The sequence below is a fragment of the Balaenoptera acutorostrata genome, chromosome 1, assembly GCF_949987535.1.
Source record: "Balaenoptera acutorostrata chromosome 1, mBalAcu1.1, whole genome shotgun sequence".
Classification (NCBI taxonomy): domain Eukaryota; kingdom Metazoa; phylum Chordata; class Mammalia; order Artiodactyla; family Balaenopteridae; genus Balaenoptera; species Balaenoptera acutorostrata.
In genome coordinates, this window is record NC_080064.1 from 113,676,767 (window position 1) to 114,791,609 (window position 1,114,843).

General features: G+C 47.1%; 53 protein-coding genes, 1 long non-coding RNA gene, 3 other non-coding genes and 4 pseudogenes across 161 annotated transcripts; 32 read left to right on the forward strand and 29 right to left on the reverse strand.

Annotated features, from left to right (window-relative positions):
- Window positions 1–1,227: 1,227 nt before the first annotated feature.
- On the reverse strand, window positions 1,228–11,505 carry PBXIP1 (PBX homeobox interacting protein 1). 2 transcript variants are annotated; one of them, XM_007178476.2, is made up of 11 exons: window positions 11,428–11,505; window positions 8,994–9,080; window positions 7,133–7,259; window positions 6,814–6,878; window positions 6,572–6,737; window positions 4,677–4,910; window positions 4,525–4,548; window positions 4,140–4,222; window positions 3,924–4,055; window positions 2,087–3,315; window positions 1,228–1,570 (listed from the first exon to the last, which is right to left on the reverse strand). In XM_007178476.2, exons 2-11 carry the CDS (start codon window positions 9,042–9,044, stop codon window positions 1,489–1,491), a joined length of 2,193 nt encoding a protein of 730 aa, XP_007178538.2. In that variant the 5' UTR covers window positions 9,045–9,080; window positions 11,428–11,505; the 3' UTR covers window positions 1,228–1,488. The 2 variants fall into 2 exon arrangements, with proteins under 2 accessions (XP_007178538.2, XP_007178539.2); XM_007178477.2 differs by lacking the exon at window positions 4,525–4,548.
- Window positions 11,506–12,346: 841 nt separating this feature from the next.
- Window positions 12,347–16,728, reverse strand: PYGO2 (pygopus family PHD finger 2). The gene is made up of 3 exons (XM_007178475.3): window positions 16,302–16,728; window positions 15,806–15,855; window positions 12,347–15,155 (listed from the first exon to the last, which is right to left on the reverse strand). The coding sequence occupies exons 1-3, from the start codon at window positions 16,402–16,404 to the stop codon at window positions 14,088–14,090; spliced, it is 1,221 nt and encodes a 406-aa protein (XP_007178537.2). The 5' UTR covers window positions 16,405–16,728; the 3' UTR covers window positions 12,347–14,087.
- Window positions 16,729–18,237: 1,509 nt separating this feature from the next.
- Window positions 18,238–27,483, reverse strand: SHC1 (SHC adaptor protein 1). 6 transcript variants are annotated; one of them, XM_007178472.2, is made up of 14 exons: window positions 27,324–27,483; window positions 25,090–25,238; window positions 23,726–23,893; window positions 23,120–23,190; window positions 22,530–22,593; window positions 22,249–22,368; window positions 21,946–21,999; window positions 21,705–21,756; window positions 21,414–21,540; window positions 20,408–20,606; window positions 20,251–20,320; window positions 20,038–20,172; window positions 19,655–19,893; window positions 18,238–18,834 (listed from the first exon to the last, which is right to left on the reverse strand). In XM_007178472.2, the coding sequence occupies exons 3-14, from the start codon at window positions 23,888–23,890 to the stop codon at window positions 18,706–18,708; spliced, it is 1,425 nt and encodes a 474-aa protein (XP_007178534.1). In that variant the 5' UTR covers window positions 23,891–23,893; window positions 25,090–25,238; window positions 27,324–27,483; the 3' UTR covers window positions 18,238–18,705. The 6 variants fall into 6 exon arrangements, with proteins under 6 accessions (XP_007178534.1, XP_007178535.1, XP_057404522.1 ...); XM_007178473.3 differs by lacking the exon at window positions 25,090–25,238 and having other exon boundaries at window positions 27,324–27,479; XM_057548539.1 differs by lacking the exon at window positions 25,090–25,238 and having other exon boundaries at window positions 23,726–24,222; window positions 27,324–27,474.
- A 256-nt stretch (window positions 27,484–27,739) lies between these two features.
- CKS1B (CDC28 protein kinase regulatory subunit 1B) lies at window positions 27,740–31,200 on the forward strand. Its single transcript, XM_007178468.2, has 3 exons — window positions 27,740–27,879; window positions 29,943–30,070; window positions 30,679–31,200. The coding sequence occupies exons 1-3, from the start codon at window positions 27,821–27,823 to the stop codon at window positions 30,729–30,731; spliced, it is 240 nt and encodes a 79-aa protein (XP_007178530.1). The 5' UTR covers window positions 27,740–27,820; the 3' UTR covers window positions 30,732–31,200.
- A 6,883-nt stretch (window positions 31,201–38,083) lies between these two features.
- Window positions 38,084–44,009, forward strand: FLAD1 (flavin adenine dinucleotide synthetase 1). Of its 3 annotated transcripts, none has more exons than XM_007178466.3 (8): window positions 38,084–38,130; window positions 38,682–38,905; window positions 40,423–41,167; window positions 41,858–42,005; window positions 42,464–42,562; window positions 42,640–42,829; window positions 43,602–43,675; window positions 43,793–44,009. In XM_007178466.3, the coding sequence occupies exons 2-8, from the start codon at window positions 38,825–38,827 to the stop codon at window positions 43,926–43,928; spliced, it is 1,473 nt and encodes a 490-aa protein (XP_007178528.1). In that variant the 5' UTR covers window positions 38,084–38,130; window positions 38,682–38,824; the 3' UTR covers window positions 43,929–44,009. The 3 variants fall into 3 exon arrangements, with proteins under 3 accessions (XP_007178528.1, XP_007178527.1, XP_007178529.1); XM_007178465.2 differs by lacking the exon at window positions 38,084–38,130 and adding an exon at window positions 38,160–38,222; XM_007178467.3 differs by lacking the exons at window positions 38,084–38,130; window positions 42,464–42,562 and having other exon boundaries at window positions 38,244–38,905.
- On the reverse strand, window positions 39,769–40,539 carry LOC103014272 (uncharacterized). Its single transcript, XR_450658.2, has 2 exons — window positions 40,450–40,539; window positions 39,769–39,936 (listed from the first exon to the last, which is right to left on the reverse strand). It is a non-coding gene; the product is annotated as an uncharacterized LOC103014272 (long non-coding RNA).
- Window positions 44,010–44,468: 459 nt separating the features above from the next.
- On the forward strand, window positions 44,469–45,143 carry LENEP (lens epithelial protein). Its single transcript, XM_028165517.2, has 2 exons — window positions 44,469–44,754; window positions 44,842–45,143. Exon 1 carries the CDS (start codon window positions 44,516–44,518, stop codon window positions 44,699–44,701), a length of 186 nt encoding a protein of 61 aa, XP_028021318.1. The 5' UTR covers window positions 44,469–44,515; the 3' UTR covers window positions 44,702–44,754; window positions 44,842–45,143.
- A 6,895-nt stretch (window positions 45,144–52,038) lies between these two features.
- Window positions 52,039–68,289, forward strand: ZBTB7B (zinc finger and BTB domain containing 7B). 4 transcript variants are annotated; one of them, XM_057557756.1, is made up of 4 exons: window positions 52,039–52,177; window positions 52,588–52,688; window positions 64,427–65,592; window positions 65,984–68,289. In XM_057557756.1, the coding sequence occupies exons 3-4, from the start codon at window positions 64,433–64,435 to the stop codon at window positions 66,447–66,449; spliced, it is 1,626 nt and encodes a 541-aa protein (XP_057413739.1). In that variant the 5' UTR covers window positions 52,039–52,177; window positions 52,588–52,688; window positions 64,427–64,432; the 3' UTR covers window positions 66,450–68,289. The 4 variants fall into 4 exon arrangements, with proteins under 4 accessions (XP_057413739.1, XP_057413731.1, XP_057413738.1 ...); XM_057557748.1 differs by lacking the exon at window positions 52,039–52,177 and adding an exon at window positions 52,373–52,430; XM_057557755.1 differs by lacking the exon at window positions 52,039–52,177 and adding an exon at window positions 52,385–52,413.
- Window positions 68,290–68,483: 194 nt separating this feature from the next.
- On the reverse strand, window positions 68,484–80,552 carry DCST2 (DC-STAMP domain containing 2). Its single transcript, XM_007178464.3, has 15 exons — window positions 80,285–80,552; window positions 79,938–80,108; window positions 79,540–79,641; window positions 79,096–79,293; window positions 78,705–78,770; window positions 77,648–77,861; window positions 77,313–77,470; window positions 76,410–76,574; window positions 74,774–74,941; window positions 74,543–74,643; window positions 73,453–73,583; window positions 72,016–72,143; window positions 71,559–71,652; window positions 71,313–71,453; window positions 68,484–68,529 (listed from the first exon to the last, which is right to left on the reverse strand). Exons 1-15 carry the CDS (start codon window positions 80,550–80,552, stop codon window positions 68,484–68,486), a joined length of 2,151 nt encoding a protein of 716 aa, XP_007178526.2.
- Window positions 80,553–80,860: 308 nt separating this feature from the next.
- DCST1 (DC-STAMP domain containing 1) lies at window positions 80,861–96,594 on the forward strand. Of its 2 annotated transcripts, XM_007178461.2 has the most exons (16): window positions 80,861–80,921; window positions 81,282–81,407; window positions 81,476–81,550; window positions 86,615–86,743; window positions 87,090–87,229; window positions 87,969–88,185; window positions 88,288–88,431; window positions 89,106–89,227; window positions 89,629–89,786; window positions 91,869–91,968; window positions 92,093–92,188; window positions 92,328–92,454; window positions 92,839–92,955; window positions 93,440–93,582; window positions 93,704–93,817; window positions 96,317–96,594. In XM_007178461.2, exons 1-16 carry the CDS (start codon window positions 80,861–80,863, stop codon window positions 96,569–96,571), a joined length of 2,124 nt encoding a protein of 707 aa, XP_007178523.1. In that variant the 3' UTR covers window positions 96,572–96,594. The 2 variants fall into 2 exon arrangements, with proteins under 2 accessions (XP_007178523.1, XP_007178524.1); XM_007178462.2 differs by lacking the exon at window positions 81,476–81,550.
- Window positions 96,595–96,993: 399 nt separating this feature from the next.
- Window positions 96,994–107,582, forward strand: ADAM15 (ADAM metallopeptidase domain 15). 4 transcript variants are annotated; one of them, XM_007178458.3, is made up of 23 exons: window positions 96,994–97,182; window positions 98,381–98,487; window positions 99,125–99,201; window positions 99,605–99,683; window positions 99,860–99,936; window positions 100,029–100,221; window positions 101,011–101,076; window positions 101,159–101,227; window positions 101,305–101,474; window positions 101,615–101,699; window positions 102,153–102,301; window positions 102,386–102,560; window positions 102,808–102,900; window positions 103,030–103,334; window positions 103,421–103,622; window positions 103,889–103,966; window positions 104,419–104,491; window positions 104,703–104,841; window positions 105,250–105,319; window positions 105,971–106,042; window positions 106,452–106,523; window positions 106,790–106,914; window positions 107,004–107,582. In XM_007178458.3, exons 1-23 carry the CDS (start codon window positions 97,104–97,106, stop codon window positions 107,044–107,046), a joined length of 2,598 nt encoding a protein of 865 aa, XP_007178520.2. In that variant the 5' UTR covers window positions 96,994–97,103; the 3' UTR covers window positions 107,047–107,582. The 4 variants fall into 4 exon arrangements, with proteins under 4 accessions (XP_007178520.2, XP_007178519.2, XP_007178521.2 ...); XM_007178457.3 differs by having other exon boundaries at window positions 105,968–106,042; window positions 107,004–107,581; XM_007178459.3 differs by lacking the exon at window positions 105,971–106,042 and having other exon boundaries at window positions 107,004–107,580.
- Window positions 107,583–108,434: 852 nt separating this feature from the next.
- Window positions 108,435–112,610, forward strand: EFNA4 (ephrin A4). 5 transcript variants are annotated; one of them, XM_057525982.1, is made up of 4 exons: window positions 108,435–108,624; window positions 110,741–111,036; window positions 111,437–111,505; window positions 111,898–112,610. In XM_057525982.1, exons 1-4 carry the CDS (start codon window positions 108,512–108,514, stop codon window positions 112,032–112,034), a joined length of 615 nt encoding a protein of 204 aa, XP_057381965.1. In that variant the 5' UTR covers window positions 108,435–108,511; the 3' UTR covers window positions 112,035–112,610. The 5 variants fall into 5 exon arrangements, with proteins under 5 accessions (XP_057381965.1, XP_057381976.1, XP_057381972.1 ...); XM_057525993.1 differs by having other exon boundaries at window positions 112,041–112,610; XM_057525989.1 differs by having other exon boundaries at window positions 111,437–111,480.
- Window positions 112,611–121,528: 8,918 nt separating this feature from the next.
- On the forward strand, window positions 121,529–130,251 carry EFNA3 (ephrin A3). Of its 2 annotated transcripts, XM_007178583.3 has the most exons (5): window positions 121,529–121,733; window positions 127,809–128,122; window positions 128,593–128,658; window positions 128,851–128,928; window positions 129,141–130,251. In XM_007178583.3, the coding sequence occupies exons 1-5, from the start codon at window positions 121,606–121,608 to the stop codon at window positions 129,269–129,271; spliced, it is 717 nt and encodes a 238-aa protein (XP_007178645.2). In that variant the 5' UTR covers window positions 121,529–121,605; the 3' UTR covers window positions 129,272–130,251. The 2 variants fall into 2 exon arrangements, with proteins under 2 accessions (XP_007178645.2, XP_057381958.1); XM_057525975.1 differs by lacking the exon at window positions 128,851–128,928.
- A 34,500-nt stretch (window positions 130,252–164,751) lies between these two features.
- Window positions 164,752–171,022, forward strand: EFNA1 (ephrin A1). The gene is made up of 5 exons (XM_057558374.1): window positions 164,752–165,002; window positions 168,337–168,632; window positions 169,657–169,722; window positions 169,884–169,934; window positions 170,110–171,022. Exons 1-5 carry the CDS (start codon window positions 164,911–164,913, stop codon window positions 170,220–170,222), a joined length of 618 nt encoding a protein of 205 aa, XP_057414357.1. The 5' UTR covers window positions 164,752–164,910; the 3' UTR covers window positions 170,223–171,022.
- Window positions 171,023–171,455: 433 nt separating this feature from the next.
- Window positions 171,456–174,432, forward strand: SLC50A1 (solute carrier family 50 member 1). 4 transcript variants are annotated; one of them, XM_057558361.1, is made up of 6 exons: window positions 171,456–171,737; window positions 172,493–172,570; window positions 172,712–172,835; window positions 173,422–173,583; window positions 173,842–173,961; window positions 174,043–174,432. In XM_057558361.1, the coding sequence occupies exons 2-6, from the start codon at window positions 172,509–172,511 to the stop codon at window positions 174,142–174,144; spliced, it is 570 nt and encodes a 189-aa protein (XP_057414344.1). In that variant the 5' UTR covers window positions 171,456–171,737; window positions 172,493–172,508; the 3' UTR covers window positions 174,145–174,432. The 4 variants fall into 4 exon arrangements, with proteins under 4 accessions (XP_057414344.1, XP_007178510.1, XP_007178509.1 ...); XM_007178448.3 differs by having other exon boundaries at window positions 171,460–171,894; XM_007178447.2 differs by lacking the exon at window positions 171,456–171,737 and adding an exon at window positions 172,031–172,184.
- A 439-nt stretch (window positions 174,433–174,871) lies between these two features.
- On the reverse strand, window positions 174,872–175,514 carry DPM3 (dolichyl-phosphate mannosyltransferase subunit 3, regulatory). Of its 2 annotated transcripts, none has more exons than XM_007178445.2 (2): window positions 175,402–175,514; window positions 174,872–175,226 (listed from the first exon to the last, which is right to left on the reverse strand). In XM_007178445.2, the coding sequence occupies exon 2, from the start codon at window positions 175,219–175,221 to the stop codon at window positions 174,943–174,945; it is 279 nt and encodes a 92-aa protein (XP_007178507.1). In that variant the 5' UTR covers window positions 175,222–175,226; window positions 175,402–175,514; the 3' UTR covers window positions 174,872–174,942. The 2 variants fall into 2 exon arrangements, with proteins under 2 accessions (XP_007178507.1, XP_007178508.1); XM_007178446.2 differs by lacking the exon at window positions 175,402–175,514 and adding an exon at window positions 175,336–175,384.
- A 9,717-nt stretch (window positions 175,515–185,231) lies between these two features.
- On the reverse strand, window positions 185,232–187,863 carry KRTCAP2 (keratinocyte associated protein 2). Its single transcript, XM_028165535.2, is given in 6 exon segments — window positions 185,232–185,384; window positions 185,624–185,690; window positions 187,090–187,153; window positions 187,291–187,445; window positions 187,769–187,812; window positions 187,814–187,863. Coding segments are annotated over 6 exon segments (486 nt in total). The 5' UTR covers window positions 187,849–187,863; the 3' UTR covers window positions 185,232–185,263.
- A 617-nt stretch (window positions 187,864–188,480) lies between these two features.
- On the forward strand, window positions 188,481–198,223 carry TRIM46 (tripartite motif containing 46). Of its 5 annotated transcripts, none has more exons than XM_007178440.2 (10): window positions 188,481–188,614; window positions 190,000–190,261; window positions 190,502–190,845; window positions 191,493–191,636; window positions 191,757–191,852; window positions 192,552–192,805; window positions 193,077–193,198; window positions 194,194–194,496; window positions 195,331–195,628; window positions 197,064–198,223. In XM_007178440.2, exons 1-10 carry the CDS (start codon window positions 188,552–188,554, stop codon window positions 197,455–197,457), a joined length of 2,280 nt encoding a protein of 759 aa, XP_007178502.2. In that variant the 5' UTR covers window positions 188,481–188,551; the 3' UTR covers window positions 197,458–198,223. The 5 variants fall into 5 exon arrangements, with proteins under 5 accessions (XP_007178502.2, XP_057393827.1, XP_007178503.2 ...); XM_007178441.2 differs by lacking the exon at window positions 188,481–188,614 and adding an exon at window positions 188,794–189,231; XM_057556570.1 differs by lacking the exon at window positions 188,481–188,614 and adding an exon at window positions 188,794–189,231 and having other exon boundaries at window positions 190,571–190,845.
- Window positions 198,224–199,130: 907 nt separating this feature from the next.
- MUC1 (mucin 1, cell surface associated) lies at window positions 199,131–205,975 on the reverse strand. The gene is made up of 7 exons (XM_007178439.2): window positions 203,796–205,975; window positions 201,415–203,306; window positions 201,260–201,315; window positions 200,978–201,108; window positions 200,705–200,826; window positions 200,472–200,621; window positions 199,131–199,509 (listed from the first exon to the last, which is right to left on the reverse strand). The coding sequence occupies exons 1-7, from the start codon at window positions 203,854–203,856 to the stop codon at window positions 199,441–199,443; spliced, it is 2,481 nt and encodes an 826-aa protein (XP_007178501.2). The 5' UTR covers window positions 203,857–205,975; the 3' UTR covers window positions 199,131–199,440.
- Window positions 205,976–206,350: 375 nt separating this feature from the next.
- THBS3 (thrombospondin 3) lies at window positions 206,351–217,266 on the reverse strand. 3 transcript variants are annotated; one of them, XM_057544050.1, is made up of 23 exons: window positions 216,391–217,260; window positions 215,182–215,388; window positions 214,345–214,601; window positions 214,138–214,240; window positions 213,283–213,309; window positions 213,001–213,083; window positions 212,860–212,911; window positions 212,580–212,728; window positions 212,067–212,207; window positions 211,748–211,825; window positions 211,221–211,373; window positions 210,897–211,007; window positions 210,699–210,806; window positions 210,248–210,407; window positions 209,803–209,921; window positions 209,613–209,665; window positions 209,136–209,329; window positions 208,768–208,946; window positions 208,610–208,658; window positions 208,240–208,436; window positions 207,823–207,995; window positions 206,745–206,884; window positions 206,469–206,658 (listed from the first exon to the last, which is right to left on the reverse strand). In XM_057544050.1, exons 1-23 carry the CDS (start codon window positions 216,467–216,469, stop codon window positions 206,600–206,602), a joined length of 2,871 nt encoding a protein of 956 aa, XP_057400033.1. In that variant the 5' UTR covers window positions 216,470–217,260; the 3' UTR covers window positions 206,469–206,599. The 3 variants fall into 3 exon arrangements, with proteins under 3 accessions (XP_057400039.1, XP_057400033.1, XP_057400037.1); XM_057544054.1 differs by lacking the exon at window positions 206,745–206,884 and having other exon boundaries at window positions 206,490–206,658; XM_057544056.1 differs by lacking the exons at window positions 206,745–206,884; window positions 207,823–207,995; window positions 208,240–208,436; window positions 208,610–208,658; window positions 208,768–208,946 and having other exon boundaries at window positions 206,351–206,658; window positions 209,613–209,661; window positions 216,391–217,266.
- A 120-nt stretch (window positions 217,267–217,386) lies between these two features.
- MTX1 (metaxin 1) lies at window positions 217,387–222,411 on the forward strand. The gene is given in 9 exon segments (XM_057544083.1): window positions 217,387–217,608; window positions 217,610–217,918; window positions 218,898–218,967; window positions 219,100–219,179; window positions 220,728–220,820; window positions 221,001–221,183; window positions 221,310–221,386; window positions 221,818–221,972; window positions 222,073–222,411. Coding segments are annotated over 9 exon segments (1,404 nt in total). The 3' UTR covers window positions 222,288–222,411.
- A 1-nt stretch (window position 222,412) lies between these two features.
- On the reverse strand, window positions 222,413–241,323 carry GBA1 (glucosylceramidase beta 1). Of its 4 annotated transcripts, none has more exons than XM_007178437.3 (12): window positions 241,165–241,323; window positions 227,279–227,358; window positions 226,806–226,893; window positions 226,366–226,557; window positions 226,101–226,247; window positions 225,665–225,798; window positions 225,267–225,439; window positions 224,798–225,035; window positions 224,228–224,452; window positions 223,706–223,869; window positions 223,166–223,282; window positions 222,413–223,073 (listed from the first exon to the last, which is right to left on the reverse strand). In XM_007178437.3, exons 2-12 carry the CDS (start codon window positions 227,303–227,305, stop codon window positions 222,968–222,970), a joined length of 1,611 nt encoding a protein of 536 aa, XP_007178499.1. In that variant the 5' UTR covers window positions 227,306–227,358; window positions 241,165–241,323; the 3' UTR covers window positions 222,413–222,967. The 4 variants fall into 4 exon arrangements, with proteins under 4 accessions (XP_007178499.1, XP_057400051.1, XP_057400044.1 ...); XM_057544068.1 differs by having other exon boundaries at window positions 227,279–227,337; window positions 241,165–241,321; XM_057544061.1 differs by having other exon boundaries at window positions 227,279–227,413; window positions 241,165–241,320.
- Window positions 241,324–243,575: 2,252 nt separating this feature from the next.
- Window positions 243,576–249,488, reverse strand: ENTREP3 (endosomal transmembrane epsin interactor 3). Of its 4 annotated transcripts, none has more exons than XM_057536132.1 (12): window positions 248,692–249,488; window positions 248,438–248,494; window positions 248,129–248,239; window positions 247,902–248,021; window positions 247,626–247,733; window positions 246,898–247,070; window positions 246,668–246,767; window positions 246,263–246,332; window positions 245,455–246,000; window positions 244,789–244,857; window positions 244,425–244,678; window positions 243,576–244,334 (listed from the first exon to the last, which is right to left on the reverse strand). In XM_057536132.1, exons 1-12 carry the CDS (start codon window positions 248,914–248,916, stop codon window positions 244,161–244,163), a joined length of 2,007 nt encoding a protein of 668 aa, XP_057392115.1. In that variant the 5' UTR covers window positions 248,917–249,488; the 3' UTR covers window positions 243,576–244,160. The 4 variants fall into 4 exon arrangements, with proteins under 4 accessions (XP_057392115.1, XP_057392113.1, XP_057392122.1 ...); XM_057536130.1 differs by having other exon boundaries at window positions 246,898–247,073; XM_057536139.1 differs by lacking the exon at window positions 248,438–248,494 and having other exon boundaries at window positions 246,898–247,073.
- Window positions 249,489–250,071: 583 nt separating this feature from the next.
- Window positions 250,072–254,521, reverse strand: SCAMP3 (secretory carrier membrane protein 3). Its single transcript, XM_007171930.2, has 9 exons — window positions 254,244–254,521; window positions 253,832–253,909; window positions 253,053–253,175; window positions 252,847–252,967; window positions 252,257–252,385; window positions 251,652–251,811; window positions 251,442–251,543; window positions 250,799–250,916; window positions 250,072–250,520 (listed from the first exon to the last, which is right to left on the reverse strand). The coding sequence occupies exons 1-9, from the start codon at window positions 254,307–254,309 to the stop codon at window positions 250,374–250,376; spliced, it is 1,044 nt and encodes a 347-aa protein (XP_007171992.1). The 5' UTR covers window positions 254,310–254,521; the 3' UTR covers window positions 250,072–250,373.
- A 462-nt stretch (window positions 254,522–254,983) lies between these two features.
- Window positions 254,984–264,346, reverse strand: CLK2 (CDC like kinase 2). 4 transcript variants are annotated; one of them, XM_028163915.2, is made up of 13 exons: window positions 264,089–264,346; window positions 262,305–262,474; window positions 261,322–261,547; window positions 260,540–260,624; window positions 260,120–260,186; window positions 259,829–259,945; window positions 258,850–259,016; window positions 257,532–257,626; window positions 256,757–256,886; window positions 256,570–256,652; window positions 256,330–256,409; window positions 256,052–256,142; window positions 254,984–255,516 (listed from the first exon to the last, which is right to left on the reverse strand). In XM_028163915.2, exons 2-13 carry the CDS (start codon window positions 262,472–262,474, stop codon window positions 255,331–255,333), a joined length of 1,497 nt encoding a protein of 498 aa, XP_028019716.2. In that variant the 5' UTR covers window positions 264,089–264,346; the 3' UTR covers window positions 254,984–255,330. The 4 variants fall into 4 exon arrangements, with proteins under 4 accessions (XP_028019716.2, XP_007171991.2, XP_007171990.2 ...); XM_007171929.2 differs by having other exon boundaries at window positions 260,540–260,627; XM_007171928.2 differs by having other exon boundaries at window positions 261,322–261,550; window positions 264,089–264,344.
- Window positions 264,347–264,517: 171 nt separating this feature from the next.
- Window positions 264,518–277,348, forward strand: HCN3 (hyperpolarization activated cyclic nucleotide gated potassium channel 3). Of its 5 annotated transcripts, none has more exons than XM_028163911.2 (9): window positions 264,518–266,640; window positions 267,413–267,490; window positions 270,489–270,918; window positions 271,870–272,031; window positions 272,448–272,666; window positions 273,062–273,208; window positions 273,630–273,870; window positions 274,740–274,904; window positions 275,393–277,348. In XM_028163911.2, the coding sequence occupies exons 3-9, from the start codon at window positions 270,508–270,510 to the stop codon at window positions 276,097–276,099; spliced, it is 2,052 nt and encodes a 683-aa protein (XP_028019712.2). In that variant the 5' UTR covers window positions 264,518–266,640; window positions 267,413–267,490; window positions 270,489–270,507; the 3' UTR covers window positions 276,100–277,348. The 5 variants fall into 5 exon arrangements, with proteins under 5 accessions (XP_028019712.2, XP_057387901.1, XP_057387908.1 ...); XM_057531918.1 differs by having other exon boundaries at window positions 264,518–265,946; window positions 266,476–267,490; XM_057531925.1 differs by having other exon boundaries at window positions 264,518–265,444; window positions 266,476–267,490.
- Window positions 277,349–278,170: 822 nt separating this feature from the next.
- Window positions 278,171–284,725, reverse strand: PKLR (pyruvate kinase L/R). 3 transcript variants are annotated; one of them, XM_028163912.2, is made up of 11 exons: window positions 284,692–284,725; window positions 283,891–284,073; window positions 281,606–281,697; window positions 281,377–281,508; window positions 281,041–281,227; window positions 280,423–280,693; window positions 280,150–280,300; window positions 279,691–279,843; window positions 279,430–279,596; window positions 278,911–279,025; window positions 278,171–278,278 (listed from the first exon to the last, which is right to left on the reverse strand). In XM_028163912.2, the coding sequence occupies exons 1-11, from the start codon at window positions 284,696–284,698 to the stop codon at window positions 278,240–278,242; spliced, it is 1,497 nt and encodes a 498-aa protein (XP_028019713.1). In that variant the 5' UTR covers window positions 284,699–284,725; the 3' UTR covers window positions 278,171–278,239. The 3 variants fall into 3 exon arrangements, with proteins under 3 accessions (XP_028019713.1, XP_007171985.2, XP_028019714.1); XM_007171923.3 differs by having other exon boundaries at window positions 278,911–279,092; XM_028163913.2 differs by lacking the exons at window positions 278,171–278,278; window positions 278,911–279,025 and adding an exon at window positions 279,143–279,218.
- Window positions 284,726–298,009: 13,284 nt separating this feature from the next.
- FDPS (farnesyl diphosphate synthase) lies at window positions 298,010–308,336 on the forward strand. 6 transcript variants are annotated; one of them, XM_007171908.3, is made up of 11 exons: window positions 298,063–298,128; window positions 298,980–299,196; window positions 299,273–299,435; window positions 301,265–301,405; window positions 305,592–305,672; window positions 305,820–305,942; window positions 306,309–306,397; window positions 306,491–306,563; window positions 307,264–307,341; window positions 307,444–307,578; window positions 308,078–308,336. In XM_007171908.3, the coding sequence occupies exons 2-11, from the start codon at window positions 299,015–299,017 to the stop codon at window positions 308,276–308,278; spliced, it is 1,266 nt and encodes a 421-aa protein (XP_007171970.1). In that variant the 5' UTR covers window positions 298,063–298,128; window positions 298,980–299,014; the 3' UTR covers window positions 308,279–308,336. The 6 variants fall into 6 exon arrangements, with proteins under 6 accessions (XP_007171972.1, XP_007171973.1, XP_007171974.1 ...); XM_007171910.2 differs by lacking the exon at window positions 298,980–299,196 and having other exon boundaries at window positions 298,010–298,128; XM_007171911.3 differs by lacking the exon at window positions 298,980–299,196 and having other exon boundaries at window positions 298,023–298,128; window positions 299,294–299,435.
- Window positions 308,337–308,517: 181 nt separating this feature from the next.
- LOC103005887 (putative uncharacterized protein RUSC1-AS1) lies at window positions 308,518–309,189 on the reverse strand. The gene is given in 4 exon segments (XM_057554373.1): window positions 308,518–308,583; window positions 308,586–308,828; window positions 308,831–309,096; window positions 309,099–309,189. Coding segments are annotated over 4 exon segments (666 nt in total).
- RUSC1 (RUN and SH3 domain containing 1) lies at window positions 308,541–317,968 on the forward strand. Of its 10 annotated transcripts, none has more exons than XM_057540094.1 (11): window positions 308,541–308,688; window positions 309,382–310,833; window positions 311,111–311,521; window positions 312,566–312,664; window positions 312,835–312,917; window positions 313,036–313,210; window positions 313,287–313,392; window positions 313,585–313,631; window positions 314,316–314,865; window positions 315,584–315,712; window positions 317,230–317,968. In XM_057540094.1, the coding sequence occupies exons 2-11, from the start codon at window positions 309,468–309,470 to the stop codon at window positions 317,396–317,398; spliced, it is 3,135 nt and encodes a 1,044-aa protein (XP_057396077.1). In that variant the 5' UTR covers window positions 308,541–308,688; window positions 309,382–309,467; the 3' UTR covers window positions 317,399–317,968. The 10 variants fall into 10 exon arrangements, with proteins under 10 accessions (XP_057396077.1, XP_007171983.2, XP_057396084.1 ...); XM_007171921.3 differs by having other exon boundaries at window positions 312,835–312,911; XM_057540101.1 differs by having other exon boundaries at window positions 317,106–317,397.
- Window positions 317,969–320,283: 2,315 nt separating this feature from the next.
- Window positions 320,284–540,392, reverse strand: ASH1L (ASH1 like histone lysine methyltransferase). 6 transcript variants are annotated; one of them, XM_057540074.1, is made up of 30 exons: window positions 540,148–540,192; window positions 539,470–539,609; window positions 526,958–527,111; window positions 513,005–513,525; window positions 474,584–479,147; window positions 459,828–459,929; window positions 450,321–451,062; window positions 438,482–438,661; window positions 392,908–393,002; window positions 366,352–366,425; window positions 364,790–364,835; window positions 364,568–364,676; window positions 357,698–357,904; window positions 357,425–357,571; window positions 340,895–341,003; window positions 340,295–340,459; window positions 340,038–340,132; window positions 337,919–338,076; window positions 334,013–334,165; window positions 331,643–331,697; window positions 331,428–331,560; window positions 330,125–330,373; window positions 329,066–329,152; window positions 328,047–328,137; window positions 327,424–327,562; window positions 327,124–327,296; window positions 325,900–326,066; window positions 324,653–324,693; window positions 323,383–323,684; window positions 320,284–322,741 (listed from the first exon to the last, which is right to left on the reverse strand). In XM_057540074.1, exons 4-30 carry the CDS (start codon window positions 513,422–513,424, stop codon window positions 322,650–322,652), a joined length of 8,895 nt encoding a protein of 2,964 aa, XP_057396057.1. In that variant the 5' UTR covers window positions 513,425–513,525; window positions 526,958–527,111; window positions 539,470–539,609; window positions 540,148–540,192; the 3' UTR covers window positions 320,284–322,649. The 6 variants fall into 6 exon arrangements, with proteins under 6 accessions (XP_057396057.1, XP_057396048.1, XP_057396060.1 ...); XM_057540065.1 differs by having other exon boundaries at window positions 540,069–540,186; XM_057540077.1 differs by lacking the exons at window positions 526,958–527,111; window positions 539,470–539,609; window positions 540,148–540,192 and adding an exon at window positions 540,362–540,392.
- LOC114236435 (U5 spliceosomal RNA) lies at window positions 429,616–429,724 on the forward strand (annotated as a pseudogene).
- On the forward strand, window positions 530,210–530,282 carry TRNAG-GCC (transfer RNA glycine (anticodon GCC)). Its single transcript has one exon. It is a non-coding gene; the product is annotated as a tRNA-Gly (tRNA).
- A 78-nt stretch (window positions 540,393–540,470) lies between the features above and the next one.
- On the forward strand, window positions 540,471–570,733 carry DAP3 (death associated protein 3). Of its 7 annotated transcripts, XM_057540190.1 has the most exons (15): window positions 540,512–540,609; window positions 542,904–543,068; window positions 551,118–551,169; window positions 555,536–555,658; window positions 557,093–557,194; window positions 559,590–559,698; window positions 561,032–561,124; window positions 561,770–561,900; window positions 562,591–562,671; window positions 562,760–562,918; window positions 563,636–563,695; window positions 564,188–564,277; window positions 566,832–566,949; window positions 567,893–567,992; window positions 569,677–570,733. In XM_057540190.1, exons 2-14 carry the CDS (start codon window positions 543,013–543,015, stop codon window positions 567,976–567,978), a joined length of 1,260 nt encoding a protein of 419 aa, XP_057396173.1. In that variant the 5' UTR covers window positions 540,512–540,609; window positions 542,904–543,012; the 3' UTR covers window positions 567,979–567,992; window positions 569,677–570,733. The 7 variants fall into 7 exon arrangements, with proteins under 7 accessions (XP_007171965.1, XP_057396173.1, XP_057396198.1 ...); XM_057540215.1 differs by lacking the exons at window positions 561,032–561,124; window positions 569,677–570,733 and adding an exon at window positions 559,988–560,014 and having other exon boundaries at window positions 567,893–568,180; XM_057540187.1 differs by lacking the exon at window positions 569,677–570,733 and having other exon boundaries at window positions 567,893–568,180.
- Window positions 545,676–551,109, forward strand: LOC130707108 (40S ribosomal protein SA-like; annotated as a pseudogene).
- Window positions 570,734–573,789: 3,056 nt separating the features above from the next.
- Window positions 573,790–578,019, forward strand: MSTO1 (misato mitochondrial distribution and morphology regulator 1). The gene is made up of 14 exons (XM_007171896.3): window positions 573,790–573,948; window positions 574,059–574,194; window positions 574,698–574,767; window positions 574,863–574,938; window positions 575,201–575,255; window positions 575,342–575,480; window positions 575,647–575,764; window positions 575,842–575,976; window positions 576,084–576,236; window positions 576,526–576,657; window positions 576,731–576,915; window positions 577,144–577,248; window positions 577,338–577,450; window positions 577,752–578,019. Exons 1-14 carry the CDS (start codon window positions 573,865–573,867, stop codon window positions 577,964–577,966), a joined length of 1,716 nt encoding a protein of 571 aa, XP_007171958.2. The 5' UTR covers window positions 573,790–573,864; the 3' UTR covers window positions 577,967–578,019.
- A 2-nt stretch (window positions 578,020–578,021) lies between these two features.
- On the reverse strand, window positions 578,022–668,071 carry GON4L (gon-4 like). Of its 6 annotated transcripts, none has more exons than XM_007171897.2 (32): window positions 668,028–668,070; window positions 665,661–666,191; window positions 659,960–660,151; window positions 643,607–643,800; window positions 642,807–642,881; window positions 642,579–642,629; window positions 639,236–639,286; window positions 638,824–638,919; window positions 637,829–637,948; window positions 637,079–637,249; window positions 633,325–633,517; window positions 626,830–626,931; window positions 610,279–610,319; window positions 609,577–609,680; window positions 607,087–607,285; window positions 606,468–606,554; window positions 605,155–605,326; window positions 603,533–603,677; window positions 602,261–602,411; window positions 595,266–595,382; window positions 591,672–593,375; window positions 590,844–591,099; window positions 590,026–590,210; window positions 588,933–589,130; window positions 587,566–587,709; window positions 582,915–583,058; window positions 582,693–582,812; window positions 581,399–581,512; window positions 580,624–580,834; window positions 579,146–579,773; window positions 578,951–579,053; window positions 578,022–578,544 (listed from the first exon to the last, which is right to left on the reverse strand). In XM_007171897.2, the coding sequence occupies exons 2-32, from the start codon at window positions 666,163–666,165 to the stop codon at window positions 578,395–578,397; spliced, it is 6,723 nt and encodes a 2,240-aa protein (XP_007171959.2). In that variant the 5' UTR covers window positions 666,166–666,191; window positions 668,028–668,070; the 3' UTR covers window positions 578,022–578,394. The 6 variants fall into 6 exon arrangements, with proteins under 6 accessions (XP_007171959.2, XP_057398694.1, XP_007171964.2 ...); XM_057542711.1 differs by lacking the exon at window positions 668,028–668,070 and adding an exon at window positions 667,906–667,973; XM_007171902.2 differs by lacking the exon at window positions 665,661–666,191 and having other exon boundaries at window positions 668,028–668,071.
- Window positions 613,914–624,155, forward strand: LOC103016566 (aurora kinase A-interacting protein-like; annotated as a pseudogene).
- Window positions 668,072–669,722: 1,651 nt separating the features above from the next.
- On the forward strand, window positions 669,723–690,512 carry SYT11 (synaptotagmin 11). Of its 3 annotated transcripts, none has more exons than XM_028163921.2 (4): window positions 669,723–670,003; window positions 676,008–676,825; window positions 685,505–685,628; window positions 687,152–690,512. In XM_028163921.2, the coding sequence occupies exons 1-4, from the start codon at window positions 669,970–669,972 to the stop codon at window positions 687,460–687,462; spliced, it is 1,287 nt and encodes a 428-aa protein (XP_028019722.1). In that variant the 5' UTR covers window positions 669,723–669,969; the 3' UTR covers window positions 687,463–690,512. The 3 variants fall into 3 exon arrangements, with proteins under 3 accessions (XP_028019722.1, XP_028019724.1, XP_028019723.1); XM_028163923.2 differs by having other exon boundaries at window positions 685,505–685,625; XM_028163922.2 differs by having other exon boundaries at window positions 685,508–685,628.
- Window positions 690,513–697,253: 6,741 nt separating this feature from the next.
- RIT1 (Ras like without CAAX 1) lies at window positions 697,254–705,647 on the reverse strand. 3 transcript variants are annotated; one of them, XM_007171891.3, is made up of 6 exons: window positions 705,462–705,647; window positions 704,802–704,946; window positions 704,574–704,630; window positions 701,438–701,511; window positions 701,024–701,215; window positions 697,254–699,953 (listed from the first exon to the last, which is right to left on the reverse strand). In XM_007171891.3, exons 2-6 carry the CDS (start codon window positions 704,902–704,904, stop codon window positions 699,723–699,725), a joined length of 657 nt encoding a protein of 218 aa, XP_007171953.2. In that variant the 5' UTR covers window positions 704,905–704,946; window positions 705,462–705,647; the 3' UTR covers window positions 697,254–699,722. The 3 variants fall into 3 exon arrangements, with proteins under 3 accessions (XP_007171953.2, XP_007171952.2, XP_007171954.2); XM_007171890.3 differs by having other exon boundaries at window positions 705,421–705,571; XM_007171892.2 differs by lacking the exon at window positions 705,462–705,647 and adding an exon at window positions 705,088–705,262.
- A 932-nt stretch (window positions 705,648–706,579) lies between these two features.
- KHDC4 (KH domain containing 4, pre-mRNA splicing factor) lies at window positions 706,580–722,794 on the reverse strand. 5 transcript variants are annotated; one of them, XM_057547232.1, is made up of 14 exons: window positions 722,688–722,794; window positions 721,969–722,185; window positions 719,030–719,158; window positions 718,598–718,677; window positions 717,128–717,180; window positions 716,713–716,876; window positions 715,732–715,943; window positions 715,103–715,163; window positions 713,545–713,602; window positions 713,050–713,303; window positions 711,141–711,314; window positions 710,099–710,211; window positions 708,762–708,853; window positions 706,580–707,834 (listed from the first exon to the last, which is right to left on the reverse strand). In XM_057547232.1, exons 1-14 carry the CDS (start codon window positions 722,723–722,725, stop codon window positions 707,635–707,637), a joined length of 1,845 nt encoding a protein of 614 aa, XP_057403215.1. In that variant the 5' UTR covers window positions 722,726–722,794; the 3' UTR covers window positions 706,580–707,634. The 5 variants fall into 5 exon arrangements, 4 of the variants coding, with proteins under 4 accessions (XP_057403215.1, XP_057403222.1, XP_007171950.1 ...); XR_009008423.1 differs by having other exon boundaries at window positions 707,777–707,834; window positions 710,099–710,183; XM_057547239.1 differs by lacking the exon at window positions 706,580–707,834 and having other exon boundaries at window positions 707,860–708,853; window positions 710,099–710,183.
- Window positions 712,187–712,320, reverse strand: LOC114236439 (small nucleolar RNA SNORA42/SNORA80 family). Its single transcript, XR_003622399.1, has one exon. It is a non-coding gene; the product is annotated as a small nucleolar RNA SNORA42/SNORA80 family (small nucleolar RNA).
- On the reverse strand, window positions 716,301–716,429 carry LOC114236440 (small Cajal body-specific RNA 4). The gene has a single exon (XR_003622400.1). It is a non-coding gene; the product is annotated as a small Cajal body-specific RNA 4 (non-coding RNA).
- Window positions 722,795–740,442: 17,648 nt separating the features above from the next.
- On the forward strand, window positions 740,443–741,772 carry RXFP4 (relaxin family peptide/INSL5 receptor 4). Its single transcript, XM_007198544.2, is given in 1 exon segment — window positions 740,443–741,772. A coding segment is annotated over 1 exon segment (1,110 nt). The 5' UTR covers window positions 740,443–740,662.
- Window positions 741,773–744,790: 3,018 nt separating this feature from the next.
- On the reverse strand, window positions 744,791–774,505 carry ARHGEF2 (Rho/Rac guanine nucleotide exchange factor 2). 8 transcript variants are annotated; one of them, XM_007171883.3, is made up of 23 exons: window positions 774,347–774,505; window positions 773,960–774,053; window positions 760,711–760,855; window positions 758,434–758,501; window positions 758,030–758,093; window positions 757,127–757,256; window positions 756,799–756,908; window positions 756,503–756,649; window positions 755,756–756,006; window positions 755,423–755,548; window positions 754,990–755,107; window positions 754,555–754,803; window positions 752,869–752,945; window positions 752,267–752,436; window positions 750,271–750,338; window positions 749,060–749,260; window positions 748,569–748,688; window positions 748,372–748,439; window positions 748,195–748,230; window positions 747,939–747,989; window positions 747,290–747,733; window positions 746,856–747,039; window positions 744,791–746,240 (listed from the first exon to the last, which is right to left on the reverse strand). In XM_007171883.3, the coding sequence occupies exons 2-23, from the start codon at window positions 773,975–773,977 to the stop codon at window positions 746,167–746,169; spliced, it is 2,919 nt and encodes a 972-aa protein (XP_007171945.1). In that variant the 5' UTR covers window positions 773,978–774,053; window positions 774,347–774,505; the 3' UTR covers window positions 744,791–746,166. The 8 variants fall into 8 exon arrangements, with proteins under 8 accessions (XP_007171945.1, XP_057400769.1, XP_007171948.2 ...); XM_057544786.1 differs by lacking the exon at window positions 774,347–774,505 and adding an exon at window positions 774,243–774,290; XM_007171886.3 differs by lacking the exons at window positions 773,960–774,053; window positions 774,347–774,505 and adding an exon at window positions 769,042–769,177.
- A 25,358-nt stretch (window positions 774,506–799,863) lies between these two features.
- Window positions 799,864–807,003, reverse strand: SSR2 (signal sequence receptor subunit 2). Of its 4 annotated transcripts, none has more exons than XM_057535086.1 (6): window positions 806,952–807,003; window positions 806,178–806,332; window positions 805,389–805,487; window positions 804,146–804,254; window positions 801,909–801,986; window positions 799,864–800,446 (listed from the first exon to the last, which is right to left on the reverse strand). In XM_057535086.1, exons 2-6 carry the CDS (start codon window positions 806,330–806,332, stop codon window positions 800,336–800,338), a joined length of 552 nt encoding a protein of 183 aa, XP_057391069.1. In that variant the 5' UTR covers window positions 806,952–807,003; the 3' UTR covers window positions 799,864–800,335. The 4 variants fall into 4 exon arrangements, with proteins under 4 accessions (XP_057391069.1, XP_007172086.2, XP_057391075.1 ...); XM_007172024.2 differs by having other exon boundaries at window positions 806,943–806,998; XM_057535092.1 differs by lacking the exon at window positions 806,952–807,003 and adding an exon at window positions 806,869–806,930.
- A 20,891-nt stretch (window positions 807,004–827,894) lies between these two features.
- On the reverse strand, window positions 827,895–842,579 carry UBQLN4 (ubiquilin 4). 3 transcript variants are annotated; one of them, XR_450143.2, is made up of 12 exons: window positions 842,398–842,577; window positions 840,732–840,883; window positions 840,126–840,343; window positions 839,285–839,547; window positions 837,498–837,656; window positions 833,555–833,780; window positions 832,342–832,481; window positions 831,769–831,852; window positions 831,489–831,604; window positions 831,103–831,289; window positions 828,970–829,735; window positions 827,895–828,069 (listed from the first exon to the last, which is right to left on the reverse strand). XR_450143.2 is itself a non-coding variant. In XM_057526561.1 (11 exons), exons 1-11 carry the CDS (start codon window positions 842,503–842,505, stop codon window positions 827,920–827,922), a joined length of 1,803 nt encoding a protein of 600 aa, XP_057382544.1. In that variant the 5' UTR covers window positions 842,506–842,579; the 3' UTR covers window positions 827,895–827,919. The 3 variants fall into 3 exon arrangements, 2 of the variants coding, with proteins under 2 accessions (XP_057382544.1, XP_007171940.1); XM_057526561.1 differs by lacking the exon at window positions 828,970–829,735 and having other exon boundaries at window positions 842,398–842,579; XM_007171878.2 differs by having other exon boundaries at window positions 827,895–829,735.
- Window positions 842,580–843,518: 939 nt separating this feature from the next.
- LAMTOR2 (late endosomal/lysosomal adaptor, MAPK and MTOR activator 2) lies at window positions 843,519–846,994 on the forward strand. Its single transcript, XM_007171877.2, has 4 exons — window positions 843,519–843,688; window positions 843,984–844,146; window positions 846,479–846,568; window positions 846,805–846,994. Exons 1-4 carry the CDS (start codon window positions 843,621–843,623, stop codon window positions 846,859–846,861), a joined length of 378 nt encoding a protein of 125 aa, XP_007171939.1. The 5' UTR covers window positions 843,519–843,620; the 3' UTR covers window positions 846,862–846,994.
- Window positions 846,995–848,185: 1,191 nt separating this feature from the next.
- RAB25 (RAB25, member RAS oncogene family) lies at window positions 848,186–854,807 on the forward strand. Its single transcript, XM_007171876.3, has 5 exons — window positions 848,186–848,448; window positions 851,377–851,572; window positions 853,169–853,362; window positions 854,041–854,121; window positions 854,502–854,807. Exons 1-5 carry the CDS (start codon window positions 848,406–848,408, stop codon window positions 854,612–854,614), a joined length of 627 nt encoding a protein of 208 aa, XP_007171938.1. The 5' UTR covers window positions 848,186–848,405; the 3' UTR covers window positions 854,615–854,807.
- A 1,166-nt stretch (window positions 854,808–855,973) lies between these two features.
- Window positions 855,974–866,020, reverse strand: MEX3A (mex-3 RNA binding family member A). Its single transcript, XM_057540723.1, has 2 exons — window positions 864,996–866,020; window positions 855,974–861,382 (listed from the first exon to the last, which is right to left on the reverse strand). Exons 1-2 carry the CDS (start codon window positions 865,447–865,449, stop codon window positions 860,274–860,276), a joined length of 1,563 nt encoding a protein of 520 aa, XP_057396706.1. The 5' UTR covers window positions 865,450–866,020; the 3' UTR covers window positions 855,974–860,273.
- Window positions 866,021–890,204: 24,184 nt separating this feature from the next.
- On the forward strand, window positions 890,205–909,199 carry LMNA (lamin A/C). Its single transcript, XM_007171875.3, has 12 exons — window positions 890,205–890,808; window positions 902,201–902,357; window positions 903,691–903,816; window positions 904,077–904,247; window positions 904,450–904,575; window positions 905,109–905,329; window positions 905,423–905,645; window positions 906,075–906,182; window positions 906,291–906,410; window positions 906,841–906,930; window positions 907,728–907,997; window positions 908,273–909,199. Exons 1-12 carry the CDS (start codon window positions 890,453–890,455, stop codon window positions 908,297–908,299), a joined length of 1,995 nt encoding a protein of 664 aa, XP_007171937.1. The 5' UTR covers window positions 890,205–890,452; the 3' UTR covers window positions 908,300–909,199.
- Window positions 909,200–922,552: 13,353 nt separating this feature from the next.
- Window positions 922,553–939,321, forward strand: SEMA4A (semaphorin 4A). The gene is made up of 14 exons (XM_007171874.2): window positions 922,553–922,711; window positions 924,338–924,498; window positions 926,076–926,138; window positions 926,399–926,497; window positions 926,729–926,834; window positions 927,655–927,771; window positions 928,149–928,273; window positions 928,436–928,608; window positions 929,665–929,815; window positions 935,148–935,328; window positions 936,862–936,980; window positions 937,090–937,247; window positions 937,529–937,629; window positions 938,024–939,321. The coding sequence occupies exons 1-14, from the start codon at window positions 922,570–922,572 to the stop codon at window positions 938,614–938,616; spliced, it is 2,289 nt and encodes a 762-aa protein (XP_007171936.1). The 5' UTR covers window positions 922,553–922,569; the 3' UTR covers window positions 938,617–939,321.
- Window positions 939,322–941,536: 2,215 nt separating this feature from the next.
- LOC103007334 (60S ribosomal protein L23a-like) lies at window positions 941,537–941,992 on the forward strand (annotated as a pseudogene).
- Window positions 941,993–948,400: 6,408 nt separating this feature from the next.
- On the forward strand, window positions 948,401–994,759 carry LOC103006548 (solute carrier family 25 member 44). 7 transcript variants are annotated; one of them, XM_057539434.1, is made up of 9 exons: window positions 948,401–948,543; window positions 949,971–950,157; window positions 953,918–954,555; window positions 962,369–962,496; window positions 965,878–966,065; window positions 989,941–990,046; window positions 990,772–990,872; window positions 992,542–992,737; window positions 994,243–994,759. In XM_057539434.1, exons 3-9 carry the CDS (start codon window positions 953,931–953,933, stop codon window positions 994,294–994,296), a joined length of 1,398 nt encoding a protein of 465 aa, XP_057395417.1. In that variant the 5' UTR covers window positions 948,401–948,543; window positions 949,971–950,157; window positions 953,918–953,930; the 3' UTR covers window positions 994,297–994,759. The 7 variants fall into 7 exon arrangements, with proteins under 7 accessions (XP_057395417.1, XP_057395408.1, XP_028019676.1 ...); XM_057539425.1 differs by lacking the exon at window positions 949,971–950,157; XM_057539546.1 differs by lacking the exons at window positions 948,401–948,543; window positions 949,971–950,157; window positions 953,918–954,555; window positions 962,369–962,496; window positions 965,878–966,065 and adding exons at window positions 968,760–968,949; window positions 986,569–986,655.
- A 489-nt stretch (window positions 994,760–995,248) lies between these two features.
- BGLAP (bone gamma-carboxyglutamate protein) lies at window positions 995,249–997,497 on the forward strand. Its single transcript, XM_007171873.3, has 4 exons — window positions 995,249–996,518; window positions 996,777–996,815; window positions 997,020–997,089; window positions 997,243–997,497. Exons 1-4 carry the CDS (start codon window positions 996,455–996,457, stop codon window positions 997,370–997,372), a joined length of 303 nt encoding a protein of 100 aa, XP_007171935.1. The 5' UTR covers window positions 995,249–996,454; the 3' UTR covers window positions 997,373–997,497.
- A 559-nt stretch (window positions 997,498–998,056) lies between these two features.
- On the reverse strand, window positions 998,057–1,002,072 carry PAQR6 (progestin and adipoQ receptor family member 6). The gene is made up of 8 exons (XM_057539676.1): window positions 1,001,678–1,002,072; window positions 1,000,970–1,001,045; window positions 1,000,397–1,000,524; window positions 1,000,059–1,000,264; window positions 999,809–999,935; window positions 999,319–999,415; window positions 998,962–999,112; window positions 998,057–998,623 (listed from the first exon to the last, which is right to left on the reverse strand). Exons 1-8 carry the CDS (start codon window positions 1,001,878–1,001,880, stop codon window positions 998,349–998,351), a joined length of 1,263 nt encoding a protein of 420 aa, XP_057395659.1. The 5' UTR covers window positions 1,001,881–1,002,072; the 3' UTR covers window positions 998,057–998,348.
- Window positions 1,002,073–1,003,637: 1,565 nt separating this feature from the next.
- On the reverse strand, window positions 1,003,638–1,031,734 carry SMG5 (SMG5 nonsense mediated mRNA decay factor). The gene is made up of 22 exons (XM_007171868.3): window positions 1,031,508–1,031,734; window positions 1,027,104–1,027,202; window positions 1,026,455–1,026,578; window positions 1,025,932–1,026,088; window positions 1,023,621–1,023,710; window positions 1,022,580–1,022,669; window positions 1,021,789–1,021,867; window positions 1,018,374–1,018,499; window positions 1,018,200–1,018,268; window positions 1,017,529–1,017,737; window positions 1,016,688–1,016,825; window positions 1,015,924–1,016,523; window positions 1,014,071–1,014,246; window positions 1,012,821–1,012,896; window positions 1,011,938–1,012,113; window positions 1,010,745–1,010,903; window positions 1,007,579–1,007,638; window positions 1,007,255–1,007,414; window positions 1,006,744–1,006,834; window positions 1,005,842–1,005,916; window positions 1,005,270–1,005,408; window positions 1,003,638–1,005,088 (listed from the first exon to the last, which is right to left on the reverse strand). The coding sequence occupies exons 1-22, from the start codon at window positions 1,031,579–1,031,581 to the stop codon at window positions 1,005,005–1,005,007; spliced, it is 3,051 nt and encodes a 1,016-aa protein (XP_007171930.2). The 5' UTR covers window positions 1,031,582–1,031,734; the 3' UTR covers window positions 1,003,638–1,005,004.
- Window positions 1,031,735–1,033,470: 1,736 nt separating this feature from the next.
- TMEM79 (transmembrane protein 79) lies at window positions 1,033,471–1,039,157 on the forward strand. Its single transcript, XM_007171864.2, has 4 exons — window positions 1,033,471–1,033,565; window positions 1,034,357–1,035,158; window positions 1,035,439–1,035,652; window positions 1,038,103–1,039,157. Exons 2-4 carry the CDS (start codon window positions 1,034,399–1,034,401, stop codon window positions 1,038,314–1,038,316), a joined length of 1,188 nt encoding a protein of 395 aa, XP_007171926.2. The 5' UTR covers window positions 1,033,471–1,033,565; window positions 1,034,357–1,034,398; the 3' UTR covers window positions 1,038,317–1,039,157.
- On the reverse strand, window positions 1,037,551–1,042,420 carry GLMP (glycosylated lysosomal membrane protein). Its single transcript, XM_007171863.2, has 6 exons — window positions 1,042,291–1,042,420; window positions 1,041,522–1,041,779; window positions 1,041,103–1,041,303; window positions 1,040,760–1,040,978; window positions 1,040,030–1,040,286; window positions 1,037,551–1,039,915 (listed from the first exon to the last, which is right to left on the reverse strand). The coding sequence occupies exons 1-6, from the start codon at window positions 1,042,366–1,042,368 to the stop codon at window positions 1,039,750–1,039,752; spliced, it is 1,179 nt and encodes a 392-aa protein (XP_007171925.1). The 5' UTR covers window positions 1,042,369–1,042,420; the 3' UTR covers window positions 1,037,551–1,039,749.
- Window positions 1,042,421–1,052,263: 9,843 nt separating this feature from the next.
- Window positions 1,052,264–1,067,156, reverse strand: CCT3 (chaperonin containing TCP1 subunit 3). Its single transcript, XM_007171862.3, has 14 exons — window positions 1,067,001–1,067,156; window positions 1,065,045–1,065,106; window positions 1,064,285–1,064,335; window positions 1,064,132–1,064,194; window positions 1,063,338–1,063,434; window positions 1,060,949–1,061,066; window positions 1,058,440–1,058,626; window positions 1,057,367–1,057,516; window positions 1,056,465–1,056,597; window positions 1,056,203–1,056,284; window positions 1,054,733–1,054,913; window positions 1,053,717–1,053,962; window positions 1,053,316–1,053,447; window positions 1,052,264–1,052,595 (listed from the first exon to the last, which is right to left on the reverse strand). Exons 1-14 carry the CDS (start codon window positions 1,067,029–1,067,031, stop codon window positions 1,052,491–1,052,493), a joined length of 1,638 nt encoding a protein of 545 aa, XP_007171924.1. The 5' UTR covers window positions 1,067,032–1,067,156; the 3' UTR covers window positions 1,052,264–1,052,490.
- A 119-nt stretch (window positions 1,067,157–1,067,275) lies between these two features.
- On the forward strand, window positions 1,067,276–1,107,126 carry RHBG (Rh family B glycoprotein). Of its 4 annotated transcripts, XM_057545631.1 has the most exons (14): window positions 1,067,276–1,067,427; window positions 1,072,516–1,072,638; window positions 1,073,588–1,073,629; window positions 1,079,081–1,079,132; window positions 1,081,325–1,081,492; window positions 1,101,145–1,101,331; window positions 1,101,895–1,101,981; window positions 1,102,104–1,102,251; window positions 1,103,945–1,104,111; window positions 1,104,414–1,104,551; window positions 1,104,635–1,104,768; window positions 1,105,329–1,105,450; window positions 1,106,457–1,106,530; window positions 1,106,729–1,107,126. In XM_057545631.1, exons 4-14 carry the CDS (start codon window positions 1,079,101–1,079,103, stop codon window positions 1,106,795–1,106,797), a joined length of 1,326 nt encoding a protein of 441 aa, XP_057401614.1. In that variant the 5' UTR covers window positions 1,067,276–1,067,427; window positions 1,072,516–1,072,638; window positions 1,073,588–1,073,629; window positions 1,079,081–1,079,100; the 3' UTR covers window positions 1,106,798–1,107,126. The 4 variants fall into 4 exon arrangements, with proteins under 4 accessions (XP_057401614.1, XP_007171923.2, XP_007171921.2 ...); XM_007171861.2 differs by lacking the exons at window positions 1,067,276–1,067,427; window positions 1,072,516–1,072,638; window positions 1,073,588–1,073,629; window positions 1,079,081–1,079,132; window positions 1,081,325–1,081,492 and adding an exon at window positions 1,095,858–1,096,122 and having other exon boundaries at window positions 1,102,172–1,102,251; XM_007171859.2 differs by lacking the exons at window positions 1,067,276–1,067,427; window positions 1,072,516–1,072,638; window positions 1,073,588–1,073,629; window positions 1,079,081–1,079,132; window positions 1,081,325–1,081,492 and adding an exon at window positions 1,095,859–1,096,122 and having other exon boundaries at window positions 1,101,831–1,101,981.
- The last annotated feature ends 7,717 nt before the right edge of the window (window positions 1,107,127–1,114,843 follow it).

Sequence of the window (1,114,843 nt, forward strand, 5' to 3'; positions counted from 1 at the left end):
AGCTGAATTAAATGAGCTAATACACTTAAAGCCCTTTAACAGTGAGTGGCCCATCAGTCGCAGTGTTACAGAAGCACTTGCTTTCAGTTACAGCCCCCTTCTGGGCAGGCCCCCTCAGCTTTATTAACACACTCCCCTGACCTGGCCTGAAGTCACACCATCATTCTGTCCCGTACACTCCCAAGGGGCTTTCCAGGCCAATCAAGAATCCCAGTCAGGAAGGACTTCCTAAAGAGAAGCCCAGGGGATTCTGGGTCTTCCTGGGAGAGCTAGCCAGAGAGCCGGCCCAAGTCAGTGTGGGGGGGGGGGGTCCAAGATTTGGGGTACTAAGTAGTGAGGGAGGTGATGTCTGGAGCAAATGTGGAGCCGAGGCGCCACCTAGTGGTTCCCTCACCTCCCCAATCCTGGGGGAGGTGTGGGGGGTGGGTCGGGGGTCCCCTTCTCCTCCCTCCTCCACACCCTGAAGGGAGTGAAATCACTTTTGAGTGCCAAATACAAGACAGGTATTTGGTTTACATTGCTTTATTTAATCTCTTCTCCAGCCCCTCAGTCTCCTTTTCTGAGGATTAGAAACCCAAGTCTCCCAGGGATTAACTTGCCCAAAATCACTCAAACTGGATTTGAGCCCAAGGCCCAGACTCCAAAACCCATTCGCATATTTCTACATCTCCCAAGGGTGCAGCCAAGGCAGCTGTGAGCAAAATGGGGAGCTCCAGCCCAGAGGGCCTGAGGTTTGCTGCGAGGGTGAGGTGACTGGGAGAGTATATGGGAGAAGGTGAGTACCAGTGCCTACAAGGCAGTGGGTGTGGATGTCCCTTGTGCTTAGAAACAGCCCCAAGTGACAGAGCCTCCACCCAATGTCACAGCTCCAACAGCATTTTATTGGGATCTGAGTCTACAGTTCACGTGGGGAGGTGAGCAGCAAGGCTTAAAAGGGGGTTTTAACCCCCTGGGGATAGCTCCTTCCAAATCTAACAAAACGCCAGGGGAAGCCCTCATGCTGGGCCCCCAGCCAGGCAGGCTAGTCAAATCCCAGGGGGCCCGGGTCAGTGCGTGCAGCCAAGGGGCCCACTCCCCCCCCCACCCGCCCCCGACACACACACACACACACACACACACACACACACACACACACACACACACACACACACACAAGAGGAGGAAAGCTCTCTGGCTTCAGAATCAGAATTGCCCCCACCCCACCCCCACCTCCACCCCACCCCCCAAAAAACAGGCTTCTCTCCCATCCCCCCTTCACACTGGCGGGACACAATCAGGCTGCAAGAGTCACGGCCCAGGGCCCTGAGCATTTGCATACATTTGCATAGATAGCAAGGCAGGTCCAGCTAAGACCTTTTTCTAGCAAAAGTGGTTTCAGTGCGGGGCTGGGTGATTTCCGCTCTCCTCGGTGAAGGATATCCAAGGACACCAAACGAGCCAAGGGAGGTGGCAGTTTAACGGTTCCCAGGGGACAGACAGCACGGGGCCTCAGCCCTGGCGCTGGTGGCTGTGTTCCTCCCTGGGCCCCACAACTCTGGGGTTCTGCCAGTGTTTGTCCTTCTTCCCAGACCTGTGGAGAGGCATGGTGGGGGGCAGTAAGAGGCCTTTAGACAACAACGCCACATCCACATGATGAGAAGGCGCTCCCTGAGGAGAGGGGACCCTGCTCCTCTTAAGACAGGCGACACAGGCAGTCACCATCAATCATACTGGGGGGAGGGGAGTGTGGCCAGACCTGGTGTCCCAGGATGAAGGCCCCAGCTGGGCAGGCGGGAAGGTGGGAAGCAATCTCTCTTGCAGGTATGGGCAGTACAGGGTAACTCGGGAGGAAAAATCCCCCCAGCCTAAAAGGGGACTCCCCGGGACCACTCTGGGGTGAGCACAGGCAGCTTCCTGCCCTCAAGGGAAGACAAGAAAAGTACTGGCTAGGGGGGAGGGGAGACCTAAAAGCAGAGATAAAACCTCAAATTTAAGAACACCCCGCCACCCCGCCCCAGCTCAGGGCCCTGGCTCCTTCACACCCCCTACCATCACCTCCTGCCTCCTGCTCTGTCCCACTGACCCAACTCCCCAACAGCTTGCCCACCTCTTCTTCAGTGCTTTGTCTCCAAAGAAGTGGCTGAAGATGAAGTCCTCAAAGTCATCCACCTCATCGTCATCACCTGTCTGTCTCACTGCCACCTCCTCCAGGCTGTCCTCCAAGGCATCTACAAAGTCTCGGAAGCGGAGGCGGTCGTGGCGGAAGATACCGTCCTCACCAAAGTAAGCAGGAGAAAGGGGTAGCTCCTCGGTCAGTTGCCTGGCCCAGGGCAGCCGCGCCAGGTACGTCCTCAGCAGAGAGGCCAGCTCCTGTTGCCGCACAGGGGCCAGCTCCATGCCAAAGAAGGCCAGGCCCTCCTGGCGGGCACACTCGTGCACACCCGAGCAGCCCTGGGGTGCCTGGTACTTGTGCCTCAACAGCTCTGCCCAGAGTGGCAGGGGGTCATGCCTGTCTTTAGCCCCCTCCTTCCACTGAGGGTGTTTCTGCCTTCCTCTGGAGGAGTGGGGGCTCCCACTTTTCCTGGGGGGCTCCTTAGAACCCTGTCGTTTGCCATCCTTCTTGCTGGCCCACTCCACCCTTGGCTTGCCCTCCTTCCACCTCCCCGCCAGCTCCCTGTCCTCCTCACCCCCCCAGCTCTTCTTCTTTTCCCGGCCAGATTCCTCCTTCTTATGTTTCCAGTGGTCAGTCTTCCGGTCCCTCTGCCCATCCCACCACTTTTCCTTTCCGCTCCACTCCCTGGAACTCTGGAAGTGAGGCTCCTGATGCCAGGCCTCTGAGGCATTGGCAGGGACCCCAGGGCGCTGGCCCCAGTTCTCCAGGCCCCGCAGCTTCTGGGCCAGCCTGTGACCCACCTCAGCCAGGCCAGCATGGGCTGGGTCCCCTCGGCCCGCATCCCTCAAGCTCTGCTCCAGGTCCTGCTGCACAGACCCCAGCAGCCGCCGCTGCCTCTCCAACTCTTGCCTTAATGCCTGGGCCTCAGCCTCTAGCTGTTTCTTCTGCTCCAGGAAGCCAGGGCTTGGCACCTGCCCCCTTGGGCCTTGCTCCTTGGTGACCTTGCCAGCCCGCAGGCCTCTGCCCCCATAGAGACACACCCCATCTGTGCCCCGGACACAGTCAGCCTCCAGGCCCTGGAGCTGGGCCCGCAGCTGCTGCAGCTCTAACTCCAGGGCCCGCTGGGAGACCTCGCCCTGCTGTAGGGCCCCTCGGAGCCGGGCATTCTCCTCTTCCAGCCCTTTGGGTTGACGCATCAGGCTCTGAAGCTCTTCCTTCTGGGCCTGGAATGGGAATAGGGATGGAGAGCACAAGGAGGAGTCAAGGACGGCCCCAGTGCCTTCTACCCTGATTCCATTCCATCATAGACTTTATGGCCTGGGAAACTCAGAGGATTTGGTTCTCATCCCCTGCCCCATCTGCACCCTTCACCAGACCCTGGGATCCCCAAATTCCATCACAGGCCTCAGCTTCTATGTCCTTTTTAAGCACACACTTCTCCGATTCACCAAAAGATAGCCAAGATGTGGCTGTAGTTGCCCAATTTCCACCTCCCATACCCAGAGCAGACATTACTAATTGATCTCAGCACTTCTTTCCCATTGAGCCTTGGCATGTTCTTCAAATCCTTCTCCACACAATGCTCCAGGCGGACCATGCCAATCAAGCAGAGGTGGCATGCCACGTGAAGCAGGTATGCCAGTCCTGGCCTAACCCTTAGCATGCAGGACATGAACAGAGAATTGAGAAGATGACTTCACTATAGTGGGAAAGGGAGGGGATCAAGGTGTGTGGGTGAACACAGGAAACTTCTTTTGGGGGAGGACACTAGGACAGACAGACACCTGGCCTAGGGAGGGTGTCTAGCCCACCCCCTCCTGCTTGTGCCCACCTGCAGCTGGGCCTGCAGCAGCCGGATATCCTGGTTCTCCTTGGCCAGCTTGTCCAGCAGAAGGGCCATGTTCTGCAGGCTGGGAACACTGTCAGGGGGCACTGAGGTCTGCAGCTGCTGCTTTAGCCCATCCTAAGGGCAAAGGAGCCAGTCACCCCCGCAGCCCTGAATCTCCCCCACCAGGCCCCTCACACCAATGCAGAGTGTCACACATGCCTGCCCATCCTCCTCAGCCTCCAGCATCTCAGTATCCGAGCCGGTATCTGGGAAGACCTGCAGGTCCGCTTCCTCCACTGGCCCTGTGGGAAAGTGAAATCCTGAAACTGGCTCCAAGGCACACAGAGCCCTCTCCTCACCCCCCCACCCCCACCCCCACCCCCCCACACACAGTCACCCTCCTTCCCTGGACCTGCCCTATGGCTGACAGTCCAGCGAGGTAAAGGGTCAAGGGTCACCCTGAATAGCTGACAAGACCTATAACTGAGCAACAAAGGTACAGCCCCCAGCATCCCTACTCCTGACCCAGAGAATTGCCCCCATCAGCCTCCCTCAGGGCTGGAAGGGGACAGACATGAACCAGTCAGGGCCTGTCCTCACTCACCACTTTCAGCCTCTGAGAGACCACCTGAAATGGAGACAGAGGAGTCTGGGCAGGCCCTCAGAGGAGGGGGTGGAATGGAGTGAAAGTGCGGCAGGAGGGCAGAAGGGGCCAGAGTGGAGGCTTAAGGCCTCATCGGGAGAGGGACCACTCACCGGAGAAGAGGAGGATCCCCAGGCCCAGCAGAACCAGGGCCCCGAGGAGACACATGTTGAGGGAGATGCCCAGCTCCCTGCCCGCACCCTCAGCCCCGGTCTGGTCCTCCACACCCAGGGGGGCCACAGGCTGAGGAGTGCTGGGCTCCCGGCCCCGCCGTCTCCGCAGACCCTCCACGTCCATGTCGGTGTCGTCCTCACTGCTGGAGCAGTGGGCTTCCTCCCTGATCCAAGCTGGAGGAAGGGATGGGGACAGGGCAGTAAAGCAACGGAAGCGATGGGACATACAGAGAGACGGGAAATAGAAGCAAACATGAGAGGCCCCCAGCCCTGACCACAGAGGGGGCACGTGGAGACCCTGCCCACGTCTGCCAGGGCATCAGTGACCACCCCCGCCCAGTCTGGAGGTGGGAGACCAGTCCTCTCTTTTATTTTTTGAATTTTTGAATTTTATTTTATTTATTTTTTATACAGCAGGTTCTTATTAGTTATCTATTTTATACATATTAGTGTATATATGTCAATCCCAATCTCCCAATTCATCCCACCACCAGCCCACCACCCCACTTTGCCCCCTTGGTGTCCATACGTTTGTTCTCTACATCTGGGGGGAGACCAGTCCTTTCAATCTGCAAACTGCAAGAGCAGCTTTCACCCTAAAAGTGCACTCCTTCCTCCCACACGTGCCTCACGTGGAGCACCCTCCCGGCTCTGGGTTCTGCCCGAACCCCGGCCACTCCTTCCCAATGCCTCCGCTCAGTCCCTGGCTCTTCCCGGTCCTAGAGGCAGAGGTCCCCCCGGCACCATTTCTGCTTTTCTGCTCTTCTCACCGTACACACAGTCACCTGCTATCTCACCCACCCCGCTGGCTTCCCCGCAGAGCAGATGAGTCCCTCATCAGTCACTCCCAACCTGGCCTCCCTGGAGCTCCAGGCGTGGACGTCTGACTGCCTCCTGGCCACTCCCACCTGGGTGTCCCTGGGGACCAAACACTCAACACACTGCCCTCCAAACTGGTTCTCTTCTGGTGTTCCCCCACTGCAGGGCAAGATGCCACTGCTCCCACCTAGCCAACCTCAGCCCTCCCTCTTCACCCCACACGCAGACAGTTCGACAATTCGACACCTAAACATCTCAACGTCACTCGCCTTGTATCTGCCTTAGTTCAGGTCTTCCTCGGCTTTGTCAGTTGCCCCCTAAATGGCCCCAGCCCCCGGCCTCCCCCTCCACCCTGTCACCCCTCAACAGAGATGGACTCATACACTCCTCTGCCACCAGCGTTGGACACAGCCTCCTCAGCACAGGACAGGGGGCCCCCCATCCCTTTGTTGATGCTGCAGCCTTGGCCTGGAATGTTCTCTTCCTCCTACCCTACCGACTAAAATCCTACTCTTTGCTCAAGGCTCCACTCAAATGACACCTCCAGTGTGCCCCTTTCCCCACCTGTCCCTGCCTCTCCCTTCCCCTCGACCTGTCCCGTGACTGACCACCCTCCCCCTCCTTTTTTGCACCCCTCATAGGTCTGACTTGCATCTGGGCTCAGTCTAGTCCACTTCTTACATAGGCCATGAAGCCAACCTCCTTTTCCCAGAGCTGACACACGGAAGGGACTCAGGGAATGAGAGTTGAATCTAGAGGCAAGAAAAGAGGAGGCCCCACGGCAGAGACGGAAGAGTCGACCAGACCTAGGCCCTGCCACTTACCGGCTGTGTGACTTAACCTGAGCCTCAGTGTCCCCAGGGGTGGTGGTGAGGTTTCACTGATATAATTTAAAGAGGGCACCAAGCTGCTAAGTCCTAGGGCCTGGCCCAGAGCTGTGCTCAGTAGCGATATCTACTCCCACTCCCACACCTTCTAGAAAGATTGTGACAGGGGGAGACAAGGAGAACTCTCACCTGTCTGGGGGGATGAGGGCAGGCTGTTGGGGGGACCCTGATCCTCCAGGTCCTGTGTGTCTGGTCCCAGAGCTACCGCCTCGGGGGTCTCCTCCAAGTCTCCCTGGGCCTCTGTGTCTCCTGGGCCAGGGGGCTCCATTCCACGATCATCACCTTCCAGGACACCCTGATGCAGACACAGCCGTGAGCAGCTCCCGGCCCCCCCCCCCATTTCCTACCCTTCCCCCAGTGAAGGTCCTCACCTTGGCCTCAGTCTCCTCTGGCAGAATGGGCCTGGACTGGGAGCTCTCACTCTGGAACAGGGTCTCTGTGGCGGGAGAAAAGGCTAAGGAGAAACACCACTACCCCCCAATGGAATGTGCTACACGGCCCTCTGGCTCCCACAGGCCCCAACCATGTTGGAAGGGGCAGGAGAAAGCCAGGGTGGAATGAGGGAAGGTTTTAAATTGAGATTAATGCCAGAAATAAGACCAACCAGCCTCCCTCTCCCTGAGGAAACTGGGAAACACCAGAACATGGAGGAGAGGTGGCTGCACCCCACCCTCAGTAGGGCCCTGTTACCTTCTCCATCCAAGGTCCCAGCTAACTCCTCAGCAGCTGCCTTGGAGGGGCTCCAAGGGGCCTGGGGAGCTCTCTCAGATTCTGGGTCCATCCTGGATTCAGGGCCCAGGGTCTCCACAGGCAGGTTCTGGGGGATGGGGCACAAGCAGAAGGGCTGCTCCAGAGGAAGGACAGCAGGATGAAAGGGGTGCTCTACTGGGGTGCCTGGGACCAGCCACACTGCTCAGGGACCTCAACCCACATCTCACAAAAATATAATACACTCAGTAGTGGGCTGCTCCAAAGTGGGGAGGGGGCGGGGGTCAGCTGGCACTGCAGCATCTCAGCTCGACGCAGTGTTCGGCCATTCCCTAACCTCACTTGCTGCTCTGAGAACTTTCGGAGGCCAAGTTTCTGTTAAATGAAGAAGCACCACTGGACCAAGGCGGTGGACTACTGTACAAATCTGGCATCCCCTACCTCCCCATAGAAGCCAGCTAGAGACTGGGTCTCCCTCCCAACAAGTGACCAACTCAGTCATTGGTTGGAAGGCGGGAGGATGGCAAGAGAACAAAGTCCCCTGGATGCCTAAGGATCACGGTCCCGACCGCAGCGGGCTTCCCCACAGTTGCCCTCACAACGGGCATCTTCCAAGCTTTTCTGGCCTTTCTCCCCTCCCCACACACCCCTCTCCCAGGAGCTGACAGAAGCCTGACTCACCCCAGCCACAGCCAGCCTGTCTCCCGAGGTGCTCTCGGCCCGGCCGTCCAGCCACGGCCTCTCCTTTCTCCGCCTACGCCCCCCTTGACAGGCCACCGCCCGCTCATCCCATCCATGGCTCCCGCTATCCTTCCAAGAATAATTCTTGACCTTAGTATGTTTCTTTACAATTTTCAAGTCACTTTTTTCTCACGGCCCCTCCTACCAGGCAAGAATCACAACTCCCCTTTTACAGGGGAGGACAGAGAGGTGAAACGACTGGCCCAAGGTCCCCCAGCTGTCAGCAAAGGCACCTCAACAGGGGGCCAGGGCTCTGGCTGGGAGCATGGTGTCCGTCCCCTCTGCCGGCCAGCCCTAGTCCATGGGTCCTGCCCCAGCATCATCCTGAGGGCAGCTCCCTCACCCCCAACTGGTCTCCTCAAGGCCACTCAAACCTGACGCCTCCAACTCAAGCTCCTCACCTTCTTCCCTCCCTGCGGTACGAACACACCAAGCCCTTGACAAACCTTCTCCAGACACTCAGCCCCCCAATCCCGCTGGCCCCCTTCTCAGTGGCTTCAGGGCACAGCAGTCTACTGGGCTCCTGCTCCACCAACTACAACCTGGATTGCAGGACCTTCAAAACGCTCTCCCCCGGTTCCCGCCCAGCCCACACAGTAGCTGCCCCCTCTGCCCAAGGCAGTGAAGGTCCTGACTCCCTCCAACTCAGAGCCCTTCCACGATTTCCCATAAAAGAGGAGGCCCAAATGCCTGAGCCAGGCCCTTCAGGCCTCTTCTGGAGGTTCCCAGGCTCTGGCCCAACCTCACTTCAACACCGTCTGACCCATGTCTCCACCTCCTCCAACGGACCTCCTTCGTCTCCCCCAACATGGCTCTCCCATTGTTACCTCAGAACCTTTGCTCATGCTGGTCTCCCCACCAGAATTTCTTCCCTGCTTCTCACAGTTTACCCCAGCAATTTCCTTCTTTCAAGGCATGGTCCAAGTCCCAACACCTGACTCCTTGGGCCTGATGGCCTTCTCCCTGCCACTACAGTTCCTCTCACAGCCAGCAGGAGGTGATGCACATGATCACCAAGACCAAGGAAGGGGACAGACCCAGCAAGCAGCCCAGCCCTGCAGGAACCCCCATTCTATGTGGCTCCCAGGCCTGCTTTTCCTACCTCTGAGCCGGCAAGCACCCAGCTATTGTCCGAGTCTGGGCAGGAGGCCATAGTTGCTGAGGTCCCCAAGGCTACTGAGGCTGCCACCTGCAGAGAAAGTCTTTCTTAAGGACCCCAGCTCCCTTCAGGGGAGGCAGGATAGAGACAGCAGCCTGGACGGGGTTCCAAGGTTCAAGGGCTGGGAAGCCACTTCCACAACCAGCCTGGTTCCAGTCTTCTGACCCCAACACCTCAACTCTTCTGGGCAGTATTTGCCTTTCAAATCAGAATGTACCAACAGCCACAGTGAAGCCTGCCGAAAGAGCCCTTGGTAAACTGGGAAACGGAACTGACCTTGAAAGGTCAGAGAAGCATAGGGCTGGAAGGGCTTTGGGAAAACTCCAGGCCAACTCTCTCATGTTATAGTCAGGGAAAATGAAGGGAAATGAAGGCCAGAAAATTGGCTGACTTGACTTGTCAACGATGAACAGCTAAAAAGAGTGAGGAACAACCCAGCCCTCCCTTCACCTCCCCAGCCTCCCCCATAAGCACCACCTTCTTCCCCAGGGCCTAGAAAAGAAGACTCAATGGCCTCCTTCACCCCCAAGTCACCCACCCATCACCCACCATAAGTCCTTGCTATGGTCTAGTTCAGGGGTCTTGCACACTGGCTGCACAATGGAATCACCTAAGATTCTGATACAACTGTGTTCAAGGGTCAGGCTCAGGCAAGGATTTTTTAAAAATCTCCCAAATGACTCTCATCTGCAGCCAGGGTTGAGAACAACTGACATAGCTTAGATCCACCTGAATGTACCTTTAGTAAATCTCTTTGTCACTCTCACTCTCCATTCTAAGTTGTTTCCCTTCTTAGTAAACTTCAGAATTTCATCTTAAGGAACTTGAAGGTGACTGGCAAAAGGGATTTATGGCAGTCATCATGTATAAAGCACTTTACAGTTTGCAAAGCATGGGCAAAAATCAGGGTTGTGGTCCTATCCCCTGCTAATCTGCTCTGACTTGGCCGGGTGGGCATGGGAAGTTACTCCAGCTTCCAAAGCCTGACACAAGGCAGGATAAGAAGAGAGGGACCTACCCCTCCATCCATGGCCTAGACTATTCACCCAGGCTGGCAATTGGGACCCGGCATAAAGGTGGAGGGATAGAGGAGCTGACCCCCTCGAATCTCGGATTGTGATCCTTTAGAGGAGACTACATGACTGCTTGTTGACGGGCTAGAAAGGTGGCAAGTGGAAAAGGACTCTGAAAGGAAACCCTGGGAAAAGGAAGTGAGGCTGGGGTAGAAGTGTGGCAGTTCTACATTGGGAAACCACCACACTTCCCCCTTCTGTTTGAGCTAGTGTGAGTCCTCCATGGTGCCCTAAAAACCTCCTGTGGCCCTTGCCAATCAAGATCCAAGCCCAGGACAGATGAAGGACCCCTCACAGCATCCCCCAATACCCATGCCTCCCAGACACATGCACCCATCCCACAAGGAGACAGGAGAATGCCTGCAGTGACTTCCCCACACCACGTCCAACAGGACACCCCTGGCCGGTTTCTACAGGCATCCACAGAACCATCACTGTGCTGCCTTAGGGTCTCAGGCCCCAAGCCCGCCATTCTGTCATCATCTCCCCATCCCCAGTTGCTATGTGTGACTCTTAACAGGTGGTGGCAGGAAGGAAGCAGCAGCAGCTTGGTCTGAAGTCCCTGTTTATCCCTGGCTGTGTACAGCCTGCTCAGGTCCTCCAGAACCAGGCACCATGGCAACCAGGGTGATGTCAGACACACTGTTTCCATGGAAACCAGCAACGGTATTTGGGTCAACAAGACAAACACTTCTGAGACCCAAACAGAAGACAGTCTGTTCCAAACCCTGGTTGGTATCTCTCTCTTGGTTGGGTTCACCCAGCATTCCAAAAGATCTCCCAGTCCTCTCAAGCCAGCATCTCACCGCCTTATTAGGAAGTTCCTTCTGCTGTTTAATCTCCACCCTTCCCTGCTATTTTCAGATCTCTTTCTTCTCATCAACCTCTTGGAAGAAAACCCACCTCCACCCCCTCCTCACTACTCCCTCTCTTTTCATTCAGGCAGGATTCAACATAACGTCCTGTAAGGACTGTCAGGGACTTGTGCTCTTTCTAAAAGGCAGCTAAAGGGGGAGCTCTCCCTCTCTGTACAAAGCTGGGAAGTCTCATCCAGCTAATTTCAACCCCTCTAAGAGTTGTTTCCCCAAACCTCTAACGCAAAGGACCTAGGACTTGTCTGGGGGACCCAGAGCAAGTTTCTGTTTTGGAAACGGCCGCCCATGATCCTCCTTCCGCCGGCCCAGAAGTAACAAACAGCTCTGCAGATCCTCGGTGGAGCCCAACCCTTCAGAGTTCTGCCCTTCCTCTCCTCCATCCTTCCTCTCTTATGGATCTCTATGGCCCCTTCCCCGCTACAGCATTACCTGACCCAGCTCTTGCTTCCGTCTTCAGCTGAACTTGTTGCTGGCTCTCCAGCTTTACAGCCCAGAGAAAGGAAGGTCATGTGACTGGGGACTGGCCAATGGAAAGTCAAGTTCCCTGAGGGGGCGGAAACTTTTGGCCAATAACAGCTAAACTTGAGAGCCAGGGGAGGGGAGGGGGGTACCTGCAGAGCCCCTAAACCTGGGCTTACCTCCCGGTGGGACACTGGACTTCCAGCAAATTGAATCCTGGGTCACCTTCCCTCCTTTCCCAGTGTCTAAACAATTTCTGGAGGGAAGACCCAAAACTGAAAGGCAAGGGGTGACATCTCCAGGACAAGGGGCCAGGTTGGTTCCAGGACAGAGACAGCTGCAGGATGGGGGAGGGGAGAGTGGCAAATTATGGGTTGGAAATAGCCCTCCTGCCACTCTCCTTACCCTGCTCCGGTGCGGATTAAGGATGCCGCTGGTTTTTTTAAAGGGGGATGGGGGTCTGAAAAGCATCCAAAAACGAAATCTGCTAGACCAAGGCAGCCCCTTCCCCCACCCCTGGAGCTACGCTCGACCCCTAACCCAAACAACTCGGGAGTGGGAGTGCGGGCGCTAACCCCAGAAGCTCTAAAGGCAGTTGTCTCCCTGAAGCCTTGGAGTCAAAGCTCCTGCTTGGCTCCAAGCCTGGCCCAGGAAAGTGCTCAGAAAGGAAACTTGTTTCTCGCAGCAGGGAAACAGGGGGAGAGGTGGAGCCAAGAGGCCTCCATGGGCCCTGCGGCTTGTACGAGCGTCAGCTCAGGGGCCTGAGTCTTTCTGCCATTCCCACCTCCAGGGACCCTAAGGGATACATATCCTCACGGCGCAACCATCCTGACCAGCAGTGACTGGCTCATTCCAACCCTGTACACCCCAACAGCAAGGAGTCCTGGTCTGGATTTTCCAAGTCATTTTATTAACCCAACCGTACAAAACTTTCCCCACCACATCTCTGCCACCCCCGCTTCCTTCCAAAAAGCAGTGGACTGACGGAGAGAGGGACTGAGCAGACACGCCCCCCCCCGCAAGAGCCATCTTACCAAATGCAGAGATGGGGGAGACCACAAAAATAGCAACCGATAAAAGAGGGGCAAACAGAACCACAAACACAACACAAAGCTCAGCAGTGCAGGGGTGCGGGGGCTGCCATCTCTGCTGTTCCACGGCAGGGAACTAGAGGAGAGAGGCCCAGAGGCCGCTCCCTTCTTTCTCACAGCCTCAGAGGCTGCATGCTACACCTGGGCAGGCAAAAGAGTTCTGCAGTATACCTTTGTCTTCTCTTCACACGCTAGGGTCCCGGGAGAAGTGGGGGCAGGGGAACACCAGCTCCTCTCAGGGCCACAACCCAAGCCTGCCTTCCCCACCCCACTGAGGAATGTGTGCACGAGCTGTAAGGAAGAGACAGCAGCTGTGAGGGGCTCCTGATCGGGCCACTGGCCCATCTCTGGCAGGCAGTGTTTACAAAATAAAATAAAAACAAAGCCCAGTGCAGGACCCTGGCTGAGAGGAATGAGAACAGCTGAATCACCAGGCCGGAGAAGATATATAAAGAATAGCAGGGAAAGAGAGAAACAAAAAACATCCAGGCTCTGGATTGCATTTTAGTACCATGGCAATAAGGGTCCTGCCGCCTCCCCACCCACAGGCTGAGACAGGGATCCTTTCATCAGGAGAAAAAATGAGGTATAAGGGCTCTGCGCCTCTTCAAGCTTTCCTTCAATCAAGCCAGGGAAGCAGGGAAGTAAGGGCGCCAAAAGTTGAAGACCAGCGCTGCGAATAATGTGCAACAGATGGGGGGGCATGTACAGCCAGAGACCAGGCTTCCCGGACAGTCCAAACATCAAATATTCTGCTCTGTCAGACCACATATCCCAATTTTTAGCAAAAATATTGTCATTGGGGAAAAAGCACAAGAGTCTGAGAAACGACCAGTGACTTTGGCATAAGGAAGATATGTCCTGACAGCATCTCTTAACTACTGTCTTGAAGCCCCAAATCACCAAGAAACTGCCATAGCCACGTACTCTCCTGCTTCTTCAAGCTATTTGGTTCTCTGAGGGGGGGAGGAGTTGGGTAGGTCTTGGAGGAGGCAAGGGGAAGGTAAGAAAAGGGGAAAATCTCCATTTATTCTCTAAAGCTGTTTCCCAGCACCCATGAAAGGGCTACTGCAGAGATGGGAAGAGACCCCCAACTCCTCTGGCCAGAAACCTTTAATACTGGACTCCAAAAACTAAGGCTGGGGCTGGGGGGCTAGACAGGAGTGTTAGGCACAGGTGTTGGGGGCATCCATCATCTGTAGAGGGGACACCCCTGCCCTTCAGATCTTCCTCCAGCCTCTTTTCTCTTGCAGCCACACCCCTAGGCCTCCAGAGACAGCCACCAAAAATGGCTCTGCTTGGCAGGGCTTTGGTTTCCTGGACCTCTGTAGATCTCAACACGTAAGTTTCCAGAAAAGTGAGTAATCCAGGCTCTTCTGCCTGCCCACCTCAGTTCCTTTTCTGCCCCCAGGAGCCATTGTGTTTCTGCCCCATGGGGATGGGAAGCCAGTGGAAACAAGGACCAAGAGCCAGACAGGAAAACCACCACCCTGGAAGAGCAGGGAGGAACGTATGCACTTCCTGGGCACCTCGCCAGCATCACCCATCGTTAGCAGCCACCAGCTGCCCCATGCCCTCGCGGATGTAGACAGACTGGATCTCCTTGGTCTTGAGGCAGAGATCGCAGGCCCAGACAGCAGACGCCTCAGTGGTCAGCAACCCATAGGCGCTCTCAGTCATGCCCGTGCACTCGCGGTGGAACCACTTCTGGCAGGAAGCCTCACACAGAATGGCATCTTGGTCGTCGTTCACCTCACTCCGACAGGCACCACATGGATACACCAGGCCTGGGGGAGGCTGGGGCCCTGAGCCCGCACTTGTCTTGCCAGGGGGTGCCAGGCTATTGGCATCTGGGGTGCCCCCACCCCGCCCACTGCTGTTTGGGGGAAAACTGGGCTGATTTCCATTAACAGCAGCAGCCGGGGAGCCTGAGTGGGGCTCCTGGGGAAAAGCAGTGGGAGCAGGTGGATTTAAGGGCTTCCCCCCATCCTCACCACCAGGGCCAGGAAAGCCAGGGTCCGGACCAGGGAAGGGACTTGTGTTGGGGGGCAAGCTGGGGAGGCCCTGACCAGGTCTCTGGAGAGGAGAAGGGCCAAAAGGTGCCCCTGGCTGGGCAAAGCGTTGGGGGAGAGAAGGGGGGCCCAGCTCCCCTCTGGGAGGCTGTCCCATGGTGGGTGAGATCATGGGGCCAAATCCCCCCACGGGGCCTGGCATCATCTGCCCACCAGGCGGGCTAAAGTTTTGACCCAGAGGCTGGTTGAAGGGTTGGCTGGCAAAGTTCATGTTGCCTGGGGGAGGGTAGCCAGGACCCTGTGGGGGCATGTTGAAAGCAGGGCCCATGGGGTTGGGAGGGAAAGGGGGGGGCTGTCGACGAAGAGGCTGGGGGCCTACTCCACCCCCAGCGCCATAGCCTGGGGGTACCTGGCCTGCCATGCCCCCCTGTACACGGAAACCCCCAAAGGGGACAGGACTGCCAAGGAATGGAGGGGCTGCGCCCCCCACCTTAGGGGCTCCGAAGTCATCCTCAAAAGGGTTGGATGCAACCAGGTGATCCACCATGGGAGTCGGGGGTGGCGCAAACTCCGTCAGATGTGAGTATGCAGGGCCCTGGGGGAAAAGAGGAGGGAAAGAGGGTCATGGAGGGAGACAGAGAGCTAAACCAAGAGAGCATCAGAAACACAATACACATTTTTGGAGGCTGGTACTGGCCAGCTCAGACCTTAAATCAAGATAGACCTTAGAATGCAACAAAGAAACTGAGGGTGGAGAGCAGAACCAGCATAGTGCAGTAACAGTGTTTCAAAAACAGGCAGAACTACACTGCAATCCTAGCTCTGACACTGAGTAACTTCAAGGCCCTGGAGCAGGCATTTAACTTTTTTAAGCTTCAGATTCCTCATCTGTAAAACAGTGACAATGCCCATCTCCCCAAACTGTTAAAAGCATTTTAGCACAATCCCTGACACTTAGAAAAGGTTCAGTAAGCGGTAGCTGTTATCATCATGTGGGAAACACGACAGCACAAACGGGGAGAGAATGATTCTAATCCTGACTGATAAGACCTTTGGTCAAACCATCTCATCCCCACCCCTACCCCTACAATCTGTTATGAAGTTTAAGGAAAGGACCAGAAACAGAACAAGAAAGACAACTTTCTCTTCTCCCCGCGGCTTATGCAAGGTAGAGACATTGGAGTGGCAGAGCAGAGCACCCAAAGGGGCTACTAGGAATTACCCCCGCCACCAACCACCATTCACCTGAGTATTTGACTTTCTTCGCTTCTTTTCTGGGCTCTTCATTTGCAGACCTGGAAAAGCAGTAAAAGGCAGACACAAGTTTCCCTGAGGTTTCCCCAAACTCCTCTCTCGCAGCCATGATATAAGGAACTCTTCTAACTTCATTATACTCTTGTTTATTTACTTCACAGATACTAACAATGGTACACTTTGAAAAAGAAATTAGACGCTACACTCTCAGCTGCCTCTTCCTTCAAATGAGACGCCCCATCTCTTGATACCCTCAGACTCCCAAGTGGCTCCTGAACTCCAGGTGCCCCAAACTCTAGGATCCGCAATCTGTGAACCCCTGCCCGCAACCCCTGGAGGGCTTCACCCACCCACCCTTTTCACCTGAGCCTCCCCTCCCTTCAGCGCTCTCAGCCAGAGGACCACCACCTCCCCCGCCCGCCAGCCCTCCCTCCGAGGTCCCCGAGTTCTCGGCCTCGCCAGTCCCAGGCCCCCTCAGCGCTCTCACCGGCCTTGCCCTGCTTCCTCCCGGTGCTGGGTGGCGCAGGGGGCGGTGCGGGGCCGCCACCTCCCTCCAGCTTGTCCGGTGGGGGCGGCGCCGAGGCGGCCATGGAGTGGGGGACCGGGGTCAGCGGCGGCGGGGGACGGACGCGCCCTGGGGTTGCACCATGGCCCGGAAGGGGAGGCAGGGGCGGCGCAGGCCCCCGCGCGGCAGCAAGCCGGAGGTGCGGCGAGGCGGGGGCGGCGAGCCGGGGCGCCAACTGCACGCTTGCCCAGCCTCACCGCCCGCCCGCGGCCGCAGCCACAGGAACCGGAACTCGGCGTGGCAGCCACCACTGCGCGCTGCAAGGAGGGGGAGCGAGGCCCGGTCACACCCTCCCCCGAGCGCCGGGCGGGCAGGGCGGTACCAAGGCACGACCCTGGGGCGGGGTCCGTCCCAAGCCCGGGAGCGCCGCGTGCCCGCTCACTTGGGGAGGCGGCGGCCGTGGGCTCTGCTGCTGGGCCGTACCATCCCCCGCCGAGGGGCCGCCGCAGAGGTGCGCGAGGGCGTGAGCGCGCGCCCGGGAAGCCCGAGCGGCCTGGGGTTCGGCCGGCTGCGTTCCCACCCCGCTGCCGCGGCCCCAGCCGCAAACACGAACATCTCCTTGGATGATGGCCCCGCACTCTCCACCCCGCAGCGCCCTCCCGGCGCCCCTCCTCCGTGAACCCCCAGGTTCCCGCTCGAGCGCGACCCGAGCGAGGCCAGGTGGGCCGGGCCGCACCGCGCCCCGAGGCGGCCTCGGCCTCCCGCCGCGGGGGGCCCACAGCCAACAATAGGCAGCGACAGGGACCAGGAGGCCGAGGTAGAAGAAATATGTACTTTAATGAAGATTCTTTCCCTTTGGTATAAGTGAGACCCGTGAAAACATCCAAACAAAAAGAAAAGAAAAAAAGGGAGGTGAGGATTTAGATAGTCCACGCTCCCTTATCCACAAAGCCTAATGACAGAGCAGGGCCGGCTCCTCTGTCGTACGGCAGGACCCGGTCTGGAAAAGGGATTCAATAACTGCAGGTTTTAAGTGTCCCCCAGCCCCCGCCCCCGCCCGCCCCGTGTGAAACTAACACTCATTCAGCCAAACTTCTGCCTCCCAGCTTCGCGGTGGGAGGTCCAAGTTTCTCTAGTCCTGGCTCACACTCGGCCTCTTGTCTCTCAGAAAAGATAACGCTACCGGCAAAGGCCGGGGGTGAGGAAAATGCCAATAGTTGTAAAAGGGCTTTGAAAAGTCAAAAAGGTGATGTATAAACCGATTATTATCATTTTGTGCTCAGGAATAAGCTATGGAAAACAAATTAGGAAAGTAAATCTACAGCCCTAAAATATATGCATATAAAATAAAAAATAAACGCAGTTCCAAATCTACCGATGGTATCTGGGGATTGTCTACTGCTTTAGAGTCTCAGTGCCCCTGTTCCCACCTCCACAAAATCCACCTAGGATGACACTTCAGTCATCCCCCCACCACCCCAGCAGGGGGAGGCAGGGCAGAGGCTACAGGAGGAAGGGCTGTACTTTGGCTCTAGAGTATAACATGCATGCAACATGGGGCCGGGGCGGGGGGGGGGGGGGGGTGGGGGGGAGGGGGGGTGGGGGGGCGGCGAGTGGACTTGCCAAATGTATATATAGACCCCCTGGGGTGAGGGGCCCCGCCCAAGAGGCACTGAGCAAGGGGTGGGTCCATCTCCCCACTGGCTGGGAGGGGGCTCTGAGGCAATCTCTAAGGGCTGCATATCCCCCGGGAGAGGGGACAGCTGCCACTCCTGCCTCTGTTCGCCCAACCTAAACGGGAGGGGGTACTGAGCAAGGAGAGGACGGGGTCCCAGAGGCCAAGGTGTCAGCACCCCCATGCTTGACTTCAGGGGCCCAAGAACTCTTTGCATAAAATATCTTCAGACCTAGCAGATGGTCAAAGGCACAAAGTTTAAACGCTGGGAGGGAGGGTTGTTGAGAGGGGTCTGGGGTACCCTGAGCCCAGGGGTAGACTAAAGGTGTGATTCATTCCCCCTTCCCTGGAAGGGTGATTGCTCCACTGGGCCTATCACCACAGGACATTTTCCATTACAAGGAGGCATACTGCCCAGGCCTCCAGCACCTACCCTGGGGAAGGGGGTATCAAGTTGGCACAGGAAAGGCCCAGGGAAGGGGGCCACTCTGTACATTAATACTTTGGTGAGGTCTGGGGAGAAACAGGACTCTACCCCTGGCTCCTGACTCAAACCCTCTCACTCAGCTGGATGCTGAACCCAATGTCCACACTACCCCCAGCCCTACACAAGGCCAAGCCCACAAAACACTCCCAAGTGAGGTCCTGAGAGTCGGGCAATAGGGTGGAAGGGGTCGCAGGGCATCTTCTAGGAGAGAGAGCTGGGACAGATCACAGTTTCCGCTCCACAGGTTGCTGGAGACACAGTTCGCTGCCCGCAGAGATGATGGGCAAGTGATTGTCCATGTGGTAGCTGATGAGGTGACTGACACTCTCAAAGCGGTGATCCTTTGTCCGAACCTGGGAAGTGGGAAGGGAGAAGGTCAATTCAGGTGAAGAGTCAAATAAGACCTCAGTCCCCAAAGCTGAGGAAGCTGGAATATTCAAGAGGGTTGAGGCAGGAGAAAAAGATGGCAGAAGCGGGAGGGCCGTCAGTCCTGATCATTGAGGCTTCTCTAGAAAGAAGCTGGAGATAGCCGTGGGAGAGGGCAGGTCAGTGAACTGGGAAAAGGCAGAGGGGATATCAGCCCAGAAATCATGAAGCTGAGGGACAGCTACTCCTCCCCTGACCTGGAAGAAGGTGGTATGTCTCAGAAGAGGATACACAGTACAAAAAAGACATGCAAAGGAGGCTGAGGTTGCTGTAGAAAAGAGACCAAAGTTATGAGGGGCAGAGGGACAGTGCAGACAGGAGACAGAGCACTGGTCTGAGCCCTGAGTCTGGAGAAGCTGGGGAGGCCCCTGGCTCCTCTTAAGAGAGGAGATTTGGGGTGCCTAGCCTCTAACCATCTGACATTGAGCATCACAACCTCTTAAGGATGGTCTTCTCATTTGTCAAAAGAGGGACTCAGGTGACATGAGCACCTTCCAGCACTCATGGGCATAAGGTTTGGGGATTGGCCGGGACTGAAGGGAAAACAGCTCAAGTTCAGGGACGTGAGAAGGGAAGGAACCCTAAGCCGCTAGAGGGGGAATGCCAGGCACCTTGAGAGCAGGGGAGGCTCAGATAGAGGTGCCCAGCGGGCAAAGTCTAGGAAGCAGTGAGGCAGGAACAGGGCTGCACAGGAAGGTACTGCACCTTCCTTTCTGCCTCACCCACCCATACCCCTGCAATACTCACCACACCCTCAGGGTCCACCAGTAGCAGGTGCTTGGGCTGCCCACTCTGCAGGCCAGTGAGCACATACTGGCCAGGCGTGGTCGTGCTTTCCCGCACCAGGAAGTCCCCGTTGAGCTGTAGCAGTGCCTCGGCCTCCCGCCGGCTCAGCTTCCCGTGAAACCAGGGCTCCCCTCGGAGCTGCTCAGCCATGGCCACCAACTGGGGAGGTGGAGGCACCCGCAGGGCATCTTCAAAGGGCTCTGGGGGTACAGAGAGAGGGCTAGAAGAGGCAGCTGGCACAACACATGCTCAAGAGCCAGACCTTCAGGGAGGGGAGGCCAGGAAGAAAAGAGGAGGAACCAAGTGGGAAGATGCAGATGCAGAAAGGAGAGGGGCACACTCACTCATGTCAAAGAGGTCTCGGGGCGCGCTGCCATTGATGGCAGGATTGGGGGGCCCGGCTCCACCGCCTGCTTGCCGTGCCTTGTCTAGGTTCTGGACGTTGACATAGGAGGGATCATCAAAGAGCTCTCTGCCTGCTGAGGAAAGGGAGGCTTTACAGTGATCCTCGCCCTGCTTCTCACACCCCACTCTGCCCCTCTCAGCTCCCTTCATACCTGGGCAGGGTGGCGGGGGCAGCATCTGTTTGCGGGCTTCTGGGTCTCCTCCAACAGGCTGCCCCACTGGCTGAAGGGACAAAAGTAGGGTGAGACCAGAGGCCCTAACCAGACACTGCCATCCTGGGCCCAGCCCACCTCCATGCAAGCAACTTACCAGCGTGGCTCCCAGGTGGCTAGGGGTCTGGGCACTGGGTGGAGTGGGTCGAGCAGCCCCCGGGGGGGCTCCTTCCCGAAGCCGCATGTCCACCACCCCCCCAAGAGGGGGTTCCTTCCCAGGGAAGTCATTATAGTACTGATGGTCAGGTGGCTCTTCCTCCTCCTCATCCCAAGCTGAGCCATCAAAGCCAGCCATCCTGGGAGGGACAGGAGGAAGAGAAGAGCATGGAGAACAGACAGAACAGCACTCACGTATTGGGCATTCCCTGAGGGGTAGGCCTGAGGCTGTTTCATACATATAATCATTTCATCGTCCTGGCAACCCTATAAGGTAGGTATTATCTCCTTCTTCGATTTTATAGATGAGGAAAATGAGGGTCAGGGGTAAAAAGATTTGGGTCTCACAACTAAAAGGTGGTGGAGCTGAGATGTGAATTCAGATTTGCCTTTAAAGTCATGCCCTTGATCGTTATGCTGTCTCCCAAGAGGGAAGGGGAGCACTAAGTACCAGGGAGGGGGGTGCTCCAGAATAGTTTAACCTCCTCTAAATACTCAATGCCACTGGTCTGAGGTGGGAAAGGTAAGGATCTCAGGAAAGAGCCATCCTCCCTCGCCCAAATTCTTGATGGCTTCTAGAGGCAAGCAAATGAAGAACTAAACTAAATATGGAGAAATGCACAACAGGACAGACCAGCAATGAGATGGCTGGGAAAAGAAAAGCCCATCTAGCCAGGAAAGAGCTGCAGCGTGGACGTCCTGGACTACAGCTCAGTGCCACCACGGGCACGCGACAGGAAGAGCTGGCCCTGCAGCAGGCAGGGCCTCGAGAGACCTTCCTGATGGCCACAGGAAACTTCAGAATAGCAGGAAGTGGGAAGCAGGGGCGCACAGGTTATTTCCTTCCCTGCACCTCTCTGAGCTCAAGTGTGGGAAGAGCAGATCTACTTTTCCAATTCCGGTCTGGGGCCCAAGAGCTGGGCGCCCCCCCTCCCTGGCCCACTCACCTGTCATGGGGGGTGACCAGCTTGGGCGGGTTCCTGAGGTATTGTTTGAAACGCAACTCGAAGGCCTGGCCAATGGTGCTGATGACGTCCTGAGCAAGCCCTTCGGGACACTCCAGGATGTGGCAGGCTGGGGACACAGCAGAGGCCGTCAGGGAGCTCAGGGGCAGCGTGGCCAGGAGGAGGCGCAGACGGGGGCCCTTGTCCTCTGTCCTCCACAGCAGGAGCCACCGGGTCCTGCTCACCTACCTCTCGGACAGCTGGCCCCACCCAGCGCTCCCCACCACGCCTCACCTCTCTGATTCACCGGGTCTTTGGCAACATAGGCGACATACTCGGCTGTGTCCTGGGGTGGACAGAGTCAGAAGAGGCCAGTTAGCTAAATTTCATAGACCCACCTCACTCCTGACCCCTCAAACCCAGTCCTTTGCAGACATCACCTCAATCCTAGCAGGCTCCCTTCTCTAGCCAGTGTCTTCCCAACCCCTAGCCCCGTACTCTTCTCCCACCACCCGTGCTCCGTTCCCCAACTCACCGGGTCCCCGCCAGACGCAAAGGAGATGGATTGCATGTGGTGGTTGGCGATGATCTGAGGGTTAGGGCAGGGGATGGAGAAGGAAGGGAATGACGTGTGTCAGGCAGCCTCAGGGCCCACTGGGCGCCCCCCACCATTGGCCCAGGACCCTGGGATCCCAGTCTCATCCTTTTGGCTTCTCAACCCATGTCCTCCTAATCTCCTCCTTCCCTACCGTCCTGCTGCTCCCAAGCCTTCCGTCCGACGGGTCCTCACTTAGCCCTCCCATCAATGTTTCTGGTCCCCCCGCCCCACTCCACCAACCTGTTTGCAGTCTGCGGCCATGAGATTGAGGCTGCTGGTGGAGACGGTGAGAGTGATTGGCATTCCAGCAAATTTCAGGTTACTCCTCCCCAGAATGGAGCTGAGTGGACGGCTACAGGGCTAGGGAAGGCCCCAAGGATCTCAGAAGCTGGGGGGCTCCTCACACCAGGAAACCCGCACACTCCTGCCTTCTGGACTTCTCCCCGCACGCCCCACACCAGCCTTCCCCCTGCTCCTCCACCTCTCCCAGCATCACCCCTAGCCCCATCGACCCCAGCTACCTTTCTCCTCCTTGTTGCCCCCTTAGCACCCGGCACAGCGTCACACACCAGACTGATGGCCTCCCTGGGGAAAGAGGGGGACTCAGACCCACGGCCTGCCTCCCACTCGGCTGGAGCTGCCACAGGGCTGGGGGAGGGGAAGGCCAGGCCAGACTCCAGGGGCACTCCAGGCTCTTTGTCGTGGCGGATTGAATTAAGGGCCTTTAATATTTGATGACACCGAGAGGCCGCTTCCTGGCTGATTGGGTTAGAGCCTCAGTGGGTCTGGCCCCACCCCCTTCCAGCTACCAAATGCCCCATCCCCTTCCCAAAGGCAGCGGCAACCTTCCATCTACCCCCATTTTCCACTCAAGCTCCAGCTGCCAGCTGCCTCTGCCACCTCCCCCACAACCCCCCAGGCTGCATAAGCAAGAAGGAGCCAGGTCAGAGTTGCCTCTCTTCATTGACACTTCGACTCCCTTCCCTAACTTTTTCTCAATCCCCTTCACCACCCAAAGATGAGCCATCACTAGCGCCACTGCCAAGTGACCCACTCCCCCCTCCCCTCACAAATCCCAGGACCCCCACACTCCGCCCCCCGCCCCACCAACCTGGTGACCTGAGTCCGGGTGTTGAAGTCCAGGGCGCGCATTGACTGCAGGACCTCCACACAGCCCATGTACTGAGGGGAGGGACGGGAGGAGAACAGTCAGCCGCCTACCCCACCTCTTCACAAAGAGCCCCAGGACTCTTCCCGGCTTGTTCCGTAAGGGATGCAGAAGTTCTGCCCACTACCCGTGGATACATCCCACGACATGCAGAACAACAGGGTGAGGACAGAAGGCAAGCTAGGGGGACCTCATGCATGTGGGAAGAGAATTCGGAGGGGAGTGACAGGCACTGGGTGGGATGGAGTGACATCTCCAGAAAGGGGGAGGAGACTGGAGGGGACAGTCAAGAGTCACTCATTCCAACACTTACTAAGGGTTTGTGCTGGGCTTTGTGCTAAGCATGGCAGGGTGGGGGTGGGGGAGTCACAAGAAGGAAGGGGCCCCAGACAGAGCTGGAAGGGAAGGGGCAAAAGAGTCAGAGAAGGGGCAAGAAAGGTTTAAGAAACAGGACACAGAAACCAAGGGAGTTGCTGGGTAAGAGCAGGAAAAAAAAGAGACTAGTGAGCAGAGGAACTGGAGGGAGTGGGAGGGAGGATGTTCACTCACCCGAACCAAGTAGGAAACCCCGGGTCCCATGACTTTGTCGTTGGGATGCAGCCAGCCCCGCGTGGGCTTATTGACAAAGCTCCCGTGGCGGGTCCACTCCTCGCCCCCCAGCTGGCCCCCTTCCACCCGAGTCCTGCGCCCGCCGCCTCCACTCAGCTTGTTCATGTCCTGGAGGAGGGGCAGGGGGCCTGAGTCCGGCATGGCTGCCCCTGCGATCCCCTCCCCATCCTCGGCTGCCCTTCCTGGCTCCCCCTTCGGCCCCAGGCGGCCCCCGGCCGGGTTGGCCAGCTTCAGGTTGCTCATCCGGGGGAAGAAGGAGCACAGGGTAGTGGGACTATCGTCCCCAGGCAGAGGTGGCAGCATGGGCCCCAGAGACGAGGCTGATGGGGAAGGCAGCTCCTCCGGTGGGGTGGACCCTGAAGCTCCCTCCTCCAGCGATGACAGAGACTCATTCCGAAGTGGGTTGTACTTGGGCTTGGGGGGCAGGAGATCCATGGCTGGAGTGAGAGGGAGGCTGCTGCCCAGCCTGGCCCCCCTGCCAGTCAGGGCAAGGGGGCCAGGCAGGGGGCATCCCAGGCCCTTAGCCTGATCGGACCTCTATGGCCCAGGGATCTCAAGGGTCCTGGGGAGGGAGAGGGACAAGTGGCTCTGGCTCCCCGGGCTCAGACCCAGAGAGTTTCAGGCCCCATCCCCGCCCAGCGTGGAGCCTCTTCTCTGGCTGTGAGGAGAACGGGCTGGACCTAGAGCTGACTGGCTCCTCCCCAGGGGCGGGGAGCTAAGGGGAGAGACCAATCCCGAGGACAGTGCTGACTCACAGGCTCTGAGGGGCTAAGCCTCCAGCACTGCCCCAACCCTGAACTCTTACAGGGCAGAGAGATCCATGCCCCCCTGCCCCGGTACAAACAACAAGTAATCTGGAGAGGAATAAAGTGGGAGTGGGAGGGAAGGATGGAGGAGTGAGAAGGAAAGGAGGGTGGCAAGAGGAGGTCTGGATCAATCCAAACCAGACATGGGCAGGCCAAAGGGAGCAGGAAGCTGAGGGAGGGCAGCGGGGGAATGAGGGAGGAAACAGAGGCAGCTGGGGGTGGGAAAGGGAGGGGATCCCTGAGCTCAGCAATTCCCTTCCTGTCCTGGTTGAACACTCAAACTCCCTCCTCCTCCAGCCCCGGCCACCCCCGGTGACCCCCCACCACTATCACACATGGGGTGGCGGCCCCAGGGAGCCTGGGCCATTAGCATCCTCTGCTACCACAGCTGTGGAGGGAGCTAAAGAAATGGGAAAAGGAAGGACGTGGTCCCAGTGGATGCAGGGAGGGGCCAAGAGGAAGGGCAAAGCTGGTGAAGTAAGGGGAATAAAGTCCAACCTGGGTGGTGCATCAGGGAGCCACCAGGCAGGAGCTGGAGCAGAGGACAGGCTGGTGGAGGCTTGTTCTCAATGCATGGCGCCTACCATGCCAAGGAGCAGCGGCCCATGCCAAGCACTCTTCTGTCCCCCTTTCCACAGCGAAGCAAGCTGTCAAGGGTAGAAGGGGTGGGGGCGGCCAGGGCATTGACACTAAGGTCAGCTCCCTGGACCTGCGGGTAAGCTCATACCCCTCCTCTTGCAGTAGTGACTGGGAAGGGTGCAGGTGTCCACCACAGAGCATGATGCCCCTCACGCCAGAGGCAGAGTCTGGCTGGAGGAAATGGGAGAGTGCAACAGTTCTCCAAGAGAAGTGGGGGCTACAGGCCACGAAGGGACAGAGGGGGCAGAAGACAAATCTGCTAAGGAGAAAGGGGTGCCAGGAGAAGGACTGAGGATGAACACAGGGAACAGTCCCAAACCCATTCCTTCCACCCACAGCTTCCTTCCACAGCTCTGCTCAAGGGGGCCATAAAGGAAGTTGGAAAGTGACCAAAAAAAGTAGTTGTAAAAGATACATATAACGCCCCAGGCTCACCCCCGAATTACCTATCCTTAAATTTACTTCAGAATATAAAAAGATGCAAATTATCATATGATTATAGCGATGAACAACACTACCACTTAAAACATGTTAGATACTGTGCTTATCACCTCCCACTTAGTCCTCCAAGGAGAGCTTTGCCACTCCATACACCACTCCAGAGAAGAAATTCTATCACTCTGTTTCCTAAAGACTCAGCACCCAGGCATAGAGAGAATGAGGAAAGTATTCTGCCAAAGCCTCACACCCCCATCACACACAAACACACACCAGGATGTCCTCATCTTTAGAGGTGGGCATTCTGTGGGTGCCTGCAGGATCCAGAAGCAGGGAATGACCAACAGGTGTGGGCATTGTTAGAAAGAAAGAGGAAGTAGGGCTTTTTAAATTTATGTAGGAAGAAAGGAGATTGCTACTGGGAATCCGGGTGACTGGAAGAAGCTGCGTGTGGCTTCTCAGCCCAGCAGGGAGGAGGAGGCAAGAGCGGCGGAAAGTAGCAGGAAATGGCGAAAGCTCAGGAATGTTTCCAGAAGGGAAGGCTGGGCAAGCAGGACCAGGAGGAATGCCCAGACTAGAACTCTGGTTAGGGGGAGGGGAAGAGCCAGAGAAGTGGTGGGGCCTGAGGAGTCCCTTAAAAAAAAAAAATTAAACAGCAAAAAGGACACTGTTACCTACACCCACTCCAAGACACTGTTTTCTGGTGGTGGAAAACTTTTCTCTCCTGTCACACCCACATGTCACACACCAACAAATCCATGCCCCTACCCAGCTCCCGACGTACAGGTATGAGACAAACAGCTGTTTCTGGGGTGGAGTCGGTCCTGGGAGTGGGGCTGGGAATCTATGAGCGAGTCTCCCTCCCACTCTCATGCCAAACCCCAAGTCCAGCCCCCTTCAAGTAGGTCCACCCTTGGAAGGGGTAAGGGAGAGGACAAGGGCTGCCTCTAATCTCTTACTCCTCAGAGCCAGAGATGTGAACTTCTGACTTCCTACCCAGTGGAGCATGAGAGCTCAGGAAAACTGAGCCAAAGGCCCCAAAGAGAAAAAGAACAAGGAAATGTTAAGCAGGTGAAGTTTCTGGGATTGAAGACAAAGCTTCTGAGGCGATGACCCGGGTCCCACAGGGATAACGCTCCTGAAGGGGCGTGGCCCTCTCAGGACGCGAGCATCAGAGACTCCCAAGAGGCAAGGCTTCTGGACAATCAGACGTGGATTAAGGAAGGGGCGGGGCTTCTAGAGGGGAGGAACCCCTAGAGAGGTGTGGCTTCATGAATTCGAATAGTTCTTTGAGGGGCAGGGCTCTGCCCTTTTGGGAGATAGGCTTTTTGATAGACAGGAGTTGGCGGAGAATCGTCGCTAGGAGGCGGAGTTTCGGGGAACTGGAAGGACTAACGTAGGGTTTCTAGTAGTACGGCTTGGAAGCATGTCTGGGGGTGGGACTTCCAGGAAAGTCGGGCGACAGAGTGGGGTCGGGGACACTAAATAGAAAACAAGTCGGGGTTCGGGGAGCCCCCTGAAGTTGGGAGGTGGGACTTCCGGGGAGGGGGTCGCAGGGGCGGGGCTTATAAATGAAGACCGGAAGTAGGGTCCCGGGAGAGGGGTTCCGGGGAGGAGGAGTGGGTCACCTAAGGAGAAAAAAAGTCCCAACTCACCAGGGCTTCATGGAGTCTCCGCACCGCACCGCGGGCCGATTTGGTTCCGGATCACGCCACTGCCTTCTTGGGTCGCCGCTCCAACTTTCTCCCCGGCCCGGCCTCCCTGGAGAAACTTTATTGCACTCACTTCCGGCCTCACTAACCCCTGACCCTCTACCTCATCGTCCCTCCTTCACCCAGCCCACTTTCCCGTGTCAGCCAATAGCAGCACGAGAACGCGCACAGGAGCCATGATAGCCAATAAGAGGCCTATTTTTGACCTACGTTTGTTCTTGAGCAACGTAAGCAGTGCACTCCAATAAGGACTCAAGGAGAAGCAAATCTTAGCCAATCGGAGGCTTGAAGGTGGGGTTGTCCCGCCTTCCGCCAGAAGGACCAATAGAAAGCGCGGGCGGTGTGTTTGAAAGCGAGGCCAAAGAGGGTGGGAGCGTGTGCTGCTGGGAGTTGTTTGGAGGTTGGCAGTGCGGGGCTGACGGTCCTCAGGCAGGGCGATCATGTCGCACAAGCAGATTTACTATTCGGACAAATACGACGACGAGGAGTTCGAGTACCGGTTAGTGCCGGCGCGGGGGCAATAAGAAGGTCGTGAGCTTTGACAAGTGAGGGCACGAGGAGTTAGTAACGGGGACTGAAGCTACAGAATGGCGCATGCGCGGGAGATGAACGCGAATGGGTGCGAGCAATGAGAGCGTAAGGCGCATGCGCGAAGGATAGGGGGCGATCATAAAAGAAACCCTAAAGTGGTAGAGAATTTGGAGTAAGCTCCCCTGTTGGGAGGAGGCGTGGGTGGACGTGGTTAGAGTGTTAGAGTGCCGACCACCCTCAGCTTTGTGGGTTTCTGGATCATTCTCTCACCTTCATTGAGCAAACTGAACTTGCCTTCTTGAGACTACTTGTATAATGGCAATACCGTAGAGCCTCCTGGGAGAAGGTGGCAAAGGCGGAGCTCGAATTTTCCTCGAGTCTTCAAAGTGAGGGGAGTTCTGAGAGAGCCTGAGTGTTGCTTATTAATTCATGGAAAGGGGGCGTGGTTGTCTGGCTTGTTTTAGGAAGGGGGCTTCGAAGAACTGGAGTGGAATAAAACTGGCCAGGAACATTGAGAAAAGACTTAATATAGACCTAATAGATTCCCGTCAAATATTTGAAGGGCATCTACTTAGGAAACAGTTATGGAGTGCTTATAGGTTTCAGGTGTTCTGCTAAAGTGCAAGGATAAGCCATGGTCCCTGCTTTCAACAGACCTAAAAATCTGTGGAAGTAATGACAGACTTCAGAAAGCAGGTGATAATTGGTATGATAGAACTATGTACAGGTTGTGTTGGGAGCACGTACGACTTGCCAAGCATGGTGAAGAAAGGACTCCCTACAGTTTGCATTTGATAAACCCTAAATCCATAATTCTAGATTAGAAAAGTAGGGAAGACAAAGAATTCTACAAATATTGGCATTCGACCAGTCTATATTAAGCGTAATACTTAAAACAACTGGAAGCTTACTTTCCTTGTGTTTCTTCAGCCTAGTGCAGGGCTCTGGGCCTTCTGGAGAACTCAGTGTATGCTGACAAACACACTATTTGTATTATTTTTATACCAAATCCTTGGGAAAGGCCCCCCAGCCCTGTTTGGACCCAATTAACTTTCTTTTCCTCAACTGTTTTCCTCTATATCTGAACTAGGCTAACTAAAATTATGTGCTTATAATGTCTTTGCAGGGCTAGGGAAACATCACTAGTTTCATCCCCTGGAAGATGTAAGTCTTGGCAGTGATATTTGGTTTAAGAAAAGGGTTTGTTTGTTTTTTTGGTCTAAATAGGTATGGAAGCCAATCTTTATGCCAGGGGCTTGTTAAGATGTAAGCTATTTTCAGACATTTAGACTAGAATTGACTCTTTGGGGGAAAAAAGTCCCTTTTACTTAGCACAGAGAGAGTATTCAGTACATTTTCATTGAAAATGATGAAGTTTGAGTCACCCCAATTCATGTCAGAGTAGTAATGTCTTTGCCATGGAAGGAGGCTTATCCTTGGTTAGAAAAGCATGGAGTTCCCCCGAAGAAGTCTCATGGCACATCCCTTCAGAGTTAGGGAAATGAAGTTAGGATAGCTCTTAAAGGATAAGATATATTTCACTCTTTGTTCTGGCTCTTCCCTGAGAGGCCTTTCCTCTCCATGAAATTACTTCTCTCCCTTCCTTACAATTCTGTTCAAAACTGCCTTTACTTATTAACAGTGTGTGTGTGTGTGTGTGTGTGTGTGTGTGTGTGTGTGTGTGTGTGTGTGTGTGTTGGGGCTCCCATTATATTGTTTTAGGGTAATCAACTAGAAGACTATAAGCTCCGAGAAGGCAGAGTCAATGTATCAACAGTGCCTGGAATTTAGGTGCTCATTCACTGGTGTTACTTATTAATGTGTACTTTTTAATATACTTTTGTGAGAATGTACGTATCTTGGCCTTTATTTCTAGCTGCCTCTGCCCCACAATGAGATTATATAAACTCCCTGCCATTACGAACTGGTTTGTCTTTTCTTGCCTCTCTTGGCTTTATGTGCAGGCACTCGTCTGACAGACTGTACCCAGTACTGATACAGCTTCCCCACCTTCCCATGTTTCTGTTACAGGCATGTCATGTTGCCCAAGGACATAGCCAAGCTGGTCCCTAAAACCCATTTGATGTCTGAATCTGAATGGAGGAATCTTGGCGTTCAGCAGAGTCAGGGATGGGTCCATTATATGATCCATGAACCAGGTCAGTGCAATGGCAGAGAGCAACCATGTAGGACTGAGGAAATGAAGGAATGATAAGGTCGCATAACCCAAAGAAATAGGGGGAAAGTAGGGATGATTTACTAGTTTCTTAACTCACCAGCCATCTGGAAAAACGGGAGTGACCAAAAATAAAGTATCTGGGATGTTCAGACACAACCTGTCACTGAAAAAACCTCCTTTAATCTCTAATTTGGTCAGAGGATTTTTTTTTTTTTTTTAATGCTACATATACGCTGGTAGAGGTTATGGCCCCTGCTTCATTCTGCATCAGAAAGTGAATTTTGGGATGTGTTCCAAATAAACCAAGGAAAGTATATTTCTTGATAAGACACCAGACACCAAACTGCCAGACAAAACTAATAAAGGACACCCTGAGGCTGCACAAACATAGCAAGAGAACTGATATTGACAATTCTGTACTTGGCACACAGGCCAGGCTTCGGGGTCTGTTTCTAAGGCCATATGCTTAAATCTTAATTTAGTTGTAAAGATCTGAGTGGGTGATACCTGGGAAGGGGAGTGGGAGACACTATAGGTTGTGCATAGGATGATGTGAGCTTGTCTCTTACATTTCACTCACTCTTTCAGAACCTCACATCTTGCTGTTCCGGCGGCCACTGCCCAAGAAGCCAAAGAAATGAAGCTGGGGAGCCACTTTTCAGCCTCAGGCTTTATACAGCTGTCCTCATTTGCTAACATCTTTCTGATGACATTATTATGTTGCCTTCCTGTTTCTCACTTTGATATTTAAAGGATGTTCAGTACACTGTTTGAACGTGCTGGTGACTGCTTTGCTTCTTGAGCAGAACCAACAGGACCATGGCCCAGCCGGACGACTGCTCTTTGGGTTGCAGCCTCAGCTAAGTGTGACCCCCAAAACCATTGTGAGCTCTGTATCCAGCAGAACACACTTGGCAGATGGAGGAAGCATCTAAGAATAAGACCATGGCTGTTACAGGGATGGTGTAAACTTCCTGTTTTGTTTTTTTTCTGCCAGGTGTTGTATGTATGGTGATTTATGTTTCAGTGTGTTGGAAACTTTCCATTTTATTCAAGAAATCTGTTCCATGTTAAAAAACCTTGATTAAAGAGGAAGTTTTTATAATCTAATTCTCTCATTGTAAAGGTTTTTCCCTCTCTCAGGGCAAGCATCACATTCACTATCATGGTTCTAATTATATGCCCTTCAGTGAGATAATGAAGTTCAGCTCTTTGTTAATAATGAGGTTTATTTCAACGTTCAGGTAACTGGTTTTTAATCTACTTTAAGCAGACTTTGCTGTCAAACATCTACTGAAATATATTTCACTCTAACTACAGGCCTAAGAAAGAGGTTATATAGGGCCAACTTCATCTCATCAAAACAAATGAACTCTTTTCTGCAGTCAGGGGTGCTGCCATTAATGTAGTCCTGATTTTTGAAGGGTACACAAGGGTGAAGGGAGGAGGCTGTCAGCTAGAGGCTGCTAGTGCACTCCACTTCCTGACCAGCCTAAGGCTCAGGCACACCTATGGCCTGTTCACTCCACACAATGGTTTGGGGGTGTTTTCAGTGGTTCTCACTTTGGCTGAACATTGGAATCACCTGGGTAGCTTTAAAAGTGCTGATGCCAAAGTCATTCCCAGGGAAGTTGACTTAATTGGCCTGGGGTGTGGCCTGGATGAGGGAATTTCAAGCATTCTTACACAGGTAGTTACAGCACTAACCTTTGAGAAAACAGCTGTAAACTGTGGCTATTTGAGAAAACATTTCGCCAAATAATAGCTTACCCTCTACTTTGAACAGAAGTGCTAAGTAAGGGAGATTAATCTTCCCACCTCTCCCTGTCTTCCATTCATTTTTTCCTTAGAGCAGTAGTAGTTCAAGTGTGGTCCCTGGACCAGAAGCATCAACATCACCTGGAAACTCCTTAGAAGTGTCCATTCTTGGGCTCCACCCTAGACCTACTGAGTCAAACTCTGAGGGTAGAACCTAGTGACATTTTAACAAGCTCTCTAGGTGCATACTTAAGCTTGAGAACCCACTGTAAAGGATCAAACCAGAGCTGATGTTTCAGGGAGGGGGGCGGGGCTTGTCAAATATCACCATTACTAAGAAAGATGATGTAGCATATATGGCTTATGTCATTAGGAAAGCCTGACTTTGCTTTTTTAGAGCTGAGACTCTCTTAATTGGAAAAAACACGGAGCTAATTATTTGAGATAGAAGCCTGGCTCTACCATTCACTGTAGTGTTTTGTGGTTGTTGTATGGCATCCCTTCACCTTTTTGAGCCTGTTGCCCATCTGTAAAATGGGCATCATATCTATCTTAGAGGGGTTTTAGGAGAGTAAAATGAGGCCAGGTGTGGTTCAGCAGTCCTCCAAATGAATGAATTTTAGAGCTTTACTACAGAAAACAGTGGCATCAGCATGACATGAGTGTGGTGCTCCAAGGACACTGATGCTTCAAGGACAAAGAACGACCCTGCCTGAAAAAGTTGCAGTGTTACACCCCCTACCGGACTCTTAATCGCCCTCCCCACCATGTTGAGATGGTTACGAAATTCCTGAGCCCACCTGGGCAACACCCACCTGGGCAATGGGACCTGTCCCAAATAAGGAAAGGCATCTGGGCTGTCCCACTCGCACCCTATAGAAGGAAGGTGTATGTGCCTCAGCCAATCAGTAAATGAAATTTTCACCCCGGACCATTCTTTTGTTTTCTGGCTATAAAAACTGATCAATAGCACATGTTCGGGCTTGACTCTCCCAGACTGCTAGGAAGTTGGGCCGCTGTTAGGGCAGCGACCCTTCCCTCTAATAAATTCTATCTTCTTTACATTCTGCCTTGTGTCGAAATTCTTTTCCAACCCGCGTACGGACCACAACATTTGATGGCTCGTACGGGGATCTCCAGGGGCATCTCTTTCCCCACCTCCTCTCCTCATTCCTTGGGACCCTCTGTGAACAGGCAAGTTGCTGTGGAAGCAACGGAGGAACTCTGGCCAGCGCCATACCCTGTGTGTTCCGAAGGCTCCACGGTTCACTTCGCCCCAGTAACTGCCACCCAGAGCGGGTGAGGATCCCTCTGTCTTCCTTCCGACTGAGGACTAGGCCGAAGGGTATCGTGCGGGAACGGGTCAGGCATTTAAAAGCCATTAGGGCACCTGCTGCTTGAAGACTCCCGTGAAAGGGTAAGGGGGTCACGGAACGGACCAGGCTATTAGAGCGTCTGCCCCCAGCAAGACAACTTCCGTGCAACGCGAGGCACATTGTGGAGGAAGCAAAACACACAGCCCCCAGTCCCTTGGCCACCACCTCCTCGGGAGGGATAGAAGGCGGAATCCTCAGTCCTCTTTTTTTTTTTTTTTTTTTTAAAGATTGATTGATTGATTGATTGATTGCTATGTTGGGTCTTCGTTTCTGTGCGAGGGCTTTCTCTAGTTGCGGCAAGTGGGGGCCACTCTTCATCGCGGTGCGCGGGCCTCTCACTATCGTGGCCTCTCTTGTTGCGGAGCACAGGCTCCAGACGCGCAGGCTCAGTAGTTGTGGCTCACGGGCCTAGTTGCTCCGTGGCATGTGGGATCTTCCCAGACCAGGGCTCGAACACGTGTCCCCTGCATTAGCAGGCAGATTCTCAACCACTGCGCCACCAGGGAAGCCCCCTCAGTCCTCTTTTCTGTCGCTTCTGCTTCTTTCTCCTCAGCTCGGGCTGACTCCAAAGGACCTCGCCGCCTCTAGGTCGTCCCGGGAGCTCCTTCCCATCCCTGAGAGTCTAATAACGGTGAGTCAATTCCCGGCTGGCTTCCGGGGATTCCCCTCTGTGGTCACTGATGCCCTGGCCGCACGGTTTCTCACTGCTCTGGCCACCTCAGTCGGACGCGACTGCTGAGACAGTCGGCGTTTTTGTGCCTAAGTCGCACGGATACGTCACTGAGACAAAGAGGGCACGTATGCCTGTCAGTGATTTTTTTTTTGCCTGTCAGTGATTCTCAATACCCCCATTCTACGGCATTGGGGCTAAGAATGGGTTCAGGTACGTCTGTCCCCTTAGACTCACCTCTTGGTTGTATTCTCAGGAATTGGAAGGAATTTGACCCAGACAATCTCAAAAAGAAGAGGCTCATTTTCTTTTGTAACACGGCTTGGCCCCAATACAAACTGGGGGACCAAGAACAGTGGCCTCTTAATGGGACGCTAAATTACAACACGATCCTCCAACTTGATCTCTATTGTCGGAAACTAGCAAAGGATTCCGAGGTTCCATATGTCCAGGCCTTCATGGCCCTCAGTCAGAAGCTGAGCCTGAGGGACTCCTGTCACATGTGTCTCTCCATTGCTGCTTTAATGCCTCATCCTCCCCCCCTCCTCCTCCTTCAGCTTCACTACCTCGTCCCTCCGCATCTCCCCCTCCACCAGGTATCTTGGATGAGCCTTCTTGTTCCCGATCTCACCAGCCTCCTCCTCAACCTTCTGCTCCCCAACCCCTACCTCTGTACCCAGAAGCAGACCTTCCACCCCCTCCCCACACTCGGTCACCAGCAGCCCAATGCTCTGAATCGAGTCCCAATATGCTTCCCCTACGAGAGGTCGCTAATGGAGACCTAGGTACTATCAGAGTTCATGTCCCCTTCCCCATGTCTGATCTCTCTCATATTCAAGGGAAACTGGGCTCCTTTAGCCAGGACCCCTCCATGTTCATAAGGGAATTCCAGGCCCTAACTATAGCCTTTGACTTAACTTGGCCAGATATTCACGTGGTCCTAACTACCTGCTGCATCACGAGGGAAAGGCCAGGATCGGGGCCGTGGCTCAGGCCTGGGCAGATGAGGCACATGCCTGAAATCCTAATGAGAACCGAGCAGGGGCAGAGGCAGTCCCACGGGCAGATGCAAGATGGAGATACCAGGAAAATAAAAATGGGCCAGCAGGAGGGCTCACTAGGAGAAATTACATGATTACCTGTCTACTAGAAGGTATGAAAAAGGCAATCATCAAACCTGTCAATTATAAGAAATTCAGAGAAGTCACACAGGAACCCTCTGAGAATCTGGCCCTTTTTCAGGCCCAATTAGTAGAGGCTATGAGGAAATACACCAGCCTAGACCCTGAGACCCCTGATGGTCAGGCTATACTTGCAGTTCACTTTGTAAGCCAGGCATCCCCATGCATAAGACAGAAATTACAGAAACTAGAGCAAGGGCCACAGACCCCATTTTCTGTCCTACTTGACATGGCCTTTAAGGTTTTTAACAATAGAGAGGAGGCTTCTAGGAACAGACGAGAACTAAGAGAGGAGGAAAAATTAAAACGACATGCTCAATATACGGCTCTTGCCATTACTCAGCCCCTCCCACAAAGGGCACCCACGGGAGCCCCTCTCCCATCTCAGAAACCACCGCTGACCTGCTACCAATGCAGTCAGCAGGGGCACACTGTCAGGAACTGCCACACCCCACCACCGGATACCCCGTGCCCTTACTGTCATCAAAAGGGCCATTTGGAAGAGGAGTTTTCCCTGCCGCCCTCAAGCGGGTAGGCCAATTCCACAACCACCCAACACTTGGGGTATTTTGGGTCCCAGCCCCCTGGGCCGAGGTCAAAGCCAATTGCCCCTGTCAGTGGTAATTGACTACCAGGAGCAAGAACCAGATTGCACTGTAGATCTGGGGGCTCCTGGATGTGGATGACTGAAGGTGCTCGAGGCTCAACCTACAGGACCCTATGTTCCCCACAAGACTGGAGGAGCCCCAGGTAACCCTGGATATGGCAGGGGCTAATATAACCTTTCTAATTGACACAGGGGCTACTTATTCAGCCCTGACCTCCTTCTCTGGTCCCACTCGCCGTTTCTCGATCCTCCTAACAGGGATGGGAACAGGCTCAGCAGGACTCTTAAACTCCATTTTCACTGCCCAACAGCTCTCTCTCGAACTCACACAACAGATTGCCAACCTAGCAGCTCAAATTAACATGCTACAAGAACAAATAAATTCTCTAACAGGAGTGGTTTTACAAAATAGAAGAGCTCAGGACCTCCTAACGGCTTATCAGGGAGGGACTTGTGCAGTGTTAAAGGAGGATTGCTGTTTTTTGGTTAACCAATCAGGCAAGGTCCAGACCAATTTTCGGGCCATGTATTTTTAACCTCCTTGCTAAGTTTGTCTCTTCCAGAATACAAGTGGTGATGCAACAAGAACACCGGCCAGACAACACTCGTACAACCCCTTGAACAAGCTGCCATCACTTTACATGGGGCCCACACTCCTCCCTAGATACACCCTGACAGAGAGCAGGCAACGGGAACCCAGGGCCCCATGATGCCCCTGCTCAGCAGGAAGCAGCCAGAGAGTTCGTCACCCCTTCTCACAAAGGGGTTCCAGACTGCCTGAGAGGGAATTAGGCGGTTAGGTAGATATGAGCAGGGTACCCAATAGGGCCAAGGAATTGGCCCTATAAATAGAAGGGGGAATGTGGTGCTCCAAGGACAATGATGCTTCAAGGACAAAGAATGACCCTGCCTGAAAAAGTTGCAGCGTTACACCCCCTACCGGACTCTTAATCGCCCTCCCCACCATGTTGAGATGGTTATGAAATTCCTGAGCCCACCTGGGCAACACCCACCTGGGCAATGGGACCTGTCCCAAATAAGGAAAGGCATCTGAGCTGTCCCACTCTCACCCGATAGAAGGATGGTATATGTGCCTCAGTCAATCAGTAAACGAAATTTTCACCCCGGACCATTCTTTTGTTTTCTGGCTATAAAAACTGATCAATAGCACATGTTCAGGTCGACTCTCCCAGACTACTAGGAAGTCGGCCCACTGTTCTGGCAGCAACCCTTCCCTCTGATAAATTCTATCTTATTTCATTCTGCCTCGAGTCTGGAAATTCTTTTCCAACCCAAGTTAGGACCACAACAATGAGAGCTTGTTAACTGCAGATCTCAGGCCCCACCCAAACCGCCTGAATCCTGTAGATTTAAACAGCATATTAAAAAGGCCCCCATGGGGACTTTCCTGGTTAAGAATCTGCCTGCCAATGCAGGGGACGTGGGTTCGAACCCTGGTCTGGGAAGATCCCACACGCTGTGGAGCAACTAACCCCTTGTGCCACAACTACTGAGCCCGCGTCTAGAGCCCGTGCTCCGCAACAAGAGAAGCCGCTGCAATGAGAAGCCCTCACACCGCGCAACTAGGGCAAAGCCCGCGCGCACCAACACAGACCCAACGCAGCCAAATAAATAAATAATTAATTAATTTAAAAATAAAAATAAAAAATGAAAAGGCCCCCAGATGATTCGTAGGAGCATTAAAATTTAAGAAGTACTTTTAGACCAGAGGCAAGTGAAATAAGAGGAAGCTAGGATAATGTGAGAATCCAAAGTGGACACGTGGCACTCCCTAGTAGCTGCCCTCACTCGTACCTCCAAGACCAATTAACTGGGAGAGGTTATGTTTAAAGCACCATCTAGAACAAGGTGCGGCAAGACTTTGTTGTCAAAGAGGTTTTGGTAATTAGTTTTACTGTTTGTAACAGAGACAAATGAAAGTTCCACACACTAAAATGTCACCTCCAGGATCTTGCTACCTCCCAGGCAATGCTGACAATTTTTCTTGGCTGTCCCTCCAACTTCCATTTGCTACAATATAAAATCCCCTCTGACACCAGTGCCAGCAGCCCCCAACCCCTTAGAATGAGTCATGGTTAATGAATAACAGCATATGTATACAAGAATTTGAACACAGAACGGAGGTTAGAGTCAAGCCTCTCTTTACTTCCAGCACGAGACTGGAGCACCCCAAAGTCCTTAAAGCACCTCCAACCACCACCACTCATTTCATTCCCGACTCCTCACTTCCAGCTGAGAGAAAAGCCCCGCCCCCCGACTAAGGCCCGGCCCCCATGTTTCCGGGCGAGGGGCGACCACGTGGTTGTCGCCAATAACAACCCAGCACTACTCCCGCCCTCTAGCTAAAGCTCGAGAGCGATAGTCGACTACACCAATTGACCCTTAAAGGTTGTCTGAGCGACGGCCAAAATGACCAATTAATACGAGGTAGGTAGAAGTCTAAGGCGGGACTCTGAGTACGGAAGCTACCACGGGAGGGAAGGAGAGAGGGAAAGACCCGGTGAAGGGGCAAGAGGCAGGTGAGAACCTGGAAGAACTCAGCAGTCTGAAGCGTGGCGGGAAGAGACAGGATTCCGGGCTAGAAAGGGTGCGGAAGCCAGCAGAAGAAGGCGGCTGAGTTCTGGTCGCGGGTGGAGGGAGGGAACGCACTTAAAGGGGCCAAGGCCCAGAATAAGGTAGACGTTTAAAGGGACAGGTGCCCCAAAGAGAAGAGGCATTTAAAGGTGCAGATGCCCAAGATAGAGCAGACCCTAGAGGAGCCGAGCTCAACGGACAGAAGACATTTAAAGTGGTAGGTTCGGGAGAGAAGGACATTTTAAGGAGACTAGGACCGAGCGTAGAAAACATTAAAAGAGGTATGGGCTAGGGTTTGAGAACACGTTTATTAAAGGGACATGGATAAAGGAGTCGATTGTCAAGGGCGTGATGAGGAAGACTGCACTCCTGCTCTCCCCCATTGTCCTTTCTGGCTCCTCCAGGTTCCTTCACCCCGGAACCCCAGTTCCCAGGCTATGACCCCCAGTGCCCTGTAGACCTGGCGGGCCCCGCGTGCTTGCGCCCCCTATTTGGGGGTCTGGGTGGCTACTGGAGGGCCTTGCAGAGGGGCAGAGAAGGCAGGACCATGGCATCTAGGGCCTCTGAACCTCCCCCAGGGCGCAGCGTGACGGCGGGCATCATCATTGTTGGAGATGAGATCCTCAAGGTGTGTCTGGGACAGAGGAGGGGGGAGGGGCAGCGTTCTCCTGTCCTCCGGAGCTTGCTCCACGTTCTGTTGAGGGAGGGTGAACCAGGGTGGGAGCCCCCTTGCTGCAGTAGGGTCCTGGAGTGAGTCCAATATATGGGAGGAAAAGTGACCCTCATTCTTTCAATTACTGTGTTGAAAAACTTGTAGCAAAGTCCCTACAATTTGCCAAGCACTATGGTAGGGGGAGGGGTGGCTTTACAGAAGTGACAATGCATGTATTATTTCAGAGTTATATCCAACCTGTTTGGAAAGTGATCCAAGGCATTCCACAGAGTAGATAAGTGAGATAGAAGGAAAGTACTAGAAGGGGGAAATCACTTCTGAATAATCAGGGAAGTCTCACTAGAGGTCATGGTGGGCATCAGGTTTGTAATAGTAATATTGAGTGCTTACTAGCACCTGGCAGTGTGCTTATTACATCACACATGTGATTTTACTAATCCTCACAACAACCCCATGATGTGGGCACTTTTTTTTTTTCCCTGCTGAGCCGCCCGACATGTGGGATCTTAGTTCCCTGACCAGGGATCAAACCCACGCACCCTGCATTGGAAGCACGGAGCCTTAACCACTGGACCACCAGGGAAGTCCGATGTGGGTACTTTTATTATAAATCTCAATGAACAGATTATGAGACTGAGGCTCAGAGAGGTTGAGAAACTTGCCCACATTTGAACAGCTAGTAAGTGGTAGGTGGGATTCCAACCTGATTCTCACTTACTCCAGAGCCACCCTTAACCACTAAACTCTCTGTAGAGAAGTAGAAGAAGATGGGGCTGGAAAAGAAGAGTGGACACACACCATAGATTCACAGCCTCAAATATTCTGCAAATGAATTTGAACTTTATTCTGTATATGGTTGGAAACAACACATGGCTTTTGAGCCAAGAGTGATGCAATCACAGTGACACGTTAGGAAAGTTGTTCAGGAGGCACAGGGCAGAGCACTGTGGCTGGAGGCTGGGATTCTGGCCAGGGGTCTGCCGCCACTGTTCAGGTGAAAGGTGCCAAGGACCCGTTTGGTGGCAGTAGGAACAGAGAGAAGAGAGCAAATGGAGAGACATTTCAGAAGTAGAATTGACAGCTTGAAGGACCTGACGCTGTGGACAGTGTCTGGAGATGCCATTGACCAAAGGGACAACAGCCAGGGATAGGGTGAAGATGCCCAGTAAGCACCTGGAGCCAGAGGACTAAAACTGTCAGGGTTGGTGAGGAAGTAGATGAGTTGTCCCCATACAGTTGATGATTGAATCCATAAGCAGAGATGAAGGCCCAAGGGGGATCACATTACCCCTGACTCCATTCACATGGATTTTCCTGCTCTTGTGCCTAGTCTGGGCTTCTGGGCAGCCCGAGGTGGTGTCCCCCAAAGAGCAGAGTGCCCCATCATCAGGCAGATGCAGCCTGATCCTTCCCCCTTTGCCTTCATCCCTACGGCACTGACACTCTCATCTTCCCCATCCCCAATCTCGCAGGGACACACTCAGGACACCAATACCTACTTTCTGTGCCGGACACTGCGCTCCCTGGGGGTCCAGGTGTGCCGAGTCTCTGTCGTACCCGATGAGGTAGCCACCATCGCGGCTGAGATCACGTCTTTCTCCAGCCGCTTCACCCACGTCCTTACAGCAGGGGGCATTGGCCCCACCCATGATGATATGACCTTCGAGGCAGTAGCACAGGCCTTTGGGGACGAACTCAAGCCACACCCTGAGCTGGAAGAGGCCATCAAAGCCCTAGGGGGGCAGGGCTGGGAGAAGCTGTCACGGGTGCCCTCCTCTGCCCGCCTACATTATGGCACAGATCCTCTCACTGGCCGTCCGTTCAGATTCCCACTAGTCTCCGTCCGAAACGTCTACCTCTTCCCGGGAATTCCGGAGCTGCTGCGGCGGGTGCTGGAGGGGCTAAAGGAACTGTTCCAAAACACAGCTGTTCAGTTCCACTTGCGGGAGCTGTATGTGGCAGCTAACGAGGCCTCTATCGCCCCCATCCTGGCTGAGGCCCAGGCCCACTTTGGGCGCAGGCTTGGCCTGGGTTCCTACCCTGACTGGGGCAGCAACTACTATCAGGTGAAGCTGACACTGGACTCGGAGGAAGAAGGGCCCCTGGAGGAATGCCTGGCCTACCTGACTGCCCGTCTGCCCCAGGGATCGCTAGTCCCCTACGTACCCAACGCTGTGGAGCAGGCCAGTGAGGCCGTGTACAAACTCACTGAGTCAGGTAGGGGCCTCCTGGGGGAGGGGCAGCATACACCAGACCTTTGGTGCCACCCTCGGTCTCAGGAATACAGGGGCTGTTGGAGGCTTCCCACAGATCCAGGAGAAGGTAGAAGATAGCTACAGCTGATTCATTCATTCTTCCAATAGATATCAATTGAATACCTCCTTTCAGCAACACTGTGCTGGCTGTTGGGGGTATAGCTCAACAGGACAGAGGTATGCCCTATTCTGGACAAGGAGTTTAACAGGAGAGGGAGATGTTAAACAGGTAATTGTGCATGAGGTGTCAGTGATGGGGGGTCTCCACAGCAGGGAGATCAGCCTTGATGTGGGGTCAGAGAAGGCTTCTCTGGGCGAGTGACCTGTAAGCTGAGTGCTAAGGAGGATTTGGTCAGACCAGGAGGTGGGCAAGAGTAAACAGTGTGAGAGGGGGTCTGAAAGGAAGCAGCATGAGGTTTAGGAGAATGGAAAGAAACCAGGACCTCCAGAGGGAAGACACTGAGGTGAAGAGTGCCGTGAGGTGTGGCTGAATGGCAGGCTGGGGGCAGACTGCAGGGCCAAGTGGGCAGATGAAGGCATGGGGAACACTGGGAAGATATGGAAGGGTTTTAAGCAAGGGCAGCTTGGCCCCCACTGCCCTTTGACAGCCATATGTCTCTATCTGATGCCCTCTTCCCTGCCTGCCTGGCAGGGTCTTCTCTGAGAGAAAAGGTGGCAGGAGCCCTACAGACCATTGAGACTGCCCTGGCTCAGTACAGCCTCACCCAGCTCTGCGTGGGATTCAACGGGGGCAAGGACTGCACCGCCCTCCTGCACCTCTTCCATGCCGCTGTGCAGAAGTGAGCCAACCCCCTGGAGGCAAGACCCCAGAGATAGATCTGCCCCATTCTCTAGTTCCCCATCCTAAGAAGTAGGGAGGAAAGGGGGTGTCTGGGTGGGGTTTGGGAGGATGGTAGCCATAGTGACCTCTCAGTTCCATTCCCCCACCATATTTATTGAGCGTCTGACACCTGCCTGGCCCGGGGTATGGACGTGCAAGCCACCATCCCCGACAACAGGGTGGTCACAGTCCTGTCGGGGAAGTAAGGCTTACATACTGGAAACAGGAGTGTATGCTCCAGATTTGAGAGGTAAGAGATCAGAGTGGGCTTCCCAGACGAAGTGGGTTCTGATGGATGGGAAGGATGAGAAAGGGAGAGAAGGGGAGGGTATCCATCCCAGGGGCCAAAAGGCAAGTTCTCTGGAGAGCATTTCCCTGCCCATCCTGGCAAGCCGATGGATTCTGCCCCCTCCCCAGGAAATACCCTGATGCTCAAGAGCCCCTACAGATCCTGTATATCCGCAGCATCTCCCCTTTCCCTGAGCTGGAGCAGTTTCTACAGGACACCATCAAGAGGTACTAGGGACCTGAAGGTTTGGGTTCCAAGAGGGCCTTGGCAGGGCCCACTCTTGATTCCCACTGCTCTTCCTCAGGTACAGTCTGCAGGTGCTGGAGGCTGAGGGTGACATGAAGCAGGCCCTGAGCGAGCTGCGGGCACAGCACCCCCAGCTGGAGGCCGTGCTGATGGGCACCCGCCGCACCGACCCCTACTCCTGCAGCCTCTGCCCCTTCAGTCCCACTGACCCAGGGTGGCCTTCATTCATGCGCATCAACCCGCTGCTGGTATCGGGGGAAGGGGATTTATCGCCTTCAGTCTCATGTCCCCTATCAGTCATTGCTCCCTGGCTACCTGAGGTGGGGGAGGTTAGACCCTGGGGCTTGGATGAAACGGCCCCATCATCCAGGGGAGGCTGTGCTATTTGTTCATTCAGCCTTTTGACCAATTTTTATCGAGGACTAATTCAACGGCAGGCATCCTGCTTTCTCCTGTGGACAGAACAATGACTTAGACCTGTGCTGTCTGATATGGTAGCCATGAGCCATTTATTTACACTCAAATTGTAATTAATTGAAACAAAATACAAATTGCTAAAAAAAAACCAAAAAACTGAATTGTATACTTTAGAAGGGTGAATTTCATGGCATGTGAATTATATCTCAATTTTTAAATTAAATTACAATTCACAATTCAGTTCTTTAGTTCTACTAATGACATGTCAAGCGACCACCATGTTAGCACAGATAAAGAACATTTCCATCATTGCAGAAAGTTCTACTGGACAGCACAGGCTTACACAGACATAGATATCCTCTCCCTGTCCTCCTGGAACTTAGATGCCAGTGGAGGGTGGGTTGAGAAATGGAGAGGGACAGGATAAAAGCTTTCTCTTTCTCATTGGTTGGCCTACACAGAGCAAGATGTACCAGAGAATTGGGTAGCAGGCCCTCCCTCAGAGGCCAAGGGAGCCGAAGAGCCCCGGATAGGCCCCTTCCCAGGTGGCAGTGGGTAGGTGTGGGAGAGGAAAGTATGTGTGACTCTTCTCTGACCTCCCAGGACTGGACCTACAGAGACATCTGGGACTTTCTGCGTCAACTGTTTGTCCCATACTGTATCCTGTATGACCAAGGGTAAGGGATTTGGGGGAAGAGGATGGGTGTGTGGAAGATGTGAGGGTGCTGGGACTGGGAGAGCCGAGCCCACCACACTCACCCATGCCCTCCATTCCCATCCCCCCGCCCCACCAGCTATACGTCATTGGGGAGCCGGGAGAACACGGTGCGGAACCCGGCCCTGAAGTGCCCAAACCCAAGAGGACAGCCCACCTACCGTCCAGCCTACCTGCTTGAGAACGAAGACGAGGAGCGGAACTCCCGCACGTGACCTCCCATTCCTGCCCTGTCCAGGAGGAAGGGAAGGGGGCCATCCTGGGGTCTAACCTGTCAATAAACCACCTCTCCTGTGCCTGTTGCTCTTGCTGTGTCTTCCTGCTTCAGGGGACAGGAGAAGCAGAAGTGGGCCAGGCCCTGGCAGCTCGGAGCCCTCAGTGCTCACTCGGGGTGGATGAGGGGGAGAGGAGGCTGGAAAGGAGCTCTCATTGTTGAGTTTCAGTGCCAGCCTCAGCAGGAGCCCACCAGAGGGCAGGAGCAGGGAGCAGTGCCAACCCCTGGGGGAAGGGATAACCGGGCAGGGCAGCCAGGGTTTCAAGGCCCAGGCTGGAGGAAGGGAAGCTGAGCTGGCCTGGCTGTGGAGGATGAAAGATGGAGTGGCAGAGCCCTCCTCCTACTAACCCCACCCCACCATCCCTGGGCACAGGGGCTGACTCAGCCCATTCTCGGGCCCAGAACCTTCCCTGTGCTAGACCCTGGGGCCTTTGTCCCCACAGTCATGAGGTCTGAAGGGGGCGGGGACAATGTTGATAAAAGGCACTAGAGGCAGCTCCCACACCCTTCCTCAGCGCTGCTGCCCACATGCAGTCCCGGACACAGCCCCTAGCCCAGGCCCTGCCCTTCTCCCTTGGAGGAGTTCTGCGAGACACTGGACTCCGGGTACCCGTCATGAAGATGGGCACAGGGTGGGAGGGCCTGCAGCGGACCCTGAAGGAAGTCGCCTACATCCTCCTCTGCTGCTGGTGTATCAAGGAGCTGCTGGATTAATGGCAGCAGGGAGCTGCCTCCTCCCCGCTGGCACCATGGCCAGCATTGCTCAGGTGGGCAGGGTAGGGCAAACAGACAGGAGGCATGGCTGCAGCTTCTGTGGCAGAGCCTGCCTCTCAGCTTCCCATTCTCTTTTTTAGCACCCAGCCCAACCCCCATCAAGACTCCTGGGGCCAGCTGTGCTTGACCAAGGATGGGCCACAAATGACGAGTGAAGTGTGATCCTGCTTTGAGTTTGTCCCATCTGTCAGAACTGCCTCATCTCTGGGCCTCTATTCCCAGGCCCCACCTCCAGTGCACCTCTGGTGCACAGGAGCTTGGCCTGCTGGCTAGGACCCCAGTCAGACTGCAGCAGGACCTGGCACTCCTCCAAGCCTGGTACAGTGAGCCCACCGGCCCAGATGGCTGATCTTACCATACCCTCTTAGTACCAGGAATGGGCTGCCCCCAGTATCTCTGTATGAGAATCACTGAGCTGTATGTACAATAAATAAGCCTTGAGACCAAAAGTTCTAAATGTCTACAGGGAAGTCAGAAAAAGTCAGCACTGGAAGAGTCTGGGAGCCAAGGAGGGAAGGAAGTTTTCCTGGACAGAACAGAATGAAAGCCAGGTTTCCTGACTCACTGGTGCCTGGGTGGGGAGGGCGTTGGGTAGAAAGGCCAGGTTCCTCCCAACTTGTAGATAGGGAGGAGTCCAGCTTGGGTGGGGTCTTCTTCTGTGAGGCCCTGTGTGTAAGGATGGGAACCCAAATAGAAGACCTGGTCTGGCCAGCTCCCTTGCCCCTGAAGATCTTGAGGAAACCGCTGAGCTGGTGCTAGTTCCCAGCTTACGGAGGAAGTCCAGCCCTGCTCCTCTAGCTCACACAGAGCTGCAAGAGAAAGCCACCTGTGTGGCCACGCAGGTCCCTCAGGCTTATGACAATGCATAGGACACAAACAGCCAGAATGCACAGAATTGACTCCTCACTTCCCCTTGGCAGCCACCAACACATGCTCTCTCTGAATCACTCCCAGTGGTAGGTACACACCAGCCATTTACATCATCTTGCTCCTGCCTAATGACATGCCCACTCACAGCCCCCCACGACCTCAGAGCCAGCCAAAGTGTCCCTGGGATCTCTACCCAGCACTCTCTGGGGCCCAGTTATGCCCTCCCCCCTCCATTCTGTCCTGGGACACTGGCCTGGAGATGGTGTATGTGGCCCTCCCTCACTGCCAGGGACCAGCTCTTCCTCAGACTTCTTCTTAGTTAACTCCTTTTTCTCTGGGCGTATTTTCTTTTTCTTGCTTTCTCTCTCTCTTTCTTTCTTTTTTTTTTTTTTTCCTCAAAGTAATATATGCCTAATGAACTCTGATAGTAAAAAGTATCTCCCTCCCACACCCATCCCCCAGCTCTCCTGCCTGGAGGTAACCATGGTGACCAGTTTCTTGGACAGCATTCCAGAGATAGTCTATGCATATACTGCATCATCATTCATTCTTTTTTTTTTTTTAATTGAAGTATAGTTGATTTACAGTATTCTATTAGTTTCTGGTGTACAACATAGTGATTCAAAATTTTTACAGATTATACTCCATTTAAAGTTATTATAAAATATTGGCTATATTCCCTGTGCTGTACAATATATTCTTGTAACTTATTTATTTTATACACAGTAGTTTGTACCTCTTAATCCCCTACCTCTGTCTTGCCCCTCCCCCTTCACTCTCCACTAGTAACCACTAGTTTGTTCTCTATATCTGTGAGTCCATTTTGTTTTGTTATATTCATTCGTTTTATTTTTTAGATTCCACATGTAAGTGATAACATACAGTATTTGTCTTTCTCTGTCTGACTTATTCATTAAGCATAATACGTTCCAGGTTCATCCATGTTATTGCAAATAGCAAAACATTTATTCTTTCATTTAACAAATATTATTGAGCATCTGCTATATGCCAGTCTGGCTGATTTGAATACAGCAGTGAACAAAATAGATCCCTGTATTCATGGAGTTTACATTCTGGTGGGTAGAGACAGAAAATAAAATATAAACATTACAAAATAAGTACATTGATGTTACTAGGTGATAGGTTCCATGGAAAAAGAGAAAGTTGAGCTAAGGATAGGAGTGGAGGCAGGCCTAGTAGGCCATGGTAAGAACTTGAGATTTTATGCTGAGTGAAATGAGGAACTGTTGCAGGCAGTTGAGCATGAACTGATTTTTTATTTAAAAGGCTCACACTGGCTGCTGGGTTGAGAATAGACTTTAGGGGACCAAGGGTAGAATAGTAGAGACCTTTTAGGAGGTCATGGGCACAATCAGGGCCAGACATGTTGGTGGCTCAGAGCAGGCTTACAGCAATAGCAGTAGGGAGAAGTGGCTGCATTTGCATATACTTATCTTTCTAGTTAATAACATACTCTATACCCTGTTCAGTACCTTGCTATTTTCCCTTCACATACCTTGTACAGGATTCCACATCAATATATTTAGAGCCTGCCCATTCTTTTTTACAGCAGTATGGTACTCTACAGTACTCCAACTCAAGGTTATTTCTTATCCCTGGCAGCCCCTCTTTAGACATCCACAAAATGCAGGTCAGTGTTCCTGCCTGGTGCCTTCAGAGCCCCAGGGCACAGCAGTGAGAAGGTCCTAAATCCAAGCAGAGAGAGGTTAGTGGTAGAGATGGACACAGAATTCAACTTCCCATCTGGATTTGGAGTTCCCTCTCCCCCTCATAGCCTGCACCCTGCTTGGCCAACTCCAGCCCTTCCCTGACTCAAGCTCTAGACCTTTGCCTCCTTTTCCTTTCTTAGACCTCACTCCTACCAAGCTGGGGCAGTGCCTGGAGGTGGATCCTGAAGTCTGAGGGTTCTGACTTTGCCAGGGGAGGGGATGTCTGGCAAGGGCCACTGGGGAAGTAGTAGGGGTGGAAGGCAGGGCCTGTGATTGTGGCAGGTGGTGGGAGCTGAAGAGGGGAGAGAAGTAGTGACTGCCAGTAGCCCAAGGAGAGTGTCAGAGCTGGAAAGAGAGTGTCAGAGCCCTGAAAGTGGAAGGACTGAGGAGAGGGATGGGGAGGATAACAAAAACCTCATATACCATTCCACAGCCCTTTTCAGCTACAGAGTGTCTGAGCCTTACAAAAGTCCACTTCAAAAGTAGGCAGGACAAGGGCAATTGTCCCATCTTAACATGAAGGAACAAGCCCAGAGAGGTGTGGTGACCCCTCCAAAGTCATATGAACAGCACACTGCAGTAGGGTAGTCATTTGGTGAATCCAGATTTTCTCATCTCAAATTCAGGGCTTCTCTCCTGCCTTCCTCTTCTGAACTGGTGCTTGGGATGGTGGCCTAAGTGGCCTGGGAGGCAGGGCCAGGCTAGCAGAAATGTGGAGGGGACTATCCAACCCTATTCTGCACCCACTCCATGCTTTCCCACTTCACCTCAACCCTAATCTCCCCTTGTTCTTGATTTCCCCCCTCTCATTTGGGAGGCCCAGCTACGCCCTTTTCATGTAAGCCACAAAGCCAGGAGATGGTTCCCTGGACTACACCTCCCCACTGGCCTAGAAGGGAAAGTGAGATGTGGCAGCTTCCCTGCAATGTTCTCTTCCCAACTAGAGTAAGTTCAGGTTTTAAGTGTCCAAACTACTGTCTCAAGAACTCACTGGAGGGGGATGAGGGGAGCAATAAAGGAAGATGTGCAGGCACCTAGACAGGGAGGGATGGGTAAGATCTCATCTACCCTTCGGCGCCCCGGGGCCCTCTAGTGGCCACAAGGGGTAGGGGACTGGGCGGGGTAAAACAGGGAAGGAGACCAGGCAGAACTGGAAGTGACCCCCAAGTACGACAGCATGCGGAGGAGCGGCCTGATATCCAGGATTCCCAGCTGATTACGTCGGATATAAGACCGTCAGTGGTGTGCAGAAGCTGGAGAAGAGGGGTCAAGAGAAGTGGTCTGCGGAGCCGTGCGCAATAAACTGGATATTATAGTAATAATCTTGGGAGAGTCCCACGTTTTCCCAGCTAAACTGAAAGACGGGCAGAAAAGGGAGTGTGTGGCAGTTGTTTCACTAGCGCCAGAGCGCAGACCCCCAAGGGCATAAGCTCTTATTGGCGTCCCTATTTGCATCTCGTTTGCATATGAGTTATTTCCCCTTCAAAAGGCAGAAGTCCTTTCTCAGTTATGCCCAGCTGAGACTGTCTACTCGTCTTTGCCGGCCTTGGGGGCATACCCATTCTTCTGGCCATTCTCTGACCCCTCTGACCTCCGCCCCTCAGTACCCTCAGGTCGTTCTTTCTCAACCCTTTACCTACCCCAGCTTCAAAGCAGCGACCCGGCTTCTCGAGCCGGGGGACCTGCGCCGCCTGGTGGCTGTCCGGAGGAGGCTGAGGGCAGAGGGGTTCTGTTTCGCCTTCTCTGGGACGTGGAGTTTTGGAAAATGTTCCCCCGAGCTTCCTGAGGCTAAATTTATCTCCCCCGGCCCTGGGGGGCGCAGAGATCCCGGCGATGATTAGCGCTGCGCGACACCGGGCTCCCGCCCAGAGGCCCGGAATAGGCGCCGAGTTATAAATAGTGCAGCCCGCAGGTGTGGGGGGAGTCGGCGGGAGGGGGGCAACCCTGGCAGCCACGGCTCCTTCAGGTGGGTTGGGCGGTCGCGGTGGGGGCGCCGGGGGGCGGCAGGGCTGCGGTCTGAGCGCCCCCAGCGGTTTCCTGGGCGGCGGGTTTTTCGAGGGAAGCGGAGGCAGCCGGGGGAAGGCGGAGAGCGGGGAAGAGGTGGGCGCCGAAGCTGATGCGCCGCTTCCAGCTCAGCCCCCCACATTCCAAAGCAGGACCCTAGACCCACTCACTCAGGACCCCGCCCAGTCACAGCCTTGCCTTTCTTCCCGCCAGAAGCCCTTTCTCCTCCAGGCTCTGCAAACATGCAGCTCCTCTGCAGCTCACCCTTGGCGCACGTGGCCCGGCCTACGGCACCTGGCCCTCACTCCGAATCGCTGTCCCAGCCCCAGGTGTGCAGTTCTCCCTAAAAGGGGTTAACTCCCGGCCTGGGCGTTCATCCTTCTCTTTGGTCAACCACCTCACTCTCCGGGTATTTACCCACCTCCTGCCACACAAAATTAAGGTCTAGTTGGTCGCCTGAAGACCACCGAACGTGCGGATCTTGGACGCTCCCCGATCCCCTGGAGGGCCCTTGGGGAGCCCACACCTGCCCTCCAGTTCCCAGTTCCCGTCCAGGCCTAGTGGCGGGGCAGGGGTGGCTGCAGGCCCCAGGGGCCAGGCTGGGGTTTCGTGGGAGAGGGCGGGGCCCCCAGTCAGGGTTTCTTGGCCGACGCAGTCTCAGTGGTTTGGCGAGGTAAGGGCCCGGAGTTGGGGGGTAGGCGGGAATTTCAAGTCGGGGTTCCCCACTCCGACTTCTGAGTGAGGGAGCTCTGTGGACCAGAAGAGAATGTGGGAGGGGGCGTCACTGAGAAACTAACAGGAGGTTCCCGGACTCTCGAGACTCAAGTGAGGAATGGCATTCCAGCCACTGAAAAATCCAGGTGGGGTCCAACAAGACGCCTGGGGGACCCCCAGGGATGGGGGACATGGAGAGCCCGCTGTTCGCTCCTCTATACCTAAGGGCTGATGCCAAGGCGCCCTCCCTTCTATTGCCTTTAGAGGCCCTGGCTCTACCCTCCCCGAGCCACTTTCCCGCCCTCCTTTTCCTCGGCCATGCCCTCTCCACCCCGAAGCAGCCCCCTCTCAATTTCACTTGTGCTTCTGGCACTGCCGTCTTGCCCCTGGCACGGCCCTTCTCCAGGCTAGCGCGACCCCGAGCTGGGGAAGGGAGGGAAAAACCCTGGCCTGGACCCCGCCGGCTTCGGGCGCTCGCGAACCAGAATCTGTCCGGCGGGGCCGAGAAGAAAACCCGGAGCAGTGACCAGCCTCGGGACCCAAGAGGGACAGGGACGATAGGAAAATCTGGAGCGGATTACCCGAGCGGGAGAGCCCCATGCCTGCTACTGCTACCCCCTCCTTCCTAGAGCCCCCCTAAATCTACAGTGAGATAATGTCTAGGGTGGGGGGCTGTTTGGTTTGGCCTGGGCCCTCAGGGGCGCCTCACACTTTCCGCCCCTGGCTGGGGAGCAGGGCAGCGGCCCCGAGGCTGAGTCACGGCCGGAGGGAGAGAGAGGGAGGGACCGGGACTCCGCCCCTCCCCCTGCTCGGGGATCCCGGGTCAGCCCGGGTGAGGGCCAGGGCCCCCCTGGCGCCGCCTATTGTGGTCCAACAGGTTGAGCTGGTGTCCCGCGGAGCCACCTGCTGGAAAGGGAGGGAGGCCCTCTGCGGAGGGGGCTGGGGTTGGAGAAAGCAAGTTCGACCCGGTTCGGCCCTGACGGCCTCGGGGAGCGGAACCTGGCCCACCGGAGCCGGATTTGAATCAGTTTTACACTAGTGGGAGGGGCTCTTTGGGGTACGTAGCGCCGTAGGCCCAGTTGGAAGCGTCCCAAACAGGCTACCTTCCTCAGTTGGGGGGCACTGAAGTACGTATCCTGATCCCTCCCCAAATCCACATACACATCGTAAAACACTCAGTCCCCTCTCGCCTCCCAGGTCTCTGAGCGAATCCAAGTCCAGAGGTCCCTCCTTCACGGAGACTCAGTTTCTCCACTTAGGGAACAGCGGGATGGAGGCGGGGAGCAGGAGCGTGAGCGTTCCTCCCCCTCCCCCTTCACGGACCTGGCCCCTCCCCTCCGACAATGCCAAGGCCGCATCGGGCACCGGCTGGAGCGCAGAGGCTGCTTGCCCAGGGCGCCGTTCCCTCCCCGCGAGGCGCCGTCACGCGTGGGGAGGGACGCAGGGTGCCCGCAGCCTCAATTCCCCCGCCTCCAAGGGGTGGGGTGGGGCGTAGGAGCTGGAGTTGATGGGCGGGTGGCTCCCCTCCCCCTACCTCCAGGGGCCCTGACCTGATTATAGCCCCTCACGGGACCCCCTCCCTCAATCCCCTAAGTCCCCGCCTAGCCCCCACCTAGTGTATCTTTAACCTCCTCATACCCTTCCCTCCCGAGGTGCTGACCCTACGGAAGCCCCTCTTGTAGGAGTGGGAGCCCTTGATGGGGGTGCTCGGTTCCCCGGCCGCTGCGGACACTGCCCCCTCCTCTTCCCCTCCTCCAGGTTTCGGGCCAGCCCCTCGGCTCCGCCCCCTCCCTGGCCGAACGCAAGGCGGGACCCACTTGGGATGGGCGGGTGTTCAGGCCAATGGGCGGGCCGAGAGGTGGAGTGCAGTGGGCGGGACAGAGTAGCGGCGGAGGGCTGGATGGGGGTCGGGGGCGGAGCTCGAGTTAAGGTGGACTGGGAGAGATAGGGGCTAGAGAAAGAGAGAGAGAGAGAGAGAGAGAGGGAGAGAAGGAGGAGGAGAAGGAGGAAAGGGACCGCGGCAGGTGAAGGGAGAAAGAGAGAGAGAGAAGGAAAGAAGGAAGGAAAAGAGGAGGGTGGGAAAAGCTCGGAGAGCAAAGTAAGAGCTTGGAATAAGAGAGCGAAAAAGGAGGGAGGGATCCATCTGCGCCCTGCAGAGACTGGCTGGACCAAGGGGTTGAAGTTTATGTCCTTATTGGGCGGAGGGAGGGGGGCCTGGGGGGGCGGGTGAAAAACCAGGAAGTGACAGAGGGTGTTGCTAAGGGTTGGGAGGGGGAGTTTGGGGGGTGGCAGGGGGCGGGGGGAGGGATGGGGGGAAAGCAAGCAGGAGGACAGGTGAGACAGCAGGACAGGTGAGGCGGGCCCTGAGGGGGGGGCGGGTGGGAGCCAGGTGAATGTACGGTTCTCAGCGGCCGAGGGGGGGGCGGGCGGCAGGAGGAGGCAGAGGGCTGCGGAGGAGGAGCCCCCCAGCAGAGAGCGGCGAGCCACTGACCGCGGCCTTCTGACCAGGACCGGAGCAGGGCCCCAAGCCCCCGGGCCTGGCGGGGGACGCGCCTCTCCCCACACCCGGAGCCTCAGCAGCTCCAGCCAGAGGACCCAAAGGCAGAGAGGTGAGTGTACCCCACTTTTGTCTCCTGGCTAGAGGTCCCCCATACTCGAGACTGCTGCAGTGTCCTTCGTCCGTCCTGTAAGTGGGTTCCCCCCACACACACACACGCACGCAGACCAGATTCCCACCACTCCCCTTCCCCGTGCCTTCCCAACACTCCGGGTCTTTGGAATTGATTTTAACTGGGAGGAAAGGTAGAGAAGGAACTACAGCCGCCCCCAACCCAGGGCGGAGGGTCCCCAGAAACTTTCTCTGCACTTCTGGGATCAGACAGACTGGCGGCTCCGGGATGGAGAGAGGGTGAGGCGGCACTGAGCGCTCCCCCAGTCTCCTTCGTGACTTTAGGGGGAGACCCCGACCCGTCCGAGTTGAGGGAATGGAAACGCTGACGGATTCTAACTAGGACAACGCTCCCCCCCCAACTCCGCGCCCCCTGGCGCGGTGGGTTGGACCCGGGCCAGTTGCATGGGGGGTGGGGGGAGCACAGGAGGAGCCGCGGCTTGGGGGAAAGTTACCGGCTGGACTATTCGGTTTCTTGCGCTTCCAGAGTCGCGCTCTCTCGCCGGTAGTGGGACTCAGCGACAACCTCCGAGCGACATAGAACGACCCCTCTCTCCTCCTCCCCTCAATCCCACTCTCTTCGTTCAGGCTCCAGTACCGCCGCCACCTTTTCAAAGCCAGCTCCGGCCCCCAGAGCCCAAGAGCGAGGGTGGGCGACTGGGAAGAATTCTACCTACTACCCGTCCCCCCACAGGCGCCGGCGCACCTGCCCCTACCCGGAGTGGGGGTCGCTACTGTGTTGTTGTAGAACCTACTCTGAGCGCCGCTGGCAGAGGGCTGCCATTCAAAGGGGTGGGGGGCGCTGCTTTCAATTTCTAGCTTTCTCTCTCTCCTCCCACCCCACCCCAAGTAAGAGAGCGACGTGTCCCGGCCAGAGCGAGGGGGGGCCGGGAGTGGGGGGGCGGCGTGGGCAGCGGGTTGTGCCCGGACACGTGCCTGCCCAGGCGCCCCGGCCCTGCTGGTGTTTGGAGAGAGGGCGGGTCCCCTGCCCCCCGCCCCGCACAACCCCCACGTATCAAAGGGCGGCTGAGACGTGGTGAGACCTCGGGGCGCCCTGGGGGGCGGGGGGCGGGGAGCCTGGGTCCGGAGCAGGGGAGGGGCAGAGGCGCGGGTGCTAGCTGACCCACAGGAAACGAGCGCTGCTGACCTAGTTTGGGACACCGGAAGTGGGTGCTGGGGAGAGGGGGAGACCAGCAGGCTGTCCTGGCTTCCGGGCCAGGTGGAGGGCGTTCTTGAATTGACCCCCACCCGAGTGCCTTGGAGACCCTTAGCTGCAGCTGAGAATGGGAATGAGTCAGCGCAGCTATTCCGCCTTCCCCCAACTTATTCCTGGAGGAGGGAGACAGTTTATCAAGGGGCAGGGGGAGCCAGATTGGGCGGTGAGGGGTTAAATCAGGATGGGAACTCTGTTTCCTGAGGTTGCATGTGTGTAGGGGGGTGAGACCTGGATGATTATGGGGTTGCCTCCTGCTCCCCCCCCCCCACACACCAGCTGGTTTGGTCACCCCTGTACCCTCCTGGCACTGCTGGGAGAGCTGGCATGGAGTGGGCATCAGGTTGGGAGGGGAGAGTGGGCATATGGAGTGTTGTGCTGGGCTGGAGAGGGACATATTTGTGACTGAGTTTGGGTAACACTTAGTGTTCCTCCTTAGTGGTGACTGGGGAGAAAGGCAGGGGGCTCCCCCTGGAGCAGCTGATGAAACAAGAAGAAATCTCTGTCAGTGCCTCCTGTCCCTGGCCCCCGGGACCCCGGCTCCCCCAGCGTGCCTCTGTTACATGGTTGCTGTGGGCACCACACAATCTGCTGGCACCCCCAGACACTGTCCCCTCCCTTGGGTACCACACCCCCCAACCTTAGCACAGGGGTCAGGAAGGGGTTAATACCACCCGAAGGGGGCTCTGGGGAAGAAAGAAGGCAGTGCCCACTAGGCTCAGGTGTCAAGGAGAGAGACCTGCTCTAATGGGGCACTCTCATCACTGCTCAGCTCTGGCTGACATGGACCCCAGGGACTGGGAGACAGGTGCTGACCTCTTCCCCCTTCCCCATGGTGCCCCCTGGCACCCAGGGCCCCCAGCTCCTCCTTGGCCTAGTGCCTGCCCCGGGAGGGCGCGGCGGGCAGCGGGGGCTGGGCTAACAATGCACCATCGGGCCCTTTGTGTGCTTGCACTTGGCACCCTGGGGAAGGGTGGGGGAGGGGGCCCAGCGGGCATGGGGGGCGGAGCGCCTCTGGGGTGGGGACAGTGAAGGCTGGGGGAGAAAAGCAGAGAATGAAAGCAGGTGGGGAGGAAAGGGAAGTAGGTCAGATAGGGTGCTGGCCCCTCATTCCAAGTCAAGGCCTAGAGAAACAGCCCCTGATCCTATGGCTGCCCAGATGGCATCATGCTGCCTGAGGCACAGCCTAGTACTGGGCATTTGGGGTCAGAAGTCACTGCCCAGGGGACTGGTCAGATGGAGGAGGCCTGGCCTGGTACTGCCCCCTTCTTGGTGGCTAAGAGACCCAGTTCTGGCCTAAGGCCGAGGTCCCAAGACGGGTAGTGAATGGGCTCCAGGCAGGGCACTGCCCTCTGATAGAAGCCTCTGGGCCTGCTTTGGGGCTTCCTGCCTCCAGCCTGCTTGGTTCCCTGACCTTCCGAGAGTTAAGACTGCCCTGCCACCAGGCCTTGGGGCCTATGCCTGTTTTGGCCTAGGACTGAAGAGGAGGGTGGGGGAGGAAGGTGGGGACAAGCAGACGGATAGGACCCTGGCATGGGGTGTGCCTGCCCTGGCCTCTTCCCCCTCCTTCTGCTGAGTAAACTCGTGAGTAAACTTGACGTTTTGCCCGGACAGTTTGAAGTTGCCTCGCCGCCCCCCCCCCCCACCAGTCCTGCCAACACACAGGCGGCCAGGAGCCAAGGCGGGCCTGGGGGACTGGGGGGAAGGGGTAAGAAATACTGTTGCCCACCATCAAAGGCCTTGGAGAGGCAAGAATGACCCACCACCCAGCCAGACCCAGGTCTTGGCAAGAATCTTGGCTGGGGCCTATAAGCATCTGTCCCAGAACCTTGGGGAGCCCAGGGAAAGTGGCCTGGAAGCAGAGCCTCTGCCCACTTCTGACCTCCACCCCCACTAAGAAAAGGCACCCAGCTGCCATCTGGTCCCCTGAGTTGCCACCGTTAATGTTCACAGGCTGCCTGGCACAAGGGGAAAAGCTACCTTTAGCAAATTCCACAGGGACACTAGGAAGGGCTGCCCTCTTCATTCTGTCCCACAGCCTGGGATGGGTGGGAGGCTGGTGGCCTTCCTTGGCATCTTAGCCCTCTCTTCACTGAGGCCTCCCAGTTGCCATGGCCTCAGCCCTAGAGGATGGCATCCTCATTTGCCAGCACAATTCCTTGACCTCATACCTGGGCCTAACCCCATACATGTCTCCCTCCACCATACCCATCAGGCCTGGCCCTAACCTCCCCCAACCCCTTCCTTTTCCTGCTAGCATCCTAGAACCTAGTCAGCTTTCAGAGCTCTCCAGCCAGCAGATACCTGTGACAGATCCGGGAGTTGAGGGTGCCCTAGACAAAAGACGGCTGGTGGCAGGTAAACGGAGTCACCGACCCCCACAAACACACCAGTCTACTGTTACTTGACATCACTAATTCCTCTTATGCCTCCCCAGGCCACCAGAATGGTGCCGAGGCCCAGCAGGGGGAAATGCCTTCCCAGTCCCTGCTGAGCCTCGGAGTGGGGCTCCACCAGGCCCTTGCTTTCGACCTCATGTCTCTGGCTTCAGTTTCCTTCCTGTTTCCACCACTCCCCCCAACTCCTCCCCACCCATATGCCCCTTTCAACAGACATCCTCTCCTCCTTCCTTCCTCCTTTCCTCCCCCTTTGCCTGGGAGCAGGGGTCCTCTCCCCCTACCATGGACCTCCTGCCTTGTACCTCTTCTAAACACAGTCCGCTTGGAGATTCATAACCAAGTCCTCTGCTCTGCCCTCCCCACCACATCAACAAGGCTCTGGGGAAGAGGAGAGCATTGGGCTTCTCAAGGGAACTACAGCTCCCAAGGTACATGCAAAGCAATTGTGGTGCATACTGGGAGTTGTAGTCCTCCTTGATTTCTCAATTTGGTTAAGTCTGGAAATTTTTCTGGATGGGACTAAAAGTGGACTGGGATGATTTGGAATGTGGGGACCCTCTGCATCCCCCCACCTTGTCCTCACCATCTTGTTCACACATGACACCATGTACCCATGATTGACATCCATCCCCCCAGCTGAGACATGCTACCCATTCTCACCTGAGGGCCCCACCCAAGAGATGCCCACACCCTGCCCTGCTGCCCCTGGCAGGGGTGAAATGGAGGGGCCCCATGAACTCCCTCCCTGCCCCCTGCCCTCTAGGCTGGTTCCCTCCCTTTATGGGGATCAAAGGGCAGAGAGCAGCCCCACCCCACTCCCTCACAGGCTGCAGGCACTAGGGCACTCAGGAATATCAGGGACTTTGGTGCCCAAGCAAATGCTTGGGCAGGGGGAATGCCGGGAGGCCGGTGCCTGGTGGCAGGGAGAGACACTAGCCCCCACCTTGGGGAGTGGAACCTTCAATAACTGCTCATCAAGCTGTCCATAGCCCCCTGGGCTCTCTTTGTGTAGGACCTAACCCGTGCGCTGCCTCTTGAGGAGATGGCTTGAGAACAGGGTCTTGTGCCTTATCTGTAGGACCTAAGGGCCTGGGCCCGCCTAGCTGGCACCAAGGCACAGGGGTGACCCTCCCCCACCCGAGGCCCACAGTTGGCATGGGGCGCTGGGAGCCAGGGGGGTAGGAGGGAGAGGAGGGCAGGACTGCCAGCATCCTGGTGGGTAGGTGCCAACCGGGCCGGGAGCTGGTGAGGGGCAGCAGGCCAGAGGCATTGAGCCAGCAGCTGTTGGGGGGAAAGGGGAGGGGATATTTTAGGGGGCATTTCTGTGGTGCCCCCTCCCAGCCCAGTAGGACTTGGGATGGCCTAGTGTCTGGGGGACCTAGGGCACGCCTCGTTCCAGGAATAAGAGACCCCAGAAGCTGTTTAAGTGGAACTTTGTGGCCCACCCATCTCTGGGCTCAGAGCCCTCCTGAGTTACCCCTCAGGCCCAGGCGGGTCCCACCCAACCGGCCAGGGTGGCAGCAGCTTACGCAAGGGGTGGGGCTAGCCGCTTCCCAGCAGATGCCCCCTCCTGGCTCCTTCCTCTTTCGGTGCCCACAGTTCCCCCCATCTGTCCACCCCCCTCAGGCCAGCTCTGTCCCCCTGATCCTCCTGGCCATTGGGGGCTGGCACAAGTGCTGCCCCCTGGCCTGGTTGGCAGGGGCTGGTGCCTGGGCAAGGAACTGTGGTATGTGAGTGGGTTTGGGGTGAGGCATGGGGAGGGCGGGGTGCTGCCTTGCCCAGCCCCTGAGGGCCCCAGCCCAGTACAGAGAGGGGAGAATTCGGCCAGCTCCCAGGGGTGCTGAGGGACCTACTGGGGTCTGGAGGGCCTCCCTGTGTTCCCCTATTATACCATATGCCCTGAGGGGCTGGGACCTAGGCACCTGTCACCCCTGGCACTGACTGTCCAGGGTTCCCCTCCTCCCTCTTCTGGCCACTGCTGCCTCCTGTCCCCTCCCCTCCCTTCTTCCTTCTCCTGGTCCCACCTCCAGCAGCCTCTCCCATTGCTCCTCCTCACCTCTGTCCTCCTGGACTGTCCCAGCTCCTACCTTTCCTACTGCTCACCTTTTTCCCCTTTTAGGGCTGAGAAAGGACGGGCCAGGGTGGGTACAGCTGGGGCTTCGGGCACCACAGGCAGAGACTCTAGGCCCTCTCCCACGCTGCCAGCCCTCTGGTAACCCCTCCCTCCATCTGGGGGGAGGGGGGACAGCACCCAGAGGGTTAAGGCTGTAGGGGGGAGGGGCTGGGCCAAGTCGTGGGCGGCCCCTTTGAAGGAGGGAGCTGGAGCGGGGAACAGCCACCCTACCTCCCCCCCAGCCCGGCCCTCCCCCACCCCTCCCAACCTGCTCCCCCCAGGGGCCAAGAGGAGTTGCCGGCAAGGCCCCTCAGCGTTCAGGTGAGTAGGCCACACTCTGGCTTGGGAGATCAGGCCCCAGGGGAGGCTTGGAGGCCTAGAATTGGCCAAGGGTCAGAGAGGGACTGAAAAACAGGCTAGGAAGAGGGTGTCTGAACTTCACAGGGGGCGGTTTAGGAACTGAGGGGCTGAGGAGCTGGAGCCTGGAGAAGCTTCTGTGTCTGGGGGACCCAGGAGGACAGGAGAGCAGAAGAAGGGGCCTACGGGAGCCGAGGGGTTGCTGGGCCAGGACAGGAGGTTGGACAGGCTGGCAGGGAGCCGGGCTCCGGGGATCGGGCCGGGGTGTCCTCTGGGGCTGGGGGGCTCAGGTTTCTGCTGGCGGCTTGGCGGGTGTGGGGTTACCAGCCGGCTCGGTTACCCAGCCAGAGACGCTAGGCTGGGGGGAGGGGGTGGGCACAGGGCAGACCCTGGCACCCTGTGTGGTCTCCTCAGGCTCTAAGGGTATCTGGCAGTGCTCCGGCAGACCCCCGCTGGGAACCCTGATGACCAGGGTCTGTCCAAGTGCACAGTTGCCTGGCCTAGGGTGGGCAGCCTCTGGGGAAAGTCCAGCAGCTCCAGGGCTGGAAATTCTGACGGGCAGAGAGGCCTAGGCTGTCCCCCTCACCCCACCCCACATCCGCTCTCACTGTACCACCCCCCCATCTTCCCCAACTGTCCCCCGAATTTTGGCCCTGTGCTTCATCCAAAATGGGGCCGTGGGTACCTTAAATGTGACCATCTCATGGCAAGACCAGGCCTTGGAGGGCAGGCCTGGCATCTTGATTTAATTCCTCTGCCCCTCTCCACGCTGCGCCTGCCTGGGGAGAAGAGAAGGGATGCTCGGAGCAAGGCGAAATGGAGGAAGTGAGGAGGCTTGAGGGAGAGAGCCAAAAGGGAAAAGAAAAGAGAGGTAGGGATGATTCCTCAGAGGCCTAGGGACATAGACGCGGTACAGAGGAAGCGGGAGCCTCGCAAGGGCTGAAGGAAGGAAAGCAAAGGATGAGTCGCGGAGAGGGGAGACAAGGGTCCGAGAAGGCAGTAAGGGGACAGGAAGAGGACAAGGAAAGGGGCCAAGAGTGGAGAGGGCCTTGTTCCCAAAGGACAAGAGGGGAGGGCTGGGGAAGACGGAGTTGCCCCCATTCCTTCCTCCGCCATCTTTTATCTCCCTCAGATTTCCCCTGATGCGGCCCGAGAGGCTGTGGACTAGGGCAGTTGTCATGGAAAGAAAATGTGGGGGGACACTGAGGTCTCCCTCCTGTCAGGAGCTGAAGCACCAGGAATTGGGGATTTTGAGGGAGGAGAGGCTTAACCCCCACGGCACCGGGAAGCAGCCAACTCCCCTTGCCTCCTTCCCCCTTCGTGGCTTGCGGTCTCTCTTCCCCGCCTCGGCCCCCAGGAAGTGTGAGTGCCGGGGGTGGTGAGGTTAGGAGGGGGAAGCGGCCTATGGGGGATGGGGAAGGCATGTACTAGCTTGGAGGGGCTGGGGTGGGGAGGGAAGGGCTCCATAAATGCCTAGGGCATCCCTGGGCCAAAGGCCTCTCCTTCGAAGCCATTCCAATCCTCAGGGGGATTCACCTCAACCCCTCACCCTGACTTCCCAACTGGGCAGGCCAGATGGCTTCAGCCCTTGGGCCTCAGAGGCCCTAAGAAGGGGTGAGAGAAGCTGGGGAACTAGGATTCCTGGGTCCCTGAGGACTTTGGACTGGCTGTCCTATTTCCCCACCCCCCTGGTCCAGCCACAGGCCAAAGCCCTGGCTTCGTGCAAACTTAGCTCCAAAAAAACAGGAAGAGAACCTGAGGCTGGAGTTGGGGTGGGGGTTGGGGGGGCAGAAAGGAGAAAGGAGTAAGGGCGAAGGGTGGCCGGCCAAGATGGGAAGAGTGGCAGGCCTCTCCATCACCCTGGCAGGAGGTGTCACAGCCTGGTCCTCATCCTCCCTCACCCCAGGTTGCTACACCTGGAGAGGACTGGCCAGGTCCCTCTCAGGCTCTCTTGCAGAGCCCAGAGGTGGGGGCCTCCAAGCCTGGGGAGGGGTGGCTCTCTGTGCCTGTGTCTCAGGCCCATATCTATTTTCTCCGTCGCTAATCCTGTTTCCGCCTGCTGCCCCCCACACTAAGCCTTACTCCCCTAATCCCCAGGGTGTGGGGAAGGGGGGCCAGCTTTATTCAGCTGCCCCGTTCAGGGCCTCATATCCCAGCTCTTCAGCTGGCTCGAGCCGGCAGTGTTGGCCCTGGTGCCCCCAGCCCTGCACTGGACACTGCCGGAGGTCAGCACCTGGAAAGAGTTCCAGCCTCCTTTTCCTTCCCATGCCAGGGCCAGTGCCCTCTACCTTTTGGTTTCTTGGTGGTGGACACACCTTGGCAGGTGCCCTTGGGCACTGAGGGGTAGGTGATAGGGGCTCCCACCTTTGCCCCCTCCCACCTGTCTAACCCCAAAGTCTTCCCCCCACCAAAGATGGGGCAAGCTTGACTCAGGGCCCAGTTTCAAGAGAGCTGCCCACCGGCTTGGCCGGTCTAGCAGGCCTGACAGTGAGGGGAGCCTGGGGGGGGGGATGGCGGGAAACGGGGGAGAGATGGGGTGGGGCCCCCAGTTCTTCCCCCTACCAGGCAAACAGACCAAACAGACCTTGCCTGGCTCCCTGGCACAGCTGCCCCCCCCAGCCACCACACACGCCCATGCCCACAAGGTCTTAGCAAGAGGGGGCATGCCAGGCTGGGTGGGGACACTCATGGGCGTCGGGGGGCTGGGCCCTCTGGGATACAGATGTGGGAAGGGTGCCCAAGGTGGGGTGGGCATCCTGGCACCAGTGCCCCACCCCGGCAGAAAGAAGGGGGAGGCCTCCACCCCACCAACCCCTCCCAGATGATGGGGCTAGGAGTATCCCCTTGGCCTGGTTGGCACCAGCCTAGTTCCAGGTGGCACCTAAGTTAGCATGAGTGCCAGAGCCCTGGGTAAGGGCTAGGGGAGTTTCCCAGAAGCTAGAGAACCATGTGAACACCTCCCCTTCCCACGTGTGTCCTCTGCCTCTCCCCTCCTTCATTGGTACCTCGTGGCCACGGGGTTAGGCCCAAGGGGTTAAACACCCACCCCTGCCCAAGCCCTGAGTGAGTTGCATCCTGAACCAGCCAGAGCCTGTGACCTGACAGCGGGGTCAGCCAATCAGCGCCCCCGCCACACCAAGTTGCCTCGGAGACGGCCCTGGGGTGGGAGAAGGGAGGCGGGCTTAGCAGCGGGAATGGGTGGGGTGTGGAGGGAAGGAGGGAGAGGGACGGGGTTAGCCACGTGCCTGCGGGTGCCCAGCTCCGGGCCAATGGACATCGAGGACAGCCCCACCCATCCCCCTCAGGAGGGACAGGATTTGCTTGGGCCCAGGAGGGAGCCCACTGCTGCTTGAGTGGCCACTGCTGCTGCCCACCCGGTTTTGTTTGTTTCTAAGTCCTGGGGCCATTTGCCTCTTGTACTATTTGTAAAGTACAGGTAGGAGAACCAAAGGAAACTGGGAGTGCTCCCAGACTGCTTGGCCCCCAGGGAGAGAAGTGATTTGGGGACTTAAGGTGGGAAGGGGTGGGCTATCTAAGGGTGTCTGGCTGTGGCTTATGAGCCACATGGGTGCTGCTCACTCATGGCTTCCGCGCAGGCGTTCTGGTGCTGGGACAGGGAGGCAGGCAGAAACAATGCAGTTCTTGTGTCCTCAAGAGGAAACCTGTAGCCCTTGACTCCTCCAACCCCCCCCCCCAAAATCTTCCCCATCAATGGCCAAGACTGAGCAGCTGTTGGGAGTGGCAGAGAAGACACTTGACAAAATGTCAGTGGGACTTGCCCTAAGGATCATCTAGGTCAGTATTTAATTTTACAGATGAGGAAACAGGCCTCCTCAGGAAAGGAAGTGACTGGTCCAAGGTCATGTAGCTAGTAGTAACCTGACTCCTTGGGGTGATTTGAGGGAGGGAGACAGACTTGTTTCCCAGCAGAGACCATCTGTATAGTGGAATCCGCCTTCAGGTGAGGCCTTGTTTCTCCTTGCCAAGGCCAGAACATTTATTGAGCCCCTACTGTGTGTGTTAGGCATTGTGCCACCCATGGTCTCATTTAACCTTCACCACAGCCCGAGGAGTCAGGTAGAATGATCCCATATTAGAGATGAGGAAAGAGGTCCAGAGATTAAATCACTTGTTTAAGGTCACAGAGCTAATCAGCCGCAGACTGAGGATTCAAACTCAAGCCTGGATGACTCCAGAGCCCAGCTCTTTCCAGGCCCCAACTCTGTCTCCAGTTGCTCCAGACCCACCAAATGTCAGGGCTGAAGGGCTGAGCCCTTGGGGCTTCCATTCCCACCCCCTCCTTGTACAGTGAGGAAATTGAAGCACAGAGAGAAATGACTTGCCCAAGGTCATTCAGCAAGATAGTAGCAGAATACTTATAAAGATGTTAAATAATAATAATAAATAAATAAATTCTAATGGTATGGTTAAAAAAAAAAAGATAGTAGCAGAGCCAGGACTTAAACCAGATCTCCTCACTTCCAGGCCAGACTCCCTCTACTACCCCTCCCCTCCCCTCCACCAGCCTCAGGATTGCTGGCAGCTCTGCACCTTCTGTGGCTCTGCCTTGGAGGGGAAAGCATAGAGGGTGAAAGATGGTCCTCTGGAGAGGGGGGACTCTCCTGACTGGATGGGAATGGGGAGGGAGAGGTGGTGGTGGTAGCCCAGTGGGGGAGGGGTGGGACTGGAACTTGGCCTATTGGCAGTGGGAGAGGGGGCGGGGACGATGCTTATCGGTGCGGGGCAGGAAGCACCCGCGCCAGCCAGCGACACCCCAGCAAAGGGTGGCTGCTCCTTGGCCCCATGGGGGAGGGGAGGATGTGGGGGGAGGGATGCTGGGAGCTGTGTTTCCCTTTTGGCCTCTAGAAGGGGGGATCTAGAAGGGGAGATGAACTTTTAGTGGGTGGGGAAGGAGGAGGAGGAGGGTGCTGGGAAGCCACCTCTCAGGTTTGCATAGTGTTTTACTGTACACCAAATGCTTTAGGGAGATAACATAAGTTAAAGCACCTGACCTTGCCTTGAACAGTCCTTGGCGCAATGTGAATCTGAACTCTCTCATTGGCCTCTCTCTGGGCTGAGAGGAGGTTCCATCACAAAGACTGTTACCCCACTTTTCAGATGACTGAGGCTGGCTGCCAGAGCCACCCAGAGTCCTTCAGCCAGTTCTTCATGAAGCCTGAACCAGAACCCAGGCATCCTTTCTCCCAGTCCAGTGCTTCTTCCAAAGGGATGGGGAATGGGGCAGGTGAAGCAGACGGGTCTCTAGGAAAGGCCAGAAAGGCAGGGCTCCTGCTCTCACAGAGGCAGAACAGTGCACAGTGGTTAGGAACACGGACTCTGGGCCCATCGCCTGGCTTTGAACCTGTTCTGCACTTAACATAGAAAGTTGCTTCACCTGTCTGCACCTCAGGTTCCTGTCTGTGAAATGAATGATAACTGTTACTCTAGAAGGTTGTGGAAGATGAAGTGGGTGTAAAGTACTTAGAAGACCATCTAAGTAGTCTGTAGTCACCTGGCCAACGTTGGTATGTATTCCTTCCCTGGACCACCTTGCAGGGCTGAGCGCTCTTAACCTCCCTCTCTACTTGACTCTGCAGGAGAAGATGGGGAGCCCCGAGGATGACCTGATCGGGATTCCATTCCCAGACCACAGCAGTGAGCTCCTGAGCTGCCTCAATGAGCAGCGCCAGCTGGGACACCTATGTGACCTCACCATCCGGACACAGGGCCTTGAATACCGCACCCACCGGGCTGTGCTGGCTGCCTGCAGCCACTACTTCAAGAAGCTCTTCACTGAGGGCGGTGGCGGGGCGGTCCTGAGCGCTGGGGGCGGCGGGGTGGCTGCCGGGGGAGCAGGGGCCGGCGTGTGTGAGCTGGACTTTGTGGGGCCGGAGGCGCTGGGTGCCCTGCTCGAGTTTGCCTATACAGCCACACTGACCACCAGCAGCGCCAACATGCCGGCAGTGCTCCAGGCTGCGCGGCTGCTGGAGATCCCGTGTGTCATCGCTGCCTGCATGGAGATTCTGCAGGGCAGCGGACTAGAAGCTCCCAGCCCTGACGAGGACGACTGTGAGCGAGCTCGCCAGTACCTGGAGGCCTTCGTCACAGCCACGGCTTCAGCCTCGGGAGTTCCCAACGGTGAAGACAGCCCTCCACAGGTGCCCCTCCCACCGCCGCCGCCGCCCCCTCGGCCTGTCGCCCGCCGCAGCCGCAAGCCCCGAAAAGCTTTCCTGCAGACCAAGGGGGCCCGGGCAAACCACCTAGTGCCTGAAGTGCCCACAGTGCCCACCCATCCCTTGACCTACGAGGAGGAGGAGGAGGCGGCAGGCAGAGTGAGCAGCAGCGGGGGCAGTAGGCTGGGGGACAGCTACAGCCCTCCCACAGGGACTGCCTCACCCCATGAGGGGCCCCTGAGCTATGAGGCCTATGAGGGTGAGGAAGAAGAGGAGGAGCTGGCATATCCCCCCGCCTATGGGCTGGCGCAGGGTGGCGGGCCCCCGCTGTCCCCAGAGGAGCTGGGCTCAGATGAGGATGCCATCGATCCTGACCTGATGGCCTACCTGAGTTCCCTACACCAGGACGCCCTGGCACCAGGCCTAGATGGCCAGGACAAGCTAGTGCGCAAACGCCGCTCCCAGATGCCCCAGGAGTGCCCGGTCTGCCACAAGATTATCCACGGGGCTGGCAAACTGCCACGCCACATGAGGACCCATACGGGTGAGAAGCCCTTCGCCTGTGAAGTCTGCGGCGTCCGTTTCACCCGGTGAGCACCAGTGGGGAAGGGGTGCAGCAGGGGCCATGTCGAGGGGGAGGGAGAAAGGGATTATGAGACCCGAGGTGTGGAGGCAGGTGATCCTGGAGGGGATGGAGTGGTGATGCCCAGGGTGAGAAGAGAGACCTGGATAGGGAGACCAGGAGAAAGAAAGTCAAGGGAGGTAGGTCTGGGGCATGAAAGATTTGGCTGTGCTGGAGGCAGAGTGGGTGGTGGCCAGGCCCAGTTAAGCTGCGGGCAAGTCAGCAAGGGTCTCCTGGGGCAGTAATAGGGAAACAAATGGTGGGGGACGGGAGTGGGACAAGGCCTGGGAACCTGGCCAGGATGACCCAGGGATCGCATCCTGAACGGTTTCCTTGCCCCTCCCCCCTGCCTGTGCCAGGAATGACAAGCTGAAGATCCACATGAGGAAGCACACAGGAGAGCGCCCCTACTCATGCTCGCACTGCCCAGCCCGCTTCCTGCACAGCTATGACCTCAAGAACCACATGCACCTGCACACAGGGGACCGGCCCTATGAGTGCCACCTGTGCCACAAGGCTTTCGCCAAGGAGGACCACCTGCAGCGCCACCTTAAAGGCCAGAACTGCCTGGAGGTGCGCACCCGGCGGCGCCGCAAGGACGATGCGCCCCCTCACTACCCCCCGCCCTCTGCCGCCACCCCGACCCCTGCTGGCCTCGACCTCTCCAATGGCCACTTGGACAACTTCCGACTCTCTCTGGCTCGATTCTGGGAGGAGCCAGCCCCTACTGGGCCCCCAGTCTCCACCCCGGGGCCCCCTGATGACGATGAGGAGGAGGGGGCACCCACCACACCTCAGGCTGAAGGTGCCATGGAGTCCTCTTAAAGAGGGACGAGTGGCCGAGCTGGAGCAGCACGGGGCCGGGACGCCCATGCTGAGCAGCGGGAGTGTGCAGCAGAGACGGCGCTGGGGTCCGGGCACTGAGCCTCCCTGGCATCGGAAATTGGGCCCTTCCCTCAGAGCTCTCATTCCAGTTCCAAGCTGAGAAGGTTTTGGGGCAGAGGCTCCCCAGATTGGGGTGCTCTCCCAAGGAGTGATACATACGATATTATGTATATATTTACAGCTCCATTGTAAAGGTGGGGTCCCTGTCCCCAGCTGCTCCTGGGGAGTAGAAGCAATAATGTATTTCTGATTTGTGGGGTCCCTCTTCGGCTATGCGGGTTTCTAGGGGGTGGGGGGCTTGGGACCAAAGCCTTGCCCTGCCCCCATGCCCCTTGGGGTTTTGGCTGTGTAAGGGGGTGAAGGACTGCCCCTCCCTTTCGAGACCCCTCCTTCCTGGTTTCTGTTCCCTTTTCCTGGCAGTGAATTATGCAAAGGGGGGCGGCAAAGGAAGGGTAAGTGGGGGAAAGCAAGGTAGAAGCTTGAAAGACTGGGGGACTGGGCCTGTAAGGAAGGAGCCATCCTAGTCCCCCTCCGCCCTGCTCCCAGCGCTGAGTCATGGGGTCCTGGAGAAGGGGGCGGGGTGGCCTGATTGGTTCGCCCGCCCCTGGGGGCAGCGGGAGGGGCCCCGCCCAACTACGGGAGCTGCTGCTGGTTCTCCTCCCCTCCCCTCCCCTCCCGAGTCGCTGGGCAGGGAATGTCTTGTTCCCGCCGCTCCCTCCCCGGGGCCAGAGGGCAGGGCGGGCCGGGCGGTGGCCTACCCTCTTCTCCTCCTCCCCGCCCAGGTGCAAGCCGGAGCCGCCGACACCGGTGCCGCCCCTGACTCACGCCGCCCCCGGGCTGGCGCGGTGCAGGGTGTGGGACAGGGTGAGGGGTTGGGGGGAGCCTTGCGGAGAACGGGCGAGCCGGCGCCATCTGGCGGCCGTGCCCTGCGCGGGCGAGCGCCCCTGGCGGCCACTTCCAGCGAGCCGTCTTCTCTCAACCTCCACCACCCCAGCTGGTGAGCGGCGCCCCCTTGCCAAGGCCGGGGCAAATAGCTTCTTTCTTGGCCGCAAGGAAAGTGGGCTGCGGACCTGTGGGAAAGGGATCCTTTCCCCAGACCCTTGCCAGCCGGGCTTCCTGTTGGGTCGGGGAGAGTAATCCCCTCACTCTACCCTTAGGATTGAATCCACCCCTGGTCTGTACATAGCCTTTTCTGTTGGTCTTGTTGAAATCTAGTTTCAGATTTTTAACTACCCAATTCTGCTGGGGGTGGGGGTATCTCCTCCCCACCTTCCTCGCTGGGTGCTGGACCCCATTCTGCCTGGGCTCTGCCTTGCACTATTTCCCCTCCCTGGCCTGGCGGCTCCTCCCCCTCCTTAAAAGGGGCAGGTTCAGGGGCCCGGTGCTCTCCCTCCCCCCACCCCATGCACCCCCATGCCCATTTGCACAGCTGCCCAGGTACCCCCAATAGTGGGGGGGGTCACAGGGAGGGGGTAGCGGGACCAGTCCTTGTATCTATTTAAAAAGTGATGATGTAATATATTGGGGTAGAGGGAGGTCGGGTTGCCCTGGGCCTCATCTTAGCATTTCAGGTGATGGGAGAGCCCAGGGCTGAGGAGACCTGGGGCCTAGCCCCAGGGAGTGAGGACAATGTGGCCTCCCCCCTCCCCCCTTGCGGCTTCTCCACTCAGTGCCTTACGGGGTGGGGGGGGAGGCAATCCCCCCTCTCCTGTTCCCCTCCCCTTGCCCTGACCCCCACCTCGGGTGTAAGTGACAGGAAGAAATAATAATTTAAGATTCACACTTGTGTCCACCTTTGGTTTCTTTATTTTGGAGAAGGTGGGAGGGATCAGGAGGAGAGGGAAATGAGAGACAGAGGGACTGGGGGTTCTGAAGCGGAGAAGGGGCTGCTTTGGGGGCAGAGGATTTCTGAGGTGGTCAGGAGGGCTGAGGGGGCATGGGTATGCTGACAGACTGGGCCTCAGGTGGGCGCTGCTACCTGTGCCTCCTCTTCCAAGGCCCCTTTTCCTCATCCAGGTCACTAGCGAGGAAAGGAAGGAGTGGCCCAGTCACCAACATTCTGTTTTCACAGGTGCATTCCTGCCTCCTGCCCCTGCCCCATCTGTTCAGATTTGGCTCCTGTTATTTACCAGCCACTGCTGCTCTCACAGGCCCCCCAAGGCAAACGAGCTCATGGCTGTAGATAGCTTCTGATTTTAGGCTGAGAGATGAGTGTGCAGCGATTTGCCCAAGGTCATGTGGGTAGTAAGGGCAGAACCAGCAGTGACCTTGGGAATAATAGCCCCTCAAGGCTCAAGCTATCCCCTCTGGCGACCCAGCTTTTAACTTCACTGAGCCCTCTGAAACCTCTAAAAATAAAACTTTGCTTCCCCTTCAACCCCTCAACTCATTACTACTTCCAGTGCCCCATTCGCCCTGGAATGTGACCGCTGGAAAGTTTTCTTTACAGTCCTCCCGAGTGAAGGTTGCTTGCCTTTCTCAAACTCGGCAGGCCTGTGGTGTATTGCAAATCCCCTGGCTGCCATGGCAGCTACACCCCGGGCTGCGGCCATCTCCCCAGGCCTCGCAGACACCCTGCCATACCCATCCAGGGTGCTGGTACCAGACTTGGGCTGTTGGCATGGCCCAGCCGCCTCCTCACTAGTGGGCGGACTCTTCCAACACTCGCCTTTCAGTACTCAACCTCCTTGGCCATAATGACCTTCACCTCTGCTCCCACTCGGACCTCACCCTCAACCTTGGCCACTCTCTTCATTTATCCCCGAATTCTTCCCAGGCGTGGCCCATTCTCTGTGTCCCTCCTGGCCTCTGCTCTAACACCCCCGTCGAGACATAGACCTAGGACTGCCCCCTGGAGTCTCAGTGCCTTGTCTTCCCCAAAGTCAGTCATCTCAGACACTCTTGACTAAAGACACCCCAATTCTCTCCCCATCTTATCCTTCTCCTGACCTGCCCAGAAAAAACCTTCAACCCTGGAATCCTGTTCATGGCTACCAGATTTGCTCGAAAAAAACCGAATAACCAAGCACGCTGGAGTCAGTCATTACACGTTATGGTTTTCAACTTCATCTGAGCCTGTAACGCTACCTGGAAATCTCTTAACCTCCCCCGCTGGCTCCTTTGTGCAGTCCCCAAGGCAGATATTTCAGCCTCCACCACCCACTCCTTGAAACTTTTATTCCACTCCCAGACCCCTTCTTTGCTGTCTTAGCAGGTGTGCTTGCCTCCTACCCCCGCCCCCCCCACCCTCCCTGAGAAAAGCAAGGCCACCAGACGGGAGCAGGCTCGGCTCTGCTCAGAGGAACATACCCTCTCCCCTCCTGCCTCAGGTGAGCCCGCTCCTATCTGAGGCCACCCTGTTCACCTGGCCTTAGATCCCATCTCTCTGGCATCCCTCTCTCTTCAGCGCTCTCTTTTTCACCTCTGAAATGCTCAAATCTCCCTATACTTGGATAAAGAAAAATCCTTTAGGTTCCCTTCAAGCTACTCTTTTGTTCTATGAAGCTAACTCCCTCCTCTACCATCAAGCTTCCTTTTTTTAACTACAGCAGTTATATTAAAAAGAAAAAGAATTCTCAAACTTCTTGCAACAGTGACACAGAGCCGCGAACCCCATTTCTGTTTCTGAGTCTTCTCTACCAGTCACCCCCCCTCAACCCATTAAGACTGGTGTTGGCCTTCCCCACACCATGAGAAATGTTCCCATAAGCCACTCCAAGGATCTCTCAACTGCCAAATTCAATGGCCAATCTTCAGGCTTCATCCTACTTGATCATCTCACAGCGTTTGATATGCTTGTCTCTCTGTGCGTGAGCCTCTCCCCTCCTTGGCTTGTGATTGAGCCCCTCAGGGTTCTGTCCCTGTCCCCTCCTCTCCTGCCCTGCCCTCTGCCAGGGTGATCTAGCTCATCCTCTCTCTTACAGTCTCTAAGTCAACAACCCCCCCAAAAGACACCTCTGGCCCAGAGCCCTGCCCTTTTCTAACTGTCCCCTGGGCATCTCCCGCTGGATTCCCTACAGATACCTCAAAGGTCTCGAACTGGGCCATTCCTCTTTCTGCAGAACCTGTTTCCCCTCTTGCCTTAACACTGCCCGGTCCCAAGCATAAACTCCCTGTCATTCTCAGCACCTCAATCCTGAGGCCATCACCAACTTTTCCTGAGATAAGACAGCCTCCTCTCTGGTCTCCCTGTTCCTGCCCAGCCTCCATTCTGCCTCCTTAGCTTACTGTCCTAAAAGACAAATATGATTATATCACTTTCTGACTGAGGATCTTCAGATGGCAAAGTGAGGCCCTCTCCCACCTCTCCCTGCCTCATCTCCCAGCATGCTCTGCGGTCTCCACCCAGCCACACATACACATCTCCCTTAGCTCCGCCAGCCCCCACGCCCCCGCGCACCTCCTAAGTGTCTCATGTTCTCCAAACTCACACACAAAAGCCTCCCCCTGGAATGCTCTCCTCGACTCCTCAGCCTAACAAACCCCCGGGGTGCCCCCAAACCACCTCTTTTTTCACTTCTTCTATGAAGCCTTCATTAATATCCCCCCATCCCAAACAGGTTGTTCTGTCCTCTGTGCTGCCCAGAGCCTGCTTCACTCCTTGATCGGGGCGCTCTCCACATTTGTCACTGATCTATTTGATGTCACTCTCCCCCACCATTTGGTGGGCTCCTCCAGGGCAAGCCTCCCTTCCCTCCCCTCCCTTTATCTCCATCTCCAGCTCTAGCACCCAAGAAGCCCTTGGTAAATGTGACAGAACATCTTAGGCCTCCCAGGCCCCAACTCCTTCAGCTTTCTGCTCACCTGAATTCGGAGCTGGAATCCGAAAAGAGGGGCCTGCCCAGCGTTTCTTGGAGCCATTGCTGCAGTAACGCCTCCTGCTCAGGACCCTTTCTGCGAGCTGCCGCCAGCCATAGGCGGGGGCCGTCCTCATCACTGGAGTCCCTGGAGAAGCCTCCCATCTCAGTAGCCCACAGAGGTCCTGGGGGAGGGGTGGCTGCTCCCACTGCCCCCACAGACTCCGGCCACCCCATGTCGCTGGAGACTCACAGCTCCAGGTCCAGCTGCCCCTGGTAGGAGAGGGGAGATGCACACACGGAGCAGGTGTTGTCCAGGAGGCGGAAGCAGGTGAGACAGAAGAGACCTGGAGGAGGCCGGGGGGAAACGAGGTAAACTTGTACCCCCCCCCAACCACTGTGCTCCCCAGCTTTCAGCCCTTGCCTCCCCGACCCCACCCTTGGGAGGACCATCCTCATCAAGCGGTGCACACTAGGGAGTTGCTGCAACGCCACTTGCATATAAATTCTATTTGCACTGGAGGATTAAGGCTCACAGAGAAAATGAGCTACCTGAGGGCTCTGTGTAAATGAGGACATGCATAGTAATGAAGGGAGGGGTACAAAAGGTGAGGTACAGGAGAAGTCCATAAAAGAAGGACAACAGCTGATTGTCATATGCAAATGTGGTGAGTCCCAGAAGGGAGAGGCATACTCCCAAGGAGTCTCACCTCGGCAGCCTGGGGTACTGCAGGACACCGAATTCTCTGTGTCCCCCTCATCCTGGGGCTGCCCGCAGCCCAGGCAGTAGGTCTGCTGCTGCCTAGAGTGGCTGATAAACGGAGCCAGGCAGGAGCACCTGAGGAGAGGGGTCCCAGACACTAAGCAGGCCAGCCCAATATATCCAGACAAAAATGTAATTCAAAAAGATACATACACCCCTGGGACTTCCCTGGTGGTGCAGTGGTTAAGAATCTGCCTGCCAATGCAGGGGACACGGGTTCGAGCCCTGGTCTGGGAAGATCCCACTTGCCATGGAGCGACTAAGCTGGTGTGTCACAACTACTGAGACTGCGCTCTAGAGCCCGCGAGCCACAACTACTGAAGCCTGCGCGCCTAGAGCCCCTGCTCCACAACAAGAGAAGCCACCACAATGAGAAGCCCGCACACTGCAACAAAGAGTAGCCCCCACTCGCCGCAACTAGAGAAAGCCTGTGTGCAGCAACGAAGACCCAACGTAGCCAAAAATTAATTAATTAATTAAAAAGATAATACACCTCTATGTTCATAGCAGCACTATTCACAATAGCCAAGACATGGAAACAACCTAAATGTCCAAGGACAGATGAATGGATAAAGAAGATGTGGTACATATATACAATGGAATACTACTCAGCCATAAAAGAGAATGAAATAATGCCATTTGCAGCAACATGGATGGACCTAGATATTATCATACTAAGTGAAGTAAGTCAGAAAGAGAAATACTATGTGATATGGCTTATATATGATATCTAAAATATGACACAAATGAACTTTTATGAAACAGAAACAGACTCACAGACATGTGGTTGCCAAAGGGGAGGGGGGTGAGGGAGGGATGGAGTGGGAGTTTGGGGTTAGCAGATGCAAACTATTATATATAGAATGGATAAACAACAAGGTCCTACTGTATAGCACAGGGAACTATATTCAATATCCTGTGATAAACCATAAAGGAAAAGAATATATATAAAAAAAAGTGTTTATGTGTGTGTGTGGCTGAATCACTTTGCTACACAGCAGAAATTAACACAACATTGTAAATCGACTATATTTCAATTTTAAAATTAATTAATTTTTTAGAAAAAGAGGCCAGCCCAGCCAGCGTAGCTAACCCTTGTCTTCTCTAGCACCACCCTCCAAACCAAGGGTAGTGCTTCCTGCAGGCTAACCTCCATCCCTCTGACTATAGCAACAACATCTCTGCTTCCTGTCCTCCTCCTCCTTTCACTCCCCACCCCTAAGAATTCTCATCCTCAATCCATTCATGCATGAATGCCATGGAATGAGCACCCTCTTCAAACAAACCTCTGGACACCTAGGAAGGACAGTGATCCATTCTGACCTCTGGCTCTTTTTCTACCCCCTCTCACCCCACTTCATATAAGGAAGGACAGTGGGCTCACCGCCTGGCCAGCACCTGGAGGACACTCATGTGGCCCTGGTCAGCTGCCCGTCTCCTCACTGATCGGTGCAGGGCAGCCAAAAGCTTGGTTCGGCGGCTCAGAAGTACATTGTAGAGGTAGGAGATCCTCTCCTGCTGGAGGGGAGGTCAAGGATGGGGTGCCCTTGATCCTGTTTCTTCTACGTGGAATGCCCTCTGCTCCCACCTCACTCCCTACCTTTGCCTTCTGTCCAACTCCTATGAATCTCTCTAGGCTTGGCTCAATGCCCCTTTCTGGGGGAAGACTTTGGGACTTCCCTAGATGGATTCACCCATTCCCTCCTCTGGGTTTCCATAACACTTTATTCATTCCTTAATAAAAACACTTTTTTCATTGTAACATCTTGTTAAAAGCCTGTCCGGGGGCTTCCCTGGTGGCGCAGTGGTTGAGAATCTGCCTGCCAATGCAGGGGACACGGGTTCGAGCCCTGGTCTGGGAGGATCCCACATGCCGCGGAGCAACTAGGCCCGTGAGCCACAATTACTGAGCCTGCGCGTCTGCAGCCTGTGCTCCGCAACAAGAGAGGCCGCGATAGTGAGAGGCCCGCGCACCGCGATGAGGAGTGGCCCCCGCTTGCCACAACTAGAGAAAGCCCTCGCACAGAAAGGAAGACACAACACAGCCATAAATAAATAAATAAATAAATAAATAAATAAATAAATAAAAGCCTGTCCGGCCTGCCTCAAGACTGTGTCTGGTTCACCTTGGCATCCTTGAGGCCAGCATGGTAACTGGCATACGGTGGATGCTCAGTGAGTGGGTCATAAATGAGTAAACAAATGGTGAGTTTCCATTCACACCTCAACATGTTAACATGGCTCCTGTCCCCCTAGGGTTTTAACAAAACTTTGGAGGCAAGCTTTGTCTCAGAAAGCCCTGCCCCAAGAGGCACCAGTTCTGCCATCTGCAGTCCAGATCATTTGCTTTGGGGTTCAACCAGAGGGGAGAGAGCTGGGCTGCTGAAGACCTCTTAACTCCCCCAAACCAAGACAGACAGCCATGATCTTAGCAGCCTGGGGAGGCGGGCAGGAACTGGCCACGGACCCCTCACCTGTTCCCGGGATGGGTAGTAGGAGGCACAGATGACCCGCCGCAGGCGACTGACATAGTTGCCAAACAAAGTGATGAAGAAGCACAGGCCATACATGACACCTGGGGGCACAGAAGACACAGTAAGCCACTGTCGGAGGGCACGAGGTGCCAGCCACGCTCACCCTCAGCAGTCTGCGCCTCCTTCCCTGAATGGTGTCTATTCCCCCAGTGCCCTCAGGGATGTGGATACCGATGACTATGTAACCAGTGGTGTTGGGCTCCGAGGGACGCAGGAGGCAGCGCTGGGACAAGATGGTGATGTTGCCTTGCTGCAGGACATCAAATGCCGACACCAGGTCGCGGTAAATCTTCCCAGTAGAGCCGGTGCCTTCCACAGTTATGGATATTAGCACAGGGCCTGGCACCAAGACACTGTGTGAGGGATGCTCTTGGCAGCTGCCCACTCCACCATGCCGGAAAGGCCATACTTTCTGGAGGGTGGAGAGTGGACAGTGCAGGGCATAGAGATGGCCCCCAGGCCCTCAGCCAGGGGCCTTGGACGCCCTAAGCACCCTCATGGTGCCCTGGGGCCTAACATCAGCCCTTGGCACCTGGGACTGGCTCCATGGTCCAGAGCTGGCTGGCACTGGTGCCTGGTCTGCCTTCCCAGGCTACCAGATTTGAAATGACCTTAATGGTCAGTGAGTCCATCCCCTGACTCCGTGACCACCCAGAAGCATTTATTTTAAAGCATTTGCCTGGGGGAGGAAAGGATTGGGAGTTTGGGATTAGCAGATGCAAACTATTATATGTAGAATGGATAAACAAGGTCCTACTGTATAGTACAGGGAACTATATTCAATATCCTGTGATAAACCATAATGGAAAAGAATAGGAAAAAGAATATATATATTATGTATAACTGAATCACTTTTCTGTACAGCAGAAATTAACACAACATTGTAAGTCAACTATACTTCAATAAAATTTAAATTTAAATTTAAAAAAAATGAAGCATTTGCTAAGCATTGACTGTGTAGTGGGTACTGAACTAAGTGTTTTATGGATTGTTTTGGGTTTTTTTTTTTTTTAATTTATATTTGGCTGCATTGGGTCTTCGTTGCTGCGTGCGGGCTTTCTCTAGTTGGGGCGAGCAGCGGCTACTCTTCATTGCGGTGTGCAGGCTTCTCATTGCGGTGGCTTCTCTTTGTTGTGGAGCACAGGCTCTAGGCACGCGGGCTTCAGTAGTTGTGGCACGTGGGCTCAGTAGTTGTGGCTCGTGGGCTCTAGAGTGCAGGCTCAGTAGTTGTGGCGCACAGGCTTAGTTGCTCCGTGGCATATAGATCTTCCCGGACCAGGGCTCGAACTCATGTCCCCTGCATTGGCAGGCGGACTCTCAACCACTGTGCCACCAGGGAAGTCCTATGTTCTGGGTATTTTTTTTTTAACTTTTTCTGTTGGGCCTCTGGTACACAGGATTAGATTAATTCTATTCTGTGGTTTGTGGCACACACTCAATCAAAGGTCCACCAGCCACTTAGCACATGTGGTCTCATTTACTCCTTAGAGCCACCCAGAGAGGTTGCCACCATGATTGTGCCATGGTTCAGATGAGGAAACTGAAGGTCTGAGAGGTTCAGCAAGGTTGCTCAAGGTCACCATCTGGTAAAGGACACTACTGAGATTTGAACCCAGGCCAGTCTGACTTTAGAGCTTGTGTTTTTAGCTATTCTGTTATGGTATAATCTTGAAATGGGCACAGGGGTTACCAGGCAGAGGATAGAGCTGGAAGAGTGGCAATGTCAGGGGCTGGTAAGTATGAGTGACATGGGGACATTCAGGCAATCCCCCAGGACTGAGGAAACTAAGGAGGTTCAGGCGCTCACTGCGGGCCACGATCTCCCCCTGCAGCTGGTACCGGGCCAGGTCCAGGACCCAGAAGATGGCATAGTCCAAGAAGACCAGGAGGAAAACGAGGAGGAGGTGCCGAATAAGGTGGAAGGTCGCCAGGATGTAAAACATCTGCTCCCACTGGGACAAGAAGATGGAGCCTGGGTAGGGGAGAGCTGGTCAGGAGGACGCTCCCCAATTCTCCCACCCACCAGAACCCAGCTCCTACAGAGATCTCCCTCCTGGAGGCGGCTCCTGCCCCTGATCAAGCTGGAGCCTGTCTGCTCATCTGGAAGACGCGGAAGCTGTGAGGACCCCTGGGCAAAGGTGGGAAGCACTCTTTGTGGGCAGGGGCTCCGTGCCTAGAGGTGCAGGCCTAGCATCTCCACCTGGGCCTGGTGGCCTATTTCCAGTCTCTAGGAATCCTCCCTCCTGAGGCATCCTTGATACCCTTACCTGGCCCCCCACTTCACAGAGAGCACTGCCCACCCCTGCCCAGCTGCATCACCTCCATATCAGCACAGGCACACTTCCTGCTCGCCACCCTCCCCCCCATCGAAAGCCTCCCCAACTTCACTTCCCTTGCTCCATATCCGCTCCCCACCCATCCTTCCCTCCGTCCCGACATCCAGGGTGCTCCCAGAAGCATCATCTTCCCCTTCTCTCTCTGTCTGCGTGCTCTGAGGGACCCTACTTTCCCCTTTCATTCTGAGGACTCCCCAAAGACAGGGTTGTGTCTCCCCTCCGCCGGAAATTTCCTTCAGCTCTGGCCTGTCTCCCCTACCTCTCGTCCCGCCCTGAGCCCGGCCTGTGCATGGCACTTCTGGGCAGGGCAGTAGGGTTGGGGGAATCCCTGGCCTCCCTCAGGGTCCCTGTCTCCGGGTCCCCAGGGCCCTCACCCGGCTGGATGTACTGTCTGGCCTCACGGGCACTGAGTGGCAGCACTGTGGGCAATCCCGCCACGGAGCGGACAGCATCCATGTGCAGGAATCGGCTGGTGATGTAGAAGTTGTCGAAATTGTCCCAGTTCAGGTAGCGGTACCGGTAACACAGGGCTCTGGTGGGGCACACGTGAGGCCCCTCAGCACCCCCCGACCAGACCCCCCAGGGCAGGGCACCCTCCCCCATCCCCCACCCTGCCCCCAAACTCCAGCCTCCCAGGATGCCATGGGCGTGGGCCGGCCCCCCAGCAGCCCTAGCTCTCCGCCCTCACACCCATCCTCCATCCCCTCACTGGAGGTAGAGAAGCATGAGCAGCAGAGGCGTGTTGTAGCCCATCAGAGCCAAGGCCTCTCGGACGCGGTGCAGCTTCATGCTGACAGCTTCGTGGAGGTCCAGAGCTACCTGGGACAGGCTCCGAGAGGCATTGAGATCCACAGAGAAGTGGTGGGTGGCTGTCATGTTGAACTCAAACTCCTGACGCACCTGGTTAATCAGCCTCCTCACGGCTGAGGTCCGCGGGTCCGGGGGAGAGGCAAGCAAGGAGAGTTAGGAGGGCGTGGGGCTGCCCTCGGGAGGGGCCTGGTCAGCCCAGGGGTCCCACGGCTCACAGGCCAGCCGGGAACCCCCAGTGTTGGGACCTACAGTGGACTGAGGAGGGGACAAAGTCTCCGCAGTCTATGCCATTGCCGCTGCGTGCTTAGCACCAGCCTTACGTCTCCACAACGAACATCTCAATGACCTGCCACAGGGGCAGGGACCCTGCTTCTCTCCCCAGCTCCTGCTCTCAAGTCAGGCTTTCAGGAAGCACCTCCTCTTCTCTGGGCCCCAATTTCCTGGACACTGGCCTGGGTAACCTCTTGAGGTCCTTTCCTGCATTTTCTTTTTTTTTTTTTTTTTTTTTAAAGGATTTTCTTATTTATTTATTTATTTATTTATTTATTTATTTATTTTTGGCTGTGTTGGGTCTTCGGTTCGTGCGAGGGCTTTCTCCAGTTGCGGCAAGCGGGGGCCACTCCTCATCGCGGTGCGGGGACCGCTCTTCATCGCGGTGCGCGGGCCTTTCTCTATCGCGGCCCCTCCCGTCGCGGGGCACAGGCTCCAGACGCGCAGGCTCAGCAATTGTGGCTCACGGGCCCAGCCGCTCCGCGGCATGCGGGATCCTCCCAGACCAGGGCTCGAACCCGCGTCCCCCGCATTAGCAGGCAGACTCCCAACCACTGCGCCACCAGGGAAGCCCCTGCATTTTCATTCACGGTCTGGGAGCACTCCTGGGCTGGCACATCCTGGGATGGGGGAGGAAGGCCTCTCAGGAGCACCGCATGCAGCAGGGCTAGGAGGGGATCACTCACGCGTGACGATGCTCTCACGCAGGAAGGTTTGGATGTACCCGGGGATGACGCAGAAAACCTGGACCACTGAGAGCCGAGACCGAGTGTCAGCAGGGCCAGAGAGACACAGCCTGCCTCTCCCACCTCCAGGGACCTTGCTCTCACAGGGCCCCCTGACTTTTCACTTTTCCTACTAGCCTCCACACGGGCTCAGAACATTTTGGCTTCTCCTTATTACCCCTCCCTCCGCATTGGTTCCTCCCTATCTGCCCCCCACAATCCCACAAAGGGCGCATCGTCCTTATTGGTCCCGTATTTATTGCCCCCCGTTGGGCCCCTGGGCCCACCCTCCCACCTGACCCCTACGTTTGCCGGGCCCCCAATCCTGCCGGCGAGCCCCCGGCTCTCTCACCACTGGCAAGTCCACAGAGCATCAGCTTGAAGGGCATGAGCACATAACACAGGTGGTAGGCTTGTGGTATGACCTGCATGCAGCTGTCCTTGGCGTCATCGAAGACCCGAGCACACTTCAGGTAAGGGTTGCCCAGCTCCGAGTTGCACACGTCACCGATGTGCAGGAGCCAATACCACACGTTCCGCAGGGCCCTGGCTGGGGATGGCTGCGGGGCTGGTACCCAGGAGTCCTGCAGCATCTTCTCGGGGGGTGGGTGGGGAACACCAGGACAGCACCCAGAGCTGGAGAGGCTCACGGTCAGGGGCCTGGCTGCGCTATATCCAGTGGGAACTAGTCAACACCCAGGTGGGGCCCAAACAGTCCTGGATGGGGGGGTGAGGGTGAGGAGACTGGGTGAATTTTGACACCCCCCCCACAAAACAGACATGCTAATGTACTGACCTATGTGCTTCACGCCATCCATGATTGACCGGAAGAACTTTCGGACCCGGTCAGCCACCTCCTTGGCCTTCTGGGCAATGGCTTTAATCTTGTTCAGGGCACCTGAGAGGCGGGGGCAGGGGTACTGTCGGATCTCCTCCTCTGAGGGCTGGTTCTCACCATTGCCCTGGAGTAGGGAGTGGAGGGGGCCTGCCACTCGGGAAATGGGCAGCCCGGATGCTTGGGTCTGGGAAATAGTTCATCTGGCGGTGGAGCAGGCCAGAGAGCGAGGGTCAAGGGGTCTAACAGGGCGCTTTGAGGTTAGGGCCCAGGACCAATGGAGAGGAATGAAGCCAGAGGACTGTAGAATGCGGAGGACGAGGGGGAACTTGGGAGTCCGTGGAGATGGGCGGCCTTACTGACGAGGGGCTGCCTGGCCCTCTCCAGCACTTCGGCGGTCTGGTTCAGGGCCAGTTCTGCCCCACAGGCCACAGCCTCGCTGGCCCGGGTGAAGTTGCGCAGGGTGTTGGCACAAGGCCCTTGCAATACCAACCCAAAGGCAGCCACCAATAGCAGTGTCCGGCCCTGCTCTGGGGAGAGAGCTCCCTCAGAACCAGGTCCCCAGCTTGGCACATGGCGGCATATACCATACAAGTGCCTTATAGAAGCCTTGAGAGTATTTCCCTCAACCGCCCTCTCCCTCAAGATCCCTCCTGCCCCAGCCCCTGCCCCAGGGCCCACTCCTTCCACTGGGTGCCAAGCTCACTGGAGAAGGCCTGGGGCAGCAACAGGAGGACGGTGACTCGGACCTGGCGGGAGAATCCCATGCCCAGACTAAGGAAGGCGGCCAAAGTGAGGGTGCCCACCAGGCAGCCCCAGGGGCTGTGCCCTTCCACCAGCAGCTCCAGGAGTCCATAGGCTGTGGCCAAGGACAAGCCCAGGATAAAGCCTCCCGTGCTGCGGACCACGGCCCGCGCCATGCTCGGCTCCTCTGCCCCCAAGGGGTGCGCCGCATCCTTCATGACTTTGGGCATGGCTGCGGAGACTAAACGTTTCCCTGTCTCCAGGCGATGCCCACCAGGTTCTGTGGCTCTTAAAGGCCCTAGAATTTCTCACCGAATTCTAAGGTTCCGGAGGGCTTTTGCTGTATCTTGGAATTCTTTATCCAGTTGCAAAGGGATAGGTAGGTCTCTAATCTCCACATTTCACAGCAGAGGGATTAAAAGACACAGACCCCAGACAGGTTGTGGGTGAGGCGGTGGAGACAGAAGCAGAACCTCTCGTCCAAGGACATCTTCGAGGAGACTTCTGGGATGAGAGAGTGTTCATCCAGAACACACTTATGGCCATCAGACCTCTTCAGAACGGAGCAAAAGGGCAAAAAAGGAAACTACCCCACACCAGTGAGTCAGTCACCAGAGACCCCGACCCTTCCCAGTGACTCCCAGCGACTCCCAGCCCCCACTCCTCTCACCCAATCTCTCCTCCAGGACCCCAGCCCCTTCCCCCACTTTGGGGTCCCCCAGCCTCCACCCCCTCATCCGGTGCCCTCCTCCGGCCTAGCCCTTTCTTCTTCTCTCCCTCATATCTGCCCCACTTCCCCAGGGTCCCTCATCCTCCTTCAGGATCCCCCAAGTCCCTGCCACCCTCATCCAGATTCCCCCGGCCTCTACCCCGCTGCAAGCCCCTAATCCTAATGAACCACGCCCCAGCCGGAAGAGTGGTATGTTGGCCTTGCTGGGCTAAACTCTTCGACCCTTCAGCGGTGCAGAGGTTCCTGAGCTGGGGGCTGCCCGTCACCTGTAGCCGATTCCTGTGGCGCCAGCGGGGCGAGTTTCCGGTCAGTGCTTTCCTGCTGGGGGCAGGCACCGGGGGGCTCCTGGCCATAGGTGAGTATAGAGCAGAGCTCAGGGGTGGGGCCCATCTTTTGACCTTTGGCTTGACCCTGTATCCTTAGGTCTCTTTCAGCTTCTGGTGAACCCTATGAACATCTATGAAGATCAGAAGATGGTGACGTTGTACAGCTTGGTGGGTTAGTGCCGGGCTAAGGACAGGGACACAGCCCAGCCCTGGGTGCCCAGGAAGGAGTCTGCACTTGTTTCTTCTGTTCCCAAGTGTCCCTTGTAGCCTCAGCCTTGTCTTGGGCTTTTTTTTTTTTTTTTTTTTTAAATCCATCCTTTCATTTTTTTCAAACTTTGGGTTTGTTTATTTATTTATTTATTTATTTATTTATTTATTTATTTATTTATGGCTGTCTTGGGTCTTCGTTTCTGTGCGAGGGCTTTCTCTAGTTGCGGCAAGTGGGGGCCACTCTTTTTTTTTTCTTTTCTTTTTTTTTTTTTTAATTTATTTATTTATGGCTGTGTTGGGTCTTTGTTTCTGTGCGAGGGCTTTCTCTAGTTGTGGCAAGCGGGGGCCACTCTTCATTGCGGTGCGCGGGCCTCTCACTATCGCGGCCTCTCTTGTTGCGTAGCACAGGCTCCAGATGCGCAGGCTCAGTAATTGTGGCTCACGGGCTTAGTTGCTCCGCGGCATGTGGGATCTTCCCAGACCAGGGCTCGAACCCGTGTCCCCTGCATTGGCAGGCAGATTCTCAACCACTGCGCCACCAGGGAAGCCCCTTGTCTTGGGCTTTGACAGGAGGGAAGAGGCCCCCAGTCTACAGAAGAAGACACAGTCCTTGCCCGCTAGAGTCTCCCCAATCTGAGGGACTCCCTATTACCCCCATGATATGGTCCAAACCCCACGACCATTCATAATCCCCATCTCTCCTGACCTCTCTGGTCTTGTTTCCTGCTGCTTCTGATAAATTCAATTCATTCACTCATTCATTCATTTAGCACTAACTGAGCACTTGCTAAGGATTCAGCAGTGAACAAGGTTGACAAGCACCCAGCACTTTTTAAAAAAAGTTTTACACTCCTAGAGCTTATAATATATAACACATATTACATACACATTGTAATATATAGTGCATACTTGTATATATACATGTGCAGTGACAGCTACAATATAAATCTAATGATTTCTTTTTTTTATAATGATTTCTTTTTTTTCTAATTGACATATAGTTGATGTACAATATTATGTTACTTCCAGGTGTACTACACAGTGATTTGACATTTGCAGACATTATGAAATGATCACCATGATAAGTCTAGGAACCATCTGTCCTCGTACAAAGTTACTACAATATTATTGGCCATGTTCTTTTTTAATTGAAGTACAGTTAATTTACAATGTTAGGGCTTCCCTGGTGGCGCAGTGGTTGAGAATCTGCCTGCTAATGCAGGAGGCACGGGTTCGAGCCCTGGTCTGGGAAGATCCCACATGCCACGGAGCAGCTGGGCCCGTGAGCCACAGCTGCTGAGCCTGCGCGTCTGGAGCCTGTGCCCCGCAACGGGAGGGGCCGCGATAGTGAAAGGCCCGCGCACCGCGATGAAGAGCGGTCCCCGCACCGCGATGAAGAGTGGCCCCCACTTGCCGCAACTAGAGAAAGCCCTCGCACGAACCGAAGACCCAGCACAGCCAAAAATAAATAAATAAATAAATAAATAAATAAATAAATAAATAAAAAAAATTTACAATGTTATATTAGTTTCAGGTGTACAGCATATTGATTCAATATCTTTATAGATTATACTCTATTTAAAGTTATTATAAAATATTGGCCATATTTTGGTCAATAGGGATATTGACCAAATTCTTTATGCTATGTATTATATCCCTGTGACTTATTTATTACATAGCTGGAATTTTGTACCTCTTAATTCCCTTCAACTACTTCCCCCCTCCCCGACCCCACACCCAGCTCTTTCAGAGTTTACGTTCTCTTTCAAGTTTACATTCTAGTGGAGAGAGTTAGACAACACATGAACAAGAAATAAACAAGAGCATTTCTGATGGTGACAAGTGGTATGAAAAAAGTAAACCAGGGGGATGTGATAGAAAGGGATTGGGAGCTAGCTTGAGTAGTCAGGGAAGGCTTCTCAGAGAAGGTGACATTTGAATGGAGACCTCGTATCAGGAGGTGTTGGGCCGCAAGAACAGAAAACCCATCTAAAAGTGGTTTAACCATAGAGGGAGTTTATCATCTCATATAACAAGTTTCAAGGTAGAGTGGTTTTGGAGCTTGGATAATTCAGCAGCTCAGTAAACCCACCAAGACGCAGCTTCCTTTCGACTTTTTTCTTCTGCTGTCTTTGGTCTATAGATCATTCCTCTTCGGGTCATGAAATGGCTGCAGCAAATCCAGGCATCACATCCTCATACAGGAATGCCAAAAGAGCAGAACATTCCTTCCTCATGTCTCTTATAAGAACAAAGAAAACTTCCCGTAACCCCCCAGCCAGCTTCCCCCACACCTCTTTGGTCAGAGCGACAGCATGTGTCCCTTCCTAACACTGTCCCAGGCAAGGGGCTTGGACATGGCATCATCCCCGGTTCACTGAATGATCTACCTCTATGGGATACCAACAGGAAACTACTTTTTTCCCTGACCACTGTATTCCAACCTTTCTCCCACTGATGACCTCTCACACAGACCCTTAGCTTTCTGGTGATTTTAATCTAGAAGACCTAGTCCTGCTTCAGTAATTATGACTGTTTTTAGGGTTTAAGAGGTCCAATCCAGTCTACGTCAAGATTTCAATCTCACGTTCATTCTCAAACATCTTCCCTCCTTACCGCCCCCTTGCCCCGCAGCTCAGGCCTGATCCCTGGCGTGAGGTCCCGCGGTGGAGAAGGGGGCATGGCCTGCTCACTCACTGTTTTTCTCCACTTCCTTCCCCTTCTGCTTCTTCTGATGTCAGAAAGGGGATTAGAAGAATTAGAGGAAAAGGGACAAAAGTCTGAAGTCATCGATACTGTTTGAATTCCACCGCCTCTGTGCGGCGAGTGCTCACATACTGGCTGTCTCAGGGGGCCCATTCATGGTCCCGCTGGAGGCTCTGTGTGGACCACACAGTGCCCAGTTTCCTGCTGAGGGTAGTTCTCTTTGACTGACTTCGAATGAAGCTCCCTGTAGCTCCTACAGGCCACCTGCAGCCTCTTACTTTTGGATGCCTCCACCCAAGCAGGCAGAAGGTCCCCATCCCAGAGGGATGGCTTGAGGCCTGCTGCCCTCCACACGTCTGCTTGTCCCAGAGGAATTGCACACATCCTTGCCCTGCCAAACTGGGAAAGCAGGGCCCCTTGCAGCTGCCCTCTCCCCTGTCATGATGAGAAGCGAGTACCACTCTTCATGTTCATGTTTCCCTGACACTCCCGGGAGGCCCTGCTGAGCACATCCGTGAACTCTCCTCCCTCTCTGTGCTCCGGTGACAGCCCTGGGGTGGCCCTGCCAGGCTCTGCAGCTCAGCGGACGTCCAGCTGGGAGGGATGAGCCAGGTTCCCCTTCTTGCAGCACCAGCTTCAGAAGGATTCTCTTGGAGTCTGTCACTAGGCATGAGGAAGTGGACACCCATCCTCTCCTCAGACTCTCCTCCCATGTCTGCCTACTCTCACCACTTCTCTCTACGTCCAGAAAACTCAGATTTCTGGTCTTGGAATCTGTCACTAGGCATGAGGAAGTGGACACCCATCCTCTCCTCAGACTCTCCTCCCATGTCTGCCTACTCTCACCACTTCTCTCTACGTCCAGAAAACTCAGATTTCTGGTCTTGTCTCTGTATAGACTGGTTGGGGTAGAGGGGTGAAAAACCAGTTTTGCTCTTTTGGTAAAGCCCAGACTGGGATCAGCAAGTTCCATGGGGCTCTCTTTAGAATGTAGAGCAACGCTTGGTCAACAATCATCCTCAGAATGTAGGACAACTATTTGTCCACTATCGTCCTCAGCTTGAGTCTTGGCCAAAAGGCCAAAAGGCTGGTGGAGCTGGCCAGGTGAAGACTAGGAGGAGGAGTGCTCCTGGCAGGGGGAACAGTGAGGGCAAAGACCTGAGAGGAGGAATGGGCTTGGCAAGTTCTAGGAACAGCAATAGACCAGCGTCGGCGGACGCGGTGGGCGAAGGGCTGAGTAGCATGAGATCACTTAGGCAGGGGCCAGATCACGAGAGTCGGTAGACCGTGTTAGGAGAGCCTGGATTTGTTCCCAAGTGAGATGGAAAGTCATTGCACGGTTTCAGGCGGAAAAGGGACATGATCGGATTTACATTTTTACAAGATCCCTCTGGCTGCCTTGTGAAAATTGAAGTTTAGGTTAGCAAGAGAGGAAGTAGGGGGATTTGCTTTGGCGATCCTTGGGAGAACACTCTATCCACACAGGAATCTTCTAGGTTCCCTGACCAGTTTATGCTGTTCCTTTGGCCTGGAATGCCTAACAACACTTACTCATCTTCCAGGCCCAGCTGACACATCACCTCCTTTGTCCAGCCTTCCCAGCCCCACCCGCCCCCGCAGAAACACCCGCTCCCTCCTTGGCTCCCACAGCTCTTTGTAAGCACCTCCCTGTGCACTTAGCACTTGGTGTTGCAATCATTTGTTTACCCGTCTGTCTCTCTCCCTGGATTATGAGCTTCAAGGAGCTCACTGTCTCCCTGCAGAGACCACAGGGAGACACATGTGAAACTGCTAAAACATACCAGGAGGTACACGATTAAGGGCTAAAATTAGGGACCGAGATGGTGAGTGCTGTAGGTGTCAGAGCACAGGGAATACTGAGGTGGCTGTGACCTCTCTTCTGACTGCTCTGAGCACCAGTGCCTGTTTCCAGAATTTTTCTCTTGCTCTCTCTGCTCCCTCAGTACCTAGGGTTAGTGTGAATCCAGCCTGGAAAAGGGAAGTGTTGGCCCCCTTCCCTAACACAAACCCACACACTCATACACACACCAAGTCAATCATCGACCATGGCTTTTCAATCTCTAGCCATCTCTCCAAGCCCTTCCACAGGCTGCCACACAGTCGAACTCTGTAAATGGCTCTTCAATAAATGAATGCATGAGTGGCCTAGAAGGCCTATCAGAGTCAGTGTAAATGGGACAAGGGCAGTACAGTGATGGTTCTAGAAGGGAGTTGTGGGGGGGGGGGGGTGCGTGCTCTGCTAAACCTGGTGGTTTAGCGTCCTGACTCTGCCTCGCCACCTCCTGGGCTTTCCTGACAGGCTTGGGGGCCATAGGCTGGGGGACCTCCCCTCACATCCGCTGCGCCAGCCTCCTGCTAGTACCCAAGATGCTGGGCAAGGAGGGCCGGCTCTTTGTGCTGGGATACGCCTTGGCCGCCATCTATGAGGGTGAGTGTGTGCCCCTGGGTACCAGTTAGTGACACTGAAGCAGTGACCCTGGGTGGGCCATCCATTGAGAGCCAGGCCTGGTGAAGGAGAAAGAGTGGGGGTCTAATCCCAGCTGTTCCAACTTGCTGTGTGTCCCTGAGAGAGTTCCTCCACATCTCTGGGCCACCTTAGTTTACACAGAGGAAAAAATCAGGGGTTGAATGAGATGACCTCTCACCAGCTTCTGAGGCCCATCAGTGTACAGTTCTAGAAGGTGGTCACTGCCCGCAGAGCAGGAGCTAGGGATGGGCTGAAGAAAGTTAATTGGCTCTAGAGGGAGATAATCTACCAGGGCATCTTCCCCCAGGACCAGTGGCCAACCTGCGGCACAACCTCAATGAGGTGATAGCATCGCTCGGCTGCACTGTGGAGCTGCAGATCAACAACACCCGCTCGGCCTGGCGTGTCTCCACAGCCCCCCTGCGGGCAGTGTTCAAGGACCTGCTGGTCAGGACCCTACACAGGCAGGGCCTAGGGGTCCCTCTCCCCGCAGGGCCTAGGTGACCTGAGCTGGGACCCTGGACTCACAGTTTCCCAATGGGGGCGGTACTGGCATTTTTGACAGAACTGTTCCCAAACATTGCAGGATGTGCCTTGGTCCCTGGGCACTAAATGCCAGGAGAGCCCCCGCCCCCAGCCACTGGGACACACCACACACACACTTCCAAACACCTGAGTAGGTTGTACTCTGGGCAGATGAGCTAGAATGTCAGGAAACTGGGGGCCCTGGCCTTGAGGAGTTTGGAAACTTTGAGGATCAGGGGATGAGGGAACTGGGTACTGGAGATTGGAAGAATTGGAAAGTTGAGGAGTTGGGGAGAGAAGGGCTGAGGGGCTTGGGAGTCGGGGACACTGAGATGGCACAGTGGCCTGAGAGGTTGGTGATGAGGGGTGAAGTCCAAGGACCTGGGGAACCCTTCCTTGACTAACCAGGACCTGGGATGGGAGGCCTCAGGAGGAGCCGGGAGCCTGGGACGTAAGCGGAGCAGGGGCACCTGGGGAGGAGAGAGGGCTCCCAAGGACTAAGAACAGTGGGCAGTTTGAGGCGAGAGGCCATCTCTGGGCCTAGGCTCCCTATAGGCTTGAGGTAAGAGCCCAAAGCTTGGCTAATAGAGGAAGAACAGGCTGTCTGGCAGCAGAAGCTCTAAGCTCGCATGCCTGACCCCTTTCCTCCCTCCGACTCCAGAGCAGCAAAGAATCATTGAAAGCCAAGACTCAGAACATCACCAACTCCTTTGAGGAACTGGATGCCCAGGTGAACAGTGAGAGTGGATACGCGCCCGAGGATGCCGAGGGCTCGGAGGAGACAGCCCCAGGCAGAGAGACCCTCCGCGCCTCAGCCTTCAGACACCGCCTCTCTACACAGAAGATGTATGAGCTGAAGACCAAGCTGCGTTGCTCCCGTGAGGGGGATCTCTGGGCAGGGGAGGGCGGGGAGGGCTGCCGGGCCAGGGCTCGATGGTCAGGGTGTGGGGACCTCAGACCCCCATTGCCCCTTCCCGCAGATGTGGTGAACAAGGCCATGATAAACTGCCGCCGCTGGTTTGACCAAAAGCACAGAGAGTGCACTCAACGCATCTGGGTCCCACTGCTCAACCACCTGCTCTGCCTGCCCATGAAGTTCAAGTTCTTCTGTGGCATTGCCAAGGGTCAGCATAGTGGCAGGAGGGTGGGGAGCACCAGGGATAGGGATCTGAGTCCTCGGGGACCACTGGGCAGGTATAGGGCAGGAAGGCATTCAGGAGGGCAGGCTTTCGGCTCTGAGGACACGGCATCCTCAGGGTCCAGCCCTTCCAACCGACCAGCTTTGTGACTCAGGTGAGTTTACAGCAAGGCTCTCAGCTTCGTCTCTTCATCTGAAAGATGGGCATAATGATAGTACTCATGCCATTAGGGGTTTTTGAGGATTTAAGGGGATAACACATGTAAAGCAGGTAACAGAGGTGGCCCACAGAGGAATTGCTCTATTAAGTACTGGCTATCATAATTGGTGTTTGGTATGGTTATAGACAGGTGAAAAAAATGGGGGAAAGAATTCAAGGAGAGTGAAGAGGGGAAAGACTCAGGGTGGTAGAAAGTCACAGGCAGGGACTTTCAGTGGTTAGGGCTCCGCTCTCCCACTGCCAAGGGCCTGGAGGGGGTTCAATCCCTGGTCGGAGAACTAAGATTCCACAAGCCACATAGCGCAGAAAAAAGAAAGAAAGAAAGAAAGAAAGAAAGTCATGGGCAGAGAGACAAAAAAGCAGCATGAAGAGGATCACGGGAAGGGAGGACTAGAGGCCGGGCCCAGGGAGACCCCTCACCTGGGCCCCCTGTCCACCAGTGATGGAAGTTTGGTGCCGTAGTCGCATCCCAGTGGAAGGCAACTTTGGGCAGACCTATGACTCCCTCAACCAGTCTATTCGTGGCCTGGAGGGGGAATTTTCAGCCACTATTAACCTCAAGGTAGGAGAAGGGCAGTGTGAGGGTGGGGGGAGATGGAGAATGGGAGGAGGGCACAGGGAACAGGGCGTGAGGAAGAACAAGGGAGCGGGCACAGGAGGGAGGTGGCTGGCTGTGAGGGATGGGGAAGAGACGAGGAGTGGTGCTGGGACTGGGTGACAGGAGAGGGAGGGTGCCGCGCCTGTGGCATGCAGGGACCTGACTCTGGATGGGTGGTCGGCCAGGTGTGAGGAAGTGTCAGCTCATACGGGTACAAGACTGTGGCAAGGAGGGCAGCGAACAGAAGGCAGTGGCAACTCCCAAAGGTCCGGGGACAGGAGTGGGGGCATCAGGGGAGAGAAGCCACAGAGAGGCTGGGAGGCTGGGTCTGGGCCTCTGAGTCGGCACCCGGGCCCGTCCACCAGGAAGAGAAGCAGGCTGGGGTGCTGGGCCTCAACACGAGCTGGGAACACGTGAGCACCGAGGTGCGGGACTACGTGAGACGCCAGGAGGCCCAGCTCGAGTGGGTCCTGCGGCTGCTGCACGTGCTGCTCTCCTGCACCTTCCTGCTCGTCCTCCACGCGTGAGTCCTGAACCTCCACCCAGATGCCCCTTCCTCCGCTCTGGATTGGAGCCCTGCCCTGAGGGAGGCCCTAAGAATGGAGCTGCAGAGCCCTCCTCTGACTCTGAATGTGAATGTTCTTGTGCCTTTAACTTTGCCTTTTTATATAGCTGGGATCGCTGTTTACCCAAAGGTAAAGGAAATGTGGACATTTTGTCAGAAGAAACGTACCCATGTTCCCACCACCTTAAAAGGGCGACCGTCTTCATTTATCTACCTCCTTCCGGCCTTTATCCCAATGCTGACTTTTTTTTTTTCCACTTTTAGCTTTGACTTTTGATTTTTTTTTCTTGCCCTTCATATTCCCCTTGGCTCTGACTTTGTGCCATTTTTATCGTCCAACTCTGCTTTCATTTTCTCCCGCCTGCTGCGTTGGCTGCTACTTTCCCTCCATTTGGACCAAAGTCCTCAACCCCACCCAGCCTGGCGTCCAGCTGGGCTGCCCTGAGCCTCACTCAGCTTCCCTGCTGACCTCTGGACCCTCTATTTCCTGTCTCCACCCCCAAATGCCTGAGATGGGCAGGGGCTGGGCAAGGGCGGCCACAGGGGCGCCTGCTCTGGCTGCCCGTTTGTGGGGCTTAGGGTGACTGCAGGTGAGTGGTTCTGTGTGTGCCCAGGGCCCTGTGGGAGGACAAAGATCAATGAGCCACATTCCTGCCTTCAAGAAGCTCAGGGTCTAGGGGAGGCAGGCGAGGCATCCACAAAACAGAGATGGTTCAAGGGCTGTACTATGGACTGGCTCTCGGGACTGGTATGGGAGCTGAGGAGGGGCCCCTGCAAGGGCCATAACTGGGCTTCAGAAGGCTGCAGATGGGGAGCTATGGTCAAGAAGAGGAAAGGTGTTCTCTTGGACCAGGAATCTGGCATTTGTGGGATGTGGAAGGCGGAGGCTGGGGTTGAGGACTGGGCTGAAGTGGGCATGGCCAGAACAGTCTGGAAATCCCTGCAGGAGGGCCCTGAACTGCCCCCCAGCTGCAAGGTTGCAGGGTGGACTGGAACAGCCTGGAGGCAGGGAGGCCAAGGTGGGTCAGAGATTAGGGAGCCTGAGTGGAGTGGGGCGTGGCAGGAAGTTGGCCTGAGATGGAGGGAGGTAGGAGGAAGGTGCAGCAGGTCTCAGAGCCAGCTTGGGGAGGCAAGGAAGGAGGCACAGTGTCAAAAGCCACTTCCAGGTTTTCAACCTGGGTGAGGTCACTCACTGAAGGGGCTGAGCTGGCTGAGGGGCGGAGACCAGACTCAGGAGGCCCAGGCCCAGCAGCGCTAGGTCTCTCCACAAGGGGGCGCCCACAGTCTTTCTTTGCATTTATAGTTACTTCTATCCTAAAGGCAAAGATGTGGATTTTTACAGGGTCCCAGAACCAACAGCATTGGAACTTATGTTTCACAGTTTACAGAGCTTATTTAATGTACTTTTACAGTTTTAAACACATTTCCAACAATTAACATTTTTTCCTCAGGAAACTGAATCATTATGTGGGACTTTGGGAGATAGATACACAGAGGAGAGTTACACTTGCGCGGGCACACACACACGCACACACGGAAAACATCTCCGTACTCAAGGGTGTGTCAGAGGAGAAGGGAAATGATGCTTGAGACGAGTTTTGCTTGAAGTGACCTCCGGGAGATGTTTTGAGGGCTCGGCCAAGAGGCAGGGACTTGAGAGGTGAACGTGGGAGTCAATGGATCAGGTGATTTCTGCAACCTTGAGGGGTTTCCTTGTCTCCGTGCCTTTGCTCCTGCTGTTTCTTCTGCTTGATATTCATCCTGAAAGTTCCATGCCCGGGAAACCTTCCCCTACCTCCCAGGCACACGCATGCACTTACACGACGCTCCCTCCCCTCCTCACCTCTGTTACGTCTCACCAGTGTGTATGTGCATGTCTTTCACTGGACCGTGGACTGCTGGAGGGCAGGGCAGAGCCTTCTTCTCCTAGGACGCAGATGGTGCTCAGTGCGTGCTGGGTGACCAGCTTACTGTGCATCAGGGAGACCCATGGTTGGGGGTGGGTGAACCTGGAGGCGATGGAGACACCCTCGTCCACAGGTGCTTCTCCTATGTGGACAGCTATAACGGGGACATCCGCTTCGACAACATCTACATCAGCACCTACTTCTGTCAGATCGATGAACGCAGGAAGAAGCTGGTGAGTGGGTGCAGCCCTGCCAAGGGTGCCCTGCTCTGCGCCCTGTGTGGCTTCACGCTCCAGGAGGGCAGAGGGGAAAGGGAGAGGGCGCTCAGTGTTCTCACCATGTGGACATTTTTCCCAGGGCAAGCAGACTCTGCTACCGCTCCGCAAAGCCGAGAAGAAAACCGTCATCTTCCCCTGGGACCCCACTATCCAGGCCTCAGAAATGAGAAATGTGGTGAGGATGGCATGGAGGGCAGGCCCCTGGATCCTACTAGAGGCAGGGATCTGCGGGGTGGAGGGCAAAGCCGTCAGAGGGGACTCCATGCCAGGGCCAAAGGCGCTGCCCAGCTCTGCCCCTCCTGTTCCCTGGGCAGATAAGGGAGCTCGCGGAGACACTGCCCGTGCTGCTGCTGCTACTACTGCTGTGTGGCCTGGACTGGGCTCTCTACTCCATCTTCGACACCATCCGCCACCACTCCTTCGTGCAGTACTCCTTCCGCAGTGAGCCCGTCCCCACCCCAGGCTCCAGGCCCAAGAGACAACCCCCTGGAGAACTCCCACCCCTGTGCAGCCGCCCCACTCCAATTCTTCCAATTTCCTCACCTCCTTCTGCATCTCGGCCCCTCCCTGTCCTCCTTAGGGTCAAATATCAGCCCTGCAACCTGACAGCTATCACTGGGGGTCTCTGTTTCCACCCCTCTTTATATCTACCAAAAGGAGGAATTAGTACTCAGTGAAGGGATGGAAAGTCCTGTGCAGTTGAGAAGTATTTGTATGCCTTGACCTCTCCCCTACATCCAGTCCCCAACCTGCCCCATCCCCATAACTCCAACTCTTTCCTGACTCCCCGCCTCACACACACCACGTCCCCTATCCTGGCTTCAGGCAGTCATAAACTGGAGGTGAAAGTCGGGGGAGACTCCATGCTTGCCCGGCTTCTTCGGAATACCATCGGGGCCCTGAACACCTCCTCGGAGATGGTGGTGGAATCCAACAACATGCGTGAGTGATGCTGAAAGTTTGGATCAGAGGAATTGAGGGCTGGGAGGGCCAGGGTCTTTCCAAGACAAAGAATTCGGGGACTGGGCCTTGGCTGTGGCGAGATGGGGATTGGCGTGCTTGCATTGGAGAAATTAAAGTAGGGAACATCAGGTCAGGCTTGAAGAGTTGAAGGATGACAGGCTTGGGTCAGAGGAGTCTGAGGGCTGGGGCCTTGGGGCCATCTGGTCCCAGCCCTCTGGAGCAGTGCTGTTCAACAGAACTTTCTGCCGTGATGGAAAATTTCTACATCTGTGCCAAGTTGAGCAAATAGCTTCATGGGCCTAGTGGCTATAATACCGACAACACAGCTCTGCAGGGTGAGGGGCAGGCAGGAGGAGAACAGGGTAATCAGAGATTTAACCCACACCCCACTGGCATGGGGAATTCAACCCAGAGCCGCGGCCGGTCCTGGTCAGAGCCCTGATAGGTCTGCCTCCTCTGCCAGCCTGCCTGCCCCAGCCCGTGCCCCTGAGTACCAGGGCCTATCTGAGGGCTGCACTACCAAGCAGCCTGCTAGTGTGTCTCTGCCTGCTCCAAGCTTTCGGCTACCGGCTCCGGAGGGTCATCGCAGCCTTCTACTTCCCCAAGGTGCGCCTCGCCCCGCCCTCTCCACCCCTACATGCACACACACACCAGCCTGAGCCCAGCTCCCCACAAGCCCCATCTTTGGGGAATGTCTTCCTCCTCTGTACTGTCTCCCTGGCCCCAGCGTGAGAAGAAGCGGATCCTTTTCCTCTACAACGAGCTCCTGAGGAAGAGAGCAGCCTTCACCCAACTGAGGAGGGCCACCATCATGAGGCGGGCGCGACAGCAGAGGGCTCCTGTAAGTCCAGGCCTGTGCCCCTGGCTGGGTCTGAGAACTGACGGGAAGGGGCATCTCCCCTCAGTCCACCCAGCCCCCACCAAGGTCCCAGGCCTACTGATGCTCAGTGAGTTCTGATGGGATGCATGTCAAGGGCCCTGGTCATCCAGCTCCTGGAGGTCAAGGCTGTGTCCATCTCTGTGCCCCAGGATTCAGCCCAGCCTGAGATCCTAAGTGGACCATTGGGAAGCAGGCAGAAAAGGGGAATCAGATTTGATACCATCAGGTCAAAGGAGAGCAAGAGGAGTTCATCAGAAACAAGGGACCCAAGGCAAAACCACAGGTTCTTCTGAGAGGGCTTCAGACCAGAACCTCAGTGCAGTTCCATCGGTGGGTGGGGTGGGAGAGTTGGTGGATGAGGGGAAGCAGGTGGGCTGGGGATCAGGGAGGCTTCATGAAGGGGCATGCAGTGTACAGAAAGAGCACACCGTCGGAAGAACCAGGCTCCAGTCCACACTCCCTCATTAAACTGTGTGACCTTGGCCATGGTCTTCACTGGACCTCAGTTTTTCCTCTGAAGAATGGGGAGTTTGGACAGATCTGTAAGGCCTGCTCACTAGAGATCAGTAATAGGGTGGTGGTCAGGTGTGGGGCTCTGGTGCCAGAGAGCCTGGATTTGAATCCTGGCTCCTCCCCTTATTACGATGACAATTGTGTGATCTTGAACACACTTAAATGCTGAGCCTTGGTTTTTCCCTTCTGTAAAATGGAGTTAACTACTCCATCTAGTTGTAGTAAGGATTAAATGAGTTTCACTGTCATGGTGCAGGCACATAGCAAGTTCTATATGTGTGTTAGTTGTCACTGTGTGATCCTAGGCAAGTGATCACCTCTCCAAGCATCAGTTTTCTTGCCTGTAAAAGAGATGATAACAACAATATCTGCCTTACATGGTTATTGTTTGAATTGAGTTAATTTACTTACAGTTTCTTGGTACAGTGCCCAATACTATTTAAAAAGCAAGTGGCAGCCACTCTTATTTAATCAGCCCTAACAAAGCTCATAAAAGTGAGAGACTGTGTTTGCTTAACTTTTTCCTCCGGTGCCTAGATCCCACAACTCCCATGACACACAGTAGGGGCTGAATGAATGTCTGATGAAAAAATGAACATACTACAGGAGGAGGTGAGCTCCATGTCCTTCTATTCCACCATCTTGATCCAGCCTCCTAAGAAACTCACTGAAAATGAACATACTATGATTCCATGACCAGATCATGGAGTTAACTGGATTTTGATGGGTAGATGGAAATGTGAAGGGCATTCATTCCAAGCTAAGGGAACAGAATGTGCAAAGACTCAGAGTCCAAAGGGAATGCCAAGTGCCAGAGCTAGTCTAAGGAGAAACTGGCACAGAAGATGCGAAGTTCAGGGAGGGGTAAGTTGGAGCAGAGGCTAGAAAGAGACCAGATTGTGGAAGGCTCAGAAGGCCAAGCCCAGGAGTTCTGCCTTTGTTTGGCAGGCAGTGGAGCCCCTGGAGTTTCTTTCTTTCTTTCTTTCTTTTTTTAATATTTATTTATTTATTTGGCTGCACCGGGTCTTAGTTGAGGCACACAGGATCTTCGTTGCAGCATGCGGGATCTTTAGTTGTGGCGTGTGGGATCTAATTCCCTGACCAGGGATTGAACCTGGGCCCCCTGCGTTGGGAGCACGGAGTCAGCCACTGGACCACCAGGGAAGTCCCAACCCCTGGAGATCCTTTTTTAAAAAAATATTTATTTATTTATTTGGCTGCGCCGGGTCTAAGTTGCGGCACGCGAAATCTCCATTGCTGCCTGCGGGATTTTCTTTGCGGCATGCGGGATCTTTTAGAAGCAACACGCAGGCTCTTAGTTGTGGCATGTGGGATCTAGTTCCCTGACCAGAGATCAAACCTGGGCCCCCTGCGTCAGAAGCACGGAGTCTTAACTACTGGACCACCAGGGAAGTCCCCCCTGGAGTTTCTTGAGCAAAGAGCATCTGATAAGGTGGCCTGAGAATTCCTGGCAATTGTGCAGAGAGAGGGTGGGAGAGGGAGGGAGCACAATGAGTCAGGCTTGTGATTTGGAATCAGGGTACCTGCGTCCAGGCAGGTTTGATTGTTCAGTCTGTGCCTTTGGGAAAGTCACTTAACATTTATGAGATTCATCTTTCTAATCTGTAAAGTGGGGGGGAACACAATAGTGACAGTCTTATCTTCCCTACTCACTTCTCAGCCCCACGGTGAGAATCAAATAAGGCGATTTATAGTAACGTGATGATGGTAGTTGCTGTTACTGGCTGGGAGAAAATCGAGGCTTCATCCTCCCACTCTCCATCACGGAGTGAGGGAGGCTCTCTAGGACCCACTTGCATAGCACCCTCGCCCTCCAGGGGTCTTCTTTGCCCAATCCAGCTTCCTCCAACATGTGGGCATAGTCAGGGGTTGAGACTTCAGACAAGAAGCGCTAACAGGCTCTAAACCCCCTTTGCCTCCCAACAGCGCCGCCACCTGGCGGACATCCTGCACCGCCGCTGCCTGCCCCTCTTGCGCCCCTGGCTGCGCAGGCGATGCGTGGTGTGCCAGGCACCCGAGACGCCCGAGTCCTACGTGTGCCCTACGCCGGATTGCGAGGCGGTGTACTGCCGGTCGTGCTGGAACGACATGCGGCAGCGGTGCCCGGTCTGCACACCCCGCGAGGAGCTCTCCTCCTCCGCCTACAGCGACAGCAACGACGATGCTACCTACGCGGAGTGAAGGGGCGTCCTGCTGGCTCTCCCACCCTGCTCCTTCCTGCTTAATAAAATGCTTTGTACACGCCTGCTGCCCGCGCTTCGCAGGGGTCCGGTACGGGAGGGCGAGCCGGGCAATCGGGGGAACTGGCCCGCCTGATCCGACAGAGCCGGGCGGCTGACTTGAGGCCAGAGGGCAGTGAAGCTGCTAGGAAGGCGTCGGGACCCAGGGCCGGGTGGAGGCGCGACTACCAAGCCGGTCGGACCGGGCCTCGGCTCCCATTTTGCACAGTAGCCGGGAAGCCGCTGTGCAGATCAGCGCTGGCCCTGCGGGAGTCGGAGTCATGGGCTAGGTCCACGCCTCTTTGGGACCCGGCGCGCTGTGGGGGCGGGGCCTTCCGAGGGCGGAGCCTGGCTCTGGGCCGGGTGGGAGGGGGCGGGGCGGGGCCTGGTGGCTGCGCCGAGCCGCTAGGTGAGCGAAGCAGACCCGGCAGCCGCGGCTCCTCGGCACTCCGCCCAGCACCTGCTGCCCTCGCCCGACCCCAGGCGCCGCTGCCATGCGGCTGGCGCTGCTCTGGGCCCTGGGGCTCCTGGGGGCGGGCAGCCCTCTGCCCTCCCGGCCGCTCCCAGATATAGGTGAGTACCCTGCCAGCAGTGGGCCGGGGGGCGGACTGGGAGGACGCGCAGGGAAGTCGGGAAGCACTGGGGTCCTGGGGTCGGCCGGAGACCCTGAGAGACCCCAACCAGAGTGCAGCCCGCCCTGGTCTGCTGTCCTGGGCCGAGGGCCCAGAGACTGGGCGATGGAGTGGGGAGGGAAGGAGGAGGGATGCCGGCGCCCCCTACTCTGTCATCCTCTGCACAGTCCCCGCGGACACTTTCAGGCTCCGGGACCAGGCACCGCAGGGCCTGGCCCAGCGCCCCCTCAGGATCGCGGTAGAGGGTCTCTGCTCCCCAGGACTGATGTCTTCGCTCCTCTGGGGCCTAGCTGACCGTTCCACCCGGTGCCAGGGCGCCGAGTAGGCACGTCTCCTAGGGTTTGGCGAAGAGGATACTTCCTGGCCCCCATCCCAGACCTGAGCGGCCAGGCACCCCTCACCCTGGTGCTGATGCCACCAGAAAGCTGGCTGAACGGGAGGGGGCCCGGGAGGAGCCAGGAGTGGGGAGAATTGGCCAGGAAAGAGGCTGGGACACCAACTCCTCCTTGGAACTTTCACTTCCCGCTGCTGTCTTGGGCTGGGGGCCGAGAGGGCAGGCGGGGGTGGAGTGTCCGGAGGAGAGAGGGCCATTGTGGGGATGGGGGGCGGACTCCGGGAGGAAGCGGAGGCTGTGGGGAGCGGGTGTGCCTAACTGGGCATGAGGGGTATTTAGGGAGGGGGGTGTTTGCAATGCTCACCCAGAAATGGGCGTTCCCGGCATCTCTGATGTGAGGAAAGGGAGGGTGAGTGGGCACCGGGCCACAAGTCTTCGCCCAGTCCTGAGAGGGGGCGTTCCTGGGGGGAGGTGGTTGGGTGGGGGTGGGAACAGGGGGAGGGTCCCTGTGAGAACCTGGGATTGGTCTGAGGGGGACGGGGGGGTGGTGCACAGACTGGGCAAACTGAACTTCTTTCTTTGGGGACTTGTGGATGGGTTGGTGGGATGAAAGGGAAAAATTGGAGAGAAGCCCCCGCCCCCTCCCTCTAGTATTCTTTAAGTCCCAGCATGCAATGCAGGGGTCCTTCAAGCAGAGAAGGGCCTTGATGTGCTGGGAGCCAGGTGGGTCAGAGGGCGCCAGCCACCCCCAGCTGTGGTGCTGATTCTCTCAGCACTCTCTTGGGGTGTCCTGGGAACCCTGCAGGTGGCACTGAGGAGAAGCAGGCAAGGCCAGAGAGGGCCCTGAATGGGTCTTCGGAGCCCCAGATCCTTCAGGACAACCTCACGCTCAGCCTAGCAGAGGTGCTTCAGGTGAGCCTCTCTCTCCCCTCGAATAAAGAAATACACCCGCACCACCCACCACCCTGAATAATCAGGTGTCTCCAGGCAAAGACTGGCTGAGGAGTGGGTGAATGGACCTCACTGTAGCATGGCCATCCCAGGTCTGACTGCCTCTCCCTCCGCACCCCAGCACCTGGCTTCACTTATCTCGCTCTCCCCTCTGCACACACATCTGTCTGCCTCAGCCCCACCCAACCCTTCCATCTCCAATGGGAAATTCTGAGGCCAGACTTGCTTTCTTGGTCTCATGTTGTCAGCTTTTTCAGTGGGGAGACTTGGAGAGGGTCAGGGCCTCACCAAACACCCTCCCCTCCCAATTCTAAAGCTGAGTCAGAGGAAGGGCTGGGGCCTGCACTGGGTCCTCCATGATGCTTCCTCTCTGGGCAGGAAGCCGAGAAGGGGCGGCTCGGATACCTTCCTTGACCTCCCCACACAACCCCCCAGAACAATACCCCAGGCCAGGCAGGGCTTCCTGGCCCCTCCCTCAGGATCCCCCCACCAATGATCTAATCATTGGTGCTCTCCTAAGGGCCTGAGGTTTTCTGGTTAGAGAAGATAGGAGTTTCAGACAGGGCCAGGGAGGTGACATGCCCTCTGGTGCCCACAGACCAGTCTGCCTGAGGCTTTGCGGATCAAATTGGAATTGGATGGTGAGAGTCATATCCTGGAGCTGCTACAGAATAGGTAATAATGATAGTGGTAACATTAACAATAAGATGGCTAACAACTTATATAGCATCTACGATGTACCAGGTACTAAGAGCTTGAACTCATTAAATCCTCGTAACAACTCTATAAGGTAGATACTATTATGTATTATTATTGGCCTCATATATGAAGAAGTCAAGGCACAGAGAGGTTAAATAACTCTCCCAAGGTCACACAGCTAGTGGGTGGTGAAAACTAGATTGGAACCCAGATAGCCTGACAGAGTTTGTGGCCCAACCACCATACTCTGCTGTCTCCAGGGGAAGCAGGAAGCTTGCGGGGATTGCCCAGCCCCCAGCCACCCCTCTACCACCTCCAGGTCTCAGGCTGTCACTGCACCACTCTGGGAGCACTGCCCTCCTTCTTCTTCATTCCACAGGGAGCTAGTCTCAGGCCGCCCAACCCTGGTGTGGTACCAGCCTGATGGCACCCGGGTGGTCAGTGAGGGACACACTCTGGTGAGTCAGGTCATCTCGTGCCCTGTTTCTGGCCCGAGGGAAGAAGGAAAGGGGCGACTGGAAGGTGCCATCCCTGGAGAATGGGAGGACACTGCCTATCCTCACCCACAGGCTAGCCTCCTGGGCTCAAACCTTGGCCTGGCCTTCACGTTGGCACTCATGTTTCTCTGCTGTAGGAGAACTGCTGCTACCAGGGAAGAGTGCAGGGCCATGCCGACTCCTGGGTCTCTGTCTGCACCTGCTCCGGGCTCAGGTACAAGGGGTCGATTCCATGAAGGTGGAGAGAGTGAGCGTAAACAAAGCATGGAGCTGAAAAGTTTTCTGACTTCCTGCATCTTTGCATAGGGGCTTGGTGATCCTGTCCCCAGAGAGAAGCTACTCCCTGGAGCTGGGGCCTGGGGACCTTCGGGGTCCCCCTGTTATCTCCCGGCTCCAAGACCTCCTCCTGCCAGGCCACACTTGTGCCCTGAGCTGGCCTGCATCTGTGCCCACTCAGGCTCCACCAGAGCACCCCCTGGGACAGCGTCACCTTCTCCGGGTGAGGATGAATGGCAGGAGGGCTGGGCTTCTATTGTCCCCAGGGCTGGCCCCCGGGCCCTCAGAGCTATTTGTTCACAGTAACAACTGCTCCTGCTAATGGAGCAATTTCCCAGTACCAGGCACTTTATGAACATTATCTCCTTTACTGATCCCAGCAACCCTGGGAGGTAGGTGCTATCCGTAGCTCTATTTTAGTGAGAAAACTGTCTCAGAGAGGTTAAGTGACTTGGCCAAGGCCATTCAACTAATAAATGGTATATCCAGGATTTGGATGCAGGTACTTGACTCAAACTCCTCATCTGTCTTATGACCCAAATGCAGAGAGCTCTCACTTGGATATAGCAAATACATAGTTACTGATCATAAAGAAATAAGAAGCCAATTTCCTCATTTATTCAATGGGGATAATAAAATTACTTACCTTATAGGATTACTGTGAAGATTAAATAAATCTATATACATACATATATATGTGTAAATGCTTAGAACTCTGCCTGGCATACATTAAGTATTTGATGGTGTTGTCTATTATTATTATTTTTTATTTGGAAAAAGCACTGAATTTGAAGCCAGAAAAGCAGGGCTCTACTCCCAGCTTCTAAACCTACTGTTTGTCTATCTTGGGCAGGTCCCTAGCCTCTCAGGTTCTCAGTGGTTCTCTGTGAAATGGGCTCTTCACGCTCTTGTTTGACCACACAGAGTGGGTGTGGACACAGCCCGGTCAGCCCTGCGCGGCTGCCGGCGGTGAGCGGTGGGTGTGCCTGATGCGCCTTCCTCTTGTCCACAGTGGAGGCGGGACGTGGTGACAGAGACCAAGATTGTTGAGCTGGTGATTGTGGCTGACCATTCCGAGGTAAGCTTGCTGGCCCCTGCAAGTCCTCCCCTGACCTCTGCCTGCCCTGCTGCCTTTCACGGTCACCTCTCTTGACCCACAGGTCCAGAGGTACCGGGACTTCCAGAGCCTGCTGAACCGCACCCTGGAAGTGGCCCTCCTCCTGGACACAGTGAGTAGCGGACCCAGCAGCATCCTTATGGCCCCCGACCACGGGAACCCCTCTCCTGAGCCCCAGTTCTCTTTCAGTTCTTCAGGCCTCTGAATGTCCGGGTGGTGCTAGTGGGCCTGGAGGCCTGGACCCAGCGTGACCTGATAGAGATAAACCAGCACCCAGGTCTCACACTAGACAGCTTCCTCCGCTGGCGCCGGACAGACCTGCTGCCTCGGTTGCCCCACGACAGTGCCCAGCTGGTGACGTAAGACCCCCCAGGCTCAGCCAGCGGGGCCCAGCTCTGCCCCGGCCTGGCAAATTTCACATCCCAACTCCCTACCTGAGGCCCTGAAGCTCTGGCCACCTTGGCTTTGGGCCCTAACCTTTGCACTCTCAATCCCGCAGTGCCACTTCATTCTCTGGGCCCATGGTGGGCATGGCCATTCAGAACTCCATCTGTTCTCCTGAATTCTCAGGAGGTGTGAACATGGTGAGCTATTTCCATGTCTCCTCCCCATTCCCGTTCAGCTCCTCCCCAATGTGGTACCATGTATTCACTGAAACCCCCAGCAAAGTTACCAACCCCAAAGCTGAGGGTATAGAGGGCGGGGGTGCATGACGTGGCCTCTGCTGTCAGGATACCCTCACCTGTGGCCAGCTCATTAGTGTCTTCACCTATGAGCTCTTCCCATTTCTTGGGGGAGGAGGAGGTAGCTGAGGCCCAAAGAACAAAGGTGCTCTCCCAGGGCCATATAGTTAGAGAGGGGTAACAGAGGTGAGCTAGAACCCAGGTTTCCTGCCACCCAGGCCTGGGCTCTCCTCCTACTTTAGAAGCACTTAAGGAGGGAGGCGGTGCTTGCTCAGTGCCCAGGAGGTCAGATGAGGAGAGAAGAGGAGCAGTCAGGCTGGTGCTGGACCTGGGGTATCCCCTCCCCAATGACAGGACCACTCCACTAGCATCCTGGGAGTTGCCTCCTCAATAGCCCACGAGTTGGGCCACAGCCTAGGCCTGGGCCATGACTCACCTGGGAACAGCTGCCCCTGTCCAGGTCCAGCCCCAGCCAAGAGCTGCATCATGGAGGCCTCGACAGAGTGAGTAACTGCAGGATGGAGAGGGCAGGGGGCAGGGGGCAGGGAGCCATCCGCAGCCCCAACCTTCCTTGCCGCCATCGCCAGCTTCCTGCCAGGCCTGAACTTCAGCAACTGCAGCCGACAGGCCCTGGAAAAAGCCCTCCTGGGTGGAATGGGCAGCTGCCTCTTTGAACGGCTCTCCGGTCTGCCCTCGATGGCCAGTGTCTGCGGAAATATGTTGGTGGAGCCCGGCGAGCAGTGTGACTGTGGCTTCCCCGATGTGAGCCCCTCACCCAGAGCCTTGCCCCACTCACTTCTGTGCCCTCACCCTGGCTCATCAGCCATCTCCAAGCCTCAGGAACCCCTCTCCCCACCTCCCTCTCTGTGGGGACTGCACATAGATTGTTGGGCTCTGGCTTTCATTTGCTGTGTGCATCCTTTTGGGTTCAGGCTCTGGGAGGGGGTTAGGGCAGGCTCTCAGGCCCAGCCTGCTCTGACGCTCGGTCCCTCTGTGCCCTCGCCCATAGGACTGCACTGATCCTTGCTGTGATTACTTCACCTGCCAGCTGAGGCCAGGGGCACAGTGCGCGTCCGATGGACTCTGTTGTCAAAATTGCCAGGTGGGCACAGACTGGACTGGCCACCCAGAGCCCACCTGCCAGGGGCCAGTGTGGAAAAGGTCATTCTGACTCCCAGGGCCTGGCTGGACTTGCCCAGCACCCACACTGATGCTTACCCACCCTCCACAGCTGCGCCCGGCTGGCTGGCAGTGCCGCTCTACCAGAGGTGACTGTGACTTGCCCGAGTTCTGCCCAGGAGACAGCTCCCAGTGCCCCCCTGATGTCAGCCTGGGGGACGGTGAGCCGTGTGCTGGTGGACAGGCTGTGTGCATGCAAGGACGCTGTACCTCCTATGCCCAGCAGTGCCAGGCTCTCTGGGGGCCCGGGGCCCAGCCCGCCGCGCCACTTTGCCTCCTTACTGCCAACACTCGGGGGGACGCCTTTGGGAGCTGTGGGCGCAGGCCTGATGGCAGCTATGTGTCCTGTGCCCCTAGGTAAGTGAGGGAACCTGGCTCTTCCTCTGGGTTTGTGGGAGTCTTGGCTCCGCCCCACTTACCCTACACCTCCTCCCTAACCCCAGAGATGCCATTTGTGGGCAGCTCCAGTGCCAGGGAGGGAGGGCCCAGCCTCTGCTGGGCTCAGCCCGGGATCTTCACTGGGAGATGCTGGAAGCCAACGGGACCCAGCTGAAATTGAACTGCAGCTGGGTACACCTGGACCTGGGCAACGACGTGGCCCAGCCCCTGCTGACTCTGCCTGGCACAGCCTGTGGCCCCGGCCTGGTGAGCAGTCTAGGTGGGCAGTACCAGGTGGGGAGGGATATCTGGACTGCTGCAGGCAGCGCCCAGGCCTCACTAGCCACCGGTGAAGAAGGTGCAGACTCTGAGGGGAGTTCAGATTCTCACTTCAGATGGAGCAGAGTCCCATCATCCTCTGAGCCTTGGTTTCCCCATCTGTAAAAGCGGGGTGGGCTTTGTTTATGTTGGCCTCCCAGTGCCAGTAAAGCTCTTGAGAAGGTGATCTTTGCCCTCCTCTCACCATCGGGCAGGTGTGCGTCAACCATCAATGCCAACCGGTGGAGATCCTGGGAACACAGGAATGTCGAAGCAAATGCCATGGGCATGGGGTGAGTTGGCATGGGGGGAGATGAAAGGGGAGCAGGGAGCCTCTGGGAAGGAAAAGAATGGTGGGCTTTGGAAACAGACACACCTGGGTTCTAATCTGTGCTTTACCACATCTTAACTGTTGGATCCAGGGCAGGTTATTAACCTCTCTGAGCTCAGTTTCCTCCTCTAACTAACGGGCATAATAATAGTACCCACCCCCTGGGGGCACATGAGATGAGTATGAAAGCTTCTAGCACAGTGCCTGGCAGATAGAAGGCACTCACAATGTGAGTTCAATCTAATTTTCTCTGGCACAGATAAAGAGTCTCTCTCTCCAGAACGCTGGCGCCCTCCACACTATCATTCTCAGCACGCCTTCCAGTTGTGGACATCTGAGATCTTGAAAAGCTGGGGACAGGGAAACACGGCCCCGGAGGGCACAGCTCCTCACTGTTCAACCTGTACCTCCTAGGTCTGCGACAGCAACAGACACTGCCACTGTGAGGAGGGTTGGGCGCCCCCAGACTGCACCACCCACATCAGAGGTAGCATGAGGTGGGGGACAGGGGCAGCTGAGAGGGCATCCTTCACTGCCCCTCTTTTTCTGACCCCTTCGCTGCTGGTTCCCTGACTCTCTGTGACCCCTGACCCCTTCACCTTCTCTGATCACCTGACCTCACTCCCTGCCCCCCCCCACCTCTTCCTGGATGTAGAGTTCTTAGCCCTGCCCACCTTCAAACCTGCCTTCACCCACAGCAAACAGCTCCCTGACCACAGGGCTGCCCCTCAGCCTCCTGTTGTTGCTGGTCCTGGTGCTGCTTGGTGCCAGCTACTGGCACCGTGCCCGCCTGCGCCAGCGACTCTGCCAGCTTAAGGGACCCAGCTGCCAGTACAGGTACCAGCCTCCCTGCTACCAGCTTTCTCCACAGCTCTGTTAAGGACAACAGCTCTGGAGCCCCACCCCCGCCCCTGGGCAGCCCCTGACACCTGATTCTGAATACAAGCCCCCCAGACCACACCCCACACACATCTCCCTTCCCTACATGTGCCCCATAACTCTTCACCTCACATGTAGACCCAAGTGGGGAAGCTGGGGTGCTAAGATCATTTCTCTCCAGGAACCCCAGTGCTGGGTAAGTGGGGCCCTCCCTCAGGCTGATCAGCTTCCCCTTCCCACTTCTGATTTGGCCTGCACCGTGCTCCAAGGGGCCACAAAGGGTTAACCCCACTCAAAGGCTGCAAATGGGTGGAGAACAGGGTCTGAGGCTGGGCCCTCTCTCTCCTTGCCTTTCTCCATGCTCAGGGCAGCCCAGTCTGGTCCCCCCGAACGTCCAGGACCCCCGCAGAGGGCTCTGCTGATGCCAGGTGCCAAGGTACATCTGCATGCCAGAGGAGAGAGGGCCCATCCTGGCCAGGCATCCAGCTTGGGCCCTGGGGTGGGGGGTGGGGGTGGGTATTGGAGGCTCTAGACTCAGAGAAAGACTTGCATTGCCCAAGAGTCAGTCAGAGGAGTCAGGGCCAGCCCTCCCCTCCCGTCCCCTGGCTGCAGGCTGAGAAGCAGAGTCCAGCCTGGACTGGGGAGGGGCTGTCACCTAGAGGAGGGAGAGCTGTGCTCTTTGAGCTGGCCTAGCCAGTGGCTTTGAAAGGTGGGTCTACCTGTGCTCCCAGCAGTGATGCCCCCTGGAGGGCATGAGGGGGTGGTGCTCAGAGTGGCCTTCAGTGTGCCAGGACCTGATGAGGCCCTGGTCACCATGTGTAGAAGGGCTGGTGAGTGCCCCTGCCCTGAGCCCTCTGGATCTGATGACAGAAGAGTGTGTGTGGAGGTGGTCTGCACGCCCACTCCACCACTTGTCACCCCCTCTGCATGAAACTGAATAACCACATGCACAGCCCCCACTGCCCCCGGGCCCCTGGCTGCCCATCCCTGAGCACTAACACCTCTCTGCCCACATCTATCTCTCTGCTCCCTCTCCCACCCCCCCCACCCCCACTCTGCCTGTCTGCTCTTCCTGCTCTTTCAGCAGGCTAGTGCCCTTGGCTTCCCGGCCCCTCCCTCCAGGCCGCTGCCTCCTGACCCTGTGCCCAAGAGACTCCAGGTAAATCTGGGCCAGGCCCTGCCCTGGCCCAGGGCAGGTGGGAGGCTTGGTGCCCAACTGCAATTCTCCTCCCTGTTCCCTGCCAGTGGCGCTTTTCACTAGGGGACCAGGGTGCCCCTCAGCCTTCAGATACTCCCCAGAAGTAGCAAAGGGTGAGCCTCCTGCCTTGGTTTCTACCACCATCTGGTGGTCAGTGGTGGGACTGCAGTCTGCCAGGGACACCACAGGTGACCCACACTTTTCTCCCCTAAGGCATCTACTGGCATGCACTCAAGCCCCATGCGCATGCCCCCGTTCTCTCCTGCCCCCTGGCTGACTTTGCATGTTGACCTGAACCCCTCGGGAGACCCACTGCATGCCCACTGCTCCTGGCTGTGCTCTCATAGTCACTGCCCCTCTCTCTGTTCAGGCTGAGCTGGCTGACCGACCCAATCCCCCCAACCGCCCTCTGCCCGCTGACCCGGTGGTGAGGTACCCGAAGGTAACAGTGGGGGGAGAGAAGGGCACAGCCTCTCCCCCCACCCAGGGCTGTGGTGCTGGTAGCCTTGCCAGTGGTGCTAGTAGTAAGATGCCCCCTGTGCCTAAGGGCACATACCCCAGTGGCATCTTTAATGGTGACAGGTTTGTTTGCAGACTAAGGTGTCCTCTGGTGCCGCCCCTCAAGCTGGTGTTCCCCAGCACCAGTGTGTGGGAGGTGGGCAACATGATACCCCCTCCCAAGCTGGCCTCCTGCCTTCTCTCTCTCAGTCTCAGGGGCCCACCAAGCCCCCACCCCCAAGAAAACCACTGCCTGCTGACCCTCAGGGCCAGCGCCCTTCGTCTGACCTGCCTGGCCCTGGAGCTGGAATCCCGCCCCCAGTGGTACCCTCCAGGTAGGGGAGGAGGGGCGCTGAGGATGGGCTGGTGGGGCGAGTGGTCTGGGGGGACCTCTGACCTTTTTTCTCGGCCTCCCGCACCCCAGGCCTGCGCCGCCGCCCCCAGCAGTGTCCTCGCTCTACCTCTGACCTCTCCTGAGGCTCCGCTGCCTCCAACCTGGACTTAGGACTTCAACAGGCAGACCCGACCCCTGGAGTCCCCCGCGGTGACTGAAGGAGCTGGGGCCTGGACGCTACGGAGCAGGAGTCTTAAGACACCGACACTGGGCACCTCCACTTGCTGTCGAGCAGCACCCTGGGGATCCGCCCACGCAGTGGCACCTGGGGGTTGGGGAGTGTCTGGGAGCTGGACGGAGCTGAGGGAGGTGCGCACAGCCTGTCTCTGCAGAACTGCAATAAAAGTGAGGTCTTGGGAGTGCGCCTCGAAGTTTGTCTGCTTAGGGAAGGAGGGTCTCCCCTGCCGCGATTCCAGATCTGGCCGCCAGGAGACGCTGCGCCTCAGATGAAGACAGGATAGGGAGGGCGAGAGCCCCAGGCTGGGTCAGCGGGTGTCCCTGGGATGCTCGCGGCTTGTTTCTGCCCAGTCTGGGATGACCTTCTGCACAATCCAGTACCACAAAGGGCGCTGTACGCCCTCTGCCACCCCCAGTAGCCAAGTTCTCGCCCCCAACGCTGCGCGGCCCCTTGGCGGCGACCATCGACAAACCGGCCAAGCTGTTGGACTCGCTGTCCCCACCCTCTGACCAGCGGCTGGGAAAAATGGAACTGGCTGGCGTTCTCAGAGCCCCGGAGCCGGGGCGGGGCGCGGCGGCGGCTCCCACGATTCCAAGGGCGCGCACCTGCCTCTCCCCTCCCCCACCCCACCTGAGGATTCGGGAACAGAAGTGCTTTGTATGGGCCGCAACCACCTCATTACTTCGTCTTTGAGACTATGGCCTTCGTTCGCCCAGAACGAAGGTGTGGGGCAGAAAGGGACAGGGGCCAACCCCAAGGTGGGCATCGAGCTCGCCCTCTGAGGTTCTGTAAAGGGGGGGTGAGGGTGGGGGGGGTCCCAGGAGGCGATTTGTCCCTTCCCCTCGCTATATCCCTAGATGTGCAAAGAAAAAGGAGCAATGCTGCCTAAGATGGCTGGACAACTTCGTGGATCCTCTCCCGTGCCTCACTTGCCTCTTTCTGGGCAAAAGGCGTGGGCCCATATTTAAATCTTCCAGAGATTTAATAAGGCTTTCTACCCTGTACCAATACAGACACGAAAGACACGACCTCCCTAAAACAACTCCTAGACAGTGGAATACGTCCCTCCTCGCCGCCCCCTTGAAATGCGGTCTAGCCTCAGCAAGAGCTTGCCTAAGCTGGCGCGCGCGCTACAGCGCACAGAAGGTTAACAAGAGTTGGCTTTGAATGAAGAGGCGGAGACGCGCCCACATTGGTGGAAAGTTATCCAGGGGCGTGGCCTGTGAGTCTCAGCACCCCACCCCCCTTCCCGCAAGTCCCCCCCCCCCGCCCCTCCCGCACTTTGTACCTTTCTCGGCGCGACTGCGAAGCGGGACGGGACGGGCCCGCCCGGGCCAGAGCAGACCAGACCCCGGGGGCGATGCGGCTGCAGCCCCTGCTGTGGACTGTCCTCTGGGCCGCGCTCCTCAGCTCCCCTCTGCGAGGGGGCTGTGGCCTCCGCCACGAGGTCTACTGGAACTCCAGTAACCCCAGGTAGCAGGGCTGAAACCTGCGGGCTCCGAGCCGGGCCTGCGCGCTCCCGGGCCGGGCGCGCGCCCGACACTCGCACTGTGCGCGGCGCCGCCTGGTCCCGGCCGCGCGCCGGGGCTCCTTTGTTTGAGCCGGCGGGGGAGGAGGGAGGGGCGAGGCGTGCCCGGGGTCCCCAACCCCTGCCCGCACGCGTTGGGGGGCGAGAGGGGGACCCCAGCCCCGAAGGCAATCGGTGGGGTCTCGGAGCCGGCAGCCGAGAGACCTCGGCCTGCACTCCGAGCCCCGCCCCCCTCGCTTCTCTCTTGGTGATCCCCAGCCTCCCAACGGCCCGAGCTGGGGCGGGCGGACTCGCGGCCGGGGGGCTTTACTCTTGTGAAAGAAGGTTACTCTCCTGCTCGCTTGGCCTTCCCTTTGGTGCTACTCTTTCTCCTGATCTCATTCTGTAACTCTGCTTTCATCTCGTCATTATTAGTCCTATTTCTGTGCAGCCTCGGCCCTGCCCTTCTAGCTGAATCACCTTTAGGCAAGTCGTTTGACCTCCCTAACCTCAGTTATCTCATCTGTAGAATGGGCTAATAATGCCTAGTACCCTGGGAAGTCAGGCGGACTAACTGAGGTCATGTGTGTGAAAGAGGTGCAGGCTACACAGATACAAACTATTATTTATTTCTCTCTCCTGAGCTGCCTGCCTTTGAACGTCGATATTTTTTCCTGTTTCCATCCTCCTCCCCAATTCTCCCTGCCTCCGTCTGCTTTCTCCATCTGTTTTTCTTTCTGATTTTCACTTAAGACAATCTGTGACTCCGTTTGTTCACTCACTAACATTTATTAAGCGTGTACTCTGTGCCGGGATCTGTGCTAGGGTGCTGGGGGTTAGAGATAAGACCTAGGCTCTGCCCTCTGGGAGCCCAAAGAACCCCTGGGCCAGCAAGCTTCGGGACAGGTCATTACAATACCAATGCTGTGTGATAAGAGCTGTTGTTGTCCTCCAACTCTGAATTCCTCACTCTGTTCTAGACTAGTGCCTCTGCATCACTTGGAGGTTTTGTTAAAAATTCAGGTTGCTAGCCCCTAAGCCTGAGGTTTCTGGCTTATTCATTCAATCTACAAATATTTATTGAGCGCTGTCCTTGTGCAAGACACTTTTCCAGGCACGGGGGATGCTGTGGAACAAAACGTACAAAGGCCCAGCTTGTGTTCCAGTAGGTTTGAGCTGAGCCCAGGAATGTGCATTTCTAATCAGAACTCCAGATGCAGGTGGTCTTGAGACCACCCATTGAGAGACAGTTGGGGGCCTTTCATAAGTCAGGTTGGACTCTGTGTATGGTGGGGATGCGGGGGGAAGTGGTTCATGCTCTATTTGATGCTGGAGGGGAACAGCATGTCCCAGGTTTTCCCACCTGCACTGACTCCCCCAGGCAGGTGGAAGGGAGTCCTGAGGAGGCCAAAGATTGATTGGGAGATATGTGGAGGGGGCTCCCCTCTTTGTATGGCACTTGATTGTCCTGGCCACAAAAAAAAAAAAAAGGAAGGTTCCCACCATCCACTCTCTCTTTTTTTTTTTTTTTTTTTTTTAACTATGGCATTCTTTTCCGCATTGAATTGAGGTCTTAAAAGGCAAGCCTTCCTCTTTATGCATCTGTTAATGAGGATATTGTTCCCAGTCTCCATCTCTAGTCTGTGACTGCTCTGTGGGCCCAGATCTGTACCCCTTGCCTCTGTGCCCCAGCTTCTTCACAGCAGCCATCCACCTAACATTTATCAAGCACAGGTGCTACACCAGGCCCTGTCTTGGGCACTAGGGCTAGATAGGTGGGTGACAGCTCCCACCCAAAAGCTAGGGTGTGGTGAGCGGCCTTCTCACATTTGGGCCATGTGGTTATAGGCACTGCAGTCTCTTAACCTCTCTGAACCTGTGAATCGGTTACCTCATCCTTTTCTTGCACTCTGTCTCTCAAGAGGTGTCAGTCTGGGGAACTCGGGCCTTCCTAAGCTGCTCCCTCTCCAGTAGGTGGGGGATTGGCTGGCGGGGACCATTGGGAAGGGGTATCTCTGACCCTCGTGCCCCAGGTGTGCCGTGCCATGAGCCCCTCCGCCCTCACCTACCTTATGCCTGCAGGCTGCTTCGAGGAGACGCTGTGGTGGAGCTGGCCCTCAAGGATTACCTAGACATCTTCTGCCCACACTATGAGGGTCCAGGGCCCCCTGAGGGCCCTGAGACATTTGCATTATACATGGTGGACTGGCCAGGCTATGAGGCCTGCCAGGCCAAGGGGCCGGGTGCCTTCAAGCGCTGGGAGTGCTCCCTGCCTTTCGCTCCCTTTGGCCCTGTTCGATTCTCAGAGAAGATTCAGCGCTTCACGCCCTTCTCCCTTGGCTTCGAATTCTTGCCTGGAGAGACCTACTACTACATCTGTGAGTGAAGATGGGCACACTGGCTGCCTCCTGGGGAAGGTGGGGAGGGGAATGGGGCTACCTGCCATTGCCAGCAGTCAAGGCAGAGATCCTGAGGGGTGGGGGAATGAGAGGACTGGGAAGGAAGGCTAGGCCTAGGAGGGGGGAGTGGGCAGGGGGCCTGAGTCCAGGACCGAGTACAGGGACATCTAGAGTGAACCAATAGAGAGGAGAGGAAAGGAAGAGGAACCAGGAAAGAGGACATGAGTAGGGTCACAGATGGCACCTAGATGTGGCCCCAAAATAAGGAAAAGCTTTCCAGGGAACTGGAGAGAAAAGAAGCTGGGAGGGTTTGAAACGGAGTCTGAGGCATGCAAACTAGCCTGTGCTAACTTCTTCCTCCCAATTTCCCACCACCCAGCAGTGCCAACTCCGGAGAGTCCTGGCCAGTGCTTGAGGCTCCAGGTGTCTGTCTGCTGCAAGGAGGACAGTGAGTGGGTTGGGGCAGGGGAGCAACCCTTCTGGCTAGTGTGGGGCCCTCAGGAATGAGGGGAGGAGTGGGAAGAATGTGGGAGCATCAAACTCTGAGGAACCTCTTCTCCCCCATTTAGTCTGTGGGAGCCTCCCCCCTTACACAAAGGGAGTGGCATCTCCAGGGGCAAGGCTGTCCAAAGCCTTAGCTGAACTGGTGGTCTCTAATGGCAACTAGGAGGAGACTTGGAAGTTGGGGCTTAGAGATGATGAGGTGGTAGATTATGGGAAGGGATTGGCTAGTTCGGGAGACCCCTTAGAAAGGGGTGGGAGTGAACAGGTAATGGGGAGAGCAGGAAGGAGGCTGCTGAAGCAGGAGGACCCATCAATGCTACCCCCTCCCCCTCACAGAGCCTGAGTCAGCCCATCCTGTTGGGAGCCCTGGAGAGAGTGGCACGTCAGGGTGGCAAGGGGGGGCCACTCCCAGCCCCCTCTGTCTCTTGCTGCTGCTGCTGCTCCCAATTCTGCGTCTCCTGAGAGTTCTCTGAGCCAAGCGGACCCTTCCTGCCACCCCCAGGAACCAGAGCCCTCCCAAGACTCCCTGGAGGAGGGCCCCTGCCCCCTACCTGAGCTGGGAGGGCCAAGCCAGACAGACAAGATGGAATAGTGATGGGGGAGGTCAGAGGGTCTGGGGTGACCCTTCCAGGTGCCGGCCTCCTCATCACAGGCTGAAGAGGAGCTGCAGGGGAGTTGCAGACAGCCCTGGGCACCCTGGAACAGAGGCAAGAGAAACATAGGGTCTCTGTCAGCTGCTTTGATATTCTCATCCCATCCCCCAGGAAGACTGGGATTTGATGGGATTGGATCCTTGAGCCTGCTGGGGGCCAAGGCCGAAGACCTGGGGACAGGTGATTGCTGGACCAGGTCAAGCAAGAAGCCCAGGCTTGCCATCTGTGCCCAGTGCCCTGTGGGCCTCTTCCCTGGGGCAGCACCTTTCCTCCCCAGGGGGTCACCCACTTGTCTTCTGTGAAGACGGACTTGCCATGAGATCGAATTTCATGCCAATTTGTATTTTTATAAGTGTCTGGACCAAGCCTTCAATAAACCACCCATCTTTTTGTTGCTTTCCCCAACCTACTGCCCTCTGGCTCCTTCCCTGACACTGGGGGGGACTCCCTGCAGCCTCTGCTCTCAGCCTGGCTTGGCCTGACCTCCCTGCCAGCTGTGCCCAGACCATCCATGCCAGGCCTCAGTAGGCACCCTCTGGGCAGTGTGGGGTGGGTGCCAGCAGCAGCTGTGGAGCTTGGCACCCTCTACCATCTCCCTAGCTGGCTTCCTGTGCTGGGGAGGGGACAGGTGCTCCTGATAGCCCACCCACTTGGGGCACTGCGGAAGCTGTGATAGCACCAAGCAGGGCATTGGGGCAAAAGCAAGGGGTAGTAGAAAGACAGCACCTGGGTTTCAGAATGCCTGGGTCCCTGAGAGCTGGGCGTCCCTCCCCCTCCCCAAGGGCAGTCTGGGCGGTGCCTGGCCTAGAACTGGGAAGGTGGGGTCAGATCAAAGCCTCCTTCCCCAGCGGCCTCTTTGTTCTTCGCTTTTATAAGGAGGAGGAGGTGGGGCCGAGGAGGGAGGGCCCCCTTTGCTCTCAGCCTCACTCTGTCTCTTCCACCTCAGGCAGGCAGAGGTGGCAAGGCTATGATCCACCCCAAGACTAACCGGGGTCCTCTTTCTGAACGGTGTCCTGGGTGCAGCCAGGGAAGGGGTGCCCCTTCCCCCGAAGCTATGCTCTACCCGTCCCGGTGCCCCACAGCCTGCACTGGCACAATGCCGGCCCGCCTGGCACCCAGCCAACGATCGATAGGTGGATGTTGTGCTGATTAGCTCGGCGGGGCTGCGGCGGCTAGAGGCGGCGTGTGAACATGCGCGGGGAGGGGGGGCGCCGTGGAGGGTGCTGGGGGTCCAGAGACTGACAGACCAGACCGAAGTGCTGGAGACTGCGAACCGCTGCCCCACCCCCTTGCACACCTGGGTCGGACCCCGGTCCCTCTGGGTTGGTTCCATTGCTCTGGCTGAGGCCTGGGATGGAGGACAGCACCGCGGACGGAGCATACATGAGTGGACCCTCCCCCCCCCCTCATTCAAGGCCACTTTCATAAAATGCCGTGTCTGTAGGTACGTGTGCCTGCGTGTCAGGGCCCTCACCCCAAAACAAGATCCTTAGCGGGGGCGAGGGGCTGGAGTGGAGAGAGTGAAGTCTGAGCTGAAGCATGAGCTATGGGTTCGGTCTTCTGGTCCCGAGTTCGAGTTTAGTCTCTACTGTCATCCAGGAGGGTGTCTATATGTCGCCTTGGAAACCGACTGTACTGCTACCTCCGCCCCTCTCCGGTGAAAGCAGAGGCGGCGCAGGCCGGGGATGACTGGTTAGCCTGGCACTGAGGACCGTGCGGGTCTCATCCTGCTCCCAGCGGCCCCAGGCACCCTCTCTTCGCGGACCAAGCCGGGCGCGCTCGCTCCCGAGTCTGTGGCCGGCGCGCGGATCCGCCGCTGATAACGCATGTGCGAAAGAGACGCGGGGCCCAGTCGGCTTTCCCCGGCACTCAGGCACACGCCCTCACTCTCAGGCAGACGCGCGCACTTGACACAGACACACACCCTTGCTGGCCGCCTAAGCTCCCTGCAGGTGTTAAGGGTGGACACCTGGGCAGCCACGCACTTGGCCTGGGGGCGGGGGGGGGGCGGTGAAAACTCAGGCCCGCCGGCTGCAGGCCTCAAGCCAGCCCCTCCCTACACTCATTTTCCTTACAGCCTGGGCCCTGTGCGGACGACTGTTTCAGTCCTGGGGCGCGTCTCCAGCGAGGGCCAAGTCCGCTCATGGGACCTAGACGGGCTGAAGGCTCTGGGCCCTACCCATGAGAAGTCCTCGAGGCGTGTTCCGGGGCGCGGTTCCAGGAGGCTGGGAGACCTGCAGGTTTTGGGGCGTCACCGATCTCCCCAAAGCTCAGCGGCGCTAGATGGCCAAGGGTGGGGCCCTCAATTTGCTGGGCCTGCCCTAGTCTTTCCGGAACGATGCAAAAACTCCCCTCATCTTTGCATCACTCTATCTTGCTGTCCCGAGAACCTGAGAGCCCGAGTCTCCGACCTGGATCCTGCTCCCCACTTTCTGGGGTTGCAAGTCTTTCCCTAGAGGCTGAATCCTGGAGTTTGGGTCTTTTTATGTGACCCCACCCTCTTTTCTTCTTCCCTTTCATTAATCCCTTCCTTCCTTTCCTTATTCATTCATACAGCAAATTGTGAGCTCCCAGCGCGTCCTTCTTTCAGTCGGCCACACCAGCTGGGGTCGTCGGGGGATCCCCAGTGGTGACGCAGTTGGAGAAGGGCACTCTGGCTTCCAAATAACCAATAGAATGCCGGGGCCTGGGGCATGAGGTCATCAGTGGTGATGCCCATTGGTTCAGGCCTGGACGTGGAGGGGGGGGTCCCCATAGCAACCGACGGTGCGTCCGAGCGTAACCTGGAGAGTGGTCTTTGCTTGTGCTTCAACGGCAGCTTGGGTGGTGCTTGGGATGGGGGCGGGGAGGCGAGGGTGGAGCTCTGTTTCCCAGGTCCTGCAGTCCTAGCCCAGCCAAGCTCTTATTTTTCTTGAGATCATTTTTCTCACTCAAAGTAATGGGCAGAGCCACTTAACCCAGGAAGGTTAGGAGGGGAGTATTGGCAACAGCGTTGGGGTCCTGGGTATGGAGTTGATGCCACCTGGAATGATAATTATGAGCTCCTCGCTTTCATCTGCATATCGTCTGCATCTTATTTGCATTCTCTTCATTTAAGGTCAAATTGGGCAGACATCTCCACATCCCCAGCTCTGTTGCCTGTCTGTATCCCAAATCTATCCCTTAGCGGCTCTCTAATCATCTACCGCTCAGTTGTCCAGTTCCTTACCCCACCTCTCCTCCCAGCCTCCGGTCTCTCCAGGGGTGGGAAGGGGCACAGCCTAGCTAAAGGAGAAAGGATAAGAAGTCTGCCTCTCCCTCTGGATGTTTGGTGACAGATGGGGAGGGCTGGTCTGTACTGCCTAGAGACTAAATTGGCAAAGCAAATGGTGGGGGGAGGTGCCCCGGGCTGAGATGAGGGTCTCCAGGGCCAAATCACCCACATGCCCGACAGGGTGCTGGAACTAGGGATGCCTGCTTCCAGCAAGGGGTAGGCCTGCCCACCTGTCTGGTGCCAGGGCAGCTTCCTTCCTCCAATTAAGCACTAATGAGGTGTCATTAACCCTTACTTTGCCTGCCAGCCCTCAGGTGGTACTCAAATTCATGGTCTCGCACTGAGCAAAAAAGGAGAAAGGAGGGACTTTGAGGAAGCTAAGAGGCAGTAGGGTCAGGGGACCAGGAGACAAGAAGGTGGGACCAGAGGCCTGAGTAGCATGCACTGGTTATGCTCTGTGTGCTTCTGAGGGATTCTAGGCATGGGTGTCTCACTATCTGAATGCATTTATTCTTCTGTTCATCAATTCAACAATTATTTATTAAGCACCTCACCTATTCCTATTAACTAAATACCAGGCTGCATGCTAGATGCTGAGGATATACACTTGCATAAGACAGGCTCTCTTCCCTTAAGGAATCTTCAGATTACTCTAGAAGACAAACTGGCCAGCAAATAATTACAATACCAAGTGCAAATGCAGTTATGGAACTGTGCAGAAAGTGCTATGGGAGCACAGGGAAGATGGACTGTCAGAGAAGACTTGGGTTTTGAAGGACAAAGTTTATGGCATGGAGGAGTGGTGTAGAACTAACCATGCTTGTGTGTTTGACTCAGTGTATGGGTTCATGTTTAGCTGTGTTTTCAGTACTGCTGGTGTCTGCCCTCCCAGAGCTGTATGTTTTGCATCTGTGTGTATGTGTGTGAGTGTGTATGTGTCTCTGGATTTTCTGTGTCTGGAATCCCTTCTCCCGAACACACATTGTGGTTTTATTACAGATCAGTGTTTGCTGTGAAGCTCTGGCACAGATTAGCCTGAACCTGCCCAGCCCAGGGGAGGGGAAGTGGAGAACTGATGTTGGCTCTTTGGAAAGAGGTGGGCAGGCACCATTTTCACACCTGGGGGCCCAGACCCTTGACACCCCAAGTAGCAGCAGGCTAGCCAAGGGAGGCAAGGGCTGGGCTACGGCCTAGGGTGTGCCCAGGCCATGGCCCCCTCTGCCCCTGGCTCCTCACAGGAGACGTGGGGGTTACAGCCAACACTCCCCACCAAGATCTCAGGCCCCCTCCCGCAGCCTGTTCCTCTTCTGTCTGTGGAGGAGCAGGCCGGCTCAGGCCTGTCTGCTGGCTCTCTCCCACTGGGAGCAGATCCTTTCCAGGGGACACGAGAGGGCTGGGGAATGCTAGGGCCTAGTGGGAGGCCCCAGGTACCCCACCCTGGCCCTGTGCAGCTCTCTCCAGCCTGGATTCTCCCCACCCACTCTGGGGTGCCACTTCTCTGGGTTTTGCCCAGACATAGCCATCTTTGTCAGGGAAGCACTCAACCAATAGGCAGAGGTTAGGGGCTAGAGCTCTGGCAGTGAGGACTGGCCTGGGGACGGGTGGGGTGAGGAGATTGTGATGCTACTCAGAGGCTCTACCCCAATTCCTTCTGTCCCCTTGCAGCCACTTGCTAGAAAGCTAAATTTCGGTGGCAGGAAAGAGAAGAGACTGTGGATCTAAGGAGAGTTTTAGGGGTTAAGGAGAGGCTCTGGGGTCTGAGAAGAAGGTCAAGGACCCCTCCTTTCACACTGTCAAGGATGTGAGCTTCTTTTTGGCTGTAACTTCTCCTCCCCCCTCATTCTATCTAATCTTTTCCTATCCCATCCCTACTCCCCAAGCCCAAGGTCACCTCTCCCACTATGATAGCTATTAAGAGAAGTCTGGAGATGGGGAGGAACAAATGAAAAAGAGAATCGGAAGCTAGTTTAGGTGGGCAGACCTCAGGATAATAATGATGATGAGGCCTCCATCAATCAAGCACCTTGTGGGTCCTAAATTCTGTGCTAAGTGCTTCCCAGACATGGATCTTAATCCTCATAACAGCCAGCTCTTCAAGGAAAGGTGTCATTATCCCCATTTTACAGATGAGGAAACAGTCTCAGAGAAGTAAGGTGACTAGCACAGTCAGTGAATGGTGGAAATGGAATTCGAACCGAAGCCCATCCTGTTAACTGCCAAGCCCAACTGCTTCCCTCTCAGCTTTTCTAGAAGCACGTTCAGAGTATGCACACGCACCTCCATTGTAACACCCCAGAGATGCCTCTCCACTTCAGGCTTCTGAGCTTGCTGGGCTCATTTGAGGGATCAGAGCATGACTAGAATCAGAGGTTATGACACCTCAACCCCACCCACCAAGCCCTGCATCCTAATTTCCTGTGTCCTGGACCACACATCAGTGCACCGTGTTCCCTGCCGTCAGTCATGTGTGTGGGTCCATGTCAACTCATGGACATCAGAGCACCATGTAGCCGTGCTGACACACACATCACACTTGGAAGTCAGAAGACACGGGCATTGCCCTCCTTGTTGGCACCCAGGGTCCCGCGTTAGGACCACGCCAACAGGCTGCCTGCACTGGGGCACACACATGGGCCCTGGGCAAGGTGCGGAACCTGTGAATATTTCATGTCTGGAACTGGCGGCTGCCTCTCCCGCTCACATGCGTGCCTGATCCTCCCTCTCACAGGCTCCTTGTTTATTTGTTTAATGAATTATTTATCCATGGCCCCCCTTCCGTCCTGGCCTCCCCCTCCCCCAGGCCCTAGTCTCCATGATTTATTGAACACAGCTCGGCTCTGTGGTTGCCACCCGATGTCCCGGGAGCCGCCTTGGGCCACACAGCCTGAGTACTCCCTCTGTCCTTGACCTGTTCAGCTCCCTGCTTCCTTGGCCCCAGGGGGAGGGGTGGGTGGGGTAAGGCACCACATTCAGAGAACTCCCAAGGGCCTGAGCTCAGTGCCCCTGGAGAGAACATGGCAGCCAGCAGCATACTGGCAAGCCTGAGGGTCAGAGGGAAATGTAGGCAGAGCCTGCAGGAGAGGAGAAAGAGGCCTGAGGCCCTAGAGAAAGAGGATCAGCCCCGTGGAGAGAACCCCAGCTTCCACAGAGGCCGTCACTCTGCAGAGAGGTGTCGGTCAGGGCCCAGGCCTTAGAGTGTTTCAAACTATAGATTGTAACTGATTAAGGGTGATACAATCAAGGAATCAATTTTCTGGGTCTTAACGAGCTTTGTACTTTATTTAATAAATTTTTAAGAATAGAACAGAAGAAAAATATGAGTGCATCTTCTGTAATAAGGGTAAGTATTGCTTCATGAAACATTATTTCAGTTATATGTGAATGCGTGTGCGTCTGTGTGTGTGTGTGTGTGTGTGTGTGTGTGTACTGTATTGCAAATGCAAAATATACATCTTATTGTGAGTCACAGTCAGGAAAGATTTGAGTCACTGTTATAAACAGAGGCCCTAGGCCCCATTGATGGAGGCCTGGGTCCTTCCATGACCCAGATGCCACAGAAACAGGCCTAGGCCTCAGATCCGGTTCCAGGCCTGTAGACAGTGGCCCAGATCTTTCTTACACACAGAGACCCAAACCCTAGAGAAGTCCAGACCCCATGAATAGAGGCCTATTGACAGGCCTAAGCATTACAGCTGGAAGCACATATCCTATACTCAGAACTGCCACATACAGGTGTGTGGTTTGTGCCTAGCACAAAGGAGCCACCCAAGAAGTAGTAGAGGCGATCAACCCAAGCTCCCTCACTAAGATAGAGAGACACATAGGGCCACCTCCCACAGAAGGAAGCGGCACCTTTGTTTTTGCACAAAGGCACTGCTTGCCAAGAGATGAACCCTAAGGACTGGGTCTGCATAGAGGGGTGGCTTTTCTAATTCACCCAAAAGCCCAAATCAGCCAGCACCTGATTTAGATAGGGGCCCAGATAGACAGAGCACCATATCCCATAGACAGAGGCCTAGGCTCTATAGAGTGTCTCAGAACTTAAAAACCAGAGGCTTAGACCCCATAGAGAGAGCTGCTTAAATCCTGGAGAGAGAGCTCCAAACTGTAGAGAAAAGAACTTAGTTATTGAGCAGGGGTTGGAGGGGAGCATGCTAGATTCTAAAGAGGAGTATCTGAGCCCTACAGAAAAGGGCCCAAATCCTTAAGTGGGACCCAGATTCTATAAATAGGGCTTCTAAAACGGAATTTAAAGTCCTAGGCCAAACCAGCAAGCTCCCACTCCCTATGAATGTGGGCAGCCTCTCTGCCAACTGTGGGCCCAACAGAGAGAAGCCTCCCTTTGCAGAGCAGGGATGTGGGTAGGCAGGGAGGAGGCTGGGATTTGTGGCACCTGGAGTAGGCAGGTCAGCATCATTTGGGTGAAACAAATCTCCCTGGGGATGGAGTCTGGGGGGAGGGAAAGCTGTTTGCAATGTCCCCCATTCCCACCTCAAGGGGCCTAATTTATTTTCTGGCTTCTGAGAAGAGAGAGGAGATCTCCCGGGGTGAAGAGGAGCCCAGGGAGGACAGAGCCTGCCCTTGCCTGGCAGCAGCTAGGCACGGGGCTTTTTCTGGTTGGCACTGCCCCTCCCCCAAACCCAGCATCTGAGGCCGAATTGTGGTCAGGACTCCTTTCCCGCCAACAATAAGCAGATAAAGAGTGCCTGTATGTCCTCTCTCCTGCAGTAAGAAGAAAAGAGCATCATGCCTCTCACCCTGCGCACAGGTGGTTGGATTGGTTTCTAAGAGTCTGGTCTGAGAGACCTGGTCCTCCTGATCACGCTTAATCTGAGCCTCTCCAAAAAAGGGGATGAGGGGTGGATACCCCCTAGGTCCGGATTCTAGACCCTTTCCCTCAACTTCTACTTCACAGGAAAAGAGGGAAGAGGAGAGTGCAGAGCTGTGTGTGTGTCAGAGTGTGTGCATGGTCTTGTGTGTGAGTCACTGTGTGTGTGTCTGGGTGTGTGCTCCTAAGTCTCTGTGTACCTAATCCCTGTGTTTCTACAGATCTCTAGTTGTCTGATAGTACCTTTACCTGTGTGTGTCTCCGAAAGGTTATCTGTGTATGTGTCTGTATGTCTGTATCAAATGCCTGTGTTTCTATGTTCTCCGCCTCTGGGTGTCTGTGCCTTTTCTCCTGAATGTGTGAGTGTAATGTCCATGCCTGGGTGCCACTGTGAGGACAATGACTATGGTGAGAGCTGGAATACAAGGTGCTCTGCCTGCTGCCCTCTTGTTAGCATCTGTAAGAGTAGCAGTGAGAATGCCTGGGGACACCACTGGCTGCTCTGGGAGGGGGCTCTGGTTGAGTGTGAGTAAAGAATCCTTTGTAGGTGTCCCAGGGAAGCCTGTTTTGCTCTAGCTGACTCTCCTTGGTCCCTCCTCTGCCTTGGGTCCTGGACTGCCGAAGGCCCTTCCAGCACCCAGTATTGACATTCTTGGGGGCTGAGCTACTCTACACTACCTCCAAGAAAAATAAGCCGCCTGCTCAGCTGGGGGCTTCAGGTCAACAGCTGTCAGGTCCTAGGTGGCAGCTGAGGGCTTCTCGGCCACCCTCTAGAACCCACCTGACTCCTCATGCACATGGGAAGAGGGGCATGAAGGGAGCAGAGGACCAGACTGTTCAGAAAGGAGGGGGGCCTAGTTCTACTTATTAAGGGGTCCTGGACCCCCAGCTTCTTTTCAAGTCTCCTTCACCCCATCCCAGAAATGAATGTTCACAGGATATCAAGATCCCTGTCTTGGCCTCCCTAATTCTTCTCCTGGGAACTCCAGACTGGGGAGCAGAAGGCCCAGGACCGGCGGTAGCAAATTAAACCTACGAGTGAGAGGCGAGTAGCGCTCCGGTTGTTCCCGAGGGGGCAGCACGGTCCTCACCTCCCACGCGCCGCGCGGGCTCCGCGCCCGAGCGGGGCGGGGCCTGGCGGGAGCGCGCCAGGGGCGGGGCTTCAGGGACGCGCCCGGGAGGGCGGAGGGAAGGGCTGGGGGCGTGGCCTAAGGCTCTGGGGCCGACGGCGGCGGCAGCAGGGAGCTGGGAAGCAAGAAGCCGGGAGCGCGGGGCTCAGTCGGGGGGCGGCGGCGGCGGCGGCTCCGGGAATGGCGGCGGCTCCACTGCTGCTGCTGCTGCTGCTTGTGCCCGTGCCGCTGCTGCCGCTGCTGGCCCAAGGGCCCGGGGGGGCGCTGGGAAATCGGCATGCGGTGTACTGGAACAGCTCCAACCAGCAGTGAGTCGGGGGCCCAGGGAGCCCATGCGTCCCGCGTCAGTGAGAGGGGGAGGCCTGGGAAGTCCTGGTGGAACCTGGGGTGGGAGTCCTGGGAGACCATAGCTGGGGGCTAGGAGGCGAGGGAGAGGGGGAAACACTCTGTGGGCATCTATGACATTCGGGGGGTGTCTGAAAGAGGCTGTTAAGGTATAGTAACCAGGGCTTGGGCCGTGCTGAGGAGGTTGCTCGGGGACACCCCACCCTACCTTGGCTTCTCTCCACACCCGCCTCTGGAATAGCTTACCCCCACCCGACAGTCCCCCCATCTTCCTCTCCTTCGGCCGGGCTGGGGTTTGGGAGTACCAGTGTGCTGGGGATAGGCCGCCGCACTTGGGGGACCCAGGGGTGACCTGTTTTCAGCCGTGAGAGTTTCAAGGGGTTCTGTCTATGACCGCTGCTTTTAAAAGTGGAGTCCAGAGCTGAGGCAAGGAGTCCGACCAAGCACCTCCTCAGAACGAAGGCGAATGGGTTACCCTGGTTGTATGGATAAGCCCGGTTGGGGTGAGCTGGGGCTGGGCCGCCAAGTTGGGGGGCTCTGGAGGTGCTGCTTGGATAGGATGGGAACGTGGGGTACCGGCGAAAGGGAGGGAGGCAAGGAGATGGCGTGTCACACACACACACACACACACACGCCCGGGCTGGGGACGGCGTGTGGCTCCAAGAGTGAGCGGGCGTGCGTGGCTGTCAGTGTGCGTGTGTGTCTGAGTGTGTGATTTGTGTGTCTGCGTCGGCGATCGTCTGGGGGTGGGAGCGGGCGACGGGTCGGGGATGGGGCTGCGGTCGCTGTCCGCGTGGCCGGCCGCTTCTGGGCTAGGGTGGCTGGCCGCGGTCTGGGCGGGTGTCAGGGCGGCCGTGTGGTTTCCCGGGGTATGTGAAGCGGCGGCTGGGTGCCGGCTGCGGGGCCAGGTCCTCATTCTGCTCAGTCCTTGCTGCCCTTGTGTTCTCCTCCCCGCCGAGCCGCCGTGTGTATCACCCCGGCCGCCTCCGTGTGTGTCTGTGTGTGTGTGGGGGGGGGGAATCCCTGGGGACACGGGGGTCACTGTCACACCTACCCAGGCGGCGGCGGTGGCACTGTTTCTGGCTCCCCACCCCAGGGGGCGACTAGGGAGCAAATGGCGAGGCCCCACGGGAGGGGACTGAGAAGGCCGGGCGGCCGCGACCCCCAACCTCCCTGGGGAAGGAGTGCCGCTCGCCGCTCCGCTCTTTGTTGTTTGGGGCTCTGCGCCTCCCCCTCTCTCCCTCCTCGCGCCCGGAGTGTCAGACTGGGGGTGGGGATGAGCCAACGACGCCCCCCTCTCGCTTCCCATGGAAACCTCGGGGTTGGGGATACGGCCCCTCCCCCCCCCAGGACCGGGACTCGGAGAAATCCGGGGGGCGCTGGGGGCTGACTCCCCTGCTCAGTCTAGCTCGTCCCCCTCCCCCAGACTCACACGTCCGCCCCCCACCCCGCTAGTGTCTGGCGGGGGGCGGGGAGCAGAGAGCGCGCAGGTGAGGGGCCCCGGGTTCCTCACCACCGTCAGGGCACCCCCATATTCTTAGGAGAAGCTGGAGCCAGGGGGATGCGGGAATGGCGGGGTGGGGGGAAGGGGGATGTTGTCGATCAGGTTCCCCTCCCCTCATACACCTGGGCGCAGGTGAAAGCCCTGGGAGGGGGTGGAGGAGCCCAGGTTCCCAGAGCCTCCTTTCTGTCTTCCCCGCTCCCCCACAGGTCTGGACCGGCAGAGATGGGAGGGGGCGCGCACCGGGCCGGGAGGCCGCCGCCGCCCCCGCCTCGCTTCCTCCGCCTTTGTTGCCGCTGCGCCCGGGCTCCCCGGCTCCCTCACTGCGGCAGCCGCGGCCCCATAAATCGTGAGAGCGACGTGCTCCGGAGCCGGGAGTGGAGAGGGCCAGGGAGCTGGGGGCGGGGCCGGGCCGAGCCACAAGCTCCCGCACCCCCTCCCCCCGGTCACGTGAGCTGGGCTCCTGGCTCCCACCCCCCGTCATTGCCGAGGGTCTCTGCCCCTTGGGATCACGTGGAGAGGGTCTTGCGACCCCGCCTCCTGGGGGATCACGTGGGAGGGTACTGGTGGAAATTGTGCGCTGGCCTCTTTGACAGACCTGGGGGCAGTGCCCTGAACAGCGACCGTGATCTCGCTTCCTATCTCCCACTCAGCCCCTCCGTTTGGTCCTCTGGAATAGGCGAGACCTGTTCCCAACCTGGCCCAGAAACTAGGGATTGGGCGAACTATAATGGAGGAAAGCGTGAGAGTGTGAGGTCGAGGGGTCCCCTGAGCCCGGAATCGAATTGGGGGGGGGGCAGGACTGGCCGATGGCCAAATATATGCGCCCAGGCCCGTGTTTCATTTCTTTGCAGAAGTGTGCAAAGGTGCTGGTCTTCGCCCCTGTCTCAACAAGCGTACGGAACATCTTTCTCTAGCTGTCTCCCTACCTGTCTCTTTATCTCTGAAATGTTTGTTGCTTATCTCTCTTTCATTCATACATTTATTGAACAAATATTTATTGAGGCTATACTACGTCCCTGTTGGTCTTTCTCTCTCTCTCTTTTCTCTCTGTCACCGAGTCTCTGCCCTGAACCCCTTCCCCGTCCCTGATATTCTGCTTTGCGTCTCTCCGTCTCCGTCTTTGCTGTCTGTGGGCCTCTCTGGAGCGGCCTCTACGTCTCTCCCTTTCTCCAAGCCTCTCTCCCGTCTCATTCTCTTCCCTCTCTCTCTCGGTTTCTGGATCCCTCTCTTTCAATGTGTCTCACTCCCTTTCCCCTCTCAGTGAATCCGGTTTCTGTTCATCCCCCCTCTCGGTGTGCGTCTCCCCCTCTCTCCATTTCTATGTGTCTCGCTTTCGGCGGGTCTCTCGCGCTTCTCCGCCGCTGCAGATCAATAAACCTTCGCCGCCGCCGCCGCCGCCGCCTCCGCCGCTGTCGCAGGGAGGAGGGGCGGGGATATGGGGCGCGCTGATTTTCTCCCATCCGACGCCGTCCGGAGAAGCCCGGGGCCCAGTCCCGGGCTGGCAAGACCCAGTGCGGTGGGGCGCCGAGGCCCGGGGCGTCGGAGGGGTGAGGGGGTGTCAGCGTGCACGCGCCGCCCCGCGAGCATTCTCGCCAGTCACCCACCCAAGCCCGGGTGCGCGGACCCCACGCCGCACACACGTGGTCAGGCCTAGTCTGCTGGGGTGAGCGGCGCGCAGCCTCGGGGGCGCGCGCTAGAGAGAAGGAGAACCGGGGTCCGGTGTCTTTATCCCTCCTCCACTTCCTTAGCTCTGCATCCTGGCGTCTAGGGGTGGGGGCAGGGATTTAACAAGTTCAGCTCTCTGGGGATCCTTTCCCTACTCCCTGGTCTGTTAGACACCCTGTTTACCTGCCCCTAATTGCCCCAGGGGGAGAGGTTTGCTCCTTCCCCGCTCCCCCGCCGCCCACCCCACCAGGCTCGAACGGGTAGGGCACTGAAGGAGTGAAAGTGAGGGGTCGGAATGCGCACCGGGGGCGGCGAGAGCCGGGAGAAATGAAATAACAGGGTGAGGGGGCACCCCCTCCAGGTGGGGTGTGTTGACACGCCTTTCTGCAAGAGAAGTGGGAGGCTAGGAGGGGATGAAGTGAGGAAGAATAGAGAACTGTTTGAAGGGGCAGGCACGACCCAGTCCCCAGATCCCAGCCTGTCCTCCTCTCCCGTGGGGCGGGGCGTGGGGTGTGGCTCTAGGTTAGAGAGGTGCGGCCCTGGAGGGGGGGTGAGCTGTGGCGCTAAGCCGGGGCCTAGCGGCACCTCCCTCTTCAGTGCCAAGGCTGGGAGGATGACAGATTCAATTAAAGCGCCCAAGCCAAGCAGACACCTCAGGTCTCCCAGGAGGTGTGGCTGGGGATTCCTGGCACCCAGCCCTTTGCCCCCTGTCTACCAGCTACCAACTGGGCACAGTCATTCCACAAGCAGTTCTTTCTCCCACATGCCCAGATTGGGGGGGGAGGTGCATTTCAGGGGCTGTTCCACTCAGCCCAGGGATGGGAAAGAGGTGGCTTCTCTTCAGTTGTGGTTGCCCAGCAACCTTTGTATAATAAGGCTACTCCCCTCTGTGTTGAGGAAACTGAGGTACCTGTTTGGCTTCCTCTCTGCTAGAGCAGGGTGTGTTGTGGAGGAACTGGTCAGTGCCCTAGGGAGGCGCTACTTCAGAGTAGGGCTGGAAACCTGGGCGAAGCTCAAGGACAGAGGCCCCAGTGTGCCTGTGCAGCTGCTCCAGGCCTGGCACTGGTGGCCCCCTCCTCAAAGCCTGTGGAGAAAACAGTAGACTTCGGGCTTGGGGATAGAGAGGCAAACCTGGGGTGGTGGCTGGGAGCTAGGCCTGGTCTAACCCGTTTTCCTGCTCCCAGTGCCCCAGGCAGAGGCTCCTGCCCACCTGAGTGCCAGGGCCAGGGAGGGGCCAGAGTGACCCATCACTCCCATGGGAACTGAGTGGGGCTGGTGGTATTCCTGATGATTCAGGGAGGCTGTGCCCATTCTTACTGGGGTGCTCAAGCACCAGCTCTTACCTATCTGCCTTACTGCTAGGCTTGGAAGGGAGTGTCTGGGGAGGGGGTGGCACAGGCAAGGCCAAGGAAGTAGGGTGAGGTGAGGAGGGACCCTCAAGGCCCCATGCCATCCAAAGGCCTCCAAGCTCGTTTCCCGAATGGACCTAATTACTGTTTGTGGAACTGGGAGGTGCCTGGTGACATGGGGAGTGAGTCTCTCCCCTCAGGGAGTTCCAGGGACCAGGGACCCCAGTGGTTTGATATTTTGCCAAGTACCCCATGCCTTCCTGTGTCCACCACACTCCCCTCTCACTGCCAAGATGTGTGCATTCTTATGCTAAGGAAATTAGGGGAAACTCCTGGCTACTTCTCTGAGTTTCTTTCTCCATTCAGATGTTTCTCCCATCCCCACACCACTCAGTACCACCATGGAGAGCAGTAAGACCAACACTTTGATGATAACTAGCAAGGCAGGTGGGGATTACAAGGGACCCAGCATCTGCTTCTCTGCTCATAGAAGGATCAGGGAAGTAAGAGGCACAGCCATCTTGTCTGGGCACTATGCCCACTACTTTTCCCAGCATCATCATCACCTGGGGCGTTGGCGTCCAGGTTGAGGAGGGAGGTGTATAGAGACAGAAGTTTTGGCTGGTTAGCGTGACACCACATGGAGCCTTGGTGTTGAGTCCCTTAGCTCCCTGATCTATTGTGTCACGTTATTGGGGACCTAATTGTCCGTGGCCTCAGGGTGGAGGTCAGTGGGACTCAAGGTACAGAGGCCAGTCATACTGTAGAGGGAGCGTGTGCCAGTGTGTGTGTGTATGGGAAGAGCAGGAAGAGAGCTTGAGATTGCTGGGGTCAACCAATACTGGCGTGCCAGTCCAGCGCACATATCACCTAGTTTTTCTATGTGTACGCCGCCTATGAGTGGGCGGTGGACATATTTGTGTGTGTGCCATAGAACTTGTGCGTGTATATGCATGAAGCCTCCATACATGCGTCTGTGAGGGCAGGTCCTGTCCGACTCGCCTTTGGGGGCGGACTGGCAGCAGCAGGAAAGCATGCTGGGAGAGGCGATGGAGAGTGCGCATCCCTCGAAGGGATCCCTCCCACTTTCACACTTCCATTCCTTCTATCCTTCCTCCCCACTAGTGAATTATGGGGGATGGACAGAGGAAATCCGGGCCTGGGTCTGGGAGTCGCAGGGGCCTGCGCCGTTTCTGTGGTAACCAAAGCATACGTTCCCTTCTTCCCTCCATCCTTCTCCCCCGCCTCTTTTTCTTCGGAGGCCGGCCGGGCTTCCCTGCGCCTTTGCTACCCTCTGGTGGCCACTATGAGAAGGGCAGAACAAGGAGTGGGCCTGGAAGGATAGTGGGGGGACTGCCAGCACTAGGGCCCTGGGGACAGAGACAGGGACTGAGAAGAGAGGAAGCTCAGAAGAAAAGCCGGGAGGCTCCGAGGACCCTGGGGAAGGTCTGCGGAGCGGTGAGGTGGAAAGTGGGTTGGCTTTGGGTTTGTTCTCTCTGACCCGCTTCCTCTCCCCACAGCCTGCGGCGAGAGGGCTACACGGTGCAGGTGAATGTGAACGATTATCTGGATATTTACTGCCCGCACTACAACAGCTCAGGGGTGGGCCCGGGGGCGGGGCCAGGGCCCGGAGGCGGGGCGGAGCAGTACGTGCTGTATATGGTGAGCCGGGCAGGCTACCACACCTGCAACGCCACCCAAGGCTTCAAGCGCTGGGAGTGCAACCGACCGCACGCTCCCCACAGCCCCATCAAGTTCTCGGAGAAGTTCCAGCGCTACAGCGCCTTCTCTCTGGGCTACGAGTTCCACGCGGGCCACGAGTACTACTACATCTGTAAGTGACGGCCAGGCGGCGGACCAGGGCGGGACCTAAGAGTGCCAGGGAGTGGAGTCCCGAGGGGCCGGGGGCGGGCCAACGCTGCAAGGCACTAGGTCTCCGTCGCTTGGAGTGATACCTCGGGATGAGGCGTTGGGGCTGGGGACCTCAGGGTTCCAGCTCAGAGTCGTGAGGCTAAGAAAGAGGTTTAGTGGCACTCCAAACTTTGGGTCGCAGAGTCACTGTTTCTGTGAGGGACATTCCGGGGCCGGGACCTCAGGGGTCATTGTTTCTTGAGGGATGGGACCCAAGGGGCTTCTAGGGCTGACGGCGGAGCCACCACGACCAATGCGCAAAGGGTGGAGGAGGTACTGAAGGACACTGCCCAAGAGGGGCAGTTTGGAGGGGGTGAGAAAGAGAGTTTCTGAGCGAGGAGGGCACGGGGTGTAAATCTGGAGAAAGCGACTCAGGCCCAGTCTCCTCCCCAGCCACGCCCACCCACAATCTGCACTGGAAGTGTCTGAGGATGAAGGTGTTCGTCTGCTGCGCCTCCAGTGAGTATAATAGGCTCCCAGCCGCGACCCCATCCTCGGCTCCCCTGCTTTGGGGCTCCCCTGGCTTCCTGGGGGTGGGGGCGGAGGGCACAGGCGAGGGGGACTCGCTCCTCAGCTGTAACAGGGGGAGGGAATCCTGGCCCTGACTATCCCCTCCTCTCTCCCCCCCCCGCACCCCCCCCCCCCCCGCAGCATCGCACTCCGGGGAGAAGCCGGTCCCCACTCTCCCCCAGTTCACCATGGGCCCCAATGTGAAGATCAACGTGCTGGGTGAGTCTGCGCAGCGCCCTCTGGTGGCCACTGCTGGAACCGCAGCCCCCTCCCCGGTGGCTGCTCATCTTGCATGTCTTTCCCGGGGGCACCGATCTTTACCACCCCCGTGGGTGGTCATGTCCCCCGCTCCATTGCTGCTGCCGCTGCCGTGTGCCCCACCCCAGCACGCAGCACAGCTCTCACCAGTCTGTCTATTCATCTATCCACAGAAGACTTTGAGGGAGAGAACCCCCAGGTGCCCAAGCTTGAGAAGAGCATCAGCGGGACCAGCCCCAAGCAGGAACACCTGCCCCTGGCAGTGGGCATCGCCTTCTTCCTTATGACACTCTTGGCCTCCTAGCTCTGCCCACTCCCTTGGCGGGGAGAGGTGGAGTGGGGCTGGGACAGAGCAGGGAGGCTTTGGCCTCTCCAAGGGAAGCCTAGCCTTGGGGCCTAGACCCCTCCTCCGATGGCTGGAACTGGGGTCTGCACCATACATCTGTGCCCACCCCTTCTGCCCCCTCCCCACCAAGTAGGGCACTGTAGTGGACCAGGCGCAGGGACAGCCAAGGGTTCCAAGTGGCCTTGTGGCTCTGGTAATGTTTGGTACCAAACCCGGGGGGCCATAAGGGGCAGTGCTCAGGACTCCCTGCCCCCTGGTACCTTTCTCTGACCCCTGGTGCCCTCCCCCCTTGAGAGAGACAAATGTGCCCCAGAGAGAGCAAATCGAAGTGTGGGAGACACCCCCAATCACTCTTTTCCAGGGGCAGAACATGGGGAGGGGACTGGATGGGCGAGGGGGTGGCACCGCCTGCTGCCCCCTTCCCCTGTTTACAGCAATAAGCACGTCCTCCTCCCCCTACTCCCACTCCCAGGATTGTGGTTTGGATTGAATCCAAGTTTACAAGTAGACACCCCTGGGGGGGCCGGCAGTGGACAAGGGTGACAAGGGGTGGGCATTGGGGTGCCAGGCAGGCATGTACAGACTCTATATCTCTATATATAATGTACAGATGGACAGAGTCCCTCCCCCTCCTTAACCCCCTGACCTTCCTTGACAACCCCTTCCAGCTTCAGACCCCTTCCCCACCAGGCTAGGCCCCCCACTGGGGGACCACCTGGCCCCTCTTTTGTCTTCTGTGAAGACAGGACCTATGCAACGCACAGACACTTTTGGAGACCGTGAGACAACAACGCCCCCTCCCCTCCAGCCCTGAGCGGGGACCCAGCTCCCAGGACCTTGCCCTGCCCATCCTCTGTGGTCCCCACCCATTCTCCTGGGCCTTTTTCAAGTGCTTTGGCTGTGACTTTCATACTCTGCTCTTAGTCTAAAAAAATAAACTGGAGATGAAAATAACTGAGTGTGTGTGATTTCCAGAGGCCATCACTCTTCTGTACATCGGTTAAATAAACCCCACAGGTCACAGGGCCTAGGGAGGGGACAGGACTCTAGGGCCAAAGGGTCAACTGAACACCTTGTTCTGTGGCTCATCTCCCCTAAGGAGGCAGCTCTGTGTGAAGGGAGCAACAAGGGCTTCCGAGCAGGGCATGGATGACTTTGGGCAACTCATTCAACCTCTCTGAGCCTCAAGTATCTCATCAGAAAATTTAGGTTATAATACACTTCTCACAGGGTTGGTGTAAAGATTAAATGGCAGAGGGAGTATAAGGCTCAATCAGTGATGGTTTTCTCCTTTTCTTCCCATTCCATTCTGTAACCAGAAGTTCTTGACTGGAGTCTATGGATTTCAGGGGGGTGTGAACCTAGATAGGAAAAAATTATATCTTTATTTTCACTCGCCTGTAACTGAAATTTAACATTCTCCTACGTACTTGGGCAATAAGCCACAGTAGTGGGCTTCCCTGGTGGCTCAGTGGTTAAGAATCCACCTGCCAATGCAGGGGACACGGGTTCAAGCCCTGGTCGGGGAAGATCCCACATGCCGTGGAGCAACTAAGCCCGTGTGCCACAACTACTGAGCCTGCGCTGTAGAGCCCCCGAGCCACAACTACTGAGCCCACGTGCCACAACTACTGAAGCCCACGCACCTAGAGCCCCTGCTCTGCAACAAGAGAAGCCACCGCAATGAGAAGCCTACACACCACAACAAAGAGTAGCCCCCGCTCACCGCAACTAGAGAAAGCCCGCACGCAGGCAGCAACGAAGACCCAACGCAGCCAAAACTAAATAAATAAATAAATTTTTTTTAAAAAAATGTGAAGGTAAAACAAAGAAGCTTTAAAAACAAAAAATAGCCACAGTAGTTTTAAGAGCGCCTGTGACTTTGTAACAGACACAGATGTGTTCAGACTACGTTATAGTTTTTGAAAATATCTCAAAATATCATTTACTCTCATCACTACTTTGAAATAACCGTAGTTGTTAGATCTTGTTTTTAATGTGTTAATAAAGAAGCATATATATTACTATACCAAAAAATGTAAATGTTCTGATAACTGTGTTTCAATATAATTGGTTTCCTTTATAATCCTTTGTAATTTTATTTTTTTCATTTAAAACATTATGGCCAAAAGGCTGAGAGTTTGCTGGTGTTGGAGCCGCACATAACTACAGCACCCTACATCCATCAGGAGAGTGAGGGGACAGAAGGCAAAAGATGGGACAGTGGCTGAAGCAGTCAAAAAGGTCACAGCCCCACCTAAGCCCAGTGAGGTCAGGGTTGTACAGGTGGGCACTTCAGGAGGGCGGTGAGGGGTTGCTGATAGGGGCCAAAATCTATCCAGGCTTCCCTTGCCCAGCCAAGCTCCCTGGCCCAGGGAGGGGGTGCATTTTTCCTCATTGCCAAGCAGTGACTCCAGCCCAACCAGGGCACTGTGTGGGCAGGCTGGGTCCTGGGTGAGTGCCCCTCCTGTGTGCCCTGTGGCTCTTGCCAGCTGCATTGTGAGTCTCTGAGCAGCAGGGGCTGTGTCTTCTCCCCCTCTGTACTCATAAAACATGGGAAACGGAATTTCGACTGGACCGCGGAGAGTGGGTAGGTTTCCCACTGGCAGAGCTGGGAGGAGTGGGGGTGGGAGGGCAGGTGGGGAGAGGATCAGGGGCAGCCAGTGCACTGGTCTGAGGCTCCCCACGTGGAGACAAGACTTGAAAAGGTAGGCTCATCGATCTAGTCATTCATGGATTCAATCGACATTTACTGAGCGCCTGCTGAGTGCCAGGCCCTAACCTGGGTACTGGGGATACAAAGAAGACAGTCTCTAGCCTCAGATAAGCTCATAATTTCGCATGTGCTGATATGTGACGAGGAATCAGTGACACACACACATAGGGCACTATAACCAGGTGTAACATGGGTAAATGCCAGGAAGCTATAGGAACATGGGGGAAAAAAATCACACTCTAGCCTGGGGACATAGGAGGAGGAGGTACTCATAACTGGGGCCCTACTAGGCAGTCTTGAGGGCCTTGAAGGCTGAGGAGTGTGGGCTTGTCCCATAAAGAAGTCCAGGCTGCAGGCTCCCTTCAACCCCAGGGCTACGTGGGGCAGGAGCTGGCCAGCTGGGATGGGGAGGATCTAGTGGGTTCAAAAATCCAAGAATGGGAAGGCTGCAAAAAGGCCAGGCATTTGGGAGCAGGAACTAGACCAAGCCAGCTTCCATTCACTGAGCGCCTACTACGTGCCAGGCACTGTGCCCAGTGCTTTACATGCACTGTGTGCATCATGCCCTTGGAAGCCTTACTACCCCAACAGCACAGATAGGAAAACTTGAAGGTCTAAGAGGCTATGTCCCTCAAGGCTGACATTCAAAATGGGTCTGTCTGTCGCTGTACTCTGACCATTGGACCCTGCACCACCACCTGGAACCCTTTCCCACAAATTCTGATTGCCTCCTGTCATCCCCTCCATCAGAGTCACTCAGAGTTTTTGGAGAAAGACATCAAAGGACTTCAGCTCTGGATTGGGGGAGCCAGTCCAAACCCCACATTTTACATATGTGAAAACCGAGGCTCAGAGAGAGCAAGTGACCTGCCCGCAGTCACTTAGATGTCCATGGCAGAGCCAGGACTGGAACTCAGGTTTCCTGAGCCCCCATTTTTTCCTATCATATTGTGATGCCCCAGAAGGGAAGATCAGCACCTTCCCAGGAATTGGAGACTGGTCTTTGAAACACCTTAATCCCCCACAAACAGGGATTAAGGAGGAAGCACGACTCACTTCAAAGATCTCTTTTCATTTCCCCCGAGGCTGGGGCTTCAGGAAGTTCTGGGGTGCTGCTGGGATCCCCCTCAGGCAAGGCTTTAGTTCCCAGAGCACGTAAGATGGAGTGGGGTGAGGGCTCAGCACTTAGATGCACAGAAGACATGACCCTGAGCCCGCCTGGCACAGGGCCTCTGCCTTGTGGCACCAAGATCTGCATAGCCCAGGGTGTCCTGGCCAAGGCAGAGGTGAGATGATGCCAGTGGTGGGCCTGAGGGCAAGGGATGGAGGTGCGAAAGAGGGCAGAGGTGGCAGGAAGGAAGGAAGGGGGCTTATGATCCAGACTCAATACCTGCTGATGGAGAGGATAAAGCAGGGGAGGAGTGCACAGAACCAAATGGAATAGTTTGGGTTATGGGACTGAGCAAGATACTGGGGGGAGGGGGACAGAGGGCAACAGGACAACAGCAGGGCAAGGGAAAGCCAGGCTAAGCCACCTTCTTCCTGCTGCCACATCCCAGCACCTGGGATGCCCCTAGAATCTGCTGATGGCTGCCAGATGGTGCCCCAGGACCTGACATTCTTCTAGTGTCCTGTCCCCACCCCAAAGGACAGGGCCCTGAGGCCAGGGAAGTTCAATTCAGTGAGCTGTGCCAGCTCCAGACTGGCAAAGCCAGCTCCAGATGGCAGCATGCCCACCCTGAGCAGGGTCCTCTTCCTCCTTGTTCTCTTGCTCTGGCCGCCTCCACAAGGGCCTCAAGAGGGGTCATATCAACACACGCTGGAATTCCCAGAGGGTCCTCATAGGGACATCCCAGGACACAGCCAGACAGAGACTCTCACATGGCCCCTTCCTTCCTGCCCTCCCCAGGGTGAAAAACAGCAGCCACAACAAATAACTCAGCACAGATTTTGGCTGGTGGAGTGAAGTTCAGAGCCAGCCGCATCCTCCCCTTCTGGACACGAGGTCAGCAGGGCCGTTTGCAATCCAGGCTGGGTTCAAAGCCTTGTGCCCTGGGTTGGGGGCCTGCAAGGGTGGGTGCTGGCCCTTGAGGCGAGCAGAGGGCCGTGCTGGAGGATGCTTTAGGCTCAGCCTATTCTGGAGCCTGGGGCAGAGTGGAGACATCCCAGTCCATCCTCCTTCTCAGAATTTCCCTGACCTCTTACCCCCTTCTCTCCCTCCCTTCAGTTCTAGATGCTATGGGGCTGAGAGTGGACTTGGGCCAAGTCCACACCTGTCCAGCTTAGAGCTACTCAGCCCCAAAGCCTTACGCAGTCTCCCTTGCCATCCTTGTTCTGCCTTATTGGCAAACCCAGGAGCATGGGCTGAGCTGGGGGGACATGGGTCTTGGGTTAGATGTGGTGGTGTCATGGGCTGGGATGGGACAGAGATTGAAATGGAGGGACATGAGCTAGGACCAGGAGACATGGACTTGGATGGGGGGACACAGGTGTGGATGAAGCACATGAGCTAGGTGGGGGGGGGGCGAGGGCTAGCATGAGGGACAGAGGTGGGAAGTGGTGGGGACACATAGGCTGGGTAGCTCAGCCCCTGGATGACACACTGGCAAGTGTGGTGCTGACACAGGGAACAGCCCAGATGCGCTGGGGCCAGGCCAGCCAGGACACTTTGGGTCCAGAGCAGGAAGAGCAGCTGCAAGCAGAACCCAGCGATGCTGGCCTGAGATCTGAGCCGGGGAGGCCTGGCCTCTGGCTTAAACAGAGGTTGGGGGGCCCGGGGGCAGATACAGCCCCTCCTCCAGACGGTCAGCGTCACACTCTTGCTTTCACCACAGCACCTGGCCGGGGTTAATTACAGGGCTGTCGCCAAGCCTGGCCATAAGAGGGTGGACGAACCGGCCTGGGGACCTGCAAGAGCTCAACTCAAGTGGCTTGGGGTCCCCCAACCTGCCCCTGAGAGGCTGGTGTTGGCCAGGGGACGCTTCGGCTTCACATTCGCGCTCACGCACAATTTTGTACACTTCAGTTCACACCCGGTCATATAACCTCACAACCTTGCAACCCCACGCATTCAATCAAATTCCCTGCTCTGAGATGGGGTGGGGGGTGGGGGGAATGACAACCCTGAAGGGGCCTCAGAAAGGAAGGCAGGGGCTTTGTTTACACAGCTGAAGTGGAAGGGTCCTCCCTCGGCCAAGGGAGCAGCTCAGGCAGCACAGGCCCACCGGCGCCCCCCGCCCCTGCAGCCGCCCCGCGGGCAGGCCCCTGACACACACCACTTCGCCACTTCCAATACATATTCCGGCGTGCATGCTCAACACACTTCAAAGCCACACTCCTACCCTTCACGGGCACCAGACATGCACAGGAAGGTCACACTGTCTAACACACTCAACAAACGAGAGCCCACACACAGGTGGAGGGGCTCACAGGCACCCAAGCCACACTTGCACCCAGGGTCACACAGGGTGACACGCTTGAGGACTGGCATCTGACAGATGACAGTTGCCAACACAGACCATGCTGACGGTCCCAACTAAGCAAACAGTGTTTCGTGCAGGGAAGGGCAGCAGCCAAACCGGCTGGACAAAGTCTGGAGTCCGGGAAAATCTAGGGGAGGGAGAGGGTGGGGTGTGGGAGAGAGCAGTGCCACATTCACACCCTCTGGAACCTACAGGTTCCTAGAACCCCAAGGATATGCCCAGACACATTCACAGACACAGGGCGAGGCAGGGGCTTCTCACCCACGTCCATACGTACACAGAGACATGAGTCCACACCGGCATTAGACACAGATGCCCACCGCAGTTCCTCCCAGGGACCCTGAACAACCCTCCCACTCCTGCCATACGCTGATCAATAAGGAGACAACAATGAAAGGGACCCCTCTCTGCACACCACGGACACGCCTTCACACACACGCACCAGACCCTGAGCCTGGGGTAGGGACCCGGGGAGAGACCAACACAGCCTGCCCCGCTCTCTGTGGGCCATGTCCCCATACCTACCACCCCGGGCACCAGCACTGCCCACTCTGGGCACAGACCCCCCCCCCAAGACCCCGCCCTGGGCCTGGAGGGTGATCCTGGCACCCCTCTGTGTCCCGAGGCCTGTCACCTGGGGGCTCTTCTAGGCCTGCCAGCACCTGGTCTGACCCCTAGAAAGAGCTCACAACGCGCCTTGGGAGCATTCTTCACTCCTTTAGGGCTAAGCACACCCCAGGCCCTATGCTAAGCCCTGGGTGTACAACCCAGAGGGAAAGGGCCACTTGGCTGGGCCTGTGGGCAGGGCCATCAGGGAAGGCTTCTGGAGAGATGAGAGGCTTGAGGGATGGGTGGTGGATTGCCAGCCAGCGTGTGGGAGTTGGCTGGCGCACTAGGAGGGAAGACAGGCCCAGCAGAGGGGGCGGCTGACCAAAAGGGCAGAGGCTGTTATGTTTATGTTTCATAGCATAAGCAGTCACAAAAACATTCACACTCGCAGCAGAGCACACGCTTTTCACACAGTGCACCTTCATGCACACACACCACCACCACCCCCTCAGGCACGAGTCTGCGGTCCCATTCCCTCCCGGGACTACCCTGCCGGCGCCGTTCCCACAGTCTCTGTGTGCATGGCGCCCCCTAGAGGTTCTCTCGCACATCTGCGCCCGGGCTAAGGGGCCGCCTGTTGTGCGTGGGTGTTCGCTGTGACACCCGCAGCGAAGGAGCTTCTTCTCCTGGGACAGGTAGCTGGGCAGCTGGGAGCATCGGAGCAGCCCGTGAGCCTCCCAGCGCTGGAGACAGCGGGGAAGCCAGGGAGACTGTGGCCGCCCGGGGCCTCAGAAGCGGCATGTTCTCTTGTAGCCAAGAGCACTTAAGCAGAGGCCTGAGTTAAAAATAGGCTGGATTTACTACTGCCAGAAGGTGGCAGGAGAGGAAGCGCTTTTCTGACAGTACTTATTCTGTCCTAAACACCTGGAGGCTCTGTGGGACACCCCCCCTGCGCCCCCTCCCACCCTTCTGGCCTGAGGAACCCAACCCAAGCGCTCAGTCTGCAGAGCGGGCAGCCAACATGGCCCTGTGGATGCTTGTGACCGTGACTCCATTTTTGGTCTCCTTTATTATCTTATTAAGCTATACTTTTAAACGTGTGTGTGTGTGTGTGTGTGTGTGTGTGTGTGTGTGGTTCCATAAGATTACAGAATGTATCTTTAATTATCATAGACTATCTTCTTCAAGTAATATTATACCACTTATAGTGTAAGCACCTTACTTTGTCTATTTCCCACCTCCTAGCCTCTGTGCTATTGTTGTCCTGCATTTTATTTCTATATATCCCATAAATTCCACACACATTATTGTTTTGGTTTTAATCCCTCCACTATCATTTAAAGAGAATTTTAAAATAAGAAAATAGTCTTTATATTTACCCATATAATCACCGTTTCTGGTGCTCTTCATTCCTTTGTGTAGATGGAGATTTCCATCTGGTATCATTTTTCTTCTGCTTGAAGAACTTTACTTGATTTTATTTATTTATTTTTGGCTGTGTTGGGTCTTCGGTTCGTGCGAGGGCTTTCTCCAGTTGCGGCAAGCGGGGGCCACTCTTCATCGCGGTGCGGGGACCGCTCTTCATCGCGGTGCGCGGGCCTTTCTCTATCGCGGCCCCTCCCGTCGCGGGGCACAGGCTCCAGACGCGCAGGCTCAGCAATTGTGGCTCACGGGCCCAGCTGCTCCGTGGCATGTGGGATCTTCCCAGACCAGGGCTCGAACCCGTGTCCCCTGCATTAGCAGGCAGATTCTCAACCACTGCGCCACCAGGGAAGCCCTGCTTGAAGGACTTTAAATCTTTTCTTTTCTTTTCTTTTTTTTTAAAGATAAACACATATTGCGCTTTTTTAAAAAAAAATTATTTATTTATTTATGGCTGTGTTGGGTCTTCGTTTCTGTGTGAGGGCTTTCTCCAGTTGCGGCAAGCGGGGGCCACTCTTTTTTTTTTTTTTTTTTTTTAAATATTTATTTATTTATTTATTTATTTTTGGCTGTGTTGGGTCTTCGTTTCTGTGCGAGGGCTTTCTCTAGTTGTGGCAAGTGGGGGTCACTCTTCATCGCGGTGCGTGGGCCTTTCACTGTCGCGGCCTCTCTTGCTGCGGATCACAGGCTCCAGACGCGCAGGCTCAGTAATTGTGGCACACGGGCTTAGTTGCTCCGCGGCATGTGGGATCTTCCCAGACCAGGGCTCGAACCCGTGTCCCCTGCATTGGCAGGCAGACTCTCAACCACTGCGCCACCAGGGAAGCCCGCGGGGGCCACTCTTCAGCGCAGTGCGCGGGCCTCTCACTATCGCGGCCTCTCTTGATGCGGAGCACAGGCTCCAGACGCGCAGGCTCAGTAATTGTGGCTCACGGGCCTAGTTGCTCCACGGCAATGTAGGCTCTTCCCAGACCAGGGCTCGAACCCGTGTACCCTGCACTGGCAGGCAGATTCTCAACCACTGCGCCACCAGGGAAGCCCTAAATCTTTTCTTATAGTGCAGGTCTGCTGGTGATGAATTCCTTCAGCTTTTGAATGTCTGAAGCATCTCTATTTCATCTTCAGTTTAGAAAGACATCTCCACTGAATTCTAGGTTGACAGCTTTATCTTTTAGTACTTTAAAGGCGTTGCTCCATTGTCTTCAGGCTTGCGTTGTTTCTGACGAGAAGTCTGCTTCTCTTTTTCCTCTTTACTTAACACGTTTTTTGCTCTGGCTGCTCTTAAGATTTCCTGTTCATCACTCATGTTCAGCAGTGATTAAGGCAGATTATGATGTGCTTTCATATTTCTTGTGGGTTTGTTGAGCTTCTTGGATATATACATTTATAGTTTTTATCAAAAACACAAAGTCTTCTGGCCATTATTTCTTCACATATTTTTCTGTCACCCTTCTCCCCACCTTTCTGGTTCTCCAAACAGGTATATATGCTGCTTGATATGATTCCAGAGCACACTGATTACTGCTACTACTACTACTACATCCTCCTCCTCTCCTTCTTTTTCTTCTTCTTTTTTTTCTCTCTGTGTTTCATTTTAGCTGCTTTCTATTGCTAAATCTTCAAGTTCACCCAGCTGTTTTCTGCAGTGTCTAATCTGCTTTTAATCCCATCCAGTATATTTTTCATCCCAGGCAATTACAATTGAAAATTGTAATTTTCAATTCTAGAAGTTCAATTGATGTCTTATTTTATATCTTTCACATCTATCCTTATCATGTTCCTGTGTTTCTTTATCTTCCCGAACATATGGAATATATTTAATAATAGCTATTTAAAATCCTTTGTCTACTAATTCTATCATCTGTGTCATTTCTAGATCTGTTTTGATTGGTTGCTTTTTCTCATTTTGGGTCGTATTTTCCTGCTTTTTTTCAAGTGTGGTAGTTATTGGTTGGATGCCAGACCCTGTGAATTTTATGTTGTTTGGTGCTGGCCTTTTTTTTTTAATTGCTTTGAATATTTTTGAGCCTTGTTCAGGGACACAGTTGAGTTACTTGGAAACAGATTGATCTTTTAAAACTTGCTTTTAAGTGCCATTTGGCAAGACCAAAACAGCCTTTCATTTAGGGCTAATCTGGTCTGGTCACTGAGGCAATACTCTTCTGAGGATGCTACTTGATGCCCATGTATCAGCCAGGAACAGGGAAAGTTTAATATAAAGAATTATTGGAACTTCCCTGGTGGTCCAGTGGTTAAGAATCCACCTTCCAATGCAGGGGACACTGGTTCGATCCCTGGTCGGGGAGCTAGGATCCCACATGCTGCAGGGCAACTAAGTCCGCGCACCACAGCTACTGAGCCCACGTGCTCTGGAGCTCGCACCACAACTAGAGAGAAGCCTGCACATGGCAATGAAGAGCCCATGCGCTGCGATGAAAGATCCCGCATGCCGCAACTAAGACCTGATGCAGCCAAAAATAAATAAATAATTTTTTTTTAAAAAGAATTATTAACCGTAACAAGAGATTGGTCAGTAAGAAATAAACAGAACTCTAAAGGCATATAAGAATAGCAGATATGAGGAGCAGCCACTACTTCTAGGGCTGAGAAGGACGAGCCCTCCCCCAGCTGTATCTGAGAAGCTGTGTATGCTACAGAAACCTGTGGAGAGAGCACACTAGAATCCAGAAGGAAAACTTCTTCCCCCTGCAATGTCTCTGCAGCATCCTCCTTTAACAAAGCCTAAACTCATGCCCATCATGTTTAGGGGTGATCATTTTGTACTGTATAGAAATATAAAATCGCTGTATTATGTACCAGGAACTAACTTAGTGTTGTAGGTCAATATACTTCAAAAACAAACAAACAAACTAGTAGAAAAAGAGATCAGATTTTTGGTTACCAGAGGTAGGGGTGAGGGGAGGGGGAATTGGATGAAGGCAGTCAAAAATTACAAACTTCCAGTTATAAGATAAATAAGTCCTAAGGATGTAATGTACAACATGATTAATCTAATTAACACTGCTGTGTGTTATATGTGAAAGTTGTTAAGAGAGTAAATCCTAAGAGTTCTCATCACAAGGAAAAATATTTTTTCTTTTTCTTTTAGTTTGTATCTATATGAGATGATTGATGCTCACTAAACTTACTGTGGCAATCATTTCATAATGTATGTAAGTCAAATCATTATGCTGTATACCTTAAACTTATACAGTGCTGTATGTCAATTATATCTCAATAAAACTGGAAGAAAAATAATTTTAAAATAACAAAAAATATTTAAAGAGCTCATCTCCATTTTCACAGAGCAGGCAATGAGGAATCAATTTTTTTAAATTTAATTTAATGTATTTATTTATTTTTGGCTGCGTTGGGTCTTCATTGCTGCATGCGGGCTTTCTCTAGTTGCAGCGAGCAGGGGCTACTCTTCGTTGTGGTGCGTGGGCTTCTCATTGAGGTGGTTTCTCTTGTTGTGGAGCACAGGCTCTAGGTGCACAGGCTTCAGTAGCTGTGGCTCGCGGGCTCTAGAGCGCAGGCTCAATAGTTGTGGCGTACGGGCTTAGTTGCTCCGCAGCATGTGGGATCTTCCCGGACCAGGGCTAGAACCCATGTCCCCTGCATTGGCAGGCGAATTCTTAACCACTGCACCATCAAGGAAGCCCCTGAGGAATCGATTTAGAGCTGAGAGGCAATAAATTAATAACTGGCACAGAGTGATAACTGTTAGGAGGTCTTTCCACTTTGGCTGGTGGAACTATAACTGAGCAGGACCCTCTGGGGCCTTCCCAGGACAGACCCCCACCATGTCCTCCACCTGCCTCTTGTTTGTAGAAAAACTTCAGACTCCTAGGCCTTCCCCGAGTTCCAAAGAATAAATTTAATCAGAGAAGTGAGGAAATGTAGAAACAAAGGAAAACAGTCAAGTAAGACAAAATAATAATAGTTTAACCATTAAATAAAGTCAAAGGCCTTTAGTTCCTCCTCAAGGGCTACAGACAATACTCTGAGCCATACCCTTTGAGCTGTTTTGTAGATAATGAAATGCCCACAGGTGGAAGAAGTTAACTGTATGCTGCCCCAGACTGGTTGGAACCAGAAGGTTGATGATGTTGACTCTGGATTACCTCACCACCAACCAATCAGAAGAATGTCCACCAGCTGATCACATACCCTACAACCCCCCCTCCCTCACCCTGTCTTTGAAAACCTTTCTCTGAATGCCACTCAGGAGTTCAGGTCTTTTAAGAACTAGCTGCCTGGACTCCTTGCTTGGCGCCCTGCAATAAAACCTCCACCTTCCTTCACCACAACTTGGTGTCAATAGATTGGCTTTACTTCGAGCGGGCAAGCAGACCCAAGTTTGGTTTGGTAACAGGAACACAAAGTATTCCTGGAGTTGTCTAAGCTCTGAGGAATGCCTCCTTTCCTATGGTTCTTCCCCTACATTTGTACACTGCTCAGCACACAACTGAAGACCTGGAGGGGATGCTCTGCAGATCTCCAGAATTCTCTCTCCATGCAGCTCTCTCCTCTTCAGTGCCCTGACCTGTGAACTGCCCACCTCGGCCTCCCCAGACTCCCAGCTCCCTCTCCTCAACTCCGGGAGATCACCGGGCTCAGCCTGGGTGCCCCTCTCTACACCACTGCCTGGAAATTCTCTTCAGGCAGTAATCTTGGGAAATCTTAGAGCTCACTTCGTTTTTTTCCTCCCTCTCAGGGATTGCTGTTCTGTTCTGCCTGTTGTCCAATGTCTGAATATCACTGTTTCATAGAGTCTGTCCATTTGTTTAGTTGTTTAATGCAGGAGGGTAGAGGATGGTCCCTATTACTCCATCATGGACAGAATCAGAAGTTGGCCTACGACTGGAAGAGACTTTCCTGCAAACATGACTTTGTTTGCTTTTTAAAAAGCCCTTGGGACTTCCATGGTGGTGCAGTGGTTAAGAATCCTCCTGCCAATGCAGGGGACACGGGTTCGAGGCCTGGTCTGGGAAGATCCCACATGCCGCGGAGCAACTAAGCCCGTGCGCCACAACTACTGAGCCTGTGTGCCACAACTACTGAAGCCCGTGTGCTTAGAGCCCATGCTCTGCAACGAGGGAAGATACCGCAATGAGAAACCTGCGCACCGCAACGAAGAGTAGCCCCCACTCTACGCAACTAGAGAAAGCCCGTGCACAGCAATGAGGACCCAATGCAGCCAAAAATAATTAATTAATTAATTAATTAATTAATTAAAAAAAAGACCTGTTGGGTCTTCTTCAGTCTTTTAACCCTTTCTGGCTGCAATAACTAGCATAAACACTCCTGTGTATCACATACCATTATATCCCTCTATTGAAAAGGGGGAGGCTTTATATTGTAATGTATATACCACCCCATTTTAATTGTATATAATTAATTTTGTTTTATCACAGGAATGCATTACATAGTTTAGAAAGTCAAATAGGACTAAATAACTTTGATGAAAAACAATAGCCCCTGCCACATCCTTCCCCAACTCCCAATCCCCATTCCCAGAAGCAACCACACTCAAACTTTCTAGCTGCTTCTTCTGATATTTACCTTCATATTTCTAAACAATCTGATTTAGCTGGTACTGCTGTTTGTTATTTCTTTCTTTCTTTTTTTTTTATTTTAGACTTTATCTATGACTTCCTCTTATGGAAGGTATTTAGTTCTCTATGTTCTACCCCTCAATGCACAAACACACACACTTTGCTTCTACCTTCCCAATACAGTCAAATCCAAATTTTTGGTAAATTCAATATTTAGCATTTAGATAGTTATGAAACTGTAATACTTATTCAGAATTTAGCCTTGTAATATACTATGATCCATTCTAGAATTTTCTTCAAAAACTTTTAATTTTCTTTGTAGTTAATAATTATCTGGAAAGACCAACAACCCAATAGAGAAATGGCCAAAGAACATGAATATTTCACAGAAAAAAAAGGCAAATGGCTCTTAAATGTTTAAAAAGTTGCTCAATCTCATACATAAGATAAATGAAAATTAAAACTACATTGAGGTAGCATTTCTCATTTATCAGCTTGGCAAAGATCCAAAAGTTTATAACACAGTCTGTTGATGAGGCTTCAGGGAACAGGAGTTTTCATATATTGCCAGTGGGAAGGCAAAACAGTGTAACTCACATGGAGCGGGATTTGGAGATATCAAGCAAAATTACAAATGCATTTACCCTTTAACCCAGCAGTCCCACTTCAGGAAATTTGTCCTGCAGCTATATCTGCAGACATTTGAAACAAAGTATGTATACAGTTATTCACTGTGGCATTCATTTACAACAGTAAAGTATTGGGAAAAAAAGTGTCTTTCTATAGAGAGCTGGTCTAATAAACTACTGTACATCCACACAGTGGAACACTAAGCCACTTGACAAAAGAATGAGGAAACTCTCCGAGGAAAGATCTCCAGGATATAATGGAAAACGAAAACAGCAAAGTGTAGAACAATGTATATAGAATATTTTTTAAAATGAGATAGTATATTCATATTTACTCATACCTTATGGAAAAAACACTGGAACGTAACAATGTGAATATAGTTAACACTACTGAACTGTACACTTAAAAACGATTATGATGGGGGACTTCCCTGGCGGCCCAGTGATTAAGACTCAATGCCGGGGGTACTGGTTCGATCCCTGGTTGGGGAACTAGGATCCCACATGCGGTGCAGTGCGGCCAAAAAAAAAAAAAAAATGTTATGGTGGTAAATTTTGTTATGTGTGTTTTACCACAACTTAAAAAAAAAAAAAATCATTGGAAGTGTCCATAAGAAACTAACATAATGTGGTTGCCTATTTGGGAGAAGATAGGGTACGTGGAGTCAATTATTTTGCTTTTTATATCATTTTGATGTTTCAACCATGTGAATGTATTACCAATTCAAAAATGAATTTAAATTTAAAATATTTCCTGGACTATTTTATTTATTTATTTTTGTTTTCTTTTCCTGATTACTAATTTGTTGGGGGTTTTTTTGGTTTTGTTTTTTGTTTTTTTTTATTTTTTGGCTGTGTTGGGTCTTCGTTTCTGTGCGAGGGCTTTCTCTAGTTGCGGCAAGTGGGGACCACTCTTCATCGCGGTGCGCGGGCCTCTCACTATCGCGGCCTCTCTTGTTGCGGAGCACAGGCTCCTGACGCGCAGGCTCAGTAGTTGTGGCTCACGGGCCTAGTTGCTCCACGGCATGTGGGATCCTCCCAGACCAGGGCTCGAACCCGTGTCCCCTGCATTAGCAGGCAGATTCTCAACCACTGCGCCACCAGGGAAGCCCCCTGATTACTAATTTATCCCCAAACTCTCTGATCGATCCTTCCTCTCAATGTGGTCAAACTCATCAATAGCTTGGCAGTGCCCTTCTTCTTGGAGACAGTCTTCCTGGAGTCATTCACTCCTTTGCTCTAATCTGTGTTGGTTTGTCTTTAGTTCTGTTGCACAGCTGCCACCTTGGAGCTCCTCTTCATCAACAGTCTGGGAATTCCCTTCTCCTTTATCCTGTGTTAGAGCCCTGTTTCCTGGATCCCATGTCCCATTCTCTCTGTGTTTACTTCACCTTTGTGGACATATTTCCAAGAACTTCCTGAGAAACATTTGCTTTCTTTTGTGTGTTTGAGTGACTTGCAGTGCTCTTTATCCTAACCCCATCCTTAACTGCTAGTTTGGTTGGGGTAGAATCATAGGTTGGAAAACATTTTCCCTCAGGACATCAGGGTCTCCTAGTTTCTAGCGTTGCTACTGAGAAGTCTAAGACTGAACCAATTCCTGATCCTTTGTGTGAATGCAAATCTTTATCACTCTCATTCTAAAATTTTGATTCTTAAAAAATTTCTAGTATTATTTCTTTTTTTTTAATTTATTTATCTTATTTTATTTTTGGCTGCATTGGGTCTTCATTGCTGCACACGGGGCTTTCTCTAGTTGCAGTGAGAGGGGACTACTCTTCCTTGCCATGCCTGGGTGGCTTCTCTTGTTGTGGAGCACAGACTCTAGGTGCACAGTCTTCAGTAGTTGTGGCTCACGGGTTCTAGAGCACAGACTCAGTAGTTGTGGCACTCAGGCTCAGTAGTTGTGGCTCACAGGCTCTAGAGCACAGGCTCAGTAGTTGTGGCACATGGGCTTAGTTGCTCTGCGGCATGTGGGATCTTCCCAGACCAGGGCTCGAACCTATGTCCCCTGCATTGGCAGGCAGATTCTCAACCACTGCGCCACCAGGGAAGCCCTCTAGTATTATTTCTTTGATAATTTCCTCCCATCTCCTTTCTCTTATTAGTTGGATGTTCAATCTCCTGGGTTGTTTCTCTAATTTTTATATTTCCTCCCCTATTCCCCAACACTTTGTTTTCTTCTGCTTTCTTAGAGATTTCCTCAACTAAACTTTTCATTCCTTTGGTTAATTGTTTTTACTAACGTATGTCTAATTTCTGATTAAATGTCTAATTGCTTTTTAACATAATCTTTTTATTTCATGAATCCTCTTACCTCTCTAAAAATATCAGTTACCATTTTTTTTAAAGATTTCTTCTACTCCCTGCATTATTCTTATTTTCTTTGTGATTTCTTTTTCTCTATGTGCTTTATCTCTGTCTTTTTCCCATTGGAGCCTTCCTCAAATGCCTGTTGATCCTTGGCTATCCATTCATACTTCAGCATGAGGCACAAAAAAAGCTGTTGGGTAATTGTATGTACAAGCTGGGTTTGTGACTGTACTCCGATAGAATACTAGCTCTTCGAGGCAAAGATCTACCTCAGTTTTGTTTACAGATAGAGCCCAAGCACCTAGAAGATTGTCTGGCACATAGTAGATGCTCAACAAATATTTGTGGAAGGAAGGAAGGGAGGAAGAAACAGAGGGAAAATTGGAAGGAGTGAAGGTTGGAAGAAGTGAAGGATAGAAAGAAGAAGGGAGGAAAAAAAGTACATCTAGAGGCTTTCTCATCTTTTCTAAAGGTTAACCTTTTCTTTGGGACCATTCTCTGGGACTTTATCTAGAAAAGAGTCCTCTAATCTTGTTCCTGGGAGTGCAGCCCTAGATTTCAGGAAGCAGGTAGGGAAGGGGGCAGGAATTTCATCATTCAGCACACAGATTATTTTTATCTATACTCCTTTTACCTATTTTTGCCTGGTGTTCCTGGGGCTAGATTATTTTTTCAAATCCTACTATCTTCCTGGCATTATTCTCTACAGTAAGGAACAGAGTCCTTGCCCCATGAAGCTTAAAATCTACTGGGAAGAAACATAAAATAAACAGAAAAGAATATATACATATTTAATAAATACATAAAATCTATTTTAAATATAAATATATATATATATGTGTGTGAATATAAATGTCAGGTAATGACAAGTGCTATGAGGAAAAGTAAAGCAAAATAAGAAGAGGAAGAGGGGACAGTTTGGCAACGAGGATGGGATGGTTGGGACTTCCAGCTTGCTCCAGAGACTGAAGCTGAGACCTCAGGACCACTGATGAAGCTGGCAAGGCCTCAGATGGAGTGGGAATAACAATCATGCCATGTTCACCTTGTATTCATCCAGTGGAGCCTTCTCTTTACCAGTGATAATAAGCATGGTGACCTGGGATGCCACAGTTTGAAGATAACAGAATCGCAAGATAAAGGAAGTTCCAAATCTTCACTTGGAGGAGAGTCACCTGCCAATCCGATGTCTGTTTTGGACTTTATATGAGTAAGAAATAAACATCTTTTGTATTATGTCAAAAAAAAGAAGATGACGAGGAACAGGAGTGCATGCATGTGACCTTCCTCGTGCAAGTTCTTGCGAGCTGGAGTCATCAGAAAAGACCTCTCAATGCAGGGGACATGTGACTGACTAAGTGTATATCTTGGGGAAAAGTTTTGCAGCCTGACGTTCAAAGTGCAAATTCCCTGAGGCTAAAGCAAGCTGGGGAGGTCAAAGAGCATCAAGAAGGCCGGTGTGGCTGGACAGGGGTAAGTAAGGAGAAAAATGGTTTGAGATAAGGTGGGGGAGGGAGCCAGGGGCCAGATAATGAAGGGCTTGGTAGACCACAGTGAGCGCCTGAATTCCATTGTGTGACTGGGAGCCCCTGGAGGGTTTGGCCAGGGGAGCCCAGGATAAAATTTACACTTAAAAGGATCTCTTGGCTATCTTGTAAAGAATAGGATTATAGGGGTGAGAGTGGAAGCTGGGAGACTGGAGGGAAAGCTGTTGCCTAGATCCAGGTGAGGGGAGGTGATGGTGGCTCGGCCCAAGTGGTCGAGGTGGAGGTGGTAAGCTGGGGTCAGCTTCAGGATGTACCGGAAGGCAGACCTGACAAGATGTGATGAGGACTGGATGACGGTTGAGAGATAGGACAGTCAAGGATGACTCCCATTTTGCTCTGTTTTGTTTTGGTTTTTCTTGGCAATTAGGTGGTGCCACTTGCTGAGGTGGGAGTCACTAGCGGGAGGAATGGGTTTGGGGGTGGAAATCAAGAGTGCATTTTGGCCATCCCAAGAGTGTGGGATGCCAATTAGACTTCCTGGTGGAGATGTCACCATAAGCAGTAGATCTGTGAGTGTGAAGTTTAGGGCAAGGGATGGGTTAGATATAAATGTGTGAGTCGGGATTCCCTGGCGGTCCAGTGGTTAGGACTCTGCGCTTTCACTGCCGGGGGCCTGGGGGTTCAATCCCTGGTCTGGGAACTAAGATCTCGCATGCCACGGCGCACATGTGAGCCGGGAGCCTGATGAGATCTCTTAGGGCGTTCATTCACTCAGGGCAGTGGGGAGGTTTCCTATGGGGTAGGGTTTACAGGGGTGTAATTGCTTCACTTCTGGGGATTCGTGAAAGTCCTGGGGTCCTAACTGCCCCAGACCCCCCTTTCCTAACCCATCTCCATTTCCAGCCCTGGGCCAGATCCTGCCTTGAGAGATGCCCTACTCTTCCAAAATCCTTTGGCAAGAGTCCATTCTGCAGGCACCCAACTTAGAGCTTCTTCCTTTCTCAAAAAATCAGTTCCCACTCCCCAACCTGCTGCCCGTCTTCCAAAATGTGTTAAACCTCTCATCTTTGGAGGAGCTATATTATTATTATATAATGATTCACAGTCATTCTAGTGTAGTTTTAAGAAGTAGACATGTGTGATTAACCCCTCCTGTTTCCCCAAGTCTTTTAAAGGGCAGAATTTGTGCATCAGCACGGAAAAAGCTGAGGATTCAAAGTCAGACAGACCTGAGTTCAGGTCCCAGCTCCACGATTTTCAGGTTTGCAAGCCTGGAAAGGCTTTTAAACCCCTCCATCCCCACTGTGGGATGGAGATGATACCTACTCCTTGGTTATCATTAGGAGAGGCTAGTTCCTTCACTCTCCCCACCCCCTTATAAAACCAACTCCCCAGAATTCATATAAACTAGAATGGGAATAAAAATAGTAAAAGGGGTAATGAGAAAAAAGAGGCAGCCAGCCTATCGGGGTGAAGGTCCACCCCCTAGCTCAGGTATATTCACAGCTATAACCCTTCATGCTCATCAGTCACTTCCTTCTATCCTGGGAACGAAATGTGCTTGACCATGGTGAATTTGTCTAACTTCGAAGCACAAGCAAGGAAGTAACATTAATATGGTAATTGAGGTCCAAACCACAGAAGGAGCTGCATTTCCATTTGGTGATCATAAACCTATCTACCGCTCACCCACACTCCCAGATCCTCTGCATCTGGGAGAAGAAAACCCATGGAGATTGGATATCGGAAATGGCTGCTTAGTTATGCCTAACACCTTTTCCAAAAAAGACCATAGCTTCCTACAGTTGCTTCTCAAGCTTAAACCAAAAAAACTCCCAGAGGAGTACGGATGTCCTCGGTCCTGGCCAGCCCCAGCTCTCTACCACATGCCACGTATACACAGTGCGCCCCACACATGCTCTATCACAGGCGTTGTCAGAGAGGACTTCGCTCAGGGATGAGTTTCACAGTACTGCAAGGAACAATGCTAGAGTTACACACTAAAGCAAACAGCACTTTAGAAATTTCTAGAAGTTTAGAAACTTTCTTGTTCTTGTCTGAAAACCCATGTCTTTGCCATCCTGTTTTTAGGACTCAGGAAACAGGTCGTAACCCCTCCGTCCCCAAATCAATTCTGATAGTGGTGCTGTTCCTTTGGAGCATCACTCTCCATAACAATAAACGTGGGCACCTGCCACTGTGGGCCGGGCACTGACAGAGACCTAGGAAGCAGAAGTGTGGGGTTTGGGTTCAGTCCTGCACACTTGGGCCTCAAGGATGAGGCCACTGTGTGCCCGCTGGGCTGTATTGATGCCCCTCGGGCCTCTGAGGACACTAATTCCAGCCATGCAGGGTTAGTGTGAGGGCTAATATGGCAGGTTGTATAACCCCACATGCCTGGTGCACCATAGATGCTCAACAAGTGGTCATGATAAGTAAAAGTGGTGCTGTTTCCTGGATGTCAAGCAAGTGTCAAAGTCATGAAGGGTTACAAGAGTTCAGAGGGTGGAGCTTACTAAATTGACCCAGGAGGCTTCACAAAGGAAAATGCACCTTGACATAGAGCTGTCAGATAAACTACAGAACCCCCAGTTGAATTGGAATTCCAGATAAGCAATGAATACTTTTTTAGCATACGTATGTCCCAAATATTCCATAGGACAATACTTATACTAAAATATTCTTCATTGCTTATATGAAATTCCTATTAAATTGGGCATGCCCCGTTTTTATCTGCTAAATCTGGTAAGCCTAATCTGGAAGAAAGGGTAGCATAGACAGGCTGGGAGAAGAGGATGGGGGACCCCCACAAGCTAAGTGGAGGAACTACCACACATGTGCGCTTACATCTGTCAGGCGTTGTGCTGGGCAATTTACAAGAGTATCCCAAACCCTTGTAAGGTATTTATTATTCCTTACGTTCTGCAGATGAGGGAACTGAGACTCAAGACTCAAGAACTGAGACTCAAGACCACTTAAATCCCCACCCCACACCCCACCCCCATCTGCCTGGCTCCTAAGCACCTGTCCCTTCCCAGGCACCACATCTTCCCAGGGGGCGGCCAGGAAGCAAAGGAAAAAGAGCGTGAATACCCACCTTCATGAGAGAGCCCACCCCAGGCATCTGTTCCAGTTCTGTTCCAAGACAGCCTCACTACTGAACACCAAGGAGCCTTCATCTTTTGCTTTTTGTAATTTTTTTTTTTTGAGAGCTGAATACAATAGCTAGACTTATAGACTGCCACTCCCTTTAACATTGCTATTTAACCAGGCTACATTTGGGGTGCCTTTCAATTATTCACACTAATCAAGTGTTTTTTCCATACCCAGTTTTGAGTTCCCCGTTATCCATCCCAGAAACCACTACAGGGAATGGTGCCCAGTTGCCAGAGTGTCACCATCCTTCATCAGTCAGATGCCAGGAAATTTCATAATAAAGACAAATTTACCACAGGCCATCTTGCCTTCCCACAAAAGCTGTCCCCAAACAAAGGATTTCCTAACAAGATAAACATTATGTATCAGAACTACAATAACATAATACCACATTTTCTTCAAATTAGATTTTGAATTCCACCAATTCCAAATTCAGCGCACTCAACACTCTAAATGAGGCAAACTTCAAAGAGTATGAAATAAAAATATCTTAAGGTGTGATGGCTTTTACCAAATTAGGTCTGTGCCAATGCAGAGTCTTTATTTTCTGCAAAGTAACCCTCTTTAAAAGAACAAAAACAAAAACACAGTTTAATTCAGCAAACATTGACTGAGAGCCCACTCTGGGCACAGAGCTGCAGGGAAGACGTTGAGAGCCAAGTCGGTTCTGGTCCTCAAAGGATGTGTGACGGGGAACGGACACTTATTCAGCTAAATTTCAGAAAGGAAGGAACAAAGTAAACATTGTAAAAGACAAAATGTCATGGGGGCCCAGAAGAGGGAGTGATTAATTCGCACCGTGGGGAGGTGGTACTGAGCCAGCTGGGAAGGATGACTAGGATTTTGACAGCTGGTGAAGGCATCCAGGCAGAGGAAACAGCTTAAGCAAAGGTAGAAGGCCATGATGTGTGGGAGTACTAATCATCATCATCTAATTGATCAAAATGTGTATTGCGACATTCTAATTATTATATGTTGTCAAATATTATCACACCTACTTGCTTTAGAAGTAAAAATCACATACCTGCATGATTACCCCTATAGGCCTTTAACTAATGATGTATATAAGTATGGTGGTTTTTAAAAAGACGCTAATTTCCCAGACAAAACCACCTTCCCAGGTCCCACGGCCCTTTACACACATTCCAACACGAGGAACACACACCCTGACCAACAACAAGACTCCTTTCTTGCCCCTGATTCTCGTCGTCTCCTCAGCATCACTATTTCTAAACTCCCTCATTAACACATACTCCAGGCCACACATGCACACATAGTACCAAGTCCCCATACGCAGTGCCAGACAGGAAACACATTTGTAGGATTTTAAACAATTTTAAAATGTGCCTTCAAATTTTACAACTTGCTGTACTTGCCCGAGGGAGGAACCAAGCCCCTTGTATAAATATCACCCCAAACAGGCCTGCTCTACATGCCACCCAGCTCGGGGATCTTGGTTTTTCTGTGTGAGGCTCAGGGTGGGTTTGGGGGTTTTGTTTATTTTGATTTTTTTTTTTTTTTTCATTTCATCTGTGTCTACTGTGGTCACTGGCTTTTTCAGTCATGTTTATTTTATAGGCATTCCCGGTAGCCAGTGGGAGAGAAGGAGCAGTCCTTGTTCCTCAGAGCACCAGCCACACAAGCAGCCCAGGACAAAACCATGTATCAGGCTCCGGGTGGACCTATGAGGAAACTTCTCAAGGACATAGTTTCCTGCCATGAATCAGACAGTTCCTAGAGCGAGCCTGGCTGTGGGCAAAGGAAAGGACCTCATAGCAGGGACTGGGGCACCCAGAGGATGCTGGCTGAGACAGGCCCCTCTCAGTGCCCCAGCCCCTGGCCCAGTGCCTTTACCCACAGGGGACCCTCAGGAAGCCACCCCAGCTGCTTCATCCATTATCCCTGTCACTGGTTCACAAACTGGAGTCTCCAGTTAACCTTTGTTGTTTGTTAGCTGTATTTTTTTTGTATCGCCTTTAGAGAAATATAATTTGCACACAATAATATTCACACATTTTAAGTGTATAGGTTCATGACGACTTTCTCGACAAATGTATTCACCCCTGTAATCACCACCCCCGTCAAGATAAAGAATATTGCCATCTCCCAAGAGAGTTCCTTCATGCCCCCTTCCAGCCAGTACCCCCATCCCCATCCCCACCCCCTATCCCAGGCAACCACTGAGCTGTTTTCTGTCCCTGGAGATTAGAGCTACTGGTCCTAAAATCAATTAAACTCTTCTGGCGGGGCATTGTCGCTGGCTGGTACCCTGCCCTTCTCCACTCCTACAGAGGATCCAGGTGTTTCAAATGACATAGGGGATTTTTTTTCTTTTTCTTTTTAGGAAGAAGAAAGAGGAGAGAGTTCTGCTGAAACAGGAGTCTGGGAAGAGATGGGGACTAGGCAGTGGGGGAGGTCTTGGGTCTGTCCTTGGCCTGGTAGAAGGGTGGGGGCAGAAGACGGATAACTGGCTTTGATAAGGGCCTTGGGGCCTCAGGGCTGATTTGGGCCTTTGGTGACTGAGCACAGCCCAGGGATGGAGAGAGGGCCCACTCCCAACCTGCCTTGCCAGGGGCCCGGCTCCGCCTGGTGCTGGTGATCGGCCGCTGTGTCCTTGGCCCCTCACCATTATCCTTGGCTGTCCTCGCCTGGGGCAAGGCCGTTCTCTTTGCCCAAGCTTTCTGCTGGGGACTCAGCTGGGCTGCTGTGGCAGGAGGGGCTGAGGCAGGTCACTCACCCGAGCCTTGTGTGTGCACTGAGGTTGGCAATCACCAAGCAGCCAAGAGAGAACACCTCACAGGAGTGCCCTTGCTGGAGGGGCTGTGGAAGCTCCCCAAAGGCTCCGTGGCAAAGCTGTCATCCTCAGAGAGGACTAGGGGGTCCCAGTACAGTACAGCAAGGTGACGAATATGCACACCCATCCTCAGCCCAGCCCCGGGGGAAGCCTGTCAGGCCTCATAGAGAGAAGCAGCTGCAAATGAAAACTGAAGAGCTGACCCACCAAACCACATCATGTGGAGACACCAGTGGCCTTTCTCAGGGACCTTCCTCCCCTCCCCCGACCAAGGTCACACAGGAGAGGGGAGGGAGATGCCTGCCGCCCCACGCCCACCAGCAGAAAAACACTGCACCCAGCAGAACAGCTGCAGCGCTCAGCGCGCACAGACACGATGATGAACCCACTTGAGACACCCTATGGGGACCATCAGCAATATTTGAGGGGGACTTGGCAGGGGGCTGGAGGTCCTATGTCAGCAGGTGGGAGCCAGAGCCAGTTGTATTGGAATTCATTACTGTTACTGTGAGCCCTCTGCAATAAAAATCATAATAATTACCACCATAATAGCTAATCCTGAGGTCTTTCCATATGCCAGACACTAGCCAGCTTTTCTAAGTACTTTACATACATTATCTCATTTAATCCTCTTCGTGATCCTTTGGGTGGGCCCTGTTATTTTCATCTTCATTGCATAAATGAGAAAACTGAGGCTCCGGATAGGATTTGCCCAGCGTCACATCCTAATAGGCGATGGAGTTGGGATTTGAATCTCTGCAGTCTGTCTCCAAAGCCCAAGCTCTTAGCCTGGGTGAGGCGTGGGAACGGGTTCTCTAGTGACTTCTTTCCAGTACCTCTCAGCCCTCCTCCCACCAGCATCTCCCTACCTGCCTCCACTCAGAAACAGCTGCTCCTCCTTTCACCAAGATGGACTCCTACCCTCCAGCCTGAAGCCCATCTCGACACGTCCTTCCTGGGGCCTGCTTCCTCAGTTTCCCCTCTGTATCTCCAGACTCTTTCCAGTAGTTTTCTCCTCTTAACCTATAACTGGACCCAGATTTCTCCATCCAAAAGAATCCTTCCCCCCATTCGGCAAACTTCTCAAGCTACCAAGCTCCCTTAGTTGACATCTGCTTGTTTGCTTGCCCAGCTTCCATTTCCCCTTCTGGGGACAGAAGCCCAGTTTTCCTGTGGGACCCCCCTCATCCTCAGTCCACCTCCCAGATCCAGTAGTGAGCCAGTGTCCTGAGCCTGGCCAGTGCCAGCACAGCAGCCCCAGGCCACAAGGATTGGTTTGGGAATGGGCATGTGGCCCAAGGAAGGACAGTGCGAGTTCTCCTTGGGCTCTTGCTGAAACAGTAAAGATGCTCTCCCTCTGCTGGGATGACTAAAGCAATGGGATGCTTGCCTGAAGCCTGCATTTTGCCTCCCTGACAAATATAGCTGGGCCCCCTCACTCTTTCATGATTCCTGCCTGGCTCCCTGCAGGCACTGTTTGCAAACCAGCTCTCCACTCTCTCATGTCAGTTCCAGCACCTCAAACCCTAATTCTCTGCTCCATCTCCACACTTCTAACTCAAAGCACTGTCCTCAGGCCCAGGGGCCAAGAAGAAACTTCTTCTCAACCCATTCTCCAGGCTTTTTCTTTTTTTTTTTAAATAAATTTATTTATTTTATTTATTTATTTATTTTTGGCTGCATTGGGTCTTTGTTGCTGTGCGCAGGCTTTCTCTAGTTGCGGCAAGCAGGGGCTACTCTTCATTGTGGTGCGTAGGCTTCTCATTGTGGTGGCTTCTCTTGTTGTGGAGCACGGGCTCTAGGCATGTGGGCTTCAGTAGCTGTGACGTGCAGGCTCAGTAGTTGTGGCGCACGGACTCAGTAGTTGTGGCACACGGGCTTAGTTGCTCCGCGGCATGTGGGATCTTCCCGGACCAGGGCTCGAACCCATGTTCCCCTGCATTGACAGACGGATTCTCAACCACTGTGCCACCAGGGAAGCCCTCTCCAGGCTTTTTCAAGCACTCTTTTTTTTTTTTTTTAATTTATTTATTTTTGGCTGCGTTGGGTCTTTGTTGCTGCATGCGGGTTTTCTCTATTTGTGGCGAGTGGGGGCTACCCTTCTTTGAGGTGCGCGGGCTTTTCATTGTGGTGGCTTCTCCTGTTGCAGAGCACGGGCTCTAGGCACGTGGGCTTCAGTAGTTGTGGCACACAGGCTCAGTAGTTGTGGCTCACGGGCTCTAGAGCGCAGGCTCAGTGGTTGTGGCACACAGGCTTAGTTGCTCCGCAGTATGTGGGCTCATCCCAGGCCAGGGCTCGAACCCATGTCCCCTGCATTGGCAGGCGGATTCTCAACCACTGTGCCACCAGGGAAGCCCTCTCCAGGCTTTTTCAAGCACTTTTAAACTTAACCTGCTGAAACAGAACTCTCTGTCCTTCCCCCAAAATACACATCTGCAACTGACCCTTCTGGTCTCCCAGGCTTTAGACCTTGGTATCATCACCGACTCCCTCTGTACCCGTCCAGGTCCTGGCTTGCCAGTGACAGAAACTGACTCCAGGTCACTTAAAGCAGAAAAGTGATTTATTGGAAGGAATTCCAGTAGTTCACACAACAGATGGAAAGGCTGGGAACCTGCCTTGGGAGATGGGCAAGGACCAAGGTGCATGGGGCAGCCAGAACTTCAGCCAGGATCACAGGAAGAGTCTAGGGAGAAATGAATTCTAACTCCCCACATCTCTGAGTCCTTCCTTTGTAGTAAGAGCCCTGGGTGGAAGCACCTGACTGACTGAGCTCTAGCAGAAAGGCCTGGGAGAGCAAGGCTTTTATCTGGAGGCTTTCATGGCCCTGCCTCCCACCTGGGTTCCAGATGCTCAACTAACAGCACCATCTTTCTCCCACATCCAAACAGCTGCTGCATCCTGTAGAGATCATCTCCAGAATGGCCTTGCATCACTCTGCACCCCCAGTGGCTTGCACTAGTTGCCCCTTTCTAGGAACAGCTGGATAGTATGGTGCAGTGGTTAAATCAGGACCCTCGAGCCAGATAGCCTTGTTTCAGATTCCAGCTTCACAGCTTTACCAGCTGTGTGACCTCAGGGAAGTTATGAACTTCTCTGTGCTTTCACTTTGCTCATCTGTAAACTGAGGATAATAATACTACCTATCTCGTATGGTGACTGTGAACAGTAAGTGCTTAATGTACACAAAGCGCTTCAAATGAGCCTGGAATGGAGAACATGTTCTATAAACGCGAGCTAATGTTATTATTCCCAGGGCAACCTGCCCATTATCCACTCTCAAGTCTCCAAACCTCCCCTCTCTCCCTGCCTCCCCTCAGCCTAGGGTTCCCCAATGAAATACAACCCCCTCAGCTTGTCTCTGAGGCCCTTCTGGGTTGGCCTGCTCCAGCCCAATCTGGAATGTCCTCAGCCCATGTAAAAGCAGTTTCCCTGTAAGCCACATCTCCAAAGGGCCTCCTCCAGGATGTCTATCCCGACACCTCCCCACATGGGGACTCGTGCCCATGTCAGGAGCTCTTTCTTCCGAGTCACAAAGCACTGGGAGCCCATCTCCCCGAGGTATTTACCACATTCCGCCTGCATTCCAGCTATTTGTACACTCCTGCCCCTCCTCCCTCTCTGCGTGGTTCCAGCCCCCTCCCTGTGCCCAGCCCCAAGCTGTGTCGCCCTTTCATGCTGTGTGCCCTTCCCCCCCCCTTACTTCATCAATTCCTACTCCTCTTTAAGACCCAGCTCGGGATCTCCAGGACCCAGCAGTGCCTGGCCCACAGTTAGTGGATGGAGAGGGTGATGGAGGGGACTAGATGGAGCCAGGGGGGCAATAAGGAACATGGAGGGGGTACAGATCCTCTCCCCATCTCCTTCCCCTCGCCCCTGCAGGTCAGGGGAGAAAGGCCTGCATCTTCCCTCTGGGCATGAAATGCCCTTACCCACCATCCCTACCTGGGGAACCCTCAAAAGGATTTCCCCCATTCATCTCTGCCCTCACTGCACCTCAGAGCTCTTGGCTGCCCTGTCCCTGGGGCATTTATCAAGTACTACCTGGAGGAACAAATATTTGTGTTCCTAAGGCTCCTCCTCCATCGCCTTCCCTGTATCCTGAAGACTCCCCCTCCTCATTCCCAGTGTCAGCACATTTACCCCCAGTCAGTCCAGGAGGTCAGGCCCAGGTAAAGAGAAATACACACCAGTCCTTACTGACAGTCTTCTCCCCCAGGCTTAGCACCAGGCCCCTCACAGCTGCTATTTCCTTTGATCCATATAATAATTCCAGGAAGAAAGTAGCCTTGCCCCCATCTTACAGATGAAAACAGTGGAGGCTCTGCAACGAAAAATGCCTTTCCCAAGTTTCCATATCTGGGACTCAGACCCAGCTCTCACAGCACCACTCTCTCTCTTGCTCACAGGTTGCCTTATCGGGCCTTCCCTGCAGTGCCTAACAGAGTGCCTAGTAAACAAACTGACCTCAAAAAATGTTTGGTGAAGCGGAAAGTAAGCCATTATCCGGACATCTATTGCCTGCAGGGACAGGCCAGGGCAGGCTTCAGCGCTGGAAGACTGCATCTCACAAGCTTGACCCACAAACCCCCTCAGGTCCCTCCCCTCCCACCTCCCCAGCCCCTCTCCTCCCTCTCCCTCAAGGGCTCTGGTGAGGGAAGGAACTGCCCCCTCTCCACCCCCTTCCTTTCCCTTCTCCATACACACTCCCCCATTTGCCCACAGCAAATTCAGCACTTTGGGCCCAGGTCTTTCCTTTATACCCAGGAGAGTTGGGCAGTGAGGTGTGGAAGGAATAAGGTGCTGTGGACCCAAGCCCCACCGAGGCTAACCGTCTGAGTCCTGAATACCATCATCTTTCTGAGCCTCAGTTTCCTCACCTAGTCAGTGGGGGCATAATTCCTGCTTTTGCCCACCTCAAAATGTGTAGGAGTCTATAAAGATGAAATAGTACGTGATAAAATACACAGCTGAGGGGCTTCCCTGGTGGCGCAGTGGTTGAGAGTCTGCCTGCCAATGCAGGGGACACGGATTCGAGCCCTGGTCTGGGAAGATCCCACATGCCGCGGAGAAACTAGGCCCGTGAGCCACAATTACTGAGCCTGCGCGTCTGGAGCCTGTGCTCCGCAACATGAGAGGCCGCAACAGTGAGAGGCCCGTGCACCGCGATGAAGAGTGGCCCCCGCTCGCCGCAACTGGAGAAAGCTCTCGCACAGAAACGAAGACCCAACACAGCCATAAATAAATAAATCAATAAAAAAAAAATTTTTTTTTTAAAAATACACAGCTGAAAACACTGGAAGAGCGTAAAATGTTACACAAATGTAAGGGATTCCGAGCTGGCCGTAACATGGGCATTGAACTGTAACCTCTGAAAGATATTTACCATAAAAAATTCCAGAGCCAAAAAAAAAAAAAAAAATTCCAGAGCCATGGGGAAAAGAACTGTGAATTGTGCTTGCTCCTGAGATTTAACTTCTTTGGGTGATTTTTTTTCTTTCTTCATTTGTGCTTCTCCAAGTTTTCTGCATTGATTATGTATTCCTTCTGTAATTAGGAAAAAAAAAAGTTATGTAAAAGTAATGTCTCTGAAATAAAAGTGTCTAAATTCCTGCTTTTACACTACGTTATAGTGAAAGATTGGGGGGGGGGCGGACAGGGAAGTGGAAAAGAGGTTTATCAGCTGCATTGAGAGTAAATGTCTTCCTGCCCACCCTCACCCGGCTTTTCTACCCTGGAGGACCAGAGGACCAAGGCTGGGTAGCTGGGAAGGAAGGATTTCTCCCCAGTCAAAATCACAGGGAAAGGATTCCTGGCTCCCATCCCCAACTGCCTCCCTTAGACACCTCCACCTGGAAATTCCACTGATCCTTCAAATGCAACATGTCTGTGCAGGCCCTGTTCAGTGCTCATCCTGCTCCCAGTCTAACAAGACTCCTGTTTCTTTGGGGAACAGAGCAGATCCCATTTGAGGGAGGAGGGTCCCAGGCCCAGCCCCAGCCCTCCACAACTGTCCCTTCTCCTGCACAAATGCTGCTGTAGCCATGGACACTGAACCAGTTCTGTCCCGAGAGTAAGTTGTCTAGGAAGCTGCTAGGAAAGATTTTCTTACCGGATAGAAAGAGACCCTTAGGAGGAGAAACCCTCTTGCTCCCACCCCTTCTTCCTGTGGCTCCTGCAGCTTGAATGTAGCTCTTGTACAATCAGTCATCTTGTAACCAGAGTCATGAGGACAGCAGAGCAGAGAGGCGGACAGCATTGGGTCTTTGACGGCACTGTCGAGCTGCTGTCCCACATCAGAGGGCTTTGTGTTGGGGGAAACATAAAACCTCTTGCTTAAACCACTAGTAGTTGGGTATTCTGTTATTTGCAGCCAAAATCACTCCTAATTGATACAATGTCCAAAATTGTCCTCTTTATTTATCCTTCCTGGGTCTGTTCCTCGCCTCCAGTTCCTATATGTAAATGGCACTTCTGCCCACCAAGCCATCCCAGACTCCTCCCGGCCTCCTGCCCATGGCTCAGCTCTCATCCAACTCTGTCTAATCTGTCCTCTGCTCTCCCCACTCTGCTGCACCTCAGCTTCAGGCCCGTCTCACTCCCACCGGAACTCCTGCAGCTCAGGCCTAACCAGCCCCCTTACTTCTGAGCTCCCTCTTCTGCCCACATTCTGTTACCCTCAGTGATTTTTCTAAAATACAAATCTGATTATGTTTCCTACTTAAGCATCTATGGGCTACAGAATAACGTTCAAAATCCTGAGCATGGCAGTCAAGGCCCTTAGCAACATGGCCCCCAAACCTTCTGCTTTCATCTCTTGCCACTCCCCCAGACCCATTTTGTACTTTTAGCAACACCAGAGTATTCGCTGCACACACCCTAACCCCTCTACTTGTGTTTTTTTCCCCTCATCCCTGAATATGAATGCCTACTTATCCTCCAAAACCCATTTCAAATATCTCCTCCTGAGTCAGCCATGTTGGCAGACTCAAAAGCAGGCAGAGGAAAAAACATATATATCCCCTCCTTTGTGAAGCATTCCTGACCCCAAATAAACATTCCTTCATCTGTGAGCCCGCAGCCTGTTGTTCCATTTATACCACTATTATAATTCTTATTTTATATTCTCAGTACATATTTGCAAGCAGATTAGATTCCTTTAGGAGAAGGGTATATTTCAGAGCCCCCAGCACCTCCCAGCACAGTATTTGATATAAGTGATCAATGTTTGGTGGCATCATTAACAAACACCTTCTGGTGCTTTCTGTGCAGAAACCACGGTCCAATCCTTTTTTTTTTTTTTTTTAATAAATTTATTTATTTTATTTATTTTTGTTTTTGGCTGCGTTGGGTCTTCGCTGCTGTGCGCGCGCGGGCTTTCTCTGGTTGCGGCAAGCGGGGGCTACTCTTCGTTGCGGTGCGTGGGCTTCTCATTGCGGTGGCTTCTCTTGTTGCAGAGGGCTTCTCATTGCGGTGGCTTCTCTTGTTGCTGAGCCCGTGCTCCACAACAAGAGAAGCCACCGCAATGAGAAGCCTCGCACCGCAGCGAAGAGTAGCCCCCGCTTGCCGCAACTAGAGAAAACCCGTGCGCAGCAATGAAGACCCAACGCAGCCAAAAATAGATAAATTAAAAATATATAGAGAGAGAAATATCTCATAAACAATCACAACAAATAAACTTCAAAAATATTTTTTAAATATTGTTTACAAAGAGTTTATACATGAAAATATCTTCTGTCGTAAAGTTAAAGGGGAAAAAAGAATTACAAGATAGAAATGAGTCATATTTAACACAATATCTAAAAGCAAGCAAACAAAACCTTACAAACAAAAAGCTGGCAGGGAAGGGTTGAAGATGTTCACAGTAGCTGGTGGTTCCCCATTATTCTTCTGTTCTCTTGTTCAACTTTTGAAAAATATACACACATTACTAATAAAGTGGGAAACATACACTTCATTTTTCAAAATGACATAGGGAGAGGAGCAGAGACTGCTTCAAGCTCTGGATCACCTCCTCTGCGCCCTGCCTCATCCCACTGCCCAGTGATGCCCTTAGAGGCTGTGCCAGGTTAGCTGTGTCCCAGGGCCTTGTGGTTCTGGCCTTCCCCACCCCAAACCACAGGGCGCTCAGCAAGGCGTAGCAACCAAGTAGCTCCGCACAGTTCAGACTGGAAATGTTACCTCCAGGCCAACAGTGCCCCACAGGTGGACAGCACCTCCCTCCAGAGGCTGGGCCTCCCCCACGGCCCTCAGAGGGTTAATCCTGTCCCCGAGGAATTTCCAGAAAGGACTCATGAGGGGAATTTCCCAGACAGGCAGGCAGACAGACAGACACCTCAGACGGCTCCCGCCACTGAGCACAGATGTTTGCCTGAGGGTGGCGGTGCTGAGAGCCAACACAGGCGCACAACTTTGTGGTGAGAGGTAGCCCAAAGCAAGAACCAAGACAAGACCCGCCTGGGCAGGCTGGGGGCTGGGATGGGGGAGGGCATGGGGCTGAGCTGGTTTGCAGGTCGAGTCTCCGAGCCAAAGTCTCTTCTGCGGTCTCGGTCTGGGTCTCTCAGTACCTGCAGCTCTCCTGCCGGTCCACCAGGAGTCGCAGCGGCTCTCGGAGTGTCCAGGCAGCGCGAGGGCGGTTGTGGGTCTGCAATCTCGGCTTTTCCTCGCAGCAAGTCTATTGTATAAATGGTGGCTTCTCTATTTCCCCTACTGGTCTGAGGGCTAATCAAGGGCAGGGATTTTATCCTAGACGCACCCTTACCTTCGGTGCCCATCACAACAGCTGGGGTCTAGAGGTGCCCCATTAGTTCGGACGAAAGACCCCCATACGCACAAATACTAGGATAGGAGAAGAGTGATTGAGCTCCAAGCCTTCAGAGAGAATGCTGGGGACAGTGCCAAGCTGGGGAAAGAGGGCTCCGCGTCCCGTTCGTGCCCAGAATTTCCCCCCACCTCTTCTCCACCCGCCTTGCTCCAGCCCTACACGCAGGCAGGGCGGGAACGGACATGGCCCCGCCGGGCTGGGCCGAGCGAGCCCGAACCTGCCCGGCCCGAGCGGCGCAGCCCAGGGGACCCCACACGTTCCCGCCCAGAAATCCCGGCGGTCAGAGAAACGGGGGAACGTGCCCCAAACTGTCTCCTCCAGGGGGCAATCCTGGGCCACCCTCTCTGAAGAACTACCATCACCCCTTCCTTCTCTAACCCTTATGGTTTCTTTTCAGAGCAGTACGTACCGCAGGAGTAACACTGAACAGTGATTTCACTCACTCAACAAAGATTTCTTGACCACCTACTACGCGTGCTAGGTGCTGTGCCAGGCGCTGGCAATACAGCAGTGAACCAGCAAAACTCCCTGCCCTCGTGGGACTTCGATTCTATGGGACACGAGCAGAGGGATGGGGTAATCTCGCCTGGGACACGTGGGTGGCCGACACCCAGGTGCCCTCCCAGGTGAGCAAAACGCGCGTGAGGCGCCGCCCTGGGGCTGGTTCGGCGGGTAGACTTCGGCCCCGGCGGGAGGGGCGGGCTGCACCTCGGGTAAACGCGGGGCCGGGCACGTCGCCTGGGGGCAGGTGCGCGCGAGGGGGTGGTGGTAGGGGCCGTGCGCAACGCCTGGCCGGGACCCGGCCGCGGGGTTACCGAGCCAAGCCCCTAGTTCGCGCGGGGTAAATATTTATCCTACGCGCGGCGGAATCTGGCTGAGTCGAGCCTCTAGCAACTTGCGCCCCCCACGGGGTAGGGCCGGCCCGGGCCCTCCCCCGCCCCAGGCTCCTCCCCGGCGGGACCAGCGCCGGACTAGCCGCTGCGTCCGGCCCCGCGTAATTACAGGGGCTGCGGCCAGGCCTGGCCGTAAAAGAGGAGGATGAAACAGCCTGGGAACCGGGGAAGCTGGGCTCGAGCCTCTAGGGGGCCCCGGGTCTGCGGCTTCCCGCGTTGCTCAGCCGCTTGGAAGGGCTGGCCAGGGGTGTGCACAGACTCGCAAAATCAACTCCGGACGGGCATGCAAACAGCCACACAATTACACACATGAATCACCAAACGCACGCAGTCATACAGCATTAGGACTTCCAGCTCCAGATACACACACACACACACACGAACCTGATCAAACACCTGCCCGCCCTCTCCGCCCCGAGATCTGGGAGGCAGACACCCACCCGCCAACCCCTGCCCCAGACGGTGCAGATCCCGGCGGGGAGAGGAGCCCCGAGAGGCGAATTCCAGCGGCTTTGTTTACACTGCTCGGGGTGCGGGGTAGCGAGCTGGATACTGGGGCCTGACTGACTGGGAGACCCAGCCCAAACTGGGCCAGACCCAGTCTCCCAGTCTGGGACGCTGCACAAAAACCCCCTCCCCGCCTTCAGCCCCCAGCCCCCAGACGTTGCTCGCCTGTGCATGTTTCCCCTCCTCTTCACACGCTGTTCACAAACATTAGCATACGTACGTCAAAGTTTCACACGCTTCCCCACACGCGGCTGTGATACTACTCACAAATGCTTTCACACTTGCGCGCCATCACACGTATTTACACATGCCAGATGCACATCTGTGGTTACAGTTTGTCACCCTTCAGGCCCAGATTCTCACAGTCCATATTCAAAGCCTGTTCGCACGGTACACAGGTGTTAGAACACACTCACACACAGGTCATTAGTGCCCTTTGGAGCCCTAGAAACAAGAGCGAACCCCCTCGCGGGCCCAGAATCCCGAGTGTTCCTCCCTCTCACAGGCACTGACGGACAGAGGCGCCCTAAGCCCCGGCCGCACACGTTACACACTTGATCACACACAGGGTTGCACTTTATTCCCGGCATCTAGGCGATGACACAATCTCCCGAACAAAGACAACATTGACAAACCCAACAAAAACAAACAGCAGCGTGTGTGGGGAGGGGCAGCCGAGCGCAGAGTCCAGGAAGGGGGTGGGTAGGAGGAGAGTGTGGAAACGCGGGCGCCCGAGCCTGGGTGTGCAAGGCTCGGGAAAGGTGCGGGACCTATCAACAACCTCGCACCCTTCAAGATCGGCGCAGGGCGCCCGCCAGCCGGGTCCCGCACCCGCTGGTTAGCAGACCCGCACGTGGAGTTCGTTCCCTTCTCCCGCACGAGACTGCGCGGGGGACACAGACCCACCACCTCGCACAGGCCCACAAAGCTGCACGCGGATCCACGAGTGAGCAAACACACAGCGCTGAGCAGATTTGTCGGGCGGAGGTGCGCGCTTTGCTCCCCTCTCCTCCCCTCCCCTCCCCCCCTGCCCTCCCCTCCTCCACCTCCCCAGCCCCCAGGCCCAGGGCAGCCGCGCGCCGGGCGGGGCGGGGGCGGGGGCGGGGGCGGGGCGGGGTGTCGGGCGGCGCCGGCCCAAAAGGCGGAGTCGCGAGGCGGAGGGCCCAGAGCTGTGAGCACTGTGCTGAGTGCGCCGCGGAGAAAGCCTGCGGGAACCCAGAGCCGGAGGAGCCCTTCGTCCCCGCCCGGCCTGGCCCGGCCCCGCGCTATGGAGTTCCTCTGGGCCCCTCTCTTGGGTCTGTGCTGCAGTCTGGCCGCTGCTGACCGCCACACCGTCTTCTGGAACAGTTCAAACCCCAAGTAAGCCCCGAGTCTCCGGCCGACAGCCTGGGCGCCCGCTTGGCACTGCTCCCCCTTCCAGGTTAACTGTCCCGGCTAGCCCCTAACCTGAGTCTCGGGGAGGTGACCGTAGGCGGGAGGGATCCCATAGACTTTCTTCTCCCCCATAGCTGGGAGCACCCCACCCCAGGGCAGGACCCTGCCCGCGTCTGCTTGCACAGGTACTGTCTCTGCCCCTCTTTTCCTTCCCTCTGGCACCCCTGTTACTCCGAAGTGAGGGACCCGCGTTGAACAGTTCCTGCCCTTAGCAGGGGCCACTCTCTCTGGCCGCCAAGGCTCTTGTTCTAGGCCCTTCCACTGAGAAAGCCTCTGTGCCTCTCCTTGTGTGTTACTTGGGCATCTGCCCACACTGACAGGTCTTGACATCCGGAGTAAGCAGAATGCTTATTGTAATCCTGGAAGGACCCTTCAGGAGGGACCTGGGCTGCCAGCATTAAGTGTTCATTCTGTATTTAAGGTCACCCTGGAAAGCCCTCCCCCCTCAAGAGTCTTTTGAGGTGGCATGAATGAGGCACATGCTGTGTGTGGGTAGGCTTGAGGGTATCTGAGGTTCAGGTAGTAAAACTGAAGAGAAGGGGAGAGGGAGGTCGTGGGAAAGGTTCCAGAGGACAGGAAGGGGTTAAAAGGGTTACAAAGGGCTCTGGGCAGGAAGGAGTTAATTTCTCCGGGGCAGGTTTAGGGCTGTGAGGCAAATGGTACAGGGAGGGAGAAGCTCCATCGGACCCTTTGTTCTTTGTTCTTGAGTTTTCTGAAGTTATGGGAACAATATTTGCAGGAAAACGGGAGAGGGGGGTAAGGTGGAGTAAGGAGAGGAGGGCTGGACACCTTGGGGTCGGGGGGAAAAACACTTCACTCAGCCCAGCCACCCGCAGCCCTAGCAGGCCTACCCTCCACTCCCTTTGAGAAAAAGACTGTGCCAGTTTCCTGTTGACCCTGTGGCAGCATTGCCTGGTAGGGGGTCTGTCGTCTGTGGCGAGTTGGGCAGGGAGGGAACAGCCAGCTGCCAACCCCAGAGGGCAATGCCTTCTTGCCCACTGGCCGCCTGACAGGGCAGTGCAGTCAGCCCTCCCCCACCTCACTCCTTGCTGTCTGTTCTTTGCTTCTTTGACCCAATCTTGTCCTAGAGGGAGAGAGCAAAGTCCCTGTTTATGCCCGTGCCAGGTGTTGGCTGAAGGAGGAGGAGGGGACAGGAAGCCATGAGTAGGGAGGGGGGGACCCTGGCCTTTTCCGTTCCCAAGCTCCCAGGTTTCCTCTCTTTCAGGAAGGAGCCTCTTCCTTGCCCCCCCTCCCCGCCTTCCCTGACGCCGCTGCCCCCCTTTCCCAGATGGAGAGCAAGAGTCAAGGGAGTGCTAAGTGGAGCAGATTGTACCCCCAGGAGGGGGTGATGGGCGCACCCACCAAGCACAGCTTCTGCCCTGTCCATCTGGACACACACACACACACACACACACACACACACACACTCTACCATACCCAGGACTAAACAGAAAGCCAGCCCAGAGTGGAGGCCACAAGCAGCCAAGCCAGGCCCAGCTTGAGGGCAAAGACGAGGTGGTAATGAGCTGGGTGGGTATGAGGCTGGCATGGGTGACTCAGGGCAGTGGGCATCAGCCCTGGGATCTCCAGGCCCCAGGCAGGGGGCAGCATGGGAAGAAGGGCAGTGCCACTGTGAGCTGCACCCTGGCCTCCTTGGTGCTAGAGGGGCAGGTACCCCACCCATCCAGACCTGTCAGCTCCCTTTGCCTGGAGGACAGTGCCCAGAGCAAGTGGGCACTGGGCCATCCTGGGGTCCTGGGGGCTGTCCACATTTGACAAGGGAAATTTTCACAGGTTCTCATGAATGCCGGGGTGGGTGGCAGAGGTAGATGAAGAATGAGTCAGTGCCCGTCACAGGAATGGAGGAAAGACGCCAGACCCAGAGCTGAAATACCTGTTCTGAAATGGCTTCTATGTTTATCTCTCCAGAGAGGAATTTTAAAAGCCTCTCTCTGCTCCTCCTCCCTCCCTCTCTCTCTCTCCCTCCCTCCCTCCCTCTCTCTCTCTCTCTCTCTCTCTCTCTCTCTCTCTCTTTTCCCCAGGGTGGGGGAGGGGCCTTGGTAAGCCCAGCTGGAGCACTGGCATGCTCCTGCAAAGCCAGGCCTCTTAAGGGTCATGCTGACTGGGCAGTGGGTGCCCACCTCAGAGGCCTCTTCGCCTAACCCCTGCCCCTCTCCCCACCACCCATGCCCCTGGCTTTGGTTTGAAGCAAGTTGGCAGCCAACTCTGCTGAGTCTCTAGCTGGCAGTGCTTGGGGGAATTCAGAGAAGCTGACCGGCTTGGAGAGGGAGGTGGGGAGGCACTTTTTCCCCTACTAGGGCCCCACCTAGACTGGAGCCAGGTGTCTAGAGCTGGGGGGGAGGGGTCAGTGGGCAGTCCGGCTGGAGCCTTTGGAGCCTGGGGGGAATGGGCTGGGGGAGGGGAGCTGGCTCCACCTTGGGAAGAAGGAGAGGAGAGGCCTTCTCAGATCTGAGAACTCCAGCATTTCTGGAGCTCATTTCACGAGAGGTGAAAGTATGGCTTTTGGAGATAAAGGGACAGAGAGGTTTTGGGGTGCTTTGAGAGAAGTGGACAAGGAGAGCTGAGCATAGATTTGAGTAGCTAGAAGGGGAGATTTGAGGGGACTGGACGAATTGATTAAAGCAATTTAACTCAAAAGGACTGGACATTATCTGTGGGCATGGATGTCCTGGGTGTTGGGGGAAAAGTGAAGTTGAACAACGTGAGATATACTCAGTGGGTCAAGGGGAAAAATGAGAGGAGTAAGAGAAGTGAAGACAGATTGTTGGATGCCGAGTACTAGCATGGGAAAGAAAAAGGGTGATGTGGATCTTGATTATAGAATGGGCCAGTAGGGTCTCAGATTGAGGTCTAATAGCAGTTAAAGGAGCAAGTGGTAGAATAGAGTTGGGGAAATATTTATAGGTAGAAGAGTGAGCAGAGGAAATATTTAGAAGCCCATCCTTGGGTAAATATCAGGGAGGTTATGGGAAGTGCCTTGGTACCTGAAAGATACTAAGTGGATGCTATTTAGAGGATTAGTGGCAGACGGTGGTGGGAATGTTTGGAGATGGTGGAAAGATATTTAAGAGATCAAGATCAGTAAATTAAATACTGGAAGTTAAGATTTTTTAAAAATCTTTGGTGGGGGCGGTGGTCCAGTATGAAATGTGAGGGGTCATGTAAACATTTGGAAGCTCAAGGCTCTGGCCTGGCTTCCGAGTGACCACCTGCTTTCTCTACCTCTGCGCATGCCCAGGTTTCGGAGTGAGGACTACACAGTACATGTGCAGTTAAATGACTACCTGGACATCATCTGTCCTCATTATGAGGATGACTCTGTGGCAGACGCTGCCATGGAGCGGTACACACTGTACCTGGTGGAGCATGAGCAGTACCAACTGTGCCAACCCCAATCCAAGGACCAGGTCCGCTGGCAGTGCAACCAGCCCAGTGCCAGGCATGGCCCAGAGAAGCTGTCTGAGAAGTTCCAGCGCTTCACACCCTTTACCCTGGGCAAGGAGTTCAAAGAGGGACACAGCTACTACTACATCTGTGAGTGCCCGGGAGGCATGCACACAGGTGCACACACTGGGGGACGCACCTGGCATGATGTACATGCTTCGGTACATGCTTAGTGGGAAGGCAAGCAGCAGACGGCCCCTTCCAACCCTGAAGTCTGTTTTTGTTCATTCCCATTACAAATGTGGAGTGAGCTTCTACTGTGTCCTGGGCACTCTGCTTGGCACTGTAGGCGCAGAGATAAATAAAACATTACAGAGTCTCTGTCCTCCAGGAACCTGGAAAGGGACATACATAGATTAACAGACCATTAGAACAGGGTGATATGGTAGATATGAGCTCAGGGGCCCTGCGGAAATGACTTGAGTACCTGCTAGTCTGGGTTTGGGGGGCACCTCAGAGAAGGCTTCCTGGGGAAGATGACCCAAGAGTTTAGGACAGACAGAGGAGCTGGCCAAACAAGGGGACATGTGCAAAGGGAGCATGACATCTTCAGGGAACTTCATATGGTTCAGACTGACTGGAGCAGGAGGCACACTTGGAAGTGGGGAGATAGGAGCTTGGAGAAGTAGACAGGGCAGAGCATGGGGGCCTAAGAAGTGCTAAGGAGTTTGGATTTTATCCTGAGGGCAGTGGAGAGCCACTGGTGGATTTTACAAGTTGTGAGATCAGCTTTGTATAGAATGAATCCAGGCCTCACCCTGTCAGTGGGGCTTAGGCAGGGCGAGGACAAAGTGGCTGGGTAAGGGGAGCATATTGTGCAGGTTGCCCCCAACTTCAGGCTGGGAGGAATGGAGGATGGGCTGTAGGGAGGGGACAGTGTCTATGTTCTTTTTACCACCACCTCCAAAGTCAGGGGTTATTCCCAAGAATGGGAGCTTAGACTGAACTTGGGGCAGAAAGTGGGCAAAAACTAAGGAAGGTGAGAATCAAAGATTAGAGGGAAGAGAGGGATTAAAATGAGTAAGGACCGAGAAAGCAGGGTCAGAGGCATTTATGCTTTTATTTTCTTCCAAAAAAGTTTCCTTCCTTATCACTCTCTGGACTTATTTTGTAGCCAAACCCATCCACCACCAGGAAGACCAGTGCTTGAGGTTGAAGGTGACCGTCAGTGGCAAAATCAGTGAGTGTCACAGCCTTGTGGGTCTCCTTGCTGCATCCCTATCCTGGGCCTGGTCTAGTGATGTGGGATGGTTGGGAAGTCCCACTGCCCAGCCCACCCAGCATTCCCACCCCTCTGCCTCCTTGGTGTACCAAGTACCTGACCTAAGACCACCCTTTCAGCTCACAGTCCTCAGGCCCATGCCAATGCACAGGAGAAGAGACTTCCAGCAGGTAGGTGGCTGGAGCAAATTGGGCCTGGGGCACAACAGGGGGTCTGCTTGAAGAGGTTGGGTACAGGAGGTGGCTCTTTTGCCAGGCAGGGGCAGGGGAAGCCTCGCTGGGCTGAGGGCCAGTGCCAATAGCGGGGACCGCTCACCTTGGGGGCCTCTGCCCTCTCACCTTGCAGATGACCCAGAGGTGCAGGTTCTACATAGCATTGGTCACAGTGCCGCCCCCCGCCTCTTCCCACTCGCCTGGGCTGTGCTGCTCCTGCCATTCCTGCTGCTGCAAACCCCATGAAGGTGTATGCCGCACGCACTGTAAGAACTGGAACTGAGGGGGCAGGGCGGGCCTCCCTCACCTGCCTGGGGCCCCTCCCAAAGCCCTAGTCCTGGGAACCACTCCTACCACATGCACAAGCTGCCACCCAGCAGCCTCAAAACGGGTCAGTATTAAAGCTTTCAACCCAAAGGAGGTCAGCAAGCCTGACAGTGCCATCCTCGCCTCCACCTCAGAGGGATGGACAAAGAAGTGGAGACAGTCCTTTCCCCTCCATTCCTGCCCTTAAGCCAAAGAAACGAGCTGTGCGGACATGGCCTCTTAAGAAGGGCACTGTGGGAGCCGAGCTGAAAGGGGCTTGGGCTTACATGGATGGACACTGAGCTTGGCGAAGATGTCCCTCCCAGAGAGAGCCAGGATGGCTCTGAAGGAAAAGCAAGAGACAAGTTTCCTGCTTGGGAGCCAGGAACAGGAGAGGCAGCATGCTTGGGCTGACCCAGCATCTCCCCCAAGACTTTCCTCTGTGGAGGTGCCACGGAGAGGACTGTAGCCAGGCATTACATCCTCTCCCACCCTGGGGCATCACTCCGCGGAGCTGCGCCAGCAGGGGGGCTGTGCCAACCTGTTCTTAGAGTGTAGCTGTAAGGGCAGTGCCCATGTGCACAGAGTCTGTGCCTAGACTGACTGTAGCCTGAAGGGCAGGGCCCACGAGTACAGAATCTGTATATGAACTAGATGTGTGTCTGCTGATTTCTACAACTGGAGTTTTTTTATACAATGTTCTTTGTCTCAAAATAAAGCAATGTGTTTGTTTTTTTGGACATGCTTTTCTGCCCTTCCATCCTAATTTATGACCATTGAGTCCCTGCTGCTGCTAGGCTCTGTGGTATATCATCAGTAGCAATTGGGTTTGAGTTTTTTCCCCTCTCTCTGAAAAGAATACATGCCCCTCACCAGCCCACAAGGGTGGGGTGTTTCCTCCTCTGAGGGTTGTCCAGGACAGGAGTGCTCCCCACAGCAGTCTCTCGGGTTCTAGGCTGCACCCCACTCTGGAAGTTCCTCCTGTCCAACCTCCGCCCCACTCGCACCCTCTCAGCGCTGGGCTTTGGCGTACTGTTGAGGTACTCAGGCTCTTGGGTGAGTCAGGGCAGCCGCTCAGAACGCCTGCCAGCTGAGGCATGCGGCTCGCCCCACAGCCCCACCAGCAGAGATGTGTGGGAGGCTGGGAGGGAAAGTTCCCGGCAGCAAGTTGGTTGGACTAGGGGGGTCGGTGATATACGTTTGTCCAGTGGATTGGCCAAGTCAGGGAAAGCCGGCAATGTGGCTGAAGGGGGAGGGCATCTCACAAAGACTTGGTGATTCCTGGCAGTCCCTGTTACTTAGGGAAGAGGCCGGAAAGAGGCTTCAGCAAACAGCGAAAAATCTCCCAAACCCTGGGCAACTGAAGTTCTGAGCTGCGGCCCTCCGTGAAAGCGTGTTGAAGTCCGCGTAGCAAGCTTTTGAGTTCTACCACGTAGGCTCGCGGCCTGTGGGAAAGTGAGTTGAGGCTGGGGGTCTGGGTGATCCAAGGAGTAAGCAGAGAGTGTGGAGCGGCTGATGCCGGGGACAAATCCGCGGAGCCTTAGGAAGGAGACCGGCCAGAAAACCGAGAGCAACAGGAAGACAGGCAACCCTGCGAGCCGACAGCGGGCCGGTAGGGTCGGGACAGGCCCTCGGAGGGGCGGGACCTCAGCTCCGGCTTGACGTTCTAAGGGTGGGCCGGGTTCCGGTTCAGTTTCCGGGGGGACGGCTGAGCGCGCAGGGGCGGAGCCGGGGGCGCAAAGGGGCGGGGCTCCGGCGTCGCGGGCTCCGGATCCTGCTAGCTGGCCCCAGGCGCCGAGCTCGGGATCCGACTCGGGGAGGGATGGAGGCGGGCGGATTGGCCGACTCGCTTCTTTCCGGAGCTTGCGTGCTCTTCACCCTCGGCATGTTCTCCACCGGCCTGTGAGAGCGCGGGCGGGCTGGGCTGGGGCAGGACCAGGAAGTCAGGAAAGGAGAGAGAGGGGACAGAGACGTGGCCGCAGCCCCAGGCTGCATCTGGAACCTAGGGTCAAAGTGGAATCGGGTCGAGAGGGCCGGGGTACAAGGGCAAGGCTGGTCAGTTTACCTGAGGGAGAAGGCCAGGGTGCTGAGGGTAGGGCCGGGGGTCTGCAGTTGTCCAGAAAGGATGACAGGCATCGGGTATTTCAACGCCCCAGCAGCCTGGTTCTCCCTTTCCACCTCTCCCCCCTGCCTTCGGGTCCCCGTTACAGCTCGGACCTCAAGCACATGCGGATGACCCGGAGTGTGGACAGTGTCCAGTTCCTGCCCTTTCTCACCACGGATGTCAAGTGAGAGGGGCGATGCCTGCGGCGGGAAAGGCTGTCTGAGGGAGGTTGGGGAGGGGTGAGGAGGAATATGGACGAGGCCCCTCGGGTCCCCCCGCTCACACTCAACCCCGCGGGCGAATGTCCCTCCCCTCCACCCTGCAGCAACCTGAGCTGGCTGAGTTATGGGGCCCTGAAGGGAAACTGGACGCTAATCGTCGTCAACGCCGTGGGTGCTGTGCTTCAGACCCTGTATATCTTGGTGTATCTGCACTACTGCCATCGGAAGGTAGAGCCCCTTCCTCTGCTGCATGCCCTGCCCTGCCTTGCTGGCAGGGCAAACATTGTTTCCTAGAAGACTATAACAGGCTGGCACTGCCAACTTTTCCTGGAAGACCCCTCCAGCCTTGCAGTCCTCCTTCCGCCATGAAGCCAGCCTTCTGAGACTCACATATTGTCCCCCATTCTGGCAATGCTGCTAGCTCTGCCTAGCCTGATGGTGCCTTGCTGCCCAACAAACTGCGTGGAAAGGGATTTTGTCTCCATAGTTCCTTCAAAGTCAGTGCCAGTGGCTGAGAGAGATGATCCGCTCTGCTTCCCCATTCATACAAGCATTAAGCTCCTACTCTGTGTAGCAAGGTCACCAAAAAAAGATACCTTTCCCTCTCCTAGAAACCTCCAGGGTTGTGGGTGGATCAGACATGTGCTTAAGTCACTGGTGGGAAAGAGGATGTGACAAGTGCAATACTGGAGGCTTGGGCAAAGGTTGGCTCCCCAACTGGAGCATGGGAGAGGGCAGGATGAATTAATTCCAGCAGCAGAGTCAGAGAGGGCTCCTGGTACATCCAGAAGTAAGGCTACTCTCTCCTCTGCAGCATGCTGTGCTCCTTCAGACTGCAACCCTGCTGGGGGTCCTTGTCCTGGGTTTTGGCTACTTTTGGCTCCTGGTGCCCGACACTGAGACCCGGCTTCAGCAGCTGGGCCTCTTCTGCAGTGTCTTCACCATCAGTATGTACCTCTCACCACTAGCTGACTTGGTGAGTGGGGGTGTCCAGGGAGGAAAGGGAGATAAGTCTCCCATAGCCAGAGACTGTAGCTTATACTCCAGAGGAAGGAAAGACCTAAATCCTGGAAGGAGACGGGGCAGTAGAGTTGGGTGAGTGGGGGGCAGGAGGGAAAGTTTGGGTAACAGAAGATCAGAGAGGACGTTTGACTTTTTTTCTGAGGAAATTCTTAGGCAAGGTGGGAGATTTACTATGTGCCTTGCTAAGAGTGTCTTTCATCCTTTCCCACAGGCCAAGGTCATTCGTACTAAATCGACCCAACGTCTCTCCTTTTCACTCACCATTGCCACCCTCCTCACCTCTGCCTCCTGGACGTTCTATGGGTTTCGACTAAAAGATCCCTACATTGTGGTAAGCAGAACAGGGGCAGGGTGACAGGTGTACGAGGTGGAAAATCAGCTCCTCTCCTCATAGCAGCCCTTGTGATTTCAGGTGCCCAACCTTCCAGGAATCCTCACCAGCTTCATTCGCTTCTGGCTTTTCTGGAAGTACCCCCAGGAGCAAGACAGGAACTATCAGCTTCTACAAACCTGAGGGAGTTCACCTGACCACTGGGCACCTTAATGCCAACCTACTACCAAAGAAATCTCCTTGTTTCAGCTCTTCCTGCTGGTCACCTCCACTGGCGAAGTGCGTTGTGGTAAAGGAAAAGAACTGCTTTGAGAATCCAGGGACTAAAGAAAGGGCTTTACTTAGAAGACTGTATGGAACCTGGGAGATGAATCACTTTTATTTTTTTTCAAGATTTTATTTTTTAATTTTGGAGGTCGGGGTGAAATCTTTAGAATGTGCCTTAAAATAAACTGTTCCCTACCCCTTGCCCATCAAGGCTCGTTCTCTGTTCAGGGATAGTCAACCTGCCTGGTTTGGTGAAGGGTAGAGGGGAACTGTCTGATCCACAGTTACTCTTGGGCTGGTAGGGTTGGCTCAGAAAAGGTATCTGAAAGAACCAAGAAGTTGTAAAGACGTAGGAAGGCCTTAAAAAGAACAGAGCTTGGATGTTATGAAGAAGAATAGGCTTCAAGAAGTCCTTCCTAACAGGGCTAAAAAGACCAGGAAAGTGAAATGATTTTTCCATTCTGAGAGATCTTGAGAAGGGCGTCTTTGCCTCCTTCGGAGCAAATAGGAGGAAGTACCAGCAGAATGCAAAGATAAAGGCTGAGAGAGCCTCAGGAAGGTGGCTCTTCTACCTCTCACTTCTCAACAGCTGGTACACAGAATCCCCAATTCCCATCATCCATACTCCATACTCAAACCAAAGTTAGAAAATAAACTGGCGCTTTAATGGGGGAGGGGAGAGCAGGCTGTCCGTGCGGGAATGAGGTTAGGGTGTCAGAAGCGCATCCCCCTGCGGGCCAAGTCGGCTCGGGCCTCCTGGATCTGGCTCTGCAGCTCGCGGGCGGCGTCCTCGCAATCGTGAAAAGTGGCCACGCGATAGCCCACAGTACCCAGTGCATAGCAGCCGGCGGACACCAGCAAGTAGGCGGGCAGTGACCACAGGACCTCCCGGCAAGACGAGGGCAGCTCCAGGCCCAGGGCTCCCATGGTCAAAGCAGCCCAGGTGGAGCCCAGGAGCGCCAGCCCCCACAGCCACTGCGCTAATTTCGTCATGGTCACTGCGGGAAGAGGAAGCAGAGCTCGAGGTCCCTGACACCCTGCTACCCGCTCTTCATTTGAAACTCATTCCCTGTCCTTCTACCTCACCCCCACTCCGTACCACCTAACCTCAGGGCCGCTCCTCCGTCGCTCCCGCCCTCCGCTCTCAGCCCTCAGCCCTCCTTCTACACTTACCTCCCCGGCCAGCGTCTTCCCTGCGCCGCACGGCTCCGACGTCAGCGTCCGGAATCCTCCACGGCTCGTGCTCCGCCGCCGCGCGGCCTTCTGGGAGTTGTAGTCCTCGAGAGGCGCCTGGCAGGCTCGTGGCCGCGGTCTTGACCTAGGCTGTGCTCAGACGGCTTCGCGCCGGCAGCCGCGACCTGGGCCCAGAGGGTTTTCGGTGCTGCTTCCCTCCCTCGAGACCCCACTCCAAGCTGGCGTGGGGCTTGTAGACAGCCTAAGGACACCCTTAAGCCTTGCGACAAGATGGGAATGTAATATCGTTCCTCTTTTTTTTTTTTTTTAATTTTTATTTATTTTTATTTATTTTTGGCTGTGTTGGGTCTTCGTTTCTGTGCGAGGGCTTTCTCTAGTTGCGGCAAGTGGGGACCACTCTTCATCGCGGTGCGCGGGCCTCTCACTATGGTGGCCTCTCTTGTTGCGGAGCACAGGCTCCAGACGCGCAGGCTCAGTAATTGTGGCTCACGGGCCCAGCTGCTCCGCGGCATGTGGGATCTTCCCAGACCAGGGCTTGAACCCGTGTCCCCTGCATTGGCAGGCAGATTCTCAACCACTGTGCCACCAGGGAAGCCCAATATCGTTCCTCTTAAACTCACTTCTGCACAAAAATTCCACTCATTCATTCATTCATTTATTCACTTATTTATTCTTTTATTCATTCATTCAGTGGAACGTTTCTTGAGCGTCACGACAGACTTTGGAGAAATAGAGATGTCAAGACACGGACCCTTCTGGGGTGGAAGGAGGAAAGCAGGAGTCAGGAAAGCAGCTGCATTGACAACTAACAGGTGCCCTGAGATAGGTGCCCTGAGATAGGTGTTAGAACAGAGGTTGTCATATTTTAAAAGAGAAACTCAGAGGAGCAACCAGTAAGACTTGGAGCCAGAAGAAGTGCTTCAGGAGGGTGTCTTTAAGGGAAAAAAACTGTGGGGACAGAGGAATCACCTGATGTGTTTAAGGTATTAAGAGAAGGTGTATATGTCTTTCACAATTTGGGGGATGAATTCATAATAGGTATATAGAAAACCGAGTGAAAGGAAAGATCAGGCAATTATCAACTTCAGGGAAAACAAAGAGTTATAAAAGAAAGGAAGGAGAATTATAAAAGCCTGTCTGATAAAGGCCACTAAGAACATAACTGTAGTTGGATAGTTAGGTTTATTCACTTGCTGCTGCAAGAGAGAGCACACACCAGAGGAACTGTGGAGCCGCTCATCAAACAAAGGAAAAAGCCAAGTCATTACAGGAATTACAGGATACACGGGAAAGGGTTGAGTTCAGGTGGTATTTAAATGAAGCAGTATTTTGACAGGTTCAAGGTAAGCACAGATGTAAGTGAAGGAGTTAACAACAGCCTGGACTGAGAAGTGAACTGAGAATCCACTTGGAAACTACAAAGTTAACTAATTTTAGATAATTATGTAATAGATAACTACATAATTAAGATAATTGTACAATGTTATGTCCAAAACCCCAATATCTGAAGCCTTCCACCTAGGCTGGAAATTGAGGCTGTTTTTTCTCTGTATCAAAGTAATCAACATGCGTTAAACCTCCAGCAACAGTGGGATGTTCCATTCTCACTGCTTAATTTCAAACAGAAAATCTGTGACTGTATGATTTTAGAGAACGAAGTTTCTCAGCCCCATATCCCTGATGTTAATTAATAAAACCAGTTTTTACAGATTCACAGAGTCTTAGCACAAACACTACATAACTCAGCTGTGTAGAATATTTTCACAGCCATAATAATGTAAACACTAAGTGTTGACTTAACTAAAATTTGGAATATATTTGAATTGAGAGGGTGGAGGAGGGGAGTATATGGGGAGAGTCAGGATTAGAGAGAACTGTATCCTCATTTTCCATGGCAGGCAGTCTATTGATTATATCTAAAATAGAAAAAAAAAAGAAAAGAAAGAAATAATAATATGAACATGTTATTTAGAAATATTGGGAATTCCTAGTGGTCCAGTGATCAGGACTCAGCGCTTTCACTGCTGTGGCCCAGGTTCAATCCCTGGTCGGGGAACTAAGATCCCAGAAGCTGTGCAGCACTGCTCAAAACAAAAACAAACAAACAAAAAATATATAGAGGTAAGTACCCAAAAAAGCAGCCAAGAAACTTGAGAGTGGTTTATGGAGGAGTGTATGTGTAGGGAGAGGGTAGGAGAATGGAGCAGGGGACTGTTATTTTTCATTGAATGCCTTATGGAACTAGTTGGCCTTTTAAACTATGCAAATTCCTTTGTTAAAGTAAAAATTAAGGCAAAATTAAAATATTTTTAGAAACCTGCTATATGAGCTTCAAAGGCCCACCTCCACTCCTTTCCCCAAAATCCTACTGGTTACCCACTCAAGACCTCACTAGTCACAGCGACTTTCAACACAGTTCAGGGGCCAGGCATCAGCCTTGCAGATCCAGAAATTCTATCTTATTCACCCACAATAGATGTGGCCCTGAAAGATTGCCACTCCCCAGAAAATTCTGGGGGGAAAGATAACGAGAAGGGGCTTGCCCTGCAACACATAAAGACAGAAAATAAATTATAGTGTCATAATAATCAGCAGAAGATTAAACATTCATTGAGGGGCTATTATGTGTCATGCCCTTTGTGACACTGCATGTTTGATTTTCACAACAGGCTGCAGTAGGTACTTTTATATCCCCATGTATGAATGAGGAAACCAAAGCAGAGAGAAGGTAAAAGGTAAGTAACTTGCCCGAGGTCATGCAGGGTAGTAAGTAGCAGACTGTCCCATCTGACTCAAAGCTATATGCTTAGTAATTTCACTTTTCTGGGTTACTGGTATGGGAATGGGCAGATAGGGATCGTCATAGCAGCTGACATTCATTGATTGATTACTCTGTGCCAGGCACTGTAATGAGTACTTTATGTGCATAATCTAATTCAATCTTTACAGCCACCATATGAAGTAGGTACTATTATTATCTCCATTTCACAAATGAAGAAACAGGTATGCCCCAGATAGTCAGACTAGACTGCAGAGCCTGCAAACTTTGCCACTAAGGTATAGCATCTCCCTACCTAGATCGATGGAACAGAATAAAAAGTGAAGAAATAGATCAAACATACTCCATTTCAGCATATGATAGAGATGGCATCTCCAGTGAGGAAAGATGGATTATTTGAAAAACATTTGCAACAAGCTTACCATTTGAAAAAGTAAATTAAGTTATATTTCAACCTCACATCTTATACTAAAATAAATTCCCAGTGCATTCAACAAAACTTCATGTGAAAAGTGAAACCCTAAATACGCCATAAGAAAATGTGGGTACATATTTGTCTAATGTTCAGCTCAAGCATCATGTCCTCCAAGCAGCCTTCCTGGGCCTTGACCCTGTCTTGCAGGGTTGGATACCATCTTCCTCCTCTGAGCTCCCACAGGCTCTCTTTTATAGATGGCACTTACCATGTTGAGCTGTAAGTATTTTGTTTCCCTGCTTGGGCCACCCAGGACCATTGTAACTCCAGGACCAAGCACAGCGTGGGAAACCCAGAGGGCTTCTATAAATGTAAGATGAGGGGCAGGAGGAAGGACAGGTTAGCATTTGATGGTCTCCAGGGAAACTGACCCAGCTGTCCTGGTCCCAGGAAATATAACTACTCCAGAGACTCCCATCTACTGGACACAGGGTCTTTGGCTTTGGATAGCATTGGACGAAAGCCAGCAGATTCTTATGGTCCAACTCCTTTCTCTTCAATCTTTTTACAGACCGTTACCCTTCTGCAGCTACAGCAGGCCACAAGTACACATGATTATAGCAGGGTATGAAAGGCAGTACAGCTGGGGGGTTAAAAGTTTGGGACTTAAGAGCCCCAGATGTCCTGAGGTTGGGTCCTGCCTCTTTCCTTTACTTAGCTATGTGACCTTGGGCAAGTAAATTAACCTCTCTGAGCTTCAGTTTTCTCACGTTTGTTGGAGTTTTCTCCTTTGGCAAGCTTTTTTTTCTTTTTTTTGGCTGTGTTGGGTCTTTGTTGCTGTGCGCAGGCTTTTTCTAGTTGCATCGAGCGGGGGCTACTCTTCGCTGCGGTGCATGGGCTTCTCATTGCAGTGGCTTCTCTTGTGGAGCACCACCTCTAGGCGCGCGGTGGCTCGTGGGCTTAGTTGCTCCACGGCATGTGGGATCTTCCTGGACCAGGGCTTGAACCTGTGTTGCCTGCATTGGCAGGCAGATTCTTAACCACTGCGCCACCAGGGAAGTCCCACCTTTGGCAAGCTTTGGTCTCAGTGAGAGACAAATTCCAAATCTGGAGCCCTCTATTTATATATTTATTTATTTTATTTATTTATCGGCCGCACCTCGCAGCTTGCAGGATCTTAGTTCCCCAACCAGGGGTTGAGCCCAGGCCCTCGGCAGTGAGAGCACAGAGTCCTAACCACTAGACAACCAGGAAATTCCCGTGGAGCCCTTATTCTAAAGTGCACTAAAGATGGAAGAATATGCAAAATTACATACAACACAGAGGAAGGGATTGACTGTTTCAGGGAAGGCATGAGCCTCTATCAAATAGGTCCTAAAGCCCAAGGTGATACTGGAAAGATGAGTAAGAGAATTCAGGTGGCGGTTGAGGGCGGAGCTTGCAAAGCCAAGGGAAAGCCTGAACAAAGGCAGGGAGGCTTGAGAGTTCATTGTGAGTAATCCTCTGTGTCTGTCTCTGGCACAAAGACTGCTTCATGGCGGAGTGGCAGGAGGTGAGGCTGGAAAGGCCAGCCAGGGTCAGGCTACCTAAAAAAGACCCCTTAAAAGTATTTGTGTTGGGGCTTCCCTGGTGGCGCAGTGGTTGAGAATCTGCCTGCTAATGCAGGGGACACACGGGTTCGAGCCCTGGTCTGGGAAGATCCCACATGCCGCGGAGCAACTAGGCCCGTGAGCCACAACTACTGAGCCTGCGTGTCTGGAGCCTGTGCTCCTCAACGGGAGAGGCCGCGATAGTGAGAGGCCCGCGCACCGCGATGAAGAGTGGTCCCCGCTTGCCACAACTAGAGAAAGCCCTCGCACAGAAACGAAGACCCACACAGCCAAAAATAATAATAAATAATTAAAAAAAAAAAAAAACACCCTCACAGAAACATCCAGAGTGGGAATTCCTTGGTGGTCCAGTGGTTAGGACTCCACACTTCCACTGCAGAGAGCATGGGTTCGATCCCTGGTCGGGGAACTAAGATCTTGCACGCCACATGGTGCGGCCAAAAAATAAAAAAAAGAAACATCCAGAGTAATGTTTGACCCAATATCCAGGCAATGTGGCCCAGCCAAGAAGACACATAAAATTAACCACACAGAGTAAGAATATCAATCTCATAAGGTTGATGTAAGTGTTGAAACTGAGAATATCTGTAAAGCACTAAGTTGGCTGGCAAGGTCATGGTTGTTATCACATGGGAGAAGAAAATGACATTTGTCAAATGCCTAGTAGGTTGAGCGCTATGCTAGGCTCTTCCACGTTGTTATTTAATTCCAATCCTCTTTACCACAATTTGAGGCAAGTATTATTATCCTCATTTTACAGGTGATGAATTTAAGGTGCAGAGAGGTCACTCAGCTTGCCCAAGGACCCTCACCTGGTGTCAGAGCCAAAACTAGAACTCAGGTCTGTCTGATTTCAAGACCTGGGCTCCTTCCTACTGCCCCACATATGTCTAGAACCTGAAGCTGTCTGAGTCAGAAAAAGGCCCGGGTCACAGAGGCTGGAAATGAGGGCTGGAGGCCCAGAGCAGGAAGGGGAGGGATCTCCCTGGAGGGTTAGCCTAGGCCTTCACACACCGGTGTACATGCACCTCAGTCCCAGAAATTCCCTTGAAGCAGCCTGAGGTCAGCTCTCACAGCAACTCTTGGCCCAGAATGCGGGTGTGTGGGAGGTTTTTCTGTGGGGTCCTGACCTGTGCAGAAGGGAATCCCACTTTTCAGTCCCTTCTGTTAGTGCCTCAGCCTAAAAGTAGGGGAAACATGTCCAGCTTATTTGAGGTGAGTGGAATTCTCAGAGAAGGGCTCCTCGAAGACCATAAGGGCCATTTGGCTCAGGCCTCATTGTCACACAGGGCCTCAAATGTAGCCTTCTGAAGTTATCTCCAAGTGTGGTTTCATTCAGTCACACTGTCACTCTCCCACAGAACAGAAAGAAGGGATTTACAGTACAAATGATTTAACTTTTACTGTGGAATATTCAAATATATACAAAAGTAGAAAGAAGCCTACAATGACTCTGATATGCCCATTATCATAGAACTTTACATTATAAAGTAGGGCCTGCAGTTCCCTGTGAAGGGAAACATTTCTAAAAATCCTGTAATGACCTTGCGACTAGCATGATTATATTGTATCATAATATTGTCTTAAAAAGTGTTAATTTGTCAAGTGTACACATTTCAAACATGTCTCAGTTTTTCTTCATTTTGAAATGCATCTGGAACCTCAGTAGACAGAAGGGACCTGGACTTCTCTCCACCTTTCAGAGGACCTGTCTCCCAGGGGAGTGGCTGCTGAGAACTGTGGGCCCAGGTAGGAGAGTTGGAAGGAAGGAGGCCCACCCCGAGCCCCCAGGGACGCGGAGGCTGGGGTGGGAATAGCTGGCTCTTCGCGCGGCCCAGGGGAAGCAGGGGGCGGGGGCGGGGGCGGGGGCGGGGTGGGGGTGAGGGCAGCTCTAAAGCCTGCTTCCTGCCCCAGGGCAGGCAGTTCACACTTTGCCCTCCACCCCAGGTAATGCAGTGCCTAATTCTAGGGCCAACTAAGGGTCTTCTCTCTCTGCCAGGGCGGGAGCTCAACCAGATAGCATTTATAGTGCAATCTCTGGTGGCCAGCTTGCTCTCAGCCCTGAGGGGGTAGGGAGGTGGGATTTGGGAGCATGATCTTGGCCTTGCCCCCGGAGGAACTTCCAGCCTGCTGGGAGGGAGGAAAAGAACGTACTTGAGGTGAAGCAATTAAGTGCCACCAACTGTGCCCGCACAAGGGCTCTGGCTATTGTTTGCTTAGGAGATGGCTCTGTGAGTAACCCTAAGTCAAGTAGTGTGCACACGGCAGGCCAGTCCAGAGGTCCCTGAGGGCAGGGCCTCCAGCTTCCCATTCTTTCACGGTTCCCATAGCGCTCAGCGCTCGCTCAAGCTCACAATGAGCTTCAATACTTGCTTTTGACTGAAACTTTCCTCTTTGTATCTGTCTCTGTGTCTCTCAGCATCTCTGTCTCTACCAATCTCTGGCTTCTCTTGTTTCCCAACATCCTTCCCGAGCCCCTGGGGAGCAGAGCTGGGGGGCCGGGCAGTGGGAACGGGACAGCGTCCTGTTCTCACCAAGGACAATAAGGTCCGGAAAGGGCTGGAGCCAAGGCCTGGCGCAGACTCCCCCTCCCTGTCTGCCCTGCCCCCCCCACCTTCTGGCATGCCCTAAACGCCAGGCACCCCCTCATGTCAGTGCCAGCCCAAGAGGAGCCCAGCCTCTGCCCGGGCAGGGGAGCCCCCTCATCTCACCTTCCCACCACCCTCTTTTTAGGTGGCATCACCTTCTGCCCCAAGAAGCACACCTCTGGGCCAGGAGCCCTCTCCCGCCAGCCTCCTCACTAGCATCCAAGGCCCCCTCCCCCTGTATTATTTACTCCTGTTTCTGGAGCAGGCAGCGGGCGCTGGCGGGTGTCAGGGCCACGTGTGAGGGAGCAGGAGGAAACATCTGGCTTCCCTCTGTCCTCCAGGGGCGGACCGCCCCTCTCTCCCCTAGGCCTCCAGCCTCCAGGGTGGTGCAGAGACCCAGGCATCCCGGGGCCGAGAGGTTAAGCACCTTTGCCCTTCTCACCTTTGGGTCTCCAGAAGCCATGATGGCCTCACGCCCCCTTACTTAATGATGGTGTTTGGTGTCTGGGATACCCTTCCCAGGGTTAATTGGTAGGTCAGGTGGAGGCAGCCGGCAGCTAGGCACCCCAGGAATAGGCTGGGTGGAGAGCTGAGGTCAGTGCCAACCTGCCTGGTAAAGGTTCCCATTCCCTGAGCAAGGGGTCATTATTCCTGGCCACATACTGTCCCTGATGCCTATGTAGTGGGTGGCAGCAGGTGCCCAGATCCCTTGACATCGTCCTGGCACCTGCTCAGGCTCTCCCCTGTCCTCCCCTAACCTGGCCCCACCCAAGCTCTTATCTTGGAAGGCATGGTGCCCTGAGGTGGCCAGATTCCCCAGCTGTCTATGCTCACCTGGGCTGGGACCTGGCCCTCTGCCCACTGCTCCCACTCCAGGTCAGGAGAAAATCTAGGTTTGACAAAGCGAGACCTAGAACTAACCCAGCCTCCCCGGAGGTCCAGGACCCATTTTGGACAACCTTTCCTCTCCCCATGGGGCCCACATACGGTAACCCCCCAACCATCACCAGGTAAGTTGGAGCCTAGAGCTACCATTCCCTCTCAGGAAGGCTCTGGTCTCCACTGAACTCTCTTTGCCTCCATTCCCAGACTGGAGGAGCAAGAAGACTTGATTCAGGCTTCAGCCCTTCCGAATGGGCCAGTCTTTCGGGTCCTCCAAGAGTTGGCTTCCACCGGAGAGACTCAGCAAGAACCCTGAGACCCAGCAGCAACCCTCCCAGCCTTCAGGGCCAACAGGCAGGGGAGTGTTGCGAGTCTCCTGGAGAAAGATGTGAGCTTGTGCCGCCCTCTGCAGGCAATGTGGGTAAACTGCATAGCACTCCCTCAGCTTAGGCATAGAGGAGAAAGGGTCCGGGAGTCTGGCTACAAATGGGGGTTTGGCGGGGGGGGGGGGCCTCTAATCCTTGACCAGAACTCCTTTGACTCACTTCTTCATCTTCATTGGGTCTCATTCCCAAACTCAGCCACATCCCATGTATAGGATTTTCTGTTCTAGGAGGACAGGTTCTTTCATTCAACCAACCCACCAGTCCTCACTGCCCATTATCAGGCACTGTGGAGAATACAAAGCTGACCAAGGCACGGTAAGCACCCTAAAGCCCACACCACCCAGCAAGAGGGACGGTGCCTAGGTGCCCCAAAGGACAGGCACTCTGGACAGAGAGGCACTCCTCATGGCAGAGCATGGACAGAGCAGGACCTGAGAAGTCACATCCCTCACTTCCATTAAGGCTGGCTCCAAGGTTGGTGGCCTTGTTCCTATCGTTTTATGTATTCAACACTTTGCTAAAACTTAGGAAGTGTCTTAATTCCTTGGCTGTGAAACAGAGGAGAAAAATGAAGGCACAGACCAAAGAGGATAGGGACCGTGATCAAGCTGGGAGTCTTTCTAAACACGGGCACACATCCACACTGCAGAACAGACAGGTCCAGGAGGGCAACATCAGTAGGGAATTCCCACCTGCAGACTTGGAGCAGAAGGGGCAGGGGGCTCATCTGCTCAGGGTGGGGAGCTAGAGTAACAAAGCCCTCACAGGTTAAATGGAACTCCATGGGGAGGTGTAGGGATGAGGGGCCTTTCCCTCCCTGACTCCTCTGTTCCAAGATCTATTCCAGTTCCGATGGGCAGGCATTCCTGCATTGCAGTCTTTACCCCTTTTCCCAAAGGGCAAGACTGCCGATCATTCATGCACTTTTCTTCCATGAGACTCTTACACAAGTATATGCCACTCCAGTGCCTGGCAAAGTGCCTGGCACTGATGGCACTCAATAAATATTTGGTAAAAATGAACCTCAGAGGAAGGAAACCCCACCATCCCCAAGGTCTGAAAACAGCAAGTACCCATCTGCCCCAACATTCTGCACACCCATGCAGCCATGGGCAGGAGAGGCCCACAGCATATCACAGCTCACAGAGCTACAAAGAATCAACTTTATTAAACATTCAGGGTCAGTTTCTCTTTTTGCCCTTGCCCGTAACCTTGGCTGGTGTGAGGACTGGAGCTGTTGCCTGGTACAGAGTGGAAGAGATCTTGTTGATGTAGTACAGACCAACCATGGAGAAGATGAAGCTACAGGGTGAAGGAGAAAGGTCATGGTATAAGTGGGCATGCTGCCAGCCTGGTGCCTCCCAGAGCAGACAGACACCAGCATGAGGGAAAGAATCCAGGATCAGGTTTAGGAAAATGGGGAAGGGGACAGAGGGAGAACAGAGTGGGAGGGACGTATGGGGAAGTCTGGAACCATCACAGGAGGACTGAGTGCCAAAGGACAGGATGCTACACCCCTTACTCAGCTGTCAGGCACTTACCAGGTGGTGACACAGACTCGGTGGATGAGGCCAGATGCAAAGAGAGCCAACAGGAGGCAGAGGAGAACTGGGGAGGCAAGAGGGGACAAGGAGGGTGGTCAGAATGGATACACCAGGCATTCATATGTGGAGTCTAGAAGAAATCTGGGGCCCTCTGAATCTTGGGGGAACTGCTTGGAGGGGAAGGGCATGACAACAGCAGGAGGACCTCAGATGGGCTTACTGATGCCCAGAACACGGAGGCAGGAGATGCATGCTCATTACCAGCTCTGCCCCAAATATCACTTAACTTCCCTATCCTGGCTTCCCTCCGATAAAAAGGAAAAGGAAAGGTGACAGCAGAATCTCAAGGGCAAGGCTTGCTCCCATTTGAGGAAGAGGGTCAAGGCCTTTCCAACAGAAGCCAGCCAATAGGGATCAATTCATTAACCTGGCTGGCTAGTTATGGAAGTCGAGGGCCTCAGTTCCTGGACATAAGTTGGAGAGCAGAGTGTCTGGATACACACACCCATGGGGGCAGAAAAGGGTCTCAAGACATCTAGAGTAGGACTAGAGAGAAGATGGGAGGGCAGATAGCAAGGGCAATCCCACCTGCCCAGCTGGGGAGGGCAGGGCAGGTGAAGAGGGCCAAACAGCTTGCCCCACTACAAAGGTTTCTTTCAGAAGCAAATGAAGACAATACACTTAGAAATAAAATCTAACAGAGAAGTTCTGAAGCCGCTGTATGAAAGGAGCTCCGGAAGCCTACAAAGGCGCCAGGTGGAAAGAGCAAAACATAAGGAGGACAAAGAAACGAGGGCCACAGTGACAGGTCTTTGTTCTACCAGGTGAAGGCTTCACAAGAGATGGCATCTGCTGTCAATTTGGGGCACGTGGCATCCCTTAGGTGATCTGGCCTTGACGCCTAATTGGCTTTATGAACTTAATTCTCCATAAATAACTGAATCATCAATTCTTGATTAGAGTCGTTTCAAAAGGAAAACAATCTGACAGTTACTCTAATTTGGTCAGGATTCCTGCTGACACAGAAAGCTGGTGTATCTAATACTTAGGCTCTTCACAATCATCTCAAATAAACAGAATTCACTAATATTGGGTCAATTTCACCTCGGAACCCCCTCAACTGATTTGGCCCTTCTTCTTCTTTTTCTGGTGGAAACAAAGAACATCCCTTCTTGGATGTATTCATTACAGGCCCAAACCTGCCTGTTTCCCTCAAACCTTCCCTGGGAACTGGCCAGGAAGTAACTGAGTTTCTTGCTTTCAGAGGCCCTCTCTTCTAGCTCCAGTTCCGGGAGCTAGATAAAGTGCTGCATCCAAAAGCATCATCTGTCTCCAGACAGTCTTAATACACATATTTTTTCCTCCTAAAAAACCTTTACTGACTAAGCACCTGGAAATTCAGTACCGTGTTGGGGGAGGTTACTGGAGAGGGTTCAAATACTCAACCCCCAATTTTCACTTACTCTCAGGGAAGATCTTTGCTTGGAATCCTTTGCCAAAGACAAGATTCTCCAGATTATTGAAGGCCTGGGTTGAGGGAGTTAAGGAGTAGGACGTGCAGTGGGGGCAGAGATGTGTGGCTAATGGGAAGGGTACAAGCCTGCGTGGCCCACCACCCTTCCTACCCTCAAACACCTCTGCCCGCTCCCCCGCAAAAAGGATACAGTGAGAGAGAAGACGAAAAGGCCGGAACCAAGCAGGCCGCCCTGGATGGTGAGCCACTCGGTGGAGGCCAGCTGGCGGCTATACATCTGCATCCCAGCGAAGAGCAGCAGGGACAGGAGGGAGGAGAGCGCCAGCGAGGTGCCTGTACCCACCACTGGAGTGGAGAAGAGACGCAGAGTCAGGCCCAGCCCTCCCTCCAGGAGCCGCAGGCAGATTCGGCAGGTCCGGGAACTCGAGGGCCCAACCACCTGCAAGCACTCCCGGGACTGCAGCCACCCTCCCCAACTCCCTACACCCCGCGGCAACCCCCAAGAATTCCTCAGCCCCGGACGCCCCGAACCCCCCGGCCCCGTGGAAATGCCCGTCGTCTGGAACCCAGGACACGTCAGCTCTGCGGGGAGAGGACCGCGAAAGCTAATCTGCCCAAATCCGACCCCTACTAGTCTGCCCGGTGGGGGACCCCGCTGGTCTTGTTACCCATCATGCCCTGCCCTTGGGTCCAATCCGCGCCTCTGTACAAGAGGAGAGCCGAACCGGGCACGGTTGGCTGTGCGCATGCGTCAGCCCCCAACGTGGCCTTGCTTCTCCCCAACGTCTTCCTCTTTCTCCCTCTCGGCGCCTGAATGCAGCGCCCTCTTCCTGCAGGGAGGAAATATTGCGTCCAAGAGCGTCCTTGGCCACCACCCTCGTCCCCCGCCCTTCCCCGCACCCAGAGCATCTGCTGCCTCTCAGCGCAAGCTGCACTTAACTCTTCAAGTCACTGGGCCCATGGACTATAGCCTCTAGACCACTTCTGTCTTCTTTGTCAATTATGTCAGCTTTAGTGCCTGTTCCTCAAGACTACCTCCCCCATGATCATTGCCTTGATATCTCCCCTGGACTCTTGCCCAAACCAAAATCTAGTCCTTCCATTCTGGAGCCCACCTTTCTCTGAAACTATCCTTCTGCTTTATATGAGTAAGATTAGAAGCCAATGAAGAATTCGAACATAAGAAATGGCTCCCCCTCAAATACGATTCCATGTTACCCAGCCAACCCCACCCCACCCCCCGACGCGACAGCCTTCTGAGAACCACGTGGGAAAAACTATTTCCCACCTCCTACCTCGACCAGCGCCGTTCGAGGCTGGTCCCTGGAGCATGCGCAGTGACATCTCACCCCCACCCCTCCCCACATCCCCACCGGGCTCCTGCATTAAGCCCGGGGTTCGCAGCCGCAGCCGGGATCGGGCACACGGGGGCGGGCGGGCATGGTAGGGCCATGGCTGAGGGTGAGGAAATGCAGGCCTTCACTTCCATCATGGATGCACTGGTCCGCATCAGTGTGAGTTAAGGTGGGGTCGAGGGGAAGGGGAGGGGGAGTATAGGGGTCCCGGGCAAGCCGGGACCTCGAACAGGTGGGGGTCCCGCAAGATGCTGGGATGTAGACAGGGGGCGGGTGATGGCAGAAAGGACTGGGGGGGTCGGGATGCAGGTATGAGAGGGTAATCCCGGGGGCAGCCGGGAGGTGAATGCCGTGAAGGCGTCCATCTGCTGGGGTGTGAGGAACATGTAGCTACCCGGACGCAGCGGGTGGCTTGGGGTAGCCTCCAGCCGTGCACCGGGTCTGGGGCTGCAGGGCAACGGGGCTATGCTATGAGGAGGGGGCTTGAGTGAGCTTGGATATTTTCCAAGAAAACTGAGGACAGGTGGGGGGCGAGGAAAGGGCCGCCCCACGGTTTAGTTCCCAATTTGGGCCCCTCCGCAAGACCCCACCCCACCGCACCCCCACTCAGGGCTGCCTCTGAGCCTTCGGTTGTCATGGCAACCCGGGCCCGGCTCTCCCAGGGGCGGTGCCAGCCCTGCTCCCCCCCACCACTTCCTTCCCCCTCCCTCCGTGTCCCTCCCTCCTTTGTGTCAGCTGCGCCCCTGACCGGGATGGCTGCGAAGAGAGGGACCAAGGTGAGGTGTGGGGGTGGGGCATAGCTTGAGGACCCCCGCCACCAAAAAAGGGAGGGGTACTTCCGGTGGGGAGGGGGCAAGTAGGCGGGGCGCTCCTTTCCCCCTTGCTTGGGGAGGGGGTTGCGGCAGGCCGGGTTATGCCGGGGGAGGGACCTGGAGGGCCGGATGGTGGGGGGCAAAAGGGAATGGGTTAGGAGGAGCCGGATGGGTTAGTGATGGGGAATGGAGCCGAGGGCGGCTGCAGGCTGGAGCCGCGGCAGGAGGACAGACTGGGTGAGCAGGAGGATGGAGAGAGCCTGGCTTTAGGGAGGAGTCACGCGGGGGAGGGGGGGCAGGGGAATGCCAGAGAAGGGGGCGGGGGTCCGCACCGAGCTGCTGAATGGGCTGTATCCTTGAGAGATGTACCTGGGGCCGGCGGCCCGGAGATGGGGGGATAGGGGCAAAGGCCAGGTGAGAGGGGCTGCAGGTCCGGCTCGGACTGGGACAGTGAAGGGGGTGGGACTTGAGGCTGGGGTGACCCGAGCTCCAACCATCCCTCCTCCTTAGGTCTGTAGCTCTGCAGGAGTGAAACAGAAGCAAGAGACAGGGAACTGGGAAGGCCTGTGAACCAGGCCAAGGCTTGTACTGGGGAAAATCCATAGCTTGTCTGGTCCCTTGTACTTGTCTTGTCCATTCCTGAGACCTTTAGGTCTTTAAGGGGCAGTTGAGGGGCTGTTGAGATATGCCCAGGTGTCCAAGCTCTGACCCAACCTCCTGGTCCCTCCACAGACGAGCATGAAGAACATGGAGAAGGAACTGCTGTGCCCAGTGTGTCAAGAGATGTACAAGCAGCCACTGGTGCTGCCCTGTACCCACAATGTATGCCAGGCCTGTGCCCGGGAGGTGCTGGGCCAGCAGGGCTACGTAGGCCATGGTGGGGACCCCAGCTCTGAGCCCACCTCTCCTGCCTCCACCCCTTCTACCCGAAGTCCCCGCCTCTCCCGCAGAACTCTCCCCAAGCCAGACCGCTTGGACCGACTGCTTAAGTCAGGTGGGGCTGGCACCTGTGGGGTGGGGGTGGGGATGCTGGGATGTCCATCAGGAAGATGGAAGGGGTCCATCACTGGCCAAGGGCATTTGTCTGTTTTTCAGGGGGTGGAGATACTGCCCATCCAGGCTCTAATGAGAGCTGCGCTCTGGCACAATAGAAATTAATTTTTTAATTGAAAAGACTTCCCCCACTCTGAGCCAGCTATAATTTTCACCTCCCTACTTCCCGGCCCATCCACAGGCTTTGGGACATACCCCGGGCGGAAGCGAGGTGCTCTGCACCCTCAGGTGATCATGTTTCCGTGCCCAGCCTGCCAGGGCGATGTGGAGCTGGGGGAGCGGGGCTTGGCAGGGCTGTTCCGGAACCTGACCCTGGAGCGTGTGGTGGAGCGGTACCGCCAGAGTGTGAGTGTGGGTGGCGCCATCCTGTGCCAGCTGTGCAAGCCCCCGCCACTAGAGGCCACCAAGGGCTGCACTGAGTGCCGCGCCACCTTCTGCAACGAATGCTTCAAGCTCTTCCACCCCTGGGGCACCCAGAAGGCCCAGCATGAGCCCACCCTGCCCACCCTCTCCTTCCGCCCCAAGGTGAGCCAGCCCTTGCAGGGCCTGGGAAGGGAGGGGCATGGTGGCGCTGGGTGGGAGGGCGTGCCCAGCACTGTGGGCTTCCAAAAGGAGCCGGCCAGGGGGTTGCCATTGCCGATCTCCTTTTTCTGTAACAAAAAGGCACTGGACAAATCTTTGAGCGTCTTTGAGCCTCCATCTCATCTGCTGAATGAGGATTATAATACCTGCCCTGCAATATCTGTGCTTGCAGGGTTGTTGAAAGGATCACTGAGATAATGTTTGTGAAGGTTATTTATACACTAAAACGGTCTGTTATGCATTCATTCATTGAACAGATATTTATCAAGCACCTATGTGCCCGGTGCTATTCTAGGCGTTGGGGCTACAGCAGTAAACAAGATAGCCAAGGCTAATTATTAAGCACAAGGCTAAGATTACCATCATTATTGTTATTACCACACATTTCTGTGAGGTAAATGAAGGGAGAAGCAAGGCTAATGCCTGGAGCTTGCAGGGAAGGCTCTCCTTGATGCCAGGGTGTACCACCAGCTGAACTCCTCTCCACCCCCATTGGGCCAGCAGAGGGAGGGCACCAAACTGCTCTGTGGTAGGTCAGCACCCTTACACACACCACTGGCTGACTGTCTCATTGCTCTTTCTGTCCCTAGGGCCTGATGTGCCCAGATCACAAGGAAGAGGTGACCCACTACTGCAAGACATGCCAACGACTGGTATGCCAACTCTGCCGTGTGCGACGCACCCACAGCGGCCACAAGATCACACCTGTGCTCAGTGCCTACCAGGCCCTCAAGGTGAGGACCCCGCCTCACTCTACCCCAGTGCTGACCCACACTCACACCCTCTCACACCTCCTCTGAACTGCTGGCTTCTTTGGAGCCAGGTGTGATGCCCACCTCTTTCTTCCCCCTCAGGACAAGCTGACAAAGAGCCTGACATACATCCTGGGAAACCAGGACACAGTACAGACCCAGATCTGTGAGCTGGAGGAGACCGTGAGGCACACTGAGGTGAGGGAGGGCATGGAGGTGGGCCCTGGGCCCTGCCTGGGAGTGGGAGCAGGAAGGGGGTGTGGATGGGCACAGCCCAATCACCTTTTTGCAAGCCCAGGAAGCCCATGTAGGGTCCATGGATATGTCGAGGTTCTGGTTAAACCAAGTCATCAGGAACAACAGTGCCCCAGGCCAGGTGGTACCCGAGGCTACCGTGGAGACAGGGTGTCTATCACCCAGGAGAGGAAGAGCTTGAAAAACCCCAGGGGTGGAGCTCAGATGCCCTCAGGCTCAGCTGCCTGCTGAGGATGGTGCACATCCCTGGACCAAGGAGGGTGAGGCGATGCCTCTGATACCTTTTGCCAGATTGCTTGAATCAGCTGATATGGGGATGGGCGATAAGGATGGCACAGATGCTGGAAGACGTTAGTACAGTGCAGGTGGACATTAGTGTAGTCATGGCCTCTTATCTGGGGGAGTCCTTAAGGGATCAGGATTGATTATGGTGTGGACATCCAGGAAGGTTAGCACAAATGGTCAGGAGTTGAGCCCATCTGGGTGTACAGGAGCCTTTGGAGCCATGAACCTGGCCCTATTAGAATGGGTAGGTAGGATTTCCCCAGATCCTTTGTGATCCTAGCCATGGCATGGTGCCCCAGGAGTCTGGTGCAGGTGCTGTCTTCAAGAAGAAGATAGTAAATGTTGCTCTCTGGGCAGGTGAGTGGTCAGCAGGCCAAGGAGGAGGTGTCCCAGCTGGTGCGGGGGCTGGGGGCTGTGCTGGAGGAGAAGCGGGCATCACTGCTTCAGGCCATTGAGGAGTGCCAGCAGGAGCGGCTGGCCCGTCTCAGCGCCCAGATCCAGGAACACCGGAGCCTGCTGGATGGCTCAGGTCTGGTGGGCTACGCTCAGGAGGTTCTTAAGGAAACAGACCAGCCTTGCTTTGTGCAAGCAGCCAAACAGCTGCACAACAGGTACTCAGGGGCATGGCACAGGGGCATGGGCTCCTGCGGGGTAGGGGCAATCGTGGGTGTAGTCCATGTATAAGGCAATGTCGAGAGTACTGCCCGATGGAGAGCTGGGTCCTGAGGATTTTCACCAGGCCACACTGATATCAGTTTGCCCGAATGGACAGGGAAGAGACCCCCCAGCAGATACCAAGGCTCTAGGGGCAGGCAAGGCAGAATCAAGGGGAAAGGTGGCTGCCAGATGGCAGTGCCTGACCCTTGCCTGCCTGCATCCCAGGATTGCCCGAGCTACGGAGGCCCTCCAGATGTTCCGGCCAGCTGCCAGCTCCTCCTTCCGCCATTGCCAGCTGGACGTGGGGCGTGAGATGAAGCTGCTGACAGAGCTTAACTTCCTGCGAGGTGAGGAGATGGCCAGGCCCCGTGCCCAATTAGAGCCTTCCTCCCTTCCTCCCCAGCAGCGGGCCCGGGGGGCAGCGCCCACCGGGGAACTCCCCAGCCTCCTGCCTGGCCTGGCCAGCGCCCTGCCCACCTAGCCCACCCCACCCGGCCACACCGTCCCACCGCGCTCAGCGCCGCTTCTCCCTCTCTTTGTTTGTAGGCTGTGGCCACCGCGGACTCTGCTCCGGAGCACCCCAGGCAAGTCAGCGGCCCTGCCCCAGGGGTCCTGCCCCCCACCAGGCCCCCTGCCCTGCCCTGCCACTCCCACACAGCCTGGCTACCCACTCATGGCTTCCTTCTCTTTCCTGCCCTGACCAGACCCCATCCCCGCCTTCCTCTCCCCTGACCAGTGCCCTCTGTCTCTCTTATGCCTTCCTTTCTTAATCCTTGCCTTTCTGACCTTTTGTCCTTGTGACCTTTGCCCTCTAAACTTTCCTTCTCTTCCCCTTGACCTTGTCCCCTGCCATCAAGCTTTTGCTTGCCCTCTGTTGTCCCCTATTTTCTGTCTTGCTGACTCTTGCATCTATCTCCCTCCCACTTGGTTCCCTCCTTCCTGTTCAGTGCCCTCTTGCCTGGGCTTCAGTGGCCGTTGCCTGCCTTTCCCTGGGGCTCCTCTTTATTCATAGAATAAAAAGGGTCATAGAAAGAAGAGACACCATGTGATCTCATACCCTCATTTGACAGAGGAGGAAACTGAGGCCCAGAAAGGGGACATGACTGGCCTAAGGCCAGAGCAAAGGAGTGGCAGACCGGGACTGGCATCAGGCCTCCTGTCTCTCCTTCTCCTGTGGGCTCTGCCCTGCCCATCCCTGCCCAGGGCCCAGACAGGTGTCTTCTCCAGATCCCTCTCACTCTCACTCACCCCCCCGGCTCCCGCTGCTTTCCCTTTTCCTGCCCACCCTCCATGCCAGGCCCGCGGCCAGGCCCTGACTGACCCCCGCTGTCTCTTCCAACAGTGCCTGAGGCTCCGGTCATTGACACCCAGCGCACCTTTGCCTACGACCAGATCTTCCTGTGCTGGCGGCTGCCCCCCCACTCACCACCTGCCTGGCACTATACCATTGAGTTCCGGCGCACGGATGTGCCGGCCCAGCCGGGCCCCACCCGCTGGCAGCGGCGGGAAGAGGTGAGGGGCACCAGCGCCCTGCTTGAGAACCCTGACACAGGCTCTGTGTACGTGCTGCGTGTCCGTGGCTGCAACAAGGCCGGCTACGGCGAGTACAGTGAAGATGTGCACCTGCACACGCCCCCAGCGCCCGGTGAGTGGGCACAGGGTACACTTGGGACCCAAGCACTGACAGCTGGTGCTGGGTGGGCCCCGGAGAGATGGCATAACACAGTGCATCACTCTCACTAGCTCTGAAGCAAGATGCCTGAGTTCAAATACCAGCTCTGCCTCTTGGCCAGCTGTGTGGCTTTAGGCGAGTTATTCACCGTCCCTGAACTTCAAGTTCCTCTTCTGTAGGGATAGTAACAATACTTATCTCATAAGGTTGTTGTGAGAATTAAGTGAGATGATAACGTGTAAGGGCTTAGCTGAGTTTTTAGCTCATGGTAAGGGCGCAATAAATGTTGGTAAAGTGACTCTCCAGAAAATAGTGGGGACTCTGGGGTGTAGGCATAATAGAGAAGCATCACCATCCAAGTACGGGGCAGAAGAGTTAGGGGTTAAGTGTAAGGACCAGGTAAGAGCACCAGAGTGCAGGCTGGAAAGTGTAGGTGGATGGTGGTGGGATGTCACCAGGTGGAATGGACAGCAGTGGGGACCCTCCATGGCGCAGCCATGGGAAAGGGGTGGGAGGCAGCATAGCGAGTCAGCTGGGTCTGGGAGACTGATTCCTGTGCCCACTAGTCATCACTAAAACTCTTCCTGTGGTCCCATGCCCACTTGGGATGGGATGCCCCTTCTTTTTTCCTATGCTCCCCATTCCAGTTCTCCAGGCCCTGTTCCCCAGAGCCCCCTGCCCATCCCTTGGCAACTCGTTCCATGTTCTGAAATCTCCCAGTGTCTCGTGCTAACACCTCAAGTTCCCCCCAATGCCAGTGTTTGTCCCTGAAGTCCTTCCTTCTGTCTCAACCCTCCCCAACTCCAGTCCTGCACTTCTTCCTCGACGGCCGCTGGGGCACAAGCCGAGAGCGGCTGGCCATCAGCAAGGACCAGCGAGCAGTGCGGAGTGTTCCAGGGCTGCCCCTGCTGCTGGCTGCTGAGCGGCTACTGACGGGCTGCCACCTGAGCGTGGATGTGGTCCTGGGCGATGTGGCTGTGACCCAGGGCCGCAGCTACTGGGCCTGCGCCGTAGACCCAGCCTCCTACTTGGTGAAGGTGGGCGTCGGGCTGGAGAGCAAGCTTCAGGAAAGCTTCCAGGGTGCCCCTGATGTGATCAGCCCCAGGTCAGGCCTCTCTGGAAGGGATAGGGGTTTGGGGACCTGGGTGGGGGAGCTGGGGACGGGGGGGGCGGTGTGCAAGGGGAGGACACACTTGCTGGGATGGAGCTGGGAGGAGATTAGGAGGAAGTAATAGAAGCCAGGCTGGGGGGGTGGCTGTGGTCTGGAGAAATGTGGGCTCAGTGAAAGAGCTTTGTGGACTGATATTCGGAGTGGCTGGGGAAAGGGACAATAGAAAAGGGAGCCATCTCCACTTCCCTCCATCCATCTCTCCAAGTCTCCGTGTCCTTTCTCCCTAACACCCCATTTCCAACATCCTTTCTGCACAAAGCCTTTTCCCTCCAGTACCTCCTTCACCCACATCTTTTCTCAACATCCTAAAATTCTTCCCTTCAACTTCCCATCTCCATATTGTCTCATCCACAACATCCTGTTTAACACCCACCCACACATACTTTTCTCCCTGACCCCTTCCTCCCCAGCACTCTATCCCTCAGTACCCCATTTCTTCTAAATGCCTTCTTTTCGACACCAGTTCCCTCTTAACCCTATGGTCCCCAAAACCCTGCATCCCTCTAACATCCTTCATCTAAGATACTGATCCTCCCTCATCTCTCTCCCAACATCCACCTTCCCAGCTTCCTTTCTCTGCTCTCCCCCTCTCCCCAGTACCTTAGTCACTAACCCTTCATCCTTCCAAGATTCTCTAACCCTCAAAATGCTCTCTCAGCATGATATCCCAGCACCATTTCCTCACCACCTTCCTGTGTTGGAAGCTCTGCATTTCTTCAGTGTGCTTTAGCAATACCCTGTCTTTCTTCCCCTCCCCCCACCTCTCTGGCCAATGTGCTTTCCTTTCAACACCCCTTTCCCACCAAACCAAACCCCCAGCCCTATATTTTAACCCCTGTCTCTTCAACATGTTTTCTTCTCAATGCCCAGAATCAATCCTTTTTTTTAAATTTATTTTTAAATTTTTTTTATTTTTGGCTGCGTTGGGTCTTCATTGCTGCGCGGGCTTTCTCTAGTTGCGTCGAGCTGGGGGCTACTCTTCGTTGCGGTGCGTGGGCTTCTCACTGCGGTGGCTTCTGTTGTTGCGGAGCACGGGATCTAGGCAGCGCGGGCTTCAGTAGTTGTGGCACACGGGCTCAGTAGTTGTGGCTCGTGGGCTCTAGAGCGCGGGCTTCAGTAGTTGTGGCACACGGGCTTAGTTGCTCCGCGGCATGTGGGATCCTCCCGGACCAGGGCTCGAACCCGTGTCCCCTGCATTGGCAGGCGGATTCTTAACCACTATGCCACCAAGGAAGTGCCCCAAATCAATCCTTTGAACCACTTGCTCCCCAACATTCCATCCTTCCAACATCTCAGCCCTCTGGTACCCCCTCCCCCACACATTTACTCCACCCCCCAACATCCTCCTACCCAACGCCCACCCCTGCAGGTACGACCCGGACAGTGGGCATGACAGCGGTGCCGAGGATGCCACAGTGGAGGCGTCGCCACCCTTCGCTTTCCTAACCATTGGCATGGGCAAGATCCTGCTGGGGGCTGGGGCCAGCTCAAATGCAGGGCTGACAGGGAGGGATGGCCCGGCGGCCAGCTGCACAGTGCCCCTGCCGCCCCGCCTGGGCATCTGCCTGGACTACGAGCGGGGTCGGGTTTCCTTCCTGGATGCGGTGTCCTTCCGAGGGCTCCTGGAGTGCCCCCTGGACTGCTCGGGACCTGTGTGCCCTGCCTTTTGTTTCATTGGGGGTGGTGCAGTACAGCTACAGGAGCCCGTGGGCACTAAGCCTGAGAGGAAGGTCACCATTGGGGGCTTTGCCAAGCTGGACTGACCCTTCCAGGCCTCTCCTGGGCCCTGGCCTTCCAAGCCTCCTGAAGCCGGGTTATTCCTCCCGCAGCTTCTCCCTCAAACTCTTCCTCCCATGTGGTCCTGTCCCTTCCCCTATGTCTGTGTCTTCCCAGGGCCTTCTCTTGACCAAGGGACTCTCCTCTGCTCACCTCTCTGGGTGTCCCCCACTCTCCACTGGTGGTGTTCTCTCCACTGCCTGTTAATCCAGGCTCCCACCCCCACGTCTCTGCCCCGTGACCTGCCCTTGGCATCTTACCCGAGTCATGGAAACAGCCCCTTCCCCATCCCTGCCCTGTGCTCCTCCCCAGGCTGACTGGGAGGGAAGGCACCTGGAACACTGGGCATGCTCCCCAGCTCTGCCCTCTGCCCTGCCAAGCTCCCTGACCCATCCATGCTGAACTACAGCTTTGGGGCGTGCAGGCTTTTTGGCTGGACACTGCCCAGGCACTCCCTGGTGAGGGGAAAGGGACCCTATCATCCTGCTTTATTTATTTGGGTCCCTGTACCCCCAGCCGCATGCCTCTTATCCCCCTCTTCTCCCTCTTGCATGCTTTACCTGTCCTGCACCCATGCCAACGTGCCAAGTCTCCCTTGGGGAGCCAGCTGAGGTTGAGTGTCCCCATTGGGTTGGGCCTGGCAAGGCCTCTGGTGCCCGCTGTTGCTTCCCCCTGCGGTGGGCACTGCTAGGCCTGTGTCAAGCAACAGCTGTTATTTTCATGGTTTATAAACAATAAACTGTGATGCCAGGCTTTCCTGTGATATCTTTGCCTTCCCTGAGCCCATTCCTCTTAGTTTCTTTGCTGGACGTGGCAGGCGGGGCGGGGCGGGGGGGCGGGGATCGAGGTTTCCCTGCTATAACTCAGAGCAGGGGTGCACGGTGGATCTGGCGCCTGAGGGAAGGAGGTCGCCAAGCCCGTCGCTTCCCCGCCTTCTGCCACACCTGTACCCAGCCCAGGCCCGAGCCGATCGTGGCCGCCAGGGGGCGCATCGCTGCGGTGGCTGTTTGCGTCAGCCCCGCGACGGGGCGTCCGGGCGGCGGCGCCGGGCTCTGCGGGAATGCGGAGGGGGCGGGCCCCGTGCCTGGACCCAAAGGGATCAGGGAACCAGAACCACTTCCCCATTCCCAGGGTGCTGGGTAGCAGACCCCAGAGCCAGAGGCGGGTGGGGCGGCCAGGGAGGGGCCCAGGCCCGGTGCCAGCCCCCGGATATGACATGGAGCTTATCGCGGCCCTGTTGACTCTGCAGCTGTTATCGCCGCCCGAGGACTTACTTCACACCCGGACAGCTAAGAATAGAACCGCCTGGGGGCACCGTGCCAAGGGGAGAAGAAGGCGCGGGAGTGAAACCCAGGCCCGGGGAAAGGGGAGAGCCACGGGCCTGCGGGCAGAGCCGGGTCACGCTGGCCGATGGAGCCGCCGGGTTTCGTTTCCTCCTTCCTCTTGCGCCGCCAGCCATGCAGGACAGGTGACAGAGGTGACTCGAGTTCTTCCACCAAGCACTCCTGCGCCCCCATGTCACCTACTTCTCAAGTGAACCCCGCTCCTTCTGGCTTTCTTTCCTCCCTCTCCTTTCCCAAGGCCTCTTCCAGACCCCCTCACACACATTTTGACCGCCCCTCTATCAACAGGTCACAGAAGACAGATCAAAAGTTGGCGGTCAGCGAAGAGGAGGCCCGAGTTTTATTCAGCCATGTTCAGGTTCCCACTCCCATCTCCGAGCTGTCCCCGCCAGTCCTCCTGGGAGCCACTGCCTCAGGCTTGTCCCCAGGGGCTCGGATGGGCTTCGCCAGGGCTAAGATGGGTTAGGGGACTTGGTGGGGCCTGTGAGAGAGACTGTGGGCAGCCCACCTGAATGCCCAGCTCACCAGCCCAGAGCAGAGTTGGGGGCAAGGGGGAGGGGGCTGCAGCAGTGAAGAAACCCAGGGAGGCAGTCGGCGCTGGCTGGATGCTCAGCAGGCAACGTGCCCCTACAGGTTGGCGGAAGTGGCTGCCAGGTTCGCGTAAGAGAGAGTGCTGCCACCATTGCCTGCAGAAACCTAGGTAGGGGGAGAAGGGATCCAGGGTGAGGGGCAGAAGATTTCCTGGGAGAAGCTTCTTCCCCAAGGCCCCTGGATGGCACCCCGCGGCTGGGGTGAACGGTCCAGGAGCCTGACTAGCTCTCAAAGGGTTAATTTGGAGAGAGCACCTGCTGGTCACCACCAGCAGCCAGGTGACTGTAAACAGGGCCACTCCTCCTCCTTCTGCTCCCCTTCACTCCCTCCCCTCGGCTCTTATCAGCTCCCCCTGCTTTCCCCTCCTGCCCCTTTTTCCCTCCATTCTCTGCTCCTCCAGCCCAAGGGGGTGTGTGTGTGTCTGTAAAACTGGAAGAAGGAAGTCCCCAGGGGGAGGAAAAATGGGGTCAAGAAAAGGAAACTCCTCTCCCCTCCCCCACTTGGAGTGGCTTTCCAGCCCCAGGTGGCCAAGTAATTATTTACTAGGTCCTGGAGAGAAAGGAAGAAAGAGGGAGGAGGGGTCTGTGCTTCTCCAGAGATTCCCAAGAACCTCCCCCTCACCCGGCACCCAGGCTCACCTGGCTTGGTGAGACTTCTTCCCCAATTCAGAGACCCCTCCTCCCCACTAGCCTGTCTCAATCTACCCTCCATTCTTAGGAGACAAGCTGGGGCACAGGTGCTCCTTCCATGAAGGGCTCCCCTGGGCGCAGTGCCCCACTCATTTCGCCTCTGGGCATCCCAGTGAACAGCCCTGGCACCAGTTCAGCGGAGCACTGAATGCTCTTTTGGGAGTGCTGGTAGTGGGGGCACCCCCTACTGAGATCCCCCTTCTTCCATGGTCTCTTCCCAAGGCCCTTCCCCCAGAACTCCCCTGACCTCCAACCCCAGCCTTGTCAGGTCCTCATTGCCTACTGTCACTCTCACCTCTTCTAAGTTCTTTGGGCTTTCCCAGTACCCTTTCAGAACCCCTGCCAGCCAAAGCCTCTGCCTCCCTCCGCCATCCTCACCTCCTCAAAGGGGCTCCGTTTGGTACTGCCAGGGGGCACATAGCGCCCATGGGTGTGGTAGGTGGGGTACTCGCTCATAGGATGGTAGGCATCTCGGGTTGGAAAGAGGTCCAGCTGCCCATAGTTCTTTTGTCTGCACTGACACACAACCTGGGGAGATAGGAGGTAATGGGGGGCATGGGGGTTCCTTCTAGCAGAGGGACTATGGTCAGGGCTGGGGACTGAGCACTTACCAGGGCAATGAGATAAATGATGGCCAGGGCAACCAGAACACAGACCAGTACCAGCAGGGCAATGCCCCAGCCAGGCACCCCAGATCCAGACTGGGCAGAGGAAGGAAATGATGCATCACGCACTAAAAGGAAAAGCAGCGGTCAGAGCAGTCTCTCAAAGGAGGTGACCCTCCCCTTATTAGTGCCAAGAGGAAAAGCAGGAATCCAGATGCTGGAGAGAGAGAGGGTCCCGGGCAGTGTGGTGTTGGCTGGCAGCTGAGGAAGTGGTCTCACCACTAACTCCACTGATGGTCAGGTTATATTTGACTGCTGCTGCTTCAAGCTGACCAAGCTGTCTCTCCAAGTTGTGGGCAGTGGTACCCTCTCGGAAGGCCAAAGTTAATTCTACCACCACAGATCCTGGCCTGGTCAGAGAGAAACAGGCAACTCAACCATGGGTCCCAGCTTCTGGGTCAGCACACCACCCACCCCCCGCAACCACAAGTGCACCAGCCCCTCCCCACAGTCAAGACAACATCCACCCATCCCACATAGAGTCCACATCCAGAACTGTACCTGAACTTGATACCTAAGAGGCCCAGAAAATCCTCTTGTTTATAAGTCTGCACAAACTGGGGTGAGAGGGAAAGGACTAAGTTTTGATGCAAGTTCTTCAAAGAGTTCTGAAGGCTGCTTCAGGGGAGCCCGGTTGAGGAAAGGCAGCTACTCACCAATACAGAAATGCTTCTCTGCAGCTTCTGGTAGTAGCTGGTGCTGGGATTTTCCAGGGAAGAGTTAAACTGGAGGTTCGTAATGTGAAAAGACAGGAAGAACAGGGAGACCCTAATAGGCAACTGCTGAGAAGTCTTATGACTGGAGGAGGTCGGAGGTACTATGCTCTGGTTAGTGCTGCTGGCAATTGTCCTAGTAATGTGGCTGGCGGTCGGAGATGAGGCGCCACTGGTGGCCCGGGGTGAGGTGCCACCGTGGACCGGAGGGGCCGCCGAGCCTGAGGCAGGGCTGGCGCTCGGAGATGAGGCGCCACTGGTGGCCCGGGGTGAGGTGCCACCGTGGACCGGAGGGGCCGCCGAGCCTGAGGCAGGGCTGGCGCTCGGAGATGAGGCGCCACTGGTGGCCCGGGGTGAGGTGCCACCGTGGACCGGAGGGGCAGCCGAGCCTGAGGCAGGGCTGGCGCTCGGAGATGAGGCGCCACTGGTGGCCCGGGGTGAGGTGCCACCGTGGACCGGAGGGGCCGCCGAGCCTGAGGCAGGGCTGGCGCTCGGAGATGAGGCGCCACTGGTGGCCCGGGGTGAGGTGCCACCGTGGACCGGAGGGGCCGCCGAGCCTGAGGCAGGGCTGGCGCTCAGAGATGAGGCGCCACTGGTGGCCCGGGGTGAGGTGCCACCGTGGACCGGAGGGGCAGCCGAGCCTGAGGCAGGGCTGGCGCTCGGAGATGAGGCGCCACTGGTGGCCCGGGGTGAGGTGCCACCGTGGACCGGAGGGGCCGCCGAGCCTGAGGCAGGGCTGGCGCTCGGAGATGAGGCGCCACTGGTGGCCCGGGGTGAGGTGCCACCGTGGACCGGAGGGGCCGCCGAGCCTGAGGCAGGGCTGGCGCTCGGAGATGAGGCGCCACTGGTGGCCCGGGGTGAGGTGCCACCGTGGACCGGAGGGGCCGCCGAGCCTGAGGCAGGGCTGGCGCTCGGAGATGAGGCGCCACTGGTGGCCCGGGGTGAGGTGCCACCGTGGACCGGAGGGGCAGCCGAGCCTGAGGCAGGGCTGGCGCTCGGAGATGAGGCGCCACTGGTGGCCCGGGGTGAGGTGCCACCGTGGACCAAAGGGGCAGCCGAGCCTGAGGCAGGGCTGGCGCTCGGAGATGAGGCGCCACTGGTGGCCCGGGGTGAGGTGCCACCGTGGACCGGAGGGGCCGCCGAGCCTGAGGCAGGGCTGGTGGTCGGAGATGAGGCGCCACTGGTGGCCCGGGGTGAGGTGCCACCGTGGACCGGAGGGGCCGCCGAGCCTGAGGCAGGGCTGGCGCTCGGAGATGAGGCGCCACTGGTGGCCCGGGGTGAGGTGCCACCGTGGACCGGAGGGGCAGCCGAGCCTGAGGCAGGGCTGGCGCTCGGAGATGAGGCGCCACTGGTGGCCCGGGGTGAGGTGCCACCGTGGACCGGAGGGGCAGCCGAGCCTGAGGCAGGGCTGGTGGTCGGAGATGAGGCGCCACTGGTGGCCCGGGGTGAGGTGCCACCGTGGACCGGAGGGGCAGCCGAGCCTGAGGCAGGGCTGGCGCTCGGAGATGAGGCGCCACTGGTGGCCCGGGGTGAGGTGCCACCGTGGACCGGAGGGGCCGCCGAGCCTGAGGCAGGGCTGGCGGTCGGAGATGAGGCGCCACTGGTGGCCCGGGGTGAGGTGCCACCGTGGACCGAAGGGGCAGCCGAGCCTGAGGCAGGGCTGGCGGTCGGAGATGAGGCGCCACTGGTGGCCCGGGGTGAGGTGCCACCGTGGACCGAAGGGGCAGCCGAGCCTGAGGCAGGGCTGGTGGTCGGAGATGAGGCGCCACTGGTGGCCCGGGGTGAGGTGCTTTGGTCACTTAAAGCCTGTGTACTGCTGCTGCTTGTACCAGAGACTGTAAGAAAGATTGTTAGTGTAGGGTTGGTGGCAGCTGTCAGAAGTTGAGGTTACAGAGTTGGGTTGGGGGACAAATCAGCACAAGGAAAAAATACATTCTCTGGCATCTGAAGAAGTAATGCTAGGAGAATTTGGGGAGTGGCCCCTAGGTCAGCCCTCCTCCTCCCTCGCTGCTGGCAGCCTCCCTCCCTCTTCCCATATCTGTCTGCTCCTGGCTTGTCGGGTTTCTCCACTCCTAAGATTTACCTCTCCTGACTCCACCCCCACCCCCTCCAGACTTCTTTCAGGACGTTCGCCTGCCCCTGGTACCCACTCTCCTGGGGGGCTGTCTCTTCTCAGCCTGTCCTTAGCCTCACTCCTTTATTCTTTATTCTGGCACAGACTGGGCCACCCCTGTCTGCAACTTCTGCCTCTTGGATGCCATCTCCCAGGAAGCAAAACCCACAGAAAGGCTGGGAAGACCCCCTCCCCACCTTGCGCCCCTTACCTGTAAGCACTTGGAATAGCAGCAGCAGGAAGAAGAAAGGGGCCTGGATGTCCGGTGTCATGGTGGTGGCCAAGTGGTGGGGAGGGGGCAGAACAGACTCAGGCAGGCAGTGCGCACGAGGTGGAGCAGGCACAGGCGCCTGCTGCTTTATACCGGTCCCCCGCCCGCCCTAGGCTCAGCCAGAGCAGGTGACAGGTGACAAAGCTCCGCCTCCTCCCCCTTTCCCTACCTCCTACCTCTTCCTCTTCCTCTTCCTCCCCAACCATTCCTGGCCCCTCAAATAGGGTACGTGGGCTCCAGTCACTCGACCCTCTGACAACCTGTTTGTTTTCCAACTGGCCTCCCCCTTTCACCAACCACTCCCTGGCTCCAGAAGGCGGTGGAGGGAGTCTGGAACCTGACCTGGGTCCCCATGGTCCTATTTTAGCCCCAGGACAACAGACAAGGTGAGAAAAGTAACAGAGAAAGTGGGCTAGGTCAAAGTCCTGCACGGCAAGGCCGGGAAGCTCATCCTCAGGTCCCCCGCACCATTGCCCCATTCTCCCTGGGTCCCTTGGAGTCCCACTCTGGGGGCTGAGAAGGAAGGGGAAGGCTCGATAATGAGTAAACTAGTTGCTAGTTTTGGACCCCCTCCCCCCAACTACTTCCCGGAACAGCCCCACTTTTCTAACCGCTCTCTGTCCCGTTCCACACACGGTTCTACCCTGAAACCCACAGTCCCGCCCCCTGCCGGCCTTTCCAGCAGCCTGAGTTCCTTCTTTGACTTTCTCCCTAGAAGGGGGCGGGGGAAGAAATTTCCACTTAAAGAAATATGAAATCTGGGTTCGGCCGAACCCTAGGGTCTTTGCTTTCCCAGTCCTCCACCTTGTAGCGGCGGCTCGCTGGCCGGGCTCTCCTGCCCTCTAGCGGTCACCGGGAGCCTCACCGGGCCTTCCCGAGCGGGCTGAGGGGCTGCCTCGTCCCGGGAGAGGAGGTTGGGTGGCGCTGCCTAAGTGGGGGCAGAGAGAGGCTGGGGAGGGCAGGCCCGGGCCGGAAGAAGCAGTGGCTTGGACAGAGAAGGGGAGGAACATACTGTACCATCGACGGAGGGGCTGGGAGCTTTAGGAGGGGACTCAAGCACGTGGGGGCGGTGTCTGGAGGAAATGGCGCTAAGTGGGTGGGGTCCTGAGTTAACGCGGAAGGGGCACCGAGGTATTTGGCGAGGGCAGCGGAATGTGGGAGGGAGAATGGGACAGATTAGTTATGTATTTAGGAGGCAGAGAATAGGTGGGGCGACAGAATGGTATTTAGGGGCACGGAACTATCCTTTGCGGAGCAAAGTGGTATTTGGGGCCGGTGGGCACAAGGTGATGGGGGTGGTGCAAAACCGTTTGTGAGCGCGCATGATTTGGGAAGACCAAGTGATATTCTGAAGGGCAGAAACATGTGGGACCAAGGAGTATTTGAGGCCACAACGGCGCACGTGGAGCTTATCGAGTCCCATCCGGAGGTCCTGGGTTGCGGTCTAGACCGACAGAAGCAATTACGTCCGCATTAGGAAACAATTCTTAGCCCCAAAGAATACAGATTGAGAAATGAATTTTAAGAACACTTCGGTGCGGCGGGATTGCAGGGAAGCCGGGGAAGAGGAAAAGGACCACAGCTCCCAGACGCGCGCGACTCCGCCGGCTTGGCGCGGCATTGTGCGGCAGCCGGACCCGGGTGCGGGCTCGGGGCCGGAGGGCGTTTACGTCATCGCGCCCGGGCGCGGCCGGGAGGCGGGGAAGCACCCCCAACTCGCCGGCTAGAGAAAGGGCGAGTATTTAGGTGGGCGGCCCCAAAACTTCAAGCCCTGGCGTTGCCAGGCAATAGCCATTCAGTTCGGTTGCTGGGACACGCGTCACCATGGCGACGGCTCCGCGCCGCGCAGTCTGAGTATTTAAAGAGCAAGCGCGCGCAACGCCCCGGCGTCTGAAAGCGGCCTTCCAGGGTATCGCGGTCTCCCTTTCTCCCTTTCTCCCTCCCCCTTACCACCCTCTTCACCCTTTTCCGGGCGCCAAGTCTCTCTGGCCTCCAAGGTGAACCCAACTCCCCAGCGCGTCCCGGGTTCTCGGGCTGGTCCGGCTTCAAGCGGTGGAGAGCGGGATTCCGGGCCCCGGGCGGGCGGGAGGGACGGGACGCGGTGCAGTGTTGTTCTTTCCCCCGCCAATATTGCACTCGTCCCGGCCTCCGGCCCCCTCGGCCCCCCGGCCTCCCCCTCACCCCGAGCGGGGCAGCCCCAGCCCTCCTGGCTCTCGATCCCGGCTGCTCTAAGATAGACTGGAGTGTCGCCGCTGCCACCGTGAGTAAGTGGGGCTGGGAGGACTTTAGCCATCCTCCGACCACCACCCCATCCTTCACCTAACCTCCGTCCTTCACCTAACCCCCGTCCAGCACCTTCCTCACCGTGCCCCAAACTCAGCCAAACTTCCTCTAGATCTCTAACTTCCATTCTACTAGTCCTCTCCCCGCCTCAGGTTTTTTCCTGCTCCCCACACTATCCCGGCAAAATCCCTAAAATAAGTAATTGCACTGGCTTAGAAAACAATTGGAACTTTATGGCAACGTGCTGTTGTCTTTCCTGGCGTTAATGCCTGAGAAATACCCCTCGAAAACTTCTCATGTCCTGAACAGTGGGGTCACCACCCCTCTGGGGCTGAACTGATGGGTGCCAGAGGAGGTTCTGTGTTTGGCTGAGGGGCTGTAAATTAGACCCCAGGGTCTCCAGGATGGACCCCAAGGCCTGAGGGTCTAAAATCAGGATTCTGAAGCCGGTGGCCACCTCTTCACACTCTTTCCTGGAGCAGCTGCCTCCGGAATGGCTCAAAGTCCTCGGGCACTGTGTCTGAGAAAGGAGATATGATTAAGGTCAGAAGAAGTGACTCCCATGAGGGCAGGAGAGGTCAGGCTGATCTCCGTCTGGAGCCTCACCATTGCATCGATACTGGAGATTGGACCAAATGATGTTTTCTTGGGAGAAGCAGAATACACCAAGACGCCCCCCTCGCATGGATGTGTCAATGATCACCCCAGAATCGGCCACTAGCTGGGAACCCTCATAAAGCTTCACCCTGTCCAGGATAGGGGTGTCCATTGGTGCTAGGGAGCCAGTGGGCACTGTGCCACCATGACCTGGCCCTGTTCATCCCCAACCCCCCTTGGGCTCACCAGGCCTGAGAGAGAAGGGAGGTGGGGAAAAGGGAGGAAGGAAAGGGGAGGGAAGGGGGGTGCTTTTCTCAGGCCTGGGGCCCCTGGCTCTTTGTCCAGCCCCCTTTGCATCTCAAAGCACCAGCCGCATTCCAAGCGAGGATTGAGTTGCCATGACGATGAGTACAATGGGCTGGGGGGTGAAGTCACCCGCTTCCCAGGCTCTAGTCCACCCCCCCATCCCCTGTCCTGGCGCCCCGCAGCCCCAGGCACCTTCAAGGGGAACCAACCCAAGTCCCTGCACTCTGGGCTCTTGGCCATTGCCCCTCCCTTCCCTGTCATCCCCACCAAATAGGAAATGCAAAGTTGTGGACAGAGTGCTGAACTGAGAAGCCTCAGCCTCGCTACTAAGAGGTGTGGAGTCTGGGTTTCCGTTAGCTCTTCTGTAAATGATGATCCCTTCCAGGTCAGACACTTTGATGAGGCAGGTTCTGGGCTGTACCAGTGATGGGGCTGGATGTGATGTGCCTCTCCACAGACTGGCCTGGGGTTTGGAGGCTCCCAGACGCACCCTCATTTTACAGAGGGGAAAATGGGGCACAGAAAAAGAAGGACTTGCCCAACATTGCTTATAGGTCCTCGGCAGCACCAGCACCAGAGCCCAAGCTGCCTGGTGTTAGGAAGAAAGCAGGGCCAGGACAGCGAGTCTGTGGTGAGAGGGGAGGTAGAGAGAAGTGGTCCCAGTCCGGGCCCAATGGCACCAAGACACTGAGTAGAGGGGAGGTCACTGGGGAGTCCCAGCTAGAGGTGAAGGAAAGGCTGGGCCGGGGGTCCCTTGGGAGGGCTCAGCCCCTCCCCTCACCGAATGTAGCCAACTTGAGGCCGGTGCAGCAGCTGCCAGCGGTAGGAAGTCTTGTCACGCCAGCCCACATTTCGTGGGTCAGTCCACAGCAGCCGTACCTGATCAGGGGTGTGACCTGTATGCCACAGGGCATTCCTGAGGTGCTCGCCTGGGCCAGACACTGATGTCACTGCCTAGGGGGCATCGGCAAACACAGTGGGTCAACCACAGGACCCGACCAAGGGAAGACAGCAGGTTGGTAAGTGCAGGTGGAAAAGGGAGTCAGGAGAATATTCTGGAGCCCTAGGGAGCCAACCTCCAGGCCATATGTCTGGGTAAGAGGGTTCCCCCTACTCAGGCAGTTGGGGAGGCCCCAGGGTTGGTGGGGGAGCCTTTGGGAAAGGGCCCTGGATTGGGGAATCTGGGCAGCTGCGGGACCTTGAGCTGTAGCCCGGGCTGGGCAACAGCCCGGAAAGGTGTGGCCTGCCAGTAGGTCTGCTCCGTTTGCTTCCACATGACCACGTAGAAGCGGCCGCTGTCCTGATAGCTGAAGAGAAAGCCTGCGTAGTCATCATCAGTCACTGTGTTCACATGGAAGGTGCCTTCAAAGTCCACACCATTGAAGGCTGTATACCCTGGGGGCAGGTGGGTGGGTGGGATCAGAGTCAGGGGCAGCAAAGCTACTGATGCCCATTGTGGGGTGGGGATGGGAAGGGATGCCTGCTAAATGTGTGGGTCCATCCTCTGCCTGTAGGGCCCCTCCACTTGGAAGTCATTGAAATTGTTGAATTGGGTGTCCCTTACATACCAACTGCCAGGCCGGGGTCACTGTTCATGGTCTGAACGATTTCCATGCCCTGGTGGTATGCGGTAAAGACAAAAGCCCTGGTCCAGGTGTGCTGCCCTCCTTAGGCCCTGCTTGCTAGTCTGGCCTGACAGCACCCGCCCAGCCCACTGCCCTAGTACCTGGTTGAGCACGACCCAGTTTGGGTCAATCTGAGCGTCACCCTCAGGATCCAGGACGACGGTCTGATAGGCCCGAAAATCCGTGAGGGTTACCTCTGCACTTTCAGGGCACACATCCAGGGGGTCAACCACTGCATCATTGTCAAAATCATCCTCACACACATCACCAACGCCATTGCCTGGGCAGGGTGAAGCCAGGTGCTCAGGAAGGCCCTGGCCACTGCCAGTAGCCAACACTACCACCTCTCGGGCCTTGAGATGTTGACCTCTCTCCACCACCCTGCATTCCCTCACTCCCCAGCAAGGCCTGCCACTTCTCCCTGAGCAAAGCCCATGCCAGCCCAATCCTCTGGGGACTCCAGCCTTACCATCTGAGTCCTTCTGATTGGGATTAGGTACCAGGCGACAGTTATCAGGACCAGGAGGCACGTAATCTGGGACACCATCATTGTCATCATCCCCATCACACTCATCTCCAAGTCCATCATTGTCTGAGTCCAGCTGGGAGCTGTTGGGCAGCTGCGGGCAATTGTCCTTAGTGTCCTGATGTCCATCGCCATCACTGTCCAAAAAAGAGGCACCTAATAAAGGCTTTTAAAAGTGCCACATCCTTCCCCACTCTTCTGCTTAGGAGTCTCTCTGGGGTTTACCCTCCATTCAGCCAGACCCCTTGCAGTCAGCCAGATGAGGTGAAGGTCCAGCAGTAAGAATGGAAGGTAGACTATGGGAATGACCTGCTACTCGATAGTAGTGGAGAGTTCAAGTTAGACCCTAGAGGGAATTGAAAACATACTAGAGGAAAGTAAAGTATCCCCTAACCTTCCATCTCTTGGCCAAAACCCTACCTGTCTTCATTGGTGTCACAGACATCCCCCACCAGGTCGCTGTCTGCATCTGTCTGAGAGAGAGGGACCTGTTCTCACCATCTCCTCTTGATAACTCTAAAGAGGGTGACCTGACCACTTCCCATCCAAAGGGCTGGGCTTCATCCACCAGTCATCCCACCCCTTCCCTGCCCTCTCCATTCCCCTGTACCTGGGTGGGATTGCTCATTTCAGGGCAGCTGTCGCAAGCATCTCCCACCCCGTCCTCATCCCTGTCTGTCTGCAGGGGGTTGGGGACTTTAGGGCAATTGTCCAATCCATTGGGGATGCCTAGAAGATATGCAGGTAACACAAGGTTATCACTAGAACGTATCACTCTGTCTTCTAGGTTGGTGAAAGCCCTGAGCTCTATCTCCCATCCAGAGGACAGCTGGTCAGGAAATCTGCCTGTAGCTTGTCTTATCCTCTTGCCCACTCCCTGCCTAACCCCACCCCCTCCCTCACGTTCCCACTAACATCTGCTACAGGTAATCTCTCACCCAGGCTGACTTCCCCCAAGCATTGCCCTTCCCGAATTCTCAGCCTCCCCGCTTCATTCCCACCATATCCAAGTTCTTAGAGGTCTCCCAGCCACCCCCTCAGCCCCAGGCCTGCACCATCCCCATCCACGTCGTTGTCACAGGCATCCCCTTCCCCATTGCCATCTGTGTCTTTCTGGTCATTGTTGGGAACGTTGGGGCAGTTGTCACAGGCATCACCAAATGAATCTGTATCTGAGTTTTGCTGGTCCTTGTTGGGAAACAGCCGGCAGTTGTCCTGGGGTGGGAGGGAAAGAGTCAGGCCTCCCTTGAACCACTGGCCACCTTCCTCATCCCTGTACCCTTGTCTCCAATCACCATTCCTGTGATGGCCCACCTGCTTGGCTCCGTCCCACCCACCCAACTTCCCTGTAGTCCACCTCATCGTGGGCACCAGGCTTATGGCTCCCTAACGTGGAGTATTAGGGCCCCTCCTCAGGAGCTGCCAGTGGCCAATGGAGGATAGGGTATTGGGACAAGGCAACAGCATCACAGAGAAGCTGGAAAGGTCAGGACATCTGGGAGCCACCTCAACATTCTTGATCCCGTCCCCGTCAGCATCATCATCACACTGGTCCCCCACACCGTCGTTATCAGCATCTTCCTGCCCAGAGTTGGGTGTCAGAAGGCAGTTGTCCTAAAGGTCAGGGGGAGGAAATGGATGAGTTCTGTCCTATCGCAGCCTGGGGTGCCCCATCCTGCTCACTCGCCCGCCTGCCCCCTGCACCTGCTTGCAGTGTTTGTTGTTGTCCATGCAGGGCAGCGCCTGGTCCGGGTAGCCATCGATGTCCGTGTCGGGCCCACACACGTTCCCGTTCCCAGCCCAGCCCACGTTACACTGGGGCAACACAAAGGGTGGGAGTTAGTGGTCTGGGCTGGCTCCCCACACCCCACCCTCTTCAGGCTCTCTTTTCACCAACCAGTTTCTGGGCCCGGGCCCACCTCCCTTTCCCATGCAAGCCCCCATACCAGTCCCTAAACATGGTCACCAGCCCTACCCCTTTCCCCAGACACCCCCCCCCTTTTCTTCCAAGCCCCAGGCCTAGCTCACCGAGCAGGACACTGCACCGTTGCGTTCAAAGAGACAGTGCGCGTGGACATGGCAGGGGCTGTGGGTCGGGCTGTGGCAGGTCCGGGCTGGGAAGCAGCCCTGGCTCTGGTTGCCCAAGAAGCCCAAGCGACAGGGACCACACTTGAAAGAGCCCTAAGAGTAGGGAGGCAGTGTCTCAGGAAGGAGGGTCAGCCCACCACGACCAGCAACATCCCCATCCCCTGATGGGTGTAGGAGGGACCCTCACAGCTAACAGGCCAGGTCCATTACTTATCTCCTTTAGGTTCTCCTGACAACCTTTCAAGGAGGGTAATAGCCCCATTTCTCAGGCGAGGATGCTGAGGCTCAGAAAAGGTAAATAATTTGCTAAAGGCCATGGCTAGTAAGAGGCAGGATCGGAATTCCAAACCGGGTCTGTGTTGAACACCTACCACATGTAATGTCCTAGGGAAGGAGGAGGGGAAGCAGGAAATCTGAAGAGGGGGTTGCGCATTCCCACCACCCAGACACTCAGGTGTTCAGCTCACCACAGTATTGGTGCAGATGGAGTTTGGGTCGCAGCCACCATTGTTACCATCATTGCATTCATCAATATCGTTGCAGACCTGAAGGGTCAGACTTTGGGTAGAACCAGACCTACGGTGGGTCTCCTCAGGTACAGGAGAGAGCACTGGTGTGGCCTTATCTTTGAACATGGACATGAAGCCCAGACCCAAACCCAGTGCAAAGCTGGCAGATGAGCCAGGAGCCTCATCCCATTTATCCCAAGGGCTCCACATCCAACCCAGAAGCCCTCCGCCCCTGCAAAGCCAAGATCTTTTGTCCACGGACTCTACCCAACCTGACCTGTTTGCTAGCCCGGGCGTAGTCGATGCCCACACCAGACACCCGTGTGCCTTTGTAGCCTCGGGGACAGGCTTCGCAGTGGAAGCCAGGCATGGTGTTGACACAGCTGGAGCCCGGGAAACAAGGGTCCGCGTGAGCACACTGGGGACCAGACGAGAAGAGGTCAGGCCCCTGCCTGTGATCCCAGGACCACTGCTCCTGGTCTCCCTGTTTGCAGGCCTCCCCTCCTCAACCTCATTTATGCTCTGATCCCACCCCCAGCCTCCTGTGGGTTTCCTCCTAGCCAGCCCTCTCAAAATGCCCCTGCCACTCTCCCAGCTCCTTCCCTGCGTGGCCCTGCAGTCTTTGTCCCAGACCTGTCTCCCTCCTTTCTCATATGTCTTTTCTGATCTCCAGCCTCTTCTAAACCCCAGGTTCCTCTGCTTCTGACCAACATTCACCCCACCTTCTTGGGCCTCTCCTAACTCCCTCACCCCAGCTTTCTGTGCCCTTCCAGAAAGGGCCCTCACCCACCTCATTGATGTCTGTGCAGTGGGTGCCATTGCCCTGTAGGCCAGGGGGGCAGGGCCCACAGCGGTAGCCGGGGTACTCGTACACTTCCATGCAGTCCACGCCTCGGAAGCAGGGGTTGGGGCTGCAGTGGGAACGCTGTTCATGGAAGCCTGGGCAGGGGGGCGGGCACAGTCAGAGTTACCTAGAAGTCACCATTTAATTCACCAGAAGTGGAGGCCAAAGCCCTGGGGTGGGGAGCACACTGGTGCCACCTGGAGCCCTCCCCTACTCTCCTACTCACCGCACACCTGACACTCCATGATGGTGTTTCGGATCAGGGACATTTCTTTCACCTGGTAGACAGAAGGATGGGGCGGAGTCAGCTCTTGGCATCTGCCACCCCACCCCAGAATCAGCGCCACCCTTCACCAGCCCACTAAACCTGGTCTCGGATGTCATCCCGCAGCTCTACCAGGATCTGGTTGAAGAGGGTGAGTTGGGTGACCAGCGCCTTGGTCTGCTCCCCTGTCAGGGTCCAGGGTGCAGAGAGGCTCAGAACTGGGGCACCAGCCCCAGCCCCTCTCTGGGTAATAAGCCAGGTGCTGCCACTGCTGCCCACCCATCTTTAAACCCCACCCCATTCCTGGCTGAAAAGGACTTAGTTTCAGGCAGCTGCTCCTCCTCCCCATCCTCATGCCCTTTCACCTCAGCGTGGCCTACTCACCTAGGATGGAGTGGAGTGCGTTGGTCACTAGAGAGGACAAGAAAACACAGAGGGTGGAGATGTGAGGAGGGGCCTGGCTGGTGAGGAGGAGGAAGGAGGGAACAGGAACAAAGGGCTGGAGTCTTGGAATAAAGATGTGGTGTCGAATGGTAGGAGGGCAGTGGTGATGCGCAAGCAGCACCTGCTCCTTCCACTGGATGAGGGTCCCTCTAAGGGAGCTGCCTCACAGATAGTCGAAACCCAAATCCTCCTGTTCCTAGGCATGGTAGTGGCAGAAGGGATCCAAGTGAGAGGTGACCCAAAGCAGGGCCAGGGCCCCAGTACATTCTATTTCCTCCCTCCCAAGCTTCCACCACAAGAGCTCTTTGAAATATCTGGGAGACGTGGACATTTTATTTAGGTAAGAGCCTCTGAGCATCCCTGTTAGAGAGACCAGGCAGATGGGCAATGCTTAGGGAAATGGCTGGTAGGTGACAGATGCCAGTGGAAGCTAAAAAAGACTCAAGACCCTTAGCTCAGTCAACCAAGAAAGACCAAGCAGCTAACTTCCTCACCCCCACTCAGAGTTCTTCAGAGTTATATTCTTTTTTTGGATCATTTTATTTTTCTGGCCACCCTGGTAGGTGGGATGACCTTAACGGAGATTTTTTTGACCCACACCTCTTGCTGGGATGGTATTATTTGGAGATCATAGAGTCAGAGGTGAAGGAGATTTGGGGTCACAGAGTCAGAAGCCCCAGGAATAGGTGAGCCGAAAGAACTGCTGTTAAGGGGGAGGGAGGTCAAGAGGATGGGAGGGACCAAAGATCACAGGACCCGGGGTCCAGGATGTCAGCTAGCAGAAGTCTGTGTTACCTGCACTGTGGATAGACTCATCCCCCTGGAACGGACACTCACTCAGGGCTCCGACCCGGGCCATGGACCCGCCCAGAATCATTTTCATAGATTCCACGAAGCCCTGGGGGGACAGAAACAGAGTGGGGTGGGAGGACCTACCAATTCTTCCTCCCACCAGTGCAAACTGTTTCACAGACACTCAGGGGGTCCTCCTTTCCTGCTCACCTGCATCCTCAAATAAGCCTTCTGTCCCGTCCTAATCTCCAGCCCACTGACTTCCGCTGGAGGAATGGGGGCCAGGGCCGGAAGGCCAGCATGCTGGTCGCCCAGTTTGCAGTCCACATAGAGCTGCAGGGCAGGGCTGGGTCTGGACGGACCTCGGAGTCGCAGGAGAGCCGTGTGTGTGCGCCCGTCAGCCAGGCCTGCTTGCTGTAGGTTCACTGCATGGACTTTGCCATCCTCCCGCTGGTACCGCACCAGCACTGCCCAGAAGGGGAGGTCAGTATGTGCACTGTCCCCCATCCCGTCTCCCAGCTGAGAGACAGGATGGATCAATTCTTCTGAATACCACATCTCTAGGGCTATCACTCCTTATCCAGCTATGTATCTCTCAACACCTTGTACATAATAGGTACACGAAAAATATTTTCCAAATTGATTCAAAGACTAGGACTTTCTTAGTCTTCAGTGTCATCAGATCACTCTCTCCCCTGCTAGGGTGGCAGCTGGTTCCATACCCACTGAACCGTCCCAGTGATCTGAGACAGTTCAGATCCCTGGGACACAGCGATACCACTTCTGGGGCACAGGGACATGCCTCCCCTCCCCCCAGGCATTCCCACATACAACTCCCATTCCTACAGATGCCTCACCCTATTGTTTGGGTGCCTGGCCTCCTGAGGCACCTCCTAAGTGCCAGGTGCCCCTGGTGCCAGGACACAGCCTGATGGGTCCACGGTCCCCACTGGAGCCCAAGGAGAATTAAGAGGGATCTGAGAGTGGGGATGAGGAAGAGTGCTCAAAGGGGTCACCACGGCAGGAAAGGAGATGCCCACCAGTCACCTTTGTTGATCTTGCCCACAACAGAGGCCTCCAGCCATCGTGTGTTGTCTTGGCGAGAGTAGAGGCCGAAGAGGACACCACCCTGCTTGGGGGGCAGGCGGAAGGTGGACAAGAGATAGATGTCCCCAGCAGTGAGCAGGGCTGTCCGGATCTTCTCCACCACAGCTACCATCTGCCGGGACTCGCCCACAGTCAGCAGGTCAATCACTGGTCACGCAGGGATGATCAAGGTCAGACCCCTGTCAAATGCTAAGGCCTGCTCTCTCCTCTGAGCCTTCGGGGGTGGGGCATCCTTCATCACCACCCGATAGTGTTAGTCACCTCCTCGAAATTCAGCCCTTGTCGCCATCAGAGGACAAGGCATTGTGCCTTCCTTACTGCCACTCTGGGAACCAGCAGGCCTGAGGCTCACTTCGAAATACAGAAACAGCACCCCGCAAACTTGAGATGCTCCCACCAGGTGGCGCAAAGGAGTCACTGTGCTGATCCCAGGCAGGAGTAGCACCTGGTGCCCACAGCACAGAAATAGGAAGACAGATTCTCTTTACCCGGCTGGGTTTGGCTCATTCCACACCCTAGTGCCCCTCCTCCCATCCTGGGGGTTCAGCACGCTCGCTCTGGATGAAAACAGCTGCTCACTGAAGGCTCCGACCCTCCTACTGTCTGGCTCTCTCCTACAGGAACGTAGGACCCAGCTCCTCTGCCTCCTGCGTCCTGGCCAATCTGTGGTTTCCCTTCCAGCCAGCAAAGAATCTGTGCCTGTGTCATCTGCTCCAGCTACCTCTCCCACAGCCACAGGCCCATCCTACCACCAGACCTCCAGGAGGGCCCAGACCTCTCGGTCCCCAGCCCCCCATCCCGTTCTTAGGCAGCCAGGAGCCCAGGGGTGAAAGAAGCCACCTTTGAGCTGCTCTCCCAAACCCTGGGGTGCCTGGGGATGCTCAGACACCAACCCAGCCAGGCAGCCATAGCTAGCATCCAGCTCCTGAGTCCTCTGCCCTGGCCTCATGCTGACCCTGGCCAGCTCCCACTCATCCACCACCTTCTGGTGTCAACTCCTCCCCACAGGGCCATAATTTCATCAACTCTTCTCTCTGATTCAGTGTCAGGACTCTCCCCTCTCCTTTTGCCCACATGCTCCCTGCTATTAGGCTGGGGGCAAATGGGGAGGAGGCAGAGAGGGGGCTAAGAAGATTGGTACAGGCTTACCCTGCAGGTCCTGACTGGCAGATGTGAAAGTGCAAAGGAGGAGAAGAGCCAGGGCCCCCCGAAGTTCCTGCGTCTCCATGCCGCTCAGCCGGCTCACTACCCCTGGCAGGCAGGCGGCTGGGAGGGGAAAAGGCTAGGCGGAGAGCAGGAGCGGGGGGGCGGAGGGACTGGAAGGGGGAGTTGAAGGGGGGGCCGGCAGGCGGTGAGGGGGGGGCTGAAACAAAGAGCTGCCAATCACCCTGGAGGCATACCCAGCTCCGGGAACCAGGGGCACTGGGGAAGAGTCCTGGAGGCCTCCTTGCCTCCTGCCTCTCCCTAATGGTGCTCTCCCCCAGGTGCCTCCCTCTCTCCCGGCATCTCGCTGTTGGGGGCTGCTACCGAACGCTACTGTTTTCTGGAAGCCACAGTTGGGGAAGGCAGGAACCCTTGGCGGAGCAGTGCCAGACAGTGGGCATTATTCCACAGCTGGCATGAGAGAATTCCAAGGGAGTGGCCGAAACTAGCTCGCTGTAGTGCCCAGGGGATGGCCGCATGGCATGAAGTTTGCTGCTCGGATAGAGCAAGTGCTCTTTATTAGGGTGGGGGGGGCCCATGACTTGTGCTTGCGCCTCCGTTTTTCCCTCATTCCTAGGAAAGCTTCGAGTCTGGAAGCGTCCGCTGGGAACTGGAGGGAGAGTCTAAAACAGTGGTCAGTGAGGTTGAAGAAATCAGGAAAGAGGAAAGGGACACCAAGGACAGGAGTAGACCAAAGGACAGGCCAGGGGCCGGGGGCCAGACTGGGAACACTGGGGGTACCGGCGGACAGGCCGTGACCCGGATGAAGCAGAGGGGCGCCTCTGTTCCCGTTACCAAGGCAACAGCCCGCGAGCCCCACCTCCCCTCCCCCCACTCAGGCCCCAGCCCTGCCTCGCTCCGGCCGCCGCCACCGCCCCTGTTTTGTTTCCATGGCGACAGGAGGCGCGGGGCCAGTTCCAAACATAACGCGCTGTGGAAAACATGCAGCTCGGGGGACCCCCCCCCACCCCCGCAGCCCCCGCTCGGGGCCGAGCCCTGAGGGGCCCCAGGAGCAGCCCAGACCTCGTGCAGATTTGCGAGGGCCCCCAGAGCCCGTCCAGGAGCACAAAACCCCCTTCTGGGCCCGCCGCGCCTTCGGGGGTTCAGGGCTCCCCTCGGCCGAGGCACCCTGACTCTCCAAGGCGCGCCGCGCTGAGAGCCCTTCCCCCCCCGCTTCGCGAGCCACCTCTGGATCAGGCGGCGTCCGCCCTCCCCCGAAGCCCTCGGCCCCGCCCCACGTTGTCAGGCAGCCTCTTGGGCCGGGATAAGCCGCGCCCTCCTGAGGGCCTCCCCCGGCTCCCCACTGCGATCCGCCTGAGGGGCTGGGGGCGGATCCGCACAGTGGAGGGCGGAAGCGCAGGGGGAGGTGCTTCCGGGACAGAGGGCGGGCAAGATGGCGGCGCCCATGGAGCTGTTCTGCTGGTCAGGGGGCTGGGGGCTGCCCTCAGTGGACCTGGACAGCCTGGCCGTGCTGGTGAGGAGCGGCGTCGGCGCCCTCTGCTGCGCCCTGGAGGACTGGGGAGGGGGCCCGGACTAGCAGGTCATCCGAATTTTGCCAGGGCGCCTCAGCACGGGTGCAGTGGGGGAAACTGTGGCCATCAAAGAGCGTGCCTGGCCGGTATAGACTCAGTGTCCTGTGTCGTAGCAGCCTAGGTTTTGTTTAGCGATGGAAAGAGGCCTGATCAGGGGTTCAGAAGATGAGTTTTAGTTCTTGAACATCCATTTACTGGCTCTGTGACCTTGGGACGATCCCTTCTTTCTGGGCGCTGTTTCTTCATCCGGAGGTTTACTAAGGCTGGACGATCTCAGGGTTCTCCGGCTCGGCATTGCTGCTTTCTCCTCAGCCTCCCTTTCCTCCTCCTCAATCAACAGCATTTACTGAGGTTATTATTTATTTAACCAAAAGGCCCATAGCCAGGCTCTGTAGAAAAAGCTTTGGAGCCAGGCAGACTAGTTCACTTCACACACTCACTCTTTCATTTAATAAGCATGTATTAGGCCTCTTCCAAATACCAAACATTGGCATGCAAAGATGAATAGCATTTGGTCCCTCCCCTGAAGTTGTTTACAGAAAGATAGACATGTCAGCAAATAAGTGTAATAAAATGTTCAGGTGCTAAGGTATAAGTAGGAACAGGCCATAGAGACTGCCCAGGAAGGGATGGTTAGTGCTTCCAAGTGAGGCTAGGTGTTCACCAGGTAGATGGCAGGAGAGAAGATAGAGGGGAGGATTTTCCTGGCTGACTTGTAATCATGGACATGTCCATAATCTCTGTGAGCCTTGTGTTGCCCATTGTAAAATAGGAACAGTAATGTCTACCTCTTTTTTTGTGAGGCAATTCCTAAGCACAGGGCATAGCACAAAAGGTATTCAATAAATGTTATTTCTTTTCTTAATTCCCCTGTGGGGACCATGTCCCTGGCCTCTCTGCCTTCTGCTTCCTTCCCTGCAGACTTATGCCAGATTTACTGGTGCCCCACTCAAGGTGCACAAGATCACCAACCCCTGGCGGAGCCCTTCAGGTACCCAGTGTCCCTGGGGGGTGAGGAAGGGAGTGTACAAGGGGAAGAGCAGGAGACAGACAGGGATGTGGTGCAGTTATGTATGGATAGGCAGCTAAGGGTCTGGTGGACATACTTCTTTCTCAACGTCAGGAACTCTGCCTGCCCTTCAGACCAGTCATGGAGAGGTCATCTCAGTACCACACAAGATCATCACCCACCTTCGAAAAGAGGTAGGTGGCTTGGGTAGGGGGGCTGCCAGTGAGAGAAGTTCAGTCAATTCAGTGCAACACACATTTATTGAGTACCAAATATACGCCAAACCAGACGCAGGGGACCGAGCTTCAAGGAACCTGTAGTCTGGTTGAGGAGACACAGATGTGTTGCTGTGATGTAGTTGAGTAGTAGGCTAGAGATTCAGCTAGGCCACTGTCAAGGCATCTGGATGCACAATGACTTCTGCCTGCTGGGTGAGGAGGGAGAGATGAACAGGCTGATGACACATGGAAGGGAAAGGAGAGAACAGTTGGCTCAGATGAGGTCCTCAAAGATGAGACCAGAAAAAAAAAGATGGGACCAGAGAGGGATTGCTAAGGGCCATTGCCCTTTTTTCAGGGACCAGGTCGGGCTTTATAATATGGAGCTCAGGATGGACGAGGCTAAGAGCCAGGGTGGGGAAGTTGAAAGAGCATTACGAGAGGATTGGGGAGGCCTAGGCTGTGCTTTTCACTGTCATTGGCTGTGTGACCTTGAGCAAATTGCTTAACCTCTCAGAGCCGTAAGCTCCTTATTGGTAAAACTACGGGGCTTAGCTGGGATGCTTTCCAAGGGCTCTTCTAGTTTCATGGTCTAGTTCCAAAAGTGAACATATTGTCAGAAGTGGGACCCTCTTATTCATTTCTACTTTCCCAAAGGTGGAGGAACCGGGGAATTAATGGAGGCTTGAGAGGCATGGAGAGAGGGGGTCCAGGTAAAAGCCAAAGTTCCTGGCGGGACTGGGCTATTGTTGCCTTATGTATGAACACAGCTTTTCCAGTTTCCAAAGAGTTTTCTCCTAACACAGCCACACTGAGAGAAAGATTATTATCCCTATTCCATGGGGGAGAATGAGGCTCAGAGAGATTTAAGGATCACACTCAAGAGGTTATTTGGGGACAACGTTGACTCAGGATGTGGAGGAGGGTGCTGAGGAGCAGATACTGGAGCCTAGCAAGGTGTGGCAGGCTGAGACCTGGGGGTATGGTTGGAATGTGTGTGTGGTGGTGGTGCCCGGGCCATGGAATGACATAGAAGAAACACCCAAGAGCTGGGCACTGGGGCCCTAGACGTGGGTTCACTGGGTCTTGGGAGCATGAGGATGGCATCCCCTAGTTCCTGAGGCACTGACTGAGGCCCAACCTGCATCTGAGCTCCGCTCTGCTAGTTTTGTGGTGTCTGGATCGGAGAAGTTACTGTTAGAAAGTTGCCGTCAGCAGGCATCCTGCCAGCTTTCTGTGGAAACTCTGGGAGCTGCTCCTGGTTTGTGGCTGGGCCTTCCTTCCAACCCCCAGTGGGCGCGGGACGTTGACGGCCAGCAGGCTCCAAGGTCCAGGCTTCCCGCCAACGGCAACAGGCTACTGACTGGGCCCAGGCAAGGGGGTCTCAGCGAGCAAAGCCCCACACTCTACCTCTGCTACACTCAGAGGTCAGTGTGGGTGGTGCCAGACAGGATGCCTCCCTCCTTGAGGAAGTGTCCCTGGAGTCCCCCAGCATCCACCTCACAGTGGATGTTTCCTCCACAGAAGTACAATGCAGATTATGATCTGTCAGCCCGGCAAGGGGCAGACACCTTGGCCTTTATGTCTCTGCTGGAGGAGAAGCTGCTCCCGGTGCTGGTGAGTGTGCCCAGACCTCCCAGCATGGATGGTCAGTGGGGGAGGGGGTCGGGCATACACACAGACACCCCCCCACACCCACACACAGGCTTGGAGCAGCGTGGGGACCAGAAGCCCACCCTGGGTCAGGCAGGTGCACTGGCTCAGACCTGCCTCTTCCTTCCTACACACCCAATCCAGATACATACTTTCTGGGTAGACGCCAAGAACTATGTGGAAGTAACCCGGAAGTGGTACGCAGAGGCTATGCCCTTTCCCCTCAACTTCTTCCTGCCTGGCCGCATGCAGCGGCAGTACATGGAGCGGCTGCAGCTGCTGTGTGGGGAGCACAGGCCTGAGGAGGAGGAAGAGCTGGAGAAGGAGGTACCTCTGGAACAGGGGGCTGTTGTATGAGAGGAGCCCCCAGGACGATGGCCAGGAGTGGGAGTGCCTGGCCGGGGAGGCGGCACTGCTCCCGCAGCCGCAAGCTGACCTGGTGTCCCCCTATAGCTGTACCAGGAAGCTCGGGAATGCCTGACCCTTCTCTCTCAGCGCCTGGGCTCTCAGAAATTCTTCTTTGGAGATGCGTGAGTCTGACTCCAGGGGAATCATAGGTGGCTTGGAAGAAGGTACAGGTTCAGACAGCCACAGAGGCTAGGGTGGGCTCAGGCTCTGGACAAGAGGTCCTCGGGACAGACACTGGGTCTGGTGACAGTGGGGCTGTGTGTGGGCCCGGAGCCGCCTCAGTGGTACAGGAGGGTGGGAGGGCCGCCAGGCCCAGGAGGGGCCTGCTGGGCTGTGGGGCACTCAATGTGCCCTTTATGCAGCCCTGGGATAGAGTCCCATTCAAGGCCAGGCTGGCGCCACCTGGGGCGCCTTCCCCACACCAGGACCAGAACTGTGTGTCCTCTCCTCCCCTGGTGGTCCCCTGCTGCCCAGAGCCTACCTTCCCAGGGCCGACTCTTCCTCCGACTCCATCTCTCCCCCTTCTCCATCCCACCCTTTCTCTCTGCTGCAGCCCCGCCTCCCTGGATGCCTTTGTCTTCAGCTACTTGGCCCTGCTGCAGCAGGCGAAGCTGCCCAGTGGGAAACTGCAGGCCCACCTGCGGGGGCTGCACAACCTCTGTGCCTACTGCACCCATATCCTCAGCCTCTACTTCCCCTGGGAGGGAGGTAAGGGGCAGATGGGTCGGGGGTGGGCGCTAGCTCTGCGGAGAGTGGGCAGGGATCCAGAAACCAGCCCCCCGACCCACCTTCCTTCCTTGCCCCTCAGCTGAGGTGCCACCTCCACGCCAGACACCAGCAAACCCAGAGACTGAGGAGGAGCCATATCGGCGCCGGAACCAGATCCTATCTGTGTTGGCGGGGCTGGCAGCCATGGCGGGCTATGCCTTGCTCAGTGGCATTGTCTCCATCCAGCGGGCACCACCTGCCCGGGCCCCACGCACACGGGCCCTGGGCATGGCTGAGGAGGTTGAAGAGGAATGATTTATCCTCATGCTCCCAGGACTGATTTTTCTACTGTCATGCATTCCAGAGGCTCCTATGTTTCCCCATTGTTGGTATGGCTGGAAATGGGGTCCCACCCCCAGAATAAAACTGCTCACACTGACTGGGATCAGACATTCTCTCCTTTAAGAGGCTGCCATTTTTCCTCGCTGGACCAAGGGGGCCATCTGGGTGCTTGAGTCTACCCACTGGTGCTTGGCTTCTTTCGCTGCCTGTGCCCTGGTGCTGACATCTGCATGGGCCTGGTTCTGCATCTCCAAGAAAGACAAGCACTTCCCAGTTTTGGGTTCAGCTTTCCTAGTCTCTTCCTTTCCTTAACCTCTCTTGCCATCCACCCCCCACCCCTGTGTTTGTACAGACAGTGAGCTCACCCTGGGCCTGGGCCCAGTTTCCACAGGCAACCAGCACACAGCACACACTCACACAAGCATGGGGGTGGAGGACCACTGGGGCCTCCCGGTCCTTTCCCTAGGGGCCTTCAGCCCCTGGCACCAACTAGAGGGGAGAGTGAGTCACCCAAACCACTGCCTCTGGGCTTACGTCACTTAAGCTCCCCCCCAGTCCTGCTGTACCCTCTGTAGCCACAGACAGCATGTGAGCTGACTCTATCCCTTTGATGTCCATGCTGAGCCTAGGCGCCTGCTTGGGTATCTGTTCCATCACTGGCGACGCCACAGGTAGGTGTGAATGGAGTAGCCAGGTGAGATAGTTTCCACGAAGCCCACCGCAGGGTCCTTGATGGTAAGAGGCACATCCTTAGAGGAGCTGGGGGAGGTGGGGAGGAGAAGCTGAGCGTGTGATCCCGCCAAGCCCACCGTCTTGTCTTCAGCCCAGTTCCCAGGCCCCACTGCTCTCACCGGTTTAGCACGACCACAACTGCAGAGCCATCGGGATGTATCAGTGCCACTGTGTCCAAGTCATTCTTCTCACTGGCAACCAGCCCCACTCTCTGGGAGCCCTCAGGAATGAACTTGCTGAAGTGGGAACAGGCATCGTCAGGGACCCCAGCCCAGCCCCCCTGGCCCTGAGGGCAGCTCCCATCAGTCTCTCACTTAAGAAGTGATCTTCCCTACCACCTACCCCCTCCCCCTAGAACCCTTCCAAAGCTCTGCCCTAACTCTCCAGGCCTCGAGCCGTGCGGCTGGGCGTGCCCTGCCCTCCCGCCTCCCAGCCCCAGCATCGGGCATTCAGGGATGGTCTGTGTCTCGAATGCCAGCTAGTCACTACCTGCCTAGATGGTGCAAGAGGGACATGCGTGCTGCTCCCAAAGTTCCCACCCTCAGCACCTTCCTGCTTCTTCACTGGGGGTGGGGGATGGGGGCGGGGGCCGGGGATACAATCCCAGTGCAGAAGATGCTAGGACTGGTGTGGAGTGGGGGTGCCCGCCCTCCACTCACCTGAAGTGGCCAAGGTGGTAAAACATGGGCTGTTTGTAAAATGTGTCCTTGGCGATGTCCACGATGATGGGGCTGTCGACAAAGTTGCGCACCCAATTGGGTCCCCCCTCAGGGTTTAGGGCGAGGTTCCAGTCAGTCCAGCCGACCACATGGTAGAGGAGGTTCTAGGGTAGGAACAGGGCAGAGACAAAGGCCCCCAGTTAAGTGTCACATGAGGGAGACAGGCTATGGTGCCTCAACCTTGTGAGGGGAGTAATATCTAAGGAGGGAGGGATTGTGAGGACAGAGGCATCGCCAGAGAAGCTGAGGAATCTGAGGCCGATGTAACTGCTCAAGCATTTGGAACGAGGGTGATGGGGTGTGCAGATCTGTGAAGGGAAGGCAACAGAGGGGATCATGATATCCCAAAATTTGCTCCAAAGAGTAAGCCAGCTGGGGAAAAGCTGGAGAGGAGCCTTTGGTGAGACTAGCAAGGGGTCTGAGGGGGTCTGCTTTGCGAAAAGGGAGGCTGAGGTGATTCACCGTGATGATGCTGTGGCTGTACTGCACCCCTCGATCCCAGGAGCCCAGCCGCACGCTCTGCTCCCAGAACTTGGAGCCCACACAGGCCTCTGAGGCAAAGAGCATGGTGTCGGGGAACAGGCGATGTGTCTCCCCCAGGGTGGCTTTTGCTGGAGCCAGAAAGTCCAGGTACCAATGTACAGCGATGCCATGAACATACTTAGCTGCCTCTGGGTCTGCCAGCACCTGTACAGGGAAAGGAAAGGACTACTGGGGAAAGAGAGCCACCGAGCCTGGGTCCTGCACAAAGGGTTCTGGAAGAGGCATTAGGACCTGAGAAGTGGGCAGTGGGATGAACACAACTTAGAGGGGGTTAAAGTGACAACCGTGGAGATTCATGGGGCCCTGGAGATCCAGAGGGGGATCACCACCACCACCAGCACCCCAGGGGTGCCACCTGGGCACCTGGTCCCAGCCAGGGTGCTCTAGGAATCAAGAGTTGGGGCAGGGAAGGCACTCTGTACGGGAGCCAGCCATTCGGATGCTGGACTTGGGGGTCACTAGGGTACCCATGGAGCTCCCGGTCCTTACCACCTGGGCCCAGTGGGGCAGCAGCAAGCGTTGGTCATCTAGCATGAGCAGTCGGACATTGCGGTGTGTACTGTTGGCGAGGGTGGGACCCAGGTCACGGGCGATGAAGTCTCGCTGGTGTTCAGGGGTGAAGCCCAGGCACTGGAAGGGGTACCCGCTAAATAGCCCTGCAGAAGGCTCGTTCTCAGCTGTCACTGCCCAGAACTGTAACTTGTGCTCAGCATAGGCATCTAGGAACCTGGCAAGGGAAAAGGTGTGTGATCATGGCCAAGACAGGGAACCAAGACCCTGGGGAATAGGAGGCCTGACTGGGTAGGGAAAACTGAAGGGCCTGATTCTGAAAGACCCAGAAGGTAGAAAGGTGAGCTGAGGAGATCTGGAGGCGGAACCAGATCAAGGGCTGGGACGTAGACCAGGGTGTCCGAGAGGGGAGGCTGGTCCGGACCCCATGGCCCTGCTGTTCCCTTACTTGACAAAGTATCTGGCCCAGGTCTGGTGGTAGAGATCCCCTGGATGACCCTTGAGTGTCCCCTTCCCATTCACTGCCCCATTGGTCTTGAGCCAAGTGGGTGATGTCCAGGGACTGGCAAAGAGTGAGACAGGGCGCTGGGCCAACTCCAGGGCTTGGTGGATCAGGGGTATCTAGAAACAAAGGTGGTGAGGAGAGAGACATCCAGAGTTGGAACATAAACAGACTGGCCCAACCAGTGTATCAGGCCTAGCTATCAGCCTCTGCCCTCCCACCCCAGGACAGAACACAGAGAGCAGGGGGCACGTTCTATGTCTCTCTGCAGACTGCTCTAGCCTGAGGCCTCTCAACCACCAGGCATCAATGCCACTGGGGCCTGAGGCAGCCAGAGTGCCCACCTTGAGCTTGACATCTTCCTCTGGGAGGCTGAAGTTGAGCAACTGGAAGTCATCAGGGGTGTCAGCATAGGTGTAGGTGCGGATGGAGAAGTCACAGCTGGCCATGGGGACCCGCATGATGTTGTATTCGATTCCTGCAGAAAAAGAAGACCAAGATATGTGTGTCTGAGTCAGTAGGAGAATGTGGGGCATTGTCTACCACTTGCCGGTCCTAAATTATGTCTGAGTCAGGGCCAAGGGGAACTTGGGCTCTGGGTGAAGCGCAGACCTTCTGAGCCTGAGAGGCCCCAGGCACTCAGCAGAAGATGGGTAGGACAATCTTTTTTTTCACTGGGCATTAACAGAGACCCAAATGTCAGGGATGGGTGGATGTCAGGGTCAAAGGAAAGGTCAAAGTGTCAATTGCACTATGTCATCTTGTCCCCTTCCTCCTTACCTTCTTTAGAGAAGTACGATTTGAGTAGTAAATCCCGTGCAGGAGGTGACAGGGCAAGGATGTTGAGAGCAGCAGCATCTGTCATGGCCCCTCCAAAACCCTTCACTTTCTGGAACTTCTGATCTGGCTGCAGGGTCAATAGCAGCCCTGAGGACATCCATAGGGAATAAAGGGTGTCAGTGCACAGGGGAGAAACTCCATGGTGATCGCTGGCATGATTTAGCTGCAGGAGGACCCCAGCCTGGGTGAGGGGTGTAGTGGTTACCTGTGCCTGTGCGGTTGGCCTGGATGGTCCCCAGACTCAGCTCCATTCGGCGCCCACTGCGTGTGCTCTCAAAGCGGCTGAAGGTACCAGGGTCAGGCAGGGTCAGGGGGTCAAGAGAGTCACAGTATGTAGCATTGCAGACACAGACCACTGAGCTGTAGCCAAAGCTTTTAGGGCTGCAGGGGCGGGCACCTGGGAGGGAGAGAGCACAAGAGAGGCAAGGGCTGAAGGATGAAGATGGGGAGAAGGGACACACTAGTTGGAAGGAAAGACTGAATACTGATTTCAAAGATTCTCTTGATGTACCCCACAGTTGATCTCAGTCACTCAAAAGGGTTTAGTGAGCATCTAATGAAGTCCACCACCAGTATGCCAGAGACTACCAAAGGACCATAAGGCAGAAGGGGGCCTCGGGGCTCCCTCCCTCCTCCTTGACTCACCTGATGCCCACGACACGGCCTGAAGTAGAAGCAATCCCATGAGGCTGGGAGCCAAGATGCCTACTCTGTCCCGGGGCTTGGGACACTCCTGAGAACAGAATGAGGAGAGGCTAGAAGGCAAGCCCCTCTCCACCTCTCATCTACTCTCCCAGGCAGGGCTCGACTGCCTGTGGGCACCCAGCCTAGTCTCCCACCTTTAATAGAATGGAACAAAGCCCACAGACACCTGGGTCCAGACACCCTCCAAGCCCTCTGCTAGTAATAGCTCTCTGCCCACCCCGACCAGGACCCTCCTCCACCCCTCTTCCTAACCATTTCTCCCTCAACCTCACCTTCCCTCCATCTGTCCCTCCATCAAAGGGCCGTGATGGCCTGGTTTCGAGGAGAGTGTGTCGTTCACTGAATTCCAGAGCCTGGATGGCCAGGATTCCAGAAAGAGCGACAAGACCATTTGGGAGCCCTGGCCCACTCACCTCTCTGGAAGGACTTGAAAGCTCCATCACCAGATGAGAAGACTGCGGGGTTCCCAAACCTCGAAGGGATAGAGTATCAGCTAAATAAAAACAGGGGTGCAGTAGCCTGAGGTAGCTATACGCACCAGATGAGCCCTGCGGGTTAATTACAGCAAAATGGAGTGGATGTGTCATGTGATAACTATGGGAGAGTCACATGACACAAGAAGTGAGGCAATCGCAACCATACTTGTAAAGGGCGACTGACTGTCTTCCTCCGGGCTGTTGGTGATTATACACCCTATGAAATTCTGGAAGGCATGTATGGATGACAATTTTAGGAAGAATCTAGATGAAAGATCTGAATGAAGGATTGGGTAGAGGTTCCCGAATCCCAAAGGATGGGAACCACAGCAGGAACATTGCTTTCTTGAGAAAAAATTTTAAAGTCATGCTAATAAAGGTGATACTAATAAAAGAGGTTCACTGTGCAAAATACTGAGGCCAAAATACTGAGAGATGATTAAGAAGTCTTTGCCCTATTGAGGTTCAGAAGGCTTATAAGAGTCAGACTCTTACACGGATGGTTACAGATAAAGACAAAATCGGTAACAGGTGTGCACAGAGAGACCCTTCATGCTGGGGTTATCCTGGAAGGTTTCATGGAGGAGAAGAGGTGAGGTTTAGGGAATATTAACCAGAGAAGTGCAGGGACGATGGGCCCTGGGCAGAGGGACAGTGCTTCTCCAGTCCTCATTTGTTTCATCATCAGATGCAGATGAGAAGGAAATCACAGGACAGGGAGGTTGTGTAAAGTAGTTCAGAAACTGGAAAGTGTGGTACAAAGCTGCATCCTCAGTGGATGTGACAAGGGGGTTGTCCATGGTGTTGCCTCATGGGCCACATCATATTGATTCAGTGGGAGTGACACACACAATTATGACCTGACTGACTACAGCTCTCTGAGCCTACTTCCTCACCTGTAAAATGGAGGGAATACCACCACCTCACCAGGTCACTACTGAAATCAGGGAGATAAGCACAGTGCCTGGTACACAGTAGACACTTGGGAACCAGTTGTTTGTTGTGCCTTTTTGTTTTTTTAAATTCTCTCAGTGAAGTCTTTCCAGACACACTCCAGGCAAAATTGAACATTTCTTCTTCTAGGTTCCTGTAGCCCTATAGGAGCTATAGTCTCACTGAGACTATACTGAATATAGACTATACTGAATACAGTCCCAGTGAGACGAGCTTGGTTTGAATCCTGGCTCTACCACTTACTGGCTGTTTGACCTTCAGTAAATTACTTAATCACTCTAAGCCTCTGTTTCTCATCTATAAAAGGGGAGAGATAACTCCTATCTCACAGAATTGCTGTGAGGTGTGTAAGTATGATAATGTGTGTCTAGCACACTGCTTGGCACCAAACACTGCAACAAGTTAGGGCTGTGTTTATGGAAGGAGCTTGGAGTTCCCCCAAAGGAATGGCTTACTCATTCTAAGTAGAAGGCCTGGCACAGGGTGGGTAGGTGCCAGCTTGTTGCATTGAACTGAACCATCATCACTAGGTCAAATCTGCCCCATCTAGACTTCCTGTTTTTCCAGGAAATGTTGCACAGGGCTTGTTCTTGGGAGGAGGGCAGGTGATCTTATTTCCCTCTAGTTCACTCACTCCACAAATATTTATTGATATTAAGTACATACTACATTTGCCCCTATCTCCTCTGTTGGCTTTATTTATTTATTTTTTAACATCTTTATTGGAGTATAATTGCTTTACAATGGTGTGTTAGTTTCTGCTGTATAACAAAGTGAATCAGTTATACATATACATATGTCCCCATATCTCTTCCCTCTTGCATCTCCCTCCCTCCCACCCTCCCTATCCCACCCCTCTAGGTGGTCACAAAGCACAGAGCTGATCTCCCTGTGCTATGTGCTCTGTTGGCCTTACAGCCCCACTCCCCTCCCTGTTTCCCTCTGCAGGCACAGAGTTTGTGAGTGTCTTGTTTCTTCTCTCACAATGTGGTCTGCCCTTGAGGCTTTTATATTTTATTTTCTAAATAAAGTTGGTTATAATAAGGGCTAATATTTATTGAGTACTTACTCTGTGCTACTCTATGTTCATAGTCTCGTTTTATTCTCACGTGGCAGATACTATTATTTTCTCCATTTTAGAGATGAGGAACCTAAGACTCTGAAAGGTCATGAACTTGCCCAAAGTCGCTTGACTACTCGGTGGTGGAACCTGGATTTGTAATGAGGCGGGGCGGGCACACAGCCCTTAGCTCACAGCTGTTAGTGCGAGACCCTGAGCGCCGCGGGTAGAGGTCCCGCTCCGCCAACAGTCAGCCTGGCAGTGGTCCTCTCAGCAGAGAGTGGGTTAGGCCGAGGCAGATCTCGGCCTTCTCGCCGGGACCCTCCAGGCTCTCCAGCCGCGGGGCCAGTGGGTGAGCTGGGGTGCCCCGGGGACAGGCTGAGGGCTGTGTCCCGCAGAGCTACAAGCCCTCACCACGGCCACCCACTGGCCGGGTCCAGGCCTCGAAGCAGCAGCAAATCTCTCCCCCATCCCCGCCTGTGCAGCCTAATGGCAGTGGTGGTCTCCATGGGTCCCAGGCCATGGAGGCCTCAGCACCTGCAGTATATGGACACTGTCATTAAGGTAACAGCTTCAGGGACTTCCCTGGTAGCATCGTGGTTAAGAATCCGCCTGCCAATGCAGGGGACACGGGTTTGAGCCCTGCTCTGGGAAGATCCCACATGCCGCGGAGCAACTAAGCCTGTGCACCACAACTACTGAGCCTACGCTCTAGAGCCCGTGAGCCACAACTACTGAGCCCGCGTGCTGCAACTACTGAAGCCCGCACGCCTAGAGCCCGTGCTCCACAACAAGAGAAACCACTGCAATGAGAAGCCTGTGCACCGCAACGAAGAGCCCTGCTCTCCGCAGTTAGAGAAAGCCTGCGCGCAGCAACGAAGACCCAATGCAGCCAAAATTTTTAATTAATTAATTAATTAAAATAAATTTTTAAAAAAGGTAACAGCTTCAACCAGCTTCAGTCTCTCCCTTCACATTTCTGAAATTGGTACAGCTTAGATCAGTTGTCTCCCGCTAGGAGGTGGCCAGAGGTCAGGGTTAAGCTGCAAGGACAAAAAAAAAAAAAAGCTGCAAGGACACTGCACATCATTACTTGAGGTCCACCTCTGTGGTTGGGGCTATTCTCAAAGAAGGGCAATCGTTGTGAGCTGGGAATTCACCTGACTGGTATTTGCTACAACATGTATTCCTATCGATCCTATACAAATCATTCTCTCCAGTGTAAATGAAAAGCCAGAGGGCCAGCTGGATCCTTGGGCACCTGGCTCCCTCAGTGATGACGGCTGGGCAGGGTCTGGGGACCTGGCCCTGAGGGTGCCGCCAGATGAGATCTGCCTCTTCAGCCGGGCCTGGGCACTGGCGGGAGGACCCAGACCAGGGGCTGGATGAATGCTCCCGGGCAGGATAACTAGCCCTCACAAGGACCCCCTCCTTTAGCCAGGGCCTGGACCCCAGAGGGTAAAGGTTGAGCCTTTGGGACCTTGCCCTTTCTCGTCAGAACAGAGAATAACATTTGTTTTGGTGGAGGTTTACAGGAACGTCGTGACCTGACCTCAAGAACAAAGCATCTGACACCAAAGAAGTCTGCAACAACTAACCGCAGCCCTCCCTCACCTTTCCTATAAACGAGCTTTGCTGAAAGCTTTCTTTCGGGGAGTTGGGGTTTTTAAGGCATGAGCCACCCGTCTCCTTGCACGGCCCTGCAATAAACCTTTCTCTCTCCAAACTCCGACGTTTTGGTATTGTTTGGCCTCACTACGCGTTGGGCACACGGACTTGCGTCCGATAAGATTTGTATCCAGGGTCCTATGACACACATCACACATTTGATGAGTGCCTCCGGTGTGCCAAATGCTACATTAGCTGCTGGTTATTTTCAAAAGCTGCTGTGCTGGTCTGCAGCGTTTGTTTTGTACTGTTTTAAAATCGTCCCGTGTTTTCTACACGTGTTTTACCTGCTCAAAATGAAGCCCAAGTTGGCTTCTGAAGTGCTGGCTACATGGCAACATTTCTGGATCTGTGTTCTTCAAAGGCATTTGTCAGGGGATAACTTGTCAATAATGAAACAGAATCCAGGACTCCCAGGTTGGGCAAGATGGATTGATTTTCAGCTGGGGAGAGGCAGGTGTGCCTCTCTTCCCAAGCTTCACTCTCCCTGTCCTGGGAGATCTCAGCACAACAGCCTGAGCACCCCTTTTCATAAAAAGTATTTCCTCACATACTCTCTACTATCCTGAAATGAACGTATAGATACTATGACTTACCTACACACACAATTTAAGAGAATCAATATAGTTGCCTTAATTGGCATATAAAGGAAAGATAATGAGACTATTTTTTATAGCAAAATATGTTTTCAATAAGTAAATGCTTAGGCATGATTACCTACAAGACATTATAAAATAGTCAGATATGTACTAACCTAAATGGAATAAATTAGGATTTAACAGAAGCAAAAATTATTTATTTATTTATTTGGCTGTGTTGGGTCTTCATCGCTGCCCACGGGCTTTCTCTAGTTGAGGCGTGCAGGGGCTACTATTTGTTGAGGTGCGCAGGCCTCTCACTGCGGTGGCTTCTCTTGTTGTGGAGCCCGGGCTCTAGGCGTGCGGGCTTTAGTAGTTGTGGCTCGCAGGCTCTAGAGCGCAGGCTCAGTATTTGTGGCTCACGGGCTTAGTTGCTCCGCGGCATGTGGGATCTTCCTGGACCAGGGCTCGAACCCATGTCCCCTGCATTGGCAGGCGGACTCTTAACCACTGCGCCACCAGGGAAGCCCCTTAAGAGTCAATCTTTATGAATAAGATTCAGTGCATTCCACATGTCTTCACAAATTTACTATTTGATTCTAGGCCTTAGCAATTCAGTAAGGAAAAGGACAGTCTTTTCAACAAACGGTGCTGAGATGACTAGCTATCATGCAAAAAGACAAACTTAGGGACTTCCCTGGTGGCGCAGGGGTTAAGAATTCGCCTGCCAATGCAGGGGATATGGGTTCGAGCCCTGGTCCGGGAAGATCCCACATGCCGCAGGGCAACTAAGCCCGTGTGCCACAACTACTGAGCCTGCACTCCAGAGCCCACGAGCCACAACTACTGAGCCCGCGTGCCACAACTACTGAAGTCCGCGCGCCTAGAGCCGGTGCTCCGCAACAAGAGAAAACCCCGCTCACCGCAACTAGAGAAAGCCTGTGCGCAGCAACGAAGACCCAAAGCAGCCAAAAATTAAAAAAATATATATATAAATAAATAAATTTATTTTAAAAAAAAGATAAACTTAGACCCTTACCTCACTCCATAATCAAAAATCAAAGCAAAATGGATCATAGACTTAAATGTAAGAGCTAAAACTCTTAAATTTCTGGAAGAAGGAAGGCTAGGAGTAAATCTTTGTGACCTTGGATTAGCCAGTGGTTTCTTTTTCTTTTGTTTTAGGCAACAACAAACATTTGTTATCTCACATAGTTTCTGTGGGTAAGGAATTCAGGAGTGGCTCATCTGGATGGTTCAGACTTGAGGCTTCTCAAAAGATTGTAGCCAAGATGTTGGTCAGGGCTGCTATCATCTGTAGTAGGCTTGACTGGGCTGAGGCTCTGCTTCCAAGTTAAGCCAATAACATAGGTGGTGAACTGGGGCTGGCTGTTGGCAGAAGGCCTCCGTTCCCTACCATGTGGAATAATTCATAGGGCTGCTTGAGTGTCCTCACAACATGACAGCTGGATTCCTCTCCAGTGAGTCATCTAAGAGAGAGTAAGGCAGAAGCCACAAGGTCCTAGCCTCAGGAGTCACACAGTATCATTTTCACAATATCCTATTGGTTACACAGGTCTTCTATACAGATGTGTGTGGGGCAGAGGGGCTAAATAAAGGTGTAAACACCAGGAGGTGGGGATCATTTGGGGGCCATCTAGGAGGCAATCTGCCATAGTCCGTCCCCTGGCTTCCAATAAGTCATGTCCCTCCCACACATAAATACTCTTACTTCCTCCCAAGGTTTCCAGAAGTCTCATCTTCTTATAGCTTAAGTCCAGAATCTCTTTAGACAATGGTTTCTTATTTACGATTCCAAAACACAAATGACAGAAAAAAAAAGATAAATTGGACTTCATCAAAATGAAAAGTGTTTGTGTTTCAAAGGATGTAATCAAGAAAGTGAAAAGACATCCCACAAAATGGGATAAAATACTTTCAAATCATATCTCTGATAAAGGCCTAGTATCCAAAATATATAAAGAACTCTTATAACTCAGTAATAAGAAGATAACCCAATTAAAAAATGGGCAAAGGGGGCTTCCCTGGTGGCGCAGTGGTTGAGAATCTGCCTGCCAATGCAGGGGACACGGGTTCGAGCCCTGGTCTGGGAAGATCCCACATGCCGCGGAGCAACTGGGCCCGTGAGCCACAACTGCTGAGCCTGCGCGTCTGGAGCCTGTGATCCGCAACAAGAGAGGCCGCGACAGTGAAAGGCCAGCGCACCGCGATGAAGAGTGGCCCCCGCTTGCCGCAACTAGAGAAAGCCCTCGCACAGAAACGAAGACCCAACACAGCCATAAAAAAAAATAATAAATAAATAAATAATAAAAACAACTTACTTAACTAGTTACTTAAAAAAAAAAAAAAAAAATGGGCAAAGGACTTGAACAGATTTTCTCCAAAGATAATATAAAAATGGGCAACAAGCGCATGAAAAGATGCTTGACAACATTAGTCATTAAGGAAACGCAAATCAAAACCACTATGTGATACCACCTCATATGCACTAGGATGGCTATGATCAAAAAGACAGACAATAACAAGTGTTAGCAAGTATGTGCAGAAATTAGAATGCTCATATGTTACCGTGGGAATGTAAAGTGGTGCAGCCACTTTGGAAAACAGTTTGGCAGTTTCTCAAAATGTTAAACATAGAGTTACCATATGACCCAGCAACTCCATTTCTAGGTATCTACTTAAAAGAAATGAAAACATTTGTCCACCTGAAGACTTGCACATGAATATTTACAGCAGCGTTATTTATGGAAACAAACTAAATGTCCATCAGCTGGTGAATAAATACACAAATTGTGGTATTTCATTAAATGGAATACTATTCAGCAATAAAAAGGAACAAAATACTGATACATGCTACAATATGAATGTACCTCAAAAACATCATGTTAAGTGAAAGAAGCCAGACAAAAAGACCACACATTGTGTGATTCCATTTATATGAAATTCCAGAGTAAGCAAATCTGTAGACAGAAAATAGATTAGTGCTTGTCTGGGGCTGGAGTGGGAATGGAGATTAACTGTTGCAAAACTCTGTAAATTTACTCAAAATCATTGAACTGTACACTTAAAGGAGAAACTTTTATAGTATGTAAATCACACCTCAATGAAGCTAGTAAAAAAACTTTACTTTTATTACATATTTGCAGTTGGTTCATTGCTTTTGCAGGTACACTACTGCATTGAAACTCTTTTAAACTAAGTATATTGCATAGCTGGAAGTGCTCTAATACACTGAGTAGACAGATGCAATAATGTCAAGACAATGTATTTTATTTAAGCTTCCTTCTCCATAATGATCTCCTCCTAAATTATTGGGCTGTTCCAAAAAACAAAAAAACAACTTGTAAAACTTTTCTGCATTATTATATAATGAAGTCCTGCTGATTTATATTTGATTTTATATTTGCATATATTGTTGTTGTTGTTTTAATAAATTTATTTATTTATTTGCCTGCATTGGGTTTTCGTTGCTGTGCATGGGCTCTCTCTAGTTGCGGCGAGTGGGGGCTACTCTTCATTGTGGTGCGCAGGCTTCTCACTGAAGTGGCTTCTCTTGTTGCGGAGCATGGGCTCTAGGCGTGCGGGCTTCAGTAGTTGTGACACGTGGGCTCAGTAGCTGTGGTTCACAGGCTCTAGAGCGCAGGCTCAGTAGTTGTGGCACACGGGCTTAGTTGCTCCGTGGCATGTGGGATCTTCCCGGACCAGGGCACGAACCTGTGTCCCCTGCATTGGCAGGTGGATTCTTAACCACTGAGCCCCCAGGGAAGCCCTTTGCATATACTGTTGAGCAGAACATTCCAAAGTCAAGTAGAATGAGAGACAATTCTTCTTTGTTCAGGACTGTCCTCCATGTTATAGGTGGTCTACCTTTCCTGTCCTCTTTCCACTAAATTCTCAAAGTGCCTCCTAATCCTGGTCTCCACTAAAGACACGTTTCCAAAATGCCCTCTAGGGGGCGACTGAGAACCACTGCCCTTAGGGGAGTCACCTCAAACGCCCAGGTTGCAGTGGCCACTAGGGACGTACAAGGTGGCCACAAATGCATTCCTCGGTCCCCTTTACACAGCACTTTTATTTTATTTTTAATTTTTTTTTGGCTGTGCCGTAAGGCATGTGGGATCTTAGTTCCCCGACCAGGGATCGAACCTGTGTCCCTGCAGTGGAAGTGCGGAGCCTTAACCACTGGACCGCCAGGGAAGTCCCTGCACAGCACTTTTTTTTTTTTTTTTAATTTATTTATTTTTGGCTGTATTGGGTCTTTGTTGCTGTGCGTGGGCTTTCTCTAATGCGGGCGAACGGGGGCTACTCTTCATTGCAGTGCGCGGGCTTCTCATTGCGGTGGCTTCTGTTGTTGCGGAGCACGGGCTCTAGGCTCATGGGCTTCAGTAGTTGTGGCACGTCGGCTCAGTAGTCATGGTTTGTGGGCTCTAGAGCGCAGGCTCAGTAGTTGTGGCACATGGGTTTATTTGCTCCACGGCATGTGGGATCTTCCCGGGCCAGGGCTCGAACCCATGTCCCCTGCATTGGCAGGCAGATTCTTAACCACTGCACCACCAGGGAAGCCCTCTGCACAGCACTTTTAAAAGACTTAGCTAAACACCAAGGGAGGACAACTGGGAAATAAATATAAGCGAAAAGCAGAAATACAAAAATAGTTTGGCTGACCCAGCACAAGAGTTCTGATCCCACTTCAGCCAGCCCTGTGACGAGCTGTAGGCTTGACTCAGATAGCAAACTCCAGCCCTGGAGCCTGGCAAGTACCATGTCACAGGCCCCTTGCTCTTTAGGTCTCAGATCAACTCCCCAAGGAGGGTGCCTCCTCCCAGTTCCACTGTCACCTCCATGGTCAAGTCAAAGAGAGACACTCTTATGCCATGCATAGCAGAGTAGGTGCTCAAAAAATACTTAAGAGATGAATGAATGGATAAACCTTACCAGTCAACCTGGAACCTGTCCTTTCAGCTCTGGTTTCTGATCTGAAGATACACCACTCCTCCTGATTAATGACACCAAATAACTTGTTTCTCCAGTGAGACCCTTCTGCCCCTTAATTGCTAGGGTGTGGCTTCACCCTTGGATTCATCTGATTAACCAACTTTTTTTTTTCAGCTCTATTGAGATATAATTGACGTAACACTGTGTAAGTGTGTAAGTTTAAGGCGTAGAACTGATGACTTGATACATGTATATGTTGCCAAATGATTATGGCAATAAAGTTAGTTTGATTAACCAACTATTTTTTTTAAATATTTATTTATTTATTTATTTGGCTGCACTGGGTCTTAATTGCAGCACGCGGAAACTTAGTTGCGGGATATGGGATCTAGTTCCCTGACCAGGGATTGAACCTGGGCCCTCTGCATTGGGAACATGGAGCCTTAGCCACTGGACCACCAGGGAAGTCCCTGATTAACCAACTCTTAAACAATAACCATAGCATACTTGGTAAAGCCCAGTGCAAAATGAAAGTATTTGTACCTCACATGCTCTCCTATAATTTTTCTCAAGATACCAACAGTCAATCTTTCACAAGTGCTTATTACATGCATTAGCCTGACAACCCCACGTTACAGACGAGAAAACTGACTTAGGTCAAGTGAGTGGCAGAGTCAAGCCTAAATTCAGGTCTGTCTTACTCTGAAGCCCAAGCAGCTCTTAGCCATCATGTCATACAGCCTCCCAGATATTTCAGTTGCATATTTTCAGTCTTCTGTAAGTTTATAAATGGTCACAGGGCAAATCTCATGGTTACTATTTCTCTGAAACCTTAAAACTCTTCACTTAGAGACAAGCACAGAATCGGGGCTCAAGTTTACTGAATGAATGAATGGGTTAAGTTACCAACTGCACCCTCTCGCTGTTTAAGGTTCTGCTTGTCAGTGTTTCAGAGACTGTCCTTGGTGTAGTTTGAAGCAAAGGAGTGGTGAACTTCAGGAAGAATGAGGTTAACTCTGAACAAGACTATTACAGTGAAAGTGAGACCTAACTGAGGCGATTTGGTGGAGTCAACAGGAAGTATGATTCAAATACTGAACAACGGTGAGCCTGCTCGCACCTTCCTTATTGTTCTGAGCTTCCCATGCAGGGTTGTAATGAGGCTCATTGAAGATAACAGTACCTGAGAAGGGACTTCCCTGGTGGCGCAGTGGTTAAGAATCCACCTGCCAATGCAGGGGGCGGAGGTTCGAGCGAGCCTCGGTCCGGGAAGATCCCACATGCCACGGAGCAACTAAGCCCAGGCACCACAACTACTGAGCCTGCACGCTACAGCCCGCAAGCCACAACTACTGAGCCCACACGCCTAGAGCCTGTGCTCTGTAACAAGAGAAGCCACCGCAATGAGAAGCCCCTGCACCACAAGGAAGAGTAGCCCCCACTCGCCACAACTAGAGAAAGCCTGTGCACAGCAACAAAGACCCAACGCAGTCAAAAAAAAAAAAAAATCTGAGGTGTTCCTTGTAAACTGTAAAATTCCATATAGATGGCTGGAATTATTACTGTTATTGTTATCCAGGCTTTGTTTCTTCCCTCCAGGTACAGTAGAAGGAGTCTTCTGTGCGAGGCCTCTACCTCCACCCTTGCTCCCTCCGGCCGCCACCATTTCTCTCCTGTTCCCCTCAAGAAGAGGCAATAAGGAAGGGTGTTTCAGCATGAACACCCGAGTGATTATACAGGATTGAAATCCCTGCTTCATTTCTCACTAGAACTGAGATATTGGGAAGTTACTTGACTTCTCAGAGCTTCAGTTTTCTCATCTCCAAAACTCTTGCCTCGTGGGTTGTTATGAGGATTTCATGCAACAATGCATGTAATATTACTCAGAGCCAAACCTCTGGAATGAGTTGCTACACCTGATGAGTCCTCTCTCCACTTCCTACACTCCATGGGCTGATACTGGACCCTCCTGGCTCCAAAACTGCTCTTGCCAAGGTCACTAATGATCCCTCTGTTGCTAAGTCCAATGAATAGTGCTCAGCCCTTTTTTTTTTTTAATATAAATATATTTATTTATTTATTTTGGTCTGCGTTGGGTCTTTGTTGCTGCGTGTGGGCTTTCTCTAGTTGCGGCGAGCGGGGCTACTCTTCGTTGCGGTGCGTGGGCTTCTCATTGCGGTGGCTTCTCTTATTGCGGAGCACAGGCTCTAGGCACGGGGGCTTCAGTAGTTGCAGCGCATGGGCTCAGTAGTTGTGGCGCACAGGCTCAGTAGTTGTGGCGCACAGGCTCAGTAGTTGTGGCACTCTGCGACATGTGTGATCTTCCCGGACCAGGGCTCGAACCCGTGTCCTCTGCATTGGCAGGTGGATTCCTAACCACTGCGCCACCAGGGAAGTCCCTGCTCAGCCCTATTTGACTGGACTTTTTACCTCAGTTGACACATAGCCCCTCCCTCCTAGAAGCACTCTCTTTTGTTTTCATGACTCCACACTCTGCTGCTTTGGATGTCCTCCCACTTCTTTGGCTGTTCCTTCTCTTTTGCAGGCTTCGCGTCCTTTCTGTCTGTTCCTTAGGGTTTTATCCTAGGCCTTCTCTTGTCATACGTCATGCTCTCTCCACAGAGATAACCCATGGCTTTGACTAACCTAATTGTTTTCTGGTTCCACAATCTCCACTTCCATTCCCAATCCTTCTCCTGGGATGGACTCTGTGATGTGACTCTGCCCTCCAGACCTTTCCTCTGGGTGTCTCACAGACACTTCAGCAGGACCATCATGAGAGCATCATCTCCTCCAGCCAAACCTACTTTTCCTCCTGTGTTTTCTTTCCCCATGAATAGAACCTCTTCCTCACAGAACCTGGGGCTCATCCTTGACTCTGTCCTTTCCCTGTACCCTTCTCCCTGTCAATTCTCTTCTAAACTACTGAAACATCTCTTGCTTGGCCTCCTACACTCTACTTTTATCCTCCAATCCATTCTCCAAGAACTGGATGGTCTAACTAAAATACAAATTCTGAAGCTACCACTCTCCCTCCTAAAATCCTTCAACGGCTCCACACTGCCTTTTAAGAGGGCTACCGGGACCTGGCATCTGTGTTCCAGTCTCATTTCTCACCTCTCCACTTGGACCATATGCTCCAATCACATTTCATCTAATAGGCCACATTCCATCTTGCCTCTCTGCTCTATGTTATTTTCTTCTCCTCTCTTGAAAAAAATGAATAACTATTCTTTTTCATCATTAACTCCTCAGCCTTAATGTCCCTACCATCAGTACCATTTTCCTGACACCCCTGAATGAGCTGGGCACCCCTGCTATGCGCTCCCCAAGACACATATTTGACAAATCATAATTGGGCATCTACTATGTGCCAGGCACTGTTCTAGACCCTGGTGATACAGTAATGAATAAGATTATAAAGTCCCTGGCCCTACGGAGCTTATATTCTAGTGGTGGTGGAAGACAAAAAACAGGTAATTTCAGGTGGCCGTAAGAACTATGAAACAAAATAAAGGGGAAGGGGGACTTCCCTGGCGGTCCAGTGGTTAGGACTTAGCCTTCCAATGAAGGGGGTGCAGGTTCGATCCCTGGTGGGGGAGCTAAGATTCCCACATGTCTTTAGGCCAAAAAACCAAAACATAAAACAGAAGCAACATTGTAACAAATTCAATAAAGACTTTAAAAATGGTCCACATCAAAAAAAAATAAATCTTAAAAAAAAAAGGGGGTAAGGAAGCTGGACAGAAGGAGTGAGTGGGACAGTGGTAAGAAGTGAGTTTGGAGTAAAAGGTTGGGGGTCAGATTCTGCAGGGCCTTGGTGGCCACAGTGAGGAGTCTGAATTTTGTTCCAAAATGGAAATTCACTGGACAGTTTGGGGCAGGGAAGTGACAACATCAGATTTATATTTTTAAAAGATCACTTTGGCTGCTGTGTAGAAATCAGACTGTAAGGGGCACGACGGAGACCAGCCTCCAATTACAGCCTGCCACAGACTGGCCCCCTTGTTCTACATCCTCTCTGCCTCAGAATCCTCTCAAAGGCTCTTCTTTACTATGCATCACTCTTCACCTCCATTTAGCCTAGGTAATGCCTATTCATCTTTCTTTCAGAACTCAGCTCATATGTCATTTTCTCCAAGAAATTCTCTCCTCTCACACACACCCCTCCTGTGTGTGAGGAGCCCTTACATCTCCTTTGTAGCTCTTATTACATTTGCAATTAATTGTACAAATGGCTTAATGTCAGTTATAGCACCCAGTGGCCTGCTAACTCCTTTGTCTGCTGATCTGTCCGTGAGAAAGCCCAGTAGGGCGGGGATCAGTCTGTATCCCCAGTACGTAGCACAGCACCCGGTGCTCGTCCCGTGCTCATTGAACATCTGTCGGATGATTGAAGAATGGATAAATTACATAGACCTTCTTCCCACTCCACCCCTCAAAAAAGCAAGTGGGTAGAAGAGGATTTGAAGATTTTCCCCCTCTTCTTCATTAGTAAAATACAACCATCCCTACAATTAATAATAACAACGATGATAAAAAGGTGAAGTGCAGACGCAGGGAAAGGAGAGTTAAGATCCAAAAAGTGCAAAATCCATTACGCCTACCGTCGGCGAAGCGAAACAGCAGCCCCAAACGGAGGCGAAGGGAAATCCCAGAGCAGCCTGCAAAGCGGGGTGGGCGGGGCGGTAGAAGGGGGCTCAGCAGAGCTAGGCTGCCCTCCACCACGCGCAGCCGCGAGACACGCAGGGCCGGCGGGGCGGGGCCGGGGCCTAGCTCAAGAAGGGAGACCCCCGAATCGTCAGGAGGCGGGACGCAGGCCCTTTCCTCACGTCTTATTGGTTGTGCTGGGGACGGACTGTTTTCGCTGACCAGCCGTAGCCCAAATAGGGCGCAAGCGTATCCGGGGGTCTGTTCGGGAAGTGGGCGCGGAAAGCGAGAAGCGCGCATGCGTCTCGTTTTACAATCGCCAGCACAACCTAAGGGATGGGGGAGATTGAAGTCCCTCAATGAGTCCAGCTTACGGAAGTTGAGGTGGATTCTTGAGCTTCCTACTTTGGGAGCCTCAGGATAGGGAACATTCAGTGCCCAGAAATTGCCCCGTTGGGAATCCCAATCTCCACTCCCTGCTACCTCATTTTGTCGTTCTGGCCGCGCCCTAACTCTCCCTCCCTGAAGCTGGGTTGTTATGATGGTGAATTATTCAAGAAGCCTTGCAGCCAGACGCCATCTATGGGCAGTGCCTCTCCCTACCCCCTTCCTCTCCTGTAGGGCCCCACGGCTATCCCCAAAGTCATAGGGTCTCCAAGCTGTTTACAAGGCCCCACTCTGCCTTTTAATAACTTAATGAGTTTCTTGAGGACCTACTAAGTGTTAGATCCAGTGCAATGAGCAAGCCCCTGCTCTCAGGAGCTTGCATTCTGTGGGACGACACAGAAAACAAAAACAAGATAATTTTGGATAGTGATAGGTGTTCAAAACAAGGCGGTATGATAGAATGGGGAGTGCTCAACAAAAACGTGAGAATGGAACTAAGACCCGAATTAGGTGAAAGCAACAGATATAGGGCACCGAGTTTCGTGTTGGTGAATAGCTAGCTCGTGCAAAGGCCCTTGTGCAACGCAGTTTGGCTGAAGCAGAGTGGACCAGGTTGTACCTGACCATAGTTTCATAAGGAGTTTGGAGATTATTCTAAATACAGTGGAAAGCCAGTACATTTAGGCAGAACTTTAATATGACATGATTTCTTATCACTTTGCTGAGTGGAGAATGGATTGTAGGAAGAATGGAAATAGATCAAGAGGGTGGGAGAGAGGGTGATGGCTAGGGCTAGGTAGCTGGTGAGACATGGATGAATTCAGGGTAGGATCAGATGTGTTGGATGAGGGAAAAGAAGAAATGAGGGTGATTCCCAAGCTTATGGAAAGTGCAGCTAGGTGAGTGATGGTGCCACTTATTGAGATGGGAATGTTGGAAGAGGAACAGGTGCTGGGGTGGGAATCAAGAGTTCCACTGTGGCCATGTTGAGTCTGAGAGGCCCATTAAATATCCAAGCAGAGATGTCAAATTGGAGGTTGGAGCTCATGGAGAGGTAAAGGAGAGAGTTATCCACGAACACATAGATGGCCTTTAAAGCCATGGATCTTGATAGGGCCACTTACAGACTGGAGGTAGAAAAAAGAAGAGGGCCAAGGGGAGCGCCCTGGAGCCCTCCAGTGTTAAGCGGTTGGGCAGAGGTGTGAACTCTGACAAATGATACCAAGACAGTAAAGTAGGAGAAAAATTAGGAGAGTATGATGTTTTCAAAGACAAGAAAGGGAAAAATTCAAGATGAAAGATGCTGATTATCTGGGTTAAATGCTTCTTAGAGGTCAAGTGAAATGCAGGCAGAGAATTGGCCAGTGGGTCTAACTTTTTTGCTTACTGAAAAATTTGTCAAGAGCAGTGCCTGGGGGCTTCCCTGGTGGTGCAGTGGATAAGAATCTGCCTGCCAACGCAGGGGACACAGGTTCGATCCCTGGTCCAGGAAGATCCCACATGCTGCGGCGCAACTAAGCCCGTGCGCCACAATTACTGAGCCTGCGCTCTAGAGCCCACGAGCCACAACTACTGAAGCCCGCGTGCCTAGAGCCCGTGCTCCGCAACAAGAGAAGCCACCACAATGAGAAGCCCAGGCACCGCAACAAAGAGTAGCCCCTGCTCGCCGCAACTAGAGAAAGCCCACGTGCAGCAACGAAGACCCAACACAGCCAGAAATAAATAAATAAAATTAAAATTAAAATTAAAAAATTAAAAAAAAAAAAAGAGCAGTGCCTGGGGAGAGGTAGGGGAAGGAGCCTGATGGGAATGGGTGAGGAGAGAATGGATGTTCAGGAGTGGAAGGAAGGAAGAGAAAAAACGTTTGGCTATGAAAAGGGGCAGAGACATTGTGTGGTAGCTGGAAACAGATATCAGCGTCTTGAGAGTTTTCATAACTATGAGAGATGCTAGAACAAATTTCAAAGGTGACAAAGAATGATCCAGAAGAGAAGGGAAAATTGAAATTTATTGAAGCCTTACTTAGTGTGTTAAGAGCTTTACAAACTTTCGTCCTCACAATGTTTTACGGATCAGGCAATTGAGGTTAAATAACTTGCCCAAGATCATGCAGCTAAAGGTGGCAGAGCTGAGAGGCCACCCAGATTTTTCTGACCCTTCATGCCTCACCACCCCATTGCACAGGCATACAGCCCCTTGTGCTTGAACAACCGGGACATGCCTTTGCCCTGGCCACAGGGCCCGTGGTGAATCAGAGAGAGTTACTCTCATGCTGGAGGAACAGGGCTTTATTTTCCTCCTCCAACGCTGTAAGCAGGGGCATCTCTCCGCACAGCCTGAACACCCATGCAGCGCAGGACAGAAGGTCTCCCCAGGCTGGAGGGGCAGAGGCAAGCAGCAGGAGCCCCTAGAGGTAGGAGGGAAAGGGATACTTCTGGGGGTGTTCAGCAGGTTTCTTTTTGTGTCAGCCAGTGCAAGGGGGTGCTGGAGGCTGCTGGTCCCAACCAGCTGGTGCCTGTGGCCCCAGTATTCATCTGGATCTGTTCAGTGTGGGAGGACGCCCAGGTCAGAGCCCAGTCTCCTGGCTGCCCCCATTAAGGCTGAGGCTGTGGGGGCGGGTGCCGCGCTCCAGCCTGCGGCCAGACAGGAGGCGTCTCAGGGAGGAGCCGGAGCTGAGGTCGCCGCAGCTGCGAAGGTGGAGGCTCTCTCGGCCTGGCCGGCCCCATGGGCTCCGGGGCACCTAGATGGGGCCACAGGAAAGAGCATCAGTGTGGCCCCACCTGAAGCACCAGGCTTTCCTGGGTGTCTTCACTGGATCCCCTCACTCTACCTGCTTATGTCCATGGGCTCCATTCCCATTGGGGTCTGGGGCCTTCCTAGACATCTGGAGGAAACGAGTGACCAAGCCCCGGCCTGGCCAGCTGCCCTTCAGGTCCCCCAGGGAGTGGGCAGGTGCAGGGCCCGAGGGCAGGGGGACCTTCTGGAAGGTGGGCATGGGGTGCCGTTTCTCGGCTGAGCGAGCACGTAGCAACTTGGGGGAAGGGCAACGGGCTAGACGGAAGAGGCAGGCTTCAGAGCAGAGCCCTGGAGAGAGAGAGAGAGAGAGAGGGAGAGTGGGTGGAATGGGAGGTGCAGAGAAGGCCAGGCAGCACTCCCCTACCCACTGCCCCCTGGGCACCAACCATATGCCTCACCTGTATCTGCAGAGGAAATGGAAGCAGCTTCTTCCTCAAGCACTTTGGTATAAAGGTCCCTGAATTCAGCTGAGAAGGAAGACAGAGACAGGGACTGAGTGGGAGCGCTCAGTAGATGCGCCCGCCAATCTCACGGCCCTCCTGAGAACTCAAGCCCAGATTCCACACCCCATTCCCAACCAAGGGGGCATCATCTCTGCTCAGGTCCACCAGCAACTAGATGGTACAATCCACCAAATCAGGGACTAAGGCGCTATCGTGCCCTGCTGCAGCCTCTCCAGTACCTGGCACATAACGGTAATGACAAACACTTTCTGTGCCAGGGCTAAGCACTTGACCTGCATCTCTCCTCAGTAACTCCACAGTACCTATGGTGAGGTACTGTTATTATACCTGTTTTACAGGTGAGAAACTGAGTGTTGGAGAGGGTAGGTAACTAGCCCAAGCTGGGAACTGTGAGACTGCGTTCCAAAAACCAAATCCTCTTCTTTTAGCCACTAAGCTATTGATGTATTTCTAGGAGGTGACATAAGAAGTGTCTACTGCAGGAGTGAATTCACCCATTCTTCCTCCCCAGGGGCCTCAACAGTGTCCCAAATCCTGGTGGGTATCACTGGCCCTCTAACTCCCAGTGCCTGCCCTCTCCTGAATCTTGTGGCGGCTCACCGGTGTCGCTGGAGGTGGTGATGCCCGGGTCACTGTGGGACCGTGGCAGCAGCAGCGGTGGTCGGGGAGCCGGCTGAGGAGGCCGGTGCCCCGGTGGGGTGAGGGAACCTGAGCTATCGCTGAAGCGGCGAACCGGAGCTCGGGGGGGCGGGGCTGCAGCTGGCCGGCTGCCTCCCCGGGGGACCCGCCGCCTCAGCTCGGGGAAGCAGGGTCCCACCCAAGGCGGCCAGCCCTCCAGCCGGTGGCAGCTTCGGGCAGCTGTGGGGGCACCCAGCGGGGGTGGGGCCTCGGGGGCAGAGCAGGAATAGGAGCGGGCAGCTCTCGGGGGCCGCTGGGGCAGGGGGCTGTCCTCAAAGGGGCCCCGCAGGCCGCAGTCCAGGCTGAGGCAGTAGCCGGCGCGGCTGCGCTGAATAGAGCGGAAGAGCACGTAGTCAACGGAGCGCACGGAGCCCTGCAGCTCCAGCAGGCACGAGTCCTCCGACGGGCTGGAGCCCCCAGGGAGGTCACCGATGGCTGACAGCACCAGAGACCCGCTGTCCATGGACACTGTGGGTGGTAGGGGCTGCCGGGTAGCACCAGCCTGGCCACGCAGGCGGTTCCTCTTTTCTCAGGCCCAGCCTCTTGCGGGCCATCCTGCCTCCAGTTTTATCTCAGAGGAGACAGCTAAGCCCAGGATTGCAAGAAGCCCCAGCCCTCATTTGTCCCTTAATCACCCACTCGGTCTCGTCTCTCCCCCTCTGCCCCCCACACCCAACTCTGCTATCCCAGGCATCCCAGACCTTGTCCACCCTCCCCACTTTCTGCTCACCATCTACAATGGAGGCCACTCGCTCACAGATGCAGGAGCCATCATGAAGCTGAGGATCAAACAGAGTGGCCTGCAGAAGACACAAGGGTCAAGGGTCGAGCCCTACACACTGATTAGGCCATCCCATAGGCTGCACAGAGCTCTGGAGACCTAGATTCCAGTCCAGCTTTGTCACTTTGTTCAAGTCACTTATGCGGGCCTCAGTTTCCACATCTGTAAAATGGAAATAATAGTTCTTACCCCACCCACCTCGCCAAGCTCTCAGGCAGATCAAAGATGACAGTGAATGTGCTAGTGCTATAAAGATCATGAGAGCTAGTATTATCTTTATCCAGTGACAGCAGCTCACCCAGCTTTTCAGGCTCTATCTCTGACTCCCCAGCCCACACCAAGCCCTGCTCTCACCTGGCTGTCTCCTCGTAGCCCCATGACGGCCTCATAAGAAGGGGGGCAATCAGTAGGATACAAGGGCACCGGGCTGTCCATGGAGCCATTGTAGGTGATGCTGGCAGGATGAGGGAGAGGGTCAAAGCCTGGGAAAGAACTCCTATTCCAAAAAAATCCCTCCCCACCAATCCCCGGCCTCAGCCCCAGTCGCCTTCCTTAGTTTCCCCACAGATTCCACCTGGCCTCACCTCTGTGCATCTGTTTCTGAGCTGCAGGTGTACTCTGGGGGATAGTAGGGCGGCGGGGGCACAGGCGGTACAAATTCCTCCAAGTCCAGCATGGTGTGTAGGAGAGGGGCTGGGGGCGAGGATGTACAGCCCAGAGGCCCCAGAGGACCTGAGACTGAGCGCTCAGGGGCCAACTGCTGGGGAGCAAGCAAGTCAGCAAACTTGGTTTCTGGGAATACAGCTCCTTGGCTCCCAAACTCCTCTCTCATCTACATTTTCTGGCCCCACCCCCTCCAAGAAGCTCAGTTCTGGCCCCTTTGCCAAAACCAGTTCCTCCTCTAACCCCGCCCCAGCAGAAGACCTTCAGCTCTTGCCCTGCCCATCTAGAAAGTCCTCCTCTACATGGACCTTTCTGCACCCAGAATCACTATCTGTTCTCTGTCCCCACCAGAACATCAACCCATTATCCCCACCCCCATCTAAGACCTTCCTGACTCCGCCCAACTTTTAGTCCCACTCTTCAATGCCCCCAGACTGGCATCACATACTTCTCTTACTCCCTGTCATTTCCCTCCTCACCTTCCTTTGGACCCCCTAAATAACCCTGCAACAGACATGCCTAATAGGTGACCCACAGCCCCTGGTGCTCAAAAGCCAGCACTGTAACCATCACCCCTCAAGCCCAATCCCAGCATACACACCCTGCCCGCATCCTACCTTCTTGGCCTTGACCCCGGCTCCCCACTCACCGTGTGCACAAGGTCCAGGGAGAAGATTTGGATGCAGCAAACAATAGCAGAGAGAGTACAGATTATGGCGGCACATACCGTGAGCCCACAGACGCTAAAGAGCAAGTTCTGGGGAAGGCAAGAGAGAGAGAGGGATGTGAGAGGAGCCTGGGGTGGAGTAAATCCCACATACTCGGGGCCTGTGAGGACTCCAGGAGGAGGCAGAAGGGTGAGAACCAGGAAGATGGCGGGAGAGGAAGGAATGGCGGAGGGGGGGAAGGGGGGGTGCATGCTCACCTTGAGGGCCCCTCGGGCTTCATCACAGGTGGAGTTAGGGGCAACTTTCAGTTCCTGCCCTGACTCTGGACAGGGCCGCAGTAGAGGAACAGGAGGGCAGCACACACAGACCTTTCCGTCCTGAGTGGGAGTGGAGAGGGTGAGGCAGCCTGAATCAGGACAAGTCCAGGTTGTCCTGCACACCTCCCCCAACCAGCACTCTCAGGCTCTCTTTCCTCAAATCTCACCAAGATGCATTCTTGGAAGTCTCGGGCCAGCTGAGCGTTTTTACAGGAGAGAACAGAGCCAGCCATGCTGAGCATGACACAGAGCACCGAAAGCAAGGAGAAGAAGGAAATCTGGGGGAAACAGGGCACAGACTCAGGGCTGGGACCCCAAGAGTGCTCTCTACCGCAGATGAAGCCACCCTCCTTCACAGACATTTGTGCCTGGACAGCATGAATGGGAGAGTCAGTTCCCTTTTCGAGGGCATAAATAGGCATCCCCTCAGGTGCTAGGCACCTGCCTCCCCGTGGGCATCAGACCCTGGCACCTACCACTAGAGTGAACGGCCGCTTCCAAGACACAATGCCAACCACCCCGGAAAACGCCAGCTGGGGATAGAGTGGGCACAGGCTCAGCCTGACAGGGGAGGCACCTGAGTGAGCCCCTCACCACAGGGTGCACCCAGCTCTGTAAGGAGGACGAGGACCAGGAGAGGGAGGAGAGGCCAGGATTTGGACTGGCAGCTGGTGTGGAGGGGTGGGGCCCGAGGAGCCTCCCCCACCCAACAACTGTGCACCCAACTCACCGAGAATCCAGCCCAAGACGGGCAGGATCTCTTGACGCTCTCGGTGGTGGTGACAGATGAGGCCACCATGCTGAAGGTGACCACCAGGATGCCCAGGAGCACCTGAGCCAGCCCCAGCGTGAGCAGAGCCTGCAGCCAGGGTCGGTGGAGGCGGAGGTGGGTAAGGCCCCGGGTGCTGGGCCGGCTAGTCAGTGAGCGGCTGGAATCACTAGGCGAGGGCATCATGCCTGCCGCCCGGTTGCCTAAGCCTCGCTCGGCTCCCCCTGACGCTTGGGAGCATCTCAGAGGCGCCCAAGGCCTCGTCCTTCCTCCTCTCCACCCCCCTCGCTCTAGACCCCACCCCCTGGCTGGGTCCCCTGGGCCATGGCCCAGGGACTCCAGCTGAGGAGGGGGCCAAGGGAGGGGCGTCACGGAGGGGCCCCGGAGTGCTCCCTCCCCACCACGGGCACTGGACGGGCACCGTGCCCGGGACGGCGATGAGGACGCGGGGGCACCGGCTCATCGCATCTCCCTAGAGAAGAGAGGCGCCGAGAAGGGCCGGTCCGGGAGTGAAGAGAGGGCGGCGGTCCGGAACCCAGGGAAGGGTGGGAAGGGTGAAGGCGAGAAGGATGGGAAAGAAGTCTAGAGAAGAGGGGAGAGGCGGCGTGACTCTAGAGGCGCGGTCGGTGTGCCCTCAGTGTCCAGTGGGATCCGAGGCTGCCTGGTGGGGAGAGGCTGCGGCGGTGCCGCCGCCTCCTGGGTCGCCAGCCCCGCTCCCCTGCCCACCACACCCCCGCTCCCCCAGCTCGGCTGCAGCAGGTCCGGGACTGGAGGCGGGGGATGGGGATGGGATGGTGCGGGAGGAGGGGCATGGTGCGAGGGCCAGCGCGGTGCACCCCGGGAGTTGTAGTCCCCGCCAGAGACCCTGTGGGAGGGGGAGAGGGAAGGAGGGAGGGAGGGAGGGAAGGAGGGAGAGGGAGAAAGGGAGAGGGAGGGAGGGAGCAGGAGGCAGGGTTGCAGGGTGAGCTGGCCGCCGGAGCTAACAACGCTTTCGGCTCCCACTTGAGCCCCACCCAGCCTCTCAGGCCCCTCGGCCTGCTGTGTTCCCAGCAGAAGTATCGGCTCCTTCCCTGTCATTAATGGAGAGGGGTAGGGAGCTGGGCTCCCTGGCAGCTCCGCGATTCCACCCCAACCGTGGACTTCCGTCCCTCTTCCTGCGCCTGCCATCATCGGGCTCTGCTGCCCCATCCCTGAGAGCTCTCCATTTACACTAAGGCCAGGTCAGACCTTCCCTCTGGAGTCCACATTCTGCTTCCATTCTAGTCTCCTCCACTTTCTCTTCCATAAGGCCTAGTTCCCATTAAAATTCCGGAAACGGTGTGATTTGTGTTCCAGTTTCACTTTCTTTTTATTTAAATAACCGAAGCAACAGCCTTGGCACAGCAGAAGGAAGCTGGGTTGGGGTGTGTAGAGGTGGCAGCAGTGTGGCCTGATTGGGGGAAGGGGAGTGGGAGGGAAGCAGTGACTGGGTCACACTGGGCTCCCCACACCCTTAAGTCAGGTTCAGCAGTCATGGCTGTGGGACTGGGGGCACTATAGTGAAGACATCAAGTAGTGACGTCTCATCAAGTCCCAGAGACCTCAGGGATGGGGGCTAAGGTCACCTCCCCTAAGTGGCAGGGCCAGGGCATCCCGGTTAGGGGTCACGGTGCCCGGAAGGCATTTTCGGCAGCCCCAGCGGCTGCATTGGCAGCTGCGGTTCGCACCACAGGGTTGGAGAAGACACCAGCTGCAAACTCTTGCTGGGCCTTCTGAAAGCTGGCACCTGTGCGGCGATACAAGGAGTGGATCTGCAAGTAGAGGCATAGACTTTACAGCACGTTCTGGCCACTGTTACCCCACTCCAATCTAACGCCATCACCACCACTCACCAGCCTGCAGCTCTAGCTTTTCCCTCCTGGCTCCCTACCAACCCACACCCACACATACCCCACAACACCCACCTCCCAGGTCCATTAGCTGAGAACCCATCCGTCAGCCTGGCCCTCCCCAGTTGCTCCTGAATGTTCCACCCATGCCCCTAGGGACACATGATCTCACTCTCCTGGCCCCACCTACAGCCCCTCACCCGCTTTAGCATCACAATTCCCAGCACAGCAATGCCAGTGAAGAACAGGGCAACCAGCAGCATGAGCACAGCTACAGCTGTGTTGGCCTTCAGCACCGTCAGAACAGAGATCCAGCCACTGTAAGGAGGGGAAAGTATGTGGAAGTGAAGAGGGGCTGCTCACAGCTGGGTCTCTGTCCCCCCAGCTTCTCTGCTGGTTATGTCTTCCCACCAGGGGCCGTTTTCCTGTCAGTCTGGCAGCTTTCCATGCACCGCAATCCCAAACTACACCTACTCTCTTCACAGTTTAATCCCAGCTCCTGAACGATCAGCTCCCAGCTCTCCAAGCTCTTCCAGACATCCTCACTCCAAACAGACCTTTCTGTTGAGGATTCTTCCTCTTCTCCAACCATGGTTACACATGTCTCCTCCAGGAAGCCTCTTCAGATTGACCACAGCCATCTTTCCCTTAATCTATGTCTGCTGTGAGTTGTGTCTGGGCTCTCTATCACGGAGGACATCTTGTCTCTCTGGTTAAATTAGCACCTCCCAAGGATAAAAACCACATTTCCTTTTTCTGAACAACTCCTATGCCAGTACCCAAGGCTGACTTGGTCTACAGGAGTGGGAGGAAGGGGTGAAGGTAGATGGCAGCCTCACAGACCTGAACCCCCAACCTGGGATGCCAATGGCCTGGAGGACAAACAGAACATCCTGGACGAAGAAAATGAAGAAGAAAACGAAGAAATTGAATGAACTGTCACTCCTGCAAAGAGAAAGAAAGGGAAGTGTAGGCAAAGAATTAGCGTTGGAGAAGCAGAATGGGACCCATCCAAGTCCCCTCCCTGCCATCATCCCCACTCCCCCTTCTTACCGGAAAGCCTTATACATGGGGCGGTACCAACAGACAAAGGAGCAGGGGGTGAAAAGGAGGATCCAGAGGATAGAGAGCCCAAAGCCTGAGCCATTGTTGGTCTCCACACAGAAGCTGGCCAGGCAGGCAAGAAAATTCAGGAGAAGAGCCAGAGTGCTGCCTAAGGATTAGAGGAACAGGATGATGGGTCAATGAAAGCTCCTTTCCCTAGAAGCCCACCCCACAGCCCTCACCAAATGTGGCAGAGTAAGGAAAGGAAGGCAGCTTCTGCCTTCATAGGATCCTCAGTAGAGGAGACAGAGCTAGCAAATCTCAATCATGTGTGATCCCCTTGGCAAAAATGTTTAAATGATTCAGAATACGTTTATGCATAAGGACAAGGGGAAGGGGGAGAGGGCAAGAATATACATTTGCTAGAAGGCTGGAGAATAAGTTCTAAATACTATAAAAGGAGTAATCCAGTAAGATTCCTGGAGAAATGAGCCTTAAACTCAAATGCTGAGGATAGGTGAAGTGTCTAGTTCTGGGTGAGTGGGCTCCAAGAAAAGAAAGATGTACAAGTTACTACCTGTACTTTTCCTTCAAAAAGGCTTCTCACTACTCACACATCCAGAGGTAGTACATGGTGGATACTGTCTTCTGAAATTCTTGGGGGATCTCCATGGAGATATCCTGGAAAAAGCAGGGCTGAACTGGGCAAAAAGAAGGTAGAGGGGGCCAATTGTTCTGTCGAGCTGTAAGGCACAAAAAGAGCAGGAGGATCTCACAAGTGAGACAGAGACCAACAAATCACTCCCCCTTCCTTTCACCTCCGGTCCTCTCTTCTATTTCCAATTTGAGGGTTCAAAGAAACAAGGGCAAGTGGCAAAAGTTATTTTAATACTGAGTGTTTATTAGGACTTGTGTTTATTATGACTTACAACTTCTAAGCACTGTGCCCAGCATTTTGTATAGATGACTTTGTTTAACCCTCACAGCAATCCTGTCAAACAGGTACAAACATTATTCTCATTTTACAAGTGAGGAAACTGAGGCACTCAAGATTAAATAACTTGCCTAAGAGCTCACCCTTAATAAGACATAGCACCCAAATTCAAACTCAGCAATCTGGCTCCAGTGCCCATGCTCTGAGGTCCTTTTTTGAGACTTCGAACCTGTCAGATGCCCTCCCCAACCCTATCAAGGATCCACTTACTAGCTGTGCCCCCGAGGGCAGCATGCTGGAGTTCTCGCTCCCTCCGGTCCAACTCCTCTGCCTTCCGGTTGAGCTCCTCCTGCTTCTTTAGCAGCTCAGCTGTGGCTGCTGCAGCTGAAGCCTGACCAGTATGAGCAGAGGGCAGTGTGAGTCCTGAACCCAGGGCTGGCCCCTCTCCTCAACCCCTACCCATACGCCCCCTTTACCTGGGTGCTGTAGGAGCCATAGTTCTTGGGTTCTGTGGGGCTGAGCTTTCTCGAAGACTGCAAAGGGGGAGCTGAGGGTGGAGCTATCGGAACAGGGGCAGGAGGCTCATAGCTTGGTGGTGGCTGTTGAGTTTGGAAAAAACCTTAGGGATCATCTAGTCGTTCATAACACAGGAATCTAGAGTCTACTTGAATACCTTTAGACCTAGAACTCATTACCTAAGGTGGCAGCCCCTCCCCCAGTTGTTAGAAAGCTAGTTCTTGTGTTTGTATCAGAGAACTCTTTTACAACCTGCAGCAGCCCTCATAACCTCTCACATCGAGTTCCTTAGCCAGGACTCAAAGCACTTATCTACCGTATCAACCTCCTTAAACTTTTAAAAACTCTTACCTTTTTCTATTGCAGTAAGACAAACAGGTCTAGTCTTTTTCATCCCTTGTTTTCTAACTGTATATCTAAACATAGTTTGTTTTCTCCGCAACTCCAACCGGCCCCATCCCTTTTCTTCTTCAAAAAAGGCTCCCCAGACAGGGTCTTCATCAGGCCCTGCCAGACTCCAGGTCCTCCCAAGACTGACATTTAGAGCTCAAACCGATGGATCCTTGGCCTTAGTGTCTTTAGAAGGATTAGGCATCCCATGGCAGACTGGTCTCTCTCAGGGAGCTAAGATCACGGTGTTTCTTCCTTTGCGTGCAAAAAAGTCCCCTATACCCCAACAAAGTGGGCCTGTTAGCATACCATACCCTTCCTCGCCCGCCCGTGCTCTCCAGAATCTCACCTCCCGGGTCTCAAAAGGGTTGTAGACGTCAAGCGTGGCATACTGTGTGCTGGGTCGGTGCTGGATCACAGCTGGGTCCTGTGGGCAAAGATCTGGGGCTCAGCTGGCACCTGGTGCCTCTGGGGGAACTCACAGGGGCCTCTTCTCAATTGCTGTGGCTCCAAGGACTGCAGCTTGGGGCCCACGCTGTTGTCCCCATATTTGCCCCCAATCCTTCACGCCACGCTGCCAGTACCAGCTCCTTAAGGGGCAGGGCCCGCCCCCCCAGGATGCTCACTGGTCTGGAGTAGTCGTCACTCCCACGTGGCGGCCCTTCCTCGGATCAAATGTCACGAACGGGAATACAAGTTAGCCCGACCCTCTAGACTCGAGAAATTACCCCAGCTGCCCCAAAGAGGCCGGCGCAAGTCACCTGAAAGGGGTTGTCAAGCTCGCCGGGCTCGGCGAAGGGGTTTCCACCGTCTCTGCTTTGAGCCATGTTTGCAACTTCGGCTTGGGCCGCCCCCTGCCCTCCACGCCCCTGCCGCGGCAGTGGCGGCGGCCGTGGCTCTCAGAGCTCCCTCCGCTCCTCTCGGTCCGCCCCGCTTCTCTGTGCACGGATTGGCTTTACACACCGGAAGGGTCACAAGGATCCCCGCAGCAGCAGGAGGGTTGCGCCTGCGTCTCGGTCAAAGGCAAAGAGGGAAGTGCCCCACGTGACACCTCTAACTCAGTCTCGGTAGCCAAGTACCGCCCCTTCCCCACGTGATTTCCCTCAATTAACGAACTACACCTCCCAGCAGGCCTCGCGTCAGAATCCCTGTCCCTCCTAGTCTTCCGAGACATACGACCGGGTTCTTCCGACCGGTGGTGGTAGTCTCCCAGGAGCCCAGTTGAGCACATTTTTTTATCTGGATTTCTGGCTTTATCCTGGGGCCCAGCCTAAGAGCTACAGTAATCGAACCTCCTTCCCAAACCTTATCATTCCAGATAACCCTTATCACCGTCAAGAAATGTTACCCACCCATCACTCTCCTCCCAAGACAAACCGGACAGGTAAACTGGTGACCTGACTATGGTTAATTTTGGAGGGTAAGATGGGACTCCCTTCATTGCCAATCTTCTCATCCCTCCACCCCAGGACCCCCAAACCTCAAACTCCAGGGATGGGGGTCAGATGAAGCACATCATTTTATTTCACAAAGACTGTACAAAATTCCTTATAAAACATGGGATAGATGCCATCTGGTTACCTCATTCTGCCCCCATCCAACTCAATTGTGAAGGGGCAAGTGAGGGTGGGAAAAGTGTGAGATGGAATAGCATTATGTACAAGGCAGGGGTTGAAGCGATAGGTCCAAGTTCTTTCATATTTACACTATTTCACATATTCACAGGTACATAGGGAGCCAGTAGGAAGGAGTGGGCTCCGGCTCTGTTCTCTTGTATAAAAAAGCACCAGTGTCCTGGACTGGACACCCACTGCTGTTAGAGTGGCAGGGGGGCCCAGGGCCTGATCGTCACCGACTAATATCCCGACTGGAGTCCCACAACTTGGCGGTAGGTGGCTCAGCCCGAAGGCGGGCGAAGAAAGGGTGTTGAAGGGCTTCGCCCAAGGTCAGCCGCTTAGCAGGTTCATACTCTAGCATGCTTTCAATCAGATCGAAGAGCTGGTGGTGTTCCTCTGCCTCTGAGGTCAGATACCGCTGGTGGTGGAGGGCAGGAAAAAGGTGAGGCACGATGCCTTACAAACCCTGCGTTCTTCAAGGCCCTAGATTTCAATCCTGAAGGACCACGGCTCTGCTTGCTACCATTATGAATGACCACACCGTGACCATTTCTGATGTCACAGCTCACCCTACCTTCCCACTAGCACAATTATTCCTTCATACTCTTTGAAAGTTCTACTTGTATATCCTTGTCAACTTCATGAATCTTCTTTAGCTCCTCAATAAAATGTAACCTCTTCAAAGGTAGTTTATTCTTTTTTGCCTGACCTAAAGAATCCAGGACATTGCTTTCATCTCTGGTTGGCTCAAGAAAAACATGGCTGTCTAACCTCATTCCCTCCATAAAACCACTCCCTCTCATCTCTCTTCTATCAACAAAAGATGTCTTCTTTCAGTTTTCCTCCCCTTCTTTCCTAACCCTCTGCTTGTGAAATGCATTCCAGGGGCAAAACACCTTAAGAAGAAAGTGACCTCTGGGTGGTGGGCACAACTTATTCCCAGCCCGGCTCACCCGAAGTGGTTTGCAGTTTTCTCGAACGTAGCGCCCAGCTGATGTGTTCTCATCCCAATCCAGGCGACCCCGATAAAAATATTTCTGCTTCCTAGAGGGGAAGGGGGAAGTTGAGGAATCAGGAGGTTCCTCTTTTTGTGGGATGATTCCCTTCTTCCCCCATCTCAAGAGTAGCTGAGGGGAGGGCAGGTGTCAAAGAAAAAAGAAAACGATGTGATAGAGACCAATTTTGTGGAGAGAAAAGGAAAAGGGTTAAGTCCCTCCCACTCGAGGTTCACCTTGTCTTTCGGATCATCCGGGAAGGGATAGGACCCAAGATCCTTTCCATCATGGCTAGATGTTCTCTGTTGTCATGTGTCTGGGAAACAAAGACAGAACTGAGCATGGGACCGAGAGGGGATCCTGAGGTCTAGCCGCCAAGAAGATAAGCAATGTGGAGTGAGCAGGCAGCTCCTCAGCAGACAAGGAAATTAGGTAGGAGAATACCTAGTGGTCATATAAAACACCCCACCACTTACTTGGAAGAGGGTGAAGCCAACATAGTATTCGAAGATGATGCAGCCTATACTCCACACATCACAAGGCTGAGACCAGCCCAACTCTGGGTAGGAATGGGAAGGAAAAGGTACTGTGAGGCTCAGGGGGCCCTATCCTCACCACCACACCCCCTCACATACTTGGACAACCTTGTCCTTCCCCCCTTACCGAGGATGACCTCTGGTGCTCGGTAATGGCGGGTGGAGACAATGGTACTATGGTGTTCATGGTCAAAGGTGGCACTGCCAAAGTCTACCACCCGCACAGCTGTGCTCTTCACACTGCGCTCATCTCGCTTCTAGGAGCAAAGCAGGAAGAACATGAACCTCTGCACCGAGACTAAGAGAATGAACAGACCGAGCTTCTACCACTATTCTCTAAAGTGCTTCTGAGCCTTAAAAAAAAAACTTTGACCTCCTGCCTGCTCCCACACATGCCTTCTGCTTTACAGCCGCCCCCATAGCCAGCAGACTACTTTAGGAGTGGGAGAGGAAGAAGATTTAGGAATAACTGTGGAATATCATGCAAGTCTCTATGCATCTGAAGAGTATACCCAAGTGACTAGTGTACAGTATTTGTGAAAATATATAGCAGGTAGCAAAGTGAGGAATAGCTTCCTTAGCTGAGATCTCCATGATCTCCAGTTAGTCAGTGGAGCTGACCTTTCCTTACAGAAAGAGAAGGAAGCCCAAACCAAGAACCCTGAATGCATTTTCACTCTACTGGAAAGTTAACTGAGGTTCTTTTTCCAAATTCTCTTCCAATTTAAGTCTTATCTCTCTCCCCTTCCATCTATTCTGGTACTGCAGTTTTACTCAGTCAGAGCCAGAGCAGAAAATGTGGGAGAAAGACGTAAAAGGGAGGACAGAAAGGGCTAAGAGAAAGGCAAAGTGGCATGGCCACCTGTGCCCACTGGCCAAGGGGTGGACCCTGTCCATCTTACCTTCTCTAGGTTGTAGGTGAGTTCGTAGTCCGAATTCACAAACAGAATATTTTCAGGCTTGAGGTCCGTATGTGTCAGCTTGTTATCATGGAGGACTGCAGAGGAGAAGGCCAGGTCAGGGTTGGTCCAGGTGGCCAGAGCTAACTGGTACCAGCTGACCCCAGGCTTGGTCACCTAGCTCAAAGCTGGTGAGAAGGCAGGTCCAGAAGCACTAGGCTGCTTTCTGCTCTACATCCAAATGAAATGCCTAGTCTAAGAAGCCCTGTACTTATTTAATTTTTGAATTTTATTTATTTTTTATACAGCAGGTTCTTATTATCTGTTTTATACATATTAGTGTATATAGGTCAATCCCAATCTCCCAATTCATCCCACCACCACCACTCCTGCCACTTTCCCCCCTTGGTGTCCATACGTTTGTTCTCTACATCTGTGTCTCCATTTCTGCCCTGCAAACCGGTTCATCTGTACCGTTTTTCTAGGTTCCACATATATGCATTAATATACGATATTTGTTTTTCTCCTTCTGACTTACTTCACTTTGTATGACAGTCTCTAGGTCCATCCACGTCAGAAGCCCTATACTTATTAACGTCAGATATACATGTACTTCTCAACCAATGTATAAAGATGGCTTGCTACGGGTTGTATTTTTTTTTTTTTTTTTGCCACACCGTGTGACATGCGGGATCTTAGTTCCCCAACCAGGGATCGAACCCACACCCCCTGCAGTGGAAGAATGGAGTCTTAACCGCTGGACTGCCACGGAAATCCCTATGGGTTGAATTTTTGTAGTGACTTTGACATGCGTCCGTCTGACTCCTGTGAATTCAACTCTGTGAAACTGTACTGTTATGAAGACTCAAGAGGAAGTATGTACTAGTCCCTACCTGGCCCCTTGGCTGCACTACTCCCTGCTCCCGCCTGGTTTGCTGGGAACAGAGAGCACTCTCAGCTCAGACAAATGTAAACCTCTAGCTTGAGAAATCTTTCTGTCTCTTTGTGCTTGGGGCCTGACTTACACTTTCCCAAGGAAGGGGAATAAAGGAAAAAAGAGGTAATTAGGTGCTTTGACTTCAAACACTTTCTCTTCCAGCTCCTGCTAGGTTGAATGTGGAGTAAGAGCAATCAGTGATGTTAAGGACATCAGTGAAGGAGTTAAGTCAGAAGAGAAAGAGATGTCAACATGACAGTGAACAGAAGAACTGCAGATAATTGAGTTGACTGTTTAGGGGCTTCAGCAGTGCACAACTGAGACAGAAGAGGTCCAATGGAGGGAGGGGCTGCCCCAGAGTCCGCCTCGGCCCGCCCCACTCACACTTGACGGCCTGGCACAGCTGGAAGGCCATGTGGCGCACTTGGTGGATGGGGTAGGGCAGGTAGTTGTTGTCTTTGAGGAAATCGAAGGTGCTAAGGCCCAGAAGCTCAAAGGAGATACACATGTGGCCATGGTAGTCAAACCAGTCAAACATCTGGACACAGAGGCTGGGAAGAGAGATGGGGGAAGGGGGATGTCTGATGAGCTCCCATCTGCCCACCACCCCTCCAACAAAGAGGGACTGCATAGCTGTTGATTCCACATACTTGTATAAAAACATGCCAGCTATTATCACCAAGAAAATTCAGTTCAGCTAAGCAGTGGCCTTTCTGACAGACCCAAGGAGAGAAGTACTACCTGTGAAACTTCAAACCATTTTCCTGCAACATTTTAAATAGTTAAAAAAAATTCTATTTGCTGAGGAGCTGCCAAGCACCAGGCTTCAGTGTGGACCATAAATTGTCAAAGTGCCACTTCTGCATTCTGACCCCAACTCCCGCTCCTGAAATTCACTCACCATCAGCCATCATTGGGCCCATGTTTATACCTACTTATGTCTTTGCTTAATACTCTTATTTTACATTTGGATTATGGAATGTGTGTGAACAGAAAAATTACACATAAATGTCTGTGGCTTCATTAGCATAGTTCTAGGTACTAAAAGCACAACTAATTTTTTGATGAAAATGTTGATTCTCAGTCTCAGGCCCATTTCCAGGGCATATCCCTACTGAGGCCATCTTGGGTCGGAGCCAAACTGCAGAGCAATCTAACTGCCCTGAAAACAAGGGGAAAGGATTAGAGAATGTCACAGACCCTCCCTTCCTGCCTTAATGTTCTACTACTCTAAGATGATGAACAAAAGATGGATGGATGAGAAGGTCTACAACTCCCCTGCCTGTCTAGTAAAGGTCGGGAAGGTTTTCCTGTGTAGGGGTGGAGCCTCTCAGACTCCCCACATACTCCTTCACTCACTTACTTCTTGTTGTCAGGATCCTTCTCATTGATTTTCTCCAGCACATTGATTTCAAGTCGAGCTGCTTCCTTGTACTTTTCCACATTTTTAATGATCTTCAGGGCAACTCGAGCTCCGCCCCTATAGGATGGCAGGAGAGGCTTTTGCTGGAATCTCAAGAACATCTCAGACTGAACAGGGCTGCCTGGGGATTAAGATATCCTACCTCTGGCTCATTAGCAAAAAAGCCCCAGATAACCCTCACTACCTCTTTATGGCTACCAGGTGTGTAGTACAGAGGGGGCTGACAGTTACCTGCGATGGTCAACACATTGTACAACTCGGCCGAAGGTCCCCTCTCCCAAGGTGCTTACAATTTCATCTGAAATGAAAAAGAGCAGGGTCGGGGAGAGGGAGGGAGAGAAGGTGGGGAATGAGCTGAGTTCGAAGAAAAAAGGGTACAGCAACCTGGGGTGAGGAGATGAAGGAAGGGGGAACAGATACAGATGGTCACAGGGGAAGAAAACCCCTGCATGATTCCCACCACCTTTAACCCAGGGGCCATGAGAGCTGGGAGTGGACAGCAGAGGTCAATTCTCAACAGCAACTCAAACCACCCAGATAAACAACACCACTGAGAAAAGGCAAAAGAGGCTGTGACTTGGGTTGGCTCGGGACGTTAGGATGGCTATGGGACCATTACAGGCTATAGGATTGTTACGATTTGGCTTGTACATCGCTCTTGTAGCCAGTCCCCGACGTGGTAGATGAGGTGGCCCTCAGCGTCGTCCTCTACACTCTTGGCTCTCCGGCTGCTGTGCTGCTGTCGGGGGGCGGGGGGGGTCGGAGCAAGCCAGGTGTCGGAGCGGGGGCCGGAGGGAGGCGGGGTGGGTGGTGGAGGGGTCACCGGTCACAGGCGCCCAGCCAGGGGGGACAGACGATGATGGGGGACAGTGGAAGGGAACACGTCAGATGCAGTAAGGCGGATCGGGGTGAGAAGAGAGAGCGGCGCATAATCCCAAGGCCCCAAACCCAAAATGGGAACGGGGAGAGGCACGGGCAGAGCAGAGAAGTGGTGTCGTTGCCAATGTCACTCACAACCCCATGCTCTACACGATGCCCTTCCAGGCGGGCACAGGTCTCCCCTTGCCCCCACCCAAGCCCACCTGCTGATGGGGCCATGAAGTCCAGGGCTTGGGGGAGAAAGGCAGTTCACAAGCAAGGTCCCCATTAGAAAGTGGAGGCCTTGGGGGGTGGAGGAGCCGCTCCCAACACAATAAGCCCAGCATGCCAGGGAGGGCACTGGGGCTCACAAATGCTCTGTGCCCATCAATCTCCAAAGCAGATTCCAGGGCCCTCCAAGAGTCGGAGAGCTTCCAAGAGAGTAGACAGACTCAGTGCCCACCTCAGTGTTCATGCCCCAAATGCTCAGATGAGAACAAGGATACTTCTCACTTACCAGGGTCCCAGAGGGCTGAAGAAGAGTGGGGAGAGGAAGGGCCTGGGCTGACACTCACCGAAGATGAGCGGCTGAATGTCCGGCTGCGCCGCCTCCGCCGTCTGTGCTTCCTACGGCTGCTGCGCTGGCTGCGGTAACTGCTGTTCTCCCGATGATATTCGTAGGAATGCCGGTAGTCTGTGTCATAGTAGGCTTCTCCCCGATCCCGGCTGTAGTCGTTGCGCCTGTAGCTGCCACAGTATCGCCGGTCATACGCCCTCCGGTCGGATGAACGATCATCATAGCTGCTGTTGGACAACAAACACCCGTTAAGTGTATCTGTTCAGGCCACATTCCTTGTCATACCATGTAACAAGGTCCTCCCTCACCGAGGACAAGGAGTATCGCTAGAAAAGTTGCTCTCACACACTCAAGTCTCTCTGTGAGGACCAAGGCCCAGGGCAGTGAAGTAACTAAGCACAGAGGAGGATGCCCACACCTGCACATCACCAAAACCTCTGAAAACACCAGCAGAACAACTCCCTCTGAGGGCCTCCTCCTCCCCTCCAGTGATGCAATGGAATAAACAGCCATTTCTTTTTTGAGCTATTCCTGACTGATATCCAGCTTTGCTCCAAACTATCCCTAACCCATCCCTCCCACTGAACATGCTGCTAAGTTATTAAAACCATGGAGACCTAACTTTGTCTTGTCTATTAGCTCATTAGCTACCTCTAGCCCCTAGTTCTTTGCACTTGCTTTCCCTTTGTCTGGGACACTTCTCTCGTCTTTCAGACAAGCTTAGATGTCACGTTCTCTGGGACGTTTTCCCTGAACTACACATCTTGCCCCACTCCAACCAAATCTGTTGGATGCTTCCTCAGCCCCTTACTATATACTTCCTCTATGATAAGACTCTTAACACCAGTGTAAATGGGTTAGTTTGTTATCCGTTTTGAGCATAACCTTCCACCAGCTACTTAGCTTGAAACCAATAAATCTTTGTTGAATAAACGAATAAGTGAGTGGGCCAAGTGTGAGTTTCTCTTCCTGAAGCCTCACCTCCGGGAACGGACATGGTAGCTGTCTTCCCGTCGGCGCCGCCGTGTCCGGTCACTGCTGCTTGACCAGGAGCGGCTTCTTCGTCTCTTATGCTTTCGGCTCCGATAGTGTTCGTGGTAACTCCCCCGGCTGCCTCTCTCTGAAGAGTGGTATCTTCGAGGATGAGGCATCTGGAAGGGAAGGAAAAGTAGCAATAGTGGGGCGAGCTCTGAGTTTTCAGAAGTGCCCTCCAAGGACTGGCTGCTCCAGAGATGCTAAGCTGCTTTCTGCTCTTCAATTTCTACTTTTTTTTTAAACCACTCACAACTTCCTCAGTCCTCCTCTGTGCTTACAATTCCTCCTTAATGGAGTATATATATTCACCTACTAACTCTAGCTAAAAACTTTAGGAATCTTCCCCCCCACTCAGCTCATTGCTCTATTCTGATTTCCCTCAAACATGCCTTTATGAAGACACTCAGGTCTGGGCCACAGCTCATTACAGTTGAGACTGTGTAACTGATAAAGACTGCAACAGTTCATCATTGGCTGGTATCTAGGATAGATATGTGCCACGCTAAGTTCCTCATAACTCAACAAAATAATGCTTTACCACACACTATTATCACAAATGTTTTACAATCATTAAAAGTGTATCTTATCTCCCCAAATAGGCCATCCATGTCCTGAAGGCAGGAATCCAGTTTCCCAGGTTTCTACATATAGTTGTATAAACCAAATATAAGCAAGTTCCAGGGATCTGGGTCTGGCCCCTTGAACTATCTTAATCATTTCTCACATCACTGGCCAAATCCCCCTTGAATGGTTTTAAATACATGTGGCTCCAAGCTGCAGTCAGCTTCCCATCCAGCCCCTCCCCTTTTGTGCTTACTAAGTACAGAATAACTGGTTTTTAATTAATATCAGCACCAGTTGGCTAAAAGCTGGCCACCTTCTGGTTATTGGAATTGGAATGGCATAGTGCACAAATCCTTTTTTTCCTTCAAGGAAAGAATCAGAGAGAAATCACTGTCACAATCCAGGAATATGAGAAGAGGAGGGCAGAAAGCAATTAAATAGGCCCAGGGACAGAAGTCTTGTTGTGGGGGGGGCAGGATTAGGTGTGGAAAAGGCATGACTCCAACATCTGGCTCCCACTCTGAGCTACTTCTCAAATTGAGGACGGTGGCATTTGATGCATTCCTGGCCTAACAGGGCTTGTAGGAAACCAAGAAGATGCAAGCACAAGATTCTCCCAGGTAATCCAACCTTGCTTAGCACAGCTACACAAATGTCATCTCACCATATACATACTGCCACCAAAGTCCCTCACAGGCTGTCCTTCTCCACATTCCCCAAAGGATCTCCAGCCTGCAACCTTTCTCAACTTGTGCATCGTTTTCTTTCTCTTTCTCACTCAGAAAATCCAGAAATAACTCCTAGGGTAAAAAACTCTTTCCATATCCTCCAAGTGACACAGTGGTGTCTTCCCCGTCTCCGGCTTTGGTCCAACTTTGATATTCTGCTCTTTCTCATCTCTGGAACCACTCCTATCCGTACTCCATCACCCCTTCTCCTACTTTGATCCCTCCCAACTTCCCCACCTGTCTTCCAGAATACATCTAAGGTAGGTCGACCTTCCATCTCATCTTCCTACTCCTCACCTCTGCCACTTCCCGGTTCTCAGCCCTCCCTCTCTCCTAATTTCGCCCCGACCCCTTGCCCCCAATCCAATCTTCTTCCCGCCCGCCCCGCGGTCGCCATCTTTCCGCGCGGCCCCGCGGCCCGCCAGCCCGCGCGCTCACCGTTCTGGCGGCGAGGCCCGTGCGCTTGTCCCACAGGAAGTCCGTGATGGCGGCGGCACTGAGGCCGGAGTCCCGGCACCCCCGCGGCGACGAAGTGCGGCTCCACCCCCCTAACCCGAGACCCTGGGACCTCCCGCCTAGTTCCCGGCCTCCGCTCCAGTCCCGCCCGCCCCGGCTCCGTCCCCGCCCCCAGGATCCGCTTGGCGCCGCTCGCACCGCCCCCGCCCGGGGCCCGATCCCAGCTCGGTCTCCGGCTCTGGCCTCTCCGATCCGCCGCCGCCACCGCGAGCGAGCACGCACGCACGCACGCACGTCCCGCGTCGCTTCCCAGCTACCCCTGGGCTCCGCCCCCAGGACCGCGCACGCCAGCGCGTCCTCGCGTAGCTCGCGGCAGTCCGCCCGTGAGAGCGGAGGAGGTGCTAGGGTGGAAGTTCATGGGGGCGGGGAGAGAGTCGTCGGGGATTACCAGGCCCGCGCCCCCCGTCCCCCTTCCCGCCTCGTGTCCTTCCGTATCCTTCCTCGATCTTTTACCTATTTCATGAGACTTCTGTGGCTTGTTTTGTTAGGTTTGGAGGTTGAAAAGAAGGGGTTGTTGTTTACGGAATGTCGCCGCTCTGCAAACCTTTTGAGACTTGGTGGTGAGGTGTGATTCTCAAGCATAGCCTGTGAAAGTTCAGTTCTTAAAACAGTTCGGCAGCCTAACAACAGCAAAGAAGGGCTCCCACCTTTCCTCCTGAGCAAAAGCTACGCACGTTTCGGGGTGGGTGGGGGAGCGGAGTATGGCCTTGGAGGAAAGGTTTGAGAAATGGAGGGGTGGAGAATCAGGTGCCAAAGAAAGGGAAATTTTTTGAGAACTTTATGTTACGTACTTACACATGATATATGAGAAGTGTAAATTTACTGAATTTAAAAAATGAGGAAAGAGAAGGAGACCTTGAGACAAACTGGGCAGAGTTAGAGACGCTATAGAAGGAATTGAGAAATAATAAGGGAAATGAAAAAAATAACCTGAGGATAACTATATTCAAGTAAAATATCTGAGGGGAGCCAGGATGGTGGATAATCAGATGGAGCTTACATCAGTTGGCCAGAAATGGTTTAGGAAAAGTTTCCTAAAATAGAAGAGGAAGAATAATTAAGGGGTGAAGAGGGCAGTGTAGTTCACTTGCTCTTCCATGAACACTTCCCTTATTCAACAAGCGTTTACTAAGTGTTCACTATGTGTCTAGCATTGTGGCAGGCGTAAGGCTTTTGTTCTTCACAGCTTCACAGTCTATAACGCAGCGGTCCCCAACCCTCGGGGCCATGGACCTGTCCTGTCAGTGGCCTGTTAGAAACCAGGCCACACAGCAGGAGGTGAGCGGCAGGCGGGCGACCAAGCAAAGCTTCATCTGCCATTCCCCATCGCTCCCGGTCGCTCTACTGCCTGAACCATCCCCCCATCGCTCGCATTACCACCTGAACCATCCCCCACCCCACCCCCCATCCGTGGAAAAATTGTCTTCCAAGAAACCAGTCCCTGGTGCCAAAAAGGTTGGGGACCGATGGTCTAATGGAAGAGAAAGACCTGTAAACAAATATTGGCAGCTGTGAGACAAGAGGTGTTATAAACAGCGGTGCCCTGGTCACTGTAAGAAAGCTGTAGACTAGACCCTAGCTTGGGAAAGTAGAGTTATAAATGTGTTTCTATTTAGGTTTCCTAGAGGAGATGACATCTGAACCAACTGTTGGAAAGTGAATTGGAGGAGAAGGATAGCAGGCAGAGAATATATTTGCAAAGGTCTGGAGACAAAGCAGAACAAAACATTTAAACAGAATTGGACTCCTGGCTTTCAAGAGAGGAACTATCACAATAAAGGTTGTTGAAACTAGGTCCAAATTTTGCAGGGCCTTGTATGTCATTCTAAGGAATTTAACTGTAATCCTATAGAAGATGGGGAAGTTTGAAGGACATTAAGCAAGTGATATAGCTACATTTGGATTTAGGAAGGTAACTCTGGCAGACTGTGGAAAAATAATTGGCCTGAGAGAGTTCAGAGACCCGTTTAGAGGCGTCTGAAATAATCTAGGTGAAAAAATTCTGAGGGCTTGAAATAAGGCAGTGACAATAATAAGTGGAGATGAGGGGAAGAATTTGAGATATTTAAGAACTTTCAGGGAATTCCCTGGTGATCCAGTGGTTAGGACTCCACACTTTCACTGCCGAGGGCCCAGGGTTCAATCCCTGGTCGGGGACCTAAGATCCCGCAAGCCGTGCAGCACAGCCAAAAAAAACCCCAAAATAGCCCTTTACATCACATAGCACTGTAATTTACCTGTCTCATTTGCGGGCATAGAGGAGCACTGGCTTTATGGTTAGGACTTTGTGTTCATCCTTGTATCCTCAGCGTCCACTCAGTAACTGGCAGAATTGCTTTTGGTGAGGGTTGGCAGATGAGTTCGGAAATGAAATACGAGGGGGAGCAGTATGGAGGAGGTCAGAAGAAAGGAGTATGCCTAGGAGAGTGCTGAGAGAAAAAAGTGAAACGCAGGAAGTCCATAAGCGAGAGTGGGTAAGAAGAATTTTAAAAGCTATTCCCCATCTCTTCCACTGGTTCCCAATTCTTCGCTCTCCCGAGCCTCACGAGCTACAACCAGCATCCGGTTTACCCGCCACTCGCAGGCGGCTCCGCCTCCCTGGCACTCAGTGGATAAAAGCCCTTCAACGCTAGACCATGCCCTCTCCGTGGCACTGGCTGCGTTTCCCCTCCTTCTCTTCCTATACTTGGAGGACCGCCCCCATTGGCTAAGCCACGCCCACCAGGGGGTCCCTCGGGTTACAAGTTACATTGGTCCCGCCCCTTCCCGGGATGGCTCTCGGTCCGCCCCGCCTCCGCCCGCCCTGCCCAGCCTTCGCTCGGCTTTCGCCAGGGGGCGCATCGCAACCCGCCCGCCGCCCGCGGGAGAGTCTGTCGCACACACCCCCTCCTCTCCGCGCGCCGGCGGTTCCCAGCCGACTACGCCTCCGCTCCGAGTCAGCCGGGCTGCGCCCGCTCCGACTCCGGGAGGGGTCGGGGGTCCCGAATGGCCGCGGCAGGGTCTAGGAGGCCAAACGTGTAAGCTAACGGGCGTCATGGAGGCGGAGCAGCGGCCGACGACTAGGGCCAGCGATGGGGCGACCCCTGGGCTGGAGAGGGCGCCTCCTGCTGCCCCGGCGTCTACCACCACGGCCTCGGATGCGATCCCTGGGTCCAGGCCCGGGACCGGGCCCGAGCCCAAGAGGAGGCAGCTCGGGACGCTGCTCCAGCCCACGGTCAACAAGTTCTCCCTTCGCGTGTTCGGCAGCCACAAAGCAGTGGAAATCGAGCAGGAGCGGGTCAAGTCAGCGGGGGCCTGGATCATCCACCCCTACAGCGACTTCCGGTACTGGGGGTCCGGCAGGGAGGGCGGGGGACACAGATCCCACCCTCACGGGCCGCGACAGGGGGGCCGGGCCCGCCCCACCCTCCACGGACACTTCATTTCCGGCCCAGGGGTCCCCTGTTGGCACGACAGAGTCACTTCCCCCAACCTAGCCCGGGAATTCTTGGGTGAAGGATCCCCAGCCGGAGGTCCTTGGTGACTTTTCATTCTGGGGGCGCTGGAAGGGACAAGCGGACACCAGAGACCTGGATTTCCCATTTCAGGAACCCGGTACCCTACCTGCACCACAGGGAATACTGGAATTAGGGACTGCTCTCTCCTCCTGTCCTGCTTGCTGGGGATCTGGGGAATTTATCATGTTCCGAGGCTCGGGGTCAGCCTGAGGGAGAAACCAAGCCCCGCTATTTCCCACTGTCCCCATTCCCACCCCCAGCACCCGCCTAGTTCAGCAGGGCAGGCTACCAGAAAAAATAGGGACGCTGCGGAAGGGGAGGAGGGAGTGTCCAGACAGCAGTTCTGATCGCTGTCCCTGGTGCTGAAGGCGGCATTCGACAGGGTAGGGCCTGGACGCAGAGCGATTTGAGACAGAAACACAGGGGCAAGGCCACCCCCCATATGACCACCGCCCAGGTGACTACCAGACCGAAGGAACGAAGAGTGGGGGTGGGGCCATTCCATAGTCCCCATCAGGCTGTACCTCTACATCAAGGTCGCTAGGGGAGGAGAGCAACCCTGTCCTTGGGGGAAATGAAGAACAGTTTCTGGATGTGGCAAGGATGTGTGCAAAGCACCTAACCTGGGGAGCTAAATGAGCAGAAAGGATGAGGTGTGAATCAGGAGCCTGGAAACACAACTGGAGACCTAGACATCATCTTAATCCACAGACATACACACTCCCTAAATGTTCCTCTTTCTCTCATTTTTTCCTTTCATTCCCCTCGTTTTTACTGCCTCATTCTCAGCCTACCATGCACCTTTTCTAATCTCCTGTGGATCTCCCTCCCCTCCCCCATTTCACCCTCAGATGTATCCCCAGAAGCCATGTATCCCCCTTATTATTGTGCTTCTTTTCTGTCCTCTCTCCTGCATCACACGCCAGGCTTGTGACTGCCTGTGAGTCAGGCTGTGAAGATGCTCTATGGCTAGGCAAACCCTCTTTCCCTCTCCTCTCCCAGCTTACAGTACAGGATTTCTCCAGTGGCCAGGAAAGAGAAGAAGAGGGGATCCAGGATTTGTTGTTGATTGAAATCACACAGTCTGAAGGGCTTCCTGGAGGCCTGGACTTGGGGACCACCAAACTTCTTTCTGGGGCTGAAAGGGTTGATTTTTGCAGTCAGAGTCAGAAGGGACTGGGTCCTGGGTTGATACTGCATCTAGGTGTGTCCTGGAATTGAAACCACCATAGCTACTTGGGACCCTGAGATTGTCCAATTAACTTCTTTGAATGAAGGCTTCACCTCACTCCCTCCTGACCTCTTCTTTTCACAGCTTCCACCACAGCAGTATGGCTCTCCCCTGCCCATGCCCTTGCCTGGGCTCAGCCAGAGTCCCATTGGGCACAGGGAGGTTAGGGGAGGAAAGGAGTGCAGAGCTTCAAGCCTTGCTGTCTCAGGATCTGCTATGGAGCTTCTCTGTATGTGCAGCCCTGTCTGAGATGCTGTGGAGGAGGGAGGGGCATACCTGAAAAGCTAGTTCAGTTGGGAGGCAGGACAGACCATCCCCACCCCGGGACACAGATGAGCAGATCCCAGCAGAGAAACAGGAACTATGGGCCCAACTGTGCTGGGGAGGAGGAATGGGGTGGGGAAGGCTGGGGAAGGCTAGGGAAGGCATGAAGTCCTAGACTAGGAATGGACAGAGAGCTAGAGATGGGAAAAGCAGCAACCTCTTCAGAAATCTGGGGATAAAGGGTGGGTGAGTCATAATACCAACTAGTGCTTGTACAGCACAGTCACATCCATTGTCTCAGTGCATATTTTTTCAACAACCCTGTGAGATCAGCACAGGGTATTTATCTTTTTTTAACTTAAAAAATATTTAATAATAAGAATATTTAATAATAGTGACATAGATCATATACATATAGTAAGGATATTACATATATTACTATATAAAGAATATATATATGCACATTAGGGGTATATTTAGTAGGGATATATATATAGTAGAGATATATATATAGTAAATATATAAGGTAGATATATATATAGTATAGTATATAGCAGGATATATATATACACACACACACACACACACACATATATGAAAGAATAATTGTAAAGCAAACTCACATGTAACAACTATTAGGTCAAGAGAGACTACATTGCTGATACCCCAGAAGGCTCCCTACTGCTCTTACATTCCTTTCCCAAACCCACTATTCTAACTTTTGGTACTCATTTTCTTACTTTTCTTTATAGTTTTACCACTTTTCTGTGAATCCCTAAATGACGCAGTTTAGTTTGGCCTAGTTTTGAATTTTGTATGTGTGGAATCATACAGTGTGTATCCTTTTGTTTCTCAACATTAAATTTGTGAGATTCATTCGTACTGTGGAATGTAGCTGCAGTTGGGTGATTTCACAGTTATATAATATTCCAGGGTATGAGTGTATCATGGTGTATTTATCTATTTATCTATTGTGTTTATCTTATTTATCTACATTTTTCTACTGATGAACATTTGGATTATTTCCAGATTTAATGCTGTTATCCCTGTATATATCTCCTGGAGCACGTTTTTCCCTTGAATGTGTGTATACCTAGGAATAGAATTGCTGGGTTGCAGGGGATGCAAATGTTTAACTTTACTAGATAATTCCAAACTATTTTTCCAAATGGTGGTCCCAATTTACACTCCCACTAGCTGAGAATGGTCATTCTGTTGTTCTGCACCCTTGCCCACTTTTGTCTGAGAGACTATCTGCCCTTAGTCTAGTGGCTGACCATCATCGTGAAATATCACTGTGGTCTTACTTCCCATCCCATCCCAACCTTAGGTTTTACTGGGACCTGATCATGCTCCTGCTGATGGTGGGGAACCTCATTGTGCTACCTGTGGGCATCACCTTCTTCAAGGAGGAGAACTCCCCACCTTGGATCGTCTTCAACGTCCTCTCTGACACTTTCTTCCTGATGGATCTGGTGCTCAACTTCCGCACGGGCATCGTGGTAGAGGAGGGTGCTGAGATCTTGCTGGCACCGCGGGCCATCCGCACACGCTACCTGCGCACCTGGTTCCTGGTTGACCTTATCTCCTCTATTCCTGTGGATTACATTTTCCTGGTGGTGGAGCTGGAGCCACGACTGGACACCGAGGTCTACAAAACAGCTCGGGCCCTGCGCATCGTGCGTTTCACCAAGATCCTCAGCCTGCTGCGGCTGCTCCGCCTTTCCCGCCTCATCCGCTACATACACCAGTGGGAGGAGGTGGGGTGGGGAGGTGGGCAGGGGGCTCGCAGACTACTCCAGACAGCGATATGGGTGGGGCTCCTGGTGACTTTATGGGGTGGGGCAGATGGGTGGGGCTTCCAAGGGAGGGCTGTCTCCAAAGTTGGTAGAGGAGAAGCAGGGACAGAATGAGTGTTCAGGGGATGGGTCCCCAAGGTGAGAAGGTGGTGGTGCAGGAGGGTGGAGTACAACTGCTGGACAAACACTTGAGGGTTAGTTGGACTCTGGGAGGAAGGTGTAGGAGAGAAGTTAAGAATTGCAGAGTGTGGGAGAGGCTTGAGTTTCAGCTTCAGGACAGCAGCAGAGTTTAGTGGTTCAGAGTGTGGGCTCTGCAATCTCATTGCTTGTGGTCAGATCCCAGTTTTACTGTTTACTGTATGAGACTTGGTTTCCCCTTCTATAAAATGAAAATGTTAAATATACTTACATATGATAAGGTTGTAAGGATTAAAGGAGTGAATGAATACCTGTAAAGCACCTAGAACAGTGCCTGGCACATAGTAAGTTCTCAGTAAATTACCTATTATTATTTTTATTATTGGAGGGGAAGAGGACTTCTGGCATTAATCATTATATATGCCCTGGGGACATTACACTGTGAAATGCCCTCTCTCCTCTTTCCCAGGCTACACTTGGGCAACTTGTGCAGCAGACCTTTTTGAGTCTCTGCTGTGACACTTGCTGTGTGATTTGGGGCACATGATTGGCATCGATTTTCCTTTTTATAAGATGAGAGTAGTAATACAACCTCCTTTGTATTAGCTCTATTCGCTGTAAAGCTCTATACGAGTGAATAATAGCCACAGTTTTAACATTCATGAGGGCCGGGGCTAGAGAGAAATTCAAAGAGAGTATTTGCAAGGCCAGGAATGGAGAAGTACTGGCAGAGAGGGGTTCCTGTCCACAGCAGCCCCTCCTCGGACTCCTCAGATCTTTCACATGACCTATGACCTGGCCAGTGCTGTGGTTCGCATCTTCAACCTCATCGGAATGATGCTGCTGCTATGTCACTGGGATGGCTGTCTGCAGTTCCTGGTCCCCATGCTGCAGGACTTCCCTCCCGACTGCTGGGTCTCCATCAACCATATGGTGGTGAGAACTCCCCACAGCTCAGCCCCTCCTGGGCCTTCCAAGGGCTCTTCTCCCTGAGCAGGAGGGATGAACAAAGGGGGCAGGAGGTGGGAGATGATGGAGAGATGGCCAAGAGAGAAGACAGGAGTGAGGAGGTGGGGAGGTGAGAGGAGAGTGGAAAGAGGCCCAGAAGAAGTGTTTGTGTGTTGGAGGGAGCAGGCAGGGAAGGAAACCTAGGCAGAAACTGCAGCCCCCATGCTGTAAAAGAGGCCCCTTCTGTCTCAGGCCCCCCAGAACCAAACCTGAGTTCCTCCCCCAGCAGGCAGGTCTAAAGTAGAAGGGGGCAGACAGAAGGACTGAAAGAGAAGAGGGGGCAGGAGGAGAATGAGGCTCTGAGGGGTCTATGCCCAGCTCTGCAATACACTCTGCCCCCCCAGAACCACTCATGGGGCCGCCAGTATTCCCACGCCCTGTTCAAGGCCATGAGCCACATGCTCTGCATTGGCTACGGGCAGCAGGCACCTGTAGGCATGCCCGACGTCTGGCTCACCATGCTCAGCATGATCGTGGGCGCCACGTGCTACGCCATGTTCATCGGCCACGCCACCGCCCTCATCCAGTCCCTGGACTCTTCTCGGCGCCAGTACCAGGAGAAGGTCAGCAGGGGCAGGAGAAGGCAGGGGAGGGGTGCTGGAGGCTGGGTCGCTCAACTTGGAGCCCATTCTGACGCATGCCCTTGTTGGATCTCTGTGTCCTGCCTTGCCCCATGTCCATTTGTGCCATGTGTGTACCTTTTCCTTGTTTGGACCAATGCACCTGTCCTTGGACTACACCCCCCCCACCCCCGCCCATGTCTGGCTTTTCCTGTGATTGTGCTCTGTGTCCTCCCTGTATCCACCATTATCTACATACCCTTCTGCCTCCATGTTTCAACCCTCTGGGTTTGGCCCACGTCTGTGACCTTCCTTCACACACCGCTCCCCACACGCTGTTCTGGCTCCATATCTGTCTCTGTGTTTTCTTGCCTGCTGGCCATCGGCTGGCTCTCCAGTACAAGCAGGTGGAGCAGTATATGTCCTTCCACAAGCTGCCAGCTGACACACGGCAGCGCATCCATGAGTACTACGAGCACCGCTACCAGGGCAAGATGTTTGATGAGGAAAGCATCCTAGGAGAGCTGAGCGAACCGCTTCGGGAGGTGGGACTGGGCGGGGCCCTGGAGGGAGGCTCTTCAAGGACCTGGGCTTCTGGGATGCCATCTGGGGTGGGGGCTATTGGTCAGCAGGTGCACCTAAAGGGAGTGGGGCCTACAGAGGGCCCCATGGGAGGTCAGGCCTTTACAGGACTTTTAAGGGCTAGGGTCTTTCTTGAAGCTCTTATAGGGGTGAAATATACTGGGGAGGGCTGCAGGGATCTCTGTTTGTGGGGGATGGTCCTGTGAAGGCTCATGGGAGAGCTCTGAAGGCAGGAGCTTAGAGATTGTCCCAGGCCCACTGAAGCATACCCGTCCTTTGGCAGATCATGACCCCAGGGGTGGGGCTTCTGGAGACAGATGAGCTCGATGGGGGCACCTCGGGGCAGGGGGCACAGCCTGCCTGACAGGCCCCTCCCCTGCCCAGGAGATCATTAACTTCACCTGCCGGGGCCTCGTGGCTCACATGCCGCTGTTCGCCCACGCCGACCCCAGCTTCGTCACGGCCGTGCTCACCAAGCTACGCTTTGAGGTCTTCCAGCCGGGGGACCTCGTGGTGCGTGAGGGCTCCGTGGGCAGGAAGATGTACTTCATCCAGCATGGGCTGCTCAGTGTGCTGGCACGTGGCGCCCGGGACACCCGCCTCACTGATGGATCATACTTTGGGGGTCAGCAGGCCTCAGGGAGGGTCGGGGGGTCTGGAGCAGAGGGCAACTGCTCCCCTGGATCAGGGTCTTCACCTGGCTATGCTGCAGGATCATAGAGTTCCAGCTCCTCCCCAGGCCTATTCAATCAGAATCTCTGGGTCTGGGGTCTGGAGTTCTGTATTTTTAAAAGCTTCTTAAGAGATTCCAGTGTATAGCCAGGTTGAAAATTACTGGGCCAGTGGGCCTTTTAGAACCCTTAAGCAGTGAAATCCAAGGATCTCATGAGATTTCCATGAGGGAAAGATAGGAATAAAGCAGTGCTGTCCCAGGGGCTTGACCTTTGTGGCTCCCTTGTGGAATGCCTTGGTGGTATGAATCAGGGACCTAGCCTGTGGCAGTGGGGGCAGTTCTGCCAGCTGCTACCCAAAGTGATTTGAGGCTCATATATTCTCTCAGTCCCCAAATCACCCACCACCTTCCAACATCCCCATTGTGTTACCCTTTTCGCTTTGGCACTGCTTTTGTCCTTGGTGTTCCTTCAAAGGGGTGGGAGGGGAGGGCACACAGAGGGCACTGCCCCAGGCCTACCCCTTGGGCTAAAGCAGTGGAGGTGGGTTGGGAATTAAAGTGGAGTGGAATAACTAGGTGTCTGGGGGCCAGCAAGAGCTGCCTGGTTATCAGCTTTAATTTGGACAGAATGAGAAGGACAGTAATTACGCAGGTCTGGAGAGTGAGCATGCTTGGAGCATTTAGGGACCCTGGGTGGGTGGGTAATCGTTAGTTTCTCCCATCTGGGGAGGAGCCTGAGGAATCTGGGTCAGCTGCTGCAGGCCCAGTGAGAGGGAGTTCTGTGGACAGTGGTTTTGAAGGCCTCCTCCCAACTTCACCAGAAATCTGTCTGCTGACTCGGGGCCGACGCACAGCCAGTGTGCGTGCTGACACCTACTGCCGCCTCTACTCGCTCAGCGTGGACCATTTCAACGCCGTGCTCGAGGAGTTCCCCATGATGCGCCGGGCCTTCGAGACAGTGGCCATGGATCGGCTGCGCCGCATTGGTGAGGCCTGTCCACCCTGTCTGCCCTGGGTCCAGGCTGTGCCCTCACCCCTTGTCCATAGCAAGGAGTCCCCAGCGTCCCAGGGTCCAGGCTCCAGCGCCTCAGCATCACGCCCCAGGCCAACCTAGTCCCAGCAAATGCCCCAATAGGGCTTTCAACACTGTGGCTCCCTGTCCTTACCACTCAGCATCTCCTACCCCTGGAGATATCACCCCAAGTTCCCATGCCTTGAATCCTCCTTCCCTGAGTACCAGTCCCTGACCCTCACCATCTCTGGTACATACTCTCATCCCCTGACCCTCTTCCTCCAACCCCCATCTCCCAACCTCCATCCCCCAACTCCATCTCCATACTCTTGACCCCTATCCCCTACCTTCACCCCACCACCATCCCTTGACTCCATCTTGTTACCCTCATACTTTTGATATCCAACCTTCATCTTGGATTCCTTTCCTATCCTTAACTCCTTCCCGCGGGACAATTTCTAGGCAAGAAGAATTCCATACTGCAGCGGAAGCGCTCTGAGCCAAGTCCAGGCAGCAGCGGGGGCATCATGGAGCAGCACTTGGTGCAGCACGACAGGGATATGGCTCGGGGCGTTCGGGGCCTGGCCCCAGGCACAGGAGCTCGGCTCAGCGGAAAGCCGGTGCTGTGGGAGCCACTAGTGCACGCACCCCTGCAAGCAGCCGCCGTGACCTCCAATGTGGCCATTGCCCTGACGCACCAGCGGGGCCCTCTCCCCCTCTCCCCTGACTCTCCAGTCACCCTCCTTGCTCGCTCTGCTCGAAGATCAGCAGGAGCAGGCTCCCCAGCCTCCCCACTTGTCCCTGTCCGAGCCGGCCCTCTGCTGGCCCGGGGGCCTTGGGCATCCACCTCCCGCCTGCCGGCCCCACCGGCCCGAACCCTCCATGCCAGCCTGTCCCGGGCTGGGCGCTCCCAGGTGTCACTGCTGGGGCCTCCCCCGGGAGGAGGTGGACGGCGACTAGGACCTCGGGGCCGCCCACTCTCAGCCTCCCAGCCCTCTCTGCCTCAGCGGGCGGCAGGTGATGGCTCTCCTGGGTGTAAGGGCTCAGGAAGTGAACGCCTGCCCCCCTCAGGGCTCCTGGCTAAGCCTCCAGGGACAGCCCAGCCCCCCAGGCCATCAGTGCCTGAGCCAGCCACTCCCCGGGGCCCCCAGCTCTCTTCCAACATGTGAAACCTTTGGGTAAGCTCTCGGGTGCAGTAGTATGTGCCAGAGGGCAGACGCCTCTTGGGGACACCAAGGGGACCTGAAACAGTGCCCTATGGGAGTATCTCCCCTTAGTACCAAGAAGATGGTCTCTGTTCTCAGCTCAGGCGCCCTGCAACCTGACATCCTCCTAATCCATTCACCCATTCATCAAAGATACTTAGCGCCTACCATGTTCAAGGCACTGTACCAGACGCTGTATGTCTCCACTGCCAAGTAGAAGTGACTCCAAGCCCTCTGATTAGGGTATTCCCCTAGCCATGGTCCTGCCAGGTGCAGGCCTGGGCCCATGATCCCATCTTACTAAGCACAAGTACTTGCCACCACCATCACTGCCAAGTAACTAGATGTCTCTGTTTTCCTGCCCATGACCTTGCAGGTTCTGCCTGGCATGGTTATCTTCCTGTCCGCTAGCATAGCTGGGCACTGCCAATTACCTGTTCCCCCGCTGCTGTCAACAAACGTCTTGGGTCCCTGGTGTGGGCATCCAGCTTTACTGCCACGCGTGGACCCTCCCCGTCTATACCCCCTGAGTGGGAACACACATCTCCTGACAAGTTCCTTGCACTCTCTGTCTCTGTGGTAGAACTGCCTTTTTGTAAACTGGGAGCCACCTCCTCCCTATGCCCCTGTCCCAGTGATGGCCCCCTTGAAGCTAAGAGATTGTTGATGCCCCCTTATTTAGTGTGCCAGCGTAGATTCCCCCCAGGTTGGGGGCAAGTGAATCCTTAGATGGAATGTTTTCTTTCCTTGCTCCCTTCCTTATTTATTTACTCTTATTTATTCAATCATTTAATAACTGTATTTATTCACTCATTTGCTAATTTTATTTATTATCAATTCATTTTATTTACCCATTCATTTATCCATCCCTCCCGTCCCCTCCTGGTAAGGAGACAGGAATGGGCAGAGCCCCTCCATGCCAGCTCTTGTGGTCCTTGCCCAACTCCCATCAGTGGCAATACTTGAGCCCTCTCCCTAACTAGGTAGGAGCAGGAAGGCCACCTGAGAGGGAGAGGAGGACTGTTCTTATTTTTAGGTTTTTTTTCCTTTCTACTGAGTTTGCTGCTGGTGCAGGAGTAAGGGGAGGGCTCGAGGTATCCAAGCCTGGGGAAGGGCAGGCTAGCCAGTACCTCTGCCTTCTCAGGGACAAGAGAAACCCCCTACCCCACCCCTCTGTCCCCACACCTACTCTACAGCATCAAAGAATGAGGGGCCAGGACCCTAAATCTCCTTTTCTCCTGGGTGGGCAGTTCTGGGGTTCTGGGTGTGTGGGAGAGGTTTTATATTGCTTCCAAACACCTAGGTTTAAAAAGAAAATAGAGACACTTGTTTTGGCTCCTGGCTTGTGTGTGGGAACAAAGTGGGCATTCTGGGGTACAGGAGGAGGTAGCAGGACACCTGACCCAGCAAGGCATGAGGTGGGTATGAGAGCAGCCAGGGAGCGGCCTGCCAGCCTAGAGGTGGTAGAGACAGTGAAAGGATGAGCCCGCCTGGCTCTCGGGGCTCCCCGGCTTCCATCTACCCTAGCTTCCCCAAAAGGGTGGTGCTTTGATATCACTGACAGTGACAATGAAGAAAGAGGTGGCACTCTCCTCGGGGGATGCCTAGATTATCATGAGGGCCACATATGAGAACGTCAAACTGCATGGATGTGAAATATTTTTTAAATAGAGATTTTGTGGAGACTGTGGACATGATTGTCCTGTTCCCCTCACCTCTGCCCCCAGGTACAGGAAGACTGGGGGGATAGAATTAATCAGTTAAGCTGGATTAAAGGCTCAGAGTATTTTAGGGACCAGTTGAGAGTATCAGATGCAGGGAATGTACCATTGGTGCTGTTGGATGGCCAGTGCTTAATTGGATACAGACTTTCAAGGCCTGTGCAAAATGGAGAGGGGGAGGGGGCACCCTGGATGGCAGATGTGGCCTAGGGTAGGGAGGATTGGGAGTAAAGAAGACTTAGATGTGGGGCTGTAGGAGGGAGCAGAAATGAGGGACGGGTCCAGGGCTGGCTCGGTCAGAGGAGGAGGGGCACCTCAGGTTACGCTCAGCACCCGCATAATGTTGGTATAGCCGGAGCCCGGTCGCCAGCCTGTCACCACAATCACCAGGTCCCCAAAACGGAGGAAGCCACGGAGCTTTCCTGGGAGGAGGAAGGGGAGAAGATGCTAATCAGCCATTGAGGAACCCAGGCCAGCCCTGTAATGAGAACGAGCTACTATCCTTCGCCTCTTCAAGCCCACTCGGTAGGGAATGAGGGGCCTGAGGCAAACTGTACAGTGTGTCCCACAGGTGGCACTGCAGGAATGTGACCACTGTTGTATATCAGAGCTGCACGTATGCCCGTGGGGTGGCATGTTGCTAAGTAGCAAGTCTGTCTACCTGTGTTGCTATGCTGATAGGAAGAGGTGGGGTATGAGCATAGCCAATTGTCAATTAGATTTTAGTTGCAGCTGCAGGGGACTGGGTTCACCTTTCTCTTTTCACCTCTTGCTCCTTGGGTCAGGCCTGGCTCTAGCCACCTGGTGCAGGCAGCAGCTGTGCCGACTTCTTAGGGACGGCCCTGACCCCTGGCCTCTCTCCCTCTGCCCTCCTCCCTCAGCACGTTCCCCCCACCCCTGGAAGCCCAAATATCTCAGTCTTAGTGAATCTCACAGAGAAAATCTGGGACCAGAGGAGAGAGGCAAGGCCCTTTTGAGTGGGTGTGGGGCGTGGGGTTGGAGGACTCATGATACAAATCCAGGGGTGGATGAGGAAGGAGTTTAGGTGGCTCACCACTTTCAATGCCAAATTGGACTCGGCGATCCACATCGTCTGCCCAGATGGCCTCTGGAGGTTCAAGGTAGAGCACAGGGAAGACTCCTCGGCACAAGTGGGCCTGGCGGGCAGCCTGGGCAGAGCGGGTGACAGCAATGACTGCTGCCCGAGGTCGGTACCGAGACAGAAGCTGGGCTGAGCTGAAGGAGGCAGACAAGGTCAGCCCAGAAGAGTGAAAGAGTGTTGGGTTCTGGTTCCAGGTGCCAGCAATAAGCTGTGTGACCCTAGGTAAGTCATCATATTTTTCTGGGCCTTAGTTTTCTCACCTGTAAAGTGGGTATAAGAATACCCGCCTTTCTTACCACACAAGGAAGATATGAGATGACTTTTAAAAAATATCACAAGATCTGCTTCTCTAGGCCTCCAGCTCCCATAGCTGCCTCTCCTCTGATGATGAGACAAAACCCAAGCCTGGGGCCCATCCCAGCCTGCCCTTGGCCCAAAGCCCTGTCTTGGCGTTCCCAGTGTCCCCCTCACCGGCCAGTTGTGGTCAGCACGATGATGGCAGCAGCACAGCACTTGAAGGCAGCCTCCACAGCGCCAATAGCAGTGACCTCGGTGGGATCCCGGCTCAGTGGTGCCGCCCGGCGCAGCTCCTCAAAGAGCTGCCGGTGGTACACGGCAGCCTCTGCCTCCCGGGCAATCTGTGGGCACCAGGGGGTCAGGCTGGGCAGGGCTATTGGGACCTGGAAGGGATGTGGTTTTCCAGCCCATTTGCCTTGCATTCTGAGCTCCTACCGCATGCTGCATCTTTACAGCCTCCACAGGAAAGTTGCCTTTGGCAGTCTCCCCTGACAGCATGATGCAGTCTGCCCCATCCAGCACGGCATTGGCCACATCACTCGTCTCTGCCCGGGTTGGCCGAGGCTTAGTGATCATGCTCTCCAGCATCTGGGGGACATCTGGATGTCAGAGCTGTAGAAGTCATACTCTGACTGGGGACCCTGCCCTGAACTACTTCTCGGACTCCCACACTCTCTGAAGGCCCCTAAAGCCAGGGTCACACTCACAGACTATGTGATCCTGGCTATTCTGTTTCCTCACCTGAAAATGGGGGTCACAGTATCTCTTCCTAGCTTTGTTGTTTGAGGGTCAAACACTGGACAGCAAAACGTGCTAGAGACCTAAGGTGTGGGTATTCACCTTCAGGTGTCCCCAGACCCACAGAGGGCCCTGCCCCCAGGGCTCATTCCAGACCTGTGTAGCACAGACAACGGGCTTTCCCGCCAAGTTGCAACGGCCAATCATCATCTTCTGAGCCAGGAAAACCTTCTCGGCTGGGATCTCAATGCCCAGGTCACCCCGTGCCACCATAATGCCGTCGCTCACCTCCAGGATTTCATCAAACCTGGGCGGTTGGGGGAGTCAGGGCTGGGGAAGAGCCAGGAGATGCCAGGGAGAGGCAGGCAGGAGAAGGGGAGGGGCGATGGGGATGGGTAGGGCCTGATGGGAACAAAGACCAAGGCTCACTTCTTCACGCCTTCGTGGTTCTCGATTTTGCTAATGATCTTGATGCCCTGTCCTTCCGGCCCCAGAGCAGCCCGGACGGCAGCAACGTCGCTGGCTCTCCGCACAAAGGAGGCAAAGATGATGTCCACGCCATGCTCCACCCCGAAGCGCAGGTCCTGGACATCTTGCTCGGACAGCCCGGGCAGGTCCACCTGGGCCCCCGGCAAGTTCACGCCCTTCCGGCTGCCCAGGACACCGCCATTCTCCACTTGGGTCTCCAGCCCCTCTGGACCTACGGGCATGGAAAGAGTCAGCTGAGGTCAGGGGTGAGGCCGGGGGCTTAGTCACGGCAGCGGGAACACGAGGATTGGACCCCCAAGAGAGCGGAACCATGTCCTATTCGTTTCTTGGTCCTCGGCCTGGGCTCTGCACCGAATAGGCACAGGGCGGACTTCTGTGGAAGAAACTACTAACCCGCCAGTCCAGCCCCAACCCAGGGTGAGCCCAGGAGTCTGGATGCCGGGGGCTCGCAGGACGGGTGGCCAGGGGAAAGTGTGGTGGGTGTGAAAGGCGAATGCGGGAGCCAAAAGGAAGAGAGTGCGCGCATTGCGCAGGGCCAGGCGGGAGGCGCGTCCGCACCGATTTTCGTGACCTCTAGGGAGATGAGCCCGTCGTCAATGTAGATGCGGCCCCCCACCGGCACGACCTGGACGATATTGGGGTAGTCCACCCACACGGTGTTCGCGTCCCCCCGCGTCCGGAACGCCGGGTCCACAGTCACCAGCACCTGGGAGCCCTTCAGTAGCTCCACTTCCGACGCAGGGCCCTAGGGGCGGGGCCAGAGGAGGACTGAGTTCTGCCTGCCTCGGTGGGGGCCGGCCCCTCCCCACGCTCCGCCCTCCGGGCAACTGCCTCCGCGCCGCACCGCCCCCTTCCCGGTCCCCAAGACAGGGCGGGTCGCAGGTCGCCTCTCACCCCCTGCAGGATCCCAGTGCGTATCTCCGGTCCCTTGGTGTCCAGAGCGATGGCCACGGGTCGGTAGCTGAGCGGGGAAGTTGCAAAGCTCTCTACCGCCTCCCGGACGTTGGCGATGGATTCAGCATGGTACTGGGGATGGGAACAGAGGGAGGATTTCAGGGGAAGGTGGCCGGGACCGTGGGGCATCCTCTAGCCCCGCCCGCCTCCCCGCGGCCCTGCCCTGAACCTCATGGGAGCCGTGGGAGAAGTTGAGTCTCGCAATGTTCATCCCGGCCCTGATCATCTCCTTGAGGCGCTCCACGGAGCGAGATGCCGGCCCTGGAACCAGAGATCCCACTCAGACAACTTTCTCCCCAAACCTGAGAGACAGGTGAACCTATCACCACCCTCAGAGCTGCCCCAGGCCACAGAAGTACTGTTACCTGACCTTTGTTCCCTGACGCCACCCCTGCTCGCAGGTCAGAAACTCCGTTCCCCTCTCCAGCTAACACACGCCTCCTTGCACTGTGAGGCCCTAGAAAGGTAGGCTCAGCCAGGCCTGAGGTAACTGTGTTGGCAGTGATGTTAAGTCCTGCGGTGTGGAGGTAACCCCAGCGTAGGAGAAGTGGTTGGGTGCCAGGTGAGGGCATTTGGGGTACCAGGCTTTAGAGCTGAGAGGCCTCACATTGGACTGAGGAGAGTCGAGTTCTATCCCATCCCTGCTCTGCTGATAGGATGGCTGTGTAACTGAGACCCAGTTGACCAACCTCTCCAGTCCCTCCCTAAAGCCAGTTCTTCCACTTGTGCACTGGGTCTCCTTCTCACCTGCTCAAAAACAGATTCAGCCATTCCCCAGTCCTCTGTGTCATCAGTGTTTTCCTTTTTTGTTAGGTCATTCCCATCAACATGTAAACCTGCTGTTATTTTTCATCCAAAAAAAAAAAAAAAAAAAACTCCTAATCCCAGTTCCCCCTCTAGCTACAGCCCTATTCCTTTGCTCGCCTTCGCAGCAAAATTCACTGCAAGAGTTATCTCTGTACTTGCTGCCTCCAATTCCCCTCCGCCTATTCTCCTTGTACCCACTCTGCACTACATCTATTCTTGTCAAGGTCACCGAAAACCTCTGTGTTGTTGCTAAATCTAATGGTCAGTTCTCAGTCCTCATCTTAGCTGGTCCATCAGCAGCATTTGACACATCCTTGATGTCCCTTCTTCACTTGGCCTCTAGGACACCACCCTCTCTTGGTTTATTCCTACCTCACTGGCTGCTCCTTCTCAGCCCCTCTTGCTCTTTACCCCCCTTAACATTAGATGCTCCTTTTACCTTCGCTCCCTTTGTGGTCTCAACTAGTCTCATGGCTTTAAATACCATCAATATGCCGACAGCTCCCAAATTTATATCTCCAGTTCAGACCCCTTTCCCAAACCCAGAGTTGTGTATCTGATTGCCTACTCTGTATCACACTTGCATGTCTAATATGCCTCTCAAACTCAACATGCCTCAAACTGAACTGATCTCCTCCCCCCTAAACCTTTCCACCACAGCCTTTCCTGCTCAGTTGATAATGCATTCTTCTAGTCCCTCATGGGAGGGACCTGGGAGTAATCCTTGACTCCTTTTTCACCCTCACCCCCACCCCGTATCCAATCCATCATATTCTGTTGGCTCTACCTTCAAAATACATTCAGAATCTGATCACTTCTCACCAGCTCCACTGCTACCACCTGTTCTAAGCCAGAAATACTGTAGCTCTCCACAGTATTACCCCACCCCCACCCCCAGTCTATTTTCAAATATTGCAGCCAGGGTGGTTCTGTTAAGACATAAGTAAGAGCATGTCATTCCCCTGCTCAAAACTCTGCAGTAGTTTCCCATCATACTTGGAGGAAAACTCAACTCAAATTCTAAAAATGGCCTGCTAAGCCCTACATGATCTTCCCTTTCCCCCAAACTCTTCCTTTCTGCTACTCTTCCCCTTGATGGTTTCCAGCCTCCTTGACTTAGGGCCTTGGCGTTGACTGTTCCCTTTGCCTAGAAATCTCTTCCCCCAGACATCTGCATGGCTCATTTTCTCATCTCCCTCAAGTCTTTGCTCAGGTCTAATTTTCTCAACAATGGCTACCCTGACTCTCTATTAGGACTGCAAGCTCCCTCCTGCCCTTGCATCCTGATGCCCCTTACCATCCTTGATTCTTCTTTTCTTTTTTTTGTTTTCCATAGTACTTATCAGTTTCTAACATACTAAATAATTCCCTTATTTTTTAAAACAATTTATTATGTTTATTAATTATTGTCCCACCCAGCTAGATTGTCAGCTCCCCAAGGGTAGGGATCTTTGTCTGTTTATTTCGTTTCACTGATCTACTCCCAGGACCCAGAAGCTTGTCTACCAAGCGCTCAACAAATATTTGTTGAATGAATGACCTCAGTCAAACAGGGAGAAATCTCAAAGGACACAAAAGATGAGGAAGCACCTTGAGAAACACCCAAGAGGCCCTGTGATGCTGCAGGAGCAGATAGAGGGCGCTTACCAATGGTGGCAATGATGCTGGTACTGCGAGCGGCCACAGGCTCAGAGTCGATGTCCAGCAAGCAGAGGTGTTCCAGGAAGGTGTCTGCCATAGCAGCTGGCAGCTGCTGCTGCTGGAAGAAGGAAGTTCCCAGCTCCTGGGTCAGCTGGGCCACACTAGCCCGCCGCAGGTACCCCGCTGGTCCTGCAGTAGAAGGGGGCTGCGTGGGCACCTGCTTCTCCTCCCCATCCTTTCATCTCAGCACAGTCTCTATTCCTTCCCTCGGTTCTCCAGTTTTTGTTGAGTCTTCTTATGAGCTGGGCATTATGCATACGTTATCTTGTTTAGTCACAAGGATGCTAGGAAGCAGGTACTGTTAAATGCTCTGTAATTATCCCCATTTTATAGGTAAGGAAACAGAGGCTGAGAAAGGTTAAATAAATTGCCCAAGGCCATACAGTTCTAACTAACAGAGATGGAATTCCCATCCAGGTCTGACTAACTCCAGGCTCAAGTTCTTGATCACCCAGCTATCTGATCCCTCACAACCCCCGATTTCTTGCCCTTTAGCTGCTGACTTCTCTCAGCCTCAGCACCCCCTTGATATCTAGTTCACAGTGGCCCCTCATTTCCAGGCCGAGAATCATGCAGTTCCCTCTCCTAAGGTCCCTGTATTCTTCCTTCCAACCCCGGGCAAGTGGCTGGCCTCCCACCCCCTCCTCTGAGTTTCCTCAGCCCCTTCAGCGCTACTCCAGGTCCTGAGGTCCCAGTAGCTTGACCCAGCCCAGCCCAGAGGAAGAGGAGCCCCACTGCCAGCCGCACCCTCCATGCCACTGCACGCCTGTCTATCTCTGGGGGTCTGATCCACACTGTCAAGCTATCAGAGGCATGAGGCCCAGCTGGGCTGGGGATCAGTTCTGCATCCTGGTTAAAGTGTCACCAGTGTCTCCCTTGTCACTGGAAGCCCTGTGCACCAGGGGCCAGAGTCCAGGAGCCACGAGAATTCCCCGTGGCTCCCATGCTGCGAGCTCCCCTCTGCCCTGCCTACTGGGGCTGGGAGAAGAAGCCCAGACCAGGGTCCATAAATTAACACAGGGGAGACTCCGATGAACACAGATCCTCCCCAAATACCTCGTAGCCAGCAGCAGATATGGATCATTTGTACATCCCCACCCCACTCCTGATTTCTACCCTCGTTTTCCCCTTCTCTTCAATGGCATCTGTGGCCCCTTCTTACCTCCTGGAGCCCCAGTCAGGATGGACTTTGCTAAATCCCTTTGGGACTTAGAGATCCATGACCAAAGCCACATGGGTCGCATGTTGTCCTGCACTGACATGCTTCCAAAATGTGGAGGTGGGGCTGCCCGGACTGTGGAGAGAGAGGGGGAGAGGATAACAAAACTGCTGGTCTTATCGAAGGGCGCCAGAGAAAAGAAAAGGGGCACACCCAATAGGCCACCCCTGTCCCCACACAGAGTCCCTCCCCCAGACCTGCTGGCTCTCTGCCCCTGTATTCTGGCATCCCCCCTCTCTCATCCATTTTTCCTGATAAATTTTCAATCCATTCACACTGTCCGGTCATCAACCTGAAGAGAGATTTTTTTTTTTTTTTTTTTTTGCCAGTGATATGGTCCCTTTTTTTGTGCTTTACTGAAGTTAGTCCTAGATGAACCTAGGAAGCAGGGGATCTAGGGTAGGGACCGGAGGCTGAAGAAAGGGGATGGGGAGCATTTTGATCATGTAGTGGGATTCTCTGGAAGGGCTCTGATAGTATCACTGTCATTATCACGTTGGCTACCATTTGCTCATTGACCATCTGCAATATTTATTGAGCACCTACTCTGTGCCAGGTCCTGAAGCTACAGTGGTGAGCAAAACAGACAGAGCCTGTGCCCTTCTATGGAATTTATAGTTTGGTGGGGAGACAGACTATAAACAAGTGTCAAACAAATAAATATATAACTACATGCTTTGTAAGTGCTATGAAGGAATGAATCAGGGTGCTGGGACAAAGAAGCCAGTGAGGAGAAGGGGGGGATTTTTTTTTTTTTTAACATTTATTTATTTGTCTGCGCAGGGTCTTAGTTGGCGCACGCAGGATCTTTGTTGCAGGGTGAGGGACCTTTGTTGCGGCATGCGGGATCTAGTTCCCTGACCAGGGATCAAACCCGGGCCGCCTGCACTGGGAGTGCGGAGTCTTAACCACTGGACCACCGGGGAAGTCCTGACAGGGGGATGTATTCTATTTTATTTATTTATTTTTGGCTGCATTGGGTCTTCGTTGCTGTGCGCGGGCTTTCTCTAGTTGCAGTGAGCGGGGGCTACGCTTCGTTGCGGTGCGCGGGCTTCTCATTGCGATGCCTTTTCTTTGTTGCAGAGCACAGGCTCTAGGCGTGCGCTCAGTAGTGGTGGCTCGCGGGTCCTAGAGTGCAGGCTCAGTAGTTGTGGCCCATGGGCTTAGTTGCTCAGCGGCATGTGGGATCTTCCTGGACCAGGGCTCGAACCCATGTCCCCTGCACTGGCAGGCAGATTCTTAACCACTGCACCACCAGGGAAGTCCCGGGGGATGTATTATAGATGAGGTGGTTGGGGAAGGCCTCTTTGAAGTGATCGTATTTAAGCTGAGATTTGAAGAAGGAGAAGGAACCAGTGGGGACAATTTGGAGCAAAGAGTTTTCTGAGGGATTGGAAATAATATATGCCAAGGCTCCAAGGAAGGAAAAAGCCTGGTGCTAAAGAGAGGACAAGTTGCAGTGAGGCCCTGAGCCTGGGGTAGAGGGGTATGGTCCCTGGTGAAACTGGGGACAGAAGCAGGGCCTTGGAGGGCAGTGGGCTTACCCAGGGAAGTGACACCCAAGTGATGCTTTAGAGCCCTCTAGCTGGGTGGGGGAGACCAGACAGTAGGTGTAGCGAGACCAGTGAGGGCTTTTAGGAGTAATCTAGGTGGGAGGACTAGCATAGTGGCAGTAGAAATGGAGAGAGGGAGACAGATTTGAGATGTAGTTTGGAGAAAAGCAGACAGGATGGAATGATGGAGAGATGCGGGGAGAGGGAGAGGGAGGCTTTCATCCCTAAAGGATGGCACTGAGGTGTCTGCCTTGAGCAGTTGGGCAGATAGTCATGCCGCTCACTAAGACCAGGGAAGAAAGAGGTTGGCAGGGGAAAACATTCAAGGTTTCTGTTTTAGACAGGTTTAAGTTTGACATGCCAGTTCATCACTAAAATCAACATGCAGACAGTTGGATATGTTCACTGAGCACTCAGCATATGCTGGAACAGCATTCAAGGCCTCATACACATCCTCTCCTTTTATCATCACGACGATCTAGAAGGAAGGTTGGACTAATAGCCTGTTTTATTATTTTTTTTAATTAAAAATTTTTTTTTGGCCATGCTGCGCAGCTTGTGGGATCTTAGTTCCCTGACCAGGGATTGAACCCCGGGCCCTCGGCAGTGAGAGCGCAGAGTCCTAACCACTGGACTGCCAGGGAAGTCCCCTAATAGTCTGTTTTACAGATGAGGGAACAGAGGCTAGCAGGGTGCATTGAGCATCTTCTGTTGCCACTCCAGATCCTTTCTCTACCCTTTCCACTCTGCTCTGTGGCCAGGAGGCTGAAGGCCTTGCCCCATGGCTTCTGTAGGGCTTGGCTGTGGAGAGTGGCACTAATAGGAGATGAGATGGAGGAGAGCAAGGCTGGGCGTTTACCTGCCCCTCCCCTCTGTGAGGTTGCTGTAGGGCCTGCCAGGGGGCCCTCTCTCTCCAGATTCTAGGAAACATGCTCCCTCCATCTCCTGGGCCCCTGAGGGTGGTAACTAAGCCACTGCTACTAGCTCTGGGGTAATGCACCATCCCTTGTGGTTTACCAACACCCTGCCCATACCTTTGCACATAATCCTCTTATGAAACACTCCTCAAATTATCTAATTTGAGAAAGACTTTGTTCTGATACAATTGTCTGGAGCTAAAAATCTTGGCAGTGGTGGAGCTGGGATTCAGGCCCAGACAGTGTGGTTCTAGAGTCTGAGTTGTAACCACTAAGCTCCATTCCTTCCCTCTCAGGACTGTTTCCGTGGAAGAAAAGGGGAGAAGCTTCAGACCCTGGTTGGAAAAGAAAGAAAATAGATAGTAGGAAGGACTGCCCGAGGGGGAAGGAGCTTGGGGTCCTAGGCTCTGTGTATAGAAGAGAGAACAAATAAAGATGGACAAAAGTTGTTACCAGAGTGAACATAATAGACTTCAGGGGCTGGAGACTCAGGCTTTGTGCTTGGGGGTTGGAGAGGGACATTTAAGGTTGGCCTGGCAATTTCAAACTGACTCCAGAACCAGTTGAAAGAACAAAATTCCGAGAGATCCAAGTCCCAAGCGGCCAATAGGAGGCGGGGCTGGTGCCCCAAAGCAGCCCCTGGCCTATCCAGCCGAGGGACAGAGGCTTCAACCTAAAATCAGGCCGCAGAAGAAAAACAGTCTGGCTGACCCTGGGTCCACAAGTAACCACGTGAGAGATGGCCTGCACTCTGTCACAGGGTCAGGCAGCCCTGAGCAGGAGGCCTGTGGGTGAGAAATCTGGGAGAAGGACTATAGGCCCCTAGGATCCAAACAGAATGGGTGTACTCAGCTTTGTCAGATACGACCCCTCCCCATCCCCTCAAACACACGCACCCTGACACCTTCAGACACAAGCAGGTGACATCAAACACACACACAAGCATGGATGGGGCCCCTACCATGTGCCGTGTTCTATGAGGACTCAGGCTCCCTGCCCAGACTGGGGAGGGGCAGGAATGCTAGCAGTAAGGTTTAATAAAGTGTGTCAGGCAGGGTGATGGAGTTGTACACAGGACACAGAGAGCACCAGGAGAGACTGAGCGATGCTGATGAGGGAGGTCAGGGTGGCTTCACGGCGGTGATACCAGAGCTGTACAGAGTCAAGGACAGAGACTGACCAATGTCGGGACACATGCACACGCGTGTATGCGCACACATGTGCACACACACAAACACCCGCATTCCACCGATGCACACCCCACCCAACCCTAACACACACAGAGTCTACACTCACACCACCAGCACACACTCATACAACAGACTCACACAGACACAGACACACAGGAACCTCACACACTTCTCCTTACAGAGACACACACTCACACACACCCATTTATGCACACTTGAGCTCTCACACACGCACACAAAGTCCAGGCTTTGTCCCCAGCCTAAGGTGGCTTTATTCTGCAAACCAGAGAACACCCGCCCTCCTCATCCGGGAAAAGGCTGCCGGCAGGCCTGCGAGGGGCGCCCGAGAGCCGCCAGCTGGCACAAGGGCGAGGGCGGGGCCGCTGGGCCGAGGAGGCCCCGGGCCCGCGCCCCCGCCCTCAACGTGAGCCAGAGTGAGGCGGGGAGACGCTCTGAGCCTCTGAGCGTCGGTTTCGTCATGTGCAAGCCGAGATAATAAACCTTCCAGAGCGCTCCGCGCGATAATGTACGTGGACGTGTTGTAAGCACGGCCCGAACAGAGAGCTCGGAATTATTGCTCTTGTTCTCCTGCAAATATGGTGACTCCTCTCCCACTGCAGTCATCAGAATATCGGGGGAGGGGCCCTGCCTTTGTATTTCCAAAAGTGCCATAGAATTTGTCCAAAATGTATTTACATTTATTTGAATAGATATTTGCACAATCTACAAAATTCAGAGGTACAAGGTATAGGTCAAGAGTTTCTTCCTTCCCAACTTCATTCCCCTGCCCAGCCACTCAGTTCCCCCCTGCACGTTACCAGATTTATGAATTTTCTATGTATTCTCCAAGAAATAGATAATGCAGGTACAAACAATATGTAATTGTTCCCTTTTTTATTCACGTGGCAGCATGGTACCATGCATACTATTCTGAACTTTTTTTTTTTTTTTCCCGCTTAAAGGAGATCTTGAACGCCTTGCATCTGAAGAGAGGCCTCAATTTTGCTCACAACTTTTGTAATAAACTCTCTGAAGTCCATCCATGGAACCCCTCGTTTGCATGGGAGGATACTAGCCAGACAAGAGCTAGAGGCAGAGGCCAGTCTAGGCCCAGATCTCCTTTTTCTTTTGAAAAAAACTGGTAAAATATACATAAGATAAAATTTACCATTTTAACCATTTTTACGTGTACAATTCAGTGGCCTTAAGTACATTCACAATGTTGGGTAACCACTACTGTTTATTCCCAAAACTTTTTCATCCACTCAAACAGAAACATTATACCAATTAAACAGTAACTCCTCATTCTTCCCTCTCCCCAGTTCCTGGCAACGTCTATTCTACTTTCTGTCTCTGTGAATTTGACTACCCTAGGTACCTCATGTAAGTGGAATCATACAGTATTTTTTCTTTTGTGCCTGGCTTATTTTACTTAGCACAGTGCCTTCAAGATTCATCCATGTGGTTTCATGTGTCAGAATTTCCTTTGTTTTCAAGGCTGAATAATATTCCATCATCTGTATATGCCACACAGTGTTTATCCATTCCTCTGTTGATGGACACTTGGGTTGTTGCTGCCTTTTGACTCTTGTGAATAATGCTGCTATGAACATGGGTGTATGGGCCCAGGTCTTTGCCTCCTCCTGGAGCTTTTTGTGAAGGCCTGTCCCATTTGGCCCAGCTCCCATGTGGCATGTGGTGCAAGGCAGAGGGCTCCACTCTGGGGAGAGGAGGGGTGAGTGGAAGAGCCATACACTGAGGTTTGGGGAGGAGGAGGTAGAGGGTGAGAACAGAACACACTGCTTAACACCCACTAATGTGCCCCATCACACTCAGAATAAAAGCCAAAGTCATTACAAGACCCTGCTACCTCTCAATCCTCCTCCTCTTGTCCCTTTAATCCGGTCATACTGACCTCCTTGCTGTCTCTCAAACGAGGAAGGTCAACTCCTGCCTCAGAGAGGGCCGCTGCATTTGCAGGTCCCCCTCTATCTGTAGAGAATGCCCTTCCCCTAAGTAAGGAAGCAATACCTTGCTTATTACTTCCTTCGGATTTCTTTTCATGTATCACCTTACCAGTGAGGCCTTCTCTGATCACTCCGTTTAACATTGCAATCTTCCCTTCCCTGCTTTGCTCTCCTTCCCGGCTAGACTTTTATACATTTCACTTGTAAAAAGTGTTCCCACCTCACCTAGAGAGTCAGTTTCAGGAGGACAGGGATTTTGTCTGTTTTGTCCACTGCTACACTCCTAGTGCCAAGTAGGTGCTCAATAACTGTGAGTGATGAATGAGGGGGCCCAGCTCTCAGTGTGACTCAACAGGGCCCAGCACGCCCCAACCTCTCTCCTGGGCTGCAAACCCTCATATCCAACAGGCCCCCTCTCACCACTGTGGTAGGACCACACCCCACCGGTCAGCCCCCCTGCACCCCGCACCTTCTACTACAGCCAAGTCAACTTCTTTTCTATTCCTTACCCACACCCCATCCTGCACCGCTTCCTCAACTCTCTGCATCTTAGTGAAACTGGGAGACTCTCACCAGCCACATCTAACATCAGCCAACAAAACCTGTCAATTCCAAACATTTTCCAAATGCACCCTCTCTCCATCCTCACTGCCAGGGACAGCAGGCTGCCTCCGTTCATCTATTGCCCAGACTTTTCCTGCCTGGGGTCTCCATCGCTGGTAGGTCCCCACCAGTGCAGCCAGAGTTGTCTGTCTAAAAATCAGTCTGATCAGCCTGCTCTGTTCAAGGACATTACTGACTCATCAGGGCATGTAAAAACCCTTTACTGTCTGGACCCAGATCACTTCTAGCCACATCGCCTCCCTTTCTCCACGCCTCAGCCCACTCCAGAATCCTTACACTCTCTCTCTCTCAGTGCCTTGCCTTTGCACACACAGTTCCCTACACCTTGCCTATTTTCTCTGCTAAACAATATTCCTATTCAACCACCTAGATTTCACCTCCTCTCTGTCATCATTAGATGGGCTTTCTTGTCTCCTTCTTCCATTCAGTTAAATTTAAAACGCACATCAAGAGCTACTAAAACCATTAGGTTTGGCACCACTAAAAGTGGGGTAACCAGGCCTGTGTGTCTCCTGAGAGAATGCAACAGGAGTGAGTACATGCCTCAGAAGAATTCTGATTCTAACGAAGCCTCCAACCTAACTACTAGTTTACAGGGAAGTAGAGGAAAGAGTTAAAACAAAGACTTGAGGATGCAATCAGCCAAATCCAGAATATAGGCAATTCTTCCAACAAATGACCCAGTTTCATCAACAATTAAATAGCATGAAAAAGGGGGGAAGGAGGAAGTGTTTATTGAAAAATGACTTAAGATGCATACCAACCAAATGCAATGTGTAGACCTGATTTGGATTCTGATTTGAACAAACCAATTGCAAAAGATGTTTTTGAGACAATCCAGGAAATCTGAACATGGAACATGGACTGAACAGGAAATCTGAACATTGGGCCTTAGGTAACATTAAAGAATTACCATTAATTTTGTTTGTTGTGTTAAAAAATTCCTTATGTATTAGAGATACATCTTGAAGTGTTTATGGGTATAATAATATTGATGTTGGGGGTTTGATTTAAAATATTCCAGCAAAGAAAGGTGTAGTGGTTGGTATAGGGGAAGAAATGGGAGGTAGTTGAATAAAATCAGATGAACAAAATGTTGGCAATTGTGAAATCTGGGTGACAGTTACATGGAGGCTTATTAGAATATTTCTCTACTTTTTGGTGTATGTTATAAAAAACATCAAAATTAATTCCATGCAAATGTATTGTTGGGGCAGACCCTGTGCTATGCTCTGAGAGACAACGACAAAGATGTGTCCCTATCCTGGAGAAGTTCCAGGCAGTGGAGAAGACAGACAAGAATTCAGGCGCTGACTGTATTTAGTGATCAGAGTTATGGTTGGGGTAAGCTCTGGGGCCACAAGAAGACAGAGGGGGATACCTAACACATTGAGGGAAAGTCTCCTAGAGGACTCAGATTGACTTTTGTAACAAGAGACCACAAACTAGGGGACTTCCCTGGTGGCGCAGTGGTTAAGACTCTGTGCTCCCAATGCAGGGGGCCCAGGTTCAATCCTTGGTCAGGGAACTAGATCCCACATGCATGCGGCAACTGAGTTTGAATGCCACAACTAAAGGAGCCCATGTGCCTCAACTAAGGAGCTGCCGAGCTGCAACTAAGACCCGGTGCAACTAAGTAAATAAATAAAAACAAAACAAAACAGAGACCACAAACTACAATAGCTAAACCGGACACTGCCCTAATGGTCTGGGATGCAGCTGAAAGCTGGAGCATTTGCTCTCAACCACGTGAGGAAGTGGACCTGCCACAAACCCGTGAGATACATATTATCTCCATTTGAAGGAGGATAAAAATGACATTCACAGAGTTTAGGTAATTAATTCCAAATCATACAACCAACAAGGACTGAAAGCAGGGTTTGAACCCAGGGCTGGTTGACTGCAAAGCTGTGCTCTTTCTGCGAGTACTTGAGGCTTCCTGGTGACTGGGGGAGGGGTGGCTCTGACACTTTCTCTCTTCCCGGGGTCCTAGTGTGTTTAGGAGACCTTGGCCTTTGCCCTGCTAAGTGTTTCCCAGTGGGGGTTAGGCTGGGACTAGGAGAGCCCAAGGGCTTTTGTCCTAGCCACCTAGCCAGACTGAGATCACACTGTCCCTGACTTCCCCTGAGTTCTGTTAGGAAGGTCACTTCTGGGAAGTCCCAGACTGGAATGGGGAAATGAGAGGCTTTAGTTCTGGGAGACATGGCCTCCCCATCTATCAATCTTCTCTCCTTCAACTCCAGGTCTCAACCCCCATTTCCTGAACTTGGGGTTTGCAATGAGAGTGGATCAATAATTCCTTGGATTGGGACTTCCCTGGTGGCACAGTGGTTAAGAATCTGCCTGCCAATGCAGGGGACACGGGTTCGAGCCCTAGTCCGGGAAGATCCCACATGCCGTGGAGCAACTAAGCCCGTGTGCCACAACTACTGAGCCCATGTGCCACAACTACTGAAGCCTGCACACCTAGAGCCCGTGGTCTGCAACAAGAGAAGCCACCGCAATGAGAAGCCAGCACACCACAACGAACAGTAGCCCCTGCTCACCGCAACTAGAGAAAGCCCACGCGCAGCAATGAAGACCCAATGCAGCCAAAAAAAAAAAAAAAAAAAAAAAAATTCCTTGGATTTGAACGGACTTGAATACTTATAAAGACCTTTTCCTTAGTTTCCACTCTTGCTTCTCAACTCTGCTCTATGAGCTAATTAGATAGGGGGCACACATTTATCCTTTGATCCATTAAAAACACACAAGTCACCTAAATCACGCTGGTATGCTCAATTTGCAATTTGGAGCCCCCTCAGAGAGGTCACGTGGCTTGTTGAAGTTCACCCAGCTGGTCATGGTGGAGTCAAGACTTGCACCCAGGCAGCACTTAGGCCGGCCCAGGGAGTTTCATGTTAGCTGGGCAAGAACAAGGAAGGCTGGAGCCTGAATTGGCTTCCCTTCCTGGCCTGTTTCAATTGCTCTTCTCTCTGGGGGTGAGCTAGCTGGCAGCTGATACCTGACTCCCATCAGACCGCAGAAGCAAACCAGGTGGGTATTAAACGGGCCTTTCTCCAGGAGTTCTCACTCCTCCTTTGGCCCATTGTCTAGCAGGCCGTGCCCCTTCTCGCAGTGTCTTTGCCCCGGACTCCACAGGGCCCAGCGAGCCTCCGCCTTCTTCCTGGAAGCATCCCTTCCTTTCTGCATTGCTCTGGGCTTTCTGCTGCTCCTCTGCCTGTCTCTTATCTGTATCCTTTGTTAATTGTCCTCCCTCCCCACCCAACAAGGCGTGAGCTGAACAGGAGAGCGGTGACCCAGGGCCTTGACGGGTAGGTGGTGAGGGAAGGAAGACATGGCTCTGGGAAGGATCCACAGGTGCCTCGGAGGTGTCTCTGTAGAGATGTGCAGACTTAAAGGCAGACGAAACGGATTCTGGATGTGGTTCTGCCACTCTTGAGCTGGAAAGGTTTGACCAAGGTCCTCACACCAAAGGGGAAATCTTACAGGTGAGAGTTCAATGAGATAAAATATATGTGAAAGTGCAGATTTCAAATGCCAGTGACTTAATAGCTATGCCATAAATAGGGTATTTGTAGAAAGAATAAAAAAAGGGAAGAATGCTTTGCACGTCTCAAATAACCAGGCTGCCCACTGGGGGCTGTCTCACCCTGGGTCTCTACTTTCTGGTTTTTATTTTTTAGGTTTTTGTTTGTTTTTGTTTTTTTGGCCACGCTGTGAGGCCTGTGGGATCTTAGTCCCCAACCAGGGATTGAACCCACACCCCCTGCAGTGGAAGCAAGGAGTCTTAACCACTGGACTGCCAGGTAAGTCCCTGTTTTATTTTGTTTTGTTTTGGGTCTCCACTTTTTTTTTAAATTAATTAATTAATTAATTATTTTTGGCTGTGTTGGGTCTTTATTGCTGTGCGCAGGCTTTCTTTAGTTGCAGCAAGCGGGGGCTACTCTTTGTTGTGGTGCATGGGCTTCTCATTGCGGTGGCTTCTGTTGTTGCAGAGCACGGGCTCTAGGCGAGCGGGGCTCATTAGTTGTGGCTCGCAGGCTCTAGAGCACAGGCCCAGTAGTTGCGGTGCACGGGCTTAGTTGCTCTGCGGCATGTGGGATCTTCCTGGAGCAGGGGTCCAACCCGTGTCCCCTGCACTGGCAGGCAGATTCTTAACCACTGCGCCGCCAGGGAAGTCCACATTCTTTCTGAAAATATTCTTTTCCATTATGGTTCATCATAGGATACTGAATATAGTTCTCTGTGCTACATTTAAGACCTTGTTGTTTATGCATTCTATATATAATAGTTTACATCTGCTAACCCCCACTCTTCTCCCCAACCCCCTCCCCCTTGGCATTGGTCTCCACTTTCTATCCATCCTCCTCCTGGGGGGGGTCCCTTCTAGGAGCTCCACCTGCTACAAAGTACAGCTCTGGGGAATTTTCCCTTAATGGCCTTATTTCACGGTGGAGTTGCAACAATCATATGGGTGTGCCTGGCCAGCTGTGTGGGGCTGAGATGGGGAAGGGTGGGATGATTTGGGGGTGGGGGGCATCATGGTATAGGATGGGGAAACTGGAGTGAGACTTTCTTTTTTTTCAGCCTTGTGTCTTTCCTTGAGGAGTTTCCTAGCACCCAAGGTTCTATTGACCTGATCTCTAATTTCCTTTGAGGTTCCTATTTTTTCCTTATGAACTCCTGTCCAAAGGTGGAGGCAGACCATCCTAGCAACCCAGCCTTGCCAAATGTTAGCAATGTCACACCCTCCTCACCCAGGTTGTAATTTACTATGTAATGATGTTTTCCTGGACCTCTCTCTAGTTCTACTCTAGGTAGGTGCAATAAGTTTTTTATTGTCGTAAAATATACTTAACATAAAAATAACCATTTTAACCATTTTTTTAGTGCACAGCTAAGTGGCATTAAGTGTATTCACACTGTTGTGCAACCATCACTACTACCCATTTCTAGAACTTTTAAAATCTTCTCAGAATGAAACGCTATACCCGTTAAACAATAATCTCCTATCCTTCCCTCTCCCCAGTTCCTGACAACCACTATTCTACTCTCTGTCTCTGCTCTAGATACCTCATGTAAGTGGAATCATAGAGTATTTTTTCTTTTGTATCTGGTGTATTTCATTTAACACAGTGCCTTTAAGATTCATCCATGCGGTATCATGTGTCAGAATTTCCTTCCTTTTTAAGGCTGAATAATATTTCATTTTATGTATATACCACATGTTGCTTATCCATTCATCTGTTGATGGACACTTGGGTTGTTTCCACCTTTTGGCTGTTGTGAATAATGCTGCAACGAACATTTGTGTACAAGTTTGTTTGCCTCTCTGTTTTCTCTTGGGTATATACCTAGGAGGGGAATTGCTGGGTCATATAGTAATTCTATGTTTAACATTTTGAGGAACCGTCAAATTGCTTTCCCCAGCGACTGCACCATTTTACATTCTCACTATCAATGTATGGGGATTCCAACTTCTCTGTATACTCACCAATGTTTGTTATTTTCAGGTTTTTTATTTTTTTGTTTTTACTATAGCCATATTACTAAGTGTAAAGTGGTATCTCATTATGGTTTTGATTTGCATTTCCCTAATGACTAATGGTATTGAGAATCTTTTCATGTGCTTATTGGCCATTTGTGTATGTTTTTTGGAGAAGTGTCTACTCAAGTCCTTTGTCCATTTTCTAATTGGGTTGTTTGTATTTTTGTTGTGGAGTTTTAGGAGTTCTTTATATATTCTGGATATTAAACTCTTATCAGATGTATGATTTGCAAATATTTTCTCCCATTCTGTAGGGTTTTTTTTTTCACTCCTGTGATAGTGTTCTTTGACGTACAAAAGATCTTAATTTTGATGAACTCCAATCTATCTATTTGTTGTCGTTGTTGCTTATGCTTTTGGTGTCATATCTAAGAATCTATTGCCAAATCCAAGGTATGAAGGCTTACCCTTATGTTTTCTTCTAAGCCTTTCATGGTTTTTTAGCTTTTATATTTACCCATGATGGGTGGGTAAGCAGTGTGTGTGTGTGTGTGTGTGTGTGTGTGTGTAAGGGTAAAGTTTCTAGTTTCTGCTGAGTCTTATCTTTCTTGAGCACTTAAAGCACTTTATATACTTTATATCACAGTGTTATCCTCATTTAACACATGAGGGAAGATAGTCTCAAGGAAGTCAACTGAGGCTCAGAGAAGTTAAATGATTTGCCTAAGTTAGACAACCTGTAAGTGACCAAGCTGGTCCGGCTGGGTTTTTAGTAACGTGCCACTCAACTGCACAGGAAGATAATGAAAATTTAAGTGCGTAGTAAAAGTGACAGCTCGGAGCTAGGGTGCAGGGAATTCCCAAACTGTTTCGCTTTCACCTCGGCTGCCTCCATCCTCACCCCACCCTCCGCCCACTCAAGCTCCTCCTAACTTCCGGCCCTGAGCGCAGCCCTTCCATTGGCTGTTGGTTACAGGGCCTCATGCTCATACGAGGGGAAGCAGCCAATCAGTGTGGCTCGTCTCCGCCCAGCCAGCCAGCGCTAGATCGCGTGGTCTTTGTCCTTCCTATGGCATGTCGGGAATTGTAGTCTAATGAAGCACTTCTGCCTAGAGTGAAAGGAGATCGAGAACTACTGGTCCCAGGGAGCTGAGCGCCGAGCGGTCCGGCTTTTAGGAGTACCCAGCCAACGATTTGGAGCAGCAACTGGCGTCCAGGAACAGGTGAGAGAGGTAGAGGGCTGGCAGGGACTAGAAACTCGGCCTTACCTCTGTAGCGATACTTTAAGGCACAGGAGGTCCAGTCTGTTGTGTTAGAGTTCCCCCGTTTTGGGGGTTGGTGGGACCGACTGACACTGTGGATGTGCAGAAACTCCTGAACTCTGCCATGTGCTTTCCTGGAACCCCACAGGATAACTGCACCCTGCTTTGCTCTTCTGCTGCGAACCCTCCCCACCCACCCAGTGTTGCTCCGAGGTTGTCTGCGCAGTCCTAGGTCTGTGAGGCTCAGGACGCCCAGTCCCAGAGCCCCAGGCTACATGTCCATAGCACCCAGGGGTTCCGCTTTCACTTCTCTTCTTGAGGCATCTCAGAGCCTGCGCTCCCCTCTCCCCGCTTACCAGGGGAGACCTGTGTTCTAGATTTGGCACTGACACTCCCCAGTTATCTTCCTATCTCCTAGAGCCTCAGTTTGACCTCCATAAAATAGGGTGATTTAAGGGTCCTCCCAGCCCCCAGTCCTGAGGTCCTTTATTCTGGACTCTTCTATCATGTGCTCTAGAACTTGGGGGAAGAAGCCAAGAGTGTAGTAATTCCAGAGGCTCCCTGGAGGAGGTGTTGACGGTTTCTCAACCGGCTAAAGTTAGGTGGCACTAAGTTCTAGCCGTCTTATTTTAAGTGTGATCAGTTGAATCTTGGTCACCCAGCCATACTTTTTGTTCCCTGCGTTTCTTTCTGTAAATGCCCTCAAGCTCAGCCCAGAAGAGAGTGGGGCATTCTGGGTATGGAGGTAAAAGGTTGGAGGGTGACCTGGGGAGCTGACAGCGTGCATCTGCCTTTGGTGCTTGCTCCTGCAGGGAGTGCTCGATGCCCCCTCCCTGTGCCACCCCCCATGCTGCCCCTGTCCCGCTGGCTGAGATCTGTGGGTGTCTTCTGGCTGCCAGCCCCCTGCTGGGTGCCCCGGGAGAGGTGGCTGGGTTCCCTACGGCGGCCCTCCCTGGTGCATGGGTGCCCAGTCCTGGGGGCCTGGCACAGTGCCCGCTGCTGGTGCCAAGCGTGGACAGAGGAGCCTCGGTGAGTTTGGCGGGGTGAGGGGCCTTGGGGAGGGGAGCAGCTGATTAGGTTTCTGACTTGTCCTCCCTCTTGTCAGAGCATTTTACTCCTCCCTCAGAATGAATGGAGACCAGAAATTGGATGTTTATGCCCAAGAAAGGCAGGATTTCATCCAGCACTTCTCCCAGATTGTCAGGGTGCTGACTGAGGAGGACACTGGACACCCAGAGACAGGAGATGCTATTGCCCGACTCAAGGAGGTGAGGGGTTTACGACTTGAGAGAGTGAACCTTTTCACTCTCTGTGCATGTGTGGGATCCAGCTCTGGCTTTTGACAGGTATGAGAGCAGGCTTTTATCTGAGTGACTCTGGGTCCACTCTGGAGGGGGTGGGACCTGGGCAGGTATATTTAGTCAGCTGATCAATCCTGCTTTATGGTTCTGCTGAGCCAGCCAGACTGCTTTGTATGGGGGTGGAGGGCCTTGAACCTGGTAAGTCTTTAGTTTTGTTGAGAAAGGGAATTAGGTATCCAGAAATCATAAGGTGCTACCTTGGCAGGGACCTGGGAGGAAGCAGTCTGAAGTGGGCCTGAGTGAAGCTAGTGTATCATCGGAAACCCCTGCTCTAGAACAGGAGCTACTGCTGGGATACTTAAGTTGCCTAATTCTTTTATTCTTTTGGAGTATCTAGTAATTCTTTTTGTAATGCTGTCTCATTTGTCTGAGGGGAACTAAGGAAAAGGAAGTCTGTCTACACTGGGATGGAGATTAAAAGGGAAGTCTTCCCAGTGAATTAGATCTGGTTGACAGCAGGGCAGCAGAAGGCACAATGAGAAGCCCCAGCAGGAGGGGATGCCATTGGAGGAGTGGGGGGTAGGTTCCCCAACCTCGGTCCCCTCCAAGTTGTCCTCTGGCCAACTCTGTGGGTAGGGGGCTTGCCTTTAATAAAGTGAAAGAGGCTTTTCATTTGCAGATAGGTTGAACTGTGGGTTGGAGGAGGTGGCTGAGAAAGGAGGAATGGGCTGTGAAGGGGAAGTTAGGAGAATTGGGGATGGGGTGAAGGAGAGATGTGAGCACGCCAACCATTCCCATAGTGAAACCGCTAGGTGGTGTTTCTGGGGGTTCTGAGGAGCTCCAGTTCTTTATGTCTCAGTGCAGAAAGAATTCAGCAAGAGGCAAAGTGATAGAAAAGAAGTGATTTATTAGAATAGAACGCTTGTGAGGCTTACAAGCCGGTGGGTGAGAGGGTGCCGCACCCCAAGAACTTCATGGGCTACAGTTTTATAATCAAAGGAAAAGTGGGGAGGAGGACAAGATCGCCTTCTTCCTCATTCTTGAGTAGACGTCACGCTTTCATCATCACCTCCTCCTCCGGGTTGGGCAGGGGAGTTTTCTTGTCCCTACATGTTTAAGCCAGGACTGTCGTGGCACTATGGAACAATTATTTCAGGTCTCAGTACAATGAGGGTCTTTTACATTGAAATGTCGCCTTTCCATAAATTGTTTTTTGTGTGTGCAGAGAGCATGTTCTAGGGGTCATTAACTGACTGAACTCACTGGGCAGGATGTGGGTCTCATGCCACTATTGTTTTATTGTTTTGGGGCATGTCTCATGCTTCTGTTGCTGAGCAGGCCTGCTTGGTTTTGTGGTTAAGCAAACCTGCTTTCTTCGGTGATCATTAACTTACAGGGGTCTCCCATACTTTTTTTCTTTACTTACAGTCCTCTAGTGGGATTAATTATTTAATCACCTACTTTGTCCTTTTACTCTGTCCCTATCAGTAGCACGTACAGAGTTTTCGCCCAGTTCAAGCCCTGTCCTGGGTTTGGGAGCAGATTTTAATCTCCAGTATGGAGCCTTTAAGTGTACTGAAGAAGACAATGCAGAGAGAGCCTGGGGACTGGAGAACTTCTAGCTGTGCTCCAGGATTTGGGAAGAAGCCGAGAGAAAAGCAATTCCAGAGGCTGCCTGAAGGGGTTGAGGAGGATAAAGTTAGGTCTCGTGGTTGGAAGTGGGAAGGGGCAAGGAGAACTCTCAGAATAGCTGCTCTGTAGACCCTGATGCCTTGTCCCTCTGCCCTTGCCCCCAGGTCCTGGAGTACAATGCCATTGGAGGCAAGTACCATCGGGGTTTGACAGTGCTGGTAGCGTTCCGGGAGCTGGTGGAGCCCAGGAAGCAGGATGCTGATAGTCTCCGGCGGGCCCTGACCGTGGGCTGGTGTGTGGAACTGGTAAGAGGGAGGGGGAAGGGCAGGAGAAGACGAGGTTTACTTAGAGTGGGGGTACCCTGGGTAGGATGGGGTGGGGCAAGGAGGGATGGGCCTGAAACTTGGTTTCTTGGTTGTTTGTGTTTCTGTGCCGCTAGTGTGCTGCAGCCAGACTCAGTGAATTACTCCAAGGGTTAACAAATGTGGGGAAAGTCTTTTGTCAGTAGGTACATATTTCACCTGTAGACTTGCTGTGGGCCAGGGCCTTGGAACTGGCCATAAAGTTGTCAACTCTTTCCTCTGAGCAGAGGACAGCCGCAGAAGTAAGCTAGTTCTTCTAGAAGGTTATTCTGTGGCAAAGATTGAAAACTGGAAGCCCATTGGTAGTTTTCGAAAATATTTTAAAATTAAGGTCCCTAAATCTAACAAAGAAGAGATTTCACATAAAACACCAGATTTCTAGCATTACTTGGAAAATTGCTAGATCTGGGTCCAGAGTGCCATGTAGCAACAGTTGGCTGAAGTTGAATTGAGGCCACTTTCCCAAGACAGGACATGTGGGTCTGTCTTTATCTTGCTCCAATCCCCACATCTTCCTGTCTCCAAGCTCACTTGGCCCTTGAAGGTGTATGGTTTGCTGGCCTGGCCTAAAGTCTTCATTAGCGACAGGGGGACCAGGTTTGGGGGGGGCGGTGCTAGGCCCTGAGGAGGGGGCCAGTGAGCCCAGGAGGGAAGACGCTCAGGGCTTGGCGAATGACAGGTGATTCTGGCCTGTGGAGAGGAGCAGCTGGCCCGAGGGAGGATGTGACGAGCTCAGAGTTGGCCACACCGCATTCTCGGTATGAGCAGATCGGGCGGACCTGTCTGTCCTGCAGGTGTTGGAAATTCCAATCTGGAGCCTGTAAGAGAGATGGGGCTGGAGAATAGGGATTTGCCTCCAAGGAGGTAGAAGGACGATGGCCTCACTGAGGACGAGGCCCCTGCTGAAGGGCCCCTGGTGTCCTTCTAGGGATCGGGAGGGGCCGAGGAGCCCATAAACACAGAGGGCGGGCAAGGAGGGAAGGGCAGGAGGAGAGGGGCAGAGCTGTGGGGCGGAGGGAGGTGAGAGCGCGAGGGGCCAACAGCTCACCTAGTAGAATCGGTTGCTGTTAACCTCAGCCGCACTGGGTGCACCTGGGGGTGTTTTTCTCTTTTTCTTTTTTTTTCTTTTGGCCGTGCCATGCAGCTTGCGGGATCTTAGTTCCCTGACCACGGATTGACCCCCAGGCCCTGGCAGTGAAAGCCCCGAGTCCTAACCACTGGACGACCAGGAAATTCCCATGTTTTCTTTTTTTTAAAATAATTAATTAATTAATTAATTTTTGGCTGCGTTGGGTCTTCGTTGCTGCGCGGGCTTTCTCTAGTTGTGGCGAGCGGGGGCTGCTCTTTGTTGCAGTGTGCGGGCTTCTCACTGCGGTGGCTTCTCTTTCTGCAGAGCACGGTCTCTAGGCGCACGGACTTCAGTAGTTGTGGCACGTGGGCTCACTAGTTGTGGCTCGCAGGCTCTAGAGCACAGGCTCAGTAGTTGTGGCGCACGGGCTTAGTTGCTCCGTGGCATGTGGGATCTTCCTGGACCAGGGCTCGAACCTGTGTCCCCTGCATTGGCAGGCGGATTCTTAACCACTGCACCACCAGGGAAGTCCCCCCCCCCGCCCCCCACCGCCCCGTGTTTTCTTAAACGCAGCTGTACTGCTGTCACTTCCCCAAGATTCCATTTGAGCTGTCCACCATTGTTTTGGATGATTTTTGTTATAATTTCTGCTTCTGTCTTCCTTTCACTTCTACCTCATCTCCTTCAACCTCTTATTTTTCTATTTCAGCATTTACTTCCTAAAAATGAGGACATTTGCCTATGTAACCACAATACTGTTATCACATCTTTGTCTGGGCTGCTATAACAAAATACCACAGACTGGGTAACTTATAAACAACAGAAGTTTATATCTCACAGCTCTGAAGGCTGGAAGGTCCAAGATCAAGGCACCAGCATGGTCGGCTGAGGGCTTTCTTCCTGGTTCATAGCCAGCATCTCCTTGCTATGTCCTCAGGTGGAAGGGGCAAGGGAGCTCTGCGGGGTCTCTTTCATAACGGCACTAATCCCTTTCACAAGGCTTCCACTCTCATGACCTAAGCACCTCCCAAAGGGTCCACCTTCTAATACCATCATCTTTGAAGGTTAGGATTTCAACATACGAATTTTGGTGGGGGACACATTCAGATCATAGCAACATCCAAGATATTTAACATTGGTACTAAAATATTATCTAATGTATATTCCATATTTAAATACTTGTAATTCCCCCCCTTGTCCACTATAGGTTTTTTTTTCTTTTTTTCTTTTTTTTTAACATCTAGGATCCAAGCAGGACTAATGTATTGCATTTGGTAGTTTTTCTCCAGTCTTTAGAATACTTCCTCTATCACAATTGACTTTTTTTAAAGTCCAGGCCAATTATTTGGTAGAGTATCTCACAATCCAGCCTGATTAATACCATGAGGAAATAATCAGGGTAAACATTTTGGTAAGGATGCTACATAGGTGATGTGGTGTATTTCCCGTTACTTCCCACTATAGCACATACCTGGGAAGGTGACTAAAAAAACTCGACCCGGTACTGTGGTACCATCCCTATAGATTTAAAGTTCTCCTGACAAATAGAAAGTGCAGTTGGGGGGCAGAGAAGATTGAGGGAGGCCACAGAATGAATGCCCTTTGGAGACAATCTTGGTTGAGTGGTGCTGGTTGAAACCAGATGGCCCTTGTAATCACTCAGGGGAGGCAGCGGACCTGTGGCTTCAGGGGAACAATGCCACTCCAAATAAACACACTGTAGATAAAACGTGTGCCCCCAATGTGGAAAACCCAGGTCCCAACCCAGGGCGAAGTCAGAGGTCAAGATGCAGATGGATGCCTCCTTCCCCAGGGACTTTGCCTGGCACAAGAGCAGCAATCGCCATAACCCTTTCTGCACTGCCCACACATGAGCTGGTGGGTGGTGTTGGGCACTTCCTGTGAGCAATGCAGATCCACTAGAGCACATGCAGGGATCAGGGTGGGGTGAAGGTTTAAAAACTGTATCTTCGGGGAATTCCTGGCGGTCCAGTGGTTAGGACTCGGCGCTTTCACTGCTGAGGGCCCAGGTTCAGTCCCTGGTCGGGGAACTAAGATCCCGCAAGCCACGTGGTGCAGCCAAAAAAACCAGAGAAAACAAAAACCATGTCTTCAAAAGCTGTTTGAAGGAGCCGGAATGTGTAGCCTGACTGCAGGAAGTATCCTGGGGGACATTACAGTGCTTCATTCTCTCATTTATTTCTTAGACAAACATTTATGACACACCCACTCTGGGACCATGCTGTGCTGGGCTCTGGGAATGCCAGGGGGACAAACACATTGCCCTGCCTCCAAGGAGTTCACAGTCCTGTGGGGAACCAGCACGTTTGGGTACCTTCAAGTAGGCTGGCACTCAGAAGAGTAAGCCCTTTGGTGATGTTTAAGACCCATGGGTGAAAGTTACCAGAAGTCAGACTTCAGTTCCATCCTATTAGACCTGCGCTCCCAAATGAGCTCCCTGAGGTGGGGTTTTGTTCCTGGTCACTGGAGTAGGTAAGCAGAGTGCCCGGGGAGGACACAGGAACAGCCTTTTTTGTTCCAGAAGTCATGTAAAGTCAAATTGCCTGAAGAAATCTTACTTGAAGCATTCACTGAAGTTTTTGGCGAGAGAGTACAGTATATGAAGATGTTTCATCATCTCCCTGATACCAGGGATTGTCTAGGGCTGCTTGTCTGGAGATGTCAGAGATCTGTTGTGTCTCTTACTTTGAAAACAAGGGAGTTTTTGTCCCTTTTTATAGTTTGGAAGCCTGAGCCAAAGAAGTCATGTAACTTTCCAAAGTCCCACAGCACAGATGAAAAGTCCTTGGTGGACTTCCCTGGTGGTTCAGTGGTTAAGACTCTGCGCTCCCAGTGCAGGGGCACGGGTTCAGTCCCTGGTTGGCGAACTAAGATACCACATGCCACATAGTGTGGCAAAAAAAAAAAAAAAGTCCTCTGCTTCCTCATCCTGACCTTCCTTCCCAGCTCAGTGATTCTCAAAAGCAGCAGCTCTGTTGCTGGTAGAAGGAACAGTAATAAGGAGCCCTGGGGCTCTTACTCCACTTCTCGTTCTCCTAGCTCCAAGCCTTCTTCGTGGTGTCAGACGACATCATGGATTCCTCCCTCACCCGACGGGGCCAGATCTGCTGGTATCAGAAGGTAAAGTGGGCGGGAAGGTAGCGGTGGGCATGGGAACAGGCCACAGGGAGATGGTCACGTGGAACCTATGGAGGTGTTCAGAGTTACAGGTTCTTGGTATGAGTCTAGGCCAAAGACTGATTGCTTGTTTTTCTGTGTCCTTGACAGCCAGGCATAGGTTTGGATGCAATCAATGATGCTTTCCTTCTGGAAGCATGTGTCTACCGCCTGCTGAAGTTCTACTGCCGGGAGCAGCCCTATTATATGAACCTGATCGAGCTCTTCTTGCAGGTGTGCTGCAGACCAGGGCTCAGTGCCCAGAGGCTGCCCACAGTAGCCTTGGCCTCTGTAGGACATTCTCGTCTAGCTTGTTTCGGGACAAAGGAGATACCTCGGTTTGCCTGGATGGGGAAATAATTGAGGAAGGGAATTGGGGAGGGTGGTGGTGGCGAGAGGGGCTTTTGTGTCTCTGTGATTGAGGAATGGGAAGGGACTGTGTGTGTGACTGGATGGGCCTTGAGTCTTGGGCCCCTCTCTCCCTCCTGCTGTCTTTCTGACTGCCCAGGTGTCAACTGGTATGGGATGTAGGGCCCAAGATTTCAGGGTTCTCCAGCCCTGGAGAAAGCCCAGGTCATGGGCCATTTTCCTCTTCCTTAGAGTTCTTATCAGACTGAGATCGGACAGACCCTGGACCTCATCACGGCCCCCCAGGGCAATGTAGATCTTGGCAGATTCACTGAAAAGAGGTGAGGGACAATGGGAACCATATCTGGACAGTGAGGGAGGGCTGGGGCAGGGGCATTATCCTTCTGAGGAGTTTATCTTCTCCCTGTACTCAGGTACAAATCTATTGTCAAGTACAAGACGGCTTTCTACTCCTTTTACCTTCCTGTAGCTGCTGCTATGTATATGGTGAGTGAGCCTCCCCACCCTCGCTGCTCTGCTCATGTGGGCTTTTGGATAGGAGGCCACAGGGCAGACAGCTTTGGACAATCTGGTGCCCCCACTGAATGGCTGTGTGATCTTAAGCAAGTTACTTAATCTCTCTGAGTCTGTTTCCTCAGCTGTAAGATGAGGATAAAAATCCCCACCCATGGGACTACTGTAAAAATTAACTGAGTGGCTAATATGAATGTGGATGGCCCATCAAGGGGGAACAATAAATCCTCCATCTGAGTACGGATAGGAGTGGGGAGGATATAATTCAGGCTGAGAGGGAGGAGACTGGATTCGGAGGCGGTCAGTGGGATTAACTGTCTATGCTGACCTTCTCCAAGTTTCCTTTTCATCCTGAAAGAATTTGGAAATGGCAAAAAGATTAGGAAGAAGGATCAGAGTGACTCAGGGACTGAGCCTTGTGAGAGAAGAGATAGTCTGAGGGCCTCCAGAATGGACTCACCTCTGCTATGACTCGCAGAAGACCTAGCTAAAATAAGTGGGATAGGGGCTGGACCATCAGTAAGGACTTCCTAGATCAGGGAAGCCAGGGATGTCTGAAAGGAGAGGAGAGAAGATTTGGGGGCTGCACTGGGGCAAGACCTCGTGGAATGAAGCGGCCAGGAAGATGAAGGCACCTCTGGTGTATGGCTTGTTAATCCCCTTTTCACTGTAGGCGGGCATTGATGGGGAGAAGGAGCATGCCAATGCCAAGAAGATCCTGCTGGAGATGGGAGAGTTCTTTCAGATTCAGGTAGGAAGGCATGAGGCACTGGCAGAGAAAAGGCTCCAACTTTCCTCCTTCCCTGCCTTGGTGCCTCTTCATTCCTCCTTTTCTGCACCCGCCCCCACCCAGGATGATTACCTTGATCTCTTTGGGGATCCCAGTGTGACGGGCAAGATCGGCACTGACATCCAGGACAACAAGTGCAGCTGGCTGGTGGTTCAGTGTCTGCAACGGGCCTCTCCGGAACAGCGCCAGATCCTGCAGGTGCCTGAGAGAGGGCTGTGGATCCCTGAGCTGCTGAAAAAGGGGATAGAGCAGTGGTTCTTCAGTGGGGGTGATTTTGCCCCCCCCCCCAGAGGACGTTTGGCAGTGTCGGGAGACATTTTTTTGTTGTCATAACTTGGTGTGTGTGCATGTACCACAGGTATCTCTAGTGCGTAGAGGCCAGAGATGCTGCCAGACATCTTACAACGCATGCAGTAGCTTTCCACACAAAGTATTATCCAGTCCAAAATTTCAAATGTGCCAAGGGTTGAGAAACCCTGGGCTAGAGGAAACTGAGGCCTGAGCCACTGTCTGAGCATTTGGGATGGGGAGGGGGAGTTTCAAGATCTTAGATACTAAGAGACACTTGAAACTGGAGGCAGGAATGGAGTGAATGGCATTGGAGATGTTCTGGAATATCTGGATGGGGGGAGGAGAGTGGACCTGGAGGTGCTGGGGGGAGATTAATAAGCCCATTTTCCTGCCTCCAATCCTTCAGGAGAACTATGGGCAGAAGGAGTCCGAGAAGGTGGCCCGGGTAAAGGCGCTATACGAGGAGATGAATCTTCGGGCTGTGTTCACGCAGTACGAGGAGCACAGTTACAGCCGCATTATGGGTCTCATTGAGCAGTATGCTGCGCCCCTGCCCCCAGCCATCTTCCTGGGGCTAGCAAACAAGATCTACAAGCGGAAAAAGTGACTTAGAGACTGTGAAGGTGGAGAGGGGAGGCTCTCAATAAATTGTTGTCTAACCTGTGGTTCTTCTGTTCCTGCTTGTGCCAGCCAGGGGCGCAGCTCTGTCCAGAATGGTCAGGGTCGGGGGCAGCTGCATGGAAGCGAGGACCTCGGGCCTTGGCTTCAGGACCCTCTTGGGAGTGAAAGCTTAGGACGCATCAAAAGCCATTGAGCCGGGCCTGGGTGGGTGACACAGGCAAGACGTCAAGCGCTGGGGGCTGGGTCTGAGCCACGCCACGCCCATGCGTGAAGGGGCGCGGCTGCGCAGCGCTGGCGGCGGGTTGTCCCAGCCCCCCTCCCCTCCAGTCTGTGCGGGCCGGGCGGGGACCCGAGCTGCGAAGGAGCAGACGCTGGAGCGGTTGCAGGAGGACCCTGGTGAGGATGGCTCGTCCTGTGGGTGTGGATGGACGGATTGGGCACGCGGGGTGGGGCAAGAGAGGTTAGCGGTAAAAAATGAATAGAGAAGGGGTGGGGTGGTAGCTGGATGATAGAGACAAGTGCGGAGAGAATGGATAGACGCGCTGGTTTTCGGAGCAGGGTGAACGTGCACCGTGGCTGGAGGCCGGAGCTCGGGGTCTGTGCTGGCTGGCCTGCCAGGCGGAGTTGACATGATGACGGCTGCTCCGTCCTTTCCCCCACGCCCGCCCCTTTCCTGCATCAACCAGCCAGACAAGCCTCCCCACCACCCAAATTCAGAGCATCTGGGCGGGGCGTCCCTTGACCCCTTCCCTTGGGAGTGAGGGGCAGGCTGGGGAGCAGGGCCAGATTGCAGCAGAGAGGACCCGGAGTCCATTCTGGGCCCCATTCTTTTACAAGCCCCCGCACCTCCAAGGAGATCGAGAGCGCAGCCGCATGCTCTGACCCTCCCCGCCCCATTCCCGGGGGGTTACATTCGACTCCACCTGCAAACACTGCAGCGGAAACTAATGGCCAGTCGATGTCTATTTGCATCTCATTTAAATATTGTCCAAGGCGCCTTTCCAGGCTTGCCCCAGCCGTCAGTCACCTCCGTGTCCTTCCCGCGGCCCGCTCCCTCACTGGCTGGGTTTCACCATCCCTGTCTTCTAGGGCTGCAGCTGCGGTTGCCAGGTAGGTGGATGTGAGAGGCCTGCTCCTCCTCATTCTCTAGAGGCCACCCCGTCGCCGCTGGCACCATGCTGTCCCCTCAGAGGGCTTTACTCTGCAACCTCAACCACATCCACCTCCAGCATGTCTCTCTGGGCCTGCACTTGTCCCGCCGTCCGGAGCTTCGGGAGGGGCCCTTGGGCACATCCCCTCCCCCAGGGGACACTGGGGGCAAGGAGAGCCAGGGCCCCTGCAGCGGGACCTTGGTGGACGCCAATTCCAACAGCCCAGCCGTTCCCTGCCGATGTTGCCAGGAGCATGGGCCAGGCCTAGAAAACCGGCAGGACCCAGCACAGGACGAAGAGGGGGCTGCCTCTCCCTCGGACCCAGCTTGCTCCTCCTCTCTCAGCTCCTGCTCAGATCTTAGCCCTGATGAGTCCCCCATCTCGGTCTACTCCAGGGACCTCCCTGGCAGTGAGGATGTCCACCCTCAGCCCAGCATCATTCCTCTGGAGCAAGGCTCCCCACTGGCTTCTGCAGGTCCAGGCGCCTGCTCCCCAGACAGCTTTTGTTGCTCTCCTGATTCCTGCTCTGAAGCTTCCTCTCCACCTGGCCCTGGCCTGGACTCCAACTGCAATGCCCTGACCACCTGCCAGGACCTGCCTTCCCCAGGACTAGAGGAAGAGGATGAGGCTGAGGAGCAGGACCTCCCTACCTCTGACCTCCTAGAGGCTGATGATGGGAAAATCGATGCTGGGAAAACCGAACCCAGTTGGAAAATCAACCCCATTTGGAAAATTGACAAAGAGGAGACTGAAGCTGGCTGGAAAATCACTGAGAACAATAACTCTGATTGGAAAGTAAATGGGAATTCTAACTCTAGCTGGAAAACTGAACCTGGAAAATTCGACTCCGGTTGGAAGACCAATACAGGAATAACTGATACTGGCTCCAAAACAGATGCAGGGAAAACTGATGGGGGATGGAGAAGTGACGTCATCAAGGAGCCGGTGCCCCACCGGACAATCACATCCTTCCACGAGCTGGCCCAGAAGCGCAAGCGGGGCCCAGGGCTGCCCCTCGTGCCGCAGGCCAAGAAAGACCGCAGTGACTGGCTCATCGTCTTCTCGCCAGACACCGAGCTGCCCCCCACGGGGTCGCTCGGTGGCTCCCCGGCGCCTCCCCGGGAAGTCACCACCTTCAAGGAACTCAGGTCCCGAAGCCGGGCCCCGCCCCCGCCAGTCCCGCCCCGAGACCCCCCAGCTGGCTGGGCCTTGGTCCCGCCCCGGCCCACACCTCCACCCGTCCCTCCCCGGAGGAAGAAGAACCGACCTGGGCTGCAGCCCATAGTAGAGGGGCAGCCCGAAGAGGGCAGGGCGGGGAGCCCAGCTGCTGGTGAGGAGGCCCCAGCCGCAAAGGAGCCGGAGGAGCCAGGCCCGCAGGCCGGCGTTGAGGGTAAGAGGCCACAGGAGGTAGCGAGAGGAGGGCTGGGCTTTGGCCTCGCCCACACCTCCAAAGCTTCCAACCCGACCCCCTGTCTCCCCTCCATTCTGTGTCACCCATCCTTCCCGTCCCCTTCTACCAGGGAGCGCTCAGGGAAAGGGAAACTGGGTGGGTCCTTGGGTTACGGGACTAACTCTTTGCTCCCTCTTTCTCCCGCCCCTCCTTGCCTGGCTGCCCATCCCGCTGGCCTCCTTCCCCTCCGCACCTGCCCCGCCAATCCCGCCTGCAGCCGGTCCCCTCCTGCTCCCTCGGCCTCTGGTTTTCCGGTTCTCGGCTGACGGGCGCCCCCTGTTGGAGGGTGGGGGCGCGGCCGCAGCTGGGTCTCTGCTCCTGGCGCCTCTGGCCGGCTGGCCCGGAGCTGGGCTGCGGCTACTGGGGGCGCCGAGTCCCCCAGAGGAGCAGCTGCTGCCTGTCCGCCTGTCCCCGGTGGGGGCCTATTCGCCTCCGGCTAGGGGGGACCTGCCTTGCCTGGCCAGCCCTGAGCTGGCACTGCTGCTGTCCCCGCTCTTTCCCAGAAGTAGCACCTTCCCCGCCGCGGCTTCCCCACTCCGCCAGGTACCCGCCCCCCCGCTGCCACGGCCACCTCGTCCGCCGAAGGCCCCTCGCTGGACCAGGAGCCCACCGCCTCCTCCCAGGCTACGTAAGACGGACCCGGGCCAGCCCCGCGGGCCACGCCTCAGGCGGGGCTGCCCCGCCCACTCCAAAGCCCCACCCATCCTTGCCAGGCCGATTTTTCAGTTTTTTTCCGGGGTTACCCGTCTGGGTCCTGCCCTTCAACCTGGGCGGATTCTAAGTTCATTGGTACTGCGGAGTCTGGCCCTGCTGGCTCCCTGTGCTGGGCGAAGGTTGCTGCTTTCCCGGCTGCGTGGCCCGGCCACTCTCCCTCGAGGCCCGGGCATAGTGGATACGGGCTTAGCAGGCTTCCATGCGTTTAAGGGGGTCCCAGCAAGTCCATTGGTAAGGACCTTGGGTCACACCCTCTGTGGAATTCCCTGGTCAGTGCAGTTCGAGCCTGATCCCCACCTTGTTCGGGAAGGGTAGAGGGTGAAGTTCGCTGAGCTCATTGGCCGAAGGGGTTCTGGTCACTCCTTCTCCATGGGGCCAGCCCCACGTGGGCTGCAGCGGGCGCCCTCCTCCGAGATGCTGGCGCAGGACCCCGGTTTCCCCTTTCCGGCGCCTTCCAGCCTCCCAATCCTTGGGTCTCCTCTCCCCCTGTCTCTCCTCCCTTTCCCGTCTGTCTGTCTTTCCATTGGTCCAGGCTCCCCACGTGCTCCTTGGGTCCCTGCGGACCTGACGAGGGCCCCGGGCGGCGGGCACAAGGCTGCCCCTCCCTTCCCTCGGCCTGTCAGCTCCCGCCTTACAGGCCCCAGCCTGGCAGGCGGGAGGTGAGCGCGGCTGCCCCACGTCGGGACTTCCGGGATCGAGGAGGTGGGAGCTGGGCCGTGAGGAAGGGAAATAGGAACCGGGAAGTGGGGAGCAGGAGGTCAGTGCTGAGATATGTGTAGGATTTCACTCTGGGAGCCCGGGTTGAGCTGCCCTATGCTCCACCCAGCCCTGTGCTCCCTTTCCCAAGACTTCAAGGGCAGGAATGCTGCAGACCCGCAGGAGATGACCTGTGCGGAAGCCTGGAGTCCTTGGGGTAACCCCTGGTAAGTGTCACTGCCTTCTTCTTCCCTTACCCCAGTCCGTAGTTCCTGGTCGTTCACCGGCGTCCCCCGGGACCAGCGACTGTGGATGGCAGAAGCCCAGAGTGGGACTGGCCAGCTGCAGGAGCAGAAAAAAGGTAGGACACCCTGACTTTTGACCCTTGGCTTGGGAATCAACTTCCCCTCACTTGGGCCTTCCTCTCTCAGGGTCAAATTGTGTAAACCGGGCTCTCCAAGTCCCTTGGGGTTTGCCTAGGGAGAGACAGGGGGCTTTGACGCTTCTTCCTTTCCCTGGCCCCCAACCCAGGTCTCCTGATAGCCGTCAGCGCTTCAGTGGATAAAATCATCTCGCACTTTGGGGCCGCCCGGAACTTAGTGCAGAAGGTGAAGGTGCCTGTGGGAAGGGCGTTGGGGTTGAGGAGGTGAATGTAGCTCTGAGGCGCAGGAACAATCGGCAGGGAGAAGGCTGGAGGTATCTCTGGACCCATGCCCATTGCACTGCCTCCAGGCCCAGTTGGGGGATAGCCGTCTGAGCCCAGATGTGGGGCACCTCGTGCTGACCACCCTTTGTCCGGCCCTCCATGCCCTGGTGGCCGACGGGCTGAAGCCTTTCCGGAAAGACCTCATCACTGGGCAGCGCCGGAGCAGCCCCTGGAGCGTGGTGGAGGCGTCTGTGAAGCCAGGTGAAGAGGGGAGAGTGTGGGGCTGGGCGGGCGGGGGCAGGGACTGGGCCTGGCTGACTGCGCCCTGTGTCCTCAGGCTCCAGCGCCCGTTCCCTGGGAACCCTGTATGGCCAGGTGAGCCGTCTAGCCCTGCTAAGAAGCAGCCGTAGCCGCTTCCACGCCTTCATCCTGGGCCTCCTCAAGTGAGTGGCCTTCTTTCTGGCATCCCTCCCACGGCCTGGGGACGACAGGAGTGTCATGGGTGGGACACATGGTGGGTGCCCCATGTCCCCAGAGAAGGCCTTCCCTCTTCCAATCTCATCTCCCATCCTCCACCCACAGGGGGCTGGAGTCCTCCACCTCCTTGAACTTCTGTTCCCTCCTCTCTCCCCCAGCACTAAGCAGTTGGAGCTGTGGTTTTCCAGTCTCCAGGAAGATGCAGGTCAGAGGCTCAGATGGGAGAGGATGGGGGTGCTAGGCTGGGGCCGGTGGGGGAAGGGATCTCTTCTGTTGGTTCCCCGTGGTGCCAGATCTTACTACTCTCCTGCTTAAAACTCTTTCAAGGAGTCTTATTGTCCATAGGAGGAACGACCCAAATCCTCACTGTAACCTCCAAAGTCTTGGTTATCTGGCCTCTGCCTTCTTTTGCTCGCTGCCTTCAGGTCTGGGGCTTTCCCTGGTCCTGTGACAGTCTTCCTTTCCTGTTCTTCCTGCCCCAGGGCCCTATTTTTACTGTCCCTCCACCTAGAATAGGGCTTCCTGCCCCTCCTGCCTCCTCATTAACTTTCATTTATCCTTTGGATCCTTCTTCAGCGAGGCTCCACCCCCACCTCAGACTAGGCTTACTCGCCCCCACTCCCCACCCCGCCCGCCCATTTTGCTCCCATGGCTCTCAAGTCCTCCTTTTCGTTATATATTTGTCACCACAAGTTCTACGTGTGTCTCCCTCTCTAGGCCATGGTTCCACACAGGCGGGGATGTGGCAGCTCTGCACCCCTCCGTGTCCCCCTCTCTCTGCCCCAGTGCCCAGCATAGGAAGAGGCCTGGGAGGATGTTTGCTGATTGGTGGGCTGATGCTCTGGACTAGGCCCAGAGCAGGGGCTGATGTTAGCCTGTTCTTTCCCAGGCCTGCTGTCCCTCCTGTACCTGCCCACTGGCTTCTTCTCCCTGGCCCGGGGCGGCTGCCCCTCCTTGTCCACGGAGCTGCTGCTCCTGCTGCAGCCGTTGTCGGTGCTCACCTTCCACCTGGACCTGCTTTTTGAGCACCACCACCACCTGCCCCTGGGCCTGCCTCAGGCCCCTGACCCCCCAGGCTCGCCTCCAGCCCTGCAGCAGACTGTGCAAGCCATGCTGCACTGGGGGGGTCGGCTGGCCCAGAGCCTCCGGGGGGCTTCTGGGGAGACCCCTCCAGGCCCTTCAGCCCCCTCAAGCCCTCCTACCCCAGGTAGTTGGTGGGAGCAGCTGACCCAGGCTTCCCGGGTCTACGCCTCTGGCGGCACCGAGGGCTTCCCTCTTCCCCGGTGGGGATCGAGGCATCACAGGACTGCAACTGAGGTCACACAGGAGAGGTCCCTGCCCGCAGAGGAAGCTGCACCAGGCAGAGGCGTATGGCTGGGGAGACTGTTTGGAGTGCCTGGAGGCCTCACAGAAACTGAGAGTGGAGCCCCAAAGTCCAGGTAATGGGGTCCCTGGTCCTCTCCATGACCTCTGAACTCCTCTCAGAGCCCTCAGTCACCCCAATTTGTTTTTTTTTTTGGCTGCGCCACGCGGGTTGTGGGATCTTAGTTCTTGGACCAGGGATTGAGAACCCGGGCCGCAGCAGTGAAAGTGCCGAGTCCTAACCACTGGACCGCCAGGGAACTCCCTCAGTCACCCCAATTTGAAACTCGGTAGGGATCCTTTAGGTCAGAGGTTGACAGTCTGGCTTTTCTATAGCCCTGAAATAAAAATGGTTATATTCTTAAGTCATTAAGTTTTAACAGTTATGTAAATACCTGCATAATATTGTCCATTTTGCCTCCTGGCCCTCAAAGCCAAGAATACTTTCTGGCCCTTTAGAAAAAAAAAAAATTGCCAACTCCTGCTCTAGGTTTTGACCATTGGTAGCTCTTTAATGGCTTCAGGTACTCTCTAGTGACCCTCTGGATCTAAGCCTGCTGGATCCATAGGTCCCTTTGTGGTTTTTGGTGTTGTAGACGTTCGTTGTCACCTCCCTAGTCACCCTAAAGGTAACTGTCCCACAACTGCCACTCTGCCGTCAGCAGTGACCAACTCCTGACCTCTTTTGAACCACAGTTGCGTCCCTCAGCCTCTTCCTCCCTCCAAAGTCCTGGGTACTTGGGTTCTTTTTATGGAGGTGGGGTGACCTCTGTGACCCTGCATCCTTTCCTCCAGGAGACCATCCAGCTGGCTGCCCCCGACAGTGAGTGTGTTGGCTCTGGTGAAGCGGGGGGCACCTCCCGAGACTTCCCCTTCTCCTAAGGAACTTGAGGTCTCGGCACCCAGCACAGCGCAGACCCACAGGTAAGGAGGGTCGGGGAGAAAGCGGTGTGCGTGTTATACCTATGTGTTTCTCTGTCTTCACAGAGTGGATGGGAGGCGGTGTAAACAGCCTTGGGCTGTAAAGTCAGGCAGTGCTTGGTTTGCGTTGCATCTTTGCTATTTATTATTGGTGAGACACTAATTTCTCTGAACCTTAGTTTCTTTCTCTGTAGAAAGAGGATAATTTATACTTTTGTTATGGTTGTCCTGAAGACTAAACGTGATTTTATTCAATATAAAAGCATTTGGCACACAGAAGGTGCCCAGTTAGTGGTAACTTTTATTACTGTATGTGTATACGAACGCACACGTGTGTCCACTGTGGCACTGTTCTTCTCTTTAGTGGGGTCTTCTAATTTGGTACGAGGGGCTGCGTTGACTTTAGGGTCTGGCTTCGGTTCTCTCAATCCATTGAATTAGGCTTCTTGATTTTCCGTTCAAGTACTTTTCAAGTACTTACTATGTGCTTAGCATTATGCTGGGGGAGGGAATGCAAAGGAAAACCTGTTGGAGTCCCTGCCCACAAGGAGCTTGTATTCCAGTGGGGATACCAGTGACTAAATGAGCATTTACAATTCTGTGTGGGTAAGACTCTAGGAAAGGAAGACTGAGTCCTATGGAGTCATAGAGACTAGGGCTTCTTCCCCAGGTCTGGGGACTCAGAGAAGGTCTAGTGATGGTGTGGGGTGTGCATCTGAAGGAACAGGATGCAAAGGTGGAGAAGCCCAGGTGTGGTAAGTGAGGAACTATGAGTACATGAGTAGTTGTGGCTGGAGTGGAGGATGCTGGCAGCAGTGTTAGGGAGGTTGATGGCTTCAGTAGGCCAGCTAAGAAACCTGGACATCACTCCAAGGCAGTGGGAGCCATTGAAGGGTCTTAAGCCTGGTGATGATAGGCTTGCTTGTTTTAAGTTTTAGACTTAAACAGCTCTCTGCTGTTTGGAGAATGGAGCTGGAGAGGGTTGTCAAGATTCAGGCACACCAGTTAGATCATATGCCAGTGGTCCAGAGAAAAAGTATAGAGGCCTAAATGAGGACAATGGCAGTGGGGTTGAAAAGAAAGATAAATGGAGTGGTGGGAGATACAAACACCAAACAGGTTTTGGTGATTGATTGGATGTAAAGACTGAGACAGCCTGGTTTTTGCCAGGAGCAACTGGGTGGAAGGTGATGCCATTTACCACTATGGGGGACACAAGGGGACGGGTTTGGAGGGTTAAGATGAGTCATTTAGTTTGCATATGTTGAATTTGAAGCACCAGAGAAGTGCAAATTGCATCAAATAAGCAGCTGAAGAGTGGGTTTGGAGCTCAGGAGAGGGCTGGGGCCCCAAATAGAATCAACACGTTGATAGATGGTCCCCATGTCTCTTCCAGAGCCCAACTGATGTTTACTGAGCTGAACCAACAGGGACATACCATACAGTGGGAAGGTGAGGCTGGGGACAGCTGGGCACCCCTGCCTCACTTCATCCCAGCATCTCCCTCTGGCTCCTCACAGGGCAGTCCGAGCTCTCTGTGACCACAATGCTGCAGGACCTGACCAGCTGAGCTTCCGGCATGGGGAAGTGCTGCGTGTCATCGCCACTGTGGATGAGGACTGGCTCCGCTGTGGGAAGGATGGAGTGGAGGGGCTGGTGCCTGTGGGGTACACCTCTCTTGTTCTCTAGGCCTAGGACCTTTTCCTTTCCTGCACCTCTCTCCCTCCTGTCACCTGGGAATGGAATGGCCTGTGAACACTCCCCCATGTAAACTGATCATCCCCGAAGTACTTTCCCTGTCTGCAAAATGACACTTTCCTCCCACATCCATTTCTGCTAACATGTAAAATAAACTTTCCTCCTTCCCTCCCATACCCATCTATAAGGTGAAATCTGCTCTTCTTCCAAATGTATAAAAAGGCATTTCCCTCCATGCAATCTCTTTTCTCTTTCCAATCTGCAGAAGGGAATATAGCTCCCTATCTGCAAAATGGAAATCTAGACCCCCCTCTATCTTCTTCATCTGTAAGTGGACTGTGCCAGTATAGTATATGCCTCAGTTTCCAAGACTAGAAGGGCCTCTTGGCTTCTTCCTGTGTATGGAACCTTTCCTCACTTCACCCATCCCATGTTGCCTGTATTTATGATATACTCATGCTGTACTAGGTGCTGAAGTCTGGACACCCCTGGCGGGTGGGCCTGTGGTGTTGGTCTGCCTTCTTCTTCCTTTGTCCCAATAAAGAGTGGGAGTTGAACGTGTCTGTCACTGTCGGTTTCAGGACATAGGCTAGGGGGGAGGGGGGAGGCCATGTTATGGGGAGCCCAAGGGAGATGCTTCCTTCCTAGCCCAGGTCCAGTTCTTTCTGTTCCCTTAGGAATGGTGAAGTAGCCCCCGATTGGTGCCTGACTTGCAGGAAGTGCCTCTCTAGCCTGAGACTTGATTGCTTTGCTTGGTGAGACTGATATGGTAAGAGCCTGAGGAGATATGGGAGAGTTGGGAAGACTTAGTCCATGAAATTGTACTTATCAGATTCCTATCTGAGGTGATGGGAAGGATTAAAAGGTTTTAAGAAGGGACACATTTTTTTCTATTTAATATCACCATTCTGTGGTGCTATAATTTTAGGAAGCATAATAACTTGACATCTATTACTTTGTTAGGAGTTAATGAGTTTCAGGCTTTTGAAATGAGAATAGCTAAATGCTCTAGAGCTTGGAGGATGGGGCTGGAAATCACTGTAAATGATTGCCTAGAGGAGAATCACTAAAAGGTTAGAAGAATAGAAAGCTGTAATTATAACCAGGCAACAGGAAAGTTAGGGAGAAGCTGAGAACTATGAGGTGAAACGGAGGAAAGAAATTTTAAGTTTTCCTTCATCTTTGGGAACTTGGTTAAGAGCACAATGGGCTGGTGTTAGGAGAAAGGACTTGAGGAAATAAAAATCTTAGATCCGAAGCTTTGGAAATACTCAGGGGCAGGGTTGGTTAGAATCAGATGTCTCATACTTTTGCCATTTTCTAAGATTTAATGCTCCCCATTCCTGGCCAATTTATGTTATTCATCTGCTCCTTGCTTTAATTTTGCTTTTTGTGTTTGGCGGCCCTCTCAGTTTGGACCTCAGTTTGCATTTCAGGTGTTTTCTAGGGTGATGTTTTTCAAACTGGATTCTGAGAGCCTCTGGGAATTCAGAGTTATATTCTTAAGAGCGGGAGTACTCAAGTTTATGATGCTTCTTCAATTGCAAATTACTACTGCAAAAGAAGTTTTAATTTATAAAAGAGTAGATATAAAAGATGACTTTGGGACCAATATTTCTTAAAGTGAGATCTACAGAGTAATCTTTGTGGGGGGGCATGATTCTAAAGTTTCAGAAATCCTTTACTGATATAGAGCTTTCATTTCCTGTGATTCAACCTGCCCTCTCCTTTTCCTGACTCCTATCCCTATGTGCCTGGTTTTATAGTGGGTAATCCTCAAAAGTGGGAGGGGTTCTAGAACAATACTGTCAGAGCATCAGTGAGATACGGTGATATTGGCAGTTGGAGCCTAACGGTTCTCAAGTAACAGAACAGGGGACCTCCTTGCAGGACATCTTGAGATAGGACAAACATTGATATGAAATTAGTTTTGTACTATTATCATTACATATTATCTAGAATAGAACAGCTGTAAGTAGGTATTAAAGGGATATTAAAGGTTAAAAAAATTAAAGATTAAAAAAACTTAACTACTAATGTATTGTTTTTGCAGCCATGAATAGACTATTGGGTAATAGTGGGATGAACCCCAAGTTGTTGTAGGAGTGGAGATTGAGCTCTTGCAGTCAACTGTCTTGATGCTTCTGCGCAACTATATTCTAGCTGACTCAAAGCCTAAATGTCTGACTCCTGTCTGGGGCAAGATTTTGTTAGGTCTTTCGGTTGTTGGCAGGAATGGTTTTATCTTCCTTAGTAGGATCATGCTTTGGCTATTTCTGACACTTTCCTATTTGCAGATGAACATAAAGATTTTGGAGTTCTGGCTCCACACTAGTTACTAGGTGATCTCTGGCAAGTTATACTTAACCTTCCAGAGCTTCAGTTTTTGCTTCTACAAAAATGGGTATAGTAACTACACAGGGCTATTATGAGGATTAACTAGCTACAAGATCTTGGGTGAGTTACTTAACCTCTCTGTTGCTTCAGTTTCCTCATCTATAAAATTTGGTTTTGGTACCAACCAAAAAGGCTGTTGTGAAGACTAAATAAATGAATACATGTAAATTGCTTACAGTGGAAACGGTCTAACATAGTGGCCTAGAAAATGTAGCATAAACTTATGATGTCTATGTGTTACAAGGGGTAGAGGTGTAGAAGATTATTATGCTGATTGGCTAGGCTGGGCCCAGACCAAAAAGATTGTAAGATTGAGGAAATGGCTTTATCCGATAGTCAACAGCAGTTAGCGTGCCCACGTGGGGCCCAGGATAATGATGATGTGGTTTTAAACAGATCTCTTTGGAAACACGATGGAGAAGATCCTGAAAGACAAATGGAGGAAAGGAAAGAGGAAAAAAATAGCAAGCTCACCACTCTGTAGTTAGGAAAAGTTTTTTCCATTTAATACTAGACTTTCAAGGATTGAGATGCAAGCTTTTTATGCAATTACATCCAATGTTAAAATTGGTAATACATAATTTACAAAGATTAACATCAAAACAATCATCTATTTAGATATGCTTTTGTAAAAAGGAAATATATTAGCAGCATTTATATTTTCCGCAATCACACAGCCTACAGACATGCAGACTAACTCTGTATCTATTTGCAGTGATGTAGTGCTTTGCCCCGCATTTCAAACACCAAAACCCGCCTGGCAGCTAGGGGGTTCTTTTTATTCGTTATTATAAAACAACCGAAAAATAAAAAAAGGCATTAATTTCTACACCAGTAAGAAAAAACAAGTTTTTGCACTTACCTAACATTTGATTGTCTAAAAAACATTTCAGTTTTTAGTCTTTCAACAAAAGAAAGATAAAATGACAGAGCGTAGTGTCTTTTGCTTCTGTTCTCGCATTTTACAAAGTTTTTTTTTCTTTTTTAGTCTTTTTTAAAATTTTAGTGTTTAACACTATTAAAGGAAATATTGACTTTTAATCTCTTTCTTGTCATTTTCCTGCTTTGACTAAAAGGAGACCCCCCAAAGTGCCCCTATTCCCACCTCCCTCCCACCCGGCTCCCTGCAATGAAAACCAAAAGAAACCACTCAAACGGGCTTGGACATGCGATTTTCCCAGCTCCACACGTGAGTATCTTATACCCAGGTCTCTTAGTAATGTACAGTGCTTCTCTACAGTAAGAAAATACTCCAAACTATTTTCTTAATTCTCTTTTTTCTTTAATAAAATATTTATTCTGCTTTTTCTCTGCTCAAGGGGATCTTTGGCATCCCCTGTCTCTTTTGTTTTTTTTGTTTTTTTTCTCAAGATTGACACAGAAAGGAGAAAAAGAAAGATTCAATGGAATGGAAGGTGGTCAATGTTTCTACCTAAACAAGTCAGAGCGTCGTCATCATAAGAGGAAATGTACAATTAGGACAGCATTGGTCCAATATTAGAAAAAAGTAATGGGAAAATGTTTAACTATTGTATTGCTTACTAATCACGCAGCAGATATATATATATATATATATACATACATATATATATACACACACAACTTGGCACATTTAAAAACCATCTTTTCTCTTATAAGAACACCTAAAACGTATATGCATATGTCTGTCTGAAAAGACAACAAAGCAAAGCTTTTTAAATTTTATTTTTAAAGAGACAGTATTATCTGGTAACTTCTGGTCAAGAGAATGGGAAGGAAGGTGACACCCTGGATATCCCTCCTGAAGATGAAGTCATCAGGAAGGTGGAGGAAAGATGGAACTAGGGGTGGGGAGAATACACTGTCTCTTTAAGAGATGGACATCGAAAACTGTACAAGTAAAACAAGAAGTAGTGTTTTCAATTGACAATCTACACTCACAACAAATACTCTAATAGGTGAATACTGCTCAACAGTTTATGTAGTGACTTGTTGGGGGGGTGGTTAGAGTTCATTTTTATGTAGGTTTTAAAATGATTTTTCTTTGAAATGAATCTCCATTCGCACAGCACAGCAGACACACAAGAACCATAGCGCATAAACAGCACGTGTGCTGGCGGGGGCCTGGGCTTCTCATTAGAAAAAAATATGTTCGGCAGGTTATGAAGGTTAAAACAAAAATAGTTACAATAAGTACTGTGCCCTTCTGACCCCATGGGGGCCTTCCCTATTCCATGATTCCATTTGGGGGAGTAGAGGTAGGGAGAGGGGCAGCAGTTACAAGTGCTTTGAGTTGTCAACTCACATTTTACTTTGACCTGGTTGGGGAAAAGAGGAGAGAGAAACTTTTCCTAGTCAGGGATTTGGAACAAGGCCCAGCTACTGTTTCTGTTTTACGTCTTGGGTAGCTCTTGGAGCCTATAGAGAACAGACAGGGTAGGGGTGGGGATCTTGGCCCTATCCCTTTGGAGTTTGAGTTATACCTGGGTATAGGAAGCAGCTTCTTAGCAGTGCCTGCAGGATCAGAGGATGACACAGAAAAACCCAAGCTGTGGGGAGGGGCAAGTGCTGTAAAGTACCAAAAGATTCTGGTCATCCCCAATGTGCTCTGCCCTCCACCCTACATTATTAACCCTCAGGGTGAAGCAATGGAGAGGAAAACAAGTAAAACTGAACTGTTTAGACAGATCCCCTTCCTCTTCCTCTCCACTAGCTCCAAGGTTTACTAAGTACCTAATGTCAATGACATGGCCCCATTCCCCTTGCTGGACGGACCCTTCCCACCCCTGTCTACACTCAGAGAACAGGAGGCAGGACTGTTAGCTCCACTGGATCCCAGATGCTTGAGGTTCTCATTCTTTGAGGTTCACTTCCGAAAGCTGTTTTCTGGGATAAACAAAGTACGCCTTCGAAGTTTCCTGCCTGATCCTTCCTCCAGCAAGTAGGTCACATCGATGGCTGAAAACAGAACCAAGGAGGCTCATCAAATACTACCTTCCCACTCCTTATTCCAGATTTGAGTTCTCAGGAGATCACAGGAATTCAATGGTTCCGCTTCTGACCTATAAGCAATTTAGGCCTTCCTCCAGCCCCAAATGAAATAAGCTGTTCTCCAGGGAGGAGATCCTCTCACCTCCCAGTTTCATTCCCAAGATATAACTAAACATGGGCCCATGAAAGAACTTTATCATTTTTTTGGCCGTGCTGCGCAGCATGTAGGATTTTAGTTCCCCGACCAGGGATCGAACCCATGCCCCCTGCAGTGGAAGTGCTGAGCCCTAACCACTGGATGGCCAGGGAATTCCCAAGAACTGTTCTTTTTTTTTTTTTTTTTTTAAATTTATTTATTTTGTCTGTGCCGGGTCTTAGTTGTGGCATCCATGTGGGATCTAGTTCCCCGACCAGGGACTGAACCAACGCCCCCTGTATTGGGAGCATGGAGGCTTACCCACTGGACCACCAGGGAAGTCCCAGAACTGTACCATTTTTAAAGAATATTTTCCATTCTAAGCAAGTAATTAGAAGTTGCTCTTTCTCATTCCCTCTCTGCTGATTTCCCATTTATCTTAAACCCTAGATATGAGCCTGATTCTCCTTACCATTTTTCCCAGGGATTTTTTCAAGGAGATTGAGCAAGATCTGGTTGAGTCGTTCCCGTTGACTATGCCGTCGTTCCTCAGGGGTACAAGCTGCTTGGGGTTCTTGCCTACTTTCCTCTGTTTTTTTTTCACCCTCACTGACTTCAGCAGTGGTCCCCTCCCGTTCTGGCTCCTCCAGGCTGGGCATCTCATTGGCTGCTTGCTCCTGACTGGCCAGAACCTCTTCAATCAAGGGCAGAGCATCATCCTCCTGGCCCAGGTCTTTCAGGGGTGGCTTTGAGCGCTCAGACTTCCAGGATGATCTGCCAGAAAGATATGTGAATTTAGAGAGGAAGGCTAAGCAGGGCACTTGGGGATGGAAGGGGAATGAAGGGAAAAGACCTCGAGATGGCTTGAGATCCTGCAGTCTAGCTGTTAGAGCCTTGGCTCAAGAGGTAAGAAACTTGGCTATGGTCTTCACTTTATTATTTTTTGAAAAAAACCACTACCTTTCTCTGAAATTTAATTTCTATTTACAAAATTCAATTTTTCTTCTTTCCTTCAGGAATCCAGACAGACCAGAGCTGGTGAAACGCTTAGCTAGCTCTGACTGCTTCACGAGTACACAGAAGTATGGCACAACCTTGTGGTACCAACAGTCCAACTAAAATGAGCATTTAAATAGAGTTTTTACTTTTCCTAAATTTCTTCTCACATCTATTATCTGGTATTTTCTTTTTCTAATATTGAAATATAGTTGATTTCCTTATGGTAAGCTATTGATGTAGGTAAAGTAATTGTTACGCTACCATTCAACAGAAAAGGAAATTGAAGAAAAGCCTTCGGTACTTTCTCTAAGAATACACCTCTGTGTACAAAATAGCACAAATAAAAACTATGAGCCCAAACTGCTCAGTTAAAACCGTGCACTTCTAGCTACTTCTGTTCCTTGACAGAAGTCCTAAGAGCTGATACACCTTGGGGTAATAGGGAAAACTTGCAGAAACCTAAAAAAGATTTTTCCAAATCTGTCTGGAGTTCTGTTCCAAATCCTTCCCTTTCTCTATCTCTAATCTTACAAATCTCCCTCCCTGCCCCAACAAGGCTCCATAACGAGACCACACCTACTGAAGTCTAGTTCTTCTATATTACTGTTGGCACTATATTGGTCTACTTTGTCAGAGACTCCCCAATCCTAGGTGTGGGGCTGAGTGGGTAGGTGGTCGTTCTCTTGCTCCATTCAAGTTATTGGTTAATCCCTTAGGCTCCTTACATCCCCCATGGGACTCACCGCCCTCCGTTCCTCTTGTAGTTGTCTGGGACATAATGAGGCTGCAGAGAAGAAATGGAAGTGGTAAGTGTACTGCAGAAGCTGGCAAAGCTGATACAGATGATCTGGGGCAAACTCAGGATAAGGGAGGTTGGGAGGTTGGGAGGTGGGGAGGTAGGGAGATAAAGAAAGAAAATAACTGGGCTATTGGGCTAAAACCTTTATTAAGTTGGGTGACTGTGTTAAGGTCAGAAGTTTAGTTCTAATCATCTAGTAGGCCACACTGGTTTTTAGCATTTTGTAAGCCTAGAATGATAGTAGAAGGGATAGGCTCAAAATTCTTTTTGTCCCATCCCAGCTTTTAGGAAGTTAAGGTTGGGGTTTCAAAGCTGATCAGTGAGCTGCTGACTGAGCAAGCAAGATCAAAGAATTCTAGATGAGAGGCAGGGCTTGGTGGTGAGCAGAAAGAATATAAAATAAATATGATTTAGAGAAATCTAAAAATAATACTAGGAAAAATAGGAACATAAAGGTTTGCTTTCTGGTTAGACTATTTCTAAGCATTCCAGGATGACAGCTCTGAATTCCGACAGGCCCACTGAAAAAAGACTCATGGATGAGGAATTTAGTCCAGGGTTTCATTATAGCAAATACATGGATAACCAAAACCTTTATGAAATGATGACAAATGGCACAATGTAACTGAAGGAATATGTTCACAATTTGAAAGAAAAAAATAACACATAGGAAAAGGGCTGAAAATAAAAATGTTAACAGTGGTTATTTTCTATGTAGTAAGATAATAATTTTTTCTTCTTAATGCTTCTGTACTTTTCAAATTTTATATAATGATAATGTCTTATATTTTAAATCCAGGTATAAAAAAGAAAAAGCACTGAATTATTTTCACCAAAGGTTTCTCAATGTTATTGATATTCTTTTTGTTTCTGAAAATTATGGGTGTGAAAAACATAACAAAAAACTATGATATGAGGCTCAAGGGCAAAGACCGTAAAGAGGTGAGAGAGAAAAAAGAGGAAAACCTAACTGAAGTATAACAACAATTCCCTGAGGCACAGCCCATGCCAGGAAATGCAGAATAAATGCATTTTTGCTGCTCAAACATACCAAATAGAGACGGAGTTTTCCAGTTTGGGATGGAAACAGGATGAAGAAGCAGAGAGCCACTTGAAAATTCTCACTCTGTGAATTCCATGCATGAACTAGATTGTCCTGACACGTACAGTGAAGAGAGGAAGGGGACTTACTGAGAAATCTCTTTTAGGAGTGAGCTTCTTGGGGAAGTGATCAAAGGCATAGGGTTTGGTGCAGACGGGATAGCGGTTCCGGTGGATCTTGTAAAACAGGTGTGCTGACTTGTCAAGCCGATAATCACAGATGTACACATCTTGCTCCTTCACTCCTTTGGGTCTCCCTATGAGTCCAAACACTGTTAAAGAACCGTCCCTACTTCCCCTTCCCTCACCCTGAGCTGCCCCTCACATACCATTGGGAGAGCAGTGAGACCCCTAAGAGGGAAACATGGTAGCTGTTTTGAGAGGGGGAACAACTAAGCATTTGGTGACTTCAGAAGAAAGGAGACATTAGTGTCAAAGAAAGGGGAAAGGGAATCTAAGAGTTGAAGGGCATTCTATAGGATGGAAAGAAACCAGAAATGTAGACTGAGTGCTGCAGGAATTTTTGAGAGAACATTTCGAAGGAAAAACAGAGCACATTTTGGGGAAGTTACCAGAAAAGAATAACTGTATAAATGAGGGAAGCACATTTGGTAATGAACACTTTATAAACTGGGGGACTGAGGAGTCATCATGGGGCTTCAAGCAGTTAGTTTTTGCATGGAATATATATTCTCCTGGACTATTTTGCTGTGATACTAAGAGAAAGAGCTAGGCAACTGAACTACTTATAATGGTATCTAACATATACTGAGTTTTACTGTGAGCCATAAACTGCGCTTAGTGCTTTTGTAGATTATTTCATTTAATCCTTACAAAACTCTCTAAAATAGATACTAATCCCTATTTTCAGTAGGCTAAGTAACTTTCCCAAGGGCACACAGGTAAAAAGTGGTAGAGCTGGAATTTGAAATTAGATTGTCTGATTCCACTGTTAACCACAAACCTTATAAAACTATTGTGTTTTCTTGTTTGTTTGTTTGTTTAATGTAGAGAGTTGATGATGGCCATAAGGATTTTGGAATGGGGGTTGAAGTAACTTATCTTCCCACAAGTACTAATAGAGTGCTAATTACATACTATGAAAAAAAAATGAATTAACAAAAAGAGAATTAACATTTATTAAGTAACAAGCACTAGGTAAAAGAAAGAAAGAATATTATATAGCTCTCTGAAGCTTCATAGCTAACCTTGGATTACCTTTTATCAGAGAGAGACTACATGAACAGAGTGGGCAGTTGTAGATCAATGAATAGCAGACAGGAGGTCATTTTTTAAGTAGTCCAAATCACTTACCTTTACAATATGTATACAGATCCAATACACAGCAGGTGCCCACTACAGCCTCCAAGGGAATGATCTCATAAAGTGGCACCCGGAATAGTTCATTGTGATAGAACCGACGGGATGGAGAGTGGTGGGTTTCATGGGGACGAAAATAATGGTGACCAAAGGCAAACCGTTCCTCTCTAAAAAAAGAAAAAAAGAAAAAAAGAAAAGGGAGAGGTTTAGTTAAGTAGCATGATCCTAGTGAATATCCAGCTCTGTGCTGGTAGGGTACAGCTAAAAGAATAGAGATAGGACCTCAACACATACTTTTCATTCTTCCAAAGCTTCTCAATGCGGAATATGTCAAGTTTATCTCGGTTAATGTGAGACAATAGTCGATAGGACTGACGGACTGGGTGGCCATCAGGGGTGCGCCGACTATCCCTCATCAGATATACACAGTCACCTAGGCAGGCACAGGAGAAGGTTAAGACACAGAAGGCACAGAACACAGGAGAAGGTTAAAATGATTCCTGCATAAATTCTGTTAGGTATCCCTTAGTCTGACCCAACGTCTACATAGAAAGAACTTAAAATCTAAAACAATAAAATCTGAAACAGTAAATACATAACTACAACCAGCAGTATAATGGTGATGACAATCAATTCTAGACTATAAGAATGACATGAGGGACGTCCTCCACCTCTTGGAATCCTATATGTCTTTCCCAGTCTTAAAATTAGCTTTATAACACCCTGGTCTCTCCAATTTAGTTTTATTTGGTGGAGGTAAATGTATGTAAGCCTAAGGACTTGAGGATAAAAAAAAAGGTATATTCTATTGCTGCTAAAGGTCATATGGTGACAATCACTATTATGCAGACAGCAGATACCCCCTACTGTTCAGAATGGTCAGCTTTGGCAAGTAGAGTCAGCTTCTGTGTACGCACCTTGACGAAGCAGCAAGTCATCTCGGAGCAAACAGATGAAGTAGACACAGCCAGGTTGGGCGTAGTGGGGCCGAGGGATCATGGGTACCTCCTGGTAAGAGCAGAAAGCCGATGGATAAGGGCTGGGACTATTGTATCCAGCCTCTCTATTCAAGAGAAAAAGAACTACAACCTAGAATTCCCAACCAATTAAGACTTACTGTTTAGTCGTTTCAATACAGCACAGATATTAAAAAAAGATGACAGCAACTAGAGTTGTTAAACTTGAAAAAGTGAACACAGAGGACAAACCTGACAGGCTAAGTATCCCAAACTGTACTCTATGAAGCACTAATTGTGTGGTTGCTTTGTGCCATCTAAAGGGCATCTGAAAATGTGTGAAGGGGGACTTAGTCACAATGACTGGAGGAGGCTACTAGCATTTAGTGCCCAAGGGCTAAGAAAGCAAACATTCTGCAATGTATCCCTCACAACACTGAAGAACTGTCCACTCAAACTGACAACAGCACCACTGTTAAGAAATACTGCCTAAATACCTCCTTTTATAGAAGATCACACATATAAATATGGCAGAGCCAAGACAAAAACCCATTTAATAACTTGAGCAAGATACCCCGACCTACCAGCTCTCCTAAAAAATGGGCCTAAGACTAACCTTTGTTGACTCCGAGCCCAGTGGTCTTTTCACTTAAACACTGCTTAACATAAGTGATATTTAGAGTACCCAAGTTCTAAACTTTATAAGTTACTTCTGTCATGGATAGTAGTGTTTATAAAAACCATGGTTTTATATAGTTCCATTCCTTCCGTAGATTTCTAAGTATTCTCCGTTTGGTCTCAATCAAAAGGGAAAGGGAAGGGCAGAATTATTACCCTCAATGTAAAGTGTAAGAAACTGAGGCCTAGAGAGGTTGAATAACTTATCAAAGGAAATTCAGTGCATTAGGAGCAGGGCAGATAAAATACCATGTGCCACATCTCCTACTTTTAGATTAGAGTGTTATCAGAGGGCAACTTACTCTGTCCACGGGCCTCGGGTCACACTGCTCACAAAGGTAGTGCTCCACATCTGAGTTCACTCCCATGCAGTCACAGTGCTGCCACACCTGTAGAAAAAAAAAGTGTGTGTGTATGTAGGGGGTCAGACTTACTGAGAGAAGTCCTGGGGGCTAAGAATAAAAAAATGTGCGGGAGTTCCCTGGCGGTCCAGTGGTTAGGACTCGGCGCTTTCACTGCCAGGGCCTGGGTTCAATCCCCGGTCAGGGAACTAAGATCTCGCAAGCTGTGGCAAAAAAAAAAAAAGGCGGTAGGACAGAGTAAAGTAAAACAGGAGCTAAGGATGTTAAGGAGGTAAGTGAGAAATTAGAGATAAATGGTAAAGTAGGGGGAAAAAAGAATGAGGACTTATCTGAACATAAGTATACAGATTGGTTCATAATACGTAGATCTGGGCAAACAAAATAAGGAGATGGATAGAGAACAGGAGGATGAATGAATACAGTACCAAGCTATTACTTACAAAATAATATGTATCAACAATATGGCCACTGGGAAAGGCTTTATAGTTATGTTTTGACTTATCCTTACCTAATTATATCCTCCCAACAATCCTATGTGTTACTCATAACTCCATTTTCCATAAGGTAATGAGTGCAGATGAATCAGATGGGGATACTAGGGCTCAAATCCAGGCCTTGACTCCTTCATCAGGAGCTCCATATATTGCATTCCATCTGTATTAATGCTATATAGAGTGTAGTACCTCTCATGTTTTTCAGGTAAAGCACTATCCTAAATATTATCATTCTTCTTGATCCAGATTACATTAGAAGTGTGCAGTGGAAAGTGGGCAGAAAGAATGGGAGGTAGAAAAAAGAAGAGAAGGATAAAATGAAAGGGGGAGTTATCAAAAAGGAGAAGGACAATATGGTGAACAGTAAAGGATAACAGAAACCAAGGCAAAGTTAAAGTTTATAAAAAGCCCGTCAAGCCACGCCAAAAGAGGCAGGGGCCGCTGCTTTGAATATAGTCACCATGCTCATCAGGACTAGGCTTCTGCTTCACCTCCTGACCCTCACCATGCACTTGTCACACTGGATCATGAGGCCTTCATCCTTGTAGAGGCCACAGATACAGCGGATAACATCATCGTCCTTCTCATGACCGTTCTCCTTCTCAGAGACTGAGGTCTCACTGCTGTCTGCCTCACTTGCTGTCTCTCCCACAATCTCATCAATCTGGGCTGATGCCTCGTGCCGGGCATTGTAATAGGCCTTTCGTAGGCGGCAAACATCTCTTCCAACCGGCGATTTACGTCCATAATACTTCTGAAGAAAGCAGAAGAAAGAAATCATGTTTGTCTTCTCAATATGGCTTAAAAATATACCTGAAGAGGTAGCAGGATTTTCTTTACCCTCCCATTTGGTTAACATATTTTTAATACCAACAAATATAGGTGCCAGACAGTTGAAAACAACTTAAACTGAACTAAAATGAATTAAAATTAGAATCTGCATGGTAATTTTTCCATTTGCTCTGTTGCTCTATTATTCGACTCCTATCATAGACCTTATTATCCATTAGGATCAAAAACACAGTGGCCATGGAACATGATTAAGTACTGCAAGCATAACGTGGAGAATCTCTCCGTTTACCTTTGTCTTATAGATACTAGGGACAAAGCTACAAGTTTAAATATATTTGAAAGCTGGGTTTCAGGAGAAAGCATGTTAAAATTCAAAATTGCTATAATTTTTCTCGCACTTGTCTGTTTTTCTGTCATTTCTTGTCTTCAGTCTCAATTCCTCCTTCATCTAGTAGTCTCTTTTGTCCTTCAAACACCTCTCCAAGGTATTTCAAAATCACTGAACGATATCCTCTCTTCTACACATCATACCCATCCTCTCCTTTAAATCAGTTCAAGACCACCTTCTCTCCAATGAGCTTCACCTATTCTGCAACCTATTAGTGTAATACCCCTCAATTCCATCCTTAAGATATATTTATTTGCCTATACATATTTCTGTGTATTTCACATATACTTATTGTCTCGAGAAAAGAGACTACAGATATGACTTAAATGTAGTAAAATGTCTGTATTACATAAACATAAAGGTTCAGCACTAAATTAGGTTTTTACAGAAATTGTTTTGGGAGTATGATTTAACCTTCCACTCTGGTCATATCACTGCCTTCATTTATTATATTTCCAATATTTAGTAAACTATAACCCTTATCCTAAGGGTACTCGATAAAAATTGTTGTCTTTCTTAATCAGAAATATGAAGGTTGCTAGGAGAAGAGTGTAAAAATCTTAAACTTCTAGAATAGATCTCTTCAGAACAAACTTCTTAATCTGTGTTTGAAGTCAGTGAAAAATACCTCAGCATTCCGAAACACCTTGAGCATGTCAGCATCAAAAGCCTCCACTGTCTTATAATAACCAATGAGGATCTGCTTCTCTATGGTGGAAAGATCTAGGGGATCAGAGATCTTCTCATAATAATCAGCATTCCTGGAACATAAAGCCAGGGTGTCAATCTGGTACACTTAGGACTTTTCTAAAACTCAAATGATTCCCACATATGTAAACTTACTTTTTCTTTGGGGGTAGGTTTAAAAGTGGTGCTGCCAGTGACTGTCGGGAAGAATCTGCAAGAGAATGCAAGGTTTAGTAGAAAGTCTGACTATAAGAAACAAGGGAGGCAAGTATTAACTCCTAACTGAAAAAGTAGAATCCCTAAAATTTAAAGTTAGGAAAAAAATAATCTAAGTTTTTTTTTGAGGCCAGTGAAAAATGCAAGGACTTTCCAGAAATGTGGGCAGTCAAAGGCAGAGATCAGAAGATGCTTTCAGGATTACCTGGAATATGAAAGATACAGTGTATATACTTGAAATATAAAATAAAACAGTGTTAGTTGGGTAATGAAAACTTTCTAAGAAGAATGAGAGATGGGAACTTACTGAAGTAGCTAGGGTGCTTAGGGCAAATTCCTACTCAACAAAATTTATTACATCAAAGATCATCTCATCCAAAAAATGTTTTCTAGTTCTCATTAATTGCCCATAGTTAATATTACTCTGTTGGTTTGGATTCAATTAAATTCCAGATAATGAATAATTCAGTACTCTAAATATTTTCTGGAATCCATCTTCTTATAACAGTTGCTCTGTATTATGAAAACAGAATTCATGGTGTGGGGCTGCTTCTCACTTGCTATCTTACTTTCTAACAACTCACTACACAGAGAGAAAAAGCCTATTGTTTCATGCCCAGAATGCAGTGACATATAGATACATCTACTGCTGTTTCACATTAGATCAGATGGGGCTGGTTGAGAATACAGAGTGTGATCTTTAGGGAATGTAAAGGGAGTAGGTGCCACAAAACTTTACATATTAGGACAGGCTGGTCTCCCCTTTCTTCTTTCCATCCTTAGGTTAACAAAATGGCAAAAAACCACTAAAACATGACGATAAATAGTAGAGAAAGAAAACCAAATTCCTCAGAATTTTGGGAAAGGAAGGAAGCAAAAGTTGATGGCTGATTATAACAACAACAAAAAAGACTCACAGATATGGAGAACAAATTAGTGGTTACCAGTAGGGAGAGGGAACTGGGGAAGGGCAAGATAGGGGTAGCAGATTAAGAGGTACAAACTAAAAAAAACTATTAAAAAAAAAAAAAAAAAAAAAAAGAGGTACAAACTATTATGTATAAAATAAGCAACAAGGATATATTACTGTACAACACAAGGATATAGCCAATATTCTGTAATAACTACAAAAATTGTGATAACAAAAATTTATAACTTAAAAATTGCCGATCACTATACTGTACACCTGTTAACATATAATATTATAAATTAACTATACCTCAATTATAAAAAAATAAAACAGACAAAAAAGCTGATGGCAAAAGCTGCAATTCTTTGTTCAAATCTCTCATTTTAAATATCTACAAATTTCCTGGTCAGAAAAAGTCATGTACATTACCAAACTACCTACCTAAAATTAAAAATTCTCTCCTTCTCCACCCTCACCCCCAACACAAATCCACGAGATGTGTCTTGGAAGAGGAAAGGAGTCGGGTAAATATGTTTGCATGAAAATGCTTCGAAAGTAATTTTTTTGCAACTTTATATCCTTTTCCTTAATGTAGAAGCTAGGGCCTGTGAGCCTTCCAAAATATATGCAAAATTATGTACATAATATTTTTCTGGGGTAAGAGTCCACAATTTTATTCTCAAAGATATCTGTCAATCAAAAAAGGTTAAGAATCACGGATGTCATACATTCATAATACTTTTTTCTTAAATTGCTAATTCATTGCCTCATTCAGGAAAATTATATCCAAGACAAAGACCTACTTCTTTCTATCCTACAGCTAAAAAATGTGATTTCTAAATATAGTACTTAACTATGATAAAATTCCAATAAATACAAAAAATTAACCTAAAGATCCAGGGATTTAGAGACAATAATCCCTGAAGACTATAATCAGTCCTATAATTCTATACTCTGACAAAGGAAGAACTAAGTAAACCACCTAAATTCCTAGCCCTAAACTGTCATGTGTTCTTGGTCTTGGATATCTCAGGTGAGGTAAGTGATATAATTTTTTAAAAAGCTAAGGAGAGGGCTTCCCTGGTGGCGCAGTGGTTGAGAATCTGCCTGCCAATGCAGGGGACACGGGTTCGAGCCCTCGTCTGGGAAGATCCCACATGCCGCGGAGCAACTAGGCCCGTGAGCCACAATTACTGAGCCTGCGTGTCTGGAGCCTGTGCTCCACAACAAGAGAGGCCGCGACAGTGAGAGGCCCGCGCACCGCGATGAAGAGTGGCCCCCGCTCTCCACAACTGGAGAAAGCCCTCGCACAAAAACGAAGACCCAACACAGCCAAAAATAAATAAATAAATAAATAAATAAAAAGCTAAGGAGAAGGAATTTGGGGTAAATATGGTCACCTTTATAAGAGATTATGCCATCACAGATCTCTTTGAAGATCTGGGCTAGGCGGGCTGCCCGAGCTACTTCAATGTTTTCCTCTGCTGCTGCCAACCGTCTTGTTCGAACAGATCGAGCAGTCTGCAGGGCGGAGAACTGGGTCATGAAGACGTCTGGAAGGATAAAGTGAAAATTAGTTTCAGGAAAAGAGGAGCTCTTTCTCTTCTGTGATGGATTCCTGCGATTTTCGCTATTTTCCTTAAAGTGACTAAGTAGGTTAGTGGTTATGGAGTTGTTTCTCTCCTCCTTAAAGAAACATCAGAAAACACTGGAGTTTACCAGAGAGACAAATCCTGCAATTTCAAGGGACTTACTAATGGCCAAATGCTATAGAGTAGTTGCAAGTCTGGGTTTCAAAATGAGTCTGTCTGCTTTTGAATTCTGGTCTCACTGCTTACTAGCTGTCTGATTTTGGGAAAGTTACTTAAACTTTGTGTCTCAGCTTCTCAACGGTAAAATGGGAAGAGTGGTAGTACAGGCACACCTCGGAGATATTGCAGGTTTGGTTCTAGAACACTGCAATAATGCGAATATTGCAAGAAAGGGAGTCACACGGAGGTCTTCGTTTCCCAGCACATGTGAAAGATATATTTACACTATCCTGTAGTCTATTAAGTGTGCAATAGCATTATATCTAAAAAAACAATGTACATACCTTAATTAAAAAATACTTTATTGCCAAAAAGTGCTAACCGTCATCTGAGTCTTCAGCGAGTTGTAATCTTTTTGCTGATAGAGGGCCTTGCCTCAATGTTGATGGCTGCTGACTGATCAGGGTGGTGGTTGCTGAAGGCTGGGGTGGCTGAGGCAGTTTCTCAAGACAAAGCAGCAGTTCAGTTTGCTGCATCTTTGACTCTTCCTTTCATGAATGATATCTCTGCAGCATGCAGTACTTTTTTTTTTTCTCTCATGCAATGCTCTTTGATAGCATTTTACCCACAGAACTTCTTTCAAAATTGGGGTCAATCCTCTCAAATCCTGTCACTGCCTTAGAAACTAAGTTTATGTAATATTCTAAATCTTTTGTTGCCATTTCAACAAAATTTTCACAGTGTCTTCACCAGGAGTAGATTCCATCTCAAGAAGCCACTTTCTTTGCTCATCCATACAAAGCAACTCCTCATCCGTGAAAATTTTACCATGAGAGTGCAGCAGTTCAGTCTCACCTTCAGGCTCCCCTTCTATTTCTAGTTCTCTTGCTATTTCCACCACATCTGCCGTTACTTTCTACACTGAAGTCTTGAACCCCTCAAAGTCACCCATGAGGGTTGGAAACGACTTCCAAACTCCTGTTAATGTTGATATTTTGACCTCCTCCTGTGAACCACGAATGTTCTTAATGGCATCTAGAATCTTTTCCAGAAGGTTTTCAATTTCCTTTGCCCAGATCCATCAGAGGAATCACTATCTGTGGCAGCTGTAGCCTTATGAAATGTATTTCTTAAATAATAAGACTTGAATGTGGAAATTACTCCTTGATCCATGGGCTGCAGAGTGGATGTTGTGCTAGCAGGCATGAAAACAACATTAATCTCGTTGTACATCTCCATCAGAGCTCTTGGATGACCAGGTGCATTGTCAATGAGCAGTAACAATTTGAAAGGAATCTTTTTTCCTGAGCAGTAGGTCTCAACAGTGGCCTTTGTCAAACAGATGTGCTGTCGTCCAGGCTTTGTTGTTCCATTTGAAAGAGCAGAGGCAGAGTAGATTTAGCATAATTCCAAAGGACCCTAGGAGTTTTGGAATGGTAAATGAGCACTGGCTTCAACTTAAAGTCACCGGCTGCATTAGCCCCTAACAAGAGAGAGTCAGCCTGTCCCTTGAACCTTTGAGCCAGGCACTGACTTCTTCTCTCTAGCTATGAAGTCCTAGATGGCATCTTCTTCCAGTATAAGGCTGTTTCATCTACATTGAAAATCTGTTGTTTAGTGTAGCCACCTTCATTAATGATCTTAGCTGGATCTTCTGGATAACTTGCTGTAGCTTGTACATCAGCACTCGCTGCTTCACCTTGTACTTCGATGTTAAACCTCATGAACCAACCTCTGCTAGCTTCAAATTTTTCTTCTGCAACGTCTTCACATCTCTCAGCCTTCATAGAACTGAAGAGAGTTAGGGCCTTGCTCTGGATTAGACTTTGGCTTATGGGAATGTTGTGGCTGGTTTGACCTTCTATCCAGACCACTCAAACTTTCTCCATGTCAGCAATAGGGCTGTTTTACTTTCTTATCATTTGTGTGTTCACTGGAGTAGCACTTTTAATTTCCTTCAAGAACTTTTCCTTTTCATTCACAGCTTGGCTAACTGTTTGGCGCAAGAGGTCTAGCTTTCGGCTGTCTCGGCTTAAGGCGTTGCCTTCCTCACTAAGCTTAATCATTTCTAGCTTTTGATTTCAAGTGAGAGACGTGCGACTCTTCCTTTCACTTGAACTCTTAGAGGCCACTGTAGGATTATTAGTTGGCCTAATTTCAATATTGCTGTGTCTCAGGGGATAGGGAGGCCTGAGGAAAGGGAGAGAGACGGGGCGTTGGGTGGGGGGGCGGGGTGGAAGATGTGGGGCGCAGGGAATGGCTGGCTGGTAGAGCAGTCAGAGCACATACAGCATTTATTAAGTTCACCGTCTTATATGGGCATGGTTTGAGCCTCCCCTGGTGGCGCAGTGGTTGGGAGTCTGCCTGCCAATGCAGGGGACGCGGGTTTGAGCCCTGGTCTGGGAGGCTCCCATATGCCGCGGAGCGGCTGGGCCCGTGGGCCACAACTACTGAGCCTGCGCTCCGCAACGGGAGGGGCCGCGGTGGTGAGAGGCCCGCGCACTGTGGTGGGGAGTGGCCCCCGCTCGCCGCAGCTGGGGAGGGCCCTCGCACAGAAACGAAGACCCAACACAGCCAAAAAAAAAAAAAAAAAGAGTAACATCAATGATCACTGATCACAGATCACCATAACAAATATAATAATAATGAAAAAGTTTGTAATATTGTGAGAATGACCAAAATGTGACACAGAGACACAAAATGAGAGAGTGCCCTTGGAAAAATGGCGCGACAGACTTGCTCCAAGCAGGGATGCCACAAAACTTTCAATTTGTAGAAAACACAGTATCTGCAAAGTGCAATAAAGTGAGCGCAATAAAATGAGGTATGCCTGTACTTCCCTCAAGAGGTAATCTGTGTAGATCAAATGCGATAATGTTTTAATGTGTTTTAGCTCAGTGCCTGACCTATAAAAATTACTCAGGAAATAATTATTGCTATTATCAGAAGATTTGAACTAACTGGAATATAAGATCAGGGAATTTATGCCAATCAAATCACTGAGAAGATGTAAGATTCTGGGCAAATTTCTAAATGGATCTAGTTCTCACTCAGCATGTTGCCTCATACACCATGCAGACTGCTTCTATGTTTTTCTTGCCGCACCCCTCGGCTTGCAGGATCTTAGTTCCCTGAGCGGGGATCGAACCGGGGCCCCGGCAGTGAAAGTGCCAAGTCCTAACCACTGGACCGCCAGGGAATTCCCCTCATGTTCTTCTTTTATCCTTTCCTACTTTCCCTCAAAAAGTAGAAGCAGGGAATTCCCTGGTGGAACACAGAGCACCCACTACCTATCTCATGTCTAATAACTTTCAGGCTGTAGGTGATGTTTGGGAGGCTGGTGGAAGGGGGTTTCTTCCTGTTCCTTAGAGTAGAGACAAGGAAGTTGAAGAGCTGGGATGGATAGGTTATTGCTGACTGATACTTGTATGTTTGGATCTTAACTTTTTTGGTCCAGACTAAACAGAATCTTTGAATAAACCGTTTGAAAATAAGTAAAATAATCACTTTTGAGGCAACCTTATGGAATTAACAAGAATGTTTCTCAGTTCTTACCAGACTTAATGTTCCCGTCATCTCGGCAGATGCCATTCCAACGGGTATATAACGATGCTGAATGAATATTATCACTGGTGTGCTTTACTTCCTCCTGTTTCTGCCGAATCTTCTCCCAGTTTCGGACCAAGAACACATGATGCTTTAATACGAAGTTTCTGTAAGGAAGGAGGAAAGGAGCTCCTTTATTTATCAATTCAATAAGCATTTATTAATGTCTACTCTATGTAAGCCACTGTTATGATGACATAAATGAATACTTATCAGTGAAATCAGCTATTATAAAGAGAATTACATATGGAGAAACATTATTCAGTTTTGAATCTTGATTTATTTCACATAACACAAAACATTTCTCTGTAATATTTACAAATAACTGACAAACACCACCTAAAAGCTGCAACAATTTTGGCAACTGAAGCGGGCTGACTTGAAGGCAGAGCTTTATGGAGTATTTTTACAAATTCTAAAGTAAGTTGCCAAGATGAAGTATAGGCTTAGGATCAGCTATAACAAGGAGAACTGGAGTGGCAGATAAAGGCATAGATATTTAAGATGGATATGCACTGGACAAACCATGTTAGGTACAGTGCCACCACATGGATCTCTAAAGTTAAATGAGTTATATGTAACTTGATTAACCCTACACAATTTTGATGATTCCATAATTTGATTTTCACCCTAGCACACATATAAACAGATGTGACCTTGAATAAGTCTCCAACTATGTGCCTCAGTAAATGGAGATTAGACTAATTTTATAGTTCCTGAGTTTGGCTGCACATTGAGATCACTTGGGGAGCTTTATAAACTACTGATACCTGGGTTCCACCTCTGAAAATTCTGATGTGAGTGTTTTGGAGTGTGGCCTGGGCATCAGGAGTTTTAAAAAGCTCCCTAAGCCACTATGGAGCTGAAGTAGAGAACCACTGGACTTCTCTGTTTTACTGAAGTTTAAAATTTCTATGATTCAAAGTGAAATAGAATGAAAGGGGCTAAAATTTAGGAAAGTTATAAATAAGGATGAACTTTCTAAGATATTGGAGTGTGTAGTTAGGGAAGATGTAGGAAATGTCCCAAGACAATTTGAAAAATAGGACATACATATTTACTTCTCTTCTGACACGGACAAATATTATCTCAATATAGGGAAAAGCAAAGATGACCATTAAAGATCCTTTTTATTGCTCTGTTAATTTATCAACAAAACAGGGATTCTTAACCTTTTCTGTGGCATTCATTCCTTTGGCAGTTTGGTGAAGCCCATGTAACCCTCCTCTGAACAATGTTAATTAAAAGTGTTTAAAATTTTAAGTAACTTTAGGGACTTCCCTGGTGGTGCAGTGGTTAAGAATCCTCCTGCCAATGCAGGGGACACGGGTTTGAGCCCTGGTCTGGGAAGATCCCACATGCCGTGGAGCAACTAAGCCCGCGAGCCACAACTACTGAGCCTGTGTGCCACAACTACTGAAGCCCGTGCACCGAGAGCCCATGCACTGCAACAAAGAGTAGCCCCCACTCGCTGCAACCAGAGAAAGCCTGCATGCAGCAACAAAGACCCAGTGCAGCCAAAAATAAATAAATAAATATATAAATAAATACATAAATGAATGTTAAGTAACTTTTAGTACACAGGATTAAAAGGAAACTGAATAAACTGAAATACACTTTTCAGAATATTAAACAAAAACCCTGAAATTGTGATATAGAGATGAACATTAATTTTTAACACATGACAAGATCTAGTGCTGGGTTTAACAACCATAGTAATTTTAAGATGGAAGTGAGTGTAAATGATATTTTGAGATACCTGTAATACCTATAACGTGATATGAAAGTGTAAATACTGGTGACAAACTCATGGAAACTGCAACTACTATACACACACACATATACAGATCTTTTTCTTTTGCTTACAGTCACATTTGAAGGAAATGCTAAATTTCAGTTAGAAATTAGGGAAAAAATACTTTTTCCCCCCACCCAAGTTCACCCCTGAATCCTTGTTTAAAGCCTTCCTGCACAAAAGAAATGTCTCAACTATATAGATGTTTAATGATTTTTAAACTGTCAAGCAAGTCACATAATTTAAAGAGTTTAGGTAAGCAAATCTTTTTACCTCTCCCGATTGGACATTGGCTTCATTTGTAATTGGGGGGTCAATCTTGTTGGAGTGTTGATGTTTTCACTGGGTTCCTCAGAGAGGTGGCCTCTCTAAAAAACAGACGGACCAGATTGCAGGAGAAACAAGATAAATCATAAATCACCTCAAAGAATATTAAAACAACTCTAAAGATGCCACCCTTTGGTATTTCCCTTATTTCAATAATTGCCTCTAAGTAGCTATTTGGGGAAAACCATGAGATTATTATTCACCCTTTTCTTCAGCTTGTGCTTAGACTTCCTCTTCTCTTTTGACCGTCCAGACTTTTTATGTGTGGTCACTGGCTGGCTACTTTTGTTGCTGGTGAGTCCATTCATGCGTTGACTCTTGCCTCCAATGATTCCTCGACATTTCTCAAAGCCGCACTTACACAGTTGCTTTGAAGGGAAAGAGAATAATGCTTTTAGCCTGCAGTCTCATTTAAAAGTTCAAATAGAATGCCTGAGCATCTGGACACCCAACAATAAGTTTGAGTCAAGAAATTTTCATATAGAGGAACATAACTGATTGAGAATAAAATAAATATAAATGGGTTTCTACTGTAGTAGAAAGGAAAGATTAAATTTTGGGAAAACTTCACCAGAAAAATTAAGAACTGACTGGAGACAAAAGATGATTGAGCAGTCTCTTCTACACAGTTCTGAAAGAATAACTGTGACCTATGTATCCTAGATAAGTGGAGTAAAGAGTGAAAAACTGTCTTCTCCAATGTACTTCTCAGTGGCTACAAATCAGTAATGTTCACCGAAGGCCCATGTTATACAGAGCACTGTGACAAAGGTCATACACTCTTTTGAATTTATCATTCTTACCTGTTTTTCAACATTGAAGGAATGAAAGTTGTAATCATAAGTGAGTTCAGTACCAGCTGGCATATCTTTAAGAGCATATAGTCCAATCCGGTATACTCCGTTAACAGACCTATAGAGAAAGGAATGAGTTAAAGGCAGAGATTCATAATACCATGCCCAAAACCCAGAAAAGTTGGTATACTGATTTCAAATTTGCCTTTGTTTCTGTATCCAATTACTCAAGTCTCCTGGCCAATCACTCCATCTTTAATCTCTCTTTTCTTCTATCTAGCCTATACAATACTGACAGACTAACAGTCTTAAATCAGTTTTCTGGAAAACATGTTTTATGTTGTCAAAGGTCTTAACTTTTCCAGCTTGGTATTCAAAGTCCTTCTAACACATGGCTTTAGTCTACTTACTAAACACATTTAAATTATTTTCTATGGGCTACCTATAAAAATCTTCTAGTTCCTACTAATCTCCATCTTTCTAACCTATACATGAGGGTCTCTTTTGTTCTATTTTACCTATGTTATTAATGAGCGTTCATGTACTGTTTGTTCTAGATGCTTTATATAATAACATATAATTACAGCTAACATTTATTGAGTGCTTTTTTTTTTCATATTCTTTTCCATTATAGTTTATTACAGGATATTGAATATAGTCTCCGGTGCTATACAGTAGGACATTGTTGTTTATCTATTTTATATATAGTAGTTTTTATCTGCTAATTCTCAAATCCTAATTTATCCCTCCCCCACCCCCTTTCCCCTTTGGAAACCATAAGTTTTTCTATGTCTGAGTCTGTTTCTGTTTTGTAAATAAGTTCATTTGTACATTTTAGATTCCACATATAAGTGATATCATATGGTATTTGTCTTTCTCTTTCTGACTTACTTCACTTAGTATGATAATCTCTAGGACCATCCATGTTGCTGCAAATGGCATTATTTCATTCTTTTTTATGTCTGAGTAGTGTATATATATACATCACATATTCTTTATCCATTCATCTCTTGATGGACACTTAGGTGGCTTCCATGTCTTGGCTACTATAAATAATGCTGTTATGAACATTAAGGTGCATGCATTTTTTTTTTTTTTAAAATTTATTTATTTATTTATTTTGGCTGTGTTGGGTCTTCGTTTCTGTGCGAGGGCTTTCTCTAGTTGCGTCAAGCGGGGGCCACTCTTCATGGGCCACTCTTCATCGCGGTGCGCGGGCCTCTCTCACTATCGCGGCCTCTCTTGTTGGGAGCACAGGCTCCAGACGCGCAGGCTCAGTAGCTGTGGCTCGCGGGCCTAGTTGCTCCACGGCATGTGGGATCTTCCCAGACCAGGGCTTGAACCCGTGTCCCCTGCATTGGCAGGCAGATTCTTAACCACTGCGCCACCAGGGAAGCCCGCATGCATCTTTGAATTAGTGTTTTTTCCAGATGTATACCCAGGAGTGGGATTGCCGGATCACATCTAGTTTTTTAAGGAACCTCCATACCGTTTTCCACAGTGGCTGCATCAATTTACATTCCTACCAACAGTGTAAGAGGGTTCCCCTTTCGCCACACCCTCTCTAGCATTTGCTATTGGTAGACTTTTTAATGATGGCCATTCTGACTGGTGTGAGGTGATACCTTGTTGTAGTTTTGATTTGCATTTCTCTAATAATTAGCAATGTTGAGCATCTTTTCATATGCCTATTGGCCATCTGTATGTCTTCTTTGGAGAAATGTCTATTTAGGTCTTCTGCCCATTTTTTGATTGGGTTGTTTGTTTTTTTGTTACTGAGTTGTATGAGCTGTGTGTATATTTCAGAAACAAAGCCCTTGTTGGTTGCATCGTTTGCAAATATTTTCTCCCAATCTGTAGTTTGTCTTTTCATTTTGTTTATGGTTTCCTTTGCTGTGCAAAAGCTTGTAAGTCTGATTAGGTCCCATTTGTTTATTTTTGCTTTTATTTCTATTGCCTTGAAAGAATGACCTAAGAAAACATTGCTACAATTTATGTCAGAGGATGTTTTACCCACATTCTCTTTGAGGAGTTTTATGGTGTCATGTCTTATATTTGTCTTTCAGAGTGCTTGTTATATTAGTTATAACTTACTTAGTCCTCCTAACAACTATATTTAAAAAGGTAGTATTATAACCCCCATTTTCTAAATGAAGAAGCTGATGAACAGTGAATGTAAGAAATTTGCCCTAACAACTGGGGGAATCAAATTTCAAATTAAGGCAGGCTGGCTTCAAAGTCTTAACCACTGTGCCACAATCATAACAGGTTATCTCCTTAATTCTCAAAACAACCTTATGAGATAGGTATTATAATCCCTATTTATACATGAGGTATTTGTGTATTACAGAGTTTGTTCACAGTCATATAGCAATTAAGTTGCATTAAAAATCAGGGGATTAAGGACTTCCCTGGTGGCGCAGTGGTTGAGAATCTGCCTGCCAATTCGGGGACACGGGTTCAAGCCCTGGTCCGGGAAGACCTCACATGCTACGGAGCAACTAAGCCCGTGTGCCACAACTACTGAGCCTCTGCACTAGAGCCCATGAGCCACAACTACTGAAGCCCACGCACCTACAGCCCGTCCTCCGCAACAAGAGAAGCCACTGCAATGAGAAGCCTGCACACCTCAACGAAGAGTAGCCCCCACTTGCCACAACTAGAGAAAGCCTGCGCACAGCAACGAAGACCCAAGACAGCCAAAAAAAAAAAAAAAAAAAGATATATATACCTCTATGTTCATAGCAGCACTATTAACAATGGCCAAGACATGGAAACAACCTAAATGTCCACTGACAGATGAATGGATAAAGAAGATGTGGTACATATATGCAATGGAATACTACTCAGCCATAAAAAAGAATGAAATAATGCCATTTGCAGCAATGTGGATGCAACTAGAGATTATCATACTAAGTGAAGTAAGTCAGAAAGAGAAAGACAAATACCATATGATATCACTTATATGTGGAATCTAAAATATGACTCAAATGAACCTATCTAAGAAACAGAGTCAGGGACACAGAGAATAGACTGATGGTTGCCAACGGGGAAGGGACTGGAAGAGGGTTGGATTGGGAGTTTGGGACTAGGAGATGCAAACTGGTATATATAGAATGGATAAACAATGAGGTCCTACTGTACAGCACAGGGAACTATATTCAATACCCTGTCATAAACCATAACAAAAGAATATGAAGAAGAATGTATATATAACTGAGTCACTTTGCTGTACAGCAGTGTATCGGTAATTAAACTATCCTTCAATAAAAAATCAATAAAAAAATACTCTCCCATTTTTCCATCTAGAAAGGTGATTGTTTCAATGGTGATATTCAGGTCTAAGATTCATCTTAGATTAATTTGTGTGTGTGGATTGACGTAGGAGCCTACTGACTCAGCACCACTTATTAAAAAACCATCCTTTCCTCATTTTTTAAAAAAATATTTATTTATTTATTTGGCTGTGTCGGGTCTTAGTTGCAGCAGGTCGGATCTTTGTTGCGGCATGTGGGAACTTTCATTGCAGCACGCGGGTTTCTCTCTAGTTGTGGCACATGGGCTCCAGAGTGTGCGGGCTCAGTAGTTGTGGCGCACTGGCTCAGTAATTGCAGCATGTGGGCTCTCTAGTTGTGGTGCACAGGCTCCCGAGTGCACGGGCTCAGCAGTTGTGGTAAATGGGCTTAGGTGCCCTTGCAGCATGTGGGATCTTAGTTCCCCGACCAGGGATCGAACCCATGTCCCCTAATTTGGAAGGCGGGTTCTTAACCACTGAACCACCAGGGAAGTCCCCATCCTTTCCTCACTGATTCACAGTGAAACCTTAGTCATAAAATCAGGTGACAGTACATTTATGGGTCTTTGCCTGGACTCTCTATTCTATTCCACCTAGCCCAAGCAAATACTTACTGTTTTAATTAGTGTATCTTTACAGTAAGTCTTGAAATTGGTAGTTTAAGTCCTTAAATTTTGTTCTTCAGGATTATCTTACCTTTTTTAGGTCTTTTGCAATTAGATATATGTTTCAGAATCAGCCAACTTCCATAAAAATTGGATTTTGATTGGATTTGAATTTATAGATCAAGTTGGTAAGATGTGACATCTAAAAAATATTGAGATTTCTAACCCATAAATATGGCATATTTCTCCATTAATTGTCCTTTTTCCCAATAATGTTTGGTGGTTTTCAGTATAGAGGTCTACAAACTTTCACTAAATCTATTCCTAGGTGACTAATGTTTCATGAAGTGAAACAGAAGTGGTGATAGTGGACAGCCTTATAGAAAGTTGTTCATACTATTCTATTTTTCTTTAACTATGTTAAAACACATGTAACAAAGTTTATAATCTTTTTTTTTTTTTTTTTAATAAATTTATTTATTTATTTATTTATTTTTGGCTGTGTTGGGTCTTCGTTGCTGCATGCGGGCTTTCTCTAGTTGTGGTGAGTGGGGGCTCCTCTTCGTTGTGGTGCGCGGGTTTCTCATTGCGGTGGCTTCTCTTGTTGCGGAGCACGGGCTCTAGGTGCGCAGGCTTCAGTAGTTGCGGCACGTGGACTCAGTAGTTGTGGCTTGCGGGCTCTAGAGCACAGGCTCAGTAGTTGTGATGCACGGGGCTTAGTTGCTCCGTGGCATGTGGGATCTTCCCGGACCAGGGATTGAACCCGTGTCCCCTGCATTGGCAGGCGGATTCTTAACCACTGTGCCACCAGGGAAGCCCAAAGTTTATAATCTTAACCATTAAAAAATGTGCAGTTTAGTGGTATTAAGAACATCCACACTGGACTTCCCGGTGGGCCAGTGGTCAAGATTCTGTGCTTCCATTGTAGGGGGTGTGCGTTCAATCCCTGGTCGGGAAACTAAGATCCCACGTGCCGCGTGTGGTATGGCAAAAAAAAAAAAAAAAAAAGGGAACATCCACATTGTTGTGTAGTTATCTCCACCATACAATCCCATAACTCTTTTCATCTTGTAAAACTGAAACTCTATACCTATTAAACAGTAACTCCCAACCCCTCCTCCCTTCAGCCCCATACAACCACCATTCTACTGTCTCTATGATTTTGACTACTCGTAAGTATCTCATATAAGTGGAATCATACAGTAGTATGCTTCATTTTGTGACTGGATTATTTCACTTAGCATAATGTCCTCAAGGTCCATCCATGTTGTAGCACACTGCAAAACTTCCTTTTAAAGGCTGAACGATAATTCCATTGTATGTAAAAACCACATTTTCCTTATCCCTTCATCTATTATGGACACCTGGGTTGCCTCCATATTTTAGCTACTATGAATAATGTTAATAAAATATGGGGGTGCAGGGCTTCCCTGGTGGTGCAGTGGTTGAGAATCTGCCTGCCAATGCAGGGGACACGGGTTCAAGCCCTGGTCTGGGAAGATCCCACATGCCACAGAGCAACTAGGCCCGTGAGCCACAACTACTGAGCCTGTGCGTCTGGAGCCTGTGCTCTGCAACAAGAGAGGCTGCGATAGTGAGAGGCCCGCACACCGCGATGGAGAGTGGCCCTCGCTTGCCACAATTAGAGAAAGCCCTCGCACAGAAACGAAGACCCAACACAGCTATAAATAAATAAAAACAAATACTTAAAAAAAAAAAAGTAAAGTCTATTAATTAAAAAAAAATATATATAGGGGTGCAGAGACTACCCTGGTAGTCCAGTGGGTAAGACTATGCACTCCCAATGCAGGGGGTGCAGGTTCAATCACTGGTCAGGGAACTAGATCCCACATGCATGCTGCAACTAAGATCCCGCATGCTGCAACTAAATATGCCACAACGAAGATCCCACATACTGCAACTAAGACCTGGTGTAGCCTAAATAAATAAATAAATAAATAAATATTTCTTTTTAAAAAAGGAGTCCCCTGGTGGTCCAGTGGTTGAGAGTCTGCCTTTCAATGCAGGGGACGCAGGTATGATCCCTGGTCAGGGAACTAAGACCCCCACATGTCACAGGGCAACTAAGCCCATGCGCCACAACTGAAGAGCCTGCGTGCTGCAACTACAGAGCCACGCACTCTGGAGCCCGCGTGCCGCAACTAGAGAGAAGCTTGTGCACCACAATGAAGAGCCCGCGTGCCGCAACAAAAGATCCCATGTGCTGCAACTAAGACCGACGCAGCCAAAAATAAATAAAAATTAAAATATGGGGATGCAAATATCTCTTTGAGAACCTGCATTCAATTCTTTTGGGTATATACTCAGAAGTTGAATTGCTGGATCATAGGGTAATTTTATTTTTAACTTTTTGAGGAACTTCCTTACCCTTTTCCACTGTGGCTATACCATTTTTAGATTCCCAAGAGAGCACAAGGGTTCCTATTTCTCCACATCTTCGTCAACACTTATTGTTTTCTGTTATTTTCACAGTAGCCATTCTGAGGGTGTGAAGTGGTATCTCATAGTTTTGATTTGCATTTCCTTAATGATTAGTGACGTTGAGCACATTTTTATTTGCTTATTGGCCATTTGTACAATCTTTGGAGAAATGTATATTCAAGTCCTTTGTCCATTCTGAATTGGGCTTTTTGTTGTTGAGTTCCAGGGGTTCTCTATATACTCTGCATATTAATACCTTATAAGATATATGACTTGCAAATATTTTCTCCCATTCTGTGGGTTGCCTTTTTATTCTGGGAATAGTGTCTTTTTTTAAAAAATAAATTTATTTACTTATTTATTTATGGCTGTGTTGGGTCTTTGTTGCTGCGTGCGGGCTTTTCTCTAGTTGGGGTGAGCGGGGGCTACTCTTCATTGTGGTGAGTGGGCTTCTCATTGCAGTGGCTTCTCTTGTTGCAGAGCATGGGCTCTAGGCACACGGGCTTCAGTAGTTGTGGCTTGTGGGCTCTAGAGCACAGGCTCAGTAGTTGTGGCACACGGGCTTAGCTGCTCCGCGGCATCTGGGATCTTCCCGGACCAGGGCTCGAACCCATGTCTCTTGCACTGGCAGGCGGATTCTTAACCACTGCACCACCAGGGAAGCCCAGAATAGTGTCTTTTGATTTAAAATTTTTTATGAAGTCCGATTTGTCTATTTTTTCTTTGGTTACCTGTGCCTTTGGTGTCATATCCAAGAAATTACTGCCAAGTCCACTGCTGTGAAACTTTTGTTCTATGTTTTCTTCTTCAACTTTTATTGGTTTAGGTCTTACATTTAGGTCCTTGACTGGTTTGAATTAATTTTTGTATACGGTGTTTGGTAAGGGACCAACTTCATACTTTTGCATGTGGATATTCAGTTTTCCTAGCACCATTTGCTGAAAAGACTATATCCCTTTTCCATTGAATGGTGTTGGCACACTTGTAAAAAAATCATTTGACCAAATATGTGAAGGTTTATTTCAAGGTTCTCTACTCTATTTCATGGGTCTATGTGCCTGTCTTTATGCCTATACCATACTGCTTTGATTACTATAACTTTGTAGTTAAGTTTTGAAATAAAAAAGTATGAGTCCTCCAGTTTTGTTCTTCTTTAGGATTGCTTTGGTTATTTGGGGTGGGGGGGTCCCTTGAGATTCTATATGAATTTTAAGATGAGTTTTCTATTTCTGAAAAAAAAAAAAGAAGTCTTTGGGATTTTGATAGGGATTGCATTGAATCTGTAGATCACTTTGGGCAATACTGACATTTTAGCAATATTAAATCTTCTAATCTATGAACATGGGAGGTGTTACCATTCATTTATATCTTTAATTTCTTTTAGCAATGTTTTATAGCTTTCATTGTACAATTCTTTCACCTCATTGATTAAGTTAATTCCTAAGTACTTCATTCTTTTTCATGATACTGCAAATGGAACTGGTTTTGTAATTTCCTTTTCAGATTGCCCACTGTATATAGAAACGCAACTGCAAGAGACCATACAATATACAAATAGAGAAAATTTTATTCTTCTTTTCCAATTTGGATGCCTTTTATATCTCTTTCTTGTCTAATTTTTCTGGCTAGAACTTCCAATATTATTTTGAATAGAAGTGAGGAAAGTGGGCATCCTTGTCTTGTTCCTGATCATAGAGGAAAAGCTTTCAGTCTTTCACCACTGAGTATTATGTTTGCTGTGGGTTTTCATATATGGCTTTTATTATGTTCATGTAGTCCTTCTATTCCTATTTTGAGTACTTTAAAAAATTTTATTTATTTCATTTATGTTTATTTTTGGCTGTGTTGGGTCTTTGTTGCGGTGCATGGGCTTTCTCTAGTTGCGGTGAATGGGGGTTACTCTTCGTTGCGGCATGTAGGCTTCTCATTGTGGTGGCTTCTATTGTTGTGGAGCACGAGCTCTAGGCACACGGGCTTCAGTAGTTGTGGAGCGTGGGCTCTAGAGCGCAGGCTCAGTAGTTGTGGCACACGCACTTAGTTGCTCTGCGGCATGTGCAATCTTCCTGGACCAGGGCTTGATCCCGTGTCCCCTGAACTGGCAGGTGGATTCTTAACCACTGTGCCACCAGGGAAGCCCTTGTTGAGTACATTTATCATAAAAGGGTGTTGAATTTTGTCAAATGCTTTTTCTGCATCAATTGAGATGACCATGTGATTTCTTTTCCCCTTCATTTTATTGATGTAGTGTATCACACTGATCAATTTTCATATGCTGAACCATCTTTGCCTTCCAGGATTAAATCCCACCTGGTCATTGTGCATAATCCTTTTAATATGCTGTTGAATTCTGTTTGCTAGTATTTTGTTGAGGACTTTCACATCAATGTTCGTAAGAGGTATTGGTATCTAGTTTTCTTGTAGGGTCTTCACCAAGCTTTGGTATCAGGGTTATGCTGGCTTCATACAGCGAGTAAGGAGGTGTTTCCTTCTCTTCAATTTTTTGGAAAAGTATGAGATGGGTTGCTATTAATTTGGTAGAATTCACCAATAAAACCATCAAGTCAAGGGCTTTTCTTTGTTGGGAGATTCTGATTACTGATTCAATATCCTTACTAGTTATAGGTCTATTCAGATTTTTTATTTCTTCATGATTTAGTCTTGGTAGGTTTTGTGTTTCTAGAAATTTGTCCATTTCAACAAGATTATCCAATTTTTTGGTGTACATCTGTTCACAGTACTCTCTTATAATCTTTTTCATTTCTGCAGAATTGGTAGTAGTGTCCCCACTTTCATTTCATTTGTTTTTTTTTAAAAAAATTTATTTATTTGGCCGCTCTGTGTCTTAGTTGCAGCACGTGGGATCTTTCAGTTGCGGCATGCGGGATCCAGTTCCCCGACCAGGGATAGAACCCGGGCCCTCTGCACTGGGAGCACAGAGTCTTACCCACTGCACCACCAGGGAAGTCCCTCATTTCATTTCTGAGTTTAGTAATTTGGGTGCTTTTTTCTTTGTCCATCTAGTTTTAAAAAAAATTTCTTGTTTATTTTTTTGGTTGCATTGGGTCTTAGTTGCAGCACACATGGTCTTCGTTGTGGCACATGGGAGCTTAGTTCCCCAACCCTCATCTCCTGCATTGGAAGATGGATTCTTCTCTTTTTTAATTAATTAATTAATCAATTTTTGGCTGCGCTGGGTCTTCGTTGCTGTGCGTGGGCTTTCTCTAGTTGCGGCGAATGGGAGCTACTCTTCGTTGCAGTGCACAGGCTTCAGTAGTTGTGGCTTGCAGGCTCTCGGGCACAGGCTCAGTAGTTGTGGTGCATGGGCTTAGCTGCTCCGTGGCATGTGGGATCTTCCCAGACCAGGGCTCGAACCTGTGTCCCCTGCATTGGCAGGCGGATTCTTAACCACTGCACCACCAGGGAAGTTCCAAGGTTTGTTGATTATGCTTATCTTTTTGAAGAACCAACTTTTGGTTTCACTGATTTTCTCTATTGTTTTTCTATTCTCTATTTCATTTATCTCTGCTCTATATTATTTCCTTCCTTTTGTTAACTTTAGGTGTAGTTCTTTTTCTAGGTCATAAAGTTGTAAAGTTAGGTTGCTGATTTGAGCTCTTTCTTGATTTTTAATGTAAGCATTTATAGCTATTAATTTCCTACTTAGCACTGCTACTGCTGCATTCCATAAGTTTTGGTATGTTGTATTATCATTTTCATTCATATCTAAGTATTTTCTAATTTCCTTTGTGACTTCTTTTCTGACCAACTGGTTGTTTTAAAAGTGTGTGAATTTCCAGTTTCGTAAAATTTCCAGTTTCCTTTATGTTACTGATTTCCAACTTCATCCACTGTGGACAGAAAAGATACTTCCTATGATATCTGGCTTTTAAAATCTATTGAGACTTAATTTGTGCCTAACATATGGTCTACCCTGGAAAATGTCCCATGTGCACTTGAGAAGAATGTAAATGCTGTTGTTGTTGGGTGGAGTATTCTGTAATATCTTTTAGATCTAGTTGGTTTATTGTGCTAAGTCCTCTGTTCCTTACTTATCATCTTTCTGTTTGTTGTATTCATTACTGAGTGGGGTACTGAAGTCTCCAATTATTATTGCAGAATTGTTTATTTCTCCCTTCAATTCTGTCAGTTTGTCTACATATATTTTGAGGTTCTGTCATTATGTGTGTAAATGCTTACGGTTTTTGTATCTTCTTGCCGAATCTTTCTAAAAAACACATGTCCTTCTTTGTCTCTCGTAACCTTTTTGGGTTTAAAGTCTATTTTAGCCATTCCTGCTCTCTTTTGGTTACTATTTACATGGAATATCTTTTCCCATCCTTTCACTTGCAACCTGTTTGTGTCTTTGGATCTCAACTGAGTCTCTTATACACAGTATATAGTTGGATCATGTGTTTTTAATCTATTCTGCCAATCTTTTTTAAAAATTGAGGTGTAATTGACATAAAGTATTATATTAGTTTCAGGTATACATAATGATTCATTATACTTATATATCGCAAAATGGTCATCACAATGAGTCTAGTTAACGTCCATTACCACACATGGTATCAAATTCTTGTGATGAGCTCTTTTAAGATTCACTCTCTTGGGCTTCCCTGGTGGCGCAGTGGTTAAGAATCCGCCTGCCAATGCAGGGGACACGGGTACGAGCCCTGGTCCGGGAAGATCCCACATGCCGTGGAGCAACAAAGCCCGTGCGCCACAACTACTGAGCCTGTGCTCTAGAGCCCGTGGGCCACAACTACTGAAGCCCACATGCCTAGAGCCCGTGCTCCACAACAAGAGAAGCCACCGCAATGAGAAGCCCACACACCGCAACGAAGAGTAGCCCCTGCTCGCTGCAACCAGAGAAAAGCCTGTGTGCAGCAATGAAGACCCAACACAGCCAAAAATAAAATAAATAAAATAAAAATAAATATAAAATAAATAAATTTATATATATAAAAAAAGATTCATTCTCTTAGCAAGTTTCAACTATACAATGTATTATTATTAACTATAGCCACCATGCTGCACATTACGTCCTCATGTCTTATTTTATTTGGACCACCTTCACCCATTTTTCCAAGCCTCCAAACCCCTAACTCTGGCAACCACCAATTTGTATCTAACAGTTGCTGTTGTTTTTTTTAAGATTCTGCACATGAGTGAGGTCATGTGGTACTAGTCTTCTTGTTTATCTCATTTAGCATAATGCCCTCAAGGCCCATTCATGTTGTTGCAAATGGCAGTATTTCCTTCATTTTTATGGCTGAATAATATTCCATTGTAGATATACACATATTCTTTATCCATTCATCCACTGATGGATACTTAGGTTGTTTCCATGTCTTAGCTACTGTAAATAATCATGCAATGAACATGGGAGTACAGATATCTTTTTGAGTTAGTGTTTTCACTTCCTTCAGATAAATACCCAGAAATGGAATTGCTGGACTGTATGGCAGTTCTATTTTTAAATTTCTGAGGAACCTCCAAACAGTTTTTGATAGTGGCTGTACCAATTTACATTCCCACCAACAGTGCACAAGGGTTCCCTTTTTTTCACTTCCTAACACTTCCTACTTCTTGTCTGTTTGATAACAGCCATTCTAATAGGTGTGAGGCGATAGTGGTTTTGACCTGCATTTTCCTGATGATTAGTGACATTAAGCACCTTTTTATGTACCTGTTAGCCACCTGTATGTCTTCTTTAAAAAGATATATATTCAGGGACTTTCCTGATGGCCCAGTGGCTAAGACTCCGCATTCCCAATGCAGGGGCCCAGGTTCGATTCCTGGTCAGGGAGCTAGATCTCACATGCTGCAAGTAAGAGTTTGCCTGCCGCAACTAAAGATCCCGCCTGCTGCAACTAAGACTTGGCGTAGCCAAATAAATAAATAAATATTGAATAAAAAAAGATGTATATTCAGATTCTCTGCCTATATTTAATTGGATTTTGTTTTGCGACTGACTTGTATGATTTCCTTATATACTTTGAAGATTAACCCCTTATCAGATCTGCAAATATTTTCTCCCATTCTGTAGGTTGTCTTTTCATTTTGTTTATGGTTTTCACTGCTGTATAGGAACATTTTAGTTTGACTAGTCTCACTTGTTCATTTCTGCTTTTAGTGCCTTCCTCCTGGTGTTAAAACCAAAAAAATATCATTACCAAGACTGACGTCAAGGAGCTTACCCTCTGTTTTCTTTTAGGAGTTTTATGGTTTTAGGTCTTACGTTCAAGTCTTTAAAAGTTGATTTCTGTGTATGTTGAAAGATAGTGGTCCAGTTTCATTCTTTTGCATGTGGCTATCCAGTTTACCCACATCCTTTATTGAAGAGACTGCCCTTTCCCCATTGTATATTCTTGGCTCCTCTATAATAAATTGGCCATACATGCATGGGTTTACTTCTGTGCTCTCTATTCTGTTCCATTCATCTATGAATCTGTTTTTCTGCCAATATCATACTGTTTAGATTACCACTACAGCTTTGTAATATAGTTGGAAATCAGGAAGTGTGATGTCTTCAACTTTGTTCTTCTTTCTCAAGACTGCTTTGACTATTTGAGGTCTTTTGTGGTTCCACAAAAATTTTAGGATTATTTGTTCTATTTCTGTGAAAAATGCCATTGGAATTTAATTTTTATTGCACTGAATTTGTAGGATGCTTTGGGTAGTATGGACATTTAAACAATATTAACTCTTCAAATCCATGAGCACAGAATATCTTTTCATTTATTTGTGACTTCTGTAAGCTCTCTCATCAGTATCTTACAGTTGTCAGTGTACAGGTCTTTCACCTCCTTGGTTAAATTTACTCCTAGGTATTTTATTCTTTTTGATGCTATTGCATCCAGGCTTTAAAAAAAGTTTTTGATAGTTCTTAGCGTATGGAAATGCAACTGATTTTTTAAAAAATATGCATTTTATTAACTATTTATTTATATATTTAATTTGGCTGCACTGGGTCTTAGTTGCGGCATGCGGGATCTTTAGTTGTGGCATGTGGGATCTTTAGTCAGCAGCATACGGGGTCTTTAGTCGCAGCATGTGAACTCAATTGCGGCATGTGGGATCTAGTTCCCCAACCAGGGACTGAACCCGGGCCCCCTGCATTGGGAACATGGAGTCTTAGCCACTGGACCACCAGGGGAGTCTCCGCAACTAATTTTTATATTTGATTTTGTCTCCTGCAACTTTACTGAATTCATTTATCAGTTTTAAAAGTTTTTTGGAGGAGTCTTTAGAGTTTTCTATATATAATATTATGTCATCTGCAAATAGAGACAGTTTTACTTCTTCTTTTTCAACTGGATGCCTTTTATTTATTTTTTCTTGCCTAACTGCTCTGGGTAGGACTTGCAGTTATTATGTTGAATAGAGGTGGTAGTAGTGGGCATCGTTGTTTACTTCTTGATCTTAAAGGAAAAGCTTTCAAACTTCCACCTGTTGGCTTGTCACATATGGCCTTGATTATGCTGAGGTACATTCCTTTACCCACTTTGCTGAGAGTTTTTATTATAAATGATGTTGAATCCCATTCTCTTTTGGAGAGTTTAATCTATTTGCCTTTAAATTAATTATTGATAAGGAGAGAGTTACCTCTGTCATTGTGCAATTTGTTTTCAATATGCCCTATAGCTTTTTGTCCCTCATTGTCTGAATTCCTGTTTTCTATAGTGTTTAATTTTTTGGAGTGAAATGTTTAAATTCCTTCTTAATTTCCTTTTGTACATGTCTGTAGCTATTGCATTTGTGGTTATCATGAGGATACACTGAACATCCTGAAGTTATAACACTATAATTTTATTTATAGCAGCTTAACTTCAATTAACATATAAAAACTCTGCTCCTTTACAGCTCTTTCTACTCCTTTCAGTATCACAAAATTACATCTTTATAACTGTGCGCACAAAAAAATAAACTAATAATTCCTTTAAATGCATTAGTCTCCTAAATTATGTAGAAAACAAAAAGTACAGTTACAAACCACTGTAACAACAATTCTAGCTTTTATAATTGCCCATGTATTTACCTTTATTAAGATTTTTTATTTATCCATATGGCATGGAAGTACTGTCTAGTGTCCTTTCATTTCAACCTGCAGGAGACCCTTGAGCATTTTTGCAGGGTAGGTCTAGTACTCAAGAATTCCCTCATCTTTTGTTTATTTGGGAATGTTTTGATTTCTTCCTCACTTTTGAAGGACAGTTTTGCCACATACAGGAATCCTTTTAGCACGTTGCATACACTGGCCCACTGTCTTCTGGCCTCCAAAATTTCTGATAAGGAATCTGCAAACTTTCTTATTGAGGATCTACTGTATGTGATGATTTGCTTGTCTTGTGCTGCTTCCAAGATTTGCTCTTTGTCTTTTGAAAGTCTGATTATAACGTGTCTTGGTACATGTCTCTTTGAGTTCATCTTACTTGGAGTTTGGGAAGCTTCCTGGATATTTATATTCACATCTTTCATGAAATTTGGGAAATTTTCAACCATTATTTCTTTAAATATTCTCTCTGCCTCTTTGTATCTGTCTTCTCCGTCTTGAACATCCACAATGCATATGGTTGTTCTGCTTGATGGTGTCCCACGGGTCACTTAGGGCTCTCTTTACTTCAATCTTTTTCTTATTCTTCAGGCTTGATAATTTACATTGTCCTCATCTTCAAGTTCACTGTTTCTTTCTTCTGCCTGCTCAAACCTGCCTTTGAATCCATCTAGTGAGTTTTTCATTTCAATTACTGTACTTTTCAGCTCCAGAATTCCTTTTTGGTTTCTTTTTAGGCCTTCTATCTCTTTACTGATATTTCCATTTTGTTCCAACATCATTTTCATGACTTTCTCATGAAAGAAAGTTTTTATCATGACAATTTCCTTTAGTTCTTTGAGCATGATTAGGGCAGCTGTTTAAAAGTCTTTGTCTAATGTATCTGCCATTAAGTCCGTTTTAGGTTCAGATTCTACTGAATTATTTTTTTGCTTTGAATGGACAACACTTTCTTGTGTCTTTGTATTCCTTGTGATTTTTTTGTTGAACACTGGACATTTGAGTCGAATAATGTGGTAACTCTGGAAATTAAAGACTCTCCGTCCAGTTTGCTGTTTTTATTTTTGCTTTTTTGATTGCTGTAGGCTGTCTCTGTGCCAAGGATCAGCCTCAGGTGCAAACTTAGTGTCTTGTGTCTTTTCCAATCCTTTCGTTGGATATGGGCAGTCACTGTCTATTTCCCCTCATATATGCAGTTGTTTTTGAACGTCTTAGTCTTTAATTTCTATCCCAAAAGGGGAAAAGCAAAAAATGAAGGTGGCGAAAAGAGGGCACGCTTAAAATCTCCTGGGAGTCACTTTAGCTGGAGGGAGAGGGACTTGCAACAATGGTGGAGGTACACAGTGGCTGCCTGCTTCTTTGCACCTCTGTGATCAGAAGAAGCAATCAGAGCATAGGTACCTAATATTTGGAGAACAGGGTCCTTTTTATCCACCCTAGCATCTGCAAGCTGTATGCAAGATATTTCAGGAACACTTGCACAGCTGCCTGCCATGTGGCTGTGGGTAAGGATGAGTAGCTGCTACTGTGCTAACACCTCAAATTGACTGAAATGATCCACAACTGACCATCTAAAACTTCCCCTGGACATTACAAGCCTTCAACGGACCCCAGAGTTCCAAAAGAGTTTTATCAAACAGATTCTGCTAGTGCAATTGTCTAAAGGGAGATAGATTCCTTGTGCTTCCTACTCTATCATCTTCTCAGAATCCTCTCCTACCATGTTATCTTTTCTGAACTATTTTTTAGATGCAATTTTTCATTCTCAATTAGATTCTAATCTATTACTTTTATTTTTATTTCTCATTGTGACAAATCCAGTAAGGATGTGATAAATATGCTAAATGCATGGATGTGAGAAGAACCACATAACACAGTGCTTGGCGCACAGTAAGCAGTCAATAAATATTAGGAATTATCACACACACACAAATAAATATTACATTCTTCTGGGAGTAGTTACGATGAAGTGTGAAGAAATAGTACAAGCTTACTCTCTACCTGGAGGATCTGGTATAATAAGGAATTGCCTGAGCTGCTTTGTGTAAGCTGACTAAAATTGTGGAAAGATCAATCTCTGGATGTCCTCAAAGCTTTCTGCTCTGTTGGAGTCTTGTCTTCACCTTCCCCTGCTTTCTTACCATTTCTGCATTTCACAATTTGGGTCACAGCTGTGGTTGATGAATCGGGCCTCATTTCCCATGCGGTAACTGTCAATCACCATCCCACTATCCAGGTTCAGACAATAGTGGTCACTGTGATTATGATACTGCTCAATCATCCTATTCCTAAAGATGAGAGAAATGATTGAAAGCCAATTAATGATTAAGTTGAAAGTAAATTTCAAATATTTCATTTTCCATACTAATCTGGTAACTTTGCCATTTTACTTGGAGTATCATTTACCACTGTACCTGAACTCCTGTTCGCTGACAACCTCCCCTAGGTATTCAATGATGAACTGCCCAGCTTTTAGGGGTTCTTTGGTTCTGATTCCCCAACCTTTTTCCTCAGCTCGAAATCGTTCTAGACATTGCACCCACTCATGCCTCTGTATCCTCTGGTTACAGCACTGCTCACCACAGGGGCAAGTGTTGGGGGAACACTCAGCAAAGATCATTCTAGAAAGAGAAGGAATAACTGTATGTCAATTAACACTATATATAACCTTCATGAACCCATTTTTTAAATAGGAATTTAAAAAATGAATGCATAAAATTAATTTTTATTTTAGTAAGGTTAGATTGGCTAACAAAGTTAACAAGGTAATAATGTCTAAGTTCAAAAATAATACTGAAAATTTCCAAGTCAAGTTGCAAACACTGATGCTTCTTATAAATTAATGAGTTAACTGTCCACTCAGCATCCTGGGTAAACACTATCATATTTAGTTCTGGGCTAAGAATACATGAACTGTAACCCATAGAGGAATTAATAATTTGATGATTACACTGCACTATTGTTTTGAAGTAGCTCATGAGCCATTTACAGATTTTTTAAAAAATTGTGGTAAAATACACAAAAAATTTACTATAACATTTATCATCATAACCATTTTATTTTTTAATAAATTTATTTATTTATTTTTGGTTGCGTTGGGTCTTCGTTGCTGTGTGCGGGCTTTCTCTAGTTGTGGCAAGCGGGGGCTACTTTCATTGCGGTGCGCAGGCTTCTCATTGCATTGGCTTCTCTTTGTTGCGGAGCATGGGCTCTAGGCACGCGGGCTTCAGCAGTTGTAGCACGCAGGTTCAGTAGTTGTGGCTCACGGGCTCTAGAGCATAGGGTCAGTAGTTGTGGTGCATGTGGGATCTTCCTGGACCAGGGCTTGAACCCGTGTCCACTGCATTGGTAGGCGGATTTTTTTTTCTAATTAAAAAAAAATTTATTTATTTATTTATTTATTTATCTTTGGCTGCATTGGGTCTTCAGTGCTGTGAGCGGGTTTTCTCTAGTTGCAGTGAGCAGGGGTTACTCTTTGTTGAGGTGCGTGGGCTTCTCTTGTTGCAGAGCATGGGCTCTAGGTGCGTGGGCTTCAGTAGTTGTGGCACAAGGGCTCAGTAGTTGTGGCTCGTGGGCTTAGTTGTTCCGTGGCATGTGGGATCTTCCCAGACCAGGGCTTGAACCCGTGTAACCTGCATTGGCAGGCGGATTCTTTTTTTTTTGGCAGGCGGATTCTTAATCATTGCGCCACCAGGGAAGCCCACAGTTTACAATTTAAAGTACTTTCAGAGTTGTCTGATTTATTCTTCAAAAAGATATTATCTTTGGCTTCCCTGGTGGCGCAGTGGTTAAGAATCCACCTACCAATGCAGGGGACACAGGTTCGAGCCCTGGTCCGGGGAGATCTCACATGCTGCGGAGCAACTAAGCCCGTGTGCCACAACTACTGAGCCTGCACTCTAGAGCCTGTGAGCCACAACTACTGAAGCCCGCGCACCTAGAGCCCGGGCTCCACAACAAGAGAAGCCACCGCAATGAAGAGCCCGTGCACCGCAACGAAGAACAGCCCCTGCTCACCTCAACTAGAGAAAGCCCGCGTGCAGCAACAAAGACCCAATGCAGCCAAAATAAATAAAAATAAAACAAATAAATTTATTAAAAAAAATATTATCTTTATCTAAAGGGCAAACAGCCCACAGTTCAAATCACATAAATGAGCAGTAAGCAGAGAAAGTATCCACTGGACTATTCTTCAATTTAAGACAATCAGGGAGTTCCCTAGTGGTGCAGTGGTTAAGAATCCGCCTGCCAATGCAGGGGACACGGGTTCAAGCCCTGGTCCGGGAAGACCCCACATGCTGCAGAGCAGCTAAGCCCATGTGCCACAACTACTGAGCCTGTGCTCTAGAGCCTGCGAGCCACAACGACTGAGCCGGCATGCCACAACTACTGAAGCCCGTGTGCTTACAGCCCATGCTCCACAACAAGAGAAGCCACCGCAATGAGAAGCCCGTGCACAGCAACGAAGAGTAGCCCCCCCCTCGTCACAACTAGAGAAAGCCCGCGCATGGCAATGAGGACCCAACACAGCCATAAATAAATAAACAAATAAATAAAAGAATAATAAAAATATATTTTAAAAAATTTAAGACAATCAGCTTAACTTGTAAAGACACTGCCTTACTGTCAAATTCACCACAGTTATTCTTTGTTTTGCTGATTTCTTTGCTGCATGGATATTGACGAGCACCCCTCCTAGAACTGTCCTCCTATTTTGGGCTTTGTTGATCTTTTATGATAATGGACTTCCCACCTTTACAATAACAATTCCTGTCTTTTTTTTTTTTTTTTTAAACAGGAATCCTTTTCTCCTCTCTACTTTCCATGGCATATTCATTGCTCCTCTTTTCTTCAGAAGGCTTACTCATTTTCATGGCTTTTAAAAATAATTAATTAATTCAGTTTTTGCTGCGTTGGGTCTTTGCTGCTGCTCTTCGTTGCGGTGCTCGGGCTTCTCATTGCAGTGGCTTCTCTTGTTGTGGAGCATGGGCTCTAGGTGCGCGAGCTTCAGTAATTGTGGCACACGGGCTCAGTATTGTGGCGCACGGGCTTGGCTGCTCCGGGCTCTAGAGCGTAGGCTCAGTAGTTGTGGTGCACGGGCCTAGTTGCTCCACAGCATGTGGGATCTTCCTGGACCATGGCTCGAACCCGTGTCCCCTGCATTGGCACGCAATTCTTAACCACTGCACCACCAGAGAAGTCCTATTCTGTTTGTTTTGATAAATGACCAAGATAAGCCCTTTAACTGTATAAAAAGTAAAACATGTTTCTATTCATTGTCTGGAAAACAAAACTATAAAGTTACCCAAATCTGAAAGTAGATGCTGCAAACTAAGATGGGAAGATTTTGATTTAGCAATGTAAATTGCCATTACCTGTAGTCATAATGCCCTTGAAAAATTAGACAATTTCTCCCCCCTCTAAATATAGATCATCTGATTGCTCTTTCTCTCACCTGGTAAGATTTAAGGTTAAACAATCATTGAGAAAGGTACTAATAATGTGACTGACTTCACTAGCTATGGAGGTCAGACCATTCCTGTAAATGGAAATGTGTTTTCACTTAAATGAAATGAATATTCCTGCTATGAATCATGCTAGGTCAGGAAGGAGTAAGCCTTGGAGGCAGGGGAGAGGATCATTCCATCCCGACTTTTTAGGACCAAGAATTTGAGGAACCAGGGTTCTTCTAGAGCAAAAGGTGAAGGCTCCTAGAGATTCTCATTGGTGGGCAAGTGGAAGTGAACTGCTCTCAACAAAGTAGCATAGATAGACTCTAATAGGGAGTTAGACAGGGGCCCTGATGTTTAGTTTAGGGCCTGTGAACTCCGAAAGTAATCACCACTGGTGGCATAAGTCTCACCAGGTAATATACATTTATCTTCCCCTAAGTATTCAGTTTTGTTACACACCATGTCTGTCCTTTTGGAGAGCTGAGGGAGTGGGCTCTGTATGTGCTATGAGCAAATGGGTACAGCATTTAAAAATAGCTTGAAATGAATGACAAGACTTTGTTCCAGGGAAAGAGGAATGTTCTGGAGCAGCAATGGGTTTGATATGGATGGTGTACAGAAACAAATATCCACCAAGGAAGATCTGTAGTGTTTATAAACAATGTTGGTGATTCCTAGAAATTGTTTGGAAGAAAGGAGAACAAATGTTTAAAGTCTTTATTTGAAGTAATCGTAAAACCCCATTATTTGTTTTAAAAATTGTCCTGCGACTTCCCTGGTGGTGCAGTGGTTAAGAATCCGCCTGCCAATGCAGGGGACGTGGGTTCGATTCCCTGGTCCGGGAAGATCCCACATGTCGCGGAGCAACTATGCCCGTGCGCCACAATTACTGAGCCTGCACTCTAGAGCCCTCGAGCCACAACTACTGAGACCACGTGCCACAACTACTGAAGCCTGCACGCCTAGAGCCTGTGCTTCACACCAAGAGAAGCCACCGCAATGAGAAGAACATGCACCACAATGAAGAGTAGTCCCAGCTCGATGCAACTAGAGAAAATCCGTGCTCAGCAACAAAGACCCAATGCAACCAAATATAAATAAATAAATAAATAAATATTAAAAAAATATAGTCCGGAATCAAGTGTTCCCTGGGCTACTTACAAGTTAAGTACAATTCTACATATGAGTCTTGCATGGATGCGAAAGTGGATCCTGCCGATCCTTTAACTCCCCCACCCCCTTAAATATTTACAGAACTCTGAATACAAAGACAGGTGAGACAAAGCCACCCTACATTTTAGATAGCTCCATTTAACTGAATCTCTATGAGGGTGACTTTTAAATATATAAGGAAGCACCCACCAGATAACATATTTTAATTTTTCTTAGTTATTTATACATTTATCACATTCATTAGATGCATGATGATGTAGTGCTCATATTCTCATGACACAAAGTTGGCAGTACTGTGTCTGAGTGTTTGTTTATTTCTTATTTAGGGGTAAGTTTTGGGTTTTTTTGGAACAAAGACAACATAATGGGAAGGATAAATGTGACACCCATACTAAATGATATAAGGCAACCAATGTTATTATGTAAAGGTAAATGTTCAAATTTCAATTTTTCAGAGATTAAAAGACTATCAATACGTATACAATAAGCAGTGTGGTACAGTGGAAAGAACATGACTTTTGAATCAAACACATGTGGGTTCAAATTCTGTCTCTGTCACTTGTCTTATGTAATGTGGAGCAATTTACCACCCAAAATCTAGGTTCCTTCATCTGTACAATGTAAAACTATCACCTACCTCCTTGGACTATTGTGAGAAAGAGAGAAAACAAGCAATGAGGCAGCTATATTATAGTAATTTCATAGACAATAAAATATCATACAAACAAGCACAGAAATGTTAGCATCTAAAGAGATGCACATTTAAACAACTTTAAGGACATACGATACTCTAAAATATTAAACAATCAAAATACTAAAGCACTAGAAATAAAGTTAGATGTTAATAACTAAAGGAGGTGGAACTATGGGGAAATAAATATATTTATATATAGGTGGTGATACCAAAAATTAACTCAATATTTCATGACAGCTACTGGATAGTATACAGTAAGAATTATATATATGTCCTTACAGTTTGTACAGGTATTTCTTCTTTTGAGAATACACTCTAAGAGTTAAAACAGAAAGGAATCTACACAAAGAGTTTCATAGTAGTGCCATTTTTAATAGCAAAACATTAAAAATAACTTGAATAACGAACAACAGAAGAAGGGCAAACCGTGACATACTAACCTAAAAAGGATGAGCTTGTGGACCACAATGATACATAAAAGTGCATATATAAAGTATTTGTGAGTGAAAAAAATCAGCTATCTATAACACCAAGTTATTACTACTATGTACAACTGTATGTATGTACAATGACAAGGTGTGAATTTACAGTGATATTTGTAAGGGAGAATTCCCCAACTGGCATGCTAAAGCAGAAACGCTGATTCCCTCAGCCCACAGGACAGTTGACTAGAGATGGAGACTGGGAAAGCAGTTGTCTTTTTCTACGAAAGCTATCTAGAACAAGGAGCATTGATGGGAAGTTCATTAACTCTTTTTTTGCTATAAATATGCTTATGTTACCAAAACCAACAAATTCTATCTCTACTCCTTTGTCTCAATTAGACATTTCCATTTTGAAATCTCAATGTCTTTTAAAACTCAGTGGTCCCAAATCAAAATCATAATTTTTATCTCCAAACCAGTTAGATTCCACACTTTCTATCTCTGACAGTAGCATAACCATGTCTCATTAGCATCACTGACTCAATCATCATGTGTATATCTGCTATATGCTAATGGTTTATCAACCTAGTTTCCCCCCCGCCCAAATATATCATGGCCTCTTTCTTCTCTTTCACTGCCATCATCCTACTTTTACTCCCTCATTATGGCTACCATATACTGAGATCTAGGAAGGTTTCTAGAACTGTGCTTAATGAATTAAAAACATTGTTTCATATAATCCTCACAAACCTCTCCATAAAGATGGTATTATTTTTATTAGAGGGGTTAAAGAACTTTCCTCAGGTCTCTTAAGTAAGTAAGAGGATTTAAACCTGAGGACATAAGACTCTAGATCACATTGTTTTCTGTTACTCTATTTAGCCCATGTTATGGGCTGAATGTGTCCCCTCAAAATTCATAGTTGAAGCCCTAGCCTCCAGGGCGACAGTATTTGGAAGTAGGGTCTTTGGGAGTTAAATAGGTTTATATTAGGTCAGAAGGGTGAGAACCTCCTAATGGGATTGGTGCCCTTCTAAGAAGAAGAAATCTCTCTCTCTCTCTCTCCCATGAGCACGCACTGAGGAAAGGCCATGTGAGCACACCGGGAGAAGGCAGCTGTCTATAAGCTAGAAAGTGGGTCCTCATCAGACACTGAATCTGCTGGCAATTTGCCCTTGGACTTTGCAGCTTCCAGAACTGTGAGAAATAAATTTCTGTTGTTTAAGTCTATGATATTTTGTTATAGAAGCCCAAGCAGACTGAGACAGCCCATCAATTAGGTTTTATATACTATCTTTGTGCAACTTCTTGAGGGGAAATCAAAGAGCCTATTTAACCTTTCCCTCTAAATGAAGTGACTTTTTTTTTTGGCCACGCCACATGGCTTGTGGGATCTTAGTCCCCCAACCAGGGATTGAACCTGGGCCCTTGGCAGTGAAAGCACAGAGTCCTAACCACTGGACCGCCAGGGAATTCCCCTAAATGAAGTATCTTACAGATCTTAAAGCCTGTGCTTACAGAATCAGTTTAGTACAGTACCTATTGAGGCAGTCATCCACACAGCCCTTTTTGGTGTCACCATCCGGTTTCTTACAGTTACAAGTGGTAGCCTCATAACCAGAAAGGGGTTTGACATCAACGTAGACATCTTGAGAGAAGACAGCAAAGAACAGTTTGTGAATATATAGGATAATTTTCTAAGTGCCAGGCTAAGAACACTGATTGTATGGAAGCAGAAAAAACAGCTCCCATGTTACTCACTTGAACGGATTTTTTTATATAGTGGGACATCTGGTTTCTTGTATAGCTAGAAGAAAAAACAGAAAAATCTTGATATAGCATTCAACTTCAAATGCCAGAAAACAGTATCAATCACTAAAAATAGAGGAAATTATCCACGTACTCTGCTCATATGGAAACGTTTACAAGACTTTCTGGGTTGGATAATTTGAGGGAAACTTGGTGTGATCACTTTTTTATCCTGAAATAAAAGGTGACTTACTAGATCAGGGTTTAAGAGAGAACTAGATTCAACAGAAGCAATACTAAGTAGTTTAAAGAAAATGCATTTTTTGTTAGATGTTTCTTCAGCAAGTTATTAGATAGACTTAAATGAAAGTCACACTGCAGATCAAAGCTTTTCATTTGGATAAATTAAGATTGTATTTGCCGCTATGAAAAGAATGGAAAACTTGCACAGGGCTTGTTTAGATGGCCTGCGTAGGTGTATGAAATGAAAAAGATGAGAACCTTGGCTTTTTCAGGGTGAGTGTTGTAGGGAAACACATTTCACGATTTAATGAAGTCAATTAATTTAATGAACAAAGGGGAGATGGCAGGCAGGATAATGGCGCTCTCATACTGCAATAAAGAATGCATTAGGAAGAAAATGTATTAGGTCAGTCGGTCAGTGTTTTACCATAGAAGACAGTACCCAAAAAAAAAAAAAAAAAAAGGCAACTTGGTTTAAGCTAGAGTGTACTAATCTATAAGAATAATCCCACCATCATTTTTCAGTTGGTATAGATTCAAAACACTATCTCCTTCATTGCTATGAACTCTCTGAGACAAATATCTAACATACTGATCCTCTTAGAATTCCAGAGAGGCCACCAGAGAAGAGAATGTAGATGGGAATGTTCACTGCTTTTGGCTTTCCAAAGTCAAACTTTGGTGGAATTCTGGCAAAACTCAGGAGCCTATTTACCTCATTTGCATGACTATTTCCCAATGGTTGTTCTCAATATGGATTCTGGGGGCTTTAGCTTAATATAAAAATAACTGGGGGAAACTTTTCAATTAGGTAAGCAAGAGAGAAAAACAGCACCTTCCCATTTTTAGTTCCCAATATATTTAAATATCTTTTAAAAGTACAAGAGTGTTAAATATTTTCCCTGTTTCCTTTGGTAGAAGACTCTCTTTTATATGTGAAAAATAAATTCCAAACTGATGGGAAGGAGCCAACAAAAATAAAGCCTGAAATTTCTTAGCGCTGCTGGCAGTACATCTAAATTCCCTTGAGACCTGCATCAAACAGGATTCTTACAGAACAGAATCTTTGCCACCAAAATAAAAGTCCAGAATAATAACAGAAGGTTTCCTAAGGAAGCAGGAACTTAATGCTATTTTGAAGTATGAGTAAAGGCAAAGAGGTCACATTAAATATGGATGCAAATTCATTTTTCTTAGTCTCTAACCTTCACAGGGACACTTCTCTATACTTCCTAAGATGAGAGCATAACAAGGAGGCAGAGAAAAAGACTTGCACACTCCTTTCCCCTGTTTACCACTTATGAATGAAGCATGGTAAGATATGCTCATACCTGATTATGTTTCCACTGCCAAAGGATGTCATAGGGAAGCTGAAAATCAATTCTCTTTTGCCTTAGATATTTTCCTGAAACAAAAAAATACTATCAATTTCAATATCTAATTTATACAATGGGTCAAACAGCCACAAGATTTAATATGCACTGAATAAAAAAAAAAAAGATTTAATTTTTAATTTTATGAATTTTCCATCACTAATTTTTAATTTTAGCTACTCTTTCCCACTGTGCACCATGTGGTATAAGCTAAAGATATGTTTTAATAGTAGCTTATATAAAACAACTAGCATAGCAAATTTACTACCAAAAATAGGTCATTATGAAGCAAACTAAATACTAAGAATTGTTCAATCATTAAAATTATTAACCAGAGCATCTGTCATCTATTCTGCTTCATTATGTATATAATCTAAGGTTGACTACAAAAAGAAGTATAAGAGTTTTCTAAAATAGGTAACCCTGAATTTAAATAACTCGAGTATTTACATGCAAATTTATGATCTGTTAACATTTTTTCCTACCTATTGAAATACTACTACTTTTTAAAGCCAATTTTAGAGCCCTTTTCTACCTTAAAGAGGTCCTTTCAATTTGTTTACTCTGTATCTTTCTGTTCGTGAAGGACTATAATGCTCAACTCACTTCTTGCAGGACTTAGACTTTTCCTTGTTATCTGGATTTTTGTCCTATCATGGTCTCCAGACCAGCAGTTCTCAAAGTGTGCTCTGCTTACCCCAAGGGATCCTAGAGGTCAAAACTATTTTAATAACACTCTAAGATATTATATGCATTTTTGTTATGCTGACATTTGTACTAATGGAGTAAAAGAATGGTGGGTAAAACTGCAGTTTTAGTATGAATCAAGGCAAGTGGCACAAAACTGTACTAGAATGAAACTAGTAGAAATGAACTATGCCAGCACCATCTAAGAATGCTCTTGATAAAGTAGTAAAAATATTAAATCTTGACCCACAAACCAAAATCTTTATTCTGCATGACACAATGGAAGTATGCATAAAGCACTTCTGCTGCACACTGAGGTATGATGGTTATCTTAAGGCAATGCACTTGTGCAAGTATTTGAATGGTGAGCTGAACTAGTTGCTTTTTTCATGGAACACCATTTTTACTTAAAGGAACTGACAGACAATGGTTACTCTAACCTAGGAAATGAAAGTAAGTCAAGTGAACTTGTTACTTCAAGAAACCCAATTGAAAATATGTTTCCAATGACAAAATTTAAGTTTGAGTGAACACTGGAATTTTGGAAAACTTGTGTCTATTAACCACCATGAGATTCTCAGTTTTTTAATACTTAAGTTTTTCTCATGAAATAAGTGGCAATTAACAAATGTGAATTGTTTTGGATACATATAGGAAATGGAAGAGCAATATAATACAGTGAATTAATATTTTTCAATGACCAATGCAGGAAGTGATAAAATCATACATGGGTAAAAAATCCATTTAAATTGCAAGAGAGACCAGTGGATTTTAATACTCCATTGATTTCATACTCCAACACTGCAGTGTTACGGAACTATTACATTTATTAATTTATTTTGCTGCAGTATCAAAGAATATCTACAATTATCAAAATCTTCCTCTCTTTTACAACTTTTTACCTATGTGAGGTCAGATTTCTTCATGTTTTTAAACCAGAATAACATCACAACAGATAGAAGGCAAAAACAGATGCAGCTGTCCTATATTTAAGCCAGACATTAAGGAGATTCACAAAAATGTAAAATAAAGTCACATTTCTCACTAAAAAAATTTTGGGGGAAAGTTATTACCACATCCAGACTAAAATGAAAGCATAATAAACTTGCCCTCAATAAAAAAAGGGGGGAGGGTGTTATTTTTCATAAAAATGTGATTTGTTACATGCAATGAGTTTATTCATTAGACAAATCTGATGATATAGCAGCATGGATTACAGGTATATCTAAGCGGAAATAACTTATGGAGGTAGGGTAATATAACAAGTTTCTGTCTGGGGTTTACATCTGGCAGAAGACTGGAGTCCACCTGTTGATAGGGAACCAAAGCTGAATGTATAACTACAAAGTCTGTAATGAAAAAGTGTAAACAACTTAAAGGTTTATCAACAAGGAAGTAAACTTTGGTACATTTAAATAATGAATATGCAGCTATTAAAACGAAATGAGGTATATATACTTACTCATATGAAAACATATTCTCCAAGTTGCAGAATATTATAGCAAGGGTTGATTTTTAAAAATACTTTAAAAAAGCCCCATTAAATAGCTATATATGGTGGGGGCTGTCTAGGAAAGGGCATGAGGGAACCTTCCGGGGTGATGATAATGTTCTTGAGAAGGGTCTGGGTTACAGAGGTGTATGAAAACTTTAAAAAACTGAGCAAAAGTACATTTAAGATTTGTGCATTTTATTTTTTTTAAATTATATAACCTAACTAGCTATTGATATTACTCTGAGAAGATTGATTGATTTATAATTTTTAAAATAAATTTATTTATTTTATTTTATCTATTTTATTTTTGGCTGCGTTGGGTCTTCGTTGCTGCACGTGGGCCCTTCTCTGGTTGCGGCGAGCGGGGGCTACTCTTCGTTGAGGTGCACAGGCTTCTCACTGTGGTGGCTTCTCTTGTTGCGGAACACGGGCTCTAGGCGTGCGGGCTTCAGTAGTTGTGGCTCACGGGCGCTAGAGTGCAGGTTCAATAGCTGTGGTGCACGGGCTTAGTAGCTCCACAGCATGTGGGATCTTCCAGGACCAGAGCTCGAACCCGTGTCCCCTGCATTGGCAAGCGGATTCTTTTTTTTTTTTTATTCATATACATTTTTTATTGTAGACTTCTTTTTATGCTTCTATGAGATCTTAGGAACAGAATTTCTCATCATTTTAAAAAACTTTTCTTACTAGAAGAATTATACATGTTTGCTACAGAAAACAAGCAAATAACAGAGGACAAAAAAAGACTCTAAGTCATCATGTTGCACCTATATTTTGTAATTTACTTTTTCCATTTAAATACCATAAAGCACTTTTCATTCTAACAGATGCTCTCTTATATATAATGGTTACATGAAATAGATGTACCCATAATTTACTTTTTGGTACAATGTTTGCAGAGTTCACTATTACAAACAGCACTTTGATAAACATCTTTGTTGCTAAATGTCTATGGGCCAGTTTTCATTACCTTGTTAGGATAAATTCCAGAATTGCTATGTTGTAGGGCACACAGATTTTAAAGATTTTTTGATATATACTGCCTTTTTGCATAGTGTAGGGAATCTCGAATACAAGAAGAGTCTTCTCAAACCATTGGAGAAGTTTTTCCTGGAAATGAATGAATTTTTCCTTTCTCGGCAATCTGCTTTACTGCTGTGCAGAATGTGTTCAGAGCAGTGTCTCCAACATCCTTGAATATCTCATTCTTTCCATAACAGATGCTTTTCTTCTGGATTGGATTAAGAGTTCCTCAGTTGCAGATACTAATGTCTCTCTTGATTTTTTTTCCCCATGCCTGATGGAAAGCAGGGGAAACTTTGGGAGAAGATCCAGTCACTGACTTTACTGAGGGATGAGTGTGATGCAGAAATAGAACGGCCAAAGATGGCTGCCAGTGAAGGGAACGTTCCACCTATGATCCCTATAAATTCAAGAGATGGTCAGGGTGGTTTTCCATTGTGCAAACTCTTCACTTGTTAGTTGTTTCCTCATTTTGCCATGGTGCTGGTCTTGGAGAGGGCAGGAGGATTCTTAACGACTGAGCCACCAGGGAAGCCCTATTTTATTTTATTTTTAAAATTATATAACCTAACTAGCTATTGATGTTACTCTGAGAAGACTGATTGATTGATTGATGCATGCATGCATGCTGCACTGGGTCTTCGTTGCTGTGCCCAGGCTTTCTCTAGTTGTGGTGAGCGGGGGCTACTCTTCGTTGCAGTGCGCGGGCTTCTCATTGCGGTGGCTTCTCTTGTTGTGGAGCACGGGCTCTAGGCGCATGGGCTTCTGTAGTTGTGGTGCGTGAGCTCAGTAGTTGTGGCTCACTGGCTCTAGAGCACAGGCTCAGTAGTTGTGGTGCATGGGCTTAGCTGCTCCGTGGTATGTGGGATCTTCCTGGACCAGGGCTCGAACCCGTGTCCCCTGCACTGGCAGGTGGATTCTTAAACCACTGCGCCACCAGAGAAGCCCTGTGCATTTTATTGATGGTAAATTCACCTCAAAAGAAAAACCCTATAAGCAAATACTGAGATCTTGATTCTGATATGATGAAATATTTATGGGGGAAGTATATCAATGCCTGCAATTTACTTTGCAGCATGTCCAAAAATAGGATGGAATAAAAGATGGATAGATAAATATATGATAAATCAAATATTAATGAAAAAATCTAGGTGATGGGATATTTTGTGTTTAGTTTTTTCAAACTTCTGTATGCTGAAAAATTTCATAATAAAGTGTTGAAAAAAACAGCTATATGTATATAGGAAAAAGTTTGAAAGGGTATATGCTAAACTATTATATTTCTGGGAAGGGGAACTTTATCTTTTAATTCACATCTTTCTATATTAAAAGGAATATTTACGAGTATGTACCGTTTCTAACAACAATAAAATAAATATAATTTTTTAAAAAGTCAAAATTGCTTCTCAGAAGACAGGACAAACCCCTTAATGTAAAGGGTTAACTCCTTTCTTAATGTGTTTTCTGTAGAGAAGAGGGTGTAAAAGAATGAAGGAGTAGACAGTAAGTTCTGAATTTTTAAAAAGAATACTTTTCTTTCTCTTTCTAGGAAAGAAAGCATCCATTATCCACTTCAACTAACTTTAAAGACACAATTTTCCCCAACGCCCAACATCTTGAGTTCTCCTAGCCACGTCTCCACAGATGTTACGTTGCTTTTCCTGGCATTATTTATATTTCTCCTCTCTAATCCATATATTAAGAGTTGGGGAAAAATATGATGGGTCAGTCTTTCCTTTCCTCTAACATTTCTGAAACCAGACCTAGGTAATTCTTTTTTTTTTTTTTTTTTTAGAAATTTCATGTAATGTCTGAAACATTTATATTAACATATTTCCATACATATTTCCATACAAATACAAATATAAGATTTTTAGAAATTTCATGTAATGTCTGAAACATTTATATTAACATATTTCTATACATATTTCCATACAAATACAAATATAAGATTTTTAGAAATTTCATGTAATGTCTGAAACATTTATATTAACCTATTTCCATACAAATAACCCAATGAAAGTTTAGTATTAGTTGTTTTGTTTGTTTTTTTATACTGCAGGTTCTTATTAGGCATCAGTTTTATACACATCAGTGTATACATGTCAATCCCAATCGCCCAATTCAGCACATCACCATCCCCACCTCATCGCAGTTTTCCCCCCTTGGTGTCCATATGTCCATTCTCTACATCTGTGTCTCAACTTCTGCCCTGCAAACTGGCTCATCTGTACCATTTTTCTACGTTCCACATACATGCATTAACATACGATATTTGTTTTTCTCTTTCTGACTTACTTCACTCTGTATGACAGTCTCTAGATCCATCCACTTCTCAACAAATGACTCAATTTCGTTCCTTTTTATGGCTGAATAATATTCCATCGTATATATGTACCACAACTTCTTTATCCATTCGTCTGTTGATGGGCATTTAGGTTGCTTCCATGACCTGGCTATTGTAAATAGTGCTGCAATGAACATTCGGGTGCACGTGTCTTTTTGAATTACGGTTTTCTCTGGGTATATGCCCAGTAGTGGGATTGCTGGGTCATATGGTAATTCTATTTTTAGTTTTTTAAGGAACCTCCATATTGTTCTCCATAGTGGCTGTATCAATTTACATTCCCACCAACAGTGCAAGAGGGTTCCCTTTTCTCCACACCCTCTCCAGCATTTGTTGTTTGTAGATTTTCTGATGATGCCCATTCTAACAGGAGTGAGGTGATACCTCATTGTAGTTTTGATTTGCATTTCTCTAATAATTAGTGATGTTGAGCATCTTTTCATGTGCTTCGTGGCCGTCTGTATGTCTTCTTTGGAGAAATGTCTATTTAGGTCTTCTGCCCATTTTTGGATTGGGGTGTTTGTTTCTTTGATATTGAGCTGAATGAGCTGTTTATATATTTTGGAGATTAATCCTTTGTCCGTTGATTCATTTGCAAATATTTTCTCCCATTCTGAGGGTTGTCTTTTCGTCTTGTTTATGGTTTCCTTTGCTGTGCAAAAGCTTTGAAGTTTCATTAGGTCCCACTTGTTTATTTTTGTTTTTATTTCCATTACTCTAGGAGGTGGATCGAAAAAGATCTTGCTGTGATTTATGTCAAAGAGTGTTCTTCCTATGTTTTCCTCTAAGAGTTTTATAGTGTCCAGTCTTATATTTAGGTCTCTAATCCATTTTGAGTTTATTTTTGTGTATGGTGTTAGGGAGTATTCTAATTTCATTCTTTTACATGTGGCTGTCCAGTTTTCCCAGCACCACTTATTGAAGAGACTGTCTTTTCTCCATTGTATATCTTTGCCTCCTTTGTCATAGATTAGTTGACCATAGGTGCATGGGTTAATCTCTGGGCTTTCTATCTTGTTCCATTGATCTATGTTTCTGTTTTTGTGCCAGTACCATATTGTCTTGATTACTGTAGCTTTGTAGTATAGTCTGAAGTCAGGGAGTCTGATTCCTCCAGCTCCATTTTTTTGCCTCAAGACTGCTTTGGCTATTCGGGGTCTTTTGTGTCTCCATACAAATTTTAAGATGATTTGTTCTAGCTCCGTAAAAAATGCCATTGGTAATTTGATAGGGATTGCATTGAATCTGTAGATTGCTTTGGGTAGTATACTCATTTTCAAAATGTTGATTCTTCCAATCCAAGAACATGGTATATCTCTCCATCTGTTGGTATCATCTTTAATTTCTTTCATCAGTGTCTTATAGTTTTCTGCATACAGGTCTTTTGTCTCCTTAGGTAGGTTTATTCCTAGGTATTTTATTCTTTTTGTTGCAATGGTAAATGGGAGTGTTTCCATAATTTCTCTTTCAGATTTTTCATCATTAGTGTATAGGAATGCAAGAGATTTCTGTGCATTAATTTTGTAACCTGCAACTTTACCATATTCATTAATTAGCTCTAGCAGTTTTCTGGTGGCAGTTTTAGGATTCTCTATGTATAGTATCATGTCATCCGCAAACAGTGACAGTTTTACTTCTTCTTTTCCAATTTGTATTCCTTTTATTTCTTTTTCTTCTCTGATTGCCGTGGCTAGGACTTCCAGAACTATGTTGAATAATAGTGGTGAGAGTGGACATCCTTGTCTCGTTCCTGATCTTAGAGGAAATGCTTTCAGTTTTTCACCATTGAGAATGATGTTTGCTGTGGGTTTGTCATATATGGCCTTTATTATGTTGAGGTAGGTTCCCTCTATGCCCACTTTCTGGAGAGTTTTTATCATAAATGGGTGTTGAATTTTGTCAAAAGCTTTTTCTGCATCTATTGAGATGATCATATGGTTTTTATTCTTCAATTTGTTAATATGGTGTATCACATTGATTGATTTGCGTATGTTGAAGAATCCTTGCATCCCTGGGATAAATCCCACTTGATCGTGGTGTATGATCCTTTTAATGTGTTGTTGGATTCTGTTTGCTAGTATTTTGTTGAGGATTTTTGCATCTATATTCATCAGTGATATTGGTCTGTAATTTTCTTTTTTTGTAGTGTCTTTGTCTGGTTTTGGTATCAGGGTGATGGTGGCCTCATAGAATGAGTTTGGGAGAGTTCCTTCCTCTGCAATTTTTTGGAAGAGTTTGAGAAGGATGGGTGTTAGCTCTTCTCTAAATGTTTGATAGCATTCACCTGTGAAGCCATCTGGTCCTGGACTTTTGTTTGTTGGAAGATTTTTAATCACAGTTTCAATTTCATTACTTGTGATTGGTCTGTTGATATTTTCTGTTTCTTCCTGATTCAGTCTTGGAAGGTTATACCTTTCTAAGAATTTGTCCATTTCTTCCAGGTTGTCCATTTTATTGGCATACAGTTGCTTGTAGTAGTCTCTTAGGATGTTTTGTATTTCTGCGGTGTCTGTTGTAACTTCTCCTTTTTCATTTCTGATTTTATTGATTTGAGTCCTCTCCCTCTTTTTCTTGATGAGTCTGGCTAATGGCTTATCAATTTTGTTTATCTTCTCAAAGAACCAACTTTTAGTTTTATTGATCTTTGCTATTGTTTTCTTTGTTTCTATTTCATTTATTTCTGCTCTGATCTTTATGATTTCTTTCCTTCTGCTAACTTTGGGTTTTGTTTGTTCTTCTTTCTCTAGTTTCTTTAGGTGTAAAGTTAGATTGTTTACTTGAGATTTTTCTTGTTTCTTTAGGTAGGCTTGTATAGCTATAAACTTCCCTCTTAGAACCGCTTTTGCTGCATCCCATAGGTTTTGGGTCGTCGTGTTTTCATTGTCATTTGTCTCTAGGTATTTTTTTATTTCCTGTTTGATTTCTTCAGTGATCTCTTGGTTATTTAGTAACGTATTGTTTAGCCTCCATGTGTTTGTCTTTTTTACGTTTTTTTCCCTGTAATTCATTTCTAATCTCATAGCGTTGTGGTCAGAAAAGATGCTTGATATGATTTCAATTTTCTTAAATTTACTGAGGCTTGATTTGTGACCCAAGATGTGATCTATCCTGGAGAATGTTCCGTGTGCACTTGAGAAGAACGTGTAATCTGCCGTTTTTGGATGGAATGTCCTATATATATCAATTAAATCTATCTGGTCTATTGTGTCATTTAAAGCTTCTGTTTCCTTATTTATTTTCATTTTGGATGATCTGTCCATTGGTGTAAGTGAGGTGTTAAAGTCCCCCACTATTATTGTGTTACTGTCGATTTCCTCTTTTATAGCTGTTAGCAGTTGCCTTATGTATTGAGGTGCTCCTATGTTGGGTGCATATATATTTATAATTGTTATATCTTCTTCTTGGATTGATCCCTGGATCATTATGTAGTGTCCTTCCTTGTCTCTTGTAACATTCTTTATTTTAAAGTCTATTTTATCTGATATGAGTATAGCTACTCCAGCTTTCTTTTGATTTCCATTTGCATGGAATATCTTTTTCCATCCCCTCACTTTCAGTCTGTATGTGTCCCTAGGTCTGAAGTGGGTCTCTTGTAGACAGCATATATATGGGTCTTGTTTTTGTATCCATTCAGCCAGTCTATGTCTTTTGGTTGGGGCATTTAATCCATTCACGTTTAAGGTAATTATCGATATGTATGTTCCTATGACCATTTTCTTAATTGTTTTGGGTTTGTTTTTGTAGGTCCTTTTCTTCTCTTGTGTTTCCCACTTAGAGAAGTTCCTTTAGCATTTGTTGTAGAGCTGGTTTGGTGGTGCTGAATTCTCTTAGCTTTTGCTTGTCTGTAAAGCTTTTGATTTCTCCATCAAATCTAAATGAGATCCTTGCTGGGTAGAGTAATCTTGGTTGTAGGTTCTTCCCTTTCATCACTTTAAGTATTTCATGCCACTCCCTTCTGGCTTGCAGAGTTTCTGCTGAGAAATCAGCTGTTAACCTTATGGGGGTTCCCTTGTATGTTATTTGTCGTTTTTCCCTTGCTGCTTTCAATAATTTTTCTTTGTCTTTAATTTTTGCCACTTTGATTACTATGTGTCTCGGCGTGTTTCTCCTTGGGTTTATTCTGTATGGGACTCTCTGCGCTTCCTGGACTTGGGTGGCTATTTCCTTTCCCATGTTAGGGAAGTTTTCGATTATAATCTCTTCAAATATTTTCTCTGGTCCTTTCTCTCTCTCTTCTCCTTCTGGGACCCCTATAATGCGAATGTTGTTGCGTTTAATGTTGTCCCAGAGGTCTCTTAGGCTGTCTTCATTTCTTTTTATTCTTTTTTCTTTAGTCTGTTCCGCAGCAGTGAATTCCACCATTCTGTCTTCCAGGTCACTTATCCGTTCTTCTGCCTCAGTTATTCTGCTATTGATTCCTTCTAGTGTAGTTTTCATTTCAGTTATTGTATTGGTCATCTCTGTTTGTTTGTTCTTTAATTCTTCTAGGTCTTTGTTAATCATTTCTTGCATCTTCTCAATCTTTGCCTCCATTCTTATTCCGAGGTCCTGGATCATCTTCACTATCATTATTCTGAATTCTTTTTCTGGAAGGTTGCCTATCTCCACTTCATTTAGTTGTTTTTCTGGGGTTTTTTCTTGTTCCTTCATCTGGTACATAGCCCTCTGCCTTTTCATCTTCTCTGTCTTTCTGTAACTGTGGTTTTTGGTCCACAGGCTGCAGGATTGTAGTTTTTCTTGCTTCTGTTGTCTGCCCTCTGGTGGTTGAGGCTATCTACGGTAATTCATTTTTAATAAGTGAGACTCACCTAAAGAGATTTCCTTGTCAAATCCTGCTGGAGATGATACCTCAGAGGAACCTATTCAGGAGTTCCTCATTTGGAAAAATTATTCTTTGAGCTAATCCTCATTTTTACTTTTTTAAAAAAATTTATTTATTTTTGGCTGTGTTGGGTCTTCGTTTCTGTGCGAGGGCTTTCTCTAGTTGTGGCAAGGGGGGGCCACTCTTCATCGTGGTGCGCGGGCCTCTCAACTATCACGGCCTCTCTTGTTGCGGAGCACAGGCTCCAGATGCGCAGGCTCAGTAGTTGTGGCTCACGGGCCTAGTTGCTCTGTGGCATGTGGGATCTTCCCAGACCAGGGCTCAAACCCGTGTCCCCTGCATTGGCAGGCAGATTCTCAACCACTGTGCCACCAGGGAAGCCCTCCTCATTTTTAAAATGGGGAAAAAAAGTCACTTTCTATCCATCTGAAAATTAGATGGAATCATATCTTTTGTAGGTTTTTCTTATTGTGTGCTGGAGCCTTGCGATCTCAAATCCTGCCACTGATCACTAGGGAAGGAGCAAAGAAATCCTTTACTTTTCCCTTTGAAATAAAACTGATCCTGTGGGCAAGAAAGTCATTTCAAGAGGCTACAGAAACTTGTGTTGACCTTGAAATCTAGAAGAGGAAGGTCCATGATGATTTTCTTTTACAGAATCAATCCTAATATGAAAAGGATATGAACAATAGGAGGAGGAACATCTCCACAAAAGCACTCCATTGTTAATCAGGTAGCTAGGCAAATGAGGAAACCAAAGGAGAGAGAGATACTTAATAAAAAGGAGAAAGCTAATAATGGCTTTGCCTTTTTCCAAGATATCTTAAAATCTGACAAAAACTTGGCCTTTTTTGTTTTCTAAACAAGGATAAGGTGACTGACCTTCAGAAAAAGTTCAGCTTGTTTATATATAATCTGAGTACTGGGTTACAATATCACTCTACAAATAGATAAGAATTATTTATTATGATTCCCATCCCCCCATTGGAAGAATGTCAGCTCCACAGAGGCAGGGATCTCTACCTATTTTGTTTATTGATGTATCCAAAGCATCTAGAAAATTGCCTGATCAAAGAGCAGGTATTAAATATTTTCTGAATGAATGAAAATATATATTCCATGGCATACTTTTTTAAAAAAATTTATTTATTTGTCTGCTTGGGGTCTTAGTTGCAGCAGCATGCGGGATCTCCGTTGTGGCATGTGGAATCTTTTGTTGTGGCACATGGGCTCCTCGCAGCCGTGTGCGGGCTTCTCTCTAGTTGTGGCGCGGGGGCTCCAGAGCACGTGGGCTCTGTAGTTGCAGCACGCAGCCTCTCTAGTTGTGGCGCCCGGGCTCTCTAGTTGTGGCTCATGGACTCAGTTGCCCCACGGCATGTGGGATCTTAGTTCCACGACCAGGGATGGAACCTGCATTGGATTCTTAACCACTGGACCACCAGGGAAGTCCCTATGGTATAAGTTTCGAGGTCCTCCACTAGTTTTCTCTTTTAACCCTACTAAGCAGTATCACCACCTTTACCCAGTTTCTTGAATTCTGCTCTTCCTAAGCACAATTTCTCTTTTTTTTTTTTTGGCTTGTTATACTAATTAATTTTCCTCCAGTTTTACTGAAATATAATTGAGAGATATCACTATATATGTTTAAGGTGTACAGCATAATGGTTTGAGTTACATATACTGTGAAATGATTACAGCTATACATTTATTTAGCATCATAATCTCTTATAGATACAATCAAAAGAGAAAGCAAAAAAAAGAAGAAAAAAATTTTTTTTCTTGTGATGAGAACTCTTAGAATTTACTTACTCTCTTAACAATTTCATATATATCATACAGCAGTGTTAACTACAGTTATGCTGTAGATTATATCCCTAGTATTTATTTATCTTGTAACTGGTAATTTGTACCTTTTGACCACTTACTCCCCTTCCCCTGATCCTTCTGGTAACCACACATAATCTGATCCCCTTTTCTATTACACACACACACACACACACGTGTGCAGAGATGTTTTTAGATTCCATATATAAGTGAGATCATACAATATCTGTCTTTCTCTTTCTGACTTATTTCACTTAGCATAATGCCCTCAAGGTCCATCCATGTTGTTGCAAATTGCAGAATTTCCCCATTTGTTATTTTTTATGGCTGAATAATATTCCATCGTATGTACGTGTGTGTGTGTGTGTGTGTGTGTACTGTAGTATGATATACATACAACAGCTACTTTATCCATTCATCCCTTGATGGACACTTAGGTTGTTTTCATGTCTTGGCTGTTATAAATAATGCTGCTATGAACATGGGTGTGCAGGTATCTTTTTGAGTTAGTGTTTTCATTTCCTTTGGATATATTCCCAGAAGTGAAATTGCTGGATTATATGGTAGTTCTATTTTTTAAATAATTAATTAATTAATTAATTAATTAATTAATTAATTTGGCTGCACTGGCATTTATTTAGTTGCGGCACTCGGGATCTCCACTGCCAGCATGGGATCTTTGTTGAGGCATGTTGGATCTTTTAGGTGTGGCATGCAGGATCTTTAGTTGCAGCATGTGAACTCTTAGTTGCAGCATGTGGGATGTAGTTCCCTGACCAGGACCGAACCCGGGCCCCCTGCATTGGAAGCGTGGAGTCTTAACCACTGAAACACCAGGAAGTCCCTGGTAGTTCTATTTTTAATTTTTTTTTTTTTTTTTTTTTGCTGCATCGCGCAGCATACAGGATCTTAGTTCCCTGACCAGGGATTGAACCTGTGTCCCCTGCAGTGGAAGTGTGGATTATTTATTTATTATTTATTTACTTTTTGGGGGGGACTGTGCTGGGTCTTAGGTGCAGCATGCAGGATCTTTCATTGCGGCACATGGGCTTCTCTCTAGTTGTGTGGCATGTGGGTTTTCTCTCTCTAGTTGTGGTGTGCAGGCTCCAGGGTGCGTGGGCTCTGTAGTTTGCGGCATGCGGGCTCTCTCGTTGAGGCGCGCAGGCTCAGTAGTCATGGAACGTGGGCTTAGTTGCCCTTCGGTATGTGGGATCTTAGTTCCCTGACCAAGGATTGAACCTGCGTCCCCTGCACTGGAAGGTGGATTCTTTACCACTGGACCACCAGGGAAGTCCTGGAAGTGTGGATTCTTAACCACTGGACTGCTGGGGAGGTCCCTATTTTTAATTTTTTGAGGATCCTCCATACTGTTTTCCATAATGCCTGTACCAATACAATTTCTTAAACACAACCAGCTCCCTCACACTTTTATATTCTCATGTATCATTCTTCTCACTTAAAATTAAATCCTCTCCACCAAACTCTGTCTTTTGCCTCATTCTTAACCTTACCTAAAAATCTGTAATTTTAACATAGCTATTGTAAACAACCACATTCAACCCAGATTGCTAGAGCTGCTATCTCCAATATGGTAGTTAATGTAATTAAAATTATCCTTTGTTGTTTATATAGTTGGTGGTTTTCTCTATCCATGTAATAAAGATATTCTCCAATTTATCAAGTATGTAAGAAGGAATTAATATTCAGTATATATAAAGAACTAAGCTCAAGAACAAAAAACAAATGACTCAATTCAAAAATGGACAAGGACTTGGGAATTCCCAGGCAGTCCAGTCGATAGGACTCAGCGCTTTCACTGCTGTGGGCCCGGGTTCAGTCCTGATTGGTGAACTAAGATCTTGCAAGCTGTGTGGTGCAGCCAAAAAAAAAAAAAAGGCAATATACAGATTCAATTCAATCCCTTTCAAATTACCAATGGCCTTTTCCACAGAACTAGAGAAAAAAAATCTTAAAATTTGTATGGAGACACAAAAGACCTCGAATAGCCAAAGCAATCTTTTTTTTTTTTTAATTTATTTATTTTTGGCTGCATTGGGTCTTCATTGCTGCGCTTGGGCTTTCTCTAGTTGCGGCGAGCGGGGGCTACTCTTCATTGTGATGTGTGGGCTTCTCATTGCCATGGCTTCTCCTGTTGCAGAGCATGGGCTCTAGGCACACGGGCTTCAGTAGTTGTGGCGCGTGGGCTCCAGTAGTTGTGGCGCACGGGCTTAGTTGCTCCGTGGCATGTGGGATCTTCCCAAACCAGGGCTCAAACCCGTGTCCCCTGCATTGGCAGGTGGATTCTTAACCACTGTGCCACCAAGGAAGCCCAGCCAAAGCAATCTTTAAAAAGAAAAATGGAGCTGGAGGAACCAGGCTCCCTGACTTCAGACTATACTATAAAGCTACAGTCATCAAAACAGTACAGTACTGGCACAAAAACAGAAATATAGATCAATGGAATAGGATAGAAAGCCCAGAAATAACCCCATGCATCTATGGTCAATTAATCTATGACAAAGGAGGCAAATACAATGAAGAAAAGACAGTCTTTTCAATAAATGGTGCTAGGAAAACCAGACAGCTACATGTAAAAAAAGGAAACTACAACATTTTTCAACACCATACACAAATGTTAACTCAAAATGGATTGAAGACCTAAATGTAAGACCAGATACTATAAAACTCTTAGAGGAAAACATAGGCAGAATACTCTTTGACATAAATCACAGCAATATGTTTTTCTCTTTTTTAAAATTAATTTTTATTGGAGTATGGCTGCTTGCAATATGTTTTCCGATCCATCTCCCAGAGAAATGGAAATAAAAACAAAAATAAACAAATAGGACCTAATTAAACTTAAGAGCTTTTGCACAGCAAAGGAAACCACAAACAAAACAAAAAGACGACCCACAGAATGGGAGAAAATATTCACAAATGATGCGACCAACAAGGGATTAGTGTCCAAAATTTACAAAGAGCACATGTGGCTCAATATCCAAAAAACAAACAACCCAATCAAAAAATGGGCAGAAGACCTAAATAGACATTTCTCCAAAGAAGACATACAGATGGCCAAGAGGCACATGAAAAGATGCTCAACATCGCTAATTATGAGAGAAATGCAAATCAAGACTACAATGAGATATCACCTCACATGGTCAGAATGGCCATCATCAAAAAATCTACAAACAACAAATGCTGGAGAGGGCGTGGAGAAAAGGGAACCCTCCCACACTGTTGGTGGGAATGTAAATTGGTACAGCCACTATGAAGAACAGTGTGGAGGTTCCCTAAGAAAACTAAAAATAGAGCTACCATATGATCCAGCAATCCCACTCCTGGGCATATATCTGGTGAAAAACATGGTTTGAAAGGATACGTGCACCCCAATGTTCACTGCAGCACTGTTTACAATAGCTGACACATGAAAGCAATCTAAATGTCCATCGACATTTAGAATAAAGAAGATGTGGTACATATATATAATGGAATATTAGTCATTAAAAAGAATGAAATAATGTCACTTTCAGCAACATGGATGGACCTGGAGATTATCATACTAAGTGAAGTGAGTCAGACAGACAAAGACAAATATCATATGATATCGCTTACATGCAGAATCTAAAAAAAAAAAAAAAAAAGATACAAATGAACTTATTTACAAAACAGAAACAGACTCAAAAACTCAGAGAATAAACTTATGGTTACCAGGGGAGAAGCGTGGGGGGAAGGGATAGATTGGGAGTTTGGGATTAACATGCACACACTGCTATATTTAAAACAGATAACCAACAAGGTCCTACTGTTAAAAAAAAAAAAAAAGACAAGGACTTGAGTAGACATTTCAGTAAAGAAGATATACAAATGGCCAATAAGTACATAAAGAGATGCTCAACATTACTAATCATTAGGAAAATGAAAATCAAAACCACAACGAGATACTGCTTCACATCTGTTAGGATGGCTATTATGGAAAAAAACAGAAAATGACAAGTATTACCAAGGATGTGGAGAAATTGAACTCTTAAGATTTGCTGGTGGGGATGTAAAATGGTATAGTCTGTAGATGTACCATATGATAAAGCAATTACACTTCTGGGTACACACATAAAAGAACTGAAAGCGGGGGTCCTCAACAGAGAATTCTGTAAGCCAATGTTTATAGCAGTATTATTCACAATTGCAAAAAAGTGAAAACACTAGAAAATGTCCATTGACAGATGAATGGATAAACAAAATGTGTGCGTATGTATACATACACACACACAAAGGAATACTATCCACCATTCAAAAGAAATGAAATTCTCATATATGCTGCAAAATGGAAGAACCTTATGTTAACATAAAGACATTATGTTAAGTGAAATCAGGAAGACACAAAAGGACAAATATTGTAAGATTTCGCCTATATGAGGTACCTATAATAGTCAAATTCGTAGAGCTAGAAAGAAGAACAGTGGTTATCAGAGGCTGGGGGAAGGGGAGAATAGGAAATTGTTATTTAATGGGTACAGAATTTCAGTTTGGGATGATGAAAAAGTTCTAGAAATGCACAGGGGTGATGGTTGCACAACAGCGTGAATGTACTTAGTGCCACTGAACCTTATACTTAAAAATGGTCAAAATGCAAAACTTAAGTTATGTATATTTTACCTCAAGTTAAAATTAATAATGTAATATACCAAAACCACTGTGTGCTTTAAAATGGGTGAATTGTGCCTCAATAAGCTGTTAAAAATAAAAGTACAACCGTGTTAAAATTTTTTGCTTCATCCATTAAACAATTACTTAGAAGACTCAAAAGGAGAAGGAAAGCCTATTGTAAATGCCCATATTTTTGCTTACTGTATTCTTTCTGCTTTCCTGATGTTCCAAGGTTCCTTCTTTTATTTCTTTCTGTTTAGAGAACTTCCTTTACCCATAGGATAGATTTGCTGGCAACAAACCTAAGAATCCTTTGCTTCTCTCAATTCCTGAAAGAAGGATATTTTCATTGGGTATAGGATTCTGGTTTGACAGTTCTTTCAGTACTTGAAAAATGTGCCACTTAATGAATTCAGACGTGAAACCCACTGTCATTTGATTCATTTTACCCCTATGGATATGGAGTCATTTCTCTCTCATTGTTTTAAAATTGTTTTGTCTTTAGTATGCTCAAGTTTGATCATGTGTCTCAGCATGGATTTCTTTGACTATACCCTGTTCTGGGTTTGCTCATCTTCTTGAATCAGAAGGTTTATGTCTTCTGACAAATTTGGGAAGTTTTCAAGCCATTATTTACTCAAGTACTTTTTTTAATCTCTATCTTCTTTCTTTTCTCCTTCCAGGACACCAAGAATATAAATATTAGCTCTTTTGTTATGGTCCCATAGCCTCTGGTTTGTTTTTTTTTTAAATGTCTATTTTCTCTTTTGTTCAGATTGGGTAATACTGGTAACACTCCATCACCTACTTCACTGATTCCTTCCTGTATATCTTTCATTCTGCTGTTGAGTCTATCCCCGAGCTTTTAATTTCAGCTACTGCATCTTTCAATTCTAAAAATTATATTTGTTTTTCCTATTTTTCATTTCTTTGCCAAGGCTTTCTATCTTTTTATGTTTTAAGCATGTTTATAACTGCTTGTTGAAGTGTTTTTTAAAAATCATAACTGCTGTAAAATCTTTGTCAGATAATTCTAATATCTTGGTGTTGGCATACATTGATGCCTTTTAAAATTCAGTTTGAGATCTCCCAGGTTCTTGGTATGACATATGATTTTCAGTTCAAACCTAGACATTTTTGTATTATGTTATGAGATTTTGGGATTTTATATATACCTCCTGCCCCTAAACATGCATAGCCTACCCCATTATCAACATCCTCCACCAGAGCTGTACATTTGTTAACAACTCAAGAACATATATTGACATATCATTATCACTCAAAGTCCATAGTTTACATTAGTATCTTACTATTGCATATTCTACGGCTTTGGACAAATGTATAATGATATGTATTCACCATTAAGGTGTCATAATGAATAGTTTCATTGCCCTAAAAATCCTCTGTGCTCTGTAGATTCATCCTTCCTTCCCCTCAAACCACTGGCAATCACTGATCTTATTAATGTCTCCACAGTTTTGCTTTCCAGAATGTCATTTAGTTGGAATCATACAGTATGTAGCCTTTTCAGATTGGCTTCTTTCATTCAGTACTATGAATTTAAAATTCTTCAACGTCTTTTCATGGCTTGATAGCTATTTCTTTTCAGTGCTGAATAATATTCCACCGTCTGGATGTACCACAGTTTATCCATTCACTTACTGAAAGACATCTTGGTTGCTTTCATGTTTTGGCAATTATGAATAAAGCTGCTTTAAACATCTGTGTGCAGGTTACTGCACAGACTTAAGTTTTCAACTTCTTTGGGTAAATACCAAGGAGTTCAATTGTTGGATTGTATGGTAGGAGTATGTTTAGTTTTTTAATACAATTGATTATTTTTTTTTTAGATTTATTGATTGATTGATTGATTGCTACGTTGGGTCTTCGTTTCTGTGCTAGGGCTTTCTCTAGTTGCGGCAAGCGGGGGCCACTCTTCATCGCGGTGCGCGGGCCTCTCACTATCGTGGCCTCTCTTGTTGCAGAGCACAGGCTCCAGACGCGCAGGCTCAGTAGTTGTGGCTCATGGGCTTAGTTACTCCGTGGCATGTGGGATTTTCCCAGACCAGGGCTCGAACCCGTGTCCCCTGCATTAGCAAGCAGATTCTCAACCACTGTGCCACCAGGGAAGCCCTACAATTGATTTTTATATACTGGTTTTTTTTCCCCAGTAGCCTTGCTACTAGTTGTAGTAACTTTTTAGTGCATCTCTTTGGATTTTCTACATACACGATCATGTTATTTGCAAACAGAAACAGTTTTACTTTTTCCTTCCTGATCTTTATGACTTTTATTCATCTTCTTGCCTTATTGCACTGGTAGGACATTCAGAATAATGCTGAAAAGAAGTAAATAGAGTGAACATTTTTACCTTCTTTCCAATTTTAGAAGGAAGCATTCAATATCCTATCATTAAGTATGATCTGCTTTTTATTCAATATAACACTGAGGAAATTCCTTTCTAGTTCTAAGAGTTTATAATCAACTTTGTTCTGTAGTTGTTTTTTTCAACTAAAGTCTTTGTCAGGTTTTCTATCAGGGTTACACTAAGCTTATGAAATGAGTTGGGAATTGTTTCTCCCCTACTTTCACGAAGTGTTTGTGTTAAGACTCGTGTTATTTGTTTCTCAAATATATATAAGAGTTCACAAGGGAAAACCGTTTAGTTCCGGAAATTTTTTTTTTTTTTTTTTGGCTGCATTGGGTGTTTGTTGCTGTGCTCGGGCTTTCTCTAGTTTGGAGAGTGGGGGCTACTCTTCGTTGCAGTGCGCGGGCTTCTCATTGCAGTGGCTTCTCCTGTTGCACAGCACAGGTTTTAGGCACACGGGCTTCAGTAGTTGTGGCACGCAGGCTCAGTAGTTGTGGTGCACGGGCTTAGCTGCTCCGCAGCATGTGAGATCTTCCCGGACCAGGGCTCGAACCCGTGTACCCTGCATTGGCAGGCGGATTCTTAACCACTGCGCCACCAGGGAAGCCCCAGTTCTGGAATTTTTCATGTGAAAGATTTAGTAAGGAACTCAATTTCTTTAAATAATTATAGGATATTCAGATGTTTAATTTCATTTATAAGTTGTATTTTGTAAGGAATTTGCCCATTTCATATATTGTTAAACATATTGGCATAAATTTATTTATATTATTAGCCTCTTAATGACTGTAGGATCATTAGTATGGATACTGGTAATTTGTGTTACCTCTTCCTTTGTCTTGATCAGTGCAGCGAGAGGTTATTAATTTTGTTGCTGTTTTCAAACCTTTGTTCCCTTATTGTCTGTTTAATATTTTACTGATTTCTGTTCATTATTATCTACCAGTTTTCTAGAAATAAGTGGGATGGCTTTACTCTTCTCACTGACACTGAGTACAGTCAGTCCTCCATATCTGTGGGTTCTAAGCATCTGTGGATTCAACCAAACTTGGATCAAAAATAAATTTTAAAAAATTCCAGAAAATTCCAGAAAGCAAAACTTGAATTTGCCCATTGCTGGTAACTATATACACAGCATTATAAGTAATCTAGAGATGATTAAAAGTCTACAGGAGGATGTGTGTAGGTTATATGCAAATACTACACCATTTTATATAGGGGACTTGAACATCCTTGGATTTTAATACGTGAGGAGGCTCCTGGAACCAATACCTCACGGATACAGAGGGACAACTTTACTTGGTCATAGTAAACCAAGGGGAGGGGGTATCCACTCTGTGTTAATTATTTCAAAATAAATATCATTTAATCCTCACAACTCAGGTTGGAAACAGTCTCAATATATAGGTGAAGATGCTGAGATGTAGAGTAGATAATTAACTTGTTCAAGATCACCTAGCTCCAAGAGTGTGAAATGAAAAGAGGAGTCTCTTGTGTTTGATTCAAAGGTGTATCGAGGGTCCCCAAGACCACCTTCAGGTCTGGTGACTCAGAGGACTCAGCATATAGTCAGACTCATGGCTATACTTTAGTAGAGCAAAAAGACACAAAGCAAAATCCATAAAGAGAAAAAATACATTGGGCAAAATCTGGAGGGAACCAGGTACAAGTTTACAAACGTTCTCTCCCAGTAGAGTCATGCAAGATGCAATCTTTGGCAATGTACTGTGACAATACATGTAAAATGTTGGCTATCAAGAGAGCTCATTAGAAACTCAGCACCCAAGGTTTTAACTGGTGGCTGGTCATTTAGGTACCCTCTGCCTAGGATGTACCAAAATTCCATTCTCTTAGAATGAAACCAAGTGTTCAGCAGAAACCATACAGTTTATACATGGTAGGCACAGTAAGACTCTCCTACCATCTAGGGAAAGTTTTATAATAGAGGGAACTGTTTACTATTCAAGTTTCCAGATGCCAGCTAATGGCCAACCTTGTAAGCAGGACTTTCTAAGAATAGAAGTCTTAGGTCTGCTATTTTAATTCTTTTCTGCACATAAGGCCTATGTTCTTTCCACTGTATCAGGAAAAGCAGTCAAGATTTGGTCTAAGTCTGAATGACTTGTAGGGGCAAATGACAAAAGCTATGTTGAAAAGGATTCTGAATTCTTTTCTGAGCTCAGCAGAAAAGGGTATCATGATATATTTCACAACAACTGTCAGAGTAAAAAGAAGGAGGGCCTACGTACTAAGTAATGGATTCTCGCTGACTGATAGTCTACTGCAAAAACAGCTTCAATTCAGTAATTACCAGTTATTGAATGATTACTGTGTTAGGTACTGTGCTAAGTATTTTATTTAATATTCATACTAATTTCTATTTTACACTAAAGAATTTGAGGCCTTGAGATGTGTCAAGTTGCCCAGGGTCACACAGCTAGTAATTGTTGGAGGTGGAATTTGACTCAAGGCCTAACTGATGCCAGAAGCCAAATGTGAAAGTCTATGTCTTCACTTTTTTTGCTCTCATACTCCCCAGAAGACTTTCGAAAAATTATGAATCCCCTTATACATTCTTAAATGTAAAGTTTAAACAGTTGCAAATGATGTAATATTTGGTTATAGTGTTTAAACATGATGAACCTGCATACCACAGGGATTTAATACTTATCACTATTCATTAAAAAAGGAATACTCCCTTCTTTAACATTTAGAAAATTAAATCATTTCTTTTTATCCTTGAACATTATTTCTATTTCACTTATTCTGGGGAATTTTATCTTAATATTATATGTTTTTTATGCTTGAAATTCTTTTATTGAACAATCTATCCTCCTACTCTACAAAAAAGTGTTTAAATTAACATTAAAAGTAGCTGTGAACATAAAGCTCAAAGCATTAAAATTTTTCTTTTGCATTGTATAATCACTGTAATTTTTATAAATATATGCCTGACCAAACCAACATAAATATAATATACATTTTCAAAATTACAGCTTTATTGGGGCAAAATTCACATACCATAAAATTCAACTTTTTAAAATGTACTATTCAGTGGGTTTTTGTATACAGAGTGTGTAGCCATCACTACAGGATGGTTAATTTTATGTGCCAACTTGGCTGGGTCACAGTACCCAGATATTTGGTTAAACATGATTCTAGATGTGCCTGTCAAAGTATTTTTTAGATGAGATTAACATGCAAATCAAAAGATTCCAAGGAAAGCAGATTATTCTCCATAACGTGGGTAGAATTCATCCAGTCAGTTGAAGGCCTCAAAAGAATAAAGACTGACTTCCACAGAGTGAATTCTGTCAGTAGACTGCCTTCAAACTCCTTGAGCTGTAAGATCAACTTTTTCCTGGGTCTCCATGCTACCCTGCAGATTTTGGACTTGCTAGCCTCCACAACTGCGTAAGCCAAGTCCTTAAAATAAACCTTGCTCCCTATATATCTTATTGGTTGTTTCCTTGGAGACTTCTGACTAATATAATCAACATTATTTGGGAACATTTTCGTCATCCCCAAAAGAAACCTTGTACCCATTAGCAGTCACTCCACATTCTCCCCTACCCCCAGTCCCTGGAAACCATTCATCTACTTTGTGTTTCTATGTATTTGCCTATTCTAGACATTTCATATAAATGGAATCATAAAACACTTGGTGTTTTGTGACTGTCTTCTTTCACAAAGCATAATGTTTTCACGGTTCACCCATGTTGTCACATGTCTCAGTACTTAATTTCTTGTTATTGCCCAATAACATTCCATTGTGCAGATATATCACATTTTGTTTACGCACGGCATGTGGGATTCCAGTTCCCTGACCAGGGATCATACACCCCCTCCCCCCGCCCCAAGTGGAAGCGTGGAGTCCTAACCATTGGACTACAAGGGAAGTCCTTTGGATGTACGTTTTCAATTCTTTTGGGTATGTATCTAAGCAGCAGTATTGCTAGGTCTTATATTAAATCTGTGATTAACTTGTTGCGGAACTACTAAAATGTTTTCCAAAGAGGTTTACACCACTTCACATTCTTACCAGCAATGTATGAGGGTTCCAGTTTCTTCACACCCTCATTAATCCTTTAATTAAAGCCATCCCAGTGGGTGTGAAGTGATAATCTCATTATGGTTTTGATTTCCATTTCCCTAATGACTAATGATGTTGAGCATCTTTTCATGTGCTTATTGACCATTTCTATATCTTTTTTTGGAGAAAGATCAATTCAAATCATTTACTCATTGAAAAGATTCTGTTGTTTGTCTTTTTATTATTGAATTATAACAGTTCTTTATATATGTGGGTTTCTGGATACAAGTCTCTTATTTGATATATGATTTGAAAATGCTTCTCCCTTTCTGTGGGTTGTTTCAGTTTCTTGATGGTGTTCTTTGAAGCACAAAAGTTTTAAATATTGATGAAGTTCAATTTGTCTCTTTTTTTCTTTTGTTGTACATGATTTTGGTGTCAGACACCTAAGAAATTATTACCTAACCCAAGGTCACAAAGATTTACTCTTATGCTTTCTTCTAAGAGTTTTATAATTTTAGCTCTTATATTTAGGTTGATGATCCATTTTGGGTTACTTTATCCTTTTGTATGTGCATATCCAGCTATCACAGTAACCATCTGTTGAAAAGACCATGCTTTCCTCATTGAACTGTTGTGGCACTGTTGTAAAAAATCAATTGACTAAAAATGTAAAGGTATAATATACAGTTTGATAAATGAGTATTTATCATAAAAAGTAAATTTTTTTGAAGTGTATTTCTCTAAAGAGATAAAGAAACCTGATTTCATTAAAAATTAAAAAATAAATATTACCTTCCATTTATTGAATGACTCCATTGATGATAAGATGAATTATTATTTTATCTGTATAACTATTTTATTCACATAACTAGTATCGCAAAGACAGAGATGAACCTAGGTCTGGCTGACTCAAAGTCATGCTCTTTGTTTATATGATACTGGAAGTGACCTGTTTGAAACAGCTGACTGGCCTCCCTCCCTATCCTAATCATAAATTATTATCTGAACAACAAAACAGCACTGTCCAGAAAAAAAAATTGTATCCTGTAACAGCCTGATTTTATGTCTTGTTTCACAGGAAAAAAGGGCCACTACTTTGATAGATTTTTCCATTATTTACTTAATTTACAGACCACTGAGTACAGATTAGTCTTAGTAAGAGACTAAAGTGGGGATTTAGAGAGAGAAAATCTTTATTTAAATTAAGGGATTTCCATTCTGGACCTCTTTACCACTATTCATGCCAGATATGTGACAGAAATATTGGCCTATCCATTATTCATCTCATCTCCCTTGGAATTAACTGACTCAATCACCCCCTTGAATAGTCACAGCTTCCTTCCAAAATTTGAGTTATGAATTAGCCAATTTCCCATCCAGAGCAAAACCAGTGAGACCAAAATGGTCATGTTTTCCTTTACACAGAACTTTTAAAATTACCTCTTATTTTCAAAGCCTATTTATCATTAGCACATTCTAGGAAATAGCTAAATCTGCTGAGAATCTTCTTTCACTGCTATGATCTCACTACTAAAAACAAAAGGCTCTTTCAAAAGAACTGTGGCACTAAGCCCAGAGAATACGGAACTTACTTACTATTACCTTTCTTAAGTAAGCAACAGTACAGTTATCTAGCTGAGAATTAAACCTTGTAATGCTATGTTGTACTTAAACTATTCTCTAGCCACCCAATACAGAATAATTAAAGCAAACAAATCTTTATTGCAGAACTTGTCTACCCCTGTTGCTTTAAATACATTGCTGGCGCTGGGCCCTCTGGGGAGAAAAAAGGAACTAGATAATCATAACACACAGAAAAGCCCCATAGTCAAGAGAGTCAAGAAAGTCATAGTTGAAGAGAACACTAAAAGCACCGGATCAACATCTACTACACAAGTAAGTTGTTCCTGGAAAAAAAAATTCTCATCCTATATTCAATTATGTATTCTAATTTCTCCTTTTCTTTCATTGTATAACCAATATTTGTTAAACTCCTATTATGTACGAAGCACGGGGAAATCAAAGGAGAATAAGAAAGACAAATGATCCTGTGCTCCTAGAGCTTATAATCTGGTGGAGGAGGCATTACTAAATGAGTAAACAAATATAGTAATTATAGATTATAGAAAAAAGTAAACAGGGTGCTGTGATACAGACTTGATATAGAGGGAGGAACCCTTTTTGGTAGGATAATCAGGAAAAAAATTTTAAAGAAAATAATATTTAAGCTGGTACTGACATTTAGCTCATCCTCAAAGGATGAGAAGAAATCCACCATGGGAAGTTTGAAGAAGAGCTTTGCAGGCAATGGTAATAATAAGCATAATGATCTTTTGGTTGGAAAGAGTTTGGTATGGTCTAGAATCTGAAAGAAGGCCAGCATGACACACAATACAGTGATTAAGGGAAATATGGGAAACAACAGAGGCAGAAAAATGAGGTAGTCAGGAACCAGATCATTCCCAAGAGTTGGGGTAAGGAGTTTATAGTTTAATGGTGAGCCACTGAAAGGTTTTAAGTACGATTTAGTTTAAGTTATAAAATCATTTCCCTTTTTACTGTGTGGAGAGTAGATTGGAAGGGAGCAAGAATGGAAGTGGACAGATCTGTTAGAAGGCTACTGCAATAGCCTGAGCAAAAGATAATAGTGGCATGGACTTGAATAATGGCAATGGAATTTGAAGAGAAGTAGGATATATTTCAAGGATGAAAATAACAGAACTTGGAGATGGACTGGATGAGGCCAATCCAGGAAATCCAGGATGCCTTCTAGGTACACTTTACTTATCCGATAAGCTCAACAGTATGATCCTGGAAGGTATTATTATTGAAATGCTAAACAAAGACTAGAATTTTCCCCAAAAATAAATAGATAAATCTTGATCAATTTTCAAGCATATAAACAATCAGAAAAAGCAGTGGGCCCTTTTCCTTTGATTATTACATATCCACAAATCATCTCCCTTTGAACACAAAACACTTGAAACTGAAGTAATGAATAGTTGGGTTTTCCTAGATGACTTACTTAGAGAATTAAATGTTACAGATATAGTGTTGTTTATTGAAACTCCGGTGAATAAGATTTACGTCATTTGACCCCTAGACGGCAAAAGGGTTTGCAAAATTCTTCAGAGTAACTATAATTAAATGGTAAAGACTTGACCCCACTGGAGATGTAGAAATAATAAGAACACAAAGACATTTCACCCAAACTCAAGAAATACCATTTCTTCTCAGTAATATATTGTGTATACTGAGTACTCACCGACATGAATGGGGGCTGGGAATAATCCATATTCATGCTCTCCCGGAGTGTATTCCAGCTTCTCTTTCTTTAATTGGATCAATCGGCTCTTTGGGCTGTGATTAGAAAAGAATGGAAAAGAGTGAGAGGCAATGAAATTTTCTTTTGTGGTAAAATAGAAAAAAAAAAAATCACTCTATTGAATATTTGTTTTAGTGGTGATCATTTTGTAATGTATAGAAATATCGAATCACTATGTTGTACCTCTGGAACTAACATAGTGTTGCAGGTCAATTATACTCAATTTAACAAAATATGATACTATTTTGAGTTAAAAATCACCTTTATAAATATAATAAGAAATGAACTTGGCTTCACAGTAATTTATGCAAAAATACTGGGGGGCTTTAATTAATTAAAAATGTTTATGTAATCCAATTGAGCTATAGATAAGATTTCATAAAGTAGCAAAATTCCAAATTCACAACTTAGAGTGATAATTTTTTAAAAGTGTAGCTACTACACTACACTTAAAAGTATGTTATTTAAAAGTATGTTTAAAAGTATGTTATTTTTCTATAATTCTGATTCCAAACTAGTCATTTCATGTGACTCTCACAAAAAGGGACAAGGAAAATTAACAATAACAAATGGTTTATGTGTATGAACTATTTTGTGTGACTTGTTCTACATATCAAAAATAGTTGACTTACATACATATCTGGTTTGTAAATAAAATTGTGAATTGGGGGAAAAAAAGAGTATTTGTTTTAACAGTGGCTTAAATCTTAAACCCATTTTTTTGGGGGGGAGGGATACTAAGTATTTTCATATATTTTTAAAATCTGAATTTCTGGAATTGCCTTTTAGGAATTATACATAAGATGCATTCTCCAATGCATCTCCAATGCACTAGCATTCTCCAACAGTTTTGCAGAAGGAACCTAAATTTCAAATCTGATCATAATGACTGCCTTATATTTGGTTAATGATTTATAGTTTATAAAGTACTTTCACATATTATCATTTATGTCAATCCCGTGAAGTAGGTAAGAAATGTTAACTCTAGTTTACAGATTTGAAAACTGATGCTCTACAAGGCTAACTGACTTGCTTTATTTTTTGTAGCTGGCAAGGAGATTCAAGATGTAAACCTTAGTTTCTTACTAAACTCCTATTTATCTACTATTCGTTTTATTTTATTCCACCATGTCCCATCAGCTTTTACCTCTTCCACTCATCTTACTGGGTCTGTGTTCCTAATGTTTGTTATGAGATCAAAACCTGAAGAGATTTCACAGATACATAAAAGTAAGGGGAAAAAAGAAGGGAGGAAAAAGGAAATGAGAAAAAGAAGAGAGCCTCATTCAGTCGACTCTGATTTTATTTTGGCTTAAAGTTCCAGTAAATAAAGCAAGGTGGATATATTTCTTTCATGAATTATGACATACTGCCTTTCAAAAACAAGTCTAGTCTATTGTATCTTGTAACAAGTAGGTATGTTAATACACACTTTGCAGATGAGAAAATTGAGACCCAAAGAAGTAAGTTATTTGTAGAACCTTTAGTTCTTATTTGAAGACTGGTTCTTTCTAGTGGATCATTCATTTATTTATTCAACAATTACTGAGCACTCATTAAGTCCAGGCCCTGTTCCAAGTACTAAGAAACAGTAGAGAAAAAGACAGTTTACTTGGGTAGACATACAATAAGGAAATAAGAAAAACTAAGAAAATGAAAAAAAAAAAACCCAGAAAATAATAAATGCTAGGCAAATAATTAAAATGTGATGAATAGCAAGTAATTTGGGAAGGCTTTTCTAAGGAAGTGACATGAAGCTAAAATGTAAATGTTACTGATACTCAGGAGAGGATCTGGGAAATGGAGGAAGATCAGGCAGAGGAAATAGCTGGTATAAGACGAAAGTTTAAATGAGATTGGAGAATTAGAAGAAATGAAAGGAGGCTGAAGCAGTCCAGGTAAAGTTAGAAACTAAGTCGTGTGAAAGTTTAAAGGCAGTGGTAAGTAGTTTGGGGGACAGTTACAAAGAAGGAAAGGAAAGATGCTAGACTGTTCTACTTATAAGACCACTTTTCTCATTTTAAAAAAGTGGCCCCCCAAAATGATTGTGAACACAAAGATGAATTTTTTAACCAACTAAAAACTATATTTCTTCATCATCAAAGTCAAATAGATCAAGAAAACAACTGTGTCTAGAACCAAGCACTCGGCATGAAAGAAAATTTGGTCTACACCTTACTAGATTCAAGACACATCCAAACTACTTAGAGAAATAACATAAAAGTTTTCATTTAGCTAACAAAGGAATGGAAGCAAAACTGGTATTTTACCCTGGTGCCAACAGGGTAAGCAAGCATATAGGTGGCAGTAGTCACGAAAGAAAATACCTGGCACCCTGAAGTGAACAGACAAGCAAAACCACAAAAAAATTCAGGGTCACCTGCATAGTTTTACGCCCTCAAATAAATGAAACCTTGAATATATCCTATCAATTACCAACTGAGTCCCTAAAAAACTCAAATTTATCTTTGATTTTGCAATGCTGATACCTAAGATGCATGATATCATTATGGGTATGATAATCACGTGAGAAACTGTTTTCCTAGTTCTTAGCCAAGTCTGACTTTGGTTCTAATTTAGACATAACCATTTATTTCCCTGTTGGTTACAACAACATGGAAAGCTCTCTCATTGTTTTAAGTACTCCATTCTGTGTGAGCTCTGAGGAGTGGTATATTAAAAGAGAGAATTTGGTTGCCTCTGTCAGTTTGTCTTGGAGATTCTGAACATTCCTGGCATTTTCTGGGTATTCATTTGTGTGCCACTATCAGTTCAAATCACAGGAGAAAATCTTTATACCTGTAGGAATGAAGAGTAGCCATTTCAGATACAAAACTGCCGTAACTTACAGTAGGCTGGTCAGTTAAAAAAAAAAAAAAAAAGTTGCTGTGACAGGTGTTTACTCTGGCCTATGGCTGAAGTTGCAAAAATGAGCCTACTAGTAGTATGTATAAGTGTGTAAATGAAAAAAACTCTTTTGCCTTTATTGTCAAAAGAAGTTAGTTTGCCTTTCACAATGTTCTATTTATAAATGTAACCAATTCAGTATTTGTGGCCAACTTTCTCTCTCTTTAGTAGATTATTAGTTTTAATAATTTATCATTGGGATGGGAGGATATCTAATTAAAACAGGCAAATCCACCATCATATGGGAGAAAAATATATGATTATTTAAGGAAAAATATAAAAAGTTAGTGTTCCTAATAATCATTAATTGCTATTATGCAATTAATGCTATTATGTTTATCTTAAATATCGTCTACAGTCATTTCTTGGCTTTAGGTATTTATCATCTTATTTTCAAATCTTGTCAACTCTAATCTAGGCCCAAAACTCAAAATAATAAAACTATTAAGATGTCTTTTATACTCAAACTATCTTAGAAGTTTCCCAGACAGCTGGTAATTCACACCAAGGACTTATTCCCACACTTAGTTTTAAAAATTTTTTTTTTTTGCCACACTGTGTGTCTTGCAGAACTTCCCTGACCAGGGATAGAACCTTCACCCCCTGCAGTGGCAGCATGGAATCTTAACCACTGGACCATCAGGGAAGTCTCTGACATTTTTTTTTTTAATTTTTTTTTTATTTATTTATTTTTATATTTATGGCTGTGTTGGGTCTTCGTTTCTGTGCGAGGGCTTTCTCCAGTTGCGGCAAGCGGGGGCCACTCTTCATCACGGTGCGCGGGCCTCTCACTATCGCGGCCTCTCTTGTTGCGGAGCACAAGCTCCAGACGCGCAGGCTCAGTAGTTGTGGCTCACGGGCCCAGCCGCTCCGTGGCATGTGGGATCTTCCCAGACCAGGGCTCGAACCTGTGTCCCCTGCACTGGCAGGCAGATTCTCAACCACTGCGCCACCAGGGAAGCCCACATTTTTTTTTTTTAAATAAAGTGAATGCTGTTTTTAAAAAATTTTTATTTATTTTATTTATTTTATTTTTGGCTGCGTTGGGTCTTTGCTGCTGTGCATGGGCTTTTCTCTAGTTGTGGCAAGCAGGGGCTACTCTTCCGTGCAGTGCGCGGGCTTCTCACTGCAGTGGCTTCTCTTGTTGCGGAGCACGGGCTCTAGGTGCACAGCTTCAGTAGTTATGGCACAGAGGCTCAGTAGTTGTGGCTCACGGGCTTAGTTGCTCCGCGGCATGTGGGATCTTCTTGGACCAAGGCTCGAACCCATGTCCCCTGCACTGGCAGGCGGATTCTTAACCACTGTGTCACCAGGGAAGTCCCACTGTGTACTTTTAAGACTGGAGAAAAGTACACTAATGTTCCTATACTTGATTGGAACCGTAACTGTCAAAAACTTTATCCTCTTTATCAAGAACTTTTTTTTTTCCCCTAGGTTTGAAATCCTTGTCAGTTAGTGACAATCATAACATACATTTTATTGGATGCATTAGAAGAGTATGGAGAATTGTCAGTGTCTTACCTTTCTATAATGTTTTCATTCTCTGAGCAATTTTTGGTTAAATCTTTATGACTAAGACTGCTGGAAGAAGTATCAAAAAACCCTCAGTAAATGACTATCTCAGTTATTTTTGACTAATGATACTAGTGGCAATAAGATTATGGGTACAGATTTCCCTGTACTAACTGATAGCATCACCTTAAACAGATACTTGTCAGACTGTAAAGAGGGAGAGAGCTAGACTTTCCAGGAAACTTTTAGCCAGGAAACAAATGATTTTGTGAAAGCAGACTGTTTAACTCAAGATCAGCAAAATAAGAATTACCTAGGACTATAAAAGTGATTTAACTGTAGTAAATATTATATTTTAATGAGTGTATAATAAAGACCTTTTCTTTCTTCTTAATCTTTCTATATTACCCTGAAGTTATTAGGTGATCGCTGTACAAACCGGAATTAAATACTTTTTAACTGGTATATTGTTCCAAAGCCTTAAATTAAGAAAAAAAAATCCTGTAAATGTTCTTAATATAAATTATAAGCTTACAGGAGAACTTAATAAAATTTGTTTTAAAAAAAAAGATACATGCTGATTGGTCTAACCTAAAAAACTGTTCACAATATTATATATACAGTCACACCTTACCTTATTTTACTTTGCAGGTACTGTGTTTTTTTTTTTTACAAATTGAAAGTTTTGTGGCAACCGTGCTTGGAGCAAGTCTACAGTGCCATTTTTCCAAGGGCATTCCCACTTCATGTCTCTGTGTCACATTTTGGTAATTCTCACAATATTTCAAACTTTTTCATTATTATTTTATTTGTTAGGGTGATCTGTGATCAGTGATCATTGATGTTACTCTTGTAATTGTTTTGGGGAGGCTCAAACCATGCCCATATAAGACGGTGAACTTAATAAATGTTGTATGTGCTCTAACTGCTCTACCAGCTAGCCAATCCCCGCCGCCCCCGTCTCCCACCCCCCACCTCAAACCCGTCTCTCTCCCTTTCCTCAGGCCTCCCTATCCCCTGAGACACAGCAATATTGAAATTAGGCCAACTAATAATCCTACAGTGGCCTCTAAGAGTTCAAGTGAAAGGAAGAGTCGCACGTCTCTCACTTGAAATCAAAAGCTAGAAATGATTAAGCTTAGTGAGGAAGGCAACGCCTTAAGCCGAGACAGGCCGAAAGCCAGACCTCTTGTGCCAAACAGTTAGCCAAGCTGTGAATGAAAAGTTCTTGAAGGAAATTAAAAGTGCTACTCCAGTGAACACACAAATGATAAGAAAGTAAAACAGCCCTATTGCTGACATGGAGAAAGTTTGAGTGGTCTGGATAGAAGGTCAAACCAGCCACAAACATTCCCATAAGCCAAAGTCTAATCCAGAGCAAGGCCCTAACTCTCTTCAGTTCTATGAAGGCTGAGAGATGTGAAGACGTTGCAGAAGAAAAATTTGAAGCTAGCAGAGGTTGGTTCATGAGGTTTAACATCGAAGTACAAGGTGAAGCAGCGAGTGCTGATGTACAAGCTACAGCAAGTTATCCAGAAGATCCAGCTAAGATCATTAATGAAGGTGGCTACACTAAACAACAGATTTTCAATGTAGATGAAACAGCCTTATACTGGAAGAAGATGCCATCTAGGACTTCATAGCTAGAGAGAAGAAGTCAGTGCCTGGCTCAAAGGTTCAAGGGACAGGCTGACTCTCTCTTGTTAGGGGCTAATGCAGCCGGTGACTTTAAGTTGAAGCCAGTGCTCATTTACCATTCCAAAACTCCTAGGGTCCTTTCAAATTATGCTAAATCTACTCTGCCTCTGCTCTTTCAAATGGAACAACAAAGCCTGGATGACAGCACATCTGTTAACAAAGGCCACTGTTGAGACCTACTGCTCAGGAAAAAAGATTCCTTTCAAAACATTACTGCTCGTTGACAATGCACCTGGTCACCCAAGAGCTCTGATGGAGGTGTACAACGAGATTAATGGTGTTTTCATGCCTGCTAGCACAACAACCACTCTGCAGCCCACAGATCAAGGAGTAATTTCCACATTCAAGTCTTATTATTTTTTTTTTAATTTTTATTTATTCATTTATTTATTTATTCATTCATTTATGGCTGTGTTGGGTCTTCGTTTCTGTGTGAGGGCTTTCTCTAGTTGCGGCAAGTGGGGGCCACTCTTCATCGCGGTGCGCGGGCCTCTCACTGTAGCAGCCTCTCTTGTTGCGGAGCACAGGCTCCAGACGCGCAGGCTCAGTAATTGTGGCTCACAGGCCCAGTCGCTCTGCGGCATGTGGGATCTTCCCAGACCAGGGCTCGAACCCATGTCCCCTTGCATTGGCAGGCAGATTCTCAACCACTGCGCCACCAGGGAAGCCCCAAGTCTTATTATTTAAGAAATACATTTCATAAGGCTACAGCTGCCACAGATAGTGATTCCTCTGATGGATCTGGGCAAAGGAAATTGAAAACCTTCTGGAAAAGATTCTAGATGCCATTAAGAACATTCGTGGTTCACGGGAGGAGGTCAAAATATCAACATTAACAGGAGTTTGGAAGTCGTTTCCAACCCTCATGGGTGACTTTGAGGGGTTCAAGACTTCAGTGTAGAAAGTAACGGCAGATGTGGTGGAAATAGCAAGAGAACTAGAAATAGAAGGGGAGCCTGAAGGTGAGACTGAACTGCTGCACTCTCATGGTAAAATTTTCACGGATGAGGAGTTGCTTTGTATGGATGAGCAAAGAAAGTGGCTTCTTGAGATGGAATCTACTCCTGGTGAAGACGCTGTGAAGATTTTGTTGCAAGGGCAACAAAAGATTTAGAATATTACATAAACTTAGTTGCTAAGGCAGTGACAGGGTTTGAGAGGATTGACTCCCAATTTGAAAGAAGTTCTGTGGGTAAAATGCTATCAAAGAGCATTGCATGAGAGAAAAAAAAAAAAGTACTGCATGCTGCAGAGAAATCATTCATGAAAGGAAGAGTCAAAGATGCAGCAAACTGAACTGCTGGTTTGTCTTGAGAAACTGTCTCAGCCACCCCAGTCTTCAGCAACCACCACCCTGATCAGTCAGCAGCCATCAACATTGAGGCAAGGCCCTCCTCCATCAGCAAAAAGATTACAACTCGCTGAAGACTCAGATGATGGTTAGTACTTTTTGGCAATAAAGTATTTTTTAATTAAGGTATGTACATTGTTTTTTTAGACATAATGCTGTTGCACATTTAATAGACTACAGTATAGTATAAATATATCTTTCACATGCGCTGGGAAACCAAGACCTCCGTGTGACTCCCTTTCTTGCAATATTCACTTTATTGCAGTGGTCTGGTACTGAACCTGCAGTGTCTCTGAGGTATGCCTGTGTACATATAATGTAAACTGCTTTTTATGCTCCCATTTCGAAAAACCCATTTTCCTTCCTATGTGCGAAACACTCAGTTCTTCCCTACTGTGAGTTTCTTTCCTGTGTATCACCTTACTTTTACACAGAACACTTGACTTCTGACACCTCTGGTCATAAAATGTGTGGAAGTTTTTCACTACGTCAACCAATTCTCTTCACACCAGCTAGGTATCCTAAAATTTAACTCAAGTCTAACACCGCCTATCTGGAGACACTGTCAGATCCCACCGGTTAAGGGCTCGGTCTCACAAGACTGCCTCCACTCTACCTCAGATATCAACTGAAAACAGTAAGTCCCCAGTTTACCCACAACTTATGTCCTACAAATTGGAGGTCCCCATTACCCCCTCTCTCAGGTCTGATTAATTTGCTATAGCTGGTCACCAGTCACAGAACTCAGGGAAACACTTACTTACGTTTACCAGCTTATTAAAGGACATGATAAAGGATACAGGTGAACATCCAGATGGAAGAGGTGCATATAGGCAAAGTATGTGGGAAGAGGTGTAGAGCTTCCATTACCTCTCTGGGTGTGTCACTCTCCTTGTACCTCCAATTGTTCACCAACCTGGAAGATCTCTGAACTCTGTACTACTGGGATTTTATAGAGGCTTTCTAACATAGGCATGATCAATTATTAACTCAAATTTCCAGGCCCTCTTCCTTTCCGGAGGATGGCAGGATGGGGCTGAAAATTCCAAACTTCTAATCATGGCTTGGACTTTCTGATGACCAAGGGCCATCCAGGAGCCCACCCAGAGATGCCTTATTAGAAAAAAAAAGATGCTCATAGTGCTCTTATCACTTAGGAACTTACAAGGGTTTTAGGAGCCCTGTGTCAGGGATAGAGTCAAAGACAAATATTAGAACTAGAAACGCTCCTAAATTTTCCTATCCCTTAGGAAATTATAAGGATTTTAGGAGTTCTGTATCAGAAACTGGGGGCAGAGACCAACAAATATATTTTCTATTACCTAACGGTTTCTATACTTTTGATGACCATGTAGTTAAATTATGTAGGTTCAGTATAATATATAATTGGATAAACCAAATTTGTAACCATGAAGAATCTTATTTAATTTTATATGACAAGATCACTAATAAGGACAAGATGTACACTTCATAAGTGTAAATGATACCTATACAGTCCTCTCAGGAAACTGGCCTCCTATTTATTCTATGACTTATGGAATCCCATAATTTAAAGGGAGTAAGAAATATCACCCTTGGCAGGTCGGGAACACTGACAAATATGGGGATTTTAGAGTAAGAGGATTTTCCTACAGGGACTTCGCTGGTGGTCCAGTGGTTAAGAATCTGCCTTCCAGGGGCTTCCCTGGTGGCGCAGTGGTTGAGAATCTGCCTGCTAATGCAGGGGACACGGGTTCGAGCCCTGGTCTGGGAAGATCCCACATGCCACGGAGCAGCTGGGCCCGTGAGCCACAACTACTGAGCCTGCGCGTCTGGAGCCTGTGCCCCGCAACGGGAGGGGCCGCGATAGTGAAAGGCCCGCGCACCGCGATGAAGAGCGGTCCCCGCACCGCGATGAAGAGTGGCCCCCACTTGCCGCAACTAGAGAAAGCCCTCGCACGAACCGAAGACCCAACACAGCCAAAAATAAATAAATAAATAAATAAAGTAGCTATACAATTTAAAAAAAAAAAAAAAAAAAAAAAAAAGAATCTGCCTTCCAATTCAGGAGACACGGGTCTGATCTTTGGTCGGGGAACTAAGATCCCACCTGCCGCGGGGCAACTAAGCCTGCGTGCCACAACTACTGAGCCCGTGCGCTCTGGAGCCTGCACGCTGCAACTAGACAGCCCGGGTGCCACAACTAGACAAGTCCGAGCGCCGCAACAAAGACCCAGTGCAGCCAAATAAAATAAAACAAAATAGTATTTTCCTACAGTTATAGGTCTCCCATGTGAAATTTGATAGAGGAGAGTTGGAAGGCTTTTGGTTCCTCATCTTTGTAGGTGAGTTGAAAAGGGCAATAAAATACTTCTAACAGAAAAGTAAATTAAAACTTTTATAGAGGTTTCCAACCAGTAGCTGATTCTGAACCCTTAGAAACATGTTGCTCTAGTTGCTATAATCATATTACAAGAAGATTTTTGTTTATTAATTAACATTATACTGTGTATATCAATGTATATAAATAAAATTGGCCTTATTTTACATCAAATTAATGATACTTAATCAGAAATTACTAAACAAATGTATGTGGTAAGAGATATACACCATGACCAAGTTGGATTCATTCCAGAGTCACAAGAATGGTTCAACACACTCAAATCAATCAATGTGATACACCACATCAACAAAAGCAAAGATAAAAACATGATCAACTCAATAGATGCAGAAAAAGCATTCAATAAAGTTCAACACCCATTCATGATAAAAACGCTTACCAAACTGGGTACAGAGGGAATATATCAACATAATAAAAGCTATTTATGACAACCCCAGAGTCAATATAATACTCAACAGTGAAAAGCTGAAAGCTTCCCACTAAAATCTGTAACAAGACAAGGATGCCCACTCTTACCACTTCTCTTAACATAGTATTGGAAGTCTTAGCCACAGCAATCAGACAAGAAAAAGAAATAAAAGGTATTCAAATTGGTAAAATTGTCCTTAGATGCAAATGACATGGTACTATATACAGAAAATCCTAGGACTTCCCTGGTGGCGCAGTGGTTAAGAATCTACCTGCCAACGCGGGGGACATGAATTTGAGCCCTGATCCGGGAAGATCCCACATGCTGTGGAGCAACTAAACCCGTGTGCCACAACTACTGAGCCTGCGCTCTAGAGCCTGTGAGCCACAACTACTGAGCCCATGTGCCACAACTACTGAAGCCCACACACCTAGAGCCCATGCTCCGCAGCAAGAGAAGCTACCGCAATGAGAAGCTCACGCACCGCAACAAAGAGCAGCCCCCGCTTGCCGCAACTAGAGAAAGCCCGCACACAGCAACGAAGACCCAATGCAGCCAATAAATAAATAAATAAATAAATAAATAAATTTATATTAACAACAAAAAAAAAGAAAACCCTAGAGGCTCCACACAAAAACTACTAAAACTGGTAAATGAATTCAGCAAGGTGGCAGGATACAAGAATTTCCAAAATATACAAACAGCTCATACAACTCAGTAACAAAAAACCAAACAACCCAATTGAAAAATGGGCAGAAGACCCAAATAGACATTTTTCCAAAGAAGACATACAAATGGCCAATAGGCAGATAAAAGATGCTTATCATCGCTAATTATTAGAGAAATGCAAATCAAAACTACAATGAGGCACCACCTCACACCAGTCAGAATGGCCATAAATAAAAAGTCTACAAACAATAAATGTTGGGGAGGGTGTGGTGAAAAGGGAACCCTCTTACACTGTTGGTGGGAAGGTAAACTGGTGCAGCCATTATGGAAAACAGTATGGCGGTTCCTTAAAAAACTAAAAACAGAGTTGCCACATGATCCAGCAATCCCACTCCTGGGCATATATCCATACAAAACCATAATCCGAAAAGATACATGCACCCCCTATGTTCATAGCAGCACCACTGACAATAGCCAAGACATGGAAACAACCTAAAGGTCCACAACCTAAATGTCCACTGACAGATGAATGGATAAAGAAGATGTGGGGGGTGTGTGTGTGTATATCTGTAATATCTAACTATCTATCTACCTATCTATCTATCTATCTATCTATCTATCTATCTATCTATCTACACACACTGGAATACTACTCAGCCATAAAAAAGAATGAAATAATGCCATTTGCAGCAACATGGATGCAACTAGAGATTATCATACTAAGTGAGTAAGTCAGAAAGAGAAAGACAAATACCATATGATAATAACTTATATGTGGAATCTAAAATATGACACAAATGAACATATCTAAGTAACAGAAACAGACTCACATACAGAACAGACTTGTGGTTGCCAAGGGGGTGGGGGTTGGAGAGGGAAGGATTGAGAGTTTGGGATTAGGAGATGCAAACTAGTATATATAGGATGGATAAACAACAAGGTCCTACTGTATAGCACAGGGAACTATATTTAATACGCTGTGATAAACCATAATGGAAAAGAATACGAAAAAGTATATATATAACTGAGTCACTTTGCGTACAGCAGAAATTAACACAACTGTGTAAATCAAATGTTTATATTTCTATAAAATTAAAAAAAAATTTATGTGGTAAAATCTCCACCTTAGAGTGGAGACTTAACTACAAAGAGGAACTGAGAAAGTAAAACTGATACCTTGCACAACAGCCATTTTGGATAAGTTATTGAATCTGTAACAGCTGTTCCCCTAATTTTTGCAATGCTGATGTTTGAAGAGATGTAATGTTATGATCTCTGTGAATATGATAATCATGTGAGAAAACTGCTAGATTTTCCCACCAAGAACAGACAACTGTATACTTAGTACTCTTGTGTATGGGTTTCACTGAAAACCCTATTGCATTTTTCATATGAAGAATACTTAAAAAAAAAATTTATTGGGGTATAGTTGACTTACAATGTTGTGTTAATTTCAGGTGTACAGCAAAGAGAATCTGTTATATATATATACATATATCCACTCTTTTTTAGATTCTTTTCCCATATAGGCCATTACATAGTACTGAGTAGAGTTCTCTGTGCTATACAGTAGGTCCTTATTAGTTATCTACTTTACATATAGTAGTGTGTATGTGTCAATCCCAATCTTGCAATTTATCCCCCTCCTCCCTTAACCCCTGTAGCCATAAGTTTATTTTCTACATCTGTAACTCTATTTCTGTTTTGCAGATAAGTTCATTTGTAGTCTTTTTTTAGATTTCACATATAAGTGATATCATATGATATTGTCTTTCTCTGTCTAACTTACTTCAGTTAGTATGACAATCTCTAGGTCCATCCATGTTGCTGAAAATGTCATTGTTTCATTCTTTGTTATGGCTGAGTAATATTCCATTGTATATATGTGTCACATCTTCTTTACCCATTCCTCTGTTGATGGACATTGAGGCTGCCTCCATGTCCTGGCTGTTGTAAAAAGTGCTGCAATGCACACTGGGGTGCATGTATCTTTTTTCTTTTTTTTAACTTTTGAATTTTGTTTATTTTTTTTATACAGCAGGTTCTTATTAGTCATGAATTTTATACACATCAGTGTGTACGTGTCAATCCCAATCGCCCAATTCATCCCACCCCCCCCACCCCCCCCGTGGCTTTCCCCCCTTGGTGTCCATACATTTGTTCTCTACATCTGTGTCTCAACTTCTGCCCTGCAAACTGGTTCATACGTACAATTTTTCTAGGTTCCACATACATGCGTTAATATACGATATTTGTTTTTTTCTTTCTGACTTACTTCACTCTGTATGACAGTCTCTAGGTCCATCCACATCTCTACAAATGACCCAATTTTGTTCTTTTTTATGGCTGAGTAATATTCCATTGTATATATGTACCACCTCTTCTTTATCCATTCATCTGTTGATGGACATTTAGGTTGCTTCCATGACCTGGCTATTGTAAATAGTGCTGCAATGAACATTGGGGTGCATGTGTCTTTTTGAATTATGGTTTTCTCTGGGTATATGCCCAGTACTGGGATTGCTGGATCATATGGTAATTCTATTTTTAGTTTTTTAAGGAACCTCCATACTGTTCTCCATAGCGGCTGTATCAATTTACATTCCCACCAACAGTGCAAGAGGGTACCCTTTCCTCCACACCCTCTCCAGCATCTGTTGTTTGTAGATTTTCTGATGATGCCCATTCTAACTGGTGTGAGGTGATACCTCATTGTAGTTCTGATTTGCATTTCTCTAATAATTAGTGATGTTGAGCAGCTTTTCATGTGCTTCTTGGCCATCTGTATGTCTTCTTTGGAGAAATGTCTTTTTAGGTCTTCTGCCCATTTTTGGATTGGGTTGTTTGTTTCTTTAATATTGAGCCGCATGAGCTGTTTATGTATTTTGGAGATTAATCCTTTGTCCATTGATTCGTTTGCAAATATTTTCTCCCATTCTGAGGGTTGTCTTTTCGTCTTGTTTATGGTTTCCTTTGCTGTGCAAAAGCTTTGAAGTTTCATTAGGTCCCATTTGTTTATTTTTGTTTTTATTTCCATTACTCTAGGAGGTGGATCAAAAAATATCTTGCTGTGATTTATGTCAAAGAGTGTTCTTCCTATGTTTTCCGCTAAGAGTTTTATAGTGACCGGTCTTAAATTTAGGTCTCGAATCCATTTTGAGTTTACTTTTGTGTATGGTGTTAGGGAGTGTTCTAATTTCATTCTTTTACATTGTAGCTGTCCAGTTTTCCCAGCACCACTTATTGAAGAGACTGTCTCTTCTCCATTGCATATCCTTGCCTCCTTTGTCATAGATTAGTTGACCATAGGTTCGTGGGTTTATCTCTGGGCTTTCTATCTTATTCCATTGATCTATGTCTCTGTTTTTGTGCCAGTATCATATTGTCTTGATTAATGTAGCTTTATAGTATAGTCTGAAGTCAGGGAGTCTGATTCCTCCAGCTGCATTTTTTTCCCTCAAGACTGCTTTGGCTATTCGGGGTCTTTTGTGTCTCCATACAAATTTTAAGATTTTTTTGTTCTAGTTCCGTAAAAAAAGCCATTGGTAATTTGATAGGAAATGCATTGAATCTGTAGATTGCTTTGGGTAGTATTCTCATTTTCACAATATTGATTCTTCCAATCCAAGAACATGGTATATCTCTCCATCTGTTGGTATCATCTTTAATTACTTTCATCAGTGTCTTATAGTTTTCTGCATGCAGGTCTTTTGTCTCCCTAAGTAGGTTTATTCCTAGGTATTTTATCCTTTTTGTTGCAATGGTAAATGGGAGTGTTTCCTTAGTTTCTCTTTCATATTTTTCATCATTAGTGAATAGGAATGCAAGAGATTTCTGTGCATTAATTTTGTATCCTGCAACTTTACCAAATTCACTGATTAGCTCTAGTAGTTTTCTGGTGGCATGTTTAGGATTCTCTATGTATAGTATCATGTCATCTGCAAACAGTGACAGTTTTACTTCTTCTTTTCTGATTTGGTTCCTTTTATTTCTTTTTCTTCTCTGATTGCCGTGGCTAGGACTTCCAAAACTATGTTGAATAATAGTGGTGAGAGTGGACATCCTTGTCTCATTCCTGATCTCAGAGGAAATGATTTCAGTTTTTCAACATTGAGAATGATGTTTGCTGTGGGTTTGTCATATATGGCCTTTATTATGTTGAGGTAGGTTCCCTCTATGCCCACTTTCTGGAAAGTTTTTATCATAAATGGGTGTTGAATTTTGTCAAAAGCTTTTTCTGCATCTATTGAGATGATCATATGGTTTTTTTTCTTCAGTTTGTTAACATGGTGTATCACATTGATTGATTTGCATATATTGAAGAATGCTTGCATCCCTGGGATAAATCCCACTTGATCATGGTGTATGATCCTTTTAATGTGTTGTTGGATTCTGTTTGCTAGTATTTTGTTGAGGATTTTTGCATCTATATTCATCAGTGATATTGGTCTGTAATTTTCTTTTTTTGTAGTATCTTTGTCTGGTTTTGGTATCAGTGTGATGGTGGCCTCACAGAATGAGTTTGGGAGTGTTCCTTCTTCTGCAATTTTTTGGAAGAGTTTGAGAAGGATGGGTGTTAGCTCTTCTCTAAATGTTTGATAGAATTCACCTGTGAAGCCATCTGGTCCTGGACTTTTGTTTGTTGGAAGATTTTTAATCACAGTTTCAATTTCATTACTTGTGATTGGTCTGTTCGTATTTTCTGTTTCTTCCTGGTTCAGTCTTGGAAGCTTATACCTTTCTAAGAATTTGTCCATTTCTTCCAGATTGTCCATTTTATTGGCATAGAGTTGCTTGTAGTAGTCTCTTAGGATGCTTTGTATTTCTGCGGTGTCTGTTGTAACTTCCTTTTCATTTCTAATTTTATTGATTTGAGTCCTCTCCCTCTTTTTCTTGATGAGTCTGGCTAGTGGTTTATCAATTTTGTTTATCTTCTCAAAGAACCAGCTTTTAGTTTTATTGATCTTTGCTATTGTTTTCTTTGTTTCTATTTCATTTATTTCTGCTCTGATCTTTATGATTTCTTTCCTTCTGCTAACTTTGGGTTTTGTTTGTTCTTCTTTCTCTAGTTCCTTTAGGTGTAAGGTTAGATTGTTTGAGATTTTCCTTGTTTCTTGAGGTAGGCTTGTATAGCTATAAACTTCCCTCTTAGAACTGCTCTTGCTGCATCCCATAGGTTTTGGATTGTTGTGCTTTCATTGTCATTTGTCTCTAGGTATTTTTTGACTTCCTCTTTGATTTCTTCAGTGATCTCTTGGTTATTTAGTAGCGTATTATTTAGCCTCCATGTGTTTGTGTTTTTTACATTTTTTTCCCCTGTAATTCATTTCTAATCTCATAGCGTTGTGGTCAGAAAAGATGCTTGATATGATTTCAATTTTCTTAAATTTACTGAGGCTTGATTTGTGACCCAAGATGTGATCTATCCTGGAGAATGTTCCATGCACACCTGAAAAGAAAGTGTAATCTGCTGTTTTTGGATGGAATGTCCTACAAATACCAATTAAATCTATGTGGTCTACTGTGTCATTTAAAGCTTCTGTTTCCTTATTTATTTTCATTTTGGATGATCTGTCCATTGGTGTGAGGTGTTAAAAGTCCCCCACTATTATTGTGTTACTGTCGATTTCCTCTTTTATAGCTGTTAGCACTTGCCTTATGTATTCAGATGCTCCTATGTTGGGTGCATATATAATTGTTATATCTTCTTGGATTGATCCCTTGATCATTATGTAGTGTCCTTCCTTGTCTCTTGTAACATTCTTTATTTTAAAGTCTATTTTATCTGATATGAGTATTGCTACTCCAGCTTTCTTTTGATTTCCATCTGCATGGAATATCTTTTTCCATCCCCTCACTTTCAGTCTGTATGTGTCCCTAGGTCTGAAGTGGGTCTCTTGTAGACAGCATATATATGGGTCTTGGTTTTGTATCCATTCAGTAAGCCTGTGTCTTTTGGTTGGAGCATTTAATCCATTCATGTTTAAGGTAATTATCAATATGTATGTTCCTATGACCATTTTCTTAATTGTTTTGGGTTTGTTTTTGTAGGTCCTTTTCTTCTCTTGTGTTTTCCACTTAGAGAAGTTCCTTTAGCATTTGTTGTAGAGCTGGTTTGGTGGTGCTGAATTCTCTTAGCTTTTGCTTTTCTGTAAAGCTTTTGATTTCTCCATCGAATCTGAATGAGATCCTTGCCAGGTAGAGTAATCTTGGTTGTAGGTTCTTCCCTTTCATCACTTTATCATGCCTCTCCCATCTAGCTTGTAGAGTTTCTGCTGAGAAATCAGCTGTTAACCTTATGGGAGTCCCCTTCTATGTTATTTGTCATTTTTCCCTTGCTGCTTTCAATAATTTTTCTTTGTCTTTAATTTTTGCCAATTTGATTACTATGTGTCTCGGTGTGTTTCTCCTTGGGTTTATCCTGTATGGGACTCGCTGTGCTTCCTGGACTTGGGTGGCTATTTCCTTTCCCATGTTAGGGAAGTTTTCGACTATAATCTCTTCAGATATTTTCTCGGGTCCTTTCTCTCTCTCTTCTCCTTCTGGGAACCCTATAATGCGAATGTTGTTGCATTTAATGTTGTCCCAGAGGTCTCTTAGGCTGTCTTCATTTCTTTTCATTCTTTTTTCTTTATTCTGTTCCGCAGCAGTGAATTCCACCATTCTGTCTTCCAGGTTACTTATCCGTTCTTCTGCCTCAGTTACTCTGCTATTGATTCCTTCTTGTGTAGTTTTCATTTCAGTTATTGTATTGTTCAGCTCTGTTTGTTTGCCCTTTAATTCTTCTAGGTCTTTGTTAAACATTTCTTGCGTCTTCTCGATCTTTGCCTCCATTCTTTTTCTGAGGTCCTGGATCATCTTCACTATCATTATTCTGAATTCTTTTTCTGGAAGGTTGCCTATCTCCACTTCATTTAGTTGTTTTTCTGGGGTTTTATCTTGTTCCTTCATCTGGTACATAGCCCTCTGCCTTTTCATCTTGTCTATCTTTCTGTGAATGCGGTTTTTACCCCACAGGCTGCAGGACTGTAGTTGTTCTTGCTTCTGCTGTCTGCCCTCTGGTGGATGAGGCTATCTAAGAGGCGTGATGGGAGGGACTGGTGGTGAGTAGAGCTGACTGTTGCTCTGGTGGGCAGAGCTCAGTAAAACTTTAATCCACTTGACTACTGATGGGTGGGGCTGGGTTCCCTCTCTGTTGGTTGTTTGGCCTGAGGCAACCCAACACTGGAGCCTACCTGGGCTCTTTGGTGGGGCTAATGACAGACTCTGGGAAGGCTCACGCCAAGGAGTACTTCCCAGAACTTCTGCTGCCAGTGTCCTTGTCCCCACAGTGAGCCACAGCCACCCCCTGCCTCTGCAGGAGACCCTCCAACACTAGCAGGTAGGTCTGGTTCAGTCTCCCCCGGGGTCACTGCTCCTTCCCCTGGGTCCCGATGCACACACTACTTTGTGTGTGTCCTCCAAGAGTGGAGTCTCTGTTTCCCCCAGTCCTGTCGAAGTCCTGCAATCAAATCCCACTAGGCTTCAAAGTCTGATTCTCTAGGAATTCCTCCTGCCATTGCCAGACCCCCAGGTTGGGAAGCCTGACGTGGGGCTCAGAACCTTCACTCCAGTGGGTGGACTTCTGTGGTACAGGTGTTCTCCAGTCTGTGAGTCACCCACTCAGCAGCTATTGGATTTGATTTTACTGTGATTGCGCCCCTCCTACCATCTCATTGTGGCTTCTCCTTTGTCTTTGGATGTGGGGTATCTTTTTTGGTGAGTTCCCATGTCTTCCTGTCGATGATTGTCCAGCAGCTAATTGTGATTCTGGTGTTCTCATGAGAGGGAGTGAGAGCAGGTCCTTCTATTCCGCCATCTTGGTTCCACTTCGTCACATGTATCTTTTTGAATTATGGTTTTCACCGGATGTATGCCCAGGAGTGGGATTGCTGGATCATATAGCAGTTCTATTTTTAGTTTTTAAAGGAAACTCCATAGTGTTCTCCACAGTGGCTGTACCAGTTTACATTCCCACCAACAGTGTAATTGCTTGCTTTCTCCTGCATTCCTATATGCTAACAACAAAAGATTAGAAACAGAAATCAAGGAAACAATCCCATTTACCATCGCATCAAAAAGAATAAAATAGGGACTTTCCTGGTGGCGCAGTGGTTAAGAATCTGCCTGCCAACACAGGGGACAAGGGTTCGAGCCCTGGTCCAAGAAGATCCCACATGCTGTGGAACAACTAAGCCCGTGTGCCACAACTACTGAGCCTGTGCTCTAGAGCCCGCATGCCACAACTACTGAGCTTGCGAGCCACAACAATTGAAGCCCACGCGCCTAGAGCCTGTGCTCCACAGAACAAGAGAAGCCACTGTGATGAGAAGCCCACACACCGCAAGGAAGAGTAGCCCCCACTAGCTGCAACTACAGAAAGCCAGTGTGCAGCAAAACGAAGACCTAACGCAGCCAGAAATAAATAAATAAATTTATTAAAAAAAAAGAATGAAATACCTAGGGATAAACCTACCTAAGGAGGCAAAAGACCTGTACTCAGAAAACTATAATATACTGATGAAAGAAATAAAAGATGACACAAACAGATACAGAGATAGACCATGTTCTTGGATTGGAAGGCTCAGTATATTGTGAAAATGACTACACTACCCAAAGCAATCTACAAGATTCAATGCAATCTCTATCAAATAACCAATGGCATTTTTCACAGAATTAGAACAAAAAATTTTACAGTTTGTATGGAAACACAAAAGATCACAAATAGCCAAAGCAATCTTAAGAATAACGGAGCTAGAGAAATCAGGCTCCCTGACTTCATACTATACTACAAAGCCACAGTCATCAAAAGAGTATGGTACTGGGGGCTTCCCTGGTGGCGCAGTGGTTGAGAGTCTGCCTGCCAATGCAGGGGACGCGGGTTCGGGCCCTGGTCTGGGAGGATCCCACGTGCCGCGGAGCGGCTGGGCCCGTGGGCCACAATTGCTGAGCCTGCGCGTCTGGAGCCTGTGCTCCGCAATGGGAGAGGCCGCGATAGTGAGAGGCCCGCGCACCGTGATGAAGAGTGGCCCCCGCTTGCCACAACTAGAGAGAGCCCTAGCACAGAAGCGAGGACCCAACATAGCAATCAATCAATCAATCAATTAATCAATAAAAAAAAATAAATCTTAAAAAAAAAAAAAAAAGAGTATGGTACTGGCACAAGAATACTTCTTTTAAAGCCTGGATTTGCTTGCAAAACTTTTAATGGAATTATATAAATATACGTATTTGTCTCTAGTCTTCCTTTAACAAAGCTAAGGTTCAATAAGCTTAGTTTTTTTTTTTTTAAAGAGTTTTGGTAGGAACTTTATAAATCTATTTATTTATTTATTTTTGCCGTGTTGGGTCTTCGTTTCTGTGCGAGGGCTTTCTCTAGTTGCAGCAAGCAGGGGCCACTCTTCATCATGGTGCGCGGGCCTCTCACGATCGCGGCCTCTGTTGTTGTGGAGCACAGGCTCCAGACGTGCAGGCTCAGTAGTTGTGGCTCACGGGCCCAGTTGTTCCACGGCATGTGGGATCTTCCCAGACCAGGGCTCGAACCTGTGTCCCCTGCATTAGCAGGCAGATTCTCAACCAATGCGCCACCAGGGAAGCCCTAAGCTTAGTTTTGTTGTTGTTGTTGTTGTTGGTTGATTATAGAAATGACTCATGGAACAAGTTCTACATGCTAATGGATTAGGTAGATATTGTTCATAGTAAATGGCTGAGAAACAACTTGGGAACAAACTCACAGATTAGAATATGCACTTAAAGTTTTAAGTCACTTTAGTAACAAAGGGAGCTTCCACAGTGTAGCTGGAATTCCAAAAGGAAATGAAAGCCCTTCCTAGCAACCTGCACTGTATTTTCAGTGAATAGACAGCCACTAAAATTCTGAATACGATTCTACAATCTTTGTTACATTAGCTAAAGATAATATTACTAAAACATTAAAACACAAAACAAAGTCAAGCAAAGTAGACTTTTCATTAAAGACAAAATGGACGAAGATTAAACGTGGTAAATCTATTGCAAATTCCTAAATATAAACACTGGAGAGCTAAGAAATCAAAAGCTATGCTTGTCATAATACTATTCACAAATTTAGCTACCCATATTACTAGTCACTGACATATGAAAACTATGAACAAATCACTCATATATGAGAACTATGAACTAAAAGGCAATGAATGCTATGTTATAGAGTTGTTGGGAAGAAAAAAAGTAGCTGGATTTATAGGTGATCTTTAAGAAATAAAATATTGTTCTTGTAAATTCTTTCACTTGGATTCAAGGAGGAAAAGAAACTTAGCATGGTATACATCACAAAATCAGAATACATGTTAATTTGGCTATTTCTCATTTCAGTCAAACATTTTTTCCATACTAACTTGCAACAAAATTGGTATAAACATGATGTTTCAGGCCCATCTTGTGCATTCCCTGACCCACCCCTGAATCAGCCATTTCTCCAAGGAGCTCTAGTTCCTCTCAGTGGGAAATGGTATTTAAAAACCAAACTGTAGGGACTTCCCTGGTGGCGCAGTGGTTAAGAGTCCTGCTGCTAATGCAGGGGACACGGGTTTGAGCCCTGGTTCGGGAAGATCCCACATGTCGCGGAGCAACTAAACTCATGCTCCACAACTGCTGAGCCTGCGCTCTGGGGCCCGCAAGCCACAACTACTGAGCCTGCGTGCCGCAACTACTGAGGCCTGTGCACCTAGAGTCCATGCTCCGCAACAGGAGAAGCCACCTCAGTGGGAAGCCCGCGCACTGCAACAAAGACCAACGCAGCCAAAAAATAAACAACAACAAAAAATAAATGTTTAAAAATAAATAAATAAAAAATAACCAAACTCTATACACTAAATGTGCTCACGACTGGTGGGATATCACTGTTTCTAGGCTCTTTCAGCTAACAGAGCTGGAGAAAAATGGGAATTTCAAAGGTTCAACAATAAACAAACAAAGAAATAAACAATGTATGTAGGCTTTTGGTTCAAGATGGAGATGAAGGAAGATCCTGAACTCACCTCCTCCCAGAGACACTGTGAACCTACAAGTTACTTGCAGAACAATTTCCTCTGAAAGAACCCTAAAAGTAGCTGAGTGACTCGTACACATTGGGCTAACAAGAAAAAAACCACATTGAAATGGTTAGGAGAGGCCGAGATCACAGTCTCACCGCAAACCTCATCCATGGAACAGCAGTCCACAATCAGGAGGGCACTCACAACTCCAAGCTTCTCCCTGAGGAGCAAAAGCTTTGAACCCCACATCTGGTACTCCAACAGCAAACTGAGAAACAGTTCTGAAAGGGCTTGCATGAATTCACTGTGGCTAACCTCCCAGCACACAGTGCAGAGGGAGGTGACTGAAACACACCCAGTCTTTCTGTGAAAGAGGCCATTTGATTATCTTAAATCTCTGACCTGAGGGGCAGGTATCTAACATAACACACATCTAGGGGGGCAGACTAAGATATTCTCCAAAGACTGCGGAGGCTGGTAGATGCCAGCCTCTGCACCTACCAGCCTCCAGGTCTCTGTATTATCCCTCTGCCTCACTCCAGGTCAATGGTATTGCCTACAAAGGAGCTTGTGCATATGTCTGGAGCCCTGGTTTTTGCAGCTGCCAACCTGGGGACATCCCTTGATCACCTGGCTCCAGTGGGCAGCGGGGCTTAGAATCACAGGCCCCATAGCACTGTAACAAACAGAGAAACAGTTCTTAACTAGCTACCTCCCACCCCCACCTCAGGGCACAGAGAAGAGGCAGCAGACAGAAATGCCCAGTCTTTCCATGAAAGAGGCTTATTAGCTTATTATCTTCGTAGCTGTGGCCTCAAGGGGTGGGCGTCTAATTAAACACACTGAGGTGGACTTAACAGATATATACAAAATATTCCATCCCAAAGAAACAAAATACATAGTATTCTCAAGTGCGCGTGGAACATTCTCCAGGACAGATCATATGTTAGGTCACAAAAAAGAATCTTTTTTTTTTTTTTTAAAATGAATGCCATTTTGGACCTGGCGAGTTTTTTTTTTTTTTTTTAAGAAATTCACGTTCTTTTATTTATTTATTTATTTATTTATGACTGTGTTGAGTCTTCGTTTCTGTGCGAGGGCTTTCTCTAGTTGCGGCAAGTGGGGACCACTCTTCATCGCGGTGCGCGGGCCTCTCACCATCGCGGCCTCTCTTGTTGTGGAGCACAGGCTCCAGACGCGCAGGCTCAGTAATTGTGGCTCATGGGCCCAGTTGCTCCGTGGCATGTGGGATCTTCCCAGACCAGGGCTCGAACCCGCGTCCCCCGCATTGGCAGGCAGACTCTCAACCACTGCGCCACCAGGGAAGCCCCACAAAAAAGAATCTTAATCAACTTAATAAGACTGAAGTCTTATCAAGCATTTTCTCCACCATAATAGTATAAAAGTACAAGTTAATTACAAGAAGGAAACTAGAAAATTCACAAATATGTAGAGATTAAACAACAATGCTACTCAACAACCAAAGGGTCAATGAAAAAAAAGAGATATAAAACAAATCTTGAAACAAATGAAAATGCAACATACCAAAACTTATGGGATGCCACAAAAGCAGTTCTAAGAGGGAAGTTCATAGCGATAAATTAAGAAACCAAGAAAAATCTCAAATAAACAACCTAACTTTACAACTCAAGGAACCAGATAAGGAACATACTAAGGCCAAAGAAGGAAAGAAATAACAAAGATCAGAGTGGAAATAAATGAAATAGAGACTAAAAAGACAAAAGATCAATGAAACTAAGAACTAATTTTTTGAAAATATAAACAAAATAGACAAAGTTTTAGCTAGACTCACCCAGAAAAAGAGAAGACGCAAATAAACAAACTGAAATGAAAGAGGAGACATTATAACTGATACCTCAGAAACACAAAAGATCATAAGATACTACTGCAAACAATTATATGCCAATAAACTGGACAACCTAGAAGAAATGGATGAATTCCTAGAAACATACAACCTACCAAGACTGAACTGTGAAAAAAATAGAAAACCTAAGCAGCCAGATAACTAGTAAGGAGATTGAATCAGTAATCAAAACCTCCCAACAACAAAAATCCAGGAACAGAGGGCTTCACTGGTGAATTCTACCAAACAATAAAGAAGAATTAATATAAATCCTTCTCAAACACCTCCAAAAAATAGAAGAGAAGGAAACACTTCTTGACACATTTTATGAGGTCAGCATCACCCTGATACCAAAACAATATAAGAACACTACAAGAAAAAAAAATTACAGGCTAATAACCTTGACGAAACACATGCAACAATCCTCAACAAAACATTAGCAAACTAAATTCAACAATATATTAAAAGGATTGTACTTTATGATCAAGTGGAATTTATTCCAGGGATGCAAGGATGGTCTAACATCTGCAAAATCAATGTGATATACCAGAACAACAAGATAAAGGATAAAAATCATATGATTATCTCTTAATTTTTTTATTTTATTTTTAATTTTTTAAAATAAATAAATCAATTTATTTATTTATTTTTGGCTGTGTTGGGTCTTCGTTGCTGCATGCGGGCTTTCTCTGGTTGCAGCGAGCGGGGGCTACTCTTCGTTGCAGTGCACAGGCTTCTCATTGCAGTGGCTTCTCTTGTTGTGGAGCACGGGCTCTAGGCACGTGGGTTTCAGTAGTTGCAGCACATGGGCTCAGTAGTTGTGGCTCGTGGGCTCTAGAGTGCAGGGTCAGTAGTTGTGGTGCATGGGCTTAGTTGCTCCACAGCATGTGGGATCATCCCAGACCAGGGGTTGAACCCATGTCCCCTGCACTGGCAGGCAGATTCTTAACCACCGCGCCACCAGGAAAATCCCATGATTACCTCTTTAGATGGAGAAAAACCATTTGACAAAATTCAACATCCATTTATGATAAAAATGCTCAACAAGGGGACTTCCCTGGTGGTACTGTGGTAAAGAATCCACCTTCTAATGCAGGGGATATGGGTTCAATCCCTGGTCGGGAACTGAGATCCCACATGCCACGGGGCAACTAAGCCTGCGTGCCACATATGCTGAGCTTGCGCACCTCAACGAGAGAGACCACGTGCTGCAAACTACAGAGTCCACGTGCTCTGGAGCCCGTGCGCCACAACTACAGAGAGAAAAACCCACATGCTACAACTAGAGAGAAACCCGTGCGCCACAACGAAAGGTCCTGAGATCCTGTGTGCTGCAGCTACGACCTGATGCAGCCAAAATAAAAAATAAAAAAATAAATTAGAAAAAAAAAAGCTCAACAAAGTGGGTAAAGGAATGTTCCTCAACATAATAAAGGCCATTTATGACAAGCCCACAACTAACATCATACTCAACGATGAAAGAATGAAAACTTTTACTCTAAGATCAGGAACAAGACAAGAATGCCCACACTCACCGTTTTTATTCAACATAGTACTGGAGGTTATAAGCAGAGCAATTAGTCAAGAAAAAGAAATAAAAGGCATCCAAATATAAAAGGAAGAAGTGAAACTGTCTCTATTTGCAGATAATATGATATGATACATAGAAAACCCCAAAGACTCCACCAAAAAACTGTTAGAACTGACAAACAAATTTAGTAAAATCAAAATTCAAAAATCAATTGTGTATCTATACATTAATAACTATCAGAAAAAGAAATTAGGGACTTCCCAGGTGGTGCAGTGGTTAAGACTCCGTGGTCCCAATGCAGGGGGCCTGGGGTCAATCCCTGGCCATGGAACTAGATCCCACCTGCATGCTGCAACTAAGAGTTTGTGTGCCACAACTAAGGAGCCTGCGTGCTGCAACTAAGGAGCCAGTGAGCCACAACTAAGGAGCCCATGAGCCGCAACTAAGAAGCCCACCTGCTGCAACTAAGACCCAGCACAACCAAATAAATAAAGAGAAATTAAGAAAACCATTGCACTTGTAATAACATTGAAAATAATAAAATACCTAGGAATAAATTTAACCAAGGAGGTAAAAGACCTGTATGCTGAAAACTATAAGATGCTGCTGAAAGAAATAGAAAAAAATACAAATAAATGAGAAGATATTTCATGCTCATGGACTGGAAGAATTAATATTGTTAAAATACCCATAACTGCGCAAAGCAATCTGCAGATTCAATGCAATAATAAAAAAAATCCCAACGGCGTTTTTCACAGAAAAAGAACAAACAATCCTAAAATTTGTATGGAACCACAGAAGATCCCGAATAGCCAAAGCAATCTTGAGAAAGAAGAACAAAGCTGAAGGCATCACACTTCCTGATTTCAAACTGTATTACAAAGCTAAAGTAATCAGAACAGTATGGTATTGGCACAAAAAACAGACACACAGATGAATGGAATATTACTTAGCCATTAAAAAGAAGGAAACCCTGTCATTGAGACAATACAGATGGACCTTGAGGGCATGATGCTAAATAAGTCAGATAGAGAAAGACAAACACCATATGATCTCACTTATATGTGGACTCTATTAAAAAAAAAAAAGAACAAAATAAAAACAACATCAAACTCACAGACACAGAGAATAGATTTGATGGTTGCCAGAAATGGGGGGTGGGGAGGGATGAAATGGTTAAGGTGGTCAAAAGGTACAAAGTTCTAGTTATAAAATAAATAATTCCTGTAGATGTAATATATAGTATGGTGACTATATTATATTGCATATTTGACCATTGCTGTGGTTGACATCACAGTGACTGAATGATCAAAGTTAATATCATCAATTACACAATGATATCATGTGCTTCCTGATTTGATTCACTGAGAAGAAAACATTATTTTTGTGGTATTCCTGACAACCTTAATCTATTCATGAAGAAACATCAAACTCAAATTTAAGAACCTTCTATGAAACAACTCCTCTGTACTCTTAAAGAAATGTCAGTATGATGAAAGACAAAGGCTGGAGAAGTGTTCCAAATTAAAGGAGAATAAAGAGACATGGCAACTAAATGCAATGCATAATTATATATTGGATCCTGAATCACTGCAGAAAAAAAATGTTATAAAGGACATAATTGACACAATTAGTGAAATGTGATTATTAACTGTGTATTAGATAATAGTATTGTAGTGATGTTAAGATCCTGAAGAAAATGTCCTGGTTCATAGGAAATACATGCTGAAATATTTCTGAGTCACTGGTTAAAATGTCTATAACTTTTAATCAAAAAACTGAGAAAAAAAATGTCTCTGTGTGTTTAAGAGAAAGAAAGCAGGCAGGAAGGGAGGTAGAGAAAGAAATGTGGCAGAAATCAACATTTGATGAATCTGGGTGAAAGGTATATAATGCTTCTGTAGAATCTTGCAATCTTCTTTAGGTTATCACCCACCATGCATAAAAATAAATAATAAATATATGATATGCTTTGGGAAAATATTAAACCAAGTTTCTGCAATAAATTAATTTACTTTGGTAGTAAAAACTTATTTAGACTAATGTTTAAATAAGAATAAATTTCTTTAGCACCAAATAACCACAGGGAAAATAGGACCAAAATCATACTGAAAGGTAAGAAAAACTGTATTGGAGGCGTTAAAACACTGTTCTACTGGAAAACATAGCAGAACATATTTGTAAAGACTGTTGTGATTTTAATCTCTAAGTTTAGGACTATGACTTAGATGCGCTTAAATATAAATGACAAATAAAAACTATGTAAAAGATCTTGGTAAATGTCAAGGGAGTATACAAATTATAATGTAATAATAGTTGATCATAGAAACAATGTTTTTCATACACATACACAACAAACTTTTTAAGAAAAAATTTGGCATTTACTACATTTTGGAATGTCTTTCTTGGGTGAAAATGAAAAGGATAGACAAATAATAATTTCCTCACATATTTGTTACCAAATAAGAGGGCAGATGCTGCTCTTAGCATTTAAAATTTTTCTAAGGAAAATTTAAGTCATACATTTTTTTAGAAATTCAGGCAGTTGGTTACTTCTTTTTCATAATATAGAAAATGGACTGATAGTTTCAAGGCACATGGGAGGAACAAAGCATACTCATGGCCAAAAGAAGCTTACAGTCTGGTGGAGGAACAAACATGTATGCATATATGCCTAGTTTAAATATTAGAATGTGATAAAACTCTTAAGGTGCTACTAAGCTTTACAAAAGGGAAAAGAAAAGTAAAATTAATCTCAACTACAGGAGAATTAAGGCAACTTTTATTTAATGAGGGAGTATTTCAAATCTTGAGTAAAGTCTGAAAGGATGAATGGCATTTGGCAAGTAAAAGGCTAGTGGGCAGGTAGTTTTTACCACTTACGGCAAACACCTAGGACAAGCACCAAGAGTAAAGTGGAGGATGGAGAAACTGGGGGAAATTATCAGATGCTGTAGTTAAAGGAATGAATATTTCAGGAGTGTAACTGGAGATAAGACTAGAAAAACAGGTTATACTAGATCATGGTGGGTCTTAAATATTATTTAAGGATTTTGGATTCTATAATGTAGGAAATAAGTGTACAGTTGGCCCTCCCTATTTGCGTATGGGGAACCCGCAGATACACAGGGCAGACTGCACTATACTATTTTACATAAGGGAACTGAGCCTCTGTGCATTTTGGTATCTGTGGGGTGGGGGTCTGGAAGCAATCCCCCACAGATACCATGAGACGACTATATCTCAAAGAAAATCTGAGTAGAGGAATAACAATCCTGAGGATATCATATTACTGTATGCAAGAGAAAGTAAGTCTTATAAGGGTTAATTTTATCCTAGGTCACAAATTAGTGACAATGGAGTTAGACATTGAAAAAATTTATTGAATATTTACTTCATAAATGTCAAGCATTTAACTCACAAAACTCTATGAAGTAGGTACTTTTCATCACGCCATTTTTTTAGATGAGGACACTGAGGACATAGGTTCAGTAATATGCCCCAATTCATGTAACTAGTAAGTGAAGGAGTAAGGATTTGAGTTCTATAACCACAACTTGATGCATTACCCTTACTGGATTTAAGAATCACTTGAATCTAGCCTCTTTCTCCTTAGACAATCTATTCTGTATTCCACTGGTAGTTAAACTTCTGAAAATACTATTTTCATAAACTACCTTGCTGAAGATGTTAACATTTCTCTCAACACACTTTACCAACCTACACTATTTTCTGTAACAGATTTATTTTACTAATTTTATTTAGATTAACACAAATTTACATGGTCTTAGCACAACCAACTATCCATAGGGAGAAATGGCCCAGAATCATATTGAAAGGTAACTAAGATCATACCAGGGTTAAAATATTCTGAACACCATCTACAGACAACCGGAGCATAAACCCCTTCAATGTTCCTTCAAGAACATCATGGCAGAACTTTTGTCCTGGGGATGTGAAATTTGTAGAGGGAGGATATAAAAGCATGTTTTTTTGTAATGCCAAAAATGTAATGTAATTTCCCTAACCCTCCAATTGAAACTAGTTTACCTCACAATTTAAAACCTTTGAGGAGGGCTTCCCTGGTGGCACAGTGGTTGAGAATCTGCCTGCCAATGTAGGGGACGCTGGTTCAAGCCCTGGCCTGGGAAGATCCCACATGCCGTGGAGCAACCAGGCCCGTGAGCCACAATTACCGAGCCTGCGCGTCTGGAGCCTGTGCTCCGCAGCAAGAGAGGCCGTGATAATGAGAGGCCCGCGCACCGCGATGAAGAGTGGCCCCTGCTCGCCCCAACTAGAGAAAGCCCTCGCGCAGAAACGAAGACCCAAGACAGCTAAAAATAAAATAAATAAATTAAAAAAAAAAAAAAACCTTTGAGGAGCACGACATTTTTAGATAAAATAAAAGTTAAAATTATATTTCCAGATTACTACATAAACTTTATCAGCCCTAATGTCTTATCTCATAAAGTATGTAATGTAAAATATACATGCTTATCTAGAGTGAACATTCCATCTAAAGTAGAAATTAATGAAATGTTCCAGACAAGTCAATTTTTTTTTTAAACAATCCAACAGTATTTAAGTTAGAGGCAAAGTGGCAACAGGTATAAGTATCGCAGCCAATTATTGCCCACATACAAATATTAGCTATGTCACCTACTACCTGTGTAACACTGGACAAATTACTTACTCTCTCTAAGGCTTAGCTTCTTCAATAACAGTATCTGGTCTTTCACGAGATTAAATGAGATAATATATGTAAAGTGCTTAACACAGCAACTGGCACATAGTGGGCACTCAGTAAGGACTAACTCTCTTCAGTTTAGCCAATGAGTACAGCCTAGCCTAATACTATATACCAGAAAAATTCCAAATAGATCTGGGAACTAGATGTAAAAATCAAAGTTAAAAATTACTAGAAGAAAATAAGGCTGAATTTCTTAGTTCTTTTAAAACCTGGGTGTGGGGAAACTTTTCTAATAATGATCCAAAATCCAGAAGCACAATACAAACAAAAACAAAAACAAAACAAAAATGTGACTACATGAAAATATGGACCTTTGTATGATAAAAATCATCATCATATGCAAAGTCCAGAGTCAAACTACAGAATCCATTAAAATACTATTAGGACTATTAATTGATTTCAGCAAGGCTTGCAGGATATAAAATCAATATACAAAAATCAAGTGTATTTCTATACACTAGCAATAAATATATAAAATGGAATTTAAAGATTCCATTTACAATAACATCAAAAGAATAAAATGCTTAGGAGTATGTTTGACAAAAGTACTTACAAGACTTACATACTGAAAACTAAAAAATACTGTTAAAAGAAATTTTAAAAGAATTGAATAACTAGAAAGACATCCCATGTTCATGGATCAAAATACTTAATATTGGTAAGATATAAAACTCTCCAATTAATCTACATTTTTTTTTCAAAATCCCAGCTGGTTTTTTTTGCAGAAATCAACAAGTTGATCCTGAAATTCATATGGAAATAGCAAAGGACCCAGAATTAGCCAAACAAAGTTGGAAGAAGCCAGAAGAGCCAAAGTTAGAGGCATCATATTTCAGTATTCAACGCAGTATGCTACTGGAATAACAAAAGACATATAGCCAATAAGCACAAAAGACAAATAACAAACTGACAAAAAATATAGTTGCAATTTATATCACAGACAAAGGGCAAATCTCCTTAATATATAAGGAACTCTTAAAAGCCAAGGGAAAAAAAAAAGACTAACAACCTGATAGAAAAATGGTGGGAAAAACACTGAAGGCTTAGGCTTTCCTTGAGCTTAGAGACTTAAAGAAGCATACTCTCTTTCTTGGTAGCTTAGAAGAAGCAAGACACCACTGAGTTCTACAACTCCAATAAAATGAATATGAGCATGGATAAGAACCTCAAGTCTCAGATGAGATCACAGATTTGGCTGCTACCTTGATTCCAGCCTTGTGAGACATACAGCAGAAATGTCTAGACTCCTAAAATTCCAGGGAATCTGTGAGATAATAAATGGGTAATGTTTTAAGCTGCTAAAATTGTGGTAATGTGTTACACAGTAATAGAAAACTAATACTTGTATGTGTGTGCATATATATACTTATTTATTTCCTGGTTCTGAAAGAGACTAAAAGCATTGCTACACCTCAGGAACGATGACAACCTAGTAGCAAACAGCATACCAAGTACCCAGATTTTGATTTCTAAATAATTCCCATTAAAAGAAACCAGGGACTTCCCTGGTGGCACAGTGGTTAAGACTCCATGCTCCCAATGCAGGGGGCCTGGGTTCAATCCTTGGTCAGGGAACTACATCCCACATGCATGCCACAACTAAGAGTTCACATGCCACAACTAAGGAGCTGGTGGGTCACAACTAAGGAGCCCCCCTGCCGCAAGTAAGACCCGGCGTAACCAAATAAATAAATAAATATTAAAAAAAAAAAGAAAAAGAAAAGAAACCAAAACTTCTTGAGTGAAATAACTGATTCCTGATCTGAGGCAAGGAAAGAACAAGGTAAATCTGATAAACAACAGCAAAGAAGTAAAAGCAAATGCCAAAACAAACAAAAGAACCAGGGTGAATGATACCTTTCTATGACAGAAAGCAGGGAAATGCTCAAAGATGAATGAGGTTATGTCTAAAAGAAACAGGACGCAGCTTAAAGTGTCTTCTGTGATTAAAATTTGGGAAATTTGAGCATGTCTCCACAAAATGATGGTATTGGATTATGATATATTAAAAATTTTTATGAGTCCATACAATACTCAAAACAAAAGAGAAATTCTGAGTGTGTAAAGGGAAGAAAAAGTCAAAGCTCATCTTCCCAGAAACATATCAGCTAATAAATGTTGAAGAAATGACAGAATTAGAAAATTACCAGTTTGCAACTAACAATGTACTCACCAGTTTAGTCAAAGATCATAATGGATGCTAAAATATTAGATTAAAAAAAAAGACTGCTAGAGAAGAAGCCGCAGCCTCAACTATCACCCCATGATTTACTAATTTACAATAGTAAAATGTATCTTTACATTGGAGAGATCTGGTGGATAACACACCTTAACCAAGTGATCAAACATGGCATAACCAACAGTGAAACATAAGTGGGATGCAATTAGAAGTACGAAATATCATATATGTAATATTCCCACCAAGATTTAACCTAAATCTAATCATGAAGAAATAACTTAAAAATTGTGGAATGTAGCACAACAAGCTTAAGTTCCTCAAAAAGGATCAATCTCATAAAAAACAAAAGATAGGAAATATTCTAGATTAAAATAATATACATAGCTAGCAATCAGGTGTAACACGTTATCTGTTTGGATCCTACGTTAAAAGAAAACAAAATAAACTGAAATAAAAGATAATTTTAGGACAATAGGGAAAATATAAGTATGGGCTGTATATTAATGATATTACTGTTATACTGCTTTTAAAAAAAAAATTAATTTATTTATTTTATTTTTGGCTGTGTTGGGTCTTCGTTGCTCTGCGTGCGTTTTTCTCTAGCTGCGGCGAGCGGGGGCTACTCTTCGTTGTGGTGCACGGGCTTCTCATTGCGGTGGCTTCTCTTGTGGCAGAGCACGGACTCTAGGCACACAGCCTTCAGTAGTTGAGGCACGCAGGCTCAGTAGTTGTGGCTCGCGGGCACTAGAGCACAGGTTCAGTAGTTGCGGTGCACAGGCTTAGTTGCTCCGCAGCATGTGGGATCTTCCCGGACCAGGGGTCAAACCCGTGTCCCCTGGCAGGCGGATTCCTAACCACTGCACACCAGGGAAGTCCTACTTATTTTCTTAGATATGATAATGGTATTAAGATTAGGTAGGAGAGTATCCTAGTTCTAAGGTGATAACTTCTGAAATGCATAGGGGTGAATGTGGGAAATTCAGTCTGCAACTTACTTGCAAAATTTTCACCGGACAAAAATCTTTTCCCCTGCAAAAATGTAAATGTGTGTATAGAGAGAATTAAAGCAAATGTGGCAAAATGTTGATAAATTTACGTAGGGTATATGGGTGTTAATTTTGCCAGAGATTTGAGTATTTTCAAAAAACAAACAAAAAAACAAACAAAAACATTGTGAAAAAAATAAAACCGTTTAATCTGGGAAGGTAGTCCCATTGTATGCATATGCAAGATTTACTGATTTAGGGCTTAAGGGAGGTGAATTAGGTAATTTCTAAGATATGTTCAGGTTGGAAAGTGCTAACACTGTTTTTACAGAGAAAGCATGACTACATGTCTATTAAAAAGTATTTTAAAGAAGTATTATTTCACTTCCCAAATTTCTAGTTTACAATAATACCATCATTACTATAGCAATTATGATGTCATTTGTAATTTCTACACTTTAAGATATGTTAATTCCCAATTTTCATCACAAAATTGTATTTTCCTAATCTCTTCCTTGAACTCTGATAGTATTTACAGTTTGAGACACACATTTCCTAAGGGAAGGCTATATCATTTTCCACTCTCAATAACAGAATAGAGGGATATCTCAGAACTTGAGGTAACAGATCTCCTGCAAAGTTTTCCTGGTAAAATATATATAACATAAAATTTCCCATTTTGACCAATCTTAAGTGTGCAGCTCAGTGGTATTAAGTACATTCACACTGTTGTACAACCATCACTACCATCCATCTAGAGAACACTTCATCTTGTAAGACTGAAACTCTGTATCCATTAAACAATAACTGCCACCAGCCCCTGGCACCCACCATTCTCCATTCTCTCTCCATGCATTTGACTACTCTAGGTACCTCTTATAAGTGGAATCAAACAGTATTTGTCTTTTTCTGACTGGTTCATTTCACTTAGCATAATATTTTCAAGGTTCATCCATATTGTAGGAGATGTCCAAATTCCTTCTTTTTTAAGGCTGAATAATATTCCATTGTATGAATGGGATATAATTTTTTGAAGTATCTTAAATCTTGTTATTTACTAAAATATATTAAATCTTGTTATTAAAAGTCCATCAGGCCTGTATTAAAGAACAGTCAAGTGAGAAATAGTAATTGCTAATGAAGCTACTTTATTATCACTAGAGGGAGCTAGAGCAACAGAGCTGCTGCCAGATACAAACACATTTTCCTTAGCCGTAAGACTGGACATAACCAAGCTTCTATAAAAAATAGAACGGAATGTAAATGTGGTTATGGATTCCCTCCCAATGCTTCTCTATTTCTAAGAGGCAAACTGAACTTTCATTGAACTTTCATAAATCATGATTTATAATTCCTGACAATATACAGTGATGGCCTGATATGTTCTACTCCACATTAGGAGCCAAATCACATGTGGAAAGTTCTTTAATCATCTCTGTTAATGCAATCTTTATTTTTTATGATTATTTTAAAAATGACTTTTGGGACTTCCCTGGCGGTCCAGTGGTTAAGACTGCGCTTCCACTGCAGGGGCCACGGGTTCAATCCCTGGTCGGGGAATTAAAATCCTATATGCCATGGGGCCAAAAAACAAAACAAAACAAAAAGACTTTTATTTTTTTCTAGGAAAAAAAGAGGCAAGAGGCTCTTAGTTTAATCATGATGGGTGACTGCAGAGAAAAGAGTATAGAAAACAGGATTTAAAAGACAAATGCAGTGACTTCCCTGGTGGCACAGTGGTTAAGAATCCGCCTGCCATTTCAGGGGACACAGGTTCGATTCCCGGTCTGGGAAGATCCCACATGCTGCGGAGCAACTAAGCCCATGCGCCACAACTACTGAGCCTACAAGCCACAACTACTGAGCCTGCATGCCACAACTACTGAAGCCCATGGGCCTAGAGCCTGTGCTCTGCAACAAGAGAAGCCAGCGCAATGAGAAGCATGTGCACCACAACGAAGACTAGCCCCAACTCGCCACAACTAGAGAAAGCCCGCGCACAGCAATGAAGACCCAACGCAGCCAAAAATAAAAAAATTAAAAAAAATAAAAGACAAATACATAAAAAATAATTATAAATGTATGTTTTAGGGCACAAAATGAATAAAGATGTAATTTGTAATATCAATAATATAAAAGGAAGGCATGGAGCTTTACAGGAATAGCATTTTTGTATGTGACTGAAGTTAAGTTGGTATCAATTCAAATTACAGAGTTATATCTTTAGGAAGTTATATGTAATCTCCAAGGTAACCACAGATAAAATAGCTATAGAATATACACAAAAGGGAATGAGAAGGGAATCAAACAGGTAACTACAAGAAGATCAGCTAAGTACAAAAGAAGGCAGTAAGGAGGAAATGAGGGACAAAAAGCTATAACACATGGAAAACTAAATGACAAGCATAAATCCTTTCTTATTAGTAATTACTATAAATGTAAACAGATAAGACTTTCCAGTCAAAGGCAGAGAGGAGCAAAATGAATACAAAACATGATCTAACTACACACATGCTGTCTACAAGAGATTCACTTTAGATCCAAAGATGGGAACTGGATGAACATGAAAGGATGGAAAAAATATTCCATGCAAATAGTAACCAAAAGAGAGAAAAGGAGATTATACTAATATCAGAAAAAGAGACTTCAAGTAAAAAACTGTTACAAGACACAAACACTATATATTGACAAGAGAGTCCATTCACCATAAAGCTATAACAATTATAAAAAAAAATTCACCAAACATCAGAGGACCCAAAATATATGAAGGAAACACTGACAGAATTTAAGAGAGAAATAGACAGTTGTACAATAAGAGTTGGCAGAACAACCACACAGAAGATCAGTAAGTATTAGAACAACATTATAAACCAATCAGATCTAACAGAAATAGAAACAACACTCTACCCAACAACAGCAGATTACATAGTTTTCTCAAGTGCACATGGAACATTCTTTAGGATAGACCATATGTTAGGCTACAAAAGAAGTCAATACATTAAAAAGGATTGAAACCATACAGAATATCTTTTCTGATCACAAAGGAATGAGACTAGACATGAGGGAAAACTGAAAAATTCACTTACGTGTGGAAATTAAATAACATACTCTACTCTTAAGCAACCAATGGGTCAAAAAAAAAATCAAAAGGGAAACTAGAAAATACTTTGAAATGAATGAAAACAAAAACAGAACAAAACTTATGTGATGCAGTAAAAGCAGTTTTAAGAGGAAAATTTTTATGTGAAAACACATAAATTAAAAGAGAAGAAAGATCCCAAATCAGTAACTAACTGTACAATGAACACTCGGTACAGCCACTGTGGAAAAGTTTGGTGGTTCTTTTAAAAGCTAAATGTATACTCATGCTTCTCTTCATAATATAATGAATCTTTTGCCTTTTACTAAATATTCATCTGGGGAGGGAAAAGCATGACTGCTGCTACAATTTTTTGAGGCCTTGTGGGGATAAACAAAAAAAAATTAAAAATAAATAAATAAATAAATAAAAGCTAAATGTAGAATTACCATATGGTCTAGCAATTTCACCCATAAGTTTACACACAAAGGACTGAAAACAGGAACCTGAACAAGATAAATGTATGCCAATGTTCACTGCAGCATTGTTCACGATACCCAAAGGCAGAAACAACCAAAGTGCCCATTAACAGAGGAACAAAATGTGGTATGTACATACAATGGAATGTTACTCAGCCAGAAAAAGGAATGAAGTTCTGATACATGGTACAACATGAATGAAAGTTAAAGAGATGTTAAATAAAATAATCCAGACCAAAAACCACAAATACTGTGTATGCTTCATTAACATGGGGTACCCAGAAGAGGCAAATTATAGAGACTGAAAGTATATCACACATTATTATGTGCTGTGGAGAGTTTTAGAAGGAGTGGGGAGTTTTTGCTTAATTATTATAGAGTTTCTATTTGAGGTAATGAAAAAATTTTGGAAACAGACAGTGGTAAATGTTGTACAACATTGTGAATATAATTAATGCCACTGAAGTGTAACCTTAAAAATAGCTAAAGTGGCAAATTTTATAAGTATTTTACAATTTAAAAAATTAATAATGTAATATACCAAAAACTATTGACTTGTACACTTGAAATAGGTTAAGTGTATGATATGTGAATTACATCTCAATAAAACTATTTATGAAAAAAAAGAGGATAGGAAACATCTTTTAGGAGACAGGAAACAACTCTTTCGGAGAGTGAGACGCAGAAGAAACAACTAAGATTTACTCTGAGTGCCTACTGTATGCCAGTGGTTTTACATATATCATCACACTTGGGTAGCGTGGATGCGATACCAGAATTCATACTTTGGAAACAAAACAATTCAGTTTGAGATGACGAAAAAGTTCTGGAGGTGGACAGTGGTGATGTCTGCACAACAAGGTAATGTACTTAATGCTACCGAATGGTGTACTTAAAATGATTAAAATAGTAAATTTTATGCCATGTATATTTAACCACAATAGAGTTAATTAAAAAATTTAAAACACGAAGCTGCTCTTGTTTTAAAAAATGTTACTCGGGACACTGGTCCTGGCAATGATTTTTTTGGATATGATACCAAAAGCAAAGGCATCAAAAGCAAAGATAAGCAAACTAAAAAGCTTCTGCACAGCACAGGAAACCATCAACAAAACGAAAAGGAAACCTACTTAACGGGAGAAAATATCTGCAAATTATATCTGACAAGGGGTTAATATCCAAAATTTATAAAGGACTCATACAACTCAAGAGCCAAAAACCCAAACAGTCTGATTAAAAAATGGGCAGATGCTCTAAATAGACATTTTTCCAAAGAAGACATACAGAAGACCAACAGGTACATGAAAATATGTTCAATATCACTAATTATCAGGGAAATGCAAATCAAAACCACAATGAGCTATCACCTCACACCTGTCAGAATGGCTATTATCAAAAAGACAAGAAATAACAAGTGTTGGTGAGGCTGTGGAGAAAAGGGAACCCTTGTGCACTGCTGGTGGGGATGTAAATTGGCACAGCCACTATGGAAAAGCAGTATGGAGGTTCCCCAAAAACTAAAACTAGAACTACCATAGGATCTAACAATTCCACTTCTGGGTATTCATCTGAAGAAAACAAAAACACTACCTTCAAAAGATATCTGCACCTTCATGTTCACTGCAACGTTATTTACAATAGGCAAGATAGGGAAACAACCTAAGTGTCCATTGAGAGATGAATGGATAAAGAAAGTGCTATATATGTAAGTATATACACACAAACACACATACACAAATACACAATGGACTATTATTCAGTCATAAAAAGAATGAAATCTTGCCATTTGCGACAATATAGACGAACCTTGAGGGCATTACGCTAAGTGAAGTAAGTCAGACAGAGAAAGACAATTACGGAATGATCTCGCCTGAATGTGGAACAAACAAATGAGGGACTTCCCTGGTGGTCCAGTGGTTAAGAATCTGCCTTCCAATGCAGGAGACGCGGGTTCGATCCCTGGTCAGGGAACTAAGATCCCACATGCTGCGGGGTACCTAAGCCCACGCGCCACAACTAGAGAGAAGCCTGCATGCCGCAACGAAGAGCCCACATGCTGCAACGAAAGATCCTGCATGCCGCAACAAAGATCCCTCATGTTGCAGCTAAGACCCGATGCAGCCAAAAATAAGTAAGTAAATATTAAACAAATAAACAAAAAGCAAAGAACAAACAAATGAACACCCCCCCCACACACACACCGGCAACCAAGCTCACAGATACAGAGAACAGACTGGTGGTCACCAGAGGCAAGAGGTACAAAATGGGTGAATGGAGTCAAAAGCTACAAACTTCCAGTTATAAAAGAAGTAAGTCATGGTAATATAATATACAGCATGGTAACTATAGTTAATAATACTGTATTGCATATATGAAAGTTGCTAAGAGAGTATATTGCAAAAGTTATCATCACAAGAAAAAAAGTTTTGTCACTATGCATAGTGACATAGTTTAACTAGACTTAATGTGGTGATTATTTTGCAATAGTCACAAATACCTAATCATTATGCTGTACATCTGAAGCCACTATAATTTTGTATGTTAATTATACTGCAATAAATAAATAAATAAATACTTCACTCAAGTTATTTTCATCATTTTCTTAGTGATTGAGATAAAAGCAGATAAACTGAAATTTTCACCTTGTTTTGTTAAACATGATCTGTGTGACTTGAGCAAGTCATTTAACCTTTTATTAGCTTCAGTTTTCTCATCTGTCAAATAAAGGGTTAGGTCTAGCTGAAATGAGGGAGGCTGAGTGTGGATGGGGACAAGGGACATATGGGAATCCCTGAACTTTCTGCTCCATTTTGCCTAAAACTGCTCTAAAAAATAGAGTTTATTAATTAACAAATAAAAATTCAAAACTACTTCATAGGGCTTCCCTGGTGGCGCAGTGGTTGAGAATCTGCCTGCTAATGCAGGGGACACGGGTTCGAGCCCTGGTCTGGGACGATCCCACATGCCACGGTGCAGCTGGGCCCGTGAGCCACAATTGCTGAGCCTGCGCGTCTGGAGCCTGTGCCCCGCGACGGGAGGGGCCGCGATAGAGAAAGGCCCGCGCACCGCGATGAAGAGCGGTCCCCGCACCGCGATGAAGAGTGGCCCCCGCTTGCCGCAACTGGAGAAAGCCCTCGCACGAACCGAAGACCCAACACAGCCAAAAATAAATAAATAAATAAATAAATAAATAAATAAATAAATAAATAAATGGAAAAAAAAAAGAGAAAAAAAAAAAAACTACTTCATACAGGGAATGGTGTAAGGTTCAGCATTCATCCAGTCCACACTCCTATATTTAAATTGAATTTAGAACCTAGAATGTTCCTAAAGCATTTCAGGGGAAAATTAACCATATTCTGGTGTTTAATCTAACCTTAACCACTAGATTATCTATAACAAAGAAATTTTAATCCACTACCCTTTGAGCCTCAGTTTCTGACAAGCAGCATGATTCAGTCGTAAAACAAGAGTGGTGAGACCTCTAAGTGTTCAAAACCCCAGTAATGATTTCGATGATAAATTTTATAAACTTAGTAAGTTCCTTAACTTTTCTGTGTCAATTTCTTGAATAGTAGATAGTAACCCTTACTTTACCATTTCCCACAGATTTAATATGAAAGCATTCTGAAAATTTAAATAATATATCAAATGTAAGATGGCACAATGCTTTCATTTTATTTCCAAAGATACATACTATTTTGAGGAAATGACAGCTAAGTGTAAACATTATGTGTTATACATGTAACATAAATAATAATATAGTGTTCTATAATATATAATAAATACATCTATATTTTACATATATAATTCCCATGCAAACAAGCAATATTCTGTAAGCTTGAAAATTACAGTTATCCCATTTCCTGTAATAGATTTAGTGCTCAAAAGTAGCCTATAGGGCTTCCCTGGTGGCACAGTGGTTAAGAATCCGCCTGCCAATGCAGGGCACACGGGTTCGAGCCCTGCTCCGGGAAGATCCCACATGCCGCGGAGCAACTAAGCCCGTGCGCCATAACTACTGAGCCTGCGCTCTAGAGCCCACGAGCCACAACTACTGAAGCCCGCGCACCGAGAGCCCGTGCTCTGCAACAAGAGAAGCCACTGCAATGAGAAGCCCGCGCACCGCAACGAAGAGTAGCCCCCACTCGCTGCAACTAGAGAAACGCCCACGCGCAGCAACAAAGACTCAACTCAGCCAAAAATAAATAAATAAATTAAAAAAAAAAAAAAAAAAAGTAGCCTATAAATTAAAGGAAGTATATAAGGAGAGTTTCTTATTTTAAAAAACTTAGAAGTCACAGTATCTGAGAGCCAGGATAATCTTAAGATATGAACTGTGAAGTTCAACAGCTTCACTTTATACATCAAGCTTCATTTTTACCACTCCCAGAGAAACTAAGTAATCTGCCCTTTTAAAACGTTACACAACAGTGGCAGTACTTTTAGGAGTACTAAAAGTAGAAACCTTCCCCCACAAATGTAGAACTAAAAGCTCCCTTCAAAGTAGTGTTAATTTTTTGATATTTTGCTATTCACCATAATGTATACTCTAAAGTCTAAAGTTCACTCTCCAATTCACCTGATTTATATCTGACATTTCATATTCTTTAAAACTCCTATTAGATAAAATTTAAATTCCAAAAGTAATATAGCATTTCTATAACTTCACGCAATAAAGACACATAGAAAATAAGAAGTAAAAACCTCACTACCCCATTCCAAATCCTATAACCTAGAAGGGTATAGCAGGCACAATAATATGCAACCCCCTCCCCAAATCAAAATCCCCAGAAGCTGGGAATATGTAGAAGAAATTAAGGTTTCTAATCTGTTAATTTTGAGATAGGGAGATTATTCTGGATTATCTGGCTGGGCCCAATTTAATCACAAGGGTCCTTATAAATGGAAGAGGAACAAACATGAGGCAGTCAGTGGAAAAAAAAAAGTGAAAACAGAACCAATGTTGAAGTGATTCAATGTGAGGATTCAACTTGTCACTGCTGGTCCTGAAGACAGAAGGGGCCCCAAGCCAAGGAATGCAAGTAGCCTCTTGATTCTGGAAAGGCAAGAAAAATAATTCTACCCTAGAGCCTCCAGAAGGAACATAGCTATGCTAACATCTTGATTTTAGCCTAGAGGGATCGATTTCGACTATAAAATAAATTTGACTTGCTTTAAGCAACTTAAATAATTTATTACAGCAGGCATAGAGAACTAATACACAGGTTAATAGTTTGATGACTATAATACTAAGATATTCTTTGGTGCCTATATACATGCACACAGTAATAGAGGTTTTCTTAAAACCAAGGAGTACTGGCTGTACCACTTTTATCTGGTATATTAGTTAATGACATCATCATACACCTAGGAATACAAAACAAAACATCGGGATCATCACTGACTCTAGCCTAATCCTTTACTCCCTACCATCCAATCAGTCTTTAATTCATTTCAATTTTAATGTAAAAAATGTTGAAGAGTCCACCCTTTCCAACATCCAGCCACCTTAGCTATCACCTCAGCTCACGACATGACTTCTATCCTGGAAAACCACAGAAGTGTCCTGCTTCCTAACTGGTCTTCTAACTTCTAATATTTCCTCATCTAATTAATTTCCCATACTGATACTGGAGTCTAATCTTGATCCAATTTTAATTGAATCACACACTCCCCTCACAGTTTTTTAAAACCTATAATGATTTATATAAAAAAGAGTAAACTTGCAATGTCCTTGTACCATTCTGTGACCCAAAAAACAAATTTCCCTAGCATGGAGGACTTTTAGGGCAATGAAACTATTCTGTGACACTACTGTGCTAGATACATGTCATTATATATTTACCAAAACCCATAGAATGCACAGCACCAAGAGTCAACCCTAATGCCTACTATGAACTTTGGGTGATACTGTGTCAATACAGGTTCATTGATTGTAATAAAGGTACCACTGTGGTGCAGGATGTCCATAGTAGGGGATGTTGTGCATGCATAAGGACAGGGGTATATGCAAAATCTCTATACTTTCCAACAATTCTGTTGTGAACCTAAAACTGCTCTGAATAATTGTTTATTAATTTAAAAAACAAAACAAACAATCCCCACCCAAATTGCTACCAACAAAAAACAGCCAGCCCACAAAAATATATTGGCTTCACAGCTTGTAAGAATGCACACCTGTATTATTTGGTCTATGTTTTAAAAAATATTCCAAAATAAACCATTTTCTTCTTATTTATTTCTATGAGATGAAGAGCTAGCTCTAACATAAACAAGGTCCTTTTCAGAGTGAAAGACTTTTATCCGACTAGAGACATTTTGAAACACTAATGTAGTCGATGATACTGATCTTTTGAGGCACAGTCTGATTTTATTATTAATCCCTCATTTTTAGGAATTTAATCCAGAAAAAGTACATTAGTAAAAAAGTAGAAGTAAAACTTTAACTACAGTGAGTTCCCTGGTGGTCCAGTGGCTAAGACTCTATGCTCCCAATGCAGGGAGCATGGGTTCGATCGCTGGTCGGGGAACTAGATCCCACATGCCGCAACGAAGATCCCGCACTTGGCAACGAAGAACCCACATGCCGCAACTAAGACCCGGTATAACCAAGTAAAAAAAAAAAACCCCAAAAACAAAAACAAAAACTTGAAATATAGTTCTTAGCAGAGAACTTTATATCTGCTTTTCTATTCAGCAAAAACATTCCTTTAAAATCGTAACTGTATTAGATCTTCCCAAAATGCATTTTCATTTTCTCATTTGTAGTGACAATGCTAATTTTTTTTCAGGCATTGTCACCTGGAATAATGACCATTATTTCTTAGCCTTCCCTGTGGCTGAATTATGGTTCATGACTATGTTTCAGTCAGTAACTGTAAATGAGGTTTTGAAGTTTCCTTTCTTAGTCAGATTAGCTGCTATAATGAATTACCATAGACTTGGTAATCTAAGTAACAAAATTTTATTTCTCACTGTTCTGGAGGCTGGGAAGTCCAAGATCAGGGTTGGGTTCTAAGTGAGAGCCCTCTTCCTGGCTTGCAGATACTGCTTTCTTGTTGTATACTCACATGGTAGAGAGAGAAATCATCTCTCTGTGTCTCTCTTTATAAGGATGTTAATCTCATTCAGGAGGGCTCCACCCAAATAACCTATAATTATTCAATACTTCCCAAAGGCCCCATCTCCAAATATCATCACACTGGGGATTAGGGGTTCAATATATGAAATTTCAGGGGAACACATTCACTCCATAATGCTTCCTTACAAAGAAGGTACAATACTTGTTTTTTACTCCCTTTTCCTCTTTTATACTCTCTGTAATGAAGACCTTATGGCAGTTATGTTGGAACAAAAGGTAACCATAGGAATGCAAGCTTAGTGTTGAAATGGAAGAACAGAAAAAAAGGAGTCTAGGTCCCTGAAGACACTGTGAAGATACCATGTTAACTCTGAACTGTGTACTTCACAACTTTTTTTAAATTAAAGGAAAATAAATGTTTATCTTTAAAAAGTCTTGGTTATTTGAGAGGATTTCCTATCATTGGCAGCTGAAACTAAGCCTAACTAATAAAACATTTTCATGACCCAAGAAGCAGAAATGGAGTACAAAGAGTTTATGTGATACCTACCTCAGTGGCAAATTAATGAAAGATCTTTTCAATGCAAAATAAAGTGTTGTGGTTTATATGTTGATCACTTTAACCTTACCAAGTCAGATGTATCTCTAAAATGTAACTGTTCCTCTTTCCATTTCATTCTTTTCTTGCCTAAATTCAAGAATTCCTCATGACCTTTTGATGGATACTGTGAATTTCTGCCATTAGTAACTCTCATTCATTTTCCACTCTGTTGCCAGAGTTATCTTAAAACACAAAATCGCACTTTGCACTTCCTTTTCTAAAAATAGTATTTTTAATTTCCTATAGCTTAGTGGGATAAATATCTTAAGAGTCAGTAAAGTCCACGGTCCCTATCACACAATGCTTATTTTCCACAACACCACTACATTTCAGAAAAAGTGAACTTCTGAGTTGTTCTAATATATGAAAAGTCTTTGGGTCCTAGTATGTGCCTTGGTACATGCTATCCTAACTGGAACGCCCTTCTCCATCTTGCAAACTACTGTTGAATGTCCAAAACCTAACTCAACTATACTCTGTGAACTACTTCTTACTGAATGATATAGTGAGTTGATAGCTCTCTGGGGTTTTAAAACGTTTCAATCAGAGGACTTATCAAGCTGAACTTTCCCAAGGGAATATGAAGTTCTTAAAAATAAGAAGTATTTTACTCATCTGGCAAATAGTTTGGAACACAGCATTTAACAAATAAGGAATGAATGTAGAAAACCATCAAGATCATTTTAGATACAAGCAGAGTGTCCCTTTTCTTATTTTCAATTAAGAAAACAGGCATCATTAGAATCCAAACTACAGAAATATAATCTAGAAAGGCAGAGAGAAGATAAAGATCAGGGAAAATAATTAGCCCCAAACAACATATCATGAGTACAGTGAACACTGAGGTGTTTGTGATGAGATTTGTATTTGTGTATATTACATTTGCATTGTTTTTTGGTTTTTTTTGATAGTCAAAGTATTATTTAAAACATGGAAGAATGACAGGTCTTTAAAGGATGTCAGCTGATAGGTACCACTACTTACTCTGTAGTTTTGTAAACATCAGAATACAGCCCTGCTTTCTGATACTTCTTCTTTGGGGGACGTGGGGCCTTCTTTTCTCTTGGGATGAGAGAAAGCACAGGCTGCAAGGTACTTTCAGGTTCGGGAGGTTTGGCTGGGGTTTCAGGAGGACTGGGAATCTCAACTGCTGCTTCAGTAAAGCTAGAAAGAGAAGTTTAAAGATAATTTTATGGTGAAATTTTTTTCCTACAAATAATTATCTATTTAAAAAAACATCAGAGCAATTATAAAAAGAGACATGTGGACTTCCTCATCTGGTCATGCTGGAGTAACAGATACCAGATTTGTCCTCCTGACAGAAACTAACAGAAACACGGCAAAGTACAATCAACCTGGAGTAAGTTTATGAAACAATTATCAGACACTGGACAACAGTGACTGTAGCACTGTGATCCCTGAGAAAACTGGAAATGAAATAGAAAGAGATGATTCCTATAACCACTTTGCCTTTACAAGAAGGACTGAAGTGGAGGGAGTAGAACCAAAGCAGAGAATGGCCAACTTAATGAGTTGAAAAGAGAGATCAGAATATGGAGAGGCTGAGGTAGTTAGAATTTGTGAGGCAGAGTACTGGAGTGGAGAAAGCTATGGAGAAAAATAACTCTAGAAATCTGTGTAAGGGTCTCCTTTAGTACATTGCTAAATACTAAGTTTGTGTATGTGCAAGGTGAAATTCCATAAGGCTGGACAAAGAACCACCAGAGTATTATAACCCAAACAATTTCCGGAGCTCCCACATGATGACAGATACTCAGATTCCACTAAGGAGAGTGAAAGACACTGCCCAACACTGTGGGCATTCAATAGAGATCCCAGAGGGTAACGTTATCCATTTTTGTAGGGCTCAACTATCTCTGGAATAAAAGCCAGCTCTTATAAAGCTTAAAAACTACCTTCAAAAGAATCCAAACCAATCCACAAGTAACTTAACTACCTACCAAAATAAAATCGAACATATAGAAAAGAACAAAAAACATACACACAATAACGTGACTTTTACAATATTAAAAAATTCAAAATGAAAAAAAGAGCAATGACCAAAATTTTTCTAAGTTTGATAAAAAGTATAAACCCCAAGTTCCAAGAACCTAAACAAACCAGAAGCAATATAAACTAAAAAAAAAAATCAAGTATGTCATATCATAATAAACTTTCTGAAAACTATTGATGAAGAAAATAAAAAGAGCCAGAGAAAAAATACACAATCTATACAGGAGTACAAAAATAAGAATGAATGCAGATTTCATGTCTGAATAAATGCAAGCCAGAAGGCAATGAAAAGACATCTGGAAGTGCTAAAAGGAAGGGGAGGGGAGGAGCCTGTCAAAAGAGAATTCTAAATCAATCAAAAACATCTTTAAAAATTAAGGTGAGGGCTTCCCTGGTGGCGCAGTGGTTGAGAATCTGCCTGCTAATGCAGGGGACACGGGTTCGAGCCCTGGTCTGGGAAGATCCCACATGCCACGGAGCAGCTGGGCCCGTGAGCCACAACTACTGAGCCTGCGCGTCTGGAGCCTGGGCCCCGCAACGGGAGGGGCCGCGATAGTGAGAGGCCCGCGCACCGCGATGAAGAGCGGTCCCTGCACCGCGATGAAGAGTGGCCCCCACTTGCCGTAACTAGAGAAAGCCCTCGCACGAACTGAAGACCCAACACAGCCAAAAATAAAGAAATAAATAAATAAAGTAGCTATAAAAGACCTTTAAAAAAAAAAAAAAAATTAAGGTGAATATAGTTCCAGTCAAAGATGGAATAGACACTTCTACGTATCTTCCCATTAAGTACAACTAAAAACCCTTGAAATTATATATAAAATAAACATAAGCACACAGATTGGCTAGGTACCTTGGGACCTAAGCAATGACGTATCAGGGAATTTCCTAGATTTTCTTTTTGCCTCATACTTAATAGTGAAAGACTGAATACAGTTTTCCTAATATCAATGATAAGACAAATGTCTGCTCTCATAACTTAAATTCAATGTCAGAGTTAAAGGTCATAGCCAGTGCAAAAGGACAATAAAAAGAAAAAAATATAGAAGTGTTAGTCCTCCAATTTTGTTCTTTTTCTTCAAGATTGTTTTGGCTATTTGGAATCCCTTGAGATTCCTCATGAATTTTAGGATGGATTTTTCTATTTCACAGAAAACATCACTGGGATTTTAATAGGGATACTGAAGCTGTAGATCACTTTGGGTAGTACTGATATCTTAAGTCTTCCACCCCATAAACACAGGCTTTTCTTTTTCTTGCCTAACTGCTCTGGTTAGGGAATTTCAGTACAAAATTGAACTGAAGCGGCAAAAGTGGGCATCCTTTCCTAGTTTCTGATAATAGTGGAAAACCTCTGTCTTTCACCACTGAAGTTGTCAGCTGTGGGTTTTTTACATATAGCTTTTATTAGGTTGAGGTAGTTTCTTTTTATTCCTAGATTGCTAGCTTTTTATCATGAACATGTGTTAGATTTTTGTCAAAAAATTTTCTGCATTTACTGATGTGTCCATGTGATATTTCTTCTTTAGCCTGTTAATGTGATGGATTACATTAACTGATTTTCAAATGTTGAACAAGTGTTGTATAACTGGGATAAATCTTACTTGGTTATGAGATGGATGGATTGGTTTCATATTTTATTATTTTTTTTCCCATTCTCCTTATAGCCAAATTCATTTTTTCTGTGCCTTACCTTATGTTTCTTCCTCCTACAATCAAAAATGTTTTCTGCTTTCCTGCTTATATGTGTATGTATATATTCTACATATATAAACTCTTCAAGTGCCATGTTTCTCCAAGTTCTGTCTATAGACCATATATATCAGAATCACCTTGGGGGCTTATAAAGGAAATGCAAATGCCTACTCATAGAATTTTTAAAATTCCTATTAAGGAGATCTGAGATGGACACTTCGTAACCTTGCTGGTCCCTAATACCCCACACTGTGCACCCTCATTACAAGAGCATCCTTCTTATCCCACTCGGGCTCTGATACCGTAGGCTGGGTTAACATTCCCTCTCCCTCGCCCCATAATCCAACCCTTTACCTCATTAAGCCTCCAACACCCAGCTTAGGGTCACCATGGTTTCCACATCCCATACAGATACCTACCAAATGGCTTTAAGATTGAATTCTTCAGGAAAGAAAAGAGAAAGAAGAAGAGGTAAGGTATTTTAAAATATGGTTTTATGGGAATTCCCTGGCAGTCCAGTGGTTAGGACTCAGCGCTTCCAATGTCATGGCCCGGGTTCAATCCCTGGTCAGGGAGCTAAGATCTTGCAAGCCACGTGGCGCAGCCAAAAAAAAAAAATAATAAATAAATAAAATAAAATATGGCTTTATGATATATTTATCTACATTAACACAATACATTGTTTATTTTTTGTGGCTTTTTTTTTGCTTTATAAAAACAAAATCAGTTAGTATATCATTTTTAGGGTGTTTCTTTCACTTAATCTAGTCTCTAAGGCTCATTCATTATCATTACATGTCAGTTATAATTCATTAATTTTATTACCATATCATATTCCATTGTACAAAAAACTACAGTATACTTATTCCTTTTCCTGTTAATCTGGGATATTTCCAGTTTCTATATATTATAATCAATCTTGCTACTACCTTTCCAAAAAATGCTTTCTGGTGATCATTGGGCCGGAGTTTTCCTAAGCTATGTAAAAGGTAATTGCTGGATCATACTGGGTTGTTTTGAAATACTTCTTTGGTTACATACTCTGGATACCAAAAATGTATAAATTATATCTTATAAATTTCTTCTCTCAGTTTGTAGCAAGTCTTCATACATTTATTGGGATGATGTTTGATAAACGGAAATTCTTAGTTTTAATAATAATACAGTATATCAATCTTTACCTGTATGCTTACTGCTTTTGATATCTTGTTTATGAACTCTGAGAAACAAGGTCATAAAATTTTCTTCCTTCTGTATTAGCCTTTAAAAGTTTGAAGGTTTGCTTTTTACACTTATGTATTTATTTAACCAACTGGGAACTGATTTTTATACATGGATTAAGACAGAATCCAATTTCATTCCCATTCCTATGCAATATCAACGTCTGGGGCACCACACTGATTGAATATAATTTTATTTCCTTATTGATATGTAGTGTCACCTCCATCATATAGCAAGCTTGCATGTATGGATCCGTTTCTCTTATCCAATTCTATATTCGGTTCCATGCTAGCTCAATATACCATAGCTTAAAATTAAGTCTTGGGGCAAATCCATTGTTTCATTCAGTGATTCCATTCCCAGGTATATACCCTAGAGGAATTAGTGTCCATATCCACCAGTGAACATTAGAGGAACGTTAAGAGCAGCATTTTTGGGTAATAGTGTCAAAATGAAAATAACCCAACAGTAAAACAGAAAAACTCTGTATCTGCATCAACATGGATGGATCTAGAGATTATCATACTCATCAAAGTAAGTCAGAAAGAGAAAGACAAATACCATATGATATCACTTACATGTGGAGTCTAAAATACGACACAAATGAACCTATCTACAAAACAGAAACAGACTCACAGACATAGAGAACAGACTTGTGGTTGCCAAGGGGGAGGAGAGGTGGGGAAGGATAGGATTGGGAGTTTGGGATTAGCAAGTGCAAACTGGTATATACAGGATGGATAAACAAGGTCCTACTGTACAGCACAGGGAACTATATTCAATATCCTGTAATAAATCATAAATAGAAAAGAATATGAAAAAGAATATATATATGTATAACTGAGTCACTTTGCTGTACAGCAGAAATTAACACATCGTAAATCAACTATACTTCAAAAAAATTAAAAAAAAAGAAAAACTATTACATACAAACAATGGATAACTGTAAAATAACAAAAAGGAGGTAACTACAGCAACATGCAACAACAGAGATGGTTTTACATTTACATGTTGAGCAAAAAAGGTGAGGCACAAAAGCATATGTCTTGTATAATTCCATTTCAGTGAAGTTCAGGAAGGATAAACTAAACTATATTGTCTACGTTGAATACTTAAATGGTATGAAAAAAGGTAAAAGTCAGGAGATTGATTATAGCTACTGGCAAGGAAGTGGTGTATGACTGGGAAAGAACATGGGATGCTACCAATGTTCTATATGTTCACCTGTTCTGTATCTACACGGGTGTTAACTTTATAAAACATTTTTTTAGGGCTTCCCTAGTGGCACAGTGGTTGAGAATCTGCCTGCCAATACAGGGGACATGGGTTCAAGCCCTGGCCCAGGAAGATCCCACATGCTGCGGAGCAACTAAGCCTGTGCTCTGCAACAAGAGAAGCCACCGCAATGAGAAGCCCGCGCACCCACCACGAGAGAAAGGCCATGCGCAGCAACGAAGACCCAACGCTGCCAAAAATAAATTAAAAAATTTATTAAAAAAAATTTTTTTAAACTGGCTACTTCTATTTATATACTTTCTGTATGTGTATTCCTCTTCAAACTCCCTTCATATTCTCTGAAGAGTTTTAATGAGACTGAAATGATCTTTTTAAAGAGAGATAGAACTCTCTTTTCAACCTGGTCCTGGTCCTTTCGTGTGGCAAGACGTTGTAGATTCAACTTACATTACAGAAGCACAAAGGGTATTTCTTTCCAAGTAGGTATTTTTCCTAGGAATACAGCACATACATTTCAACTGAGTTTTATAATTTGTTGGGCATAAAGTTCTTATAGTAGTCACATTTTAATCTCTCATATATAGCTAATTTCCTTTTTAGTTCCTAATTTTATTATTCCCTTTCTCTTCCTTTATTGATCAACCTTACCAGAAGTTTGTATATTTTATTCGTTATCATTAGTATTACTAACTTTGGTCTTCAGTGTTTCTCTCTACTGTACCTTAGCTTTATTTTGTTAATTTAACGTATATGTTTTATCTCTGTCCTTTACATTTTGGGGCTTATTCTCATTTTTCTAATTTCTTTTCTTTTTAAAATAAATTTATTTAAAATTTTTGGCTGCAATGGGTCTTCGTTGCTGCACACAGGCTTTCCCTAGTTGCGGCGAGGGGGGGGGTTACGCTTCGTTGCAGTGCGCAGGCTGCTCATTGCGGTAGCTTCTCTTGTTGTGGAGCACGGGCTCTAGGCGCGCGGGCTTCAGTAGTTGTCGCTCGCGGGCTTAGTTGCTCCGCGGCATGTGGAATCTTCCCGGACCAGGGCTCAAACCCGTGTTCCTTTCATTGGCAGGCGGATTCTTAACCACTGCGCCACCAGAGACCTCCCATCGTTTTTAGAATTTCTTAATTGGGCTCTTTGTAACCAAGGAGGACCCTATGGGGTATTCCCAGGACAGACTCCTCCCCTATATCCTCTGCTTTAGTTCCTCTCTGAAGTACCTAGATAATATTATCTGATGCACATTTCCTGAAGTTGTTTTACAGATGCTAAAACCAAATGGAAGAAATTAATTACTTAATGATCATAAGCATCACAGACCTACTGGCACCTAAGGATTGATAATCTTAACCTCTGTGACACCACCCTGTTACATCACCATCAACCAGAGATTTGTGCATGAGCTGATCATATACCTGGGATGCCCCTCCCTCACCTTGCCTTTAAAAATGTTTTCCTAAGCCCAGAGATAAACCCATGCACTTATGGTCACCTAATATATGACAAAGGAGGCAAGAATATACAATGGAGAAAAGACAGCCTCTTCAATAAGTGGTGCTGGGAAAACTGGACAGCTACATGTAAAAGAATGAAATCAGAACACTCCCTAACACCATACACAAAAATAAACTCAAAATGGATGAAAGACCTGAATGTAAGGCAGACACTATAAAACTCTTAGAGGAAAACATAGGCAGAACAGTCTTTGAAATAAATTACAGTAAGATCTTTTTAGACCCACTTCCTAGAGTAATGAAAATAAAAACAATAATAAACAAAAGGGACCTAATTAAACTTAAAAGTTTTTGCACAGCAAAGGAAGCCATTAACAAGACAAAAAGACAACTGTAAGAATGGGAGAAAATATTTGCAAATGAAGCAGGTGACAAAGGATTAACCTCCAAATTATACAAACAGCTCATGCAGCTCAATATGAGAAAAACAAACAACCCAATCAAAAAATGGGCAGAAGAGGGCTTCCCTGGTGGTGCAGTGGTTGAGAGTCTGCCTGCCAATGCAGGGGACACGGGTTTGAGCCCTGGTCTGGGAAGATCCCACATGCCGTGGAGCAACTGGGCCCATGAGCCACAATTACTGAGCCTGTGCGTCTGGAGCCTGTGCTCTGCAACAAGAGAGGCCGCGATAGTGAGAGGCCCGCGCACCGCGATGAGGAGTGGCCCCCGCTTGCCGCAACTAGAGAAAGCCCTCGCACAGAAACGAAGACCCAACACAGCCATAAATAAATAAATCAATTAAAAAAAAAATGGGCAGAAGACCTAAATAGACATTTCTCCAAAGAAGACACACAGATGGCCAACAAACACATGAAACAATGCTCAACATCACTAATTATTAGAGAAATGCAAATCAAAACTACAATGAGGTATCACCTCACACTGGTCAGAATGGCCATCATCAAAAAATCTACAAACAATAAATGCTGGAGAGGGTGTGGAGAAAAGGGAACCCTCTTGCACTGTTGGGAATGTAAACTGATACAGCCACTATGGAGAACAGTATAGAGGTTCCTTAAAAAACTATATATAGAACTATCATATGACCCAGCAACCATAATTGAAAAAGACACATGCACCCCAATGTTCATTGCAGCACTATTACAATAGCCAGGATATGGAAGCAACCTAAATGTCCATCAACAGAAGAATGGATAAAGAAGATGTGGTACATATATACAATGGAATATTACTCAGCCATAAAAAGGAACAAAACTGGGTCATTTGTAGAGAAGTGGATGGACCTAGAGACTGTCATAAAGAGTGAAGTAACTCAGAAAGAGGAAAACAAATATCGTATATTAATGCATATATGTGGAGTCCAGAAAAATGGAACAGACGATCTTATTTGCATAGCAAAAATAGAGACAAAGATGTAGAGAACAAACTAATGGATACCAAGAGTGAAAGGAGGGAGGTGGGATGAATTGGGAGATTAGGATTGACATATATACACTATCAATATCATGTATAAAATAGATAACTAATGAGAACCTACTGTATATAGCTCAGGGAACTCTACTCAATGCTCTGTGGTGATCTAAATGGGAAGGAAATCCAAGAAAGAAGGGATATATGTATACGTATAACTGATTCACTTTGCTGTACAGCAGAAACTAACACAACGTTGTAGAGAACTATACTCCACTAAAGATTAATTTTAAAAATAAAAATGTTTTCCTAAAACCCATCAGGGAATTCGGGCTTTTTAAGCATTACCTGTCCTGAACTCCTTGCTTGGCATCCTGTAATAAATGCTGCACTTTCCCTCACCACAACCTGGTGTCATTAGTTTGGCTTTATTGTGTACCGGCAACCAGACACAAGTTTTGTTTGGTAATATCTTCATTCATAAATTTTCAGCATTCTTGAAAATAATATAAGCATTAATGGCTATGAATCTCCCTCTAGGTACCTCTTTAGATACATCCCACAAATTTCAATATGTAGCACAGTATTTACTCACTTCTAAATATTTTTAATATTTTAATTGTAATTTTATTTTTTTACATGAGTTAAAAAAATTTTTTTTTCCTTTTAGATCCAGGATTTGAACCCAGGTTTTTCTGAGTCTAGAACCCAGCTCATAATCATTACAATATTCTTTTGCATTCTGGTTTGTTATTAATCAATGAATAGTGATCAAACTCTTTAACATGGTGTACAAGGACCTCTGCAAGATCTGGTCCCTACCACCTCTTCTCTAGACTCATTTGACACCATACTACTCTAATTAATGTGTTTTGGCCGCAAAACCTTTCTTTCATTTCCCTGAACCTGCCATGCCTTTTCATACTTACCAGTCTAAAATGTATGCTCTGGCGTTGCTCCTCTAAATAACAAATAAAGTCTGTTCTTCAGATTTTACCTTAGTCATTACTTCCACAAAAAAACTGAGTCAATTACCTCTAATATAAGCTCATAAACCTAAATAATTCTTCATAATAGTAGTTAGAATGTAAGAACCATGAGGATAGGGAATATTTCTATATTTGCTTACAAGTGTATTTACCCTCAGCACATGAAATAATTTTGCAATAAATACCTAATTTAGAAATAAATGAAGAGGGACTTCCCTGGTGGTGCAGTGGTTAAGAATCCACCTGCCAATGCAGGTGACATGGGTTCGAGCCCTGGTCCAGGAAGATCCCACATGCTGCGGAGCAACTAAGCCCGTGTGCCACAAATACTGCGCTGTGCTCTAGAGCCTGAGAGCCACAACTACTGAGCCCACGTGCCACAACTACTGAAGCCTGCACGCCCGGAGCTCGTGCTTCGCAACAAGAGAAGCTACTGCAGTGAGAAGCCCGTGCACTGCAACGAAGAGTAGCCCCTGCTCGCTGCAAGTGGAGAAAGACAGTGCGCAGCAACGAAGACCCAACACAGCCAAAAATAAATAAATAAATAAATAAATTTATTTTAAAAATAAAATAAAGAAATAAATGAACAAACTCCTGCTATACAACAAGTGCTACAGTAGGTTCCAGTTCGAGAAAGGTGAAAAACTGTTGCTATCTCTGGGAACTCACTGTGCCATGTCCTTGCCTACACAATCTCTTGAGGGTGGAAACTGTATCTTTCTCTTTATCATCTCCTCAAATTCCAGAATATAATTTTGTGGAAAATAAGTGTTTAATGTTGCTGACTAATGCTACTAGAACTTGCTGGAACAGAAGGGCTTATCTGAAATAAAGCCTTTTCTCTGAGGCACATTTTTAACATGACCCTTCCTAAAGTGAATGGTTAAGATGTCTCAAATTGTCACTTTCTTACTATAGCGAAGGCAAAAGTCATTCTCGTTGTAGATATTTTAAAAGCCTCAGTAATTAAAACAGAAATAACAGATTGATAACAAAACAGACTGATGGGAAGAGAATATAAAAATATAAAAGAACACCCTAAGACCCAAAGATATTTAAGAATTTATTATATGATAAAGGTATCATTTCAAACAAGTAGGGAAATGATGATCAATTAATAGTGGTAAGACCATCACTTAAAAATTCAAAAAATTTAAATCTCTTAATTAAATTTTTTCCCCTTTCAAAAAAACCCCAAAACTTCACAAAAATCCAATGGGAATATAAATTATAGACACTACATATAAAACAAAAATGCTTACAAATCTGCAACCTTGATAAATAACTGGCAATAAACATAGCACTCACTCATACCTTATACAAGAATAAATTTCAGCTGATTTAAGACCTATATGTAAAAAAGTAATATGTAACCCTTTGAAGGAGAATAATTAAATTATGATATATTCCTGACATGCAATAAGGTAATTCTATATGTACTAAATGACAAGATCACCAAGATATATAAAGAGAAAAGTTGTTACAAAATTAAGTGTAATATGTATGTTACCACTTATATAAAATAACAGCTTTGCATATGCACGTATTTGTAAATGCATAAGAAAAGTATCAAAGGATACACAATATATTGTTAACAGTCTTACCCATGAAAATAGGATTTGATAAGAAATGAGATCATGTGAAGAGACTTTAACTCCTGAATCAGTAAACTTCTAGTTTCACTGATTTATTTATGACCATGTATTCTCAGGAAAAAATTTTAAATCCCATATATTCTCTATAAAAAAAGTATTTTTTCATAGACGTATGCATAGACAGCTACGAAAAACTTCTGTAAACAGAGGTGGTCCAGTGGTTAAGACTTTGTGCTTCCACGGCAGGGGACACGGGTTCCATCCCTGGTCAGGGAACTAAGATCCCATATGCCACATGGAGAGGCCAATAAATAAATAAATACATAAAATAAAAACCAAATATTCCTTCAGGGAAAGAATCTGGTTGGATATATAACAAAAGGATTAAATCGTCTTCTCGGGGGTGGGGGTGGAGGGTGATTTTTTACTTCTGCCCTACACCTTTTGGGGAAAAGTAAAAATATAAAAAAGAAACCATTAAAAAACAATCTAGGGGCTTCTCTGGTAGCGCAGTAATTAAGCATCTGCCTGCCAATGCAGGGGACACGGGTTCGAGCTCTGGTCCGGGAAGATCCCACAGGTCGCGGAGCAACTAAGCCCATGCACCACAATTACTGAGCCTGCGGTCTAGAGCCTGCGAACCACAAATACTGAAGCCCGAGCGCCTAGTGCCCGTGCTCTGCAACGAGAAGCCACCACAATGAGAAGCCGCGCACGGCAACAAAGAGTAGCCCCTGCTTGCTGCAACTAAAGAAAGCCCAAGCGCAGCAACAAAGACCCAACGCAGCCATAAATTAATTAATTAATTAAGAAAAAAATCTAACATGCAGAAAGACTTAAAAAATGTATTTGACGATAGGGATGAAAAGTTTTAGAGCACAAAGGAGATAAGATAGTGTGACAGTAAAAATAATTCCACTCATATTTATACACTGGATAAAACACACAATCTCTCTGGGTCTTGATTTCCTCATCTGTATAGTAAGGGCCTTGTGTTAGATTGTTACATTCCCCCTTGCTTCTTAATTATTTATAATTTTGGACAGCCATAAGTAAGAACACTTAGAACAGAAAAGAACAGGTCTTATATAGTAAAAGGTTGTTAGATTAAATGAACAATTCAGCTGCACAGATATGTTACATTTGTGCATAAGCTAGTTTCCTCTACTCAAAATGTTAAACAAGAAATTACCTTTTAGTATTTTCTTGTTCTTCTTCTTCTGGGAATGGCTTCTGCTTTTTCTTGGTCTGTTCTTCCAACAGCCAACTTTTCCTCTTCAATCCCTTTTTATGTTCTGAGTTCAGGTTTACACTCTGAACGACAGCTTCAATGACATCTGTAACTGTATCAGGGCCAAGGTGCAGTGCTGTTCCTTCTTCATCTTCATTTAATTCTGGGCCGACAAATTGGGCAGCTTGGAATGCTTGCATTGATACCACAGCCTGGAGGGGACATTTCCGAGGTCGACCTGGTCTGCGTTTCACAAAGTTATTCCCTGTCCTGGCCTGTCTTTGAAGTTTTTTGGCTTTTAAAATTTTATTGACGTGGTCTAGGTTTTTCTTGGTGGCCAAGATTTTGTCATAATTGCACATTTTCCGAGCTTGGCGCTGCATAGCTTCTACTACACTTCTCTTGATATGATGGGGGGAATGGCTGCTGGGCAACTTTTCAGAAAGGAGTGAGATGCTACTACTGCAAGAGTCACTGGGGACTGCAGGCACTAGAAGGCTGTCTGGTTTTCCCAGGGTTCGCTCCTTGCTGTGGCTATGGACTGGACTGGAGGAAGGTGGCATAGAAGCAGATGCAATCACAGCATCAATATTTTTCTCCAGGGGCTCTTGGTCCTCATGTTGTACCAACCGCTGCAGCAGACTATCCACAGAGTCATCCCCAGAAGAAACCAATCTTGGACTTCGAGACGGAACTCCGTTCACTAAATAAGACAACAAATCACACATGATAAAAACTGAACACAACTAGTTATTTAAATAACTTTACAAAGGATAAAAGACAAGGAATACCACTCTATTTTTCATAGCAAGATTAAATATCATAATATTGGGTTGGCCAAAAAAGTGCCTTCGGTTTTTAAGTAAAAATAAAAGACACATTTTTCATTTTCACCAAGAACTTTATTGAACAACGCATTCACCCTTTTGTTCCACTACCTTCTGCCATTTTTCAGGCAACTTCATAATTGCATCTTCCCAAAACTTTTTATCTTTTTGAGCAAAGAACTGTTCCAGGTGCCTTTTACAGTCTTCCAGGGAATAGAAATTTTTTCCATTAAGAGAATTTTGTAAAGACCTAAATAAATGGAAATCTGAAGGTGCAACGTCTGGTGAATATGGAGGATGAATCAGAACTTCCCAGACAAGCTGTAACAGTTTTTGCCTGGTCATCAGAGAAACATGCGGTCTTGCGTTATCCTGATGGAAGATTATGAGTTTTCTGCTGACTAATTCTGGATCATCAACTGCTGCTTTCAGTTGGTCTAACTGGGAGAAGTATTTGTTGGAATTACTCATTTTGTTTTCCAGAAGGAGTTCATAATAGAGGACTCCCTTTCAATCCCACCATATATACAACATCACCTTCTTTGGATGAAGACCGGCCTTAGATGTGGTTGTTGGTGGTTCATTTCGCTTGCCCCATGATCTCTTCCACTCCACATTATTGTTCAGTATCCACTTTTCATCGCCCGTCACAATTTGTTTTGAAAATGGAACATTTTCGTTATGTTCAGTAGAGATTAGCATGTGGAAATACGGTGAAGAAGGTTTTTTTTCGCTTAACTTATGTGGAACCCAAACATCGCAGCGATTCACATAACCAAGCTGATGCGAATGATTTTCAACACTTGATTTAGATTATTTTGAGTATGGCGGCTATCTCCCACATGGTATAATGTTGGCTGTTCTCAATTAATGTCTCGATTTGATCGCTATCAACTTCAGCTGGTCTACCCGACCGTGGAGCACCGTCCAGTGAGAAATCTCCAGCACGAAACTTCACAAACCATTTCTGACACGTTCGATCAGTCACAGCACCTTCTCCAACCACTGCACAAATCTTTTTTTGCATTTCGGTTGTGTTTTTACCTTTCTTGAAATAATAAAGCATAATATGCCAAAAATGTTGCTTTTTTCCTTCCATCTTCAATATTAAAATGGCTACACAAAAATTCACCAATTTCGATAAGTCTTTTTTTGTTTTTTTAAGAATTTATTTATTTATTTTTGGCTGTGTTGGGTCTTCGTTACTACACGCAGTCTTTCTCTAGTTGCGGCGAGAGGGGGCTACTCTTCGTTGAGGTGTGTGGGTTTCTTATCGCGGTGGCTTCTCTTGCTGTGGAGCACGGGCTTTAGGCACACAGGCTTCAGTAGTTGTGGCACACAGGCTCAGTAGTTGTGGCTTGCGGGCTCTAGAGCGCAGGCTCAGTAGTTGTGGCGCATGGGTTCAGTTGCTCCGTGGCATGTGGGATCTTCCCAGACTAGGGATTGAACCCATGTCCCCTGCATTGGCAGGTGGATTCTTAACTACTGCGCCACAAGGAGAAGTCCTGATAAGTCTTTTTTTTTAAATGTACGCTGATATGACAACTGTCACATACAATCTAACAAAATTGTTTTGAATGAAGTTAAAGACAACTAAAGTGCTACTAGAACCATCTTGCAGAAAAAACCGAACGAACCTTTTGGCCAGCCCAATACCATATGCATTTGTCTTTCACAGGCAAGTTGATAGTTTCCTGAATAAGGTACATTACAGTACCCACAATAAATTCAAAGTTGGCCCATGTTTCCCTAATAATATGTGGTGGGTCAAAAAAACAATTCTCACTCTCTGAGATGAGGAGCAGAAAGAATAGAGCTTACTTCTTTAAAAATGAAGGTCCAGTTAAGAGACTCAACAGCTAAATATTGAATAAAGAACTGAACTTTAAATACATATATTTCTAGTCCAGTGCTTTTTCTGATGTTTGAAGTGCAAAGGAATAAAAGTGAAATTCTCACCAGGGAAGCCCCGTTCAGTGGTTTTTTTGACAGATTTCTTAGGAATTTTTCTATAGATCATATCATCTGTAAACAGATATTTTTTTCTTCTTCCTTTCCTATCTGTATGCCTTTTATTTCTAAAAATAAGGTTTTTAAAAAAATTAAAAATGGATGTTAGATTGTGGCAAATGTTTTCTCTTTACCTAGTTAGATGATTATGATTTTCTCACTTACTGTTAATTTCGTAAAATACATTAATTGATTTTCTAATGTTAATCCAACCTTGCATTCCTGAAATAAACCCATGTAGTCATGGTATGCTATATATTCAACATACTGGACTCTATCTGATAATATTTTGTACCGTTTGCATTCATGCTTACTAGTGTGGTTTTCTGGTAACGTGTTGCCTGGTTTCAGAATCAGGGTAATGCTGGCCTCATAAAATGAGTTGGGAAAATGCTCCTACTTTCTGGAATAGTTTTTATATACTTAGTATTATTTTTTCCTTATTCATGATTGAAGCTATTTGGGCTTTGAGTTTTCATTGTAGAATGGTTTTAAACTGCAAGTTCAATTTCTTAAATAGATGTAGGGCTCTTTAGGCTATTCTTGAGTTTTAGTAGCTGGTGTTTTTCAAAGAATGTGCTCTTTTTTATCAAATTTATTGGCATAAAACTGTTCATTATGCTCCCTTATTGTCCTGTTATGGTATGTAGCAATTGCACTGATATCCTCTCTTTCATTCTTGATACTGCTAATTCAATTTCTTTTTTCTTAATCCTTTCAGCTACAGTTCTCCTTTTTAAAAATTTTTTTTCAATAAACCAGTATAAGCTTTCATTGATTTCTCTATGTTTTCTGTTTATTTTTGCTCTTAAATTTATCATTTTTCTTCCATCTAATTTGGGTTTCATTTGTTCTACTGTCTTTAGCTTCCTAAAGGTGAGAGTTTGGGCTTAGACCTTTTTTGTTTAATAACGTAACTTTGTAAAGCTAAAAACACAGACTTAGCTATACCCCATAAAATTTTTATGTGTTTTCATTTTTATTCAATTTAAAAGATTTTCTAATTTTGTCTGTGATTTCCTCTTTGACTTATGGGCTATTTAGAAGCCCAAAAGTTGTTAACTTTTCACTTATTTGGGGAATGTCAAGATATCTTCTGTTACTGAATTCTAATTCAATTCCATTGTGTTCTTAAAATATATTCTGTATGATTTCAAACTTTTAAAGTTTATTAAGATGTTTTATGGTCCAGAATATGATGCTATCTTGATATAATTCCACATGAACTTCAAAAGAATATAAGAAAAGGGTGTTTTATATTTATTTACTGAAAATTTCTGGAACTCTTCATTCCTTTGGTAGAGCCATGTTTCCATCTACTATGATCTTTCTGTTTGAAGAACATTTCTACTACTGTAAACCTGCTGGCAACAAATTCTTTAAACTTGTTTTTCTGATAATATTTATTTTGCCTTCATTTCTGAAGGGTATTTCACTGGTTATGGAATATTAAATTGATAGGTTTTTTTTCCCCTTCCAGCATTTTAAAGACATCATTTTTATTGTTTTCTGTCTTACAACATCTCTGACAATCCATCTGCTGTGATTCGTTCCACTGTTTCTCTGTATACTATGTGTTTTCTTGTCTCTTTGCTTTTGCTGGTTAATTTTAAGATTTTCTCTTAACCACTGGTTTTAAGAAATTTGATAATGATGTCCCTTGATTTCTGTATGTTTGTGTATCCTGCTTGGGATTTGTAGGACTTCATGGATCTATGGGTTGATAACTTTCATTAAGTGTGAAAAAGTTCTGAGGATTATTTCTTCAAATATTTTTTATTCCTCCTTATAAGGCTCAGAGCCTATGTATGTTGGCCCTGCTGATACTGTACCACAGGTCACTGAAATTCCATTCATTTTATATCAGTCTTTCTCCCCACCTCTACAACTCATTTTAGATAGATTTTATTAGTATTTCTGCAAGTTCAAAGATCTTTTCTTCTGTAGTGTCTAATCTGCTGTTATCCCATTCAGTGAAATTTTCATTTCAGATATTTATCACCTAAAGAAGTTAACATTAGATTTTAAAAATATCTTCCATTTTTACTATTCGCTATATTCATGTTTTCCTTTAAATTCTCAAAGATAGCTGTTTTAATGTACTTGTCTGTTAATTCCATCACATGTTATTTTTGTGGCAGTTCCCACTGACTGATTTTTATTCCACTAAGTCATATTTTCTTGCTTCTTGGCATGTCTATTAATTTTTGATTGGATGCTGGACACTGTAATGATACACTGTTAAAAAGGAAGACAGCAAAATCTGAGCATTTAACATGTTAAGTTGGAGAAATTGTTCATACATAGTTTCTGGTTGATTTATTTGCCTTTCAATTGCAAAATAAAGGCTGCCATTCCTGGGCTGCTGGAGTAAATGAGAAGGCTAGGTCAACCAAGATGGAGGATACACTGATCAAGAAAAGCTTAGCTTTATACTGAACAGAAATTAAGCTTGCCTTTGGCTCTGCAAGGCAACTGGGGGCACGACCAACCTACAACAAATTTTAATTAATTTTTTTCTTTGTCTCACAGGCAATATAAATCTGCATGAGAGACAGAAGGTGAGTATGAGCTTGTGTTCAGAAACTTTTTTCTGCTCCACCCAAAGCTAAAACTGAAACAAGGATCTAGCTTCTGTGATAGATTTGTTTCTATTTGCTCTTACACTGGTAACACCATTAAGGAGTTACACATTTATACAGGGAAATCTGATGTGAACTTCTGTCTGCTGGAGTTCTAGGCTTTGTCCTTTGTCTCTTATACCTGGATGTGTTCCAATAACCAGGCTCTATACCACCAGGACTCAAGCAGATGTCAAGTAGCTCTAATGCTCTTTATTTGTGTTGAATCAAGCTTTCTGAAAGTCTCTGGTTTTCTATTTATGTATTTCAAAGTTCAGTAAATGTTTTAAGAAATGTTTTCCACATTTTATCTAGTATTTTTAGTTCTTGGTACTGAGAAGTTTGTTTCCTCTGCACATCTAATCTACCACACTGCTGGAAATAAAGAGGTCTAATCTATTCCAATGCTACCTAAATTCTAACAGTCCCCTTTCCTCATCTCAAGCCTCCAAATTGCTCTAATTTTACCTCTGCCTGCAAACTGTTTTAAAAAATCTTTTCCCCGGGACTTCCCTGGTGGTGCAGTGGTTAAGAATCCGCCTGCCAATGCAGGGGACACGGGTTTGAGCCCTGGTCCGAGAAGATCCCACATGCTGTGGAGCAACTAAGCCTGTGAGCCACAACTACTGAAGCCTGCATGCCTAGAGCCCGTGCTCCGCAAGAAGAGAAGCCACCACAATGAGAAGCCCGTGCTCCACAACAAAGAATAGCCCCTGCTTGCCACAACTAGAGAAAGCCCGCGTGCAGCAATGAAGACTCAATGCAGCCAAAAAAAACAAAAACCACTTTTCCCCAATCATTTCACACTTTCTGTCCAAATCTTTCTTGACCTCTTTATGACGTCTGACATTAAGAGACTTCTATGACATGTACTCTTTACTTTTTTTATTAAAAAACTATTTAAAAATTTTATGTCATTCACTGACATCTTTTCATCCACTTCCCTCTCAAATCTAATATATCTTAAATCTCCAACTCTGTCATCTTTTCAAATTACACTTTCTCCCTGGGCAACCTCATTCACTGTCAAATTCAAGTTTATCTACATACTGCTAGATCTGTACCTCTACCATAGGTGTCATAAACTATAAACCACACCTATCTAACATCTCTACCTCAATAGCCCAAAGACAGCTCAAATTTTATATATCCAAACCTGAAGCCATTATCTACTGTCTTCATGCATTTCTCTTGCCACAGTCCATTCTCCATATTGTAATGTTTTGCATTTTTCTAAAATGCCTATGTGGCAGACTATATTATTATTCATAAATATTTGCTGCTCCTCCCTTGATAGGATTATACTTCCCATACTTCCTTGACATAAGACTTAACCATGTGACTTGCTCTGGCATTGAAATGTGAGAAGTAACATATGTTACTTCTGGGCAGAAATTTTAAGAGCTAGTTAGTGCTTTACTGTGGCCTTTTACTCTCTTTCGTAAGACAAGCAACATTCCAGATAGATAGAGGCTGCTCCATCAGACAGGATACTAGAGGGAAGACAACATGGAGCAGACCCGTCATGGTCATATAGCATGAATAAAAAATAAGCCTTTGTTGTTTTCAGTCACTGAAATTTTGGGATCTTTTTTAGCACTGCAAAATCTAGCCTATTCTCATTGATACAATATATGAAATAATTTTCATCTTCCCTGTTCAAAATCCTTCAATAGCTCCCAACTGCATCTACAATAAAGTTTCAATTCCCTCAAATAAAAAAATACACCATATCTGATATAGTCCATTATTACTTTTACAACTTCATGTCCTTGTCCCACTTGTCTACTCAAATTATAGTAGTATATATGTCACATTTTCAGTATGTCAGTGGTTAGTGCTTGAGTTCCCCTGTGTGTCATAACATTTTGGATACTGGCCTGTTATAGAATTTAACACACTTTTTAATTGGTGAATATGTCCAAATCCTTGAGGACAGGAACCTTATCTTATTCATATTTGTATCCCCAGCGCTCTGTATATACAGTAACCCTAAATAAATAGTTTACTAAAGTAAAACATTTTGGTGATTTTCTTCATAGATATGTCTCTTATTGAAATCTCATTCATTTTTTTCGGGGGTTGGCAAACTTCTTCTATAAGAAGAGAGATAGTAAATATTTTAGGCTTTTGAGGACACACACAATTTCTCACATATAATTTTTTCTTTCCCTTTAAAAAAACAGAAACAAAAAACAACCCTTTAAAAATGTAAAATCAATTCTTAGCTTGAAGGCTGCACAAAAAAGAGGCCTTGGACAACATTAGTCCACAGGCTATGGTTTGCTGAACCCTGGTGTAGGCTGACACCATCAAAATTAGTCAGTCATTGTTAAAGAGTTTAAGTCTCCCCAAAGTAGTGTAAAGACAAAGTACTATGAGAGACAAAACTACCATTGCTGTTTGAATTTCACTGTACCTTTGGCACAATGGTACTAATAAAAAGCTTCAAATATGGTGAAGATAATCATCAAATAAAAATTAAACAAATTTACCATATTGATACAATTTGACAGTGAGCCCTTGTACTGATGAAGAAATTAAATTTTCTGACCGTAAGTCATAAGTGATCTCCTAATTAAAACCACATGGACAGAAAGCTAAGAAATGATATGTGACTGCTTGCTAAAACTTTCAAAGGCTTCTAAGTGTTATCAATAAGGCTCTACATGACTGGTCCCTACCTGCCCTTCCAGCCTCATAGTCAGTCACTGACTTTACTCCAACCACACTGGCTCTTTTATTTAATTTCTTGAACTCACTATTCTCCCCTTTACATATATTACTCCCACTATTGGGAATGAAAACTACCACTCCCCATTTCTCCTGGTAATACTGATAAATTAAAAATGATTTCCTACTCTCCAATCCCTGGTAAAGGCAGAAGATATATATCATTATTATCATTATTATTATTTTTTTTGGTAAACACACATACTATCAGTAAAAACAAAACTGAGAGTACAACCTAAATCTAAGTATAAAGTATACAGATATGTTATACTTTATGAAGAGGTTATATTATATTTAAAATATGTAAACATTACAAATTTTAAAAGTTGATTAGAAATAAATATTAATAGAGGTTCTTACAACCTCAAATTGTTTTACATATCTCAAAGATTTGTAAATGCTATTGGAAACTATCACTTTACTAAATAATTTTATATATATATCTAAGTCTTTATTAAATAGCTCTAATCTACACTCCCCTATTACACTACACACCCCATTACCTCAATTCGACTTTCAAAATCTGTATTTTTGTGTGTGCCTACCCTTGTACCTATTCATTCTGAATTATCCCTTCTGAACTATATCAAAATCACTATACCTCTACAAACTTTCAGTTATAGGATAAATTAAGTACTAGGGATGTAAGTACAACATGATAAGTAAAATTAACACTGCTGTATATTATATATTAAAGTTGTTAAGAGAGTAAATCCTAAGAGTTCTCATCACAAGGAAAAAAATGTTTTTCTTTTTCTTTTATTTTATATCTATATGAGATGATGGATGTTCAGTAAACTTATTGTGGTAATCATTTCATGATATAAGTAAGTCAAATCATTATGTTGTACACCTTATACAGTGCTGTATGTCAATTATATCTCAATAAAACTGGAAGAAAAAAAATCACTATACCTCATGGAGTATGCTTAACTGGACATGAAAGGGGTAAAAGGTGAACACTATTTTATTGTTTCAATATACATTATTATTCTCACATCGCAGGACCACTTTTGTTTGTTTTTTCTAAATATTATACTGCAAGCTAATGAATCGTAATCTACAGTGTAAAGCTATTATAAGGGAGTTCCCTGGTGGTCTAGAGGTTAGGATTTGGCGTTTTCACTGCCGTGGCCCAGGTTTAATCCCTAGTCGGGGAACTGAGATCTCGCAAGCCATGCGGCACGGCCAAAGAAAAAAATCTATTTTAAGTCTGTTGTTCACAAGTAACAGTTGGGAAATTATCTTCAAAGTCTGTTAAAACAAATAGCACTTGCCTGTCGAAGAAGTACTCTCAGATGAAGACCTCTTTCGCGTAGGGCTACAGTTTGTGCTCTCTGATGGTCGCTGGGAAGACTTATCTGAAGTTGGCTGGGAACCTGGAGAGACAGGAAAAGACAGAAATCATAGGAAAATCCAAGTCTAAAAATAAAGTTAAACCATTCTGTGTTAGAACTGTAATATTTTAGTTGTTGCCACTGCCATTCTCTGAAATAATATGACTTTCAAGCTGGCAATAAGAGGACATTAAGCGAAGGACAAATGACACTAGATGTTGCGGACAGAATTCCACAGGTCTCATATACATAATTTCTCCTGTTACGTTAATAGAGGAAAAACTAGTTTTAGTGGAAGAATGAAAAAAATATATGATTTAGTTTTTATGTATTACACTATGAAACATATTATTAAGATATTTATTGATAAAAATTACTAGCAATAATCTAATCAAATCGGTTCTTGATTATTGACTCAAATTCATCATATAAACTGACAAAACCTACAATGCAATTAATTAGGAACAACTGATGTGAGAAAAGCAGGTCCAACCTGCGCATTTTATTTAACAGAATCAAAGATGAAAATTAAAAGAGTTGAACCTTAAATCCACACATTCCATATAATCCAGAAAACACTCTGAAAGAATTTGTTATTAATTTATACATGGAATAGAATAAGCCTCCTTTAACGCTTACTTAAAGTTCCTTGGTTGTATACATAGAAGTTCATGAAGACAAAGAAACTCCATTTCCTTAAAAAAAAAAAAAAGTCTCATACTCTTACCAAAACCCAAAATAAATGCAGCATAATTTAACACAACTCTTATTCAAGAGAAAAGTATGTCGTTCAGGAAAGACTATTTCCTGAATAAAATATACTTGGCTCTGATATTAAGACTCCTTATACCCTAAAAAGCCAGCTGTTGAGAATACATAATGAATGTCAACCTGTTTGTCAAAAAACTAGTAGCACTCTGAAATGTTCACTCTTAACTTGAAAAAAATTACAAATAAAAAGCCTTACATATAAACTGGAGGCCCAAAAGGTACCATAAATCAAATACTTGAAGATGAGATTTTTTAAAGTTCTGCCTCTAAATGAGAGTTAACTCCTTAATGAACGGACTAACTGACTGAAGGACAACTTGGGGACAGAAGAACTCAATGGAGCTAAGTTTCTAATATTTCCCTTAATAGTAAACCATGAGCTTTGTTTTAATCACGCAGTATCTTAAATCACATCACTGTAAATACTCTTTCAGCAGGCTCTTTTAGCGTTGATCAGGTGAGATGTAAGACTATGTGTTGCCATTCAAGAGTAACAAATTAGATTTTGGGGAAATTGATGTGATAGTACCTCCTACTTTGAAAACACAGGGATGACTACAGTAAGATATAATTAAGAAGCAAGACTGTTTATTGTTGAATCTTAAGAACAGATACAAAAGGGATTTTAAAAACCAACAGTACAATAAATCCCCCTAGAGTGTGGTTCAGATAAGATTTCCATTAAAGAGCTAAATACCACAATAAAATAGCTAAGAAGTAAAAGCCCAGGCATCAGTGAAGACATAACTTTAAGTATTAATACTGAAAAATTCATATACTGAACAGATAAATATTTCCTACTCAGACACACAGCCAAGACAGAAGACAACAGTGGCCAAGAAGCTTGAGACATCATTGAACTCTCTTTATCATTACTCTCCTGACGAATGGACAAACAATCTTAGATTAAGAACTAGGGAAAGAAGGGGTTGGAGAGCACTTTTTATAAAGTCTTCTCTCTCAGCCATAAACTAACATTTATTGACTACAGTTTATATGTTTGGCACTATGCTAGACAATGTGGAGGTGGGGGAGGGAGAGACATTAAAAACAGTATAATAGTTTCTGCCCTCAAGGAGCTTATTTAGGGTCTTGTATGTTATCATGTATTACACTTCAGGTGGCATTTGTGCCATCCATTCTTGAGCTCCGTCTTCAGTTTCTAGGCTATTTGGCAACGTTTCCCAAATTTCTTGGTCATCTTCAAGAAAGTCTTGATGAAGGCTTCAACTATACCTTTGATCATCAGGATATCCTGAGAATCACCCTGCCTGGCCTCACCCACCTCAGGGTAAAAGAGGGTACAGGCACTTTCTTCAAAGCTCCTTCTTTTGGTGGCATCTGGAGCTGCAGAGGAGGCAGTGGGAATGGGGGTCAGATCCCCGGAGATCGTTATTGGCAGCTTTGTACAGCAATTCCTGAGAAACTGAAACAATTGAGAGAGAGATGGCTTAGCTCACTTAGCTTCTGAGCCATTTTTCATTTCCTGAAAGTAATGGAGGCCAGCAGCCTATTCTTAGGATGTAATAGGAAACTGGAATAAAACTTCATTCAGGAGGGTTCTCCTTTTTCATATCAAAAAGTCTGTTTGAATTCCCTGTTCATACAGAGCAGAGTTGTTCTTAACAACTTTCCATATTTAAGGGGGAATAAAGTTGTATCCCTAAGATACAGATCTCTAGGGCCTGATAATCAGCAGATCTAGACCTTTATTTCACTTAAAAACATTGCTTATAGGAACAGTAAGAGGATGAGGATACCTGAAAAAAAAAAAACATTAACTAATGATGTAAAGCAACCAAGTTTAAGACTGGAAAATGATGATATAAACTCATATGCAAGAGGTAATAACCTGTTAAAGATGTTCAAAAGCATGTTAAAACTGGCCTAATAGCAGAAATCATATGAAATTGGCAAACACTATCTCTAATACTGCCAGAAACATACTGTTTTATAAGTGCCATTATGCAACTGGGTGGATGGGGAAGAACAAGATATTGCCCAGAGAACTAGCATGTCCATTTCAAAAGAGACCAATATATTTATGCTTCAAAACCTAAAACAGAATACAATGCAGAGTCGAGTGTAGTAACGTTAAGTACATGAACTATGGAGTAAGGTATCCTGAGTTTGATTCCTGGCTCTGCTACGAAACATATTCAAATGTATACAAGTAAACATATTCGAATGTTGGTTTAATAAAGGACTCTTAACTAACATGGTTGCTGTGAGTTCCGAAATGAGGTAATATAAAAAATTCAAAAAGTTTTCATAAATGTTATACTATTATACATAAATTGGCTCCTTAGGTTTATCATAGAATTTTTAGACCCTAAATACTTAATAATGTCACTGACATGCATAGGCAACCATTCAATATTAAAATAAAATTAAAAAAGGACAGGGACTGGAACTAATCTAGAATACCAAGCATTTATCTTAAACATAAAGAAGCCCTAGTAAAATAAGTACCTCTAATTAAGAAGTACTATTAAGATAGGTACCTCCAAGGCTGGTAGGTAACTGCAAAGGTTGGAAAAAACTCCTCTAAAGTGAATCTTCTAATTCACTGACTCTTCATCATAGCTTCTCCAGGGTTGGGATTATGCTCTGGATTATATCAATAAAATAAGATGTGCCCAAATGATGAGTCAGAACCAGAAAGTGTTTAGTTCTCTGTTCAGCTCTGTACCAGGGGAAAAAGTAGTTTTCTGCCTCCACTGTTTGGCTCTTTGGTTCTTCTAAATCATGGTTGATTCCTTAAGGGAGTTACTGCTTTGTTACTGTCTCCATCATGTGATGAATGTTTGTTCATGTGTAATTAGTGGTCATTTTATGATGAGACGAGATCGGGCGCATTCAGGGTGGTATGGCCGCAGCATCAGTGGTCATTTTAGATCTGCCTGGAGGGATACGTGAAGACTTTCCACTCCTCGTAAGACAGGAAGTTTGTATGTATTCCAATTCAAGAAAATCTGATGATACTTCCTCAAAGAATATACACAGAGAACACATACAATTCTAAGTATCAGAGAGTTCCCATTGAAATGAGTTCCCATTTCTCATTTCAATACAGTATAAAGCTGAATAATTAAGTACTTTAGAATAAACAGAATATTAATGGGAATCCCTCCATTCAATATTTGGTAGAAATCCTACTGAGTGTCTCATCACACAGATGACAGCTTCAGAAACATGTTTAGAAATTCTATACATACAAATGAAGGAAACAGAAATTAAAGATAAGTCACAAAAGAAGTACCTAAAGAAAACTGGACTTTAACATAAATGTAAGGTGGTTATCACAAGTAAATTATTTTTCTTCAGTTGAGGCTTTCATGTAAAAAAGAAGGCAGACTACTGCTAAGGAGGGAAACTGAAAAAACAGAATACCATTAATTGGGATAATAAAGAGGGAATTAAGAATTAAAAAAAAAACAAACTTGGAAATGTGAGGGAGCCTTGGAAGTGGTTTTGATTGTAGGATCTCTGCGTTTTTATTTGGCCATTTATTGGATGAGCTTTTAAAGAGAAAGACAGGTTTTAGGGAAACATTTGTGTCAAATTAGGCAAAAAGGAGGAAAGATGGTACTTTTAGAGCAAAACCATAAGATGAAACCATGGATAAGAATGTCAAAAAGTTGAGAAAACAGGGGCTTCCCTGGTGGCGCAGTGGTTGAGAGTCTGCCTGCTAATGCAGGGGACACGGGTTCGAGCCCTGGTCTGGGAGGATCCCACATGCCGCGGAGCGGCTGGGCCCGTGAGCCACAACTGCTGAGCCTGCGCGTCTGGAGCCTGTGCCCCGCAACGGGAGGGGCCGCGATAGTGAAAGGCCCGCGCACCGCGATGAAGAGCGGTCCCCGCACCGCGATGAAGAGTGGCCCCCGCTTGCTGTAACCAGAGAAAGCCCTCGCACGAACCGAAGACCCAACACAGCCAAAAATAAATAAATAAATAAATAAAGTAGCTATAAAAAAAAAAAAAATTAAAAAAAAAAAAGTTGAGAAAACAAAAAAGAACGTAACTAGGTTTAAAAGGGATAAGAATCTGGAAATCTTTATATTATACACAAAAATGGGTGGAAACCAAAAAGCTCTTCTGAAGCTGATTTGTCACAAGAGATGCTGATTGCTGTCTATAGAGGAGGAACTGAAACAAATCTAAGATAAAAAAGAAATAGTACATTTACAGATGCCTGGGTGTGAGGACAGTCACATGGGCAAAGATATCGGCATAAATAGAGAAAATTCCCACTGATAATAGTGTGGGGGAGAGGTGGAAGGCATCACAAAGAAAACACTGGAAAAGATTCAACCTAACTACTTCACTGAAGCCCTGAGTATCCTAGGCTAAAAAACGAGGAATTTCCAAATGTAAATTAGCAAAAGAACATAGTGAATGAAACCAACAACTGCTTGGATAAAACATGCATTTCTTTAGTCTAAATCCACTATTAAAGCTTTAATAACAATATAGTTATGAGTTTTGGTTACACCCTGTTGGGAGTTCAACACTGAAGACCAAGGAACTAGGGAATGGTTTGAATGAGCAAATTGTCTGATGTTTCTAATGCTATAAATAGCTCTGGGTAAGCTATGGAAAAACAGATTAAGTATGCTAGACTTGGAAAGACACTGTTAATCAGTTCATAGATATAAATTTATTTTAAAATAACACATTTAAAACTAATTTCTAACATTTAAATTGCTCCTTCCCACCAAAACTAAAGCATGTTCCAAATTTTAAGAAATTCCTCTTCTTTTATTATTTATAGGTCAAGAATATTGGCAATGTTTGTTAAACAGTGACTGAATCAAAACTAGTTATAATTAAAATGGATACCAGAGTAAAATAATGTGAACGTAAAACATCAACTATGTGGAAATCTCTGATCAAGTTTTTTTGTTTCCAGATCTAAGTTCTGAATCCTCTGCTATAGTTCACAGATCATAAGAGCTCCAGAAGCTTCTTCTGAATGAGTTGAATGCTGAGATAAAAACTGGTTCCTCGATAAAAACAGCTGTTTCTAATTGTGGGAAATATATTTACTGAAAGCAATACATTTCATCTGACTCACCAATTAAATGCAGTACAAGAATGATTCAGAGCCTGTGCTGGTGATTTTGAAGCTAAAAAGTCTGTATTTTTCTCCTTCCAATCAGGGTATTTCTCATACTGCCCAAATCAGATAATTCGCTGAAATGGAATTCCTCTGGAAATTCCCAGAACTGTACTAACCACCACAATAAATTTTCTGATTTCATCTCCACACAGTCACACTTCACTTACGGGTGTATCTTATACACCACCCTAGAGAAACTGTCAGAAATCAGAAAATTCTGATCAATGCTTACATTCTTCAGTTAAAAAGAAAATAAGACTCAGTATACTGTGCTTCAACCATTGTGCTTCTACTATAGTGAATAAACTTTTTCCAAACAAAAAGAAGATTTAGCCCTAATTTATTCTTGGGGGACAAGATAACTGTTTACATAGATAGATAACTTTTTTTTTCATTCTACAATTTGTAAGCTATAAATGCAAAATACTCCATGTGACTGCTCTCCCCATTTCTGAAATCAGGTTGCAGGTTCTGGCACGTGCAGCTAGCCATGAATTGAAAATGCTATAAAGCAGGGATGGAGAATCTGACACTCCAGGTCAGAAACTCTTCCTCACCAGTCCTATTACATGTCTACTTAACAAAGATACTTAAATAAATAGAATTAGTTATCAGAATTGGGTGAAACCAGAAAACCTGGCCTCATTTAAGAGTATAATTTTATTACAATTTTATGTGCATCAACCTAACTTTAGACTGTTAGTATATAACAGTATAGAAGAGTATATAAGTTAAAAAAATAAGCTATCACTTATAAAATGATAAAATGCACAATTACTTATAAAATGACTATACCAGTTTTCTTTTTAAAGCTTTATGAGATTTAATTTGTTTAATCCAAAACTGCTGAACTGATTAAGTCAGTTTGATTTCCCCACCTATGAAACAAGGAGAGAAAGGTTAAATGCCTTGTTCCGGACTACGTATCTATCATTTCTGCCTGTGCCCCTGATCTATCTTCCTCAAATTTACATCAATATAATTTATCCCAACTGTTTATCCCAACTACCACTTATGATAAATCTACTCAATGCAAACAGTAAAGAATATTTTTTATTTTTTCCTTAATCAGTTATCAGTTTGAGATTGGTTTCACTTGACAATTAGTACTCCGCTTTTTAAAAAAACTAACCTGATTGTTTTGGAATAATTTTAAATTTACAGAAAAGTTGCAAAGACAGTACAGAGCAAAAGTTCTCATATACCCTTTACCCAACTTTCCTTAATGTTAATGTCTTACTTAACTATGGTACATTTGTCAAAACTATGAAATTAACATCAATATAATTTTTCCACTCATGTCCTTTTCCTGTTCCAAGTTACAATCTGGATATCACATTGTATTTAGTTGTCAAGTCTCCTTAATTTTCTCTGATCTGTGATAGTTTCTCAAGCTTTCCTTGTTTTTCCATGTCTTTGATACTCTTGAGGAGTATTGGCCGGGTATTTTATACAATGTTCTGTCCACATTGGCTAGGTATTTTATACAATGTTCTGTCCACTCCCCTTTTTTTGATGTTTTCTTATGATTACACTGGGGTTATGGGTTTTTGGAAAGAACACCACAGGAATGAAGTTCCCTTCTAATCACATTATATCAGAGGGTACATATTACCATCGTGATTTATCACTGGTGAAATTATACTTTCACTTGGTTTAAGGTGCTGTCTGCTAGGCCTCTTCACTGTAAAGTTAGTACTTTTCCCGTTCCATACTCTGTTCCTTGGAATTAGGTCACTAAGTCCAGCCCATATTCAGGAAAAGGGGAATTAAGTTCCACTTCCTTGAAGGGGATAGTCTACATACATTATTTGGAATTCTTCTGTAAGGATGATTTGTCCCTTTCCTCTATTTATTTATTTAATCAATCATTTATATCAGCATGGACTCATGGATATTTACCTTATTCTTTAGGTTATAATCCAATACTGTCATTATTTATTTTGTTGCTTAAACTGTTCCAGCTTTGGCCACTGGCCAGCTGTTTCAGGATAATAATGTCCCGAAGGTAACTGACAATTTTGGAGTACATGGTATACTAAATAGTTTTTTGGACATTTTAACAGGAAAGCAATTTATGTATAATGAATCTATCTCCAAGTTATATGTGGAAAATTAACAACTGAAGACTGAGAAGGTCAATTTAAGATAACATGAAGTTTAGTTATGCTTTTTATACTTTAAGAAGGAAAACTATGTGACACTGAAACAATTACAGATCGAGAAGATGCAGTTATTTCCTTGACAGAATACAAAATTATAAGGAAAGAGTACATAATAAACCAGTCAGAATTGCTACAAAATTTAAAGCTATAAGAATTTTAATCACCTGCATTTCCTTATTATTTCCCATTCATTCCTTAACCTCCAGAAATCTAACAATTGCCACTGTGGAAATCGCTCTTAGATCACAAAAGATAATCTGCTAAAGCAAACTGTCTACTTTCAGTCCTTATCTAAATGATCTCTGTAGCACCTGACACTCTTGACTACAAACTCCCTTAGGAAACCCAGTGTGTTTACCCTACATATCATTCCTTCTCTTAATTCCTTCGCTTAAACCACTTATCTAAAACTTTTACCTTCAGGTTTGATTTCTCTTTTGAGCTACAGATCCATATATCCACATATCCCACTAAACAGCATGAAACTCCATTTTCCATCTCCAGTCGCCACCTTTCACTTAATCACATCACCATTCAACCAATTGCCCAAAAGAGGTATCTTGGAGACATGCTAAAATCTTCCCTCTTTCTTTACCTTTTAAAAATCTATTTCTTTGGAATATTGTTTTCTCTATCACTACCTTAGTTCAGGCCCCCATAATATTTTGCTAAGACAATATCCAAACTGGTCCACCTGATCTTTCTCTAATCCATCTATCACAGTGCTATCCATATAATCTTAGCAAATCATTCTGCTTTAAAACCCTTAACTTCCCACTGCCTATAGGGTAAACTCCAAACTCCTTGGTATCCTATATAAACAAGAGGCTTTATGATCTGTCCCCCGACTATCTTTCCAACCTCATCTCCTGGTCCCATATCAGGCTATTTACAGTTACGTAAGTATAGTATCATGTCTCCAAAACCCTAAAAAGCTTATTTCTCTATAAGAAATAGTCTTCACCCTTTATTCTTTGCACGCTAAACTCAAAACATCTTCCTGGCTCCTTTTAAGTGAGTCCCTCTCTTCTCTGCTCCCCCAAACACGTTGTATCTCAATTATAGGAGCTATCTATCAATAACTATTTGGATACATGTTTATGTACTCCACTGAACTATAAATTCCTTGAAGGCAGAAATTATATCTTACTCCTTTTGTTTGTATTCCTTGTACCCGGCAAACAACAGATACAAAATAACTAAAGGGACAGCTACCATCATAATAGTTAACATTAAAAAATAAAGTTCATAAAGCTTTGCCTAAACAAAACAAATTCTGATCTTGAAAGTGACCAAATTAGAAGATATCCCATGATTTAGCACTATTTTCTTATTATTTTCCTTAACTAAAAATCTTTTTCTCAACTGGTTTTATGTGGATAGGTAAGCCAATTTTCATGTCTATCTGAAAAAAAATTCCTATTAGAAAATCAAGACACATTTCTACCTACTTATCAAAAGAGTAACTGTGAAGAAGACAGAGAGATTCCAAGGTACAGATCAATTAACAAAACAAGTTAAATTAGACTTGGGATATAATGAAGAATATACCTGATCTTTGATTCCTGGCACAGAACTTCAAAAACCTTGAAATTTCCTGATAGTAGTGTCTTTGTTATGCCAAAGAGGTGACTTAAGGTGAACCCTAAGAATTCCCTCAGGATGGAGGCTGGTCACTAGAGACCAACCATATGATTAGAGAGTTGAAACTTTGGGTGAGCCCAATCTACAGAGGGGGGAGATGGACCTGAGATTGATTAAATCATTGGCCATGTGACTGAATTCAATCACACCTATATAGTGAAGCCCCAATCAAAATTCTGGACACAGAGGCCTGGTGAAGCTTCTTGGTTGGTGAACACAATGATGTGCTGGGAGGATGACACACCCAGATTTCACAGAGAGGGTATGGAAGCTCTGTGTCCCCTTTCCCGCCCCAGCTATTGCCCTATGCATCTCTTCAATTCCTGATCTGTATCCTTTATAATAAAACTGTAATTGTAATTATAGTGGTTTCAGTAAGTTCTATGAGCCATTCTACCAAATTATCAAAACTGAGGGGTTGTGGTAGGCCCTAAACTTGTAGCAGGCTGGGCAGATGTGTAGGTGGACTGGGGACACTGAAACTTGCAGCTGGCATCTTAAGTGAGGGCAGTCTTCAAAAAACTTTGCTCTTGCAGGATCTTCTCTAATTCCAGGTGGTTAGTATCAGAATTGATCTAAATTGTAGGAAACTCAGTTGGTGACAACGGATTGGTGTCAGAACAGTGACTTCAGAGAGGTCTTAATGTTTTTGTATGTTATATTTTTAAAGGAAGGGGAAAAAAAAGGTTCTTATTCATAAAGCAGGTATTTCTCCATATGTTAGCTTTCCCTGCTATCTCATTCTCCAAGGTCCCTGAAACCAGATTCAGATTCATCCTTTCCACCCTGACTCCTATAAATGGCCTCTTGGGTGACGTTAATGTCCATGTAGATGATACATTCAACAACCTAAGCTGTCATTTCACTTTACCTTCACCTCAATTCCCCCACTTCTTATAAGCTCCTTCTCACAACTCTTAAATTAGGGGCCTCAGACTCAATATTCCTTGGAGCCAGATAAATCTCTTAAATAGTTGAACTGGGCCAGATATAACACACAACAGGACACTGTGAGGACTGAGGAAAACTGAAGAATGTATGCCCCAACTAAAGACTTGGGGAGGGGGGAGGGGCGGCCACTACTGAGACCCAACCTTGATGTCATCCAGGAAATACGGATTAACTGTTGTCAAATGTTCTGATTTCTTTTCAAAGAAAAGCAGAATTCTGCATGTTTATGTGAAATCTCCAGATTTTTAAATTTTAGCAATTAAAAAACAAACAAACTGTAGAAATCATCACAAAGGGTCGTATATAAACCAAAGGCTGATGGTTTTTAATCACTACTTTAAATACTGAAATTCCTCAAAGCTGTCCAAGGCTCTTTTCTTTTCTCTATATTCTCTGTAGGGAAATATCATCTCTCTCACGACGATAGGTAGATAGATAAACAGAGGATTCATAGATGTATAGTCTTTTGTTAGAATGTTTCTGTAGAGTAAAACAGCTCACATACAATTGATAAATAGAATATCAGAATGACATGGAGTTCATACGTGATTTTTCAGAGTACATTCATGTTTTGAAGCACCAAGTTAGCAGCTAAACAAAGAATACACTAACACAGACTAAATGCAGTAAACCATTGAACAATGTAGTTCTGTTCAGAATGGCCATTCACCCTCTTGGCTACAAGTGGTCACAGATTTTCCTACAAGTGCTTATTGTGTGGTTCCCCCAACCTTCATGCAAAAGAGAAAAATAAGGACAATAAACCAGAACCAGCTATATCTGGCATCACTTTATATTTATGATATGCTTTGTGTCTACAACTGAGCAGCTTCAACCCTTCTTTACATCTGTTTCTATCAGGCTACCTTCATCTTTTCCTGAAGAGTCCTATGTTTATTGTAGTACTTCTTTACTTATTAAACAATTTAACATATATTTTTACCTGCTGCTGGTATTTTCTAGAATGACTGTTTTTCTTGGTGCTCTGGCTACAAAGTTTCATAGGTTTTGAGAGTCTGTTCCCAACTCTATCTTTTCCAGACATCCTTTTATTTTTAGTGAATAACATCACCAAAGTTTTTCAAAACCTCATAGTGAAATGCCCTTATCTCTAGCCCAAACATCTCTCTTGAGCTCCAGAACTAGATACCCAAATGTCTGCTCAACATCGCCACCTGAATTTTCTAAAGGCATCTCAAGGTTTATATATATTAAAAAGCAAACTTGTAGTCTCCCCAAATCTCTCCTCCTCTAGTCTTCTCTGTATCAGGACACTGCACCACGAACCTCTCAAATATTCATGAAGGAGTCTGCCAACACCCTTAAGTATCATCATTTTATCTAGACTACTGCAATTGTCTACTAATTGGCTCCCCTGTAGCTATTTTTGTCCTGTACAATTCAATGTTCACACATTAGCTAGAACAATCTTTTAAAAATGTAAATTTAAAATCAATACTTCTCTGTCTTTATGCTTAGTATAAAATCCAAAATCTTTAACATGTGGTCTGGCTTCTTTCTTTCACCACAATTCTCTCACCATTCTCTCTCTTGTATTCCCTCTCCTACCACAATGAACCTTCTGAGCCCTCCCCCCTTTTCTAATATCTAAGCTCCTTTCCAGTTCAGGATCTTCAAAAGTGCTCTTCACCCAATCCTCAGCTTGAGAAGCTTGGTGGTTTCACATCCTTAAATTGCAAGCCTGCCATAACTAATAACTCTACCTAAATAGGCACCCCTCTCCCCTTACTTATGTACCCTAACACTTATATTAATTTGATAGCATTTTTATCAATTATGCCATTATTTATGTGCTTACCACTCTATAGTTTGTCTTCCTTCACCAAACTGAAAGTTAATGAGGCCAGATATCATGTCTTTACTCTCTACTATATACCAGTGACTAGAAGAATGCTAGATGTTTTGGAATTCAATAAATAAATGAATGAGTGAATGAATGAATAAATGAGTAAGTGGAATTCTGTTCACCTAGCTAACTACTGCTCATCCTTCATTCAAGTAACAGTCTAGGGTCACTTTCTCAGGGAAGCCTTCCTGAGTTAGGCCCCCATTTCATACTCACATAGAACCCTGGACTTTTAAAAAATGCATATATTTATATACCGTTTGTCACAATTTTTATGACATTTAATGTGCAATTTTTTTTATTACCCATCTCCAACATTAAGATCCATGAGAACAATGAACCTATGTGCCTTGTTCCCTATTATATCACAAGGGCCCACAAAGTACAATGTCTGGCTGACAGTAGATATTCAATAACTGCTGTTGATTAAATTTTTATCAAAAAATTTGTTGAATGAACCTAATTAGAGTTTAGGATTTTTTTCCCTCTTTATTACATTGTTAAAAACTAAAGAATGGGGCTTCCCTGGTGGCGCAGTGGTTAAGAATCTGCCTGCCAATGCAAGGGACACAGGTTCGAGCCCTGGCCTGGGAAGATCCCACATGCTGCAGAGCAACTAAGCCCGTGCACCACAACTACTGAGCCTGAGCTCTAGAGCCCGCGAGCCACAGCTACTGAGCCCATGTGCCACAACTACTGAAGCCTGCGCGCCTAGAGCCCGTGCTCCGCAACAAGAGAAGCCACAACAATGAGAAGCCCGCGCACCACAACGAAGAGTAGCCCCCACTCACCGCAACTAGGGAAAGCCCGTGCGCAGCAACGAAGACCCAACGCAGCCAAAAATAAATAAATAAATAAATAAATTTATTTTAAAAAAAAACAAAACTAAAGAATGCTCAGCTTCTCCACCAAGACAGCTTTTATTTTTCAAAAGTTCACAAATAATTAAAATCAGGAACAAAAACTCTTCTCTTTGAGGGGTTTATCATTTCCTCTAACGCACAAGTTTTTAATATTTGGGGGGAATAATATCAATTAACATTTGTGTGCTTACTATGTGCAAATCATTTTAATAAACACTATAATCTCATTTGCTGTTTAAAATAACCCTACTAATCCCATTTTATAGGAAGGGATATTGAGGCTTACAGAGTTTACTTGGAGAATCAGAAAAAATATATGGATTTTCTCCTGAAAAATACACACAAGCATACATACACATAATTTTACTTACAACATCAGAGGTTTTATGGACTTTCTAGAGTTAATTTACAAACCCGTAGGGTTGAGATCTCTGATAAAGAACTTGTGACTTAGCGATATCTTATACATGAATAGGCAATGCTTCCTTTTTCGTGTTTTCTATCTTCTTTTTAATTCTTAAAAGACACTTTCTAGACATTACAAATGCATTACCTAAATTTGCTTTATGTCACTTCATTCAACCTAAGCAGCCTTTATGAAGATACCTAAAGGTACTCTGAAAAATGAAGTCCCACTAAATACTGAGTTAAATTTTACAAAGTTGATAATTTTGCTTGTTTGTTTTTGGCTGCACCACATGGCTTGTGGGATCTTAGTTTCCCAACCAGGGATTGAACCCGGGCCTGCAGCAGTGAAGGCGTAGAGTCCTAACCACTGGACCGCCAGGGAATTCCCCAAAGTTGACAGTTTTGACTGTTTAGATTTTTATTATGAGACACAGAGTTAACAACATATTCTTCCAGTAACATAGAAACACTTATAAATTGGATCAGTATATATTAAAAATCCTGCATAGCTATTAACAGATATCCACAACACTGTAAATCAACTATACTTCAATAAAATTTTTTAAAAAACCCAGATATCTGAGCCATTTCTCACTAAAGAAACCGTGTAATGGCCTTTTTGCATAAGAAAATCATTTTTCCTGATTTCCAAAAAGTTGAGTATTATTTCGTTTGTTTTGATAATGATATCTCTTCTCAAAATTCAAAATTAATGCAAAGACATGCCTTATCTTACTTCTCACATCTACTGAAAACAAAAACTTGGAAGATAACATTTCAAAATACATTTATAAAAACAAAAACACTAGAGCTATTAAAAGTTCATGTACATGTATCAGGCAACCAGTAGGCAAAATACACCATTTCTCTAACACAAACAACAGGCAACAAAATAACCCTCTTACCTGTCAAGGTCTGTACTGCCCTTTCGCTGGAAGGCAGCGGCTCCTTTCTGTGAGGCCGATTTAATGAAGTGTCCTGTGCAGAAAACAGTCCAGGGCTGTCAGTTAATTTCCTTCGGCCACTGGAGTTAGGGTTTGAAACTCTGCAGCTCCCTATTGCACTTGTGAAAAGGTTTGTATGTTCATCACTGCTGGCCAGATCAGAATTGGGAGTGAATCCCCCAAGGGATAAACTTGGAGAACTTTCTGAACAGTCAATCTGTAAAGGTGTCTGCAACCCCAGGGCCAATGGACTAGATTCTGAAGGCTCTCGTTGGACCCACTGCTCTTCTCTGTTTATTAAGCTTTTTGAAGGAGAGAGATGAGGGCAGGACATATGACACCGGTGCTTTTCCTTATGTTTATAGCGCTCTCCAACAGTATCCTTTCCAAATCGATAGCGCTTCAAAGATTCTAGGACGGATCTGGAAGAGCCAGTGTCCATGGAAACCTGTGGTTGCTCAGAAGAACGGTGTTCTCTGTGTTTGTGACGGTGCCTGTGTTTGTGCTCGACCATCCAACCATAGGCCATCTCGGGAGGGACGCTAGGGTAGGTACTCATGGAAAGAAGGGGAGTCCTGCTGGTTGTAAGAAAGGCTTCCTGTCGAAGTAGCTTATGCTTTTTCTTATGGTATTTGGTGGGATTGAGAAGCAAATGACCAGCATGCATATAGGAAGGAGGTGGAAGTGGAGTGGTGAAAGATGGAGATGGAGGAGGTGGATAAAGAGTTGGGGGATACCTTCCATAGTAACCTAATCCTATGGGAGCAGCTGTAAGGGGTGAGGGAGAGTAAGGCATGCCATAAGAAGGATAGAATCCAGTACTAGAAAGAGGAAAACTAAGGCTGTGCATAAAAGGCATTTCAGCCATTGCCTCCCTCATCTTAGGGGGTCTCCCTCTCTTCTTTTTTAAGTCAGGTTTTCGAATGTAGTGCAAAGGGTCTAAGGGGAAAGAAGGATGCGTATAGAAACTATTAAAATTGATTCGAAAAATAGTTGGCAGAAGGTCTCGGGGGATAAAATGATGACTTCGATGAGTGATTCGAATTTCACTTAGGCGACTTACTAATTCCTCCAGATCTGCAATAAAGTCTGGATCCTGTCTATTTCGGAGTTGGGGATATTTCTTTTTCCGTTTTCGTTTTTGCCTTTTCATCTTGTCGTAGCTGAGGTAATCATGATTCCTGCGCTTACATTTATGTTTATGTTTTTCTTTAAGACTGCTTAGGACTGTAGAGGTTTCAGGGGGAATCAGAGAAACATGCTCAAAAGAATGCCTCCTCTTTTTTTGCCCACAAAATTTCTCTGCCCTGTCTGATGTGCTGTTATTATCTGTTCCAATTCCACTATCACTGGGAATGGTCTCATCACTATGAGACTCACTAATAGGAGAAGGAGTAGCTTCTTTCAGAGATGTGAGTTCACTCAAGTGAGAAGGAGAATTTGGCAACAAAGTAGGAGGAGATAACCGCCTCCTCCCCTTTGAGGCCTTCTTCATTGCAAGAGTCTGAATCATACTGCCCTGTCTGGAGTGTAAATGCAAATATGGCACTGAACTGGGTTCAACAAAGCCTGCATCACTACTTACAGGGCTCTGACCTCCACTAGTCCCAGAAGACTGAGAGCAAATAGGTGATGGAAGAATCTCAGAACTACTAGCAGATGAAGGCAGTAAAGGTGGAAGAATCTGTCCTAATGCTGACCCAGCTGCCTGCTGAGCTGTTTGTTCAAGAACAGCAAGGCTGGTAGGGCTACCAGAAAGAATGCCATTTAAGACAGTTTTTGGTTTTCGACCCCTCCTCTTTCCTATGTAAATGGTTCCTTTCTTGCTGACATTTATCTGTTGGCCCAATTTAGAGCCAAATGTGGCGGCAAGACTTGACACTGTATTATGGAGTTTGGATTGCACTTTCCCTTTATTACTTGATTCTACAGAGCTTGAAAGAATCTGATTCAACAGTTTCTTTCTCTTTAAAGTCTTCATTTTATTTATTTTGCGGATAATTGTTTTCATTAATTGTCCATTGTTTCTCTTCGTAATTTTTTTATCTGGTTCCATCTCAAGGTCACTCATACTACAGACAGTTGGCCTGTGACTGTCATCTAGATCATCTGGATCCTGAAGTTGATCCTCACTCTCAAAGAAATCACTGCTACTTCTATGGTTGTCACTTTCAGACTCAAGCTTACTTGGACTTTCAGTGGCAACAAATGGAGCCACCGATAGTACAGGTGGCTTCATCTTGACTGGTGACCTCATTTGCCTCTTAGGTCTGCCTCTCTTTTTTGGAAAAGGAGACACAGACAGACTTTGTTTGAAGGAAGGAATTTCAATTTCTGGCTGTAAAATTGGGGGTTCTTGTTCTTCCTTAGACTGCAAAGAAAAAACTTTAGAGGCAGGAATTTTTAAAGTCCTTTTAGGTGGACCTTCCAGTTGAGGCATCTCCTTAGATTTAGGTCTTCCTCTTTTGGGTTTATAAATATCAGACAAAAGATCACTAGACACACACATACTGGAGGATAGTTTGTGAGTAGCAAAAGACTTATGAGATGGTTTTTCACTATCAGTTAAGAGAGCAAGAGATGGAGTTGTAGATTTGCTCAACTTTGGTAATCGGCGTTTAAGGAAGTCATGATCTACAAATGAAGATGGTCCAATGTTTTTCATAAACTTGGCTGGCTCGGAATTACTATTTGATAGTGAACTACAAGAAACATTTTTAAAAAGCTCTGATCTTTCTAATTCTAGCCCTTTTGGAGACCGGCATGTGCTTCTTGCCACCACTTTAGTCCACCGAGGTTTTCTTCCTTTCCTTTTTTTTAATGGTTTGGACTGCAAAGTAGTGCTTAGGCTTTCAGTTACTTGGCAGTGTTTATCGGATGCAGTTACTGCACCAAGTTTTAGAAAGGGCTTGTTACTAAATAAACTAGTGAAGTTAACAACTGAAGGCGTAATTGTATGAATACTGGATTCAGAAGTCAAACTTGGCTTTTTTCCCAGAGAAGAGCTTATTCTTGGAATATCTATATGTGTAGTTTTGGAATCATTTACCTCTTTATCAATCCCTTTGCATTCAATATTCATGCTATGACCCACAGACCTATGACCAATGTTCAAGTGGGTACTTTCAGAAGTAAATTGGTTCTTTCCGACAGATTCAGAAATTTCTTCCATTAGTTCTGTGGTAGGACTTAAAAGTAACGGATTAGGAGCCATCTGTGAAGACATTTCAGGGGGACTTCTGGTTAAAGGATTAACAGATACAGTAGGTGATGGGGAAGGGAGATTGCTTTCTCCTACTGCACTAAAAGGGGATTTTGCTGTAGATGCATCAGAAGCAACTCCCATTTGAAAGTCTGGAGAAGTGCAATATACAGGAGGTTGCTTTTCATGCTTTGAGGTTTCATAAGACCCCCTTTCACTGGATGAGAAACTGTCTTGCTGAATGCATGTTCCTTCATTAAACATTTCTTTCTCCAAATTAATGATTTCCTTTCGAACTGAGAACTTTTCCAATATGCTTTCTTTACTCTGCCGTATAACATTCTTCTCAAAAGTTTTGCTGGTGGCACTGTCTTTCAGGGATTCAGAAAGTTCCTGACTTTCATGACTATTGATGTTTGTACTACAAGAAGCCTTAAGTGGTTCCTGAGTGGGGAGCAGTGCTTCCGCTTTAAGGTTTATGGCATCTTTACTGACCAGTCCTGCCATAGGACAACTCACTAGTTTCTTTCCAATGTCCTTATTAACTAATCCCATTGTTGAATTTGCTACAATCTTCTTCGCACAGTCCTTGGCCACTAGGCCAACAGTAGAACCCAATTTCTTTCCCAAGTCTTTATTAACTAGTCCAACCACAGTGCCAAGTCCTAGCTTCTTTCCAGGTTCCTTATTCACTAAACCTGGAACAATACCAATTCCTAGCTTCTTTCCTGAATCTTTGCTCAGCAGTCCTACTGTAGTGATATTCCCTGGCTTTTTGCCTAAGTCTTTATTAATGAATACCGCTGTAGTGCCAGCTCCTAGTTTTTTCACAGAGTCCTTATTGACCAATCCTACTGTTGCATTAAACACTGGCTTTTTCCCAGGATCTTTAGTTACCAATCCAACCGCTGTGCTGATAGTTGGTTTTTTTATTAAGTCCTTATGTATTATTCCAGCTACAGAGCCAACGCCGGCTTTCCTGATCAAATCCTTGTTAACCAATCCTGCAGTAGTGCCAGTTCCTAACTTCTTAGGTTTTGTCTTGGAAGACTTGGAGGGAGGACAAGTTGCAATGAGCTGTGCCAACTTTTCCGTTACACTCGTTCCTCCATTAAGTAATGCCCTGTCCTTTAAATCAGGATCCCGGCTACCAACAAGAGTAGATGATGCTGCATTAATGTAATCTGTCATTTCTGAGCGTACTGGAGAAAGCTTCTTAGACAAAGGATTGTTTTCTCCCTGTGAATGAAGATGGATGCTCTCCTCAGACTGGCATTCAATGGCTGCAACATCACCTGATTTCTTGTACAACTTTGAAGGATCCTAAAATTTGAACAAGAAAAGGGTTTCAGAGATAGTAAAGCTTATATACCATTTCAGTTTAGCATTACAATCAAACAAACTAAATGATGACAAATCAGATATAAGACAGGCAACAGTGCTTTTTTAAAAAACCTAACTAATGTTATACTAATGTCACAGTATGTTAGTTCCTCTACTGCTATATCAGAGGCTATCAAGATGTAATCTTTGTTGACTTTCAACCATATGAACATACATATTATTGAGTATTTAGAAATATCCCTATGGTATTTTTTGACATTGTTTTAAAAAGGCAAATTAAAGTCTACTTTCTCCTTACATGGACTAAATATACATTAGCATATGAATGTACTGTTTTTGAAAAGATATTGTTAGTTACAATATCCCACGGTCCTCGTTTAAAATAATGGTTCTTTGCCTACCTCCTTATTTGATTTCAATGATTTCAAACCAATGCAGGACAATTCCTGACCAACTTTCACTCCTGTAACACATTCTTAATTATAATCTTGAATGAGCAGTCAAGTTCTCTCTTCATGTGAGAAAAATAGAAAAGACAATAAAATACGTTCATATTTTCTTTAGAATGTGTTTTTATATAAAATCTTAGAGTTGGAAGTAACTTTTAAGTCATAATATAAATTGCTATCTAATGTATGAATCCTCATTATATACTTTACAAATGAATTTATCATTTCACACAACAGTCTGTTTTACTTTTGGATAACAAAGATTTTTTTCTTCTTCACGTTTCAGCAAAGTTTGTTTTTTTTTTTAATTGAGGTATAACTGACATAGAGTCTTTATGAGGTATAACTGACATAAAGAGTCTTTCTTAACTATAAAATACAAATGAAAGACCTGAACAAATGTAAAGACATACTGTGTTTGTGGATAGGAAGACATGAAGCTGACAATTTCCCCTAAGCAAATTTATAAATTTAATGTGATCCTAATAAAAATACCAACAAGATTCTCTCAGGAATAAGAAAAGTTATAATATTCATTGGGGAAAATATATAAGCAAGAATACCTAGCAAAATCTAAAAAGAAGGGGATAACTGTATCAAATATTAAATTAATTTTTAAAGCCTCTATCACTAAAACAGTATAGCACATGAAAAGACAAAAGATCCAATGGGCCAGGATAGAAAACCCAAAACCAAATTCATGCATATATGGAAAAGTTTTGTATGTAAAATGGTATAATCCCTACAAAATAGAAATTGGCAATAACTAGAAAAATACCACATGCATTTATTCCTTTGACCACTTTTAGGGGATCTACCCCAAGACACACTGGCAAAAAATCTAATGTTTGCAAAAAGCTAAAAATATACCACCATTTTAATAGCAAAACCCTAAAATAGTCTAAATGATTATCTACAGGGGACTGGCTGAATAAATCAAAGTATATCTGTACAATGGACTACCATAAAACCGGAAAAAAAAAGAGAAGATATCAATATATTGCTATCGAATGCTCTTTAATAAGTATTATTAAATGAAAAAAGCAAGAATTTGGACGGTGGTTATAATATGCTATCTTCTGTGTAAGAAGATAGGAATATGAATACATATACATATCTGGTTATATTAAAAATGGAAGAATAAACAGAAGATTAATGAAAATAGTAACCCAGGAGGGAGGAAACACAATACAACCAATATTTGATTCACTCAAAATTAAGGGGACTATCTCTTCTTTTGGACTGGACCCTTACAATTTTGCCCAAGAGGAAACTGGTTTTTCTGACAGTTTCATATTCAACTGACATATATTAAGCTTGCGATTAAAGAAACACATTTTCTTCCCATCTTGTTAAAGAAACAATATTCCCATTTTGTATTTTTACAGTTACTTTTCAAAACTTAAAAGGCTTTATTAAGTATTTTAAAATATATTTATACCTGAAAATTGTGACACTTCCATTTTAAAACTTACCTTTAAAAATCTGTCTGAACAAACTATGACTATGTACCATAGCATAGATAATGCTCACAAACAAGACTAAGTGAAAGGATACAGAATAAAAGTGTGTACTATATAACTCCATTTATATTAAGTTCACAAAGAGGCACAACTAATTATGATATTTAAAGTCAGGAAAATGGTTACCCGTGGTGTGGGGCAGTGATGAGAAAGGAGCACAAGATCTTGGTGGGTGCTGGTAATGTTTCATTTCTTAAACTGAATGCTGGTTACATGGGTGGTTGAGTTTGTGAAAATTCACTGAGTTGTTACATTTATATTTATGTTACACTTCAATAAAAGTTATTCTAAAAATTCTGTCTAAAAGAAAAGTAGAAACATCCAGTTCCCTTAACCGGCTAAAAGACTGTACTGAAATCTGGTTTTTCACCTTTGATGGAAATGAATATCTCAGGTTAATTAAAATCATCCTAAAACAGTTAGTATCCACAGTAAATGGTCTATGATTAAAGAAGGAAAAAATAAAAATAAAACAAAAAAACGCAGATAATTTGATTTTGGTTTCAAAGATTTTTTTCTTCCAAATCCTGACACTGAATAAACAGTGAATGAGATAATATTAATAAGATGCTGAAAACTACATTTGGTACTGGTAATATTATTCTCTTACCTTTCTAAGAACCTCTTAAAATGACAACCAGTAGTAAGAGGTATCATTTTAAAGAGTATAGTATGTTAGCCAATGAAAAAGATATTGTATCAAAACATCATTTTAGGCATATAATTTTCTTCAACTTGAAAACAAAGATAAAAGTATGCTCATTAGAAAAGAGGGAAGGTATAAACATTGCCATGCATAAATAAATAATTTTACATTTCAGATACTTCACCATATACTTCAAATACATGTACATTCTTTCATAAAAATGGGGCCAAAAATGCTTGCTGTTTCATAGCCCACTTAAACAATACGAGGAAGACACCCTTTTACACAAACAAATCGAGTCAGACTATCAATTCAATGGTTTTGTAATAGTTCAAAATTCATAAAATCAACCACATAATGGTTGCTTTTTAAACAGCACTGTGAGGCATGCAGGATCCTAGTTCTCTGACCAGGGTTCGAACCTGTGCCCCCTGCAGTGGAGGAAGCCTGGAGTCTTAACGACTGGACAGCCAGGGAAGTCCCAGTTTTCGGCTATTTCTTCTTGTAAGGAATATAATGATGAACATCCAATTATATATATCTTTGCCTATTTGTCCAATTATTTCCTTCAATTCAACTTCTAAAAGTGGAATTGCTTAATCGAAGGGTATATACAATAGGGACTTCCCAGGTGGTCCAGTGGTAAGAATCCGCCTTCCAATGCAGGGGACGTGGGTTCGATCCCTGGTTGGGGAACTAAGATCCCACATGCCGCGGCACAACTAAGTCCATGCGCCACAACTACTGAGCCTGCGTGCTCTGGAGCCCACGTGCCACAACAAAGAGCCTGCACGCCACAACTAAGACCGATGCAGTCAAATAAATTTTTTTAAAAAAAGGGTACATATAATAAATCGTTACACGTGTAGGACAGCTCTGCATCAAGAAAGACTTTTTTAATGGAAAAAAGTTTATTATAAAAATTCAGAGTTTATAAACACTAACCCAAGATAATACCTTGTGACTTGTGATAGTCTACATTTTTAGGCAATGATATTCTTATGGCAGAAACAGTAACAACTGACAACCTTGCTTCTGACAATTTCGAAATTAAACATCAGACTAACAGTATTCATGTCTATCTTAATGTTCACAAACCTTGACAACTGGGTGATTTGGTTATAGTTATCTTCAGAAAATACGCTCTCTCATTTACTGTTCCAATAAACTCATTAAGTTTTCATTTCAAATGCCATTATTTCTAGGATTAATTACTATTTGGTTCATTTTCAAATCCATTTGTTATTGTCCTATTTTTATCAAATGGTTATCTTTTTGCCCATTTTAACCATTTCAAAATCTTTCAGATGGTTTCAATATTTCCAGCTCTTTGGTAGTGAAGTGTATGCTCATCTGTTGACTCTTTCTCTACTGTTGGTTTGTGTTCTTATACGGCTTGTAATGTTTTCTCATTACGCTATGTGAGTTTTCTTTTTGTGAATGTCAATGTTCTAAATATGAAGAAAATATTTTTCATTGCCATTGTCAGTGTTTAAGATTTCACAACCTATAGATACACTTTTGGGGCATTTCTATTTACATTTCACTTACTGCCTGGTATTATGAACAAAACATCCTGTCACGTGATTTTGCAGGCCTTGTATATTTTTTCAGCAGTGTAATAGCTGTTCGAGGTCCATGTCATTTTTCTGAATTGTGAAGTTTATCATTTCTTATTTAGAAGAGCCCTTCATATTTTTGAAATAATATTTATTTCTCTCATGTTGCACATTTGTCTCCCAATTTACTGGTTGTCCTTCTACTTCCTATTATTTTTCTTAAAAAGAAGTTAAATGTATTCAGAAACATATGAAAAACTGTACTAAGTACCACACATATTCTGTCATTTGATCCTCACAACAACCATATGATGTGGTTAATGTAATTATCCTCATTAAATTTATTTTTTTAAAAATAGGAATAGTTTAGATACTAGATTACCTGGTCAAGGTCACTTAACCATTAAGTGATTGAAGTATGCTTTAAACATAGTCTGATTTCATAGCTAAAGCTCTTAACCATTATACTAGATAAAATAATCTCTTTAGTTTTATAGTTGTTTTCGTAGCATAATTGGAATGATCACATCCTCCTAAAGATGACAATCTTCACCACATTTTCAATGAATGTTTTTATGGTCTCATTCTTACTTTTACTTCAAATTATTTATCTATTTTGAATTTTTTTTTTAAACATTTAACACATTTTTTAAAAGTATTTATTTATTTATTTATGGCTGTGTTGGGTCTTCGTTTCTGTGTGAGGGCTTTCTCTAGTTGTGGCAAGTGGGGGCCACTCTTCATCGCGGTGCGCAGGCCTCTCACTATCGCGGCCTGTCTTGTTGCGGAGCACAGGCTCCAGATGCGCAGGCTCAGTAATTGTGGCTCACGGGCCCAGCTGCTCCGTGGCACGTGGGATCTTCCCAGACCAGGGCTCGAACCTGTGTCCCCTGCATTGGCAGGCAGATTCTCAACCACTGCGCCACCAGGGAAGCCCTATTTTGAATTTTTAAAACATAATCTGTGGGTAGAGAAGCAGCTTTTACCTGCAAAGGTTTTGTCCGTTGTTCTAAGAGTTTTTCCATTTCTCATTTCACATTCACTGATTTGAAATACATTTCTCACATATTTTTATTCATATTTGGGTCTAAGCTCTCCATTTTGCTTCACTTACATTTATGTTTATTCCTGAGCCACTAATAATATGTGGACACTTTACAGTATGTTTTAATACTTAAAAAGACTATTTTTTCCTTTTTGTAATCCTATAGAAATTCCTTATTTTATTTATAACAACATTATTGAGATATAATTCACATACCATAAAATTTACCCTTTCTGAGCACAAGTTCAATGGTTTTTAGTATATTCACAGAGTTGTGCAACCATAACCATTAACTTTAGAATATTTTCGTAAGGCTCCCTGGTTGTTTTTGCATATGTATATGCATATGTATACCTCTAGATGACCTTGAGGTTCATATAAAGTTTTGAAAAACTCCACACGGCATTACCTTTATATATTAAAATAGGAAAAAAAGATAGCTCAACATTAACTTTAGCTCCACAATAACAAAGCAAATGTTATCTATTTAGTCAAGCTTTTTTTACTAGATATTTATAATTTTAGCCATATAGATCCTAAACACTTGCTGTCAAGTTTATTTCTAAATATTTCATAAATACTATTACTTTTGTGAATAATTTTTTTGTTACATTTTCTAACTCTAAACTGATGGTATTCAAGAACACTACTGATTTAATTTACTTTATAATCTTGAATTCTTGCTTCGTCAGGAACTCATTTTTTCAACAAATAGTTTTAAGTACCGATTGTTTAAGCGCTAGGAATAACAGTAATGGAAAAAAAAAATCTCCTTCACTGCAGAGATTTTATTCTAATGCATGATAGGGGTAGAGGCAATTAAAAGATAGGTGAAATATTCAGTATATCAGATGGTGAAATAGGCTATGGAGAAAATCAGAGAGCATAGAAGAAGAGGAAAGACTAGGATTGGAAAGGATTTGCAATATTAAAACAGGTTGTCAGGGGCCTTCGCTGGTGGCGTAGTGGTTAAGAATCTGCCGGCCAATGCAGGGGGACTCGGGTTAGAGCCCTGGTCGGGGAAGATCTCACATGCCACGGAGCCCGTGCGCCACAACTACTGAGCCTGCACTCTAGAGCCTGCGAGCCACAACTACTGAAGCCCGCATGCCTAGAGCCCATGCTCTGCAACAAGAGAAGCCACCGCAATGAGAAGCCCGCGCACCGCAATGAAGAGTAGCCCCCGCTCACCGCAACTAGAGAAAGCCCGCGCACAGCAACGAAGACCCAATGCAGCCAAAATAAAAATAAAAAAAGTAACAGGTTGTCAGGAAAGTCCTGATTGAGGTTACATTTGTGCAGAAGCCCAAAGGAGGTGAAGGAGGAGTCTATGTAGCTGCCTGAGAAAAGAACAATACTAAAAAGAGGAAACAGCAGGAGCAAAGGCCCTGAGGCAGGAACTTACCTCATATTGATAAATTCAAGGAATCCAGGTTTGCCAGAGTAATCAAGGGAAGAGTGGTCAGGCAGAAGGTAGGGGGACAGACTTTTGTTTTAATCCAAGAGAGGGGAAGCCATTGGAAGGTTTTATGTAGATGAGGTATGTGACCTAATTCTTCATTCAACAAATATTTATTGGGTGCCCACTCACTGTTGGAAATAAAACAAAGAACAGTAAAGACAAAAATCTCTACTCTCACAAAGCTTACATTTTAGTGGGAAAGACAATAAAGAAAAACAATAAACTTTTAAAATATTACTTGTTGGAAGGTGTTAATTGCTATAGGAAAAAGAAAAGCCAATTGAGAGTGCTGTGAGAGTCTGCAAAATTGAGTTAGGTGACTGGACTAGGCCTCAATGATCAGGTAACATCTGAGCAAAGACATGAAGTGAGAAAGTTATCTACAGGAACATCAAGAATGCTAATGTGCAGGACTTAAGCAACTGACTCAGGGAGAATAGAATATGTGATCAGAAAGGGCTATTATTATCATGGAGGGCCTTTAGGCCATTATAAAGGCTTGAGCTTTTACTCTGAAAAAAATGGGAAAGCACTAAAAGATTTTGAACAGAAGAGTGATATTTCACTTACATCTTCAAATATTCCCTCCCTCTAGCTGCTCTCTTCATAAAGTTATAAGGATTTAAGGGTGATAGCATGGAGTCTTTCTAGACAAGAGATGATAGTGACTTGGACTAGGGTAGAAACACTGGAAGTGATGAAAAGGTAACAAAGACTGTAGTTGGAGGAGAGTTGAAAACGACTATGAGGAGTTCAGTTTTGGATATGTTAAAACTGAAATGTGTTCTAAACATCCAAATAAAGAGGTCTGAACAGGAAGATTCAAATTTGAAAAACAACAGCTTACAGATATTTAAAACCTTGAGCCTGGTTCACATAACCAGGTGAGGGTTGATCAATGGAATATTTATAAATGGAATATTTCCTGCCATGTCAATAAACAAAGGATGTCACAGTCACCAATGACTGCAGCCCTCCAACGTGAGCTGGTGAGCCCTGAGGAAACTCAAGGCTGAAAAGAATACCTGCCATCTAGCAGCCATTAGACCACAGCCACTCCCGGTGGTGAGCCCTGAGGAAAATCAGGATGTGAAAATACAGGCCCCAGATAGCTCAGGTGCATATCAAAGGAATGATTTTAGTGAGCCCAGACTCTTCCATCTTCCCATATATAGAAAAGCGCTAAATTCCTTAACTTGAGATATCTGGTTTTCTTTAACAATAATCGTTTGACGTTCCCAATTACCTGCTCTTTGTTGCAAAACTCCTATATATCCTGGCTCCTCCCCTCACCTCCTCGGAGCAGCAGTTTCTCAGTTATCTGAAATGCTGCAGTCCTTGTTTTGCCCCAAATAAAACTTAACTCTCACGTTGTGTATATATTAACTCTCACATTGTGTATATATATTTTTTAAGTCAACAGGGTGAATATAAACAGAAGAGTAGAGGACTAAAGACTAACACTGAGGCATTACAACATTAAAAGATCAAGAAGATGAAGAACTAGCAAAAGAATGAGGAGGCCAGAAGGTAGCAACGAGAGGTGGGGGGGGGGGAGGCAGAGTGAGTGAACGTGTGGTACCTTGGAAATGAAGTAAAAAAACTTATTTCCAAGAGTGATGACTGCCAACTGCTGCTGACAGGTCAAACAAATGAAAACACGTATTTCTTTGTTGAATTTAGCATTGTGGCGTGGGGATGGTCACTGGTAACCATGTAAAGGCAGTTTCTATAAAGTACAAGAGCAAAAACATGGGAATTCCCTGGCGGTCCAGTGGTTAGGACTCCACACTTCCACTGCTGGGGACCTGGGTTCAGTCCCTGGTCGGGGAACTAAGATCCCACAATAACATGATTGGAATGGGTTTAAAAGAGAATGGGCAGAGAGAAATCTGAAGAACAGCAAGGAAACAGAGAAATAAAGAGGCAGAGCTAGAAGATAAAGTGCAATCAAAGTAGTTTCTTTTTTTTTAATGTGGAAAATAATGGCTTTTTATCCTCAAATGAAATATAGCAGTGAAAAAGAAATGAAAAGCCATACAGCCTTTAAGTTTAATACATATGTGTGTATGTATATACATGAAATCATTCCATCATTCATCCTCTGATACAAGATACACTTCTCATGTACTAAATTCTCGTACATACTTGGTTCTATTGCTAGATACTCCATTCTGGGTCATTAATTTTCTCTCTATCCATGCACCAATACCACAATGTTCTAACCATTTTAACTTTAATTATCTGATGTCTTATTCCTACATGTTACTGTTCTTTTCAGAAGTGTCTTGACTACTCTTGCTTATTTTTTCATGTAAATTTTAAAAGCAACTTACCTGGTGCCAAAAAGTATGTATTACTTTAATTTTGATTGTTAAACTTGCAAACACCCTGAAGCAGTGAAAGGAGGGACTTGAACAGATATTTGTACACTGATGTTCACAGGAGCATTACTCACAAACAGCCAAAAGGTGGAAGCAACTCCATTGACAGATGAATGATAACATGTGGTATATATATGTACAATGGAACATTATTCAACTTTAAAAAGTAAGGAAATTTTGACACATGCTACAACAGGGATGAACCTCAAGGACACTATGCTCAATGAAATAAGACAGTCACAAAAATTCAAATACTATATGATTCCACTTGTATGAGACACCTAGAGTATTAAGTCAAATTCAAAGAGTCAGGAAGTAAAACGGCTGTTACCAGGGGCTAGGGGATGGGGGGAATAGGGAGTCACTATTTAACAGGAATTAACAGAATTTCAGTTGGGGAAGACTGAAAAAGTTCTGGAAATGGATGGTAATGATGGTTTTCACAACAATGTGAATGTACTTAGTGTTCACAGAACTGTACATGTAAAAAAGGTAAATTTGACGTTATGTATATTTTACCACAATAAAAAAAGTGCAATTAAATTTTGGGACAACAGACATCTTTATGATTTTTTTATTCAACATTTTAAGCTTTCCTATTTGTTCAAAATTCACTAGTGTTTTTTTTTTTTTTTAAGGATTTTCTTATTTATTTATTTATTTATTTATTTTTGGCTGTGTTGGGTCTTCGGTTCGTGCGAGGGCTTTCTCCAGTTGCGGCAAGCGGGGGCCACTCTTCATCGCGGTGCGGGGACCGCCCTTCATCGCGGTGCGCGGGCCTTTCTCTATCGCGGCCTCTCCCGTCGCGGGGCACAGGCTCCAGACGCGCAGGCTCAGCAATTGTGGCTCACGGGCCCAGCCGCTCCGCGGCATGTGGGATCTTCCCAGACCAGGGCTCGAACCCGTGTCCCCTGCATTAGCAGGCAGATTCTCAACCACTGCGCCACCAGGGAAGCCCTCACTAGTGTTTTGAAGCTTTCTTCCTTTAAATATTAAACCCTGATAAGTTTATTCCTAGATATTTCATCTCTTTCCTAATGGAATCTCTTCTTCTCTTTTAACTTCTGTTCATTTGTATGAAGGCTACTGATTTCTCATTTATTTCTCTATTAGTCAATTACCTCACTGAATTCTTTTATCATTTTTTTTGACTGATTGTCTTGCGATCTCAAGGTATATAACATCACTTGCAAGTAACAGTAATTTTATCTTTTCTATTTTTATCCTTCTAATTCCTATTTTCTAATTTTATTAACTAGTATCTCATTAACATTATTAAATACCAGTGATGAAAAAGGGCATTCTCTTCATCCACAGTCTAATGAGAATGCCCTGGTGTCCCCTCATTAAGCATTATACATATGTGTGTACATATATACATTTATATTTTTACATACATTATATATTTTTACATATTTCTATTTAACACATTAAGGAAATACCTACTTTATTTTTTAACTATTAGTATAATTAATTATAGTAACACATTTCCTAGTATTGTACTCCTTTGGATTCCTGGGGAAAAAACACAATTCATAATGGTATATAGCTCTATTGTAGATTCGCATGTAATTATATGAAACAGAGGTCCAGTATACCCTTTACCCAATTCCAAAAGGATTGTTTGTGTTGTCCCTTTATAATGCATAGCTCTTTTAATGTGCTGCTGAAATTGTATGCTGATAGTTTACTTAGCATTTTGCATCATTACGCCTACATATGAGGAAAAGAAAATTTTAAGCCCATATTCTTTAACTCAGGAAAGTATAACTGAAGTCAGAGATTGTCAGCCTTAGCTATCAGTTGTTAATGACACAGAATGCCTTAAGAAGACAAGCACAGAGATATCACAACATTCAGTAAAGATAAGTGAATATTTATGAACTTGTTTCTATAAAATGTAAAGCAAATCTATTCTGTATCTTCCCAAATTAAGTTGAGATATGTTTAATTAAGCCTTTTTGGTAAGACAGGCAAAAGACTTTGCTCTGACATTTAAAGATTTAAAGTTCCAAGCAATTATTTGTAAACTTGAGACTAAAATGAAGTCATTATAGAACTATACAGACTGTTTACTATAAAAGATAAGTTTTTATCACTAAAAATTATCAATGTATATTCTTAAGCAGTGGTATAATTAAATAACAGAGTAATATACCTTCAATTAATTCAACACATATAAAAGGGACTGTGTGTAGCCCTCCTTGTATATGTATTTAAAAGTAAGCTAAAGTGAAGCTTACCCGTATTCAGAAGAACCTGAATTTTTGCTTAAGCAAAATTATTTTGTAGTTTCCCTTTTTGTGCTATCTTTGTAAGTTTTTAGGATTAATTTTATACTCACTTTCCTTCCTTTCTTATGCTCTGAAACATTTAAATAATTTTGAAATTATCTTTCTCTGAAGTTTTACAGAATTAAACTAAAGCCATCTAAGAGTAGCATTTTTTGACAACAGTAGGAGCTTTTTGAGGGACTTCTCTATTATATTTATGGTGATTGGTCAGTTAAAATTTTCTGATTTCTGAACTCAGATTTAGTAAATTATCTTTTTTTAAAAATCATTTTCACTTTTCACATTTATCTGCATATAATTAAAAGCAGACAAATTTCTTATAGTTTCCTTTTAACTTCTGTATCTGGAATTATTTGCCCTTTAGCACTACTTATTTTATATATTGTTTTCCCTCATTTTTCTTTATTTCCAGGTTAGACTTGCTAAATATGTTTCATTTCCCCCCAAAGGAACCACTATTTGGACAGTTACTGCCTTTGTTTTCTAGTTCACTTCTGCCTTCAGGTTTCTCAGTTTTCTTTTCTTAGGATTATTTTGTTCTCTTGGTAACTACTGAGTTGAATGATTTATTCCATTTATTTTTATTATTTTCCTTTTAATTAATATTTAAAGGTATCTTCCCTTTGAATACAGCTTTCCATGAAAATCAAAAGTTATTTTGTTTATTTTCTACAAATTCTGAGATCTGGTAATTTCCAGACCATAAAGTTTTTACTGTTTTTTATTAATTTCTAGTTTTTCTGCATTGTGATGAGAAAATATTATTTTTACTTCTTGTGGTAGCTTACTGTATGTATGTTCAGTTTTTGTGAGTGTCCATCTGTTACGGACTGAACTGCACAACTGCAAATTCAAATGTAGAGGCCCTAATGCCCATGTGACTGTATTTGGAGAGAGGGCCTTTAAGGAGGCCTTTACTTAAGGTTAAATGAGGTCATAAAGGTGGGGTCCTACTCCAATAAAAATGGTGTCCTTAAAAGAAGAGCAAGAGAGCTCAGCTATCTCTTTTGTTACACTTGGCCATGGGAGGAAACAGTGAGAAAGTGGCTGTCTCTAAGCCAGGAAGAGAGCCCTCATCAGAAACCAATGCTGATGGCAAATTGATCTTGGACTTCCAGACTCCAGAACTGTGAGTTCTGTTTCCTGTTTTTAACTACCTGGTCTGTGATATTTTGTTATGACAACCCTAGTAGACTAATAGTACACTATCATATTTTGTTACTTTTTAAAAAAATTTTATTGCAGTATAGTTGATTTACAATGTTGTGTTAGTTTCTGCTGTATAGCAAAGTAAATCAGTTATACCATATTTTGTTACTCTGACCTTTCATAGCCTGAACATTTTTTTTTAACTAGGTGGAATGTGCTTATTTTTTTGTTGCATTAAAAAATCTGGAACATGTATATTTCTGTTCTAGAGAAGTTCAAAAGACTAACTTATAATATACTTAGCCTTCAATATTTGCTGACTCTACTATTAGCAGTGATTAAATTACCATATTCTTCCTGTTGCTGCCTCACTATCCAATTAGACATATTCTTTTTACTGTATCAGTTTTTTACTGTATCAGTTTTATCAACTTCAAATGACACTGACTCCTACTATAATAAATTAAGAAATCAGTATATACTTAAATGACTTCATTTTCTCTCTCATTTCCACATTGTTTATTAATTAACAAACCAACAGCAGTCCCTTTGTTTAGCCTTTCCATTCCTCTGTGGCTAATAAAAAGATTAAAGGTTGTTTTCTAGAGTTTCTTGAAGACTAAGAAAAACATTCCCTGAGTTCAAGTGTTCAAAAATGTTTGTCACTATTATTTTGGTATAGATGAACTGTCCAATTTGAGGACATTATGGATTTTGCTCCACTGTTCTTTGGTTCTGGATTTTGATGTTTGAGAACATCTTGAATTTTATCCTTACGAAGTAATTTGATCCTTTGACCTGGCTCACAAAGAGATTCTTAGCTTTACCGATAAAGTCTAATAATAATTGTTTCCATGAATTTTCTGTTATTTGTGAAAAATGCTCTTACATTATGGCTTTAAGACTGATCTAAATAAAAATTTCTGCCTTCTTCTTTAAAAATTATCAATTATGCGTATGTTGTATTTTCTTTTTTTCCCCATATATATCACACTTCTCCCATCCTTTTGAACTTTGGTCATTTCCATTTTGTTCCTTCTTTCTCACTGTTTTCACATGTGCTGCTTCTAATTTTACTTTTATATAATTGATTTTTTTCCCTCTATTTGTCTCCTTGGGTGCCTTCAGAGGTCTCTCCTGTTTCCTAAGCTCTTGTATTGTTGTTTTACCCTTCATCCTTTTCATGAAGGTGACTTTATGTTTTTATAATTCCCAGCAAAATATCTGGAAACAGTATCTTACTAAATCTACAATCTATTCTGCTAAAACATGTTGAGGAAGCTCTATTATGAACTGGCAGTTATTTCCTCTCAGTATTTGAAGATATAATTGATTTCCTACTTTCCTTTAATCGATGTTTAAAGGCCTAATATTGGCTTAACTGTCATTCCTTTATCTAATTCTCATTTTTTTTTGGATTTTTTTGTCTTTGATAACTCTACAGACTCACTAAGATGTGTCTCAGTGTACATATAGCTTTATTAATCCTTTTCAGAACTCGTCCTTCATGAATAATCAATTCTGGAAAATTACGTGGCAAATATTACATCTCCTCAATTATTATTCAGGACTCCACTAGAACATACTGGACTTCCTATTACCATCCTTTATCTTCTCTTATTCTTCCTATCATATTTGACATCTCTGGATTGGCTACATTCTAGGTAATTTTCTCAATGCTATTTTCTAGTTCACTATTCCCTCCGCAGCTGTGTCTAAATTGGATGCTTAAACTAATTATTCACTGTTTTTAAATGTCAATGAATGCATTTTTCATCAAGAAAATATAGTTTTCACATCTAGAATATATATTTCATTGGCTTCTTTTTGAAAATCTGCCTGGACATTTTTTGTGTGTGTGTGTGGCTGTGTTGGGTCTTCGTTGCTATGCGTGGTCTTCTCTCTGGTTGCAGGGAGTGGGGGCTACTCTTCGTTGCAGTTCGCAGGCTTTCCATTGCAGTGACTTCTCTTGTTGCGGAGCACGGGCTCGGCTCTAGGTGCGCGGGCTTCAGTAGTTGTGGTATGCAGTCTCAGTAGTTGTGGCTTGCGGGCTCTAGAGTGCAGGCTCAGTAATTATGGCACACAGGCTTAGTTGCTCCACAGCATGTGGGATCTTCCCGGACCAGGGCTCGAACCCGTGTCCCCTGCATTGGCAGGCAGATTCTTAACCACTGCACCATCAGGGAAGTCCCTCGATAACCTTCTTGTTTTTTCATTTCGAATTGTGAGCTCTTCTTAAGAGGTGGCTCACTGAGGGTACAGACCCTGAAGAATCCTAGTCCTGACTGCCCACCTTGAATAGGCTTAGAATAAATTGGAGGTAAATTTTTAGTTCTTCTCTAGGTAGGGGTAATTTTTCTGGGAGAAAGGTAACAAGAAATATATAAAGGAAAAGACTGAGATGTAGCTTTAAAAAAAATAACAACAAAAAAACCCTCCAATATCTCAAAAAAAAAAAAAAAGAGCAAATATACGGGCAGACAATTCAAAGCAAAGAACTGAATAGTAGAACAAGAAAAAAAAAGTTCAAACTCACTAGTAAGGGAAAATATATGTATTTTAAAAATAGGGATTTCAATATTTTGCCATTACTATGAGTGACTGACAAGAAGCACAAGAAAAATAAGAAAATAAATGAGACCTCTATAAATATATTCACAGAATCTAATTAAAGGGTAAGCTACAAACAGGGAGACAGAAAAAAAATTAAAAGTAGAAAAATGTTGTAAAATATCTCCTTTTAAAAGATATTATGGGGACTTCCCTGGCAGTCCAGTGGTTAAGATCCACTCTTCCACTGCAGGGAGAATGGGTCTGATCCCTCGTTGGGGAACTAAGATCCTGCATGCCACATGATGTGGCCAAAAAATAAATAAATAAAAGATATTATGAATTAATACTTGAAGGCAGATTTTTTACCAAGTTTGGTTTCAGTCTCAGCAAAGCCAAACCACCAAATACTTATTCCTGGGAATTCGCTGGCGGTCCAGTGGTTAGAACTCCATGCTATCACTGCCAAGGGCCACGCAGCGTGGCCAGAAAAATAAAATAAGCAAATGCTTATTCCCATGTTATTTCTGGCATCACAAAACTTGTGAATAATCAACATGATAGAATAGATTACTACCAATTAGTTTAACATTGTTAGTAATACAAACAAGGCATGCCACTCAGATTTATGGTATTATTTGAATTTTCACTTTCAAATACAGGTGAGCATTCTATTTGAAACATGGAGTGAAGAATTTCCTTATGGTTATCATGTGGTAACATTTAATAAAGAAGCTGAGGTATAGGTGTTACTGCAAAACTATAACTAGTACTGAAATACTTATGATTCTAAAAGCTGTTAATTTCATGGTCTAAAATAAAAACTATCACATAGTTAAATAAACAAGGAAACTGACTGGCAATATAAATATCAAAGTGTGTTATCTAGATGTGTATAAACATTATCTTAAGATTAAGTAAATAAATGCTGCCATGGAGCAACTAAGCCCATGTGCCACAACTACTGAGCCTGCGCTCTAGAGCCTGCGAGCCACAACTACTGAAGCCCACGCACCTAGAGCCCGTACTCTGCAACAAGAGAAGCCACCACAGTGAGAAGCCCACGCACCACAACGAAGAGTAGCCTCCGCTCGCCACAACTGGAGAAAGCTTGCATGCAGCAATGAATACCCAACGCAGCCAAAAATAAATAAATATATTAAATAAGTAAATAAATGCTAATAAAATTTAAATAATCATATAAGACAGAATAATAAAAACTGCATTTATATAATTTTTTATGATTTATTTATTACATTATTTTTTTATCTGCATCAGGTCTTAGTTGCAGCACGTGGGATCTTTTTATTGAGGCACATGGGATCTTTCATTGAGGTGCGTGAGCTCAGCAGTTGTGGCGCAAGGGCTTAGTTGCCCCATGGCATGTGCGATCTTAGTTCCCCGACCAGGGATCGAGCCCACGTCCCCTGCATTGGAAGGCAGATTCTTTACCCCTGGACCACCAGGGAAGTCCTCTATATCATAATTCTAATCTTCCTAAAATTTTAGTACACTAAGCTAAATAATATTAAACGTATTAATCTTTAAGTGAAGTATTTTACTCTCAGCAATCCTTGAGTCTTTCAAGAAAATTCCTATTTGGGAATTATTCACATTGTGTGAAAATTAAATAAAAGCAAAATGTCAATTTATTTTTTTTTTTTTTTTGAGAGTTTCTTTTTTTTTTTTTAAAGGATTTTCTTATTTATTTATTTATTTATTTATTTATTTTTGGCTGTGTTGGGTCTTCGGTTCGTGCGAGGGCTTTCTCCAGTTGCGGCAAGCGGGGGCCACTCTTCATCGCGGTGCGGGGACCGCTCTTCATCGCGGTGCGCGGGCCTTTCTCTATCGCGGCCCCTCCCGTCACGGGGCACAGGCTCCAGACGCGCAGGCTCAGCAATTGTGGCTCACGGGCCCAGCTGCTCCGTGGCATGTGGGATCTTCCCAGACCAGGGCTCGAACCCGTGTCCCCTGCATTAGCAGGCGGATTCTCAACCACTGCGCCACCAGGGAAGCCCGCAAAATGTCAATTTAGCTCAAAATTTCACGAGAGAAAACTCCAAAAAAAAATCATCTTTATCCATTATAATTCAATTTTAATCTGGACATAATAAGAAATAGTATAAAAAAGAAGGAAATGTTAAAGGAGAACAAAACATCTAAAACAAGGGTTATTCTCATTCCATACAAAAAAATTAAATGCCTTAAAATGTCTTTATGGAGACGATTCATGAGGCGTAAAATTTGAACAAGCTTTTTGAAGTGTTTCTACAAACCGCCAATCATCCTCTGTAGTTGATGACAAAAAAATTTTGAGATTTGCTCAAGTTGCAAAGTTCTTTTGAGAAAACATTTTATTGAAAAATTTTTTCCTAATATCTCACTCTGCTGTGAACAAAATGTTAATGATATAATTAAATATGCTACTTCTGTATCTCACACATCAGACATGCATGCTTGATGGCAAGGGATGATAAAATTAAAATTCTGTTTTGATTGTTTGTCGAAAGATATCTGCAACTCACACGCCATAACAACAGAATGAATCTGACTGAAAAAAAATTTGTATAGAATAGGAAGATCAGTTAAAAAAAAGGAAAAATAATTTAAATTATTATTTGATACTGATAACAGAAGAATCATAGTGAAGTTTATGAGCTAACTTATGATTTGGGAATTAAGAATAGGATGTTTTGCTCACGTCCTCAAGTTGTGTGTTTAGAGAATTATAGCATAGAATTTCAGTTACAGAATTAGTCTGTAAACAGAAATACAGTAGGCTATTTTCATCATTCTTGCTATACTAAGAGATTCTGAAATTAACTTGTCAGGTACTTAAATTAATGAAACAGGAAGGGATAGGCTTATTATGTGTTAAAAAAGAGCACTTGAACACAGGAAAGCTTTAAAGTTACACTCTATAGATAACAATATCAACACAGGAAAACTTATTCAAAGTAGTTTGCTTACTGGAACCCACTAAAACAGTGATGTGCCTTATATATTCGTTTTTACATGATATGTGCTGGAAACTTCCTCCTATCATTCTATTATTACGTGGAAGATTTTGAAACTAGTCTGCAGGCAATGAAAGCTGAGATGTAGATGAAAATTCACAATTTCGTCCTCTTGTAAACCAATTATACACAATTCTATTGCAATGTTTGTTGATTACAGGTTTATGGAGAAGCTTGGAGGTTACCATTCTGTCCTAACAACAAGTGAAAAGTTAAACAAACTGAAAAATCAACCATTTATATCCATAATAGAAGTGAGGTCACAGGGCAAACTACTGCCCCCAAAACTGCAGTGACTGACAGAGAATCATCATTTACCAGAGCAGAAACCCATGAGCTGAAACCCTGGTGGAATGAGTGAGTGCTAGGGTAGGGAAACCCGAACTCTGACAAATGGCTGGAGGCTCAATGTAGACAAGTTTGAGAGTTGAAAACTCCAAGAGGACTCAGTTATTGTGATTCCCCCACAGTTTTATGAGTTTTATCTCCTGGATCTCTAAGAGGTTCACAAGATGAGAAAAGTCCCCTCTTAATTCCCACTGTGGGAGGAGAAAACGAACCACTTTGAAATATGCCAGACCATTCGGTTCCCAACAAGGTCTGCCCTCAGGAGAAACTATTAACCAGAGCCTAACCTGCTGGGATTTAACAAAGCCTAACTGATCTGGGGGGAGGAAATGATCCAACTCTAGCCCACTCCAACTATCCTGTCCTACTTAAGAGGGGAGGGGGCACCGAGAAGTATCTGTGAAGTTTATAGTCTAGAGGTACAGGATAACCAAAAGACTGAGACCTAATCATAGGACTAAAGATTGTCCTCTTAGCTACAAATGAGCAAAACTAAGAATTACATCCAACTTCTCCTCGGAAACCATGCAAGCAAGAAGAGAGTGGAGTGAAATATTTAAAGTGTTGGAACAAAAAAAAATAACCTAGAATTCTGTAACCTGTGAAATTATCCTTTACAAGTGAAGAAGAAACAAAGACTTTCTCTGACAAACAAAAATTGAGGGCATTTGTTGCCAGTAGACTTGTCTTGCAAGGTATTAAAAGAAGTTCTTTAGAGAGAAGGAAAATGACATAGGTCAGAAACTTGGATCTACATAAAGAAAAAAAGACCACTGGAGAAGAAAAAGTGAAGGTAAAATAAAAACTTTTATTTTTCTTATTCTCTTTTTTTTTTTTGGCCACATCGCATGGCCTGTGGGATCTTAGTTCCCCCACCAGGGATTGAACCCATGCCCCCTGCAGTAGAAGCACAGAGTCCTAACCACTAGACTAGACCACCAGGGAATTCCCTACTTTTCTTATTCTTAATTGATCTAACAGAAAACAGTGTATTTAAAATAATAATAGCAACAACATATTCAATAATGTATGATGTGTACGTATATCCTTGTGTATAACTGAAATGAATGACAGTAATGATACAAGAGACAAGGAAGGGAAGGGAGGAATTTGTGTTACTTTATTATTATAAGGTATCTGTGAAGCAATACCGTGTTATTTTAAAGTGGACTTAGATTAGTTGTAAATGTATACTGCAAACTCTAGGACAAGCACTAAAAAATGTAAAGAAAAATGCTTATGGACAAATTTCTCCCAAGTGATTGTATGGAACATAAATTACTTGCAAAACTATGTTAAAAATTAGAACTATAAGTAAGGCAAGAATCTTAAGTCTACTTATGAAAATATTCAGAAAACATCTTCAAGAAATGTGCAAAGGTTCAGTTTGTGACATACAATCAAAGAGAGAACCAAAACATCTGAGAATGGGGGTTGGGGGAGGAGTCCCGAAATAAATTATTAAAGAAAATTTAACATATAGATAATTAAGTCAAGTATTTTAATATAAAATCACAAAATTTTTCTTTTCAAAAGTAGACCACTATGGGCTTTTCTTAAATTACAAAACCATTAATTAGGTGCTGCACTTGAACTCTATATTCTGGAGTGAAGTCCAAAATCAAGCTCATTATATTGTCCCCATTACAATCAAGAGTCAACCAAAACATATTACTACAGGAAGTTTAATTCCTTCAGAAAATATTATAGTAAAAGAATAGTAATAATAATATGGAGTAGCTCTTCTTGCTACTGAATATAATTTAAGGAACATTAGATGCCAATCTGTCCCAGGTATCAACAGCAGAGGAAACAAAGTCTTTAGATTCTTCTTTACACCTAGTTTATTCCTAAAGTGTAAAATCACCACCATAGCACATATCTAAATTAATCTATACTCTTTCTCTCAGGATTTCTCCCCCCAAATCCCTATCTACTAATTGGGAAAGAGGGGCAATTTAGAACAATGTCTTCAGTGGTTTAGACTCACAAAGTGAGGTCAGGCAGGAAAAAACGTCTCTTTCATCATGTGTTCAACCTTTTGTCCCTATTCATGAAGTTTCAGAAAAGCTCTGGGTTTGTTATCTCATCATATAGGGCCTTTAATTCTGATGTCTCCCCAAAAGTCTTCATTCATTTCTATGCAGCTGTACCTCAGAATTTATTAGCAATGTGCACATATGAAGCAGTCTATATGTGAGCATCTCTGGAATGATTTACAGTCGTTAAAATGAAATAAAGATATGAACAGACAACCATAAAAAGCAGCATGTGAATTAGTGAATCAACATGATGATACTTAGGCTTAATTCTCTGGGACTAAGGAAGTTATGCCTTCTATCAATTTGTTTCAATAATGACTTTTTCCATTAGCAAGATCAACAATGAAATGAGAAACATTCACATTTACCATACCTCATTATGTACACCATTAAAACAAACCATAATACAGACTCAAGCACATATCCCTAACATGCTACACTTTAAAAGAAAGTGAACTGCTCAATCAGCCAGAAGCAGCACTGATTAGAGAAGTTTCTACTACAAAATGAAAGCAAGAATTGAGGCTGAACCTGATGAAACTAATTATGGTAGTTTTAATCTTCCTGGTACATTTATAACAGAAGCCATACAGTGCAATAGAAGGGATCTACTCTTCCCCTCCATTTATGGAAGCATATGCTTCTACAATTGATGGTATTTTGGGAAGAGTGGCACCTTCCTTGTTTTGTCTCCAAGGCTTAGGGCAGATCGTGGCTGCCCCCTTAGCAGTCTGTTTTGTGTGTGTTAAAGGGAGAAAAGAAGGTTTTACTGAAATGTGAAGATCTGGGAGAATTTGCATAATAGCCTCTGCCCTGGAGAAGCTGGGCTCTATGCCAACCATTCTCTTCTTCTCTACTACAAAAGAATTCTAGCTCAAGCAGCTTCCAAAGCAAACAATCAGTATGAAGGTAAGAAACAGAATTCCAGTGGGATAATGCGGACTTGTATTCTGGACCTTTTCGTAAGTTGGTATAAGAAAGACTACACTCATAGATGGCACTCAGCTCAAAAGTTACAGGTAAGAAGAATGTGACCATCTTCTGTTTAGCAAGTCTCAAATTCACTGATAAGAGCTAAGGAGCCTAAACACAAAGAAAACTGGTTGAAAAAAAAAGAAGGCACTGGGTAAACATAAACCAGATAGCAGTAAGAATAAAACAGTTTCACGTGGGCTCATCTGGAGACAAAGTTTCCCTAAAACCAAGTTCATACTGAGTTTATGACTAATCTCTCTATCCAAAACTTTATTCCCTTTCTTGTCCCGCCCCTGTTGCCCTCAGGACTGAGGAGTACCAAAGAAAAGGGGGTACTGAAACCAAGCAGGACCCTGTGGAGCCTTCCTGGATACAAAAGTACCTCCATGTCCCTGTTTCTTGTTTGTAGGAAAGAAAAAAAGTCTCCTAGGCTTCCAGGAGTTCCAAAGAGTAGGCTCAAGCAGTTAACGATTAGGGCAATAGGGTCACAGGATTCCTAGTTCCTCCTGAAGGGACACAGATAACAATCTGGTGTATATCTTTGAGTTGTTCTTTAGAAACTAAGACGCCCCACCCAGGTGGAAGATGGTGACTACATGCTGACCACAAGCATACAGACCCCAGACTGGTTGGAAAAAGAAGGTTGGGATTCCCGAACATCACCCTGTTACCTTATCACCAACCAATCAGAAGAAAGTCGGTGAGCTGCTCATTCTCCTTGCTTGGGGCCCTGCAAATAAACCCTTACTTTGCTGCAAACACCCGCTGTCAGAGTTTGGCTTTCTGCGTGGGCACAAGAGCCCTTGCTTGGTAACAATCTGGTATCACTTTTAAGTGGATGAGTCACTAAGATGTGCTAAATGCATTCAAAAGGTATTTGACTACTAAAAATGTTTTCTTAAACTAAGAGCCTAATGTGGGGTTGTTTTTAAATGAAGATAACATAAACAACTTAGTTCACCACTCTGTGTTGTGACAAAATACTTAAAGGAAAGTTTTTGTTCGACCTATTATAAGGGTAGTAACCAAAGTTGTGCCTTACCAGGAAATTCATGAAACAGCCACAAGTCATTGCATTACTACCAATAATACTTACTTCTTAAAATTAACTATAGGTTGTTTTGAAAGACCTAAAAGTTTTAACATACACTTTCAATAAATGAAAGAAGAGAAAATATTTATGAGTAGTTCAGTTATGAAAGTTATGTGTACAAGCACCATCTTAGGACTAGGCAAACAAATTCTCTTATCCCCAAGCTATATTTTAAGGGCAGTATTTTTGATGGTGGTGGTAGTATTTGTTTTATGCTTACAGATATAAACCCACAGTCCATAATCTTACTGAACTTTTTTTTTTTTTTTTTTTTTTGGCCACGTTGGGTCTTCGTTGGCACGCGGACTTTCTCTAGTTGCAGCAAGTGGGGGCTACTCTTCGTTGTGGTGCGCAGGCTTCTCATTGCAGTGGCTTCTCTTGTTGCAGAGCACGGGCTCTAGGCGTGCAGGCTTTAGTAGTTGCAGCACGTGGGCTCAGCAGTTGCGGCACGTGGGCCCTAGAGCGCACAGGCTCAGTAGTTGTGGTGCATAGGCTTAGTAGCTTTGCGGCATGTGGGATCTTCCCGGACCAGGGCTCGAACCCATGTCCCCTCCATTGGCAGGCGGATTCTTAACCACTGCCCCACCAGGGAAGTCCCTTATTGAACCCTTTTTAAAGCATGTTCCGTGTTGATCATGAAATGCAAAAACTAAAAAGGTCACCTTGACACTTAAGGAACATTCACTAGTCAAAGAGAGACAAATTAATAATTACAATATGTGATATGTGTTAAAAACAGAGAAATACATGCAATGGAAGCACAGAGGTTAGAGTAACTAACTCTGCCTGCGAGGATTCAGGAAACATTTCAAAGAATTGGGTGACATCTGAGCTAACTCTTTCCACTTCCTCATCCTACTTCCTCTCTCTACTGTATACTGAAACTTCTTTCTTTTTGCTTGTTATTTAGGAACTTAGTAACCTTAAATTTATTCTTCTAATTTCTCATCTTTATCTTCGAAGCTGAAACAGAAGAAAAAAATGTCACCAAGTATGCCTAGGAAAATTTCCACTTGTTTGAGAATTCCTAACGGTCATAATTACCAAACAAGAGAAGTTACCAAGCTCCCCTGCCTTTGGCTTGTAATTTTCAGTATCTACCTGTGATTTCTTCAGCAGTCTTCTGTAGCTTCCTACCCATGCAATCAAGGGCTAGACAAGGAACTACAAGATAATCACACTCAGCAATTTTGCCAAAAAATGAAAAGGTGGGGTTCAGAAGCAGGTTCCATCTTGTTTCACTGTTTTTACTGTGAAAGTTACTACTGAATCCTGCAGTTATTAGGATCGTCTTTTTGCCTTTACATATATACTCAAATGTTAGTAATTCTATGTAGCTTGGTTAAAAACAGCTAAAATATTCTAGTATATATATTTACCATCTGTGAATTTTTGTCAAAATGCTTTTGTGCACCTCCTAAACTCTGACTTCCTAATATAGTAGCAGAACTTTATCGCAAGCGTGTATACTTGACTTTGAAATGTTTTCCAAAAATGAAGGTAAAATATACATAGCAGATCAGGACTTGGCTGTTAAAAAATAAAGAATAGAAAAAGACCAAATTTAACAGTTCAAAACCTGTTTTGTTTAAAGAGTGAGTTCTCATCACTATTTCACATTAACAGTACTTTATTTCTGACATCTTTGAGACATTGCCTTCTTCTACTGATCTGTATTCCCTCAATTTAGCTAACAGATTTTGGAGAAACCAAAGCCTTTAGGAACACCATAAATCCAGCTTGGAGAAAGACTCATATTTATATTAAGGGGTTCCAAGAAAGCCACAGTTAATATGCAAACTATTGCCCCTTTCCCTGGTAGGTCTTTACCCAATCATATATACCTCTTTTAACATCTAACATTAGGCACTTGCTGGTGCAAAGTGATACTTATTTATAATGAAGAAGCAAAGGCTATATTAAATAGATCTTGTATGACACCTTCATATTTTTCCAGCTTTTAGCTGGGGGAGGGAAGAAGGAGTTATCAGGCATACAACAAAAGTTTCCCTTTCTTCTTGGAAGAAAATTCTTAATTGCTAGATTTTGAAATAGTTGGTTTCAAAAAAAAAAACACACACATATACCTTTAAACAGACCAACAACACCCAAGGGTCATTCTGAGCTTTGCCAGCTGTACCCTGAATCCTCAATGCACCTCACTTCCCTTCCCCCCTTAACAGTTAAATCCTTGCAACTCATCCTTAAACCTGATCTCTAATGCCATCTGCTGTTGCAGTTCTGTGTCCTCAAGAAGCTCTACCAATCTGGTCCAATATTATTCCTGCTTGACTTTCACTACTGTATGAAGACCAAGGTAGTTCACTATTAACAGATTTATAAAATAAAATTCAGGTACTGTAACTTTGGTAATATTTAACATTACAGTTATAAATGATAGGGTTCCTACTTACTACAAGTAATCCTAAATTTCTCAAACAGAAAAACTTTCCCAAAGATCAATTTTAACTTTAAAATATTTCCTCTTTCTAAGAGGAATACTAATATAAAACAGGATCACAAATTTAAAAACAAAGAAAAAATCCCACGAACAAATCGGTATGGTCATGCAATTTCTGCCTTAAAATCTCATAGCATTGAGCTTCCCTGGGCGCAGTGGTTAAGAATCCACCTGCCAATGCAAGGGACACAGGTTCGAGCCCCGGTCCAGGAAGATCCCACATGCCGCAGAGCAACTAAGCCTGTGCGCTACACCTACTGAGCCTGCGCTCTAGAGCCTGTGAGCCACAACTGCCGAAGCCCGCACGCCTACAGCCCGTGCTCCGCAACAAGAGAAGCCACCGCAATGAGAAGCCCGTGCACCGCAAGGAAGAGTAGCCCCCACTCGCCGCAACTAGAGAAAGCCCGTGCCCAGCAACAAAGACCCAACTCCACCATAAATAAATAAATAAATAAATAGATAGATAAATAAAATCTTACAGCATTAAAAGCAACACTTTATGATTTTAAGATTAAAACTTACTTTGCAAGTCAGATCAGAGAAAAAAACTTCAACCAAAGATCTGATACAAAGAAAAAGTAGACAAAAAGTGAAGTGGAGGTTCCCTAAATTTTTGAGTGCAATATGAAGAGGTGGTAAGTTCCCCACCTGTCTTCCATTCTTTATTATTTTCTTAGTACTCAACTAAAGGGCTGTCAAATTCTTGTTTTACAGCACAACTGACAAACATCTAGGAGACATGCTAAAACCGCCTTTGCCCTTTACTATTTACTTTGCCCCCAGAGTCCTTCTCTTTCTAGCAATTTCTAACAAAGATGTCAACATCTAATTTTAAATATGAGTTCCTCTGTAAAGCTTTCCATGCATATTCTCCTGCTCATCACCTTCTCCTAACAATTCTGATTCCATAAACACTCCATATGTATTTCTATTATGGAAGTTATCATATTACATCATAATTACTCATTTACTGCACATAACAGGCACTCAAATATTTTATGGAGGAATAAATAAATAAAAGAATGTTATGAGTCTAGACAAGAGATTATGTTCAAAATTAAGTGATACAAAATTTGACCCTCCTTTGTGAAAACTACAAAGTAAAATATTAGTCCTATGATTAGTTTTCTAAAGTGTAATAGACAAAATAAAAATACATATTTAAGGTAATGAAAATGTTCTGAAATTAGACAGTGGTGATCGCTGCACAACTCTGTATGCAGCTAATATACTGAATATACTAAAAACCTCTCAACTGTACACTTTAAAAGAGTGAATTTTATGGTATTTGAATTGTATCTCAATTAAAATTATATACATTTTATCTAAAACCAGGCTAATCTAATATAGGGCACAATTTAAAGGAACTACTATATGCAGAAAACCTGACTTAGGCAGACAATTACTGCTGTTTAACAGATATGCCAAGGAAAGAAAAGCCAAAACCTAAGTAATATCAAACCCATTTTTTTCCTCAACATTTCATTTCAAAACAATTGGAATTTGTGTGAAACAAGAAAGACTGCTAGGCAAATTAACCATACTGAGCAAGAACAGAGATAACTGTTATTATCTGTATATTTTCTTACTAAAGAACCTACATTAATCTATCAGTTATATAATTTACTAAAATCTTAGGCCAACAGACCTTAATTAGAATACTTGGATTCACTGAGGGTTTTAATAATTCTCCATAAAAATCACTTCACTGAAGCTCAAAATTACATCTCCAAAGGACTGTTTGTTAAATAATCTAACACTCATTTCTTTTCTAAACAGAAAACTACCTTTTGGTAGGGAAATTATAATTACAGCTGTAAATTTTAACACTCCCTCTTCTCCTTTTAAGTTGGTGTGTGATAAATACAAGTAAATATAATGACTTCCACCCCTACTTTCGCTTCCTAAAATACCACAATAGAAGAATGACTATACCATTCTGACAACTTATGAAATGACACAGACACAACATGAAGTTGCAAGACAGCCAAACCCAAATTTTTACAGGAAATTTAAAAGAAAATATGCCTTTCTACCATAGACAAAAATGAGACAGGAAAATTTATTTTAAAATTAATAATGAATGTATTTCTTATAAAACAATCAGTTGATTTCTACTCTAGCCATAAGACAGGCTAAATAGCATAAAGGTCTGTCTACTACAATAAAATAACTCAATCCAGCATCAGATGCCAAGTTTGTTGCACTGTGGCCTCATAAGAAGTAAGAAAAATCTCCAAGGGTACCAAAAGAAAAGAAAAAAGAAGGGTGATCTAAGTAGGCATAGTTGCCCAGAGGGTAAATGTACCAATCCATGCCCTAGGGGTAAAATGGGGCTCTCCCCCAGGAAAGGTGTTACTAACACACCCTAATTCCCAGCAAAGCAAATTCAGAGCTTCTGAAGGAGAACCAATTAGGTTCCAAGTTCAACCAAAGATAAAGATGAACAAAATATGAACTTTATAATCCACTGGACAAGTTCTAGAAAAAAATTCTATTTTTATTAAAAATCACATAAAGCTTATAAACTAATAGGCAATAATGCAAGGAACACTCTTAAATATAAGTAATGAGGAAGGATTAACCCTACCAGATATAAAACATAATAATTAAAACTATCATGCTGGCAAATAAATAGAGACCAATGACACAAAGTGGGAAATCAGACCAGACTCAAGTACACATGGAAATTCAGTGTATGGTAAAGGTAGTGTCTCAAATCTGAGGACTAAAAAAAACTTCTTAATAAAAGGGTTGAGACAACTTGCAGCTATTTGGAAAAAGATAAACTTGGATCCACAACTCATATTACACATCATGATAAACTCCAAATGGATCAAATATTTATATATTTAAAATGAAACATTAGGGAATTCCCTAGCAGTCCAGTGGTTACAACCTGAGCTTTCACTGCTGTGGACCTGGGTTCAATCCCTGGCCGTGGAACTAAGATCCGTGGCCAAAAATAATAATAATAAAAAAATGAAACATTAAAAAACTCCTATTAAAAAATATAAGGAGATCTTTTATAAACTTAGAGTGAAGGCCCTTCTAGTTATATGTCAAATTCTAGAAGCCATAAAAGGAAAGACTTATTAATTAAATTCAGTAAAAAACTAAAGACTTCTGCATGGCAAAATAAAAAATAAGCAAGGTCTAAAAACAAATGAAAAACTGGAAAAAAAAATATTCGTCACCCATATTTCAAAGGGCTAAAGAAGCTCTCTTAGTTTTCGTACAGGAAAATCCTCCACGATACGCTAACACGCTATTTAAGTGGAAAAAACAATGACACAAAACAGTATGTACAGTATAATACCATTTATATTTTTAAACTGGGGGGGAGGGATTACTTGCATTTGCTTGTATATATATATATATAATATATTTCTGGGAGATATCAAAGGCACTGATGTTGCAGTTATGTTCCTGGAAGCTTCTTTGCACCAATTTTGGTTCCAAACAACTTGTTCTTATTTATTTTCCAAGTAAGACAATTTCAATACACAGAACAGTTTTTCTTCATTATGGTTGAGAAATGGTTGTTCTGCTTAGCTAGTTATCATAGTTAGCATGGGGTTGTCACATGATTGCCTAAAAGGAGACTCCTAAATGGATTTGAGGAGAGAGAAGGGTAACGATGGTAACAATGTTTCATTGTTTCCTTTTTTATCTTTTAAATTCTGAATCATAGGAGTGTATTACCTAATCAAAATAATAGTTGCTAGTCCAATATCCACACTCTTATACATTAAATTTTTTATATAACAGTTTCCCATGTCCAAAGTATCTCTTGCTATCTTAATCAGTTTCTGAATTCAGAGAGCAAGTTCAGGGTGAGAGGGATACCTGAAAATCTCTCAAAGACCTAAACGTAAGAGCCAGGACTGTAAAACCCTTGGAAGACAACATAGGGGAAAATCTTCATGATGTTAGATTTGGCAGTGATATCTTGGCTATGACACCAAAGCACTGGCAATAGAAGAAAAAACAGACAAACTGGAGTTCATCAAAACTTAAAACGTCTATGCATCAGGACACTATCAAGAGAGAGGAAAAAGACAACCCACAGAACAGGAAAAAAATATTAGCAACTCATATATCTAGACTATATCTAGAACCCTGAAAACTCAGCAACAACAACAACAACAAATCCACAATTCAAAAGCAGTCAAAAGATTTAAACAGACATTTCTCCAAGGAAGATATACAAATAGTCAATAAGCTCAAGAAAAGATGCTCAACACCATTAGTCATCAGGGAAATGCAAAGCAAAACCACAGTGAGATACAACTTCATACCCTTTAGGATGGCTATTATTTAAAATACACAAACATACACATATACACACACACACAGAAAATAAAAAGCAGTGATGAGGATTTGGAGTAACTGAAACCCCCATGCATTGCTGGTGGGAATATGAAATGGTATAGCTGCTATGGAAAACAGTTTGGCAGTTCCTCAAAAAGATATAGACTTATCATAGGATCCAGCAAATCCAGCAATACTACTCCTAAGTATATTACCCAAAGGAATAGAATGCAGGAATCAAACAGATGTCTGTACACCAATGTTCACTGCAGCGTATTTTCCAATAGCCAAAATGTGGAAGCAATCCAAGTGCCCACAGATGATGAATGGATAAACACAAAGTGGTATAAATGTACAATGGAAAATTATTCAGCCATAAAAAGGAAGTAGTTCTGGCACATGCTACAACATGGATGAACTTGAAGACATTATGCTAAGTGAAATAAGCCAGACACAAAAGGACAAATATTGTATGATTCCACTTATATGAGGTACCTAGAATAGACAATTTCATAGAGACAGAAAGTAGATTATAGGTTACCAGAGGCTTAGTGGAGGGGCAATACAGAGTTATTGTTTAATGGTTACAGAATTTCTGTTTCGGGTGATGAGAAGGTTTTGAAAACAGATAGTGGGGATGGTTGCACAACACTGTGAATGGAATTAGTGACACTGAATTTACACTTAAAAATGACCAAAATGGCAAATTCTATATTAATATATTTTACAATTTTTTAAAAATTAATAATGTAATATATCAAAACCCACTGAATTGTACAGTTTAAATGGGTGGATGGTATGATATGTGAGTTATATCTCAATAAAGATATTTTTAAAAACACCCAGACATACCGAGTCAAAACCAATAAGAAGGTATCAGGAATCTATACTTCTAATAGATATCTTACACATATATCTTGGTATATACTTGCAAGTATTCTATAAGATAGTTTCTTAGAAGTGACACTGCGGAATCAAGGAATTGTCCATTTTTAATTATGACAGATACAAGCAAACTACTCTCAAAAAGTACGGCATCTGGGACTTCCCTGGTGGCGCAGTGGTTAAGAATCCACCTGCCAATGCAGGGGACATGGGTTCGAGCCCTGATCCGGGAAGATCCCACATGCCACGGAGCAACTAAGCCCGTGTGCCGCAACTACTGAGCCTGCGCTCTAGAGCATGCGAGCCACAACTACTGAGCCCACGTGCCACAACTACTGGAGCCCACGCGCCTAGAGCCCGTGCTCCACAACAAAGACAAGCCACCGCAATGAGAAGCCCACGCACTGCAACAAAGAGTAGCCCCTGCTCACTGCAACTAGAGAAAGCCCGTACGCGGCAATGAAGACCCAACACAGCCAAAAATAAAAAAATTTTAAAATAAAAAATAAAAATAGTATGGTATCGGGACTTCCCTGGTGGTCCAATGGGTAAGACACCATGCTCCCAATGCAGGGGGCCCGGGTTTGATCCCTGGTCGGGGAACTAGATCCCACATGCATGGCACAACTAAGAAGTCCGCATGCCGCAACTAAAAAAGACCCAACGTGCTGCAACTAAGACCAGGTGTGTAATGAATGAATGAATGAATTTTTTTTTTTTAAGTACAGTATCAATATACTCTCCAGCAACAGTGCATGAGAGTGGTTGTTTCCCCTATATTCTTCCCAATGCTGAATGTTATGAAATTTTTTAGTTTTGCCAAAATGTAATACAAAAAGATAAATCTCAAAAGTAATTAAAAATAAACCAAATACATCTTAAACTTAAACAATGCTGTATGTCAATTATATCGCAATAAAACTAGGAGAAAATACATTTAAAAAAACAAAAATCGGACCCTTAAAATCTGTAACTTATATGACATGAAGAGCATCTAAATACTTCTCAAAAGAATAAACTAAACTTTAAACTTTAGTTATTAACATGCCAGTTACTAAACTGTGGATTGAAATTTTTAAAAAATAAATGACATATTTGAATCACTCTAAATAATAGAATCCATAAGTAAACTACTATAAATTTAACAATATGTCACATAATTCAAGAAACGGAAAATTTCACTTTTGAAACTGAACTTGACTTTTGCCATTAAAAATTACATCAACAGTTAACAGTGAGTTAGTACTAACCAGAATAGCAAATTATTTTTTCAGAGGGTCTTGTTTTTGCCCTCTGAACATTGTTGAAAGAAAAGTTCAATTAAGAAATAAAATATATGATCTATATTTCTATGTTTTTACTAGAAATTTAAGGCTTAATATTTGCTTTAAAAGCAGCACTGACAGACTTCCTTGGTGGTGCAGTGGTTAAGAATCCGCCTGCCAATGCAGGGGACATGGGTTCAAGTCCTGGTCTGGGAAGATCCCACATGTCGTGGAGCAACTGAGCCCGCGAGCCACAACTACTGAGCCCGCGAGCCACAACTACTGAAGCCCGCGTGCCTAGAGCCCGTGCTCCACAACAAGAGAAGCCACCGCAATGAGAAGCACACGCACCACAAGAAGAGTAGCCCCTGCTCACCACAACTAGAGAAAGCCAGCGCACAGCAACGAAGACCCAACACAGCCATAAATGAATGAATGAATGAATGAATGCACGGACAAAAACCCAACTACTTTTGAAGAACTGGGGGGAAATGTTTTGGTTGCTTTAAAATAAATAAAACTCCCAAGATTTCTTAGACTACCAACATGCCTCATAACAGTGTATCTTTCTCTCCTTAGCCACTGACGCTTAATCTTTTTGGAGTCATGAACCCTTTAGAGAAGCTGGTAAGAACTATGTAAAAACTCATCCAAACAAACACAAAATTCTTCACAGACCATCATATGCTGAGAGCAAGCACAGATAACCAAACTCTTCCAGAGATCCCTTGTAAAGCAATACCTTAGGCTGTAAAAAAAACATTCACAAGAATCTACCACATGCTAAATACTATACATAAATTTAATTCTTTTTTTAAATTGAAGTACAGTTGACTTACAATATTGTGTTCATTTCAAGTATACAGCAAACTGATTCAGTTTTTTTTTTTCAGATTATATTCCATTATAGATTATTACAAGATATTGAATATAATTCCCTGCTCTATATAGTAAATCCTTATTGCTTATCTATTTCATGTATAGTAGTTTGTATATGTTAATCCCATACTCCTAATTTGTCCCTCTGTCCCTCTCTCTCCCTTTGGTAACCATAAATTTGTTTTCTATGTCTATGAGTCTGTTTCTGTTTTATACAAATATTCATTTATATTATTTTTAGATTCCACATATAAGTCATACCAAATAATATTTGCCTTTCTCTGTCTGACTTACTTCACTAAGTATAACATTCTCTAGGTCTATCTATGTTGCTGCAAATGGCAATATTTATTTCTTTTTTACAGCTGAGTAATATTCCCCTGTGTATATATATATGCATATATGTATATATGCATATATATATACACACACATCTATATACATACATTCGTACACACCACATCTTCTTAAGCCAATCGTCTGTTGATTGGTACTTGGGTTGTATGTCTTGGCTACTGAAACTTAATTCTTTATTTACCCATTTAATACAGGCATTAATAGTCCCATGTTATAAATGAGGAAACCACAGCTCAGTTAAGATAAACCAAATTGACTGTGTACGGTTATTAAGCCAGGATTTGAATTTGGTTCTGACTCTGTAATTCATGCTCTTTACATCATTTATGAAGAACTAATTTAGAGGGCAGTAATATAGTCAACATCCTATGCTAAAGTAACTGTTGGAAAAATAAACACCTAACCCATTACCAACAGTTTTGTAAGTATACAGATAGCTTTCCTCAGGAACCACAAACTATATTCTGCTACAAATAATATAAGTGGGATATAAACTACTTATATATTAAGAATAAGTATGTATTGTAGGTGAAATCCTTTCAGTACAAAACCTCATTATTAGCACTATTAAAAAAATACTATAGAAAGATTACTAAAGACAATCATCTCAAAGCCCTTTAAAAATTAGCTGTGCAAGACAAGCTCTAACATTGTCTCAAGTAAAAAGGTCTAGATAAAAATTTTTTAATCCACCTTTCAAAAATTCTTGAGGTCAGCAGGAATAGAACCATCCTGAAAGGTAGGTGGTTTTGTAATCATTTAACATCCTTAAGCCTCAGTTTCTTCTCTATTAATTTGTCTGTAGTCACACTATTAGTAAACAGGAGGGCAAGATTCAACTCTAGGTTTCCTAACTAAAAATCCAATCAATATTCTTTCCACTAGGCCATGTAGGAGCAGCAACCTGGATATACCCCATTTAAAATATTTGCCGTAATTTTACAAGTACATACATGGTTATACCATCACTCACATCTCTGACAAGCCTCAAAGCCTGTTTTGGCTCACAAAACAGACTTTGGAAATAACATAAAAAGATTAAAATCAAAATTCCTAAAATATGTACGTAGGTTCGATAAAAATTAATAGTGAAATCCAAATATTGTTAATGATCACATATTGTTGGGAATTCTACTTACCCGCTTTGAAGGACAGTGCTCATTCTTTTCATCTGTCATCTTCCCACTTTTAAGTGCTTTCCTTGGGTGCTTGATAGTTGTTTTTATGGCAGGTCGACATACATAGTTCTCCAAGTTCTTTGGAGGTTTTTTAGTTCTCTTAGCCTGAAGGCCGATTTTCAATTTTAAATTTCCCTCTGAAAAGTTTGTCTCTTTCACTGAAAACTGTTGCTGTGCATCAGTCAAACCATCATCTTTCCCTGCTTCGATGGCTCTTTCCCGATTCCACTTGCGAAGGTCCTCTTCCTCCTTTGTGTTGTTCTCTAGCTCTACTTCTCTCTTGCTGACCAGTGTACCAGTATTGATGGCAGAGGGACTCTTTCTTGAAAATCCTTCGGAATCAGAACCCAATCCTAACATAGCAGTATTTCTAGGGTCCATCACAAGTGTATGTTATTGCCAAGGAATCTTATGAAAATTTTACAGAACTGTGTTCCATAAAAAACAGGGATCTCCAAAACTGGCAACCAGCATCTCTTTCTCTGCAGGATAGACCATAACAAAAAATTTATCAGAACAGAGGCAATTATTAACATGAGAAATGGGTATAGGGGGAGGAGAACAAGAAGATCAGGAAGAACCGAAAATCAGTTAAAATGGATCAAAATGCAGTTCAAAATGGATTTAAATTCATTTAGTTATAAATAAATTTAAATTTCAGAATAAGTTTATTATTCTCCAGATATCATAAATAAGCTGTAGTGGTATGGTGCAAATCAATGTTTAAGATCCACTGTTCTAACTCAAGCAACAAGCTTCTGCAACTGACAGTAAAGCAAACACAGTCTAAGATAAAAATAATATCATATATTTTAACACTCCTCAGTTTCAAAGGAATATATTTCTTACATTTTAGTTAAATAAAATCAATTTCATTGAAGGTAAAGAACCATGTTTTGGGCTGGTTTCAGCACTCCAATATTATTTATAAGAGGTGGTAGACTTTTTAGGTTAGGACTCTTAGGCTGGAATTATCTCTAATGCTGGTTTACAGTTCAACTCTGAATTCATTTATTCATTCATTCATTAAAAAATATTTCTAAACACCTATCATGTGCCAGGCATTGTGTAACACCCTGGAAATACAGTATTCAACAAAACAGATCCAGTTCCTAAACTTACAAGCCTCATACTCTAGTGAGAAAGACAAACATTAAGTAATTATATAAATGATTTAGAACAGTTGTTAAAAAAACTCTAAAAACCAGAAATATATTTTCACAAGTTTTCCCAGTAGCAAATAGTCAGCCGTCATGCTTCAATCTCCCAAATCTATAAATTATTTTAAAACCAGAACGTAGATTTATTATTTTACAATAGTTGGTACACCTTAACAGAGAATCTGAATAATCCACACAGGGCAACCCCCTTCTCATAAATAAAGATCCTCAGGAAACCATATACGATTGGCATATAATCTAGTGCTTAGAGAATATAAAACCAAAACAAAATAATTCACTATTCTTGAGGACTGACAGACTAGCCTTTATTTCAAGCATATATCCGGATCAAGATCCAGGACCAGTATCTGGGAAAAAAAGAACATCCTATCCCTTAGAAAGTTCCATTTATGAAGTAGAATATTTTATAGTTTAAACTATGTGCCTTAAGACTTTTCTTTCCAACAAGATTATAAGAGTTTCAAAGGCAAAGAGCATATGATACAACTTTTACAACTCCTACAAGAAATGTAAGTAGAATGCATAGCCCAATGACTGGCACACAGCAAGGCTCAAGAGAAGGTGCCGACGATAGCAGCATTTTAAGTAGTTACTCAACAAATACTGGCCAACTGACTAAAGTGTATTCCTATTCTATTCATTCACACAAACAGTTGAAAGAGTAATTTTCAAATCAACTGTATATGACAATTATTCTTGCTGTCTACCACTTCATATATTAACACTTCACAATGGCATTCAAGGCTCTTCATAATCTGTCTCTAACTTCTCAAACTTGTCTTTCCTTATTTCCCAACACACATCCCCTATGATTTAGTCAATTCAGTTTTCTTCAACTTCCCTGGTGCTCCAAGGGCTAAGACTCCAAGCTCCCAATGCAGGGGGCCCGGGTTTGATCCCTGGTCAGGGAACTAGATCCCACATGCTGCAACTAAGAGTTCGCACGCCTCAACAAAGATCCCGCGTGCCGCAACTAAGACCCCACACAGCCAAATAAATAAATATTTTTTTAAAATTCTGTTTTCTTTACTGTCCCTAACAAATCATGTTCATTTCTGCTTCTGTGCCATGTGCTTTCTTTCCTTTAAAAGTACAAAGTCCTATCTTCCCCATGATGTGTTCACATCCTGAAATTCAAAACTCTGAAAATCAAAAGTTTTCTCATAACACCCTAGTGACAAAATGTGACCTGACCTGATCTGGATCCATTTTGGTCTTAATTACCACAATTTCTATGAACAGTCATACACTTCAGTGTAGAAGTACTAAAGTGTTTGATTAAGGAGTCTTCTTTGCCAGCTCTTCTTTTTCTCCCTTAACTCTTAACACTGGAGTGCCCCCAGGGCATGCTCTTTCCTTTTCTATCTACACTAACTTCCTAAATGACCAGATCCAGTCTTTTGAATTTAAATGCCATCTAACACAGATGATTCAAAAATTTCTATCTCCAGACAGAGACCAGCTGAGAACCCTCCTGGAACTCCAGATTCATATATTTAAATGCCTACTTGACACACTGACTAGATAGTTAATAATTAGGCACTTCAAGCTTAACATGTCCAAAGTCAATTCACCTTCGCCAAGCTCCCCAAATCTGTTCTTCCCACAGGCTTACTCATCTCAATAAATGCAACTCCAACCAGAAATATTTAGACCAAAAATTTTGAATCATCTGTGATTCCTTTCTTTTTCTAATGCCCCATATGTCCACTCGGTAGGAAAAGTCTTCTTTACCTTCAAAATACATGTGGAACCTATTTCTCACTAATTTGACAGCTACCAATCAGATCCAACTGATAATATCTGCCCTGTACTATTTCAATAACCTCCTAACTGGTTCCTTGTTTCCACCTTTGTATCTCTTTATAGTCTTCTCAACTCAACAGCAGGGTAATCCTTTTAAAGCCTGTATCATATCATGTCACTCCTCTGCTCAAAAACCCTTTCAATGGCTTCCCAACTCACTCAAAGTAAAAGCCAAAGTCTTTACAATGGTCTAAATTCCCTACAATCCCCTCTACCTCTCTTCCACCTCCTACCAGTCTCCCCACTTAGTTCCAAGAAGGGGGGGAGGGGCACAGGTATTCTCCTTCCGTTTTTCAAATTCAACAAAAATACTCCTACCTAAGGGCCTTTGCACTTATTATTCTACCTGACTAGAACACCCTTTCCCCAGATCACTGCATGGTTTGCTCTGTCACTTCCATCATGTCTTTGCCTAAATATAACTTATAGAAGAGGCATTCCCTTTACAAAATAGAAAAACACCCATCCCACCTCTTCTCACACTCTATCCTGTTTTATTTCTCCTGTGCTCTTTTCACCATCTGGTGTACAATATATTTATTTATTGTCTACACGCTTCCATTGGAATGTAAAGTCCACATGGAAGTGGATTTTTGTCAGCTTGGTTCAATGCACTATTCCAGCATCAAGAACGGTACCTGGCACATAGGTGGTAGCCAATAAATATTTAAATTAACCCCATGCCTTATGTGGGTTACATGTTATTGGCTTCAATTTGTTCCTTTTCTAGTTTTTTCCCTCCTCTTTCTTTCTTGTTTCTTAAATTCAAATGCCCATCCAGGGTTTCGTGTTACTAATGGTGAACTGATGGACCTGCCAAGTATCTTATTGGTTAGTTATTAAAAGAAATCCTTTTTGGAATAAAAACAAATAATAATTTAAACAAAAACAACTACTTTTACATTCACTACTCACAAGTACACACATTTTAAAATTTCCCTATAATTTTTGATTTTCATAATGAAAGAATTACAGAAGTCTTAATGTATATTTATAAATATATAAAGTAGAATTTCCGTATTTCTTTCAAAGAACTCAAAGCATTTTTTACCAGCACTTACTCACTCTCAAAACATTCCAGAGAAGGGTTTGGAGAGCATGATTCTCTTCATTTTAAAAATGGAAAAAACTGAAACCAAGTGACACAGATTATTAAATAATAGCAAAGTATCAATAAACTGAAAAGAAAATTAATTTGAAAATATTGATCACTACCCTAGAAATGTATGTAGGAATAGAGAAATATTACGTTTCCTTAACTTGATCAAGGAGAAAAAAGAATAGTATCCTTAGGGCATATTCTGTGAATCCACTTAGGCAGTAAGACTGGAAAATCATGATTGGCAAACTCCACATACCAAATTTAAGTGTTTCTAGTAAAGATAAATCCAAGTTCTGAAGATACTTCACAACAAAGAATGCTTTTATCTGCTAAATGTAAACTGCCTGAAAAGCAGTCCCTACAGCAGCTGCCAGACGTTGTTTTTGAACTTTCAAAGCAATGTTCTTTGTGAATGATATTCTTTCAGCTTTTGGAAAGATGTATCTATACAATCTAGGTTTTCCATCCAGGGGCAAGGATGCTATGTTGTTACACAACTTATTCTGGTTTCTACTATAATACATTCAATTTAAAACACAGTTGCAAGGAGAAACACAGAACTAAGAATGCTAGAATCTCTTCATTCATGCTCAAAGAGGCAAACTCAACATTCATCTCACGTGCAACTCTGGGATTTACATTTTCAAACCACTGAAACAATCCAAAACAGTCTAGCCCAAATTCAAGGGAAACTAACATTAATCTACAGCATGAAGCCCTTTTTCCCAGATCATTTTAGCTATGAACAAACTTTTTAGAAAATTGCTAATTACAGTTGACCCTTGAATAACAAGGGTTTGAACTGCACAGGTCCACTTAAATGAAGATTTCTTCAATAGTAAACTCTACAGTACTACATGATTTGCAGTTGGTTGAATCCACAGACGTGGAGGAACCGCATATACAGAAGGCTGACTATGTGGGTTTTCGACAGCTTGGAGGGTCAGCGCCCCTAACCCCCGTTTTGTTCAAGGGTCAACTGTATATATTTTCTAAGTACTACAAATATTGAGTCCTTACAGTGGGTTTAGCATTAGCAATTTAAAAATAATAAAAATACCAAAGTTTTACTGAGCTCTTAATATGTGCAAAGCTCTATGCTAAAAGTTTTATACAGATTATCTCATTTTAAGCCTCACTATCACCATGAGGTAGTTCCTATTATTCTTCTCTTTTTAGAGATGAAAAGACAAGTTAACAGCCAATAAAAGGTAGAGTCTAGATCTGTCTGGCTCCTCTTAAACACTATGTTATTCTGCCTCCCAAAGATCATTTTTAGTCCTGATCTTATTACTCCTCTCTGCTACATTTGGCATATTTGATATTTGAAACTCTCACCTGGCTGCTATGATCACACATTCTACTGGCTCTCCAACTACCTCTCTAACCAGTCCACCATTTCCTTTATGGATTCATCATTCTTAAACTATCCCTTCATCCATTCAATAAATATTTTCACAGTCTCTAAATATGTTTTGAGAATTGTGATACCCACTGTAGATATAGTCATAAGTAATACAAATATAGTCCTTGGCGTCATGAACTTTAAATTTAGTGGGGGAGACGGATGAATGACTTATCATACAAATATATATAACTTCTAATAAATGTGAAGGTACTACTATGTGAGGTAGTATATCAAGGAAACTTGGAGGTACGGGGAACATATCTTAGAAAAACATGTAACTATAAGCTGAGACTCAGTACGAGCAGGGAATAGCCAGGCAAAAGGTGGAGGTGAAAATGATCCAAAAATAGGGAACAGTGGGTGTAAAAACTCCGAGACTGTAAAGGTTAACAGTAGGTAAACCAAATGGAGAACAGCACAATACGAAAATGGAATGTTAAACGAAAATAGCTTGCAGAAGGCCTTGTTGGCCTACATGAAAGATATGGAATTCAAAAAGAAGCTCTGAAAAGCAGAGTAATGATACAATTTACATTTTAAGAAAACTTCTCTGGTTGCTGTGGAAGAATGCTTAGAAAGATAGTAAAAGTTGATTCTGGAATAACAGTCATACGATTGACAGATTAGGGTAGTAGCACTGGAAATTTTTAAAGAATGGATGGATTAAGAGATATTTTAGAGGTATAATAGATATGATTTGTCAGTAAGAAGTAGGAGGGGAGGGAAATAAAATATGAAGACTTGAGCAATCATAGAATTGTATGGTGGTACCATTTAGACACTCCTTAAACAAATATTTACTAAGTGCCCATTATGTAACAGAAACTTACATAGCACTGCAAAAAAACACAAAAATCCTGCCCTCATGGGGCTAGCATTCTGTAAGTTGTTTGCCAGAATGACACAGAAGGGGAGATCAAGAGTTCAGTAATAAACGTGTTTAATTTTAGATGCCTGTGAAACATTTAAGTAGAAAGGTCAAGTAGACAGATGGAAATATAGGCACATGATGTATACAGAGGGAGGCAGTATGACAATATATGAACATAAAATAAAAGGAGTTTTATAAGTTTTAGTTTTAACTTGGTAAGAAAGGTAATTTATCTTACTAACTTTCCCTAATACGTAAAAATAACATTTTTTTTTCTTTTTGGATAAGTACATATCTAAAATTACCACAATGCAGACTAAACAATGTTTGCAGATTTTTAGCTTAAAATAAGTAAAATCTAGCTTGACTCATCTATGATAAATTTTCATTTTCCTTTGTGGTCTTTATTAAACATAGTTAGAGACTGTAATCATTGTTGTATTTCTCAACATTCAAAACCAGAAATAAATCAACTATATAAAACTTTTAAAAATTCATAGCTCATTATGCATTTTAATTTGTCCTGGGTTTCATGCTCTTTAAAATTCTTATAAATGACCAAAATATTTCTTAGAATATTATTATATTAGCTAAGTAATCACAGTACCACCAGTTGATTAAGTCAGAAATGAGGGGATCATCCTTGACTTCTCAACCTAACACCAAAACCTGTAAAAACCACATAAATAATTTTTGATTACACACAGTTCCAATTTCACTGCCACTGACTTGTCCAAAAAAACAATTCTTACCCAGAATATAGTAGTGGCCTTCCAACTCCTTTGTATATCCACCTTGCTTTCCTCCAGTCCCTTCCTCCAGCCAGAAAGATGATTTTTTAAATAATCTAATTATGTCATTTCTCCGCTTAAAACCTTTGGATGCTTTCATACTGACCTTTGGATATAAAAGTCCCCTATCCTAATCATAATTTATAACTTAAATTTTCAGTATGGTACAGTAGCTAAAGACACAAACTCTGGATCCAGAATGCACAGGCTCAGATCCCAGTTCTGGTATATTAATTTTGGGCAAGGCACTCTATGCCTTGTTCTCTCATCCGTGAATAGAAACTGTTGTTAGGATTCAATGAACTAATACATTAGTACTTACAGAAGTATTTCTCACACACACACACAGACACACACACACACACCAGTGTTTACGTTTACTTTTTTGTTATTATCAGCCCCTACCTAACTCTAGCCACATCATTTCCCACTCTTCTATAAGCACAGTAGGGGCAAATAAAACCCAAAAAAGCAATAACATATGTGTGACATACAAGTGTTCTAAGTACTTTTCAGCTCCCCAAACGTCTCTGTCTTCCTCCTTCTAGGAGAACATAGTTATTACTTCTCTCTGCCTAGTACTCTTTTCTACCTGCTTCTTTGATGAGTTGACTCATCCTTTCCATCTCAGCTTAAAGGTCACTTTATCAGGGAGACATTTCCTAACCCCCTAGACCAGGGGAGATCTCCCTGCTGGGGGTCATATAGCATACTGTAAGTCCCTTAAAACTTATCATACTAGTAAGCTATATGCTTAATATCCACATTTTACACTAGACCATTTGTTTCATGAGAATAAGAATCCTATCTGCCTTATCACTGCTATATCCTTAGTAAAGTTCCTGGACCATAAAAGGTATTCAAATAAATATCTATTGACTGAATAAGCCAACACGCGTATTACTATATTTTTAATCATGTATATAGAGAACAGACAAAACGAAAATTGAAATATTAAAGAACTGATATTTTAATTGTCTTTAAACACTATTTAATCTTATACTGTTTTTACAACTTAAAAAATAAGCTCTATGTATATCACCAGTAAAAGAGTAAGCAGTGTTCTAACTGGTTTAAGATGTTTTACATTAAACCACTGAATCACTGATGTCACATAAGTCACTGAAATCACAAAAAGCTAAAATATCTTCATGAAGATACCAAAAAAATTTGAACTATATCTGTAAATGACTTATACAACATAAACTACACTTAAAAAGCTGAACAAATTAAGCTTTTTTACTCAGCTACAGAACAACCCTTCATTTAAAAGATAGGGACAATCACCAACAATTCCTAACTTTCAAAGTACTCATCACCAGTAAATCTAGTTATTTTTATATTTATGTACTGTATATATTTCTTAAATTCCAAGATGCCACTGATTCTAAGAGGCTTCATGAATCAATGACCACATTTTCAGGGGGAAATTTTTTTATAAACCACTACCACATTAAATGTAATTATCAGTTGTATTATTTCCTAATTTCAGAAACACTAAACTGGGAGGAAAGAATGTGTCTCATGACCAAAGAAATACTGTATTATACCAACAAACTACTTCAGAAACTCAGAACAGGAAAGTGAAATAGCAGACATAAATTATAACTAGTAAGCCACAAGAGGAAAATATACACAGAAAGAATTCCCAAAGCTAATCCTGAGGAAAAAATTATACTCATCGACTGTCAGACAGATAATCTAATCAAAGCTTACTTAATTCTTCCTGACAAGCAAAGTTAACACAAATTGAATATATATAACTTCAACTGTTTTTTAAAGAAGGAAGGATAGGGACTTCCCTGGTGGTCCAGTGGGTAAGAGTCCTCGCTCCCAATGCAGGGGGGCCAGGTTCAATCCCCAGTCAGGGAACTAGATCCCGCATGCATGCCACAACTAAGACCCGGAGCAGCCAAAATAAATAAACAACAAAAAAAACCAAACAAATATTTTTTTAAAAATAAATTAAATTAAATTAAAAAGGAGGGATGGGTCCATAGGTGCAAGGAATATGTAGGGACATTGAACTCTATCCCTAGGGAATTCTAAAACAGCAACAGGAGGGAGACAGAAGTTAACGTCAGAAAGATTTTCTCATTAGTGAATTATTACACTTTGGCCAGGATTAAGGGCTGTCAACTCAGGGCCAATCCACTTCGTTATACACTAAACAAAAGAATCGTTTCCAAGAGGGTACCATTTACATTGTAAATACATTACATTTATTTTTCATAAAACTTTTCTGTGGAAAAATTGGAGTCGGAATGTAAAATGGTGCAGTTGCTTTAGAAAACAGTCTGGCAGTTACTCAAAAGGCTAAACAGAGTTACCACATAACCTTGCAATTTCACTCCTAGGCATATACCCAAGAGAAATGAAAACATTTATCTTGGACTTCCCTGGTGGCGCAGTGGTTAAGAATCCGCCTGCCAATGCAGGGGACACGGGTTCGAGCCCTGCTCTGGGAAGATCCCACATGCTGCGGAGCAACTAAGCCCGTGTGCCACAACTACTGAGACCGCGTGCCACAACTACTGAAGTCTGCAGCGCCTAGAGCCTGTGTTCTGCAACAAGAGAAGCCACTGCCATGAGAAGCCCGCACACAGCAAGGAAGCGTAGCGTCTGCTCGCCGCAACTAGAGAAAGCCTGCACGCAGCAACAAAGACCCAACGCAGCCAAAAATAAATAAATAAATAAATGTATTAAATAAAAAGATTAAAAAAATTTTTATCTACACAAAAACTTGTACACAAATGTTCACAGGAACATTATCCATACAATGAAATGTTATTCATCAATGAAAAGGCATGAAGTAGAGTCATCCCTCAGTATCCGCAGAGAATTGGTTCCAGAACCCCTACAAATACCAAAATCCAAAAATACTGAAGCCCCTTATATAAAATGGCATAGTATTTGTGTATAACCTACATGCATTTAAATCATCTCTAGATTGCTTCTACTTCCTAGTACAATATAAATGCTACATAAATAGTTGTAAATACGATGTAAATGCTGTATAAATAGTTGCGTGCAGCAAATTCAAGTTTTGTTTCTTGGAACTTTCCAGAATTCTTTCCCCCAAACATTCTATCTATCTATCTATCTATCTATCTATCTATCTATCTATCTATCTATCTATGGCTGTGTCGGGTCTTCATTGCTGCATGCAGACTTCTTCTAGTTGCAGCGAGTGGGGCTACTCTTCTTTGCAGTGCACGGGCTTCTCATTGCAGTGGTTTCCCTTGTTGTGGAGCATGGGCTCTAGGCGCACAGGCGTCAGTAGCTGTGGCATGTGGGCTCAGTGGTTGTGGCTCGTGGGCTCTAGAGCGCAGGCTCAGTAGTTGTGGTGCACGGGCTTAGTTGCTCCACGGCATGTGGGATCTTCCCAGGCCAGGGCTCGAACCCGTGTCCCCTGCATTAGCAGGTGGATTCTCAACCACTGTGCCACCTGGGAAGCACCCCCCCCACAAACATTTTCAATCCATGGTTAGTTGAATGTGCGGACGTGGAACCCATGGACATGGAGGGCCAGATGTACTGATACATGCTACAACATAGATGAACTTTGAAAACATTATGTTAAAAATGAAGGAAGCCAGTTCCAACAGACAACATTGTAGGACTCCGTTTGTATGAAATGTCCAAACTCAGCAAACCCATACAGAAAGTAGATTAGTGGTTACCTAGGGCTAGGGTAAAAGGGGAATACCTGGGATGAGGAGTGACTGTGGGTACCAAGATGCAATGTTCTAATATTAGATAGTGGAGATGGTTGCATAACTATATGAATATGTTAAAAACCACTGAATTGTATGCTTCAAATTAGTGAATTGTACAGTACATGAATTATACCTCAATAAAGCTATTTAACATTTTTCTGGCAGATCAAAATAAAGTTTCTTGTGGAAGGGGTTCCCTTCCTTACCTTACATAAAAACAGATTATGGACTAGTGGCAGTCCTGAAAAAACCTTTTTCAATTAACAGATTTCAATATGGCAAGAAGCTGATTTATTTGATATGTTTGTTGCATGTTGACCTAACTGGTTATCCATTTGGAGAAAACAAAGTTAGAACCATTCCTCATTAAACACAAGAGTAATTTCCTCATGGACTTCCCTGGTGGCACAGTGGTTAAGAATCCGCCTGCCAGTGCAGGGGACACGGGTTCAAGCCCTGGTCTGGGAAGATCCCACATGCTGCGGAGCAACTAAGCCCATGCACCACAACTACTGAGCCCGCATGCCACAACTACTGAAGCTGTGCACCTAGAGCCCATGCTCCGCAACAAGAGAAGCCACCACAATGAGAAGCCCGTGCACCGCAGCGAAGAGTAGCCCCCACTCACAACTAGAGAAAGCCCAGGCACAGCAACAAAGACGCAATGCAGCCAAATTAATTAATTAATTAATAAAAAAAGAACAATTTCCTCATGGATTTAAGAACTATATGTACAAATAAAAGCACTTGAAGAGGGGCGTCCCTGCTGGCGCAGTGGTTGAGAATCTGCCTGCCAATGCAGGGCACACAGGTTCGAGCCCTGGTCTGGGAGGATCCCACATGCCGCGGAGCGGCTGGGCCCGTGAGCCACAATTACTGAGCCTGCGCGTCTGGAGCCTGTGCTCCGCAACAAGAGAGGCCGCGATAGTGAGAGGCCCGCTTGCCGCGATGAAGAGTGGCCCCCGCTTGCCGCAACTAGAGAAAGCCCACGCACAGAAACGAAGACCCAACACAGCCAAAAATAATAAATAAATAAATAAATAAATAAAATTAAAAAAAAAAAAAAAGCACTTGAAGAGTATTGGTGAATATTTCTATAGCCTATGGTTGAGAAACCTTAAGCAAATCAGGAAACTAGAAAACATAAAGGAAAAAAGTGACCAATTTGATTACATAAAAGCATTATATACCGTAATGTAAGATGTAAACAAAATCAAGGACAAACAATAGACTAGGAGAAAATATAATGAACATGAAAAAGGATTAATATCTCTAACATACAAAGTTATTCTATAAACTAGTATGTAAGAAAAGACATACAGAGGCTTCCCTGGTGGCGCAGTGGTTGAGAGTCTGCCTGCCAGTGCAGGGGACACGGGTTCGAGCCCTGGTCTGGGAGGATCCCACATGCCGCGGAGCAACTAAGCCCGTGAGCCACAGCTACTGAGCCTGCGCGTCTGGAGCCTGTGCTCCGCCACAAGAGAGGCCGCGACAGTGAGAGGCCCGCGCACCGCGATGAAGAGCGGCCCCGCTCGCCGCAACTGGAGAGAGCCCTTGCACAGAAATGAAGACCCAACGCAGCCAAAAATAAATAAATAAATAAATTAATTAATTATTAAAAAAAAAGAAAAGAAAAGACATACAGGAGATATGCACAGGCAATTACAGAAGAGATAGAAATAATTAGAAACAAAAAGATGATCTACCTCACTGGTAGTCAGGGAGATGTGAATTAAGATATTTTTCACTCATCACTTTGGTTGAAATTTAAGACTGATAACAACTAATACTGGCAAGGTGGAAAGAGGGCCCTAGTGGCCACCGTCATTTTGGAAAGTAATCTTTTCTATCATAGAAAAATAAAAGCAGCAATAAAAGAATATTTATTATAGCCGTCCTTGATGTGCTACATACACAAAAACAGTTAAATATATATATATATACACACACACACAAATATACAGCCATGTATGCTATTTTTAAGTAAAAATGCAAGCATGATCTCATATTTGTAAAGAGTAGAAAAAAACATATGTATTTGTATGCACGTAGAAATAAATATGGATGATTATACATCAACTGATAGCACTGGTTACTTCAGGGGAAAAGGTTTGGAAGTAAACGGGAAAAATCTTGTTTATAAATATTTTTTTCCTTGACCTGTTACAGAATTTGTGTAAGTTTTATAATTAAACACAAATCCAATGAAAACATATTTTTAAAAGATTTGAAATATACGTAGGTGCCATATGCACACACCTCTCAAGTCTTGTTCATATATACATGAAATTGAGAAAACTAACCCAATAGCTTTTGGATGTACTTTCTAACTCCATTATCTTAATACTGACTAAGCTATTTTCTTAATATATTCCTCTCCTTTTTGTTTCCATTCAATAGACTGACACCTACTACACACCTCTTTATCTTTTTATTATTTTTTTATTGTGGTAAGAACACAACATGAGATCTACCAAATTTTTAAGTGTACAATACACTATTGTTGACTATACATACAATGCTGTACAATAAATCTCTAGAGCTTATTCATCTTGACTGAAACTTTATGCCTATTAATAAGTAATTCTCCATTTCCTCCTACCCACAACTACATGCCTCTTCAAACTAGATCAGGGAAACAAAAGACAAATGGGACTTTATGAAAAATGAGAACTTCTGTTCATCAAAAGACACCATCTAGAGAGTGAAAAGGGAAGCCATACATTGGATGACGATATTTGCAACGCATATATTTGAGAAAGGAATTGCATTCAGAATATATATTAAGAGCAGGTACTTCACAAGAGGATGTCCAAACATCCAACGCACACATGAAAAGTTGCTTAAACTCACCAGTCATGAGTGAAATGCAAATCAATACCAATGAAATACTATTACCCACCAAAATGGCTAAAATTAAAAAGAATGGCAACACCAAAAGCTGGGAAAGATGTGGAGCCTGATAAAGTTATAAAGTCATAAAATCACCTTGGAAAACCGTTTGATAGTATTTACTAAAGATAAAAATATGCTTACCCCGTGGCCCAGCAATTCCACTCCTAGGTATATGCCAAAGACAAATGAGTGCATACTGTTCACCAAAAGAGGGGAGGTGGCCAGGTAACGCTTCACAGCATCAACTTGAACTTTGTCTCAGAAGTTGGGTAGGTGTTCTCTAAGCAGCCAGGCACTGGGAGGAACATGAAAGTCATGGAGATATAAACGAACCGTGTATGGGAATGATGACAGTTCCAAACACCTGAAGCACAAGGGTAGGAGGCCCAGTGAGACACAAAGCTAAAGAGGTAGGCAGGATCTTGAAGAGTGCTAAAGAGTGTATCCTGCCAAGGCACATGGTCAGGTTTGGATTCAGAAATCGCATGCATTTCAGAGACGTATGTGGGATATAGCTAGGGAGGCTTGGTAACAGTATGCTGGAAGCCAATCAGGGTGGGTCACAGATAGACGATTATCACTTTGCTGCCATTTTACTGATTTTGGAGAATTACTTTTCTTATACCCAGTCTGCCATTCTAACATTGGTATGTTGCTTTAACTAATGATTCTCCAGAAATTACTGCATTATCAAAATGGTGAAGAGAAAAAGAAGGTGGACAGATAACAGACAGTAGAGCAAAGATTTACTTAAACCACCATCTAACCACCACCATCCCATGTGAGTTTATGTCCATTTTTAAATGCAGTCCCTGTTGAAGAACAGGTAAATAATGCAACTGTCATTCCATAACATTCATAATTAAGATGCTTATGAAACAAGAAACTTGGAGGTGGCCATTTTTAATCACCTAGTTCTAAGTCTCAGTAAATAGTTTCCAGATTTGTGTGGAACAGATTCATCTAGAAATATTTTTCGAGGCTTATCTGAATCCCAAATCATACTACTTTCTTAAACATCTCAATTCTACTTAAGAAGATCGCCTCTAACTATCTGGAAATTTTTGTTAATGTTTTCTTAAGGACACCATTTACATGGACGAGAACAGGCTCTCTAATACATACGAATGATAATTCTGACTTAGACTTAGGAAAAAGAAATCATACATGATATGGACCCTTAATTCTCTGGTGATTTCTGTAAAACAGCAACAAGAGATCAGAAAAACTCTAGGGAACATGTTGTTACTAGAAAAGTTTCCCCTCAATGTTCTGGAATTAATTCCTTTTCCTGGACTGACAAAGTCCAAAACTACCAGCCTTTTAGGCACAGTGCCAATTCAACAGATGGGCCCTACATTTTCCTAATGGTAGAGGTGGATCGGCAAGTGTGAAGTCATGTGCTCAAGCAAGAGGGTATGTTTCATGCATTAGCTAAGAGGATTCCTGATAGGTTTTTAAATCAACAACAAAAAACCTAGGCACTTCCCTGGTGGCGCAGTGGTTAAGAATCCCCCTGCCAATGCAGGGGACATGGGTTCGAGCCCTGCTCTGGGAAGATCCCACATGCCATGGAGCAGCTAAGACCATGCGCCACAACTACTGAGCCTGAGCTCTAGAGCCCGCAAGCCACAACTACTGAGCCTGCTTGCCCAGAGCCTGTGCTCCGCGACGAGAAGCCACAGCAATGAGAAGCCCGCGCACCGCAACGAAGAGTAGCCCCCATTCACTGCAACTAGAGAAAGCTCACACGCAGCAATGAAGACCCAACGCAGCCAAAAAAAACCAAAAAACAAAAAACCCTATACACTGTGATTGCTTTTATTGTCTGTTATTTCTATTCCTTCCAATTTCTGACACCTCAAATATATTTTAATAGATCCTTACCCACATCCAGAAAAACATGTCCTGCAAAATGCAATAAGTCAACCTAAATGATATTAAGCCCCTAATAGTTACAAGTATTAGTTACATCTTACAAATGTATTCTAGGAGGTTAGATATGTTGACTAATTAAGTCCACCGATGAAAAACCAGCTTAATAAAAGGAAGGTGTAACAATGCCCAATGATAGGCTACATAAGAAATTAGGAGACAGCTTGATCTCATTCTTACTCTGTAAATTTTCAAAGCTAGAAATTGTTATCATGTTAATGAGTAAGCAGCTTCATGTCTTTTGACACCTCATTCATTACTTTATAAACTTGTATTTATTTGTTTTACCTTATGTTGCCCGCCACAACGGATATCTAGGAAGCTAATGACCATTCTGGCCATCTTTTCAGAGTAACCAAGTAGAAATAGGCACTCTGGTTCTTAATTTCACATAAAATGAGTGTTCTGAGCTCTGCGACACAAACAGCTATTTAACAGATAAAAGAATAGCAATTTGTTCCTCAACCATTTTATTTTTGTCTCTCTGTCTTGACTAGTTAGTACTTGTTAGGTTTTCTTAGTCAGCAAAGTATTATCCCTAAAATTATCAAAAGATTCTTTCAACCCTGGCATTTTTAGTAAGTGTCAAGAATACTCCACAACTCAGTCCAAGAACTTCATCTCTTCTCTACATTCACTATCCAGGTAATCTCATGAAGTCCCATGGCTCTAAACAGCATCTCTACACTGACCAACTCCCAAATTTACATTTGCCCCAACCTCGAGACTTACATATCCAACTGCCCTACTCAATATCTCAACCAGAAACACTTAATAGAAAACTTGAAGTCAGTATATCCAAACCAAACTTAATATCTGCATTCCTGCAACCTGCTTCTCCCAGTGTTTGTCATCTCAGTAAATAGTATCCAAATGTTAAGGCCATCACTGGAATCATTCTTGACTTACTCTTTTACTCAGACCACACACCCAATCCAGGTTATCCTCCCTACTACCTTCAAAATATATCCCCAAACCCATCTCCCTGATAACACTTCAGGTTCAACTCATAATCATCTCTTGCCTCAAATATCACAACCTCCTACTAACTGATCACTCTGGTTGCATTACCCTTGCCTTCCAAAGTGTATATATTAGATCAAGTCATTTCCCTGCTCAAAACCTCCCAATAGCTTCCTATCAAGTCCAGAATAAAACCTAGACACTTAGTCAAGTCTTAAAAGTCCCTACATTATCTAGGCCCTGGCTACCTCTTCTCCCTATTTTCTATTATTCTTCCCCACATTGTTTACTCTGTTCCAGCTCTTTCCCATTTCTGAAATACACCAAACACACTACTGCCTCAGCACTTATGCTTATGCCCCAGACAGATTCACGGGGTCCTTCGTATCATTCAGATTTCTGCTCAAATACTACTGCCTCAAAGGACTTCCCTAACTACCTAACATCCCCTTACCTTGTTTACATTTCCTTTACAACACTTATCACTGAAGGACGTCCCTGGTGGTCCAGTGGTTAAGACTCCGTGCTGCCAACGCAGGGGGCCTGGGTTTGATCCCTGGTCAGGGAACTAGATCCCACATGCCACAACTAAAAGCCCACATGCCGCAACTAAAAGATTCTGCATGCCACAACGAAGACCCCGCTTGCTGCAAGTAAGACCCGACACAGCCAAATAAATAAATAGTAAAAAAACAAAACACTTATCACTGGAATGCTATGACATCATATCCATTTATACAATATCTATCTTACCACTCACTAGAAAGTGAGTACCATGATGGCAGTGATTCTTGACTATCATTATTCTCTGCTCTATCCCCCAAGCTTAGCACAGTACTTGGCATAACGTACAGTTCTCCCTCGGTATCTGCAGGTGGTTGGTTCCAAGACCCCTCACAGATACCAAAACCCAAGGGATGCTCAAGTCCCTTATACAAAATGGCATAGTATTTCCATATAACCTAAGCACATCCTCCTCTATCCTCCTCTATACTTTAAACCGAGGGTCCTCAACCCCCAGGCTACAGACCCATAGTGGTCTGCAGCCTGTTAGGAACCAGGCCACACAGCAGGAGGTGAGCAGCGGGTGAGTGAGCAAAGCTTAATCTGCCACTCCCCATCGCTCACATTACCACCTGAACCATCCCCAGCCCATCCATGGAAAAATCGTCTTCCACGAAACCAGTCCCTGGTGCCAAAAAGGTGGGGGACTGCTGCTTTAAACCATCTCTAGACTACTTATAATATCTAATGCAATGTGTATGCTACATAAATAGTTGTAAATACTACAATGTAAATGCTATATAAATAGTTGACAGCATGAGGCAAATTCATGTTTGCTTTTTGGAACTTTCTGGAATTTCTTTTCCCCCAAATATTTTTGATCTGTGGTCGGTTGAATCCGCAGATGCAGAACCCATGGATACGGAGGGCCAACTGTATACAATCAATACTTGTTGAATGCCTTCTGTTGGAAGGCACAGGAGGCAGAATGCTGGTTTTTATCTGACTCTGAACAAAGGACTTAACCCACTGATACCCCAAAGGCCTAACTGTCCAATGGACTGCCTTGATAAAACACAGGCACACAATAAAGATTCCTCAAGATTTAGAGTTTTCCTAGAAATGATTTGCTCTGGCATAAAATAACGTATCCCAAGAAATCTTTACTATACCTTAAGACGAGTTTTGCTTGAACCACATGTAACATGATGGTAGCAATATGTTAAATCAATACTGAAAGATCTTGTCCTGGAGAAGGAAAAGGAAAATGCCCAAGTGATTCTTAACCACTGCGCCACCAGGGAAGTCCCGTGATCAGCTTTAAAAAGAGAACTGTCTGGCTTCCCTGGTGGCGCAGTGGTTGAGAATCTGCCTGCTAATGCAGGGGACACGGGTTCGAGCCCTGGTCTGGGAAGATCCCACATGCCGCGGAGCAACTGGGCCCATGAGCCACAACTACTGAGCCTGCGCGTTTGGAGCCTGTGCTCCGCAACAAGAGAGGCCGCGATAGTGAAGAGGCCCGCGCACCGCGATGAGGAGTGGCCCCTGCTTGCCGCAACTGGAGAAAGCCCTCACGCAGAAACGAAGACCCAACACAGCCAAAAATAAATATAAAAATAAATAAATAAACAATAATTAAAAAAAAAAAGAGAACTGTCATAACTAAACCCAATTCTGTTCAAAGACTTAAGGTTCTCCACCCCAAAATATTCACACAGTGAGATATATTCCTGTTCACTTTGGAGACAAATCCTTGATTTGGTAAGAAGGTAAAATGAAGCCAAACACAAACGCCTAACCTTGAGTTAAGTGGAAAAAAACAAAAGTAGAATTCACATGTGAGGAAAATAAGATAAACCGAGAATCAGGAAAAAACATGTATACATGTAAATAAGTTGTTTATACACACTTTCACGAATGTATTTTACATATTCTTACCTCCTATAGGAAATATATATAAGGGAGGTCATTTGCTTTCCTTAAAAAATTTCTCTTTTCAGGAAATGAAATAACAGCAAATCTGTATTACGCACTTGCTACATGACATAAATTATGCTAAGAACTACACATATTATCTCATACAATCCTCCAACAATCCTTTGCTATAAGTATTATCATCATTTTAAAGTCAAGGAAACCAAAGACCATAAGTATTTTGCTAAAGGTTACATAGTAAGTAGCAAAACTGGAATCTGAGCTTACTCAATTTGATTTTTTTTTGGTCCACACTGCTTGCGGGATCTTAGTTCACTGACCAGGGATTGAACCCGTGCCCCCTGCAGTGGAAGCGCAGAGTCTTAACCACTGGACTGCCAGGAAAATCCCTCAATCAGATTTTAGAGTCCACAGTCTTAATCACTATTTGAAATTTGCAACAAATTGAGGAGAAATATACCAATGTGGAGGCTGGGAGATTTTTCATTATTAAGAAAAGCAATTATACATTATTTTATTTGGCTGGGTAACTATTGTAGACAAGGCCTGATTAACTAAAGTGCTGAAGGAGTGTATTCTAGTAAAAATTTTCTGAGTAACTAAAAGAGAACCAATTATTTTCTTGATTTGAATCTCTGTTAAAATTACCTTTAACTGTAAGAATATACTATTTTGTGTAAGTAGAGTGTACTGAACATAGTTCCATCTTTATTTTTCTGATGATCTCTAAGCACAAAGGCCAACCTTATATAGCACTGAAGACACAGGAAATCATAGGGGAATGGGTGGAAAGTTCTATAGTGATTCAAATTACAGTCCCCTGAACTCATTCTGCTATGTTATATTCACTTTCATACCCTTGCAGATGACCTTCCTCTACCTAGAATGCTCTTGCTATACCTTACTGAATAACTCATATTTATCCTTTAAAACCTGTCTCTTCCCACTGGTCAGAAGCCATCCCTAACCTTTCCTTTCTCCCCACAGACTTAATAACTTTCTCCCCTCTCTACCTGGGAGAAATGTATTACATCGTATGTTAAGTTTGTTAACATGATGTTCCTCTTACTAGATTCACAACTCGCTTCAGGCAAAAAACAAACCAAAAAAAAAATCCTAATTTTTTCCCAACACCTAAGCACAGAAATGAGAATGGAGTAAGTACTGAAAAAATGTTAGTTGGCTGAATGATGAATGAATCAATGAACAAACAGAAGAATTACTGTTCAGAAGAAATTAAACCCTGATTTGCTCTATATTTGAGGGGTTTTTCCCCCTTAAAGTTAAACACACACTCAGAATTATTTTTATAATTAACTTAAATCTCTAACTAATTGCAGCTTTAAGGTGATTGCTCTTTTTTCTTTGATATGTTTCTGCATCTAAACTTTAACTTTCCAACTTGTGTTATCATTTAGTTATCAATCATATACATGGACTCTCTATTTGTTTGAGATTCTTATTCTCCAATCTTTGTATCCTCATATATATATATTATATATATAAAATATTGTTCAACCAATAATGATTATACATGATTAATTCACTCTCCCATTTTCTCAAATGTCAGAATTAGCAGTTTTTCTTTCAAAGACAATCTTTTAAATTCTCTCCATTAAGCCCTGTTAAGCTTTAAATGTTACTATTTAAACTCTAGGGCTTTCATTTTCAGCAGTGCTGAATTTAAGAAACCTTATCATAAGGAATGTCTCTACCACATTCTCAATGTCATTTACACCAAGAAGCCATGATATAGCTCCTTTATAATCTGACACACTGTCCACCTGTGGTCTTAGGACAAATAAAACTGAATGAGAGGAGTGATTTGGTATCAAGTGTAGAAAAGATAGAACAAAATGTAAAACAAGAAGATTAAGTCAAAGATTCATGATTTATTTACTGTGGGACTATAACATAAGAAATAACAAAAGGTAAGTTGACCAAACTTTCATTAGTGATGGAATTCACATTCATCTGTCAGCCTTTTCTAGAAGGAAAGGATATACATCTATATTCTACTTTACTAGCAACCACTTCAAATCTCTATACTCTGTTTCATCTTCATAACTCAATAGGAATATTTACTTTCTTTTTCTACAGTATTTCTACTCATCATAACCATGCTCTGTAACATGGTTCATATTTAGCAGTTTAAGCAATGAAATGTATTTTGGTGGGTTTTTTTTGACATGTATTTTCAAACATCCACAAACAGAATTTCAAAACTCAAAACAAGGTGTATTTCATTCTCTTTAAAAAGCAAGTTGATTTTAGACCAATTTCAGCTCCTATTCAACATCACCAGTATCATCTGATTTCTTTGTGGTAACTAGATCCAGTTAGAAAATCAAGAGGAACCAAGAGTAACCAGAAAATGTTTTTAGCATCTTGTCACTATGACTAAAAAAACAAAACAAACGAAAGAACTAAGAGACATTATTTCTCACTCGTGGGTTTGAACAAAGCTGATAAACTTTTCTAGGAAACATAGCAACTAACTGCATTTTTCAATGCAAACATCTAAAGGCAGTGAGGTAAATTTCCATTCAGCTCATTTCTTTTGGTTTGCAGAGGGAATTCCTATTGACAGGTAATACAGATTGGAAGTATTTGGTATGAGTAGTGTAGTTCCAACTATCATCAGATAGTTTACTTAAAAAGTTATATAAACCTAACTATGGGGAAATAATTCCCCATTTAAGAGTGAAAAGAATGTACACACTGAATTTATGGATGAAATGATATAACATCTGGAAGATTCACTTCAAAATAAGCAAAGCGAGGGAGGAGGAAGAGAGGCTAGTAGATGGGATACAGTGTGATAACTGGGTGTGAATAACTGTTGAAGCTGGATGTTAAGTACATGAGAACTCTATACTATTCTTTTCATTTCTGTATATGTTAGAAATTTTCCACTTAAAAAAAGGAACAAAATTAAATTAAAAAAAAAGTATACACTCCTGTCATTAACTTGCATATGTCTGAGAGCAAATGACTAAAAACTATGGAAAGCAAAAACTATTAATGCTAAAAATAAAATTTTATATATTCTTCAAACATAAATAAGTTAGATGCTCAAAGAAGGAAACAGAACTCTGAAATAGCAATAAGATTATTAGTTAAATTTCATCATTACTTGAAGCCATAATTTATTATGTTGTGTCAACATCACACTGCCAGGACTTCCTGATGGCCCAGTGGTTAAGACACCGAGCTTCCACTGCAGGGTGCACGGGTTCAATCCCTGGTTGGGGAATTAAGAGCCCTCAAGCTGGGTGGCGTGGCCGAAAAATAGAAGGAAAAAAAAAAAAAAAAATCACACTGCTATCAACACCCCCAATGAGACAGTCACTAAGAAAGTGATTTCTTTTTTTTTTTAAGAAAGTGATTTCTAAACCATGAAATGACAGTTATCATTAACTAAGATGACAAATCATAAGTATGAAAGTCTAACCTCTCCAAACGAAAGAATATAAACCAAATAAATTACAAGTAATTTAAAGAAAGATGATTTTTTTAAAAAGACTAGCAATATAGCTCAAAACAAAAACTACTTTCGTTTCCCTCTCTTATGATAGCCAGGGTTAAGATATCTCATGCCTCTGGAAAGGCTGGCACAAAGTAGACCTCACAGTGGATTACAATATAAGGTAATATAAGGTGTTATGTTACCTTTAATAGACTCAGATCAACATGCATAACTCAAGAATATGAAATTATTTAATGGAGACGCACCACCTACACATATGGTAAAACTTTTCCACTGTGTGCAGGTAGATCATTTTAGGCAGGACTGAATGTGTCCAAATTCTTTATTTGTAAGGCATGGAAGACTTAGAATAAAGCTTCAAGTGGTATTGCTAATACTATGAAGACACAGTGCTTAGCAAGATATAGGGAAGTTATACTCCATATTTTAGAATACAACTCAAGAATAGGACATGAAAATCACTTTCTATTCTCGATCCTTAAAGATCCTGTGTATTTTTTGTAATTATTGCAAGCATTGTTTTTTTAAATTGTGAAGTATGTCATACATTATAGGAGACTATATACATATGTTATGCATATGCACAGATATAGACACACTACACACACATATATATGACATATTAAAAAAAAAAAACCATGAACCTACTACCCAAGTTAAAAATTACAGAAAGTATTAAACTTTTCACAAATATACATGACATTCTTACACAGAGGACATGACAATAAAGAGACAATCAAACCATTTTTCTTAAGATATCTCCATTATCTTACTGAATCCTGTAATCTGTACTATTAAAACACCTTTCTGAATTTCTTTTCTTTAAAAATTCAATAATTATTTTTAATTTTCAGTACTAGATTCATGGGTAGTCTGTCAAATAGCTACTGGATTTCATCCCAGAAGTGTTGTCTAGATACATGCATATCCAAAATGACATTAAGACCTTTTTACATAAACTCGCTATAGAAATACATCCAAGACAAGATCAGGAATGCTACCAACATTTGCCTCCTTTTCAAACCAGAGTTCCTTCAGCCCAAAATATCAAATGATATTAAAACACATTTTTTAAGCTACAAAGTTGCATACAGAATGTGAAGACTTTGTAACTTCCTAAGAATAACAGCAAAACCTCTCTGCAACTGAGTCATGAAATCTCAACTTCTAGGAAAATGCTTCAATCCACCTTGCCCTTTAGAAAGCCCCCACTATCACGCAATTCATAGCTTCAACAGGATTAGAATAGCTTCAAGGACAGAAGCCATATATTATTCATCTTTGTGTCCCCTGCATAAAAATAACTCAATAACATTTGTTATAACTAAGATAAGTGCCAGGAAATTAGCTTCAAAACACCTCAGTCCCAATGCAAAACTGTAAAGAGATGAGTTTGAGAATACAGATTATTATTATAATGAAAAAGAATAAAGCTATAAACATTTGTGTTATATTCTCTTATCACCTAATTCAGAATCATGTATTAACACTGGAGAAATCAATCTGCAAAGAATAAAGAATAAAAAACAAAGATCTTAAAGTTCTCCTTATCGTCAGCATGCTCAAACACTGTCAAAGAACCTTTCACCTTAAACTCGTACCAACATCTCTACCCCCAAACAAAACCATTAAAAAAAAAAAAAAAGGCTTTTAAATGAGACCTGAATATAAATTGGTTCTATCAATACTTCACTACAATTTAAGTTTCTGAAATTTGTATGCATAATTTGTGCGACTGTGCTCATGCTCATTTTCTACAGTGAGGGTTTTTTCATCAGATTCTCAGAAGAATAAGTGACCCCAAAAAACTTTTAAGAACCACTAGTCTAGCAAATCAAAAACATTCCATTTTCCAGAGAAATAGTTAAGTTGGCTTAATTCAATCAAGTATTCTTCCCTCATATTCATAGAGGGGATCCTTAGTACAAAATTAGCCTGTGGAAGAATTTCTTCAGCCAAGCCAAAAAGTTCCAATATCCACAGGCACATATATCAACAATTCCAGATCCCAAAAACAGTTTACTCGGAAATGCCAAAAGAAAATGCAAAAGGCGGCACACTACCACAAACTGGCCACCCTATTAGATGCTTAAATACACTTGGATCCTTCCATAGTAAACTGTCTGGAAGATCTAAATTCCCTCCAAACTGAATAGGCTTTTTAGGAAGGTTTTCTAGTTTCAACTCCACACTGACCTGTGAGCCTCACTCGACTCAATATGTATCACTGTCTCAATATTTATCACTGTCAAGACAAATCCCCTCATATGTACCCAGGCTGTTTCAACAGGGTCACCTTGATTATTCCCACCCCAAGGCATGGAGCATTTATTGAATAGTTATTCAATAAATATTTGTTGAATGAATGAAAGAAGATCCTTCCTCCCTTAAAGTTAAGCTGTCAGCCCCCATGCAGCTGCTATGGTACCAGTTAAACATGCCTCCCTCAAGCTAAAGTGTCAGAAATGCTCTGCTTCCTCCATAAACAGAAAGTAATACAGTCATGGAATACCCATTTCTCACGGGCTAACCTGGCAAGGACAACCAATGTTCTGTCTGACACAACTGATCTCTACCAAATACCATCCAACCAGTCAATATGCCCCTATCTTTCCAATAAACTCAGATCTGCCTGACCAAGACCTCCTGAGACGCCATGGTATGTTGAATATACTACTGGACTAGTAGTCAAAATATCTGTTATAGACCCAAGTTTGTCACCAATTTAACACATGACCTTGGAAAAATTATCTCTTTATGCCTCAATTTGCTATTTTGTAAAATGGGAGGAAACACCCATCCCACCATTTTCACAGAGATTTATTTAGGATCACAAACAAACTGCAAGAGCATTCTGAACAATAAAAAAGCTTTATTCCATTATAAAGTGTTAATATAAACTCAGATCAACAAGAAGGCCATCCATTCTTTATACCCTCATAGTAATTGTTCAAGTAAAAATGTTCTGGGCCTTCACATCTACACAATTCACTCTATTCTAAGGAACAAACTATTCTTAAGAATAACTGGCTATGACAAGTTTCTCCCATCCCTGACCCCACATTTACATGCTGTATTTCTAGAATACTGCCATGACTTCTCTTTCCCAGCAAGTATTAAGGCACTCCCAAACCCTAAAATACACACACATATCAACCAGCAGGGAACACCCCAAGTTTTATTTTTAAAATAAGCTAACTTATAAGTGGAACTCCATTACACTTATACAAATACAAGCAAACTCTTCCGGAACACTTTCCTTCCTCGCATACACACACAAACACAGCCGCTATACACCAACATACCATCTGTCTTCTAGACCAAAAACATGTCTTTCAATGCACAAATTAGCCAGTAACATTTATTAAACTTGTAACACTGAGATCATTCTATCCTTCCTACATACAGTTCAGCGTGTCAGGGACACCACAGATCTGATCGTACAGGTAAACTACCCTCAGAAGATCTTTCCTCCTGCCGCTCTTATACCTTAAACGAAACAAACAGGACTATGGGGGATGCCCCAATCCTACCTCCACAACAAACTAACCTGTCAGGGGCACAGCCGACTCCGCCTCCACTCGCTTACTTTCCCGCCCCCTCCCCCAAGCCAGGAGTCCGCCTGTCAGGGACACCCCTTCACCCCCGCCAGGAGGGACTTCCCGGTAAGCTCAGGATCCCCTTCCCTACTCTCCCCTCCCCCATCCTTACCACCGCTCTCCCGGAGGTCCAGGTCCGGGAGATGACAGTAGCTCCCAGGAAGCCAAGCACTAAGTCGCTGAGGGAGTACCTAGGCCCAAAGGCCTCCCCAGGCGGTTCTACTCACCGTGTCAGAGGCCGAGGCCGAGAGAGATGAGAGTGCAGGGAAGTGGGGAAGAGGGGGCGGCCGCCACCAGGCTCCTCCGCTTCCCTTGGTCCACAGCGGATCCCTCCCGCTTGTCAGGAGGCGGCCAGCGGGTGAGCGGACTGGCGGAAATGCGAGAGAGGAGAGGGGAAAAGCGTGGGGCTAAGCGGGGGAAACTGAGGGGAGGCGGGTCCCGCAACCGAGACGAGGATCGTCTCCCCCTCCGCAAAGCGAACCCAAAATGGCGGCGGGAGCGGCGGCGGCAGAGCGGCGGCGGCGGCTCCTTGGGAGGGAGGGAGCGAAGGGCGCCTCGTGCCCCCCCACCTCCCACTCCTCCCTCCTCGCGTTTTCCCCCTTCGTCCTCCCCCCTCACCCGACTCGGGCGGCGGAGCGCGCACGGCCGCCCGCACGCGCCAGAGTGTATCTGGGCTCGTCGCTCGCTGCTCCCACCAACCACCGCCTTCGGCCGCCTTGCGCGCCCGCCAGCCAGTACGCACTCGCTCTGGGGCGCCTCCTCGCACAGTCCCCCACTTCCCCTCGGCCCCTGTCAAGCCAGCTCTGCCGCGGGCCCTCACGCGTACCTTCGGCAGCGAGAGCCCAAGCCTCCTCCTCCACCTCCTCTCCTCTCCTCCCCCCTTCCCCGCCCCCACTGCCACCAACCGCCGCCACTGCCACCGCCGCCTCCTCCTCCGCCGGCCCCCCCCCCAACAAACCCTCCACCCCTCGTGCGTGCGCCTCCCACAATCCCCCCGCGGGACTGTTCCATTCCTGTCGGCTGCAGAAGCGGGGGAGAAAACGACAGGCGAAGCGGGCAGAGCTTGCCGTTAGGACAGGAGTTACCCCGAGTGGCGGAGAGACACTTATGACTACTTACCTCGCTGGCCGCGGCGCCGCGACGCCGCGGCTCCTTTCCCCTGCCTCGTCCCGGCCGCAGTGCGCTGGTTGGGGGCGGCCTAGCGCCCCTCCGTTAGCCGGTGGTTGGAGGCCGCGGCGGCTGCGCGTTGAGCAGCTTCCTGCCGTACGACCTGAGCTTGAGTCTCTGCTGCGGGACGATCGCCGAGGAGCCGGCCTTTGACAGTGTCTGCGGTTTACCGGGTTGGGAGAGCTGGTCCACGACTCTCGGTGAGGAAGTGAACCGGCACGGGGGTTGTACCCCTGAGGGAAAGGAGCGGGACTCCGAACCTCCATGAGGTAGGGAGTGAGGACAGTAGGGCCGGCAGCCCTCCTAGGGGGCTTCCCTCCGGGCTCTGTGTTGCGGACGTAGGACCCAAGAAGGAACCGGCTCAGTGGTAGGCTTTTTCTTTCTTCCTTATTTTTTTTTTTTTTAAACCCAGCTTAGATTTTCGAATTTCACACTATTGTCTATACGCGATGATGTTTTTGTGCACTTTTACACAAACCTCGTGGATGGATGATGCATTTTCAACCTCATTAGGCAGCCTTATGTTAGAGGATAAGGACACCATATATTTCAAGTTCAGGTCTGGACTCGATCTCCCATATCTTGTGTGTCCTTCAGAAAGTTATTTTTCTTAGTTCCTTATCAACAAGAAACGAAAAACTGAACATAAAAATTAGTTAACTCCAAATCTGCCTTCAGGGTTGGTGTGTGGTAAAATAATAAAATATGTGTATAGTAGAATTAGCTCCTAGGCACAGGGGAAGTGCAGAGAGTTAATGTTATCGTTCACAGTACTCTTGATGTTGATAAAGTTTGTGGGTGTAATTGGTAGTTTGTGTCCTTTTCCTCCAAATCGTTGGTAAAACAGTGCAAAACTAGGTCTGTCAGATTTCCGTGGTTACTGATACTTGTTTCGTAAAACTCTGCATGAACATTTACTTTTTCTTGATGATTGAATTCAGGAGAACTATGGACTATTAAAATCCACAGATAATTCCAAAACTTTCTTCTATCCCAGTAATCGTTAGTTTCACCCAGTGAGCAAAGCCGAATAAATTAGGTGAGGGATCCACTTGGGTTTCCCTTTTCCTTCACATCTGTGGACTTCTAGGAATCTGGGAATATTTTGAAAATCACTGTACTAGATTAATCTCAAAGGCCTATTCAAGTTCTAAAGTTCAAGTAGACACTCCTAAATTTCCCCCTTAACATATTAGATTTCAAAATATGGATCAGGTTTTATTTGTTTGCTTTTTTTTTTTTAAAGGGAAATCCGCCTTAATTACCTCACTATATATTTGCTTTTCCTAACCTTAAGTCCCAACTTTTTCATGGAGCCATTTAGGAGCCACTGATCTTTTTTTAATTGTGTCATGTATGCAGGTGTGTTACCCTACCAAGAACATTTTTAATTTGAGGGCAGGGACTATGTGTAACGTTTCTATTATATTCTTTTGTAGTCTAGTGCAAAGCAAGTCATGGAAATGTTGAAATTAATGTTAGATACTTAAAATATGAGAAGAGAAAGAGAATTAACATTTGTGGAATACCATGCCAAGAGAACTTGTGTTCCTGTTTAATCCTTATACAACACTTTGAAATAGATCATCTTACCCCCATTTTACAGATGAGAAGCCTGAGGCTCAAAGAAGTCCGGTAACTGTCTTTAGACTTCAATTTGCCTGTCTCTTAAAAACTTAACTTTTTTCACTATACCACGTTGCCTTCATAGTAAATTTCTCATTAGCAACATAATTGCATATACTAGAAAGGAAAAACACCTTTAATGGAATTCCACTACACTTGTATATAAAGAAAGTTACTTACAGTCTCTGTCTTTAACTAGCTTTGGGTAACTGCACTGATTCATGAATTGTCAGCTAAGTATAGACAAATAAGATCGTATTCAGTTCTTTTGTGCTCCAGTGCCTACCAGAGACTAAAATATATTAAGTGCTCAATAAAATGACCTTATTGAATGAATGAACCCTGAATTATTTGAACCAAGGAAGGTATGGAAAACAGAATAATGGTTCCCCCCAAAGATGTCCGTGTCCTAATCCCTGGAACCAGTAAACACATTATGTTACGTGGCAGAAGGAAATTAAGGTTACTAATCAGCTAACCTGAAAATAGGGGGATTATCCTGATTTATCTGGTAGACCCACTGTAATTACAAGAGTTCTTTAAAGGTGGAAGAGGGAGACCAGAGACTCAGTGTCAGAGTGAGGCAGTAGGACAGAGACTTGACAAACTGTTGTAGGCTTTGAAGATGAAAGGGCAACCTCTAAAACCTGGAGAAGTCAAGAAAACAGATTCTCTATTAGAGCATCCAGAAGGAACACAGTCCTGCCAACACTTTGATTTTGGACTTCTAAACCACAGAACTCTAAGATGACAAATTTGTGTTGTTTTATGACACCGAGTTTGTGGTAATTTGTTACAGCAGCAGTGCATGTTGGATCTGTTTCTTTTACTTTAACCTTTGCTTTCTGCTGTTTTTGTTCACTAAAAGGATACTGTCTATACGTAATGGCCTGCCTCGGGGAACCCTGCCCCTCTGCCTGAATGTTAAACCAAAGTGCCTTTGTTCAGGGAAACATCCGGACCCTGTCCACCTGTGGATGGCTACAAGAAAGAAGAAATTAACACCTCCCCTCCCCGAGGCTGGCCATTCCAGGTGATATTTGCAAAACTTATGGCCTTTTTACTTCCTCATCTCCTCCCCTTCTCTGTGCTATAAAAGAAACTGGCATCCAAACCTGGATAAAATAGTTATTTTGAGGGGCTTCCCTGGTGGCACAGTGGTTGAGAGTCTGCCTGCCAATGCAGGGGACACGGGTTCGAGCCCTGGTCTGGGAGGATCCTACATGCCGCGGAGCAGCTGGGCCCCGTGAGCCACAATTACTGAGCCTGCGTGTCTGGAGCCTGTGCTCCGCAACAAGAGAGGCTGCGATAGTGAGAGGCCTGTGCACCACGATGAAGAGTTGCCCCCGCTTGCCACAACTGGAGAAAGCCCTCGCACAGAAACGAAGACCCAACACAGCTATAAATTAATTAATTAATTAATTAAAAAATAAATAAATAAACTGAAAGGGACCCAGATTCTATTTATTAAAAAAAAAGATAGTTATTTTGAGACTTTAGTCTGCCATCTTCTCGGTCTGCCGGCTTTCCGAATAAAGTCATATTCCTTGCCTCAACACATTTTCCATAATAGAATAACAAAATAGTTACTCTTGAAAATATAAAATCTAAAAACGATAGGTGAGGGCTTCCCTGGTGGCACAGTGGTTAAGAATCCGCCTGCCAATGCAGGGGACACGGGTTCGAGCCCTGGTCTGGGAAGATCCCACATGCCGCGGAGCAACTAAGCCCGTGCGCCACAACTACTGAGCCTGCGCTGTAGAGCCCGCGAGCCACAACTACTGAAGCCCGTGTGCCACAACTACTGAAGCCCGTGTGCCACAACTACTGAAGCCCGTGCGCCTAGAGCCTGTGCTCCACAGCAAGAGAAGCCACCGCAGTGAGAAGCCCACACACCACAACAAAGAGTAGCCCCCACTCTCAGCAACTAGAGAAAACCCGTGTGCAGCAGTGAAGACCCAATGCAGCCCAAAATTAAATAAATGAATAAATAAATAAATTTATTTATAAAGAAAAAGATGATAGCTGAAGAGTATTGATGAGTAATATAAAGGACTTATATGATGATTGCTTTGAGAAACTGAAGACATTTACCCTGGAAAAGAAAAAATAGGGGACATAACTACCTTCAATTTATCACATGGAAGGTAGTTTGTAAAACCAAAGAGAAAGGCTGGGATAGTGAATGGAAGCTATAAGGAGACATTTCACCTCAGATTGTGAAAGAACTTTCCATAAAAGCAGGACTGCTTTGTGAGTTCCCCATCAGTGGAAATGTTCTGGCACTTGATAATTGATAATACAATATACACAGTGGCTAATGGCAAAGGCTGCAGAGTCAAACATAGGTTTGAATTCCAGAACTGTCACTTTTAGGCTATATATCCTCGGGCAAGTTAGTCTATCCATCCCTATTTTCACATGGATTAATATCTACTTCATAGGATTGTGTTGTGAGACAGTGCCTATAAATTGCTTAATTTAGAGCCTATTTCTGAAAAATATTATTATTATTCAGATCATTGTAGCATTAATGCAGTTCTTGAACTAGATCACCTTAACCTGAAGAATTTTATTCTCTTCACACAATCTGTACACAAATGTTTCATTGCAGCTTATTCGTAATAGCCAAAACCTGGAAACAGCCCAGATGTCCTTCAATGGATGAATGGTTAAACAAACAGGCACATTCATACCATGGAATAGTACTCAGGATTAAAAGAAAAACTATTGATGCATATAACACACAACCTAGATGAATTTCTAGAAAATTATGATGAATGGAAAAAGCCGATATTAAAAGGTTGCATACAGTATGATTTCATTTATATAACATGCTTGAAATGAAAAAATTACAGAAATAGAGAACAGATTAGTGGTTGTCATGGGTTAAGGAATGGGAGGGTTGTGGGAGGGAAGTGCAGGAGGCTGTAGAAGGGCAACCTGAGGGATCCTTAAAGTGATGGAAATGTTCTGTATTTTGACTGTATCAAGGTCAATATCCTGGTTGTGAGATTGTACTATAGTTTTGCAAGATGTTACCATTGGAGGAAACTGGGTAAAGGATACATGGAACATGTATTATTTCTTTCACTTGCCTGTGAATATGTAAATATCTCAATAGTAAATGTTTAATTTAAAAAATAATCTATGATTTTTGTGACCACTGAAGTGTTAGCATATAGCCTTTGGGATACCTTTCTAAGTTTGGTACAGACTTTTTCTGACTTCCTTTTCAGTGTACACTTGGCCTATGTGACAATACTTTTTTTTTTTCTTTTTTTTTTTTTTTAAGGATTTTCTTTTTAATTAATTAATTAATTTATTTTTGTCTGTATTGGGTCTTCGGTTCGTGCGAGGGCTTTCTCCAGTTGCGGCAAGCGGGGGCCACTCTTCATCGCGGTGCGGGGACCGCTCTTCATCGCGGTGCGCGGGCCTTTCTCCATCGCGGCCCCTCCCGTTGCGGGGCACAGGCTCCAGACGCGCAGGCTCAGCAATTGTGGCTCACGGGCCCAGCTGCTCCGTGGCATGTGGGATCTTCCCAGACCAGGGCTCGAACCCGTGTCCCCTGCATTAGCAGGCAGATTCTCAACCACTGCGCCACCAGGGAAGCCCTTTTTTTTTCTTTTTAAAGAAAGAGGGCTCTAACACTAGCCAGAAAGTTTCGTCAGAAGAGTGACAGAACTTTAAATACAATAGTGAGTAAATGTCCCTTACAAGTGTACCTGAAAACACTTCAAAGGGTTTAAAGACTAAGGAATTATTTGTCTTTATTTATTTATTTATTTATTTTTATTTTTGGCTGCATTGGGTCTTAGTTGTGGCATGCGGGATCTTCGTGGCAGCGTGCGGGCTTCTCTCTAGTTGTGGCATGCAGGTTTTCTCTCTAGTTGTGGCTTGCGGGTTCCAGAGCACGTGGGCTCTGTAATTTGCGGCTCGCAGACTCTAGTTGAGGCACGCGGCATTAGTTGCCCCGCAGCACGTGGGATCTTAGTTCACTGACCAGGGATCGGACCCGCATCCCCTGACTTGTAAGGCGGATTCTTTACCACTGGACCACCAGGGAAGTCCCTATCCACACTTTAAACAAAGAATGACTGGGATTGGAGGGAGGACTTTTCTTCCTTGAAATAGTAGAAATAGACAACAGGTAGAGTCTCAGAATGATGGCAGTTGAACAATATTAGAGAAGTATTTTAATGATATCTTTGAGAATTTTTTTCTTCATCTTCCTAGAAAGCTTGAGAAAATTATTTATCTTTAATTTTAACCATCAGTCTTATTTTGGTTTGTTTTTTCCCTTTTTTTTATGGTGGTAAAATATACATAATATAAAATATACCATCTTAACCATTTTTAAGTGTATAGTTCCATGATATTATACATTCACATTATTGTGTAGCCATCACACCATCCATCTCCATAACTCTTTTCATCTTGTACAATCAGTCGGTTTTAATAGGAAACCTGTCCTTTATCTGCCTTCCAGTTACAATGTGGTTAACTTGTACTCTGCAAATCAACATTCAAAGGATATGAAAAAACCGAAAGGAGAAATCATTACTCAATTTTTTCATAGTATTAGTGGCTTTGAACCGCTTTCTTGCAGTGCCCTGATTTGTATATGTCTTGGAATGTAGAATGAGCAAATACTCCATTCTTCTGCTTTCATTTGGCCTGTCAATAGGATTTTTTTCTACTTACAGGTATTTTAAAGAACATGGAAAATGTGGTTTAGTCTGGATTGTCTGCTTTGAGATCAGACTTTTGAGATTCACTGACCCCCCTTTTTTCTTAAAGTATTTTCTGTTATTCTTATATAAGCCGTGTGTGTGTGTGTGTGTGTGTGTGTATGTAATTTACCTTTAAAAGCAGTAGGAAAATATTGAAGGGTTTTAAGAGCCAGACTTCAGTGGAAAGGATGGATTGGAGAAGTTCAAGGATGGAGGCTGGTAGGCCCAATGTTGTAATATGGATACAAGATGACAGGATAGAAGATGGAAAGCTGGTCACATTTTCCTGACCAGCATTTCCCATAATCTCTAAAACATAGCCAGAGTAATGGCCTCAATGACCACAGGCATACCTGGAGGAAGTAGTGACCTCAGGACCATGTCACCCACTCTTTCTAGGACACTACCTCCTTCCAGAGCTGCAGCCCACAGCTGTCTCATAATAGTGGTTGTACCAGGGCACATTGAGAAGATCTGGGGAGCAGGATTGGGTAGGCCAGATCCTGTTGGAGTGGCATTGGGGTCCTGAATAGTTCGGGAGTTGGGAAACTTGAGGTTGGGTAGAGGGCTTAGGGTTGGAAATCAGCTGATACAGAGGGTTAGAATTGGTATGGGAGTTAGCTGGTCACGGATCGGGGAGGACAGTGTTGGAGGCAGGGAGTTGAGGTAATTGAAATAGGGGAGGATTGAGAAGAACTGGGGTTAAGAAAATTGAGCTGGTCAAAGATGGTGGTGTTGGGTGCCAGGTGATGGTGGGTATAAGGTAGAGATTGATACTGGGTAGTGTTGGGCACTGGGTGGTTGTGTCAGTGGTTGCCAAAACTACCTCCAGGTTCTGTGATTCCCTAGGAGGACTCAGAGGTCAGCACATAGTCGTACTTACAGCTATGATTTATTACAGCAAAAGGATACAGAGCAAAATCAGCACAGGGAAAAGGCACATTGGGCAAAATCTGGAGGAAACCAGGTATAAGTTTCCAAGAGTCCTTTCCCAGTAGAATCACATTAGACACACTTGATTCCTTCAGCAAAAAATTGTGACAACACGTGAAATGTTGCCACCCAGGGAAACTATCAACAGAGTCTCAGTGCCCACGGTTTTTATTGGGGCTGGTTGGTTATATAGTCATTATCAGCCTCGCATGTAGTAAATTTCCAGACTCCCAGAAGGAAAGCAGGTGTTTAATGTAAACCATGTTGTTTGTATAAATAGTTGAGGCACAGTGACCCACTCTTACCAGTTCTGGGAGTGGTGGGAACTCTCCTGAAATCCAAGTTCCCAGACACCAGCTAAGGGGCAACCTTGCAAGTAGGCCTTTCTAAGGACAGCAGTCTTAGACTTGCTCTGTTAGCTCTTCTCTGAACAGTTGGATTAGGCAGCAGGTGGTGGTGGTGGGCGTTGGGCAGTGGTGGACAGCAGTAGAGGCAGTGTAAGGCAGAACTAAGGAGAACCGTTGAAGAACAGGGAACAGAGGGGACCTCAACCCTGCCTGTGGCCTAGTAGAATTCATCCTCACGCCTGGGCACATGCTCACAGCCACCACCTTACTCCACAGCAGCAGCCCTTCCACTAGCAGCCAGGAGGATGTTATTAATAGTATTTTGCAACAACGGGAGTTCCAAGGGTTCCAAGGCCAAGTAAATTTGGATTAAAATGAAGTCTCTTAACTATAGTTTTCCCCAAAGCCTTTAAATGTGTGAATATGTGCATATATTATAATTATTCAAGAAGTGAATAACTATATAGCATTTTCAAATTTCTTTGGCCAGAGAACATTCGTGCATTTTATGACTAGTTAGTATTCACCAAACTCATTTTGGGAACTGCTGCTCTAGAACTTTTGGTTTTCAAACACAGCAAAGGAGCCCTGCAATCCCACATGTAAATGTGAGGCAGGCCAGTAGAGACCATGCCACTGTGTAGTCTGTATAGTGTGGGCACGTGAAAGCACAAAACACATTTTTGAATGACTGAATTAAGGAATGCTTTGGCATCTTTATTAAAAAGTAAACTAGCCTTTTCCGCGCTACCCAGACAGGGGTCCCTACGGCGTTGTTCTGGATTCCCATTGTAACTTAAAGGGAAACTTTCACAATGTCCGGAGCCCTTGATGTCCTGCAAATGAAGGAGGAGGATGTCCTCAAATTTCTTGCAGCTGGAACCCACTTAGGTGGCACCAACCTTGACTTCCAAATGGAACAGTACATCTACAAAAGGAACAGTGATGGCATCTACATGATAAATCTGAAGAGAACCTGAGAGAAGCTTCTCTTGGCAGCTGGTGCCATTGTTGCCATTGAAAACCCAGCTGATGTCAGTGTCGTATCCTCCAGGAATACTGGCCAGCGAGCTGTGCTGAAGTTTGCTGCTGCCACTGGAGCTACTCCTATTGCTGGCCGCTTCACTCCTGGAGGCTTCACTAACCCGATCCAGGCAGCCTTCCGGGAGCCGAGACTTCTGGTGGTTACTGATCCCAGGGCTGACCAGTCTCTCACAGAGGCCTTTTACATTAACCCGCCCACCATTACTCTGTGTAACACAGACTCTCCTCTGCGTTATGTGGACATTGCCATCCCATGCAACAACAAGGGAGCTCACTCAGTGAGTCTGATGTGAAGTTCTGCGCATGCGTGGCACCATCTCCCGTGAACACCCATGGGAGGTCATGCCTGATCTCTACTTCTACAGAGATCCTGAAGAGATTGAAAAGGAAGAGCAGGCGGCAGCTGAGAAGACTGTGACCAAGGAGGAATTTCGGGGTGAATGGACCATTCCAGCTCCTGAGTTCACTGCTGCTCAACCTGAGGTGGCAGACTGGTCTGAAGGTGCGCAGGTGCTCCCTGTGCCTATTCAGCAGTTCCCTGCTGAAGACCGGAGTGCTCAGCCTGCCACTGAAGCCTGGTTTGCAGCTCCCACTGCTCAGGCCACTGAATGAGTAGGAACAACCACTGAGTGGTCTTAAGCTGTTCTTCCACAAACTCTTAAAATGGAAAGAGGTTGATGGGAAAATAAGCAGTTTCTAAAAGAGAAATAGTAAGCTTGAAAACTAAAAGGAGATAGAATTCAGAGGAGTTTGTGTCATCTCTTAACCATACTATAAGCTCTGTTGGGTCAGGGACTGAACAGCTTTGTTCACCATCTTATTAACAGGCCCTGGCACATAATAGGTCCTCAGTAAGTGTTGAATAAATGGGTGCGACTCTGTTGTTGTTGTTACTGTTGAATAAACAGGTGTAACACTGTTGTTGCTGCTGCTTTAAAGATTTTGGATGTAAGAAAGGTGAAAATTATTAGCCAAAATGAAGTAGGTGATTACCTGAAGATTTGATTTAGTTATGCTATCTACTAGTGAATATTGAGAGTTGGATTTAAGTATTTTAAACATTTTTTAGCTCCCACATGATGAGGGTTTTTAAGTTAAATACTTCCAACATACAAATGAATAAATATAACACACATGGTATAAAAATAATAAATACTCATATCTATTATCCATCATTTGAAATAGATCATTACAATTCGTTTGTGTGCCCTGCCCCAATCTTGTCCCTTTACCTCTTCCCTAAGGGTAAGCATTATTCTAAATGTGTGCTTATCATTCTCTTGCCTTTCTCTTTCAGTTTTATTACATATATGTGTATTCTCCAGATAATTAGGATTTATGTTTTTGAGTTTCATATAAATTATATCATTCTGTATATTACAGTTTTCACTCAGTATTAGTTTTTGAGATCCATCTATGTCCTACATGTAACTGCAGTTTATTCTTTTTATTTTTGGCATTCCATTGCATGACCATATCTCCGTTTATCCACTCTTCTATCAATGGACATTTGGGCTTTTTACAGTTTTTGATAATTCATATTCTACTACTATGAACATTGTGATACATATTTCCCAGTGTACATGTATATGTGTTTTTCTAAAATAAATACGAAGGAGTAGAATACCTGGGCCATAGACATGTACATGTTCAACTTTACAGATAATGTCACATTTGTTTTCCAAGATATTTGTATTTATAATTCCATTGACAGTATAGGAAACTTCCCAGTGCTTCACAGCCTCTTTAACATTTGCTGTTGTCTTTTGCATTTTTCTCAATATGATGGTTGTGGATGGTATCTCATTGTGGTGGTTTTAATTTACATTTCCCTGATTTGTCATAAGGGTTGAACTCTTTCCATGGGTTTACTAGCCATTTGTATTCCCTTTTCTGTGAAATATCTGTTCGTGTCTTCTGCTCATTTTTTTAATCAGTTTAAAGGCATTATTTATTCTAGATACTAATCCATTGTGCAAATATCTTTTCCCAGTTGTGGCTTACCTTTTCACTTTTTTTTAAAAGTGCAGGGATAATGCTGAAAGGAATGACAAGGCTTATCTCCAGGGTCCATAAGGTGAGTCCTGACTGACCTAAGTGCTTTGTGTAAACTGTCTTTAGGTGGATTTCTTTTCTGGATTGATTGTATCCAGAATAAAATGCTCTGGAGAACTTCAGCTGACTAGTTTTGCTCAAAAGAACAGTCACAATTCCATTTCTCTGCCCATACACTTCACTCCCAACTGCCCTAAAAATCCAATAACAGGTGTTAGTAGAATAGTTGCACTTGGGAATTTACCCTAACATAGGAGAACTAACATTTTTTAAAGGAGATAAATAAGGTTAAGTGCAGTTATCTTTATTAACTTTTATTATTCTCCAGTTGGGTCAATGATTATCATCCCTTCATGAAGTATTCAAAAAAAAAATAAGTTGCCGATTTCTGATAGTTGATTAAAATAATAAAATCATATGTAAGAAAGACTATTCTGTTGCTTTACTTCATTCTCTCATTTATTTAGCAAATAGTTTTTCAGTACCTTCCTTATGGCAGATACTCAGGACTCTAAGATGACTCATTTCACTAATGGTTACTATTTGTTTTTTTTGATGTTGTTTTTTAAATTAATTTATTTACTTTTGGCTGTGTTGGGTCTTTGTTGCTGTGCACGGGCTTTCTCTAGTTGCGGCGAGCAGGCGCTACTCTTCCTTGCAGTGCGTGGGCTTGTCGCAGAGCACGGGCTCTAGGCACGCGGGCTTCAGTAGTTGTGGCACCTGGGCTCAGTACTTGTGGCTCACGGGCTCTAGAGCATGGGCTCAGTAGTTGTGGTGCACAGGCTTAGTTGCTCTGCAGCATGTGGGATCTTCCTGGAGCAGGGCTCGAACCCGTGTCCCCTGCATTGGCAGACGGATTCTTAACCACTGTGCCACCAGGGAAGTCCCAGTGGTTACTATTTTTTGGGCATTCATTATGTGCCAGGCACTGTGCTAAGTGCTTTATTTCTCTTAATCTTCATGATCAACCCCTGAGGTAGATAATATCTTTGTTTCACAGATGCAGAAATTTAGGATTAGAAAGGCTAAGTAACTTGCCTGAGGTAACACGCTGTGAAGTTGTCTAACCCAGACTAGATACCAGGTCTGTCTGACTTCAAAGCCTGTGGCCTTAACCACTGTGCTGTATTGCATTTTATGGTCCATGTTTTCTTCAGGACCTCGAAGTCCAGTAGTGGGATCATGAATAAATGATTGTCATAGCATGGTGAAGCACCTAACCTGGATTAGTAGGGTCCAGAGGAAATTCTCCCAGAGTTATGTCTTAAAGGATGAGAACTGAGCTGGAAGGTCTTAGTCACTTCCATCTGATCATTTAATTACAGATTAGATTTCCTTAAAAAGGAGCCCTTCTTCTTATAGGATTCACCTTTTTTTCAGGGATTCATGACAAACTTATATACATAAAATAACCCATTTTTATAAAACAATATGAAAAAGCAAAGATCAACAAAGGGATGGATTTTGGCCCCAACTTATTATATTAAAAGGGTACAATTTCTTCTTCCTTTATAGCAGACAAGAAAGACCTGAGTCCAAAGTATAGAGGAATGTCAGTGAGGAGATTTTATGCTTTTTGTAGATTAGTTTAGAGTAACCTCCTTTATAGGCTCGTGAATGCCCTTCTTTCAAGAACTGCATGATTTTCATTCTGGAACGGTGCACAGGCAGTTGTACATATGGTTGTTTTCCCTGGAGACAAGAGACTAGCTGGGTGATGCCATATATAACACGAAGAAGTAAGGAATCCATTTTGCTAGCTTTTAATTTGCTGCAAAAAACATTTAACTAAAAAGTCATAGATTTCTTGTAGAAATAGCACCACCTTGTGGTCCTTGAATATCTTTAATTTTCCACTTGACTGCTACTTTATTTAGAGACATGATGCTTTCTCTCCCGTAGAATTGAGAACATTGTAGGGTGTATTGTTCAGATCCTATGGAGGTAACAGGCCTTGAATTCTCATTGGCTTAACTCAGCACATGATATTGTTTGTGTTGTGTGTATATGTTTTGTTTTGCTCTTGATGTTGCTATATTTCCAAAATGGTTTACAGGGAGGGAATTCCTTTTCGGTCCAGTGGTTAAGAATCTGCACTTCCACTGCAGGAGGCACGGGTTCGATCCCTGGTCGGGGAACTAAGATCTCACGTGCTGTGCAGTGCTGCCAAAAAAAATGGTTTACAGGCAAATATGGGAGGGGATAGACATAGGGATGCAGTTTTGTCATCTTGGGATGCCATCTCAGCATGTAGGTTTTAAGGTTGCCACAGCAGGAGAAAAAAGAGAATTTACACCCACTCTTAACTGGCTCTGACTAGAATTGACCCAAGTTATTTCTGTTGATAGCTCATTAGCCAGAACTAATCATGTGACCCCAGTCTTTCTGCAAGGGAGGCTGGGAGGTATCGAGTACATGTGATAAACATTGGTGTCTCTGCATTCGCAGACAATGTTGGAGCAACTGTATTACTTTACCCTATTACTTTACATTAAATATTGCAAATTCTGGTTCAGAGGTTTATATGTGCAGTTCACTGAGTTGCAGTGTAGTGCAGTTTACTCTCACTTAGCTGGATGCTTTACAAACTCCCCCATCTCATCATGTCTCTAAGAAAGATTTTTTTATTCCAGGGCACAAGTATGAAGTATTTGTGGTGCATGGGGTACTTGGAGAAGGAGATACAAAAATGAATAAAACCTGATCCCTTCTCTTTCAAGTGTGTGTGGCCTAAAATGGGAGACAAACTTGTGTGTAAGATAACATGATGCAATAAAAAGGATAAAGATTTTGGAGTCAGACAAACTTGGATTTGAATTCTGGTTTCATCACCTACCAACTCTGTGACTTTAGACAAAGTTATTTAACTTCCCTGAACTTTGATTTCCCTCATAAGAAAACAGCATAATATTCTACCTATCTTCTAGGATTCTTGGCTCAAAAATAATGTGTGTATAACACTCTGTTGCCTAGCATTTTATAGGTACTCAGTTAACAAAAGCCATGAATGTAGTTCAAGGCAGAGTAAAAATGCATGCAATACAAAGAAAGTGCTATCTATAGAGAGGGAAAGATAATTGCTTTTGCCTGGAGGTGTCTGGCAAATCCTCACAGAGGATATGACATTTGAGGTGAGTCTTAAATGATGAGTAAGATTTAAATAGGGAGAGAGGGAAGCTGAAGTAGAATGAGCAGAAATATAAAGGCATGAAAGTGAATAACATGTTTTAGCATGGTTGGCTGGCTGGAGTATAGAGTTTATAAAGGAGTGGGACTAGAAAAGTAGGTTGAACTTATAGCAGTGGCCTTAATTATCATGCTAAGGACTTTGAGACTTATTTTGACATTAATAGGGAACCATCCAAACTTTTTGATTAGCGGAAGGTTAAACCTATTTGGGAGGACAAATCTTCTGGACTGCGGAAGATGAAGAGTCAAAGATTTAAAGATACCAGTTAAAAAGTTGTCAGGGAGTCAAAGGTCTTGTTAAATGGGTATAAGTGTTATGAGAGGTAGTACAAAAATAATATACATTTTCTGCACTCATGAAGCTGCTTGGTGAGACTAAATATAAATACAGGCAGCTTTCATACTATCTATTGACCTAGCGAGCAGCTCCCTTTCTACAGCCATCTCTCACAACCCTGTTTTCCTCATTCTACTGGATTCATACTCTAATCTTTCTCTTGTAACTGGCATCTTTTCACTTATACACAAGGCCTGTTATCCTTAAACTCAGCTTGGGAGTTCTCCAGTTAGCATTTTCTCAGATTTATCTCCTGAAATCTCATCCTCTTCCCCAAACCTTTCCCAGTTCTGAGGTTTCCATGTGCAGTTCACTGACATGCCTGTAGAGCAGTTTATTCACTTAGCTGGATGCTTTACTCACTCCCTCATTACACGTCCTTAATGAAAGATTCTTTATTTCAGGGCACAGCTAGCAAGAAAATTGTTGCAAGGAGTGTAATTATACCTATCAAATAGGAACATTGCACTAATCCCCTAATAACTGAGGTGACTAGGATTACTAGACAGCTGGGAATTGTACAATACTGGCCACCATTCATCACTGTAGGCAAGAGCATTAAATGAAGTTTCCTGAGTTAGGTTGTTAATGGCTGAGCTGTGCTCCTGAACAATCTCTAACGGAATTGTTTCCATATGGGACAGAGCCCAGACATAGCAACACAAGCTGGAACAGATTCAGAGTATGAATAATGTGATTGGACTTAGAGAATTATAAATAATAATAAGGATCTGTTTTACATAAAACTAAAATGCATGTTAGTGATATTTTTCCCTGTTGCAGATATGGCTTAAAACCTCAGTGTTGTAGCAAGCATAAAAAGCCTATTAATTGTAAAACACTAAAATGGTTTCTTTTATAGTTGGACCCTGGACGTTTTTTGCACATAGGGACCCAGGCACCCCAATGCCTTGCTGCTCACCTGGATAACCAGGTTGCAATTGAGAGTCCCAGAGCTATTTCCCGCACCAGTGAGAATGATCCGGTGAGTTGCTAATGTGTATATGGGTTTTTTTCAGGACTTATAATTTGTATTGCCATCATTTGACACATAAGAAAAACTGAAACTGAAAGAAGCTAAGCAGATTTTTACATATAGTCAGACAGTACCTGAGACAGCATTCTGGAACCCTGATCTTCCCCATCCCTATCTGATACCATGGTAACATAGCTCAGACAGGTCAGTCCATATCTGTTTTGGTTTAATTCCTACCATTGAACTCACTTTGTGCCAAGGGTTTTGTTGGGTATAGAGTTAGGTACCTAGTAAATACTTAACTACTCAATTCCTTAGAAGTTAAATTTAGTAGTTATTATTGATCTTAGTGTATGATGGGTTGGCAAACTTTTCCTACAGGAACCATATAGTAAATATTTTAGGCATATGAGCCAAAGTGATCTCTATCACAACTACTTAGCTCTGCCATAAACAAATGGGCCTGGCTGTGTTCCAGTAAAACTTTATTTACAAAAATGGGTAGCCAGCCATAGTTTACCAACCCTGGTACGGAGAATCCTAACGAAATCAACTTACTTGCCTGGGACCACATAGTTTTCCTAATAACCAATCTGGTACTATCTTCCACCTTTCTAAGTGGATTTCCTAGTGTCTGGAGAGGGAACTAACTTGATTTGTTGAGAAGAGCAGCATTTAAAGTGAAGTTTATCGGCAGAAACCAGGATTCCAGCAGTATCCAGTGTTGCATTTTCTATTTCAGGTCCCATTAGGCTAAATGCTGATTTCTCCTTCCTCAGTATTATTGTTGCCTCTTATAAATGAAATTAGTTGTATGGTCTGTGCTTAAATGTGAAGGGAACCAATAGCTTTTCTCTCCCTTTTTGTCCCTACCCCTGCCCTCTGAGTTGCCCCGTCTTAACATATGCTGTGCTTGTGGAAGGGAAAAAAATAACTCATTACCCAAAACGCCATCTCAGCAGGGTGTGTTTTATTTATGTCTCTAGCGTTCATCTACTTTCACAAGCACAAAATGAAATAGAATAAGTGAATGAAGTCATTGAATTGCCTTTCAGCTTTTCCTTGTAATTGTAGTCCCTTTATCTGCCAGTTCCTCCGAGGTTTCTATGGCAACAGTGGCATGCAGATGATCTTGTCACGTGACTGGATCATCTCTATGCACAGCACAGAAGAATCCAGATGGCAAGAATTGTCTCTGCTCCTTCCACATCTAGGGTTTATGTTGCCGAGCAACTGGCTTCATCATTCAGGCCAACATCAGCTTTATATATACACTGTGGATCTGGGGACAACAGTGAGCATTTTTTGTCTAAGAAATGAAAGAATATCTTTTCCAGCTCTGAGAGAGAAGTGTTTCCTCACTACAGTCTAGAAGGCCCTTGACACTTTTTCAAAGTCTTTGTCACTGTATCCATTATACCTGTTTGCATTTTTATTTCCTAGGCCAAGCATGGGGAGCAGCATGAGGGTCAGCACTACAACATATCCTTCCAAGATCTGAAGACTGTATTCCCCCATGGCCTGCCTCCTCGCTTTGTAATGCAGGTGCTCAAAACAGGGGAGGGAATTGGAGGGAGCTTATAACACAAGCTGTTGATAGCAGAGGGGTGGAATTAAATGAGTAGAAAACTATAAAAGATTTAATTTGAATCTTAAAAACAGAACAGATAAATTGAGCTATTGATTATCTTTTGTGAATAGTACTGTTGTTATAATTACTTTAAGCAAATGCTTATCTGCAGTTAACCTCTTTAAATCCTTTTTGGAGCCAGGCAAAATATTCTTAAGTAAATAAATAATATTCCACTCTTTTCCTTGTGTTACCCAACAGATTTCTAGAAACTTTAGATGTCAAATAATTGTTAAAAATGAATTTAATATTTGCCTTAGCAAAATATCATGAAAATAGTTTATATGTGTGGAAAAGCGAAAACATAATATACTTTTGAGCCAAATAGAAATGATATTTGGATTAGATGCATCATTCATTGTTCTTCTTCAGTCTCATGGGTTTTCAGAAAATGTAGTTTTGTGGTCATAAATTCAACCCAAAGAATGTAATCTTGGGTTGCTTTATAGCCATTGAAAGAATTCATAGTTAACTGCAAGCAGAGTTTATTGGCAAAATTTGTTCTTTTTTTTTTTTTAACACTTTTAATAAACATTTATTTATTTATTTATTTATTTGGCTGTGCCAGGTCTTAGTTGTGTCATGCAGACTCTTAGTTGTGGCATGCATGCAGGATCTAGTTCCCCGACCAGGGATCGTACCCAGGCCCCCTGCATTGGGAGCATGGAGTCTTACCCACTAGACCACCAGGGAAGTCCCTGGGAAAATTGGTTCTTTTGGCTAATTCCTGCTCAGTTAGTTTCAGCCTCAGAAATTATTCCTTCTTATTGAAATATCAAACTTGACTGTGCAGGTGATTTTTAGCTTAGAAACCAGAGGATGTCATTTCTTCAATGTGTTTTATTTCAAGAAATTAGATGAGACACCAGTAAAGGGGCTAATTCTAGGCCATAGACAGCTTGTCATCAAAAATTTTGTTAAGTTTGGAAATAGGACACGGTCAGAAGAAATCATCACTTTAAACTGTCCCAAGACATTCATAGTACAATCTCTAACATGGTTCTGAGGGCCTAACTTTAACTATTGCAGGTTGCTTTCAGAATGGTTAACCACCAGTGCTTTGGAGGGAATTACTCATACATTCTTTCCATAACTTCCATTTATGTAAAGGCCAACTCCCTCACCATTGTTTGTGTATTTTAGTACTGTCATATTGCCTAATACGGCATTTCTGTTTTAATATCTGTATCATGTTTTTGAAGGTTTCACTTTCCATTAAGTTTGAACTTACCTGTCAAAGTTCTTCTCCAATTCAATTGTTTGGTTAGGATTTCTTTAAAAAATACCAACACTATCTTAATCCTTACCTGATATACTTGTGAGTAGTATTTGTTAGGCATTTATTCTTATCAGTAGACATTATTAAATACTTTATTTGCAAATCATTTTCATACATATCACTGCTTCCCAAATTTTTCCACCAAATTATTCCTGGTGTCAAAAAGGGAATGAATTTTGTGTGTCAGTTCTCTGGTGTATCTGTATACTGGTGGTGTCAGGTATGGCCTCATAGCTGTGGGGCAGTTGGTCGCACCTGCTCCTGAGCTGGTATGTATATAAGTTCTAGAGAAAAATCTAGGTGGTTACAGTAATAAGAATTAGCTAAAGGGACTTCCCTGGTGGTCCAGTGGTTAAGAACCTGCCTTCCAATGCAGGGAACGTGGGGAACTAAGATCCCACATGCCGTGGGGCAACTAAGCCCACACGTCGCAACTACTGAGCCTCTGCCCCACAACTAGAGAGCCCACGTGCCGCAACTACAGAGCCCAAGCACTCTGGAGCCCACGAGCCACAACTAGAGAGAAGCCTGCGTGCCGCAACGAAAGATCCTGCGTGCCACAACTAAGACTCAATGCAACCAAAAATAAATAAATTAATTTAATTAAATTTAAAAAAAGAATTAGCTAAAAATAAATTTAAAAGAATTAACATTTATTTGATGCTTACCATGTGTCAGATGCTTTGTTAAGCATTTTACACGCTTTTAATATTTATATCAACCTTAAGTAGTTTACATAGTTATGTCTGGATTATTTGTAAATTTCAATTAACTGCTATAATATCTGTGCTTCATTTACAGAAATAATCAAAAGTTGACTGTTACACACTTGGTGCGGGATAATGTGTTTTAATTCTTAGCTAAATTACATGGCTAAATTTTCAAATTCAATACCAACCTTTCCTAACTGAATAAATGAAAAATAGGCAATTTGATGCTATGGTTGCTATGTTGGACTCAGTGTATATTACCAAGAACAGGCTAGAAGTTCCACACCCCACCCTCTCCTTCCTCTTTCCCTGTTTTGTTAGGTGAAGACATTCAATGAAGCTTGCCTGATGGTAAGGAGACCAGCCCTAGAGCTTCTGCATTACCTGAAAAACACCAATTTTGCTCATCCAGCTGTACGATACGTTTTCTGTATCCTTTCCTGCTTGCCTGGGCTATCTGAGCCAATGCTTTCCTCCCTCAAATGTGGGAAAAGAAGAAATGCTTTATTTGTTGACAGTCGAAGTGTCCCTCTTGGTGGTGTTTTCTTTTTCTTTTTTTTTTTTTTAATTAAGAAAATACCTTTATTTTTAGCCAGAAGGGGTTAAGTCAGAATTGACACTCCTGTAATACGAGTGCATGAAAATTCTAATATTTTGAAAATTGACAAAATTTATTTTCCTCAGGAACTTGTTTCTTTTACTCCTTGCTCTAATTGGAGATTTTTGCAGTCCTAAATTTAAAAGATGTAAGTAATCTATTTTAGTGGTACTGTCAAAACAGCTTTTTTTAAAACAATTAGGTGTGAACATATTAAATAGCCTATTAACATACTCCAACTTTTGGTGGCTCATCTCTAAAATGACCCAATTCTTCATCTCATGTTGTGCTTCTCCTGTTTTAGTTTATCACTTAAGATGCTTCATTTGCAGTTGAGTAAGAAGAAAGTCGAACTCAAAATGGCTTAGGTAATAAATGATTTTTGCCTAAGGAACAGGAACATCAGGTTTAGGCTCAGGTTTGGTTATTTCAGCAGTTCATTGAGGTCATCAAGAACTCAGATTCCAGGACTTCCCTGGCGGTCCTGCAGGTAAGACTCTGCTCTCCCAATGAGGGGGTCCTGGGCCCGATCCCCAGTCGGGGAACCAGACCCCGCAGGCATGCCAAAACTAAAGACCCCGCACGCTGCAACCAGGACCGGGCGCAGCCAAAACAAACAAATAAATATTCTTTTAAAAAAGAGAGAACTCAGATTCCTTTAATCTTTCTGTTGTCATCTTCACCATATTAGGTTTTGTCTCCAGGTTGATTTCTTCATGTTGACAAAATGGTTGCAGCAACTCCAAACATCTCATCTTCACAGAGCCATGTCCAAAGGCCAGAAAAGTAAACATTCCTTTCTTGCATTCTTTTTTTTTAAAACAAAGAAAAATTTCCCAGAAGCTTCCATCAGACATTCCCTCATTTCATATTGCCCAGAATTACGTCACACATCCATTCCTAAATCAATTCCTGGTGAGAAAAATGAAACTACTATTCCTTTCTCTTTTTTTATAAATTTATTATTTTTAAAAATATTTATTTATTTGGCTGTGACAGGTCCTAGCTGCAGCACACGTGATCTTTTTTGCAGCATGCAAGATCTTCAGTTCTGGCATGCGGGATCTAGTTCCCCGACCAGGGATGGAACCCGGGGCCCCCGCGTTGGGAGCGCGGAGTCCCAACCGCTGGAAGGTGGTGTTTTCTTTAACAGCAAGTGCTTTAGATGGCGAGAAGGGAACAGGAAAAACCCTCAGTCTTTGCCATGTTATTCATTTCTGTGCAAAACAGGATTGGCTGATACTACATATTCCAGATGGTAAGAACTTCCCTCACTATGTTGGGGTTAGTTATTCTGTTACTGTGGTAACATTGTGGCTTCAATTTTCTGACAGGGCTCTGACAACTAAGGGAGAGGTCTTTGCTCCAGGTACAGGCTGGTCTGAGTTGGTTTTGGAACCTTTTGATAATTAGAATGAAGTATTTTTTGGCGCAGCAATCCTCACTTTGATAGGTAATGCCCAAGAGCATAAACTCCCACCTTAGTGTTCACCACAAGCTTTATTGCCATCAGCCAACAACTTTGAGTACCCACAGAGCCTTTGACATGGTACTGTTTGTCAGCATTCTAGGTTGTCAGCATGGATCTTAAAAACTTAAACTTTCATACTTCGCATATATCCCTCCTTGTTTTGTTCAGTGTTGTTTGCATCCACATTTTCTGTCTTTAAAAACTGCCGGGAAGCTGAGGTGACCTTTAATCCATTTATTTGTGTATTGTGTGTAATGATAATATTTAATCTAAGATGGACCAGACCAAAAAGTAAACCTCTGAAGCAAGAAGGCTTTAAGAAATATATGTGGGAAACTAAAGTCATCTTCCATAACTTAAAGAAGCATAGAGTATTTTGAGTTGAATACAGTCAGTTCCTGCCTAGTTTGTTTTCTTTTGCCTTTTGATTAGCTCATCTTTGGGTGAAAAACTGCCGGGATCTTCTGCAGTCCACCTACAACAAACAGCGCTTTGATCAACCTTTAGAGGCTTCAACCTGGCTGAAGAATTTCAAAACTGCAAATGAGCATTTCTTGAGTCAGGTGACTAGACTCCCAGAAGTTTGGTGCTCTACAGTCTTTTAAGATTTTTATCTTCTTTGTGCCCTGAGTACCAGTAGACTATGGAGAACTAATATTGTAGTTGGGATAACTATACCATTTTGTATTTCTTTCATACATTTTATTCACAGTGAGTTCACACGCTGAAACTCATTTATCCATGTAAAATAAAGAGGCAGCAGTAAGCTGGTCGCATCTGGTGGGTAGCAAAGTGAAGTCCAGATTGCTTCATTGACTTTTCCAAGGTGACAGCCTAAAATCCTCTAACACACATTTCAACTACATAATTTTCTCCAGATTAGATCTTTTAGGTACCAGAAACATGTTCGTAAAATTATTCTCTAGTGATTCTTGCATACAGTCTCTAGGCCAGGGATTTTCAACTCTGGATATAAGTTAGAATCACCTAGGAGCTTGTTAAAAATGCAGGTGCCAAGGCTTCATCCTGGGCCTTTTTAGTCAGAATCCCTTACTATTTTGTGTGTGTTTCTTTAAGCTCCAGGCAGAAATGGGCTAGAAAGCATTCACTTCCCTGCTGAGCTCTCTTACAAGGCTTGAAAAATAGATGAAAATAGACTCCTAATAACCTTAGCCTCCTACCCTACCTTCTTAGCTAGGGATGGGTTTATCCTTAGGCTAAGTGGCCTTTTTTGGTCTTTGTTTTATTTTTAGATAAAAGTTCAAGAGAAGTATGTCTGGAATAAGCGAGAAAGCACTGAGAAAGGCAGTCCTCTGGGAGAAGTAGTTGAACAGGTATAAAAAAAGACACTGAACGTGTACTATGTCTAACCAGAGACAGCCTCTTGTAGGACTGCAAGCCACTGTCTCTCTTTCCCTACAGGGCATAATGCGGGTGAGGAATGCCACAGATGCAGCTGGGATTGTGCTCAAAGAGCTAAAGAGGCAAAGTTCTTTGGGTATTTTTCGCCTCCTGGTGGCAGTGGATGGAGTCAATGCTCTCTGGGGAAGGACCACACTGAAAAGAGAAGATAAAAGCCCGGTAGGAAAACTGAGTTTCTCTATTTTGGTTTCTCTGATTTCAGAAACCATCATATACATAGGCTGGGACATAGCCTTCTAGACCATGCAGTATATTTTCTTGCCTTGGAATATTTGAAATAGGATGTATAGTGAAAATAGTATCAGAAGGAGAAGATGATGCCATATTCCATCATCCACTGAATACCAAGAGCATGACAACAAAAGCTGTGTTTTCTTTCTTTGTCAATTTTCTTCCTTCTATTCTCTTTTCAAAATGATGTTCTCTGGTCTAAGCAGAGACGATGATCAGAAGCATCAAGGAAGGGGGTGGGTTGGGGCAGTGGGTATTTTCTCCCTTGGTAACTGTTTTTTAATCTCCAGAAGCATGGCAGTTTGAGGAGCAGTGGCCATGTAGCTTATTCCAGAGGTACCTTCAGGTACTGTGGTTATGTAGTAGTTGAGGATTCTTTTTTTTCTTTTTTTTTTTTGGCCTCACAGCACAGCTTGTGGGATCTTAGTCCCCTGACCAGGAATTGAACCCGGGCCCTCGGCAGTGAGAGCGCAAAGTCCTGACCAATGGACCTCCAGGGATTTCCCAGTTGAGGATTTTCTAGTTGTTGTCAGTGCAGATATCTCAGGGGAGCATCCGGGCAGAGCAAGTAATGTTCTCTTCTCTCCCTCTTTTCTCCCTTTCTCCTCCCTCTCACCTCTGTCTCACACATTGACCGATGTGCAGATTGCCCCAGAAGAACTAGCATTTATTTACAACCTGAGGAAAATGGTGAAAAATGATTGGGTGAGTGCATTTGATGCTTAACAGATTTCAGAAAGAAATGTATTTTCGTTTTAAAGATGTTCAACTGCCTCATTGCTAATACTTACCGGTCTCTAATTTTGTGGACAGAAAGTTCTTATATCTTATTTAATTCTCATAACTGTACCAAGTTTTGAATCTATATATTTGGTTTCTTATCTTTCCACTTGACTGTAGTACGCTTATTCAAAACCATTTTTTTGAAATATTGGCATAATTTCACTTTGCTGCAGTTGTTCAAGGTGTTTTTATTTCTTATCAACTTTGGAAAGGATTTTGATAAATTTAAGATCATATAGCAATTTATTGTCAGAGTCAAATCGAGAATTAATAATCAATTTAGTTGCCATTTAACTGTGCTAGATCACACTGCAATACCACCATATGGCAAAAAAAAAAAAAAAAAAAATCTGCAGATGATTAAAATGCATTTTTCTGTCTTTTTCAAATTCAGCTTTTTCTCCTTTCTTTCAGCAAGGAGGCGCCATTGTGTTGACTGTGAGCCAGACTGGGTCTCTCTTTAAGCCCCGGAAAGCCTATCTGCCCCAGGAGTTGCTGGGAAAGGTCAAATCACTGGAAAATTTGTTTACCCTTCGATAGTCATTCTGTCTAAATATACATACATATATATATATATATATTTTTTTTGGACATAATTTCAGACTTGGAGAAAAATGGTATTCCTCTGTGACTTCAACTAGATTTCTAAAATCGTTAACACTTCACCATGTTTGCTTTACTCTTTCTCTCCGTCTTTTTTTTTTTCCTGAATTATGTGACAGTAACCTGAGATATGATGCCCTCTTTTATCTCTAAATAATACATATTTCCTAAAATCAAAGATATTCTAGTGTATAACCACAGCACAGTTATCAAAATCAGAAAGTTAACATTGACTGTTACCTAATCTATAGAGTATATTCTGATTTTGCCAGTTATCCCAGTGTCCTTTACAGGAAAAGAAAGTCCTGGATAATGCACCGCACTCAACTGTCAAGTGTCTTTAGTCTCCTTTAATCTGGGACAGATCCTCAGTCTTTGTCTTTTATAACCTTAATATTTATATCTCTGTTTTTGAAGAGTACATGCTAGTTATCTTATGGGTTATTTTATGGGGTTGTCTGATGTTTTTTCCTGATTATATGTGATGTTAGAAGTTATATTGTGTCTTCTCAGTGCATAATATCAGAAAGCACATGGAACTTATTTCTCCTGTTACTGGCAATATAAACTTTGAACACTTAGTTAAGGTGCTCTCCACCTCATTTCTCCTCAGTAAAGTTACTCTTTTCCTTTTGTAATGAATAAGTATCTTGTGGAGATATACTTTGAGACTAGGTAAATATCCTTTTACTTCTCAAACTTCCCTTTACTAGTTTTAGTTTCCATCGGTGATTCTTCCCTAAATCAGTTATCATGATAATTGCAAGATGGATATTTTCTAGCTCCACCATTACTTCTAAATGTATCAGTTGGCCCTCTCTTATATTTAAGAATTTTCCTTTCTCCCTTATGTATTTATGTATTTGTTTCAACATAGACATGTGAATTCTTATTTAATGGGTTTAGAACCCATTAAATAATTACTCTCATTATTTATTTTGCTACTTAAGTTATCCCAGATTTGGCCAGTAGGAGCCCTTCAAGCTGGCTTCTATGTCCCTTTAACATGTCCCCATCATTTTTCTCCCTACCTTTCCTCCTCTGTCCCCATCATTTCTAAGCACTTCTTTATTTTTGGCACAAGAATATGTTCCAGGGCTTCCCTGGTGGCACAGTGGTTAAGAATCCGCCTGCCAATGCAGGGGACACGGGTTCGAGCCCTGCTCCGGGAAGATCCCACATGCCACAGAGCAACTAACCCCGTGCCACAACTACTGAGCCTGTGCTCTAGAGCCTGTGCTCCGCAACAAGAAAAGCCACCGCAGTGAGAAGCCCGCGCACTGCAACGAAGAACAGCCCCGGCTCACCGCAACTAGAGAAAGCCCGCGCGCGGCAACGAAGACCCAACACAGCCAAAAATAAATAAAGTTATTAAAAAAAAAAAAAAAAAAAGAATATGTTCCAGATGACTCATCATGTACTTTCCATGCCCCAGCCCTAAAATCAGCCATTTCTTCAAGGAGCCTTGGTTCATTTTAGAGGAGAATGGTATTTAGAAACCAAGACCTGAGTGCTAGGTATACTTACTGCTACTGGGATGTGGGTGTCACTTCTTCTAGGCCCTCCAGCAGAGTTAGTAAGTAGATACATGCACCATTCATACATACAAACATACATGTACATGTGCTATGTGCATATATGTGTTTATATATACACATCCACACACATCTGTATCTGTTTCTCTATATTAAAAAACCATGAATCTGATACCTCTAGTTCCAGGCTAGCATCCCGGCATTCATTGTATCCTTCGCCCTTTCCATATTTGTAACCCTCTTCTCCAACGATAATCTCTCATTCACAGTGTATTTACATATTAGCTCAATCTTAGATTATAGTAAAATAGTTTCAGAATTGCTAACCCTTGCCTCTAGATAAATAAGCTGCGAACTAGAGGGCAAATTTTTTTTTTTTTTACTTCTGTTTTATTTAGGCTCAATATCTTTTAGAGCAGTTTTTATCTTTAGCCTAAGGGTCTTTCGTTCAAATATTCTGTTCAGAAGTTAGTTTGGGTTAGTTTCCCTCCTCCCTTCAGTGTTATGTTTGAACTTTGAAATACAGTTTGATTCATTTGTTTTAGTTTATATTCTATAATAGGATCTTTTCCCCCATCCTTGTCATTTTGTTTAATTTTTTTGAGTATATGAACTATCAAAACTGTTGTTGACTATTGAAGTTAGAACTGTAAAAAAATTTAAACACGTATACGATTATGTGTGTACACTCTCAGATAAGTGGCATTCCCCGTCCCCCTGCCCCCGCCGCCGCCCCTGGCCTCAAGCATTCTCTCTTTTTTAAGTATATTTGTGGCCATGTAGAGCAAGGGTAGCCAGCCCCAGAGAATGTGGAGTAGAGGAGAACAGAACAAAATCAAAGACCTTATCCTCAAAGTGTTTAAATAAACACTGATTTGTCACTTAACGAATACTGTATCTTTATCCTTTTTCTTCTCCAGGAAGGATTTGACGCCCTGGATCCCTTTATTCCCATCCTGGTTTCCAACTATAACCCAAAGGAATTTGAAAGTTGTATTCACTATTATTTGGAGAACAATTGGCTTCAACATGAGAAAGGTCAGTTGCTTAGCTTTTTCCTCTCACAGAAGAATCCCACTGAGTCAGAGCCTTGATCTCTTCCTCCCTCAGCAGCAGCCTGTAATTTGTACTTCATCTTTTTCCCCTTTATCTTGACTTCTTTCTGGCTGATTAGATGGTACAGAAGGTGTGGGGTTGGTTAAAGTTTGATTTACAAGAGACATTATATCTCTCCCTAAAATTCTCACGTTAGTCTAGAATAAGATGCTCATGCTAACAGAGGAGGTGAGACCGAACCCAGCCACTGGCAGTTTCCAGGTGATTGGGTTGCTGCCACACTCTGACTGTCACATTTATTCATCATTCAACACACTTGGATTGAGAGGCTCATATTGCTGGGACACCCCCAGAACAACTGATGCTGTGTGAGAGGCTACTCCAGCACCAAACCAAATCCTTGCTATACCTGTTCTAGTATTTGTAGATGAAAGTGTTCCAGCTGCTCATTTAACCCTTGCCCTCAGTGCTGGGTGGGTGTGGGTGTGTTGGGGGGCGGGGTGTAGAGGAAAAATAAAGGTGGTTCTGTCACTAGGTAATAGAGAATTAGCTGCAGTTGGAATAGGTTATTAAAGGAATAGGGGGAAGAGTATAAAGCAGCTGCAGCATGATGAGTTAGGAGGCACAATGGGGAGATTTCTAAAAGGAGGTTTGAGAGATTTGACAAAGTCCTTAAAGTCCAGAGGATAGTCTTGAAACAGAGGGAGAGAGAGATGCTGGTTGGAGGAATAGAGACAGAAAAGGAAATTATGCATAGAAAAAATAATACTGGGGGGTGGAATAAAGGGCCTAGAAGTGAGATTTTGGGAGTGCTAATTATATCAGAATGTAATCTGGATAACATAGCCTTTGACTACAGAATTTGCTAAGTAACACAATGCTACAGGAGAAAACTGCCAGTTATCTGTGTTTGACTCCATTTTAGCTCATACAGAAGAAGGGAAGAAGGAGCTGCTGTTCCTAAGTAATAGGAATCCTGGGCAGCTGGAGCGGCTCTGTGCCTACCTCTAAGCCATGGTCACAAGGTACGTGGAAGACAATGGACATTTCTTCTAATGGACCCAATCAGATGGGGGAGTCCTGCAGGACACAAGAAGAGCAGCCAGGCACGTGCACCTATGGGATCGGACAGGACTGCAGTCAGCTCCCAACCTTCGTTGCAGTGGGTTCCTTGTGATGTGACTGTGGTGGCAATAAGATGTCCTGAAACTAACATCAGTTTATTAGTTGTGGTTTTCACATTTTAAATAATCATGTAGCTTTTCCTAAAAAATTAAATTAAGTATCTTTCTTAAAGTGTTGTGTTATATTTATAAGATGGAAAGAGCCTTCAGATTGGCCAAATTGAATTTCTTTGGCATTCTGCTTGTTGAGACTAAATTCTACAGAAATTTTCCAGAGTTTATTCAATTTAGGAGATTGAGACTCACAGCTTAACTTCTCCCTCCCAGACCATTCACTTCCTATTTACTCTTTTATCAATGGTCCCTGAGAACTTTCCTCAAACTCCAGCTGAGTCTGGCAACTTTGTATAGTACAGCCCCTTTCTACAGGTTCCTGAAAGAAGTAAGTTCTAAACCCCTACAGCATACATTGTACGTAGTGAATTAACATCTTTAATCCATGTAGAATAGTACTATCTGTGTACCATCTTTCTGAGATTTGAGAAAATAGTGACTCATCAATTTCAAAAGAGTCTGATTCTCTCACCGTACCCAGGTTGTTGGTTCTAAAGAGTGAGACGTTTGAGTCCCAGATCTGCTGCTTATTAGCTAACTGTCTTAGCCTATTTCCTTCTCTAATTTTACCTTATCTATCTCTGTTTCACCTTACGTAAAGGTAATAATAATGCCAAACTTTCAGGGATTTTTTGAGAAATAAATCACATAATAAATGTCAAGTGCCTCACACATAGTAGGCCCCCATTAAATGATAGGTAGCTACTATTTATAACTTGGATTTTATTAATGCTTTATTTGAACAATTACTATGAGAAGAGAGTCTGAATGTATATCAGCATTTTTCACTAGAGAGCCAGCTGCCCCTACCCTGAAACCACCTCCTCAAGGATTCCCTGTCAAAAATAAAACCTCCATCCCTGACCCCAGACACTTTAGCTAGACTGATGTTCTAGCATCAGACTCAAACATAACAACCTTATAGAGGCTGCTTAACCAGCTCCCACAGTTGGAAAGCTTGAATCCATTTAACAAATCCCTTTTAATATAGTTCTGCTTCTCTGACTGAACCCTGACTGATACGCCTCCCAATACAGATAGGTGTTGAGATCTATCTTTTCAATAGCTCAAACTCACTTCCTCCTCTCCATCCTTACTACCACTGCCTTTCATAACCCCATCGCTTCTTGTTTGAGTTACTATAATCATTTGCTAATCTGTTTCTCTGCCAACTACCCTTGGCTCCTCCCTCCAGTCTGTCTTTCACTGGGCTGCCTGAGTGAGCTCTCTAAACACAGCACATCATGCAATTCCCTTAATGTCATTCAGTGGCTTCACTATGCCTTTATTTTTGCCATGTATGGGTTACAAAGTTCAAACCATACAAAAACATTTCATGGAAAATCAGGCTCCTTTCCTCTCAGCTCCCTTTTCTAGAGGCAATCAAATTATAGAGACAAAATTCTAAAAAAATACGCATTTTTTTTAAACACAATAGTGTACTTACTCTTCTATACCTTGGTGTTTCCAGGTATCTTGGAAATTGTACTTGTCAGGAGTTTTTCTTATAAATCGAGTGCCTGCTCTAAGGAATTTAAAAAGAAAAGGAAATAGGTAACACACAGAACCTCCAAGAGGGACACTGTCACAAGCTCAGCAGCCACGGACAACATCCTAACCACAACAGGGGAGGATCTGCTGTGATAAAGTCACCAGTGCTACTATGAACACTGACACTGCAGCCTATACTAATGATAATGGCAGCTAGCCCCCAGAAACTGCAGTGCTGCTGCCTCCCAAAAAAAGCAAGATGCCACTGCTCTTACCCTTACCAGATACTTACTGGACAGGACCTGAATCTGATTGACAAGCCTGATCCTTAACTGTAAATGAGGCTGGGACATTGGCTTCCATCTTTGGAAGGCCAAGCTCATAATCAATATGCCTTATTCTCTTTCATGAATGTGGAATAGTAAGCTGTATGACTGTACTATCATTTATGTACAAAATCCTTACTGAAGAATTGCCTCATTACTTTTGCAATTTGCTAAATACGGATTCTTAATTTTTTTTTAAATACTCTATCATAATCTATCCTATCCAGTCCCCTTTTTTTCTTAAGATCCTTCTACTGCAGACCTGATCCTCATGCCCCAATTTTTTTTGTCTCCATGCTAAGCCTGCTGCACAGCTGGTCTCTTGGGGCCTTTCTTCATCACTCAGGTAGACTGAATTCAGAATGAAAAGTAAGAAGCAAAACTGTCTTTATTTCCAGATGATATATTCCTGTATATAGAAAACCTTAGGAAATCTCAAAATAATCTACTAGAACTAAAAACAAGTTCAACAAGGTCACAACAATACTACAAGATTTTTTTGTTGTTGTTAAATAAATTTTTTTATTTTATGATTTTATTTTATTTATTTATTGTTTCTGGCTGCGTTGGGTCTTTGTTGCTGCGCACGGGTTTTTCTCTGGTTGCGGCGAGTGGGGGCTACTCATTGCAGTGGCTTCTCTTGTTGCGGAGCACGGGCTCTAGGCATGCGGGCTTCAGCGGTTGTGGCATGTGGACTCAGTAGTTGTGGCTCGCGGGCTCTAGAGCGCAGGCTTAGCAGTTGTGGCGCATGGGCTTAGTTGCTCCACGGCATGTGGGATCTTCCCGGACCAGGGATCGAACCCGTGTCCCCTGCACTGACAGGCGGTTTCTCAACCACTGCACCACCAGGGAAGTCCAATACTACAAGATTAATATACAAAAACCAATTGTATTTCTCTATACTAGCAATGAAAAATCCAAAAATGAAATTAAGAAAGTAATTCTGAGGACTTCCCTGGTGGTGCAGTGCTTGAGAAGCCGCCTGCCAATGCAGGGGACACGGGTTTGATCCCTGGTCCGGGAAGATCCCACATGCCATGGAGCAGCTAAGCCTGTGCGCCACAACTACTGAGCCTGCACTCTAGAGCCTACAAGCCACAACTACTGAGCCCGCGCACCTAGAGCCCGTGCTGCATAACAAGAGAAGCCACTGCAATGAGAAGCAGAAGCCCGTGCACCACAGTGAAGAGTAGCCCCCGCTCACCACAACTAGAGAAAGCCTGTGCACAGCAACGAAGACCCAATGCAGCCAAAAATAAATTTATTTTTTAAAAAAATTAAAAACTTGAAGAAAAGACATATAAGTGGCTGACAGGATAATGAAAAGATGCTCAACATCACTACTGATTAGGAGCAAATCGAAACCACAGTAAGATACCACCTCACACCCACTAGAATGGCTATAAATCAAAAAGACAACAATAACAAGTGTTGGGGAGGATGTGGAGAAAAAGGAACCCTCCATGGGAATTCCCTGGAGGTCCAGTGGTTAGGACTCAGTGCTCTCACTGCCAAGGGCCTGGGTTCAATCCCTTGTCAGGGAACTAAGATCCCATAAGCTGCGGGGCACAGGGAAAAAAAAAGGAACCCTCGAACATTTCCAATGGAAATATAAAATGGAAATATAATTTCAGAAAACAGTTTGGCAGTTCCTAAAAATGTTAAGCACGAAGTTATCACATGACCCAGCAATTCCACCTCTAAGTATCTACCCTAAAGAAATGAAAATATGTCCACACAAAGACTTGTGTTCAAGCAGCATGAGACTATTCATAGCAACATTATTCATAATAGCTAAAAAGTAAAAATAATCCAAATATCCATCAACTTGTAAACGGATAACCAAAAATGAGCAAAATACTAATACATACTACAACATGGGAACTCAAAAACCTTATGCTGAGACTCCAAACACAAAAAAATACATTTATATGATTATATGAAACATCCAGAAATGGCAAATCTATAACGGCAAAAGTAGATCAGTGGTTGCCTGGTGTTAGAGGTAGGAACAGGGTTTACCTGTAATCACACAGGAAGAATCTTTTGGGGATGATGTAAATGCTTTAAAACTGAATTGTGGTGATGACTGCACAACTCTTTATTTACAAAATCATACACTTAAGATGGATGTAAGTGACACCTCAATATCATTTACTGTATATAAATAATACCTCAATAAGGGTGTTAAAAAAAAAAAACTGCAGTCAGACTTCTTCCTTCCCTCTATTCTTCACCGGGTTCATACCTTCATCAAGGTCTGAGACTCTCCCAGCCTCTTCTGGTTTCCTGAGATGTCCCCACACAGGCATTTCCCCAATAAAGCACATGCATGTATAATCCCATCTTGGTGTTTGCTTCTGGCATATAGTATACTGTCTTCAAGAGACAAAGTTGCGAGTCAAAAAAAGATACACCATGCAAACACTAACCAAAAGAAAGCTGGTTCATCTATATTACTATCAAAGTAGATATTAAGGTAAAACAGTATTATTTGAGAAAAAGAGGGATAGTTTATAATGGTGGAAGTTTCAGTCCATCAGGAAAATAAAACTGTAAAGTAGTATGCAGTAATAACATAGCCTAAGAAAATAAAAACTGACAAAATTACAAGGAGATAGACAATCATAGCGGGAGAGTTAATATACTTCAGTGGGAGAAGATATTTTCAACACAAGTAACTGACAAAGGGCTTGTATTCAGAATAAAGTACTTACTCCTACAAATGGATGAGATGACCCAAAAGAAAAATGGGCAAGAGACCTGAACATGCACTTCACAAAAGTGGCTATTCTAATGGTGATAAACATAAAAAGGTGCTCTCAGTCTCACTAATAATCAGGAAAACTAAAACCAATGATATGGACTAAAAATTTTTAATGTTGCCAAGGTTATGGAACATCACCTGAAAACACTCCTACACTGGTGGTGAAACTGTAAATTGGTAAATTTAGAAAAGTTTGGTGTTATTTACCATATTCAAACATACCCATCCTTATGATTCAACAATTACACTCCTAGGTATATACACAACAGAAATGTGTGCATGTCCACATGCACAAGAATGTTAACTGTAGCACCTAATAGCCCCAAACTGGAAACAATTCCAAAGTCTATTATCAGAGTAGATCATTTGAGGTATATTTCTACAATGGTATTCTGAAGCAATGAAAATGAACTATAAGTATATGCAAGAACAGGGAAGAAGTTAACAATATTGAGCAAAAGGCAGACGCAAAAGAATATGTACTCTGATTGACTTACATTACATAGATACAGATAGACAGACAGACCGAGCCAGTCCACAGGGTTAGAAGTCAGGAAGGCTGTGAGTTTTGGACAGGAAGGAGAGGACACGTGAGGCTTTAGGGTAGCGTCTAGTTTTCTGGCAAGGTTTTATTTTTTGCCTGAGTCGCTATTAGCCAGCAGAAGTATCCTGTGAAAAAAGACACAACAGCTGCAAGAGCCGTCAGGTAGGAGTAGGTAGGAGAATCTTTAGTGAGCCGCGCCAGGGACCCCACGGGGGATGCAAAGAACCCAGCGCCAAGAACGCTCCAACATGGCACTTGAGCCCTAGTGCCCAAAACTTCCGGTCTGCGCCACTGTGCCCCACCCCTCGACAACAATGACTGATAAGCAAGACTGTTCCACGCCAGGAAGAGGCGGGGTATGAGGAGCGGTGTCATTAAAGCCCAACGAATCGTTTATCCTATGGGAAAGGATGTGTTTATGGGCCAATAGGACGCCGGGAATAAGGCCCCACCCACAAGCCTGCTGAGCCAATCGGCAAGGAGCAGCGAGTGGGCAGGCTGTGGCTGTGCTACCCTGCGGAGCCGCGCAGCATGGCGGGCGGGGCCCGGGAGGTGCTCACTTTGCAGTTGGGACATTTTGCGGGTTTCGTGGGAGCGCACTGGTGGAACCAGCAGGTAAGGTCTCTGGACGGCTGCCTCAGCTGAACCTTTCCGGATCTCCAGTCCTTGCTTCCGGCCTGTTCCTCTCGCCACCCGAGTCCAGTCCTTCCTCTGTGCCTCCCCAGGATGCTGCGCTGTGCAGGCCGACCGATGCCAAAGAACCGCCGGGAGAGCTGTGCCCCGACGTCCTGTACCGGACCGGCCGGACGTTACACGGCCAAGAGACTTACACACCGAGACTCATACTCATGGATCTGAAGGGTTAGGTGGTGGCTGGAGTCAGCCAATTCCCGGTGTTCCCCTTCACGTGTGGAGTCTCTAGCATCCGTTCGCTTCAAGATCCTTGACCCCGACTATACTAGGCTGAAGGACCAGAGATGAGGAGCCATAGGGAGAGCTAACCACAGTATGCCAACACCTGAGGGGATGCAAGAAAGCAAAATTTTATTCCGTTCAAGAGCTATCTCTGGAATGGGCTACTTGTCCCTAGACACAGTGAGATGTTGAACTGTGGCGCTCCCGTAGAACCACTGGGTGTGGTCTTTGCCCAGGTCCCAAAGCTAAGGACTAAGCTGGGAAATGAAGGATGGAATCTACATTCTCCTAGGCAAGAGTTTTTTTCAACCCATGTCTAATCAAGAAAGCTTGGAAGGGCCAAGTGCTGGAGTGATGATGACAGCAGGTTGTCAGGTGATCAGAGGAAGGTTAGCTGAACGATGGGAGGGACAGGGCTTTACCTAACATTGTCTGTTATTTTTGTACAGGTAGTCTGAGCTCCCTAAAACAAGAAGGTGGACTCTACAGGGACAAACAGCTAGATGCTGCAATAGCATGGTACTTGTGATGTTTGGAGAGGAGTTGGGAAGGAGCACAGGAAGCTGGAGAACTCAGGGAAACTGACACTAAGATCAATCTCCAATTTCTTTCAGGCAAGGGAAGCTCACCACACACAAAGAGGAACTCTATCCCAAGAACCCTTATCTCCAGGACCTCCTGAGTGCAGAGGTGAGGGCCTCTGCCCTGAACTTTTAAGCGCAGTGCTACAACCAGAGTGCCTCCACTGGGGCAGAGAAAAAGAGAATTTTAGCCATCTTAAATGCCCTAGGATGGTATTTTGAGGAAAAGCACTTTTTTCTCCTACTAAAGGACTGTGAGTACGTGAACGGAAAGGAGGTTGTAGGGTGTGGCCAGCAAAATCAGGGAGGATAAATCAACTTTTGCGTCTAGACGGCCTGGACCTAAATGTAGATTTTCTCATCCCTCCCAGGGAGTGCTGAATAGTGATGGTATCTGGAGGGTCAAATCCATTCCCAATGGCAAAGGTGAGACTTCTCCAGATACTGCAAAATGGGGAATGGGGCAGATCAGGAACATGGAGAAAGGTACGTTTCCTCTGCTTTTTCTTCAGGTCCCCCACCATTCACCACTGCTGCAACTCCAAAACCAGTTATCCCCACAGAGGGCAGCATCAGAGTCTGGTCAGACTTTCTCAGAGTCCATCTCCATCCCCGAAGCATCTGTATGATTCAGAAGTACAACCATGATGGGTATGGAGGGCCCCAGAGGCTGTGAGGCAAGAAACTGGGTCCCCACTAATGTTGGATGAGGCTCTTGAGGCCATCTTCCCTGCCCTTCTCCAATACAAGAGCTCTTGGGCGGAGGGATGGAAGTGGGGGAGTCCTGTAAATCCTGGACTGTGCTTATGCATGGCAGGGAAACAGGTCGCCTGGAGGCTTTTGGCCAAGGGGAGAGTATCCTGAAGGAACCCAAGTACCTGGAAGAGCTGGAGGACAGGCTGCACTTCTACGTGGAGGAGTGCGACTACCTACAGGTAGCTGCGTGGCGTGGCGGGCACTTGGGTAGAAACTCCCCTCATCCTGCCGACTTTCGCCATTCACCTCTCTCCAGGGCTTCCAGATCCTGTGTGACCTGCACAATGGCTTCTCTGGGGTAGGCGCCAAGGCCGCAGAGTTGCTACAAGACGAGTATTCAGGGCGGGGAATAATAACCTGGGGCCTGCTCCCCGGTCCGTACCGCCTCAGGGTGAGTAGTTCTTGTGGGGAGAAACGGTCACAGGGTAAGGAGGGAGAAATGAGGATAGCCCAGTGAGAAAGTTGCTTAAAACAAACTACTCTCATTTCTTTCACCAGGAGCCCCAGAAAAACATCTACCGTCTGTTAAACACAGCTTTTGGTCTGGTGCACCTGTCTGCTCACAGCTCTCTGGTCTGCCCCTTATCCTTGGGTGGGAGCCTGGGGCTGCAACCTGAGCCACCTGTCAACTTCCCTCACCTGCAATATGATGTAAGGCTCGATGCTCTCGTTCTGACTGCAGCTAGTGACAGGGCAACACACACACGCACGCACGCGCTCGCCGAGTCAGCCTTTATCTGCTACTGGCTCTATTCTTGAAGCCTCAGCTTGAACTCGGCTCTGATGTGGCCTCCTGTCCTATGCTTATCCAGCCCTGGGCCAAACACACCCCTGCTTTGTCCCAAAGCCTGCGGGGGGCCTCTCTGCCATTACTATTCTGCCTCCACACTCTTTTCCACACCCAGAAGGCCAAGTGCTCTTCTCTGTATCCTCTTTACAGGCCGCTCTGCCCTTCCACTGTGGCGCCATCCTGGCTACAGCCCTGGACACGGTCACTGTTCCTTATCGCCTATGCTCCTCGCCAGTTTCCATGGTTCATCTGGCTGATATGCTGAACTTCTCTGGGAAAAAGGTATTAAGCTTTGTGAGGAGATGGGTCAGAGCTGAGAAAAAGCTCTATAACTTGATTTCTTCCTTATCTTTAGGTGGTCACAGCAGGAGCAACCATCCCCTTCCCCTTAGTTCCAAGCCAGTCCCTCCCTGATACGCTGATGCAGCTTGGAGAGGCCACCCCATGGACCCCACTGTCTGCATGTGGGGACCCTTCTGGAACATGCTGCTTTGCCCAGTCTGTGGTGCTGAGGGGTCTAGACACAGCATGCCACACCAGGTGAGGGCTGGTGGTCCTTAGGAGCCCTTGTCAGACTTTTGTTCCACATCCTTTTCTCATACGTCTGGATATTCTAATGGCACTGCCCTGCTCTCCTTCCCTCTGGCCCGCTTAAAAGAAAAAAAAGACTGTGAGCATCCCGATCCAGCTGATGGCCCGAGAACCTAAGTCCTAGTTTCTCATTCATGCTGCCACAGATTAAAGGTGGTTTTGGCTTTGTTCTGGCAGTCAGCTCACCCCAGGGACACCTCTGCCCTCCCTGCTCCACGCGTGCACCACCGGGGAAGAAGTCTTGGCCCAGTATTTGCAGCAGCAGCAGCCTAGAGTCAGGAGGTCAGTATAATGCTTGCTCCTGCTCTCCTCCCAGACCTCCGACCTCCCCTGACTTTTTCTCACTCAGCTGCTGTCCTCTTGCCCCACAGCTCTTCTCATCTGCTGCTGACTCCCTGTAAGGTGGTTCCTCCTTACCCCTACCTCTTCTCCTCAAGCCTCAGCCAGCAGGGTTTGGTTCTGGATGGTCCCCCAACAGGGGCAGGTATGTAGGAGGTGAAGAAAACCAAGAGGTTTTCAAGCATGGGAGAGTTTTACTATAACCCTTACTGGATAAAGGTACTTTGGAAATTCCCAGTTTGACGCGCCTTTATTCACTCTGTGGCTCCTGAGCGAAGTGTTCTTCCTCTGGGGTGCTGGTATACAAAGGGGAGAGCACACGAAACTTATTGAGTTTACTATACAATCAAGTCTACCAGAGGCCCAGACTTCCCTGTGTGTGCAACAGAGTCCCAAGGGTAGGACAGTGGTCCGTTCACAGGGCTCCCGTTTCTCTCCCTCCGCAGCGGTGGAGAGCATCCCAGTGCTCGGGGCCCTCTGCTCCTCTTCATCCTTGAACCGGACCCTGGGAGATTTGGCCAAAGATCTCGCCAGAGTCGACCTGCGGCGCTGGGCCAGCTTCATGGACGCTGGAGTGGAACAGGATGACCTAGAGGAGACGCTGCAGGAGCTACGCAGCCTGGCCCAGTGCTACCAGAGTGGCAACAGCCTCCTGGACTAAAGCTCCAAGAAAAGGAAAGAGCTAGCTTACAATAAAAACTGCTGGATGCAGGAGCTCAGTGTCTTGGGACTGGCTACACCAACATACGCATTTATTACATTTAGAAACACTGTGATCAGATCACACAACAATAAATATGTACCACCAGACAAAAAAGGAAATAAAAAAACACACAGAAAAGGAACTGAGCTGCACTCTCCCTCAATGCTCTTTACAACGTAGATTTCTAAGGTCTCCATAAAAGACACACAGGATGGCAGGGCCATCCAACCCCAGCCTGCCATTGTCCTTGTCCCTGGCCCCCTGCTCCCCCAGCTCCTCATACTGAGCTCAAGGGTTTTACAAGCAAAGTACAGCCACCCTTCCCCCGATCAGGGTGCCTGTTGGATTCGATCCTGTGCAGATGACACCCTCACGCTCCCAGGGTCTCACTCATCCAGCTCTTCCTCAGACAGAAGGTCCCCGTGGTCAGACAGCTGGTCTGTATTGCTGGTACTGGTGGCATCGTCCTCATCCTCGGAGCTGGCCTCGCAGGCTGTGTGGAAGAGCTGCATGAGTTCTCGAAAACGATGGGAAACCTAGGAGGAGAGGAGGAGGCTTGCATTCACCTTTCTTAAGTTAGTAACATTTTAACATTTACTAAGCACTATATCCCAATCTGAACAATCTCGTTTGTTCTACACAGTAAGGCGGTGAGGGCTGTGCCCTCCTTATAGACAAGGAAACTCGGGTTAAAAGGCTAAACATTTTGCCCAAAGTCACATTCCTTCTAAAAACAAAACTAGAATGCAATCCCTGGGGCTTCTACCTCAAAATTCAATGCCCTCTCTCTTCTAGAGCCACGACTAACCGCGCTGACAAGTCAAGGTCTTCCTCAGGGCAGACCTTTATAATCACCAATCACCTCTTAGCTGGCCAACCTGTCCTCTTCCTTTCCTTGGTTCCTCTGGAGCTTGAAGCTCTAGCAGGGTTTCCCCTACTTACCTCAGTAGGGGTCTTATTTCCCAGCTGCTGGGAGATGACGCTAAAAGTCTGCGGCTGTGCTCCTTGCTCCTGGCACATGGTCAGAATCACGCGGTCAGCTTCCCTGGAATCCACATAAGGCAATTAATCTGAATCAGTAACATGGGTGTGTTCCATGCACTTTCCAAACACGCTCCCACATCCATCCCCACCTACCTTGTCCACAGGACAACCTTCTCCCCCGTAGAGCTGACCTTGCTGTTGTTGGCACACACTGTAGCTTCCGTGGCCTTCGTCTGCGGCTCCCCCACTGGACCCCTGCCCTGTATTCCATTGTCTTTAGCCAAACCTCCTCTAGGAGCTTTGGGAGAAGTCTCTGAGGTGTCAGTTCCTGATGAAGAAGATTCATGGACAGGAGACACCCCGTCCGCTGTCACCCCAGCTCTACTGGAAGACAGCCAGCTCTCCTGAGTATCTGGTTTCCCAGACACCTGTCTCCCCCCTAAGTCTCCAGTCCTTGAGGAAACAGGACTCGGGAAGGAAGCAGGGGGTTCAACGGTTCCAGACAATTTCTCAGCTTCTGAAGCGTTCCAGACCAGCATGGAAGCCTCTGACTCACGCCCTGGCTTATGGCCCTCGCCCTCATCCTGAAGTCTGGGGGATGCCATGGGGCAGGAGAGAACCTCAGGCCCAGCCTGGTTACTCCTAACAGCGCACAGCACAGTTCCGGTTTTGGAGGGAAGCCGAGGAGTCTCTGGTGAGCAGGGCGGTGGGCCATCGAGGAGGAGCTGGTCTGTAAAAGTCACTTCTTGAGGAGACAGCAAAGTGCTCCCTGCTGCCAATCCTGTTTAGGAGGAAAATAAGGATCTAAGGGTATGGACAGGGTCACAATGCATCTAAGGACTACAAATTACCACGCGGTCACTCTGGCAAGCTACCATGATAAAGTTCTAAGGTCCAAGAGTGAGGTGAGGGTGGGGGCTAGGGTCGCTTATATAAAGATATGAAGTCCGACTGCCAAAGCTGAGAATGGCTGAGGCTTTAGAATGCAGACCACAGAGGATCTGGAGACAAGGGGAAGGGGTTCAGGAATGGGAACACAAGAAGAAAATGCTGGGACTTCCTGGTGGCGCAGTGGTTAAGAATCCGCCCGCCAATGCAGGGGACACGGGTTCGAGCCCTGGCCCGGGAAGATCCCACATGCCACGGAGCAACTAAGCCCGTGAGCCACAACTACTGAGCCTGCGCCCTAGAGCCCACGAGCCACAACTACTGAAGCCCGTGCGCCTAGAGCCTGTGCTCCGCAACAAGAGAAGCCACCGCAATGAGAAGCCCGCGCACCGCAAGGAAGAGTAGCCCCACTCGCCGTAACTAGAGAAAGCCCATGCGCAGCAACGAAAACCCAACGCAGCCAAAAATAAATAAATAAATTTATATTTTTTTTAAAAAAAAGAAGAAAATGCTGGATCGTGTTGATTTGTAGCACTCTTATTTCTGCAAGAGGATTGAGGCCACAGGAAAGAAAATTAAGGCTGGACAGTAAGGATTTCCTACTGGTTTATTAGTAAAAGAGGTGGTAGTCCATCCCTGAAAAGACTAATATTATCCAGGCTCAAAGACGTTCTTGCTTGAAGTATGTGCGAATGAGACAGAAGTAAAGGGAGCAAGGCTGGCTGGGCAGCTGGATGACTCACCTGGAACAGGCGTCTCTCCCTTCCTGGTACTCCTGCCAGTCCTGCTCTGGGTTGCCTCAGTGCTTTCTCGCTCCTCTGGGGCTTCCTCCTCCATCACGTCCTTGCCCTGCCCGGCTTCCTTAGCACCAGGCACAGGACTGGCCTCTCCGTGGGGGCTGCCGCCCACCAACTCATGGGGATCCTTGCTCTTGTAGGATTTGCTGTCACAGACCTGCAGGGATGGCCTTCTGGGTCAAGGGTCTCTGGACCTTTTTTGTCTTAGGGGCCGACCAAAGGAAGATCAACCCTGCCATGATGCTCAGCAAGTCAACCAACATGCATGCCTGCTCCAAAAATTTTAAATGGCCCAAAAAAGAGGGCTGGATTCTACCAGTCCTCTAACCAAGGACTGTATTTCTGCTGCCAACCAATCCTACTTTAGAGAACCAGCATTACCTTTAGGCTATTTCCTCACACAGGTTTGTTTCATTAAAAAAAAAAAAAATCTAAGAGGGAAATATATGAACTGGTTGATTCTTCTCTATTCCAAAAGCTTCACCTACAAGATTCTCTTTAAAAAGCAAAATCCATTATACATATATTTTTAAAGATTCTATTTATTTTGCATACACACACTAATGTGTATGTGTACAGCATATTACTTATCCACATGTAATCTTTTTAGGAATTCAATAAGGTACACATCTGTGGTAGCAAACAATACCCCAAACAGCAAGGCAACCTGGGGGTTGGCCTAGGCAGCTCCGATACCCCTTGGTACCAGTTCCCTCCTCACCTTGCTGCTGCAGTGGCTACAACTTCTCCTCTTGCTCTTCTTCATCTTGGAGTCAGGACCTCCCTCATGGCAGGAGCAGGCACAGTCCTTGGCCCCATCTGGCCACTCAGCCTCCTAGGAGACACTTGGGCTTGGTTAACTGCCAAGCATTTTTGGTACCAACAGAGGGAGCTAAGTGAGCCATCTGAACAAGCCCGCCCCCTGACCCCCTCCCCCGCTTCCTTTCTCTTTCATTATACATCATCTCTTCACGTTGCCTGGGGAAATCAATGCCCAAACTCAATTAAAGCCTACTATGAATCCCTGAAACAATCCGTAAATGACCCAAAGACTGACATATCCCAATTGCCCCGATGTTTCAAGAAATATTTAAGTGAAACATAATCTGAGGCAAAGTCACTGGAGAGCTCCCTCACGAGATACGATCTACTCACTCGTCTGTCTTTGTTTCTGTCTCCCTGTGCCTTGAGCTCTCCCCTCTCCTCCAATCCCCTTGAGAGAGGGCTTTGTACATATGGAAGGCTCACTCAATGATACTCTCTGTTCAACAAACCCAAGACATAAGTACCATTATTATCCCCACTGACAATGAAGAAACTGAAACAAAGAGAGATTAAATAAATTGCCCAAGGTCATTCAGCTACTAAGAAGCAGTTTTCCCAAAGAAAGAGTATAAGCAAGACATGTAGTAAAGGGAAATGGACTAAAAAGACTACTTCTTGAAGAGCAATAGACAGCAGTGAGTACAAGCTGACTCTGGAGCCAGACAACGTGGGCTCAGATCCTAGCACTGCCCCTGATTAAACATGAGACCCTGGCAATGGCCCCTCTCTGCAATTCCGTTTCCTTTTCTATAAAATGCAAACAAGAGCAATCTTTTCATAGGGTTATTGTGAGAGTTAAACGAGTGAACCGTCCATGTAAAATACAAGAGACACGGGATACTCTGGAACACAGCTCAGTATTAGCTGTTGTCATTATTATTAAAATGAGGAATCCTGGTTCTATTTTTTCACAAGAACAGAAAGGAAGAAGACCCAACGACAAGAGAAATAGCTCTGAGCTAGAGAAACAGATCCTTCTAATGAGGCAATCATGGGTGGGACCTCTTCAGCAGCTGCACCGTTCTTCCCATGGGCTCTGCATGTCCACAGCAGCCTGACCTTTGGTTCCTGCTCCATGACTGCCTCAGATCACAGAGGCTTTTGCACCACCCTAAGCCAGAGGACCACTCAGACAGAAAACTCTAGGCTTGATTCATGAAAGATGGATAATCCCCAACAACCTGGTGTACCTTATCATGATTTTGGACCCCAATCTCTTTTCTTCTTTTGTTCTTTGAGGCTGTGGGTATCTTGGGAGGTTCCTCTTCCTCTTCCACATCAGGCAGTACCACTTCTTCAAAGCCATCAAACTGGGGAGGAGTTGGTGCCACTCAACACAGACTCTGGGCAGATATCCCTCCTACACATGGCCTTCCCCCTTCACAACCCTACAGCAGCCTCACAGCCTGTACCTCATACTCTTTCTCCTCAGTCCAATTGATCTCTTCAAAGTCACCCATACGGCTAGCTGCTGGGCGCAGATGGTCAAAGAAGATGGAGAACTCATCCTGTAGGTGGTCATGGCCTTTGAGGAGCTGCCACATCTGTGTCTTGAGCTGGAGAGAGTTGCAGAAGGAAAGATGAAGTCTCCAGAGCCTCTCTAGGCCACCATTCCAAATCAATCCCACATACTTCTGGGTTCTACTTTCCTAGTTAACTGGGAGACACACAGAAGCCTCTCTTTGATAACTAAGAACTCTTAAACTTCCTCTCCCTCCTTACTTGCCTACAAAGCAGGGGTATAGGCAGACCTCGTTTTAGTGTCTTTGCTTTACTGCACCTCACAGATACTGTGTTTTTTACAAATTGAAGGTTCGTGGCAACCCTGTGTCGAGCAAATCTATCAGGACCATTTTTCCAACACCATTTGCTCATTTCATGTCTCATTGTCACATTCTGGTAATTCTCACAGTATTTCAAAATTGTTCATTATTATTATATTTATTATGGCGATCTGTGATCAGTGATCTTTGACATTACTACTGTAATTGTTTGGGGGCACCATGAACCACACCCATATGAGAAGTGAACTTAAAAGATAAAACACTGTATGTGTTCTGACTACTCCATCGACCGACTGTTCCCCCATCTGTCTCCCTCTCCTTGGGACTCCCTATACCCTGAGACAATTAGGCCAATTTCAGTTGAACACTTAGGCCCTACAAAGCCTCAAAGTGTTCAAGTGAAAGGTATAGTCGCACATCTCTCACTTTAAATCAAAAGCTAGAAATGATTAAGGTTAGTGAGGAAGGCATGTCTAAAGTCGAGACAGGCCAAAAGCTAGGCCTCTTGTGCCAAACAGTTAGCCAAGCTGTGAAAGCAAAGGAAAAGTTAGTGAAGGAAATTAAAAGTGCTACTCCAGTGAACACACAAATGATAAGAAAGTAAAGCAACCTTATTGCTGATATGGAGAAAGTTTTTGTAGTCTAAGATCAAACCAGAATATCAAACCAGTGACAACTTTCCCTTAAGTCAAAGCCTAATCCAGAGCAAGGCTCTCTCTTCAGTTCTATGAAGGCTGAGAGAGGTGAGGAAACTGCAGAATAAAATTCTGAAGCTAGAAGAGGTGGTTCATAAAGTTTAAGGAAAGAAGCCATCTCTACAACATAAAAGTGCAAGATGAAGAAGCAAGTGCTGATGTAGAAGCTACAAGTTATCTGGAAGATCTAAGATAATTAATGAAGGTAGCTACACTAAACAACAGATTTTCAGTGTACAAAAAGCCTTTTATTGGAAGAAGATGCCATCTAGGACTTTCACAGCTAGAGAGGAGAAGTCAATGCCTGGCTTCAAAGCTTCAAAGAAGGGCTTCCCTGGTGGCGCAGTGGTTGAGAATCTGCCTGCCAATGCAGGGGACACGGGTTCAAGCCCTGGTCTGGGAAGATCCCACATGCCACGGAGCAGCTGGGCCTGTGAGCCACAATTACTGAGCTTGCGCGTCTGGAGCCTGTGCTCTGTAACAAGAGAGGCCATGATATTAAGAGGCCCGCGCACCGTGATGAAGAGTGGCCCCCGCTTGCCACAACTAGAGAAAGCCCTCGCACAGAAACAAAGACCCAACACAGCCATAAATAAATAAATAAAAATTTTTTTTTTTTTTTAAAAAGCTTCAAAGAACAGGCTGACTCTCTTGTTAGGGGCTAATGCAGCCAGTGACTTTAAGTTGAAGCCAATGCTCATTTACCATTCCAAAAATCCTAGGGTCCTTCCGCATTACGCTAAATCTACTCTGCCTCTGCTCTTTTAAATGGAACAACAAAACCAGGATGAAAGCACATCTGTTGACAACATGGTTTACTGAACATTTTAAGCCCACTGTTGAAACCTACTGCTCAGGAAAGAGTCCTTTTAAAATATTACTGCTCAGTGACAATGCACCTGGTCACCCAAGAGCTCTGATGGAGATGTACAACAAGATTAATGTTGTTTTCATGCCCACTAGCATAACATCCATTCTGCAGCCCATGGATCAAGGAGTAATTTTGACTTTCAAGTCTTAGTACTTTAGAAATACATTTCATAAGGCTACAGCTGCCACAGATAGTGATTCCTCTGATGGATCTGGGCAAAGGAAATTGAAAAGCTTCTGGAAAAGATTCACCATTCCAGATGCCATTAAGAACATTTGTGGTTCATGGGAAGAGGTAAAAATAGTCAACATTAACAGGTGTTTGGAAGAAGTTGATTTCAACTCTCACAGATGACTTTGAGCGGTTCAAGACTTTAGTGGAGGAAGTAACTGCAGATGTGGTAGAAACAGCAAGAGAACTAGAAATAGAAGTGGAGCCTGAAGATGGGATTAAATTGCTGCAATCCCATGACAAAACCTGAACAGATAAGGAGTTACTTCTTGCAGATGAACAAAGAAAGTGGTTTCCTGAAATGGAATCTACTCCTGGTGAAGATGTTGTGAAGATTGTTGAAATGGCAACAAAGGATTTAGACTATTGCACAATAATACTACATAATATTACATAAACTTAGTTGATAAGGCAGTGGCAAGGTTTGAGAGGACTGACTCCAATTTTTTTTTTTTTTTACATTTTTGATCCATTTGGAATTTTTTCTGGTATAAATGTGGTAGGGTTCCAACTTGATTTTTTTTCTTTCCTTCAGTTAATTACCCAGTTATGTCAACATCATTTATTTAACAACCCATCTTTTCTCCCACTAGTTTGGGATGCCACTTTCATCAAATATCAAATTCCCATATATATTTGGGTCTGCTTCTGGACTTTCTATTCTCATCCATTAATCTGTGCACATGACCACACTGTGTTGACTACTGTAGTTTTGTAACATCTGACTCCAATTTTGAAATAAGTTCTACTGTAAGTAAAATGCTATCAAACAGCATTGCAGGCTATAGAGAAATCATTCATGAAAGGAAGGGCCAATCGATGGAGCAAACTTCCTTGTTGTTTGAAACTGCCATATCCACTCCAGCCTTCAGCAACCACCACCTTGATCAGTCAGCACAATCGACACTGAGGCAAGACCCTCCGGCAGCAAGAAGATTACAACTTGCTAAAGACTCAGATGATGATTAGCATTTTTTTTAAATTAATTTATTTATTTTTGGCTGCGTTGGGTCTTGGTTGCTGTGTGTGGGCTTTTTCTAGTTGCAGCGAGTGGGGCCTACTCTTCATTGCAGAGCACGGGCTTCTCATTGCGGTGGCTTCTCTTGTTGTGGAGCACGGGCTCTAGGTGTGCGGGCTTCAGTAGTTGTGGCATGGAGGCTCAGCAGTTGTGGCTTGCGGGCTTAGCTGCTCTGCAGCATGTGGGATCTTCCCGGACCAGGGCTCGAACCCATGTCCCCTGCATTGGCAGGCGGATTCTTAACCACTGCGCCACCAGGGAAGCCCAGCATTTTTTTTAAATTGAAGTACAGTTGATTTACAGATGGTGAGCATTTTTTACTTAACATGTGTAAATTTTTTAGAGCATAATGCTACTGCATACTTAATAGACTAAGGTATAGTGTAAACATAACTCTTACATACACTGCGTAACCAAAAACTTCGTGTGACTCACTTTATTGCAATATTCACTCTATTGCAGTGGTCTGGGATTGAACCTGCAATATCTCCAAGGTATGCCTGTATATTTTTTTATCGAAGTACAGATGATTTACAATGTTGTGTTAGTTTCAAGTGTATAGCACAGTGATTCAGTTTACACACACACACACACACACACATTCTTTTTCAGATTCTTTTCTCTTAGAGGTTATTACAAAATATTGAGTATGGTTCCCTGGGCTATACAGTAGGTCATCGTTGGTTATCTATTTTATACAGTGTGTATATGTTAATCCCAAGCTCCTAATTTATCCCTCCCCCGCCCCCTTTTCCCCTTTAGTAACCATAAGTTTGTTTTCTATGTCTGTGGATCTATTTCTGTTTTGTAAATAAGTTCATTTGTACTTTTTTTTTTTTTTCCCAAGATTCCACATATAAGCGGCATCACGTGATATTTGTCTTCGTCTGTCTGGCTTACTTCACTTACTATGATAACCTCTAGGTCCATCCATGTTGCTGGAAATGGCATTATTTCATTCTTTCTTATGGCTGAGTAGTATTCCATTGTATATATATACCACATCTTCTTTATCCACTCCTCTGTCCATGGACATTTAGGTTGCTTCCATGTCTTGGCTAGGGATGCCTGTATTATTAACAGGTTTGATTCCCAGTGACACCACTCTCTATCCCTGCCTTACTGATCTCCAGCTCAGGCACCAACTCAAGGCAGAGCAAGGAAGCAACCCACTCCTCCCCATACCCCCCACCCAGACCATCACTTCCTTCCTCAAACTTCCCTTCCAGGGCACTTACGGCATTCCTAAGCCTGTGAGGAGCAGTCAGGCTTTGGTTTCAGGTGGCAACCACCCCACCCCAGTGCTTTATGCTTTAGGTAAGCCTAAAAATTCCTTGCCTTCTTCATCCCCTCCATGAAGTCCACCGCTCAGAAGCAAGAGGATATGGAATAGGTTAGGGAAGGGAGAATGAAGGGCCTAAAGCCCAGGTGACAATGGAAAGGAAGCAGGACAGGAAAGAATACCTCAGTGATCTCCTGGGGCAAGCAGTCTGTACAGCTCTGGAGGACCTTGATAATCTTTTGGTAGTGTGAGGGGTTCTCTGCAAAGCAAATTTCCAGCTGCCGAAGAAACTTGCGACTCTTCTCGAAAGCCTGCTGCTCCTCAAACTACAAGAGTGGAAAGAGGGCAAAAGAGGAGTCATCTGTACAGTGTGAGCAGGACTTGAGGGTTCTAAGCATAAGAAGCAAGAAAAATATGCTAGGGGCACGGGGAATAACAAGGCTCTGGTTTACAACTGTGAGATCATTTTGTTTTCTTTTTGGCTGCGCTGCGCAACTTGTGGGATCTTAGTTCCCCAATGAGGGATTGAACCCAGGCCCTGGCAGTGAAAGCGCCGAATCCTAACCACTGGACCACCAGGGAATTCCCTGTGAGATCTTTTTTTTTTTAAAGACTCTAGCATCTATCCACCTTGGGTCACTGGGGTCTACCAACCCAAGAAAACTAAGATGTAAATGAAAGATTCAAGAGTTAAACATCTCAAATTGCTTACTGTTTCATGGATTGTGAGATCAGACACATTTCACGGTTTACAAAGAATTTTCACATATATACTCATTTGATCCGCATAATAATACAGGAAGAGAAGATTATGTATAATCATACCATTACCATTTAACTGCTTTAAGACTCTCAAAATAATCTCATTATATCCTTTATTCCTGTGTTTATCCATCTTGACAGACACCCAGAACTAGTGGGATATTCCTCATGTTCAGACACTTACTCTCCAACATTTCAAATGTCACCTTACCATACAGGCCTTCCCAGACCACCGTGTATAAAACTGCAACATTCTCACTATAAAGCATTATATATATTTTACTGTTTATATATACACTATCATTTTTATTATATATATATATATATTTACAATATATATGTCTTACTGTTTATCACCTAACTTTCCCCATGAGAACATAAGCTCCATGAGAACATTAAGCTCCATGAGGGCGAGGATTTTAGTCTTTTATAATTACTATATCCCTAGTACCTAGAACTTTGCCTGACAAATAGTAGGTACTCAATAAATATTTGTTGAATGAATGCCTGTTTCACAACAGTGAGAAGCAAAGGGCATATGATTTACCTAAGGTCTCCACCAGAAACAAAGGAAAAACCCCCTCATTTTACATGTAAAGAAAATGAGAGAACAGAAGTTGGGAAGACCACCTCTTGAAAAGAAGGAGGCTCTTATGACCTTGGGCTAGGGGAAGGCTATCTGACTGGAAGCAGTCAGGAGACAGGAACAGTGCTGATCAACACTGTTCAATCCCAGTCTTGCTCTGACCCAAGAATCTTCGTGTGCTGTCTTTGCCCCTCTACTTACTAATCCACAGGCCAGGGCTTGCTCAGGCAATAGGAAAGCAGCAAAGTCCTTCAAGAGCTGAGGCCAGTCTTGGAGCAGGATTTGCAGGCTCTTGTAGAGATCCACAGCTGTCTGCCTCTGAGTATTTGACTCAAATTCATAGATGACCTGAAGGAAGTCCTCATATTTGCCAGGGATATGCTGCAGGGCTTCTCGGACCTATACAGGAGGACTTTCAATCATCAATACCCTTTCTTTGGGCCCCAACAAGAAACAATGGGACAGAGGGAGGAGGAGGAGCTACTGTTAGAGAGCTCTAGAATTATCCTTCAGAGGCTTCTCCTCTGACAGGTCCTCAGATCTGACTGTTAATGGAAGACACAGGGCCATGAGCTAGGCACAGCTCTTTTTCTGGCAGTGGGGGATGGAAAAACCTTCATTTTCCAGGAACCAGAGCCCTACCCACAATACCAGGTAAGCTTTTCTCTAGCTCACACCCCTAACCTCTCCATCCTGGTTTCAGCTTGATACTGAGATATATAAGGAGTGCTTGGTATGTATATTTCAGCACGGTACCATCTGAGGGTAAATAACACATAAATTAGGAATGTTAGTAAAATATTAGGAGACAAGAAAAATCATGACTATCACCACTAGTACTCCACTTTGCTGGGGGTATAAAGGAAGCAGGTGGTTACCAAAAGAATGAGATAGGGACCACTGCCACCAACAGGTCGGTTCATGACTCTCAAGATCACTGAGGCCCACTTTCTGGCCAGTGTACCAAATGTTTTTCTTTTCAAGCAAGGGCTCAGTAAAGGTCCTTATTAGCCTATCCTCTCACTGATGATGGTAGACATCACCTTTCCCCCATTTCTTGGCAATAGAGGGGTAATATGCTAAGGCAGTAATAATAGATCTGCTTAGGACTGAAGTCAGTGCCCTTGTAGTTCTCTCACACAGTTCTTTTGGTAATTCCAGGAAAACAAAGGCAGAGGCATAGAAGGCTGTTGTGCAGCCTGAAAAGCATACTTCATTTTAAAAACACCTCCCCTGAAACAGAAGCAGTCTCCCTGAAAGCAACTGGCAGGAACAGGAAGCAGCGTTTGCCTACCCTGGTCAGGTAAGCCTGAGCAAAGGCCAAATCCTTCTGCTCCCTGAGTGGGTCTCGCTCGAGGATGTCCTCATCATACAGCAACAGCAGCTTGGAGGTGTCCTTGCTGGCCCGGGCCCGACTGCCCCGCTTGTTGCGAACTCGATGATTGCTCCGGCCCTTTCCAGCAGCTTTGATGTTCTCTCCTTAGAGCACATGTGAAAACAACTGTCTCTCTGTCCCTGCAACCTCGACTCTCCCCATCCCACCCCATGCACACACCATCCCCCCGCATCCAAATCCTATTCGATATTATGTAGTAACTTGGGAGAAAAGCTGTTGGAAAAATGTTACGAGAGGCACGTCTGTCCCCGTCAAGTCAAACCTATGCAGGGTCGGCAGCATAACTGCACCAACTAGCATGATAATGAGATACCTGGCTACTGCATATTGAAAATGGGAGTCTAAAAAGAGTGAGTATGGTCTGATGTTGGGCTCTCAAGAGACTATGTCTTGGTGAGGAATAAGCAGTGCTTTCTGAAATAAACATAACTCTTGGCCTCATGCATGACAGATGAATTAAGAACCAGTATAAAAACTTGCATGAACTGAGTACAAATCTAGCAGCTGATGAAAGTCAAATTTAAATTTTCTGAGCGTCTCTTCTCTGCAATGGCACCAGGTTAAACATCTGTCTGGGGGAAGGGTGAGTGGCAGGGGGGATCCAGAGGATTTCCTCTGGAAACTAGCACCTGTTTTATAAGCTAGCTATTCTGCACGTGTCCCTGAGACAATGAGGCCACCTGAGACCCGCCCCCATTCAGGCCTGTCCAACTCACCTGGTGGGGACTTGCTGGTCTCCACTTCTGGAGCAGTCTTGGGGGAGGCAAAGGTGGTAGGAGGCTTCTCAGCAGGGTCTCCAATGGCTTCGTCTGTCATTTCATCCTCTTTCTGCAGGCTTTCCATTCCTTCTGCTTCTTCTTCCTCTTCTTCCTCAGGTTCAGAGTTCTCTTCCTGGGAGTTCTCTTCCTCAGACTCACCCTCCTGACTCATGCGCCTTTCAGATGCAAGCCAAGTCAGTTTCTCCATTGTTTCCTGCAAAACACCCCAAAGAGTATTCAAGAGCGCTATAGTGGCTCACCAGGTGCTGACTGTACAGACTTTTTCAGGAGAAAACTGAGGTTAATTAACTGATGGGGGGGGTGGGAAGCAGATTTTTGGGGGGGGCGGTTGGGGGTTTTTTTTTTTTGCTTTTTTTTTCTGGCCACGCTCAGCAGCTTGCAGGATCTTAGTTCCCCGACCAGGGATCGAACCCAGGCCCCAGCAGTGAAAGTGCCAAGTCCTAACCCCTGGACCACCAGGGAATTCCCAAGCAGTTGTGTTTTGAAAGGTCGAGCCTGAAGATAATTTTCTTTTGCCAGGGTCTATACTTATGATCTCTTTTTTTTGGGTCATTTAAATTGTGCTCAAGTGATTCAATTTAATGTTTAAATGAGTTTAAGTCAAATGTAATAAGTAACATTTCACTCTTTCCCTCTCCTCTCACCTCAACCCCCAAAAATGATTTTAGGACTATCTATAGTGCAAAAAGCAAGCAGGTGGCCTATCAATAAATTAAACCTATTACTGAGTCCACAAAATATTGGAGAACAGTCCCCAACTCTCACCTGGAGTTCCGGGACAGAGAGCACAGATTCCTCAGAAGCTGATGACATCTCATCTTCCTCATCTTGGGTAAGGTCGTCAAAGTCCTCTTCTTCCTCTTCCTCTGGCCCATCCTTCTCTCCTCCAGTTTCTGGCCCAGCTGGGGTCCCCACTGACTGACCATCAACACTGCATAAGTCTTCGGGCTTCCCTGAGGGGCTGCTAAGCACCATTTCAGGGTCAGTGGAGGTTGAAGCAGTCCTTGGGGACCCCTTGCTCACATCTCCTGAGTTTCCTTCATCAGCAGGCTCTTGAGAAGCTGAAGGGGTTTTAGCTGGTTGACTCCTCTCCTCCTCCTGTTGTAGGACCGTCTGTTTCTTCACCTCTCTAGGCCCGCTTGACTCCTCACTTGTGAAGCCAGCGTCCAATTCCACAGAGTGTTCTTCTTTGATTTCATCACAGCTGTCCTGCTCTGGGGATCCACCCGAGATGTCCTCCCCAGGGTCTTTAGGTTCCATCTTAATGATTTCCTCTAAATCCTCAGGGGAAGTGTTTAGAGGTTCTTGAAAGCCCTGAGGCAGTGGTTCTGCAGCCTGCCTCCCCTCCTCTGTTTTCACAAGAGTCCAGCCATAGGCACTGCTCTCTGACAACTGTTCCTGGCACACTCTGTCTGCTGGTGGAGGCCCTGGGCTGTGCTCCTCTTTGGGGAAGACAGCAGCACAGAGAGGAGATAGCTCCTGAGGTTCTAATTTGGGTTCTAGGTCTTGAAAGGCATTTTTCCCCTCAGCCAAAGGGCAACCTATGTCCACACTCACTTGGGCTTTATCTTCAGGGGTAGATGGTACAGAAAGATTCACAGAATTGCCAGAAACAATTAAGGGTGGGATGGAGGAGGCCACAAGGGGCTGGTTCAACGGACAGGGGAAGGAAGTCGGGTTAACCAAGAGGGTGGTGATGGGAATGGTCTGAGGACTCTGCGCCACAGCCGCACTGACAGGCTGGATCACGTTGCAGCCACTGCCAAGGCTCACAACCTTCACGGTGGTGGCAGGAACAGTGAAGATGACAGGCGCGGGGTGGATGAGGGGGGCAGGCTTCAGACAGAGAGAGGCCTTGGCCCCCTTTCTCTTTGAGGCTCTCCGTTTCACACATGGCTTTCGAAACTTAGAGGGAGCAAGTGAGGGCAGCATTACCTTGGGCACAGGGGCAGAGGAGAGCAGGGTCTGGGGCTCAGGCTGAGGGAAGCTGGTCCTGGCCTCAGGGGGCGTAGTAGGCAGCGCTGTTGGAGACTCAAAACTATCACCCCCAGGGACCCCCAGTGGAGGGCCACCTGGCACTGTCTGTAAGACAGTGGCCGGCTGGATCACGTGAGGAATCCGGACCACCATTTTGCTCGGAGGGGCTTCTGACTGAGTTGACCTAGCTGGTGTTTTCCCAGAGCTGGAGCTAGGCTGGAGAGAGGGGCTGGGTCTGATAAGGAGGGGCTTCAGGACTGATGACCGCTTCTGTCTCCAGGCCTTCCTAGAAAAACGGTTGGCAACTGGCTTCAGCTTCAGGACTACACCCTTAGGCAGCAGCAATGGGTACCGAGTTTCGCTCCCCAGTTCCGAGCTGCCTTTTCCTAGGCCTGGGTCTGAGTTGATCTCAGTGGTTCCAGTCACATTTCCTACCTCTCTGGCATCATCAGCTATGCGCTGCAGTTCCTCCTGGATGGACGGCAGACTGGCCTATTGGGAACAAGAACACTCGGATCTAGCACATGCCAGAATTTGGTAAAAATAAGTGGGCTTTCTAGCCAAGAGATAAACCCACGTATATATGGTCACCTTATCTTTGACAAAGGAGGCCATAATATACAATGGAGAAAAGACAGCCTCTTCAATACATTGTGCCGGGAAAACTGGACAGCTACATGTAAAAGAATGAAATTAGAACACTCCCTAACACCATACACAAAAATAAACTCAAGATGGATCAAAGACCTAAATGTAAGGCTAGACACTATAAAACTCTTAGAGGAAAACATAGGCAGAACACTCTATGACATAAATCACACCTTTTTGACCCACCTCCTAGAGAAATGGAAATAAAAACAAAAATAAAAAAATGGGACCTAATGAAACTTAAAAGCTTTTGCACAGCAAAGGAAACCATAAACAAGACGAAAAGACTACCCTCAGAATGGGAGAAAATATTTGCAAACGAAGCAACTGACAAAGGATTAATCTCCAAAATATACAAGCAGCTCGTGCAGCTCAATATCAAAAAAACAAACAACCCAATCCAAAAATGGGCAGAAGACCTAAACAGACATTTCTCCAAAGAAGACATACAGATTGCCAACAAACACATGAAAGGATGCTCAACATCACTAATCATTAGAGAAATGCAAATCAAAACTACAATGAGGTATCACCTCACACCCGTCAGAACAGCCAGCATCAAAAAATCTACAAACAATAAATGCTGGAAAGGGTGTAGGGAAAGGGGAACCCTCCTGCACTGTTGGTGGGAATGTAAACTGATACAGCCACTATGGAGAACGGTATGGAGGTTCCTTAAAAAACTAAGAAGAGAACTACGATATGACCCAGCAATCCCACCACTGGGCATATACCCTGAGAAAACCATAATTCAAAAAGATACATGTACCACAATGTTCACTGCAGCTCTATTTACAATAGCCAGGACATGGAAGCAACCTAAGTGTCCATCAACAGATGAATGGATAAAGAAGATGTGGCACATATATACACTGGATTATTACTCAGCCATAAAAAGGAACGAAACTGAGTTATTTGTAATGAGGTGGATGGACCTAGAGTCTGTCATACAGAGTGAAGTAAGTCAGAAAGAGAAAAACAAATACCGTATGCTAATGCACATATATGGAATCTGAAAAACGGTAATGAGGAACCTAGTGGCAGGGCAGAAATAAAGACGCAGACATAGAGAACAAACTTGAGGACACAGGGCAGGAAGGGGAAGCTGGGACAAAGTGAGAGAGTAGCACTGACATATATACACTACCAATTGTAAAATGGATGGCTAGTGGGAAGCTGCTGCATAGCACAGGGAGATCAGCTCGGTGCGTTGTGATGACCTAGAGGGGTGGGAGAGGAAGGGTGGGAGAGGGAGGGTGGGAGGGAGGCTCAAGAGGGAGGGGATATGGGGATATATGTATACATACAGCTGATTCACTTTGTTGTACAGCAGAAACTAACACACCATTGTAAAGCAATTACACTCCAATAAACATATTAAAAAAAAATAATAATTGGGCTTTCTAGATGTTAGGTACCTTTCCAGGACAGTCTTGAGACATCTCTTTAAGAAGGATTTTTCTGCATGATATCAGATATTTCTAAAAAGACTACATTCCAATTATATACTCTAGAAACTCTGCTCTGAATTTCCTTTAAGAAACTAGCATTTTAACCACTATTTTTAAAAGGTTATAGAATCAGGTGGAGAAGTGGGAGAGGAACGGTAACTGAAGAAGATTTAAGTCCTAGTTCTACAACTAAAGTATCAGAGGTGTAAAGTAGCCTTTGACATTTCTGCCGGGTTTCTAGTGACCTTCTACTTCTGACATACTTTGAGGAGAAGGGCTGTACCTTTAACCAGAATGGAAGCCGGTGTTCTTCCCTCTCTACAGGTGGCTTCCACTGATGTGGCTGGATCTCTTCACAGCACTTCATTAAGATGGGCAGCTGTCTGGTCTTCCTATAAAACTGAGCATGAAGAAATTAAGCATGAGTCACATTCCTTCCAGAAACACTGCTCTTTGTCAGGGTAGGGAGTGTGGTGGGCGGCAGTCTGAGACAGACACATACATATCCATATACACGTATCCATGAACAGCATATGCTGACTGCTTCTGCATTTCAAATTAAGCTAATCTCTAATTAATAAATAGTTTATCATTACTCAATATCTTATGATGCGCTCCATTCTGGTCACCAGGAAGGGAAAAGTTTAGGTCACAGAGAAAAGGAAGCACGTGGTCAGAGTCATCTTATCTAAAATTTGCTCCTGCTCAGCAGCCGCAGTGAGAGTGCCTTATTAATCCTTATTCTGGCCCATGGAAGCTTCCTTTTAAGCAAATAATGGTGCAAAGGACATTAGAAGGGAAGGAAAGAAGAACAGCAAGACTGAGACAGTTCAGTTTTAAGAGTGAATGAAGAGGGGAATTGAACTTACACTGACAATAAGCGCCAGGCACTGTGCTACAAGCTGAGCATACAAATAAGGAAGCAATCCCTGCTCTCAAGGAGCTTAGAGATCAGTGGGAGAGACAGTCAAGTAGAAACCAATAATGACATTCTGTGTAAGAAAGTATAAAGATGTGCACAAAAAATGACACACAACTCAAACTTGAAAATGAAAGAACTTTCTGGAGCAGGTGCAACTATAGAAAAATCTTAAAGAAACAGAGTTTGCTAAATGAAGCAGGGGAGGGCAGAATATAATTCATTTTCAGAATCATGAATGTGTTTAAGGAACCACAAAGAGATCGGTCTGGCTACAACTAAAGGAATGCAAAGAGACTTCAGAAGACAAGTCAGAGGTAGGCAGGAGAGGCCTTCTGTGCCATGCCAAGCAGTCTCAACTCTAGGCTGAAGGATTAGATAGAGGTGGCTATGGCAGCAATCTGAAGAATGGAATAAATGGAGCCAGAATTAGAGACACCAGTTAGGAAACTACCGCATTAATGCAGGTGTAACTTAATTCAGGTGCCTGAACCAAGGCAGTGGGCAACAGAGTAGGAAATGGAGTAAGAAAACTGAGGACTTGGTGACAGACAGACAGACGGCAGTGATCAAGCAGAAGGAGTCGAGTATAACTCCTAGGTTTATGGATTGAGAAAATGGCTAGACGGTAATGTCATACACAAAGAACATATCCAAGAAGGGGTAAGTTGGACGGAGGGGAGTTAGCTGTTGGTGGTGGTGCCAGTGGAGAAACACTGGAGGGTGCAGAGGGAGACACAGTTCAGTCTGAGGCATCAGTGAGGCAACTTACCTAAGAATTCCTTTAAACAGGTGACTTCATTGAGCCGGAGCTCAGGAGAGAAACCCGGAGCAAAGACACAGATTTGAAAATCATGAAGAGACAGACAACACCAAAAATCATCAGTCTGGATGAGACCACACACTGCAAATTTACTGTGGAACACTGACATTTAAGGGTAGAGCAGGGGAAGAAGAGTTCACGAAAGAGCAGCCTGTGGTAAAAGTCCTGGTATCACAGGAGATAAGAGTCTGAAGAAGGAATGTGTGAACTCCATTATCAAAGTATCAATGTAACTGCAAAGTTAAATAGGATAAGAGCAGAAAAGTATCCACTGGATAGCCAATTGGGAAATATTCGAGATCTTTGTGGAGATAATATCCACACTCTCATAGGTTAAAGAGTTAAAGGGGGGGGACTTCCTTGGTGGCGCAGTGGTTGAGAATCCACATGCCAATGCAGGGGACACGGGTTCGAGCCCTGGTCCAGGAAGATCCCACATGCTACAGATCAACTAAGCCTGTGCGCCACAACTACTGAGCCTGCACTCTGGAGCCCTCAAGCCACAACTACTGAGCCCATGTGCTGCAACTACTGAAGCCCTCGCGCCTAGAGCCCATGCTCCGCAGCAAGAGAAGCCATCGCAATGAGAAGCCCGCGCGCTGCAACAAAGAGTAGACCCTGCTCACCACAACTAGAGAAAGCCCGTGCGCAGCAACAAAGACCCAGCACAGCCCAAAATAAATAAATAAAATAAATAAATTTATTTAAAAAAAAAAAAGAGTTAAGGGGGTACTTCCCTGGTGGTGCAGTGGTTAAGAATCCACCTGCCAATGCAGGGGACATGGGTTTGATCCCTGGCCCAGGAAGATCTCACATACCGCGAAGCAACTAAGCCTGTGTGCCACAACTACTAAGCCTGCACTCCAGAGCCCGTGAGTCACAACTACTGAGCCCACGTGCCTAGAGCCTGTGCTCCACAACAAAGACAAGCCACCACAATGAGAAGCACGCGCACCGCAAGGAAGAGTAGCCCCTGCTTGCCACAACGAACACCCAATGCAGCCAAAAATAAATAAATAAATAAATTTATTAAAAAACAAAAAGAGTTAAGGGGTAACTTACTGTTAAGACAGGCAGATTAAACACATCTATTTGGGTTTGTTCCCTATTGAATCCCCATGAAAACAACAGAAAGGAAATTATTAAAGGTAAAAGCCTAAAATGAGAGACAGAATGAGAGAAAAAGTAAAAGCAACAAAATTCTTGGGACTTCCCTGGCGGTGCAGTGGTTAGAAATCTGACTCCGGGCTTCCCTGGTGGCGCAGTGATTAAGAATCCGCCTGCCAGGGCAGGGGACAGGGGTTCGAGCCCTGGTCCGGGAAGATCCCACATGCCGCAGAGTAACTAAGCCTGTGCACAACTACTGAGCCTGTGCTCTAGAGCCTGCGAGCCACAACTACTGAGCCCACACGACTAGAGCCCGTGCTCCACAACAAGAGAAGCCACCGTAATGAGAAGCCTGCGTACCGCAACAAAGACCCAACTCAGCCAAAAATAAGTAAATAAAATAAATAAATTTTTAAAAAAAAAGAAAGAAAGAAATCCGACCAGCAATGCAGGGGACACGGGTTCGAGCCCTGGTCCGGGAAGATCCCACATGCTGCAGAGCAACTAGCCTGTACGCCACAACTACTGAGCCTGTGCTCTAGAGTCTGCCAGCCACAACTACTGAGCCTGCGTGCCACGACTACTGAAGCCCACGTGCCTAGAGCCCATGCTCCGCAACAAGAGAAGCCACCGCAACGAGAAGCCTGTGCACTGCAACAAAGAGTAGGCCCCGCTCACTGCAACTAGAGAAAGCCCGCGTGCAGCAATGAAGACTCAGTGCAGCCAAAAATAAATAAATAAATTTATTTTAAAAAAATTTTTTTTTTTCAAAGCTAAAAAGCAGATGGAAGGGGCTTCCCTGGTGGCGCAGTGGTTGAGAATCTGCCTGCTAATGCAGGGGACACGGGTTCGAGCCCTGGTCTGGGAAGATCCCACATGCCGCGGAGCAGCTGGGCCCGTGAGCCACAATTGCTGAGCCTGCGCGTCTGGAGCCTGTGCCCCGCGACGGGAGGGGCCGCGATAGAGAAAGGCCCGCGCACCGCGATGAAGAGCGGTCCCCGCACCGCGATGAAGAGTGGCCCCCGCTTGCCGCAACTGGAGAAAGCCCTCGCACGAACCGAAGACCCAACACAGCCAAAAATAATAAATAAATAAATAAATAAATAAATAAGAAAATCCTTAAAAAAAAAAAAAAAAAAAAAAAAGCAGATGGAGGAGTGGTAAGTCACATAGGAGAATGAAGAAAACCAAACCCCATGTGGAGAAAAGTTAAGGGTCAACTAAATTTATGTCAAAGACTGGCAAAAGGATAAGACACCAGATACCTCCAGAAGTGGAGGAATTAAAAACAGGTCAAGATGAGGAGGACAGGTTTTAAATCTGCTGAAGAGGCGGATAGACCCCAAATCCCCTCTCTTGTTTGATGTAGCCCAGTGACAGCTTCTCCCCCTAGCCTGGCAGAAAGAAGCCAGGGTTGTGGAAAGGATGTTCTCTGAACTGAGGCTGTCAGGCAGAGGTGAGGGCAGGAGTACTATGCTGATCAAGTATAGAAGAGAAAGCTCCAGCCTCCTTCCTCTCCTGCTTTCCCACATTCCCTCTGCCATTTGCTATTAAAGAATATTCAATGCCCAACAATAAAAATAGCTATTAGACATCTTAAATGTGATAGAAAAAATAAAGAACTCAACTCAGCAGAACGGTTAGAAGAAAAAGCTGAAGTAATATCTCAGAAAGTACAACAAAAAGACAGAGTGATGGGAAAAAAGAAGAAAGACAAGATGAGAAGATGAGCCTGAGAGGTCTAACATCTGACCACTGAGCACCATAGGAGAGAACAGACCAAAAGAAGGGAAGGAAACCATCAATATGTAACTCAAGTACATTTCCCAATACTGGAACCTATGAGTTTCCAAAGTAAAGTTTATCAAGTACCTTGCATAATTAATGAAACTAGACACATACTGAGGCATATTATCATGAAATTTCAAAACACTGGAGAAAAAGGAAAAATCCTACATACTGCCGGAGGGAGAGGAAAAACAGGTGTTACATAAAGGTTCAAGAGTCAAAAGGGCATCAAATTTCTAAAGAGTCAGCACTAGAAACTAGAAGAAAATGGAGCCCTTAAAATGTTCTGATTAAAGTGATTTTCAACCTAGAATGTTAGACCCACTGAAGTGGGAGAACAGAGTAGAGACATATTTCAAACTTTTGATTTTGAATAATTATAGATTCATAGACAGGTCTCATGTACACTTGTTACACAGTAACAATAGTTACATATACAAACCAGGTATATAGTACAATAGCAAAACTAGGAAATTACATTGGTCATGTCATGTCATGACAGACAATGAATACAAGTAGTTTAAACCTAAAAATTTGTTTCTCGAGCACTCTTCCTCAGAATGCTAGTAGGATGTGCTACACTAAAACAAGGTAAAAATGATGTGGGGTTCAGAAATAAAAGGATCCAACATAAGTAAGAGGTGAAATGAATCCCCAGGATGATGGTGAAGAAAAAAGCCAGAGAAGACGTTAGTGCAGCAAGCCAAGAGAGCAACATGGGTAGAGTGGAACAGTGTCAGAGCGCTCTGGGAAGGATTTCTTCAGGAAGATGAAAATGATAGCAGGACACCTAAAATATTTGAACACACTGAAAAGAGATTTATAAAACAGAAGTAGACTTTAGTGTTGAACTGGTAATACATACATAATAAAACCAAGTCCCACTCATCCTCCAAAAATGCAATTTTTTTTTCTTTTTTTAAATTTTTATTTATTTATATTTATTTTTGGCTGTGTTGGGTCTTCGTTTCTGTGCGAGGGCTTTCTCTAGTTGCGGTAAGCGGGGGCCACTCTTCATCGCGGTGCGCGGGCCTCTCACTGTCGTGGCCTCTCTTGTTGCGGAGCACAAGCTCCAGACGCGCAGGCTCAGTAACTGTGGCTCACGGGCCTAGTTGCTCCGCGGCATGTGGGATCTTCCCAGACCAGGGCTCGAACCCGTGTCCCCTGCATTGGCAGGCAGATTCTCAACCGCTGCGCCACCAGGGAAGCCCCAAAAATGCAATTATTAACACCAGGAGAAACAAAATGTCCAGCAGGAAAAGCAAAGTAATCATGACACACTACATAGCTCAGCTGTGAGGAGCTTTTAATCGTGCTTATAATGTAAACTCTAAAAACAATCTAAGTGGGCTTCCCTGGTGGCGCAGTGGTTAAGAATCTGCCTGCCAATGAAGGGGACACGGGTTTGAGCCCTGGTCCAGGAAGATCCCACATGCCATGGAGCAACTAAGCCCGTGCACCACAACTACTGAGCCTGCGCTCTAGAGCCTATGCTCCGCAATAAGAGAAGCCTCTGCAATGAGAAGCCGCACACCGCAATGAAGAGTAGCCCCCGCTCACTGTAACTAGAGAAAGCCCGTGCACCGCAACGAAGACCCAACACAGCCAAAAATAAATACATTTATTAAAAAAATAAAAAAATAAAAACAATCTAAGCAAAACTGTGATATAATTATAGTGAGTGGTGAGACTATAGGAGTGTGGAGAGAACTAAGTCTTCATCTTCCATGGTTTCAGTTTAACAGAGAAGGCCTAAATCCAAAAAATCAAGTGGGGACTTCCCTGGTGGTCCAGTGGTTAAGAATCTGCCTTTCAACACAGGGGATGTGGGTGCGATCCCTGGTCGGGGAACTAAAATCCCACATGTCACAGGGCAACTAAGGCCGCACACTCTAGAGCCTGTGAGCCACAACTAGAGAGCCCGCACGCCGCAACTACTGAGCCCGCGTGCCACAACACTGAGCCCGTGCACTCTGGAGCCCGCACGCCACAACTAGAGAGAAGCCCACGTGCTGCAATGAAAGATCCCACATGCCACAAATGAAGATCCCACGTGCCACAACTAAGACCCAATGCAGCCAAATAAAGAAAGAAAGAAATATTAAAAAAAAAAAAATCAAGTGGTAGCAATTATAAGCATGCTACCCAGATATGGAGGTAAATGTACCATCACCCACAAAAACCTTGCTTAGCAGGAAATAGGGAGAAAAATTATTGTCTTTCATGACAAGTCTCATAGAACTATTTGATTCTTTAAAGTACACTTTATAACTTTGATATAAATATCTAAATATAAAGAGTTATGGAGAAGGATATAAGTGGACTGTGGCCTACCCTTTGAAGAAGGTTAGAGTGGAAAAAAAAAGAGAAAATGAAGAGCTAGAGGAAAACAGATTCGAGAAGTATTTTAAAATTTGAACAATTTTATATTTAGGAGAAATATCTATAACAGAGGAAGAAGCTGATACTCCAGCGGAAAATAATGGATCACTGTTCCTGGAACGGAAAGAGGGCGATTAACCTAGTGTGCAGGTGGGAGGAACTAGTCTTAAATAAAAGGCTATTCATTGAGACTAAGCAAAAGAATAGGAATGGCTGCACTCAGGCGAGGTCTCCGGTGGAGCGTGCAGGGAGCACTTACTTTAATGATGTTGTCAGGAGCTCTGTTCATGTTGAGGTTCTTGATTCTCACTGTCAGCTGGTGGGCAGTCTTGCAAGTGAGAAGGTACTTGCTGATTAGAGGCTTAGGAAACTCGGTCCCTTCAAAGTGCTTCAGTCCTAAAGCTAACAAACTGAGAAAGGGGCAGTGACACTCAATCTCACCTGATAGTCCATCCTGCTGAAAAGCCTCCCAGATGAACTCCACATTCTATAACCCACTTTTTCTACATCTAATTCTCGTACAAGTTAATGGCAATTCAATAGAAAATTTCAGATATTTACTGAGTGCTAAGAAGTACTATGTGAATAAGACTCAATGAGGAGTTCCCAATCAAGTGAGAAGAGGAAAAACCAGGCATAAATCACTAATAAATGTCAGATCATGATGCACTTTATACTAATAATACAAATGAAATTTGAAGGAAGAAGAATGGCGCTAACAAAACTAATATAAAATGAATATTGGGCACCATGTTAGACATATTAAACATCACCAAAATTACCTCCCAACATAACATATTCAATTACAGTTACCTATGTACATATTTGCTGATGGTAGTGGGGAAATACAAATCAAGAGCCATAAAAGTGTTCATAACCTTTATCGAATAATCTCACTCTTGGGAATTTACCCAAAGAGATAAACTGGAAAGATTTTCAAAAGCTCTATGCACAAAGATCCTTGGTGAAGCCTCACTCAGAACAGCTAAACAAGAGGGGGTGGGGGAAAGTGGCAAATAAAAGGACTATCATAGGGCCATTAATATTGCCTTAAAAGACAATATACAGAAACAAAAATAAGACAATGTTACAGCATGGAATCTGATAGAAAAAACAATTTCAAGAAGACGTTAAGTTAAAAAAAAGCAAAACAAACAAACAAAAAAAGCAAAACAAAATTACACTTATATTGCCAATAATTATATAAGAAATGCGAAAAGAAAAATCATTGTCTTGGGGTGGTTAGGATAATGGATAAAAAAATTGTTTTCCTTTGAAAATTTCCCTCTAACAGTATTACAAGATAAGTTTTTACAATAAATAAAAGACAAAAAACAACTTAAAATGTTGCAAAAATGTGTATGTCATTCCCTAAAAAAAGCAGTATTTGGCACTGCTGGAACAAGCACATACTACAGGACTGCGCCCATCTACACTGCTTTTCTTTTTGTCTTTTGTGTCCATTCTTTATTATACAGGTCTTCTCCTTGGGATATTTTGTGCTCTTGTTCACCTCACAGTAAACCCTTACTTGTCCTCCGCCTTGGTGAAGAAAATCTTATCCTGGGGATTCTTTGCCTTCAGAGAACACACTGGAAGTAGCTCTGGATACATGAAAACCTTGCTTGTGGCTAGGATCCAAGCCACTTGCTTTGGCAAACAGGGAAATTCATAGGCTGTAAGAAAAAAATTCGTGATAAATGAAATTCTAGAACAAAAGAGGGCTTCACAAAAGCTTCTGAATGCATTTTTGCATTTAGATCGAGCCACCCCTACCTAACGTGATGCCCTTCCACCCACATACCCCCCTCCCAGAAGTTTCCACAATCTTTCTCAGCCTAACATATACCTAAAAGGAGTCCCATTCAATGTTATTAAAAGTTGATTCTCTTTTTCTTTCCTGTGTGGAATACTTAACACACTAAGTAACATAAGCACTTATAAAGTACCTAGTAATACCTGGCAGATAGTGTATGCTCAAAAAATTTTTACCTCCTTCCCCCTTTAAATCCTTGAAAGATAAGTGACCTTCAACAATGCTTTCTTTCTTCCAGGATAAGATTCCAACTTCTTTAATCTCCCTCACAAATCTGGTATTCCAAATTTTACTTTATTTGATTCTTACTTAACTTTCATTAAGTTCTCCCAGATTCCTCCTGAGGTTGGGAACAAAAAAACCATAAAGAGAATGAGACAATTCAGTCTCATTCATTTCTGTCTTGCTGTCTAAGCCTCTCAATTCCAGGCACTTCTGCCTTTCCAGAGATAAGCACCACTATATAGCCATATTTCTCCTTCCATAAATGTTATTTTTATATCCCCAGAAGAAAAACACAGGACACTATATGTATAAGTTATAACTGTAGTCTGGTGTTAAATTAAGTTTTCATTACCAACATATAACTAATAAAGTAGTTTGAGATCAGTGTCTATGACATAATGCACTTAAATTCAACTATATTCAATTTAACTATAAGAGTCGGGGATTTAAAATCAAATCCAAAGACAAACCCAAATCCAGAGCAAAACACAACTAATTTGCTAAACTAGGAACAAATCAGAAGCAAATATTTAATTTAAGGGAACAGCAAATATTTTCTCAAAAAATACTAAACCAATGCAAGGTAGAAACCAAATCTGCAAATTTCTTTAAAATATCGAACATGGTAAATGTACAACATCTCTAATTTGTTTCTAACTCCCAAATCAATGTTTCACTCAAAATGGAGATATCACTATAATCATTATGGGAAATAAAATGATCTTAATGAAGAAGTGAGTAAAAACCTAAACACAACCCGACTTTACCACTTGACTTCCATCTTTATCAGATACCAGTTTGTCTTGACCTGACTCCTAATACTTACCCTCATATCTACTTAAGTCCAATTATTAGCACGAGCCCCACATCTCTACCCCCCACAACCCTGCCCTGTCCACTGCCTCCATCCCTTACTTTAAGCGCAAGTATTATCACCTAATTCTAGAACTTAGATAATGAGCACAAAGGGAGGATAAAAGAGAGAAGGAAGAAATTACAAACACCCTGTCTCCTCCACCCCTAGGAAATTATCCCTAGGAAATTATCTGTGGGATAAGACTCCCACCTCTCATTGCAAGTAAAAACTTAAAGTGGACACATGTGTCCCCTACCAGTCTTCTTGACAGTTTTACGAGGACTCCAGTCAACGCTGACATGTGTGTTGAAGTCTTCAATGAGCTGCACAGCTCCCATCAGGTTACAGGGTTGGAACAAGGTCTGAAACTTGGGGTTGAACTGATGATGAAGGGCGATGGAGCTTTGGGCAAAGGTTCCCAGCTCTTTCTGGGAAAACAGGACACAAAGGAGATCTAAGTTCCAGACAATTAATACCAGTAGCCCTTAGCCTCTGAGTGAAAAACTGTCCTTCCTACAAGAGTATAAAAACAGGTAAAAATCATCATAAAGTCTTCCATAATTAACATTTTGCCATTAAGACTGCTCTTTTGCTGAGTCCTCAGATATTTGGGAATTTGTGATACACTAATTTGTTCTTGTTTTATTCTCAGTCTGAGTGTTCCTCAGCCTTTTGGATGTATGGTCTAGCTCCCCAGCTAGAATTAAAATTCTCAAGAGTGAGAGCCATTACTTAATAAAATAAAATAAAATAAAATAAAAATTTTAAATGTCTTTTTTGGTTTCTCTGAAGAACAAAGTACTTCTCATGATCCTCTGAACACAATAAGAGGGAAATAACACTCTGCTGACTATCGAAGGAAGCTCAGACTACTAGCCAACTCAAACTCCAAAGAGACTTACCCAAGAGGCAAAGAATATCCTCATTACCTACCCCAAAGTTCAGGAGCAATTTTTATAGGATTTTAACACGTTACTGACAGGGGGATTTTTGCAGAAACTAACACCTGTGGCTGTAATACCTCTCCAGTCAAAAATGTGTTACAATTTGAATTTTTTTCTTTTTGGCCGTGCCCTATGGCTTGCAGGATCTTAGTTCCCCGACCAGAAACTGAACCTGGGCCCCAGCAGTGAAAGTGCCAAGTCCTAACCACTGGACCTCCAGGGAATTCCCCAAAATTTGAAATTAAAAGCCCTTCCTCCAAAATATTTCATAATGCCATGAGGAAAATTAATTTTATACATAAAACACTGATATTGAGCCTAATAAATAATGAATTCAATGAAAAGAAGAGAAGTACCAAAAGCCCAAGATGAGTGGATCTAAAGGTAAGAGAACCCAATAAAAAGGTAAGAGGAATAGTCTTAAGAAAACTGAATACTCTCTCTGTCCTTTCATGGGAACCAGTAACTTATGTTTTATCAGCAAGCACATGAAGCCATACGAACAGCTACCAAAACATACAGGAGAGAAGAATAAATGTAGCTTATGAGTCAATATTTGTGAGAAATGACTTCCAAACTAACTGCATACACAATTCTTTAGAGTTAGGGATATTTGAAACCTTACAAGAAATATCCTGGTGGTACTGGCCTCCGAACTGAGACTGGGGTTGGAGGTGGCGAGAAGGTGAATTTGCGTCAAGAGCTGCACATGCTGGGGAGGGAAAGAAAATAATATAGTGACATGTTATGATGTTGTCATTTCAGGAACCCAGAAGACTTTACCAAGATGTTAGTGACTTTAGCATATACGTTTGGCTTTCTAGAGATACTATGAGAACAACACAGTATCCTGGTATGAATTTTTTTTCTCAAATATGTTCCACTTGAGCAAAATGACAGAACCAGAGGAAGTTTAACCTCAAGCCAGAGGGGCTAAGATTAGAAAGAAGAAAAAACTACTCTGGCAATAAGGCTGTTAAATTCAGAAGAGATTACTAAAGATTCTTTGAAATCTGTCATTCTGAATACTATCAGGGTCCTTACATGCATTCTTACCTGAGCCATAAGGACACGAACATGATGACCTTTCAAGGTCCTAACTGATGTGAAGATCCTGTGGTCCTGTGGTTTCAGTGGTTATCAAGACACCTATTTCTGACTTTTCCAAAGCTGCTAATTTAATGTTTGGCTTCGAGCCAGGCCATGGGATGATCCAATATTAACATTACCAAGAAGAGTCTTACCTGCTGCATCTGCTGCTGGAGTCTCCTCCTCTGTGCTGGGTCTAGAATCAGAGTCTGATGAACTTTCTCACTCTGGGGCTTAACCCTCTCTACCTCCTGCTGCTGTTTGGCTGAAGATTTCCTCATCTTCAGCTGTTCAAGTAGCTCCTTCACTGTGCGATGTTGCTCATTTAGCAAGTTGGCCAGTGGTTCCTCGAACCTATCCTCAACAGGGAGATGATTGGATTTGAACATTTCCCTGGGTCCACAACACATCCAGTTCCTTCTAATGGTGGGCTAAGCAAGTCTGAACAACTTCCATCTACTGCTAATCCCCAAATCTCACTTTAGCCGATAGGCAAACTCCTATCCTACCCAAATCTTCTCCCAAAGTTGTTAGCATAGATTCAAATAAGATGGTTCTGAATCGCCCCCCACCCATTCTTCTACATCAGTCTTCTAAGTAATATCATAATGAAGGGGAAATCAAACAAAAATCTAAGAGTAAGGAAGTGTCTGGATAACAAAGCAGCCAAGGAGCTAATGGGAACCCATCATTTTTCATCACACTGACAGCCACATTAATCTGGGACTTGTTCTTAATGGTGACACAGAATCTTCTCCAAGTTTTCTAACACTACCCTCCTACCCCTACCTCCTGAGAGAGACTGTGTCTGGGGCTGAAGTAAGAATGCAAATACCTAGCATGCTAGTTCTGAGGTAGAGGCAGAACAAGACACTCAAGTGATTGAGCAAGAGCTGATACTCTATGCAATCAGGATAAGACCTGCTCAAGTAGCTATGGCTAGCAGGTTATCTTAATTCAAGAAATCCTCTAGAATTTAGCAATAGTTAAATGATAATAATCTTTATCCCCAGAGGCTGTTGAAAAAAGTTATGTTTCCTTTTACAGTATTTACTGTGAGTATGGGCTGGCACAGGGTGAAAACCTAAAGACACAGGCCTGTCCTCTGTATAATTTTACTGAGAATTGAAAATTCTTGATTATCTGCATTACTAGCAGAGGAACAGAAGAACAGAAGCATGAAAAATGTAGATAATGCAAAAAAAAAAGGCTGCACCTGATTTTAATAAGTATTATCTGGATGGGTAGTTGATAAGGGGAACACAGGTAACTCACTTTCCCTGTGTTATTTTACTTAATCAAAGATTAAGCTAGGTTTGCATTTCTAGCTGAAAGAAAAGCAGCAGCAGCCCAAGCAGATCAACTGAATACCGAAAGGTAACTGAATTGGAACAAGGATTTTTAAGTAGTTACCTAATTACCAAATTTTTAAAATTCATACACAGAGTTGACTAGTGGAATTGAAATATGTTTACAGATCAAATCCCATGATAATAAGTTCCCAGGTTCTATTCTGCTACACTAGAATTTTTTTCTATGAAATATGGCGTGAAATAAGTGGGTCAAATACAGACTCTAAGAAATTTTGAAATCTGTTCTCAAAAAAAAAAAAAAAGGTAAATACGTGAGGTGATAGAAGTGTTAATTAACTTGATGGGGGGAATCCTTTTACAAAGCATACGTTTATCACATCATCACGTTGTACACTTTCAGTATCTTACAACCTTATTTGTCAATTATACCTCAACAAAGCTGAAAAAAAAAAAGGAACTCCTGAGATTTCTGTTGTGGTTATATTATGGTATTTATTGTAATGGAGTATGACTGATATTTCTGACTTTTACACAATGATTAGTATATCTTGTCTTTTTCACTAAATTTGCAAGTTCCCTGAAGGTCTAGCTTTCAGGTGGATCCAAAGCTCTCTAGTTAGGTAATGCTGTTAAGTTAAAACACAGGACTAATTAGAGACTATGTGTCTTTCAGTTCTGCTTTGTTCCACGCATGGCACAAACCATACCCTGACATCCAGCCAGTCACCTAACGATAGTATGCTGCTACTCAGAATGGACAGCAATAAAGTATGGATAAACTATGCAAATTCATCACAAAAACGGGGGAAAAATTTAAAGCTTCTACTCTCTGGGTGGGACAACGGAAGTGCTAATTTAAGTGAAGAGGGCAGTACACACATTTCAGACTCCAGGGCATTACTTCAGGTGCTTTATGGTTTGCTCAATTAATGCCTTGGTGACTAACAAAAGTTCATTAACATTTACTAGATGTTAAGGAGAAACAGAAGAACAAAAGGGACATACTGGATATTACAATTTGGGGTAGTTTCTGTGGCTGGCCACATAGAGTCCTACACACCTCTCCAGCACCACTCACCTGGAGAAGCTGCTACGGATGCCAGCTACTGCTTTTTCTCCCTTCCCAAACAGGTACAGCTTGGTCTATAGCTGCACTGCCCCATAATAAGGAGACTTAGTCACTTGACACCTAACACCCGCAAGGGCTCTGCATCCTAATATCAGTAAAAGCAGGTAGTCAGGGATGGGAAATTGTTAACCAGAATTTCTCAAAACCTTTTCAGACATACACTTTTCCTCCATTCTAAGTCTCAAGGTCTTTGATTAGCCTACCGCAGGGCTTGAGGGGTGTTAAAGTTAGGCCGAGGCTCAGCCACACATTCCTCCTCCTCTGGGCCATCATCTTCCATGTTGGAGAATCCCATCTCATCTTGAAACTGAGGGCAAAGGAAAAGAAGGATTTTCCTGGGGAATGGGCATGCAAAAGTCACTCTAGCAGTGACAAGGGAAAGCAAAGACTAGTTTACAGGACTTTAATAACACTGGCGCACAGAAAGAGCTTGCATCACAACCTTTCTCACTTCTGGGCTCGCACAATCCTGCACATGGGGTAGCTATTATGCCAGGAAAAAAGTTTCTCAATCAGCCAACTTGTAATGGTAAAGACAGAGCATGGATAACTTGAAATGATCAGAATATCTTTAAAGAGATAAATTTATGAGAAAGGTAACTATTTGGGCTCAGAATAATCTAAAATTAGTTTGCAATCTTTAAGGATGCAACAAGTGATAGTGAAGAGTCCATCCAAAAGCTTGCAAGGAAAACTTTATTAAGAATAACCTACATATGGATAATCAAAGTTTATTACTTAGCAAAATTCTCCTGTCACTATATTCTCTCCTGGGTGGACTGAAAGGGGAATGGGCTTGGTTCACACCACCCTTCTGGAGAGAGAGGCCCTGACATCAAAGGACAGAGCTTGCCGGAGAATCCACTTTTACTATTCTGAGTTCTCATTCAAAGATCATTACTCACAGTTTCAAACAGCTCTTCCATCAGTTCATTCACTTCCTTTTCTGCAAAAAAGCCAAACGGTATGCTGTTGGCACATATTTGTTTCATTTTGCCATAAGGGGAATTCCAAGAAAATTCAATGAAAGTTGTTTTCAGCAAGGCTCTTAACAAAATCCTCATATCTATCCATCATTCACTCATTCATTTAAAAACATTTATTGAACACCAACTATATGCCTTAATCCCTGGTTCTAGATGCTTAGATACATGACAGGACTTTACTCTTATGAAGCTTAAATTCTAATGGGAAAGCACACAAAAACATAAGCTAGATGATTTTATAATGAGATAAATTCATAGTTTGTTGGCCTATCCTACTGAATGGAGTCAAGAGAGAAGTCTCCAGCAGTGTGTCATAGGACCCTATCTTTGGACCTGAACTATTCAGCAATCCCATCAACAACCTAATACACCCAGAAAACACACTTACCAAATCTGTAAATGATATAAAGCTGAAAGGGATTGCCAGACCAACTGATGACAGATTCAAAATTCTAGGTTTTCTCAAATTAATTGGGTGAAACATAATGGGGATAAATTTAAAGTCTTACATTTAGGATTTTCAAAAATCAGTTTCTTAAGTGCACCAAAAGGTAACATGGCTCAAAAACAATGAATCTGAGAAAGATCTCAATGTTTTGGTTGACCTTAAGTTCAGTATGACACAGTAGCTCCAAAACAGTGCTTACAACCAAGAAGGCAAGCATATCACTGAATCAGAGCAGAGTCTCAAACTCTATCTAGAGGACTGTGATCATTTCTGTAAAAGCCCTTCTTAAGAGGGCATTAAAAAGCTAAAATCCGGGGGCTTCTCTGGTGGCGCAGTGGTTGGGAATCTGCCTGCTAATGCAGGGGACACGGGTTCGAGCCCTGGTCTGGGAGGATCCCACATGCCACGGAGCAGCTGGGCCCGTGAGCCACAACTGCTGAGCCTGCGCGTCTGGAGCCTGTGCTCCGCAACAAGAGAGGCCGCGATGGTGAGAGGCCCGCGCGCCGTGATGAAGAGTGGCCCCCGCTTGCCGCAACTAGAGAAAGCCCTCGCACAGAAACGAAGACCCAACACAGCCAAAAATAAATAAAATAAATAAATTTTTTTTAAAAAAAAGCTAAAATCCGGGCTTCCCTGGTGGCGCAGTGGTTGAGAATCTGCCTGCCAATGCAGGGGACACGGGTTCGAGCCCTGGTCTGGGAAGATCCCACATGCCGCGGAGCAACTAGGCCCGTGAGCCACAACTACTGAGCCTGTGCGTCTGGAGCCTGTGCTCCGCAAAAAGAGAGGCCACGATAGTGAGAGGCCCGCGCACCACCATGAAGAGTGGCCCCCACTTGCCGCAACTAGAGAAAGCCCTCGCACAGAAACGAAGACCCAACACAGCCAAAAATAAATAAATAAATTAATTAATTATTTTAAAAAAAGCTAAAATCCAAATGTTAGTGAGGATGTGGAGCAACTAGAACTGTAAAAAGAATGTAAAGTGGAAAGCCACTTTGGAAAAAGGTTTGGCAATTTCTCAGAAAACTAAGTATACAGCTACCTTATGACCACTGATTCTTCCCCTAAATAGCTGACCCAAGGGAAATGAAACACTTGTCCACAAAACCTTGTACAAAAAAGTTCAGAGTTATCTTTATTCAAGATAGCCAGAAATTAGAAAGAACCCAGGTGTCCATCAACACCTGGGGATTGATGAAAAATAAACAAATTGGTATATTTATACACTGGAATCCTACTCAGCAATAAAAGGGAAGAAATTAATGATACAAGCAATGTGCATGAATCTCAAAAACATTATGCTAAGTGAAAGAAGCTGTACACAACAGAACACATACTATATGATTCCATTTACATGAAGTTCTAAAAGAGGCAAATCTAATCTGTGATAGAAGAAAAGAGAACAGTGGTCGCACCTGGGAGGATGGTGTGGGGACTGACTTGGAAGGGGCAAGTGGGTACTTTCTGGGGTGACAAATCTCTATCTTGTTAGGGGTTTGAGTTATACAAGAGGAGGCACATCAGACTTCACTGAATTGTACACTTAAGATTTCTGTACTACAATGTGTATAAATTTACCTAAAAAGAAAAACTGTAAACAAATACTGAGTTCTAATTCATGATATGCGTGCTGAAATGTTTAGATATCTACAACTCACTATGAAATGCTTTTAAAAAAAATGGATTCATAGACGGATAGCTGCATGACTAAGCAAATATATGAAAAGTTCACTATAGAAGCTAGGTAGTGGGTATACGGGTGTCCACTGTACAATTCTCTCAACGTTTCTATATGTTCGAAAAGTTTCATAATAAAATGTCATGGGGGAGAATTTTCTTAAAACTAAAGGCTAGAATCCAGAGGAGGGTAACTTGGGGGTTGAAATGTGGAAAGCCTGGCATTTAGAGAACTGAAAAAACTTGGTATGTTTAGCATAATAAAGAAAAAATGTAGAAAAAGAAACATACTATGCACACTTAGGAGTAAATTACATTTTATGGCAACAAAGGACAAACAGAGAAATATAGATAGATTCAGGTTCAATAAGGAAAACGTTGGGGCTTCCCTGGTGGTGCAGTGGTTAAGAATCCACCTGCCAATGCAGGGGACACGGGTTTGAGCCCTGGCCCGGGAAGATCCCACATGCCGGGGAGCAACTACGCCCATGCACCACAACTACTGAGCCTGCGCTCTAGAGCTCGCGTGCCACAGCTACTGAGCCCACGTGCCATAACTACTGAAGCCCGTGTGCCTAGAGCCCGTGCTCTGCAACAAGAGAAGCCACCACAATGAGAAGCCCGCGCACCACAACGAAGAGTAGCCCCCGCTCGCCGCAACCAGAGAAAAGCCCTCGCGCAGCAACAAAGACCCAACGCAGCCAAAAAATAAAAATAAATTTAAAAAAAAAATTAATAAGGAAAATGTTAATTGAAGAGGTGTTCAAGAGTAGGACACACTATCTGCAGAACTGATGAACTCCCTGTCACTGGAAGTATCCAAACGGACTGAAAGGCCACATGAGAGAAGCTGTTAACAAACGCTTAAATGGAAGGAAAATATATGTGACCACAGGAGGCTTTCCAAACTCTGTGATTCTAAGCTTTTTTATTTTTAAATTTTTATCATCCATGTAAGAAAAGTCCTCTTAAAGGGATTATAATTAAGCATGATAACATAAGATGACAAGGGGTAGAAACAAAATTAAAATTCTATCCCAGTTTTTTACTTATGACCATAGAACTCTATGACTAGAAAGGAAGACCCTTCGTTCAGGCATTCCAGAAAAGTTCACTATTTGATTGGCAAATACTGTCAGCCCCATGCAAAACACCAGCTCTAAGGCAATAAACAATACAAAACCCATGAGAAGCTCACAGTTTAGGGAAAGAGACAGATATAAATAAGCAACTATGAGAGAGATGAGTATTAAAAAGGACATATAGGGAAGAGTCGGTGTGAGGTCGCGGTGTGCGGGCTCCAGGGACAGCGGAGGCAGCCGCGGCCGGCTGGGGCTCGGGGCCTAAGACCCGAGCGTCGACACCACCTGCGCAGTGGGCACCTCAGGCTCTGCTGAGTGCCTGGGGCCGCCACGAAGCACAGACCATGTTCATGGTGCGCCTGACTTCCCAGCTGCTCAGGGCTGTTCCCTGGGCAGGTTGCAGTGGGCCTTGGCCTGTCTGTGGGGTGCTGGGCAGGCATGCCTGCAGGCCTCACCACAGCATACAACCAATAGGCCCAAGTGGGGCTGCCTCCCTCCCTGACAGGCGGGTCCACATGGAGCTTGAGGAGATGCTGGTCCCCAGGAAGATGTCTATCAGCCCCATGGAGAGCTGGCTGACCGTTCGCTACCTCCTGCCCGGAATGGACTCTGGGGCCCCAGGGACTGTGTCTCCAGCCCAAGTCTATGAGTGTCCGCCCAGGGGGAAGGGGTCAAGCAGGGGGGTAAGGAGATCTGGGACGCACCCCAGATACAGTGCAAAAACGTGCTCAAGATCCACCGGCAGAAGATGAATCATCACAAGTACCGCAAGCTGGTCAAGAGGACCCGGTTCCTGTGGCGGAAAGTCAGGGAGGGACGCCTAAAACGGAAGCAGATGAGGTTTGAGAGAGACCTGAGGTGCATCTGGCAGAAAGTGGGCCTGAAGGAAGCGCCCGCAGGCTGGCAGACCCCCAAGATCTACCGGAAGGGCAAATCAGTCTTGTGTGTCTCTCCCCCAGCCCTTTTACTGCTGATGACCCATTGTAATAAATATTCAGAGAACTTAGCCAAAAAAAAAAAAAAAAAAGGACATATAAAATATAGTATGGATTGATATAATCAGGAGGAGGACCCAAGATGCCGGAGTAGAAGGACATGCTCTCACTCCCTCTTGCGAGAACACCATAATCACAACTAGCTGCTGGACAATCATCGACAGAAAGACACGGGAACTCACCAAAAAAGATACCCCACATCCAAAGACAAAGGAGAAGCCACAGTGAGACGGTAGGAGGGGCGCAATCACAGTAAAATCAAATCCCATAACTGCTGGGTGGGCGACTCACAGACTGGAGAACACTTATACCACAGAAGTCCACCCACTGGAGTGAAGGTTCTGAGCCCCACGTCAGGCTTCCCAACCTGGGGGTCCAGCAACGGGAGGAGGAATTCCTAGAGAATCAGATTTTGAGGCCTAGTGGGAATTGATTGCAAGACTTTGACAGGACTGGGGGAAATAGACTTCACTCTTGGAGGGCACACGCAAAGTAGTGTGCGCATTGGGACCCAGGGGAAGAAGCAGTGACCCCAGGGGAGACTGAACCAGACCTACCTGCTAGTGTTGGAGGGTCTGCTACAGAGGTGGGATGGAGGGGACTGTGGCTCACTGTGGGGACAAGGACACTGGCAGCAGAAGTTTGGGAAGTACTCCTTGGCGTGAGTCCTCCCAGAGTCTGTCATTAGCCCCACCAAAGAGCCCAGGTAGGCTCCAGTGTTGGGTTGCCACAGGCCAAACAACCAACAGGGAGGGAACCCACCCCCACCCCCACCCCCACCCATCAGCTGTCAAGCAGATTAAACTTTTACTGAGCTCTGCCCACCACAGTAACAGTTCTACCCACCACCAGTCCCTCCCATCAGGAAACTTACACAAGCCTCTTAGATAGCCTCATCCACCAGAGGGCAGACAGCAGAAGCAAGAAAACTACAATCCTGCAGCCTGTGGAACAAAAACCACATTCACAAAAAGATAGACAGATGAAAAAGCAGAGGGCTATGTACCAGATGAAGGAACAAGATAAAACCCCAGAAAAACAGCTAAATGAAGTGGAGATAGGCAATCTTCCAGAAAAAGAGTTCAGAATAATGACAGCGAAGATGATCCAGGACCTTGGAAAAAGAATGGAGGCAAAGATCGAGAAGATGCAAGAAATGTTTAACAAAGACCTAGAAGAAGTAAAGAACAAACAAACAGAGATGAACAATACAATAACTGAAATGAAAACTACACTAGAAGGAATCAATAGCAGAATAACTGAGGCAGAAGAACAGAAAAGTGACCTGGAAGACAGAATGGTGGAATTCACTGCTGCAGAACAGAATAAAGAAAAAAGAATGAAAAGAAATGAAGACAGCCTAAGAGACCTCTGGGACGACATTAAACGCAATAACATTCGCATTATAGGGGTCCCAGAAGGAGAAGAGAGAGAGAAAGGACCTGAGAAAATATTTGAAGAGATTATAGTCGAAAACTTCCCTAACATGGGAAAGGAAATAGCCACCCAAGTCCAGGAACCGCAGTGAGTCCCATACAGGATAAACCCAAGGAGAAACACGCTGAGACACATAGTAATCAAATTGGCAAAAATTAAAAACAAAGAAAAATTATTGAAAGCAGCAAGGGAAAAACGACAAATAACATACCAGGGAACTCCCATAAGGTTAACAGCTGATTTCTCAGCAGAAACTCTACAAGCTAGAAGGGAGTGGCATGATATACTTAAAGTGATGAAAGGGAAGAACCTACAACCAAGATTACTCTACCCGGCAAGGATCTCATTCAGATTAGATGGAGAAATCAAAAGCTTTACAGACAAGCAAAAGCTAAGAGAATTCAGCACCACCAAACCAGCTCTACAACAAATGCTAAAGGAACTTCTCTAAGTGGGAAACACAAGAGAAGAAAAGGACCTCCAAAAATAAACCCAAAACAATTAAGAAAATGGTCATAGGAACATACATATCGATAATTACCTTAAACGTGAATGGATTAAATGCTCCAACCAAAAGACACAGGCTTGCTGAATGGATACAAAAACAAGACCCAGGGGGCTTCCCTGGTGGCGCAGTGGTTGGGGGTCTGCCTGCCGGTGCAGGGGACATGGGTTCAAGCCCTGGTCTGGGAGGATCCCACATGCCGCGGAGCGAAAAGGCCCGTGAGCCACAATTGCTGGGCCTGCGCGTCTGGAGCCTGTGCTCCGCAGCGGGAGGGGCCGCGGTGGTGAGGGGCCCGCACACCGTGATGAGGAGTGGCCCCCGCTTGCCGTGACTGGAGAGGGCCCTCGCACAGAAGCGAAGACCCGACACAGCCATAAATAAATTAATTAATTAAAATTTAAAAAAAAAAACAAAAACAAGACCCATATATATGCTGTCTACAAGAGACCCACTTCAGACCTAGGGACACATACAGACTGAAAGTGAGGGGATGGAAAAAGATATTCCATGCAAATGGAAATCAAAAGAAAGCTGGAGTAGCTATATTCATATCAGATAAAATAGACTTTAAAATAAAGAATGTTACAAGAGACAAGGAAGGCCACTACATAATGATCAAGGGATCAATCCAAGAAGAAGATACAACAATTATAAATATATATGCACCCAACATAGGAGCACCTCAATACATAAGGCAACTGCTAGCAGCTGTAAAAGAGGAAATCAACAGTAACACAATAATAGTGAGGGACTTTAACACCTCACTTACACCAATGGACAGATCATCCAAAATGAAAATAAATAAGGAAACAGAAGCTTTAAATGACACAGTAGACCACATAGATTTAATTGATATTTATAGGACATTCCATCCAAAAACAGCAGATTACACTTTCTTCTCAAGTGCACATGGAACATTCTCCAGGATAGATCACATCCTGGGTCACAAATCAAGCCTCAGTAAATTTAAGAAAACTGAAATCATATCAAGCATCTTTTCTGACCACAATGCTATGAGATTAGAAATGAATTACAGGGAAATAAACGTAAAAAACACAAACACATGGAGGCTAAACAATACGTTATTAAATAACCAAGAGATCACTGAAGAAATCAAAGAGGAAATCAAAAAATACCTAGAGACAAATGACAATGAAAACACGATGATCCAAAACCTATGGGATGCAGCAAAAGCAGTTCTAAGAGGGAAGTTTATAGCTATACAAGCCTACCTCAAGAAACAAGAAAAATCTCAAGTAAACAATCTAACCTTACCCTTAAAGGAACTAAAGAAAGAAGAACAAACAAAACCCAAAGTTAGCAGAAGGAAAGAAATCATAAAGATCAGAGCAGAAATAAATGAAATAGAAACAAAGAAAACAATAGCAAAGATCAATAAAACTAAAAGCTGGTTCTTTGAGAAGATAAACAAAATTGATAAACCATTAGCCAGCCTCATCAAGAAAAAGAGGGAGAGGACTCAAATCAATCAAATTAGAAATGAAAAAGGAGAAGTTATAACAGACACCGCAGAAATACAAAGTATCGTAAGAGACTACTACAAGCAACTCTATGCCAATAAAATGGACAACCTGGAAGAAATGGACAAATTCTTAGAAAGGTATAAGCTTCCAAGACTGAACCAGGAAGAAACAGAAAATATGAACAGACCAATCACAAGTAATGAAATTGAAACTGTGATTAAAAATCTTCCAACAGGGCTTCCCTGGTGGCGCAGTGGTTGAGAATCTGCCTGCTAATGCAGGGGACACGGGTTCGAGCCCTGGTCTGGGACGATCCCACATGCCGCGGAGCGGCTGGGCCCGTGAGCCACAATTGCTGAGCCTGCGCGTCTGGAGCCTGTGCCCCGCGACGGGAGGGGCCGCGATAGAGAAAGGCCCGCGCACCGCGATGAAGAGCGGTCCCCGCACCGCGATGAAGAGTGGCCCCCGCTTGCCGCAACTGGAGAAAGCCCTCGCACGAACCGAAGACCCAACACAGCCAAAAATAAATAAATAAATAAATAAATAAATAAATAAATAAATAAAATCAAGTAAAACTTTAAAAAAAAAAAAAAAATCTTCCAACAAACAAAAGTCCAGGACCAGATGGCTTCACAGGCGAATTCTATCAAACATTTACAGAAGAGTTAACACTCATCCTTCTCAAACTCTTCCAAAAAACTGGGGAGGAAGGAACACTCCCAAACTCATTCTACGAGGCCACCATCACCCTGATATCAAAACCAGACAAAGATACTACAAAAAAAGAAAATTACAGACCAATATCACTGATGAATATAGATGCAAAAATCCTTAACAAAAGACTAGCAAACAGAATCCAACAACACATTAAAAGGATCATACACCATGATCAAGTGGGATTTATCCCAGGGATGCAAGGATTCTTCAATATACGCAAATCAATCAATGTGATACACCATATTAACAAATTGAAGAATAAAAACCATATGATCATCTCAATAGATGCAGAAAAAGCTTTCGACAAAATTCAACACCCATTTATGATAAAAACTTTCCAGAAAGTGGGCATAGAGGGAACCTACCTCAACATAATAAAGGCCATATATGACAAACCCACAGCAAACATCATTCTCAATAGTGAAAAACTGAAAGCATTTCCTCTAAGATCAGGAACGAGACAAGGATGTCCACTCTCACCACTATTATTCAACATAGTTTTGGAAGTCCTAGCCACGGCAATCAGAGAAGAAAAAGAAATAAAAGGAATACAAATTGGAAAAGAAGAAGTAAAACTGTCACTGTCTGCAGATGACATGATACTATACATAGAGAATCTTAAAGATGCCACCAGAAAACTACTAGAGCTAATCAATGAATTTGGTAAAGTTGCAGGATACAAAATTAATGCACAGAAATCTCTTGCATTCCTATACACTAATGATGAAAAATCTGAAAGAGAAATTATGGAAACACTCCCATTTACCACTGCAACAAAAAGAATAAGATACCTAGGAATAAACCTACCTAGGGAGACAGAAGACCTGTATGCAGAAAACTATAAGACACTGATGAAAGAAATTAAAGATGATACCAACAGACGGAGAGATATACCATGTTCTTGGATTGGAAGAATCAATACTGTGAAAATGACTATACTACCCAAAGCAATCTACAGATTCAGTGCAATCCCTATCAAATTACCAATGGCATTTTTTACGGCGCTAGAACAAATCATCTTAAAATTTATATGGAGACACAAAAGACCCCAAATAGCCAAAGCAGTCTTGAGGGGAAAAAACGGAGCTGGAGGAATCAGACTCCCTGACTTCAGACTATACTACAAAGCTACAGTAATCAAGACAATATGGTACTGGCACAAAAACAGAAACATAGATCAATGGAACAGGATAGAAAGCCCAGAGATAAACCCACGCACCTATGGTCAACTAATCTATGACAAAGGAGGCAAAGATATACAATGGAGAAAAGACAGTCTCTTCAATAAATGGTGCTGGGAAAACTGGACAGCTCCATGTAAAAGAATGAAATTAGAACACTCCCTAACACCATACACAAAAATAAACTCAAAATGGATTCAAGACCTAAATGTAAGACCGGACACTATAAAACTCTTAGAGAAAAACATAGGAAGAACACTCTTTGACATAAATCACAGCAAGATATTTTTTGATCCACCTCCTAGAGTAATGGAAATAAAAACAAAAATAAACAAATGGGACCTAATGAAACTTCAAAGCTTTTGCACAGCAAAGGAAACCATAAACAAGACGAAAAGACAACCCTCAGAATGGGAGAAAGTATTTGCAAACGAATCAACGGACAAAGGATTAATCTCCAAAATATATAAACAGCTCATGCAGCTCAATATTAAAGAAACAAACAACCCAATCCAAAAATGGGCAGAAGACCTAAAAAGACATTTCTCCAAAGAAGACATACAGATGGCCAAGAAGCACATGAAAAGCTGCTCAACATCACTAATTATTAGAGAAATGCAAATCAGAACTACAATGAGGTATCACCTCACACCAGTTAGAACGGGCATCATCAGAAAATCTACAAACAACAAATGCTGGAGAGGGTGTGGAGAAAAGGAAACCCTCTTGCACTGTTAGTGGGAATGTAAATTGATACAGCCACTATGGAGAACAGTATGGAGGTTCCTTAAAAAACTAAAATAGAATTACCATATGATCCAGCAATCCCACTACTGGGCACATACCCAGAGAAAACCATAATTCAAAAAGACACATGCACCCCAGTGTTCATCGCAGCACTATTTACAATAGCCAGGTCATGGAAGCAACCTAAATGCCCATCGACAGATGAATGGATAAAGAAGTTGTGGTACATATATACAATGGTATATTACTCACCCATAAAAAGGAACAAAATTGAGTCATTTGTTGAGACGTGGATGGATCTAGAGACTGTCATACAGAGTGAAGTAAGTCAGAAAGAGAAAAACAAATATCGTATATTAACGCATGTATGTGGAACCTAGAAAAATGGTACAGATGAACCGGTTTGCAGGGCAGAAGTTGAGACACAGATGTAGAGAACAAACGTATGGACACCAAGGGGGGAAAACCGCAATGGGGTGGGGATGGTGGTGTGCTGAATTGGGCGATTGGGACTGACATGTATACAGTGATGTGTATAAAATTGATGACTAATAAGAACCTGCAGTATAAAAAAACAAACAAACAAAAAAAACAACTAATACTAAACTTTCTTTGGGTTATTTGTATGGAAATATGTTAATATAAATGTTTCAGACATTACATTAAATTTCTAAAAATCTTATATGTTCTGGTATAATGTTATGTCATAATTCTAGTTATTACTTTAAAATGTATATCTCAGAAATAACTAAATTTCCTTGTCAATTGCATTATTATGAACTTTCATCAAATCTTTAACCATGGTCATTTTAAAGTCTTTTGTCATTTACAGACAGTTCTGGGTGTACCCTGATGCTTTCGCAAAAATGTTCCTATAAAAGGGTTTCATCTTCAAGGAATTCATGGAAAAGACAAGTACAGGTTTCTGGTAACTGACTATACTGCTGAACTGAATGAATAAGCATTTTCAGAACTCTAATGGAAAACTGATGAATTCATTAAAGTGCTAACAAAAGATCAAGATGAAAAAAAAAGAATTAATTGCATGGGACTGAGTGAACTGATGAGGATGATTATAATTTTTGTGACTTTCTGTTTGAACAACAACAAAAAAAATCCCACAAGGACTCAGAGGCAAAAAATATACAAATCAATTTTCACTGCAAAGTAAAGGAGCTGTTACAGTGGAGGTTTACTGGACTGAATGTCAATATTATGACATAGTATGAGTGTGTTTCGTGTTTGGTAACTGCAATCATTGTTGCTTTTGTTGTGGTCATCCATTTACAATGCTTGGTGTCAGTTTATTTCTCTCTTGTAAAAATAAAATACAGTGCGTGTGTGTGAGTTGTGAAAAAAAAATAGTATGGATTACAGAGCAAGAAGATCAATCCTAATTGAGGAGGATCTCCCTGAGAAATTACAGTTGACCCTTGAACAACATGGAATTGAACTGTATGGGCCCACTTATATGCAGATTTTTTCAGTAAATATATTGGAACAATTTGCGGGGGATGGGCAACAATTTGAAAAAACCCTCAGACAAACCACAGAGCCTAGAAATACCAAAAAATTTAAGAAAAAGTTAGGTATGTCATGAATGCATAAACTGTATGTAGATACTAGTCTATTTTATCATTTACTACCATAAAATGCACACAAATCTACTCTAAAAAGTTAAAATTTATCAAAACTTATGCACACGCTTACAGACCATACCTGGCACCATTCACAGTTGAGAGAAACCCAAACATAAAGATGCAGTATGAAATCATAACTGCATAAAATTAACTGTGGCATATACTGTACTTCTGTAATAATTTCATAGCCACCTCCTGTTGCTAGCTCAGGTGTTAGAAGTATCTGCTTAAAACATCTCCTGAGCAGTTCGTCTCTCCAGCAAATTGTGTACCGTAGGAAAAAGTGATCTCTTGCGGTTCTTGAGTATTTTTCATCAAGTTTAGTATAATACCATAGGCCTTGAATAACACCATGGGACCCATGCGAAGTGCCACTAGTGATGCTGGCAGTGCTCCCAAGAAGCAGAGAAATGTCATGACATTACAAGAAGATGCTGAATTGCTTGATACGTACCAGAGATTGCGGTCTGCAGCTATGATTTCCCACCATTTCAAGATAAATGAATCCAGTGTAAGGACCATTGTAAAAAATGGAAAGGAAATTCATGAAGCCATAGCTGCTGCTATGCCGGCAGGTGCAAAAACCTTGTACTTTTTGTGAAATACCTTTTTATCTCATATTGAAAATGCAGCTTTTATGTGGGTGCAGGATTGCTATAAGAAAGGCATACCTATAGACTCTAATATGATTTGAGAAAAAGCAAAGTCATTATATGACAACTTAAAGCAAAAGGAAGATGAAGGATCTAAGGCTGGAGAATTTAATGCCAGCAAAGGATCGTTTGATAATTTTAGAAAGAGGTTTGGCTTAAAAACTGTCAAGATAACAGGAGAAGCAGCCTCTGCTCACGCAGAGGCAGCAGACAAGTTCCCAGACTGAGGAGAAAGGATATCTGCCTGAACAGGTTTTTAGTGCAGATGAAAGTGCCCTATTCTGGAGGGGAAAATATTTTAAAAAATAAAAAAATAAAGCCTCAAAAGACATTAGTAAGGAAGAGAAGCAAGCACCAGGATTTAAGGCAGGAAGGGAGACACTAAGTCTACTGTTTTGTGAAAATGCAGTCGCATTTACCACCAGGACTGCCCTTATCTATAAAGCTGCTCACCTTGAAGGGAAAAGATAAACACGAGCTGCCAGTCTTTGGATATACAAAAAGAAGGGCCTTTCTATGGATTGGTTCCATCGATGCTTTGTCCCTGAAGTCAGGAAATACCTTGCCTTTTAAAGTTCTTTTGAAATTGGACAATGCCCCTGGGTACCCAGAACCCCATGAATTCAACACTGAAGGCATCTAAGTGGTCTACTCGCCTCCAAACATGTCTCTAATTCAGCCTCTAGATCGGGGGTCATAAGGACCTTTAAAGCTCATTACACATGATACTCTATGGAAAGGATTATCCACACTAAAGAAGAGATCCCAATGGAGAGAACATCACGTAAGTCTGGAGGAAGGATCACACCACTGAAGATGCCATCATTGTTAAAGAAAAAGCCATGAAAGCCATCATACCTGAAACAATAAATTCCTGCTGGAGAAAACTGTGTTCAGATGTCCTGCATGACTTCACAAGATTTACGACAGAGCCAATCAAGGAAATCATGAAACAGACTGTGAATATGGCCAAAAAAAGATGGGGGTGCAGGGTTTCAAGTTCTGAATCTCGGAGAAATTCAAGAGCTAACAGACACCGCACCAGAGGAATTAACAAAAGATGACTTGATGAAGATGAGTGCTTCCAGAACAGTGCCAGACGATGAGGAAGAAGATGTAGAAGAAGCTGTGTCAGAAAACAAACTGACATTAGACAATCAGGCAGCAGGGTTCCGATTATTTAAGACTGCTTTTGACTTCTTTTACAAGGACGCTTCTATGATATAGACTCTGAAACCAAAGCACATGGTGGGAGAGGGACTGGTACCATACAGAAACATTTTTAGAGAAATGAAAAAGCAAAAAAGTCACACAGAAATTACAATGTTATTTCCATAAAGTTACAGTCTCTGCCTCCCCTTCCTCCTCCACCACCTCTCCTGCCTCTGCCACCCCGAGACAGCAAGACCAACCCCTCCTCCTCCTCAGCCTACTCAATGTGAAGACAAGGAGGATGAAGGCCTTTACGATGATCCACTGCGACTTAATGAATAGTAAATAATCATAATGCCTATAGTTAATAAACTTATCTGTTGTGTATGTGTGTGTATCTTTGTGTAAAAATCTAATAACTGTATGGCAAGAATTGTATGAGATGTTTCTGTGTCGTCATCATCATCACTGCCTAAGTACTCATCATGTAGAACATCATGTACAAGACTTGTATTGAAATGGATAGCCTATCCTTACATAGGCATAAAGTGAGTGATATTTAATATAAAATTAATAATTAATAAAATTAATGTTAGTTTTATTAATGATTTATAACTGTGCTTTCAAATTACATTATCAACTGTGTATCAGCCTATTATCACATTTTAAAAAAATGTAACAATGTTTCCAATCCTGTACATGAATATGACTGTAATACTGTATGCCATAAAAATTTTGTAACCATTCAGCAGTGTATAGGCCAGAGTACTAAGAAGCGATCTGTGAAGCAATCATATAAATTACACTAGGTTACCATCAAGCCATCATACTGCTGCTTCTTCATTATCAATACATGAATCCTTATACCAGTAAATAAATGTTCCTTTTTCACATTATCTTTTCATTTTTCTTGTCTAGTGTTTGTAACATGTATATCTACAGTGTTTGGTATCATATAAGACAATACTAATATAGATACTGACAGATGATTCAGCTTGTAAACAGATAACATAACTTACAGTATCAATAAATACGGTACTGTAAACATATTTTCTCTTCCTTATTATGATTTTCTTAATAACATTTTCTTTTCTCTAGCTTACTTTATTGTAAGAATACAGTATATAAAACACATTATATATAAAATACATGTTAATAACTATTTATTTTATTGGTAAGCCTTCAACAGTAGGCTACTAGTAGTTAAGTTTTCGGGTAGTCAAAACTTCCAGTCGGATTTTCAACTACACTGGGGTTGGGCACCCCTAGCCTCCAAGTTGCTCAAGGTCAACTGTATCTATAAACTGAAGAAAGTAACAGACAAACAAGAAGGGAAGGCAAGTGTATACCAGGCTGAGAGCTGAATTGAAATACAATCTCCTACTTTTCTGCTTCAAGCAGAAAATGTTTCATGACCAGCACATGACACTGTGGACCATTCGCTCCTTCTTGAAAGACTCTTCCCTTGGTTTCTGAGACACAGGGCTTTCTTGGTTTTTCTCATACCTTCCTAGACCTTCCTTCACAATTTTCTCAAAACCTAAATCCTCAAGCCTTTTCTTTCTACACTTTCTCTTTGATTCCTGGTGCTTTCCTTTCAATGCAACCTTAACTGTCATAACATACCAAAATAAATGGAAGATCTTCATAAAGGAAATGGCATTCTAATCTTAAAAACAACATGAAAGATGAAATAAAGCAACAAAACAGAACATAAGTCCTAAAGGATTGTGTTTACATAATTCTCTTTGCACAAAGACTTGCATTATTTAGGTACATAATAAACACTTTTGGATACTTATAAAACTTTCTTCATAACCTCGTCAAGAGCCAACGTCTTACCTTCACCATGTTGTGTATACTATTCCAGTACAGGGTCATGCACACACTCAATAAAAATCAACAGTTCCTGAAATATGTTTTCCATCATTGGCAAACTAGCAGTGAAATAATTTTAAACAAATGACTCAAGCCAAGTTATTTACTTGTTTTCCATGCCTCCAATCTTGCTCTCTTTACCCACCAAATCAATACATTAAACTGGCATTAAATCAAAGTGGTATTTCTAAAATCCAAATCAGTTCCTATTTATTTCCTTTTTTGAGCTCTCCTTTTTGATAGATCAAAAATCAGATCTAAGGCTCTCTATGAACTGAACACTGCTTAACTCTTCTATCACCACTCACTCATACGACTTAACCAAACTACTTACTATTTTCCAAACCCATGTATTGTTGTTTCATAATTCCATGGTTTGTAGAATCCTTCTATTTGCAATATCCCGCTCTGCCCCCATTCAGCAAAAATTTCTTATTGCTCCTTCAAAACTAAAATAAAACATCCCATTTTGTGAATCCTTCCCTAACCCATACCATACATTAGGACAGTATAACCCTCTTTTAGGCTACTAGTGTATACACAAACTATTATTATAGCACCTATCACTTGGTACTATAACTGTTTCTGTTTGTATCCCCCTACTAAGCTGACGTCCTACAGGCAGAGGCCATATCTTATTCATTTTGGTACAATCGCTGCGAAATACTCAATACATGACTGTGGGATGTAAAAATGAGTAACTGATAGGCTTCCTGAATATATATGTAAATTTAAAGAATTATAGAAATAAATGGGTAGAGGAAGCTTAAATGTCTTGAGTGGGCTACAAACTTCAACCTCAAAAATCTGCAAAGTAAACAAAGGTAGATGTGGAGAAGTCAAGACCAGGACTCAATAAACACAGACTCACTGGTGATTCTTACTGCCCGGTCAGTGCGGAAATCCTCTGTGTCTGGTTCATCAAGGTCTTCCAGGAAATTATATTCTGGATCGTCATCATCATCTGCCTCATCTAGGAAAAAAAATGTTTTAGACACTTATTCCCAACTCTGAACTCATATCTCTAATGAAAATTTAAGATGTTCAGCACCATAAGAATCTACTCCAATAAAGCACATTTATTCTGAAGTTTTTATTTTTATTTTTTACTTATTTTTTGGCTGCGCCACACGGCTTGCAGGATCTTAGTTCCCTAACCAGGAATTAAACCCAGGCCCTCAGCAGTGAAAGCGCAGAGTCCTAACTGCAAGGGAATTCCCTATTCTCAAGTTTTTAAACAACTTATTCTTTTTTTTCCTCAGTGCCTGTGCACAGATCATTTCCCACAGCGGACTTATCTCACCTATTCTCCCCAATTAGCCATGTTCCTTCCTTCCTTCCTTCAAACAAAACTTAAATTTCTCAAAATGCAGCAAAAGCCTGAAAACTGAACATATAATTTATCTCAGTAAACCCACTTAGAGTAGTGCATCTCATTAAAATATTTTTATAAAACTCTTTATACAAAGGCATTGATAGTGAAAAAAGGAATGACCCTAATTCCCAATAATTAGGGAATGACTGTAATTATGACGCCTTAGTATAAAATAGTATATACATATAGAATGTAAACATTCTATACATGTTCAACACATTTATGACAAAAGTACAACACAATACACACATAATACTCATAAGCATAAAAAAATTATATCCCTACAATAATTCAGAAATAACTAAAAATATACCAAAATAACAAACATTTGTAATGGCAGCGCATAGAAGTATGGGTATTTTTGTTGATGCTATGATGTCTTTTAGATTCCTAACTAAAAATCTTGAAGGAGTCAATCAGTTATGGATTGTTATACATATATGTATTTTTAATAAATTTATTTTATTTATTTTTGGCTGCATTGGGTCTTTGTTGCTGCGCGGGCTTTCTCTAGTTGCAGTGAGCGGGGACTACTCTTTGCTGTGGTACGTGGTCTTCTCATGGCGGTGGCTTCTCTTTGTTGTGGAGCACGGGCTCTAGGCGCGCAGGCTTCAGCAGATGTGGCTCGTGGGCTCTAGAGCACAGGTCAGTAGTTGTGGTGCACGGGCTTAGCTGATCTGCGGCATGTGGGATCTTCCCGGACCAGGGCTCGAACCCGTGTACCCTGCATTGGCAGGCAGATTCTTAACCACTGTGCCACCAGGGAAGCCCCTGGATTGTTATATTAAGGTAAAATTTTTCCTGGGACAACTTTAGATCAGCATCGTCTAACAGAATTTTCTGCAAGGTCAGAAATGTTCTACATATGCATTGTACAACAACAGTAGCCCCTAGCCACATGAGGCAACTGAGAACTTGAAATGTGGCTAGTGCAACTGAGGAAGTGAATTAAAAGAAAAAGCAGAAACAACGCCTAGCAAATGAGAATAACTAATTCCTTACCACCATGTGCCATTACACAGGAGAGGGAGATCTCTACATATTACAATAGAAAGATGTCTAAATTATATTAAGTGAACGAAGCAAGTTGCAGATGCAGGACAATATGTATAGTATGATTCCTTTCTTGGAAAAAAAGATAGATATGTGCTTGATTAAACACAGAGAAAATATCTAGAAAGAATTAACAAAGACTGAAGGATAGAACTCTTTCTTTTCTTAATTTTTCATAATAAATAACTTTCATTAAAAATAAAAATATATACACACACTTTTTAATTTTTGGCTGCATTGAGTCTTTGTTGCTGCGTGCAGGCTTTCTCTAGTTGTGGCGAGCGGGGGCTACTCTTCATTGCGATGTGCATGCTTCTCACTGCGGTAGCTTCTCTTGTTGTGGAGCACAGGCTCTACGCGCGCAGGCTTCAGTAGTTGTGGTGTGCGGGCTCAGTAGTTGTGGCTTGTGGGTTCTAGAGCGCAGGCTCAGTAGTTGTGGCACATGGGCTTAGTTGCTCCGCGGCATGTGGGATCTTCCCGGACCAGGAATTGAACCCGTGTCCCCTACATTGGCAGGCTGACTGTTAACCTTTGCACCACCAGGGAAGTCACACACACACATTTTTTATTCATAATCACTAGAAAATTTGTACTGATAAACCCCAATCTAACCTGATATTCTTTACTCAACATTTATTGTTTATAATATATAAATCTGCATTGTATATATATAGCTATCTAAATGTGAAGGCTTTTTCACCCATCTATAGGTTTATCCCCCAATAAAAATGTTTTAAATCCTTAGGAATGGAATCCTGTCTTCGTAATCTCTATAGTACTTTCTATGTAAGTCTCTTTACAGCAGGTTCTTTACAAACGTTGCTGAATAATATAAGTTGTGGGGAAAGCCTATAACATATGGATACTGCACACATGTTTGGACCCCCATCTGTTTACGTGCAAGAACTACAATAGACAGCTTCTGCCCATACCATACAAACGGGTCAGCCAATATTCTCAGAGAACCCATTTGGCAAACATGTTGAAAAATCATTTAGGAAGGTTTCTTCTGAGTTCTGCTTAGCTTTTAGTACCCTGATTGTGGAACCTGCCCTCTGGGTTGAATTACTTTTTTGACTGACTGACAATGTCAGCATCTACCCAGCTGATCTCAATTTTGTGTACCCACCCCCCTCTAGTGCAGCCTCTTATTTTTTGCAAATGAGACTCTCACTTTTAATAATATGCAGAGCAGATGGTACTAGGAACATGTCAAAATAGTTAGCCACGTAATACTACCAAAATAAACCAGCATATGGCTAAAGTTTGGTACTGTGATCTATATCTAGCATCATTTCCTATTTACCAGCACTCACAAAATTCAGCTGGTAGATCTGGGGATCCAAACCTACCCTAGTCATTGGCTCTATGTTCTCTTTTTTAAATCTATCCTAATAAGGAAACAAAAAAATACTGTTTTAAAGAAAGAGGATTTTCACCCTCCCCACTAACCATTATTCCATTTCCTCGATCAACCCTTATCATACACTCTTATTTCTCCCAGACCAGTAGTTGTCAAACTTTAGGATATATAAGAATTAGATACCTAGACGATAACCATTAGTGATTCTGATTCAGTAGGTATGGAGTGAGGCCCTGGAATCTGTTTGTTTTTTTTTTTTTTTTAATTTTGGCTGCGTTGGGTCCTTGTTGCAGTACGTGGGCTTCTCATTGCGGTGGCTTCTCTTGTTGCAGAGCACGGGCTCTAGGCACGTGGGCTTCAGTAGTTGTGGCACGCAGGCTCAGTAGTTGTGGCGCATGGGCTTAGTTGCTCCGCGGCATGTGAGATCTTCCCGGACCAGGGCTCAAACCCACGTCCCCTGCCTTAGCAGGTGGATTCTTAACCCCTGCACCACCAGGGAAGTCCCTGGAATCTGTATCTTAACATCATCCAACAAATACATCCCTACACTCCCTGATTCTGATTCAAATTCTAGGGACAAATTATGAGAAACACCACCCAGACTCCCAAAATCCTGACAGCCAACTCTGTCTGGCCTTTCCTCCTCAACAGCCAGCATTTCAGCTCTTTCAACCAAGGTGATAACAATCAGGGCACCAAAGCTGCTGCACTAATAAAGCCATGAAAACCTGACTTAATTACTATCAATATTTTGTCTTAGCTTAGGTCTAAGGACAAAATGCAGAGCTTGCTTATGAAGCGTCACATGCATTTAAAAAATGCTTTAATGTCCCCTGAGACTTCTTTGAGATATATTCCTAGAATATTAAACTGGGTTGTAATCCTAGCAGTATAACAACTGATTCTATAACACAGAGCAACACAATGAATTTCTCTGACACTTTTACAAAATGGATAGAATTATCTTTGTCCCTGTTCACTCCTTTCTGCAGAGATTTTTGAGCCTTGGTATCTTAGACCTTGAATGCGCTGATAGAAAAAGGAAGTGTCAATAAATGAACTTCATGAGAATAATAAATCCCCAAAAAAAGTGACATAAAAAAACTTCATGTATGTAGATGTGTACATTTTTCTGGGCAGTGGCTGCACAGCTTTCATCAGATTCTCAAAGGGGTAAGGAATGGAAAAGGTAGCAGCTTAGACTCCTATCAGAAGACTAATGCGATAATATATCAGTTGTTGATTATTAAGGAACTGACTCTCCAGTTAATATGTCAATGACTCAGCTGCAAATTTCATCCTTTTCTCCTTCATGCAAGTTTGTGCATTTCATCGCTTATTACCGCTTCTGCTATAGAAGGTGGGTGGAGAAGAACAAAAATGCTAAAATTCAAACCAATTTGCTTCTTGTTACCTGTCTTTTCTAAATGTTTAGGGAATTTAAATTTAGGACTAAAATTCTTCCTATTGCCACATTAATGTGGAAAACTAAAAGGTAACGTCATATTTGAAAACTCTCACGAGAGGCACATGAAACTATTATCAGTGATCCTTCTGCGGCATGAAACTGTCATCATGAGGAAAGGCTTTAACAGTTTTCTTTACACAATATTTGATTTCTTTACTCCAAGCACGTATTACCCTTATGGTTATAATACAGAATATAAGAGAAAACTCTGGGGAGCATATATTCTACAGAACCTAAATACATATTATCTCAATGTCACTTCCACCCATCTGATTCCTCTCTTGTCACTGTTGTCAAATATCTTTCAAAGGTCCATCTCAAATACCACCTTTTTCATGTTGCTATCTCTGGTCATGCTAAACAATAATTCTCTCTCTTCTAAAACCTTAGAACAGAGCTTATGCCACTTTTATGGTGCATCTGAGTTCATTCAACTTCATTAATCTGAAATGTATCATGCATTTAACAATGGACCAGGCACCATTCATACATGTTTACTCCCTAACAAAATGATCATTTTCCTCTCTCTCTCATAGAACCTAACACACTGCCTTGTAAAAGAAAGTACTCAATACCAAATGCCAAATTATGTGCAATATAGTTATTAATAGCTTTATAAGGTAAATATGAGAACTTACTTTCTTTCATTCACTTATCCTAATTTATTCCTGGCCTTACCTACCCAAATATTTACTCAGTCTATTTCCATACAAGCTGTATGTTCTCTTATTTATCTTAAAGCATTATCCTTTCAACACAAAAATCTTACAGTAGTTGTTCTTAGAAGACAGGGAAAAGAATAAAGATATGCTCTGTAAGTTGTCTGTAATTAAGTTTGATAGGACATCATGTGATCCAGAAATAGGAGCAATGAATTTGGCTATGGATTAAAGTGAGATAGTGAATGACTCTGTTCACATAAAAATGCAAGTAAGACTTTGGTTCAGTTATACACATTTTTTAAAAAGTGTGATCTTCCACAACACAACCAGTATGAATATCCTGGTCACTCCCCATTGAAGAGAGTCAAAAGGAAACAACAATAGTAACAAAACTGCCCTGATTCCATCAAAAGAATGTGACATCATCTGGAATCACTACAAACTAAATCAATCTCTCATTTCCTCTAAATTTACAGAAACACTGCACAAAATGATGAATGGTAACTGACTCTCACTATAGTATGCTTAAAAAAAACCCACCAAAGACAATTTTAACAATGTATTGTTTTAAAGTAAGAATTTTACTTATATTCTAAAACAAATAAGGGTTGCAGCAGGGATTCTTACACCATGTATGACTGTAGTCAACATTGTTTCTGTCTGATCAATTCTCCTTCCCTACTTCTGGAAACACTGTCACTTCTTTTGGGTAATTGCTTACTCCAACCCTGCTGTTTACAAGGTGCTGCCAATCACAGGACTCCATGCTGAAACAGTCTCCCTATTGAAGCCATGCAATACCAAGACAGTGGGCATGTGATCAAACCCAACCAATCAAGAGTTGTTCCTCTGGATTTTTCAAACTGGAGCCTGTAGGAGAGAGTTCTTCTGATGTGGGGACAAACCAAGAAGTGAATGGTGTGCTTATGATCATAGTTCCAGCCTTGTAGAAAAAAATAGGTTTGAGAATGCAGTTGACTGACAAAAAGTAGAGATAACAGCTGTTGAGAGGGAAAGTGGGTCTCAATTCCTCTGTAGGTTTTTCTGCCCTTCCCAAAGTCTGGTTTCATTCAGCAAGTTGAGAATTAGGATTCTCAACTTCAGCAAGTTGAGAGTTAGGATTCTTTCACCTGCATCAGGAAGAACCTTAACTAACATGATAGTCTTCGAGTGAGTCAATGCACTCTCGTGAAATCATATATACAATTATATGTACATTCATGTTTCCCGGGAGGAATCTTAGCATTCAAAAGATTCCCCAAAAGACTCTTTAACAAAAACAAAAAGGGGGGGGATGGAATTTAACTACTGATTTAGACCACATTGTTAAATACACAATTAAATCAATTAACCAAAAACACTCCTTTCTTTAAGCTTTTAACTAATGAAAATTTTACCAGAGACCATGGACAGAGTAGATATTAAATGCAAACAAAACCACTTACCTTCATTCCCCACATCATCATTCATAAGTCCCCCCAGCCACATCTTCCAATCCTCATCATCTGCTGTATTGGGGTCATACATGTCTGGGGTGATGTCTGGAGCTCGGAGCTCTGCCTCTAGTTGCCCCAGGGGAACATTTTTCAGAGGCATCTTAGAGCGAGTTCGGAATGCAATGAGACTGTCATCCATGGGCTAGCCAATGGAGAAGGAAATAAAAACATATCACTGAATGCCTAATGCTTTCAATTTTTCCAAACTTCATCATATCCTGTGTGTTTCTCTTCTTAGCTTAAAACACAAGGTCTCTTCTCTAAACCATTTGGATTTATTATTCTTTGTCTGAGAAACTTTAAGGATAATGACATCAATTTTTTTTTTTTTGTAGGTACCAATGTCTTTTTTTTTTAAAAGGTTATACTCCATTTATAGTTCTTATAAAATATTGGCTATATTCCCCATGTTGTACAATATATCCTTGTATATCCTTATAATGACATCAGTTGTAAAACCAACATCTCAGGAACATTTATAAGAGCTTTATTAAGATATAATTCACACACCATAAAACTCACTCTTTTGAAGTGTATAACTGAGTGGATCTTACTATATTCACAGAGTTGTGTGAGATCACCACTATCTAATTCCAAAACATTTTCATCACCCCAAAAAGAAAGGCCATTTCCCTTAGTGGTAGCTCCCCATTCTTCCCTGATCCCCGTCTCTGATACCCACTAATCTTTCTGTCTCTATGGATTTGCTTATGCTGGACATTTTATATAAAAGGAATCATAGGGACTTCCCTGGTGGTCCAGTGGGTAAGACTCCATGCTCCCAATGCAGGGGGCCTGGGTTCGATCGCTGGTCGGGGAACTAGATCCCACACGTGTGCTGCAACTAAGAGTTCGCATACCGCAACTAAGAGTCCGCATGCCGCAACTAAGAGTCCGCGTGCCGCAACTAAGAGTCCGCATGCCACAACTAAGAGTCCACATGCCGCAACTAAGAAGTCTGCATGCCACAATTAAAAAGATCTCACACGCCGCAACGAAGACCCAGCACAGCCAAAATAAATAAATAAATAAATATTTTTTAAAATAAATAAAAGGAATCATACGTGGCCTTTTGTCTCTGGCTTCTTTCACTTAGCATAATGTTTTCAAGTTCATCCATTTTGTAGCATGTATCAGTACTCATTCCTTTTTTTTTTTTGTAATAAAATTTATTTATTCTATCTATTTTATTTTTGGCTGCGTTGGGTCTTCGTTGCTGTGAGTGGGCTTCTTATTGCGGTGGCTTCTCTCACTGCAGAGCCCAGGCTCTAGGCGTGCGTGCTTCAGGAGTTGTGGCTCGCGGGCTCTAGAGCGCAGGCTCAGTAGTTGTAGCGCACAGCCTTAGTTGCTCTGCGGCACGTGGGATCTTCCCAGACCAGGGCTCAAACCCGTGTACCCTGCATTGGCAGATGGATTCTTAACCACTGCACCACCAGGCAAGCCCCTCATTCCTTTTTATTGAGAAAAAAGGAAATGAATAATGTCTATTCATACTCTTTGCCCTTTTTTAATTCGGTTGTCTTTTTATTGTTGACTTATAAGAGTTCATTATATATTGCAGATACAAGACCCTTATCAGATATGTGATTTGCAATTATTTTCTCCCACTTTCTGGGTTGTCTCCACTTTTTTGATGTATCCTCTGAGGCACAAAAGTTTTTAATTGTGATGAGGTCCAACGTACCTATTCTTTTTGTCATTTGTGCTTTTGGTATTGTATTAAGAAACCACTGCCTAATCAAAGGTCAAAAAGATTTACTCTATGTTTTGTTCTAAGAGTTCTATAATTTTAGCCCTTACATTTAAGTCAATGATCTATTTTGAGTTAACTTTTGAGTGTGGTGTGAGGTAAGGGTCTAACTTTATACTCTTGCATGTGGATTTCCAGTTGTCACAGCACCATTTGTTGAAAGACTATTCTTTTCCCATTAATTGGTCTTGGAACACTTGTCAAAGATTAATTGACCATAAATTTAAGAGTTTATTTCTAGACTATCAATTCTGTTCCACTGATCTGTATGTTTATTCCTTTTTTTTTCCTAAAAAGATACTTTAAGAGAAGTATCTTTTATTTTTACTTTTTAAAATTTTATTTATTTATTTATTTATTTATTTGGCTGCTTTGGGTCTTAGTTGCAGCACACAGGATCTTTTGTGTGGCGTGAGGGCTTCTCTCTAGTTGTGGCGTGCAGGCTCCAGAGCGTGCGGCCAGTTGCGCACGGCCAGGGGGACGGGTAAGCTGGGACGAAGTGACAAAGCAGCATTAACATATATACACTACAAAATGTAAAATAGACAGCTAGTGGGAAGTAGCTACATAGCACAGGGAGATCAGCCTGGTGCTTTGTGCCCCCCTAGAGGGGTGGGATAGGGAGGGTGGGAAGGAGACACCAGAGGGAGAGGATATGGGGATATATGTATACATATAGCTGATTCACTTTGTTATACAGCAGAAGCTAACACAACATTATAAAGCAATTATACTCCAATAAAGATGTTAAAAAATAAATAAATAAATAACTGGCTGGGACTTCCGTGGCAGTCCAGTGGTTAAGACTCTGCGCTTCCAATCAGGGGGTGCGGGTTTAATCCCTGGTCAGGGAACTAGGATCCTACATGCCGTGCAGCACAGCCAAAAGAAAAATAAATAAATAAAGATTAAAAAAAAAAAAAAAAAAAGAACTGTCTAATGATGGAAGTTAGAAGGTCATCATTTGACAATAACCATAATAATGACTGTTTCAATCAAGAACAAGCAATGGATGCTAAAATTAGTGTGTGAAAAGATATTTTGCCTCAAAGATACATACTAATTAATTTAAAAATGGAAAAATAATAATTTTACAGCGAGGAAAACAAGCAGACACCACCTTAACCATGTGATCAAATTTAACATGGTGGAAGTCATGTGCCTCCTGATATGATGCACTAAAAAGGACATATCACTTCTGTGATATTTGTGCCAAAAGTGCATAACCTGAATCTAATTATGAGGAAGTATCAGAAAAGTCAAAATTGAGGAACATTCTGTAAAATAATTGCTCTATAAGGTTCAAAAACGTCAAGGTTATGAAACCTTGAGAAACTGTTCCCAATAAAAAGAGTCTAAGAGACAAGATGACTAAATACAACATGTAATCCTAGACTGGATCCCGGATCACAAAAAAAAAATCATTTTTCTTTTGCTTTATATAAAAGACATTATTGGGACAATTGGCAAAATCCAAATAGGGACTTTAATAGACTATATAATATTATATATCCTTATTTTCATAATCAAATGTCCTCATCTGTAGGACATATACACTAAGATATTTAGGGGTAAAAGCACATCATGACTGCAACACACTCTAAAGCAATTCAGGAAAAAATAAATGTGTACAGAGAGAGAGAAAGAAGGAGAAAATGATAAAGCAATTGTGGTAAAGGTTAATATTTGAGGAATCTGGCTGAAGGTTGTTCCTATGTTCCACATTTTAAAATGCTCTCTGTCACATACCTTATTTCATCCTTAGGAACTGCCATTCTCACTTAATTCTCACTTACAATAAAATAGCACAAACTAAATAGAGTACCAAAGACCTATAATTTCATGACTGTTACTTACTGTATCAGAATTTAACATCTTCCCTTCTCCCTTCCCAATCTGAGCAACGACTAAATTATTCCATTTGACTTTTTCAGCAGTTTAGAGTTATGTTACCTGGAAAGAATCCATGCAGACTGGACTGGAAGCCAGCTCCTCATCTACCGCATGCAACTTCTCCATGAAAGTACTATCCTTGGTCTGTTTGGGCTTTGGTGGGGGCGGAGGCCCCATGGGCACTACCTCAGCACTGATGTGCCTAATGGCAGGTGTGGTGACTTTCTCAGCCTGATTAAAAGAGGCAACTATGTTAAAAATTAAAGGGAGGAAGGGAAGAAAAGAGAAAAAAAAAAAGCAGGAGGAGAGAAGCATGTCTTTCATGTGCTAGCAATCTTTCTCTTCCCATCTAGATAGAGGTATATAAAAACAAAGGCACTGTCAAGGACATTAATCTAATTAGGTTTCATCCTATTTCCAATGAAGCCAACAGGATGCCACTTAGGTTATCAAAAGCGGGGAAATACAATAAAAATGGCTTTAGAACAATATTAGAAAACACAAACAAAAAAGAGAAGGGTAGAAGGAAAGAAACTCTGCCAGTCACTCACATTTGGCCCCTTAATAAGAACTCTCCCTGTCACTGAGTTCCAGTTTTCTCTTAACTGTTCACTGACTTAAGGGAATTTGAAATTCAGTTATAACTAGTCACAAATACCAGGAAGATAATGGCATGATTACTGATCTTGAATCATGTTTGGCAAAGGGTGACGGCTTAGAATCACCATGGAGAAATGATCTATTTATACAGTTAAATAATCTACTTATAGAGCATCTCTAATTTATCTTGCTAGTATGATGTGGATTTACCTCTGATAATATGCCACTCTCCTCATCTGTTTCAGTCATCTCAGAAGACTGCCTCAATCTGGATTTCTTTGCCCCACGTGGAGATGAAGCAGTGCTTTCAACATCACTTTCCAATAAACTCTACAAGACAAATCCAGTTCACTTTCATATGTATGCCCCTATCTCATTCCACTGAGTTTGAAGTACCTCAATAGAATGAAGCACAAAATATCAATCACTGAATTAGAGTAAGAGAATAAAATTTAAATAAAAGCTTAATTTCCTGAAGGTAGGAACAGGGAACAGATCTCTATCCTCGTAAGCACTGTGAACTCTGTAAAACTGTAAGGCATTGATTTAAAATGCTTTAACAAACAAGTCAAAGAACACATTAAGAAATAGAATATAACATTAAGTATGAAAATGAACAAACTATAGCTACAAGCAACAGTATAAATGAATCTCAAATGACTTGTGTTGAACCAAAAAAAAAAAAAAAAAGCCACACAAAAGAATAGACTATGGTTCCATTTACCTAAGGTACAGAAACAGTAAAAAACTGAACTCAGTGTGTACAGCTGCATATTTAGGTGATATAAGTAGAAAGATAAGCAAGGAAGTAACTACCAAAAACTCAAGATAGTGGCTGTCTATAGGGGAAGAAAAGTGACTGTGATAAGAGGTGTCTGGCAATGTTATACTTAATGACTTTAAGGAAGTTTCATAAGGATTAGCTTTATAGTTATTTAAGCTGTATATTTTAATTTTTATCCTATGCACAGTTCTGCATGTTGTATGTGTGTTATATTTCATAATACAAGACATGAAAAAATCAAGGGAGCATGAAGAGGAGTCACAGTCTTAGATTTATGCAAAGAAATGAGTAGAAAAAAGAACTGTGTTTCAACCCTCTGTATAGAACAAGTGATATTACTAAGGAAGCAAAGTACACTCTGCCTTGTGGAGCCAAATTTTTTCTACATTACCAACTAACACTCACACAGGTAACCACTGACCTCTTCAGCAGTCTCATCTTCTTCTTCATCATCGGGCTGGTACTCTTCGTCTGAGGAATCATCGTCTTCAAGGTGGATATCCACAAACTGAGGAGGCTACATAAGTACAATTATAGAAAAAAATAAAATAATAGAAAACACGAATCATATGTATTTGGGAAATAAGGGGAAGAAAGCAAAGCAGGAAAACAAAAAAATCCTAAGAGCACAACAAGCAGCTAAAGCAAGTAATAAGAGGCAGGAGTTAAAAAGATTTCTAGCATGAGAGTCAAACCTAAGACTAATGAAATGGAAAAAAAAAAAGCTGGAATTTAAATAAATACATAGGTCAGAAAAAGTTAACAAATAGAAGCGTTTCGAAACTGATGAAGTCTTTCTGGAAAAGAATAAGAATTACCTCTTCCAAGTTTACCTTAATTTCATTGGCCTTCTTAATTGGTGAAATATTCCATGTTGGAATTACCTACCAACAAAGAATATAAATAGTTAAGTTCTCTTAATTAAAATAGACTGTTTTTCATTTTTACTTCTTCTTTACCATCACAAGGAGCCATCAGACTAACACGTAGCTGCAGTGATGTAAGGGTACTGATCTACACTGTCAAATATTTGTCAGAGCTTGGCAGAAGAAAAGGAGAGATGAATCTATTTCCATCATTAGCATCTCTGCCTTAAACCTAGTAAGAATCTGTATTACCCGTAAATGGACAAAGTGTCTATATTGTCTACTTTATATTACAGCTTGGGTTCACATAGAATAATAAATATGAAAACTATTTGTAAACTACAATAGTACACAAACCTAGGATACTACAGGTGATAGCAGCCTTTTGCCATCAGTATGTCTTAATCAATTACATAAATCCACCATAAGTATGCCTCCAAAAAGCTAGTCATGAAAAGTTCTTACGGAAGGATTTCGGGGTGAAGTGTCAAGTCATACACAACTTCTTTTCAAATAGTCCAGGAAAAAACAATAGACAGACACAGGGAGAGATAAAGCAAATTTGGCAGAATTTTACATTGTTAAATCTAGATGGAATCTAGATTCACTGTAAAATTCTTTTCAACTTTTTCAGGATTTTAAAACAATAGAGGGCTTCCCTGGTGGCACAGTGGTTGAGAGTCTGCCTGCCAATGCAGGGGACACGGGTTCGAGCCCTGGTCTGGGAGGATCCCACATGCCGCGGAGCAACTAAGCCCGTGAGCCACAACTACTGAGCCTGCGCGTCTGGAGCCTGTGTTCCGCAACAAGAGAGGCCACGATAGTGAGAGGCCCGCGCACCGCAATGAAGAGTGGTCCCCGCTCGCTGCAACTAGAGAAAGCCCTTGCACAGAAATGAAGACCCAACACAGCCAAAATAAATAAATAAATAAAAGAACTGTCTAAAAAAAAATAAAACAATAGAGGGGCTTCCCTGGTGGCGCAGTGGTTAAGAATCTGCCTGCCAATGCCGGGGACACGGGTTCGAGCCCTGCTCTGGGAAGATCCCACATGCCGCGGAGCAACAAAGCCTGTGCACCACAACTACTGAGCATGCACTCTAGAACCCGTGAGCCACAACTACTGAGCCCGTGTGCCACGACTCCTGAAGCCTGCGTGCCTAGAGCCCATGCCCCGCAATGAGAGAAGCCACCATATTGAGAAACCCACGCACTGCAACGAAGAGTAGCCCCCCCTCGCTGCAACTAGAGAAAGCCCGTGCCCGTGCACAGCAATGAAGACCCAACGCAGCCAAAAATAAATAAATAAATTTTAAAAATAAAAAAATAAATAAAACAATAGAGTTGGTGGGGGGAAGTTTTTAAAGAATTCTTTAAAACCTCTTACATACTCCTGACACAATACCATTGGAGTGCATAATTTTTTGACCATCTAACTGTGACCCCAACAAAATCATCATGAACAAAATCCAACAGACCATTAGGTTCTGTCTCTATAAGAAGCCTTAGGCCCTCCACATCTCCTCAGCCCTGCCATGTTGTGGCTACTTATCTAGCTCTGTGGAGCCAGGCCCAATACAGGGTGTAAAGGGAATGATGTGATTCAGGTCCATACCTCTTCTCATGTTTGTTTCTAAACCAATCAATTTTCCTACTGCCAAATCCATCAGGAAGGAGTCAGTCTATTAAGATTAAGAAGCAAGAGAAATGGACTCTAATCTTTGCTCTCCCACATAAACTATAGCCTTGGGTTGTCTACCTTCTCTGCAACTATATACGTGGTTGGTAGACATAATTCAGAGCCTGATTTCGATCTCCTTGGGGTTTTTTTAATCAAATATGGAATTAATGTTAATTATATTCTATGTCAGGTAGACTTCACAGAACTTCTGTCTCACTGATGGCTGCTTTCATCATAGCTACCACATGTTCATTTGTGATTACTTCCTGGAGAAAGATGAAATTTCACTTTATGCAACCAGGGTTAGTCAATTAGATAAAGATATACAAATATATATATATGATGTGGCTGTCAAAAAAAGCCAGTGCATAGGGGAGCAGAATTTTCCACCCTAAAATGTGTGTCTTTGGCCTATTAAAAAAAAAAAAAAAAAAAGCCAATGAAACCTTAGGCTGCATTAAGGGAAATATAGAATCTGAACACTGAGGGAATAAACCTAACTTTATTTTTTTATTTTATTGTTTTTTGGCTGCACCGTGCGGCATGCAGGATCTTAGTTCCCTGACCAGGGATTGAACCTGTACCCCTGCAGTGGAAGCTCAGAGTCTTAACCACTGGACTGCCAGGGAAGTCCCAACCTAACTTTAATCTATACTAGTTAAACCCTATCTGGAGCACTAGATCCACTTAAGGCATACTTTTAAAAGGATATGGACAAACTTGGCACATGCAGAAGAAAAGGATCAGATTGGTGAAGGTACTCAAAGCCTTGTCACATGAAGACCAATAAAAAACTAGGGGACGTTTAGCAAGAAAAGAATGTTATAAAAAGATATATTGGTTTTCTTCAACTAGAGGAAAGGTCATGTGGAAGAGGAACAGACATTTCTTATACAGGGCTGCAAGGAACAGAACCAGACAAACAGACAAAAACTACAGTATGCATTTTGGGTCCATATGGCAAATCTTTCTTACTATCAGAGATAGAATGGACTCCCTCAGGACTATCACCTGCTTTGTCGCAGAAGGTAAGCACAAACTGGACACGTGCTTGTTAAGCAGATAGAACACAGTGCCCAGCATCAAAGAGCTTCCTGTATCAGAATGCTTCAAAAGTCTTCAAGAGGTTCTCATACTTTAGTGTGCAAAAGAATGTACTGTTGTGCTTTCAACAATGCATATTCCCAGGCCATACCCATGGGTCCTGATTCCTAGGTCTGAGGTGAGCCCAAGAATGTGCATTTTTAATAAGCACTCTTGAGGAACCCCATACCAGGGTGATCTTGATGCAACTGGTCCCTGGAACACAATTTGAAATACACTACTTTAAACACTTCACCACCTATCTCACAACATGAACAGAAAAACTGTCATCACTCATTGCTTTCAACCGTTCCAAATGGTTATCTACCTAGCACTTCCAAAAAAGCAACTAAAGTAAAAATAAACTATGATAATGATTTCATATATTGCATCTCCACATGTCTATTTGCCTTTTACAAATATTTCTTTAAGGAGTCAAACCCAGATCATAATAAATATTTCCTATATTTTTTTCCCTACAAATAACCTGGAATTATATATTATTAACAAAGCTAAATAAACAGTAAAGAAAAAATAGAACACCCACCACTCCTTTTTCCACCACTTCCTTCAGTTTAGAGCGTGTCATTTTGGGCTCCTAAGAAGGGAAAATGAGAAGAAAACAGTCAATAAAAATCATCGAGTGATTCTTGAGTTTGCCCCCAACTGCCAAATTATTTACAAATGCCCAAGTGAGTTTGTAAACAACTCACTACACTTAGCCAGTTTACAGATAGTTCTGTTTCATGACATTGAAAGAACAATAAATACTCACAAACATTGGCATATCCTCCGTCTCACTGATGGCTGCTTTCATCATAGCGACTACATGTTCATTTGTGATTACTTCCTGGAGAAAGATGAAATTTCACTTTATGCAACAAAGATGTATCATCTAGATAATACTCATCTCTCTGTAACTCTGCTAGATATATGTAGAGGATAAACGAGAGCTAGATACCCAAATGGTTTCAGATTAGGGTAAAGCAAGGCAACTGAAAGCAAAGAAGGAAGTTTTGGAGAGAAGCACACAGCTTCCAACAATGTAGCAAGCAAATGGACCAATCTCATTAGCTGATACTAACAGGAAGGGCTCAAAAAAAAAAAAAAAATTCTCAGGTTAACTATCTGCTTAAGAGAAACAGTAATAAACAACAAAGGCTTTATAAATAGCTGTACTGTTACATAGCAAAGAAGGGTATTTGCATATGTGCAAAGGACTGTAAACTGTTAACTGGGCATCTTCTAAGACACATTGACCCACAAGAGTAAATCCACTGTAAACATTATCATCTTCCATTATCTTTGAATATGCTAAACAATAAACAATCAAATCAGTGGAAGGAAGCAGAGTAACAGTTTATCTTCCCAATTAAGTTCTCTCACATGTGTTCACATTTCAAACTTGTGCTGAGTGCAAAGAGAAGGCTACCTTGAAATGTAAAATATTTTGCCACAGGGAACTCACAAAATTAGTAATTCACACACCAAGACTCAAGAGCTTCCTGAGAATTTTTATTTGCTCCCCATGAAAGAGTTCTATTCCCATTACATGGCTGCCCCCGTCTTACTCACGTGAAGGATGTTTCGCACGTTGACTGCTGTTAGGTTGTGCTGCTTGGCGCCGTCCTCTAAGGTGCGGTCAAGCATGTCATCCAGCTTCAGGTCACAAGCCAAAGTCCCTTCTTCTTGACCCTTTCCATCTCTTTTCCTCTTGGTACCCTTTTTCTTTTTTCGCCTTTTCTCGTTTTCTTCACTGTCTTGCTCTTCTGCAAATAAACCAAGAACATCACAAGAATCACCAAAGCAACTGCTCCCGGAACTTAACCCAAAAAGCCAACAGTAAAAGAAAAACACAGCTGTCTGGCCCTGGAAATAAAGAAGACTAAGATATAACAGCGGTGGTAAAGGCAGATGTGGTAGTACTGTTGTAGTAATAACACCTAACATTCACTGAATATTCCTTTTATGTCAGGCATTCTTCTACACACTTTATACATATTAATTCACTTACTCCTCATAACAACCCTATGAGGTAGGGACTATTATTTTTCCCACTGTACAGAGGAAGAAACTGAGGCAGAAAGATTAAGAAACTTTCCCAAGAGCTAATAATGACAAAGACACGTTTTGAAGCCAAGCACTCTAGCTCTAGAACTCTGTCTTAATTATTACTCTATACTACCCAGATAATACATCAGAAACCCAGGGTTTATGTCCCAGATCTATAACTTAACTGGGTTGCCTTGGAAATAGTCTTATTTTTATCTTTTGTAAAATACAGATATCTTCCCATCAGGGATGCCATGCATATTAAGTGAAATAATATATATCAAAGTGCTTTATAACCAATGAAATATTATACAAATGTAATTTATCACTATTATTATACTACTGAGTCTAGAAAAGAAAAAAACAAGGAGCAAATCAATAAAAAAAATCCACTCTGATTAAAAAAGGGGGGAGGGGATGAAGTACCTCTATTCTACAAGAAAGGAGCACATATATAACCAGATAAAAGGAAAAGCTTCTTGATTATTAGAATCTGGTAAGTCTTGAAGTAGATTATCATGCAACACCAAAATGAGGTTCTCATCTCTCTGATACTTTTTGGTCTGCTACCGTCTGAAAACAAGGGATTAGAGAAGATTAACATCAAGACAACCTTCTTGGTTTAAAAAGATTTTATGACCTTCAAGCTGCACCCTGGCAATGTTTACTCAGTGAAAAATTATTAGTAATTTCAACCAATTGCTTTTGCACTTGTGAATATATATCAAGAATTCGATAAATGTTCGTAACTTTCAATCCAATCTTCTTCTTAAGGAAATAATTACACATGTATAGACTAATCAAGTTATTCATTTCAACATTAATTATTTTAGCAAAAACATGGAAAACACCTAAATGTCAACTGAAGAAAAATACACCACCTAAAAGTTGCAAGTTATGTTTTATTCAGGGACCTTACTGAGGACTACAGCCTGGGAGACAGCCTCTCAGATAGCTCTGAGGAACTGCTCCAAAGAGGTAAGGGAGAAGCCAGGATATATAGAAGTTTTCACTGGAAAAAAAAAAAACACATGTAATTGAACATCAAAAGATTACTGCTAATCGCAAAAAAAGACATCTCGGGGCTTCCCTGGTGGCGCAGTGGTTGAGAATCCACCTGCCAATGCAGGGGACACGGGTTCGAGCCCTGGTCTGGGAAGATCCCACATGCCGCGGAGCAGCTGGGCCTGTGAGCCACAACTACTGAGCCTGCGCGTCTGGAGCCTGTGCTCCGCGACAAGAGAGGCCGCAATAGTGAGAGGCCCGCACACCACAATGAAGAGTGGTCCCCGCTTGCCGCAACTAGAGAAAGCCCTCGCACAGAAACGAAGACCCAACACAGCCAAAAATTAATAAATAAATTAATTAATTTTAAAAAAAGACATCTCAAGTTAATGATTTTAGTGCTTTTCTATGTAGAGGAAGATGCAAGAGTCTTGGCTCATTGAAGTTATTCCTTAGCTATGCATCTTAACTATCTAGGGCCAGTATCCTGTTTTTCTCCAACCTGAATTCCCCTCAGGGTGCACCCTTTAGGGTTGGGGTGGGGTGGGGGTATGGCTGCAGTGGCTGATGCCTTGACGGCAGGCAACATTCATTGTTTATTGAAAAGGTAAGCAACATTTTTTGTGTGCACAGCCAATATGAAAAAAATGGTTAAGTGAACACTGGTACACCATACACTGGACTGTAACTGACCCATTAAAAATAGTCTTTTTAAGCAATTGATGGCAGGGGGACAAGTTAAAAATGTCTACAAAGAGTTTTTAATGATACAGAAAAAATTTTGATAATGATTTTTAAGTTAAAAATAAAAAGTAGAATTCAAACATACACATCTTACATTTGTGTAACCTAAACAAAAAATGGGCTACCTTGAGGTACATCCCAACAAAGTGATAGATGCAAAAGAAATATAAAACTCTAGAATGCATCAGAAAAGTGACAAAGCTCTTTACTGATGGTCATTTGAGAAAGCAGCAAAAGGGGAATTACATAGCATAATACACAACGAAACTGTCTAAAAACCTTTGTACACATATCTTTTCCCAAAGTCTCTCTTCTCACCTCATTTACCCCTTTTCTCCATAAACTCCAAAACTCTTCTCTCTCTTCACCACTCTTGAATCTCCTCTCTTTGCTCCTCCCTTCCCTCTTGCATCCTTTCTCATGTAGACCAATCTAGCCAGTTCTTGGTTTCTGCCATCCACCTTTCCCTCCTCATCTTACCAGTACTTAAACAATGACCTGGTAGCTGCAGAGCAAGAAAAGGATTTCTGACACCCAAAGAAGTTTTGATTCAGCTTCATATTCATATCCTATCATGTTGTTGGTAACACTGTCAATTGCAAAGCTGACCCGGGGAAAAAAGTATGAAAGACACAAGTTAAAACTATTAATGTTATACTAGAAATAGTAAAGTGTGTTATTAACTAAAAATTAACCTAAATAAATAAAATCTTCCTTACGAAATTTAGATCTACAAAATGTAACAAAAATTCATAGAAGTGAAGACCAAAAAAAGGAAATTTACAATGGAAGCAGCTAAAATTAATAAAATTTTATACAGATAGTTGATGAGGAATCAAATTGTCCTTTAAAACAGTGCTTCTCAAACTCTGTGTGGCGAAAAACTAGTCTTGTTTTTGACCAATCCACTGTAGACTCATACTTTTATAAAGTAAGAATATAGCCATAATGTCAAAGGTGACAACATTTCTAAAGTTTTATTCTCAGTTTCCATGAATTATTTTGTTTCAAACCAGTAACAAACAGTTCTCAAACTAGCACTGGTTTTCAGACCACACTTTGAGTAACACTGCTTTAAAATATACACTGAAAAACATTCAACCCCAATAAAAATACAATAAAGACAAACATAAAAAATAATTTTAAAGAATTGTGAAGAAAACTTATCACAAAATTAAAATGGAAATAACAAAATTTGCTGCAGAAAATATTTTTCAATGGAAAAAGCATTGGAGTTAGCATAATTCCCATTCAGAATGGCTATCTTACAAACACAGAATCAAAGTAATCACTGTGGGGTTACACCATCTCATCTAATTACATCCCCCTAAATCACATCACACTTATTTCTCCTCTGATTTCTTTTTTTTTTTTTTTTTTTTTTTAATTTTATTTATTTATTTATTCATTTCTGGCTGTGTTGGGTCTTCGTTTCTGTGCGAGGGCTTTCTCTAGTTGTGGCAAGCGGGGGCCACTCTTCATCGCGGTGCGCGGGCCTCTCACTATCGCGGCCTCTCTTGTTGCGGAGCACAGGTTCCAGACGCGCAGGCTCAGTAATTGTGGCTCACGGGCCCAGTTGCTCCGCGGCATGTGGGATCCTCCCAGACCAGGGCTCGAGCCCGTCTCCCCTGCATTGGCAGGCAGACTCTCAACCACTGCGCCACCAGGGAAGCCCTCTCCTCTGATTTCTGATTTTAAGGCTGAGTTTAATAGGGAATGTGGGTCTATAAGGAAAACTGAATACATTCTAATACATTGCACAGACAATCCAAGAAAGAACAGATAATTCAGTTACATCTTACTCTGTTTTAGAACTAATCTATTATCTTACTTTTAAAATATTGGGATACCACTGACCCTAAGAATTCTAAAGAACTGAAATTTAAAAATTAAAAAAAGGAAAACAAAAACGACAACAAAAAAAGCACTTCCCTGGCGGTCCAGTGGTTAAGATTCCGTGCTTCCACTGCAGGGGGCGCAGGTTCGATCCCTGGTCAGGGAACTAAGATCCCACATGTCGCAGTGGCCGGCCAAAAATAAATAAATAAATAAAATTTAAAAATTAAAAAAATTTTAAAAAGGAAGCCACTCTATAAAAATCAGACTAGAAAAAAGAAGAAAATCTAATTTTTCCTTCTATGAGAAAGGTGGGATGTGGCTAAAAACAAGGTATTTGCTGAGAAGCACATTTAATGATGTAAGCAGTAAGTTGAAAGTAAATTTGCACTGTAAATGTACTGCAAAATGGATGATGTCAATAAAAACATGGGTGGGTTCTGTAATATCTAAATCACCAAAGTCACTTTGTTGTATGAAAATAGCTGCTTAACAGCCCTGTCAAAAACACACCCAGGACTTCTGGATCTGGCCACAGCAATGTATTTTTTTATCAGATGAAACCTTCCTGCCAAAAACAACTGTGAAACTATATAAAACTATAAAATTACACAAAAGCAGAATAAAATATATACAACAGTCTGAAAGCACTGGAGGACAACCTCTACAGAAATGATTTAAGGAGTTGTGATCCTTCAGAGAAGGGAAGCACATAAGGAGAATCCAAGCTGAAAGCAGTATTCTTGCTTTACTAAGAAGCTAGAGATTAGAGCTGCTGAAGCAGCTGAGATTGAGGGATAAAATTCTGCAGAGGAGGAAACCAAGGAAAAATGAGCCCAAAAAGTCTCTGTTCAAACTCCTCTTAAAACTATGATTGAATCATGGGGAATTCCCAGGCAGTCCAGTGGTTAGGACTCTGCACTTCCACTGCAGGGGGCATGGGTTCAATCCCTGGTCAGGGAACTAAGATCACACTCCACAAGTGTTGGGAAGACAGAGGTTGTAGTTGAAGTCTTGCGAAGGAGGAAAAGTCTTCATAAACACTATAGCTTTTTTAGAAGTGTTGGAACCCCAGAAGAGCCACCCACTAGCAATATAGGCCACAATCTAGAAAGCTGAAACAAAATAGACTTAATATAGCATAAAACCAACCCTTAGCAGAATTTAAGTGACCCTCCAAAATTATCTGCCTACCTGAAGAAAACATAACCCTCTTTAGAGGAAGCTAACAATACCAACGCCTCTAGAATTTTTCATTCACAATGTCCAGCATCCAATCAAAAATTACAGCAAGAACCAAGATGCCAAAACACTAGGGGGTGGGGGAGGACGACAGTAAAAAAAAAAAAAAAGACCTATGGGTGAATCAGATATTGGAAAAAGGATTTTTAAATAATTATGATTAACACATTCAAGAAAATAAAGGAAAAGATGGAGAATTTCACATAGAATCCATAGTGCTAAACTGGCATGAAAAATTTAATAGATAAGACACCGTGAAACAGAGAATTAGTGAACTAGACTACAGAACAGCAGAAACTGATGCATGGACGAAAAAAGAAAAGAATATAAAGAAAAAACAATACACATGGGACATGGTGAAAAGACCTAACATACATGTAACTGGAATACCAGAAGAAAAGAAGGAGAACAGGACAGAAATGATACCTAAAAAAAATATTGACAAGGATTTTTTTAACTGATAAAATATCAAATCTCATATTCAAGCAGCTCTACAAGCCCTAAGCAGATAAAAACAGAAAACCCAAGAAGACACATAATAGTCAAAATGCTGAAAACCAGAACAGAGAAAATCTTAGAAGCAGAAGAAAAAAAGACAAATTATCAAAGTAACAACAAAACTGATAACTGAATTTGCAACAGAAACAATGGAAACCAAAATATAACAGAATGCATCTTAAAGTTCTGGGGGGGGAAAGAACAACCTAAAATTCTATACACAGTGAAAATAATTTTTAAAAATGAAGGCAAAACTAAAATTTTCTTCCAGACAAACAAAATCTGAGATAATTCATTGACAGGAGACCAGGTCTGCAAGAAATAGTAAAGGAAATTCTTCAAGATGAAAAAAAATGACCCAAGATGAAGGCAAAGTGAAGAACTTCAGGATGAATCAAGACATAAGAAAGGCTAACTATGTGATAAATATAAATCAATATTGACTGGTTAAGACAGTAACAATAATAATAACGTCTTGTGGGGTTTAAAACAAATGAAGAAGTAAAATACAATATCAATAACACAAAAGGCAGGAGTAGATATATAAAGTAAAACTGTTGTAAAGTTCTTACATGGTTTGGGAAGTGGTAAAACTGCTAATTTAAGGTAGATTATAGTAATTTCAAAGAATGCCTATTAATATATAGGGTAACATGTAAAAGAAAAATAAAAGGATACAAAACTAGAAAGCTAATAAAGAAAAGTAAAAGCACTTGATTAATCCAAAAGAAGGAAAGGAGAAATAAAGGAACAAAAAACAAATAGGAAAATAGAAAATTATATCAGAAATTACATTAAATATAAATGAAGTGTACAATCTAATTAACAGACAAAGATGTTCAGACCAGGTTTTTTGTTGTTTTTTTTTTAACTCTATGCTATTTATAAGAGATACACTTTAAATATAAAAACACAAAAATGGGGACTTCCCTGGTGGTGCAGTGGTTAAGAATCTGCCTGCCAATGCAGGGGACACGGGTTCGAGCCCTGGTCTGGGAAGATCCCACATGCCGCGGAGCAACTAAGCCCGTGCACCACAACTACTGAGTCTGCGCTCTAGAGCCCGCGAGCCACAACTACTGAAGCCTGCGCGCCTAGAGTCTGTGCTTCGCAACAAGAGAAGCCACTGCAATGAGAAGCCCACACACTGCAACGAAGAGTAGCCCCCGCTCTCTGCAACTAGAGAAAGCCCGCATGCAGCAACGAAGACCCAACACAGCCAAAAATAAATAAATCAAATAAATAAATTTATATAAAAAAAGACACAAAAAAGGTTGAAAGCAGAACAATGTAAACACTTATACCATGTACACATTAATATCAAATACAAAGCAGACTTTAAGGCAAGAAGATAAAGAGATAAAAAGGAACATTTCATGCTGAGTCAATTCAACAGAAAGACATAACAATTCTAAATTTCTGTGCACCTGATAAATACAGCTTAAATATATAAAACAAAAGTTGAAAGGGGAAAAAAAAGGAGAAAGCCACAATCACAGTTGGAGATTTTAACAAATGTCAATCAGTAACACATGACAGCAGACACAAAAAAAATCAGTAAAGATATAAAAGATCTGAACAACATTAGCAAAACTGACCTCACAGACATATACAGGACATTTTACTCGACTCAAATGACATGTATAAAACACCCACTAAATATGTATTCTTTTTAACAGCACATGAACAGACCATAAGCTAAGTGACTCAAGAATTTTCAAAGGTTAGGAATCATATACAATATGCTCTTTGACCACAATGGAATTAAACTAGAAATCAATAAAGAAATTTAACTAGAAAGATCCTCAAACGTTTAGAAATTAAGCAACATATCTCTAAATAATTCATGGGTCAAGAAGAAGTCATAATGGATATTAAAAATATTTTAAGATGAATGAAAACAAAAGTATGACATACCAAAATTTTCAGAATGCAGCTACAGCAATGCTTAGAGGGCAAATTTTAACTTTAAATGTATATATTAGAAAAAAAAAGATTGAAAATCTTACTAGAAGCTAAAAAAGAACAAATCAAATCCAAGGTAGATTGTAGGAAGGAAATAATAAAGAACAGAAATCAATTAAATAGAAAAAAAAAAGTCAAGAAAGCCAAAAGTTGGTTCTTTAAAAAGATTAACTGATAAACTTCTAGCCAAACTTATCAACAAAAAAAGTAAGACACAAATAAAAAGAGGACCTCACTAAAATCAGAACTAAAAAGGCGACCTCATTAAAAATCTTAGACATGCCAAAATAAACATTACAAGCAACTTTATATCAATAAATTTGACAATTTAGAGAAAATGTACAAATTCCTTCAAAAACACAACTTACCAAAACTGACACAAAAAGAAACAGGAAATCTAAATAATCCTATAATTATTAAAGAATTTAATCCAAAACTTAAAAGGCTTTTGACAAAGAAAACTCCAGGCCTAGACAGTGTCCTTGGTGAATGGTTACAAAACATTTAAGAAAGAAATAACACCAGTCTTAAACAAACTCTTCCAAAGAATAGATAATGATGAAAATTTTCCCAATTCATTTTATAAGGTCAGTATAACCCTAATACCAACACATGAAAAAGACCTTATAAGAAAGGAAAATTAAAGCCAGTTATCTCCCATAAACAAAGAAACAAAAACCTTAAACAATATATTAGAAAATCTAATACATCATGACCAAATAGGTTTACCCCAGAAATGCTAGTTTGCCTTAACATTCAAAACCCACTCAATGTTATTAGGCATATGTACCTGAAAACAGAGTTTTAAAATATGTAGAACTAAGGACTTCCCTGGCAGTCCAGTGGTTAAGGCTCCACACTTCCACTGCAGGGGGCTCAGGTTTGATCCCTGTTTGGGGAACTAAGATCTGGCATGCCATGTGGCACAGCTAAAAAATTTTAAATAAATAAAAATAAAACAAATAAATAAAATATGTAGAGCTAAAACTGACAAAACTGAAAAATATAGACAAATCCACAATTAAAGTTGGAGACTTCAATATGCCTTTCTCAATAATTGACAGAATAGACCAAAAAAAAAAAAAAAAAGAATCCGTAAAAATAAATAAGACCCGAACAATGCTGTCAACCAACTTGACCTAATTGACATTTACAGAACAGTGTACCTTAAAACAACAGAATACATATGCTTTTCAAATACACATGGAAGAGCTACCAATAAAGATTATATTGGGGCCATAAAATAAACCTCAATAAATATAAAAGTACTGAAATCATACAAAGTATGATGTGAACTCAAGGGAATTAAATTAGAAATCAGTAACAAAATGATAGCTGGACAGTCTCCAAATATTTGGAAGTGAAAAAACACACTTCTAAAAAGTTATGGTGGATTTTTGTTTTTGCTGTTATAAGCCATATGGTACTCTATAACTATAAAAATTACATTTTAAAAAACCAGGTTCTGACACTGAACATAGAATAGGACTCTAATCCTGTACAGAAAACCTGAATGTGTGTGTCTCCCCAAAATTAACTTGAATGTGTGTCCCCCCAAAATTCATACGTTGGAAGCCTTACCCCTGGCATGGCTGTATTTGGAGATGGGTCCTCTAAGCAAGTAATTAAGGTTAAATGAGTCCATAAGGGTGAATCCCTGATCCTATAGGATTAGTGTCCTTATAAGAAGAGGTATCAGAAAGCTCACTCCCTCTCTCTCCACACACATGCACCAAGAAAAGGCCATGTGAGGTCACAGTGAGAAGGTGGGTGTCTACAAGTCAGGAGGAAAGCTCTCACAGAAACTGAATTTACCAGCACGTAATATTGGAATTCCCAGACTCCAGAACTGTGAGAAAATAAATTTCTGTTGTTTAAACACACACACACACACACACACACACACACACACACACACACACACCTCTTTTCTTTTTTTTGGCCACACTGCATGGCAAGCAGAACTTCCCTGACCAGGGATTGAACCTGCACCCCCTGCAGTGGAAGCGTGGGGTCTTAACCACTGGACCACCAGGGAAGCCCCACACACACTTCTAAATAACCCATGGGTCAAAAAAGATATCCCAAGAGAAATTAGAAAATACTGTCAACTGAAGTTGATGAAATGCAATATATCAAAATTTGTGGGACAGCTAGCACAGTGCTTAAAGGGAAATTGATACATTCTATAGTATTATTAGAAAATAAAGTCTCAAATCCATGACCTAAGCTCCCACTTAAAGAAACTAGAAAAAGACCAAATTAAATCCAAAGCAAAGAGACAGAAGAAAATAATAGACAACAGCAAAAACCAGTAAAATAGAAAACAGAAAAATAGAGAAATTAATGAAACCAAAAGCTTGTTCTTTGAAAAACCTCTAGCCAGAATGATTAAGAGAAAGACATAAATTACGAGTGTGAGGAATAAAAGAACAGACATCATTACAGAGCCCACAGACATTAAAAAGATGACAAAGGAATATTATGAAAAACTTTATGCCAATAAATTCAACAACTTGGATAGAACAAATACCTGAAAACATACCAACTGTCAAAGCTCACTCAAGAACAAAGAGATAACTGAATAGCCCTTTATCTGTTAAAGAAATTGAATTCATAGTTAAAAACATCCTACAAAGAAAACTCCAGGCCCAGATGGCTTCACTGGTGCATTCAACAAAACATCTAAGGAAGAAATAAAACCAATTCACAAACTCTTCAAAACAAAAACAAAAACAAAAAAACACAAAGAAAAGGAAAGAACACTTCCCAACTCATTGTATGAGGTCAGTATTACCCTAATACCAAAACCAAAGACATTACAAGAAAAGAAAACTACAGGGGCTTCCCTAGTGGCGCAGTGGTTAAGGATCTGCCTGCCAATGCAGGGGACACGAGTTCGATCCCTGGTCCGGGAAGATCCCACATGCCACTAAGCCCATGCGCCACTACTGAGCCTGTGCTCTAGAGCCCATGAGCCACAACTACTCAAGCCCGCGAGCCCCAACTACTGAAGCCTGCGTGCCACAACTACTGAAGCCCACGTGCCTAGAGCACGTGCTCCACAACAAGAGAAGCCACTGCAATGAGAAGCCTGTGCACCCAATGAAGAGTAGCCCCTGCTCGCCTCAACTGGAGAAACCCCGCACGCAGCAACAAACACCCAACACAGCCAATAAATAAATAAATATATATATAAAAAAAAAAAAAACTACAGACAACCACAGATGCAAAAATCCTTAACAAAATATTAGCAAATCAAATCCAGCAATACAAAAAAAAAATACCTATATCATGATCAAAAGGGTCGATTTATCACTGAAATGCAAAACTGCTTTGAATTTGAAAATCAATCAATATAATTCACCATATCGACAGACTAAAAGCAAAAACGAAAACAAAAGATAATCTCAATAGATGTAGAAAAAGCTTTTCACAAAATCCAATATCAGTTCATGATAAAAACTCTCCACAACTAGGAATAGTAGAGAACTTCCTCAATCTGATAAACAATAGTTATAAACCAACAAATTCTGCTTAGTGGTGAAAAATTGAGTGTATTTCCCCTAAGAGATCAGGGACAAAGGAAAACATGCCCACTCTCACTACTTCTCTTCAACACTGTACTGAATGTCCTAGCCAGTGCATAATAAGATGGGGGCTGACGGACGGAGAGGAGAAGAGAGAGGGAGAGGAAGGAAGAGAGAGGAAGGAAGAGAGAGGAAGAAAGAAAAGACATACAAATTGGAAATGAAGGGGAAAAAACTCCTTATTTGTAGATGACTTAATTATCTATGTGAGAAATCCCTTGGGACTTCCCTGGCAGTCCAGCGGTTAAGACTCTGCACTCCCAATGCAGGGAGCACAGGTTCGATCCCTGGTCAGGGAACTAAGATCCCACATGCCGCATGGCGCAGCCAAAACAAAAAAAAGACAGCAACTTTCCCAAATTGATCAACAGTTTCATTATCGATCAATATGCCAGCAAGTATTTTTGAAGAAAATGACAAGCCAATCCTAAAATTTACATGGAAATGCAAAGTACCTAGAATAGCCCAATGACCTTGTTTAAAAAAAAAAGTTGGAAGACACAGACTACCTGATTTCAAGACTGCGATACTGGTGAAAGGTCAAATACATAGACCAATGGAAAAGAAGAGAGAGTCCATGAATGACCCACACAAATAGTGACTTTTTCACATAGATACAAAGGTAATTTAATGGAGAAAGAAATCTTTTCAACAAATAGTGCTGAAACAACTGGACATTCACAGGTAAAAAAAGAATCTCAAATATACCTCCCACATTATACAGTAATTAACTCAGATGCCAGAACTCAAAAGATCCTGCATGCCGCAACGAAAATCCCGCCTGCCGCAACGAAAATCCCGCCTGCTGCAACTAAGACCTGGTGCAGCGAAATAAATAAATAAATATTTTTTTTAATTAACTCAAAATGGATCACATACACCTATATGTAATGTGTAAAACTACAACTTCTAGAAGAAAACAGGAAAAAAAACTTTGTGGCCTTGGATTAGGCAAAGGTTCCCTGATACGACACAAAAGCATAATCTGTAAAAGTAAAACCTGGGACTTCCCTGGTGGTCCAGTGGTTAAGAGTCCGCCTCCGAATGCAAGGGACGTGGGTTCAATCCCTGGTTGGGGAACTAAGATCCCACATGCTGAGGGGCAACTAAGCCTGCGTGCTCTAGAGCCTGCACGCCACAACGAAAGAAGCCCGCGTGCCACAACAAAGATCCTGCGTGTCGCACCTAAGACCCGAAGCAGCCACATAAATAAATAAATAAAACTTCAAAAAACAAACAAACAAAAAACTTGAAGTAGCTCCTCATGGCTAATGCTGAAACAATTCGGGCAAAGTAAGTAATGATAACATGGCACTGTAACTCAAATAATAAAACAAACATCCATGAGTCCACACTCATATAAAAACTGAATAAATAAATGAGGGAGAAGAGACTGCTCTTCTTTACAGAAAAATTCCAGTTAATAAATGTAAAAGGAACAACAGAAATAAAAAATCACCATTATAATTGTTGCAGGTGATCTACCAATGGAGGCTAAAATTAGGGGGGGAACATCTGAAGAGAAAAAGGATATATGCATAGTTTCAAAGTATCTCATGCAAGATATGTAGTAATTATGAATGAAATATAGACAAACAACAGAATAACGAACAAACATTTCACCAAAAAATATCTACAAATGGCCAATAAATACATGAAAATATGCTTTATATCATTATTCATTAGGGAAATGCAAGTTAACACAAGGAAATACACCTAGCAGAACAGATAGAATTAAGAAGTCTGTTAACTGCTGGCAAGGATGTGGATCAACTGTAAATCTCATACATTCCTGCTGGGAATGTAAAATGGTACAGCTACTCTGGAAAACAGTTTAGCAGTTTCGTATAAAGTTAAACATACATTTACTGTAAGACCCAGCAATGTCACTCCTAGTTATTACCCCAAGAAAAATGAAAACGTGTCTATCAAAGAACTAGGGATTTCCCTGGTGGTGCAGTGGTTAAGATCTGCCTGCCAATGCGCCTTCCTGCTCCAGGAAGATCCCACATGCCGCGGATCAACTAAACCTGTGCACCACAACTACTGAGCCCACGTGCCACAACTACTGAAGCCCGCATGCCTACAGCCCGTACTCTGCAACAAGAGAAGCCACTGCAATGAGAAGCCCGCACACAGCAACGAAGACCCAATGCAAACAAAAATAAATAAATAAAATACAAATAAATTTATTAAAAAAAAAGAATTATATGTGGGGACTTCCCTGGCGGTCCAGTGGTTAAGACTCCACACTCCCAATGCAGGGGGCACTGGTTCAATCCGTGGTCGGGGAACTAAAATCCCATATGCCACGTGGGGTAGCCCAAAAAAAGAAAAAAAAAAAAAAAGAACTACATGTGAAGGTTTATAGCAGCTTTAGTCATAACAGGCAAAAACTAGAAAGAACCCAAATGTCCATCAGCTGGTGAACAGATAAACAAATTGTGGTGTATCTATACAATAGAATACTACTCAGCAATGAAGAACAAACATGAATTAATCTCAAAAGCATTACATGAAGTGAAAGATACGGGATGCACACAATACTGTAAATCAACTATACTTCAATAAAAATTTTAAAAGATACCAGATGCAAAAGGTTACATACAGGGCTTCCCTGGTGGCGCAGTGGTTGAGAATCTGCCTGCCAATGCAGGGGACACGGGTTCAAGCCCTGGTCTGGGAAGATCCCACATGTCGCAGAGCAGCTGGGCCCGTGAGCCACAACTACTGAGCCTGCGTGTCTGGAGCCTGTGCTCCGCAACAAGAGAGGTAGCGATAATGAGAGGCCCGCACACCGCAATGAAGCGTGGCCCCCACTTGCTCCAACTAGAGAAAGCCCTTGCACAGAAATGAAGACCCAACACAGCCATAAATAAATAAATAAATAAATAAACCCAAAGTTTAAAAAAAAAGGTTACATACATACTGCATAACACCTATATATAATATTGCAGAAAACACAAAACTGTAAGAATAAAATTGAGATCACTGGTTCCCAAAGGCTGAGAATAAAGGACTGCAAAGGGGAGTGAGGGAACTTTTAGAGAGAGATGTTCCATATATTGATTGTAGTGGCAGTTACACAACTATGTCCATTTTTCAAAACTCACTGAAAAAATTTTATTGTACGAAAATTATCTCAATAAATCTGACATTAAAAAAGAATCAATGTAACTCTCCATATTAACAGACTAAAGGAGGGAATTCCCTGGCAGTCCAGTGATTAGGACTCCGCACTTCCACTGCAGGGAGCATGAGGTCGATCCCTGGTCAGGGAACTAAGATCCCACATGCCACACAACACAGCCAAAAACAAAAAAAACAACAACAAAAAAAACCAGAATAAAGGAGAAAAAACATACAATAATCTTAATAGAGATTTTTAAAAAGCATTTGACCAAATTCAGTATGTGATAAAACTCTCAGAAAACTAGGAAAAAATTTTTCATAATCTGATACAATATATCTATAAAAAGCCTACAACTATCATCACACATAATAAGGAATACTGAACACCTTCCCCCAAGTTCAGAAATAAGACGTGGATGTCCACTATCACAACTTCTAACCTACATAGCAATGGAGGTCTATTATTTGCGATGAGAAAAAGAAATCGTAAGTGTTCACTTTAAAACCATTTGTTAAGCTAAATAAAGAAGTCTTTATTCATTTGTCTGTATATGTTATATTTCACAATAAAAATATAATGTTTCAGGCTTCCTTGGTGGCACAGTGGTTAAGAATCCACCTGCCAATGAAGGGGACATGGGTACTACCCTGGTCCGGGAAGATCCCACATGCCGCGGAACAACTAAGCCCATGTGCCACAACTACTGAGCCTCTGCTCTACAGCCCGCGAGCCACAACTACTGAGCCCTCATCCCACAACTACTGAAGCCCACGCACCTAGAGCCCATGCTCCACAACAAGAGAAGCCACAGCAATGAGAAGCCCACACACCACAACGAAGAGCAGCCCCTCTCAGTGCAACTAGAGAAAGCTCGCGCACAGCAACGAAGACCCAGTGCAGCCCAAAATAGATAATAATAAATAAAATAAATTAAAAAAAAAAATATATATATATATATAAAATGTTTCAAAAAAACTTTAAGGAGGCCTAATCCTATGACCTAGCAATTCCACACAACAAAAATTAGGCATATATGTTCACCAAAAGATCTACAGTAGAATGTTCACAGCAGCACCATTCAGAGTAGCCTACAACTGGTAAGTATTCACTCATTAAGAGTTGAATTAGGGCTTCCCTGGTGGCGCAGTGGTTGAGAATCTGCCTGCCAATGCAGGGGACACGGGTTCGAGCCCTGGTCTGGGAAGATCCCACATGCCGCGGAGCAACTGGGCCCGTGAGCCACAACTACTGAGCCTGAGCGTCTGGAGCCTCTGGTCCGCAACAAGAGAGGCCGCGATAGTGACAGGCCCGCGCACCGCGATGAAGAGTGGCCCCCACTCGCCGCAACTGGAGAAAGCCCTCGCACAGAAACGAAGACCCAACACAGCCAAAAATAAAAAATAATAAATAAATAATAAATTTAAAAACTTAAAAAAAAAAAAAAAGAGTTGAATTAATAAAGAAAATACAGACTATTCTAACAACAGAATGCTATATCGTAATGAAAATGAACAATCTACAAGTACATGCAACAATGTGGACCAACTTCATAAACATAATGTTGAGTGGGAAAAGGCAGTCAAAAAACATATTCATATTTCACATAAAGTACAAAACAGGTGAACTAATCTGTGCTGCTAGAAGTCAAGATAATGGTTACCCATGGGTGGGTGTCAGTAATAAATGAAAGGAAGGACTTCTGGATACTAGTAATACTATTTCTTGATCTGGTTGCTGGTTACATGGGTTTATTCAATCTTTGAAAATTCAGTGAACTTGGATACCTTGGGATATGTGCAGTTTTCTGCATATTATACTTCAATAAAGAGGATTTTTTTTTAAAGAAAAGAAAAGAAAGCCTACCCATTGGAATATAGAGTCCACCATCCTCTATCTCTTCCTCAGCTTGGTGAGCTAGAGTCCTGAGTGGCTTTTCTTGAGGAGAGGCACAGACATCTGGCTGAGATGATTTCCTAGGCTGGGCTGCTGGTTTTGCAGAGGGACTGTCTGATGGTAATGAAGGCATCTCCCCTCCAGAATGCATTTGAGATTTTCCTGGAAGAATCACAAATATTGCTCCACACTTTGTCCATTCTCAATTATACTCTGTTGTAGAAATCAGCATCTTGTTATAAAGTCCTTTTTAGTTAGATAACTTCATTAATGATGCATTTACTATACAGGCATTCCTCTCTCTTAAAGACAGTATCCTAAGAAAAATATTGAAATCAAAGCTCAGGTCCAATTTACTCATCTGTAACGTCAGGGAATTGAACTAGGTAATCGCTAAGGTCTTTCTAGTTCTAATATGCATTTTTTTTCCCTATGAAAAAATCATATTCGTAATTGTAGGGAGGGGGGAGGTATATTCCTGATAACAAAAGGATATTTTATATAGGTGACCATTAACACCACATTTAATCGACTATAAATGATATAGGACTTCCCTGGCGGCTCAGTGCTTAAGAATCCACCTGCCAATGCAGGGGACACGGGTTCGAGCCCTGGTCCGGGAAGATCCCACATGCCGCGGAACAACTAGGCCCATGCGCCACAACTACTGAGCCTCCACTCTAGAGCCTACAAGCTACAACTACTGAGCCTGCATGCCACAATTACTGAAGCCCGTGCACCTAGAGTCCGTGCTCCGCAACAAGAGAAGCCACCGTAATGAGAAGCTCGTGCACCGCGGCAAAGAATAGCCCTCGCTCTCCGCAACTAGAGAAAAGCCCGCGTGCAGCAACAAAGACCCAATGCAGCCAAAAATACATAATTAAATTTTTTTTTAAAGATATACATTATAAAATAAATAAATAAATAAAGTAACTATTAAAAAAAAAAAAAAAAAAGATATACATTATAAAATGTCCTGAACTTTCTGACTCTGTAAGATCAATCTTACAAAGCATTAGAGTAAAAATCACCATAACATTATAAATACATGGTTATACAGTTCATTAGACAACTTTCTCCTTTCCTCACCTCAACTCTTTTTTGTTTGTTTGTTTGTTTTTTTGGCTGAGCCGCATGGGTTGTGGGATCCTAGTTCCCCAAACAAGGATGGAACTCAGGGCCCCGGCAGTGAGAGCGCTGAGTCCCAACCACTGGACTGCCAGGGAATTCCCTCCTCACCTCAACTCTTAAAGAGTGCTACCTTTCTTTCCATTTTTTGTGAGGGGCATTAAAAAGACAAAGAAACATTCATGCAATATCAAAAGCAAACATTAGAATCAAGCTGTCATAGGAACAAGAATACATAGAGGCTTGTGTATACACAGAAGATCTACAGAATATACACAAGGCATTGTTAAATAGTGATTGCTTCTGAGAACTTGGAAAACAAGAGGAGAAAGTGAAAGGGTACCTAACTTTTCCCTGTGTACTTTCTGCATTTAGGAACTTTTTTTCCATGTTTGTGTATTACATAGTTGAAAAAAATTGTTTTTCAAAAAGAGATCAAGTTATTTGTTACTGAGCCCCATTCAAAACAGATAATACTTTTTTAGACTGTTATCCCATCAATATTAGCAGTTTCAACTGGTATACACAAGATTTTTAATTGGAGGACACCCTGTCAACAAAGAAAAAAAGCCTTTATTTTCAACTAAAGTATGAATGAATCCTTAATTCTATTTACTCTCAATCTTACTTCCTTTACTTCAGGAGCCCATGATTAATTCACAATGTCAAAAAGGCTAAAAGCTGTAGCTTTAATAGGGACTGTACAACGAGTTGAAATCTAAATCCAACAAATCAAAAGTTCCTCTCGGGGGCTTCCCTGGTGGTGCAGTGGCTGAGAGTCTGCCTGCCAATGCAGGGGACACGGGTTCGAGCCCTGGTCTGGGAAGATCCCACATGCCGCGGAGCAACTGGGCCTGTGAGCCACAACTACTGAGCCTGCGCGTCTGGAGCCTGTGCTCCGCAACAAGAGAGGCCGCGATAGTGAGAAGCCCGCGCACTGCGATGAAGAGTGGCCCCCGCTCGCCGCAACTGGAGAAAGCCCTCGCACAGAAACGAAGACCCAACACAGCCAAAAATAAATAAATAAATAAATAAATTTATTAAAAAAAAAAAAAAGTTCCTCTCAGGCAAATTTCTTATAAGAGGGAGGAACTTCAATCAATAGCACAGCAGAGCTTTCTCATTAATCAACAATCGTTAATAATTTTTAGAATTAATGTCTAACATTTAAAAACTGAACTGATGCAAATGATTTTTTTAAACAAACATACCAGAATCTTTACATCTAAGCAAAACACAGAAGTTCACTTTGGTACGTAGAGCTTCCATTGATACTTTTTCCACCTCAAACAGTTGGAACTACTCCAAAACTGTCCCTACAGTTTATCAGCTGCACTATACTCTACATAGAGAAAATATTCCTTTTCTCTGCAACCTTTTTTTCCTGATCCCATCTCATTGCTTCTCAATTTAATTTCCCTCCTACAGAACCCCCTAGGATCCCACTCTTCTTTTCCTCTTATCAATCTGCTAGATGCCAAAGACCTTAGAAAGAGAAGTCAAGATGGGTAAGAGAGGAACTTCCCTCTCTTAACCTCTCAGTGGTTAAGAATCTGCCTTCCAATGCAGGGGGACGTGGGTTTGATCCCTGGTAGGGGAACTAAGATCCTACATGCCGCAGGGCAACTAAGCCCGCACGCTGTGGAGCCCACGCGCCGCAACAGAAGATCCCACATGCCTGCCGCAATGAAGATCCCGCGTGCCACAGCTAAGACCCAATGCAGCCAAATAAAGAAAGAAATAAAGTAATAAAGAAGGATAAGAGAGAGAAGTAAAAGCCTTATTCAGAGCACAGCTGTAACTTGTTTACCGCCAGTCTAACAACTTCAAATTGATAACATGAAAATAATTAGCTGAAAACTGTAAAAACCAACTAATTTTAAGCTGAAATCTGCCTAAGTTAATCATTTTTAGAAGGCAAAGAAAGGAAAAAAAGGCTTAAGTTGAAATCTGGGTCCATAAATCAATTTTAAAACAATTAAAATTCTATAAGAATAAACACCAATATAGAGAAAGGTTTAATCACTAGCACCTGCAGTCTAGAAACATGACTTAACAGTGTATATCAATTATAACACAATGCTGATACTTCAAAATAACCTAGATGTTTTTTCTGTTTTTTCCCCCCACATAATCATAATAAAAAAACCCAAAAGGTCACTTAAAAGAAAGCAAAACAACGAAAAGAATATGCACTAAATTATAACAGTAATTACTCTGAGCAGTAAGATTATGGGTGATTTTTATTTTCTTCTTTCAGTTTTTCAATATTTTCCAAAACACACATGTATGAATTTTCAATCTTCCTTCTTTCCTCCTTTCTGCTTTTTATGTGCCATTTCTATTTGGCCGAACAAAGTTACTTGGGGGGTAAAAAGGAGTCATAATGTACTTCTTTTACTGGTATTACTTGTATATACAGCTAATTGAAGTACAAGGTGGGAGAATCAACGGGGTAGTAGTATTACATATAATCCTAAAAAATAAATGTTTATTTATCTACACTTGGATATTTGTAAACTGACCACTGAAAATATCTCTAGATTCCTCTCCTTAATAGGTGAGTGACTTTGAACCCCTACTTAATTTTACATTCCTTCTCTAGCACTTTAATCCTGCATTTTCCTCCATTTCCTCCTGTCTTCATGTCACAAATACAACCTAGCCAAGGAAAAAGTTCTATAGTCTTGCCACCCCCTCTAGCGATTTCCATTCTCCCATGGCACAAATTATTACTGGGGCTTTCATCCCTCCCTCTTTAATTCCATCATTTGATTTCCTTTTTCTAGAAGACTCTCCTAAATCTACTCTCAAAGATCATCAACCTTTAAATGTAATATTTTCTCAGGCATCATTATATCTCCTTTGTCACTAAATTTTAAATGATGTATCTGTTCTTAAAACTCTCCTCCCAGGGCTTCCCTGGTGGTGCAGTGGTTGAGAGTCTGCCTGCCAATGCAGGGGACACGGGTTCGAGCCCTGGTCTGGGAAGATCCCACATGCCGCGGAGCAGCTGGGCCCGTGAGCCACAACTACTGAGCCTGCGCGTCTGGAGCCTGTGCTCCGCAACAAGAGAGGCCGCGATAGTGAGAGGCCCGCGCACCATGATGATGAATGGCCCCCCGCTTGCCGCAACTAGAGAAAAAGCCCTCGCACAGAAATGAAGACCCAACACAGCCAAAAATAAACAAATAAATAAAATAAAGAGGAAACATTTTTTAAAAAAAACAAAAAAATCCCTCCTCCCTCCTTGACTTTCACTATTACTTCTGCAGTTTTCCCTTCTCTGTCATCTTCTTCCATGCTCCTTTCCATGAAGAAGAACCACAATTAACACTTTTCTAGTCCTATCTCTTACCAACTGAGATTGAGAAAACTCCAATCTCAATTTTCTATTTTTCCTTGATGGCGCCTCACACTCCATATACCTAAAGCTGAACTCATTTCAACCCCCTCAAATACCTTCCCCGTGAAGGCATGCTTCACCGTCCCCCAGTCCAGTTATCTTAAATGGTATCAGTCTCTGAGTAATATTAATTCTTTCTTTGTAATGTCTCTGAGATATACCCTTTCTTCTCTATCCTTACTGCCAACATCCTACACCAATACTTTATACAGTCTCAAGGGATAACAGCATGGCTCTGTATAGTAATCTGGATCTATCCTTTCTATCTGAAGCCCTGCTACCCTCCCACACAAACACAGCACTTCTATGTGTTTGTAGAAAATGCTATTCTGCCTCCACTCCTTCACCCCAATCCATCGAACCCTATCAATCCAAGTTCTGATTTCAAAAATCCTAATTACTTGTACCACACTAGCACTTAATCACATAGTATCTTAAACTGCTCCAAATGAATTATCCATAATTCATTTGGAGCAGTGTCTTGTCTTCCCAACTAGACTATAAGCTTTTTGAGGTCAGAACTATGCTTTCTGCTTCTTTTGTTAATTGGCTATAACCTTCAGGAAACGTTGAAACACTTAAGTGTGAAAAACAAAGCCCTTCACAATCTAAACACAATCTACCGCTCTGAAGATATCTCTCACTACCTCTTCTGCCTCTGCCTCTGCTCAGACTGTTCTTGGCCTAAGATACTCCATGCCACCAGTCCATCAAACCACAACTCATCTTTCAAGTCCTAAGGGTTATGTCACCTCTGTAGAGCCTTACCAAATGCCGAAGGCAGCAGTCTCTCCCTTTAAGCCGCTGCCCCTCCTCAAGGCCCACTTCATAAATACTCACCAAATCACAAAAGGCCATACATAGTTCATCCCTCCAGAAATGATGAAAAGGTAAGAGAAAGAAAAGGATACAGAAGATGATCCAGGAAATGGCAGGGGAGAAGAAAGTTTCCACCCATTCATAACGCTCAACACTGACCCTTACAAGCACCACAGCTCCAATTCCATAGCAAATCAGCATCCTCTTTCAGAAACGCTATTTTGTAAAGGCACTGCAGAGAGTGCGATGACAACAGCAAAGGCAACGGCAAGCTGGTACTGACAAGGAAAATGTAACCTAAGACCTTCCATATCTTACCTCCTTCTTCCTTGAATTCTTCACTAGGATCTCCTGAAAAAGGCTCCTTTGCGATAAGATGATCACCTCTGTCTTCTTGAGCAACTGACCCAGGCCTGAGTATAATTTTCTTCCCTCTCCTTGAACTAGTGGCCTGCAGTTTTCCTTTACCAATGTGTATATTTAGGGACTGGGAAGACTCCAAGGAAGGCAGGGTGATTCCCTGAGAGATGGCCACATCGACAGCTTCTACAACTGGTGTATTTGTGTCCTGGGTGAGCATCCCAGAGCTCAAAGATGGGTCCTCCATACCAAGCTGATTTCCTGCATCCTGCACAGTCTGCACTTCAAGGCCAGCTGCTCTGCCATAACTTGGACCCCAGGACACTGACACTGACCCCAGGTCTTTAACTTGGTCAGATTCTGGTTTAACAGCTGACTCTAGGTCTAAGTCATCTTCCTCCTGGTTGCCCTGATGCTGTGGGGACTCTGTCAATGTAGTTCTTCTCTTCTTACAGGGCAACATTTTGCAAGTCCCACTTCTGTTCCATCCTGAAAGGATAAAGGCAAGTTCTTATCACCTTCCTATTAATTAATGATAATAACATTTCCTCAAATTTTTTCACTTATTCATGTTCAATCATGAACACGGTACTTTACACCAAATGCACAATGTCCCATTAGGTGGGAGGTGAGAGACAGTGTTAGACTGCCTGAGTTCAAATCCTAACTCTATTACTGATTAGTGTGTTATCTTGACTGAGTGACTTAACCTCTCCAAACTTCGGTTTCCTCAACTGTAAAAAATAAAAATTCTTCTCACCTCATGGAGTTGTTATAAGAATTAAATAGTAAGTGATTAGTGTTAGTTATTATTATTACCATCAGGGGGGCAGAATAACGTGATGCTGAAAGCAAACTGTGGAGTCAAACTGTCTGGATTTGTTTCCCAAGTAAGCTTCTCTCCAGCTTTGTGACCTTGCATAAGTTACTTAAACTGAATCTCAGTTTCTTCAGCTATAAAATGAAATAAAAATAGCACCTACATCATTAGATAGTAATTTCTTAGATCAATAAATGTTTGCTACTGTTGCTTTCATAAACAGGTGTTTCCATTAACAGAAACAATCCAAAAGCAAAGTGTGGTTGTTTAAAAAGGTTAGACTATATTAACAGAAATTTTGTGTTGAAAACAAGAAAGAGATTCCTAACTGTTCCCTATACTATGCTACTTCTGGACTCTTGGCTTCAATTCCAATTATCACATTTTAATGGCAACACTAACCTAAAGTGGACGGTATCTTCTCTTACGTTCGCATAGCAACTATTTGCAAACCTCTTTTTTCATACTTACCACTTTTATGATTGCTTCTTGTCTCCTTCCCACCACCCTGCCCCAAAACAATGTGCTTTTTGAGGGAAAGGACTCTTTTCAGCTAGTACGCCTAGGACTCAGCAGTATCTGCCCTATTGTAGATACTCAATAAATGTTCCTCGAATGAATGAATGAGTGTGTGAACTTCCTATTCTGTGCTTATTCTATGCCGCTTGGATCAAGAGCATTATATAGAAACTGACTGCATCTTTCTACCCCCAAAAAACTTTATTCTCAATACAATAGGTCCAAAAATAGAAATAATCTGCCTCCTGTTACAGTGAGTTCTTCATCACTGACAATGTTGAAGCAAGGCCTGAACGCCCATCTACCAGGGGACTAGATGAAAGCGGGGACTAGAGGACTGCAAAATAAAGTTCTTTCTAAGAGTCTCAAGTATAAGGTTAGTTTCAAACCTCCTTAATTCAGTTTTTCCAGGACACTAGGAGAGATTCCCCCACCCATGCCAAATCAACTGATGTCCTTATCTTGATAATTAAAGTTCAATAAACACCTGAAGATTCCGCTGGTAAGGGAATGGAAAGGGAGAATGAAGGGGAGTGGGATTAGTTCCGGCGAGTCGTATATTTCAGATAAATTACTGAGGTCCAAAAAAGGAGGAAAAAAAAAAAAAAGGCAGCTACTATTCAAAGTCAGCAGCGTGCAGGGATCAGCTCCGGCACTTCAAAGACAGCAGAGGCTCTAAAGAGCCCCTCCCCCTTTGGGAACTGCAGTCAGACCGACAGTGAATGAATGCAAATCCGGAGGCAGGCCCAGCGCGGACCCCTCCTGGGAAAAGATTTCACAAAGGGGTCCTAACTGCGCTTTTGACCTCGCCGCCGAGCGCTGGCCCAAGTCCCCACTCCCAGCTAGACGCCTTCACTCCCCTACCTCTGTCACGCACCCCGCACCAGCCCTCAAACCCGACCGCCTCAGCCTGGACATCCTTCGCCCGGACGTCCAGCTTCCACCTGCCTCTTCCCGCCCCGCGGTACACGACCCAGTACCCTCACCAGCCTGCCCGATCCCGCGGAAACTCAGCTTCGGTACCACCGGAAGTCAGCCAACGTCAGTAACTGACGTGCGCGCCCCCGAGTCGCAGTGCGCGGCGTCAGGGCATCAAGGAGCATGCGCCAACCGCAGGTGCCATCTTACTTTAGGGCAGAAGGAAGCCAAAGGGCTAGTATGTCCGTTGTTGGCAAAAAAATTTAAAGGCAATACCTCGCTTTCTCTGTGCATGGAGCTATCCTACTCAAAACAAAACTGGGGGTTAAGGTTCAGTGGTTTAAGTTGACAATTAATCCTTCTCGCCTCTAGACACCTGGAATACAGGACCAAGGAAATGGAGAATTCATAAAATTTCAGAAAGAGGAATCACTGGGTTACAAATAGTGCAGTTTCCTGAATAAAGCTAAGGCAGTCTTGAACTCAATCCATAGTAATTATTCATATCTGTATAATACTCTGCTTACAAAATGCTTTCACCTACGTTATCAAAGATGATTTTTTTTTTAATCTTCACAATAAATCCTATGGGACAATGGTATTATTATACCTTCCAGTTTACACAGGACAAATTTTTGGCTCAGCTGGGTAAGTGATTTCACAAAGATACACAGCTATCAGAAGGAATCAGATATCCTGACTCTAGCTTCTAATGCATTAATCCAGTGTCCAGGAAGGTGCCTGGGGCATAGTCGATGTCCAATAAATTCAATACATGTGTTTTGAATGAATGAATAACTCCTAGAACTGTTCTTTCCTCTTTTCTACAAGGACAGAACGTCAAAGCTGAAAAAACACATTCAACTCTCTCACTTCACAGGTGAACCATCAACAAATATTTATGCATTTAAATAATTTATTTGACCTGATTCTGTCTGTAAACAGAATCCGACAGGATGAAAGTATCCACAGCCAAAAATGATGAACTTGATGTAATCATGGAGATAACCGCCAGTAGTCTGACTCTTACGTGAATCACTCTAACTCTTCCAAATGCCAAGGAAATCTCTAGAAGCTTGGAGTTTCACTTGTGTCCTGCTTTTGAAACTACAGAATACACAGATCTGTTGGTTTGCTCGCTGGCTCTCTCTCTCTCTCTCTCTCACTCACTTCCCTAAGCAGTTCTAAGCACTTGAAGCATTTGGAAGAGAAATATCCAACACTGATTAACTTTAGCACTCTTTTTTAGTCTTTTTTTAAAACAGCTTCAATTTACACATCACAGAATCCATCCGTTTTACTTATACAATTAAATTATTTTCAGTAAATTTTCAGAGTTGTGAAACCAACACCAGGTTTGGTCTTTAATCAGAGCTTCTGAAGTTCAAGAAAGTTTCCATAATAATCTTTAGTGGTCTCAGAAACGCATAACAATAAAGGCAACTAATACTGAAATGCAGGCAATATAGAATTTTATTTTTCCAAAATCCTGCCAGAACATTTTGCTGCTATATTAAGCCCAGGGAACCGGAATCACAAGATCTAGGGGATCTCAGACGATAAAGTACCTACACTTGTCTTTAGGCCTCGGGGTTTTCGCCTTATAGACCCACAGCCCATCAGTAGGCGGGGTCTCATTCTCTGGAAATCTTGGCGATGGGAGGGGTGCCCTCCCAGAGATCTTCCGGAAAAGGGAGGGGCTTGCCTTCCGGAACTTTTCGGACAGAGGCGGAGTCTTCTGCCGAGGGCCGTTCGGAGGAAGGCGGGGCCTACCTCGCATCAGGACCAGTCTGGCTGCACCTGCTTCCTTAGCTCAGAGCATCCCTGGAGCATCTTAAGAGGCGACCGCAGCTGGCAACCAGAGACCAGACCGTCGCAGGAGGCGTCCGCCAGATACCTTCCCCTTCCCCTGACCTAGCACTCTGCAGCGGGGGCCTCCGTACTGACCGGAGGTCCCAGAGTTGTCTGACCATTGCAAAAGCATTTATAGCAATAGCCTCTGATTACGACATGGCTGAGATCACCAATATCCGACCTAGCTTTGGTAAGTAGAATCTGGCAAACTAAGCCTGGGGTAGGCGAAACCGTTGCAAAGCCAAGGGAGCCCAGCAGCTGGGCAGAGCGTGAAGCCCAGACCAGGGCCTTCAAGTGCCAGCCCCTCTAGAATCAGGCCTGTGGTGATGAGTAGAATCGGGCCTACGGTGGTGGGTAGCAGGCAGTGTACGGCGCCCGAACTTGAGCTATGGGCTGCACGGGCTGAGAAGGCCAGAGCCACACCGAGGGTGGGAAGGTCCAGGATGCTAAAACCTTGTATGGTGCAGTGTCAGCACTGCTGGAGGTGAGAAGCAGAGAGCTTGAGGAGGATGTGAACCCCTCCTTCTGGGGGAGGAGAGGTGAGATAGGCCGAGCCCTTCCCCTTGGGGCACGCAGGGCGGTGCCCCTTCCTCCCCCTCCCACTCCTCAGGGCTGCGGGGGAGGGAGGTGGCAAGGGAGATGGGGCATCAAGATGGCAGCTTGGGGACTGTGGGCTGTGTGGCTGGCAGCCAGGGGAGGCGGCGGCCTCTGGGGAAAGAGGGGTGCGGGGGTGGGGAGCAAAAAGGAAGCCACTCCTTAAGCCGGTCAGCTGGATGCTGGGGCTAGGAGGAAACGTGAGCCCTGCAATTTCTATTCTGCATCGTAATGATGGGGTCCGTTCGTAGCTACCAAATGGCGCTTGGCGCTGCTGGGCTGGGGGATGACGTGATGTCTATTTCTGGGCCTCCTGGCAGCGCCTAGGCTCTTCTTCCCATGCCTTTGTTCCCTGTTTCCCTAGGCTGGCTTTTCAAAAAGGGGGACTCACCCGCGCTGGTGCTGGCGGGGGCCCGATCCAGGCCGGAGGGGGAGGGGCGAAAAAGGCCGAGCCCGGGGGAGGCCGCTTTGTGTACCAGAGAAAGCATTACGTCATCTCGGAGCTGCTGGTCCCCGACCCAACCCTACAGGCTCCAAGATCAGTTACACTCCCTGGAGCAGAGTGGGGTAGAAAATAGGGAAGCATATGGGAAAGAAAAGCTTGAGAAGCAGGTTTTTCCTCTGGGGGATTCCTCCAAAATGTGCTAGGGTAGCAAACTTCCTGTGCTATTCTTTCCTGGCCCCAAAATAAAAAAGAATTGTCCTGTTTCTCCCTCAGTTCTATCCCAGTTTGTATGGGAGAAGCCAGTGAGAGTTGCTGTCAGCCTAGGGTTCCTCCTTTTCCCTTAAGAGCTTCTATCCCTCAGACAATCCAGAAGGTTTGAGCATCCAGACTCCAGTGTTTAGGGTGGGGCCACAATCCAACTAAGAAATGGCTTTTCTCACTCCCAAATAAAAGGTTTATGGAAATGAACAGAACCCAGTGTGCTCTATCCCCTCAATGCCAGGAAGAAGACATCAGATCAGAGAAAGTATAGGATGACAGATCACACCCATTTACTACTTGTTTGCACTGATTCCCTAAGGGTAAATCTTGATTATATTTATTTCTTCCACTTCACCTTCTGCATTTTTATTCTTTGAGTCCTAAATTTCCAAAATAGATGTCCCTTTTGTCATCACATGAGCACCTCATGATTTTTCTTCTTGCTCTTTCTTTTTCTTCTTATGCCTTCTTTCCAACATATTCTTTTCTTTTAATTGCAGTTCCAGAGTCCTTGGAAAGTTAGATGCTGTAGAGCATAATACACTGATCTCATTTAGAGGGAATGTTAGTGGAAAAAGAAATTATCAGGCCCTTACATACTACATTTTATTTAATCCTTACAAATATCCTCAAGTGTATTCATTATTATATATATTTGCTAGATGAGGAAACTGAGGCTAAGGGAGATAAAATAACTTGGCTAAAGTAAAACAAACTAGTTAGGGTAGTGCTAAGGTTTAAACCAATTTCCAGTTGATGCCAAAGTTCATTCTCATTTTACTGTGTCATGCTGGCCTACTTGACAGGGAAAAGCTATTTTAGCAAAGGAAGTGTCAATAAGCAGGGCTGGTCAGAGACTGAGAGAACTGGACAAAGCCCAGATGTGTCTTGCAGATCTTTAAATCCATACAGAGGACCTCCTCTACAGAGAACTGCCACTTCTGACTTTTTCACATCTCATAGAGCACTTCATTTCAAACTCCCTAGCCCTTGAGAGATTCACTGAGCCAACACTCAATTATCCATGACCTTGGAGGACAAAAGCAGCAAGCAGCATGGGTCACTGCAATTTACAACTACTTGAAAACACTCACTTCAGCTTTTAGTTCCAACTTCCTTTTCCCACCAAGCTTTTGACTAAAGCTAGACAATATCTCTGATTTTTCTAGTTCACTGCCTTGGGGGTGGGGGGAGAGAGGCAGGGGTTAACAAATACTAAAATGAAGAAGAAAGTAGGACAAAAGTGGGAAACAAGGTGGAGGAGATCACCTAGGTAATTCACAAGTGGATTCATCCATTTCTCTTTTTTTCCTTCTCTATCCTCCTGAAAGATGAGAATCCTTCTTCTTCTCTTTTACCTGCTCCACCTCTATTTTCTAGCAATGAAAGTTGAGGCATTGTAAGCAGCAGTGGGGCTCTCTCAAGATCACAGAGTAATCTATGGTAGAGCCAAAAGGATCACTCGGACGTCTCCCAACCCAGGCCTTTAGACTCCCTTTCAAATCATTCTCAAAAATATACTTGTCTTGGTGGTTCCCTGCTTTTCTCTTCTCATAGACACAATCAATATTCGATTTTACTAATCGGTAGCAAGCAGTTTTCAGGAAGTCCCTCATGGGTGAATGGAGAGCCACTTTTTCAAATTGTGCCTATGCTGATTGACAGTTGAACCCAATCAATTGTTCAAACAAATATTTACTGAGCTCCTGTTAGATGCAAGAGACTCAGGGATTCAAAGATGAACAGGGTGTTGTTTCTGCCCACTCTCAAGGTGCTTACAGCTAAGGCTGCTCCCATTTTGTGAAACCTCTCCCTAACAGCTTTTATTTCACTTGATACTCTGAAAATAAATGCTGTTGTTATTCAGTATGGCCATGGACACAGTCACCTTGGTTTACTTTGTTAAATGGCTTTACTCCTAATCTATATTAATATTTCAAAATGTAACCACTTCTTTTCTTACCTGGTCCCAACTTTCATAGAACCATGGAATGTTTGAAGTAGAAAGAATTTCAGAGACATTTATTCCAATCCTCATTAAAGAAATCTTTTTTAGAATATGCCTGACCAAGGTGATCCAATCTCTGAAAGTTTCCAAATGGAGATTCACTGCCTCCTGAAGCCATCTGGGCCACTGAGAGGCAGTTCTAAAAATAATTTGATTCTTTTCATTGAGTCAAAATCTGTCTTCCTGTAGCCTGTACGCACTGGTGTTAGACCTGCCCTCCAAAGTAAAATCACATCAGACCTTCTTCCAGCAAAATGCCTTAAATAATTGAAGAAAGTTATTATTCCCAGACCCCTCAGCTCCAGTTCCTTCAACTTCTCCTCACTTGATATGGTTTCCAGGCCCTCTACTATCCTGCTTATCCATAATGTACAGACATTCTGGTGTCAGATAGACCAGGGTTTAAATCCCATCACTGCCATTTGCTACTATGTGGCCTAGTGTAGATCTGAGTCCCCAGCTTTCTCAATTGTAAAGTGGGGATATAAATGGTACCTATTCAATGAGTTATTTGTTTTGGAGAGAAAAATCTCTAACATGATGCCTGGCAGGGATATCATAAAGGTACACAAAAAAATAGCAATTTTTATTCTTGTCAGTACTAGATAGAATATTCCATATGTGTCGTGACCAGTGCAGATGAAATTATACTACCCCTCCTGTGATCTGGACATTGCACTGATAATATAAGTTAGCATCAGCCTAATTATACTCCAAGCTTTTTGTCACCTAAACTACTAAGTTATTTTTACTCACACTCATCAAGTAAGGTCTCCCATTGCCTATCGATAGGTTTTGAAGGGCAAATAGAATTTTACATTTATCCCTGTTATGGGTAATAATATTGACCTCATTCTGTTTTTCCAATCTGTGGAAGCTGTTTTTTATTCTTATTGAGGTATATTTGATTTACAATATTGTGTTAGTTTCTGATGTACAGAATAGTGATTCGATTATATATTTTATATATGAGTATATTATTTTTCATATTCTTTTACATTATGGTTTATTACAGGATATTGAATATAGTTTCCTGTGCTATATAGTAGAATCTTGTTGTTTATCTCTTTTACATATAGTAGTTTGTATCTGCTAATCCCAAACTCCTAAAGTGGAAGCTGTTTTGTATTCACTAATTCATTTGTTCACTGAACACTTACTGTGTGCCACATGGTTCTAGGACCTGGGAATATAACAGTGAACAAAACAGTCACTATTCTTGTTACACTTACCTAGTGAGGGAAGACAGACAAATATATGCCAGGGGTAATAAGTGCTATGAAGAAAAATAAAGCAGGGTAAACGAGATATCATCTTACTTGGAGCAGTCAGGAAATGATTCTCTGATAAGATGAGGTTTGGAACAGAGGCCTGCAGTGAGTGAGGCCGTGAGCCAGGCATATACTTGGTGGAAGGATGTTCTAGGAAGAATCTGGAATATGCTAGAATCACATTTATTTCCTTATTTCCCCTGCCCTACCCAAGACTTACCCTAATGAGTAGTATGGATAACTATAGGCCTTATCTAGATCTTTAAAGCCTAAACTCAATTTGGCTTCAGTGAACTTAAGGGGGAGGAAATCCCCAAACCTAATTATCTAAGTCAGGGGCCCGATTTGTGCAGGAAAAGACAAGACTAGAGGAGGGGAAGGAAAAAAATCTGTTTCTCTTTAGTTATTTGTTTACTTAACAAATATATATTAAGTACCTGTTAGGTGTTTTTAGTGCTGGGGATACAGAAATGAGCTAAACAGACAAAATCTTTGTCCTTATGAAACTTACATTCTAGTGAAGACAGACAATAAATAGTAAAATTATATGTGTGTGTCTGTATATATTCTTATGTGTATGTGTGCGCCTGTGTATGTGTGTGCGTGTGTGCATGTGTGTGTGTGTGTGAGAGAGAGAGAGAGAGAGAGAGCGAGAGAGAGCGAGAGAGAGAGCATGACAAGACATGTAGAGAAAATTAAGCAGGGCCAGGAAGTGTGGGTCTCAGGAGTGGAAAGGTTTACACTTTTAAATAGGGTGGTCAGGGAAGACCTTACTAAGAAGGTGACAAGGTCTGACAATTTTCCACAGTCCCTATTTCTCCCTATTTAAAATACTTGTATTTCATATTAAAAGATTTTATTACTTTATCTTAAAACACAAGTATTTTAATTTAATTATTTTATTTAATTTATTTTATTTTATTTCATTATTTTATCTTAAAATACAAGTATTTTAAATACCTGGGAGCTGAAATTTAGAACATATTTCAAGTACTTAGACGCAGAGTTCTTCTACTTCTTACCACCCATCTACTTTTATCACCCTTGGGCACCCTACCAAAACCATCCAAAATCAATCCCACATCCTTCTACCCTACCTGTCAGTCAGTCAGTCCACACAAGCCCACTGTTGCAAACCCTGTGCTGGATGCTGTGGAATATCCTCCTGAAACCAGACACAGCTCATACCCTTGTGTAACAGTTGAGGTGAATGTGTTCTCATGTAAAAAGGTGACCTATAACACCTTAGTCGACCTATAGCCGACCTATAGGGTGGCTTTATGTGAAACACAAATCAATATGAGCAAACCATAAGTGCTGAGGGAAGGCCAAGAAAAGAACAGGCAGTCAGGTGGGGCACTTCAGGGGAGGCTTTCTAGAGAAGATAAGTATTTCATCCATGTTTGGTGGAAAGGAAGAGCCATGGATTGGTTGGAGAGGATGGTTGAGGGCATCTCCAAGAGAGGGGAGAAGTTCATAAGCCCAGATGAGCAAGTTTTGCTTTGGAGGCTAGGTTACAGATTAGCTTGCCTCCAGCCAGAAGCACTAAGCAGGGGTGCTCTGGGCAGGGGTTGAGGTCCACCTGCCTTGACACGTCTCTGGTCTCCACCTTCAGATGTGTCACCAGTGGTCGCTGGCCTCATCGGCGCCTCTGTGCTGGTGGTGTGTGTCTCAGTGACCGTCTTTGTCTGGACATGCTGCCACCAGCAGGCAGAGAAGAAGCACAAGAACCCACCATACAAGTTTATTCATATGCTCAAAGGCATCAGTATATACCCAGAGACCCTCAGCAACAAGAAGAAAATCATCAAAGTGCGGAGAGACAAAGATGGCCCTGCGAGGGAAGGTGGACGTGGGAACCTGTTGGTGGACGCAGCAGAGGCTGGTCTGCTGGGCCAAGACAAGGGTCCTAGCTCTGGATCTTGTATAGACCAATTACCCATCAAAGTGGACTATGGGGAAGAACTGAGGAGCCCCATTGCGAGCCTGACCCCTGGGGAGAGCAAAACCACTTCTCCATCATCTCCAGAGGAGGATGTCATGCTAGGATCCCTCACCTTCTCAGTGGACTATAACTTCCCCAAAAAAGCCCTGGTGGTGACAATCCAGGAGGCTCATGGGCTGCCAGTGATGGATGACCAAACCCAGGGCTCTGACCCCTACATCAAAATGACCATCCTTCCCGACAAGCGGCATCGGGTGAAGACCAGAGTGCTACGGAAGACCCTGGACCCTGTGTTTGACGAGACCTTCACCTTCTATGGCATCCCATACAGCCAGCTGCAGGACCTGGTACTGCACTTCCTCGTCCTCAGCTTTGACCGCTTCTCCCGGGATGACGTCATTGGGGAGGTCATGGTGCCGTTGGCTGGAGTAGACCCCAGCACAGGCAAGGTACAGCTGACCAGGGACATCATCAAAAGGAACATCCAGGTGAGGAGGAAGAGTGTGTTGGGGAGGGATGGTAGGTTGGGAGAGAGAAGGGGACAAGTGGGAGGGGAGGAATGAGATGGATGGCAAAGAGGGGCTGTAGAAAGGAAGCTCTTGGCTGTCAAGGTTAAGCAGTGGTCAAAGTAAGACAGAGAACCTGGCAGGTTAGATCTCCTCCAAGAAGCAACTTCGTGAGGAGAGAAGGGCAGGTAGCTTCTGAAATTTCACTTAGCGGTTGGCATCCTGATGCTGCATCCAGCTTGCTTGGAGCAGGCTGGCTCACCAGTCACAGACCCATCACTTCAGGGATAAGGGGGCTAATTTCTTCTCCAAAATGTGTGATCTTCCTCTAGTGAACTTATTTCTCACAGCTGAGAAACTATGAAATCAGTAATTTCTCCCTCAGCTTCCCTTTCCCAACCCAAACCTAGAGATGTAAGTAGTATCATCTGTATGACTTTTACCCATTTTATAAATGCAACTTAACTGGTTCACCCTTTGGGCCCCTTACCGAGGCCCAAACCTTTGCCACAGATACTTCTCTCCCCGTTCCTCCTCTCCTCCTTGTTTGCATTAGAAGGGGGATGAGAGCCCTCCATCCTGCCCTCTCTCCACTGGGCCAGCATTGGCTCTTGAGTTATTTCAGGGATGCAAGAACTGTAACCCCCAGCCCCACTAGTTCATTTCCTCCTCAATCTGGGAGGCAGTGTAGCTCTGCGGTTCAGCACGAGGGCTCTTGATTCAGACTGCCTGGCTTCACCTTCCAGCTCACCACTTTCCAGCTGTGTGATGTGGGTGAGTTACTTAACTCTTCTAAGCTTCTATTTCCCCCTCTGTAAAATGGAGCTGATAATATTGCCTTCCTTATGGGTTATGAGGATCAAATGAGATAATATACCTGGCATACTATTGCCCTTATGGAGCTTTTACTTTAGTGGAGGAGAAATACAAAAAAATCTTGGCAGTTATCACATAGTGAGTATGGTAGGTGCTGTGATAGAAGTTGTTGAAATTTTACACTTAGAGTTTCATTCCTTTTTCAGGATTTACCATAAGGAGTTAATAGCAAGGACTTTGAAGTCAGACCTGAGTTGAATCTAAATTCCACCCGTTAAGTGACCTTGGGCAAGCTGCTTAAATTCTCTAAGTCTCAGTTTCTCACAGGAATTAAGATGATGAATTTACATAATCCCTAGCCCATAGTAAATCTTCAATAAATGGGAACCATGATTATTATTACTATTAATATTTCTATTATTAATAAAGTTTGATCCCTGGGAGAGATATATGATTTGTAGATATTTATGTTTTGTTTTGACAAAGTGAAGGAAGACAAGGGAGGCCTGGATCAGTGGAGAAGAGGGTAGAAGGTTCAGAAAGGATAACAGGGCCACTAAAATCAACTGCACTTTTCCCAGAAAGAGCTCTGCCTGTAGATGCTTTGCTGATCTCTTACTGCCTTCTTCAGCTGCAATCCCACGCCGGACTCAGTGGGGAGGCAGGAGGCTCAGGACTGGAAGGAGGCTTCCAGGCCAGCAGGGCTGAGTGTGCAGTGAGCTCCCAGGAACAAGGTTTGGCCACTGCTGGAGGGCGCTGTGCAGTGTGCCAGGCTGGGGAGGGGAGGGGAGGCAGGAAGTGGCTCCCCCTGGACGTGTGTTCTTTTTATTTATGTATGTATGTATGTATGTATGTATGTTTGGCTGCGTTGGGTCTTCATTGCTGCGCGCGGGCTTTCTCTAGTTGCAGCGAGCGGGGGCTACTCTTCGTTGCAGTGCGTGGGCTTCTCATTGTGGTGGCTTCTCTTGTTGCGGACCATGGGCTCTAGGCACGCAGGCTTCAGTAGTTGTGGCATGTGGGCTCAGTAGTTGTGGCTCACAGGCTCTAGAGTGCAGGCTCAGAAGTTGTGGCGCACAGACTTAGTTGCTCTGCGGCATGTGGGATCTTCCCGGACCAGGGCTCGAACCCGTGTCCCCTGCATTGGCAGGCGGACTCTTAACCACTGCGCCACCAGGGAAGTCCTGGACGTGTGTTCTTACCCTCTCTGCTGTGTAGGCGCCTGTCCCACTGCAGCCAGCCCAGCCATGCCATTGCCCAGAGAACCACTGTTGCCACGTGGCCCGCTCAGCTCTACCTCACAGGGGCTGGGGGAGTCCAAACATTTCAAAGACCATTAGAGGCATTTGGTCAGGGCATAAACACTGGTCTGTTGCCAGGATACAATGAGACATCCCCGAGTCCAAGACAGCAAGAGTTCTTGTATCCTCTGAGGTTGGAGTCGGAAGGCCTGGACAGAAGCTGCAGTAGTGACCTGTCTCATCTCCCTGCATCCCTTCCCCTCTCCTTCCATTTCTTTTCCTCCAGATTCTGCCAACCCGCTCCCCTGATTCCTGACTCCCCTTTATAGCAGCTCCAGTGCTCTACTCCCTGCCTTCATCTAGCTCTCCTCGCAGGGTGGTTCTTTCCCAGCACAGCCTTCCCCGGAGCACCAGCCTGGTAAATCCACCAACTAGCTGGACTCCTTCAGACAGCTCATGCAGTTGCAGCCCACGGCTGACTGTGGAGGATGGCTCTGTACCAAGCTGCAGCTGGGAAGACATTGGCAAGGAAAGGGACTGATTTGGGCTGGGAACAAAACAGCCTCAAATCCAGGACACTGGGCAGGGAGCACAGACAATGGCATTTGCTAAACTGCCAGGGGCTCTTGGGGAGAGCCAAGCTTCTTTCCACTTTATTAACGCCCTTCAGGAGGGATAAGCCGGGGCTGGGATCCTGAGCAACACATCCCCTGGAAGAGGCTCCAGACAGGACACCCAGAGCCCCTGCGGCCCCACCCCAGAGCCTTGCAGTCTCCCGGGTGTCCTAAGCCTGTTTTCCCCAACCAGTGCCAGTGGGCAGAGCTGTGTTCCATCCTGGGTCGTGGCTGTCATCTCTCTAGTCACTCGTCCCCCTGATTCCCTAGCAGTACAGCCTCCAAATGTCTACCCTAAACCCTCCCTACTGTAGCCAAGAATCTACCCTTTCTGGATCTCCCCATGGCTCATCAGTTAGAGCTGCTTTGGACTATTCCACACTGTCTGTAAAGAGCTCTTTCTGGTCTGGGTAAGGTACCCCCTTATAATAATGGAGCCAAATGTTCCTGGGCGGAGACTGATGAGAACTACATTTCTCTAGACAACCACCCACCCCTAACTGCATTTCCTGACGTTTAGCAGAAAATTCAGCTCTTGTCCTTTCCGTTATTACAGTGCAGTCCAGTTGAAGAAGCCCTGGACTGGTCATGATTTCTGATTCTGTCCGTTTCACTGACTAATTCTGGGCAAGCAGTTACCTACTCTGGGCCTCAGTCTCCCTCTAGGCTGGATCACGAAGGCTAATGGGGTGACTCTGTGAGAGTACTCAACTCTTAGGAATATACAGAAAGATATAAGAAGCATTAAAAATTAACACTCAATTATTAATGAAAAAAGTTCACAGTATAAACTCTATAATGCCCAAAACTCTCTGAGTTGGACTTTGGAACTGGATTTTTTTTTTTAGTGACAGCTTTTTTTTTTTTTTCCTAGTATTTTATTCAGATAGAAATAAAAGTGAATTTACATTCCCATAATACATCCCCCACAAGGAGAAGGGAGGTGGTTCAGCGAGGGCTAGGGTTAAAGAAGAGACAGTGGGAAAGAAGTGATTTACAAGGCCTATAATAGAGAGTTGTTAGACTCCTAATTTCTTCAGGTCATTGTTTCCCAAACCATTTCCTGTCTTTCTACTGCCAGATTGGTGTTCATGACCTGGGACAATGGTCATGGGAATGATAGGATTCTTAGAATCTCAGATTTACAAGAGACCTTGGAGTTCATCCAGTCTAGTCAAAAAGGACTGAAAAGAAAGAAAGAAAAAGGAATGTCAGTTATCCAGGAACAGTAAAGAAAATTGCTATGTAAAATAAGTAAATAAATAAAACCACACACACAAAAAAGAAAGATGCTCTATTTGTGTATTGGCTAGAAGACGAGGAGGGATGTGAGGTTTTTGTGTCTTTTGTTTTCTCATGACTGTGATTTATGTGGAGGTAGCACTGAGAACTTCTAGCCCCAATAAAGGTTTATTGAGGACGCATGAGCCCTCCTCTTTGCAAAGATGCTGTGGCTAGAAAAATCACTGTGGGCGAGGCCCTGCTAATTATAAGAACTAGACTTATCCCTCGCCTAAGTATTTCCTTCAGCTGAACGTCTTCTTTAGGACCACTGCTCTTGTTCTTCTTTTCCACGAAGTGAGAAAGGATCCCGCTCTCTGAGAGCAAAGCCTCCCAGCTCTGTCAGGCATGGATAAAACCCTTTCTCCCCCTTGTCCTTCTGCTTGCCTGCCCCCCAACAGGGTCTTTACCTCACTAGGCCAAGGGGCTGGGAAACAGAGTTCGCTTCCAGCCCTTGACAAAGAGCCCTTGACAAAGAGTCATTGACAAAGAGTCATTGACAATGCCGCTTGGAATGGGAATTGGGTGGAAAGAGAAGGGGAGGGGGGAGGAGGAGACTTGAAACTCCGGCCTTCAATGCAGAATGGAATGGTATTCAGGTGGTGTTGTGGCTGCAGACTTGGGCATCACAAAGGGGCAGCTGAATGGGGATGGGCGTTCTGCCCATGTAAAATGGCCAAAGGTGAAGGGGGGGTGGTGGGAAGCAGATGGAGAACAGTTGTCTGAGGAGTGATTTTAGGGGAGGAAATTATTGTGAAGGTAACCAGAAGTTGTCCACCTTCCCAAAGAACTAAGGAAGGGGCATGGGATTTAAATTAGGATGATTTTGCTACAATGGATGATTTAGGAAACGGTTTTGTTTTTTCTTTTCAAACAGAGTTTTAAGTAAATAACCAGAAAACTTAAGTATAATCTTGTAATCAATGTTATTTTTACAAATAAAACTCTTTTTAAAAAAAATTTTATTTATGTTATTTTGGCTGCACAGGGTCTTAGTTGGGGCACGCAGGATCTTTTAGGTGCAGCATGCAGGCTCTTAGTTGTGGCATGTATGTGGGGTGTAGTCCCCGACCAGGGATCGAACCCTGGCCCCCTGCATTGGGAGCATGGAGTCCTACCCACTGGACCACCAGGAAAGTCCCCAAGATTGCATATTTAATATTTAGATACCAATATTCAAGGATGGTCCCAGAGATAGATATCAAAACTAGTTAACATTTCATTATTCATGGAAATGGAGGGGAGCAGTGGCCCAAATAATCCAGAAGTTCTTTCTAGATCAGCACTATCCACTGGATGCTGTGATGGTAGAAATGTTCTATATCTGCACTGTCCAGTATGGTAGCCACTGGCCACATGTGGATACTGAGCACTTGAAATATGGCCAGCGTGATTGAGAAACTAAAATTTTAATTTTATTTCATTTTAATGAATTAAAATTAAAATTTAAATAGACACATGTAGCTAGCGGCTACTGTATTGGGCACGCCAGTTCTGAATGTTTTAGAAGGCATTTAATTTTCTTTTTCATGAGGGATTACTTTCCTGATGCCATTTGGCTGTGGCTGATAGTAAAAATGAGTTTACCTTCTCTGATTGCATTCTGACTCGTCAAAAGGAAGCAGCCCAGAAGTATACTGGTTGGCAAGGGCAACCAGCCTGTGATTTTACACTGGCTGAGGGTACTTCCCGTGGATATAATCAAGAGCCGGCTATATGTTATGGGTAAGGAAGAGATGTGGGGCTTCAGTCTAGCAGAGAATATCATGAACATCTTTTTTAAAGTCTATTTTCTTTTGTACTTCAATTTCAAAAGCTAACGGCTAAGTTTAAAGTTCAGTCACATTCAGTACCCTACGAGAGACATTTCCATATGCTCCTGGTATGAAATATAGCCTCAAGAACTTTTTCAAGCCAAATGGAAATATTATCACAGTTCATTCCTCGAGGTGACTTAAGACTTATAATCAAAGCATAAACTATTAGGGTTTTTCGCTTGTTTTTCACTGATGAGCTAATTAAATTATTTACTGCTGTTGTTCTTTCCTGCACCAGCCACACCTGAGCAGGTAGTGCACTAGTCCGTGAGCTTCTGGAGGGTAGGGGTATTCTTTGTGCATCATTTCAGCCCTAGCTGCTAGCAGAGTGCCTGGCAGTTAGTGAGTGCACAGCAAGTCATTTTGGTGGGTATGTGGTGTATGTAAGGCTGGTGGTGAGTTTGGTCTATTTTTGCTCAATCTAAGAAGAATTCCTAAAGTAGCTGACATTCCTTTGGGGCTATGAAGAATACAAGGAATAGGATTTGATAGTGGAGGAATGATTTGGTCTCGAAATTTTTTTTTTGTCTCAAATTTAACTTATTATGTCCTAAAGTCCTCCTATCCCACCTCCTTTTGTTTTCTTTATCCCAGCCTCACCCCTACTTCCTAAGCTAGAAACACAAGAAATAGTCCTCCATCTCTTCCCTCTCCCCTATATTTTCATCCAATTAGCTGCCCCAACCCAGAAAATCCTGACAATTCTTCCTGAGACATATCCTACCCCAGGTCCATCTCCTCTGCCACAGCCCTGGTTCCAGGCCTCATCATTTCTTCCCTAGCCTGTTACAGCAGCCTCTTAACTGAGCTTTCTGACTTTGGTCTTTCTCTACTTTAGTTCCTTCTCCAGCTTTCACTAGAATAGTATTATTATTAATATACTAACAACAACAATAACTGTCGCACCTTTGCCTACAGACCTCTTCTTGCCTGGGTGCTGCGGCTGGCTCTGCTCTTTGGTTAGCTCACCCCCACTGCCCTTCACCTTCGCCTGACCCACCTCTCTGGGTTCCTGGCCCGTCCCTCCTGCCAGCACCCCAACATCAGGGACACTCCCACCTCTCAGCATTCTCTGAACACAGCCTACCCTTTCAGCACCTAAAGACTTTGTACCAGCCATTCTGCCGCCCTGCCCCACGGGATCTTCTCTCTGCCCGTTGCCTGTGTCTCTTACTCACCCACCATCAACTCAGCCCAGATGTCAGCTGGCAAAGCCTCCCCCTGAATCTCTCAACAGCACTGAGGATTTTTTTTTTTTTTTGGCTGCACCACATGGCTTGTAGGATCTTAGTTCCCTGACCAGGGATTGAACCCAGGCCCTCGTCAGTGAGAGCACAGACCTACCCACTGGACCACCAGGGAATTTCCAGGCTTCTCACTTTTCTGACAAGTAACATGTTTGTTTACATCTCTGTCTCTTCTAGTGCATGATAAGCTCCTTGGGAGCAAGAACTGAGTCCTATCAGTTCTGAATCCCCAGCACCTGGCATGTAATTAGTATCCAAAATTTTTTTTAATATATATATACATTTATTTATTTGTTTTTGGCTGCGTTGGGTCTTCATTGTTGCGCACGGGCTTTCTCTAGTTGAGGCGAGCGGGGGCTACTCTTCGTTGCGGCGCGCGGGCTTCTCATTGCGGTGGCTTCTCTTATGGCAGAGCACAGGCTCTAGGCACGTGGGCTTCAGTAGTTGTGGTTCACGGGCTTAGTTGCTCCGTGGCATGTGGGATCTTCCCGGACCAGGGATTGAACCTGTGTCCCCTGCATTGGCGGGCAGATTCTTAACCACTGTGCCACCAGGGAAGTCCTCCAAATATTATTCAAAATGTTCTTGGAGGACTAGAGGTTTTTTTTTGTTTGTTTCAAGCTCAAAATAAAGACTAGCATAAAATTTCAAAGTGGGAAAACAAAGTTGTGGGCATCCGAGGTGGCTGGAGAAGACACTCTGAAGGTCATACACTGGGGCAGGCAGAGCAGGTGTGGCTATTCCCCTGGTGAAATGGAGGCACAGGCTCCAGAAAGTTCAGGGACTTGCCCAGGGCCAGCTGGTGAGTAATTGGCCAAGTTACTCAAACTCAAGTTTCCTGTCTCCCACTATACAGTCTTCAAAACCTTTTTTATGGCAGGAACCGAATGAGGGACTTCCATGGGGGTGCAGTGGTTAAGAATCCACCTGCCAGTGCAGGGGACATGGGTTCTATCCCTGGTCCGGGAAGATCCCACATGCCGCGGAGCAACTAATCCTGTGCGCCACAACTACTGAGCCTGCGCTCTACAGCCTACGAGCCACAACTACTGAGCCTGCGTGCCACAACTACTGAAGCCTGCACGCATAGAGCCCACGCTCCGCAACAAGAGAAGCCACCGCAATGAGAAGCCCACGCACCATAATGAAGAGTAGCCCCCGCTTGCTGCAACTAGAGAAAGCCCGTGCACAGCAGCGAAGACCCAACACAGCCAAAAATTAAAATAAATAAATAAATTTTTTTTTTTAAATTTTTAAAAAAAGAACTGAATGAGAGAATAGGAGAAAATGCACATCTCTGGTACACACTGTGTGCCAGGCACTGTGGTGTTTTACAGATTCTAAATTATCGAATCCTCTTACTAATCCTGGCAAGTTGGGACTATTTTTATCTCCATTTTACAGATGAGGAAGTGGAAGTAGGTTGTCCCAGGTCAGACAGATGAGAAGTAGAGTCAGGATTTGAATCCAGGCCGGTCTGGCTTCAGAGTCTGCGCTCCTAAATACTAGGTTATGCTGTCTCTCCATGCAAATGATTTTATTTAGTATCAGGATTATGATGAGAACATTTCCTTTTTCCTCCGCATGCTTTCTGTGCTGTGGCCTGCTCCCTCTGCCGGGGTTCTCACCTGCTCTTTCTTCTCCCCAGAAGTGCATTAGCAGAGGGGAGCTCCAGGTGTCTCTGTCATATCAGCCTGTGGCACAAAGAATGACAGTGGTGGTCCTCAAAGCCAGACACTTGCCGAAGATGGATATCACCGGTCTCTCAGGTAGCAGCTATTTACTTCAACCTATTTCTTTTTTCTCTTTTTTTTTACATTTTTTCTTTATTGGAGTATATTTGCTTTGCAATGTTGTGTTAGTTTTTACTACACAGCAAAGTGAATCAGCTATACGTATACATATATCCCCTCTTTTTTTGGATTTCCTTCCCATTTAGGTCACCACAGAGCACTGAGTAGAGTTCCCTGTGCTATACAGCAGGCCCCCATTAATTATCTACTTTATACATAGTATCAATAGTGTATATATGTCAATCCCAGTCTCCCAATTCATCCCCCTCCCTTCCCCCCTTGGTATCCATACATCTGTTCTCTATGTCTGTGTCTCTATTTCTACTTTGCAAATAAGACCTAGACGTGTCTATACCAATTTTTTCAGATTCCACATATACGCATTAATATACAATATTTGTTTTTCTCTTTCTGACCCACCCCACTCTGCATGACAGTCTCTAGGTCCATCCACGTCTCTACAAATGACCCAATTTCATTCCTTTTTATGGCTAACATTCCATTGTATATACATACCACATCCTCTTCATCCATTCCTCTGTCGATGGACATTTAGGCTGTTTCCATGTCCTGGGTATTGTAAACAGTGCCGCAGTGAACAGTGGGGTGCATGTGTCCCTTTGAATTATGGTTTGCTCAGGGTATATAAGCCCAGTAGTGGGACCGCTGGGTCACATGGTAGTTCTATTTTTAGTTTTCCAAGGAACCTCCATATTGTTCTCCATAGTGGCTGCATCAATTCACATTCCTACCAACAGTGCAAGAGGGTTCGCTTTTCTCCACACCCTCTCCAGCGTTTATTGTTTGTAGATTTTGTGATGATGGCCATTCTGACTGGTGTGAGGTGATGATATCTCATTGTAGTTTTGATTTGCATTTCTCTGATAATTTGTGATGTTGAGCATTTTTTCATGTGTTTGTACTTCAACCTATTTCTATCTGTCCGTGCCCCGCCCACCACTGCCCCTTGCCTGTGACCCAGACACCCCCCCTCCACCTTTCAGCACCCCTGGCACCTCTCATTGTCCACCCATTCCTCTCTCTGTCTACATTCCCTTCCTGATGAATGTAGCTGGGAAGGTGCTTTGGGTAAGCAAATGGGGTCTCTACATTTGGCGAGGTATCCTCAGTGCTATGCATGCACGCTGGGTGCTGTGCCCTTGCTCCAGGTGAGACTCTGCAAAAAGCCTGCAGGGTTTGTTAGTCCCTGTGCCCTTGAAAATGCTTCTTGGTGTCGTGGGGTTTCTTTGGCCCTGACTCGAGGTGGCTGTTCTGTTCCATGCCTGCCTCGTTTCCTTGGCCCCTTGTCCAGGAAGGCAGACGTGTACACAGTCAGTGTACACTTAGTGTGCAATCACTAAAGACCACACGGGGTGGGGGGGTGGGACACCAAGGAGATGAACAGCAGAAGCCCCTCCTCCCCAACCGGAAGCCACCATTGTATAGGAGAGGACTGTGTCATAGGCCTGTCTCCCTTTTTCTGATCTCTTTGGGGGCCCCAGATCCTTATGTCAAGGTGAACGTCTACTACGGCAGAAAGCGTATTGCCAAGAAGAAAACCCATGTGAAGAAGTGCACTTTGAACCCAGTCTTCAACGAGTCTTTCATCTACGACATCCCCACTGACCTCCTGCCCGACATCAGCATCGAGTTCCTTGTCATCGACTTCGATCGCACCACCAAGAACGAGGTGGTGGGGAGGCTGATCCTGGGGGCGCACAGTGTCACAGTCAGCGGTGCTGAACACTGGAGAGAGGTCTGCGAGAGCCCCCGCAAGCCTGTGGCCAAGTGGCACAGTCTGAGCGAGTACTAATCCTCTTCTCCTTGCCTCTAACCCCAGGGCCGGGCTGGGCAGGGATGTGGTGGGGAGAGAGATAAACAGAGAGAAGTGGACTCAAAACCTCATTTTAGCTGTAGAAGAAAATTTCTTACAAAACAAACCCCACAAAGAACACCCCACATGACCACAGCTGCAGATCAGTTCTTAGCGATGATGATTTTTCTCCTTTGCAAGGCACTAGGAAATCCCCCCTTTTTTTTTTTTTTAAATGGGGGAAAAAAAAGAGAGGGAAAGACCTCTACAAGTCTATATATAAAAATGTAACCTTATACTTGCATGTCTAATACAAACTGAAGAAATTAGCCTAACTGCCAATATCAAGGTACAGATTTTAATCCATGAAAATTGTGTTTTGTGCCGAATTGTATTTGCTGATTACCTGAAATTGGTCTCTTTTTATTGGGCTTCTCTAGAGAGTTATTTTCACTCCCCACCTCTGTGGAAGAATCTTTTGCTCTTGTAAAACCTCATGTTTTTATCATCCCCATCTTTTCTCCCTGTTACCTCTTACATTTCTGCTCTTTGACTGAGCGCAAGGTCCAGAGGTCTGTAGTAAGCCAAGAAACAAAGGTGGAATGGATAAGGCAGGGTTTGCAGGAGAAAGAGTACTTGAGAAATGGGGTATGTTTGTTATTAGCTCTCCTGCTATGAATGGGTAAAAGGCAGTCCTTGATTAATTTGTGATCAAGTACACGAAGACATCAGACTTTTAGGTAGAATTTGGGTTTACAAAACTAGATGACTTGTCTAAAAAGAGCTTTGGCGACTTCAAATTCAGCTACAGGATAGTACCAATGAATACATCCAGCTGATCCCAAATGTAGGTATGAAGACAAGGAAAGGAAAATGAGATGACTGCCATCTCCCTTTGTAACTGTGTCTGGAAGGACAGCCATTCGTTGGTTGATGGGTTCGAAATCATCAGAGTTTTGAAGGATTAAACTGGCCTCTGTTTTTCCAGAAATGCTGAAAACTGAGAAGCTTTAGAGTCTTCTCAAGTAGCTTAGATGAGGTTAGTTTTGCTTTATAAGGAAAAGGGACTTCAGAAATTATTCTTTCTCCTTAAATTTTTCAATCATGGCTCTTAAAAATAACTAAATGAGTAAAATGAGTACCTGTGACTAAATTAATAATAAAGATAACTTGGACTTTTTTAGAACATCCTTTCCCTGAAAACAAAGTGCTTAGTTCTTAGGACTTCTGAATCTCAAGATAAGATGAAGGTATGGGTAACCACAGAGTTCAGTCCTCCTTCTGCCAGTGGACAATAGAGGTTGAGAGAGATTCAGCATCTTGCTGGGGTTACAGTTCACATCTCCTTATTCCTAGACCAGCCATGTCTCTTAGAGTTGAGACTTTTCAGATGGCAGAGACTTCACTGACAATAAGTAAGCCTGGATAGGCAGTAGATATTTTTGCCAGCCTGAAAAGGAACTCAAATAAGCAGCAGCTTGAACCAAGGCCTGAAAGATTAGCCAAGATTGAAATTCCACATTCATACAAGAACATCACTATCTGACTTGCTTCTGAGAAGGGAGTTGAAAAGCTGAGTCTCCGTGGAGAGAGTGGTGATGTTGCCTTTGACATTCCCTTAACTCTGTGGATTTAAAACCAATCTGTTCCCCGCCCACCCCCCATTCTTTTTTTTTTTTTTTTAACCTGGATTCTTGACAATGCAGAGCAGCAGTTCTGAGCAGGCACAAAGCCCACTCTCTGTTCTTGTCCCTGTCATCCCACATCCCCCATAATCTGACTCACAATCTCATCATCAGTTGGGTTCACACCACCAGTTTCTATCCCACACTCCATGGAATGTAAATACTGTATCATACGTAGAAGAAAATAATTTTTGTTTTCTAAAAATGCATTTTGAGATAGTTTCATGTAAATCTGACAGGAGCACTCTGAAGCCCCATTAGGAAAAATTTTAAATGGTTCCTCTTCATCGCCTTAATGTCTAAAGATCAGAAATCGCTGAGCAACCCGCTTTTGTTTCCTTCCCAGAAACAATGCAAAGCAACAGGTGGAGATAGTCTGGTCTTTGCCCTGCTGTGTGTGCCTCTGTAGCTCCTCCTGACATAAGTCTGGGAAAACAGCCTCACCCAACTCCTCTCTTCCCCACTTCCTTGTAGCTTTATTCCTTGCATTCTTTGGGTCTACTGAGCAGTGGGTGGTGAGGTGGCAGGGAAGGAACCAGTAGTGCTGTAGCCTAGGAGCTGCCTCGGTGTCTTTCTCAGAAAAATGGCAAAGAGGCGGACAGTACAGGGTTCCTCCCTCCTACCTCAGGCCTGATCCATCGTGCCCTTGACTTTGCTGTCCCAAAGTTTCTCAGCTGGCTTTGGCTTTCACATTTGTTCCTCCCAGAGCTAACTGATAAAGGTGGAGGAGGAATGCCTACTCCTAAGAGTCAGTTAAAAGACAAGAGAGTCACATTCTAGCTTTTGCACAAGGCACTCATGGTCAGGAATAGGTTAGGGAATGGTCACTTCTGATTTTCCAAGAGTCAGTCCTTCTCTGCTGATATCTTGATTCCTTTGGGAAGACAAGAGTTTTTCTTAATAACAAGTCCCTTTTATGAGTTAGTCCTTCCTTCAGTTCTTCTCAGTGGAGCACAGCCAAGATGTACATGTTTATGAGTGGTGCTCTGGAAGTGAAAACAGATAGAACTGGCTCATGGGACAGGGGCGGCTTGCTCAGGAGAGGGAATAATGCAAGTCCTTTTTCTTGGAAGGCTTTTATTATGGCCACGATAGTGACATTGCCCTCACCGTGCTCCTTCTCCGATGTGGTCGTCTTTCTTTACCTTGTGTCTTCTCTTGTAAAAATGAAACTCAAAAATAAAATAAATGTGTCAAATTAAAAAAAAAAAGAAAAAAAACGAAAAAAACGAAAAAGGTAACATGAATTGTGTGAAACTGCATAATGCTGTAACGCTAACCTACAATATGTAATGCTATCTTGTATGTTGAATTTGTTAATGCACCACACAAGTGCAGAATAAAGACTGATTCACATTAAATAGGCCCGGTGACATCAGCATGATTTTCTTGGAAGCTGGATGACTATGAATGATGTGAACATTCAGACTCCAATAGGATGTTCTAGGGCATGTTCTCCAAAGCGTGGTCTTAGACCACCTGATTCAGAATCATCTGGGACACTTGTTAAAAAATGCAGATTCCAGGCTCCAGACCGAGAGTCCTTTTTCTAGTCCTTCTGTTTTCCTCTTAAAATGTAATATTTAAGAGCATAACCACCAGAGAGAGGGATGATGGTTTTTAGTGCTGAGAATTACTCTGCCCCTTTAATTGGAAATATTTCCAAAAGTAATGCTGAGACTGGCTGATTCTGTTCTCTTATTTATTCATTAGTCAAGAAATATTTTTTAATTGAGTCTCTATCATATGCCAGGTACTGGGGATACAAGACATTGATGAGCAAGAGTCCTGCATTTGAGGAGCTTAGAAGAAGACAAGCATTAATCAATTAATCACACTAATAAATATTTAATCACAAACTGAGAAATGCCCTGAAAGAAAAGGAACACTGTGTGTACACGCAAGTAGTAGAGAGAAAGGAAGCAAGAGAAAAAGTTTAAAACTTTTTAAAGTTTCAGTTAAGGAACTATAAAACATTTTTAAATTGCAAAACTAACATCATAAGCATATTATAAGAACTCTGGAAAATAGAGAAGAGGAAAAAAAAATCAAGATTCCAAAACCTTAACAACAATTTTGTCTTTAGTCTTATTTCCTGTACATTTATTCCCCTGATACCTTACTCAGGATCATTGTAGAAAACACATAAAATAAAGTACAATTCATAGGAACTGGAAAAAATCCACCTACAGGCAAACAGTATTAATCTGGGCATATCTCCTTCCAATTTCTTTGAACTACCTTATGATTCCAATCATAGTATGTATATAATTTTGCATATTACTTTTTTCTAACATGATAATATAATAACAATGATGGTAAGAGTATCTTGGCACTCAAGATGTTTTTGGCTATAATTAACAGAAAACCCAATTCAAATTGGCTTACACATTAAGAATATGGATCGGTTCACCTAACTGGAAGTCCTGAGGCAGGTTAGGCTTCAGAGTTGACTCAGCAAAAGGTCACTAATACTATGAGGGGCCCAGGTTCTTTCTGTGGGCCATTCTGACATTCAATGCTAGCTTAATCATAAGGCTTTTATGATATTTATAGAAGCAGCCCCCCGGGGGGGGAAAGGACCTCTCCTAGAAAAATAAGGTCAATCATTCCCAGAATCCTCTAGCTATTCTTTCCTCTTATCTTGCTGGTCCAAAATGTGTCACATGGTCATTTCTGAACCAATCACAGGCAAGGAGGATGGGATTATCTTTAGGCCATTTAGGACTGTCCTGGAACTAAGTATGGGAGATGGGGGGATTCTTGAGTAAAACATTTCCTTTGGAAGAAAGAACTGATGCAGGGTGGGCAATGAATGAAGAACATCACATAGTTGGTTTTTTATTTTTGGCCGCCCCGTGCAGCTTGTGGGATCTTAGATCCCCGACCAGGGACTGAACCTGGGCCCTCAGCAGTGGAAGTGTGGAGTCCTAACCACTGGACCGCCAGGGAATTCCCACATAGTTTTCTATAGTACCTTTCACTCCAAGGTATTTTCTCCTGTAATCTTGTAACAAACTCTCTGAGAAGAGTTGCCAACCTACCAAGTGCCTCACCTACCAATCTCATCCATCCCCCATACCTTGTGGTTTGAAAAGACAAACAGCCTAGTGCTTGAAGTCTTCTTTAAATAATTCAAGGGCTTCCCTGGTGGCGCAGTGGTTAAGAATCCGCCTGCCAATGCAGGGGACATGGGTTCGGGCCCTGGTCTGGGAAGATCCCACATGCCGAGGAGCAACTAAGCCCGGGTGCCACAGCTACCGAAGCCCACGCACCTAGAGCCCTTGCTCTGCAACAAGAGAAGCCACCGCAATGAGAAGCACACGCACTGCAACGAAGAGTAGCCACTGCTCGCTGCAACTAGAGAAAGCCCTCATGCAGCAATGAAGACCCAACGCAGCCAAAAATAGATAAATAAAATAAATAAATAAATAAATTTAAATTAAATAAAATACAAAATAAAATAATAAACAAAATTAAAAAAAAATTTTTTTAAATAATAATTCAAGAACAACATAAGTTTTAGCAATAGGGCATAATTTTTCAGAAAACTGAGAACAATTTATTCTCATTCAGTATAACTTTTACAAGATAGTAAGCTGGAGAGTATCTCAATTGCCTAAAAGCATATTAGGTCAAATACACCTTCTGAGCACCTCTAATAAATGCTCAAAGCTCTGCTTGGCGTTCAAGAACAAACTCCTGGAGGAGGTCTTAAAGCTCAGCAGGCCCAGGAATAGATGTGCTAACAGAAGAATCGATAAGAGCCTGGGAATTCATTAGCTGCTCTCGTGTTCAAGTCTGGGGAGCTGGTAATTCACCTCAAACATCATGGTAAACCTCAATCTAATTGAAAAGCTCTGACAAGCTGTAAGGAGGGACTCATTTTCTTTTTAATAGTAATAGCAAAAATAGCTAACACGATTGAATGCTTATCAATGCTGGGCACTATTTTAAGGACTTTATAAATTTAAAACTCAATCCTTCCAACAACCCTGCTGGATATGTGCTATTATTATCCCCATTTAACAGATGAGAAAACTGAAGTCCAAGGAGTGGGACTTCACTGGTGGTGCAGTGGTTAAGAATCCACCTGCCAACATGGGGGACACGGGTTTGAGCCCTGGTCCGGGAAGATCCCTCATGCCGTGGAGCAACTAAGCCCGTGCACCACAACTACTGAGCCTGCGAGCCACAACTACTGGGCACCGTGTGCCACAGCTACTGAAGCCCATGTGCCTAGAGCCCGTGCTCCGCAACAACAGAAGCCACTGCAATGAGAAGCCTGCGCACCACAACGAAGAATAGCCCCTGCTTGCCACAACTAGAGAAAGCCCACGTGTAGCAACAAAGACCCAACGCAGCCAAAAATAAATAAATAAATAAATGTATTTTTTTAAAAAAAAGTCCAAGGAGTTTAAACAACTTGTTCCAAGTTCCACCACTTACAAGCAATGCAGCTCAGATTCACCCTGTGCACTCTGACTCCAGAACCTCTTTTTTCTACCATAACTACTGGTGGAGACTTCAAAGAAAGATGCAAACAGAGGCTACGGGAACTAATGCAAATTAAATGTATTCATGCTCTTGATGCCAATGTCCTCAAGAATGTTTTAGAGGGTCATCTGCTATTGTACGAAACTGGACATTTTCATGATTTACATTCACTCACACCAAATCAGCCTCTTCTCAGGCATTTTTCCAAGTTAACATTTAAACATTATTGTTTACCAAGGAGTTGAAACTCCTGCTTGTCCTCCACCCCCTTTCACTCTCCCACCATCTGATTTGATCAAATCTCGCAGGAGATTTTGCACTTTAGAATTAGAGGCACCCAAAGAACAGAACTGAAACTCCAAGAGCTGTATGCTTGTTTTCATTCACTGCTGAATTCCCAACACCCAACACGAAGCCTCGGCATTCAGTAGGCACTCAGTAAAGGTTTGTCAAATAAAGGCAGACAGGCAGTGAACAAAATACTGTCTAGGAAGCAGACCTAAAGCAAACAGAAAAAGCCTTTGCCTCTTCTTCCTATTTACTCTGAGTCAGAGTTTCAAAAGAAGTTTGGTCTAGAGTTGTTTTTTTGGTGGTGGCGGTGAATGTATATTAGCTGCAACCAGACCCACATACTCTCTTGAGGAGTCTAAGGATATGAAAGTAAGAATAGCCTCAGTGTTTTGGGTGGGACTTTGCAAGTTATTTCTGACTAAATTGTATGTGCATGCGTGCCTTCCAGGCCAGCAGAGATTTATGTCGATTGCACCGTATTTGAGTACATAGTTAGACTCACCTTCACATAAACCATAAGTTTCTCTGCCTCCACTCTCTCACCTACACACTCCTCTGCAAGGAAAATAAGAAAAGTATCTGGTGGGGGATATTTCTGGAGCTAAAGATTTTCTCCTGGCTCAGAGCAAACTGTAATAAACTCTAGTAATAACCAGCTCTGGGAAGGGCAGGAAATGACACATGTCCCCACCCCAGCAGCTTTTGTTCAAAAAACTGGGTGACTTCATGATATAATCATGTGTGCTGGGGAATGTACACACTGAACCAAAAGCTGCTCATCATGTTTTTTTCTTCTTTTTTAAAGCAAGGACTATCAGACAAAGCTAAAATATTTCAGTAATTTTGTCTCAAGGCCAACCCATATTTAAAAGTTGATTGGAGGGACTTCCCTGGTGGCGCAGTGGTTAAGAATCCACCTGCCAATGCAGGGGATGCGGGTTCGAGCCCTGGTCCGGGACGATCCCACATGCCGCGGAGCAACTAAGCCCGTGCGCCACAACTACTGAGCCTGCGCTCTAGAGCCCGCGAGCCACAACTACTGAAGGCCGCGCGCCTAGAGCCTGTGCTCGGCAACAAGAGAAGCCACCGCAATGAGAAGCCCGCGCACTGCAACAAAGTGTAGCTCCCGCTCGCTGCAACGAAAACCCAATGCAGCCAAAAATAATTAATTAATTTTAAAAAGTTGATATATATTTATATATATATTTATATATATATATATATATATTTCAAAATATCCCAAACATTAAGACCTAACAGCACTTTGTGCTATCCAATGGCTTCCTTCATAACAAGGTATGAATTTATATTTCTTGCCTGTCCCTACAGCCAAAGCCCTTGTTCCCTTACTCATGAACTACTAGAGCAGACTTCTTGTTGCTTACTTCCAGTTGCTCCCCATCCCCACACCATTCTACATAGAGCCACAATTTTCCACATCTGTTAACTACAACTCATCACTGCTTTAAACAGTCCTCCAATGATCTACCAAGACACTTTGACATCATCAAGCTCAGTGATTCCTAATCCAAGAATGGCTGCATGGCTACAATCAGAATCCTGGGAGGTTTTTGTTTTAATATAGATTCCCGGGTCCTATCAGAAATCTATGAAATCAAAATCTCCAGAGGTTAAAGTGAGAAAATGAGAAAAAACAAAACAGCTCTCTAGTTGTGATGCGCAGGCTTCTCACTGTGGTGGCTTCTCTTGTTGCAGAGCACGGGCTCTAGGCGCTGGCTGGCAGGCTCCAGAGCGCAGGCTCAGTAGTTGCGGCGCACGGGCTTAGTTGCTCTGCGGCATATGGGATCTTCCTGGACCAGGGCTCGAACCCGTGTCCCCTGCACTGGCAGGTGGATTCTTTTTTTTTTCTTTTTTGGCAGGAGGATTCTTAACCACTGCGCCACCAGGGAAGTCCCTAAGCCATCTTTTAAAGCCAAGTGTTTGTCAAAGTTAACAAGGACTTTTAAAAATAAGACTTCAAATTTGTCTCACCCCTCTCAAGACTGACTTTGGAAAAAGTGCAACACTGCCAATTATTTGTCAATGGCGTACTAAACTCGTATAAGCAATTTTTTTTTTTAAAGAAAATAAGCAATACATACGGGGAATGAGGAATTTCAGAAATTACATCTCTGATCGTATCTCTTCATTATTCTATTCAGGTCAAATTCAATCTCTCCTCAATTTTGCCTCCTCTCCCATTCACTCTTAAAGAGTCGGCTCCACTGATCTGCCCGAGCTATGTTAATACCTTCCTTCTTTGAATCCTTGTAACACTCTGACTTTGAAGCACCTAATCTGTTACTTTAAGATTGATCTCCAGTTGTTTTGTATATGCAAATTTAATCCAGAGCAGGGATATTTTACAGCCCTCTGAATCCCTCACAGCTCTTAAAGCAAACAGTGCTTAGTGCACATAAGTGTCCATAAATACTTTGACTGTAATTCCACTGTCTATCCTAACAGAGGTTACATTAGAACATGGAATGCTCCTCTTCCATTAGCCATTTTAATAGTGGACACACTGACAGTTACTGACCTACTCAATAAATGTTAAATCATGAGGACACAAAAATATATTCCCTTAATGTCCAAACTAAGTCCTCTCTACCAACACTGATGCCCATTTAGAGTAGTGGAGATAAAAGCAACGACCTTCACATAAAAAATTATTCCTCATTCTCTCACATTTAGTTTACATCCTTGAAACAACTTTAGTTAACCCTTGATCAGGTGGGCAAACGCACTACCACTTTCAACATGTTTTTCCCATCTGCCCACCAAAGAGGTAGGCTCTTTTTTTAAAATTTTGCCTTGTCCCTTCGCCTCTCCCCAGAGATGCTGGGTTATCAGTGGGGTCTCTCCAGCACCTGCCCTGGAAGCAGCAGTTCACTCTGCGACCTAAGTTCTCCAATGGCATGGCCAAATACCAAGTGTCATCCATCTGCTGGCTCCAGGACAGTGGGCAGTGCTTTAGGGTCAGGAATCAGAGCCAGGTGGTGCCTAGTGCCAGGACCCCAGCTCACTGTCACATGGGGGAGACTCTTCCACAGTTGGACGGCAGCACCTCCACCTCCCACCCACCCCTTGACCTAGGCAAGCACTGAGGTAATCTCTGGACAAAGGGGCATTCTGTGGCATGCTCCTGAGCACTTGACACAGGTGTTCTATATATGGTGGGCACTCAAATTTTTTTGAATCAATATTTTCCAGAATATAAAATCTCAAGGTACTAAGTTTTTTCTTAAAATGACACTTGTGTAACGATTCCAGACATTTCTACCCATACATAGGTAAGTAAAGGAAAGGCCCAATAAGTTGTTTAAAAGTTTTGTATTGTGTCATACAAACTGTCATCATATACAAGTGCATAAGTGAAAAACTTTTCTCTCCCCTCTCCTCCCCAAACATTACAGTAGACCAATTCTTGCTAATATATCACAAAGTTAAAACATGTATCTCTTTTGGAATTCTAAACAGTTAATTCTAGACACCAGCTTCCAAATTTTGTAACTTACCAATCTGGTATGGACATGAACAGTTCCAGTGCTTTTCAACTTGTCCCTGAATTTTTCTCTCCTCAAAGTTCCAGGCAGTAATTGATTTTAATGCCCTCAAATTAGATAAAGCTGACTATTTAGAGCTTATAAATTATTTACACTATACAATCACTAAGAATAGAGCTATGACTTACACATATTATACCCCTCAAACTATTTAGCACCATGAATAGAATTCTCAATACTAACTGATGGGCTAAGTAATCCAATGATCAAATATATGACAGTGATAGTCTTAAAAACACCCACTTGTTATTTTTCTTATATACAGTACAAACTCCCTCCTGTCTTATAGATATAATTACATAACTGTCAACTTCTTGCTTGATGCTAATAACAATTCCCTAGGTTATTAGTAATGAGAAGCTAAGGCATTAAACCTAACAGGCTCTAAGCTAGTTTAAATGTGGTGAAATACTGTTAAAATAGAATTGCACTGTACTTCTTTTCTAACTTCACACTTCTCCAAAGTGCTATGGTTCCTGTAAGACCTTTGTCCTGCATAGATTCAAATTCTGCATCTTTCAGTTTTGGATGGCTTGAGTACCATAAACCATGATTTATTTGGTAGCAAAAACATTTCAGGAGTTTCAAAAGGGATCACTACTCAGCTAAAAAAGTTACAACCATCACTTTCCTTTAAACCTAGAACACATACCATTGATTGGAAGGAAAAATACAACAACCCTGTCCTGACTGTAATAAAAACGGAAAACAGTGAATTGAGCTGTGCACTTTTTAAGAGGTGCTACACAAAGTCATGATCTTAGAGTTTAAAGTGGTCACAAACACTGCTTCAGTGACATTTACTGTTCAACATATGCTACATTACTCTTAGCACTTTTGTGCTTAATCTCCACACATAACAAGTTCAGGTATCAAAATAATCCTGATTCTAAAAGAAAGAACTCACCACCAATATTTAAAGCTGATTCTTCCCAAGAAGATAGGATAGTTTCTCAACTACGCAGTTATCAAAGTGGTACTGTCTTAGGCTAAGCTTTGTCAAGGCTCAGGCAAAACCCTGAGGTGAACTTAGCAAGGTCCTTGTAAAGAAATCTTCAATGAGAAACTCAACATATGGGAATTTTAAAGCTTCAAGACTGGCTCATTACACAGAAATGCCACAGGCTTTCTTAGAACACTGGGTCTAGTGATTGTCTATGTCAAGGAGGCACAAATACAATTTTACTAACTCCTGATGTCTCTTCTGTATGGAAAATGCAGTCAGTCTGACGAAGGGCCTAAAAAACATTCTGCCAGGCCTAGCTCTTCTAGAGAGCACAGGGAAGCTAAGGGAAAGCACTAGGAAGCAATTAATGTAAATGTATTGGTGTGTGCATCTCTGGGGAAAAAATAAACCTGTACAAGGCAATGGCTGTCCCAACCAAGGATTTAGATTAAACAACAGTTTAGTAACCCAGTAATGGTTCCCAAAATGTTTACCTTTGACGGTAAAGGGCAAAACCCTGAAAGGAAGAGTAAAATAACCCTGTAGGAGAAAGCTTCATTACATTTTATATGTTTCTGTTTGCTCTCATCCATCCCAGTGCATTTAGGTCAAATGTGTACTTCTTAGGAAAGACAGGCTCCTCTGAGGAGCACTGTTCTGATCCTAACTTTTTCTAGCCAAGCTCCTGCAAAAACATACAGCCTGATTTCCCCAATCTCATCACTCCATAATCTGCAACAGGAGTCAGTTCCACAGCTATTTGCTGAACTTTAGCACCAATCTCTTTAGAACTGATTTCCCGATGATTTTTGTTCTGTCTCCAGGAAGCACAGCATGAACAGAAAAGACTGAAGTCCTTCCCTGGGACAGTCCCAGGAAATTGCAGTTGAAAGAGAATGCAGAATAGTGCATGGCAAAAAATTCCTTTTGTGAGCTTAGTCAAACACGTATGGTATGCGTATTCCCCCGGGTATAAAAAATTTACATCAATTAATATCAGCAACAGAACCCAAAACATTGGTAAATCAAATTCTAATGTGACAATTTAAAAGTAGACAGTGCTCCACTGGGTTAATAAAACCAGAATTAGCTAACAAACAATATTTTAAATACCACGTCATTGAAAACTCCTAGTGGGCATGTCCCCTTCATCAGTTATTTTTAAAATAACGGTCATAACAGGAGAAATTACAAGCACCATGCTCACTAATGCAGGTTACTGGACTGCTCTGATTAAGCACTGCAGTTCACAGATAAACATTTCACATCTTCCCTTCAAGTTACTGAATCTTTCTTCTTCCGGAACGGTGATTTTAGCCTCTTCCATACACTGTTTTTGGGTTTAGATTTTTTCTCCATGGCCAGTACTGCCTCCTTTTCTTTCCTACGTATCTCCCGTACAAGGGCATGGAATACATCGTCAATGTAGTAGCGGTATGCAGCAGATGTCTCAAAAAAGGGGCAGCTGAATTCTCGGGCCAAAGCCAATCCTTCTTCCTTGGTGACCTTTAAAAATGTAAACATGAGAAGATTTATAGTGGTTAACAGCGGAAAAGATTCACAACTTCCCCAAAAAGTGAAGGGGTTACCTTAACAGGAAGAGAGCGCCTCAACTCTGGAAAGGTCCAAGCAGAGCAGAGTGATATTTGTAATGTTGGGAGGCTGGATTACATGACTTTTAATTCCTTCTGCTTTCAAATTATGTGATTCTATTTCTAGTCTATTTTAAAGATAACTTTTGGAACAGGGAATAGTTATAGATATCAAATATACAATCTTAATTTTCTTCATACTTTTCATTTCAAGAATGTAAATCACAAGGCAAAGAGAGGTATATTTAAACTACAATACTGAAAACCATAAGGAACCTGAAATCAATATATCCAATTATGGATATTCCATAATTTCTCCTACTTTTGGACATTTAGACTTATTCTCATTTTTTGCTACCATAAATAGCCTGGCAATGAACATTTCATATATAAATCCCTGAATAGATTATTTCAAACAGGAATTAACTGAGAAGCATTATGAATTTACCTACTGTCAAACTACTTCTAAAAAGTTTGTACCATTCGTTGCTTTCACTGGTAGTGATAAATGTGCCCCTTTCACCACTCCTTCAACTCTATACCAAACAGCAAAATTTTAAATATTGTTGCTAACTTGAAGGGTATCATTTATTCTAAAATCCTCTACAATTTCTCTTATTCTCCCTTTCCACGGCTCATAATCCTCACCATCAGGAAGTATACCTTGAAGCCTAAGTTTCTCTTTTTGCAACATAAAGAGATTTACTTCTGAGGTTTTAGAAAATGAAAATCCCATGATCCTTCACTTAATGTGTATTCTATTTGTCATCTGATTATTATCCTGTGGATTTTGTCCTGTAAACTGATTCCTAAAATCCAGATTTTACGCAAAATAGGAGCACATTAGTAGATATAGGGAAGTTTTCCAGGCTAGGGAGAAGCTAATTTAAAATTTTCTTTTTAAGGCAAAGAAATTTATAAACAGAGAAACACAAATGACTAATCCCACAAGACTACACATAGTATTTTCTAGTCTATCCTCACCTGTCTTAGCTGCTTTAGGTCAGACTTATTTCCCACAAGAACCACAGGGGTATCATCAGTACGTCGAACTCGATAAATAAGCTGTTTAAACTCCCGAACTTCATGAAAACTTCGACGATCGGTGATAGAATAACAGATGATAAACCCTTCTCCTGCCCTCATATACTGATCCCGCATGGCTGTAAACTCTGCCTAGAGGGAAACAAGGATTATTAGTGTATTGATGCAACCTGGAACTATATACACTTTAGCTATTTATTTCAGATTAAAGAGAGATGTTGGTTACCTGCTATCCTGAGTCAGAGTGCATGAAAAATTAAAAGAGATGAACTAATGATCTTCTCTGCATAAGTCTTCCCCTCCCCTTTACTAGCACAAAAAGGCCTTTACTCATAGCATTTTGGGATTTAATACCTGTCCAGCCGTATCCAAAATGTCCAGATTGGCAGGCTCATCATCAATACGGATCCGGATTTTATAAGCATCTTCTACAGAAGGGAAGAAAGGTGGTACTATAAACCCATAAATGCAGGAATATGTAACCTTATTTTGCAATTCATCTTATGGAGAAGTAGATTACACATTTAAGTGCCCAAATGTTCTCAGGAAGCTCCTAATTCCATTGAGATATGTAAATTGGGTCTTCAACTGATTTCTTTTTTCCCACATAAACCATGACATAAGTTTATTCATAGCTAAAGCTTATTAGACTTCACCTACAATTCTAAAAGAGTTGAGAGATTGTCTTTTTGAAAAATGTTAGGCCAGAAAAGTAACTTTACCATTTACTAAATAGTTATTAGACGCCAGGCATTATACTAAGTGATTTATATATGTTAGCTCATTCAACAGTGACAATAGGGCTTCCCTGGTGGCGCAGTGGTTGAGAATCTGCCTGCTAATGCAGGGGACACGGGTTCGAGCCCTGGTCTGGGAAGATCCCACATGCCACGGAGCAGCTGGGCCCGTGAGCCACAATTGCTGAGCCTGCGCGTCTGGAGCCTGTGCCCCGCGACGGGAGGGGCCGCGATAGAGAAAGGCCCGCGCACCGCGATGAAGACCGGTCCCCGCACCGCGATGAAGAGTGGCCCCCGCTTGCCGCAACTGGAGAAAGCCCTCGCACGAACCGAAGACCCAATACAGCCAAAAATAAAATAAATAAAATAAATAAAAAAAAAGAAAAATCCTTAAAAAAAAAAAAAAAAAAAAAAAAACAGTGACAATAATTCAGTGAGGTAGGTATTATTACCTCCATTTTACAGGTAAAGAAAATTAAACTCTAAAACATTAAATGTATTCCCCATGTTACAAAGTTCATTAATGATATAGCCAGAATTGAATCCAAGGGCTGCTTGACTCAAAAGCTTTATGTACTTAACCATATGCTATAGTTTTCCTCATTTTTAATATTATAGAGAAAGCAAAAACCAGAGTTTACTATTTTCTAAAGAATCCATATTGTCATAATTTCTCCTTTATGAGAGCACATTTCTTTATGTATTCTTATGGTAACCTTGGAAAATACAGCAAAGTAAAAAAGAAGAGAAAAACCTCACTCAGTATTTCCATCATTCAAACAATTGCTGCTTACATCCTTATGTATTGCCTTCAAACATTTTTTCTTGAACCTCTGCTTCTGACTCTTCCTCAAAAATGAAGAGCCTACTAAATCAATGATTCTCAAACTACAAGTCACGCATGATCCGTTAGTATTTGCGAATTGTGGATGAATTTAATGGGTTGGGACCAGCATTAAAATAAACAAGCAGAAATCTAAAATGAAAGAGGAAATACAAGAGTGCACCACACTTAGTGAGGTAAATATAGTTTCATGATATTTTAATTACATATACATATGTGCAAACATATACTTATATGTGTACTGGTTACAATATAAAGTTTTTCTTCTTAAAGTTAGCAGCCAAAGTCTGAAACAAAATTGCACTAAACTGTAAACTCAATGACAGCAGACCCCATATCTTTTTGCTCATTACTGTACCCCCAGGGCCTAACACAGTGCTTGGCACATAACAGGAACTCAAGAGATGAAAGTATTTGTTGTTGAAATCAGATAATATTGTCAGAAGAGCAGCTGACTGGGGGGAAAAAAAATCAACTGATTAAAAAAAGTAACTTTTCAGGGGACAAGGATATGGGTTTTACTTTACTATTTTTTTACATTTTATTAAAAAAAATTTTTTTTATTTTGGCCACGCCATGCGGCTTGTGGGATCTTAGTTCCCTGACCAGGGACTGAACCCAGGCCCCTGGCAGTGAGAGCACTGAGTCCTAACCACTGGATCACCAGGGAATTCCCGGGTTTTACTTTGAAGAAAGGAAAAGATATTTCTTTTTTTTTTTGGCCGCGCTGCATGGCACGTGGGATCTTAGTTCCCTGACCAGAGATTGAACCCGTGTGCCCCCTGCAGTGGAAGCACAGCGTCTTAACCACTGGGCCACCAGGGAAGTCCCAGGAAAAGATATTTCTGTAGTTCTAAGTAAATTATCCTAGGCCCTAAATTAATTTTTTTCCTAGAATTCCCACCATAGTGTGAATTCCTGAACAACGTTCTAAACTTAATATAGTACATGAAAAAATAAGAACTGTTTCTATTTTCCCCAAGCCACAGAAGCATCTACTATATAAAATGACCACATCCAAAGATGGGTTAGCACAGAACACTCATTGGCTCTGTGGAAAAAAGAGCAGCAGAGGACTGACCCAATGGAAATCCTTCCTAGAGACCCAGGATCATGACAAAGTGTCACATCCTGAAAATACAAGTAATATGGCAGGTATTCTGTGCCCTCCTCTATCCCCATCACCATTTTTCTTTTATCCTGGGATATAACTCCTAAAAATCAAACCTGCCTCCTTATGGTTCAGGAATGATCGTAACATTCTTAGTGTTTACATAGAACAGCAGTTTTATAAAAAAAAAAAAGGCAAAACAAAATTACTTTTTACTCTCTAACACTGTTTTACTAACAATAGAGCATTAAGGATTAGAAAAGACATGAAGAAAGACCTTGCTATGTAATGAACTTGAGGTATAAGGAAGTAAATGAAAGGCTTCTAGTGGAACAAGTCCAGGCTCTGCATGTCTGGGTTGTTAAGAGTTCAGCAGGCTGGCTCTACTTGTTTTTCTGCTTCCTTCTGTGGAAGTTCAAACCAGCTGACTCATAGTTACAGAGTCAGTCTCAAGTCAGACCCTTAGAAAAAATAATAGCAAAAGGCTTCGTTAAGTGGCCTTTAAATTTTTCCCTTAACCTGGCAATGCAATATACCAACCATAAAAATATAACAAAGAAAGTGTCCCACTAATGCTCAATAAAAGACAGACGAAGATGGCTGATATACATATACAGTTAAGCTAGGAAAAAAAAAATCCATTTGCTTACCAACTGCTATGATATTCTTATTAAATAAATCTGAATTAGACACCAAAAAAGGCTCAAAATATAAATGGTTTAAAATTGTTTGAAAAAATTGACATCAAGACACTTTTATGAGGTTTATTTGGAAAACCGAAGTGATAATCTGACTTACCAATGGTGGGATCATGATCTTCTGGAAACCGGTGGCTGATGAACTGCATGGTCATGGCTTTAAAACAAGAAAGGAAAGTTAAAATCCACGCAAAGGTCACCCACAGAAAGAACTGTAAGTATCAATATTGCATAATAGCCAGTCTCCCAGTTGGTTTGGGTGGAGGGCATTTGTTATAAGAATTTTTCATTCTAACTTCTTTTAAAATGGAAGAAAAACATCACCTACCGCTTTTCCCTACACCGCCAGCACCCAGCATCACTAGTTTGTATTCCCGTGACAGCCCTGCAGGGCTGCTACAGCTACCAACTGGGCGAGTTCCAGAATCCATTGTCCTCTTGGAGAATCCTGGGCTGCCCCGAGGAAAAGGCACCTAGCAAGAAAAGAAGAAAACATTTCAACCAGGATGGAGACACCGTGACGACAGTCCTAGAACCAGTGCCCTACCTTCCCATACTCTGACCTATTACTCCTGCTCCCTTTCTGGCGGCCCTAAGAAACCCTACATCCTCACCTTCCCTCCGGAACAGCTCACTCCTATGAAACATCACAGGTTTTCCGAATTATTACACTTTCCAGAAAGAATAAAGAGACAAAGAAATTTTGAATTTCTTTTCAAACTGGGGCACTGGCACAGCATGAAGGAGCCCAGTGAGAAAGATGAGGTTTGGGGACCAAAGGAACACCGCCCCTTAGGCCGCAGGGGTCCTCTCACACCAGCGGTACCCGGAGGTTCCGCCCCCTCCCCATTCCCCTCGACAGCTCCCCTCCCCCAGCTGCATCTCCGGCCGCCATCAGGCCCCCCACCCTTCCGTTTCACGAGCCAACCCACTCCTGCTGCTCGTACCCGTCGGGACTTGAAGGCGTCGGCCGGGTTTGATCACTCACCTCGCCCTCCTCACTCGCAGCGAAGATCGGCACTGACCTGTGACCCCTCCCGTAGCCGGGAAAGATGGCGCCACCAGCGCCCGCGTCTCGGCGGGAGGGGCGGAGCTGCCCCGTGACGCCCGCAACTGGCCCCGCCCCCCCCGGGGAGGGCCATCTCCCCTGCAGGTCCTCAAAGCCCGTTCCGCGACTCACCGCTAAGGGCCTTGGGAGAGTACCATACTAAGGACATGCCCACAAACAAAGGCGTTAAAACAATTATTAACACAAAAGTCAAATAAGTATGTGATAAGCGACACACAAGGGGCCTCTAGAATAACAACTTACCCAGTACTGTTGAAGAGTAAAAAAAAAAAATTTGACCAAATGAATGTGGAAACAGGAAACAGGAACCCACCAAATCCTCCCAAAAAACAGGACCAAGATCAAGTTTAAGGCTTAACAGCAGAAAAAGCAAATATCCCCAAAGGGACAAGGACAATGACTTGGGCTCTTAAAAACAGAATCAGGTCTCAAAGATAACATTCCAGTTAGACTAATCAGATTTCTGCACATATTTTAAACAAATGTAAACGAAAGATATTTAAAAATTAGGGTTTTTTGGTTTTAACAAATGTATTGATACTACCCCCCGGCAGGAAATGATAATTCAAGAGTTTTCAGGGGTCCTTAAATTAAATACAGCAATAAATGAAGGCACTATCAACTATATTCACCTCTAGGTAGCACACATAAATACTAGAAGGAACTTCACACAGGGAAATTTTTCTGTTGCAACTTCTGCTCACCCTTCTTCCTTTTTAAGCATGTTTTTCCAAGAATAATTTGTATTTCCTTTAAAAATATTTCCTTCACTCAGTCCCTTTACAAACCATGTTCAATAAAGGGGGGCTAGAATATCAGAGTGGAAAACATCCATCACAAAAATCCTTTGCATTTTCATTTCGACTTTCAAGGGTTTACTTTGGAAAGTCATAAAACTCTTGGAACTACGTGCAAACTTTTGGGTCCACGTATGTATTTTTCTGATGGGGTTATATCATTATGCTATGAGTAAAAAAGTTTATGAATTTTAGCATATGGATGGGTTGTAGAAGAAAGAACAGAGAAACCACAAGCAGTATATTTATACATTTATTTATAATGAAATTATGGTCTAAATATTTACAACATATAGGAAACCAGAGGATACGTTTATACAAAGCCAGCCTGCAAAGTATTCAAATGTGCAAAAATGACAGTTCGGTATCTCAAACTACTCCTGGTTCAGCAGACTAGCTCCTTCACTTTCACACATCAATATTTGATACAAAAAAGTTCTTTTGGCAAAACCTGTAATGCCAAGAAAAAGGACAAGTTGCAATTTCAGTCACTAAGTCCACCATTCTATTGCAAGCAGTCAAATCTCTCTATTTTAGCGGCAACCAGTTCTGAGAGAGACAGACCACTGGGTTTCATTTCTGTGATGAGCTCTGACCAGCTTCTGATCAAGTAGTTTTCTCTGACCCAGCTGAAGACAAGGAGCTTAGACGGGCAATAAAAACAGCAACGGCTATCTGAGACAAGAGTGCCTGAAGGTGCCAGCTTTGGATCATCCCAATGGAAAAAAAAACCTTCACTATCCCAGGATCCAGCTATATCCAACAGTTTTAAATTAGTAAAACCACATTTTCCAAAACAAAGAATCCAAAAATGAAACAGGGATGAGGAGGTTCTTAGATTTAAGTACTGAAAGGATGGATGGTCTTAAAATCATTTCCCCACTAATAAATAGTAAGGCTTTGTATGTAACCAGTTATTATCAAAATTGACCAAACAGTAGTAAAATACAAATAAAACTTGCTTTACGTCAGAATAGGGGCTATTCATTTGGAAAAGGCTGGACCAGGTAAAGGGTATACTGGAATGACCCTGTTGAACAAGCACAATTCACCAACTGTTAAAAAGCTTCTGAGACAAATTTGTGATTCTAAGTAAATTTTAACAGATGCTATGCCACGGCAGAAATAAGGATGTTTTAAAAAGAATGGAACCCCTTTAAGAAAGGGGACACTCATCTCTGACTTCTGCAAAGGTCCAAGATGGTTCCCAGTACAGGTCCCAGAGTCTTGTTAAATCAAATGCATGCATTATTGCTAAAGAGTCACCGAGGCTCAAAACTCTGCTCCACTGTTGCCTATGGAGCCATCCAGAATGGCATCTGTTGTTTAGCTCGTGGTTGTGATGAAGGGTACTGATATCCCAAACTCCAGCCCTGTGGAAAACTACTTGCATTTTTATGACCTCCATGTTCCTCCTCTTCGTCAGATGAATCTGCAGCATAAGCCACCAAGCCAAATCCCTTCTCTGTAGTTTTCATCTTCTTGACTGGATAATCTAGAAGAGAGAAAAACAACCCCAACCCCATTCCCCCCCAAGAAAAAAAAAAAAAAAAGATAATACCATAAATTCGTTAATTAAAAAAAAGATGTTAATTGTAAGTGGTTAATTGGACACCATTTTGAGGTCACAGGGTCAATGGTCACCCAAAAACGTTGAAGATCACACGAAAAACAGCACCAGCATCAGCAAATGTGAATCCACCAGAACCATGTAAGAAAACAGAGAAAGAAAAAAGAAACACACACACACACACACAAAAAAAAAAAAAAAGAAAAAAGAAAAAAAAAAGGAAAGTTAGCAAGTGAGTCTCTGGAGGCTGATATTTCACCTTTTAAAGAGTTAAAAGAAAAGAAGTTAAGAAAAGAAAAAAAATGTATTTTCTTCTGTTCATTTTTATTATGACTACAGGCAAAGAACAAAAATAATCCCACTTATGGACCTCTCCAGGATTTAGAGTTCTGGGATACTAAGAAGCAACATTTTTAAAAACAACCACTGGCTGACCATTCCCAACCAATAAATAGAGCTATAAGGGGAGATGTGGCTCAGCTCCCAACACAAAGAAAAATCTTTAAGTCTGATCAGATTATCTCCAGGTATTCAAAACAACAAAGGCAACAAAATTTTGAAATGACCTACCAATCATTACTTTTTCCTAGGGTTTTAATGTCACTGATGCTATGTATAAAATATAAGTCGACTGACTCTTTTCTAGACACACGTCGGTTGAAAATAAAAGGCTGTGTAACTATATGCTGTCCTTATAAATAAAAAAAAAAAGTATTCTCATTAGCCAATAGATTACAGAGGGTGGATTAAACATCTGAATGAGTCACACCTGAATGAACATCAGTTTAGAAAACCAATAGTTTAAGACCAGTCTTAGCCATTCCCTTGTTCCCCCAGCTACACCTTACTCACCATGACTCCCTGTTAAAGTCCCAGACCCATTCCTTTCATCAGACTCTGTTTTTATTCCAGTCACTGGAAAGGCTGGTGGAGGCATCAACTGCCTGTTAAAAGAAAAAGTTAAATGATTTTTCAGACAAATTCAAACAATTTCAGCATCTCCAGTAGATAAGAGGTAGAATAACAATATAGTCTGCAGATAATCTTTCAAGTTCAGTTTAACTATTAACTTCAACCCTTTCCACCTGACTCCCCTACTCTTCAAGCTGTTATCAAGTTGTAAGATTAGGAAATTCCCTGGCAGTCCAGTGGTTAGGACTCCACACTTCCACTGCCAGGGGCCGGGGTTCCATCCCTGGTCAGGGAACTAAGATCCCGCAAGCCGAGCAGTGCGGCCAAAAAAAAAAGGTCAGATTATAAGGATATAATAGAATGAATGAAATATATGAATGAAATAGATACAACAGGGAACTATATTTAATATTATGTAATGACCTATAAGGGAAAAGAATCTGAAAAAAAATAGGTATGTATGTATACACAACGGAATCACTTTGCTGTACACCTGAAGTTAACACAACATAGTAAATCAACTACACTTCAAAAAAAAAACCAAAAAACAAAATAAAGAAGAAAAAAAAAAAAGAGATCTTTCCAATGCAAATTATCTTTGTCATGACATGAAAGTAACTGTCTTAACTGTTTGATTTGTATGGATATGCCTTTATATACTTTCAATTACATGTAAAACATGGTCTATCCATTAATGGAATTTGCCAGTCACATTACATATTTCTAGGCAGTTTATAAAATGATGCACCAAGAATTAAAGTATGATATTCTCACTTAAGAAATGAAAAAAAAAAGATATAACAGAATGAATGAATATGACAGAATGAACTGTTGTGATAAGTCAGCTCCATCTTATGAAAGCTAACATAATATAGGAAAGGAGAATTCAAGCATTGGATGGCAGGCTGGACTCCCATTCAAGCACCTGCATCAGTGATATTCTATGATTCTAAGTAGCAAAAATGGTGTAACACTTCTTTTACTGTCTATCCTTAGGAAAATGGCTAAGACTCAGACAATAAAAGTAAGGGAAGATAGGTGAATAATCAAGTACTGAATTATTCCAGGCTGAGTATAACTGCTTCTAAGACTGTGTAAGGGATATCATATTTTCCATTACTGCATCAATTACAACAAACAGGAGCTTGTTTGATCCAAATGATTTCATTTCAGTTTCAGAACATGGAAGCTCGTAGCAACAATCATTATTCACATTAATAGTACAAAAAAATGACATCTGAATGTATTCATATATAATTATGTTACAACCAACTTACCTGTCCCTCTCTCGCTCTTTGCCTGAGGAACTTGCCGGCTTCGATCCTGCACCTTCAATCTCATTCTGACCGGAGAAGCCTGTACCTAAATTAGTCATATGAATGGGTCCATGCTATGAGCAGAAAAATACAGTGGCATTAGCAAATCTACAACTGCTGTATTGACTTTAGCTCCTTAATGTAACTGTCAAGTGCCTCATCTTTCTGATAAATTGCAGTAAGCTGCATTACATAGCTCTTTGGGATTTGGAGTGTAACTATAGTTTGAGTAGAGACTGTTATTTTTCTCTGTAGGACTTGGTTAGGGATGTTGTGATTCACTATGCTATGTCTGTATGTTTTCAACTATCCATGACTTAACTGGCTTGTACAAATCTAGTTATAAACTACAAAAATGCTCCAAAGTTTGTTTCAAAGAATGCTTCAAGGATTCTGGCAAAAAGGTGCTTCTCCTGATAAAACAAAATTGCACCGAAATTATATATTTTAATAATCTTAAAAAGACTCATTAGTGAATTACTGAGTTTATAATTACATACATGCACAGAATCACTGCATTTCTGGCTATCTTTTTTTTAGGGGTGTAGAAATTGGAGAAAGACATCATCCTCTTTTTTAGGAGGGAAAAAGAGAACACTAAGTTGAAAGCCAAGGTTTTAAATACAAACCATATATTGGTAGAATAACAGTTCTTCTCTACACATTTCACTACAAGCTATCAGAGGCTTTCAAGAGTCTGCTGTATAAAGAGGAAGTGCAGAATTCTACAGAACTTCCAGATGCTAGTCATAGGAGACTTCTCTCTAGGCGGAGAGCTTTGTACTCTCTTATCACACTGACCCCAAAAGACAAAACCCACCCAAAGGGAATCACTCTTGCTTTAAATTAATCCCCAAGGATAAATACCTAATCTAAATGGATTCCAGAAAGCAGAAATCCTAGTACTGGGAGAACAGTTGATACAGATGTGAATTTATCTTTCTTTAAAAGGAGAATACAGTAAGATAAGATGAGGAAAGTAAGACAGGATATTTTATTTAACCTGGTATCCAAGAAGTCCAGATTCTCGCTCATCTGGTAGCTCCTCTGTGAATCGCCTCTTCTGTGCCTGAGGTTGACTTGGGAGTGGGGGCTGGGGCGGGGGCGGGGGCGGGGGGCCGGCAGGCAAGGCAGTTTTGACAGGAGCAGCAGGAATAAAAGGCCCACTCATCGGACTCTGGGACCAAAACAAACCAAGGAGGAAAAAAGTGTGAGAATGTCCAACTAACAAATAACTAAAGGATGATTAAAATACACTTTAATGATCAGTATGTTTCATATGAATCCTTCATCTTCTGGTCCTAAGTTTCCTTCATGTATAATGCGGTAACAGTATCACCTAGTCTTCCTACCTTCATGGTAGGAAAACATGAAATTGACAAACTCGATAGTGCTTTGAACTCTCAGGAAAAACCTGATGCACATTTTGGCCATTAGGAGCAAACATGATCATTAACAAACAATAGATACTCCAGCCACTTACTTAGTTCAGAAGTTCTCAAGAACATTCTCTTATTTAAAGCCCTTTAATCAATGTGATTAGCTCTTTGTGGATCATAAATGCTAATGCTTGTGGCAAAGGCAACTTCATCTATCACTTCCAAGGGTAAGTTGTTATGTCAAGAGCAAGTCTAATGTTTTAAGAGGTTGTTCCCAAAAGGAAAAGACAGATATATTAGAGAAAACACGCACTTCTAAAAGGAAAACTCTCATTAATAACAGCCAATATTTATTGACTGCTTACTTAATCCTTGCGACTCTTTGAGATATGATCATTATGTCCATTTTGCATATAAGGAAAACCAAAGCCCGGATAGACTAAGTTCTATCCCAAGATCACATAGCTCAAAAATGGGGAAGCATCACGGACCCTGCCAGTCTATCTCTAAACCCCAACTCTTACCCACTTTGCCATACTGCTTCCTAATTATAAAAGGATGTGGCTCAAAGCTGCAGAACTATAGCTCTGCCTAAATATAAAAGTCATAAAATAATTATGACTAGGGGACCACAAACAGAAGTGAGTTCATAAGCCCATTTTTGGTTTCACACTATACAACCCCCTTCAGTGCTCACAGCCCACTGGTAAGGAGGCTGGGCAATGGTTCGAGGCTGCAATTTACTCTGGCATGGGTACACTATGAGAGGCCCACAGAGGACCCACCATAAATCCATTACCATGCTTCCATTAGTCTCTCCCCTGCCTCTAAGAAGGACTGTACATAATCTAGATGAGCTGGCTACTGACTCTTTTCCTAAAATTGTAGTTTCTTACTTAGCTTAAGAAATATATACCAGCATTTATAATCCTTGAGTTTGGAAAGTACATTATCTCTTGGCCTAGGAACACTGTATATGGTATATTTCTTCTAAGATTAGTAAATCAGTTCCAATCATTTAGATGAGTGCAGTACGCCAGCCTTTCTCCATGAGAACTTTCCTAACACTGCAAGGCCAGGGACAGGCAAACTATGGTTCTGGCCTACCTATTTTTGTAAATCAAGTTTTATTGGAACCCAGCCATGCTCATTCATTTGGTATTGTCTGCGGCAGCTTTTGCACTACAGCAACAAGAGTGCAGTAGTTATGACAGAGACTGTATGGCCCACAAAGCCTAAAATATTTACCATCCAGCCCTTCAGAGAAAGCCTGGCATCTCTTGCTCTGAAGTTGTATTTGGTGGCAAGAGTTATGAAACTGACTGCAAACTTTAGGATGAATACACACACATGTACACACTACTCCAAAGTATTCAGGTAGTTTGGTGGTAGGAATACAGGAAGAAGACAATAGGTAAAAAAAATATGTCACATTCCATATTACTTCTAAATAATACCACCAGCTTTCCACCCCTTCCCTGCCCCAATTTTTCCTAATTCAATGGTCTCATGTATCATATCCTGGCATCCTACCTGTCCAGTGCTAGCTGGAGGCTGCACTTGTGTTATCGGGTATTGTGTTGGCACAGGTGGAACTCCAGTAGGTAATGCTGGCAAGACTCCAGGTGCCAAAGAAACAGCTGGTGGCACTATGCTTGGTACTCCGTAGGGAGGTTGAACTGGCTGCTGAGGAGGGGGAACAACAGGGTAACCAGACTGATAGCCATTGGATGGATAATATGGTGGCTGAGGAGGGACACTACTTATAGCAGAGGGTTGTGTATAGCCTGAGGGGGAAGAAAAAAAGTGTTTAATCAGCTGCAGCAGAATGAGACATTTTCGCTGAATATTAAACTTAATCTCTAGGGAAGAAAACTACTGAGGCACAAATGGCTTTCCAAATTACCCTAAGTTAAAGGGAACATTATTAGTGCCCTGGCACAGTTAATCTAGCCTCAAGTATCATATTTTATACATCAATATCACTAGCAAAATATTTTTTAGTTAAACACTTCAAGACATACACACCTGGTAAAGGTACAGCAGTATTAATCTGATTCACAAATCTAGAGTATTCAGCATGAACCTGAAAGTGAAGGGAAAACAAATCAATATGGAACAGTCCCAATTCACTGAGTATGTATAAGGATATATAATTCTAAGATCAAAGCAATTAGGAATTAAAACATTTCCACTGATGTTTCAATCAAATTTAGACTTGTTTAATCTAAATTTTAATAAGGCACACCTATAAATTATTAAGCCAGGTTTTGGGAACCAGGGGCATGGACATCAGGAGCATCCTAACTCTCCCCTCCCACAAACTGACCCAATTCTTGGGTACAAAATCATTCAGAGAGCCACAGAAATTAAGCAGTTAGGAAATTTCTAACTTGTCTGTATAACTGTAGAGAAGTCATTCATTCTTTTATTTACTGGGTAATTTGCCCTCAAGGAGCTCATGGTTTAATGAAGGTTTAGTACTTCCCCTGTCCAGTTCTTTATTATAAGCATCTAAGTCCAACTTCAAGTGGCAACAAAGAAAAAGAAGGGGAATGGTCAAGGAAGTTATATGGTACAAGGGTTGGTAACTCAGGTTAACTCACAAAAGCAAAGAAAACAATAGCTTCTTCCCAAAAAGCTTAATACCAAATACCTTAACCAAATAACACAAGGTTGAACATATTCAGCAACCAAACCTGATTTCCTTTAGGTGCTATAAAAACAGCCCTATGGTTTAACTTCTGGTTATTTGATTATAGAATAAAAAGAATGGATAATTAAACCAATTATCCCAAAGGCATTGTTAACTGGTTTTAAATTATTATAGCTCTACCCTTACGTTAGCTAAAGCTACTATTAAATTTGGAATGTGCATCATAAACAACTTGACCGGGATTAATAGTAGTATTTAAATAACTGACAACAATGAGATTTTATGACACTATATACTAGAAATTTCATACTGAAATAGCTCCTGAAGAAGAAATGCAAGCCAACTGTGACCCTGGCTAGGGGAGTTTGACTTCCTTATAGAGAATATTAGTTGCCAGAATAATGTAGTGGTTTGAATAGTGTTGTTCCCACCCACCACCAAATTCTTGTCTGCCCAGAACCTTGGAATATGACCTCATTTGGAAACAAGGTTTTGCAGATGGAGATCATTAAGATGCAGTCACACTGGATTAGGGTGGGCCCTAAAACCAATGACGGTTATCCTTACAAGAAGAGATAGACACAGAGATACAGGGAAGAAGGCCAGGTGAAGATGGAGGCAGAGTTATGCTGACACAAGGCAAAGAATGCCAAGGACTGTAGGTAATCGTAAGAAGCTAGCAGAGAAGAATGGGATGGATTCTCCCTCAGAGCCTTCAGAAGGAACCAACCCTGCCCACACCTTGATTTTGGACTTCTGGCTTCCTGAACTATGAGAGAATAAATGTCTGTTGTTTTAAGTCACCCAATTTGTGGTAATTTGATATGGCAGGCCTAGGAAACTAATACAGGTAGAAAAATAGCTAAGACACACAGTCCAAAATGGCAGTAGATCTCCTAAATGAGTTTCAGACAGATAAATATAACTCACTGTTTGCAAGAGATTCTCACAGAGCTTCTTGGCAGCAGCCAGGCCTTCTGGTTTGGGATGACTGCAAAGACATAAGAACCAAGAAATTTGAAGGGGAGAAAAAGAAAAGATACAGAATTCTGCTTCCACTTTGTATGCTGTTTTATAAATGTAATATATTCAATATAGCACAAATCTAAGTTTCTGAAAATCACGAAATAGAAACACAAAAATAAAGTCATTTAATCTCTTCAAGATATAACTAATATCGTTACCCAAATGTTATTGGTCTCCTTCTCTGAGTAATGGTACTTCTTGATATAAAGAAAAGATATTTGAAGGTCATTAAAATTACTATAAGATGTATTAATACTCTCACAGGTTTAAATGAAAGTTATTTTAGGCTTATCACAGCTCATTTTATGATCACAGACCCTTATAAAACCCAAGGATTTGAATACTAAAAAAACCAATTCCACCTCTTAATTCAGTTTTTATCAACTAATTACAAAGTGATTACTGCTATATTTACTTAAGTTCCTTATGTTACTACTTATTAAGCCCATTTTCTCTTGCTCCTTTTCAATCATTCCTGCCTGTACTGATCAGCTGACAAGTATCCAAATATCTTCAGACCCATCCATCCATACCTGATGTAAATGTACATAGGTTCAAAAGCTTCTCGGCCAGATGCTGGCTCAATGCAGCCTGAACCTTTCCCTCGCAGGAAGACTTTGGCACCCGTTTCAATCTGAATGTGCTGCAAATAGGAGCAGCCTGGACCTTCCACTTTCTCCTTGACGTTAAAAGTGGGCACAGCATGTTCTAGACCCACGAATAATTTATCTTGAACATAATGCATCTGTAGAAGAACAGAATACCTCAAATTAAACAGAGAATACATAATTAAAACCTAATCTTGAAAATGATTATGCAAAATACTTTAATCCTCCAGATACTTTCAATCACTTCCAGAATAAACAACCCCCTATAATTTTCTACCATGAGCCTAAAAAATAAGCCCTATCAAGTAGCTTAATTTAAATGCAAACTACATATTCCATGTATATACGTACTACATTAACACCTTACTGTGTTCAGTGAAATCTATTTAAGAGGTGAAAACCCAAGATTCAATACTGAGTAAGCATACCTATTTACCCCAACTGATGTAAGTTAACAAGAAACAGCAAAGACAGTCTACTGTAAAACTGGAGTAAAATGTTGGGTAGTACAGTCAGCCCTGTGATGTTCTCCAATAAGGGCTGCTCTCTCCAACCCTTTTTTCTAGGAGGATTGTATCAGCAGAGTCTTGCTTCATCAGACTCAGCCTTCTTAGTCCTCCAGTTGCCATCAAGTTTACAAATTTAAATCAAACCACTAACTTCAAAATGTACAACGTGTGTACTCTTTGATCTATCAATCCCTTTTCTAGAATGTGTCAGTATAAAGAGATGTGTGTTCAGATGTTCACTACCCCTCAGAAACCTAAATGGTCCATTAATAGGATATCAATGCCGGTAACTTTCAGATTGGAATTTCAGGTTTTTCTTCATACTTTCTGTAGTATTTGGCATATATCATTTTTACAGAAATGATAACACTGTTAATGATCTCTCCACAAAACATACCCCTGACTGGAAGGGAGGCTTCTGGCTAACAGCTGGAGACAGCTGTGCAATGGGCGCTGGCTGGTGATAGACAGTGACTGTCGCACCATTAAAAGTTGGACTTGTCCCTGTTGCAGCTTTGACCACCCCATTGGTAATAATTTCTTTGATTCGGTTCACAGCTCCTAGGGAAAAACACAGATAGTAAGATACTATACTAAAGAAATGAACGAACTGACTAGTATCCAATGGTAAACACAGGCCAATGCTCAATTACTCATGTTTTAATCCGTTTTATAGATTCCCCAAGCACATTCACAACTAGTTCATAAAGAAGAGTTAGAACAGCCATCAGGAACAAATAGTTTGCCAACTTACTACGTATAATACTTTGCCCTTCACAAAAAACAGTAGGTGAGCCAAAAACATTACTTACTGTCCACTAATTCCCGTGTCTGGCCCTGAACATGAAGATATAATGGACGATCCCTATAAAGAGAAATATAAAATGATCCCAAACTGGTCACAAACAAAGGAGCCAAACGGGTCACCAAATCTAATTTGTTTCACAAAGTTTCCAAATAAGTAAAAGAGACTATATACATGAAAATGGCTGTTGCTAGTTAATTTCTAAGAACATGGTTTTACAGCTGGGGAATGAATAAACTTTGTTGGTTGCTTAAAGTTAATGGGCCCACACAGGGATCAAATATGCTCTTATGGGCTCATGAACATTAGTCTCCAGTCAACTGGATAACCCAATGTTTGAGAAGAGAATTTTTTTTTGCTGGCTGTCTAATAAGTTACAGACAAATGTGCTCTTGGCTATCCAAACTAATGAGACAAGAGTGATGGCAGCATATAGATACATTTCTTTAAAAGCTCGCACCCAGGACTTACTTCCCTGGTGGCACAGTGGTTAAGAATCTGCCTGCCAATGCAGGGGACACAGGTTCGAGCCCTGGTCCAGGAAGATCCCACATGCCACGGAGCAACTAAGCCCGTGCGCCACAACTACTGAGCCTGCGCTCTAGAGCCCGTGAGCCACAACTACTGAGCCCACGTGCCAGAACTACTGAAGCCTATGCGCCTAGAGCCCGTGCTCCGCAACAAGAGAAGCCACCGCAATGAGAAGCCCGCGCACCACAACGAAGAGTAGCCCCCGCTCACCGCAACTAGAGAAAGCCCATGCTCAGCAACAAAGACCCAACACAGCCAATCAAATGAAGAAAGTGATCACTAACCATACAGTTAATAAAAAGCAGTAGGTAAAATACAACCGTGTTTAAAGATTAAAAATGTTCAAAACAGCAACCCTCCATATACACAGTTAAAATATAGTCTTGGTTTGGGGTGGGGAGCAAATTTTGCCTCCTAATTATATTTAGTTTAACAATGTGAAAAATGTTGCACTGCCTAAATACCTGCCCTCAAAAACTGAATAATGGAAGTAACGAAACTAAACTGAGATGAAACCTTTACATGGATAACCTACAACCTATAATCATCATAGAGGCAATAAGGAATTTGATAAAAGGATTTTTCTAAAAGGGAGATTATGACAAAGTAGGAACCCATTTGTTGGGGGAAATATTTCCATAGGAAAAAAGTTTAGAAACGTATACATTAAACGTTAACAATTATTATCTTCTTTTACACTTTAGTGTAACTTATTTCCTCCAATAAAAGCATTAACTGTGAAGTAAAAAAACCAAACAGCAAGAGGAAAGAAAATAGCTGCTAACACTTACATCTGTTTGAGACATCCCAAATTTTGCTATAAAGCATGTGTGTGTGTATAGCTACTAACCAAACATATACACATATTCCCTACAAATGAAAAATATGAAGCTAATGTGAGTCCTGTGTCCAACCTTTCCCCAAAGTACAGGATATGCATACACACCCTGGTCCTACTTTGGCCTTCTCCTCAGTTGTCATGAACCTCCCTCGAGTTGACACTGCAGCCCCACTAAGTCGGCTGATCTAAAAAGGAAACATTCTATTAAAAAGATGATGTGGCAACTGAGTTCAATGACAGGTAGCAGGATAGATTTTCCCCATTAATTCACTCCACCAATAGGCAGGAATGAGTTCTCTCCTATTATCTGAAACTTTGATTCCATTGTTTCGTACTCAAACTAACTCAAGGAATTCACCCATATCTGTTTCCTTACCTTCACTAAGAAGTTCTTCCACAGTTAAACCCAATCCTGACTTCGCAGACGATGACCCAAATCCACTAATAAAAATCTGACTCGTTTGTGTTTAAAGGCCTTGTTTTTCTGAAACTACATCCACCCACCACCTTCCCCAAAGAGGCCCGACATCTCCACACCTCATCTTGAGTCTGTCCTCGGGTCAGCAAGTTCCTACACGTGAGAGGCACATCATTGATCTCCACTTCAGCCACCACCAGGTCATCCTTGCTTTTATTACTACTGAGGCCTTTGCCAGAGGCTTGAAGCTACAAAAAGAGAAATTAGATTAAAAAGTTTATATGATGAAATAAATATCTCTTTGTTGTCCAATTTGAAACTACCCTTTCCCAAGTGCCATCACCTCCTTACTGTTCCCTTTGCCTGCCTGCAAACACACCTGGAAACACTCCTAGGTCATTCTTCATAAATGAAATAAAAAGCAAACAAAACCTCACTAAAATGACATCAAATACAGTCAATTTACTTGAAGGCCATCATCAGATTTCTCTGTAACTTTGGCCGTGTGTGTATTTTTATGACCATATAATTACAGAAACGTTATGGAACAGAAGCTGCAATCTCCAAAAGGAAAATTAAAGGGCCAAGTTATGATGCTTTGCTGCTCAGACAGCTACACGTGTAGTAAAATATAGGGCAGGGTAGAGTCCATGCACAACAGAGTCCAACAACTCATACATCTCATTTGTGTAATGGGAAGTTGCCTTTGTGCCAATGGTACAGTCACAACACAACAAATTTAACTAATTCCATCCTTACAGTGACCTCAAATTGTATCTAATTCACATCCCTTTACTCTCTATTAAGGAAGAACAAAAGAGAATGAATGAAAAGCCAAGTAAGATCCTAAAACCTGATCTATTTTCTCTCAATTTAAACTACAGACAAATCCACAACATTGTAAATCAACTATACTTCAATAAAAAAAATAAATAAAATGGAAAAAAAAAGTGCTGTACAGCAGAAATTAGCACAACATTGTAAATCAACTATACTTCAATTAAAAAAAAAAAAAAGAAAAGAAAAAGAAACTACAGGGAATCCCCTGGTGGTCCAGCGATTAGGACTCCATGCTCTCACTGATAAGGGCCCGGGTTCAATCCCTGGTTGGGGAACTAAGATCCCACAAGCTGTGCAGCACAGCCAAAAAAATAATAATAAAATAAACTATAGGCAACTCCAGATAGCTGGATCTGAGTGTTACCTGAAAAAAGTTTAACCTCAAGATGGCCTTCCCCAACCTTTAGTTACCCTGGACAGCACAAGGAAGGTAAAATACAGATTATTTATTTGCTCATTAGGTACATTTTTTAAATGTGGAGGCAAATTAAACAAACTCAACAATATCTCTTTTCCTTTGTTTGGCCCCTTTCAGAATGCATTTACACATCTTATCTCACTGAATCCTTATGGCCACCTTTAAAGGTACATATCAGTGTTGTCCAACAGAACTTTCTGTTTTCTACTTGCCAGTCTGATATGGGTGCCACTACCCACATGTCTATCGAGCACCTGAAATGTGGCTAACGTGACCAAGGAACTAAATCTTAAAATTTACAACCAGTAACTGGGGATTCTGGGTTTCAAACCTAGGAATCCTGATTCTAAATCCAATATTTATGCATCATGCTGCCTCCTGCTGAGTTCAATTACCATTTTAGAGATTACTATTTAAAGAAAAAATGAGTCTAAATGATTAACATCTGTATTAAGAATTTTAACATTCAAGTATCCATCCTGTCAGTGTGCTTTTAGTATTTCCTTCTAGACCTTAGAAAGAGACAACTGACTCACACAATCTTTTCAAACCATAAAAATACAATGAATAACAAACTTCCAATTCACTAAAAGTTTTCACCAAATCCACAGAACTTGAACATTAAAGCATCCAGACAGATGCCTACTGATAAACGATGTTGATGTTATCTACTGATAAACTGGACGGCTGACAAATTGCATTTTCTTTCTTTTTTTCCCCCCAGCTTTACTGAGGTACAACTGACAAAAATAGTATACGTTTAAAGTGCACAAGTTTATGTCTTGATATATGTATACAATGAAAAATAATCACCACAAACATACTAATTAACATATCCATCACTTCACATGAATTGCATTTTCAAACACAGAACTCATCTCTTCCCAGGTACCATGGAAGGCAATTTTAATTTAAGCCAAAAGAATTTTTTTCAAAGTATAACTACAGTGGAATGGTCTGTCTTGGAACACACTGAATTCTTCAACTCCAGAGGCTTTCAAACAAAAACTAAACACCCAACTGTCCAAGGTGACTCTGAAGTCAGACATCTGTGCCTACCACTTACAGATCTAGGACAGTTACTTTCTATTCATGAACCTAATTTTCCTTATCTATAAAGTGGTGACGATAATCCATTCCATAAAATTGTTGTAAGGATTTTTTAAGTGCAAAGCATGCATTCTAGCAATACAAACGGAACTGTACTATTTATCCTGTAGGAAGATTCTTGCATTCTATGGCAAGGTAAATTAAAGGCTTCAAAGTTCAGATCCATTCTAGTTGTAAGATTCTAATTATAACAGGGATTTTATAAAATGACCAAATAATTTCCTCAATTTGTATGAAAACAGCAAAATAACCCATATATAAGTTACTCATTTTAGTTTATGTTTAACTGCACTTTAGTTAGTCAGTCATTAGAAATCTGAATCTTCAGGTTCTAATTAGACACGACATTTTAAAGCTCACATGATTTACCTGAATTTCTCTTTTGACTTCAGGGAAAATGTGCATGTTATCAAAAAACATATTACACCATTGCTTTAGATGACTATATAGAACTTAAGCTGAACTACGTGAACATAGACAAAACAAGCTTTTTGGTCCATAAATGTAATCAGCCCAATCAAAATTGTCTCCTAAAAACAAATGACAAGATATCATCAAATATGTTCCAAAACTAAGTAATCTTTAAATTACTGTATCGCTGTTTTCTCCTTCCATGAACGCAAATTATTGGGAGATTACAAGATTACAAAATAAAATTGCAATTAGCAGAATCCCCTCAACTTCAAATACCTTCTCAGCAGCATTCTGAGTTGGTTTCAGCTTTCCTTTGGCCATAAGCATGGCATTGATCTTGGCAGCCACAGCAGCAGCAGCATCCAAGGCTCCAGAAGGAGCAGCCGTGGAGCCCCCAGGGCTTCCCCCGCCGCTGGTAACCTCCCCACCTGGGGTCGCTGGTGGCAGAAAGAGAAGGGGGGCTGGAGCTGGTTGGTCCCATTTGCTGCGGCGCCTACGGAAGTAAAAGGAAAATACTGGGATCTACCAAAGCTTTCATTTATATTTTTCTCCCCTTACTACGCCTTAGCATCCCTTTTTCCCTCTATCATGTTCCCTTTGCAACTTCGAATCTCCTATCAGAGCTGAAATTACCATCTCTCCTTAAAGAGACAACTATTGCAACATTTTCCCAAATACTTCTTTCAATCTTTTCCCAAGGTCTCCTTCCTTTCCATTCCGTCGTCCCTATCAAAAGATTCCACTCTGTCCTATACGCCCTCGTTTTCGCCTTCCCCTTGTCTAGTCCATGCCGAAGTCCCTGCTTTCCTCCTCTCTCTGATCCCCGCTGGCCTTCTTCAGGGGCCCCGGGCCTGCTCACCAACCTCAAGAGTCCGTCCCTCCAATATGTACACTTCCCAACTAAGCGCCCCTCCACCCATACGCTGCTTCCCATGATCCCTCCGCCTCTCCTACGCCTCATGCTCGCTGCGATGCCCTCTCCCGCGAAGCTTTACCCGCCGGCTCCAGGATGTGTCGCGCTCCCCGCGGACATGGCGACCGGCTCTGATCAACCACCCGCCAACTACCCCGCTACCACCTTCCCGTCACTTCCGCCCCAACGCCCTTACGCAGAACCTCTTCCGGTCGTGAGGCAAAGCGGTTCCGGTGTAAACGTCTATTCCGATTGCACTCTCGTTGATTTCAAGGCGTCTGGCGTTCTGGGAGACAGGGTGTGACCTTCCTGCTTGCGCCTTGCCCTTGAAAAAGATGGCTGCTAAATCTCGTATTAAGGAGGAATTGGGGCAAGGAGAATCCATCTTTGTTGTGGGCAAGTTGGTAGCCTAGAAGACAATACGCATGAGTCAGAGAATTAAACAGGTTTTCCTGTTTAATTTTCAGTCACGTTCGTGTGGAGTCCCAGCCTTTTGCCTGGGAGAACGCTTTCCCACGAGTTTTTCGAACTTCACGTTTCAGTTACCTGTTTAGGAAAAAGGAAACGATTCGTCCCAAAGGTCATTCGAAGAATTTCTCTTTTTTAATTTTTTTTCAATTCTATGCGAAGACATAGTGCTCAACTTGGAGCTTATACGCAGGTATTTGAAAGAAACGGAAGTTAAACGTGCGGGTGAGGGCTGGAGAAATGATCCAGCGTAGGTTATGAAACACCGTTTTCCGGGTTTCTGCCTACTTAACGGTTGAACTGTCCGAGAGTGGGGCGGGCTCCGGAAAGCCCTTGGATGCAATCTGAGTTGATTCTGAAAGCCAGAGATTTCCAACATGTAGGGTATCTTGGAGCAGCAAGGAGTCTCTAGACTGAATAAATAAAATACAATGCTATTTTTCAAATAAGTACATTCTGATAGGATTAACAGAATACAAATTCATTTAAAAGCCAAGTTTATAGTGTTTTCCCTTCAACATTTTATAAGTAAATGTCCCTTCCATACAAACGCCACCTTTATTGTATATGAAATTATATATATAATATTTCTGCATTCTTTTCTATTGCATGAATCTACTTTTTCCTTTGCTGTAATGCTTTTATAACAATAATTTTACACCTACTTTAATATCTGTTAGGGCAAGTGGATACACCTACATTTCTTTGCTTATTCTGACAGGTGTATTTTTACAAATGAATTTCAGATTAAAAAACGTTTTCCCTTTGTGTTGTCTCCCCAAAATACAGTGTTGTTGGGATTAGGACAAAAATTACATTGTGTTTATTTTTTTTCCTTTTTTAAAAAAATTGAGCTATAATTCACATACCGTAAAAATTTACTCTTTTTAAAAGGGTATCTTACAGGTACAATTAATTGGTTTTTAGTGTATTTACAAAGTTGTGCAAGTGTCACCATGATCTAATTCCAGGTCATTTTCATCACCCCAAAAGCAACTCTGCTCCCATTAGCAGTCACTTCCCATTTTCCCCTCCCGCCGGCCACCAGGAACCACTAATCTACTTTCTGTTTCTGTGGATTTGCCTATTCTGGACAGTTCATGTAAATGGAATCACAGAATATGTGACCTTTTGTGTCTGGCTTCTTTCACTTAACATAATGTTCTCAAGGTTCATCCATGTTGTAGCAAGTATCAGTACTTCATTCCTTTTTATGGTCGAATAATATTCTATTGTATGGATATACCACAATTTGTTTATCTACTCATCTGTGTATAGATACTCGCCATTTCTGTATCTCCTTTGGAGAAATGCCTACTCAAATCCTTTGCCCATTTTAAAATTGGGTTATTTATCTTTTTACTGTTAAATTGTAAGAGTTCAGTATTTATTATGAATCCAAGTCCCTTCAGATATATGACTTGAAAACATTTTCTCCCATTCTGTGGGTTGTCTTTTCACTTTATTTATTTATTTATTTATTTTTGGCCACACAGCACGTGGGATCTTAGTTCCCTGACCAGAGATCGAACCCGCACCCCCTGTATTGGCAGCATGGAGTATTAACCACTGGACCTCCAGGGAAGTCCCCCTTTTCACTTTCTTGATGGTGTCCTTTGAAGCATAAACATTTTTTTATTTTGATGAAGCGTTATAGGTTAATACAAGATATTGAATGTAGTTCCCTGTGCTATACAGTAAATCCTTGTTGTTTATGCATTTTCTTTATTTTTAAACTTGGGAAGTATTGACAAGTTCACAAGATTCTTCCCACCCAGGAATGTCGTATGATTTTCCATTTTTTGGAGTCTTCTGTTATGCCCTTCAGTAAGTCTTACAGTGTTTTTCTTCTGGATTTTGGTTCCTTTCTTTTTGAATATATTCATAGGTATTTAAAATTTTTGACTGCTATTTTGAAAGACGTTTGAATTGTCATTTTAAACAATTTATTGTTGATATAAAAGAAATTATTGATTTTTATATTATCCAGCTACCTTGCTAAACTCTGAATAGTTCTAATAATTTTGTAGCCAAATCTCTTGGGTTGATAAAATAGTATAATGGACAAGAGCACATGCCACCTATGTTTATTTCCCAAAATCGCCACTGAATTAGCTGTGACCTACTTCACTTCTGAGCCTCAGCTTCCTTACCTTTATTTTATTTATTTATTTTTAAAATTTTATTTATTTTTGGCTGCGTTGGGTCTTTGTTGCTGCCTGCGGTCTTTGTCTAGTTGTGGTTAGCAGGGGCTACTCTTCATTGTGCTGCGCGGGCTTCTCATTGCGGTGGTTCTCTTGTTGCGGAGCATGGGCTCTAGGCATGCAGGCTTCAGTAGTTGTGGCGCACGGGCTTAGTTGCTCCGCTGCATGTGGTATCTTCCCGGACCAGGGATCAAATCCGTGTCCCCTGCATTGGCAGGCGGATTCTTAACCACTGTGCCACGAGGGAAGTCCCTTCCTTACCTTTAAAAGGGAGATAATGAGGGAATTCCTTGGCGGTCCAGTGGTTAGGACTCCTCACTTCCTCTGCTGAGGACCCTGGTCAATCCCTGGTTGAGGAACTAAGATCCTGCAAGCCACGTGGTGCAGCCAAAAAAGAAAATAAATAAAAGGGAGATCTAATAATAATAGTGCTTATCTCACAGAGTTGTTGTGAGGGCTATGTGAGTTAATAATAAAAGTTCTTAGAATACTAAAGGTATGTGTTTCTAATTATTTTCTAGATATAAGATACAATTTACAAAGAATGTATCAATAAAATTAATCTTTACTTAATTTCTAATGTTTGTACCACTTATTTTGGGAGATTCTCTTTTTTATTATTACTAAAGTAAATAGTGAAAACTAGTGGTGATTGAACGTTCTTGTTTCTGACATTAATTTCACTTCCTTTTCACTGCAGATTGTCTTTATTTTTGTTAAAAGGCATACTGTTGATTACTTTAACAAATACTGTTTAGGTCCCCTAATTATTTTCTCTAGTCCTGTTGTCCTCCCCATCACCCGTACCAGAGCCAGCAGTAGCATGAATTTGTTGTTTGTTCTCCCTGTCCGTGTTTCTATATTGTTACAACATTGTACAGATACATAAACAATATGCAGTATAGTATTGTTTGTGTATGTTTTTTTAATTGAGGTGAAATTCACATAACATACAATTAACCATTTTATTTTTATTTTTTTTAATTTAAGGGTGATTTATTTTACTTAAGGGTGGCAGTGGGAATAGTCATAGATTTCTAATACAAACCAAATATAAAAATCAACCATAAGAATAATGAAAATCTAAATATGAGAAGCTAATCTTTTAGGAGAAAAATAAGGAGACTATCTTTTTTTTGTTGTTTTTGCCAATGGTAATGGATATGTAAGGATATTGACAACAACATTGGAATAGCAGAGGAATTGAAAATGCTATACATTGATCAATGGGAAACTAGCTAAATTAATGATATTGCATATACACAATAAAATACCATGAAGAAAGCAAACACATATATAGTCTTTGGTTGAACCATATACCATTCTAAGTGTTCTACATTACATATACTATCTCACATAATTTCCCAACAATACTACTACTATCCCATTTTACATATGAGACAAGAAGTTAAGTAACATGCCCAAGATGACACATATATATATATATTTTTTCTATGTCTTAATATTGACATTCAGTCCAGTAATCCTCCACTGTAACAGCTCCTTTACTTTGCAGTGAAAATTGATTTGTATATTTTTTGCCTCTGAGTCCTTGTGGGATTTTTTTTTATTAATTCAAACAGAAAGTCACAAAAATTATAATCATCCTCATCAGTTCACTCAGTCCCATGTAATTAATTTTTTTTCATCTTGATCTTTTGTTAGCACTTTTATGAGTTCATCAGTTTTCCATTAGAGTTCTGAAAATATTTATTCATTCAGTTTAGCAGTATAGTCAGTTACCAGAAACCTGTACTTGTCAGAGTCTTTTCCATGAATTCCTTGAAGATGAAACCCTTTTATAGGAACATTTTTGCAAAAGCATCAGAGTACACCCAGAACTGTATGTAAATGACAAAAGACTTAAAAATGACCATGGTTAAAGATTTGATGAAAGTTCATAATAATGCAATTGACAAGGAAATTTAGTTATTTCTGAGATATACATTTTAAAGTACAATTAACCATTTTAAAGTGTACAACTGAGTGGCATTTAGTGCATTCACAATGTTGCACAACCACCACCTCTGTCTAGTTTGAAAACTTTTTTCATCACCCCAGAAGAATACCCCATACTCAATAAGCAATCACTTCTCATTCTTCCCTGTCTCCTATCCTCTGGTAACCATCAGTTGGCTTTCTATCTCTATGTATTTACCTATTTTGGATATTTCATGTAATTATACAATATAGGTGTTTTGTGTCTGTCTTCTATCACTTAGCATGTTTTCAAGGTTCATCCTAATTGTAGCATGTATCAGTACTTCATTCCTCTTTGTGCCTGAATAATATTCTATCAGATGTATATACCCCAATTTACTTATTCATCTGTTGATGAGCATTTGGGGTTTCCACCTCTTGGCTATTGTGAATGGTGCTGCTGTGAACGTTCATTAACAAATATTTAAGTATCTGTTTTTAACTCTTTAGATTTTATATCTAGGAGTAGAGTTGCTGGGTCATATCGTAATTCTAGATTTACCTTTTGTGGAGTCACCAAAACAAAGGGCTACAACATTTTACATTCCCACCAGAAATGTATAAGCATTCCTATTCCTCCACATCCTCTCCAACACTTATTATTTTCTGTTTTTGTTGGTTTGTTTTTATATATATCACCATCCCAATGAGTGCAAAATGATATGTCATTGCGGTTTTCATTTGCATTTCCTTAAGGACAAATGATCTTTTCATATACTTGCTGGCCTTTTGTATATCTTCTTTGAAGAAATGCACTTTCACTTTTGAATATAATGTTTCCTTCTGATAAATATTATTTGTAAATGTTTAGGAAATTTTCTTCTATTTCAATTTTATTAAGCACTTTCATCAAGAATGAGTGTTAAGGACTTCCCTGGTGGCACAGTGGATAAAGAATCTGCCTGCCAATGCAGGGGACACGGGTTCGATCCCTGGTCCGGGAAGATCCCACATGCCACAACTACTGAAGCCCGCATGCCTAGAGCCCGTGCTCCGCAACAAGAGAAGCCACCGCAGTGAGCCCGTGCACCACAATGAACAGTAGCCCCTGCTCGCCACAACTAGAGAAAGCCCGCGTGCAGCAACGCAGCCAAAAAAAAAAAAAGAAAAGAATGAGTGTTAAGATTTAGCAAATCTGTTTTTGGTAGGTTAGTTTTTTCTTTAATGCATATTGTAAACAGCTCTGATGCTACATTTCCTAAGATTGAACTCCCTCCATTTTGGAATAAACCCTTCTTGACCTGCTGAATTTGATTTGCTTATGTAGGGGAGGAAGAGTAGCTTTTTCCTCCTACCCTTTTTGGTTCTTGGCTGAGTCTTTGTAATAAAACACAGATTAACAAGAGAAGAGAATACAAATTTATTTAACACAGTATAAGTTTTATGTAACACTGGAGGCTTCATAAGGAGACGAAGATCCAAAGAAATGGTTAAACCTGAGAGTTGTTTTTTTTTTAATTTAGTTATTTTTGGCTGCGTTGGGTCTTCGTTGCTGTGAGTGGGCTTTCTCTAGTTGTGGCGAGCGGGGGCTACTCTTTGTTGTGGTGCGCGGGCTTCTCATTGCCGTGGCTTCTCTTGCTGCAGAGCATGGGCTCTAAGCGTGCGGGCTTCAGTAGTTGTGGCTTGTGGGTTCTAGAGGGCAGGCTCAGTAGTTGTGGCGCATGGGCTTAGTTGCTCCGCGGCATGTGGGATCTTCCTAGACCAGGGATTGAATCCGTGTGCCCTGCATTGGCAGGCGGATTCTTAACCACTGTGCCACCAGGAAGTCCATCCTGAGAGTTTTTATACTAGGTTTAATTTAGAGTGGAAAGTCATGGAAAAAATATGAAAGGACAGAAAGGGATGTGAGCTAACAGTGGTAATTTGGGGGAAACTGAGAAAAGCGTGTTTGTTCAGATTCTTCTTAGTGTCCTTCCATTTTGGAAATAAGGATGCTCCTTTCCTCTGGGTATAGGGAGGGCACCTCTCACATGAGGGTCTGATGACCTGCTTCAGGGGAAGTTCAGAAAGCCCTTCCTACACCTGTTGTTTCTCAAAGTCCTTCAGCTGAAAATATTCAGTGTGCCAAGTTGCCAAATTTTGTGGTAGTGTGTCCCGAACCCGTAACAGCTATTCTGTTTTTGAGTTTTGCATCTGTGTTCATAGGTGACGTCTTGGTACTTTAAAAAATCAAGTTGTAGATTTATTCCAGCTTTGAAAAACTAGTTGGCAGCCCTTTCATTTTTTTTCCCCTATGCTCTAAAATACTTTGAATAACTTAGATTTTTTTTTTTTGAAGGTGGAACTGAACTTGCTTATAAAATCATCTGGATCTGGAAGCTTTTTAATGATAGATATTTGAAAATCTTTCAGATTTCTTATGTGGTTATTCATCTGTTCAGACTTCTTACTTTTCTTGAGTGAATTTTAGTCATTTAAAAATCATCCAGGGGCTTCCCTGGTGGCGCAGTGGTTGAGAATCTGCCTGCCAATGCAGGGGACGCGGGTTCGAGCCCTGGTCTGGGAAGATCCCACATGCCGCGGAGCAACTAGTCCCGTGAGCCACAACTACTGAGCCTGCGCGTCTGGAGCCTGTGCTCCGCAACAAGAGAGGCCGCGACAGTGAAAGGCCTGCGCACCGCCATGAAGAGTGACCCCCGCTTGCCACAACTAGAGAAAGCCCTCGCACAGAAATGAAGACCCAACACAGCCAAAAATAAAAAAAAAATAATAATAATAATAAAAAAATCCATTTTACTTAGAGTTTAAAATGTTTTGCATGAAATTTGACTAAAGGTCTCTTATTCTTTTAATCTCATTTGTATGGCTGTTTCTTTCTCTTCTCTCTTTTTTCTTTTCTCTTATTTTCCTTAGCCTTGCCAGGGTCTTGTCTATTTGTTCACCTTTTTGAAGAACCCATGATTTAGTTTTAATCATCAGTATGTTCATCAATTCATCAATAGTATATTAAAGTTTTGTTTTTATTAATTATCTTCTCCTTTTGGTATTATTTTGTTTCTAGTTTCTTAAGTCAAATGCTTAGTTCATTTATTTTATTTATTTTATTTATTTACTTATTTGGCTGCATTGGGTCTTCGATGCTGCGTGCTGGCTTTCTCTAGTTGCGGTGAGCAGGGGCTATTCTTAGTTGCAGTGTGCGGACTTCTCATTGCGGTGGCTTCTCTTGTTGCAGAGCACGGGATCTAGGCACGCGGGCTTCCGTAGTTATGGCACATGGGCTCAGTAGTTGTGGCTCGCGGGCTCTAGAGCGCAGGCTCAGTAGTTGTGGCACACGGGCTTAGTTGCTCCGCAGCATGTGGGATCTTCCTGGACCACGGCTCGAACCCGTGTCTCCTGCATTGGCAGGCAGATTCTTAACCACTGCGCCACCAGGGAAGTCCGAGTTCATTTATTTTAAAGTTCTCTCTGAATTTCCCCAACAAAATTTCTCTAAGGGTACAACCAAGTCTGATTTTCTAAACTCCATTCAATAGCACTTCCTTATATTGCTAATTGAAAAAAGTCTCTCTAAAGTAAGAGAGGTTAGGCTGAGGTCATTTTTTCTTCCTGTTTAGTGCATGGCCAAAAAAAAATTGACATATGAATCCCAATGACTGTGCATTTCCTGGTGCTCATTTAGGTAGTATTAGGCCATCTACCAACTCCAAGGCAGTGACAGCTTGGAGTTCAAATAAAGCCCATACAGACTTCCCTGGTGGCACAGTGGTTAAGAATCTGCCTGTCAATGCAGGGGACACGGGTTTGAGCCCTGGTCCGGGAAGATTCCTACATGCCGCAGAGCAACTAAGCCCGTGTGCCACAACTACTGAGCCTGCGCGTCTGGAGCCCGCGCGCTTAGAGCCTGTGCTCCACAACAAGAGAAGCCACCGCAATGAGAAGCCCACGCACCGAAACAAAGAGTAGCCCCCACTCGCTGCAACTAGAGAAAGCCCACGTGTAGCAATGAAGATCCAACGCAGCCAAAAATAAATAAATTAATTAATTAAAAAATAAATAAATAAATAAATAAATTTTAAAAACAAAAACAAAAAAAACTTATAAGAAAAAGCAAATGTGAAAAAAATGTTAACATTCGGGGAATCTGAGTAAAGGGGATACAGAAATTCTTTGTACTATTCTTGTAGCTTTCTCTAAATCTGTAATTATGTCAAAAGAAAAAAATACCAAAAGTAAAAAAAAGGAGGAAAAAGAAGGCTATCACAACAGTAAAACAATAGGAACAACAACATGGCACCCTTAGAAGCAAAAAGGAGAGGCAACCCACTAAAGTTCTGTAAGAACTGAATTGCCAGAAAAACACCAAGCCTGAACTGTTGGGTCCTGTGTTTGACTCAGATCAACATGGCAAGGCATCTCAACCTCTCCAGAGATTCTTAATCCCAAGTACAAAGGATAATGGCAGAAAAGAAATATTTTAGGAGCTCTGTTCCATGGGGGGAGATTTTTATCAGTGACTATCTCAGGGATGATCTAAAGATCAGCGGTGAAAGGAAAACTTCCCAATAAGCAAAAATGATGTAATCAAATGTTTTGACTAAGGAACTCTCTCCACATCTAAGGATGTGAGTCAGCAAACTGGTGCTGGGAATTCACTCATGTCCTCAAACACACTGTCACCCACCCGTGGGTACCCCTACAGTATCAATGGAATGCTTGCCCTACAACGCTGGTGTGCTGAGCTGAGGGATGTAAAATAACTCTGAGGATTTGACCAATATATGGTGCTGATATGCTGGAGGATACATTGTATTTTCTCCCTTTTAATTAAGAAATTTTTTGTAATTGTGCTTTCCTCTAGTAATGTACATCAGATGCCTGGGTGCTTATTTTCTAAAAGGTGTAAGATGGAGCTAGTCTGCAAAGAGAAGCAGGAGACTGGAGCAGGTGCGCTGAGAGAAGCAGAAACAGGAACCAAATGAAAAGCAAAAGGAATAAAACTTGCTTCCCGAGGGCTGTACTGTATTGTCTTTCCATTATCTCACCTGAATCCACTCAGATCTACTGAAACTCTAAAAATGCATTCTTGGCTCTACTCGTTCATGCCAATATGCCCACCCGCTGCTGTGAAGATAGGAAAGAGAAGGCAGGGTTAGGTAGGCAAAACGGTGAGGATTTTTGAAGGACTCTGGTATAATAAACATCAACCTGTCCTTAGATACAGGTGTCAGCACTAGAAGTAACTCAAGGGGGTTTCTGTTCCTTGCAATAAAAGAGGAACTGTAGAAAACCCAAGAGGAAGAGAATAACTGATGGAGCAGGATCTGGAAAGAGAAGGATTTAAGAACAGATATAGAGATTGCTCTTGGACAGGAAGAGGAATACTTCTTCCTGGGAATTAAAAAAATTCCCATAAGCTCAAAGAAAAACTGATCTGATTATTCTGTAGCCATCAGAACCTATTTTAAATCTGTTGAATCAACGAACAACTCACCTTAGTGAACACCGTCCAGTGTCAGCCCCTCATTTCTCAAAGTCAGACAATCTTCAACCAATCAACAGCAGTCTCATAAGAGTAATCATCTTCTATGGATGATATCTATCTAGTTATACCTCTGAAAATCCACCAGTTCCTGAACTCCAGCTTCCCCAAATCCTGTAGCTAGAAGATATACAGTCTGCTCTGCCCATAGAGATAACGTCTGACTAACATGTCTCTCTCTTACTGTAGTAAGCAATAAATTTAGTGAACATTTCTGGTTCCTTCTGCCATAAAAAATACTATTTACTGATCTACCTTGCATTCCCTTCTGCTTGAACCAGGGTGCTTCTCATAACAAATAACAGAAAACCTAACTCAACATGTCTTGAACAATAATAAATGTATTCTCTCTCATAGCTACAAGTCCATAGATGGTGTACGCTCAGCTTCTCTGCTCTGCCTGCCTCCATGGGAAGGCTTTGTCCTTAGACTGGCTTCCTTCATGCTGACAAGATGATGGCCAACACCAACTGGGGCACATGTTTCTATGTTTAGGTCCAGCAAGAGAAAGAAATCCTCTCTGCCACTCCTAGAATAAAAATCCTTCCCCCAGTTCAGTCTGATTGGACCAACCTGTGGACTAATAAACCAGGATAATGTCACGTGTTGATTGGCTTAATCCTTGACTCTTGAACCAATTACTGTCAAGGGGATGGTTACATTGTGATGGGCTTAAACTAATCAGGATCCACTCCTAGAGCTGGAGATGGAGTTAGCTTTCTCCAAGTCATCTGGGCTCTTGAGGAATGGATACCGGAGCAGAATTAGGGGAGGAATGGATACTGGAACAGAATTAGGTTCTTTAGAAAGGAAGAGGGGGACATGGATGCTATGAAAGCAACCAACATGGTCACAAAGCTACTGGACCTTTCCTTCTATGAGCTTACCCATAACAACTTTCCACTGAAACCTTCTAAGTCTAGATCTTCAAGACCAGGTCTCTTTCCAGACCATGTAGTCAACTGCATATTGGATCACTATACCCAAATGTTCACAAATTTTTCAACCTCCTTTTCCTCCTGTATTTTCTAATGCCAGTGCTATACATCTGCTATACATCGATCCAGCCACCCATTCATGTACCCTCCATGTACTTAATTCCCCAAGCTTATACACTGGTGGTCATTCTTATTTCCTCCCTGTTCTTAGTCACTTTACATCCCCAGTCACTTGATTCTATTTCCTAAACATAATCCATATTTCTTCCCTCCTCTACTTCCTAACTATCCCAGCCCCTGTTTACAAAAGCCTCCTAATTGATATTTCTTCTCCTACCATTCTCAACCTCCTTGAATGGTCTTTCACATTGTCAATAGATAGATAATTTAAAAAAATAAATCTGATTCTGTCACTGTTTAGATTAAAAGCTTTTAGTGGCTTCTTATTCTACAGGATAAAATCCAAGCTTCTCTGCCCGGCCTAAGGTCCTCCATAACCTCATTATTGCCTCCTCCACCCATCTTTCCTGGTCTTTTCCTTGGTACACACCCTATTGTGCCAACCATGCTGAAACACTTGCATTTCCCCAGATTCTGCATGCAGTTGCATACCCCCATGTCTTTGATCATACTGTTCCCATCACCTGAAATGCCCTTTCCCTGGACAAGCATCTACTGATATTTCAAGGCTTAGTACAAAACTCATCTCTGTGACTATCCCAGGTAAAGCTAAACACCTCTTCCTTTGTAGTACCTTGGAACGCTCTATTAAATCTTTAGTATAGCACCTTTCATGCTGTATTTACAAGTATTGTTTATGTTGCCTTTACTAAGAGTGAGCTGTTTGAGGGCAGGAGCTATGTCTTAATCATCTTTGTGTATCCCAGGGCTGCATGGTGCCTGTCACTTACCAGATGCCCAGGAAATGCATTTTGGATGAATGTATGAAAGATCTAGCTGATCAGGGACATGTGAAAAGATTTTCATGCATTGCCGAAGCCTCATTCTGAGGCTGGAAACTGTAAGTTGTAGTCAGATACCAATGTTAGTATAGAGTAGAGCAGGGTATCCCACCAAGAAATTGACTAGCAGTGTCCATTACTGAAGACTTAAACCCTGTTTGGTTTCAGAACAGTGGCCCCGGAAAGAGCCTCTGCTCATCGACGTGCGTGGGGACGCATCTGTCCCATTCCTTTCTCAGGAAGGTGAATACCTGACATCTGAAATGGAAACCTACCTTTCATGTAGGGGGCCTTAGAAGACAGAAGGGCTAGGATGCTCAGAGCCACAGCCTGGGATGCCCAGTGTGGGGCACTCTAGAGTGAACCTGGCCCAGAGCAAATGGAGTCAGCAATGAGGCTGTCCTGTTTCAGAGGGGCACACTGCTAGGATTGGAGGCTGGGGCAGGCAGGACTTGGCCGCACTGTAGATGGACCTGGAATGTTGAACAGATGGAGGAGGAACAGATGCTTCAGTGAGGCAAATGGGAAGGGACAACCATGGCCTGGCAGCCATCAGGGCTCTTTCCTCCATGCTTGCTGTTGCATATAGCAGTAATCCATTCCTTTTAATTGTTGAGTACCATTCCATTGTATGAATATACCACAATTTATTCCTCCATTCACTTGTTAATAGAAAATTATGTTATCCATTTGAGTTGTTTCCCATTTTTTTTTTTTTTTATGTGGGATCTTCCCGGACCAGGGCTCAAACCCGTGTCCCCTGCATTAGCAGGCAGATTCTTAACCACTGCGCCACCAGGGAAGCCCCAGTTGTTTCCCATTTTAAGCTACTTCAAATAAAGCTGCTGTGAACACTGGTGTACAAGTCTTTATGTGAATGTGTACTTTCATTTCTCTTGTGTAAATGCCTAGGAGTAGAAAGACTAGGACATATGGAGTATATGTTTAACTTTTTAAGAAAATGTCAAATTGTTTTACAAAGTGATCATATAATTTTATATTCCCATCAGCAATGTATGAAAGTTTTGGTACCCTACTTCCTCACCAACTCTTGGTATGGTCAGTTTTTTTTTTTTAGACATTCTAATAGGAATGTAGTATTATCTCACTGTGGTTGTACTTTGCATTTCCCTAGAGGCTAATGATGTTGAGCATCTTCTCATGTGTTTATTTGCTATCCGTATGTCTTCTTTGATGAACTATCTGTTCAAATCCTTTACCCCTTTTAAAAAATAAGGTTGTTTTCTTATTATTGAATTGTGAGAATTCCTTAGATATTCTAGATGCAATTTTTTTGATGTTGTTCTTTGTTTGTTTGTTTTGGCTACACCAAGCAGCATGTGGGATCTTCCCCGACGAGGATCGAACCCATGCCTCCTGCAATGGAAGCATGGAGTGTTAACCACCGGACCGCCAGGGAAGTCCAGGTACAAGTTCTTTATAAGATCTGTGATCTGCAAATATTTTCTTAGTCTGTGGCATATCTTTTCATTCTCTTAACAGTGTTTTTCAAAGAGCAGAAATTCTAGGTTTGTGGTTGCTGAGGGGGAGTGGGGACGGGAGGGACGGATTGGGAGTTTGGGATTAGCAGATACAAACTATTATATATAGAATGGATAAACAACAAGGTCCTACTGTGTGGCACAGGGAACTATATTCAATATCCTGTAATAAACCATAATGGAAAAGAGTATGAAAAAGAATACATACATATGTGTATATATGCGTATATACCGTGTGTGTGTGTGTGTGTGTGTAGATATATATGGTTGGCCAGAAAGTTCAGGGTTTTCCATTAAGATGTTATATATATCTGAATCACTTTGCTGTACACCAGAAACTAACACAACATTGTAAACCAACTATACTTCAATAAAAAATAAGCTAAAAAAAAAGTTCTTAATTTCAGTGAAGCCCAATTATCAATTTTTTGCTGTTCCAGATTGTGCTTTTGATGTTGTATCTAAGAAATTTTTGCCTAACCCAAGGTCATAAAAAATTTCTCCTTTGTTTTCCTTTAGAAGTTTCGGAGTTTTAGGTTTTACATTTAGATCTATGATCCATTTTGAGTTAATTTTTGTGCATGGTGCGAGGTAGGGACTGAAGTTCTCTCATGCACGCTGTTTTTTTTTTAATGTGGGTGTTCAGTTGTTACAGAATCATTTGTTGAAAAGACTATGTGTTCTTTAGTAAATTGCCTTTGCACCTTTGTGGAAAATCAGTTGACTGTAAATATGTGGGCCTATTTCAAGACTCTCAATTCCACTGATTTATATGTCTGTCCTTTTGCTAATACCACACTGTCTTGACTACTGTAGCTTTAAAGGCTTGCAATTGGATACATGAGTACTCCAACTTTATAATCTTTTTACTAAACTGTTCTGGCTATTTTACAAAATCGTTTGGCTATTTGCACTTCCACATGAATTTTAGAATCAGCTTGTCAATTTCTTTTAAAAAGGCTGCTAGAATTTTGACTAGGATTGCATTGAATCTACAGACCCATTATGAGGGGAACTGACATCTTATTATTGAGTCTTCAAACTCATGAACACAGGATACCTCTCCATTTATTAAGATCTTCTAAATTTCTCTCAGCAGTGATTTGTAGTTTCCAGTGTACGAGTATTGGTACATCTCTTGTCAGATTTATCTCTAAGATTTTTTTATTTTTGATGCTCTGGCAGCTTCATCTTAATGTGGAAAATAAAAGAGATGGATCACTCTCACTGCCTTTGCAATTCTTCTGTAAATATAAAGCTCTTCCAAAATATAAAGTTGAGAGAGACAGAGATTGATTCAGAAGTTGCCCTTTAGCACTGAAGCTGCCCATGCCCCTTAACCAAGACTGGAGGATTTTCTCCAGTAGCTCTTGACAGACACATGAAGTAGTAGAGGTGGTGGCTGATTGGGTTGATGTGAGGTTAGAGATCTGGATTAGGCGCAGGTCCCCTCCTCCTGCCACTTGTAGTCCTCCAAGCAGCTCGTCTCAGTCTCCACTGTCATAAATACAAATGCCAAGATCCCTTCTCTTTATGCTCTGTGGAGGGATAACTCAGTCTCTTCTGCCACCTCCCCCAGTTCCTCTTTGCCTAGGTTTTGGAGTGCAGGACAGGGATGTGGGGCTGAAAAGACATGTGGATGAGGGAGGGGAGGGTATTCAGGTGACTGAGGGGAAGGCCCAGATGTTGGAAGTCCCTTTTATGAAAGGGAGACACTGTAATCTACCACTACAGGTCCTTGGATTCTGAGATAGAAAATAGGGGGCTTCCCTGGTGGCGCAGTGGTTGAGAATCTGCCTGCTAATGCAGGGGACACGGGTTCGAGCCCTGGACTGGGAAGATCCCACATGCCACAGAGCAACTGGGCCCATGAGTCACAACTGCTGAGCCTGTGCGTCTGGAGCCTGTGCTCCGCAACAAGAGAGGCTGCGATAGTGAGAGGCCCGCGCACCGCGATGAAGAGTGGCCCCCGCTTGCCGCAACTAGAGAAAGCCCTCGCACAGAAACGAAGACCCAACACAGCCAAAAATAAATTAATTAATCAATTTAAAAAAAAAAGAAAAAAAAAGAAAATGGGGCTGGAAGAGTATGGCTCTAGAGGGTAATATGAACGTGAGAGATGGCAAAAGCATTTCTGTTGGGTCCAGTTCCTCCTCTTCCTCCAGCAGTTGTGGGGGAAGAGGCCATGGAAAGCAGAGTTGTCGCTATCCTTCTGTCCATATCCTGCTGCTCTTTCCTTTGGCGCTTCCCAAGGGCAGGGTCTGGCACTTCTGGCACTCTGGAAGGGGAAGAGGTTAGAGGTGGAAAGAAATGCCCAAAGGGTTCTGTGATTTACTGGAAAGAGCTAGATTCTAGGAGTCAGAAGACTTTTATCTCAAATCCTCACTCTGCCACTACTTCCCCTGTGGCCTTGGACAAGTCACTTTCACGCCCTATAAAATGAGAAACTGAACTAGATGATCTGAGAAGCCCACCCATCTCAAAAAGCTTATTATATTTTATGAGGATAGGAACCATATTATGTTTTCATCTCCCCAGCATCTAGCACAGTGCCTGGCACATAGTAAGTGTTCAAGAAATGCTGTGATTAGTGAATGAATGGATGAATCAAGGAACAAACTAACAAAATACTAAAATGAAGGGGCCCAAAGTGAAGTTCTTAAAGTTGGTCAGTTGGCGGCACCACCTCTCTACATAACCACAAAGGAGTGTTGATAGTCTCAGTCCAAGGGAAAGGATTTAGATTAGAAAAGAATAAAGGTTAAAAAAAAAATGATCAGAGGACCGGATATTTCAAATGGAAAGCAGAACCCTGAAATTCTGACCCAGCTTCTGTTTTCCAAGCCAAGAGACAATAGGTCCAGTGCATTAAAAGACATCGTGGCTGCCAAATGGACAAGGTGATGCAGGATGGGTGGAAGAGTAAACATGGCCCTGAGAGAGGGAGTGATTGGCACAAGTCACAAAGGAGCAGTCCCTGAGGCCAGGAGGTAGCCCCTGGGGCTCACCTGAACTTGGGCTGGGTACTCCCCTGCGGCCACCCCCTTCACACCCATCCCTTGCTGAAGGACCCAAACATCCTGGCACCCAGTCTGAATCTCTTTCACCCCTGGGTCTCTCCTATGGGGTTCATCAAACCCATTGTTGATTATCCTGAAAGGGCCCCTCTCCTCCCCTAGCACTCAAGGGAACTGAACGTCAAACATCTCAGTTAGCTAGCAGAGGACAGGAAGGTGCTGAATATTTTGAAAAAGCCTCATTCTTTTATCTACACCCTGCCCCTCACCCCACGTCTTCTATTTTCCCCCATCACTGCAAATCCTGCAAAGGATAGGGATACGGGCACAAAAGGGGAGGACCCAATGATGCACTTTTTCCATTTAGGACTGAGATCGTGGGGAGACAGGATGAGGTGTGGTAAGGGTATATCTCAGAATCCACAGCTCTGAAAGGGGGTTTGGGGGTTGGAGGAGAGAGTAGGGGTACCACTGACCTCTGTCTCCACAGATTAGAGTAGGAAAGGGTGAAATGGCAGTGGGAGTGGTAGAGGTTACAGGACTTCTTAGCAAGAAGAGAACTGAGGGCATGCCCCAGGCCTGCTCAGGTCCTCGTAGGCTGTGTTCCCAGTAGGGAGGGAACAGGAAGCTGTGACTTCCTCTCCCCTTTTCCTCCCTGCCCTTAGCCTCAAAGTCACTTGATGCTGCAATGAATTCCAACCTGTGTTTTAGTTGGCACTGTTCCCTGGGCATGGTGATAATAGCTGCTCGGTACCTTGCTCCCTTGTGCCACAAACACCCCCAACTTTTCCTTTGAAATAATAATCACTCATGCAAATAGCAATGTATAAAGTGCTTTTTCATGTGTTATCTCATTTTACCACACCAATCCCGTAAAGCAGAGACTTTTACCCGAAAAATTTAAGCTAGGAAACTGAGGCTCGGGAGTAAAGTCACACAGCGAGTGAGGAGCAGATCTGGGACTCCAGAACTTCTGCTCTTTCTCTCTCAAATACCTATTCTGATTCCCTGCCTCCATGCTCCCTCCCAGGCCCCTTCCCCCTGGCTCCAAGGGAGCACTTTCTGCAGAGAAGGGGGCCCTGAACACTGTTAGGATTAGAGGGGGCTCCAGTTTGGTTCCTGTCATCCCTGAGATGGGGTATCTGTGGGCCTCTCCCTGGAGTGGAGGCTTGGGGCTGCCCTGCATTGTGGGATCATTCTCCCTCCCCCCACCCTCTTCTGCGTAGAGCTCTACACAAACACAAACACATTTATCCCAACGTTCAGGTTCTCTCTCACTCTGCCCCACCCACCACCAAGACCAACAGAGAAGTGGCAGGTCGTCCCTCCACCGCCCGCCCCCTGAGGTGTGGGCGTGGGCTGGGCCTCCAGGCAGCCAGAGGCCCTGAGAGAAGCAGAGAAGCGCTCAGATCTACACGGTCCTGCTGAGAGCCTTAGGTGGCCCCTGCCAGTCTGGCAGGCACCCCTGGCCCCTCTGCCCAGCACCACCGACGTCTGATGCCCTGCGATGCCCACGCCCAACACCTCTGTGCCCCCGCCTGCTTTCTGGGTCAACACCTCTGGAGGCAGTGTGCTGAGTGCTGATGAAGCTATGATGCCTGTTGGATTACTAGCCCTGAAGGTCGCCCTGGCCTATGGGCTCGTGGGGGCCATCGGCTTGCTGGGAAATTTGGCCGTGCTCTGGGTTCTGGGTAACTGCGCTCGGCGAGCCCCCTGCCCACCTTCTGACACTTTTGTCTTTAAACTAGCTTTGGCAGACCTGGGGCTGGCACTCACTCTCCCCTTCTAGGCAGCCGAGTTGGCACTGGACTTCCACTGGCCCTTTGGAGGTGCCCTCTGCAAGATGGTCCTGACAGCCACCGTCCTCAACATCTACGCCAGCATCTTCCTCATCACAGCACTGAGTGTTGCCCAATACTGGGTGGTGGCCATGGCTGCAGGACCCGGCACCCGCCTCTCGCTCTTCTGGGCCCGTGTGGCCACGCTGGCCGTGTGGGTGGCAGCTGCCCTGGTGACAGTGCCCACGGCTGTCTTTGGGGCCAAGGGCGAGGTGACTGGCATGCGTCTGTGCCTGCTGCGCTTCCCCAGCAGGTATTGGCTAGGGGCCTACCAGCTGCAGAGGGTGGTCCGGGCCTTTATGTTGCCACTGGGCATCATCACCACCAGCTACCTGCTGTTGCTGGTCTTCCTGCGGTGGCGGCAACGGCAGGACAGCAGGGTCGTGGCCCGCTCCATCCGCATCCTTCTGGCCTCCTTCTTCCTCTGCTGGTTCCCCAATCACGTGGTCCCTCTTTGGGGTGTCCTGGTGAAGTCTGACCTGGTGCCCTGGGACAGCACTTTCTACACCATCCATACCTATGTCTTCCTCATCACCACCTGCCTGGCACACAGCAACAGCTGCCTCAACCCCATGCCGTACTGCTTCCTAAGGCGGGAGCCCCGGCGGGCCCTGGCAGACACCTTCAGGGATCTGTGAGCAAGGCTGTGGCCCCAGGGCCGGGGCTGGGTAGAACAGGTGGCCCTAAAGGAGGTGGGCAGGCGGTGGATGGAGAGCACCCCTTGGGAGGGTGGCCCTTCTACCAGGCTTACCAACCTGGACAAAGGGACACCTGGGTGAAGGGGGCAAGGTAAACCCCCTCCTCTTTGTGGGGATCCACGCAGCCTAGGGAGAGAGAGGTTGGCCTCTCTGCCACGATGCAACACCCTCAGGGAACGTCTGATCTTTGATCCCCAACTCTGGCTATGGGGGAACAGGGAGGCTGGGACCCAGGTCAGGGCTGGGTATGACCAAGTGGAAGTCTCCACGTGGAGATGGGAATGATGAGGATCTGAGAATAAACCTCTGCAGCATCCACAAAGTGTCTGCACCTTTCATCTCAGTTCCACCTCCAGGTCAAGGTGGCCCAAAGGATTCTTTGCCCCATTTCTGCCTTCTGTGAGAATTCCCAGGAAAATTTCCCTAAGGGTTCTAGACTAATTGGGTCATAGGTCAGTGTCTATCTCCCTCTATCCCCTCCACCCTCCCTCCCTCACCTCAAATGGGGTGTACCCTTGCCCTTCTCTGGTGCTGGGGCCAAATATGCCCTTCTCCTCTGGCCACCTCTACCTTCTTACCATCTCATTAGTGTCTACAGAAACTTGGTGCCCACAGACACCTCAGCTGCAAAAGCTGTAGTTCTCCCTGCTGTGTGTGGGGTCTTGCTGGATCCCTAGCTCCAGCCAAGCTCGGAGTGCAAACCCCTGTTGCTGGCTGCGAGTACCCGTGTGTCTCTCCTTAAATCAGGATTTGGAGGGAGAAGTGAAGATAAGGACAAGCTGAGGATGTGGGTGGGGCATAGGGAGGCAAGAGATGCGGAAGGGGGTTGGGAGAAGAGGAGGCTGAATGTGCAGCTAGAGGAGTGGGAACCACAGAACAGGTGCTAATCTTCCTCCTCCCCCAAGGTCTTAGAGCATCAACTCAGGTGTCAGAACACCTGGATTCACATCCTAGGTCTGACACTAACCAGCTGAGGGACCTCGGTAAGTTACTTTACTTCTCTGTACCTGTTTTCTCAATTTAAAATGGGCTGTTAAGGATTTAACAGTGCCTGAAATAGAGTTTTAGCTGTTATTCTTACACCCCATGTAAAATGGAGACAGAGAGAAGAAAAAAGGAAGAAATAAGGGGGCAACTGGGAGACAGGGACAAGGAGCCATAAAGGTCTTGTCTGGAATTTTTACATGCTCTGGAGTGAAATGAAAGTTTTACATAAGGAACTGAGTGAGGGGTTGGCCCCTCAGGCCCCTCTTGAAGGTGTGCACTCCAGGGCAGGGGGTTCCCCTTTGGTTTCTGTATCCATAGATACCCAGCAATGATAAATGCTAGCCATCAGAAGGGACTTTCGGTGGGGGCAGCCCCTGGGAAGGAGGGAGGTGGCAGAGGGAAAATGGGGTGCAGCTCCCACTGCCATTGCCCCACCCCAAGGTCTGACATGTCTTGAACCCAGCTGGGCACGGCGCCTCCTGAGTGAGTGGAGCCCCTCTGGAGGGGGCACCGCCTGCACCAGCTCCATCCAGTTGCTGAACAGAAGAGGCTCTAAAGAGCCGCCTAATTCACACCATATTAAGCAAATGCTAAAGAGATTTAATTAGCCTCTTGATGTTTAATTTTCTTTCTTTGATAATGTTTAAACGGTTCCAAAATCCACATCTATTCCCAGCCAATTCAGGGTGGAAAATCCTCCACCACTCAAGTGCCCCTCTTCCCACCCCCTGCAGCTCCTCTGATGGCCCTGCTGGAGCTCCGGATATTGGCTCCTCTGGGGGCATCGCTGCTTTATGGGCTTTATGGGACCCGGAGGTAAATACTGACAAAGTTTAAACAGGTCCAAGTCAGAGGTGAATGAATGCATGCAGACCCACCCTTTGGGATGGGAGAGGGAGGGGAGGGTGCAATGGAAAGGAGGCATTGCTGTGGCAAGAAGCTGGGCCCTGGCTCCCTGGAGCTCAAGCCAGAGCGCTGTGAAACTGCCAACAGGGTAGACAGAGAGTAAGACTGAGTTTCCAAAAATGGGAATAGAGAGGGGACAACGGACAAAATGGGAAAGACGTGAGAGAGGGACTAATCTCAGAGGAACTACCATGTCAGAGAAATGTGTGTCTTGTTTTGGGATCAAGGATGAAGAGGGAGTTTCAGTCCAGGGGCGGCAGGAGGGACAGAGCAGCTCTCCTGTGAGCTGTGGGCTTCTCGGAACCCACGCTCTGGGCTCTGCGTCCCCAGGTATCCGTTACACTCCTGACCAGCATCCTTCACTGGATCTGTAAGAACGCTGGAGGAGCCTGCATTCCCTTTCCTGGTGGTCTTCGGATGCTAACATCCCACTGCTCTGCCTTTACAACTTTGGGTCCCAGCTGCTTCCCGCTGACGTGGCACACAGCTGAGCCATGGGCCGTCGTGTTGGAAACTTTGGAGCTCTGGTGTTTTTCGGCAGAGCAGCCTAGGAGGGGAAGTGGAGAACTGCAGCTAGGAGGGCTGGCCCTTTCCTGGCTCCTCTGCTGGGCTGGCAACCCTCTGCACCCAGGTTTCGCTGTCTATGAAATGAGAACAATTCCTACCTCACAGATTCCGTTATGGATGAGAAAGCACCTTGTCAAGGCCAGATGCTGACGGATGAGAATTACAGGAGTGGAAGGTGCTGGCTGTGCCCCCAGGCCTGCCCCCCACCCCAGGTGATTTCAATTCCTCTTTCTAGCTGAGGTCATGGGCCCCATCCTTCCCATCTTACTCCATGGGCTCCAACAGAGGTCTGTGCACTATGCCAGCATTTATACAACTCTAGACTCTCTCACCCCTCCCCCTACAGCCCCAGAGCAGGGTATTAACCAGAAACAGGAAGCAAAAAATTAACGAAAAACAAGAACTGAAACCTACTTAATCTCTCACTGCCTCTCAAAATGGCAAAGAGCAAATGAGCAGCTCCTAGGAGGGGAACCGTCTTAAAAAGGTTAAACCAGGGCTCTGGCACTGCGAAGAACAAGGGCAGAGTGAGGGCTGAACCTGAAAATGAATGACTCTGGGGAGAGGCTAACAGGAACTGTGCTGAAAGGGAGGGAAGGGGGCAAGAGGCTGATGCAATTCCTGAGCATGGCATGCAAATGAGATGAAAACAAGTTTTTTAATGTTGGAACCTCCAACAGCCACTGGAACCTAAGTGCCCCTTCATTATTATCCTTGTATTTGTGAGCGTCAAAGATGACAACAAAAAAAGGTTGGCAGCGGTTTCTTTTGTTAGCGCCCCCTGTCTTCAGGGAGGCAGTCACCCTTCCTGGGAGAGGAAGAGGCTCCTTTTGGAGGAACACATGTCATTGCCTGGCTCTCCCCCTCACCAGCACCCTCAGAACTGGCAGACATTAACAGACAGTACTTCCTGGGGTTCCAGGACTTTAATTTTCCCCGTTTTATCTTTTTTTTTTTTTTTTTTCTTTTTTTAAACAATCAAATTTGCAGAAAACTGGCTGGGGCTGGCAGGCACTGGGGTGTGGGGGAGGGGAGGTCCATTGAAAAATCCCCCAAATTCACGCAGAGGTTTCAGGTCATGGTTGCTGAGGTGGGGGATGAGGTCAGGGTTTGTAGATTTCCCAACTCACCCAAGAACTGTTTTTCCAAATGGCTGGGGAAGAGATCAAAATGGGTCCCCCAGTACTATAGATGAGTGGAGAAGTCATTGTTCCCCCCATCCCTCAAGTTCTTCCGAGATGTAGAGATAGAGGGCTGCGATTTCTAATTGCCTACAATCTTCTCTTAAAAATATAAAACACGTGCAGTTGGCTTTGGTACAAAAAAGAAAACAACAACAACAAAAAAACATTCTGGTCCCTGTGAGTTTTTCCCCTCACCCCCCAACAAACCATTACGGCCACCTCAACCTGTATTCCATCAACTCTAGGAAGCCAGGTTATCTCCCTGGGGTTTCCATAGAAGACAGAGAGAAGGGGGAACAGCAGTAAGAGGTTGAGGGGAAGGGGAGAGGGACATGGCCCTGACCACAGCCCTTCCTGAAGGGGCAGTAGGGTCTTATGGCTGCAGCCTCTCCTCAAAGATGGGTGTTGCTCAGGAGGGGTGTCAGGGCTAGAACCCAGCAGCTGCACAGTTAAGCCTGAATAAACCCCAGTAGTGTTAAAGGACAAGGCCCCCTGATCCCTATGGCTTGGTTCCCATGTCCCTGGTCCTCTAAATCTCCCCTCTCCCTCCATAACTAATAAACAATAAATAAATAAATTTTCCTAAAGTAGAGGGAAGAAGGCATGAAAAATTGGCATCTGCAGTGTAGCTTCTGGATGCCACCAGGGGGCACTGTGGCCTAATACCCCCAGCTTCCTAAATGGCCCCCCGTGTCCAAGGATCCCAAGAGCTGGCAAGGACAATCAGCAGTTCTTTCAAAAGTTCCCTCGTCATTGGCAGATTGGAGTCCCCAGGTTTGCCTCCCTCAGTAATGTTCTTCAGGGGGACACGGGGTGGGGGGAGGGGCCCCCTTAGCTCTCTGAAGCTACAGGCTCCCCGTCGCGGCTCTCAGTCTCTTCCGGGATGTCCTGCATTCGGGTGAAGTCTGAAGGAGGACGGGGCAAAGTTAGTGAGTGAACAGATGCTTCCGTGATCAACTGAACCCCTACACTGACGCCTCCCCGTCTGTGGGCTGAGGAGCTCAGAGAGCTGTGAGGGAGGGCAGAGGTCTGTAATCCTTGGGTGAGGGGAAAACTTCTGTCAACAAAGTAAGGTATCCACACCTAGGTACTTGGTAAGTATATGGAGACACAATTTGATTAATAAAATACAAAATATGTTAAGATTAGTATTACATGAAGTCACAGTAGCTTTGGGTTATTTTGTATTTCCTGAACCAACTATAAGAACTTGGAGGGCTTTGAAATTTTTTTACTTTGAAAATCTACTTCTGCTTGAAAAGGCTGGGAATCATGGACTTACTGGAGCAGAGGCCCCTACATTCTTTGCTTCCTAGAGTTCCACTTCCCATCTACCAGGAGGCAAAACAGGAAGTGCTCTGTGCCCCTCCCAAGAGTTACTGTAGACCTCAGTGGTTGGTTAGGGACCATCCTAAATGTTCCCGTGCTTTAGGATGCAGGCTTCATTTGGAAACCACAGCCCAAGGGTCTGTACCCAGGTTACATCCCATTTCCATTCCATGTCTCCACCAGGATCTCACCTCGTGGACTATGGGGCGGAGACAGACGGCTGCTACCTTCCTCCTCACTGCCGGTGTCGGGGTCACTGCTATCTTGCAGCCGCTCATCGGGGCTGCCCAGCTCCTGCCTCTCTCGATCCTCAAAGGGTCGATGGACAGAGCGAATAGTCACAGGCAAATCCAGGCGGTCATGGCCTCGGCTGGGCTGTGGACAGCAGGCCAGAAAAGCAGGAGGCCAGGGAATGAGCAGTGTGAAGACTCAACTCTCAGCACCTCTACCACTGACTGATTTCTTTCTGCACCCATTGCAACTGTTCAGTCCTCCCATCAGTATCCTATATCCTTCAAGTCTGATGCCTGATGTCATTTGGCCTCAAATCTCCAATTCCTTTCTGGTTCTCTCATGGACCCTGATGTCCACCCTGATGTCAGTTCACTACTTCAAGCTTCCTTACCTGTGGGGGGGTGAAACTCAAGTACAGGGCATCGCCTGCAGGGAGGCTACGCCGCCTCGGATCCAGAGGCCGCCGGGCCCAGGGGGCCTCAGCTGGGAGTGGTTCCGTGTGGCCCAAGGCGGCCAGCTGCCTGCGAGCCTCTTCGGCCTCCCGCTCCAGCAGGGCGCGGGCCTGCTCGCTCTCTCGGAGCCGGGCTTCCAGGCTGCCAGCCTCCGTCGCCCGCTCTTCGCCGAGGCGTCGGCAGCGCCGTAGCTCCTCTTGCAGCAGCGTGTGTTGCCGCTGCAGCAATGCCAGTTCCGTAGCCTGCTTTTCAGGAGCCACAGGGGCAGCGCCGGCTCTGCCAGCCTCCCCATCCCGGGAGTTGGCTCGGGTCAGCTTCTCCCGCCGCTCGGGGCCCTCAGGGAACCGGGCTTCCATCAAAGTGTCCTGCTGGGCCACAGCCGCCTGCGGGTGGAATGGAGACGGAGGGGTGTATCAGGACCCCGTTTCTTCTACCCCTCACCCTCACTCCCCAGGGCCCAGGTCATGATTCCTGGAGAGCTCGAATCGGGAAGGCTTAGAAAGGCCTGTTAGGATGATTCTGTCCCACCTAAATGGGCAGCTCGGGTCTGGCTCCTCCCCTTCCCATGCTAGCCCTTGCCCCACTGACCTGTAGGCCATGTAGAAGTCCATAGAGATTGACCAATCGCTGCAACGCTTCCTGAGGACAGAGGAGAGGGTGGGAACAGAGTCCAAGCTTCAGGATGGGAGAACTGCCCAGAAGTTGAATAAGTGTGGGCGTGGGACAATAAGACTGTAAGTACTTTGAGGTGTACACTCCCCCTCCCAACTCCAAACTGGGCTCTAATTTCTCAGATGAGAGTACCCCTCCTTCAGTCTCCTATATCATCACATTCCCACCTCACCTCCTGGGGAGATCTCAGCTGATTTCCATTTCGATCCTGCAGAAACGGGCAAGGATGGGGAATCAGCAGACACACAAGTCCCTGGTGCCTGTCCCTGATAGCTCTGAGTCAAGGATCTATAGGGCAGCTGTCCCTTTCCCTCCCTCTAGCCAAGTCCTGACACCTCCTGAAACCCACCTTCTGGCTGGAGTCTGAGTCAGCTCTGCAGAGCTCAATGGAGCCATTGAAGGTTCTGGCCTCACCATCTGTTGAGAAGGGGAAAAGGATGGGCCGAACCACTTCCCCAGCACCCCGATACCACTCAGTCCCTGGTACCACCCCATTCTCTTTAACCCCTCCCACGTGCTACCTTGGTCCCCTGCCCTGGCACTCACTGGCAGTGACTCCAGGACTCGTGTTACCACCGCTGTCCGGTTCCACAGACAGGGCTGGTTCCCGGGGTGTCAAGAGCAGCTCCACTCCAGGCCCCACCAGCAGGTCTTTCAGGCCCTCCACTGCGGGGAAAGAAGAGGTGAGGACAGCAGCGACAGAGAATCCTGCGGGGGATGGGAGGCGATGCCATTCGCTCAGTACATGGAACATGCAGGCATCTAGGGGAATGCCCCCTGCACATGTAGTGGGGTCTCACTGCCACCACCACATACAAGGCAAAGGTCATTAAAGGTGCCCAAGGGGCAGCACAAGTATGTGCAGGATGAGAGGTGTCAAACAGCAGCAAGGACCATCTTCCCCCACAAGCAACAGGCACTCAGGGGAGTTATGGCCTATGGGGCTGATGTCCCCCTTGTCTGTGTGTCTAGCCACGGGTCCATATCTCGGGATGGTGAGTGGATGAGTCTGGACTCTTCCCTAGGAGCTCCCTCACCCTCACGGATGGCATCCTGCAGCAGCCGCTCGCCACGAGGGGACTCGAGGGACTCAGAGCGGAAAAGCCCCCTGGGCAGGGTGGGCAGGGGCATCCCGCTGCCGCCGTCCTCTTCCACCTGGAAGTGGGTCATCTCGGCAAACAGCCCAACCTTCTCCTGCAGCAGCTCCACCAGTGCCCGGTCTTTCTGCTGCAGCTCCACTGTGGATGAGAAACAGGTGAGCACCCAGAAGAGCCAGTAGTGGAGGGGCAGCCCCAGGGCTCAGGGGCCAGGCCTGGGCAGAATGGCAGGATTCAATTTTGATTTTTTGGCATTTATGAAGAAGAAAATAACTTTTTTTTTTTGGGAAAAGTAACACGTACTTTTGTTTTAAAAACAAAAGTAAAACAATGTGTGGCAGGGACTGCAGGCTGTCCACCAGTTTTCATTCTCTCCACTTTCCTTTAATTAGAGAAGGTGTGCAAGTTTCATCTGGGCACACAGCTGCCCAGTTACACTTGATTTTCCAGCCTGGCTTGCAGCTAGGCATTGGCATGTGACTAAATTCTGGCCAACAGATGTGACAGTCTTCCAGATCTGCCCTTAAAAAAAATCGGTATAAACTCTCCTTGTTCTTTACCCTTCCTTGCTAGCTGGGATGCAGATGTGATAGCAGGAGCTGGAGTAGTGATGGAGACACAGACATAGAGGACATAGAGATGGGGAATCTTCACATTGAAGAGGGCAGAGCTGCACAACTACCCTGTACTTCCCACTTCTGGACTCTTATGTGGAGAGAAGTAATCTAGGACTCTTATGTGGAGAGAAATAATATACCTCGTGTAACCGACTGATTTCTGTTAATCTTTTTGTACAGCAGTTAGATCATATGCCAATTAATATAAGGCCCTATAGTAAAAAAGTAAGTTACTATCTTAACCCTGTTATTCCTAGTTTCCCTGCCCAGAGGAAGCCACAGTAATAATATCTTATCTTCCTAGAGATATTGCACACACATATACAAAATACATGACATATATCTATCCCCAATATTTTCACATCAGTGGTAGCATATACTTTACAGTGTTTTAAACCTTGCTCTTTTCGCTTAACAATATATTTCGGTTATGGATCTACATCAGCCCTCATAGAGCCATCTCACTTTTTAGACAGTATTCCACTGTGTGGATATATCATAAATTATTTAAACAAACTCCGTGGGTGGACTTACTCTTGATACGCCGCAGGTAAGCCTCATCCTCTGTCTCAATCAGGGGGAAGTCCTCCCTGGATGGGCATCTGGAGGGATAACAGGTTGGGTGGGGTTTGGGGAAGGAAGTCAGGTTACACACCAGGAATCTGCCTACCCTCCTTCCCAAACGTGCTCTATTTCTCCCTGGTAAGCCTCATCAGCTCCACGCCCTGGCTTCATCCACTCCTGACTCTCTCCTTTTCCTAGCACTGATCATCTGCATCTACTGGTCTGTCCCTCTCCAAAGGTCACCTGGAGAGGTAGCATAGTGCAGAGGGACAACTACAGTTTTTGGCATCAAGCACCCTGGGCTCAAATCCTGGCTCCACAATTTACCAGGTGGTAACCTCTCTATTTCCTCATGTGAGAAATGGGGACAATATCTTCCTCACAGGTTTTCTGTGAGGATTAAATGAAATAATGTACCACTGCTTTGAACACGGCAGAAGCTCAATAAATCAATTATAATAAATAATATTATTTTTGCAACTACAAATATTAATATTATTAATAAAAAGGGCACTATAGATCTATTGTCAATGGGACAGGTACTTTGCCTTGTTTTCCTAGAATAGGTAATTTCATACTTTGCACGCATTTCTGAAAAATTTGTTCAAAGTCTTAACTGCAGAAGTGAAAAAAAAAATAGGTTTACATAATATAAAGTGGAGAAGAATCCATTCTCTGAAAGCTAAAAAAAAAAATCATAGGACTTCCCTGGTGGCGCAGTGGTTAAGAATCCGCCTGCCAATGCAGGGCACATGGGTTCAAGCCCTGGTCCGGGAAGATCCCACATGCCGCGGAGCAACTAAGCCCATGCACCACAACTACTGAGCCCATGTGCCACAACTACTGAAGCCCACGTGCCTAGAGCCTGAGCTCTGCAACAAGAGAAGCCACTGCAATGAGAAGCCTGTGCACCGCAACAAAGAGTAGCCCCTGCTCGCTGCAACTACAGAAAGCCTGCACACAGCAACAAAGACCCAAACCAGCCAAAAATAAATAAATAAATAAAATATTAAATTACTTTAAAAAAAAATCATAAACATCCTAACTGAATTTATTCTTCAGGCATAATCTTTGAGAATCCATTTTCAACATTTTACATGCACTTCACTTTTTTTATCACAACAGACACACAGTTGACTGCCTCAAATCTAATGTGTGTCCAACAGAAGCCAAAGATCTGCTGCTTCAGCACATGAAATGATTTCCTTCTTGCCTCTGTTGTATGGAGTTTCAGTTTTGCTCCTCTTACCACTAGTATCAATGTTTTCATTTTCCTCTTTTTCTTTCTTTCTTTCTTTTATTTATTTTTTTAGCAGTGTTGGGTCTTCGTTTCGTGCGAGGGCTTTCTCTAGTTACGGCAAGTGGGGGCCACTCTTCATCGTGGTGCGGGGGCCACTCTTCATCGCGGTGCGCGGGCCTCTCACTATCGCGGCCCCTCCCGTTGCGGGGCACAGGCTCCAGACGCGCAGGCTCAGCAGTTGTGGCTCACGGGCCCAATTGCTCCGCGGCATGTGGGATCTTCCCAGACCAGGGCTTGAACCCGTGTCCCCTGCATTAGCAGGCAGATTCTCAACCACTGTGCCACCAGGGAAGCCCCTTTTTTTCATTCATTTTTAGAAAATAAAGGTAAAAGACAGTACAATCCAAATAATGGCCCACTGCCTACAGACTAAGATGTTAATGGAGGTGAAATTGTACTGCTGGCTGGCAGATATGCCAGAATGTGACAGCTTAAAGTATTCCTTTAGCTTGTCAGCTCATGCTGCATTTGGAAGGTGGTTGCGGTCGTCATCATATAAAGTGTGACTTTACAGGACAGTAGAACATAGATGACATTTCCTGCCTTGGGCCATCTTGTCTCTCCCCTGGCCTCTGCCTCCACCTCTGAACCCTGGGTTCCATTCCTGGGAGTGCTGTGGCCTGGGGCCTGAAACTGCAGGTACTGTGAGGCCATACACACACTCACACTCGCACGCTCTGCTGAATGACGCGGATCCAGGTGCTCCGGTCATCCCGGGATGCCGTGTGGACCTCATACATCTCAGGGGGTGCCGCGCTGATCAGAAACATCCCTTTCTCCTGGTTGGCGATGTCCCGCACGATTAGATTCTGCAGTGACACCACCGAGGGCTTGTCCTGCCAGTCAGGGGAAAGGAAGGATTAAAGCTGGGAATCCTGACCCCTGGATATTTGAGTCTTCAGTCCTTTTGGAATACCCAAAGGATTGAAGAGTCAGCCGAGAATACAAGTTAAGAACCCAGGCTCTGGTGCCAGCCAGACAGGACTTAGAAACGTTTGTGACCCTTGACGATTTAATTAACTTTAAGCTTTACTTTCCTCATCTACAAAAAGGATAATAATGGGCCTTCCTCACAGGTGTAAAAGTGCCTGCATACCGTAACAATCTGTCTTGGCTATTCTTATTTCTCCTTATTATATTATAGTAATGGTTACAATAACAGCTGTTTGACTCTAGAGGATTCCAGGGTTCTTCCAGGCTGGGGTAAGAAAGCAAGAAGGGCCTCAACACTTGTCTGTGCTGAGGAAGAAGAAGGTAGAAGGTCTCACCAGGGCAGGAAAGATGTACTTCTGGTCCTTCTCCTGGAGGAATACCAGCACATCTGTCATCAGCAGCATGAGCACATCTGGCAGGAGGATAAAGGCAGGAGGACAGTCAGCATTATAGAGTGTCTGAGCAGCTGTTTTTCTTTCTCAAGGACCAGGTTTACCCCATTAGGTTAGAGCTCCTGTTTCCCCTCTTCCTGACCTCTCTCCCTCTGGTTGCTTCCTCCACTTTTGCAGACCTCCCACCTCTCCCATTCTTATAGCTCAGAAATGGGGGGTAAATGCATGTGTCATCAGATAAATCAGCTTCTTGGGCTAGAGGTGCCCATAAGCGATCATCCAATGCCTGTGGAGAAAACCCTCTTTATACAACGAATGCAGGTTTCTTAACCTGGGGTCTACAGACCCCCTAGGATGTCTACTGTTGGGCTTCAGAGGCTCTGCAAATCCTCTGAAGTTGCATAAGCAACTTTACATATTAATATATCACACATGTGTATTTTTCTGTGTGAAAGGGTCCAGAATTTTTGTGAGGGTAAAAGGATTCCCAGAGCCTTTCAGTTCCATGTTGAACAACTGACTAACATAGACCTTTTTGGATATTTGGTCTAAGCTCCCCCCTACCCCAGCATATTGCCACTTCTCATTTTGTGCTCCACAGGGAGGGGAACAGTTGGGTTCCTTATCCAGCTCTCCCACCACTGAACAATCCCAATCTCCTTCAACCCCAGCAGGCCCTGCTTTGATTTTCCTTCTCTGCCCCACCTTCCAGGCTCCCAGATCCTAAGAGGTCCTGTGCTTTAAGACTTAAGGGGAAATAAAGGTCAAGCCCAAGAAAGTTGGATGTCACAGTTGAGAGGACACACACTTACCCTTTGCCCTTAGAGATCTTTCTAAGTTGTGGGCACACAGAAGGGGAGGGATGTCAGAAATAAAGCTCTCCACCCTTGCTATTTTTAACCCCCCCATGCTTTATATTCTTAGCTTCTGCGTGGGAGGGATGGGAAGGAGAGAAAGGGATGAAGGAGTGGCTGGTGAAGCCTGCAATACTCAAGCCTACGGAGTGGGGATTTCATGACACAGGACAGAGGTGCAGGCAGACTCTGGCCTCAGGTAGCATGGTATACTTCTGCCCCTCATTCCTCACACCCACAGCCAAGGCCTGCAACTCTCTTGTCTTGATTGAGGTAGGAAAGCGTTGGCCAGCGCAGTCTGGGAAGAGAGCCTGGGAAAGAGTGCCCCAGCCCAACATGCCCCGCCCCCTTTTCTCTTCTCTACTCAGCCCGCCCTTCCCTGGGCTCCGCCCCCTCCCGTGGGCCTTCCCTAGCTGTGTTCCCAAAGCTCCTGCCCATTCCCCAGCCCTGGTGGCTGGGATTCCAGCTGGTAGAACCAACTACCCTGATCTTGTCCTCTGCTCCTGGAATTTCTCTGTTTTCCTCATCAAAACCGGTAGCTTTCTGGGCATGCAAGAACCAAAGAAATGAATAAAATACTGACAAGGAAGTCCTTGTATTGCACGTGAAATCCAGTATTCAGACTTTTGTTGCAACAGAGACCACATATTTTCCTCCCACTGGGTCTCACCCTGGGTATAGGGCTGCATTAAAAGAGGTCCTAAGGGCTTGGATGCTTCTCCTTCTTTATATCTGACCGCGGACTCTTGCCTGGCCTGCCAAGCTGACCACTGACCTTTGAAGCGCCCAGTAGCTGTCTTCCAGAGCAGGCAACCATCGTGGATGAGCTTGCGCCGCAGAAGCTCCTCTCGGCCAAAAGGGCCCTTGCCAGGCACCGGGGCCTGGGCCCGAGGGTCCATACGGTTGTAGATCTCCTGCAGGCGGGCCCCTTTCTCCAGCTCGTGCACATCCTGGTCTACGTTGGACAGCAGCTCCTTCACCAGCCCCAGTGCTGTCGTCAGGTCCTGGCGCTCCTCCTCGATCCCTGACACCGGGGATCAGCATGACGGAGGGATGGCTCAGCCAAGCTTCAAGCCAGCCCCAATTCCCACCAATCTCGATTCCCACCTTCAGAGGCTGCCCAGCATTCCACATCTGACCCTATCCCTCCCCCCTTGGTTATCCCGAGCCATTTCTCACCCCATCCTCCCTCCCAGGCTCTTCCTCTCACCGTGGGAATGCTGCAGGATCCGGTTGATGAGCACCGGGTACTTGGTGATGCGCTGAGTCACCAGTAGGATGCACTCTTGTACACCATGCCGCTTCAGCACGGCCGAGCGGGTCACTTTCTACAAGAGCAGAGGAGGGCTCAGGGCCAGAGTGGGGCCCGAGGGGAGGGCAACAGAAAGAACGCTGGAGCGTTCTTGGAGCCTAAGCCCTGGTGCCGGCCCTAACTTGGCCATTTACCTCACACCGGTCGGCGTAGGTGACCCAGTCTGGAAAATGGGGACGACAAGGTCACAGGTTTATTGTGAGGACCAAAGCAGTAAGAGCACTTGCTCTACTGCTATGAGGGGCTGCTGATGGGATCCACGAGCGGATGTGTCCACAAGGGTTGGGCCACTAGAGGAGGCTGAGTGTGGGTCCTGGAGAGGTTTGCTCACCCGGATGAACTGCTGAAAGCGTTTGTCTCGGGCATATAGCTCCTTGTAGAGCTTTAAGGCCTTGGTGTGGCGGCTACAGAACTCCGAGTAGGTCTTCCGCATCTGCTCTGCGCTGGGACCTGAGAACTAGAAGTTGGGGGAGCAGGGCTGGGTCAGCATTTCCCCAAAAGCCAAATCTCATCCCCAACACCCTCTGGCCTCCCACCAAACAGGCGGGCTTCCTGCCTCTCCAGCTCTCTCTGGCTCCACCCCCTAGAGTTTTGAGATGAGAAATGCCCACTCTAGTCACACCTCCTCCCATGAATGCTGCCCATGGGTCCTGCCTTTTCTCACCTGGCTGATGAGCAGGTCACCCAAGCGATGGATGACGAAGTTCCGGGTGCTGCCAGGGCACAGGGCCTGGCGTCGGCGTTCTAACATCTGGCTGAGGAAGCGTGTATGGATGTCACTGAGTTCGTCCACGCAGGGGAACAGGCCCTGGACCACTCCCGGCTCCAGCTGTAGCTCTTCCAGCATCCCCGTGCGGAAGAGGCGGGTCATGATCTTCAGGGTCCGCACATGGTGTAGCTCTGTCTGAATCAGCTCTGCGGGTACGATGGGACACATGGCCTCTACCCTGGCTTGGCCACAATTGGTGGGGCCTAGGCTGGGGACCTCAGGGCTCATTTGAGGTTTTCAAGATCCCTTCCAGGTTAACATTCTGCATTATTACAATCTTAGATCATTTTCTAATCATTTTTTTATCTTTATGCCGTGCCTTCTTAAGCTATGAGCTGTTTTAGGGTCAAGAACCATGTGTCCCCTACATGTCTAGGTTTCCCACAGTTCCCAGTACAGTGTTGGAACAGGCAGAGAGGAAAGACTAAGAATTGACTGGAAGGAAGGGATAAAGAAGGGCTTTGGAGGTCAACAGCCCAAAAGGTGGGGGCCTAGTGGCTACTTGTGGGGATGCCAGGCAGGGTCTTGAAGGCCAATGGGATAAGAGGGAAGGGTCTTGAGAGGTAGGGGCTGGCAGAGGAAGGACACAAAGAAACAGGACTGGTGACAAAAGAGAAGTCTGGGGTGGTCTTCTTGGCTCACCATAAATGACATCCTGCTGCTTCATCACCTCCTTTTTATGCTGCTGCAAGAAGTTGCTATCCACAGCAAGGCTCCAGGAATCAGCTGCAAAGTCCTTCTCATCCATCTCAAAGTCACTCATCAGCTCATTGTAGATCACCTCCGCACCTGGACGTGAGTGGGGGAAACAACTCGGACCCCAATTCTCTTCCCTGGGTCCTGGGCCCTTCTCTAGATCCCTTCCCGCCTTGCCGTTCCCAGGACTGCTCCCACCTGCCCCTCATGCCCTGGTCTCCCTGAGGTCCAGGCACAGTCACCTTCGTCGATGAGGGACTCCACTGACAGGGTCCGGTTCCGCACGTTGAGGGAGTCTGTGGACTGTGAGAGGATCCGGCGCAGCCCCAGGGGAGACTCATCGTTGAAGTGTCTGAGGGGAGGGGAGCCTCGTTGCATCACCCGACTCGGGCAAGAGTCCCCTTCCCGGGTGGGGACCCAAGGTGGGATCCCAGAGGCAGTCACCCCAAGTTCTCCTTACCCGTCTGTCTATAATTCTGAACTCAGGGATGGGAAAGACCTCTCAGCCCCCCGCCTCCACTGCCATACTCTGCCTGCCATACTCTCCCCCTTCCCCAAGCAGAGGCTCACCCAGCAATGTTGGTGGTGGAAACGCTTTTGGCTAAAGACAAGGAGGAGCGGCCACGGCGGGAGCCAAGCAGGGACTGTCGGAAGCTGTCGGAGGGGTAGATGGCAGAGCTGGGCCGCTCCCGAGTGGTGGCTGTCGGGGGGGATACCAAGTAGGCAAGCGTCAAACCTGGTGCCTTCCCAGGATTCAAGCCTCCCAGGCTCCTCGACTAGAAGTGAGGCCTCCTCTCCTGCCCCACCTTTAGCCCTGTTCTAGTCAAAGAAAGATGATAACAGTAATTCTACCTGTATGTTTGTGCAATACTTTTAATGTTTATAAAGAGCTTTTCTTGCCTTATCTCTGTCCCGCCACAAGACTGTGAGCAATCTGCAGCTCAGGACGGTTAAGAGACTTGTCTGGGGTGACTCAGCTAATGGCTGAGCAGAGATTCGGACTCTGGTCTTTTTTTTTTTTTTTTTAACATCTTTATTGGAGTATAATTGCTTTACAATGTTGTGTTAGTTTCTGCCGTATAACAGAGTGAATCAGCTATATGTATACATACACAGACTCTGGTCTTTTTGACTAAGCACCACGCTCTTTCTGTTACACCAGATCTGTCTGAATTGGCCCTTGACAACTTCTGCCAACATTCCCAAGTGCAGTGTAAATAACTAATAATAATAATATAAGGTGTGACCAGACTCAGATGACCAGCCATCCCAAGCCTTCGTCCGCATTTGAATTCTCCTGTCCTGCCCCTAAGCCCAAGAGTCCGGACCTCCCTTATGACCCCACCAACAGCATCCAACTGAAGAGAGGAAGGCACTGTGCCAGGGAACGACCTCAGGGGGGCAGCAGAGCTCATGGGCTGAGAGGCCTGGGGTCCAGGGTCCTATGGGGGCTCCAGCATCCTCACTACTCACTCTTACTGCGAAGTGAAACAGACTGCAAGGCAGTGTTGTTCTTCAGCAGGGCAGCTTTCTGTTGCTGTGAGACAGAGAGCAAGAGAGAGACACCAAGAACAGCTGTCACCCTAGGGTCACCCCCATAGGCCCAGGGCAGGAGCTGGGTGGCTGCCCCCTAGGGAGAAAGCTGGCACGATGGCTAAGGGCATCAGGGTGGCTGAGCCCAGTGCTGAGGGGATGTGTCTACAGCAACAGGCTGGCCCCCTCTTGCAGGGCCTGTGGCCTGGGGTGGAGGGTCTGGGCTGCCCCCTGGTGAGGAGAGGGGTTGAGTAACACAGGGTGAGGAATGAACGGAAAAGGCATGAGGGTACCGCACACTCACTACCCTCTCCCCCAGCCCTCTGCCCTCCCTGCCATCTCACCTTCTGCTTGACCTTGGTACAGTTGGCGAGGGTGTCTTTACAGCGGTTGTGGATAGTCACATTGCAGGCTGGGAGGGTGGGGTAGAGAGGGTGACGGGAGGGCCAGGTGGTATGGGGGGGACACACCCACATGCAGACACCCATCTCCCCATGGCCACACAGCCTGAGACTCTCCCCCTTCCCAGACTCCTCGGCCATCGCCGCACCCCAGTCCCTCTCCTCCCGCCTCCCCCCTTCCTTCAAGCAGGAGATGAAGTGAGGGGGTATAGGTGTGGACCGCAATTAAGGCATCAGGAGGGGTAGGCAATCCTGACTCAGAGATGACCTGCGAGGTGGACTAGAGGGAAGAAGGGGTTACTGGCTGCCAGAGATGAGCTCAAGAAGCACAAAGGTGGTTGAGAATGACAGATGGCAGAGAGGACGCCCACGGAACAGAAGGTGGCACAGGAGCAGCTGGGATGGGAGCTAGGGGCAGAGAGGGGGAAATGAACATCCCCTGAGCTTGATCCTAACCACCCCTTGAGGTAGATTCAATGATCCTCATTTTATAGATGAGGATCCTGTCTCCTGGAGAGGTTAAACCATCTGCCAGAGGTCATACAGCTAGTGGTAGAGCTGGGGTTTAACTCAGGAGTGTCTGTGCACTTCCTGTTGAGCCATACGCATGCCCACAAACTCTGGCTAGGCCTAAGCAGTGCTAAGGCTGATGGATCCAGCAGTAGAGCGGGGGACAGGCCATGCCCTGCCCCTGCCCGACACGCCTGCCTGCCTTCTGCACTGCTCAGCTATGCTTGCTATGACTCCAGCCTCCCTTCCGGACCCGGGGAGTCTTGTTCCCCAAGTAAGGTAAACCCACAGCTCCCACACTCCATCTGCTTCTCCCTCATCACCCACCCCACCCTGCCATGGGGTAGGAGAGAAGAGGAGAGGAAAGGAAGAGTAGCTAAGCCTAGGCACTGGGACTACTGGCCGTCCCTTTCCCCAACATGCCCTCACAGCCCTTGGCCGTCTCCAGCTTCCCCTCCCCCGTCCAACAACACCGGAAACTCTGCTAACTCCTTCAGACAATACCCAGCACCGTGCTTACTTCCACAAATACAAGGCAAGCAGGGTGGGGCAGAGGGGCAGACAGAAGTGGGGGCTGGAGCTGCGTCCACCCCCACCCCCCCGGAGCTCCCTTCTCCTACCCCCAGCACCCAGTGTCTCTGGATCGAACCTCCGCTTTCCACCTGCTCTCAAAATAGCGCTTGCTGCCCGCCTCCCTGGTTCCCCTGGCAACAAGCTTCCAGATTGGGAATTCTGTCAGGTCTCTAGAGGGATCTAGATTGGGGTTCCCTCCTCATCCTCATAACTCTAAGTTGAACAGTGAGGAAGTAGGGAAGCCTCGTTGGTTCTTTCTGGGGTTCCTTCGCAGCTTCCATAGAGATTTAGAAGCTAAAGCTTTAGTCCCTCTGTTCCGCCGTAGGCCACAACACCTCCGGTCCTGCGTTAATCAGAAGCAGCTCTTTGCCATGAATCTGGGCGCGGAGGGGGGTGGGTAGACAGGGCAGGAGCCCTCCGTGTAGGCATCTTGGGGAAGGAAGAATTCGTTGCTTGTACTTACAAAATACAGGACTACCCTTAGATGTGGGTGAAGGTCAGGAGTTCTATCTAATCCTTATTCCCCCAACATACACATTGCTGCCATATTCTCTCTTTTTCACTGTGTATCAGCCAGACTAGAAATCTGAGACACGGGGGTCCTAATCCCTAATCCTCTGCTTCAAACTGCAGAGATTTAGAGATTTCAGGCTCCCCCCAGTCAATAGAAAGGGAAGGGGCAAGGGGACCCTGAAGTCCTGAACACCCAGTTCTGCCCAGGAAGATCGGCAGAACAGCTGCAAGGCCAGCAGCTTCCCACCCAGCTCCCCTATTTCCGCCCCCCCCATCCCACATACACACAACATTCCTGCTCCTTCTCCACTCAGTTCTCCTGACCCTCAGCAGCTGTTCAGGGAGCTGGGGGATACCCAGCGGACGACAGCTGCAAGGGAAGCCACCCCAGCCTCCCCTCCCCCATATCCCCAGCTAGTCCTGCTTAGGACATATTCTGACTGCCACTACCCCTAGACATGAGGACAGGGAGAAAGGGATCAAGCATCTGGCCCTGGCATTTGGGCCCTGCGGGGGCTCACAGAGGAGAGTGATCCTTATGGATCCAAGGTAAAAAGAATGGATAGAAAGATTAGGGTCAGTGGGCGCTGACTCAGAGTGACATTCAGGGTCCAAACAACTTACTTGGGCAGATGAGGGCCTCCTTGGCTGTGATGCTCTTGTTACAGGCATAGCACATGGTCATGCCCGAAACGGAGATGGTGGTGAAGAGGTGCCCGTTGGTATAGCGGGCGTCCTTGGCTTCCTTCATTTTCTCTTTTTCCCGGGTCTGTAGAAGGGGCGAGAGAGACAGGAAGTGAGGCTGGAGGATGCCAGGGTGCCTGAGGAGTCCAGAGACACAGGCCGAGGGCAGAGGCAAGGGAGCAATGCCTGCCTGAAACACACCACTTCCTGAAGCGGAGCCTGCCGCGCTGTGTCAGAGGCAGCCGTCCAGGAGCGACCAGGCCAGCCCCGAGGGCCGAGTCGGCCCCTGACCTACCTGGCCCCTGCGGCTGGGCTGCCTCCTGTTGCCGCTCATCTCCCCGGCTCTAGACCTCCGCGTCCTCACTCCACCTCCCAGCCCTAGCTCTGCTCGCCCCCGAGCTGCTGTACTCCCTTCTCTGTGCCGGGGGAAGATGCGCAGAGAGGAGGGGAGAGCAGGCGAAGCAGAAGGTGCCAGCTCACCAGCGCTTTCAAATCTATGGGAGTCAGCTCCTCTTATAACCATGACAACCAGTGTTGGAGCCGCTATCTCCGTGGCAGTGGCAGTCACAGTGGGGGGCAGGAGATCCCCTTATTAGATTGGCTGAAGGGGGCAGAATGCCTCCACTGCCACCCCCAACCAGAGGTCAGGGTCCCAAACCTCTGACTCTTCCACATCTGCTCAGCCAAGGTACACGGGGCCTCTCTGTGGGAGGCAGCGTGTCCCCTGCTAACCTCGAGGCAGGAGGAGCCTGGTTTCAGTCTCCGGTCACTTGTCCTCTCTGGGATCTTTAAGAAAGGAAACTGGGCCACCAAGGTCTCATTCCTGGCAGGAAGTCTATTCTGCAGTCTAACTTTTATCCCTCTCATGCTACCCTCCAAAACCTAGGATATCTCCCTTATTCCTCCTCACCCAATTAGTCTAGGAAGTCCTTTCTGGCATCTACCCTCCATCCTCCAGCGGCAATGTCGGTTCCTCCTGCTCTGGTCTCCATCGAGATGGGGCACACTCTCTGGGCCCTTCCACAGAACCTCAGAGGCTGGCATTTCCCATCAGCTTTCTCTTCTCCTGCTTCCTCCTGACCTCTGCAGGTCAAGTGATACTCCCTGACCTCTTTCTGTCCCTTCTCAAGCCCCTGAGCTTTCCCTGAAACTGAGGAGATGAGAAGATGGGACACCATGCTTTCCACCTATTCCAGGACCCCCCTCAGTGGTCACCTCAGATCCCTGATTTTCCCTCCACTCTTAGAGGACTGACAGCAGGAAGAGGAGCTGGCAAGACCACTCCCTCCAAGGATTCCCTGACTCTCAGAAAGCGAAGAGCGAGATCCTGATGGCTGAGGCTGAGGGTAATGAGCCCCAAGTCAGAGGACACTGTCTGGGGCCCCAGGGCAGTGAAACAAAACTCAGAGGAGAATCCTCAGCCTGGACCTTGGGTGCCCAGTCCTGACTCTCAGCTGAAGCCACACTAGCAGTTAAGAGGTGGGGGAGGGGAAGAGACACACTGGCCTGGTGTGAGCGTAGAAAAGGGAAGTGTGAACGGGCTGAGTCAACAGCACAGGGGCCAGAGGGCACTGGACTACGATGCCCTAGGGTCTCAGGGCTTCCTGGTAGCCCAAGATCCTTCTCTCTCCTGCTTACCCTCAGAAGCTCCAGGTTCATCTGACGATGAGCAGAGCCTAGGTCTTCAGGTCATTTCCCACCCAATCATCCATTTTTCTTTTCTCCTCTCCTCCCATCCTCCTCCTCTTCCTATATCATAGTCTCCTTCCCATCCCCTGGCCTCCCTCCTCTCCCACATGGCCTCCCACCTTGGCTGCCCCTTTTTCACCCTTGCTTCTCTTCTACTGCCCTTGGCCTCTCCCTGCCCTCCTCCTCCTAGACCTTGTCAAGAAAGCTCACCAACTTTTAACTCTAACCTCCCTTTTTCTATTCTGGTACCTACCTATCTGGACCACTAGAAAATTCTCCCTTTAGTCTAACCTCCATCTGCCCTGCTCCAAATTATAGTTCTTTAGGAGATCAAATCCTCCTCTGAATAACAGCCTTTATAGGACCTCAAAGTTCAAGTCCAAATAGCTCTTCTTACTGCCCTATAGTCTGCCTTCTCTTCTCCTCTCCTGCTCTCCCAACCTTCTCTATGACACAAATAAAAAAGTTTGAGGACTTACTATGTTTGAATTAAAAGTAAGCAAGCAAAAAAACGTGAAAATCATATTAAAAGAGCAACATGGGGAGGGGCAAATTAGGGGTATGGGATTAAGAGACACAAACTACCATGTATAAAATAGATAATCAGGGAATTCCCTGGTGGTCCAGTGGTTAGGACTCCACGCTTTCATTGTTGAGGGTGCGGGTTCAATCTCTGCTCAGGGAACTAAGATCCCACAAAGCCACGCAGCGTGGCCAAAAATAAAAACAAAACAAAACAGTAACAGATAAGCAGCAAGGATGTACTATATAGCATGGGGATTTATACCTGTTACCTTGTAATAACTTTAATGGATTATATATAATCTGTAAAAATACTAAAACTAATATAATATTGTAAATCAACTATACTTCAAAAAATAAAATAAAAAGAGCAACATGTCTGAATCAGGGTCAGCTCCCAAATGGGCAGTCCTGCAGATTTGCCCTAGGGCTGCTACAACTCCCACTCCCCTCCCCTGACCTCTTCCCTCTGCCCTCAGGCCTCCAGGAGCTCTCACCTGGCAAAGAAGCGGGGAAAGGGAGGGAGAGAACTAGGGGCAGCCAGAGAACAGGGTCTCTCTGGCATCAACATCCCACAGACGACCCAGCTACTCTGGGCCCAGGCTCCCCCACCTCCCAACACTCACCCTCTCTCCAAGTGGCCCTCTCTCTAGATGGGCCAGCAGTGGGCAGCGACCACAGCAGCAGCACATCCCAACACGGACACTGCCCAGCAGCAAGCGGCCCTGGCACTGCCTAGCGCTATTGTCCTGGAGGCAGTCCGCACCCGCCCCAGGGCTCAGGCTGGTGAGGCTAGAAGGACACAGGGCCTGCTCACCAGGGGTGCCTGCTCCAGAGACGGAGTGAATGGGCTTGTTTGGTTCTCCGTCCTACTCTTTCCAGATATTCTTAAGATCATCCCAGTTACCCGCCCAACAGCCAGCGGGACAGCCCCTCACCTTCATGGCCCCATCTGTCCACCAAGAAAAGGGGCCATGACTCTGCAATCCACAACACCCACCCCAACACTCAGTGGCCCTTCCTGCTTGGTTCGGTCCTCTACTGTCCAGTGTCCAGAGTCTTGCTTTCTCACAAATCCTCACAGAAAGTCTTTCTTGCTATTGCTACACAATAAATGAATAAAGCACAGGAGAGCACCTAGCACAATGGCTGGTATACAACAGCCACTTAATACATGTTTAGAAAGAAAGGAAGAAAAGAAGGATGGGTGGATGGATAGACACCAAGACAAGGGGTCCCAGCAGCACCCTTGCCTCTACTTTAAGGATCCCCTCATTCCTTATCAGAGCTTCAGAGCTTTCAATCTCCTCCTCTCTCTCTCTTTTTTTTTTTTTCCCTGCTGCACCTCGCACTTGTGCGATCTTAGTTTCCTGACCAGGGATCCAACCTGTGCCCCCTGCAGTGGAAGTACGGAGTCCTAACCACTGGACCACCGGGGAATTCTGGTCTCCTCCTCTCTTGTTTATTCTTTTCTCCCTCCTCCCAGACCTTTTCTCCTGATTCCTCTGAACTTCTTAGGACCAGATGGTATCCTCTGAAAGTCAGAAGAAGACCAACCCAAACTTTCCTTCCACTGTCATCCCAGATCTTGGTCATTTTGGGGAAAGAAAGACTAGGCGAATGGCAGAGGACATTGAGGCTGGTGGCTCAAAGGCTCATAGAACAGAGGCAGTCTCCCCTTTCTCCGTATTTTGTCTCCCAGGGCGAGAGATGAGGAAAACAGTGACATACGTGAAGCCCAAGGAATGCCAAAGCCTGGACTTCGGCTTCCTGTTCCCAGGCGGGCAGCAGAGGATGGCGGAGCCGACCCAGAAGAGTAAGAGCCTCTCCAAGCAAAGTCTAAGCTCTCAGCTGTCCTTGTTCCTCCATTGGGTATGTCCAAACCAAGACCTCTGGAGAAGTCACGTGGTGCTCAGAATGACCTCTGCTCCAGCTGCAAGTGGCAGCAGCCCCTTCCCCAAGGTGGCGCAGCCTCTGTCCAGGCCCTTTGTTTAGGGACCAGAAGGCCCCCGGAGGGTTCCACTGGGTTTCCAGTCATCTGTGGCTTAGGCCCTGGACAGCAGAGGTTCAGAGTCATAGGCTGCAAGGGGCACTGAGTCATGAGGGATGGGCTCTAAGGCTGGGAAAAGAGGAGAGAGAGGGTTCCTGGCCATGGGACTGAGAAGAGGGCTTGGGATGGTCTCAGCCAGGCTCTGCTTCCTTTATGAGCTTCCACAGACAAGATAAAGGCAGGAGGCTAAGGAGAAGGCGGCCAAACGGAAACGCTAACGCCAAAGCCAGAAACATAACACAAAAAGACATCACTGAACACACAAAGGCACTTAATAAACGCTTGCCTGATGAATGAAGATGAGACACCGGACAATGGGGGTGGGCACACTGGTGAAGCAGAAGAGGGGTGCTAAGGACCATAGGGAATAAAGTAGGGCTACCCTCAGACCCAGGGATCCTGGACCCCACCCTAGCCCCCCCTCCACCCGGCCACACCTGTCGGGTCAGGAGAGAAAGACAAGCAGAGACAGAGGGGGGAGTGATGCAAACAGACGGGCATTTGTGCAGGCGAACAATAGCTGTGCCAGGACTCCCTGCCCTCCTGGCACAGGGCAGGCCGGCTGAGTTGGGAGGGGGGCAGCTGCTGCCTGCAGCCCCTCCCCCACCCTCCCCCAAGGAGACATAAACAAACCCAGAAGGGTCCAGCCAGTTCCTCTCAGCCATTTCTCTGACCAGCTCCAGGAACCATGACCAATCTGCTCCCTCAAGCGCCTAGATGATACTTCAAAGCACAGACTGAAGCTAAGAATGGAACTACTTCCTCGCATCCAGAGTGCAGTGAGCCCCCTACTTTGGTGACCATAATTCAAAACAGTGACACAGAGCATCTGGGGACAGGCAGACCGACACAGACACACACGCACACCAACATACAGGTCATGTGCACGCATGGGATTCATTTCTTCAGATCTGTCCCCTCCCCGACTCCAAGCTCAGGGTTCCGGGGAAGTCAGAGGGACTGAGATTGGACCCCTCCTTAAGTCCCTCGGGCAGCCCTGGCAGGTCCTTCTCTAGGCAGCATCCAACCCCCTGCAGTCACTCAGTGACTTCCTTAAGCTTTTGGCTCCCTTCCCCCACCCTTGCTTCTCCCCCTCCCCTCAGCTCTTTCCCTAACCTCCAAGAAAGGCCCCTAGAATCTTTTCCTATTCCCCCAAAAGTCTCAGCCTCCTGGGAGACCCCCAATTCAACCTCCCCCCCAACCTGCCAGCACTCTCAGCTCCCTCCAGGGCTCCCCCAGCCCTCTTCTCCGGCTCCAGTTCTAGTCCTGCACACAAAGCCAGCCACCTCTCCAACACTCAGAACAAAGAAACAGTCTCTCTCCTCTCTCCCCACCACACTCCAAATCTGGGGTCCTTGAGATTCCAGGGAGACCTCCCTAGCCTCCAGGGCCATCCCTGATCCTCTGGCCCCTGCCCCCTCCTAGGCAGGAAAGGACCCTTTGTTCTGAGAGAGGAGACAGTTAGGGTTTGGGGGGGAGGAGGGAGGGAGGAACAGGGGATGAAAGAGAGAAAGGGACCTCTGGGGTTTGGGGCCTATGGAGGTAGGAAGTAGAGCAGAGAGAATGAGGGGGTGGAGGACTGAAGATAGCCTGAAAGAATAGAAATGGAGTGAAAAGAGAGAGGAGGCATGAGGAGGGGGAGCTGCACAGAAAGATTCTAGGAGGGTGGGAAGGAGAAAGGGACAGGTTCGACTTAAATTCCTCCTACTTCAAGGAGGTCCCGCGGAGGAAGGCAAGGAATGGGGTGGGGGTGGGGGATCAGGACATAGCTCTGAACCATCCCCCCACATAGGTAGCAGGGGAGACCATCTTCCTCAAATTATCTCGTTTCCAGCGGCCCCCCTCTACTTCCCACCGCAGTATAAAAAGAAAGGAGACAGCTGGTGTGCTTGGGGGAGGGGGAAGAGGGGATCCAGGGTTTGTTGGCTAAGAATCAACTCCCCCCTTCTGTAACCACAGCTTTCCGGAGGTGGCCCTCCCCTTCCGACCAGCCCAAACTGACAACCAACCTCCTCCAGTGGCCTCTCTGCCCTCTCAGATCTACCCACTCAGCCCCTCACATCCCCACCCCCAGTCAGATTCCCAAACCCCCCAAAACCAAGGCCAGCCCCAGGACAGAAAAAGCCAAGCTTCTAGATTCCCAGTCCCCCCAACTACCAAAAAAAAAAAAAAAAAAAAAAAAAAGGCATGAGGACCCAGGTATCTGGCTCCCCAACTCCTCCCAGTAACGGAAAAAGGACCCGAGTATCTACCTTCCCAGAACCCCTGTCTATAGCCCCTCTCCAGGTCTGCCCCTCACCGGTGCCCCCATGGCTTTCCCTTTTAGGGTGGAACCAAATTTCCGTGGTTTCAAAAAACCTCTCCACCCACCTTGGCTCTGCTCCAGGGTCTCAGCTCAAACGGTTGAAAAATAAACAGACTTTCATAGCTGGGGCCTGGCCTGGCGCAGGGTTGAGAAGAGCCTGTCTGCCACCCCACTGTTCCACTGCACTTCAGCCATCTCTCCTCTGACCCTCTGTTTGTCTTAAGCCCTACCCAAATCCTCAGTTGCTTTCCTGTTAGCAGAACCTTATCCCAACCCCCTAAGGAAAAGTTCCAGGATGGAACCTCTCCCAACTTAGCCTCTAGATAGGTAGCCAGGCTAGGAGCTAGGAGGGAAGTGTGGGAAGGGGTTTCCACCATCTCTGAGGACTCCGAAAGGGTACTGCTCCCATGCCTGAAGAAGGTGATGGTGATCAGCATAAGCTGCGTGCCAGGGCAGGACACTGGGATTGGAAAGAGGCCAGAGGTTAAACCAGCTATGGACTGGGTCTTGGCCTTTCCCATAATGGGTACAGTGTGGGGGTGCCTTGAGCAACTGGGAGGTGCTGTCTGCATGCACCACCTTCCTCCCAGCTCTCATTTATTCACCTACAAGTCAGCTTCATCATTTCTTGGGGGCTGAGGTGTGGAGAGGTCATGGCCTTTGGGAGTGGGCCTGGGTACAAAGGCAGAAATAAAGGATACTTGGAAAGGAGTGGCCAAGAGCTCAAGATAGGGGTGGGGGCTAGGGTAATTATACATCCAGACTCTTGAAATGGTAGGTGAACAGTCCCAAGATAAAGAGTTAAGAGAGCTGGGGTGGGGAGGAGGGACGAGGGCACAGTGCCAAGTGGGTCAGCCTAAAGGTTTCAGGTTGTTTCAGGCTGCAAGGACAAGGAGCTTGGAAGCTGGTGGGGCAAAAAGGGATGGGGGGACCCTGTGTGTTTCAGGAACAGGGGTGCTCTGGGCCTCAAGGATGGAAGAAAGGATCCTAGCTACACAAAGACCTCTGCTCCCTTCACCTGAGGGTGATGCCTTGGGGGGAAGTGAGCCGTCCCTAAGCTGTCCTGACCCCAGTCACCCGCCCACCAGAGAGAAGAACTGAATCACAGCTGGAAAGTCCATCTGCGAGGAGAGGAGGAGCTGACTTTTGTCTCGGAGGGGTGGTGATGGTGGTGGTGATGGTGGGAGGAAGCCGGGAAACCACCCCCTCCCACCCCCTCCGCTGGATGGCGGGGACAAAGAGGGAACGACCAAGCCAGCGACGGCAGAGTGGGGGGATACCGAGAGCAACCCGGTGGGACCCTGGCGGAGGGGGTTCCGGAGAGCTTTCGCCGCCCCCACCCCCCGACACACACACCTTCCTCTTCCCGCTCTGTCCCTTACCGGAGCAACTTTCTTTCACGCGGCCCAAAACACCCGGTCCCGCCAGATCGGAAGCCCCTAAACCCCAGGTCCGCTGGCTCCCGGGATCCCGGCAGAGAATCTGCGCGGAGCTGGAGGCGCGGGTCGCGTCTACTGCTCCCCCAGCCCCCTCCCCACTCACTCACAGTCCCCACCCACCCCGTCCCGCCGCGTTCCCGGCCGACGCTCCGCCCGATTTTGGCGCCCAGAAAGCAGGCGGGGAGACCCGGGGGCGCTGCGGGTGCCGGGGATCGAAGGGCGCCCTGAGGACCGCGGGCGAGAGGGACAGGGGTTTCAGAGCCCACCTTGCTGGCCAGCTCTTTGCTCCGGTCGATCCGCGCCCGTGTGAGGGATTCGATCCGAGACATAATCCGATGGGGGGGGGGGAGCCCAGGAGGACGCGGCGCGGACCCTGGCGTCCGGCTGTTTTGGGGGGAGGGCGGGGGAGGGGTCCGACCCGCACGCGTCGGTCTTGGGGACAGGAAGTCTGACTCCCCTCGCCCGGCACCCAGCGCCAGTTCCTCAAACCCGAGTCTCCACCCCCGCCCGAGCTCAGGAAGGGGGGAGGCGGGGCGGAGGGAGGGCGGGTGCCGAGCGCCGGACAGGACGCCTCGGTCCGTGGAGGGGCGGCTGGCACGAGTACAGGGGGCCGTGGACTAGCTTGCAGGGCCCCTCTGCCTGTTTGCCCTCCAGCGCCGGGCGCCTCTAACCCCAGACGCCCGCCTCCTGGCTTCGGTTTTCCTAAAACCCACCCTGGCCCGCCTCGCAGCCCTCACCCCACCCCTGGTCTTCCCTTTCCCCTCCTCCTCCCCCTCCGCAGTCCATCAGTCTAGAAAGACCCGCGGGCCGGAGGATTCCAGCTGCCCCCAGCTCTCCAGGGAACCCGGGACCAGTTCCTTCCTGGCCTTCGGGGCCCATCAAAGCAGGCCAGAGCCGCCGACCCCTTTTACGATTGGGGGCAGGCGTGGGGAGAGGGCGGAGAAATCAAAGGGGAACTAAAGGGTGGATCTTTAGAGGGCCTGAAAGGGAAGATTCACTCCTGGAGGTTGAAGAATCTGAGAGGAGAGCATTCTTCCACAAGCCCCCAACTCTCTGGGGCCTTACAAGACCGCCCTCGGCCCATCCTCTTCCCTCCTACCTCTGCCTCCGCTGACTACTGGGGTGGTGGAGGGGAGGAATTCGCCACTGTTACAGAAGACTAAAAAGCTGAGGAAGTCCTTCCTTGTGTCTAACCCCAGTTCCCTCTGTTGCAAGTTAGGCCAGAACCAAAAGACCAGCAACCAGCCTTCCCCAGTCAGGGACAGTTGGAGTTTGGCCAGTCTCTCCACAAGAAGAAGGGGTGGAGTGGGACATTCTTTCTGGACACTTTGCCCCAGCCTGAGGCAACCTCCACCTTTTGGGGAAAATTCCTCCTCCACTCTAATTATAATCACTCACATTGAAGTTCATTTCTGCCTCTCAGGGTCTCCCATGTCTCTGGGAGAAAGAGAAGTATAGAGAGTCCTGGGACAGAGCATCTTATGTTTGCAGGGTCCTGCCTGATTTCTGGTCCCCAAAGGTGTGGAGGAAGGAGGGAGGGAGAGGAGGCCCAACCCAGACCCAGCGGCTCCCTGCCCGGTTTCAGCAGTAGGGCCTGGCTGCAGGTTTCAAGCCCAGCTCAGCACTCTTGTAGGTGCCAATTTTAGCCTCTGCCACTATTTTGGGCTCCACTGCCTTACCACTGGCTGAGCTAGTTGGGCTCCTCACCACCACACTGCTCCTCTGGCTTCCCCTCCTGCCTAGCAACTCCTTCACCTCCTTCTTCACCCATTCCCCTGTTTAGGATCCTTATATAGCAAAGACCAGAAAAAAAAGGAGAGAAAATAACCATGCCCAGCTCTAGGCTGGATGGAAATTAGAAAGCAGAAAGGACTTTCCCAGGGCCATGAGGGAGGCTGACTTCTCCAGGCTTGTACCTGCAGGGGAGACCTACAGGAAGGCCCTAGGAACTCCCCCAAACCAGCAGTCTTGAGGCTCCTGGGCCCAGAACCCCAGACTTACCTCCCCCCAGTGGGCAGCCAGGGCTGAGGAATGTACTAAATTTAAAAACAGACCGCCAGAAGCCAGAATCCTGGCCTCAGGGCTCCACCCACTAGGGGCCCTGAGACAAGGGGTAGGCTGAGACCTCGGCTTTTCTCCCAGGCCTGGGGTGGGAGGGTGTTTCAAGCTAAGGATGGAATCTTAAAGGGCCAAACTCCAGTCTGGATACCCAATAATCCCAGGACCTGAATCCCAGAGTTATCTGAAGGATCTCAGTCCCCAAACTCAACGTAGACGGTCTCTATGAAAGGAGAGGACTTAATCTTCCAACCCTCTTCGGTCTCCTACCCCAATCTTCAATATACTTTCCACCGATCTGCTCTTTGTTACCCTGCCTCTCACCCTATGCCCTCTTCTTCCTCTTAAGAGATGAGTAGTAAGGAAGGGGACTTGCGGGGTGGGTAAAGGAAACCGGTCTACCTTTAAGAACACCTGTGCTTTTAGTGAGCTAGGCCTGCAGCTTGACTTAATTTCCATTTTCTGTATCCTCTGGAACAGTGAACCCTTTTCCTTTCTCCTTGGCATCCCCTGCCCCTTCCAAACCATTTTCATCCCAAGCCCTGCTCCTCCTATCCAGTGATGCCGCCCAGATTTTCAGAAATTATATTTTTAGATACACAAAAACAAAAGCCAACCCTAATTTCTGCCAGAATCTAAAAGTAGCCACCACTTTCTTTAGCTCATTTAACTTGACAGATATGTCCCCCACATTTCAGGAGTAGGGAGGCCATCCCAGGGAAGAATCTGGTTGTCAGGGTCTTGGCCAGTAGGTGAGCAGAGAAAGCCACAGGGATACCTGGGCCCAAGTCCTACAGTGCCCAGGAGGAGGTTTGCTTTTCTTCTTATTACTTTGGACCTTGTGTATTCTGGGAGCAGATGATTAAGGCATTATTGACTCCAATGGCCATCCATCAGAAATGGTGGAAGAAGCGAAGAGAGGGGATAAACTGTTACGTAGGTTTACTGACAGAAGCAGAGACAACAATATATAGTCAAGGCTCTAGGTTTGTAATACAGCTCCACCTTTTGCCAACTGTGGGATCTTGGGCAAGTAACCTAGTCTCTAAGTTATCTTGTCTATGAAACAGAGATTAAGGGGCTTCCCTGGTAGTGCAGTGGTTAAGAATCCACCTGCCAATGCAGGGGACATGGGTTCGAGCCCTGGTCCGGGAAGATCCCACATCTGCGGAGCAACTAAGCCCGTGCGCTACAACTACTGAGCCTGTGCTCTAGAGCCTGTGAGACACAGCTACTGAAGCCCGCACACCTAGAGCCCATGCTCTGCAACAAGAGAAGCCACTGCAGTGAGAAGCCTGCGCACCTCAATGAAGAGTAGCCCCGGCTCGCCACGACTAGACAAAGCCCGCGCATGGCCAAGAAGACCCAATGCAGCCAAAAATAAATAAGTTATTAATTAATTTTAAAAATAATAACAAATGTAAATAAGAGCTTTAAAAACAAAACACAGAGATTAAAATATTTATCTTTGCCAGAGTGTTATAAGAATTAAATGAGATGACCTCTGGAAAAGTGTTTTGTCAACTCTACAATGCTAGTCAAATAGGAAGGAATAAGCTACTTCCTTCTCTCACTGCTTGACTGAGCTTCTCTCCACCCCCACCCCTGGTGTTTACCAGCTAATGGCCCCTATCCTGAGCTGGGAGGAGGGGGAAGAAGAGATTTAGTGACTCAAGCACACACATTCATGAGGGTGGAAGCAAGATGGACCAGGAGATGACAGAGAGGGAAACAGGAAGACAGAACAAGAGTCCTAGTAAGGAAAGGCGACTGGGACAATGTCCTGACGATGCTAGCTCTTTCCTGCTGGCTGTCTGGGCTTCAGTCTCTGCCCACTTTCTCCTTCATCCCCTCACCAAACTTCTAGGCCAAGGGCGGGCAAATGCAGACCAACTGGGATCTGGATGGCCCCTAGACAGCACCGACTTCCTCTACCGTTCCCACTGCAGGAAAAGAGCGTGATTCTGCTGTCAGACTCTCCTACCCTGAACAGAGAGGCTGTGGGGAGAGGGAGTCAGACCCAAGGTCTGGGTGTTGGCTTTGTTCTCTAGAGAGCTCTGCTCCCCTCCACGGGAGAGAAGAAGCCTCACTGTGCCCACCTCGCCCTGCTCTCAGACTGCCTGATCTCACGCTTCAGCTCCCCGCCTGCGGCCTGCAACGAGAAGGAGCTGAGAACCTGATTCTTTTTCTGCCCTCCCTGCCCACCCAGAGGAAGGAGAATCCTGGCTGAAAGGCTGGCAGAGAAGAGAGCGCTGGCATTGCCGGCGGGGCCAGGAGGAGCCCAGGTAACCTTACTGGGTGAGAATCCCATGGTGCTTCCAGGTGAATCTGATGATGTCTTGCCTGGAGTTTCTCTCAATGTTCAGGAGCCACCCCGGTGGGAAAGTACATGCATGCTTGGGGAAGCCAGGAGAGGGAAAGGGGGGAATGGCTCATTCTGCCAGTAAATGAAGAGAGTGGAAATGAATTCAAGCAGCAGGCAGAGCTCCTAGTTTCACCAGAGCCGGGGGGGATGGTAATAAGGAAGAGAGCAACGTGCCTTCACCTTCCTGGGGTCTGAACTGCACGTGGCCCCACTGGTACGGTGTGCATGCGCTTCCACAATCATACACTTTCCTGGCTTCCACTCTGCCTACGGTCTCATTTCAACTCCTTCAGCTGCCATATCCACCCATAAAATTAAGAGTGTAAAAGCACTTTGCAAACCCGAATACTCTCTGAAGAAGTAAAAAGTATTGCTGTAATTATTATGATTATTATGCCCGATGGTTAAGATTTCGGCTGCCCACCTCTCAGCTATGTGGGGTCTCCAGAGAGGGAGGGCTAGGCCACTCCTCAGCTTCTGAGGCTCCTGGCCCATCTCCCCTTCCAGCTGCCTACAGCTGGCTGCTAAGCTGGAGACACAGGGAAAGCAGAGGAAAGGTGATTTACTGGGACAGAAGGAGGGAGACTGGGAGATATACCATGTTCCCTTAAAACTTGAACCATTACCCTGAGTCTCTGCCTAGCAGGGGAAGCTGGGGAGGGGAGCGTACAGGGAGGGGGAGGGGAGCGGACGGTGAGGTGGAGGGGAAGGGAACTGGGGAGGGCAGTGGGTCCCGGGCCTCCTGCTTCCCCAACTCCTACCTTGGCCTTTCCGGTCATGCCCAAGATGAAGCTGAGGGTCCGTCGCAGGGAGGAGCCTGCCCAGGTGCCTGAGCCCCCTTCCAGTTGGCTGCAGCTGCAGAGAGAAAAAGAAGAGGTGAAGAGATGGAGACGGAGCTGGAAAAGAACAAGATACTCCCAGAGATATGGTGGATGAAGTGCCATGACCAGGGGAGAGAGAATGGGGAGATCCGGGGGAAAGACAGAGAGAAGGGTGAGGAAGAGAGAGGAAGGACTCGGGAGAAAGAGGCTCCCACTCCCCTACCTCCTGGGGTTTCCTAGATATGGTCACTACAGTTTCCCAGGCCCTTCTATTTATGAGGAAAACTCCAGGCTCCTCCCAGATAAATACAGACTCCCCCTTCCTACCTAATCCAGGCCCAATCTCCTCTTTCATGCTGCTTCCCAACGGAAATGATACGGGGAGGGGGGCTCTCCAAGGGGACGTTTTCCCCTCACAAAACAAGAGTCCTGTGTACGACCCTCCCTGCTGTTTGGAAAGGGCCTCTGGGCCTAACGCCAATAAGGACTGAATTTCCTGGGATTTCATCAGCCCCATCCCATGAGCTAATCCCAAACCCAGAGCCAGGAGGATGTGTCAGCTAGAGATTTTCAGGACCACAAATCAGAGCTTGATATCTTAAAGGGCCCATTACTAGCTCACACACCCACACTGTCTTAGAGGGCTGACCCACTCTAATCAGGCTTCAGCTGTAGGAGCCAAATAAACAGGTGCTGATTTTGCGTGCTTATTTACATAGATACTATGTAAATCTTCCAGCCTCCACCTCGATTCCTGAACAATATGCCTTCAGCCCCTGCCCTCTCCCCTTGGGGCGCTACAGCCCGTGCCCAGCTCTCCTCAGGGCCACTCCCCATTGGTCGATTATCTCAGCTATCCAAAGCTGATCCATGGTCCTTGGTCACCGTCTCTCCCTAAGATTGTGCAGCAGCCAATCTGCCTGCTCACTTTTCTGACACTGACAACAGCAGTCAACCTCCACTCTCTTATTTAACAGACACCCTGGGGTCTATATACTCCTTTTCTTTCCCTGATTTCTTCTTCATCCCATGGAGCTACCGGGAACCTTCTTAGCCTTCCCCAGCCAATGAGAAGAAGGGGAATTCTATGCAGTGCAGGTAGAAGGATATTTGGAGGTCTTTCATAAGAAACGTTCAGGGGAACAATGTTTCAGGAAACAGAGACCCTTGGGGCTACAAAACCCAGGGCCCAGTCCCATTGTCCCTCCCCCATCTAGGGCTTTGAAGGGCTCTGTGTCCCCCAAACTCACCTTTGGCTGAGGTCAGCGGCAGAGGACTGGGACAAATTCCCTGCCAACACAAAAGGAGACGTGAGGTGTCCAGCTAAAGCCAGACAAAGGCGCCCAGGGCTGCCTCCCCAACCCCCTCCACCTGGATCAGGTTCCCAAGCTGCAGGTGCTTGTGACGCCATTCCTGAGGGCGGGCACTGGGGAGTAGGGAAGGAGGGCGGTGTCTGAGCAGAGCAGAGCTGAAGAACTTAGGAGCCAGGGTAACAGAGCACCAGCGTTGTGTGGAGAGGGGGCTGAGAGGCCAATGTCTCAGTTCCTTTTCAGTGAATGGCGAGGGCAGAGGGTTCACTCTGAGCTCACAATGCCTCTTCTTGATGACAAGGTATGTTGCGGATAACTGTCCTCCATCTCTGGTGACAGGGGAAGCTAGAGAGCCTCTCTCTGTCCTATGTCCTCCTTCATTGGAAGGAGAGCCTCAGAATACCAAAGTCCTGAATTCGGATCTCTCATTTGAATAAAGGCATTTTGGGGTTTCCAAGGGTGTGTGGTTAAACATAATGCAGGACATCTGGACCCTAAACAGCTGGCTCTGAGGAGTGGGGTGAGACAGGCAGAGGAAGCGGCCACCACTGCTTTGCTCCCCACTTTTACTCACCAGCTGGATCTGAGCAGCCCAAGAAGTAATTGATGCCACTCATGGATACAGACTTGGAAAGCATGCCAGTGGCCGAGTGGTCCAAAAGGCCAGCAGGTGGGTGACAGGAACGCTGACCCTAGAATCATGTTAAGAATCCTCATGCAAAGGTCAGGCTTCATCCATCTTCCCCCCCAGGCTCTTCACTTTCCCACAGCAAAGCCCTTCTTCAAGGCCTTCAGGCCTTCTACCCCTCCCCACTACCCATATCTGGAACATTCCACTTGAAATAGTTGAGAAGTTATTCCTGCTATTTAGCAGTCATCACTCTGTTGCAACTCAAACCCAGGCTGCCTTAATATAGAAAATATCTTAGAAAAGATTTACCCTGAATCGTTTCCAGAGATGACAAACTCAATATATAGAGGTCAGGCAGGTAATGAAAAAACAAACATACACAGAGAAAAACTGGGGCAGTGTGGGTTTAAAACAATAGGGAGTAGAAATATTCATAAACCCCACACCCAATCTTTCGAAAATCGCTTTTTTTTCTCAAGCCTACATGGAGCATTACAAAAACTGGCTACATATCAGTCCATAAGGCAAAATTCAACACATTTCAGATAACCTCTATCAGAGAGATCATAGGAAACAACCCAGAAATCCCTTTTCAGTAGCTTGGATAAACAATCTGAGGTATATTTATATATAGAAGCATTATTCAACATTAAAAATGGGGCTTCCCGGGGCTTCCCTCGTGACGCAGTGGTTGAGAATCTGCCTGCTAATGCAGGGGACACGGGTTCGAGCCCTGTTCTGGGAGGATCCCACATGCCGCGGAGCAACTGGGCCCGTGAGCCACAATTACTGAGCCTGCGCATCTGGAGCCTGTGCTCCGCAACAAGAGAGGCTGTGATAATGAGAGGCCCACGCACAGCGATGAAGAGTGGCCCCCGCTTGCCACAACTAGAGAAAGCCCTCGCGCAGAAACGAAGACCCAACACAGCCATAAATAAATAAATAAATAAAATTAAAAAAAAAAAAAAATGGGGCTTCCCTGGTGGCGCAGCGGTTAAGGATCCACCTGCCAATGCAGGGGATACGGGTTCGAGCCCTGGTCTGGGAGGATCCCACATGCCGCGGAGCAACTAAGCCCATGTGCCGCAACTGCTGAGCCTGTGCTCTGGAGCCTGTGAGCCTCAACTACTGAAGCCTGCGTGCCTAGAGCCCATGCTCCACAACAAGAGAAGCCACCGTGATGAGAGGCCCGCGCACTGCAGTGAAGAGAGGCCCCCGCTTGCTGCAACTAGAGAAAGCCCGCGTGCAGCAACAAAGACCCAACTCAGCCAAAAAAAAAAAAAAAAAAATCCACAACATTAAAAATGAACAAACTACAGTTCACCCAAAAATATGGATGAATCTCATGAAAGAACGAAGACACAAAAGATTTATATACTTTGTGGTTACATTCATATAAAGTTTAAAACAGGCAAAACTAATTGATATTGTTTAGAGATACACATAAAGGTGGTAAATCTATAGGGAAAATCGATCTCAAAAGTCAAGAAAGTGGTCCTCTCTGCCAGGAGGGAGAGGGCTATGAATGGGGAGGGACACGGGGGGCTTCTGGGTTTTGGTGGTACTCTATTTTTTTTTAACCTGGAGTAGTTACATGGTTGTTTGCTTCCTAATTATGCATTACGTTGTACATATAAGTTTTATACACTTCTCTATATCTATGTTATATTTCAAATTTTTATTTAAGTTTTTAAAAAATCTGCATAGATTTAGAAATTTTAGGGGGCTTCCCTGGTGGCGCAGTGGTTGAGAGTCTGCCTGCCAATGCAGGGGACACGGGTTCAAGCCCTGGTCTGGGAAGATCCCACATGCCGCGGAGCAACTAGGCTCATGAGCCACAATTACTGAGCCTGCGCGTCTGGAGCCTGTGCTCCACAACGAGAGAGGCCGCGATAGTGAGAGGAGAGGCCCGCGCACCGCGATGAAGAGTGGCCCCCGCTTGCCACAACTAGAGAAAGCCCTCGCACAGAAACGAAGACCCAACACAGCCATAAATAAATAAATAAATAAATTTAATACTTGCTACTCTAACTAGCTCCTCTGACATCTCTCTGTATTCACTATAAAAAAAAGAAAAGAAATTTTAAAACACCCTTCTAAATAAACTTACTGGTCAAAGAAGAAATCATTATGGGAATTTAAAGATATTTTATAACAACAATAATGAAAATACTACTCAACAAAACTTGTGGGAGATGGCCAAAATGTATCTCAAGGATAATTTGTCGATTTAAAATGCTTAACTGAAAAATTTTTGAACTGAAAATTAATGAGCTATGCCAGCTTAAAAGGTTAGAAAAAGAACAACAAAACAAACCCAAAGTAAATAGAAGAGAGGATATGATAAAGATAAAAGCAGAAATCAATGAAGTAGTAACAAATGAAATAGGATCAATAAAGCCAAGAGTTGATTTTAGGAACAGGCAAATAAAATAGACAAACCTTTGATAAGGGTGATGCACAAATAAAAGTAGAATGAAAGAGTGGACCTAACTACAGAAACAGTAGTGACTAGAAAGATAATGCTATCTACAACTTAATGCCAGTAATTTTGAAAATGCAAACAAAATAGATAAATTCTTTAAAAAAACAAACAAAATATATATAACTTACCAAAACTGAATCTAGAAGAAATAGAAAGTCTGAATGGTCCTATTAAAGAAATGGAATCAGTAGTTAATCTTTCTATAAACAAAACAAAACACACCAGGCCAAAACAGTTTTATAGTCAAGGAACAGAGCTTTCAAGGAATAGATCACTGAAATCTTATACAAACTCTTCCAAAGAATAGAAAACAAAACCAAAAACTTTCCAACTCTTTCTATAAGGCAAGTATAACCTTGATTCTTTTTTTTTTTTTTAATTTTTATTTATTTTATTTATTTATGGCTTTATTGGGTCTTCATTTCTGTGCGAGGGCCTTCTCTAGCTGTGGCAAGCGGGGGCCACTCTTCATCGCTGTGCGCGGGCCTCTCACCATCACGGCCTCTCTTGTTGCGGAGCACAGGCTCCAGACGCGCAGGCTCAGTAATTGTGACTCACGGGCCTAGCTGCTCCGCAGCATGTGGGATCTTCCCAGACCAGGGCTCGAACCCGTGTCCCCTGCATTGGCAGGCAGACTCTCAATCACTGCGCCACCAGGGAAGCCCCAACCTTGATTCTTAAACTACACACAGACCATATGACAAAGGAAAATTATGGCTCAATCTCTCTTATGAAAAGTACAAAAATTCCAAACAAAATATTAGCAAACTGTAATAGATTTTAAGTAGCCACAAATTATTTGCAGCTCCTACAATCAAGAAGGAGTCTATTTCTTCACTCAGTCACAGGCTGGCCTGTGACTTATTACGATGAATAGAATGTGGCAGAAGTAGCATGATGTGATTTTTTGAGCCTACACCTCAAGAAAACTTAAAGCTTCCACTCATGCCCACTTGGAATGCTATTGCCACGTGAACCAGCCCAAGCCTAAGCCTTCTGGAGAAGCCATGTGGATGAGAACCAAAGTACCACAACAAGCAACCTGCCAACCCACAGGCATGAGTACGGCTGTCCTTGACCATCAGCCCTATTCAGCCACCAGACAACTACGGCCACATAAGTGAGTCCAGGTGGAGCCAGCAGAAGAATACCCAGCTGAGTTCAGTCCAAATTAACCACCCATAGAACTGTGAGGGGGGAAAAAAAGGTTATTGTTTTAAGCCACTAAGTTTGGGGCTGATCTTTTATGTAGCAATAGATAATTGATGCCACAAATAAAATCCAGCAGTGCGTAAAAAAGATAATCAATCCATCATGAAAAAGTCAGACTTATTCTAAAAATATAAGGGTGGTTTAAGATGAGGAAAATCTTTAAATGTAATTTACCTCAATGACATATTAAAGGAGAAAAAACATAACCAACTCAGTAAAAGCAAAAAAATCATAGGATAAAATCCAACACTCACTCATGGTAAAACCAAAGACCTGGCAGTTACAAATGGAAGGAATCTTCCTTAACTGGATAGAGTATCTTTTAAAACCTTACAGCCAAAAATCGATTTCAATGGTGAAACATAAGATGTACTCCCTCTAAAATCAGAAACAAGACAATGATAGCCATTTCTGTTCAGCACTGCAATAGAGCTCTAGCCAAGCACACACAGTAGGGCAAGAAAAAGAAATGAAAGAAATAAATATTGAAAAAGAAGAAAACAAAGTTCATTTAAAGATGGTATATGGGCTTCCCTGGTGGCGCGGTGGTTAAGAATCCGCCTGCCAATGCAGGGTGACATGGGTTCAAGCCCTGGTCTGGGAAGATCCCACATGCCGCGGAGCGACTAAGCCCGTGCGCCACAGCGACTGAGCCTGCGCTCTAGAGCCCGCGAGCCACAACTACTGAGCCCACATGCCACAACTACTGAAGCCCATGTGCCTAGAGCCTGTGCCTCGCAACAGGAGAAGCCACCACAATGAGAAGCCTGCACACCACAAGGAAGAGTAGCCCCTGCTCGCCGCAACTAGAGAAAGCCTGCACGCAGCTACGAAGACCCAACGCAGCCAAAAATAAAAATAAGTAAATAAAATTTTTTAAAAAATAAAAAATAAATAAAATAAAAATAAAGATGACATAATTGTCTACTTAGAAAAGCCAAAAAAAAATCCACAGGGCTTCCTTGGTGGCGCAGTGGTTGAGAATCTGCCTGCTAATGCAGGGGACACGGGTTCGAGCCCTGGTCTGGGAAGATCCCACATGCCAAGGAGCAACTGGGCCCGTGAGCCACAACTACTGAGCCTGCGCATCTGGAGCTTGTGCTCCGCAACAAGAGAGGCCGCGATAGTGAGAGGCCCGCGCACCGCGATGAAGAGTGGCCCCCGCTTGCCGCAACTAGAGAAAGCCCTTGCACAGAAACGAAGACCCAACACAGCCAAAAATAAATAAATAAATAAATAAATAATAAAAGTAAAGGAATTCCTTTAAAAAAAGTCTTTTAAATAAAAAAAAAAAATCCACAGATAAATTGGTATAACTGAAAAAAAAGAGTTTAACAAGGTAAATAACTATAATTAATTAAATTGCACTTCTATAAACCAAAAATAATTATAAAATGTAATTAATGTAATTTAAATATAAGAAAGCATTTATAATAGCAACAAAATATATAAGGCACATAGAAATAAATCTAATAAAGATTGACAAGACCTCTATGAAGGAAACTAATACTTTTTTTTTTAGAAAGCCTAACAAAATAGAGATATTATTTTTCATTGATAAGAAGACTCAATATCAGAAAGAAGTCAATTTTTCCTAAATTAATCTTTGAATTCAGTACAACCTCAGTCAAAATTCAGCAGAATTTTTCATCTTTAGAAATTGATAAGCTGATTCTAAAATTCACATAGAAGTGCAGAGACTTCCCTGGTGGTCCAGTGGTTAAGAATCTGCCTTCCAATGCAGGGGACGTGGGTTCGATCCCTGGTTGGGGAACTAAGATCCCACATGCTGCAGGGCAACTAAGCCTGCGCATCACAACTACTGAGCCTGTGCACTCTGGAGCCCGCGCGCCACAACTAGAGAACCCTGCACGCTGCGACGAAGATCCCACGTGCTGCAACTAAGACCTGATGCGGCCAAATAAATAAATATTTTTAAAAATAAATAAAATAAAATTCACATAGAAGTGCAAAGGACCTAGAATAGCTAAGATAATCTTAAAGAAAAATAATAAAGTTGGAGGACTTACACTACTACATTTTTAAGACTTACAATAAAGCCACATTAATTAAGATAATGTGATACTGGCATAAGAATAGACAAATAGATCAATGGAACAGAGAACAGTCCCCAGAAATACTCACACAAATATAGTCACTTGATTTTCAACAAAGTCACCACATCAATTCAATGGGGAAAGTAAGTTTTTAAATGAAGCAACTGGATATTTACATGGGGAAAAAACCAAAACCTTGATTTCTCCCATACACAAGAACCTAGATAAATCACAGACCTAAACACGAAAGCTAAAACTATAAAGCTTCTAGAAGAAAATATCGAAGAAAAATCTTCACGTTCTTGGGGTAGGCAAGATTTCTTAAACATGACCAAAAGCACTAACCATTAAAATAATCAATAAACTGGACTTCATCTAAATTAAAAACTCATGCTTATTAAAATACACTATTAAAGTAAAAATGCAAGTCAAAGACCCAGAGAAGATACTCACAATACATATATCTGACAAAGGACTCAGATCCAGAATATATAGAGAACTCTTACAAATCAATAGGAAAAAGACAAGCTGTTTTACAAATTGAGCAAAAGACTTGAACAGACATTTCACAAAAGAAGATATTCAGATGGTCAATGAGAATATGAAAAGGTGCTCAAGAAAATTTTTCAACAGGGACATGCAAATTAAAACCAAAATGAGACAATTCTAAAACACCCACCAGAATGGCTAAAATTAAAATCTTGACAGTAATAACTTATAATAGAAAAGAATCTGAAAAAGAATACATATATATATATGTATAACTGAATAACTTTGCTGTATACCTGAAACATTGTAAATCAGCTATACTTCAATAAAAATTTTTAATTTAAAATCTTGACCAAAAAAGTATAATATACTTAAGAATACATCTAATATATATCCACAAACTCTGTATGGAAAAAAATTGATAAAACTTCATTAAAAGACATTAAATGAAGAAGTATACTATTTTCATGGATGGGTAGGAAGAAACAATACTGTAAAGATGTCCACTTTCCCTAAAATAATCTTTAGAGTCAATGCAACTCCAACTAAAATCTCAAAAGTTTTTTTTAATACATGTTTTGTATGTATGTTATACTTCAATAAATATGTTCTTTTTAAATTAAGAAACTCTGTTTCTTTAAAGACACCATAGGAGAAGGAAAAGACAAACCACTTTTCTCAATCTTTGAGAAAAGATCATTGCAACACATGTAACAACAAAGGATTAGTATTCAGAATATGTAAAGAACACATTCAAAACAATAAAGAAAAAACCCTCAAAGAATCCAATAGAAAAGTGGGCAAAAGACATGAAGAGGAATTTCACAGAAGAGGAAACACAAATGACCAAGACACATATAAAAATTGCTCAATTCCATTTGTAATAAGGATAATTCAAATTAAAACCACAATGAGATTTATAACCACTAGATTGGCAAAATTAAGAAATCTGATGACTCCAAGTGTTGGAAAGCATGTGGATCAATGGGAACTCTTATATACTACTGATGTGGGTGGAAACAGTTTGCCATTATCTTATAAAAATGAACATCTGTGTACTCTATGACCCAACAGTTCTACTCCAAGGTATATACCCCGGAGAAATTCTTGCAAATGAGCACCAGAAGATGGATAAAAGGATGTTCATAATGACACTTCATAATAGTAAAGAATGGAAATTATCCAAATGTCCATCAACAGAAGATTGGAATGAAAATAATTACCTATAACTATTTGCAACACATGGATAAAAATTAGAAACAGAATGCTGAGTGAAAATGAAAGTTATAGAAAATATTGTACAATATAACATCATTGTTTTTAAAGTCAGAAACAAACAAAAAAGAAATAATATATCATTAGGTAATGCTTTGTGTTAAAACTATTAAAAAAAAAAAGTAAATGAGTGATTAAGAAAATTCAAGATAGTGATTACCTCTGGTGGGAAGGCAAGGGAATAAGAGAAGAGAGGAAGACATAAGTAAAGATAAATGTACTGGTGATATTCTAGTTCCGGAGATGGATGGGTGATTGATTAGTCATTCATTTTTACATATTATATTTATGACAAATGGAAAAATACAATAGAGAGTACTAGCAACTCTGGCAAACTGGAGGGTACAGCTCCCATCTAAGGACATCTGAATTTTGGAAAGTGTAAACACCATGCTGGCCAAACAAAATAAATTTTGAGCTAGACTTGGCTTGGCTTTCAAACTAGTCTGAAAGCCCCAGTCTAGTTTAATGAATCTCAGACTTTTAGTCTGTGGACTTTGCTGAAGACTTATACCTATTTGCTGCTGCAGGAAGATACAAAAAACCCCAAACATACAGACAAGGAGAAATTTAAGGGAAGTGCTTAAAGATTAGGTGAAGAGAGAAGAGGAATCAGAACAGGAAGGCATAAAAAGAGAAGAAAAAAAAAAACCACTAGAGAAGGGGGGAAAGAAGAAGACATATAATACCAAGAAGGGGGAAGCAGGGAGAAGAGAGAGGTGGAAGAGAGAGAAAGAAGTACAAAGGAATGGAGGGGAGAAGAGAAAAAATAAATCGTTATCTCCTGTGTGCTAGCCTCTGTACTGGGCACTTTAACACTTTTTTTTTTCATTGAATAATCACAACTTTAAAAGACAGTTTTTAGTATCCTGATTTTCAGAAAGCTGAAATAAATTGTTCAACTAGGAGCAGTGTGACTCCCAAATCCTGTTCTTTCTACCATACCACATTGAATCAGATGTGAGGGAAGACCTACAGAGATGCTGATGGAGAAAAGTGGGAGCTGGGAGAAGATGGGTTTTTCTGCTTCCCTGATAGGCTGTAACAGCCCCCTCTTCTCAGCCTCTTTCCCAAACCACAGGCACTTGAACAATGAGGCCGGGTGGGTACCCCTGGCCAGTTAAAGGATGTGCTGGAGGGGGGGTAACCTTAAGTCACTGGGCTTGAGACAGTTCCATGTACAGCTGTCCCTCATTATCCATGAGGGATTGATTCCAGGATCCTGTGGATACCAAAAGCTGAGGATGCTCAAGTCCCTTACATAAAATGGCATAATACTGAAATTTGCATATAACCTGTGTGCATCCTCCCATATACCTTAAATCATCTCTAGATTAATTGTAATACCTAATGTAATATAAATGCCATGTAAATAGTTGTAAACACAGTGTAAATGCTATATAAATAGTTGCCAGCATGAGGCAAATTCAAGTTTTGCTTTTTGAAAATTTCTGGAATTTTTTTTCAAATGTTTTTGATCCATGGTTGGTTGAATCCATGGACGCAGAACCTATGCATACAGAGGGCTGACTGTACTCAGGGACTCTTAGCTAGCAAACCCAGTGATGTCTCTAAAAGCTTCGCGTATCCTCAGTGGTCTCTGGGTCCTGGTTTGAGATCTTCCCTGTGATGTTCCCTTAAGCCAGAAGGCTGAGCAATCTCTATATCCTTTCTCACTTGATAGTCCTATGATTATCTTGTTAGAGAACTATTGTGTTTCAGGGTACCAGATGCCTAGTTTCATCCTACAAATAATAAGTTCATCTCCAAATCTGAGAAATGTGGGGTCCACAGAAAGAAGTAGTTATAACACCAAGGGGAGCAGGGACCTTTTAATGAGAGAGGAACAGAGATACCCACATCAACACAGAGACACAGACACAGAAAGGAAGGCACAGAGAGTCTCAGAGAAAGAGACAGAGGCAGGACACCAAGAGTGGGGGACAGAGCATACAGCCCCAGGGAAGCAGACAGAGGGGTAGAGACACCAGATTCAGATTCCATCAGATGGAGTCAAAGTGATGCCTGGGCACAGAGAGACCCAGCAGCTTGCAGAACAGAAGAGGCACAGAGTGGTGGTTGGGCAGGCAAAGGGGCAGGAGAGGGGGAGGAAGGTGGTAGCTTCCATGGGGATTTGTCTATCCATACCACGCAGGAGGGTTGGCCACCTTGGTGCTGCAGTTCCAGAAAGGGGTCCAGTTCCTCTTGGCTCTGCAGTAAGGGGGGCTCCTGGGAGCCCACACATCCCGATGCCTGCAGTTTGTTCCTGAAACACACATTGCCACCACTGCCCTCCGGTCCCAGTGGCCTGTGACAGGCACCAGGGAGGAACACCGCCTCAGCCCAGTCCTGTTGCTTGCCCCCAGCCCAGCCCTTCCTGTTAGCCTAGGCGCAGGCCAGACCCAAACTGGCTTCCCTTTGGGGCTGTGCTTTGGCAAAACTGTGGAGCTGGCTTCAGGCAAGGGTGACCCCTGCTGGTCAAAGGACAGTACTGCCCTCCAGAAAACAGCCAGCGTTCAGCAGGGAGGGAAAGGAAGGGTAAGCTGCATTCTCGCTCTTTGCCTGGTTTCTGATGCCAACCTTAGCTCCTACTAAGATAAATGGTGTGCCCAGGGCTCCCTTTCTTCTCTACCCAAGGGTCAAAATTAGTGCCTGATAGTGAAAGGTGACATCTGGAAGACCCTGAGATAGAGTCGGCACCACATAAAGCGTACTCAGGGCATCTCTGCCTTAGATTAGCTGCTCTTAGGAAGGTACCATGAGTCCTGCGGACAAGGCTTCTCGCCCAAGTTCCCTCCCAAGCCAGTTAAGGGACAAGGTCCTCTCCCCTCACACAGCCCAGCCAGCCCTGCCTAGGAGCTAGAGAAGCTTGGTCTACTCACCAGAGCTAAGAGAACTTGTCCAAGGGGACCATTGTCAAAGCAGAGAGACAGGGCCCTTCCACGGCTAGCAGGCCCTCACAATGACCACTCACACTGAACTCTTCATGCTGACTCCCGGACCTTCTCTTTCTGGCTTCCTCTGTCTTTGGGGATATGGTCAGTGATTTTCCAGGAGAGGGGAAGAGCTGGGTCCCTCTCTTCTGGTCTGCCAAGCATATGCAGACCCCTGAGCAAGAGCAGTTCTTCCCCCATTGTAGGGCTGGACTATGATGTCTAAATATCTTGGGCCTGCCTCAGCCTGGATCCAGCAGGCAGGGAGCAATTTGGGAAAGGGGGCCAGGTTCCATGCCCCAACCCTGGGAGCACTTCTCTCAAGAAACCTCCCAAAGTTCTCCGGGCCTCAGTTTCCTCATCTGTAAAACGAGGTGATTGGGCCATATGATCCCTGAGTCCCTTCCAGCTCTGACACTGTTGTATGGTCCTAAGAAACCCAAGTGGGAGGTGGAGGCAATAAGATCTGAGTGTCCCGCTACTCACCTCACCTCCATACCTCTCCCTCTCCATTCTCACCCACCTGCCCTTGAGACCAGGTAGAAAGAAGGAGCTAGGACTACTAGGGAGAGCCACATTTTGAAAGGCAGGGTCCACCCTCCCCAAAGGCCCACAACAGGCCTGGGTTCGGATTCTCCAGGGAAGAGACTAGGGGCCCAGGTCTCTTCAACTCCTGTCATTCCTTTCCAACCACTTCTCCTAGGTCTAGGACTTGACAGAAGGAGAGACAGGAGGTCCCCTGGTGTTTTACCTGCTCAGTGGATCCTGGAGCTCCTTGCCCGGCCCCCAACTATGTCTTTTGAAGGGGTCGTAGTTGTGACTGTGGGCACGGAAAGCCCTTGACCTTCGGAGGGGTACAGCGTGGAAGCCATCTCCCTCTTTCTTTTCCCCCTCCTCCTCCTCTTCTTCATTCTCCTCCAGCTGCTCTCTGGACTCGACCACAGACAGGCAGCGGCGAGTGTGGCCTTGGGGCACCAGGTCTCCACCTGTGAGGAACACCTCTGGGACGTCTTTGTTCATGGGAGGCACACACAGGCCAGTCTGAATCAAGAAGACAGAGAATGGTGAGTTCTAGAATTCTGGAATTTGGAACTAGAAAGGTGTCACAGTCAGCCAGGCCTAGAGCATCCCTTTACCAAGGCACAGAATTGGAGGATGACTGGCTCAAGATCACACGAGGAATTAGCTGCAGAGTCAAGCAGAGAACTTGGGTTTTCTGACTCCCAGTCTAGTGTTCTTTCCAGTACATAATGACATCCTCATTCACTCATTATTATCCATTTAATGAGCACCTATATGGCAGAGGACCAAGCCAAGCAAAGAGAAATAGATATTGTTCTTACCCTCAAGGAATTCGTTCTAGTGAGTGTGTGTGTGCATGTGTGCTTGTGTGTACGTAGACAAAAGCACAAATCACAAACAATTGGCCAGAGTTTGCCAAATGCCTCAAGAGAAGTTTCAAAAAAAGTCTTTGTGCTGTCAAAGGAATGAGTGCATATAGCCAGTTGGAGGACTCAAAAAAGGGAAACAGGAGGAAGTAAACAGCCTTTGAGATGGGCCTGGAAGGGTGGAGTGGTTAGGATTTGTCCACGTTGGAAAGGGAGGAGTCTAGGCAAATAAAACAGCAGGGAGAAAAGGTGCATGAGTGAGAAAGTATTATGATTTCTTCTAAGACTCTGGTCATTTGGGGGGTAAGAGAGCCATTCTGACCTTTTCCCAAGAAGCAAAGAGAAGGGCTCCAAAACCAGCCACATTGAAATTCCTTCTCTCTCTCCCAAGTGGGCATTGTTCTCACTGCCCAATACTCCTGGCTGCCATCAGGGCTTGCCTCAGTGTGTCTCAGATTTAAGAACCCTCAGGAGCTCTTAAAGTTGAAAATGATAAGCTCCACTCCAGAAACAAGTACCAAATACCCGAGTACTAAGGTGATAGAGGGGCGGGAAGGCAACTCACATCTACTGCATCTACCTCTGTACGCCCTCTCTGGGCCCTATCTCTGTAGAATTTCTGCTAGAATGAGTTTCCCAGGCTCCTCTTCTCCTAGGGGTGAAGCAACTGAGATGTTCGGAGGACCCTGGAGGACCAGGAAGCAGTGAGCCAGAACTCCCCCTCCTCCCAGGCTTCCTGTGAGGGTGTCAAGTCTTCCGCAAGTTATTTTACTCCCCGACCCCGACACACACACACCCCACAAAGTCCAGGTTGTTGGACAGTTGTTCCTCCCAGCTACTTTTCCCTCTTTCATTGCAACCTGCTCCCACTCCACCCAGGACCACTGAGTTAGCACCTGTGCCTGTGTCAGCTGCACACCTGCCTGCCACGGGGAAGGAGGAGACAAGTACTCAGGCCTCTGCAGATGGCATTCTGCTGCCCTGCCAGGTGGGTCTAAAGATAGAAAAGGAGAGGCCTAGGAAACCAGCCCAGGCCCTGTGCCTGTCCGTGCTCAGCACACCTGGAAGCCACATAGAGGGGACCTCTCAGCCTGCCGCTGGGAGACATCCTCTGTGTCCACAAACGGGCCTCGTGCCATCTGATGTGCTATCTATAAACAGGATGGGATGGGACTTCCCTGGTGGTCCAGTGGTAAAGAATCCGCCTTCCGGGCTTCCCTGGTGGCGCAGTGGTTGGGAGTCTGCCTGCCAATGCAGGGGACGCGGGTTTGGGCCCTGGTCTGGGAAGATCCCACATGCCGCGGAGCAACTGGGCCCGTGAGCCACAGCTACTGAGCCTGCGCGTCTGGAGCCTGTGCTCCGCAACAAGAGAGGCCGCGATAGTGAAGAGGCCCGCGCACCGCGATGAAGAGTGGCCCCCGCTTGCCGCAACTGGAGAAAGCCCTCGCACAGAAACGAAGACCCAACACAGTCAAAAATAAATAAATAAATAAATAAATAAATAAATAAGACCCGGTGCAACCAAATAAAAAAAAAAAAAAAAAAAAAAGAATCCGCCTTCCAATGCAGGGGACGCAGGTTCGATCCCTGGTCAGGGAACTAAGATCCCACATGTCGCAGGGCAACTAAGCCCACACACCACAACTACTGAGCTCGCGTGCCTCAACGAGAGAGCCTGCATGCTGCAAACTACAGAGCCCACGCACACTGGAGCCTGCACGCCACAACTAGAGAAGAGAAAACCCGCATGCCACAACTAGAGAGAAGCCCGTGCACCGCAAGGAAGAGCCTGCGCACCACAACGAAAGATCCCGCATGCCTCAACGAAGATCCTGTGTGCTGCAACTAAGACCTGACGCAGCCAACAATAAATTCAATAAATAAATAAATAATAAATCTTACAAAAAAAAAAAAAAAAAAGACTCCACACTCCCAATGCAGGGGGCCCCGGGTTCTATCCCTGGTCAGGAAACTAGATCCCACGTGCCGCAACTAAGAGTTCACACGCCGCAATGAAGATCCCGTGTGCTGCAACTAAGACCCGGTGCAGCCAAATAAATAAATATTTTCTTAAAAAAAATATTTAAAAAATAAATAAATAAACAGGATGGGCAGATCTGCAGGGAGCAGGACAGAGCCTGAGGACCACAGCATGGTCCCTGCAAACCAGTGGTCTCCAAAGCTGAGATTTGGGGGCAGGGGGAGAGGGGTACTGACAAAATGTATCCTGAGAAGCTGGGATGGAGGAAAGAGTAGGAACTAGGTATGTTCACTAGAAAAAGAGGAGCAGGGGCTGGGAACAGAACAGAAATGGAGGGGCCCTGAGGGGGCACTACAAGGAACTTGGATCTGGCATTCAGTGACCTCACAAAAGAGAAAAAACTGTTTGACCTACACGCCCTGTACCCAGCTTCTATCTACTCTTCCTGCCCTGATTCTGCCCGCAGGGCTGGATTTGACAAGATGAATGAAAAGCAGTGAATGGAAGCCCTTTCCTTTCCCTCCATCCCTGGAGATGCCGCCTGTTGGAGGTGATACCCTGCTGCCTTGGCCTGGTGGACAGACATTTCGAATCCTGAGATCTTTATGTCTTGAAATTTCACCCTTCTTCCTCCAGCTGAGACCACCTGAAATCTGACCTCTTCTCAAAGAACTACCCTCTTTCTAGCCTCTTTGTCATGTCATTCATGGTCTCTGCCCTCTGTGAAAATGGAATCCACTAGGCTCCTTCTCCCTTAAATCTTCATTCCATTCCTCGGAAAGTTTTTTCTGTTTTCTAAATTCCACCCCTTCATGCTATCATGTCAATAATTTTCATTCTATCCTTCAAAGAGATGAGGTTTAGCAAGGTTTCCTCAACCCCCTCCCAGAGATAGTCCCTCCCCCGCTTTCTGAAATTCAAGCTGGAGTCCCTCTGGTTGTGTTCCTTTCCTTGCCCCTCCTTCCATCAGTTCTCTCCCAGCCCCCTCCCATCTTTCACTAGGCTCCTGAGCTCAGGAAATGGTGCAAGGGAGCAACCAGGGCTGGGTCTCACACAATGGCTTTATTTAGCTCCAGAATGAGATCACATCATGTCACATCACTGCTTCCGCTGAGCAGAGATAGGAGATTCTGAAATAGGTCTGAGATCAGATGCTTGAGATGGGGGCAGGGGAGGAAAGCAAGAAGGGGCTCTAAGTCACTTTACTTTTCTTCCTGCCTCTGGATCAGATGGTTTTCCCATCGACACAGACCATCAGCGTCTCATGATTCCTCCTCTGAGTGTGTGACCTCCACCAACTGCCCTAGTCATCAGTGATTCGTTAGACACTCTACCGTGTGCTGAGATGGGAGCATATAATATTTTAATAGAGATCTCTCTCTCTCTCTCTCTCTCTTTTTTGGGTTGCACCGCATGGCATGCGGGATCTTAGTTCCCCAACCAGGGATTGAACCCGTGCCCACTGCAGTGGAAGCTCGGAGTCTTAACTGCTGGACCGCCAGGGAAGTACTGAGAGAAATCTCTCTTATTCAAAACTCTGAGACCATAATTTCTTCAGGGTGCTTTGAAGTTCATCAGATTTGCTAGCTCTGCCACCTTCGTAAGCCACATGACCTTGGGAACTTGCTTATTTAATGTTTTTGAGCTTCAGGATCATCTGTAAAATGGGAATGGTAATACTACCTTGTAAGGATATTGAAAGACTTGATAATGTATGTAATACAACTAACATTGTGCTTGGCACATATTGGGTACTTAGTAAATGCTACTATTATTTTTGTTGTTACTATTATTATTTAGAAGCAGAGAGAAGGCAGAGCATAGAGAAACGGAGAGCTGGAGAGAGGAAGGCCCAAGACAGAAGCAGAAATAGGCATTATATGATGGCTAAAAAAGAGAGACAGAGAATAAATAACCCACAGGCTGACACTAAAACAACTGTGATGGGGACTCATTAACATAAACAACTTCTGATAGAAAAGAGCACATACAACCAGAACAAGAAGGAGCCTGATGAACCCTGATGAACCTGCACTCTTCAAAGAGAAGGGATGGACAATGGCCTCTGGTAATTTAGAGCAGAGGTTGGCAAACTATAGCCTGTGGGCCAAATCTGTCCTATTTTCTTTTTTAAATGGTTGGAAAAAAATCAAAAGAATACTACTTTGTGACACATAAAAATTATATGAAATTCAATTTTCAGTGCTCATAAATAAAGGGTTTTTTTCTGGGGAATACAGCCATGCTCATTCATTTACATATGGTCTATGGCTGTTTTTGCATTATGACAGCAAAGTTGTTAGTTGCGACAGAGACCATATGGCCCATAAAGCCTAAAATATTTATTATCTGGGTCTCTACAGAAAAAGTTTGCAGACTCTTGATTTAGAGAAGCTGGGTCTCAAAATCTCAGGAAGGAGGAAAAAGAGATCAAAGAGAGACATTAAGGCTCACTGCCCACCAACCAGGTGTCTGCAACCAGCTTGGGGGAGGAGGGACATTGAAGACCCCAGCACACCCATTTCCTAAATAGCACCTGAGCCTACAGGGGGAAGAGGCTTAACCTATGAGTGCCTACAGCATCTTGTGGGATCCTCACAACCATTTCTTGAAATAGATACTATCCCTATTTTACATAGGAAGAAACAGGCAGCACAGAGAGGGAAAGTAACTTGCTCAAGGTCACAGGGCTGTAGGAGGTGGAGCTGAGTTTTCAAAGCAGATGCATCCCACTGTAGAGCCTGAGTTCTCTGAAACCAGAAGGCAAGCTCCCAATGAGAGCAAGTGGCTAGCTTTGAAAGAAATCTGGCAATATTATTATTCACTTCCTCATTCCTGCCCCCTTCACCCCAGCCAAAGAAAGGAAGCAGTTTCCAGAAGAAATTAGATGGGGGTTCCAAAAAATTAAATTTGTCCTTTCTACTCCCTCTGCATCTTAGAAATCTGAATGAGGTGATGGGGGGCAGGCAGGGCCCTGCTTCTGTTCGCTGCCAGCAAACACTGGGGGTAGGAACTGCTGATAGCAACCACACTGCTAGGCACGGGGGACGGTGGGCAAGGCTAGTGGGCGCCTTCGCAGCCTGGGGGGCTCCCTGGGTCTGGCTCTGGGGTCCTAAATTTCCCAAAGGGGGCAATAATGGGGAAGACCCGAAAGAACCAGATAATAAAGAATGGGGAGGAAGGGAGAGGCCAGATGGCATGGTCTGCTGGCTTCTCTCCAGGTCTCCTAGCCCTGGGGGAACAGGGTCAGAAAACCCTTTGATGGTTCAAAATTTAACCTACCTGCTTCCTCTCCCATAGAAAGTAAACCATTAATCCAACAGTGTCCTGCAAAGAAGACTAAAGCAGGGCTTCAGATGAAGAAGGTCCTGGTAACCACAGTTCCTTCCCACCCCTCCCTGCTCCCGAACACACCATTCTACAGCAAGTCATACAGCACCCAAGTTTCTAATTCCTCCTCACCTCACCCTGACCTGGCTACATCATCGCTCTATTTCTCAGTGTGAGACATATGAGATTTTGCTGTGCGTTCAACACTGTGTCCTGGAACTCACCCTCCTTCCCTGGCTTTCCTGTCAACTGCCAGAGAGTGGTATCACAATTCCAAAAATCAAAGAAAAGGCAAAGGATATATAGAGAGGATTCCTTCATTCAGCAAATATTTCTTTAGCACCTACCAGGTGTCAGGCACCAAGACGAGGACCCAGAAGGGTCTATGCACAAACACAGTAGTGAGGCAAGTGTACCACCCCTCTGTGGGACAGGGGCTAGTTCAGGCAAAAGCCATCTGCCCACATCAGCTTTTGGGTTGACTCCTGCTTCCAGCTGCTTCCAGGGCCCACAGGGCAGAGTTGTCGATTTTATTGTTAGTACTTAATTCTGGAAGTTCAAAGCTAGAGAGCCAGACATTCTCAGTCCCCTAATCTAACCACATCTCCTTATTTTTATTTTTAAAATTTTTACTTATTTATTTTTCTGGCCACACCACACAGCATGTGGGATCTTAGTTCCCCGACCAGGGATCGAACCCATGCCCCCTGCAGTGAAAGTACAGACTCTTAATCACTGGACCACCAGGGAAGTCCCATCATATCTCCTAAAAGTCAGCCATCAAGCATCTCAAAAACCCACCCTAAATCACCCCCACCTCTTTGATATATTAGGCTCACAAATCAGTCAGGATTTTTGCTGCTTTGGGCTTCCAAGTGTGATCATCTTTTCTCTTTTTTTTTAAAATTGGTTTGCAAACTGAACCTAGGGATCCTATCCTCTTTGTTTCTGCTGGGCCTGTGTGCTTATTCTACCAGTGGCTTGTTGGGACCCAGACTAGCCCACGATGTGTCGGGGTTAGAGAATAAAAGGGGGAAGATGAATCAGTCCACTTCTACCTCCTGTCAGTTTCTTGGCATGCATCCTGGGTGCCATGCCAGCAGGGTGGGGCAAGAGAGGGGCTGAGGTTCAGAGGGACACACCTGAGAAGACTTTGGCCACTGAGGCCCAAGGAGTTAACCCATCAGATCCCAGGGAAGAGCTAAAGGTAGTGGGTGAACTAAGGAGCCCCTAATCTGAATGGATGGGGTAATCTGGAATCTGGAAGCCCCTGGCTCTCAGGTATGAGTTTGTGGCCCTTTAAATCTCACAATTAACCACCAGGGATAAAGGGAATAATGTCACGGCCTAGAGGAAGGGGACCCAGGGTGAATTAGGATTTAAAGTTTTAAAATTCTAGCCATCCTGTTTGTCCATACCTCCTGTCTTAAAGGTGCCAGATAAACTTGAGTCTGAATCCCAGTCCTATAAGTTACCTCTTAACTGATGAGTGTTAGTTATTTAACTCCTGTAAACCTCAACTTTAATATAGGGATTATGATATGCTAACCCCATAGGACTGTGAGGATTAAGAATGTATATAAAGGGGGCTTCCCTGGTGGCGCAGTGGTTAAAAATCTGCCTGCCAATGCAGGGGACGTGGGCTCGAGCCCTGGTCCGCGAAGATCCCACATGCCCCGGAGCAACTAAGCCCGTGCGCCACAACTACTGAGCCTGCACTGTAGAGCCCGCGAGCCACAACTACTGAAGCCCGTGCACCTAGAGCCCGTGCTCCGCAACAAGAAAAGCCGCCACAGTGAGAAATCCGCACACCACAACGAAAAGTAGCCCCCGCTCGACGCCACTAAAGAAAGCCCACGCGCAGCAACAAAGACCCAATGCAGCCAAAAAAAAAAAAACAAAAAGGAATGTATATAAGGGAATTCCTTGGTGGTTCAGTGGTTAGGACTCCGTGCTTTCACTGCTGAGGGCCCGGGCTCAATCCCTGGTCAGGGAACTAGTGGCGCGGCCAAAAAAAGAAAGAAAAGTGTATATAAAATCTTTGGCATCACTTGTCCCACAAGTAGTGTTAATTAACTGTTGGCCATTATGGTGATTTCCTATTTGCACACTTGTGCGCACACACACAGAGACACACACACTCTCAGTGCACCCTAGTTAAAAATGGGAGCTGAGGGCTTCCCTGGTGGCTCAGTGGTTAAGAATCCATCTGCCAATGCAGGGGACACGTGTTCAAGCCCTGGTCCGGGAAGATCCCACATGCCGCGGAACAACTAAGCCCATGCGCCACAACTACTAAGCCTGCGCTCTAGAGTCCGCGAGCCACAACTACTGAGCCCACATGCCACAATTACTGAAGCCCGCATGCCTAGAGCCCGTGCTCCGCAACGAGAAGCCACTGCAATGAGAAGCCCGCGCACCGCAGTGAAGAGTAGCCCCCGCTCGCAGCAACCAGAGAAAGCCCGCACACAGCAACGAAGACCCAACGCAGCCCAAAATAAAAATAAATAAAATTAATAAAATTAAAAAAAAAAAGGGAGCTGATGGGACTTCCCTGGTGGCGCAGTGGTTAAGAATCTGCCTGCCAATGCAGGGGACAAGGGTTCAAGCCCTGGTCTGAGAAGATCCCACATGTCACAGAGCAACTAAGCCCGTGCGCCACAACTACTGAGCCTGTGCTCTAGAGCCTGCGAGCCACAACTACTGAGCCCGTGTGCCACAACTACTGAAGCCCACACACCTAGAACCTGTGCTTCGCAATAAGAGAAGCCACTGCAATGAGAAGCCTGCTCACTGTAATGAAGAGTAACTCCCACTTGCTGCAACTAGAGAAAGCCCACGCGCATCAACGAAGACCCAATGCAGCCAAAAATAAATAAATAAATAAATTTTTTTAAAAAAAGGGAGCTGAATGCAGGAGACTGGTGGAGAATTGTTCTCTCACTTCCTGGGGGTGCTGAGGGGTTCCTGAAGATCTCTGCTTCTGGGAAATACCCATTCATGAGGTAAGGACTCAGGGAAAGGGAAGAGGGAAACTCACCAGACTTGGGAGATATCCCAAAGATGGGAGACCTGTTCTTGCCTTCGGTTGGTGACTGCAGTATAGGAAAAAGTCCCACTTCAGACAGCCCCTCTAAGAATCCAGTCCAGGACCTTAATGGGGGTGCCTCTTTCTTGGTTCTTTTAAGGGAATTGCTCATGGTCCAGAAGTTTGCATAGGAGACAGGGGGGACTCATTCCAGTCCAGATCAGCTGCCTCTCCAACTACTCTAGCCCTTCCCTTCCCCGCCCTACTTCAAACACCCTAGACAGTGCTGTGCCCAGACCTTTAACCCCTTGGGTGCCACTGCTGGTCCCGAGGATTCCTGTGTTCCCCATCCTCAGCATCCCCCAAAGGGCAGCCCCCGGATTCAGGCACACGTAGGAACAGATACAGGAAACCAAGCCGGGGTCACCCTGAGGGGAGAGTATGTGGGAAGCTGACATCCCAAGGAACCTTCACCCGCCCTCCAGCAGAGACAGGATGGAGCTGAGGGGAAAAAGAAGACAACTCAGGGAAAGGCCCACAGCTGGAACCCTACTTAACAGCAAGGTCCTACTGGGGTCAGGGAGGTCCTTTGCTCTCTCTCAAATTTGGTTTCAAAATGCTTGTCGTTCCCTTTAAGAGGCAGGTTACAGTAGGGGGAGGAGGACAGACTGTATTTTCTGTGATGAAAGTACAGGGAGGAGCGATGACAAGGGCAGCTACATCAGAGGAGGACCCTCCTTCAGCCAACAGGAACAGGGTGAGCAGGCAGCTTGGCACACACCCGGCTGACTCCCGGCGTGTTGTGGATACCAGGCACAGGATATCTGACTGGCTCTCCACCCCCTTCCCTGATAACAGCTTCTAGGGGCACTGACTCACCCTCACCACTTCCCTGGGGCAGAGGACAGAGTGGGCAGATGCTGGACTTCCTGAGGTACCGGGGAGCCTCCTCCCTGACAGGTCTCGTGGTCCAGGGGAAAGGACATGTTGGAATCGGAAGAGCTTGGCTGCTTCTGCCAACTCACCAGTCAAGGGGCCTTGGAGAAGTTCCCTAGTAGCCTCATTTCCTCCTCTGTAAAATGGGGATAGTACATGAGATATGTACGAATAGTGGAACACAAATGCTGGGCCCATAATTGTTATTCAATAAATATGCTAGCTGCCACTTGCTGTGACCTTGGATAAACCACTCCACTCGGCCTTTCCTGATCTATTAAATGAGATTAAATTAGGTGATCTATGGTCTATCCTTGCTCTAAAACTCTCCCTCTGGGTGAGAGGAAGAGGGCAGTTGTTGCCAGATGTGGAAACTGTGTGCCCTTTCCTACCTGGCTGGGCTCCAAACCACATGAGTGACAGTGGTTGTTTCTCACTTCACAAGAATACAGGGGAAACAGCTGCCTGTTTTCCTGGTGTAGGGTCCTCGGAAATTCTCTAATTTAACAATCCTGTGATTGTCCAAATGAGGGCACGGGCTCCGAGCGGGGGTGGGTGTGTGTGATTTACCTGAGGTCTGCCAGCCAGTGAGTGGCAGAACTGGGGCTGGGATCCAGCACTGCTGCCTCTGTGGTCAGTGCTGCTTCCACCACCCTGAGCCGCTCTCTCGAGGGATCCAGCCTTGATAACTTCCCATCCTGTCACCAAGCCGCTGCATTATCCACAGCTTCTTGGGAATCCTTATACCCGTTTCCAAGTAACTTTTGTCAGGTAAAGTCCCGAAGCCTAGTATGTGAAAGGAGTGGTAACCTGGGCCCTGGCTCCTCCTGGTACCAGGGCTGGGTGTGGGTGAGCAGGTGCCAGCTAAAAGTTTGGACGACGTGGGAGGGATACAGGGCTGGTTTCCAGCGGGAAGAGGGGATCTGGAACACGTTGAGAGCTGGGTTGCTATCTGTATTGCCTTTTAGGGAGGAAGCCCTCAGTTTGGGTACTCAATCTCCAGTAAGGATGTAGGGCCAGTGCTTGCCTTCCCTCTCCCTTGCAGACCTGTGTGAAATCTGGAGATCAGGGGTCGCATCTCCCTAGGGTAGTTTCCATTAGAATGAAGTACTGTCTGCTACTCATCCTCCATTAAGTTACCTCAAGGAGAGGGCTCAATCCTAAAGCAACTACTCCAGGTGAGTCTCGCCCTCTATAGATTTGAGGCTTATATTCTTCAATGCGACTACTTAAGGGAGGCTCAAATTCCATCCTGATTCCAAGGAATTTGATCTCTCGAGAGATGAAGTATCTAGTTTTGGCCTTTTTTCAAGGTGCCTGTGACACTGCCTTCACAATGCTTCTCTTGTCATCTGGGTCAGACCTGGGTTCCCCCCTAGTCTCCTCTGTAACAAGGGCCAGGACACAAAGTGCTGAGTTCTGCAAGGAAAGGTAAAGACTGCCCCAGCTTTCGGAAAAAGAGTATCTCCCAGAGCTCAGACTGAGGGAGAAATCTCTTACGTTACCTTCCCAAGTTATGAAGTTCATCCTACCCTTTAAACCAGAACCCCCCCTCCTATAGGTTACCTCCTCACTCTGTTTTCAGTGGACACCACACAGATGGCAAATAGTGTGTTGGTCCAAAGACCAACATTTCATAGTCCTAGAGGAAGACAATACATTATCAAACTAGCTCCCTCTTCCTTCCCTATGCTTGCTCTCAACCCCAAGCTTCTGACCCGTTGTCTTTCTCCCCATTCTCTTGAGCAAGTCCCAGGTCTCCACCAGGAACACAATGAACCAAAGCAAATATATCCTTCTTGCCCTCTGACCTGGCCAGTCCTGGGGTGTCCGAGCCGTAAGCCCTGAAAGAGGGATGTGAGCTGGTGGAGGGCTACTCCATTTGGAGCCTCCCGTTGTCTCCAGGTCCTTTTCATCCTTCTTGGGGCCCGGAGGCTCGGAAGGCTGGGCCAAGGAGAGGTTAAACTGGTTGGGCAGCACGCTCCCCCCGCCCCCCACCCGAATCTAAGCTGGGAAACTTGGTGACAGGAACAAAGCGGGTGTTTGTTGGGTTTCTCTCCTGCCTGGGAGGCTGTTCTCGGACCACGGCATTCCTGGGTTGGACAGAGTCAGCTCAGCGTGGCTTCTCCCCACTGCTGTTGCCGCAAAACCCACTGCCTTTCCAGAGGCCGTGCTTAGGTAACAACTCAGGGGATACAGGCGCTTCTGCCTGGCCTGAGCTCAAAGCAGAGGCATTAAAAATAAGTTCAAGATGGGACTTCCCTGGCAGTCCAGTAGTTAAGACTCCACGCTTCCACTGAAGGGGACACAGGTTCAATCCCTGGTCGGGGAACTGGGATCCTGCATACCCCACAATGTGGCCAAAATAATAATAAGTTCAAGCTCAAGAAAAGCTAGCTCTTAAACGGAGGAAGGGCTAGAATCAGGCATAAGAGATAGTTTCTCAAGAACAGTCAATGAATAAATCATCCCTAGAAGGTCTCCCAGGGCATGAGAACAATTGCAGACCACTTTTCCCCATTCTCTCCTCTACTGTGGAGAGAGGCTCACAGGCAAGGAAGGTTTAGGGGAATATATGGTGACTGGTGAGAACAGAGGGAAATAAGGGACGGAAGCAAAGGTGCTCAAAAGAGAGGGTGCGGGGGGTGGGATATCTCTGTGGGAACAGGACCCACAGTCCCTAGAGCAAGGAGGCAGGAATTCAGCTCACTTGCCCAGGAGCCTGGGCAGTCAGGGCCTGAGTACCAACAGCAACCTGAGCTCATCCAGGTGATGGGAAAACACACAAGTCCGGGTGGCATTTGTTTTTATTAGAAAACCCCATTTGGTAAGAGCTTCCCTAAGCCAGCACAGAGACTGGGTAGCCTCCAAGAGTCCCATAGCTTTCATCTTACCTTCCACCCTCTTCTGAGAGGGGAGGGTGGGGGACGGAGTGGTGTCAGGCAGTCTCCGAAGCGCCCCCTCCTGGACCCGAGAGAGTTCACATCGCCAGAAACGCACCCCACGGCACCTCGGTGGTGCACCACAGGGCCCCTAGGCTCAAGGCGATTGCCAAAGGCTTTCCTGTTTGTATGGCTTCAAGATGGAACCAAGGAGGCTCTCACAGACTCCCAGGTCTGGTCCTTCGCTCTGGTTGAGAGCAGGGCAGGATCAAGGAGAAGGTGGCCAAGGGCTGAGGGAGAAGAGATTGCATTTGAGATACCCTTTGGAGTCTGGAAAGCACCTGGATTTCTTGTGAAGGGAGGGCTGTGGAAGCCCCACTCAGTTCTTCTTGGTTTTGGGGGTGTCATATTTCCTCTTGCTGGAGTACCACAACAGCAGGGGGATGCCGATGGAAGGGAGGGTCATGACCCCGAAGGCTGCCCAGTCCAGCTGTGGAAGACAAAGGCCTTGCTTAGAAGTCTCGATGATTAGGGCACAGGAGGGGACCAGGAAGGAAGGGGTCCAATGAGAAAGGGAGCAGTCCAGCCCAAATTTTAAGCAGAACCTTGGCAGGAAGGTTCCTCTCTGGCTACTCTGGACACAGAATGGCTTGCTAAAGACCAATCTATATCTTTTGAGCTATGAAACCAAAGGTCTCACCTGACCCAACCCAATCTGGAAGAGAAGCTTCTCTCTTCCAAACAATCTCTGAGGAGGGAGATGCCCAGGTCTTGCCCTAACAGTCAAGTCTCCTGCGACCTAACCCCTGCCCCCACCTAGAGCTCTCTCTTCCATTCCTCTGTCTCACATTCTGCTCTCTGGTCTCACTAAACTACCTGCCATTCCTGGATTGCACCACGCTTTTTCTCACTTCTGAGCTACTCCTTCTTCCTAGGGTGCCTCCCCTTCCTTACCTCCTCTTTAATAAGTTAAACCTCCTTCCTCCAGAAAATTCCTCCCCGACTCTCAAAGACCAGGTTAGGTGCTCCTGTTGCATCTCCTCCAGAGCCTTGTGTATGATCTCTATCACAGCCCTCTTCCCCCACTGACTTGTGCTGAAGCCTCTATGAGCCCATAAGATCTTTTAATGGAAGGGACTGTGTCTTGCGTTGTTTTCTCAAAGCAAAGTACAGAACTGAGCACGTAATTAGGAACCTCATAATTATTCCCCGAATGAATGAATAAATGAATCTCCTCATTCAGTACTTTAGGCAAATCTTCAAAGAATTCTCCCCTAGACTAGACTACAACAAAGTTCCCATTTAACCTTCCCGATGCTCTGTGACCCTTTTAATCTAAACAGATATACTTTTAATCCTCGAATTAGACCCAGGACTCCAAGATGGAGCTCTACTCAAGGCTGAGCAGAGAAAAAGGGCAGCTTTTTTTGGTTCTGGCAATTGTGATCTCATTGCCAAAAATCTCTAACCATGGTTAAATCAGGATATTTGATGGCTGTGTGTATCAGACATCAAAAAACAGATATGACGGGCTTCCCTGGTGGCACAGTGGTTGAGAATCTGCCTGCCAATGCAGGGGACACGGGTTCAAGCCCTGGTCTGGGAAGATCCCACATGCCGCGGAGCAACTAGGCCCGTGAGCCACAACTACTGAGCCTGCGCGTCTGGAGCCTGTGCTCCACAACAGGAGAGTCCGCGATAGTGAGAGGCCCGCGCACCGCGATGAAGAGTGGCCCCCGCTTGCCACAACTAGAGAAAGCCCTCGCACAGAAACGAAGACCCAACACAGCCAAAAATAAATAATAAATAAATAATAAATAAATTAAAAAAAAAAAAAAAAAGATATGACAAGAACCAACCAACTAAACATATCTTCTAAGGAAGCCCAAAGGTCCCAGAACCAAAAGCATGTTCTACTCCCAGGGAAATGACAAGAAGACGGTAAAGCTTACAAAATGTGGGGAGAATCTTCTATCAAACTCCCTCTGAGCCAGGATTCCTCCCTGTCCAGGTGCACTGGTAAAGCCAATCTGAAAAGCAGAAAAGAAAGGCATTAAGGCAAGTCTCCAGCTCTTTCTCATCTGGGAAAGGGCAGTTCCAACCAACCCAGTTCTAAGCAATAGAGTCTTAGTTCCCAAAGGCCCAAGAAAACAACAAGATGAGGAAAAGTTTTTGAACTAGAGAGAGCTGGATGATTCTTAGTGTGTTGTAAAGATAAGTAAATTAGGAGCCAGGAGACACATGATGAGCATTTACTAAAAAAAGGTAGGACGGGTATGCAGCTGAAATTAAAGCCAAATCCTTCTATCTTAGCCTCAGACTCTGGAAAGAGTTGCTCACCACCACTGGCCCCTCTGCCCTTGGCAATCATTTCCCCATTCCTCAAGTGGAAACACTCTTCTATACCTCACAAGTTGACATGAGGCTCAAGTGAACTAATGAGAAGGATTCTGGAAAGTATAAAGCCCTACCCAAATGTACATTACTAGTGGAGGGGCTGAGTCTGCCCCACATTCCTTTGTCTTGGAGAGGAGGCCAAGAGTTTGAAGCACACTGCAAACAACTTTGTTCTAAAGTGGCGGCTGGGCCTTTAATTTTGTGTCTTTTAACCCATCAAGGACCAGGTGGAACCAAAGAGTCTCAGAGGTGGTTCTAAAAGCACACATGATAGAAGATATGAAAACATAACCAGGATTACAAGAATATGGTTCCACATGGTTTATTAAAAAAAGATAACTCAGAGAGTGCACTGAATGTTCAAGACTCTTGGATTTCTTTTAGTTCTATGGTTGACTCTGTTAAGTCCCTTCCTTACTGTGCACTCACTAAGTAGCCTAAAGCCCATCTGTATTTATAAATTCATGACCTAAGCTTTTTTTTTTTTTTTTTTTTTTATTTATTTGTTATTTATTTATGGCTGTGTTGGGTCTTCGTTTCTGTGCGAGGGCTTTCTCTAGTTGCAGCAAGCGGGGGCCACTCTTCATTGCGGTGCGCGGGCCTCTCACTATTGCGGCCTCTCTTGTTGCGGAGCACAGGCTCCAGACGCGCAGGCTCAGTAGTTGTGGCTCACGGGCCTAGTTGCTCCGCGGCATGTGGGATCCTCCCAGACCAGGGCTCGAACCCGTGTCCCCTGCATTGGCAGGCGGATTCTCAACCACTGCACCACCAGGGAAGCCCATGACCTAAGCTTTTTGAGGGCTAGGACAGTGTCTTAATCTGCTTGGTATTCCCTAGAGTCTAGCACCTTGCAGGGGCTCAATAAATGTCTGCTGACCTTTACATCAGTCAGTCAAGAGACTGGTTATCGCTGGGTTTCTATTTTATATGGGAAACAGAAAGAAATCTAAGACAAAGTTCCTTGCTTCAAGGAGTTCATAATTAAACTGGGAGGTGGGAGTGAGGGAAAGACCTAGATACAGGAAAGAGAACTAATAAAGATGGTCAATAATTAAATGTTCAAGTGGCATAGACTATAAGAGCTATAGAAGTTTAGATGCAGTCAGTGACTGTTTAGTGAAAGAATGAGTAGGAAAGAGCGATATGAATTGTAAAAGCAGAAGACAGAATCAAGGAGACGCAGCTCAGAGCTAGGTCTCGAGAAGGCTTCGGATAATGAAGTGGAGGAGAGAGACTACAGAGAGTGCTTCAAGCAGAGACCAAAGGCAAAGTGGAAAGAACGAGCACTGAGGGCGGGGGAGGTGCCACAGGAAGGAGCTTGGTCTAATTAGGACAGAGGGTCTTCGAGAGTAGAGAGAGGAAGGGAGAGGCAGAACACAGTGAGACTGCTGGAGAGTAAGCGAGAAGAGGCAGGAAACTCAGCCTTGCTGCAAGAAGCAGGGGCATTCTAAGCAAGGGAAAGACACAGACACAGCAGAGACCAGGAATCAGCTGATGGCGGCACAGAAGATGGATGGGAAGGACAATGATGGCAATAAACTGGGCAGCACATGACACTGTACAGATTAAAAGTGAAGCGGAAGGGAATGCTACAGTACTCCCCTCCCATTCATTTCAATTGCTTGATTCTGAGACTTTATAATTTGAAACATACTTCCTTCCTATGACGATATCTCAAGTTTTTGGTCCTTATCTTCCTCAGAATTTAGCACCTGCTCTGGAGATTTTCTGCAAGAGTTTTCAAAGGAAGGCAGAGCTGAGCCCCATCCAACTAAGGGTTTGGGTAACTCACCACAACGGGCCCATCCTCCTGGGCCAGGTAAGTAATAGTTGCTGAGGTGAAGTTGAAATAACCAGCCTTGAGAGGGCGCAGGACCACGGTGTGGGAGACGTTGCTAGCACTGACCCAAGAGTTAAGGAGGGAAAAAGATGAAGCTACAGTTGTTAACAAACTTTCAACTCAGGGACTAAACGCACCATTCACAAAAAGAGTTGCCAACACATGTAATGATTCCACATCTGTAATATACTGCGAAAATAATAAACACGGGCTTTTTTTCTAAGCCTGAAGTGTGTGGTATAATATGATGTCTTTCTAGCCAAGTCTTAAGGGGTCTATGACATACTCAATATTGAGGTGTTTAAATTAAACTTTTAAAGCAATATAGGTTATGGATGAAAAATTAGTCACTTAAAGTCACAGAAAATCTTTCGCTGCCTAAAACTGCAGGAACTTCTTGAAAATATAAATCAAACCCCCCCCAAAAAACCAAAGAGAACACTTACCCTTGCCAGAAAATCTAAATATACTTTAAATCACAGGGAAAAAAACAATCTAATTCCGAACACTCAGGAAATAACGAGTAGATCCGAATAAGGGATTTATTGAGTAAGAAGAGTCTTTAAAAGGTCACCCAGGGGACTTCCCTGGTGGTCCCGTGGTAAAGAATCCACCTTACGATGCAGGGGACGCAGGTTCGATCCCTGGTCAGGGAACTAAGATCCCACGTGCCGCGGGGCAACTAAGCCCGCGTGCCACAACTACTGAACTCATGCGCCTCAACTAGAGCCCACGTGCCACTAACTACAGAGCCCAAGCGCCCTGGACCCTGTGCACTACAGCTAGAGAAGAGAAAACCCACACGCCACAACTAGAGAGAAGCCCACGCACCACAACGAAGATCCCTTGTGCCACAACTAAGACCCGACGAAGCCAAAAAAAAAAAAAAAGTCACCCAGGTCCTCCACACTAGCATCCCACTGAATTTCTTTTAAAAGCACCTTAAACATCCTTGCCCAGCCACAAACATCTGTCTACATTCTCCCAAAACAGAATGTTTTAGAACTTTATGACCTGAACTTCAGGAACCTCCTTCCTCAAGCCCACCCTAAATCATGCTCACACAATTCTCACCAGTCTCTCTTGCCCCATCTTATCCAGAGCAGCGACAAGGATGACCCTGCTGTTTTGCTTCAACATTCCCCGCCTCCCACCCACCACCACCAGCCTTCATCACCCAGTGTCAAGAGGATACGGAGCAATTCGGTCCCATTTGACATTGAGCATTCCAGAGACAATGCCAAAGTCTTCTGGAGGGAAGGAATCATCAGATAATTCCACATCTAATGCAGCACTAGAAAAGGGAGGAAACAAAGAAAAGTTAGTAATGGATATAAACTTAAAGCAATCAGCAATCAAACCTGCCTGCCTGTCCTAAAAAATCAGAACTACAAAAGACAGATATGAGTTACATAGTTATTTGGGTTTGTTGCACTGAAGAATCCCAGCCAAGGCCTGGATTCTGGGCACCAAAATACTCAAATATCTAGGAAAGAATGGGCCTGAATCCATTTTTGCCCCAATTTCTTCTCACGTGTGTGTGTGTGTGTGTGTGTGTGTGTGTGTGTGTGTGTGTAAGGAGGAGAAGAGGAGCAAGATGCATGTGGAAAAGAACATTAAAGGGGATAAAGTGAAAAAAAGACAACAAAAATGCTAATGAAAGAAAGGAAGCTGAAACGAAACCCCTGAGGTAACGAAGGATCATACATTTTCTGCCTTCTCATCTTCCTCTCCCTGTTTCACCACAATTCTTGCTTCTTCCCCACTCTGAAACTCTTCCAGCTCAAAAAGTGGAAGATGGTTTCCTGTAGCTTAGGTAAGAATGTCCTCCTCTTCCAGAAGTAGATTCAGCAGTATATTCATTCACTCACGATATCTGTTGCTGGAAATCTCCCAAAGATAAATCACTGCTGGTCCCTGTTCCCAGCTGGGAAATCTAAGAATCCTGAAAAGGGCCCAACCTATAGCTCCAGGGTCTCCTTACCTTGAGCCAACATTGTAGATGTTGTACTGTAAGGTCAGGTCTCGCCCCTCCACGGCATATCTGTTCAGCAGTGATTTGGAGGCCAAAAGCCTGGCTCCTTCCTCTGCTTGAGTGACAGCAAATAGGGCCAACGTCAGGAATGCCAGCAGCCTCATCTTTGGAGAAAAAAGCAAAGTGAGCAGTCAACCCAAGCATGTAAAACCAGCAAAAGCTTCCTGACAGCCCTTTCTTACAAAGTCTATCAAAACTCTTTTGAGCTTATCAAAGCAGCAGCCCCTTCTACAGAGCAGTCTCTAAGCCACCAGGGCCCTGGGTGCTCCCCAACTGGCGGGATCCTCTGAGAGGACTGCATGTGGCCAGACGCCTTGGGCCGCCGGATTTCGGCTGATCTCGGACCTGCAGCAGCCTCTAGCTTTCCTTCACGCAGGAGTCCCCCACGGCTGCTGCCTTCCCGCTGCTCCTTCTCCACCAGCTTCCCTGTGATCCCACGCCGCGCTCGCAGGGTCCTCCCCCACGCCCCTGTATCCCACCCTCCATCCTTCCCCCGGGATCCCATTCGTCCTCGCCCTCTACATCCCTTTCTGGGGCCCTCCGAGAGCTCAGTCCGCTCTGCCCCCTCCCCTCCTCTTGCCAAGATTACACGTCCTCCCGCCGGCTTGCCCTCTCTCCTCCCCGCCCTCCCCGAGCTAACACTCAGCCGCTGAGTGTTGTGCGCACGTGAGACTCCCCGGCTCCCGCTGGCACCCCCAGTGCCTCGGGACTCACCGTGCTCACCCTCAAAGCCTTTCGGGGGCCGCCAAAACCGGAAGAGCGCGTCAGCACCCAAAAGACCGGAAGTAAGCTCTGGCCGGAAACTTTGGTGCTCTGCCCGATGCCTTCTGGGAGTTGTAGTTCATAGACAAGCCCCACCTTTCCCTTTGTAGTACCCGCCCGCCTCCGGGATGCGACAGCTCCTGGAACAGGCTTGTTTGTGTATCCTCCACGCTCTTCTTTCTTTCTTTCCTGTTCTTTCTTTCACGCTTTTATTATTCTGCAGTCTAGAGTGACTTTTCAAGCTGGCTTGCCGTTACTGTAGATGACCAGCACCTGATTAAGTGCTTTGCGGAACTGGCAAACCTACAGATTAGGGTTATCTATCTAAAGTGTAGTGTCGAACTAGGAATTAGAGAAAAGCTATTTCTCTCGGGGCTATTCTTCGTATTCCCAGGCGAGAAATTTAGTCATCCCTTATATCCAATAAGTCACCAAGCCCTGAACTTTCTTTAGAAGCCCTTTAAGGGCCCGCAAGAGTAGATCCTTTCTTCTCCATTCCCACTGTAACCGCTTTAGTTCATACACGTTGCTGTTGCTGTTTTTCATTGCGATAGTCTCGCTTTCTTGGGCCTTTCCCTGCGCATTTCAATCAGCTACCAGAAAAACTTCCCTAAACAGCATTTTGAACAGTAGACTCTATGTTCAGAGGATGGACTGTGAAGTTAGGCAGTCATGAATTCAAATCTCCCTTCGGTCACTTGCTGTTTAGGTAACCTTAAGGCAAGTGTTACTTCTTAAAAGAAAAAAAATTATTTATTTATTTATTTATTTATTTGACTGCGCTGGGTCTTAGATGCAGCAGGCGGGATCTTCATTTCGGCCTGAGGGATCTAGTTCCCTGACAGGGATGGAACCCAGGCCCCCTGCATTGGGAGTGCGCACTGGACCACGAGGGAAGTCCAAGTGTGACTTCAATAAGCTTTGGTTCCCAAATCTGTGAAATGAGATTATTATAGTACTCTCAAAATGCTGGATGATCAAATAGGATAATGTGTGTAAAACTCTTAGCATATGTCTGGCACATTTGTGTGTTCAATAAATGGTAACTATCAATATTGCTATTATCCTATCTCTGCATTGTAGCATTCCTTCATTCAATATGCACTTATTGGGCACCTAATTTGTGCCTAGTACTGTTCTAGGTACTGAGGATACAGTGATGAACAGGACAGATAAGGTTTCTACTTTCTGGGGGCTTAACATTCTTGTGGACTAATACACATCACCTGTATTTGTTTTAGTATCGCCCCCCATTCACCACCTCCCAGAGTAGAGCTCTTTGAGGACAGGTGGTCTGTTTTCCATTGCTTAGTGTCATGCCTGAGCACACAGGACATACTCCAGGAATGAATCATAACAAATTTTCTACACACAACCTTCAGTCTGCTCCTACTTCCTTTGTGTGTGGCTTCCTTCAAATGCCCTGTTGCCTCTCTTTCCTATCCAAGTCCAAGCCCTCCTTCAGGGCCCCTCTCTAGTCTCATCCCCTCTGGGAAGCCTTCCTTGGCTTTGCCAGACTGCATTGCTCTTTTACAGCACCACAGATTAGTAATTTTTTTTTTTCTGATTGTTTCTGATCTGGAAACTCTACTTTCATGAGTAGATGATATTTCTCTAGTATATACTTATACAAAGGTCCTACAGCGATGCTGAACACACAGAGGTGCTCAAGAAACACCTGCTGATTGGAGGAATTTTCATTGTCTCTGTTTACAGTCTCCCTAATGGAATCTATTCTGACTAGAGGAGAGATTTTGAGAGTCAACTGCTGGGAATTCCCTGGTGGTCCAGTGGTTAGGACTCCACGCTTCCACTGCCAAAGAGAGAGAGAGAGAGAGAGAGAGAGAGAGAGTCAATTGCTAAGGGAAATGTTTCTGTTGAAAGACTTCCAAAAGAATACAACTGCTTCCTGCCATCCTCAAGAGGACCTCAAACCAAGAGATTGAGTAGAACTTTGTTAGATGTGCAGAGAACTGTGTGCCAGGAACAGAGGCATGCAGAGCTAGGGTGCTTACTGTGCCCCCAGGATGGTGTCACTGGTTTTATGTCCTGTTTCCTGGTGTTTAGGACAGAGCGCAAGCTGCCCACTGACCTCTCTTTTGGGATCTGCAACAAGAGGGCCACCAAGAGAGTGTGTGACCAAGCTGAGAAGGAAGTGGCAAGCTGCTTTCTTGCCAGAAAGGTAAGCACCCAGAAATAGGGCCTTGCTGCCAAATCTAGGGGCCTCAGATGGGCCTACGTTAGCTAGAAGTGGTAATGGAGTGAATATGAACCATGCCAGTTTTCAAGAAACATCCAGAATCAAAGCTGTTACAGTAACTTTGCAACAATAATTTTTTCTCTTTTACATTCTTTCTTTTTTATTGTGGTAAATATACATAACATGAAATTTACTATTTTAACCATTTAAAATGTACTTTTTCATCTTCCCAAACTGAAACTGCATACCCATTAAACACTAACTCCCCTTCCTCCTGTCCCCAGCCCCTGGCAATTACCATCCTACTTTCTGTCTCTGTGAATTTGACTACTCTATATACCCCACGTAAGTGGAATCATACGAAAAATCATTTTTAGTTTATATAAATAATACATGCTTATATTCTCATTGTTAAAAAATCAAACAATACTGAAATAGTATAAATGTCAGGATGCAAACTTAGATGTCCAAGAAATGTTAACTTCCTTACTTTTCTACAATCAAACCCAATTCTGCTTCCAGCCCCTTTACCATCAGATAGTAAGGACTTAAATCTCTGTTAATGTGGGGACTACCCAGCCATTTTTCTCCAATGGTGCCTCTAGTTTTCTAGAGGGCTCTCGATGTACCAGAGGCATGTGGGGGAGGGGATCAGGGACTTCCGGTGCTTGGTCATCAATACTTTTCCTCTCTGGTGTCCACTGAGACATCTGGATCCTGTCTGCTCTTGGGCTGTGAGTTCACACAGAGTGCAGGTGCATCCCCCTCAGCCTTATCCCAGGCCTTCCCAGGCACAGTACTCCTCTCTCTCCCACTTCCTTTCCCTCCCTCTACTTTCCATGCCTCTCTGGAGCCATAGGAAACTCAATTGGGCTCTCTCAGGCCCTTCACCTCTTCCTTGCTATTCAGTCACTCCTCAATTCCACAAACCAGGCTGGGACCTGGGATGAGCAGAAATCCTGAAAAGTGTCCCAGACCCCATACCTGGGCACAATGTGCATTTTTGGGAGCAGGCACAAGACTCCTCTTGCTCTTGGATTCACCAACCCATTTGGGTTTTTCCTTTGCCACCCCCTGCAAATCCCAAACTATGTCAAGTCGGAGTCAGTGGAGCCTCAGAGCTCTTCTGAGGGATTTATCCAGAGATAACTAAAATCCCCTCTCTCCTGTTCTTTCCTCTTTCTTTTCTTTCTCCCCAGTTTGGTTGAACTCTATCTAGATGAAATCAGTTGGGTGAGGGGATAGAAGTGATGGAAAACCGGCTCTAATGTCTCTAGTATTCCTTCAACAAAAATTTACTGATCATTCTCCAAAGTGCCAGGCAATGTTCTGGGCCGTAGGCCAAGAGCCGTGGACAAAACAGACAAAATCTCTGCCTGTCTCTCAAAACAGACAGAATGCCATGCCTTTCTTTCTAATGAGGCACTGTCCCATAGAACTTTCGGTGAAAATGGAAATGTTCTATAATAGCTCCACTGTCCAATATGTTAGCCACCAGCCACATGTGGCTATTGAGCACTTGAAATGTGACTGGTCAGACTGAAGAACTAAAATTTTTAGCTTTATTTAATTTAAACTAATTTCAACTTAAGTTTGAATAGCCGCACGTGGTTAGTGGATCGGACAGCACAGCTCTTATATATCCTGACACTTCTCTGGCCTTTGGCTTTGAATTCCAAAAGGCCAGGGTTTTGATACTCAGCAGACCTTTTCTCTGCTTTTCTTCTGAAACAACACTTCTCCCCATCACTGGGAGAACTCACGGTCCGAGGTACAGCATATTGGACAGCTCCCAGCGAGTCCCCAGGAAATGCCCAGATCTCGACTGATTCCACTGACTGCCTGAACCCAGGGAAGACACCTTCCCTGTGGTGGATGCTTCTGGGCATACAAAGCACACAGTGCTCCCCTTCCTGCCCTCCCCCTTACTCCCAGTCTTCCAACTTATTACGGGGGAAGGAAGCCGCACTTCCTTTGGAGGGCTAAAGAGAGCCAATAGGAGAGTGTGGTATGAAGGACTCCTGTGTCTCCCTTAGCCCCTTCGCCTTTTTGTCCCCCCAATCGCACCCTCATCTCTAGGAATGAGGAGCTATTTTAACATAAGAGCACATCATCCCTGTGCTCTGAGAGACGGTCTCTATGAGCAAGAGAGCGGCTTGTTGGATGGTTGGTTGGTTTGCAGATGCCAAGCTCTGAAGAAGACATGGCTTGATTCACTGTGAGGCCCCCAGAAAACAGTCAGTAATAGCAATCCCCCCACTTTACCACAGAAGGAAGCAACAGAAAGAAGTAGGGCCTGGGACTTCCCTGGTGGCGCAGTGGTTAAGAATCCGCCTGCCAATGCAGGGGACATGGGTTCAATCCCTGGTCCGGGAAGATCCCACATGCCGCCGAGCAACTAGGCCCATGCACCACAACTACTGAGTCCATGAGCCACAACTACTGAAGCCTGTGTGCCTAGAGCCCATGCTTCGCAGCAAGAGAAGCCACCGCAATGAGAAGCCCACGCACCTCAAGGAAGAGTAGCCCCCGCTCGCCGCAACTAGAGAAAGCCCATACGCAGCAACGAAGACCCAATGCAGCCAAAATAAATTCATTAATTAATTTTAAAAAAACTTAAAAATAATATAAAATAAAATGTCACTTAAAAAAAAAAAAAAGACGTAGGGCCTCAGTGGAAGGACTGAAAGTAAATAAAGAAAGGAAAAAAGGGACTTCCAAGTATCTGCTCCAGGCTGACTCTAGAAGGCAACATTGGGGGAAAAGTGAATCCATACATGTCCCACCTCTCAGGCCAGGAGTCTATGTGTGTTGATGACCAACTACTAATGGGTCTGTTTTCTTTCAGATAATAAACTGTGCCCACCCATTCATTCTTCCAGACACCAGGGCATGACTGGCAGTGTTGGCGAGCTCCTGCTCTCTGCTCCCACTCAGCTACTGCACCCACCATGCTTTCGTAAGGTGAGTTGTCACCAAGTCTGTTCCCTCGCTGGATGGTGAGCATCTAGAGGGCAGGGACACACCTTGAGTTTGTTGAGTGGCTACCCTATAGATAGTTATTGAACAGAACTGAGTGATGGTGGGAAAAGAAAAGCAGTGCAGCTGACCACGCAATAGTTAGGTTTGGCTGGAAATGGAGGAGAGGTGGGAAAAGGCCAGGTTACAGAGCCGAGAACATTGTCTAGCATGCCCCCACGTGCAATTTTTTATTCTGAAAAACTTGGAACCTATAGAAACTTGAAAGATTGGCTCAATTAACACCTGTATGCCTTTCACTTAGATTTACCAGCTGCTAACCTTTTGTTCATTTACTTTATCTCTCTCTATATAAATTAATATATGTGTGTACACAGACACACACACACACACACACACACACTACACATTCACTTGTACATTTTTTGGAACCATTCAAGAGTCAGTTGCACATCGCGATACTCCATCCCTGTGTACGTCAGCAGGTATCTCCCAAGAACAGGAATTCTCTTCCGTAACCCCAATAACATTGTCACACCCAGGAAGTTTGACACTGATAAAACACTATTTTCAGATAGAATCCATATGCAATTTTTGCCAAAATGCCCTTTAAGACTTTAAAAAAAAAAAAATCTAGGATCCTATCAATGATCATACATTGCAGCATTGCCTTTGATGAGTGCCGATTCAACGAAATGAGTTTCTCCCAGGGAGAGTGTGGAGAGAAAACAAATGCATGGAGGATACAGCCTTGGTTACTACCTCCCCAGACTAAGAGGACAGGAGGAGAAAGGGAAGAGAAGGCTCAGACAGAGCTCAGGCTCTTGAAACAGACACTGAAGTGTCCCTTCTAAGTCTTTGGATCCCTTGAAGATCTCAGACAGACCTGGCCACCCAAAGTTGGTTGTGGACTATTGTCTGCTTCATGCCAAATTTCTCTCCAGCACATGTGGATTCCTAGGTGGATTCTGGAATCTGTATCTGCCATGTCTTGGTGCCCTTTGGGGTTTTGTCCCGTTTTTTAGAATTTGGTCACAGTGTCTCTTTTTAAGCCCAGTCTTCTTATTCTGATCACTGGTGGGGGCCAGGGGAGGGGGATGAGCAGATCCAGCCTCCTCTTGCTGAAAGTGAAGGAGGAGGGCTGTGTGTGTGTGTGTGTATGTGTGCACGTGCACCCTCTCATACCCACAGAGGAGGCCTCCTTGAACCCATGGGCCTGGGACCCCACCCTCCTGTTGCTATGACAACCACTTCTGTGAGGACATGGGGACTAAAGAATTGTGAGTGTGGGGTTAGGGAGGGAGGGGACACACCAGAGTCTCATGGCATTAGTGATCATAGAACTTTATGATAATGAAGAAGAGAGATAATGTGTCTCTATCTTCAAATCTCGAAGTAGCAGGGCAGGATGGGACACAGGCAGGAGCAAGGGTAGGGTGACTCCTGAAGTTCTGCCTGGTGTGAGGGGCCCTGCTTCTAACTAACCTCTCCTTCTTCTCCCCCTTAGGAGACCAGAGAAGTTTGGGAATCCTCAGGGGCAGAAAATCCCTCCTTTAACACCGTTGATGTATCCTTGACATCCATCTACAGCTTCACTGATGACCTAGGCTATCAAGGCAGCCAGGACCTAACCAGCGTGAGTACCCTACTTTGTATTTCTCCCTCCTCTGGGGTCTCTCACCCCTTGCTCTACCACCATGTCAGCATCTTAGCTCATTGACCTTCCCTAAGATGTCCTGTGGCAACCTTCCATGTCTTCTCTACATCCTTCCAATTCACATCTTTACTAAACATGGCTCAAATTTACTCCTTCCAGAAAAAAATACCAACAGTAATAGTAGTCACAGCTTACATCTACTGAGTACTTATTACATGCCACTTGTAAGAATTTATATCTCATTTAAACCTCATAAGAACCCGGTAAGCTCAATACTATTATTGTCCCCATTTTTCAGATGAAGAAACAGAGACATGAACAAGTTAAGTAACTCTCCCAAGATCGCATAAGTGGGAAGCAGAGATGCTAGAGTTTGAGCTCAGTTTGTCTGACTCAAGATCTCACACACAGAGCTGCCTCCCAGTTAGCTACCCCATTTTTATGAGTCCTCCAAGGTATCCTTTCAACATTCACATGCTGTTAAGCACACATGATATGTGAACTTATTTGCTTGTTTATGTGGGGGAGGGTTTAAATGCTAGCTGTGTTTTTTGTTATTGAGCTCTGACTGACACACAATAAACTGTACATATTTAAAGTGTACAATTTGATGTTTTGACATATATTTATACTCATGAAACCATCACCACAATCAAGATAATAAACATATCCATCACCCCCAAATATGAACAACCAGGATTTCTAGAATAGATAAATTGGAGGGTTATTACCTGACTTCTAAAATGAGTCTTTATTTAACCAAAGTATTTGCATTAGGATCCTTTTAAAATAATGAGCTCTCTTCTAACGCATTCAGAATACACCTGCATATCCTTTGCTGATACTGATTTGTAACTTCTCTTTGGTAATTTTTTAAAAAATAATTTATTTTATTTTATTTATTTATTTTTGGCTGCATTGGGTCTTCGTTGCTGCACATGGGCTTTCTCTAGTTGTGGCGAGCGGGGGCTACACCTCGTTGCGGTGCGCGGGCTTCTCATTGAGGTGGCTTCTCTTGTTGCGGAGCACAGGCTCTAGAGTGCAGGCTCAGTAGTTGTGGCGCATGGGCTTAGTTGCTCGGCGGCATGTGGGATCTTCCCGGACCAGGGCTCAAACCCGTGTCCCCTGAATTGGCAGGCGGACTCCCAACCACTGCGCCACCAGGGAAGCCCCTCTTTGGTAATTTTAAGTGCATGTCTGCCCTGGGCAGTGCAGTCTTTTGTTATCTGTGCTGCCCACTCTGTACTCTCAGGTGAGTGCTTGGCTTAACCTTTCCCTCTGATCTCAGTCCTTCTCTGCCTCACTTCCCCCCATCAGACGTGTAATGGGATGGGTCAGTGGAGAGCATGCTTCATTCCTTGCTCTCGGATTCCCCAAGGAAGAAGATCCCAGCCTTGATCGAGCCAAGAGTCAGAAGCGGAATAAAGTTGCCATCGTGCGGATGAGGAGAAATAAGGTGAGGGAGGCAGATGAGAATGACGATGATGAGGAGGACGAGGCAGAGCGCTCTCCTGGGGTGAGATGGAAGCGACACTCATACTCCAAGACCTGCCAACAGAGGCAAAAGGAGCACTTGAGCATCTTGGAAGGCAGCTTGAGCACGCCCACCTCCAAGACCAAGTCATCCCGCTGGAGTATGACCGATTTCCGTCAATACTTGTGTATGTGTTGCCACGATAAGCAGAAATCAATGGAGGAAAACAAGGCATCGGACTCCAAAGAAAGTAGAGACCCAAATGAAAATGAGGATGGAGTCACAGGTTCCATTAATAAGCGAGAGAGGCAACAGGCTCCTGGGGGAACTCCAAGGGAAGGTCTGGGCAAAAGCCAGGAGAACGGAGAGTGTAATCCTTCAGCTTGTAAATAAAGCAAATTTTATTTTTGTGGATGGCATGTATGAGCCTGATTGATGATTCCAGGTTTTTATCTTTCTTAATTTTTTTGGTCGATATATTGACTTTCTTCCTCCCCCTCCCCCCTTTTATCTCTCTGAACATCTTCTCATCCTTTCTAATTTTATATGAATTTCTGTCTCTTAAGATGTGGGGCTAGCATACCTTGAGAGGTATGAGAAGGCTTTAGAAACCCTTCCGGCCTGCAACCCAAGAAGGTGAAAAACAACCTGAAGAGAAAGAGTCCCTTTTTTTGGCTGCTTCGGTTGCTACGCGCAGGCTTTCTTTAGTTGCGGCTAGCAGGGGCACTCTTCGTCGCAGTGCCCAGGCTTCTCATTGCGGTGGCTTCTCTTGTTGCGGAGCATGGGCTCTAGGCGTGCAGGCTTCAGTAGTTGTGGCACGTGGGCTTCAGTAGTTGTGGCACATGGGCTTCAGTAGTTGTGGCACATGGGCTCAGTAGTTGTGGCTCACAGGCTCTAGAGCGCAGGCTCAGTAGTTGCACACAGGCTTAGTTGCTCTGTGGCATGTGGGATCTTCCTGGACCAGGGATCGAACCCGTGTTCCCTGCATTGGCAGGCGGATTCTTAACCACTGCACCACCAGGGAAGCCCGAGAAAGAGTCTTGATGTAACTCATGAGGGAGGCTTCAAGGCCTAATTTTCCAGGTTTCAACTCCAGACTTGTCTCATTTCCTTCCTCATAACCATCAGCTCTGTATAGCAAAGCTTTTGAGCTTGTAGCAAACAAAAAGACTGGAATAAAAACTGCCCAGAGGGAACTCAGAAGTCATTTTTAAGATTGTGATTGTTCCCGGCAACAAAGTTTAATGCTAGCTCCCAAATTTATATTGCTATCTCACTTTTTCTTCCTCAGCTTGAGTAAAGGAGAAGAGGAACCCTTACCCTCCAGAGCCTCCCCAAGCCCACCTCCGCTTCCCCACATACACACTAATGATTCAGAAGGAATCTTAGAAATCAGGAAACCTGTCTTAGGGCAGGTTCCCTAGAAGCTGAGCCTGAGATGGAGGTTCTTGTGTGAGGATTTTATTGAGAGAATGCTCTCAGGAGAAGGAAAGGGAGTGAGGGAAGCAGGATAGGGCAGGGGAAGAAAGCTAAGCAGGGTTGTTAACAGTTAACAGTGAAGTCTGCCTCCGCCTGATCCCAAGGAACTCTGAAGCTTGAGTTACAACACAAAATTGGTTGCACTTTTGAGGCAAGGGGTTGGCCTTTTGTAAGCCCATATCAGTCAATCACTGCGGGCTGCCCTAGGTTCTCCAGTGAGGCAGCCTCCCTATTGAATGAGGGCAATTCTCCGGTGAAGGGGCTGTTTAGCTCTTAGCAATCAACCCCACCGCAGCTGGGAATGGGTGTGTGACCCCATAAAGGGAATCTGGGCAGGGCAACTCTACAATTCATTGAGATTCCTGTATTTCCTAGTATATATTTAATTTTTGTAAATGTCCCAGGTGTGCTTGAAAAGTGTATTCCAGTAAAGTGCATAAAAGTTAACATAAAAATGGGGGAAGAAAGGACAGCTCTTCCTTACAGAAGAACTGCAACAAACACATGTAGAAGAAATGCAGGAGATAGAAAACCACTATTAAAACACCAGAGTCATAATTGTTGGAGCAAGACCCGACCATGGAGGGTAAAATTAGTGGGTGAAAATCTGAGGAGAAACAGGATACTTGCACAGTCTCAAAGTATGTCCTTCAAGATATTTATTAATTACATAGGTAAAAATAATAACTTTACAGCGGGAAACCCAGCAGACCCCATACCCTTTTACCTAAGTTATCAAGGTTAACGTTACCAGTAATAAGACACAGTGATATTGTGTATCCCTGATATGTTGTGCTGAGAAGGCACTCATGTCAAAATGCATAACCTCCCTTTAAGCATAAGAAATATCACACAAACCCAAATTGAGGGATATTGTACAAAATGATTGACCAGTACTCTTCAAAATTGCCAAGGCTTGAACAGACTTGTGGTTGCCGTGGGTGGGGGGGGGGCATGGTGGTGAGGGAAGGATGGAGTGGGAGTTTGGGGTTAGCAGATGCAAACTGTTATATATAGAATGGATAAACAACAAGATCCTACTGTATAGCACAGGGAACTATATTCAATATCCTATGATAAACCATAACGGAAAAGAGTATGAAAAACTGAATCACTCTCCTGTACAGCAGAAACTAATGCAACACTGTAAATCAACCGTACTTCAATCAAATAAATTTTAATTAATTAATTAAAAATAAAAACATTCACCAAAAAAAAAAAAAAAAAAACATTCACCAAGGGGGACTTCCCTGGTGGCGCAGTGGTTAAGAATCTGCTTGCCAACGCAGGGGACACGGGTTCGATCCCTGGTCCTGGAAGATCCCACATGCCGTGGCGCAACTAAGCCCGTGCGCCACAACTACTGAGCCTGCGCGCCACAACTACTGAGCCCGTGCGCCACAACTACTGAAGCCCAGGCGCCTAGAGCCCGTGCTCCGCAACAAGAGAAGCCACCACAATGAGAAATGGTGGAAGGGTAGCCCCCGCTCTCTGCAACTAGAGAAAGCCTGCGCACAACAAGGAAGACCCAACGCAGCCAAAAAATAAATAAAATTTTAAAAAATATATTTACCAAAAAAGGCTCTAAAAGACTTTGGAAAGATTGAGGAACTGTCACATATTAAAGGAGACTAAGGAGACATGACAATTAAATGCAATGTGGGATTCTGGATTGGACCCTGGAACAGAAAAAAGGCCATTAATAGACAAAGTGGTAAAATTCAAATAAAGTCTGTAGTATAGCTCATGTTATCGTACCAATGTTAATTCGTTTTGATAATTGTACTGTGGTTATGCAAGATACTAACAATAGGAGAAACTGGGTGAAGAACACATGGGAACTGTTTGTTCTATTTTTGCAACTTTTCTGTGAGTGCAAAATTATTTCAAAACAAAACATTAAATAAATAAATGCTCACTCTAAGAAATTATAGTAGCCACTGCTCAGGTCAAGAAATGAACATTATCAGTACCCCTGAATTATCCCACATGTCCTTCTGCCGAATCACAACTTCTTTCTTCCCATACAGGTAACCGCTATGGTGACTTTTATGGTAATTACTTCCTTGCTTTGCATTACAGATTTTCCTTCCAGGCAACCATCCTTAAAAAGTAAAGTTAAAAAAAAAAAACAAACAAACAAACTAAAGTTTAGGGCTTCCCTGGTGGCGCAGTGGTTGAGAATCTGCTTGCCAAAGCAGGGGACACGGGTTCGAGCCCTGGTCTGGGAAGATCCCACATGCCGCGGAGCAACTAAGCCCATGAGCTACAACTACTGAGCCTGCGTGTCTGGAGCCTGTGCCCCGCAACAAGAGAGGCCGCGACAGTGAAAGGCCCGCGCACCGCGATGAAGAGTGGCCCCCGCTTGCCGCAACTAGAGAAAGCCCTCGCACAGAAACGAAGACCCAACACAGCCAAAAATAAATAAATTAATTAATTAATTAAAAAAAAAAAGTGAATGTTAAAAGGAGAAGATTTTTAAAAAAACAAAAAAAAGTAAAGTTTAATGTTGCCTGTTTTGGAGTTTTATATACATGAGATCATAGAGCATATATTCGTTTGTGTTTCCCTGTATGCTTTGTTGTATTTATTTTTTATTTCATTAATTAAATTTATTGCGGTAAAATATACAACATAAAATTCACCATCTTAATCATTTTTAAGTGCACAGTTTAGCAGTATTGAATACATTCACATTGCTGTACAACCATCACTACCCCCATCTCCAGAACTCTTTTCATCTTGTAAAACTGAAACTCTATACTCATTAAACAATAACTCTCCATTTTCCTCTCCCCCCAGCCCCTGGCAACCACCATTATACTTTAGGTCTTTATGAGTTTGACTACTCTAAGTACCTCATGCAATCATACAGTATTTGTCTTTTCTTGTGACTGGTTTATTTCACAGCATAATATCCTCAAGTTTCATCCATGCTGTAGCATATTACAGAATTTCCTTCCTTTTTAAGGCTGAAAAATATTCCATTGTATGTATATACAACATTTTGCATATCCATTCATCCATCAGTGGACACTTGGGTTGCTTCCACGTTTTAGCTATTGTGAATAATGCTGCTATGAACATAGGTGTACAAGTATCTCTTTACGACCCTGTTTTCAATTCTTTTGGGTATATACCCAGAAGTAGAATTGCTGGATCATAGTGGTAATTCTATTTTTTGAGAAACCACCACCATACTCTTTTCCATAGCAGCTGTACCAGTTCAAATTCCCACCAACAGTGCACAGAGTTACAATTTCTCCACATCTTTGCCAACACTTGTTTTCTGTTTTTTTGTTTTTGTTTTTGTTTTATAGTAGCCATCCTAATGGGTGTGAGGTGGTATCTCACTGTAGTTTTACTTTGCATTTCCCTAATAATTAGTCATCTTATCACGTGCTTATTAGCCATCCGTATTATCCTCTTTTGAGAAATGTCAATTCAAGTCCTTTGCCCATTTTTGAATTGGGTTGTATGTTTCATTGTTGTTGAGTTTTAGGAGTTTTCTATATATTCTATATATATTTCTATATATTCTCTATCCCTCATCAGATATATGATTTGTTGTGGTTTTTATTTCATTAATTTTTTTATAATAGTATACAACCTCTGAGTTAGTGGTGAGATTTTTTAAAAATATTTATTATTTATTTATTTTGTCTGTACCGGGTTTTAGTTGTGGCACACGGGAACTTTAGTTGCAGCATGCGGACTCTTAGTTGCGGCATGCACAAGGGATCTAGTTCCCCGTCCAGGGATCGATCCTGGGCCCCATGCATTGGGAGTATGGAGTCTTACCCACTGGACCACCTATTTCATTAATTTTTGCTCTTCTCTTTATTTTTCCATCCTTCTACATTCTTTGGGTTTATTTTGCTATTCTTTTTTTAACTTTCTGAGCTGGTTGCTTAACCCATTACTTTTCAAACTTTCTTCTTTTCCAATATATGCATTTAAGGCTACAAAATTTTCTCCACATACTGGTTTAACTGCCTCCCATCAGTTTTTACAGGTAATTTTTTATTATTTAGTTCTTAAATATTTTATAATTTACATTGTTATTTCTTTTTTGACCCATGGTTTATTTATTAGTATATATCCTTATTTCCAAAAATCTTGGGTTCTAGAAAACTGCATTATGATTAGAGGTCATACTTTGTATTATTTCTGTCCTTTAAAATTCATTGAAAATTGCTCTATTTCCCAGCATATATTTAATGTTTGTAGATGTTCCATGTATGCTTGAAAAATATATATATATTCTATACTTTATTGGATGCAGCATTATATGTATTGTTTTTCACTGAAACTAAGATGCACCCAGTATTTTTTTGCTAGGGTTGCCTTTCAAAAGTACCACAAACCAGGTGGCTTAAACAATTGGAATTTATTGTCTCACAGTTCTGGAGGTTAGAAGTATGAGACCAAGGTGTTGGCAGGGTTGGTGCCTTCCGAGGGCTGGAGGAAGAATATGTTCCATGCTTCTTCCCTAGCATCTGGTGGTTTGCTGGTAATTTTTGGTGTTCCTTTGCTTCTACAAACATCACCCTGCCTTCATCTTCAAACGATGTTCTCCCTGTTTGCCTGTCTCTGTCCAAAAGTCCCCTTTTTAAAAGGGACAAGTCTAATTGGGTTAGGGGCCCACCCTACTCCAGTATAACCTCATCTTAATTAATTTCATCTGCAATGACTCTTTTTCCAAATAAGGTTACGTTCTGAGGTACTGAGGGTTAGGACTTTAACATATGAATTTTTGAGGGATACAATCCAACCTAGAACACACTGTTACTTTACTTACTAACAAAAGGTTTTAACATGCTGCCAATTAAACTATGACTCAATACCAGGAAACCAACAGATTAAAAAACAAAACAAAACTTCCTTTCAGAATTGTTAAAATGTGAAAAAATCTGTATCTTAGAATGAATTAACATCGATATTTTTTCCCTGCCTATTCTATCAATTACAGAGAGAGGTATATTCAAATCTACAATTGAGGGTTTTTCTAATTCTCTTCAAAGTACTCTAAATTTTTTTCTTTTTATATATTGAGGTCATGTTATTAGATGCATAAATATTTAGGGTTATTATATTTTTCTGGTGAATTTTACCTTTTATCATTATGAATTAACTCTATCTCTTTTTAAAAATTTTTTATTTATTTTTTGTTTTTATTTATGGCTGTGTTGGGTCTTCGTTGCTGCGCGTGGGCTTTCTCTAGTTGCAGTGAGCGGGGGATACTCTTCGTTGTGGTGCGCGGGCTTCTCACTGCGGTGGCTTCTCTTGTTGCGGAGCATGGGCTCTAGGCACGTGGGCTTCAGTAGTTGTGGCACGCAGGCTCAGTAGTTGTGGCACGCGAGCTCTAGAGCGCAGGCTCAGTAGTTGCGGCACATGGGCTTCCTTGCTCTGCAGCATGTGGGATCTTCCTGGACCAGGGCTCGAACCCGTGTCCCCTGACTTGGCAGGCAGATTCTCAACCACTGTGTCACCAGGGAAGCCCAACTCTTTATCTCTTAGTGTTAATTTCTGCCTGAAATTCTAGCTGGTCTATTATTAATATAGCTATCCTAGTTTTCTTCTGGTTTGTGTTTGTACAGTTTATCTTTTTCCAAACTTTTACTTTCAATCTTTCTGTTTTCTTATGTTCTATAAATGTCTTATTGTAAGCATACTGTTAGGCTGTTGCCCTCACCCCCAGCTCCACCCACTGGGGAATTCAGAATGCTTCATTTAAAAGGGAGTGATTGGGCTTCCCTGGTGGCGCAGTGGTTGAGAATCTGCCTGCTAATGCAGGGGACACGGGTTCGAGCCCTGGTCTGGGAAGATCCCACATGCCACGGAGCAGCTGGGCCCGTGAGCCACAATTGCTGAGCCTGCGCGTCTGGAGCCTGTGCCCCGCAACGGGAGGGGCCGTGATGGAGAAAGGCCCGCGCACCGCGATGAAGAGCGGTCCCCGCACCGCGATGAAGAGTGGCCCCCGCTTGCCGCAACTGGAGAAAGCCCTCGCACGAACCGAAGACCCAACACAGCCATAAATAAATAAATAAATAAATAAATAAATAAATAAAATCAAGTAAAACTTTAAAAAAAAAAAAAAAAAAGGGAGTGATTAAAACTAGCCCCTTGCCATGCTTCTCTGGGACACCAGCTTCTCTTTGAGGCTGGGCCATAACCCTCCTCCCCCATCACTCTGCAGACAGGGCTATGACCCAGGAGGTGGCGAGGTCTCTGGGACCAAAAAGCACAAAGCAGCTGGCCTGTGACCCACCCACCATGGGCCCTGTGAGTGCCCCTGGGGTGTCTTGACCCCTGCTCAGGCTCAGAGCAGGCTCAGTGCCTCACCTCCTTCCAGAGATGGCCCACCAGTGGGCCCGGGGCCTCCTGGATCCCCAGTAGATGTAGGGTGGGGTGTGGATTAGGCTGTCCTGCAGGCTCACATCATAGCCTCCACTTGCAAGATCTTCAGAGCCTTGTAGTTAGATTTTTATTTTATTGATCCAGGCTGACAATCTTTGACTTTTTTTTTAAAATAAATTTATTTATTTCATTTATTTATTTTTTGGCTGTGTTGGGTCTTCATTGCTGCATGTGGGCTTTCTCTAATTGAGGTGAGTGGGGGCTACTCTTCGTTGCGGTGCGCGGGCTTCTCATTGTGGTGGCTTCTCTTGTTGCAGAGCATGGGCTCTAGGTGCGTGGGCTTCAGTAGTTGTGGCACGTGGGCTCAGTAGTTGCGGCTCGCGGGCTCTAGAGCGCAGGCTCAGTAGTTGTGGCACATGGGCTTAGTTGCTCCGTGGCATGTGGGATCTTCCTGGACCAGGGCTCGAACCCATGTGCCCTGCATTGGCAGGAAGATTCTTAACCACTGAGCTACCAGGGAAGCCCAATCTTTGACTTTTAATTGAAGCATTTAATCCATTTACATTTAATAAAATTACTTATATATTAAGGTTTAAATCTGCCATATTATGTGTACTTTCTATTTGTTCTGTATATTTTATTTTCTCTCTTGTTTTGTCTTAAACTTTTTATTTTGAACAATTTTAGATTTATAGAAAAATTGTGAAGATAGTAAAAGAGTTCCTATATACCCAAACCCAGTTTCCCCTATCATTAACATCTTACATTAGTATAGTACATTTATTACAATTAATGAACCACTACTGATAACTAAAGTTTACACTTTATTCATATTTATTTCATTTTTACTTAATATCCTTTTACTGTTCCATGATACCATCCAGGATGCTACGTTACATTCAGTTGTCATTTCTCCTAAGGCTCCTCTTGGCTGTAACACTTTTTCAGCCTTTCCTTGTTTTTGATGACCTTGACAGTTTTGAGAACTGGGGAGGTGTTTTGTAGAATGTCCACCAATTGGAATTTGTTTGGTGTTTTTCTCATGATTAGACTGAGGTTATGAGTTTTGGGGAGGAAGAGAACAGAGGTAAAATGTAGTTTTCATCACATCAAGAGTACATCATATCAGCATGATTTATCATTGACCATGATCACCTAGCTGGGGTAGTGTTCCCCTAAAGTCACTCCCCACCCCACCCCTTTCCACACGGTCCTCTGGAAGGAAGGCATGTGCAGCCCACACTTGAGGAGTGGGTGTTACAATCCCCTCCTTGAAGGCAGAACATTTACATAAGTTGTTTGTAATTTTTCTGCACAGATTTGTCTCTTCTCACTCATTTATTTATTCAGTTATTTATTTGTATCAGTACAGATTCAAGGGCATTTATTTTATACTTATTTATTTCGTTGCTCAAATTGTTCTAGATTTGGCCATTGGGAGCTCTTTCAGTTGGCTCTTATGTCCCTTTGACATGCCCTCATCATTGTAGGTTGCTGTTTTTTTTACTTTTAAATCACTTACTTTCTGGCACTGCAAGATCCACCAGACACATTTTGTCTATTTCCTGCCCCAGTCCTGGAATCAGCCATTTCTCTGAGGACCCCTGGCTCCTTTTACTGAAAATGGTATTAGAAACCAAGATCTGGGTACTAGGTGTGCTTGTTGCCACCAAGTGTCATTACTCCTAGGCCCTCTCAGCTGACAGAACAAGAAAATATGTGTGTATACTAACTCACTAATATCTATGAATATTTCCATTTGTAAATATCTGTATCTGTATTCAGCTAAACATGAGTTCATAGTGATGTCTCCACCTCTAATCCATTACTGCATAAATAATTCTAGCCTTATCACCTTGCTTATCTATAAACTCATAGTGAGAAACCTGGCTCCCACCATCCACCATTTACTTAATTGTTCAATTCTAGTATACATGTACAGTGCTATCAGAACTGTTAACCACGGGACATGTATCAACTAGGTATCTGATCAACTGCATCAACCAGAGTACCCTGCTTATGTATAGTTTCTTTTGCCTTTAGTCTTATAGATTCCACTAATTTCCAAGTTACTTAGGTAATAACTTACCACCCATCCTTCAGTGAAGTTATTCCATACATTTGTAGTATAGTTAGATTCTCTGGTTACATTCTTCATTTCGTCCTGGGATCACCTGACTTCCCTTTTTTTTTCGGCCTCACCACGCGGCATGTGGAACATCCCCGACCAGAGATTGAACCCAAGCCCCGTGCAGTGGAAGCTCGGAGTCTTAACCCCTGGACCACCAGGGAAGTCCTATATGTTTTTTTTAATTTGCATATATTAATGTTTACTCTTTGTGTAGTAAAGTTCTATGGGTTTTGGCAAATGCATATTGTTGGGTATCCAACATTACAGGATCATATAGTCTCACCATCCTAGAAAATCTCTTGTACTTCTTGACATGTTTGGGTTTTTTTTCCCCTTGTCTTGTTTTTGAAAGGTAATTTTTATCTTATTTTCCCCCTTATTAGTTTGGTAGTTATACGTTGTTTTTCTGTTTAGTGGTTTAGCAAAACATTCATCCTTGCCTTACCAACGCCTAACATTAACTGACACTTTACTTTCTACCAGCACAATGCAAAGACCTTAGTATACTCCAACTCCATTTACCACTGCCTTTCTGACTCCTATGCTGGTGTGTCATGCACTTTAATTCCTTGTCTATACATTTTAACACCATGAGATATTATCATTTTTGTTTTATAGTCAATGTTTACTTAGATTTACATACATATTTACCACTTTCTTTGTTCTTCCTTTTATTTATTTTTTCCTTTTTATTATGACTGAAGATTAATTACCCTTTGGAATTTCCCTTAATGTGAGACTGCTGGTGGTGGACTGTTTTGGTCTGAAAATATCTTTATTTTACTTTCAGTTCTGAAAGATATTTTCACTGGGCAGCTACCTTCTTTAAGCATAGGGAAGATAGCATTCCCTCCTCTGTCTTCCAGTTTTGCTGTTGAGATGTAAGTAGTAGTCTGTTGCTCCTTTGAGGATAAACCATCTTTATTCCTTAGGTGCTTTAAAATATTTTCTTTTTGCTTTTGCCTTTTTGCAGAGTGCAAGTTTAATTCATTGGGCTTCCTGAATCTGTGACTTGATGGTTTTCATCAGTTATAGATAATTCTGACACTATTTCTTCAGATTGCTTTTTCCCCTTTCTCTCTTCTCCTTGGACTCCAATTAAGCATAATTTAACCCAACTTACTGTCTCTTCTGTATTTTCCATCCTCTTATTTTTCCAAGGTTCATTCTGTTTCTATAATCGACCAATTCTCTCCTTAGCTATGTCTAATCTGCTATTAAACCCATCTATTGAGACCTTAATTTCATTTACTTTATTTTTCTAGCTAAAATTTCTATTTGGTCCTTTTCCAATTGTGCTATGTCTGTTTGTGTAGTTTCAGGTCTGTCTCTGCTGAAATTTCCAAGCCTCGCTTTTATCTTCTTGAAATACTAAGCAGTTGTTTTCATTTCTGTATAACTCCAATATATGGAATTGTCTATTTGTTGTCTGTCATTTCCTTTTTTTTTTTGGTCTGTCATTTGTTTGCTTTCGTTTTCATTGCCTTATTTCTTCAAGAGCTCGACTAATTGACTAAGTCTTATTGTGGCTGATGTTATATTTGAAAAATTATTAATTTCAATACTTTTGAGGTCTAGGTTGTTGTTAAGTTCCCTGAGATTTCTGCTTGCTTCTACCAAGCATCTGGAGATGCTAGCAATCTGGGATCATCTTATTCCAAGTTTGAGACTTGAGAATTTCTGGACCACCCAGAATGTTGGGACACTAGGCTGCAGAATATGAGGACTGGTTTACTCCTGATTCATCCTTAGGGGTTCCTAGTCCAAGTGGATCTTTACCAGCATCCCTATCTTTAGCTGTCCCCAGATTCCAATTTTTTGTTCCTCTAGCTCCTAATCCTTGAAGGCCCTCAAAACCACAGCTCAGCCTCTCAGCAGCCTTTTCCCAACTGGAAAAGCCCCCTGGGCAAAGGCAGCTTTTAGGGCCTTCTTTTCTCTCTGGATTCCCAGCCAATCTTGTTAGCCCATTGATTTTTTGATAGTTTTCATATTTAAAATTTCTGAGAGTGCTGGTCTGAACCATTCAGCCTACCACTATCAGAAGTGGAACCTCCCACTCGCTTTATTCGGATATCACAGAGCTCTAATCCATAACCTCACCACACAAAAGATAAAACCGCATACATATGAAAAGACTTTCTTAAATTCACGTATTTAGTGGTAGAGCTAGGTTTAGTCTCAGAGCTCAAGACTAATAACTGTTAAACTCCACTTGCATTAGATCTGGATACAAGGGTTTCTCTTGTTTTGACCTTTTTCCCTGGGGTAAGGAGACGGCAGTCTTGCCAAAAGATCAGAGGATGGAAGTAAGGACTTAGCCATATTCCCAGCACCTTTCATACATTCTTCTCCCAGCCCTGACCTATGGGGGAGCAGGGGTGGGATCTGATAACTTATGGTCTGGCAATGGTGAGTGGAAGAAAGCAATCCTTCCCATTCCTAAACTACAGATTATAGATATCCCCACGATCAGTTATCCCTTTATCTTCGATGTTTCTGAACACCTGTGGTAACCGAACCCAACTTCAAATTCCTCTAGATCCCACTTTACAAAAGCCCTCTAAAACCAAGAAGTTGTCTTCAGCCAGCCTCCTCTCCCCCAGAAAACAAACACCAAGACACCCTCACAACGAAGACCACACCATTTATTTACAAAGGCCAGTGTGGGAGTTGGGGGAGGTAGGGAGGGAAAGCCACACAGACATCCTCTCTGGACTGCTTGGGACCCTTTCCCACTTGGAGAAAATTCTGTTCCTCTTGCCTCCATGTTCCCAGCAATGGGTCCTCCGAGCAGCTGGGCTAAGTAGCAGAGAGAGGAGGTGATATGAGCCTCCTCTGTGCTCCAATAGAGCAATGTCCAATTCCAGATCAAAGGCATCATTGCTGCCCTCTCCTTTCCTTCCTCAAATAGAACTTTCTGGCCTGGAGGGAAACAGTGAAAACTCAAAGGGCAGGAGCTAAGACGCCAAACGCCAGGGGTTCTAGAGGGAAAGACTCCTCCCCTACTATTCCCCGAAGCAATGAGGGGAGGGGTAATAAGGGTGCTGGTCACAGCCCTGACAGCTTCAGAAGAGGTACCCACACTACCCTTGGGTTACCCAGCATCCAGAAGCCCAGGGGATCTAGCTCTCCAGGCTGTATTTATTCCTGACCTAGACTGGCCCTTTTGCCTACTTCTCTCTGGTGGGAGAAAACTCTAAACCAGAAATCAACAAGGGATCCACCCTCCTACTCAACTCACATGCACATGTGTGCGTGCATGCATTCATGCACCCATCCCCACTGCTAAGACAGACCCCAATCCTCTTCATGTCTTTTGAGGGGAGCTTAAATTACTGGTACCTGGAGACACAGACAGGTCCTGGGTTCATGGAAATGTGTGTGTATATATATAAGCATGTGTGTTTGTGGAAATGGAACCAACATAACCCCCTGTGAACCGTATTGTTTAGCTTCATTGAGCCCTTTTCTTCCACTCAAATTCCGTTAACATCTCTTAAGTCTCCTTTGCCAGGCCTGAGCCTGGACTCTCCGGCCTAAAAGAACTATTAGTGCTTCCATTCCCTGTCATTCCAACTTCCAAGTCCTCTACTCAGGCTCTTTCCCCGATTCCCTTCCTCCAGAAAATCTCATTCCCTCCTCCCCTCATTGGGCTGGTCCAGGGCCTGTTAATTCGTTCTCCAGAGGGCTGTGTCTCACCTCTCCCTTCAGACAGGGAGAACAGGCATCTTCCTTCCTCTGGAAGTCCCAACAGACCCCATGAAAAAGTGCTGGGTGAAGTGAACAGAACAGGGGGTGAGGAGGAAAATCACAGCCTGTTTCACCTGCCCCTCCTTCAGAGCATGGAAGTCTAGCATTGGTTAGGCTGGAGGTGGGAGGGGATGGGGGAGAGAAAGAAGGAAGAGTTACCAAAAGTAAACATAAGACAAGCAAAACCCTAGTGGTACAGACGGAAGACCCTGTTCCAGTAAAGCAGAGAGTCGGTTCCTCCTTCAGCTCTGCACTGCCACTGAGAAGTTTGAAGGTTGCAAAGGTGAAGGGGGGGAGGGCCAAGGAGGAGGGGCCAATCAACAAAACTGTGAGAACTGTTTAAATAGCTCTGCTAGAGCAGGACCTGGAGAGAAGGTTCTACAAGAGGTGCAGAAGTAAAACTGGAATTCTCAGAGCTACGGGGCTGGGGCCCATGCCTCTAAAGTCACCCTGCCGTCTGGAGAGGACAAGGGAGAAGACAGAAGGGATGACAAGCCGCAGAGGGTCGGAACCAAACGCTGGCATCGAGGGACGGGAGAGGCAGGAGGCACGGGCCGAGGGATCAGGACAGCTGAGAGCCCAGGAGTCTCTCGATAGCTGCGTTGATGTCCCCTCCTGTGGCGATCAGGGCCTGCAGGTTGGCCTCACGATTGATGAAGCCCATGGAGTTGAGCTGCTCCAGCTGCTGCTGAAACCTCACTTCTGGCGTCTGCACCTGGAGGGGACAGGCCTTTTGAAGCGGGCACAGGACCAACCCCAGGGGGCCTATCTGATTCTGAGCGTTTATAATGGTGAGAAGAAGACATCCTCAGAGTCAACCAATGGGGCAGGGGTCGGTGAGCTGCAAACAGAGGCCAAGGAGCCGGCGTCCCAAGTCACTAAACAACTGTGTCATCATAAGGCAGGGGGCATCTCTCTTAAGATTTCGAAGTAATAGGTAGGCCTAGATCAGCCAATATTCCCAACTGCTTTCCATCAACACTCTGGAGATGTTAACAGGCAATCCAAAAGCCAAATGTTCTGTGGTTGATAAATACCACCTCCAAACCCCCTCCTTCCTGGCAGTCATCACACACACGGCCATGTTAAAGGTCAGAGAAGGGCCCCAGGAAAGCAAGAACCTGTTAATTGTGTTTAACCAATCAACAAACACGGTTATTTACGAAAGAGAAGGCTTTTCATTTTTGACACTCCTATAAACATCTCCTGGAAATGTTTTCCCCAAGGCATGTTTAGGAGGCACTAGCCTAGATCATGAACGGAAGACTCAGAGCTGGAAGGAGCCCAGCAATCACAGAGGCCCCCAACATGCAGTACAAGAGCCGTTTCCAATGCTCTGTGCTGTTTTTCATCACGGTCCACACAATTTAAGCTGGACTGGGCCTTGGGGATCCCTTCATCCAGCCCCCTCAGTGCCTTGCACAGAGCTGGGCACACATATTCCTGTTGAAAGGCTTTTCCCAGATGAGTCACAGAGGCCATAGAAGGGTTAAGGGGCTCATCCCTGCTCCTCCCCCAAACCCCAGGCCTTGACTATGTGGCCCAGGGCTCTGGTCACCTCACCTCCCAGAATCCTCCTCTCTTGTCTCAGAGAGGGAGGCTACTTTAATTATCAAAAGGGTCCTCTGATATAAGCAGAAATGGTGTAACAGTAGTTAAAGTGTAAATTCTGGAGCCAGCATGCCTCAGTTTGAATTTTAGCTCCATTACTTTCTAGATATGTGACTCTGAGCAAGCCAATTAACCTCTCTGGGCTTTAGTTTTCCCCTTTTGTAACACAGAAATAATAATAATAGCTTCCTGGCAAGGCTGTTGTGGAGAATAAAGTAAATGAGCTCTTATACATAAGGCACATAGACCAGTACCCAGCTGACCCAGTAAGCGCCATTACTAGTCTCATCTCTATTTCACAGCTGTGGAAACTAAACTTACAGAAGATCGGTAACTTGCCCAAGGCTAGAAAGTAGCAGACCAGGAACTAAAGCCAGGTCTGGCTGACTCCGAAGCCTGCTCTGCTGTCTCCATTCTACTGCCACCCTTAACACTGCAGGGTCCCAGCACCAGCCCCGCTGCCCCATGTACCTGTGAGTTTCCACTTCCAGCCAAAAGCTGGATCATCTGCTGCATGAGCTGCTGCTGAGCACTGGAGGCCCCTGTTGGAGAGGATGTGGCTGGCGGGGCTGGCAAGGAGGTGGGGGCCTCAGGCGCAGACCCAGCGTTGCTGCCTGCAGAGGAGGCTGGGGTCCGGGACATCCCAAAAGAGCCAAGGCTGCAGGCAGGAGAGACCAAGAGGTGGGAGATGGCCTCTGAGAAAGGGATGGCAATGTGAGAGCCAGAAGGAAAAGCAGTTGGAAGGAACAGGAAAACACACCCTCAGAGACACAAGGGCTGCTCAGAGAGTGGCAGAGAAAGGGGTTGAGGGGGAGGAGTAGCCAGAACCTTGCTGCCCACCTGCCACCGACTCTCACCTGGGTACCAGTCCGGGGGCCTCGGTCTGCAAGGTCTGCAGTCCCTGCTGGATCTGCAGCAGCGCCTGCATGGCTCGGGGATTGGTAAGAATGGAGAGTGACTCCGGGTTTTGCATCTGGTGGGAAACAGCAGAGAAAGGCAACAGGAGGTGCCAGGAGACAGGAGGCAGCCTAGACCCCGAGTCCAGAGCCAAGCACGGCCCCTCCTTTAAATTCCACCCACTGGGCCTCGCGGTCCACCCTGGCCCTCAACCTCCGCCCATCTAGGCTCCTCACTCACCTGCTGCAGGAAGACTGGGAGCTGCAGGCGGAGCTGCTCCTGCAGCTGGGGGTTCCCCGCGAAGAGCGGCACGTTCACCATCATCTGCCAGGGTGAAGGCAGTAGGGGAGGCCTGGGCCTACCCACCCCCAGAATGCCCCCACGGCCTCATCTCCCTTGGCACCCCCTCCACTGCAGGAAATCTGGCCAGCTTTTCCAAGGCTCTCAAAGTATCCTGAAGGCCTAAGTGGGACAGTGAGAGGAAATGGAACTATACTCTGGACGAGGACGAGTCAGGAGCCGGTCTGACGAGGAGGATGATAGCTAACATTTCCGTGTACGTAGGGCTTACTACGTGCCATGCCATGTTCTAAACACTTTATGGTATTAACTCAACCCTCACAACTCTCTGAGGCAGGAACTATTGTTATTACCATTTTACAGATGAGGAAATGGGGGTTAAATAACTTGCTTGGCTCACACAGCTAGGAAGTGGCAGAGCTCAATACAGAAACCCAGGCAGTCTGGCTCCAGAGTGTTTTGATCATCACAAGCAACAGCCCCCAATACACTCCGCTCGTGCCAGTTCCATACCTGAGCAGCAAAGTCGGGGTTCTGGGCAAGCGTTTGCATCATGCTGCGCATGTAGGGGGCTGAGATCACATTCTGCATCAGCTGGGGGTTCTCAGAGATCTGCTGGAGGAGAGCCTGCATTTCCGGGCTGTTGAACATCCCTAGGACAAGAAGGAAAAAACAAGAGAAAAGGGGTCCAGATGGAAACCAGATGCCTCACTTCAATCTACATTACTTCAGGCATTGAGTGGTTACAAAACTCAGAAAGGCAACGGTAAAATGGGCACCCAAGTACTGGGGCGTGGGTCCAAGTCTCTCTTGACTCCGAGGTCATCTCGCCCGGCTTTGTCCTGGCCCCTTCCCCAACTACTCTGCTAAGGACAAGCCAGTTGCAAACTAGGTCTGATTCATGCCCCTCTGGACTGTTCCTGCCACAGGTCAGATGTCAGAGTTGGAAAGGATGTGACTAAAGATCATCCAGTTCAATGGTTTTCAAACTTGTCTTAGCAGCAGAGACCCTTTCCTCAAACCAGATCTCACTTGGAAACCAAGTATGTCAGTGGTCTGGTTGGAGCTGGGGCAGGAGGCCTGGAGCCTTTCGCTTTTGGTCTTCCCTCATCCTGGAGATGGGCCAGAGCCCTCAAGACTCAGAAGTACAATTTTAAAACCATGGATCAGGTTCAAGTACCTTATTTATGAAATAAGCACATAGAGGGGAAGGGACTTTCCCAATCAAGATGCTCCCCAGGGTACAGAGAAATCAGAGCATCTACCACACATCCCTAGAGCCATATGTATCGTCATAGTCCAGACAAATGGGGCATCTCCCAGGGTTGTGCAGTGCATAACCTGCACTTCTGTACAAGGCAGCTCTGCACATCCCTCTCCCCCAGCCCACATCTACCTGCCCCCTGATTCCTCTCCCACACCCCATTCCCAGTCTGACCCATTTACTCTGGATAGTACCAGCAGTGTTGAAAGAGCTTAGGAAGTGGGGCCTGGTTTACTCATGAGCCTTTACTTAGGTCACTCCTAGGGACATCAGGACAGGGCCAGAACCAACCCTTACCCTGAGGGGCCGAGCCACTACTCCAGGCTACAGAGCCCCCTCTGTGGCTTCAATACAGTCTCACCTCTGTCTTCAATATTCTGGAGCAGTGTGAACCCCATTCAGTCCTGGGGCAGAGGGACTGCCCTGGTGACCCCACTAAGCTCCTTCCACCCTAGGACATACCTGACCCCAGGCTAGCCGCATTGATCCCAAAGGGGTTCGAGACTGTCGGGTGCACCTGGCTGGTCCCCGATCCTCCGGTGCCCTCCCCACCGGACCCGGGGGCCTGGGAGGTGGGGGGCGAGGGGCTCCAGGGGTTAGGGAGGGGCTCTCGATTCTCAGTCCGCAGAGGCTGGGAGGATGAGCTGTCGGAGTTCCCGGCCAGGGAAGAGAAGGGGTTGTTGCCAAACTGGGAGGAGGGAAAGGTTTTGGGTTAAGGACTGAAACAAATCAGGGATAAGGGCTAGGCCCTTTCTTTATTCTCACCTAATAGCCTCCCCTTCCCCAGGAAAGGGAGAGAGATCTAAAACCTTGGAGGTCCTCAGGTCAATTTCTAGCCCCACAATGGGCAACTTCACCCTCATCCTGCAGGGTGGGAGCTGCCTGATGCTGATGACTGGATAACTGAACCCCTCAGATAACTGGAAACGTCACATCTCCCCTGGTGGCTCTAAATATTTGGTATCTAATCTCCTCTGTGCTCTATAGTATCAATACTTTACACACACCTTTCCCATTGTGTAGTGAGATATTTGTTTTCCTTAGCTCTTAAGGGGCAGAGACAATGTCAGATTCACCTTTGCACCCCTGGCCCCTGACACTAGTAGGTGCTCAATAGGTAATTATTGGCTTGATGGGAGCTGGCTCTCTACTTCGACCCCGATCTGCCTCTAGCTCTCCCTTTTCCAGCCACCTTGGTCTAAGACTAACTCCACCGAACCCTCTCCCTCACCCCCAGGTCCCCCACGTGGCATTCTGTCCATCCAGGCACACCAAAATGGAGCCCCTTAGTGGGCACACCTCTGGCTAAGCACACCTCCCTAGGTCTTCTCCTCCTTCTGTTGCTTCTCCATGTAATCTCCTCCTTCCCCTCCCTCCCCACAGCCTATCTCCTCAGACTGGCTGCTTCAGCTAAACAGTCCCCATCAGCACCAGGCCCCCAACTATGTTATCCAGGATCGTCTCAGGGTCTGCACCCCACCATATGGTGGGCTGCCCATGGCAGCACCCACATGTCCTCCCTCTGGACCCGCCAACACCCACGCAGGAGGTACCTGAGCAGCCTCAGCCCCTCCCCACCATGGAGTTTCGTGTCCAGTCACTTTTCCTGTTTATTCGAAGGGGGTCATGGGGACCAGGGCTGACCAAGGACTCTCCTGCTCTGAGCTGTGGTTCCTTCACCCTACCAGATGCCTGTTCAGATAACAGGGCTTGCAGGCCAGGGTTCATGCACCAGTTTCAGTCTTTGTCAACGTTTCAGATTTCCTGTTCAGGTAACTTGCCTAGCACCCAAACCCACCTAGTTCTGGGTCCTGCTTTGCTCTTCCCCATACACCCTAAGGCCTGAATTTCTTTCCCTGAACTCCCAAAAATGATAATAGCTGCCATTTATTGAGCACCTACTATGTGCCTGACCCATTTATTCTAATGTTTACAATATCCCTCTAATACACCAGTTCTCAAAGTGTGGTCCTAGGACCCCTGCAAGGTTTAAAAACCATTTTTATAATCCTAAGATGTTATTTGCCTTTTTCACTCTCATTCTCTCATAAGTATTCAGTGGAGTTTTCCAAAGGCTATGTAACGTGACATTGCAACGGACTGAATGCAGAAGCAGATATAAGAATCCAGCTGTCTTGTAGTAAGCCAGACATTCAAGAGATCTGCAAAAAAGTCAAACAAGGCCATTCTTTCCTCTAAAGTTTTGTTTTGGAAAATAAAGTTATTTTTCAAAAGAATATGCTATTTATGTTAATGTATAATGGATTTATTGTTATTTTTAAATGAGTTAATAAATAAATTTTTTTTTACTTCTCAGTTTTAATTTCAGATACAGTGAATATCAATAGGCCTAACCCACAAAAACAAAAGCTTTTGGGGTCCTCAATAATTTTTAAGTGTATAAAGGGGTTCAGAGGGGAATTCCCTGGCGGTCTAGTGGTTAGGACTCCGAGCTTCCACTGCAGGGGGCTCGGGTTCAATCCCTGGTTGGGGAACTAAGACCCCCGCATTCCACACGGTGTGGCCAAAAAAAAAAAAAAAAATTTTTTTTTTAGGTTAAACAAAAAATAAATAAAGGGGTCCGGAGACCAAAATGATTGAGAATACTGCTATAACACATTGTCTCCATTTTGCAAATGAGGAAGTGAAGACTCAGGGAGGTTAAGCAACTCACTTAAGATCACACCACTGAAGTATGATGGAGCAGGTATTTGAATCCAGGTTTGTTGATGCCAAACGTTATGTTCTTTTAGCTGAACCAGTGGTTCACACACCTTAGAGTACATCAGAATTAGCTGGGTGCTTGTTATAAAGCCTTGCTCAACTACTTGAATTTTTTTTTAACCAGGTACATACATTACTTTGATATACATTTTTAAATTAAATACTTAAATAAAATAAAACTTAAAATAAATTAATTTCTTTAAAAACTCACAGTTGATCCCTATAGCACTTCCTAAAATTTGAAACAGCAATGCCAAGAATAACCAAGATGATGGTGAAGAATAAGCTGGAAGGGGGGAGGGGAGGTTCACCCTACCTGATGCCCAGACTTAATTAAGACAATGTGGCATCATCATAGGGACAGGGTCAACAAGGCACACTCATCTGTGGAGACTTGGTGTAGGGCAGAGATGGCATGAACAAGGAATCCGTTGGGATAGCACGGGCCACTCAGGATATGGTGCTTTTTCCTTTCCACAAGGAAGAAGGAATGTGAGGCCCCACCCTCCCACTTGGGCGCTGGTTGGGGATGGCAGGGCGTTCAGTCTGTGAAAGTCCATCCAGCTGTACGCTTATCATATGTGCACCTTTCTGCAACTATATTATTCTTCAATAAAACATTTTTAGATGTTTTTTAAAAAACAAGTTTAAAATTTTATGAACAGCATGATACCACTTCTATAAGGTTGAAAATATGCAAAACGAGGCCACAGATTGTTTATGGATTCATACATAGGTAATAAAAGAATCGAAATGACAAACACCAACTTCAGGGTGGTAGTTAGCTCCGGAGAGGGAAAGAGAGGTATAAGATGGGGGAGGGGTATGTGACGGCTGCAATTCTATGTGTAATATCTTATTTGCTAATGTTTAATACGTCTAGGAAAACATACAAAATACTAACAACATTTGTTAACTCTGGGGTGGAAAAGAGGTGGCTGGGGGATGGAAATAGCAGGATCCCTTGTGTATACTTTTGTTGAGCTTGTATACCTTTCTATACTTTTCAAATACCATTTTGTTTACTTTGTGTAACTTTTGAGTTTTGAAACAGGTAAATGTATAATGTATTTAGTGTAAGCTAAACTTTAAAAAAAGAACCCAAAAAGGCACTGAAACTATATATGGCAACATTTTAGGGCCACAAGGGTACAAGAGAATGCTATACTTTTTGTATATTTGGAAAGAATTCTTAAAGCCTTTTTTAACGTGCGTATTCCCAGGACTTGATTCCAGAGATGGATTCAATAAGTAGCTCAAAGGTGGGGACCAGGAATCTCATGGTGAACGAGATCCCCAGGTGATTCTGATGCAGGTGATCTGTGGACCACACTTGAGACACACTGTGCTAGGGCTGGCTGTTTGACCCCAGGCCTGCCCCACAACCTTTGAGCCCTTGGTGCAAGAAGTTTGTCAGAACAATGTCAAATCCCTTGGATATTACCCTTCGCCCACTTCCCTAGGGAACTCTGCTATCTTCTGCCCTAGTGCCTCAGTCCCATGCCAAGTTGGACCATCCCTGGTGGTCTCATCCCAGCATGAGAACCACTTTTAAGCCAAGGCCCACCCTCAGGGCGCTAGGGAAGGAAAGAGGAGCAGACAGCACCTCAGTCTTGCCTGGATCTGGGGTAGGTAATCCTGAGTCCAGACTGCCCTCCCACAGCCCAGCCCCTGGCCCCACCTGTTCCCGGGCAGCACTAAACATGGGCTCCTGGATGTCCGTGTACATGCGGCGGAGGGCATTATACCCTCCAGGGATGCTCTCCAGGTTGCTTAGGGCCCGGTCCTGGTTCCGCATCATCTCCTGCATCATGGCTGGATTCCGAGCAAGCTCCATCGTCTGGTGGAAAAGGGAAAGAGAGAGAATGGCCCTGGAACCAGGGGATCACCAAGCTTGGAAAAGAGTGGGCCCTGATGAGGAGGTCTGGATCAGGACCAGGGTCCAGGGCCTAGGAACTGACCCATAGTGGCAGGGAGTAGGGTGAACTGGACTTCCTTCCTCTACTGTCACCTTGGCTCTAACCCTGCCTCCCTATGGGTATTCTGGTTGACTTCTGGGGGTACAATGATTCCAGATGGGGTGAGGGCAGCAGCTTCCCTCCCTCAGGTTCAGAGGATCCACAGAAGTGTCAGGGAGCACAAGGAAGTTGAATAAGAAAGGACATGAGAAAGAAGAAGACGCAAAAGAGAAAATTAACATCTACTGAGAAGTTACGACATACAGGCACTCGGCTAAGTACTTTACAGAATTCAAATCACTTAATACCCACAATAACCATCCCGTGTAGGTATTTCTGTCCCTATTTAGCAGATGAGAAAATAGGCTCAGAGACTCACTGCCTGGGACACACAGCCAGTTAGTGGTGGAGACAAGGTTTAAGGCCAGATTGGTCTGTCTGACTGAGACCAGACTATGGCTTCTGGTAAATAACAAGTTGGGGAGGGAAAGGATTCAAGCTGGGACAATGCTACCAACACCTTCTAGATCTCACCCCAGGTCTTTGGCCTCACTGAATCTTGAGAAACAGGATGGGGGCTTTCTCTTGGGAACCAATGGCTCACTTTCAATAAGGAGGGGGTGACCTATGTCAGCTCTAGGGGACAGCAGTACATAAGAGATAAAATGAGCATAGCTGCTTCTTGTTCCCATCCAACTTGGAATGCCTTCCCTGTCCTTCTTCCCAAATTTGCTCCACACTTGCCTCTTCTAAGACACTTTTATGTCTATGATAAGATTCTGATCTCTTATCCCACAATTCGTTCATTTAATAAGTACTTACTGAGTGACTACTATATACCAGGCACTGTTCTAGGCAGTGAACAAAACACTTGCAAATCCCTGCCCTTCTGGAACTTATCTTCTGGTGAGTCTAGCACTAGTGTCCACAGCTCTGCTGAGATCATCTACCCTCGTCCCATCCCCTGGTGGATGGCCACGAGATGGAGCTCCCAAAGACCAACACCAAACCACCTCCCCTGGGTCTCCCTTACCCACCAGGCCCTGTCCAGACACAATGCTCCCCAATCCTCCTATTATCTTTCATTCCCAGGCCTTTGTACTTGCTGTCCCTCAGCCCTGAATACTCTTCTCTTTTTCTTCCTCTGGTTCATTCTTCCTCTTTTGGGTCTCTGCTTGGGTGACACTTCCTTTAGGGCCTCCCCTGAGCCCCAGGTAGGATCAGGAGCCCTTCTGTGTGCTTCTAGGGGATACTGTGACTATCTCTATAATAGCACCGACCACACTTTATTATAACTGCCTGCTTACTTGTCCCACTTCCCTTTGAGACCAGAAGTTCCTGGAAAGCTAGGCCTATGTCTTTTCATCACTGTACCCCCAGGGCTCAAAACATGGCTGCTGAATGAATGAATGAATGAACAAGTCACGGTAGGACAAGGTGGGAAAAGGCCAGGCAGGGCACAGCTGGGCACCAGGTGTCCTCCACAATCCCAACCTTCTCTCAGACCCACCTGCCTCATGAGCTCAGGGTTGTTGAGCATGTGGCTGATCTCGGGGTTCCGCTCCATCAGCTGCTGCATCTGGGGGTTGGCCATGATCATGTGGCGCATCAGGTCGGGGTTAGACATCATGTCCTGGACCAGGGGGTTCTCCATGATCTGCGACAGCATCTCAGGATTGGACATCAGCTGCCTCTGCATCTGCTGCTGCAGCTCCATGAAGTTGGCAGAGCCCAGGCCCAGGCTGCCCAGGCCCAGGATGCCCCCAAAGCCAGCTGGGGGGAGGGGGCAGGGTCACAGTCTGTTGCAAGACTCTTCCCCTACCTGGCCAGAGCCACTGAAGTCAGGTCTCCAGGATGGGCCCCTTCTGCTTCTCACATCTCCCTTTTCCAATCATTTCCACAGCCCCAGCCCTGATCCACTGCTGGCAGAGAGATGTGAGCCTACTAGACTGAGACCTCTTTGATGGCCGAGGCTGACAGGCAGGCACAATACTGAGCACAGAGAGGGCAACCAGGGATGGCCTACTGAATGAGCAAATAAATATTCCCCAACCGGCTACTGTTGGACCCACCTTTTTCCCAAACTCCAATATTTTTACCCAGGGTTCCCCACATCCCCAGCCCCATTTCTCCCCTCACTCTTAACATTTTGCCATGCTCTCCTCTTCTGGGAAGCCCTCACAAACTGGTTTCTTCCCCCTCTTGGCTCAAGTACCAAGGTCTGGACCCCTATGTCCAGGGGTCCCCAATCCCCATCGAACCAGGAGCAGGGACCATATTTTCCCCTCTTCTTGGCTCTCCCCCACTCCACAGCCCAAAACAGGACAGTGCCTTCCACCCTAAAGGCTTACAGAGTATGGATGCAGTGGCACTGGGAGGTCCCTCCCCAGTCCCTGGGGAGGTACCCCCCCCACTGCTCCTTCGGCTTCCACTGCCAGTATCCGAAGTGGCACTGCCAGAAGTGGAGGGCTGGGCAGAAGTGGCAGGTGAAGCAGGCGTGGTGGAGGGCGCTGAGGCTGGGTCTGGAGTGGAAGGGGAAGAAGCAGTGGCAGTAGCCGGATCTTGAACCCTGAAGACAGAAAGAAAAATCCTAGTTGAAGTGAACACAAAAGGGAAGACAATGATTTCTATATTTGCTGTGCAGGTTCAGCCCTAACCCAAGCCACCTCCTAAGCAACCCTGAGGCTGGGGCAGGGTCATGCTGGGGGCAGTCAGTAAATCAGACAGAGGAAGAGAGGAGCGAGTATCCTTTATCTTCAGGGTATTCAGGGAGAGGTAAATCAGGTTCCCTTCCCCTGCAGATGAGATCACAGGGCTTCCTGGCAATCCATCCAAGAGCCACCTTCCTGGGCCTTGGCATAGGCCTTAGATGTACAGTTGAACAATGGGTGAGAAAGTATCAGATGGGGAAAAAAGTGCCCAGTCCGAAGCTGGACCTGCTCCTCTCCTGAACTTACTTCTGAGGGGTCTTGATGACCAGATGGACAGTGAGCCCATCCTTGATCCCATGCTGGTTCAGTGTGTCCCCATCCTTGAGGATCTTGCCTGCGAAGATCAGGACCAGCTGATCCTGCTGAGCCTTAAATCTCCGGGAGATTTCCTCTTTGAACTGTGATCAAGAGGCAAAGGTCACTGTGAAGGCTGCCTGGGCTCCTCCAACCAGGGACCCTGCCTCTTCTTCAAAGCCTCTGTATTCCCTTGCTCCCACCTCTAGTCGTGGGAAGTCCTTTCAGCAGTCCTGACTGCATCCCTCCAGCTGCAATAAGCAGCTCCTTTCTTAACCAAGGAGGTGGACCAGTGAGAAGTTCCTCTCAGCTCTACCCCAGGGTCTCCCACCCTAGAAAGCCCTTGCTTCTATCTGCCACTCCTTCTTCAGTCCATCCACCCAGTTCCCTGTGAGCATACTACCTGGGCAGTTCTCTCCATCCCAACTCCTTCAACAGCCTTGGGCCCAGGCCCTATCTCCCTTCAGCCTTCTCTTTCCTCTCTTTATTCCCAGTGTTCTTGTAACAACTACAACAAATAGATCCCATTTATAACAGCACTAACTATTCACTAGTTAAGAGTTCCATGAGATACATGTTAATTATTATCTCCATTTTAAAGATGAGAAAACTGAGGATCAGAGCAGTTAGGTAACTTGCTCTGGGCAGACTGGAACTCAGGTCTTGACATCAAAGCCCAGGCTCTTAACCAAACACATGGGGCCACTCAATTAGGGCTGATTTCAAATTCAGTTTTGCAGGCAAAAATTATTTAAATTCTGGAATGTAGTCATTTTATAAGGTGGGGGAGGGGCAATGACGGCACTAAAGGCTGGCTTGGGGAGAGTTAGACTCCCCAAATCTATCAGCAACACCTCTATCAACCCAACCAAATCAAACCCACACTCTAAGTAAAAAGAGTGCACTTGTTAAGCAAAGGCAGCTTCCAGATCCCTCCCTTCCAACCAGACGCCTATCTTAAGCCCCGCCTCTGTGAAATTCTGGAGCAGCCAGAGGGGGGTGGTGAACATAGGCAATATTCCCTCATTCACTCATTCAACACATTTTTACTGAGCACCTACTGCACACTGTGTAAATCCCAGAGGGGCTGAGAATCAAATGTAACCACCTCGATTTGAAAGAGTACGAAACATCCGGGCAGAGGGAAATCCTACCCACTGGCCGGGCGTGAGAATGCTGAGCGTTCTCTGAGGCGCACAGTAGGCGCCCGGAGCTCTCCCCCAACCTGCGCCTCCCGCCCGCTCAGCTCCTTGCCTGGCCCCCACTCTGACTCGGCGCCTCGAACCCCGACCAGTAACTGGGACGAATACTCCCCTCAAACCCAGGGTCCTTCCCCCTTCCCTGTGCAAGGTGTCCTCTTCCCACTCTCCACCACGCCCCCAGCCCAGGCCACAAGGCAAACCGCCGGCCTCCCTTCCCCAACACGCGCCACGCTCCCCCAGACCACCCCCGCAGGACGCCCCCTACCCTCCTGCCCGTCCCTTCCGCTCCTCCGAGTGCGTGCTGGGCCCCCGCCCTCCTCTCCCCGGCCCTCCCGTACGCCCCACCGTCTCAGAGCCACCCGCCTCTTCGCAGACCCCTCCTCCACGCTCACCCTCACCCCCGCCACCCGTACTACCTCTTTGACCGAGGCTCGATCGCAGATCACAATTTCCTCCTTGTCCTTGGGGGTCTTGACGGTGACCCGAATGGGGGGCCTCGTCTCGGCCCCGCTCGGCTCCGCCATGCCGCCGCCGCCACCCGGCCGCCCGCCAGCCCGCCCCGGCTCCTCCTTCTCCCCGCCCGCCCGGCCGTCCGGGCTCGGCTCCGGCGCCTCCAACACTCCCCTCTCCCCTCCCCTTCCCAAGGCTTCACCGCCCCCTCCGGACCAGCCGCAGCCACAGCGCCCCGGGCGGACTGGGGGGGCCACTGCAGCGGGGTCCGCCCAGGACTGAGCCCGGGGTCCAGCAGCTTGGACAGGGCCTTGCTGGGCTGCGGCCCCCGAGGGGTTCGGGGCGGAGGCGGGGCGTGTCCGTCACTGCGGGACGGGGGCCGAACTAGCTCGCCCAAGCCGAGCTGAGGTCCACCCGGGCCCAAAGCTGCCCCCGCCCCTCCGCGGGTTAAGTCCCGCTCCGGGACAAAGGACTTTCTGTGTCGCCGCTTTATCTCCGTTCCCTGTGATAACTGGTCTTTCTCGGGAAGCCCAAATTCTTTCCAGGCCTGAGCCCTCTCCCGACTTTGAGGTTGAATTTTCCCACTTCTGGATGTCCACCTAAAACCTTGTCTCTAGGATTGACTTTATTCCCCTGAGAGTAGTGGCCTGCACGAAGTCTATTAAGTACAGTTCTAGAGATCTGAATTTTGCCTGCGTGGCCCTTCTGAGCCTTGGTTTCCTCAATAGTATCTATCGCCTCATCTCACAGAACTGTGCATAATGTAGAAATTTGCTTTGAAAAGTAACCAAAGGTGTGCCGGACAAATCTAGGGATTTTATTTTCTTTTAACTACTGAATCGTGAATTGTCAAGCGGATATGACTTTTCTCTGCCCGAGGGGGTTAAATGTCCTTCCAGTACTGCCTCTGTCCTTTTTCTCCCGCTCTTTTCTCCCATAACCGCGTGGTCGCACTGGAAAACCGAACTGTAGTTCCCAGGGTGCCTCGCGAAATCGCAAAGAACTACAATTCCCAGGGCACCCCGCGGTGGGGCGGGGTTGAGTCAGAACCACAAAGCCAGGCCAGAAAACTACAACTCCCAGGGCGTTCCGGAGCAGGGCAGCTGGACTACAGGAAGCGGCAGGCGAAGGGCAGTAGTAGGAAACTCGGGGATCTGGGTGCAGAAGCCCAGGGATAGGAGCCGCAGGCATGCTGCGTCCCAAGGCTTTGACCCAGGTGCTAAGCCAGGCCAACACTGGAGGCGTTCAGAGCACCCTGTGAGTGCGGACCGAGAACCCGAGTGGCGAGCACTGGCGTGGGGCAGCGCGCGACTCTCCGAGGGAGGGGTGGAGAAGGGAGGAGGTGGCAGAGGGGGCAGCAGCTAGGTGAACCGGCCGGAGGGCCCCTCTCGAAAAGAGAAACCGACGTACTGGGTGCTCGGGGCATGTTCTAGCACACACTCAGCCCAGACGCTTGCTTTCCAGAAGGGCCAGTGGCGGGAGTTAGGATGGGAGCCCAGGCGTTTGCCTCCCCGTCCTCAGCACGTTGATATCCCTCCTGATCCTTCGCCAGGCTGCTGAATAACGAGGGATCTCTGTTGGCCTACTCCGGTTACGGGGATACGGACGCCCGGGTCACCGCTGCCATCGCCAGTAACATCTGGGCGGCCTACGACCGGAACGGGAACCAAGCGTTTAATGAAGACAATCTCAAATTCATCCTCATGGACTGCATGGTATGGAGAAGGGAGCCACTTCCTCTTTCTCTAAGGGCATCCCCCAAGGGGCGACCTGGACCCCATCCTGGATGGTTAGAGGGGCAGGGACAGGATCTCTGGAAGATTACTAAGAGTCGGTCTGCAGCAGCATTTATAATAGGCAGGACCCTATGCATCAAGTGGTGATGAGAAAGGAGTCCTGGACCTGAGGTCTGGCTGGGGTTCTGGTCTCAGCCAGCCACTTATCATTTGTGGAACCTTGGGTAAGTCACTTAACCTCTCTGAGCTTTCTTACCACACCTCCAAGGTGAAAACAATAATTCCCATCACCACACCATGCACACAGGGTTGTTGGGATCAAATGAGAGGGTGGATATAAACTGTAGAGTGATATGCAGACACAAAGTGTTGTCATCTGAGATTCACAGACTCAGAAGCATGGCAGAGTCTCCAGACCCTAGTCCAATCCCTTCAGTTTACAGAGAAACACGATGCAGTCCAGAAAGGGGAAGTGGCCATTAGACTGTGAACTTCTTGAAAACAGGAGCTGTCTCATTCACCTTTCTATCTGTTCAGTCAACAAATTTTTAGATCCCTGCAGTGTTCTCAGGACTGGGGAAAAAGTAGCAAACAAGACAGACAAAAACTACAGCCCTAATGCAGCTTACAGTCTTACATATGCCTTAAATTAAGTAAAATATGTATGTTCGTAAAATAAGTTCGTAAATATGTTTTGTAACATATGTATGTAAGTGTAAAAAGTAGTATGTTAGGTATTGAAAATGCTGTGGAGAAAAAGCAAAAAGGAAGTGAGATAGGATGTTTGTGTCAAGGACTATCTCACTGAAAAGGTGACATCTCATCAAAGATCTAAAAGATCTAAAGGAAGTTGGCAAGCTATGTGGCTGTCTGGGTTAAGAACATTTCTTTTTTTTTTTTAAATTAATTAATTTATTTTTGGCTGCGTTGGATCTTCGTTGCTGCGCTTTCTCTAGTTGCAGTGAGAGGGGGCTACTCTTTGTTGCGGTGCACGGGCTTCTCACTGCAGTGGCTTCTCTTGTTGCGGAGCACAGGCTCTAGGCACTCAGGCTTCAGTAGTTGTGGCTCGTGGGCTTTAGAGCACAGGCTCAGTAGTTGTGGCTCGCGGGCTTAGTTGCTCTGCAGCATGTGGGATCTTCCTGGACCAGGGCTCAAACCTGTGTCCCCTGCATTGGCAGGTGGATTCTTAACAACTGCGCCACCATGGAAGTCCAAGAACATTTCTGATAGAGAGAACAGTAAGTGCAAACGCCCTGAGGCAGAATGATGCCTGGTCAGAGATCAACAAAGTTGAAGTGGCTGGAGTAGCATGAGAATGGGAGGGGTTAGTAGATGAGGCACCCAGAGAAGCAGGGGGTGCAGCACCTGGTTCCAAGCACACAGTGGATGCTTAGTGAAAGTTTGCTGAACCAAATTGAAAAGGCCCCAAGAGTGAACTCTCCAGGAAGGATTTCCACTGTAACTCAGCCACCGACCTCTCCCTCACTCCCTCCTTAACCAAGGATGCCAGTTCCACTGATGATTCCTAGGATGCCTACCCTAGAGCTGGTGCTATAAGGGTGATAGCTTTCAAATGTTCTGACCACAACCCAGCCATAAGAAATATATTTTAAGTCAGAGTCCAGTAAAACGGAAGTTTCATGAAACAGTACTTCCCTTACTATATGCAATATACTTCATTTCTCTTCTTTTTTTTTGGCCGCGCCGCACAGCTTGCGGGATCTTAGTTCCCCGACCAGGGGTTGAACCTGGGCTCCAGCAGTGATAGCGCCGAATCCTAACCACTGGACCAGGGAATTCCCCTTCTTTTTCTTTTAATGCTGATCAACTTCTTAATTGATCTGGGGTCGGTTAACCCTGGGGCCAAACCTACAGTTTGCAAAACATTACCTTGGGAAGTGAGGCGAAGTATAAGTTGGGTTACTGCTCTCCCCTTACCATAATGATAATAACTGTATAATAAACCATAATAATAACATCACCCATCTGGACAGCCCTTTGCAGATACAAAACTCCTTCCTGTGTATTAGCATCCTCACCAACTGGAGTGGGGTACAGGTTACAGAAAGAGTAACTGAGCTTCTGGGAGATTGAGTTTCCCAGGGCAACTTGGTTAGTAGGTGGCTGTGCTGAGGCTGGAATGGCCTCAGAACTTCACATCCAGGTCTGTGGCCAAAGTCCCCCAGCAGAAGCTCCTGCTGTGCCCAGGACATGGAAGGAAGATACAGTCTCTCTCAAGAAGAGCCCATGGGGAAAGAGGGGGCAAAGGGTACAAGCAGAACATCACATCCCCTGATATCACCCCCACCAGGAGGGCCGTGTAGCCATCACTCGAGTGGCCAACCTTCTACTGTGCATGTATGCCAAGGAGACTGTTGGCTTCGGAATGCTCAAGGCCAAGGTGTGTATGTGCCCATCCCTGTAAAACCCTGGGCCCAGCCTTCATGCTCCATCATTGTGTCCACTCCCATCCCCACCACCTTCCCAGAGTCATTCTCCTGTCACCCAGTCCATGTCTGGTGCGGGCTAACACTGGAGGCTGGGGGCTGGGGGCTCGGCATTAGGAGTAGACCTGAATTTGAGATCCCTCTAGTGGCAGGCCTTGTGTAGGACTGGTTTCTCCTCCCTTTCTCGCAGGCCCAGGCCTTGGTGCAGTACCTGGAGGAGCCTCTCACCCAAGTAGCAGCATCGTAATGACTGTTGGTGGAAGCAGGGGTTCAGAAAAGAGAGATGACCATTTGGAGGGGCAGGGCCCCCTGGGGAAGCCTTCCTGGATGTGGAGGGTTGGGGGGACTTTGTTCTTCCCAAGAATAAACTTCAACTCCTGTCTTGTGTCTTGGCTGCTTTCTTGGATGGGGGGAATCAGAGGAGATAGGAAGGAGCAGGGATTGCTTATAAGGTTCTTCATGTTTTGCAAGTGAGTGACTTTTCACTCACTCCTTCTCCACAACCTCCAACACCAAAAGGTTATTGGCAGTGGTGCCTCAGGTCCCTTGGCCTCTCCAGTGGTGTGACCTCACCTGGCCGCTGCCACTCAGAGAAGAGTCTTACCCACCTGTTGGCAAAACCTTGAGAGTGAGCTGAGAGGAACAAGGGGCTGGTGGGGGTCATGCTGGACAGAGAGAAAACAGGGCGTGGGAGTTCAGTGTCCTTCAGTCCTGAAGTCCCTTGGGGGGCACCTTTTCTACTCGGGGTTGGGAGGGTGCCCCCTGGCGGCTTACAAGGGCCACCCCTTCCCTCTTCTCCAGGTATTCACAAGCTCACACAGACCCTCTCCAGATCAGGAAGCCCTTTGCAGACAGGAGGGCTTTGCTCTGAAGCCTCAGGTCCGGTGAAAGAGTAGAAAAGATCCAGAAGTCCTGTCCCTGCACTCAGACCCCTCACCTCATCTGCTGTTTCTGCCCCAGGTCTCCCCCTATCCAGTGTCCTTAGAACAAGACTGGACGGGGAGCTACCAGCCCCTTTCCTAGTGCTGTAGGAAGGGACCCATCCCAGGCAAGCAGGTAGGTTGCAAGTTCCAGCTCCACCCACGATGAGAAACTGCCCATCCCAGGCCCTGGGCTGTCAGGGAGCGGCAGAAGTTGCTATATCTAAGATGCACCTCCCAGAGCTCTGCACTGCAGCAGGGTGACCCCAGCCCCTCCTCACAACAGCCCTTCCTCTTGTGTCCCCAGTTACCCCTCACCACAGGCTCTGAGGAAAAGCGGGAGGCCGAGTAGCTTCCTGCTCCCCAAGGGACTATTTCTCATTCACTGGTGGCTGGGCCCCCCATGGCCACAGGTCCCAGGAACCTAGCAACGCGTATTCCGTCCTCTCAGCTGGTTCTGTGAAGGTCCTGTCCCTGTCCCAGCTGCCCCCATTGTCACTCCCTTGAGCCTGCTCGCCTGCTTGCGGGAGCCCAGGCTGAGAGCAGACACCCAACCTGTCTAACCTGTCTGACGTCATTGTCTCTCCACCCACCTGGGCCCCAGGTCTCCAGCCACTCACTGTTCCTGTTCTCAGCTTCCGTCCTCTCAGCTTCCTTACAGCACCGCCACCTGCGAGAGTTGAGCCCCCCTAGGCCCTGGCTAGCCTGAAGTCGGCCCTCGATTCCTCTGGCTGCAGAAGTCTCTTTACTCCCGATGAGAGGAAGGGCGGATCCAGGTCTCTTGAGAGCTGAGGGTTGAGGGCATTGAGCCAACGCATAGACCCGTCACCTCTGCCCTTGAAGACACTTGTGCCCTCCATGCGGAGCCAAGATGGGGAACAGAAACGAGGAAGATTATAACTTTGTCTTCAAGGGTGAGTCGGGGTCCGTAGGGAAAGAGGAACGCCTGAGAGAGACCCAGGAAGAGCACAGCAGAGCCAGAGGCCCCTTCCTGTTTTTTAATCACTTAGCAGGACCTACCTCCTAGGGCTCATCATTCCTTTGGATAAGAAAGAAAGCCTAAGGAGTGGGGGAGGGTCTATTTACTGGTGCAAAAGTCCTGGAGCTGCCAGAATGCTCTAGTAAATAATGCTGATCACCCCTTCATGGTGCCAAGTTAGGCTCCTCTGCCCTGTTCCCAATGGAAGCCCAAACCCCTAGGAATAGTCAGCCACTGCAGCACCAGAGATGGAGGATTCCCTCCTGAGAAGAAGGGGAAACAAGCCGACTTAAGAGGAAGAAAGTCACCTTTCTAGGCAGCTGTACAGGAAAGGAGAGATAGGATAGATCTATCCCGTCAGAGCGCTGGAGAAAGCCATAGGGAAGATGTAATGATTGGGAGAAGGGTCTAATAGAACCTGGAGGACTCCCAGCGCCACGGCTTTGTCTGTCTGCCCCTTGGCAGACCCCTTGGGCTCAAATACCAGGAACTGGCTTCAACTTGGCTGTCCCTGGAAGTCCGCATGTATCTTTCCTGCTCCTTTATCTTGCTCCAGTGTTTGGCCAGTCTAGTGTTCCCCACCCCCACCTGCACACCTCCTTCAGGGCAGGGTGGACCAGCTGCCCTATGCTTCCCTGTCCAGCCACCCCACCCCACTGCCTCTCCCAGCCTCGGCTCCGCCCTCACTTGAGCTGGGACTCTCAGTCGACCAGGGCTTGGGGAACCTGTACTCCCAGCATCTTTCCCAGGAAGGGAGACAGAGTAAGGATTAGCAGTAGACTGGGGCGATACTACTCCTATTGTTTACTGAACCCTTGCTATGTGCCAGCCACTGGCTCATTAATCACTCTAACAACCCCAAAATTATCTTTCATTTTGAAAACATGAGTTCAGATCTCAGCCCTGCCATTTACGAGTTATTACAGGTTGGGGTCACTAGAAGCAGACACTGAGAAATGTGGGGTGTAAGATGTTTATTGTGGCTCAACAGCAGTGAAAGGAAGAGGCAGGACGCAGGATTGGGCAGAGGGAGAAGTCACACTGCAAGGCAAGATCACAAAGCCTTGGCCAAGGGCAGGCAGCTCTGGGTTCCCCTCTCCTTGCTCGGGCGCTGCTTGCAGGCTGCCCAGGAAAGGTATGACCTCAGGTGAGGCTGCCCTCTGCATCAGAAGCAGATGCTGAAGGAGCCAACAGCTGAAGGCTGTGTGCTGACTGCACTCCCTGCGGCTGGGGGCAAGTCCTTCCTAGAAGGCTCATCTGAGCAGCACAGCTCGTGTTTACCACACTAGCTGTGCCGTCTTGTGCAAATCATTTAACCCCCCTGTAAAAACGGGGTGATACTAATAATGGTACTTGCCTTATGGCATTGTTGTGAGGATTAAATGAGTTAATATGTGTAAAGCCTTCAGGATGGTGCCTGGCACACAGTAGGAGCTCAATAAATGTTAACCATTAGTATCTCCATTTTACAGATGAGGATGAGACACAGAGCAAATAGCTTACAAAAGGTCACTAAGTCAGTACTCAAACCCAAGTCTGTCTGACTCCAAAGCCCTTGCCCTGAGCCCCTTTGGGGCCTGAGGATAGCGCTCAGAGCACACCCACTGGGAGGGATGAGATGGGGATGAGGTTCCCAGTAGGGGAGAGGCAGGAACACACACACACACACACACACACACACACACACACACGTCCATACAACCTCTTATCCACACACACCCATATAGCTCCCAGCTCTTTCCTGCACTAAACAAATAAGGAATTTTTTAAGTTGGAGGGGGCCTTTATAGGTTTTATAAACAGGAAAACTGAGACCCAGAAAAGGTGAGCCACTTGTTCAGGGTCACACAGCTAGTCAGAGGCTGAGTGGGCACCAGCACCCAGAATATGTGGTGTCCAGTCCTGGGGTGCCTGCCTGCCTTTCCAGAACCACCCTGGGTAGCTCAGGGCCAGTGAGATTATGAGCTGTACTTACATCAGCCCCACGTTTTAACCCCAGCCCCCAACTCACCCATGGTGGGTAAGGCTGGGCCCTGGATGCTGCCCTCCAGCCTAAAGGCTCTTCATGGCCCCGCTGGTGGATCCTTGTCCCTGAACACCTAAAGGTAAAAGCACTGGCCTACCAACAACAATAACGACAGTAACAGTTTTGCACACTCACTATATCCTGGGCAATATCTCATTTACTTCTTGCAACAATCCATAAGATAGATACTATTGTTATCACTTTTTCATAAGAAAAAGGTCAGAGAGGATAATAGCTTGCTGAAGGACACACATAGCTGGTCCCACACCCAGTCCCATGGTCTTAACCATACAAGACTGCCCCTTCTTGGGGACAACTGGATCCTAACTTATTGTACACATACGTCCATACCTTTCCCCCACCCACAGACGTGTCACCTGCCAAACTTTCTCCTCACCCACACTTCTGTTCACACCTCTGCTCCCCACGCAGACACACACAAACCTCCCACTTGTCCTTCCAGCTCGTATACATAGAAACACGCACAATGTTCTCATACTCCCCCACCCAGAAATGTGCAACCTCCCCCCAGGCCCCTGCCCTCCCTCTTACCTCACAACCCTGAATGCCAATACCCACAAACAGCCCATAGACGTCACTCCATCACCGTATTCGCAGGTTGACTGCAGCCAGGTCACAACAGACCAGGCCTAGACCTCTTTAACGGCCTGTTTCAAACACTCAGCCCTTCTGCCCCCGGATGGATGCATTCATGTAGAGTTGCAGACCCTAGCCTCTGCCAGGAGACCTGGCTCCCTCCTCAGTTTTCTGAGCTCAGCTCCCCTTTTCGGATGGGCAGACCCTCCAAGCTCAGCCCTTATCTTTCCACTCCTTCAGTGGTGCTGATCGGCGAGTCAGGCGTGGGGAAGACCAATCTGCTATCCCGATTCACTCGCAATGAGTTCAGCCACGACAGCCGTACCACCATCGGGGTTGAGTTCTCCACCCGCACTGTCATGCTGGGCACCGCCGCTGTCAAGGCTCAGATCTGGGACACGGCTGGCCTGGAGCGGTACCGAGCCATCACCTCGGCGTGAGCTGGGGCTGGGGGTCTCCTGGGGCGCGGGGTTGCTGGGGAAGTCAGGGCATACCTCTGGAGGAGAGGTGGAGGAGGAGGAGGAGGCAAGGACACTCAGCAGTAAGTTCCCTGAATGGGACCACGGGCCACTGCGGCCCGAGTCAGGAGACGTGAGTACTCTGAGCTGCAAACAGTCTGAGGCAGGCTGCAGTGATGCTGACTGCTGGAACTAAACACAAGGGCCATCGCCACCGCTTACTTAAGTCTTTGCTATGTGCCCAGGAAGGTACAAGGCACTTTACATTGGGCATTTTATGGAATCCTCAAAGTACCACAGGAGTAAGGTGCTATCATTAATTCCTCTTTAAATATGAGAAGTTTGAGTCTCAAGCAGGTGAAATCAGGGTGCTGCTGGGATGGGGGCAGGTTCCGCGATCAAGAGCACCCCCTCACTTCTGCACAGTGCTTTGCACTTGGCAGCCTTCACTGTCTAACCACAAGGTGAAGGGCTGGACCCCTCAGCTGCATTTTACAAAGACTCAGAGGACACAGAGGAACGTAGGTCTCCTGACACCAGACACAGAGTTATCTCCCAGGCAGTGTTAGGCCAAAGGTGGTGTGTGTGTGTGTGTGTGTGTGTGTGTGTGTAGTGGGGGACAGCACAGGAGTCAGGGGCTTGGTTTATACATATGCATTACTCTTGGACTGGTCACCTGACTCTTTTTTAAAAACGTTTATTTTATTTATTTATTTTTGGCTGTGTTGGGTCTTCGTTGCTGCGCGCGGGCTTTCTCTAGTTGCAGTGAGCGGGGGGCTACTCTTCATTGCGGTGCGCGGGCTTCTGGTTGTGGTGGCTTCTCTTGTTGCGGAGCACGGGTTCTAGGCGCGAGGGCTTCAGTAGTTGCGGCTCACGGGCTCTAGAGCGCAGGCTCAGTAGTTGTGTCACATGGGCTTAGTTGCTCCACGGCATGTGGGATCTTCCCGGACCAGGGCTCAAACCCGTGTCCCCTGCATTGGCAGGAGGATTCTTAACTACTGCGCCACCAGGGAAGTCCTGGTCACCTGACTCATATGAGCCTCAGTTGACTCTTCAATAAAATGGGAGTAATTAGATACCACCAATCCGCTAGCTCCATCTAACTCCAAGAGTGAGACTGGATGCTTGCAAGGGTGCCTCAGATGATAGGGGAGATTTAGCTAGTCCTAGAAAGATGGCCATAAGAGAGAAGACACTGTGGGTCAAGATCTTAGAGGTGGGACATCTAGGAGGCTGTCTTGACCAGAGCCCTGGTATACATTGGTGAATAGCAGGGGCTCAAATCAGAAAAAAAAGACCTGGAGAAGCAGAAGGGCTAGGAAGGAGGAGGGAGCCACTGGTTTTGGAGAAGGGAGGTGAGGCTTCGGAGGCTCCAAGACCAGTATCCCTGGAGGGCGCTCAGCTTCAGACATGGGAGCTTTGGGCTGCCCTGTGCGGTTTGGGTCTTTGGACTCTAGTTTTCATATTCCCCATCTCTGGTACTCATCTCTGGCTTTTGGCTTGAGGGCTGTGCTCTGAGGCTGGGCCTGATGGCCCTGACCTTGCCTCTGTCCACCCCACTACCCCCCACCCAGGTACTATCGTGGTGCCGTGGGGGCCCTACTGGTGTTTGACCTAACCAAGCACCAGACCTATGCCGTGGTGGAGCGCTGGCTGAAGGAGCTCTACGACCACGCCGAGGCCACAATCATCGTCATGCTCGTTGGTAACAAGAGTGACCTCAGCCAGGCCCGAGAGGTGCCTACTGACGAGGCCCGCATGTTTGCTGGTGAGAGCCCACCATGACCCAGCCTGACCCCTCCAGCCCTGCCAATGCAATCCCAGATCCCACCTCCCCAGCCCCTGCTCCCACCTCCCCAGCCCCTGCTCCCACCGTAGGGATCCGGCCTGGACGTCCTCCACAGGATCCCCTACCTCTATCCCATCTTCCTCAGAATCTCCTAGACCCTCCCCTCTGTGACCCTGTGTCCCTCTTTATGTCCCACCACTTGCCCTGAGATTGTCTTTATGGGCAATTATTCATAGTTGGTTTTAGGACAGCCCACCCTGCGATGCTCAGAGATCTTAAGTGTAGCAGGTGGGCTCCCCTTGACCACCTGCAGTCACACTTTCCCCAGGCTTTCTGGGGTTTAGAGGCAGCAAGATACAGTGGTTAAGGGTGTAGGCTGTGGAGTCCCATGGCCCAGCTTCACATCTCTTGGCCAATGACTAGCTGTGGGACACCAAGCAAGTTCTTTATTCATTCTCTCTGTTTCTGGGCTTCAGTTTCCTCTTCTATAAGAAAGGGATAGTATTCAAACCTACCTCACAGGTTGTTTTAAGTTTTATATGAGCTACACATGCCAAGGGTTTAGTGCGTAGCAAATGTACATGGTAAACATGAAGTAAATATTATTATTATCGCGTTGGCCCTCCACAGCTAATGGTGTGCTTCCTTTCCTGTCAGAAAACAATGGGCTGCTATTCTTGGAGACCTCGGCCCTGGATTCCACCAACGTTGAGCTGGCCTTTGAGACTGTCCTCAAAGGTAGAGCCCCTGCCATTCGGCAGGCACCCCATCCCATCCGTGAGCCTTCTGTGGACAGTGTGAGGAACGCAGACACCCAGCCCTCGCCCGCCCCAGCTGATTCCTCAGCCCCTCTGTGGGCCCCCAGCCTCCTCAGAGCCTCCCTAGTATGCCCCCCACCCCCTCAGCTGGAGCTTAGGGAAAGAAGCAGAAGGCCACACTTACCAGGGAGCTGAGTCTTAGCCCTTCTCCACCCACGTAAGTAGAAGGGGCCCAGGTGCCCAAACTCCTCTTCCTTCTAGCAAAACCCACGGTGTTCAGAAAGGGGCACGTAGAGTGTGTATGCGGAGGGCGGGCTCTAAATCTTCATCTGACCTGACCACTGCCCTCTGCCCTCACAGAGATCTTCGCCAAGGTGTCCAAGCAGAGGCAGAACAGCACCCGGACCAATGCCCTCACCCTGGGCAGTGAACTGGGCCCTGGTGAGAAGAAGGCCTGTTGCATCAGCCTCTGACCTGCCCCCACTGGCACTCTGGTGTCCCCCATTCCCACCCCAGATCCAGGAGCTTTCCCTGCCCTGTGGTTGCAGATGTCAGAGTGGCCGGTCCTTGTTCACAGCCCCGCAGAGCTCTAAGGTCTTCATGCGCCGCCCCTCCTCCCCACATATCTCTATTATCGGTCACCTCCTCACAGACTAGGGCCCCCCAATAAAGCTGTGTTTTGTATCAAGACCTGGCCACGCTGCTGCTTCCTGGTGCCTCCCCTTCATCTCTGGCCCAGTTCCCCTTCCCCTCCCCCTCCCTCCATCCTCCCCACCCTACACTGCCCCCCAGGGCCAGCTGCCTCTGGAGTCCTGTGGTCCGGGGACAGTGCCAAGGGGGTGGGAGGCGCCCGCCCTACCCTCTGCCAACCCCCAGGGCAGGTAGGGGAGGGAGGACAGCATGGCAGAGAGAGGGTATCTGGAAGGCGAGACAAAAGGAAACCATCGGCGGGTACCATCTGGTGCCCAGGGCCCTGGTGCCAAGAACTGAGGGCACTCCGATGCCAGGGGTGAGGGGAGGAGGCGGGGGAGTTGTTCGAGAGAAGGGGGAGTCAGGGCTAGCCCTGTCTGTGTGTGCTGGGGAAGGGGTTTTAAGCCTGGGAGGTGGAGGGTCTAAGTCTTCCATCCAGGTTTCTGCCTGACCCCGAAGAAGAGGGGGTGTGGTGTGTAGGGATGGATTGAATCTGGTGGGGATGAGCGGGGAGAGTCGGGCTCTCAGCTCTCTGCCCCTTCTCCATCGAGTCCACAAGCTGGCTGTCCAGGGAGCGTCGAGGTCACCCAGCCTCGCCTTCCCCTGTTCTGCGGGGCAGAGTGGAAGGAGGTCTGCTGGCACCCCCAAGGAATAGAAGGTGGTAAATGGGGAGAAAAAAGAGAGGTTGAGCACTTGGAGACGCAAGTAGGGAGCTGTGGAGAGCAGACAGGAGCCATCCACTTCCTGCAAGGTGAGCAGGGTCACCCAGAATCACACCAGAGAAAACCCCACTCACCCCAAGGTGGTTCAGACTCACATGCAGAGAAAGAAGCCGGAGCCTTAAGTAATAATACTTTTAATAAAATTAAGTTCTTAATAGCACATTTAATACATTAACCCTCCCCCTTCTTGGTTTCTCTGTGTTTTGTGCAACATCACTTTGACTTGATTATTCATGGGTCCGTTTTATTCCCGCCTTTCTTTTGCTTTTGAAACGTTTTTCCTTGGTGGATTTGTAACGTGTCTTCACTAGATGCCTCAGATTAAGTCTGACCACAATCCTACTCTACTTTCTACAGTGGAGAGACCACTCCCCCTGCCCCAGGGCTGTCTCCCCCCACCCACCCTACCCCACCCGTACCCTCGAGCGGGGAAGGGGAAGCCCTCCCCACCCCAGACGCTACCTTCCCAAACTAGCGGGGTTTCTAGGACAAAAAGAGCAGGGGGGATATCTGTCCCTAGGTGGGGTGAGAAGAGTAAACTGGGGAGAGGGAGCTGTGTGTTTGGGGTCTAGGGCCAGGGAGGGGCATGACAGTCGTTGGTGTCATGGAGCAGGCTCTTCTTGCCAAGAGCCAAGGGGCCTCCACACCCCCTTGGGTAGGAGGGAGGGGCCCGACCTGATTGCAAGCTGGGGTTGGTAGAAGGCAAGTGCTTAAAAAACGAGTTGATTTCTCACAAGCAAAAGCCAAGCTCCCCAGTTTTCTGCGGGGAGGGTGATGTGCCCTGGGGCCGGGGCACAGTGGATGACCCCTACCTGAACACTTACAGATGGAAGTGCACTAGAACAGAGCATTAGGGTCAGGGTCACCCAAAGTCGCTGCTGCCTGCCCTCCCCCTGCCTTTGTACCCTTGGGGACCAGTTCTCCCAGGCCTTTAAGGACAGCATCTCTGCTCTACCCCAGTGGGTGGGAAGTCCTTCTTGAAATCTAACTTCTATGAGATAATAAAGCACTTTTGCAAAGCTGTAAAGCACAGTGCAGCTTTAAAGGAGAACGATTATTGAGTGGGTTCCTCCACCTGCTGCCATGGAGGTCGGAAGCTAAGTAGAATATTGGGTGGGAACAAGGAAAGGGGACAGACTACCCCCTCAGTCCCCTTGAAGCTCTGAGAAAGAAGCGTGAGCATGTGTGTCTGTTGGTGAAATGACCTACCAGGCTCTTGAATCAATCTGAGGTGGAGTGGATTGAGGTTATACTTCAAGAAGGACTTCCTCAGTTAGGCCTGGGAGAAGTTGCCTCAGGAGGGTTGGAGCTGGGCAGTCTCCACCCTCCCAGAGAACCCCAAGAGGACACATTCGGAGTAAGGGCTGCCCAACAGACAGGAAAGGCCAGGATGGCCAGGCCCTCAGGTACTGGGGTGCAGAGCAGGGGTGCAGGTGAATGTGCTCTCCCTCCTCTGCTGTCCCTAGCCCAGCTCTCCTCTGGTTGAAATGACCACTGTTCATCCTTTCAAAGACCCTGGGAACTGAGCCCCTTATCTATTTGTCCTATAATTTAAAAATCCAAGGATTCTCAGAATCAACCCCAGCAGACTAGAAGGAAGCTCCTAACCTTACCTAGCAACCTGCTCCCACCCTGATACCTGAAGATGGAGCGGCTCAGGGTGGACTCAGCCACTTCCCTCCTCTATTTTCCTTTTCGTTATGACTTTTATACATTCTACTGGACCCAGGGGCCCTCAATGCTACTAAACTTTAAGCTATCTGAATATCATCTACTAAGTAACTAGTAATTCTTTCTCTTTTTCTCTAGGATTATATGAAATAAATTTGAATTATTATTATTATTATAATTATTATTTTGTAGTATTCTTTTCTTTTAAACCCCTCGGTTTCTTTCTTTTTCTTCTCTCTCTCTCATTTTTGGTTAAAAAAACAAACAAACAAAAAAAACTATTTCTCTTAAATCTCACACCTCTCTGAGGGTTCCCGGAGGCCTGCTAGGCCTCAGTTCTGGACTTGCCCTTCTCACTCGCCCCTGGGACAGGGCAGGGGAAGGGGGGGGACACCCCAGGATCCTCAGTCCTCAGTCCTCCAACTTCTTCCTTTCTCCTTAATCCCTTTCTTTGTTTGGCTCTGCCGGCTCCCCCCGAGGGGGAGGGGTAGAGGGGAGGGGGAGCCCCGGGAGTGAAATCCAATCTACTTGCAGGGCCCCAGAGGGACCAAGTTCCCCTAGCCCCTGTCTCCACGATCCATCCCAGGATGCTCCCCCGGAAAAGCAAATGACATTCCTCCCCAAAAAAAAAGTGGGGGGAAAAAGGAACGTAAACCCGAACATATATTAAAAACACTTTTTTAAGATTTAACTCTGAATACAAATGTATTTTTTTTCTTCTCTCCCTACATATATTCTAAACCTTCTAAAGTTTTTTTATTTTTTTTAAGGATCACTTTATCATAAAATAAAATATCCTTTTCATATAATAAATTACCTAATAAAAAGTCTTTTTTTTCATATTAGCCCAGGTTCTTTGCTACATTTATACGGTAATAAACGCCTTTATTAAAATAGAATATTAAATTATAAAGAACTGTTTTTTTTTTTTTTTTTTTTGCTATTTTTGTTTTCTCTCCTCTGTGTTGGTCACCTATCTCGCTCCCTCTCACGCTCTCTTTCTCTCCTCTATCTTGTCTCTCACTATGTGTTTTGCGTTTGTTTCTAGGTTTGGCTCAATTAGTAAGAGTGGGATTGAATTTTCCGAGCCCCCTAGTGTAACAGTCTTCTGCCTTTGTGGGTAGAGTGGAGAGGGGGAGGGGGATCGACAGACAGACATCCCATCTTCCCACCCCCCTCCCCACCCCCCTCGGCGACCGAGGGGTGCCCATTTGGTTTGGTTTCTATTGTACAGACATCTCAGGATGGCTCACATTGGCGGGAAGGAGGGAAGTTGTCACAGGCCAGTGTTCCTGGCTGTGACCTCCTTCCGCTCCCCTCCCTGGCTGGTGGTCTGGAGGGGAAGGCTGAGGAGAGGTGAGTTAATTCACAACAGGAGGAAGGAGAGGAGGAAATCCCCTCTGTACCCCCATCCCTGCACCCCCTCTCCATCCAGAAAGAATGGGACTCTGGAGCTTAAGTGCTCAGAGATCACTTAGAAGAGTCCCACCCTACTATATACAAGAATCTCCTAGGACCCCCACGGGACTCCCATCCCCCATCCTCTCCTGGCCCGGCCAGCGGAACCCAGGAGGGCGGGAGGCTGGTGGCTGCCCCAGATGAGCAGTAGGGAAGCAGCAAAGGGGGTGCAAGGCCTAAAATCATACATGATTCTCAGAACAGGCCCTGCTGTACCCCAATCCTGCTTGGCTCTGGATTGACCCCTCTCTGAAGACCTGGTCTCTCTCCTCACCCACAAAGAGTGAGACAGAGACTTCATGATTAACGTGCTAATAAGGGTTCAGGTCAGGTCCAGAGAGGGGCGCATGGAGTGGGGCACTGCAGGGGAGGAGGAGCAGCCCCTCCCCCCAGCAGCCTCTCCTATGGCCTCAGGCCCTTTCCTGCTCAAAACTGCAGACACACTACCCTGGCTCTCCCCCTCCCACCACCAGAAAATCCAGCCCAAGAACTGTTCCCTAAATGTAATGCCCCAAGATGATAAAGGTGGAGGTTTGACCCTTTATGTAACCCAGTATTGGTCCCCTTCTCAAATTTTCACTGAGAACAGGGATACATTCCATCAAGAATTTGAGGTGTTTCTTTGGAGGAGTACGAGAGAGGGCCTCCGGATGCCAGAAGAGGAATTAGGGGGGACCATCAAATTGTTCTTCCCCCTACTTCTCCCCAGGGGGATGGTGTCCCCAAAGCTGGGCTGGAAGGAGCAGGAGGGAGGGGGGAGAAGGGAAGAAAGAGAAAGAGCAAGACAGGGCTGGTTGTGACAGCCAGCCAGGGGAAGCAAAGAGGAGAGTTGGGGGAGAGAACAAAGGAGTGAGGAAAACCCAAAGGGAAGAAAGATGGGGAGGAGAGAGTGGAGGGAAAAGCTGCAAGGGGCAGAGAGCACACCCCCTCTCCAGATTCCTCTAGCCCAGCTTTGTGGGGATAGATGAGTTCTGAGCCCTTTATTGGTTGACATACTTCCTCCCCTTCCCCCTTAGAAAATCTATCCCGACTTCCAAAAGGGCCCCAACCCCCTTATACTGCTGGAAACCCAGGAACAGATTCCCAAACAGGATACGGCGGTGGAGGGTCTAAAGGGTCGTGGTTGGAGGTCAGAGGTCAGGACCAGAGGGCTTGGGGATTGTTAGAGCACCTCTAGATACAGATGGTAATTCTCCCTCTCCCTTTCCCCATCCCCTCCACAGAGGAAAGGGTAGTGTGACACACATAAGGGTAGGTGGAGAGGGGGTCAGGATACCTTAGCGGCCACCTCTGGCAAAACAGAAGTTTCTCTTAGCTGCTTCCAGACTGAAGGGTGTGTTGAGGTATCAGAGTTGTAACTCTAGTAAAATTTCCGGCCTGGCCCCCTCCCAGCCTTTCCAGGACAGGGTGACCAGAGGCTCTGAAAGTGGTCCACCCTCCAGCCACCATCGCCTCCCCTCCCCCCTCCCCAGAGAGCGAGCATCTCTAAGCACCTTGCCCCTCAAATCACTGATTTCCAAAAGGCCCTAGTGGAACACAGCTCCAAGAAGGGCCCCTGGGGAGTGGCCCCAGGCGGCAAGGGGCAGGGGGCTTAGGAAAATATTCGGATGGCTTGCGTGGCTGTGATGTGGCAGACGGGACACTCCGGGTCCGTCCTCTCGCAGATGCGTACTGCACACTCCATGCAGAACAGGTTGTGTCCGCAGGGCACGAGTGCGGCAGTCACCTCACTCTCGAAGCACACCATGCAATCCCGCCCGCCGCCGGGGCTCCGCAGGCCGCCCCCCCCAAGTTTAGAGAAGCCCTGGAGCGGCTCTCCCGGCGGGCGTCTCGGGAGTCCTGCCAGCTCAGGCCCCGCAGAGGCGGCAGGAGAGCGGTGCGCGCCCGGGGGCACGGCGCGGGCCTTGGCGGAAGAGGAGGAGGAGGAAGAGGCGGAAGAGAAGAGCACTGAGGTGGGCGTGGCGTTCTCCTGGCCCGCCCAGAGAGGGGGGCTAGTCTCCGCCACCCCGTAGTACACGTCCTGCTTGCCCACGCCATAGCCAGGAAACAGGTACCCTCCGTAGCCAAAGTCCCCTCCCTGCTCGCCCAGGCGCGGGGCCTCAAAACCAGAGTCCACTCCACACTCGCCGATGCAGCCCAGACTGTTCTGCCTGAAGGTGGAGAGGGGCTTGCAGCCAGGCGGGTGCACCCGCCAGGCCTCGGAGTAGCGGCTATCAAGCGCGGCGTCGGGGCTCCCGGCCAGGAAGTCGTTTTCATTGTTGTACTCGAGGATCTTGCCTGTGCGGACCGCGATGTGCGTCTCGATCTCCTCGCGCGCACGCTCCACGTTGCCCGGGGCACCGGTGATCTCGAACACCGGGTCGCGGTCCCGGCTTGGCGTGATAATGTACGTGTTGGTCTGCTGCTGGATGCGTTTGATGGTTGCCCCCTTGGGGCCCACCACCAGCCCCACCACGCGGTAGGGCACCCGCACACGAATAGTCACTTGGCCGGGCAGAGCAGGCGCCACGCCAAAGGCGGCGCCCGACTTGTTGCGGGAGGCCCGGATCATGGAGAAGTGCTCAGCTGCTGAGATGATTTCGCGTCGGGCTGTGGCCACGTCCTCCCGCCGCCCGGTCACCATGAACACTGGCTCCTCGCCTCGCACCGGCGTCTTGATGTAGGTGTTGGTCTTGGCCCTCAGAGCCTTAATCTTGCAGCCTGGGACAGGTAGTTAAGGGAAGAGAGAAAGAAACTCACCGGCCAAGAAGGTTTGTACTCAGTCCAACAAGCTCCTGCTCCTACTCAGATACTCAGCCTCCCAGGAACCTCTGTCTACCCTTTGAACCCCGCCCCCCCAAACCACCCTAACCGGAACAATTCACTCATCGTATCTTAAATCTACCCAACGTCTCTGTCAACCACAGATCGCCAAATGTCCCAACTTTCCCTTGAATTCCATTCAGGACCTCCAAATTCATGCACTCTTTGAAATCCTGAAATAATCACTGACCCTCCAGACAAGGTGCTAACCTCAAACCTACTCACTAACTCCTCTCCAACCACGAGCCGTTGCCACAATTTCTCTACTGATTTCTGGCTACTCAAACTTACAAATCACTTAATCACCCCCACCCTGCCCTGGAAATGCAATCTACAATCTGTCACTGACCTTGATCTTTCCTCAGAACTGCAATGGACCCAGCAACCCACAATCTACTCCTCACTTGATCTCCATGCCTTAAAAGTGTCCTCCAGTCTACTCTGGGACCACTGACCCCCCAGCTGCTCCCATGCCTTCCACCCATTAGTGTCTCTCAGTGGGTCCCAAATTCATAGCAAGTTTTCAGCAACTAGTGGAGTGTGGGAGACTGGGAAGGGTCTGAGAATCAGAGTTTCAAGAGGGAAAGGAGGATAATGATGTGTAGCGCCTGACCCCATGGACACTCCTGCCACCCTGTCCCCTGGGGGCAGTAGAGCCAAGATGGGCTGGGGGCTGAGTAGGGTGGGGAAGAAGGTGTTCTGGACCTGTACTCTTGCTTTGAAGAAGGAGTGGGTTCAAGGTGGGAGGTTGGGAAGAGAGGCAGAAAGAGAAAGGAGAAAGGCCCAGACAAAGAGAGACAAAGAGAGAGAAGGGGAAAGAGAAAAGTGAGGGAGGCTGGGATGGCCACACTGCAGTTTAAAGGTGGCAGACCTTGATGGCTGAGTGGACAAGCCTCTCTACTCCTCTCCCACTTCCCTCTCCCTGCCCCTAGCTTCACACAGAACCTCAGAGACTCACATGCTTTCTCGAAGCACACATGCTATGTGTGTGAGTTTGCGCGTGCGCACACACACACACGAACCTAGGAGCCGTGATGCAGTGTGCCTTTATCTAAGTGATACTTGTGGTGCAAACCTAATGTACACTTTCACATACTCCTCTGTCCCATACACACAGATTCCCTGCGTTTCAACCTTTCATCCATCCCACTCTTCCATCCCCATCATCCCCAGCACACAAGCAGCACATTCCTATACACACCTGCCCACAACTTTGGTTCCCATTCACATTTAGACACGTTCACACCCCTCTCCAGATACACATTCACCATTCCCTTCCTCACTCCCCAACCAACGCCAGTGGTCCTAGTTTTCTGATTCTGCCCCAACCCTCCAACCACAGGCCTGGGGTGAGCTCATCTTTTTTTCCCTCTCCTTCCTCCACTCCAGATGGCTTCTTCTCCAGATTGGCATGTGGGAGGAGAGAGTGGGTTGGGGGCAGCTCTCCTCACCTTCAAGAGACCTCAGGAAGGAGAATTTGCTCCTCCCTTTTTGTCTTCAGACCTCTTGGCAGCTGAGAAGTCCTACCTGTTGTCAAGCCCACATCCTTGCTGCTTTAATGTCAGTCAGTAAATGACTGTTCTATTTGTGAGGCATGGAGGGTTAAGGAACAGTGAAGCCCCTTCTCCTACAACTTCTAATCGCATGGCATCTGATAGGCATCGGCGTTCTGGCTCTAAGTTTTGGGCCCATAAACTTACGCGAGAGCTAGGTGTCTTTAGGGATTGGAGTTGGGGTGAGGAGGACAGGCCGGGTATAAAACTAAGGAGAAAAGCTAGAGGCCTGGAGGTGCAGAACTGGTGGTGGACCTCGTCTTGGGTTTCACAACCCTGAAGAAGCATCTCTTGAAGGGAAGACCCAGTTGGCTTCACCTTCCTAGAGGTCAAATAGAGGAGCACGGACACTGCAGCAGGAGGAGGGAGGTTAGACAAGAGAAAGGACTTCCATTTACTTAAGGAATGAGGGAGAGGCTTATCTTCTCTGAATAGGAGAAATCCCCCTACTTTTATGAGAGACAGGCCCATCTGATGCGGAGGCAGAAGAGGAAAGAATGACTCCATGAAATTCCGGGGCCTCCCAAGACCACCCCCGCACCCAAGAAAAGATATCAGTGTCCCCACCCAATTCCAGGGCTCTGGGTCCCTAGTTTCTGGCAACAAGAGGAAATCCAACTTTTAAAACCAGAAATCTCAAGAGATGGAGTGCCCAGGAGGATGAGGGCTATGCCTGGGAGTGGCATCTTCCCCTCCTCCATTCTGGATCTCCCTGCAAAATCCCCCCAACCCCCCACACTTCTGGTAGATGAGGTGAGATGTGGAGTAGGGGCCCTCCTGGCTTGCCTCCCCTCTTCCCCGGCCGGCAGCCGGCCTCCTCCCTCACTCCCAGCCGGAATGCAGCTCCTCTATTGTTCCCCACTGTGGGACAGCTCCTCCCCTGCTCCTCCCCCACCCCACACCTCCCCAGCCCAGCCCCCTTGCAATTTCCAAATCCCACCCCCCAACTCCCCTTTGGGAAACTGGGAGAGGGAAGGGTCCCCAGGATCCCGTCTGCTCAATCTGGACCCTCACCAACACTCCCACCCCCACCCGCCCAGGGATGCTGGAGCGGAGGAGGGTGTGGTATCAGACATACTACACTGGATTAATTCTACACCCACACCCCCCTCCCCCCAACAACACACCCAGACACATGCCCTCCACCAGATCTCCAGGTGAAGGTTTCTTACCCCCCAGCATGCCCTCACCCACTCTGTCCTACTCTCTCACTACCAGAGACCCCTCTCCAGGCCTCTGGCCCCTTGCCGTGGCCAGCCCAGAACAAAAGCCTGAGAGGGAGGAGGAGAGGTCCACACCAGGACGTGGCACTTCATTGGAGGCGCCCCTTCCAAAACCCCATAGACCATTCAACTTTGGTGTGTGGGTGACCACAGGACTCCCTCCTCCCAGCAGCCCCCCTTTCCCACCTCACCCCCAGGCTGGGACCCTCCCATGAGCCACACCCCCTTCCATTCCTACACTCAGCCCAACAAAGAGATAGATACTCAGTCTGGCTTCCCAGGCCAGGTCTCCCCCAAAGTCTGTAACTCCAGGCGGCTGGGGGTCCCAGGGGTGCCCCCTCCCCAAAACCACTAGCAAATGCCGGAGTTGGGGCTTCTGAGTAACTCTTTGCACATTCCACCAGTTTTTCTGTCTACGAGTGGACACCCCCTCCGGACAGCCTCCCCGGATTGGAAGACCGATCCCCCTCCCTTTTCCCTCTCTCCACGAGAGGATATTTCTTTGTCTAAGGGCAGAGCCCTGGGGGAGGAAGGATCTGGAGAACAGTCCCAACTGGCGGGGTGGGGGTAGCAGGGAACTTTGTGGCACTTGGAAATCAGGGTAGGGGGCGGGTCCCCCTTTGTGGGGAAGGGACAGAGCCAGAGGCGGGCAAGAAGGGAGGAAATGAACTTTCCGTGGTAGGGATGGCGTGCCCCCCACTCCAATCCCTCTCCGCGGTCCCGGCGCCCGCTTACCTTGCCTGCCCACGATCTCGGCCACGTGCTCGGAGGTGGGCACGGGTACACACTCGGTGGTGTTGCTGCTGCCCTTCAGGCGCAGCTCGGCCTCTTTGTAGAGAGCGCAGAGCTTGGCGTCGCTGGCCCCTTTGGGGGCGGTGGGGGGTTGGGGCGTCTGCGCCGCGGGGGCCGCCGTCGGGGCTGCCGGGGGCGCCGCGGGCGGCGGCGGCGGGGCCGGCTGCGGGGGGGCGGCCGGCTGCGCGGGGGCGCCGCCCCCCCCACCTCCCCCGTCCTCGCCCGCCGTGGGGGCGGGGGGCTCCCCCAAACCCAGGAGGCAGAGTTGATCGAGAGCCAGCTGAAGGGCGCGCTCGTCTTCCAGCAACCCTCGGTCCTTAGCGCTTCCCCCGAAACATCCTAGTTCTCCAAAGCCCCCATTTCTTTCCATTATTCCAGATACCACTAGACTAGGCATGGCGAAACAAAAGCTGGGGGAGAGAGAGAGAGGGAGAGAGAGAGAGAGAGAGAGAGAGGTGGTGGAAGGGAAAAGAGGAGAGAGGAGGGGAGGGGAGAGGAGAGGAGGGGGGTGTGTGGGGAGGGGGGAACAAAGAACTGGGGAGGGGGGAAGAAAGCGAGATAGAAAGATAGACCCTCCCCCTAAGCCCCCCTCCCCAAACACCCTGTAACCCGACTCCCCTCGCCCCAGCCCCCAGGGTGGGGGTGGGGGGAAAGAGAAGCAAAACCAAGAAAGCAGATCTCCTCTCCTCTCCGGGGGTGACGGGGGGCGGGGGGCTGCGGGATCTCTGCCCCCACCCCTCCCGCCTCGGTCCCGGGAGTCTCTAGACCCCACCGTCCAGACGCCCCCCTTAGGCTCCCGCACCGAGCCCCAGTCCAGGAGCGGCGCTCAGTGGCCCCCAATAGAGCCCAGCCCCTTCCAGCGCTCAAACTCTTTTGTTTTAAATGAACTGGATGGAGCAGCATGGAACTGACGGGAGGGGGGCGCGCCGGGGGCGCCCGGGGCATGCCGGGAGTTGTAGTTTCCCGCCCTCGGGGGCGCGGGGACGAATTCCTTGACCCGAGGAAGATATGGATGTGCCTTCGGTCTTTACCCGCGGCTGGGAGGCGAAGCTGGGGGTGGGATGGAAGTCAAGGTCCCTCATTTTTCCAAGAGGCGGGCACCAGGAGAGGAGTCAGTGTACAGAAACGGAACGTGTTGAAAAAAGGCTAATGGAATGTGCCCCCTCCCAAGACGGGCTCCTTCCCGATCCGGGCCGGTCTTTGGTCCCTCTTTCTTATGGTAATGAGGTGGGGGCGAGAGGGCGGGGAGCGGTCCCGGCTGGGTCACTGCGGCTTTCTGTCGCTCTCTCTCTCTCTCTCGCTCTTTCTCCCCTCTTCCCCCTCCCTGCCGCGCTCCCTCTCCGCTCTCAGCTCCCCCCTCCCGCTCTCCCAGAGTCGATCCCGGCTCTGGGCCGCGGGGAGAGGTTCTCCGCAGAGCAGACAAAGCCCGCAGCCGCGATGCGGGGAGAACACGGCTCTGCGCGCTGGGGGGGCCGGGATGGGGTGCCGGTTTGGAGGGTGGGACCCCTTGGTAAAAGACGGGGTCCCCTCATCCCCAAGCGGCAAGCCATCCCCCCTCGTCCCCTCCCGCTCCCCCAGTCTCGGAGATCTGAGAGGCACCGACTGGGAGGTGAGTTAGTTAACATCCTTCTGATCAGTAGAGGGGAGCTGGGAGGGCTGTGGAGAGATGAAGTGAGGAGGATGAAGGGGTGGAGGGAGAGGAGAGAAGTGGGGGGAAAGAGTGAGGAGGCAAGTAAGTCTTAAAGGCATGATGTGACTTAACAGTTTCGGGTGAGAGCCAGGAGCTTTGGGTGTGACAGAAGGAGGAAAGAGAGACTGGATGGAATGGAGACCCAGACTTCTTCAGGCCTGGGCCATATATATAGCTTGGGGGTGATCTTCACCATCATCCCACTTTGTCTCACCCACCTCTCCCCATTGAAAACCCATTAATTAATTCAGCTCCTTTGACTCTGGAAATTTGGTGAAAGTAAAAATCAGTTTTTAAGGCATGAATTGGACAGTTGGGCACTTTTAGGGGAGTTTGTGGAAGTTGGAGTGTAATGCAATCTTTTCTCCCCTTACCCCATAGCTTCAACATTTCTTTTGTTACCCTTTTTATGCCTGGGTCTTTCCCAGTAGGAGAAGGGATGGCACTGCAGCTTGAGGGCTTGAGGTCAGACTTTTAAGAACTTCCCAAAACAGTTTTATAAGAATGGGTGGGTGAGCTACAGTAGTAAGGTGTCCTTTTCTGGAGTGCCTTGGAAACCAAAAATCTGAACTAGTTTGTGAGGTAAAGTCCTGCTTGGAGGCAGGGGAACAGAGGAGATGACCTCAGAGACCAGGCACTGTGAGGCCGTGAGGGCTGAGCTGCAAGCCCAGTTCCCTAAACTGATTCTTGGAGAGAGTAAATTTGCACACCAATGGGAGGGTGGGAGCCAGGGTGGAGGATCTCAGGAGGGGTTGGGGGTTGGCGCACTGCGGGGCTCTTGCTTCTTTGCCTGGCAGAAGATCCAGGGAAGGGGAGCCGTGACTGAGAAACCCCGGAAGCCCCCGGAATTGGAGAGGGGTGCCCTCTGGATCGAGGATTTAACATAAAGTTAACAATAAACCTTCTTGGATTGGGTGCTCCCGCCTCTAAGCAAGAGTGGGCGAGGAAGAATTGGAGAGACATGGCCCTGTGGGAGTGGCTGTTTCCTGCTCTTGTCCCCTCTCCTTCTGCCCCAGGAACCTGGACTGGGGGAACCAGGAGCTATGGGGAAAGCCTCCTACTCTGTGGACCAGGTGACTGTTTTTAACATGAACAGAAATCGCAAACAGTTGCATAGGATGGATTGTGTGCCAGGCCTTTTTGTCACCAGCTGGTCTGAGCCTTCCTGTCCCCTCTGAAATGAGATTCCCCCTAGACACCCACTCCTGAATCGGCCCTGCTTCCACTTTCCTCCCCACTAAGCTAATTAAAGCAGGAGGTTAATGACCAAAGAAGCCTTGGGGGTTTGGCCAGGGAGGAAAACAAAGGACAGAAACAAGTGTGTGCTAGTGGGGAGGGGACAGCTGCTGAATGGGAAGGGACAGACTAAGGGGCAGGGTAGGGGAAGCGGCAGTCCCTGCTGGACCCCCGCTCACTGATCCAACAAGGACTAATCAGCCCCCCTGGGTGTGTTCATGTACCATGGGTCCACCCTTAGGCTCCCACTGACTCCAAATATCCAAGGTGAGAGAGGCAAACGTGAACCTGGCACCTGGAGGGCAGGATGTGTGTGTGAGCGCACTTAGGTCTGGGGCTTGGCTGTGCACATAGAGGCATGTGCCTGCAGATTGTGCGGGGTACGTCCACCCACGGCGGGGGGGGGGGCCTGCCAGAGTGCCCAGTGGCAGCGGAGCCTGGCGATGGGCACCTTGAGGAGCCAGGTTCTCAGGAGGTTTTTTTTTTTTGGCTGCAGGATCTTAGTTCCCTGGCCAGGGATTGAACCCATGCCCTTGGCAGTGAAAGCTCGAGTCCTAACCACTGGACTGCCAGGGAATTCCTTCGGGAGGGGTTTTGATGAGTCCTTCCCTCACTCCCAGAGGCTGGTGCCGTCCTTTGTTCAGGGGACTCCCCTCCTCCACTGACATCTGTGTTGCCCAAGCTAAGTTTCTGTCCAGGGGCACTCCTTTTCCTCTCTTCCCCTGCCTGCCCATTCTAGAATTAGCCCCATGAGGGCTGAAGGCCTTACTTAAACAATTTTGCTTGGAAATAGGTAGCTATGCCCACCCCGCCCCCCCAGCCCTCACTCTGCCCATGACCAGAAAGGTGTGTAGGTGGCATATCTCTCCCCTTCAGGACCTTGGAGGACAGGACTGTAGGTCTCATCTTTGTCATTGTCTCCCACCCTGGTCCCCCAGTACCTAGCACACGGCCCTGCCCAGAGCAGAAGCTCAGTAAGGGTGTAGTGAGGGTAACCGCGCATTCCAAGCTTCATGATGTAAGAGGAAGGAGCAGACCTCTGGAGCCAAACATGCTGGGTGCTAGTTCTGCCCCTTGAGCAGTCAATTACTGCTGAGCCTCGATTTCCTCATCTCTCAAATGGAAATAATAAGCCAAGTTCCTAGCACAGTGCCTGGCTCATTTAAGGTGTTCAGTCAATGTTAGTTTGGGGGCCCTGGTTGCTCTCCCCTGGCAATTGACTTTACCTAGACTGTGGTCTTCATTAATTAATTTTAATTCATTCATTCAGCTAACTACTTCCTATTGAGCTCTTAGGATGTGCCAGGCACCGGAGGAGATCCTGCCCCACTGTGAGTCATTTGAAGATAGTTCTAGATCTAGACTTGCAGAAATAAGATCATCCCAAACAAACAGCAGATCAATCCAAGAATAATTCCTGTTGAGCACTGGAGTGCAGGTGAACTCTATATGTCTCGAGCACACACACAGCCTCAGGCCTGAGGAACAAAGGACCCTGTGGAGTCGTTGAGTTGGCTGTATGAGCGTGTGTGTGTCTATGTGCAAGTGTATCTGTGTGTGTGTGTGTGTACACACAGGTCTGGCTGCAAGGCAAGAAAGGTGACCCAGTTGAGAGTGGGATGGCCCAGAGCTCGAGTGGAGGCTGAAAGACAGGAGTAGGATGGGTCAGCAAACCTGGGCACCTATTATTGCTGTCAAGTACCAAGGGATGGGGCACAAACCTAACACCTGCCCCTCCCCTGCCCTATTCTCAGAGCCCCCAGGGAGGGAGGCAGACACAGGAGGCTACCACCAAGGTTGCCCTAGCAAGCTGGCTGGCCCTTATAGAGGTTATCTCAGCCATCTCCCTACTCCTCTCGGGATGCCTTCTCCATCTGTCTTAATCAGCTGAGCCTCCCCTCTCCTGTGCTTTATGGGGTTTATGTTTTCTTTTCTTAATACCCCTCCCTTATGGGAAGTCTGCCTTGTGATCTAAACACCATTCTTCCTGCTGAGAGCGCAGCCAGTTTTCTCTCTGTTGCTCGAATACACTCAACTCATTAATTTCTTTCCTTCTTTCTTCCTTGCTTCCTTCCCTCACTCCTTCCTCCCTTCCCTCCTTCCCTCCTTTCTTTCTTTTTCTTTCTTTCTTTCTTTTCTTTCTTTCTTTCTTTCTTTCTTTCTTTCTTTCTTTCTTTCTTTCTTTCTTTCTTTCTTTCTCTCCCTCTCTCTCTCTCTCCCTTTCTTTCTTTTTCTTTTTCTTTCTCTTTCTCTTCCTTTTTTTCTTTCTTTCTCTCCCTCTCTCCCTTTCTTTCCGCCACACCACACGGCTTGTAGGATCTTAGTTCCCCGACCAGGGATTTAACCCAGGCCATTGGCAGTGAGGCAGTGAGAACACGGAGTTAACCACTGGACCACCAGGGAATTCCCCTCAACTCATTAATTTCAATCAGTGACAATGTATTGGGTAAAATTCTCTAGGACACACAAAAGAAGTAACAGACTTGATCTCTGCCCTCAGCAAGACACAGAAACTAGCCTACATGACCCAGAGAACATGGACAAACAGGATTAAATGTGAGGGCAAAACAGTCTTTGGTACTTGGAGGGCTACAGAGATTGGAGAAGAGAGGAGGTCTCTCTGGGTCCTTCCACTGTTGTGGGCCCAATCTCCAAGGGCTTTGGACCTGGACAGACAAACACCTCTCTGCTCCTCCCCTGGGACCACTCCAGCACTCCCCCTAGCAGGTCCCCTGCACTCTCTGATTTCCCTAGGGAGAGCAGCTCAGAGGGGCTGGGGCAGAACTAGGGTCCCCCAGGACAGCTGGCTGACAGGGCCCCCCTGGGATTCAGGGCCGGACCCAGGTGTCCGGGAGGCAGGTGATACCAGAGCTGTGACAGTTGGTCCCCAGATTCCTCACCCAGTGGCGCCAGCTCTGGTTTCGGGCTGAGGCAAGGGAGGGGGAGGGGCACCTGGTGCCAGGCAGGGCTGGGTGTTCTCTTGGGGCAGGGAGAGGGCGGCAGTAAACATGCCCTTGCTAGGTTGTTGGGGAGGGATTTTTCCAGTGTCCTCTCTGTGCCAGGCACTGTACTGGATACTAACAGGGGATACTGAAGTATAAGACACAATCTGGCACAGGTGAATTAATGGATATAAAAGACTGTATAGAATGTCATAGGTGGACTAGAAACTGAATGAATGAATGAATAGATTCACCAGTTATCTAATGGCATTGTTTTACAGTGAGGCAGATTGAGGCCCAGAGAACTCAGGTCCTATGACTCTCTTGTGCCTTCTGTTCCGTCATGCTTCCTTTTTCAGGAAAGGGAAGAGGAAGTTAGAGAGAGAGGGGTGGGAAGAGGGACTTTCCAATTCCTGAGTTTCCTTATTTCCAGGCTCTCTTCTTGGTGTTTACAGACTTGATCTCATTTAATCCTCTTCACAACTCTGTGAGGCTGGAATTGCCATCTCTGCTTAACATCAGGGACCTAAGGCTCAGAGAGGTTAAGTAACTTGCTCAGGTCACACAGCTGGTAAATGGACACTCCAGTGTTCAAAGCCAGATCTGTCTGACTCCAGAGCCTAGGACCCCAGAAGTGAACAGTGACACCCAGTGAGTAGTCTGGAGGCCGAGGAGAGAGTGATCACTGAAGTTGGACCAGGAGAGGCTTCCTGGATCTGGAGTCCCTGAAGTATGAGTGAAGTTCATTCAAAGGGAGAGGACTGGAGATTGATGTCAGAGGTGCCCAGGAGGCTTGCTGGTTGGGAAAGTGGCCTGCTTGCCTGGATCCTGAGGAGCGCCAGGGATAGGTGGAGGAAAAGCACCTTTGAACTTTGGCCACGAGGTGGCGCTGCAGGCCAGCTACTGGGAGCGGCTCCAGCGTGGGCTTGCACACTAGGACCCAGAGGTTTCTTCCCTGCCAGTTAGGGATCCACGCCCAGTCCTGCCTCCTCAAGTGTCATCTCAAGCTTCCACCTTTCCCTTTTCTGGAGGGGCATCCACCAAGTGGGAGACAAGGAGGCTACCAGTCTATTCCTGACTAAGGACAAAAACCCAGGTGGCCTGGGTTTACAGACCATCCCCATGGTCTGACCAGCTCCCCAGGTCATCCTGAGCCCCCTCCAGCTGCTTAAGACTGGTTCATGTCCAGTTGCCCTCCTGAGTCCCTGGCAGACACTGATCAGGGCCAGGCTAACCAAACAGACATTTGAGTACAACCGACCTGGGTCTGAAGCAGAATAATAATAAAACCTACCTAATAAGGAGTTAAAAAGTTTTCATCCAATAAACACATATTGAACACTTGCTGTGTCAGGCACTGTTCCAGGCATTGGAGATACATCATTGAACATGACAAAGTCCTTACTCTCATGGACCTGATATTCTGTGGGGGAGGGGAGACAGAGTAAACAAGTATATCATGTAATTTCTGGTAGTGGTAATCACTGTGAGGAAAAACAAAGCAGGATTTGAGGGTAGAAAGGTGTGAGGTGGTTAATTTAGAAAGAATGGTCATGTTGTGAGAATTTAACTGGACATATATAAAGCACAGTGCCTGGCATTGAGTTAGCAATTGTTACTATTATTTTGTTCCCTTTGCTTCCGCCCTTCTCCATCCCCATGTTCCCCTTCCTCTGTCTCACATTCTCGCTGCTTTCTCCCAGTAGTCCCCCCAGGGAAAACAGGTGCTGGCTTGGAACCAGGAGTCCTGAGTTTTTAGTCCTGGCTCCGCCACAACAGTCCAAACCGGCTCTCCCCTCCCCCGCTTCTGGTAAATGACATCACCCTCCACCTGGTTGCTCAAGCCAGAAATCTGGAGCCATCTATCATCCCTGCCTTTTCCCTAACTTCCTCCCATCTAGTCCATCAACCAATTCTGTCAACTACCCCTCAAAACATTTCCCAAATGCATCAACTTCCCAACTCCACTGCTACTCTCCTGATCCAAGCCATCATCCTCTCCTGCCTGCAATAGTCTCTAGCTGGTCTCTCTCCTCCATTCTTGTCTCCCCTGACCCCTCCAATCCATTCTCCACATGGTGGCCAGAGAGATAATTTTTAAAAACCAAATATGATCATGAAACTCTCCTTCTTAAAACACTGTATTGGCTCCCCATTGTCATTAGATCCAAGACCAAACTCCTTAGTGTGATTTAGAATATCCCTCACATTCTGGCCCTTGCCCAGCGGTCAGCTGATCCTGCCCTCCCTCTCACCCTCCACTCCAGCTACATGAGCCCTCTTTCAGGGCTTTGAGCACACCATGTTCTGCCCATCATCCAGCTTTGGCCTGTGCTGTCCCATCTGCTGTTCCCTCACCCTTTACCTGGCTCATGCTGGTTCATCTTGTGGGACTCAAATTCCAGGTCACTTTCCCTGGGAAATCTCTCCCGGTCATTTTTCGAGATCTCTTACCATTCATCACACTATATTGTAACTGTCCGTTTACATTTCTGTCTCCCCAAGTACCCTGGGAGCCCCTTGAGGACAGGGACTGGCTCTAGTCCACTCCTGTATTCCCAGCACCTGTGCCGGCACACAGTAGGTGCTCAATGTTTGCTGCTTGGAAGCTGCGTGTGCATGCTCATCCATACTTCCCTCTTGAACAGCCTCTTCCCTTGACCCCCACACCCCACCAAATATTCAACTTCTCCCTCTGCTTTTCCACCATACCTCCTACCCTCCACACCCAGCTGCATCTCTCCCCTCCCCTCCCAAGCCCCACCCCTGGGCCCTCAGAGCCATCCCTCATCTGGTCTCCAGAGGGGTGCCGTTTGCATGATGCTTGGCATATACCTTCACTGGGTTGGAACCAGGAGTCCTCCTCTCGCCAACGCCTAGTCCGGAACTCATTCACAGCAGGAACTCCATAATGGTGCTAATTCACTGGTGTGACTTCTGACTGATGGCTCAGAAGGGATCTCTAAGCATGTAAACCCCTCCCCTCAGTCACTGCTGGTAAAAGGAGTCTTGGACCCAGTAGGCCCTTGAGAGTTCAAAGAAGTACACATAGATCATGTGCTCCTGCCAGGTCTTCTCATTCCCCTATGCCTTTGCAGGTGCTATTCTCTCTGCCTCCAACCCTCTCTCCCCCATCATCTTGTCTATCTCCCACTCATCCTTCAGAGCTGAGCTCAGGAGTCATGTCCTCTGAGAGGCCTTCCTGACTGTGCTGATGGACTTCAGTGCTCCTCCTGAGTCTGCCGTGGCACCGGTACCTACCCCTTTGGTGGTACTTAGCCCACAGTGCCGTCACAGCCAGTGTACATGTTCTGTATGCTACTCCAGACTTCAAGCTCCCCCAGGACAAGGGACATGTCTTCCCAAAGCCTAGCGGAGGGGGCACTCAATAAAAATTTATTAAGTGAATGATTAATTGAATGAGTAAGAGGAAAAAAATTACTGTGTGATACTGAATAAGTCACTCCCCATCTTTGGGCCTCAGTTTCGTCTTCTTTGAAGTAGGGACAGGAGAGGGTAGAACAGAGATGTGCTTGCACATGTTTAATGACAGGGGTGGGGTGGGGGGAAGTCCTGGTTTGTGGCAGTTGTCAATTTCCAAGGTGTAAATTCTCTCACCATGGCTGATTTCAATGTAAACAATGGGTTCTTACCAGCAGGCATAAGCTACCTCCAGCTCAGGACTACAGATGGGGTGGCTTGGGCCAGAGGGACTTCGAGGCACTTTCTCATTCCAACATCCTTGCACAATGCCCCTTCTCCAGAGCCTGAGGGAGGTCAGGCTGTTCCCCAGTTGCATCCAGTTCCAGGACTTGGCCAGTTATACCCAGGCTGCCAGTTATACCCTTATTGCCAGTTTTCTAGAGGGGCTTCCATGCCCATTCCAGGTGGGTAACTATACATGTCTCTCCCAGGCAGCCTTCCCAGACTGCTCCAGGCCTGTTGGTTGGCCCAAGCCCTGACATCAGACCTGTGCAGAGGGATTACCTACCCTGCTCTCCCGGTGTTTCTGCGTCCCACCTTCCCACACTGATGGGCTCCCTTAGAGCAGGGGCTGAGGCCAGTCTCAGTTTTTATCTTGCTGGACCTCTGACCTCTGACCCTGCTGGCTCCTCCTTCCTTCTCTATACCCTTTATTTCCTCCCCGGCTTTTCTCCTCCCTCCCTGGGTGCTCCTTTTCGGTCTCCTTTGCCCGTCTCTCCTCCTGTTTCCAAAGCGCCAGTGATTTCCAGGCCTGTAGTTTCCTCCACCTGGAACACACTTTCTTCTCCCTTTCTGCCCAGCTATTCAAGCGGGAGCCCGTAGTGTCCTCCGCACCTGGGCTACAGGTGGGCAGGTGGCCTATTACCGGTGAGCTCTATGCAAATTACTTAATGTCTCTGAATTTGTTTTCCCCATCTATAAAATGAAGATAAGGGTAGCAATTACTTCATGGGATTGTTATGTGATTAGTGGCAAGAGGCATGTAAAGTACTGACATAGCGTCTAGTACACAGAAAGTGCTTAATAAATGTTGGTGATTATTATTCAGGACTTAGCTTGGTCACCCCTTACTCGGGGAACCGCAGCCTGGGTTAGGTGCCTGGTTCTCTGCCCCTGCCAACCCTCGCATCCCTAGCTACTCCTTTTGAGGCACTCATGACAGTTTAATTGCTTGTTCCGCTAGAACAAGAGCTATTTGGGGCACACAGATGGTAAATATCTGTGAATGAATGAATGAACGAATGATGTGGATGACTGTCTCCTGGCAGGACACAGAGCCAGGGCCTTCTGCCACTCAGGACTAGCCTGGACACGCCCACCCTTAAGGAGGAGGTGGGGCTGGTACCCCCGGGCCAGCAGGTGGCGCCAGCGCCCGTCAGTCTCTGTCCGTGGCCACCTCCCTTGCCCTCGCTGCTTTTACAACCCCACGCTAACGGAGTTTGAAATGGGCAGGAAAGGTGAGGTCCTGAGGCCCGCGGGGGCAGCCGGGGCTGAAGTTCACTCATACCTCATGGGCAGACGTTTTTCCAGGAGGTGCCCAGACTAACTTGGCAGGGAAGGGAGTCGCGGCCGCTGGGGAAGAGGGCCTTGCTGAGGGACTGTGGGCACAGATCCTGAAGTGGGGACAAGGTTGATGGTATCCTGGGGACATGAAATGAGAAGCGGTTCAATCAGTGAGTCAAAAGCTGAGATCTAGGAACCAGACACAGGGTGGGGGACAATGTGGTGAAATCAATCAGTGAGAGAGGAAGAGGAGGTCCGGTTTCTATGACAATGGTAGTGTTTGTGGCAAGCTGGGGACTCCTGGGACCCCAGGGCCTGTGAACAGTGATTCTCCTCAGGAACGGGAAAGCTGCAGAGGGACTGGATGCTGGGGACCGGATGCCCTGTGGTTCCTTCTTGGTGCTCAGCACACGTTCTCCCAACCACAGCTCCCGAACCTGTGCTCTTTCAGGTGCTGCGAGGGGAGCTGAGCCCTGACAAGAGGCAGACCCTGTGCTCCTCACCGTACATGCACATTTCACTTATTGCTCACAACGGCCCTCTGGAATTAGTGTTACCCCATTTTACAGAAGAGGAAATTGTCAGGCTGGCCAAGGGTGACACAAGTAGGACATGAGTGGTAGAGCCAGGATTGGAACCCAGGCTAGTCTGACTCTAACCATCCTGTGAAGACCCAGAGAGCAGAAAAAGAAGAACAGGGGCATGGAAGTTAGAGTGTGGCTAAGACCCAGGAGGAGACAGGAAGGGGCCCCTCCATCTCCCCCAGCCTCCCTGCCTGCTCTGCCCTGTGTGAATCCAACCCTGACAGGGAGGGAGCTTGGCAAAATGTACAGCCTGAGGTGGGCCAGAAACTGTGCATCCAGCCTGCCTCTCACTGTCCTCCAAGCCCAAGGAAGCAGGCCATAATTCTGGCCATGCAATTTCCCCTACCAATTTTCCTGTATCCTGGTCCTTGGGGCGGTTGTGTGTGTGTGTGTGTGTGTGTGTGTGTGTGTGTGTGTGTTGTGAGAGAGAGAGAGAGAGAGAGATCATCATGTTTGACCCCCTACTCTCCACTCCCAGCCCCTGCTAGAGCCTGGGAATCCCCAGCATCCTCCAGTCATTGTCAGGACAGTTTCATTCTTGTTTAGCCGTGGGGCCCCCACAATTTCAGTATGAAAGGGGGTATCCCTGTCTCATCCCCTAATGACATGCAAGAAGGAACTGTAGCTCTTCACCATCTCTTCCTCTGCAGCAGAAGGGATGGAGGTTGGAAGTGCCTTGGAAATCTTCCAGTCCAGTGCACTTGTTTTGCAGATGAGGAAACCGAGACCCATAGAAAGGAAGCAATTTCTCCAAGGTCACAGAGCAAATTAATGGAAGAGAGAACTAGATCCTCTGTCTTCTAAGTTCTGTGAACCCAGAAAGAACCTTCTTGAATTTGGCACTGGGTTCTTGGATCGGAGTCAGGCAGAGGAACAGAGGGAGGACAGCAGATTAAACGGGAAAACCTAACATAGTATATAGCCCGTGGAAAGAAGGTACACAACTCATGCCCCACCTGTCTACCATGTTACAACAGGAATGATAGTGGGGGGATCATCAGAAAGACATCACATATGTATGTCAGGGGGTAGAGGATCTTTGGTCAAAGTGGACTGCGTGATCTTTGGCAAATCACTTACCCTCTCTGAGCCCCAGTGATAATGTGGAGTACCCTACCTCCAGGGTTTTAGGGATGATGGATGGGATGGTGGGCAAGTTCTTATGAATTATGGGGTGACATGAATGTTCTTGGTTGTCAGGGAAGGCAAGTCATGTATAGTGGGACTGGAGATAGAGTTGCCCCGGAGTGCAGAGGTAGGTGATAAGCTGAGGTGCTTGACCCTTGATACTTAGGAGAGCAAGGAAGCCACGTGAACTTTTCACATGCTCACTACAAGCAGCAATTCTCCTCCCTGGGGGCAGGGAGAGGTGGGCAGCAGGTTCCTGCAGACCCTGGGGGTGCCCAGAGGCTGTGGGAAGCTGAGGACTAATTAGCTCTCGCTCCCTAATTGGACTTAATTGCCTGCTTGTGATCAGCAATTAGGAGGCTCCATCAATTAGCACAGGGAGGGTGATGGCTCAGCTGGGGCTGGTCAGGGCTCCCCTTCGGGAGGGGAGGGCGGCAGGCAGGTGGAAGTGTGGTCCCATGGGGAAGTTGCCTCACTGCCCAGGCCCTTACCACCCAGCCCCTTCTGCCCCTGTGAGGGAGGGGCCGGGAGCTTTCAGGCCTCCCACCTGGACTGTGGCTTCTCTGACCTTGGTTTACCCACTCTCACCGGCTTTCTGACTTGTGTCTAGAGGAGATAGCATCTGGCTGGACCTGGTTCCGCCACTGGCTCCTTTGCAACTTTGGGGTTGAGAGTGTGCTCTTCCAAGCCAGGTCTCTGGGGTTTGAATCCCAGCTCCACCACTGATTGGTTGTGTGACCCTGGACCCACTGTGCTGTGTTTTCTCACTCGTAAAATGGAGCTGATGATAACAGTCCTTCCCATGCAGGGTCATGGTGAGGATCGGGTGAATAATGCACCTGCTCTATTTAGAACAGTGCCTGGCATCGTCAGCACTCAGTGTTAGCTGTTATTATAATCCCTACTCCAAACCTCAGCTTCTCCATCTGTTAAATGACAGACTGAAGTAGTGTTTACTGAAAAATGCCAGGGTCCCACCCTAGATGAATTATTGAATCAAAATACCCAAACTTTGGATGCTGGCAGTTTTGAAAGCCCCCTCCCCCAAGCGATTTTGATGCTCAGTGAGGGTTGAGACCACAGGGTTCCCCCCAGCCATGACCCTTGAAAACCCTCGAATAAATCCCACCCCACCCTCACCCCCGTTGTGGACAGCGGCTCCCTGTCCTGTGCCACACAGGACCCCCTGCACGGCCCTGGAGGTTCTGCCATTTGGTTGAGAGCCACCTGTGTGGCCAGAAGCCGGTCTCTCCCCACTCACTTGGACCAAGTCCCCTTCTATAAAATGAGAATAATGACCTTTCCCAGCTCAACTCCCAGGGCTGTCCAGAGGTAATGTTTCAAGAGTGATAGGACCTGCTGTAAATGTAGGCAATTATATTGTTCCTTCCCTCAGTAGACATTTATTGACGGCCTAGTATATAACCCATCTCCTTTACACACTGTGATGACAGAGTTATAAGCTCCTGGAGAGATTGGTCCTGAACCATCAGGCAAGTCAGGTTCTTGGGCCCGTCTCTTTTTTTAGCTCCTGCTGTGTATCAAATGAGCCAATGAATGGAAAGAACCTAGAACAGGCCCTGTCACATAGCAACCGCTCTGTAAACTGTAGCCGTTGTTACTACTGGTATTGGGACTATGCCCTGGGCTGGGTGTGGAGAGAGGCCTGGTTGCAGAGCGAGCACACGTAGAGCTCCGATACAGGGAGGCAGTGAGGGGCACGTGGGAGGAAGGCAGGGCTAGAATTAGGTGCTGAAGAGCGGGGTGTGTGGACAAAGTAGAGGGAGGAGTTGAGATTCGGGAGTGCTGGTTCAGGAGGGGGGTCTGTTGAGACGCTCAGCTCACACGTGAACAGAGAAACTTCTCTGTCCCAGGCACTGTGCTGGGTGCTGGGAATACAGGGGAGGCCCAGACCCACCCAGCCTCTACCCTCAAGGAGTTCCCCTAATGTGTGAAGACAGAGGCGAACACAGACAGTGTCAATTTCGTGTGACAGGAGATGTTGAGGGCTTAGCGGGGCACCTAACCCAGACTTAGTGGCACTTTTTAGCTGAGCCGGGAGGGTGAGGAGGAGTTAGTTGGTCAGAGGGCAAAGCATGTGCCAAGTCCAGGAAGGTTAGCTTAGAAGAAACGAGAGAGATCTGGATTGCTGGAATCTAGAGGGCAAGCAGTGAGGCTGGAGATAACAAGCAGAGCCTGGGCCATGGAGGGCTTTACAGGCCAGCTCAAGGAATTTGGACTTTATCCCAAATACAGTTTGGGAAGTGCTGTTAGTTTGAAGTCTTGTGGAAACATGCTGAGGTTTACATTTTGGAAAGATGGCTGCGGTTTAGGGAGGAGAAAGGATCAGAGCAGAGGCAAAGGTGGAAGCAGGAAAACTGGCCGGGAGGCTCCTGCAGTTACTCAGGCGAGGGCTGTTGGTAATCAGAGCCACAGAGCTGGGGAGTTCCCTTGCGGTCCAGTGGTTAGGACTCCATGCTGTCACTGTCGAGGGCCTGGGTTCGATCCCCGGTCGGGGAGCTAAATCCCATAGGCTGTGTGTTGTGGCCAAAAAACAAAACAAAACAAAACAAAACAAAAAGAACCACGGAGCTGGAGGCAGAATGGAGAGAGATTCTGGGTCCACAGAATGTGGGGGGTCACCGGCCAGGGGAGACAGAGGGGGTGAGGCTGAGGAAGGAGGAACAGAGTGGGGCTGGGGTGGTGTTGGGGAGACATGAAGAACTCCATCTGGGACATCCAAGGAGGGGTGGCAAGTGTGGAAGCTCGGGAATCACCCCTGACCTGGGAATCCTTGGAGGCCTCTTCCAAGAACTCTCTGGACTGGAAGGGCCCCTCACCTATGGCCCAGTGCCAGGCTCCCCTTTCGCTGGCCTCTCCTGGACAGGCTGGGACTTCCTGGCCCAGAGACACCGTGTTGGGGCAGGCCTGCCTGGATCCTCTCCAGCCCAAAGGGGAAGAGGTGCCCATGTGCCAGCTCCAGGACACACGTTTTGGGGAAAGAGCAGTGGAGGCAGTGAGTTCAGGGAGCTCCACTTCCTATCCCACCTCCCTGGGCCTCTGGCCTCTGCTGTGGCCCTGGGAACAGGTTCCGAGGAGGAGGCCAGAAGGCAAGCTCTCTGGGCTTGGGCTACACAGGGCAGCAGGGTGCAGCGGCCACACTGCAGATTCGGCAGTGGTCGTGTGAATGAATTCTCCTTCCTCCATTCACTTGAGCATCTAAGTGTTCGGAAGCTGAATTCTCCCTGGCCCGAGGTGTTCCCAGTGGATGGATCACCGCACCCAGGCCCCCGCTCATCTCCATTTCTAGACCCATCCTGCGGCGCCTCTCTGCCTTCTTCAGCATGCTCTTTGCCCTCCCTCATTAAGCGTGGTTTCTGTAGAATGTGATTTGAATTAACTCTTGGGAGAAAAATCACAGAAACCAGGAAAGGGGGGCCATGGGGAGGGGGCAGTGAGTCATGTTTCCGTGTGTATTTTTCAAACTTTCCAATGGGAGTTTGGAAAGCAACACTCTTTCGGTTGCCGGCTTGGACCTGGCTCTCCAAGGGTCCCTCGGTCTGTTTCTATAGGGCTGTGCCCTGGCCCACCCTTCAGGTCGGCTTTGTTTCCTGGGATCTCAACCCCTTCTCCCTCTGGGCCGGCTCATGCTGTGGACGGGCTCGGGGAAGTCCCTCCTGGTGTGGGGCTTCAGTCTCGCCTCTGTGGTCGTTTCACAGTGATGGCCCTCCATCTACCTCCATTTCAGGGTGGACCCATGGGGCCTGCAGCCACTCTGGCCAACCCTTCAGCCCTCAAGAACCTCCATCAGCACCAGGGAGCCTGGGCTCCAAGAACCTCTTCTCTGCTGTGGCAGCTTCCTCTTTGTGTCCTTCCCTCCCATTTCTGCACCCCGATTTCCAAAGGGCCTGTGGCCGAGGGTGAGAACCCACTGACCCCCAGGGAGAAGCCCTGCAGAGCAAAGACCTCACCCTGAGGAGGTGGGTAAAGAAGAGAACCCCTCTTGTGTGCTGGGCCCTGAGCTGGGCCCTGGGCACATCTTCTGCCTTGGGAAGAGGTGTCAGGATGTCCATTTTGCATATGGAAACCGAGGCTCAGCCAGGGAAATGAATGGGAACCTTAAGGGTGGCGGGGAGGTCACCTCAATCCCTTCTTGCAGGCCCGGAGCCCTTTTACCCTCCCCCAAAGCTCCCATCTGCTGCTTCAGGGGTCCTGGCCTAGCTGTCCCTCTCCCCTGCCCCTCCCAGCTTCTGACTAATACTTCCTGGCGGCAGTTGTATGTCCTGCCCCCACTGTGCCCATGCCAGCGACAGCCCACATCACATGGGCCACATCTGGCTCCATTTGAACACACCCTCCCCTCCTTTGTCCCTCCCCCTCCTCTGCCCAGGCGCCAGATCAGGAAGGACCCCTGAGAACCTCTCTTCTCTGGATCCAGCAGCCCTCCTTGCCTGCCCTTTCACAGCCTCTAAGGGAGTCACTCCTTCCCCTCCTTTCAGCCTCCTCATCCTCTCTTCCAGCCTCCACCCCCTGGACATCTTGACTCCATCCTTCAGCATCCCCTCCCTCACTGTATCCTGACTGCTTGGACCACCTCCCTCTCCAGCCCCCACTGAACAGCAGATTGGGAAGGGGAATTTTGCAAGGTTTGAGCCCCCAGAGCTGTCCTAGGGGAAGGGGAAGGCCGGGCAGCCCAGGGATTAAGTTGCCTCTAGCCCAGCCCTCTGTCCTGTTACCAGCGTGGGGCTGGGGCAGGGGGGACATTGGTAGAGGTGACTCCAAGATATGTGTGCATGGAGGGATATAGCCGAGCCTGCGTGGAGTGGGTGGAGGGCTGAGGGGAATGGTATGGCTCACCCTCTCTAAGTTGTCTTTTGTGAGGGATGGGAGGAGCCTGGAAGGCCCTCTAGCTACTGGCTTCCCTCCTCCTTCCTCCCTGCTTAGCAACTGTTGCTGGGTAAATATTTGCCCCACCAGGATCTGGGGCTGGAGAGCTCGCGTCAGCCTGGGCAGCTGCCCCTCTCCTCAGTTCCTGGGCCTCCCCTCTGCCCAGCTCTCCACTTCTCCTGGGCCCCCTGACCTGGACTCCAGATGTGATCTTTCCCACACTTACCTCAAAGCTCAGTTCTTCCTCCCTCACGGTAGACTTCTTCCCCAAACTTCTTCCTCTGCCCACTCTTATCTCTCCCCCATCCCCACTTACCCTCTGTGCTCAGGTCTCTCTGGTCCATCCTCCACCGCTGGTCCACTAAAGTGAGGCCCCACCTCTGAGCCAGACAAGTCCCTTGTCTCTACCCCACCACACCCCACTTGCAGTCCAGCCTGGCTATCGCATCTGGTACATCGCTGGTGTTCACTGAGCCCCAGGACCTAACCTCCTCTGCTCTAACAAAAAATATGCCCCCACCCCTAAACCTTATCTGAGCTCCCCAAAGCTCCAGGCAGAGGGAGGAGAGGGGATGTGGGATGTTTTGATGGACACCCCGTCCGTCCTCCATTCCCAGGCCAGGCAGCTCCGCTTCAGGAAGCCAGCCCCATTTTCATCTCATCTGGGGGTGGCATGGAGGGAATCCTGGCCAAGAAGAAACAGATGCCCTCTTGGCCCCTCCCTGGGCAGCCTGAGAGCACACCAGCCTCAGCCCATGCATCCTGTCCCTCCCAGCCAGTCCCCTGCTGCCCACCCCTGCTCCCGTGGTTTCCCCGTCACCTATCACTGTGATGAAGAGCCCCTCAGGGGTCGATGGCCAAAGTGAAGTGGGCTCTCAGGGTGCCCTGTGAGCTTTGGATTTACTGGACAAAGAGGGCAAATGGGGTGCTACTCTGGGGCAGACCTGTGGGCGGCTTAGGGATAGTGGGATGGGGGAATCTGGGAAGTTGGACCAAGGCAGGTCTAGAAATGAGGGGGGTTGGTCTGCATGATGTCCTAACTCCTCCCAGCTCTGAAGTTCTGGCTTCTAGGCAATGAATGATGAAGCACTGGCCCAAGGCAGTCCCTCCCCATCCCATGGGCCTCCCTCCAGGAGCACCTGATCTTGGCAGAGATGCCGCCCATCCACCTGCCCCACCTGGCAGTCCCGGCCACTTCTCCAGAAAGTGCCCTTTGCTCCATCCACCCATCAGGAAATCTCCTGCAGATTAACCACCATTCTCCTTTTGAGAATTCACTTTCCCAGTTGACCCCACTGGCGTGAGTGCTGGGGGTGGGGGTGGGTAGTCTTCAAAGCGGGCCCTGAGGAGCTTAGGAGCGGCAGGGGCTGGAGCCTCAGGGGGACTTATGGTGAAAGTAACAAAGGTGAAGCTCAGGGACCCTCAGTTGCACGGGCCTTTCCAGGACCCTCAGAGGAGTCTGCCCATGTTTGCACGTGGTCATATTTCTGTGTAAAATCTGTAAAAGATATTCTCATATTTTAGAAATAAAGCCTCCCCACAAAAATTGGATGAACACTTAGGGAGACCGATTGTCCGGTTTGCCAGGAATTGTCCCGGTTTGAGCACCGCAAGTCCCTTGTCCCTTGTCTTAGGAAACTCCTCAGTGCTCTGCAAACAGGACAGGTGGCCACTCCAGTTTCAGGCCCCACATTTGGTAACGTTTGATCCTCACGTGGATGAGGGGAGGGGGACAGGGGATCCTCTTCTACCTCACTTTCTGCAAGTGTACGGGTGTGTAGGGCTTGGGGACCCTTTTCTCCAGCCCCAGTCCTGGAGTTGTGGAGCTTCTGTTTGTTTCCTTGGCAACAGGGAGAGGAAACCTCCGTTTAAGAGAGCCGGGAGGCCCCAGCAACCACGCACACAGAGACACACAGACTCACAGGCAGCCGCCCACACGCAGGCGCCTGCGTCAGCACTAGCCGTCAGCACTGCCCGCCTACGGCCCGGGGCGGGGGCTGGAGGGAGGAACAACCTAGTCGGAGCCCGAGTCACACTACAGCCCCAACTGATCTGCCGCTCCACATGGCTCCACCCATGTCTCCGGTGCCCCGCCCCTTCCCACTCCTACCTCCCCTCCCCCGCCCTCACCAGGTGGGGAGGGGCCATAGCTGGGGGATGGAGAGGAGAGAGGAAGATGTCACTGCCGAATTCCTCTTTGCGCCCTAGTCTGGTGTGTACTGTGGCAGTATTGTGTATTGTGGTGTGTATTGTGACAGTTCTGGAAACCTGAGGCTCACAGGTGGGGCGGCTCTCGTGGTCCAGTAGGGAGGGGGATGGGGTTTGGAATGTTGGGCAGGACCTCCCCCGCAGACTCTCCGGATTTTGCTGTTGGATTGGTCTCCTCGGGGCCTGGGCTGAAGAGAGGTGGGATGTAGTCAACCTGGAGGCAGACACCTGGGGTTTGGGGCCTGCTTCTGACACTTGTCGGCTGTGTGGCCTTGAGCAAATCAGTTAACCTGCCCAAGCCTCAATCTCCTCATCTGTATGATGGGGGTAATGGTGTTTGCTTTTTGCATCTCTAAGAGGTTGGCAAGGGTTACGGTAGTAATCTTAATTGTGAAAGGATCACACCTGGGAGACGTGCCCAGCCAGGTATGAGGTGTAAAGGGTTAGTTCTCTGTCCATTATCCAGCAGCCCCTTCTGGCCAGGCTGGAGCCCTGAAGGAAAAGAACCGCGCTCTGGCTTAGCAGCCAGCACCCCTACGTCACAGTGACATTAATGCCGGTCTCTTGAGGTGGATTAGCCCCTCAAATAGGTCCAGGGTGCTGTCCTGTCTCCTGTGGTAGCATGCGATGGGGTCAGAGTGCTATTTCGGGGGTTCTGAGTGACCTTGGGCAAATCTTTCCTCCTCTGGCCTTAGAAGCCACTTGTAAAGAGAAGGGCTTATTCCCCAGAGCCCTGGGGGCCTCTTGGGAGAGGCGCAAGGGATCACCAGGCAGGGGTCCCCAAATCTCCCTACTAGAGAGGCTCTGCCTCTGTCATTTAGTATCTTGGGCTTTTTGGGTGAGATTTCATTCGAATGAGGGGTTCTCTGTCTTTCCAAACGGCTGTCAAACACACGCTCCTTCTAAGGGCCTTCCTGGCTGAACTAAGCTAAGCTAATTGCCCTGAGCCTGCATCATTCCATCTAGCTGAGTCTGGGTAGGAAGAAGGCAGTCTAGTCAGCTGGGCTACCTTAGGTCAATTAGTCAACCTCTCGGAGTTTTGGAGTTTTGGTATATATTGATAAAATGCAGATAATAATACCTCCCTCATAAGGCTAAGGTGAAGATTAAGTGGGATCACTCACACACAGCCCCCAGCCCAGTGCCTGGTACATGGCAGTCACTTAAAGAACAGGCAAGTCCTTCCACTCTCAAGGTTATAATAATCACCTGTGCACAAGTGACTCAGCAGTTCAACAGGTGTTTAGTACTAGACCCTGTGATCAAAGAATGAATAAGACAGGGACCCTCCCTCAAGAACTCACTATAAAGGGATCCTCAAACCATGGCCTTGACTCTCCAAATTAGCCCCCACTCCCTAGACCCTCCTCCAAAGAGTTACCTCTTCCCACCCCTATGGGGGAGTATAACTGTCTCCCCAGTGGCCTAGGACCCATTCGAATCCTCCTCTCTCTCACTCCTACCTGTCCAGGATTATAACCGGGTGGGTAAGTGCTTGGCTTTCAGAGTCAGGTCCACCTGTATTACAATCCCAGTTCTGCTACTTACCATGTGAACTTAGATAAGTGGTTCTCAACTGGAGGTGATTTTCCCCCACAGGGGACATCGGCACTGTCTGAAGACTTTAAAAAAAAAAAAATTATTTATTTATTTGGCTGTGCTGGGTCTTAGTTGCGGCACGCGGGATCTTCGTTGCTGCGTGGAGGATGTTTAGTTGCGGCATGCAGGACCTAGTTCCTTGATCAGGGATCGAACCTGGGCCACCTGCATTGGAAGTGTGGAGTCTTAACCACTGTACCTCCAGGGAAGTCCCCTTCTCTCCTTCTTGACCCCAGGCTTATCAAGCAGCAAGAATCCTCTCTCGCAGGCCCCATCCCTGAACCAGGCAGCTGCCTCCATCTCCCCCTTCTCTGGTCCTGGTCCTGCCTTTCCTCCCACACTTTCCTGCCTCACCTCTAGTGTCTCCCTGCTCAGCTCAGCTGTGTACCCTCCTCAGCTCTTTCCCGCTTCAGCACCTCTACACAGACTTCCTCCCTGCACCAGTCCACCCCTACTCCTCCCACACGTCCCGACAAAGTGCCATAAGATAGTGAAGTCCTGGACCTGGCTGCCTCGTCCAAGTTCTGAGCTCGGCCTGTTACTGTTTAGTTTTGGGAAAGTCAGCCTCAGCTGTGAAACAGGGAAATAATCTGCAGCCCATAAGTTGGTTTTGTGGAACGAAATTGAGAATGTATGTGAAAACATGCAACTATAAAGAGCGTCAAAGTGTAAGTTACCCAGTTTGTTGAGCATTATCCCACTTTATATTTTATTTTCATAGCACTTAACCACCTTCTAACAAACTATAATTTTGTCTTTTATTTATGGACCATCTCCCTCCACTAGGATGTCAGCCTCATGAGGGTAGGGATTTTTGTCTGTTTTATTCACTGCTGTCTCCCAGTGTCTAGCTCAGTGCCTGGCACACAGTAGGTGTTCAATAAATGTTTGTTGGATGAGTGAATTCACTATCTATGGATAAGGCACTTCTGTAAAGCCCGAAATCTACCTCCTCCAAGAAGCCTCCCTTTAAATGCATGTTACTTAATCATTGCAACATCCCCATGCTGCAATGGGGAAACTGAGGCTGAAAGAAAAGAAATAACTTGCCCAAAGTCAGTCACCTGAAAAAGTGGCAGGACCAGATGCATTTGTTCATTTAAGAAACACTGAACACCTCCTGTATGCCAGGCTCTGGGCCAAATATTAGGGACACAGATGGCCAGGATTTGGTCCCTCCTGTCCCTCACAGCACTTTTGGGAGGCAGGGTCAGAGGAAGGCCCAGGATGCTATGGGAACAGAGGGGGTTCCCCCTCCAAGGTCATTGGTCTTCAAGACAAGTGCCCCTCCACTGCCCAAACCACCCCTTGGACTCAACTATATTCTGATATCACTTATTAATGTTCCAGCTCCCAGCTTCTGGGATCCATTTGGAATTCATTATCCAGTTAAGGGTTCTATGCTGCTCTTTAACCACTTGTGCTTGGTTTTGCCTTGCCCTCTGTTTTCCCTACCAGTGGGCAACTCCCTTGAGAGCAAACATAGTAGCTCAGCCCCCATGTCTTTGATAGCCACACTACCCATGTTACAGATGAGGGAACCGAGGCCCAGAGAATTCAGTAGCAGACCTGTCATCACATAGCAAGTGAGAGATAAGATTGGAACCTGGTCTCCACCCAGTCACAACTCCCCCTAATCCTCACCCCCAGCAGGCTCCGCTCCTCTGGACCTGGCCTTCCCTGCTTTCTCCTGCTTCTTCTGGGACTGGTGATCTACACCTGGCAGCAAGAGAGCAGATGATGACATTTGGGATTCAGAGTTAGGATTGAATATTCAAGATAAAGTCCCTTTGAAGTTCACGTTTAGGATTGAGGCCATTGTGGTGGTGGTAAGATGGGGGGACCCTTTGGAAAGGGCCTAGAGTGAAATTTAGGGTGAGTTCCCCCCCTTCTATCTCCTGCCTCTTTTCTCCAAAGATGGGGAGGTCTGGGCTAGGAAGGGTTAAGTGTGGTTTTGCTTCCCCAGCCAGGAGGGGAAGCCAGGCCAGGCAGGGACTGGGGGCGGGGGTGAGGGGGGGCGGGGGGACGCTCAGTGGAGTGGGGGCTAAGGCAGTGGGAACAGCCGGTGTCCCGCATGTTTCATTGGCACACCCACCGCGCCTCTGCTTTTGGTTTGGAGAGCACAAGAGGGAGAAACAGAACAAGGCTTTTTGTTTTGTCTGGGAAGCTGAAGGTGAGTGCCATGCCCTGGGGGAGACGGCTGCAAGGAGGGGAAGCCATATCCTGAGTCCCTCAACTGGGTGCATCCTGGATACTCACCACACTGCCAGTCACCCCCCTAGAGATGGGAACCTAAGCATCCCCTTCCCGGTTCCTCTCCTTGAATACTCAAGAGTCCCTGCCTTAATCCCACTCCAGCCCCTTGTCCCTCTGAAGCCAGCTCCAGAACCCAGAACAGAGGACCTGTCCAGCTCTGCTTCTCTTGCGTATCCTGATATCCTGGAGCTGTAGGAGTCAGCAACATAATTTAATTTCCCCAGTTGCTCATCAGAGAATAAGCTGTGGAGGCCACAGGGGCAGGGCAGGAAAGCACATGGGTTCTGGAGCCTCAGCCACTGCTACCTCTTAGGATGAGATGGTTGGTGGGTCCAGGGCCAGGGTAAGGGGAGGGGAGTAGAAGGCTGATTAAAGGGGTCTTTGGTGAGTCCTGAGGATGGAAGCTCCAGAGCCTGGGGTGGGGAAGCCTGGGGACTTGGGTGATCCTGTTTTGTGAGAAGGCCTGGCCCCTCCCCAGAGCCAGTGGCAAAGCAGACCTGGCCAGAGAGGAATGTAGAGATAAGTGCAGTGCTGGCCCTGCAGCCAGCAAGGTTGTGGGAGTCTTTGCTGTCCCTACCTCCCACCACCCCTTCTCTGGCTGAAACCGGGATAGAGACCCAACATTGGCTGTCCAGCCCCCAGCCCTGCTCCCCCTTTCAGGCCCCTCTGGGAACCACAAAAATCTGGGACCTGGTGTCCTGGCAATGTGATGAATGCATGCACAGCTCTGGTATCTGTTTTAAATTATCCATTAAAATAAGTACAGTCCTGGAAAAAAAAATAAGTACAGTCCTGGAGTTGGTGGGGTGGGGTGAGGAGTAGAAAGGGACTGAAGGGGGAGGAACCCAAGGCAGGCTCTTTTTCCAATTACTTGAATCCAAAGGAAAGGGGCAGGAGATGGGCAGTGCCTGGGTCCAATTCTTGGCCTTCTCTGGACCCTGTGGCTTGTTCCTTGGGTCTAAGACCCAATGGTTGGTTTTGAAGGCAGATTAAATTGGGGCAGAAGATAGGAAAAGAGCGACTCCAAACTCCTGGTCCCCACCCCAAGTTTGAGGGTGTAAAAGGAACTCAGGATCCAGAACTTTGCTGCAGCCCTCCCTCCAACCACCCCAGGGAACCCAGGCATTCTTCCCCACCCCACCCTGGCATCCTGAGATGCAGCTTTGAATGGACTGCCCACATGTGGGGGGGGGGCGCGGGGTAGGGGTGACTCACTATCACTATGGGGAGGAAAGGGGGAGCCAGTGGTGGAAGAAGAGTGAGTCACCCTGATGGTCACCAGCCTTAGCCCTCCCCCTACTTTCCTGGATCTGCCTGCCTGGCACCCTCCCTTGCTTTACACCCACTTTCCCTCTCTCCCCCGCCCTTTGCCCACCCCTTGGCTCTGCCCTCTACCCCCGAAGGCCTGAGGCAGTGGGGGCAAGCTTGCAGCTTGGAGCGCTGAGCAGATAGGGACCTAGACGCGAGCTTCAGCTAAGCCTCGGGCACGCGGGGGTGCGCGAGAGAGGGTGGAGCCCTACTCCGCCACCACCGCCGGGTGGTCCTCTCCCCTCCTCACCCCTCCTGCCCCCCCCAACCCCCCGTGGGTATGCGACGGCCCCTTTAAGAGCAGTGGCCCCTCCTCCCATTCCCTAGACCTATTAGAGTCTTTGCCCGGGCGCCGGTGACTCAGAGTGATCGCGGGAGCGCCGCATCCATACCGGCCAACCCAGATCCCGAGGTCGGACAGCGCCCGGCCCAGATCCCCACGCCTGCCAGGAGCCAGACGAGAGCCAGCCAGCCGGCCGGCGCGCTCCCACCCCGAGCAGTCTCTGTCCTTCGGCCCGAGCCCCTTGCCCTTCCCGGGACCTCTGCCCCGCGGGCAGCGTTGCCACCCTGCCGGCCATGGAGACCCCGTCCCAGCGGCGCGCCACCCGCAGTGGGGCGCAGGCCGGCTCCACCCCGCTGTCGCCCACCCGCATCACCCGGCTGCAGGAGAAAGAGGACCTGCAGGAGCTCAATGACCGCTTGGCGGTCTACATCGACCGTGTGCGCTCGCTGGAGACGGAGAACGCAGGTCTGCGCCTTCGCATCACCGAGTCTGAGGAGGTGGTCAGCCGCGAAGTGTCCGGCATCAAGGCCGCCTACGAGGCAGAGCTCGGGGATGCCCGCAAGACCCTCGACTCGGTGGCCAAGGAGCGCGCCCGCCTGCAGCTGGAGCTGAGCAAAGTGCGCGAGGAGTTCAAGGAGCTCAAGGCACGGTGAGTGCGCCCAGGTGGCGGCGTGGGGCCGGGAGAGGCGCAGAGAGGGCGGGCGCACTGTCGCCCTTGCCGAGCTCTAGGCTGCTGATAACTTTGCGTTATAGTCTCCTCCCTCACCGGAACCGCCCCCAGCGGGTGACTGGCAGTGCCAAGGGAAATTGTCAAGACAGGACAGAGAAGGGAGGGGTCTCTGGGAGAGGGTAGGATATATAAGGTAACGGCGCGGGCAGCAGGGCCAAGTAGGAGCTGGTGGCAGGTCCACATTCTGTCAGGGTGGGATTTGCCAGTCATTTGGGGCCTGGGGGAGAGTCTTGGGCAAAGCGGAACTGGCCCTGCCAGGTCTAAGAAATCTGGGCACCCAGGACACTTTGGAGTGGGTGAAAGGGTCCTGTTAGAACTTTCTTGGCAGGCTTGGCACTGTGCCAACTTTGCCCAGCCTGGCTGTGAACACATGACACCCACTAAGACAGAGTTCCCAAGCTGGCAGATGTCCAGTCGTGCTGGAGAGAGGTCACCAAAGCAGGGTGACCCCCTTTTTCCCCTGCAGGGGCATGGCGATGGCCCCCTCGGCACGACCCTTACCTGGGTTCTCTCTAAGAGTTGGGAAGCTCTCCTTCACTCCCTGCCTGTCTGGGACCTTCCCTGGACTCTGACAGGCCCACCAAAGAGCTCCAGGAGAGCGGCTTCCCCACAGCTCTCACAGCCCTTGGCCTGCTTGGCCCAGGAATGCAAGGGAGGGAGGGAGACAGAGGGCAGAGGCTCCCAGCTCAGGAAGTTGTGCTATGCCCAGGTCTGCCTCCCCCTTCCCCACCTCCCCCCATCTCACCCTCACCCTCTGCCTGGAGTCTTCGAGGGTTGGGGGCTTGTTGCTCCCTGCCTCCCTCCTTGGGGTGAGCCGCTTTCATTTTCCCAGCCAAGCTGAGCAGCCTTTGCTCTGGCCCGTCCTCTCAGCCGCTGACTTTTTGTTGTTGTTGTTGTTCTTTGCCTTGTTCAACTACCAGAATACAGTGACATTTTTGAAATCCAGCCGTTGGAAGCTTCAGGCCACTCCTACCTTACCCATCCCTGCCCCACTCTACCGCACCCTACTTGGCTCCTCCCTATTTTCTAAAAAGGCCTTTGGAGCTGGGATGTTTAGGCCCTCTTCAGCTCCCCAAGAATTTGTTTTCTATGAAGACCTCAGCCAAAGAGCACTAAAGGTGCTTGGAGATCCCTGGCTGGGGTGGAGGTATGGTTTGACTTTCCTTCTTTCCCTTGGCATCATCTTCTCCAGACTCATGCTCTTCTCAGGACCTCTGTGTATTCTGTGCTCTTTATACCCCTTCGTGAGCCCCTAGCCCCAGGCACGGTGGGTGTGGCAGATCCATCATCCCCTTGTGAAGATTAGATGGAAATTGAAATTGTGTGGAGAGGCAGGGTGACTTGCCTGCCGCCCCCCACTCTGGCTGTGCCTTGTGGGGATCTCAGCTCCCCTGCCAGACCAGGGATCGAACCCAGGCCGTGGCAGTGAAAGCCCAGAATCCTAACCACTAGGCCACCAGGGAACTCAGGGTGACTTTATTTCTGTTGAAAGGGATCACTGCTGTCATTGTCCACTAGTGATATGCATAACTTAGCAGGACAGACAGGAGGCAAGCTAGGGGAGTCCCAGAGAATTAGTGTTCTAAACTAGTGCACTCAACTACCAAACTACTACCTTGCAGATCCCTGTGAAGGGCATTGTTAGCAGATCTTTTTCTGGGGAAGGCGTTGATCAGGGAACAGAACAAGTGGAGTCTATGGTCTCTCGCTAACCCAGCCACGCCAGTCTGTCTCCTCTGCCTCCTGGTGCAGCTGTCCGGGCCTGGGACACCAGGCGGGTGTGCACGCACGTGGGGCAGGGCCGGGGGTGGTGTGTGTACTTGTTATATTTAGCCACCTGCCTCTCCTCTCCCCCACTCATCCTGGCTGGGGAGGCTGGGCTTCCGGAAAAGGAAAAGGGGGGGTGGGTTTGCACACCTGGATCCTAGGCTGATGAGAGGCAGGGTGGAGACAAAGAGGGCTCAGATTGGGGTTTCTGTCCTGTTCTATGTCCTCAGTGGGAGGAGCAAGGATTTGTTGCTCCCTTTTGCGTCTGCTGTGCTCAGGGTGAGGTGCGGAGTAGAATGAAGAATTTGGGAGAGGAAGAAAGGCATTGTCCTAACTCCTCCCACTAAAGCCTAGAGAGAAGGTGTTGCCTGGTTTAATGTTTAGTTAGAGCTCAGAGTTCAGGGCCAGGCTTTGGGTTGGGATGCAGAGCTGTCTGTAAGATCTTGTGGGGAATCCCTGGCCCAGCCTGGGTACCTTGACCACACCCAGGGGTTTGGGGCACCCTCTCATCAGGCTGGGTTACAGGCTGCAAGCAGAAACACTACCCCCACCCACAAACACATACACACATACTCTCAATTCTGGAGCCCCAGGGATTTGGACACCTAAGTGCAGGAAGAATGAGGAGGTTAAAAGCATCAGGGAAGGCCTGCCTGGGGTCCAGGCTTGGAACTAGGCCCCACCCCAAGCAGCACAGCTGGGTGGATGACTCAGATGCTGCCCCCCTCTCTCCCACCCTGGTGGCTTTACAAGAGACAGCAAGAGACAGGGTGGAGACAGCAGATGTCTTAAAGGGAGGGATGGGGGCCTGAATGTCTGCATCTTCTGCTCCCCGCTCCCCACTGCATCCTGGGACCCTTTTCTACCTCCTTCCTAAGGTTGTTCTGGTGGTGGTCTGGAACCGGGACTCCTGACAGGCAGTATGCACAAGTAGTTCTAGAGTTGAGTCTAGAGTTATGGGCTTGGGCTGCGGACGGTGCCAGGGTCTGTGTCTTCCCACGCGGGACTGGTGGAGGAAGGCTGAGTCAGAAGTGGGGAGATCCCAGCCCCACAAAGCAGAAGCGTCTCTTCCCCCGCAGACAAGGCCTGGGTGCTCGACGACTTCCTGAATTGCCCGCCTTTTGCGGCCCTGGTTGGGACAGGCAGGGACCTGCCAGGCCCAGGTTCATCCAAGCTCTCATCAGGATAAGAAAAGCAAAAGCCAGAGAGGTGCAGAGGCTTGTGCCATGTCACACAGCAAGGGAGTGACAGGTCAGGACTTGAGCACAGGCCTTCTGATTCTTAGTTATGTGCTCATACCATTAAACCTTAATTCTCTAGCTTAGGGGACAGGCTGGAGGATCTGGAAGGCGGGTTGGGATGACTGAGGCGCACTCCTGCAGTCTGGAGATTCTGCTCTGGGACCAGTGTTGTCTTAATGTTCTGCTGTCCTGCAGGGTCCGTTAACACTTGATCAATAACGTTTGCCACATCCCATGCCTGGAAAGACCCAGGACCCTGCCAGGCCATGGATCATGAGACAGAGCTCAGGGAGGCTGGTGATTCCTGTCTTGAGACCGTCTTGGGACTTGTCATGGGAATTCTCTACCTGGATCTGCAGGAGGCTGTGCCCTTTGGCAGATACATAAGGATAGCAGGGACGGAGGCCTTCGAGGACACCTGGGCCCCAGTCCTCACCTGAGGGAGCTCCTGGTGTCATCTCTTCCCCCACCCCCACCCTGAAGTCCACATTCTTATTCAAACGGAAAGAAGAAGGTACAGCTAACCCTGGGGGCTGAGCAGTAAGTACTTAAGGAGCCCAAGAGAAACAAGAAAGACAGTAATTCCTGCCAGGGCCCCTGATTGCCTTCCCACGATTGATGCCCCCGGCCAGCACATCCCCCGGCCTCCAGGAATCTGAGACTTACTCTTGCATGGGACATGCCCATTGTCCCCACTCCCAGTCCTACCCCCAGTGATTCAGTAGCTCAGTGTCAGGGCTGAAGGCAGGGACAGCTGTGGGGACAACTGGTAGGAGATGCCTTTACCTACCAACTGTGCCCTGTGCTCCCGCTCCCTTGCTTCCCTCCTCCCCAGGCCCTGACCACCTCTAGCAGCTGCAGCAGGCAAGACCAGGTCTGGCTCAGAGGCCCAGGGCAGTTCATTCCATTCTCACCTCCCTGAGCCCCACCCTGTGTACTGGAGATGACACAGGCCAAGCTCTAATATTCTTGGAGATAGCGGGAAAGAGGCTCTTTGGGGAAGGTTGCAGCATCTCCTACCGCTTAACAAGAGGCAAGGTGGTCCACCAACAAAATGACAGGTAGCAGGAGGTAGCGGAAACAGCCCTGGCCCTTGGTGTCCTTAGTTCTAGGCTTGGCCCTGCCACTAAATTGCTGTGTGACCTTGAGCAAATCACCCCCATCTCTGGATTTCCCTAGCTATAAAAGAAAGGGGTTAGGGCCGAAGGTCTCCAGAGATCCCTCCGGTTCCAAAGTAGTACAATGACCCACAAAGTGAGAAAACAGTCCTCTAAAATACCACACTATAAGTATGAAAATCGAATATAATTAATAACCAATGCTATTTACAATAGAAATATTTCCCACAAGCTTGGAATTAAAAGTACTAACACCCTCTTCTCTTTCTCAGAGAAAGTTTGTGAGAAACAGTTAACTATTATGGCATTACATCCTTGGCTTATGCTTTGTTTTTACTGCTAGTAGGAAAGGACACTACGTTTTTAATGCGTCTCCCTCCAGGACATGTCATGTAGGCTGTATCATGCAGGAGAGGGAGAGTCCCATGGACCTGTGTTGGGGAAGAAGGGAGGCTCTGGGTCAGGCAGGACTGTTACCTTAGTGCTGGCCAGGATTAGACAGCATGAGCCCGGAATCAGAGGAAGGTGCAGGGGTGACCTTGAACTGCCCATCTTCTATCCTTCCTGCACCCGCAACCTGAGGCTGGGCTGTGAGGAAGTCTTGGCCCTTAACAATCTCTCAAGGAAGGGGACAGTTTGGGAAGGAGGCGGGTCAGGGTGCGGGAGGCAGGAGCTCCCCCTGCCCGTTTGTGGGAGAGGAAGCTTGAATCCTGCCTGTCGAAACCAGGAATAATTCTGGCTGGAATCCCAGGCCCAGCAGAGGAGCTGAGTCACGGTAGAGGGCAGAGTAGAGAGTGGACGGGAGACCCTGAACTTGTCCAGTCAGAGAAGAAAAGGCAGAGGGATGGCCTTTTATTCAAAACTATGATTGGTGTTCTTGTTAAGTGGCAGCAAGAGGGATGAGGGTCTGAATCAGATGAGGGACAGATGGAGGGGAGCAGATCACAGGAGTCCCTTTAGGGACTGGCTCAGGGGAGTTAGAGACCCTTAATTTCAAGGGTCCCAGACCTGGGCAGTTGAGAGGGGGCTGTTTGGGATTGCCAAGGCACCCCCTTCCTCCTCCCGAAGCTCCAACGCTGCCACCCTCTGCTGGCTGGGAGAGAGCATTGCGTCTTCCCAGGCTGGAGCTGGAATGCAGTGGTACCAGAACTCCTCGGCCCTCCCCGACTTCCTCTCTCCATTTTGGGGTGCGGCTCCCACCCCCTTCCCGCTGTTGTCAGGGTTAATAACCATGAGCCACCAGGTGGAGGGTTAATACGTCCTAAGAAGGGACTGCTGAGTCGCCTTCTTGTAGGGATCCCCTAAATGTCCCACCTTTTGGCCAGTGGCCTCCCTCCCTCCCACCTCCAGGACATCCTACCTCTTCCCAGGCTTTCCATCTCCCCTCCATGCCCCTACTTCTTTTGGTCTGTCCCCAGGCCTCAGCCCTGCATTTTTATGACAACACAGGAATAATTTCTGGAGAAACAGGCCAGGAAGAAGGAAAGTAGAGTTTGGCATGGGACCTGGAGGGAGCGGTTGGTCAAGAAGCCCGCTGCCTGTTGTCCAGGACCCCAGTGCCCTGGCCTCTGGCCGCAGGCCTCTCCTGCCTCTGCACAATGCCACGTTGATACACCCAGCAGCTGTGACTCAGGCCTGGCCCCCTGCCAGTCCCAGCGCCTCTGCTAGAGTTGCGTCTGAACATGTCAACAGGCCTCCTGTCCCCCTTCTCAGCACCAGTTCCCCCATCCCAACCCTCCCTCTGCTTGGAATTAGACCTGGCTTTGTCTGGGGCGAAGACAGCTGGGAGCCTGGTGGCTCTGGAAGGGGATCTGAGGACCCTCAGACACCGAGCATATGTAGCAGGTGTCACGCCCAAGGGAGGCGTGCGGAAGCAGAGCCGTGCCTGCTGTGGGTGCATGTGCCTGTGTGGGGAGGCCCATGCACCCACATACTGGGGATCGACCTCTACCATGTGCTTTCCAGGTGCAAGACATTCAGAACTTCACAGGGTGGCGTTTGGGGGAGGCTCAAGGGGCTTCTAAGTCCCTGGAACACCTGCCCCCCTCAGTTCCCCTCTTCAAGGTCTCCTTTCCAGAGAGGGCTGGTGCCTTGAATGACAGAGTGGGGAACCAGTTGTCCCAGCCTATCCACGTCCTGCCTATACCTGAAAGTGATGGCAGACCCACAGACCAGCCAAGAACCCAAGCAGTGGTTACTTTCAGGGGTGGGGGACCGTCGAACTTCATGGCTCCACACACAGCTGTGGGAGCAGCTGATGTTTGAGGGCTGCTTCACTAAGTGTCTGTATCATCACCCTCAGACTGGGGTGGCTCCCAGCAATTGAGCAGAAGTCGAAGTGTCTTCCAGGCTCTCTTCCTGGGTGTCTCTGTCTACTTTCTGCGCCCCCTGTGTGTGTCATGCCATTTTCTGTGTCTGTCTCCATCTGTTGTGAGTGTCCTCAGGTGACCGGGTGGGCAGGGTTTTAGGGTCTGAGCCTGCTCTTCTTCAGGCCTCGGTTTCCCCATCTGTAAAAGGGCAGGAGTTGGTCCAGGAGGAGGTCCCCCTAGAAGCCTTGAGCTCCTCCTAGTCTCAGGGCATTTGGGGACATACAGAAAAAGCCCCGAGACACACTTATTACTGGAAAGAGAATAAACCAGCAGATAAAACAACAGCTGAACGCACTTGGAAGAGGAGAGAAGGCTGGGACTGGATCTGGAGGCGCAGGGCTGAGGCGGGGCTCAAACGGAACGGGGGGCGTGGATTTGGATAGGTGGAGGGAGGGAAGGATACATTTCAGTGGGGGGAGTTGCTGGAACAAAAGGAGGAACGTGCGGCCGGCTTGGGGTGGCCGTTGGAGACGCCCCATCACCTGACAGGGAGTCAGCCTGGGCAGAGGTCTAGACCCCTGGGAGGAGAGGGGAGAACTCTCGCCAAGCCAGGAGGGCTGGGACTCACTGCTCTGCCCCCAGCCCTGCTCTGCCCTGCCCAGCCACAGGGGGCTCCCTTTCCTGTGAGGCAGGAGACGCTCGGGGGCTCAGGGCCCTTTGTGCGCCTGCCTCCCCTCCCCCTCCTCCCGTCTCCGACCCGCGGCGATGGGGAACTCGGAGGGCCGGTGAGGCTAGGGCGTGGCCAGTGAGGGGACAGGGGCGGGTCTGAGGGAGCCCCGGCTGGGCTGGTCCGGCTCCTCCACCACCCCCTTGGCCATCTGCCCCTCCCACTTCTTATTTTTAGCCCCAGCCCGTTATCGCTGCTCCTCTTGTCTCTTCCTCAGCCCAGCGGAGGAAATGGGGGCCTCTCCCTCAGGCCTAGCAAGTTGCTCCCGGCAAGCGGGCCCAAACAGGCCTGCGGCCGGCCCTGGCTTCCATATCTGGCATCCGAGCTGGGCTGAGGAGGGTGACTCAGCGGGCGGGTCAGCGCCTGGCCCAGTGCCCACCTCAGCCCCTTTGCTGTGCTGCGTGCCTTTCTCCTCCCCCCCGCACCCCCCCCCCCACAGGGCAGCCCCCAGAGTCCTGGCCTGCAGTGGCCCTGGAGCCTGGCTTCCCTATCCTACCAGCCAGCCTCAGCGTAACAGAGCCCCAGCCTGGGGCCACACGCGCGCCAGCTCCCAGGTCTCATTTCTACCTTACTCTTTTCCTCTCTGCTCCCCTGCCCTCCCCCACCCCACTCGTCCCTCCTTCTGCGATCAGATTTGCCAGACGTGGGAAGAGTTAGAGACAGGATGCCCAGCCCTTCTTGCCTCCTGAGCCTGCCGGGATGGAGCCACTCCTGTGCGGGAGGAGCCTGGCGGATGGGAGGGAGAAGCCGGCAACCCACTGGCATGGCACGGGGCCTGGGGCAGGACGTGGGTAAAGCCAGGGCCTCCCCTGTGAGCACCAGAGGATTTCCCCGACCCCTGCCAGGGTATTGTGTGCTTGAGGATGAGTCACCTGTGGAGCCCCTGGTTCCCACCCTTCCAGCTCCCCTTGCCTGCCCCACCCTGTCCTCCCTGCCCTAGCTGTGGGGCAGCAGTCAGCATGTGCCCGGCTTTCCCACCGCCAACCCCCAGTGGACTCAGGCACGGGCAGCAGCACCACTCTGGGGCTGAACGCCTGGCCGGTGTCTGCTTGGGGTCCCTGCTAGGGCTGAAGACCCCAACTAGGGAAGAAATGGCATTTGGAGCTGGTGGTCAGGCAAGACTGGGGAGGAGGTTGGAGAGGCACTGGGTTCCGCACTGCCACCCCCAGCCATCTCTTGGGGAGTGCTTGTGGCTCCCTGGGCACAGAGCTCCTGAGGTCTGAGTCATGAGCCCATGGGTGATAGCAGCTGCTTCCCCACAGAGGGGAGCTCCCCAAACACGGCTGAGAAAACCACAAAGGCTCTTTCTTGCTTCCCTCTCTTTGCTTGGGGTTTCCCTCATCTGCAGGGTGTCTTAGTCCTTTCATCGCATGTCTTTTAAGCGCTAATCAAAGCCTCCAAGAGGGGAAGGAAAATCGCCCCCTTAATTTCTCTGGAGGCCATTATAGCACGGGAGGTGGAGCAGTACAGCAGTGATTTCCAGCTCTGCTCCCGACTTGCTGCAGGACCCTGGAGGGACCCTGGACATAGCTCTCTGTGCCTGTTTCCTCAATCACGTAGTATTGGCACCTATCTCAGTAGGGAAGCTGTGGACATTAAGTGAGTTAATATTATAATATTTAGAGCAGTGTCTTGTACGCAATTAGGTGTGTTTGCTGTCATATGATTATTAGTATTAGTCTGAGTATTACTATTAATATTAGTATTACTACCACCCCACCTTTGGGAACAGTAGGAACTGAAGAGGTTATACTGAAGGACAAAATCCTGCAGTTGTCAGGCTGTGAGCCCCCGAGGGCAGGGACCGTGCAGCGCCGTTGTTTTCCTCTGTCAGTGCTGCGTTGCACTGCCACAGGAAAGGTATTTCCAAGGAGAACTTCTGAAGTTCCTCTTCTGGTGTCTGAGGAGGCCAGGGAGGCGGGACTAGGGAAGAGACACCCTTGAGATGCCTTCCGAAAGCATCACGGCGCTCCTTCCTGCTTCTCCCAGCTCAGGCTGGCTGGGTCTGGGAGCCCTCTTTCTCCTGCTGGCTTCTCTGCTCTCTCTAGACCTGTGGCTTAGGAGGAGGAGGAGGGGGAGCAGGGAGGGGAGGGGGAGGAGGAGGAGTCCTGATCAGCAGCCAGAATTGACTGTGACGGCCCCCCCCCCCACCAGTCCCCATAGCTGCTTGCTGTGCTTGACACTGGGTCACTCACCTTCCTCCTCTGTGCTTCAGTTTCCTCATCTGTACAAGGAGGGGGTTAAGCTGAACATATGCTCAGCTCCTTCTAGTTCTCTAAATTCTGAGAGCCTCCCAGGATGGCCAGCTGCAGCCGTTAGCCTGCAGGGTAGAGAGGCCTCTTGGCTGGGTAGTCCCTGCCAACCTTGGAGTCAGCCCAAGGGGCTCGGAATCTATGTCTGCTGCGTCGCTTCGCTTTACCAGCGGTTTTTCTTCTTTTTTCCTCCTCCCCCTGCAGCTGCCTCAGCTTCGGAAAAGTTCTGAAGTCATGGAAAGTTGGGGCTATGCTCCCAGCCAGGGGCTGGGCCGGATGGCAGCCAAAACCTGAGCTGGGTTTTGACTTTATTTTTAGCTTTTCTGGCTGAGACGGAGGAGGGGAGACATCCTCCAGATCTGGAAGGGCCTCTTTTCACAGGAGACAGACACTGTTGCATTAAACAGCTTGTTCTGAGATGGGGCCAGAGGCCTGGACAGAGCAAGCGTGCAGGCCAGGGGTGCTCCCCCCAGGTCTTCGGGTCCTTCCCCTGCCTGTCTGGGCGTTGCTCTGTCCTCCCAGTGGAGCCCAGTTGGAGGGGAGGTGACTCCTGTTTGAAATCCTAGCTGGTGGCAGGAGAACACCGTCTCAGTCTCAGGCCCTCCCTCCAGAGCTGCCTCCAGTCTAGCCTTCTCCATCCTGCTTCACAGTGAATTGTTGGGTCTCCTGGAGCTGAGGGCTTTGGTGGCAGGAGAAAAATGTTGGCAGGGCCACTTTTCTCCTTTCCAGGATAGAATTTTTTCCCCCTGCCCACGTTTGGTTTTCCTTTTTTCCATCTGCCATGGTGGGTTCATGCTTGAAGTCTGATGAGTTACAGATGGCAACTGGGACCAGGCCCCTTGGCTCTTTCCTTCCACTCCCTGGGTCTAGTGGTTTCTCTCACCACACATTGCTGAAGGGATCATTACAACTGAAAATTTTTTGGGTTCCCCAGAGGTCTTTAAGAAAATAGGATCCCTCTATTTCTCTAGGTCACTATCCAGCAAAAATCATCAGCGGCCCAGAAAGGGAAGGGAGGTGGCAGAGGCAACCCCTGTTTGGTTGGTTCTAGCTAAAGCTTTACCCAGTTTGAGGAGTGGGGAGGTTCAAGGCTGGAACCCAGATGGACCTGGAGGCCTGGGGGTCACATCTGGAGCCAGATGCTGAGGCCTGTGGTCGATGCGTCAGGCTCAGCATTCTCAGGCTCTGATGAGGCCTAGAGGGAGGGAGGCTGGAACCCCTGTGCTCTGCCCAGATCAGGGGACCCACACTGGGTCTGAGAAAGGGAAGGGTCAATACCATGCCTGGGTGTCCTCATCCCAGGTCTCCCTGAGCTTTAACCAGACTTTCTCTCCCAGCAGTCTCCGGTGTGTAAAAGGGACTAGGGGAGGTGACAGACACCTTTAGGTCTCAAACTGATAAGTGTTAGGGACACACAGACCCAAGGCCTAGGAGCCTGGCTGTCTGGGTACCCACAGGGAAGGAGGCTTGGCTGAATGGAAGGTGGGTGGAGTCGGGGGAGAAGGTTAAGGCCCTCTGTGGGAAGGGGCAGGAGACAAAGGTGGCTCTGTCTCTTTGGGAAGGAATGGGAGGGGAGAGAGGAAAAAGCATTCATCTCACGGGATCGAGCTTTGCCCTTGGCCCCAGGCACGTTCCTGAGCACTGAGTCATGGGAAGGGTGGAGAAGCAGGAAGGGGGTTTTGGGGACCTTGGGAGAAGTGGGAGTCCAGCCCCAGAGGCAGGCAGATGCAAACAAACCAAAGCCAAGGATGCCCTCCCCTGGCAGTTTGAGGGATAGCAGAGCCAGGCCCCACAGCTGACCTCCCGGAACCTGACTTCTCTCTCTCCCTGGGGGACCTGGCTCTCTCTAGGAACACAGACTCCTCCTCTTAAACCCACTCTTCCCTGGCTTCTTTAGCAATACCAAGAAGGAGGGAGACTTGATGGCTGCCCAGGCCCGGCTCAAGGACCTGGAGGCTCTGCTCAACTCCAAGGAGGCCGCACTGAGCACTGCTCTCAGTGAGAAACGCACGCTGGAGGGCGAGCTGCATGACCTGCGGGGGCAAGTGGCCAAGGTGAGGCCTGCCCGTGATGCCACCTGACACCTCCCCCACCTCCCCTGCCAAATGCACACTCACTCTTCCACCCCAGGCCCCCTCAGGAGGTGCCCGGTCTGACCTGTCACATGGCATCAGAGCCATTCCCACGTCCTACCATCGTTGCACCCATCCAGACCATATTGCATCCTCCTTTGCTGCCCATGGTGTCTAGCACGGTGAATTTAAAAGAATCCACAAGCCATTTCCATTTAACTTTGCAATGAATTGTGCCTGGCCCTGGATCCCTCCTGGTTTGGCCCTGCTATAGAGAGCCATGACCTCTCTGGGAGGCAGGAGAGGATGTAGACTGTCCTCAGAGCCCTGATCGGGAGCTGATGGTCGATCACATATGGATGCATGTTCTCAGTGCTCAGCATGTAGACGATGGTCTTTACTTTCAAAACACTTTGCTATCTATTCTAGCCTCTAATCTCTCATGTTACAAGCTAAGGAACAGAATCAAAGAAGCTGGCTTGTTCCCAATCTCACAGCCACATCTGCTCAGAGCAGGGCCAGGACTAGAGACAGTCACCAAGCTTCTGTCCTGGGCTCTCTTCCCTCCCAGGCCCTGCCACCACGGTACACCGTGGAGAGACCAGGAGAAGCCAGCAGGTTGACAAGAAAACCAAGGCTGGGCCATTCTCCTCCCAGGTCCTGCCCCCAGCCCTTCCCAGCTGCACTGCCCAGCTTGTGCTTTCTAAGATGAAGATCTAAGACAGGTGCCCCCCTGCTCGAGATTCAGAGGATTGTTTTGTGGCAGATAACGGCGCATCTCTCCATGATCAAGCCCCTGCCTTCCAGTCTGGCCACCTCTGCTGTCACTCTACCCCCTGAGCCCTGTCCTTCAGGCTTCAGCAGTACTGAGCCTTCTGGAGATCCTGAAGTGCACATGTGTGCCTTCATCCCTCTGTGCCTTTGCACTTGGCTCCTGTCTGCCCCACTCACCTGTCCTTCAGATCTCAGCCTCTTGGAGGCCTTCCCGGAAGCCCCCTCTACCACCCCAGGCACACTTTGGTTCCTTCCCTCATATTCCTTCTGTACTCTGGACATACTTCCTTTATAGCAATTGCTATGTTGTGCCAGAGAAAGGAGGCACTGTCTTTTTTTTTCTTAGCACAGTACCTACCCAGAGTCATTACTGTGAGGGAATAAATATATTATTACCTCTGTGGGTATCCAAGGCTCTCACTCCCCTAGACCTGTTTCTGCACATATAAAGGGATATGCTGGACACAGCCCACTTCTCAGTTTCCTTCCAGCTCTAATGTCCTATGATCCCTCTCCCTGACCTCTGCCCCCTTCCTCTCAGCTCGAGGCAGCCCTGGGTGAGGCCAAGAAGCAACTTCAGGATGAGATGCTGCGGCGGGTAGATGCTGAGAACAGGCTGCAGACCCTGAAGGAGGAGCTGGACTTCCAGAAGAACATCTACAGCGAGGTGGGAACTGTGCCCTGCAGACCAGAGGACCAGGGCTGGGTGGTGACAGACGTCAGAGCTGGGGCTGGGGGATCAACTGTGTGCAGAGCTCCCTGCCTGACTCCCTTGTACTAGTGGATGGGGAGTTGGGGGGTGGCCAGCCCCCAGGTTAAAGTGGGGCTTTACAGTGACTCCGTTCAGGGTTAGGATTGGGCCGGGAACTTGGGTTTCATCCTTGAAGGACTAGTTCTGATTTTGGTCTCTGGGTCCAACCCTTCCAGGAGCTTCGTGAGACCAAGCGCCGCCATGAGACGCGCCTGGTGGAGATTGATAATGGGAAGCAGCGTGAGTTTGAGAGCCGGCTGGCGGATGCCCTGCAGGAGCTGCGGGCCCAGCACGAGGACCAGGTGGAACAGTACAAGAAGGAACTGGAGAAGACCTATTCTGCCAAGGTGCTCATTCTCCCGTGTCTCCCTTGCTGCCTCTGCCCCCAGCAGCCCTCCACCCGCCCACCCTGAGATGTCCTGTGGGAGATCAGGAGGACGGTGGCAGGAGCTCAGGGTAGCCGGGACCTGAGGCTGCAGCAGTGATGCCCTTCTCAGGTCCCTCCCGCCTTTGGTCGCTGCAGCCCTAACCCTGTGTCCTCCCCTCCAGCTGGATAATGCCAGGCAGTCAGCCGAGAGGAACAGCAACCTGGTGGGGGCCGCCCACGAGGAGCTGCAGCAGTCCCGCGTCCGCATCGACAGCCTCTCCGCCCAGCTCAGCCAGCTCCAGAAGCAGGTGATGCCCCCACCCCGCCCCTCCCCCATCAGCCAATAGTCTGGGCAGGATGTCGGGTGGAAGTCCTGAGGAGGGGAGGGTAGTGGACAGAACATGCCCCCAGGACCGCAGGCTGAGTAAGAAGCCTAGGATTTGGAGTCAGATGACCTGTTTGCTGTTCCAGGACTACCTCTTATCTTGCTTCTCAGAGCCTTGGTTTTCCCATTTGAATATGGAGATCATTCTTATCCTCCCTAACTCATAGATCTGCCACGAGACCCAGTGTGAGGTGTTAAAAGCATCAATATTCTTCTAGCTGGCTGTGCCACTTGTGGCAGAGGAAATAGGTTCTAGCCTCAGATTAAGAGATTTCAGGTGGATATTGAGAAGGACTCCCCAGTCATTGCCAGCCAGCCGAGGCCACATGAGAGCCGTAAAAGGCTCTGATGGGAGCCTGGAGATCCTGGGGAGGATAGCTGGGTGTCCCCTGCCCCTTATGTCTCCATACTTGGGGCCCTTGGGAGCTCATCAGACCCCTGCCCCCTGTCACCCAGCTGGCGGCCAAGGAAGCAAAGCTGCGGGACCTGGAGGACTCGCTGGCCCGTGAGCGGGACACCAGCCGGCGGCTGCTGGCGGACAAGGAGCGGGAGATGGCGGAAATGCGGGCAAGGATGCAACAGCAGCTGGACGAGTACCAGGAGCTGCTGGACATCAAGCTGGCCCTGGACATGGAGATCCACGCCTACCGCAAGCTCCTGGAGGGCGAGGAGGAGAGGTGGGCTGTGCGGGAGTCGGGGAGGTGCTAGCGGCCGCCTCCGGCCTGCCACCGGCCTTGACTAGGCCCCCCACCCTGTCTCCCCTTCCGCAGGCTACGCCTGTCCCCCAGCCCCACCTCGCAGCGCAGCCGTGGCCGGGCCTCCTCCCACTCGTCCCAGACACAGAGTGGGGGCAGCACCGCCAAAAAGCGCAAGCTGGAGTCCACAGAGAGCCGCAGCAGCTTCTCCCAGCACGCTCGCACCAGCGGGCGCGTGGCCGTGGAGGAGGTGGATGAGGAGGGCAAGTTCGTACGCCTGCGCAACAAGTCCAATGAGGTAGTCCCCCAGGTTGGGTCTAAGAGAATGCGTCCGGGTTAGGGAGAAAACCTGGAAAGTGAAGGGATGGAGTTTGCGGGGAGGGCCGTGCCTCGAATCAGAGGCAGACCAGGGCAGTGTGGGTATCTCCTCCGCACTCTCGTTCCAGTCCTGGCTCCGGGACTCATCGGTGGCAGTGAGACCTTCGGCAATTTATTTAACCTCTCAGAGCATCGGTTTCCTCATCTGCAAAATGGGCATAATAATAGTCCCTAACCCTTTGAATTCTTGGGAAGATGAAAGTACTGAGTGTGTTTGGCACAGCATAAGAGCCCATAGATGTAGCTATTATTTATCCTTGGGGGGAAGGCAGTGAGGGGCGGAATAGAATGAGATAAACCCAAGAGCCTGAACGAGCCTCCCCCAACCTTCCCCTTCTCTCCCTGGCAGGACCAGTCCATGGGCAACTGGCAGATCAAGCGCCAGAATGGAGATGATCCCCTGCTGACCTACCGCTTCCCGCCAAAGTTCACTCTGAAGGCTGGTCAGGTGGTGACGGTGAGTGGCAGGGTGTTTGGGACTCTGGGGTGGCCTCGGGTGGGGATGGGTTGGCCTGAGGATGGGAGTGCTGGAGTGAGCACCCTTCTCTAATTCTCCCTCCCCCAGATCTGGGCTGCAGGAGCTGGGGCCACCCATAGCCCCCCTACCGACTTGGTGTGGAAGGCACAGAACACCTGGGGCTGCGGAAACAGCCTGCGCACGGCTCTCATCAACTCCACTGGGGAAGTGAGTATGCTGCAGGCTGGCCTCTTACTGGACAAAGCTCCCCTGATGGCCAAAGTAGGAGCCAGCGGCCCCCAACCCAAAGGGGCCAATTCAGGGCCACTTTCTCCCAGCTCTCCTGTGCAGTCCCAGGCCCCAAACTCTTCACCCAGTGTGCAGACCCAAAGCTGCCTCCCCCAGCAGCAGGAGGGGTGGAGGTTAGACAGTGAGGATTGTTAAGGCAGACCATGCTCCTACCCAGAGAGTCTGACAGTGTCACCCTGGGGTAGAAACAAGTTCCTTAGCTCTGGTACCCCAGAGGGCAGAGTAAGCAGCAGGCTGGACAAAGGGCAGACCACTCGAAGGTTCTTAGGTGGTCACTGGGTTGGGTATGCTGCACACTCCTCCCCTGGCCCTGAGCCCCTAACCCCTGGGGCTCTCGTATCCCCGGCAGGAGGTGGCCATGCGCAAGCTGGTGCGCTCAGTGACTATGGTTGACGATGACGAGGATGAGGATGGAGATGACCTGCTCCATCATCACCATGTGAGTGGCAGCCGCCGCTGAGGCCAAGCCCACGCTGGGGCACCCAGCCAGGCCTGGGGACAGCCTCTCCCTGGCCACCCCGTGCCCAAAAAAATCTTTTCATTAAAGAATGTTTTGGAACTTCACTTGCTGCCCTGGCTTTTCTTCTCTCTCCTCCCTATACCTTGAACAGGGAACCCAGGTGTCTGGGTTCCCTACTCTGGTAAGGAAGGGAGTGGAACTTTCTGATGCCATGGAGTCTTCCCATGGGAGCAGTGGACAAGGGTCTGGATTTGTCTCCTGGGACAGGGATGGGAGGACAGATGTGGGGCACCCAGCCCTGCCTCTCTCCCCCAATTTCTGTTGCATGCATCTCCTTTCTTGTCTCCTCCCCATTCCTGTCACCTGCATGGCCTCTCATCTCCCCCATTTTTCCTGGGAGAACGGTCTCTCTCACCCACCCCACTTCCCAATTAATTTTGCATGCCTGCTGCTCTACAAGCTTGCTCACTCTCTCTCCTTTCCCTCTTAAGCTCAGAGTAGCTAGGACAGAGTCAGAGCCACAACTCCCATTCCCTGTCTTCTGTCCCCAAGTCTTCCTGACCCTGCCCCCTTTCGTGTCCTCCCTTCCCAGCCCCGGCCCCCTAAGCCCTATCGCCCACCCGCCGTTAGGTTAGGTTAGGTTAGGTTACTTGAGCGCAGAACCCCACCTTCCTGCCTGGCAACTGGGAGCCTGCAGCAGCGCGGAGCCTGGGTGTTGGGCCTGAGCAGTCAGTCTCAGACTCGCCGTCAGGCCTGAGCCTTGTCTCCCTCCTCAGGGCTCCCACGGCAGCAGCTCGGGGGACCCCGCCGAGTACAACCTGCGCTCGCGCACCGTGCTGTGCGGGACATGCGGGCAGCCTGCAGACAAGGCGTCTGCCAGCAGCTCGGGAGCCCAGGTGGGCGGATCCATCTCCTCTGGCTCCTCCGCCTCCAGTATCACAGTCACTCGCAGCTACCGCAGTGTGGGGGGCAGTGGGGGTGGCAGCTTCGGGGACAGCCTGGTCACCCGCTCCTACCTCCTGGGCAACTCCAGACCCCGAACCCAGGTGAGTTGTCCCTCTGCCTCCACACCCCCACAGGCAGGGGGCCCTGGTCCCTGAGGATTAGGGTGGCCCTGTTGGGGGAGAGCCTTCTCTTCCGCAGCCCGGGGGAGTGGGAGCCTCCTCCCCGAAGCCCAAGATCCTAGACGGTCGCTCCCGCGTCCTGCCCCTCCTGTCTGAGCCCCAGATTGGAGGGCAGGGGCGGGGCGGGGGGTAAGGGGAGGGAGGGTACCGGCCAGGTGCTGCCGCTCACACCTCTCCCCTTCTCTCTTCTCTCTTAGAACCCCCAGAACTGCAGCATCATGTAATCTGGGACCTGCCAGGCAGGGATGGGGGCGGAGGCCTCCTGCTTCCTCCTCACCTCATGCCCACCCCTGCCCTGCCCCTCCTGGGAAGGGGCTTGAAGCCAAAGAAAAATACCCCTTTGTTTTTTCTTCTATGTTTTTGTTTTTTTCTAAGAGAAGTTATTTTCTACAGTGGTTTTATACTGAAGGAAAAACATAAGCCCCCCCCAAAAGCGCATCTATCTCAATCCCCCCCTTTTTTTCCCTGCTTCTGGGGAGCTCCATATCTGCCTTAAAACCAAAGAGGGAGCCAAGGGAAAGGGATGCTTTTTACAGAGCCTAGTTTCTGCTTTTCTGCCCTGCCTGCTGCCCCCATCCCGGGGACCCTGTGACATGGTGCCTGAGAGGCAGGTGTGGAGTCTTCTCCGCCAGCCTCCGAGGGAGTAGGGCTGAGCCAGGCCCCTGGGCCATCCCCCATCGTTCCACTACACCTGGCTGAGGCTCCTCCGCCTGCCCCGCCCCCAGTTCCCCCCTGCCCCCAGCCCCGGGATGACTTGATTCTCCCAGGTACCAGCTGCGCTTGCTTTTTCTGTATGTTATTTAGACAAGAGATGGGAATGAGGTGGGAGGTAGAAGGAGGGTGAAGAAAGGTTAGAATGAGCCTGCCGTCACCCAGCTTCAGAGCCAGGGGTGGGCTCTGCCCAGTCACTGGAGGTCGAGGTCAAGTGGGTGTAGGGGAGGAGGGAGAGGGAGGCTGACTAGAAACGGGGAGAGCCTGCTGGGGCCCCCCCGCAGAGGAGGAAGGTGAGGAAGGGTGGAGGGTGTGTGGCAGTGGATTTTGGCAAACACTAAGGAGCCCCTTGCCTCTCATTTCCCATCTGCACCCCTTCTCTCCTCCCCAAATCAATACACTAGTTGTTTCTACCCCTGGCTGCTGTGGTGTCTGTCTTTGTTGGTGGGCGTCACTGTGTGTTCTGAGGGGCAGACAGACACACACAGACACACACAGACACACACACAAATGTCGCTCAGTCACCGCATCCTCATGCCACCCAGCCTTGCCCCTGCTCTAGGGGAGATGCGACAAGGCCCTCAGAGCTTCAGATGCACATCTGGGCACCCAGCGGTGGCTGATGGGGAGAGGCTCTGACCTGAGCATTGCCCACCCAGTGCAGGGCTCTCTCTCCGTAAGTCCCTCAGAGAAGCAGAGCCCGAAGGAGAGCATTTCCTTCCAAGCTTTCTTCAACCAGCCAGCACTTAGTGAGCACCTTCTTCGTGCTGTACCCTGAACTCAGCGTGAATACTGAGACATATGATGATATGGACCCAGTTTGAGGGTGGTGACATCTCAGGACCTGGGGCAAGGACAGATGGGGAGGAGGGAATAGAAGCCAGTGAGAGCAGCAGGAAAGGGGCAGGACTGACTTTGCAAACAAGCAGTTAATGTCCCTCTGCGCCACACTACGTGCTCAGCTCAGGGACAGGGAAATGGACAAGACAGTGTGTTCAGTGTCCTCAGGGACCTTACAGTCCACTGGGAGCCAGAAAACGTGGACTGCTGTGGACAAAGGGACGTGTCAGGTGGAGTAGGAGCCTCAGAGAGGGAGGCCTATCATCTGGGGGAATGAGGAGCCCAGACTGAGGGAAAGGGCCCCAAACAGGGAAAATGAGCTAGAGGAACCAAACTTTCTCTGGCCCTTTATAAATTCCAAAGCATCTCTGCGCTATTTCATTTGACCCTCATACTGTCTTGACAGGTGGTTGTTGTCCCCTTTGCCCCTGGAAATGGGGACTCGGTGTTAACTCGACAAGACCACACAGCTAGTAGATGGCAGAGAACCCAGGGTCCTGGCTGCAGACCCCTACTTCTGTGACACTATTCTCCCCCTCTGAAAAGAAGATAGTGATGATAAAATATAAGTTTATATTCCCTGGGACAGAGGCGTTGAGCCTGCAGTCAAAAGTCAGTGAGAAGGGGCTTCCCTGGTGGCACAGTGGTTAAGAATCTGCCTGCCAATGCAGGAGACATGGGTTCGAGCCCTGGTCCGGGAAGATCCCACATGCCGCGGAGCAATGAAGCCCACGTGCCACAACTACTGAAGCCCACGCGCCTAGAGCCCGTGCTCCACAGGAAGAGAAGCCACCACAATGAGAAGCCCACACACCGCGAGGAAGAGTAGCCCCTGCCCACTCGATGCAACTAAAGAAAGCCTGCGCGCAGCAACGAAGACCCAACGCAGCCAAAAAAAATAGTCAGTGAGAAAAAGAGCATGTCTGGGTTTGTGGGAAAACGAATTGGAGAAAGCAAAATGAATGAGAGGAGAAAAGCCTCTTTAAGTCCTGCTGGAAAGTTCTGGTTCCCCATGGGCTGAAACCAGGTGTCTCTGGGAAAGGGATGCTGAGAGGATGGGGCGTGGGCTTGAGGAAGCGGTGCCTTTCTGAGGTGGGCAGCTTCGAAGAAGGAAACCCTTTCTCAGTCCCAGGCGAAGGCCTCAGGGGTCCCAAGTGGGTATGGGGTCTTGGGCATCATTGGAGTCTGGTGTCTCTTCTAAATGAGGGCGTCCACATGGACTTCCCAGGCTGGACACCTGGGGGCGCCAGAGGCCCACCCACGGCGTGGGCTCCCCCCGCCCAGCCCAGCCGGGCCCCGCTCTGAACATAGAAGGCTACGTGGGCACTGTGGGCTGGGAAGCACCAGGACCAGCCGGCAAGGTCCCGGCTCTTGAGGAGGGCAGAGCGATAAGGCAGGTCCGCAAAAGCTGTGGCAAGCCGACCATGCAGTCGAATTGGTAGCTACGACTTAGCCCAGCGGGTGCGTCGCACACGTGGTTACTTCACATGACACTCAGTGGACCACAAATGACTATTAAGAATTTTCTTGCTGTTAATAACATGTAACACATACTCTGTAGTAAAACGGAAAACACAGGTAATTACAAAGAAGAAAAAGATGTCATCCCTTTCAATCACCCAGAGGCAACCCCGGGTGGATTTCCTTGAAGATTTTTTTTTTCCTGAACATATACTTATTGATAGTTTACATAGTTAAGGTCTCACCGTGGTTTAAAGTTTGATTCTGCTTTTCTCAGTTAACATGCATAAGCACTTTCCAATGTTATTTCAAAATAACATTGACTTGGGACTTCCCTGGTGGCGCAATGGTTAAGAATCCGCCTGCCAATGCAGGGCATATGGGTTCAAGCCCTGGTCGGGGAAGATCCCACATGCCGCGGAGCAACTGAACCCATGCCCCACAACTACTGAGCCTGCGCTCTAGACCCCAAGAGCCACAACTACTAAGCCCTCGTGCCACAACTACTGAAGCCCGCGCACCTAGAGCCCATGCTCCGCAACAAGAGAAGCCACTGCGAGAAGCCACTGCAAGGAGCCACTGCACGGAGAAGCCTGCGCACTGCAACGAAGAGTAGCCCCTGCTCACCGTAGCTAGAGAAAGCCTGCATGCAGCAACGAAGACCCAACACAGCCAAAAATAAATAAATAAAATAAGTAAATTTATTAAAAACAATAATAATAACATTGACTCCTTTCCTATCATGTAAGTAATACTTGGCCATTACAGAGAGGGTAGAACAAGAGAAAGAAAAAAATTATAATCATCTGTGCTGCCACTACTCAGGGGTAAACACTATGGACACTATGGGGGAAGGCCTTCAAGCATTTTTTTTTCAATTTTCAAATATATACATATATTTACAATTTTCTCCTGGCTCTTGTAAATAATGTGTCCTGGAACAGACATCTTTGCACACATCTCTGGGCATTTCCAAGAAATAAATTCCAAGAAGGGGACTAGCTGAGACAAAGGTATACATATTATAAAGGCCGTTGATAATATTGTCAAGTGTCATCCAGAGAAACTGGGTCATTACCATTCTCATCTGCAGCGGAGCCCACTTTTTCCCAAACTCTTCCCAACACCAGGATTTTTGTCAGTTTTAATCTTTGCCATCTTGTTAGGAAAACAATTATAGTTCATTAGTGTTTCAAATTGCATTTCTTTGAAGAGAAGTTGAAACCCTTTTTCCATCCACATATATTGGTTTTTTGCATTTCTTCTGGTGTGAATAACATGTTTCTATCCCTTTTGCTCATCTTTCTATTGGCAAGATTATCTTTTTCATATTGGTTCTTAAGATAAGGGAGAAAGTTTTTCCTCTCAATTTTATCTATAGCTATTAAGTCATATGTTTTGCAAATGTATTGTGTTTTTAATGGCTGAATGAATATACAACACTTCATTTAACCACCCCCTCTGGACATTTAGATTAATTCTCAATTTTATGATTGTAAATAATGCTGCAGTGAATGTCTTGTCTTTAAATATTTCAGGTAGTTTCTTCGGATGGAATTCTGATGATTCCCCTGCTGACTGGTCTTTAAATTCATGAGCACGCACCCCTGGGACTCCCTCCCCTGCTATTCCTGTCCCTAGCGCAGTCATCCCTTTTCTCCAGATGACTATTTCATACCTGTCCTCTTTCTTCAGACTTCCCCTCCTCACTCTCAGCTGCTGATCTGCTTCCTCCTTCATTTGAAAAAGACTGCTTTTGCAAGGTCCCCATGACCTGCACGTTGCTAACCCAGCTGCCACTTCTCAGTCTTCATCTCCCTTGACCTTGTTTGTCACTGCTCAGCTGACATTGCTGAATCTTCCTCTTCTCCCTGACCTCTGATGGATGGAGTGACCCAGGGCTCAATTCTTCTCTCCTCTGTCTACACTTAGGCCCTGAGAGACTTCCTCCAGGTGCATGGCTTTAAATACCATCCATATATTGGTGACTCTCAAGTTTATACCTTTAGCTCATTCCTTTGCCCTGAACACCCACTTGACAGTCCAATGGTTCTCAAAGTTAACATGTCCAGAACCGATATGCTGATTTCTACACCTCCACTCCACTCTTATCTGCTTTGCCTATAATCTTCTCCACCTCAGCCAAGGACCACTCTTCTTTCCGGTTGCTCAGGCCAAAAACCCTGGAGTTCGTCTTTAACTCCTCTTGTCCTCTCATACCCCATGTTCAATCCATTAGTAAATCCTGCCAACTCCATCTTTCAGATATATGTGGAATCCAGTTCATTCTCACCACCACCACCATCTCTTGTCTGGGTTATGGCATTAGCTTCCTGCCCTTGCTCCATACACTTTATTCTCCACACAGCAGCGGAGTGGTCCTTTAATAGTTGGGTCACTCCTCTGCTCAGAACCCTCCAGAGCCTTCCCAAAGCACTCAGTGTAAAAGCCAAAGTCCTCTAAATGGCATGCAAAGCCAGGCATGACGACCCCTCCAGCTCGTCTCTCACGGCTCTCCCTCGTGCTTACTCCACTTAAGCTGCAGTGACTGCCCACGTAATTCCTAGAACATACCAAGCACAAAGCACACGACTGCCTCAGGACATTTGCTCTAGTGGTTCCCTCTGCCTGGACCACTTTTCCCATCAAATATCTGCTTGCTTGTTCCCTCACTTTCTTCAGGTCTCTATTCAAATGTCACCACCTAATAAAGCCTTCCCTGACCAAATGTAATAAAATAGCATCCTCCTCCTCATTCTGAGCCACCTTCCCTGGTTTGTTTTTCTCCAGGGCACTTATCATCACTGGACATATTTCGTTTGTATATTTGTTCATTTTCTGTCTTCCGTACTGGAATACATACACCTGAGAATAGGTGTTTTTGTCTGTTTGAATCCCCAGTACCTAGTGCAGTGTCTGACAATATAGTAGGTGATTTATAAGTATTTGTAAATGCATAGACTCAGAAATAGACACAGTGTGAGCACTTTTGCAGAACCTGAGACCTTCAGCCAAATTACTTCCAAAACGATAGGGGGCAGACTATTAGTGTTCCCGTTTTAGTGAGGCAGCTGAGACCCAGAGAGAAGAGAGGTTTACCTGAAGTCACCCAGCTCACTGCTGGTGGAACCCAGGACTCCTGATTCTCAGAAAACGCTGTGGCAACTCAGAATACTGTGGGAGAACCCAGGAGGGCTTTACAGAGGAAGGGGTCCTTTCGTGGGGAAGGCATGGAAGATTTCTATCAGGTAGAAATGAGGAGAAATACCATCCCAGGTAGGCCATAGAGTCTAAACTGAAACTTGAGGAAAGCAGGGTCCAAGAGGACTGGGCGGAGCCTTCCCAGGCTGAAGGGATGAGAGGAGGTCTAGAGCACCAGTCAGGGAGTTTGAAATTAATTCCACGGGCACTGGGGAGCCAGGGGGGATTTTTGAGCAGAGCAGTGATATGAGAACTGAGGTTCACTGCTCACTGCTGTCTTTCAGTTTCCACTTCTCTTTCCCTCTACTTACACGTATCTCTTAGCTGCCCCCTGCCCATCCAGGGCCAGAAGTAACCGGTTAAGTCACTTTCCTTTTCTTTTTTTTTTTTTTTTTTTTTTTAAATTTATTTATTTATTTATTTATTTTTGGCTGCATTGGGTCTTTGCTGCGCGCTGGCTTTCTCTAGTTGTGGTGAGCAGGAGCCAGTGTGCGGGCTTCTCATTGCAGTGGCTTCTCTTGTTGTGGAGCACGGGCTCTAGGTGCACGGGCTTCAGTAGTTGCAGCACGTGGGCTCAGTAGTTGTGGCACACGGGCTCAGTTGCTCCACAGCATGTGGGATCTTCCCGGACCAGGGCTCGAACCCGTGTCCCCTGCATTGGCAGGTGGATTCTTAACCACTGCGCCAGCAGGGAAGCCCCCTCTTTCCTTTTCTATGTCACCACCCTGACAGCTGATCAGGGAGTAGGAGAGGGCGGGGCTGAGCCAGGACCCTTTGTCTCTTAGCCTCCCCAGCACCTCAGTGACCCCCTACCCAGGGAGGGGCGGAGGAAACAAGATTTAGAAGGTAGTTGAGAGGGGAAGGTGCCTCCTGCCCTCCCCCACCCTAAATTGACTCTGAGGTGCTGGCCTCCCCTCCCCCTCTGGGGCCAGGCCTCAGGCCCTTACAATCCTTCGGCTGATTCTCCGTGCTTAGTACCAGTCAGTGCCAGCTGGCAGCTCTCACCGGAGACTGAGGTGGCACGAATATGGGGAAGGGGGGAGGAAGTGGGCAAGGGCCCAAGGGGAATAGGGGCCAGGATTCGAAGAGGTGGTAGTCATAAGCTGGGTGGCCAAAATGGGGGTCACATGGGAGGAAGAAAGGGCTAGACTGAGGAGTCTGGGGGGTTCCAGGGGAATAGAGGATGTGTCAGGCCCCCTACTCTGGCCCTCCTGTCCCTGGCAAACCTAATCCTCTCCCCACCACCTACTTTCCTCTACACCTACCCCCTTAAGCTGCCCCTAGCTAATTCTCCTTGGTCCCTTTAAGAGCTGCCTGGGAACTGGGGCACTGGAGGGGGCTGGCAGGGCCCCCACCCCTCCCCCCTGCCCTGCCTGCCTCTGCTCCGCCCCCTGCCCGGTACAGACTCTGCTGGAAGTCTTGGACGCCTGGGTTAGGGTCTCCACTGCTGGGCTGGGGGTAAGGCTTGAAAGTGGTGGGGAAGGGGGACCGTGGTCCCTGGGGTGGGATGGGGGGGTGCGGGATGTCAGTTTCCTAGCCCTATGGACATGGAATATCTGTGTGCCAACCTCAGTGGATAACGTAGGGGGCCCTCTGAGTGGTCCTCCGGCCTCAGACTGGGGGAAGGGTAGCCCCAGGGATGTTGAGGGACAGAGCCTAGGGGGCAGGATGCCTGGGTTTCCTCACCCTTCACTCCCCCCATCTTATTTTCCTGGGACCCTCATTTGCTAACCTCCATCCAGCCACTTCCTGCCCTTCCTGCAATGAAAGACATAGGGCCCTGATGCCGTCTTCCCATAGATGGGGAAACTGAAGCTAAGCAAACCAGAGTAAATGGAATTGTGTGTGCCCCAGCAGAAGAAATGGAGATTAGGCTGTAGAAAGGTTCTCCTTCCTTCTCTACTCCAGTGAACTAGACACAGGGGACTTGGGAGTCCAGCTTACCCCAGCAAAGTTCTAACTGCAGCCACAGTCGCCACCGGAGACTAAGGCCCTGCTCCCTCATCAAGACAACTTAGCTCCTGCCTGGAAGTTTTGATTTCCATAGGTCAAAGCCAGGAGAGGTTCCCTGAAACCCAGCTGGGTAACCTGGAATGAAGTGGAGCTGGGGGTAGGGGGCGGGGGCTGTAGACTCCCCCTACTTTACTCCCTTTTCAGAAATGGAAATGTAGTCCCTTCCAGTTCTGCCACAGAGACTGTGACCAATTCCCCTAAAAAGGAAAGAGATGGGGGCCAAGGACACCCCCAGGTGTAAAGTCTTTCTGCAGTCCAACCTGCCTGTTACAGCCCTAGCCCAGTTTCCTCTAATCCCTGCCACCTTGATTCCAAATCATTTCTTCCCCTCCTGCCGTGTGTCCCAGTCCTGGGGAAGAAGAGCCTGTAGGCACCCTCTGAGTTCCCAAGGGCCTCGGGCTGAGGGCACAGAGGATGGCATGTCAGGAAGTGGGGGGAAGTGGTAGCAGCTCTGCTCGGTCCACTTCTGCTTTCACCACAGGCCCTTCTTGCCCTTCCCTGGACAGAAATGCTCACCCATCACCCCAACCCAGACCTAACCTAAAGGGGAACCAGGTTTGGCCTGTGAAACTCTCTGCCCTGGGCCGGCACCAGCACACTCACTTCCTTCTTCCTAAAAATATTAAGTCTAGAGATAAGCCAAGCTGCTCCCAGGTAAGCTGGAAAGCCATCGTTTTACCTATGTGAATCAGAGAGGGCAAGTGCCCTGCCTATGATCACACAGCAAGTTATAGGTATCCAGGCCTGGGATCCAGGGCTCTTGCTCCCCAGTCCCATGGTACCTTTTCTCACAATCTTCCCACAGGCGGAGAGAGGCCAACCTGGAAGGGGCTTTTTGTTTTCCATTTCTTTTTTCCTTTTTGTTTTTTTTGGCCACACGGCATGTGGGATCTTAGTTCCCCGGCCAGGGATCGAATCCACACCCCCTGCAGTGGAAGCATGGAGTCTTAACCACTGGACTGCTAGGGAAGTCCCCTGGAAGGGGCTTTTTCAACTCCTCATTTTACCAGTGAAGAAGTTGAGGCCCAGCAGGGACAGGAGGGAACTCTGGTAAACAGTGGCTCAGGATCAGGGCTGGAAGAGGACACCAGGCCCAGCTCCCAAAGCTTCCACCCAGACCCCTGCTTGCCTCACAGATGGGAAAGAATCCAGCTCAGGCTTATCTCTTTTTATCCCTATCTCATCTGGACCTCTGGAAAGTCCTTTCTGAAGTCTTCCCTCCATCCCTCCTCTTAATACACAAACCTTCTCCTAATAGGTCTCAGGGGGTTAGCCAAAGAAGGCTTCTGGCATCTTCTTGGTAAAGTGGCTTAGGAAGAAACGGCAGAACCTGAACCTGGCAATGGAGCCCTTGCCATGCAAGCCAGGATAATATTAATAGAAGAGGGCTTCTTAGGCTTCTTGACAGAGACCCTGTCTCTTGGCTTCTCTGCATAGATATTTGTGAGTTCATTTGCATACTCATTGGCAAACTCAAAAATTTGCCTGGGGTCAGGTGGACCAGCATCCAGGTGTGACCCCCTTACTTATACACAGTTCCCGAGAGAATGGGGAAAACACAGAGAAACTGACCATAAAGGAGAATTGGCCCCAACTGACCCCTGAACCCAGCTGGGGAACATCTGCACTGTGGTGCCTGCCTGACGGTGGGCAAGGGAGCTGAGCAAGGACCCCCAGGGGCTAGTGTGCCCCCTCCTGCCTCCCCCCACATCCGGAGCTCTGCCTCCTCCACACATGTGGATCCAGGAGCCGCAGAAGGTGGGGCGCAGGGGGACACTGGGTAGGAGGAGGAAGAATATGGGGAGATTCTAGTCCCTCCCACTTAGAGATGCGGTTGCCATGGTGACTGAGGACAAGTGAGGCGGGATGGGGTTGGGGATGGGGGGCGGGGGTGTGGCAGGGACGAAGGCACTGGGAGACAGGAAGCCTGGCATTCCAGGGGGAGGGAAACACGGAGGCATCTCCAAGCTCCAGGTAAGGGAGCGGGAGAGCTGACAGTTCAGAAAGGAGGGTGCGGGGCCATTGTCTGGCGCTGGCTCTGCCCTGAGGAGGGGACAGAGAGAGGGGGTCGGGCCATTGTGTTCAGTACTCAGCTCAGTCTTCCAGCACTAGTCAGATGGAAGGAGGAAACCTAGGAGGCACTGGGTAAGGGGTTAGGGGGGACTGGGCTGGGTGGGCGGCAAGAAGGCTGGGAGACAGTGGGGATGGGAAGAGGTGGGGGGATGCTGGGGGAGTAGAGGTTTGGCGATATCGCTAGTGCCTTAGACACAGTAGGCACTTAATAATTATAAGTTGATTTGACTTGCTTGTGATTGTAAAAAGAGGGTAACGAAGGGCAGGGCAGGTGGGGCTAAGAAGGAGAGCCAGGAAGCTGATGTTCCCCAGGACTGTGCTCTTCTGGGGCTGTCCCTGAAGCCAGAAGGGAGAGGTGGTGGGGGAAACTGGACCAGCTGGGTCATTGGCAAAGCCAGGAGTGGCTTCTCTCCTGGCTTCAGGAGCCCCTCCCTCAGTGAGGTAGCCACGCTCGCTCAGGGTGCAGAAGAGACGGAGTCCCCGGGGTGAGCATGGGGTAAGTGTGGGAGTGACATCCGCATCTCCCTTCCCACCTCCATCCCCACATCTACATCTCTATCCTGGGCTGAAAGCTGGCCAGAAAGGGGCTACTATTTGATGTGGTCTAGGGGCCGTGGGGGAGGAGTCCCAACTGGGGGGGTCAGGGTTGAACTCAACATTGCTGTCATGGGGGTCCCCAGGCTGGGCCCCAGGGCTGGGAGAGAAAGGAGTTGGGGAGCTCCCACATTGGAGCTATGAAATGGCACGGCCCTTACAGCCTGGTCCTGAACCTCTGACCCCTTCCTACCACCACCCCACCTGAACTGCTTCCTGACTCCAACCTCAGCCAAGACACTTCGCCGCCCTGGCCTTGGTTTCCTGGTTTGTACGGTGAGGGGGTGGGACCCTGTCAGCTCTGAGCATTCTTGATGTTTTGGGCAGGACCTGCTACATCATTTGCAGGGCCCAGTGCGAAATGAAAGTGTGGAGCTCCTGGAACAAGATCAAGACTTTCAAGACGGCGGTAGCTGGGCATTAGACCGAGCGTGAGGACCTGCGTGACTGCGCAGGTCACATGCCCAGGAAGCCAGCCTCGGCTGTGGGCTCTGCAGGCTGCAGCAAGGGAGATGGCAGTGTAACTTGGGATCTGACGCCTGAGGCTCTGGTGCAAGACAAGCAGTGGTGGGGGCAGGGTGCCCTTCCTCCCCACCAGGCTCCTCCAGGGAACTAGACCTGAAGGCCCTTGTGGAGACAGGGGGTGGGACCTGTACCTGATGGCCTTTCTTCAGAGAGGTTTCTGTTTCCTCTTGAGTCAGGAATCACCCCAGAGGTACTGTTTCTTAGCCCATCGGAGCTAGAACTTGCCACCCCCCACCCTACACACTTGCCTTCTCCATCCAAGTGGCTCAGAGTTGAGTTTCCCAGACTAGGGCAGGAGTAGGACTCCTGAGAGACAGTGTAGCTAAGGGAGTCACTCTGGTATGAGGCAGATATGAGTTTAACTTGGCTTCTGGCTGTGTAACCTCCTTTCCCTCACTTTGCCTTATCTTTAAAATGGGATTATGGTGGTACCTAGCAGCTAAAATTGTTGGGTAGACCAAAGCCTGATAATGCAGACTTCATATTCACTGGAGAGGCTGGGGAAAAGGAGACTTGTTGCCAGAAGGAGAATTCCTGGGTCTCTGGAGAAGGAGGAACTCGGCTCAGGGCATTGAATCTAACACTTCCAGAGAGGCGGGGATAGTGCAAGGACTGGGAGGGTGGGGCTGGAACCTCCTCCCCCAAGCCCCACCCATCCTATCAGAGCTCCTCCCAGAGACCCAGAAAAGCCAATCTGTTAAAGCAGAGAGGCCCCAGAGCAGGGTAGGCTCCCACTCTGAGCTTGAGGTGGGGTCTGGGTGGGAGTTTCCCTTGATTCTGAGAGTCTACAAAATGTTCTCTGGGTGGCTTAGACCATGGCTTCTCCCAAGGATCTGGCAACAAGACTCCATGAGAGTCTGGGGAAGTCTTAGGTAAGTCTTGATAGAAACAGTTGTCAGGAGGGGTTTGGCTGAGGCCAGCCCTCAAGGAAATTGAGGGAAATTGAGGGAAAATGGGAGCAGAGGGAAAGGAAAGAAGGCTGAGCAGACTGATAAGAAATTCTTCTAAGGAGGAGCCTAGGCTGTCCCATCACGCTGTAGGCTTTGCTGTGGCAAGAGGGACGGAAGTTACACTACAGGAAGGACTTCCTGACCATGAGGAATGTGCATTTAAGAAGGAGGTGGGTTATTTATCGGAGTCGGATTAGCCCTGGGGTGTCTGTGCTCTTTAACCAGCAGTCAGCTGGGCTCAGGCTGAGTGGGCAGGAAACTACCCACTTTATAGGTCATGAAGCCCTTGGTGCTAGATGCCTTATTAACCCTGCATTATGAGGTTCCCCCTGGAGCCTTCAGGGAGGGGGTGAGCGGCCATCATCAGGCGTTTGGGTGCCCCAGAAGTATGTTCAAGCTCAGATGGGAAATTGTCTGGGTTTCCCACTGGCCTGATGCTGCCGTAAGAGTGTTGGAGATAAGACTACAGAAGGAATTTCCACAGCAAAGCCATGGATAAGAGCCTAATGCAATTGTTTTATTTACTTATTAGATTTTTTTAAAGCCATTTTTAAAAATTGAAGTATAGTTAATTTACAGTGTTGTATTAGTCTCAAGTGTACAGCAAAGTGATAGTTATACATACATATATATATATATATATATATATATTCTTTTTCAGATTCTTTTCCATTATAGGTTATTACAAGATAATGAATATAGTTCCCTGTGCTATACAGTAGGTCCTTGTTGTTTGCAATTGTTTTATTTTTTAAAGACTATGGCCCAGTTGGAAGTGGGAGGTTTGAAAGTTTAGACCACTGCAGGGACTTCCCAGTAGGTAGGAGTAGAGAGACCCCACCTTGTGGGTAAGTGGAAAGAGGAATATGAAAGACGGTGTCATGTCTCCTAACTGGGAAGTCTTGAGCAAGAGGAGAAACCACTGCTAGTCTGGTTAGACTGGATGTGATGAGATAGAGGGACAGGGGAATGGCTGAAATGACCTAGAAACTTTCTGGCCTTTTAAACTTTCTGGATAGATGAGGTGAAAGAGAGAGGTGTGCCTCCTTTTAGTCCCCTCCCAATCCACCAACTTCCGCCCAAGCCAGGGATCTGTCACAACTCGAGAGGTGGAAATTCTGGTTTCCCTTGCCCAGAGCTCCCAGTGCTGGCTTTGCCGCTATGGGTACCTGGAGCGCCGCATGCCTGACCCAGCCAGGCTGAGCCTCCCGTCCCCTGCCTCTGGGGCCTGGGAACCCCCCTTCTTCATTCTCTTGGATGGCACCCACGCCCAAGAGTCTGGACACCTAGGTTCTGCACTGTGTCTGGCTCAAGGGTGAGATGAGATGGGTGGCTGGGGGGTGGCAGTCCCAGGGGAGGATTATGCAGAGGCCCAGGGAGACAGACAGCAGCAGCACAAGGACCAGGGAGAGAGGGGGCAGCTGCAGAGGCTGGGAGACAGCCAGCCACTCCCTGCCCTGGCCCACTTTCCGCAAGAGGCTGATAGCCAGCCCTCCAGGCTGGACTCCCATCTCCTCCCTGCAAGAAGAGGCCTGTAGGCCTGAGAGTCAGCGACCTAAGCCCACCTGTGGAGAGATCAGAGCAGGCTGATTCAGACCTGGTCTGCTTGTTTGGGTCATCAGAGGGTAGGGCTGTGTACGAGTATCAACAGATCTGAAAGTGCTAGGAGAGTCAGGGCTGAAGAATCTATATTGTGAGTGCAGAAATCTGCTCCCCAGAAAGTTCCCTGCCCGGGACCAGGCATTGGTTTGGCCTCTGGGCTATGGGAGGAGGGAAGGCAAAGAGTAAACAGCAAGAAAGACTTCCCTGAGAGTAAGGTGAGAAAAGGCAAAGTGGGGCTATTGGTGCAAAGAGATCAGAAGGGCAGGATGGGGAACAGCTGGACTCCTACCCAGAGGGGAGAGTGAGGCGGGATGAGGCCTGTGGGATGATGGAAGTGAGACTCTCTAGGGGCACTCTGGAGAGGAAACTGGCCCGTCTCTCTAACATCCCCCCCCACAATACACACTTCTGCTGCCTGGGGCTATCTGATTGGTTCCCAGGGAGGATGTGGTAAAGACTGCTCACCCAGAGAGTGGCGGGTGCCTGTTTCCCCAGAGCCGTCTGGTGACAGCCTCTGGCTGAGCATGGCCCTTCCAGCCCTGGGCCTGGACTCCTGGAGCCTCCTGGGCCTTTTCCTCTTCCAGCTGCTCCTGCTGCTTCTGCCACCACCGACGACTGCACGGGATGATGGGCAGGGGCCCACACCCAGGGTCAAATACTACGCAGGTAAGTGTCTGATGATCAGGGAGTGTGGGGATGGCAACACTGGGCTGACTGAGAAAGGAGTGAATGATGAAACTCACCTGGGGCAGAGACTGAGGAAAGGGAAGTGAGGGGACCAGGGGGCCAGGGGCGTTGTGCCTTCTGGTTCTCCAGAGTTGGTGATTTTTCTTTCCCTCCTTAAATGTCACTGTTATCAAACTGGTCACCTCAAACCCGTAATTGCTTTCATGCCCTCAAGTGCCCCAAAGCCAAGGCCCCTGCCAGAAGAGCATCTGTGGGCTTGGTGACCCAGGACACACCAGGACACACAACTGCACAGATGATGCTGGACCACGTCATGCCCAGTACTATGGACACCAAGAATACAAGAACTCAGTGTGGCCTGGCTGGGATACGGACCCTGGGACCCTTTAGGCACAGCTTGGCTGGTTTCTTACTGAGGGTGTGGTGACTGGTGGTCTTCCACCTCCAGGTAAAAGACTCAGGAAGGGACATGGGCCCTGTAGGAGTTGTAGGGGCAGTCTCCTGGGCACAGCTGTGTCTTTAGCATCTTTCTGGGGCAACGTGGTAAAGGAAATGCATGTTGCCCGTTGATGGAGGGGCCTCCTCTGTGTTGGGTGCTGAGATTACAACATAAACAGGACTCAGCCCCTGCCATCAACGTGCTGATGGTCCCAAGGGGAGGCAGATGAACAGACAACCACACTTTGGGGTGGTCAGTTCAGTTACAGAGGGGTGTATACAGTTCTGGGGAGGCCAGCCTCTCTAGCACCTTGCCACACATTTCCCCAACTCCTCCTCTTGGTTGGTCCTAAGAGTCTCTGAGCCTCCAAAGGTAACAATTAGCTAGTCAGTTCTCTAACTAATGCAAAAGTACGAATGTGCTCTTGAGAGAGGATTTCAGAAGCTCCTCCCCCCTTGCTGATATGCCAGGGGACCAGGCACACACGCCCCACCTCTGCCACAGCACGGTGATGGGGAGACCTCAGGGAACCTCCCACAACCAGCTGGAATCCCATGCCCAGGTGACATCTAGGCGCTTGCAGGAAACTTTGGAGAAAAATATTTCCTTTCTGTTCAGCCTATGGCAGTGATTCTTGTGGTGGAAATTTCCTGCAGTAGAGGCGGGGAGGGAAGTGGGGCTGGTGAGTGGGACCCCTACAACCCACAGCTACTCTGACACATAGTCCTATCTACATCTAGCTTTCCTGTCTGTGGCCGCCAACACCTTCCTGTCGTCTCTCTGCCTTCTGCTCTCCCCACGGGTGAGGACCAATGTGTCCTCCGCCCACCACAGCCCCCAGGCCTGGAAGAGCATCCATTGTGCCTCACTTTATTTCCTGTCCCTTTGTCTGTCTCTTGGGTACGGGCCACCCTCCCCCAGCCCCAGTCTGTCATTACCCTGTCTCTGGCTGCCTTTCCTCTCTACTGTGAGCTCAACACACAAAGCTCCTATGGCTGCCAGCAGGGTGGGACGAAGCGGGGAGCTGCTGATGAAGAGTGGGTCCAGTTGCCAAGGTCTGGGGAGCACACTCTGCCAGCCCTTTTCTTCCCCTGATTTTATCTCAGAACTCAGCTGCTTGACCACTGACTTCTCATCACTGTCTCCTTCTCACCACCTCTCAACAGGGGATGGACGCAGAGCTCTTAGCTTCTTCCATCAGAAGGGCCTCCAGGATTTTGACACTCTGCTCCTGAGTGGTGATGGAGACACTCTCTATGTGGGGGCTCGAGAGGCCATTCTGGCTTTGAATATCCAGGATCCAGGGGTACCAAGGCTGAAGAACATGGTGAGAGGCCAGGGGAAGGGCGTGGGCTGGGAGTGAGGAGGGGGCCGACAGCTGCCCTGCGCTTGGGCTGCTTACGCATGAATAACCACCCAATTTGCTGTTACCTATAATCAGCAACAATCAGCAATTTTTTAAAAAATATTTATTTATTGTATTTTTTGGCTGCGTTGGGTCTTCGTTACAGCGTGCGGGCTTCTCTCTAGTTGTGGCCCGCGGGCTCCAGAGCACGTGGGCTCTGTAGTTGCGGCATGCGGGCTCTCTGGTTGTGGCTCGCGTGCTTAGTAGTTGTGGTGTGCAGGCTTAGTCGCCCTGCAGCCTGTGGGATCTTAGTTCCCTGACCAGGGATTGAACCTGCGTCCCTGCATTGGAAGGCGGATTCTTAACCACTGGACCACCAGGGAAGTCCCCAACAATCAGCGATTCTTCGTAGAGACATATATATATATGATAGGTATAACAGACAAGAAACACTATAGTGGCCTCACTGTTCATTGGTACCATGAATACTGGTTGAATAATATTAATTACTAAAATGGCTGATATGGAAATCATTGACACATGAGAGAAACATTGACTCAAATTATATCAATAATATGATATCCACCCACTGGTAGAAATCACTGAAGCTTCTGTGTTAAATTACAGTCACCCTACTCATGGGAACAACGTGAGGGAGAAAGGGAGAGGGAAGGAAAAAAGGGAGGGAGGGAGCTAGCAATTACTGAGCATCTCCACGGTTTGTTTTTCTCAATGTGTGGTCTGTGGGCCACCTGCACACATGGGATGCCAATTAAAAATACAGATTCTGGGCTTCCCTGGTGGCACAGTGGTTAAGAATCTGCCTGCCAATGCAGGAGACACGGGTTTGAGCCCTGGTCCGGGAAGATCCCACATGCCATGGAGCAACTAAGCCATGCGCCACAACTACTGAGCCTGCGCTCTAGAGCCTGAGAGCCACAACTACTGAAGCCCGTGTGCCTACAGCCTGTGCTCCGCAACAAGAGAAGCCACCGCAATGAGAAGCCTGTGCACTGCAAGGAAGAGTAGCCCCCGCTCCTCCCAACTAGAGAAAGCCCACATGCAGCAATGAAGACCCAACACAGCCAAAAATAATAAATAAATAAATAAATATAATTTTTAAAAAATACAGATTCTCTGAGGTGTGAGGAACTGAAATTTTTAACAATTTCCCCAGGAAATGTGGTGTTTTTTTTGCCAACTGCTGCTTTCATACCATGCATGGCATTAGGTGCTTTACATATGCTACCTAGTTGTGCCCTCCAGAAGCCTGTGCAATTGACCAAGATCACTCAACCAGTAAGTGGCTGAGTCTAGATTCAAACTCAGGTCTGATTCCATAGGCCATGTTCTACCATGGAGCTGTGTCCTAATGAATAACAGTATCATCAGAGTAATAGCCAGGGTCACAAAGTGAGGTTATTATAGCCCACCAGCATGTAACTAACCACTATGCCTGCTGGTGATTTCACATCAGAGCCAAGGTGGGGATGGTAGGTCAGAGCTGGAGCTGAAGACCTCATTCCCTTTATCTCCCCTTTCCCAATGCCCCACTTCAGATACCCTGGCCAGCCAGTGACCGAAAAAAGAGTGAATGTGCCTTTAAGAAGAAGAGCAACGAGGTAAGTAGAGGTGGAGATACTGGGGCTCTGGTAGAGAACCCTGGTGTCCCTAGACCATCACTGGATGATCTCAAGTTGGGCAGGCAGCAGAGGATGCTTGTTTGCATGATAATTGCCTGCATCATGTTCTATAAAGACAGACAGGGACTGCCTCAGCATTGCCCAGTCCTTCTCCCTACTAGGGAGTGAGGGAGCAGCCTCTGGGGGCCCAGGAGTTTCGGGCAAGTGCCCTGGAGGCCTGAATTCTCTATCTCCCCCAGACACAGTGTTTCAACTTTATTCGTGTCCTGGTCTCCTTCAATGCCACCCATCTCTACGCCTGTGGCACCTTCGCCTTCAGCCCTGCTTGTACCTTCATTGTGAGTTATCTGGCACCAGCTCTCAGGCCCCAAGCATCCCTCCTCACGTCTACTCCCAGCTCATCCTCTGCAGCTCTGGAAAACTCTGGTTTTCCAGACACAGGACCCTTGTGAGCTTCCTGGCCCCAGACCAATTTTCCTCTACATCCCCTCCCCGTCCTCCCTCACACCCCTCCTTTCCCAGACATGAGACTCTGGCGTTCTGGCCCCCCAGCCACTCCCCCTCTCTAGGAACGCCAAGATTCCAACCTGTTGCCCATCTCGGAGGACAAGGTTGTAGAGGGGAAAGGCCAAAGCCCCTTCGACCCCGCCCACAAGCACACGGCTGTCCTGGCAGGTGAGTATGAGTTTCCCTGGTCCATCCCAGCAACTGCTTTCCCTGGTCACTCTGTGACATATGGAATCTGACAATTTCCTGAAAAGCAGGGGACAGAGGGAGGAGAAGCCAGGAGCCGCGGAGCACAAAATCAGAGGGAGAATCAGATACCCCAAACACCAGCTCCTGCTGAAACTGCCACAAAGGAGGTGGAGCGAAATGGATATGGAGAGATGCACAGAGGCGGGAGGGTCCAGGAAGGGTCTCAGGCAGGGAAGAGGCCTGAGATTCAGTCATTTGTTCAACAAGTATGCTCTGTATGAATGCCCCCTCTGGTGGGCCAGGCATTGTGCTAGGGACTGTAGGGATTACAAAGAAGAAATCATGGTGCTGTGCCCTCCTGGACACAAACCGTTACAGACTCCCCACCCTGGCTTCCTGAAGGCGGTGGACTTTGACTGAGTGGGACCTTGAAAGATAGGTAGATGGGCAGGGAAGGTGTTCCATGAAGAAAAGGGTAGGACTTAAGGTACGGAAACAAAACAAAGCCGTCTTCGGGCAACAATGAGTGATTCTAACTGGCAAGTGGTTTAGCTGGGCATAGGAGGGAGGAGCCAGAGAAAAGTGCCAAAACACTGAAGGCCATAAGGTTGGCCATTCCCTGTGGGCAGAAGGACCTAAGAACGGTGCTCAGTGGGGGGCTGTGAGCTGGGCTTTGGGATTCCATAGGAAGGTGTAGAACACGTGAAGGAGGCCAGAGGCTGATGTGAATGCTGACAGGTCTGAGGAGGGCAGGGGCACCCTCCAACTGATGAGGTCTCCCCTCCTCTCCCCACACTAGATGGGATGCTCTATTCCGGCACCATGAACAACTTCCTGGGCAGTGAGCCCATCCTGATGCGCACACTGGGATCCCAGCCTGTCCTCAAGACAGACAATTTCCTCCGCTGGCTGCAACGTAAGGACCTGAGCCCTACCCAGCACAGGTCTGGCCCCCTTCCCCAAGTCCCGGAGACCTGGCACTGTGAACTGCTGTTAATTCACTCAACTCTCGTTTGTTGAGGCATACAACGTGCAAGGCAGTACTGTTCGGCATTGGCGGTACTGCAGGGAAGAAGACATAGCTCCCGTCCTCTTGAAGCTTTCATCTTACATAAATAATTAAAGACGTACCAGTCGCTCCCCGCCCCCACCCCCCACCCATGGCTATGTCTCGACCAGCTGTGGGACCCGAGAAGTTGTGTCTCCTGTCCTCCAGAGCCAAGGGTTTTCACAAAGGGGAAGCCAGGGCATCCAGGTGCTCCACCTCTTAGCCCATCTGCCCCGCCCCTGCAGCGGACGCCTCCTTCGTGGCAGCCATCCCTTCGACCCACGTCGTCTACTTCTTCTTCGAGGAGACAGCCAGCGAGTTTGAGTTCTTCGAGAAGCTCCACACATCCCGGGTGGCCAGAGTCTGCAAGGTCTGCAGCCTGGGCGGGAGGCGGGGCTGGCTGTGGAGAAGCCAATGGGGAGATGGCAGAGGCGGGGCTGAGCGCTTAGGGACCAATGGGAGTGAGGGGCGGGGAAGAGGGTGAGGTCACGTGGGGGCAGGGGGCGTCACCTGACGCCTCCGGTGCCCCTAGAACGACGTGGGCGGCGAAAAGCTGCTGCAGAAGAAGTGGACCACCTTTTTGAAGGCCCAGCTACTCTGCGCCCAGCCGGGGCAGCTGCCCTTCAACGTCATCCGTCACGCTGTCCTGCTGGCAGACAATTCCTCCACCGATCCCTATGTCTACGCTGTCTTCACCTCTCAGTGGTGAGCAGCCAGGCGGGAACGTGGCGGCTGGAAGCGGGATTACGGGTCAGCACCCCTGTTGCCCTGGCCCGCCAGGGAGGGTAGGAACTGATGTGAGCCGAGCACATACTCCACACTTCACATACGAAGGCATTTGATCGTCACCATCTCCCAGGAATTTGACTCATGCCCTTAATGTAGATGGGAAAAATAAAGCTCAGAAAGGTTCTTATTAGTTTATATCCTGCCTGGTTCCAAAAAGGATAGGAGGTAGCTTACAAAAGGCAAACATTAAAATAAAATAAAATCCATGAGGAAATGGAAATAAAAGGAGAATAAGGGAACCCAGGGATCCGGTCAGCACATTACACATGTGCTTTACAAATGTGCATTACAAATGTGCAGTCCTGGGATGTCGGCACAAATTTAGCTCTGAGCTTCCTAATGGTCAGAGCAAAGCGTGAAACACCACCAGCGACATAAGATAAAAATACAGTCATTGCTTAGAGGCTGAGAAAGTTTAACTTACTTGCTGTGGTTTGGTATCTGCTGACAATATGTCAGGTATCAAAGACATCTCTTGTAAGCAGGGTCTGGTATCTATGGCATCCAGAACTGAGAATATGGTGTATGTCACAGGTTAAAGAGAACAAGAGAGACCTTTTGTCTCCACAGACCAAGGCTGAAGGAATAAAAATCGTTGTAGTCAGGCTCTGGTTGGTTATCTGAGGACCAGAAATACATGGGATCCCCAAGGAGGAATACTTCACCTGGAGCCTGTTGGGGAGCTGGTTATACTGCCCCTCCCATAGGGGCCCAGTCTGGGCAGGCCAGGCAGGAGACACCCCAGGGCATGAGCCCCATTTAATTCTCATTAAAGATAATCACACCTCAGATCCTAAGATGGGCTAGAGTCTGGGGCTCTCCTAGCCCTTATCACCACAGCTGGGGCCTGACCCAGTCCTTCATCCTCCTGCCCTTCTGGGGTTTCTCACCAAGGGTGGGCCAGGGCTGGAAGGGGAGTTTCCTGGTATAGCAGAGGAGGTTACAGACAATGTCCCCTTTGGCTTTCTCCAGGCAGGTTGGTGGGACCAGGAGCTCTGCTGTCTGTGCTTTCTCACTCAAGGACATCAAGCATGTCTTTGAGGGGAAGTATAAGGAATTGAACAAAGAGACTTCACGCTGGACTACTTACGGGTTCCCTGATATCAGTCCTCGGCCAGGCAGCGTGAGTACTACCCACCCCACTGAGCAAACTCTGCCTCCCCAGACACATAATATGCATGTCAAAGTACCTATCACAGCATAATAAATGCCCAATAAATGCTAGTGTTCCCCGCACCCCCAGGTCCTGTCTGCTCAGATATTCACCCATTCTGGCTGCCCACATTCCACATGTGTCCAACCCCATCCTAAACACAGAGCAGCACCCCTTCACCCCAGCTGAGTGCACCCCAAATACCTGGGTATATCACTAAGGAAACAAGGGAGCACGGGCTGTGCCAAGGACTGTCTTGGGCATCTTCACCTGCATTTCTTATTTAACTTTTGTTTTTTGATCAGAGTGTATATGTACAGCATTTAAACAATCATATAGATTTACATGGTTGGTTACAAAAAACAGCCCTGTTTCCTATCCTCAGCACGTTTTCCTCTCTAGAGACAACCACCTTCAACTCTTTTAGCTGATTCTTTTGATATTTATCTCTAAATCTTGAAATACTTTTCTTGCTATTTCTTGATGTTTCAGTGTCAGGCAGTGTCTATTGAATTCCCATTCTGGATGGTGAGGATTTAACTATGTCCCCCACCCGCACTCAGCGATGTGCTGGAACTGGCTTGCAGCAACTAGCAAGAACCCTTTGTGCATCTCTTTACAAATCCGAGTTCAGTGACAATACATTGATAGCTTGAAATCAGCCATGGTGGGAATAATACATCATGGAAATCAGCAAACACTTCAAATCAGAGGTCCCCCCGCTCATCGTTCCCCAGAGCTGCCTTATCAACACACCACTGCACCCACCCCTCATCTCCCAACATTGTTTTATAGTAATTTTGGTTAGATCAATATTTATATTATGATTCATTATTCACAACTGAGCCAGGTAGTAAGCCATGATTATTTTTCCTTTTTGCGTAATTTAAAATTTTCCCCTGGGGTTAGTAATTATCTTGATTATTATTATTATTATTTTTGCTTTGTTTTCTAAGCTCTTATCTTTAATTCAACCCCAAACTCTTCCTCAGTTATCTGAATCTCTTTTAAAAACAGATCCATTAGGTATTCTAAGAGTTTCGTCTTCCCGGAGATCCTTCCTATCTGCTGCAGTCTGTACTACATCTACATCTTAACTACATCCGGGACACAACCGCCATCCTGGAATCTCCCTTCCTCATCATTCTGGGCATTCCCTTTGCCACTTTCTTGTGACAATCTGGTGGTTCTTGCATCCCACAACTTCCTCTCTTTTCTTTTTTTTCACTATCTTATTTTAGTGGAGATTCCCAGAAAGGGGTACATGGCAGGTAAATTTTTTTGAGACCTTGAATGTCTGAATATGTCTTTATTCTACATTCACATTTGATAGTTTGCCTAGGTGTATCTAATTCGAGACTAGAAATAATTTTCCTTCCAAACTTTGAAGGCTTCCTCTATTATCTTCTAGCTTTCAGTGCTGCTGTTGAGAAGTCTAAAGCTATTCTGATCCCCAACTCTTTGAATGTCACCTGGTTTTTTTTTTCTCACTGGAATCTTGTAGTACCTTTTTTGTGTCGCTGGTTGTTTTGAAATTTCATGGTATTGTGCCTTGATGATACCTATTCGTTCATTGTCTGGACATTCAATTTGCCCCTTAAGCCTGGAATTTTAGTTCTTTCAGTTCTAAGAAGTTTTCTTGAACTATTTCCTCCTGTTCCCTTTTCATTCAAGAAATATTTTTTGAGGCCACCTGTCACTGTTGTAGGCACTGGGGATATAGCAGTGAACAAAACAGATAAAAGTCTCTTTCCTCATGGAGCTGACATTCTAATGTCAGAATGTTTTTTCACTTCTTTCTGGACCTCCTGGACTAGTCCTCTACCTTTTAAAATCCTTTAAAAGATTTTTTCCATGTCTTTGGTTTTTTTCTACTTTCTGAGAGAGTATCTCAATTTTATCTTCCGATCCTTCTATCAGATTTTTAATTTCTGCTATCAGATATTTAATTTACTAGATTTTTTGAGCTTTGAATATGTCTTTTATAAACATGTTCCATTATAGAGAATTTTAAATATATAAAAAGTGGACAGAATAGTGTAATGGACCTCCGTACACCCATCAGCCAGCTTCAACTCATAGCCAATCAAACTGTTTCATCTATACCCCACCCACTTCTCCTCTTATTATTTTGAAGCAAATTCTGGTCATTGTATCATTTCATCTGTATTAGTTTCCTATGGCTGCCAAAACAAATTACCACAAATGTGGTGGTGTGAAACAACAGAAATTTATTCTTTCACAGTTCTGGAGGCCAGGTGTTTGAAATCAAAGTGTCAGAAGGGTTGGTTCCTTCTAGAGGCTCTGAGGGAGAATCTATTCTATGCCTCGCTCTGAGCTTCTGGTTGGCTGCTGGAAGCCCTTGGTGTTCCTTGGCTTGTAGGCACATCACTCCAGTCTCTGCCTCCGTCATCACTTTGCCTTATCTCTGTATGTCTCCTCCACTTCTCTTATACAGACACTTGTCATTGGATTTAGAGCCCACTGTAATCCAGAATGAGTCATCTTTTTAAAAAAAAATATTTTATTTATTTATTTATTTATTTGGCTGCGTTGGGTCTTAGTTGCGGCATGCGGGATCTTTCATCGCGTTGTGCAGGCTTCTCTCTAGTTGTGGTGTGTGGGTGTTCTCTTCTCTAGTTGTGGCGCACAGGCCCCAGGGCGTGTGGGCCCCGTAGTTGTGGCGCGCGGGCTTAGTTGCCCCCGGGGCATGTGGGAACCTAGTTCCCCGACCAGGGATCGAACCCACGTCCCTTGCATTAGAAGGCGGATTCTTTACCACTGGACCACTAGGAAAGTCCCCAGAATGAGTCATCTTGAGATTTTTAATTATGTATACAAAGACCCTTTCTGCAAATAAAGTCACATTCACAGGTTTTAGATGGACCTGTCTTTTGGGGGACTACCATTCATCCCATTACCTCATCCATAAATATTTTAGTATGTATCTCCAAAGGATAAGGGCTTTGAAAACAACAACAACATAGCCATAGTACCATTATCACACCAAAAAATTAATAATAGTTCCTTAATCTAATATGCATTTAGTGTTCAAATTTCTAATAGTCTCACAGATATCATAAGGGTTTTTAAAAAATATTGTTTGTTTATTGGAGTCAAAATCCAAATAAAATCTGTAAATTTGGATTGGTTGTTCTTTTCAGTCTCTTTTAGTCTGTATGTTCCCTTTCCAACTTCTTTTTTTCTCTTGCAATTTATTTGTTATGTAGAATTTTCCACAGTCTGGATCTTGATTTTACATCTCTGTGATGGAGTTTAAGTATTTTCTGTAAATTGGTTGGTGTTTGGATCTAGAGACGTAATCAGATTAAAGTTTGATTTTCGGGAGCAAAACTACCTCATAGTGGTAGTGTGGTCTTCTTTCAGGAAGTATGTAATCTCTGGCCACACTCTTTGAAATAAGAACTCCTCTTTTGTAGCATTATGTTCTTGTTTCATGGGTATACTATCTTCATAATTATCTCTCTTAAGATAATAATGATACTTTGCTGTGGTTTTCTTTTCTCTGAATCATTTCTGTTTCCTCTTAGGTTTTTTGTTTATTCATTTTTTCCATTTCCCTGTTTTGATCTCTTTCATGTTCATGGTTTCACTCACATATCTGGTAATCCTTGGTTATCTACTCATATTTAAGAGGGAGGGGACCATGAAGCTGTTTGGAAACTCTGCACCCTGGGCATGACTTGGCAACTTGAGCTCCGTGATCGCTCCACTGAGGATGGTCTGTCTGGACTGCTTTGTTGGGGACCTTCAATGTCAATATCTTTAAGTCTTTCCTCTTGGACCTCTAGTCAGTTTTCCTGGAGTAGATTCTTCCAGTCTTCTGCCTGGAGGGAGATGGTCTGGCTCCTGGTGTCTGGGAGCCATGGGGAAAGAGGGCTGGGTGTGGGGGAAGAGTCTCAGCAGGTACTGTGTCTACTTGGATTTAATCCCCTGCTTTCATGGTGGTGTCACCCATCTCTGCTGTACTCCATTCAGAGTCCCTCTGTCTTACCCTCTCCAGAGAATAAACCTCCAGTTTGGGGCTAGGGTATGGAAGGGACAGTCACTCAGTGGCATGGAGCTGGGGGGAAATCTGCCTGCTTCTTAAAGAGACTTTCAAATAATCTTCTTTATTCAGCCCCTCCTTTACCCCATTTCCAGAGGTGACTGGGGCCACTAATCCATGAACTTCAGGAATTCCGCCTTATAAATCAGATAGTTTGGGGTTATCCCTGGGCTGGCTTAAGAAGATTCTTTTATCCTGCTAACTCTTTTCCTATTTGTTCATTTGCTTTCCAGCTTCCAAAATGTGGCTGCTTTTGCCTCCTCTCCTGTTCTCCCCATCCCTGTAGGTTTGTGTCTTTAAAAAAAAAAAAAAAAATCCCTTTGGGAGGAAGTGAGAGTAAGTGCATATGCTCATTCTGGCATCAAAATGAAATACAGATGTTATTACATCACTTTACAGATGAGGAAGTTGGAACTCATAGAGGTGGGGTAACTTGTCTGAGGACGTATCTTGTAGGTGACAGAGCTGGGGCTGGTGTTAAGACAGTGCTCTTGGAAACGGAGGACAAGAATCGTGACCAAAGATCAGGACACAGGTGTCCCAAAGCCACAGTATGCTGGTGTTGGCAAGTCCTTTCGAGAACAGCCGGTCCAACCCCCTCATTTTATGAGTAAGAAAAAGAAGGCCCAGAATGGAGAAGGGACTCTCCCAGAGTCACGCATCAAATTCATGCCACACCATGATGAGAAACACTCCCTGTTCACCACCCCTTTCTGTGACATCATTCATTCAATTACTGACTCAGCGAACATTTATTGGGCACCAACTGTGTGCCAGGTCCTGTGTTAAGCCTGGGCTTACAGACATGAGTTCAAGGTGGTCCTTGTCTGCAAGGGACCCTCACTCTACTTCCTGCTGGTGGCCAGGCATGCTTGGTGAAGGTGATGATGGAGGAAAATAATGACAGCTAATGTTTATGAAATACTTACTTTATGCCAAGCACTGTTCTAATTACTTTTCATGTATTGGTGCATTGCATCCTCACAGCAAGCCTGTGATGTATTGGTAATAGGCCCGTTACCCTGTTAAGGAACCTCAGGCATGCTGAATTCAGAGGCTGGAATTCAAAGCCAGGCAGTTCCCGAGTCCAGCTTTAATCCCCATCCTGAAATGAGGACTGCCAAGAGGAAAGGAGGCAAAGGATATTAGCCAAGGGGGAGGGAGGGAGGGAAGACGCAATGGGTGAGTTGAAGGAAGGAGAAAGCTGACCTGATCTGCTTCCTCCCCCTTCAGTGCTCGGAGAGCCCCTCCTCTGATAAAGCCTTGACCTTCATGAAGGACCATTTCCTGATGGATGAGCCGGTGGTGGGGACACCCCTGCTGGTGAAGTCTGGTGTGGAGTACACACGGCTTGCGGTGGAGACAGCCCAGGGCATTGACGGGAATAGCCATCTGGTCATGTACCTGGGCACCAGTGAGTAAAGGGCTGAAGGCCACCCCTCAGGGGACCAGAGCAGGGACTGCAACTCGGGTTGAGGAGGGAAACCTTTGAGTTCATTCACTCAGGCATTCATTCAACACATGTTTTCTGAGCACCTACTTTGTGCCTGGCACCCTGCTAGGCTCTGAAAACACAGTGGGAGAACAAAACAGCCCTGTCCCTACCTTCTCTGAGCTTTCAGTCTGGTGGGGGAGAGAAACATGCAGGGCTTTGGTGACCTTAGCAAGAACTGTTTGTCTTATGGGGAAGACATGCTAGAGAGGTGAAGAGTGAGGGAGGATAGAGGGGGAGCTGGAAACAGCGAGAGTAGAGATCACAGATCACGCTTCAGGAAGCTTGGCTGTGAAGGGGAAGAGGGGAAGGGGAGGTAACTGGAGGAGGGCGTGGGATCCAGCCAGCAATCTTTTTAAAGATGGGAAAGATCGTCAGGATCCAGTAGAGAGGGAGATGGCGAAGAGATGGGCAGGCGAGGGGCTAAATGGCAGGTGAAGTTGCAGAGGCAGCAGGAAGCCTGGTTCTAGAACCAGGTGGAGGGACTGGTCGTGAGTGGGGGAGGTACAGACCTCTGCTGGGATGGGAGTGAAGGAGTAGAAGGGGGGATAAGACTGGACGGGAGAATGTATAGACTTGTGGGGGAAATGGGCAAGAAGTAGAGGGAGCTCTTTTGTGAAGGCTTTTGTGTTTTCTACAAAGTAGGAGGACACAAGGTCATGAGCGGGGTTGGGGGGGGCGGAGATTGAGAGGTAGAAAAGGTGGGAGGTTTGAGGAGAGAGGAATAGATTGAAATATTCAACGTAGAGAGAAGGAGAGGGACTTCCCTAGTGACGCAGTGGTTAACAATCCGCCTGCCAATGCAGGGGACATGGGTTCGATCCCTGGTCCGGGAAGATCCCACGTGCCGCAGAGCAACTAAGCCCGTGCACCACAGCTACTGAGCCTGCGCTCTAGAGCCCGCGAGCCACAACTACTGAGCCCGTGCTCTGCAACAAGAGAAGCCACCACAATGAGAAGCCCGCACACCACAATGAAGAGTAGCCCCCGCTCGCTGCAACTAGAGAAAGCCTGCGCGCAGCAACGAAGACCCAACGCAGCCAAAAATAAATAAATTAAAAAAAAAAAGAGTGGTCAGGGTAGAACTCACTGAAGTGCCTTTGAGTAGAGACACTTGATGGAGGTGAGGGAGGCTGGTGATGTGATTTTCTACAGAAGTGCTCAGCAGTCCACTGCCCCATGTCCATGGAGAAAGGGAACGGTTGGGTTCCTCCAGGCATGGAGTTTTATCAGGCAGTTGCAAAGGAAGGGCTGAGAGGCAAGGGATTTCCAGCCATTTACAAGCAAGCTCCATCTCCAAGGCATAGAGGGAAACGGTCTGACAGATCTGTGTCCAGTGCACACTTCAGAAGTAACTTTCTGACAGCTGCAGAAGCCATCTGGAGTCAGAGAGGGAGCACGAGAGGGGTGTGTAGATGGGGTCAGACAATTTCAGCTCTCTCTGTCTCTTCACAGGCACAGGGTCCCTCCACAAGGCTGTGGTGAGTGGGGACAAGAACGCTTATTTGGTGGAGGAGATCCAGCTGTTCCCTGACCCTGAGCCTGTTCGCAACCTGCAGCTGGCCCCCACCCAGGTGGGAAGGGGCCTGACCCTCAGATGGCCTTCTAGTGGGGCAGGCCTTGGGTGCTGGGTCCTTCCTAGGTGTGGCGAGGACGCCCTGACACTCTCCATCTCTCTTCCAGGGCGCAGTGTTTGCAGGCTTCTCAGGAGGCATCTGGAGGGTTCCCCGAGCCAACTGTAGTGTCTACGAGAGCTGTGTGGACTGTGTCCTTGCCCGGGACCCTCACTGTGCCTGGGACCCGGAGTCCCAAATCTGCCGCCTCCTGCCCACCACCATCCCGTGAGTGCCAGTTACCCAGCTTATGGTCTTCCTCTTTCCAGGTGCTACTAACACATTCCCTGCAAGATTCCCCCGGCCTGTGGGGGGCTCCTCCAGGGATGGAGTTGCACCAGGCAGCTTTGAGCTGCTCCAGCCCACCCTGGGCTTCTCTTCCCCTCCTCTCTGTTCTACCTAGTCTCCCAGACCCACTTTCTTCCCCCCTGCACTTCGCTCTCTTGCTCCCTCCTCCTCCCACTCTTGTCTGTTTCAAGGGATAATTTTTGCTTTCCCTGCCTTCTCAGGAAGTCCTGGAAGCAGGACATGGAGCGTGGGAACCCAGAGTGGGCATGTGCCAATGGCCCCGTGGGCAGGAGCGGAAGGCCTCGGAGCCGCCCCCAAATCAGTGAGTGTGGGACCAGGGGAGGCACAAAGGCTCGGGAGGACTTCTGGGAGGGCGTGGGCATTTCTGCCTCCGTTTCTCCCCCAGCACCTGCCTGGCTTGAGACCTGAATACCCAGAGTTGGAATGGATTTGGGATGTAGGCTGTAGGGAGGAAGGATAGGAATTCTAAGCTGGGATTCAGGATTGGGGTTGAAGTTGCTTCTGGTGTCAGAGTTGGAGTCAGATGGACTGGGGAGGTTAGTATGGGGCCCAGACTGGAGATAGGAAAGGGGTCAGAGTGGAGTTTAGGAGTTGAAATAGAAGTTGGAGGTGGGAGTTGGGGCCCACATTGTCGGGTAGAGACTCCCTCCTGCCCGCTGTCTCCTTAACCTTTGGCCCCTTTCCCTTACCTACAGTTAAAGAAGTCCTGGCTGTCCCCAACTCCATCCTGGAGCTCCCCTGCCCCCATCTCTCAGCTCTGGCCTCTTACCACTGGAGTCACGGCACAGCAGCGACCCCGGACGTCTCTTCCACAGTCTACGGCGGCTCCCTCTTGCTGCTACTGCGAGATGGGCTGGGGGGTCTCTATCAGTGCTGGGCCACTGAGAATGACTTCTCATACCCTGTGGTCTCCTACTGGGTGGACAGTCAGGACCAACCCCTGGCCCTGGATCCTGAACTGGCGGGCATTCCCCGGGAACGCATGGAGGCCCCGCTGACCACAGTCGGTGGTGGGGCTGCCCTGGCTGTCCCGCGGTCCTACTGGCCCCACTTCCTCACCGTCACTGTACTCCTTGCCTTAGTGCTTTCAGGAGCCCTCATCCTCCTCCTCGCCTCCCCTTTGGGGGCACTCCGAGCCCGGGGCAAGATCCAAGGCTGTGGGACCCTGCCCCTCGGGGAGAAGGCCCCATTGAGCAGGGAGCAGTACCTCCAACCCCCCAAGGAATGCAGGACCTCTGCCAGTGATGTGGACGCCGACAACAACCTCCAGGGCACTGAGGTGGCTTAAACTCTGGGTACAAGCTGGAGCTGTCGGGTAGGGCAGGGCGCCTGGCCATGCTGGCTGGGGGGACCGGGAGCAGTGCAGCCCTGACTAGGGTGGGAGTAGCACAAAAGACCACCTTCCTCCCACAAGAGGACCTTCTCCGCCACTCTGTGCCACCGATAGCGCTCAGTGGGGCTGGGCACAGCGGCCTGACTCCCCTGTGGGACTCCCTTCTACCAAGCACGTGGCCTCTCTAATGGGGGCTGCCCCAGACCTGGACCTAGGCTATGATAGGAGGACCTAGAGAGGATCCTTCAGTTCTGGCCAGCCCGGGACCTTCCAGAAACATACTGCTACAGGAGACCCTAGAACACCAAACACCTAAGCAACTGTAAGATAGCACACCACACCTGGAGACTCCACTCTAAAAGCAGCTGCCACCTTAGACACCAACACTCCCCTCTCCCAAGGCTCTCCAGGACTCTGCAGGGAGCTGCTTTCTTCCTGCTCCCCTTATCAACTCAACCCAGGAGGTCTTTCCTGAAGTCTCACCTCCTTCCATCTTGCTTCAGTTGGGGCAGATTTAACCCCTTCTGGCCTGGCTAGAACACAGGGGTAATCTGAGCCTTGTTCACTCCTTTTCCCTGGCTGACCCCTGGACCCCTTTCCTCTCCCCTCTCCTTTGTTTTGGGATTCAAAAACCACTTGTCACAGACAGTTTATTTTTTATTAAAAAGACAAAGCTTATGACTGGTGCTGTTTTTGTCGGGGCAGAGTGCTCCAGCCGAGGACCGCGGGAGGTAAGGGGAGCAGGCAGTCCGAGGACATTAGTAGGTTTGTGGGGTGATTGTTCTCTCCAACTCCAAACCACCTCCTTTGCCCTGCCAGCTCCCTCCCAGCCCCCAGCCAGCCCCACAGCCCTTTCTTCCACTCCAGGCACTGCTAGAGAGTGCCTGCAACTCTGCCTTTGGGGCCAACACACGTCTGTGTGTCTGCCGGCCAGGCAGCACCTCATCCATCACGGACTCCGTGCCGCAGCCCCACGGTTGCTGTCCCCAGCTGCCCCACACTTCTCTTGGCTCCTCCTCAGCCCCCCTTTCCCACTGCAAGCTGTTGGTTTCAACTCTTGGTGGATTGAATTTATAGCAAGACTGCGCAGTCACCCCCATCCTGGCCACATCCTTCCCAATATCTGACAAACACTCTGTCCACGCCCCCTTATCACCTTTCCCCTCTCCCTCCTGTCACGAAGGCACATGTCCCTCCTCCAACCAAGGCTAACAGGTGCATTTGCCCCTTCCGCTGTGCCAAGACCCCCTGCGTCGCCCTCCCCACTTTATTACTCCCTCATCGTTAATCTCCCTTCTTCTACCCACAAGTGTGCTAGGTGCTCTCTGTACCGAAAAAGAAAACAAAGCAATAATCCTTCCCACAGCTCTGCCCTTTCAGTCTACCCCCTCCACCCTCACTAACTCTTTCTTTCCTGTTACCACCAAACACCAGGCAGGGTCCGTTCTTGCTTTCCCCCACCCCACCCCCAGTGTCGCCCTCACCCTCTTTAATGCCCTGTGGTCTGTCTGGTTTTTCCCCCACCTCTCTGCTCAGATGACTCTCCACGATTTCCCAGAAGCCCCCCACTGGCCTTGACCTCTGTGCAGTCTTTACATCTTGGCCATACTATTCTTCTTACAACTCTCTTCTACTATGGCTTTTTCTTCAAAAAAAAAAATTTTTTTTTTAAATTTTCAATTGTGGTAAAAAGCACATGGTGATATAAAATTTATCTCCTTAACCGTACAGTTTAAGCATAGAGTTCAGTATGTTAACTATATTCACATCGTTGTATAACAGATCTCTAGAACTTTTTCATCTTGCGAACCTGAAAGTTGATGTCCATCAAACACCATTCCTCCTCCTCCCAACCCCTGGCAACTTTCTGTCTATTAGTCTGACTACTTTAGGTGCCTCATATAATCATACAGTATTTGGCCTTTTGTGACTGGTTTATTTCACTTACCATACTGTCCTCAAGGTTCATCCATGTTGCTGTATATGACAGGGTTTTCTTCCTTTTTTGAGGCTGATTAATATTCCATTGTATCTATAGACTACAATTTCTTTATCCATTTGTCTGCTGATGGACATTTGGGCGGTCTTCACTTCTTCACCATTGTGAATAATGCTGCAATGAACATGGGTGTGCAAATATTTCAAGATCCTGTCTGCTAGGGCTCCTTTATTGGTGTTATTTGGCTTCTCTTGGTATTTCTCCCCTTCTGGTTCCTTTTCTTCCTCCCATTACCCAATGCACTTTTACCCTGAGGCCGGGCTTTCACTGTTCCAAGCACCCTTTCCAGACCTTCTCTCTTGTGGCTCCGCATGACCTCTAGGCCAACGGCTGTGGGGTAGTGGAAAGGGAATGAGGCCAGGGTTGAGCTCCTGGGGCCTTCGTCTGCTGTTTCTAGACTTGGACAGCTCTTCCTGTCTGCACCTCAATTTCTTCACCTCTCAGAGGGAAAGGATGCACCGGAAAATTCCTGCTTTAAGCATTATGGATCCCTCACTGTCAAATACATAGCTCCAGAGCTGAGCTTTCTCCTGTGCTCCAACCAGTGCAAGGACAAGCCTGCTGGACGTCTATATCCAGGTGACCCAAAGGCTCCCAGAACACCTATTCTCTGTTTCCCTTCTCAGCCTCCCACCAACATTACTCTGGAATGTACTCTTTCCTCAGCCTCCCACCAACATCACTCTGGAATGTACTCTTTCCTCATCTCCCTCTAAGGTAAAATTTAGAGGCTATCTTCTCCGTGCCATCTTCCCAGCCTGCCCCCAGTCCTGGCTGATTAGTCTTCTCTAAGATTTCCCCAGCACTCACTGTCTGCATCACTCATGAGGTACTTAGACCCAACCATAAGAATGTAAAACACAGCTCTTCAGGAAGATGGCGCTGAAGGTGAAGAAGGAAGCCCCTGTCCCTCTCAAAGCCGAAGCCAAAGCAAGGTCTTTAAAGGCCAAGAAAGCAGTGTTGAAAGGCATCCACAGCCACAAAAAAAGAATGTCTGATGTAATCTACCTTCCAATGGCCCAAAACACTGTGGCTCAGGAGGCATCCCAAATATCCTCGGAAGAGCGCCTTTCAGAGAAACAAGCTTGACCATTATGCCATCATCAAGCACCTAGTCAGCCATGAAGAAGATTGAAGACAACAACACATTGGTGTTCAATGTGGATGTCAAGGCCAACAAGTACCAGATTAAACAGGCTGTGAAGAAGCTCTAGGACATTGATGTGGCCAAGGTCAACACCCTGATCAGGCCTGATGGAGAGAAAAATGCATATGTTTGACTGGCTCGTGACTGATGCTTTGGATGTTGCCAACAAAATTGGGATCATCTAAACTGAGTCCAGCTGGCTAATTCTAAATATAAAAGTTTTCAGTATATATAAAAAAAAGAATGTAAAACACAGAAGGGGATGGCACATGCAGTTTCCCCTGCTGGACTCTCAACACCCTGGGGGCAGGAGGTATCTCAACCCCATCTCCACAGCCTAAAGCGTGAGGCACTATGCTCTAGTGAGAGGAGGCACCTGGGAAATGCTTACTGTTTATGAGAGCAAAACCTCGGTCAGTCTCATTCTACCTGACTTCTCTGCAGCCTTTGACACTGGTGACAATTCCTTCTTGTAACACTTATGCTTTGGTCTCTGGCTTCAGTGCTCTTGCTTACCTTCCTAGCTCTCTGGCCACTGCTCCTCAGGTCTTTTAAGCACTTCTCTTTTCTTATTTACCTTGAAAATTCCCTTGGACAATATCTTCCATGCCTATTGCTTCCACTCTCACCTCTCAACCAAGGATGCCCATTTATTCATTCAGCAAACATGCACAAAGTACTTGCTATGGTTCAGAATCTGGCCTAGGGACTTCCCCGGCGGTCCAGTGGTTGGGACTCTGTGCTTCCACTGCACGGAGCTCAGGTTTGATCCCTGGTCAGGGAACTAAGATCCTGCATGCCAGCGCAGCATGCCCACCCCCGCCCCGACCAAAAATAAAAAAGAATCTGGCCTAGACAGCTGGGGAGAAACCTGAATCAGACCTGCTTCCTACCCTCACAATCTGGCAGTAGGGACGGACTAGCAACAGTCAGAGCCCAGGGTGGGGTGGGGAAGAGGTATCGTGGGGGACAGAGTATTGCAAGCTCAGGCTTCCTGTCTCCCCCTCTAGCTACTGGTTACAGCCACCTGGATACACCACAAACATCTCTAATGCAACGTGTGCCCAGCTGAATTTATCAACCCTTTCAAACCTGCTTGCCCTCCCTTGTTCCCCATGCTAGTTAACCACACTGCGATGGAGAAGCTTGGGACCTCTTCTCTCTCACCCCCTCCACATTTAGTGGGCCACCAGTCTCATCTCCTCTTCCTCCTCCCTCTCCCTGGAATTCCTCAGCACCTCTCCATTCCCACAGGCCCAGATCACTGACCATGACGGCCAGAGCTGACCCCTGACCAGTCTCTGCCACCTTCTCCTGCTCCCATCCTGCATTCCACTCTCCGATAAAGGGTAGTTTACTTAAAACAAAACAAAACAAACAAACAAAAAACCTGCCTAAAACTCCAAATGGCTTTTCATTAAATCCAGAATTAAAAAAATGAAAACCCCTTGGTATGGCATGGCTTGCCTCCAGCTCCTCCATCCACATCTAGGCACTACTTGTAAATCCTGAGCCCCTCTGTACAGCTTTCTGGAAAGCTTTATTGAGTGCCTAGCACTATTCCAGGCCTTGTGACACAGAGATGAATAGACAGTCTGTGTAGAGGAAGCAACAGTGAGGTTCTTTGGGCATGCTGTGTCTCCCATCTAGAACAGCATCTTCTCTGTGGGTTCTTCTCTATCCTCCCATGCAGAGTTAGTGACCTATGCACACCTCAGTATAACCTTTTTCATACAGTGCTGCTTTTTCATTGTGTTTCTGTGAGCCTGGCATATGGTAAGTGCTCTCTCAATGCTGAAATCCATTCATTTATTCAACAAATATTTACTGAACACCTACTATGTGACAGACACTGTTGGGTGCTGAGGGCAGATCAGTGAACAAAACAGACACTATTCTTGCCATCACAGAGCCTACATTCTAGTGTAGGAGAGAGATAAATAAGTAAAATAAATAGGGTACTTTATAAACAACTTTTTTTTTTTTTTGGGCTGTGCGGCTTGCAGGATCTTCCCCAACTGGGCCACAGCTGTGAAAGCCCAGAATCCTAACCACTAGGCCACCAGGGAACTTTATTTTCGGTACTTATGATAGGGTACTTTGTTTTATTTTTTAAAAAATATTTATTTGGCTGCATCGGGTCTTAGTTGCAGCATGTGGGATCTTTGTGGTGGCATGTGGGCTCTTCGTTGCGGCACACAGGCTCTCTAGTTGTGGCACGCTGGCTCAGTAGTTGCAACACGTGGGCTTAGTTGCCCCACGGCATGTGGGATCTTAGTTCCCCGACCAGGGATCGAACCCACGTCCCCTGCATTGGAAGGTGGATTCTTAACCATTGGACCACCAGGGAAGTCCCCCGATAGAGTACTTTAAATAGAGATGTGCTATGGAGAAAAAAATTTGGGTTGGAGAAAGAAGGTTGAGAGTGGAAGGAGTGTCTACAAGCTTAAATAGGGGATTCAGAGTAGGTCTCATTGATAAGATGATGTTTGAACAATGAAACAATGCAGTAAGTGAAAGTAGGAGCTATGTGGATGCCTGCAGAAAGAGCTTCTAGGCAGAAGCAACAGCCAATGCAAAGGCCTGAGGCAGGGATGAGAATAGTAGACGAAATGAGAAAAATGCTGTGTGTGCATGGGGGAAGATTGTAGGACCCTGTAGACCACTGTATAGACTTTGGCCTTTACTGTGAATAAATGGGGGAGCCATTGGAGGATTTTGAACAGAGGAGGGACATGATCTGACTTAAAGTTTAAAAGTATCACTCTGGCTGCTTTATTGTGATTGGTACATAGCAGAAGCAAGGGTGGAAGCAAAGAAACCAGTGAGGGAGCTACTGGAATAATCCAGGTGATAGATGATGGTGGCTCAGATTAGGGTGTTAGTATGTTGGTGATGGGAAGTGGTCAAGCTCTGAACATTTAAAAAATTTTTTTTAATTGAAGTACAGTTGATTTACAATGTTGTGTTAATTTCTACTGTACAGCAAAGTGATTCAGTTATACATATACACACATTTTTTCATATTCTTTTCCATTATGGTTTATCACAAGATGTTGAATATAGTTCCCTGTGCTGTACAGTAGGGCCTTGTTGTTTATCCATTCTATATACAATAGTTTGCATCTACTAATCCCAAACTCCCACTCCGTCCTCTCCCCACCCCCCCAGCAACCACAAGTCTGTTCTCTACATCTGCGAGTCTGTTTCTTTTTTGTAGATACATTCATTTGTGACATATTTTAGATTCCACAGATAAGTGATATCATGTGGTATTTGTCTTTCTCTGTCTGCCTTACTTCACTTAGTATGATAATCTCTAGTTGCATCCATGTTGCTGCAAATGGCATTATTTCGTTCCTTTTTATGGCTGAGTAATAGTCCATTGTATATATGTACCGCATCTTCTTTATCCATTCATCTGTCTATGGACATTTAGGTTGGCTAATTATAAATAGTGCAATGAACACTGGGGTGAATGTATCTTTTCGAATTATAGTTTCCTCCAGATGTATGCCCAGAAATAGGATTACAGGATCATATGGCAACTTTATTTTTAGTTTTTTGAGGAACGTCCATACTGTTTCCCATAGTGGATGCGCCAATTTACATTCCCACCAGCAGTGTAGCAGGGCTCCCTTTTCTCCACACCCTCTCCAGCATTTGTTATTTGTGGACTTTTTAATGATAGCCATTCTGAGTGGTGTGAGGTGGTACCTCACTGTAGTTTTGATTTGCATTTCTCTAGTAATTAGCGGTGTTGAGCATCTTTTCATATGCCTATTGGCCATCTGTATGTCTTCTTTGTAGAAATGTCTATTTAGGTCTTCTGTCCATTTTTTGACTGGATTTTTTTTAAAATTAATTAATTATTTATTTATTTTTGGCTGCGTTGGGTCTTCGTTGCTGCACGTAGGCTTCCTCTAGTCGTGGCGAGCGGGGGCTACTCTTCGTTGCGGTGCGCGGGCTTCTCATTGCCGTGGCTTCTCTCGTTGTGGAGCACGGGCTCTAGGCGCGCGGGCTTCAGTAGTTGTGGCACGTGGGCTCAGTAGTTGTGGCTCGCGGGCTCTAGAGCGCAGACTCAGTAGTTGTGGCGCACGGGCTTAGTTGCTCCGTGGCATGTGGGATCTTCCCAGACCAGGGCTCGAACCCGTGTCCCCTGCATTGGCAGGCGGATTCTTAACCACTGTGCCACCAGGGAAGCCCTATTTATTATTTTTTACCATTTAAAAATTGAAGTATAGTTAATTTACAATGTTGTGTTAGTTTCAGGCGTACAGCAAAGAGATTCATATATATATATATATATTCTTTTTCAGATTCTTTTCCATTGTAGGTTATTATAAGATATTGAATATAGTTCCCTGTGCTATTCAGTAGGTCCTTGTTGTTATCTATTTTATACATAGCAGTGTTAATCCCAAACTCCTAATTTATCTCTCCCCCCACCCCGGCCATGCTGAAGTCTTTTTTTTTTTTAAATTAATTAATTAATTTATTTTTTGGCTGTGTTGGGTCTTCGTTGCTGCAAGCGGGCTTTCTCTAGTTGTGGTGAGCGGGGGCTACTCTTCGTTGCGGTGCGCAGGTTTCTCATTGTCGTGGCTTCTCTTGTTGTGGAGCACGGGCTCTAGGCACACAGGCTTCAGTAGTTGTGGCATGTGGGCTCAGTAGTTGTGGCTTGTGGGCCCTAGAGCACAGGCTCAGTAGTTGCGGCGCACGGGCTTAGTTGCTCTGCAGCATGTGGGATGTTCCCAGACCAGGGCTCGAACACGTGTCTCCTTCATTGGCAGGTGGATTCTTAACCACTGCGCCACCAGGGAAGCCCCATGCTGAAGTCTTGATGCAGAATTTCTCCCCAGAGAAACCTAAGTGTTGCTCCAAAGGCCTTTCAACTAACTGGATGAGGCCCACTCACATTATCAAGGTAGTCTTTACTTAAAGTCAGCTGATTGTGGATGTTAACCACACCTACAAAATACCTTCACAGCAACACCTATTAGTGAATAACTAGTTACTATAGCCCTAGCCAGATTGACATAAAACTAACTTTCACACTAAGTTTGAAATGTCCATTAGATATTTTGAGGCAATTGTCGGTACAAATCTGTTGTTCAGGAGGGATCTTTCCTAGAGGTATCAAATTCTTTAATTGTAGTAAAGTACACATAACATAAAATTTACTATTAGTGATATTTAGCCATTCACAGTGCTGTACAATCATCACCACTATCTAGGTCCAGAACACTTTCATCACTCCAAACGGATACTCTGTACTAATTAAGCAGTCACTCCCCACTCTTCCTCCCCCCAGTCCTTGGCAACCACTAATCCACTTACCTGCTTTTTGTCTGTATAGATTTGTCTATTCTTCATATTTCATCTAAATGGAATTACACAATATGTGACTGTTGTGTTTGGCTTATTTCATTTAGCATAATGGTTTCAAAATTTATCCACATCATAATATGTATCCATATTTCATTCCTTTTTTTGTTTGTTTTTTTATTCACTGTGTAATATCCCATTGTATGGGTATACCACCGTTAGTTTCTACTTTTTGGCTATAGTGAAGAAGAGTGCTGCTGTGAACATTTGTGTACAAGTTTTTGTTTGAACACCTGTTTTCAACTCTTTTGGGTATATATTCAGAGCGAAATTGCTTGGTCATATAGTAATTTTGCTTAACATATTGAGGAACAACCAAACTGTTCCCACAGCAGTTGCACCATTGTACATTCCCACCAGCAATGTCTGAGGGTTCCAATTTTTCCACATCCTTGCTAACACTTGTTACTTTCTAGGTTCTTGTTTGCTTGCTTGCTTGCTTTAATTTTAGCCATCCTCGTGGGTGTGAAGTGGGATCTCATGGTTTTGATTTGTTTTTCCCTAATGATATTGAACATCTTTTCATGTGCTTTTTGGTCACCTTTTTTGAAGAAACATCTATTCAAGTCCTTTGCCCATTTAAAAAAATTGGGTTGTTTGTCTTTTTGTTTGTTGAGTTGTAGAAATATCTATTTTGAAATGAATCTCCACCCCCAGCCTCCCAGTCCCTTATTTAAAAGGCTCTGCCTCTTCTTTTAAATCCACGTATAAGCAGATAGTTTTAGAGCTGGAAGAGACCACTCCACCTCCAGGATGTTCCCTATTCCTGCAGTTTTTTGAGTTCCCAAACCTTAAAATTGGTTGTCTAAACTTAGTCCTTCCTGCTGCATACTGGCCTCTGTTTTGGCTCTGTAGATGATAAAAATTACACAAAAATTTACAGATTAGATTTGAATTTAAGGATTCCAATAAATCGGAAACACAAGGTGACCCATTTAGAACAAAACCTTCAAGAAGCGCCGGGTGACTTTTAATTTCCAAGAATTAGAAAGAAAACGCATGCGCTGTAGAGCTAAGGGCATGTCGAAGCCAATAAAGGCGTGGCCTCTGCCCGAATTCAAGATGGTTCCCAGGACCTTCCACCCTTGCTGCGGGGGCGGGGCGAGAGGCTAAAGGCTCAGAACGCCATTGGTGGAGTTGCACATCGTTCATTCCCGCCCCCCCGCAGGGGGCGGGAGTGACAAAGTCCCAATTTCCGGTTCCGTCAGTACCGGGAGCCCGGTCGAGATGGAGGAAGATGCGACCGGAGGCCATCAGTCGCCAGAAACAGAGGATAGAGTGGGAGCTGCGGTCTAGAGGTCCGCACTTGGAGTTCACCTCAGACGGGGCGGAACCGCCCTGATCTGAGAAGGTAAGAAACCACCGGCTTCGGGTGCCTGAGGACTAAGGTCTCCGAGGACCTGGACCTGTCAGGGAGGCAGCGGGTGTCTGCAGTGCCCGGCTGCAATTCAGTGGGAGCTCGCCACGCAGTTTGAGGTATGAGGGGCGACTCCAACGAGTCATCTCTTCTTGTCGGAGGAGCATGAGTTTCGCTGACAGCGAAAGAAGCATGGCGAGAGGCATGGCGAGGCGGCATCTCGGGGGCCAGGACAGAAGCAGCTTAAAGGGGGTGTCATGTGGAGTAGGTGAAGAGGATTGTCATGTGGTGTCTGTCATGAGGGATCACGTGGGCACCTATGGAAGACCGAAGGAAGGCTGGGTGGAAATCGCTTCATGCCCCAGAGGGGAGGTTGTCTTGAAGGGAGAGGTTGGAGGCATGCCCGGGAACTTCCCTAAGGAAATGCATATCCATTAGGACAGGTGGGCAAGCATGTAAATATATTCACATTCATGTGGTAGATAGCTCCCAGGATGCAAAGCCTTGATGCAGTTGCAGTAAGAAGTACAGAGGAACAGAAGGAGGAAGCAAAGATGTTGTTTCCAGCACAGAAGTGGGGACCAAACCCCATGGATGTCTTGTCAGGAGTTGTAGGTGGCTATTTGATTTGGGGGGGGGTTGTTGACTGAAAAGATTTGAATGAGTCTAGAAGTCATCACTGAGCCCAGTCCTGGTGACAAGTCAGGATGGAGTCAGAGGGCTCCTAACCTAGTCATAATGGTCCTGGACTCCTAGAGTAGTTGTTATCGTTGTTATAATACTGACAATTCTTAATATTTAAGGCAATACTTTCCAAACTCTGATATATGTATTAACCACCCAGAGATCTTGTGAACATGTTGGTTCTTATTCAGCAGGTCTATGGAGCATCCTGAAATTCTGTATTTCTAACAAGCTCCCAGATTATGCCCATGCTGCTGGTCTGTGCACCTCTCTGAGTAGCAAAGATTTAGAGCAGCACTGTGCAAGTAGAGCTTTCTGCAATGATAGAAGTGCTTTGCTGTTAACAAAGTGCTTTCACACATTAGCTCATGTGAGTTGCACCACAGTGACATAGCTATGGCAGGCTTTATTAGCCCCATTTCACAGATGAGGAAACTGAATTCCAAAGAAGTGACTTGGTTCCAATCCTACTAGTAGGTAATGGAAGTGGAATTCAGACTTGGATCTCCTGACTACTAGTGTTCTTTTCATCGAATGACCTTACATTCCAGGTGACATTGCCTTGTCCTGAACCAGAATCTTATCTCAGAACCTAGTGAACAGTCTGGTGTGGTTTTTCTGGTACAGGGAGAGGGGAAGTGGAGAGGAAGTATACCTACTTGGGCCAGTTTGTCCCTTTCCTCTGATGGGCTCAGCAGTGGGGGTTCTGCCTCTGACATCTCATTTGATGATTTCAGGACATCCTGGGTCATCTGTTGGGTCTCCGTATGAAGCACTTTAACCTTTGTGTCTAAGCTGTGTTAAAAGATGGGGGAAAATTCAGAATTGGAGCCATGCACACAAATAAGGATCTGGGAAGGAGCCATAAAGAAGCTGGGCTGATTGAATTGGAAGAAAGGAAGGCTGAAGGAAGTGAGCATACAGGTATCTGCATGGAGGATTTTCCAGAGGGTGAAACACAAGGAACTGGTTTTGATATTTCAGCGGGAAGTTTGGAGGTTAAATAACAAGGAGCAGGTTGAGATCCCAACTTTTAGGAGCAACCCACCTTTCAAAGGGATAGAGGGGTTGGGTTCAGTGCCTTCCCCTTCAACTGTAGAGGCTCAGCCCTCTGTGGCATGACCCTTAGTGGCTTCTTCTGTCACCATGGCAATGGTAGAAATTACCTGCTTTGGCTGTGGAGAGTCCTCCCTTCTTTCTGGGAATTTAAAATAGACTGGCACATGTGAGAGATGGAGGAAAGTGGGGAAATGGGGCGCTGGGTGCTGCTGTAGGATTTCTCATCAGGAGTTGTTGGCACTCTGTCATTCAGTTTGATAAGTTGAGACGGTGCCCACAAAACCAGGTCCTAGAACAGAGTCCTTCATGGCTCTGGCTCTCTGCCCTGCTCAGCACACAGTATCCATGAGCTGAGCAGGAGGCCTTGCTTGAGCCCTGCCGTATTTGTCCTATGATGACAACAGGCCTGCCCAGCCACTCAGCTCAGTCACTCCACAAGCACGCTGGGAAAGCAGAGGCAGCTCTTGGTTTCAATGGAACAAAGCCGAGAGAAATCCCTGGGCATCTGCTGCCAGGAGCTTATGCTTAACCCTTGGGTAACTGGCAGTCATGAGGGCATTAATTCTACCTCCCAAGGGTGGGAATGACCTGGCTTTATACTGAACAGAGTGATTTGTGCTGGAACTCCTCAACTCCCATGGAGTAGAGGGCATGATGGAGCAGAGGAGCAAACTTGGCTCATATCCTGCCTCCGCTAACCAGCTGTGTGACCTTGGGCCTGTTCCTTTTAACCTATTTGTTGTACCTCAATTTCCTCATTTAGCAGAAGTGTCTTAACTGTGTAGAGGTTAAGTTGTGAGGATTACTTGAGGTAATAGGTGTTCAGTAAATCCTAGTGTCTCTCTCTCTCTTCTCCTCCTCTCTCAGTGGAAATGGACTCATAACTTTGGGACCCTGGATGCCAAACACCCTGTTTGTCAGTGATACAGTGACCCCCTTCTCTTGAAGGGCCTTAAAGGAGAAGATTGCCGCACTGGACTTGATGGGTGTCCTGGGCTGAGGCTGGAGGAAGGGCCACTTTTGCCCACAGCAAGCAGCACATCAGTGATCCAGGGGTTCTCCTCCTAGAACCCCATCTCTAGCTCATTTCCCATGGCCTAGATTCTCTGTTCTGGTCAACCCAGTTGTTTCAAGCCATTGTTTCCTCCCTTTCACTGTCCACATGTATTCCTCCGTTCAAGCTGCTTTGTCCTCCTCCAGGAAGCCTGTCTTGGTTACATGTGCCTCACCCATGCCTCACCTTGAAGCTGAGGTTTTCCCTCAGCTCACGTGTACTCAGTTTGCACTGCACGTATCTTATACTTTAATGAAAGTGATGCAGTCCAGCTCAGGAAATTCCAAAAAGCTAACCTTGCTTCCCCACTGACGTATATGGTAAACCAAGAGCTACTTAGGCTGGTTGGGACCTTTGGTTGGGGAAGGTGGTTGAGGATGAACTCTGGTTATACACTTGACATGAGATTTGTCAAGGCATTGGTGCTGGGACTGCCGGTGTAGAACATTTCACCTCTCTAGAGTTGTCCTTTTGATGTGGCCACCTCCTTTCCCATCCCTTAAGGATTTCTCTCAGAGCTTAGGGAGCCCCTGATTTCCTGCTTCCTGGACTTTAACTTCCCACTTTCCCCTTCTGGCTGAAAATGTCCAGTATCCTACACAGGAGCACATTACATTGTCACTATGTGTATGTCCAATATATGACGTCCTCTCATTTGACATTTCTTTTTTTTAAAAATTATTTATTCATTTATTTAATTTTTGGCTGCATTGGGTCTTCACTGCTGCATGCCGGTTTTCTTTAGTTGCTGAGAGCGGGGACTACTCTTTGTTGCGGTGCACGGGCTTCTCATTGTGGTGGCTTCTCTTGTTGCAGAGCACGGGCTCTAGGCACATGGGCTTCAGTAGTTGTGGCACACGGACTTCAGTAGTTGTGGCTCGAGGGCTCTAGAGCACAGGCTCAGTAGTTGTGGCGCACGGGCTTAGTTGCTCTGCGGCACGTGGGATCTTCCCAGACCAGGGCTCGAACCCATGTCCCCTGCATTGGCAGGCGGATTCTTTCTTTCTTTCTTTTTTTTTTTTTAAATTAATTTATTTTATTTTATTTATTTTTGGCTATGTTGGGTCTTCGTTGCTGCATGCGGGCTTTCTCTAGTTGCGGCGAGCGGGGGCTACACTTCATTGCGGTGCGCGGGCTTCTCACTGTGGTGGCTTCTCTTGTTGTGGAGCACGGGCTCTAGGCGCGTGGGCTTCAGTAGTTGTGGCATGTGGGCTCAGTAGTTGTGGTGCACAGGCTCAGTAGTTGTGGCACACAGGCTTAGCTGCTCTGTGGCATGTGGGATCTTCCTGGACCAGGGCTCGAACCAGTGTCCCCTGCATTGGCAGGCGGATTCTTAACCACTGCGACACCAGGGAAGCCCCTCATTTGACATTTCTTAAGTTGAAAGCTCCTGATTTTATACAGTTATTACAGCTGTAAGCTTATTAGTTTTGTTTGAAACTTTAGTCAGTGGATACACTTAACATGAGGGCCACATGTACATTAATTTGCCCTGGTTTCTTTATCTCTGTGTCTTACATCCATTCCCCAGAGGGATACTGTGTCCCGTTGAAGAGACTGAGTTTCTCAAAGGCAGAGTCTCTATATCTTTTCTGTCACTTGAATCTCCCTTCATTACCTAGGGGCTGAGGTTATTATTTATATGCTTGGGGATGAAAGAGGCCAAGCATGTTCTCTACCCTGTAGTTAAGACTCTTCAGGGAAACTGCTTAGCTCTCAGGTGGTTCTCTTCTTTCTCTAGAGTGAGTTATCTAATAACCAAAGAGGACTCTGACCTTTGGCTTGTTCCTAAATTTCTAACTCCTGTCATTAGAAGGAAGGGAGGTGGGGGGGGGTGCCTGTGGAGTGAAAGCCCCACTTGCCTTCTTCCTCACACTTTCTTCTAATGCAGACTGGAGAAAGTGTAAGTGTAGTGAGTGTGGGTCAGGAGGAGCTCAGAGGGGCCAGCACGGGAAAACAGAAATAAAGTAAGGTGAGTCAGCTGGTAAATGGTGGTAAAAGAGGCACCCTGCTGAGGCTCAAAGGCCCAAGGCCGAAGGCCATGCCTCCTCAGTAGGCCCAGGAGCGTCAGAAATGGACCACTTCCCTTTAGCCTTTAGGAACCTCCAGAATGTCACTTAGTGACATCCCATTAGCCCACTTAAAGGCCAGGTGGTTGGTTTGCCCACAGCATCCTGAGCTGTCTGGGTGAGCTAGAGAATGAAAAGGAGAATGGGCCATGACACCAGGGCCTGGGCAGAGGCAGAGAGACCAGAATAGATGATCTGATAAGCTGGGGGTAGGGAGCTGAGGTGGGAGTGGGCCCACGGGAGTGAGGTGAGAGACAATTTTCAGAAGAGGGGTCCTGAATTGGGACAGACCGGTAAAGGAGAGAGAAGAGGGCACTATCCCGATCCATGAAGGAAGAATCAGGCAGGGGTTGGCAGAGCCAGACTGGGTGAAGTCTAAACTTTGGAGAAGTGAGTACCCCAGGAGCTGAAGCCTGAGAATGGGGTTTCAGAGCCCATCCAGGAGGGGAAAGTGCAAATTCTGATCTCCTTCACATTCCCTCCACCCTGCTCAAATCCCCAGGTCTCCAGGCACAATGGAGGACAAACGTAACATCCAGATCATCGAGTGGGAACACCTGGACAAGAAGAAGTTCTACGTGTTTGGTGTGGCAATGACAATGATGATCCGTGTCAGCGTCTACCCATTCACCCTCATCCGCACTCGCTTGCAGGTTCAGAAAGGCAAGAGCCTCTACCATGGGACCTTTGATGCCTTCATCAAGATCCTACGGGCAGATGGTGTGACTGGCCTCTACCGGGGGTTCCTGGTCAACACCTTCACCCTCATATCTGGCCAGTGCTATGTTACCACTTATGAGCTCACCCGGAAGTTTGTAGCTGACTACAGCCAGAGCAACACAGTCAAATCACTGGTGGCCGGTGGCTCGGCCTCTCTCGTGGCTCAGAGCATCACGGTGCCCATTGATGTGGTCTCCCAGCACCTGATGATGCAGCGCAAGGGTGAGAAAACGGGCCGCTTCCAAGTGCGAGGGACTCCAGAGGGACAAGGGGTAGTTGCCTTTGGCCAAACCAAGGACATCATCAGGCAGATCCTGCGGGCTGATGGACTTCGTGGCTTCTACCGGGGCTACGTGGCTTCGCTGCTTACTTACATCCCGAACAGTGCTGTCTGGTGGCCCTTCTACCACTTCTATGCAGGTAAGCAGGGACCAGGAGGGTGGGGGTGGAGGATGGTTACTAATGGACAGAGATGCTGTTGCTCTGTGCATGTTGGAGTGAGTGATTTAATGGGAGACTGGGCCATTCATACAGCAAACATTTGAATCCAGGAGGATTCAGAGATGAGTAAGACATGGTTCTTCCCTTCAAGGAGCTAATATTATAGTGGAGGGAATCAGACAAGTAAAGTATATGACTGTAGGACATAGAGTGGGTTCTCGATGCATCAGGATCAACTAAGGTTAGTGGAATATTGGCAGAGAATCTTAAGGTGGAGAGGGACAAAATCCATAGGATTTAAAGATGAAAGCAATGGGTAATAGTGAGCTTTTGAGTTGGATGCCTTTCCTTACTATTTTTTTTTTTTACATTTTTTTCTTAAATTAATTAATTTATTTTATTTATTTATTTTTGGCTGCGTTGGGTCTTCGTTGCTGCGCATGGGCCTTCTCTAGTTGCGGCGAGTGGGGGCTACTCTTCACTGCGGTGCGTGGGCTTTTCATTGCGGTGGCTTCTCTTGTTGCAGAGCACAGGCTCTAGGCATGCGGGCTTCAGTAGTTGTGGTGCACAAGCTTAGTTGCTCCGTGGCATGGGGGATCTTCCCGGACCAGGGCTCGAACCCATGTCCCCTGCATTGGCAGGCGGATTCTTAACCACTGTGCCACCAGGGAAGCCCCTACTTACTATTTTTAAATTAAGTTCAAGGGACTTCTCTGGTGGTCCAGTGGGTAAGACTCTGCACTCCCAATGCTAGAGGGCCTGGATTCAATCCCTGGTTGGGGAACTAGATCCCGCATGCGTGCCGCAACTAAGAGTCCACATGCCACAACTAAAGATCCTGCACACCGCAACAAAGATCCCTCATGCCGCAACTAAGACCCGGTGCAGCCAAAATAAATAAATAAATATTTAAATTAAGTTCAAGGTGTGATACAATCTTGAACCTCTCTACTCCTGTAATGTATTTTTGTTCACAAGGCATTACTTGTTAAGTATTTCCCAGAAATGGGATTTCTGGGTCAAAAGATAACATTTTTGAGGGCCTCAATAAACATACTGCCAGATTTCCTTCTGAAAGGGCAAAGCACATTGTCAAGAGCAGGACCTGTGTGTGCCTGCTACCCTGCGATATCCGTAGCTTTGGGTAACTACCAAACGCCAGTTAGGGCAGCCTGTGCTTGCAGCGTCCCAAATCCCTGCTGCTGGCTCCTAAGCCTTGGCAGTAGGCATTCTGTCCCATCCCACCTGGAACTTTTCTGACCAAATTTTGTAATGACTTCCTAACCTATAATCACCTTGTTTCTATGGCACTGTACTTTTCTGGGTCTTTTCTTTTTCTTTCCTTTTTTTAAAAAGATTTATTTATTATTTATTTATTTTATTTATCATTTTTGGCCGCGTTGGGTCTTAGTTGCGGCACGCGGGATCTTTTCCTTGAGGCACGCGGGCTCTTCATCGTGGCACGCAGGCTTCTCTAGGTGTGGCATGCGGGTTTTCTCTTCTCTAGCTGTGGTGCGCAGGCTCCAGGGCGCTTGGGCTCTGTAGTTTGTGGCACGCGGACTCTAGTTGAGGCATGCGAGCTCAGTAGTTGTGGCGTGGGCTTAGTTGCCCCGTGGCATGTGGGATCTTAGTTCCCTGACCAGGGATCGAACCTGTGTCCCCTGCATTGTAAGGTGGATTCTTTACGACTGGGCCACCAGGGAAGTCCCTCTTCTATTTTTCTAATGGTACTTTTTTTTTTTTGGTAGCTCTGTCTCTTCTTCTGTTTAACACAGTCTTTCATCTGGAGTATTTGGTAAAATTCAGTTACCTGGACTCCACCTCCACCCTTTGTATCAGATTCTTTGGGAATGGATGCTGGCAATCTTAATGTTAGAGAAACTTCCTAGGAAACGTGAGCATTTTCTCTGGGGTCTGTCCTCACCCCTCTCTCCTCATTTGATTTCATTTACAATTAGAGTTGTCCTTTTCTAATATGTCCAAAATTTCTATTTCTGTTCCCAAACTTACCTGTCCAGAGCTCTGGACAGACATCCTGACTGTTGGACCTTTTAACCTGGAGGCATGCACTTACATCTGAAATTTTTTTCAATTAACTATTTTTCTTTTTTTTTTTTAGAAATCTCCATTTTAATTTTAATTAATTAATTAATTAATTTATGGCTGTGTTGGGTCTTCGTTTCTGTGTGAGGGCTTTCTCTAGTTGCGGCAAGTGGGGGCCACTCTTCATCACGGTGCGCGGGCCTCTCACTATCACGGCCTCTCTTGTTGCGGAGCACAGGCTCCAGATGCGCAGGCTCAGTAGTTGTGGCTTACGGGCCCAGCCGCTCCGCGGCATGTGGGATCTTCCCAGACCAGGGCTCGAACCCGTGTCCCCTGCATTGGCAGGCGGATTCTCAACCACTGCGCCACCAGGGAAGCCCCAATTAACTATTTTTCATCCCAAGCTGGCTTTCTCTTCTGATTTACTTTCATGTGTCAGTGGCCATGTTATTCTCCAAATCACTGAGACTGAGGCCTTGGGCATAGTGCTTGGCCCCTTTTCCTTGTCCCCACATCTAGTCCTGGTGACCCTGGAATGTCTTGTCCAACTTTCTCTCCATTCCCACTGCCTTTCCTGGAAACCATGCTCTGTTCCTACCCTCTTGGACTGTTGCATCAGCCTTGTAGCTGTTCCAAGTCTCTTCCTTCCTATCTACACACAAGTCCCTAATGGATTAACTTTATTTATTTATTTTTAAAGATTTATTTATTTATTTACTTTTGGCTGCTTTGGGTCTTTGTTGCTCCGAATGGGCTTTCTCTTGTTGTGGTGAGCAGGGGCTACTCTTCATTGCGGTGTGCGGGCTTCTCATTGCGGTGGCTTGTCTTGTTGCAGGGCACGGGCTCTAGGCGCGAGGGCTTCAGTAGTTGTGGCTTGCGGGCTCTAGAGCACAGGCTCAGTAGTGTGGCGCACGGGCTTAAGTTGCTCCATGGCATGTGGGATCTTACCGGACCAGGGCTCGAACCCGTGTGCCCTGCATTGGCAGGTGTATTCTTAACCACTGTGCCACCAGGGAAGTCCCCCTAATGGATTAACTTTAAACTCTGGTTGTGATGTTCAGTGGCTCCCACTGCTTACTCAGTAAAATCCAAACTCTTCAGCCTGGCTTCACCTTCCCTTTTCGGTGAAACATCCTGCTGTTTCCCTATGTATAGTCTATGCTGCAGCCAGGCCAGTTCACGTACCATTCCTCCACCGTGCATCATCTCTCCCACCTCTGCTGTGTTCATGTCTCTCTGCTAGATGCCTTCCAGGTCCACTTACCCTGGTGAAATCATGACTCATTGCCTCCTCTCCCATCCTCTCCATGTAGCTCTCAAGTCAGAAATGGTCTTTCCCTCCTTTCAACCCCTATGACATTGCTTCAGTCTTTCTTAAGGCAGTTAGAACATTTGCCTTGATGTTATTTGTATGTGCCTATCTCTTCTATTATTTGCACAGGTTCTTCTTTTTTCTTAACGCTTTTTTTCCCCCAGCTTTATTTTGATATAATTGACTGGAAAGTTTCTTGGAAGTGGGTGGAAGCTGACAGTTACTGAATACCCACTGTGTGCCACACTCTGTGACACTGTGTGTCTCAGGGTCTGGTGAATTGTAAGTGCTCAGTAAATATTTGTTGAGAGAGTAGACTGGTTTTTGTCACTCCATATTGCTTAAAATCTACCAATGCTGCCTTATGGGTATTTACAATAAAATCTGATGCTTCTCACGGTCAATACAGGTCTATGTGATCTGGTCCCTGTCTGCTTCTCCAGCCCCATCTTGTGCTCCTCTCCCCTTACTCACTCTGGTCCATTCTCACTGCCCTTTTCTCAGTTCCTGAGACATACCAAGCTCTGTTCTCACCTCAAGGCCTTTGCAGATACTGTTCTTTCTGCCTGGAATACCCTTTCCCCTGTTGTTTGTGTGTCTGGGTCCTTCTCATGCTTCAAGCCTCAACGTACATGCCATCTTTGCAAAGAAGACTTCTTTTTTTAAAATTAATTAATTAATTAATTTGTAAATTTTTGGCTGCGTTGGGTCTTTGTTGCTGCGCGCGGGCTTTCTCTAGTTGCGGTGAGCGGGGGCTACTCTTCGCTGCGGTGTGCGGGCTTCTCATTGCGGTGGCTTATCATGTTGTGGAGCACGGGCTCTAGGTGCACAGGCTTCAGTAGTTGTGGCACACAGGCTTCAGTAGTTGTGGCTCGCAGGCACTAGAGCACAGGCTCAGTAGCTGTGGCGCACGGGCTTCGTTGCTCTGTGACATGTGGAATCTTCCCAGACCAGGGATCGAACCCGTGTCCCCTGCACTGGCAGGTGGATTCTTAACCACTGCACCACCAGGGAAGTCCCAAGAAGACTTCTTTACCCAGTTGGAAAGAGGGCTTTTCCTGTTTTCTTTTTTTAATTTATTTATTTTAAAATTTTATTTATTTATTTATTTTGGCTGTGTTGGGTCTTCAGTGCTGCGTGCAGGCTTTTCTCTGGTTGCGGCGAGGGGGGTTACTTTTCATTGTGGTGCTCGGGCTTCTCATTGTGGTGGCTTCTCTGGTTGTGGAGTACAGGCTCTAGGCACGTGGGCTTCAGTAGCTGTGGCACGTGGGCTCAGTAGTTCTGGCTCATGGGCTCTAGAGCACAGGCTCAGTAGTAGTGGCGCATGCGCTTAGTTGCTCCGCGGCATGTGGGATCTTGCCAGACCAGGGCTTGAACCCGTGTCCCCTGCACTGGCAGGTGGATTCTTAACCACTGCGCCACCAGGGAAGCCCTGTTTTCATTTGTAGCACCTTATTTTCCTTAATAGCACTTGTCATAATTTGCAATTATTTTATCCCCAATTTCCACCCAGCTCCTTAATTAGACTGTAAGTTCCATGAAGGCATTTTCCTGTTCATTTCTCTGTTTTATGTCTAGTGCTTTCACGGTGCCTGGCATATAGTAAGCATTAAATAAATACTTATATTATTTGTCCAAAGTCATTTAGCCAGGAAGGACTTTAACCAAGTCAACCTGGGTTTATCTTCTGCCTTGCAGATAATAGATGCCCAATAAATGCTTGTTGAATGAATAATGGAGAAGGAAAGCCATGGGGCTCTTTCCTCCACCCTCTTGCCTTTGTTTTTTCATCCTCTTCCTAAACCCCAGAAAAATGGCATGTGTGCATGATTAGAATTGGAATCTGAATCCCACTGCAGCTTGCAGGTCTGGACACCAGTGCAGACAGATCCAAGGAGGCTGGCAGTGCCAGTCCAGATGCTGCCTTCCAGTGGCTGTAAAATGTTTTCTTCTCAGGAGCAACAAGACACCCTTGAGGCGGAGCCAGTTCACTTTGTTTCTTTCTGTATGCTGACCCTGGGGAAGAAAGTGATTAGAAATCCAGGGGAGAGGTGGTTCTGGTAGGGCTTAAGGAATTCTGTCATGCCTTCGGACTTGGAAGCCCTCTCTTCTGTCCTGCCAACCTCCACCCTCCTACTTGTTTCCTAATCTTTAGTTGCCTGGCCGTAAATTACCAAAACTAGGAGCATGGGAAAAAAAAAAAAAATTATTTTTTTAAATCGAAGTATAGTTGATGTATAATAGTTTATAAATTACAGGTGTACAATATAGTGATTCACAATTTTTAAATGTTATACTCCATTTATAGTTATTACAAAATGTTTGCTATATTCCCTGTGCTGTATAATATATCCTTGTAGCTTGTTTGTACCTCTTAATCCCCTACCCCTATATTGCTCCTCCCCCCAAGAAAAAATTCGTAAAGGTATTATGGTGACTGAATTGTACAGAGAAAACTGAGAGGGAATCTTGGAGATGATAAATCTATTTTATATCCAGTCGCATTCAGAGTAAAAGCCAAAGTCCATGCAATGGCTTCAGGGCCCTACCTCTTAGACCTCATCTACTGTTCTTTCCCTCATTCATTTGGCTGCAGGCATACTGGCCTTGCTGCCAAAGACCTCAGGCCTGCTCATGCCTCAGGGCCTTTGCATAGGATGTTACCTCTGCTTGGAAAGTTCTCCCCACAGATCGATAAGGCTTATACTATCCTTTAGGGCTTTGCTTAAACTTCACCTTCTACCCTTTCTGCCCCTGGCATTCCTTATCTTCCTTTCCTGCTTTATTTTTTTCTATAATTAGCACACATCATGTCTGACATAGCTGTATATTTTGCTTTTGATTTATTTATTGTCTGTTTTCCCCTACTAGAATGTAAGTTTCATAAGGGCAGGGATTTGAGGCTCTTTTATTCACTGTTGTATCTTTAGAACCCAAGGTGACTGGCTTATGGTAATCACTCAATAAATCTTTGTTGAATAAATGAACGAACTCTTGTCTCTTACCTCCAGAGAGGGAAAAGCAAAATAATTTAATTGCAGGTGAACTTCCTAGTGACACTGGGATTGGGTGAATCTGGGTATTATTCCATCTTCTTCATCAGCATTTTGAAAAATGAATTTTCCTTTCTTTTTTTTTTTTAAATTAATTAATTTATTTATTTTTGGCTGTGTTGGGTCTTTGTTGCTACTCGTGGGCTTTCTCTAGTTGCGGTGAGTGGGGGCTACTCTTCCTTGTGGTGCGCTGGCTTCTCATCACGGTGGCTTCCCTTGTTGCGGAGCACGGGCTCTAGGCACGTGGGCTTCAGCAGTTGTGGCGCGCGGGCTCAGTAGTTGTGGTTTGCGGACTCTAGAGCTCAGGCTCAGTAGTTGTGGCGCACTGGCTTATTTGCTCCACCGCATGTGGGATCTTCCCGGTCCAGGGCTCGAACCCGTGTCCCTTGTATTGGCAGGCAGATTCTTAACCACTGCGCCACCAGGGAAGTCCAATTTTCCTTTCTTGATATAGGCTGAAGAAAAGTTTTCACTGTAGGCTATGATTTTCTCTTTTAATTGTAATTGTTTTTATTTTTTAAAACATTCACATGGTTCAAAATTCAAAAGGTAGGAAAGGGTATGCAGTGAAAACACTCCTCACCTACCACAGTCACCCAGCTTCCTTCCTTAAAGACAATCAGTGTTACCAATTTTTAATGTATCTTACCAGTTATCCAGCGCACGTATAAGAAAATATGTGGTGTGTGCTTTTCTAGCCAGTGAGTTGTGAAAAGTAGAGCATAAACATAAGAGTTTTACATCAGGAGTGATTTCTGAAAGGAGTCAGCAAGCAAAGAGGTTTTGAAATCCCCTTCTCCAGAGGAATTTTGTGCTGTGCAAAATGACTTCTGGAAGGGGCCTGAGATTTAAAAATTTTTGTTGGTTCAGGGCTTCCCTGGTGGCGCAGTGGTTAAGAATGCGCCTGCCAACGCAGGGGACACCGGTTCGAGCCCTGGTCCAGGAAGATCCCACATGCCAGGGAGCAACTAAGCCTGTGTGCCACAACTACTGAGCCTGTGCTCTAGAGCCTGCAAGCCACAACTACTGAGCCCGCGTGCCACAATTACTGAAGCCTGCATGCCTAGAGCCCGTGCTCCGCAACGAGAAGCCACCGCAACGAGAAGCCCGCGCACTGCAACGAAGAGTAGCCCCCACTCGCCACAACTAGAGAAAGCCCGCGTGCAGCAACGAAGACCCAATGCAGCCAAAAATAAATAAATAAATTTATTAAAAAAAATTTGTTGTTGTTGTTGGTTTAGATGGAAGCAAAGATGGGAGTTATAGGGTCTAAGGTGGCTAAGGATGGAGGGTTTGTCATCGTTGGGCCAACTTGTAGAAAAGGTTTGGGGGCGCATGGGGTGGAACCTCACGTCTTGAGGCATTATCTTTCCCTTGATTCCAGAGCAGCTCTCGTCCCTCTGCCCTAAGGAGTGCCCTCACATCGTCTTTCAAGCCATCTCGGGGCCTCTGGCTGCAGCCACTGCTTCCATCCTCACCAATCCCATGGATGTCATCCGAACCCGAGTACAGGTAAGACCAGTCTTCTCCCCTACCCTCCTCCCAGATAAACCATTAGAAGTGTGATCTTCAGGCCCTCCAGTATTTCGTGACCTCTTTGTGTCATGGCCCTCTAGTCTAGCCAGCCTTCTCCTGGTCATCCAAGCCTCTTCCTTGTGGTTATGCTTACTATCTACAGAAACTAGCTGAGCACTTTGAATCACCTAGAATGTTTCTGTCATCCTGTCTGCTACCTTGCATGTCTCTACTCCTTTCCTTGCCCATGCCTCTAGGAATTCTTACTGCTTTCTTCTAGGCTTTCATCATAATAGCGTAGCCTATCAACCACCTTTTCCTTACCTTGTAGCTTTGTGGTTATTAGAAATATGATTTTAGTTAATTTCGTAAGTCTATCTGGCTTCTCCACTTGGCTATGTGCTCTCTACAGTGAAAATGACTGTCCTTGAACAGGTTTCACAGATTGTTCTGTGTGGACTCAGCACAAACACAGACAAAGCCCTGGGTGGTGGTGTCCAGAAATTATAGTCCCTGTCTTTAGTCAGCTTAATGACAATTTCACAGCCCCGAGTCCAAGGAAATAGAATCTGAATGATGATGTATAATATACACATGGTAGGTTTTGCTGTATAAAGCTTTAGGTGGCGGGACTTACCTGGTGGTCCAGTGGGTAAGACTCCACATTTCCAATGCAAGGGGCCTGGGTTCGATCCTTGGTCAGGGAATTAGATCCCGCATGCATGCTGCAACTAAGAAGCCCGCATGCCACAACTAAGAAGCCCGCATGCCGCAACTAAGACCCAGTGCAGCCAAAATAAAAAAATAAATAATAATAAAATGTAAAAATAAATAATAATAAAAGAAAATAAATACTCATAAAATAAATAAATAAATATTTTTAAAAAAGCTTTAGGTGGAGAGAATGGGGGAATTTTAATATCTGATTTGGGTAACTTAAGAAGACAGCTGTCCAGGAGAGTGGGGTCATTGAGTTACAGTGAGAAGGAGAGGGAAGGAAAATAACCTTAGCAGACGGAGGTGAAGTCAGCTTCCCTGATACCAGGAAGTTGGGATGGAGGTGGCTGGTAAATCTAGGTACAGTTGACTCTTGAACAATATGGAGCTTAGGAGCACTGACACTCCGCGCAGTTGAAAATTCAAGTATAACTTGGCCCTCTGAATCTGTGGTTCGCCATCCACAGATCGCATAGTACTGTAGTGTTGTTGTTTTTTTTAAGTATAAATAAAAATGAATTTTTACTTAAATCATTTTGGTATAGATTATAGTCAAATATATGTAAACACATTGTGGGTAATATAAGCAGGCAGTTCAATTTTAAATTCAATTTTTTATGTAGTAACTCTGCTACCTATGTACAATTTTGATTTATTTCCAGAGAAGTAAAATAATCTCTTTAAATTTAATGCTAGCATAAGCATGGAATTCTTAAATTAACCAAGTGTGTACTTTAGAGAAACAGGAATATATCTTGATATGTTTAGAGAGATATGCAATCCATAAAGGTTAAATAGCAATGGTAAAGTCTTCCCGGTTATTATATTTATTTAATTTATTTATTTTTAAAATTTTTATTGGATACTGTAGTGTTACTTGTTACTACTGAAAAAAAAAAACTGCATATCTGTGGACCCATGCAGCTCAAACCCGTGTTGTTTGAGGGTCAGCTGTGTATTGGTCCCTAGGAAAGCATGCGCCCCCTCCACGACCCACACGTTTGAAAATGAGTGGCATCTGATTGGTTTGCAAATAATAAAATGTATAGGTTCCATCCTTATTCTCTCCTGAGCCTTGTTCTGGGTGTTCCATGAGGAGATTCAAGGGAAAGGACAGGTCCTTACTTTGAGGAGTTCCCAGGCTGGAAGAGACAGCACATACGAGGACCAGGGCCATAGCTAAAAAAGCCCTTGACGTGGCTATGGATAAGTGGAGGATTAGGGGAACACAGGTGGTCAGAGGAAGAAGGGAAAGACGGAATGTGAAGGAGGGCGCTAAAGGAGGCAGAGAGGAATGGGGAGACGTTCTTAGTCAGAGATGGGACCACCTTGTGAATAGAGGGAAGTATAACAGGGAGTGTGTCTGTCCTGCATTGGCTGAAGGTATGAAGGGGGTAATCTCTAAAAGTGTAATTTGGTGGCAGGTATGGGGGTGGGGGGGGGGGAAGAAGAGGGCAAGACTATTAAGAAAAAAGAGAGAAAAGATTCCAGTATGATAGGGAAGACAGGTCACAGGGTGTGTGGGAGATGACAGGGTTGGAGGGGGAGGACTCTAGCCATGGAGCTTCAGAGGGATTGAGATGATCAGAATCAAAATCACTGGCAGAGAGAGCTGAGACAGGCTGGGACCGGGGCCCCTTTGCTGCAGTGCTGCAGTGTTTGCATCTGGACACACCTCTCCTCGAGCAACAGAATACAAAGAAACTATATGGGACTAAAAACAACTGTGTGCATGCCCAGTTGGGGCAAATTCTGGACCCAAAAGATACAAAGAAACCAAAAAACCCAACTGCCACTTCTGAAGTGCAGGGAGCAAAAGCAGGGTACTGTGCATGCTCCCTGCACACAACACCACCTAAGGGGCGGCAAAATACCTAAGCCACCCCTCTGGCCGGCCACCCCTCTGGCCCGACTCCTGTACACACCCCTACCCTCACCCCATATAAGACCTAAGCCACCCCTCTGGCCCGACTCCTGGACACACCCCTACCCTCACCCCATATAAGAAACAAGCTTACCCCCACTTTGGGGAGTGAGCCAGCAAAGGAAGCTGTTGTTTGTTCTTGCTCCCCTCTCGTGCAGCAGGGGCCCCAGTAAGGCCTTGTCTGAATTTCTTGTCTGGCCTCTAGTCAATTTCTGTTGCTTCCGGAAGGCCAAGAACCGTGGTCCGTAACAGAGCTGCAGAGGCCCTTAGAGGTGATTTAATCCAGCCTCCCTGAGACCAGAGAGAAGCACCTGGTCCAAAGACTCATCACTATGTAGTTTATCTAATGATATTAATTATAACTAACATTATTGAATACTTAACTGTCTGCCAGGCACTGTTCTCAGCATTCACAAGTATTCTTTTGTTTACTTCGTAGAACAACCACACAGGGTAGGTATTATCATTACTATTTTATATTTGAGGAAACTGGGGTACAAAGTGTTAAGTAAAGTACCTGAGATTATGCTGTTAGTAAATTGCGGAGCAGAATTCATACCAGGCAGTCTGGTACCAGAGCCCATACTCAGTCACTGTGCTGAACTGTCCCGCAGAAGCAGAGTCCAGCCCTCTGACTCCCAAGTCTAATTCTTTCCACTTTAGCCTAAGGCAGAGGGAGATTGGGTAGAGGGGCTTTGACTGCAGACCGTCGTCCTCCAATGCATTGACTTTTCCAGGTTGAGGGCAAGAACTCCATCATCCTGACCTTCCGACAGCTGATGGCAGAAGAGGGGCCTTGGGGCCTCATGAAAGGCCTCTCCGCCAGAATCATCTCAGCCACGCCCTCAACCATTGTCATTGTGGTGGGCTACGAGAGCCTCAAGAAACTCAGCCTCCGACCTGAGCTGGTGGACTCAAGACACTGGTAACCAGTGATGGGGAGAGAAGCCTGCTGTTTCCCACACTACTCTGGGTCGGGGGCAGAGAGGAGAGGGTAGCTCCCTCTTCAGGTGCCCCACCACATACCGAGTCCGGCCCTGGGTCAGGGACAGAGACTTTGAACTGCTCTTGCTGAAGAGGCTCCACGCCTGGATCCCCTGCTCTCATTATTTTTTAATTTTCTTGCCAAACTGGGCTCACTCATTCAGTACAGGTACCGTCCTGCCCTAAGGAAATCCACTCTCCCTGCCAATCCCACTCCATCCATCCCCTGCCAATCCATCTCTGCCTTCCCCCTCCATCTGTGTCCCTGAGATCCTGAGAAGAGCTGCACATAGAACTTGCTTACTACCACTGGTTCTTCCTCTTGGGCTTTCAGCCCAGATTCCAAGCAGTTGCCATCAGCCCTTTCCTGCTTCATCTCTTAGGCTTGCTTATTTTTATTTTGGGACTGAGCTGCCCACCAGACTACTCTGCTTTTCCCTGCCACTGGGGGCAAGGTGCCAGGCACTTTTGCACAGGGAGTGGGAGCAGCAAAAACCTCTGGTTCTCCAGAGCACTCATCCTCTCTTTGGAGAGTTATTAGGTTGGGGAGAAATGTTGATACTTTATTTTGTGTGTGTATTTTTCTGTGAACCGGGCTACTGTCTTAGTCCTGCTAAAGCACCAATCCTGCAGGCAGAGCCCACCCCCTTCCTCAGACAGGTGGAAAAATATCATGTAGCTTTTCCCTCAATCCCAGTTATCTATCCCTCCCAGTCCCTTCAGTCCCAGCAGCCCCAGGATATATAAGCTGTTTTTTTCTCCTGGCCCAGATGACTACAGTGGTGGGCACAGCTCTAAATAGATCAGACTGTCTGGGACACACTGGACTTGGAACATTACCCTGAAAAGTCTGGTTGAGAGAGTAGTTGGTTTGGAAAGTGACAGGAGGATATGTGTGCCCTAGCGCATCTCCCTCGACCAGCTGAGCCAAACCTAGGAGAGGGCACTGGAGGTTCTCAGCCCCAGGCAGTCATGACACACATATATACCCCAATCACTTGGACTCACAGAAACAGATGTTGTCTCACAATGGGAATCCCTGAGATGTGGAACTGTTTGTGTTTTTCTTCTCTCCGATCTGAGGAGTCATCCCGGTCATGGTACCTTCTGGAGGGATGCTTGGAGGCGGGTAAAGGGCGGGTCAGGAACTCACCCAATACCAGGACCACTGCATTTACCAGCCTGATACTGCCGAGATGATCTGTTGAAGCTCTCAGGAGCTAGATGATGAGTGCTCCTTCCCTGCCTCATCCTTCCCCCACAACACACACCTCCTCTACCAAGCTTGTGTTGCAGGTGAGGAGAGGTTCAGTAAATGGAATGAGAAGAAGGCATATCAAACCCTGCACTTTTACTTGAGACATCTGGCTTGGATGACCCTTCAAACTTTCTTATTGGTCCCACCCCCTGGGAGAGGCCATGGTGCCAATTTGAAAGGTGCTAGCTACCTGAAGCCTCGATATTTCTTATGGCTGCCCCACATTCTATCCCCCAGGCAAGATCAGAATCTGAATTCTCTACCTTCACCACCACCACTGCCCATCTTGGGCTCTATCTTTGAGGGTTATTTTCTCTTTTTCACTTATTTTTATTTTTGTCTGTCCCTTGCACTTTGTCAAGAGTCCTCCAATTTCTATTCACAAATGGTCATCCAAAGGGTTGGGCCCACAGATCATTCTGAATCTTCCTGCCTCTCAGTCACTCCTTTACCCTAAGAACCACCAACATAAAAGAAGCCAGGGATCCCTCCTTTCTCTTTTAAACTCATCCTAGTGAGACCTATGGAGGTTGGTTTTCTCAGCTCCACACCTTCCCGTCCCTAGAGTCTTGTCTTCAGTCCTTCCCCACCATTGCAAAGTGGGTAAAGTATCATGGACAGGAGGTAGTCTCCTGCTCTCATGTCTTACGTTGTTTCTATCCCAGACTCCTCCAGACTCTTTCTTCTGTTTTATTTTCTTGTACAGTATTTCAGTCTTTCACCTGTTTCCTCTCTCTCTCTCTCCCTCTCCCTCTCTCTCTCTCTCTCTCTCTCTCTCTCTCTCTCTCTCTCTGTCACACACACAGTTTTAAAGGATGATGGGCATTTACTAAAAGGGACCCCTGGCCCCTACTTTCCCATCTAATATTTTAGGGACTGGGATTCGGTTTGGTTAAAATGTCTTGGTGGGGGTGGGAAAGTGGGCTTCCATTTTCCCAGGACCATGGATCTGGACCAGTTGGAATTTTTGATGTATTGGTCTGTAGCCAAAATTGGAAGAAACTTTCGGGAGACTGGGCGAGACGGGAAACCTGATGGTAGTATTTAAGGACAGGGGAATAAAGTGCAGATGCAGTTAACGTTTGATAAAGTGGACTCGTGAATATTAACAGCGAACATTGACTGTTGCACTGTATGAAGTCTCCGAAGTGTAATTAAACGTTTTTATTGAGTCCTTGAGCTTTGCGCTTATTTTGCACGCTTGCCGAGAAAGTATGATACGTAAGTGTATCGTTCTTGTATTAACGTGTGTGTAACCCTCCGCCTCCGACAGTTTCCCCTCCCCGCGGCTCGGTGATAGACATTCGCTGTTTCTAATCGGAGGCGCGCAATGCCGGGAGCGGCCAATCGGGGGCTTCGGTGGGCGGAGCGGCCGGGCCAGTTAGCTTTGGCGGTTCTATTTCAACATGGCCGAATCGAGCGGCGTCAACGTAGGCAGCGGCTGTGAGGAAAAAGGGCCTGAGGAATTGTCTCAGGAATCTGCGCGCCCCGGCACTACCATCTCGAGGGTGAAGCTTTTTGACACCATGGTGGACACTTTCCTCCAGAAGTTGGTCGCTGCTGGGAGGTAAGGTGGAGGAAGTGAGGCTGAGTGCCAATCTCGCAGTAGGTTGAGGTGGGCGAGAGGCAAAAAGAGGGTTTGTCCCGCCAGAGTCTAAACCCCGCGAGACCAGGACGGCCCCAGGGCAACCAGCCCAGTCGCGTGGGTCTGGGGTTCTGGGTTATTGATTGGCAGTCTTATTCTACCCTCAATTCCTAAGCCTCCGGAAGACACGTGATGTTTACTAATACAGATAATGTGGAGCACATTTAGGACAAGTAGCTACTACTTCCAGTAAGCCTAGTTTTTTTTTTTTTTAAATAATGGATGCACTTATAAATTTATGTATTTTATTTATTTTTGGCTGTGTTGGGTCTTAGTTGCTGCCTGCGGGCTTTCTCTAGTTGCCACGAGTCCCGGCTGCTCTTCATTGTGGTGCGCAGGCTTCTCATTGTGGTGACTTCTCATGTTGTGGAGCAGGGGCTCTAGGCGCACGGGCTTCAGTAGTTGCAGCATGTAGGCTCAGTAGTTGTGGCTCGCGGGCTCTACAGCGCAGGCTCAGTAGTAGTGGCGCAGGGGCTTAGTTGCTCCGTGGCATGTGGGATCTTACCGGACCAGGGCTTGAACCGGTGTTCCCTGCATTGGCAGACAGATACTTAACCACTGCACCATCAGTGAAGTCCCCAGTAAGCCTAGTTTTGATTATAGGTGGTTGAGAGGAAAGACACAGGCTTTGGAGTTAGATTTAGGGTTCAAGTCATGGCCCAACTTAAAGTGAGCGAGACTTAACTGCTCTGTGCCTCTGTTACTCATAAATAAAATGGGAACAATAGTACTTTTCTCATAGGGTCGGTCTTTCTGAGGTTTAAATGAGTAAATACTCAGAAGGCTCTTAGAACAGTGCCGGCTACGTAGAAAGCATTAGACTTCTAGCTGTTATTAGGGAAATAGTAATAACCTTCTTCACTGGGTGGTTGTGAGGACTAAATGTATTACCATAGAAAGAAACACTTCCTCTCTTGATTTCTGCTTTATATGAACAGTATTCTAACAATATTGTTGACCTGAATTGTTGGACACTTTAATCAATAGAAATTGATAAGAGGCCAGAGGAGAAATTCAGGCAAGGCTTTACTGAGACTCATGCTGCTGCATGAGGGAGTGAAAACAAGTTACAGGTGTCCTTGCTCATTTTTCTGAGGGGGAGTGAGCTGGTCCCTTAAATGGAGTGAGGGTAGGGGTGGATCCATTGGTCCGCTGGAGAGGTGGCTTAGGTGGTCTGCCCACCCCTTCAGTGATGCTGTGTGCAGGGATCATGGGCAGTACCCAGCTTTTTCTCCTGACACCTCGAAAGTGACAGTTGGCTTTTTGGTCTTTTTGTATCTTGATCAGAATTTGCACCAACTGTGCATGTATGTAGTTATTTTTAGTCCCTTATAGTTACTTTGTATTCTGTTGTTTGAGGAGACATTTGCCTAGGTGCAAGCACTGCAGCAAAGCGTCCCAGGTCTCAGCCTGTCACAACAGTATTGGACACTTTAAAGGAAGAGTTTTGTCCATGGTCCCATACCCCAGAACATTAATGCTGGAACACTGTTATCAGAACTTTAAGGGGTTTGACCACAGCCTGTTTTCCATCCACCCTCTATGTCCCCACTACCCCTGTTCTTTGACATCATCAAGACTCTCATCTGCTCCCTATTTCCTTCCCTCCTGGCTTTAGGACTTTACCTTTCCTACAAAAACCTTATGATACATCTCTTCACTCACTGATTCACTCAGCAAATATTTGAATGACTATTCTGTTCCAGGCACTGTGTCAGGTGCTGGGGATATGATAAAGCAGACAAGGCCCCTGTCTTACATTCAGTGGGTAGAGACATGAAGTAAACAAAATAATCACAGAGTTTGGTAAGGTAATGAACGAGCAACTTGAGGGAAAGGAAAACACTAGATAGCATAGTTAGGGGATTCCACTCTGAGGAAGTGACATTGATATGAAACAAAGAATAAGAGGGAACCAGCTTTTCAGAGAACTAGAGAAAAAGCTTATAGGAAGGAAGGACAGCTTGTGCAAAGGTCCTGAAATGGTCAGGGCGTTCTAGGGACTGGCAGAGTGAGAGTAAAATCAGAGGAGGCCGCACAGGCAGGTGACAGCCTTATCAAGCAGGGCCTAGTTTCCATAGTAATAAATTTGATAAAATAATTTGTAATCATTTTTATGGACCATTCATGACGCACCATCATTTTATGTCCAGGCAAGATCTCTCCATTGATTGATTGATTGGCTTTCCCTTACTCATTCTTACCCTCCTCTCTCCTCCCCACAGGCCCTGCTTTCTGTTGGCTATATGTCATCCATTTATCCATGTATTCATGTACAAATGTTTTTTGGACATCTCCAGTGTCTCAGGCTCTGTTTTAGGAGCTGGAGATACAGCAGTGATCAAGATAGGAAGGTCCCTGCTCTCGTGGAATAGACTTTCTTGTGCCATAAAGAAAAATAAATCAGCGTGAAGGAACAGAGAGCAATGGGGAAGGGGTCTGGGTTAGTGTGAGTGCAGGGAGGTGACATTTGAATAAGTTTGCATTCTTGTAAAGTGTGTTGTTTTGTCTGTGTATTTTTTTTAAATTAATTTATTTATTTTTGGCTGCGTTGGGTCTTCGTTGCTGCGTGAGGGCTTTCTGTAGTTGAGGTGAGCGGGGGGCTACTCTTCCTTGTGGTGCGTGGGCTTCTCATTGTTGCGGAGCACGGGCTCTAGGTGCACGGGCTTCAGTAGTTGTGGCCCATGGGCTCTAGAGTGCAGGCTCAGTAGTTCTGGCGCATGGGCTTAGTTGCTCTGCGGCATGTGGGATCTTCCCGGACCAGGGCTCCAACCCATGTCCCCTGCATTGGCAGGCGGATTCTTAACCACTGCGCCACCAGGGAAGTACCCTGTCAGTGTATGTTTTAAATTTATATGAATGATAGTTGTGCTGTATATGTCTTTTTTCACTTAATAGATTGTATTTTTAAAGATCTAACCATATACTATAAATGCATATGGTTCAGAGCTCTCAGTGCTGCTTGTCATTTCATGATATGCATCCAGCACTTACCCATTCCCTATCATGGCACCTGGTTGCTTCCAGCTCCCTCCTCCACAAATTATGCCAGGGTACATCCCCTCACAGACTAGTGCTAGAATTTCTCTGAGGTATATAATGGATTGGAATCATGGGATCCAAGGGTTTATATCTACCTATGTTTTGTCAGATTGCTTTCCAGAAAAGCTGTTCCTTTCTCCTATGTCCTCACCATCACTGGGTATCTACCATTCTAATATTTGCTATTCTGAAGGTGTGAAAGGGGTTATTTCATTATTATTTTAATTTGCACATTTCTAACTCCTCATAGGTGTGGGCAATTCCTTATATACCTCATTAGTCATTTGGCTTCCTTTTCTGTGAACTGCCTACTTATTTTCTGTGTGTTTTTTTTTTTTTTGGACCTATTTTTTTTTTAATTGGGTTTTTTATCTTGATGATTTGCTGGAGTTCCCGGTATAGTCTAGATATCAATCCTTTGTCTGTTTCAGACTGAAGAGGAAATAGCTATCTCTATTAGATGTTAACTTTGTCTATGATGTCCTTTGAGTAACAGAAATCCTTAATTAAATAAAAAATTACACAGATTTTAGTTGCTTACACTTTACCCCAGGAAGATGAAGCAGAAAAAGAAATGTAGTCATCCCAGGGGACCTTCTCCCAAGCAGTGTGGATACTCATGACTCTTCTCAAACTTTGCACTAACTCCGCATCCTTCAAACAGTCATAATAAATTGCTAAGTATTGCCTAGTCAATTTGTATTTTAAAACCCTTAATTTTCATGTAATTCATGTTTTTCATTTTATGGCTTGTGCTTTTGAGGTCTTGTTTACGAGGCTATACCGACGCCCAGGTCACAAAGATAATCTCCAGTGTTTTCTCCTATTGGCTATTTTATCGTTTTACTCTCTACTCTAAATCTGTGATCTGTCTGGATTCAGGTGTAAAGTGGTAGTCTCAGTCAGTCTTACTTTTTTTTGTTTTCCCAATCATTGTCAACTAAACAGTTCGTTTGTCCCCATTGCTTTAGGGAGCCCCTTTTATCGTATGGCAGGTCCCTCCGCCTATTGTGTCCCTGGGTCTCTCTTCTGCCCCAGATCCATTCACCTGTCTTTGTGCCAGTGCATATGGGTTCTTAATACCAAACCTTTGTAGGAAACCTTAAGTCTGGTACAGCAAGTCCCTCTTCTCTCTTCGCTTTAAAATTGACCCAGCTATTTGAGAACCTTGATTTTTTCCTTGTAAACTTTAGAATGAATTTTTCTGGATCCTCAAAACATTCAGCTGCAATTTTTGGTATGTATTTTTAGCAAATTAAGGAAGTCCCTGTCTCATTCTAGTTTTCTGAGAATTATTAAAAAGATCATGATTCGGTGTTGAACTTATCAAATGTTTTCTTCCCCAGTTAAGAAGATCTTATAATTTTTCTTTAGTTCATTAACGTTGATGATCTACATTGGTAGATTTTATGGAAGTTAAACTATCTTTGCATTCTTGGAATAAATCTACTTAATTATGATGCATTTAAAAAATACAGTTGGATTTAGTTAGATCAGTGTTTGTGTGCTATAAGTGAAATGGGCCTATCGTTTCTTTTTCTTTCACTGTCCTTATCAGCTTATAGAACCAAAGATATATTAGCCACATATATCCCTCTTCAGGAACGAATTATATAAAATCAGGATTATCTAGTCCTCAAAAGTTTGGAAGAACTCATTTACACCTACAACTTTCTGGGGTTGTCGAGGACTGCCAGTATTATGTTAAAGAGCAATGATGCAGTAGGCACCTTTGTTTTGTCCTCAAAGTGTCCCCATAGTGTTTGTTGCAGATTTTTGGTGTTTCTGTTTCTTTAATGGCTACAATTCTGTTTAGTTATTTCTTCTTGTGACAGATTTGCCATTTTACAGGTTCCCCCCCAGAAATTTGTCTCTTTCACCTGTTATATTTTACTAACTTGTAACTGTTTGAACTGTTTTAAATTATTAATTTAATTTTCATTATTTCCCTTTTTTCCATTATATGCTGTTTATTTTGGACTTTATGTAGCCAGAGTTCTATCTTATTAATCTTTTTAAAGAATCAGCCTTTTTTTTTTTTTTTAATTTCTGTGTTTTGAGGTTACTGTTGGTCTCTTTGTCTTTGTATCTATCCTTATTTTTTAAAATTTATTTAGATTTATTTTATTAGTCTCGTCACAAATTCTTTCTTTCTTTCTTTCTTTCTTTCTTCTTTTTTTTTTTCTTGGCGGTGCCATGCAGGTTGCAGGATCTCAGTTCTCAGACCAGGGATTGAACCCAGGCCACGGCAGTGAAAGCCTGGAATCCTAACCACTAGGACACCAGGGAACAGCTCCAAAATTCTTGAGTTGAACATTTAACTCTTCTTGTTCAGTCGTTTTTGTTTTCTGAAAAATGTGTTTAAAACCATAAATTTTCATATAATTACTGCTTTTGCTGGTTTCTACAAATTCTTATATCTAATATTTTCATAGTCATTTATGTTTTTAAATTGAGATTTAATTCATATACCATAAAATTCACCTTTTAATTAGTGAAATTAGTATATTCAAAAAGTTGTGGAACCAGCACCATTATCTAATTCCAGAACATTCTTTTCACTCCAGAAACGTTGTACAGTATTCATTAGCAGTCACTTCCCATTTCTCATCCCAATCTCCCAGCTCCTGGTAACCATTATCTACTTTCTGTCTGTATGGGTGTGCTTTTTCTGGGCATTTTATATAAATGGAACCATATAACATGTGGTCTTATGTGTCTGGCTTCTTACACTTAGCTTAATGATTTCAGGGTTCATCCGTGTTATAGTATATATGAGTACTTCACTCCTTTTTATGACTGAGTAATAATTCCATTGTATGGATATACCATATTTCATTTATCCATTCATCAGTTGATAGACATTTGGAGTTGTTTTTACTTTTTATTGTCTGTTATGAGTAATGCTGTTATGAACATCTGTGAACAGGTGTTTTCAGTTCTCTTGGGGATATACATAGAAGTGAAAATGCTGGAGTGTATAGTAATTCTATGTTTAACGTTTTCAGGAATTGCCAAACTATTGTCCAAAGCAAGTGCCAGTTTACATTTACACCGGCAGTTTATGAGGGTTCTGATTTCTCCACATCCTCACCAATACTTGTTAGGTCTCTTTTTAATTACGGCCAATAGTCATCCTAGTGGGTGTAAATTGGTATCTCATAGCATCTTGGATTTGCCTTTTCCTAATGATTAATGATGCTGAGCATATTTCATGTGCTTATTGACCATTTGTGTATCGTCTTTGGAGAAATGTCTATTCAAATTCATTGCTCATTTAAAAAAAATTATTTATTTATTTATTTATTTTTATTTATTTGTGCCAGCTCTTGCAGCAGGTGGGCTCCTTAGTTGCAGCAGGCAGGCTTCTTTTTTTTTTTTTTTTTTATTTTTATTTTTTTTAGTTTTTCATAGCAGCTTTATTCATAAGAGTAAAGAACTGTAAACAATTTAAATGTCCATCAACTGGTACGTGGGTAAACAAATTGTGAACTATTCCTACCATGGAACACTACTCAGCAATAAAAGGGCATGAACTACCATTACACACAACAACCTGGATGAATTTCAAAAGCAACATGCTGAGTGAAAGAAGACAGATCAAAAGACTAAATACTGTAGATTAAATTTATGAAATTTTAGAAGGGCTAAACTAGAGAGTGAGAGAACAAATCATTCATTTCTTGGGACAGGAGGTGGGAGGAGTGTATTGATTGCAAAAGGGAATTTTTTTGGGGGGAAGATGTAGATATTCTATATCTTGATTGTGGAAGTGCTTACATGGCTGTATACATTTTTTTTTTTTTTTTCCACACACACACACTGTATTTTATTTTTACAAGAGATAGATAGACTGACACCAAGCATTGTACATGGATGACCACAACAAAAGCAACAATGATTGCAATTACCAAACATGAAACACACTTATACTATGTCATAACATTGACATTCAGTCCAGTAATCCTCCACTGTAACAGCTCCTTTACTTTGCAGTGAAAATTGATTTGTATATTCTTTTCCTCTGAGTCCTTGTGGGATTTTTTTTTTTTTTTAATTCAGACAGAAAGTCACAAAAATTATACTCATCCTCATCAGTTCACTCAGTCCCATGTAATTAATTTCTTTTTTTTCATCTTGATCTTTTCTTAGCACTTTTATGAGTTCATCAGTTTTTCATTAGAGTTCTGAAAATGCTTATTCATTCAGTTCAGCAGTACAGTCAGTTACCAAGGCAGGCTTCTTAGTTGTGACTCGAGGGCTCCTTAGTTGTGGCTCACTGGCTCCTTAGTTGCAGCACGTGGGCTGCTTAGTTGTGGCAGGCAGGCTCCTTAGTTGCAGCTTGCCAGCTCGTTAGTTGCAACAGACGGGCTCCTTAGTTGTGGCATGCGAACTCTTAGTTGTGGCATGCATGTGGGATCTAGTTCCCTGACCAGGGATCGAACCCAGGCCCCCTGCATTGGGAGTGTGGAGTCTTAACCACTGCACCACCAGGAAAGTCCCTCATTGCTCATTTTCTAATTGGGTTATTTGTCGTTTTATTGTTAACTTGTAAGAATTCTAATTTTGAGAAGTCCAATTTAGATTACTTATTTATTAATTTTATTTATTTAGGTTAAAATTTGAGAAGAGTTTTTTCTTTGGTTGCTTGGGCTTTTAGTGTCATATTTAAGAAAACATTGTGTAATGCGAGGTCACGAAGATTTACACCTATATTTTCTTCTATATAGTTTTTTTTTTTTTTTTTTTTGGTTTTAAACGACTAGGTTATTCAGCCCCAGAACTCCTAGAATTCATGATCAGTTTTTCTGGGTTTTTTTGTCTGACTTTTTATGGAGAGAGTTCTTTTTTTTTATAATGAAACTCTCTAGGAGTTAAGCCAGCATTTTATTCATTTATTTATTTTTGGCTCTGTTGGGTCTTCGTTTCTGTGCGAGGGCTTTCTCCAGTTGCGGCAAGCGGGGCCACTCTTCCTCACGGTGCGCGGGCCCCTCACCGTCGCAGCCCGTCTTGTTGAGGGGCACAGGCTCCAGACGCGCAGGCTCAGCAGTTGTGGCTCACGGGCCCAGCTGCTTCGCAGCACATGGGATCCTCCCAGACCAGGGCGCGAACCCGCGTCCCCTGCATTGGCAGGCAGACTCTCAACCACTGCGCCACCAGGGAAGCCCCTTCTATATAGTTTTAGCTCTTACATTTAGGTCTTTGATCCATTTTGAGTTAGTTTTTGTATGATATGAGAAAGAGGTCCAATTTCATTTTTTTACATATGGGCATCGTCATTTAATTTTATGTACTTTGTAATTTTCCTTACCATTTCCTCTTTAACCCAATGATTATTTAGTAGTATGTCATTAGGTTTCCAGACATGTAATTTTTAAAAAGTTTTCCTTTTGTTGCAATTTCTAATTTTATAGCATTATGGTGAAATAACACAGTTTGTGTGATGCTTATTGTTTGGGAATTTTTGACACTGGCTCTATATGGCTAAGTCTATGGGCAGTTTTTGTCAGTGTTCCATGTACGCTTGAAAAGAGTGCAGTTTCTGTTTCTTGGGTGCAGAATTCTATACTTATTTATTAGTTTGAGCTTTTAAATTTTATTATTAAAATATTTTAGGAATTCCCTGGCAGTCCAGTGGTTAGGACTCCATGCTTCCACTGCAGGGGGCGCGGGTTTGATCCCTGGTCCGGGAACTAAGATCCCGCATGCCACGAGGTGTGGCCAAAATATATATATATATATATATATATATATATATATATATATATATATATATATATATATATATATATATATATTTTATATGCTCATTTAAAAAATCTTCTTGATTGAGCCATTCATTTTTTTAAAATCTCCCATCACAATTGTTTATATCTATTTTTCCCCATAGTCTATCTTTGTTGCATTATATAGAGAGGTTATTATTTTTACTAGACGTAAGGGAGTTTATTATTCTAAGAGAAATGGAAAGCCATTGATGTTTTTTAAGTCGTGACTGATCTTTTTTTTTTTTTTTTGCGTGTGTGGGAGATGGCTCTCCACTGGCTTAAAAATCTGTTTATTTGAAATGCTCTGAATACAGTGACTGATCTTTAAAAGGTACTCTGACTGCTGTGCAGATGATTGATTGTTGGTAGGATTCTTTTAAGGTCTTTCTAGGCTTCTAGACTCTGATTTTTTTGAGACCCCAGTCCACATCATGACAAATTTATTTATTTATTTAAATTTATTTATTTACTTATTTATTTTTGGCTGTGTTGGGTCTTCGTTGCTGCGTGCGGGCTTTCTCTAATTGTGGCGAGCAGGGGCTACTCTTCGTTGTGGTGCACGGGCTTCTTATTGTGGTGGCTTCTTGTTGCGGAGCACAGGCTCTAGGGCACGCGGGCTTCAGTAGTTGTGGCATGCAGGCTCTAGAGCAGAGGCTCAGTAGTTGTGCATGGGCCTAGTTGCTCCACAGCGTGTGGGATCTTCCTGGACCAGGGATCAAACCTGTGCCCCCCGCACTGGCAGGCGGATTCTTAACCACTGGACCACCAGGGAAGTCCGACAAATATATTTAAAAAGCATCTAGTATCTTAACTGAGGTGGTGGTTACACATGTGATAAAGATACACAGGGGCTTCCCTGGTGGTGCAGTGGATAAGAATCCACCTGCCAATGCAGGGGACACAGGTTTGGTCCCTGGTCCGGGAAGATCCCACATGCCGCGGAGCAGCTAAGCCCGTTGCCACAACTACTGAACCTGCGCTCTAGAGCCCGCGATCCACAACTACTGAAGCCCATGTGCGTAGAGCCCGTGCTCCGCAACAAGAGAAGCCACCACAATGAGAAGCCCGCGCACCGCAACGAAGAGTAGCCCTTGCTCGCTGCAACTAGAGAAAGCCCGGGCACAGCAACGAAGACCCAACGCAGCCAAAAATAAATTAAAAAAAAAAAAAAAAAGAAAAGAAGATGAACACACACAAACAAATGTATGTGTAACTGTTGAAATCTGAATGAGTTCTGTGGATTGTACCAATGTCAGCTTCTTGGTTTTTGGGGTTTTTTTTTAGCTTCTTGGTTTTGATATTGTTCTGTAGCTGTGTAAGATGTTGATAACATCGGGGAGGATACATTTCTTTGCAGCTTCGTACAAATCTATAATTATTTCAAAAAAGTTTACATACAAAAAATATTCATCATAGCTCCATGTTCAGTGGAAAATAGTTGAAAACCACCAAAAATGTCCAATATTTGAAGAATGTGGTTGCGTAAATATAATAACTATCTAATAAAATACTACGGGGACTTCCCTGGTGGCGCACTGGTTAAGAATCCGCCTGCCAATGGAGGGGACATGGGTTCGATCCCTGGTCTGGGAAGATCCCACATGCTGCGGAGCAACTAAGCCTGTGTGCCACAACTGCTGAGCGTGTGCTCTAGAGACCACGAGCCACAACTACTGAGCCCACGCGCCCTGGAGCCCATGCTCCGCAACAAGAGAAGCCACCACAATGAGAAAGAAGCCTGTGCACCGCAAGGAAGAGTAGCCCCAATCGCCACAACTAAAGAAAGCCCGCGCGTAGCGAAGACCCAACACAGCCAAAAATAAATATAAATAAATACATTTTTTTAAAAAAGGTTAAAAAAAAAAGAATGGATTGGAGGGGAAGATGAGGGAAAGGGGAACTCCAAGAGGATGCTGACTCTTCATGATGGTGGTTTAGTGGAGGGTTTTACCATCTACTGAGATGGGGAAGAAACACTCCCCGCTGAGAGCTGGGGGAGAGAAATGGGTCTGGGGTTGGAAATCAAGACGTCTGTTTGGATAGATTCAGTTGGAGATGCAAGGCAGCCACACTTCCGTTTCACAGCTCTTTTGCTCCCTCATCCTTCCAGCCCACCGACTGTCAAACTGAACTTCAGTATCCTGTCTGCACTCCTCTGCCCCTACACTCAGCCTCCGAGCAGCACTGTAGAGTCTCACCCGTGGTGGAAAATGGTGCCTCCACAAAGTCATGTTCTTGGAATTCATGTGGGCCCTCAGTGAGCCCATGATCCTCATGTCTCCAGCCAGTTCTCTTGCCCTTCTCCACAGTAGCTATTTAAAATCTTCATCATGTCCCTCAGGCCCTTCCCCTGCTCTGCTCCCTGTACCCTCTCAGTGAAAATGACCCCAACACCTGGTTCATAGAGAGAATTGAGACCACCAGGCAGGAGTTTATACATTTACAAATTTGGCTGAGAGATGCCCAATCTTGCATCCTCCTAGCGACCTCCCCATCAATTTCCTTCCCTTTACATCCCAGGTTGTGGCTTTGGGTCTCTGCATTCCCAGGTTCTAGTTCTCCATCTCCAGTTTTTTCCTCAGCTTAGGGCAATTTGCCACCATTCCCCTAAAACCTTCCTTTCAAGGTCACTAATAACTCTGTTGCTAAATATTTTGGATATTTTTTCATCTTTAACCTACTTGCTTTCCTTGCAGCATTTGACTGTTAACCACTTCTCTGTCCTTGATATTTCTCTCTTGGCTTGCAACACCATTCTCTGTCCCTTTACCTCACTACTTGCTCCTTCGTGGGCTCTTCTTTCTCCACTTGTCCCTTAAATGTGTGAATATTGCCCTTTCCTTACTTCACCTACACATGTTCATGATCACATCGCATTTGATATCTTGCAGCTGCTGAAAGTCCTTTGTGACTGTTCATTGCTCCTTACCATGGCTTCCAAGGCCCCACATGTTCTAGCCCCTGCCTACTTCTTGTTCCCCTCTCTAACTATACTTGGTCATACTAACCTCCTCATTTCCTAGAATGTCAAGAGCTTTCCCACCTCAGGGCATTTGCACTTGTTGTTTGCTCTGCCAGAAATGGTTTTCCTCCATCTCGTCCCTGACCTTCTCTAAAGCCACCTTTCTCCCCTGGTTATTCTTTATCATGGCACCATATTTTATTCCTTCATAGCACTTATCACAGTATATAGTTCTACTGTCTGCCTGTTTGTTTGTGGTCGATCTTCCCCACATAAAACGTAAGGTCCTGAGGACAGGATCTTATCTGTCTTGTTCACCACTCTCTACTCATTGCTTATCATGGTGCCTGGCACATCGTAGACATTCAATAAATAGCTTTGGAATAAATGAGGGTTCCCAAGCCACATCCTCCTCCTGAGCATCAGACCTCTATCTCTAACAGTCTACTGCTAGAAATCTCCACTTGGTGTCCCTCAGAACCATTAAGTTCAGCAAAACAGGATTTCTCCTCCCTCTGTGGTCCCAAACTTGGTTGAAGATACCACCATCTACTCATTCTCTAGGCCAGAGATTTGGGAGTCCTCATTGACCCCTTGCTTCCAGTCAGCCACCAAGCCCTGTTGGTTCCAGCCTGTCTCCTCCGTGTCCTCTTCATCCTTGTGCAAATGCTTTAGTTCAGACCCTCACTATCTCTCATAGGATTGTTGCACCAGCTTCCAAAATGGCCCTCCAGCTTCAGTCCTGCCCCCTCCAGTCTACAGCTCAGATTTGAGCATGTCTTTCTCCTGCTTAATTGGCTCAGGGTTGCTTCCAGAATCAAACGTCAGCTCCTTAGCTTAGTGTAAAAGGCCATAAACTCCTCGGCCCCTCCTGTCTCTCTAGCCATGGTCAGGGCCGTGGGTATGCAGCATATGCACACTTGCGTGCAGGCGCAAACACACACACACATAAGCTCTTCTGCATTGAGTGCTGCACTGTCCCCCCACCCTTGCCACCTGCTCTTTCCACTTACTGCTTCTCCTCGCTAGAACGGCCTTCCCCTCGTTTGGTTAGGTAGGAACTTATGGCTGGTTTCCACATAGAAAAGGCTCAGTAAAATGTCATGTATGAATACAGACTTTTAAAATGTATCCAAATACTTGACCCTCTCCCAAGTCATTAGAAGTCCTCAATCCCAAAGACCAAGTATTTATACCGAGGACAGGAATCTTTACATAGTAAAAGCTAGTTTATTCACATGTCATTTATCCAAACGGATATTTTAAACTGCAGGTTGGTTTTCCCTACAACTCAGCATATTTTTCACATTCATGTTAGCTTAACGAGGGGGGCAAATTATATGATGCACTCCAGAATGACTGGAAGATTATTGGCCTCGCTGGGCTATCAGATCTCACAGACCCACAACCCTGTCTTCAGTTAGGGTGTCTTCCTTTCATTGGATCGGCTGACGCAAAGACGCCTGAATCTGTCCTTTCTCAGGCTTCAGAACATAGAAACGTGGCCATGTTGGAACTTACCACTTGCAACCTCTCCCTTGTCCTCTGAAAATGAAGGATTCTTTTCTGTGCTTACAGCCTCCTGGACCTTCTGAGAAACAGCTCTTCTCTTAAAGCAAGCAGATGAGGCTTTCTGTGTTTTGTTATAAATCAGGACCCGCCAAGAGAGGCAGTTGGTTAGAGTTGGTGTTGGTGGGGTCCCGGTTGAAGTTAGCACTGTTTGGGGTACCCATGGCACCTGGCAGCTGTGCCACATGTGTTGTCAGTGCCGGGAGGGCTGAAGGGAGTGAGAGGTGATTGATAGTTCCTAAGTTCTTAGATGCCAGACTGGTCCAGTGCCTGTCCTGGTCCAGTCTTACAGCCTGAGATGTGCTGCAGAGTGTGATTTGTGTAACTGACTTAAAGCCTATGTCTGACAATGACCAAGGAAGGAGAGCTGATTGCATTTGTACATGAACTGGTAGAGTTTTAAACTAGTGGCAGAGACCGTTGGTGTTCATAGGAAACAGTTTTTCACAGGAAAAAGAGTGGTTTGATATATAAAATGTTCCGATTAAATAAGCGTTTCAGAAATATCTCACCCTCTTTGAATGTGCAGATGATGCGTGCTACTGGCAGTGATTAGTTTCTGAAGTGTTGGTATGACTCACCAGACTGTGGTGTGCGGCTTCAGCCCCATCATGCTGATCCTCTCTTCTTTGTGTGTTTCCAGACCATCTACCTCGCTCTATCCCCACTGCGTCTGCCTTGCTCAAGTTGGCAGTTACCTCAGCTGTGCCTCCTGAGTCTACCCTCACACAGCAGCCGGAGAGAGCTTCTAACATACAAATATGATCTTGTCCCACCCCTGCTTAAAACCCTTTTCTAGCTCTTCCCATCATGATACGGTCTAGACTCTATGTGTCTGGCCTACCAGCCTGCAGACTGTGTGTCTTGGAGGCCAAGGCACCTGATCCAGAGCAGATGGTTCCACCATGTCCCAACTCTGTGACCTTGGACAAGCTTCTCTCTGCCTCAGCATTCGCATCTGAAAAATGGGCATGGTGATAATAGACCCTACTTCATAGAGTTATCGTGAGGACTAAGTGAGTTACTCCACGTAGAGTGCTTAGAACAGTGCCTGGTTCTAGTCAGTGCTCAGTACACATTTCCTGTTATTACATCTTCATACACAGGCATGCCTGTGCACTCTTCAGCTGCGCTGCCAGGGCCTTCTGTCCTCTGACCGACTCCTGCTGCTCTCATAGGTCTCAGACGTTGCTTCCTCCAGGGAGCCTTTGTTGGTTGCATCACTTGCAAATATTTTCTCCCAGTTCGTAGGTTGTCTTTTCATTTGGTTTATGGTTTCCTTTGCTGTGCAAAAGCTTGTAAGTTTGATTAGGTCCCATTTGTTTATTTTTGCTTTGATTTTTATTGCCTTGGGAGGCTGGCCTAAGAAAACATTGGTACAATTTACGTCAGAGAATGTTTTGTCTATGTTTTCTTCTAGGAGTTTTACGGTGTCAGGTCTTATATTTTAAGTCTTTAAGCCATTTTGAGTTTATTTTTGTGTATGGTGTGAGGGAATGTTCTAACTTAATTGATTTACATGTGGCTGACTGACCTCTTATTTTCATCAAGGAACACTTTTTTTTTTTTAATTTTATTTATTTATTTATTTATTATTTATTGGCTGTGTTGGGTCTTCCTTTCTGTGCGAGGGCTTTCTTTAGTCGCGGCAAGTGGGGGCCACTCTTCATCGTGGTGCGCGGGCCTCTCACTATCGCGGCCTCTCTTGTTGCGGAGCACAGGCTCCAGATGCGCAGGCTCAGTAGTTGTGGCTCATGGGCCTAGTTGCTCCGCGGCATGTGGGATCCCCCCAGACCAGGGCTCGAACCCGTGTCCCCTGCATTAGCAGGCAGATTCTCAACCACCGCGCCACCAGGGAAGCCAAGGAACACTTCTGTTTTCTTTTCCCCCTCTTGCTTTCTCAGTCCTGGGGTCGAGAAAGGGGGAAGGGGGAAAGACCAAACAGAGAAACCCCTCCCCTCCCCTCCCCTCCCCTCCCTTCCCTTCCCTTTTCTCTGCTTTCTTTTTTTAAAATAAATTTATTTATTTATTTATTTACTTTTGGCTGTGTTAGGTCTTTGTTGCTGTGCATGGGCTCTCTCTAGTTGCAGAGAGCGAGGGCTACTCTTCGTTGCGGTGCGTGGGCTTCTCATTGCAGTGGCTTCTCTTGTTGCAGAGCACAGACTCTAGGGTGTGCGGGCTTCAGTAGTTGTGGCTCGCAGGCTCTAGAGCGCAGGCTCAGTAGTTGTGGCGCACAGGCTTAGTTGCTCCGCAGCATATGGGATCTTCCCCGACCAGGGTTCGAACCCGTGTCCCCTGCATTGGCAGGAGGATTCTTAACCCCTGCTCCACCAGGGAAGTCCGAGAAACATTTCTTAATAAAACAGGGCAGCTGTACAGGTGGTGGTTGGAGGGTGGAGAGCATGAATTTCTGTCACTGCGCTCCCCAGCTTCTATCCCCAGCTTCTATCCGTCTTGGTCTGTCTTTGGCCTCCACCCCTTTACTGGTCGGAAACGCCAGTTCTCACCCGCCCTCTGGCGGACAGTCTGTGGAACAGGCGTTCAGTCAGGCAGCAAGCCGATTACCATGGAGAAGGAAGGCAAGCCAGGGCTTCCATAGCACTCGTACAGGTGTTTACTTGTCTGTGCCTCTGTCTTTCCATTCCTACACAATTTATCTGCGTATATAAACTGACAGATTGACTAGCCACCAGAGTTTGATTCTGGCCTTAAGTACTTTAAGTTAAACTTGTGTGATAACTCAGTTTACAATGAGTTTTTAGTGCAGTAAAAGACATGCTTTATCAGTGAGTTCAGAAACAGTGATGGTATCTCAGATATTGCACAAGAAGTATTTAAGAGAAAAAAATAGGTTAAAATCAGTTAATGTAGTCATCTCTGTTTTGAAACAGTAAATGCAGCTTTTAAAAGTTACTTTCATTGATGACAAATGTGGCCCTTTTTGTGGGACCACAGTGTAGCCTTTTCTTTGTAGTGGGGGCCAATGGGTTCTTCCTGCACATGCAGTTGCAACCAAGATGCATTTACTAAGCCCCTGCCTTCTGCAGACTTCTCAACCTTGGGAAGCCAGGTTACTGACTGTGTTCTACACTTCTCAGGGGGTGGTGAGGACTGTTCCTTTGAGAATAGTAATAATAATTGTAGCTAACATGGAGCATTTCCGGGTGTGCTCTGCACTGTACTAAGTATTTATATATGTAACCTCATTTAATCCTCACAGTAATTTTGTGACTTATGGATAGTTATTATCTCCGTTTGACAAAGGAGGAAACTGATGCTTATAAAGGTAAAGAAGTTGTCCAGGATCACTCAGCTGATGAGGGGTAGAGGTAGGATTTGAACCTAGGCAAAAGGACAGGCAGTCTTTAGAGCAGTACACTTACCCAACACAAAGCTGGATGGCCCCTTGTGTACCCTTGGAAGGCCGAGGCCAGGAGACCGTTCCAGCAGAGGGCAAAGGGGGGCTTGGCAGAGAGGCCATTGGGGATGCTCTGTGAAGAGGACTGCTCTGTCCAAGTAGCCCAGGCCCTGGTACCCTGGGGTCCAGGGTAGGGGAGGTGGCTGGGAATGGACCAAGCCTGAGGCCAGGCAGCCCAGGTCTCAGCTCAGCCCCAGTCGCCTGGTCTACAGCATGTCTTGAGTGTGCTATGTATCTAATACTGTTCTGGGTTCCCTGGAAATCCCAGCACCATTGCAGATGGCGTCTCTATCCACAAAGATAATAGAGTTTACATGAGAAGATAAAAGTTGACATTTGGATGGGGTGGCAATGAATGTTTTCTAAAATGCATCACTTTTCCTGTTTCTCTGTGAATGTATGTTTTCGGGAAATTCACAAGGGCATTCACAGCATTCCCAAGTCTGCAATGTCTCTCAAGAAAGGAATCCCTGGGGGCTGGGGAGAGAGGGAATTGCATGAAGGTGATCAAAAGATACAAACTTCCAGTTATAAGATAAATAAGTACTAGGGATGTAACGTACAACTTGATGACTACAGTTAACACTGCTGTATGGTATATGTGAAAGCTGTTAAGAAAGTAGATCCTACGCGTTCTCATAACAAGGAAAATCCTTTTTTTTTCTTTTCTTTCTTTTTTTTTGTTTCTATTTGAGATGATGGATATTAACTAAACTTATTGTGGTAATCATTTACCAATATATGTAAGTCAAATCATTATGCTGTATACCTTAAACTTACAGGGTGCTGTATGTCAATTATGTCTCAATGAAACTAGAAGAAAAGAAACCTAAATGTCCATCGATAGATGAATGGATAAAGAAGATATGGTAAATATATACAATGGAATATTACTCAGCCGTAAAAAGAAATGAAATTGGGTCATTTGTAGAGATGTGGATGGACGTAGAGTCTGTCATATAGAGTGAAGTAAGTCAGAAAGAGAAAAACTAATATCGTATATTAATGCATATATGTGGAATCTAGAAAAATGGTACAGGTGAATATATTTGCAGGGCCGGAATAGAAATGCAGACGTACAGAACAGACGTGTGGACACAGTGGGGGGAGGGGAGGGTAGGATGAATTGGGAGATTAGGTTTGACATAAATACACTACCATGTGTAAAATAGACAGCTAGTGGGAACCCGCTGTATAGCACAGGGAGCTCAACTCAGTGCTCTGTGATGACCTAGATGGGTGGGATGGGGGGGAGGGAGGTCCAAGAGGGAGGGGATAAATGTATACATATAGCTGATTCACTTCACTATACAGCAGAAACTAACACAACATTGTAAAGCAATTATACTCCAATAAAAAAAGAAAAGAAATCACTTTCCTCCTGGCCTCCAACCTGGCTGTTCTCCCTCCATGTCCTTGGAGCATATGTTTCCCATCTTGTGTGTTTGTAACAGTGTGCATGTTTCTGGGTCCTTCACTTTCACTGAAGTCTCAGACCCCAAAGGGGACACCAGAAGGGTTGACGGGCAGCACCGGTGGGCAGAATTATCCTCACCCCTGCCCTGGGCCCTGTCTGCTGCCAGCCGCCTGAACTGGGTGGAGATGCACCCAGCTCAGATGCGCCTGGCGCGTGGGCTGGGAGGAGGAACAGGATCTCCCGTGTTTGAGCCAAACCCATTTCAAGCCACAATTACCCGGTTTCAGTTGCAGCTGTGCTTTGTCAGGCATCATGTATCCTCCACATCCTCCATGTAGCCACAGACTGCGCGGCTCGTGGGGCCAGCGGCAAAACAAGATGTCTGGGGCTCTGCTGCGGGTTGAAATGATGCCTGTCATCTTTGTATTGTCCTTTTGGTACCTAGGTTTAGCCTCCAAGGGGTACTGATATCGAATGTGTACCCTCAGAAGGATGGGAGACTGTCACCCTTACCCAGAGGTGTGCTGGTAGGTGCGTACAGCCAGCTCTCCTGAAATAAAGCCCTGGCTTGCAGTGTTTGCCAGTTTCTGAGGTGTAAATACTCCTAAGCTTACCAGCGTAGCATCACTACACACAGTAGAGAAGAGATGGGCGGCAGCACACCTGTTTCCACAGATCGAGACCATAGATGGGAACAGCTTCCAGAGCAGAGTAAAATGTGTAGAATGATTAGGAAGTCATATGTTTTGAGCAGTTATTATCTTTTTTTAAAAAATAAATTTATTTATTTTATTTATTTATTTTTGGTTGCGTTGGCTCTTCGTTGCTGCGTGCAGGCTTTCTCTAGTTGCGGCGAGCGGGGGCTACTCTTTGTTGCAGTGCGCGGGCTTCTCATTGCGGTGGCTTCTCTTGTTGCGGAGCACAGGCTCTAGGTGCGCGGGCTTCAGTAGTTGTGGCACGTGGGCTCAGTAGTTGTGGCTCGCAGGCTCTAGAGCGCAGGCTCAGTAGTTGTGGCGCACGGGCTTAGTTGCTCCGCGGCATGTGGGATCTTCCCGGACCAGGGCTCGAACCCATGTCCCCTGCACTGGCAGGCGGATTCTTAACCACTGCCCCACCAGGGAAGTCCTGGTACCTTTGTTTTTAATATAATTTATTGTAACTTTGTATAATTTAATTTTCAGTAGTGGCTGTGTTTAACAACTGGCTCACAGATTTCCTGGAAATTTAACGGTTATCTCTTGCAAGCCACTGTGAGCTGGCCTCAGCACACCACTGCTCTCACACTGCACCTGGTTCAGAAGACATTGTTTTGGGGGTAGGAATTGGGCCAGGAGGCCCAAAGAGCCATGAGAAAGGGAGGACCCAGTAGTGACTCCCTGGGTGTGGTGGGGGCTATGCATGGAGTTCCAGGTACCTAACCCCCTGTTTGTCCAGAGCCCAGCAGCCTGGCCTACATGACTGAGGGGTATCTGGGCCCATAGTGAAGCATCAGGGTGGGTTTTTTGTGTTCCAGGACTCCTTCTCAGACACTTTTTGCAGGTCCCTTGAACGTTGCTTCATCAGAGAGGGCTTCACCGACCACCTCCACACTTAGAGGTGATCCCCATGGTACACCCTCTCAGCCCCATGACCCCGGTCCTTTTCCTTCCAGGCACTCTCCACAAGTAATCTTCTCCACATTCACATGTGAGTTTCTGTGTTTGCTGCCATCTCTTCCTCTACTGGAAGCTCTAGGAGGGCTGTGCCAGTCTCACTGACCCGGAGCACCCAGCACATAGCAGGTGCTCAGTGAACACTTGTGGAGGGGAAGGGCCTGAGAGAGCAGGCTGAGAGACACGCACAAAAACGAGGAGGGAGAGGAGACAGCCATTTACCTTATTTGAGTTTCTTTTTCCAAGAAGAACAAGCCGTTGGGAGTATACTGGGTACCCTTTGACCTTTCCAGCTACAAGGGGTGTATCTGCTGCCAAGTGACAGAGACCTGATTTTAAATGGCATGAACAATAAGAGAAATCCATTAGCTCACTAACAAGAAGCCCCAAGGTAGGGTTGCTCCAGGTGGGCGTTTTCAGCAGCTTGACGATGTTCTCAGAGACCCGAGTTCTTTCCCTCTTTCTGCTCTGCCTCCTTAGGGTAGAAACTCTGCTCTCAGACCAGGCCCTCCATGGTTGCCGGGAGCTAGAGGCATCACCTGGATATAGTCATTCCCTATAGACTTCAGTTCCGTCCTGTGTGGCTCTTTTTAGGAGTAAGGAAACCTCTCCCAGAGACCACATGTCCTGTCCTAACGCAGCCCTGCAAGGGGACTAGAATGACCAGAGATTCTCAAAGTGGAGTGCCCAGACCAGCAGCACCAGCATCACCTTGGAGCTTGTTCAAAGCTGAGGGGGTGGGGCCCAGCGATCTGAGTTTTAACAAGCTCTCCTGGTGATTTGGTGCTTGGTAAGGTCAAGTTTAAGAACCATGGCTGGCCTAATTGTGACCCACCCTTCAGAGGGAGACACCTGAACTCAACTGGGGCTCTGCTGAGAGGAAGTGGGGAGACTGGTGGGGCGACTGGTGGGGCTGAGCCATCCTCAGAGACTGGAGCTGCAGATGAGACACTTTGCATCCACTGCCTTTAACCAGCGCCATGAAGAAGACAAGGCTCAGAGTCCTGTGATGAGGGGCAGGGCTGCCCAGGCAAGAGCCAATGACTCTGAACCCCCCAACCTTTGCCTTCTCTCCTTCCCCCCAGCTACCAGAGATTCACTGACTGTTACAAGTGCTTCTACCAGTTGCAGCCTGAGATGACACAGCGCATCTATGACAAGTTTGTAACTCAGTTGCAGACATCTATCCAGGTGAGTGGCAAGAAGCCCAGCAGGTACTATTGGCTCAGGTCCTGCCTCCAGATCGTCAGCCCCCTGAAGGCAGGGACCCTGCCCTCAGCTCCTCTCTACCCTCAGTCCCCAAAACTGTCCTCTGTTCCCTCCAAATGACAGGGGTGTCTTGAATGCCCTTCTCTCTTTGCCCTGTGTTGTAATGGAGTTTATAGTTGTTGTCCCACCTGACCTTGTGAGCTCAGCGAGGGCACGCCTGGGTCTACTCCTCTGTGTTCCTCCAGCACCTGGTGCAAAGCCTGGCACAGAGGAGGCACTTAGCAAATTGTTGAATTCATTGGAACTGCATACCGGAGGGGATACAGAAAAGGACAGGATTCCATTCCTGTCTTTAAGTAACTGTGATCCCTCTCAGGAGTTTAACTTCCATGCTGTCACACTCCAGGATGGGCTTCGTTAAGCATCTGAATGTGTGTACTGTCCGCAAAGGGTGCTCAGCTGTGGGGACAACCACAGGGATGCAGCCTTCAGAGATGATGTGCAGGAGGAGAGGCTTGCTGCAGGCTCTTTTTAAATGTATTCTATTTTTACTTTATTTTCTTAATTATAAAAGTCACATGTAGAAAAGTTGGAATGTTTGTATAAAGACAGAACTTAAATTAGCTAAAATTTTACTAAGTGCCATTAGTAGTTCAGCATATGGAATTGTCTGGTATTACTATAGCTCTTTCCTCTTTTCTCTTCAGGAGGAAATCTCTGAAATCAAAGCGGAGGGAAACCTGGAAGCTGTCCTGAATGCGCTGGATGCGATTGTGGAAGAAAGCAAGGACTGCAAGGAGCCGGCTTGGTGAGAAGGGTGATGCCTGCTCCCCCGGCCACTGGAGGGCTCGCAGGGAAAGAGGCAGCATTTCAGCATCTTGAAGGAGCTTTTCTGATGGACCCATATGCATGAGACTCCGGGCTGTCAGCCCCTGAGAGGACCTTGTGACAGGGACAGGTGGAGAGGACCAACACCAAACAGTGACCCAGAACAGAGAGACAAATGCATAGCCCCTCTGGGGGAGGAGTGCTGGGGGCAAGCGCATGTTGTCCAGGGGGTTGAGGTGACTGGGATGAGAGAAATCTTCCCGGGGAGCTCATTTCAGGACCCATCTGGCCTGCAAGAGAGAGGGTAGAGGGAGTGGGATGAGGCACAATAGCGAGGTTTGGAGTCTTATGTCGATTAGTCTGGCCCAGGCATCTGGTTTTTGTTTTGTTTTGTTTTATTTATTTATTTATTTATTTATTTATTTATTTATTTATTTATGGCTGTGCTGGGTCTTTGTTTCTATGCGAGGGCTTTCTCTAGTTGCGGCGAGCGGGGGCCACTCTTCATCGCGGTGCGCGGGCCTCTCACTGTCGCGGCCTCTCTTGTTGCAGAGCACAGGCTCCAGACGCACAGGCTCAGCAGTTGTGGCTCACGGGCCTAGTTGCTCCGTGGCATGTGAGATCTTCCCAGACCAGGGCTCGAACCTGTGTCCCCTGCATTGGCAGGCAGATTCTCAACCACTGCGCCACCAGGGAAGCCCAGGCATCTGGTTTTTATTCATTTGTTCATTCAACAAACACTTAGAAGCACTTACTATACGCCTAATACTGTTCTAGATGCCAGAGATTCAGCAGTGACTAAGACACGAAAGACCTTCTCTCCCGGAGCTGTCATTCCAGTGGGCAACCCTGCTGCCAGGTTGTTCTGGGCAGGATGGAGAAGGAGGCCCTGGGGACAGGAGTGGAGGGTTGAGGCCACCGAGATGGCGAGTGGCCTGAGCTCCTGCCTCCTGCCTCCATTCCCTGCCTGAGTAGAATCCTAGGTCAGGAGGAGTAAAAACCGTTTTTGTGCTTTTCAGTTTGCTAATGCTTTGTGACATTCATAACTTAAGAGAATTAACTTTTATAACTGAGAAAGAAATTTTAAAGAACCCACAGTGGCCTCTACCCCACTGCCCATCAGAACTGACCTATCTCCTCACTCTGGGCACTCAGAACCCCCTAAACTCTTGCCTCCTCAGACCTATCTTTCCTTTATCTTCTCACATTAGCCAGCCAGGGCCTCTTGGGGTCTGGGCCTGCTCTCAGGCCGCCACCTTCCCCCCATCTCTCCAGCTCAGAGCCCCATGGTGTGGATGCACCAGCAAGGCACATGGTCACAAGGACCGAGGAAAGTCATCTCTAGCCCTGGAGGTTTACAGCTGGAGGGAGTGTCTGTGGATGAGGAGGAGGGCTAAGGTGCGGGTTGGTGAGAAGAGGAGAGATGGGTTCCTGGGAGCTGAAGCTAAGGGACAAGGGGTTAGCGTTCCCCTCAGGAGCAGGAGCCATGCGGTTGGGTCTTGGGAGTGAGAGGGACCACAGGAGAGGCCTCGAAAGCCAGCCCAGCTTGAGGCTGAAGGTGGGAATGCCACTGACTGGGTTTGGAAGGAGAAGCCTAACCCCACACGACGACTCCCTGTCCCCACCCCTGTGCCCCTGCGGCCCTGCAGGCGCCCTAGTGGGATCCCAGAGAAAGACCTGCGCAGCGCTGTGGTGCCCTACTTCCTGCAGCAGCGGGACGCCCTGCAGCGCCGTGTGCAGAAACAGGAGGCCGAGAACAGGCAGCTGGCAGATGCCGTCCTGGCTGGGCGCAGGCAGGTGGAGGAGCTGCAGCTGCAGGGCCAGGCCCGGCAGCAGGCCTGGCAGGTGAGTGTCCCGGCCCTGCCCTCAGGCACGTGCTCCCCTGCTGCAGCCGAGGAGAAAACGGGCCCAGAGAGGGCAAGTGACTTGCCCAGGGATGGCTCCTCCATGTCAGGGTCACGGTTAATCCTCTGTAGCCATGGTGGTTCTACTCCACGTGTACCTTTAAAATGTGTACATTAGAATGACTTCTAGAGCCGTCAACATACCTAAAACATCCTCCATGCAACAAATACGTGTCCTTTGAGGGTGAACTTAATTTCTGAAAGTGGCCCACAGTCACTTGGGGCCAAGTTGGTGAATAAGGGGGAAGAGAGTAATCAGGCTGGGTGACGCAGATAGCACATGTGGCTACAGAGTGATGAGATGGATTTTCTCGCCGGCTCAGAATGTAGTTCCAAAAGAGGGTTTCTAGTGGGGCTTGAACGGTGGCCCATTATTGGGTTCTCTTCATCATTTAGATGTCCAACTTATGTTTACCTGTGGCCACTCGGCAGCTCCCTTCCTGGGGCAGACCCTCCTATTCCCGAGGGGAATAAGTCCCCAGATCCATGGCTCTCAGGTCCCCTGGTCTCCTTCCCAAGACCAGTCAGGGGCAATCTGAAGGCCCTGCCCCAGCCTCAGCAAGGCCCCAAGCCTCAGGGAGGCGGCAGCAGGAGGAAGGCTGGTGCCTTGCGCTGCTTCCTCTTATCTTCATCCCCTCAGCCTCCTCCTGTAACACACTGGCCCTGGGGGTGTGTAGTCTAGTGTAGTGTAGTGCAGTGGCCCAGGCTCTACACAGCAGACACCCAGGTGGTATAAGCGAGGCCTCAGCCTAGCGCCGTCTCCTGGGACAGGTTCCACAGTTGAGAGTTGTGTCTCGGGTACTCTCGGGGCTGCCTTGCTGAGTCCTCCGGCTGCTCTGCCATTGGCGCTTCATCACCATGAGGCCAAGGGTCACTCCCCTGTCTAGGCTTTGGCTTCCAAATTGGCCAAATAGTGATCCCCAATGCCCTGCCAGCTCTGACATTCAGTGCTTCTATTTTAAGAGGAAGAAGGAAGCCCCCTGCTCTTATAGCCCCACCTCTCCCATTACAGCTACAGATGCTAACCATTGTTTGAAGTGGGTCAGCTGGATTGAGTGTTCAGTGCTGAGCCCTGTGTGGGCTCAAAGAGCCCTTTTTCACTACAATTCCCATGTCTGTAGCCCAGCTGAAAGTCCACTTAATTTAAGAAAGTTTCTCTGCTAGAAATCTCCGGTGAGGTCAGAGGATTGGGGGACACTTAAGGGGCCCTTTTTGAAAATCGGCTCTGCTCTGGGGGGCCCAGCCTAGGTGGCCATGGCACCCAGCCTGCCATAAACAACTGCTGAGTGGGGCAGATTTCCTAATGTGCCCTGCTGGGCCTGTGATATGAGTTACAGACCCCTTGTCATCCTGGGGGAAACCCAGGCCTGGAGTCAAGGACAGTGGAGGGAAAGGGTTTGGATTTTCTCATCTCCCAGTCTGTCTGTTCTCTCTCATTGATGTCAGGCTCTACACAGAGAACAGAAGGAGCTGGTGGCCGTGCTGAGGGAGCCTGAGTGAGGAGGAGAGGCCCCGACCCAGGAGCAGAGGGCAGTCAAGGTCAAGGGCCTGTGGTCCAGGATGCTGGGCCTGAGTGAGCTGCCTCCGAGAACAGTCCCTAAGCATTGATGGAATTTGCCGGAGAAGGAGGCCTCAGCTGTCTCCACTGCCGTTGTGCCTCTGGGGCTCCCCTGGGGTCAAAAACACACACTACCTTCAGATTCCTCCCTGTTTTCTTCTAACTTTAGGATTCTTGGCCAGCTCCTGCCCTGGGAATTAGGCACCATGCTTCCTCTCCTTTAGGTTCAGGCCAACCCCCCACCCTACCCCCATCACACGTATCGCCTATTCCTGAGCCCTCCCTAGGACCTGGCTTGGGGAATCGGTATTCAGTTTCCACTGATTGCCCCCTTGCTGGCCAGCCCAAGGGCCCTTGCCATGTTCTCCCCACATCCGCAAATAAACTTCCTCCGCTACACTGTAATCTGTGAGGATGCTCCCTCTCCCAGGACTCTCCTGGGCCAAGATCCCGCCCTGGACTCCGGAGTCCTGGCTCCAATCGAGGCCCCAGTTGCAGGGCTCCGAGAGCCTCCAGGCTGGGGTGGGTTGGTGGGGGGTGTATCTGACCATCATGTATGGAAGGGCAGTGAAGCCCCTTGTCACAAAAACCAGGAGCCTTGGGTTCCCTGAGGCCAGGACAAGCTGCTGGGGGGGGGGTGTCACTCTGTCCAGCTGCACCTGCCCTTCTCTTTGCCTTGGGTTGATTCTGAGAGGCTCTATGGTGGGCCTCCCTAGGTGTTTGTTTGCGCCTGGTGAGTGCTCGAGCATGGAGCAAGTGGGCCCTCCAAAGGCTGGGACTTTGTCCTCTGGCTTCTCACAACCCCCTCTTCCCCAGCCAGGGCCACAGGGTATCAGGAGTGACTTAGCCAAAGGCAGGGTGGGTGTTTCCTCCAGACTGGAGGGTGAAGGGGGTGGGTATGGGTGGGGGCAGAGCTTTCTTCCCTGGCGAGGGCTTCACCCTAACTCTGTAGAGAGAGGCCTGGTTGGGTCTGTCTAGGAGCAGCGGGGACACTCGGGAAGATGGCAGGGTGGTCCCTGATCATCAACCCCACCCCCCCAAATTGAGCCTAGTGGCTCCTCTCTCCTCCTGGACACACCCAAACATCCAGCCACCGGCTGTGGGGTGGAGGCAGCAGTGCTTCGTCTGGCAGGTCTCCACCTGGTGAGTGGGTGGTGGGTGAGGACACCCTCCCTCTTCTCCAGGCTGAGCTGAGGCAGAAGTGGCTTTCAGGTGTGGGGTGGGGCTTCTCAGGCTGAATGTTCTGCCCCTCGGAGGACAGGTCCCCAAGGTTGTTGGCAATGGGGAGGCTGTGAGGGCAGGAAAAGGATCGGGGTGGGGGCGGTCAGGAGCTCAGAGGTGCGAGGGGCATGGGGAAGGGGGTTCCCACCTCATTGCCCACCTGGCCAGTCGCAGACAGAAGGGCTGTCCTTACCTCATGCCTGGCCACACCTGTGTTGGCTTTTCGCTCTTGGCCCTATGCTGCCCCAACCCCTTCCCCCGTCCCGAGGCTCAGGGCCTGAGCAGAGTCGAGCCGCCCCCATGCCAGGCCTGCTGTTGAGGTCTCTCTGGGGCAGGAGCCCTCGGGGTGAATGAGGGCATTGGCCCTCCCTCCCTGAGTTTGGCTCCTGCCCACAGGGCTGACGGTGGAAATCAGCCTGTGAGAGGCTGTAGCCCAGCTCTGTGCAAATCTATTTTGGACCTCTGGGCCCCCCTTCCTCTCTAGGCTCCCCCTCCTACCCATCCCGGTCTGCCCCGCTGGTGCTCAAACTGAGGCTGGGGCTCCGAGGGAGAGTGAGTAGGGGCTGGGGGACCTGGGGCGACCCCCTTGAGGAGGGGCTGGGGACCTTGTCTGGAGGCTGGCAGTCTTGGACTGAGGCCCACCTTCCTCCATCACTCCCAGGGGCCTGCCCAGGCAGCCGCAGCTCCAACCACAACATCCTTTGGGGTTTGGCCTAGGCGGATGACCCCCAAATAGCCCTGGTAGATTCCCCCAAGACCCGCCCGCACCCTTGCCTCTGGGGCACAGCCCGGAGAGTATAAAACAGCGCTGGAAGCTGGGAGGGGCAGACCAGTTGAGTCCTGAGCAGCAGCCCTAGCGCAGCCGCTGACAGACACACCATGAGACCCCTCATGTTCCTCGCCCTACTGGCCCTGGCCACATTCTGCCTCGCTGGCCGGGCAGGTGAGTGCCCCTACCCCTGCCCCAGCCCGCGGGAGCTGCGAGGGGAAAGCACCATGGCCTCACCTCTCCTCACCCCTTCCACTGGCAGTCCCTGTTGGCAGTCTAACCACCTTTCTGTGGGCTCAGTCCATTTGCCCCCACTGCTGTCCTTGTGGAGGGAGAGGAGGGAAGAGCAAGCTGCCAGAGAGGAGGGGAGAGGGGAGGAGTGGGAGAGCCCTAGGGATGAGCAGGGGTGAACTGGGCTCCTTTTTTTTGCAGATGCAAAGCCCCGAGATGAGGAGTCTGGCAAAGGTGCAGGTATGAGGCAGGGCCTGATGGGAAGCTGTGCCCTGTATCACTCAGTGGTGCTGCCCATTCCCAGCACCCCTGTCTCGCCCTGGTCCCCTCAGTCCCATTCTCCCCTCCTGCCCCCTCCCATCTGGCTCTCAGGAAGGCCAGCCTACTCCCCACCTTGTCCACCCAAACTCGGAGTCACCTGACCCCTGACCCTCTGCTCCACAGCCTTTGTGTCCAAGCAGGAGGGCAGCGAGGTGGTGAAGAGACTCAGGCGCTACCTGGATCATGGGCTGGGGTGAGAGAAAAGGAGGTGCTGGGCCAGGGCCCTGCATCTCCAGGATGGGCTGGGAGGAGCGACCGCTGTGGGAGGACTCTGGAGCCCCAAGTGCAGTGGGAGGAGGGGCGGGCATTTTGCATGGAGGCTGATGCCAGTGTGTTGGGCTCTCAGGGCCCCAGCCCCCTACCCAGATCCGCTGGAGCCCAGGAGGGAGGTGTGTGAGCTCAACCCCGCCTGTGACGAGCTGGCTGACCACATTGGCTTCCAGGAGGCCTATCGGCGCTTCTACGGCACAGCCTAGAGCTCTCAGCCCTGCCGGCCTGGCTGGCAGCCCCCAGCTCTGGCTCCTCTCCGGGACCCCTCCCTCTCCCCTCGCCCTGACCTCCCTGCCCGGCACGTGTGAGATCCCAGCAGCTGGGAGCGTCATCCCAGCTGCTCCAGAATAAACTCCAGAAGAGGAACTGGTGGGGCTGTGATTCTTTGTCCATCTATGGAGTGTGAGGAGGAGGTATTGGGAGGATGGGGAGTGGAGAGGAGGTTTTACCTTTTTCAGTCCCAGAAAGTGCTTCCCAAAATCTGTTGTTGAGTTATTTATTTATCCCTGCCTCAGTCCAGAAGCATTGAAGGTGGCTTCCTGAAGTCTAAATAGGATTCTCCTCTCTAGCCCAGCACCCTCCCCCACCTCAACCCACTGCCCCATCCGTGACACACCCAAATAGACCAGATCCCAAAGGCCTGAACGCCTGGAGTACACGGCTGTGACCAGGACAGACAGCCTCGTCGCCGTAGGCAAAGAGCTTCCGGTAGACGGTACTGCCTGGTTTGGGGGTGGGGGCAGTAGCGGGCCTCCCGGCCTGGTTAATAAGCATTCAGGATGGGCCTGGGTTAGTCATGTTAGTTCTTGCCTGGGCTGAGCAGAAACTCCAGGAGCACCAGAGATGGGATCAGATGAAAGGGCCCAACACCTCCCCATCCCAGCCTTCGATGGCGGGTGGGGCAGCTCCAGCCTGGACACACGCACCTCCCCTCTCAGACCCTCAGCACTTCCCCCAGCCCCATCAAGAGCACCCTCCCTGACCCTCCTGCTCTCTACCAGCCCCCCAGCCCCTCTCCGTTCCTCTGCCTTCTGATCTCCACACTCTCTCCTCAGCCACTCCTCTTGGTTCCAGGCTCAGAAGTGCCCCCATCTGATCAGGCCTGGGTCTGGGCTCCTCCCCAGCACGGGGCGGGGGGGCCTGGCCTCTGCTTCCCTCCAAGGCAGGCTCAGAGCTGGGGCCTCACTGTAGTTTGGCCTTTGCATTCCCCTCCAGCGGGCCACCCTGCAGCAGGGGGCACGCACTGGGAGCCCGAAATAGGGAAGCTGTGAAGGCAGCGATGATGAGCAGGTTCCCGGCCACCGCCAAGCCCAGTGTGGCCACTGTGCCCGCCAGGCCCAGCGGCGGTTCCTGCATGGCCAGCCAGGCTCGGCGAGATCCCATATCAGCCAGCACCGCCTCCAGCTGGAAGTGCGTGCCCATCACTGCACAGATGTGGAATAGCTGGTGGCTGTGGCCTGTGGGGAGGATGGGCGGTTGAGGGCACATACCCCATCCCCAGGGCTGCTCCAACTCATCCTGTGACCCATGGTGAGCACCACATCCTCTGGGTCTGCTACTCCCCTAAAACTGGGAATAAGAAACCCAATTCCCAGAGTTATTGGCAAGAGTGAGTGAGCTGCTGTGCACAGAGCCCCTGGCCTACAGGCTGCTGGTTTTGTTGTGAATCTGAGGACTGGGGCTGGGCCTGGACCCTGAGGGCCCTGCCAGGAATACTCTCCTTTACTCAGTTCACTCTGTGCTCTGGGGAGCCGTCTCCCCATCCCGTCCTGGGCCAGGCCAGGTCTGCTCTCACCGATGTAATCAAAGCGTCCTGGTGCCAGCCGCTCAGGCAGGTGGGAGGCAAAGAGGAAGCCAGTGAGCAACGCGCAGAAGAGGTGGTAGCCGTGGCTGGTGCTCAGTGCCTCCTGCCCACAGCTGTGGCCCCTGCCCCAGCACAGTCCGAGCTGGCAAAGGAAAAGCAGGGTTGACGGGGAGGGGCTTTGGGGGTGGACATCATGTGTCTGGGATCTGGTGAGGATGAGGAGGGGGAGGGCACAGCTGGACTGGGTGCTGGGCTAGGAGGGTGGGCGGCAGGGCTGAGTCAGGGATCGAGGGGGCAGGGCTGGGAGTGGGCACTGTGAGGGTCAGGACAGGAAAGCAGGAGCCTTACCCGATAGAAGAGCGGGAGGTTGTCGAACAGAAAGGGATAGGTGAAGGCGGCCGTGCGGAGGATCTTACTGAGTGCAGGGCTTTCTAGCTCGGGGAACCTGGGAGGCGGGAGTGAAAGGCTGGTCACCATCCTTACGCTGGGGTGGGGGTCAGAGGAGGGCAGGGGACCTTTGGCCAAGATGGAATGTCAGTGTAGCTTAGTGGCTGTGAAAGCCCTTAGGCCACATGACTCCTCTGTAAGTGACAACAGCTGTTAGACGGGGATAGACACCTGCCTCTTAGGTGGCTGTGAGAGTTAGAGACAGCGCAGGGATGGTGCTGGTGCACAGGGTCTGGGCACAGTCAGTCCTCAATAAACGGTCCCATTGTTACCAATGTTGTTCAAGAGCAGTGAAACGCAGGCACAACCCAGAGGTCCTGGGTGTCCAAGTGTTTGTGGGTGCCCTGTCCTGTCCCTCCGCCTTCCCCTTCACCACTGGCCGAGAACCCACCGGGAGTAGCAGGAGAGGCCGGTGCACAGGAAAGAATTGAGTGCGGCGGCGGGCACAAATAGCTGGTGCAGGCGGCTGTGCAGCCAGGAGGCCGGCATGGAGTAGGCGGCATAGGGGAAGGCGCAGCCTGGTGGGGGGGCGGGGCGGGAGCTGAGGCCCCGCCCCAGAGACCCCGCGCCACGCCCCCGCCACGCCCCGGAACGCCCCCGCCCCCCCTGCCCACCGCTCCGGCCTCCGCCGCGGGGCTCACCCAGGCTGTAGAGGCTGAGCGCGCCGTAGTCCAGGAAGTAGCAGATGTGACGTGCGCGGGGTGACATGGAGCTGAAGGTGTGCGCACAGCACGACGCAAACGGGTAGAGGCAGGCGGGCAGCAGGAAGACGAGCAGCGGCCAGTGGTAGGGCTCCGACCGGAAGCCCTGGCCTCCCGCCAGCGCCAGGAGGCGCCACAGGAAGTACCTGCGGCGGGCACGTGCTCAGGCCACCGGACCCCCAGCGACTCCCAGTGCAGCCCGTGGGCCCGGACGGTCCCGGTCCGCCTGAGTACCCCCTTGAGCTCGAGGCCCAAACCTGGGACAGAGCCTCCCTCACCAGGTGGGCAGGAAGTGAGTCCAGATGTTGACGGTCTCGTTGGTCATCTGGAAGGAGCTGAGGACACAGTCCAAGGCCGAGCTGGTGGGGCGGCGGTAGCCAGACATGATACCATCTTCCCAGAACACCTGGGGTTGTGGGGGGCAGGGAGAGGAGAGGAGTCACTGTGTCCCACCCTTTCTCTCCAAGGGACTCCACTGTATCCCACCCTTTCTCTGGAAGCAGGGTTGAAGGGAATGGGCTGGAGATCACAAAGGCCCCAAAGTCAAACTATATCCAGCCCCATCTCACCACAGGTTCCAGTACCCAGAGAGCAGGTGAGAAACAGAAGAGGCAGAGTAAGGGGACAAGATAGGATGGACACAGGGTGCTCTGAGGAAGGCAACTCTGGATAAAGGAGTGTTCTGGGCTCTAGGGAGCCGGTCACAAGCCTGTTCCTTAGAGAACAGAAGAGTCCCACACTGAAATGGCAGGGATAAGAGTTAGCCTAGAGCAGGGACTTCTGCACTTGCAAAAAGAGAAGAAACTGCCCCAGCCAGTCCCCTGAGAAGTAGGAGTTGGTGAATCCCTCACCCTGGGGACCTGGTGGACGCGAAGGAGTTGGGGCAGCTTGAGACTGAGCATGGTGGCCCGGCACCTCCACGTTGACCTAGAGACAAAGGGCAGGGGGAATTAGGTTATCTGCCCCCATCCACAGGTCCCTTTTCGCCCAGGTCCAGGCTGGACCTGGTCACTGAGTCCCAGGGTAGGCTGTGTACACGGGCATGCATGCGGGTGGCAGCTGGCCACCAAGCTGCTTCCTTCAGGCCAGGGGAGGCTGGCCCAGCTTCCCCAGTGGTCATCACCCCAACCCCTCCCCAGCCTAGCCTGGGGGCTATTTAGTTCCCCCACTGAGAGGGGCTGGTCAGCCTCAACTCAGCAAGGAGTGGAGGGTCCTTCTCAGCCAGAAGGCTGCCTCAGTAACCCTGGACCCTGGAGCCAGGTCCCCAACCCCCAATTTTTGTCTCAGAAGAACCCTGACTTACGGAGGACAGCACAGAGAGAGCCTAAGCACACACCACCGCCGCCATTGCCAGCACCAGAAAGCCCCTTGGCTCACAGTGCCTGGGCTGAGCACAGAAAACTTAGGGTGCTCAGGGAGAATTCTTGGAGAGGCCAGATGCCTACCGGTGGGACAAGGAATTAGGGGGATGCCTGGCTCTTCTCTGAAGACTACACTTGTGCCCCGGGGGGCATTTGGGGTCCCTGCCCCTCCTGAGCCCCGGCCCCTCAGCCTCAGACCTGTGCGCTGCTTCCGGGTGGCCGCAGCTTTGCTGCCCCTCCCGCCTCTCAGGCCGCCTCTCCCAGGCACATTCCTTGGCACAAGTGGATGGCCTGGGCCACCGGGGCGGGTGGAACTGCCCCAGGAGGAGGGAGAACAGGACACTCCTCCCACCTCTCCAGGCCAAAACTTTCCAGCCCCGCCCCACGCCTCTTCCTGTCATCGCTTTGCCTACTCTCTGTGTGCATGTTTGCTCCGCACACACTCTGGGCCCTCACACCGCCAGCCCGAACCCAAAGCCTCTGTTCCTGTCTTTCAACATTTGGGGGGCCCTCTGCCCTTGAGCTGGGGGCTGGGGACCCCGCTGGGCACAAGGCCGACCTGGTCCCTAGTCCCTGCACCCTGGCTGAGATTTGATAGATGACCCCGGGAATTCCCTGGCGGTCCAGTGGTTAGGACTCTGTGCTTTCACTGCCGAGGCCCTGGGTTTGATCCCGGGTCGTGGAGCTAAGATCCCACTACCACAAGCCTTGGGGCGCAGCCAAAAAAAAAAAAAGAAACTAAGATAGATGACCCCTCCCGGAAGTGGGATGGGGGTATTCTAAACTATCCCGAGTGCGGCCCAGCTGCCTGGGGGAGGGGTGGACCAGGACGATGCTGGCGTCTAGCTCCCCTCAGGGTCCCTTCCCTCAGCACTGGGGTTCAGAGGTCTCTGAAGTAGTTTGTGCTGTAGCCATGGAAAAGGGGGAGGGGCCGGCCGGAGCAGGCAAGTGGCCTCTAGTTCCCCAGAATGGGCGTCTTGGCCCCAGGTGAGCTTCCTTACCCAGAGTTTGATGGGCGCTCCTAAGCTGGTGGGTCGGCAGGCCCCGGGCTCCACGGGTGGAGTCCCTGCCTCTTGCCAGCCGGGCCAATGGGAGGGAGAAGAGAGTGGCGGGCAGGCGGGCCAGGCCTGGGCGGGGAGTGGGAGACAAAAGGGAGCCAGAGAACAATCCCAGCCTTGTGCAGCCTCCAGGGAGCAGTGCGGGGTGGCCCAGCCCCATTAGCAGGCAGCTCACTCGGGCTCCAGCACACAGCCAGCCCCTCCAGCTTGACCCCACCCCACTGAGAGCAGACTGGCCGGAAGAGGCCAGGGCCCTAGCCAGGATGCAGCCAGGGCGGTGCAGAGCGCCCCCCTCAGACCAGGCTGCCCCACAGCTCCAGGGTTCCAGACTCTCCCAGGAGCTGAGGGTGGCTCTGCCTTAAGCTGGGCAGAGGAATCCAAACCCTGAATTTGAATTCTCCAAAACCTCTTCTCACTGTGCTTCGCTGCCTCTCAGCGCCTGGTGCTGGGCAGAATCCAGAGCAAATGCATTTGGTAAATGTTGGTTCAACCACAAGGGGTTCACCAAGCTTCTCCGCTCCCCAGACACACTTGAGGTGTCAGTCCTTGCGGAGGGATGGGGTTGAAGACTCAGAGGCTGGTTTCAAGGTTCACCCTCACCTCTCCTTTGAGGAAGTTTCTCCCTGATTCAGAGGACCCAGCTGAAAACTGCAAACCACCCCCAGGGAGCACTGTAGCCTTCAAAATAGTTGACCCTTGAACATAGGTTTGAACTGCATTTATATGCAGATTTCTTTCACTAAATATGTACTCAGTACTACATGGTCCCCAGTTCATTGAATCGTGGATGCGGAACTGCAGATACAGAGGGCGGACTGTAAAATCAAGTGCAGATTTTTTCTTGCATAGGGGTCAACGCCCTAAAACCACATATTGTTCAGGATCATCTGTATATTGTTTTCACCTATCACCCTTGTGAAGGCAGCAGCTCAGTTCAATGAACTTCACATCTATCAAAACCATCTCTGGAGTTCGTGCTCCAACTGCTGGTTTCTTGCTTCAACTGGGCCACCTCAAAGAAACCTTTGCAAACTGCCGTTTCAGCATGTAATCTCCAATGTCCCAATAAAATTGTACAGAAAGGCACCAGGAGACAGGGAGTGGGCTTCTGGGGGTCTTTATTAAGTGATGCTTTAGTCTCAGTCTCTGCCAGGGACTGGAAGTGGGGGTGATCCCACTCCCCCCAGGTTGTCCCAGACTTGCTGTCTTAGAGGAAGAAGGCAGGAAGCCTGTTCTCCTCCGAGAACAGTCTGGGAAGCTAGGCTAGCGCTGGGGTGGGGAACAGCAGAGCTGAGATCCCCGACCCTCAACCCCCAGCCCGAGCTGTATGTGCAGCCCGAGGGGGAAGGGCCGAGGCAACCCTGGCCAAAGCCTCCCACACTCAGCCCCACTCTTGCTGCTCCACTCACTGCCCTGAGCTATTCATGATCTCCGCTCTCACATTCACCTCAACACTCCAGAAGCTAGCCCCATGCTCAGCTCCTCCAGGCCTTTAGTCCCGGGGAAGGACAAAAGTAGGGAAGCCCATCAGGGCAGAGGGTCCCTGGCCGGGCAGCTTCAAGGGGCCTCTCCTTTCTGCTGTCCATCCAAACACAGGCCCCTCCCTAGACAGTAAGGGGGGTTGTGGCCTCAAACATCACCCCCCTCTCCTCTTACTGGCATCCCACTCTGTCCCAGCACAGCAGCCCAGAGCACAAAGCGCAGTGACCATGGGGCTGGTGGGCACAGAAGCCCTCATTGGCATATAGGCCAGACTGCCTGCAGCCGTCGTGGGCCTGCTTCCTGCCCTGGAAGCTAGACGAAGGGAGACAGAAAACAGAAGTGGGGCAATGGGTGTGCAGCCCCTGCAGCAGGAGGAGGGGATCTAAGCCCTGCCCTGCTATTGGTGCAGGCAGCTCCAGGCCCCTCTTCCTTAAGAGTCCCCAGGGCTCCAGAGCTGCCCAGCCCCTGCAAAGGGAGATGAGAGGGGGATGGGTGGTCCTCGAGGAGAGGAAGGGTCTGCAGAGAACCACCCAGACACCTGGTGTTACCCAAGTCTACCCCCAGGCCCAGAGGGCCCAAACTCCTGGCACCAACCACCCTGCGTCTGTGAGGAAGAAGGGCCCCTTCTGCTGTCCCTTCCCCTCAGAGGTCCAGGAACCACTCCAACGAAACGCAGACACCCGTGCCTGCCACCTGCCCCTGGGGAAAGCAGGGGGGCTGAGGCAGGAAGGCTGGCTAGGGGCCCACAGGCCTCTCCTGCTCCAAGCACTTTCCTTGCTTTCCTGACGTCGTCTTGGCAACAGGGGGACCCCCCCCTCCCAGCTGGCTCCTGGGCCCTCCCTGCAGCCTGTGTGCAGCTGGGCTTCCTTCCTGTGTGCGTGCGTGAGTCTGCGTGTGGTGGGGTGACTACAGGTGGTGGTCCTGGCTGCCAGGGAGGGCAGGAGAGATCTGGAGTCAGCCCCGCTGCAGGGCCTGGGGGTCGGTCTCAACCAATCTCCTTCCACTGCTTGTAGAAGTCCAGAACATTCTTGATGTCCACACTGGCATGTGCAGCGGCCTGCAAGGCTGCCTGTAGAATTGGGGGGAGGACAAACGGAGGAGGGCCTGACCTCCCAAACTCTGGGACAAGTCGTTGAGGGGCTGGGGAAGGGGTGATGGAAGAGGAAAAAGGCAGCTGTCTGGTCTGAGGGAGTCGACTCCGGTACCTCTTCCCCATTCCACACTCTGCCAAACATCACCCCGTGACCCACCTGCATAGGGCCTGAAAGCGTGCTGGGGTTGTCCAGTGGAAGGCCTGTGATGATGGTCACCATGCCACTCGGGTCCTCCTCACCTGCCCCCTGGGCCAGAGTCAGTTGTTTGCAGCTGTCCAGGATCTTATAGAGCGTCCTGGTGGGAGCAGGGGGAAGGCGGGCCAAGCCCCAGCATTAGCACAGCCTGAACACCAGATCTCCAGGGCACAGGGGGAGCTGGGGGTGAGGAGGGCACCAGGAGAGAGCGAGAGAAGCCAGGCAGCCCAGAGCAGTGGGTCCTGGAAGCTGGCCCTGGAGGACATGTTACAGGGACTGGGCAAAGGTTCAATGAGTGAGGAAGCTGAGCCCAAGGATCTCAGGGCCACGGGGGCTCAGATGCTGGAGCAACTTCTCACTCCATCTAAGGTGAGACCTGCAGGAGGCCTCTGGCAGAATGAGCCTGGCCCCGCGCTGGTCCTGCTGCCTGTTACAGGATTCTCCGGCCCCGTCCCTCTGTCCTGGGGAGTGCCCACAGAGGAGCAAGGTAGGCAGCCTATCTGAGGTTCTAGGGGTGGCGGCTGAAATTTTACCAGGCATCTGCATCCTGCCTCTTCAGCTTATGCCGCTCAAAGCTCTTCCCCACCTCTTTCTGGCAGCGAATGTACCTGCAAAGGAGACGAGAGAGTGAAGGTTGGGGGCAGGGGACAAAGCGGGCCATTGTGGCGCAGGGGACCCAGTTTTATGGGGGGGGGCACGTCTCCCACATCACAGGTCTGTTTGGAGTCATTTTGAAGTGGCTTCCTAGCTGCTGAGCCCAGCTTGCTTTTCCTCCTGATAACATCAATTCTTTGGTTCCTCCCTGGAGAGGAGCTGGGAGGGGAGAAGCAGCAGATGCTTTTCAAGTCAGTGCTTCTGGAGACAAGGTCCAAACAAGCAGGCTTTGTGCAGCTTTCTGACCAGGCAAGGGCAGATCCAGAGGAGGGGTAGACCAGCCAGCAGAGAGCGGGGAGCTTTCTCCCTCTTCCCTACACCCAGTGTCTAGTCCTTTTCTGGCCCCAAAGGCCAGAAGGAAGGGCCTGTGCTGGGCTGAGCACCTATACACTGCCATCTGTCCCCCCAGCCCCGCGGGAAGCCCCTGGGCAGCACCGATGAAGGCACTCCCACCCTGGTCAACCTGATCACCTAAAGCAGGAGAACCTCCTGCAAAGGAGTCCACAGCTTGGAGGTGGGGGCTTGTTCCCCTCTCCCCAGTCACAGTGATCTCATGTTTGCCCCAGAGGTAGATGGACAGCAGGTCACTGTTCCCCAACAGGGCTCCTGGCTCCTCCAATCGCTGTCTATTTCAGCACCTAAGACCCTGACTTCTAATTATGTCTTCGGCCTCCCTCACCAGGCAGTGAGCCAACTGTGAGCAGGGACCACGTGTCTTACACGAGGAACACACGCATTTGTTGTTTGGGCTCAGCACAGGTCCAGCCAGGCCTGCACTCACCTGTTCCCTTTTTTAAACTCTGCCTCCAGGTATCGGATCCCATCCCGGGCCCCGGGGTGTTCCTTCTTCAGCAAATCCAGGCCATCGATCACTGGTGGGCAAGATGCGGGTGGGGGAACAACAAAACAGATGAGCTCAGGCTGTCGTGACATGGGGCTCTGCAGAAGCATCTGCACTCACTCCAGGACACACTGCAGGAAAAGGGACCGTAGCTCCTACAGGAATCCTGAAGTTCTTTCAAAGACTGACCTTCTGCCAACAACGTATTTGGCAACTTACCAACTGCTTTCACTTAGATTTTCTCATCTGTTTCTCCCAACCATCTTGTGAGTCAGGGTTTAACAGGGATTGTCATGCCCACTTCGCAGATGAAATGACTGAAGTTCAGAGAGGTGGCAGGACTTGACCAAGGCCACTGTGTGTAAACTGGGCCCCAAGTAAGGGTCTCTCAATCCCAAGCCAGATTCTCTTTTAGCCACACTCTCTGCCCCCACCTCTCCAATACACTTACCTGTCCTTGGGATGATGACAATGAAGCGGCCACTGGTGGCCAGCTGGCGGATGACAGGGAGGTGGTGGCAAAGGGCTTGGGTGTCGGGGACGAGGTAGGGAGACATTGCTGACTGGGCCTTGGGCTGCTGCAGGCTCCCTTCCAGCTGAGAGACCTCGAGCTGTTGAGAGAAGGCAGAGTGGGTGGAGCTGCGTGCAGCCTGGGCAGGGGAAGAATGGTACCCAAGGTGGCTCTTATGGGGCTCCTCCTGCTGCCAGTGGGAACAAGGGACCCCTTCGACGAATGGCCTCATAGGAACAGGAGCGCGGGGCCCCAACTTCTTACCTGAAGTCGTAGCTGGGCCATGTCTCTCATTAGCCTGTTCCGCCGAGCTTCCTCCTGTGCCTACAAGGGGAGAATACCAGGTGCTAAGCTTGGGACAAGCAGCTGGGGGAATATTCCTTTCTCCAGTGATCAAGAAGACCAAAAGGGATTCCTGGGGTCTGAAATAGGTACGGCCTCATATAAAGTCAGCTCTCTATCACTCCTGCTAAGTGAGGGGAAGGGAGGCGTGGGAGAAAAAATATCCCTCCTGTGTCATCTGAACACATTCCATTAGCAGCCCACAGAAGCTCACGCCTCCCGGGGAGAGAGGGAGGGGATGGCACCTGTCTGTGTCTCAGGGTTCCGCCTCTGCTCCTCTCAATCTGCCCTCCCTCCCAGGGGATACCATCCATGCGCCCCTTCGCTTTCTATCATCACCCACTTGCCAACTTCTTCCAAAATCTGCAGCTTCAGCCCAGACCTGACCACTCCTGAGTTCCAGACGTACATACCCAAATGCCTACTTGACAGCCCAACCTGCTTCTCAGAACCTGCTTCTCATCCTCTAGTGTTCCCCAGCTTGCTAAGTAAACCACCATCTGCCAAGTCAGAAAGCTAGCTGGCTTTGACTTTTCCCTCTCTTTCCGCCCCAGAAGTTATCAGCCTCCCAGTCCTGTCAACTGTACCTCCTAAAAAATCATTCACATCCCTCTGCATCCCTCCATCTTCAACGTGCAACCCTGGTCTAAGCCAGTACCTCCCACCTTGACTATTATAACCACCTTCTTTTTGGTCTCTGCCTCCAGCCCAATTCATTTTCTCTGCCTACAACCAAGGCAATCTTTCAAAAACCATCTGCTGTCCACCATGGCCCTGACTAAAAGTCCTGTGATGGTTTTCCTTTGTCTTCCAGATCAAGTCCAAATTCCTTAGTATGGTCTAAAGATGGAGACTTATTCTAAAAGACATGGGGAGCCACTGAAGGCTCTTTGATGAGCAAACTGGCATCATCAGAGTGATGCTTTAAAATATTAATCTGGAATGTATAATCTCATCCTAATCATAAGACACCAGACAAAGCCAAGTGAGGAACATTCTACAAAACAACTGAACAATACTCCTTAGAACTGGCAAGATTATAAAAGACAAGGAAAGGGACTTCTCTGGTGACGCGGTGGTTAAGACTCTGGGCTCCCAATGCAGGGGGCCTGGGTTCGATCCCTGGTTAGGGAACTAGATCCCACACACATGCCACAACTAAGGAGCTCGCCTGACTCAACTAAGACCCGGCGCAACCAAATAAATAAATAAATATTAAAAAAAAAAAAAAAAGACATGGAAAGACTGAGGAGACATTAAAACAATCAAATGTAATGTGGGATTCTGAAAAAGAAAATAGACATTTACAGGAAAACTAGTGAAATCTGAATAAAGTCTATAGTTAACACGATTGTACCAATCCTAACTTCTTAGTTTTGATTATACTATGGTTATGAAGTGTCCACCTCTTACCCACCTGCGGAGTGTCCCCTTCGAGAAACTCTGGTAGAGAAAGCAAAGAAGGGAGGCAGAAGACCAGACCCATTGGGAAAGAGGGGTCCCTAAACCAGGCAGACACTAGAGCCCAGAGAGTAGGAGCAGCGCCCCGCCTGGCTTGCAGAGAAGCTAAGCTCCCACAGCAGCTTAGAACAAGGACAAGAGCCTGGTCTGTCCAAATCCAGAGCCCTGGCTCTGCCACCGACACCTCCTCCTTTGTCATTCCGTGCTTCCTCGTCTATAAAATGAGGCTGCAAGCACCCACCTCACAGGGCTGTTACAGGGTTAAATGAGATGTCACATGCAAAGCAGCTTTGCACATGGAAAACTCTCGATAAATGATGGGAGATAGCAATATGACAAGGACCACGCTGCTGCTGCCAGGGGATAAACCCCTTGGGGTGGAAACGTGACTCAGGCAGAGCAGGAGGCAGTCCCAGCAGGCAGTGTGGCCTGGGTCCACTGTGGCCTGTGGTGTCTAGCACCACACCAGAGGGGCTTTCAAGTATTCCGTGCCCCCAGGAGGAGTCTTTGGGAGCTTTAGGCCAGAGGAAATGCCTGCAAACACTCTAACATTTTTTGAAGCTGTGTGACTTTCCCATAATTATTTTTGTAACCCCCTGTGTTTTCCCCTACGCAACAGCAATGAAAGTCTTAACACAAAAGGTTAGTTTTTAACAAAACGTGCTTGCTTTTAAGGCAGCAAGGAGGGGGGTTTCTGGGGAGACTGTGCCCCTTCCCTTCCACAGGAAGGGGGTGCTCAGAGGTCGGGGAGCCTGGGGCTGGGGAAAGGAAGAACATGGGGGAGGAGACTGGCTTGAGATGAAGAAGAACCCCTGGGCTTGCCAAGACACGTGGGCCGTGCTTCCCGCGCCAGACACCACCCCCCCACATGTACTGGTGCCACTTAGCTTGGGGAGGACAACACGCCCAGGGCTGTGCAGGCCCCACTAAAGAACCCACAGTGTTGCTCACAAAGTATTAGCCTCACAAGAGAAAGGCCTGTCTTGTTTGCTGCTGTAACCCTCATGCCTAGGATACTGACGGGTCTGGCACAAAGCAGATTCTCATTAAATATTTGTGGAATGAATGACTGACTGGAAAAGAGGTAACACAGGCCACCTCCTACTCTTCGGGGCTTCTGTGGGATGGGAGGGTTCCTGCATGGTGTCTGAGGCCAGGATCCCTCCATTCCTCAGTCTTCATCCCTCGAAAAGGGAAGGGAAAGGAGCATTTTGCTGAGTGCACATACTCCACAGCACACACTCCATAACGCAAAGTGCAAAGTGCCTGCCATTCACTATCATTCCACAGTCACAGCAACCCCATAAAGCTGATTCAACTATTCCTGTGTAACCGACGAGGAAACAGAATTAGCAAGGTTAAGTGACTTGCTCAATTCAGACTAGGAGGTGACAGAGATGGCCCTCAATCCCCAGTCAGTCTACATACAGGCCCGGTGCCAGGCTGCCCCTGCTCAAGGCAACTCTCACTCCCTATCAGCCCTCAGTTCCCTCCCCAGGCTCAGTCTCCCCGGCCCCAATGCCCAGGTTCTTCAGTCGAGGGCCACCAGTGTGTCTGAGCCTCTGACCCTGGGTTTCTCAGTGAGCCCATGGGAGCGGAGCAGACAGGGAGGGGAGGCCTGACTCACCATGCGGAACTGGGCCTGGGCCTGCTGCAGCAGGCTCTCCTGCTCAGACTGGGTGATGCTGACGAAGATGCCAACCTCTGGGTTGAACTGCAGGATGCTGCCTTGCAGGCGGGCAACGAAGTGGCCAAAGCTGCGGATGCAGCAGATGCGCACGACCGTCTGTGAGGAGACATGGGAGGCGGCCCGGCTGAGCAGGGCCCTCCAGGCCCGCTGGCCCCCGGCTCCTCCCCTCCACCGTCCCTGCCAGCCCAGCCAACTCAGCAACATGGGCTCCCTCGTAAGGCCTGTGGTCTGTGGGGTGGAAAAGAGGAGCGCCGAGGCCCAGGGCCTCTAGCTACCGGAAAAGGAGTGAGCAAGTAGGGCGAGGAAACTCCCAGAAGGACTAGAGAAGCAGGACTCAGGGCTGAGAAGAAAGAGACAAGGACACGGGCTGGGAGTGACAAGACCTGGGTTCTTATGCCATCTTTCTCTGGGTCTCAGATCCTAACGTGTAAAATGAAAGGACAAACTAGATCACCATTTCCAACTTATGTTTTTGGTCAGCAAAACCCTTCTTTCCCCATCAAACAAAAATCTTATCTAGAATGCTAAAATATAAAACAGACTATCAAGCCAAGCTGGAGAAGGAGGAACCAACGTGGGGGTGGGGGTGGTGTGTGTGTGTGTGTGTTTGTGTGTGTGTCTGTGTTTGTGTTGGGGACGGGGGCTGGGACGCCTGTCCTCTTGGCTTCCCTTTGCTGCCCCCAAGACGGCCCATGTGGTGACACAGATCCAAGGGTGAAAGTCACTGGACTAAATGGGTAGCACATTCCCTTCCAGCTCCAACTTTCTGACTGTTTGCTGGTCAGCTTAGAGGAGGCTGGGCTCAGAAGAGAAAAGAGACCAATAGAGATTTCAAAGCCCTAATAATTTACTTGTTTTGTCCTCTCCAAAAGGGGGAGAAAGGGGAAGGAGGCTTGTTCTACAAAGGGAGACACTACCAACAGCAGACCTGTGGAAGGACACCCTGCCAAGAAGGAAAGGAAGTCCAAATGCTTCACCGAGTGAAAGAGGACTCACAGCTGCAGCCCCAGGGACATGCTCCCTGTCCGGATGGAAGGGGTGCCTGCCCGCCCCCTCCAGCCCTGAGCCCCTGCTTTGCTACTGAGTCTGATGAACAACAGAGCTTGTGGCGTGAGAAATGATATCCTCACCTCTTCTGAGGTGCTGAGCAAGAGCCGATCCGTTTCAAAGTTAAAGCGTCTGTGGGCAGCCCGGAGGGGAGGCAGGTTGCGAAGTGCCATGTCCTCTGGGAGCAGCAAGCTAGACGGGAGGTCAGGCAGTTCACAACCTTCAAGAAGATCCTGGACCTCAGGACACAGGACCAGGCCTGGGGAGAAAGAGGACACATGAGACCACCTGCCCTGTGGGAGCCCCCAGTCAGAGGGACACAGTCCTTCCTCAGAGGCTGGGAGGCAGGACATACTCCTCGGACACAAGGTGGGGAGCGGTGGGGGGAGGAAAGGGGAGATGGGTGCACAGGGCCGTCAGGCAGAGCTTTAGGAGACCAGAGCTGGGAGGGTTAGAGGACCGCTCAGACTGGGACGGCCCCCTGACAGAGGCACAATCACACTAGGATGGATGTGAGAGGAGGAGCTCTGGAAGAAGGAATGGATTGCCCTTGGGTGAGTCCAGAGGTAGGAGAAGGTGATTTCCAGCTGGAAGGTGGCAGGAGGGGATGAACCAGACAGATGGGCTCTGAAGGTCAAGGTCAATTCTCAATGAGGAAGGCATCGGTGCCACACCAGTGACTGGGGCTGGCTCACAGGCTCCCCTCACTCTGCTCTTGCCACTCCACTGCCTTCCCCAGGGAGCACACTCCCTGGTGGACCAGGCCACCTGCCCACAGTGGGGCAGTGTCGGGGCAGGAAACCAGAGAGGCCCAGACCACAATGACTGCTGTGTGTTAGGGAGGCTAGGCAGTGAATCCCATTAACCTCCTTACCCTAAGGGCCAGGTTACCAGGAAGGGGGAGGCGGGCTTTGTGGGGCCAGTGAGGGAGAGAGAGAGGGAGGACAGTGCCAGGGACTCACTCACCAGACTCTTGGAGTTCGCCAGCAGCTGGCAACAGATTAAGCAACACAGACAGGCGGTTCCACAGACTTTGAGAGCTCTTGAGGGAGAGAGAGAAGAGGAAGGCTTCAGCTGGGGCAGTGCTGGAGGCTGGCAATGAACAAGAAAAGCACTATATCTGGGGGGTCTGGGGCTATGGTCACAGGCCTAGAAGCGTTTGGGAGAAAAATTAACAAAAGAGGCCAAGGGGGGCTCACGGAGGACTTGGAAAACAGGCAGGAATGAAGAAGGGGACCATGAAGCCTCACTGAACTTCATCAACCGCTGAAGGCTTCATGAAAAGGGAAGGCGTGAAACCACAGGAGAAACCCTCTGGATCTTGGTAGTGGAAAAAGCTAGAGCGTTGGAGGAAGCTTCTCCCTGTCTAGCACAAACTTTTCCTTTCAGCCCTCCACGTGCCCACACTGGGCCACCTCTCTGGGGATGTGACCTGCACCCCCATCTTCACCACACCACCCTCGATGACTAACAATGACTAACTAGCTGTCATCAGGCACAAGCACATGCCCAAGGTTGTGCCTGGCCCTGACCTAAACTCCCTCATCTCGGGAAGAGGGCGACCTGCAGGGAAAAGGGTCTTCCACAGCAGGCAGGTGTGCTACTGGAATAAATCAACACTGAAGAAAAGCCTCAGGGCACCGGAGGCTCAAGATTAAGACTCTGAACCTGAGAAAGGAAGGAAAAGGTCACAATCACAGCAACCAGTCTCCATGGCAGCCCGCCTCTGACACCACTCGCTCCAGCTACAGGACTCTCTTTAAGCCGTTTCCCTGCTCACAACACCTGCACCTTGTCTGAACATCCTGTCACTTCCCAGTCTCATCTCTCTTGTCACTACTCAGTGCTCTCTCCTTTCCCTGGACTCCGGTGTTCACCTATCCAGGTTAGCCCTTGAACACACACTGTCATAGACATTACTCATAATGGCAGGCATTACGCCTGGCGTTGGGGACACAAAGCAGAATAAGCAGTGCTCTCATTTTCCCAGTCCACAAAATTTGTATCCCAGCCCAGGCCACAGGCTCTGTGAGGGCAAAGGTCATGCCTAATCCTTGGCCCGTAAAAAGCATACGGAGCCAGCATAGAGCAGGTGCCTGACAATAACTTTTGCTTTGACCAGCCCACCTGAGGGGATTCCCACACCCCATCCTGGCTGGCGCCCTCCCCTAACACCTTGGGACCTGACGGAGAGCAGTGGGAGTGGAGTGACACACCTGCGCACACACAATGATGAGGTCGGGGTTAGTCTGCAGCCAGTCCAGGAAGACTTTCACAGCAGGAAGCAGGCCTTCGGCCATCAGGACTTGCAACTTCTCCTGGATGCTGCGCTCATTCCGACAGGAGCGCCCACTAGACTCACTTCCCTCCGACTCAGAGCCCTCTTCAGAGGCTGGGGGTGGGTGACAGAGAACCAGGATGAGCGACTAGTAGGCACATGGCAACAGGCTTCGGCTCCGTGGGGGGAGCATGCCCCAACCTGCTTGGACTCTTCTGAAGAATTCTGATGTGAGAAGAGAGGAATCAGGCCCCTGCCTAACTTTTCTAGGCCCACTAACTGGTTACTTTTAAGCCAAGAACCTGGTGCCTTTTAAAATACGAGCTAAGGGGCTTCCCTGGTGGCGCAGTGGTTAAGAATCCACCTGCCAATGCAGGGGACATGGGTTCAAGCCCTGGTCCGGGAAGATCCCACATGCCGCGGAGGAGCTAAGCCCATGCGCCACAACTACTGAGCCTGCGCTCTAGAGCCCACGTGCCCCAACTACTGAAGCCCGCGTGCCCCAGAGCCCGTGCTCTGCAGCAAGAGAAGCCACCGCAATGAGAAGCCCATGCACTACAACGAAAGAGTAGCCCCTGCTCACCGCAACTAGAGAAAGCCCGTGCACAGCAACGAAGACCCAACGCAGCCAAAAATAAATAAATAAAATAAATAAATTAAAAAAAAAACAAACGAGCTAATTTGTGAGGTCTACAGCTACTCACTCAACTGATATTTATGATGTGCCTATACTGTGCAAAAGGCAGGGCAGACAGAAGTGAGCTACAGGTGGGGAGAAAAGGGGTACAGAATTAAAAGAACTACTTCCAACTCCTAGCTCTTCAAGTCTGCAGGTTAGAACACTAAGTAGTTCACACTCCAACTCTGAGCATCAGCTTCCTCATTTCTTTTGTTCATTCTAAGTCCCAACCATGTGCCAAGCACTGTGTTAGGTAATGAAGATACAGCGACAGACAAAACATGGACTGCCCTGCCCTCAAGAGGCTCGTGGTATTGCAGGGGACGGACAGCCAAGTCAACGGACAATGTCACTTGAGTGGGAAAAGGCTGGAAGTTGCCGAGGTGCAGAGTCTACAGGAGCTCACGAGAAGCCTACCCTTGGAGGAATCCCAGACCAAGTGACTTTTAAGCTAAAATCTAGAGTGAGAATTAGCCAAGCAATAGGCTCGGGGCAAGGGAGGAAAAGTATGTTCCAGACCAAAGGAGCACTGTGCACAGAAGCTTGGAGGTAAAGAAGAGAATGTAGAATAGGGATGATAACTCTTCCACCACAAGGCTGCTGTGAAAATTAGATAAGACCCCCCAGAAAATCCAACTTAGTGCTTGGCATAGAGTAGATGCCGCGAACGTTCACTGCTGCTGCTGACCAGGTGCACCCTTTGCACCTCAGGGGAAGACCCTCAGGAGAAAAGTCTCATTCTAATCCACCTGCCCTGGTGGGTGCTGGTTTTTCTAGCTTCCAGGAGCCCTGGTAGGACCTGGGATGGCACGGGAGGGAGTTACAGCTGCAGTGCTGTGTGGGGAGAAAAGCCCCAAACCCACGGAGCAAGGTGGGAGTGGGAGGAGAATAAGACCACGAAATCAGCTGGGAGCTGAGAATAAGGAAGTGAGCAGCAGAGGGGATTCCCAGGAAAAAAACTCCAGGCCACACTACAGGCAGAAGCCAAAAGCAAGGCAGTGAGGGTGGGGATGTGAGGTACTCAAATAGAGAAAAAAGCGGCCCCTCTCAGATGAATGCCGATGGTATGGAGGTGAGGGCCAGAGCAAGATGATGAAGAGAGGCCCAAGTACCTGGCTCTGAGGGCTTGTCCACATCCCCATTGACACAGGGCCTGCGGCTGGCCAAGGTGGGAGCTTCGGTGGTGGGCTGGAGGAGCAGGTTGCTGAAGGTGGGGGCCAGTCGGAAGCAGCGTTTAGTCTGGAACATCTGGGTGGACATGGCTTGTAGATTGCTGGCAATGCTGGCCTCACTGGTGCCCAGTGGGCCGTTGAGGGATTCAGGAGCCTCTGACCTGGCCCGAGGTGGCTCCAGGGCTGGGGACCGTGTCCCTTCCTCGTCCTCCATATCTTCCAGGTCTGATCGGGACTCTTGGCTGTTCATTTCTGAATCTGTCTCGGCATCAAAGGCCGTTCCCCCACCTTCAAGGCTCTTGTCGGAGCCACTGTCTGAGCCCTCACTGGCCCGGGCTGAGTCATGGCTCGAGTCTGAGTCAAAGCCTTCACTCAGGTCACTGTCATCACCAGCTTTGGGTGGGTGGCGCCGGCGGCGGAGGCAGGAGAGGCGGGAGAACTTCCGGCTCTTTCTGACCTCGCCATCTTGAGATGCTGCAGGAGGAGGCTCAGGACCCGGCTCCTCCTCCTTCTCCAAGGGTTCCTTGGACTCTGGTTCATCTGTGGAAAGAGGATGGTCAGGTGGGGCCTAGGGACAAACCGGAACGAGGACACTGGCAGGTGCTCTTTGACAGCACCTCCCCTGCCACACCTGTGTTCCCCTCCCACGATCCCCACGCCCCATGCTAACCTTTCCACAGTCACAACCTCCCCCGAGCCTGCACCTGTGCCATCACTCTGGAATGCCGGGACAGGATTCTCGCCCTCTTCCAGCTCAGCTTGCAGCCGTATGTTGACGTGATTGACAAGGTGGGAGAAGAGGGCCAGGGTGAAGGCAATGGCTGCACTGTACTGCTTGGATCCTAAAACCAGGGAAGCCAGCATTAGGGGCCCAGGGCCCTGAAGAGGAGTAGGCTCCATTAATTCCAACCTCATCTCACCTGTTCTCCACCCTTCCAAGGATCCAACTACCTCTGAAAACTTCCTCTAAGGTAAAAAAAGACTTCTCAGGTCTCTTCACTCTCATCCTGTAATGTGGAATGTGCCAGCTCATCCTGCTTCCTCATGTAAGCTCATGGACGCTCTTGTCCCATCTCATCCTCCCTGGCTTTGATGCCTTCACGCAAGCGTCTCCCCATATGCCCCAAGCATCTTCGCACCCAGCCCTGCCTCTCCCTCCCTTCCGTCCAACTTTGCTCTACATACACCTCCGGCAGAAAGGTTTCCAGAACTGCCTAACTGCCCCCACCCCCAGCAAGTCTGAATTCCATCTGGATCATCAGCTAAGCATCTCAACCACTGTGTCTGCCTGGGTCCTGGCCAAGCGTACGTGTGTTTGTGGGTGCAGGAGGGCAGAGGGGGTGGGAATACGCTGTTGCCTTTGTTCATTCACTAGGAGCTTCTTTAGGGCAGGGTTCCTTGCCCCTCTCTCCCACAGCCAGGCAGCGACACAGGTAGTGAAGCGACTGCTTGTGGAAGCAAGTTTATGGATAAGGAGCTGCAGAAAAGGGTAGTGAGGATCCCAGAAGCCAGTCGGGGAGAAATGAGGGACAGAGGGAGAGTTACCTGCTCTCTTCAAGCTGTGCACACCCATAAGGCAGATGATGACCATTTGAAAGATGAGAAGGTCCGGGAGGAAAGCATATCCACTCTCATACTCCTCCTCATCCTCACTGGCCAGGCTGAGGTTGGGTGAGGAGGGCAGGTAGAAGAGACAGAGGTTGAAGTCCTCCAGGACTGACTGGCAAAGTGATGTCAGCTCTGAGTCCACAGAGCTATGGAAGGGCAGGATAACAGGGGAGGTCAGTGATGGGGGCTGGGGCAGGCAAAAAGAGTTGGGAATACAGGATTCAGAGAAAAGACCACAGGATCCTTAGGGGAGACTTCAGAAAGAGGAGCAGGGGGAATCAGTGCTGGCTGGTCTCCAAAGCAAGCAGAATAACACGGGAAGGGCAGACACGCAGTGGAAGGGATGTGGGCAGGCTTCCCATTCGGCCATTCCTTCAACATCTAGTAAGCACCCACTGTGCCAGCGGGTAAGCCACCCAGAGAATGGGCACAGAACCTAGGGTGAGACAGTGAGGGATGCCAAGAAAGGACTAACCAGCTAAAGAATTTCCAATCAAAAGGCAGAATTCACCAGCCCACTCCCTCCTCTTCAAGTCCCCTGCCATAAAGAAGCCATCGTGGATGGGGCTCACAGGACACAGTTCTTGCTCACACTCTCTTCCACTCACCTGCTTTTGGGCTGCAGGAGGCTTTGCAGATACATAAAGTTCACCAGCAACCTCTTAATGTCTTTACATCTGAAATGAGAGGAGCCCAAGGTAAATGGTGAACAGCTCCAGAGTCCCTACGGTCCTACTGCACCAACTGCAGAAAGACCCCCTCTTCCCACAGGCCCCACTCACCGCTTCTTGCTGGGAGAGAGCTTCCGAGTCTCGCACTTCTTCAGCTGGTGGTACATTTTGGCTGCCTTGTCATACAGCCGCTTGAGGTTCCCATAGGCCCCCTCAAAGGACACTTCCGACTGGATGCTGAAGGAGACAGAGGTGAGCTACTGAGTCTTGGCAGAGGCAGAGGTGGAGAGGGGAAATGTCAGTCTTCCAGGGATTTAGGGAGCACTGTTTCTAGTCAATACAGGCTGCCCCCAGCCTCCCCTTCCATGTATGTACTCAGGGTGAAAGCTATCTTTCCTAATAAAATACACACATACAACTTCCAGATTAATCAGAGTAATGATGACGTCTGCATCTCCTCTGTATCTAGAAATGGGACAATTAATCCCACTCAATGTTACAAACTTAACTTAGTTACCATCCCTGAAATACACTATCCTTCATCTTTCTTAAAGCACACAGCACTTAGTAGGTAGCATTTAACAAGCATTTACTATGTGCAAGAATATTTACATACACTACTTCAGTTAATCCTCACGACATTCATTCAAATGCAAATATGTACTGAGCACCCCACTCTGTGTCAGGCACTGTACCCTACTATTGTGCACATTTACAGATGAGGAAATAAAGCCTGAGAGATCAAGTATAATGCAAAGGTCACATAGCGGACTTCCCTGGTGGCGCAGTGGTTAAGAATCCGCCTGCCAATGCAGGGTACATGGGTTCGAGCCCTGGTCTGGGAAGATCCCACATGCCGCGGAGTAACTAAGCCCGTGCGCTACAACTACTGAGTCTGCGCTCTAGAGCCCACAAGCTACAACTACTGAGCCCGTGTGCCACAACTACTGAAGCCCAGGTGCCTAGAGCCCGTGCTCCCCAACAAGAGAAGCCACCGCAATGAGAAGCCCGTGCACTGCAACAAAGAGTAGCCCCCACTCGCCGCAACTAGAGAAAAGCCCACACGAGGCAACGAAGACCCAACGCGGCAATCGATCAATCAATAAAACAATGGTCACATAGCTAAAACATAGTAGAGCTGAGTCTCCAACCCAAGTCTGTCTTACCACAAAGCCTATGAACTTAACAGCATGCTATACTTTTAAAAAAATGTCTTGTTTTTTGAAACGTCTTTTAATTACAAAAAGCAGTGATAGAAGAAATACACGTCAGTGGTGAATACAGCTACAAATTCTTTGATACTCCTTCCACTGAGAAGTGGGTTCTGTGTCACCTCCCCTGAAATCTTGGCAGGGGGTGAGGGTGGGAGACAACGACTATGCAACCGCTTTGCCCAAGAGAATGCTGTAGGAGTGACTCCACCAGTTGCCAGGCCCAGGCCTTAAGAGACTGGCAGACCCTACTTCCAAGTTTCTTGGGTCATTATTTGCTGCTGGAGCCCTGAGCCACTATGTAAGAAGTCCATCTACCCTGAGGAAGATACCACATGGAGAGGCCCTGAGACTATATGGAGAGGGAGAAGGGTCCAGATGAACCAACCCTCCAGACATATCAGACCCCCAAATCAGCCGAATACCACTGACTGACCCTAGACGACGCCACCAGGAGGAGAACTGCCAAACTGAGCCCTAGCCAAATGCCTAACCCACAAACCATGAAATATAACTGTTTACGCATAGTAGAGGAGGACCTTATTTGGCACCTCCCAAACCTGGATGTGCTTGGCTCTCTTTGAAAGTGATTCACCCTAAATCATGATTATGAATGTGATGAGGGATCCAGGACAAGTAAGGGGGGCATTCCCTGGAAGGCACACAAGGAATGGGAAAGATGCAATGGGAGGTTATAAACCTGGTAATCATATTCAAGAATGAATACACAAATAACAAAGGCTGGACAGGGTGTGGAGAAAAGGGAACCCTCCTACACTATTGGTGGGAATGTAAATTGGTGCAGCCCCTATGGAAAACAGTATGGAGGTTCCTCAAAAAACTAAAAATAGAGTTGCCATATGATCCAGCAATCCCACTCCTAGGCATATATCCAGACAAAACTATAAATCAAAAAGATACATGCACCCCTATGTTCATAGCAGCACTATTTTTAATAGCCAAGACATGGAAACAACCTAAATGTCCATTTACAGATGAATGGATAAAGATGTGATACATATATATATACAATGGAATATTACTCAGCCATAAAAAAGAATGAAATAGGGTCGTCTGCAGCAACATGGATGGAACTAGAGATTATCATACTAAGTGAAGTAAGTCAGAGAAAGACAAATACCATATATCACCTATATGTGGAATCCAAAATATGACACAAATGAGCATATCTACGAAACAGAAACAGTCTCACAGACATAGAAAACAGACTTGTGGTTGCCAAGGGGGAAGTGGGGGTAGAGGAGGGATGGAGTGGGAGTTTGGGGTTAGCAGATGCAACCTATTATATACATACAGAATGGATAAACAACAAGGTCCTACTGTATAGCACAGGGAACTATATTCAGTATCCTGTGATAAACCATAATGGAAAAGAATATAAAGGAGAATGTATATATACGTATAACTGAATCACTTGGCTGTACAGCAGAAATTAACACAACATTGTAAATCAACTATATTTCAATTAAAAAAAAAAATGAATACAGGTGATGGGAGGCCAGTCTGTAGTGATCTACTAAAGGAACAGGGCAAATATTTGTTGATACAGGAAACAGGTTTCCTTGACCAGGAAGGCAGAATTAGGTTATTTTACTTTACACCTTAGTAGCTGACCATTTAAGCTATGAAGACCACCCTTATTCCCTTTAGGCTTTGAAGCCCAATTCACTATATAACTCCTTCTGAGATAGATTTGGCTTCTCAAGTAGACTTTGGCCCTGATTAGGTGGCAACAGTGAGTTTCCTGGCAGTTTATGTCTCACTAAAACTTAACCAATGGCATTCTCATTTACCTATCAGTCTCATGTGCATTTGGTTATGGTGACTTAGTAACCTAAGCCCTGAAAAAATTGTTTTTTCATTCTAAGAGCTAAGTGTGAGATTCAGGGAAGCAGTGATCCACCCTGTTAATCTTGTCCCCCCCATGCTGTCATCTCTGTCACCTCAAGACACTGAAGCTCTACAGTTCTGAAGTTCTTGTCAGAGGCTACTTTGGTACCATTTTATCAACTATATCAAATTTATTTCCTTCTTCAGGAAGGCAGCAATCCTGTTATTTTTCATGATAGCAGACAGCTACTTCAGCTGCTCAAGTATCTACAAGTCCAGGTGGCTGTGTGAAAAGCAGCACGGCTGCGTCAGGATGCCCCTGAGAGAAGGGACCCCCTCAATCTTAGCATTCTCCTATCTATCTCACCCAGGAGCTAGAAAAGGGAGAAAGGGAAGAGAGAAAACAAAGCAGGAATTGTGCAGACATGAGAGTAGGTCTGGGGAAAGAGCTGGCAAATACTCACCAGCGCAGGTAGCAATACATGGCTTCCACATTATAGTACTTGCTGCCGGCAAGGGTGCCCAGCTGGTTGAAGGGCATTCCTGGAGAGAAAGAGAAGTCACACAGTCTGTAGCCATAATACTCACCGAAAGCTGCAAGGCCCAACCCACGTTAAGCATCAGAGAACTCATGGGGAGAACAGTGGGTCTGCAGGCGACACTGGTGTCTCAGGTGATCAGCAGCTTAATCTTGCTCCTCCAGGGCGTTATCTATTCTAGACTCACTTCCTATCAGTCTAAGCCCACCTGGACCACCAGGGATTTCGGCACTGATGGGTGCCATTCCTTCAGCAGCAGCTGTGCCTCTTCCAATGCTGACTGAACTCCATGGAGCCCTCGCCTCTATCCCAGCTCAGTCTCTCACCTCTGAGTTCTCCTTCCTGCATGCTAACCCCCGTCTTTCCCTGTAATGCAGCCTTATCCCTTCCCTCACTGTGCCTCCGTGGGGGCAGCTGAAGTACGGTCTCCTCTTTCTACAGAAACCTCAGGGCTAGGGAAGCCATCTTCTCTCTCCCTCTTCTTCTGCCTCCTTCCTTCTTAGTTCAAGACTTTCCCATTTCTCTTCTCCTTCCACCATCTTCTGAGTGTGTGTTACAAGGGGCAGAATGCAGAACCAAGGTGAAGTATGAAAGAATTGAGAGTGGGCGGGAAGGACCTAGGGGGAAGTGAGTATGGCCTGCCTGCCATCTCGACATTGTCTTCCTCTTGGAAAATGCTGCTGGGTTGGGAGGTCCCAGTGGCGGGGTCCACTTACCAATCTGGGGAGCCACTGACAGGGCTTGGTAGTAAAATCTCTCAGCTAGCAGCTCAGTGTCTACGCCAGCTAATTCATTCTGATACCGTGCTGCAGGAAGGAGAGGAGGAAAAGAAATACAATGATTCCATGTTTCAGAAAAACCTCCCCTCATCTGGGAGTCTACTCTGGAGAACTGTAGTAACAGCCCGGGAGGAAGATACCTGAGCTAGAAGGCAGGCTGCTTGGGTCTCTGGCACAGTCTTAAGTCTGCATGACTATGGGCAAATTGTTCAACTCTCTCTTCCTTGCTGGTAGGTCCAAAATGTAAAGAATATTTAGTGTTTGTAAAGAGGCTCTTCTTGATTATCTCTTCCCAATGAAGGGGCTGCAGCATATATAAATGCTTGAAAAGACTTCTGATATTTGGTTCTGGAATTCAACTGCTCAGTTCTAGAGAGAAGACACTACTAATGACACTTGGTCAATCTACTGTGAAACAGCTGATTCTCTCTCTGCCCCCTGCCTATAAAGGGTCCAGGAGTGGGATGGAGGCAGGGAGACGAGCCTCAGATCAATAAAGGATAATGCATCTGACAGCCACACACCAGCAGCCTAATGACAGAACCTTTGTCTATCAGGACTAGAGACCCAGGGGCCATAAAGCAAGAGAGTACTTTTCCATTCTGAGAAACATATTTCAGGCAGGTAAGTCCTCCCTGAGGTCTAATTGCAATTCCTCTAGGAATCCATGAAGAGAAAACTCCAAAGGAGAAAGACATCAAATTAAAATCTTCCTAACCCACCAATGAAACCAGGTTATCACCCTGACTTTCTTAAAGTGCAAAGACATTTTCCTCCTTCGTGTATTCACCATCCTTTTTGACTCATGCACGAACAGTGAAAAGAAGGAAACGCTGTAAACAGACTGGAGAGGAAAAGTTATCAGAGGCCAAACTGCTCCTCCTGCTCTCCAATCACGTAAAGGGTGGTACCAACAAGAGCAGTTGGAGCCTGTCCTGTAGTCCAAAACAGAGAAAAATGAAAGGTTCGGATTCTTACACAAATCCCCCAGGTACACTAGACATCGGTGGCATGCCATCTGTGCCCAATCCATCTCCTTCCCTGAGGCAGACACTGGCTTCTTGCATCCTGAGAAAGAGAAAGAGAGAGAGAGAGAGATGTTTATAAGCCCATTCCTCTGTCCTTACCTATGGGGAAACACCTTTCCTAGGTGGAGAAAGGAGATAAAGAATCCAGGGCTAGTTTTAGAACACGGCCTTATGGGGCAGAGAAGACACCAATCCAGGACACAGATAGAGACACAGGCTCACAGGTAGACAGAGGTAGGGGCACAGAAACTCATAGGCAGGAGTCATTCACAAGACAGAAAGGAACTAGAACAGATGGGCTATGGTCCTCAACCTAGGACAGCTCCCTGGGGGAAGGTCATGTGAAAGGTCATCATAGGAAGGCTTTTAGAAAGAAGAGGTGAGGCTCAAGTGTCAGTACAGTTGTGGGTGCCTTGGGTAGTAGCTCCCCACCTAAAGGTAAAAGGTTTGGGTAAAGATGGGAAACTTGCCCAGGAAGAATGGCATTTGAATGAGGCCAAGGTAAATGCTCCTGGCTTCTGCCTGGTGGGCGGTCCACAGAGAAGGCAGCCTATGGAGAGTCTATCCATGAGGGAAATGAGGTCATCTTGCCTGACCTGAGGACTGGTGGTGGCCAGAGCCAAATATGCATGGGCTCTCTCCTCTCCCTTCACCCAGGCAGCCTTGTAACTTCAGAGAGCTTCAGCTACTTGGCAGGCAGTTTTCCCATGTGCCAGGTACTGTTCTAAGTGTATTAAAATATCAACTTAAGTAATCCTCAAAGCAACCGCATGAGGTAGTTACTCTTTGTTACTTCCATTTTACAGTTAAAGAAATCAAAGTTGCACAGCAGGTAAGTGACAGAGCCAGGATTCAACTGGCAGCCTGGTTACAGAGACCATCCTCCTATCCATTCCACTTTGCAGCCACTCTCCTGGGTGTGTAGCTCCCATTCTGAGCAGCCCTTCCTAATATTTTTTATAGAGACATCGCTGAGTTGGCTGAATAAGAAATATCAATAAGGAGAAAAACTAAAATGGTTTGGGGAACTGACCCTTTGAAATAAGGGTTCTTAATCTTTGTTTAAGCTATGGACCCCTCTGGCAATCTGGTATAACACCTATAAATGTTGCCTTGGATTAATGTTATTTTGTTTTGTTTTGTTTTTGGCTGCGCCGCGCATCTTGCAGGATTTTAGTTCCCCAAACAGGGACTGAACCCGGGGTCCCAGCAGTGAGAGTGCCAAGTCCTAACCACTGGACCGCCAGGGAATTCTCCATTGTTTTGTTTTTAAATGTTTTTAAATGTACAAAATACAGTGCTCTGCTTCTGACCAGAGAATGCTGCCACATAGGGGTGCAGACACAACCTCCATCTCTGACCCAGAATGTCTTTGTCCTGGTGAGGGAAGGGGCATGGGGCTGGGGGAGGGTAGGGGGTATAGAGAGCAAGGGGAGTTGGAGGAAGAGAGAAGGAGCTCTAAAGGACAGCTGAACTGAAGAGAAAACCACCATAGCTGCCAGTACCTCAGAAGGCCAAAAAGAGATTTGCACTATCTTGAAAGAATGTCCATGATTTCCCCAACGTTTCTAAAAACTTTAATACTTTCATCAAATACTAGGAAACAATCTCTAAAGTTAAAAGAAATGCCAGCCAAATTCAACTGGAAGAAAAAAAATGCTATTAATAACATCTTCCGGGCTTCCCTGGTGGCGCAGTGGTTGAGAATCTGCCTGCCAATGCAGGGGACACGGGTTCGAGCCCTGGTCTGGGAAGATCCCACATGCCACGGAGCAACTAAGCCCGTGAGCCACAACTACTGAGCCTGCGCGTCTGGAGCCTGTGCTCCGCAACAAGAGAGGCCGCGACAGTGAGAGGCCCATGCACCGCGATGAAGAGTGGCCCCCACTCGCCGCAAATGGAGAAAGCCCTCGCACAGAAATGAAGACCCAACACAGCCAAAAATAAATAAATACATTAAAAAAAAAAAAATAACATCTTCCAGTGCCAGACCTACTCTAGATCATTCCATTCCCTCCCCGACTCCCCATCAGTCTACAATCCCAGACTGAAGACGTCTCTCTCTCTCTCTTTCCTTAAGCTCTTTACCCCAAGTCATACGCTTGTTTGGATAAATCCAAATTTCATGAAGCATTTGTAGGTCTTCTAGAATCCTCTCTGCCTGGCTGGGTCACAAGGTACATGGATCCTGAGGGATAAGAAGGCCAGAAGTAGAAGCATATGAACTTGCTCCTTGAGCCCACCTTTCAGGTTTCACTGACCTATGAGGGGGTCGGTGACATGGGTCCAGTCGATGCAGCACTGCAGTTCTAGCTGGTAGTGGGACTGGATATAAAGAAGGAGATGCTGGTAGAAGCCAATACCAGCGACCAGGTGTGTCCTGTAGGCACATTCCAAGGTGCTCCGGCTGTGGATATGCTGGAGATTGGGAAAGGGAAGGGGCTAGCTAAGCAACAAGATCAGAGTTCTGCTCCCCCATCCCTAATCATATTCATCTCCCTGAAGAAATAAACTTATCTTCTTGGCTCTGCAACATTATCCACATCTCCTCTCACTCACAAGTTACCCCTATACCCTTAGATCTACTTCTCTGGTCTCCCCATCTGGGATCAGGCTCCCCTCCTTCCCTGATCCTAATTCCATATGACTCCCTCCCTTTCTGCTATCTCTTCCTTGGTTTCCCTATCTACAACCATACTCTGGCCCACCTGCCTAGCTGTCCTTTTCTTCCTTAGCTTCCCCTCTTTAGACAAACGTCTTGCCAAGATCTTGACCTCCCCTTACCTTTTTGTTAGTCTTGATAAGCTGGATAACTTCGTAGTACACCTTTCTCCACAGCAGCTCCTCAGCCTTCCTCCCATAGTCCACCGGGTGCAGGAACATAAGCTTTACGCAGAGCTCACGCAGCCTGGGAGGGTGTAGAGGAGCGCATGAGAGGGACTGCCCATCCCTTGGTGAGGGACACAAGAACTGAGGACAAGAAGGCATTTGCCAACACCCTGACTGACAAATCTCTGTGCCTCCCAATAGACATCCAGGGTCAGTCAGTAGGACCCAAGACAACAGCAGTCCTGGAAGGCAGTGGGAGCCCCAAAAGACAGAGGCAGGAGCAATAAGAATTTTAATAATCTTCATTTCTTTCCCTGCACCTTTCTCTCCTTTTTACTCTGCCTCTGTATCTCCTCTTTCTTTCCTTCATTATGCAGTATGGCCAACTCCTCCAACTCAAACACCATTCTAATGGTGTTAGATGTAGAAGCTGCAGAGAGTGAGGGATTCCCCTCTCCCTCTTAGGAAGGCCAGAGACGTCATACCCCATTATTGTACCATGAGGTCAGGAGATAAAAAAGAACATGCGTCTATATGTGACAGGGTTTCAGGTGGAAAGGAATAAAGAAACTGTAAGAATGTGTGGTTTAGAGTCTCAGCTTACTTGTTCCTCAGGCTAATGTTCTCTGGTTTGAACACTTCTTGATAAGCGGTTTTGTTGCAAAGGATGAGGTCAAGTCGATGCACAGCCTCCACCACGGCCCTGCAGGGAAACATAGGCAAAGAGCCCCTGAGCCATGTGTATGGTCCACCTATGATGCTGGAACACTGATCACAGAGGAAAAGCTAAAGAATTTGGGGTGGAGAAACCAAATGGCTGCAAACTGAGCTCCATACAAAACAAGATGAACACAGTCTCCATCCTGATACAGCAGTTCCCTCAGGAGACATCTGGCAATGCTGAAGACATTTTTGATTGTCACTACCTGGGGGAGGGGAAGAAGAGGCACTGCTATTGGCACTTACTGTGTGCTGCTAGACACCCCACAATACATGGGACAGTCTACCACCATAACTACCCTGCCCCAACTGTCAACAGTGTCAAGGTAGAGAAACTCTGTGATATGGGAAGGTAGACTCTCTCAATGGAAAGAGCATAGGCTGTGATGCCAGGCAAAACATCTAGGGTTTGAACCTGGCTGTGTCTTACTAACTCTATAACTTTGGGCAAAATTACCTACCTCGGGCTTCCCTGGTGGCGCAGTGGTTAAGAATCCGCCTGCCAATGCAGTGAACACGGGTTCGAGCCCTGGTCCGGGAAGATCCCATATGCCATGGAGCAACTAAGCCCGTGCACCACAACTACTGAGCCTGCCCTCTAGATCCCGCGAGCCACAACTACTGAAGCCTGCGCGCCCAGAGCCCGTGCTCCACAACAAGAGAAGCCACCACTATGAGAAGCCCACGCACCGCAATGAAGAGCAGCCCCCACTTGCCGCAACCAGAGAAAGCCCACGCGCAGCAACGAAGACCCAACACAGCCAAAAATAAATAAATAAATAAATACATTTATTTAAAAAAAAAAAAATTACCTACCTCTTTAAGCCTTAGTTACCACATCCATAAAAATGGAAATAATAGCAGTTACCTCAAAGGGCTGTTGTGAGGATTAAATGAAATAATTTATATACAGCACTGGTATACAGCAGGCATTCAATAAATATTGGTGGAATGAATAAATTATTATTATGCAAAGGCTTATTATCTCTGACATAAAGGAAAGGCATTCCTAATATAAAATTCTGCTTTGGAATAATGGGGTAAGAGAAAGGGGGAGGGTGTCCCTAAACTGCTTAGTTATAAGGTCTCCTGGATCCTGCTGAAGGAACTGTTTCTTTAATATAAAGTGTAGGCTCTGGAACCAGACAGCCTGGGTTCAAATCCTAGCTCTACTTCTTACCAGCTATGTGGTCCTGGGTAAAAAAATCTAACTTCCGGGACTTCCCTGGTGGTCCAGTGGTAAAGAATCTGCCTTCCAATGCAGGGGACGTGGGTTCGATCCCTGGTCGGGGAACTAAGATCCCACATGCCGCGGGGCAACTAAGCCTGCGTGCCTCAACTAGAGAGCCCGCGTGCTGCAAACTACAGAGCCCACGCGCCCTGGAGCTCGTGCACCACAACTAGAGAGAAAAAATCCACACGCCACAACTAGAGAGAAGCCCGCATGCCGCAATGAAAGATCCCGCATGCCTCAACGAAGATCCCGCATGCCGCAGCTAAGACCCAATGCAGCCAAAAAAAAAAAACCTTAAAAAAAAACCTAACTTCCTTATGTGTCAGTTCTCTCATCTATAAAATGGGGTTAATATCATCATCTACTTTGTGAGGGTTAAATTAGCTAATATATAAAGCACTTGTAACAGGGCCTTGTACACAGTAAGTACCAAAAAATATTAGTCTTCATCCTGAGGAAGATATTCCAGACCCTAAGAGAAAAGTTCAAGGAAACTCTACAATGGATGGCCAAGAGGTGCCTAGGTAAGTATCATCTCTGGAAGGGCAAAACCCAGAGGACAGACAGCAGCTGTGAGAACAGGTGAATCAGGCACAGCTCTGGACACAAAACAACCAAAAAACAAGAAGTGATGATTCCTAAAACAGTCCAAAATTGTTTCAGAATACTGAAACATGCTCCTGGGCCGGGGAAAGTGGGCCACAGGAGGCTAGCATCTTGTGGTGGCTCAGGTGGTACACCACTAAAAGCTGTCCTGTACAGGGTGAAGTGACCGCCAACACCCAGCTGAGTGGGTGGGATGGTAATCAAGGCCTTCTCACAGGCAATCTTAAGAGCCCAGCATTTCTCCAAACACCTCCTGGGCTGCCTAGAGATGGAAGCCAAGCCCTTTCAGCCATCCTGGCCCTCAATGCCAAGGGCAGCACCAGGCAGCCATCAGTGATATGCCAGCTTAGTCCCCAGGAAAGGGCTTTTAACTTCAGTGCCATGCACAGATGTAAGGAGGCTGTGTGTGTATTTTTATGGACAGGCCCCAGAGCTTTCCTTAGATTCTCAATTCAAAAAGGTTAGTAACCACTACCCAAGGAAGTTCTAAATGCAAACTCTTAAACCTGAGAGGTCTCCGCACTTTCTTCTACATTTCCCATCAGACCCTAAGCTCCTCCACTAAATTGTAATCTCCTTTAGAACAAAAACTACAAAAACCAGTCTTGTGTCTCATTCACTATTGTAATCCTAGGCCTAGAACAGTGTTAAAAAAGAAAAATATGTTTTAAAAAAACAGTTAAAATTGGCCTAATTAACTGGTGCTTGTGTCCCTTCCAGCATCTCTTTTCCAGCTGCCTTTTCTGAGGGGCTTAAAACATTTCAGAATTTCTTTTCTGTAAACAGACTGTGGGAATTTCCCAAATTTACTGAAGGTCGGATGACAGTTACATAGTCTAACAACATATTTACCTTGGGCCGAGAAATCAGACCTTCCTCCCCCAGTTCTTCCCACCAATCAACACTGCTATAATACATAATAAAAAGAGATCCGCTGCCTCAAATTTCCATCCTGCCCAAAGCCAACAACACACAATTACCAGCAGAGATACCCACGTGCACACATGTAAGCCACACATGCAAACATATTAGCTTAAGTCAGTCAGTTCTGTGAGGGCAGTGGCTTGAGAAAAAACAAGATTTGTGAATGATCAGAAGGATGACCAGAGCCATTTCCAAAAGCTGGAGACAAGTAAGGAATCTTGCCAGCACTGCCCACGCTCTGTCTGACAGGCAGCACTGACACTCGGCAGCATGACAAGGCACACGTGCCATCCCAGCCAACTGCTCACCCACCTGGAGACTGCTTGGGGCAGCCCACAGTGAGCGCCCAGGGGCTGACAGATTGGATCACTTTTCTATTTTTGCATCAGCCTATACTCCCCTCTGCCTTCTGGCTTAGGAAGCCAGAGCAGGCAGGATGCCTACTCAAGGGTGGAAAAGACAACATGTTCTTGACTCTTTCACTGTCAAGATGAGGCCCGTGGCTCTGAAGCTGGTCTTCTCATGCAAACACCTCTGGTTCTATAGAGCCTGAGCCGAATGAAAACCCCAAACCCTACTCCCTATTAGAAAGCAGAAAACTCAATTTGGTCTCTATGCTTCAACCTATTTTGATCCAGTTCAAGAGCCCATGTTTCAGTTGCCCCACACAAAAAATCCTCGACTCGGGGCAGGAGGAGCTCACTCAGGATGGGAAGAGCTCATACTGGCCTGTTCCCAACAGAGGGCTGAAAGGCTGAAGATGTTGAGGAGTGTGAGTGGCACTGTGGAAATCAGAAACCAGGAATGGAAGTTGCCTGGCAAGAGACTGTAGTCATGAGGCTGGAAGGAAGGCAGAACTCAGGAGTCCCCAGGTGCCCTGAAATGGGCTCCTATGACCTAAGAACATTCTGGACTCAAAGTCCTTCACCGCCCTTCCAGTGCAACACAAATAGTCTTCCAGCCTCTTTCTTTTCATTCCGATTCCCAAAACTTAGAGCCATAAGGGACCTCAAAGCCTATCAAATCCAAATCTCTCCTTTTAAGAATGAGAAAACTGAGGCCCAAGGTTAAACTGTGAGAGAATGGCAAAGCAAGGAGCTGAACCTGGCTCTCTTGATTTCACTCCAGGGCTCTTCCCTGTAAGTCCTTACAGGGTTCTAAGCACCATTCCCTTCCGGGTTTTTCTCCCATATGTGACCCCACCCTCACCTTCCCAACCCCTGCAGTCCCCAATTCCCACCTTCTTACCCCAAATCCGCAAAGCTCGGTGCCCGCCCCAAGCTCACTGCGGAAGATATCCCTCCACGTGCTTCCCTCCCAACCTCCCACCCACCCAATTCCTTCTTCTTTCAGCTCAATCCCGGGTTACGGGGCCCCGCCCCCTCTGCGCCCTCCAAAATTGCACCCCCCCCTCCCTCGCCCGCACCCCAGCCCGGCACCAGAGCCCGCCCGCCCGGGAGGCCCCGCCCCTCGCGGTCCCCCCACTTCCCTTGGCGACTGCACTCACGCCCCGGCCCCTCTCACCGGTAAAGCCGCTTAGTGTGGAGGACCTTTGCTTCGGGCTCGCTGCTCTCCCCTGTGGGGGGGCCTTGGCTCATGGTGCTCGGGACAGGGGGCGGCTCCCGGTCACAGATCCCCGCCACCTACCGCTACCGCCACCACTGCCGACTCCGGCCGTAGCCGCAGCCGCCACCGCCGCCGGCCCTGCTCGGCCGCCATAGCTGCGAGACGGCTGCCCGCGACAGCTCCTCCTCCGCCTGCCAAATCTCGCGATACCAGCTGGAAGTTGCGGGCCAGTGGCCTGCCCTTACCAAATCTCGCGAAACTCGTTTTCCCTCCCGGGAAGTTGCCAGAACTAACTCTGGGCAGCATGGCCTCTTCCTGGCTTCTGCAAGCCCTTGCGAAAAACTTTATTGACAAAGCTGCCAGAGAACGGGGGAGCCGAGGCTAAGCTGGATCAGGGTAGATGGACTCACAGCTAGGAGCTTGACTTTGCTTTGTCTGACGGTGGTCATTTGGTCCATCCTTCTGCCCGCACCCCCCACCCCCGCCCATTTGAACCGAGCCTCTTTCAGATTACTAGTTAGGGTGATTCCAATTCTCCCTTTTCCCCTATTATTTAAACAAACAAAAAACGTGTATGTGAAAATTTTCTTGGAAAGAGTCAAGCATAGCATAAGAGCAAGGCCCTCCAATACAGGACTCTTGTACAGGCACCTCGGCCCTTCAGCTCCCGCACTCCAACCCAAAGATTTCCACTTGCATGTTCATCTCTCACCAGTCCAGCAAACATTTATTGAACACCTGCTGTCTTCCAGTCACAATGCTGGGTTCTGGAGACACAGAGATGAGCAATCCAGACACTGTCCCTGCCCTCACAAAGCTCAAATAACTTCAGGGGAAAAGATCCACAGGACTGAGAAGGTACACCCTTAAGCGGTTCTGCCCCCGGAAAGATCACCTTGGATTCCAATTACTTTCTTAAACCTTAAACCTAACCTAAAAGGCAAGGTGTTCAGGGGACCTGTGTACCGCTGTAATGGGAACATGAATTCCTTTTCCAGCCACCGACCTTCTTTCTGTACCTGAAACAACCTGTCTTTCCCACTTGCTGGCCTTTCACTTGCTGTTTCTCTGCCTGGAACACTCGTTCTCCTGATTTCCCATCAGGTCTCAGCTCAAATATCATTTTGGCAAAGAGGTTTGCCCTACTGAAATTGTCATATTGGTTTAGTTGCTAGGCTTCTTTATTATCTGTTATCCCAAAAGAACAAGCTCTTTAAGCGCAGAGATTTTTTTTTTTTTTTTTTTTTTTTTGGCCGCATGGGGTCTTTGTTGCTGCACGTGGGCTTTCTGGCTTTATCTAGTTGCGGCGAGCGGGGCCACTCTTCCAGGGGCTACTCTTCGTTGTGGTGCGCGGGCTTCTTATTGCGGTGGCTTCTGCTGTTGCGGAGCACAGGCTCTAGGCGCGCAGGCTCTAGAGCACAGGCTCAGTAGTTGTGGCGCACAGGCTTAGTCGCTCCATAGCATCTGGACTCTTCCCCGACCAGAGATAGAACCCGTGCACGCTGCATTGGCAGGCGGACTCTTAACCACTGCGCCACCAGGGAAGTCCCAAGCACAGACACTTTGCCTGTCATCTTGTTCTTTCCTGTGTCTGTGCCTAGCTAATAATAGGTGCTCAATAAATATTGAATGAATAAGTGTAGAAATTCAACCTCTTTTGGGTATCCCAATCTACTCCAAGCACCCTCTGATGCCCAAACCCACTTCTTCCTCCTTTGCTTTCCTGTGCTGGGGGTTCCTATGCATCCCATGTTGCTAGGACACACACTTACCCCTATGATCAGCTGCACCCCCACTTTCAGAAAGGATGAAAGTCCTCCTTTAATGCTTTTTCTGTCGGCAGATTCAGCAGGGCGGGGCCTGCCCCTTTAAACTGGGCCCCACCTGCTCTGGTCAGACTGGTTTGGAGACACAGGTAAAGGGAGGGAGACTGAGAGGAATACTCGCAGAGCCAGCAGGGAGCTGGGCAGCTCCTTCCCGGACGCTGGGGACCCTCCACCTCTCTCCAGATGGAAAGTAAGTGGGTGTCATGGGTCCAAACACTAAGGGTTAGGAGATCCTTGAGGAGGTGGAGAGAGGGGAATCAGCCCCAACCAGAAGCAGTGAGATGGAGGGCAGCAGGGAGGGAAGAAAGACCAGAGAGGAGGCATGGGAAACAGCCTTGATTAGACTTAGAGGTCAGAATGAGCAGACCCAGGCCCTCCGGAGACGTTGTGGGTGGGTTACTGAGAAGTTTGGAAACTGACCAGGTATCCAGATTGGAGACAAAAGAACAGGATGCACTGCTATTGCCAGCTCCTTGGGACAGATCTCTTGGCAAATCATTGGTATCAGTTGCCAGGAGAGTTCCAGTTGGGGATCTGCAGGGGAATAGGAGGTGTGGAAGTGAAGGGGCAGCTTCTCTGTCCACAGAAGATCCTTAGCGGGAATAAAATCCTTGGCAAAATTCTAGACCTCTCCTTTTCCTCCCATTCCTGCATTAGGGTGGCCGTGACCCCAAGGGTTTTGGTGGAGGGGGTAGAAGGTGTGGGTGGCGGCTGGCTGAGGCCACAGCTGCCAGCGCCTGTGCCCCCTGACTCACCCTCTCCTGCTGATTAGCATTTGATGTCAAAAGGGTGCCTCCATTTCGGCTCTCACTTCCCTCCTGCCTCCCTCTGTTTCAACACCTTCCTCCGGACCATGTTCTCCCTAAGGTCCCAGAAAGGACTAAAGCCCACGAGGCCAGCTGCCCTGGAGACTTCCAGTTCTGTCAACCCCTCCTGAAGGCCAGAGGACGGCAGCTTCTGACAGAACTTTACTCCCTCCAGGGTGACATGACCTGCGGTAGACCCCAGAAGTGAAGCCCCAGGATGACAGAACCCGAGACCCTGGCCCTGCTGGAAGTGAAGGGGCCCGAGGCCCTGGAGAAGAGCCCACCCCAGGCTTTGGTCCCCAATGGCCGGAAGCTGGAAGGGGAAGATGGGGTTGAGTCCCCTGGAGCTGAGTCCTCCAGAGCGGGATCTTCAGCTGGGTCTCCCACAGCCGGAGAGGGGACGGAGGATGGTCTAGACAACACAGTAAGTGAGGCTGCCACCTTGCCCTGGGGGACTGGCCCCCAGCCCAGTGCCCCGTTCTCAGATCCCCCTGGCTGGAGGAACATTGAGCCTGAGCCCCTTGAGTCAGAGCCACCCACCAAGCTAGAGGAGTTGCCCGAAGATGACACCAGCCTGCTGCCCGAGAAGGTGGCCCGGGCCTTCGTGCCCATCGACCTACAGTGCATTGAGCGGCGGCCCCAGGAAGACCTCATTGTGTGCTGTGAGGCCAGTGAGGGTGAGCACCGCCAGACACTCCTGCCCACCCGGGCCACCCACCCTGAGCCCCCGGAGCGCAAGTGGGCCGAGGCAGTGGTGAGGCCGCCTGGGTACTCCTGTGGGTGCTGCAGGGGATGTGGAGGCCATGAGGGGCTGTGGGCCATGGCCTCGGTGGGAGCCGCCCTCATCCTCTTCCCCTGCCTGCTCTATGGGGCATATGCCTTCCTGCCCTTCGATGCCCCGCGCCTGCCGACCATGAGTTCCCGCCTCATCTACACGCTGCGCTGCGGGGTCTTTGCCACCTTCCCCATTGTACTGGGTGAGCCTGGGCCCTGCAAGAAGGGAGGGGGCATGTGGGAGCTGGGCTGGAGGGCAGGGCCTCCCTGGCTTGGGGAGCAGGAGACTTTCCCTTCACTAGACCTGGACCCTCAGGGCCTCCCACACCCTGTCACCCCTGTGTGCCCACCTCCTCCCAGGACCACCTCAGCCCCACCCACGGTGCAGAGCCCATGCCCATGAGCTCTCTGCTACGAACCCTGCCCCCAGCTTCCTGCCTGCCGCTCCTCTCCTGACCCTATGTGTCCTCCAACCCCACCCAGGGATCCTGGTGTACGGGCTGAGCCTGTTGTGCTTTTCTGCCCTGCGACCCTTTGGGGAGCCACGGCGGGAGGTGGAGATCCACCGGCGATATGTGGCCCAGTCGGTCCAGCTCTTCATCCTCTACTTCTTCAACCTGGCCGTGCTTTCCACCTACCTGCCCCAAGATACCCTCAAACTGCTGCCTCTGCTCACTGGTCTCTTTGCCATCTCCCGGTGAGTTGGGGCCGGGGGTGGGGCATAGGGAGGTGCTGGTGCTCAAGAGACCCAGGCATCTGAATGTCTGGAGAGCCAGGGAGCTTTCTGGACTCTGCATCAGCCCGAATGTGCACCCCAGAAAGTTGAGTCACTTTCTTGCTTGCACTTTACCTCACCTGGTAGCAGGTGATCAGCTCATATGTCTTTCATAAGATACATGTATCAACCTAGAACTGGAAGGGCTTTCAGGTGTCACCTAGACCAACCTCCCACCCGTTGCAGCCACTCCTCTGTGGCACTCTGGTCAGGTGGCCACTGGCTGAACATTGGTTGAACAGCCCCTGTGACCAAGTGCTTAGTTCTTTATAAGGCAGTCTTGTTTCATTTTTCAAAAGTCCTAATTATTAGAAAGTCCTTTTTTATATTGTGCTAAAAACTGCTGCCCTGACTCCGACCTCTGTAGTTGCCTAGACAAATTCAGATCTTTGACAACAGCTCTCAATTCCCCCACTCCAACACTCTGCTTCCCCAGTGTTTACTTTGCTAAATGGCCCTGGTCCCTTCACTATCCTGTGTCCTTCCCTCGAGGCAGGAAATTCTCCTGCTTGTCAAATGGGAGGGATGGGGGCTGGTCAAGGGTATTGTCCTGTTCATACAAGCCAAGGCCACATAGGTCTCATGGCAGCCTCATTACTCTGCTTTCATTTAGAATTTGTAGGCACCTGAAATCCTTAGGGGTGTTTTCATGTGAACTACTGTTAACCCAGAAGGCACCTTTGAAATTCTGAAGCCAAATGCAGGCCTTTCCATTTTTTCCCCTAATACATTTCCTTTTGTTATTTTCCATATAGCATTCCAGGTAGCTTTAACTGCTAAAGCATTCTTCTTATTTAGCTTAAATCTGTCTTCCTGTCACTTCTGACTGTAGTCTAGTGGTCATTTGTCCCACCAGCCTCCTGACCATCATGCAGCCCTGCAAGTTCTCCCAGTAGATGTTTCCCAAGATAAATAAGTTCCTGCTCATGTAACTCAACTATCCCATCTCCCTCTCGGGGAATGCTGGTCTCAGACAGAAGTTGGTTTAAGCACCAAGAATCATCAGGGAGCTAAAGGACCAGCAATTGTCTGGTCCATCTTACCCATTTTACAGAGAGAAAGTGACTACAGATTGGGGGAGAAGAGTCGCATAGGTCAGTCAGCAGCAGAGGCACGACTAGAACCCAGGTCCCTTCCTTCTCTCATCCAGGGTCCTTCTTCTCTACCATGGGCAAGTTACTTAAGTATTTTGTGCCTCAGTTTCATCATCTGTAAAGTGGAGTTATTGTGAAGATTAAGTTAGTTAATTCATGTAGAGTGCTTGCAACAGTCTAGTACTTGGTAAGTGTTCACTAAATGTGAACTTTTATATTATTATTAAGCTATGCTGCCTCCTGGTGCAGTAGAGAATCAGCAGTTACTCTTTCCTCCATTTCCCAGGTAAAAAAATAGAGACATCACAATTTTGTAATAAGTGATCCTTCATATATTAAGGGGAAGCTGCTGCCCTCCCGCCACTGAGGAGTGTGTATTTTGAATGGACCTTCCAAGAGGGGAAATTTGGTTGTGCCTAGTCCATCCCTCTGGGCTTCAAGCTCTCTTGAAGCTGGTTTCCTTACTCTCTTCTTTCCCTCAGCCCCTCTAAAATGGCAGGAGACGGGGTGATGAACAGGCATGGGTTCAAACCATGGTTTTACTATTTCCCCAACGTGTGACTTTGGACCAGTCTTACTTAACCCTTTTGGAATCTTAGTTTCTTCATCTGCAAAAGGGGAAGTAAATACAATAGAATGTACTGCAGCTGTGAAATAATGAAGCTGTTTATATACTAATATAACACAATCTCCAAGATACATTAAATGAGGGGAAAAAAATCAATGTGCAGAACAATCTCTATATTTAGTATGCTACCAAACTTCCAAAAAAAAAAAGGGAAAAGGAAAACATAAATCTTTTCGCTCTTATGTACAGAAAACATCACGATGTACAAGAAACCATAATATTAGATGTCTGGGGTGGGAGTGGAACAGAGGGGAGAAGGTGAAGGACGAGAATAGGGTATCTGGGAATCAGTAAAGGAACACATTTTACTATACTCACTGGTACCTTTGAATTTTGAACCATGTAAATGTATACTGCCTACTCAAAATTTTTTAATTAAAATTTGAAAAGTAAACAAAGAGGGAGGTGAATAATATACACACTTCATAGAGATGTGAGGGTCTAAATTAAATTAAACAGTGCCCCTAAAGTAATTGGTACCATGCCTGGCACATGGTAAGTACATAAACACTGGCTGTCTTTAGAGGTATCAGTTGTGCTGACCAACACCCATCTGCTGCCTTCACTTAGTATTCTCCCCATCATCAGCCTGTTGCCAGTTAGCTCATGTACTCCCCTCAAGGAAAGCCCGATCTTTTCTTGCTTCCCAGGCTGATATACTGGCTGACCTTTGCCGTGGGCCGCTCCTTCCAAGGCTTTGGCTACGGCCTGACATTCCTGCCCCTGATGTCCATGCTGGTGTGGAACCTCTACTATATGTTCGTGGTGGAGCCCGAACGCATGCTCACTGCCTCCGAGAGCCGCCTGGACTACCCTGACCACGCCCGCTCCGCCTCAGACCACAGGCCTCGCTCCTGGGGCTAAGCCGCCCCACCCCTTTGCTCCCAGCCCTGGTACCTGGGTGGGATGAACCCACCTACTGCCCCGACAGGGGTACCATCCAATCAGAGCCTGGACTGTCCCCTGCTCTCCGAGTTGGGGCACTCCCCTTCACCTTTGGAGCCTGGGACAATTAGGCGGGAGGGACTCAGACATTCTTTCAGGGAAAGAGGTGGACAGTCATGTTCCTTAAGGATGCTGAGGGCACAGGACCGGGAGCAGAGGCATGGTTCCTTCCTGAGCAGCCTCCCACCACTGCCACTAGGGCCCACAATGGCTGGACTCTGCTCCAGTGCCCAGCCTCCTGTGAGGCAGCCAGCAGAGCCACAGCCAAAACTCTGACCATTTCTGTGCTGGGTGTCTAAGCAGAGGGCCTCAAAGAGACTAGAAACCTTGCCCATGCCTAAAGGTAATGGCTGGGCATCAGACCAAATAGGACGTTCACTTTTGGTGAAAACCTTCCTGGGGACCTGGGTTCAGGACCCTCCATGACTGGCCATATAGGCTCTTGAGCCTCAGTCAAGTCAATTACAGCTGTCCCAATCCAGTGTGGCTGCCTCCTCCCTTCCAACCCTTTAGGTCCCTGTAACCTTGCACCTCCACACTTCCCAGAAGTCATACCTCTCTCATGGGAAGAGGAGCAGACAGGGAAACCTGCCTCCCAAGAGGCATGTGTGTGTGTGTGTGTGTGGGCGTGTGTGTGTGTGTGTGTGTGTGTGTGCACGCGTGCACCCATACCTGTGGTGGCTGGGAGTGGTTGGAAGACATAGTGGTTGATATTAACCCCATATGAATGTGTGTGTAACAATAAACAACTACCACTGTCTTCCTTGGCTCTTCCTTCGTGTGTGCGCCCTCGTCTCAAGTGTCCATTCCTTGTTGGATTCAGACTGCACCAGAGACCTCCCAGCTCCGCATGCTGAAGAGTGGCTGGCAGGAGCCTGGTCCCATGGCAAGGGAGAGAACTGGGCCTGGGGAAGAAATGGTGCTGCAAACAAGAAATTGCCTTCCATGCCCACCTCCAGCCCTCTCATTCCCTGGAACCAGACCCAGCAACACTCACACACTGAGAGACAAGCCCTGGGGAAAAACTTAGTCTATTTCATGCCGTCCAGGGTAGCAGACAAGTCAGAAGGCCTCTCACTTAGGCCTGTGAGTCCCATTCAAGGGAAATGGGGGGTGGAGGGGCGGGGAGGCAACGCCGAGGGGACCCTCCCTCTAGCAATCACTCTGTCCCTGGTGCCTCCTCAAAGTTTGAAGGAAGCCCCACCTGTGTCCTCAGGAAGTTGAGGCTGGTCTCTGAGGTTCTGCAGAAAAGCAAGATGGGAAAAGGGAGCAGCTGGCTGGTAATACTGACCCTCAAACCTGCAGACCAGCAAGGCAGGTCCAGTAATGTCCTTCCCTCTAGAGAGCAGGCCTCAATTTATAGGCTGGTATTCTGAGTACCACTTGCGGCCCAGCAGCAGAAACACGCCTCCTGCCAGCAGCATGAGCGCTGGAGCACCCAGGGCCACTGCCACGATGCCTAGGACTAGCGAGGACAAGGCATCTACTGGAGGGGTGCCCACACCCAGGAGCATGGACCTAGAGCAAGCAGAGTGAGAAAGAGAGGTGAGCAGGCTTAGGAGGGAAGGCCAAGAGGCCCAACCCTCCTCCACTTCGACCTCCCAAACCCTTGGCCCAGGCCCTGACTCTCACCAGCTGAGGTAGTGTTGGTCCCAGTAGCCAGGGCCTGTGGAAGCCCCAAATGTCAGATTGAAGGCACAGAAGTTGTTCTGGGACCCAAAGAAGGCTCGGACAATGGGTGACTGGGGGAGAAGGTATGCCAAGGTGCGGTAAAGAGGGGAAGCTTGGCAGGGCATGGCTGATTCCCGGCCCCCCTGCTTCTGGGAGAAAGCCACTGGTCGCCACTGCATGAAGCCTGATGGGAGGGAGCCCCATAGCAGCTGGTCCAACTGGGGAGAAAGGCAAACAGGCAGGATGAGGAGGACCAGTGGTGCCCAACTTTTCTGTTCCCCCAACCCTTTCCCAGCCTCCGTCTGTCACGAGTTGTCCTGAATCCTAGGCCTGGTTCTAGAACTAACAGGCTGTTTGCATCAATCTCTCCTCTGTAGAAAGGGGAGCTGGACTGGATGGCACCTGGTCCTTTTCCAGCCTCAACACTCAGCAAGCTTGCACTCAGCTCCCTCCTTTGGGCCCCCGGGCCCTTGCAAATCCCATCTGTCAGAGCACTAGTCACACTGTACCGCCTTCCCTCTGGCTTCTCCACTGAGAGCAGAGACTGGGCTAAATTCATTAGCACAGTGCCCAGCACTTAAAGGAGCTGAATAAAGTGTTGCTAAATGGTAAATGGTTGAATGATTCTCTGAGGTCCTAATGGGGTCCCCCTTCACCCCACACCCATCTGCTTCTCTGCTGGAAGCCTGACCTGGAAGACAGCAGGTGCATATTCATCATCGATGGAGCGCTGCTCCCGCACTGAGGGGCAGTCAGGTCCATGGCCCAACGTGGCTACCTCCAGCCCAAACAAGGAGCGGTTTCCCCGGGGAGAGACCCCAACCAGGTCCACCTCTAGCTGGCAGGTGTCCGCTGTGTGCAGGAGGCGAGGGGGTTGGGCTGGCCGGCCAGATCTGGAGAAGGCCTGAACCTAGGATGGAAGAGGCATGGGAGGTGTGGGAAGCAGGTGGATGCCTGTGTTTGAAGGCGACCCCCATCATTAACTCCCACCCTCGTAAACCAGCCTTTTGAGTTCTGATTCCCCATACCCTTACCCTGAAGGCCAGGCTGCCACTGGCAAAAGCCCCAGTGGGGTCGTGAATGGGGTGGCCTCGAAATGTGGCGCTCAGGCTGGCAGGATCCAATGAGTCAGTGATGTTGTCCCAGGAGAAATCAGCCAAGGAGTATGGGGGATACGATTTTCCTGGAGGCTTGGCGGCCGCATCGGATGTGTTGGTGCTGTCAAACTCAAACAGCTGGCGGGTGGGGGTGGGGAGGGACTAGGCTTGCCTGAGTCCAGCTTTCTCCTGAATCACCACCACCACCACCACCACCACCCCCCGTTCACTGGCCCCACCCCAGGCTCTCATACCTGACTCTACTTCACCTACCCCCAGTCTTCAGTTTCTCCCTCTAACTCGAATGAACCCTCTCCTCTGCACTCTTCCCCTTGGTTCTCCCCCAACCTCCTCACCCTGGTAAAGACGAGGGCAGAAGAAAATTGGATGCTCTCCTTGGGGAGCACCATGAGGGCCCCGTCAGGCTCAGAGGAAATCAGGAGGCTCCAGTTGACACTCAGGGTGCTGTTGGGGGTGTTGGTGGCCACCAGCAGCACGGCTGGGGGCCCCAGGCCGCTCCACACATAGTGCAGGGTGGAAGTGGCACCCACTGCCTGGATATGAAGCAGGTTCTGGGAAGGGTCCAGCCAGTCAGAGATGACCTTCAGAGACACCTGGAACATGGAGCAGTGGAGGGTCAAGCGAACAGGATCAGGAAGAGACACAGGGCAAAGAAGTTTGGGGATAAGGAGAGGGACCTTGGAAAATGATGGGGAAAGGGTGGGACCTTGAGGGCCTAGGCAAGAGGAATGCTTGTGGGAGCTAACAGAACCTTGTTGTAAGGAGCAGAGGTGGGGTGGAGGAGAGGTGGGTAGAGCCAGAACTGCCTTGACCCTGGTGGAGAGATCAGGGCACAGGGCTGAGAGGAAGAAAAAAATCCAACACTTGCTTGGACCTGGCTCACTCAGGGCTAAGTCAAGGTCCAGATTTCACCGGAACACAGGAAGCCCTCACATCCACCCTACTCCCCAATCCTGTCCCGTGACCCACGGCTACTCCGACCCCCAGTTTGAAAAACTCTTTTGTCAATGCAAGCATGCTCCACCCCCACCAATTGTTTGCCCTAGATTCCAACCACTCTTCAAGGTAGCATATCCTGAAACACCTATTGCTCTAGCCCCTCACCTGGCGGGTCTCCTCCCCCAGAAGGCCAAACGGAGCTGCTGTCAGAAGTAGACTCAGGAGGAGCACGAGGCTCCTCATAGCTTCTCAGGCAGTCCCGACTTCAGAGGGCGGAAGAGACGCTGAAATCATGTGACTCACAGATTCAGCTGATCTCTTTAAAGGGCGGGATCATCACAGCAGTTCTTAAAGAGACCGCCTCCCTTAACCCAGATTTGTGAGTGAGAATAGAATCAGAAAGGTTAGGAGTTCGTCATCCCCAACTGACCTGGCAAGCAAGTCATCCCAGGCTAGATCTGCAGACATACTCCCAACCTCTCCTACCCAACTGGTCCCGCTAAAGTTACCTATAAGCAGGCATGATGTCTGGATTCAACATCCAAATATAATCTATAGAATGACTCTGTGGCAGGGAAGGCACAGAGAAGAATTTGAAGGAATTCGATGGGAGAGATAGCACACCTCAGAGGGTTCTTTTTGTCAATTTTTAATATTTATTGAGCCCCCAGCTATGCAGGTTCTTGTCCTGGAAGAGCTCACAATTTTATTGTGGAGAAAAGAAACCTCAGAAAACAGGACATGAAAGTGATACATAACTGTCATAGGAGGGAGTTCATGTCTGGCTGAATGAATGCACTCTTTATTTTTCTTGTTTTTTTTCTTTAATTTTTAAATTTTATTTATTTTTTGGCTGTGTTCGGTCTTTGTTGCTGCGCACGGTCTTTCTCTAGTTGCGGCAAGTGGGGGCTCATCTTCGTTGCGGTGCACGGGCTTCTCACTGCTGTGGCTTCTCTTGTTGTGGAGCACGGGCTCTAGGCGCATGGGCTTCATTGCGACGCGTGGGCCCTAGAGCGCACAGGCTTCAGTAGTTGCAGCACGTGGGCTCAGTAGTTGTGGCACACAGGCTTAGTTGTTCTGCGGCATGTGGGATTTTCCTGGACCAGGGATCGAACCCATGTCCCCTGTATTGGCAGGCGGATTCTTAACCACTGCGCCACCTGGGAAGTCCTTTCTTGTTTTGTTTTGGCTTTTTGTTTGTTTGTTTTGCTTAATCCTAAAATCATTTTGGCTAATAAAAAATGCATACAGTACAATATTCATAAGGTACCAAAGGGTACCATCTCTATTCCCCAGCAACCTGGGTCCTTCCTTGAGACAACCACTATTATCAGTTTCTCATGTGTCCTTCATAAAATATTCTATGCATGCTCAAGTGTATGTTTTGTTTTGTTTTTTTGGCCATGCCATGTGGCATGTGGGATCTTAGTTCCCCGACCAGGGATTGAACCCGTGTCCCCTGCAGTGGAAGTGCAGTCTTAATCACTGGACTGCCAGGGAAGTCCCTCAAGTGTGTGTGTGTGTGTGTGTGTGTGTGTGCACACTTGATAATACATACATACATATACATATATATACACATATACATATGTATAATAAGATACAATGGAATCCACTGTTCTGCAGTTTGTTTTTTCACTTATATATTGAGGAATGTTCTGTATCAATGCACTTGGAATTGTCTCATTCTCCAGTCTTTCATTGCAGGGGGGACGTTCCATGGGTATATTTAGCCAGAACCTTGATAGTATCCAACATTTTGCTACGGCAAACAACACTGAAAGGAATATCCCTGTATGAAAAGCATTTCATACATATTTGTAACCAAATCTATAGGATAAATACCCAGGAGTAGAATTGCCCAGTCAAGTTGCCCTCTATGAGGTTCATCAATTGACACTCACACCATGTTTGAGAGCCCACTTCCCCCACACCCTGGCAAGTGCTTACCAAACTTAACTTGCATTTCCCTATGAATAAGGTTAAACATCTCTTCATGTTTTATTAGTCATTTATTTTTTGCTTCTCTGGAGCTATTTATACCCTTTGCCTATTTTTCTGAGGCCCTATCTTCTTTTTTTTTTTTTTTTTTTTTTTTTTTGCCTTTCAACTGTCTAAGTTTTTTTTTTTTTTTCCACACACACACACTGTATTTTATTTTTACAAGAGATAGATAGACTGACACCAAGCATTGTACATGGATGACCACAACAAAAGCAACAATGATTGCAATTACCAAACATGAAACACACTTATACTATGTCATAATATTGACATTCAGTCCAGCAATCCTCCACTGCAACAGCTCCTTTACTTTGCAGTGAAAATTGATTTGTATATTCTTTTCCTCTGAGTCCTTGTGGGATTTTTTTTTTTTTAATTCAGACAGAAAGTCACAAAAATTATACTCATCCTCATCAGTTCACTCAGTCCCATGTAATTAATTTCATTTTTTTCATCTTGATCTTTTGTTAGCACTTTTATGAGTTCATCAGTTTTTCATTAGAGTTCTGAAAATGCTTCTTCATTCAGTTCAGCAGTACAGTCAGTTACCAGAAACCTGTACTTGTCAGAGTCTTTTCCATGAATTTCTTGAAGATGAAACTCTTTTATAGGAACATATTTGCAAAATCATCAGAGTACACCCAGAACTGTCTGTAAATGACAAAAGACTTAAAAATGACCATGGTTAAAGATTTGATGAAAGTTCATAATAATGCAGTTGACAAGAAAATTAGTTATTTCTGAGATATACATTTTAAAGTAATAACTAGGATTATTACTTATAACATTATACCAGAACATATAAGATTTTTAGACGTTTCCTGTAATGTCTGAAACATTTATATTAACATATTTCCATACATATTTCCATACAAATACAAATATAAGATTTTTAGAAATTTCATGTAATGTCTGAAACATTTATATTAACATATTTCCATACATATTTCCATACAAATACAAATATAAGATTTTTAGAAATTTCATGTAATGTCTGAAACATTTATATTAACATATTTCCATACATATTTCCATACAAATACAAATATAAGATTTTTAGAAATTTCATGTAATGTCTGAAACATTTATATTAACATATTTCCATACAAATAACCCAATGAAAGTTTAGTATTAGTTGTTTTGTTTGTTTTTTTATACTGCAGGTTCTTATTAGGCATCAGTTTTATACACATCAGTGTATACATGTCAATCCCAATCGCCCAATTCAGCACATCACCATCCCCACCTCATCGCAGTTTTCCCCCCTTGGTGTCCATATGTCCATTCTCTACATCTGTGTCTCAACTTCTGCCCTGCAAACTGGCTCATCTGTACCATTTTTCTACGTTCCACATACATGCATTAACATACGATATTTGTTTTTCTCTTTCTGACTTACTTCACTCTGTATGACAGTCTCTAGATCCATCCACGTCTCAACAAATGACTCAATTTCGTTCCTTTTTATGGCTGAATAATATTCCATCGTATATATGTACCACAACTTCTTTATCCATTCGTCTGTTGATGGGCATTTAGGTTGCTTCCATGACCTGGCTATTGTAAATAGTGCTGCAATGAACATTCGGGTGCACGTGTCTTTTTGAATTACGGTTTTCTCTGGGTATATGCCCAGTAGTGGGATTGCTGGGTCATATGGTAATTCTATTTTTAGTTTTTTAAGGAACCTCCATATTGTTCTCCATAGTGGCTGTATCAATTTACATTCCCACCAACAGTGCAAGAGGGTTCCCTTTTCTCCACACCCTCTCCAGCATTTGTTGTTTGTAGATTTTCTGATGATGCCCATTCTAACAGGAGTGAGGTGATACCTCATTGTAGTTTTGATTTGCATTTCTCTAATTATTAGTGATGTTGAGCATCTTTTCATGTGCTTTGTGGCCATCTGTATGTCTTCTTTGGAGAAATGTCTATTTAGGTCTTCTGCCCATTTTTGGATTGGGGTGTTTGTTTCTTTGATATTGAGCTGAATGAGCTGTTTATATATTTTGGAGATTAATCCTTTGTCCGTTGATTCATTTGCAAATATTTTCTCCCATTCTGAGGGTTGTCTTTTCGTCTTGTTTATGGTTTCCTTTGCTGTGCAAAAGCTTTGAAGTTTCATTAGGTCCCACTTGTTTATTTTTGTTTTTATTTCCATTACTCTAGGAGGTGGATCGAAAAAGATCTTGCTGTGATTTATGTCAAAGAGTGTTCTTCCTATGTTTTCCTCTAAGAGTTTTATAGTGTCCAGTCTTATATTTAGGTCTCTAATCCATTTTGAGTTTATTTTTGTGTATGGTGTTAGGGAGTATTCTAATTTCATTCTTTTACATGTGGCTGTCCAGTTTTCCCAGCACCACTTATTGAAGAGACTGTCTTTTCTCCATTGTATATCTTTGCCTCCTTTGTCATAGATTAGTTGACCATAGGTGCGTGGGTTAATCTCTGGGCTTTCTATCTTGTTCCATTGATCTATGTTTCTGTTTTTGTGCCAGTACCATATTGTCTTGATTACTGTAGCTTTGTAGTATAGTCTGAAGTCAGGGAGTCTGATTCCTCCAGCTCCATTTTTTTGCCTCAAGACTGCTTTGGCTATTCGGGGTCTTTTGTGTCTCCATACAAATTTTAAGATGATTTGTTCTAGCTCCGTAAAAAATGCCATTGGTAATTTGATAGGGATTGCATTGAATCTATAGATTGCTTTGGGTAGTATACTCATTTTCAAAATGTTGATTCTTCCAATCCAAGAACATGGTATATCTCTCCATCTGTTGGTATCATCTTTAATTTCTTTCATCAGTGTCTTATAGTTTTCTGCATACAGGTCTTTTGTCTCCTTAGGTAGGTTTATTCCTAGGTATTTTATTCTTTTTGTTGCAATGGTAAATGGGAGTGTTTCCATAATTTCTCTTTCAGATTTTTCGAGGCCCTATCTTCTTAATGGTCAAGTTCTAAAAGTGCAAGGAAATCAACTCTTGTACTGTTGCAAACATCATCCTCCCTCTCCCATTTGTTCTTTTTTTGCCATGCAAATATTCTATGTAGTTACATTTATTATTTTTCCCCACTCTGATAAGTATTTATTTATTTACTTACTTACTTACAGCCACACTGTGCAACTTGCAGGATCTTAGTTCCCTGACCAGGGATGGAACCCGCGCCCTTGGTAGTGAAAGCACAGAGTCCTAACCACTGGATCGCCAGGGAATTCCCCTGGTAAGTATGTTTTTAAATCTCGTGTCTTCTTCTAGTACTCTTATATTTAAATCTTTCAGTTGCCTGGAATTAATTTTGCTGTAATAAATGAAGAAAGGATCCAATTTCATTTTTTCCCCCAAATGGCTACTCTAGGATAAACTCAAGTTTCCTTAAAAACTTTCATTTTTCTGGCCTTACTACCCAAAGCAATCTACAGATTTAATGCAATCCCTATCAAATTACCCATGACATTTTTCACAGAACTAGAACAAATAATCCTAAAATGTATATGGAACCATAAAAGACCCAGAATTGCCAAAGCAATCCTTAGGAAAAAGAACAAAGCAGCAGGCATAGCCCTCCCAGACTTCAGACAATACTACAAAGCTACAGTAATCAAAACAGTGTGGTATTGGACTTCCCTGGCAGTCCAGTGGTTAAGACTCCATGCTTCCACTGCAGGGGGCGGGGGTTCAGTCCCTGGTTGGGGAACTAAGATCCCACAATCTGTGCAGTATGGCCAAAAAATTAAAAAAAAAAAAAGAAAACAGCGTGGTATTGGCACAAAAACAGACATATGGATCAATGGAACAGAATAGAGAGCCCAGAAATAAACCCACACACCTATAGATAATTAATCTTTGACAAAGGAGGCAAGAACATACAATGGGGAAAACACAGTATCTTCAGCAAGTGGTATTGGAAAAGTTAGATAGCCACGTGTAAATCAATGAAGTTAGAACACACCCTCACACCATACTCAAAAAAAACCTCAAAATGGCTTAAGACTTAAATATAAGTCATGACACCATAAAACTCCTAGAAGAGAACATAGGCAAAACATTCTCTGACATAAATTGTACAAATGTTTTCTTAGGTCAGTCTCCCAAGGCAATAGAAATAAAAGCAAAAATAAACAAATGGGACCTAATCAAACTTACAAGCTTCTGTACAAAGGAAACCATAAACAAAATGAAAAGAAAACCTATGTACTGGGGGGAAATATCTGCAAATGATGCAACCAACAAGGGATTAATTTCTAAAATATACAAACAGCTCATACAACTCCATAACAAAAAAAAACAAACCAATTGAAAAATGGGCAGAAGACCTAAATAGACATTTCTCCAAAGAAGATATACAGATGGCCAATAGGCAGATGAAAAGATGCTCATCATCGCTAATTATTAAAGAAATGCAAATCAAAACTACAGTAAATCAACCAAACTGCAATAAAAATTAACTATACATAAAGAAAAACCTACAATGAGGTGCCACCTCACACCAGTCAGAATGGCCATCATTAAAAAGTTTACAAGGGCACTTTCCTGGTGGTCCAGTGATTAAGACTCCGTGCTTCCACTGCAGGCAGCACAGGTTCGATCCCTGGTTGGGGAACTAAGATCCTGCATATCGCAGTGTGGCTAGAAAAAAGAAAAAGGAAAAAAGAAAAAAAGTCTACAAATAATAAGTGTTGGAGAGGGGGTGGAGAAAAGAGAACCCTCTTACACTGTTGGTGGGAATAGAAATTGGTGCAGCCACTATGGGAAACAGTATGGAGGTTCCTCAAAAAACTAAAAATAGAGTTGCCATGTGATCCAGCAATCCCACTACTGGACATATACCCAAACAAAACTATAATTTAAAAAGATACATGCACCCCCTATAGCAGTACTATTTACAATTGCCAGGACATGGAAACAACCTAAATGTCCATCAACAGATGAATGGATAAAGAAGATGTGGTATACACACACACACACACACACACACACACACACACACTCACACACACAGGAATATTACCCATAAAAAAGAATGAAATAGTGCCACTTGCAGCAACATGGATGGACCTAGAGATTACCATACTAAGCGAAGTAAGTCAGAAAAAGACAAGTACCATATGATGTATCACTTACATGTGGAATCTAAAATACAACACAGGACTTCCCTGGCAGTCCAGTGGTTAAGAATCTGTGCTTCCACTGCAGGGGGCACGGGTTCGATCCCTGGTCAGGGAAATAAGATCCCGCATGCTGTGTGGTGTGGCCAAAAAAGAAAGAAAAAAAACCACAAATGAACATATCTACGGAACAGAAACAGACTCACAGACATAGAGAACAGACTTGTGGTTGTTAGTAAGGGGTGGGGGTCGGGGAGGGAAGGATTGGGAGTTTGGGATTAGCATATGCATACTATTACATACAGAATGGATAAACAAGGTCCTACTGTATATAGCACAAGGAACTACATTCATTATCCTGTGATAAACCAGAATGGAAAAGAATACGAAAAAGATGTCACTTTGCTGTACAACAGAAGCAGCCACATAGCACAGGCAGATCAGCTTGGTGCTTTGTGACCGCCTAGAGGGGTGGGACAGGGAGGGTGGGAGGGAGACTCAAAAGGGAGGAGATATGGGGATATATGTATATGTATAGCCGATTCACTTTGTTATAAAGCAGAAACTAACACACCATTGTAAAACAATTATATTTCAATCAAGATGTTAAAAAAAAAATTTACAGAGAAGTTATAATGCCATGAGAAAATGCCTCTGACCCTAATGCTAAGTGAAACTAACAGATGAAAAAAATGTTCTATAGGTGTTGAGCTTTTTCTGTTCCTATTTTTTGTTTCTTTTTTCTTTTTCAATAAATAAAGTTGCACAGAAATAAGACTGGAAGTAAAGATAACAAAATATTAACAGTGGTTGGATTCAGATAGAGGGGCTTTGGATTCTTTAGAAAATCATTTCTATTTTTCTGTATTTAATAAATATTCCTTTGGAACTTTAAAAAAATTGTAAATCAACTATACTTCAATAAAACTTAAAAAAAAAAACTTTCACTTTTCCTGAGGAAAAAAGTACTTGTACCCTCTGAGGTTATCAACTCTGGACTTGACAAGCAAGGATATAAGCAAGAGTCTTGGCTGAGTTCAAAGGGTTTCAGTAAATAGGAATTCAAGTCTCCCCACCCTCCCCCCCAATACACCACATTTGGGGGGTGTGTGTGGAATAGGACTTAGTTGAATCCAGGAATTTGACAGGGAAGAACCATGACAAAGTCAAGGTGGCAGCAAAGTTGTGTTCATGGAATCACTTAGAGTTCATGCAGGCAACAAAGTGGCTTGGGTAGCCTTTAATCACTGTTAAATTTAGGCTTTGAACAGCACAAAGGGGCTTTGAAAGTTAGACTGAAGAGTACAGATTGATCTAACATGCCAGAAGGAATTTTCATAGGTTCAGGAGACATTGTAAGTCTTAAAGAAGAAAGAGGCACTGATGACAGCAGGGAAGACTACTATGTACAATTATCCAAGTGCTTAATTAACCATTACAGCTGAAACCAGAATGGACCCAGAAAGGTGTTAAGGAACAAATGGGAGGCAATTCCGCCCTCCATAACTTCTCATATCTTCCAAGCACTACTTCTTCAAGATCTTTTTATTTACTTGAGAATTAACTCATCTTTCTTTAAGGTCTTAAAGCTCTGAGGGAATTAACACTTCAAGTAAAGACACAGGGATTTCAGCAAAAGATAGGTAGGCTTATCTCAGAGCCTCTCGTTGAAGAGAAAAAGCTGAACACTTCATTTTTTTTTTTTTTAATTTTATTTTTGGCCACGTTGGGTCTTCGTTACTGTGTGAGGGCTTCCTCTAGTTGCAGCGAGCACGGGCTTCCCATTGCGGTGGCTTCTCTTATTGTGGAGCACGGGTTCTACGCACATGGGCTTCAGTAGTGTGGCACACGGGCTCAGCAGTTGTGGCTTGTGGCTCTAGAGAGCAGGCTTAGTAGTTGTGGCGCACAACCCGTGTCCCCTGCACTGGCAGGTGGACTCTTAACCACTGTGCCACCAGGGAAGTCCCAAGCTGAAGACTTTAGACTGGTTAAGCAGGAAGCTGAATACTAGGCATGAACAGAGCAGAGTCTCCAGCGGCCCTTTTCCACAGCACACCTCTGTTCAGGCAGCATAGCCAGCTGTAAATGCACTTATAGAGCCAGACTGCCTACACAGGAATTCTAGGTCTGCCATTTATCAGCTTTGGGACCCTTGGACAAGCTACTTTATGCTTTGGGTTCCCCATCATAAAATGGGGTTATTACCTATCTTATAGGGTCCTTTTGAGGATATGCAAAGTGAACAGAACATATCTATTATACAATAGGCAATGTGTGCTAGCTATTATTATTCTACCTAGTATTCAACTTAGTAACACTAAGTCCCGTGGTCAGGGAGGAGACACAGTCTGATTGCATGAGTCATGAGGACAAAGGGGACAGTGGAAGGCCCAGAGGAAGGACTCTGAAAAAATCAAATGCTAGCCCCACCTAGCTTCCAGCGTCTCAGGGCCACTACAAGATTTTTTTTTTGCCTTGATAAAAACAAAGCACAAAATGGGACTTACATCTTTTGCTTCTGCTTACAGGGAAAGCAGAGGTCCTACTGTGACACAAGCATGCCAGGAAAATAAGCCAGCAAGCCAAAATAGACTGGAATCAAGAAGAACACTGGGAGAGGGCAGAGAAAAAGAATTCTAGGTATGATAGGAAGGATTCTGAAAAGTTACAGAATACAGTACAGAAACAGATGCTCTATGTTCTTTAGGATAAATGCCTGAGTCCTAGCACGTACTGGGTGTTGCTCTACATACAACCACATGCAAGGAACACCCATGGTTTGGGCAGGTTCTTCCTGTTGAGTGGTGAAAGCAAGGTGGTATGTTTTTAAGCTTTGCAATATCATGCTTTGAACTCCAACAGCCTTCCCAACCAGCATCTACTGAGAAGTCTGAAGAATACCCTCTCAAGGAGGCAAAGATACTGAATGACCTCATTCCCATCTCTCTTCCCAGTAAGGTTTTCTGCCTCCTCCCTCCTTGCCAGGAGGCAGAGATATGACCCAAGGCTGAAAAACAAATAACCACCATCTCAAATGACTTAGATTTAATCATCGGAAGCAAACTAAATGGAAAGCTTACAATAGAGAAGAATTACATGTCAGTGCCTTTTGCAAACTGAGCTGGGACAGAAAGGGACTGGGGCTACCCCTCAACCCGATCCCTTCCAAACAAAGACATCCACAGTGTCCCTGGCAGTCTGGCTCAGGGAAGGGGGAGACTGTTGGCTCTGTGCGTTGAGGTCGCCTTGCCCACCGCTCACTCCTGGCCAGCATCAGGAGCCCCGCCTTGCTGGCTCTGGTCATCACCCTTTTTTTTGTGGCCTGATACGATGTCATCAATCCGCAGCAGTAGAACTGCCGTCTAGGAGAAAAACCACAGCCCCAAAGAGGTTAGCAAAGAAGGGAAGGACACTTGTTTTCTTTTAGACGTATCACCTAGCTCCTCCTATATAATTACCATTTTATCTGAAATCTACCCTTTCAGAGTCTTGAATGTAAAATGCAGTTCTCCGTAAGCAAGGGATGCAGCCTGTGCTACGTTACCTTGCCTTTTTTTTTTTTCTTTTTCTTTTGGCCATGCTACACAGCTTGTGGGATTTTAGTTCCCCAACCAGAGATTGAACCCGGGCCCTCAGCAGTGAGAGAACGTAGTCCTAACCAATGGACTGCCAGGGAATTCCCTACCTTTTTTTTTTTAATTAAAAATATTTATTTATTTATTTTTGGCTGCACCGGGTCTTAGCTGCGGCATGCGGGACCTTCTTAGTTGTGGCATGTGGACTTCTTAGTTGCAGCATGCGAACTCTTAGTTGCGGCATGCATGCGGGACCTAGTTTCCCGACCAGGGATCGAACTCGAGCCCCCTGCATTGACAGCACAGAGTCTTACCCACTGCACCAGGGAAGTCCCCCTACCTTGCTTTTTAAATGAGCTAAATATAAGTAGGGGGATGGAATTCCTTGGGAGATCTTTTGGGGAATACTCTGCCTTCTATCCCCCCCTCCTCAAGACTGGACCAAACACACTGTTGTCTGGTTATCTGGAAATAAACAGCACAGCATATGTCTTAAGAGTGCCTCACCTCCACTGCTGTCTTATACGTTTGCAGCTTTACAGCCAATGGTTCCCAGATGCCCAGTTCTTTCATGTCCACCAAAGTACCTGTCTCACCATTTACGCCCCAGGTCTCACAATTCTCCTGGGTGTGCTTGGCCTATAGTTGGAACAAGCATAAATAATTAAAGGGAAAATACTAGGAACAAGTAAACTGACAGAGACCATTACATAAAAATCAAATACACTGCATTGATAAGGTAGGGGTAAGAGGAAACGGCAACGACAACAAACAAATCAAAAATTAAGAAAGAGATTTTAAGGGAACAAGCTACCAGGAGAACCTGGAAAGACAGACATGAACTACCCTCTTAGGCCAAACACAGCTTTTCCTACCCCATCAAGAGAAGAGCACGGAAAGGAACTCACCCGAAGGGAGGTAAGTAGACGGATGGTGCTGGCCCCACAGTTTTGAATAAGGGTACGAGGGATGACCTCTAGGGCTTGGGCAACAGCCCGATATGGCCATTGTTCCACACCAGTCATGGCCTTGGATTTTTCTGTCAAGGCATGAGCCACAGTCATCTCAGAAGCCCCACCCCCAGGCACCAGCTGAGGGTCCAGGAGAACATTGCGGCACACCTGCATGGCATCCTGGAGGTTGCGTTCTACTTCCTTGGGAAAGGAAACAAAGAGTATAAAGCCAAAGCTTGATGACTCAAGGACAAATCAGAAGTACCAAATGACTTCCTGACTGCCAAGTTCGGTAAACCACCAAGGAGGGCAAACTAAGAAAGGTCCTTCAAACCTTTTGGGCAGGGCAGATGCTACTAATTCTGGAAAAACACATTAACTACAACTGCAACAAGGCCAGGGGGAATGTGGTGTCACTCTGGGATGTTAGGCTTTTGTCCATTGTGCTTGACAGACCTATAACCCTACTCTGTCCTGTCTAGCTGTGTAGTCCAGGAGGCTGCACAGTGTAGTGGAAACTCTCTACTTACTAGCTATATGCCTCTGGTAAATTACTTAACCTCACTAAGGAAAAAAAAAAGTAATATTTATAATTTCAACTTAAAAAACAAGGAAACAGTGGTTACTAGTGGATGGGGAAATGATGAGTCATTGTTCAATGGGTATAGTGTCTCAATTTTTTGAGATAAAAAAAGTTCTGAAGATCTGTTGCATGTGAATATGAATACACTTAAAACTGCTGTTAACTATACACTTAAAAATGATTCAGATGATATATTTTACATTAAAAACATTTTAAACCATGATTAAAAATAAAAATATTAAAAAAAAAAAAGAAGAGAGAGATTTGTGGCTTCAGACGGCAATTAAATAACTATAAATGGGCAACAGGATGATTTTAGGCCCTCTGGGAAACTCTCAAGAAATGGAATGACCTAGATCATTCAGTCACACTTCCAAGGCTGACTCACCGAGAGAATCTCTTTGCTGGCCCCCCGGAGGAGAATGGTGCAGGCCTTGGGGTCTCTGCACTCAGTGATGAATGTAAAGTACTCATCTCCAATTTTCTTGATTTCCAACAGGCCTGCCCCTGTCCCAACATCTTCTTCTCTCAGTTCCTCTGGTCGGCTGACTATCCGGCCCCCACAGGCTCTATTGATTAGATGGGGAGAAGGGGGACAGGGAGAAGACCAGATGATGTCAATACTTTTACTCATCTTCCTGGTCCTTAGGGTCTGCGGTGGGGTGTAAGGGTTAAGGGCCAAAGTGGACTGCTAACAACATTTCTACCTAACTCGAGACGTCTTGGTTGCCGGTGAAATAGATTTCCAAATATGTAGGTGAAGTCTCCTTAAACTAATGTGGCTTTATAAGTGAAAGTGTGCATACCTAAGGCAACTACTGTAACGAGATACAGGTTAATTCAAAATATACTTCGTGGACCCTAAAATTTGGACAAATGAATTCTTATGCATATCTGACCATGTGTATAACACATAATGGTCATTTCTACATAGAACTCATCCTATAATGCCTAGTTAGATCTCAAGGTCAATAACAGGACTGTACTAAAGACAATGTAAAGGTCAAGCAAGAAATAAGGTGATTAAGTACATAAGTATATGTCTCACCCCGTTTTAATGAATGTAGGGCTAATTTTTTATTTGTCACTTTTTCCCCACTCATGGGCATGTAGAGTCAACTATGTATATGTATGTATGCCGAGCCATTTCAGAGCAAGCGTTTTAAGTATAAAATTGGATTTGGATCTATGGCATATTATGTGATATAGAATAGACTCACCTTTAAAAAAAAAATTACTCTTAAAAATAGATGGTATACATATTCATGCTGAATAGATGGCCTACATAGTCATGCTGAAGTAGTGAGTGCAATCTAAGGTTGCATTAACAGCAGCTGAGGATCCAATCAAGGTAATTGTTGGATCTGCTATATTATGAGCTAGTTAAAACAGACTGATCTGAAATGGACCCCTATACCAAGGTAGTGATCATAGATGTCTAAGCATAAGCTATTCACTACTGGTTAGGAGCAGTAGAGTCTCAGGCAGCAGATAACTGTTACTCTAGATAGAGGACTTCTTCTTCAAATATTTATTTACTTACTTGGCTGCGCTGGGTCTTAGTTGCAGCATGCAGGAACTTTAGTTGTGGCATGTGGGATCTAGTTCCCTGACCAGGGATCGAACCCAGGCCCCCTGCATTGGGAGCACGGAGTCCTAGCCACTAGACCACCAGGAAGTCCCTAGACAGAGGACTTCTGAAGAGGGCAGATGGCTAAACCCAGGTTATTTCCATCTGTAAATAATTTGGCTAGCTTTATCCTATGCTAAACTTTTTCAGATAAGGATGACTACATTATGAAGCTACAAAATAAAAACACATGGGAAGGAGAATCTTATTTTTACCTGGCCTACTCACCTAGCAATGCGATTATTGTCTGTCTTCCGGACTCTGCGGATGGCTGTGATATTGGCCCGCATGAGGTAGTGCTGAGCTAAATCTGCAAGAATAGAGGTGTCAAGCTGGAAACCAGAAACCCTGGGTTCTAAACAGGTTTTATCCTCCACATACCCTAACCATCACATGTTAATTATGTTCAGTGTATGACAACATGCAAGGAAAAAAATCACCGACCCTCTTCTACCACAACAATAGTCTGGAAAAATGAATGTAGTCCTACCTGAGATGCCCTTTTCTGTGATGACCACGTCTGGCTTCAGATGGATAATGTCCTCACAGAGCTGCTGAATGTACTCTTCTTCCATTTGGAGGATTCGGGTGAAGTCTTCCTCTCGTGTGATCTCAATGTCAGTCTATGTGGCGAAGAAAAGTCACTCTGAATTAAAAATTTTGGATTGGTGAAGCTCTTTAGGGTCATCCTAACTACTATACTCCCTCCATCCAGCACTCTCATGTATCCCAGAAAGCATGAGTTAGAATAAGCCACGATCCAACACCTCTATAAGCCACTTTAGCTCCAGCAGTCATCTAGTTTAACCCCATTTAATTATAAAGCAACTGGAATGCAAAGTCACAACGCAATTAGTGGAGTTTGGCTAAGGTCTCTAGCCACTTAGTTCAATGTTTCTTCTGACCTGTCAGTGTGCATGGTAACTCAGGGTCTTAATTCTTCTCACTAATGAATCGATTCTTGTTCCCAACCACTGTTTGATAAGCTTCAATTACTTTGTTTTATCCAAGGGTGATGGAGCCTTGTGAGCTTCCTGCCCTCTGGAAATTCTTTGGCACTTCAAAGCTCAATTAACTCCTACTCTATGTTCTACTGATGCATTAGGAAAGGTGGCATGATAGTGTGGAATTGAAGCCGAACAGAGCTGGGTTCAAATTCTGATTTCGCCAATACCAGCTGTGTTCCTCAAGCAATTAACCTAACTTCTCTGAGGTGTAGATCCCTCATCTGTAAAATGGAAGTCAGTATCATCTGCTGTAAAGAGTAGTTGTAAGAATCAGAGATTACTTGTAAAGGTCACAGAGTAGGCATGTAACAAACACTTTTTATTTCCCTTGTCCATATTAACAGATTCTTACATCAAATTTAAGGAATAGGGCCAGGGACATTACCTGGCTTTCTCCTTTCTTGTATTCCAGAGAAGAATCCAGCAGCACGATGCGAGGGTTCTTGATATAGCGCCGCATCCGCGGATGGGTCACATCCTTGTTAATCATGACTCCACGTAGCACACACGAGTCTTCAATGATGCCACCAGGTATCTGAGCAAAAGAACCACTTCAATCCACAACCAGGAGATAATTTCTCAACTCCCTGCCCAGACATTCATCTTTCCCAAATGACCACCATTTCAGATTTTTAAAGTATCTTTTTTCCATGAACCTCTAAAACAACTACAGTTGCAATCACACTTCTTTCTCTCTAGGAAGCACATCAATCTTAGACCATGATACACAATTTGAAGGTTGGCTGAGACAGAAATTCAGGGATTGACAAAGATTTAAAGGGGCACAGGGACTTCCCTGGTGGTCCAGTGGGTAAGACTCCGCACTCCCAATGCAGGGGGCCTAGGTTTGATCCCTGGTCAGGGAACTAGATCCCGCATGTGGCAACTAAAAGATCCTTCATGCTGCAATGAGGATCCCGTGTGCTGCAACTAACACCTGGCGCAGCCGAATGAATGAATGAATGAGAGAATCACGCAATACTTCTTAAAAGAAAAAAAAAGGACGCAGATCTCTACTTCCTGAAAGATATTTCCATGAATTTTAGACATAGGGCTCCATCTACTGGCCACAAGATATTAATGCTACTTTAAAATCTTAAATTAATAAAGATGGAGAAAGCATTCTGGGGCTTATTAGCGCTATGCTGTAGAGCCCTTGTTTATTTCCTGACCCAGTGGCTGATATGTATGCAAATGCACAAATACAGACACAAAAATAAGCCTTTCTCTTGCCCCTGGAGACCTTGTGTAGGGACAGCAGTGAAGCTAACAGAATTATTTCAGATACCTCTTTGGCACCCTCTTTTTCAAGTTTTTGTTTTCCAGGTAGCAAATACTCTTCTTCCTGGTTCTAATAATAAAAATATCTTGCTCTGATTTAAACTTATTTCCTCCACAAGTGTGATGACTCATGCTAGGAAATAATTTGTCTCCAAAGTACACACTCAGAGAGTTTACCTTTTCTACCTTTGCGTATTTCTTGATGTCAATCTCCTTCCGACCGTTCTCCTCAAACTGTACAGTTTTGACAGCATCCAGGGCAATGTTGCAAGCCAAAGAAGACCACCGACTGATTACTTTGGTAGTAATGGAGCTGTTGATGATGTTCAGCATGGCATCTCGGTTACTGGTGTCAACAGGGGTACTGGAGAAAAGAAAAACGAATAATATGCTCAGTGGGATCCTGGATGTTTAAGGAAGTCCTCATCTATATCTTGATGACTGTAATAGTGGGCCAACAGGCAGAACAAGGGGAATCTGTTCCTTTGTAGGAAACTCAGTGTTATCAAGAAGTAACTTTGTCCACCCTCTGCCTTTTAGCAAGATTACAATTAACCCATCCCTGAAAGGTGTCTCAAATCCCTGAGTAATCTGCTCTCATGTCTGACAACTCTCCACACTTACAGAGTTTACAGTAAAATAATTTCTTTACCTTCTGCTCCAACCAAATAAACTCTATTACTTTCACAACTTGAGTCAAGACACATTTTACCTTTGAAACCTCATCCTATAACTAACAAATTCTGAGAGCTCCTCTGGAGAATCACCATCGGTCTGTGCTATCCATTTGGACACCTGATTCTATTTTACCTAGCATCATAATACATGGTGCGCCAGTGTTTTTATGTGTTTAGTCTCCTCTAATGAGATTACAAATTTGTACATGGCAAGACTATCTAGAATCATAAGTTGTAAGAGACCTTGGATACCATCTTGTCCAAATTTTCATACTGCTGAAATCCCTTTTATTAACACAGTAAGACACACAATAAGCAATCATTAAATAGTTGCTGAATTATGTATTTTAGGGAAAAAGCAATAGCTCCAAAAATATTATCTAAGATATACAGGCAGTTATTGCTTGATAAAAAGAAAAACATTAATGATTCAGCTCCAAATATTCAATAAATCCTTTGTGTACTCTACATTCTTACAAAGCTTACTTCATAAAAATGTTTTAAATCAAGCACCTCCTTCTGTAAGAGTGCTAGACAGATATTATCATATACTTTGTTTCTTAACAGCAGGAAGTACAATACAAAGCTCACCAAATTGCTAGGTACTTGTGTACCCGACAACCTAAGGATATGAGTAGAAAATTATAGGTTTTAATTAATTAATTAAAAATAAATTTATTTAAATAACTGATTTATTTTTGGCTGCGCTGGGTCTTCGTTGCTGCGCGTGGGCTTTCTCTGCTTGTGGTGCGCGGGTTTCTCACTGTGGTAGCGTCCCTTGTTGCGGAGCACAGGCTCTAGGTGCGCAGGCTTCAGTAGCTGTGGCTCGCGGGCTCTAGAGCGCAGGCTCAGTAGTTGTGGTTCATGGGCTTAGTTGCTCCATGGCATGTGGAATCTTCCCGGACCAGGGCTCGAACCCGTATCCCCTGCATTGGCAGGCGGATTCTTAACCACTGCGCAACCAGGTAAGTCCCAGGTTTTATTTTTTGAACAACTTTTTTAATCAAAAAAATTTTGCATTCTGTATCATGTTCTTACTTAACTGACATTTCCTCAAGTAGAAGTCACACATTCCTATATTCCTTTTATTACCTCATAGCACTCAGCAAACATAGACTAACAGCAAGCTCTTTGATAACTAGAGAGGATTCAAATAGCATTTTCAGTACCAGTCCTTTTGATTTTAATGAAAACCACTGGCTACCATCCTCCACAGCACTTTAGAGAGAGTACTGACTGAATTAGTTATAATCATACACGATGGTAGGGTATTTTAACCCCTGAATAATTAGTTATCTAACTCCTTAACTTATTTCTCCCACTAGAATCTAAAACTTTGGAGGGTAGCTCTATTTCACTTACTACACATTTCCCATAGCAGTGCCTAACATGGAAACTAGCAGACTGCATATAACCAAAATATATTTTGAAGAATTAAACCTAGCTTCTTTTATTTGTCTGCTTTGTATCCTTTGCCATTTTCTAAAAACTTTTTTTTAAAAATAAAGTGTATGTCTGTATTATTTTAAATGTTTATTTATTTATTTATCTATTCATGGCTGTGCTGGGTCTTCGTTTCTGTGCGAGGGCTTTCTCTAGTTGTGGCAAGCGGGGGCCAATCTTCATCGCAGTGCGCGGGCCTCTCACTATCGCGGCCTCTCTTGTTGCGGAGCACAGGCTCCAGTTGCGCAGGCTCAGTAGTTGTGGCTCACGGGCCTAGTTGCTCCGCGGCATGTGGGATCCTCCCAGACCAGGGCTCGAACCCGTGTCCCCTGCATTGGCAGGCAGATTCTCAACCACTGCGCCACCAGGGAAGCCCTCAAAAAACTTTTATTTCTCTTACCCTTCCCTTCATTTTGCTCCCCTCTTTGTTTCTCCTTCTCACAAAATACCACCAGGGTATAAACTACTGGTGATGTGCTCGGCCTTCCTTTATCATCTAAGAACAGATTAGTTTTCCAGGCCTCCCATAGTTGACACTACCCATTTCTGGTCCCCACCTCCAATACCTTATTTTCTTAAGGGTGCTGATCATATCGTCCAAAGCCCTGCGGTAAGCACTGATCACCACTGTTGGGTGCATCTGCTGCTCTAGGAAGTGCTCAGCCACAGACAGCATCTCCCCTGCTGAAAAAAGATACATACACCATAACATTTTGAAAAGTACCTGGATATCAAGGCAACTTCATTATGCTTCTAAAAATACCTGCTCTTTTTTCTTAAGTACGTTTCCCCAAAGTATGCAAATACTATTCCAGATTTTATACTTTGTACAAGCAAATTCGGAAAAAAAAAATTCTCATCAGATATATTTTAAATGATCAAAGATTGATCCCAGGGTTTACTTATTCTTGTGATCTAACTAAATATTTGTTCCCAGTTTCCTAAACAAATGGTAAACATTTTCCCGAAGACTCTAAAAGAGAAAGAAAAATAAAGGAAAATTGACTTGCTTATTATTTCAATACCTAGGATGTAGTCAAACTGCTGGTACTGAAAACAAAAAAACCCACAAAACTTTATACCTGGAAGAATACCCATAAAAATTTACAAAATTTACCCTCTGGAAGAGGGATTATTGGTAAAATGTCCCTTCCTTTTAAAAACTGTCCTTATTTTTTAATTCTAATTAACACACACACACACACACAAAAGCTTGTTTCTAAAAAAAGTTTTGAAGAGGAAAAACCATTATTTTGGTCAAAAAAGGACCTTTTGCACAAAGGGCTTGTACTACCAGGTCCACTGATACTAATTTTTAACATGTACACAAACGTGTAAAAGTTCACATGTATACTCTTTGGCATGTGCTCAAATGTTTGATTTCAATACTTTAGAATTCCTAAGTGACCATCATGTATATTAAAAGAAAGATAATCAAATATTTTGAAACATGCTCTAGTAAGTTAACTTAGAAAAGACTATACCCTGTTAAAGAAGAATCAGAACAGTATCACAGAAGAAAGATATCTTCAGAAATGGCAGTTTTGGTTTTTTAAAAAGCTACCTAAGTCTAAGAAACCTAGACTCATGGATACTTAACCTACTTAATATCTCCAGGAGATTTAACTAAGATTACCAGCTAGAAAATTCTGCCTGAAACCTAAAGCTCATCTTCTACCCAAATAAGTGAAAAAGCATATGGAGTCTTACCTACTTCTTTCATCCTCCAAGTTTCAGTACAGAACTAGCCATATGTAATTAATCCTCAATCCACAAAAGAACTGGATCTAAAGATGTGATTAGTTGGTGGTAACTCAAGCAAATCTCCACCCAACTCACCATTCTCAAAATGCAGTACAAAGGCATTTAAAAATTAATTTTTAAAAAGTTCATATTATAATAATTTTGTTAAGGATTCTATTTTTAGGCCTGTGGGCCAACACTATAAATTGGCATCTCCTAACTGAAAATAGTTTTTCCCTCAATTCCTGAAAACATGTTGCTACAGATTTTCATTTTTTTAAATTAATTAATTTTTATTTTTGGCCGTGCCAAACGGCTTGTGGGATCTGAGTTCCCCAACCGGGGATCGAACCCGCCTCCTCGGCAGTGAAAAAGTGTGGAGTTCTAACCACTGGACCACTGGGGAATTCCCATGTAACACATGTAAACAAGTGTCCTTTACGTGGTATATTTAGTGGCATGTTTTCCACATTTTTTGTGCATTTTCTTGTTGATTTCACTGTTTAAAATGGCCTAAGTATAGTCCTAAAGTACTATCTAATTTTCCTACGTGCAAGAAAGCTGTAATGTGCCCTGTAGAGACAATAACTTACTACATAAGCTTTGTTCAGGCATAAGTTATAGTGTTACTGGGCATGAGTCCAGTGTTAATGAATCAACAATATATATAAATAAAGTGTCTTTAAAACAAACAAATAAAACATAAAACATATATATTTATGCACTGATAAATATGTGACTGGAGGCTTGAGGAACCTAACCCTATACTCCCCCCGGAGTGATGGTTTAGTATTCACTAATTCAGTGTTTGTGGTGACTTTATAGAATATAACATTGTGAGTATGACAATGGACTGTATTTTATTCAATCAGATTTGCAAAGCTCATCCTATACCATGATGAACATTTTATGCTCAGTTGGAGAGAATACACAGAAAATTAGCAAAAAGTTCTTTAAACATTTATAATTAGTGGATTGGTAAAAATGTTCTTCTTAAAATATGACTCAGGGGACTTCTTTGGCGGTCTAGTGGTTAAGACCCCATGCTTTCACTGCAGGGGGTGCAGCGGGTTCCATCTCTAGTCAGGGCACTAAGATCCCACATGTGGCGCGTTGCGGTCAAAACAAAACAAAAAGCTCTGACGTTATTTCTGGCAAAAATCTTAATGTTTCAATCTAATTTTCCTTATCAACCTTCCATTCTTTTCTTACCAAGAATAATTACAGATGTGGTCCCATCTCCAACCTCTTCATCCTGTGTCCGGCTAATTTCAATCATGGACTTGGCTGCTGGATGCTGTACTTGAATCTGAAAGAAAGACCTCTTAACCCATTCTGCTTGGTCCTAACTCTTGAGGTTCTTGCTTCCACACTTACTCCCTTTTATTGTTTTACCACAGCTTTAAAGATTAAAAGTGGCCCCTAAAATATCTAAGTAAAACACCTTTCCAAGTCTTTTTCTTTTTGGGGAAAAATGCATTAGGACAACTTAACTACTGAAGTTTCTTGAGAACAGAACAGTATCTTTTAGCTTATTTATTGGGAACACCATTGTTGTGGTTGAATTGTGTCCTCTGAAAGAACATGTTGATGTCTCATCCCCTGAAAACTATATTTGGAAATAGGGTCTTTGCAGATGTAACCAAGTTAAGATGAGGTCATAGGGGTAATCAAGGTACGCTCTAAACCCAACCACTGGTGTCCTTATGAGACACACAAGAAAATGCCATATGACAGGAAGAGAGTTTATAAGCCAAGGAATGTGGTCAAGCATCAGAAGCTATAAGAGGAAGGATTCTTCCCTAGAGCCTTCAGAAGGAGCATGGCACTGCTGACACCTTGAGTTTGGACCGCCAGCCTCCAGTCCATGTGAATAAATTTCTGTTGTTTCAAGTCACACAGTCTGTGGTAATTTGCTACAGCAGCCCAAAAAAGCTAATCATTATTTACATTATCTCTTTATGTGTCCTTTATAAAATGTTAGAAAGCAAAACGAAAAGTCAAACCTCTCGAAGAATAGCATTGCCATCATTGGTCATCACAATGCCTCCCATTGGGTCCAAAAGCATCTAGGACAAAAGCAGAAGTTATATTTAAGTGTCCCAGAAAACAGAAAGGGAAAATCTGTAGTCGAAGTTTCAGTAATGAGATAAGCCTACCTTCATCATAGACTTGGGTCCCAAACATGTTCGAATGACATCTGCAATAGTCTATGGAAAGAAAACACAAAACATGTAAGCACAAATCAGAAGATAGTGAGTGTGTTAGGGGAAGAGGCATGAGTAACCCACAGAGCCAGTGTTTTAACAAGGACACTTCTAAAGTAGGGTTGGCGACCACTTTAAATACAGCACGCCACATGGCTAGATTCTGTTCTTTGCTTTTTCCGCTTTGGGAATGTTTTCTGGATGCAGAAACAAATAACTTTTCACAAGGAAAAAAAGGGACATGCCTCCCAGAGCTTCAGTTTCCCAGCAGTCCAGATAACTGAAAGTCCACGTATTTGTATTTCTTTCCATGATAGTAGCCTCCACCCCATGTTAATTAGATCTAGGGCTATTTCATTCTTTCATTCAAAAGATATTTACTGAATACCTATCCAGGATCTACACTGAGTACTAGGAATACAAAAGGGAATTAATACAGTTCTTCCCTTCAACTAACTCAGTCTAGTATGGGAGACAAACACAAACAGAATATTATGAGACAATATACAGCAATAGAATATGCACAAGTTAATATAAGAAGACAATTAGGCCTAGCTCAGAGAGGGAAGGCTTCCTTCTCCTTACCACCGAGACGGAAATGTCCTGAAGGAAGGGAAGTAAACTTTTCCTCTGCCTAATTGCAAACAAATACAGAAATACTAGGGAAGGCAGCTACAGGCAAACTATATAAACAACTTAAAAGATGTGCTACCTTGGCAGCATTGATGTTTCCAGATTGAACTTTTCTTCCAGATTCACGCTTTGTGTTCTGGCCTAGAATAGATAAAAACAAAAGGCAACAGCCCAGGATTGCCTCACTGTATATAAGCTATTTATTCCCCAATCTTTGAAAATAAAAACACACCCAGGTTTCATGATGTATATACGGATTAAAGCTTATCAACCTGTACTCTTTAAATATGTGCAGCTTATTGTATGTCAATTATACCTCGACAAACTGTTAAAAAGTAAACATATATACTTATGGCTACTTACTTCTTTATTTACTTCAACCCCTGGTATACGAAGAAACAATCCATAAAGCTTCAACTTTGGAATCTTGGTCATCACTTTCCCTCTAGCCAAACATTCATGTATTTACAGCAAGAATTCATAACCTGAGATCTGAGATCCATGAGATTCTCAAAGGGCTGGTGTCTCTAAAAAGCATCAATCTCTCCTTTACGTAAAAAGGGAGTCTGGGGGTTCATATTCTCATACTTGGATATGGAGAATCATACTGACAGTCCCAGCATAATTACTGATAGGGCCACCCACTGTGCTGTGAAATGAGAACACACACTCAAGTGTCTGGGTTTGCCAAGATAGTCACATCATGCTTGGACATAACCAGAATGCCTCAGTTACCCATTTACCATTAGAAAGAGCTGACTACGTATTTTAATAAGGAGCCTGACTGGATACAGCCACTAATGCCAGAGATTAACGTGGACCTCCAAAGGGCTGCACAATGCACCACTCAGTCACCCCAGGGCCCTCTCAATGAGAGACAAGCCAATGACCATAACTGAACCTACGTAATGTCTCACTCTTCTCTCCAAATTATATTTTCCCTACAATTTGCTGTAAAATTTTCGATCCAGTCCCATCAAATCTAAACACAATTCTCAGGATTTAGATTCCTATTTCAGGCAGTGATAACTAAAATCCTGCATGGACCTTTCTAATGGATTCATCAGAAAAAATAGGGTTTTTTTCTGGGTTAAGTGAATTCTTGTCTGAAAACAGTTATTTTCCAGGTAGAGACAAAATAGATAAAATCTTGGAATAGCATTCTCTACAAAGAAGATGGTGAGGGAGGGAAAATGGCTAGTCAGGCATCTCAGGTGCTCTTGCAAATAGGATACGGAAGTTACACAGGTTGGAAACATACCAAGGGAAGACAAGGGAAATGGGACTCGTAAGTAAGGAAAGAAATCTGGGATGTTCCCGAAGGGTAAAAAGAACCAATCGAGGAATCTGGGAAAACTCAGCTGGTAAGTGGGAAATATTACAACGGAGAGGACACTTGAGGGCATAATTACATCTAAGCCAGACCAGTGAGGGAAGCAGGGTTATTACTTCGTGAACAGGGGTTGACTAACAGAAATTCAAGAGGACGGCTACCGAAATGGAAGTGGCCAAGGATACCACTCGCTGTTTGCCAGACCCTCTTTTAAACAGCTGTATCTCCTTATCTCATTTAAGCCTCACAATCCTATGAGGAAATACTGTTAACCCTAATAACAAAGATGGAGCCATTTTCAATCAAGCAGTTTGGCCGAGGCCACACCATTACTAAGGGATGAGCCAAGATTATAAAACTAGGCCAAACTAAAAAACCTTTATTCATTCAGCTACACACTGAAAATCGCTCAAGGAAGAGTTCAAGGGCGGGGGTTGGGGGTGAAGAACGGAACACCGTTCCGTTCAACAGGCTCGGCGACAGGAAGGTCAGTTTACATTTGCCAAGACAAGGGAATGGGTTAAGAGAAGAGAGGAAAACAGGAAAAGGGGCTTCCAAAATTAACGACTGGAAGGCTCAGTGGCCGGACCTGAGCGGGACTGGGCTGGGGCAAGGCTGTAAAGTGCGGAAAAAGAGGGGTGGTGAAGGGGGGGGGGGGGTCCCTTCCCGGGGGGTCCCTTCCCCGGCTTTCCCACAACTCACTAAGCACGAGTACCGGACGATGGCCCATCATGGCGGCGCGATGCAGAGCCGGGTACCCAGAGCTGGGGGAACCCGCAGAACCTTCTGGAGAGAGAGAACCAGCGAAGCCCAGAAAACGCTGCCTCCACAGGGCTCACACACAAACCCGCTACTCTCCGGGTCGCCACCAATCACCGCACCCACCTCACTGACCGGCACGCACACAGACCAATTGACATTCTTAGCCCCGCCCCCTACGTAAGAACGCAGGGAAAGCTAGATAGAGAGGGCACAGACGCTTGCGCAATAGGGTGGCCGCTCCCGGCCGCGTGCAGCGCGAACCTCCGCGCAAGCGCCAAGGCTCGGGCAGTTGGCCGGCATGCCACTGCGCATGTGTAGCAACTACAAGGGTGGTTGCTGGGGTTGAGGCTTTCGATTAACACCGCAGGTGAGGTCCTTAAACTCTTGCGTCTCAGCTCCTCTCGGGTCCCGAAGGTCAAGAAAGGCGTGACAGTTTCCACGCTTTCGTTCCAGCCTTAGCAACCGGGAGGGATAGAGGGGCGGGGCTTAAACCGGCAGTTGCGGAAAGACCTGGCCGGTTTGATGCGGGGTGAAGTGGGAGTTGTAGTCCGATCGGACTGGGCTGGGCGGTAACTGTTCTTCCGGGCACGCTGGGAATTGTGGTTTATTGTTTCTGACTCGTTGCTGTGCGTGGACCTTTACCTTCTTAGGCAAATGTGTTCTGCTGAGGCTGTGAGCGGTACCGGAGGGTGATGGCTTACTTTTTCCCCGAGTCATCCTATCTAAAACACTTTTTCAAGTGTTCCCTGTAGTGCTCTCAGATTTTCTTTCTCCACGCCCATTCCCTCCTCTGCCCTCCTCATCTCCCGGTGCATTAGAGATGTTGGGGAGCCAGAGTTTTTAAATTACCTTACAAGACAGGAAAAGGACGGATATTACAGAAATTAAAACGATGAGAGAACACAGAATATTTGCCCGTTCATAGGAGACTCTTAAGGTTTGGGCATGGTTACAGTACTATTTTGTCCAGGAAAAAAGGCTGCAGTACTACTAGAAACATGTTTTCCAAACTAATGAAAGGGCTGTGAGACCAAGATCAATTCAAGAACAATTACTTGAGAAGTGGATGGATCTAGAGACTGTCATACAGAGTGAAGTAAGTCAGAAAGAGAAAAACAAATATCGTATATTAATGCATGTATGTGGAACCTAGAAAAATGGTACAGATGAGCCAGTTTGCAGGGCAGAAGTTGAGACACAGATGTAGAGAATGGACATATGGACACCAAGGGGGGAAAACTGCGATGAGGTGGGGATGGTGGTGTGCTGATTTGGGCGATTGGGATTGACATGTATACACTGATGTGTATAAAACTGATGCCTAATAAGAACCTGCAGTATAAAAAAACAAACAAAACAACTAATACTAAACTTTCATTGGGTTATTTGTATGGAAATATATTAATATAAATGTTTCAGACATTACATGAAATTTCTAAAAATCTTATATTTGTATTTGTATGGAAATATGTATGGAAATATGTTAATATAAATGTTTCAGACATTACATGAAATTTCTAAAAATCTTATATTTGTATTTGTATGGAAATATGTATGGAAATATGTTAATATAAATGTTTCAGACATTACATGAAATTTCTAAAAATCTTATATTTGTATTTGTATGGAAATATGTATGGAAATATGTTAATATAAATGTTTCAGACATTACATGAAATTTCTAAAAATCTTATATTTGTATTTGTATGGAAATATGTATGGAAATATGTTAATATAAATGTTTCAGACATTACATGAAATTTCTAAAAATCTTATATTTGTATTTGTATGGAAATATGTATGGAAATATGTTAATATAAATGTTTCAGACACTAAAAAAAAAAGAAAAAAAAAAAAAAAAAAGAACAATTACTTATATTTGGACACGAGATAGAACAGTACACTCACCAAATTGGAACAGCCTGAGCTCTGCTGGGGAGAACTTATGAAGTTGTTAATAGTGAAATAATAGCATGGGTTGTCGGTGGTCATGTGATTCTTTCCCAGGCACCACACCCGTTGGTGTTCAGATGGAGCAGAATTCTAGTCATCCTACTAACAGAAGAGGTGTGTGTCAGAGGCCCTGCTTTTTCTCCCTTAAAACCAGGCCTCCTTAATTGCTCAGCTTTTGGGAAAATGAAGCTAGTTGTATGTATGTTTTTTCCTGTTACTTATTTAATTGGAAAGTATTTGTATTTGCTCTGCATTTCCCACTAAATGGGAACATTCCTGTATTCCCAGTGGCTAGAACTGAATCTGTTAAATAATAGATGCTCAATAATTTTTTAAATATATTTTAATAAATTTTTAAATTTATTTTTGGCTACTTTGGGTCTTAATTGCTGCAGACAGGCTTTCTCTAGTTGGTGGTGAGCGGCGGCTGCTCTTCGTTGCCGTGCGCGGGCTTCTCATTGACGTGGCTTCTCTTGTTGTGGAGCAGGGACTCTAGGCACGCGGGCTTCAGTAGTTGTGGCACATGAGCTCTAGAGCGCAGGCTCAGTAGTTGTGGCGCACGGGCTTAGCTGCTCTGCGGCATGTGGGATCTTCCCCGACCAGGGCTTGAGCCTGTGTCCCCTGCATTGGCAGGCGGATTCTTAACCACTGTGCCAACAGGAAAGTCCCAGATGCTCAATAATTATATGTTGAATGAATATATTAATTATTACTTTGTATCTCCTCTTAATACTTAGAACAGAAGACATATTGTTGGCTAGAGTGAACAGATACTCAGACTGAGTGGGACAGTCCCACTGGTGGCCAGGGAAGTGCCTGAGACCATCTGACTCCAGAGGCTATTCACCTAACTGTTAGGTGGGGTAGATTACTTTATCTGAGAGGCCTGCTCTGTCATAACTTGAACATAAATGAACTAGCTCTTTTCACAGATTATATTGTGCAGTGGTAAGGAGCATGACTTTGGAGTCTGTAGGCCTGGATTTGATTCCGCCATTGCCACATACTAATTGTGGAATCTTGAGCAAATTTCCTAACTTAAGTTTTCTCAAAAAAATGTGGATAAAGCTACCTACTTCATAGGGTCATTATGAGAAATGTATAAGATACTGTATGTAAATCACCTTTTATTATTTTCTCTGTTCTGCTTCCTTTGGCTGCTCCCCAACCTCATCCTCTATTATACATTGTCTAGTCAGAAATATGGTTCCTTTAGTGTGGATTGTGTGTAACATACTCTTCAAACCTTACAGTTCAGTAGAAAATGCATCCTCATACACCTAGGAAGGGCCCAAATGAGAAGTGCATTTGCATGGAAGTTCACAAATTTTTCAAATGGTGAGAAGAATCTTGAGGCCTGAGTTTCACCTTCTAGCTCCTTACCATGCTGAGTGAGCCATCAAATGAGATGATGACTCTGGAGCAGGAGCGAGGAGAAGATGGAAGACCTACAGTAGGGCTCAGAAAAATCCACAAACCCAGGGCAAAAAAATGGATTTCCCTCACCAAGAGTAACTGATGGTGCTTGATCACTTAATGACTGTCTAAACTGCAATACTGTCAGTTCCATGAAAATAGCAACCATGTCTGTTTAGCTCACTGTGGTATCTTCAGTGGCTGATACATGCAAGCACTTAACTGTCTCTTATGTGTATGAATGAATGAATTCAATTTTTTATCCTTTTTTGATCTCATTATGATAGTGAATAATGGATTCCCCACTGTCTCAACCCCTTTAATTCTTTCATAGAACCAGCTGCTCTGCCTTTCCATCCATTGCTTCCCCGGCTACTTTGCCACTTCCTTTTCATCTTCCAAACTCCTGAGGAGGAGTTCCCCAAAGGTCCAGTTTTCTCTCACAGTTTTTGACCTTGGAGAACTAATGTATTTTTGCAGTTCCTTCATCACCTCTTTGTGACTGGCCTGGCAGTTTGACCTTTCACCTGAGCTCAGTGCCTTCTCTCTGGCTGTTTTTCTAGGCATTTCTATTTGGACTGTCTTGTCTCACCTCAGATCCAATATGTCCAAAATGTGATTTATGTTAATATGACATTACCCCAACTCAGATTCCCTTGAGTGAGAAAGGAAATTCAGAGGCTTGTGCAATTGGGAGGTTGCTGAGGTAGTCAGAGAATAGGAAGAAGAGCTACCAGTACCACAGGGACTGGAACTGGGGATTCAGTGCCTGTAGCTATCTGCCCATCTCTCCATCTTTCTCCTGCACTCTCTCCTCTCTAATCTCTTGCTTGTATCTGCTTCTCATAGCATGCTAGCCAAACTCAGTAGCTTTCATTGACCCCAAATTTACATCTTCCCAGCACAGCAAATCAGAGGAAAGCAGGCTTTGACACAGAATCTATATATCAATCCCAAGGAATGACTGGCCCAGTTTGCCTCATGTGCTTATCCCTTCAATCAGTCAAAGTTGCCAAGGGAGATAGGAAAACATGATTGCCCTGAATTGGGTCACATGCCTTTTCCCGTTGGACTATGGAGAGGCGCCTGATGTATGTATGACCTGGAATCTGGGGAAAGAGTAGTTTTCCAGAGCAAGCGTTGCTCAGTAGACAGAAATAACATATGTCTCCTATAGGACTCATGGTTTTCTCCCTACAAATCAAATTTTCCTTCTAACGTAACTATTTTTGCCGAAGGTAATCTGTTTTCCCCTTTGAGAACTTCCATGTCCAACCCATTTTAATCCCAATGGATTAATTAAAGTAAAAATTTTATCATATTTTCTAATCCTAAAAGGCTCAGTGACTTTCTGAGAAAGTCTCAGATTTACTATTGGAAAGAGTCTTCCATGACCCATCCTGCTTTCCCACTCTCCACCCTCTAATTCTGGCCACTTTCTTAGGGCTCCTCATCCTTCTAGCCATATTCTTGCTTCCTTGCCTTTGCTCATGCCATCCTTTTTTTCTCCCACTTGAAATATCTTTTCCATTTATCCAAAGCTTCCTGTTTTCAAGGTCCAATAAATATCCTCCACCTGCCTGGAGTCTTCTTTGACTGTTGTACTCATATTGATATCTTACCCCATTTCAAAAACATTCATTTTTACATTTATTCACATCTTAGTATAACTAAAAGATAAAAGGACTTACTTTCACCCGAGGCTGTCAGACTCATTGTTTATGTCCTGTGTTGTTATATCACTATTTCACCAGTGTCTGATTCGTCTCCCTAAGTAGGTATTAAACACCTAAGAAACCATGTCTTAGATGTCTTGTGTATGCCCTAACATTCAGCACAGTAGTCAGCATGTAGCACAGATCAATAAGAACTTGCAGAATATAAGCAAATTAGATTTTAGCTTATCCCAACCCTGCTTGGTTTCCCTTAGTCCCACTATGGTTTCTCTTTTGTCTTATATAACTTTCTTTGAAGATATTCAGGCCAGGATCTCAGCACTTGCATTCATAGACCAGACGCAGGGATCTAATTAGGCTGTCCCTTGTCGGAATGAACTCTGACTTAGTTGCCTCTGATTTTGTTCCAGCCAAAGAGGAAGGTAATGCTGTGCCTCTTTGTTGAGCCAAACCCACCCCCAGCTTTATTAATCTTCAAGCAAGTTCCCCACCAGCCACTTGCCTGAAAATCCCGGCAACAAAGCTGTCCTCAGGTAAGGAAGGATGCAGGGTGGATTTCCCAAATGGACTCAGCAGGGGGAAAGGTTATATGGAGGAGGTGGCTGGAGCTGGCTGAAAATTTTATTGCTTGCTAGTAATGTTAGTTGAAAAGTGGCCAGGGAAGGAAATAATAACAGTTAGCTCAGTTTCTTTGCATTTCAGTTATTTATCCTCCCATGGCGAAATCAGTGGGTATTTAGCATACCTGTGGGAAGCCAAACAGCACACTAGACAGTCATGAGTCCTGTTTTTGAGGACCTCAGAGTTTAACAAAGAAGTCAAGACCAATAAATACACAAACAATGGATAAATAACTACCAAGGTTAACTAAGAGCTGGATGCAGATAATGTAGTTGAAAACATTAGAAAAAGAATTGATTTCAGCGAGACTGGTCAAAGTTAGACAACAGGAAGAACTTCGGGTCACTGCTGATGACCTTACTATGTCAGGTAAGAAGAATGCTGAGGCATCCCCTGAGCTCTTGAAAGGGAAGTTAGGCCTCACTCTCAGACCATTTCATTCACTCATCAAATATTTGTTGAACACTTACGCGCCAGGTACTGTTCTAGGTGCCGGGGACACGCTAGTGAACAAATCAGACAAAAATCTATGCCTTCCTGGAGCTTACATTCTAGAAGGGGGATTACATAACTAGCTACAATTAAAAACAATTACGTAACTAATTACAAAATATGCCAAATAATCATAAGTACTAAGGGAAAAATAAAGCAAGAGAGTGGCTAATAAGTTCCAGTGGATTGGTTTCAAATAGGGGGGCCAGGTAGGCTTCATGGAGAAGGTGACAGCTGAGCACAGCTGCATCTGGGTTGAGTTGTGCCCAGAAAGATTAGAGCGGTCATCTTATTAGAGCCTTTCCCACCTCAGTACAATTATAAAATCTCTCTTTTGTCTCCTTTGCACCTCCATTGCTCTTCCTTCAGGAATTGACCACAAGCCCAAGGAATGCCTAGGACTCCTAGAATGTATGTATGCCAGTCTCCAGCTTGAGACCCAGCTTGCCCAACAACAGATGGCTATTTTTGAAAATTTACAAGCATCCATGACACAACTGGCTCCTGGGAGAGAAAGCCAGAACTCTTCTCTCCCAACCTTATCTTGCAATCTGTTGTTAAATCACCTGCCCCAATTCAGTAAATGAATTGTGGAACAAAGTTATTGTGTATGTTTTCCCTACTCTCTTCCCAGTAAACCCTTGGTGGAATCTGGGCATATATATTCTACAAGTAGTTGGTTAGTTCACAAGTTCATAGTAAGTGCTCATTGAGTGCAAAGCACTATACAAGGCACGTGGGGATACATATTACAGAAGAGAGAGTTTTGGGGGATTTACTATCTAACGAGGCAAATAAGAAAAAAAATTCATTGTAAAATTTAGTGGTACTCTGAGGGGGAATGGAAGTTCGGAGATAGAGGTTAGTAGGATACTGGACCAATCGTGGAATCTTGCTGGAGGAAGTGGTGCCACTTGATGAAGGAGCTGCGTTGGATGACATGGACAGATGAAGTAAGGTAGTTGCATGTCAGTTGGGAAGCTTGGACAAAGACCTAGAGGTAGGAGAATAAGTCATCAAAAATTAGGATAAGAGGGTTTTTTATGCCCAGAGTATAGGATATGAGTCACAATGTAGAGCAGCTGAGAACAGACAGAGCAGCTTTCCCTGGGGAATTATTCCGGTAACAACTGTTAGAAGCTCTGATTTTCATTCTTTTTTTAAAAAATTTATTTTATTTATTTATTTATTTTTGGCTGCGTTGGGTCTTTGTTGCTGCATACGGGCTTTCTCTAGTTGCGGTGAACAGGGGCTACTCTTTGTTGCGGTGCACGGTCTTCTCATTGCAGTGGCTTCTCTTGTTGCAGAGCACGGGCTCTAGGTGCGTGGGCTTTAGTAGTTGTGGCTCGCGGGCTCTAGAGCGCAGGCTCAGTAGCTGTTGCACACGGGCTTAGGTGCTCCATGGCATGTGGGATATTCCCGGACCAGGGCTTGAACCCGTGTCCCCTGCATTGGCAGGCAGATTCTTAATCACTGTGCCACCAGGGAAGTCCCAGCTCTGATTTTATTTGAAGCACTAGAGAGCAATTGGAGGCTTTCAAATAGCAGCAAGGCACATATAATGGGTAGAACATTTTGGGGTGAAGGGAGAATGGAAGTGGAGAGGCCTGCACTAATTAATAATAGTAATCTGATACAAAACTACCAGGATCTGGATAAAGGGTTTAGAAGTAAAGACAGGCAATGGGTAAATCTGAGCTAAATTACAGAGAAGGACTAGTCTTGAGCTTGAAACACCAAGAGACTGCATCCTGAAATTTCTAAGTTGGGAAGTCAGTTTAGCTTTAATGAGGATTCAAGTCCAGCCATAAGTTTTCAGTGTTTGAGAAGGGGACACCTGAGTTTGGCTTAGCCATTTGAGATACATTAGTCACCACTTTCTTTTACAAATATGTTGGCAAATTATTCTTGAGATTGAGACTGGGTCCTTTTTCCAGAGGTTTATTTTCCCGTGGAATGTGGAGAAGATGAAAGGAGAGTTAGGCTTGAAAACAGAGATGAGGAGGAAGTGAGAAAGCAGTGATTGAGAAGAGGACTTCACATTGGCTTCAACTCTTTGAAGGGTTTTTCAGAGAGACTTCTTTATTCTGTATAATTAAAGAGGACTGAGCAGGAATAAGGCTGAAATGAAGCTTGAGGAATTGGGGTTGGGCATTGAAAAAATTCTGATTAAGCTATTATCCATGGAGAAAGAGAAAGAAATAATTTAAATAATTTTACAAAGATATTTGTGGATAAGTTTAGACCAAACTGCTTGGAAAAAGGAAGGATAAGTTATGTCTGGAAGTATGTTTATTTCATCATCTCATCCTCATCAAAATGCAATTTTTTTGAACAATTTTTTTTCATTTTTTTAACTTTTTTTTCATTTTTTAACATTTTTTTCATTTTTATTTTATTTTTTTTGACATTTTTTTTTTCATTTTTATTTTTATTTATTTATTTTTTGGCCATGTTGGGTCTTCGTTGCTGCGTGCGGGCTTTCTCTAGTTGTGGCAAGCAGGGGCTACTCTTCGTTGTGGTGTGCGGGCTTCTCATTGCATTGGCTTCTCTTGTTGCGGAGCACAGGCTCTAGGCACATGGCCTTCAGTAGTTGCAGCATGTGGGCTCAGTAGTTGCAGCACGCAGGCTCTAGGGCGCTCAGGCCTCAGTAGTTGTGGCTCACAGGCCCTAGAGCACAGGCTCAGAAGTTGTGGTGCATGGGCTTAGTTGTTCTGTGGCATGTGGGATCTTCCCGGACCAGGGCTCGAACCCGTGTACCCTGAAGAGGCAGGTGGATTCTTAACCACTGCGCCACCAGGGGAGTCCCCAGAATGCAATTTTTGAATAAAGTCTGAATGGGGTCCCCTCTTCCCTTAGCCAGTGATCTCTCCATTCACACTTAAAATTTAAGAGTCATGCTCCCACTAGAATGGCTGTCATCAAGAAGAAAAAAGACAACAGTTGCTGGTGAGGATGTGGTGACAAGGGAACCCTTATATCCTGTTGGTGGGAATGTAAATTGGTCCAGCCACTATGGAAAACAATATGGAGATTCCTCAAAAAGTTAAAAATATATCTGCCATATGATCCAGCATTCTACTACTGGGTATATACCCAAAGGAAATGAAAACAGTATTTCGAAGAGGTAAATGCACTTCCATGTTTATTGCAGTATTTGCAATAGCCAAGGTATGGAAACAACCTAAATGCCCATCAGAGGATGAATGGATAAAAACGATGTGGTATGTATACACAATGGAGTATTATTCAGCCATGAGAAAAGAGGATATCCTGCCATTTGTGACAACATGGATAGACCTTGAGCACATTATGCTAAGTGAGATAAGTCAGATAGAGAAAGACAAGTACTGTATGATATCACTTATATGTGGAATCTAAAAAAGTCAAACAAAAAAGAAAAGCAAAGTAAAATGGTAGTTTTCAGGGGATGGGGGTGGGGGGATAAAAAAGTAATGTTGTTTAAGGGTACAAACTTGCAACAAGTAGTAAATAAGCCACAGTCTTTTTTTTTTTTTATAAATTTATTTATTTTATTTATTTATTTTTGGCTGTGTTGGGTCTTTGTTGCTGCGCGCGGGGCTTTCTCTAGCTGCGGTGAGCGGAGGCCACTCTTTGTTGCAGTGCGCGGGCCTCTCACTGTGGTGGCTTCTCTCGTTGCGGAGCACAGGCTCCAGGCACGCGGGCTTCAGTAGTTGTGGCACGTGGGCTCAGTAGTTGTAAGCCATAGTCTTAATGCACCATATAATGAATTTAGAAAACAATATTGTACTATAATTATGTAATGTGGTAAGTATCACTACAACAGCAATTATATTACAAAATATAAATATATCAAAATAACACATTGTACACATTAAATATACGCAATGTTATTTGTCAAATATATTCAATAAAAAAATTTATAGTCACGCTTAATGAAAACATATTCCATGTTCATGGATAGGAAGACTCAACCTTTTTCTTTTTTTTTTGGTCCGCACTGCCCAGCATGCAGGATCTTAGTTCCCTGACCAGGGATGGAACCCACGCCCCCTGCAGTGGAAGCACGGATTCTTAACCACTGGACTGCCAGGGAAGTCCCAAGGAAGACTCAATCTTGTAAAGATGTCGGTTCTTCCTGCCACTGCAATGAGAAGCCTGCGCACCGCAATGAAGAGTGGCTCCCTCTCGCCGCAACTAGAGAAAGCCCGTGCGCAGCAACAAAGAGCCAACACAGCCAAAAAGAAAAAGAAAAAAACGACAAATTGTACTGCCAGGGATAAAGAGGAACATTTCATAATGATAGATAGGTTAGGATAAAATGTTATATTCAAGCAATGGAGTGCTACTTAGCAATAAAAAGGAACAAACTACTGATACATTCAACAACATGAATGAATCTCAAAAACATTACATTAAGTGATAGGCATCTTGCAGAAAAGAGCACACATTGTACCATTCCATTTATTTGAAGCTCTAGAACACACAATATTAATATATGATGGAAAAAAACTAAAAACAACAGTTGCCTCTGGGGATGAAGTGGGAATGAGAATTGACTGGGAAGGGGCAGAGGGAACTTTCTGGTTGATGGCTCTATATTTTGATATAGGGTTTGGGTTACATAAAAGTATGCATTTGTCAAAACTCATCAAATGGTACACTTAAGATATGTGCGTTTCATCGGATGTAAATTTTACCTTAAGAAGAAACTGTAGGGGCTTCCCTGGTGGTGCAATGGTTGAGAATCCGCCTGCCAGTGCAGGGGACACGGGTTCGAGCCCTGGTCTGGGAAGATCCCACATGCTGCGGAGCAACTGGGCCTGTGAGCCACAACTACTGAGCCTGCGCGTCTGGAGCCTGTGCTCTGCAACAAGAGAGGCCGCGATAGTGAGAGGCCCGCGCACCGCGATGAAGAGTGGTCCCCGCTTGCCGCAACTAGAGAAAGCCCTCGCACAGAAACGAAGACCCAACACAGCCAAAAATAAATAAATAAATTAATTAATTTAAAAAAAAGAAACTGTAAACAAATATTGACCTCTAGTTAATGATATGCATACAGAAGGTTTAGGGGTGAAGTATACTGATGTCTGCAACTCACTCTGAAATGCATCAAAAAAAAAAAATAGATGGAAAGATGGATAGATAATTACGTGACAAATAGAATAAAATGTTATGGTTGAGTTTAGGTATTGGTTATCCATGAGTTTTCACTGGAAAAATTTCAACTATAATATATGTTTGAATATTTTCATAATAAAATGTTGAAAATAAGGGTCCTCATGTTTAGAGATACATACAGAAACATATACAGATGATGTCTGTGGTTTGCCTCGAAAGAACCTTGGTAGAGGGGGCTGGGTTGGGGTGTGGATGAAATAAAATTGATCATAGGTGGTTAATTGTCTTATCTGGGTGATAGGTACTTGAGACTCCAGGATAAATTCATCAATGGAATTGTTTTAAAAATGAGGTGTTTTACAGCATGACTGCATTCTTCGTGATGAGATAATCCTAAAAATGATAACATTTGTTTTTCCTTTTTTCTTCATTCATTCATTTACTGGGTGCCTCTCATGTGGCAGGCACTGATCTTGGAGCTGGGGATAGAGCAGTGGACAGAACAAAGTCTCCATCTCATGGAGTTTTCATTTTAGTGCAGGGAGACTGACAGTAAGAAAACAAGTAAATACATAGTTATGTTGGATGACAATAAGAACTATTAAAATATAGTGTAGTACACAGTTCTGCAAATGGGGCCAGGGACTCCTGAGTGTTCCTAAAACCCTTTTAGGGGATCCTTGAGGTCAAGACAATTTTTGTAGTAAGTAATACTAAGACATTATTTGCCTTCATTCTCATTCTCTCATGTGTATACAGTGGGGTTTTCCAGAGGCTACATGGATGTGACATCACAACAGATTGGACACAGGTATGAGAATCCAGTTATTTTTCTATTAAGCCAGACATTAAAGAGATTTGTAAAAATGTAAATAGTGCTCTCGCTAATTTTGTTTTGGATATTATAGTTATTTTTATTAAAAATATTTGTTAACATGAGGTTGCTATTGTTTTTAAATGAATACATGAATATTTTTAAATGTTCTAATTTCTAACAAAGTAAATATAGAGAGATACAACCCATATAAACAAAAGCTGTTTGGGGTCCTCAATTTTTAAGAGTGTAAAGGGGTCCTGAAACCAACACTGTGAAAACCCTTGGTGTAGTGTAATGGGGGGAAGGGGGAGATTGTGGGAGGTAAGGGAAGCCTTACTGAGAAAGTAGCATTTGAGCGGAGACCTGAAGGTAGAGAGGGAATGAGCCATATAGGAGTAGAACATTCCAGACCAAGGGAACAGAAAGTGCAAAGGCCATGAGGCGTGCCTGGAATTCTGGAAGAACAAACAGGTCAAGATATTTGCAATGGCATGACTGCAAGGAAGAGTGGAAGGAGGTGAGATCAGACAGGTGATGAGAATCCCAGTTGATGTGTAGGGCATTGCAGGATATTTTAAGGACTTTGGCTTTTTTTTTTTAAATTTTTATTTATTTATTTATTTTTGGCTGCGTTGGGTCTTCGTTGATGCGCACAGGCTTTCTCTAGTGGCAGCGAGCGGGGACTACTGTTCGTTGCGGTGCGCGGGCTTCTCATTGCAGTGGCTTCTGTTGTTGTGGAGCACAGACTCTAGGCGCTCGGGCTTCAGTAGTTGTGGCGCAAGGGCTTCAGTAGTTGTGGCACGTGGGCTCTAGAGCACAGGCTCAGTAGTTGTGGCGCACGGGCTTAGTTGCTCCGCGGCATGTGGGATCTTCCCGGACCAGGGATCGAACCTGTGTCCCCTGCATTGGCAGGCAGATTCTTATCCACTGCACCACCAGGGAAGCCCAGGACTTTGGCTTTTACTCTGAGTGAAATGGGAAACCATTGGAGGATTGTGAAGAGTCATGTGATCAGAAATACATTTATTTTGACAGGGTGACTCTAGCTCCTGTGTTGAGAATAGATTGTATAGAGGCAAGGGAGGAGGAGGAGGTTATTTTAATAATCCGAGCAAGAGGTGAAGGCGGCTTGGACCAGGGTCGTAGCTATGGAGGTGGTGAAAAACGTTTAGAGTCTGAATATATTTTGAAGGTATAGGTCTCAGGATTTGGTGATGGATGGGTACGATGTATGAGAGAAAGAGAAGTCAAGGATGACGGTAGATTTTTTTTTTTTTTGCTTTTTTTTTTTTAATAGCTACTTTATTTATTTATTTATCTTTTTTTTTTTATTTTTGGCTGTGTTGGGTCTTCGGTTCGTGCGAGGGCTTTCTCTGGTTACGGCAAGTGGGGGCCACTCTTCATCGCGGCGCGGGGACCGCTCTTCATCGCGGTGCGCGGGCCTTTCACTATCGCGGCCCCTCCCGTTGCGGGGCACAGGCTCCAGACGCGCAGGCTCAGTAGTTGTGGCTCACGGGCCCAGTTGCTCCGCGGCATGTGGGATCTTCCCAGACCAGGGCTCGAACCCGTGTCTCCTGCATTAGCAGGCAGATTCTCAACCACTGCGCCACCAGGGAAGCCCCGACGGTAGATTTTTGACCTGAACAGCTGGAGTGATAGAGTTGTCATTTATGAGATGGAGAAGCCTGGGGGAGGAATAGGAAGGGGTGGATGCAGAAGCAAGGTTCTGACTGTGTTAGATTTGTGATGCTTTTTATGTATTTAAGTGGAAACGTCCACCAGGCAGTTAGATACATGACTTAAATTCATGGGGGAGGCTTGGGAGGAGATAAAAATTCCGTAGACATCAGTATATTAATGATATTGAAAGCCACAAAACTGGAGGAGATCACCTAGAGAATGAAGAGGCAGAGAATAGAGCTCTGGGCACCACAAGGCTAAGAGTTCCGTGAGAGGAAGAGCTACTCTCAGGCTCTGCTGTCCTTAGCTTTGATTGGAAAGGCTAAGGTAGTGTTAGATGAAAACATCTTCAGGAATGAAAGAGCCAAATTACCCTTCTTTCACTGTTAGGAACATAATTTGATTACTAGAAACAAAAGTTACTTTAATTATTTTCCCAAATTTTCCACCAATATTTGCTTTCCCGTACTTCCTTGTCTCTGATTTTCCAATCTTTCTCCTTCCAGGCCCCTGATCAACCAGCCAAGCCATTCATCACTACTGTCCAGAACTCCATGTATACTCGACCTCAGGCCACTTCTGCCATACAAAGTAAATGACTGGCTAGGTGTGATGCTCAAGGCTCTGGTCCGGGAAGGATCTCCCTCCATGGTGTCCTTTAAAGCCACCCCTGAGTAAGTCTGTGATACAGCAGCAGCCCATTTACAGCTAACCCCAGTGTATCATGTTGACCCATCTCTGGACCAGACTGAGTTGTTGTTTTTAACTTTGATTTACAGAGAATTTAGAACATACACATAAGTAAATAGAATAGCATATGAACTCCCATCTATCCCTAACTCAGGCTTAACCATGGCCATTCATTTCCCCTCTCATGATATTTTAAACAAGTTGCATACATTACATAATTTCACTGTAAATATTTTAGTATGTATCACTAAAAGATAAATGCTTTTGAAAAATGACAACATTATTATTACACTTGAAAATAGCAATAATACCTTAATATCAAATATATAGGAAGTGTTCAAAATCAGACCTGAGTTTTTGTTCCTCTGTTAGTTGGTCTTGGAAAGTTTCCCATGAGGCCATAGATATGAGTTGAGGGAAAAGCACTGGAGCAAAGGACATAGACAGTCTGGACCACCAGTTGATATAATTAGCATGGGTCTTTTGGATCTGCTCAGGCCTAATCCCAAATTTGCCATTTTCCCATTGTACAGTGGATTGCTGCTGTGCCCTCCCAATCTTATGACTCAGTGGATCTGATAATACCCAGTCAAGATGAGTAGCTATGGATGAATAGTCACTCGATGTCCCATAGTCAGTGCTGGGTCTGTGCTCAAGCCCTATAGCCCATTTTTCAAATGATAACATTCTCTTTCACGGTAGGCAGAGTTTGGCTCCAGAACCCTGAGTCTGTGTTACAGCCCTCCTATTGGGGCTTTTTAGAGACTCTCTACAATGTTCTAATCCACTGTAGTGACCTTTGGATTCATTGTGTTTTTTTGTGTCATGTGGCTTTAGTGGCAGGACAGCTTCAGTCATAGCCTGGACATGCCATAGAGCTCTCTCTTGCTTTGAACCCCACTCAAAACTGATAGCCCTTCAGGTCACCTAATAAATGGTTTGGAGCAATATTCCCATGTGTGGGATATGTTGCCTCCAAAATCTAAAGAGTTCTGCCAGTTACCATTCTTCTTAGTGGTAGGGGATACAAAATGCAACTATTTGTCCTTCACTTTAGGGGCGATGTTCTGGCATACCTCAGATTATTGGATCCCAAAAAATTTCTTCAATGTTGCAGTGTTGGAGGACAGAGGGAATGAAAAGCACACACCAAACTGAGAAGGCATCTTGAGACTGAAAAACGAGGCAGCTCCATATAATCAGTAGATCAGTGGGTGGGATTGGGATCCAGCTGCTTTCCATACCGCAGAGGGGCCATTGGGATAATTTTATAGTTAACCTAGGGTATGGGGGTAGGTGCTTGGAAACAGGACGTACATTCCTAAGTTAAGGTTTGTGAATGGGTAACTAGTCCTGTGGGCACTGGGAATACGTCAGGGAAGGTTTTTCATCATTGTTTGGGGACTAACAGAGCATAGAGGCTACCTAGTCCGAATGATTATTAGGCAATATCTATTAACTACAAAGCCCTTGATGACAGAGAAGTGATTCACTGCACACTACAGTCCTGGGTAGGGTCAGCGAAAGGTCAGGAGAAACTGTAAGGGCCCAAGATGGCGTCAGTCACACTAACAGCCATACAGTCAGGAGCCTGAATCTTCTAGTCTTACTAAACTACTTACCACTTCATGATCGTCAAGTCCAATTAGTAAATCATCAATGGAGTGGACTGGCATATGTTGGGCAGTGTGTCAAGACAATTGAGTTCCCTGCAGACTCTATTGGTTAGAGAACAGGAGGGTTAGCATGCTAATGTCTTATGGCGAGACAGTGATTGTGTACTGCTGTCCTTCTTATATAAAGGCAAATTGCTTTAAACCATCCTTACCAAGGAGGATAGAGAACACACTTGCCAGACCAATAGTCACATATCGATGCTAGAAGCTGGCCAGTAAATATACCACGTTCAGTATGGCAGCTATGATTGGGGCGACCATGTGGTTGAATTTATGGTAACCCATTATCATCCACTCTGGCTTCTGCAGGAGCCAGACAAATGAATAGTATATGAACCCTTATGTATCCATCACTTTATCCCAATAAAACTACCATCCCTGTATCCTTTAAGTATTTGATGGTGGTGCTAATCTCTGCAAGGGGAGAGGGTTGCTTCTGCTGACCTGGAGTGTTCAGATGAAGCTGGAGGTTCAGAATTCTCAGGTTCATGCGCACAGATGTCTCTTCCAGGTCTTTGAGTCTTACTCTTTTCCTATCAGGGTCCTGACTTTGATATAGGAGACCTGTTGGTGCTGTGCATTCAGTCTCCTTTGCTGTTCTGCTACCCTCAGTTAGATCCCGTATCTGATTTTCTCACTGTCTGCCCTGCAACTTAGATGAGAGTCTCCTTAGACATTGCCAAAGAGGCTCTCTGACTTTTGTGGTATGCCTTGAGTTGTTAGTTGGTTGACCTGAGCCTATAATTTTCTTTTTTTTGAAGGCTTCCAAAGCAGTTAAAAGCCAGCCAACCCTTATAGTTACCATTGTCCCCATGCCATTAAAGGGTCATAGCTATCACAAATGCCAGCACTTCACCTTTTACCACATCCCAGTCCACCACGGGTGAGAATCTTAGTTATTTGATGCTATAATACACCAGGAATTACCAACAATGGAATCCTTTTTGCCGTCTGACTAAAAAGTGATCAGGCTCCAAAATCCCATCCTGATAGTCTTCATTCTAGTCTGGAACCAGTTGTTTTAGCCAGTTTCTCCCAAAAGCAAAGCCTGAAGCAAGTGTTTTCATGCAGGTAGTTTATTTGGGAATGCGATCCAGAGAGAAGGTACGCAGAACAAGCGGAGTGGACAGGGAAGAAGGGAAAGATGATATAAAGATGCATCATTCAGTTGGCCACCACTACAGGTGACTCATGCTCAGTCGCACAGGACCTTTTGAGGAGCCTCATGAAATGGATCTCAGAACCATTTCTGAGAAATGAAATGAAATGAAAAGAGGTAATGAAAAGGGGAAATGTATCTATTGGCTCCTGACCCCTGCTGGACAAGAGTGCCCCACTATTGTTAACTCCCTGTCTTAGTCTAGGATCCTATAACAAAGTACCATAGTGGTGACCATTTTGTAATGTATAAAGATACCGAGGGAATTCCCTGGCAGTCCAGTGGTTAGGACTCCATGCTCTCAGTGCCGAGGGCCTGGGTTCCATCCGTGGTCAGAGAACTAAGATCCCGCAAGTCACACAGTGTGGCCAAAAAAACAAAACAAAACAAAATAAAATAAAATACAAATAGAATCACTATGTTGTACACCTGACACTAATATAATATTGTAAGTCAGTTATACTTCAATAAACAAACAAAAAACAAAAAAACTAAGTACCGTATACTGAGTGGCTTATAAATAACAAATTTAATCTCATAGTTCTGGAGGCTGGAAGTCTAAGATCAGGGTGCCAGCCTGGTCGAGTTCTGGTGAGGGTCCTCTTCCAACTTCTTGTATCCTCACATGGTGAAAAGAGGGTGATAGAGCTCTCTGGGGTCCCTTTTTAAGAGCACTAATCCCGTTCATGGGGGCTCCACCCTCATGACCTAATCAACTCCCAATGTCCCACCTCCTAATACCATCACACTGAGGGGGTAGAGTTTAGAGTTTCAGTTTCAACTTAGAGTTTCAGTTTCAGTTTAGAATTTTGGGAGGCTACATTCAGTCCCTAGCACCCCCATGCTTCCAGTTTGCACATGCATAAGTCTTTGTAGGTTCTTGCAAAGAAGCCCCAGGGCAATAAATGGGAGGGGTGGCACAGATTCCAAGGAGAGACACTGAGAGGTTGTACCTGCACTTAGCTGGTTGAAGCTTGTATGAAACTGTCACCGCAGCATTAGGTGGAGCAAGAGGTAGAGTCCAGAGAATTTACAGAATAGGTGCCTGTTATAACACGTGATAGTGCCTTTGGGACATCCTCATGACAGTGTCTCAGAGGGAACTGCACGGAGGGGTACGGGAGAAGGAAAATGGCTGGTGTGCCTGAGCGGCATTCCCCCAGTGTCCGTCTCCTCCTGGCTTTCCCCTCAATGGGGCTGAGATTTCACTAACTACTGTTCCTCTTCCTTCTTACCTGACTGTGTATCCTAGAGATCCTAGATTTTGCCATTACTTCCTCTCCAGGGCTTGATTCCTTTTTGGGTTCTGGGGCCTTTCTAATTGCTCTGAGGCCAAGAGAAAGGCCTGGAGAAAAATCTCTGAGTGGAACCTGGGTCCCTCCTTCTCTTCTACACTGGGGCAGAGGGGGTGGGGTGGAATTGACGGATGGAAACCCTGGGATCCTCACAGCCTTCTAGTCTCATCCAGAACCTCCAGCGCGGAGTGCTAAACTACCTCCCTGCAAATAAGCCCTCTGCTGTGGGCTTCCTCTGACACAGGGTTTTGGTTTTCCCTTCCCTTTACCACTGACACATTGGCATTTTTCCACTGAATGAAGAGTGGTGCCCGGACTGACATCTTCTGCTCAAGCCTGCTTTGCCACCACTTTTTTCTCTGGGTGAGCTGGGCCAACTCTTGCCTGGTAGGTCCTTCCCTCTGTGTACTGACACTGACTCCTGGGGATGGGATGAAAACCAAGGGGATGGCAGGGTCCCATAAGTGAAGACCTCATAAAGCAGACAGTAGGGTCCTAAGGACTCAAGTAGTAGATTTTCTGAGACAGGAGGTGATGGGTGCATCTAATTCAAGGACCACTGCTGCCAAACTGAACACTTACTGAAAAAGTCTGAAGATGGGTAGTTTTTGGTTTGGATTTTTCACGAAGTGAGACACTAACAAAGAAGTGAAACCATTCTGTGATCTCAGGTTTGACTGGTTTGACTGGTTTGTTCTCTAAGCAGGTTAAACATGAACACACATCCTTGGTGAAGAGGGTAAGCCATTATCAACCTTTGTTTCCCTGAGGTTCTGAGACTCTTAAAGCTAGAAAAGGCCTGAAAGTTCCCCAAACGTCGGCATGCATCAGAATCACCCAGAGGGCTTGTTCCATGCAGACTGCTGGCCCCGCTCCTGGAGTTTCTGATTCGGTAGGTCTGGGGCAGATCCTGAGAGCTCTCCTTTCTTTCTTTCATTGATTTATTTATTTAATTTTGGCTGCATTGGGTCTTTGTTGCTGTGCGCGGGCTTCCTCTAGTTGCAGCGAGCAGGGGCTACTCCTTGTTGCGGTGCACAGGCTTCTCATTGCAGTGGCTTCTCTTGTTGTGGAGCATGGGCTCTAGGCGCCCGGGCTTCAGTAGTTGTGGCACGTGGGCTCAGTAGTTGTGGCGCACGGGCTTAGCTGCTCTGCAGTATGTGGGATCTTCCCCGACCAGGGATCAAACCCGTGTCCCCTGCATTGGCAGGCGGATTCTTAACCCCTGCGCCACCAGGGAATTCCCAATCTCTCCCTTCTAACAAGCTCCCCGGTGGCAGGGGGCTGATGTGCTGGTCTATATCAGCGATCCTCAACTCTGGCTATGCGTTGAAATTGTCTGGAGAGCTTTAAAAGAAAAATACTGGTGCTGAGACTCCACCCAAACCTATTAAATCAAAGTCTCTGGGGGTGGGGGTAGGCACTGGTATTTTTTCAGAGTTTCTTCCCCAACCCAAATGATTCAGAGGGACACTGATCCAGCGTCTCCACCAGGCCAGCATGGTTCACTTGAGGGAGTGGGTGCTGCCATATGGGGTCTCTCACAATCATCTGCTGAGCCTTTTCAACTTTCCCGCAGTGGCTCTGGTGAGTGTGCTTTAGGCCCCCTACCCCTCTGTGTCTATGATTCTCCTGCCAGGAATTACCCAGCTTCCAGCCCAGCTGCAGGAAGCCCAGTCTCCTCCCAGGGCAGCAGGTCTGGGTGCTAGAAGGCTCTTGTACCTAAACCTGGGTCTGACTCCTACAGCTTTCTCCAAGCACTTAGTAAGCTAATTCCATGGTGAAGGCAGGAACCAATAGTGCCATCCGCAGCCCCCGCAATCTAAGACCTCCAGTGCCCAGATAAAGCAGCCCCAGTTCCTGTAACACCCTCCTGTGGTTTTCATCTGAACCTGCCTCTCTGTTTATTGCTCATCTCAGATGTGGCAGTTCTAACTGAATCCGGAACTTCAGGTGTGTCCAGAGCTTGTAAAAATGAATATCGGAAGGGGAGAGTCAGAACCCAGGAGGAGTTCTCTGGGAGCATTTCCCCAAGACACTCCTCCACCCCACTGGCCCAGCTTCTCCCTTCCTGAACTCAGGATCTTCTGAGTTTTGTCATCTGATATTTGCAAACCACTTGGCAGGAATTTGATGCCGTCAGACCACCAGTTTCAAGTAGTGACACATTTTATTATTATTATTATTTTTTGTCCACGTGGCGCGGCTTTCGGGATTTTAGTTCCCCAACCTGGGATTGAACCGGGCCTCGGCAGTGAAAGCGCCAAGTCCTAACCACTGGACCACCAGGGAATTCCCAGTAGTGACACATTTTAAAACAATACAGTTAAAAAGAACTTTAGTAAGTTTCACATTAGTGAAAAATCAGGGGTTTTTTGTTCCTGTTCTTGACAGCTTTTCCCGTTGCTGTATGACCAACGCATAGAATAGTGCCTGGCACATAGCTGGCTCTCAGTAGCCATTTGCTGCATATTTAAATGGCTAATAAAATGAAATACTTAAATAGATAAATATTTATTGAATGAGTAAGTGGGAAGGATAATACCGTTTACAAACTGATCTGGCTAAGAAGACAGGACGGTGAAGAGCACACTGAGAGCCAGCCAGGGAGCCCAGCCCAGCCAACAGGGCAGGGTCCCCCTCTTTCCTGTCCACCATCGCTGCCCACGCCCACGGAGATGGAGGGGTGCGGCCTGCCCCCTCCATGGGAGCTAACCTGCTACTGGCGTGAGCTGTGAGTGCTGGAGCTGCAAGCCTAGGGTGAAGGTGTTGTTGGCAGAGGAAGGTGGGGACCGGTGTGATGACTTAGCTCCATTGCCAGCTGACCAGCTGTCTCAGGGTGGAGGGCCTGGCAGAGGAAGCAGTAGGGAAGGGCAGGCTCTCGAGGATGGAGATCTGGAAAGGACTCCCTGCAGCGGGAAAGGACTCACCCTGGTGGAGTCAAAGTCCTGTCTCCTTTCAGCCCAACATTGCAGTCAGGAATTGGGAGTGCGGACCATGCCATGCCCAGTAGAGGGGTTGCCCTCAAGGTGGCCCAGTCCAGAGAAGGGGTGGAGGTATAAATCCCAACAGGGCATCCAGCACTCTAATTTGGGGAGCACACGGCAAGGAGCCCAAAGGCAGGGAATCATACTTGAGGTGGGCCTTGAAGGTGAAGTCCTCTTTTAGTTGAAGAAGGGGCACGCAGGTAAGAGCCCGAACTAATTACCCGCCGGAACTGAAGTACAGAGTCTGGAAAGCGAATCTCTCAGCCTGGAGGGAGAAACAGGCTGCATTTGGGAGGGGTCTTCTCGGTTCCCTGCTGGAGATGGGATCACCACCAGCGGCTCAGGTCAAAAACCTGGGTACCATCCTTGACTCGTATATTAGCTCAGGTTGCCATAACAAAACACCATAGACTGGGTGTTTCAACAACAGAACTTCCTTTTCTCACAGATCCGGAAGCTGGAAGTCTGAGGTCAGGGTGCCCGCACGATCTGTTTCTGGTGAGAGCTCTCTTCCTGACTTGCAATCAGCCACCTTCTTGCTGTTGTCCTCACCTGGCAGAGAGGGCGAGAGTGAAAGCGAGAGCAAAAGAGGTGCGGGGAGCTCTCTGGTGTCTCTTCTTGTAAGGGCACTGATCCCATCATGAGGGGGCCACTCTCATGACCTCATCTAAACCTAATTATCTTCCAAAGACCCCCGTCTCCAAATACAATCACCCTGGGGGTTAGCTCTTTGACGTATGACTTTAAGGGCACACAATTCGGTCCATAGCAACTCCTTTCTCTCTCACCTCATATCCAACCCTTCGGGAAACCTTGTCAGTTCTACCTTCCAAATATTGGGCTGACCAAAAAGTTCGTTAGGGTTTTTCGTAAGACGTTAAAGAAAAACCCGAACGAACTTTTGGGCCAACCCAATACGTCCAGAATCGACTGCTTTCTGCACTGTTACTGCTACCGTCGGCTCTTGCCTGGATTGCAGCAGTGGCCTCTGGACTGGTTACCTGCTCCCCAGGCAGCCAGAGGGATCCTTTAAAATAATACATCAGATCATATTATTTCTCTGCTCTTGACCCCTCAAATTGCTCCCCATTATCCTTACGGTAAGGTCCAAACTCCTCACCAGGGCCTTGAGCCCTCCGTGTGCTGGCCCCTGCTACCCCTCCTGCACTGCCCCATTGCTCACTGAGCTCTTGCCACACTCCTTGCTGTTCCACCTCAGGGGCAGTGCATTTGCTGTTCCCTCGGCCTATCAGTCTGTAAGATCCCCTCTCACTTCCTTCCATCCCTCCTGAGGCCTTCCCTAGCAATCCAGTCTAGCAGCACCCCTGTCATTCTATCCTCTAGCCCAGCTTTGTTTTCTTCAACAAACCTCTCGTGACATCTTATGTATCTATCTGTGTGTGTTTATTGTGTGTCTCCCCCACTAGAACAGCATCTCCATGAGGGCAAGGACGATGTCTATTTGTTCACTGCCAGGTCCTCAGGGTTGAAAGCAGGGCCTGCTTGACCTTGCAACGCATGGCTCAATAAATAGCTACGAAGTGAACGGCTGAATGGTCATGACCTTGCTTAACAGCATTAAGAGACTCAGATCCCACATTCTCCTCTGTGTCTCAGGAGCTTGGTATGCTGGCGGGGCTGCAGGAGGGAGATCAGAGCAGACAGCCCACGTCCCTAGATGTGCCCCAGGGAGGCTGAGTCTGATCACAGCCCAGTCTGATCACTCTTCTGCAGCTCTTGTCAAACCTTATGGAACCATCTTACCACCTCCATCCCGGCTGCTTCAGGCCCGGGGCAGAGAAGATGTGCTTCCAACCTTTACAACTGTCCTGTCCTGGGTTGTATGTAAAGAATATTTCTATCCAACTGCTCCCTTTCCAGAGAAGAGAGGTGTTCATCACAAAGTGTCACTCACTTTTGGGGAGGGGAGGATGGGACTGGCCTAGGGGAGCAAGGGTCCAACACCAGGATGCCTGAACAACAGCTCCTGGCAGAGGGAGGTAGTAGGGCTTGAGCCGGCTTTCCTGGCTTGTCCAGGGCAGAGTGTAGTTTTGGTTGGTTTGGTGGTGGCAGCAGAATCCTTAGGAGACCTGAGGAAGGGAAGCTGGGGTGGGGATGTGGCTTCTTATCTCCCCGCTCCCTTTAACTGCTGTCATCTCCACCTGACCCATTTCTAGATGCAATTCCACTGCACCCTAGGTTCCCTCCTGGCTTTTCTCTCTCTCTCCCTTTTTTTTTGCCTGTGCCACATGGATTGTGGGATCTTAGTTCCCCGATCAGGGATGGAACCCTGGCCCTCGCAGTGAGGGCTGAGTCCTAATCACTGGACCGCCAGGGAAGTCCCCCCTGGCTTTTCTCTTAAGTGGCTCCAGTCAGGCGCTTGAGAATTAACTGAACACAATTATATTTTTAAAACTAAGGACTGAGGGACTTCCCTGGCTGTAAGTGCTGATCAACAGTCACAACCATGGCTGTACTATTGAAGGCGTACTACATGTCACGTGATTTGTGGGCGTTAATCCTCACAACAACCCCTGTGGGGTTATTAGTATTATTATCTCCATGTAACAGATGAGGAAACTGAGGTTCAAGGCATGGTAAGCAACTTCTCCAAAATCTCTTTTGGACAGAGCTGGGACTCTGACCTCTGTCCCTCTCATTCTGAGGCCACGCTCTCACCTGCTGCTCTTTGCTGTCTTTCGAAACCTTTACTGGTCAGGAATTGATCACAGACCCCCAACAGGATCGCAAGAATTGCACCACTGAAGCAGAGCTGCTGTCAGGCCTTGGGAACTGAGACTGCATCTCATCCATCTTGGCATCCTGAGAACAGAGCATGATTCTGCTCTGTTTGATGGTGATGGAGCGTGGAGGACATTCCTCCAGAATCTAGCACGTAGCGTAGCACCTGGCACATAGCAGGAATGCAAACAAAATGTATTACATGAATGGAAAACATTTTAATTGGATATCACTGCCTTCTGACAAACTTTTTCCCCAAGGTATTGTCATTTTCATTTTACAGATGAAGAAACCTTAACAAACACAAGTAATCTGATTCTGGCAATCTTTTACATGGAAGTTATTTTGGTGAGCCTCTGGGGACAGAAAGCCATATTTGATTCTTACCAATGGCTGTATGTAAACACAACAATATTGTGTATGGTGCCACTGTGGCTGTGGTTTTGGGGAAAAATTGAGGTCTGGGGTTTTCCACCCCCAGAAAATGGGTGCTGAGGAGTTCTCTAGTATAGCTTCTTTTTCTATTTTCATACCAGACTGTTAGACAAAAAGGAATCCCTCTGCTCCACCTTACCTGTGAAATTAGGCCAGATCTCAAGGTAAGCATCACTTCCTCTGGGAAGCCTTCGCTGATCACCCCCAGCATGAGTTGCGTCCCCATAGGACCTGTCTTCCCCACCATCACCCTTGGCAATGCGATTGCCTGCTGATTCACCTGCATCCCCCCCAGATAGACCTCCCACCCCCACCCAGGGATATATCTCGTTCCACTGGATCTCCAGCCCCTAGCACCATGTCTGGCACACAGTAGGTGCTCAATATGTTTGTTGAATGAATGAAGGCTCTGCCTTCTCCCAAATCTCCTCTATTCAAGAGTTGTTGTGTCACAGGGGCTGCTGGTCTGATGGCCCTTTCTGAACATGCTTGTCCTAGGCCCCAGACTCTGCTGGTCACGGCCTCCAGCCGATGACAGGAAAACACATCAAGACTGTGTCTGCCCCCTCCATCCTTTCCTGTCCCCAGAGGCGCATGTGCCCGTAGTATGTTGGAGTCAGCAACCCATTTGCCCTCTCTGCTCAGCCAATCAGAACAATAATAACCATATCTGTTGACTGCTTATGAAAATGCCAACGCTCTACATCAATTATTTGTAATCTTCATAACACTTCCACAAAGGGAATATTATTACTCCTATAGATAGGGAAACTGAGACTCAGAGCTCAACAATTTGCCGAGGTCATAACAGCAAAGATGTATTGAATGAATGAAGGAATGAACAAACAAGTGTCTTACTGATTCTGGTGCTTTGCTACTTTTCTCTTTTGTTCCCCATAAACACTGGGGATAGCTCGATGGAGCAAAAGGAGCCAATTGGCTTTGGGGATTCCTGAGCCAAGAGAGCAGGGAGTAGGGAGGAGGTGACCCCAGTAGAGAACAGCTCCAAGCAACCCCGAGTTACTCAGTAACCCAAACCCTGGTCCCCGTGGACAGCCTGGCCAGGCTGGGCCAGGGCAAGCAGCAGACACCAGTTCCCCTTGGCCACCCTCAAGTGCCCAGCTGGTCACAGCTAGAAACTGGAGATGCAAGGTCAAAGATTGGGCAGACCCCAGGCCAGGCAGGATGGGAGCTGGTGACTGAGTTTGGGCTCTGAGAGGAGGTCAGGGATGGAGGAAGGGGTGAGAGGTGAAGTCCCCCCATTCCATCAGAGTTTTCAGGGCCAGAGAAGGCAGGAGGAAGGGCCAGGGGCCCTGACAGCACTTGGCAATCCAAAAGAAAACCATGGACTGAGATTCTCCATAGTGGGTAGTGGGCCAGGGGAGTCCTCACAGGTGTAGGCCTGCCAGGAGAGCCCTCAGAAGGGGCGGGTGGGCCAGGGGGACCCTCAAAAGGGGAGGACTGTCAGGGTCTTGCTCTCTGCTGGACCAGGGGTGATACCAGATGGAACCCATTAGTTGTTCAAATACCAAGATCCTCCTATAAAGATGGTATTTAGCAGTTCCCCAAAGGTCTCCAAGTATGCCCTCAAGAGGTTGGCCCAGCTATCCTGGCCCTTCCGGGGGGCTCCCTCTAGACCTCCCACAATCCAACAAATAAAGGGTTAACACCTGCCAGGTCTGGAGGCATCCGGGACCCAACCATGTTACACGTGTGACTAGAACCTCAGGTCACAGCCCCAGGACCTGGCTTAGGGTTGACACTAAGTGAGTATTCGTTGAATGAATGAATGAGCAACAGAGGAGAGGGAAAATCAAAGATTCAGAGGAATTCAGAGACTACGAGAGACAACAGGTGAATAGAGATGGAGGAGGCTGGCATCAGGCTGGAGGCTCCCAGAAGATGCTGGGAAGGCCCAGCTCACTCCTTCTTTCTCTCTCGCGTTCTGCTGCTTTTGAAGACTCTTGCCCTTAAGGGCCTGTCCAGTCCCTGCCTGTGCAACCCAGGGCAACCCCCGCTCCCAAACAGGGCTCAGGAAGCAGGCTGAACCTTTGGGGCAGAAGGCTGGACCTGGGAGGATACCCCAGATGCTGAATTATCTGAGAATCATTATCCAAAGGCTGCTGACCAGACATCTTCTCCTCCCCCACCTCCTCCCCCTGCCCCACCAACTGCAGAGGAGCTAGAAAACAGCCATCCTGCTGACCAAGAAGTGAGAGAGAGTCTTGGGGCCAGGGGCCACCGAAGGCCAGAGAGGCTGCTCAGCCTGGTAGAGCAGTGCTATCAGAGGCAGCTACCACCCTCCCAAGCCTGCCTGGCTGGGCACCTAGAATCCAACTGTCCCCCAGAGCCCATGCTGGGCCAGAGGCTCAGGCCCCTGAGGGGAGGTAGGGAGGAGGTGAACTGGGGAGAGGGCAGAAGGGGAAGCAAGGAGGAGGGTCAGGGACTCCTGTCACTCCTGTCCCTTCCAATTCCTGAGAAGGGGCAACCCCCATTCCTAGGAGGAGCCCTACCCTGCATCAGTTCTGGGCAGTGGCTGGTCCCTATGGGCCTAGGCCACATCCCCTGAGAATGGCAGCTCTTCCTTCAGGCCGGGGTCTGAGACATCTTTGCAAATACCCACAAGTCCCTCCCACACAACAACCCCCTCAGACAGCTGGGGCTAGGCTACAGGCAGTGTAGACAGAGGGCCTTACCCACCACCAGCCCCACTGACCTTCACGTTTTCTTCTTTGAAGCCCCTTGTGGCCTCTGGGTGTCAGAACCAATAATGTGAGGGTCCTCCATCTGTTTAGAGGTCTCCAGGGGCCCGGCACCCACTGGGTAGAGGCCACGTACCTCCGCCTGCTGATAGCCACCCCTGGCCTCAGTTCCTGAGCACCCTGAATGTGCACACGGTTTCTGCTTATGTGGGTCTCCTTCTTGAAACTTCTCCTCTTCTTTCTTTCTTCACTTACTCAGTTTCTAGGTTGTCCTTCCAGGCTGCCTGCAGAAACCACCTCCCAGGAAGCAATTCTCCATCTTTGTCCACTCCCTCATCCCCACTCCTGTGGGTTCTGCAGCCTCTCCTCTAGGCCCCCAGAGCCTCTGTGATTCCCAGGGTCACACATTTACCCCGGTGGTAATTCAGTTCTCTCCTAAGTGTCTCTCTCCCAACTGGACAGTGGCTCCTGGAGGGAGGGGTCATCTGGTTCATCTCTGAAGCCTGGGTCACAGTAAGTGCTCAATTAACAGCTGTCTCCTCGCTGTCTATCTACCAGGACCCCGGCGGATGCAAATCTTGCTTGTGTAACAAGGGTCTCTTGACTCTTAACTGAGAAGACTCTCCTGCCATCTAGCTTCCCTTCTTTCCAGCTGCTGGGGCAGCCCAGACCCTCTCATATCCACACTGGACGTGCAGGGAACCCAAGTGTCAGTTGGCCCCTGCCCAGCCTGCTCGCAGGTCCAGCCTTCTGACCTAGAAGTGTGGTGGGATGCAGACGCGGGTGAGGAGGCTGAGGCTTGGGAGTGGGGTAAGGAGCTCAACTGTTGAGGCTCAGACCTCCCCGGCCAGGTTAATCATCAACGCCTAGAGAGCCGGCTCTTCTTTATCTCCGTTCTCCATCGCCTTTTCAGTTGGGCAAAAGATTGAGTAATCCCTCTCCTCTCTCTTGTATTAACCCTGGAGGGGCTCGGCCAGGGAAGTCTGAGCCTATTAATAAGGCCGCTTATTCTTTGGGAAACACTCTCTAACACCATGTTTGAGGGGGCGGGTGCCCTCCCTTCTTCCCCCCACCCCGCACCGCCCCCTGCGGTCCCGCAGCTGCGCCCCAGCAGGCAGAACATAGGGCGCCTTTCCAGGGTCATTTCCAAGGACCTGTCCCAACCGGAACGGCGCCAGGGTCAGCTGGCCCAAAGGAAAGAGGACTTGGGGGTATGAACGCCCCATCGCCTCCCACTCCTTGCCCCACCTCAGGTCTGCGACGCCGCCCACCCTTCCCCGCCTCCCGGGCTGGAGCCAGAAACTGTGGGCAGGTAAGCCTTCTTGTGGGCGGGGCCTGGCTCGAGTGAAACCTGCCCGGCCCGCCCGGTGAGTGTCTCCCAGGGCCGCGCGCCAGGAGCCCTAACCGGAGCCGGAGACTCGCAGCCTCTATCCCATGGCCGGGTCTCCCCGCCGCACCGCGGGCCGGCGACTGCAGCTGCCCCTGCTGTGCCTCCTCCTCCAGGGCGCCACCGCCATCCTCTTTGCGGTCTTTGTCCGCTACAACCATGAAACCGACGCTGCCCTCTGGCACTGGCGCAACCACAGTAACGCGGACAATGAATTTTACTTTCGCTACCCAAGTGAGTGCGGGTGAGGGCGCGGGGGGAGCTAAGGCCCTAAGCTCCCCCGATGTCTTGGCAGGGAGCACTTGGATGCCCAGATCTAAGGTGCCCCAGATTTATAATAACACCCTTTCACTAGCGTCTGCCACGTTCCAGGTATTATGCTGAGGGCGGCACATGCATTTTTTCTCTTTTAGTCTATGAAGTAGGCAAAGATGGGGAAACTGAGGCTCAGAGAGGTTAGATGGCTGGTTCAAGGTCTTGCTGTCAGAATTGAGGGAGCTGGGATTTGAACCCAGATCTGAAGCCCCAGCTTTACCTACTCTCTTGTTGGCCTAGTTGGGCTTTGCTGGGCTGTTCAGAGACTTTGCCTTTCCTGGGGCCTCCACCCTGACCACAGGGAAAAAATCCTCTGGGCAGGGGAGGTAGGGAGTGGGGCGCAGGAGGCAGTGATGGTATTAGCTGTGAAGGCAGCCAAGACTAATGGACTGAGGCATTTCTTCCCCAGTCCCCCAAAGCTGGTCCTTCCAGAGCCAGAGAGAAAATGATGTAACTATCCACCAGCCAATCACAGAGCAGCAGCTCCCCAGCCCTGCTTAGGAGGCAAGGCAGGGTCATTAGCCCATTTCACCCAGGAGGAAGCTGAGGCTCAAAGGGGTTGTGATTTGTTCATGATCACCTACCATGTGAGTGACAGAACTGGAACTAGGACTCGGCCATCCTCAACTCCTAGCACCACAGCTCACCTGCCTGCTGACAAGGCCCAGGAAGGAGAAGGTTAAGCCCCTGCCCCCTGTTGTGGACAGAGCCTCTCCCTCAAGATTGGGGACCCAACCTTGTGACTCAGGCCCTGGGCAGCTGGGACCAGATCTCCCAGACTTCATCACAAATGTTTGACCAGGTCTCTAAGCCTCAGTTTTCCCCACCTGAGCAATGGGGAGAAAGATGCTTCAGTTTGAAGGATACACATTCAAACGAGGCCCAGAATGTGAGAGTCTCCTATAAAAATCCCAGGCTGTTATTACCCTACTTTCTGTATGCAGAGCTGGCAGCAGTTTGTCCCCACCTGACCCTCTCCCAGCCCCAACCCCAGCAAAATAACAAAATGAAGCTCACAATGCTGAGGATAGAGAGGGTGAGGTGGAGGCTTGGACCTGGGCATAAAGTGCCAGAATACCGGCCATCCTAGGCAGAGGGGGGGCTACAGCTCCTCCCTCCCCACATTTCACCCCAATTCTGGCTGCATGAGGTGAGCCATGGATGCTGGAATCAAAGCCAGAGCCACAGAGCTGGGATGGCAGACTCTTGGGGTCATACATTTGTCTACAGAGATAGGGAGTTGGGCAGGGACAGTCCACGGGCTGAGAGAAGTAAGCTTTTGTTCTAGGGTCTGAGCTGGCTACCTGCCATGAAACCCCATTTGCTTCTCCCATGGGCCTCACTCAAGGCCTCCAAGCCCTGCTTGCTTCACAGTCCTCCCTGAAACCCCCAACCTCTCATCCCTCTGCTACAATGGTAGGCTCTCCTGGATGCACAGTTTTCTGTCCCTGGATTGCAATAAGAGGAATAGCAGTAGGAATCCTACCTGTTTTTCTGCACTAGGTTTCTACCCCTGTGGACTTGGGACCCTGGTGCGGGGATGGGTTGGGGAGGAGGGAGGTGTGAGGTCCCTGGAGCCTGGGACTTTGATGAGCCAAGTCTTCACCTATCCCTGTGTCCAAGAGAAGTGGTCAGGGCCAGAGGGTGGTGTAGCCACTGCCCTTTGATTTGGGAGATGAAAGAGAGTTTTGCCGATGTTGTTTAGCTGTGGGACTAGCCAATGCCAAGTGCATGGCTGCTCTGAGTGTCTGTCTGTTATCTCTATAAGAAGCACCTTTAGAGCTCATCTGGTCCACTCCTCTCAGATGTGGAAAGAGAGCCAGAGAGGTCACGTGACTGCCCAAGGTCACACAGCAAGTTAGCCAGCCTAGAACCGGGTCTCTTGACTCCCCATCTGCAGACTTTCCCCCACATTACAAACCTCTTATCCTATGAGGCAAGTAATGGAAAATAAGAAAGAGGGGGAAAACTAACACAACATGTAAAGCAACTATACTCCAATAAAAATTAAAAAAAAGAAAGAAGGGGAAAGACTAGGGAAAAAGACTAGGCATACAGGGGACACAGAAGCAAGATGAGAAAGGGTTCTAAGACAAAATATGGACAGGTTCTTTTTTATATATCTCTGAGACCTGACTTGCAGGGAGAGGGATTTAGGACAAATGGAATCAGGATTTTCTTGAGGTGGGGGCAGGGGGAAGTGACTGGGACCAGAGTGGTTTGTGACTTTTCTAGGAGAATACAGCCCTATCTGCCCTCTTAAAGGCACGTGGGGGTAGAGTGGTGGGGGGGAGATGGCCTCCCCACCTTACCACTCCCTTTTTCCTGCTTCTCACATTTTATATCCCCACTTTACAGATGAGGAAACTGAGGCTTAGAGAGGTTAAGTGGCTTGTCCAAGGTCACACGGTGAGAAGTGGACGAGGGAGGTGCTGGAATTTAAATCCAGCTCTGTTAGATGCTAAAGCCCCAGCTTTAACTGTCCCCTTGTCCCACAGTCTGACCTTGTTCAGGAGTCATCTGGTGCGGTTGGGGAGGGGCAGTAAGGGAAGGAGGGAGGGTGATAGGTGCTCCTAGAGGGCTTTTATCTTCTCTCCAACCAAAGGTGCATGGGTTTGGTGGGGGTGGGGATGTGATGGAAAACAGGCTCCATCCTGCCCAACCCAGGGATCCCCTGAAGGGAATGTTGAGGGGTCATCTCATCTATCCCCCTGCCTCCAGCTGGAATAGCCCCTTACCCACCACAGTCCATGGAGAATGTCTGTGTGGAATGTTCCACAGAGTGGAATGAGTAAAGGAGATTTCTTGATTTTTAGACTCCAGGTGAAAGGCCAAGGGATTGTGTTTTGATTCCAAACAAACCCAGGGTGGGAGATGTAAATATTATTGCCATTTAAGACAAGTTCTGGAGCGGTTTCAGCATGAAATGGGCATGACCCAGCCCCCTTTGTTGTTTTGCTATCCTTGGGCAAAAGAGCAGACATGGCACCCCCTTTACTGTTTGCACAAGGAGAAAACAAGTCAGGCCGCGAGGCTAAAAGAACTTAGGCTTGGGGCTGAGTTCTAAAAGATACCTCTCCTTTTCTGTTGGGTTTTAAGATCTGAGAGGGAAGAGAGATCTGGGTGATTTGGGGAGTGAGCAGGGCTGGAAAAGTGGTACAGTGGTGGGGACATTTAGTGAGGCCAGTGGGCCTCCAGACCCTCACCCCCTTGGCCCCTGGGGCTGGCAGCTGAGCTGTAGACCTCCAGTTCCAACATGCACCCAACCCTCTGCCAGGGGCTTGCAAACTCATTTCCTATCAGCCTATACACAACACACACACACACACACACACACAAAAGCATAAAAATTTGCTTCTCTCAAAGTTATTGATTACATTCTAAAGTTCAGTAATAAATTTTTGGCTTGTTGGTGCTTCACCTTTAAACAAAAAAGGTGATTGTGATTTTCTTTCTTTGTGATCTGCCTCTTTCTACAAGAGACGAGGTCATTTACAACAAAAACGTGTGAATAAGAAAAGAAAAGTATAAAAGCAGTACACAAATAATGAACACTGTGAAGGCCTACAGTTGTTATAATTGAAATTCCAATGTAGCTCTGAGCTTCCAGGCAGCCAGGAAAAAGGGGTAATATGGTCAGGTATGTGTTCTCATCAGAATCAAGGAAGCCTCACAAATGTGATTCTTTGATCCTTTGATGGCTGTCCTCCACCGACAGCTCTACATTACCAGAGCCTGATGCATGACTGCTTAGTAAACATCTATCACATGAATGAGGGAAAGCAAACCGGTTCCTGGTTCCTCAGGGGAAATGACATTTCCTAGTACTAAGTTCCAGGAGAAATTTCTCACATGGAGCTATGAAAGGAGAGTTTATGGTCATGGTTGACCCTGTTTCTCAGTAAGTTATTTCCAACAAATGCAGTAATGCACTCAAGTGTTTCTCTAGTATTTCTCAAAGCCAAAGATAGCACAGCATTATGGGTACATAGACCCAAGACAAAGGAAACAGGACCAGATGCACTGGCTGAACATCATACTAGGTTGTGTTTCAAACCCTATTTACAAGTAGATGGGGGGAGGGGTACAGGACAAACTAATACAAAAGCAAATTGTTGTATTTATCTCATGTTCACTATTACTGTTTATTATTTTAGATTTTTTTACACAGAATAGAAAGCAAACAGAAAAGACCCCAAATCTCCCTGCCCATAAACCCCACTGACACTTAAAAAAATTCAAGTGATTCATCTATAAAATTAAAACATTCAAAGTATAGAAAGAAACAAACTATAGGGTAAAATCCTCCTTCCCGGTGTGGCCATATTGCATACCTCCAGGGGGCGTTATTTGCACCGGAGTCGTACAGCTCAGCAGCCCTGCCCCCTCCCTTCAATTTCTTTTTCCTGAGATAATCTCTGTTAACAATTTAAAGTTATTTTTGTAAATTAATTAATAAAATTTAAAATCCTGAAAATGGAGAGGTATAGATTCTGAAGTATGAGGAATGGAGGGTAGACATCAAGAAGGACTTCCGACAGAAAGGGAAAATTGAAGAAAAGCCGGAAGGGGAAGGGAATTTCCAGCACAGAGGGCAGGGACTGTGCCAGGAAAGAACACAGGAAAGGTTGGACTTCTCGCTGGTTGTAAGCGACCCAGGGATAGGCAAATGAGTGGGGCAGAGAAGAGAGAGAAAGGCTCTACTCTCTTGCTCTGACATGGCGACAGCAGGGATGGTCTGGGTCCCACTGCTCCAAGCTGGCCAGCTCTGCATGGGGGACCCAGGCTGGGAGGCCGGCCATGCCCAGGGAGTTTTATAGGCTCAGCTCCAGCCTCAAGGCGGCCCTGGCTGGTGAGAGCTGGGGGCGCTGGCAGGATGGCTGATTGGTGGATGGGTGGCAGCCTGAGCAGGCCTGAATGCCCCCCCCCTCACCCCTGCAGGCTTCCAGGATGTGCACACCATGATCTTCGTGGGCTTCGGCTTCCTCATGGTCTTCCTGCAGCGCTACGGCTTCAGCAGCGTGGGCTTCACCTTCCTCTTGGCCGCCTTTGCCCTGCAATGGTCCACACTCGTCCAGGGGTTCTTCCACTCCTTCCACGGTGGCCACATCCATGTAGGCATAGAGAGGTGGGCAGTGGCGGCCACCCTGGCTCCCCTCAGGTCTACCTGGGAGGCCCCTGTCCAAGGGACCCAGCTCAAACCCAGTCCTTCAAGTCTGCTCCCTGACCCAGGTTTTTGACCCATCAGTTGATTTCTTTTAGGTGCCCTGCCTGTTCTGTTGCCTAATTTCTTCTCCCATCCTCGAGCCCCAACCTCCCCATTTCTTTAGGCCCCTTATTACCCAAGAGATGTTGGGAGGATAGATAGTGTCATGGAAAAGGGCAGGGTTCAGAGGAGCTCTTGATTCAAGATCTGGGTCTTCCACCTGTCGTGGGCTTTGTTTGCTGAGTCCCAGAACCTCCCTGAGACTCTGTTTCCGCATCCACAAAAAGGGCGAGGTGATACCTTCCTGCCTACCAGGGAAGAGCTTAGATGGGTAGGCTCATTGCCTCCTCCCCTCCCCACACCCGCCCAGGGCTGCCCTCGCTTCCAGCCCCCTCTCACCCTCCCCATCCCAACCCCCCAGCATGATCAATGCTGACTTCTGCGCCGGGGCTGTGCTTATCTCCTTTGGTGCCATACTGGGCAAGACTGGGCCGGCTCAGCTGCTGCTCATGGCCCTGCTGGAGGTGGTGCTATTTGGCCTCAACGAGTTTGTGCTCCTTAGTCTCCTCGGGGTGAGTCTGGATGGGGATGGGGTGAGGAGTGGGGGTGGGCAGGGCCAGGCCCTGAGCAGGGAGGGCGTCGGGTAGGGGTAGGGGCGAGGGGCTGCCCCTCCACCTCAGCTCCACCTCCCCAGGTGAAGGATGCAGGAGGTTCCATGACTATTCACACTTTTGGTGCCTACTTCGGGCTGGTCCTCTCCAGGGTCCTCTATAGGCCCCAGCTGGAGAAGAGCAAGCATCGCCAGGGCTCCGTCTACCATTCGGACCTCTTTGCCATGATTGGTGAGGCCTGCTGAGGTGTGGTGGGTACGGGGCCGGTTCATCTCCAGGCCTGGTCTTGGGGTGCCACCTAGAATCCTTGGGGTTCTGGCTGGGAACTCCCTTCCAACTCAGATTCTTCCACCAGAGCCCCGGGAATCCGTGCTCACCATTCTCAGTCGTTTTATGACAGGTTCTTAGAACTCAGCACTGGGGTATGCACATGCCCTGAGATCCATCCCAGGGGCCTTTCTCAATCGAAGTCTGATGGCATCAATCTCTGTTAAAGGCCTCCAGGGCCCCCACTACCGACAGACAGTTAGAAACCGGACTCCTCAGCCTGGCACACCCACCCCTGCAGGATCTTGGCCGCTCCTCGCCCCCTTCCCCCCTCCCCACTCACTCTCCCCGCGCTCTCTCTCCAGCCAGACTCAGCTTCTCCCCATCTCTAACCTCCAGGCTTTTGTCCCTGGGGCTGCGTCCCCCCTCCTGAGGTCACGTCCTCTCAGGAGATTTCCTGGAAGCCCCTGCACTCTCAAGGGGGAGAAGGAGAGGTCGTAGGTCACGCCTGCGAGCAGTAGGGTCTGACCTGCAAGCCCCATCATCACCACCTGTTTCTTCTAAGCGCATACCTCCGCCTTGGCCTCTTCTCCTCTCTCTTTGTTCACTAATGAGTCAGGAAAGGAAATCCGGATTTTATGTTCTTGAAGGTAGTATTAAGTAGTGACCAAAGTGCCCATTCTTACATTAAAAAGAGACTGGTTTTGTATTTCTTGCTCACATCTGGGTTTGTTGTGAAATAGAGCATGTGGAACCCTAGGTCAGCTGAGGCCTCCTTGCCCTTTGAGACGCAGATAAGTTTAGCTTGAAGTCCAAAGGCCTCCCCAAGATGTCTGTGCTCTCCTGCGAGGCTTACATTCTCAGATCTCCTCTGCCTCCCAGCTCCTTCCAGACAGGAAAACTGGCCTCTTCCTTGATTCCTCCCAAAACTCTTCTCCGAAGATGCATGTGTATGTGTGGTAGATTTTAATCAGACTGTGGAGGTGCAGAAGTTACATCGCAACCCAAGGACCACTCAGGACTAAGGGGCAGTCTCTCAAGCCTCTTTGCTTTGCTGACCCTACCCTACGGGGTCCCCAAAGGGAGGCTCCCCTTCACCTGCCCTTGGCCCCTCCCCCTCTCCCTCCAGGACTGACCTGGGAACCGCAGGCAGGGCATATGGAGCTCCCAGTCCTTACCCGAGATGCTGCGCAGGCCCAGCCCATCGGTGCTCATGGCAGGGCCCACCCTCTCCAGGGGGCAGTTGAGGTTATAAAACAAATGATTTTCCTCTTATGTATATCAAGTACCAGATTAGTGCCTGACATGTGGTGCCCTTTGCCTTTTTTTCTTTCCTTTTCTGATACTTAAAAAATCTCAACCCCCTGTGGTTTTCAATCAAGTAGCTCCCTTTTGTGCCAGTACCCTGCGATAGCTACCATTTGTTGAACATTTAGTACTGGCTAGGCCATGCGCTATGCACTTCGTATGTATCACCTCATTTAGTTCTCACTTTATAAAGGTATCACTATCCCCACTTTAGGTATCACTATCCCCACTTTACAGATGAGAAAACTGAGGCTGCTGAGAGTAGGTGACTTGAGTGCAGTTACACAGCTTGTACCCTGTGGGGAAGTCACCTCCTTCCTCTCATTCTGCCTGCCTGCCCACCATTTAGGGACCATCTTCCTATGGATCTTCTGGCCTAGTTTCAACTCTGCACCCACTACGCTGGGGGATGGGCAGCATCGGACGGCTCTCAACACGTACTACTCCTTGACTGCCAGCACCCTTAGCACCTTCGCCTTGTCAGCCCTTGTCGGGAGGGATGGGCGGCTGGACATGGTATGGGGGAGAGGCTTGGGAGAGGCAGAGGGATGGACCGGGAGGTGGGGGAGAGATCGGAGACCCTGCAAGGCGGATTCTCCAGGGGAACAGGTAAGGGCACAGGCACAGGGGGCTCCATCTGCACTGGAGGCGTTGGGTCGGAGCATGAGGTGATGATAGGATAGCAGGAGAGTTAGAGGGTTAGATGGTGGGGGGACTTAAGAAGCAGTAGGTGCCACTGTGGTGGGCGGGGTTGGGTTGGTTGTGGGTGTGACGATCTGAAAGGGCCTCCAATGCCTTGTTCTTCTGTGCTCCCTTAGGTCCACGTCCAGAATGCCGCACTGGCCGGAGGGGTTGTGGTGGGGACATCGGCTGAAATGATGCTGACACCCTTTGGGGCTCTGGTAGCTGGCTTCCTGGCTGGGACCGTCTCCACACTGGGGTACAAGTTCTTCACGGTACAGATGCCTCTTAGGCCCTGGGCAGAACAGGGGGTCTTCTGGGGGCACACGAGACTCATTATTGGTGTCCTGTTCTCCAGCCCATCCTTGAGTCAAAACTCAAAGTCCAAGACACATGTGGTGTCCACAACCTCCATGGGATGCCTGGGGTCCTGGGAGCGCTCTTGGGGGTCCTTGTGGCTGGGCTGGCCACCCATGAAGCTTACGGAGATGGGTAAGTTCTCCCCACCCTCACCCCCCATCCCCAGTGGAATTGATATCCCCCTGGAACTAAGTCCCTCACTCTCTTTCTCCTTTTGTGGACCAACAAGAAAAAGCTGTCTATTTTCTTTCATTCATTCATTCATTCCTCTACCTCCTGGGAGCTGAAGAAACTGGAGTGTACAAGACTGGGGACTGCCCTCTTGGTCCTCACTCAAGTGCAGCAGAAGGTCATTGAACAAATGATTTTAATAGTGTTATTACTAAAGGGTCAGGTAAGAGATACTGACCCTTAGGATAGATTTTTGCACATCAGGGCTCAGAAGAGAGGGCAGGCAAAAGTGACCCGCAAAGTGAGCCTTGAAAGGTGTGAGGGTGTTGCTGGCACACGGGAGGTGGGAGGGTGTTCCAGGCTATGGGCCTGACTGGAGCAAAGGCCCGGAGGTGACTCAGCCTGGCAGCTCCCTTGAGGCCCTTTTGGCCGCTGCAGGAAGCGGTGCAGTGCACTGATACACTGACCAGCCCTGGCTCCGTGCTCCGTCCCTGTCTCCCCACACTCTCCTCTCCCTGCAGCCTAGAGAGCGTGTTTCCGCTCCTAGCCAAGGGCCAGCGCAGCGCGACGTCTCAGGCCATGCACCAGCTCTTCGGACTGTTTGTCACACTGATATTTGCCTCTGTGGGTGGGAGCCTTGGAGGTGAGTGACCTTGGCTGGGGGGAGGCGGGTGGAGGGGCGTTGGCAGGAGCTCCAGGGAGGGCAGAAGACAGAGGAGGGGGTTTCTCTGGAGGAAGGGCCATTGCATCCCATCCCCCTGCCATTCATTTACTCACAGATATCTGTTGAGCGCCTACTTTGTGCCAGGTGCAGGGTGGGGTTGTACATTTAAGGGGTAACTTCCTCCAGATAAGTAGGACCAAGGGTACTTGCTCCCTTCCGGTGCCAAGGGAAGGTGGGAAGCCTGCTAGGGGCTGACAGATCCCTCTCCTCTGTGGCTTCCCTGTGCTGCTCCCTCTACCCACTAGAGGGCAGCCCAACCCCAGGCTGAGGCCCTGAGGCGTGTGGGGCCGGGGCAGGGAAGGAAGAGGCCTGCCTGGCTCATCACTAGACTGGAGCACAAAAACCTTCCACAGAGGCAGCCTGCCCACTGATGCCAGGTCAGGCAGTCCTTCCTGATATCTGGCCTTAGTCCTTTTGGCCTTCAGAATAAAACGTCTGATTGAGTAGCCCCACCCTCCTGCTCCCACCCTGAGATTTTCATTCTCAAACAAGGTTCAGCTCATTCATTCATTCATTTAATTACTTATTTACTCAATAAACACTTTCTGCACCCCTCCTGGATAGGCGGCCACAGAAGGCTTATGAGCTGTGGTTCATGACAGACTCACTATCTGGTCCGTTCCCAACTGTGCCACCTTGAATAAGTTATTTAACTTCTTTAAGCCTTGGCCCCCTTCTCTGTAACAGAGGGATCCTATTCACCTTGCAGGGCCCCTGTGGTTGCTTAAGGAGGGCAGTGCTTGTCAAGCACTTTGCATAGGGCCTAGCAAAAGTTGGTGCTCGATAAATACCGCTGTGATTTGCCTGTGCCAGGCATCACGTTGACCTCATGCCTCCTGGCTCCTCTGTGCCCGGTGGTATTGAGTGGCAATCTCCCCCATGGGGGTGGCAAAAAGCCTCACACATGATCCCCTACTGCCACCAGGGCTCCTGCTGAGGCTGCCCTTCTTGGACTCCCCGCCAGACTCCCAGTGCTACGAGGACCAGATTTACTGGGAGGTGAGATGTGACTGCAGCCCCTCAGGCCCATAGGGCTCTCTCACCCTCCAACCTTCCCTTCCCTGCCGCACCTCCTCTGATCCAACCCGCCTCTTTCCTTCCTCGCTTGCTCCTTCTCCTCTGGCGTTCCCCCCTGAGCTGTGGTCTCCAGCCCCGTGGAGCTGCCCCTTCACCTGCTCCTCCATCCTTGTCCTCCAGGTGCCTGGGGAGCATGAGGACTTAGCCCAGGGACCTCTGAGGGCAGAGGAACCGGAGACTCGGGCCTAGCTTGCTTCCAGGCCTTGAAAGGATGCTCTCCTTTTAGAAGATGATGGCTGGCTACCGTTGGGAAGCTTTTCTTTTCTAGTTCCCATCACTTCTGCTGCAAGAAAGAAGACAGGAGCCGGAAGGAGCCTCCTCACCATAGGCAACATTGGGCGAGGGGCAGTAACTAGCGTGGTGAGGGGAGAGCCTCACACAGCCCCACCCCACCGCCCCACGCCCTGCAAGTGAGGCACCCAAGTGACTGCTGACCCACTGGACCAGCATCACTCTGTTACAGTGAAGCCTGAGCCAGGGCCTGGCTCTCTGAGGGTGATAAATACCACGGTCACCGAGGACTCTCCTTTTTTTGTGCACTGGGAATTTGGGGGGCTCCTCCTACCATCTAACTCACAATGTTGGAACCTCGGGTGAGAAAGGACCTTAGTGGTGACAATATCCTGCCTCCCTGGGTCCATGGAACTCCCACTAGGATGCCATGTTCTGCTAGGTGGATGCCCAGACTGGGCTTACCTGCCTCCAGAGACAGGGAGCTCATTCTCCTCCAGCAAGTCTGTGTTTGTTATAGGACAGCTCAGGCTGCTGCAGAGCTCTTCCTATTCCAGAATGGCTGCCACTCTGACCCTGAACTTGGGTGGCCTCTGAACAGAGTAGGAAGAGGGCCCCTGCTGGGACTAAGAGGGGCAAAAGGAGTTCTTTGCCACTAACTCCTCAGAAGCTGGAAGCAGCCAGCCCCCAGGCACCAACTTATGTCCCTGTCCCGAGTCTGAGGAGTGGGGACTAGGAAGGGCAAATGAGTTGCTGCAGAGAATGGGGCTTCCGTCAGCCTGAAGCCATCTGACCACCAGAGGGTGCTCCAGACCCAGCAGAGGAAGATGTGGCCTTTCTTGCCCCTCCATCCTCTACCAAGAATGGGAAGTCCTTCCTACAGCCTAAAGGCATCCCTGTCTGCTTCAGAGCTGGTCCTCACTATTCATGCCACAAGACTTTTTTGAGCTCCCAGTCCCTACCACATGTCATTCCAGATTTCTCATTCAGCAGAGAATCCATCCTCCCAGTAGACCAGAGCTCCTTTCCCAACCCTGAAGTACTGGGACCCCCCTCTGCCCTCTCCTGCTCTTCCCCAGGCTTCTGGCAGGAGTGAGCATGACTAGAGACCTCTTCCTCAAAACCAAAACCCATGCACACCTAGGAACCCAAGGAGGGATTTCTGAGGCCTAGTTCTGGGACAGGGGCAAAAGGTGCTCCCACGAGGCTCCATCCTCACTGTAGCTGAAGCGACTGAGTCTGGCTGGGGAAAGAGGTCAAGCACAGAGTTGAGGAAAAGCTGAGGAACAAGGAGGGCGGTTGAGAGAGAAGTGCCCCATGGGAACCACCCCTGCCCATGTGGCCCAAATATGTTTGGTATATCCCTCCCCTTGAGCTCCCCTCCTTCCTCCACAGCCTCCCCTGACCATTGCTGGCTGGGGTAGGTATGCTAGAGGGACATCCTTGTGCTGAGGCAGGATGACTGCTGAGATTGCAAAAAGGTACCCTGTCCTGTCAGCCCCTGCTGGGAGGGAGTCTGGGCAAGCAGAGGCCCATCCCCCATTTCACCCTGCAGAGCCATCGCTCTGCCTCTACATGGATCCAGGTACACCCAGCTGACCTGTTCTGCCCCTGAGCTCCCTGAGCAGTCCTCAAACAGAGATCTGAAAGACTTATAGGAACGGAGAGACTTAAGGATAAGACCCTCCCTGCCCTTGCTTATCCTGGGTGGGAAAGGCTACGAGTATTCATTTACTACGCATACCACCAAGATTTTCCCACTTGATCCTTTCCTTCTACTCTGGTTCTTTCTTGACCACAACCAAATCTCCTCCAGGCTTGACAAAAAGGGGCTGCTCTAGCCTAGGCTGGTCATCGCTCCCATCTCAATCCAGGGAGGCTTCCTGGAGAAGTGACAACTGAACCCTCCCTAGGAGAGGGCAATTACCCAGCCAGCTTCGAAGGGAGGAAAGGCTACAGTTCCTAGGGTGGCCCACCAAGAGATCCCTGAGAAAGGGTGATGGCTGCCCGACAAGAGATGGCCCTGAATATCCCCTAACCAGAGAGTTCAGGCTCCATCACCCCCATAAAGCCTCTCATGGCCTGGGAGACGCTGCTGAGCTCTACTACAAGATCCAGCACCCTGGCTTCATGGCTCAGGGGACTCTGTCCTGGACTGAACTCTTCTAAACCAGGCCCTTGGTTTTTCCCTCTGCATTTCCTCCTCTCCCTCCCCCAGCTTTTCCTGTAGTGCCTAGCACCCTGGTGGGCAGTCCATAGATTGTTCGGTCCAAATGATGGACTGAGCCATCATTACTGGTTTGGGTATGGGGGTGATCGTCCCATTACCGCTTTCAGGCAGGGAGCTCAGAGGGCAGGAAAGACAGGTATCCTTGGAGCCTCTCTGCTGCACCAAGACTGAGCCCCTCCCCCATCTTTCCTGTAGCCCCTGGCTCAGCACCATTGGTTCCCCACACGGTGGCCCATCCATTCAGGCTGGGTCGACAGGGTGACAATGAGCAGGTCAAGGAGATGGCGGGGATAGGGGCCGAGGGGGCTCCTTCCTCACCCCTTCAGGACAATGAGGCCTCTGCCCCTCAGGGACAGCCCCTCTGATCACCACCATTATCACTCTCAATGCAGGACAATCAGACACTTGCCCACTCATGAACTCCGTCTGTCCAGCCCCAGTGCCTGAGCTCTGGGGACAATGATGGACGAGGACACTGGGCCCCTGCTCGCCTCCCAGGGCCCCACTGATGGGGAAGATTGGCTGCGCTGGGGTCAGTGTCAAGCCAGCAGAGCCAGAGGCATTAGGGAAGGGTTTCTGGAGGTGGAGCTGTACGGGCTTGGCACAAGTATGTGTGGGCGACAACAGAGCTTCCTGCCCAGACATCTGGCTGGGAGGTCCAAGGTTCCCCACGCACCTCAGGGTGCTTCTGTGCCTGTGTGGCCAGAGCCCCCTGGGCCAGGAGCTAGGAGTTGCTCCTCTGACCTCTGGAGGACCTGGCGCCCTGAACCTGCGTAGCCTGGGGAAGGCCTGAGATGCCCCGCTATTGGGATTCAAATCACGGCGCATGGTGGCCCCAGCTCAGGGAGGAATTAGACACGGCGTGGGTGTCCGAAGTGGGGGTCGGTGGCAGTCCCGGGACAGACTAACTCGGCAGCCGCGTTCCCCCACCCCCACCTCACCCCGATATTTCTCTCCCACCGTCAAGATCTCCCCCGCCCGGCTCTGCGCGCCCCGTCTCCTTTGTCTGGTCCTCCCGCCCGCTCCCAGCCGGGTCCTCCGCGCCGCCCCGCGCGCCCCGGCCCGTGCGCCCGCCGCCGCTGCCGCCGCCGCCCGGGAACAATGCGGGCCAATGTCTCCGGGCGGGCGAGCGGGCTATGCAAATGTCCAACGGCCTGTGAGAATCCCCCTCTGCCGCCGCCCCGGCTTCCACCGCCTGAAAGGGGCTGGCGGCCAGGCCCGGGTGGGGGAGGCCGTCCCTGCATAGGGATGAGCTGTCTTCCCGGAGCGCCCGCCCTGGACAGAGCGCTATTGTCTCTGTGCCGCCGTCTGATCACCGATCGGAGTTCGCCAGCCTGGGGAGGAAGGAAGAAGGCGACCCAAACCAGGCCTTGGGGCCAAGGAGGGGTGGTCACCTGTTCCCTCCATACCTACTCCTCTCCCCAGAGAGCCTTGACTTTGGGGTCAGACCTTGGTGGGCCCCCAACTTGGCTCCCCCACTCACACAAATCAGTTCATTTCTGAGCCTCGTCTCTTGGAGGTTAAACCCAGCCTATCGCTGATGCTCTTCCCGTCCTCCCTACCTGTTAACTGCCCTCTCCATCTCCATCCATTTTTTCACATTACATTGACCAGAGGTGTCTCTGGAGCCAGTTCCCTTCCAGAACCTTGAGGGAAATACTCATGGTTTCCCCAAAGCAGGTTACTGGACAGAGATGCCCCCCAAGGGATCCTCTGTGACTCATGAGCCCCAGGCCCAGTCCAGGCCTCCTTCCTGCTTCCTTCTGCTGCCACCACCAGTTAAGAAGGCCCACCGTTTACTGGGAGAAACCCTAGCCATGCAGGACTGAAAGAGACTTCTCCAGTGATGTAGAGGTGCGGGGAAGTGGTTTGCCACAGAAAGTCCCCTCCCACAAGTGAAACGTGCATCCCTCTGCCCCCAGCCCAGGAGCTTGTGCCCATCTAACAGATGGTATTGGCCCAATGGTATTGGTATTGGTATTGACTGGATAGTAGACAAGGGACTCTATGCTGGAAGCAGAGTCCATTCTAGCTGGGAACTTGGCCTCTGCACTTGGGTGCTTATGGGCTGAGCTCCAGTAACTGGGCTTTCGACTCTGCAAGGTGCAGGACCTGATTCCACCTTTCCTAAACTCCCACACAGGCTCATGATCAAGGGCTGATGCCACTCAGGTGGGAGCTCTTTCAGAAATGGTGCCTGGGCTCTTGAAACAATGATGCTTCTGAGACTCACTCATAAGGTTTTCGGGGCAAAATCAATCAGGGCAACAGCAAAATGAGAACTGTCCCAGGAAGTCCAGGTTTTCAGTTCCAGTAAGGCAGAAGAGAGTTGAGTGGGGAGAGGAGGGAGAAGATGCTGGTAGGGCAGGCAGTCTTCCGGGAAGCAGGGGTTCTAGTGCTGCCTCAGAGGCCTGTTCATTTCTGGTTTGGCCCAGGCTTTCACTAAGACGGAGCTCTTCCTTCTGTCCTCCTGGCCTCTGTGACGATCCAGGTACAACATGCATGGCAACTCCATTCTGGGGAGGTGGAGGTGCAGTGTGGGCAGTGGAGCCTGGCCTCCTGGGATAGCATTTGGGAGACAGATAAGAGGAAAGTTGGGGTCAGGGGATGTGGGCTGGGAGCTGAGGCAGTTCATGGTGCCAGGGAAGCAGCCAGAGTTCTGTCCACCCCCACTCCCCACCTTTGGAAGTGGGCCCTCCTCCAACTCCTCACTGGGTCTCTGCTCCAACCTGGAACCCTCCAAAACATTCTGACCTGGGGCTGCCCAGCCTCATGGAAACTCCTCCGGGGACCCCAAAAGCCACATCTGAAAGAAGCCAAACCCAGGCCCCCGTACGTCTCCACACATGGCTAGAGGCTCCACCCGCCTGAGCCCCAGAACACATCCTTCCTCCCACGACCCTCCCTCTTCTCTTCCAGGACATTTGCAGGTGGTCCCCAGAAGAGGTTGGACCAGAGATACCTGCTCTGAAGGGGGCCCTCTCTCTCTCTGGCCTGGATTTCTGGAGCTCTCTGGGCCTGCTCTGGATGGTCTTTGGAAGGTCCCTGGGCAGGACCCAAGCAGACCCATCTTGGCTCTGAGGCTGAGAGAGGAAGTGGGCTTTGTTGTGCTGGGGCATCGGCTGGATTCTTAAATTCGCTTTTCCCACCCTACTCGTCTTGGCAGGGGAGCCCTCAGCTGGAGAAGCTGCCCCCCCCAACCCTAGTGTCCCCTCCTTCCCAGCTCAGCACCATCCATCTCCATCTCCCCAGAGCAAGGAATGTGGCCCCAGGACACTGTGGGGCTTGTTCCCAATCCCCTTCTAGCTCATTTCACTTGGGCTTTTACAGGCTCGCCTTCATCCCACAGGCTGCTGTCTGGGTTCTGGCTCTGACGGCACAGACAGAGATCTCCCCTCCTCCCTGCAATTCCTCACGCTTCGTTTTGTCCCAACACCATCTGAGGAGGCTGCGCCGTGGGGGGTCAAGGAACCCTGGTGTGGGAGCCGGTGGGGGCAGGGTCCCCCTTCTTCCCAGCCCTCCAGCCACTCAGCTGGCCTCTGCTGTAGCTGGACCCTACAGCTGCACGGTATCTGCAAGCTATGCACAGGGTCTGCAAGCCATCCATCCCCTCACTTGCGTTCCTGTCCGCGCCCCGCAATCCTCGATTATTGGTGGAATTAGTACCGGGCTTCTTGTTGGCAGTTGCTAATTAAGACCATTTGTAAACGTGGTTATTAATGCTGCAGAGGGCTGCAGCCGCCAGCATCTATCACCCGCACCACTGGCGAGGTGCTGGCTCTGGGATGGCTCCCGCCTGCCTCCATTTTGCCCCACCAGGCTTCAGGTCTTTGAGGCAAGGGTTGGTGGGTACAGAAGTTCAGAGGGGGTTTAGCTGAGCCTTCCAGAGAAACGGAGGTGCCGCCTTCACTCCAGGGTGCCCCCAAACTGGAACCGTGAGTGTGTGTGTTGGTGGGGAGGTGGGGAGGGCACTGTGTGAGCCACGTGCTGCCAGTATCTTTCTTCCCCAGAATGTTCAGGGCTGGGTCAGGATGGAGCTCATGAAGACTCTAGGGAGAGCTTGGGCCATCCCCTAACGTGCACCTCTGCTCTCCAGCAACCCAAATACCGGCTTTGCCTTAAGCCAGGTGAGGGGGACTATTTCAGTGAGACACTCCATATAAAAGGGAGTGATGCATCTGAGTGGAGCATTTACCTCCCAGTTGCTGAGTACCTACCAGGTGCCAGGCCTTAGGGATCCTCTCATAAATAAATCACCCCTTCCAGGGGACTGTCCCAAATCCCTCCAGACTGGCTGAGGTCTGCCTCCTCTGTAGACCCCCTCACCCCCTTTCACACTTCAGCCAGCCTCACAGTGTGTTGTAACGAGCTATTCATTTTTACCTGCTCACCCCCACTGGACCACGCGTTGCTCAAGGACAGCGGCTGTATGTTGCTTACTGCAAACAGTAAAAGGCTTTGTTGATTCAGCCTTCCCGCCCTGCTCCCTCCTCTCTGACCTCCAGCCTTGGGCTTCCAGAGCAGGATGTGTGGCGTGGAGCCTCTGGCCCATTTTGCCTCGGTTGGACCCAGTCAGCCAGGACTCGGAGGAGGTGGTATGTGGCCTGGCATGCAGGGCTGGGCCTCTCAGGGGCCTTCCAAGGGAGCCGGTCCGCTCTCAGCAGGCCTGTCTGGGCTTCCCCTCCGGCCCAGCCTGGCCGCTGCACCCCTCCCTATCCACCCATGTCCGGAGAAGTGGCCCAAGGCGGCTCAGGAGAGCTTGGGAAGGGACCCTCCCCCATACACCTGCTCTCCCCCATTCTTCTCCATGCAGACTTTACCGTCTTGACTCTTTCCTGCAGCTTTTGAAGGAAGGATCCACCAAGACTTTAGTGTCCCCCAATCCAGGAAAAGAGAAGAGGAAAAAGAAGTCCTGGAAACAAAACCCTTCCAACAACCTTAAAGTAAGAGAGATTGGTTGGAAGGCTTTTAATCCCTTAATCCCTCTCAGATGGGCCTTGAGACGTTAATGATTTTCCTAATTATTCCCTCCCATTTTCCCATCGCTCTGTAAGGACTTTCGAGAGGAGTGAAATTCCGAGTGAGCGGGTGTGGGATGAATGGTGGGCCCACCTCCCCCCAGATCGAGCCCAGAGTCCAGGCGGCTGGGGAGGTGGGGGAAGTCCAGGAGCACTCCAGCTGGGGGCTAGGGCTTCCCTGCCACTGACACCCGTGTGCAAGGCGGGCCTGGGACAATGGGGCTGTCGGGGGCTGCCTGAGAGGGCCAGGTGTGGGGCTGGGGTCCCCTCAGTGTGAATGGCCCATTATCCTGCCTAGAGGATGGGAGTGGAGGGTCTCTTTGTGTCCCCCAGGAAAGGCCCCTCTGGGTGATAATCACCCTGGGAGGGAGGTGGAGGTGGTGATAAGGGTCTTTAGAGGGGGCCAAGCCTCCTCAGAGAACAGTTGGCCATTCAGGCCTTTGGCCCTTCTCTTGTTTCCAGCAGCCTGGGATCCTGTGGCCCATCCATGGGGGTGGGGGTGAGGGGGAGGCCAGCAGACATGGCCTAGCTCTGAGCTCAAGCCCCCTCCCCATCACCGTAGCCTGCTAGACTAAGTTTGGGGGTAACCTTCTGCAGGAAACCACCCCCAGACCCCCTTCCCAACCCCCACCTAGTCTTGGGTACCCTGGGGCCTTGCCTCACCTCCACCAAGACACTGAGTTTCTGAGAGTAGACCTTGATCCTGGCGTGTTGCTCTACTTTATAAAACACCCGCAGAGATTCTCATCCCACCTC

What these genes read in the sequence shown, in the direction of transcription:
- SLC50A1 (XM_007178447.2), top strand. Translation starts at nt 172,105, where the DNA reads ATGGAGGCGGGCGGATTGGCCGACTCGCTTCTTTCCGGAGCTTGCGTG. An exon ending in GGCATGTTCTCCACCGGCCT is followed by an intron (nt 172,185 to 172,492) that starts GTGAGAGCGCGG and finishes TCCCCGTTACAG; the next exon opens with CTCGGACCTCAAGCACATGC. An exon ending in TCTCACCACTAGCTGACTTG is followed by an intron (nt 173,584 to 173,841) that starts GTGAGTGGGGGT and finishes CCTTTCCCACAG; the next exon opens with GCCAAGGTCATTCGTACTAA.
- LAMTOR2 (XM_007171877.2), top strand. Translation starts at nt 843,621, where the DNA reads ATGCTGCGTCCCAAGGCTTTGACCCAGGTGCTAAGCCAGGCCAACACT. An exon ending in GGAGGCGTTCAGAGCACCCT is followed by an intron (nt 843,689 to 843,983) that starts GTGAGTGCGGAC and finishes ATCCTTCGCCAG; the next exon opens with GCTGCTGAATAACGAGGGAT. An exon ending in TCATCCTCATGGACTGCATG is followed by an intron (nt 844,147 to 846,478) that starts GTATGGAGAAGG and finishes CACCCCCACCAG; the next exon opens with GAGGGCCGTGTAGCCATCAC.
- PKLR (XM_007171923.3), bottom strand. An exon ending in GTGCTGACCACAACTGGCCG is followed by an intron (nt 279,093 to 279,429) that starts GTGAGGGGGACA and finishes TGCCTCCTTCAG; the next exon opens with CTCAGCCCAGCTTCTGTCTC. An exon ending in CCAATTTGGCATTGAAAGTG is followed by an intron (nt 278,279 to 278,910) that starts GTGAGCCACCTA and finishes TCCTCCTCCCAG; the next exon opens with GAAAGCTCCGTGGCTTCCTC.
- HCN3 (XM_057531918.1), top strand. Translation starts at nt 267,201, where the DNA reads ATGGAGGCGGAGCAGCGGCCGACGACTAGGGCCAGCGATGGGGCGACC. An exon ending in GGCGCCAGTACCAGGAGAAG is followed by an intron (nt 272,667 to 273,061) that starts GTCAGCAGGGGC and finishes CTGGCTCTCCAG; the next exon opens with TACAAGCAGGTGGAGCAGTA. An exon ending in TGATGGATCATACTTTGGGG is followed by an intron (nt 273,871 to 274,739) that starts GTCAGCAGGCCT and finishes CAACTTCACCAG; the next exon opens with AAATCTGTCTGCTGACTCGG.
- DPM3 (XM_007178445.2), bottom strand. Translation starts at nt 175,221, where the DNA reads ATGACGAAATTAGCGCAGTGGCTGTGGGGGCTGGCGCTCCTGGGCTCC.
- DAP3 (XM_057540190.1), top strand. Translation starts at nt 543,013, where the DNA reads ATGGCTACAAGAAAGAAGAAATTAACACCTCCCCTCCCCGAGGCTGGC. An exon ending in CCCGAGGCTGGCCATTCCAG is followed by an intron (nt 543,069 to 551,117) that starts GTGATATTTGCA and finishes TTTTTTTAAAAG; the next exon opens with TGCAGGGATAATGCTGAAAG. An exon ending in AAAGAGAAGATAAAAGCCCG is followed by an intron (nt 562,919 to 563,635) that starts GTAGGAAAACTG and finishes ACCGATGTGCAG; the next exon opens with ATTGCCCCAGAAGAACTAGC.
- MUC1 (XM_007178439.2), bottom strand. Translation starts at nt 203,856, where the DNA reads ATGACACCGGACATCCAGGCCCCTTTCTTCTTCCTGCTGCTGCTATTC. An exon ending in GCTATTCCAAGTGCTTACAG is followed by an intron (nt 203,307 to 203,795) that starts GTAAGGGGCGCA and finishes TCTTTCTTACAG; the next exon opens with TCTCTGGTACAAGCAGCAGC. An exon ending in AGAGAAGCATTTCTGTATTG is followed by an intron (nt 201,316 to 201,414) that starts GTGAGTAGCTGC and finishes CTCTCACCCCAG; the next exon opens with TTTGTGCAGACTTATAAACA.
- MEX3A (XM_057540723.1), bottom strand. Translation starts at nt 865,449, where the DNA reads ATGCCTAGTCTAGTGGTATCTGGAATAATGGAAAGAAATGGGGGCTTT. An exon ending in CGAGATCGTGGGCAGGCAAG is followed by an intron (nt 861,383 to 864,995) that starts GTAAGCGGGCGC and finishes TACCTGTCCCAG; the next exon opens with GCTGCAAGATTAAGGCTCTG.
- LENEP (XM_028165517.2), top strand. Translation starts at nt 44,516, where the DNA reads ATGCAGTCCCGGACACAGCCCCTAGCCCAGGCCCTGCCCTTCTCCCTT.
- MSTO1 (XM_007171896.3), top strand. Translation starts at nt 573,865, where the DNA reads ATGGCGGGCGGGGCCCGGGAGGTGCTCACTTTGCAGTTGGGACATTTT. An exon ending in CATACTCATGGATCTGAAGG is followed by an intron (nt 574,195 to 574,697) that starts GTTAGGTGGTGG and finishes ATTTTTGTACAG; the next exon opens with GTAGTCTGAGCTCCCTAAAA. An exon ending in CCGGTCCGTACCGCCTCAGG is followed by an intron (nt 575,977 to 576,083) that starts GTGAGTAGTTCT and finishes TTCTTTCACCAG; the next exon opens with GAGCCCCAGAAAAACATCTA.
- ENTREP3 (XM_057536130.1), bottom strand. Translation starts at nt 248,916, where the DNA reads ATGATGCCCTCGCCTAGTGATTCCAGCCGCTCACTGACTAGCCGGCCC. An exon ending in AGCGGCCGTTCACTCTAGTG is followed by an intron (nt 248,240 to 248,437) that starts GTAGGTGCCAGG and finishes TGTTTCCCCCAG; the next exon opens with ATTTCCTTCTTCTCCTTGCT. An exon ending in CACCACCTCCAGCGACACCG is followed by an intron (nt 244,858 to 245,454) that starts GTGAGCCGCCAC and finishes CTTCCTTCTCAG; the next exon opens with CTGAATTCAGGGACCTTTAT.
- FDPS (XM_057540153.1), top strand. Translation starts at nt 298,907, where the DNA reads ATGGAGGTAAAAGGTTGGAGGGTGACCTGGGGAGCTGACAGCGTGCAT. An exon ending in CTATTGCCCGACTCAAGGAG is followed by an intron (nt 299,436 to 301,264) that starts GTGAGGGGTTTA and finishes CCTTGCCCCCAG; the next exon opens with GTCCTGGAGTACAATGCCAT. An exon ending in AACAGCGCCAGATCCTGCAG is followed by an intron (nt 307,579 to 308,077) that starts GTGCCTGAGAGA and finishes CCAATCCTTCAG; the next exon opens with GAGAACTATGGGCAGAAGGA.
- ARHGEF2 (XM_007171886.3), bottom strand. Translation starts at nt 769,104, where the DNA reads ATGTCTCGGATCGAATCCCTCACACGGGCGCGGATCGACCGGAGCAAA. An exon ending in TCCACCACCAACATTGCTGG is followed by an intron (nt 756,909 to 757,126) that starts GTGAGCCTCTGC and finishes CCCTCCCCTCAG; the next exon opens with ACACTTCAACGATGAGTCTC. An exon ending in GACTTCTACATGGCCTACAG is followed by an intron (nt 747,734 to 747,938) that starts GTCAGTGGGGCA and finishes TTCCACCCGCAG; the next exon opens with GCGGCTGTGGCCCAGCAGGA.
- ZBTB7B (XM_057557756.1), top strand. Translation starts at nt 64,433, where the DNA reads ATGGGGAGCCCCGAGGATGACCTGATCGGGATTCCATTCCCAGACCAC. An exon ending in TGCGGCGTCCGTTTCACCCG is followed by an intron (nt 65,593 to 65,983) that starts GTGAGCACCAGT and finishes TGCCTGTGCCAG; the next exon opens with GAATGACAAGCTGAAGATCC.
- DCST2 (XM_007178464.3), bottom strand. Translation starts at nt 80,552, where the DNA reads ATGCCCAAAGTCATGAAGGATGCGGCGCACCCCTTGGGGGCAGAGGAG. An exon ending in GGCCAGGCAGCCCCTCGTCA is followed by an intron (nt 79,642 to 79,937) that starts GTAAGGCCGCCC and finishes CCCGCCTCTCAG; the next exon opens with GTGCCCTGAACAAGATTAAA. An exon ending in CAGTACCCCAGGCTGCCGAG is followed by an intron (nt 71,653 to 72,015) that starts GTGAGACTCCTT and finishes GGCCTCCTCCAG; the next exon opens with GTCTCTTCTGTCTCACCTGC.
- CLK2 (XM_007171927.2), bottom strand. Translation starts at nt 262,474, where the DNA reads ATGCCTCATCCTCGAAGATACCACTCTTCAGAGAGAGGCAGCCGGGGG. An exon ending in TACCATGTCCGTTCCCGGAG is followed by an intron (nt 261,551 to 262,304) that starts GTGAGGCTTCAG and finishes GTTGTCCAACAG; the next exon opens with CAGCTATGATGATCGTTCAT. An exon ending in GGACTGGCTACAAGAGCGAT is followed by an intron (nt 260,187 to 260,539) that starts GTACAAGCCAAA and finishes TTTTCATTTCAG; the next exon opens with ATGAAATTGTAAGCACCTTG.
- RUSC1 (XM_057540094.1), top strand. Translation starts at nt 309,468, where the DNA reads ATGCTGTCCCCTCAGAGGGCTTTACTCTGCAACCTCAACCACATCCAC. An exon ending in CCCGCAGGCCGGCGTTGAGG is followed by an intron (nt 310,834 to 311,110) that starts GTAAGAGGCCAC and finishes TCCCGCCTGCAG; the next exon opens with CCGGTCCCCTCCTGCTCCCT. An exon ending in AGCACAGCGCAGACCCACAG is followed by an intron (nt 315,713 to 317,229) that starts GTAAGGAGGGTC and finishes GGCTCCTCACAG; the next exon opens with GGCAGTCCGAGCTCTCTGTG.
- SMG5 (XM_007171868.3), bottom strand. Translation starts at nt 1,031,581, where the DNA reads ATGAGCCAAGGCCCCCCCACAGGGGAGAGCAGCGAGCCCGAAGCAAAG. An exon ending in GCACAGCTTGAAGAGAGCAG is followed by an intron (nt 1,016,826 to 1,017,528) that starts GTAACTCTCCCT and finishes CCCTGGTTTTAG; the next exon opens with GATCCAAGCAGTACAGTGCA. An exon ending in TCATCATTGTGTGTGCGCAG is followed by an intron (nt 1,012,897 to 1,014,070) that starts GTGTGTCACTCC and finishes CTCTCCCTCAAG; the next exon opens with AGCTCTCAAAGTCTGTGGAA.
- RAB25 (XM_007171876.3), top strand. Translation starts at nt 848,406, where the DNA reads ATGGGGAACAGAAACGAGGAAGATTATAACTTTGTCTTCAAGG. An exon ending in CGAGGCCCGCATGTTTGCTG is followed by an intron (nt 853,363 to 854,040) that starts GTGAGAGCCCAC and finishes CTTTCCTGTCAG; the next exon opens with AAAACAATGGGCTGCTATTC. An exon ending in CTTTGAGACTGTCCTCAAAG is followed by an intron (nt 854,122 to 854,501) that starts GTAGAGCCCCTG and finishes CTGCCCTCACAG; the next exon opens with AGATCTTCGCCAAGGTGTCC.
- TMEM79 (XM_007171864.2), top strand. Translation starts at nt 1,034,399, where the DNA reads ATGACAGAACCCGAGACCCTGGCCCTGCTGGAAGTGAAGGGGCCCGAG. An exon ending in CACCTTCCCCATTGTACTGG is followed by an intron (nt 1,035,159 to 1,035,438) that starts GTGAGCCTGGGC and finishes AACCCCACCCAG; the next exon opens with GGATCCTGGTGTACGGGCTG. An exon ending in GGTCTCTTTGCCATCTCCCG is followed by an intron (nt 1,035,653 to 1,038,102) that starts GTGAGTTGGGGC and finishes CTTGCTTCCCAG; the next exon opens with GCTGATATACTGGCTGACCT.
- PBXIP1 (XM_007178476.2), bottom strand. Translation starts at nt 9,044, where the DNA reads ATGGCCTCCTGCCCAGACTCGGACAATAGCTGGGTGCTTGCCGGCTCA. An exon ending in TGGGACCTTGGATGGAGAAG is followed by an intron (nt 6,879 to 7,132) that starts GTAACAGGGCCC and finishes CTCCCGCCACAG; the next exon opens with AGACCCTGTTCCAGAGTGAG. An exon ending in GACAAAGCACTGAAGAAGAG is followed by an intron (nt 1,571 to 2,086) that starts GTGGGCAAGCTG and finishes GCCTCTCCACAG; the next exon opens with GTCTGGGAAGAAGGACAAAC.
- GLMP (XM_007171863.2), bottom strand. Translation starts at nt 1,042,368, where the DNA reads ATGAGGAGCCTCGTGCTCCTCCTGAGTCTACTTCTGACAGCAGCTCCG. An exon ending in GTGGCAGCCTGGCCTTCAGG is followed by an intron (nt 1,040,979 to 1,041,102) that starts GTAAGGGTATGG and finishes CTTCCATCCTAG; the next exon opens with GTTCAGGCCTTCTCCAGATC. An exon ending in GACCAACACTACCTCAGCTG is followed by an intron (nt 1,039,916 to 1,040,029) that starts GTGAGAGTCAGG and finishes TGCTTGCTCTAG; the next exon opens with GTCCATGCTCCTGGGTGTGG.
- ASH1L (XM_057540077.1), bottom strand. Translation starts at nt 513,424, where the DNA reads ATGGACCCTAGAAATACTGCTATGTTAGGATTGGGTTCTGATTCCGAA. An exon ending in GATGTTTACAAAACTACAGA is followed by an intron (nt 393,003 to 438,481) that starts GTAAGTAGTGGT and finishes TTCTAATCACAG; the next exon opens with CCCAAAGAGCCGATTGATCC. An exon ending in TGACTTGCTGCTTCGTCAAG is followed by an intron (nt 327,563 to 328,046) that starts GTGCGTACACAG and finishes GTGCCTGCCTAG; the next exon opens with GTGACTGTGTATATCTGATG.
- RIT1 (XM_007171891.3), bottom strand. Translation starts at nt 704,904, where the DNA reads ATGGATTCTGGAACTCGCCCAGTTGGTAGCTGTAGCAGCCCTGCAGGG. An exon ending in TGGCGGTGTAGGGAAAAGCG is followed by an intron (nt 704,631 to 704,801) that starts GTAGGTGATGTT and finishes CTTGTTTTAAAG; the next exon opens with CCATGACCATGCAGTTCATC. An exon ending in AGATCATGATCCCACCATTG is followed by an intron (nt 701,512 to 704,573) that starts GTAAGTCAGATT and finishes TCCCTTCTGTAG; the next exon opens with AAGATGCTTATAAAATCCGG.
- EFNA4 (XM_057525982.1), top strand. Translation starts at nt 108,512, where the DNA reads ATGCGGCTGCAGCCCCTGCTGTGGACTGTCCTCTGGGCCGCGCTCCTC. An exon ending in AGAGACCTACTACTACATCT is followed by an intron (nt 111,037 to 111,436) that starts GTGAGTGAAGAT and finishes CCCACCACCCAG; the next exon opens with CAGTGCCAACTCCGGAGAGT. An exon ending in TGTCTGCTGCAAGGAGGACA is followed by an intron (nt 111,506 to 111,897) that starts GTGAGTGGGTTG and finishes TCCCCCTCACAG; the next exon opens with AGCCTGAGTCAGCCCATCCT.
- FLAD1 (XM_007178466.3), top strand. Translation starts at nt 38,825, where the DNA reads ATGGCATCTAGGGCCTCTGAACCTCCCCCAGGGCGCAGCGTGACGGCG. An exon ending in TGCGCATCAACCCGCTGCTG is followed by an intron (nt 42,830 to 43,601) that starts GTATCGGGGGAA and finishes CTGACCTCCCAG; the next exon opens with GACTGGACCTACAGAGACAT. An exon ending in TGTATCCTGTATGACCAAGG is followed by an intron (nt 43,676 to 43,792) that starts GTAAGGGATTTG and finishes CCGCCCCACCAG; the next exon opens with CTATACGTCATTGGGGAGCC.
- PAQR6 (XM_057539676.1), bottom strand. Translation starts at nt 1,001,880, where the DNA reads ATGACAGGAAGAGGCGTGGGGCGGGGCTGGAAAGTTTTGGCCTGGAGA. An exon ending in GCGTCCACCAGGTCCCCAGG is followed by an intron (nt 1,000,525 to 1,000,969) that starts GTGAGGGATTCA and finishes CCACAACCCCAG; the next exon opens with GTGTTCTGGGAAGATGGTAT. An exon ending in ACCTCCCGCTCTTCTATCGG is followed by an intron (nt 999,113 to 999,318) that starts GTAAGGCTCCTG and finishes TTCCTTTGCCAG; the next exon opens with CTCGGACTGTGCTGGGGCAG.
- GON4L (XM_007171897.2), bottom strand. Translation starts at nt 666,165, where the DNA reads ATGTTGCCCTGTAAGAAGAGAAGAACTACATTGACAGAGTCCCCACAG. An exon ending in AGAGTGGCATATTATCAGAG is followed by an intron (nt 637,250 to 637,828) that starts GTAAATCCACAT and finishes TCTTTTAATCAG; the next exon opens with GCTGAGAAAGTCACCACACC. An exon ending in AAGGTTGTCCTGTGGACAAG is followed by an intron (nt 579,054 to 579,145) that starts GTAGGTGGGGAT and finishes TGTGGATTCCAG; the next exon opens with GGAAGCTGACCGCGTGATTC.
- SCAMP3 (XM_007171930.2), bottom strand. Translation starts at nt 254,309, where the DNA reads ATGGCTCAAAGCAGAGACGGTGGAAACCCCTTCGCCGAGCCCGGCGAG. An exon ending in AGCTTGACAACCCCTTTCAG is followed by an intron (nt 253,910 to 254,243) that starts GTGACTTGCGCC and finishes CTTTGCCCACAG; the next exon opens with GACCCAGCTGTGATCCAGCA. An exon ending in ACCCTTTTGAGACCCGGGAG is followed by an intron (nt 253,176 to 253,831) that starts GTGAGATTCTGG and finishes CAAACTCAACAG; the next exon opens with CCACCACCAAGCTATGAGCC.
- SEMA4A (XM_007171874.2), top strand. Translation starts at nt 922,570, where the DNA reads ATGGCCCTTCCAGCCCTGGGCCTGGACTCCTGGAGCCTCCTGGGCCTT. An exon ending in GGGTGGCCAGAGTCTGCAAG is followed by an intron (nt 928,274 to 928,435) that starts GTCTGCAGCCTG and finishes CGGTGCCCCTAG; the next exon opens with AACGACGTGGGCGGCGAAAA. An exon ending in TCAGTCCTCGGCCAGGCAGC is followed by an intron (nt 929,816 to 935,147) that starts GTGAGTACTACC and finishes CTCCCCCTTCAG; the next exon opens with TGCTCGGAGAGCCCCTCCTC.
- EFNA3 (XM_007178583.3), top strand. Translation starts at nt 121,606, where the DNA reads ATGGCGGCGGCTCCACTGCTGCTGCTGCTGCTGCTTGTGCCCGTGCCG. An exon ending in TGGAACAGCTCCAACCAGCA is followed by an intron (nt 121,734 to 127,808) that starts GTGAGTCGGGGG and finishes CTCTCCCCACAG; the next exon opens with CCTGCGGCGAGAGGGCTACA. An exon ending in TGTGAAGATCAACGTGCTGG is followed by an intron (nt 128,929 to 129,140) that starts GTGAGTCTGCGC and finishes ATCTATCCACAG; the next exon opens with AAGACTTTGAGGGAGAGAAC.
- CKS1B (XM_007178468.2), top strand. Translation starts at nt 27,821, where the DNA reads ATGTCGCACAAGCAGATTTACTATTCGGACAAATACGACGACGAGGAG. An exon ending in GACGAGGAGTTCGAGTACCG is followed by an intron (nt 27,880 to 29,942) that starts GTTAGTGCCGGC and finishes TTTCTGTTACAG; the next exon opens with GCATGTCATGTTGCCCAAGG. An exon ending in TTATATGATCCATGAACCAG is followed by an intron (nt 30,071 to 30,678) that starts GTCAGTGCAATG and finishes TCACTCTTTCAG; the next exon opens with AACCTCACATCTTGCTGTTC.
- GBA1 (XM_007178437.3), bottom strand. Translation starts at nt 227,305, where the DNA reads ATGGAGCTTTCAAGTCCTTCCAGAGAG. An exon ending in GGCCAACCGCACAGGCACAG is followed by an intron (nt 226,248 to 226,365) that starts GTAACCACTACA and finishes GGATGTCCTCAG; the next exon opens with GGCTGCTATTGACCCTGCAG. An exon ending in AGGAAGATGTCAAGCTCAAG is followed by an intron (nt 225,440 to 225,664) that starts GTGGGCACTCTG and finishes CTTTGTTTCTAG; the next exon opens with ATACCCCTGATCCACCAAGC.
- ADAM15 (XM_007178457.3), top strand. Translation starts at nt 97,104, where the DNA reads ATGCGGCTGGCGCTGCTCTGGGCCCTGGGGCTCCTGGGGGCGGGCAGC. An exon ending in GACAGTGCCCAGCTGGTGAC is followed by an intron (nt 101,475 to 101,614) that starts GTAAGACCCCCC and finishes TCAATCCCGCAG; the next exon opens with TGCCACTTCATTCTCTGGGC. An exon ending in TGCTGATGCCAGGTGCCAAG is followed by an intron (nt 105,320 to 105,967) that starts GTACATCTGCAT and finishes CTGCTCTTTCAG; the next exon opens with CAGGCTAGTGCCCTTGGCTT.
- THBS3 (XM_057544050.1), bottom strand. Translation starts at nt 216,469, where the DNA reads ATGGAGACGCAGGAACTTCGGGGGGCCCTGGCTCTTCTCCTCCTTTGC. An exon ending in GGGATGACATCCGAGACCAG is followed by an intron (nt 212,912 to 213,000) that starts GTTTAGTGGGCT and finishes TCTGTCTACCAG; the next exon opens with GTGAAAGAAATGTCCCTGAT. An exon ending in CAATCAGAAGGACTCAGATG is followed by an intron (nt 208,947 to 209,135) that starts GTAAGGCTGGAG and finishes CACCCTGCCCAG; the next exon opens with GCAATGGCGTTGGTGATGTG.
- SSR2 (XM_057535086.1), bottom strand. Translation starts at nt 806,332, where the DNA reads ATGAGGCTGCTGGCATTCCTGACGTTGGCCCTATTTGCTGTCACTCAA. An exon ending in AAATGGGACCGAATTGCTCC is followed by an intron (nt 804,255 to 805,388) that starts GTATCCTCTTGA and finishes CTCTTGGGTCAG; the next exon opens with TGCTAGCAACGTCTCCCACA. An exon ending in GAAGATTCTCCCCACATTTT is followed by an intron (nt 800,447 to 801,908) that starts GTAAGCTTTACC and finishes TGTCTTCCACAG; the next exon opens with CTGGACTGGGCAGCCTTCGG.
- RHBG (XM_007171859.2), top strand. Translation starts at nt 1,095,936, where the DNA reads ATGGCCGGGTCTCCCCGCCGCACCGCGGGCCGGCGACTGCAGCTGCCC. An exon ending in ATTTTACTTTCGCTACCCAA is followed by an intron (nt 1,096,123 to 1,101,144) that starts GTGAGTGCGGGT and finishes TCACCCCTGCAG; the next exon opens with GCTTCCAGGATGTGCACACC. An exon ending in GGGATGGGCGGCTGGACATG is followed by an intron (nt 1,104,112 to 1,104,413) that starts GTATGGGGGAGA and finishes GTGCTCCCTTAG; the next exon opens with GTCCACGTCCAGAATGCCGC.
- TRIM46 (XM_007178441.2), top strand. Translation starts at nt 189,091, where the DNA reads ATGGCAACCCGGGCCCGGCTCTCCCAGGGGCGGTGCCAGCCCTGCTCC. An exon ending in GTGCCTACCAGGCCCTCAAG is followed by an intron (nt 191,637 to 191,756) that starts GTGAGGACCCCG and finishes CTTCCCCCTCAG; the next exon opens with GACAAGCTGACAAAGAGCCT. An exon ending in GCCAAACAGCTGCACAACAG is followed by an intron (nt 192,806 to 193,076) that starts GTACTCAGGGGC and finishes CCTGCATCCCAG; the next exon opens with GATTGCCCGAGCTACGGAGG.
- LMNA (XM_007171875.3), top strand. Translation starts at nt 890,453, where the DNA reads ATGGAGACCCCGTCCCAGCGGCGCGCCACCCGCAGTGGGGCGCAGGCC. An exon ending in TCAGCCAGCTCCAGAAGCAG is followed by an intron (nt 904,576 to 905,108) that starts GTGATGCCCCCA and finishes CCTGTCACCCAG; the next exon opens with CTGGCGGCCAAGGAAGCAAA. An exon ending in ACTCCAGACCCCGAACCCAG is followed by an intron (nt 907,998 to 908,272) that starts GTGAGTTGTCCC and finishes CTTCTCTCTTAG; the next exon opens with AACCCCCAGAACTGCAGCAT.
- UBQLN4 (XM_007171878.2), bottom strand. Translation starts at nt 842,505, where the DNA reads ATGGCGGAGCCGAGCGGGGCCGAGACGAGGCCCCCCATTCGGGTCACC. An exon ending in TTAGTGCTGCCCGGGAACAG is followed by an intron (nt 833,781 to 837,497) that starts GTGGGGCCAGGG and finishes CCCTCCTCCCAG; the next exon opens with TTTGGCAACAACCCCTTCTC. An exon ending in TCCCAGTCTTCCTGCAGCAG is followed by an intron (nt 831,605 to 831,768) that starts GTGAGTGAGGAG and finishes GTTTCCCACCAG; the next exon opens with ATGCAAAACCCGGAGTCACT.
- EFNA1 (XM_057558374.1), top strand. Translation starts at nt 164,911, where the DNA reads ATGGAGTTCCTCTGGGCCCCTCTCTTGGGTCTGTGCTGCAGTCTGGCC. An exon ending in TGGAACAGTTCAAACCCCAA is followed by an intron (nt 165,003 to 168,336) that starts GTAAGCCCCGAG and finishes GCGCATGCCCAG; the next exon opens with GTTTCGGAGTGAGGACTACA. An exon ending in ACACAGCTACTACTACATCT is followed by an intron (nt 168,633 to 169,656) that starts GTGAGTGCCCGG and finishes CTTATTTTGTAG; the next exon opens with CCAAACCCATCCACCACCAG.
- PYGO2 (XM_007178475.3), bottom strand. Translation starts at nt 16,404, where the DNA reads ATGGCCGCCTCGGCGCCGCCCCCACCGGACAAGCTGGAGGGAGGTGGC. An exon ending in GAGGAAGCAGGGCAAGGCCG is followed by an intron (nt 15,856 to 16,301) that starts GTGAGAGCGCTG and finishes CTGCTTTTCCAG; the next exon opens with GTCTGCAAATGAAGAGCCCA. An exon ending in GAAGAAAGTCAAATACTCAG is followed by an intron (nt 15,156 to 15,805) that starts GTGAATGGTGGT and finishes CTTTTCCCCCAG; the next exon opens with GGCCCTGCATACTCACATCT.
- SHC1 (XM_057548539.1), bottom strand. Translation starts at nt 24,220, where the DNA reads ATGGATCTCCTGCCCCCCAAGCCCAAGTACAACCCACTTCGGAATGAG. An exon ending in GGGCAACAAGGAGGAGAAAG is followed by an intron (nt 22,369 to 22,529) that starts GTAGCTGGGGTC and finishes GGCCTTCCCTAG; the next exon opens with CCCTGTAGCCGTCCACTCAG. An exon ending in TGGTGGACCCTGAGGGTGTG is followed by an intron (nt 18,835 to 19,654) that starts GTGAGTATTGCA and finishes CCCACTTCCCAG; the next exon opens with GTTCGGACAAAGGATCACCG.
- DCST1 (XM_007178461.2), top strand. Translation starts at nt 80,861, where the DNA reads ATGGCCATCAGACCTCTTCAGAACGGAGCAAAAGGGCAAAAAAGGAAA. An exon ending in AAGGAAACTACCCCACACCA is followed by an intron (nt 80,922 to 81,281) that starts GTGAGTCAGTCA and finishes TCGACCCTTCAG; the next exon opens with CGGTGCAGAGGTTCCTGAGC. An exon ending in CAGTGTTCAAGGACCTGCTG is followed by an intron (nt 87,230 to 87,968) that starts GTCAGGACCCTA and finishes CTCCGACTCCAG; the next exon opens with AGCAGCAAAGAATCATTGAA.
- BGLAP (XM_007171873.3), top strand. Translation starts at nt 996,455, where the DNA reads ATGAGACCCCTCATGTTCCTCGCCCTACTGGCCCTGGCCACATTCTGC. An exon ending in CTGCCTCGCTGGCCGGGCAG is followed by an intron (nt 996,519 to 996,776) that starts GTGAGTGCCCCT and finishes TTTTTTTTGCAG; the next exon opens with ATGCAAAGCCCCGAGATGAG. An exon ending in GGAGTCTGGCAAAGGTGCAG is followed by an intron (nt 996,816 to 997,019) that starts GTATGAGGCAGG and finishes TCTGCTCCACAG; the next exon opens with CCTTTGTGTCCAAGCAGGAG.
- KHDC4 (XM_057547232.1), bottom strand. Translation starts at nt 722,725, where the DNA reads ATGTCCGCGGGGAGCGCGACACATCCTGGAGCCGGCGG. An exon ending in CTCAGAATGCTGCTGAGAAG is followed by an intron (nt 719,159 to 721,968) that starts GTATTTGAAGTT and finishes CTCTTTTTGTAG; the next exon opens with CTTCAAGCCTCTGGCAAAGG. An exon ending in AAAGAGCGAGAGAGGGACAG is followed by an intron (nt 708,854 to 710,098) that starts GTAAGTTGGTTG and finishes TTCTTTTAACAG; the next exon opens with GCAGTTGATGCCTCCACCAG.
- CCT3 (XM_007171862.3), bottom strand. Translation starts at nt 1,067,031, where the DNA reads ATGATGGGCCATCGTCCGGTACTCGTGCTTA. An exon ending in TCGTCCGGTACTCGTGCTTA is followed by an intron (nt 1,065,107 to 1,067,000) that starts GTGAGTTGTGGG and finishes TATCTATTCTAG; the next exon opens with GCCAGAACACAAAGCGTGAA. An exon ending in AGCACCCTTAAGAAAATAAG is followed by an intron (nt 1,058,627 to 1,060,948) that starts GTATTGGAGGTG and finishes TCTTTTCTCCAG; the next exon opens with TACCCCTGTTGACACCAGTA.
- SYT11 (XM_028163921.2), top strand. Translation starts at nt 669,970, where the DNA reads ATGGCTGAGATCACCAATATCCGACCTAGCTTTG. An exon ending in CAATATCCGACCTAGCTTTG is followed by an intron (nt 670,004 to 676,007) that starts GTAAGTAGAATC and finishes CTCCACCTTCAG; the next exon opens with ATGTGTCACCAGTGGTCGCT. An exon ending in TATCACCGGTCTCTCAGGTA is followed by an intron (nt 685,629 to 687,151) that starts GCAGCTATTTAC and finishes TGGGGGCCCCAG; the next exon opens with ATCCTTATGTCAAGGTGAAC.
- LOC103006548 (XM_057539434.1), top strand. Translation starts at nt 953,931, where the DNA reads ATGGAGGACAAACGTAACATCCAGATCATCGAGTGGGAACACCTGGAC. An exon ending in TCATCCGAACCCGAGTACAG is followed by an intron (nt 962,497 to 965,877) that starts GTAAGACCAGTC and finishes TGACTTTTCCAG; the next exon opens with GTTGAGGGCAAGAACTCCAT. An exon ending in AGTTGCAGACATCTATCCAG is followed by an intron (nt 990,047 to 990,771) that starts GTGAGTGGCAAG and finishes TTTTCTCTTCAG; the next exon opens with GAGGAAATCTCTGAAATCAA.